At 35.5% G+C, this 1,153,433-nt stretch overlaps 2 protein-coding genes, 6 long non-coding RNA genes, 1 other non-coding gene and 1 pseudogene across 15 annotated transcripts; 5 read left to right on the top strand and 5 right to left on the bottom strand.

Annotated features, from left to right (window-relative positions):
* The first annotated feature begins 21,027 nt into the window (after window positions 1–21,027).
* Window positions 21,028–880,997, top strand: LOC105481879 (MAM domain containing glycosylphosphatidylinositol anchor 2). 5 transcript variants are annotated; one of them, XR_011625905.1, is made up of 18 exons: window positions 21,029–22,638; window positions 413,561–413,700; window positions 490,599–490,773; window positions 571,105–571,301; window positions 583,479–583,611; window positions 609,877–610,146; window positions 645,192–645,521; window positions 673,743–674,036; window positions 752,312–752,581; window positions 789,429–789,577; window positions 827,449–827,626; window positions 832,120–832,140; window positions 835,387–835,542; window positions 836,008–836,166; window positions 852,131–852,261; window positions 860,977–861,082; window positions 864,724–865,260; window positions 867,612–880,997. XR_011625905.1 is itself a non-coding variant. In XM_011741670.3 (17 exons), the coding sequence occupies exons 1-17, from the start codon at window positions 22,359–22,361 to the stop codon at window positions 864,810–864,812; spliced, it is 3,078 nt and encodes a 1,025-aa protein (XP_011739972.2). In that variant the 5' UTR covers window positions 21,029–22,358; the 3' UTR covers window positions 864,813–866,663. The 5 variants fall into 5 exon arrangements, 3 of the variants coding, with proteins under 3 accessions (XP_011739973.2, XP_011739972.2, XP_070956324.1); XR_011625904.1 differs by having other exon boundaries at window positions 864,724–865,800; window positions 867,612–880,996; XM_011741670.3 differs by lacking the exon at window positions 867,612–880,997 and having other exon boundaries at window positions 864,724–866,663.
* On the top strand, window positions 182,169–182,241 carry TRNAV-AAC (transfer RNA valine (anticodon AAC)). Its single transcript has one exon. It is a non-coding gene; the product is annotated as a tRNA-Val (tRNA).
* On the bottom strand, window positions 435,862–465,294 carry LOC139364298 (uncharacterized). Its single transcript, XR_011625910.1, has 3 exons — window positions 465,233–465,294; window positions 462,447–462,554; window positions 435,862–435,993 (listed from the first exon to the last, which is right to left on the bottom strand). It is a non-coding gene; the product is annotated as an uncharacterized lncRNA (long non-coding RNA).
* On the bottom strand, window positions 645,338–663,086 carry LOC139364297 (uncharacterized). The gene is made up of 3 exons (XR_011625909.1): window positions 662,960–663,086; window positions 650,027–650,192; window positions 645,338–645,463 (listed from the first exon to the last, which is right to left on the bottom strand). It is a non-coding gene; the product is annotated as an uncharacterized lncRNA (long non-coding RNA).
* On the bottom strand, window positions 797,752–860,895 carry LOC105481877 (uncharacterized). Of its 2 annotated transcripts, none has more exons than XR_011625908.1 (4): window positions 860,806–860,895; window positions 814,292–814,389; window positions 813,407–813,478; window positions 797,752–797,858 (listed from the first exon to the last, which is right to left on the bottom strand). It is a non-coding gene; the product is annotated as an uncharacterized lncRNA (long non-coding RNA). The 2 variants fall into 2 exon arrangements; XR_003018062.2 differs by lacking the exon at window positions 797,752–797,858 and adding an exon at window positions 806,178–806,293.
* On the bottom strand, window positions 869,213–898,628 carry LOC105481876 (uncharacterized). The gene is made up of 3 exons (XR_987235.3): window positions 898,506–898,628; window positions 877,378–877,479; window positions 869,213–869,300 (listed from the first exon to the last, which is right to left on the bottom strand). It is a non-coding gene; the product is annotated as an uncharacterized lncRNA (long non-coding RNA).
* An 87-nt stretch (window positions 898,629–898,715) lies between these two features.
* Window positions 898,716–917,767, top strand: LOC139364296 (uncharacterized). 2 transcript variants are annotated; one of them, XR_011625906.1, is made up of 3 exons: window positions 898,716–898,772; window positions 915,774–915,979; window positions 917,496–917,767. It is a non-coding gene; the product is annotated as an uncharacterized lncRNA (long non-coding RNA). The 2 variants fall into 2 exon arrangements; XR_011625907.1 differs by having other exon boundaries at window positions 898,716–898,760.
* A 122,244-nt stretch (window positions 917,768–1,040,011) lies between these two features.
* LOC105481939 (carbohydrate sulfotransferase 10 pseudogene) lies at window positions 1,040,012–1,041,040 on the bottom strand (annotated as a pseudogene).
* Window positions 1,041,041–1,052,393: 11,353 nt separating this feature from the next.
* Window positions 1,052,394–1,053,193, top strand: LOC105481881 (ribosomal protein L10 like). Its single transcript, XM_011741673.2, has one exon. The coding sequence runs from the start codon at window positions 1,052,469–1,052,471 to the stop codon at window positions 1,053,111–1,053,113; it is 645 nt and encodes a 214-aa protein (XP_011739975.1). The 5' UTR covers window positions 1,052,394–1,052,468; the 3' UTR covers window positions 1,053,114–1,053,193.
* Window positions 1,053,194–1,110,582: 57,389 nt separating this feature from the next.
* Window positions 1,110,583–1,125,606, top strand: LOC105481883 (uncharacterized). The gene is made up of 3 exons (XR_011625368.1): window positions 1,110,583–1,110,619; window positions 1,115,464–1,115,597; window positions 1,125,483–1,125,606. It is a non-coding gene; the product is annotated as an uncharacterized lncRNA (long non-coding RNA).
* The last annotated feature ends 27,827 nt before the right edge of the window (window positions 1,125,607–1,153,433 follow it).

Consider the following 1,153,433-nt stretch of genomic DNA (forward strand, 5'->3'; position numbering starts at 1 on the left):
CATGTGTAATATATACACATATAATATATGGGGAATATATGTATATATAATACATGAGGATATATAATACAAACATATTATATTATACATGTATATTATATATAATGTATAATATGTAATGTATAATACATGTATAATAGTAATGTATATATAATGTATAAGATAATACATTATGTATAATATACATGTATAATATTATATATCTCATACATTTGAGGAGATATATATGTATGTGCTCATTTGTATATGTAATATACATACACATGCACACACATATATATATGAAAGAGGTTTTAGCATAAAGCAAATAGCAGTTGCTCCCAAAACTGTATGACTAGAATAAACAGGGAAGACATAATTAAGAGACAACATTTCAGAGATGAGAAAGGGCTTATTACATTTAAAGTATAATTTCTTAGAAAGTATATATATATATATATATATATATCCTGATGAAATATGTAAATCACAAACAGGAAATAAAAAACACTGAAAGAATCAGGGTTTTTCAATTTAAGAGAAAAAAGCAGATACCTATAGTGGATGAAAAATAGACCTGGCTTCAGATCTCTTCTCTACAATAATGAGTGACAAAATACATTGGTGCAGAAGGCATCAAATTATATCAAGATACAATGCACATAAATAATCTAATTAAGGGTTTTTATATTTAAACTTATAGATAAATTTTTAATCTTACACTTAAGATTACACACTATTTATAGAGTCTAGAAAATATTTACCTAGAAGAACCCTAAAAGGCCACAATACAAATTTCAATGAACTTAAAAAAGCAAAAATAATATAGTCTTCATTTTTGTCAGTATGATATATTTAATGGGGCAGTTATCTAATCAAAAGGTAATTTTTAAAAATTCTTCCTAACATCCATAGGTAACCCAGAATTCAAAGCAAATCTGTCCAGTCTACGTGGGAACTAACAAAAAAGACAACAGAATCTGTGCAAAACAGAATGAAGCAGCAAATTCTACACTCAAAATCAGAGGTATAAATCTAAACATTTCATAAGTAAATAGATAAGTATACAAATAATAAACTACTCAATTTAAGAAACTATAATTGGAATGCCAAATTTTCTCAAGGAAACTAAGAGATCGGATTAATTAGGGATGAAAACAAAAGCAAGACTTGATTAATTAGAAAACAAGAAACAGGGCCCAGCGCAGTGGCTCACCCCTGTAATCCCAACACGTTGGGAGGCCCAGGTGGGCAGATCACCTGAGGTTGGGAGTTAGAAACCAGGCTGACCAACATGGAGAAAACCCCATCTCTACTAAAAAATAAATGGTGCTGGGAAAACTGGCTAGCCATATGTAGAAAGCTGAAACAGGATCCCTTCCTTACACCTTATATAAAAATTAATTCAAGATGGATAAAAGTCTGAAATGTTAGGCCTCAAACCATAAAAACCCTAGAAGAAAACCTAAACAATACCACTCAGGACATAGACATGGGCAGGGACTTCATGACTAAAACACCAAAAGCAATGACAACAAAAGCCAAAATTGACAAATGGGATCTAATTAAACTAAAGAGCTTCTGCACAGCAAAAGAAACTACCATCAGAGTGAACAGGAAACCTACAGAATGGGAGAAAATTTTTACAATCTACCCATCTGACAAAGGGCTAATATCCAGAACCTACAAAGAACTTAAACAAATTTACAAGAAAAAATCAAACAGTGCCATCAAAAAGTGGGCAAAGGATGCCAACAGACACTTCTCAAAAGAAGACATTTATGCAGCCAACAGACACATGAAAAAATGCTCATCATCACTGGCCATCAGAGAAATGCAAATCAAAACCACAATGAGATACCATCTCACACCAGTTAGAATGGCAATCATTAAAAAGTCAGGAAACAACAGGTGCTGGAGAGGATGTGGAGAAATAGGAACGCTTTTACACTGTTGGTGGGATTGTAAACTAGTTCAACCATTGTGGAATTCAGTGTGGCGATTCCTCAAGGATCTAGAACTAGAAATACCATTTGACCCAGCCATCCCATTACTGGGCATATACCCAAGGGATTGCAAATCATGCTACTATGAAGACACATGCACACATATGTTTATTGTGGCACTATTCACAATAGCAAAGACTTGGACCCAACCCAAATGTCCATCAATGACAGACTGGATTAAGAAAATGTGGCACATATATACCATGGAACACTATGCAGCCATAAAAAAGGATGAGTTCATGTCCTTTGTAGGGACATGCATAAAGCTAGAAACCATCATTCTGAGCAAACTATCGCAAGGACAGAAAACCAAACACTGCATGTTCTCAGTCATAGATGGGAATTGAACAATGAAAACACTTGGACACAGGGTGGGGAACGTCACACACTGGGACCTTTCCTGGGTTGAGGCAATGGGGGAGGGATAGCATTAGGAGATATACCTAATGTAAATGACAAGTTAATGGGTGCAGCACACCAACATGGCATATGTATACATATGTAACAAACCTCCACGTTGTGCACATGTACCCTAGAACTTAAAGTATATAAATAATAAAAATAAATAAATAAAATAAATAAAAATAAAAAATAAATAAATTAATTAAAATAAATTAAAAATTTTAAAATATACAAAATTAGCCAGTGTGATGATGCATGCCTGTAATCCCAGCTACTTGGGAGAGTGAGGAGAATCACTTGAACCCAGGAGGTGGAGGTTGTGGTGAGCCGAGACTGAGACACTGCACTCCAGCCTGGGCAACAAGAGTGAAACTCCCTCTCAAAAACAAAAACAAAAACAAAAAAACAAAACAAGAAACAGTATAATCAACAAATAAATTTGAAAGCTAGTTGATTGAATAGGCCAAAAAATACATTAAACTTGTTAACTGCAAAATATATATATTAATATACATAAGCACAAAGAAAATAAAAGTCCTAAATTTTTAAAATGAGAAAAGTGATACAAATATATTTAGAGATATTTATTAAATTGTAAAACGATATTACTTATAAAACTTTATTTAATAAATGTAAAGAAATACATGGGTGTGATACTATAAATTGAGAGAGAATGCCCTTCAAAAACATTCAAATCCAGATAACTAAGAGGTAAGCTCTTTTGAACCTTTTTGAACAGGTAAGCTTCTTGAAATTATGTAATTATTTCTATAATATTCTGGAGCTCATAAAAATTAGAAGCTTTCTAATTAACCTAATAAATATGGCACAAAAAATTTGAGATACATTTCAAATAGAAATATGAACACAAGAAAATTCTAAATAAAATTACTAGTAAATTTAGCACTTTACCAAGGCCTAATATATTATTATGTGTGGGATTTTCTCAGAAATACAAAGATTTTTCAACATGATTAGTGTTTTGTGCCTCAGTTTCCTCATTTACAAACTGAGTAATGATAAACTCTACCTCATATGGTGATTAGGAAAATTGAATGTATTAACTTTAAATGCCCTAGAAATTTTGTTACATAACACCTTGAGTAATAGCGTCTATCCATACTAATATAATAGCAAAGAACATTGATTAATCACATTAAAATTCATCAAAGTGGTTTTGGATCAGATGGATTTGTATTTAGAATTCTATCTAACAATGATTTTAACCTCTTTAAATGTCATCTTTTTATAGATGCAAATATACAATTATATTTTTCTTCTAGATTTATTGTGATTAATACATTATAAGTTTTCATGGTAATTGTCATTACAATGAACTTATGTTTAAAATCATTGTGAAGTATTTATAATTCATACCAAAATGGCATTGGTTAAATTAATCAGCCATGCAGATTGGGTGAGCTAGGTGGGAGAACACGAAAAATGACTGCAACAAAAAACAACACAAAGAAATCTTCTTTTTTTTTTAGATGAGATCTCACTCTGCCACCTAGTTTGGAGGGCTCACTGCCACTTCTGCCTCCTAGGCTCAAGCAATCCTCCCACCTCAGCCTCCCAACTACCTGGGACCTCAGGAATGCAACATAATGACTGGCTAATTTTTTGTATTTTTGGTAGACAGCAGGTTTCGCCATGTTGCCCAAGCTGGTCTCGAATTACTGAGCTCAAGAGATTCATGGGCCTTGCCCTTCCAAAGTGCTCGGATTACAGGTGTGAGCCACCATGCTCAGCGAGACCAATCTTTTATTAAACTAGGAATTGTACATCCATTTGAAACTAACAGTCAGTGTTGTTCTGATCTGTGAAACACCAGAAGCAATCCAATGATAATCTGAAACATGTTATCAATACCATTTTTCTACTATATGACAGAAATTTCTAACAAAATTTTGCAAAAACGGAAGAGTGGAGACTCATTACTACTGGAAAGAAGCAAACACAATTGTCATTATCAGGAGATTATATGATTGTCTCCCTAACTTATAAACTCAAGATAATCAATGAAAATGAAAAACAGGCTTAACAAAAAAATTTCATCTATTTAACAAATGATTATACAAAAATCAGATAACTTTGCTACCACTATGGACTGAGCTGTGTCCCTTTAATATTTCTACATTAAAGCCCTAACCTCCAATATGGTGGTATTTGGAGATGGGGCCTTTGGTATATAATAAGGTTTAGTTGAGGTTATGGGGATTTGAACCTCAGGATGGCATTAGTGTCCATGTATAAGAAAAGAATCCAGAGAGGAGGTTGTCTCTCTCTCCCTCTCCCCTCTTGCCCTCAGCTCGCTCTCTCTCTTCCCCTCTCTCTCTCTGTCTCTGTTTCTCTGTCATGTGAGGACTCAGCAACAAGATGGCTTTCCACAAGCAAGGAAGAAAGCCCTCACCAGAAATTGTACTCACACGTGCTCTTCGACTTCTAGCCTCAAAACTGTAAGAAAGTAAATCTCTATTATTTAAGCCACCCAGTCTATGATATTTGGTTATGGCAACCCAAGCTAGCTAATACACCTATATACCAACTATAATCAATTCAGAAATATAATTTAGAAGTTTTTTATTCATAGAACTAAGGTATAATTTTATAAAAATATACAAAACATGTAAAATTAAAAGTATAAAATAATATTTAAAAACTTATAAAACCTAAGTGAATTTGAAAATAATACACATTATTAGGTGTGTGTAAATTGTTTGTTTTCTATAATCTGAAATTGACTGTACCATATGCTGATTTCCCAAATCAATTCATTGATATCCATATCCAATATACCCACCGATTATAGGCTGTCTCCTCTCCTGAAGATAGTTTTTGTCTCTCCTCTTCTGGGATAGTTTCTCTGCTGTCTCTGCTCTTTATATCTTTATATCTCTCTACTTTCTATTTCTATCTCTTTGAATTATCTAGGGGCTTCTCTTTACACCAAGGATAAAGCCATTTCTGTACACTGGCCTATGGAGTCCTTCATGACTTGGTCCCTAACCACTTCTCAGAAAACCTTCTTTCTGTTCCTTTAATGCAGTAAGCTCCAAGAACTTTTGTTTTATTTCCTTTGTCTATAGATCTTACCCTACCTTTGCATGTGGTGGACATTTTATCCTTCAGGTCTATCACAGTAGTACTCTCCTGTTGATATTATCAATCTAATTCCAAACCTTTTCATACTCTATCACACCCTTTTTTTAATACTTATAAAAATCTTATATTATCCTTAATGTGAGGAGCGTTTATGATGACTGACTAGAAGCATTAAACACTTGCCTCCTCCAAAAAACAAGAATCAAAAAAGTAAATAGATAATCACACTGTTAATAGAACACTTAAGAGAGAGCACTGGAATACAGAAGAGAAAAGATGGGAAACACCTTGGACACAAAAGGAGAGGGAAGTGAGGCAGCCAGCTCCACCAAAATCAGCTGCGAGCCTTGAGAGGCTCCCCAGTACTGGGGAAGGATAAGTAAGAAAACCTCAAATATCTACATTCTCACCACACACCCCTGCAACCCAAGTTACAGGACAGCCCCTTGATCCTTGTGGGCCTTGAGGTTATTATACAGAGCTGCCTGGAGATTGCATGACAACATTGCTCTAGAGACAAAGCTCATACTGGGTGCCCAGCACCCTCTGAGACCTACAGACAAAGCACTTACAGCACAGGGCCATTTTGAGAGCTCAGCTCCCACCAGAATGCATCTTTCCCGGGATCCCTCCATCTTCACATCCCAGAGCTTCAGTGACATCCCCCTGCATCCATCCAGAGGGCTGTGGCAGTGCTACACCAGCTGGTCTCAGCAGTGCGGCAGGGTCCTCGGCACTCTAGCTCACACAGAGTCCTACGCCCCAGGCAAGAGGCAGTGCAGCTCACCAGGGAGACCACTGCCTGGGACTAAGAGAATTGAAGCACCTGCCTCCCAGAGCCTGAGAGCTGTCTTCTTGGGGTTGATGACAGCAACCCCACTCCCACCAGCAGCAGGGCCACAGAGCACTATCACACACCCTTAGGACAGGTTGTTTCTTCTACCACCATTGCCACTGCTGCCACCAGGGCCAAAGTGTGTGCTCACCAGTGCCTTAAAGCCACATATATGTCTGCCTGGAGTTGCTCCCACATAGTAACACCCCTGGCCCCGAGCAGTAGGGCTGCTGTGCACGAACATGCACCCTGAGAATAGGCTCCTTGTACACTGCTGCAGCTGCCACCAGTGGCCCAAACACACTCTCCCCAGAGACTGAAAGCCTCCCAACTACCTGGGAATTCTCCCATTGATAGAATTCCTCCAACCCCCACCAGCAGCAGGGTCACTGTACACTTGCATGTGGCCTGAGTTCATGCTCTCTCCACCCAACACCATAGGTTGCACTGCTCCATGCATCATGGTCTCTGCCCCTCTGCATCACTGTGGGACCTGATGACAGCCCTGCCCCATCTCGCTGTTACCCATTGCTGCCACTGCTGGCCCTTGAACAAACCATCTAGAGGCCAAAGAATAGACCCACCTTGACCCACTAACAATGGTGCTACCTTATGCTTCCCAGGGGCTCAAGGAAACACATGCTTGGCTAGCTGCTGCTGAGCCTGAGGACTAGGCTCAGTCCCTTGCAAAGCCTCACCAAATCCCACACTAACAACTGCACCCAAGCTACCTAGGAAATCACTGTGTCCCTACCAAAACTACATCAAAGCCTACACTAACAACTGCACCCAAGCTACCTAGGAAATCACTGACACCACTGATGCTGTTTGTAGCCAGGGAAATCATACAGAGACCATATTACTGTAGGTACCCAGAAACAAAGCTAAAGTGCCCTACCCAACCATAGATAATGTCAGAAAAATGTCTTGCTTTCTGAAAGCCAATCCACAAATTGGAAGAAGTGACTGTTACACTAGCTATCAATGTAAGGATATGAGAACGTATAAAAATCAATAAAATGTTACACCTCCAAAAGAACACAATAATTATTTAGCAACAGATTCCAATGAAAAATATTTATTAAATTCCAGAAAAAGAATTAAAAATAATGATATCAAAGGAGCTCAATGAGATATAAGAGAACACAGATAAACAATACAAAGAAGCCAGGAAACCAATTCAGGGTACAAATAAGATATTCACTAAGAGAGATATTAGAAATAATCTTCCCAGACTGAAAAATTCAATACATGAAATAAAAAATATATTTGAGGGCTTAAAAAATAGACTAGATCAAACAGAGAAAAAAATTTTATAATTTGAAGATGTTTTGAAACCCAGTCAGACAAAACACAGAAAGAATGAATGAAAAAAAGAAAGAAAAAAAGAAAGAGAAAGAAAAAGAAAGAATAAGAACAAACAAAGCAGCCTACTTGACGAATGGAACACCTTAAAGTGATGAAATATTGGAATTTTGGGTGCTCCAAACCATGAAGAGAAAGCCAAAGGCAAAAACCAACCAATCAGCCAACCAACCAACAAACAACAACAACAAAAACTGTGTAACAAAATAATAGCTAAAAACTCTCCAAGTCTAGCAAGAGATTTATACATCAGATACAGGAAGGAAGTTCATGAATCCCTAAATACATGTAACCTAAAATGGTTCTCCATGGCACACTATGGTCAGCCAAAAGTCAAAGAGAAAGAAAGAATTATTAAAAAAAAAAGAGAGAGAGAGAAAAACATCTACTCACATATAAGGGAAGCTTCTCATTAGATAATGGGGGATTCTTAGCAGAAGCCTTACAGGTAAAGAGAGAGTAAGATGACATATTCAAGGTACTAAAGGAAAAAAAAAACCCTGTCAGTCAAAAATGCTATATCCAACAAAGTTACCCTTCATAAATGAAGGAGAAATAAAGCTTTTCTCACACAAGCAAAAACTGAGGGAATTCATCACCACTAGACCAGACCTACAAGAAATGCTTAAGTAAATCCTAAACTTGGAAGTGAACGACACTATCTACCATCATGAGAACACATGAAAGTATAAAACTCACTGGTAGAGCAAACACAAAAATGAGGAACAGAAAAGACCCAAATATTATCACTACATAAAACCACCAAATCACAATGATAAATAATAAGACAGAAATAAAGGAACAAAAGACACACAAAATCATGAGAAAACAATTGACAGGAATGACTCCTCACATATCAATAATAACCTTGAAGGTTAACAGATTAAATTTTCCACTTAAGATATATAGATTGGCTGAATAAACAACAAAACAAAAAAATGAACCAACTATCTGTTGCCTATAGAAAACTCACTTCACTTGCAAAGACACATGTAGTCTAAAGGCAAAAAGATGGAAAAAAGATATTCCATGCAAATGGAAACCAAAGCAAGCAAAGGTAGCTATATTTATATCCAATAAAAGACTTTAAGTGGAAAACAGTTAAAGGATATAAAGAAGGACATTATATTATGACAAAGAGATAAATTAATCTAGAATATGTAACAATTCTAAACATATAGGCACCCAACACAGGAGCACCCAGATATATACAGCAAATGTTATTAGATAGAAAGGTTGAGATAGACTCCAATATAATAATAGTGGAAACTTCAACACCACATCTCAGCAGTCTAGAAAATCAACACAGAAACACTGGATTTAAACTGGACTTTAGACAAAATAATTCTAACATTTACCAAACATTTTATCCAACAGCTGCAGAATGCACATTCTTCTCATCAGCACACAGAATATTCTCTGGGATATACTACTATATGTAAGGCAACAAAAGAAATCTTAACACATTTTAAAAAATCAAAATCTGATTATCAAGTATCTTCTCAGACCATGAAGGAATAAAACTAGAAATTAATAACAAGAGGAACTTTGAAAACTGTAAAAATACATGGGAATCAAACAACATGCTTCTGAACAATCATTGGTTCAATGAAGAAGTGAAGAAGGAAATTTTAAAATTTTGGAAGAAAATGAAAATGGAAGCACAACATACCAAAACCTATGGGATACAGTAAAAGCAGTGATAAGAGAAAAATTTATAGCAATAAACACCTACATCAAAATATTAGAAAGATTTCAAAGAAACAAGTCACCTCAGGAAACTAGAAAAGGAAAAAAAAAAAACACAAAACAAAGTTAATAGAAGGAAAGAAATAATAAAGATCAGAGCAGAACTAAACAAAATAGACCAGTAACAACAAAGGATTAATACAATGAAAAGTTGGTTTTTTTGAAAAGATAATTAAAATAAACCACTAGCTATACTAACCAAGGGAAAAAAGAGAAACTCAAGTAAATAAAATTAGAAACAAAAACTTAGACATTACAATTGATAGTACAGATATGTGAAAGATCATCAGAGATTATTATGAACAACTATACACTTAAGACTCTCTCTCTCTCGAAAACCCAGAGGAAATAAGCAAATTCCTGTACGAATATAACCTACAACATTGAATCAGAAAGAAACAGAAAATCTGAACGGATCCATAATGAGTAAAGAGATTGAATCAGTATTAAAAACTTTCCCAGCAAAGAAAAGCCCAGGACCCAAAGGTTTCACCAACAAATTCTACTAAACTTATAAAGATGAACTAACTCAAACTGTCCTCAAAGTATTCCAAAAAATTAAAGAGGAGGAAATTCTCTCTAACTCATTCTAGGAGACCAGCACTACCCTGCTAACAAAGCCAGATGATGACACAACAAACTAAGAAAAGTATTGATCAATATCCCTGCTGAATATAAATACAAATATCCTCAACAGAATACTGGCAAAATGAATCCACAGTACATCGAAAAGATAATGCTCCATGTTCAAGTGAGATTTACCACAAGGATGCAAAGGTGGCTCAACATATGCAAATCAATAAACATGATACATCACATCAAGAGAATCAAGGATAAAAAGCATATGATCATCTCAGTAGACAGAGAAAAATCATTTGATAAAATTCAAAATTGCTTTATAATAAAAACCCTCAATAAACTAGGCATAGAAAGAACATACTTCAATACCATAAAGGCCTTATATGATAAATCCAGAGTTCACATCATATTGAATAGGGAAAAGCTGAAAGCCATTTTTTTAAGAACTAGAACAAGACAAAAATGCCTACTTTCACCACTCCTATTCAACACAGTACTAGAAATCTCAGCCAGACAAGAGAAAAATAAAAGGACTCTAAGTTAGAGGAAGTCAAATTGTCCCTTTTTGCAGAAAACATGATGTTATAGTTAGAAAACCCTTGGCCGGGCGCGGTGGCTCAAGCCTGTAATCCCAGCACTTTGGGAGGCCGAGGCGGGCGGATCACAAGGTCAGGAGATCGAGACCACAGTGAAACCCCGTCTCTACTAAAAATACAAAAAAAAAAAATTAGCCGGGCGCGGTGGCGGGCGCCTGTAGTCCCAGCTACTCAGGAGGCTGAGGCAGGAGAATGGCGGGAACCCGGGAGGCGGAGCTTGCAGTGAGCCGAGATCGCGCCACTGCACTCCAGCCTGGGCAACAGCGTGAGACTCCGTCTCAAAAAAAAAAAAAAAAAAAAAAAAAAAGAAAACCCTAAAGATTCCACCAAAAATCTCTTAGAATAGATAAACATATTCAGAAATGTTAGAGGATACAAAATCAATATGTAAAAATCAGCGGTCTTCCTATACACTAATAATGAACTAACTGAGAAGGAACTCAAGAAGGCAATTCTGCTTACAATAGCTACGATAAAATACTCAGAATAAATTTAACCAAGAAAGCTAAAGACAGCTACAAAGAAAACTACAAAACACTGATAAAAGAAATTGAAGAGTGCAAGAACAGCAAAACATCTCATGCTAATGGATAAGAAGAATTAATATTATTTAAATGACCATACTACCAAAAGCAATCTACAGATTCAATACAATTCCTATCAAAATACCAATGCTATTTTTCAAAGAAATAGAAAAAAATCCTGAAATTCATACAGAACCACAAAAGACTCAGAATAGCCAAAGCAATCCTGAGGAAAAAGATCAAAGCTAGAGGCAACACATTGCTTCAAAATATATTACAAGGTTATAGTAGCCAAAGTAGCACTGTATTGGCATAAAAACAGACACACAGACCAATGAAACAGCAATGAAACAGAGAACCCAGAAATAAATCCATGTATTTATAGCCAACTGATTTTTGACAAAGGTGCTAAGAATATACATCATGGAAAGGACAACTTCTTAAATAAATGTTGCTGGGAAAACTAGATATCCATATGCAGGAGAATGAAACTAGATCCCTATCTCTTACCATATACAGAAATTAACTCAAAATAGATAAAAGACTTGAACATAAATTGTAAATTTACTTAAGTGTAAATTTATAAAACTACAAAACTATTAGCAAAAAACATAGAGGAAATACTCCAGGATGTCAATGCAGGCAAAGATTTTATGGTTATGACATCAAAAGCACAGGTGACAAAAACAAAAATAGACAGATAGGACTACATTAATCTAAAAAGCTTCTGCACAGCAAAGAAAACAATCAATACAGTGAAGAGGCAACCTGATGAATGGGAAAAATATTCACAAACTATTCATTCAACAAGGCACTAATATCCAAAATAGACAAAGAACTCAAACAACTCAACAGCAAAATAAACCCAAATAATTTCATTAAAAATTGACAAAAGACCTAAACAGACATTTCTCAAAAGAAGACATTCTAACAGCCAACAGGTACATCATCAAATGCTCAACATCACTGATGATTAGGAAAATGCAATTCAAAAACACAATTAAGTATCATCTTGTCCTTGTCTCAATTAGAATGACTATTAACAAAAAGACTAAAAATAACAAATACTCGTGAGGATGCAGAGAAAAGAGAACTTCTATGCACTGTTCATGGAAAGGTAAATTAGTAAAGCCATTATGGAAAATGATGTGGAGATTTCTCAAAAAATCTAAAAATGGAACTACCATATATTCTTACAATCCTACTACTGGTTATTTATCCAAATACTGCTGGGTATTCATCCAATCAATACTACTGATTAAGGAAATCAGTATATCAAGGGAATAACTGAATTCCTACCTTTAATGCAACATTATTCACAATAGCAAAAGATATGGAATTGATCTAAGTGTTCATCAGTGAATGAATGGATTTTAAAAAGTGTCATATTTACACGATAGAATACTATACAGCAATAAAAAGGAATGAAATCCTGTCATGTACAACAGCATGGCTAAAACTGGAGGACAACATATTAAGTGAAATAAACCAGGCACAGAAAGACAGACATTAAATGTTCTTATTAATATACAGGAATTAAAAGAATTGATTTCATAGAGATAGAGAGTAGAATAATAGTTACCAGAGGTGGAGAAAGATGTGTGTCAGCAGCAGGTAGGAGGCGGGATGGGAGAGGTTGGTTAAGGCGTACAACATACTCTTAGATAAAAAGAATAACATATATCTTTCTCTATATCGATATATATAGAACTATATATAAAAACATATATGTTATATCTCCCTATATCTTTATATATATCAATATAGAGATATATATAGATAAATGTATATACATATATACATAGGTACATATATCTCTATGTAGATATACAGATATAGATATTATATACCTATATAGATCTAGATCTATATTACATATATATAATCTATACATATAGACATACACACACACACAGATATATTAACAGATATCTAAGTATCCCTCCTCCAAGGCCTAAAAGATTTATTACCTCAGGGCAGAGTGAGGATAAATGTTAAATGTTCTCTTCAGGCTTTTTAGATAGAGGAGTTGCTTTTTTAAAATTTATTTTTGTTTTTTTTGGACGTGCACCTCAGTATCCCAAAACCAGTTTTTTTCTTTTCTTTTCTTTTCTTTTTTTTTGAGACGGAATCTTGCCCTGTCACCCAGGCTGGAGTGCAGTGGTGCAATCACGGCTCACTGCAACCTCCGCCTCCTGAGTTCAAGCAATTCTCCTGCCTCAGCCTCCCGAGTAGCTGGGATTACAGGCACCCGCCACCACACCTGACTAATTATTGTATTTTTAATAGAGACAAGGTTTCACCATGTTGACCAGGCTGAACTCCTGACCTCAGGTAATCTGCCTGCCTTGGCTTCCCAAAGTGATGGGATTATAGACGTGAGCCACTGTGCCAGGACCCAAACCAGGATTTTCACTTAGCATAACACATGACATACTAAATAGTTATAGAAAATTTTTATATGTTCCAACCACACTTTTTAAATATAATGTGGAATAAAATGGAATGAATAGACAGAAACATATCAAAATACTTTGCATGTGCTAAGGGTAATTGCTTTCTAAGGGAAAAAATACGTTCTGGATTGTGTGTGCCTGTGTGTGTGTGTGTGTGTGTGTGTGTGTGTGTGTGTGTGTGTACTGGTTGATGATATTATTTGGGGTTGAGGTTAAAAAAATGGCAAGAAAAGACAGTTTGAAAGCTTTTACTCTACATACATTTTATTGAAGGGAAACATGAAGAAGAGGGAAATTCTCCTCTTTTGGTCAAAGGAAAGTAAGAAAAAAGAGGAGAAGGCTTGTGAGATTTCCTCACACCTTTTCTAAGTAAAGTGGTCTTCATCAGATAGGTGCAGGAGAATGCTGAGGACTCAGCATTCTCCTGCATCTATCAAGAATCAAGGCACTGCTGCCTTGATTCTTCTCTAGGACATCTCGGGCTACTTCACCTCTATCTGGAAAGCAGCCTCATCGAAGTTAACTTGGGTGGAGGAGTCCTTCAAGTCTAGTTTTCCTTGTTCTTTCTGGTTCCCTGAGAGAGGGAATAATATGTCATCTATGTTTTAAAAAGCGTTATTCCACTGAGCTCTCAAGATATTTTCCTGAAGTATGTTTTACAGATGCAGAAACTCAAGTGCTACCGATTTGTCTAAGCTAGGCAAGTGCGATTCCATAATGATTTAAAAGAAAATTTCCTAAAGACAAGGAACTGGGATAAAGACCCTAGTTATTTGGTCTTAGCCAAATAACTTGTATGTAGACTCTCAATTAAGGTACAAAATGAGCTCTTATATTCTTTTCCTAGGAATGCTGTAACAAGTACCTCAAACTGGGTGGCTTAAAACAGAAATATTTTTATCTTACAGTTCTGGAGGCCGGAAGTATTCAGTCAGGATATCAGCAGGACCATGCTCTCTCTGGAGGATCTAGGGAGACTGTGTTCTATGCCTTTCTTTCAGCCTCTGGTGTTGTTGGCAATCCTTGACATTCCTGAACTTGTCAATACATCACTCCAATCTCTGACTCCATTGTCACATGGCGTCCTCCCCTGTGTGTGTGTCTTTTGCTGTGCTTTACTAGAACATGTTGATTCCCATCTGTTTCCTTGCTCTGCTAAGCAATAAACCTTGAAAATGAAAATTAAAAAAGACATCAGTCATACTGGATTAAGGACCCATGCTACTCCAATATGACCTCATCTTAACTAATTTCATCTGTTATGACCGTTTTCCAAATCAGGTCACATTCTGAGATTCTGAGAAGGATGTGAATTTTGGGGGGACAGTAAGTATACTATCTAGTACAGCTCCCTTTGCCACATTTCTTCTTCCTGTATCTATCTTGTCATGTTCTTGCTTGTTGACCTACATCAGGTACCTCAGCTGCACAGGTTTATTTGGCTGGTCTTATTTTCTTTACCCTTCCAGTTTGATGACACACACGGGGATACCTGCCTCTCCAAACTCCTAACAATCAATTTCCTGCCTACAGGTTTTTTCCCCCCTTCCTCAAGGTACTTCTTTTCATTGATTCTTCTGAAATCCTCCTACTCTAGCCCTGAATTTCTGTGGATCTCCTCCTGACCTTACAAAAAGATGTTTTGCCTTTCTAGGTCACCCCAGATAGGCAGGTTCTGGTCCTACCACCTTACTAACTTATTTATAGAGGGTTGGGCAGTGCAGCTATAAATTAAAAATATCTTATATTCAATTTGTTTCTGATTCCCTGTAATTCTTACTGCTCTATGGTTTCACGTTTATTGAAGTTGAGCATCCCTTCAGGGAAAGGGCAAAAGCCAAGGGAAGAAAAAAATGTGTCAGAGTAGATATTTGAGAGAAAAAGGTTTTTTAGGGGAACTCCCAGACCTAAGCTTTAAATTATTACGTTCTAGCCAGAGGATTCAGACCACGGCAGTCTATTGTAAACCAGTGAGTAGGGAGAATGCAAGATTGAAATGAGGTCTGTTTTTCCCTATACAAGGAAGGTAAAAACTCCCCTGGTGGGAGGGTTGGGGGACAATGGAGGAACAGAGAGAGAGAGAAAGAGAGACAAAAGACAGCAAAGTTGGCATAGGTATATGCATGTCCCTTACACTTTAAACATTCTGTGGCATAGAAAGTCTTTTTTCAAATCTTGCATTAACTCTGATGGAAATGCATCACAGAGTACACATTAGAAAATATACAAAGGAGTAGAAATGTCAACATGGTATATCCAGGTACAGAGAATGAAGAGTGGGGCCATTTGGTTTCCCGATATGAGTGATGTGCAAGAGCTCCAGAACTTCTTGATGGCCTCAGAGGAGAATGGGAAACACTTCCATGGCTGGAGATCTGGGAAAAGCCTGATGTTTGGAAGAGGAGGGAGCTACGTCCTTTGTACTCAAAGCCAGTGGGCAAAGATGTGAGCTGTGGGTGTAGCAGGGTAAGTGGCAGACACTCATAGATCAAGTGGAGGCCAGCAATATTGGACAAAAAAGGACATCCTTCCCCATTGTCAGGACATGGGAAGAGGACAAGGAGAAGACTGTGTGAAAGTAACCCAGAAAAACTGGGTAATTACATAAAGGAGACTAAGTTGTAAACCCAGAAGATAGTTTCTCTGATGTCCAAACATTAGCTGATATGAGTAGCTCATTAGCAGACTGAGTTTAATTATGGAGGATGTTAAAAGTTACATTTCTATAAATATCTGTTGTGATGGCAAATTTCAAGCCTATCATCTGGTTAAGACGCAAATATTCTTTATTTCCTAGTACATGCACATCTGTAAATTGCTCCGAATACAGAATCTTGGAAAAACTTTTCAACTCTCTTCTAGTCCTTTATATCTTATCTGTGGGTTAATCAGATCATCTCTTTGTCAGAAACAATAGACATTTTAATATTTACATCACAAAATTTCTAATCTAACTTTGACATTTATCTTTAATCTGGTCTATTGGCAATCTAAACATGTATGCATTGCTAAACCAAGCATAGTGATGAACAGGAACTTCTTCACATTAATATTTAAGCTGTCGAGTTCTCCAAGGATACATCCAGGGATGTGGCACTTTCAAAAATAATCTTGAAGCAGAATTGCACTCTCAAATTTTCATGTTTCCAGAAGATATTAAGTGATGCCTAATACTAAACTGCCAAACCATTACAGCTAAACTGTGGAAAGACTTCAGAATTCGATGTGACTGGACAGAAATGGGGCACATGAAGTTTGAATGAAAGAAAGTAAAGTAATGCTTTTAGAGAAAAACATGTCATCATACTTATAAAACTAAACGTTCTAAGCTGTCAGTTCATCCCCAAATGGAAATTACTCAAGTTATTACCCCCATATATTAATGCCCTTTAACTAAAAATACTATCAATAAATATATTGAGTAAGAATAATATATTTCTTGACCACTATATGCTGGGTGATGAGTATATCTTACATGTATTATTTTATTTAAAATTCTAGGTTTTTTTGCTCTTTTCCTTTTACGGGATAAGGGGAATGTCAAGGTCATACTGACGTCAACGATCCAGCCTAGGGCAGTCTGTTGTCAAAGCTCAGACATTTACCTACTATGTCACACTGCCCTGCACTGAACATCTTCTACTCTGGAACAAATCAGCCTTGTGTCTGTTCCTGAAATAGTGTCAGAATTATAATAAGAGTTCAAGGTAGACATGCCAGAATAAGAATAAATCTAGGGCAGGGCTACTAAAATTACCCAGGATATGGTATCTAAGGGTAGTCTTTTAAAAAATAATTATAGGTTCAAGATACAAATTGTATAGAAATCATGAGTGGTACACAAAATCCTGAAAGTTGAAATTAGGGACTAGCATGTCTGGCTTGAAAAAGGGATGGCATTTACCAAACAAGTAAAACTCACAGAAATGTGCTGCTACTTTAAGCTGAAGATAGAATATCTAGAATACCAAGACCCTTGCCTCATGCTTTCTGCCTCTCCTTCTTCTTTTCCTAGCTAGATACTCTTCACTGGCAGCCACAAAATATCTGAGACCTCAGCCCCATCATCTGGTTACAAATTATCTTGGCATCCTCTCACGGTATCCAAATATACAGCCTTTCCTGGGTACCTCCTTTTCTATTTGCACCCTGGATTTGCTATCTCCAGGGATTGTTCTTTGGGTATTTTGTTGCTTCCTCAAGTTGAATATCTCTCCTGGACCTTTCTCAGTCCATACAGTGGGGATCTGGGACTTGACCTGCCTCCTTATTTCTAATATTAGAATTAACCATTCTTATTCCTCTTTTTGTTCTCACTAAAGCCCTCTTGAGAGATAATTCTGTTTCCCTAAATGAAATCATTGTCTCATACCTAACAGCAGTATCTGGGTCCCACTGCTTAGGAGCAACTGCCCCCTATCTGCCTGAAATAACGAGCACCTGGAATCTCCAATGCTGTTCTGCGCCTCATGGCTTTACTATCATCTGAAACAGCCAGTTCTATGTGATGCTTCTTAGACTTCTAAGCTTGCATGCTGGAAGCTATTGCTAAGTAGAAAGAAACAGGTGAACAGGGATTTGGCTAGAAATAATTTACCATCACCACTGAGGATTTTCACATTCTTGTTTGGCAATAGTGTGTATGGGAGTTTGTGTGACTTAAAGGGCCGGCAGGGAAAATGGAAGTTGATGTAAACAACAAACAGGGCCTGAGATTTGTGTTCTGGGAAGAGGCTAAATTGGAAAGAAAGACAGATTTGTCCCCATTGTTCTGAATTTGCCTCACTCAACTGTATCTCTGGAGACAGCAGTTTTTCTTACTTCTGTCCCACTACCTTGGTTGGGTCTTGTGCCAACCTGTGACTCTTTCCATGACAATGCCTCCTTCAAGCTATGGAGGTTGGAACATCAAGCTCATATTGGAGAATGGAGACAGAAATTTTAAATAAAATTATAGTCAATAAAATGATAACAGGTTATGATGACAGTTTATGTGGGATTTTTATGCTCTATGCAACATCCATATTCACTGTGAAAAATCCAAGAAACTGGTGATCTCTGAAATTATTTACACTACTCCTGTAGAAAACTGTTCTAATGGGCGATATAAAGTTTGCTGGGCCAGATTTCATAGTAGTCTCTGGGCCTGCCTTCTATAGCTTTTCCCTTCTCTCTGATAAAGCATCTCTTGCCTGTCCTTAAGCTTCAGCTCAGGCTCACCACCTGGAGGCCTTCATTAGCCAGTGCTAAGGTGTGGTTATATATATTATGTCTGGCTGGTCAGTGCAGCCTGAAGAATGTTGAATTTCAAGAAGCAAAAAAATGTCATTTGATTGAATTGGCAATTATTTCCATAAGTAATCTATGAAGCATTTTCACAGGAACTGAAAACCCATATTAAATCCAGTGCATTAAAAAAACTGTTATATAAGCCATTTAATGATTGCATGTAAAATTTGCCACTTTGTGCCCTAGGACTTTGTTTATTTGCAGCACTTACAGTGTCAGTAGAAGTAATGGTGCATATGTTGACCAATGCACTCTGTTCACTAGATTGTGTGTTTCTTGAAGGAAGGAAATATGTCTTATAAAATCTTTAAGTGTACAACAGTCTAGGATAAGGCCCAGCAAAGAGTAGCTGCATCTAGCTATTTCCTCATTTTTAATTTAAACTACAACTGGAATTGTAAATTGACTGGGTTCTCTAAGTTCTCTCCAAGTTCCAAAGATTTCACTCAGGCATTGCTGAGGGCTCACTGGGTGCATGTTCCTTCCTCTGCAGAGATGAGCATTATATGGAAAAGAAAGGTCCTGGGCTCCTAAGGCTCTGTTCAAATGTTGAAGGTTAAGAAGAGTAATCTCCATACTCAGTCTGGGCTCTCCTAAAATGATACACTGACGTTTGGGGATGACAAAGTATCCCAATCTATAGTTCTTCACACACTCAAAGATCCTATGATTCCATAACTACGTGTTTAAAAGTACAGTATAAATATGGGGGTGAAGTACTACTTCAGAACATGATAAGTTGAAATCAGGAAGAGCCTCATGGACAAGATACATTATGAGCTTTGATCTGAGAAAGGAGGTGCAGTTTATTGCCCCATGAAGCTACTGTGCTGCAAGTGTACAGGAATGATCTACCCACAAAAGGCAGATTTCTAAAATCATGAGACAATTTTTATGCCACAGGTGACCAGTAAGTGAGCATCACTCATTTTTCTTCAGAAATCGCACACACTGAGTTTATTTATAGCATGACGCTTAATACCATCTAGTGAAAGTGGAATTTCATAAATAACGGGTTCTCAACACTGTGTGAATGATCCTCTGGGGGACCCTCTCAAAATGTTTGGTTTCTCATATCTTGTAAACCCAGAGGGTAAGCACCAAATCGCACTCTATAAAAAATAATATGCACCATTCATTTAAGTGAGGAAAAGGACCTTGGGGGAAAGACTAGGGACTAAGCATTTTCTAGTGCTTAGGGTCCCCTGCCCCCAGCAGAAGTACAGCATGGGGAGAGGGACCTGCAGTGTCTTCTACTAGTCTATTATGGGAGCAGATAAATGAATACTGTGCTCCAGATTTCCCATAGCAATTAGTTTTGTAACACATGTACAAATGCGCGTTTTAAACCATTCCAATCACTTCCTACCTATATGCTGTTTGAATAGTGAAGAATATTTTCAACAAAGTGGACTGCATACAGGAAACATTATTATCTTGGTTACAGAAAAACATCAACCACTACTATATTCCCAGATGTTCCCTATTAATTTTTAGCGGAGTATTTCTACACTTGTTGCAATGTAAATTAAAGATGCTTTAGATTTTCTAATCCTTTTGTACCTATAAGTTTTTAAAACCCCTTAAACATTACAGCTACCTCTGCCCCAACAAAAGAGCCTGTCTTTCACACAAGGAAAAGATTTTCCAAGCAGTTAACTTTAGTAGGAGACACTGCATATAAAATAAACTAATTTCTGAACTCCTAGTGTGCCTTCCCCCAGAGCCTTCATCTACTGTGATGACCATACTTCCTTTAAAGAAGACAGAAATAGAGAAGAAACGTTGCCACTTCCAAATGCTGTGGCCTGTTCTGCCCTCTAGTCAAGCATAACGGATCCTGGAAGACCTTGGGCGGCGGAGAGGAGATAGCGTGTCATGTAATTACCCCGGGTGTAAGGTGGGTAGCTGGCCCTTCGGCGTGCAAACGCAGACGGCGGCATCAGAAATACATAACCGGCACTAGCCGCCGCGGAGCTCCCCAAGAGGCAAGGGAGCCCTTCGGCGGGGGAGGTTGGAGGCCTGAGGCCGCCGGCCTCGCGGAGCCTTTCGGCGTTGTCCATACTGATGAGCTGGGCTGACACAGGAAGGCAGAGCAAAGGAGGGGCAGAGGAGGCGCGGAGGCAGGCGGCAGAGCCGCGCACCCGGCTTTGACGTCGCCCGGCTGCGGCTAGCAGCTCGCGCTCTCAGCACGTAGCGCACAACGTGACCACACACAGCCTTCCTCCCCGGCAGCCCAGCAGCCCGGCAGCCCGGCAGCCGGTCCGCCTGCGCTCCGCGCTCGCCGCTTCGCCCTCCTCCTCTTCCTCCTTCTCCTTTTCCTCCTCCCTCCTTTCGCCTCCGCGGCGCGCATCTCCGCGCACACCCAGGGATCCCGGCCGGCGTCTAGCCCCGGCCCCCAGCAGCCCAGCCAGGGCACCTCTGCCGCAGCAGCGGCCCGAGCGGACGCCACGCAGCCGGGTGCCCTCCGCAGGCGGCCGCTCCCGCGTTCACCTCTGGATGCCACCACTACATTAGCTCAAGCGGGGAACCCCTTCTGCGGCTCCCTCCTCTAAACTCCCGCCTGTCCCGACCGCCCCCATCCCCTCCACCTGGCGGGGGCGGCGCGGAAGCGAAGAGGACGCGCGCAGTGCCGGTGGGCACGCGTAGACGTGTGCGGATCGGGTATTTGCTTGGCATTCTCCCTCTCTTGCAAGTGGCGGTGCCTGGACTCTGCTTTCGGCTCCGGGAATTGGTGCGGCCGGCCAGAGCACCTCTACGCTGGCGGGGCGCTAAAGGCTATTTTGGAGACCAGTGGCGGTGGCGGCGGCGGCAGTGGCTGGTGTGCCCAAGCGAGCTCCAGACGCACACTCCGCTCCCTGTTGGACCCTTTCCTCCTCCTTCTTCCCTCTCCTCCCTTCCCTCTTCCCCACCCCCGTTCCCCTAGCCCCACTCCTCCTCTTCCTCCTCCTCCTCTTCCTCCTCTCCCCGTTCGGCGATGCGAGTCTGTATCGTGTAACAGGATTGGCGTTGCAATGGCAACTGATGGAATGGGGGAAGGCAAGACAGCAGGGCTGGGGGCTTCGGACTGCGGGCGGGCGGGCCGCTGTCGCCGCTTGACGCCCCTCCGGGGACCTTCGCGAGTTACTTTGTAAAGGCGAACCCAGGCAAGAGAGCCCTGCTAGGTGTCCCGGGTCAGAGGCCACTTCCTGCTCCTCGGCTGTCCAAGCCAGGCTCCCACCGCGCGGCACCCCCGGCCCCCTGCCCGCGCCCGCCGCCAGCCCAGCGCGCCGCCGCCGCCGCCGCTGCGGAGACTCGAGCCCGCTTCCCTGAAGAACACTTCGCCTCGCAGCTCCCCTTCCCATCACCGCCCCCTGCTCCTCCCCGGCGTCTGCGATTTTCCCAGGCACCCGGTGTGAGTGCGGCGTGCGTGTGAGTGTGTCAGGGTTTTGTGTTGTGGGAGAGTGTGTGAGTGTGTGTGTGTGTGTGTGTGCATGAGTGTCTGGAGTGCGGGGCTCCTGCGCTCCGCTCGCGGCCGCCGCGGGGGAAGGACAGACGGACGGCGCTTTCTCCTTCGGCGAGCGGTTCCCGGGCACCTCGGCTCGGCCCGGGCGCGAGTGGAGCGCGCCTGGCTGGCCGCCGGCCTCCGGAAGGTCCCGCTGCGTCCCCCCTGGGCTGGATATGTTCATGTTCACGTGAAGATGGATTTACTGTACGGTCTCGTGTGGCTGCTGACAGTCCTCCTGGAGGGGATCTCTGGCCAAGGAGTGTACGGTGAGTGGAATCGCGACGCTATCGTGACCTTGTGATTCTTAGGCAAGATAGGCTGGTGAGCGAAAATGCACGACTCGCGCCGTTCTGGGGCCCCTCCCGGCGTGGCATTTGATTTACACTTCATCACGTTATTGGGAGCGATAAGGAGGCAGCGAGCGCGCTGCGGATTGGGCTGCGAGCCGCTCCCCCGGCGCCTGGGCTCCGGCTCGGAGTTGGGTCTAGCCGGCAGCAACGCACTCGTGCGAACGAGTGGCTTTGCACTTGATTTATCCCCGCGGGGAATCCGAGCTCCAGCAGTCTTTGATTTAATAATGGTTTGGCTCCTTGCATGCCACGGTGTCGGTGCCACGGTTTCCCCCCACCCCTCCAGGGAAGCTTCCAGTGTGACCCCGTGTCTCCCCACCCCTCTCCGCCCCACGCCGCCTCCTCCTCTCCACCTTTTCCTTTTTCTGTGAATGCCTACATGCCTTGATTTTCCGGCTCAGGAAGTGGGGTGACAGTTGAGTTGCGTTCTGCACCAGCCGTTGCCATGAGCACTGACTTGGGGAGGGGAAAATAGCAGACAAGATTCTCGGTGCCAGACACAATTAAGGGACATGTTTGTGTGAATGGATGAACAAATGCATGAATGAACGGACTGCTAAGTCCGCGCGTTTGGGTTCCAGGGCAGGACACCAGCTCGCTGCAGCGGGAACACAATCTCATCTCCCTTCTGGAAAACCCAGATTTAGGTTTAGGAACTAGAGAAGGGCAAGCTTGTTAATTAGGAGGTTTTGAAGTCCTCAAAAGCAAATTCAGGTTCTTTTGCCTGTCAGCAGTTGGCACCCTTAGCTTTCGGGATTGAAACACACACATGCACACACACACACACAGACACACACACACACACACACACACACATATATATATATATATCCAGGTCATGTTTATAGTGGACTAAAATGTAAGTCTTTTCTTGGGACAAGCAGGTGGTGCCCAAAAAATAACTTCCGTGTTTTTGAGGTCTGGTGGGAGGTTAGAGGTGCACCCCTTGAGAGGACATCAAGCCAAGACCCACCCACAGCCAATCCCACCCCTCGCCCCTGAGTTAGTGTCCGCAGAATGTGTGCTGAAAATCCAGGCCACTTGCCCTTGGTTTCACTTAGGTGTTTGGACTCTGGTGCTGCAGGACTAAGTCAATGGCTGACCCAGAGCAAAAAGGAATGAATATTTGTGGAAGTGTCAGAGCTTTCCCTGCAGACCCTAGAACTGACTGCAAAGTGGACACAGGTGCCAGTGAATCCTGAGTCCTCAAACTTTCTGGGAACGGAGTGCACAGTGGGTGGGTGTTTGGGGATGAATGCCACAGACCCAGCCTTTACTCTGTCCACTGTGTTCTGTCCAGGGCTGAACAGTGCTGAGGTGAGCTCTGGTACCCACTGCACTCCATCTGCTCCTCCCCTTTCCTGTGTTTCTAGCTCCCTTCTTGGCTTCCAAGAAACCTTCACTTTTTCCCATCTCTAAGGATCGGATGTCCCCTCTCCCAACCCCTCCTTCCCAAATGAAAGACAACTGTCTGGTGGTGGTGGTGGCTGTGGTAAGGGGGGGAAGTGTGTATGAGAGAGATGCTGAGTGTCCTGGCAGACCTCAAGGTTTGACTGAGAACAGGAGGTGGGGCCTGAAAAGAGTAGGAATTAACTTAGTGCTTTTGTGACTATCCTGGACCCCGGTGCCCTCTGAACGGCTGAGAAAAATGGGGATTCTAGCGATGGGGGAATGCTGGAGATAAAGCCTTCTCAAAGGGCTGTTCCTTAGGATGGGAGAGTCTGAATTCTTCTCATCCCATGCCCAACTCTGTGTTCCTCTCTCATTGATTCAGATCATCTTAGCTAAAAGGAATTTTTTGTTCTGGTGTGTTTTTCAGATTTGTGTATATGCATGTGTGAAGGTATGTGTGTGTGACGGGGTGATGAGAAGTGAGAAAGGTTGGGGGCATGGGGAGACAGTGGGACATGCTGAAAACTATCTAGATCGGAAGGGCATGGCTCCATTTTCCTGTCACTTTTTGTCATTCAGATTATTTGTCCTGGCAAGTCTCAGATTGGGTAGTGGAAAAGGGTAAGATCTGGTAGTGAAGACAAATAGGAAACAATAGCATTAAAATAATTCTGTGTTTATGTCTGTTAACAATAAACAAGGAGGCAGTTCCACTACTGAGCTGATGATTGTGATGAAGGTGGGGGTCTTTTTCATTTAGTTTTGTTTTTATATTGATGTGGTTATTAGTCATGTAGCTAGGAATAGAATTGCTTTTGTGTGAAAAATATTAATCAGTATTCCTGGCCATTATAAATGTCACAGCTATGAGATGGGTTAAAAATTATATATTACTTTTCAGATATATGTTACCTGTCACAGAAGTTAGGTTCTCAAAGGAGATTAGGCCCCTAGTCTTCAGCATTAGCATCGTCCTGGAACTTGTTTGAAGTGCACGTTTTCGGGCCCCTCTGAGACTTTCTAAATTAGGAACTCAGAGTGTAGGGCCCAGTGGTTTGTGTTCATCACCTCAAGTGATGATTACAGTGGACACTGAAGTTGAGAAACACTGACATAGACTTACAGTTTCATTGCTTTGATTTTGTAAATAATGAACTTTCTTAACCTAAAGTAGTTTTATTTTCATTTGTGGAAGCATTTATAAGGAAGAGAACATTTTAAAAATTTATCTAAAAAAGGAATCAATTGTAAAGGACATAGACATAAGATTTAGTGTAAGGTTAAAAAGTGTGTTTTGAACATTTTATATGAATAACTTTGAGAATGATTAATTTAAAAGGCAGGGTTATTATAAACAGAAGCTTCAAAAGCCTAGATAGGAACTTTGCTAGCATAAAAATCTGTCTTCCTTTATTTGCCTATATTTGCTACATGTAAAGCCATTCATACTACACACAAACTAATATTTCTCAATAGTGTTTTCTAGTAGCGTGGTTCAAGAGGAAACACAAATGATTTTCTAGGTTACTCAAGCAAAAATCACTTCATTGTAGCCTAAAATTGTTTACATGATTTAGAACTGTGTTATTATAAACTTTATTCCCTGGAATAGCTAGGGTATCCCTTTTCTTCTCTACTTTCTCACTGAAAAACTCTGAGCATGAAATTCAGATTCTATTTTCTAGTGAATTGAGAATATTTGTTGTAACGCATGGATAATTTTCTCTCAAGTATTTTAAGTTATGCCCAATCTGTTTGACAACCATGTGCAATACTTAAGTATAAAAGTTTCTGCTATAGACCTAGGAACTTACTGTCATTCATCTTGGAATATTGCTTAGCAAACTAACTGCACAATAGCTAAGATTTATATATGGTATCAGAGTTGGATGACGGAGATTATCTATTAACTGCCTACCTTCCACCACCAATTCCGTCCTATAAATTTTTTTGTAAGTGTCCTATAAACTTTTTTGTTTGTACTTTATATTTTTTTACATTTTTGATATCAGATATAACATTACAGTAATATGGATTATTTGAAAATATTTCTGAAGGAAAGATTGCAAGAAAACCTCTTCATAATAGAATAGCACAAAAAAAAATCGTATGAGCTAACCATGGCAATTTTAATGGATAATACCCACTTGACATATATATATGGCAATATGAATCTGTGTATTTAAAAATTTTTACTTTGTTAAGCTATAGATTTTTGCTTAGTGGATTTTAAAAAGCTATTTATATTAAAATAATTCTCCCAATTACTCTTGGAATGTTAAAGTTTTGTTTGAATTTTCCTTTTAGCTTCATTAAACACCACTGGATAACAAAAAGTCATTAAATGAACTGGTATCTGGTTTTCATATTATTAATTTTGTTGCACTCACATTTCATTAGATTTAGGATAACTGATTGACATGGCCTTAAGAATTGGAATGTAAAACCTAGCTATCTGTATGCTTATTGAAATACCTAGAGCTAAGTGATCCAACACATTTTCTTAGTTTTGAAAGTTTTCTTTGTAAGTCGTTCTATGGTAGTAAGTCATTTGGGTTAACTGTTTTTTTAGAGATCCTACTGATAATGACATCATATCAAAAATTGTATCTCCTGTAAACTTGTCAGCTGACTTGCTAAAGAAAGAAAAATTATTCTGTTGAATTCTGTAATTTTGCTTCTGGTCATCATGCCTTTAATTGCTAAGAAAGTTATTAAACATTATGAATGCATCAGCACAGACAAATCCCCACTACAAACAAAAAACAAAATACAATTCCAAGTCTGAATAGTTTTATTGGGAACCAAATCAAAAGATGATTTGGAGTCCTGAAATGGTTAATTCACTGTCCAAAAGTAGCTTTCAGAGTGCATTAAAAGTAATAAATAGAGTAAGCTTAAGAAACATATGAGTATGACAAATTAGCAAGCTATATTAACTCAATTCAGGTAATATCAGTAAATCTCATACAATTTAAGAATGACACCCCAGGCAGTAGCTGGAGAGAAATGGCTTGGTGGAATTAAGAACAAGGGCATAAGTGATACGAGGCGGCTCTGGAAGATATTTCAGACGGTAGTTTAGTGGGTTGAATTTGGATGGATAGGAAGGAATAAAAATGACATGGACGGTCGGTTGGCCATTACATTCAGTTTCAGGATGTTGCCATTCTTATAGCAAAGTACGTTATCTCAGCGTATGTTGATTATGATTTTTGTTCAGATTGGGTTTGGAGAGGCCCTGTGATGAGATACTGCCTTTGACTAAACCATATTTAGGGTGTTAGTCTGTAGGAAAAGAGGAAGAGATTATTTTAATAAATGCTGTTTAAAAATCAATGTGAAGCTCTATTATATAGCATCAGCTCAAACCTGTTTCTCCTCTTCTCACTCCATTGTCCCTACAAACTCATGCACATTTTTATATTGTCATCACCTTGGCCACGATCACGAAAGAAAAGTGACTGGACTGTTCGTTGTATCTTGGGATCATTTTTGCCCATTCAAAAATTGTCCTTGTTGGTCATATTACTGAGATTTCACATGCAAAATGGGCAGATTATTTTATATAGTGTTACTTGCTCTTGTCCTATATTTCCCTGGGAAAGCCCCTAAGTGGATTAATAAATATTTTAGATTGAGCAGGTTGAGCCTAACTTATTTTACAATGAGTAAGTCAGTTAGGGTGCCAGAGTTTAGACAATTAAGAGGCAGAGATAAAAGTTTAGAGATGAAATAATTCTGGTGAATAGATGTCACAAGAGAAATTCTAGGAAGGCATTTTTCAAGATCTTGATTTCTTTGCTTAATTTTATTATCTTTGGTTATGCTTCTTTATACTTATATTTTACCAATATTTTTATTTTTGTTTTATAGTTGTAAAACACCTTAAACCCTGCTGGAGAAGAAGGGTACAAATAAACTTTTCTGAAAGGAAGTGCTCTGTATTTTTTTAAAACTTACTATTTTAATGTAACTGCAGTAGGGCTCATGGGGATGGGATTAGAGCATAAGCCTGTGAATTCAATTATATTTTATTAAGACATTGTCAGGAACCATGGTTTGGGGTTGTATTCCAGGTATAGAGGTGATTCATCACTCATATTCTCTGACTTGGTCCCCATGCTTTGAGAAGAGTCTTGCAAGGGTTGGGCTCCAGGTTTGTAATCTGCGAAGGCAACAGCAAACAGCCAGATACAACATCCTACTCTGGGAACTGAGCTCGAGAGCTTGTGCTCTTTGGTAGCTCAGATTAACTAAGGGAATGTGCTGTCATCTCAGTTAAACAAGAGGAGGTCTTCCTTAGGCTCCCTTTTGGCTGTTTTGGAAGGATATGCAAAGTATATTCCATACATTGGAAGTATGAATAGAGTGAACATTTTTAGTTTCTTTGTAATTGACAGTAACTTAATGGTCCCACAAAATAACTTTTGTTTCTTTGCTTTAGTGACTGTGAGTGTAAACACTATATTACTTAGAGCAAACAATAAAATATTGCATTCATAGAAAACTATATCCTATCTTTATTTTCAAATCCAATTAACAGTCTTTTGGCCCTGTAAAATCATAAAGCTGGAAGTGAGAAGAGACTTTAAGATATCATTAAATCATCTCACTAATTCAAGACACAGTGATTTTACCATTATATCAGGCAAATGGAGGTCCTACATTGTTTGTGAAACTTGTTTTCTCCAGGGTTTAGTCGTATTCATTAGATGGATTTGTTTTTCACAAACTACTAAAATCTCTTATTAAAATAATCTGTTATTAAAATAATGGGGCATGTACTTTGTTATTTCCATTTTATATCGGTGCAATTCCATTTTCTTTTCTAACTATACCACCTTGCACTGATCCCATTTCAGCTTTTCTGTATCAGTTTCTTGCTACTTTTCCAAGACACTATGCCATTTCTAATCTTATATTTTTAAACACTATTTCTTTTCCTGTTGATTTCATTGATTGACTTGAGTAAGATCTACGCTTTCTGTTTCAACATCCAAATCATATATTCTCTAGGAATTACAGAATAGGATTTCAACTATTATAAACACATTTTTGGCTATTACGCATTTACTACAAAGTTATTTAAATACATACTATGGTATGATGAAAGGCATTAGAAATTATGATGTAACTTACTCTTTCTGTCTCTACAACTTTGCATAAACAGGAACCTCAGTTTCCTGCTGTTCCTGCTCAAGTCTATATTAAGGACTGTTGTGTGGCTGATATTTGGGGTCATATATATGACATGTGTCAGTATCTTCAAGCAGTATATTTTTTGTCTTGTTTTGTTGTAATGTGAATGGTGGAAATAAAAATAATCAAGTGATCCTGTAGAAGGGGAAGCATGTCTTCCTGAAAGAGGAAGGGTTTGTTCACAGCTAGGCGTCTCAAAGTCTTAATGGACAGCACAAAAGGCAGCTGAGATCTGAAGGAGGTGAGTAGGAAGTAAAGGCTTTTAGAAAAATGTATCTACCCTTTAAATAATGGCCAAACAGCAAAAGCATATATTTTTATCTGAAGCCACTAGAACTTTGTTGTAGTGCATCAGAGTGAAAAGAAAAATGTCTGCTGCCTGCCCGAAGAAAGACCATCTTGAGGGAGATTTTTCTGGTGTCCTGAAAGGAAAGGGTGAGGGGATAAAGGGCTCTTAATAGGGCCTGTGGTCACTCTGAACCAGATTATTCTTCTTGCTGATGAATTGTGGGATTTGGGAACACAAGGAAAAGTTGGGTACAGATTGAGCATTGGAGCATTCTGTCTTTTACTCCTGAGTGTAAGTGAGTTGGGTGTTTGCCTCACCTCTGCTGGACTCTTTACTAGGAAGGCTAGAAAATACTAGAGGAAGATGTGCTACTTTTCAGAAGTGGTGACCAGTGAGAATTCCCCACACAAACTCTAGGCTGATTTAAGTTCATTTCTCATAACTTCAGTCAACTAATTAATGTGTAACTACTGTGGATGATGCATGTAGCTATGTAGTAAGGTCTGTAAAATCAAAGAGGTTATGCATTAATCCAGGAGATAAAAACAAATAGAAAAACAAATAAAATAAGGCTATGAGAAATACACAAATGTATGTACCTAGACCAGAGAGAGGAATTATATTTCCTATTGTGGTTGGAGAAAACTTGAAAAAGCTTGTAACAGGTAAGACTTGAAAGTGGGTTGACATAATATAAAGAAGGAAGAAGGGGCATTTCTATAGCGTGGATTCTAGGTGGAGGAATAGTGGTGCAGAAAGAAAAGTAGTCCTGGAATGGGTATGTAATAAAGCCTCAGGAATTTCTTTAAAGTTTACCCCAACTAGAAAGATGTATCTGTCCTTTAACCTATGTGATCATACAATTCTATTGTATGATACTGTGGAACTTGCTCAGATATATATGTCCATCAAGATTCTGAAGTGGTGTGTGTTAAATGTGCGAAGCTAACTGACCATTTCTTCAGAAGATAGGACAGTTATCTTTAAAGTTCCTGTGGGGGCAACTCCTCTTGGAGGTAAACTCAAAGACTTTTTAAAGTCTTTTTAGAGTGCTAAAAAGAAGTGCTGTTTAGCAGCAGCAGACTATGGGTCCAGAATGACTTAAAAAATCATTTTGTTCTTTACGCATGTACAGCCACTGAGATGAAGGCATTGCCCTTGTGAAAAGAGAGGTATATGCTTTCATTATTGTTTTTTATTATTGTGCCATGCAGCGTGATGTAGTTGAAAACTGTTGGGTAACTTGGGCTTTCTTCTTGTTCAGCTGCTGCTTTACTGTGTTACCTCAGGCAAAATTCTTAATCTCTATCCCTCAGTTTCCACATCTAATAAACTCTTAGGAGAGTGTGCTGATGAATAGGAGAAATGTAGATATTAGCAAGAATAAGAAAGTACGGCTGCCTTTTTTTTTTTTTTTTTTTTTTTTTTTTTTTTTTTGAGGCAGAGTCTCGCTCTGTTGCCCAGGCTGGAGTGCAGTGGTATGATCTTGGCTCACTGCAAGCTCCACCTCCCGAGTTCACGCCATTCTCCTGCCTCAGCCTCCCGAGTTCCTGAGACTACAGGTGCCCACCACCACGCCTGGCTAATTTGTTTTGTTTTGTTTTGTTTGTATTTTTTCAGTAGAGATGGGGTTTCACCGTGTTAGCCAGGATGGTCTCGATCTCCTGACCTCGTGATCCGCCCGCCTTGGCCTCCCAAAGTGCTGGGATTACAGGCGTGAGCCACCGCGCCCGGCCTGCATTTTTATATCTGGAGTAGAAGCGGGAAGGGAGCGTGGAGAGTTTCCCTTCTGTTCTTAAAAATTTGCACTTAGATGCTCTAGCAATTGAACCTCATAATAGGACTGTCATTTAGTTTTTAGAGCAGAATAAGAAGCTAGGAGGTAACAGAGACCAAGTAATTTTTTTCTGGAAAAATATGTTCTGATTGTGTCAGTCTAGTGGAAAATGACAGAAATTGAGTATTTTTAAACACTGTATTATAAATATGTGCATGAAAATGTGATTTGATGTTGTATTTCGATGCATGTGTAGTTTATATTGTTCCTTATGCTGGTCTTCCTTTCTCAATCCACATAACCCAGGAGTTTCTCCTTCTTCTCCTTAATGGTGGTGGTTAGCAAGGAGCTGGCATCCCCCACTCATTTAAGGGCTCCAGAGAACATTAGTGCATCCTGAACCTTATGGTCATGGGTAAATTCATGCTTATATAAATCTATAAGTGTGTTCAAATACGTGTATCTATCTTGTTTTTGAATCAAGGAGCAAGAATATTCTTAATATTCTTCATTTCAATACTAATTGAAAAATAGGAGTATATAAAAGTCAGCCATCCAATTGGAAAAAAGTAACCTAGGGGTATATTTATAAGAATACTTATAATTGGTAGTTAATACATAAAAACAGAAAATGAAGATAAACCATTAAATGGGGTCATCACACAATTACTGTGTAACATCTTCTAGTTTTGATCCAGAAGTAACCAGAATTGGTGTTTCCCACCCAATCACCTAATCATTTAAAACATCTTTAAATTAGAATTAACTGAAAAGGCTGAGTGGGACTTTACTCACCATTAAACTGTAACAGCCACATACCTAAGAAAGCATTTTATACATGATGCATTTTCGTTTTCTTTGGCAAACACTTTCTATTTTTGGAAGGTGGAAGGTAGTTCACCTCCATATTCTCTATTCATATAATTAACTAGATGGCTGTAATTGCTTAATTCAATTATTCTTCTCCATGTCTGAGTATTAACTCAATATTAGTCGAGTATATTGGTCGAGTATCTCTTTAACCAAATAGAAGGCAGTCTTTACTCAGGACTGTGAAAGACAACAAAAATTGTTAGTTGAGAAGATTTTTCCCATTATGTGAAATGAGCAGTATTGACTTTGCTAAACAAATCACCTTAAGCAAAGACACACAGTACTCTGTAATATGGACAGATATAACTCCCGAGTATTTCACAGTTGTCCGTCTAACTTGGTATCTTAGAATGAGTGAAGTTATTATCAAGAGTGGGCATAGTTAATGTTTTTATTTCAGTTCTGAACTTGTTCCTTGTTTTTCATGGGTTACTCTACATCGTTGTTGTGATTCTGTCTCATCCTTTGAGTAACTTACATTTTTCATTTGGTTCATGTTTCACACTGGTTTGTACCACCTGTGCAACAGAGATGCTATATTCATTTTGGAGTTTTAGGTCTTAGTCCCAATCAATCAAAGCTTAACCTTTGACTAATTTTTTTTCCTCCTTTGTTGTGCATAGATTCATCTAAATATAGTTGTCTAAGGAAGTGCAACGCTTTTCCATTATGACCATTCCCTACAATATTATAAACTACATAATGACATCATTACTGTGAAAATCGGGGTTTAGAAACCTCCCAGTCTTTCCCCAAGACAAGAATAACTCCCAGTGGACTGCAGCCTGAAATAATCTGTCTTGTTTCTCAGAGACTGCTTCTTCTCTGATTATTTCCTGTGCCTCACTATCAAACATCCCTCCAATTGCAGCAGCTGGGGTGGAAAGTGTCCTCCTTCTTGCTTCCTGTGATTTTGCAGCTGAACTCTATGATCATTATGTCTTTTTGATTAATATTTCAAAAAGTATTTAAGTTTTTTATTTTCTGTCATTTAATTTGTTAATGCCTTAACTCTCTAAGCTTACTTATGCAAAGAAGTACTTTGACACCCTTATGTTTAACCACCTCTCCTCTTCCAGAGAGAGCTAAAGAAGATACACACACACACAGGCACATGTGCATGTGCATACACACACATTCATAATACAAATATATATTTGTATATAGAGTATTGGCATGTATACTATAAAAATACATACTACATGTTCAAATAGAAATCTATTAACTATGTTAAGAGTATATAAGAGTGTGTGTGTGTATTCAACAATGCTTGGAATAGTAGCTAAATTTTATTTAGGCTAATCCCAAGAAACTGGGTGTTTTTCCCACTTCTCTTGCAAAGCTAACTCTAATTCAGTATTGGCAGCAGAGTATGCAGTCTCTCACCTAATACTCAGTTTGTATTTAAATATTTGTGATACATTCGTGTTTCTATTGTTCATGGGTTTACAAAATTACCTTTAGAAACTGCGATTATTGGCCGAGCGCGGTGGCTCACGCCTGTAATCCCAGCACTTTGAGAGGCCGAGGCAGGCAAATTGGCTGAAGTCAGGAGCTCGAGACCAGCCTGCCCAATATGGCGAAACCCCGTCTCTACTAAAAATACAAAAAATTAGCTGGGCGTGGTGGCGAGTGCCTGTGATCCCAGCTACTCAGGAGTCTGAGGCAGGAGAATTGCTTGAACCCGAGAGGCGGAGGTTGCGCCACTATACTCCATCCTGGGCGACAAGAGCGAAACCCTGTCTCAAAAAAAAAAAAAAAAGAAAAAAAAAGAAACTCCAATTAGTTCTGTTTTTTGCAGTTGACAAAAGAGAAGTATTTCTTAGCTGCCTAACAGCAATGCGTGTGCAGTTTATTTCACCTGCATTACAATAATGTATATATTTGAAGCTTAGCATCACTTGCATATTCAGAAGACCATCCCTGCCGTTCTACTAATCAGGCCTTTAAGTTGTATTTTCTTTTTTATAAGTGAGCTTTTAGTGCACCAGCATGTCTATATTCATGTCTGGATTCTAAAATACATGCACAAACAAAACTTAAGCAACTTGGATTATCTTTCATCTTTTTTCACCTATAATTGAAAAATAATTAAAAATGAGATATAGTATTTTTTCATAACATAATTGCCATTTATCAAGTGCCTACTGTATGCCACACGTTGTATTAGAAGTTTTATATACATTATGCCATACTCTAATCTTTGTATGCAATAGATACAAAATCTGAAATTTATGAAGTTTAAATAACCACCATATAGTTACTGGTGGCGAAATTTGGAATCAAATATGAAATGTATGTAAAAAGAAATACTTGTATACATATTTATTTATATTATTAAAATTATATTCAGATGGGTGTGCTTATACTTTAATGAAATCATCAAAGTTAGGTAGCTCACGTTGGGCTATGCATGAAAATTATCTCAAGCAGTATATACTTGAAATGCAGCTTGGGTAATACATTTTAGCTTGTCACATGAGAAGTATATATAGGTAGCTAATGTCAGCACTTTATACCATACAGTTTTATTTCTTAGGAAAGAAAGATGTGATTTATAATTCTTTTTTCTTTTCAGTATTGAAATGCCCATATTGAGGACTCTCTCTCATATAATTTGTTTTTGGAATGATATGATATTTTAAGCTTCTTCATAATTGGTAACCTCTAAAAATGAAGAAATGGTTCTACTACATATTCTGCAGAAGTAGTTATATTCCTCCATGTACAATAGTAGGTATGTGCTTATAAAAAATAACCGCTGTCAGGTGTACTACTTTATTTCTCCCTAGGCTGATTAACAATCACTGGCCTTGGAAAGACTGATAGTTAAATGTCATATTTGGCCTAATTTTGTTGAGTTGCCTCTGGGTATTGCTTGGGCATTTTTCGCACAGAGTTAATTGAGGAGACTCTATCAGCGGATTTCTTTTCTTGAAAATCTTGTGTGTTCAAGAGGACAGTTGATTGCGAGCTCTGCCCTTCTCTTAGCTGACAGTGAGTTCCTCAAACCTCAAAGCTTACAAATTAGTGCAGTTTAGTGATTTGTTTTAGGCTTTTAGCTACAGTATTTGCCACTATAAAAGTCATTTTTCCTATGCTTTTTGAATGCTGTTATTGTGTCCTATAGTATAACCCTGTATCATTGTGGCTATTGTGTGATTGATACAGAAACTGCTTCAATAGGAAACCATTTCAAGAGAGAACAGGAAAGGTATTATATTCAGCTGTAGCGCCATGCATTTCTAAGCAGCTGATGTTTTCTTTAACTGATAAACATCCCCCCTCAAATTTTCAGAGGCAATTGAGTCTTTAGAACTTTAACTCTTAATTCAGCCTGGCTGCAAGAGCACTGCCCTGAAATTCATTATACATTCACATTTTACAATTGGGAATTCATTAATTCTGTAGCATAACTGTTGTTATTGTATTTCAAAGCCAGATTTCTTCTTTAAAAAAAAAAAAAAAGCATGGAGAAGCACTGATTTTGTGAATTCCTTCTTTAAATGATGACTTCCTAATATCTGACCAAATACTTGAAACTAATGGGATGTGACTTTTTGCATACTGGAAATAGTGCTAATGTTAAATGGTGGAGCCATCATGCATTTTGTAACCAAAAATTTCAAATTAAACTGGAAGCCTTTGTAAAGGGCAGAGTAAAAGATGAGTCAAATCCAAGTTCATAAGAGTTTAATAGATTTCGTGTTTTTACAATTTACACATTTAGTTCTATATTTGGGAGTACTCATAGAATATAGTACACCTTTTTAAAATCTTTCTCTGCTTCCAATTTTTGCATGTTGTGATATATTAGATGCATGCTCTATTTTGAGTGAGAGTGGGTAGTGACTTCATAATTGAGGTACACGCTTATACACCTAAGATTTAAGTACATCTGTATGTTGTGCTTTATCATTTAATTTTACCAACAATAATTAAATAATATTCATGAAAGGTGGAATAGAGTTTCTTAAATAAAGTAAAAGGTAAAATATCTTATGAACCTAAAAATGCCATTTAAATGTCTTTGGCTGTGACGAAAACTAACTTAGACTTTCTTAAGGTATTTCTAAGTTTGTTCTAAGAATTTTTTTAGCGGCTTAACTATTGACTGCTTCTCATTCATTTTACATAGTTGTCACCCTCTCAACAATTATTATGACATTTCAGAGGTTTTCACAGTATTAATGAAAGACTCAGCATTTCTACGGATGGAAAGTTATTTATAAAGCAAATAATGAAAATAGTAAAGCAGAATTTCAACCTACTATTGTGCTCTGCTCTGAGGATTAGACTTGAAGTTGCATAGGTAGGAGCAGATGTGTTAGCCTGGTCATAATCTTAGCCTGGAGAAATAGGCCTAGAGAAATAGGAATAAATTTATTGACATAGCAGGGTGATAGGAGGCTTTCATGTCATGAGGATTAATAAAATAGATCAAGGCAGAATGCAGTGTGTGCAAGTCATGGATTGACTTCTCCAGGAAACCAACCCCAAGTGGAAGGTTTACACGAAGAGTAAACTTATTAGAGAGTGATGTTGGGAAGAACAACTGTAAGGGAAGCAGGGAACCTGGGTAGAGCAGAGGGAGAAGGTGAACTCTGATTCACTTGCAGCAGAGTCCTAGGCTGAGTGCATGAGATGCTGTAGAGTTGGGATGGACCTTCAGAGATGTTCCAAATAGAAAAATAATTCTGTCTACTCCCTTTTCTACCAGTCCTTGGACGTGGGTTGCCCCTGGGGCAGAACCACTAAATTTGGGTTAGGCAGCTCCCTTTGGTGGAAGGGAAATTCTGGAAGGAACTCAGTTGTGAGCAACCATCGGTTAACACTCTTGGAAGTTGGGAGAGTGGATGTCTTCTTCATGCAGAAGGAGTTCTGGATGTTACATCCCATCTTAGACCACTTGTGTTGCTCATATCTGCTTGCTTATCCTATTTGAGAACTGGACCCTCAGGAGCTGGCCTTTTATCTTAAGGAAACTTACAAAAGAGGATGTTAGTGGGACAAACGTCAGCTCCTACGTCTGGTCTCAGAACCATGTCTGATACTCATCATTCCCCCTTTCTACTACTTCTTTTAGATACCTGTTACCCTCAGCTAGCAATTCTAAAGGACTAGATTGTGAACTTGGCGAAGTGACCTGAAGGACCTAAGATCCTGGTCCCCAAGATCTTCTCAGGTCACAGCTGATGCATTTATTGGTTTTTTACCAGAACTGGGTAGGGGAGCATCAACACATACTTATGTGGGTCACTGGGGTGCCAGAGGTCTTCTCCCCTGCTCATGTTACATAACAGCAGCCTTGCCTCCTCCAGACAATCAGGATTTATTATCCCTGCCTGAAAAGTGACTTTGTCCTTTGCCTGCTTGTCTTTTGCATAAGGAACCCAAATAAACAGGTGACAACTGTCACAAGAGTTTGAGACTCTTGCTGTTGTCCCTAAGAAAAGTGTTCCTCCTCTGGGAACCAACACATGTTAGCCATAGAGGCCCTGTAATTCTGGGGACAGGAAGTACAGATACCCTACATATGTTGTGGGAGTGAAGATGACTGAGGACACTACACCGCCTCCTGTTGGCTCTTGGACCTATGTATTCTACCTACTGCTACATATAATAGTCATTATGTGACACAGCTACATATGATATTCATTAATTTAGGACTGTGTCATATCCAGCAAATGTGGGGTCCAGTTCTTTAAGAGCATCATCTCCAAGCTGCTGTATTAATGCTGCTCCTTCAAAAGAGTGTTCTATTAGATGATGTGGCAGAACCAGTAGATTCCATGGTCATGCAGCACCTTCTTTTCTGTTCAGTGGATCCCTTTGTTTAGTACAATGTTAGGAGAGATCCCCTTTGGGTATATCACATATTCTGAAACCTCTTATATTGATGTGTTTTATGGGGCACTGTAGGCACAAGGTAAGTGTCAGTTCCAATCAAGATGAATTTCTGATCTTTCATTTGTAAGTGGAGTCCACTGTACTCAATTTCTACCAAATGCCTAGTTAGTTTCCTTGAGGAATGGGGTACATCAGGGTTCCTCCTGCTGGCAGGTTGGACGTTTAACTGCAACATTAGCTAGGTCAACGCTGATGAATGGGAGCTTTTGTTATTCAGTATACGGATAATGTCCATACTTTGCACTGTGACTTCTTCCTTTTTGTGTCTATTGATGCAACATTGGAGTAGCAATGGCAAGCTGACTAATGTCAATAAATCAAGTTATTGTGTATTCTGATTCCAATTACTATTGCTCTGTAACAACCCACCCCAACTTTGTGGTGTAAAACACTCCCTTTATTGTATTCGTGGATTCTTTGGGCCAATAATTTATACGAGGGATATTCAGAATGGCTTATCTTTGCCCCATAATTTCTGAGCCCCTACCTGGGAAGACTTGAAGATGGAGGATGACTTGACATCTGGGGGCTGGAATCATCTGCTGGCATCTTCACTAACACATGTGATAGTTAAGACTCTGGCTGATAGCCGGGACTTCGGCTGAATTGGAAGGTGGAACACTTATATGTTACCTCTCCATATGAACTCTCGCATAGTTTGGGTTTTCTTAGAGCATGGTGTCAGGATTCTAAGAGTAAGTATCCCGAAAAGGTACAAAGGATTGCTTCGAATTTTGCCTTGGAAGTTACATGCATCAATTATGTGGCGCTCTATTATTTGAGGCAGAGACAAAAGGTCCACTCAGGTTGAAAGAAAGGGATTATAGATCCCACCTCTTTACACCTCTTTATGGGAATAGTGTTAAGTTTACATTTAATGGAGGACTTGGAGAATTGGAGAAACTGTTGTGGCCTTTTTAAAAGAATACAGTCTGCCACATGCCTCTTGTGTGGTGGATGCTCTCTGGGGGACAATTACATGGTCTACAAAGATGTCTCTACTTTGTACCCACTCCCATAGGAGGTACATTTGTGTACCTGTTTTTCTGACTTATTGTTGCTGATTTTCTGTCACTTCTCTTTGCAGGCCTCCAGCCAACAATCAGCCAAGTTATTCACTGCTGCCAATAAGACTATGTTTATTTTTACTGCAGCCACTTCTCTTCCCATACAACGTGTATGGTCCCTGAAGCTCTACCCCATTGGGAATATTTTCTCTCATTGCACTCTTTGAAGGCACCCATTAGTGGGGCTGCAGGGCAGGTGCAGTACCTTTTTGGTTTATACCACATGTGGAGCTAACTGATCTGTGAACCTGTCTTGAACTTGGTGGTTAGAAAGGACTGCCCATACAGTCATAGGGATGAGTTGAGGGAAATGAGGCAGTGCAACAGGAAAGATGTAGGGGTTTGCCATTTCTGCATGTAGCTTACTTGGGCTTTCTCTGTCTACTTGTGCTCAGTCCCAAATGTATCATTTTTATTTAATAATGGACTCCTACAGGACCTACTTGATCTTATGACTTGGCTGACAAAACCTAGTTATAATGGACATTTTTGGCACCATGGTCTCTTAATTTTCAGGCATTCTGCCTAAGTAAGTTCCCAGCAGTACACCATAAACTGTTTGTCAAGTGATTTGTAATTCTATATTGCAAATGGTACAGGCTTGCTGAAAAACCTTCAGTGGCTAACATTTTGATTTTCATACAGGGACTTCCTGTAGACTTTACATGTTGCTTGTCACACCGAAGATACTTCTAATATCATGGGGTGTTTGGGGTTATATGGTCTAAGCTTGAGGAATTAATTCTTCAGTTGAACCTGTACCTCCTCCAAGGTCTTTAACTGCCCTAAGCCCCAGTCCAAGCCAGCATCCTTCTGTGGCCCGGGTAAGTAGGTCAGAACAGTATTCCCGGCATGGACTGTGTTCTCTCTTAGATCTAAAGTGTTCTGTTATGGATTGTGCTACCTTCTTATTGATAGGGAAAGTGAGCTAATTTGTTCTTTTTTTGGAAGATTGCCCTTTATTTTGGAATGTGCATCAATTTGTCTTTTTTTTTTTTTTTTGGAAAGATTGTCTTTCCATGACTCAGGCCATAGACTCCTACAACTCACTGAGGAGGTGTCTATTTTCCATCCTCTGAGCACATGTCTTACCCAGACTTCCAAACTACTTGCCACTTTTTGCTTATTTGGTTCTCTTACAGGGTGTCGTTGATATTATATAATGGACCAGGATAATGTTCTTTCTAATATCCAATAAATTCACATTCTTTCAGACTATATTGTGGCAGAGGACAGAAAAGTTATTTTAGTCCTGGGTTAGGATGGAAGGTGCATGCTGTTGTTATGTCCATGTGAATGAGAACTGCTTCTGGTTCACTTTCTTGGTAGAGATGGATAACAGTGTTTTCGCTAGATAATTGCCAGGTACCATGACCTAAAGTTGCATTAATCTGCTGTAGCAAAGATACTGTAACTGGCCAAGCACCGGCGACTCGGGCTTCTACTTGGTTGAATTTGTGTAGTTCAATTCCAGCTTCCAGCATCTATCTGCTTGTTGTATCAACAAGAGTGGTGAATAAAATGGAGGGCACAATGAGTACTATAAAATGTGCCTCCTTTAGATCTTTAAGAGTGGTACTGATATCTTACATTGTTTTTAGAATGCAATACTGTCTTTATCCTAGCAACACTATCACACCATTTTCTGGAGTCCTCACCAGGGTGTTATTAAATCCTGTATCCTGGGAGGGTCCTCCCACATCAAAAATGCCTCCCTTACCCAGCATTATATTCCTTCCCATCTTAATCTAGCATCCTTAGAATCAATTCACCTACATACTCTTCTAGCTTCTGCCAGTACTTATTGGTTAAATCTACCTCTTTCAGAGCATAGTCTTTTTTCTTCTTTTCTCCCTTGGTACTCTTAGCACCTTCATTGCTGGGTTCACTTGTAACTTAACCCTGGTGATGAGTTTGGCTGCCAGTAGGGGAGTTGGGATATATTCTAAGGGGGAAATATACTGTCTTGATAGGTGGAGATCTCTTCATAACTGGCACTCTCAGTTATTCAACTTTATGTTCCATTCTCTGGTGACCCAGCATCTTCAGAATTGGTTCCAAAGTTGTTCTCCTGATTCTACTGGAACATATTGGCTAGGTCCTGTGGCTCTTTTGGACTACTGTCCCTGTCCTCCTTTTGAAGAGTTAACACTTCAGCCAGTTGTGACTTGCCCTTAGTTATTGGCCATATGGCCAGCAGAGGAGGTATTGGAAAATCCTGGGTGAGACTTATGTTCTTTTTCAGGGAAGAGTCATCTTCATTGTCTTCAAGCAGGGGGGAAGCAGGAAGCACTCGTCTCTTAACAGGGAGGAGACTTCTGTAGGCACATAATGTCCATGGGAACCTGATGATCAAGATTATTGACTGCATCAAACCAGATTTTGTTATCTCTAGGCCTCTTTATACTCCTAATTTGCACCCTTACTTTCACGTAGCTAACTTTTTAGGTGAATTCAACCATATCTAGATCTTTGCTCTTATAGTTCTCTATCTGAAGCTAAGGAATTTTTGCGCTATTTATAGAGGTGAAATTCTTTTTACTCCCTGGGAAGATCTTTGGCCTTAAATTGATGGTTGTGTTAGTTTTCTTTTGTTTTTGTAACAAATTACCACAAACTTAGTGGTTTTAAGCAATATTAATTCTCTGTGTAGGTCAGAAGCCTGACATGGGTATCGCTGAGCTAAAATCAAGGGTTCAGCAGAGCTGCATTTCTTTTTGAAAGCTCTAAGGGAGAATCCATTTCTTTGCTCTTCCCAGCTTCTACAGCCTGCTTATGTGTCTTGGCTCATGGCCTGTTTGTTCTGTTTCCAAAGCTAACAACATCGCATCTCTCTGTGCCTTTCTTCCATAGTCCTGTCTCCCTCTGACTCTCCTCTTCCTCCTCTGTCTTGCACTTTCTGAGACCCTCGAGTACATTGGACCCACCCCGATACTTCAGGATGTCCTCTCTATTTTAAGGACAGCTGATTGACAGTCTTACTTCCGCTTTGTCATGCAGTCTGACATATTCACACTTTCCGGGAATTAAGATATGGACTTTTTTTGGCGAGGTTTGGTTTGTTTGTTACTGGTTTATTACTGCTTACCACAGTAATACATCAGTGTCATCTTCCCATTTTCCACTGGCTTTCTCAAATGCGTGGGTAGCCTCCAGAGATAACCATCTAATTTTGTAGTCCTTATAATTATTACTTTCCCCAACTCTTCAAGCACCAGCGTCATTGCACATACCTTCTTCTGGTATATTATCCCATTTCACCTAGAGAAGACAGAATTACAGAAAGCTCACGAGCAATCTCAGTCATAGATCTCAGCAAATCTCAAAAAAGAACTATTGCTTCCACAGTATTCCCTGGATGAATGAAATCTATTCTCTTGGAAAAATCATTGCTATTGTCTTGTTCTTATTTCCTGAGTTGTTTGTGTGTGTGTGTGTGTGTGTGTGTGTGTGTGTGTGTGTGTGTTCCATAGAAAATTGATTTTTCTATTTTAGAAGACCTTAACTGTGGCAATTTCACATCTTCTTATGGTGAGAATTATTTCTTGTCCATCTAAGATTCTTATGGGATATTGAAGTTCTCCTGGTATGGCATTCACATCCACCAGTGGCTCCGTGCATTGGTTTTTGGAAGTTAGTGGGATAAAAATGAAGAGAAGATAGTTTGTCAGACAGTGCTTCAGCCTGAATCTGGCTCAGACTTTCAATTACCTCCCTGTGGTGTGGTAAGAATCTGGGCCACACAGGTCAGTTCTTTAGGGATTTTGAAATCCCGATTTCTGACTCTGAGTTACAGTTCTTATTCATTTTTACTTTTTTGAAAAAATTAAAAGTGATATGTTTTCTTTCCACTATTAATTATCAGTTGCTGGATAAATATTTGTGTGTGCCTGAGGGGAGGGGAGCAGCATTGAAATGATCTTTGCAATTTTAAAAATTACTAAAGAGTTATAAGATACTAATTTTTTATGCAATATCCATTTGCCTGGTTTGCTGATGTTTCACAGTACTTGTTTTAACTCAGGAAATAATTATATAATCCCGAAACTTTAATGAAATTTTAATATCATCTTTATAAGTTTGTTACTTGTGAATCAAAGCTTAATTCTGTTTCAACACATGTAACTATTATAACTTGAACAAATTAGTATTTTCAGATAAAGGAAACCTACTTTTTAGTTTTTCCATCACTAGATATAGTCTCATTATATAACATTTAAGAACATTCATTTATTTCTGATACTTTTACTGCTGTTATGTATGTATAGTAAAAGTTCAGGTTTTTCTGTGAATAATTTATAATGGCTATATAAAATTTTGTTCTCAGAAATAATAGATGAGAGGAATATGGGCTGCATATAGGTTTTGTGTAAATAACCTTCTCTATTCCAAAATAATTTCAGATGTTCTGATAGTACTTTATAGCAAAAGAAGATAATAATACTTTCTAGCAGATAAATATATTTGACAGCTAATGCTTCTGTATATCCTTTGCTAGTTCTTCCTCTTCTCCTCAATCACAGGTGATCAAGATCCTTATGTTTCTGGCCTTGTCCCTCTTTCTTTTCTCACCACGCACCCTCTTGCCTTAGGCAGTTTAAATATCATCCCTGTCTGCCAACTTTTAAACTTACATATCAGGTCTTTGTTCTGAGCTCCAGATCCGTATGTGTAACTGCCTCTTTCACATTTTTTCTCAGAGTGCTCAAAGGCATCAACATTATTATGTTAAAAGCTGGACTGTTGGTCTACCCAACTCTTTCTTCTCACCCTACTCCTTCTCATTAAGTCACCCAGGTCCACATATCATTCACCTGAAAGTCATGCTTGACCTTGACCTTTCTGTTTTTATCCCTGAAAGCAGACCATCACCTTTATTTGAGGATCAGTTCTGCCAAATAGATCTCAGATGTACCACTGCCACCACTGTTATCCCCTCCATGTTTCTATTTTGTCTCAGTATTCTCTTCATTAGTCTCCCATTTGCCTTGTGAGTGCCCCTTCCTCATGCTTCATGTACCTCCCTCCATACATCCGTGTATCAAGCCTGTGTGATGGCTAAAAACAACAAAGCAGATTACATCACTCTTCTGCTTTGAAAACCATTCAGTGGTTTCTCATTCCTCTGAAGATAAATTTGCACCTCTACTATCATTCTCACACACTCCAGATATGGCCCTGCCCACTCTGCTGCCTCATCTTGAATTGCTTCCCCTTTAAGCATTGTGGTGGAGATACAGTGATTTTTATTTCATCCCACGGAAGCTCTAAGCTCTTTTCTGCCTCAGAGTCTTTGTATGTGCTTATCCATTGCTCCAAAAATGTCTGCCCTGTATTAGAGTTCTTCAGTATTTATGGGTGTACACACACACACACACACACACACACACACACACACACACACACACAGAGTCTCCCTTAAGGTCATCTACAGGTTCTTAAAAACTGTGACTTTAAGCAAAATGACATATAATGAAACGAATTTTACTATAGGCTAGTTAACATAAATGACAGTCAAGTTCCTGTGGTATATTTTTGGTCACAAACTCATCACCAAATTTCTAAATAAAGACCCAAAAAGCTTCTAATATTAAACATTGAAATAAATGTTAGTTATATAGACTTTTAAGAAATCATAACACCAAGTAAGATAATTATTTACCCAATTTTTGGTGAATCATTGAGTGACTGCAGTCGTAGTGGCAGTGGGTCAAATCAAGGAATCAACATTTGCAAAATGAAAACTGTCACTACCTACCATCATGCAATTCAAAACAAACAATAACAGATATGGTGGGCTTGCTGAGTGCATTCGTGTCACATTGTTTTTTCGTGCATGTGTATGGTTATCATCTGCTTTACAGATTTTTATTTTACAATCATTTGTGTTAATTCATTCATTTATGCATTTTTCCAACCTGCTTATTCCAGTTCAAGGTTGCAGGTGGCCAGACTCTATCTCAGCATCCCAGGGTGCAAGTTGGGAAGCAACCCTGGACGGGTTGCCATTCCATCACAGGGTGCACTCACACGTACCCATACTTACTCATACTGGGACAGTTTAGACACACCAGTTTGCCTAATGTGCATGTCTTTGGAATTTGAGAGGAAACCGGAGTACCCAGAAAAAACCCATGCAGATATGGGGAACCTCCTCACTCCACACAGGCAGTGGCTTCTGCTGGGAATTGATTTCTTTTTCTCATCAAAAGCATGATGAAAAGATGTTGAAAGAAACAATGTTATTCAAGGACCTGCTACATATATAAAATAAGGAATTGGCTCACATGATTATGGTGGCTGTCAAGTCCCAAGATCTGCAGTTGGCAAGGTGGAGACCCAGGAGAGCTGAGGATGTAGTTCCAGCCTAAAGCCTGGCATGCTTTAGGCCCAAAAAGAAGTGTTTAAGCATGACTCCCAGAGCATGAAAAAACATGATGTCTCAGCTTGAAGGCAGTCAGGCAGGAGGAATTCCCTTTTATTTGGGCAAGGGTCTGCCTTTTGTTCTTTTCAGGCCTTCAGTTGATTGAATGAGGCCCACTCACATTAGAGAGACCGTCCGCTTTAATCAGTCTGCTGATTTAAATGTTAAACTCATCTAAAAGCATCCTCACAGAAACACTTAAAGTTTGACCAAATATCTGGTATCCTATTACCCAGTCAAGTTAGCACATAAAATTAACCATTACATTCTCTTCCTCTCTCCCAGTTTTTTTAGCCAAATTCATCCTGGTTTTTCAATATTCAGATTAAAATAGAGTCGCCTCAATAATCACCATCCCCGAAATTTAAATTTAAATCCACTGTTATATCTCCTATAGCATTAGATATTTTCTCTCTGAGTACTTATTATAATTTATTATGCTCTATATATTTGTGGGCTTTTTTTTTTTTTTTTCCTCTGAAATGGAGCCTTGCTCTGTTGCCCAGGCTGGAAGGCAGTGGCATGATCTTGGTTTACTATACTCTGCCTCCCAGGTTCAAGCAATTTTTGTGTCTCAACCTCCTGAGTAGCTGGAATTACAGTCACGTGCCACTATGCCCAGCTAATTTTTGTGTTTTTAGTAGAGACAGGTTTTCACCATGTTGGCCAGGCTGGTCGCCCAGGCTATACTGTATAAATTTGTGAAATGATTTGTTTAATGTGTAAAATTGGATGACCAAAAGGATAGGAACTACTGTGACTTGTTTGCCATTTATACATAAAACACTTAGCAGTTTGCTTGACACAACACATTGATTTTACTTGGTCCACAGAATTAATGGGTAGATCCATGAACAAACTCTTTAGCTTAAAATTGTCCGTAGATAACCTTTGAAGCAGTTGCTACGGTCTTGGAATCATAGGACAGTAAGAAAGTTTTCCAGTAGTAAGTTGCAATTTACTCCCTCAATTATTAAGAAGAACAAAATACCCAATAGGATTTTTAGCAGAAATCTAAAGTTACTCTGAATTACTATGACTATGGAAATAATGATTAAAACATTTAATGAGTATACAAATATTTTATATGATGAATTTTAGACATTTAAAAATGTATTGATATTACTAAATAATTATTTCCTCTAGGTACCAGACATGAGGTCAGAATACATATATAAACCATCATTTTTAAGTGTTAATATGATAGCTGCAGGTACAATTGATGTTAACATAATTTTAGGTAAAAATGTATTATCTCTTCTCCATTTCTGTTTGTATTCTAAAGAAGATCTGTTTAAATATGGTTTAAGATAGAAGTGTTGAACACACATGAAGAAATTCCAAAATTAAGTGATTTTATGAATACTTTATGAACTTTATTTTAAGTACACTTCAATTAGGTCAAAATATGCTTCTGAAATGTATTCTGCAGAGAACATTGGGTGATTTTATTTATCCAGTCTTATCCTACCTATGAAATGCTTTTACTTTCCATTCCTAGTTCTCTCTCTGCCATTCATCTTTCTCTGACTATACCAGCCCACTCAGATATTCTTTGCAGCTGAACTCTGCTTGTGCTTATATTTCAGTGCCTTATGGTTTAGCACTTATTGCCCTCTATTTATTTTTTATTACAATTGTTCTTTGAGCAAATCATTATTAGACATTATGTATATATAACAGGCTACTTTCTAGCCATTGAGGGAAACACTCAAAGAACTATAAAAATGGTTTTTGTCTTCAAATGGCATATACTCTTATTGGAAAGATAAGGGAATTTATAATCATGCCCATAATAATACCATTTACTGAGAACATGCTATGTAGAAGGAACTTGATTTGAAAAATTCTCAACATCTTTAATAGTATCTCAAAATTCAGAGGAAGAGGCTAAGTCTCAGACTGCATAAATTGTGAAAGGTTATGTAACCAATAAATTGAAAACCTAGATTAAAAACAGAAGTGTCTCACTCGATAATCTGTATTCATGTCTCTTAACAACGGCATAAAATGGCACAGTATGACATAGGCAAACCGTTGGAAGGTTCACAGGAAACACAGTTTGAAGTTGTGTGTATGTGAGTAGATATTTGCCCACACAATTTGAAGTGGTTGGTCATAGTTTATTGTTTTCTAGGCATTTATTTATTTATTTATTATTGATGCATAATAGATATACATATTTTGGTGGTGCCTGTAATAATTTAATACATTACTATAATTTGTAAAGATCAATTCAGTGTATTGGGGATAGCCATCACCTTAAATGTTTGTCTTTTCAAAAATGGATCTATATAAGTTAAAACAATAATTTATAGAATTCAGAAAATACAATGACAAAGATACTGCAATGTATATAGTTGATTTCATGTTTTATATTTCATGTTTAACCTTCTAAAACTTTTAAAACAGTTATAAAACACAGATGTTTTGGACCTAAGGGTATTAATATTTCCAGGTTATTTTGTGGTAGGTGAAAAGTGGCAAGCTACCTGCCCACCCTAATATTACTGTACTACACAGAGTAAGTTAAGTATCAACATGGGCAATGTGAAATACTTTTTTCTACAAAAGGGGATCAATATTGTATACAGCGTTTACAAAAGGTTATGGTTTATTTCTCCAGTTGGGTTTTCATAATCTGGGATGAAAAATCTTATGACATTCAGTCCCAGAGCCAAATGGAGAAGTGGAATTGTGTTTCACAGAAATTCTCATTTTTTTTTTTTTTTTTTGCCTTTTTAAAGCTTGTGTCTAATGTTAATGCCTGCTATTATAAGGAAAAGTCATCCCAAGGATGACATTACAAAGATTCATACAGTGCAATAAAATGAATAATTCATTTGAAATAGGCCATGTGTGTCACTGCTTATAATCTAATATAACATGTTGCAATTAATAGAAAACTTTCGAAGTTGATTTTTTAAGGTGAGGCTTCAAAATGTTTGAACAGACCTAAAATACAATTGAATAATTAAAATATTAGAGTATTTTTAATCTTCCTGACTTAATCTGCATGACATGTATTTTGGTAAATGGATACAAACATTTATTTTTATGAACATTTGACATATTAGAATACCATATAAGACGATAGAGCAAAAGATTAATCCAAACAATATTTAGGATAGACAGTCATAATTCATAAGACATGGCAACGTGTTTCATTAATAAACTGTCTCTTGGATATTGATGTAAATTATGGTGCAGTAGAATGCTCCTAAATAGTTGAGTGAAACTTGTCCAAGGGAAGCAGAGATGTTAATCACACAAAGCACTATTTACACACACTAAAGAGTGTGGATTTAAGGAGCAAGTAAATCTGACTTTCAAATTACAGACTCACAAACAATTTCGTTTTACATAAAATGACTCTTTGATCCAAATTCAACCCTAAAATTAAATTGTCATCTAATATTTGTTCAAAATGTGCCAGATTTTACACTAAGGGTTGTAGAGCACTAAATGATGTATAAGAAAAACTTTTATTCATACAAATTACGCTCATGATTGGGCAAGTATTTCATATGCATTCTTGGCTGCACATCATAATGAAGAATGTACTATTGTTATCCCCACTTCACTGATTATTATACCAAGCTTAGAGAGGATAAATAACATGTCCAAGTTCACCCAACTAGTAGGTGGCAGACCAAGGATCCAAGGATCCAGACCCAAGAAGAAAGACTCCGAAGCATGCATTTTCAATCACTTTTCCACTGTTTTGGCTTCAGAAGTAAAATTTAAGCTAAAAATCTGGAAAGAATTATATGTATAATATATATGCATCTATATGTATTATATATATGAGTATTATATGTTATATGTGTACATATGTATATACATGCATATATGTATGTGAAAAGCTTAATGAAGTAATTGTATAGATTCTTGAAAGGCGCTTTAAGAAACTAGTTTGGTAATCTATCCTACACACATCATTAGTAAGTGAAAAAAACAAAACCTATTGGTATATTGTATATATTTATATCTTTGTATTTAACATTGAGTGTATTTCAAAAATGAAAGTTTCTGTGACGTAGTAAAACTGAGGAAAATTTTCTTCCTCTTTTCTTTTTTTTCTTTTTTTTTTTTTTTTGAGACGGAGTCTTGCTCTGTCGCCCAGGCTGGAGTGCAGTGGCCGGATCTCAGCTCACTGCAAGCTCCGCCTCCCAAGTTAACGCCATTCTCCTGCCTCAGACTACCGAGTGGCTGGGACTACAGGCACCCACCACCACACCTGGCTTTTTTTTTTTTTTTTTTTGTATTTTTATTGAAGACGGGGTTTCATCGTGTTAGCCAGGATGGTCTCGATCTCCTGACCTCATGATCCACCCACCTCGGCCTCCCAAAGTGCTGGGATTACAGGTGTGAGCCACTGCGCCCAGCCAGTTTTCTTCCTCTTTAACGTTGGGTGGTGGTGTTAATCTGTTTTGTTAAATAGTTACATTTTAGTTAGAGCTTCTTTTGATCAGGTGTAAACATTTTTGTTAGTGCTGGTACTAGTTTTATGAAATCTTAAAAAATTGTGTAATAATAAAACAGTCCATAATTATAATAATTGTTATTATAAAAATTATTTTTATAAGAATTATACGAATTATTTTTATAAGATTTATAAGAATTGTACGAATTCTGACAATTTTTGAATCATAAGAATTGAATTGGGCCAGGCGCGGTGGCTGACGCCTGTAATCCCAGCACTTTGGGAGGACGAGGCAGGCGGATCTTAAGGTCAGGAGATCGAGACCATCTTGGGTAACACGGTGAAACCCCATCTCTACTAAAAGTACAAAAAATTAGCCGGGCATGGTGGCGGGCGCCTGTAGTCCCAGGTACTCTGGAGGCTGAGGCTGGAGAATGGCGTGAACCCGGGAGGCGGAGCTTGCAGTGAGCCGAGATCGCGCCACTGCACTCCAGCGTGGGTGACAGAGCAAGACTCCGTCTCAAAAAAAAAGGATTGAATTATAAGAATTATGTGAAGATGGTAGCTGCATTATTTTTAGAGAAACGGTGCCTTCGTTTCTTATTGCTGCTATAATGAATTCCTACAAATTCAGTGGATTAAAGCCATTAAAATATGTTATCTTAGGTTCTAGAAGTCAGAAATCTGAAATGAGCCTTATAGGGTTAAAATCAGTCTGTCTGTAGGACTGTGATTTTTTTCTGCAGGCTCTAGGGGAAAATCAGTTTCGTTGCCTTTTCCAGCTTCTAGTGGCTGCCTGCATTCCTTAGCTCCTGGCCCCTTCCTTCTTTTTCAAAACGAGCATGGTAACATTTTCAAATCTTTATCCTACTCTGAAACTCCCACCTAATTATTATTTTAAGATAGATACATATTTTTAAGATTTGTTTTTAGTTTTATTTGACATGTAATAATTGCATAAACTTATGGTGTAGATTGTAATGTTTCCATACGTGTATACATGTGTGGTGATCAAATCAGGGCATTTAGCATGTCCGTCACCTCATACATTTATCATTTCTTTCTGATAAGAACATTCAAAATCCTCTTTCTAGTTTTTTTTTTTTTCAAATTTACGATACAATATTGTTAACTATCTTCACTCTGTTGTTCGATAGAGCACCAGAATTTATTTCTCCTTTCTAACTGTAATTTTATACCTATGGATCAATCTCTTCCCTTCCCCGTCTCCTTCCTACCCTCTCCAGTGTCTGGTAACTTCTCTTCTGCTCTGTACTTCTGCGGCTTTTTTAGATCCCACATACTAGTGAGATCATGTGGTATTTGTCTTTCTGTATCTGTTCTATTTCACTTAACATCCTAGAGATTCATCCTTATTCAAAAATGACAAGATTGTAATATCTTTTCTTATGATTAAGATTCCATTTTGTATACATGCCACATTTTCTTTATCCATTTTGTCCATTAATGGACACTTAGGTTGATTTTATAAGAATCTTTTTGTGTTTCCATTGAGCCCAACTGGATGATCCAGGATAATCTTTGAGTCTCAAGATCTTTAATGTAATCACATTTTCAAAGTTCTCTTTGCCACAGAAGGCAACATATTCACACATATTCACAGCTTTTAGAGATTAGAATGTGGGAATCTTTGAGGGCCATTATTCTGCCTACCACAGACAGATTCTAGTATATAGACTGAAATGACTGTTTTTGTATAAAAACATATCTTTGTATATCCTACTGTATGCATATAGATGTTCTAATAAACTAATTTCAAATTGGCTGTGGAAAAACTCACCTGGTCTACACTCTGATCCCACTGAATGACTTTTTAATGGCTTATTTCCTCCTTTTCACTATATAAATTATACTGAACAAGGAGAGTGCTCATTAATGAGCTTTTAGCTATTACTGTATTTTTAAGAACTGATTTAATCAGTAACCCTCACAAAAATTTTTCTTTTCTATTTAAATAAAGAAAAGTGGAGAATCTATGCCATTTAAAAATTCTGGCCCTGGTTGTTCCTAAATTTGTCATTGCAGGTAAAATGAGAAAGTAAAAATATTTCGTTATTCTATCAAATGAAGATTATTGTTACATAAGGAATGTGTCAGTCAAATTATGACTTCTTGTTATTTTTTATGTACACAGCAGACCTTTTAAGAAGAGATTAAGAACTGTTAGGTAGGTTAACATTTGGTGCCTCCTTGCTTTCCTACTTGTGAATGGCTGGTGATAGAAAGATGCAAGGTTTTATTTCAGGAACTAGGATGCTATTCTCTTGCATATTAAACTACTACTAGGGGATGGGTATCTAGGAATTATTGGGAAGAAATTGCCATATGCTATTTACATAGGTAATTTCCATATAGCAAATCTGATGGTGTAGAGAAATCATTAATTTACATATGTATGTTCAAAAATGGTGAATGTTAATGATTGCTGCATCATTTAAAAAATGATTGACAAGAAGCACCACAGATGCTAAAACAGGCGCTCATTAAATATGTTTTCAACTTTTTATAGACATTTTATTAAAAATGATGTAATACTTCAAAATATTTCTTTTAAAAATGTTTTGCTTATGAATAGAATTTAAAATAAATGGAGATTTATAGAACCCGTTATATATTTGGCTCTTCATTTAAGAATAGAATGTGATTTCTCGTTAGTATAAGGAAGGGATATAATCATTGTGCTTTATCCAGAATAACAACAGTAGTGATCATAGCGAATGCTTACACAGTGGTATTTGCCAGGTGATATTTTAAGTGTCATACATACATACAAACATATGTACGAAATACTCTATTGTTATCCTTATTTGACCTACGAGGAAAATTAGGCATAGACACATGAAGCCCAAGTCCCATTAGTCTTAAATAAACAGCTGGAGTTTGAACCCAATCTAGCTCCAGCTCATTAAGAAAAAAATTATATTGGATTGTTTAAAATCTTATTAAGGAGTAGTCTTGATGAAATTCGAACAAACTAATCCACTTATTAATCTTCTGGAGGCTAAATTTACAAAGTTAACCTTTTTTAGTTAACGGAAGTTGAGTTATGGAATTTACAATGTTTATGCCTTAATATAGATATTATTATTTAGAGATGGATAGATGATAGATAGACAGATAGATAGATAGATAGATAGATAGATAGATAGATAGATAGGGCTGGTAGAATTGAGGACTCTAGTACGTCTATGTAATATGGGTTTAGGAACACAGTTTGGTAGGATACGAAGCAGTGTTTGCCAAGCAATATGTATGAGGCTGAGAAATGTAAATTTTTGATCCAAATGTATCTGATAATCTGTGGGAACTAAAGCTCTCTCCAAGCCCTCTTCTGGAATGGTCAATGGATGTACGTTATTGTCTGTTTTTAATATGCTGCAAAGTCATGTTTTGAGCTTATTTTGTTATCTTAAAATGCATACATATTTGTTCGGCATACAGAGTTAGGTAGTGCTGATTTATGTGTCAGGTCCTTTTCTCAGTGCCTTGGGAATACTGATTCAGTTCATTTTCATAAGAGTGCAATGAGATAAGTACCAAAATAATTCCCATTTTACTGGTGAGGGAGCTGAGTAGTAAGAAATGGGCAAATAGCTGAAGGCTACGGAGATAACAAGTGGCAGAACTGTCTCCAGAGTCCATTCCTTATTCATAAATAAAGTAGCTCACATCTGTAAGAGCAAGTTCCCCTTGGGAGAGAATCTTCTCCCCTCCTTATTTTACTCCACTTTACACCTTTTCCTGCGTTACACATTTGGAGTGAGGTAATTAAGCACTGTGACACCCTGTTCCCATTCTTCACCACTTGGGTTCTAGCTTTTCATCTGCAGATTGTACTGATTCTCTTCCTTCCCCTTCACTCTCCTCTGCTCTCCTCTTTTCTACATTCCTATCCTTGTATCTCCTCCCTATCAAATGAGTTCAATTGATTAATGAACTAGTAAATTAATACATTTCTAAAATGGCATTTTATATGCAGTGCCTGACAACCTTAGCTAAAGCTATTACATGCAGATGAGGTATTACAGCAAAACTTTTTAATTATTTCATATCAAATTGTTACCACAAATGTTCAACTTAAAATGTATTCTAAGAGGTTGATATCCTCATTATGATAAATAGCAACTTTTTAGAAGATAGCCACTACTTATCAATCTTTCTTTTGATTTCTTATTGATTCTCATCTGAACTTTTGAACTCCTAGCCACCATTCAACTCCCTATTCAAATGCTATTTCTTTTTGGTATCCTCTCTTCCACTGAATTTTCTCTCTCCTTTCCCTTTTTCTCTAATAGTTGGATCCTCATTATAGCATTTTCATTAGTCTACTTTTTATAGTCACATTTGGACCTGGACTCAAGTAATCAGAAATGGTGAGATGTCTCTAGAGACATTCATTGAATCGGGGATTACAGTTGTCCAGAGTGGGCAGAGTTGACAATGTAAATGAAATAACTGATCATGCTTTGGAATCAGACTTGCATATACTTGACTAAGGAACCTGTTTTATCCTTTAGACCAGACGTGGTCATTTAGGAATCAAGCTAACAATCTGTATCCCTGGCAAGCCTATGGACTTCTTGGCTTGACTTCAAGTATAATAAACTGAGACATACTTAATTTGCATTGAATACATACATATGTATAGGTGTACACATGAATACTTCTGTATTTTTAATTAAATGAGTAAAACAAAACATGGAATGCCTGCAGTGTTTCGTTCACTGGGAAGGAGATGAACATTGCTTCTTGCCATTGAGGAGCTACTTGAGTAGGGAAAAGAAAAAGTAATCATTGCAAACTTGTTTATTCAGGAAATGGTTGATATGTACTTCCTTGGTGCAAGTCATACTAAGCTCTATAATACTAGCTGTGAACGAGAGACAAGTGCTCCTGCCTTTATCAGCCTTACACTGGGATCTTGTATATGAGAGAAAGAAGAAAGGCCTTGATGATAACATAAAGAAAGGAAGGCTTCTTAAAAGAAATTATGTTTAAGTCTTTTAAAAGCATCAGAAATATTGAGGGAGGTGGGGATATTTTGTGCAGAGGGATAAGCATGTGCAGTAAGCCACAACTTCTGACACTTGGATGACTAGAAGTGGAACAACTACTGGAGAGTAGATGGATCTTGGAAGTTGAGAGAACAGTCAAGGGTCAAGGAAGATGTACAAAGAAGAGGTTAGATTCTTAACATGCTGGGCTTTTATGATATGCTAAAAATTTGATTTATATCCATTCTAGAATGATACAGAATTCTCTCCACAAATTTTTAGAAAGTAATATGATATGATGATTTTACCATTAAAACCAACAACGACAACCATAAAGAGCAACCATAAGGAAGACTAGTGGGGTAAAATTGGAGGCAGGAAAGACAGTTCAGAAGTCATTGCAGTACATCTGGTAAGAAATAGTGAGGGCATGAATTGACATAATCGTGTCAATGTTAAATGAGGGAAGACTCACTGAAGAGACATTTAGAAGAAAAAGCCTTCAGAAGTTGAAAACTGGATATGCACCATTAGGGAGGAGAAATGATTCTCAAATGCTTGACTCAAGATGTAAACTATAGAAGAAGGGGACCACTTGGCACTAAACTTGAGGGTGAGGAGAGAGGAGATGGAGAAATATGTGACTTACGTTGTGAACATGTGCATTAAATGTACGAAGACACTCCCAGTCAAGTGAGCATATCTAGTAGTAGTTAGAAAGTGCTACAGTTCTGGAAGCAAAGGTGAGATGTTACATAGAGTTATACATTTACTTGAGAGTTCTCATTCATTCAGCAGATATTTACTTACCTTCCATGCTTTGCCAAGTACTAGGCTTAAAGCTAGTGAGGCAGTAATGAGTAGGTTAAGGCCCCTTTTCTCAAGGAGCTAAGAATGGAAAAACAAATAATGGGTATTTGAGAGTTGAAGCTATAGAGATATTTGAGATTGTTCAGGCAGTGTTTCTACTGTACAGAAAGGCACATGTGGAGTCCTATAGAGCGTTAACATTTTGATGGATTGGTGTTGGAGGAGAGGTCCTTGAATGAGACTGGGAAGCAGCAGCCTCTGGTAGGAGCTGAACTGGGAAACACATGGAAACATAGAACAGTATACAATATGAAACGCTATAAAAGTCTTAAATAGAAGAAGAATAAAAAATAGCATTTTAATTCGAAATCTAAGAGGTGATCTGTACCCATATTGTAAGGAGTCATGATATAGTTGTGAGCAGAATTCAACTTGTAGTGCTCTGAGGCAAAAATGCAAAGCGCCGTAGGCTGGAGCCCACTAGTAACCGTAAAAGCAAGGAGGGCTCATTTCTTAGAGAAAATAATTTTTTAAAAAACTACTATCTCTGTTGTATTCAAAGGGGAAGAAGGCGGAGGAAAGCAGAAGGATTTCCTCAGAGTTTGTCAGAGAGTGACGTTCACAGAAGATGAGGCATGGTCGGGCGGCAGTGGTGTCTGGTGAATATGTTTGTTCATCAAATTTTTAATGGAATGACATTTTCAAAGGATATAAATAGCTATTCACATGGAGCTTACATTCTAAGAGGGTAAAATAGACAAGTTTTTATCTATATCTATATGCATACCTTTATACTTACACAAATCAGGTGGTAATAAGTACTATAAAGAAATATAAACTGAGAAGATAAAGATGAGAGGAGGTTCCTAATTAAAGTAGCCAGGGAAGACTTTTTGTGGTGACATTTCATCAAAGACCTAAATTATGTGATGAAGTTAAGAGAGAGCATTGCAGGGTGAGGAAATGCTGACTGCCAAGACCCTAATGTATGTGTATGTCTGGTATCTTCAAACAATGCCAAGAAATTACACAGAACTAGAGAAAGTAATAGAAGGTAAGACCAGAGACATAATCAGGGGCCAGTCGTGTGAGCCTTGACCATTTTAATAATGAACGGTAGGATCTGAATGGTGATGTGAAATAATCTATCACGGATTTTAAAGGAATGGCTCTGGTGGATGGGTAAAGACTTGACTATAAAGGGTTAAACCTGGATGAGAGAGGCCTGTTAGAAGGAACTTGCCATAGTTAAGGAGAAGGATGATGTGGTTTAGACTAGGGTAGGAGATGATGCAAAGATTCATGATGGATTTTGAAAGTAGAGGCTTAACAGTTTTGAGTACTGGGTGAGGGGTATGGGAGAAAGAGAGAAGACCAGAACTACCTCAGGAATTTTAGCCGGAGTAATGGTGCAGGATTAGGCTGAATAAATACTAAGGTGAAATTGTTTGGGAGATCTGTAATTCCTACTTCTTACCTAACACTGGCAATTGCATGTTCCAAAGAGCCTGCACATGGTATACATTTAATGAATGTTGGCCTTAATTCCATCCTAAAGTAAGGATGGAGAGGCAGTTTTTGTTTGAGGTGCAAAAATCACCCTAGGCACTGTTGTTGCTAAGTTTTCTCATAGCAAAACTGGATTTCTAATTTATTATCTTCCCATGAATGCTCTCTGCCTGCTACTCCTACTGCTCAAATTAAATTTATTGATTGATTTCAACTGCAAAATGGGTTTTACATTTATATCTAAACATTTGTATGTCTGCACGCACACCCATAATGCATGTGTGTATTCTGTGGACATGTACAGACTTAGCATGGACCCCTTTTCTACTGAGTATTTCTGACTCGGGATGTCAGGGGCCTCATCTAAATTATTTGCTTTAGGCATCATTAAACCAGCTTCTGTGATTCTGTTGTAGCTTCGAAGAGTATAATCACATGTTCAAAGCCTGGCAGGATTTGATTGAGAATGATGATGACAAAGGAGACAGTAAGCAAATGGATCAGAGTTGTGTCATATCATCTCTTTGGGTAACCGCGTTGATATTTAATCTAAGTGTGTTTTAGTTTGCCTCACCAAAGCCAATGTAGGAACAGAGCTGTGCAATTAGCATGAAAGTTCATCCAGGAAGAACAATGAAATGAGACCAGCTAAAGTTTAGTATTACGTATATCATATCTGAAATCTGACCCTTGACACTATCTAAAAACTATCTTGCAGTTACAATTTGGATAACATTTTCTATGGTCAATTCACATGGGTTTTTATTTCTTATAATATGTTTCATGAGGGCATTTTTATGCAGAGCTACATGTATTTACAATATGCAGAATTTAGATTTTTAAGAGGTAGGAGTGGTACAACCTTTTAGGGAGATATTTAAACCTCCAAACATTATTTCCTTAAAGTTTCACAAGGGTATTATTCTTGGAAAATTGTTTAAAACTAAATTTTGTACTAGTTATTTTGAGTGACCATTTGGCTATATTATCTAGGAGGAACTCAGCCATTAGGAGAGTGATTTTTCTCTCAAATTCATTTTCTTATATTTATATTTGTGCTGAATTTAGTTATTTTAAATAATTTCCTGCCAAAGTTAAATAGTTTATTCATAAAATTAAAAATTAACTGTGGGAATCTTAACAACCAACAAAACCAGCATCTCATAATGGTTAGAGTTAGAAGCTCTTTAGTTATTCTACTTGGGTTTGTATCCTGTTTGTACCCCTAGTCAACGGGGTGCTCTTGGTCAAGTCATTCAACTTTATATACATACCCATATGCATAAGTATGTTTTATGAGACTTGTGTCCTTATAAATAAAATGCAGATAAAATACCAGGTCTCATAAAGTTGTTTTATATATTGAAATGAAATGTGAAAAGGGATGTACATATTTATTATGATGTTTAAAACATTGTAAATACTTATGCACTTTTTAAACTGCTTCAAGTACATGCATACATTTATTCTTTTTTTTTAATTTTATTTTTTGAGACAGAGTCTTGCTCTGTCACCCAGGCTGGAGTACAGTGGCATGATCTCGGCTCACTGCAACCTTCGCTTCCCAGATTCAAGTGATTCTCCTGCCTCAGCCTCCTGAGTAGCTGGGATTACAGGCACGTGCCACCATGTTCAGCTAATTTTTTTTTGAGACGGAGTCTCGCTGTGTTGCCCAGGCTGGAGTGCAGTGGCGCGATCTCGGCTCACTGCAACCTTCACATCCAGGGTTCACGCCATTCTCCTGCCTCAGCCTCCTGAGTATCTGAGACTACAGGTGCCTGCCACTACGCCCGGCCAATTTTTTGTATTTTTAGTAGAGATGGGGTTTCACCATGTTGGCCAGGCTGGTCTCAAACTCATGACGTCGGGTGATCTGCCGGCCTTGGCCTCCCAAAGTGCTGGGATTACAAGCATGAGCTACTGCACCTGGCCCACTCATGCATTTATTAATGCTGGCTTCTGGATGCTATATATCCTCAGTTGATGTAGCTTTCTGTAGCTACAACAATTTTAGTGGATTTTGCTCTGATGATTAATTCAAACTTAGAAACCAACAAAAACTGCCTTCTTCATTTGCATGCATGAAGGCACAGTTAGACAGCTTTGTGGTTTCATACAGTTTATTTTCAGTTATACTGAGAAGTTGTTGCTTTTAATAGTAAAATTAATATTCTTTTATCATTTTTGCTTAAATTCAAGTTATACCTTACGAGGATATGTGTGTTTTAGGAGTGTTTGAGTCTGGGGGATCGAAGTGTTTGAAAGTATTATATAACCATAAAAAGATCAGATATAGTGATATGATATCCACGTTGTAAGAAATTGTTTGTCCTTTACTGGCAAGCCTTATTTATTCCTTAAGTAGCTTTTTGAAAAAAATTTCCAATTTATCCTGCTGCTTCTTAGTTGCTCAAGTATTTTAAAATAGGCAACTTTTTGAATGAAGATTTGCAAATGCCTGTGTTTTTTGTCAATAAGTTTATTGTCTGATCATCATTCTCTCAGATTATGTCTTACATAAGGTGTGTCTATTTTTATGTTTTCTAATTTAATACTTTTCCACCTGATTCTTGGATATTCAGACACTGTTTGTATTAAACCTACACTCACTGGAAGATAACAAGGCATGGATAATTTTCCTGACAGCAAATCAGCACTTAGAGGCATCATCGTTCCTGAAAGTTTGAGTTGCAAGAGTACAAAACATTAACACTTCTGATTTTAAGGACCATTGAATTTGGGGAGTTAATTGTTTTCTGTGAAGACGGATTTAAATCAGACAACAGCCACAGTCCTTTCTACCCAGAAATTGGTATTTTTCTAGTCTTGTAGAAAGGTATTTGCACTTTGGCATCAAAGTACATTTAATATGTAAGGGATGATGACAACTCATGAGATTTGGCCTGTTGAGATTATTATTTATAAATTAAATTCATGTCTACTGGAGCAACTTATTTTGCACAATTATCCCTACTTTTAAAAAGTATTATTATTTGTAAACCATCTGCTCTATGTTAGATACTATGTCAGGCCATATAAAAATTAAGAGAGATTAAATTGATTATATTGTGTTCAATTCTGTTGTATGTCTCTTCTAATCATATCTAAATCATACTATAGGCATTTATCTGATTTTATTAATGATGAACCTGATACTCAGATAAATAAGTGACCTGCTTAAGGTCAAAACTTTGAGATACAGAATCCTTGGACTTCCTCTTAGAAAAACAACATACAATTTATTTATTGCCATGTTTTGTAGAGTAGTTTAATATAAAACCTAGCTGTGATTAAAAATGAGTGGCGATGATACAAATAATAAATGTTTCTTTACCACCTGCCATTTACTGTTCTAAATGCTTTCTGTCTATAAACACATTTAATGTTCAGCACAACTCTATTGGGTAGGTCTTATTATTGTTACCCATGATAAAAATCAGATGAACAATCTGAAGCACAGAGATGTTAAGTCACTTTCCTGAGGTCACACAGTTTGTTAAAGAAGAGTTGAACTATGATTTTATAGCCTGCCATTGAAATTGTTTTATTTCATACTAATGGGCTCTTTTGAAAGTGATTCAGTTAATGAACCTGAACATGATAATGATGTAGATGGAAGACTCTGAGAGCAATAAGCCTTTTGCCTAGCATCGTAGAGATTTTTTATTTATCCCAAAGTAAATAAAAGTATTCTTTGTCCTATATGAACTGGGGCTCAAGAACTCATAAAGTCAGATTTATTGCTACTAAGATCAATCAGGCTAACTAAAGTTTATGGTTTAGGCATATGAAATACAAAGTTGATCATTTTATTTTTAAAATGTAGTACAAAATATAGCTTAGAAAACCTAAAAAAGAAAAAACAGTTTTGTATACTGGAGGCCAGATTTACCAGCGATTTTTTCATTTACAACAGAAAGTATTAATAAAATTTTAAGACTGTGTTTTATCATTTGGGGAATTTTTAAAATTGATACATATTATAAAAATATGCATATTACACAGAATTTATTAAGTGAGCATACACATGGGGTATTGCAACTTAGAGAAGTTAAACAACGCTTTCAGGTTCACACTGTAAGAAATGATAGAGTACCAGTTCAAACACAGGCAGAGTTAAAAGTATAAGCATTTACTGTTGAACAAAATCCTGAAAGATGAGTGAAGTGTTAATCAGAAGGAGAGAGAGGTTGGGAAAGGAAGGAAAGAGGCCAAAAAAAAAAAGAAAAAAGAAAAAAGAAAAAGAAAAAAGAAACTATGCCAAGTCTCAGAAGCCAGAAAGAGCATGACAAACTGGAGGAAATTTAAGAAGGCCATTATGGACGTTTCTTTTAATGTGAAAGACAAAATCACATGCAATAAGGCCATAAAGGAAAATTATGATCAGTTCATGAAGGATCTTTTAAGATAACAAGCTTGAACTTTATTCTGAGGGAACTGTAGGACCACTGAAGTTTTATTAAGAAAAATGACCTTTAACAATTTACTTTTTACAATGTTTCTTATGACTACCATGTGTGTATTGGAGTAGAGGGAACGAACAAAACTGGGAACAGTTAGGAATAGTAATTTAGGTACTAGATAATAGCAGCCAGGCTGGGAAAGTAAGGGTGATATCAAGAGGACATATTTAAGGATTAAAAAGACTTAATGATTGGTTTGGACTCAGTGGTTGGATGTTTGTGTAGGAGGAGAGAGGTTTCAGGAATGCAGGTATGTTTCTGGGATGGAAGTGAATTCATGGCACCGTTCATTTCTATAGGGAAAATGGATGATACAATTTTGTGGGGGAGGATGATGAGTTTGCCCTTGGACATATTAAGTGACTGCAGACATGTCTAATTTATAGTAGAACATATGAATGCACAGTTCAAGAGAGATTAAACAGGGCATCAGAATTTGTGATTTACATCCCAAAGCAGCATTCATGTGGGTTTCATGTCCATGCATTAGATCAGAGGTGTCCAATCTTTTGACACCCCTGGGACACATTGGAAGAAGAAGAACCATCTTGGGTTACACATGAAATACACTAACACTAGCAATAGCTGATGAGCTAAAAAAAAAAAAAAAAAAAAAAAAAAAAAAAAAAGAAGAAGAAAAAAAAACATCAAAAAATCTTGTGACATTTTAAGAAACTTTACAAATTTGTGTTGGGCGGCATTCAAAGCTGTCCTGGGCCACATGTGGCCTGCAGGGTACAGGTTGGACAAGCTTGCATTAGATAGTATGAGAAACCCTTGTCTCGTGTCAATATATGCAAGGCAAGAAGCCTGCAAAGTGACTAAGAAGGACCTTACAAATCATAGGAGAAAAAGCCAGGAAAGTGCAGTGTTGCAGCTATGAAAAGAAACAATTGGGAAAGGAAGATATTAAGAGTCAACTATTGATAGGAGAGGTATTGGATGAGTAGTTTTGGTGTGAATAGATTATATTGAGAATTGAGGTAGAAATCAGGCTAACAAGGTAATGTATGAATGGCAGGAAATACTGTCATCCATTATGGATAATTTGGGGAATAAATTTGGCTTTGTTGGGATAGGATAGGCTAAAAGGGTATGTGATGACAAAGAAGGCTTTTTGTTTTTGTTTTAAAAAATAAGAGAAACTTAACCATTTTAAAATAGTACTGGATATGTATTCAGGGAGGTTCCTGGAAAGGAGTATGGGGTGGGGGAAGAAGGGATTCAAAAATGACTCTGCAGTGTAAACCAGAGGAAGGGGATATGGATAGAAAGTATCCATTTCACAGCATCTGCTCTCCTTGAGAAATGAGAAATGAGGTCATCATCTGGTTACACTGAAGGGAGTAGAAGAGAACAAGATTATTTAAATGCTCCAGAATAGTGGTTTTCAGCTCTGGTGCACATGAGAATCACCTGAGGGACTTCTACTTTCTGGCTATGAAGACCAAACATCAGACAATTTAAGTTAGAATCTCTAAGAGGTAGCGTCTAGGAATTAGTACTGCAAAAGCTTTCCAGGTGATCACGTTGCGTATCCATGGCTGAGAACTATTAAGAGGATTTTTTACCTATCTTTTCAGAGGAAAAAAAGAGCTGTCTTGCTCTGTGACCAAGGACAAATTTCTTAGCATTTCTGTTTCACTTGCAAAATGGGGATAATAGGGCTTACCTCACTAGGTTGCTGTGAGGAATAGCTGACCAAAGAGATGTAAAGCACCTACCTTACTCTCTGGAATATAGGAAGTACACAATGAATATTGATTGTGGTGTTCTTTGTATCCAAATAGAAAAGAATTCTTAGAAATATTTCATTTCTAATATCTGGCTGTTCTGTGTACTCAGAACATTGGGATAGTTGTATTGACCTCATTGGAATGGAACAGATAGGGAATAGATACTCTAGATGTCCTTATTTCCTTTTGTAGTATCATAATAATTCATTTTCAGACTTATAGGATACACAGCTGCATATGGCTTACTTTGATGATTGCCTTTGTTTTTAATATTTAGACAACTGAAAGTATAGGATTCTTTCCAGAAAGAAAGTGTCTGTATTGTATGGATAATTCCATAAGCACAAAAAGTAAGATTTTTTTCTTGTCTGAAGAAACAAACATGAAGCCGAAGTGTTTGGATTGATCATCAACTTGTATTATCTGTCACTGAAATGCATTCCATAACCTTTGACATACAAAATTTGAATCTGTGTATGATGCACACACACACACTTATACACATACATAGGCATATACTACATACATAAATACTCAAATTACAAGCTAAAGATTTAGTTTCCGTAGTATAAACATAACCTATTGAAACTTTATTGCTCCGTGTAACCCATACTTATAAAAATATATAAAACTTTTTGAGGTATATATTGCAGAAGTGATTGCTAACTAGACTTTTGCCTACGTGTTCATTTTATAAGTACAACAATTAAGTGCCTGTGTGACTTTTCTTAAACTTATGCTGTGTGTGTGTGTATGTATTTTTTCCTTCACAAAAATGGTATACATCCTTTTTTTAGTATGAGAATTACTGCCTTATATCTAAATCATGTTCTGTCAGCCCTTCCCACAAGTTGTGTTTTTCTTTTATACCTTGCTATTCAGAGTGTGATCCATAGACCAGCAGTATCAGTATAACTTGGGTGCTTACTGGAAATGCAGAATCTCAGGGCTCACCGCAGACCCCCAGAATTAGAATCGCATTTTAATGAGATCCTTTGGGTGATTTGTGTTCACAGTAATGTTTGAGAAGCCCAAGTGCCTCAAGGGAAGCCTTTTCTTCTCTAGTAGACATTTTCTAATGAGCTGCAGAGGAAGGAGAATGTTTATTCCTTCAGGAAGAAAGGATGTACCTAATTTTAATTGCTTAACTATAAAATATGCATAACTAATGTATAAGGGAGAAAGCAATAAGGGTTACATTTTAGCTAGTCTGCTGCAAAACAATAATTCCTTTATTTTAATAACAAAGTTGTAGCTCCTTCCTTTTGTATAAGGCATCCCTTCTTACCCTGAACTAGTTATATCTTCATTCTGCAGTACTTACTATCTGAACCAATGCCTTTATATGGAAGATCTCCCATTTTCAGGGAGGTGAGCAGAAACCGCTGTGGTATGGCACAAATAGGGCGTGCCTTCCCTCCACTATTTCCTTTTTTGGCATAAAACTATCTTCAATAATGTATTACTTAGCCTGTGTTTATCAGGCAAATGCAGACCGTAATAGTTAATAATTTTTTAAAAACCAAGACAATAATACCAATATATCTGTAAACCTCCACTCAGCTCAAATGAATCAGAATTGTATTAATATAATGCTATTGTCAGAATCATATGCTGCCCTTCTAGTAGCTTAGTTATTTAATAATAACATATACAACTCCACAACACAGATATGACACGGATTATTTATAAGCCATTTTTTTACATACAACCCTAACAATTTTTTCTTGTCACAGATAGGAAGAGGCTACAGTGCCTGTGACAGCCTCTGTGGACCCCATGGGGAGCTCTGGAGGTGGGATGGTTCTTCAGGCTCGTCTCAAGTTGGAATATGGGGCTGACCTTTATATACCTGAAGTATGAATGTCCCTGCAAGGAGGCAAGTCCTCAAACGCAGCAGTTGCCTTCCCTTGAGACTTTCTAAAGCTATGCTTAAGTGAAGCACAAAGTGACCTGTAACTCTAACACCAGCTGGGGGGAGTAAATCTTCATTCTTGAAGGGGAGTCTGGCTGGTGCGTCATAGCATGCGTCATATTTCCCCTTGAGATGTAAGTCTAAAGAAATATAAGGTCCTTCAGTATATCTAGATACTCAAAAAGAGGTTAGTACCGTTCACCATAGTTTTAATCTTAGGAGTTTGGGTTGGTCTTTGAAAGTTGCCCATTTGTTAATCTAATACTTAGTGAGAACCCTCTATGGGCAGTTCTGTATTGTACAATTCCTTAGTGTTACAAGATTACGTAGAATCACAGTTAATCAAGAATAATGAAGCTTAGTGAAAGAGACTTTAAATAGTCATTCAACAAATATTTCTAAGCACCACATGGTGCCAGTCACTGTGCCAGGCCCTGAGTTTAGGGTGTTGAACAAAACCAATGTGTTCTCAGACCTCATGGAACTTATGAAGGATGTAGAGACAGACATGAAACAAATAGTCATGCAAATAGGCACATAATTATCCAATTTGCATAAAAATGGGTGAGGGGAATTATTGAGAAAGTGTCAAGTAAGATGAGACCTGGAGATAAGTGAGGGCAAGAATGGGGAGAAGAGAACTTGAAACAGAGGGAAGAGAATATGCTAAAGCTGGTAAAGAGTTCAGGTTTGCTCCTTTTCTACCCACCCCCCCCAAAAACCCCAAAACTATGGCAGGTGCTATAGTGGACAGGAAGAAGAATGCTGTGAGGCAGGTAAGGCTGAAGACTTGAACTGGACTATCTCAGGTAGAGCCTAAGGAGGCTGTTGTCCAGAATTTAGGAGACAAGTCTTGACTGTTTTTAATGATATGATTAGATTACCAACCCCCCAAAAAACAATAACAACAATAACAACAACAAACAAAACAAAAACACCCTATCTGCCATGTGGAAAATTGATTCAGCCCAGATTGTTGATGGATAGAATGCAAATATTCAGAGGATGCACTAAGACCACCCAAGAGGGCATCTAATCAGAGGGTCAGTGCCATGCTTGAGCAAAGACTTGAGTATGAGTGAGCCTCACTGTAGCAAAGGATTCTAGGGCCAGGAAAACAGTAACTTGGAATTTACAGAGACTGGAAACTCTGTCTGCTGTCCTGAGGTTCCACTCAGGATAATTAGCTGTGTAAAGATAGCAAAGGAACGTGGGGCAAAAGAGAAGTCAAAGGCTAAGTCTTTGGGCTCCTGAGATTAAGGTTAAGAATTTTTCCTTTATTCTGAAAACGAAAGCACTAATGAAGGCTTTAAAGCAGAAAAATGACCATCAGCCTAATGACTGTATTAGAAAGATAACTTTGTTAGTCCTGAGAAATAAAGTTTGGAGAGTGATTGGTAAGACTCAACGTAGGGAAATGGTTAGAAAGACATTTCAGTAATCTAGATAATAAAGAAGGCTTATTTTGAGACATTGAAAATGAAGACTGAGGAACAGAATCTAAAAATGTTTCATGTGAATCTATATATGTCTATTTTTATTTGCCAATTTTATTTGATATCCAAAAGTCATGGGACAATTTTGATAGTTGGAAAGCACAGTTACCCTACTTAAGACTGAAAATACAAATATAAATTTTGTGTAACATTGCTGTTAGGGTGGTATTATGAGCATCAGCACTGGTATGTGAGTAGCAGGTATAGTTTAATATAAGTTTTAATAGGAGATTAAGTAAAACATTGTTATACAAATATTTTAGTACAGTAAAGAATCTTGTACTCTGAAGTTAAATGACATACATATTTTTTGTTTTTGCATAAACATTGCTTAGGATCATCTGTGTCCTTTATCATAACTCTCACTGCAGATCTAAGAAGTTTGACCACATTTTAATAGAGGCCATTATAGTATGATAAAGAAAAGCATTCCAAGGTAAATAAAAACTTGTCACAGAAACAACTATACTGTAATCTGTTGTGTGAAAGGAGCCATAGGTTTGTCACTTACTACCTGTACAATCTAGGGCAAACTTTAATTTTTAGGGCCTATAAGTTGGTCAGGGCATATATATTGCACCATTCTACCAACATAAACTTTAAAAATGAGAGTTTCAGTGATTTTTTAAAAATTTATATGTCAAGTTAATAGTAGAACCAGGTCTAAATGATGGTTCCATTTAATTATGATAATAATAGAAATATCTATATGAGCAAAGATTAAAATCATGTATTCAAAATTCACTTATCCTATATATGCAGAGTTTTATGGGGTACCTGACATACAGTCTCTTTATTTCTATGTACTACAGTTTTTATCTGAGAAGCATTTCTTGTTATGAAGAAGATAAGCTGAAGTGTATGTTTGCCTAGGTTGAGATCAAAGGAACTAAATTGGTTTTGACTTCCACCATTTCAATGTGACCTCAATTTTAATTTAAAATTAGAAGCACATAGGGAAATTATTTACCATCTATCTTATAGCCTGGAGCTTAAAAAAACTGATTAGATATAAGAATATTCATTTATATTCAGGTTCTGGAACCAACCCTTTGGCTCTATTTATATCCTTACAGTTTGATAAAATGTATAGTCTTTTTTTTTCTCAAGGGTAAATAGAAGAGATTTATCATTTATTTATGTATTTATTTGTTTGCTTATTTATTTATTTGAGATGGAGTCTCATTCTGTTGCCCAGGCTGGAGTGCAGTGTTGTAATCTCAGCTCACTGCAACCTCCACCTCCTGGGTTCAAGCGATTCTCCTGCCTCAGCCTCCTGAGTAGCTGGGATTACAGGTGCCAGTCACCACGCCTGGCTAATTTTTGTGTTTTGAGTAGAGACAGGGTTTCACTGTGTTGGCCATGCTGGTCTTGAACTCCTGACCTCAGGTGATCCACCTGCCTCGGCCTTTCAAAGTGCTGGGATTACAGCACCCGGCCTAGAAAAATATTTATCAAACAAAAGCAATGAGGACCTTTAACCTTACTACGTTGTGAACACATCATTTACAAATTACAATGATTAAATTAAAACAATACTTATATGGGTAGACATTAAAGGAAAATCAGTGCCTCACAAAAGGGGATGGTAAGGCTAACATAGATTAATAACTTTCTGAGAATACAATGTAGCTGAACATTTTTCTCACTGAAATTACCAGAAGAAGTAGGCCTTGTTCTTTGGTTTTGGAATCAAACAAAAGAATTTGTTTGGAATGATGGATAATTTCAGTATATACTTGGGTTTTGCCATATAGATAACCAGCTAATGCTTCTGACTTTTCTGCATAGATTAAGTGGCACAGACCAAAGGGGTAATAGTTTGGATTTTAGTTATAAACTCACATTGAGATTTTAGGCAAGTGTTAAAATTTGCTCAAGCCTCAATATTTATTTTTTCAGTTATAAAATGAGGATATTAATACTGGTTTTCTGTAATTCACAAAATTGTAATGGCAATTAAATGAGGTGTTTATGATGAATTGGAAAGCATTTGAAAAAAAGGGAGGTGCTATGCAAATAAAGTAGTAATAGCCCCTTAGATCACTTGAGACATGCCTGCCTTTGCTAGTTCACAGAGAGAAGTATTTAATATATCCTGATGACATAGGCCGACAGTACTGCATTTGATATTGTATGTGACCTAATTTTTAAAAAAATCTATATATTAGTTTCATTGAGACCATCAGTCCCTTGAAACCTCAGCTTTTTTTTTTTTTTTTGAGACGGAGTCTCGCTCTGTCGCCCAGGCTGGAGTGCAGTGGCGCGATCTCGGCTCACTGCAAGCTCCGCCTCCCGGGTTCACGCCATTCTCCTGCCTCAGCCTCCCGAGTAGCTGGGACTACAGGCGCCCACAACCGCGCCCGGCTAATTTTTTGTATTTTTAGTAGAGACAGGGTTTCACCGTGGTCTCGATCTCCTGACCTTGTGATCCGCCCGCCTCGGCCTCCCAAAGTGCTGGGATTACAGGCGTGAGCCACCGCGCCCGGCGAAACTTCAGCTTTTATAGTATCTTGTCAATAGAAACATCCTGTCTTAGTTCAGTTTTTGTTGCTACAATGGAGTATCACAGACTCGTTCATTTATGTAGAAAAGAAATTTATGTCTCACAGTTTGGGAGGATGAGAAGTCCAATATCAAGGTGCTGGTATCTAGTGAGAGCCTTCTTGTTGCATCATCCCATGGTGGAAGGGTGGACGGGCAAAAAGCATGTGTGAGAGAGGGTGGAAAGGGACTGAATTCATTGTTTTATCACGAACCCACTCCTGCAATAACAAACTCATGCCTGAGATATTGGCATTAATCCATTCATGAAGGCAGCGCTCTCTTGATCTAATTACCTCCGAATAGTCCCATCTCTCAACTGTTGCATCGGGGATTTCTTTTTCCAATACATGAACGTTAGGGACACATTCAAACCCTACCACACCCTCACCACCATCCTTTAGTTTTCCTGACTTAGATAGCATAGTCTGCAATGACAGCTACACCCTGGTCAGCATCCACAATTCATTTCCTTATTAGCTTCCTTATTAGGAACTATGGAACAAGCCACCTATCTATTTCCCTATGACTATGACCAATTCTAGTGTTGCCATAGAAAATCGCCCAACTCTGAAGATTCTTGCCATTCTGATGATGTTTTACAACAGGCTAACAACAACAGCTAGAAGATTTCTGCATCCATGGGTCAGTTTCCTTACGTATTTTGTGTAATGACTGCATCAGACCTCATGCAACTGCCTAAAGCTCAGCTTTGGTCCCCCATCACCTTTAATTGACAACAGATGGTGTTACTTGTTTTCACTGGGAAATAATCATCGGCTGTCTGCTCTACCTGAAACATTCTTTCCATATCAACTTTGTCTACTTCATCTACATACCTCCCATTTATTCTTGAGGTTACAACCTCTGGAAAATGTCCTTGACCCCTTTTGTGTGTTTCCAAGTCACTGTTTTTTCACACTGGAGGACACATGTGCTTATAATTGCTGCTTCCTTTTTGTGATTTCTCTGACTCAATGAAGGCAGAATTGCCTCCCTCACAGTTGTCTCCTTAATGCCTATCACTGTGTCTGACTCATAGTTAAGTGTTCAATAAATATTTATTGAGTAAAAAATAGTGATGTCATTCATTCTCCCATCCCCCTCCAAATCTTCTTCTTCTCTCTTTTGTGGCTCTCTTCAGGTTACCTTTTTGTTACCTTTAACTTTGACTTAATGTAATATGTATTTATTAAGTACCTGTCACTCTTCTAGGCATATCAGGAATTTATAAAACACGTAGTTTTGTTCTTTGAAGGATGTTAGAAAATGAAACAGATACCTGTGGAATACTTTATAACAGCTCATATGAATTGACTACTTACTATATTACAAGTACAGTGCCTATCACCATGCCCATTATCTCATTTAATCCTCACTATGTTTAACCATCATTACATGTTAATTCCTGTGTAATAATGTATTAGTTTTCTCTAGATTATGCTCTGGTGGCATAATCTCAGAATTTCAGTTGTTAAGAACAATAAAAACTTATTTTTCACTTGCAACATATGTTGGCTGTGCTTCAGCTGTAATTCTGCTCTGTGTCCTCTTCACTTTGGGAACTAAACAGAATGAACAGCCCCTATTCAAGATGTGTCTTAGTCCTTCTTGGGGGTTAGCAACATTGAGACCACAGTAGGACTTGACATTTTTGTGTCAGAAGGAAAAGAAAGAAGTGGCAGAAACAGTTAACATCATTCCTGCTCACATTTTCTGGCCAGAGGAAATCACATAGCCACTCCTGATGCCCATGTTTTGATGTGTTATACTTATGAAGAGATGCTGTTTGCTCTGGGGGCATGATCAAGAGAATTACATGGAAAGAGGCAAGAATGTATTATTAAGCAGTGGGAAGCCAGCCACAGTGGTGAACTCCTATAGTCTTAGCTACTTAGAAGGCTGGCGTGGGAGGATCATTTGAACCCAGGAGCTCCAGTCCAGCCTGGGCGATGGAGTAAGTCCCTGTCTCTAAAGAAATAATTTTTAAAAAAGAAATAATAAAAAAAGATGAGGGAGGTTGGGCAGGATCTCCCATGCATGTTTAAGAAAAGTGATATGGAAAGAAGAAAGGAGAATAATAATTCCTAAGGACTAGATCCTAACTGTATTTAATATAGGGTTTAAGAATTTGGGAAGGGACTTGGAATTGTAAATAAAAGGAAAGTGAAGTTCTAACAGGCAAGAATTTGAGTGGTGGTAGTTAACGAGAGTGCTCAGTAATGCCAAATGCATGTATTCAGGCATAAAGATCATTCATTTGGCCAGCAGAAGGAGGGTGACCAAAATTTCAAAGGATTTGCTCTGTTTAAGTAATCTTCAAATATTTGTTATGTTAAAGTATATTACAGGTAAATGTCTGGATCTAATTTTCAGCATTGGAGATGCTCAGTGATTACAGTTGTAATTGGGCTTCAGGTGACAAATAGTGGGCAATTTTGCCAACTCATGCTTTACCTTGTCTTAATTAAAGTGATGTTGTGCCTCAGCCAGCCTGACCCAGTCACGGTGAACACAGATACCCAGTCATTTACTGCTGGGGAAAGTTCAGGTTTGCTATTCCAAAAGACTGAAAGCCCATACTTTCAGTTTCTCCATTCTTCCCTCAAAGCTTTATCCTGTATTTGAGCCATACAATGGCAACCAGATTCTTAATCTTATTTAAAATTTTTTGATACTCTGAAGGGTGGTATATAAGCTAATCTTATAATTTAGAAATTGGAATAGACAAAATTTGGGGGCCATGTTTATGGTCTAATTAGGAAAACAATTAGGTTCTCCTGCCCTCTCATCATTATTTGAAGAAGTATATTTGTAAGCATCTACAATGTACATCTATCATTAGATGGAAAGTATTCACATGTAATCAGATCTTTATGATTTAAGAATTTGGAATTCAAATTGAAGAAAGTTTTAACATGCATTTGCCAAAGATTTCTTCTAAACAACACTTTTCTTAGAGTATCTTTATATATGTTAACAATATCACTGTGGTGTCCACTATATGTCATTTTGTTCCATGTGTCCTGGCACAGGCCACAGTATCATAACTGATAGTTATTTACTGTCATCCAAAAACTCTGTTATTAATGTCTTCTTGAATCAGAAACAGTGATTCATAGTTTGATAAAATATTCTGTTGCCATTAGCTGCTTGATGATTCCTTTATTTCTAAAATGTAGCATCAATTCGGTGCCTTGGTTTTCATATTACATGCATGGTTAGGTCCTCATATCCATCCTTCGATATTTAACTTCAGATTTCATGTATGCCAGCATTAAGCGAAGGATTATGTGTGCTCCTAGCCAAGAGCTTCCTGTGAACCTTTCATTGGAGCCTCTTTGGTGGCCAAGATGTGAAGGAAGGTTTGGGCCATCGGAATCAAGTGGATGACTGTATGCTCAGACGAGGACAACAACAGATCAATCTGTGGGTCAGTCAGGCTCCACTGTCAAGAGGAGAGCAGCCCTGGATATCTAAGTAATAAGTTAAATTTCAATCGCATTTAGAATCAGTGTTAAAAACCGATTCAGATATTGTCTGTGGTGAAAAGTGTCCAACTGGATGACTGAGTTTGTCAAAGGAAACAAAACATAAAATTCACAGCCTTTTAAAACATCAGTACCAGGATCAAAAAGGGCAATGTAGCTCCTTATGCTTGACCTGTGAGTACAGGGAATTACCTACTCATCTGTGAATTGCTCTACGTGCTCTCTTGAAAGCCCTTAAAGTCTTGGTCGTTGTGAGATTCCATGTTTGCCATCCGAAAGCTGGAGAGATGTGTCGCTGTGCCCTTTATCTGCCTCCTCAGATGCTTTCTGACTGAACACACAGTTCTGAGTCATGGCTACTTCCACCCTTCGCTTGATGTGTGAAGACTTTGACTTACCTATGAAATTATTAGTATTAGTTTTCATGTACTTTAGGCTGCTTGCTAATTCATTCAAAAAAGTAAGCCATCCGTTTCTTTCTTAGCAGCCCACCTCATTGTGATGATGATGCAGCTAATCACTATACCATAAAGAGTACAATTTTTATTCATGTGGCTTATATTTGGAATATTATTATTAGGCACTAAAATTATTAGGTACTGTTTATGATTGTCTAGTTAGTAGTATCTAACACAATGCTAGGTGCTGTATAGACACTGTTTCCAGTCATATTAGCAGTTTTGTAGATAATGTATTTCCCTCCCTCCCTCCCTCCCTCTCTCTCTCTCTCTCTCTGTGTGTGTGTGTGTGTATAATTAAACTGAGGCTCGGAGATGCTATAATATCATTGTATCAAAATCGTTATAACCTAGACATTTGTACTTCAGGGCTGTGTACCAAAACCTTGATTCTTCCATCCTTTCAACCTATTAAAAAAAAGAAGCCTGCAGAAGCTGGAGTCCCTGGAGTCATGTCTGACCACTGTGAAAGACTTTTATTCCCTCCAGTGTGCCCTGTATGTGTGGTCCTTTTCTATGATTGCCTTGAAGAGGAAATTTGGAAAACTCTAAAGCCTACTAAGATTTTTTTGTTTTTGTTTCTAAACTAAATCTAATTTCGTTCATGCGTTCCAAGCTTATGGACATTTGTAATTTTGTGGCTGGTTAAAAGTACTAGAATAGCCATTGTTGCAAAGTAAATGCAAAGAAGAAATGCAAGATAGGTAAAATAAAATATTAGATGCAGCATTCAGAAAGCAACATAAAATATTAGATATTGCAAAAATGAGCAACATACAGTGCCTGCTTGTAACACATTTAGAGAACTTAACATGTATTGCAGTAAGAAAAATAGAAAGTTTTAGAAAGTCTTGAGAAAGGACGGGTCACATTCAGGGAGTAGGGGATAATTGAAACATCCAGGTAGACATCCACACGGACTTGATGGACAGGTAGGCTTTTGATAATGAGGAACATGCAGATGGACACTTGGCAAAAGGAACAGATCAACAGAAATGGAGGTACAATGCCTACTAACTTTCATAGAATTCACTTACCTTTCATTCTGAATTTTGCATTTGCAAAAAGTGCACCAGAGTAGCTCCTCACTACTTTATAGGCATCCAAATGATATTTAAGACTGACTGTGATACAATTTACGAGTGGAGCATTTTGCTTGATTAGAAGCAGTAACTCAAGCTAGTACGGTTATTTGTATTTATGCATATGTTTATCCTTGTCTCCCTTTTGGCCATAATGATAATAATTATGTTTCTCAAAATTGCTCTGAGTTTTGCCATTTTCATCCCTATTGAACACTGATAGGATGTAGCTAAGAGATGCAAAACCAGTGAATTCTTAGCTGAATTCAGACTCTCAGATTCGGCTTATATTGAAAACTTTTTAATTAAAAAGTTATATATTAAGAAGCCCTTTGGGTTTTTTCTAAGTACTGGCATTTTTTAATATAAATCTGTTATTAATCCACTCATTTGTGTACAATGAACATGAATTTACCCACCATCCCCCAATTACATTGTTCCTGAAGTTGTCTCTATATCCATCTTGGTCTATGTATAGTATTTAGTTTGCACATAATATGCTATATGCAAATATATAAATAATATGCATGCAACCTAAGGAAAAAAAAACAATAAATATAAATTAGTTTACCAAGCAACTCAGTTATGGTTTTGTAAGACATCCATAAAGAAATTGTGTTAGGAGACAGTTAATAAAGAAACTCTGTATGAGACCTAAGAACCGTAGCAAGCTAGTAGGTTTAGTGCAGAAATTGTTTTTTAAAACTGTACTGACTTGATAGCAGCATGCAAGCTCACCAGTTCCTCATTTAAAAAGGACTAATAGGCCTGGTGTGGTGACTCACACCTGTAATCCCAGCACTTTGGGAGGCCGAGGCAGGTGGATCACCTGGGGTCAGGAGTTCAAGAGCAGCCTGTCCAAGATGGTGAACCCCGTCTCTACTAAAAATACAAAAATTAGCCAGGTGTGGTCGTGGGTACCTGTAATCCCAGCTACTCGGGAGGCTGAGGCAGAGAATTGCTTGAACCCGGGAGGTGGAGGTTGCAGTGAGCTGAAATCGGGCCACTGCACTCTAGCCTAGGCGACAGAGCAAGACTCTGCCTCAAAAAAAAAAAAAAAAAAAAAATTAATAAAATGTAAATAATCTTAGAAATACTTTATTATTCACCCAGTTTAGCAGAATATTCTAGTCTTCACTATATTTGAGACTGTTAGATCTTTTGTAGGCATATGAGTTGAATCCCTTAAAGTTCTTTATTTAATAACAAGATCATTCCAACAGTGGTGCTCTAAAATCATTGCTATCAAGTAGAACATACTTGAATGATGGAGATGTTTTGTATTTGTGCTGTCCAATAGGACAGTTTCTAACCACATTTGGTTTTTGAGCACTTGATGTGAGACTAGAAAGAATGAGGAAGTAAATTATTACTTTTGTTTAATTAATTTTAATTTAAATAGTCACATATGATTAGTGACTACCTAGTATGTAGCTCAGTTTTAACTGATTCATGTCATATTTCTAATGTTTTTGGACAAATGTGTCTTGTGAACATTTTATATATGAGCTCATACAAATATGGAAAATGCATTTACAGTCCATTATCTAAAAAATTGTTCTATTTTTATGTTATGCTTTCTTAGGTGCAAACTTTAGAACTTAGTGGGATTTCAGTTGTCCCTTTTGTGTGTGACAACCTCTAAAAGTAGCCTTAAGGAACCATTTGGCCCATTATTTTGTGCTTAAAGTAGACCCAGTAATTCACAGGAGAAGAATATAGAAGAGCGTTTGGAAACTCAAGACAGGCCTCAAGCAAAAGGTTTCTGAGATAAAGAAGTACGTGCTCCAAAACTGTACTGGCAGGTAAGTAATGAGGAAGGAGAAGTTAACAGCATTATAAAATTTAGGTCTTCTTCTTTTTTTGGCATTTTAACCTAATACCTAGAACAATAATAAAACAACCATTGTCTTACAAATTGTGTGAGTAGCATAAATGCATAAACAGACACTGTTAATATATCTCTTCTGACTGGCTAATTCAGAGTTTACTGCCAGGAACAAAGTAGTCTGGAAATTTTAGCAGTGTATCAGAGGAGGAGCAGACAATGTGCAGACATTTACTTTGGTTCTCCTGTCAAATTTGACAGTAATGGCCCTTCATATTTTACCATCTGCTTCACAATTCAGAGTCAAATATATTTTAGTTATAGCACTGAAACTCTCAGTGCTTATTGGTCTTGTGCTGAGATTTTGTGGTCCTGATCACTCTTCCTCACTTTCTCTTGCTCCTACACATTCCTCCCAGGAGAAGTGGAGTAACTTTTGTGCTTGAAGAGATTGGAAGGAGGAACAAGGCCTCCCCCTTTAGTATTTCCAGCCCCACCTATGCTTGTACCACAGACCCTACTGATGGGCGCAGTCTCAGATTGTTCCAGTGTGTCAGTGCTGAATGGACATGGTCAGTCCCACTCAGTTCTGGGGTCAGTATCAGGAATCTCATTTGCTCACAGATTTCAGTCATACTTTACAATTTCCGCTTTATTAATAATCAAGGTGAGGTTCTGGTTTTATTTTCTTAGTTCAGAATTCAGGTGGGGAAGAGGTTTGTTATTTATTAGACCCCTTTGAAACCTAATAGTTCTTTTTTTTTTTAATTTATTTATTATTATTATACTTTAAGTTGTAGGGTACATGTGCATAACGTGCAGGTTTGTTACATATGTATACTTGTGCCATGTTGGTGTGCTGCACCCATCAACTCGTCATTTACATCAGGTATAACTCCCAATGCAATCCCTCCCCCCTCCCCCCTCCCCATGATAGGCCCCAGTGTGTGATGTTCCCCTTCCTGAGTCCAGGTGATCTCATTGTTCAGTTCCCACCTATGAGTGAGAACATGCGGTGTTTGGTTTTCTGTTCTTGTGATAGTTTGCTAAGAATGATGGTTTCCAGCTGCATCCATGTCCCTACAAAGGACACAAACTCATCCTTTTTGATGGCTGCATAGTATTCCATGGTGTATATGTGCCACACCTAAGCTGGTGAGAAGTGAGATTGAGGCTTTAGGATTGTCCATTAGAATATCTGGGGGACCATTTCAATGTGCATTTGTTCTCTTCCTTCTATCCTCTGTCTAACTGACCTAATTCAACTGCAATCCCTGTAAATATCTCCACTGAGAACTAACTTAGGATATTGGAAAGGCCCAGCTACTATTCTACTTAGTGTAGACTTGCAAATTCCACATTTCAGACTTTAACTACACCAGGCTACTATACTGTGAAACATTGTTCTGTATGTGGGCTTGGGCTAGAATCATACACTTTACATTTATCTTGGTCAGTCCCTCAATGCTTAACATACCCACTGGTCTGTATAACTGGAATTACTCTTAAAATGTTCATGAATTTCAAATTTTACATTAATTTTTAGTAAATATATGTTATTATAGAATGGTTAAAATCATTATTTTGGTAGAAATTAAAAGCACCACTAAAACAAATGTTATTTTTAAATTTTCTGAATTTTTTAAATTAATTCAACATCTGTTGCTCAGGAGGGTAAGACAAATAAAATAAATGTGTTTGTCTTTTTTATGGCCATACATCTATGAGAAAGAATATAAAGGCAATTAATAATAATAATAGCACATCAGGAATATGAATCAAAATTGCTATAGGATTTTTAAAATTAAATAATGAACTCTTTCCAAGAAAAAAAGCAATTAGGTGCTTAATAATCCCACGAATTATAGAATCTACTTTGTGACTGCCAAATACTACTAATAAAGTTAAACTTATGGAACATTTACTGTGTACCAGATATAGGGCTAAATCCTTAATAGATACAATATTCTAAAAATCCAAACACCACCTGAAGTGGGTACTATTATTGGCAGCATATTATAGAAGAGAAAAGTAAGAGATAGAGAAGTTGTATAATTACTAGGCCCTGGAAACATGTACCTTAACATGTTAGAATGTGGAATTGGTTTAAATCTGGGATGCATACAAATTGCTACACTTCTCATTTTGCCTTTTCTTCAGTAGAGGTTTTATCTGATCAGATAGCAATTTAGATCCTTGTCCCACTGGAGGGTTTTAAATTAGGAAACTTGGTTTTTTTGAAATCTATAGCCATCTTTAAGAATCACTTATTGGTGAACACTTCTAATTTATATGACTGCATGAAAGGATGTTGTATTAAAATTAATCTATAATTTCTCTGTGAGTTAGCATAATGAGTATGAAAATTACATTAATACAAGGCCAGTATTGGGTGTAAGAGAGGTAGGCTTCTGCTCTATAAAACTGAGTGAAATGCATCTGAGAGAAATCATTGATTTAAAAGGTGAAAACGTGGCTGGCTGCCATGGTTCATGCCTGTAATCCCAGCATTTTGGGAGCCCAAGGTGGGTGGATCACTTGAGGTCAGGAGTTCGAGACTAGCCTGACCAACATGGTGAAACCCAGTCTCTACTAAAAATACAAAAAATTTCCGGGCGTGGTGGCAGGCGCCTGTAATCCCAACTACTCATGAGGCTGAGGCAAGAGAACCACCTGAACCCGGGAGGCAGAGGTTGCAGTGATCTGAGATCGCACCACTGCACCGCTTTTTTTTTTTTTTTTGAGACACTCAAAAAAAAAAAAAAAAAATTCAGAAACAAGCAGAAATCCAAGAAAACAGGAATAACCAATCTCTGGGCAAATTTAAACAACATCTTTTATGGGGAAAATTGATTTTTATCTGGGAAAACTTTATCATAACTTCTAAATAATCTACATAAATTTCTCCTAGAATGGCACAAATTCTGTTGTCAACCCCTCCAATAGAGCAACATAGTAGCTATATTTAACACAACTCCAAATATTACAAAGATGTTTTAAATGTGTTCATAACTGATGAAAGAAATTTAAAATATTTCATATAAAAGTATAGGTAAAATGTTTAATAAGAGCATGGGGGTTTGTTTTTAGTGTGATATGAAAAGTTAACCTCATGAGATCTTTTACCAGCAAAGAAAATTACATTGTCATCACGTGTGATGAATGTTGATAGGACAGATGTGTATCATTCACAAAGGAAATCAGGATAGCTATATATAAATGTATGTGCAGATAACATATTAAATTCATATCCTAGATTGTTTGGGTGTTTTTAGCCCTCACAATATGAAATGAATCTCTCTTTCACAATAAATAATAGTTCTGCAAGTTCAGGATTTGTTTATTTCTGGTATGGTTGGGGTGTGTGTGTGTGCGCGCGCGCGCGTGTGCATGTGCGTGTGTGTGTGTGTGTAATAAATGAAGTAAATTTGCCTGCAAAGAATAGATTCAGAGCCTCCTGCCCAAAATATACATTCCCATCTTCTGGTGAATGTCTGAAATCCACCTTGCAGCTTGTTTTATTTCTTCGGTTTACAACTTTGCTAATGTGTTCAGATGCAGAATTCATTTGAATAGGATATGCTTTCAGCAGTTTGCAGTCTAAAGAAAAACAGGGCTTTTGGGGTCAGACAGAGCTGGAGTTGACCCTTGCCAGTAGCTGGCTGAGTGGCCATAGGCAAGTTATTTATACCCTAAGGTCTCCTCAATTATCTCTACAGGAAAATAAGGTAATGGTAGTTATTTCAGAGTGGGTATGAAAAAGAAATGAGAAAGCTGTAACAATGATCACAATAGCTGGAGGATGGAAAGTGCTTAAAACTCAATGTAAACGACTTTCTGAGATTCTTCCCTAACTTCAGTTTTCAATACCCGCAATAAGGGAAAGAAAATATGGTATCAGTAGGTCTCCAGAGGATGCTAAATTGTTGGAGAGGTGAGGAAGGGGAAATATTAGGTCCTGCCAGTAAACTTGATCAGGTTTTAAGTATTGTAAGGTTTAGATGACTGGAGCACATTTTCCTAATCAATAAGTACCATATTTTAAAATAGATATGAGTTTTATTCTGTGTATTTTTACCTCGTGGAATATGTATAAAGTACACTTAATTTCTTGTATATAACACATTTCCTATAGAAATGCTATTTTACACCTCATGTGGGGAAAAAAACAAAGTACAGATAGCTTTTAAAGAGTACCAACAGTGGCAAATTGCTTGGAGAAGGTATAGAAGCATACCCAAATAGTTTTGCATAACCAGTAATTTAAAAAATTACATTATAAATACTGTTTAAGAAGGTTAAGGACAAATCACCTTAAAATACTCATAAAATTTAAAATTGAGATGCCAGAGGTTATAACCTTTGGCATCCAGAACTTTGAGCAGCTTAAGAAAGTTATGTTACTCGTTTTTGTTATTGTTCTTAAAGCTTGTATTTGAAAAAAATATTTTGGAGTATTAGAAACATAACAACTTATTATTTTAGATCTGTAGTTTTTCCATGAGTGTGTGTAACGTCCTAAATTACATGAATTCTATCGAATAAGCTTTTATCCTATGACTGTGGGATGTCACACTTTATGCCAGATGCTAGTAATTAATAAAACATGGAAGATAAATCTATCTATCTATCTATCTATCTATCTATCTATCTATCTATCTATCTATCTATCTATCTGTCTATCACATTTGAAATATGAAATATAATTTGGTGAATGCAGTGATAAAGTGGAGTTTGGGTACAGAATAGGGAAATCGTATCTCTTGGATTCAGCATTCATTTGGAAACTTGAGAAGTATTGCCAAATAAGATAGCCAGAGTTTCTTCCCTCTAAACATTTTGTTTGAGTCCCAAATAATTGTTTATACTGGTGATTCTGTGGTATCTCTGCCTTGCTAAACACAACTTTCCACTTTTGGGAAGTAATAGGTTTTAGTGTTTCTCTGTTTACTGAGCAAGTGCTTCACATAGGTGAGTTACTCTGCTGTTGCTCCCCATAATTGCTTTTTGATGTGCTGTGTTATGCTTTTGGCCAACAAAATGCTTGATCAATAGGCACTGCATCCCAGATAATCCTGTTATTTTCATTGGCTCTCCTATGCTTTGTTTGGCACGTGGCTTTCCAAGCACCTAAGATTGGAAACATCTCAAACGTAAAATCAGAACTGAATGCCTACTGTTTTTTGATTTTTTGATTATGGCCATTTTGGCAGGAGTAAAGTGGTATCACACTGTGGTTTTGATTTACATTTTCCTGATCATTAGTGATGTTGAGCATTTTTTCATGTTTGTTGGCCATTTGTATATCTTCCTTTGAGAATTGTCTCTTCATGTTCTTAGCCAACTTTTTGATAGGATTTTTTGTTTTTTTGCTGATTTGTTTGAGTTTGTTGTCGATTCTGGATATTAGTCCCTTGTCAAATATATATATTGTGAAGATTTTCTCCCACTCTGTGGGTTATCTGTTTACTCTGCTGACCCTTTTGCCATGCAAAAGCTCTTTAGTTTAATTAAGTCCCAGCTATTTATATTTGTTTTTATTGCATTTGCTTTTGGGTTCTTGGTCATGAAATCTTTACCTAAGCCAATGTTTAGAAGGGGTTTTCCAATGTTATTTTCTAGAATTTTTATAGTTTCAGGTCTTAGGTTTAAGTCCTTAATCCATCTTGAGTTGGTTTTTGTGTAAGGTGAGAGTTGAGGATCTAGTTTCATTCTCCTACATGTTACTTGCCAGTTATCCCAGCCCCATTTTTGAATAGGGTGTCCTTTTTCCACTTAATGTTTTTGTTTGCTTTGTCAAAGATCAGTTGACTGTAAGTATTTGGGTTTATTTCTGGGTTGTCTATTCTTTTGCTTTGGTCTGTGTGCCTATTTTTATACCAGTACGATGCTGTTGTGGTGACTGTGGCCTTATAATATAGTTTGAAATCAGGTAGTGTGATGCCCCCAGATTTGTCCTTTTTGCTTTGTCTTGCTTTGGCTCCGCGGGCTCTTTTTTGGTTCCATATGAATTTTAGAATTGTTTTTTCTAATTCTGTGAAGAGTGATGGTAGTATCTTGATGGGGATTGCGTTGAATTTGTAGATTGGTTTTGGCAGTATGGTTATTTTCACAATATTGATTCTCCCTATCCTTCACAATATTGATTGTCCCCATCCATGAGCATGGGATGTGTTTCCATTTGTTTGTGTCATCTGTGATTTCTTTCAGCAGTGTTTTATAGTTTTCCTTGTAGAGGTCTTACACCTCTTGGTTAGGTATATTCCTACGTTTTTGTTGTTGTTGTCGTTTGTTTGTTTTTAGCTATTGTAAAAGGGGTTGAGCTCTTGATTTGATTCTCCGCTTGGTCACTGTTGGTGTATAGGAGAGCTACTGATTTTTGTACCTTAGTCTTGTATCTGGAAACTTTGCTCAATTCTTTTATCAGTTCTAGGAGCTTTCTGGAAGAGTCATTAGGGTTTTCAAGATAAACAATCACATCGTCAGCAAACTGTGACACTTTGACTTCCTCTTTACCAATTTGGATGCCCTTACTTTGTCTGATTACTCTGGCTAGGACTTCCAGTACTATGTTGAAGAGGAGTGGTGGAAGAGAACTTACTCATCTTGTCTTGTTCCAGTTCTCAGAGGGAATGTTTTCAGCTTTTCCCCATTCAGTATTATTTTGGTAGGGGGTTTGTCATAGACAATTTTTTTACACTGAGGTATGTCCCTTTTATGCTGATTTTGCTGAGAATTTTAATCATAAAAGGATGCTGGATTTTGTTGAATGCTTTTTCTGCATCTATTGAGATGACCGTGTGATTTTTGTTTTTAATTCTGTTTATGTAGTGCATTACATTTATTGACTTCCCTGGTATGAAACCCACTTGATCATGGTGGATTCCGTTAGCTAGTATTGTGTTAAGGATTTTAGCATCTATGTTTATTAGGGATATCAGTCTGTAGTTTTCTTTTTTGGTTACATTCTTTCCTGGTTTTAGTATCAGGGTGATGCTGGCTTCATAGAATGAATTAGGGAGGGCTCCCTCTGTCTCTATCTTGTGGAATAGTGTCAATGGATTGGTACCAATTCTTCTTTGAATATCTGGTAGAATTCTGCTGTGAATCCATCTGATCCTAGATGTTGGTGTGGATGCAGTGATCGATGAACACTTCTACACTGTTGGTGGGAATGTAAACTACTACAGCCACTATGGAAAACAGTGTGGAGATTCCTTAAAGAGCTAAAAGTAGAACTACCATTTGATCTAGCAATCCCACTACTGGGTATCTACCCAGAGGGAAAGAAGTCATTAGACAAAAAAGATACTAGCACACACATTTTTATAGCAGCACAGTTCACAATTGCAAAGTCATGGAACCAACCCAAATGCCCATCAATCAACAAGTAAAGAAACATATATATATGATGAAATACTACTCAGCCATAGAAAGGAATGAATTAACAGCATTTACAGTGACCTGGATAAGATTTGAGACCATTGTTCTATGTGAAGTAACTCAGGAATGGAAAACCAAACATCGTATGTTCTCACAGATATGTGGTAGCTAAGCTAGGAGGACACAAAAGCATAAGAATGATACAGTGAACTTTGGGGACTTGAGAAGAAGGGTAGGAGGGAGGTGAGGGATAGAAGACAACAAATATTGTGCAGCATATACTGCTCGTGTGATGGGTACACCAAAACCTCACCAATCACCACTAAAGAACTTACTCATGTAACCAAATACCACCTGTACCCCAATAATCGATGAAAAAATTTAAAAAAGAGAACTGAATGCCTGATTTTCCCTCACTGGACCTGCTCTTCTAGACTTTTTTTTTTCTCTCTCAGTAAGTGGTACATTCATTCTTCTAGTTGCTCAGGGCAAAAATCTTGACTCCCGTTTTTCTCTCCAGACCAAATTCTAACCTGTCAGCATAGTTCTGCTTCCGCAAATATCCAGAATCCAGCCAGTTTCCCTACTACTACCCTCATCAAAAGTCATGTCATCACCTGTCAACTGAATCACAGACAAGTCTCCTGCTTCTTTCCTTGTGCCCCTCCAGTGTGTTTTCAGTACAGCAGCCAGAGTGATTCTTTTAAAACTTACTTTTGATGTCTTTCGCTTTCCAGTGACTTCCTGTCTCATTCAGAGAAAAGCCAAAGATCTTTACAGTGGCATAGCAGTTCCACATGATCAGGCCCTTGTTGCCTCTTTGAATTTCCTTCTTACAATGCCTATCCCCTACTACTCTAGCCACATGGACTTTCTGCTCAGTGTTCTTCATATACGAGCATGCATTCACCCATTTCACAGCCTTTTTATTTGTCTTTGTTATTTCCTTTGTTTGAATGTTCTTCCCTACGAGCCTCAGGTCTTACTCTTCTCTTCAAGTCTGCATGCCAAAGTCTTTCCTGACCACTCTGCTTAAAAGGGCAATTTCCGTTACTCTCACCAATGTAACATTTCCTATTACCTCTTGGCTTGTTTTACTGATCATCATCTGATATACTATGTATTAGCCTGTATGCTCTCTCCATTCCCGACTCATCTAAGCTCCACGAGAAAAGATATTTTTGTATGTTCTGTTCACTGTCTGCAGCACTTAGAATTTTCTCTTGAACATCATATGCTCTCAAATATTTTTGCAAGAATGTATGGCTTTAGTGGGATCTACACAAAAGTTGACATATAAGTTGCCTTACTGATGTCTGTCTGAGGATCATGTTATATAATTAGGATTATTTGTTTCTCACAGTTCTGTCCAGATAAAAGTGGAAAAGTCATAATAAAAGACCCCCATTTCACTAGGAACTACTTGTGCTTATTCCTAAGCCAGTGTCTATGAACAGTGATACATGCTATGCACCATTCAGTGATGCCTTTCCCACCATGAGTTAATGATATTACTCAATGGAGATTAAACTGTTATTTTATTGGGCTTACATTAAGTCTCTGAAACCATTACCAGTGGCATTGTGGTTATGGAAATGTAAAAGAAAAGCATAGTAATTTAAATAATGACAAGTCTTTTAGAGCTTTGTGTTTTTTTATTAGGAAAAAACAATCAATAAATGTAAGTTTATCAGAAAAAAAAAATGGCTGTGATGCAATTGAAAGTATTACCACAATACTTGCTTTTGTCATATTATGAACAATTTTCCTATGGGGCCGGATTAGGCCATTTCTAATATATACAAGAGTATTAACCTGTTTTAAGTATTCAGATAGCTATTGACTACTTATTTGAACATATTGAATTAAGTTTGCTTAAGAAACAGTTTTATAAAATACAAATCCCATATCCCCTCTGGCCTACATGATGCAGTCAAAACCACTTACTCTGGATGCAATGGACTTCGTGCTTTGTCCATTGATCTGATGACCTCACTACCCTATTGCTTGCAAGGACCCTCTAACCCCCTGCCCTCTATGCCCTCAAAATTCAGCTCATTGACTTAGATGTTATGAACCAAAACTGCTTCCATTGATCTTTGCTGTCTAACCATACAATTTGAACCATTTCCTAGTTTAAAATGTTTGTTTTAAAACCAAAGGCACAGAAGATTGTATATAAATTTTTCTTTTGCCTAAGGAATAGTTCTGTTGATATATCGCAACTAAAATAACCTTATATTTTCCCTCTTAGCTGCAGTAAAATTCATGAAAGGTAAAAAATAAGTGGATGAACAAGGTTCATATATCACTAGTTGTAATGTCCTCTTAAACTATAAATGAAATTGAAATACCTATCTTTATAAATATGCACTTTATTTTCTTCTTTTCCCCACGCTGATCTCTTTCATAGGAGAGTAAAGAAGTTACACGAAAAGCAGCACATAGCTGGAGATGAATGTCAGGCAATTTGTATTCTGCTAAAGTATGCAATATAATAGAGAAGTATAGGTTTGTTTCCTTGGGTATTTATATCTTATAACAAATCTTAACTTTGAAAGTAATTTGACTCTTGCTAGTCATTGACAAAATAATCTTTAGCAAACAATAATGCAATTTTTTAAATTAAGGTGGTGAAAAATTTTCTTCTACCATTTAAAATTTAGAAAAAATTAGTTAACTGCAGTGCATGTGTTTTTCTTTATTCAAGCATCTTAATGTTATAACTTTTACCTATACAGGACATTTTTTGTATTACTCACTAAGCTGCTAATAAAATGCCGAAGTTTAAGCATTAGGGAAAACCGGTGAATTATTTTACAAAATTCTCTGTGTTTCATGGAGCGAGGCATTTCAGTTTTGCACAAGATGCATGCTTCTGACTCACTCACAACAGCTCTTTTTGTCCTACAAACCATTTCTTCCCAGTGGGAAACAAATCATATCATATATCTTTGTAAGTATAGTATGCACTGTAGGGAAGGGTGGTGCATTTTCAAAGTGATATGGTGGATCTGCTGACACAAGGCAAACAGTACCTTTAGTATTTAGCCTCAGATGTAAGTTTTTAGCTGGAGGCCATGATTCTAAGATTGCTATACACAGCCAGGTCTCAATTACCTCTACTGATGGAGAAGTGCAGGTATCTCATGCTCTGACATGTGATTAATATAATAAAATACATTTAAACATAGAGAATATATATTTAGCTTTTGAATTAAATTGTGTTCCCCACAATATATACAATTTTAAAAGTTTCATTAGGCCCATATCAAAATTTAGCTTTCTTTTTGGAGTACTGGTGTTGATAGAAAAGCAAGAGATTCCAAATTATGTGGCAGGAAGAAATTACGTGGGATTAAATACTTTAGCCTGGCTGGTAGATTAACTTGCACTTTCTGTATCTAGTTCATTTGTCCAACTCATCCAACAAACACATATGTTCTAGATACTAAGGACGTAATATGGAAAGGAATGTCCTTGATCTCATAAACTATTTATTTAGTTGGAGGGCAATTAATAATAAATGTCAACAAATTAAAATATAAGGTAATTTCAGCTAATGATATGTGCTATGTAAAGTAGTGTATCAGATTGATATTTAAAACACTAACTTGGGCAGCAGGCACCATTAGATATGGTGTTTGAAGATGGCCTCTTTGATTCAGCACTGTGAAGGAAGAGACTTGGATGATGACTAGGAGATGGCCCTTTGTGTGGACTGAGCATATTTGAGATAAAACAAGGACACATTAAAGAGTGGGAAAGGAGATAAGGAGAGATGGGGAGGGAGCTGGATTACTGAGGGCATTACATTATGAAATATGTGTATACCATATGACCAAATGGCAATAGAGATTTTGAAAACCTACTGTAAAATCAAATTTGCCTTTTGTGAGGGATTATCAGTCCTCAATTTTTAGAAAAGTATTCCACAATGTACTTCAGAACTTATATTAAAGTGATTTTGAGGAATTCTGATTAATCTTTTTTTTTTTTTTTTCATTGTAAAGCTTACCTATGGCACTATGGGAACATTGGGCATAGCCTTAGTTTTCCTGCCTTGAATATTTGCTGGACTGATTTGATGTGATTTTCTCCATTCTGGCAAGTGATGTTATTCTATCTGTAATGTTTATAGAAAAATGTGAAAGATAGAGCAGTTTCTGATTTTCTGTTTACCAGCTGAGTCATCCATTTCCATGTGTCCGTACATCTCTCTTGTCGTTAGGACTTCTACATTTTAGTACATAAAGTCCTTGAGGCTATAATAAAAAGTGTGTGCACATGCATCCATATGCACACATATACAAACACACATATATTGCCACTTAACTATTTTTCTTCTTATCTATAAGTGAAAAAGAATGATTGCCTTCATCTATCTCATTGAAAATTTAAATAAATTCATGGAGTCATGGTCAAGTGCTGTGTTACTCATTGAAAAAAAATGATTTACCGCTGTGTTACTCATTAAAAAAAAATGATTTACCAAAATAAATAAACCTAAGGAAACTCTTACGACTAGACAAATGACTGTAGCATTGGTAGTACAGGGCATTTTAAACTATGGGGAAAAAAGGAGAGGAAGAGTGAAAGAAATTGAGACACTGAAAATGGAGTCTATCAGGCATGTATGCCTTCACAGCATATATCCGCCAGCCAAGTTTAGTGGTTAAAAAAAACAAAAAACAAAAAACAAAAAAACGTGATTTTGTGAATTGTGTGGTGATTCTTCTGCTGATCTTGCTTGTACTCTGTAATGAGCAATCCTGTTCAGGTAGGTCAGCTGGGATGGCTGGGCTTTTCTGTATGTGGCATTTCAGCCTCAAACAGAAAGCCAGAGTAGGCTTTCTGAGAGCAGGTAATCTCAAAGTACCAAAAGATTGAGAATGAGGTCTTTTTGGAAATTGCAAGATCATTTCCACTGAAAGTCATAGAACCAGCCCAGACTAAAGGGGTGTGGAAATAAATTCCCATTCTTGACAAAAGGGGCTGCAAAGACTATGTGGTCCTTTTACATGTGAGAGAGAGTAAGATCAAGATTAAAGACTAGGTTGGGTGTGGTGGCTCACACCTGTAATCCCAGCATTTTTGGGAGGCTGAGACTAGAGGATCACTTGAAGACAGGAGTTCAAGACCAACTATGGCAACAAAGAAAGACCTTGTCTTTATGGGTGGGTAGCAGGGGCGGCGGGGAAGTTGTGAATGGTGGAACACACCTATAGTTCCAGCTACTTGGTAGGCTGAGGTGAGAGGATAGCTTGAGTCCAAGAGTTTAATCATAGCAGTGAGCTATGATTGTGCCACTGAACTCCAGCCCGGGTGACAGAGCAAGACCCCCATCTATTAAAAAAATAAAAACAAAACTAAATAAAAATAATAAACATGGGATGAGAGTGGTAGAGGGGAGAGAAAGGGATGGAGGTGGGAAGGAAAGGAGAAAGTGACATTTGAAATGCCACTTACAAATATTCCTTCCAAGTTTTATTCTGTTTTGGTTTAGGTACTGTCAATCAGCCATATCTAAGTTAAGAGAAGTCTTCCAAGGGCTTGGAGGCTGTGTTTGGCTGTTCTCATATTGCTATAAAGTAACACCTGTGACCAGGGAAATCATAAAGAAAGAAAAGACATTTATTTGACTCATGTTCTGCAGGCTGTGTACAAGCATGGCACCGGCACCTGCTCAGCTTCTAGGGAAACCTCAAGGAAGCTTGTACCCAAGGTGAAAGGTGAAAAGGGAGCAGTCACTTCACGTGGCAAGAGCAGGAGCAAGAAAGAGTGCAGGGAAGGTACCACACACTTTTAAACAACCGGGTCTTGCGTGAACTCACAAATAGAAAGCACTAATAACCAAGGGGATGGTGCTAAGCCGTCCACTGGATCTGCCCCTATGATCCAATCACCCCTCACCCGGCCCTGCCTCCAAAATTGGAGATTACATTTCAACATGATATTTAGAGGGGACACATCTAAATCATATCAGAGACTATGGGTGCTGGGTAGAAGGAAACGAGGAAGGGAAGAGGACAGAAAGAGAGAACAAGAGAAACAGAGAGAGAGACAATGAAGAATGAGTGGGGGAACTGGAAACAAATCTTCATTCTAATTTTAGCTCAATCATTGGACAAAATAAGGGCATTTGCTAATGAGCATTATGCAGAATATAGGTATCTTGTTAGTTCGGTGGAAGGATCTGGCATAGCACTTTGCAGTGTGACATCAAATATGACCCCCTTTGAAGAAGCTAGTATTTTAACAGTGATGATTTTATATCTATGGCACACAATTTGAGGATGTACTCTGATGGTTTGGACTGATACATCATTATGTGGAAATAGTGCAGACTGATGTATTCGTGTAATAAAGCATTCAAATGAAATCTGATAGTTTCATTAATGACTGAGAAAGGATTATAAAAACAAAGTCAATTAGTAGTGAGACAGGAAAAGTTAGGATTCCTTTAAATCTTTGAAGGTAGAAAAAGTAAAAATATTGCATGTCTCTGCATCTTGGCAGACAGACTATGTTGTTATTTAGAGAGCTGTGGTCCCAATTCTTATTGGGGTAGATTATATATAGACTCATCAATTTAAAACCCTAAATTGACTAGATGAATTGTAAGGAGAAGCAGGCTCCCATGGCTTTGTGTGGGTAATAACTGAAAGTACTGCATAGGACTGATGGTCCATCTTGTTTCCTTCTTATTGATAACTTTAGCCATTCAGACTTACCAAGTACTTCACTTGGACTCCAGTGATATATTCAATCAGAACAAAGCTCAGAAGTATGATGCAGGACTAATCCTAACCTTCCGCACTGTGGAGCTATTTCTATATATAGTACAACGTATTTCACAGTCCTTGAGCCCTGAATAAGGGAAACATAGATATTGGGTTACTTTTCACCAGGCTCTCTCTTTTATCTGGTTTGCATGCTACAGAAAAACTGGTGGTAAGTTTTCCTGCCATTGGAAAAAGTCTAACAATTTTCTCTCTGTCACTTTTATCCTCCAAGGTGGCGAAAAGAAATTCCTGTGCAAACTCTTCCTTACTGTAAATAGTTTTTGATAGAGACAGTGTAGGAAACTAAAAATATGCACATTTCAACCTAAAAAGAGAAGAAACATAGGTGGTCTCTTTTTTCTTGCTGCTTTTAGAAAAATTGTGATTTTTTTTTTTAAATAAAGAGCTCCAGAACTCTGTAAACACCCTGTAAAATGAAGTTGAATTATTCTACTGTTTTAATGAGTGATCATCTGATCAAAGTTAATGCTGTTCATTTGTCTTGGCTCACCATGATCTCGAAGCAGGCATTAATTAGTGCTTATAGTGCACTCACTCCGTGCTGGGACTCTAGGTCTTACCCGTGTTTTTGGATTTTAGAATGACTAGCACTCATAGGGCACTTTTGTGATTGGGTCTGTTGGTTGGTTATTTAACATGGTCATCTCATAGAAACATTACATTGCTGGTACAAGATTGAAGCATAATATGTGTCACTTATTTAAAAAAAAATAGTTTGTTAGCATTCAAAATAGTCACACGTTTTCAGTCCTGAGAGGAGCTTTGTTAGGTTAATAATGTAGCATAGATTGTATCATTTATTCTGCATCATAAATGTATCATTCTTTCCCTTTCTGAATGAGTAAATTTCCTATAGTAGCCATACATAAAACAGTGCATAGCGACTCCAGGAAAGTAAGCCTAAATCAAAACTCCGAAGCTGGGGGAGAGAATATAATTTTTGTACTTTTATGGATTCAATAGATTTCCTTGTAGTTAAATCAAGTTCAACTTTCATTAAAGAATGTCTTTTAGCATGGGCCCATACATACACAGACTCGCTTTCATATGCACTGGGCTAACAGATCTAAACACTATTCACTGATGCTGCTAAAACATGACACTTTGACCTTATCTCAGATGCCACTGAAATGGAAATGAAAAAACCTTTTACCCACATTTTGTAGGAACAAAATTTCAGTTTTGTCTCAACTTTGTGTGTAACTCTTACATGCTATTGTCTTTCTTGTTTAAAATAAGAACTGTTTTAAATAAAACCATTTCATTTCACTGTTGAATAATGGAAAAGAAAATGAATAGAGCTGTTTTATCCTACACTAGTAATAGAAAATAGCTTTGTATGTAAGCATCCTTTATAGTTTAAGGGTCATACCTTAAACTATTTTTTTAATCCTTTGTCATCTTCCAGAAAGATAACTGCCTTTGATCAATACAGATTTTTTTGAAAATTTTGCTTCTAAACCTGTGATGCAGAGACTAGTGAAGAAAGTCACAAAAATATTGACTTCATGGCCTGTCACCTCAAAGGAGTCCTTGATCTTGCCCTATAACCACAGCTGTTCCAAACAGCTTCTCTTCATTATTCTCTGTAAGTATTAGAGACCGTCACTACTTTCTTCATGCCTCTTATCTCACTCCTCATCTCTATTTAGCTGATGACATTGACTAGTATTTATTCGACAGAGCAAAAGGAGGTTGCCAATATACAACGTAGTCAGTGCTCAAAGATATTTGTTAAATTAAGATGCTTAGGATTTCTTTTTGACTTCATATAAAATATTTTGTCATCCTGTACTCTAAAAACCTTCTGAAAACATACTTATACTGTTACTCTAGATAGCTATACAGTCTTATAAACAGTAGATATTTTGTACCACATATCTCTATGTTGTAAGAAAGTGCTATATTAAGGGCATATAATTTTGGTATCACTAAATTTAAAATTCTTGTTAAAGTTGCTCATTAAGTCATGGGAAACCTACTGGCTAACATTACTTTTTCATTACTTGGAAATGACTTATGAGCGATCAGATAGATAATTGAAAGCTGCCTTTTGTCAGTAGGGATGGACTGATAATTGAAGTGCTCTCTTCCCTGCCTTTTTTTTTTTTTTTTTTTTAATGATCCGATGAGAAAAGACACAACTCGCGTAGTTTACCAGGACAAGGATGACTGAGGTTGAGTTGTGACACATAAGCATCCTCACCTGTGGGTTTAGATGCATTTCTTTTATCTCAACAGCCTAGAACTCCAATAAATGAAGACTATGGAGAGTCCTGGAAAAAGTTTGGACACAATTCTTACTACCTTTAAAAGGAACCGTGTAGACATTAATTCAATAAGAATTAGGTTAAGTATTAAACTGTTTTCCTAGAACAATCATATACAGTATGTTTTTAAAAAATATTTTGAGATAATATCTTGCTCTGTCATCCAAGCTGGAGTGTGGTGGCATGATTGCGGCTCACTGCAAACTGTCTCCCTGATTCAAGTGTTTCTCATGCCTCGGCCTCTCTAGTAGCTGGGATTGCAAGTGGATGCCACCATGCACAGCTACTTTTTTGTATTTTTAGTACAGACAGGGTTCCACCTTGTTGGCCAGGCTCGTCTCAAACTTCTGAGCTCAAGCAATCCACCTACCTCTGCCTCCCAAAGTGCTGGGATTAGAAGCATGGGCCACTGTGCCTAGCCCATATACAATATTATAGAAGAGCAAATTCAATGTAGCCATGTCGTCCAAATGGCTATAAGTCACATATACCACATTTCCTTGAAAATTTGAATTACAGTTCTGTATTCTGTATAGTGTAAACCAACAACCAAATAAGCTCTTATTTTGTCTCTGTGGAGTGACATTATTGAGGATATACGAAATATGCAGTAGGTTGTCTACATAAATATATTAAATCTTTACTTTCATTTGTATATATTTTATACATTCCAAAAAAACCTTTTCTTCATTTTAAAACACAATGAGTTGAGGGGATGGTGACACACAATAATCCATCTGTAGACTTGATGCTGAGCCCTGGCTCTAGCACTGACCCACTGACCAGGAGAGCAGCGTTGAGAATGTAATTTACATGTTCTTGTCCTTATTTATCTGTGAAAGGAAGAGATGGGGACACGCTTAATTTTAAAAATCCATTCTAGTTCTACATTAGTATAATTTTAGATCAGAAACTCGCAAAATGTATGGAGGAAATGTTGTGATTTCCAAATGGGGAAATGGAAGCAAACGAAGTCAGTAACTTATTTAAGGCCTATTGTTTGGTATGGGATCAAATTAATTGGTGGAGTTAAAATGAAAATCTCATGACTCCTTATTCCAAGCACATGCTAATTTCTACTACTTCTTGGAAGAAATAAAATATTAAATGCAGTAAATAGCTGTGTGTAAGTGTTCCGAGTTCCATATATTGCCTTTTCTTTTTGTGCCTAAGTATACATCAGTAATTATCTTAATTTGATTTGCTGCCATTTGAATACAATGCAAAAAACAAGAAACAACAGCATTTGTCTTAGTTTCCAACTGACTTCATTATTTCCTACTAGCAGATTTTCTGTCTAGTTATGTTTCAGATGGAATGGCTTGACAGATTCATTTTAAGTTAAAATCATTGACTCAATTATGGAATATCTTCTTTGTGCATAATGATATTTTGAGGCATACTAGAGGAGGACAGGCATAATGTCTTCCCAAATGGTCTTATTATCTAGTTTAGGAGATGAAGTAAACTGATGGGAAACAAATAGAGGATGACATATGGTTGGTGTAGCACACGAAATTCGTGATTTGAACTCAGATACTTTCTACTAAACTAAGTATATATTCACTAGGTGTTGTGTCTAGATTTTTAAAATAACACTTCCTTACAATGTATCTCATAGCAGTTAGTTCTCCTATTTATTGTTTCTGTGGAGAATGTCTTTGAGCCTTATTTAGATGGGGAAGAGTGTAGAGATAGTTGTAGCTTGAAATACATAGAACATATTGTTTATCATTTTAATTCTTTGTAAGTATACAGATTCAGTGGCATTAAATACACTCACAGTGTTGCGCAACCATCACCACTATCTGTACCCAAATCTTTTCAGAAATAATCTCTAACATAAACTCTGTACCCGTTAAACAATAACTTCCCCTTCCCTTTTTCCTCCTAGCCTTTGGTTATCTCTATTCTACTTTCTGTCTCTGTGAATTTGCCTATTCCAGATACCTCATGTGAGTGAAATCACACAATATTTGTACTTTTGTGTCTGATTTATTCACTAAACATGTTTTCAGCATCTATCCATGTTGTCACATGTATCAAAATTTCATTCTTTTTTATGGCTGAGCAATACTTGATTGTATATGTATATATACATATCACTTTCTATTTATCCATTTATCTGTGGATGGATACTTGAGCTGTTTTCACCATTTGACTATTGTGAATAATACAGCTACAAACACCAGTGTACAAATATTTTTTCAAATTCCTGCTTTCAGTTATTTTGAATATATACCTAGGAGTAGAATTGACAGGCTATGTAGTAGTTCTATGTTTAACCTTTTGAGGAAGCACCAGACAGGTTTCCACAGCAGCTGTAATATTTTGTGTTTTCACCAACAGTGCATAAGGATTGCAATTTTTCAATATCCTTACCAACAATTGTTATTTTCTATTCTTTTAAAAATTATAACCGTCATAACAGGTGTGAATTTGTGAAGTCCTAGCTTTGTGGCTTTGGTTTGCATTGCCTTCATGAATAATGATGTTGAATGCCTTTTTGCATGCTTATGGCAGCTTGTTTTTCCCACATGTATACTAAAGCACACTTTAGGAATATGTCTTATAGATACTTTACTTGTAAAGGTTTATACACATGCTCAATGTCTTAATCAATCAATATTTTTTTCTTGGAGAATTGTATCTAGAAGTGACAAGTCCAGACTCTGTGTTGTGTGTGTGTGTGTGTGTCTGTGTGTGTGTTTAAGGAATCTTCCATACATTTAACTCTCTCTAAAATAAACTCTAATTGACTATATTTTTTAAAGGAAGCCATTGTAGCAGCTATTAAACCCAAACAAAGATGTGTGAAAGTGTTTTAAAGTTGTTGTAATAATTATGATTAGGAGAAGGGTGTTTAGCAAAGGTCTATTGTGATTCAAATGACTATAAACTTGTCATATTTATATTCATAAGCAATGAATATAAAAGAAAGGGAGATACTATAAATTTCTTTTTTACGTTTTCCAATTTTTGAGATATAAAAATACAAAGTTAAAAGACTTAGTATATTCCATGACACTGCAAGGGCTAGTCATATTATAGTTGGAATATTTTACCAACATTATTAACTTATGTTCATCATTGAAAAAGAATTTTGGTGAATTTGCTGGAAAGAAAAAAAGAATACTGGAAAATGTCACCTATAATATTTTTCCCAATTGACTTCGATTTCATTGAAGAAAAAAATAATTTCTTTAATTCAAATATTCATTTTGTTTAAAAGATGGATAGATTACTTCATAGATATCATTTATTGATTACCCAAACAGACAATCGTGATAAATCTGTGATAAATAATCTTGAATTTATTTTAATGATTCTCTTAGATTTTTTAAACTGATTACCCAGAAAATTTAACCTTTCAGGGGAAATTTTCATGACCATAGTTTTGTAATGAAAGTGTCTCATAACTGCTTGAACATACCCCTCTATCATAGAAACTCTCAGTCATCTATAGTAAGAAGGTTTTGATGGGATTTTGAATGTATGCTCTTAGTGTAGTAACACAGTGAGTCACTAACATCTTAGCATGAATCCTTGATTTTATTTAGCTACTGATTAAGGCAGACCAGGGCTCTTACAGAATGGGCTTATCTACCAGGACATACTAGTTACGGATACAGGCTCTTGATTTGGACTTGAATCAAGACTCCATGACTTATTAATTTTTAGGCGTTAAGAAAGCTTCCTAACCTCCACAGGACTAGTTTCTTCATCTGCAAAAAGAGAATAACAAAATACTAACCTCAGAGGGATATTTTAAAAATTAAATGAACTACTCCACTTAACAGAATGCCTGGGAGATGTTGTATGTTTAGGTAGTATCAGCTGTTAATGATATTGGTAGTAATTTTTGGTAGGGGTATGAGGATAGGAGGAAAACAGAAAAGTGCAATTTCTGGACACTTGCTGTTTACGTCACAAGGAGCCCTTTGGGACAGCCAAGGACAAAATGGGCTTTCTGGGAGGAGACACAGTGGGGAAGGTGATGCTGAAAGTGAAGCTGGATAATGGTCAAAAGCAAACGTCATCTGCATAATAATTTTACTGTAGTCCCTGAATATATGAAACATCAAAGAAAAACATAAATATGGAAATAAGCCGCTAAAATGGACTTCCAGAATGAGTCAGAAATGCTGTCTGAAGATGATGAAGAGCTAAATCCTTATCTGTTTTCAGGTTTCAGTTCTTAGGGTGAGTCAAATGCTTAAAGTTAGTTAATTCTCATGAAAGTCCTACTTCTTGCCTCTAGAATTACTAGAACAAAACTGTATGTGTTTTGCCTTCCTTTTTATTTAACTTTTAAATAAATTTCATTTCGATATAATTAGCATGCAATAAAATACACTTATTTTAAGTTTGTAGGCCCATAAGTTTTGACAAACATGTACACCTGTGTAACTACCTTCACAATGAAAATATAGAATACTTCCATTATGCCCCCAAACTATCTAGCTTTCCTTTCTGCCAGGTTCCCCACCCTGGCCCCAGGAAGCAACTTATCTACTTTCCAGAATTATAGATTAGTTTCATGTGTTCTATAATTTTATAAAAATGTAACTAAATAGAATATAACCTTTCATATTTGGCTTGTTTCATTCCCTATGGGGATCTTTTTAAAGTCAGATTTGTTCCCATAGAAAAAGCAGTATACCTTATGCAGATGTCTGTTTCTTTACTTGGGGCTATGAAAACTACCTAATCATATAAGAACACTGAGTTATGGGGCAGAGATCACTCTATGTCACTATATGCCTATATGTTTTTGCCTAGAGTGAGCACTGTCCCAGTGACTCATTCCAGGTAATAAACATTTAAGATGTGTGGCTGAGGGTGGCTACATCAAAGAATATAATTCATGCCTCTCACTTCATTATGCTGTCGTGTCCTTGAGTGAATCCTTCACTTGGATTCAACTGAAAACATAGTAGGATGAGTTTTTATGGGTTGCTTTTTTTTTTTTTTTTTTTTTAAGGAGTTCCACACGTCGCCTAGGCTGGAGTGCCACACGTCGCCTAGGCTGGAGTGCCATGGCATGATCTTGGCTCACTGCACCTTCCACTTCCCAGGTTCGAGCGATTCTCCTGCCTCAGCCTCCCGAGTAGCTGGGATTACAGGCGCCCACCACCATGCCCAGCTATTTTTGTATTTTTAGTAGTGAAGGGGTTTCACCAAGTTGGCCAGGCTGTTCTCAAACTCCTGATCTCAGGTGATTCACCTGCCTCGGCCTCCCAAAGTGCTGGGATTACTAATTTCTTAAAGTATATTAGTTTTTCTTTTTTTTCTCTTTAATGCTATAGGTCCGCAAGAAAAATGGCTCGAAAATCTCTCCCCAATTATTAGTCCCTTGCCATGTCCAAATGAGAGCTTTATAGCATGCAAACTTTTTGTTAGTCACTTTCAGAGATAAGAGAGGAACTTGTTACAGGCTTTGTTCTAGATAAGCAGGTGTATATCAGTCTGGGATTTGTGGGAAAAAAAATGTTTACCTATACCTTGAAAGTGGGGAAGGTTTTAATTATGAGGAGTGGGGAAGTATTCTCCGGTGAGGAGAATAAGTACTAATGAAGGCCAGAAGGTTTGAGGGAGATGGAGGAAATTACGGAGATGATAGATAATTTGTGATCTACAACATACAATCTTTCTTACCCATTGTTCTGCAAGCAACTTGAGAACAAAGATGCTTTTTGGCTCCATTTGATCATCAGCATCTAGCACAGTTCTGGTTACACAGTCGGCACTCAATACATATTGGTTTAAAAATGAAAGGGTGCACGGAACCTTACAGTGGAAACTAGGCCTAGTGGGAATGGCTCTGGATCTATAGTACCTATGTGGTTAAGAATCATGGTTAAAGAGTCTTTAAGTAAGTAGCATGATTATGTCTGACTTCTGAGAATACCAGCAACATCTAGGGGGCGGTATTTCCTCCTCTAAGTTTTGAGGAGCACTAGACCTAGAGTGTTTCATAAAATGAAAGAGTCCTCTTTTGCTCAAACTGAAACTTAATGTGTCTATTAATTTATTATACCTTTCCAATGAAAACAACTCTGTGGGTCCTTCAGAGAAATCTGTACATGAAGCTTTGCTTTCATGGGACTGTTGAATTTATGCACATGCTCTCAAGACATTATGCTAACACTTCATGATGGAAATCAGAATAGGATTAGTTATCACCAGCAGTAGCTATTATAAATGTATAGGAGAAAATATGTTAAGATAGAGGAAAATACTCATCTCCATCTCCTCACCATGTTCTAACTGGGTCTTTAACAGTATGACCACCTACTCTAATGTTTGTCCTACACAAAATCATAAATTCTTTGAAGGGAGCAAGCCTTAATTTAGGAATTAATTATATTTTGTACGAGCACTATTGCTTCATTCCATGCTGAATCTAAATTCTTTTCTGAGGGAGAAAAGTGCACTGATTGATTTATTTTGAAAAATTTGTAAATTTTATCCTGAAAAGTCGTAGCACTTCTACAGTTTTGCTGGTCATTCAATTATATTTTAAATATTTAAAATGTGAAAGTCACTGACAAAAATATCTCTGCAAGAAATATTTGCAGCAACTAAGCTTACAAATAGGCAGGCAAAGTCTTGTTTTTACAAGTATTTTATTTTATTTTATTTTAAATTACGGGATACATGTGCAGGACGTGCAGGTTTGTTACATAGATAAATGTGTGCCAGGGTGGTTTGCTGCACAGATCATCCCATCACTTAGGTATTAAGGCTTGCATCCATTAGCTATTTATCCTGATGCTCTCCCTCCCCCATCCCCCAACAAGCCCTAGTGTGTGTTGTTCCCCTCCCTGTGTCACGTGTTCTCATTGTTCAGTTCGCACTTACGAGTGAGAACATGTGGTGTTTGATTCTCTGTTCCTGTGTTAGTTGACTGAGAATAATGGCTTCCAGCTCCATCCATGTCCCTGCAAAGGACATGACCTCATTCCTTTTATGGCTGCATAGTATTCCATGGTATCTATGTACCACATTTTCTTTTTCTGGTCTATCATTGATGGACATTTAGGTTCATTCCATGTCTTTCTTAATGTGAATAGTGTGGCAGTGAACAAATGCATGCGTGTATCTTTGTAATAGAATGATATATTCCTTTGGGTATATACCCAGTAATGGGATTGATGGGTCAAATGGTATTTCTGGTTCTAGGTCTTTGAGGAATTGCCACACTGTCTTCTACAACGTTTGAACTAATTTATATTCCCATCAACCATGTAAAAGCATTCCTATTTCTCCATAGCCTTGCCAGTATCTGTTGTTTCTTGACTTTTTATTAATTGCCATTCAGACTGGCGTGAAATGGTGTCTCATTGAGATTCTGATTTGCATTTCTCTAATGATAGTAACGTTGAGCTTTTATTTATATGTTTGTTGGCTGTGTAAATGTCTTCTTTTGAGAAATGTCTGTTCATGTCATTTGCCCACTTTTAATGTTTTCTTTTTTTTTTTTTCTTGTCAATTTGTTTGAGTTCCTTGTACATTCAGGATACGAGCCCTTTGTCAGATGGATAGATGGCAAGAATTTTCTCCCATTCTATAGATTATCTGTTCACTCCAGTAACAGTTTCTTTTGCTGTGTGGAAGTTCTTTAGTTTAATTAGATATCATTTGCCAGTTTTTGCTTTTGTTGCAATTACTTTTGACATTTTCATCATGAAATCTTTGTCCATGCCTATGTCCCAAATGGTATTGCCTGGATTATTTTTCTATGGTTTTTATAGTTTTTGGTTTTACATTTAAGTTTTTAATCCATCTTGAGTTAATTTTTATATAAGGTGTAAGGAAAGGGTTCAGCTTCAATTTTCTACATATGGCTAGCCAGTTTTCCCAGCACCATTTATTAAATAGGGAATCCTTTCCCCATTGCTTGTTTTTGTCAGGTTTTTTGAAGATAAGATTCTTGTAGATGTATAGTCTTATTTCTGAGATCTCTATTCCATTCCATTAATGTGTCTGTTTTCATACCAATACCATGTTTTTTTGGTTACTGTAGCCTTGAAATATAGCTTGCAGTCAGGCAACAGGATGCCTCCAGCTTTGTTCTTTTTGCTTAGGATTGTCTTGGCTATACAGGCTCTTTTTTGGTTCTGTATGAATTCTAAAGTTTTTTTTTCTTCTAATTCTGTGAAGAATGGCAATGGTAGTTTAATGGGAATAGCATTGAATGTATAAATTGCTTTGGGAAATATGGCCATTTTCATGATATTGATTCTTCCTATCCATGAGCATGGAATGTTTTTCCATTTGTTTGTGTGCTCTTTGATTTCCTTGAGCAGTGGTTTGTAGTTCTCCTTGAAGAGGTTCTTCACTTCCCTTTTTTACTGTATTCCTAGGTATTTTATTCTCTTGGTAGCAATAATGAATGGGAGTTCATTCATGATTTGGCTCTCTGCTTGTCTGTTGTTTGTTTATAGGAACACTTGTGATTTTTGCACATCGATTTTTTATCCTGAGAGTTTGTTGAAGTTGCTTATCAGGTTAAGAAGCTTTTGGACTAGGATTATGGGGTTTTCTAGATATAGGATCATGCTATCTACAAACAGAGGCATTTCACCTTTCTCTCTTTCTATTTGAATACACTTTATTTCTTTCTCTTGCCTGATTTCCCTGGCCAGAATTTCCAATACTATGTGGAATAAGAGTGAGAGAGGGCATCTTTGTCTTGTGCCGGTTTTCAAAAGAAATGCTTCCAGCTTTTTCCCGTTCAATATGATATTGGCTGAGGGTTTGTCATATATGGCTCTTATTATTTTGACATATATTACATCAATGCCTAGTTTATTGAGAATTTTTAACATGAAGGGATGTTGAATTTTATCGAAGGCTTTTTCTGAGTCTATTGAGATATTGTTTTTAGTTTTGTTTATATGATGAATTATGTTTATCTATTTGCATATTTTGAACCAGCCTTGCATCCTGGAGATGAAGCCGACTTGATCGTGGTAGAAGCTTTTTGATGTGCTTCTGGATTCAGTTTGCCAGTATTTTATTGGGGATTTTCATATCGATACTTATCAGGGATATTGGCTTGAAGTTTTCTTTTTTTGTTGTATCTCTGCCAGGTTTGGGTATCAGTATGTTGCTGTTTTCATAAAATGAGTTAGGAAGAAGTCACTCCATCTAAATTGTTTGGAATGGTTTCAGAAGAAATGGTACCAGCTCTTCTTTGTACCTTTGGTAGAATTCAGCTATAAATGTCATGTCGTCTTAACTAAACTGCTGCCTTTGCATTGCACTGAGCTTTTCAGCTTGTTTGAATTTCTGCCAAACTTTAACAAATAAGTGTGAGAGCATGAATGGCAGATGTACAATCCCAGAATTTAAACCTGGGAACTTTCACATCAGACATTAGCGGTTTTCTTTTGCCATAAGGATAAGCAGAGAGAGAAATTTTCCTTTGTAAAGCTGGTACTAAAATTTTATAAGATTCCATAGAATAGAGTCATTTCTTTTGACTTATCAAAGTTCTATTCATTGCCAATTTAAAGGTGAAATGTCCTGTCCTGTTTCAGAGTTAGGCTGTAATTGGGTTAAATTGACATTTTTTTTTTCTAACAGTTCATCATCATTTGTTGATTAGTCATCAGATTTCGAAAATATTACTTTGTGAAGGCAATGGAAAATTATCCTTCTCCTGACTGTGATTGGTCAGCGAACATACTGGAAAATATTGTTTAATGCAATGCTAATATAATTGTACTGAAACACTGCTTATGAAATTTTCTTTATTTTATTCTATTCAGAAAAATTTTTGTGGTTACATAGTAGGTATATATATTTATGGGGTACATGAGATATTTCAATACAGGCATACAATGTATAATAGTCACATCAGCCATCATTTCAAGCATTTATCCTTTGTTTTTGTTACAGACAATCCAATTGTAGTCTTTTAGTTATTTTAAAATGTACGATAAATTATTGTTGACTGTAGTTATCCTGTAGTGCTATCAAATATGTTGATTTAACCAATCTATATTATATTCTTGGTATTTTAAAATTAAATTTAATAAAATGAAGACAGACCTCCAATTTTTCTAATCTGTAAAAATTGCACCTAATATTCATAGTCATGCCCTATATTTTCTTTCTAAATGTATTTTTTTATACCTTTCCCTCTGCCCAGAATGCATCTTACTTTGTCAAACTCCAACTCATCCTTAAGGATCTAGGCCATGGTCTTTTATTTCTACTAATAAGTGATAACTACATCTCCTAAAATGTCTATTTACATCTTTCTTTTGGCATTTTTTATCTTTTGCTTTTTAGAATTAAAATAAAAAGTGATGTCTGCTCCCACCACTTCTAGTTAACATTATACTGTAGGGTCTGGCTAGAGCAGTTAAGCAAAGAAAAGAAAGAAGGAAATGGTATATAGAATGGAAAGGAAGAAGTAGAGCTATCTCTGTAGACAGACAACATGTTTTTCTTTATAGAAAACCATAAGGAATACACACAGACACACATACACGCACACACAATTAGAACTAATAAACTAGTTCGTTAACTTTGTAGGGTACAAGATCAATACACAAAAGTCACTCATGTTTTTATACACTGGCAAATGGACAGTCCAAAAACATTATTGAGAAAGCAATTGCATTTATAATACCATGAAAAAAAAATAAACTTAAGAGTAAATCTCACAAAAGTGCAAGATTTGTACACTGAAAACTACAAAACATTATTGAAAGAAATTAAAGAATACCTAAGTAAATAGAAAAATATCTCATATTCATGGATTGGAAGACTTACTCTTATTAAAATGACAATAATTCTCAAATTAATCTGCAGCTGCAATACAATCTACATCAAAACCCCCTCTGCTTTTTTTGCAGAAATTAACAAGCTAATTCAAAAACTCAAATGAAAATTTGAAGGACCCAGAATAGCTAAAACAGTCTTGAAAAAGACTATCAAATTTGGAGAATTCACATGACCTGATATAAAAACTTACTACAAAGCTGCAGTAATCAAGACAATGTGATATGATATATAGCATAGAACAGTGGATTAGAGTCTGTCAATAAACTCATATATTTTTGTTAAGTTGATTTTTCATAAGGGTGCTAAGACAATTCCATGAGAAAAGGAGTCCTCTGAACTAATAATGTTACTGGGACAAATGGATACGCACATGCAAAAGAATGACATTGGACTTGTCCTTTACACCATATACAGAAATTAATGCCAAATGAATTATAGACCTAAATGTAAGAACTAAAACTATACAACTTTTAGAAGAAAATGTAGGCCTAAACCTTCATGATTTTGGGTTAGGCAATGATTTCTTAGAAATGACATTAAAAGCATAAGTGACAAAAGAAAAAAATAGAGTGTGTTTGTTAAAATAACTGCCCCACAAAGATGTCCACATTTGAATCTTCAAAGCCTGTAATTATCTTACATGGTAAAAGGGACTTTGTGGATGTAATTAAGTTAAGGATCTCAACATGGGGAGATAATTCTTGATTATCTAGATGAGCCCAATATAATCTCAAGAGTCCTCACAAGAGAAAAAACAAGGCAGGAGAGTTGTAATCAGAGGAGGAAATGTAAAGGTGGAACCAGAGGGTGGAATGATGCAGAGCCAAAAGCTAATACATGCAGCCTCTAGAGTTGAATGGACAAGGAAACAGATACTTTCCTAGAGCCTCCAGAAGTCATGTAGTCCTGCCAAAATCCAGTGAGATCCATTTTGCCTAGAACTGTAACATAATAATTCTGTATTAGTTTCAGCCATTAGGTTTGTGGTAATTTTTTACAGCAACAATAGAAGCCTAATATATAGATAAATTGGACTTCGTTAGAATTGAACCATTTGTGCTTCAAAGGACAACATCAAGCCAGTGAAAGGACAACTTCAAAAATGGGAGGAAATATTTGAAAATCATGTATCTGATGAGGGACTCACATGTAGAAAATATAAAGAACTTTAAAACTCAACAAGAAAAAGATACATTAGCCAATTAAAAAATGGCCAAAGAATTTGAATGTCTTCAAAGAAGATACACAGATTGTTAATAAGCATATGGAAAGATGTCCAACATTATTGTTCATCAAGGAAATGCAATTCACACACTAGGATGACTGTAATGAAAATGATGAACAATAGCAATGTTGACAAGGATGTTAGAAATTGATACCCTCATACATTGTTGGTAGAAATATAAAATGTTTCGGCCATTTTGGAAAACAGTTAGTGATTTTTCAAAATGTTAATCATAAAAGTACTTATGAGCCACCAATTTGGGTGTGTGTGTGTGTGTATATATATATGTATGTGTGTGTATATATATATTGTGTATATATATACACACACATATATACCTCCAAGAGATTTGAAAATATAGTTTTACACAAAAATTTGTATATGACTGTTCATGACAGCATTATTCATAATACTTCAAATTAGAAACATAATACTTCAAAAATAGAAACAACAAAATGTTCATCTACTTATGAATAGATAAATAAACTACGGGCCATTTATACAACTGAATATTATTCAGTAATAAAAAGAAATAAAGTAATAATATATGTCACAATATGGATGAACCTTGAAAACATGTTAAGTAAAAGAAACCAGACATAAACAGCATTTCTTTCTTTCATTTTTTTTTTTTTTTGAGACGGAATCTGGCTCTGTCGCCCAGGCTGGAGTGCAGTGGCCGGATCTCAGCTCACTGCAAGCTCCGCCTCCCGGGTTTGTGCCATTCTCCTGCCTCAGCCCCCCGAGTAGCTGGGACTACAGGCACCTGCCACCACGCCTGGCTAATTTTTTTTTTTTTTTTTTGTATTTTTTAGTAGAGACGGGGTTTCACCGTGTTAGCCAGGATGGTCTCGATCTCCTGACCTCGAGATCCGCCCCTCTCAGCCTCCCAAAGTGCTGGGATTACAGGCTTGAGCCACCGCGCCCGGCTGGCATTTCCTATATGACCTCATTTATATGAAATGTTTGGAATAGGCAAATTCATAGGAAAAGACAATAGATAAGAGGTGCAAGGAGTGTCTAATGGGTGGCAAGGGAATGCAAAGAGATTGTTATTGAGTATGGAGTTTCTTTTGGGATGATGAAAACATTCTGGAATTAGATTGTGGCAATGGATGCAGAATTCTGTGAATATACTCACCAAAGACACAAAATTGTGAAGTTTATGGCTTGCAGATTGTATCTGAGTAGAGTTGTTATTAAAAATTGAAAAAAAAAAACAAAACAAAATTCAGGGCAGTGAATACTTTGAATAGAAATATGCAAGTATTTCCATAACTTAGGAGTGCTACCTCAACATGACTCAGGTTGTTATGAAAGACTTCTTTATAGAAGAGATATCTAAGTAGGACCATAAAATAATTTGTTTACTCGTATTCTCTTGCAGCCAGTGACTTCCCTAACAGAAGAAGTGCATTTCTGGGAGACACAGTATCAGATAAAATAGACAGTTCAAGGGTGTATAAATGGCACAGTGAAGCCAACAGGAATAGCTAGAAGCCCTCATTATATTTATTTTTTCAGTTTTAACATGAATAGGGTTTTTTTTTTAGGAAAAAAACAAAAATCTAATAAATATATATTCCAAAAATATCTCAGGTTTTTATTTTAAGTTTTATTTAAGTTCCGGGGTACACCTGCAGGTTGTTTTGTAGGTAAACTTGTGTAATGGTTGGTTCTTGTACAGATTATTTCCTCACCCAGGTATTATGCCTAGTACCCATTTGTTATTTTTCCTCTTTCCCTCCAACATCTAATAGGCCTCAGTGTATTTTGTTACCTTCTATGTGTCCGTGTGTTCTCATCATTTAGCTTCCATTTGTAAGTGAGAACAGGCAGTGTTTGATTTTCTGGTCCTGATGCCTTCATTATTGTAGGAGCACATAGCATAAATTCAGCTGCATGGCCAAAACTAAAAAAGTCCAAGATTTAATAGCTTTTTGTAGTTTAGACTAAGGTACTGACCTCTGAAAGAAAGGCCATGCAATGGACAATGACTACTAAGGAAGTTTGAACATGTCTGGAAACAGGGACTGATGTTCATGATGAAAGAGTGCTTGGACAGAGCAAAGCATGTGGAGACCACTTATAGATGATTTTGTGTGGTTCAGCCCATGTCCGCTAGGTACTCAATTTCCTTATGTTGCTGTCCTCCTGCAAGCTTCTGTGACTTTGGCTTGGAGGTCTTTCTTTCAACGCTCATGGAACGTGGATATGAGGAAATGCTTGGGGATAGACATACCCTAGAACTGCCCTCAACCACTGCCAAATGAATGCTGGAGGATAAATATTCCCTGATTTTCTATTCTTTGGAAACAACAACTCTGGGAAGAGTGGTAGACCATTTCCCAGATGTGCCTAGTGGACTTGAGTCCCTGATGGCTGCAGATATAACCTATTCTTTGATGCCTATCATGTTGGCTTACTTGCATTCATTGTGTTGCTTTCCTATTTTATTCTAAGCTTTCTAAGATCATACTAGCAAAGACTCAGCTATACTCAAATCTTGGCATTTTGGGTCTGCATCTAAAAAAATTAAAATTTTAGATACCACTGAAACAGGAACTATGAGTGAAGACATTACAGAACAATCATAATGACAAACTAAATCTCATTGACTAACATAGGTGGTCAGGTAGAGTGTGAAGACATTGTGTTGTTGGTCAGGGTTGTGGTGGTAGTAGTATTAAGTGCAGTCTCATGCTAATGGTTAATGCTGTACACCAGTTCTTTATGGAGTAGTCAGTTAAAATGAATCATTGAAACAAGCTTAATTCAACTAAGACCAAGTGGGAAATGGAGATATTATTAAGAAGAATAAAATAATAACTACTGTTTACATCTGTCCAATATACCCCCTTTCCTGTTCTGATAACAGACACCACCCTACAGAACTCAGGAGTAAACATGTGACCTAGGTTGAACAAGTTGTAGTTACTACTTCTCCCAACTGCAAAAATTTCTTCAGAGTTGACCAGTCAGAGGCCTTCCCAGAGACTGTATATACTGAGTGAGATGAAAGAAGGAAATGTTTCTTGCCTCTTGTTTTGCTTAGTGGTTTGCTAAGATTGAATGATGTGTAAATTGGGAGCTCCTGGACTGAGGAAAGTGATACACAGTGGAAGACAATTGGAAAAAATGTACATAGGAATATTATGAAAAATAGATTTTATATATAAGGGAAGGATGAAAGGGGAGTAGGTGGAGAGATTGGTAGATCGAGTCCGAAAGTGAAAGAGAATTAAGAAATTATGGCAGCCTATTAGATGCCTTACACTTCCTAGTTAAGGGAGCCAGTGAATCACTCTTCTTTTGGCTTCTGTTGGCTTTCATTGGGTAATCAGTTGCACCTGAGAGACTACTAACTGTCAATATCTCTCTTTCCTGCGCATTACTGTATGCCATACTTTCTTATACGCCCTGTGTTTGTATTCTCATTTAATCCTTATAGCACCTTCTGAGATGTATATTGTTATTATCTCAATTTTATAGATAAGAAAACTGGGTTTAGATATCAGTAATTTGCTCAAGTTTTTGTTGTCAACAGTAGAAGCAGGATCTTCAACATAAAGTACAAGTTCTGTGGTGACCCATCATTATTCTGGAAGCTGAGTGTTGCTAATACTGCAGAGAGGCTATTGGGTGAACCGACATCTGGAGAGTTGGGGGAAAGGCAGCCATCCTATTTTGCGCATGTTTTTGTTTCCTACAGGACTTCTATACTGTCTTTAAAATAGTCACTGAATGTATTTTCATTTAGTGCCAAATTTCCTATTTGGAATAAAAAGTAAAGATTGTAAACCTCAGCAGATTGTATTCAACCAGGAATAGATACTCCTATATGCATATGTGTTTCTAAAAGTATGTTAGAGTCTGGGCATTACAAGTTAAGTTGATATTAACTGTTATAAGGAGCATTAAGTAGGAAATAAAGTTTTGCTTGAATGGGGAAGTGGGATTCAGAAAAAGCTTTATTGAGTGTCATCTTGATATGAATAAATGCTTGCCGTTCAGGTTGAAGAGGAAGGCATTCTAAGGACAGGGAGCAAGTGGGAAGGGGATGAAGCCATGAAACAGAATGATTGTTATGGAAACGGTAACAGCTTGGCTGAGTTGTGGGGTATTAATGGGATGTAGGCAATGATTAATTCATGGAGGAACTTCTATGGGATTATAAGAAGTTTGAATTTTATTAGTAGGAAAAAAGAAATCACTGAAGATTGGGTATTCACAAAGATGGCATAAGAAGATAAACCTTTAAAAATGGAAGATGATTTTGATTTATGCAATAGGGGAGATTTAGGAGATTTTGTGATAATCCAGGCAGGAGGCTCTAAATTTCTGAACCAGTGCCATAGCAGAAGGAATGGAAATGATTGGTGTGAGAGTTTTTAAGATGTTTAAGAAATAGGAAATTTGGTTACCTGTACTACAATAACAGAACAGTGCTTTTCTCTACATAAAACCTGTAAGCAAAGCTCTGTCTTATTTATGATTCTGCTACTTAAATTATATTTACATAACAAAATATTATCAGTCACCAAGTATTGATTGAACAGCCATCATGTTCTCAGATTAAAGGTTAATCTGCAGCAAACAGATATTCACAAGTGTGATCATGTTTTACATTGTATAACATATTACATTAAAAAAAAAAAAATCAGTGACTTGATTGCCAGAAGAGAACACATTTGATTCACATTTGTATCCTCAGTACCTAGCACAATGTGCAGGTAATAGAAGGTATGTAGCAAATGCTTGTTCAGTGGGTGAGTGAAATATTAACAAATTTCATGGAATCACTGGATTAAAAATTAAAGGGTTTTATAAAATAGGGATGATTTTATTATTTAAATGAACATCTATATGTTTCTCAAATATATTGGCATCAGAGGGATAACTGGGGAAGGTGCTTACTTTTTTTTTTTTTTTTTTTTTTTTTTTTTTTTTTGAGACGGAGTCTCGCTCTGTCGCCCAGGCTGGAGTGCAGTGGCGCGATCTCGGCTCACTGCAAGCTCCGCCTCCCGGGTTCACGCCATTCTCCTGCCTCAGCCTCCCGAGTAGCTGGGACTACAAGGGTGCTTACTTTTTACCAGACACTTTGTGACCGTGAAAATGCAGGTGATAATCAGAAATAAGTAACTTAATTGCCTAGTGCCTCAGTTTACTCATTAGCACAGTAGGGATAAGACCGTCTTTCCTTTACATCACTAAAATGTGTTCAGGATTATGCGGATTTAAAGGAATTAAAAATAAAACACTAAAGGGACAACTAAACTCTTCAGAGAAAATGCCGTTTACACATAAGGTAATCATTTCAAATTCTAAAGACAGCTAATAAAGAAATTGTCTTTAAAAATAATCACGTATCATCTGGGGACCATATTCCAGCCTGAAGACAGATGCAGTTTTAGATTATTTTAATCCAAGATCCAAATACAGAGATTTAAATAAAGAACAGGTAGTAGTTATTAATAAACAGACATAATGTAAAATTTATCATTTTCTCCATCCTCCTGAAAGTTAAAGGCAGATAGTTGATTTTATTGCTGGGCCTTCAGATATTTATCAATTTTTCAGGTTGAAAGGACTCATACATATTTGAAATATATTTATATTTCGAGAAAATCGTGATTATTCAACATCCCAAAGTCTGACAGCTGAAAGTCTCTGAAAATAAATGAGAAATCAGTTAAATGCTTTCAATGATAATTGTCAAGGTGATTCAAAGGCTCATATTGCTATTTAAATCAGGAGTTGCCAAGCTCTCTTTTCTCACTGGCTAGCTGCTTTGTGTCATTCAGAGCTCAACTTTAATCTCATCTCCTGATAGACACGTCCTTCCTGACCATACAATCTAATCTAGCCATTCTCCCTCACATAATTCTATCTTAAGTCTCTGCATTACACTACATTTACTCTTTTATTTACTTGTACTTTGCCTGTTTCACCCCAAGCTCTATGAGAGTAGACCTTGTCTGTCTTGCTTACTTCTCTCTCTCCAGTGTCAAAAACCATACATTGTGTGTTCTCAGTAAAATTTGATTGAATTAACGAGTTATGAATAAAAATCATAATTTGGATTGTCTCCAGAAGAAACAATCTTAAGTTTTTACAAGATGGTGTTATTTACCCATCAAAGAGAGTGCTGTGGTATTCACGATAAGATGTACATCTGCTCACTTGCCATAATTAGAAGTTTATGCAGTGAGAGACTGAGTTGAACCTGACAAAGAGGTTGAAGTTGTTACTAATTCTGGATTAAGAGAAGATGTTTTGAATAATGCTATGTCATCAAAGAGTACTGATGAATAAAGTACAGTTTTATTGAGAATAAAACAAACCCCAAGGAAAACTGCTGCTTCCTTTGATTAATTTATCTGGGTAGAATAATGGTCATGTAGCACAAGCTTAGCATTGATACATCCTACTCTGATATTTAAGCTAAACAATCAAAAATATTGTGTATGATTCGATTGAGAAATAGAAGCCATAATGTTTGCTCTAGAATCAGTACTGATACTCCATATTGAAAATACAAAATATTATAATTACTAAAAATTAATAAGAAGCTAAGACATGGAGTCATCAAAGATGAATAGGTTTCCAGAAAGTCCATACACTGAACAAGCAAGGTTTAGCATATAAATTAGAAACATTTCCATCAAAAGGACTGAAAATAATTTCAGTGTAAACATCAGATTCAGTCACATGTAAAAGTCATTGTCATCCCATTTTAAAAACATGAATTGAATTGATTATGATTCCATCTTTGCATGTTTTATGAAAAATCTTGAATGAAGTATAGAGGTTCATTTTCATGACACTATTATGGAGGACTGGCCATTGGAAGAGCATTCCTTTCTTCCTCCCACTTTTATGTCTCTTATCCTACTTAGGCCTTTAACAACAGTGTGTGCCATAATGCTGTGTCAGGAATTAAGACATAAGTAATGGAAAAACAACAATACCACAGCTAACATTTAGTGAATATTTACTGTATATCAAACACTGTACTAAGAATTTTAAGTCTGTTATCTTACTTAGCACTAACAATAACAACATGAGATAGATAATATTATGTCAGTTTTACAATTGAATAAGCTTGCAGAAATTAATTTACTGAAGGTCCATTTTATTTGAGAACTTGCATGCTTAATTGCTATTGCTTTACCTCCAATCATGAATGCAGCACTGGGCAGAATGAGGGAAACAGGTATGTAAAAATAATTTTTGAAACCCAGTGTGTATTGGCCAGGTTTATATACTAGAAAGCACTAACAACAACATTTCAGAGACTTGTAATGGTAAACATTTACTTTCCTGCATAAATTCAGCTTGTTTCACCTGTGTTTTCATTTTGGGACCATTGGCCACTGGGGCATGTTCGTCTCACGAAGAAGCAAAAGAGAAAAAGAGTTTTATGCCTGCTAAAGAAGGCTTTACTCTGAATAGGCAAACGGTCACTTCTTCTCAGATCCTGGTGATCAACACAAGTCATGTGACTTGAGTCCAAAATCAATGGGACAACAAAATATAAGGATTTAGAGTGGGAATATGCATTGTATGTATTTCATACAGTAGAGCTTTCTATGTTCTTTCCATGTTACTTAGCCAAGTTTATTCTAAAGTGTATCCCCTGGATTATTTGATTCTTTTTAAAAGACTATATTTGAACGTATTTCCATAAAAACTTGATTATTCACAATTCCCAATTTTTATATCCTCAAATAATCAAAATAGTCATCCTTAACCAGAGCTTGGATTATTGAAAATGAGGATTGAGTGAAGTTAGCAGGCAGAGGTAATGTGGAAATGATGGTTTTGTATCTCACTGTTATTCTCAAATCCTGTTGAGAACTACTTTCTAAAAATACTGCTTTTCTCCAGTCAGTAAGTGAGCTCAAATGCAGAATGTAATATAGGAGAGGTTGGAGAGGGAATTCTCTTTCCAAATGTTCATGAAAACACATGCTTAAGGCTTTCATGAGCTTGAAAGCTGAATGAAGGGATAAAAGCTTTTAAAGCAAATTATTGAAGAAATTTAAGGCATTTTGATAAGTTGTAAGTGCTTTCCTGATTTCACATGATTAAAATTTTGCTTTACCCAGTGTGGTGGAGCTATTCAAACTTATTAGCAATCATTTTTCTTTTCTAAAATGACTCAAGTTAGAGAAGTCTGGTTAAGCCAGCCAACTACTGTTGATATATGCTCCTATAATGTGTAACCTGTGGAGAGGGCCATTGCCACCAAGTTGGCTAAGAGGAAACAGGCAGCATGTTATGTACTGGAAGCATTATTTCCCATAATTGCAAACCATGGGGTAAGACAGCCAGTACCTTGTTCTGCTGTAAAGCCTCAGGAAATTGTAAATACACATTGTTTCGAAGAAAAAAAAAATGACTTCCAAGAGACATACTGACTTTTTTTCTTTGTGCTTTCAAATATATAGAGACTCCATATAGTCTCCTCTTTTCAGAGATTACTGGCAGGTGGAATATTTTCCCTTTAAATTTCTGTTTCCACAATCTCAGATCTTCTGTTGATAGAGCTTAAAATAGTGGCTTGAATGGAATCTTGTTTATATGGTGACATTTCGTAAAGACTCACTGCTGTGGTCTAGATATTTGTGTACCCTCAAAGTTGATATGTTGAAACCTACTACCAAATGCAAGAGGATTAAGAGATGGAGCCATTAGGAGGAGATTAGATCATAAGGGCAATGCCCTCATGAATGGGATTAACACCCTTATAAAAGAGGTGTGAGGGAGCTTCTTTGCTCCTTCACCACATGAGGACACACAAGACACTGAATCTGTTGGGTCTTGATCTTGTACTTCCTTGCCTCAGAAATGTGAGCAGTAAATTTCTGTTGTGTATGAATTACCCAGTCTAAAATATTTTATTATAGTAGTTGGAACAAACTAAGACATTAATTTACACGTAAAAACTTGAGCTTTGGAGGGTATTCAATAGATCTGGGTTCAAGTTTTTGCTCCACCATTTAATTGGGGTGAGAATTTGACAGAGAAAAACAGTCTCTTTGGATCTGCTTTCACATCTGTAATATAAGAATAATAATTCCTCCCTCTTTGAACCTACTATGTAAATTAGATGTAAATATATATATTCACATAGCATAATAAACTGTAATAATACTAATAATAGGTATCCAATAGTTTTAGTGATTGCTATCTCTTTTTTAAAAAATGTTTTCACCTGGAAAATGGATATGTAGCAAGGACTGTCTTCCTTCTGTATAGCGTAAGAATCTATTGGATTCAATTTTAGATTTTAGCGTCTTTTGAGAGCAATCCTAACTTTCTGTAAAGATTGATGTATCATGATTTTTATTATTTTTAGATGTCTTCCAAAGCACAAAGAGAACACATATTTCATTTTAAAACTGATAATAAAACTTACTCTATCTTTTTAAATTATCATATCGGTCCATTGGCCCTTATTATAAATTTAAGATATATTACGGGATTTGAGTGGTATCATTTTTCCTGTGTCTTGAAACACATTGCTGTTTCATCATTCCCAGGGATTACTTCTTTATTCATCATTAATGTTCAACTATCATAAAAATACTAAAAAATACAATTAAAAAGGGAAGAAAATCTGCAATTATCAAGTGAGTGAAAAGAAACAGCAGCACTATAGACTTTGATAATGTTGCTGAAATTTCTAAGCAAAATCTCAAACCATGAGTCTTCAGATTACCATATCCTAGATGAATTTTCTCAAAATCAAGAATAAGTGGATGAATAATATCTTCTTAAGGACAAAAATAAATATGGCATTCTCACTTCATTAGTCATTCAACTGGAAGGACATTATCATGTCATACTTTACTACAAAAACTTGATCCATTCTATTTTGATAAAAGGTTATCTTTTGTAATATTTTTATCCAAGAATTCATTTGGAAAAGAGGTTAATATGTTTAACAATTCTTACATATTACAATATATATTCATTGTCTTTCTGTTCTGTAAATTATTCATGAAACTTAAAAATATATTTAAAATATTTATATTAAAAAATTGGACCCAAATAGCAAATGGTGATGATTACTTTTCCTGGAATGCTAAGGGTAAAATATTCATATACTTTGACCTAACATTGTACTCCCGAAGTGCGCCTTAAGAAAATCTTTCAACTCAAGCAAGAATAAATTCATTGCAGTACAAAATGTAAACAAGCCAACTGGATAATATATGGAATGCTTTGATAAATTATGATGTATCAACAGCATAGCATATCATGTAGCCTCTAACAATGATAATTATGAAGATAATGCAAACTTAGAAAAATACTTCTGATGTTGACAAAAACAACGTTTAAAGATTCCAAAAGAACTTAATAAGTCAGTACTTTTTGTAGGTATTATGGTAGTGAATGAATTAATAATTATTCAAGAAGAAAGAAAATTAGTAAAATTAGCAAAGCTTAATTTTGTCCTATTTTGGTGATGTCTCACTATCATCATTGCTTGGCTGGGGAACTGAATTTAGATTTTGATAATTTCCATAGAGTAAGATGGAAATTCACCATACTTTTGGGACATTGTGTATTGGGACATCATTTTGACCAAGCAGCGTATTTCTTTTTTTAAATTTTTTATTTTACTTTAAGTTCCAAGATACAAGTGCAGAATGTGTAGGTTTGTTACATAGGTATATGTGTGCAGTGGTGTGCTGCATCTGTCAAACTGTTTTAAGCCCCACATGCATTAGCGATTTGTCCTAATGCTCTCCTTCCCCTCAACCCCACCCCCTGACTGGCTTTGATGTGTGTTGTTCCCCTCTCTGTGTCCATGTGTTCTCATTGTTCAACTCGCACTTACGAGTGAGAACATGTGATGTTTGGTTTTCTTCCTGTGTTAGTTTGCCAAGGATGATGACTTCCAGCTTCATCCATGTCCCTGAAAAGGACATGATCTCATTCCTTTTTATGGTTACCTACTATTCCATGGTGTATATATACTGCTTTTTCTTTATCCAGTCTATCATTGATAGACATTTGTGTGGGTTCCATGTCTTTGCTTTGGTAAATAGTGCTGCAGTAAACATAAGTGTGCATGTGTCTTTACCGTAGAATGATTTATATTCCTTAGGGTATATACCCAGTAATGGGATTGCTCCATCAAATGGTTCTGGATCTTTCAGGAATCACCACACTGCCTTCTGCAATGGTTGAACTAATTTACATTCCCACCAACAGAGTTAAAGCATTCCGATTTCTTTTTTTTTTTTTTTTTTTTTTTTTGAGACGGAGTCTGGCTCTGTCGCCCAGGCTGGAGTGCAGTGGCGCAATCTCGGCTCACTGCAAGCTCCGCCTCCCGGGTTCACGCCATTCTCCTGCCTCAGCCTCCCGAGTAGCTGGGACTACAGGCGCCCGCCCCTGCGCCCGGCTAATTTTTTCTATTTTTAGTAGAGACGGGGTTTCACCATGGTCTCGATCTCCTGACCTTGTGATCCACCCACCTCGGCCTCCCAAAGTGCTGGGATTACAGGCGTGAGCCACCACGCCCGGCCAAGCATTCCGATTTCTAAACAGCCTTGCCAGTATCTATTGTATCTTGAATTTTTAATAATCGCTATTCTGACTGGCCTGCGGTTTTGATTTGCATTTGTCTAATGATCAGTGATGTTGAGCTTTTCTCAAATGTTTGTTGGCTGCATAAATGTCTGCTTTTGAGAAGTATCTGTTCATATCCTTTGCCCACTTTTTGATAGGGTTGTATTTTCTGGTAAATTTGTTTAAGTTCCTTGTAGATTCTGGATATTAGCCCTTTGTCACATGGGTAGATTGCACAAATTTTCTCCCATTCTGTAGGTTGCCTCTTCACCCTATGGTAGTTTATTTTGCTGCGCAGGAGCTTTTTTTAATTTAATTAGATCCTAGTTGTCAATTTTGGCTTTTGTTGCAATTGCTTTTGGCGTTTTCATCATGAAGTCTTTGCCCATGCCTATGTCCTGAATGGTATTGCCTAGGTTTTCTTCTAGGGTTTTTATGGTTTGGGGTTTTACATTCAAGTCTTCATCCTGAGTTAATTTTTGTATAAGTTGTATAAGGTGTAAGGAAGGGATTCAGCTTCAATTTTCTGCATACGGCTAGCCAGCTTTCCCAGCACCATTTATTAAATAGGGAATCCTTTCCCCATTGTCAAGCTTACTTTACTTTTGTCTCCTGTCTCATTGATCTTTCTCGTTTTCAGAAATATGCACAATAACATGATTAACTTTACCATCTTTCTTTAAGAATACTCTAGACTGGGCATGGTGGCTCATACTATGAACCTAGCACTTTAAGAGGCAGAGGCAAGAGGGTTGCTTGAACATAGGCATTTGAGACTAGCCTGGGCAATATAGTGAGATCCCATCCCTATAAAAAATAAACAAAATTAGCTGGGTATAGTGGCACATGCACATGCCCAGCTACTTAGGAGGCTGAGGCAGGAGGATTTCTTGGGCCTGGGAGGTCGAGGCTGCAGTGAGCTGAAATCGCAGCCTGGGTGACACACTGAGAATCTAGTATATTTTTGCAAGGTTCTCTTCTCGTGTATGTACCTCATGGGCTCCTTTTAATTTGTACTCTTCCAATATTGCCAGATTGACTTTGGAGATTGAACACTGGGGAAATATGGCTCTTTGTTTTTATAATGATTGATTTGACATTTGCACCATCATGCATAACTTGATTTTGAGATATGACAAAAGCAGGGACATGAAGAGCCAAATTCATATGGAAGGAATCTCTCTATTCTTAGTTGTTCTTAAAATCACACCAATAATTAATATTAAAACTCCATTATGGAAGCAGTTTTAACAATACTGGTCTATACTATAGAAATATATATTCAATTCTCTTTAGAGTAAGCTGATTTTTATGTTTTTTGTTTTTGTTTACAGCTTAACCATTTCATAAAATCTTTAATACTGGCTTAAAAGTAGTATCTGTAATGAAATGGGTAAATAGAAATGAAGTTAGAAAATCTGTTTCAAATATATAGAAGCCAAGTTATAAGCATACATATAGTCTCTGTGATTGACATTCAGATTTGTACCTCAGCTTCTAGGAAACTGGAGTTGGGGTTAAGGAAAAAGCAAACATTATGTAATTATGTAATTTATAACACTGATAAGGGAATAGATATAATACTTCTTTTTTATTTATTTATTTATTTATTTATTTATTATTATTATTATACTTTAAGTTCTAGGGTACATGTGCATAACGTGCAGGTTTGTTACATATGTATACTTGTGCCATGTTGGTGTGCTGCACCCATCAACTCGTCAGCACCCATCAACTCGTCATTTACATCAGGTATAACTCCCAATGCAATCCCTCCCCCCTACCCCCTCCCCATGATAGGCCCCGGTGTGTGATGTCCCCCTTCCTGAGTCCAAGTGATCTCATTGTTCAGTTCCCACCTATGAGTGAGAACATGCGGTGTTTGGTTTTCTGTTCTTGTGATAGTTTGCTAAAAATGATGGTTTCCAGCTGCATCCATGTCCCTACAAAGGACACAAACTCTTCCTTTTTTATGGCTGCATAGTATTCCATGGTGTATATGTGCCACATTTTCTTAATCCAGTCTGTCACTGATGTACATTTGGGTTGATTCCAAGTCTTTGCTTTTGTTCATTTCTTTTTCTTCTTTTTTCTTTTGGTTTCTCTTCTTGCTTCATTTCATTCATTTGATCTTCAATCACTGATACTCTTTCTTCCAGTTGATCGAGTCGGTTACTGAAGCTTGTGCATTTGTCACGTATTTCTCGTGTCATGGTTTTCATCTCTTTCATTTCGTTTATGACCTTCTCTGCATTAATTACTCTAGCTATCAATTCTTCCACCTTTTTTTCAAGATTTTTAGTTTCTTTGCGCTGGGTACGTAATTCCTCCTTTAACTCTGAGAAGTTTGATGGACTGAAGCCTTCTTCTCTCATCTCATCAAAGCCATTCTCTGTCCAGCTTTGATCCGTTGCTGGCGATGAGCTGCGCTCCTTTGCCGGGGGAGATGCGCTCTTATTTTTTGAATTTCCAGCTTTTCTGCCCTGCTTTTTCCCCATCTTTGTGGTTTTATCTGCCTCTGGTCTTTGATGATGGTGACGTACTGATGGGGTTTTGGTGTAGGTGTCCTTCCTGTTTGATAGTTTTCCTTCTAACAGTCAGGACCCTCAGCTGTAGGTCTGTTGGAGATTGCTTGAGGTCCACTCCAGACCCTGTTTGCCTGGGTGTCAGCAGCAGAGGCTGCAGAAGATAGAATATTGCTGAACAGCGAGTGTACCTGTCTGATTCTTGCTTTGGAGGCTTCCTCTCACGGGTGTACTCCACCCTGTGAGGTGTGGGGTGTCAGACTGCCCCTAGTGGGGGATGTCTCCCAGTTAGGCTACTCAGGGGTCAGGGACCCACTTGAGCAGGCAGTCTGTCCGTTCTCAGATCTCAACCTCCGTGTTGGGAGATCCACTGCTCTCTTCAAAGCTGTCAGACAGAGTCGTTTGTGTCTGCAGAGGTGTCTGCTGCTTTCGTTGTTGTTTACTGTGCCCTGTCCCCAGAGGCGGAGTCTACAGAGACAGGCAGGTTTCCTTGAGCTGCTGTGAGCTCCACCCAGTTCGAGCTTCCCAGCGGCTTTGTTTACCTACTTAAGCCTCAGCAATGGCGGGCGCCCCTCCCCCAGCCTCGCTGCTGCCTTGAGGTTAGATCACAGACTGCTGTGCTAGCAATGAGGGAGGCTCCGTGGGCGTGGGACCCTCCCGGCCAGGTGTGGGATATGATCTCCTGGTGTGCCTGTTTGCTTAAAGCACAGTATTGGGGTGGGAGTTACCTGATTTTCCAGGTGTTGTGTGTCTCAGTTCCCCTGGCTAGGAAAAGGGATTCCCTTCCCCCTTGTGCTTCCCAGGTGAGGCGATGCCTCGCCCTGCTTCAGCTCTAGCTGGTCGGCCTGCAGCAGCTGACCAGCACCAATTGTCCGGCACTCCCTAGTGAGATGAACCCAGTACCTCAGTTGAAAATGCAGAAATCACCGGTCTTCTGTGTCGCTTGCGCTGGGAGTTGGAGACTGGAGCTGTTCCTATTCGGCCATCTTGCTCCGCCCCCCAGGAGTAGATATAATACTTCTTCAGGTGAAGCCCAGATTTCTTTAGACTGAATTCCAAAATGCATCATGTGGGTTTTTATGTGCTCGATATAAATTGATAGAAAATGTCCTAAATTATATTTTTACATAATATCAATGTTAAATTTTATGTATATTTTATGTGACCTTCAAAATTAGGGGCACAATATTGAATTGTCTTTTAGTAAAGTTGATTCTGTGAGGGACAAAACTTATGTAATTGAAATTCAAATCCTTACAATAGCTCATCTTGATCTCTGATAAAATTTAAAGAACCAAGGGAAAGGGTGGTTCACACACATTTTTCCTTGTCCTTAAACATTACTCCTTGTCCTTAATGGTAAGTAGATGGCAAAACATCCTGTTTTATTTTCTAATGAATACCTATGAGGTTGACATGACAAAAGTAATTTTTGCCTGGAAATACTTTAAAACTTGTATTAATCGTCACCATGTTCAGCCAGTCAATCAGTGGTTCCAAGGGACATGGTGGAATTTCTCTCTGAGTTTACACAGTTTTAAACATAGAACAGATGATTTTGGTTATTTGCCAGAAAGGATGCTTATGCTTTTGATGGAATTAATGTGTGACTCATTTCTTCAAATATTTAGATAATGGGACCAGATTTTTTTACTTGCTATTTTATATGAAAGCTATTCATTAAAATGATGAAAATCATATCATCAGTATTTAAAAGGAAATTACTCTTCACTGTAGTACTGGGATTTGATTTTTTTTCTGTTTTTCAATTATCTAATAAAACGTCCTCTCCATCATTTCGTGTACTACAGTGGTTCATCTGCAAAGTTAATATATTGATTGCATTTTGTAAAATGGACACAATGATTAGAAATTATCTACTTATTCAGAAAAGTAATCTGGAATAGTAAACTCGGAAGTCACTCACACTAAAATAAGCCATGGATGTTCCAAAAATAGAAGACACCTACCTATATACACTTTATACACACAGACCCGTATACACTTTATACACACAGACCCACATATACTCATGCACTTATGCCAGATAATGATAGAAGATAGAGGGTGTGGGTAACCCAGGGCCACATAGCAGCTGGAATAGAGCAGAGAGGAGCACAGACTCTGGGGCCAGACTTGCTGGCTTCAAATTCCAGCTCTAGTGACCAGCTCCATAACTTTGTGGGCAGATTATTTACTCTTCAGTGCCTCAGTTTTGTCATCTGTAAACAGCGATAACAGTAACAACTACCTTAGAGAGTTGGTGTTCAGGTTAAATAACTAGTATATGTAAAGTATTAAGAAGTTTTTCTCATTCATAATAAGCACTGAATAAAATTTTATCTATTATTTTTATTATTAGTAATAATAGTAGTGGTACCAGACGTGAAGGCAAAGAACATTCTTCATTTTAAAGCCAGAAATCAGATATTACAATTGACCCGTTACGACTGGATTAACTAGAATTAGGGTACAATTCGTAATTAAGAATATGAAAGCAAAATAATATTTGAAAATTGTATTTAGTTCATCAAACTGGACTAAGAAATAGAGAGCTGGATTATAAGGGTGGCTGAGCTAGGCTTAGAGGTCAGGGACAAAGCAGATGAAAGTTCTGTTGCTGGGCCAAGCCCAGGAACCCAGGAGAGGAAAGATGCACTTGCAAAGCTGGCTGATGTGTAGGATTCTGGCATGGGGACCTTAGCAAGAAGCCCAGGAAGTACGACCTTAAAGGAGTGGTGAAGTACCTTTACCTAGGCTCATGATATGGATAGGGCCACAGTCGCTGATCTTGAGTAAGGCTAATAGTGTTTGAATCGCGTAATACCGATTTGGATTTCATCTGCTTTCTTCCTTGGTCTGACTCTAGCATGTAAAAAAAGCCACAATCCACAGAACCCATTTTCTTCTCCATAAGAACTTGCCATGCATAACCTAATGTTTTTGCTTGTACTTATATACATGATGTGAAGTTTATTATCAGCATAACAAAGAGAAAAGAGAGTAGCGAATAAAGACAAAAAATGTTCATTTTGATTCAAAGCACTTTTGATGCAGTCCATAGAATTGAAAGTATTTTTATTTTTTTCTATTAACTTCAAAGTTTTACTCTCTACTCTTTCACCTTTCTGGAATTTCTGAAAACAGCAGCATTCTACAATGAAATCACTTCTTAATTTTAAAAATAAGGTTAGCAAATTCATGAGTTGTAAAACACTCCTTCCATGTCATTTCTTCCAGTCAGTTCTTCATACGCTTTTAGCTGATTTTCTCCTACTTATTAAGAGCAGCTGTGTTTGAGCAGCTGGAGCACGAGTTGGCCAGTAAATGCATGCTATATAGACATTTAATACCACTTAGTGCTTTATCAGGCTTTACAACCTCTAATTAGTTAAACCACAGAACACCCGAGCACATTAGGTAATTATTACTTTTCCCCCATTTCACAGATAAGGAAACTGAGCATGAGAAAGATTTGTTTTCTGTTAGACTCTAATGGTTAAAGACGTGTGTAAGATGAACATTGGGTTGTGAAAAAAACGTGCTGTCTAGTGATATGGCAAGTCCTCAGGGCCCGGGAAATGAGAAATGTAATAACATTGCTGCCAGTGTTATCCAAAAGATTATAATGTGGCTGATAGCAAGCTACTTTTTCAGAGCTAGAAATAGTCTATGTATATTATGCTGGATTCTCTAACCAACAGTTCATGCTCAACTGCTTCGAAAACACTCCCCAAAAGAATAATGCTGATTTCTTCAGTGTTGTTATCTTAATCAAGTCTCATCTTTTCATTGATATTTTGATGGAACTTATGTCTATTAATGTTTCCAGAGGTGTAAAATGAGTCAGAGAAGCAAATTCCTTAATGGATATATTTGGTTACAGAATTATGCATTAAATTAGAGAAATAATCAGTTGCAGAGGAGTTGGTCATTGGTATTGTTTCATAGGGATCTGCTCATAAAAAAACAGAAGAACGTGGTAAATGAATTAGATTGTTTGGTTCTTAGCATAATATCTGCTTTTAATCATTGCTTTGCACTGAACTAGAAAGAAAATATTAAAATAACCAAAAAACAGCATTTATATTAAACTCTAATCAATGTTGGCTAAATTTGTTTCACATATGCAGTTCAAATGAGTCTGCAGGTCTGATTGGTTTACCCTATTGGATTGTGCTGCTGAGGCCAGAATTTCTGGTTCCATTTATATATGGGCCAGTTAATTTTCCACTGTGAAAAAAATACTTTTCTGTTTCTGAGGTCTGTATTTGTAAGTCCAGCTAGCTGCCTTCCCAGAAACTGGGCTGCCTCTCTTGAGCAGTACCAAGGGAGGTGGAGAGATCCTCCCAGAGGACCTAGAGAAGACATGTTGCCTATTGTCGGATTTGGTGGAATTTCTACCTGAAAGATTTGGTCCTTTGTAAGCCAACTCTGCAAAAACCTGAGTATTGACCTAGGGGATACCACCAATTCATCCCTTAAACATTTTTGATGATCGATTCTTATGTTTGAATGAGGTCAGAATTTGTTTAAAATTATGCAATCAAAGTTTCATAGCCTTAATCATATTCAAGCGATTGCTGTAATTAATAACATGATCCCACATGTTTCTGATTTAAGCAAGATGTACAGCTAGCAGTTATTCTAATATATAAAATATGGCCCATGATTTATAGAGAGTGTGTGTGGGGACATTAAAAATATACAAGCGACTTTTATAAAGTATTAAGAGAGCACACAGAAGTCAAAATTGCTGTTCATAGTCACTGTATACACACATACCTTGTGTTTTGTAGAGAAGAAAAATCAGCAATGTAATAAATCATAAATGCCACAAGCAGTGCAAGAATTTGGAACAGCAAGGGATGGGATTGGATAGCCTCAAATTCTATTTGGAACTTCTTTCCACAGTAAAACAGACATGGAAGACAATGCTATGTGAAAGGAGTAATGAGAATAAATGGTGGAGACCAAAAACCAGATCCTGTGTTCAGACTGCATATACTTTTACTTAACAAATGAGCAAAGTATGTATGTGTGTGCGTAAGAATGTGCTGTTCAGGGGTGTGTGTGTGTGTGTGTGTGTGTGTGTGTGTGAATGTATGCTGTATTTATTATTATTATTATTATACTTTAAGTTCTGGGATATGTGTGCAGAACCTGCAAGTTTATTACATAGGTATACACGTGCCATGGTGGTTTGCGGCACCCATCAACCTGTCATCTATATTAGGTATTTCTCCTAATGCTATCTCTCCCCTAGTCCCCCACCCCTCGACAGGCCCCGCTGTGTGATGTTCCCCTCCCTGTGTCCATGTGTTCTCATTGATCACCTCCCACTTACGAATGAGAACATGCGGAGTTTGGTTTTCTGTTCTTGTGTTAGTTTGCTGAGAATGATGGTTTCCAGCTTCATCCATATCCCTGCAAAGGACATGAACTCATCCTTTTTTATGGCTGCATAGTATTCCATGGTGTATATGTGCCACATTTTCTTAATCCACTCTATCATTAATGGGCATTTGGTTTGGTTCCAAGTCTTTGCTATTGTGAATAGTGCCGCAATAAACATATGTGTGCATGTGTCTTTATAGTAGAATGATTTGTAATCCTTTGGGTATATGCCCAACAATGGGATTTCTGGGTCAAATGGTATTTCTACTTCTAGATCCTTGAGGAATCGCCACACTGTCTTCCACAATGGTTGAGCTAATTTACACTCCCACCAACAGTGTGAAAGCATTCCTATTTCTCCACATCCTCTCCAGCATCTGTTGTTTCCTGACTTTTTAATGATAGCCATTCTAACTGGCATGAGATGGTATCTCATTGTGGTTTTGATTTGCATTTCTCTGATGACCAGTGATGATGAGGTTTTCTTCATATGTTTGTTGGCTGCATAAATGTCTTCTTTTGAGAAGTGTCTGTTTATATCCTTTGCCCACTTTTTGATGGGGTTGCTTTTTTCTTGTAAATTTGTTTAAGTTCTTTGTAGATTCTGGATATTAGCCCTTTGGATGGATTGCAAAAATTATCTTCCATTCTGTAGGTGGCCTGTTCACTCTGATGGTAGCTTCTTTTGCTATGCAAAAGCTCTTTAGTTTAATCAGATCCGATTTGTCAATTTTGGTTTTTGTTGCCATTGCTTTTGGTGTTTTAGTCATGAAGTCTTTGCCTATGCCTATGTCCTGAATGGTATTGCCTAGGTTTTCTTCTCGGGTTTTTATGGTTTTAGGTCTTATGTTTAAGTCTTTAATCCATCTTGAATTAATTTTTATTTAAGGTGTAAGGAAGGGATTCAGTTTCAGCTTTCTGCATATGGCTAGCCAGTTTTCCCAAAACCATTTATTAAATAGGGAATCCTTTCCCCATTGCTTATTTCTGTCAGGTTTGTTAAAGATCAGATGGTTGTAGATGTGTGGTGTTATTTCTGGGGCTGTATATTTTTAAGAGAAAATATACCTTTGGTTGAAAATATGAAATGGAAATACAGAAAAATGTATCATTTACAAAGTAATATATCATTTAATTTTCTAACAACTCCATGAAAGGAAAATTATTATCCTCATTTTGCACATGAGCATACTGACTTAAAGAGGTTAAAGCACTTGTCTAAGTTGAACATGTATCTCTAACTCCAAAATCTGTGCTGATTTGAATATGATAGTAGCAGCTTTGGTTTAGAGAATGTTCGTGTTAGGTTGGTTTTGCCATTGAAAGTAATGGCAAAAACCGCAATTATGTTTGCACCAAGAATATAATATATTGAGGATTCTAAGTGGGTCCTATGTCTGTTATTTTCTTAAGTAGAAAAGCATTCTTTCTTTTAATTTCAGTTTTTGTAATTAATTCTGTGGCATATTTGAGAAAGAAGATAACATTTTTAAGGTTAATATTTTATGGCATCTTATCTCGACACATTCTAATATTAAATATTGATTTTAAAAAAACCTTTTCCTTTATTCGTTAAATTTGATCAATGCATGAGGTTACCCTTGATTCCAGTGTAAATATTTTCCTATCTTCAACAATGTAAGATTTATTTTGCCTAAACATTTTATTCCACACTTCATTAAAGTTTTTGCTTTGTGAATGTAACCATAGATCTTTAAAAGCACATTTACAGTTCCTCATGCTTATGATGAACCTTTCTTTAAAAGTGATCTTTTTGAAATTAAAACATTAGAAGTTATTAATTGTACATAAGTAGAATACAAAACAACAAGAGAATAATCTGTACCTGAAATATACTGAAGTTTGATTTATCAATTGGATTATTCTTTTAGTAAACTGAATGAATTAAGACACTCTGAGCTGTAGTAATGGAAATTCTGACAGAAATGGCCTAAATAAGAAGAGAAATTTTTATCTCCAGAATTTCTCAGTGCTGGATAATTGATTGTTGACTGAACCATAACATCAGGACCTCTCTACTCACTGCCCTACTGTTTTTGGTGTACTAGTTTCTTCCTTTGGCTGGTTTCCATTGTGCTTGCAAGATGGCTGAGAACATGACCTGGGACTGTGTTGGGTTTTTCTTCATAGTCAATGAGAGACAGAGAATCTGTTCCCTAATCACGAACTGTAAATCAGTTTTTTAACCTGACTGGACCAGATTAACTGCCGTTGCCATGTTAATGCCATACACTGGTAAGCCGGCAGTACTCAAGATCCATCCCCTGGAGGCAGTTGTGAGGAAGATGCATGAACAAAATTATGGATTAAAATGAGGAGAATGATTATTAGATTTTGACTCTCAGCACTAAAAACAGGTATTATTTCATAATCCAGCATTCATGTTAGTTTCAACCTTAGTTTTTGGATAAGATCTCCGATTATCAGAGAGTGGTATTTTTGTTTTGTTTTGTTTTTTCTCACCCTGTCTTATGGTGCTGACAGAGAGTGTTATATTGAAAAGCAATTAAGGTATTAAAAACAAAAATCTCTGCAAGGTTAGATATATTATTTATTTCAGTCATCAGCCAATTTTATATCAAAAATGACAATAAGTGTGATAGTAAGTTCAAAACCAGCCTGGGCAACATACTGAGATCCTGTTAAAAAAAAAAAAAGACAGTAATTTTATGTTTTAGTTAGATGTGAGGGAAGAAATTACCCTACCAAAAGAAAGTTAAAAACTCTCCAAGTAGAAGCTTAGTTCATAAACATCAGTGCAAAGTTAAAGAGAAATTGGAAGTACATATTTAATAGCTAGCAAAGTAAATGTCATCAAAAATTGATCATGAGAAAAATTCTGCATTAAAAAATATTCTGACCTCAGCAACAATTTACAATATAGCAGGATTATTTTTATATACTGTAACCATTGGCAGAAAGATAATTTTACCAATCTACAAATATTTCTTAACAGCAATTATTTAAACCCTCTTTAACTTTATTCTCCTTAGAGAATATAAGCTTAATAGTGTTTGGGGCATTATCTGTGAAATTTAAACTGGAATAAATGATCAATTAAATAGACTTTAAGTGGTGTAAATCGTCCATACCACCTTCTCTAAAGTCATATTTGAAGTTTCTCTGAACTGTGAAGAAAATGCTCTTTTTTCTTGGTGATGTATTTTTGCTAAAAATTGGTTATTAATCCATAGTCCATGCAGTCATATTCAGTATTTAGATGTACTTGTCAAAAAACGAATTCCAAAATAACTGCATTTTGTTATATTTGTCTGATTCATTAAGTTTTGTATTATATATGTGTTTTTTGGTTTTTTTTTTTTTTTTTTTTTTTTTTTGAGACAGAGTCTTGCTCTGTCACCCAGGCTGGAGTGCAGTGGCATGATCTTGGCTCACTGCAAGCTCCACCTCCCGGGTTCACGCCATTCTCCTGCCTCAGCCTCCCCAGTAGCTGGAACTACAGGCACCCGCCACCACACCTGGCTAATTTTTTGTCTTTTTAGTGGAGAAGGGGTTTCACTGTGTTAGCCAGGATGGTCTCGATCTCCTGACCTCGTGATCCACCCTCCTCAGCCTCCCAAAGTGCTGGAATTACAGGCATGGGTCAGAGTGCCCGGGCAAGTTTTATATGTTATATTTAAAAAATGACTGCTGATGAATGCTTTAAGTGGACAGGAATAAGGGATGCTGAAAAACTTTAACATTCTTATTTGTGGTACTGGAGTAAAATCCCCCAGAACAACAGTTGGTTGATGACTTTAGTCTATATAGACAGCATGAATTCCATAAAATCCACATGTGACTTTAAAACTTTTAACTTTAATAACCTCGCTGTGTCATAATTCAGACAAGCTGGAACATAATTCATACTATTAGGGCCCCAGCAGTACTGACTAATGAAGAAAAGAAGGAAAATGGGATTTGGTGGACACATGAGAGTGAGCTCAGGAAACCTATAGGGCTAGATGCTTATTGGGAGCTAGCATGGGAATAGCCCAGAAAGTCCAAAACCATACCCAGGTGTTTGGAACATGCCAGCAAGAACATATGTCACAGAGGAATATGAGGTTTTAGATAATCTGACAATTCATAGTGAAATTCGGTCATGCCTGGAAGTACAACAAATAAAATTTTGTACTTTTTGTTGATGAGGTATATGTTAAAGAACAAAATAAACAAAAACTATACATAGAGTTAAGGCCGTAGTTTAGTGGAACACTCTTAGATCAGGTTCCCTGGCCCAATAAGAAAAGAGTGTTAGTGAAGTGGAATTGGAAGTCTAGGCATTTTCTGGGTCAAGCAAATGCAGATGATAGCAGCTACCTCAGAGGAGCAGGCATTCTCTGTCATAGTTGGAATGAGCTCAGAAAGATGAAATTTAGTTTCTAGACAAACAGTATTGCTGCTTGTTTGGGCAAGCAAATGTTAAATGGTTGCTACAGTGTGTCATTCAACATGTGGCATTTCTAGGATAATGTATGATAAGTGTTTTTCCTTCAGTTGTTATGTTCCTCATTTTAGCTAGTCATAAGTAAAGCTTACCATCTTATTCTGTTACAGATGCTTTTTGTCACAGGTTCTATAATAAACATGAATTGCAAATAATTAAGATAAATGTTTGGATGGATATCTTCTAAAATATTTTTAAATAATACTTTATTGGGCTGGGCATGGTGACACAGGCCTATAGTCCCAGCACTTTGAGAGGCTGACGTGGGAAGATTACTTGAGCCCAGGAGTTCCAACCTGGACAACATAGTGAGACCCCATCTCTACAAAAATTAAAAAAAAATAGCTGGGCATAGTGGCACATGCCTATAGTTCGATTTACTCAGGATGCTGGGACAGGAAGATCACTTGATTCCAGGAGTTTGTGGCTGCAATGTGCTGTGATCCCACCACTGCATTTCAATCTGGGCAACAGAGTAAGACCTTCTCTCAAAAAAAAATAGAAAAAAAAAAATGAAGATGGATGACTAGATGCAACAAGGAGGAGAGTGTACCACCAAGGGACTGGGACACCAGGAAGACTGACATACCCCCAAGCAGATCTGCAGAGGGAAGGCATTGAGAGTGGACAGAGGGAGGACACAGATGCTGGGCTGAAGAGGGAGGAACCAGGGAACGCTGCAAGGGGCTACCGCCTACTAGGACTTGTTCCTGGCCTCCAATGACTCCTGGGGAATGAGTGCGTTAAGCAGGCATGGTGCAACCTGCTCATGCCACAGACCTCTGGAACCCTGGCAGCAGAAGTTCCCCCAGCCCCCATGGAAACTTGAAGGAAACTAGCAGGAAGAGCTGCTTAGAGAAGTGATAGGTACAAGACTCCAGCCTGTGTGCAGCCCAGAGAGTTTGATGTGGGAACATGTGCTCTGGAGCACAGCCAGGGACATTCATCCCCTAGGATTGCCTTCTCCCATAGGATACTCTGGCTTTAGGTGAACTGTTAGCCTTGAAGAGACCAGGGTGATCTTGCCCGTGAGACAGGGTCAGTCTGACCTGAGCATGCTTCTGTCTGCTGACCTCTCCTGGGATCCCAGCCTGGATGTCCCTGCTTGCTGTACAGCCTTGGATGCCCAATTGAGGTGCCTTTCAAGGGCACACATCATAGCTCTTGTACTAGCAGACCACACCTGACGATCAGAGAGCTCTAGTAGAGCAGCCCCTGCTGACACACAACAGCCTGCACATGTCCTTCTTTAACCACAGCCTCTCCTGTGCCACTTCACTGGCACACACTTATCCACAGTGACCACCCATCACTTTGCTGGTGTGCATACGTGCAGGCAGAACTTGCTTCTCCTTCCCTGCTGGCATGTGGATACGTGTGCACCCACCATGCCATTGTTCCTGTTGTGAGTGCAGCACCTGCCCTGCATCATGATGCTGCCATTGCTGGCACAAACACATGCACAGACACCAGCAACACCATCCCCACTCCAAACTGCCATTGCTGCCATAGTGAATGCACTCAAGGACATCCCCTGCCCCATTCCCTGCCCCACATTGTCACTGCTGCTGGCATGAACACATGGACAGAAATTGCCAGCCCTATACCTGCCAGTACCCGGTCCCCATGCCAACGCAGCCATGAGTACAAATGTGTGCACATGGACTTCAGTGGCTTTAGCCCCCAGGGCCACCTGTGCCACCGCTGCCAACACCCTTATGGAGACTGGCACCCAGGGCCCACCAGCATCTCACCCCATCCAACAAGCGTACACCCTGTCATATGGCCACAACTGCTGGCACAGTCAAGGAAGCGAGGTCTGCTGCCACTACTCAACAAAGAACTTTGCCTGGCATCACCCTCAGAGAATTGTGACCAACGGTTTGGGAATGCCTTGGCCCCTCCAGCTCAGCAGGTTTCCAACCTCCAGCCAGAGAACAAAGTTGGGGGCCTGATAACAGCCCCCCAAAGTTAAAGTACACACCCCAGTAATACTGAGCTGAACCTTGGCCCTTCAAAAATCTACAAGAAACAAAGCCAGTCAGCTGGACCCACCTTATGCCACACTCAAACTGCCAAGGACATCAAAGAAGATAGAAAAGCAAACGAAACAGAACAAAGCAAAATAACGACAACAATCCAAAAGATAGCAGCTTGAAAGACTGAAGGAACATCAGCCCACACAAATGAGAAAGAACCAGCACAAGAACTCTGGCAACTCAAAAAGCAAGAGAGTCTTCTCACCTCCAGATGATTGCACTAGTTCCCCAGCAGTGGTTCTTACCTAGGCTGAAATGGCTGAAATGACCAAAACAGAATTGAGAATATGGATAGGAGCAAAGATAATCAACATCCAGGAAAGAGTCGGAACCCAATCCAAGGATTCTACAGAATGCATTAAAACTATACAGGAGATGAGAAAAAAAAAAAAATGGCCATTTTAAGAAAGAACAAAACTGAGCTGATGGAGTTGAAAAACTCAACAAGAATTTCAAAATACAATCACAGGTATTAACAGCAGAATCCACCAAGCTGAGGAAAGAATCTCACAGCTTGAAGACAAGTTCTCCTCAATAACTCAGTAAGACAAAAAATAAAGAAAAAAGAATAAAGAAGAATGAACAAAACCTCTGAGAAATATTGGATGGTGTAAAGAGACCAAATCTGTGACTCATTGACATCCCTGAAAGACAGGGAGCGAAAACAAGCAATGTGGACAACATATTTCAGTATATTGTTCATGAAAATTTCCCCAACCTCACTACAGAGGCCAGCTGATATGGTTTGGCTCTGTGTCCCCACCCAAATCTGATCTTAAATTGAACTTCCATAATTCTCATGTGTGGGAGGGATCTGGTGGGATATAATTAAATCATGGGAGCAGTCTCTCCCATACTGCTGTCATGGTAGTGAATAATTCTCCTGAGATTTGAGGGTTTTATAAGGAGAAACCCCTTTTGCTTGGCTCTCTTTGCCTGCTTCCATCTGTGAAAGATGTGACCTGCTCTTCCTTGCCTTCCACCATGATTGTGAGGCTTCCCCAGCCTTGTGGAACCATAAGCCGATGAAGCCTCTTTCTTTTGTAAATTGTCCAGTCTTAGGTATGCCTTTGTCAACAGGGTGGAAACAGACTAATACACCAACATTCAAATACGGAAAATGCAGAGAACCCATGTGAAATACTACAAAAGACCATCCCTAAGACATATAGTCATCAGATTCTCCAAGGTTGAAATGAAAAAAAAAAAATTGTTAAAAACCACTAGAGAGAAGGGGCAGGCCACCTACAAAGGGAACCCCATCAGGCTAACAGTGGACCTTTTAGTAGAAACCCTACCGTCCAGAAGAGAATGAGGGCCTATATTCATCATTCTTAAAGAAAATAGTTTCCAACCAAGAATTTCATAAACAGCCAAACTAAGCTTTGTAAGTGGGAGAAATAAGATTCTTTTCAGACAAGCAAGTGCTAAAGGATTTCAATACCGCTAGAATTGTCTTGCAAGAGATCCTGAGGGGAGTGCTAAACATGGAAAGGAAAGACCATTGCTCACCGCTACAAAAACACACATAAACCAGTGACACCATAAAGCAGCCACACAAACAAGTCTGCATAATAACCAGCTAACATCATGATGACAGGAACAAATCTGTATATATCAATATTAATGAAATCATACCAACCATGCTTTCAGATCACAATGCAATGAAAATAGAAATTGATACTAAAAAAATGACTCAAATCATAACATTATATGGAAATTCAACAGCCTGCTTCTGAATGACTTTTGGGTAAGTAATGAAATTAGGGCAGAAATCAAGAAATTCTTTAAAATTAATGAAAACAACGATAAGATAGAACATACCAGAATTACTGGGACATAGCTAAGGCAGTGTTAAGAGGGACATTTATAGCACTAAACTCCCACGAAAAAAAGATAGCAAAATCTCAAATTAACAACCTAACATCACAATTGGAAGAATTGAAGAAACAAGAGCAAACCAACCCCAAAACTAGCAGAAGACAAGAAACAACCAAAATCAAAGCTGAACTGAAGGAAATTGAAATGCAAAAAAACCCACACCAAAGACCAACAAATGCAGGACTTTGCTTTTTGAGAAAATTAAGATAAACAGAGCACTAGCTAGACTAATAAAGGAAAAAATATTCAACTAAACATAATCAGAAATGAAAAATGGGACGTTACCACCAATCCTCAGAAATACAAAAACCCTCAGAGGCTATGATGAACACCTCAATGCACACAAGCTAGAAAACCTAGAAGAAATTGATGAATTCCTGGACACATACAACCTTCCAAGACTGAACCTGGAAGAAATAAAATCCCTGAATACCAATAATGAATTCTGATATTGAATCAGTAATAAAAAACCTGCCAACCAAGAAAAAAAAAAAAAAAATCCATGACCAGATGGATTTACAGCCAAATTCTGTCAGCTGTATAAAGAAGATCTAGTACCATCCCCACTGAAACTATTCAAAAATATTGAGAAGGAAGGAATCCTCCCTCACTCACTCTTTGAGGCCAGCACCGTGCAGATACCAAAACCTGGCAGACACAACAGCAAAAAAATACAACTTCAGGCTGATATCCTTGAAGAACTTAGATGCTAAAACCCTCAACAAAATACCAGCAAGTTGAATCCAGCAACACATGAAGAAGTTAATCTACTATGATCAAGTAGGCTTTATCCCTGGGATACAAAGTTGGTTCAATATTTGCAAATCAGTAAATGTGATTTATCCTGTAGACAGAACTAAAAAAACACATGATCATCTTAGTAGATGTAGAAAAGGTTTTTGGCAAATTTCAACATCTCCTCATGTTAAAAACCCTCAACAAACTAGGCATTGAAGGAACATACTTCAAAATAATAAGAGCCTTCTATGACAAATTCACAGCTAACATCATACTAAATGGGCAAAAGCTGGAAGTATTCCCCTTGAAAATTAGAACAAGACAAGGATGTCCTCTCTCACCACTCCTATTCAACATAGTACTGGAAGTCCTGGACAGTACAATAGAGCAAGATAAAGAAACAAAAGGCATCAAAATAGGAAGAGAGGAAGTCAAACTATTCCTGTTTGCAGCCTATATGATTTGACACCTAGAAAGCCCCATAGTCTCTGCCCAAAAGCTCCTTGACCGGATAAACAAGTTCAGCAAAGTTTCAGGACAAAATCAATGTACATAAATCAGTAGCATTCCTATACACCAACAACATGCAAAGTGAGAGCCAAATCAAGAATGTAATCCCACTCATGAAACTTAGAAAAAGAACAAAATAGCTAAGAATATAGCTAACCAGGGAGGTGAGGGATCTCTGTAATGACAATTACAAAACACTGCTGAAAGGAGTCAGCGACGTGAACAAATAGGAAAACATTCCATGCTCATGGATGGGAAGACTCATCGTTAAAATGGCTATGCTGCCCAAAGTAATTTACAGATTCAATGCTATTTCTCTAAAACTACCATTGACATTCTTCACAAAACTAGAAAATACTATTTTAAAATTGATATGGAAACAAAAAGGAGCCAGATTACCCAAGGCAATCCTAAGAAAAACAAAACAAAACAAAACAAAACAAAAAAACAAAGATGGAGGTATCACGTTAGCATACTTCAAACTATACTATAGGGCTGAAGTAACCAAAACAGCATGGAACAATACAGAATCAGACCTGCAGACCAATGGAACAGAATAGAAGGCCCAGAAATAATGCTGCACACCTATAACCATCAAATCTTCAACAAAATTGACAAAAACAAGCAATGGAGAAAAGATTCTGTATTCAATAAATGATGCTGGGATAATTGAGTAACCAAATGCAGAAGATTGAAACTGGACCCCTTCCTTACCCCATATGTAAAAAATCAATTCACAATGTACTAAAAACTTAAATGTAAAACCTAAAACTATAAAAACCTTGGAAGATTACCTAGGATATAGGACCTGGCAAAGATTTCATGATGAAGATGCCAAAAGCAATTTCAACAGAAACAAAAATTGACAAATAGGATCTAATTAAACTAAAGAGCTTCTACACAGCAAAATAAACTATCAACAGAGTAAACAGACAACCTACAGAATAAGAGATAATATTTGCAAACTGTGCACCTGACAAAGCTATAATATCCAGAATCTATAAGCAACTTTACAAAGCAAATTTACAAGCAAAAAACAAACAACCACATTAAAAAGCAGGTCAAGGACATGAACAGACACTTTTCAAAAGAAGACATAAACATGGCCAAGAAACATATGAAAAATGCTCAATGTCACTAATTATAAGAGAAATGCAAATCAAAACCACAATGAGATACCACCTCACAGCAGTCAGAAAGGCTATTGCTAAAAAATCCTAAGATAACCGATGCCAGTGAGGTTGCAGAGAAAAGGGAGCACTTATTCACTGTTGGCAGAAATGTTAGTTCAGCCATTGTGGAAAACAATGTTGCGATTTTTCAAAGAACTTAAAACAGACCTGTCATTTGACCCAGCAATCCCATTACTTCATGTATTCCCGCAGGAATATAAATCATTCTACCATAAAAATACTTGGCTGGGCACGGTGGCTCACGCCTGTAATCCCAGCACTTTGGGAGGCCTAGGCGGGTGGATCACCTGAGGTCAGGAGTTTGAGACCAGCCTGAGCAACATGGTGAAACCTCGTCTCTACTAAAAATACAAAAATTAGCTGGGCATGGTGGTGGGCACCTGTAATCTTAGCTACTCAGGAGGCTGAGGCAGGAGAATTGCTTGAACCCAGGAGGTGGGGTTACAGTGACCCGAGATCATGCCACTGCACTCCAGCCTGGGCGACAGAGTGAGACTTTGTCTTAAAAAAAAAAAAAAAAAAATTAGACTCATGTTCATCACAGCACCATTCACAATAGCAAAGACATGAGATTAACCCAAATGCCCATGAATAATAGACTGGATAAAGAAAATGTGATGCATATACACCATAGAATGACTAGCCATAAAAAAGAACAAGATCATGTCCTTTGCACTTTGCAGGAGGAGCATGGATGGAGCTGGAAGCCATTATCCTAAGTGAACTAACACAGCAACAGAAAACCGAATACCACACGCTCTTACTTATAAATGGCAGCTAAACATCAAGTATGTATGGACATAAAGAGGGGAACAAAAGACACTGGGACCTACTTGACAGTAGAGGGAGGGAGGAGGGTGAAGATTGAAAAACTGCCTGTCGGGTACTATGCTTATTTTATTACCTGGATGAAAAAATAATCTGTACAACAAACCCTTGCAACACGTAGTTTACCTATGTAATAAATCTGCACGTGTACCCTTGAACCTAAAAATAAAAGTTAAAAAAAAAAATAAAAACTTCATCTAAACTTTTCATCTATGGTCTTATTGATTAAGTGCTAAAGTGCTTTATTATTTGAGATTCCTGTATAAAATCTTGAACAATTTAATGTAAAGGTCTTTTGAAAAATCATATGTGTATCATATGTATATATTCAAATTTTTGAGAAAATGTAATAAAATTTACAGAGTATAACTGCCTGTTTTACTTCTTTTTAAAAAATCAAGCAGGAATGATAGAAAATTATCTAATCAGCATTCTGTGAGAAGCTCTATTGTTAAAAATAATCATTTCTCATAAATACACCCGCAAGGTTTTATTATAATTGTCATTATTTAATATACATTTTCTCTCTGCCCTTGGTGAAAGAGTTAAATTTATATGCACTTATAAAAAGGATAAGCATATTATCATTGACTGGCAGGAAACAGTTATTTCAGTAAAGGCAGATAACTTGTCAAAATGGGCAGAGGATCTGCACACGTGTGCTCTCCTTGAAAACAGAGGCTAATGATGAAATCCACTACTTAAGAGCCTGTTTTATTTTGTCAATTTACATCACTTATTATTTTCTGAAATCCAGAGATGTTTACTTATTATTTTTGGAAACCTGACAGTTGTTCTTCATTTGTTAAGGTACAAATCATGTACTCCCCCAGAAAACTGCATAGTCAGTCAGTCATTTTCAGTAAACATTGCTTTTATATTGAAAATATAACTTCCTCCAGATGCTAGGTTAAAATCAAAGCTAGCATTATATTAGCCTAAACCTAAAATTTCTCCAGGATATCAAAGTGGACTAATTTTTTTCTTACCGCTGCCTAACCCTATCAAAGATTATTTTAAACCAGGATTGGATGCACTTTGAAGAGTAATGTTATTTTTAGAAAACATTACATTTGTATCCACAGGCATAGATGGGAATAGAGTCTTCACCCAACTATAGTCTTTTTTTCTAGGGGCTCTGGCATTATGGTGTCAGTCATACCTTCTTCCTGCCACACTCCCCACTTGCCTTCATTTTCACTGTCGATTATTCCACAGGATTCTACTTTTTAAAGTCATGATGATTCATATTTATTAGAAAATAGACTATTCACTCTGATGTCTCAACTATGTAAGTGAAATATTTATAATGACAAATGTGGATAATCCAAAAATCTGTTTACCCATCTTATGGATCTGTTTAAAACTTTTATATAACAATGTGGAGAGCTGAGTTTTGAATATACAAATTAATAAAGGGAGGCCAAATCAAACGTTTGTTAAAGATGACTCATAAGTCAATCATATACAGTTATAACACGAGTTATAGACATAGGGCTAAGGATACTATTCCTAACAAACAAATCTTTTATTCACATTGTATCTATAGTGCCTGATATAGAGCACAATGCCTTGTAGTAGGTACTTAGTGAAAGGTTTTGGAATTAGGAAATGGATTTAGTTTGATGCAATGTAACATTTGTGAAAAATTTTCTCTATTTTGAACTGTTGAATGTTGACTCAAGCTTTTTAATAACGTATCTGCCTCTCCTCCCTTTCCTACCAGGTGTTGGACATCTCTCACTTTCTCTGCTTCTTAAAGACCTGTCGTGAAAGAGTCTTTTCTCACAATTGATTTATCAGCCTAGACTATTGGGATGTTCTATAGACCTAAGGAACTGCAGAACCGAACCTATTTATTTTATAATTGCATATTACATCCTTAAATTTTCCCAGAGATAAAATGACACCCCAGTTTCTGAAATGTTCCTGATTTTATCATGATCTTTATAATCATTTAAATACTAAAATGTGCCCATCCTCAAAGTTCTGTAAATTTTACTTCTATTAGATTTGTAAATCTTGCCTCCCTTATAGTGCCATTTTTTCTTCCTTGGTTAAATTAGTCGAGGTAACAGTCTTTCTGGGGAAAGTTCAATTTTACTCCTGAATAATAATTTGTGAAATGTGTGTTATGTACCTACTTTGTACAAACATAAAATGAACTATGCGCCCTGGGGAATGGAAAGATTCCAAACACATGGTTGTTCCCACCCAAAGAAGCTGTGCCATTGTGGAGCTTGCTGAGGCTAGTGTCAGAGAGTGTGGCATTCACTAGGTTGATGTGTCTTTGGATCAGTCACTTTGTCTCTCAGTCTTACTTTTCTTTATTGGTGAACTGGGGAGAAATCATCGATTACAGAGTTATTGTGTGCATTCAATTTTTTTAATGCAGAAATTTTAGCAAATAATCAAACAGCACGTAAAGAGACCGGAAAAGCTTACAAAAGGAGAGAGGTACTGCACCAATTAAATGTCTTAGTTTTATTTTAGTAAAAGTACCATAGAACTATATTATAATAGCAACTATTTACTGAGCATGTATTACATGCCAGGCACTTTGCATTTTAAACTCAGATAATTCTCCAATAACTGTATGAAGTTGCAACTATTATTTTCTCCATTCTGCAGACTGGGATGCAGAGGTTAAAGAAACTTAACTTGACCAGGCTGTTCCAGCTGGTGTATTAAAGATCCAAACCTAGATAATCTAGGTTCTCTGTAGTTCTGCTCGAGGTGATGAAACTTTGGACACTGAGTTTATTTCTGGCTATAATCTGGAAAAATTGTCTTTAAAATGCTACCTTGGAAAATGCATAGAATTCTAACAAGTGCAGATGGAATTCTGAGAAGATCCTTCCTGACATGGGGGACTGTGTGAAGAAAGGATCAGGGGTGGGAATGTATTGGCCAGGATTTGGAATGACTTTTGCAGATGTCTGGAGAGAAGTGAAGAGGCAGTGAATTATTGGTTCTGATAGTTGGTTTAGATCAGATTGTGGAGTCTTAAATGTCACTATATGGAGTTCTTGTTTGACTAAGTGGGCAAGAGGGTGCTGTAACCTGTGCTATGTGTCACTTGCAATGACAGAACCAACTTAGAAGCCAGGCACAACCTGAGATCTGATGCCGGGAAATGTGAGTGAAGCTACCTACTCGAATGCAGCCTGGAAATCTCTGAGCAAAAGAACTGGGAGTCAGGTGTCTGGAAGGGAGTCACTCAGTAAGAGTGATTGTAAGAACCTAGCTCAAGATAGGCCCTAAATTTAGAAATGTCAAAACTTTTAAGCAAAGGAAACTTTTAAGTCCAAACAACAATTTTGTTTGGTTGAAGCCTGTTTGAAGAACCAGTTTGCCCTCACTGATGGCTAGGGAGATGGAGGAGCTTTCTCTGGGTTCACAAACAGGGCTTACATGGAAAGGAAGGTAAATGATAGAATTGTGTTTGTGGAAAAAATAATAACCAAAGGGTTGAGATGGATAGAAGAGACTGAAGGTAGAAGGAGCAGTTTAAATAAAATCTAGTGGAGTTTTTGTCAACTTAATTATTTCATTGTGGGAGGTGGAGAAGATCTAGTGACTCTAATTTTCACTGACTCACTATTGCTCTATTTTCTTATTCCTCATTTTTCTGGGAAAATGTCTCTTGCAATGTAAATATTCTTAACTTTTAAAAATATGATAGTGGTGGATTGTTACTTCCATTCCTGCCTCTTGAGTCTTCCTCCTGATGATATGGGATGCTTATGACTTTAACTTGAACATACATGGCAACTTAATGACAACATTGATTATGATATCATCAAATATCCCCAACACACATATTGGTCAGAATAAAATGCTGTGTCTTTCCCAGGCTCAGGAGTATATAGTCTTCCTTCCATTCTATGTCCAATTTCATTGATCTCTCTTATACACAACTTACAAGCTCTCCACAGCCACACACTCCCAGTTCTTATAAGAAATGAGACTTCAGTGACTGAGAAAGTTGCAGCATTGTTGAATATAAAGCAATGAAAAGTCAAAGTTTCTGAGTTCTAATTCTACTGCTACTGCTAGATAGTTGTACGACTTTGGTTAAAAATATTGGAGAGATACTTACTTTCAACTTGGCGAAGAAAGCCAGAGAAAGCATCATTGGTAATGCCTTTGTTTTTCCTTTTGATCAGTGAGAACACGCACAATAGTAATCGTATCTCTTGTTGCCAGCTTGTACTTTGACAAAGGTAGCCATTCTGTTCTAATAATCTCCTTTCCCATAACATTTATAGGCCCAACTCAGGATTCAGAATGTCATTTTGGCTTAGTTGAACTTATTTGCTTGTCTGGGGTTTGCCTTATTCTGTAACTCCACTGGGGAAAATTAGAAAAGAGAAGTATGGGAATAAGGAAAAGAGAGGTCAAATAGGTCCATAACAGCTTGTGGTGAATAACTTTTGGTCTCCGTTTCCACATTGATAAAAGAAAGCATCTGCAGGAGGTGATTACTAAAGCCAAAGTGTAAAGACTTTGTATTCTAAGTCTTCTAAGTCTCTGTATTTGAATGTAACCAAAGTGTAGAGGTAGTGGATTAGAAGAGAAAGAGTCCAGTCTCAACCAGAGACTCTTAAGTGAAATGGAAAATTATTTTTTTGTCATTAAAATTAGGAAATTGGATCAACTCATTATTCAAACAAAACACCTAACATTAAAAATTATCATGAAAACAATTAGGGAAACAGATTTATTTAAAATGTACTAGTAATAAAATTACCCTGTTCCTTGGAAACTTTCCCAATAATTATTACCAACTTCTAAGCTGTTCAGTATTACTATTCACGCAGATATTCATCCATCTAGAATAATTTAGTTCTTATGTTGCCAGGATAGTCTCTGAAGACAGGATAATTTTTCAAGGTTTTGCCATTATTTGAGTGCATCACAGACAAACATGAGAAAAAACAAACATGCATTTCAAAAAAAAATCTTCAAAGTTATTTTTCCTAGCAACAAAATTCCTATCCATATATTTGCTTTTCTGGGAAATAAAATAGAGACAAACTACTAGGTACGTGATAAACTCATCATCAGAGACAGTCAGATGGCAAATGCAGACTGCAGCTCAGAGAAAGGAACACAGCCCAAATCAATATCACCTGTAATGGAACTCCCACGCCAAAACCTAGGACATAGGCATCCGGAGAATCAAATGCTCTTCCATAATGGAGAGCGATTTCAGCAACTGAACGTTCATTGAAAGAAAATGGATTTCTTAAATGATAACAGGGATGGAGGGGGAAAGGGGGAAGGGTTAAAACAACAAAACCCAGATGAAAATACGTAAAACTGCTATTTTCCCACCTCAAAAATAAACAGAATGCGTGATGTTATTTCACCTGTAACTTAGCTATTAGGAAAGTATAGGTAATTACATATTACCTTCATTATTGATAAATATTTATTAAACCACTAACGTGCAAAAAATTGGCAAGTTTCAGAGATGCAATAAAATGTAAGACAACATATATCCTTTTATGCCATATATTTTCTTATATTATGAACTATATCCTATAGTATTGTTTTTATAAGTGTATCTACACATATATACATATATAAATACATTACACTGACACACATATGTATACACATACTTGTATGTATGCAATGTATATGTAGGAAAATATCAAGAATAAATATTTCAAAATATCAGTAACATTAAAATAGAGGTGACATTTTCTTTTACCTTTTAGTGTTTTCCAAAAGCTTTCAGTTGTCCACACTATTATTTGAAAAAAGAAAGTATTTAAACATTAAATAAATAATAAAGATATAATTCATTTCAGATATTACTTAATAAGTTAATTATCTATTCATGTTACATAATAATAGAAATTATTGAATGCCTAGCAGAGGTTCCAAGGAACTGACCATAATATACTAGTTGATTTCTAGACACCACATGTCATAGCCATAGTTATAATGTTTTTTAGACATCTACTTTGTGCCAAACACTTTTCTTGTTGCTAGAAGCAGTGAAAAAGTACACAAAATTCTTTGCCATCAGAAAGCTCACATTAGTGGGGAGAGTTAGGTAATGATAATAGGAGCCACCAATAAATATGCAGTACATCAGATTATAATCAATGTGTAGATAAAATAAATCAATGAAGTGACAGAGTGCCAAAGCAGAGGTTAGGGCTGCCTTTTAAAATAGGTTGATTAGTGAAAGTCTTCCTGAGAGGGTAATATTTGAGTAAATACCTGAACGAGGTCAGAGAACCAGCCAGCAGATAGCTGAGGGAAAAGCAATCCATGGGGAAGGAACGTAAGTACAAAGATGATGTAGCAAGAACTTGCTTAGTGTGTTTGAGGCATACAAAGGAGTCACATGGAGACTGAAAAAAGGCAAGAGTTGGGGTAGTAAGAGATGTTATAGTGCTTCTAGTAAGAAATAAAGAATTTGACTATTACTTTGAATTTAAAATTTTAAGAAAAGCCATTGGTGGGCTTTTACCAAAGGAGTGACATGATCTGACTTTTTCTCTTACATTCTTTTTAACAGAGGGAAAGAAAAAGACCAGTTAGGAGGCTATTCTAGTTCAAGGGTGAAAAGATGATGATGATTTGGACGATTATAAAAGTGGTGGAAATTATGAGGTGTGATCGATTCTAAGTGTATTTTGACATTATAATAAATAGGATTTGCTGAAAGATTGGCTACTGTGGTATAAGAGAAGGAATTCAGGAATTTCTTCAATATTTTTGGCCTGAACAATGGAAAGGACATAGTTGCAATTTCCTAAGGAGGGTTAAACTGTGGAAGAGCTTTAGCTCGAAGCCAGTTTTAGACATACTAGTTTGGAAATGCCCATTTAATATCCAGATGGAGTCATTGAGCAGACAGTTGGATAGTCAGGTCTGGAATTCAGAAGAAAGTTTGAGGCTGGAGGGATATATATGACAGTAGACAGTCAAAGGTGATATTTAAGTCTATGGACCTAGATAAGGTCTCTGGCAGAGTGAGTGCTTATACAGTAAAAATGAAGGTTAAGGGCTAATCCTGGGAGAACTACAATATACAGGGTCACTGAATTGAGATAAAATCAGGCTAATATGAAATGGCAAGGGAGGAGGAAAGACAACTAGGAAAGTTGATGTCTTGAAATATTATTTTTAGTCTGGTTTAAAATAAGCCCCATATGATCATAATTCTTTCAGAAATAAAGTATCCTTTCTTATTGAAAAACAGAAAAACAACTGGAGTCCTTTTGTAAATACTATTGTTGATGTTATTTCTCCTACTGTTTTTCACTTTCCTCTTTCACATACATAATTTCCTTTTACCGCTCCAAAAATAATAAAGCTAAGATCTACTGGGAAAGGACAAATGGGAATTGATTTTTACCTCGTAAGTATTACATGAAAAAAAATTTTTAATATGGCTACAAATTCTTTTGAACTTGTTTGTTTTGTGTTCCAATATGTCAAGGAATGGATATCGACATGTAATACTAAGGTCTTGGGAAACCTGGCTTTGAGTTTATTAATATTTCTATTGCTTTTAATTTTGTGAGAATTCTTGGGAGATGCAAGATCGATATATAAAATGTCTGATAATGCAGAGATGTCTATCAGTGATTAATAAGAGATCAAATTGGGGGAAAGGTTGAAATTATTAATGTAGGATGGCATGGATATCCTTTATTTAAATAAAATGGGTGTTTCATGGAAACCCAGAGGAACAATATGTACATATTTAGGTGTGGTGTGAAGAAGTGAGAACATCATGATATTTAGCCTGAAGTGCAGCTGCATGCAGTAGAGATGTTTTGTTAGAACAGAAAAGCATAGAAAGAAAAAGTGTTTATCCCCAGGCAAAGGACAGGCTTCAGTTATTTCTGAGCTGGTCATCAGAAATCACTCTAATAAGTTAAAGGCTGGTCTGTGATAAAAGGCAAAAGGAAAACCACCTACTTAAGCAGTCTGGAGGCAGAATTTAGAGCTATGCATTTCGAAACGTTTTTAATCAAAAACAATATCCTCTTAATTATATTAAACAATTATTAAAGTTGATTTGTATTTTAACTTAATATTTACATATATACTAATACATTAATATGACACATATCTTTCTCATTTTAATAAGTACTTTTGCCTTTATGAATACCCTTCAAAAGTATAAATTAATGAGACTCTATTCGTGCTTTAAAAAGGCTAGGTTGGTTTGCCTCCTAAATGTTCTATAGAGATCAATTCATCCTGGTGATCACAGCTTGGCTTGGGCAGGGTAGATTCTGAGAGAGACTGCCACTCTCTCAGTGTGAATGCTGGGCCAACCTCTGCTCTTTAAATTCAACAAGGGAGTGTTTTCCTGTGTGTTACCTGGTTATCAAAAATAAGATTCCCCTAAACAGAACTGATTATGACTCGTAACAGAGGCAAACCATTGTCCCATGTGGCAACACTCATATAATTTCAGGAATTCTGCTTTATTATTAAATGCAGGGGCAGTGTTTACAAAGACGCAGTCTCATATAGTGACACAAGAATTTGGTCTTTTCTTTTTTTTGGAATAGTGAATTTAAAAGTGAATAAGAAAAAACAGTGAATGAATCATATATTAACTTACATAACATCTAAGAATTGCTGTGATTTTCTTCACCAAATCATCTACTCTACTGATAGGTTGTTCAGCAGTACTGTACACTCATTTAGTATCACATATACATTCTCTGCAATGTGAGTGTCTGCGATAGTGATTTTATATTTCTAGAGCATGGCTTTTATATGCTTGATACTGTTGATTCTGAAATCAGTGAAGGAATGTTAACATATTGAAGTGGTTTGCCAAACATATTGTACTGCATCCTATAGCCACAGCCACAATAGGATTATAATCATTTTATTCACAAAGAAGTCACTAGTGAAGAAAAGAAAATGCTATTTAGCCTTAAATGTCTAGTTTAGAAATTGTCACTAAATAGCTTTGAAAGACATTTTATAAAATTAACTTTACTAGAGTATATGAACCTGAGTATCTGGGAGTGTGAATTATTAGCTCAAATTAGGAAAGACGGGGTGTCGGGGTACTGATTTAGTTACAAGTTCTTTTTGGAACTTGTTGAAATTATGGGGACAAAAGAACATCAAGGAAGTAATACCCAGCAGGAAGTTTTTTTAAAGTATGCTAACAATTCACAAGTGAGCTTAGGAGTTGAGAAGGAGATTTGGGGATAGTAGCTGTATTTGTGAGCTTGGGCTGCCGTAACAAAATACCACAGATTAAATGGCTTAAACAACAGCAAAATTATTGTCTCACAGTTCTGGAGGCTGGAAGTCACAGATCAGGGTGCAGCACAGTCACTTTCTGGTGAGGGCTCTCTTCTTGGCTTATAGACTGCCACCTTCTTGCTGTGTGCTCATATGGCCTCTCCTTAATGCATGCGTATGGTGAGGGTTGGCAGTATGAGAGCAAAAAAGTACCATTTGGTGTCTCTGCTTATAAGGACAATCAGTCCTGTCAGATCAGGGCTCTTCACCCTTATTACTTCGTTTTACCTCAATTACATTCCTATAGGCCATAGCTCCAAATATAGTCACATTGAGTATTAGGGACTCAACATATGAATTTTGGAAGGAACTTAATTTTGTCCATAGTAGTCAGCAAAGCCAAGGAATAGGTAGAATTACTGATGCTTTGCATTTTGAAAATATAAGAGTGTAAAAGCCAAAGGAAAAGTCTGATAGTAAAGAATGATGAAGACTAAGGGAAACCATTGACTCTGAATAATGAAGTGCCATCATGAGAGAATCACACTGGAATGGTGGAAAAAGGACGTCCAAAAACCTGTTCTTCAGAGAGAGAGAGAGAGAGAGAGAGAGAGAGAGAGAGAGAGAGAGAGAGAGAGAATGCTGGTGAAACCTATCAACACAAACTTGTTTAGAATTCTAGAAGTAACTCAAAAAAGCTGCAACAGTCCAGAGTACTTATTTGAGAAAAATCATTGAATTTCAATAAGAGCAAAAAACTTTGTGGCATTTTTTGCTTTCTCTGTGTTCATCCCGCTCTCCCTAACCAACCAGGGGCTTCCTGAAAGCAGTAGCTACGGAAACCAGCAGGGTATCATCCATTGGTGAGAGACAACAGATTTGAAACCCCTCAAAAAACTCCATCCTCACTGATTTGTCACTATTTGACCCGTCTGGCAGAACCCTGGAAAAGCCCCATTCACAAGTTATATCTTTTCTTACCTCACGTAGAGCTCACTCAGTGAGGAAAGGCGTATCACTTAGGAGTTTGTTGAAATAAATAAATAAATAACCTCAGCTGCAGTTGTGAACATTGTTGCTCCCTGAAGTAGTGATACCATTTGGGCCAAATAATAGACTGAACACAACTTTAAAGGAAAATTTAAGGAATGAGAAGACCATAAGAGATATGAAATTCTCTGCCATACTCCTGGAGACCTAGAAGGCCACAGGCATGTGCACCCTGGCCACATTCAGGGTTGTGTGCATGCCCAGAAAGGAATTCAGAAGACCTTAATTTCTCAATCCTGACTGATCTCGAGGCTTTGCACAAACAAGAAGTGAAGTATAAGACAGTTTTTAAATGCTAGAATTTTGAACACACACCTCCAATACTCACAGGGAGCTCCTATTCAAAAGCTAAGAAACTTACTGGTTCAATGCATTTAAGAAATCTCTGCCTAAATCATTTGCTGCTTATATGCTAACTAAGCAGAGACTTCTATGGATGCATGTAACAAAGTATACAGACTTTCTGAGTTAGTCCTTAAGCAAAAAAATTAGTCACTAAGCACACAGCAGCAACAACAAATTTTGGGGATGGGGGAATCTGTTTCTTAAATTGTCCCGTTTTCAACCAAAAGAAAAAACAAACAAAAAACCCCCACAAGAAACAGGAAAGCATGGCTCATACAGAGGTTTTTTTTTTAAAAAAAGCACACCAACATGGCACATGTATACATATGTAACAAACCTGCACGTTGTGCACATGTTCCCTAGAACTTTAAGTATAATTTTTAAAAAGTCAAACTATTCTTGAGGAAGTTCAGATGATGGGTTCAATTGAGAAAGACTTCAAGTTAGTTATTTTGAAATAAATAAATATGAAATAAATAAATAAAATGAAAATAAATAAAGAATAGGGAGAAAAATCAATTAAAAATTAACCCTTTAAAAAGATTAACAAGATTGACAGAGCTTTAGCTCAAATGACTAATTAAAAAAAGAGGAGACTAAAATTACTAAAATGAAGAATGGAAAAGGAAGCATCACTATAACTTTATAGAAATGAAATGGATTAGCCGGGCGCGGTGGCTCATGCTTGTAATCCCAGCACTTTGGGAGGCCGAGGCAGGTGGATCACCTGAGGTCGGGAGTTCAAGACCAGCCTGACCAACATGGAGAAACCCCGTCTCTACTAAAAATACAAAATTAGCTGGGGTGGTGGCACATGCCTGTAATCCCAGCTACTCGGGAGGCTGAGGCAGGAGAATCGCTTGAACCCGGGAGGCGGAGGTTGCGGTGAGCCGAGATCGCGCCATTGCAGTCCAGCCTGGGCAAAAAGAGAGAAACTCTGTCTCAAAAAAAAAAATAAAATAAATGGATTATAAAGGAATACTATTGTATTAGATATCTTTGGCTACTGTAGGAAATAACTACAAATTTAGAGGCTAAAAATACCAACTGGGTGCAGTGGGTTTTGCTTGAAATCCCAGCACTTTGGGAGGCTGAGGAGGGAGGATCACTTGAGCCCAGGAGTTTGAGACTAGTCAGGGAAATATAGGGAGATTTCATCTCTACAAAAAATATAAAAATTGACCTGGGCATGGTGGCACATGCCTGTGGTCCCAGTTACTCAGGAGGCTGAGGGTGGAGGATCATTTGAGTCCAGGAGGCTGAGGCTGCAGTGAGCTGTGATTATGCTACTGCACTTCCAACTGGGCGACAAAGAAAGACCTGGTTTTTTTGTTGTTGTTGTTGTTGTTGTTTTAAGTCCAAACCTATAAAAAATAAAAAAGAAAACAACACAATTTTATGATCTTAAGAGTTTTAGTTCAGAAGTCTAAAATGGGACCCACTGAGTTAAAATCAAGGTATCATCTGGACTGCATTTCTCTCTTAGGCTCTAGAGTGTATCAGTTTCCTTGCTCTTTCCAGCTTCTAGAAGTGTCCATATTCCGTTGCTTGTGACTTTCTTCCTCCATCTTCAAAGCCAGCAACAGCTGGTGGAGTTCTCATATAGCATTAGACTAACCTCTTTTTCTGTCTCTGTCTTCCATATTTAAGGACCCTTCTGATTATAGGGGGCCAACCTGGATAATAAAAGATACTCTCCCTATTTTAAGCTCAGCCGATTAGCAGCCTTAATGGGGTTCTCACATCACATTTAAGGGCCCTCCATAATCCAGGATGATCTCTCTTTTAAGGTCAGCTGAGTAGCAAACTTAACTCCATCTGCTTTAGTTCTCTTTTGCCATAAAGTAAGATATTTATAAATTCCATGAATTAGGATACTGACATCTTTGGAAGACCATTCTTCTGCCTACCAAAACCATGAACACTATACGTCAACAAATTGGATAAATTAGATGAAACAGAAAAATCCCTAGAAAGACACAAACTACTGAGATCAACTCAAGAAGAAACAGAAAAAGTCTGAATAGATGTATAATAAGTCAACAATTTTTTTTTTACTTGTGAGAGAATTTTTAAATTTCTCATAGAGAAAAACTCAAGGCATATATTGCTTCACTGGTGAATTCTACCAAACTTTTAAATAAGAACTAATAATATCTGTTTACAAATTCTCCTATTTCTCCTGAAAAAAAGAGTTGGGAATACTTTCCAACTCATATTTTGAAGTCAACACTATCTTTAATACCACGGATATACCAAGAAATACAAAAGAGCATGACCAAGTGGGATTTATTAGTGTTCAAGATTGATTCAACCTCCAAAAAGTCAATGATGAAATCACATGATCATTTTAATAGATGCAGAAGAGCATTTGATAAATTATAATAAATTCTAGCAATCTAGAATTAGAAGTGAGCTTCCTCAGCCTTACAAAGAGCATCTTAAAAAAAGCCAAAAAATCAAAACAAAATACCCCACCAGAGTTAACATTATACTTAGTTATCAAAGGCTAATACTTTTCCCCTATGATCAGGCACAAGACAAGAATGTCTGCTTTCACCACTTCTATTCAACTTTATACTAGACGTTGTAGATATTGAAATATGGCAAGAAAAAGAAATACAATTCATTAGTATTGGAAAAAGCAAGTGAAAACCGTTTTTATTTGCAGAAAAATTGATTTTGTTTATGGAAAATCCAAAGGAACCCTTAAAATATTAGGACTAATAGAAAAATTTAGTGAGATTTCAGGATACAAAATTACTTTACAAAAATCAGTTATATCTCTGTATACTACCAATGAAAAAAACCCAAAATAAATTTAAGAAAATATTTCTACATATAGCATAAAATAAAATACTTATTAATAAATTTAAAAGAAGTACGAAATCTGTACACTCAAAACAATAAAATATATATGAAAGTACTTCGAAACTTAAATAAACAGAAAGATATTCCATATTCATAGATAAAAACACTCTTAAGATGGCAGTATTCTCCAAATTGATCTACAAATTAATGCAATCTCTCAAAATTTCAGGAGCTTAGTTTCTTTAGAAAATGGCAAGCTAATTCTAAAATTCGTGTGGAAATACAAGTGATTCAGTGTTGAGAAAGCAATATAAAAAAATAAAGCTGGAGAACTCACATTTTATTATTTTTAAACTTAACTACTAAGCTACATTAATCACTAATCACTATGTGTTACTGTAATAAGGATAGGCATATATATCAGTGAAATAGTATTGAGAGTTCAGAAATTAACCCCTACCTTTATGGTCAATTAATTTTGAACAAAGATGCCCAACACAATTCAATAGGGAAAAGAATAGACTTTTCAAGAAATGATGCTGGAACATCCAAATATCCATATGCAAAAAAATGACCCTTACTTCATACTACATAAAAAAACTATCTCAAGATGGATCATTGGCTTAAATTTAAGAGTTAAAACCGTAAAACTCTTAAAAAAGAAGTAAACCTTCCTGACCATTTCTTGTATGTGATGCCAATAGCACAAACAATAAAAGAACAATTAGATATATTTAACTGTACATTAAATATAAACACTTTTTTGCTAAAAAGGATACTGTTGAAAAAATTGAAAACAAGGTGGGCACAGTGGTTCACGCTTGTAATCACAGCACTTTGGGAGGCCGAGGCGAGCAGATCACTTGAGGTCAGGAGTTCGAGGCCAGCCTGGCCAACATGGTGAAACCCCATCTCTACCAAAAATACAAAAATTAGCTGGGCATGGTGGCGCACACCTGTAGTCCCAGCTACTCAGGAGGCTGAGGCATGATAACCGCTTGAACCCAGGAAGCAGAGGTTGCAGTGAGCTGAGATCATGCCTCTGCACTCAAGTCTGGGTGACAGAATGAGACCTTGTCTTAAAACAAATAACAGCAAGAAAACCAACAAACTAACTTTCTTATTTGAAACTAAAGACATTATTATTCAAGGAAATGAGGACAGATTGTTGGTACTATATTATTTTCCCATTTTAAGGACTATGAAGTGTATATGTGCCCATAAATGATATGGTTAGGCTTTGTGTCCCTACCCAAATCTGATCTTGAATTGTAATCCCCACAATCCCCACTGTCAAGGGAGAGACCAACTGGAGGCAGTTGAATCATGGGGGTGGTTTACCCCATGCTGTTCTCATGATAGTGAGTGAGTTCTCACAAGATCTGATGGTTTCATTAGGGGCTCTTCCCCCTTGCCTTAGCACTTCTCCTTCCTGCCACCTTGTGAAGAAGGTGTCTTGCTTCCCCTTTATTTTCTGCTGTGATTGTAAGTTTCCTGAACCTGCCAAGCCATACTAAACTGTGAGTCAATTAAACCTCTTTCCTTTATGAATTACCTTGTCTAAAGCAGTTTTTTTGTTTTGTTTTGTTTTTGTTTTTGTTTTTGAGACAGAGTCTCACTCTGTCACGCAGGCTGGAGTGCAGTGGCTCGTTCTCAGCTCACTGCAAGCTCTGCCTCTTGGATTCACACCATTCTCCTGCCTCAGCCTCCCGAGTAGCTAGGACTACAGGCACCTGCCACCACACCCGGCTAATTTTTTTGTATTTTTAGTAGAGTCGGAGTTTCAACATGTTAGCCAGGATGGTCTCGATCTCCTGACCTCGTGATCCTCCCGCCTCGGCCTCCCAAAGTGCTGGGATTAGAGGTGTGAACCACCGCACCTGGCCATCTAAAGCAGTTCTTTATAGCAGTATGAAAGCAGAGTAATTCAATTTATATAGCATAACCTTTATTTAGCAATTAAATGTTGTTATTAATAACATATAAATTGTTTTACTGCTGTCATTATGAATATGAAATGTAACTTTAGAAAATGCATACCACTATTAACAATTTTTATTCTATATATTCTATATATCCAGATGGGAATTAAGCAGAATTTTCAAAAAATATAACCATTCCTTTAGACCTTGGAGCTTTAGAGCTATTGATATCACTCACACATATAAGATAAGTAAAGCAAGTGAATGTTTTGTTTCTTTTAAACCCAGTTCATTTGTTTTGATTATACTTGCTCTATGACAAAATTTTTTGAACTTGGAACTAAGGATGTGATTTGTAACCAACAATTAGAACAAAGATTATTGCTCCATCTAATTATTTCACCAGTTTTTAAACCATTACTTTTAGTGAATATATAAATATATTTTGATTCTGTCATACATCAGATATTATAAAATACAAGGTTCAACTTTCACTCTCAGACGTGAGTGTTCATCTATAAAGCATTAAGTTAATGTGATTTCTCATTTTAAAACACAGAATGATTACATATTTGTATTAATGAACAATAATAGCCACAATATGTAATACTCAGTGTGGTTAAAACCATCTTCTCCTTAGTGCTAAGTATTTTAGAATAATCGTATTTAATAATAACAACCACATCTAAACCGAGGGATATAATTTTTATCCATTTACAAATGCTCAATTGATGCTTTAAGAATTTACAGTTTTAGAATTTAACTAACTTGTTCATGGTTATACCAAGAGTAAGCACGGAGTCAGATTTTAAATCCAAGACTTCTTAATTGAGAATCTCTGTGTTTAACATATTTTAGGCTTTGAAAGAATTTTATAAAGCAGTAAGCAACTTTTATGCTTTTACCTGGATAAACCTGGGAACGTCAAGTACCTGTGAAAAATGCTATTTCTCTTTCAGCTGCAGCCAGTTTCTCTGACTGTCACCCTTACTTGGCATGACTGATTCCCAACTACTGTCCTCCCCACTTTGTATTTTGTTCAGACGAAACCCTGGATGGAAACACATAAAACCTAGGAAAGGAAAACAGGAAGATGAGGAAGTTGGAGAAATCATGTTCTTAGAGTCTTCTTCCTTCAGTGTTTGATTCTGTTGAGCACCAACAGTGATACAAAATAGAGGCGCAAGGATGAAAAACCAAAAACCAAGGGGCTGGGTTTCAAAGATTTCACAGCCTGTAATGAACGCATGTAGCAACTGATGACTGCAATTCTGCCCATTACCTTCTGCCTTTTATTGTTGCCCTGGCCCTCTTCTGTATATATTGGATGCAGTCTTTCTTTCATGTATAGAAGAATCTTAATTCAATCTGTCACTGTCTTGTCAATAATGAAAAAAATTAGGTTAGGACTAAAACAGAGCTGTTTTAGTATAGATTTCCTTTTAGTAATTCGTATGAGACACCCTCATTAAAAACTGAATGGGCCTACGTAACATGCTTCAGGAAAATATACATTGGGGATAATTTAAAAAAAAAAAACACAACACAACTTGTTTTGTTCCTTTGTGAATCATGGAGGATAAAGTTGGTTAGAATAAGTTATTGACAGCTTTAACATTAATTCGTTCAACTTACTGTGTGCCTAAAATGAATCAGGTACTGTTCTAGGCATCAGGCTCTAAAGTGAACAGGATTCAACTCCCTGACTTTTTGGAGATCCACTGAAGGTAAAAAAGGGAATAACCCAGGAGCTAGAGAGATCAAGAAACATTCTCAAGGTTTTAAATTAATATGAAATCTCAGACATTCAGCCCCCGTTTCTGGAGCTCCCATACCCTTCTTTGATGGCCAGATCCCTGGTGAAAACCAAATGGGTTTTCCTGTGTGGCTTATTTTGGAGCCTTTCCATTTCTCATGCTCTTTGGATAGAGTTAGTGGCAAAGCAAAACTTCTGCATTTGTATGGAATTACTTCCTGATGGTCCAAATACAGTCCTTGAATTTGTTTTCCCATAGAAATATGATGGTTCTCTTCATATTCAATATTCAATAAGTATTGTAGCCTGCTTCAGAAATACTATGATGAGTAGATTCTGTAGGTAAACATATACCTGTGTGTATGTGGATATTACACAAAATTAGTCCACACTATTAGTTGATTAGTAACTGTGTCTTATAATCTTTCCCCAAAGCAACCACCTGACCCCCTTGAGTGTTTTCCAGCAGGACTCCTTTCTTCCCAGCATACCTAGTTACATGCTGCTCTCAGACTGTATCTTATTAGTCTCCATTTCCTATCTTTACTGGATTCTCATGCCTGTTAAGCTATATCATTCTGCTTAAATCATGCTTTCCAAGTTCATGTTAAAATGAAGCTTCTATATAAAGTATTTTTCTCTCCATCTGTAACTTCTCTTCTGAATTATCATAAAATTATGTTTGTATTTATTTTAGCATACCAATATACTACTTGGTGTAATAGTTTTGTTTTTCTCCTAAATACAGTACTTTCTTCTCCATTCCAACATTAAACCAGTCATTTAAAAGGCAGAAATTCTGCTTGAAGCATCTAAATATTTCCCAAAAGTGCTTAGCACAGCACTGCATACTGAGATGAACACTTAAAATACAGCCTGTTCATAAAGTGGGCTACATTAATTCCAGCCAGGCATCTCAATAAACACTATTTTTAAATTGATCAGATGCACTTGATGGGCGTTGCTCTCAAGCCCCAACACTATCTCCTTCTTGATTTATTTTTGTAGCCCACTGCTGTACATGAGACTGCTGCTGTTTTTTCTCTTGTTATAATTATTAAATACTCGATGTTAGAATCCAAGTACAATCTCTTTTCCTTTGACCATGACGACTTCTTAAATGTCATTGATTGAAACCACAGAGTTGAAATGTGTTTTAGGAAATAAAGCTTTGTTGGAAGAAAGTCACCTGTGTAAATAAAACATTATAAGTAGAACCTTGCATAGTTTTCCTTTGCTTTTGGTATGTGCAGACCTTTAATCTCTAGCTTTCATTCTTCTTTACAATGTATATCAAATCATGAACATACTCTTTTTTTGAGAAATAAAGTGTATTCTGCACCTCTCACATGATCCCTGCCCCCCTTCTAATCTTTTCTGATCCATAGAAACATGAGATGTTTTCAAACCAAATATTGAGTCTATCTGACCACAAAATGGAGATTTACTCTTTAACGAAAGGGTGTGTTGATGGATTTTATGGTGTGCCATTTAAACTGCTTCTCAACCATTAAATATGGACACTTAAATGCATTTAGGGTTTAGCCATCAGCTTTTAGTGGCATCAGCCTTCGTATTTTGTTCTCTTTTTTGCACAAATATTAAACACAGCCAGCAATGACTTAGAATTAATTCATGGATATGAAACTCATTTGTCACAGAACCTGACAGATTTTTACAATACCAATAGAAGGCCAGGATTTTTCATTTAAATATTGAACTTGGTGTTGCATAGTTGCATAATGAAAATGATTCTTCTTTCTTACAAAATTAAAATCAATTTTTGTTGGCACAGAATTTAGATAATAATTTTATACTCACTTCTCTTGGTATCATTCTGTTAGTAAATTAGATGAAATTTAGAAAAGGTTGTTTTACTTTTAAAAATAAATCCAGTCTGAAACTGCAGCCATCCTTGGTGATCTAAAGTGGTTCTGGGAATAAGCTCTTTCATATTGGCCCTGTAATATTACTGTCATGGTATTTACAGGTTTGATCCCGTTAGACAGTCTTCTTTGTATTATCTAGTACAGAGTGGATGGGAGAAATTATGTGATTGGCTTTGCTAATTAACCTCACCTCTGGTGGGAAGACAGAGTCCTTACAACCCAGCACTTCCGAGGTCATTAACCAATTGACCTGGTATTCAGTGTACTCCTCTGGACCCATCAGTGACTACCCTCTGTACAAAAAAATAAACCAACCAATAGCATTAACAACAAAGCAAACACACACACACACACACACACACACACACACACACACACACAGCATAGCACTGTCTTACAAAGAAGCATCTTTGCTGGAGAGAGGAATATTAGGCTTGGCAGACACATGATTGACATATCCCATCCACCCATTCATTCAGAATTGGATTTGAAGAGGCAATGATTACCTCACATTGAGCTTTCCTGGCAATTAAAAAATTATGCAACTTAGGAAGCATATATTTTATTATAGTTGTTAGCCCATAACTACAAGTTTTAAATAAGAAAATTGTATATTTTACCTTAGGAAAGCAAGTTAGTAAAGTATACTTTAACCTGCTGGTTTTTTTTTTTTTTTTTTTTTTTTTTTTTTTAATCAGAGGAGCTTACACACGTTAATAATGGTTATTTTCTCACTGGTGATATTAATCTTAGCATTTAGTCCCTGACATACTTTCTATAGTCTTTATATTTCAAATGTGTGGACATTATCTTTAATTCTTTTGACTATATTTAGTATTAGAACTTTATAAGACCCATTCTCAAAGCTTCGAGATATGCCTGAGGAGGACCTAAAAAGTTTGGCTAAATGTTTCCTGGTAAATATAATGGAAAAACACTGGATTAAACAAAGTTCATCATGTTTCTTGCAATACATTTTCTCAAAGCCTTTCTATGTTACATATTTTGCGACTCTGGATTCTGGCAGAGAAGGCTAAGAAACTGACCCATGCTCTTTTTTATACTTAGAAAGCTCACTGGACTAATGCTCTGTGGTATTCACTTTTCCAAATGATATTTTAGTGCTTAATCTCTTAGATAGCATCTTTCAAAACATCTCCCTTGGTAATTTATAGACTTTTATGAAGTCTGGTGACTAGATTAGATGATTTATGACTATACCTCTAGCAGGGTGCATGAGTGAACACAAGATATTTTTGAATTATCTGAGTATATTCATTTGAAGTGGCAAGAATAAGGGTCATTAACTTATTAACCATGGGGAAAAACTAGAAAATTGATGGTGTCACCTGCTCAGAAGTTATACTCAGTTCATTGCTTTGGATCATGCTTATGTCCTAAACTCTTTTATATTGAAGTGTCAACAGTTTAACCAGCTATCTCCTTACTTCAAGGTTAGTGTTTTCTTTCTACTTGTACATCTTAAGACAATAAGGCAAATTATAATAATCCATGAGACAGTGAACTCTGTGCCTGATGTGGTTTGTCACACTTTCATAATTGCAATTATTATTTTTTGCCTCCTTTTTATATTTTTCTACTTCCCATGCTGCTTGTTTTTTTTTTTTTTTTTTTTTTTTTTGAGTGCATGCATTACTCTATAACCTAAAAGATAAAATACTTCTATAGATTTATTTTCTTTGTTGCTGTTGTTGGGACAGGGTTTTGCTGTGTCACCCAGGCTGGAGTGCAATGGTGCAATCATGGCTTACTGCAGCCTCGACCTCCCAGGCTCAAGTGATTGCCCCACCTCAGCTCCCAATTGGCTGCGACTACAGGTGTGCACCACCATGCCTGGCTAATTTTTCTATTTATTGTAAAGACAGGTTTTTGCCATGTTTCCCAGGATGGTCTCAAACTCTTGGGCTCAAGCAATTTGCCCAGCTTGGCCTCCTAAAGTGTTGGAACTGCAGGTGTGAGCCAGTGCACCCAGCCTATAGATCTATTTTCTAATTCAACACAATGCCTGACACATATTTGTATTATCCAATTGTCAATATCCACTAATTAGTTAATACCAAATAAAAGAAATAATTATTGCTTGTTAATTAAAATAATACTAAAATGTATATAAAGATAAAGTAGCATTTTTACAATAGCATCTTAGAATTGTTTTCTCAAAATTCTTTTTAAATCTGATTTAACTGGTTTATTTTTGCTCCAGTTGACTTGTATGTACATAGCATTTTTTCTTAAACCTTTTTTTGTGAACACAAATGCATTGTTATTAAGCAAAACCTAAATGATATTATTATGTCTTCAGCCTACTAATGGTTTTAAATACTGTCTCTCTTTAAACTATACTAGAGTGTAAAGGATATAGAAACAGTCTTGACTCTGAATTTACCAGTAAGAGTATAAATATCACTAAAATTAAAGAAAAACTGAAAGAGTATCAACTACACTAATCATAATCAACCTCTGACTTCTATTGTGTACCAGCTGATTCACTGAATGTGCTTCTCGGGGATTTTTACAAAACTCATAGAAGTTGTCTAAGTACAAATCTTTTCAGAAATAAAGATGAGTTTTTAAATGTCTGTTAAAGGCATAATAATAGAAGGTATTGTGAGTAGAATATCCTAAGGAGAAACAGGTGCTTTTCAAAAAATAAATATTTTGGCTCTTTATAAAGTACAATCTTAATTATTTATTAGTCGCAGAATCATGGAACACAGTGGTGCTTTAAGATTATGTTTTAAGGCTACATCATCCATTCTTTTGCCTTGAATGAGGGATAATTTGTAACAAAATTATTATTGTTTCTTATTCCTTATCCTCCTCCTTCATGGTTTTCCTATCTTTGTGTCTTTCTCTTTTCCTAACTCTCTCTCTCTCTATCTCTATATTTGTCAGTTTCTCCTTTCCCTTTTGTGTTAGATGAAGTAAGGAAAGTAGATGATAATGCATTGAGAGAGCAGTTCAGTAGTCCAGAATAGTATATGGTAAAATGAGTGACAGCACCAGCTTTTTACTTTCTTAAGAAGACAAAGGAGCCTTGTGTGATTCTCCCTATCATGCAGAGACAGATTCAGGCTGCTCAGGCGAGGAGCAGCCAGATCCCTGGAGGACAACCTAAGAATGGTATTGGGAAGTTATTGCAAGGCTTAAGAAGAGGATAAAATGGAGTGGTTTCCAGGGGAACTCAAACACTGTAAAAAAATTAGAGATTATAGATGAAGAAATTGCTCCAAGCTCTCAGAGCGATTAAGACCTAAAACTATGATTCAACTCTCCCCTCCCCCCTTTTTTTCTCATTCCGAAGCAGATGTTCCTTCTGAAAATTTACTATGTGTGGGCTACCGGCAGAAAAGACTGAAAGAATAGAGAATAGAAAGAGGGAAAAGGGAAGAGACGGTGATGTCTTTATGGGGACAAGAGCTTATTGGTAAGAGAGAGAACTGCAACATTAAGAGTTTGAGCATCAGTACAGAAAGGGTAAATTTAGAAACCAAACAAGGAATTTCCCTAATATACCCCAAGTGTGAGAAAATTATGTGGCCTCCTACCTGCTGTGACTGCTTTCTGCCTCTAGACATTTTGTTTGCCTTGAAAAGTGTTTTGGTTTTATTTTTGGATACTTCTTGTTCTTAAATTGAATTAGTGCCAACATTTACAGACTAGATTATACCCCAAAGTCCTTATTTTCTTCTACTTTTGAAAAGTCTGAAAATGACAATGCATGATTCTTATTCCTGTATGGCCACACTTTTCAATAGAGATCATAAATAGTTACTCTTTTCAGACACACATTCATCACTTCACTCAGGGATTCACCCCAGCCTGCTTCAGTCATTTCTATGACTGCCTTGGTATCTAGGTGGATTTGAATTTGTTGAAATCTGAAGTAAAGAGCAAGCAATAATCTAATCTTAGATTGTAGGATGAGTCATTTGACATATATTTATTGGTCAGGCAGTAATCTAGGACCTAAAATACAACATAGTGAAGAAACCAGAAAAAAATTCCTTCATGGTGATTCTGTTTTAATGTGCATGGCAGATAATTACCAAATAATCAAATAAAATATATAGTGGTTGGGTGTAGTAGCTCATGCCTGTAATCCTCGCACTTTGGGAGATCAAGCTGGGAGGATTATTTGAGGTCAGGAGTTCAGGACCAACCTGCACTACATAGCAAGACCCCGTATCTAAAAAAAATACATTTTTTAAATTAGCCCGGCATGGGGGTGCGTACCTGTGGTCCTAGCTTGGAAGTCTGAGGCAGGAGGATTGCCTGGCCTCAGGAGTTTGAGGTTACAGTGGGCTATGAGCACACACTGCACTCCAGCCTGAGTGAAAGAGCTAGATCTTGTCTCTCTATATATACATATACATACATACATACACACACACATACACACACAGAGAGAAAGAGAGAAAAGGTAGGGGGAGGGAGGGAGTGTGTGTGTTGGTGATAAATGCTTAGCAGAAAAAGCAGGAAAGGGGACAGGAAGTATCAGTGGGTTGCTATTTTAAATAGGATAGTTAGGAAAAGTCTTATTGTAGAAGTACCACTTGAGTCATTTGAAAATGAGTGAATGATCCCTGTGGCTTTTTTAAGGAAAAGTGTTCTGAGCAGAGGGAAAAACCAAGGCCAGATTCCCTGAATGGATTTGCTAATGTGTTCTAAGAACCTTGATGAGGCCAGTGTGGTGAGCATGGAGTGAACCAGTGGGAGCAGTAACAAGGGTCCAGATTTGGAATGCCTTATAGGTGATTGCTACTGCCTCAGCTTTCACAGAATATGGTATGAACCATACATAACTATAAATATTAGGCTGTAAAGGAAATGAATTTATGCCAAATCTACTCTAAGCTACACCATGAAGCTGGATATGATTTACCTTATATAACTATTCCCAGTTCTCTCAGATACAAGTACGGGTAAACTGTGCTCTTTAAACAATCTCTATACTTCACTGCGATCAATCGTTTGGAAGAAACGATGCAGGTAGGTCCCAAAGATAACAGAATAGAAATGATCAGGTCTTAAAATGGGTCCTTGCTGAGCACAGATTTCACTTTTGATTGCTGAGTGATGTTCTGGTTATCTATTCATTGCCTCTCGGCTCCATAGCCACCCTTCATTATCTGCTCCGCTGTAATGGAGTTAGACCCTCCAAGCGTTTCTCCTTTGTACATCTTAAAATTAAACTTTGTCAGTAGAGGGCACTAAAGCAACACTGCAGAAGGAAAAGGGTTTCTCTTCCTGGTTCTGGTATGATTTGGTTTTGCTTTTTGCTTCTATTGCAAGAATGCCTGCATGGGAACATCCAGTGGCACTCTGCTTTAGCCACACACCCAGTGCATGCAGTCCAGGGCACCAGGTCCTTGCCATGACTGTCCCTGGGTTATACGCGGTCGCCAATGTACAGTTGGTCTCCTGCAGCTCTGCTGGTGAGCAGGCTCCAATACTCTGACTCCATTTGTGTGTGCACCAACCAGCCCTCACCAGCCTGTACCCTGAGGGAAGTTTCCTGCTAGTTTAGACAAATGTGGATCAATTCTGGTCTGGACAATTCAGCAGACTTCTCCACTATCTACTGCGCATCATATGGTAAGACCTGTGATGGAAGTGACAGAGTAAATGTAATAGGAAGGTCACGTACATCTGTCAGGGAGAGTTAGAGATGTTTTGAGTGTGAGAAAACCCTCCCTTTAAGGCCCACCCAGTCAAGAGTTGTTGTGTTGTTATCTTTGTATATAACACTAAATCTCAATACAAAAGATAATTTCTAAGGATGCTTAGTCTTGTTACAGACTGAGATACTTTGACTTACCCATTTTGGTTCCAGAACTATAATTTACTGGGAATCACTTGGTATTTGAATAATGAAGTCAACTTTTTAGATGCTTACTTAACACTCATGAAATTGTTCACTGACCAGATTCTGTTAATTGTAGGAAAAAAAAATAATTCACAAATTTGAAAGCGCATGCCAATTATTTAGTCATACTTTAATAAAATATTGGGGCAGGGAAAGCTCTCAATTTTATTTTATCACTAAGCCATATCTCTCCAGGGCACATATTTGCATATGGTTACAGTGTGCTAGCACAGATTCAAAACACCATACATTTGTTTAACTACTGCTTCTTTTAAATAATTAGTACTTAAAAGAGTCTAGCAATTATAGTTTAAATTGCAAATGGAAAAACATAGAGGTTCTATTTATCTGAATCTGTATTGTCTTAAACATCAGTGCTGGTAGAATTACTTTGCATTTAGCAGTCTTTTTTCTTATCATATAAATAATATATTAAGATATAAAACTGCCCACCTATACTGTACATGGTTATTATTCATTATGTTGTCCTTGGGAAGTCTGGTTCCTAAATATTTATTACTATGAACTCATCCAGTTGCTTTAATTCATGGGGAATATGTGGAAATCTTAATCTTGTTCTTTTGAAATGTGGCGAACCCTGGAATTAATGTGGTAGCTGAAGTAGGGGGAAGTTTAAACCACAATTCTTTTGCACAGGATCAATGGATCAGTTCCAGTGTAAACAAAGGTTGGTTTAGTCAAATTAGCCATCTGCCTCTGATGAATTTAAACAGTAATGTGACACATTTAGTACTGTAACAAGCTTTTGCTTATTTTTAAGTTTTTTTTTTTTTTTTTTAAAGAGAGAAGGTAACAGTGGATAATAGCAGCCCCAGGTTTCCTCTTTAGATTAATTCTTGAACTGCATAGTAGCATCTTTCTTTCATGTACAACAGTTGGCAGAATTTGTAACGGTTGCACGTTTGAAGGAACTTCCATTTCTAGATGTTGCAGTTCTCAAATTTTTCCACAGTCACTTGACATCTTTTCAAAGTCTTTTTTTCTTCATGGATTAACCAGTTAAGTCTGCCATTCGTCCATGAAGTGGTCTGTAAGCTTTAGTTACATGCATGAATTTAGCGTCATATTTTGCTTTTGAGTAGACAGAAAGATGTCTACTTCTTTTGTTATGTGGCTAAATTTAGGGCAAGATTATGTATTTAGGGAAATTGGACTTCTGAAATCTCTGGATGGCAAGGCTGTATGGAATATATGTGCTTAGTTATTAAAACTATTGGTGATTTAACCCATTTCCTGTTTAGAAAAAAACAGTGCAGCCTGCTGCCAGTGCTCATTTCTCAGAGCAAAGGGGAAATGGGTTAAGTAAAATCCTTTTACTACTTACACAGAAGTTAGTAGTAGTGCAACAGAGTGAGACTCTGTCTCAAAAAAAAAAGAAAAAGGAAAAGAAGTTAGGAGTAGTTCTGGAGTTCTGGATTGTCTTGCTGGGTAATTTCCACTTCATTACAAACTCCCAATTATTTCTTACAATGGTATAAATATATTCTAGCACTTATTCTTCTCCATTGTTCCAACTGGTATGATGGTTGACTAGTGTGATTAACAAGTCAACAGAGGACTTATAAACTCTTAACTCTTAAAGTGACAAAATGCTTGGAAACTCCCATCTGCTGCAGCAATGTAAGACTCACAATTACCTCCATGCTTCAGAATAGTCCGAACATAGGACAATTATTACTTATTCATTTCTTTTGCTAATACTTATGTCACCTTTGTACATACAATCCCCAAGATCACAGATGCGTGATATAAATACACAACCACCATCTGGAGAAAAAATATAACTTTAAGTTTGTTTTTAATGATTCATTTGTACATATTTCATTTGGTAATTTGTATTTGCTTGACAGTGTCTTTGTGATAGATTAAATTATCCGCTCTAATTATTCACCCTACCCTACATCCACACCCATTGTTTTGGGTCTTTGTAGTTTCTCCACCTAGAGGGAGGGATCCATTTCTTGATTTGAGTTCAGCCATGTTACTTAGTTGGATCAACGAGATGTTAACAGATGTGGACACACTTAATGGCTTTCAAGGTATGCCTGGGCTTGCCCTCCTGGGTTCTGCTATTGCCGTGAGGGCTCAGTTAACCTGTTCCTCCAAGAAGTAGAAGAGACATGTGAAGCCCGCTTGGAAGGCAAGACTAGCTAAGACCAGCCTAGACCAGCCAATCCCCAGCCAACTGGCCGACATGGGAGCGAGAATAAGCAATTGTTATTTTAAACCACTGAGTTTGTGGGTGGTTTGTTATGTATCACATTTGTGTCTAAAATTTTGATTGATTCAGTGGCTTTTATTATGAAGAACATTGCCTTTAGAACTATTGTACTGAAAGTTAAAGAAGATGAAAAATTTCAGTCTGCACCTATTTCATGTTTATTTGTATCCTCTTTTTTGTCTAAATTTATTTATATAAAACATCACCACTTCTAAGATCCATTGTCTGCTTCTACTTTTAGCCTGTCACTTTATTATTGAAATGTAATCCTTCCCAACTCAGAGTCACTTCTTCCACGTCCTTTCTAACACAGAGCTGACTAAACCCTGGCCTGTAGTCTCAGGGAAAAATGGCAAACTCCTCACAATGACTGCCAGTTCCCTCTAAAGGTCTTTCACAAAAGCGACCCCTGCCTGACTGCTAATGTAAGACATGACATTACTTCCATTCCATTTAAACTGTTAGCATTTGACTTAATTTCCCAAAGTTAGGTGTTAACCTAAATAAACTAGTACCTGGCTTACATCTGCATGCCCAAGAGAGGAAAACAAAATGGCTCCTTCCGGAACAATGAATTTGCCCTAAAAAGGAAATTCTGTTTCTGCTCTTAGAACCATCAAAAGCAAGTAATTGTCCTGTTATATGGAAGAAATTGTGTAAGTGATATAAATGGAATGTATATAGCTGCTTTTTAATTTTTTTTTCATTTTGTTAGACAGGAATTAAAATATAGACTGAATACCCAACACATGGAAGCCCTAATGATAACAAATAGATTCTGAAGAAATAGAAGTAAAAAACATGTTGACATATTAAAATAAAACTTCACAATTCAGTTTCTAATTTTGAGACACAGTCTGGGTTTTCCTAGGATTTCGCTGAGTGGCATTCACAAACGACTGCTACAGGAGCAGCAATATTGTGTTCCCTCAGCTGTTTCCAAATGGATCTGTGAGACATTTAGGTGCTTCAGTTTCTCTCCAGATAGACTGGGAGTTATTGGGGAGGTTTCCATTATATGTTTCACTGTAGTTCTAAAATTTGTCACGTGTTATCTGATACTGTCTACCTTTTCTGCTTTTGGTGCCCCAATATATTCTCCAAAAGTTCCCACACTTGGTTCAGAGAGCCAGGACAACCTGTGCTTTTGAAGCTACTGATATGGTTAGGCTCTGTGTCCCCACCCAAATCTCATCTCAAATTGTAACCTCCACATGTGAAGTGGGGGGGACCTGGTGGGAGGTGATTGGAGCATAAGGGTGGTTCCCCCATGCTGTTCTTGGGATAATGAGTGAGTTCTCATGAGATCTGATGGTTTCCTAAGTGGCGATTTCCCCTGGCTATCTCTCACTTGCTGCTATGTAAGACATGCCTGCTTCCCCTTCCACCAGGATTTTAGGCTTTCTGAGGCCTCCTCAGCCGTCCAGAACTGTGAGTCAATTAAATCTCTTTTCTTTATAAATTACCCAGTCTCAGGTAGTATCTTTATAGCAGTGTGAGAATGGACTAATACAGCTGCTATTGTTGTTGGTATCAAAGCTATTGAATCTAAAGTCAGCCCTTTTCATTGTTACTTGATCTTTTATTGAAGCTATCAGCTTCTCCCTCAATCACACCTCTGCTCTGGGGTTTAAGTATTATGAGTTCATGAAGACGGGGCTATAAATCAACCCAAGTAATAGATGTTTCCCCTATTGTAAAGCACTCTTACCTAACCAAAATTAGCTCACTGTCTTTGAACTTCTATTGAGCCCCATGTCTCACCCATTGGATACTTGTTTTTCCAGTAGTTTTCTAAGTTATGTGAGGCTCCCTACACATATCCAGACCCATTTAATTACTATAGTGGAAAAGGTTTAGGCTGCTTAAACTAGGACCTCCTGTAAATTATAAAGAATATTTTATGGTAATGAATTTGACCTTTTAAGCTGCATTTATCATGATAAGGGAATGCCATATTTGTACTTTTTGCTTACTGTCTTTACTAATCAAATAACAGTATAATAATTACTGCTATTTAACAAATAGATATTTGGGACCTACTGTGTACGTATCTTTTACTCAACTCTGGAGCTAATAAAATGATCAGTAAGAAGTTATTTATTTTTACTAAATAAGTATCCAGTCTACTAAAGACACACATATCCATTAAAAATACACAGGAATGATAGGAGGATGTCATGACACAGTCAGTAATGAGGTCACTATTCTCAAAATTCCAAATTGTGACATAGGCATGATAGCATATGCTGATTTCAAATTATATTCTCATATGTGGTGGTGTTTTGAGCCTTCTCCATATGTGTGTGGAGGCAGACAATACATGTGGAAGGAGACATCATCTATTTCTGTATCTTCCAAGCCTCTTAGTCCTAGATGAATTTATGTAAAACGTTTCATCCAATATGTGTCTTTCAGATTGGAATTTTATTTATTGATCAATCAATAAATCCCAACATGTATACTAAGAATCAGCTGGTGGGTCTTCCACAGTGCTGGATATTATGGGAATGGAAGGGGAGACGAGAGGAAGGAAGACTAGAATGTATACAATGTGATCTGTACTCAGAGTTTGTAATCTGATTGGCACATGTCTCAGACATACGTTGCTTTCTTTCCGAGTGCTTATTTCTCCTTCTTCCAGCACCCTGATATTCCTTTGAAGGATTCATCCTGCCCCCATTCTAAGCTATGTGTAGTGGGAAGATTCGAGGATGCCACTGACTCACTAGAACCATCTCTGGTCTCAGTGATTGACTTAATGATGGATGTATGACCTAAATCAGGACAAGAAACCATCTCTGGTCTCAGTGATTGACTTAATGATGGATATATGACCTAAATCAGGACAAGAAATAAATAATCCCGGGACTAAGTGGAAGCTGTCAGAAAAGATGCTGACTTCAATGCAGGTGTCATATGGCAATTGGAGAACCAGGGCTGATGCAGCCATGTTGCTACCATGAGGGAAGGCATGATATTTTGGAGGCCATAGTATGGAGCCTAAGATGTAGCCTATTCCAAGGAAGGAAGAACAGGAAAGCATAGCAAAATCAGATCACTGATAACATTGTTTGAGGCACTAGATAAAGCCTCGAATTGAACCTAGTCAATACTACATCTGGATTTTAATTTGCTTGAGCTAATTATTCCCTTAAAAATGATTTTGAATTGGTTCTACTGTTACTGACCACAAAAGAAGTTTTAACTGATAAAAAGAAAAAAACATTCAGTGGTGTGACTTGTGGAAAAGAGCTCAGTAGCAAGAAAATAGAAGGAAGTAGTATCACTGAAAATCACAGATTAATTTTAATACGATAGTGCAAGGAGGTGAATATAATGTAGTGGAAATACACTAAAGTAGATTTGCTGTATCGGTCCCTGGAATTATTGGACTGGAATAGAAGTAAGGGCAGGGCTAGAGGTATGGACCTATGGGTAACTATTAAGATAACAGTTAAATTCACTAGAAATGAACTCATAAATAATAAACACTAAACTGCAGTGGACTTAGAGAGGAAACTTTATTGTTAGGGCAAAATTGGTGGGTGAAAAGATAAGGAAGGCAATAATAAAGAAGGAAAGACCAAGTAAGGAACTGTCAAGGTTATAAAAACCAAAGACAGAGAAACATTTATAATGCCAATTAAAATGGATAGATCTAATGCATTTCTTTAATGCTAATGACTGTAATCGTAATTGACTTGGAAGATGAAAACTGGAAATTTTTCTCTGCCTTTAAAGGGCTTGGTAATTAATCATAAATATGTAGAGACGAAGACTGCTGTTTGATGCATTTATAAGAGTCTGTAGCTCATCTCCCCTCACTTTGCACTGTTAACCTCAAATTATATGAAAGGCTTAGCACCCTTGTAAGGAGCTCCTCAGGTGGACTAGAGACTCCGGATGTGGTGGTTTCTGTCGAATAATCCTTATGGTGGTCTATTTTCTACAACATTTGCTTTGATCATACTAATATGTTTGTTGGTCTTTTCCTCATTAAATTATTTTCAGAATCTTTTTCCCTTGATGTTACAGACTTCTAAATATAAATGCACACAATTCCCTGAACCAAATAGAATGTTTTCAAATTTATATGATTTTTACTTATATAGAAATAAGTGCTACAAATAAGAAACCATTATTTCCTTAATTTCAAAGGGCAAATGCATTCAGTGTTGCAGTCAACATTTGACAAGTCTTTACCAACATGTCTTAAGTTTAAGGAAGAGTCTCCCCGACTAAGATGAAAGAATACTGCTTAGCTTAATGCTGTAGAATGACAACAGTGAACATGCCATGCTCCTAGAGATTAATTATTTAATTCTCATAACAATTCTATGTGCTGATTTATTATTATCTACATTTTACAAGCAAGGGGTTGAAGTTCAGATACGTTAAGTCACACATATAATAATATTACATTTTCTAATGGCTGCCTAAAATAGGTCAAATACTTCCTTTCTGTTTTAATATGAGTCATTGCTAGTATTGTCTTTTGAAGGACCATAAAACACATACAAATTTTATGTTATTATACATCTTATATACTCATTTTGAGAGTGATTATATTTGAAGTCTTTCTAAAAGAGAGATCCAAAATATTGTATCCTCTACCAGAATGTAATGTTAATTTCCGAGGTGTTTTTAAATCTTATATGGAAAATTAACTTTAGTTTAAAAACTTAAAGGTATGCAGATTACATGAACTTAATTTACTTATAATTTAGGTAAGGTGAACACTAGAAAAAATATTTGTTTTATTTTACCTATCAGTTTGATGTTGCTCATTCATGTTTCTAAGTAGCAAAAAATTCAAGTGAAAATGAGATTCGTCTAATGACTATGGCAAACAGGAATGGTGAAAAATGCTTGGAATTGTATACATGTCATACTCATACATATCCTGCAACTTCTAAAGAGTTTTCAGGAAAGTTTCTGACTGTGACATGCATAACAGCATTTAGTTAAACATGTAACTTACCCCTACCCATCAAAACAACTGTTTCTCCAGGTGTAGTTCTAGCTGACCATTCTCAGTATCTTTCATGAAATAAAATAATTTAGCAATTTAAATCAAGGGTTCAGAATGCTGGAGAAGAGTTATTTGTTAATGGTCACTAAGAATATTTTTAAAAATTTAAAAGGCAGATTTTTATCTTTAATTATCTTTACAAAGAATACATGTTTTTTCTTTATTAATATTTAATTAAATCTCTTAAAATAAAATAACTAAAAGTGTATAATTGGACTGTTTGTAACACAAAGATAAATACCTAAGAGCATGGATACTTCATTACTCTGATGCAATTATTATGCATTGCATTACTATATCAAAGTATCTCATGTACCCCCAGGTAAATATATATACCTGTTACGTACTCATAAAATTAAAAACAAATTTAAAAAGTGATCATTGCTCATGATAGAATTTCTAAGAAAGGATGGAGTTGGTATCTGTCTGTGATTTATAGAAGTTTTTCTGGGATGGTTATCCGAAAATAAACTCACTAAAGTTATGCAGCAATGAGCTTTACTGTAGATGTAGTTTATAAAAAAGTTTGTAAAATCTCCCTTGACACTATAGGAGGTAATGATATATGGCTCTTTCCTAGAGAGTTTTCTGAAATTATTTTTTGGAATACATATAGTTTGTACTTGAGAGTAGATGTTTAGATTATTTTCTTGGTGTAGTAGATAGATTGTTTTACAAGGTAAAATATATTGATGATCTTATTCATGATTTTCACAACCAGATGCAAAAAGAGAATTCACTTAAGGATATGTAAAGTTAGAAGAGGATTATTTGATTTGATCAATTTGGTCTTAAAAAACTAATGCACCCCAAAGCAAGTAAATATTAATCTAATCAACACTTTCTGTTGTATAGATCATTTAAAAATCTGGTTAAATGTAACTTTTAAAACATTTGTTTTACTTAATTTTGTTTCCATAATATGTCTATACTTTTTGTGGATGATTGTTTTCTAGTCTGCAATTCTATTTGCAAATCTGCTGAAAATCTATTCTCAGGCAATGACAGAAGAGACTATGATCTTCTTTTATTCGAAGGTGGAAAGTTGCCATAAGTTTCCACAGCCACTGACCAAAGAACTTCCATATTTTGGATTCTTATCAATATGTATGATGACTGTTTGATGGGAGAATATATCATGCTGTAAACACCTGGAAGATAAGCTCTCAGAGGGCAGGAACAGCGTTTGTTTCATACTGCTTTATTCTGCATGCTAACATCATGCTCTGCCTATGACAAGTACTGATTAAATATTGATTGAATGAGAGCATGGTGGGTCGGAGGTGTGACTGTGTTAGCAGTGCTGTGTTTAGGTACAGGAGAAAAGCTTCTAGTGGACTTAGGCACTGAGAAGAACAGTCCTGACCTGGCCGCAGTTGTTGTGCAAAGGATGTGGTGGCTTTATTTGGCCTAAAGTTTTATGTGTGCTTGCTCTGAAATGTGGATACGAAAAAGGTCCAGGGTAATAGTATTCTGTATTATAACATCTAAGAAAGGAATCTTACTTTGTTAGCTTCGTGCTCTTGCCAGCATTTTCTGTTTCTGCCTTCTGTTTACTCCTTGCCCTTACTGTGTAAACATGTTCAAGTTTCTCCAGCATTAAAACTAAGTAACTTATTTGACTTTTACCCACTGCTTTTCTCTCTTTCCTCTCTCTCATGTCCACATTATTAAGGAGGATAATTGGTAGTGGATGTCTTCAATTTCTCCTTTCTCATTTCCGCTTAACCTCTTTGCAGTCTGGCATTGCCACCACTGCTGCACTCAAAATAGTTCCATTGAAGCCTCTAAGGCTGATATTATGAGGGTCAAATGCAGAAGGTATTTCTAAGAAATTCTTGCTGCATTTGAGGCTTCTCCTCACATCCACTTCTCGAAACTCTATTCTCTTGCTCCAGAGACTCCAGAGTTTCCTCTTTTCTAACTACCCAACCTCATACACATCACTCCTACTTTATACTTTAGCTCTCCCCAAGGTTCTGCCCTCAGTTTTGAGCTCACTTCTGTTTTCGTGCACACATGCCTCACAGATAATCCTTTCCACGGCAAGCATTTTTAACACAACCTCTATAATAACTGTCTTTTCCTTTCTTTCCTACCTCCTACCCTTCCTTTTTCTATTCCTTCCATCCTCCTTTCTTTTGTTCCTTCCAAGAATCCATCTATAAAATTCTTGACAGATACACAACAAAACAATGGCTGTTTCCTAGTGGGAACCAAGAGATTGTGTCTAGTTTCTTTTTATAGTTTTATTTATTTTCTGATTTATTTTACAATGAATGTGAATTAGCTTTAAATTCAGAAGTAAAAAGCAAAATTATTTCCAACTAGGAACAACCAGAAATAGTGATTATTCTCAAGAATAAATACCCTCTTGTATAAATAAATAAATACACTCTCCTGTAACCATCTCACACACTTGACCTTACCCTCTGTGTTAAGTGAAGTGAAGGGCAGGAACCATGTCTTAATCACCTTTGTAGGTTGTTCAGTATGGTGCTTGGGACTTAGTAAATATTCATTAAGCATACTGATACCGTGATAAGCTCACTACACTCTACAATTAAAATGACATTCTAAAATCTTGGGAGACGTGGGTGAAAACTCAAAGCAGATGGGGCTTGGGCCAACATTCTGGAGAGGAGAGTGCACCATGGTGATCTCAACAATTGTTCTACTTTTTTCTCACAAAAATCTGTCTATTTTCAGCAAAGAGAAGAGAGCCTGAGGAGGAAGTATAAAGTCAGACGCTTACAACAGACTTGCTGGATTGGAGAGAGAGAGACTTTCACAGCCAGAGCTGCCAAGTAGATCAGGACTTGGGGGTGAGGAAGAAATCTCAGAGAATAAACCAGAAATGATATACAGTAGGTGATTTCCTCTGAAGGCATTTTGCCAGTTCTTACACTACACAGCTGTAGGGTGAAACTCCTTGAAATCAAGCAGAAACCTGTTCCCAGGAGACCAAATAGCTGAGCAAAGGTATCACCATCCAGTCATCCTGGAGAGAGAGAATTTAGTTTATTGCCTAGGAAAGTGGAGTGGCCCTTTTAAATTCCACTAGCTTATGGTTTTGATCCCAAAAGTACCATGATCCAAGAATAAGAGCAAACTGGAAGAAAACACCATCTCTAACAAATCTCAAAACTCACACTTAACTGAAGATATCAGTACCTTACCTGTCTTCTAGAATAAAATAATATTCTATTTGGAGAAAAATCAGACCAACCAGAGGTTTTGTGCAATATCTTGTGTGTACCATATATAATATTCATTTAAAATTATCTGGCATGCTGATAAACAGGTTTAGATGACCACAAATGGAAAAAACATAGATATTTAATAGATTATTTAGATTTTGGAGTTATCAGGAACCCCTAAGTAACTATGATTAATATTTTCAAGAAATAGAGAAAAAGATGCAGAATTTTCTTAAAGAACTGGAATCTGAAAAATGCAGTGATTGAAAATTAAACATTCAATATATGGATTCATAACAGATTGGGCAAGTCAAAGGAGAGGGTTAGTGAGCTGAAAGATCAGTGCCTAGAAATATGCAGATTAAAGCTCAAAGAGGGAAGAGCCTGGAAAATGAAGAAGAATGTTTAAAAACTGGTGACATGTGCCTACATGTATATAATTTAGAGTTCTAGAAAGTGAAGAACAAGAGAATGGGGCAGAATCAATAAAAAATTTAAACTGATGATTAAGCTACAGATACATTCTAGTCTGTACATTCCAGGAGGGTAAATATAAAGAAAAAACAAAACAAAACACACATCTGGACATACCATAATCAAACTGCTGCAAAAAAAGAGAGAGAAAAAACTTAAAATCAATTAAGCTATGTTTTATTTATTTATTATTTCATTTTATTTTTTAAGGCGATGTCTCACGGTCGCCCAGAGTGAATGCAGTGGTGCAGTCTCAGTTCACTGCAACCTCTGCCTCCCGGGTTCAAGTGATAATTGTGTCTTCTTAGCCTCCTGAGTAGCTGGGACCACAGCTGTGTGTCATGACGCCCTGATAATTTTTGTATTTTTAGTTGAGGCAGGGTTTTACCATGTTGACCAGGCTAGTCTCAAACTCCTGACCTCAGGTGATCCACCTGCCTTGGCCTCCCAGAGTGCTGGGATTACAGGCTGAGCCACCGTGCCTGGCCAGCCAGGCTCTTTTAATTTTGTTCATTTTGAGTTCCACATTTATAGAAGGTGATTGAAAAAGTAGAGAATATCCATTGGCAAGTGTCCAGAGATCATAAAAGACCAAGGGACTGGACCTGGAAACCAGAAAACCATAAAAAGGTGAGAGATATGGGAACATTAAACCAGAAACGAGTAAGTGAGACAATTACGGTAGTCTTAAAAAATTTCGAGTGTTGTCAGGATGAAAAGGCAATTTTCTTGTTCTGTGGTATCCAAAGGACAGAGTTAGGATGCAAGCTGCAAGGAAGCAATTTGTGACTCAACATAGGCAAGTTTAACAGATGAAGCTGAATGAAAATGGAACAGTGAACTTCCAATCATTGAGATTTTTAAACTGAGATTTGGAGGACGAAGCTTCACAAATGTAGAAGGTATTCTTAAATTGAATGTGAGTTTAATGAGCTCTCCTGTAAGATTCCTTGTAACTCCAAGGTTAAATAACTCTGTAATGTGCATTCTAGTGACTGATGGTTGTATTTTCATGACCACAACTCACTTAAGAAATCATTCATTTAGTCACTAACTTAGCAAGTGTTGCTGAAGACCCACTTCATGGAAGGCCCCCTCACAGGCAGTGGAGCTACCAAGAGGCATAAGACACAGTCCCTGACATTATCTTGATTGTGCACATGAGAAAGCCTATTCTGGAGAGTTTATAACTTATTCAGGTCACTATAATGTAACTTAGTATAAGAGAAGACAGGACATATATTATTAAAATGGAGCTGAATAGTGTAAAAGAATAATTCATTGCCACTAAATGGGTATTTTATTCCTTTTTACAGAGGAGATTACGTGCTGTTTGTCATGTATTGAACAAAACTGCTATAAATATAACCCTTTTCAGGACACTCAGATGATCTTAGCATACTGTAGCTTAATTCTCTAGAAGCCATACTTGGGGCCTCAATGTTCTTATCTTAAATTATCTTTCATTTCTTCAATGATCTCTACTTTCTGTTTTCAGTTGTCAATGTAATTATTCCAATTTTCTGGCATGAAGTGATCAAGTAAGCCTTTATGTAATGGCAGAAGAAAGATGTTATTAATAGTAATTTTTAAATGTATTTTCTGTGCCATTAAAGTAAAATCCTCTGCACTTATTTCCTGCCCCAAACATTTTCTCCTACTCAGTCTAATAGGTTTAACACTCCTTGATCCCATCATTTTAATAATCTAGGCTGAAGGGTTGGCTTACATTGTAGTTTGAAATGATAAGGATACAAATCTTCAAAAATATACTTTCATACTAAGTCTATTTTAAAAACTATCATCTAGTAGAAAAGATGCTTTACATTTAAAAGCACCTTTAAACTGGAGGAGGAAATAAAAGAAATACCACATACCTCAGTTCTGTTCTGTCCTTGATTTGCCCTCAAGCATTACTGAAAAGTATTGTCAGTTCCACTGCCTGAAGATCATTTTTGGAGGAAAATAAATGTTTCAACTGTTACGTTGTGTTCCCATTTGATACACCTTTCAAGTTGCAAGCTGCTGAAGTAAGAAATAGGGACATTTTGTTTCAGTGACAAACTAAGGCAAAAGCAGCTTGTAATATGATGGATAGCAAAATAAAAACAGATATCTCTGTTGTGATCGTGTGCTGAAGGCTTAATGAACCCACCCCTAGTCTAGCTATAAGCTCACATATAGGCAGGCAGACAGACCTGGAGTCACCTGGAGACTGAGCCCACCTGGGGATTAGAGCAAAGTGCAGGTGCCTTTGCTTCGTCTGTTTCCCTGAATGGTCCTTCCCTGTTGTCATCCCTCACAGTTTCATTTGAATTTATATCGAGACAACCTGAAGATTCCCTGCACCGATTACAGATATAACCTCTGAGTATTCTGAATTCCAGTCTCTTTGTCATCACTTTTTCCACTTCAAATAGCTTTTGCTAAAAGCATACTAATAGATTGAAGTAAGGGCATTCTCTAAATCACTTTAAAATTTTAAAAAATTATAATTAAAATAATAGATAATAATTCAGGATCAATATCAATTAAATTATATTTAACCTCTACTTTTTGTGTTGAAATTCTACTGTATCCCCAGAACTATTTTGGTGATTCTAATTAAGGTAGGTTCTGCCATAATAACTTTGTGTACTTACTGGGTGTTTTGTCATGTGAAACCAGAATAAGCAAGAAATACGGACTTGATTATATTTTCATTATTTTTCTTTCGTCCTTCCTGGCCTTTGCTTATTTGGCATGCCTAGATGGGGAGGACAGGCTGTTTCCTATTTCAGGAGCATGTTGTTAATGTTTGATAACTATATAAATGTACACAACAATACTGATGAGCCAAAGAAATTAAGCTTTGCAAAGGGCAGCTTTAATTTGTTGATTTGGAGCTTGGAAATGTGGGTTATTTTGTGATTGAATAACGTTCTTGAATGTTTAATGCATGGCCCCATTTACCTTGATTAGCTCAGCAATTCGCGACACATTATTTCCAAAGATGCTAATCAATTTTAAATCAAAATAGATTGAATTGCCTCTAAAATTGTGGAGATTACCCGAAAGTGTCAATCTCTTTGGGAAATTGAAATTCTGGCATCTTAATGAATGCAGCCTAGTTATGGAAGTACTGTATAAGAATAATGGGTTTTTGAAATACTACAAAGTAGGGATAAACTTCTGAATGTAATAGTTACTTTTTAAATTAATTTAGCACTAGAATTATTTTATCTAACTATTACATTGGAAGGAAATACCTCTGCTATTATTGCTGATTCTATTCCTTCTTGTTGTTTCAAATTATTAATATCTGAAACTTAGAAATATCACCTCACTAGTTATTAGCTACCTCATTCACTTCTTCTGGATTGTTGTAATTTTACAGTTTTAGACATTCTCACTGGTCAGATGGTAGTGAAACTACTCAGAACTACATGTATAAAGTTATTTAAAGCAGAAAGAGAAGGCAGTTTCTTTAGTGAACACTTCTAACTGAACATAGCATTTCTACTGACATTTAATAGTGTGTGTGTATATATACACATGTATGTATACACACACATATAAATATATTCTATATATTTAAATAAAACACAACATTATGTTGTTTTGATTAATCTATTTCACATGTTAACCTGTATTTCTATTGCAAGAGAAAATCATTGGCATGCCTGTATAAAAAAACTGAAATGCAAAGGGTTCTGACCATTGGTTTATATTAGTTAATGTCTTTAATTTTAGTTCAGCGGAGTATTTAAAATAAGGAGAAATAGAAAAGGAAAGGGTTTTCCTATTAGCATCATTCAGGGGCTTAATATATTAAGAACTAGAAGGACAGTTTTGACCGGGCACGGTGGCTCACGCCTGTAATCCCAGCACTTTGGGAGGCCGAGGAGGGCGGATCACGAGGTCGGAAGATGGAGACCATTCTGGCTAACACGGTGAAACCCTGTCTCTACTAAAAAATACAAAAATTAGCCAGACCTGGTGGCATGCACCTGTGGTCCCAACTACTTGGGAGACTGAGGCAGGAGAATGGCGTGAACCAGGAAGGCGGAACTTGCAGTGAGCCAAGATGGCACCACTGCACTCCAGCCTGGGTGACAGAATGAGACTCTGTCTCAAAAAAAAAAAAAAAAAAAAAAAAAAAAAAAAACCGACTAGAAGGATAGTTTGTTGTTTTGTTTTGTTGTTTTGTTTTGTCCAAAAAGTAAGTATAAACGTGCCCATGGACTGGGTGTGGTGGTTCACGGTTGTAATCCCAGCACTTTGGGAGACTGAGGTGGGCGGATCACCTGAGGTCAGGAGTTCGAGACCAGCCTGGCCAACATGGTGAAACCCCTTCTCTACTAAAAACATGAAAATTAGCCAGTTGTGGTGGTGAGCACGTGTTATCCCAGCTACTCAGGAGGCTGAGGCAGGAGAATCGATTGAACCCGGGAGGCAGAGGTTGTGGTGAGCTGAGATCGTGCCATTGCACTCCAGCCTGGGTGACATAGTAAGACTCTGTCTCAAAAATAAAAATAAAAAATAAATGTGCCTATGGAGATAAAAATCACAATTTTTAATAACATAAAGGTATTTTGAAGAGCATTTTGGAATTTGTATAATCCCATCTCATATTGAGCTCCTACCATTACTACCTTTGGTGCTTTGGATAAATTATTACACTCTTTGAGCCTCAATTTTTTTTTTCTTTCATAAAGTGAGCCTAATTACTACTGCTCTATAGGATTTTTTGTTTATTTGTTTGTTTGTTTTTTGGAGAGGGCAATGGCAAGGGCAGAATTTAATAAGATATATGTAAATAACTTAGCAGTGCATCACTGCACCTGGTAAATGTTCTTGTTAAAACTGCTCTTAACGCATGAGTGATGAGTCAGGGAACTTTGCAAGGTACCCTGAGGAAGACTGAAAGGAGTACATGTGATATCATCTAAAAAATAATCACCCACATCCAGATCTAGTTCCTTATGCAATAATTGAATATAAAAAAATGACAGTCGTTGAACCAATGAGTAAAATGCTCTAGAAGGAGGAAGCAAGTCTTTCCTTGAAAAGACTGGGGTCAGGCAATGTGGGAAATCAATTTTAATTTCTATATATGTGTGTGCCTTCAAAGTGGAAGGTATTTTCACTAATTATTTTATCCGTGACAGGTTTTGCTATCCTTGAATTTAAATCAATGACAAAATATCAATGTCTTCAATAAGCATTAGAAAAGAAATAAAATTCTCAGGTAAGTTGAAATTCATCCTGTACTGATATTGTTTGACAAGTTATTGTTCCTTAATTCTGAATGACACCATTCCTATACTTTGAGGAAGGTCAATATTAGTTTAAATCTGAATTTATCTTTAGCTCAAGGGAAATTTATTTAAGCTTTTCATGTAATGAATCTAATAGATTGGAATCATATTTCAAGGAATGGTCACTGGTTCCTTCAGTGTTCTAAAGTGTACATTCATTTCCAACATGTCAAGTGCTTAATTTAAAACACTTATTGATTCTTGATTTTTGCTTGGATGTGAGCTCATTTATTTTAATGGAATTGTTAATAAAATGTCAACTTTCTCCTGTTCTGTGTTCTGTATCTATTTTCTGACTACACTTACTTGTGATGTGTCATAGAAAAAAAATGACTAATACAATTTCTCAGGTCTTGAAAAGTACTTATACTTTAATGTCCATATTATAGATTTTTACATTAGAAAGTTCACATGGGTTCATAATATGCAGTTTTACTTATCATTGACATCAGCCTCTTCTGGGAAATTAATCTCATGAGTTGCTTGTAGTGGTATAATAGTAGCAACTGTGCTTTTGGATGATCATTTTCAGTGTTTTATGATTTTAGGCAGCATTTTTGTTGCAGATATCTGAGTGCATTGCATTTAGCTTGATTTCTGAAAGTGTGTATTTGTTGAGTCAGAAGGATAGAGTAACTTTTAAAAAGAGAGGAAAACATCATTAAAGAGAGACTAGTACATTGTGAATGCAAATCCTTAGAGAGCTCATAGTTGCTACTGAGAATAAGTGAAGTAGGTGATTTAATGATGTGATGCTTCCTAAGGAATATGGCTCAGAGGTCTGCACTTCGTAATATCTGAGGTCTGGAATTAGTCTGTCTCCTAAGTCAGGTAAATAGACATGGCATTTGGCAAACAAGAAATGACTTTAAAAATACGACATTGTTCCAACGTAGTTCCCCTTGTTCTCAAGCAATGGGCTCTACTGATTTATGACCTGGCTTCATGGAGAGGAGAGAGTTTATTATCAAGAAGCATAATGACCTTCTAGTTCAGTGCACCTTATTTACCTGAAGTATTACTGAGATGGGGAAAACAGTCTTTGGACTCTTGGTTTATCACTTATTTCCAAAGAAGAGGAGAAAATAGTCCTTACTCATATGGAAATGATTATCTCACAAATTATAGCTTATTAAGGTAAGAATGCCCATATATGGTATAAACTCATATTTTTTTTTCCAAATGAAAGGATGACTCCAGAAGATTAAAACAATGTGACTTGGAAAGTAATTAGGGAGAGTAAGGAGGGATAAAATCTTTCCACTTCCCTCTGACAAATAATCAAATAAAAACTTGGGAGAATTTAACCTTTGCCATTTTTATACCTGCATTTACTCATCATTTGTAAAAGAAAACCATCAACTATTTCCACTAAGCATTACGTGTAAATTCAAACTCTCTAAGATAGAGTAGCAGTGTAATTGACCACATGAGTTATATTTTTAAGTCATATGCTGTATACAAAATTGCAATTTAAAATAATTGCGTGGAGGGGAAAACAAAACAGGTGGCCTAAGACATGTGGACCTTCCATCCTATGAAGAGAACTATGGAGAAACAAAAATCAGCTGCTTAAATTAGAATGTAGGTATGCATGAAATATAAAATAGATTAAGAACTAAAAACAAAATAAAAATATTTAATTGGTAAGGTTTTCTATTTGTTTTTGTTTTGTTTTTGAGACGGAGTCTTGCTCTGTCGCCCAAGCTGGAGTGCAATGGTGCGATCTCGGCTCACTGCAACCTCCGCCTCCCAGGTTTAAGCGATTCTCCCTGTCTCAGCCTCCCAAGTAGCTGGGATTACAGGCACCCACCACTACTACTGGCTGATTTTTTTATTTTTAGTAGAGACAGAGTTTCACCATGTTGGCCATGTTGATCTCGAACTCCTGACCTCAGGTGATCCGCCCGCCTCAGCCTCCCAAAGTGCTGGGATTTCAGGCATGAGCCACTGCGCCCAGCCTATAACTTGGTTTTTAACAACCAAGGGCATATGGCCTCCAAAAGAGGCAAAAGTTAGAAGATGAAAATAGTAAAAATTATGATAGTCTAGCACTTAGCTAATTATCTATGTCTCCTGAATGTGTGTTTGACAGCTTCTAGTGTCATCAGACTTTATATAAAGCACACTGATGCTATAGATGGCTTATGGCTCCTAAGTAGCTTTATTGTCAGATTCCTGTAAGAGGCTTAAACATGTTAGTCATCCAACTCTCTTTTTAAAAGGTTTCCCTATAAAGATATCTAATGTTACGGAATATTAGATAAGAAGAAAAAGCATAAAAGTAGGCATAAGATAACAGCATGTTTTTTGGCAAATGCTTTTTGTATATTGTTGCAAATTATGAACATATTCCTATCTGTTTCTGTGTGTGATGTGCTATGTAGATCAATAATGAAAAGGTTAATGTTTTGTTTTATTCTAAACAATTAATTAGTATCTTATAACGGTTTATACCAAGTTTTATATATTTATCAACACACATATGCATATGTAACATTAGCATATGTTTTCTTCAGAATTTATTTATCTCTATATAGGTATTTTTAAAATTGCATTTTTGTTTTCTTCTTATTAAAAAGAAATGTAGCAAATTTATTCTCCTGCAATATCTGTGAAGCCTGGTGAACTCACTATCACCTGCCTATCCTCCACCCCCACAAATTTAGTAAGATTTTCTGGTTACAATATTCTGCTTCTAGAAATCTAGAGTACCATCAGTCAGTTGCTGTGAAAGAATTATTTCTTTGCCTGCCTTAGTAATATACATATACATGCCCAGTTAGCACACCCATACGTCTTCACTCTTCACTGCTCCAGTCACCTACAACATAAAATCTCTTTATTTCTACTACATAAACACCCCCATGACCACACACAATAAAGCATATACATTTTTCTCTCCTCATCATGGGCACTCATCACTTTAATTTTCTACACTACTGATATTTTTAAAAGAAAGAAGAATTACAAAGTGAGGAGATTTAAGACACAACATTTAAGCCACACTTTTTCTTTACATTAAAATTTTCAGCTTTCTAGTTGAAAAAATACTTTCACAAATAGGGACAAATGAACTCACGTAATTAGGTTATTAAGCATTTTTGTCAGTTTCATGTATTTAAGTATAATCTATTCTTCATGATGTTTGAGTAATGTCAGTTCACTCAGTAGCCTTATGCACAAATATGTGGGTAACTGAAGGACAGAGGTGTCTATGCACTGCCCAAGTTCACTGAGCTAATTGCATGGGAGAATCTAAGAGTACATTGCCTCTATCTTTCTGGAATAGACTAATGTTATACTGAGTCATTTAACATCATGTTTTGCATTTAATATAAATTTACATATATGTGATTTTTTTCAAATCTTATCTGAGTTGCATATTACTTTTTTTAAATGAAGATTAAAGATAGTATTTTTGAAAGTTATAACTTTCTAAATATTTTGCTCTAAATATCCTGTTTTCTTCTGCCATTTTGCACTTTTGTGATGAGTGTTCACATGATGGCATGCTAATATCTCTGCATTAACTTTTACTGAAGGATATATTTTAACATCATAATTTTCTTTCGGAGCTCTGGGATGTTTTAAGCTTGACTTCTCTTTATTTTAGTCATCAAAAGACTCCCACATTGAGAGTTAAACTATAAAAGTCAGCTGAAAGCATTTTTTGCAGGCATGATATTTTCCTTGCACTAATTTTAAAAATTCAATTGAAGATTCATTTTATCTGACTGGTATTTTCAGTCTAAAAGGAGGACAAATAATCATATATGAAAATATTTATTGACATATATAAACTATTTGTTAATAATACAACTATCCTGAATCTCAATCTGTGATTCCTTCCAATTGTTTCTTCTGACTGTTTCTCTAATGAATGTATCTATAGTGCATGGGGCAATTTTTTTATTATTAATAAAGTGTCCACTTTTTTTGTTCTTATGGGCAACAGTATATTTTCTAATCATTTTCTAGTTTACTCTTGAATTCGAAATCTTTCAGTTACGTGTGGTAGAAAACTTAACCAAAATGGGCTTTAAAAAATTAAAAGATCGTAATTTTGCTTGTGTATCTGCAAAATAAGATTTCTCTAACTTGATATACAGCTTGATCTAAAGGTTCCTGATGTCATCTTTGAAGTTTGGCTTTGCTTATGTGCACTGCTTCAGCTATGCACGACCCTATGAACAGGGACCGTGTCCAGGTCAGCTTCCCACATGGCAGCTGAAGATCAGAGGAAGATTTCTTCTGGTATTTCCCCTTAAAAAGATGGTGAGATTACTCTCCAACAAAACCCAACAAATACCTTCTTATGGCTCGTTGGCTTCATCTGAGATATTCATCCCTGAATGAAACTCTGTACTCAAGAATATATTCAAGTCTATTGCTCAGGAGTAATTTAGTTCCTGGTTTAAACATGTGTCCCTTTGAATCTAAGGCTCCACAGGCTAAGAATGAGTTCAAAGGAATTTGGCAGAGGAATATCTGGGTGCTACTGGTGAATTAAATGGGAATTAGATGCTGAGAAGGTGACTAAATGTCTGCTACAGGTCATTTGTAAAAGACCATTTTACAACACTTCCTATGAAAAATGATCACTGATTTGTTTTTAATTTCCTGTAAACTCACGGTTTTACTTGGTAAAATTTAATGCAGATGAAGGATATGGTTCCAGGATAGGTACTATAAAGGACTGATGAATATGCAAAGAGGGGACATAAGCATCACCTACAAGTCAGGTCTTATTTCCAGAAAACTATGCATAAACGGACTTTGTGCCTAAGAAAATGTACTAAGTCTTTGAACTGGAGCTAATGACTGAACTATGGTTACTTTCCACTGGCTCTAGAAATAAAGAGTCTCATTCTCTTTGATTTAATTTCCTGACAATGGAATGCAGACAGTCTTCAGCGGGGTTTCCGTAGTGTAGTGGTTATCACGTTCGCCTAACACGCGAAAGGTCCCCGGTTCGAAACCGGGCGGAAACAGCCCGAGAAACGTTCTGGCTGGGCGTGGTGGCTCAAGCCTGTAATCCCAGCACTTTGGGAGGCCGAGGCGGGCGGATCACAAGGTCAGGAGATCGAGACCACAGTGAAACCCCGTCTCTACTAAAAATACAAAAAATTAGCCGGGCGCGGTGGCGGGCGCCTGTAGTCCCAGCTACTCAGGAGGCTGAGGCAGGAGAATGGCGTGAACCCAGGAGGCGGAGCTTGCAGTGAGCCGAGATCGCGCCACTGCACTCCAGCCTGGGCAGCAGCGTGAGACTCCGTCTCAAAAAAAAAAAAAAAAAATAACTGATTATGATTCAAAAATGTATTTGGTGTTTCAGAATTTGAAATACACATGTAGATGTTGGTTCTGTCCTATTTGCAGATGAGAAAACTGAGGTGCAGAAAACTCAGTAAATTTGACCAGGGCCACACAGATAGTAAGTGACAGAAATGGCATTTATACCTGTACAGTCTGTGTTCTTAATCGCTGCATATAGTGTCCTTCAAAGTTGGGCCTTTTTTTATTCCTAAAACTATCTTGTGGTACCTGCTAACTTAGGTTTCTAGACTTGCACAACATGGCTTATTTATCTTTTTGTACTGCTGAGCATATTATTCTGAGAGTTAAAACTAACTCCCTCAGTTTTAACTAGGGTGTTAGATTCGGTTTCCCTCTCGTCTGTGTCTTAAGTACTTGTTGATGTTTGTCACCCAGCCACTGGATATTCATTCATTCTGTTTTCAGTGTGTGAAGATTCCGGAAGAATCAGGAGACAATGCCCCATTGACCTCTATACAAAGATAGCAGACGCTCTGCTCACTGACTGCAGTCGTGTCAATGTGTGACACAAGCTTGGCCTATCAGATGTGAACTTTACATCTTGATATGTGCAGGATACTCACAGGTTATTCACAGTAGTGGTAACCAAATGGAGATTCCAGCACCATTGCTGAAAATTACTATGATGATGCCAGGGGAAGCATCTTAAATATTCATTGCTGTGACATCACCTTTATAATCAACTAGTCAGCCCCTCCTGCAGGTCTAATTCTCTAGTCTGCTGTGCAAGTCTAGGAGTCACTCTAAATGATGAAATAAATTCCTTTTCTGCAAAAGCTATTTACCATTATTCTAACTATGACTGGCAGAGCCACTTTTCTACTCTGTTCTTCAACTAATTTGTCTATTCAGTAAACTTTATAATACAAAGTGAGTGTAGGAACAAAGGTAGAACTTTGTATAGATGAAGAGACAAAATATAGTTAATCTGTATTTTTAGAGATGACTCGGCTTAAATTACATCTCAGAGCTTCTTATCACAGGAGATGGGACAGGGCCACTGGTCTCCTGCTGGCATAAGACTATCTAGAGAGGGCTGGGACGCAGTGGCTCATGCCTGTAATCCCAGCACTTTGGGAGGCTGAGGAGGGCGGATCACGAGGTCAGGAAATCGAGACCATCCTGGCTAACACGGTGAAACCCCGTCTCTACTAAAAATACAAAAAGGTAGCCGGGCGCGGTGGTGGATGCCTGTATTCGCAGCTACTCAGGAGACTGAGGCAGGAGAATAGCGTGAACCCGGGAGGTGGAGCTTGCAGTGAGCTGAGATTACAGCCACTACACTCCAGCCTGGGCGACGGAACGAGACTCCGTCTCAAAAAAAAAAAAAAGATTAAAGAAAAAAAAAAAAGAAAATAATATCTAGAGAGGTGGGAAAGAAGAAAGCACTTAGCATTGTCATGATGTGACCCCTTCGTAATCAAATGTTTTGGCTGACAAGCGGTATCTAAGAGTATCAAAGAAATAAATGAGTGGTCTTTTGCTAATCATTGGAGAGGAGAGATAAAATAAGAGGAGGGATAAGAAGAGCCCTTAGTTAGAACTATTATTCCTATGTGATCTTTCAAGTATAAAGGACAATTTACTTTATACGTGTATAAATTAAGACCCATCTGTATAAAATGCACTACAAGGCATGAGATATAATGGAAGTATACTGATGGTAGAATTACCAGATGCCATTCTAGACCCAGGGCTGGTGTCAATAGGTTTGTGATTTATCGAAAAATATCTCAAGAGTTTCTAGTGTTCTTGTTTGTAAAGCAAGGATTAAAGACATCTAAATATCCTTCCTTCTCCAATAATTACCGCAGAAAACTCAGAAGGGCAGAATTCCAGGAGTTAATTTTAGTCTAGAGTTGCTTTCTGATCTAATTTTACTTGCTTCTTAAGTCCAATTAGGAGCTCACAAATGAAAGATGGCTCGTCAGTGTAACATTTCTCAGGAACTTGGGGGCATTGCCCGTCTCTCTTTTAGACTTAAAAAATGAGGCCTGTTGTTGAAGGAGGAAAACACAATGTACCAAGTAGAGTTTTCTCTTCAACTGCAGCTAGTAATTGTAGCAAGTCTTCCCTTCACCTTTCTCAAAAACAAAACAAAAGATTTGAAAACAGTAAAAGGCTGTCAAGGTGGTCACCTTGTTAAAACCAGAACTCCTTGTTGTTAGGTCTGCTATTGGTGGCTTTGTTGTCAGTTTCTGAGTTTCAACTCCCCACTCCAGTGTCACTACATTCTACATAGTGTTTTAGCCTACTAGACTCTTCCGAGAAATCAACAAGATTTGTTGAGCTTTTACATTATTTCAGATGTTACACATTCATCTTAGACTATTCCAATAGTATGTGAGTTCTTACAAAAGGAGGGAAGGTACATAATAAATGTTGTTGAATTGGTTCATATGTGAGTTACTGACTGAATTTGGAGAAACCATTTAATATTAATTTTTACAGCATTAGAAACAGAGGTCAATTAATTTTTGACTCAGAACATATGATAGGGAATGCCAACTTAATGTACCTTTAGTTTCTTAAATGTCACTCTCCAGCTATCATTTATTTATGGTTCTTAGCCTTAGGAACAATATGTATCAGAATTTACACCCTAAGAAATGTTTACATTGTGATTGATTCTGCTGTTACTGGTGAAATGCTTATTTACCTGTTCATTTTTCTAGAATGGGTAAGTAAAAATATGTATTTTACTATGTGGGTAGAAAAAAATCACTAAAAATTACTGGTGAAATGTTCATTTACCCATTCATTCTTCCAGAATGGGTAAATAAAACTATCAGTCTGTTTTTCTCTGTGGGTAGGAAAAGTCACTAAAAATACTAGTGGGAAAGAATTAAATGATTCAACATTTTCCACATCAGGAGATCTTGCACAAAATATTAAGTTGTCCCATGTATATATTAAAGTGATTGTTTAGAATATTTCTTTCATTGTAAGCTCCGTTAGTACATAAACTATTACTGTTTTGTTCACTGCCATATCAGCCATATATAAAAAAAGAAAGTCTTCCATAAACATTTGAGGAATGTGAGTGAATACTTCTCTTATATAATTTGTTAATAGTTCCTATTTTATTAAGGTGATGCTTTCTTTCATCATGAGCTTTACTTCAGTAACACTGCTGTATAAGAAACATTGTTTCTGTAAACATCATCAGTGTTTTAGATTTGTTAGAAAAAAAGCATAAGCTATTGACATGGAATGAGTATATATAATAGGAAACGGTGAAACAGTTCTTTTCTTGATGATGAGGTACATGAAATGTACACCAAATAAATGATACAATAACTAACTTTGAGAATATAAGGATGTTATTAAAAGTTTCCTTGAATGCTATTTAGTCATTTTTTTATGGCATTGTGTATAAACCCAGCAGAGTTTTGAAGTTCACCTCTGAATGGTGGTTGAGAGCTAGAAAAGAACATGTGTTAAATGAGGATGATAAAACATGGGACCTATTTTCTTCCCATTCTTTCATCTAGCTCAGAGATGGCTGACACCCTCACAGTGAGAAAAAGCTATGGATTTTGTGTGGCTCTATAGGGAATCTACTTTATAAGAGACTGACATCAATAATTTTCAACATTATGCTGTCATCTCCTGAGAAAATCATTGAACTGTGGATTTAAATTAGTATTTCACAGTTGAAATACTATTAAGTATGGACCTTGGCATAGACTACGATAGATTTATGATGTCGATAGAACAAAGCATCTCTTAATAAGTCATTCAAATCTTTGGCACTTGAAAGGTGATACCATTTCAGTAAGTAAAATGTAGAATTTGATTTATGATTTTATAGTCCCCCAACTCTGGGGTCTATTTGACTCTTTATGAGTGATTTTGAACTATAGTTTAATTGAGATCACATTAAATGTTTATAATGAGGAAATTATCATATATACCAAAAATTTTTACTGAAAATTTCCTAATGTGGAAGAATGAGAAGAAAAAGCTACAATGGGTAGTTTCAAGGTTACTTTTTAAAAAATTCTGACAATTATTTAATTTTAGTTCATTGTTGAACATCAAAATCAGATATAAACAGCAAACATTTCACACTCTAATATGTTTATATGTCCACGTATGCCACCTGAACTTAGAAAGAAAATAATATACTAAGTCAGTCGATATGCACGGTGTTCAATGGGCAGTTTTCAGTAATTCTCATGGTGCCCCATGAGACAGTAGCACATGCCAGCTCTGTGATTCTTGACAAGGACTTTACTCAACCAAAGTTTATTATTTGTGCTTATGTATGCAAAATGACTAGAGCAATTTGGAATATGTAGGCCTGCAAGTGTTTATCATACACACACACACACACACACACACCTACCTGTTTCTTTGAGGGATAGACCTGACTCTGTGTTGCCATAAGTTGTTCACCTTCACCATTCCATTTTCACTATCTTCCTGCTCTTCCCTTCTACTCGGTTAAATGAAGATAGACTTCCTGCCTGAACTGGCTGCTTCACCAGTTGCACTATTTATAGTTTAAAAATGTGTTTGTCTGTGTATCTGTCTTCATTTACTACCTTTCCTTTCTCCGGTGAATGCAATGTACAAAACTTTTACAATAACTTGCATGAAACAATCTTTATACTCAGGAAAATATAAGTCCTGTTTTAAGTCCATTAGAATTGAGACAATAGAAAAAGGGCAAAAAACAAACAAAGCAACCCTCTTACACGTTCACTGTTTCCACAAAAAGAACTTTTAAAATAGTGTAGTTATTTAGTAGATACTTTCTGTGTTATAAACAAAACAATCTCTTCCATGTATACTATTTAAATATAAAATGATTTTTAAATGTCTAACTATTTAATAGATATGTTCTATATTAGAAGTGGTTTTTTTTCTATAAAAATATTTAATGCTGAACTTATGACACAGTCTTTCAAAATTCAATTTCATTTCCACCAGTAATGAGGTTTCTTTTGGGTCAAAGTGTAAGTTGTCTTCCTCCATTCATGAATTCATTATAGTAAGGTTTGTTTCATGAAGGTCTTTTTCCTGATAGGTCCTGTTCCAGGATCTGAAGGAACACTAATGAATGAAACATAGTTTTTGCCTTCATAGAGTTAACATGTGTAGGTTGGTAGGTAGACACAACACAAACCAATAAAAATAAGAAAACTGTGGATTACAAGATCTGCCATAATAAAGTTGAGACAGGGCAACAGAATAGAGAACAACAACTTGTAGGGGTAAGGCTGTTTTTGCCAAGATACTTAATGAGGTCTGTGCCGAAGAAAAATCATTTGAGCTGAGATCCAAACTATGGGAGCAAAGCACTCCCATTCTGGGCTAAGTAATTGACAAATGCGAAGTCTGTCAGGCAGGGTTATGTTGGATCAGGACAGAAAGAATCACTACTGATGGGAGGTTAACTGTGATGAGATCAGAGAGACAGGAGCCAGCTCCTGTAAGGACTTATTGACAACCACAAGAAGTTTGGATTTTATTGTAATCACAATGGAAAATCACTGGAAGGCTTCCCATTTATCCCTATATCACCTAGGTGATATCAGTCTTCCATTTCAGGAAGAAAAGGGAGGGGAGGAATAACTAAAAAGAGCAACATGACTATTCAAGGATGTTCTGATTACCTCAGATTTTCTTAAGACATTGAGTTAAACAATCAAAATAAATAAAATTAGGCAGAACTCTCAAGCTAATATCCAAAGGCTAAAGGCCAAAATAAGTTAAGGTTTATAAAATTGCTTAAAAGGGCTTTTCATGTCTTATTTAGAAAATGTTAAACCAGGAGAACTCTATCTCTTCTTTACTTCTCACTATATAATTCTGTCTTAGTTCGGGTTGCTATAATAAAGTGCTATAGACTGGGTAGCTTATAAACAACAGAAATTTATTTCTCACAGTTCTGGAGGCTGCAGGCTTGAAATCAAGGTATTAATACGGTTTCTGGTGAGGGCTCTCTTCTAGGTTGCAGACTGCTGTCCTCATGCTTCATCCTTATGTGGTGGAAAGGGTGAGGGAGCTCTCTGGGGCCCCTTTTATGAGAACGCTAATCCCACTGAGAAGGGCTCTGCCTGCATGGCCTGATCACCTCCCAAAGGTCCCACTTCCTGATACCATCACAATTGAGAATTAGGAATTCGACATATGAATTTTCATGAGTCAAAAAAAATCAGTCTATACCATTACACACCTGGCCCCCCAAAATTCATATTCTTCACACGTTCAAAATAAATTAACATCCCCACAGCCCTAAAAGTTTTAACTCTTTCCAGCATCAACACTAAAGTCTAATCTAAACATCATTTGATCAGATATGGATGTAACTCAAGGTACAATTCATCCCAAAGCAAATTGCTATCAGGCTGTCAATCTGTGAAATTAAACATGTTAGGTTTCCAAAATACAAGCATAGGAGGCATTCATAAGATAGATACTTCCTGTCCAAAAGGGAGATGTAGAAAAGAAGGTATAAAGGATCCTAACTCCAAACTGCAAGACAAATTTCATAAGATCTTAATCCTCAGGAAGAATCCTCTTGATTTGATACTCTGCTTTCCAGGCCCAGTGGGATGAAAATACCATCCACATGGCTCGGAAGGAAGGCCCCCAACCCCAGCGGCTCTCTGCCTAGGTCCCACAGCTATCCTGGGCTGCAGTCCCGTACCTGTGGCTGTGCCAGGTCATCATATCCTTTGAAAGCTAGGTAGAGGCAGTCATGCCCCCAATGCTCTGCTGTCCGGACACAGCTCATTTTGCCTACATACTTCAAATAAAAGAGCTCCCCATACTTCCCCCTTCTGTGCTTTCATACCACTTTCCTTCATTGATCTGATCCACTTTCATGGGTAACCACTTATGATCTCCAGACTAATTTTTTAACTCATTGTCCTTCGTTTCAGAATAAATATTTCAAGAGTTTTACAAAATATACCCATGAACAATATTATATTATCCCATCCCATCCCAGCAAAGCTGCTTCTAGCATTCTATCTTTTCTGTATTATAGTTTACCTGATTACTTAATGTAGACTAAACTCTGCCATCTAGACATGTCTGTTTTTCACAGCATTCTGGTACAGATGGCAACTACTTTCTCATGTTCTCTTGTGTGTGTAAAGTGTGTGAAGGTTGAGTAACCCAACTTTCTTCATAGAAACCTATCTACATCTGCAACCATCTTAACTCTTTGCCTATATTCTCATAAGAAGTTGTGTTCCTTGGCCGGGCGTGGTGGCTCAGGCCTGTAATCCTAGCCCTTTGGGAGGCCGAGGAGGGCGAATCACGAGGTCAGGAGATCAAGACCATCCTGGCTAACATGGTGAAACCCTGTCTCTACTAAAAATACAAAAAATTAGCCAGGCGTGGCAGGCACCTGTAGTCGCAGCTACTCGGGAGGCTGAGGCAGGAGAATGGCATGAACTTGGGAGGCAGAGCTTGCAGTAGCTGAGATTGCGCCACTGCACTCCAGCCTGGGTCACAGTATGAGACTCCGTCTCAAAAAAACAAACAAAAAAGTTGTATTCTTTTATGCACAAGACTTATTTTTATGTCTGTGTTTATCTTATTGCTTCCTATAGTGTTCTAGTCAGGGTATCTAAGCTACCCACTAGATTTCATATCCATATGGAAATATCCACCAACAACAAACAATGCAACAGCAACAAATAACCTTTCTTACTTATACGTGGTGACTTTGTTTTCATAACAACAATGAGAGTAAGTGTTATTCTTTTTTCCCTTCTGTTTCTCATTCATATTTTTAAAAAATCAGAAAAACTACTGGTAGCAAATATATATTTAATATATTATATGTAATATATTTATATATAAATATTATATATATATACTGGTAGCAAATATATATATATAGAGAGAGAGTCAATCAACAAATTAGGAAATATGTGGCTGCCACTAATTAACTCTACATTACTCAGATATTTTTACAGGAAGCATGCTCCTTAATAAATGACCAGTATAGTAAAAATAGAGCAAACAGCTATATAAGAAATAGTGGAAGGAATGGGAAATATTTAGTCTGGAAGTAAGATTTATAGGAGACATAACTTTCTTTGAATATTTGAATTGTAGCCTTGTTGAAAAGTAGCTATCCTTATGTTGGAAGTCTTCCATAGAGAATGGAAATGATTACACTACTATATCAGGAAGACTTCCTAACAAATAGAGCCATTCAAAAATAGAATTCTTTTTCACTGATGTCAGGAAGTACCCAGTGATATTTAGATAGAGGCAAGACTTGTCAAGAGAGGCGTAGTGGGATTCATGTATGAGGATGAGCTGGACTGCATTAAAGTTGCGGTCTTTTTTTCAATTCCTGCTTCAGTTCTCAGATTCTGTGTTGCAACAGGAGTATAAAGAGTAACCCAAGTAATCAACTGAAAGATCTTAAGCCCAAATTTAATTTTCTTCAGTTATTGACATAATCTCAGCAGAAACAAAATTTTGTATGAATTATTTAGGCAGTTCTGACACTGAAGATGAGATCCATGGAAGTTTTATCTGGGAGGAATTCTTTTAAGTATAAAGAAAAATACTAAGAGAATAATGCATTACTTATATCACTAGGGACAAGTTGAAATCACTATTCAAAACCTTTCTTTTTCTAGTGTCTGATAATTTATAGCCAACATGTTAGAGCTACTTGAAAGGGACTAAAAGTGAGGTTTATTAGCTCTTTTTTGGTTAGGATCAAAGATGGCTGTGTGAAATCCTGTTCTCTCTCCTTTTCAGATCTGGTCTGTTTTGTACACTCTTTACAATTGATATTACACGGAGCTTATTTTCTCAATTTATTTTTATGCAAATGGCTTTCTAAACTGATGTGTCACTCCTGCTCTCCTGGTAGTTCCTCTTTTGAATATTTAAATCACCATTGAATGTATTTTTTTTTCACAAACCATATTCACAATTCTGTCTTCTAAATCCTCTTCCTTATTCCATTACCTAATTTGAAAGTAACCAGTCTCCATTATCTCCTAGGTTACTATGGCAGCTGGATAGTCCTTTGTTATAACCATGATTCTACATTCTCTACAGTTTATCTCTCTGTTCTCTCTTTCATATTTTCATTTATGATATTAAGTAGATTTGATATTATCATGTATCCTCATTTCAATCCATTATATGCTCAACTGCCAACAAGTGCTTCTTATCAAATTCTAGTGAAATAACTTGGAAGAGCACAATGATGGTACACAGTAAGTGTGCCAAAGGAAAAAAAAAATAGCAGCCCTTTTGTCTCTTCTTCCTCCACCTCCTAGTGACCATAAAAACGGAAAAAAGTCTAAACTCACGCTGGCATCCAGGGCCATAAAATAAACTCTGGCTGTTAGAGATCTAGGCTGGCTCTGCTGCAGGAAAGCATCCAGGGACCTCAGTTCCATCCTTTGACTTCACACCTTCTGACCTCAAACAATCCTCCCGCCTCAGCTTCCCAAAGTGCTGGGAGTACAGGCGTGAGTCGCCCTGCCCGGCCTGCACTCTTTTTTTCATACTAAGTGTTGGAAATTCCTGTGTATATTTTATATTTGCAACACATCTCAATGAGGACTTGTCTTCAATAGCCACCTGTTTGGCTAGTGGCTACCATACTGGACAGCACAGAACAGGCCAGGAATGGTGGCCACTGTTGCAGAGACAGTGACCTTAAAGCATTGTTCTCACATATACAGTGTAGCCTAGTCAAGTGTCAGAAACTTCCAGCCTATAATGGAAAAGAGAGAGAAACATACGAAGTCCAGGGCAAGCAATTTAATTTAAAACACTGAGAAGAAATTTGCACACGACAGTTGCATTTGCGTACTATGACAAGAAGTCGTTCATGTGACCGTATCTGACTGTAAGCAAGGTTGGGAAATAAAGCTTGTAAATGGGTGTTTGTAGGAAAAATAGATTTTTTAGAGGAAAATTAGCTGTTGTTTTAATCATTTCTATTTTTCATATTTATTTTATTTTATCTTAGGCGTCAGTCAGCCTTAGTTATATGCCTTTGCTCAAACTGGTTAGCCCATTTGGATGTCTTCTCTGACATCCAAACTCCATTTGCCCAAACACTTGTGCTCAAAAATTGCTTTCCTTATAGAGAAGATGCTGATCCTATCAGACAATAGGAACCTACTGAGTTCTCATAGCTCTTTATCTATACTCCTCTCCTCGCTAATAACTCTGCATTTTAGTAGTTATTTATGTGCATGTCTTATCTCTCCTACAAACTTTTTGTCCACAGAGAACAGGATCTGTGTCCTATTCATAGTTTTCTCCTACTTCACTGTGAAGAATGAGAAGAATGCTTTGAGCATCATTTCTTCTCAGTACTCATTCAGTGAATTCATGAGTAAATTGATTATTATTTTTTGAGATTTAGGTCCAATCAAGTAAAAAATTAATAGGCAAGATTCATAATGGATATATGCAGAATTCACGAAGGTCTTACCACAGATTAGGAATTATTCCATAGATAAATTAACTCTGGATTTCAATTCAAATTATATTTTTTATGATTTTGTATTAATGCTGCAAAATGTCAATGTAAATTGAAATTTGGGGGTAAATTGAAAACTAAGGGAGAATTAGTACACATTTTGCAAATAATTACATAAAAATAGTACATTTTTTACTAGAATGGGTTATTAAAAACTTGATTAATTATACATCAATTGCTTCATTTCTTTATTTGACAAACACTTGAGTTTTTAGTGATTCAACAGGCATTTTTTTAAAAAATTATTTTGACACATCTTAATTGTACTTATTTATGAGTATAATTTAATGTTTTCATACAGATCTATGTTGTGTAATGAGTCAATCAGGGTAGTTAGTGCATACATGACCTCATACAGTTATCATTTTTTTGTGGTGAGAACATTCAAAAGCCCCTTTTCTAGCTGTTTTGTAATATACAACATCTTACTGCTAATCTCAGTCATATCACTGTTCAATAAAACACCAGAATTTGTTCTTCCTAATTGTAAGTTCGCACTTGTTGACCAACCTTTCTCCGTTTTTCCCTTCCCTCTCCCCTATCTGACAACCACTATTCTATTCTGTGTTTCTGTGATATCCACTTTTTTTTTTTTTTTTTTTTTTTAAGATTCCACATATGAGTGAGATTATGTGGTATTTGCCTTTCTGTGTCTGGCTTATTTTACTATTTTGCTTAACATGGTGTCCTACAGGTTCATCCATGTTATTGCAAATGACAGTATTTCACTCCTTTTCATGGCTGAATAGTAAGTCCATTGTGTATACAGTATGTTTTTTTTTTTTATCCATTCATCTGTTGGTGGACAGCTAGGTTGATTCCATGTCTTGGCTCTTACAAATAATACTGAATGAACCATGGGAGTGTGGTTTTCTCTTTGGCATATCAATTTCGTTTACTTTGTATGTGTAGCCACTACTAAGATTGCTGGATCATATGATAGTTCAATTTTTAGTTTTGTGTGGAACTTCCATACTGTTTTCCATAATGGTTGTGCTAGTTTACTATCCCAACAACAGCATAAACAGTTTGTTAGTGTTTCCTTTCCACACATCCTCACCTGCACTTGTTTTCTTTTTTCATAATAGCCCTTCTAAATGGAAGGAAGCCGTATCTCGTTGTGGCTTTGATTTGCATTTTCCTGAGGATTAGTAATGGGCATTTTTGAATGTACCTGTTAGTCATTTGTATGTCTTCTTTTGGAAAATGTCCATTAAGATCTTTCTGCAACAGGCATTCTTGAGACTTCAGATATAGCATGAAGAAGCCAGACATCATTTTTGTACTCTCCCTTTTGTAATATTACAATATAATTCAATATAATGTGATGGAGAAGAAGAGCATTGAAAAAAAAATATATATATAGTGTGTGTGTGTATATATATATATGTATGTAAAATTACCCAACTGTTGTAAATGTTATCAAAACTGGTCACCTATAGCAGGTTCCTAGTCCATAGCTCAGTATTCAAAATTAACATCTGCATCCAAAGAATAATTATGGAGAAAATTAACAACTGCATCCAAAGAATAATTATGGTTTAGAAAACCATTTTTAGAATGGAAATATGACAACATGAATTACTGAGCAATTAAAACACCAAAGTTTTGAAAGAGTTCATTTAGATTTTTTAGAGAATTTGCTCCTTGGTCTCCCTTCACTTTTAATCCCCGATGTATTCGTTTTATTACAATGTAACCAGTAAGTATTATGTCACCTAGCTGTATGAAAAGCATCATAAAATTGCTGTGTATTCTAGGTTATTAAGAAGATCTTAGGGTTACACATTTTATACGTCTATTTTTGGTACTAGGCTCTATAAAAGATGAGAACCCTTATTTAGAGAGGGAAGCTAGGACTAAGCATTCATGAACTAGATACAGGTTAACCACATTTTAAAAGAATATCACAGGTACATAGTGAAAAAGGAGAAGGTAAATATCATCTTGAACATCGGTACCACTCAACCATATTCCAGAGAACATGCATTGGTATTGGCAACCAGGAAAGTTGTATTGGTATTGACAACAAAATAAAGGAATAAGAAGCAATGATAGAGTTAAGATAGTGGAGGAGGCCGGGCGTGGTGGCTCACACCTGTAATCCTAGCACTTTGGGAGGCCAAGGTGGGACGATCACGAGGTCAGGAGATCGAGACCATCCTGGCTAACATGGTGAAACCCCATCTCTACTAAAAATGCAAAAAATTAGCCGGGCGTGGTGGCAGGCGCCTGTAGTTCCTGCTACTCGGGAGGCTGAGGCATGAGAATGGCGTGAACCTGGGAGGCAGAGCTTGCAGTGAGCCGAGATCGCGCCACTGTGCTCCAGCCTGGGTGACAGAGCAAGACCCCATCTTAAATAATAATAATCATCATCATAAAATAAAAAATAATATAAAAAAATAAAAAAAGTGTCTTTTAGCTGGATACAGTGGCTCAAGCCTGTAATTCCAGCACTTCTGGAGGCAGGAGGAGGATCACTTAAAGTCAGGAGTTTGAGACCAGTCTGGGCAGCAGAGTCAGATCCCTTCTCTACAAAATAATAATTAAAATAAATGATCCAGGCGTGGTGACAAGCGTCTGCAGTCCCAGCTGCTTGAGAGGCTGAGGCAGAAGGATTGCTTGAGTCCAGGAGTTTGGAAGCGGCAGTGATCTATGATCACGACACTGCACTTCAACTACAGACTGGGTGACACAGTGAGACACTGTCCCCCAAGAAAAAATACAAATAAAAAATCAAAAAAATCCAAAGGATTATCTTTTATATTTAAAATTTTATACTGGATTCACAAACTATTTCAGTTCTTTGTATAGTATTTAATAAAAACCTTCTCAGAAAGCTAGTTATTAGAGTGGGCTTATCAACATCCTAAAAGGTACAGATTGAGATACAAATCTTCATGATAAAACTGATGAGTGGCATTTCTCTGGCTAGGTTCTTTGGTTTGTGCTTTGGTGTTGTACACATAAGACAGAATTTAGTTCTGTGAGGGAGCCTTAATTTCATCAGTGTGAACCTTAATTTCTTTCTTTCTCTCTCTTTCTTTTCCTTCCTTCCTTCCTTCCTTCCTTCCTTCCTTCCTTCCTTCCTTCCTTCCTTCCTTCCTTCCTTCCGTCCTTCCTTCCTTCCTTCCTTCCTTCCTGCTTATTTTTAGAAAAGGGGGTCTCACTCTGTCACCCAGTCTGGAATGCAGTGACATGATCATAGCTCACTGTAGCCTCACACTCCTAGCTTAAGGGATCCTTCTAAAAGTAAGGGATACTTTTTAATGTACATTATGTAATTAAAAGCATTCCTAGATGCTTCAGAAAAAGTTCCTCAGCCTCCTGAGTAGCAGAGGCTACAGGCCCAGCTATTTTGTCTGCTTTTTAAACCTTTTAAATGGACATTTTAAGTCAATTGCAAATTAATATAGCATTAATTCTATGTATCCGTAACTCCAGTAATTATGAAGCCTCTCATTTCTTCTCTTTCACTGTTTTGTTAGATAATTTTACTGAAAATCTTGCACATGTTGTTTCATGTATAAATACTTATATAATGTATGTCCAACTAATACAGATAATTGAATGGTGTATTAGTTTGCTAGGGCTGCCATCAAAAGGTGCTATAAACAAGATGGCTTAACAGCAGAAAAGTATTGCCTCACAGTACTGGAGTTTACAAATTTGAAATTAAGGTTTCAGCAAGGCCATGCACTTTTGAAAGTTCTGGGGAAAAAGCTGTTCCTTGGCTTGTAGATAGCTGTCTTCTGTTGCCTCTCCACATCATATTACTTTTACTTGTGTCAATCTTTGTATCCAGATCTTTCCCTTTATGACATCAGTCCTACTGGATAAAGGCCTACTCTAATGACCTACTTTTAACTTGAGGTTAATTGACCTCATTTAACTTTATCTCTGTAAAGACTTTCTATCTAAATAAGACCACATTCTGAGGTATTAGGAGTTAGGACTCAAATATATCATTTTGGGCTGACACTATTCAACTCATAATAAACTTTATCTAACACCATTATTTACAAAATCCTTAACACTAACACCAGTTCTTATTCAGGTTTCCTTGATTTGTTCTAAAATATCTTAGTAGGTATCTGAAATATTGGAGCCGAGGAGTATCTGCTCGTTATATTTCTTTGTGATGTCTTTTTCATTCTGTAAAGGACCCTATCCCATCCTCTTTTTTAGAAATGCCATTGAGTTGTCAAGAAACTGATTTACTTGTCCTATAGAATGTTCTGCATTTTGAATTTGACTGAATCATTTCTTATGAAGTCATGTAACTAATTCTGCTATCATCGCTTACCTGTAAACTGGTAGTAATATTCAGAGGTTTAATCATATTTAAGTTCAGATTTTTTAATGTTATACCATATCATGAAGCATGTAATATCTGACCATTCCATTTCCAGTGAGGATAAAATTCATCAGTGGTTTCAGGGATGGTTACCCTTATTTTTGCATTATAAAATATACATTAATATTTAATCTAACAAAATTCACTGATGATCATTACCTAGATCTATTATGATTTCATTGGGGTTGCAAAATAGTAATTTTTATTACCCTGTTTGTATTTTTAGCTATAATCTTTAATAGAGAAGAACTCTCCCAAATTATTCAGAAAAAGCAGGGTGAATGTTTGATATATTTTCTTTTTCTAACCAACCTTGAATATAAGTTGTTTCTAACTAACTACAGTTGTAATGAATTGGTTCTATTAACTTTCATTAGTCTCCTTATGAATATACAGATTTTAAAATATCTGATGTGTTTTGATCAGTTGTAATCATGATTATTTTTAGTACTAAAATTGTTGCATTCTGGACCCATTGGAACCCCTTCTGCTTGGTTCTGGCAACTTCCAAGCCTGTCAGCACATGCTCCAGGTTCATCTTTTATGTATCCTCCCAAGAGTCCAAAAGTCAGCTATTTCTCTGGGAAGCACTGGATCCTTTAAGTGAGAATTAGTATTTGGATACCACAAACTTGGTGCTAGTTGTTAAATTTTGAATTCTAATGAAATTTCATTTCAGATTTTCTGGCTCAGCTATCTAAATCAGTATATATTTTTCATGACCAGTTTTTTTTTAATATTCCTTTGTAGTCTTGATTTTCTTATTACCAATGAATAGAGAAGACCCCTGGTTACAACTGTAATAATATACAAAATAACCTAAATAGGGAAAGAATTCCTGTTACTGGTTGAGGCCTCTAAATGGTCAGTTGTTCAGTCATAGGATTAATTTACCTTTTGAAAGACTTTTAAAATATCCAAGGAGTTCAGTCAACAGGAGCAGATGAGGAAATGTGTTCAACATAGTTTTGACTTAATTGAAGGGGTATGAGCCACACAGATTTATGTGTGGGGGTTATACATGTCTTCAAGTATATTTTATCATACTGTTTTGTGAAAATATGCAAATGATTTTTCAGGGGAAGTAGACGTGCAGATTTTTTAAAAATTGCTTTAAAAACTTAGTGTTGGTGTATTTTCTAACAATGTCTACTACTAAATTTCATATTTTCTTTCATCTTCAAATTAAATATAGACACATATATCCCTGTGGTTATCTGGACAAAGATAAATGCCTGGACACAAAATGAGAGAATGCACAGTTGTAGTAAAATAAATTAGATCTGTTTGAAAATGAAAACATGTTTGTAAATTCTCACGCAGAGTTTCAGTGCCTATGAACTGCCCCTTCTCGGGAGACAGAGCCTGGATGTCATGATTTAGTAAGTACAAAAACTCATCAAAAGATAAGTGCTGTTTCTGTTGTGCCTCTTATTCCTCTTATTATCTTTGGAATAGCCAATCTTTGCTCATCTCTATTGCTGGAAGCTATAGGTATATAAGCTGGTAGTGGTAGGAAGCTATAGGACAACTGCACTGTTCAGATTCTAGCAATGGACATAAAAATAAATTAATTGCCTATTTACAATTTATAAAATACTTTCTTGGTCTAGAAGAATAGGGAATAACAGTGTTTATGTATATTGTGACTATTGGTAGAAGGGCATTAACCTGGTTAAATTTTAATTCTGTATAAGTAGGGGAAGAAATAACTATATTTGCATATTGAAACAGACATATAAACTAGTTTTCAGTGATTTTCCAATGTTAACAAATATACATGCAAAATCCACAATAAAGGATAAAGCTCACCTTTATAGCAAATCCTGGAGTATTGATATCTCCAATATGCTAGAATTTGCTAGAGATTTAAGATATCTCAGTCTAACAAAGACCAGTCAGTGGGAAGACAGCCAGGTACATTTTATGCAACTTTGTTCCATTATATTATATTATGGACTAATTCCAGCTGAAATAATTATGAAGAAATATGCCTAAAATTGAACACACACCTTTGGTTTCAAATAGGGACTAAGATTAGCTGATTAGCTATCCTGGAGTGATATGAACATATTGGCATATAATACAAGGAAAATAAATACTGAAGAATAAAAAAGTGCCAGAATAGCTAAGCATTAAGATATTGAGTGACTACTTCCCTGCTACATGATTTATAAACTGTAGTTTCATAAATTATAAGTGGTGATGTCAGAGCAATAAATAAGGAAACTGCTTTTTAAAAAAGTTTTCTGACTAAAATGCATAATAATACACAGAGTATATATATATATGCCAAAAATTGCTATGTCAAAATCCTTCCCGTTAGAACTGTATGCTTTTCCTTTTCAATTCAAGAGTTGAAATATTTTTTCCTAATATTTTTATTTTGTGAAGCATTGGGTCCCCTTTATTTCATATACATTGCTAATGTGGAAATACTTGTTCCAGTGCATTTGATAACAATTTAAGTAATGCCATTATTTTTTTCCTGACTTAAGAGTGTGTTAGAAATATAACCTTTGTTGGTGAATTCCTGAAGGAAAGTTTTCTTGTGTTCACTCAAAGTACCATTTCTCTTGTACCTATAATGATGGGAAAGACATTGTGAGCCCATGTATATACTAACAGTAGGTTAGGATGAGGATGCCTTCACAATAATAGCACAGTCTAACAGCAAAAATCAAGGTCTTCTATGCCTGCTTGTTGCAGTAACAGCTTCATGAAAAAAAAAAAAAAGAAAGTATCCTTTGCTCAGCGTTTTGTTGTAGGAATATTAGTTCAGTGAACAAGTTGCAATACATATAATTAGAGTTGATAAGAGAGGGTAACTGCCTCGGAATAGTCTACGGAAATGAAAAGAATTATATTACAGCAAAGAAAGGTACATGAGGAAGATTCTGGTATCTGTATATTGATAAGAAAGTCGGAGATTTATAACCAACATGCCAGGTTTCCTGTCCAGTAGACCTATTTATTTTCATCTCTGCTCCTTCTACTGTTTGCTTTCTGCTTCCCATGTGGAGCCTGTTAGATGATTACTTAACTTTCAGAAAAAGTGCCCAAAATAGATTATTATACCTAATCCTTACTTAAAGGAATATTTATCAGAAAGTAACATACAAAGTGAATTATTGTGAATTACATTGTATTTTTCCATTGACTTATGTTAACAGTTCAGACACAATGTTTGTGATTTATTTTTAAATTTCACTAGCCTCTGACAGTGCAAATTTTATTACCTCCTAAATTTGTATACGTCAGAAGTTACTGATTGGGTAACAGAAATTTCTTAGATTATAGATAATCACAATTTAAAGGAAATGTTCTGATAAAGTAGTTATAAAGGGAAAAGTACCCCAACAACACTAGTCATTACACACTAATATGTTTATTTTAAATTTTAATATTATGTTGCTTTAACTAGAGCATAGTCTATTCATGTAATGTTCAATTTTTAAACCCTTTATTAAATTGACATACAAGCAGATTCAGTAAATTATCCAGGATATTTCACCAAACCAATCAGTGGTAATGTATAACTACTCTATTAATTGAATTTGTGTATTAAAAGACTCAATATTGGCCAGGTGTGGTGGCTTACTCCTGTAATTCCAAAACTTTAGAAAGTTGAGGTGGGCAGATCACTGGAGGTCAGGAGTTCGAGACCAGCCTGGCCAACATGGTGAGACCCCTTCTCTACTAAAAAATACAAAAATTAACTGGGCGTGGTGGTACATGCTTGTAATCTCAGTTACTCAAGAGAATGAGGCAGGAGAATTGATTGAGCCAGAGAGATGGTGGTTGCAGTGAGCAGCGATTGGGCCACTGCCTTCCAACCTGGGCGAGACAGTGAATCTGTCTCAAAAATTTTAAAAAGACTCAATATTGAAAATCCTAAGAGTAGTTAAATCTCGTTCTCATTGAACATTTTTAATGGTTTCTAAATTTATGAACATAAATGACCTGTGGAAAAAATAACTGATGTGAACTTAAATCCTTTTTCGGGGGTCTCCAAACCGCAGGGTATGGGAAGAACCCGCTCCCGATGTTTAACGTGGGTTCTTTTCTATTTCCTAAGTGTCTCGGCTGGGTTGAGAAATAAAGGGAAAGAGCACAAGAGAGAAATTTAAAGCTGGGTGTTGGGGGGAGACATCACATGTCAGCAGGATCCGTGATGTTCCCTGAACCATAAAACCAGCAAGTTTTTATTAGCAATTTTCAAAAGTGGAGGGAGTGCACAAATTGGGTGTGGGTCACAGAGATCACATACTTCACAAGGTAATAAAATATCACAAAGCAAATGGAGGCAGGGCGAGATCACAGGACCATCCAATGAGGCGAAATTAAAATTGCTAATGAAGTTTCCGGCATGCATTGTCATTGATAACATCTTATCAGGAAACAGGGTTTGAGAACAGACCATCTGTCTGACCACAATTTATTAGGTGGGAATTTTCCTTGTCCTAATAAGCCTGGGAGCGCTACAGGAGACCAGGGCTTATTTCATCCCTTCAGCTTCGACCATAAAAGACAGCACGCTTTGAGAGGGTCTTTAATAGGCCTACCCTCAGGGCGCATTCTCTTTCTCAGGAATGTTCCTTGCTGAGAAAAAGAATTCAGCAATATTTCTCCTATTTACTTATGAAAGAGGAGAAATACAGCTCTGTTCCATCCTGCTCACCGGCGGCCAGTTCAAAGTTACCTCTCTTGTTCCCTGAACATCGCTGTTATCCTGTTCTTTTTTTTAAGATGCCCAGATTTCATATTGTTCAAACACACATGCACTACAAACAATTTGTGAGTTGATACAATCACATGGTCCTGAGGCAACATTCATCCTCAGTTTACAAAGAAGATGATGGGATTAAGAGATTAAAGTAAAGACAGGCATAGGCACTCACAAGGATATTCATTGGGGAAGTGATAAGTGTCCATGAAATCTTCACAATTTGTGTTCAAAGATTACAGTAAAGACAGGCATAAGAAATTATAAAAGTATTAATTTTGGAAACTAATAAATGTCCATGAAATCCTCACAATTTATGTTCTTCTGCTGCGGCTTCAGCTGGTCCCTCCGTTCGGGGTCCCTGACTTCCCACAACGGCAGAGTCATGTACTGGCACCAGTTCATGGCCTGTTAGGAACTGGGCCCCACACAGCAAGAGGTGAGCAGCATGTGAGTGAGCATTACCACCTGAGCTCCACCTGCTGTCAGATCAGCACAAACCCTATTTTAAGCTGCATGTGCATGAGAGGGATCTAATTTGCCTGCTCCTTATGAGAATCTAATGCCTGAAGATCTGAGGTGGAACAGTTTCATCCCCAAACCATCCCCCTGCCAACACCAGTCCATGGAAAACTTGTCTTCCAGAAAACCAGTCCCTGGCGCCAGAAAGGTTGGGGACCACTGTTTTATTTTACTGTGCATACATGTATAATATATTATATATATTATAGTGAAATATTATGTATAGATTATTGAACATATTATATATTATAGTAGCATATATATGCTCAGTAATGTATATATTATAATTAATTAAACAGTATATCAGCATACTTAATCTCTAATTCCAACACCAATCAGATATCTTTCTTTTAAAATTTCTTAGGTAAATTCTCCATGTTCATTTTTCCACACCTGAAAGTTAAAATTTTGTATAAAAAAAGGTGAGGAGTCAGGGGGCTGGGCAAGGTGGCTCATGCCTGTAATCACAGCATTTTGGGAGGCCAAGCCAAGGGAACTGCTTAAGACCAGGAGTTTGAGACCAGCCTGGGCAACATAGCCTGACCTCATCTCTACAAAATTATTAAAAATTAGCCAGGCTTGGTGGTGAGTGCTTGTAGACCCACCTACTTGGGAGGCTGAGGTGGGAGGGTTGTTTGACACTAGGAGTTAGACATTACAGTGAACCATGATTGCACCACTGCACTCCAGCGTAGACAATAGCATGAAACCGTGTCTGTAAAAATAAATAAAATTTTGTAAAAATATGGATAGGTACAAAAGATATTATTTTTCCTTCTTCCACCTGCTTGCAGAAAATTTATCGCAGCATTAGCTCATTCATTCATTTGGTTCAAAAATTTTTTGTCCAATTATAAAAATATGACAAGCAAATTATTAATATATTGAAAAAATCTATTTTAATTATTAAATGTACTAAGTATATGAAGAGACAATTTACCCAAAAATGCAAATATCTAATAGCTTTGAAAAAAATTCAGTCTCACTAATTTTCAAAGAAATTAAAATTAGGGTGAAATAATTTTTCAAACATCAAATTAAGAAATGTTTTTAAATAAGAGAGAACCAGTGATTTTGAAAGAACAATAAAATGTGTATTTATGTACACTGCCACTGAGAATGAAAATTTGTTCTTCTTTGAAAAGCAACTTGGAAATATCTGTGTGAAGCAATGATAATTTCTGTCCTTCTATTGAATGATCACCGTTCTCAATTCACATGCACTGTGAGAAATACTTGAATGGTTATTCAACAGCATTAGACATACAATAGCATTTAATCACCACAAATAACATTCCTTGAAGGTAGATCTATTGCATTTTGCAGATAGAAAATTGAGGCTACAAGGAGTAAATAAAATTGCTCAAAACCATGAAGATGGCAAATAGGGGATATATAATTTGAAAATAGAGTTGTCTGAGGCCAAACCTGGTTGATTTGATTTATTAGACTATTACTGGTGGAGGAATTATAAATAAAGTAAAAGCAGCATGGTTTCTAATTTTCCATAGCAATATTGCCAAATTTCTTTCTTTTATTTTTATTTGTTTTCTGGATTTAGGAATACAAGTGGAGTTATTACATGGATGTATTGTATAGTGGTAAAATCTGATCTTCACACAGTGTACATTGTACCAAATAAGTAGTATTTTTTCTCTCATCCCACCCAACCACCCACCTTTTGAAGTTGCCAGTGTCTATTATTACACTCTGTATGTCCATGTGTATGCATTATTTACTCCCACTTATAAGTGAGAACAGGTGGTTTTTGACTTTCTGCTTCTGAGTCATTTCACCAAGGATAATTGCTTCCGGTTCCATCCATGTTGCTGCAAAAGAGACAATTTTATTTTTATGGCTGAGTAGCATTCTATGATGTATGTATGTGTATATATACACATACAAATATCCAATCTATTATCTAACGTATATACACACATACATACACTATAGAATACTAATGAATAAATGTGAAAATGTGACCTCTGTGTGTGTGTGTATATATATGTATATATATATAATCACATTTTAAAATCCAGTCAACTGTTGATGGATGACTCATACCTACAGCCAACTGATCTTTGGCAAAGTCAAAAAATACACACTGGAGAAATGACACCCTATTCAATAAATGGTGCTTGGAAAATTGGATAACCATATGCAGACAAATGAACCTGGACCCCTCTCTCTCACCATATACAAACATCATCTCAAGTTGGATTAAATAACTAAATGTAAGACCTGAAACTATAAAAATTCTAGAAGAAAACCTAGGAAAAACTTTTCTGGGCATTGGTCTAGACAAATAATTTATGGCTAAGTCCTCAAAAGAAAATGCAACAAAAACAAACGGGATTTAATTAAAGTAAAATGCTTCTGCACAGAAAAAGAAATAATCATCGGAGTAAACAGACAACCTACAGAATGGGAGAAAATATTTGCAAACAATGCAAATATGTTTCTAAAGGCTTTGTTCTGCATGTTTTGAGGGAATGTAGCTTTGGCTGTTAGCCTTAATTTTAAAATAGTAGGATAGCAGCCAAACTATGGTGATTATAGAATGAGTTTCAGGAAGACTAAGTTTATATACCAATCCCTGCACAAATATTTCTATAAAACTCAATTTCATGTTACACAATGTATTAGTTTGATTCCATGCTGCTATAAAGAACTTTCCAAGACTGGGCAATTTATAAAGCAAAGAGGTTTAATTGATTCACAGTTCAGTATGGCTGGGGAAGCCTCAGGAAACTTACAGTCATGGTGGAAGGGAAAGCAAACATGTCTTTCTTCACATGGAGGCAGGAAGGAGAAGTGCAGAGTAAAGAGGCCGAAAGCCCCTTATAAAACCATCAGATCTCATGAGAACTCACTATCACAAGAAAAGCATGGGGTAACCAAGCCTATGATTTAATCACGTTCCACGAGGTCCCTCCCACAACACGTGGGGATTACAATTCGGGTTATAATTCAAGATGAAATTACGGGTGGGGACACAGCCAAACCATATCACACTGCAATCGATATCTATATCTATCTTTTTTTATTTTTATTTTTATTTTTTGAGATGGAGTCTCGCTCTGTTGCCCAGGCTGGAGTGCAGTGGCCGGATCTCAGCTCACTGCAAGCTCCACCTCCCAGGTTTATGCCATTCTCCTGCCTCAGCCTCCTGAGTACCTGGGATTACAGGCGCCCGCCACCTCGCCCGGCTAGTTTTTTGTATTTTTTTTAGTAGACACGGGGTTTCACCATGTGTGCCAGGATGGTCTCGATCTCCTGGCTTCGTGATACACCCATCTCGGCCTCCCAAAGTGCTGGAATTACAGGCTTGAGCCACTGCGCCTGGCCTATATCTATCTCTTGAATGACAGCTAGAATGACTTTCTAGAATTTATATTTAAAAATTATAAATCAAAAGTTCCATTTGTTATGTGCATTGATAATGACAAAAATAAGCCAAATGTTTAAATAATATACTTAATTATCTATGGGAGAGAAAAATATTCCAAAGTGGAATTTTAAAAATATTTGATAGTTACTTTTTGGGAAATAATATTATTCAAACAGATACTTAAAAACTATTTTAGATGATTTAGGCCAGGTGCAGTGGCTCACACCTGTAATCCCAGCACTTTGGGAGGCCGAGGTGGCCTCATTTGAGGTCAGGAGTTCAAGAAGACCAGCCATAGCCAATATGGTGAAACTTCGTCTCTACTTAAAATACAAAACTCAGCCCAGGCAGTAGTGGTGCGCATCTGTAATCCCAGCTAGTCAGGAGACTGATGCAGGAGAATCACTTGAGCCTGGGAGGCGGAGGTTGCAGTGAGCCGAGATCACATCATTGGATTCCCATCTGGGCCACAGAGTGAGAACTTGTCTCAAAATGTGTATATATATTTTATATAATATAAAATATATGTATAATTTTATATAATATATATAATTTTTATATTACATAAAATTATGTAAATATATATTTTAGGTGATTTTGTTATAACAGTCCCACAAATATTTTAAATTTATAGTGTTGTACATGTCCGTTCGATTCTTTCAGAGATGGGGAATAACTGGATGGCTTAAGTACTTAAGCTTAAAGATTGCAAAGATAGTTTAAGATGTAGAGTTAACAAATGTTAGGGAGCCACGTTTATGATACCTATGCACTCTATTATTTTGATTCTGGTAATAAGTATTATTAGAATGATTTTTTAAATTTTCTTCAAGAATACAAACAATAATTGAAAGATAGATGTAGTATTAGAGAAAATAATAAAATGAAACAAAATTTCCCTAGATGCATATAAAGTAAGTAATTCTGGTTTTTGGCTTGATACTTTTAAGATAGAACTGTCTCACCTTGAATTATGAACTAAAAGACTGTATATATTGCATAAGTCTGTCATGGAAATAATACTTTTATTGTTGCTCATATAATTTAGCAAGGTCATGGGTGAGGTTTGGGACAGTAAAAAAAATTCTTACATGTTCTTGATAATATTATTATAGACAGAACTATATTTAATGCAGTGCTTTAAAATACTTAACTGTCCTGTCAAAGTAAAAATAAGTACAGACAATGTGATCTGAAATTGATTGTATTTTAACTTGTCTTTGGTGATGAAAATTAACTTATAAGATTTATGATCTTTTCCTCTGCTAAAGTACAAAACAATTGCTCTGAATTTCTTTTGTCATTTTTCTCGTTTTCTGTCCTGAATCATAATTTTAGATATATATGTATATCTATATATATATATCCACACATATATACATGTATATGTGTGTGTGTATATATATAAAATGAGCACTCATTGTAAGCTCATTGAGAGTGTTATCTCTGTCTGATTAATATTTGCATTGTCTGCAGAACCAAGATTGAACATTGTACTTAAGTAGAGACTTAATAAATCTTTGTCGAATGGATGATTGAGTGAATATATCATCTCCACCTTCTGTTTATGTCCATTGTATTAGTTGTTAACACCAAAAACCATGGCAAATTTGATAGGCACTTTGGGTTCATTCTGCATCGAAATCAACGTTAACATATTAATAACGGAAAATTTAAGATTAATGAAAATTGTAAGCAAAGGCACAATTGGATTCATTTGAGGGTTCTTGGAATGAGGAATCTTTGAAAGAAAAGAAGAATTTATATTTGTGATACATGATTCAAAGAGAATAAATATTCTCAAATGGTCACAGATTGCTGGAGACTGTGAAGACAAATATATTTGCTGGTTAAACTCAGATTCTAAACAATGTCATTGCCGTAAATAGAATAATAATTTATTTAATTATTGAATGAAAAGTGTGTATTACCAGGATGTATGAAAATACTACGCCAATACTGTGGTCAAATGTGATAACTTTATGTTAGAATTTTTTTTAGGAATAACTATTGGAGACTTTGAAAATTAATAATAGCTTTAATGTCTTTTTTTTTTTTTTCAATCGGATTTGTTACATAACTACCGTGGCGCACACATAAAATAACAATTGTCCAAAGTTAGTATTTACTGTTGACAGGTATTTATCATCCTGGTGGTATTCTTGGGGAGAAAAAAGATAATTATTTCTTAATCATGACTGTATATCTGCAATACCAGTTCAGCTTAAAAAAGCAAAAACAAAACAACTACACCTTCTCAGGCCTCCATTTTGGATCTCCATGGTTTTTATTATGAGTTCTGCTTACTTCCGCTAATGAGTAAGTCTTTTGCTTAAGCAGAGATTTTGGGAGATAAAGTACTATCTAGTGTCTCCTTCCTATAGGCATTCTTAATCTTTATTGTTGATATCTTGGTGCCTCTTTCATATGGCTTCAAATAGGATACAATTCACCAGTCCCTTATTCTCATAGAGGAAAGGAAATCTTAAAAATGTTTGTGATTTTGCAGCAAAATCTGTACTCCTAAGACCGTCAGAGAAACTCTCAGGAAGGGTTGTTTTATTGGTGTTCAGTGGTTTGAGGGCCAGTTGTGCCCTACTTAATCGATTCTGTAGCAGGCAATTGGTCACAGCTTGAGGGACTTGAACATTGCTTTAGGATGTAGACTTATTAATGAATTTCATGTTTAGCTATAAGCCTTAGTGACAATTCTAGGAAGACAAATAAAATTCTACTTAACATTTCATTATAATATTTCCTAAAAATTCATTTGCCCTTGGAATGTGATTAGATTTGTTTATCTATCTAACACTATCTGTTCGTCTACCCACTGTCAGAGTATCAAAGGCCAATTCTTCCAGTTCTTCAACAGACAAAAAAGAGGACTGTTGGCAGCAGTCTTGTCACAGGTTCTGTGAAATGTTCTTCTCTCTTATTGCATATACACAGCTCATCACTGAAAGAGTTATCTATACCAGGCCTAGCCAACTGATTCCTGTAAGGAGGTGAATTCATTCTATTAGAGGATCAGGGAATCATACCACCCTTGGAGGGGATTCAGCAGAGTTCCCTGTAACTAGGTGACGTTTCCCTTATCACAGCTAATATAATATTTTTTATTATCACTTATGTTTTTAGATTTTCAAAGTTCTTCCTTTGAAAATTCTTACATCATATTCTTGTTCTCTTAAAACTCTACAATGTAACACCTTTAATATAACTTCTATTATAGCTTTTTAGCACCTCCTTTTATGCTCATCAATATGTGTAAGATGTGAAAGTGAGACTTGGCAATTACTGAGTTAATGTGATGTGTGTAGAGGAGACAGACTACACTACCTGATTTTATTTCAAAATGAATCTTCATTTAGTCCTCAAAGAGTTATTAAATGATGCTGTCAGTCACTAGTTATTGAACAGCGGCTTATTTTCTTGAAATGTATTCAGAGTAAGATTCTTTTCTCAAATATTTCATTTCATTAGGTTCTTTGATAGTATTTGCTTTAAATAAAATGTTTTCAAATTACTGAAGATGATTTCTCTATATATGCATACTAGTGTTGTGGTAGTCAGTAGAGTTCAACTTTTCTGCAAGTAAGAAAGTGATTTTGAATAAATAACTAACAAGCACAGAAAACTAGAATGCAAAAATATTTTATATGAGCTAATCCCAAGAGTTGGAATCTTTACATAGTTTATTAGCAAAAAGGCTGACTAATCTCACTGTTGTAGGCATTCACTTGGGGAATAATTTTTATCCTACTCCTGACACAGTATATCTCATTAAGACAGCAATCACTGTCTCATTTTTGTTGTTCAAATTCAAAGTAGGTGCATATAGTCATTCTTTATTCTTTGTTAGAATCCTGTAGAAAACAGGCTTCCCACGAAAGTATATATATGAAGACTACCAAGTAACTTCTGATCTTGAAAGTAACATTGTTTTTGGAAAGTGATTCACTAGGATGCAAAGAATGCTGATGACTAATTTGAACTATGTAAGAAAAAAAAAAAAAAAACTCATGGGGAAAAACTGAAATGAAGATCTATTGAAATGTAATAAACTGTGAAGAGAATCAAGTGCTACCCAGTTCTTTCACTGAGTACTTGCATGACATTGGCAGCATTCCATTTGTTGCCTCAATTTTCCCTTTATAAGATGGTGATGGCAACAGTTCTGAATGCTTACAGGGTTTCTATCAGATAAACAGCATTTTAAAAACCTTGAACAATTTAAAATTTTATCATGCAAATTTTATATAGTCCATATACTGTTTGGATTATCAGTGCCATTTGCTTCTCTTCTTTTGACTACCTGGTTTATGCGTTTCACAGACCACTATGATCTCCCCCAAATAAATGGGGAGCAGAAAGTAAAACGGGCCACCAAAAAAAAGTAGCATTTAGGAAATATCTTGTTTATTCCTGTCAATTAGTTTAATTAGCTGTGAATTCTTTGAGTACGATGTTCAGGGATAAAACATAAACTAAAAAGCCTATTTCATTTTGTAATAAATGAGTGCCACAAAAAAGTTATCATAAATTCAGTATACAACCATAACTTTAATGAATTTCATTTATAAATTTGGAAAGAAAAACATTTAAAATGTGTTTAAGAGTGCTAGTTGTCATTAAGATTTTAGTTCAAATTTTTTAGTGTAAGGGAAGCACTAATTTCTCTTCATCCATTTATATTTTTATTAAATCTTGTCAGTCCTCAAAATTATTATAAACTAACAAGGAACTTAAATTGGCCACATATTTTTTTTTGGAAAAACCTACATCATAATAAATACCAGGACTGATATGCATAACTGAGAGAGTCCTCAGAATGGTATACAAGATTAATTTTTTAATTATGTTGTTTAATTTTAATTATGTTGATTTAATTATGTTGATTAATTTTTTAATTATGTTGTTTTGCGAATTATCAGATCGTAACTTTGTCTTACCTGTTTTATGAGGAAAACTTCCTCTTACATAAGAGGAAAACTATAGTAATTTGTCTCTTTCTCCTGGTTATGACAAACATATTTCCCATAGCACATTTTTCTTTACTCTTCTAGTGAACCTCTGTTGTGCAGAGTGTTATGAATTATCATCTTTGACTCCTTGATTTATTACATACTCTCAATAGTTCCATACATGGCCTGCTTTTATTTATTTTTTGTTTTCTAACTTTTGGCTTTACTTATAAATCTCTAATAAACAATTGCTAATGACATTTAAAATGAAAACTAAGACCTTACTTGCATTTATGTAGTGTTTCTTCATCCATTCCTTGCTTAAGCTTATTTTTCAATTGTTCTTTTTATATAGTTTTAATTCATCAACATATATGCCTTAAAATCTGTTATGCTAATCATTGTTAACTTTATAAAAGAAGTGGCATTCATTTCACTGGTACATAGTTAAGACTAAATCAGTCACAAAGCACACAAAGTAGTAGAAATATAGGAAGTGGGATGACAAAGAGTATAATGATTTCCCTGATTCTGGTGCATGAAGAAAATGCACAGACCATTTGCTTCTTTGGGAGAAGTAACTAGTCAGCTTATGTCTCTTGCTTTGCAAAAATTGGCTTTATAAAGAGATTTTACTTTCTGTCATTTGGATATTTAACAGGTTCTATTCCTTCTCTAGCCTAAGTACATCACCTTAGTTTGAAATCTCATATGTCGACTCATACATCTAACTGACAATACTCCTTATAGGGTGACCTACTCAATTCAATAAAATGTTCATTTAAACTTAAAATGCCCAATGATCTAACCATGGTAGAAAACAAGTGGCTTGGAGCATTGAGACAGCCCAGAGAGCCCCAGGGCTGTGTAGCATTAAATAGTTCCTACAAGACAGCCTGCACTCAAAAAAACCATTCCTAACCCACCAATAGTTTTACTTTCCTACTGTAGCAATGCTTCATAGTCAAGAACATTCTGGTATGATATATAAAAATAAATGATAATTTAAAATCTAAATCATTTCCCATAAAGCAGCATAAATAGAGACTTGTTGTAATGGACATTTTGGGGATTATTGCCAAAACTAAGCAAAGGAATAATTCTTGGAAAATCTAAAAAGAAAAGTTAATTTTCAGTAAATTAAGATTTATTAAACAACAAAGAGGTATTAAGCATTTTCTATGTATGAGACTGCTTCCAAATTTAGAAATAAGCAACCAATAAACTTAAAAAGTAACATTAAGAGATGTCAGGCTCAAATAATTACCTGATATTCTTTTCCATTCTTCCATTCTGTAAAGAAGTCATTTAGATGACATAATAATAAAGCCAAAGTGCTAGGAATATTGAATATTAATAATTAGGAATAGTCAGTGAAGATAGTGATCATAAAAGTTTTCATTTTCTGTGAGTCTTCTCTGTGCCATACTCTTTCACTTTATTTCATTCAGCTCTTACAACTCTGTTACTTATGGTTGATGATTTTTATTTTACAAATAAGTTGTAGAAGTATTTGGTAATCTGCCCAAGGTGTGAGTTTTATTAATGTGTGGCTCATATTCCTTGTTATGGAAAGATACTAAATCTTCTTTAAATCAGACCCAGATGGATTCTAGTTTTTCATCTGATTGAATGTGGTCTACTAACTCTCCACTGGGATTATCAACAGTAATGTTGATATAGCTTAACATACATCAGGAAGATATGAATAAAGCAGAGTTTCATAAAATACCTGTGTCCCTTGTTTTGAACGGGGCCTGTGATACTGCTTGTTTACTCAAGGTTTGGCTAAGGAAAGGTGATTGTGATGAAATTAGAAATCATTGAAAATTAGCAGTTATTCTTCATAGCTAAGGGAAGAGATTTTTATGTTTCTGATATTGTGAATTGATAATAAATGTATAAACTTTCCGAAACTTATTTACACATAAGAATGATAAAGGAGAAAAACAACCCACAGTATTAATTTGCCGTGCCCTTGTGTATTAGTCTTTTTTTACGCTGCTGCTAAAGACATATCTGAGACTGGACAATGTACAAAATAAAGAGATTTAATTGGACTTACAGTTCCACATGGCTGAGGAAGCCTCACAATCATGGCACAAGGCAAGGAGGAGGAGGAACAAGTTACGTCTTACATGGAAGGCAGCAAGCAAAGGAAGAGAGCTTTTGAAGATAAACTCCCATTTTTTTTTAAACCATTAGATCTCGTGAGGCCCATTCACTATTATGAGAACAGCATGGGAAAGACATGCCCTGATGATTCAGTCTCCCACTGGGTCCCTCCCACAACATGTGGAATTTATGGGAGCTGTAAGATGAGACTTGGGTGGAGACATAGAGCCAAACCCATAATTCTGCCCTTGGCCCCTCCCAAATCTCATATCTTTACATTTCAAAACCAATCATGCCTTCCCCACAGTCCCCTAAAGTCTCAACTCATTTCAGCATTAATTCAAAAGTCCAGAGTCCAAAGTCTCATCCAAGAGAAGACAAGTCCCTTCCATCTATGACCCTGTAAAATCAAAAGCAAGTTAGTTACTTCCTAGATACAATGGAGGTACAGGCATTGGGTAAATACAGTGATTCCAAATGGGAGAAATTGGCCGAAACAAAGGAACTGCAGGCTCCATGCGATTCTGAAATCCAGCTGGGCAGTCAGATCTTAAAGTTGCAAAATGATCTCCTTTCCTTCCATGTCTTACATCCAGGTCATACTGGTTCAAGAGGTGGATTCCCGTAGTCTTGGTCAGCTCCATCCCTGTGGCTTTGCGGGGTATAGCCTCCCTCCTGGCTGCTTTCACAGACTGCCATTGAGTGTCTGCAGCTTTTCCAGGAGCATGGTGCAAGCTGTCAGTGGATCTACCATTCTGGTGTCTGGAGGACAGTGGCCCTCTTCTCACAGCTCCACTAGGCAGTGTCCCACCAGGGACTCTGTGTAGGGGCTCCAACTTTACATTTCCCTTCTGCACTGCCCTAGCAGAGGTTCTCCATGAGAGCGCTCCCTGCTCCTGCAGCAAACTTCTGTCTGGACATCCAGGGGCTTCCATACATCTTCTGAAATCTAGACAGAGGTTTCCAAACCCCAATTTTTGACTTCTGTTTACTGGCAGGCTCAACACTAAATGGAAGCTGCCAAGGCTTGAGGCTTGCATCCTCTAAGCCATGGCCCAACCTCTGCATTGTCCCCTTTCAGTCACAGCTGGAACAGCTGGGACACAGGGCACCATGTCCCTAGGCTGCACACAGGGACCCTGAGCCCAGCCCAAGAAACCACTTTTTCCTCTTAGGCCTCTGAGCCTGTGATGGGAGGGGCTGCTGTGAAGACCTGTGACATGCCCTGGAGACTTGTCCTCCATTGTCTTGGGGATTAACATTTGGCTGCTCATTTATGCAAATTTCTGCAGCTGATTTGAATTTCCTCAGAAAATGGGATTTTCTTTTCTATCACATTATTAGGCTGCAAAATTTCCAAACTTTTGTGCTCTGCTTCCCTTATAAAACTGAATGCCTTTAACAGTAGTCAAGTTACGTCTTGACTGCTTTGGTGCTTAGAAATTCCTTCCACTATATACCCTAAATCACTCTCTCAAGTTCAAAGTTCCACAAATTTCTAGGGCGGGGGCAAAATGCAACCAGTCTCTTTGCCAAAACATAACAAGAGTCAGCTTTGCTCTAGTTCCCAAGTTTCTCATCTCCAGCTGAGACCACCTCAGCCTGGACCTTATTGTTTATATCACTATCAGCATTATTTTCAAAGCCATTCAACAAGTCTCTAGGAAGTTCCAAACTTAGTGCATTTTCCTGTCTTCTGAGCCCTCCAAACTGTTTCAACCTCTGCCTGTTACCCAGTTCCAAAGTGGCTTTCACATTTTTGGATATCTTTTCAGCAGTTCCCCACTCTACTGGCACCAATTTTACTGTATTAATCTGTTTTCATGCTGTTGATAAAGACATACCTGAGGCTGGGCAATTTACAAAAATAAAAAATAATAAGAGGTTTAACTGGACTGAGGTTCCACATGGCTGGGGAGATCTCACAATCATGATGGAAGGCAAGGAGGAGCAGTTCACATCCTACATGGATGGTGGCAGGCAAAGAAAGAGAGCTTATGCAGAGAAACTCCCGTTTTTAAAACCATCAGCTCTCGTGAGATCCGTTCACTATTACGAGAACAGCATGGGAAAGGCCTGCCCCCATGATTCAGTCATCTCCCACGGGGTCCCTCCCATAACATGTGGGAGGTATGGGAGCTACAAGATGAGATTTGGGTGGGGACACAGAGCCAAACCATATCACCATGTGAAATTTAAATGGCTGTTTTGGACTGCAGAAATCTCCATGAATTTTGCACCAAGCAGGAGAGCAAAATTAACAGATCATATTGAATCCATTAGCAATTTTAAGAAAATCTTCAGTTAGTGAATCCTCCCTAAAATTAACAAACATCTCTGCACTTTTGATGACTCTTTCCCCTGCTTTTAAAGCACTAATTTAGCAATTTTTCATTTTGATTATCCCACTGTTATCAAGGGCTGCTCTATTGGATGAACTCGACTTTATTTTGCAATCTTGTAAAATATCCCTCTATAATTGTGTGAAAACTGAAGACCAAATGTATTTCACATCTGGTTGTGTTCATGAAAGTAAATCCTGTGGAAATATATATATATTTCCTGGCTTATAATTTTTATATTGTAATTCTGATATGACTTTATAGTATAAAGCCAAAGCTTTGTAAAAAATAGCTATCTCAAAAAATATCAAAAAGTGATAAATCTGTGAAGGAAATAGAAATATGCATGTAGCCATATACCTACTATTAATTTTGAGGTTTCTCCAACTCATTTACCCTTGAATATGTTTTACTAAATTAATTAGAAAAAACATTTTTAAAACTATGAAAATGAGGATGAAACAGTTTCTGATTAGAGAAAATTTGTATCTCAAGAGTTTTTACACCAACAGATAGCAGGTACACTTTTTACCAATACTGGTCAGACAAAGTTAAAATTGCTGAGGAGTGGGAATATTCCAGCACTTCTTGGGGGTTAGAATATGTCCTCAGCTCTTGTCTTTATAATATCATGCTGTTTAGAAAATGGAGAAACAAGAACTACTACAAGATGAAAATAGATGCCAACCACTCACTGCCTGCTGAGATTTGCCAGTGTGAGTGGAAAGTAGAGAGGAGTACTTGTGGGAAAATGAGGTAAATATGAATATGTTAACAGATGGAAAGCCACTGTTATTTTGACTTCTGTGATGTACTCATGAGCTTTCAGCTTTGTCTGTCACCATCTGTACTTCTCTGTACATACATGGTGGACCTTGATGCTGTGCGAGACAGGATTTAGAACAGTTTTCTGTTGCAACTGTTGGAAATGTAAGGTCTCAAATAATTAGAATGAGTCTTAAAATTGAAGTTCTCAAAGTTGGAAGTCACCTTTGAACATGAGAATGATGGGACAGGAGGAATGAAAAAAAAATAAAAAGGCAGGTCCAGTGATCATGATTATGGTCATTGTATGTGTCTCTTTGAAGCAGGCTCTTGCTCGTCAAGGTTTCTGATTGAAAGCTTGACAAAGACAGGGAAGTTAGTAGAAAAGAAAGAGGAAGAACAATATGGAATATCTGCAATGTATGATCATTTAAAGTGAAAGTAATGTAGAAGAGCAGTAAATACAAGTTACCAAGTTTAAAACATAGATATTAAATGTTTTGGAATTGTGTAGAAGAAAAGATAGGGTCAATAAAGGCACTCCAACTGATGTTTCTGAGTGCCATGATCTGAAAAAATATAAATGAAAAACTTTTTTTAAAAAAAGATTACTTATTTTTTTAAACTTGAAGTATGTCATAAAATGTCAGTTCAGTATTGTGAAATGTTTTCACTGTAGTATTTTAAACTTGAAAAGGAAAAATAAATGCATTAGAAGGGGAAGGTATGAGGATGTAGAAACAAAAAATGCAGAATGTCTCTTTACTTCTTTTTCTCTCTCTTTTTTTTTCATTACTCCACCATCCGATCCTTCAGAAAATCCTCTTGCCTATATTTTTAGAATATATCTAGAATCTGACCTCAAGAATACATCTAGAAATTTTATCACCTCTGCTAGTAACATCTTGGTACAAGCCAAAAATCCTAATAAGTCTCTCTGATCTTACCTTACTTACCATAGCTTATCAACATAGGAGTTAGAATGATAGCTAGAAGGTGGTCAATAATATTAAGTGATAAATGAATGAATGAAGAAGGAAGACAGAGGTTTTGTGTCTTTGACACAGGTTTCCTTGTAGTACAATCTAGAAATTTAGATTTGATTAACTTTTGTAAAATAAATCGTAGATTTTAAAATTAGATACATCTGCATTTTTCAGAGTCAGAATGAACTCTAGTCCATTGCTCTCTGTGCTGAATGAGGCAGCTGAAGCCCGGTGAAAGATGGAGGTAATATGTTCTATGTCATAGTTTTACTTAGACCTGGAACTAATTTCCAGTTTGGTGTTTCCTCCAGTATGAAGATAAAAACTGTTGAGAAGAAATTGAGTGATGTCCAGAGTCACGCGAAATGCTGCTTTGTGAATGGCCCTGTAGCAGAAACTCTGTAATTAATTCTTTGCAACCTTTTTTATATTAGGGAAACTTCCCTCCATTCCTCTTTTCCTAAATTTCTGTCATTCCTGGGACCACACAATTTTCTTCCATACTTGGGAATCTAAGAATCGAGAGCTAAAGCCTCCTTTTTTTGTTTTCTTTTCACATGGAGATTATAATGTCTTTAAGAACTAACTCTGGAGCTACATTTCACTCACTGTTGTCAACCTATGATAAATCCTAACTGGAAAATCTAGCTTCAAATTTCAGACTGCTGATTATTTACAGTATCTTACTAATATGTCAAATAAGACTTCTATATCACAGTGCCCGTGTACCTGTAACATTACTGAATCGAGGGTAACAATATCCTCCTCTTTTTAACTGTTTCTTTACTTCTGACTACTTAAATAGTAACTCATATATAGGATACTTTGGATAGTTGGGATTTTTTATTTTTCAAAAATAATCTATGGTACTTCTAGTGAAAATTGCATTTTTTGTAGTATTTTAATTTTCACCAATGGAGAAATAAGCCTGATACGATATTTTTACTGCCAAATTTCCAAGTCAAATATAAATCATTTCTGGCCCATAAATGTTTTTGTCTTTGAATGCCTTCTACCTAGGATGGAGAAACTAAGCAAAACATCATTTCTCTTATGTGATTTAATTTAGTGGATAATAAAAAGTACTCGAGCCATTTGGTCACTGATAAGTGATTATATGACTATGGTATAATTTGATTACTTTTGTCTCTAGGCAAAGATTGGATATTTTTGAAGCAGAGCTATTTTAAATCTGTATCAAGACACAGAGAAACATTATATTAGCAGTTCAGGATATTAGTGTCTGTAAGAACTCATTCCTCTTGGCTATTAATATGTTGGACAAAATACCTTGCATCTATAAAACTTATTTTCCATTACAAGCAGACCATATCATTTGCAAATTTCATTTCCTGTAAACCAGTGCATCATGTAAATGTTGTCAAACAAAACTCTGATAGTCTACTCAGTTAGATGTTGGTTTAAAAGTTTCTAAGTTGAAATTATTTTTTTCCTCTCTGGAAATAGTACTGATTCTTTGCCAAGTCAGATTTCCTCCTACGCTTATCACTTTATATGTGGAAAATGGAGTAAAAGAGTAGGAGGAATAAAGCTAGTATCTTTTCTTAGCATCACACTAACTTAGGCAGAATTGGATCTGGTTAACTCATATTTTCAATGGCAATGTCATTATTTATGTACTGTTTAGCGATATTACTTGTTCTTAAGTGTTAGGGTGTTCTTATATAAAGACATAATTTCTCAGCGTTTTTTGCCCCTTCTTTCTCCATTTCTACTCTCATATTATAAGATGAAGATTTCCATTATAATAGCAAGGTAATTACTACTATCAGAACAATTCTCTAGGGTGCTTCTCCCTATCAGTGTAAACATGAATCATATAATCATTCTATAATTTGAGAATTTTTACAATAGTATTCTGTCATAACTATTACAGAAGAATTTACAATATCTCATTCTTCTTAGACATTCATATTAGGGCACACACACAAAAATATTTTGCTTAATCTTCAATGTTAGGTTTCAGAAGCTACTAGAGGTATTTGAGGACCACTTCCAGTGGACTAAGTTTATTCTTCCTTCTTCTGTGAACAATAATTAGAAAATGAAGAGCATCTTCATCACTTTTGAAAAACAAGGCAAAAATGCAAGAAAATAGTATTTTTAAAAATATTATTAATGTCTACTAAACAATATTTTAATAGGAAAATATGGAATTATTGATATTTTTGCTTAAAGTCTTAATTCTTGTAATTATTTTTGCCAAGTCATAAAAGCAATTGGGAACTAAATATTATTGTTATTGGTGAAAATCACTTTATTGTAGATAAATCATATTACTTTTATAGTATTATTACTGCTTAGGCTTAGAAGACATGCTAGAAACAATTTCTTTGACATTTTAAAATAGTGATCCAATGCTTATGTAAAATACCACTAGAAACTATTTTAACATTATGCAGTTCTTAGCTTAACAGTAAGCTGAGAATTTGTAAACCTTGATATGTTTAGCTCTTCTCTCTGAAAATGTTTGATTTTTTGTGATTATGAATTAATTTTACACATACCAAAGTTTGAGCTATACATTAGAAGTTTTTAAATAAATGTTAAGGAAAAACTTAGGTGTAAAATAATTTCTAACTAATCAAAACATTGAATTTTTTTGTAAAGGAACCACATTATTTATGATATTTTGTGCCCAGTTTAGCATATGAAATTTGAAAGGGATGAACCTGGAGGAAGAGAGAACAGAAAGGATATTATTGCATAACTTTTGGAAGGTGAGATGTGAACCTGTACAGTGGCAAGGAAAGTAGAAATGGAACAGACATGATTGACTTATTAGCTGTAAATTGTTTGTGTAAGTATGACTGAAGTTTTGGGTGGTTAGCAGAGAGGTTGATGCCATCACTAAGGGAATGAATATAGGAGATGTTATAAATAATTACTATGTGGAAAAACTCGGTTTGTTTTCCTTACTCATCAGATATTGAATGATTACCAATGGTTATTTAGAAAAACATTTCACCAAAAGTAATGAATAAATGTGTAGGTCAGTAAGTGCCTCTATGAAATATCCCTGTAATTAAGGCTAGATGCCAAGAAGCAGCAGGAGATCCTTCATTACATTGTACAGTTTGCACCTTTGGGTTTATGGACTATAACATTAAAAGTATGTAAGTAGTCTTCACTGTAAGTCCTTGCTTTTGAAGTGATTTAAGCCTTATTTGAAAATTAAGCAGTTATGTTCAGATTGAATATTATTATTTAAATCATCATCATTTCACCCTACATCTCGAAAGAGAAGATGTTATCTATTTCAAATTATTTCTGACTTTATATCAGGAATTAGTAATTATTATATGCAGATCACCTTGCAAATTAAGTTCGAGAAAAAGTTTAACATGTTTATAAGATTGTTACCACAAAGAGTCTGCTACTGTTACTCTCAGAACTAATTGTTTTAAAACAGGCATCGTGGATGTTTCCTTTCGATAGAGCAGACGACAGGGAACTATTGCAAAATCTGACTTGCCCATAAAAAGCCAAGAGTGAGGCTCCTCATAAACTGGTTACCATTTCAAAGGCTTCAAGATTTTAAAAGATTTCTAATTCTTCAAAGCCATGTCTTTCACTCATCTATTTAGCGTGATCTGTCATCCGTTGGTGAAACATTCTCCACTTAACCTCTAACTCACAGGAGATTTTCTCAACGTGTTCTCCCTCATCAGAGAAGGATCACTAGGAGTGATACTGCTCTTGTATGTTAAAACATATATAAAATAATATTTGCAGCCAGATGCAGTAGCTCATGTCTATAGTCCAAGCACTTTGGGAGGCTGAGGCGGGTGGATAGTTTGAGCCCAGGAGTTTGAGACCAGCCTGGCTAACATGGTGAAGCCCCATCTCTACAAAAAATACATACAAAAATTAGCCAGTCATGGTATTGGGCACCTGTAGTCCCAGCTCTCAGGAGGCTGAGGTGGGAGGATCACTTGAGCCAGGAGGTGAAGGCTGCCGTGACCTGTGATAGCACCACAGCACTCCAGCCTGGGTGACAGAGAGAGATCCTGTCTCTAAATAATAATATTTGCAAATACAATTGAATTTTTAATAAAAGTATCATGGAATACAACATTTGATATTGAATAACTTTTTGTTTTGGCTATCAATGTGTTCATTTAGAATATATGCGATATGTCTGCATGTTGAAAATATGTCTCCTTCAAGAAACACAAGAAAGCTCTGGACTGAAGTTTGGCTAATAAATCATATTGAAGACTAAATTTCTACTAGTCACCTGAAACTTTTTAAGGTTAAACTTTTCTTTTGAAAAAGTATGTAAGGTTGAGTTTTGCCTTTGGCATTGCGAACTAGAATACAAGAAGTCTTGTCCATTTTAAGAACAAAAATAATATGTTTCAGCAGCACTGATTCTATTTTTAAGTACCTTAAAAGCAACAAGATATGGTGGGAAGGGCAGCAGTCTGGGAATAAGAAGGTATGAACTGAGTTCTTTTACTAATTAGCTGTTTTGCCATGGACAGGTGCCTTAAACTTCAGGGGCAAAGTTTTCTTCTTTATAAAAGAAAGAGGTTTGCTTGATGATCTGACAGGGTTCATGACACTACATGTAAGTAGGAATCTCTGGAATGTCACAAATTTTTTTCTTGATTAAAGCGAGGCAATATCCTTCTCACAATTTTATTCTATTAGAATTTCTCTCTTATGAATGAATGAATATCATTCTTATGTCTCAGAGGGTTAGCATAAAGAAACTGAAATTGTCATGCTGGGGAGCCTTTGGTCAAATATTACATATAATTTGGCATTCAGGAATAACTTAAGTCCAAGGTAGAAATCAAAGTTGAGAACCAGCAATTACTTAAATCAGGTAAAGACAAAAACTCCATGAAGCAAAAGTCAGAGTTAGAATCATAAATGAAAACGTGGGTAAGGACTTAGCAAAATCAGAAGAATCAGCGTACGGACTCTGGTTGAGACATTAATGGAGTGGGAGCTTGCTTTCCATATCGTGCGTTCAGTCTTCCTTCCATTTTGCAATGAATTACTTTCTACTTGATGTTACTTTGGGTTCCAAAGATATTAAAATTGAAATACATGTTTTCTAACATCTTGAATCTTAAAGCTCTTACAAATAAAATGACTAAAAACTGGAAAAAAATGTATTTATTGAATACTGATTAAATGTCAATCCTTGTCTCAAGCACTTTACATGAATTATTTCATTTAATATAATAATTTTGAAATGTGGATGTTATTTTTATTTATGTATTTTGAGATGGAATCTCGCTCTGTCACCCAGGATGGAGTACAGTGGCACGATCTCTGCTCACTGCAACATTCGCCTCCTGGGTTCAAGCGATTCTCCTGCCTCACCCTCCCCAGTAGCTGGGATTACAGGCCTGCGCCACCACGCCCGGCCAATTTTTGCAGTTTTAGTAGAGACGGGGTTTCACCATGTTGGTCAGGCTGGTCTCAAACTCCTGACCTCAGGTGATCTGCCTAGGCCTCCCAAAGTGCTGGGATTATAGGCGTGAGCCACCACGCCCGGTGAAATGTGGATGTTATTATTAGATAAAAATATTGAATGTTAAAGAGATTTATAAGATCACTGATGGCAGAACTGGCCCTCAGTGCTAGATTTGACTGTGTACAAAAGTCATATTTTTATATTTTCAATTATATTTTCTCTGTTACATACCCATACACATATGTCCATATTTGTTACTGAAAATTTACAAAACGTTGCCGGGCGCGGTGGCTCAAGCCTGTAATCCCAGCACTTTGGGAGGCCGAGGCGGGTGGATCACGAGGTCAGGAGATCGAGACTATCCTGGCTAACATGGTGAAACCCCGTCTCTACTAAAAATACAAAAAACTAGCCGGGCGTGGTGGCGGGCGCCTGTAGTCTCAGCTACTTGGGAGGCTGAGGCGGGAGAATGGCGTGAACCCGGGAGGCGGAGCTTGCAGTGAGCCGAGATCATGCCACTGCACTCCAGCCGGGGAGCACAGCGAGACTCCTCAAGAAAAAAAAAAAAAAAAAAATTTACAAAACGTGAATTAGGGAAAATAAGACTAATTTAAATATATATAATCTCATGCTAAGTAATAAACTCTGTGTCCTCAGATTTTTTCTAGGCACACACTTACATAAAATGTATCCATAAAAAAATAAATTTCACTGTGTATGTTTTCTATTTTTTTCTCCGCTCAGGAATATATTTATAGGCCAGTAAATATTTTTTAGATCAAATTCAATGACATCATATGATATTCAATTAACAAATATATGCATTTCCTTAGCAAATTTCTTATCAGTAAGCACTTATTTTGTCTCAATCTTTATTTTACAACAACAACAAAAAAATCTAAGTTGTTTACGTGTGTCTCTAAAACTTATTTAACATTATTTTATTGTTTAGGATATTCTAGATTAAATTTATAAACATTTGTGAGAGTTTTGTTATGTTTTGTTGAATTGTGCACCCAAATGACATTTTATAAGCCTAGCAAGTTTGACTGCCCTTTTCTTCATGTCCAACAGCAGATTTCACATATATATTTGCATATTGTTGTACTTTTGATAATTTGGCAAGTTGTTTATATTCATGAATCTTTGCCTAATACTCAGCTTGAACATTTTTATATATGCTTTTTTAGCCATTAAAATTTGTTGAATTGATTTTTTACTTTAAGCTTATTCTTTTATTTTACTTTATTCTTAAACTTTTAAGTTCCAGGATACATGTGCAGGATGCACAGGTTTGTTACATAGGTGTAAACATGTGTCATGGTGGTTTGCTGCACAGATCAACCCATCACCTAGGTATTAAGCCCAGCATGTCTTTCGGTTCTTTCTGATCCTCGCCGATCCCTAACAGGCCCCAGTGTGTTTTGTTCCCTCTACTACTCTACTACTACTATCAATTACTGTTCATGTGTTCTCATAGTTCAGCGTCCACTTATAAGTGAGAACGTGCAGTGTTTGATTTTCTTTTCCTGCGTTAGTTTGCTGAGGGTAATGGCTTCGAGCTCCATCTATGTCCCTGCAAAGGATATAACCTCATTCCTTTTTATGACTGCATAGAGTTCCATGATTGTCTATGTACCACAATTTCTTTATCCAGTCTATCATTGATGGGCTTTTGGGTTGATTCCATGTCTTTTCATTGTGAGTAATGCTGCAATGAACATACATGTGCGTGTATCCTTATAATAGAATGATTTATATTCTTTTGGGTATATAGCCAGTAATGAGATTGCTAGGTCAAATGGTATTTCTGCTATCTACATCCCTGAGGAATCGCCACACTGTCTTCTATAATGGTTGAACTAATTTATATTCCCACCAATAGTGTTAAAAGCATTCCTTTTTCTCCACAACCTCACCAGTATCTGTTGTTTCTTGACTTTTTAATAATTGCCATTCTGACTGGCACAAGATGGTATCTCATTGTGGTACTGATTTGCATTTTTCTAATGATCAGTGAAGTTGACCTTCATTATGCTTCTTGGCCACAGGAATATCTTCTTTTAAGAAATGTCTGTGCGTGTACTTTGCCCACTTTTTAACGGGGTTGTTTTTTTCTTTAAATTTGTTTATGTTCCTTATAGACTGTGGATATTAAACCTTTGTCAGATGGATAGATTGCAAAAAATTTCTTCCATTCTGTAGGTCATCTGTTTACTCTGTTGATAGTTTCTTTTTGATGTGCAGGAGCTCTTTAGTTTAATTAGCTCCCATTTGTCAATTTTTGCTTTTTTTTTTTTTTTTTTTTTTTGAGATGGAGTCTCGCAATGTCACCCAGGCTGGAGTACAGTGGCGCAGTCTCGGCTCACTGCAAGCTCTGTCTTCTGGGTTCACACCATTCTCCTGCCTCAGCCTCCGGAGTAGCTGGGACTATAGGCACCCGCCACCACGCCCGCCTAATTTTTTTGTATTTTTAGTAGAGACGGGGTTTCACTGCATTAGCCAGGATGGTCTCAATCTCCTGACCTCGTGATCCACCCATCTCGGCCTCCCAAAGTGCTGGGATTACAGGCATGAGCCACCGCGCCAGGCCAATTTTTGCTTTTGTTGCAATCGCTTTTGGCATTTTCGTCATGAAATCTTTGCCCATACCTATGTACTAATGGTACTGCCTAGATTTTCTTCTAGAGTTTTTATAGTTTTGGGTTTTACTTTGAAGTCTTTAATCCATCTTGAGTTAATTTTTGTATAAGGTGTAAGGAAGGGGTCCAGTTTCAGTTTTCTGCATACGGCTAGCCAGTTTTCCCACCACCATATATTAAGTAGGGAATCCTTTCCCTATTGCTTGTTTTTGTCAGGGTTGTCGAAGATCAGATTGTTGTAGGTGTGTGGTCTTATTTCTTAGTACTCTATTCTGTTCCATTGGTCTATGTGTCTGTTTTTGGACCAGTACCATGATGTTTTGGTTACTACAGCCTTGTAGTATAGTTTGAAGTCAGGTAGCATGACGCCTCCACCATTGTTCTTTTTGCTTAGGATTGTCTTGGCTATGCTGGCTCATTTTTGGTTCCATATATTTTTAAATTAGCTTTCTTTTTCTAATTCTGTGAAGAATGTCAATGGTAATTTAATGAGAATAGCATTGAATCTATAAATTGCTTGGGGAAATGTGGCCATTTTCATATTGATTGTTCCTGTCCATGAACATGGAATGTTTTCCATTTGTTTGTGTCCTCTCTGATTTCCTTGAGAAGCGGATTGAGTTCTTGGAGAGGTCCTTCAGTTCCCCTGTTAGCTGTATTCCTAAGCTGTATTTTATTCTCTTTGTATCAGTTGTGAATGGGAGTTCATTCATGATTTGGCTCTCATCTTGCCTTTTGTTGGTATATAGGAATGCTAGTGATTTTTGCACATTGCTTTTTGTATCCTGAGAGTTTGCTGAAGTTGTTTATCAGCTTAAGAAGCTTTTGAGCTGAGACAGTGGTGTTTTCTAGATATAGGATCATGTCATCTGCAAACAAAGAGAATTTGACTTCCTCTCTTCCTATTTAAATACCTTTATTTATTTCTCTTGCCTAACTGCCCTGACCAGAACTTCCAATACTATGTTGAATAGGAGTGATGAGACAGGGCATCCTTGTCTTGTGCAAGTTTTCAAGGGTAAGGCTTCCAAATTTTACCCATTCAGTATGACATTGGCATATGGTTTGTCATATATGTCATATATGGCTCTTAATATTTTGAGGTATGTTCCTTCAATACCTAGTTTACTGAGAGTTTTTAACATGAAAAGATGTTTAATTTTATTGAAGGTCTTTTTTTTTTGATTATTGAGATAATTACGTGTTTTCTGTCTTTAGTTCTGTTTATATGATAAGCTTATTCATTTTTTATTGGAGTATTCATTTTGGGAATTTTCTTTGTAAGGCTTTTTACATACCATAATATTAACCTCTTCACTCTCTATTTTGCAATCCCTCTCTTTTGCTCTTCAATTTTCTTCATAGTGTTTTTGTTTGTTTGTTTGTTTGTTTTTGAGACGGAGTCTCCCTCTGTCTCCCAGGCTGGAGTGCAGTGGCGCGGTCTCGGCTTACTGCAAGCTCCGCCACCTCCCGGGTTCAGGCCATTCTCCTGCCTCAGCCTCCCGAGAAGCTGGGACTACAGGCGCCCGCCACTACGCCCCACTAATTTTTTTTTGTATTTTTAGTAGAGACGGGGTTTCACTGTGTTTACCAGGATGGCCTCGATCTCCTGACCTCGTGATCTGCCCACCTCGGCCTCCCAAAGTGCTGGGATTACAGGCGTGAGCCACTGCGCCCGGCCCGTAGTGTTTTTTACATTGAAAATAGGTTAACATTAATTTATTGAAGTTTACTGATGCTTCCCTTTTTTACTTCTGCCTTTGGTTTTTAAAAATTTCATTTTAAAACATGAAAGGGCTTGCTCTCTCAAAAACTGTTGCAGAGCACAATATATTCTCTTAGGCACTGCTAAGGCTATGATAAATCCAAGTTGTTTATTAGTATTGTAATTGTTAATGTAACAAGTGAGAGTTGTTACATCCATGGCATATTGTTGGAACCTGTCATACTCTGTGACTTGGAAGGGGACCCCTTGCTCTAACAACTCAAAATGAGTGGAATTAGAACCACAGAGCAGGGCTGCCAATGGACAGAGCCAGTGGGGCCTGTGCCCCTGTGACTTCACACTTGCTCTGATTGGTGACTCTTCCTATTGTAGCTCCTTCTTCATATCCTTCTATTTATCCTGATAAACTCATAGCACACCTTGCTCCCAGGTATCCTCTATTGTGAATAAACTGCATCATGCAGGTCTTTCCTCCCATTGGGCATCATGTGCTTCTCCTCGCATTTCCCCAAATCAACTTCCTGGGTTCTAACCCTCAGTTACACAACTGTAGAATTGTCTTTTTAATTGGTTGAAGAATACTATCAACAACAAATAACATTTTTGAGTTTTTAAAAAAAATGCCAGAGACTCCTGTAACCACCCTTCATGTATAAACTCATTAAGTCATACAACCATTCCATGAAGTAGACATCATTATAATTTTCTCCATTCAACATCTGAGGAATTGGAGGCTTGGGCTTTTAAAGTTATCCAACTGGTAAGAGAAGAAGCCCTCTCCCCAGCTTCTTGCATTGAACATCTTCACCCCTTCCCTCTGTACTTCATGATAGTCAAGTTCCCCCACCTTATTTTCCCCTTTCTTTGTTGCCACCATGTCTGATACATGGCTGGCTAATATACTAAATCCACTCCAACCATCTCATCCTAACCTCCACTGGCATTAACTAAACCTACATTACCTTGTCATGGAAGCAGACAAGGTCTGCTTGTGGTCTCACAAGACAGTGACCTCATAAGATTAAAATACAGTATTTTAGTATACCTTTTCTATGTTTAGATATGTTCAGATACACTAATGCCATTGTGTTACAGCTGCCTAAAGTATTCAGTACAGTAACTTGCTGCACAGGTTTGTAGCCTAGATGTGATAGGCTATTCCATATAGCCTAGGTGTGTAGTAGGCCAGACCATCTAGGTTTGTGTAAGTATAGTCCATGATGTTTGCACAATGACAGAATTGCCTAGTGATGCATTTCTCAGAATGTGTCCCTGTCATTAATCAACACATGACTGTATATACTGTGAATATGGCCATTTATTTCATAGCTAAAATATGTATATAGGAATAACTCAAAATGTAGTAATTAATAACGAATTAATTGTGCTGGGATAGTGGATTGTGCATACTTTTTCTCCCTTTTTCTGGATTATCATTAGTTTTGATATGTTACTTTTACAATTAAAAGGAAGAAAAAGAATCACATAGTTCACATTGTTATTTTCTATTTACTTCCTGTTCCCCACTGTATTACATTGCCTTGAATGAAAAGCATTTTGTCTAGTATTCGCTGAAAATATAATAACACCATAAACATTCTATTTGTACAAGCCTGGTGTCATAACAAGCTTAAAGTTATTTGGAAAGTGATATAAATGATTTTTCAGCTATTAACTTCGAATTTAGTTAATTATTATTATTATTACATAAAATTGGAACTCTTAAAGAACACAGAATTATTTTACTTTACAAGCTTTCCATGTTTTTTTGCTTTCACAGAGTTTATTACTAAATTAATTCCCAATGAGTAAATATGCCACTAAGAGGATTGAGGCAATGTGGAAATTTATAACTATTTGCACACTAACCAAATAACAACATCTAATATCAATTATTTTATTTGAATTGAGTAAATCCATGTAAGCAAAACTAGATGTTTTTGAATTTTAAAATAGAAAGCATTTTGCCAGAGAAGACTAGTTCTAAAAATGGGGGAAAAGGCTGTCATGATAAAATTGTTCCTTGAATAAACAAACATTTTGCTAAAATTGTATTTCTTAGATTGGTTCATATAATAATTTTTCTTCCCCGTTTTGATTTACTTGATTTAAAAACATGTCTAACTAATTTAATCTAGAGTAGAAATAAAGTGCTATTTTTTAAATGTCAAGACAATTTTACAGCTTTCTCACTACTAAGTGATTTAGCATAGACTGTGTAAAAATGGTAAGGTGACAACATCCAGAGTCTGTTGGTGAAAAAAAAAAAAAACTGCATTAATACCATTAATCACAAGAACAGAAGAATGCTCAAGAATACCTCCTCTTCATCTTTAATTTTTATTCTGATAGCCATCTACCACTTACCTGGCAAGATACAAAAGAAACACACACACTTGTTTCTTGCACTATCAACTCACAATATTTGGGGATACTGAAACAGTGGTGAGTATAATTTACAACCTCACCTCCAACACTACCCAAGTAAAGAAGTCAGTAATCTTCCCTCATTTCTGCCCATTGCCACCAACCTTGAGATAACACTTATCAGTAAATCTACTGTTTCTGGTAAATCATAATATGTAAATTCACTCCCTGAAAATTTCCTGTAAACTTTAAGGAAAAACTAGTTTCATTACTAAGTATAAAATCAACATCACTTCCATGCTTTCATTAATTGATGACAATTTGGCCACCGGAAATAGCTACTCCTGGGAGAATTTTTCATTCTTAATTTTGATAGAAATGGTGGGTAACCCTTTAGTGGAAGTCCCATTAAACCTATCCCACAAGGAGTGTAAATTAGTTCAACCATTGTGGAAGATAGTGTTGCTATTCCTCAAGGATCTAGAACTAGAAATACCATTCGACCCAGCAATTCCGCTGCTGAGAGTGTATCCAAAGGATTATAAATCATTCTACAATAAAGACCCATGCATACATATGTTTATTGCAGCACTGTTCACAATAGCAAAGATTTGGAACCAACCCAAATGTCCATCAATGATAGAGTGGATTAAGAAAATGTGGCACATACACACCATGGAATACTTTGCAGCCATAAAAATGAATGAATTCATGTCCTCTGCAGGGACGTGTATGAAGCTGGAAACCATCATTCTCAGCAAACTGTCACAAGATCAGAAAACCAAATACCGCATGTTCTCATCCATACGTGGGAGTTGAACAATGAGAACACATGGACATAAGGAGGGGAATATCATACAACGGGGCCTGTCACGGGGTGTGGGGGTGGGGGAGGGATAGCATTAGGAGAAATACCTAATGTAGGTGACGCGTTGGTGGGTGCAGCAAACCACCATGGCACGTGTATTCCTATGTAATAAAACTGCACGTTCTGCACATATAACCCAGAATTGAAAGTATAAAAAATAATAATAAATAAAAATAAATTAATAAAAAGATAGAAAAAAAAAACAAAAGAAAACCTATCCCAGAGGAAGCCTCACAAAATCTCCTAGCTGCCACTGTGATAGAGCTGACCTTAGAGTGAGCCGGCCTGTGATGTTACTGACTGTTTTAACTTCTTGGACATTTTGCCTTTCTTTTATACAGAGAAGAGATGTGGGGAAGGGGATAGGAGATACCCAGTTTCTGTATCCTTATAGATTTTCGCTTTCAGGCTGCCCTTCTAATATAACATGAAAGTGCTGATTTCTTTCCAAATCTAATCCAAAATAATGTTAAATAAGCCTGTTTACCTAGCAGTTATTGAATATTTATATTATGCTATTATGTAGGTCACCATATATAATTTTCATATTCCTTTGGATATATCATGTATATAGCAATCACATTGAATAGAATCATACTTATTTCTAGAATTTTCCCATTCATGTAAAACCTGAAAAAAAATATTTTTTTTTCAAATTTTCAGCCCTCAGTATGGAGCAGATTTGACATTTTAAAGGCAATTTAAATGATTATTATTTGCCTAGTAAATTCCCAAGATTCCTTGTATGCTCACACACTTTGCAATGAGATGAAATCATGTGAAAAGCAGTGCACCTGGCATTTATATCCAAAAGAGGTGTCGAGTTTAACTAAAATATACTTTAAAAAATTTCCTCACTGGTTTAAGCTTGATTTTAATACTATTTAACTCCTTAGTTAAACAAAAAATAACCATAAGAAATTCAATTTATGAGGTCTGAAGAAGTTTTGCTGGGCACAGCTAACAATTCCAGCCTATCTTTGTGTTCGCTGACTTATTAAGTGTCGTTTAGAATTGGATTAATTTTGGTCTCAACTCTCAGTCCTCATCACAATCAAAGTTGCTATTCACATAAGTCTTTCTTTGAATAGGCTTCAGAAACAAAGACTACTTATTCTACTCAGCTCTGATTAAGAATTTTATAGCACAGAGGGACAAATAATTGGGGTCAGACTTTTCAACTGCAGTACAGGATGAAGGGCAACAAAATCAACATGTGTCCGTCTGCTTTGAAGCTGCCGTAATTATATTCAGTTTTTAACTCCCATAAAGAACAAATCTATTCATTACTCTTTTCTTTCTTTGAGACATTTTTTTTTATGATTACAGATAGGCAGGACCTTAGATAACTGGAAAAGAGCTCACAAAGTTGGTTTGAGGCTATCCTAAGACTGTCTTTGTCACTGTTACCCACCTAGAAATACTTGTATTGTTAGAGGATTGCAGCACTCTACTGATTGCCTTCCACTCCTCAGCTGTCTGTCTCCTGTACTTACCTTGTAGAAATGCAAAACCCACATCGCTGTCAATGTTCCATTTCTGTAAACTACTACTTTCCATAACTACCCATTATTATAGGACAAAGTCTGGTTTCTTTAACTTCTTAACCAGTGTTTCCCATTTTCTGCCCCTTCTTTATACATACATTTCATTAAGTAATGACACTATGTTAATTGAGTTTTCATTTTACTGTTGTTTTAAGTACAGAGTTAAAATTTGTGGGTCATTTTGTATAAGGCCAATCAACAAGGTTAAAATATTAAATAATACAAAATGATATATTGGCATCAAAAATGCACTAGACTCTGTTTTAAACACACACACATACTTACTGAATCATCAGAACAACTTCATTTGTCCCTCATTTTACAGAGAAGGAAACTGAGGCACAGAAAACTAAATGATTTTCCCAAGGTCAAAGAGCTGGTAGGTAGAAGAGTGAGGATTCATACCCAAGCAACATGGCTCTCAGAGACTTTCAGTTTACCCACTGCATTCTGCTGCCTCTTTAGCTACTTCTGGGTGTTGATAATTATAACAAGCTATCAAAACCTTTAAAGAATGTCCTCATTCATGCAATTGTAGTGCATATTAATGAAAGGAGGAGGGGGAAAGGTGACATTCTCTTCCCCCAGAGACCTTATCAAGAACTTGTATTGGGTATCAGGCTACAAGATTTGTGTCTCTCTACTTTCAGATTTCCTTTTGCTTGAAACTATTATTGTTACTTTTTCATTCCTGCAGCACATGCCGTTTGCATTCTAGCATTTCAATCTCAGCTACCCATAGTCAGCCATTGGTACATAATAATGCTTAGTCTTTGATGAGGGTAAAGGAAACCTTTCTCACATACTAAGAGGCTCTATTTTTCCTCCTCTAACTGCCAGCCTTATTTTGGCTTCTTTTTAGTGTTTTGGCAAGCATTTGTCATAAATCTTTGTGACTTTTGTTGAGAAAGTAGTAATTTATGATTCTGGTTCCATTTTAAAGAATAGATTTTAAAGAATAGAGTTACTTCCTTAGTGGCACCTTCACTATCTTCCTTAGTTACCATTACTTCAGTTCACTGCCTCTGAGTTGGTGGTGTGTCTCAAACACTTGGCCTTGTTTTTTCTAGAAGTAATTCAACTACCCTTCTTGTTCTCTCTTCAACTCCTTCTATTACTTACATTGTGCCCAGTAAAGTGCAAGGGTCAGAAAGTGAAATTGAAGGTACCTACAGAATGAAGGAATGTTTATATAATTTTGTATTATAACATGTTATTAACATGATAGTAATATATTGTGAATATATTAATATCTAATATATCACATGTATGTGTATGTGTAGAAAGCCTCACCCACCCCACTGCTCTAAACATCTGTTTCAGAGGAGGATTTTGTAGACTTCACTTTGAAATAATAGTCCTCTTGAAATGTATCCCTGTAATTCAAAGAACGAGAACCCATTCATTACAATGTGAGTTGAAAAGTGGCATCAAGTTATCCCATGGACATCCCTGTGTTGTAAATGAGGCACAGCTTTGTCACAGAGAGGCTGGAATTGAAATTGGAAAATTGGAAAAGAAGTTTCTTCTCTGTTTCTTGAGGATAAACCTGGTGCGTATTCTCTCTCTGTATCTCTCAACTACTTAGCTCTATTTTATCTCTCTCCATCTGTCAATTCTGTTTTCACATAGACCCGAATAAGGATGTAAATCCTAGCCTCAGTTATATAACAAGAATCATGTAATTGTTCCTAATTCAAAGTTTTTTACTTTTATTTTAGGTGTGGGGGTACTGCAAAGCTTTGTTAGATAGATAAACTCATGTCACAGGGTTTTGTTGTACAGATTATTTTACCATCCAGGAATTAAGCCCAGTACCCAATAATTATATTTTCTGCTCCTCTCCCTCCTACCACTCTCCATCCTCACATACACCCCAGTGTCTGTTGTTCCCTTTTTGTGTTTATAAGGTCTCATAATTTAGCTCCCACTTATAGGTAAGAACATGCAGTATTTGGTTTTCTGTTCTTGTGTTAGTTTGCTGAGCATAATAGCCTCCATCTCCATTCATGTTCCCACAAAAGACATGATCTTGTTCTTTTTTATGACTACATAGTATTTCATGGTGTATATGTACCTTATCCAATCTGTCACTGATAAGCATTTAAGTTGATCCCGTGTCTTTGGTATTGTGAATAGTGCTGCAATGAACATTCACCTGCATGTGTCTTTATGGTAGAACGATTTTTACTCCTCTGGGTATATAATTCTGCTTTTAGCTCTTTGAGAAATCGCCATACTGCTTTACACAATGGTTGAACTATTTTCACTCCTAGTAACAGTGGATAAGTGTCCCCTTTTCTCTGCCACCTTGCCATCATCTGTTATTTTTTGACTTTTTAATAATAGCCATTCTGACTGGTATGAGATGATATCTCATTGTGGTTTTGACTTGCATTTCTCTAATGATCAGTAATAATGAGCTTTTTTTTCCATATGCTTCTTGGCCACATGTATGTCTTTTGAGACGTATGTGTTCATGACCTTTGCTTACTTTTTAATGGAGTTGTTTGTTTTTTTCCTGTAAATTTAAGTTCCTTGTAGACTCTGGATATTAGACCTTTGTCAGATGGATAGATTGCAAAAAATTTATTTCATTCTGTAGGTTGTTTGTTTACTCTGTTAATAGTGTCTTTTACTGTGCAGAAGCTCTTAAGTTCAATTAGATCCCACTAGTCAATTTTTTCCTTTCATTGTAATTGCTTTTGGTATCTTTATCATGAAATCTTTGCCTGTTTCTATCTCTAGGAAGGTATTGCCTAGGTTATCTGCCGAGGTTTTTATAAGTTTAGGGTTTTACACTTAAGTCTTTAATCCCTCTTGATTTAATTTTCCTGTATTGTGTAAGGATGGGGTCCAGCTTCAGCCAGTTATCCCAGCACCATTTATTGAATAGGGAGTCATTTCTCCATTTTTCTCTGTCAGCTTTGTCGAAGATCAGGTGGTTCTAAGTTTGTGCACTTATTTCTGGGCTCTCTATTCTGTTCCATTGGTCTAGGTGCCTGTTTTTGTACCAGTATGATGCTGTTTTTGTTACTGTGGCTCTTTAGTATAGTTTGAAGTTTGGTAATGTGATGACTCTGGCTCTCTGGCTTTTATTTTTATTTATTTATTTTTTTTTGCTTAGGATTCCTTTAGCTTTTTTGGTTCCATATGAGTTTTTTTTTTTTTTTTTGAGACGGAGTCTCGCTCTGTCGCCCAGGCTGGAGTGCAGTGGCGCGATCTCGGCTCACTGGCGCGATCTCGGCTAGTTTTTTGTATTTTTAGTAGAGACGGGGTTTCACCGTGGTCTCGATCTCCTGACCTTGTGATCCGCCCGCCTCGGCCTCCCAAAGTGCTGGGATTACAGGCGTGAGCCACCGCGCCCGGCCCATATGAGTTTTAAAATAGTTCTTTCTAGTTCTGTGAAGAATGTCTTTGGTATTTTGATAGGACTAGCATTGAGTCTGTAAATTTCTTTGGGCAGTATAGCCATTTTAATTATGTTGATTTTTCCTATCAATGAGCATGAAATGTTTTTCTATTTATTTGTGTCATCTCTGATTTCTTTGAGCAGTGTTTGGTAATTCTCATTGTAGAGATCTTTCACCTCCCTGGTTAGCTGTGTTCTTGAGTACTTCATTCTTCTTCTGGCAATTATGAATGGGATTGCCTTTATGATTTGGCTCTCAGTTGGCTGTTGTTGATGCATAGGCAGACTGATGATTTTTATACATTGATTTTGTATTCTGAAACTTTGACGTTTTCCAGCTGAAGGAGCTTTTGGGCCGAGATTATGAGGTTTTCTAGATGCAGAATCATGTCGTTTGCCAAGAGAGTTTGCCTCCCTCTCTTCCTATTTGGATATCCTTTATTTCTTTCTCTTGTCTGATTGCTTTAGTTAGGATTTCTTTTAATTCAAATATTACTTAATTTATATATTTAATTCAAATACTTGTGAGAAAGAGAATTTGATTAACTTTTCCTACCCCTTGTGTTATTTTATCCTGGATCTCACATCCACCTTTGGTCCATCTCAGGTCCAGTCAGCTCTGATTCATGTCTGCTGATACCAATAAAGCAACAGAGGCTCTGTATGTGTGTGTGTGTATGTGTGTGTGTGTGTGTGTACATAGTAAATGAGAAATGAATTTTAAAACTAAACTATCCAGTTTTTCTTTCATTAATTGTTCTAGAGAGGTTTGTGAGTATTGTTATAACATTCTTAGATTATACTCATTGGTAATCTGTCCTAATCAGTCCTCTCAATGAGTATTTAGCCATTAAATTGTAGTGTGATTAAGTAAAATACTATATTTTAAGTTATATCCATTACAAACTAAAGTAATGTCATTACATAAGGAGTAATCAGAAGAACTTTTGAGCCTCTACATTATTATAGGAAAGGAATCAAAACTACAACAAAAAACAAAAATATGACAATTAAATGAGATGAAAGGTGCCTGCCACAATGTTTGACATATAACTGGTGATTTAAAAAATTAACTATTATTTTAATAATACTAAGTATATGACCCTGTTCCCAGAAGTTTGCTTGGAAATTAAGAACTCTTACTTCCAGATAATCCCCTACCCCTTTCTTTACATATCTGAATTTTCTCATTTTTCAAAGTTAACCTCAATCACTACTTCCTATGTGAAGGTATAGCTTATCAATCAAGGCTCACATATGAAACCCAATTGACTTTATTTTTCATCAGGTACTTCATTTGGATGATACACAATATTTATATGTTGTACAATGTACAGCTATTTGTAATCTTGCATATTATTTACTTTTATTATTTATTTTATTTTTATTATTTATTGTATTTATTATTATTTGTATTTTTATTTTTTGTATGTCTGTGAGCCCTCATTCTATACCTAAATTGTGAATATCCTGAAAACAAAGTCTAACACACAATATCCATCATTGCACCATATGTTTGGGGGCAAGCATTCATATGATTTGTAGCAGGAATTTGTAAATAATTGATTTTAAAAGGAATTTTTTTTCAGTGGAATGGGACAAGGAAATGAAGTAGTTTTAATAAAATTTTAATTTGAGATTTAAATTTGTTAAAAACTATTTTCTATGACATAATGTTTGTTGTCCTCAGTTATATAGCTAGGTTTTTAGGAATTATAGGACTACTGAATAGCTGAATACTCTTGTTCCTTTCCATGTCTTAGATTTTAGTTTATTTCTGCACACACATGCACACACACACACACACACACACACACACACACAGAGATTTCTTTTCTAAAATGATCATTAACTCCTCCAGAATTTTTGTGGCAAGCCACAATTATAAATAAATGTCTCAATTTTGCTAGTAAATTTCAATTTTGAAACTTTATATGCTTTTTTGATCATCTGACGTTTATATATTGCTAACGTGTTCAATCACTTCCACATGAGAGATGGATGAAGAAAAAGTCCAAATAATTATTTAGTTTTAAAACTTTCTAGGCAAAAATATCACTTATTTTAGTCATTTGATTTTTTTATGCTCCATTTTTTTAAAAAAATGCTTCATTGTTTGCATCACATCAGTGTTTCCAAAACTTCTACATTGATAGTAATCATTTGGAACACGAAGCTTCCTGTCTTTCCCTGGGAGATTCTGAGTCAGCGACTCTTAGGTGGAAGTTGTAATTTTAACAACAGTTTGTATTTTTAAATGTAACTTATATTCTGGCAGAATTTTATATTTTTAAGAAGTACCTCAGGCAATTCCTAACATCCAGGAAGTTTGGAGAAACATCTGTATGAAGCAATTATTCTTCTTGTCTGTTTCCATCATTCCTAGTTACAAATCTTTGTGGCATCACCTAACATAATCACTAGTCTTATTGAGAACACCTCTTGCAAGTTGGATTTAAAGGAAGCAAAGCAATTAGAGTTTATTAAGCTTATTTTAATGGCAAAGAAAATCACTCACCTAAAAGTATAGCTAGCTGTTGAATTGTCTTCATTGCTTATAAGATATTTCTAAATAGAACAGTTTACTGTCCTCAATCAATTATGTAGGGATCTTACAGATTTTATTTCAGGAACTATCCTGAAAGCACATTACTCATCTATAGGTTTCTTTTGTTATTATTGTTATTTCAATCCTTTCAAAGTGCTCTTTGAAATAATTTTAAATGGGTTTCTGGGAAAAGTGGATAGCTTTGAACTTCAGTAGTATGGTTCATGTCACATGAAAATAAGAAAATGGGGATCATTTGTTGTTCAGTTCTTTTCAATACATACCTACCTCTGGTCTTCTTTTATTTTTATTTTTTTCATTTTTGCTGCCTACTTATAGTTCAATCTGTAATCCACAATCATTACAGGTATTCTTGGGGCTTGAATATATTTGAACTGCTGGGCACAGAGCCTGTAAAGGAGAGGATGCTCACAGTGGGAAACCATTTTCCTGATAAATAAATGTACCACAGAAAATTTAAATTGCTTCCATTTTTTCACAGTGCTATTCTGTTAGTAAAACTAAGACATGTTCTTCGTTGTTATTTCTAGGTTTGAATCCCCTCTGTTCTAAGAGCTGTACAATTCTCTTTCTTATTTCTATTTTGAGTAAGAAGTTTGACCAAATGTTCTTCCTGGTGCAGCTGCCTGGACCCTGCTGTTTTGGTTTTGTGCTTCCATCTCATGGTAGATACACACACACACACACTTTTTTTTAACTTGGACTACATGGAATGATGAAAGTATTTAATTTTGACTCTTTCATTGAAGTAATTAGGAAACTCTAGGGTTATTCTGATTTGACTCCGTATCTAGCATCCCTGGTCCTATCCTCTTAGCTGTTAATGATTGCCATTTGTGTAAGGTGAGTTCTTAAAACAGAGTTTTTACTGATAAGCAATTTTATACTTGTACAAAATTTATTCCCTCAGATTTCAAAAAACAATATTTGAAGATATTCTTTTTAAAAAATCAAACTGAAAGGAATTCCTTTATAGGATGTAAAACTCTGTGAAATAAATAGCATTCTATACATTTCTTATTTAAAGGTTTATAATTAATGTGTTTAGACAACAGTGCGTAAAATTAATATATGCTCTCAGTCTTGGGTTGTCTGCATTTCTGATGATGGGACTTGTTGGCCTGTATGGTTTTAGAGTCATTCCAAGGTGAAAAATGGATCAGGAATACTCATATTATTGTTTGTCATAGTCTATTTGATAATCACCACCTAGAACCAGGGACCTCCTGGGTTCTGTTTTCAGTACACCATGGCATGCTATTATGTAATATCCCATCTTCTAAGGAGGGCGCCTCTTTGGATGAACTTCATGGTGAGACCTGAGTTGTGAAAATATTACTGTATAAAATTGTATATATTATCTCCCAACACTTAATAAAACTTTCTTGTTCATCTTTTGTTAGGAATTTTGCAAAAATTTGTATATCTTTTTCCCGTTTTTATAGTAATTTTTCCCCCTCTCTTCTCTTTGTGTCTCATCTAAATGAGTAAGTCTAACGTTTTTCTAAAAATAGAAAGGCAAAAATACACCAAATTGTAAACGTTGTAATACAGTACTTATATTTTACATTTCTTCTCTCAGTTATAACCTTTCTTTTGTTTCTACTTAATCCTCAGACTATTTTGAAATCACTTCAAACCTTCTTTACTCTTTTTTTCCTTCATGAACCCATGTTTACAGGCAGAGCAGGAAAAGCATTTACTTATGACTTATGATCATTTAAAGAATCAAAGTTTGTAATGCCTAAAACAGGAACAAGATGTCCTCAGAGTATTTCCTGTATTAGGCGTATCTACAAAGAGAATTAAATCTTTTAGGAGTCAATTCTAATAATGATGATGAGTGAGAATGAAGAAAATGGTATCACCTTTCATCATAAAATATTAGAATCAGATCAAATGAAAATATTTTGAAAATTTGAAGTTAAAAATAGCAGATACAAATTAAGGTAGACAGCCACTACTATATTGAGAAATCTACTCTTGATCATTCAAAAATAAATTGCCTGGTTTGAAAAATTTAAATCTGTTCTTCTTTTCCTACTTCTGGTCACTACTCTGAAAATAATTCTACTTCATAGCATTTTTATAGAACTTGGGATAAGCAGCTACCATAACACATAAATCAGTACATCTTGGTATTAATTCCATAACAATTTTGATAAGAATAATAGTGGTTGAGACAGAGAATAATGAACGAAAATGCAGTTAATTTGAAGTTTTCCTTTCAATATGTAATTTCACTTTAAGAGTTTTATATATCCTGCTATAATTGTCTCCTACTGATAAAACACACACACACACACACACACACACACACACCCCTACACAAAGGAGAAAGCAGGAAAAAAGAGAGAGAGAGAGAGAGAGAGAGAGAGAGAAAGAAAGAAAGAAAGAAAGAAAGAAAGAAAGAAAGAAAGAAAGAAAGAAAGAAAGAAAGAAAGAAAGAGAAAGAAAGAAAGAGAAAGAAAGAGAAAGAAAGAAGGAAGGAAAGAAAGAAGGAAAGAAAGAAGAAAAAGAGAGAGAGAAAGAAAGGAGGGAGGGAGAGAGGAACAGAGGGAGGGAAGGAAAGAAGGAAGGAAGGTAGGAAGGAGAAGATGGAAGGAAGATGACTGATTGAAAAATCTCACAATTCTGAAAAAAAAAAAAAAAAAGATGAAGCTAATGGTTAAACACTAACCACAATATAAGAGGAATTCTTCATGCTCTAAAATAGTACAACCCAGACTCCTATATTCTTGGGGATGTAGGACCTGTACTACGGAGAAAACCAGGCCACTGTCTTATACCCCCAACCTCCAGAAACTATGCCAGCCTTCGGAGGTAATCCTTCTTGAGAAAGTAAGAGTCGTTTTCCTTTCACTCATCATCAGTAAGTCAACAATTCAAAGACATCAAGAATAATGGAGGGGAAATTGATGGCATCACATTTCCTTCTGGAGGTGTATTTCCAGCATAAAGTGTTCTGCAGAACAGTAGAAATAGGCTGAGCCATAGGGATTTAGAGATTTTTCTGGTCAAAGAATTATAGACTGACTCAATTTCACTAGGACATAAATACTTCTTTCCCTAGTTAAAGAATTATTGAAGGGCAGAAGAAAATATACCTTCATCCCACAGAATTATACTGGATAAATTTCTGGTCATTGCTGGAAATTGAACTGGAAGTACTGCATCTCAGCCCTGCCAAAAAGTGGTATATTTTTTCAGTCCCAGAGGACAACAAGAGTACAAAGATTAATTCACACATTCCTTTCTTCAGTTGGAAAACTTTTTCTTGTTTGTTTATTGTATATAGTAAGGGTGCACCTTGATGATTTGATGTGTTAATGTTGTGAAATAATCACCACAACCTAGCTGATTAACAGATCCATAACCTCTCATAGTTACGTCTCAGTGTGTGCTGACAATACTTAGGATCTATCCTCTCAGCACATTTGAAGTATACAGCAGAGAGTTGTTACCTATGGTCACAATGCTACACATTAGCTCTCCAGAACTTACTCATACAGCATAACCGAAACTTTGTACCCCTTCACCAACATCTCTCCATTTGCCCCTCCCTGCAGTCCTTCCCAACCACCAGTTTACCCTCTGCTCTCACCATACACAAAAATCAACTCAGAATGGATTGAAGATTTAAATGTAAGACCTGAAACAATAAAACTTCTAGAAGGAAACATGAGGGGAAAGCTGCTTGATATTGGTCTTGGCAATGATTTTTTGCATATGATGCCAAAAACAGGCAACAAAAGCAAAAACGTAAGTGGAACAACATCAAACTAAAAAGCTTCTGTCCAGCAAGGGATACAACCAACAAAGTGAAAAAGGCAACTGAATAGGAGAAAATATTTACAAACCATATGATTGGTAAAGAATTCATAGCCAATATATATATAAGAAACACATATAACTCAGTAGCAAGAAAACAACCTGATTTAAAAATGGACAAAGTGCCTGAATAGACATTTTCCCAAAGAAGACTTACAAATGGCCAACAGGTGTACTCTCAATATGTCATTAACCAGGATATCATGACAAGATAAAAAAAATATATATATATATATATATGGGGGAGACATCTTATGAAAAAGATAAAAAATTAAATTAATTGCATAAAAATGAACAATATCCTCTTAACCACTTGGAAGAAGAATGAACTTGTGAAAATAATTTAATAACAGTAGATGATTTTACAAAATATCTGCTCTCGTCATTAGAAAAAATAATAAAAATTCAAACAAATGAACAAACAAAAACAAAAAAATATGACCCTGTGGCCTGAGAGGGAAAATCATTAATAAAAGGTTAAAATTATGTTTAAAGCACATAGACGGACTCAGACTAAGATTTTTTTTAAAAAGGAAATAAACTAAATTTTTTTAAGTAGCTGAAAAAGAAAACGAAAGTGTCATAATTAACTCCAAATTCGAGGCAAAGAACAGTCAAGTTAACATTGTACAGTATAAGTCATATTGAGGAACACTGTTAGAAGTTATCTCAGAGTGTCTTCTTTGGAAACAGTATATTATCTCCTCTCTCTCTAAACATTTTTGTTTTCTAATTTATTGTTTATACCATTCCAGAATGGCTTACCACATAGCATCTTGAATTCAAATTTCTTCATGTCTTAATTCTCAATTGTATTTTAATTTATGAGGGTAATGAGTTTGTTCTAGTGTGTTTCTCATTGCATTTATTAAATATTTGCAGAAAGCGTGCCTTTTAAAATGCATGCTCTCAAGCAATATACATGTCTAACAAACCTGCACGTATATTCCAGAATCTAAAATAGGAATTGAAATTATTTTTTTTAATGCATGCTGTTTGATAATATATGACTAATATTTCCTTTTATGGGAGAACACATTCCAAGAAGAAACACTAAATTTTCTCATTCAAAGTTGGTAGTATAATATATATATATATATTAAAATATTTACCATCAGTACAATTATCTAACTCCATTAACTAATTCAGAACTTTTGACTGTGTGTTGGCTCATATGTGCTTTATCAGAATATTCCCTCATTAATCTCTCTAACACCAAGTTCAGCCAGTTGTTGTAGTATGTCAGCTTTGGTTCTAAAGATCTTATTATACTGACTAATCTAGAATATCTGAGGTGCTGACTAGAGTCTACATATAGCATGAGGGTTTTGTTTTGTTTCTGTTTTTGTTTCTGTTTTTGTTTTTTTGAGTATGTTTTGAGTGTTTCTCTTAAGTAAATTTATTCAGTAAGACCTAGTGCTACTTGTAACCAGAACATACTCACAGAGTCGCTATATTTCTATTGCTCCTATATCAGCAACTTTGAGAAAAGAAGCCCTTTAATTTCAGACATATTTCTTTCTTCAAAGAGTTTATTCCATTTAATCATGTGCATTTATTTATCTCTCACATAAGGGCATTCTAACATCCCACTTGTCTTCTGATTTGTCCACTATCTTATCGTTTGACACCTATATAACTCTTTTAAAAGGTAAACAATTGGCCGGGCATGGTGGCTCATGCCTGTAATCCCAGCACTTTGGGAGGCTGAGGTGGGCAAATAACCTGAAGTCGGGAGTTTGATACCACCGTGACCAATATGGAGAAACCACGTCTCTACTTAAAAAAAAAAAAAAAAAAAAAAAAAAAAAAAAAATTAGCCAGGCGTGGTGGTGCATGCCTGTAATCCCAGCTACTCGGGAGGCTGAGGCAGGAGAATTACTTGAACCTGGGAGGCGGAGGTTGCAGTGAGCCGAGATCATGCCATTGCACTCCAGCATGGGCAATAAGAGTGAAACTACTTCTCAAAAAAAAAAAAAGTAAACAATTCAATTTTCTTGCTCACGTTGACTCAACTGTCTATTTTAGGATAAGCATTATAATTCTTTCTTGACAACTTTTCCATTATCTCTTAATAATCTAAAATATTATATCCCCTAAAGCCACATAAAAGGCAATAGAAATAGAGGGCTTGTCCTTCCCTCCTCTCCTTCTTTGGCTTGCAACACTTGTTACAAACTCATTCAAGAAATCTCAGTTTTTTTTCACAGTCCATTCTCACTCACTCATATTCTTTTTTTTTTTTTTTTTTGAGACAGAGGCTTGCTGAGTCACCCAGGCTGGAGTGAAGTGACATGATCTCGGCTCACTGAAACCTCTGCCTCCTGGGTTCAAGCAATTCTCGTGCTTCAGCCTTCCGAGTAGCTGGGATTACAGGCGTGTGCCACCACAGCCAGCTAATTTTTGTATTTTTAGTAGAGATGGGGTTTCACCATGTTGGCCAGGCTGGTCTCGAACTCCTCACCTCAGGTGATCCTCCCACGTCAGCCTCCCAAACTGCTGAGATTACAGGCATGAACCACCGCACCCGACCCCAATGCATTTTTTTTGTTTTTTGTTTTGTTTTGTTTTGTTTTGAGATGGAGTCTTGCTCTGTCGCCCAGGCTGGAGTGCAGTGGCCGGATCTCAGCTCACTACAAGCTCCGCCTCCCGGGTTCACGCCATTCTCCTGCCTCAGCCTCCCGAGTAGCTGGGACTACAGGCGCCCGCCATCTCTCCCGGCTAGTTTTTTGTATTTTTTTAGTAGAGACGGGGTTTCAACGTGTTAGGCAGGGTGGTCTCTATCTCCTGACCTCGTGATCCGCCCGTCTCTGCCTCCCAAAGTGCTGGGATTACAGGCTTGAGCCACCGCACCCAGCCCCCAATGCATTCTTAAAAGCTAAATAATATATATTCGTACACACCTTCATGCTCATTTTGGCTTATTATTTTATACAACAGAAATGTTACAAGTTGCTTCATTATTCTCGTCTGTATAATGTCCATGCTTTATCATCTACTGTTCATATTTTTAAAAGGTGTTGCATGATATTGTTTTCTCATCTTTCTAGACTATTTAACAAAGCTGAATGAAGCGATTATATACGTATAAATGCCTTTCAATCACACTGTTATATCCACTTCTCCACTGTGGTTATTAGTGTTCATTTGTGAGTGCTAGCTTCCCAACAGTCCCCATTTCCAGGAGTGAATGTCTCCTGGTTATTCATATTTAATCTTTTCTCAAAGTCATCTTTGCTTGGAAGAATGTGCAATTATCTCACTCAGAAGAATGGATTCCAGACCTGCAGACATCCTGAAAAAAAATTTTTTATCATTCATTACTTCAGGTAATCATTCAACACACTTTCAGATCTTTAATTCCAGCCGTTTTAATAGGTGCCCATAAGCTAACATCTCAAACAGAATCTTTTTATCAAGACACCACCACTATTGAACTTGAGAAATTATTATAAGCTCAGAGAATCAGGTACATGTGTAAAAGCTTATTCTTACAGAATGTGAAAACTGTATACACAGTTTTAAAAACAAAACAGAGAATGAATACTAATATTGTATTGATACCTTAAGGACATTAAATAGTACTATTGAATTAGCTTGTAGGTGATTTTGGTCCTACGTTTTATATATTTAAATTACTAAAGAAATACTGAGGTTATAAATGTACAATGGCCCAGTCATTCCTCATCCTATAAGGCAGAATGTAAAACATCATTATTTATGATAAACGATACTGCCTGTTTTTCACCCAGCTTCCCCTTCATCGTAAATAAATGTTGATGCAGTTCAGAGGGAAAGGAAAGTCTGTCACATGAATGCCATTTGCTCTGTCAGACATCAAAAATTAAGAGTCGGCTGCCTATGACACTCTCCCACCTCCCTGGATGAAATGCAAGTGTCAATCAATCACACGGATCAGCAACCTAAAGAACAAAGAGGCTACATTTATTAAGCTAAACCTCCCTACTGGGGGCCGTTTTCACAATTCTAGTAGCAGAGGGAGTACATATAATATGACAAATCGAAGATTTCAAAGAAATGTCTGCTATAATTTTAGCATGACATTTAACATCTGCTACCTCATCTTTTAACATGTTCATCTACATGGCTTAATATTCCACGAGATTAGAAGACTCACAGGAGCAAAGTTATCCCTTCCCATTTCATCAGCTAACTCCAGTTCATGGAACTCACTGCACCTGATAGGTGTCAGTGCTCACCCAAAATCAGATCTCATCAGACGTTTCCAACTGCTTTCACCTTTTTAGCTCCTTTTATGAACTGGCTGTAGACTAGCCAATTATTCAGAGCTTGACAAAGGATTTCAGATAATTCTATAATTAAAACAACTCTTATCAGACTGACCGCTCTAAAATTTAGTTAACTAATATTCATAAGATCTTTGTTTTTTTTGGCTTGAAATCGTGAGATTTCAAATCTTGTACTTTTCAATTTGGCTCGTAGATGATGATTAGAGTTAGACAGTCATCTGATCAGGAGGGAAGAAATTACCAAGAAGAGTGAGAAATGAGTAAAACAGTCTTCTAGACAGTTCAAGATTTACTCAGAATTTACTATGAGATGATTATGACACTTATTTGGGTTATCTTTCACTGAGTAACAAATCACTCCCAGATTTAGTGTCTTAGAATGACACAAATTTATTATTTTTCACAAGTCTGCAATTAGAGTTTTGAATTTGTCAAAGACAAAAGACTTTAATATGCTTTGAAACTCTACAGCACTCCTTTGTAAGGAAAATTTTTATATTTAAATATGAGAAGGCAAAGGAATTTAAGAAATATGACAAAGCCGGAATAATCAAAAGTAAAACTCAGGCCTCATCATCAGTTGATCATACTTGAAAAGGTAGCCTTTACTTAAAGTTACTCTTTTGACATTTCTTCCATTTCTATAAATGTATATATTAATAGAGCATGTAATAAATTATAATATTATTACAGAGCCAGACCATATGAAATACTTTAAACTTTATTAGAAAATGAGAAATTATTATAATTTTTTTTTTTTTTTTGAGACGGAGTCTCCCTCTGTACCCCAGGCTAGAGTGCAGTGGTGCGATCTCGGCTCACTGCAAGCTCTACCTCCTGGGTTCACGCCATTCTCCTGCCTCAGCCTCCCGAGTAGCTGGGACTACAGGTGCCCGCCACCGCGCCTGGCTAATTTTATGTATTTTTAGTAGAGACAGGGTTTCACCGTGGTCTCGATCTCCTGACCTTGTGATCCGCCTGCCTCGGCCTCCCAAAGTGCTGGGATTACAGGCGTGAGCCAGAAATTATTATAATTTTGATAACTTAAGATAGATTGTTATAATTAACCCCAAATTATTAGTGACATAATATAATAAAACTATATATTTCCCAGCAATACAACAGTTACTCTAATGTGCACATAAAGTTGGTGGCCTTCCACAATGTGACTCATGGTCTCACATGCCTTCAGTCTATGTCTCTACCTTCCCCTAGAACAATGTAATTTTTGCCTTTTAACCAAAGCACAAAAAATGAGAGCATGGAAAAGATATAAGAATTTCTTAGCTATTTTGTCTTAGAACTAATAAATATCCCTTCTGTTAACATTATATTAGACAATTAGTTAAATGACCCCATCTAGAATGCAATGGGACTGGGAAATATATCCTTGGCTAGACTAGTGCTAAGGAGCAACAATTCTGTTTTTAAAGAAGAGCACAAATCTTTGGTAGACCGCTGGTCATTTCAGTTGCAGTATGGTAAAAATCTGTGGTTTGGAAGAATTCCTAAAGGTCATCTGATATAACTATATGTCTGATGGTTGAGTCCTTTTTATGAAATCCAATAATTTTAAGAGTAACTAAAAATGTCTTAAAGTTTTCATAGGATTTACTTTTGTCATGAAATAGTTGATTTCATTCATTGTTACCTTTATTCACATTCAAGTTTCTTCTGCATTCAAGTAATATGGCAAAATACTATATAATCTACAGGTCATCAAATCTATTTATTGGATCCCTTCAGCCAAATATGGGGAATCTTGTGAGCATGTTTTGAATGTGTACATCATGCATTAATGTGTGTAAGTTTGTGTGTGAGGGGAGGCATTGAGAAACTTTTGACCTGCTTCTACATGTGTGATAGCCTGCTTATTACCACTCAACACTGCTTTTTCCATCTTTAAAGAATTGTGTTCAAAATATTTGTTTTTAGCTATTAAAAACAAGTCTTTTTGAAGATTTTGCCCTTGAAATTGTACACCATATTGAGCAAATCTAGTGCCTCTCCATAATGGCATCCCTCAAAATGTACCCAAAGAAGTTATCTATCTCCAATTCCTTCAAACCAGTACAAGATATACGTTCTGACTATTCTCATCATTCTCCTCCGAACATTACTGAGTCTTTCCAAGGACTTCTCTTCTTTGTCTGGATATATTTCCATTTGCTTAATTTGTGTCAGTGTGGGGAAATGGCGAACATTTTATTGTAGCATATATTACTGCATTTTCATTTACATAGAGGAGGATAAAAAAAATCCACTGGGCAGGACCAAAATCTCATTATATTGAACAGCTAGCTGCCTAATGTATTCACTGTTATCCCTATGTAGTTAACAAAGATGCACAGTGACTAAAACTATCTTTATTACTACGTAGGTTTTTGGCCCATTAAATGCATCTATTTTCTCATCTTGGTAGACTGTCACATATACGTTAGCCTCAAAGATTCCTTTAGTTTATGTTAAGATTAGAAGGAAGCTTTAGCAGTCAGTTCCACATTCTCTTTTCCCAGAACCATATCCTGTTATCTGTGCAGCTTCCAAAGACAGGAAAATCTGGGTTTCTCAGAGTCCATTTTAATATACCAGGTATATATGTTGGAAGTGAGCAAAGTGATCAGGAAAAAAATCAAAAAAATCTTTTCCTTTCAAATCTATTTATGATCACTTCATTCCTTCCACAGATTCACTAAAGTTTTTCCCTTACCCCACTGTCCTCCTTTGAGTATTCTTAAAGAACCCTTGATATACTTGATTCAAATTAAAGATCATCTTCCCTGAGTAGGAGAGAATGACCTCCAGCTACTTCCTAAGGTTATAATATATGATGTTTAGCAAATCTTTAAAATCTGCAGGTAGTAAGCCTTATTTCAGTGATTAGGAAGGAGGATTCGGAGGGTTGTAGTAGTGGAGACAGACAGGGAAGAGTCCACTGAAGTGCCTTTTCTAGGGAGTAGCTGCCATTTTAGAGTCCCTTTTGTGGTGAGTCATGGTCACTGGCATATGTCATCTCTCTCAGATGAGTTAGAGAATAGAAGTTGAGAGCACCTGCCCTACAGAAATGTTAATTTAATGGTGCCTCAGCTAAGTAAGAATTTTTAATTTGAATCCTTAAGGTTATTTGAAAAGCAAGTCCTTCAGTTCTCTATTCCATTAACCTTTATTATACATTCCAATCACAATCACTTGAAAAAATTAAACTATTCACCATTTTTTTGCAACAATTGCAGTTCCCTTCAGCTTGAAAATAAGCAGTCCTTATTCATATTAACTAATACATTTTTTCCCATTATTATAAAGGCTATATGTAACTGTCCTGAAGATCCTAATGCATCACATTGTAGTCAGTTCTCAAAAATGTCTTCATAAATTCTCATAGATGCAATAAGAATAATTCAGAATGACAGCTGATGAAAAACAGATGTTATCATTTGACACTGAGATTTTTAAATTTTATCCTTACATTTCGTTTGGAGAGTCTCTTCAGTATCTTTAATAATGTTAATGATGTCAGTGTCAATACAGCAGTGCTTGGAAATTATTTCCCAATTTCTGACTAGCAGCTCCTCTGCAACTTATTTGAGGCTGGAAATAGATGATGCTCATTTAAATCTGATCTGTGAGATCTACCTTTCTTCTGATTGTTTTGCCTTGGGGGATGCTATTTTACGTGTTTCAAAAGATTTTGCTTAGAGAAAATAGAGGGAGAAAAATGACAGCTCTACAAAGTGTAATATTTAAATGCATTGAGGGTCTAATATTTGTTACCACATGATAAGTCCCATTTTTAAGAAAGGAGTAAACCTCAAATCCATTTACCATATAAAAAGCTATCTGTACAAAAAAAAACCTTCAAATGAAGATAGATACTAAGAAAAAAGAATCTGTGTGGTAATGCATGTGTTAATTATATGGAAACATTGCACTATATATATAGAGAGAACATTGTGCACAATAATTGCATCAATTTTATGTCAATTTTTAAAAAGTAGTAACTAAATTGGAGCAAAAGAACATATAGGTTATCTATGTGTCAATGATGACTGCAAAAAAATGAAAGAATTTGAATTTATGGAGTCTTGTTTAGGCTATGACAAATTTTTTTTCACATTTTTAGGTAGCAACTGTTTTTAAATCATGGTTTTTTGTTTGTTTGTTTGTTTTATAAGAAAGCACATTCTGACCAAGATTCTGGAATATTTTCACAAAGCATAAAAAAGTTGGTCAATGTCAGCCTAGGTAGCTTTGCTTTTGCTCTGCATGATTATGTATATTTAGAAAACCTGAAACTATTTTTTTTTTCTATCTTTCATGTTACTTTTTGGCTATGTAGTTAGCTACAAAATCAGATACTAGTATTATATGACTGTCTCTAGCTATAGTTTTAATGTTATTAACCTCTTAAGTGTATTTAACTGTCTCTGTTAAATCTATGTAATTTAAGAAGGTAAACTAAATGATTTCTAAGTTTACTTTTATTTACAAACAAAAATTTATGCTCCTTTGAAATAAAACAGTCACTGTGGCCAATTCTCATCAGTCCCTACTTATGAAAAGACTGTAATAGGCACAAAAAATAGTTAAGAATATGTTCTAAATTGATTTATAGTAGAGGTGAGTCTAATAGTCTACTTTGCTCCTTCTGTAGCAAAGTCTTCATTTATTTCTGCTTGAGACCCATATGAAAGTCGAATGTAAAATATGAAATCTGCTTTTGTGGGTATAATAGTGTTTAAATGAAAGTATACTCTTTCAGACACAAATAGGGTTGAAGAGTTTCCAAAAGTAAAGAACAAAACAAGTGCCACATGCCTTCACATTTTTAGGAATGGTACTGGACTACTGTTGCAGGACAGGCAAAGACAAAATGCTAGTTTAATGAGTCCTTGCTGTTAATCTAATTTTAAGGTTGAAGAATCTAATGTAATTAAGATTCCTCTGGAAATAATTGGAGAAATGCTTTCTTTTCACCTATTATCATCTGTTTCTAACAACACGATACTTGTGGCACCAAATGTGTAGGATTTTTCCTCGTATCAGCAACCAGTTCTCCAACTCTCTGGACAGCAACTGGGCAACCTACAATTTAATGAGATTCTGACACTAACGATCTGGAGTTAGTATCAGATCCTGCAAGTTAAGGACTCTGCTCCACATGACTGCCTCCACTTCAGATGCCAGTTGCAAGTCCTGGACCACTGAAATTTTTGACCAACTGGCAATAAATTCAGGGGTTTCCTGCAATCTCTTTCTTATGCTTGATAATTTGCAGCATAAGGAACTCAGGAAGACACTTTATTTACTATTTCTGGTTTATAAAGCATACAAATGAACAGCCAGTGAAGAGGGTCATAAAGAGAAGTCCAAAAGTGTCCCCAGTGCAGGAGCGTCTGTCCTGCTAACTTAGGGTATACTACCCTTTCAACACGTGGAAGCGTCACCTGTCTGGAAAGTCTCCAAACCTCATTACTAAATCTCAGCTCCTCTTCTCTTCCAAGAAGTTGTGGGCAGTGGTATTGAAAGGTTGTTGGTGGGGGTGGGGGGATTGGAAGTAGACTTCAGGCTGGGCACAGTGTCTCACGCCTGTAATCCCAGCACTTTGGGAGGCTGAGGCAGTCAGGTCACTTGAGGTTAGGAGTTCGAGACCAGCCTGGCCAACATGAGAAAACCCCATCTCTACTAAAAATACAAAAATTAGTTGAACATGTTGGCACATGCTTGTAATCCCAGCTGAAGCATGAGAATTGCTTGAACCCGGGAGGTGGAGGTTGCAGTGAGCCAAGATCTTGCCACTACCCTCCAGCCTGGGTGACAGAGTGACTCTGTCAGGAAAAAAAAAAAAAAAAATTAATTACTTTTTAAAAAAAAGTATGCATCAAATAAAGCTTCGTTTTTCTGGAAACCAAAAGCTATCTAGGTTCTCAGCCAAGAGTTATCTACTAGAATAAAAGGGATTGCTGTTACCCAGAAAATTCCAAGGGATCCAGGAGCTCTTTGTCCCTCTGAAAGACACTCTTATCACCCCAATCACTCAGGAAAATACAGGGGTTTTAGGAGCCTTCTGTCAGAAACAAGGGACCAAAAACAATTTCTTATTTCTTATTTTACCACACCTCCTCAAGTCAAATGAGAGAATTTTGGAAGTGCCTAACACCCTGATATTTTGTTTCTGCCTGAGAAATTTAGAGACAATAAGCTTTGACTGGAGCTGTGTCCTCATCTATGAGACAGCTCACTGCATTAGGAATGAAATCATTCCTACTGATGGTAAGAACAAAAGTCTACATTTCCCATGGACTGTAATGGATCACAGGACTGGGAACCATCTACAGTGAAGTTAGCGAGAATTTTGCTAGGAGTGCTGTCTGGAGGCACCAAATCTCTGAAGAGTTTACGTAGACCATATGCCCCCATAGAATGTTAAGAATTGCCATCATAAATGACCAGCTAGAGAAGTTTATTGTTGTGTCTCCTGTCACTGTGGAGATTTTACATATAACCCACATCAGCATCCAACAAAGGAAAACACAGCATTAGTACTGAAAAACTACCATACAAGCCAGCCCAATAACCCACTGGCACCTGAGGCAACGAAGGAGGCCTTCTCCTTTTTCTTTCTTTGTCCCATTTCTTCCCTGCACTAATCCCCTAAATGGATTCAGAAACTGTGGCCAGGAAGTAGAGGGAGGCATTGGGGTAGGCACGAGATAAGAGCCTCACCTTTCTCTTGTCTTCAGCTAGAAATTTTCCAGGCTTGCAGTACCAAGCCAAGCCACAGTAGGGTATGCGGGAAAGCATTACCTTCTGTGAAGTCAGTAGCTTCCTAAATAGTTTCATTACTAAAATGGTAATGTTTAGCACGTGAGAGTATGTGAGAGCAGCATGAAGCTATTTTACTATCTAGAAGTAATAGGAAAATATTTCATCCATGGGTTAAGGAAGAATGAGTCCATGGGTTAGGTTTAAGAGAATAGTGTGGGAAAAAAATAAATAGTTTTTTGATGCTATACCATTGTGTTCAGCACATTCAATATAATGATTAGAGTCGCTACAAGAATGCATGAGATTCATTCATAGTATGTGAATAGAATTCTGTTGTGCCACACTTAAGTCTGCAATAGAGGGGGGCTAAAATAAATATCATGGATATTAATATCACCAGTTTAAATTTGACTTTAGAAAGTGGGTGCTCTCCGATCTCCCCCACCCTGTCTTTTACTTTTTTTTATTTTCTACACCCACATACCCTGGCTTAGGCTTTTTTTAATTTTACTTACTTCTGGGATCTAGCTAAAGAGATGCAGAATAGGAGAGTGGATGATCTCACTGACAAGTGGGAGAACTATCTTTTTGAACGTTATGTAAACTTCAGTCTTGCAAGTCTTCATCATGCAAGAATTTTTTTTTCTCTTTTTACCCTGAGACCCCAACAACACTCCCTACTTTCGTTTTTACAAAGAATTTTCTTTTAAAACAAACCACCCACCAAAATATTTCTAGTATTTTCATTTATTTCACAATGAACCATACCCAAAAGGAAGAGGAAACTTATGACTGTTTAAGCTGTAGCTCTGTTTAGGCCTTTATAAGCTGTAATGAAACCAGGATAAATTCTGGGTCACAGTCATTGTTGTTTATAATGACTGATTCTGTATTCTTCCACTCAGATTTCTTGTATAATCTTCTCACACATAATTCCCAATGTATGAATATAACATTTTCCCCTGCTTCTTTGTGAGTAGGTAAGAAGACAAAATTCCCAAGATGTTTTTGCTTTGTTACCTCCAACCAAGTACTCATACACATCTTCATGTAAAATTTCCTCTTTAATAATTACACACAGGGATGACTCTCTGATAGTTCTTTACTTTTTTAAGGAAGTGAGTAAAAAGTTGTACATAAGCGTGGATTTGTTAGAATCACTTGAAAAAATAATAGCTACATGATTTTGCAGGCTAAGACTACAAAGCTATGTGCTTGTCATGTAAAGTATTGACTCAAACTGACTGCCTTGTGTGTCCCTACAAGAGTTATGGAAATAAATTATATTTTGTTCCATTGTTTCTATTTTTCAGCTATCGTACCTCTACTATTGTGCTATCAAGAAATTGAATTCCATTTGTGACTCATTGCTTTGCTTTTTCTGTTTGTGCTTATCTTGTTCCAGACAATTTACAAAGGGACCACATGACATCCAATGAAGTTGGTGTGCAGTAATTTTTCTCTTTGTTCCCTCCCCTCTGCTTATCCCTCAAAGTATTCTTCATTTTCTTATTGTCACTATTTCTTATTGCTGTCCCTCTCTGGATTTTATTTTGTCTTATGAGTAAGAGTGGGTAAGAATACAAATTAAGAAATTAGTTACACTTGGGTTTTTTCAATAATTTTTTTTCATGAAGTTTTTCCTTATCACTTCATAATAAAGAAAGTTGACAAACATGAAGTCACAAATTAAAAAGAAAAAATAAAACTCTCTTGTTACAATTTAAATAGAGTATGCAAGGCATGATGTGCAACTTAAAAGTTGTACTGTTGTTTTGAATTCTGGGGATATATGAGGGAAAACATTTAGTTTCAGAAGCTGTAGATGCTTATTCTCTGAACAATGTGTGTAAACAGAAAAGGTAACTACAGCCAGGTGACGAAGGTGGCCAAAAGCAGACATTTTTCCATGACCTTGCTGCTGTTCCAAGTGTGTTTTATCTCTTCCTTCCTTCCTTCCTTCTTTCCTTCTTCTTCCTCCTCATAGTCAACATTGATATTCAGTGTGGGAATCAAATGCCCCACCGCTGAACTTCACTTATCTTCAAAAATGGAGAGAGCATACCAGGAGACTTGAGGTGACATCCAGGATCGATGTTTTCTGTTCTTACTTTTGTTCACCCATACCCCAGGTTTAGCACTTACCTTTACACTAACCATCTTTTCCACTTTCTCTCTCCATGCATACCCTAAAGAGTCTCACCTCAGAGCAGATACTGTGATAAAGACTTAATCTCTGACTAATTAACTTTCTCGAATGCATCATTGTACATTTTATAATACTTTGAGTATATAGTCCTTAAAAGTAGGTATTATGTCACTATTCAATTAGGTTATGGTATATAAAGATTTCAATGTATAACTCCTCCCTTTAAACTTGAGAAAAGTAAGGTTGAGCTGGTAAATCCAGTCTTAGTGACCTCTCATGGAGTGCATGATTCACTACTATTACAAGCTAAGACTATGAGGCTTAGTGACCATTACATCTAATTACCTACCGTCATCAAGTTAGCCCTTCCATTTTTTTAAAGGTCTGATGAATAATCAAGGTTTTAATACAAGATGACCCTTTTGAAAACCCAGATGTCTTACATGCGTGCTTTATGAATATAAGATAGAAAGTTTTACTCTTTAGCAGGTGGCCTACAGGCAGTCAGATTGCCATTCATTTAGAATCAAGATGATCTCTCATTTAAACACGTGCTTCTGTCCTTTTTCCACCATCTTTCCATGCCACCATAATGGTGCTCATGATTGTCCTGGCTGATGCTCTCAAGAGCAATAACAATGTTAAAAAGAGAGGCAAGTGTCAGGTTCTCATGGGGCCATGCTCCAGAGCCATCATCTGGTTTCTCATTGTGATGATGAAGCATGGCTACATTGGCAAATTTGAAATCATTGATAATCACACATCTGGGAAAAGAGCTGCAAACCCCTCAGGCAGGTTAAACAGGTGTGGCATAATTAACTTCAACTTTGATGTACAACTCAAAGAGCTAGAAAAATGGCAAAATAACTGCTCTTCTCCAGTCAGTTTAGTTGTGTTGACAACCTCAGCTGGCATCACGGACCACAAAGGAGCAAGCTGAAAGTGCACAGTAGGGAAAACCTTGGGGATTATTTTTTCTAGGGATGTAATGCTTACAAATAAAATGCTCAACAGACAACAAACAAAAATAAAAGTAAAATAAACATGTACTTCTTTAGTGTTTCTTATGTGCAAGAACCCATGCCATGGAAAAGATATATATCTTCAATAACATTATAATCGAGTGATTGTGTTGCAGCAAAAAGGGTATCCCCAGAACCTATATAGGAAGAAAAAGTACAACTTTCAGGGACAAGCTTAGGATTGAAGAACATCCTTGGGAGTTTCTAGGCAGAAGGCATTGGACTTTCTCCCTTATGGATGCCTAAATTCCAACACTCACCTGAGACCTCCCTCTTTAGGGACATCCCTAGTCATACACAGGTGAAAGGTGTCCTTCTTTGCAAGGGGCAGCTTATTGATATCTCAATTTTTATTCTGGATTTGTCATTCTTTGAAATATTACAGGCATTTGAGGATGAACTTGGGTAATTAGTACCATATTTGATATTATTTTATTATAAAAACAAAATATAACATAAATGCATAATTTATGGACTGAATTATGCAATGGTGAAATGCAAAACAATGAATTTTATATAGTAAATATGCAGACAGAAATACATATATAGAAAAGTCTAATTCTTTTAATTTTGTGAGTCAGTCCACACAATTACCATTTTCTCATCTGTTTTGAAGCTAGAGCTCTCCTAGTGTCATATAGTAGTTCTCTATATACAAGGGGGATACATTCCATCATCGTCAGTGAATACCTGAAACCTTGGATAGTACTGAACACAATTGCCACCAGTTGGAACACATTTCTGTTCATGTCTTCTACCCACAAATTTAATGCCTTTTATATCTTAACTGAGCATTTATCATGCACTCTGGACATAACTTTGGCAGTTTGAGGTGCAACAGCAAAACTGGAATGAATTTCTTTTTGCCTCTTTACAATTTCATGATCTCTAGAGTTGTTCTCACCGTAGATCTTAGCAAGTTCAGCATACAATTTTTTTCTTTACTTAAGTTGAGAACGTGCACCGTTTCATTTAAAGGAAGTACTTTATGGCTTCTCTTGGACGTATCTTAATTGCTAGTATCACTATTTTTGCACATTGGGGCCATGATTAAGTAAAATCAGGGTACTTGAACCCAAGAACTGCAATTCAGTGACAGTCCATAACTGAGACGGTTAAGTGATAACTTAAGATAACTGATAACTTATAACTGAGATGATAACTGAGATGGTTAAGTGACTAAAGGGTGGGTAGCATAGACAAGATGGGTATGCCAGAAGGATGATTTGTCTTCCAGTGGGACAGAACAGGACAGTGCAAGATTTTATCACGTTACTCAAAACAGCATGTGATTTAGAACTTAGGAATTATTTCTGGGAGTTTCCTTTTAATATTTTCAGATCACAGTCGACCAAGAGTAAATGAAATTGCAAAAAGCAAAACTTTGGATGAAACAGGGACTTGAATACGCAGATGTGGTATCCGCAGGAAGGTGATGGATATGGGGATTAGAGTACATGCTCAGCTTCATGGTGCCTGCATTCCATTTGCTGTGCCTCACTTTTTTAATGCTTTTAAACTTTTGTCTGCCCATGTAGGAAATGAGGGGTATGATAATACCTATAAGGTAGAATCATTGTGAGGATAAATTTGTTAATACTCTGCTCCTGCCTTCACTACTGACCTCATCTCCGGTGAGATTTCCTGCTTACATCACCTCAGTGCACCAGCTTCCTCCGACTAAGTCCCAAACCAGGTCATGTGCACCCCTGACTCCTGGCTGTCTCCCTGTGCTGGAAACACTGAGCCTAAAGACAGCTGCCTGCCTTACTCTCTCATGGAGGTCTCTCTTCAGATGATCAGAGAAGCCTTTCTTGCTGTTTATTCACCATTAGGTCTGTACCAACTGGGACAGTACCTGACACTAAACAGGCACTCAATAAATGTAAGTTCAATGAAGAAATAAGTAAATGTGTATACATACCTTAACCAACTACTTATCACAAAGCAAGAACTCAAAGTATCCTCTCTGTTGCCTCTAGTATCGATTATATTGTTAAAAATTGATCCCAACCTATGATAAATCACACGACACGTAGTGATTGTTTGAGCCCCCACATTTTCTACAACCACAAGCCTGTTGACCTTTTCACTGGACTGCAATGAAGGGTTTTTTTTCTTTTCCTAAATAGAACCTTAAATCAATATATTTGACTGGGTTATCTATTTTCTGAAATCAAATAGGAAAATATTTGTTCTGTTGCACAAAAATATTTGTCCATTGTGCATTTGACACTGATTCTATCCCAAGAGACATTGTGGCAGCTGTTTCTAATCGTTCTCAGCTTTGTACTCATGATATCGGGTCTCATTAATAAGTTTCACTAAAACTTCAAGTACTGATTTGTATTTCTATTAACAGTATTCTACCAGTTGGCATAATACCGTATTTAATTCTATAGTTTATCTACCAAGTATATATTCTGGTACTCTGTTGGTTGTCATATGCTCTTTGTACCCATTATAAATCTGATTTTCAAAAAATTGTAAATTCCATGAGGAAAGGGAGTCTATACAGCTCAATAATATAACCTTAGTACTTATTGATGCTTAATATAAGTTTGTTGAGAACATATTTATTTATATACTTATTTTGGTAATTAGAGTTAGATTATCTCTTAATTTTCCTACTTTGTACTTCACAATGTCTTTAAAAAATGCTTTACTTCCGTCACTTATTTGACTTTTTAAACATTTGCACTTTTGCGCAAATGTGCATTTTGAACAACCTCAATTGGTCTGTGGAATTTCAATCAATGAAATCCAGTCGGGGTATTCATTGTATTCCTGAAGCCTCACCAGTCTACCTGCTCCCTGTCCGGCTCAGTGCTACCTGCATTGTGAGCCCATTCTGTTTCTGCTCTCCACACTTGCTTTCCGTGACCAGCTGCCCTAGTCTACACATCACAACCTGTTTCCTTGTTACGTTGTTCTCAGTTTGGAATTCCTTGACTCTGCTTGATCAAATCTTGCCTATTAAAGGATCTCAAGAGCTTTCTTAGCTCTGCTACTTTGCCTGATCACTCAGTTCAGAGTTCATCGGTCTCACCTTTTGGCTCCCATAAACTTGTATTTATCATTCTCTTTGTGGCATGTATTTCCTTCCTTGCTTTATAGTTGCTTTGCACAGATCTGTCACTCTTACTGTATTATAATACAGCTGAAGGTAAGGAATGTTTGTTTGACTGTCTATTTGCAGTCCCCAAATGAAATCAGTACTTACCATGTATTCAGTTATTAGCTGTACCCTTGAATTTAATTCTACCTCTGGAAAGGGTAAAGGGCAGAGATAAGAGAAGTAAAATTTTTTTACATAATGATACCTTGGATTCCAGGGGAAATAATCACATCTTTCCCTATGAAAGCATAACTGTGAGGACAAAGGGCACCCCTAGAGTGACAGGAAGATCTCATTGTTTTTGATATTTTGACAATTCCGTTTCCAGGGAATTTCTAGAAGCCTACAGAAAGGGTAGAATCACGCTGAGTAAGACCCTGGGGTTTATTTTAGCTTTTCTTTATTACTTTATGGTATCTACCAGAGATACCAACTAGAAGAATTTCTTTTCACTCTTCTCTGGAAAAGCAGTTATATAAAATTGCCCAGTGATTCTGAGTTTTGCCAATTCTAGGTTTAACAATTACCTGTGACTTAAGTTGCCCTCACTCTCCCAATAAGCAGACCCTAAGACAAGGTTTCATGAGACAGTGATGTACTAGAAAGCATTCCCATGAGTGAGGAAATGGCACAGGAAAGGGGAGGACAGCAAGTAAGGATGTGAGATAAACAAAGTCCCACGGACATAGTCCCTCAGGGGAGCTCTGGTAATAGTGGAGATCACACTTCAGAGATGTCAGATCAGGGGCCAGATATTTATACGTCCTCATTAAGGTCTGCCCCAAATGTGCATTTTTTTCTGTGGGCAGGCAAGGCAGGCTGCAGCAGCTGAATGGCTGCTTTCCTCCAGGGATCCTCAGGGATATGCTGTTGGGAGTGAGACACTGGAGTCAGTACATGTGATGGGGAAACAATCCTAGAGGTATGGATGGAGCAGTGACATTGTCTGCACTGTGCTACCTATACTGCTGCAGGTATCTGCTGAGAATCTTGGCACTAGCAAGAAAGGTGGAAAGAACAGTGCACCCCAGGTGCAGGCAATAAGAAGGTACATTTTCTTTAAAGAATTTACAAACCAAAAAAAGAAAAAAGGCTAAAAGTCATTCTACTTTTTTTTTTTTTTTTTTTTTTGAGACGGAGTCTCGCTCTGTCGCCCGGGCTGGAGTGCAGTGGCCGGATCTCAGCTCACTGCAAGCTCCGCCTCCGGGGTTTACGCCATTCTCCTGCCTCAGCCTCCCAAGTAACTGGGATTACAGGCGCCCGCCATCTCGCCTGGCTAGTTTTTTGTATTTTTTAGTAGAGACGGGGTTTCACCGTGTTCGCCAGGATGGTCTCGATCTCCTGACCTCGTGATCCACCCGTCTCGGCCTCCCAAAGGGCTGGGATTACAGGCTTGAGCCACCGCGCCCGGCCATTCTACTTTTTATTATCTTCATGCACCAACAATGGTGGAAACTGACTAATAAAATACTTCTAGCCCTGATATGCATACACACTCATACACACACACACTCCCTTAGTGCATAACTGTCCTGGCCCATTCTTAGGTACTTGAGTACATACAACCATAATCCCTGCCATGACTAGACAATAATATTTAGACTATACATACATACATACACACACACACATATGTAAAAAAATTTAGTCGGTCATTATCCCTGTAGGTACAAATAATTTGGCATTCTTTTTAAACCACATGAAATCAACCACAAAAAAAGAAAGTGCTTTTCTACAGCTATGAAGTATAGATGTGTCTTTCTGCAACTGAATCACCACAAGCATACAGGGAGTAGGGACAGCTGAAAGGGAGCACCACTGACAATGGAGAATGTTAACCTAACATTGTAATTCATCCATTTTACAAATGTTTCTTGAATGACTACTAGCTGTTGGATACTGATTGCTATGCACATTTTGTGATAAATGATTATGTAACTATAAATTATTCCATTAACATATTTAGGAGATAAACATACACATACATACACTCACAAACAGAGACACAAAACATACTTACATATACAAACATCAACTGTGCCTATATCTATTTATATCATGGTTCATTTCCTTATTTGACTTAAGTCATTGCTGTATCCCTCAATATAACCTCCTATATATATCTCTATCATAACTAACTATTCTAAAGAAAGACTCCTCATCTGTTTGGAATAACTTCTCTTCCTTGCCTTTCTTTTTTTTATTATTAACCAGAGCACTACTGCAGTTTATTACAGCATCCTGAGCAAGACAAAAGGACCTAATTCACTACAGAAGCCTAATGCATAAATTCTGCAGATTATTTGCTAGTGAGTCAGCCTATTTACCAAGATAATTCAACTTGCAAATTAGTCATGTAGAAAGATTTAGTTGGCGAAGATAGAGTAGGCACATTTGCCCTAAAAATAGACACACTATGCTTGTTCCTAAGGCAGTACAGTAGCACCACACATAAGAGACACAGTGAAGCAGCGAGAGACTTTTTTTTTTTTTCTTATCCAAATGATCAATTCCTTTCCCTGATAGAGCTTGGAGCACATTGCCAAGCATTTGTGCCAGTTTTTTCTACACTGGAAAATAAACCGTGGCCCATGCTAATGAATCAGGCCCTAACAGCACCAATTGGTCTGGTTCTTCTTTTGCTTTTTGCATTGCTGACATTTCCTCCTTCCAGCTTGGGAGTTGCAGCTGCAGGGATAGAGCTGCAGCATATTTCTGGCTCCTGTCTCTTGAAAATGTCATAATGGAGCTAGAGAGGGAAGTAGCTATACTGGTTTACACATATGAGAAACGGGAGCCGTTTAGAGCCTGATCAGGAATATTTGAAATTATGTGAAAAATGACTGGGGCTCTAAACAGTTCCCATTTCTCACATATGTAAACCGGTGCTAGGCTGCAAGGTCAGAACACAGTGTTTACGTATCAAGTTATATCCATATTTCTTTGAGGGTTGTGGGATGATTAGATATATGTGCCACTCCTTTCTAGAGAGGACAGTAATTTTCGGTATGCTGTTGAGTAGCCTCCCATTGCAAAATTGCAAAATCTAACCTTACTCTTGCATTGAAGGTGAGCTAAAATCTTTACCTTTAGATTATTTTATTTTTAGACCTCAAGTTTGCAAATGTAATAGGAAGCTAAATCAATGCACAGACGGTTAATAAGAGTACAGTTCAGTAATGGATAGGTTGTACCCAATCCTTCCACTGGTGTTTCTGAATCATACCTTAATGTAGAATGGATTATAACAATTAAGTCTAAAGGTACTTCAGAATGAGGTCTTGAGAAATACATGGCTCCATGTATATTTGACAAGCTACCTATAATGGGAGGAATTCTTGACTAGAAAGACTGGTACTGTGCTTTATGAGGAAAGATGCCACACATAAGACTTGACCTTATGTAGTGCTCAGAAAAATGTTGCCTTTATTAGAATGTAGCATGACTACTCAGAAAAAACTGGTGCTAGAGCTCATTAATGAGGCTTATTCAGCAAATTACCCCTACAGTGGATATGCTTGCATATTGCTGGACTGAAATACCAACATTTGCATGTGTTTTTCCAGCTGTGCTTGTTTGTTTAATTTAAATGATCAGCTGCAGATGAAATTCTGATCATATTCTTAAATTAGGAGATGGCCCCAGTTCCTTGATCACATTTGAAGGCTGATTTGTTTCACACAGTAACTTCCTATCATTTGTTGCCTCCACTCTACTCTGTACTTCATTTGAAATTTGGCAACCCATTCCATTTACAAACTGTGGGTGGATTTGAGTACAAGACATGAGGAAATACTATAGCCACTAAAGAAATGGAGGCACAGACATTGTCTTCTAGCAATTTGCAATCTTTCCAGAGTTGCAACATATAAGCAACATGGAACTGGAAATATATCGAAGATATGAAATGGAATACAAATACTAGCTGTTATTTACTGAGATTTACCATATACCCTTGACTAGGCCACGGTTAGGTGCATTATCACATTTAATTAAACCTCTCAAACCTATAGTAGGCAGCCTTATCATACTTATTCTCCAGTTGAAATATCTGAGGCACAAGATAGTTGAATATTTTGCTTTAAAATCTGAATGCTAGTATAGTTAGCCATTATTTCATACAGTTATATGTTTATTTAATTGCTTTGGGATGGAGAGGAGTTAATCTGACTTCATTTCTTACAGAGGTGAGTTTAGAGGAATTGCCCCCTACCAAAAAAAAAAAAAAAAAAAGATACTATTCTAGGCTAAAAAGAATGAAGTAGTGTGCCTGCTCTTTAAGTAGCTTTTTGCTTGGTGTTAGAGAGAGACAAATCAACCAAAAACTACACTGCAGAATGGGAAGTACTGTGGTAGGTATACATGCATACAACTATGATGAACACACAGAGGAGAACTCAAGGGCGGCTAGATCTCATTATTTTTTCTGCAAGGTACAGGTGCAGCGAGCATGTATCAAGAACTTGGATCCTGAGCTAATGCTTTCCTCAAGAAATGAACTGGCTAGACTGCAAGCTTGTGCAACCCGCGGCCAATGGGCTGCCTGTGGCCCAGGATGGCTTTGAATGAAGCCCAACATGAATTCATAAACTTTCTTAAAAATTTTTTTTTGCAATTTTTTTTAGCTCATCAGCTATCTCTAGTGTTAGTGTATTTTATATGTGACTCAAGACAATTCTTATTCTAATGTGGCCCAGGAAACCCAAAAGATTGGACACCCCTTTGCTAGAGGATAGTTTCTATGGTTTCCCTAAAACCCTGGGTATTATAAAGAAATACGTTGTGTTCACCCAGAGAGTATGGTACACTCCATCAGGTGAAGTTCTTTTCCCTGCCATTCTCCTAGTTTATCTATGAAGTCCAGTTGGGGTCCCCTCTTTATACAACTTAAAAAGAAAATGCCATTTGTTCTGCTTATCTATACTAGTAGAGACTGACTGCATGTAACATTATGAAACTCAGTTTATACTTAAAGATGATTCTGTATAACTTAACATGAAACCTATTTCTAACCCTTGCTACACTAGACTGCTTGAACTATTATATAAACTTTAGACATTTAAAAAAGCTTGAATTTCTTATCAGCTTTCATTTATCCCTGTTAGAAAGACAACATCTCAAATTTAGAAATGAAAACACTGGGAATATCAGCGATATATTTATGGATGAGTTTTCCCTGAGATGTCCCAGTTTGTAGACAACTATAATCTATGGACTTTACTATTGAGGTTTTGGGTGCACAGAATGTAGGAGTCAAGCTTGAGAAGCCATTTTGGTCATAAGGATGGCCTCTCTGACTAGAAGCGACCAGCTTGAAAGAGAAACAAAAAAAGGAAAAGAGTCCCCAGAAAAAAAGCCTATGATTTTAGGTCAGTTGGAAACACTAGATTTTCTAGAAAGAAATTGAATGATGCAAACTGTTTGATGGCCATGTTCTGCCAGATTCATAGGGAATGGATCTGAGAGAGCTGAGCCCAGAAGCATAAAGTCCAGGGGGCACTTTTTCAGTAACCTGGCCATGAGGGAGTGGAATCATCCATCACAGTGTTGTTGGCAGGAACAAAAAGCCATGTGCTTCTCAGTACAAGAGAGGTTTGGCAGGACTCGCATTTTTCAATAAGCCTTTAATACTTGTGAGTTGTTACCATGAATGCAAATGGCCATTCATGATGACTCTAGAAAGTTTGAGAAAACAAATTAAACATTATTGTGAAGGCCACGGTAGTCACATGGCCTAGGTCCTAGATAATGCTAAGCCAGGTGGTTAAAATGTGGGTTGAGGGTTTTGTGAGTGAAATCTACTGATGCTCAAGAATGCCAATTTCTAGGTTATACTCAGACATGCTGCTGTGGTCCACACTTCAGAGCCCAAACCCTCACTAATGTATGGGTCCAGGTGAAAATGTGCACAGTCCCTATTTAGGAAATGATGGGTAATTTTGGAAAAAGTATACAACAGCCAAAAATATTTGTATTACAGAAATGTATTTAAATGTCTGGCAGAACACAAAATCTTGGTTTAGTTAAAAATTAAGAGAATTGGGTATATTTAGAAGGGTACAATGCAGCAGCTCTTTCTCATGAGTGATACGTTCACTAGAGCTAAGCGTGGTAAATAAGTGTATTTGCCTACATAAAGTGCAGTTGTATATTGCAATGTTGGTTTGTTTTGCTTTGTCTTGTTTTTGAGATGGAGTCTTGCGCAGTCTCCCAGGATGTAGTGCAGTGGCGTGATCTCGACTCACTGCAACCTCCACCTCCTGGGTTCAAGCGATTCTCCTGCCTCAGCCTCCTGAGTAGCTGGGATTACAGGTATGCACCACCACACCTGGCTAACTTTTGTATTTTTAGTAGAGACGGGTTTTCGCCATGTTGGCCAGGATGGTCTCTAACTCCTGATGTCAAGTGATACACCCGCCTCGACCTCCCAAAGTGTTGGGATTACAGGCTTGAGCCACTGTGCCTGGCCTCAACATTGGTTTTAATTAAAGCACTATAAACCACCATCTTGAAATAGTGGGGTTCAGAGTAACCAGATCAAAATTTATGCACCCCACACTTAAATGTTGCTTCTAACTATAACTAAATAAAACTAGAAAGTAACTACAAGGTGGAAATGACATTAGCCCATTCAACACAAGCTATATTTACCACTTCCCCTATATCTTTGTGATGTACTTAACATCTCAGCCATCTTTCGGCTATCTTATCATGCACGATCTGTTAAATACTTTATTTTAGGCAATAAATACAAAAGTCCACATTGCTTTTACATATACACTGAGAATGATATTATACCTTCTTGGACCTCAGAGAAATAGTCTAGAATTAGTGAGAATCACTTGATCAAAGTGTAAACCATGTTAGCTTTCCAACTGAAAAGTCACTCAATAAGCTATGAACTCAATAGACAAAGTTTCACAATGCTACAAATTATCCTAGTTCTATGAGATATGACATCTGTTATCTGTTTTTCATATAAATTAAAGGGTAACATTAATATACTCAGTAGCACAAAACCCCTATAAGTAACAAATTACTGGATAGATTTTAAGTAAACTCTGTATCTGAGTATTATTGAAACAGTTGAATTTTTGTCAAAATTGAAATTATCACAGAAAAACATTCATATGGCAAGATTAAAAAGGGCACCTGGCCGGGCGCGGTGGCTCAAGCCTGTAATCCCAGCACTTTGGGAGGCCGAGACGGGCGGATCACTAGGTCAGGAAATCGAGACCATCCTGGCTAACAGGGTGAAACCCCGTCTCTACTAAAAAATACAAAAAGCTAGCCGGGCGACGTGGCGGGCGCCTGTAGTCCCAGCTACTCGGGAGGCTGAGGCAGGAGAATGGCGTAAACCTGGGAGGCGGAGCTTGCAGTGAGCTGAGATCCGGCCACTGCACTCCAGCCCGGGGACAGAGCGAGACTCTGTCTCAAAAAAAAAAAAAAAAAAAAGGGCACCTATTCAATAATTGATAAGCTATTCTTAAATGATGATTTCCTAAACTGGAGAATCTTAATGTATATTTTTGTCACCAGAAGTCTTATTTTTTGCTATCAAGATGACTTTTTTCAGATATGAAAAGCTTTTATCATTTAAGAGATATATTCTCTTATTATTTAGCAATGATTTAAAATTAATTTGAGAATGATAATTATGGATACATATGCTAATATCAAATATGTCCACCACATGATTAAATTTTCAAACAGATGCAAAACTTTACAATGCCTGATAATTGTTTCACTGACCATATCTCAAATTATTCTCTGTGAAGCTTCAACACATTCCTGAATTAGCACATGTATTAGTTTCCTGCATAGCTAGATGAGATATTTAAATAGCAGATAATGCTTTGTCTGCTTTGAATAACAAAGAGATGATTTCATTTTTCTCAGTGTGCTTACAATTGAAGTCTACAGCTTTATTCCATTTTCATGGAATAACAATGTAAATGGCAGCATCACCCCCACAACATTTCACTTCCCTGATGTCCTGAATCCAGAATTTCTAATTTCCCTTAGTGAATAGTTTTTCAAATGTCTCCTTAGTTCTGAATTAGATTGTATAAAGCTTTAGGGAATATCTTCATTAAGATATCAGGCTACTTGCTTCAAAACTGGCAATAGTCATCTTGATTATTTTATAGGGTAAAAATATTTTTCACAGTGATTTTAAATTATTTCAGTTCTCTTGTCTTCTCTATTTTTCTGTGTGTTTAGCTTTGATAATTGAAGAGTAGTTTCTCCAAAAATTCAGGTGGATGGAGGAATCTCACCTTTTTTCTTAATCAATACTTAGTGTTTCCAGAAGACAATCCTAGTCAAGAAACCAAGTAGAAGGAAGAGAGGCCTCTGTTTCCCAGAAGGATAACTCTGCTGGTTTTAAGGTTTCTATGTCTAATAGTATTAAAATGCTTTTGATAATAAAAAAAAAGATTGACTGTGGTTGTGACCATCTTATAACTAACCAAATTAGTATTTCTCCTCGAACACTTTTTTCTAAAACTTCCCTATGCTCTGTGTATACCCTATCCTTTCTCTTTTAAAAAGGCAGTTATATCTCTCATTACCTACTCAGTACATGCCTTCCTCATGTGATCACATGGACAGCTCCTGGAGAGTCATTCTTCATCATCTGTGTGTCCCAATATTTGACACAATTCCAGGCACATGGTAGGTATTCGATAAATAGGAAAGGAATTAATGAAATTATATTAATACCTGGGTTCTGATATGCAACCAACTTCTAAAATAATTATTATTCTTCAAAACTCTAATCTTCATCGACCTGCATCATCCAACAAAATAAAATAGAGATGATTGTTTCAAACTAGAGTTTCCAAAATGTCATTCCTCAAAAATTCATTGCTTAGAATATATTGAGACTATATTGCACAAATTAGTAATATCAAGATTGGAAGATCAATTTTTGTAGCACTCATATTTAAAATTTTTTTTTTCAAATTTTATATTCAAGACAAGCATTATTTTTTTTCAGAAGGACACAGAAAGTATAAGGTAGTTAATAAGGCCTTAGTTCATATAAGTGAAAATATGAATATACTGGTGGACTGAGATCTTATCCTGTTTTCAATTAAATATACTATGGAGAAATTTCAGCTAAATATTCCATGGAGAAATTTCTTCTACATGTGATGCAGATAAAATAGGAGCCAGAAAGTGCATATAAGTTATTAACTTTAATATACAGATTGTTATCCCAAGGACTTATAAATCTAATTTAGCAGATATATATGAGATAACACAGTATGACACATTTCAACTGCTGGACAAGAGCTGTGGCCCCACATATAAGTGTGAGAGTCCCTTTATCATCAGAAGTGGACATTAATTCAGTAATATCTTTTAACTCTGGACATTAAGTAGACTTTTATCTTGTGCCATAGATTTTTAATATTTTTTAACCACAAAACTAAGAGCAAAAAAATCCCCATATGAATCTTAGTTACTTATTCTACAAAGTCTTTAAAAAAACAATCAGAGCTTGACATGCGCACAGCACCCATAGGTTAGCACAATCGTTTAGATTATTTTGATCTAATAGACATAGTCTTTCTTTTTTTTTTTTTTTTTTTTTTTTTTTTTTTGAGACGGAGTCTCACTCTGTTGCCCGGGCTGGAGTGCAGTGGCCGGATCTCAGCTCACTGCAAGCTCCGCCTCCCGGATTCACGCCATTCTCCTGCCTCAGCCTCCCGAGTAGCTGGGACTACAGGCGCCCGCCACCTCGCCTGGCTAGTTTTTTGTATTTTTTAGTAGAGACGGGGTTTCACCATGTTAGCCAGGATGGTCTCGATCTCCTGACCTCGTGATCCGCCCGTCTCAGCCTCCCAAAGTGCTGGGATTACAGGCTTGAGCCACCGCGCCCGGCGACACAGTCTTTCAAGAGTTAGTCATTTATGTTCATCTCCATTGGATAAAAACCAAGTTGATGTAAATAATATGCTATCTATATTTGTGTCTCTCAGACTTCGTTCCTTCAAGTAATAATGCTTCAGGTTGTTCATAAGGGTCTTTGAAATAAAGAGTGCTTATAGTCAAATATGTTGTGGAAAGCTATGTTAGGCAAATTTAAAGGTTCCCTTACTGTGGCACTTTTTAGATTCTTTACTGAAATATAGCATGAATTGCCATTTAAAAAAATGTAGACAAATCTCAATGTTTGTAGTTACAAATTCTCTATTTTAGATGGTCTTCATCTATTTTTCACTATGAAGTTTCAAAAATGTGTGCAGTTAAGTGTAACTTATTTTTGTAATAATATAATACTGTTAACTCCCCAAATCCTCATTTGTGCAAAGAAAAACCAGCACTCTGGGGAGAATTTTAAACATGATCAAATTTCTTCAAAGCACAGTTAGTAGTAAAGCCAAGATGTGGATTTACCTCTTGTAAGTGTTCTGCTTTTTCCATCATAACAATAACAAAGGCGTAACATTTAACAAATTCTAGGCATTAGGATTAATATTTTATGTATCTTTCACATATGATTCCCATAACATTCCAATGACATGGCTATCATAATTCTATTTTTACTCAGGACTTTTGAATGAAAAGATAAATATAAATGACTTTTAAGCAATTTTTTTCACTAAATTTCGAAAATTTTGTATTTTTCCCTTCCCTAAACTAGATGATTAAAACTTACACTGTGAGTTTTAAAGCTGAGCTAGTTGCCATTGCCTATGGTGATACTTGTAACCTCTGATTAATTGTTTAATAATTATTCATTCTCTCTAAGGATTCATACAGGAATATGAATATATACTTATATATATTCTCATATAATCATATGTACATGAAAATAAAAAGTGGAACGAACCTATCCAATCACACATTATGACATGGTCAGGGCTAACCAATATTGCCTATGTCTGTGGACAATCCCCAATCAAAACAGATAATGACATAAAAACTATAAGGGTTGCAAATGCCTGATGAGTTCTTCAAGTATGCACAATTTTAAGCCCTTCACATGGGTGAGTGTGCACTCAGTCTTCAAAATAACCATATGAGATTGATAGCATTTTACAGCTGATGAAAGTGAAACTATTCGAATTAATTAACTTACCCCCAGTCAAACAGCTAGACTGGTGGCACCAGGATTTGAATTTAGATAATATTATAGTTGATTATTTTGTGTACTGTCAATATTTAAATGAATGAGATGCCATCATTTGAATGAATAAGACTCAACTGCCATGAAAATATTATTCCAAGTGCTTACTTAATATAGGATCTTATATGTTTAAACAGAAACACCTTAAGCTGCTCTATTATTGGTATTATTGATAGGTTGGAGCAGTATTTGTAATTGTGACTGAGTAAAGTAATATAATGGTACCCCTTTTTTTCTTTTCCACAGAGAATAAATTTTATGTAGGTATTTAAAATTTCTTACACCCCCAAAAATGTGTCTTCCCACTCAAATTGATTAAGCCTGCACTTTCTTCAATGAAGTATAAGAAACACAGATCATGACAAAGGGATCACGTGTAAGATAATCATAGAAAACTAACTGGCTAAGAACACAGACATAATCTTAATATTCTCTGTCTTGGCACCACTATCCACTCAGTTGCTTAGGAAAACAAACAAACAAACAAACAAAAATAATCGTCTCCTTCTTTTAGTTTATAATTGCTGATCAACTCATCAGCATGTTTTAGTGGCTTTACTTCCATTATCTCCTGCAACAGTTCCCTAAGTGCTTCTCTCTGGGAAAGGGTCTTTCACAAATATATCTCAGATCACAACATTGCCTTGCTTAAGACTATTATCAGTGTTGTTATAATCAAATCCAAAGGGTGCAGAGGAGTCAACAAGGCACTGTAGGAGCTGTACCTGTAGTGCAGATCTGTACCTTTCTGACTTCAACTCCATTCTCCCATGTATTCATTACCTTCCAGAGACACTGTCCTCCTCTCTTTCCCACCTCAGGCACTTTTCACTTGCTTTTCCCTCTAGAATGCTGTTCTTGTTATTATCATCCAGACCTTCTTTTCAGTCAGTTTTTAGATTATGTAATGTTATGGTCCCCCCACTCCTTGTTTCTCTCTTAGCTACTGATTCTATTGCTTTATTTTACCATCTTCTGAGGATTCCTCATTACATGAAATTACTTGGTATTACTCCATCTTTCCCACTAAAATACAAATCTTATTTCTCTTTTTCACCGATTTATCCTCAGTACTGAGAATGGTGCCTTGGACTTCGAGGAACTCAATAAAATGTCTTACAATGAATAAATATACATCACATCATGATTAATAAATGAAGCTGGCGTTAAGCATTTGCATGAAAAAGCAAGTCTACCAAAACTGATTTATAAAGTTTATACCTAATGTGAATTTTCAGCATTTGATAAGTCACAATGCAGAGATGCAGATAATGATGGATACTTTGTAAAAAGAATAAGACTTTCCCAGAACAGAATGCTATGAGAGAAGAATGCCATGGAAAAGACAGAAAGTCTGCAGACCATGAGTAAAGTAAAAGAGAAAGCCAGAAGATACAAAACCATTACATGTGTTATATTTGCTAAGCATTGTTATAATTTTCTAGGTGAGAAAGAAGTGGAACTAAATATCAAAACTGTCTTTCTCCTTTGACATATATGCACATATAAAAATATATGTGTGTGTGTATATATATACATATATATATATCTTCATATTTGGTAATTATGTTAATTTCTGAGGGTTTTTTTTTTTTTTTTTGTCTTTTGTCTTTGAGACAGTCTCACTCTGTTGCCCAGGCTGGAGTGCAGTGATGCAATCTCGGCTCACTGCAACCTCTGCCCCCCAGGTTAAAGTGATTCTCATGTCTCAGCTTCCCAAGTAGCTGGGATTACAAGCACCCACCACCACGCCTGGCTACTTTTAGTATTTTTAGTAGAGACGGGGTTTTACCATGTTGGCCAGGCTTGTCTCGAACTTCTGAACTCAAGCGATCCACCTGCCTTGGCCTCCCCTTAGTTTTTTTATAGAATAACTTAGGGATGAACCTATTACCAGCTTGTGATTTGATTCTGTTCAACAAAGCTTTTATTATTTTGTATAAATAACTATTCCATGTAGCATTTTACAAAAATGTGGTTCTTAAGGTCAAGAATTTTGTATGTGTGTGTGTGTTTATATATATGTATGTATTTTACATATATACATATATATTTATGTATGTGTGGGTATGTATACATAAATATATGTGTAACATGTATGTATATGTGTGCTTATATAAATTATGTATGTATGTATGGAGAGTGAGTGAGAGAAATGATAGGGAAAAGCTCTACTTAGAAAAGGCTGTCCCGCCAGGGTTTACTATTTGGGTTTGATACGATAATGAGATAGTAGAATACAAAACATATGTGTAGAGAGAATTCTGAACTCAGATGCTTGAAAATTAATCTTTTAAGGGGTCATTTTTATTGTGAAACAGCAGCACATTCCAAATATTGAAAATCAAATCTATACCTGATTTTGAAAATTAATCTTTATGTAGACTAATCAACATTTCCCTAGTTTATGGTGAGACTGAATAACTCACTATAAAAACATCTGTACTACTGTAATGTAAAGATAAAGTGCCTAATTAAAATCTTGAAAGCAAGCCACAGCAACAACTGCAGTAAAACACAGTTGTACTTTAGAACTACACATTAATCTTTTCAAATATGAGAATGACTGAATGATACTAATATGGTATTCTTCAGAGTAATTATCCTTATTCTTTAATAATACATAGAAAAAAGTGAGTAAAGAGTTTATTTAACTTTTTCCTGTTTTCTAATTCTATATCAGGTTTGAAGTGGGATACAGAATATAATTATATATTTTTAATGCAGTGCATCCCTAGGAAAGTTTCCTTGTGAACAGATCATGAAATTAAAATAGCTACTCAAAAAAAGAAACGAAAAATCTGGCAAGATCAATAAATATGCTTTAGTGAAATCAAGGAATAATTTATCTTTCCTAGGAATTTAGCACCAGTTTCTTTCTTTCTCAGGTTGCAGCTAATCCATAGATCTAGACTAATTGCATGATACATTTTAATCCTAGCATGTTCAAACGATAGATCTCTTAATAATGAGAAGCACATCTCTCACACAATCTGCACTGAATCAAATGTTTAGCAGAGCCATGTGAGGCTTCCCCTAACTCACTGCTCATTGGCATTTTCTAAGAGAGAAAGATTTGCTACATAATTGAAACAAATTCACCACTTGAGGAAGTATCTGGCATTACATGACATCCCAGGGAAGAGAAAAGTGGTTCTTCTTTTTTGACCCTGTCTGTGTCTCCCACCACATAACCTAGTGACAAATACTCAATTGCAATTAATTCTTGCTTCTACTGAGAATGTTGCAAAAAGATGGTAGGGCTACAGAGAATGAGGAGATTGTGTCTGTAATTGTATTTGAATGAATAATTACAAAATGACATGGAGAACCTGGTCCAAAGACTTTTTTCTTGTTACTATTGATCAAATTGGTGAGTACTCTGAATATTTAGTGTTGAAAACACAGTATCTGCAAACCATGGCATTTGAAGATAATAGCCATCTATCCCTCTGTTTTACCTGACACCTCTCAGTTCTCTTTTGCTATTCGGTAGCGTAAAAGTGTTTATCATTTTCCTTAAATCCTTCTCTGTGTTTTCAGGCTCTGGAGGTGAATGTGGAGGGAAGGGAGGAAGAGGGTGGTGTTTTGCCTCAGACAACACATTAAAGCTATTTTTAAAATACTAAAGTAATGGCTTTGTGTACCATTTTATTTTATTGACAATAATGGCACGATGGCATTTTACGGGAAGTTTATACCTGTTTAGACTGAGATTTAGTTAAATACTGTTAATTTAGAAACAATCTAGTAACTAGTAACATTTTTTTAAATTATCACACAGTTGTAAAAATCACCTGAAATTAATTAGCCCTTACTAACAATAATTACTTTGGTGTGTTACTTTCCAGACATTTTTCCTATGATTTAAGAAAGTAACTCAAATGTATATGCTCTAATATACATTCATAATATGTAGGGAATTTCAAAACTTGCTTTTCTTCATCAAGCAGTATATTATAAATGTCCTTCCTCCTCTGAAAATATGAATTTATATCATATGTTAAAGTCTTTATATCAAATACTACAATTTAGTTAATCCCCTATTGTTGGATAACTATGTTATTCACTACATGAGATATATATATATGATATATATATATAATGTGTTATATATTTATATATCACACACAGAGATGCTTTTTCAAAAAATATGTTTTTATAAAATATTAATCTGCTTATTTTCTAAAAAATAATTTTAGGTGCTTTTTAAAAATTGTATTATCTATTTAGTAATATTAATAACTTCCATATTTTGCATATTTCATAGTTAAAATGGTTGCTATCTTTCTGTTAAACGAACAGTTATACCCAGATCATCTTGTGGTGTCAAAAAAGTAAGAACGTGCTTAAAAGAAAAGAAAGGGCTCAAAAAAAGTGGGGGCATACTGAAAACATATAGGATCCTTCTGAAAGAGATCCCAATGACCAAATTTGGAATAACTTGATCAACAAGATAAATAAGAATAGAAGTTAAAAAATCACAATTAGATCACCACTGTAATAACTGCCATAGGCTAGATCCTCCGATGGAAGTCAAATTAGCAAAAATTCAGGAGGCAGAATGAGTGGGCAGAAACAGGATATCCTCTAGCAAATACTTTGTGAAGTATACAGAAGAACGTATCCCCGCCAAAATGTCCATGTTCTTGTCTGCCAAAACTCTTATGTTATTTTATATACTCTACAAAATAAACAACCAGTACTCTTTGAAAACATCCGGGCTATGTAAGTCAGAGAACCCTCCCAGACTGGAGGACAGAAAGAAGACATGAAAACTAAGTTCAATATGGGATCCTGGGATGGATCCTGGAACAGTAAAAGGGCATTCATTAAAAAATCCGATGACATCTAAAAAAAAAAAAAATCTTTGCATTTGTGAATTTAATATTGTACAATAGTTAATTTCTTTTTTTTTCTTTTTCTTTTCTTTCTTTCTATTTTTTTTTTTTTTTTTTTTTTTGGAGACGGAGTCTCGCTCTGCAGCCCAGGCTGGAGTGCAGTGGCTTGATCGTGGCTCACTGCAAGCTCCATCTCCCAGGTTCACGCCATTCTCCTGTCTCAGCCTCCCAAGTAGCTAGGAATACAGGCGCCCACCACCACGCCCAGCTAATTTTTTGTATTTTAGTAGAGACGGGGTTTCACCGTGTTAGCCAGGATGGTCTCGATCTCCTGACCTCAAGTGATCTGCCCGCCTGGGCCTCCCATAGTGCTGGGATTACAGGCGTGAGCCACCGCGCCCGGCCAATAGTTAATTTCTTAGCTTTGATAAATATTCTGTGACTATGTAAGATTTTTACATAAAGGAAAGCTGGGTAGAGGGCATACGGGCACTCTCTCTACTCTTTTCCAAGTCTTTTAAAAGTCTAACATTATGTCAAAATATACACACATATATATACACACAGATACAAAATGTCTCAGGAATAGTATATCAAAATTGAGCTAAAATGAACATTACGTTCTGAAACTCTCTGGAGAAAGCAGACTTTAAATTATACTTCAGTGAAAAATATCCTAACACTCCTTGACATTCCTGAACAGAAAACAATTTACTTCCTGTTCCTAGAAGATTGTAGCCTCAGTGGCTTTTCTTTGTGTGCGCGTGTGTGTGTGCTTAATATTTCCTTTACTCCTAGACATTTAACTGACATCATATTCACTAGTTCCCAAAGGTCTTCTGTTAGAAAGCGTTCTTAGGATTTGATGGTAATGGATGCTCTTGTTTTGTGCTTTTAGGTAACTCTTTGTACATGTATCTCCTACTGAAATTAAATGAGGGTGTATTTATCTGATTTCATTTTATTGTCTGGATCGACGTGTGCACTAATATTTAAAACCTCTTTTACCAGATAGTGCTAAAAATGAATATCCCCAAATCTGAAGTTTGTAATGTGAATATCAGACTTGGTGCAACCTCTCCCAATAAGGCATTAACATTGAACCACATTTTTCAAGGACAAGGATTTCACAAATTTATAGAAATACACTAGGGATTATGGAGACTTATCAGATAAGCTAAATTTAAATTGCCTGATAACTTTAAATGAGAAATTCTGTTTGAAGGTCTACCTTGGGAGCTGCTCCAATTCCCATCCCACTTGGGCTACTTCTTTACTGGATTCCCCCTATTCACCTTCCTTTTTATCGAGCCCCATCTTTCTCTCCACACTTCAGATTGCCTTCTACTACAGCCTACCAACACAAGATGCCTTTTCCACATCTCTTTCCTTTAGAGTTACAAAAATAAAAACTATAAGATTATAGAAGGTTGTTTGCTTTGGATTCTCCATAGCTAGGCAATGAGAGGGTACGTGGAGAATGAGAACTTCTATCTTAGTCTGTGAAATCAGAATTTTTCTTATGGAAAACAGAAACATGAAGAGACCAGTTACCTATGTCACATAGATATGTATTGCTCCTGTGTAAGACTCTCTAGCTCCACTCTGAATTAACTAAATAATATACAGTCCATGTCACATCTAGAATATCACTATTCACTGTTTGCTTAAATAATAATCAGAATCACAAATAATAATCAGAATCACTACTTTCATAATTGTATGTGCTGAGGAATGATGCCCTTCTAATATACAAATGAGTATAAGGGATAAAGTTCTGACACACATGAGAAGATGTTGGCGGAGTATTACAAAGAGTGCTGAATTCCTATATCCACCTATGTCATTCAGTTGTTGGGTGAATTATGGAAACGTGGATAGTCACTCTGAACCTCAATTAAATTTGTTCTTAAAACTTTTTTTTTTTTTTTTTTTTTTGAGACAGAATCTCACTCAGGTTGAGTGCAGTGGTGTGATCATGGTTCACTGCAGCCTGCATCTCCCAGGCTCAAATCATCCTCCCACCTCAGCTTCCCAAATGGCTGGAACCACAGGCACAAGCCACCACACCGGCTAATTTTTAAAATTTTTTGTAGAGACAACGGTTTCTCCATGTTACCCAGACTGGTCTCAAACTCCTATGCTCAAGCAATCCACATGCCTGGGCATCCCAAAGTGCTGAGATTATAGGTGTGAGCTACCGTGCCCAGCTGCTCTTAAAGATTTAATAAGGATTAAGGCTGATAAGGTATGGTGGCTCATGCCTATAATCCTAGCACTTTGGGAGGCTGAGGCGGGTGGATCACCTGAGGTCAGAAGTTCGAGACCAGCCTGGCCAACATGGTAAAACCCTGTTTCCACTAAAAATACAAAAGTTAGCCAGGTGTGGTGGCTCATGCCTGTAATCCCAGCTACTTGGGAGGCTGAGGCAGGGGAATCACTTGAACCTGGGAGGTGGATGTTGCAGTGAGCCGAGATTGTGTCACTGAACCCCAGCCTGTGTGACAGAGCGAGACTTAGTCTCAAAAATAAACTAAAATAAATGAAGATTAAATAGAATAAACAGTGTATTAGTTCTCAGAACACTGACATATCTTTTGACTTTAACAATGTTAGTCACTAGAAAGATTCAGTAGGAAATAATATATTAAGTTCTATCACAATTCTTAAAAAGCTACATAAGTAAGAAAATAAAACATCCTAATGCATGACGAATATACACAAAATTTCAGTTTCCTTCTAATTACCATATTGAAGTTACAGAATACATACACACACACACACACACACACACACACACACACACAGGTGGGGGGGTAGGGGAAACTGAGATCGAATAAAGGCTGACAATTAGTAGCTGTGTCACCTTGGGCAAGTTAACACTTCTGAACTTCACTTTCCTCATTTGTCAAATGAGTTGCTCTGATGATTAAATTAGGTGAACAGTGCACGGAAAGCACCTAGTATCTGGTAGACGGATATCAGCATTAATAAAGGTTAGTTTCCCAGCTTTTACTAGTAAGTGTTGGGTAGAATTACTTAGTATGGAAGAGGAAGAAAGTTAACTCACAGAAGTAAATTACTTAGAAATTTAAAACATTTTGCAAATGCTTTTGACTTTTTCATTATTTTTATGACCAATAAGAAGAGTGATGAATTTCAAATTTAGCTCATGATACTGTCAGTGGGGATAAAATTTAATATATAATTATAAAGATGTGACATGTTTAGAGTCATTAGAATGAAAACAAGAAGAGAAAGCAAGGATTGTACATCTAAACACTGCAAAATAATTTGCCTAAGCATAAAAATATCTTCCACATACATAAAAGAGAAAACAATTGGTTATTTAATTACGGGTAGGAAAAAGGAGATACAATAATCGTCTGAGATTAACAAGTAAACTCTATCATCTGAATATCTACCTATCTATCTATTTATCATCTATCTATTTAAAATCCACCTATTTATCTATCATATCTTGCTAGGGTTTTGAGTGTATAGAATTCAAATGTTAACTCTATACTTAGTCTTTATAAGTGAGCTGACACAGAAGAGACGTGTATTGTGGCTTTCATGTTGATGACATTTGAAAAACGGAACAAACATATTCTTCATGAAAATTTTCAGCTGATTATTTTTCACTTTATTTTTGCACTGTCACCAGCTCAGTCAATACCTACGAATAGGAAAGGAGTTAGAGAAAGAGGGATGGCAAAAATAGATATCATGAAAATTACAATGTAAAAAGTTAGAAAACTTCAGACCTAATATTTGAATGATGGAAACAAAACTTTATTCAATGTAAATATACCTTTAATTTAAGCTTTTTCACTCGAGCCTCGCTTTTAAATGGTTCTTAGCTTGAATTTCGGGAATATCCTGGCAGTTCTCTCATCCTTTGGAAGACATGTTTGGTTAACTCATTTTCCTTTTGTTAACCTGGAAGCTGGAGGAGGCAAGAGGGAGTCAAGGGAGGTCAAGAGAGGTCTGCCACTCCTCTTTGGAGACAAGGGAGGTCACTCCTCTTATTCACATTTGCTTTCCTAATTAAAACCTAAAGAAAAGCTCAGGACTTACTAGGAAAAAAAGTAATTGGGAAGTCAACATTAGCACTCATAGTTCCTTTTTAGTCTATGGAGAGTTTGCTCATGAATAAACTCAAATATTTAATTTATTGCTATTACAAACTACTGAGAATGCTTAACCAAGGAAGAGAGTAGAAAATTTATGAGTTTGGAAATAAAAACCAGAAAATGCTGGCCTGGCAATTATTAAACAAAAGAGAACATAAATATCTATGCCATAGCACACTTCTGTGTTTTATAAAGTGTCTTTTTAGTGGCAGTTAAACTTCAAAGGATATTGCTAACTTTGTACCATACTTTATTACAGTCGCCAAAAGTTCAAAATTGGCAAGCATATGATTTTTTTTAACTTGAGAAAAATTGATTTAAAAGTTAATGCAATTAGCAGATGATCTAACACCAAAACAAACTAAACGAACTCAAAAAGAATGCATTCTTGTAAGTATTCTTTTTAAATTAAGAACGTTTAGGAAATATAATCTAGTTTTTGCAATGCGAGCGTTCTCTAATTCCATTACTATTATCCTGTTAATAATGAACAGCTTTAGTCTTCATGAGAAGTTTCTTTTAAATTTGATTTTGTTTCCTCACATGCATCGGTTGTATATTGGTGTTCACTAGTAGCTCAGTGATCTACCAGTGATAATTATAGCTCTATTTATGCACAATTATACAAAATAAATATTTTCCCTGAGTATCAACACAATATGGTTGTACTTTTTTGTCCTTAAATAACAGACTGGAAGCATTTGCAGCACAGTTTTGCTTTTGTTTTTGATTCTGCTTTGCTTTTCAGCTGGTCCACATATTAAAGTATGGAAGTTAGAGAAATGTGTCCCACTGTCCATTTTATCTGAAAACATGAATCATAGTGTTCAAACTTTGTTTTGTTTGACTATCTATGATGCCAGTCAGAGAATGCAGGATTCTTCCCCACAATTTGCAATTTGGTTTGTTCTGTTTTGGTTTTTCTTGGCTTATTGACTTACCTAATTTAAATGACTCATGAAATGAACTTTTAATCTTTTACTCCCTTTGAATAACATAATTTGAAAATGTAAACATTTCAGATAGACATAAGTAGAGACCCCAGAGTGAAATTCTCCAGATAACGTTACATCAAACTGACCCAGAAGGTAGGTGCCTAGATTTATATTAGGGGTTATTGATTGACCAGGTAAAATGTAACATTTTGACCTCATGTGTGTGTTCTACTCTCTGGAAAGAACAGCAGCGCTCTTCCTATCTTATTCTCAGCTCTGAAGTCTATTTGCTCTAGTATATTTCTCAGTTAGGTTTTATGCTTGAAATAGGCATGTTTTCTTTGCATATGTAAAAAAGAATGAAAATGGTCCTCTGAAAGGGTGCACCATTTGTGCTTGCTCTTCCTGATAGAGGAAATACAGTTTGTGCTATGACGTTTTATTATTATGATTAATTTACTCTTTCTCTCTCTTTCTTTCTTGCTTTTAGATATTGCTTTTGAATCTAAGGAAAATAGGAGTCCTTATAAAAATTAGTGTCTGATTTTAACAACAGTAAGGGCCTTTTTCACCAGCCAAGGCCTGTAATACCTATGGCTTCATGAGAAAAGGATTATAGTGAGAAAAGGAGTCCTACAGTGCTCAGAACTTTGCACGCAATTGAGCCCATCTGGCCACACGTGTCCATTTTCATCAGCTCCAAATTTTAGAATTTGTGTTTTATAGCACCAAGAAGAAAATATCAACATATATTTAGATAACTCCTTTCTTCTCCTCTACTTCCTTCTTCTCTTTTCTTTTGCTTTTGCTATCTTCGAGTTAATTAAAAGACCTTTTATACTAACTCGGTATGTAAATTTTTCCCAAGTAAAGAATTTATTGGAATTACAACAGATACTGTGGTTTCTAAAACAGAAGACTAGGAACTATCTTAGACCTAGTCTGTCTCATTCCTTCCACATTTGAATTCTTTATCATTCATCTTTATCTTGTTACATGAGCATGTTACTATGTCAGAATTATTTCTGAAGAGATTGATGTCAATTGGTGTCTTCTCAGTTATTACAGTTAAATTGAGTAACTTTCAATTTACAATCATTATTCTAAAGTATTTTTTTAAATTGGCTATAAATATTAAGCTATCATATGCATTATATGTGTGTATATGTGTATGCATGCATGCATGTATTATGCATATTCCTTCCATCCAAACCCCACACTTGCATAATTTACCCAGTAATTCTTACTATAAAGTTCACGATCTTTTTAATTACTTGGATCATTTTTATTACTAGTTTTTATTCACACTACAAGGCTTATATCTTGTTACCTTTTAATTTTTTTATTCCTCTTCTTTGTGTTTGTATATACGTTGTATTTCCTTGAAGAAATTTCAGCCTTTGATAAGTATGCCTACCTCCATAAAAAGACCTCTCCAATTAGCTCACAAGAAAAATGGTCTGCTTAGAAAAATATTTTATCCCCTATTGAATTATCAAATCAATTCCACAGTTATCAACTTAAATATGAATATGCAGTATATTTATAACAATAATAATATATTGTATATATTCCAAGATATAGTATATTTTCTTTACATGATTTCAATACAAATTAGTTAAACAAATTTAGCTAATGCTAGAACTATAGCTGGCATATGTAAATAAGCAGCAAATCTGTGTAAGAAATGTGTAAGGAAAGGTCATTAGTAGTGTAGTTAAAAATATAAGAGTACTAAATATAATAAATCAATTTTATTATGTGCTAAGATGTGTTCTGTAAAGGAAGGCTACTGTAAGAAACATTTTATACATTTTTCTCATGATTACCTGACACATATTTAAGGATTTCGAGCATCTTACTTTCTTTGAGTCATGGCCTGTGACTTCTTTTGGGTCAATCAGCCTACAGTAAATATCATTTGGTATTTCAATAACTAAATCTCTGACAGAACCAAAAAAAAAAGGCCCATTTTGCTAAATTCTTTCTTTTTTTTCCTTCTTTTTTTTTTTTTTTTTTTTTTGAGACAGAGTCTCACTCTGTTGCCCAGGCTGGAATGCAGTGGTGACGTCCTGGCTCATTGCAAGCTCCACCTCCTGGGTTCACACCATTCTCCTGCCTCAGCCTCCCGAGTAGCTGGGACTACAGGTGCCCGCCACCATGTCTGTCTAATTTTTTGTATTTTTAGTAGAGACAGGGTTTCACTGTGTTAGCCAGGATGGTCTCGATCTCCTGACCTCGTAGTCCGCCCTCCACGGCCTCCCAAAGCGCTGGAATTACAGGCGTGAGCCACCGTGCCCGGCCTCGCTGAATTCTTCTCTCAAGTGTGCAGTATTGATAAAATGAGGACAGTCTGATTATGTGTCTGTGCCTCTGCATTTAGTATCACTTCAGTCTATAATCCTCGTTTCTTCTTGATAGCCTTTGCCATTAACTTTACAAATATTCATTTATACCATGTAAGTATCAACTTAAAATCTAGTTCAACCACTGGCAGATGGATAACTGATATATCGGTATAAAATGAATGACTTGCTCAGAGTTGCCCTTCTTAAAAATAAATAAAAATTATTTAGTTTTGTGTCTGAATACTTTTTAAATTTAACCTCCATTTAATCTCTCTTTAATCCTTTTCTAATCTACAATCTCTCTATATGGCAAGAACTGAATAGTATTCCGCTTTTTGTCACCAGAATTCATAGAGTGCTTGTAGTGGTATCAACAGTGTTCACTGAACAAATAAACCCTTTCCAATGAGCTGACCTTCTTAATAGAATTTCTGACCTAATGTTCTTCTTATTCCCTTAGACCTGGGTTCTATTTATCTCATACCAGTTAGATATAATGCTTGGAAAATGAAGTAAGGAAGTAAATTGCAGTAAGATGCTAACAAGTGATGTCTGAATATGTTATTTTCATTAAAACCATGTGCTACGGTCTGGATGTTTGAGTCCCCCCAAAATTCATATGTCAAAATCCTAACTCTCAGTTTGATAAGTGGTGGGGCCTTTGTGAGGTGATTAGGTCATTAGGGTGGATGCCTCATGAATGGAATTAGGACCCTCATAAAATAGGCTCAAGGTAGCTTGCTTGCTACTTCCACTAAGTGAGGACATAGTAAGAAGCCATCATCTAGGAATCAGAAAGTGGGTACTCAGCACAGCCTGAACTTTCAACACCTTGATCTTAGACTTCACAGCCTCCAGAACTTTAACAAATAAATTTAGGCTGGGAGCAGTGGCTCACACCTGTAATCCAGCATTTTGGGAGGCCAAGGCAGGCAGATCATTTGAGGTCAGGAGTTCGAGACCAGCCTGGCCACTATAGTGAAACTCCATGTGTACTAAAAATATAAAAATTAGCTGGACGTGGTAGCACACACCTGTAATCCCAGTGTAATCCTCAACCAGGGAGGTTGAGGCAGGAGAATTTTTTCAACCCTGGTGGCAGAAATTGCAGTGAACCGAGATCATGCCACTGTACTCCAGCCTAGGCAACAGAGCAAGACCCTGTCTCAAAAAAGTAAAAAATTTAAAAGTACCCTAATTTTTATAGCAGCCCAAACAAGCTAAAATAGAAAATTTGTACTTGTCCCGGTACACTGGCTCACACATATAATCGCAGCAGTTTGGGAGGTCCAGCTGGAGGACTTCATGAGCCCAGGAGTTTGAGGCCATTCTGGGCAATATAGCAAGACCCCATCTGTAAAAAATTTAGAAATTAACCTGGCATGGTGGTGTGCACCTGTAGTCCCATCTACTTAGGAGGCAGAGATGAGAAGATTGCTTGAGCTCCAAGGAGGTCAAAGCTGCAGTGAGTAATGGTGCCACTGCAGTCCATCCTGGGTGATAAAGAAAGATCCTCTCTCAAAAATATAAAGAAGCAAAATCGGTACCAAGAATGAGGTGATATTGTAACAAGTAACTAAAAATGTGGAAGCAGCTACAGAATTGGGTAAAGGGTAGAGGCTAAAAAAGTTTTGAGGTGAATGCTACAAAAAGCCTGCATTGCGTGAAAGGACCATTCAGGGTGATTCTGGTTAGAGCTCAGAAAGAAAAGAGGAGAGCTATAGTAGATAAAGAGACCATTATCTCAAAGAACACATGAGTGATCCTGGAGAGAATGTTGGTCGAAGTATAGATGGTAAAAGCTACTGTGATGAGGTCTCAGGTGGAAATGAAGAACATGTTACTGGAAACATGAGGAAAGGTGAACCTTGTCATAAAGTGGCAAATAATTTGGCTGAATTGTGTTTCTGTCCTAGTGTTTTATGGAAGGTAGAATTTGTGAGTAAAGTAGAATGTTTGAAGAAATTTCCAGCAAAATGTTGAGTGTGAGGTTTGGCTTCGCTTGAATGCTAGCAAAATGTAAAAAAAGAAATTATTTAAAGACAAAATTTTTAATCAAAATGGAAACAAGTTTAAAATTACGAAAATTCTCAACTTATTTATATAGAAAATAATGAGAAAGCACAGATAAGATTAATATGAAGGTGCCATCTCAACAGAAGCCAAGAATTACTCATCAAGACAATGAGACCTCATCACAATAACTTTACCAGCATTCTCTTCAGGATTACCTATATGTTCTCTGAGATGATGGCGGCTTTCTCTACAGCTCTCCTCTTTTCTTTTTTTTTCTTTTTTTTTTTTTTTTGAGGCGGAGTCTCGCTCTGTCGCCCAGGTTGGAGTGCAGTGACCAGATCTCAGCTCACTGCAAGCTCCACCTCCCGGGTTTACGCCATTCTCCTGCCCCAGCCTTCCGAGTAGCTGGGACTACAGGCGCCCGCTACCTCGCCCGGCTAGTTTTTTGTATTTTTAGTAGAGACGGGGTTTCACTGTGTTAGCCAGGATGGTCTCGATCTTCTGACCTTGTGATCCACCCGTCTTGGCCTCCCAAAGTGCTGGGATTACAGGCTTGAGCCCCCGCGCCGGCCCCCCTCTTTTCTTTCTGACCTCCAACGGACATTTCGGAGATTTTGCCTCTTCCATTACAAACCCAGAGTGCAAGTGCCTGGGGAGGGTGGGGGCAGAATGATTTCATGGTTTTGTTCACTGTATTCTGGCATAGTGCTCTTTAGTCACCTTAGGTTTTGCTTCAGTAGACCCAGGTGGAGCACCGGATGCAGAAGCTCTCTCCAGAGGGCACAGGTGGTGAACCTTGCACAGGGCCATCTCTGCTGGTGCACATCATGCATGAGCTGTGGGAGTATACCTACCTCCACCTAGATGTCAAAGAATGGAGTCACTTGGAGCCACACTCAGAAGGCCATCCCAAGGGAAGGGCCACGTCAGAGATTCTCCACTAGGGCAGTGCCTAGTGGAGTCATGGGGCTGTGGGCACTTTTGTGACTCTGGACCAGCAGAGCAGCCTTCATGTGATTCTAACCTGGAAGAGTGACGTGTCCCTAACTACAACCCAGTAGAACTTCAGAATGGGCTGTGGGTGCAGGACTATTCAATGTTGGAGGTTCTCCTTGCTTTAGTGTGTCTGGGAGGCTGGATATCAAGTCAAAGATTATTCTTGAAAATTAAGGTTTTGGACTCACTCAGAACCTATAATCCCTTACATCTTTCCTGTTTCTTTTTCTTTTTTGGAAGAGGAATATCTATGCTATTCCTGTTTCACTATTGTATTACAGAAATGCATAACATGTTTAATTTCACACATTCACAGCTACAGAGCAATTTCCCTTAGGATGAAGTATACCTTTAGTCTCATCCATATCTGATTTATATGATACTTAGATGAGACTCTAAACTTAGGTTTGTGAGTTGACGCTTGATAAAAATGAAGACTTTGGGAGCTACTGAGATGGAATTACTGTATTTTACATGTGAAAAAATCACAAATTTGGGCAGGTGGGAGATGGAATAGTATGATCTGAATATTTGTGTAACCCTCAAAATTCATACCTTGAATTCCTAAACATGAAAGTGATAGTATTTACAGATTGGCCCTTTAACAGATGACTATGTCATGCAAGAGGAGTCTTCATGATTGGGATTAGCATCCTTATAAAAGAGGCCTCAGAGAGTTCCCTCAATCCTCTCGCCATGTGAGCATGCTGCAAGAAGATGGCAGTCTGCAGCTTGGGGGAGGGCCCTCACCAGAAACCATGCTAGCACCTTCATCTCAAACTTCTAGCCTTCAGAAGTGTGACAAATAAATTGTTGTTGTTTACAAATAACCCAATCTGTGGATATTTGGTTATATACCTCGAGTGTGTTCTGTTAAGGTTTATACAAAAATTCTCTTGGGGTTAGCAGGACTGCAGATAGTAATATACTATGTTTTTTTTTTCCTGTATACACATACCTATGATAAAGTTTAATTTATGCATCAGGCACAGTAAGAGATTAACAATAATAGTTAATAATAAAATAGAACAATTATAAGTATATACTGAAATAAAACTTACATGATTGTGATCTCTCCCTCTCGCAATATTTTATTGTACTGTGCCACGGGTTTCTGAAGCCATAGAAAGTGAAACAGCGTATAAGGGGGGTTACTAGTGAGTATGTGTAGATACCCAAATTATATATAAAACGTATTTTAAACAAGGTAGGATGACTAAAGTTGGTTAAATTATAGAATATTGCTAATGTTTGTTATCTGAGATTATGAGGCAAAGATAGGTTGCTGAGTTTGTCATTCATGAAACATCTCTATTGATTAATCCATGTTTCTTCTTTATATGTTAGCAACCAAAATTATATCTGGTACAAAAGGATTATTGATATAGAAATTACTCTGCATCTGGATCCGGTTTTGTTTCTCCAATTAAGATTTTCCCAAAGAGTCTTCATCATGTCAGAATAGTAATATTATTTTATTGGTGTTAAAGGAAATGGGTGAACTAAACCACCTGATGATGGAAGATACTCAAATTTATATTAAATATATATAATGATTTATATTTTCACCATTAAGATTATTTGAACAGAATTTAATCTTTTCCTTGTGTTTTTTATTTGCAATAGAATTATATCTAAATCTTTGCAATGTTAGTAAAAAATGATGGTTACATTAATTTTAAGGATTTTTTGCTTGCTATTATCTTTCTTTAAATATCTGTTTTATTCCATCTAAATTTTTGTTGGGTTCTTGGCTACATGGTATAAATTTAAATCAGGAGAAAACATCACAAATCTTAATAATGATCAAATGTTCAACATAGTAGTAATATATACAGTAAAATATGAATCAAGGAAAGTAACTTCAAATACCTCAACCTTGACAGGTTTCAGATCCACAAGTACAATGTATGTTAGCATTTTTGTAGAGCTCTGGAAACTCAACATTAATTTTTAGTTTTTACTTTAATTAATGAATCAGCAAGTGCTTAATCTCATATTAGTTCCCTTTTCTTATCTATCTATATCACAAGAAATTTATTTTTAGATACTCATTTGTAATTTAGCAAAGGTTATTATTCTTTCCATTAATAGTCAACATTTACTGAGCACTTTGGCATATACTAGCTATATTTTATGAATTATATAGTTCATTTTTCATAGCTAGTTGATGAAGTGGTCATTTGTTATTCTCATACTGTAATAAAATACTCAGTCTTAGAAAGATTAAGTTATTAGGCCAAAGCCATACAACTGGTAAGCATGGATCTTGGGTTACAACAAGGTGCTGCTCGTTTCTAGTCAGTGGGCTTATCTGCAATATTCATGGACGTGGAAATGATACAGCTTTATTCGGGATATGTAGCTGGATAATAGTCTAGGACTATAACTCAATTTCACAGCAGAGTTTTTCCACTGTATCCCAGTAGGACTTCATATGTCCCTTAGTTCCTGAGTGACATTATATCTCTTTCATTCTCTTTACTCTTAAGAAAAGCTGGTTATCATTTTATAAATGTGATCTTCTTCTGAATAGACTCGCACGTCCTAGAAAGCCTGCATCTGGTACTCTTCTTTACTTGGAACTTGAAAGAGCCTGAGACATAGGCACTGTGTAGTTTTAATGATGTTCATAACAGAACTGAAGCTTGATTTCTGCTACTCTAATTCTAAAAAATTTCTAACCATGCTGTTGTCATGGCTGATTAGCTAACTCACTCTATTCCCTTGTTTTCATAACGTTCTTCTGTAATTTATGTTTCATTGTATAGAGAACATGTCACTTGGTGTTTAGTTCAGTCCCAAAAAGCTGAAAAGTGTCTTTGTTTTCTCAAAGTAAAAGCAAACAAACAAACAAAAAACTATTACTTATAATAAATACAGCATCAAGAGGGACGGCCAGTCTTTTTGTTGTATAGATACTTACCTTGAAAATGTCCATTTCAGATGTTTTAACCAGAATAGTAATCTGTGTTTGACTCTTTCCAATTATTTAGCAAAAAAAGATTTGAAATTATTCCCTTACAGGATTCTTGAAGACCCAGGCAATGCCTTTAGTTACTTTTTTATTCCCCTTTTTCATGTTACTTCTTTCTTTCCCACTGCCCTTCCCCTTGAAAACAGAGATCCATTTTTAGAAACTCAAACACCTAATGCAATGCATGAGACATAGTAGAGACTTAGTAATTTTCTTGGCTCCATTTTATTAAAGGACATGCTCTTAACTTCAGCAATTAACCAAGCACAGGTTCCAGCCTATATACCAGTAATTAAAGCATGTGCTTTCCTTGGTGTCTAATGTTTACTTCCAGTCAAATATTTTGCAGCCTGGTAAAAACTTTTGTCCTTTTATAGATATTCAATAGTGATAGGCCAGGTTTAATATCAGTTTGAAATACTGAAATATGGCTCAGATGTTAATTGGCCTGATGGAATGATTTTATTCACATGGAATTAAAAGGTTTAGCATCATACACTTTTCTAGACTAAAGCAAAAGGGTTCTGAAAAAACAAATTTTGATGAGATATTGATAGTTTTCAAAAGCACATTAATAAATCTCTGAGCTACATCCGTTTGCTTTATTTATAATATGTTCAGCCTTCAGTTAGAGTGTGGATTAAAATCTTTGACTTCTGATTAAGGATGAATGCAAAGCTATTTAGCTCAAAGGCCCTTTTCTCAGAATCTCACCTTGAAACTGCATGGGCGTCATGTGGTTTGTGTGTGTACATCAATAGCATCTGAAAACCTTGAGGCTCTTTCCGGAGGAAATGAGGCTGATGTTGGTGATAGCCTGGAGCATTTCTTTCATTCCAGTCTCTCCCTCCTTCTGTAAATCTACTGTCAAAATAATTTGTCACAGAATTTATGCATTATCTGTAATCTACATCATTTCAAAAGTATTTTTGCAACTTGAAATATTTTCAGCAGGACACAGTAGCTTCTGCCTGTAATCCCAACACTATGGAAGTCCAAGGCTACAAGATGGCTTGAAGCCAGAATTTCGAGACCCACCTCGGCAAAACAGTGAGACTTCATCTCTACAAAAATTAAAAACATTAGTTGGGTGTTGTGGCATGCACCTGTATTCCCGTCTACTAGGGAGGCTGAGGAGGGAGGATTGCTGGGCCCAGGAGAAGCTGGAGGCTGCAGTGAGCTGTGATCACAACTGCACTCTAGCTTGGGTGACTGAATGAGACTGTATCTCTTGAAAAAAAAAAAAAAAAGGAAATAATTTTTTTTATTTCTATTTTGTTTTTCTTCTAAATAATTGTCTTTAGAGTTTCCTGTCTTAAGGTTTTTTGTTTGTTTGTTTGTTTGTTTTTGCCTCACATTATTCATTCTTCTCCTTTCCCATGAAGATTGACAGACATTTTATATTAGGAAAACTGAAGACAGTTGTGAGTGTTTTGATGACTACACTTTCCTTCTTCTTTCCAAAAAATATTACCAAACTAAATGGGTGCTAGACTGTGAGACTTTAGACAGGCTTCTTAACTTAACCGTGATTTTGATTCCCAATTTGTAAGATGTAATACTCCTAGTAAGAGTGCCTACTTTTCAACGTCTTTGTGAATAGTTAGCATTTGCAACAGTATCTGGCACATAGCACTCCACAGGAAATCTTACGGGTCTTTGGGATTATATGAAATGATCTAATATGGCCAGGGCCCTTGTTCCAATATAGGAAAGGATGCCTGATGATCCTTTCTAGAATATGCATTGATAAGCAGAATTTGTGAATTTGACAGACCAGTAGAGCAGATGGCTGTGATCCGCCTGCTTTACACATAGGTTAATGCTAACATTTTCCTTATGTGCTCCTTCATGCGCCTACTGCCAGTTAACATTCTTCATTTCCATATGCTTTATTTTCCTATCTTCTGGTCCTATATAACTTTTTCCGCTTATAGTTGTAGTTTTTTTTTTTTTTTTTTCCCAAGGCCAATTGTTATGGTCCTAGTGATGTAGTAAAATTTAAATAATTGAGAGCAAAAGTATGGGTAAGCTTATATGTAATTATTTAAGGGAATGCAAAGTTTGGCTACAATCTCCCTATCTGGACAGTGACATAAATGGCCTTAGTTCTAGTCATGATAATTTGTCCAGAGTTTGAGGACATTCTGGAATGTTCCAACCCCACCACATTAGCCACTTATATACATGCTTTAGTTTTCTTTTCCCCTTTTAATATTATACTCTGTAGTGTACTCTGAAAGCTTGGGAGTTTTTTTTATTGCTGTCTAACCACTAACCTCTTCACACTGGATGGAAAAAAAAAAAAAAAAAGGACATTTACGGCATTCTTATTATAATTATAGGGAGATCAATTCATATTATCTTGCCTTTCTTTTTGCAACCTACAAATCATCCTTTTCTGATTACTTCCATTTGCAGAAGAGATATACTTTTCCTCCCTCATAAACTGTGATGTACCTGTCTGTAGGTAATTCTATATATATCAGATTAATTGTCCTACACTAAGCCAGTGGCCTGCCAACACATTATGGTGAACTTTCAAGCCCTAGAAGATACAGAGTTAATCCAGGATTGAAAGCCTATTCAACAGACTAAAGTTGTATTAGAAAAGTATTTGAGACTCTCAAAAAAGTATTTTTTTGAGAGTATTCTCAAAAAAGTATTTGAGAGTCTCAAATGTCTGTGTCTTAGACATCTTTTATTTTTTAATAAAAATCTTAGACGTCTTCTATTTTTAATAACTAGCAGAGTGGTTGATGAATAGTAGATACTTTATAAATACTTGTTAATTCAATTAGTAAAAAAGTAAATTTGATATTAGACCAATTTTGTTGAGCATAAAATACTTACCAAGTTTACTTTAGAGAGAACTTATGGTAAAAGCAACAGGCTGATTTACAAAGAAAAATTAGGAATGTGGACATTTTGCAGTTATTTTAGAATCATAAGTTTTCAAAAGCTGTTGTTCTGTGAAATGGTGTATTTTCTCTCTCTCTCTTCAGCCATGCATTTGATTCATTTACATGTTCAAAACTAGAAGTGTATCTCAAATATCTCTTTTATGTAAGTGATTATGGTCACTACGTCATTTATTGTCCGAAATCACTGGTTATAAGTTTGTTACAAAGACTAAGAAGAGTGAGGAGGTAAACCACAAGTATCTAAAAACAACAAGAAAACTGGCAAATACCAGGATCCAATTAGTACTATAAAAATGAAAGGAAAGGATATAAATGATTTCCTGGTTTCCTTGAATGACCTTAAACATGCTTGTTAAAATTTTCCAAGCTAGGAAAACGAAGTTATCACTACTAATTTTTCTCTCACTCACACTCCCATATTTGATCATCCTCTTAAGTAAACTACAAGATACAAGCTTCACTCCAGGTTAAGTATGCTTCTCTTGGTACTAAATGGTTAAAGCCTTTAGTGCCAAAGATTAACTTATAGGCATATCTTCTAACCAGTGATTAGAATGCAAAATGGTCTTTGCTCTGATCCTGACAAGCTTCCTGTCTGAAGACAACAAATGTTAGTTGACTATTGTTAGTATGCGGACCAATTTTAAAAAGTTTTTAAAACAAAATGAATCTCATAGCCTGTAATGATTGTGGTGCTTATTATGGAGCAGAAATCAGTTATCACACATCCTTCACAGACTTTGAAGTTTTTGCACTTTACTCCTCAGTGATATGTGAACATGGTGTCACTGCTCACGTTTTTTTCTTATTGGATTGGTCCACGTTGTTTCTTTAGAATGCTCCAACCCACAAAGAGGGGAACGTAAATTAAAACCCAAGAAGCAATATTCCAAATTGACTGTCTTTCTACTGATGATTATAGTATATTCGTGAGGTTTTCTTTCTTAAAAAAATCAAAATAATATCAACGTGACTTTCACCTCTACGTGTCATCTGGGTGGTTGGAAGTGATACAGCTTCTGAGGGAAGTGGCCTGAAGGACCTCTGCTGTGTCATAAAAGATAACTCTTCTTAGAAAACTGAACTGTACCTACAATACTGATTAGAAATAGGGATGGCAGCATGTAGCTTTTTATTAGGCTCACCTTAAAATACACAGTTGCTTTTCTTAGAGTTCAATTTGCAGTCTAGAAGGAGAGAAAGAGTAAACATGTGATTTCAGATCTGTATGATGAATGTTTGATAATAGCGTGATACATTTATGATAATTAAGTGACGCCATCTAGGAATGCCATGGTGGCTACCTGGAAAAAGAATCTTTTAAATTTTCCATGTACATTTTTAAATTATTTAGAGAGCAGAGTCCCTTCCCATCACCTCCATCTTTAAAACCTTAGTTAAATTCCCATTATCTTTTATGTGGTTTAGCGAAGTAACCTCAGAACAAATCTCTTGGCATCTTCCCAAAATAGGCTATGTTCAATACAGCAGCCACCTTGGCTCTTGAAACTTTTCAATCATATAATATTATTTGTTTTCTCTAAATCTGTCACTGCTTTCCCATTTCACCCATAGTAAAAGTTACAGTTTCTAAGTCCCTCCACCTTTCTGGTTTTATCACCACATGCCCTCTTCCACCAATCCACTCCAGACACACAAGGCTTCTTGCTGTTCTTCAGAGATGCCAGTCTGCTTTGGAGTCTTTCGTCTCTCAGGTCACTTTGCCTGAAAAGACTTCTTTCATGTGTCCACCTGGCCAACATTCTTACCTCCATCATGTCTTTTCTCAAATATTACCTTCTTGATAAGAGTCCCAATCTGTCCATCCGATTTAATCCTCCATCTGCCCGGTCTCCTCAAGCAGGCATTCCTGACCCCTCTAACCTTACACTAATTTTACTTTTTTAAAAAGAGCACTTAATAATATCTCCTAATATTATCTGATTTAATTATTTTGCATTTTGAGTTAGGTTTCTACTGATTTGAGGACAAATTACACAAATATAGAGGCAGCTCAGAGAAGAATAGACTTCCAAGCATAATCAGAGTGTTGATAAAACTTTGTAGAGGTTTCATTGTCCTTGCTGATTTCCGGCTGGTGGCCCTCCTTAGCGCTTACAGTCCTTTCGCAAGTTATTGCATCTGGATCCCTACATCTCAGAGCCAGCAATTGCTCATTAAATCCTTCTTAGGCATAAGCTATCTCTGATTTCTCCCTCTGCCTCACCTCCTTTACAATTCCAGCGAGAGACAGTTGTCTACTTTTAAAAGATCATATGATTAGATTGAGTCTACCATGCATATAAGAATAATCTCGGCTGGGCGCAGTGGCTCACGCCTGTAATCCCAACACTTTGGGAGGCTGAGGTGGGTGGATCACAAGGTCAAGAAATCGAGACCATCCTGGCCAACATGGTGAAACCCCGTCTGTACTAAAAGTACAAAAATTAGTTGGGCGTGGTGGTGCACCGCTGTAGTCCCAGCTACTCAGGAGGCTGAGGCAGGAGAATCACTTGAACTCGGGAGGTGGAGGTTGCAGTGAGCCGAGATTGTGCCACTACACTCCAGCCTGGTAACAGAGCAAGACGCCGTCCAAAAAAAAAAAAAAAAAAAAAGAATAATCTCCCTAAGGCTCACAACATTAATTATATCTACAAATTCCCTTGTGCCAGGGGACTATAAGACAATAGTCACAGGTTTTAGGGATTAGGGTAGGGACATCTTTGGGGAATCATTATTCTGCCTACTACATGTGTTATTTGTTGTCTATCTCTCCTTATTAGAATGTAAGAAAGATTCCTGCAGTCAAGAATCTGCACCTCTTTTGTGTAACTGATGTATTTGGTGTCTGAAGGGAGGCCTTTTTAGCCAAGGACTGCTCAATATATAGTATTAAAGACAGGAATGAATAAACAAATAACTCTCATTTTCACTATAATATTAAGGTATTGCACTGTTGATTAAGGATGCATCAGAAAAAAAAATAATTAACATGTGGAAATTCTAACCTTACTTTGAATGTATATCTTAGGTTAAATCTAATTACATAAATGCATTCCCATATCCTTCTTTAAGAACACACAATATGAGAAAATATACTAAAAGCCAAAGGACAAATTAAGAACTATATTTTCATGGATATAAATTGCTACTTTTGGTGACATTTGAAGATATCATGGAATTCTATAAACTCACCAAGATTCCAGTTGAATAAAGGCAAAATATATGAATAAGCAAGCAGAATACAAAGTAAGATATCTAATAAAAATAATGATTATTACATTATTAATAAAATGATTGAAAATAAAACAAAAGAGTCCATTTTAAGCTTGAAAAGTAGTAAATAATTTGTATATGATTATACTGAATGTTGATTAGGGTGCAATGAAATGGACATACATTTCATTGTACAAATGAAAGTGGGAGTATAAACTGCTGCATTTTGGAAAGTGAAACAAAACAAAAAACAAAACCAAATACACCAGAATCTTAAATGAGCTCTTAGGTTTTAGCCTATAATGCACAATGGAGAAATCGTGCCTAACAAAACAGAAACTTGGGCCCAAATTAATATACACATCTCTTCATTGCAACCTTAGAAGAAACTGGAAACAACCTACATAATGTTTTGATAAGGGAATGGATCGGATTTTACAAGTAATACAATAACTTTTAAGAAATGAGAAAATGATCACAATATATTAAATGAAAAAATGAATAAAAGTTCATACTGTACATAACATGGTACATATTTCTATATTCGTACATCATATAATTAAGAAAAAACATCAAGTTGTCAAACAGTGAGTGGCAGTCCCTAGTGAGTGAGGTTTTTACGTTCTTTCTAACTTTGCAAAACTTTATAATTCTCTTCAGTAAGGTTGCAGTGCTTTAATATTGAAGAGGAAATTATTTAAATCATTACAGAAGACTAAATATTATATTCAACGTAGGATGAAAGGCTGACTCATTGAACCATACCTATTTCTATTGGTAGCCATTAAGTCCAAAGAATAGAGAAATGAAGAGGAAATAAGGCAATTACTACTTTAAATATTTCATGTCTCTTTCTGTCTATTCTTTCTGATTTATCCCTGGAAGAAGAGAAAATTAATAGGATGTGAATACTAGGATATGTCATGTTTTCTCTCTTTATCCCAACCCTTCCCTCGTAAATTCTGTTCCTCAGACTTTTATTTTGTTTCCAAATCTGCTATTTTAGTGCCTGCTTAATAAAGCATGCTAAATTTGTACCATAAATAAGTAAATAGTTACCATCTTGTCAATTACTCATACTATATTTAATAAACACTTGTCATAATTTCATAAATTTTTATTGTTTTTATAATTTTGTCATTTTAAAGGATGCTGGAATGAACTACTTAATTACATAGAAAGTTTGTGATTATCTCCCTGGTACAGATTTCTGACTTAACTGGTACATTTTATTAGTTTTATTGAAAATTATTTCCAAATTTTTTTCCAAAATGAAATCTTATTTGCACTTCTACCAGCAGTATGAGAGTATAAACTTTTACATATGTTAATTCTTACAAGTAGGAACAACTCCTTTCTTGAATTAAACCACTTGTTTAGTATTTCCACATAAAGAGATCAATTAATTTTCGTTTCTCTGGACCATTACCTAGGTTTAGACATTTATACTTTATAGGAATATTTTAGTTATACTGAAAACGATTGAAAAGCTTAAACTCAAATAATCCTTAAGGTTTTCAATTGCTTCTCTTTTATTCAAATATTAACCATACAGGTGCTGCTTACACTGTTGAGTCATGCATGAACATAAATAATGTTTTAGAAATGTTCTTTGTAGAGGTAAATCTTTTGATTAAATTTATATGATTGCTTCATGTGTCATTTATACTGTAGCAATTCAAGCACTTTAAATCTCCCTCTTATTGCCTTCATGCCACAAGTGCTTGGAAGATTATGCAAAATTATATGACAAAGGCACAGATTCTAAAAATAGAAGCTGTATCTGTCAAAGTGATTTTGCATTTCATAATTCAAAAAAGGTATTTGGGAAAGACTGAAATTTGACAAAGTATTGCACCTTCAAAGTCAAGTGCATAGCTTTCTTTGGTGACTGATAGTTTCGTTTTTTTCCACCAGTAAGGAATAGTAATGTTGCTTAACATTATTACTCCCCTTATCTTCGAGAAACAGGCAAAACATAAAAGATATGTCAAGAAAGAGAAATGAATGATTAATTCTCAGACATTTTAAAAAGCACCATGTAACCATCTTTTTCATGGCTGAAGACTTTGTAGAATTTATATATATGACAGAATGGTACACTCTAGCAGTAATACATCAGAGTTTATATTCATCAGGAGAGAGCCAAGTGAAAAACATAAAACGAGGGTATGGCTTAAATTTTATTTAGAAATTCAATTAAGAACTGTAAGATGAAGGGCACATTATAGTTTCTTGATTTAAAAAGGATTTTAATTAATTACTTTGTACTTTTGATAAAGCCGCATTGAGTCATTCTTGTTATTAATCATTTTTACATAAGCATAATACATGTATTTATTAGACAAGAAATACGTAGAAGAAAATGCTTTTTGAGATATTGCTTAGAAAGCAACGATTAATTATTGCTGTAAACATCATTCATTATTTCAGACTCCAAAACTTATAAACTACTTTTAATATTTATTGAAACTGAGCTGCAGTTTTTCATCATTGTTTTCATGGGTAAAGTCTTTATGACACAAACAGACAATCTAATATTCATTTAAGGGTAAGATGAGAAATTGTCTTCACATACTTAAAAGATATCTGTCATAATCAATCCCTCAAAATAAGGCAAATAAACCAACAATCCTATTATAGCTTAAAAATGATAGGTAGGCTGGGCATGGTAACTCACACCTGTAATCCCAGCAGTTTGGGAGGCCAAGGCAGGAGGATTGCTTGAGCCCAGGAGTTTGAGACCAACCTGGGCAACATAGCGAGACCCCCCCATCTCCACAAAAAATAAAAACTTAGCCATATGTGGTGGTGCACACCTATAGACTCAACTTCTTAGAAGACTGAGGTAAGAGAATCACTGGAGCCCAGAAGTTTGAGGTTCCTGTGAGCCATGATCCCATCACTGCCCTCCAGCATGGGCAACAGAGTGAGACCCTGTCTCAATTTTTTTTTTTTTTTTTTTTTTTGAGACGGAGTCTCGCTCTGTCGCCCAGGCTGGAGTGCAGTGGCCGGATCTCAGCTCACTGCAAGCTCTGCCTCCCGGGTTTACGCCATTCTCCCGCCTCAGCCTCCCGAATAGCTGGGACTACAGGCGCCCGCCACCTCGCCCGGCTAATTTTTTGTATTTTTTTAGTAGAGACGGGGTTTCACTGTGTTAGCCAGGATGGTCTTGATCTCCTGACCTCGTGATCCGCCCGTCTCGGCCTCCCAAAGTGCTGGGATTACAGGCGTGAGCCACCGCGCCCGGCCTCAATTTTTTTTTTTAAGCTTGGTATTGGCCCGTTGCTGTGGCTCATGCCTATAATCCCAACACTTTGGGAGCCCAAGGCAGGCAGATCACTTGAGGTCAGAAGTTTGAGACCAGCCTGGCCAACATGGTGAAACCCCATCTCTACTAAAAATACAAAAATTAGCTGGACATAGTGGTGCACTCCTGTAATCCCCGCTACTCGGGAGGCTGAGGCTCGAGAATCACTTGACCCCAGGAGTTGGAGGTTGCAGTGAGATGAGATTGCACTACTGTACTCCAACCTGGGTGACAGAGCGAGATCCTGTCTTAAAAAAAAAAAAAAAAAAAAGGTTGGTATTATAGAAGAAATTTCTTTTCTCACCCATTGCTATGTTCATGGCTGACAACTCTCTATAACAAAATAAAGATTTAACAGGAGAAAAACATGCAAATTTATTTAATATAAATTTTATGTGATACAGGAGCCTTCAGAAATGAAGACCCAAAGAAACAGGGAAACAGGTATTTTTATGCTGAGTGTGATGAAGACTGGACAATTGTGCAGCTGTATGGTGAGACAAGGAAGCTATGTTCTATCAGGAAGGCCTTAGGAAAGTCCACTTTTTAGATACATCTCTGAGTCCTTGTGTCTTCAGAGATAAGGACATCCCTTTTCTCTGGGTAGAGAGTGGGCTTCAGAGGAAAATCAGATAATATTTTATGGCCTGTTTCAGGGGAGAACAGAGGAAAATTCAGGAGACCTTCCTTTTTTTTGCTGTTTTCTCAAATGCTAAGGTGCTGTATTTTGGCATAGCATGTCCTGAACACCATCATTATGGAAAGCTAAAGGACGCAAATTCAAACTCAATTTGAACTGGTGATGGTGATGGTCATGGAAATGGTGAGAAACAGCAGGAAGAACTGTTAGCAAACTAAGAGTCATTCAAGTAATAGAGGGAGAGGATACAAGTTGAGACAATGGCAGTGGAGATGCAGAGAGGAGATTGGCATTTGCATGTGATGTGTCATTTGAATGCACAGTACCTGGTGATCAGTTCATTGCAGGGGGAAAAAAGAGAGGGAAAAATACAAGAAGACTGCAATATTGACCATGAATGTGATAATCCAACATTCATCTAGACAGCATAAAAGGGGAGTTTACAAAGAAGACTGATAAGGAATGGACAAGAGGAAAAAATCTGATTTCCAGATTCCAGAATGGCAAATAAGAAGATTTTTAAGGAGGATGACAGTGTCAAATGCAGCAGAGATGTTAATTTGGTTCAGAAAAGGAAATGCCCAGTTGAATGAGCAGGTAGGACATCTGGGACTTTACAAGAGTGCTTTTATAGGATTGGGGAAAATGAGACTAAGTTGATAGGTTGCTAGTGAATGCTGCTGGAAATGGAAAGTGGTGACTAGGAATAAGAGGAAAAGAATGCCACTCAGCATGGACGCTAGAGAGAGACAGTGTGGAGAGAAAGACTGCTGTTTTTAACATGGGCGAGATCTTAATGCTTTTGTGTTGAGGGAAACAAGAAAAGTCAAGAGGGAGAAATTAAATACCAGAGTTAAGTGATGGTGCCAAATGCCTAAGGAGATGAAAAGGTGGAGAATTCACAGCATAGGTGAGGAGGGAATAGTCCTTCACAGGACTACAGACTCTTTGTGAATGGAACAGAAGAGAAGAATTTTGAAAAATTAACTATAATACTGAATGGGTACATTTTTAATGTTAATATTTTGTGTATGTGTGTGTGTGTATGTGTGTGTGTGTTCCAGTCTCCTCAGTTGTAATTTCCCTATTCCATGCAAATTTTAGGGCAAAGATGAAACATACGTGCATATGGTATTTTGTGAACTACATAATGCTATACAAATGCAAAAATTTTTAAAAACACATTTTTAAAGGAGAACAGTTTATGTTCTGCCTTCTCTTTTCTTCTTTTACATTCTCCTCTTCCACTACCTTTTCTACATCGTTCCAGCAACATTACAAAACACACATGCTTTGTAGGCTAGAAATGGAACTTCTGTATCATTTATAGCATTTCATTGGAAGGATAATGTATTCCTTAGTGAGCTGTAAATGTGGCACCTGAGGACAAGTTTAGCCTCTGATTGTAGCAAATAAGACTCTGTTAGAGAATCACGGCTTTTCTTTTCTCCTTTTCTCTCTCTCTCTCTTTTTTTTTTTTTTTTTTGTCTCTGGGGTTTCTACCCTAGCATACACCAGTCATTAGTTTTTGAGTTTCCTAAATAAGGTTTGTGGAAACACAGTAGTAACAGTACCACTTAGTTTGCCAATGTATCATTCTCCTGTCTTCCCAAAGCTCCTCGAGGTCTGAAATTCCACTTTTAATGCCTTTTAAAGATGTGCTAATACTGTCTACAGAGAGCTGCAAATATAGGCATTGAGCAAAATTTAATTTGGTGAATGAGAAACGAATCATGAAGATCTTAAGTATTTCTCCTAGCCCGCGTAAGATAGACACTGATAAACTACATGCTTGTGTTGACTTTTGACCACAAAATGGAATTGGATTTTTGTACTTTTAGGCCCCATGTCCTAAAGCCAGAGCATTACTTGTTACGAGACATTTGAATATTGATTATTTACTGTCTCTCATCTGTCAACCCTTCGAGAATGACTGTATTAATTCTACTTCACAATAAAGCAATCTTACCACTCAATGGACATCATAATTTATCACTTAATTTAATCAGCGAAACTGTGCAATGACATTGGCTGGCATGAGGTTTGCTTAAGAGAGCTTTCAGATGATTGTGCGGGAAACATGGCCCCAGAAGATGCAGCTTAGAATTCTGGAGACATGGCCCCAGAAGATGCAGCTTAGACTTCTGGGAGAATTGAACTGATTGAGTAGATAGAATCACACAACAGCTGTAGGCTATGGGTTGGTCAGTAATTTGCGGCCCGGTAGCCTAGTACTAAAGAGATCATCACCCAAACCCACAGTTTTATTTCATTTAATCATTCAGTGTTGATGTGCAAACATAACCAAACTATAACAGAATTTGTTGGTAAAAAATTTAAGCATTTTGGTGAGTACCTCATTCTAAAGTTGATTATGCTGGTTGTGCATAATTAAGCTACATTATCGCCCTTTTCTGGCAAGCAGAACAAAACATGGTTTGCTATCCCCCTCCCCTTATTTCCCATGTAATAGCTCGGAATCTTAATCTTAAGGCATTCTAAGCTTTCAATGTCTGTTTTAATTATAAGTGTTCCTGTCATCTTCCCTAAGGAGACTTTTACTGTTTTCAAGGCTGGAATTCCATTCTATTTTTTATCCCTATAATGCCTGTTGAAATAAATGGAGGTAAGAATTAATGATAAACTAAATAGATGAACAAAAATAATAATGAGCAATCGTGTGATTATTGCTTTTGGTTGTTAATTTATCTATTTTATGTATTTTTATTGAGATTCTACTGTTAATTAGACAAATGAAGCACCCAGAACAGTACTGGGGACATACAGAAAAAAAAAAATGCCTTACCACTAAGGGTTTTTTTGTTTGTTTGTTTGTTTGTTTCGAGATGGAGTCTTGCTTTGTCGTGCAGGCTGGAGTGCAGTGGCACGATCTCGGCTCACTGCAACCTACACCTCCTGGGTTCAAGCGATTCTCCTGCCTCAGCCTCCTACCACTAAGGGTTTTAAAGCTTATGTGTTGTTTTTCTTCCAGTGTTTTGTTCGTTGTTGGTGTCACTGATACCAGTCCTACAAAGTATATTTTAATATTAGCTAAACAAATATAACTGGTAGATTTTAATTCAGAGCCAGATACAAATGTGTAAGTATAAGGGAATAGAGAGAACAGTCAAAACGTTTATTCTGTATAAATAGTAAGTAAAGGAAGATAAGTTGCAGAAAACAATAAAGAAAAAATAATAGTCATAAAAAGAAGGGAATTAAACATTGAATGTACAGTTGTATGAGTTTGAGAGAGAATTCAAATTAAATGTCACCTTTGACAGCTTGGGACCATGAGTATACACATTGAAGAACAAAGATTTTGACATTAAATTGTGAAGGAAACAAGAAAAATCATACTACAGGAATATGAGTGCTGCAGTATATTTTCTCATAATAAATATATACTTTTAAATGTTCTGCATTTTTTTTCTGTTTATGATTGCTCTGTCAACAAGGTTATTTTTACCAGAACATTATGCATTCAAACTGGAAGAACATTGTCAGGGGAAAAAGCGAAGTAAATTGGAGGTAAGTGCTATTCTTATGCCATATGTAAGCCTTTTAGGTGTCACTGCTTAATTATATATTCTCAGTGCCACACTCTCAGTGTGTATTTGGATCCTCTTTACGGATACCTTCTCTGACCACATCAGCTGACCCATGGTGACTTTTCTTTCCTCTAAAATCCTAGAGCTTGTTATTTTTATATCCCAAATTTGATAATTACCATGCATTGTTATACAGCATTTTTTTTTTTTTTTTAAAAACAGACCCGATTTGTTTCCTGATTTTTTGTAAACTCTTTATAAAATCTTTAAAGAATCAATTATTGAGCATTCAGTGTTTGCTGGGCACTTCACTTTATTCTTATACGCATTTGTTCAGTCTGCTCTAGCACCTATAAATGTGTTATGTGTGCTCCTTAGAGTTAAAACACAATGCCATGCCATGCTGTGCAGGGTGTTTTAGAATCTAATTCAATCATATTGGAGGTCTTCTGAGGTTTCTGAAGAGATTGAAATAAATCTTCTTCTAGGATAATGAAGCAGCAGTAGCTAGTTATTTTGAGAATACAGAAGCAGATGTTGGACAATTATTCCTCATTCTCTCTTCCAACTATGCAAATAGATATTTCCTATTTCCAGTTTCTGTACCTGCTTTTCCCATTTTGCAATATCTGTGGGTCCTTTATCTTCTTATATTCAAGTGATTGGGCACAATGAATTTCAGTGTCAAACCCATTCCTCTTCCTGTTCCTGCTCCTTTTTTCTTTTGTTGTGGTGTTGCAGTATGCTTCTTTAAGATGGATGCTTCCTTCTTTCTTCTGTCTTATCTTTGACATTTCTCTTCTGTACATTCCCTTATTTATTGCCTATGACATTTGCAAATATCTTTCAATACCAAAATTTCTACCAAAAATGTCGTTTTCTTTCTTGGTTGGAGAGGAAATAATCTAGAGAGGCAGAGGGCTCATCAAATGAATACAATTAGACCCTAAGTATTTGTTGAAAGAGTAAGGTTTGTTCTATAATGAAATCAAGTAAAGTTACTTAGTGAGTACACAGGTACAGGTAGATACAGTTGTGTATATATCAATTAGTCTGTCCTCAGGCAATTTGAAATGTTTTTGAAGAAGCAACAATTGCAATGCTAGAAATAGCTAAATACTAAATTGTATCTTACAAACTTTGTACTACATAGAAATTTAAAATCAAGAAAAGGTGATATGAACGTAAAGAACTAAGGGAAATAACTGAAAAGATGAAGTCTGTGCTACATATTAGGGAATTTTTAAAGCAGGGTGGTGCCCTGAAATACACTAAATTGCATGAAATACAGCACCATAGAACCTGAGTTGAAGTCACACCTCTACTACTTAAACGTTGTGTACCCGTAGAAAAATCCTTTACACTCTCTCATCGTTGATTTTCTCATATGTGGCTGGAAATAATAATGATAGTTTAATAATAGCTATCATTTATAAAGTCCTCATCAAATACCAGAAAATGTATATATAGTTTCTATAATCCCCATAACAACCTCTCCAAAAACTAGTTTTTTCTTTATACCGTAAAGTATAAAATGAGATGGAAGATGAATTAAACACTTGCCTAAACTCTGACAGGCAAAAGTTAGTAGAGTTGCACTAGGACCCAGGTCTGCCTGGCTCAGTACTACTTCCTACAAGACTCTTGAGAGAATCAATGCAGATGAAATTGTAACTCTCAAAATAGTATTGATTTCTATACTTGAGTACTTTTTGAGTTATAAGTAACCTGGGCATACTATATTTAAGCTATAGTTCTATATCATGGAAAATGTGGGCTCATGCAGTTAATTGAAGAGCCTATATATAGTGTCTTGGTAGACTCTGAAGCCCAACCACCGTGGGTTTGATACCTGGACCAGACACCAATCATGTGACCTCAGCAGTGTCATTTCATTTTATGGTGCCTCAATTTATCTTCTGTAAAATTAGGTCAATAATGGTTCCATTCTCAAAGGGATGTTGTGAGGATAAAATGAAAATATATGAAAGTGCTGAAGACAGTGCCTGGTACATAGTAAGTGCTATATAATTGTTAGTCACCAGCTCTTTCTAATTCTTGAGTTATCTAAAAAGGTGAGGCAAATGCACTTGATAATGAGAACTTTACGTTCTCTGTGTTTACCTCTCTTAATCTGGGTCTCTTCAACCAGCCCCTAAAGTTACCTCCTTGTATCCAGAATACAATTATATAGCATTTCTTTTTGAAATATCTCTGTGTGTTTACATGTATTTATATATAAATATCTCTGTGTTTGCATGTATTTATATATGTGCTCATGTAATTTATATTTATAGAGATGATCTATGTATAAAGATACTTATCTATTGATCTATAAAGAAAAGAAAACGTCCAGATTTGCTTATACTTCTTTCTTTTATTTTGGCTTTTGAAAATTTCCTAGGTGATTCTTCCATCATAATTCAATGTTAGGTCTTAGTTTTTTCGGTTTTTCTTTTTTTTGGTCATCTTTTTTTTATATTATAATTTAAGTTCTGGGATACATGTGCAGAACATGCAGGTTTGTTATGTAGGTATACACGTGCCATGGCGGTTTGCTGCGCCCATCAACCCGTCATCTACATTAGGTATTTCTCCTAATGCTATCTCTTCCCTAGCTCCCACCCCCAACAGGCTCCAGCGTGTGATGTTCCCCTCCCTGTGTCCATGTGTTCTCGTTGTTCAACTCCCACTTATGAGTGAGAACATGTGGTGTTTGGTTTTCTGTTTCTGTGTTATTTTGCTGAGAATGATGGTTTCCAGCTTCATCCATGTCCCTGCAAAGGACATGAACTCATCATTTTTTATGGCTGCATAGTATTCCATGGTGAATATGTGCCACATTTTCTTTATCCAGTCTGTCATTGATGGGCATTTCCGTTGGTTCCAAGTCTTTGCTATTGTGAACAGTGCTGCAGTAAACATACGTGTGCATGTGTCTTTATAGAAGAATGATTTATAATCATTTGGGATATACCCAGCAATGGGATTGCTGGGTCCAATGGTATTTCTGGTTCTAAATCCTTGAGGAATCGCCACACCATCTTCCACAATGGTTGAACTAATTAACACTCCCATCAACAGTGTAAAAGCATTCCTATTTCTCCACATCCTTTCCAGCATCTGCTGTTTCCTGACTTTTTACTGATTGCCATTCTAACTGGCGTGAGATGGTATCTCTTTGTGGTTTTGATTTGCATTTTTCTATTTGGGCAGTGATGATGAGCTTTTTTTTTTTTTTTTTGTATTTGTTTAGAGATGGGGTTTCACCATGTTAGCCAGGATGGTCTCGATCTCCTGACCTCGTGATCTGCCCTCCTTAGCCTCCTAAAGTGCTGGGATTACAGGTGTGAGCCACCGCGCCCAGCCGAGCTTTTTTTCATATATTTGTTGGCCACATAAATATCTTCTTTTGAGAAGTGTCTTCATATCCTTCACCTACATTTTGATGGGGTTGTTTTTTTCTTGTAAATTTATATAAGTTCTTTGTAGATTCTGAATATTAACCCTTTGTCAGATAGATAGATTGCAAAAATTTTCTCCCATTCTGTAGGTTGCCTGTTCACTCTGATGACAGTTTTTTTTTTGTTGTTGTGCAGAAGCTCTTTAGTTTAATTAGATCCGATTTGGCAATTTTGACTTTTGTTGCCATTGCTTTTGGTGTTTTAGTCATGAAATCTTTGCCCATGTCTATGTCCTGAATGGTATTGCCTAGGTTTTCTTCTAGGGTTTTTATGGTTTTAGGTCTTACGTTTAAGCCTTTAATCCATCTTGAGTTAATTGTTTTATCAGAGAATACATATAAGAGTTTAGAAGTACAAATGTGACTATAATAATGAAAGCCTTCTGTATTACATAAAGTAGAACAGAAAAAAAATAAAATTCCTCAACTTTGAAAATAGGTTTATTAGGAAAAGTCTGTTTGTTCACTTTAAGTTTCAGGCTAAGTTTGTTATTGGAAATTGATTTGTGCACTCGCCTCATGACTATTAGTGCACAGTCTACTATTTCTCCTCACTTCTACCCATTCCAACATTTATGAAACACATAGATTCTCTTACTATCAGAAAATATCCAGACTTTGGGTTTACTTTTTGTTTTTCATGCTTACTACACATGAAAGTAAATATGAGAACCTGTGGCATAAATTGCTAGTTAAAAGAAAAATGGTCCTTTACTTATTTTCTTTTTTTTTTTTTTTTGAGACGGAGTCTCGCTCTATCACCCAGGCTAGAGTGTAGTGGCGGGATCTCGGCTCACTGCAAGCTCCGCCTCCCGGGTTTACGCCATTCTCCTGCCTCAGCCTCCCGAATAGCTGGGACTACAGGCGCCCGCCAGCTCGCCCGGCTAGTTTTTTGTATTTTTTTTAGTAGAGACGCGGGGTTTCACTGTGTTAGCCAGGATGGTCTCGATCTCCTGACCTCGTGATCCGCCCGTCTCGGCCTCCCAAAGTGCTGGGATTACAGGCTTGAGCCACCGCGCCCGGCCCCTTTACTTACTTTCTAACTTAACACGTATTTAAACATTCTGAGTACTGTAACAAAGTTAAACAAAATGGTGACTATACTGTTTTTATATATGAACATGATTTAAAAGTTATAATTATGTGTGAATTCATTCTCAACTCATATTTTATTAAGGAAAACCTACTAAATGAATATTTTTGTCTGATAATATATAATAATTATTAATATGGTCATTGTCTGTGATTCAGTCATGTTTTTTTCTGGGGATCATCATGTACATTTTTAATTGTCTTATAGTTTTCATTGTAACTCTCAAAAATCAAGTTCATATTGAATAACATCATTTTCCAATCACTAGGTATTTACTTTAGGCTAATATTTTTAAAATTATTGCTTTCCAATACGTTTAATGTTATGTATGGCACTTGCCATAAAGTCAAAATTTAAGTATATTAAAGACCAAATATTATATGTGGATATATATTATAATATGACTCATCATATTTTTTATTCTGAGAAGAATACTATGGGGAAGTTGATAAACACCAGTACTCTGGGTTATGACTACATATTGTGAACTTATTTTCAAAACTGGTATAAACTGTTGAAGTGTTCTTTTTATTCTGCATCAAACTTTTTTCTTTTTTAAATTAGGATTCTAATTTGTTTAGGTGTGATATTTATGTTGCAATATATGAAAGTCTAAGCATATCAGAAATAGTTTTTTTGTTTCTGTTTTTTGAGCTGGGTTTTCACTCTTTGTCACCCAGGCTGGAATGAAGTGACACCATTATAGCTCACTGCAGCCTCGAATTCCTGGGCTCAAACTATCCTCCTGCCTCAGCCTCCTGAGTAACTGGGACCACAGGCATGAGGCCCCACTCCCTGATAATTTTTTAAATTTTTTTGCAGAGATGGGATCTCACTATGTTGACCAAGTTGGTCTTGAACTCCTGCCCTCAAGTAATCTTCCCCCCTCAGCCTCCCAGATTGCTGGGATTACAGGGATGAGTCGCCACGCTTGGCTGGTCATAGTTTTAAATCTTTAATATGTAATTTTATATTTGTTGTCAAAAATTATTCATTTTAAAACTTTCTGATAATTGTGGTTTTGAGAAAAATTCATGATCATAATATATTTTTGTTCTAATTTGACACTTTACATTTAATCATGTGAATAAATCCACACATTTTAATAGTTATATAGTTATGAAATTCTCAAATTAAACTGTTACAATTTTAAAGAGACCCAGTAACTAAAAATAGAAAGGCATGCATACTAGCGTATATAAAGAGAAACATTAAGTCTTCTTTGTATTCTGTTTTAGTATTCAAAACAGTTTTTAGTATTCATAATCTAATACTAAATTTAGTATTTAGTATTCAGTATACTGTATTCAAAAAGCCATACAGTAGCCTCTCTGGCTTGTTTAAACTTAAGACCACTTTTTTTTTTTGCAGATAAAATCAAATAGCCACTCTTATATGATACTGTTTCTGATATGGTTAAATTGCTATCACAGTTGAGGTTAACTTTAAGATGGTTTCTTGCTGGTAAATATTTGGAGTCTAGGATCTTCTACAATAGGTTACATATGCCTTCTTACTGATTTATTGTGTTCTAAATCAAGAAGCTTTGGTCTGGTCCAGGCTTAAAAAGCTACGTCTCCTTAAGTTGTTTATGAAAAACCTCAGTGGCTTAGTTCTTTTATTAAGTGAAAATATTATTCTTTTGTGGATAGTTTAAAAGTTCAAATGAATGCATAGATAAAAAAGCAATTAGAGGAATGCCACATGCTAACAAATGCATAGCATTTTTATTATAAAAATATTTTTTATTGTGATGTTATTTATATTCATGAGGGTGGAAGTGATGAACTTGCATGTTCATTTCATAGGGATAGAAAAGGGGGACAGAAAATGCAGGTTCCGGCCGGGCGCGGTGGCTCAAGCCTGTAATCCCAGCACTTTGGGAGGCCGAGACGGGCGGATCACGAGGTCAGGAGATCGAGACCATCCTGGCTAACACGGTGAAACCCCGTCTCTACTAAAAAATACAAAAAACTAGCCGGGCGAGGTGGCGGGCGCCTGTAGTCCCAGCTACTCGGGAGGCTGAGGCAGGAGAATGGCGTGAACCCGGGAGGCGGAGCTTGCAGTGAGCTGAGATCCGGCCACTGCACTCCAGCCTGGGAGGCAGAGCGAGACTCCGTCTCAAAAAAAAAAAAAAAAAAAAGAAAAAGAAAATGCAGGTTCACAAGCAATTTTGTATTTTGAGAACATGACTAAACAAACTTAATTGTCCTCCTTCTTCTGACGAAGCCACTGTCCAACCCAAACTTCCAGTGACCAGTTGTCCTCGTTTTGGTACCAAATGTTCGTTTATATTTGTAGTCAAAATACAAGGTTTTCCAAGAAAATCTTCGGTTCCTGGTAAGCCAGTATGATTAGTCAAGTCACAAATACATTTCCTCATTTCCTGTACAGGCACAAGTCACAAGATTTTCTTACTATTGAAAGATGGAAAAATAGCTGGTGATCATATCGATGTAGAATGTTACCTGATTATCAATATCACATTCAGATTTCATTGGCCTTTGAAGCTTTTAAATATTGAAGGAAGGCGGAAGGGCTTCTAAATGAATAGAATATGAAATAACAAATCAAAAACCAGAGGCAGGTCCTTGGAAACAGACTGTGCAAATAAGGGGCCTTAAGCTTAAGATGATGGGAAATTAGCTTCTGCTGATTATAAATCCACTTTTCTCTTCCCCCATATACCCACAATTTAAAAGAAATAGCTGTTATCTGTGGTATTTTAATTTTGACATGGCAAATATATTCATGCATTAAATGTGTAATTATATTTTTATATTTTAAAATAATTGCAATTTAAACACTTTAAACTTTTCCCAAAATTGAAGAAAAGTTTGGAAAAAAAACAGAAAAAAAACCTGAAATAAATAGGGATTCTGGTTTTAATATAAAGCAGTATATTTAGAAGTAAGTTATTTTGCCACAGTAAGTACACAGATTCTCATGGATGTGAAATAAATGAATGCTTTGGATTCCTCAATTAAAGCAACTATAAAGTTGTTTAATTTCTCAAGCCTGTCAGTCTCCAGATAACAAAGATTTTTGACACAGCAAGCTATTTGTATCCCTTCTTGCAATTATCATTATTTTTTTAATTATCTGGTTTCTTTGGTTACCAGCAATTCAAGGTTCATCTAACAAACACTTTAGTTTTTAAGATTTTTAGTTTAGAAGATTACTTTCTTTTTTAGCTGCAAAAGCTTCTGAAAAAAATACTGGTCTGATCTAATATTTCCCTCCAGAATGTCCTTGGCTCATGAAGAAATGAAAGTAATGAGATGCTCAAACTTACATTATTCCCATGCTTCTGAGCTTTTTCTTTACTCTGAATGTGGTCCTTATTTCCATTTAGGCAATAACAGACTACGTGTTTTATGTTTAAATTAAGAAATTTCATTCAACAGATATTTTTCTTATTTATTTATTTATTTTTGTTTAAAAATATGTCTACCTCTGGACCGTAAGTATAAGTGGGAATGTAGGCTGAGCCACATTGCCATGTAAAGCAGCTCCTCATCTGTTCCTAGCAGATGTTAGCAAAGCCTTGCTTCCTGACAAGGTTGCGGAAACATCACAGGATATGTGCAGCTCAGTAAGGTCTCTCTGGACTTTACCCTAAAAGTTCTCCTGCTTGTTGAAGGCAGAGTCTATATTTATTTTGTTTGTCATTGTATCATCCACTCAAGATATGTGTGGAATAAACATAGATTTTCTTGAAATCTGGCTAGGACTCAAAGGCCTACTTGCATGAGTCTGTATTATAATAAACATTTTATGTGGGTCAAAATTTTTTTGTGGGACATTTTGATGTGGGTCATGAGACATCAGCAAAACTAGATCTTTTATTTCAATATGCCATGGCGACAGTTTCCCATCACTTTAAATGCTGGATCATTTGCTTCATGAAATGATAAAAGTTAATGATTTCGAAGCTTCATTTTTGTCTTTGCCCCTTTGACTTCAATAATTAACTATGCCTTTCTCCTTTCCTCAACCTCACCTTAAATGATGTATTTATCTATTTATTTACTTACTTATGCATTCATTATTCACTCAGTTATTTACATAGACCCTCTATTTGATGCACTTTTCAGGAGATCTAAGTGTTAAAAATTTGTGTAAAGGTAAACTGAGGCTGCAGCCGAACCGGGAACGAAGACACAAGGCAAATGGCAGTGAGAAGAGCCTTTTATTAGGGCTTGTGAGCGAGGTTCCTCGGTCCAAGGGCTTGGGCTGAGGAAGTCGCACTGAGGGAGGAGGGTAGGGGCTTCTTATAGCCTGAGAGGTAGGGAAGCTGGTTGTGCAAACAGGGCCTGGCGGGTCTTGAAACTACTAGGGCAGGAGTTGAGTAAGGGTCACGAGGAAGGGGTCTTTGGAAACTGTTAACCGAAACTGCTGTTTACGAACTTGTGGAATGCAGGTGAGCTGCAGGTCATGGGGGAGTGTGGTTGCCCAGCCAGAACTCTGACACATGTAAGTCTGCGGGTGTGTACAAGGGTGAAGGGAGTCTTTAACAAAAGGCCTGCTATGCCTGGTAACACCGCCATGTTGGGTCTAGATTCCTGCCTAATAGTTTGAAATTCTGAAAATTTGATAAGATAAAAGGGAACTTAATTTAAGGTCACCCTCTTACAGACAGAATTACAGGGATGTGCACAGCTTTGCCTCACAGCATGCCAAAAGTGGTCTCCTTTAGCCCTCTCTTTGTTTGAGTGATGCATATGAAAATAATTAACATAAAGAGATTTCAGTTTAAAGTAACTTTTAATTAAGGCTTCTAAATTGCTTAGATCAAATCTTTGAGATACTTATATTGAAGGGGGTTTATAGACAACAAAGCTCACCAAAGAGAAAACAAAATGTCTCACACTAATCAGATATAGCTGTGTGTTTCTCATAGTTGCTGGTGTTGACATTGAAAATTAGAAAAGCATTTTCAAATTCATGTATTTTACTGTGAGAATGACTTTTAGAGATGATAAAAATCAAACCTGACATTTAATAATTGACAAAGCCAAGATGAGATACATGAGTTATCTTAATTAGTGTGTTACATTTATATGCATACCTGTGACAAGAAAAAATACAATTTAAACAGATGTCCAAAATGAGATGGGGTTGACATATAACCAGGGAAGGCCGACTAGCTGGCATCCACAGAGTGCTAATGGCTGCCATTATATTGAGTCTGACTTTCACTGTCTCAAACCTCAGAAATAACTCTGAATGGATCATCCCATTTCTTAGAGGCAGTTTCACACTTGTCTGTTCACAGAAACAGATTCCTAAAAGCCATGGGAAAACAATGCCACCCTATTTATAATGAGAAATCACTGCCACATGAGCAGGAATTCTGGAGCAGATTTGTGCATTTTCTCCCTTTGGCAAATCTACAGTATAGGCAGTCACAATCAAAAAGCTGCTAGGACAGCATGAAATCACAGCAGAGTTTGCACTAAAAGGAAGGAAGAAGTGTTACCAGAGTTTGGTCCAGAAAAGCTTCACAGAGGATATCATACCGGCATACCGGAGGAGGGGTATTATGTGTCTGCCAAGGAGAATGGAGAATATGATTCCAGCACCTTAAAAGTATAGAATCAAAAGTAACATGCGGGGCGCGGTGGCTCAAGCCTGTAATCCCAGCACTTTGGGAGGCCGAGGCGGGTGGATCACGAGGTCAGGAGATCGAGACTATCCTGGCTAACATGGTGAAACCCCGTCTCTACTAAAAATACAAAAAACTAGCCGGGCGTGGTGGCGGGCGCCTGTAGTCTCAGCTACTTGGGAGGCTGAGGCCGGAGAATGGCGTGAACCCGGGAGGCGGAGCTTGCAGTGAGCCGAGATCACGCCACTGCACTCCAGCCTGGGAGACACAGCGAGACTCTGTCTCAAAAAAAAAAAAAAAAAAAAAAAAAAGTAACATGCTATGTCTCTAGTCTAGTGTGTTACATTGTAAAGTATGCAAGGGCTGGCTAGACAGGAGATGGTAGGAGTGGAAACAGCCAGGATAAGGATTGGAAAAATAGAAAGAAGACCAGACCTTGAAAAATGTGGTCCATTCTGTGGTAGGAAAAGAATTCAGCCAAGGAGATCAAGAAGAAAAAGATAGCGAAATAGGAAAAAATCCAGGAGAAACTGGTGTCCCGGAAACCAGGAGCAGATGTTAGGGAAATAAAATTAGAAACAAAATCTCCCAAACTGGAAAGCCTCTCCCACGAAAGTAAAGGAGAAAGAAACCAGTTTAATTATTGAATAAGCATTAAACTGGAATGTAACGTGCATCACAGAAATCCACCAAAAAGATTGCAAAGATAGAAAGAAATCACCCTTTTATGTGTCCGAGCAGGTACAACTCATTGCCTACATGTTCCTGTTATGCCCAGACTGTTTGTTCCCCAAAGAAGACCACCAGAGTCCAGAGTCAAAGCCAAGCGGCAAGGATCTTTACTACAAGTTCGAACTTGGTCCCTCCTTTACACAGTATACAAGAGGGCCCCGAACAATGCGAGCGTTTGCTTTTTATAGCCCGAAAGTTGTAGGGGAACAAAGAAATTCCTGCGCTTTCAGTAACCTTGTACGGCTGTCTCCTTATCGGAGACTTTCCAGGTGGTGTTTGTACTGAGCTCAGGGAGTTTGAGAGATATATGGTGGTGGGATGGGAGGATGGGATGTGTTTGTGCTAGGCTCAGGGAGTTTTGAGCCCGGGGCTGAGGAATGTGCCCAGCTCCTTTCATTCCCCCCTTCTTTTCAGGTATCTTCAGAGCCAATCTTGGGTCTCATAAGTCTGATTCTGTTTCAGCGTTTACAGGTTGGTATTGGGCTCTGAGGACCATGAGTTGTATGGTGTCAAATCTCTCCCTAATAAATTGTAAAATTCTGTTAACAGCACAAGGTCCTACGGTAAGCAGAAATAGTAGACTTAGCAGGGGTCCAAGGAAGGGGGCTAACAGAGAAAACATAGAGGAATTCCACCATTGGTCTGCAGCTGAAGCAAACTGCCGTGTTTTTACTTCAGTGCTTAACTTGCGTAACTGTTGGACCCGGTCCTCTACAAGTCCTGATTCATTTATGTAGAAACAACAGTCTTCTTTTAGAAATATACATGTACCACCTTTTTCTGCAGTGAGGAGGTCTAGGGCCCTCCGGTTTTGCAAGGTTACCTGAGCTAGGGACGTGAGCTGCCGCTGAAGGGAGGCAAGGGACTCAGCCGACTCTTCCATAGCAACGGCAAATTGTTGGTATAACCTGTTACTTTCTATGAGGGTGTGACCTAGGGCTCCCCCCGCCAGTCCGGCCGCAATGAAGGATGCGGTGAGGGAGATTCCTGCAATGAGGGGGAGAAATATGGCTCGTGCAGGTCTTGGTCTAGGGTCTGGGTGAATAATAGCACTAGTCCAGTTACCGGTATACCCTAAGAACTCGCCAGCAGTTAGTAGAGTCAACCGGGGAACTAATGTGACAGGGAGACATAGTAGGTTATTAACAGAAGGACTAGGTAGGTTCTTAGATAAGGTTCCATTACACCAGAAGAATATGCCTGATGGAGCTCTTAAGGTAATATTAGGGGGCGTTGCAGTGATGCTGCAGAGGCTGGAATTGGTTCCTGAGAAACAGTAGGGAAACTTCTCCTGACTGGGGTTTAGGTATAGGGGCACGTTCAGGATAGGAGCATACGAGTGGTTTCGGAGGTTGTTAGCTTGGGCAAAGGTAGAGGGTCCCCATGGCAGAGGGACAGCTGTTAGCGGTGGACGCCCTAGAGTGGCGCACAGGAAGCAGCCAGACAGGCTATGAAGTCCTGTAAGGTTAGCAAGTTCTAGTCCTTCTTGTAATAACTTTAACCAGGAGAAAGGACGTAAGTCTTGTGTTAGTCTGTTTTCCTGTCGTTGGATATTCCCGTGGACCAGGGGCAGTACTTGCACTAGGCCTCGCCACAGATAGAGGTGACTGCTAGGCCATGTGGAGGAGGGGGAGTAGTATACAGCCCCATGTTGAGGTGTGGTCCAGCGGGAGTTCCAGGGGTCTCTAACTATCCATGTATATGGAAAGTCTTTATCCCGTCTACGATAGAAGGGCCATTTAGGGTCTAACTGTTTTCTCTCTCCCCAATAACGGGGCCTGTGGGTGTTACAATAGTTATAAGGACAGCCAGCATTTTGGTGCCACCAATAGTGTTTACAATTGTATTTAGTCTGATCAAACTCAAAGCATATTATTGGTGTCATAGGTTTGGCTATTTGAAAACCGGTAAAATTTAGTAGAATTGGGCTGTTGCACCCTGAGGAAGGGCAATCAGCACTGGCCAATAATTTTCCGGGCTTATGAGGTTGCCCAGGGTGGGTTCGGTTTTCATAAAGCCAGAATCTCCAGACAAAGGGATTATGAGCTGGTTTTGTGATTTCTCCAGCGGCCACTAGGGCGACTAACATTAGGGTTAGACTATCTAACTGCATGTTTGCAGTGAGCTATGTTGTCGGCGCAGGGTGAGTTTTAAGGGGTTGTTCTTAGCTCTGTCCACAGTCCACGTGTCCGGTGCTTCAGCCGCCGCCGTGATTGGTCCCAGAAGATCAGAGGTTGGGTCCACTGGCTTGACGTGGGTGTAGTGGATCCACGATGCGATGCCTTCTACCTTCAGGGCGGTGGGTGTGGTTAGGAGTACCTGGAGTGGTCCTTTCCACCTGGGTTCTAGGGTCTCTTGTCGGTGTCGCTTGACCAGGACCCAGTCTCCCGGCTGGTATGGATGGGGTGTCGGCGGGGGACCGGTCTCATATAGTTCCTTCAGCTTGGGCCAGATTTCTTGATGAATTTTCTGCAAGGCTTGTAGGGAAAACAAGAGTTCAGAGACATTTTCTGTTTCGGACTTGAGCAGATCATCTTTTAGGCCGGGAACTAAGGGTGGGGGTCTGCCATACATAATTTCATAAGGAGTAAGGCCTAGTCTGTAAGGGGTGTTACGGGCCCGGAACAGAGCGTAGGGGAGAAGGACTACCCAATTAGCGCCAGTCTCCATAGTCAATTTAGTTAAGGTCTCTTTTAAGGTCCGATTCATTCTCTCTACCTGTCCTGAACTCTGGGGCCTGTAAGCGCAGTGTAGTTTCCAATTTGCCCCAAGGATGGAAGCCAAATCCTGACTTACCTTAGCGACGAAGGCCGGCCCATTATCTGACCCTATCTGGACGGGGAAGCCATACCTGGGGAGGATATCTTCCAGGATTTTCTTTGCTACAACCTGAGCAGTCTCTTTCTTGGTGGGGAATGCTTCAGTCCACCCTGAAAAAGTGTCTACAAAGACAAGTAAGTACCGATACCCGTATTTTCCTGGCTTTATCTCAGTAAAATCTACTTCCCAGTAGATACCGGGCCTGGTTCCCCTGAGCCTTGTTCCCGTTGCAGCCTGGGATTGGGGGTAGGCGTTGTTAAGCTGGCAGACTTTGCAACTTGTCACGATGTTGCTGGCCATCTCGGCTGTATGTCTGAATTTGAGCTTAGAGCGTCTGATCAGGTCTATCATCCGCCGAGCACCCAGGTGGGTGGTTCGGTGGATGTGTTCTAACACTTGTTGTCCTAATTTTTCTGGTAGGATGGTTTGGTCATTAGTATCAGTCCACCACCCATTCTGGATCTGTTTCAGGGGAAGCTTTTCAATCCACTGGAGATCTTGTTCTGAATAATCAGGGAAATATGGCAAGTCCCGGGGGCCCGGGTCAGGGAGCTGGAGTGCAAGGAGTTGGCTGGGAGCCTTCGCCACCTTTCTTGCAGTTTGGTCCGCTAGAAAGTTGCCTTGAGCAGTTGGAGTAGTTAGTTTCTGATGCCCTGGGCAATGCACAATGGCTAACTTTTCTGGCCTCCATAGGGCTGTTAGCAGGGCTAGGATTTCTTGCTTGTTTTTTATTTCTTTTCCTTCAGCCGTTAGTAACCCCCGCTCCCTGTAAATGGCCCCATGTATATGCGCTGTTGCAAAAGCATATCGGCTGTCTGTATATACCGTCAGCTTTTTCCCCGCCCCTAAGGTAAGAGCTTGGGTGAGCGCTATTAATTCAGCCTTCTGGGCCGATGTCCCCGGGGGCAGGGGTTCCGCCCAGATTACCTTAGTCTCTGAAGTCACTGCCGCTCCAGCGTACCTCTGGCCCTGATGCATGAAGCTGCTCCCATCAGTGAACCAGACGAGGTCGGCGTCAGGAAGTGGGCGATCCTGCAGGTCTTCTCGAACTCCGTGCACCTGAGCTAGTATCTCGGTGCAGTCATGGAGTGGGGCGTCCAGGTCCGGGTTGGGCAGCAGCGAGGCAGGGTTTAAGGTCGTTGGGGGCAGGAAAGTTATCCTGAGAGGATTTAGTAGTAATCCTTGGTAGTGGGTGAGTCGGGCGTTACTCATCCATCGATTGGGTGGCTGTTTGAGTACACCTTCGATGGCATGTGGGGTAACGACCCGCAATTCTTGCCCCATGACAAGCTTATCAGCATCCTGCACCATCAGAGCCGTGGCTGCAATCATTCGGAGACAAGGGGGCCACCCGGCAGCCACTGGGTCTAACTTCTTTGACAGGTAGGCAACTGGCCTCCGCCAGGGGCCTAAGTTTTGAGTTATTACTGCCTTAGCGATACCTTTATTTTCATCTATGTATAAGTGGAAGGGCTTGGTAACATCAGGTAGTCCTAGTGCAGGCGCGGAGAGTAGGGCAGTTTTAATCTGTTGGAAAGCCGACTCGGCTTCGTCTGTCCACTTAAATGGCTGCTGCCCCCGTGTTGCCTGATATAGGGGTTTAGCCAGTTCTGCGAACCCAAGTATCCATAGTCTGCAAAACCCCGCTGACCCCAGGAATTCCCTCACTTGTCGGGTGGATTGCGGCCTGGGGATCTGCAGAACAGTTTGTTTTCGGGCGTCTGTTAACCAGCGCTGCCCTTCTTTAAGCAGGTATCCTAGGTATGTTACCTCTGATTTACAGATTTGAGCTTTCTTTGCTGAGGCTCGGTATCCTAGATTTCCCAGAGCTTGTAAGAGACCTTTGGTCCCTTGGATGCAAGCTTCTTGGGTCTCAGCAGCAATCAGGAGGTCATCAACATACTGTAGTAAGGTTATTTCAGGGTGTTTGCGTCGGTACTCACCCAGGTCTTCATGGAGGGCCTCATCGAACAGGGTAGGAGAGTTTTTGAATCCTTGCGGCAGTCTGGTCCATGTCAGTTGGCCACTTATGCCTCTATCAGGGTCATTCCACTCGAAGGCGAAGAGCTTTTGGCTCTGAGGGGCTAAAGGCAAACTGAAGAAAGCATCTTTTAAATCTAAAACAGTGTACCATTGATGTTTAGGGTTTAGGGTGCTTAGGAGGGTATATGGGTTAGGCACAGTTGGGTGTATGTCCACAACTCTCTTATTGATTTCTCTTAAGTCTTGTACAGGTCTGTATTCTCCACTATTAGGTTTTCGTACCGGCAACAATGGAGTATTCCAGGGTGAGTGACATGAGCAGAGGATTCCTTGGTCAAGGAGCCGGCGGATATGCGGGGCAATTCCTTTCTTGGCCTCTAGGGGCATCGGGTATTGGCGTACCCGCACGGGGTCTGCCCCAGGTTTAAGTTCAACAAATAAAGCAGGACGGTGTTTTGCTAGTCCTAAGCCCCCCGTTTCCGCCCAAGCTTCTGGATATTGCTGGAGCCAGGTTGCTATGTCCTGGTCAGGGGCCGGTTGCTCCTGGTGGAGCCGGTACTCATCTTCTAGGGTTATAGTTAGGACGGACACGGGTTGATTGTGGGAGTTGGTCACGATGGGCCCCTCAGGGAGGAAATGGATCTGTGCTCCCATTTTAGTTAGCAGGTCTCTCCCTAATAGGGGACAGGGGCTCTCAGGGATAACCAGGAAAGAATGGGTTACATTCTTGGCTCCGAGGTTTACTGTTCTTTGTGTTGTCCATGGGTATTTCTTAACTCCTGTGGCCCCTTGTACCCACGAGGACTTGGAGGATAATTTTCCATTAGTTTTAACTAAGACTGAGTGCTGTGCTCCCGTATCGACCAAGAACTGGACTGGGGACCCCTCCACTTGCAAAGTTACCCTAGGTTCGGGGAGGGGATCCGAACCCCGTCTTCCCTAGTCTTCATTTTGAGTGACTAGTACGGGTGTAGACCTAGGGGGTCCCTGTCCTCGTTGTTTCTTTTTGGGGCAGTCTCTTACCCAGTGGCCAGCCTCCTTGCAGTAGGCACATTGGTCTTTTTTCAGATTATCATGCCTGGGGGGCCGCCTGGGTTGGGTGTACTCTGGCTGTAGATGCTCTTTCTGTACTACTGCTGCCAGGACCTTGGTCATTTTTTCAGTGGCCTTAAATTGCCTTTCTTCTGGAGTATCTCTGTTATTGTAAACCCGCTGGGCTATCTGAAGGAGGTCCTGAATCCGCTTTCCTTCCAAGTCTTCTAATTTCTGGAGTTTTCTTTTAATATCTGGGGCTGCCTGATTTACGAATGACATTACAATAGCTGCCTGACTTCCTGGAGCCTCTGGATCTATGGGGGTGTACTGTCTAAAAGCTTCCATTAATCTTTCTAAGTAGGTGGCTGGGCTCTCTGTCTTTTCTTGCAGAATAGAATATACTTTAGCCAAATTAGTGGGCTTGCGAGCAGCTGCCCGGAGACCTGCCATTAGAGTCTGGCGATAAAGGCGTAGCCGTCCCCTACCTTCTGCCGTATTGTAGTCCCATGCCGGCCTGGTCAGAGGAAAGGTCGCGTTTATGAGGTCGGGGTTGGCAGTCGGTTGACCGTCGTCCCCCGGGACCAGCTTTCTAGCTTCTACCTGTATTCTCTCTCGCTCTTCCGTGGTAAACAAGATTCGGAGGAGCTGCTGACAATCGTCCCAAGTGGGCTGGTGGGTGAACATGACACTATCCAGTAAAGACAGTAAATCTTTGGGGTTGTCTGAAAACCGAGCACTCTGAGTCTTCCAGTTATACAGATCACTGGTGGAGAATGGCCAGTACTGGAGCCTGGGAATTCCTGTGTCATCTGGGGGTCCTATTTCCCGGAGGGGTAAAGCCACCGTGGAGTCAGGCGGCTGGGGGGGGGCTAGTCCGCAAAGTGCGCCCTCGCGTCCGCCCCGCCGGCCCCTCAAAGTTACTTTCTCTTTCAGCAGGCCCGTGAGTGGCGGCCGCCTCCTCTCCGCCTGCTCTCTCCCGCGACTCAGCCCGAGGGGCCGGAACCTGGGGCCCGGAGGGGTACGGAGGGGGTTCTGTGAACAGTGGGTCCCCGCTATCAGGTAGAACAGGATGGGAGGGGGCAGTTGGTTGCTTGGTTTTTAGTGGTCGAGCAACCAGTGCCTTAGAGGGTTCAGAGGCTAATTGGAAAGGGGACAGCCAAGGAGGCGGGTTTTCAACAAGGTCCTGCCATATGAGGATGTATGGGATTTGGTCTAAGTGGCCCGCATGTCCAGGTAGGAAAATCTTGGATTTTACCCTAGTGATGACAGCAAGTCGGAAGGTCCCTTCGGGTGGCCACCCCACATCAAAGGCAGGCCACTCGGAGCGACACAGAGTAATTAGCTTTCCTTTCCTGATTTCCATACCAAGATCATGGCCCCTTGCTCTAACTTCTTTGAAATTATTTGTAAGGAGAGATAGAGGAGTACTCTGGGTATTGCCCATCCTGTAACGATTTGTAGTCCTTTCCTGTAAAGGAATGTGGGTTAGAATCCCAATAGAGGAAATCTGATCTGACTTATTACTGATAGCTAGCCGGGAGTGCGGCGCCGGAAGCCGGGAGCCGGGGGACCGGGGCCGGAAGTGTGGCACCGGAAGCCGGGGAGCCCGGGGACCGGGGCCGGAAGTGTGGCGCCGGAAGCCGGGAGCCCGGGGACCGGGCCGGAAGTGTGGCGCCGGAAGCCGGGAGCCCGGGGACCGGGCCGGGAGCGCGCGCCGGAAGCCGGGAACCGGGGGACCGGGGCCGCGAGCACGCCGGAAGCCGGGAACCCGGGGACCGGGGCCGGGAGCGCGCGCCGGAAGCCGGGAGCCCGGGGACCGGGGCCGCGAGCGCGCGCCGGAAGCCGGGAGCCCGGGGACCGGGGCCGCGAGCGCGCGCCGGAAGCCGGGAGCCCGGGGACCGGGGCCGGGAGCGCGCGCCGGAAGCCGGGAGCCCGGGGACCGGGGCCGCGAGCGCGCGCCGGAAGCCGGGAGCCCGGGGACCGGGGCCGGGAGCGCGCGCCGGAAGCCGGGAGCCCGGGGACCGGGGCCGCGAGCGTGCGCCGGAAGCCGGGAGCCCGGGGACCGGGGCAATTCAGACAGCAGGCGCGCACCCGGGGACCGGGGCAATTCAGACGGCAGGCGCGCACCCGGGGACCGGGGCAATTCAGACGGCAGGCGCGCACCCGGGGACCGGGGCAATTCAGACGGCAGGCGCGCACCCGGGGACCGGGGCAATTCAGACGGCAGGCGCGCACCCGGGGACCGGGGCAATTCAGACGGCAGGCGCGCACCCGGGGACCGGGGCAATTCAGACGGCAGGCGCGCACCCGGGGACCGGGGCAATTCAGACGGCAGGCGCGCACCCGGGGACCGGGGCAATTCAGACGGCAGGCGCGCACCCGGGGACCGGGGCAATTCAGACGGCAGGCGCGCACCCGGGGACCGGGGCAATTCAGACGGCAGGCGCGCACCCGGGGACCGGGGCAATTCAGACGGCAGGCGCGCACCCGGGGACCGGGGCAATTCAGACTGTTGCCCGGATCGCGAACCCGCTCCGGCAACTCAGATCGCAATTTAAATCAGAAGAGAGCCAGGGGACGTCTCCCACCGGTCTCCACTGGCTGTCCTATAGCGCGTCCGCCAGGACTGTGCCAGCCTCAGTTTCAGACCTCGCGAGTCAGAGATTCAGATTCAGAACAGACACACAGACACAGACAGACAAACGGAGACGAGCCAGCTCACCTATTAGTAGATCGATCCTAGCAGATCCGTTGACCAGGGGTCTGGTGGGCTTGGGGAATCCCGGACGAGCCCCCAGATGTTATGCCCAGACTGTTTGTTCCCCAAAGAAGACCACCAGAGTCCAGAGTCAAAGCCAAGCGGCAAGGATCTTTACTACAAGTTCGAACTTGGTCCCTCCTTTACACAGTATACAAGAGGGCCCCGAACAATGCGAGCGTTTGCTTTTTATAGCCCGAAAGTTGTAGGGGAACAAAGAAATTCCTGCGCTTTCAGTAACCTTGTACGGCTGTCTCCTTATCGGAGACTTTCCAGGTGGTGTTTGTACTGAGCTCAGGGAGTTTGAGAGATATATGGTGGTGGGATGGGAGGATGGGATGTGTTTGTGCTAGGCTCAGGGAGTTTTGAGCCCGGGGCTGAGGAATGTGCCCAGCTCCTTTCATTCCCAAGATAAACAGTAGCTATTTCTCAAGTAAGAGAACTTGACAGCGTCATTTGTTACATATAATTCATCCTAACTTCATTTGGTAATTGGGGTGACCATGCATATTGTCTTATTAGCTAGCTGGCTTTATCCAAAGAAAAAACAAATGTATCTTTATGACTGAAGGTTGTTTTGGAGAGAGGCACAAGCCAAAGTTAGGCTCCTACTATTCCTTAGAAACTGGGAGACAGAGACACTATCTATCTTCCTTGATGATTCCATTTTAAAAAGTTACTTCCCTAGTCTTTGAGAAAGACATTCCAGCGTTGTAGAGCTGGCTTATTATCTTTGAAAAAGAGTTACATATATTTCAAAGAGAAGAGGAAGAACTGAAAACTTTTCTAAAGAAAATACTTCAAGAAAAGGACAGACAAAATTTATTTCCTTATTTTCAACAGGGAGAATTAAGCCTCTCATATTTAATCTGTATTTGCCTTTAGGGACAGTTTTAAATTGAGAGTGATCAACATCTCAAATGCTGAAGTTCTTCGGATTAAGGAGGGGGCACCACTAAGAGTCTAAGGAAGGTTTTATTTGCAGCTCCAAGAGGCGTGTCCTCTACTTCCATATGAGCATATTCAAGGAGCCAGCCTACATTGTTTCTGTCTGAGAGTCAAGACATTCACCCCTAAATAGTTAAATGGCTTCTCTCTTGCTATCCTTTTCTTTTTTTTTTTTTTTTTTTGAGACGGAGTCTTGCTCTGTCACCCAGGCTGGAGTGCAGTGGCCGGATCTCAGCTCACTGCAAGCTCCGCCTCCCGGGTTTACGCCGTTCTCCTGCCTCAGCCTCCCCATAGCTGGGACTACAGGCGCCCGCCACCTCGCCCGGCTAGTTTTTTTGTATTTTTTAGTAGAGACGGGGTTTCACCATGTTAGCCGGGATCGTCTCTCGATCTCCTGGCCTCGTGATCCGCCCGTCTCGGCCTCCCAAAGTGCTGGGATTACAGGCTTGAGCCACCGCGCCCGGCTCTTGCTATCCTTTTCAAGTCCTTTGGCTCTATGCTTAAAATGTTGTTTGTATGTATTTTAGGGAATTATGTTAGAATCCTCTACCCTTAGGCATTTTAAAGTACTTGACTCTGGCAACAGTTTTTATTCACAGCTCTCTGGGAAATCCCTCCCCACTTTTTTTACCCTGAGGCCCAAGGACTGCAAAGTAGGGCAGTGTTTTGCCTTCTCATTTCTGCAGCTGCAGGGGGTGAGGCTGCTTTGCTTTGTGAAGTGTGTGTGTGTGTGTGTGTGTGTGTGTGTTTTCCTACAAAAGGGAAATTGACAAGTGCTCTGTAATTGTTCAAATAGCTTTGTATTTTCCATTTATTTATCATCTAAAGACATTCCTAGAAAGCAGTTTTTAAAAAAGGACCCTATAGATTAAAAATAAGTATTTCTATGTGTATGCCATTTAAAATGGCAAAAATTAGTAAGGCGAGTCTAAGAAACATGCACAATGTATTATTACATACATTGCTTAGTCATTATATGTCAGTTTGGGAACTTTTTGTTATTTAATTTCATGATACATCATCTATTTTAGAAGTCAACATGTTTATATGCTCACACCTATATTTTGACCATACAGCATTTGTATAACATTAATTTTTCATTTCATAGATTCAAAGTATACACTGTGTTAATCAAAGCTATAATGAAGCACCAGTTATTTGCTAGTACTGTGCTTGATGTATTTGAACATTTTTTACAAAGTAAAGACTTGATGCTGATCAAGGAGTTTACAGTCTTGGTGGTGAAATGTGACTAACAGATATAGATAATGCATAACTTTGTATAATTGGCACAGAATTTTATGGCACAAAACCTCTATTGCAATGGAATTCTTAAAGTTTAGACATCAATAAGAAATAACCAGGGGCCGGGCGCGGTGGCTCAAGCCTGTAATCCCAGCACTTTGGAAGGCCGAGACGGGCGGATCACGAGGTCAGGAGATCGAGACCATCCCGGCTAACAAGGTGAAACCCCGTCTTTACTAAAAAAATACAAAAAAAAAAAAAAAAAAAAAAAAAAGAAATAACCAGGAAAGATGTAATACAGAAGGTAAAATATGACCTTGAGTTTGAATGATAGTCAGTGTTTCCATCAGGACGTGTGGTGTAACTGAGAGGTGTAAAGCACTTTATACTGCAAGGAGGCTGAGTAGGTTATCCTCGGTTGAGAGTTCGACTCAGACTTCAAGAGCTGTTAAGAACCAAAGTGGCTTTGCTTTGTCTTTCTCTTTTCCTTGGGTCGCTTATCGTCCTACCTAGGCTTCTCTATGTGCACCTGCCTTGCTTTCCCCCTTTTTCCCTGAGATCAGCTTTATGTACATTTCTAAGCATGAGAGAAGAATACAACTCACACTCCAAACCCCTAATTTTCTACATCCGTTCAAGATGCTACTTGGCATCTCAGAGTCCTGATTTCAATATCCTGAGAAAAAGGGAATCTTACTTGGTCAAGTCAAGTCAGAAATCTTCAGTCAAAAGTGCAACCAGTTAAGATAGATGAACTGATAATAGGTTCCTAGAAAAAGAGTAAGGTAGGCAGAAGATACAGCATTTAGATGGAGGTAGAACAGATTATGGAAATGCACAAAAGCAGAAAGAAGCCTTGGTTTGTAAAGGGGAAAAATAGCACTGTATTGGGGATAACAGAGTCTGAAACAGTTGATTTAGTGCCAGGCAGGAACTATCTGAGGATTTAGTTTACTTTAATATACTATTCTTAACACGGATAATGGTGGACAGTATTTAATTTCAAACTAGATTTTAGAAAAGGAACTCAAACTAAGAAATCACTTATGCCGTTGTTTCTTACTATTTATGTCTCCATATCCAGAATAATTTCAACAAGGATTCTGGCAATACCTAACAGAAGAAAGGAAGCAAAATACAAATAATCAACAACAATAAAGACAAAAACAAACTCCTCAAAGCATCCAGGAATGAGTTTTCGGATTAGATAGAAAGGAAAATATGGAAATAGTGTTTGTCATCATTTTAGTCTGTGATTTCTCAGTAACCATACATTAAGATCAGAGGAAACAATGAAAATAAATGTAGTGAATATTCAAAAGTGAGATTTACTGACCAAAAGGGATTTCCTATCCACATGTTATCATTTTCCCTTATATGGATGGCTGTGCTTGTCTGACCCATACCTTAAATACAGATAGGTTTGGAAATAGAGAGGGTCTTTCTTACACTTAAACGTACCCTTAGTCCAGAGAGATGGTGAGATCTATGGCTTTCAAAGTTGTCATATCCATTCTATGCAGGGCCTAGAGTATGTCAGTTAAGTATATTTACCCTGACACATGGATATTCAAAGTATAAATATGTTAAAAATAATTATGCCCACATGCTGAATTTGACAAAGAAGTGTTTTCCGCCTCAGATGTTTCAAAAACAATTGAATATCTTGGTTGATTTACTAAGCAGCATAATTTAGAACAACTTCTGCAACTTCTAATTTTTATCTTTTTTACTTTATTTAGCTGAAATTGCTTACATCAAAAGAGTACAAGGGAGAGTAATAGAGGAGGGGTCGTGTGGGCATAAGAGGTACCTGGTAGACAGTGAGGACAGAGAGAAAAACACCCAGCTGTTTTGGTGTCTTCACCACAAAGATCGAAATGCATGATAGGGTCGTAACAACTTTAGTCTTCACCTCCAACTTCCATCCTTTCCCTCTAAAAGATAGAGGGTTGGGCTTGCAGGTGGGGAGAGAATAACCCAACCCTGGTACCAAAGGAACCCACTTTACTCTGTTTGTCTTGGTCTCAAACAACCTGTTCATGAACTGAAGAAAGGATGCCAATTGTAGAACCAATTTGGTCTATGAAATTTTGAAATAATGTTAGAGGAATCCTTAATGTTTCCTGAGATTGTACAGCAACTAGTTCCTAGTAAAGTATTCTAAAAACAGTAGCAGAAACACGAATCATACCCTCTAAAGATAACCTTGAAGAAGAACGGTCATGGGGCTGTACAGTCTGATCATATTTGCTTTGGTGCCATTTTAAATTCATTATGTATCAAGAGCTGTCGTTTGTTGAATATGTACCATGTGCCATATATACTATTTTAAATCCTTCATGTTCTCCTCATAAAAACTCAGTGAAGTAGTATACTCTCATTTTGCAGATGAGGAAAATAAGACACTTTCTAAGATCACACAACTAGTAAATGCAGAGCAGAATCTGAAGCCAGGCGGTCTGCCTTATGAGTTTATGCTCACGGATACTCTGTCACACTGAGTCACGCTGCAGCCCGTACATAATCCCTGAACGATATAAATACCATAGTTGTGGAAGTGGACTCTTTTTATTATTATTATTATTATTATTATTATTATTATTATTATTAGTTTGACAAATTCACAGAGGCTAACTTCAACAGGTATAAATAGTCTTGGTACCCATCTCTCCATTTTTCCTTTTTCTCTTCATCTGTTTTCACTCTTCTTCTTAGGTAATCAGTACTTTTCAGCAGGCCTCACATTTTATATTACCATTTCCTGAGAACACTTTTACCTTGTAATTGTCACTTGTTAACATTTCTTCTGAAATGATTACCATGTTCACATCTTTGAGGAGTGGTGGCCATTTTATTGTGAAACTGATGATGATTATGTCTTTGTTAACTATGTGTTATCAGTCAATGGTTTAATTTTTTCTCTGATAAAATTCACCATAATCAGTTTCTATGAAATCAAAATCATTGAAAAGATTATAAATGAAATCTATACTTTCGTCTTTTCTTTCTTTCTTTTTTGGACGGAGTTTCACTCTTGTTGCCCATACTGGAGTGCAGTGGTGCGATCTCGGCTCACTGCAACCTATGCCTCCCTGTTCAAACAATTATCTTGCCTCAGCTGGGATTACAGGTGCTCCCCACCATGCCTGGCTAATGTTTGCATTTTTAGTAAAGACAAGATTTCACCATGTTGGCCAGGCTGGTCTCGAACTCCTGACCTCAGGTTATCCACCCGTCTTGGCCCCCCAAAGTGCTGGGATTACAGGTGTGAGCCACCGTGTCTGGCCTAAATCTATACTTTCATAAATTAGAAAACTACTCTAATGGATATGATATAAGTTTCCTTAATTCATTATACCATTCTGAATTACAACTTGCATTTCTTATTTTTTCCCTCGGTCATGTATGTTAGTGATTACAGTTCTGGGATTTATCAACATTATAAAATACGTAAGCAACTGCCTCAGTTGCTATCATCACCGACTTTCTTTAGAATATCTTAGAGATAATTTGTTCATTTTGGTCACACAAAAGCTATCCATTTCCTTCTTTCCTCCAAAGAGAGCAAATGTATGACTTCTTTGCTCCTGGCATTTAGGAAGAAATTAGACAGCATTGCTAATGGCTGGGGAGGAAGGAAGATGGAAAGAGGAATCATTGATGCTCACTCACCTTTCTTTTGAACTATATTAAACTTTGAGAGAAAAAAATAGCTTTTTAATTATCAGTGTCCAATTATCAGTGTTCTTCTCTTGAGTAATATTATTATTCCATATTTAAAACAATGTCCTATGTGCCATTATTGAAAATATTTATGATTGTGCTTGAATTTTTATTTTGCTTTTTTTTTTTTTTTGAGACAGAGTCTCGCTTAGTCGCCCAGGCTGGAGTGCAGTGGCGCGATCTCGGCTCACTGCAAGCTCCGCCTCCCGGGTTCACGCCATTCTCCTGCCTCAGCCTCCCGAGTAGCTGGGACTACAGGCGCCCGCCGCCTCGCCCAGCTAATTTTTTGCATTTTTAGTAGAGACGGGGTTTCACAGTGTTAGCCAGGATGGTCTCGATCTCCTGACCTTGTGATCCACCCGCCTCGGCCTCCCAAAGTGCTGGGATTACAGGCGTGAGCCACCGCACCCGGCCGAATTTTTATTTTGATAGGTAATTTCATATGCGAAATGTATGCTAGCTAACATGGCTCTTAATAAATTATATTTATCACTTATTTCAATTTTTTTCAATTTTTACTAAGAGAATTTTGCTGTACCTAAGGGAATGAATGTCAGTTTCTAATCTTGGTAAATGTGAGCCTTCATAATATTTTGTTTGGATCCAGAAACTATCAGTGTCATAGTAGATATTTATATCTATATAGTTATAATTATTAGACTTAATATGCAATTTACTTGAAACATACATACAAACTTTTTAGGAATAGTATAATTTTATAAATCTAATTGGTATTATTATTAGATACACATCATATATGTAAAATTAGTCAGTATTATCTTCAACTAGGGCTCTATAGACTGTTTGGCTGCTTCGCCTAGGATTATATAAGCAGGTAATAACAGTGTGAACTTGAAATCATGTCTGCTCACATCAAGAAAAATGTTTGCTCCCTTTTACGAAACCCTGGCAAGACAAATTTGAAATAGCTGAAGACATCAGAAGTATTCATTGTATGGTTCCTCCATTGTTATAGGCTCAGCTATCTTTATATTCTCTGGTTGCATGGTTTCCTGATTAGCTCTGCAGTGTTCTGTTCATCTGGGCCACCCTACTGGGCTTAACACCCTCATTTGTTCAGTGACTTTCAATTTGTTTTTGCAATATTTTGTTCTCCACTGGAGAGTCTCTAATTGGGTATATCAGGTGGGATGGAGCCACTGGGAGCTGTATGGAAGTACTGTGGCACCCACCCAAGCAATCAGGAGCCGTGATTTGGATGGCAGTATGTGGCAAAGTTACCCTCTCAAGCCATACTGCAAAACATAAAAGTATGAAATATACTGGATTGGAAAGGAGGGAATGCAAATAATGGTAAATCTCTGTAGTTCCAAGTGCAGCCCATGCAATACCAAGAAGAAAATAGAAGAAATTGAGAAGGAAAGGAAGAATAATACAAGATAACAATTCTATGAGGAATGATCCTGGAAAATTGCTGCTTGAGGAAAAATAAAAGAATCTGTACATTTCACTTTGTTCTAGACTTTAAGATTATTATGGGGTTGGGGAAAAATAAAATAGAATCTGTACATTTGCTTTTGTTCTAGATTTTAAGATTATTTTGAGGTTTAGTATCAAAATGAGGTTGTATATTATGCAGAACATTGGAGTCACCTGGATACTAGAGCCCCTCATGTGACTCAGCAGCAACTCGCCTAATGGTCCATTCTCTGACCCAGTCCCTTTGCCTCTATCAGTGCTGCCAAGTATTGACTCTCCGCCTTCCTTACTGCCTCCTGGACTTTTTAATGTTATGTGTATATGATTATCAGGTTCTATTTTACAATACTTTGTAAGCCTCTGTATATATTTTTCATATTCAAGTATAGGAGAGAGTATTTGATGGTATTCATTAGTTACTAACCAATATGGAATATCATTATGTTCTATTTATCTCTTTATCTAATCTGTCTCTCTCTGTCTCCCTTTCTCTCTCTCTCTCTCTCTACATAGATACTTTATGCAAGGCTGCCTTAAGCACCATGCAGTCCATAGATGACAATTTTTTTTTGTCTCAGGCATGATCAAAATCATCATACTATATATTCACAATTAGAGTGTTTTGTGCATTAGCAATTCTAATGAATCGGCCGGGAGCAGTGCCTCACACCTGTAATCCCAGCACTTTGGGAGGCCAAGTCATGTGGATCACCTGAGGTCAGGAGTCCAAGACCAGCTTGGCCAACATTGCGAAACCCTGTCTCTGATAAAAATACAAAAATTAGCTGAGCATGGTGGCAGGTGCCTGTAATCCCAGCTACTCGGGAAGCTGGGGCAGGAGAATCCCTTGAACCTGGGAAGTGGAGGTTGCAGTGAGCTGAAATAGTGCCAGTGCACTCCAGCCTGGGTAAGATAGTGAGACCCTGTCTCAAAAAAAAAAAAAAAAAAAGAAAAAAGAAAAAAAGAAAGAAAAAGAAATTCGAATGAGTCTCCATTCAGAAGAATGGTGCGATATGTGTCATTTACTTTCCACACAGAATTTTATTAATATTTCTTCAATGAATCAAATATTATATACAGTAGTGATTTAATACATGGACCTTATTAGGCAAGCATTTGATATGCACTACCAAGTAATCCAGTATATTTTTCTTTTCTTTTTTTTTTTTTTTAATTATACTTTAAGTCCTAGGGTACATGAGCACAACGTGCAGGTTTGTTACATATGTATACATGTGCCATGTTGGTGTGCTGCACCCATTAACTTGTCATTTATGTTAGGTATGTCTCCTAATGCTATCCTTCCCCCAATCCCACGACAGGCCCCAGTGTGTGATGTTCCCTACCCTGTGTGCAAGTGTTCTCATTGTTCAATTCCCAACTATGAATGAGAACAGACAGTGTTTGGTTTTCTGTCCTTGCGATAGTTTGCTCACAATGATAGTTTACAGCTTCATCCATGTCCCTATAAAGGACATGAACTCATCTTTTTTATGGCTGCATAGTATTTCATGGTGAATATGTGCCACATTTTCTTAATCCAGTCTATCATTGATGGAAATTTGGGTTGGTTCCAAGTCTTTGCTATTGTGAATAGTGCTGCAATAAACATAACGTGTCCATGTGTCTTTAGAGAAGCATGATTTGTAATCCTTTCGGTATATACCCAGTAATGGGATGACTGGGTCAAATGGTATTTCTAGTTCTAGATCCTTGAGGAAAGGCCACACTGTCTTCCACAATGGTTGAACTAGTTTACAATCCCACCAACAGTGTAAAAGTGTTCCTATTTCTCCACATCCTCTCCAGCACCTGTTGTTTCCTGACTTTTGTTATCGCCATTCTAACTGTTGTGAGATGGTATCTCATTGTGGTTTTGATTTGCATTTCTCTGATGGCCAGTGATGATGAGCATTTTTTCATGTGTCTGTTGGCTGCATAAATGTCTTCCTTTGAGAAATGTCTGTTCATATCCCTCACCCACTTTTTGATGGGGTGGTTTGATTTTTTTTTTTTTTTTTGTAAATTTGTTTAAGTTCTTTGTAGATTCTGGATATTAGCCCTTTTCAGTTGGATAGATTGTAAAACTTTTCTCTCATTCTGTAGGTTGCCTGTTCATTCTGATCGTAGTTTCTTTTGCTGTGCAGAAGCTCTTTAGTTTAATGAGATCCCATTTGTCTATTTGGGCTTTTGTTTTCATTGCTTTTGGTGTTCTAGTCTTGAAGTCCTTGCCCATGCCTATGAGCTGAATGGTACTGCCTAGGTTTTCTTCTAGGGATTTTATGGTTTTAGGTCTAACATTTAAGTCCTTAATCTATCTTAAATTAATTTTTGTATAAGGAATAAGGAAGGGGTCCAGTTTCAGCTTTCTACTATGGCTAGCCAGTTTTTCCAGCAACATTTATTAAATAGGGAATCCTTTCCCCATTTCTTGTTCTTGTCAGGTTTGTCAAAGATCAGATGGTTGTAGATGTGTGGTATTATTTCTGAGGGCTCTGTTCTGTTCCATCGGTCTTTATCTCTGTTTTGGTACCAGTACCATGCTGTTTTGGTTACTGTAGCCTTGTAGTATAGTTTGAAGTCAGGTAGCGTGATGCCTCCAGCTTTGTTCTTTTGGCTTAGGATTGTCTTGGCAATGTGGGCTCTTTTTTGGTTTCATATGAACTTTAAAATAGTTTTTTTCCAATTCTGTGAAATGGTAGCTTGATGGGGATGGCACTGAATCTATAAATTACATTGGGCAATATGGCCATTTTCACGATATTGATTCTTCCTAACCATGAGCATGGAATGTTCTTCCATTTGTTTGTGTCCTCTTTTATTTTGTTGAGCAGTGGTTTGTAGTTCTCCTTGAAGAGGTCCTTCACATCCCTTGTAAGTTGGATACCTAGATATTTTATTCTCTTTGAAGCAATTGTGAATGGGAGTTCACTCATGATTTGGCTCTCTGTTTGTCTGTTACTGGTGTATAGGAATGCTTTATTTGTTTTACCAAAGACTAGGATTGCAACCCCTGCTTTTTTTTTTTTTTTTCCATTTGCTTGGTAGAGCTTCCTGCATCCCTTTATTTTGAGCCTATGTGTGTCTCTGCACGTGAGATGGGTCTCCTGAATACAGCACATTGATGGGTCTTGACTCTTTATCCAATTTGCCAGTCTGTGCCTTTTAATTGGAGCATTTAGCTCATTTATAATTAAGGTTAATGTTGTTATGTGTGAATTTGATCCTGTCATTATGATGTTAGCTGGTTATTTTGCTCATTAGTTGATGCAGTTTCTTCCCAGCATCAATGGTCTTTGCAATTTGGCATGTTTTTGCAGTGGCTAGTACCGGTTGTTCCTTTCCATGTTTAGTGCTTTCTTTAGGAGCTCTTGTAAGGCAGGCCTGGTGGTGACAAAATCTCTCACCATTTCCTTGTCTGTAAAGGATTTTATTTCTCCTTCACTTGTGAAGCTTAGTTTGGCGTGATATGAAATTCTGGATTGGAAATTCTTTTCTTTAAGAATGTTGAATATTGGCCCCCACTGTATTCTAGCTTGTAGAGTTTCTGCCAAGAGATCCGCTGTTAGTGTAATGGGCTTCCCTTTGTGAATAATCCGACCTTTCTCTCTGGCTACCCTTAACATTTTTTCCTTCATTTCAACTTTGGTGAATCTGACAATTATGTTTCTTGGAGTTGGTGTTTTCAAGGAATATCTTTGTGGCATTCTCTGTATTTCCTGAATTTGAATGTTGGCCTGCCTTGCTAGGTTGGGGAAGTTCTTCTGTATAATATCCTGAAGAGTGTTTTCCAACTTGGCTCCATTCTCTCTGCCACTTTCAGGTACACCAATTAGACGTAGAGTTGGTCTTTTCACGTAGTCCCATATTTCTTGGAGGCTTTGTTCATTTCTTTTTACTCTATTTTTTCTAAACTTCTCTTCTTGCTTCATTTCATTCATTTGATCTTCAGTCACTGATACCCTTTCCTCCACTTGATTGAATCGGCTACTGAAGCTTGTGCATACATCACGTAGTTCTCCTGCCATGGTTTTCAGCTCCATCAGGTCATTTAAGCTCTTCTCTGTTCTGTTTATTCTAGTTAACCATTCATCTATTTTTTTTTCAAGGTTTTTAGCTTCTTTGCGATGGGTTCAAACATCCTCCTTTAGCATGGAGAAGTTTGTTATTACCGATTGTCTGAAACCTTCTTCTCTCAACACGTCAAAGTCATTCTCCATCCAACTTTGTTCCATTGCTGGTGAGGAGCTGCATTCCTTTGGAGGAGAAGAGGTGCTCTGATTTGCAGAATTTTCATCTTTTCTGCTCGGTTTCTCCCCATCTTTGTGGTTTACCTACCTTTGGTCTTTGATGATGGTGACATGGAGATGGAATTTTGGTGTGGATGTCATTTCTGTTTGTTAGTTTTCTTTCTAACAGTCAGGACCCTCAGCTGCAGGTCTGTTGGAATTTGCTGGAGGTCCACTCCAGACCCTGTTTGCCTAGTATCACCAGGGAAGGCTGCAGAACAGCAAATATTGCAGAACGGCAAATGTTGCTGCCAGATCCTTCCTCTGGAAGCTTCGTCTCAGAGGGGCACCCAGCTCTATGGGGTGTCAGTCGGCCCCTACTGGGAGGTTTCTCCCAGTTAGGTTACTTGGGGGTCAGGGACCCACTTTAGGAGGCAGTCTGTCCATTCTCAGATCTCCAACTCCATGCTGCGAGAACCACTACTCTCTTCAAAGCTGTCAGACAGGGACATTTAAGCCTGCAAAAGTTTCTGCTGCCTTTTGTTCAGCCATGGCTTGCCCCAAGTAGTGGAGTCTACAGAGGCAGGTAGGCCTCCTTGAGCTGCGTTGGGCTCCACCCATTCAAGGTTCCCAGGTGCTTTCTTTACCTACTGAAGCATCAGCAATGGCAGACGCCCCTTCCCCAGCCTCACTGCCGCCTTGCAGTTCAGTCTCAGACTGTTGTGCTAGCAGTAAGCAAGGCTCCGTGGGTGTGGAACCCTCTGAGCCAGGCGCAGGATATAATCTCCTGATGTACGGTTTGCTGAGACCATTGGAAAAGCACAGTATTAGGGTGGGAGTGTCCCTATTTTCCAGTTACCGTCTGTCACGGCTTCCCTTGGCTAGGAAAGGGAATTCCCCAACCCCTTTCACTTCCCGGGTGAGGAGATGCCCTGCTTTGGCTCACACTCAATGGGCTGCACCCACTGTCCGACAAGCACCAGTGAGATGAACCCGGTACTTCAGTTGGAAATGCAGAAATCACCCGTCTTCTGCATTGCTCATGCTGGGAGCTGTAGACTGGAGCTGTTCCTGCTCTGCCATCTTGGAACGACCATAATCCAGTATATTTTTCTTCAGCTTTATCATATTTAATCTTATGAATCCTCTGCTTCAACTACATCAATGGATTATACTCTAAATTTTAATTTTTCATTATCTACCTCTTTGCCACTTTATATATCATCTCCTTCTAAATACCCGTCTCTCCTCTCCACAGGAAAACACAGCTTTTTTGTTATGTTAGTTTCATTTTATTACATCCAAGGCTCACTACTCTAAAACTTGCCTACTTCAAATCCAAAGAATTTAAAACTTTTCTTTAACAAGTTCTTTATTTTTTCTGTATTCTGCCAGAACTCTTATTGTTACTTTATATGTTGAGTAGATAGCATGTCGATGTTTTCAATTGATTGTAATTAATCTTTTGGAACTTTTGTGTCCCTCTTTTTCCTACCTCCAGCAGATTTCGAAACCCCTCAAGGCTATGCAGTTTTTCCTGCATTTGTTTCTGCAGTGTCTTAGTTCCCTGCACAAAATGACTGCTCAGTAAACTTTCGCAATGTAACTAATTACATTGTTTTGCTGAAATAGCATGACACCTATGAGGCGTGAGGCTGTATGGCAGTTTTTAGATATACAATTTTAGACAGGAAAACGGAGAGCAAGAACAATAACTATAAAACAAAGGATTTGAAGGAAATCAGCAAGTATTTATCAGATTTTAATCCTCTACTGTGGTGAGAAGAACTAAAGGCACAGAAGATAAAGTTTAAAGTTAGCATTAAATGAAAATTGTTCTAAAAATAAAGTTATGCTTGTAGAAATTTATATTGTTTATATTTTTTTACAACTTGAATAAGAGAACAAACCTAGGTCTGAGATTGACCAATAATAGTTGGATTATACAATTTAATTTTTCTTTTTATTAGACATATTGGCCTATATGTATACTGGGCATGTAAATACAGATACTAATGATATTTTCCAGAAAAAACAAGTATAGAATAAATGTGTATAAAATATTTGGCTCCTTTACAAAAGATGAGCTTCAGCATCAGGCACACGTTTTTGCAGTCACTCTTAGAACTATTCACACAGGTTTTCAAAATTAAATGATCAAAAATCCCAAGCTGATTAAAATGTAATTGATATAAAATAAAGACTAATGAACATGCTTTGGGAGAAGTCACTGAAGTAAATTGTGTTTTCTGTTTAAAGGAAAATGCTGCAAAATATTGTTTATAGTTTTGAAGAGATTTGACAAAAATCTCTTCTAAAGTAAATACAGTGGGAGTTAATGTTCTTGATGTTTCAGAAACATGCATTACATTGAATAATCTTGTAAATATAGGTAAGTAGAGTATCATTGGTTGACTGAGTGGAAACTAACATTTAAGAGCAAATCAAGTTTTCCACACGGTAGTAGGTAATAAATTACCCATTGTGGGCCAGGTTCTTTTGGGAGGGGCAGCTGTGGGTAAAACATAACTTTACTTATGTTGTACACATAAATCACACATAAATGATAAGTCACAGCAAATAATTCCTGAACATTTCATAGAAACACAAAATTAATCACATTGTGAACTCTAAATCCATTGTTCTAGAGGTTAGAAAATGGTAGATGTGAATTCTAATTAGAATAATCAGGAAAAGTTTTATAAGGTAAATAAAAATTGAGATCTGGATAGTTGTGAGAATTGGACAAGTAAGATGTTATTAGATGATTTAATGGAAAATGAAACTTTAAAATGTAGTTATAGAATCAGAAAAATGAGTTAAAAGTTAATATTCTCTTTTTTAAGGACTGACATTAGAAAATGGCAGATTTAGGGAGAGCAAGTTATTTAAAATATCATGAGTACATCAGTTCGGAATAGAAGAAAGATGGGGCCAGATTAAGGAGGATTTTATAGGTCAAGCTAAAGCATTTTGAGTTTATTTGGCAAGTTAGTCCCATCACCTGCCATTGAAGATTTTTGAAGAGTGAAGACGTGAAGTGGATTTCAGGAAGATAAAGCTGGCAGCTATAATCTGTATAAAGATCAAACAAAGAGATAAGGGCTTTGATTAAGACGGAAGTTGTAGGCTAAGCAGTTAAGAAAAAGAAAATTAACTGTTACTGGTGTGTTTTTCTTTTCCTAAGGGCACTATATATGAAAGACTTTTTATTAATGATGACTAGTTAAACACTCTGAAGAACTAGGAAGTAGATATTATTATTTTAATTTTATAAAAAATGAAAAATAAATAAGTTTGGAAAGGTTAAGTAAGCAACCAAGTAAATGCTTAGAAATAAATTAAGGCAGAATTTAAGATAAGCCCTATATTTGACTTCAAAATTAAAGCTCTTACCACTATAACATACTGAAAAAAAAAATCTTTGAAATATAGGTAAATGATTAGTTGTAAGGGTAAGGTCAAGTTTAAAGAAAATCAAGTCAAAGCTCACACTTGGATAAGTAATGAGTTTTATATTTAATCTCTCTTAACATCTAATAATTTAGTTTGGTTATAAATTTTAGAAGGCATACCATTACAAATACAAGATTGGAACAGAAAGGATCACATATTTCTAATTCTAAATAATGACATTCATCTGTTTGAGAAAGAAATGTACAGAAAACCACAGAAGCAAATCCAGTCTGTTTTCTTGCTCTTGTATAATACTCCTAAATTGATCTGTCACAGAATTTGAAACCATTTTGATGTTTCATTTCAAAATGTTAGTGGCTGCCTTCATTGATGACAACTGCATTTGGCAAACTCTATACTGAAAAAAAGATACTCATGCTGTGATTTAAATCACCAACAGGATAAAAATAGATATGAAAATCTTAATAATTTGAGCATCCAAGAATATCAGGAGCCCTGCCCAGAATGAAAATTGAGATATTAATATCACATGTGTCTTAGGGTCTGGCAATCTTGCTTATAAAAAAGAGAGTGAATAACCAAAAATCGAGGGAAACGATCTGAACAGCCAAAATCAATCTCACAATATGTAAGCATTTAAGGTCAGGTATATTATTCATGGGAACTCAGGCCTTCTCTTAAATGAGATTTATTCTTTCACTCTTATTTAGATGTATATTTAATGATCTTTACCATCAAAGATAATTAGTGGGAAATCCTGGGGGAACTATTGGTGTATTATATTTAAACTACATAGTCATAACATTAAAGATGATGTTCCTATTGACACCTGTTTTCAAGAAAAATATGGCATATTGTTATTAGACACTGCTTAAAAAGTCAAGTAGGTTTATAACAAAGATATTTTCCCATCCCAAATATGTAAAATTAAGAGAAAGTGTTGACATTTTAAGTGGGAATTTTTCACTAACAGGAAATTTTATTTGTGTGGAATACCTTATTCTCCTTTGATGGCTTATGATGGTTTTTAGTTTAATGAGTATAATATGTAAAAATGAATTTGTTAAGAAACAATTTACGTGTTCAAAAAATTGGTCATAGGTTTTCTTTTAGCTACATTGAGGTACTATTCTAATGCCATACAATTCACTCATTTCAGGCCCACATTGAAGGTTTTTTAGTAGATTCACAAAGTTGTGCAGCTATGACCAAAACCTAATTTTAGAACATTTTCACCTCCTGTCCCCTCTGAAAAGAAACCCCCTACCCATTAGCAGTCACTCACCATCTTCCTCTCAACAGCCCCACAGCCCAGCCCTAGCCAACCCTTGACTTTCTGTCTCTATAGGCCTCTTTTTTCTGGAGTTCTATATAAATGTAATCATATACTATGTGGTCTTTCGTGACTTGCTTCTTTCACTTAGCTTAATACTTTCAAGGTTCACTGATGCTGTATCATGTATTAGTAGTTCATTCCTTTTGTTACCAAAAATATTTCGTTGTATTTATGTGCCACATTTTAAAAATTTATTTATAAGTTAATAGATACTTGTTTTTTTCACCTTTTAGGTGGTATAAATAGTGACGATATGAATGTTTGTTAATGAGTTTATATATGCATATATGCTTTCATTTTTCTTGGATATATACCTAGGATCACAGATATTTTTTAAGTGACATTGGGATTTATATACTTTATCCTGTACTAGTCTTAATTGTCACAGTTTTTCCCAAAGCGAATTGAATGAATTAGTGTTGCTATATTTAAATAAAACAATTAAAAATATCTCCCACCCTTTCTTCTTTTCATAACTCTCCAAATAACCAAAGATAATAGCCTAGTTTATGTCATTCCATATTCTATACTGTTCTTGTATGCTTATAAACATATAAAACACAAATACAAACTTATGCAAGTGCAAAATGTAATGTATACACATATGAGGTTTGTTATATAATTTTTAAAAATGGGATAATACTGGTATTTGCATTATTCTACAATACATTTTTTTTTTCTCATTTAAAAGCATACCATGAGTTTTCCTCTAGGCCAAAAGAGATAGCTCTGACTCATTTTTCCCAGTGACAGAGCATTCCATAAAATTAGTATAATAAAATGTATATAAACATTTCCCTATTATTGGATAGTCAAATTTAATTATTTTCCCTCCAGCTTTTTGCAGCTACAAAGCTACAATAATCATTTTTTAAATATGTTTTTATAAGTAATACAATAATTTCTATTGGCTAGATTCCCCAAATTAGGTTGACTGAATCAATAGTAATCGTTAATTTTACTATATATTGCTAAATTCATTTTCAAAATGGTGGGTGGTAATTCATACACTAACCAATAATGCATGAGAGTAACTGTTTCAGTTTCTCCACCAGCACTGGATATAGTAAATCTTTTTAAGTCTGTCAATTTTATGTGTATTTCATTGTTGCTTTAATTTGCATTTATCTGACTACAAGTGAGAGGGAACATCTTTTCATATGTTGATTAGCAATTTAAATTTACTCTTCTGTGAATTCCTAATTCTTTCCTTTACCATTTTTCTATCAAGTTTGTTTGTTTTCTTGTTACAATTTATTGGAGCTCTTTACATATTAGGGATATTAACATTTGCTTATCATTTGTGTCTCAAATATTTTATCACTTGATTTTTGACTTTTTTTTTGGTCTTTTGCCATTATTGTTTGTAATGTACTCAAATATATCTATTCTTTTCCCCCCAGTCATTTCGGTTTGCTCAGGAGCACTTTTTCTGCCTGCTGGTGATAGAATATTTTCATATGATTTTTAAAGCATTTCTTAAGTGCATTTCAACTAATACTATGTTTAAACAAAGGACATAATATTTCTAAGGTATTTAGCAATACTCCTGATGTTAATGCAATATCCAGCATTTTTGCTTAGTTCCTTTTCTAAATATCAGATGCTTTATATAATTTGAGAGTATTTTATACAATGAAATTATATACATTTTATTTTTGTAAATATATTTCAAAATAATCATTGAAAGATTACAGTATATATTGTAAATGTTTAATTCCAAAAAGGTTACTTATAATGTTATCAGATATGAAATGAAAAATAATGCTAATAGATATTTTTATCAAAAAGGTAAGAATACTAATTTATATGATGCTATAACATAAATCATCTCAATTTATAAACCTAGAAACCTAGAATGTATAAATCAATATAGAAACTATTTTGGTGTTTATTATTTTCTGGTTCCCTTTCAGTAACAATGAGAATCTATTATTCTTACAGTTGGAATATCATTATGACTATGGAAAATTTTAAATTCATATAATACCTCTTAATTGGTACATTTTGGGGATGAGAGAATTTCAGAAATATTACCATACAGGAAACTACTTTTTGCCTTACCATCCTGAAACTATTCAACCGGTTCTGTGCTTCCCTTATGCTTATTCGGAATATAAAAATGTGCCTGGGGTAAGGAGATTAATTACTATAATGTTAATATTTTGTGAGAAAATATATTAAATATTGTCTTGAATATAATCCATGACTGGAGAGAGTCAGTACATTAATTTAGATGACTAAAAGAGATTGATACTTCTAAATAACTTGGGTCTGTATTTGAGACTTTAAGTAGTACCTTAGGTTTTAAAATTTTACACTAAAACTTAAAAATTCTTTCAGTGCATTAGAAAGATCAGCATTTGAAAATTGCTTATGTTTATTTTTAAAAATATCATAATTGTTGCTTAATAATAAACTATCTTCAACAAAACTTGCTATAATACAATCCCATGCCCTAGCAGGGAATCCTGGCTTGCAATTTTAAAGTTTGAGAGAAAAATAATACTATCGTTCATTTTTCAAGTGTATTTCAAATTGTAAAATTATTATTATTTTATAGAACTCTTTTTTCACCCCGTTTATTAGTGCGTTTTTCTAGAAGTTTTTCAAGTCAAAGGATATTTTAAAATTCCTTTTGTCCTGTCAGCTAGGTATAGAATATATCCCCTACTTATGATGAATTTGTAATAAGGTTCAAGATATAAAATGTACCTTCAGTACAGTATTAATCAGAAAAATATAAGACAAAATTTAATAAGCGGTTAGGTAGTGCAGTGTCAACTAAGCAAAATGGGAATATAGAAGAGGATGTATTATTTGAAGTTTGGAAGTCATTGTAAACCTAAAGCAAGGGTGTGATTTGTATTATTTGTTTGTCTACATAAAGGGTGGTTTACAGAGAGGGTATTGACAGAGCAGAAGGAGAAAAGAAGAGATAAATATAAGCTGTGCTAGAAGGACGTTTAATCAGTTTGAATTATATATAATATAAACAAAACTATTTCAGTAAGCAACACATGCTTATATGTGGATACTGTTTAAAACAGAAAAGTCTAACTTTCTAAATTTCTCTTTGAATATGTGGACACTGTTTGAAATAGAAAAGTCTAACTTTCTAAATTTCTCTTTGAATGCCCAAACATAAAAATCTTACACACACACACATACACACACACAAACAATAAGTAGACCTAGAAAATACTAATTCAGATACAGGTCTCTGATGAACTTTCTTTTCATGTTAAAAATGTCCCTCCATTCACAAATATTTAGTCCTCTCTTTCTCTTAATCTGCCTTTTTTTTTTTTTTAAATTCAAAGCATTGTTTTTCTGTAGTACACAATATGTTATGTAATTATTTGTTACTTTCTCTTCTCCTGGAATGCAAACTCTCTAAGAGTAAAGTCTTTGTTTCACTACTGGCTTATATCACTTATAATAGTATTAAGCTCATGGCAAGAATGAGTAACTGTTGAATGCATTATTGAATGATTGAATTCGTTATTTATTCAATGATGTTGAAAAAGTAAGGTTATCATTTGAGAAAAAAATGAAAAAAAAGAATTTGTCTTTTACCTTCATATTTTAAAATAAATGTCAGAATTATTAAAGAGTTATTTTTTTAAAAGATGGCTGCATAAGGAATAACATTTTAGGCATTAAATGATATAAAATATCACAAAGAAAGTTCTGTTGAAATGATTACCTACATGTCTAAAAGCCTGTATATACAAAAATATTATAAACCTATTAAAAAGTAAGTGCCTAGCTGGTAGAAATATATGCTATAAATATATAAATGGGATAATGTTCTTAATATAGAATTAGCTCTTACAAATCATGATGAAAATATTCAACTTATCTAAATGATTAATCTAAAAACTGGGCAAAAAGTTATTAAACTTCCTAAAAGGAAAGCAGATGACCAGTATATTGATGGAAAAAAATCGTATTTTATTTGTAATCAAATAAAATGCAAAATAAAATGGTAGTGAGCATCATTTTTATCTATCACTATGACACTGTGACATCTTTTTGTTGGCTGGTGGTGTCGGGGCCAGGGGAGTTAGGGGACTGCAGGGTAGAGGGTGGTGGTAAGACGATGAAAACTCTGAGTTCTCATACATTGCTGTGAGAAGGCATGATAATGATTACTACATTTTTGGAAAGCAATTAGGAAATAGTGTCAATCTTAAAAAAATATTCTTTTTCTTTAAGTATTTCCACTTCCAGAATTTTTTAAAGGCAATTTTCAGCTAAGTGGACAAAATTGTATGTACAAAGATCTTCATCTCTGTATTATTTTTTGTTCCTAAGGTTCCAAAAATTGTTTAAAGTTAGGAGAGGAATCAAACAAATTATATCATCATAATATGGATATATGTCATTATGTAAATTGAAGTTATCAGAGGATTTTTACTGTCATTGGAAATAGTTCATGATATATCACTAAGGGGGAAAAATTGTATTGCAAAACTATATATCCAGCATGTTTTCTATCTACCTGTGTAAATAGATACATATCTAGGCATAAAACTCCAGATTGTACAGTAGTGTTTTTCTCTAATAATGTTATTATTCATTAATTTTTACATTTATTTTTAAAATTTTTGTAGTGTCACAATTGTTCTGCATTTTGTATTATTATGCTTATAATCTAGAAAAGAAGTAATAAGTATTATTTAAAATTCATACAATGTATTTAGGAATGCATGTACGGCATACAAATGGTGGAAGTCACTTCCTAATTTTTTGAGGTATAAATTTAGGTTAAATTTTTTAAAGTCAGAGCGCAAGTTCGCGTGACTTTTCTCCAAGCATGTGTTATTATTATATGAACTCTCTAATTATGCACTTTCTAGTAAAACTCTTTAATTCTGAACTCAAAGCTTTACACTAATGACAATGTAAAACCTGAATAAATATAAAATGTGATGGTATTCTTTAGAATAGATGGTGTCATTTAGATACTATTTATGAAAATGAGATACAATAAATGGAGTTATATATCTTAGATCCTAATAACGAGTGACATGAAATTGCCATCGACTAGCAGTATTTCATGTTCTTGCCCCCTGAAAGTATAACCTTGCAAGCACAAGACTAAGGCAGAATTTTAACTCTCTCTTGCTTTCAACTACAGGCTTCCAAAAGTGATCCAATTTTATTACACTGTATGATTATTCAATTCTATTCCCTGTCTAATCTAGATGGTAGTTAGAAATATTTAATTTGTAAATGTATTTTGTTAAAGTTAGTGTTTACTGGGTCTATACAACCATTTATTTATTTCAGTTCCAGATTAATGTAGCACAACTTCCTTCCTTCCTTTCTTTTCTTTCTTTCTTTTTTTTTTTTTTTTTTTTTTTTTTTTTTGACAGAGTTTGGTTCTTTTTGCCCAGGCCGGAGTGCAATGATGTGGTCTCAGCTCACTGGAACCTCCGCCTCCCAGGTTCAAGCGATTCTCCTGCCTCAGCCTCCTGGGTAGCTGGGATTACAGGCATGAGCCACCACTCCCGGCTAATTTTTTTGTATTTTTAGTACAGACGGGGTTTCACCATGTTGGCCAGGCTGGTCTCAAACTCCTGACCTCAGGTGATCCACTCTCCTTGGCCTCCCAAGGTGTTGGGTTTATAGGTGTGAGCCACCGCACCTGGCCATATCTTTTTTCTGGAAAGTGTGTGGCTAACATAGGGTACTTTACTTTGATATTTTTAGAGAAAAATAATAAAATTTATACTTCAAGAACACTTTGCCTTTGGAAAGATATATTTTTACTTCCCCAGATAGACACAGAGAACATTACTTTAGTAATAAACAATCTTATTCAGAGTCACCTGAAGTAAGTTTTGGAGAAAGGCCAAAAGAGGTGTTAGTCAAGTAAGGGAATTAACTAAAGCAGAGAAAACTGAATTTCAGAAGGGAGGTAGGAGGTCAAGAAACATATGTTGGTACTTGTTGCTCTTGCATAGCTGAGATTTGTTTTGATTTTAGCAAATTGTGGAAGAAAAAGAGTAGCACAGTTTTTAGAATGGCTCGCCCATAGAAATCTCTTGTAGTTTATGGCCTATCATTCTGTAGTTTTATTTTGTGATGGTGTTACTCCAAACTAGAAAATTGGCATTTGGTTACCTGCGAAACAGTACTTTTGGTAGTTCTAACATCAAATTTATTATTATTTTATATGTAAATAGAGACAAATTATGACTTTAAAGATATTTCCTGGATACTATTGAAGGGTTGGTTATACATTAGTCTTTTTTGAGCATTTTGGTTACGTGAGCTCTTAATTGGTTTCCTACTCTTTTTTGGTACAGCCAAAGACAAACATTTTTAGATATAGCAATCTATACGAAAGATTTAAATTGTTTTGAAAATTCCAGAAAATTATCATACCCTGAAACAAGATGGATGGTTGCTCTTGCAAAGACAAAGAATATACTTTCTGTGAAATTACCCATAAGAGTTAATGGATTACTTAATCCCTGTGTATTTTAACTGTTTACTATAAAATAAAGAACAATTGGCCGGGCGCGGTGGCTCAAGCCTGTAATCCCAGCACTTTGGGAGGCCGAGACAGGCAGATCACGAGGTCAGGAGATCGAGACCATCCTGGCTAACACGGTAAAACCCCGCCTCTACTAAAAAATACAAAAAAAACTAGCCGGGCGAGGTGGCGGGCGCCTGTAGTCCCAGCTACACAGGAGACTGAGGCAGGAGAATGGCGTAAACCCGGGAGGTGGAGCTTGCAGTGAGCTGAGATCGTGCCACTGCACTCCAGCCCGGGTGACAGAGTGAGACTCCGTCTCAAAATAAATAAATAAATAAATAAAATAAAATAAAATAAAGAACAATTAAGGTAGCTCAATTATATTTGCATTACTCTGCCAATGTTAACAGTAGTTGGCTAATAAAGTCAGATTTTATTCACTACTGTCAGTCTTTTACTTGATGACAGATGATTAGTCTATGGACACATTTATTTGTAACAGTTCTAACAATGTAGATTAAGGTTTCTGCTCATTACTTTTTATTTTCACATACAAATTCTATTTTTTTGTTGTATGCAAAACTAGTAGGCCAAAGTCAAACTAAAAGTAATTGCATTATATCTAACTTTTAGTAAAACAGAGTATCAAACATAATCTTTAAGGAATTTAAATCTGCTTGGAGATAAGTACTGTTATATGACTTGAAGTACATGTAATAAGTGCTTCTAGTGAAATAATATATTCACTTGAAAAAAGGCAAATAATAATAACAATAATGAACAAAAACTGTACTCAGTCTGTACTGATTAATAATAAAGAGCCAGAAGACGAAATGTAAATAGTATATACTTTAAAAATATAGTACATTATTTTTTGTAACAGATGAAGAGGTTGTATTGTCCATTTTATTGAGTGGTAAGTAGAGCACTTACTAAACTATACCGCCTGGTAAAAGTAGCCAGGTGAAGAAAGTAATTAGGTAGGAATCCTTATTTGGCTTTTATTCTGGCTCTTGCTAATAGAGATCATAGAAAAGAGACGCAGTTCACCCTGGCTCATCCCAAAAGGACTAGAAAGAATCATCAACTCTCTAAGGAAATTCTAGAACAACCCTCTTTTCCTTGGATATTTTTATTTATTTATTTTTTTCGGACTAATACATCAGAGCCAGATGTCCTTAGGGGATTTACATTTTAAAATTCTTCCTACCCTGGCCGGGCGCGGTGGCTCAAGCCTGTAATCCCAGCACTTTGGGAGGCCGAGATGGGCGGATCACGAGGTCAGGAGATCGAGACCATCCTGGCTAACACGGTGAAACCCCGTCTCTACTAAGAAATACAAAAAATAGCCGGGCGAGGTGGCAGCGCCTGTAGTCCCAGCTACTCGGGAGGCTGAGGCCGGAGAATGGCGTGAACCCGGGAGGCTGAGCTTGCAGTGAGCTGAGATCCGGCCACTGCACTCCAGCCTGGGCTACAGAGCGAGACTCTGTCTCAAAAAAAAAAAAAAAAAAAAAAAAAAAAAAAAAAAATTCTTCCTACCCTTTCTGCAGAAAAGACACTATTATGTAAGAGGGGATTGGCATTTGGGACTCTCTAATTCAGCACTCTTCCAGTAGTCTTCCTGACCTCCCTCCAACACCAAAAGTCCAAAGCCCTCAATCTGGAGAAGTTTGAACTACGTGAAAGAACCGTTGAATTCTCTTTGCCCTGTGGGAAGAATAGACCCTGTAGTCAGAACTGCAGTTACTGGTAGTATGACTTGTAAAAGTGCTTTGGAGCTAAGATTTTCCGCCTTTTCTTTTTCCCTTCATGCATGATTATTGAGATTGTCTTTGTGATTGAGTTCTTGGCACCTTAGCTCTAAAAAAGATTTAGATAAATTAAAAGAGCTTCTGAGAAAAGCCACAAAAATGATGAAAGAGTTAGAAGTATTGATTTATTAGGAAAGATGAAAAGAATGAATATGCCTTGGCATGGCATCAAATGAGGATGTGTTGCCATACTATAGCTATAAATATTTGTAAACAGAAGGAGGAGGAAAAATTATTTAAATAGTCCAATGAAGCAGTATGTTATGCAAGAAAGAGAAGGTTAAGACTGCGTATTAATGTCCTGTCTTCTGGATTTTCTCCCTAAATATTCTGGCCACACATTTACTTGGAAACAGAATTAGTTACCATTTACTATCTAGAACACCTGAATGCCTCATACTGCTTAATGTGGGGGGATAAAAGGAGAGTAAAATGAGAATATTATTTCCTTCTCAGTTTGAGAAATATTGTGCAATGTTTCTGAGCTGTCTAGGCCTTTCCTAGGTTTCTGTCCACCAGTACTGCTCCTGGGCACTGAGCAGCTTACGAATGGCAATGGGTTGAGCTGCCAGCAGTGTAGCTGCAGTAATTCTGCCCATCCCAGTACAATCAACTCTTTGTGTTCTATGCAGTGAAGAGCTCCCTTCATTTATTATGGACAGAGTTATCTCCGCCTTAGCAGCTGTGCATACAGCAAGCTTCAGCTTCCACGGGTGAACCTTAACAGAAGGGAAAGGCAGGGGTGGGCCACCAAGATGCACATTTTCCAGCTGTGCTCAGAAAGGCATGTCTTCCTTCTAATCCGTAAGGGGAAGAAAAACAAACCCCATCTTAAGTCTTTAAGAAATAATATACTATTGAGAGGCGGATGGAGATGAAAGTGTTGAGTTTTATTTGATTTATATGATAATAGGCTTGGGCAACTGTTTAGTTCCCCAATCCCACTGAAGGGTGTAGAAAACAACTACAAATTTCCCCAAAGGAACTTTATTTTGTACAGATGGGTTTTGTTCAAATTGACTTAAATTGTTTCTTGGAATTCATACATACTATATCATGAAGGCAATGTTATATTGGGTAATTCAATTTTAGATGAGACCATGAAATTCTATTTTACGTATAAACTGCTAATAATTCCATTTTGGCTTTACTAGGCAACTCTCCCCATGTTGTTTATGGGAGAAAATGAACTCTAAGCTTCAACTTAAAATATCAAGAGGACATACTCCTGGGGGACAAATTCCCTCAATGGAAATTTGTACATCACTCACTTTTAACTATCTGTATTTGCTTTTGTTTTTTAGTTTATTTTTACACATATACAATTTTTATTTAAAATAGCAACAACAAAACAAAGTGAGTATATCTGCATTTGCTTTAAAGAAAGGACTTTATTTGGTCGTTATTTGGCTATCATTCAACAGGAGAGCTGTGTTCTATCATTTAATATAATTCTGGATTAACAAATTAGCATATTCACTATTGAGTCCTTACATACATACTTACCCTTTAGATATGACTCACACATAGCATTAAAAGTAGAAACAATAAACTCAGAGGAAATCACTGCAATGATTACCTGAAATAAAGACGGTGAAGCCACGCTTGAAACTGTCCAGATTCTATTTGTGGTTCATCTATAATCATGTAATTTGGTGTATTTTTTTCCTTTAACATGTAACTTTTAATAAACTCATTTTTACTTAAACAGTTACTATCTATACATTTATGAACACTTTAAGGTATATAGTTCAAATTTTTTAAAAATTCAAAGTAAAAGCATACATGTTAGACATGCAATATGTATTTAAATAGATACATTCTAGACAAAATTAGATGCTATCTAGAAATACTCTTTGCGCTCATCTATTTTGGCTTTCTCTTTCTCTCTCTCTCTCTCTCCCCCTTTGTCCCTCCTTCCCTTCCTTCTTCCTGCCTTCTCTTCCCTTCCTTATTTGCTTTCTCTTCCTCCTGTTCCTTCCTCTCCCTCTTTGTCTCTTTCTTCTTCTAGCCCTTGTTTATAAAAGAACGTAAATGATTACCAATCCATTTACCATGCTGTGTGACTTTTTATTATAATTCAATGAGCAGAAGCTGTTTGAAATTTGTGTCAGTATTTGGTGTGTATGTAAATTTGATTGATACAGGCCGGGCGTGGTGGCTCACTCCTGTAATCTCAGTACTTTGGGACGCTGAGGTGCGGAATCACTTGAGGTCCGGAGTTCATGAGCAGTCTGGCCAACATGGTGAAACCCCATCTCTACTAAAAATACAAAAATTAGCCGGCTATGTTGGCGTGCGTCTGTAATCCCAGCTAGTCAGGAGGCTGAAGCAGGAGAATTGCTTGAACCCGGGAGGCAGAGGTTGCAGTGAGCTGAGATCATGCCACTGCACTTCAGCCTGGATGACAGAGCGAGACTCCATCTCAGAAAATAAAAATAAAAATAAAAGTAAATAAATTAAATAAATAAACAAATAAATAAATACATAATTTGATACAACCCAGATAGTCAAGCATTTTTTAATAAGTTAGGAAATCTGATAGTATATATAAAATATATTAAAATAAGGTATGTAAAAGTGAAGGAAAACATCCTCACTAGATTTTTATATCATTACCAAGATGATAAACAGAGACATGAATATCTTCAGCTATCCATAAGGGAAAGAAAAGAGGCTGCTTTTGCAAGGATAGAAAATTATGTTACTATGATCAAATTATTGACGATTTTCAAAAGCTTTACTAATTGCTTTTGCATCAAGGATGCAGATATTCTATTCAAAATAAAAACTATCAAGCATTTCTAGTTCTAAGTGCTCCTACAGAATGAGATTTTACTGACAGTGTTCAATACACTAATATGATAGTTTTTGATACATTTATTTTGAAGTAATTCAGGATAAGTACAATAAAATAATACCTATTGTCAAAACTGGTGAGAAAGCTTCCATCTTGAGTATAGTAATAGCAAGCAAAATATCAGACTAATAAAAACATAGCCAAATTTGAAATGTTGTGTTAAATATGATGAAGTATTTCTTCAAAACAATTGGGAAAACATAGAAACTGATGACTTTTAACTTTTACCTAATAATTTTATAATTTTACATATTCAGAGTAATCTTTTTAGAAAAAAATGCAATGTAGTGAAAATATATATAAGGCATAAAAGAAAGAAAAGTAAATGCAACCAAAGCAGCAAATAGCTGGATAATATTAAGCACATTAAAAAATATCAATATCTCAAATTTTCATTTATTTGGCAGAATACTTACAGCAAATACATGCATTTTAAAGCCAATAAACATTAAATAAGTGATAACCCAGTTAATTGAAAATTGAGTAAATTGATGTGTTACTGTAGATATACACACTCAATACCTTCAAAATTATTTGATTTTTATTATTTTTAGAGTCTAAGTATTCACAACTTCATTTTAATATGTATGTGGAAAGGAGTCCTCTTTGAAACAAAGGGAAAATAAAGGTACTTCAGAATCCATGAAGATGTCTATATTCCCTTTATGAGATTCAATCAGTAATGCAAATTCATTTGAGTGAGAAAGAATGAAATCCAAGGCCACTTGGGATAGAAACCCAAGCCAGGCTTCTAGTTCAAGATTTGGGACTGCTAAATCAAATGGAAGAGTGATATATATGCAAATAGATGTATGCTGTCTCATCGGAGGTTACAAACTTTCTATTTTGCAAAGTATAATGTTAAAACAAAATCCACTATCATTTCCATTTAAAGAAAGGACATATTTTACTACCCAAAAATCAAAATAGAAGTGAAGGATGGTAACGCAGATTGAAGAAGAGTGCTTCGAATTAGATAATTCCAGCTTTTTGAAAATCATACTCTGATATCCTTATATTATTCTAATGTTCCTATATTCTGGTGAAAACTTTCTCATAAACTGCCCAGGTATGCAGATCAATGATCAACCAAACAACTGAGTCCTCAGTTCAAAACCAAAGGATTCAAGAATGGAATCCTATGTAAGCAGTCCAAGAACTCATCTGGTCCAATCTCTTATTTTTATTTTATTTTATTTTTTTTTATTTTTTATTTTTTATTTTTTTGAGACGGAGTCTCGCTCTGTCTCCCGGGCTGGAGTTGCAGTGGCCGGATCTCAGCTCACTGCAAGCTCCGCCTCCCGGGTTCACGCCATTCTCCTGCCTCAGCCTCCCGAGTAGCTGGGACTACAGGCGCCGCCACCTCGCCCGGCTAGTTTTTTGTATTTTTTAGTAGAGATGGGGTTTCACCATGTTCACCAGGATGGTCTCGATCTCCTGACCTCGTGATCCACCCGTCTCGGCCTCCCAAAGTGCTGGGATTACAGGCTTGAGCCACCGCGCCCGGCCAAATCTCTTATTTTTAAGGTTAAGGAAACCCACATTCTTAAGCCCATTAGAAAGCACTGGATAATAATCATACTTTAAATCTGAAGGCATAGGGGAGAAGCAGAATTAGTTATTTGGGAGTGAAAGCAACATACTTCAAAACAAAACAAAACAAAACAAAAAACCTGAAATCAGAGACAGTGCTAAGAGTTTTAAATAACCCTAGAGTTTTCTCTGCATTTAGGCATGGTATAGTAGTTTGCTAGAACTGCCACAATAAAATACCACAGACTGGATGGCTTAAACAACAGAAATTTATTTTCTCAACATTCTAGGGCTAGAAGTCCAAGAGCAAGGTGCTGGCAGGGTTAGTTTCTTCTGAGGCCTTTCTCCTTGGATTGCAGATGGTCAGCCTCCTGATGACTCTTCACATGGTTGTGCCTCTGCACACTCAAGCACCCTGATATTTTGTGTGTGTTGTAGTTACTACTGCCATATATATATATATATACACACACACACACACACACACACATATTTAAGGTGTACAACATGACTTTTTGAAATACATATACATAGTGAAATGATTACTACTGGCAAGCAAATTAACATATTAATTCACATAGTTATTATACAATTTTTTGTGTGTGGTGAGAGCACCTAAAATCTACTCTCCTAGCAAATTTTTATTATGCAATGATTGACTATAGATTTTATGTTGTACATTAGGTCACTAGACTTATTAGTCCCACATAACTACAACTTTGCACCCTTTGACCTACATCTTCCCATTTCCCCCATCATCCCTGGTAACCACTTATTACTTTGTTTTTATGTATTCAACCTTTTCCTTTCTGTATCTGATTTATTTTACTTAGCCTCATGTCTTTCAGGTTCATCCACCTGACACGTAAGTTGTTTTCATTTCTGTGCTATTGTGAGTAATGCTGCAGTGAATATGGGAGCACAGATATCTCTACAAGGTTCTGATTTCATTTCCTTTGGGTATATATACAGACAGAGAGATTGCTGGGTCAAATGAAAACTTTGTTTTTAAAGTTTGAAATATCTCCACACTGTTTTCCATAATGAATGCACTAATTTTCATTCCCACCAACAGTATACAAAAGTTTCTTTTTCTCCAAACCCTTTCCAACACTTGTTATATCTTGTCTTTTGATAGTATTCCTAACAGATGTAAAGTGAAATTTCATTGTTGTTTTAATTTGCATTTCCCTGATTGGGAAAGCACCTTTTCATATACCTGTTGTCCATTTTTATGTCATCCTTGGAGAAATGTCTATTCAGATTCTTTGCAAAACTTCTGTTTTTTTATTTTATTTTATTGATTGATTGATTGATTGATTGATTGATTGAGTCAGAGTCTCGCTCCTGTTGCCCAGGCTGGAGTGCAATGGCACAATCTTGGCTCACTGCAAACTCTGCCTCCCAGGTTCAAGCAATTCTGCTGCCTCAGCCTCCCGAGTAGCTGGGACTACAGGCATGCACCACCATGTCCGGCTAATTTTATATTTTTAGTAGAGACGGGATTTCTCCATGTTGGTCGGGCTGGTCTTGAACTCCCAACCTCAGGTGATCCACCCACCTCAGCCTCCCAAAGTGCTGGGATTATAGGCATGAGCCACTGTGCCCGACCCTTTGCACATCTTTTAATCATGTTATTTGTGTTTTATTTTTTCTACTGAGTTGTGTGAGTTTCTTATGTTTTGGTTATTAATCCTTTATCAGCTGTATGGTTTACAAATTTTTTTTCTTAATCTATAAGTTCAGTTTTTATTTTGTTGTCTCCTTTGCTGTGCAGAAGCTTTTTAGTTTGATGTAGCCCTACATGTTTATTTTTGCTTTTGTTGTATGAACTTTTGGTGTGATACCCAAATAACCATTGCTAAGGACAGTATCAAGAGACTTTTTTTCCATTTTTTCTTTTTCTTTTTTTCTTTTTTTTTTTTTTTTTTGAGACAGGGTTTTGCTCTGTGGCCCAGGCTGGAGTGCAGTGGCACAATCTCGGCTCACTGCAACCTCCACCTCCTGGGTTCAAGTGATTCTCCTGCCTCAGCCTCCAGAGTAGCTTTTTTTAATGTATGGTGAAAGATAAAGGTCTTAGATCCATTCTTTTGCTTGTGGATATCCAGTTTTCCCAATAGCACTGGAGAAACTATCTTTTCCTCATTGTGCATTGTTGGTGCCCTTGTTGAAAGTTAGTTAACCATATATGCTTGAGAGTTTGTTTCTGGGCCCTTTATTCAGTTGCATTAGTCTATGTGTTGGTTTTTAGTGCTTTGGTTCCTATATCTTTGTAATATAATGTTTTTCATTTGTTTGTTTGCTTGTTTGTTTGTTTTTGAGACAGAGTCTTGCTCTGTCTCCAGGTTGGAGTGCAATGGTGTGATCTCGGTTCACTGCAACCTTCACCTCCTGGGTTCAAGCGATTATCCTACCTCAGCCTCCTGAGTAGCTAAGACTACAGGTGTGTGCCACCACGCCCAGCTAACTTTTGTATTTTTAGTAGAGACAGGGTTTCACCATGTTGGCTAGGATAGTCTCAATCTCCTGATCTTGCGATCTGCCTGCCTCGACCTCCCAAAGTGCTGGGATTACAGGCATGAGCTACCGTGCCTGGCCCGTAATATAATTTAACATTAGGACATATGATGTCTCCAACTTTGTTTTTCTTTATCAATATTGCTTTGGCTACTTGAGGTCTTTTGTGGTTCCCTACAAATTTTAGAGGTTTTCATACGTTTGTTTAAGTGAAACATGCCATTGGAATTTTTTAGCGATTGCATTGAACCTGTATACCACTTTGGATAGTATGGACATTTTAACAATATTAGTTTTCCTAATCCATGGACATGGAGTATCTTTCCATGTATTTGTGTCTTCTCCAGTTTCTTTCACCAATATTTTACAGTTTTCAGTGTACAGATTCTTCAACTCCTTAATTAAATTTATTCCTAAGTATTTTATTGTTTCTAACGCTGTCATAAATGGGATTGTTTTCTTGACTTATTTTTTTGCATAAGTCTTTATTGACGTAAAGACATGCAGCTGATTTTTGTATGTTGATTTTGCATCCTGCAACTTGACTGAACCCATTAATTCATTCTTAAGGTTTTGGTGCTGTCTTTAGGGTTTTCTATGTATAGGATCATGTCTTCTGCAAATAGAGATAATTCTACTTATTTTCCGATTTGAATATCCTTTATTTCTTTTACCGTCTGATCGCTCTTGCTAGTACTTTCAGTACTATATTTGATAGCCACACAACAGGTGGGTTTGATTGCTTGGCAGGTGACAGTCTAATGACCACAACCAAGAAAGGTTTAACAGGGGGATTTTATTATTTTTAACAAGTACAGAGAACACTAGGGAAGTTCTCAAAGCAGTGACTCTCCAAAGAAAGATGAAAACAGGGCTTTTATTAGGCTTTTATTAGACTCAGCTATTATTAGCTGAGTCATTACATATAGAGGTGGAGTAAAGGCAGCACAGGAGCAGTTGCTGATCACACTTCCACATCTACTCATAGAAAATGGTGAATAGACACCTCTCTGGGTGAGGTTTTTAGTATACTAATGAGAAGAGGTCACCAAAGTTCATCTCCAATTCAGGCATGTATGCATCCAGCTGGTTTTCTGGGGCAGAGCTTCTTCCTGGAACTTTTTGAAACAAGAACTCAAGGTGCAACAGTTACAAGTAGGCACTTTTTTCACAGTGTGTACCAGAAAACCTAGGGACTATGGGTTACAAATCCCCCTTGAGACATTCTACTCCTCGTTCTTAGAACTGGAGGTCATTGCTCTGTAACTACTTCATGTAGACCAGGGGCATTGAGTCCTCCTAAAGTTAGAAGAGTGAAACTCTTGGGCTACTGAGTTCAAATAAGTGTTGGGGTCCCCTGGAGTTGTTCAAAGGGGCTGATATTTTTGCTGTAATACAAGCTAGAGATGAAGCTGTTGAAGTCTGTAAGACACAGAGTTTACTATCACTTTAAATATACGAAGACCAAAAAGTAACAGGGGAACAATGGTCACTAGAATCCCCAACAGAGGAAGAACCCAGGTGAGGTGAGGTATAGTGGACTTGACTGTCTTGCAAACCTTGTTGCTTGAACTACCCTTCTGGTTGAAGGAATGCAGCCATTCTGTGTGTCTGAATATTTATTTTATGTTAACCTCTGTTTTCCCAGAGGTGCAACAGAAGGTATTGATGACTGCACCTACCCCTCCCTGTTCTTTTAGTAAATAGTTTAAGGCCAATTGATTGTCCAACCCTAAACTGACTAGTGAATTTGGAGAAATATGCACATTTTGGAGAGCTTCCCTCTGTTAGCTACCAAAGTGTTGGATGATAGGGTGACATTTTTTTAGGGTGATCTCCTGGCATGCAAACCCCCCAAAGGGGCAGCCAGCCCTACAGCAAGTCTGGTGCTTGACAAGATTAGTCCAATAGTCCTTTTGGGTCTATTATGGTGGTTGGTTTCATTATGGACTGTTATCCAGATGAGCCCCTGTAGGCTCACAGTGCACTGTCCTGAGTATGTTACATTAACTACAATAGAGTAATCCACTGCAAATTGTGGCGAGGAGGAAACGGTTTAACCAACCAAGTAATCAGGGACCCCAAAGGGGAGAGGTAGTCTCATAACATTGAGAAGATAAGGGTTCTCCATAAATCTCCGCTAAGTAAAAGTAAAATCTCCACTAAGATTCACTTTTCCAATGGAGCACTTCCCGCAGCTGGAGGAGTGCTATATGATAGTCTCCAATATTCAGAGAGTTGTTTATCTCTTACCAAATTTTACATTGATTGTGACATTTGGTGTTAGGGTCTATCGAGTACCCATAGCTGTCTGTGAGGGCACACCAATGGGTGGTGTTTAGAATGCAAGGTTTAGTGAGGTTAAAGGCAAGGGAGGTAGATGTCAGACTTGCCTCCACTACCTTCTTGTTCTGAATGCATTTGGTGTTTTTCTCCTTTTTCTGAACAATTTAAATAAATGAGGTCTATTTTCATGGTGACATTGCCCTTAGGGGTGAGGTCCACACAACCCACAGATGGGGAAGGGCCCCTTTATGCTGAGATAGGTTCAGGCGGGATTTTGGATCCCCTTCTTTCCACCGTGATGTTAATGTTCCCCTACTAAGGGTAAGCAACAGGCCACCCCGTCTGAGTCTGGGGATATGCATGGCATATTCAACATTCAGACAGATTATCTCTACCAGCTATAACATGGGAGAAGTTTACTATTGCACTGGCCTCCCAGAGACCACTGGCCATGGGAACTAAGAGGTCCAAGAAGCATAAGGAAAAGATGGGGTTCATTTTAAGGTGTCGTATGGAGGGCTTTACCACCAATCGAGGACCTAACAGAGTGAAAAAGGGTGGTAAGTATAGGGGTTCCTACAAGGATGAGAAAGATGCCTAGTATGTCGAGAGAATGGCAAGGGAACATTTTAGTTATATGAGCCTTTTCTTCTGAAAACCAATTTGATATCCCTGACAGGTTCACAAGTATATGCTGGGGAGGGGTCCTCTAGGGGCTCCTGGGCTTTCTTCTCTCTTGAGTGATGAATCCAAGGTATTACCCTCTGGAGTTTAAGGGAAGAATGAATACCTAGAAGCATTTGGCCAGGTCTTGTCATGCAGGCTGAGCTGGTCCAGGGTGGGGCCAGTCATTCAGTTCTTGATGTATACCCAGTCTCTTGGCTTGTACAGGTCGGTTTCACCTTAGAGAGGACTGGGAGACTGAGGTTGCCTTAATGGTTAAGAGCAGAAAAGACGTATGCACTCAGATTAAATGTCCATCCCCATTCAGAAACGTCGAAAGAGAAGCATCTGCCTCCTAGCTTCTAAGAGTTTCCACTCAGGGTTGCACTAACTGGGAGAGGAGGATTGATGCTGGGAGTGGGAATAGGAAGTCCCCAACACTTTGACTGGGGAAGTGACTTCTCTTGTAGAGGTAGGGAAGGCCCAGGTGTTTGGGATGATAGCCTTCCTCTCTCTGTCCTCTTGGTTCCTGAGCTTTGTGGAGCCGAGGAAGTCCTCCTCATCTAGGGGGCTCTCTAGGATTGGGAGCACTTTCTCTGGCAGTTTAGTGGGAGATTTGGGTGGTCCCACCTAGAGAGTGCAAAGCCTGCACTACATCTGTAGGATCCCTTCTGGTACAGGGCCATAAAACACTGGACATAGGGTATCACATCCCATTTCTCTTATCCCTTACAGAAAAGATCTAGCTGTAGAATGGTATGGTAATCAAATGACCTGATCTTCTACCATGGTTCCTGGCTAGGGCACACTGCAGCCAGGCTATTTTGCAGAAGAAAATCATCTGCTTTCCAGTCATTGGGGAATACCCAAAGACCTTCCAGCATTAGCGAATGCACCCTAATGGGCTTTTCTCCAGGAGAGAGGTTGGCTTCCTGATATCTTTGTGTCCTCATTCAGGGCTGATCATAGGTCCCAAGGTGTTCAAGTAATGAGGTGTTGGCTATGCTGATATGCGATCATTACTTCTCTGATGTGTAAAAGAAAAATAAGCAGATGCGTGAGGGCTGGTGGGGCCCTAAGGCAGCCCACAAACTGTGTGCTCCCCACAAACTCCAACTGTGCTGCCCAACTACCTACTCAGGCATCGGGCACAGTAGCTGCCCTTTCTTTTAAAAACATATCTGAGGCCGGGCGCGGTGGCTCAAGCCTGTAATCCCAGCACTTTGAGAGGCCGAGACGGGCGGATCACAAGGTCAGGAGATCGAGACCATCCTGGCTAACACGATGAAACCCCGTCTCTATTAAAAAATACAAAAACCTAGCCGGGCGAGGTGGCGGGCGTCTGTAGTCCCAGCTACTCGGGAGGCTGAGGCAGGAGAATGGCGTGAACCCGGGAGGCGGAGCTTGCAGTGAGCTGAGATCCGGCCACTGCACTCCAGTCTGGGCGACAAAGCGAGACTCTGTCTCAACCAAAAAAAAAAAAAAAAAAAAACATATCTGAAAATATACCCAGAATGTACCCAGATAGTAAGAGCCTATTCTCCTAAGTTAAAATTGTCCCAGCCTGTCAAGGTCGAGGGTTTCTGGGCATACTTGGGTCCCTTCTAGTTTTGGGAAATGTCTCGCCCACCACACACACCTATAGACCTTAAACCCATCTTTTTGGAAAAAAAAATTAATCTTCACAGTTAATTTCACTGTTAGCCAGATCTGGATTACCATTGACCACAAGAGATATGTCTCTCAGTCCCCCAGGGCACCAACCAGCCAAAGACAAGATTTGTTTGATCGCTTGGGTGAGAGTCTAATGACCACAACCAGGGTGGATTTAACAAGGGGTTTCATTATTTGCAACAAGTAAAGGAAACGTTGCGGATAGTTCTCAAAGCAGTGCCTCCCAGAAGAGAGGTGAAAAGAGCCTTTCATGAGGCTGGTTATCAGAGTCATTGCATGTAGAGATGGAGCAGCGGCAGCACAGGCACAGTTGCTGATCTTGCTTTTTCATATGTCATGTGTATAAAAATGGACAATAAATTCCTCCCGGGGTGGGGTTTTTAGCATGGTTGGTGGTGAGAATTTGCCAAAGTTCATCTCTGGTTCTGACTGTTTTTGTTGTTCTGGGGCTGAGCTTCTTCCTGGAACTTTTTGAAACAACACGAACTCAATGTGCAATGGTTGCAGGTAGGTACTTTTTCACAGTGTGTACCCCAAAACCCACAGACCACATGAGTTATATGTTGAATAGAAGAGGTGAGAATGGGCATCCTTGTCTTGCACTGAATCTTAGAAGAAAAATTTTCAAATATTCACTATTGATTATGATGTTAGCTGTGGGCTTTTCATAAATGGTCTGTGAGGAAATTTTCCTTCTATTCCTAATTTGTTGAGAAATTTTCTCATGATAGGATGTTGAATTTTGTCAAATGCATTTTCTGTATCTATTGAGATGATCATATAGTTTTTGTCCTTTATTCCATTAATGTAGTAAATCACAGTTATTGATTTGGGTAAGTTGAACCATCCTTGTATCCCAGGGATAAATCCCACTTAATTGTGGTGAAAGATCTTTTAAATTTACCGTTGAAAATAATTTGCTAATATTCTGTTGAGGAGTTTTGCACCTTTATTCATTAGTAATATTAGCCTGTAGTTTTCTTTTCTTGTAGTGTTTTTGTCTGTCTTTGGTATCATGGTAATGATGGGCTTGTAAAATGAGTTTGGAAGTAGTATTCCCACCTCTTCAGTTCTTTGGAAGAGTTTGAGAAGGATTGATTCTAGTTCTTTAAATGTTTGGTAGAATTCAGTCATGCAGCTTTCTGGTTCTGGATTTTTCTTTGTTGCAAGCTGTTTACTTCTACAGTTTCTTTTTTGTTGTTGTTATTGGTCTACTCAGGCTTTCTGTTTCTTCTTATAAGGACACCAGGCAGATTGGATTAAGACTCCTTCTTACAATCTCATTTTAACTTAATCACCTCCTAAAAGATATTTTCTCGAAATAGGATTATATTTTGAGGAAATAGGGATTAGGACTTCAACATACAAATTTTGAGAGAACACAATCTAGCTTGTAACACATGACTTACTGAGGCAGGAGAGGTAGTCAAAGAAATGATCGTGTTTTCTGGTGGCAGCAACTGTAGTGACCATACATCATACATAATAAACCTTAGCATTCTCATTGTAATTGAGCTCATTCAAGCGAAGCTATCTTCAGTAGGGACTTTCCCTTCTAGAAAGCATATGCCTTTTCATTTCACCTTTCCTCAAACCGACCTTTTGCTCATTGTAATAGTAAAAGACACACCCCTGGGTAGAGATTTAAGATGCTAATGAAACATGCCACGTATGAGCAAGCATGTATAGCTACTGCACGTGTGCACCCAGAAGACCACCCAGAACATGCTCACTAGTAACACCTCTTGCCACCTCCTCTTGAATAATCATGTAAAACTCCCATAAAGGGAGTTTCTCCAGCAATAATTAATGTTGCCTCACCTTACAGGCAGCTCAGCCTGAATCCTCTGCTTCAGGGTGTACTGTCTATTCTGCACCTAACTTTCAAAATATTCTTTTTCTTTTTTAGTGAATTATTCTATGCTGCATCTCCTTTGCTGTGTGTCTCATTTAAATTCTTTTAAGCCAAAAACATAAGAAGTGAGGTATCATAACGGCCATCAACATTTCCAGACTATTCACTAAGCATTAAGCATTGTAAAGTAAAGCATGTGCCCCCAACAATGCTCTTGAAATAATCAACACAAAAAAAGATTAATGACAAATTGGGAGATATTGAAATGTAGGGAATAGTAGTGTAGTAACTTTACTGAAAATACTCATTGATATCTGTTTAGTAACTTATGATTTACAAAAAACTTTTGCAAATATTATGCCATGTTTTTTCTCAGAATAATCTTGTCAGGAAAAAATGAGATTAGGTGAGAAAGTCATAGTAAATGTAAGAACTGTCAGGCATGTCCATGTGAAGAGACCACCAAACAGGCTTTGTATGAGCAATAAAGCTTTTTAATCACATGGGTGCAGGTGGACTGAGTCCAAAAAGAGAGTCAGCTAGGTTTGCTTTTGTGTGTTTATATCATGGTTTAGTCAGGATGGTAAAACTAGGTATCCAAAGACGGAAGTACCTAACCATGCCTAGGAAAGAAAGGAGTTGTTTTGTAGAAGGGATTGGGGTTTGGGAGATTAGCCAGAAACGATCAGCAGAGAGAGCAAGTGTGTTTTCATGAAGAATTATGCCAAGATAGGTAATGGATGAGGAAGAAATTTGGGCTTGACTGAAGTAACGGGGGCTGTCTGTGAAGCCTTGTGGGGGAGCAGAGGCTGAGGAAGAATTGGGACCTGGCTTGGCCTGGTGAGGAGCAGCCTGGGGAGAAGGGGAGAGTTAGATAGGTCTGTAGAAAAGGAGGATTCACAGGACTCAGATCTGGGGTGGAGACTGAAGGAACAGACAGGAAAAAAAGAAGAAAGATTTGGGACGAGTCACATTGGGAGCAGAGATTAAGAAGGGACGGATGTGTAAAAGAATACCTGGACGTCAGGCACCTCAGACTATTTGCCCGTGTTACGACAAGAATTATCTAGATCTTGTAGGGTGGAGAAATCGAAAGTGCTCTTTTCTGGCTATTTGGAACCATTATTAAGTTTGTATTGGGGTCAAGCAGTATTGCAGAAGAAAATAAGGCATTTAGGTTTTAGGTCATGTGTGAGTTGAAGAGGTTTTAAGTTCTTGAGAACACAGGCCAAGGGAGAAGAAGGAGGTATGGAGGGTGGAAGGTTGCCCATAGTGAAGGAGGCAAGCTCAGAGAAAAGAGAGGGTAGAGAAGAGAAAGGGGGTGGTGAGCAGCCCTGAGCTGCAATGTGGGTGAGCAGCCAAAGCAGGCATCCCCACAATTGACTTGCCACCAAGGGAATGTGGGTGAATGACCAAGGCAGGCATCCCTGCAGTGATCAGACACCAAGGGAATATGGGTGAATAATCAGGCAGGTGTCCCTGCAGTGATCAAACACCAAGTGAAGACTGTCTTCCTGAGTCCGTGACTGGTGCCAAAGAGTTTTGGGTCCACGGATAAAATGTGTCTCCTTTGTCTCTACTAGACAGTTGAAAAAGAACTGAAATTGGAACGACAGGGAGATTGAAGGGTAGCGAAAGAGGCTGGAGAAGAGAGTGAAAAGACTGCTTACCCAATTCGAAATTGGTGAGATGTTCCTTGGGCTGGTTGGTCTGAGGACCTGAGGTCATAGTGCATCTCCTCAGGGAGTGAGAGTGAGGACAGCGATCAGTCTCCTGAAGGAGTCCTCCTGTCTGGGTCTTCAGCACCAAATGTCATGCGCATCCACGTGAAGAGACCACCATAGGCTTTGTGTGAGCAATAAAGCTGTTTATTTCATCTGGGTTCAGGTGGGCTGAGTCCAAAAAGAGAGTTAGCTAAGTTTGCTTTTGTGAGTTTATTTAATGGTTTAGTCAGGATGGTAAAACTAGGTATCCAAAGGTGGAAGTACCTAACCATGCCTAGGAAGGAAAGGAGTTGTTGTTTTGCAGAAGGGGTTGGGGTTTGGGAGGTTAGCCAGACACGATCAGCTGGGAGAGCACGTGTGTTTTCATGAGGAATTATGCTGAAATACGTAATTTTTCAGCATAGGTCTGTAGAAAAGGAGGATTCACAGGACTCAGATCTTGAGGAAGAAATTTGGGCTTGACTGAAGTAATGGGGACTGTCTGTGAAGGCTTGTGGCGGTATAGCCCAGGTAAGTTGCTGAGGCAGATGGGTGTCATGGTCAAGAACAAATTGCATTTTTATTTTTTTTGAAATAATCATGTGTCAGGTATTTTATAAATGTTATTTCAATGAATCCTGATAACTCCTTTTGCCTACTTTACATAAGAGGAAACCAAAACTCAGGATAGAATAGGAAACTAATTTCTTTCTTATTTAAAAGGTCCTTTCATGATAAGTCTCATGGAATTATATATGCATATATATGTGTATATTTGTGTGTGTGTGTGTGTGTGTATCTTTTTTAATTTAGAGAGCATATAACATCTATAAGTCCTAGAATGAAATTCTGCTGAAGATATGATGAGGCTTTCCTAATTATGATTTGTAACTTCAAGTATTTGAGGTACTTTTTCTGGTTTCCCTGAAATCATCTGTGAAACCATTTCTTCTCTATGTCTATTAGCAATTCACAATAACTAAAATGATGATTGGCTTATTTTCTTAGGTATTACCATGAAACTTATGATGAGATACATAATTGATGCAGATCTTTTCAGTAAATAAGATGGAATAATGGATATACAAGAAACTCATTAAAGGCTGAGTCCAGGTAGATGATTTTCAGACTCTATATCTCATTTAGCAAGTGTTTATTGAGCCTTAACCAAGAATAGTTATAATCTTAAAGATGCTGAATCCTGGCCCTTGAGTTTACACTTTGCTAAGGGGTAAAGGATAAAAATATAGTTATAATGATTGATATTTTTTGTAGCTCTCAGTTTGGTGTCCATGCAGTGGCTCATGCCTGTAATCCCAGCACTTTGGGAGGCTCAGGCGGGCAGATCACTTGAGGTCAGGAGTCCAAGACCAGCCTGGCCAACATGATGAAACCCCATCTCTACTAAAAATACCAAAATTAGCCGGGCCTGGTGGCACTGGCCTGTAGTCCCAGCTACTTGAGAGGCTGAGGCGGGAGAATCGTTTGAATCTAGGAAGCCGAGGTTGCAGTGAGCCGAGATTGTGCCATTGCACTCCAGCCTGGGTGTTGCAGCGAGACTCCATCTCAAAATAAATAAATAAATAAATAACAAAAATACTTGATCATGTAATAGAAATCCACCTGCACAGGAAACCACTCTTCTTCCTTTGACTGTCCTTTTCCCACTACACTCAGAATTCCCTTGTCTTTTATTTAAACTTTCTATTGAAATCTCTTCATGCTCCCTGGATCCAGCTACCAAAACCGCTTAGGTACTTGAGAGCTATTGAAATGGAAATTTATTAAAATGCTAGGATTATGTGTCTCTACCTCTAAGACATATTCTCCCAGTGGAATTCCAGATTTTAGAAATTCTTTCAAAAGTTTTTTGAATGAAGGCTTCAATTATTTATATTGTCTTATGTGCCCACACACGCGCGCGCACACACACACACACACGTGATGTCTGTTACAAAAATGACTAATCTATTTTGAACATGCTGTATTTTGTATATTTAGAATTTAATATACAACATTTATGTTTAACTGTGTAACAGTATAATTCAGATATTCTCCCAATGTTTTGGATCCCACTTAGAGTCCTAATCTTTCTACCTGCTATTTCTATATCCCTGTCTATACTTTAGCCTAACTGGACAGTTCTCCCCCCTTGAAAATGCCCTGTATTATTTTACTTTAATATTACTCCATTCAGAAAATGAGAGCAGCATGTAGAACTCTTACACTGGGCCAGGAAATGCACTAGCGCCCTTGGGTGAACTTACACACAATACAGTTGCAGATCATGGTATAAATATGGGCTAGTTACAGGTGATTGTTTAAAAGAAGGCAGATTCTGTCCTGGGGGAGTAGTTAAGTTAACAAAAAGATTTCCAGAACATTGTCGGAGCATAATAGGGAATCTAATTCCAAACAATAAACAGAGCTCTAAATGGACACAGTTAGCCATGTGCTGTCTTCAGGGTTATAAGGTCCCTGTCCTATTTCCTGAAATGAAGCTTAAGCCAGGGCAGGTCCTGCCTTCGAGAAATGGATGTATCTGATGTGATAGCTCTTGCCCTCTCATCTCCTGCCAGTCCCTCTCACTGGTGGGAGCCAAGTGGAAGGCAGCAGGCAAAGGAGGGCCAGGTTAATGCATGACCCTAAGGATCAACCTTCTGGGGGTACAAGAATGAGAAGAAGAGAGAATGGACATGGAAAAGTCAGCAGTTAATTTGCAGCTCAGGGAAGAACACAAATGACTGACTCTAGTATCGATTGCTTTTTATCTAGTATCGATTGCTTTTTTATTTCAGAATCTATTATTAGAAAGTAAGATACTTTGTTTTTGAAAACATAATTCATGTTATCTTTTAAAAAATAAATATTTTCAAAGAAAATTTAAAACGAAAATGAAAATACTAACATAGTCCTAAAAAACCTTTTGTGCCAAAGCAAGAAAAGTTCATTATTTTAAGGAGATCGTACAGTTGCTTTGAAAAGTCACATATAAGTTTGTAGGTAGGGAAGCTTATATCAACCAGATATTAATTATGTGGTTTCTATTAAACATTCTATCTTAACTATAAAAATTTGACTTTGTCAATAGGAATAATGATGGTTATCATTTGTTGAGTATTTATTATATGACAAGCACATAACTGTTACCTGAAGAGGCTAAACCCGTTTAATCTCTTTAAATGGATTCATCCTAGGTTAAACATTTAAGAAACGAAAAGGCCTTTGGACTCACGTCTAGGGCAATCCAGTGTCGGTAAACTTTACTGCCCTCTGACAGCCCTTTTCTATTAGCACTTGTCTGCCTATCATGTTATATTTCTTTGTTCATCACTTCAAGTAGGCTCTAGGGAATACTTTCAATTCCAGTTCCCTTTTGTCTCTCTGTTACAGTTGCTTGTCAATATTTGTATCAATTCAACTGTTTATTTTCTTTACTCCTACACCACAAATTCTGTACACTGCCAAAGAAGGCCAAATAAGCAAAAAGATTGATTTCACTATAAGTTTGTTTTCTCCATCCTTTCAATGTCCACTGGATTCTCAGTACATAGGAAATATTTCATGTTTCTCAGTAATTCTCTCTCCATTTATTATTGGGAGATCTTTTAAAATTCAAATTTTCTCCACTTGCAAACTAGCTCCCTCTTCTACTCAAAAATTCAGCAGTCAATTTTAGATTAACAGAAGTCATCCAAATAAAATTTTAAGTTCTTGCCACCATTTCTACAAAGATTTTTGCTTCTGCACTCATTTTTTTCCACTCTGCCTTTGTCTCTCTGTCTCCATCTCTGTCTCTGGCTCTTTCTGCTACAGTTAAGGGGGTGCTCTGTTCCTTTCTAAGTAAAATCCCTCCAATGTGCAAAAGATTTCATCCCTTTTTGCTTTCTTAAGAAGCTGCCCCTCTCTCAAGCAATTATATTTAATTTCTAATTCTCATTAATTTACAGTGAGCATTTAAATATGTTAAGGGCCCGATGCAGTAGCTCACGCCTATAATCCCAGCATTTTGGGAGGCTGAGGTGGGTAGATCACCTGAAGTCAGGAGTTCTAGACCAGCCTGGCCAACATGGCAAAACCCCATCTCTAGTAGAAATACAAAAATTAGCTTGGCATGGTGTCGCACACCTGTAATCCCAGCTACTCTGAAGCCTGAGGCATGAGAATCACTTGAACCTGGGAAGCAGGGGTTGCAGTGAGATCACACCAATGCACTACAGCCTTGGCTACAGAGTGAGACTGTATCTTTAAAAAAAAAAAAAAAAAAAAAGTTAAGGATTTTCCTCTTTTAAGTGCGTGTGCACACACACACACAGAGAGCGAGAGAGAGCACAATGCAATTATTTAATTATTTTCTTCAATTCTAAGTATTCCTCCAGCTACTGCAGCTAAATTTTTCTTTTTATAGACAGGCTTCTTATGAAAAAGTTTGTACTCCTAACTTTATTTTCTCATCTCTGAATTCAGTCGGCCTTCTCCACCTAATACTTCACTCTTGTCTTCTTCCTAGGTACCTTTCTCAATTCTGATTTTACTTGACCTTTTCCTAGCATTTGATGTTATTGAACATTTCCTTAAATTTTGGCTCTTATAACATTGCACTTTTCCCATTGTATACCAATATGTCAGGTCATTTCATGTCAGTCATTTTTGTGGAATCTGTCCATTTTTACGTATTGGACATCATAATGATGTCCTTCACACTTTCTTCTGCTGCTTCCTACACTTTCGTTGAATTGTCAAAATCCCCATGACTAATTTCCACTGCATGCTGCTGATTCCCAAATCTTTGTCTCCATTCCATATCTCTATCCTGTGTTTCACGTTGCAGTGCTACAAACATTTCAAACTTAACAAGTTGAAATCCGAACGCACATTTTCCAAAACCCGTATTTCCTCTTGTCTTCTCTAGCACAGCGAATGACAATAGCAACCACCTGGAAGTTCGAGACAGATGCCTTAGAGTCATCTTGTCTATTAGACTACTTACCAATTCTTTCCATTCCTTTATGCCCGTTATTACTCACAAGCAAATAAAATGCCACGTTTTTAAAATTCTACCATCAAAACATATGTTACATTTATCACCTTTATCCATTCTTATTGCCATGTTTTCTACCTTTTTCTTGAGCATGTACCACTCTCAAATACTGGCATTATTGCCTCAGTCTCGTCAAGGTGCCCATTCTTAGTTCATTCTTAACACGTTCTTCCCTGTTGAACCCATTATGTGTGATTGCTTTTAGAATGACTTTTAAAAATGAAAATCTGGCCATGTCACTTACCTGCTTAAAATTCAGTGTTCATAAAACAAAGTTCAGACTTTATAATGTGGCTGAAGAGCTCTGTTTAGTGGGTCCCCTACTTACGTCTGATCATTTCTCAATCCTTTTTTTATATATTTTAGAACCAGCCATGCAAGAGTTTCACTTCCTTAAACACAGTGGTTGTGTTTGTGGTGCACTCCCCCATCCCAGTTTTCCTTCCATTAGTCTCATCTTTCCGTTTTCAGATAGGTACCAAGTTTTTCTCAGCCTTTCTTAAAAAGGCCTACTGAACTGCTCCTACTCTGTATACTTCACCATCTAAACTCTTACTGCTTTGTAATTGCCTGCTTTTCTGTCCTTATCTGCCATGAATTATATTGTTCATGGATTATATGCTTTGCAAGGGCAGAAATCATATCAGTGTTGTCTATCATTATATTCCCAGTACTTGGAATAGTGGCAGGCACAATAAATGCTAAATAAATGTTTCTTGAGTGAATTAATACAAATAGGATGTGTGCCATAAGAAAACTATAATTAAGAATATTTACTCCAGTTGGAGGGAATTTTAATACCTAATATGTAAAGTATTTTCACAAACATGTTATGCAATACTAAAACAACTCTCTGAGTAGGAAGGACTATTGTTTTATGCATGAAAGAACTGAAATAGAAAGTTTGGGATTTGTCCAAGGTCAGAAAGAAAAGGATTTTTAAAAATGCAATTAGGATAACCTCTAACCTTGGTTCAGTTTTGCTTTTTCTGTCCCTCACTGGCTAAAATTTTAAAGTGCTAAAATATAAAATTTGCATATGTTTTTTCATCAGACACAAGATTATATGATGCCTTGCAGATTACAACTAACAATAAAACAAGAATAGTAGTTACTGCTTATTGGATGTTTGCTAAGTTAATTAAAGCCGTCCTTTAATTTATGTTAGCATGACAATTTTTTTGTTTTTATATTTTTAATTTTTAGTTTTTAAATTGACATAATAATTGTACGTATTTATGGGGCACATAGTGGTCTGAGTACACATAACAGTGATCAGATCAGGATAATTAGCATATTCATCATCTCATACATTCATCATTTCTTTGTGTTGGAAACATTCAATATCATCCTTCTAGCTATTTGAAAATATATAGTATATTTTTGACTATAATCATATTACAGTGGAATAGACCACTAGAATGCATTCCTCCTATCTGTAATTTTTGCATCCTTTAAGAAATCTCTCCCCATTCCTCCCTTCCCTCTCCCCTTCCCAACCTTTAGTATCCTCTGTTCTACTTTTTACTTCTATGAGATCAACTTTTTTAGCTGAAAAAGCTTGACTGTTTGAAAAGAGCTACTTTTGATTCAACTCACTTAGATACTATCCACAAATGTATTTGTGTTTATAATGAAAACAGTAAACACACACTACACTTCTATGAATATGAAATGTCTAGTATTTGGGTTAGCTAATTTATGACCATTCTTTAACTTCATTGTGATTCATCTTCAGTCTTACAGTGGAGAAATCCTCATGCTGTGGAAATTGTCAGTTTTCTGTGGTTTTATTGTTTAACCAAGCAGCTTTTTATGAGAGTTGGAAGTAGGGGTGGGGGTATGGATATACATTTTCAAATTGTACAGGCACTAGATAGTTGAAAGTTGTCACCCAGAAATTGCTAAAAGTGGGAATTTAAAAACATCTTTGAGTTTAGTTTTTTTTTTTTTTTTTTGCATCTTTTATTCTCTTGATACTTCACTTGCAAATGGATATGAAAACTTGTTTGGGGAGATATTTATTTGCATAAAGAATATTGGTACAGTCCTTTAACTTTCATTATTTTATAGAACCAGATTGTAATTCTTACCTTCCTATTTATAGCATGTGTGGGAAGTATATTTTATTATAAAGGGGGACAGGCTGAAGACCATCTTTGTTTCCTGTTGGGGCATTTCCAGATTGGATAAAATCGAAGGAGAGCCATCTGTTGAACATTTAGTATTCAGAATTGTAGAACTACTCCTGGCATCTGGTTTTGCCAAGTCCTAGCTAAAAATAAATATTAAATGGGGTTTGCTTCCTTGTTTTGTTGGTTTTGAACTCTCCTGGAAGAGGTAGTATATTCCCTAAGGAGAGAAGTGTGAGGAAAAAAAAATGTAGACATTTATTTTTCATTTTCATTCACAAAACATTTGGTTTGAATATTAAGATCAAATATGCCCAAACATTTCTACTTTCATTTCTATGTCTCTCCTGTAAGATTTTTTAGAACTTGTTATTAAATAATGATTACTAATTCGTTGATTTTGTGTATATCATAAACACACAGACACACAGACACACACACACACACATTCTCTCACTCACATACAGACACCCGTCTGTAGTCTCATATTAAGTCGCAATTTTATGATAATATGATAAAAATGTTAAATTATACTATTTCGCCAGCTCTTGGGAAAGTATTTTTTTTTGCATGTAACTCATCATCATTTACATGCGAAAAAAGAAACAAAATTAAAACAGTTTTATATAGGTTAATAAATATTAATATTCTATCCACAGATATTAATTAATGAATATCTTCTTTCATGGAGCCAAGGGAGCAGTATACCAAAACCAAAACAAACAAGCAAACAAACAAACAAAAAAACAAAACCAAGAAAATAACAACAGAGATTTGTTATATTTCTCTTTATTTAGAACCTACCCAAATGCCAAACTCTATTTATGACTTATTGTTATTGGCCATCATACATCTTGTAAAAAATTTGAGAAGCTCACATTCTTTAATAATAATCTTTCTGGGACAGCAAACTAGTGTTTAAGGGAAGAATCAACTATTTTAATAATTGGCTGTGGTTTGCCTGGCAAAATATTACCCCAAAACTGTTTGTTTGTGAATTCTGGAAGGGAGGTTTTAATACAAAGGAATGTCAATAGGCCCCACCCTGGCCAATCTTTAACAACAGGATGAGAGGCAAAACATTTGTCCTGACAACATGGCATTGTGAAAAATACCTGACTTACGCACATGCCAAAACTAAAGATTCTTTCCTCTTTAGGAAATAAATAAATCTCTTCACCCTCAAAAGAAATGTTTTTGATAAATGCCAAGGATAAAGAAGGCAGAAGGAAATTGTAAAGAAAATGAGGGAAACAATTGAGTAGTTGAGAGGGATTGTGTGGTTAAACAGTGATCAGCTGTTTTCACTCAGAGGGGCAAGAATGACAGTTCAGTTATTTCTAGATGTGCAGAGGTACACACTCTTTTCCAAGAGGCAAGATAAATCAGCGAGCCTTAAAGCAGTCGATTCCATTGTTGAATTGAATAGTGAATAGCTTTGTGGGTTTTCAGGGACATATGGCTATTTTATTCTGAATTAATGCATATTACCTTAACTGTTTTCTTTTTTAATGCATTTTAAAATGATAGAGCTCATATAATTGTGTATGTTTGAATACACTAGGGAAAAAAACACCTAGAGCACTAGGGAGAGCTTTAAGAAATCAATTAACAGAGCAATATGAAATTATAACTAACTAAATGAAAACTTTTTAAGGAGATAAATAACTTTCCTTTGTATCTTCATGCCATTTCATTTAGATAATTAATGAAAATGGCATCTTTGTTCCTTTGGGTCTTCCTTTTTGTTAGAGAAACTATTTTTACTCTGTGGCAGTTAATTATGCTATATCAACTGAAGATAAAGCTAAAAAGAAGCCATCGTGAAAACCATTAAGGGAAAAATGACAAAAATAATGGAAAAATGGAATGGCTGCCTATACATGAGACTGATAAGTGAAATGTCGTGACATGATACAAAGAACACAGACATATATTTATGTTTGGTTCAAAGTTAGGCTTTTCACACTGCTTTCTGTCTTCCTTTGAGCTATGGGAGTATTCAGTTCATAACAGACTCACAGCATCTCATTACTACTTAGAACTTAGTTCACATTGCCTTCCTGATGTAATGCAATACCCAGAATTCGACGATAATCGTTCCTGAAAAAAAAAAAAAAAAAAAAAAGAAAGAAAGATCACCATTCCTTTTAATAGCTTGAAACTGTACCAAAAGGATACGTAGAAATGAGTCCTCAAAGTACTCTCAGCTGTTTCATTAATTATTGTGTGCCTCCAGCATCTGCTTATTCAGGTGAGGCTTCCATGTTTAGGTGTGAAACCCTTGGGATCTGCCGCAGGACTCAAGGTAGTGCTGCCTGCTTCTCCCACTCTGTGGCCGACTCCCCTGACGTAGCATTCTGCCAGGCAAAGCTGCCTTTCCTTTCTCCCACTACTGTGACTTCAGAAGGTATGGTTTTCCCTAATTTATCCCAGGTACGAAATGAGTTCTTTTCCTCTTCCCCCCCGCCCCCTGCCACAGAACCTATCCTTTAAGTGTTTAAGGAAGCTTTCTTTGTTTAATAGAAGTACAACATGGAGAAGAATTTGCTGCTACTTTTTAAAGTGACTTGTCAGCCTAAATATAGGAAAATTTATCTCCTCTAAGAATACCCTCAATTGAGCATTCATTTTCCAGACTGTAGGCCTACCTGAAAAACATTTCTCCATTTTCCTGGGTCAGTATCTTCGCAAGACTACACATTTTTTCTATGCTGTGCTGGAATTCTTCTTAGTAAAATATATAGCTGCATTTTCTACTCCTATCAGAGAAAACTATCTACTGCTTCCACAGATACAAGAAAACAATATTCTGAAAGGAGTACATTTTCCTAGGTCTAGGTTTTTAAGTGGAAGGTAGTAAAGAATATAAGAACGTGGGTTGTGAAATAAGAGATCCTAAGGTTTGAAGCTCAGCTCCACCATTCACTAGCTATGAACCTCTGTTTTCTCATCTGTAGAATGGGAATAATTATTGTTCATTTCATATAGAAATTGAAGAAGATATATATACACACATTTTGTATATATATTATATAAACACATATGTTTACACACACACACACATTTTGTCTGTGCTGGGCATAAATTTTCAGTAACTATTAGCAAGTTTAAATAAATAAAATCCTGATGTAGGAACTCACAGGCCTAGCTTATGAATTGAAATAAGCCAAGCTGGGCACAGTGGCTCATGCCTGTAATCCCAACAATTTGGGAAGTTGAGGCAGGCGGATCACTTGAGGTCAGGAATTTGAGACCAGCCTGGCCAATGTGGTACACCTGTCTCTACTAAAAATACAAAAATTAGCCAGGCCTGGTGGCGCTGGCCTGTAATCTCAGCTACTTGGGAGGCTGAGGCAGGAGAATTGCTTGAACCTGGGAGGCCAGAGGTTGCAGTGAGCTAAAATCAGACCACTGCACTCCAGCCTAGGCCACAGAGCGGGACTCTGTCTTGAAATAAAAGAAGAAGAAAGAAGCCAGGTTCCGGTTCTAGTCACACCCTTTCCCACAGAACCATGCTGCTGTTTTCTCCACTTTAGCCCTCTGTCTTTTGCAAATAGCTGCCCCCAAAATAACACAGATAACTGCACAAAAATATCTCAATTACTTCTAGGGAAAGGAAAGCATATAACACTTTTCTTCCAAGAAATATTAGAACTTACAGAGATCATTTTAAACTTTAAGATGGATTTGTCTTCGTCAAATATGTATTATCAAAGAAAATATTATTTGCATTGAAGTAACTTCCTATTTTCAGATTTTCTTGAATAACTGAGTGTATTTGTTTTATTTTTGCATTAAAGAACAAAACCTGGACTTAGAATTTACTCCAAATTAAGAAATTACGTACTAAAGAGCAGATATTTCTTACACTCTAGTTTTCATTTTAACACTTTATTGTCATCAGTGTTGAAAACAGTGATCTAGGTTTAGTCACTTCACTCTATGACATATGTAAAATCGGCTTATTTGGCCACATACCATTGCATCAAGAATTCCAGAATCCTTGGATTTTGTTATGGCAAATACTATTTCACTTGCATTTTCTTAAGAAATAGTTTCCCAACCAACACTATTATGTGAAATTCAACTGTTCCTTTGCATGTTACTAACTGCAATGTTCCTTGAAAGGACTGTTTAGAGTAAGATCAATGTGGAGGGAAATGTAAGTTAGCTTATGGAAATGTAAGTTAGCCACATTACAAGATAGCAGATGAAACTGAATGCAGTTTCTTATGTAGAAAGCAACAACAAGCTGCCATTAAAATGTGAAGATAAGGCCTCCATTGAGAATGAAATTATAGGAAATTAAATATAGAGGGTGGGATCAATCATCAGTACAAGCAACCCACCTGAATCAATATTCTCTAAATGTTGGGTCTAAAATCACAGAAACAGCATAACAAAGCAGGATGAATTTTATGACACTGGATCTTGAGTGTTTGAATATATAATATGACTGAAACTTTTTTTTTTTTTTTTTTTTTTTTGAGACGGAGTCTCGCTCTGTCGCCCAGCCCAGGCTGGAGTGCAGTGGCGCGATCTCGGCTCACTGCAAGCTCCGCCTCCCGGGTTCACGCCATTCTCCTGCCTCAGCCTCCCGAGTAGCTGGGACTACAGGCGCCCACAACCGCGCCCGGCTAATTTTTTGTATTTTTAGTAGAGACGGGGTTTCACCGTGGTCTCGATCTCCTGACCTTGTGATCCGCCCGCCTCGGCCTCCCAAAGTGCTGGGATTACAGGCGTGAGCCACCGCGCCCGGCCAATATGACTGAAACTTAATTCTAACTCTGAGATAAACAAATTTCATTTAAAATGTCAATTATAATAAACGTGTAGTGATTACCTGGTCTGAGAATGAGTTGAAAACTGAGTCCAGATTTATGAGAAAAGAGGACCTTAATTGACATCTGCCATGCTATTGCATTAACAAATGGCAGCAAACTCTTTGCTGATGCTCCTGTTACTCTGCCTCACAAAAGGCTACATTCACAAACCCTAAGAGGTCAGTAAGAATTTTTATAAGACAATTTTGAAATGAATTGTTGGTTGGGTTTTGGCACTAACAAGTGACAGTGCCACCAGTATCAGAGACCCATCTGGAAATTATATCTCTGTGATTGAGATAGATTCTCTGGAGTAGGATAACTAGATGGCACTCGTTATTGATGCCTTCTATATAATTACCCTGGATCCTGAAATTATGAGTAAAAATTAGTATTTTGGCGATTTGTTTATTTTTCATTTTAGTTTACTGACTGGGAAAGACCACAGTGATAACGGATGTTTGGTCTATTTGGCACTTCTGTTTCTCATTATAAATTGACAAGTAGGAATTCTATTTATAAGTTGGTTTATGCATTGATGTCTTGAGAGTTTAGCTAGCCAGAATCATTCCAATTGAGTATATCCTGCTGTGATCTCTGGTTGTGCTGACAAAGTTAAATGATTACCTGTGAAACTGAGGACCCCTAAATTATGATTATCAAGATTGTCTCTGGAAGGCCTCTCCGAGTAGCCAGCCAACAGCACCGCAATGCTATTTTTCCTTTTTTCTTCTAATTCTAATGTGAGTCTAAGATCAAAAGCAATTTCTTACTCATATATCTATCTTTAGAGCATACATATTTGATAAATTTTATTATTTTTTTTGAGACTATGTAAGTCTCAATTTGTTGAAAATTCAGAATAGGACTGGCATTACTAGGGAAAACACCTGTGTGGATACAAACTCGTGATTATATAATGTATATATACATATGCTTATGTAAATGTAAGCCACAGAAATCATGCTTTCTGTTATGAAATTTGTAAGGTGTATGTCTTAGTCTGTTTGTGTTGCTATAAAGGAATCCCTAAGGCTCTGTAATTCAGAAAGCAAAGAGGTTTATTTGGCTCATTGTTCTGCAAGCTGTACAAGAAACATGGTGCCAGCAATTGCATCTGGTGAGGGCTTCAGGCTGTTTCCACTCATGGTGAAAGAAGAAGGGGAGCCAGCATGTGCAGTGATCACATGGTGAGAGAGGAAGCAAGAGAAAGTTGGAGGTGATGCCTGGTTCTCTTTATTATAACAGCCGGATTTCACAAGCACACAGAGCAAGAACTCACTTATTACCTCCAGGGAGACACCAAGTCATTCATGAGGGAATCTGCCCCCATGACCCAAACACGTCCCACTAGATCTCACTGACCAATACCACCACACTGGGGATTAAATTCCAACTTGAGATTTGGAGGGGTCAAACCAACCATATCCAAACTATAGCAGTATAATTTACAGAATACTATTTTTAAACTTTTATTAATTATATTCTCTTTTCTTGAGAAACATAAAATCTCTTTTTTGTATTATTTGTAATTGCAAACAAAAAATTAATATTAAACTAAGCTATGCAAAAAATAGTGTTTCATTTTCTAAATACTAATGCCAGTTCCCTCATTCTTTTATACACCTAAATATGACACACACACCCTTGTACTTTGAAGAGTAAATGATTATAAATGAACACATGATAGTCCATTTTAAATAGACTCCCTGTAAAAGATACAAATTCTATTATTAGTGATTCATTTCAATCAGTATAACATAGACAGATTTTTTTCTTTCTAAATACTTAACAGGCCCATAGAAAATTTCAAAATGAGCATCTCCTAATGCAGGTAATGGCTAATTGTACTGTGATAAATTAGAATTTTGTGAGCCAGTTAGAAAGGACCGTACATCATATGAACAACAATATGTATCCTTAATGTTGCTTAACGCCAAGTTTCAGGAGTGAAAATATTCACTACTGGGTTTTACATACTTGCAAATATTTCAGAGTTGAAGAGATGAATCATAATATCTTATAACTCAAAAACATGCCTTTTGAATTACAGTGCTTCTGTGAAATAGCCTTATTTGAATCTACAGATAACTTTTATTTCCAAAGAAAGCAATTGTTGTGTTGTGAGTAGAATGTTGAAGTGTGCATAGACCTACGACTACATCTTCACAGAATTCTTAACTTGATGGATTGACTAAAATGGCTACCACTGTTCACCAACCTACTTGAATAACTATTTTCCTAGAAGTGCTTATTTATGTATTATGTGAACTCTGCCTTTGGTTATAAATCCGAACGTACAGCTGGGTTGATAATATGCTTTTTAAAAGAGACTAATATTCACATCTCTCAAAAATAAACATCTCTCTATATATTTCATATGTATATATGAGGACGTTATAGCCCATGATACTAGCAAGATATGTAGTCTATCCAGATAGACCTCTTGTGTTTTTAGCATCATGTTTCTTCTCTCCCATGGCATAATAGAGTTCCCCAGAAGCTACATATTTAATATATCCTATCTAGACAGTAAAATGATTTCCATAAACATGACAAGCTGTTTAAAGCAGACCATATCAAATACAATGAAATCTCATTCGCTGTAATCCTCATGATCTAGTTTGATGGCATGCTAATTAAAGAGAACAAATACACAATTAGGGTATAACAGCTATTGAAAACCAGGCTTGTCTCACCTAGATTAGTTGAAAGAATAAAGTAAACATACAGCTTATTTTTACATACTTTCAGAACAAAATCGCTCTCTTGCACCGTACAATTATTTAAAAACTCTCAAAGGAAAAATCAGACTAGGTAGTAGAAACTACAGTGCGGTGTTCTGGTGTGCGTGTAATTCAAAACAACATATCATGGGAAACAAGATATTTTCAAAATCAGGGGTATTTATAGACTAGCTTACACTAAACCAAGTGGGCAATGCAGGTGTGACATGTTTTTTTTCTTGATGTTCCCTCTAATATAAACATACATTAATGTACACAGTCTGATCATGTGATATTGAATATTGTATAATTCTAAATGCTTAATATCATATCATACATTATGAAACTAAGGGTAAAAATTATTAATAGCCATCATTTGAGCAACTTGTTCCCCTGTTTTCTTTTTATTGTCTCTTTCTCCTGCTTTATCAAATGTCTGATTTCTTTTGATTTTATTTTTACAGCTCTATTTCTAAAAAACATCGCTGTGCTGTCAGTCTCTAGTAGTATTTATATCTGAGAAATTTTAAAGTGCCTCTCCTCTTTCTCATTCTTTACTTTATATCTACATTTTTCTATTTTTTTCTCTTTTAATACAATTGACACAAAAGCCTTGTTGTTCTTGCCAAATTAGTCAGATAGATGGGAGCTCTAATTTATAAACAGATTTGTATCAACATTTCTCAGAAAGAAGAATAGCCAATAAGGCAAGTTGGTGCCCACTTTTCTCTTAATCCTAGGCCTTTGATCTGTCAGTGGCACCCACATCACCTCTTGCAGCTATGCTGTTACTGAAACTGTCATTGTCTACAAACAATTTTGAACATAGAGAATTTTTAACATACTTACAGATTTTACCTTCCTTGAATTTATTACTTTATGTCATTGGTAATTTCTATGAGAAACTGAGTAAAGAATACAATTTATATAAAAACAGTATCACTATAATTTAATGTAAATTATATTCATAGTTGGTATTAGGGTTGAAATGTAAGTGGAATCAGATTTGAAAAGATAACTAATGAATATTTGTAGTTTTGTTGTTGGCAAGATATAACAATGTCCAAGAAGGCAGGTACAGATACATATTTATGTGTTGCACATTGGCATGAATGAGAAAAGGAGAAATGGAAGAATGGTAGTCATTCATTCAACAGATATTTATCAAGCATACACTGAACACATACTACAACGAGCACTGTGTTGGGTACTGTGGAAAAAATGGTGAACAAGTCAAAAAAGATCCCTGAACTCATTTACACTCGAGAAACTAAATAAGTAAATAAAAAAATAAATAAATGTAATAACTACATTTTTTTGAGCACTATTAAAGAAGCATACTATGTGATATGTTGGAGATCTTGAGGGGGCCTACTTTTGTTTGAGGGAGGTGAAATTTAAGCTGAGATCTTACTGCATTATTAATGTAAAAGCTCTTTCCTCAAACACTAAGATTCTAAGACTCTAAATAATTAATCTAATGTAGTGACTCAAAGTGGGTACTTTAACCAAAATAATTTGTGGTTACATACTAATGCAACTTACTAGTTCTGTGATCTAGGGCAAGTTACTTATACTTCATAAAATAAGAAAAATAATGCCAACTTCAAATAATTATTAGGGGGATGCAATTATTTCTTCCTCTTAAACATATCTTCTTTATTCTATTTTTTCCTTAATGCCAATCTCCATTTCTTTCTTTCTTTCTCAGCTAAATTCTTGAGATGGCTGTGTACTTGCTGAGGCTAATCTCTCATTCCATTCTTCCTCAAAATTACTAGAGGCTCCCCCGTGCCCTGCCTCCTATCACTCTGTCCGCCAAAGTTTTCTGTTGAGGTCGGTAATGACTGGTGTGTTGTTAAAGGTAAAGATACATGAAGTCTAGAAGACATATCCTAAATGTTGATATTTACAATTCCTGACCTTTTCCTGAGCCTCAAACCTTCCACTCCTACACTTTTTCTTATATGAATTAGTGGCAGCTCCGTCACTCCATTCAGGTAAAAAACTTAAAGTCATTGTCAAATTCTTTCCAGGGCTTCACACTCAGAAAAGTTCTGTGCTTGGTTTATCGCTCCACTATCACTGTATTGAAATTTGAACAAGGGATCCTACATCATTTTTATTTTTTCACTAGGACCCACAAATGTAGCTCTCCTGCTCATCTCTCTCTTATACCCTACATTTCAGTCCTGAAATCCACTATCTTTCGCCTGAGTTAAACTGAAAGCATCCTAACTGGCCTTCCTGCTTCAAATTTTCTCTCTCTTTAGTGTATTTTCAACACAACAGCCAGAGTGATCCTGTATGTATGTATATATAATATATCTGTGTGCATGTGTATGTATAACATATACATGTAATCTGACACAAATACGTGCATATATACACACCTATATGTATTTATGTAGGATTGCATTATTTCATTGTTTAAAATCATCTGATGATTTCAAACATGATGACTTCCTACCTTACTCAGTGTAAACACAGAGATCAAAAGCCCTACACAATCTGATCTCCTGTAGCTGTTGACCTTATTTGCCGTGACTGTCCCCTCAGTCTGCATGATTCTACGAGCTCCATCTCAGGATCCCTCCCTCTCAGGATCTTAGCATTATTGCTTCCGCCACTTGGAAGGCTTTTCGCCCACATATCCATATGGCTCATTCCCTCGTCTACATCAAGGCTTTGCTCCAATATCTTCTTTTCAGGAAAGTATTCCCTGACCCAATCTATTTAAAATTGCAATCCCTCAACCTCCGGAAATCTTTTTTTTTTTTAACCATATACAATTTTTTTTCTATGAAGTACTGATCACCAAATAATGTTGCTCACATTTTATTTAAGTTATATCTGTCTTGGCTACTACAATATAGGAATTACGAAGGCAGGAATTTTGTTTGCTTTTTCACTGCTGAACCTCACCATTCTAAAGAGTAAGAGGCTAGCACTTAGTAGGTTTCATTAATAGCTTTAAATTAATGAAATTAAATAAGGAAATATACATAAAGTGCATGCTGTTTGGTTCATGGAAAGTCTGCAACAAATAATAATTTTACTACTATCTTACAAACCACCTAATTTCAAAGCTACACCAGATTATCTCAGCAATTATATAATTCACATTCCCATTGTTTTATCTGGAAAGCCAAAGCTCAAAGATTTCAAGTGCTAATTCAATAGATACTGCCCGTTCAGTGTAAAGACAGATCTGGTCTGGACCTCCACCTCAGGGATCCTTCCACCACATTAGTAGTCACAGTTCCTTCCACCACATTTCTGAGTAGTCTCAGTTCCTTGTATTTTATTCTATTTGAATTATCAGTCATGCCACAGCCTGCATCTTCACAATATTGAAAATCTGGCCAGACAGATATCAATAACATCTTTACTTTGCTTACAGAATTGTCCAGAAAAGATTAACAACTCACATAACCTAATTTTCATTTGTGTATATAACTTGAAATAATTAAAGATATTAAGAGCAATGTATTTCAATAAAAATTTAGATATAAACAATATTCATTCACTGCATGTGGTTTAAAGAAATTATCCCACTAATGGTCTGAACAATCCTGTGGATATATTATAAACCCCTGTTAAAACTGAGAAAACTGATGCTTCCGGAGGTTCAGTGACTTGCCTGTGATTGTGCAAGTAGTAAATAAAGTATCAACTAAAAGCTGTGCTAACTCACTCCAGAAACTTACTTTTAAAGAAATAACACCACACAAAATAGACTTGATCCACTGAAAAATGCAAATTTCCTACAAAAAGTATTTTTAAAAATGAATGTATAATTGTATTTCATTATGGTGAGTCAAAATCACAAGACGTAAGGTTTGAAAACAGGTCTGATATATCTCAACTCTAGATATATTTTTTTTAATTTTTGCTTTTTCTGTACTAAGTCTGTGCTGTAGAGCACCACAAAAAAGCCAAGAAGGTTTTTTGCTTTGTTTTTATATGTCATTTCAAGATTTCAAATAGTTCTAGATATCACCTTTTGAGTGTGATGAGTCATAATTCTATTATAGACTTATTTTTAGTTTGTCGTTATCATCTCTGTTGAGAGCTGTACTTCCTCCAAATTCTGAATGCCAACATTTTCCTAGAGGAAATATCTGAACCATATTTATAATATATAGGGATCCAGAAATATTATTATTTATCACTTGAAACTGAGAAATCATTTTAAATAAAAACTACACTACAAATATATATTTTAAAATGTAGGCTCAGAGTAATTTTGTTTCTCATCTGTCAAGTCAAAATGTAATTTAATATTAACACATATTACTTTTTAAAATAGATTTGGAATCATTTTTATCTGTGAAATTATCTTCCTAGTTTGTTAAATGATGACATTAAATTTGTGTGAGTATGAAGGTTGAGGGTGGAAATTGGGAGAAATGAAGGAGAAAGACTTATTTATGTTGTGTGGCGTATTATTGATAGTGGAACTGTGATTAAATTTATAACTTTAAAAATTATTTCTGTATTATATTACTAATAACAAATAATATTTTGAAACAAATAAAAATTATCTGATCATTTGGATTATAGTGATTAAGACTTCATAGCCGAAATAAAGATTTTTGATATTTTTGGTAATTTGAGATAAAATATTAATCTTACACTGTTAATCTACTGTGACTACATATTAGAATGTAACTGTATTCAAAATAATTTGAAACATTGATTTTCTACTAGTGTGACAGTTTATGGAAAAATCTTCATACACCAGTAAGGTTGGCTATTATTAAAAAGACAAAAAATGACAGAGATCGTTGAGGCTGTAAAGAAAAGGAAACACTTTTACATTGTTGATGGGAAATGTAAATTAGTACAGCCTCTATGAAAAACAGTATGGAGATTTCTCAAATAACTAAAAATAGAGCTACCATTTAGCCCAGCAATCCCACTAGCGGTTATATATGCAAAGGAAATCATTATATCAAAAAGTTACCTGCATTTGGTATGTTTATCGCAGCACTATTCACAGTGGCAAAGATGGGATCAACCTAAATGCCCATCAACAGATGACTGGATAAAGAAAATGTGGCATGGAGATACAATAGAATACTATTCACCTTTCAAAATAATCAAATCATGTCTTTTGCAGCAACATGGATGGAACTAGAGGCTATTATCTTTTTTTTTTTAATTTATTTATTATTATTATACTTTAAGTTGTAGGGTACATGTGCATAACGTGCAGGTTTGTTACATATGTATACTTGTGCCATGTTGGTGTGCTGCACCCATCAACTCGTCATTTACATCAGGTATAACTTCCAATGCCATCCCTCCCCCCTCCCCCCTCCCCATGATAGGCCCCGGTGTGTGATGTTCCCCTTCCTGAGTCCAAGTGATCTCATTGTTCAGTTCCCACCTATGAGTGAGAACATGCGGTGTTTGGTTTTCTGTTCTTGTGATAGTTTGCTAAGAATGATGGTTTCCAGCTGCATCCATGTCCCTACAAAGGACACAAACTCATCCTTTTTTATGGCTGCATAGTATTCCATGGTGTATATGTGCCACATTTTCTTAATCCAATCTGTCACTGATGGACATTTGGGTTGATTCCAAGTCTTTGCTATTGTGAATAGTGCTGCAATAAACATATTATCTTAAGCGAAACAGCTCAGAAACAGTACCACATGTTCTCACTTATTAGTGGGAGCCAAATAATGTGTACACATGGACATAGAGCTTAAAATAATAGTTATTGGAAACTCAAATGGGAGGAGGTTGGGAGGGGGCGAGGGCTTAGGAATCACTTAATGAGTACAATGTGCACGATTTTGGTGATGGTTACATTAAAAGCCCAGACTTCACCGTTGGCAATATACTCATGTAACAAAACTGCACTTGTACCCTTTATATTTTACAAATTTAAAAAATTGTTATTTAATTTTTATTTTAAAATATAAAACTAGAATTATTTTCTGAAAGATGTTTTACATTAACAGTGAGCTAACTTAGTGTTTAGTTTTGAATTTTTTTTAAGGACTTTACATCTTTTTCTTTCAATAAGACTTGATGATAACCAAAGTTCCCTCTCAGCTGCATAGGCAGATATGCGCTGTTCTTTTTTTCTGATAGGGTTATAGTTTTGTGTATTAACTCCAATTGGCTGTTTAATTTTTTCTGGTTGCCATTGTTTTAATGTTGTTTGGATTCAACAGCATGTCTGAATTCTGCCAATGTTGTGCTGACATGCTGTTGCCAAAAGTGACTGGAGTAAGGCCAGTGTGGTCCCTTGGCCAGTTTCTAAATGCAAACCAGTCGCTGGTTAACAGAATTTGAGAGCTTGAGGGAAACCTCAAAAATGACTGTCTTTCAGCTTTCCAGCTGAGAAAGCTGAGACAATGAATACGATCACCTTTTATTGAATTACACAGAGAGTTAAAGAAGTTTAGATTTGATCCAGAACTTAATGGGATAAAAGTAACAGGTCATGTAGTAAAACTCCATATTATTATTTTGTGTGCATAGACATATCCTAAATAACTTTGCAAGTTTTTGTTATGACTGGACACGAGAATAACTGGATATAATTTTCTATTCTTCCGTTTTTCTGTATCCTTGGTTAAATTGTTTGACTTCTTTATGCCAAAATGTTCGTACGTGCTAAGTGAGAGTTGTTTTATTTGATTTCCTTTTAGAAAAACATGCAAGTGGTCAATTATTAAAAAGGACTATTTTTGAAATGTTTGAGATTTAGAAATGAAAATTCACTAATACTTAAATTTAATCACTGACAGCAAAGGTGTCCCCGATCTAGTTAAACTAATAAGTGAGTGCAAAATAAGGCAATTGGTCTTTATTAATCCTATTATATAATCTAATAAGCTTCTCTTTCCTTTAGTCCTGATAGGCTAATTTGGAAGCAAAAACCAAGCAATGCTAAGTAGCTTTCCAGACAAGTATTAAAATAACCAGGAAGAATATCAAGTTATTTGAGAAAAAGAGAGGAAATATGTCTGCATGAAATATGATATGAAACAGTTGGAGAGTCAGTAAAGAATCTGTGCCAACAGAAGCATTGTGAAAGGAACTTTTTCAGATGTCTATGTTTATAAGCGAAACTAACTACACATAGATTAAAATACTAGTTTCTATAGCATAAATTTTATTTGAGTACCTTCCTATTGGCATAATGACATGTATAGTAATTTTTCTGTTGGTTTTTCTTTCTTACTTCACATCAAAGTGCTCAAGGCTAAATACAGGAAATTATATTTTTCTTTCTAATCTCAGCATTTGATTGAAGAATTATATTACCTACCATTTTATAAAGAATATATTTTGTCATAAAAGTATGTTTTCCCCTAATGTTGGAAGTAGTGTTGGTTTTCAGTATTTTATGGGGAGTTTATGTATGTTTACGTAGATATATGTATTTATCTTTAAACTTAACTTTTCATTGATCTCTAATAAAATTCTTAATGGAATGATACAGCAATTTACAAAACTTTCATTATAAAATTTTTCTGGTTTAGTAAACCTAAGAAGAATTGGATTTGTAAATACTGATAAAACAGTCAACTCAGTCTGAATTTCATTAATAGTGTCCAGGTTCTACAGCTCTAGACATCACAGAAACACAGAGATAACACAGTCTTATTAATGTCTAATTTTTTTCATAGAAACTACCTTTTGACTTTATTGAAACACACAAATTTAGATAAACAAAGGATCTGAAAAATATTATGGAAGGTAACTGTTTAAATTGATTCTTCATTTTACTCATATGTATTTCAATTGTCGAAAAGGAAATGGCCTCTGTGGTTCTTTGAGAAACCATTTGCATAGGTTTTTGAGCCTAAGTATCTCATGTCTTTGATTTCTTTTTTTGGTGACTGCAGAAAGATGAGAATCATTATGATATAGCTTTACTGTAATATTTACTGTAGTATACTACCTAATGTCATGATTGAAATTGACTTGGGAATACAAGTTATACTGGTTAGGCTCATCAGAGATAAAGAAATATCCTCTGTACATTTAAACCTCTCTTTTTGAAGACACAGTTTAATTTCACTATCAGAGTTCTGCTTTCCTGGCTTAAAATTTACCAGATGTTTGTAGATTATTTCCTCTAATGGTGCATTGAATTATGAGCCATGTCATATATACTGTTTGAAATATATATCCTTCTTTCTCTGCATTTCTTTGTATATCCCAGTTATTCAAAGCATAGACACATGGCACAAACTATGGCATTTGATATCTCAAGTAGAAATTTTGATATAGATTAATATATCTAAAATATATAAAGGAATAATAATTCTTAAAATGTGTGTCAGCTTTAGATCTAGGTATGTACAAAGAAATAAAATTGACATATGAAATACCTGATATAAATTAAAATTTATATGAAGTAACCTGTAGTTCACTCATAAAAATTAGAGAAATATAACCTTTAAAATTGACATTTGTGAAATATACATATAGGTGTAGACACAAGTGATTCTGCAGTTCTTCCTTTTAAATTGTTATGCCTTAATATTTCCAGCCCAAGTGGTTTCCCTGCAGCTATTTCAAGAAAATAAACAACAGTTTGAATATTATTAAAACACCTGATTGGTTCATTGAAATTATTTGCTTTCTTTCTCTCTTTCTAAATATAGAGGATTTTCCCCCCACTTTCTACTTTATGATTTGGGCTAAATTTTAAAGTTGAAGTCTAAAGGTGTGGCTTTGCGTAAACCACTTAATTTTTCTTTAGTTTTCTCATTATAAAATGATTGCTAGATTACCTAGAGTTCTGTGATTATTGATTTTTATATGTATTTTTTCACTATCCCTTCATGTCCAATTGTATATATTAACTAGCAATAATTAGTTCACTATAGTTAACACCTGGCATTTTTATTATAAAAATTTGAGACTTTCCAAGTATTCATGATATATAGTTTAAAAAAATTTCTGGCCGGGCGCGGTGGCTCAAGCCTGTAATCCCAGCACTTTGGGAGGCCGAGACGGGCGGATCACGAGGTCAGGAGATCGAGACCATCCTGGCTAACCCGGTGAAACCCCGTCTCTACTTAAAAAAAATACAAAAAAACTAGCTGGGCGAGGTGGCAGGCGCCTGTAGTCCCAGCTACTCGGGAGGCTGAGGCAGGAGAATGGCGTAAACCCGGGAGGCGGAGCTTGCAGTGAGCTGAGATCCGGCCACTGCACTCCAGCCTGAGAGGCAGAGCGAGACTCCGTCTCAAAAAAAAAAAAAAAAAAAAAATTTCTTAGAGAGCAGAAGGTAAAGAAAAAAAGAATGTATTAAATGATCATAGACAGCTTTACTTTTGTTTCTGGAAGAAAATAAACCGAACTTGAATCTTACAGAAAAGTTGTGTGCTCATTAGTGGGAAGTGAGAAGCTTTTGAAGAATATCAACTTCGAGAAACTCAGGCAGAAGCACCTATTTTTCTATGCTAGGAACTACTGAGGTTCACTTGGGCCCTCCCTATTAGAGTGATACCCTCTCATATTCTTTTCTTTTCTTTCTCTTATTTTCTTCACTTCTCTTTCTTCCTTTTTTCTTGTTTTCTTTCTTTTTACAAATAAGACATGTTTAAGAAATAAATGTCTCGTCTAACAAACTAAGCTACATTGTTTGTCTTTAGATAGTTCTTCAACATAATAGAGACTACAGGCTGAGCATGGTGGCTGACACGTGTAATCCCAACACTTTGAGGGGCCAAGGCAGGAAGATCACTTGAGTCCAGGAGTTCAAGAACAACCTGGGCAACATGGTGAAACCCCATCTCTAATTATATATATGTATTTGTTCAAATATATATATATATTTGAATTTTCCCCCTAGTTTATAACAAATGCATTGTTTTAAAATATGAATTAGCTTTATGTGCTTTCACATATATGGCATTTATTAATCAATTAAGATTAAAAGCAAGAACTAGTTAAAAATTTTGTGACTCCTGCTCTATTTACTGTATCCACAATGTGAGAGTAGACAAATATTGCTATGATTCTCATCTTTTTTATTTGGGGATGCAGTGCCTTCCAAAATGCTTATATTCTCCACAATCTTAATTGGCTTATTGGGCAGCAGGTCCTAAAAAGAATCCACAACTTATATTTTAAAATCACTCAGTTTGCTTGCTTGTCTTCGTTGTCTCATATTTATAATGTGAATTTCCTTCAGTGAAAGGCTTTTTCTCTAAAGGTTGTTGGTCAGCTCTCACATTAGATACCTGGAAAAGTAAGAACAAATAAATTTTTAAAAATCAAAACAGTTGGATACGTACACAGGGACACAGTTCTTTCAGACAGACTTACGAATTCACACTTGCCAATTAGTTCCAAGAGTACAGGCTGTGAGCATGTACAGTGTGAATGAAGTTTCTTCCAAGAATGCATAAAATGTGCAAATTGTAAAAATAGGCTTGTATTACTTAGGATCTTTAAAATGCAGCATGATATTAGCTTAAATTTTTGTTGTATGCCCTGAAAGAAGAACAATAGACTCTTCAATATGTAGTTTTCTTCTCCTGAACACTTCTTTTCTGTACTTGCCCCAACTGTTCCTTAAAGTTTCCCTGAGTTAGTGGAAATACAGGATTTCATAGCAGTTGACAAATACTGTGTGGAGAAAATCTTTCCCTTTCTGTTTCTTCAGGAATTTGTGTCTAAATCCACATTTGTCTTCCAGTGATTTAGTTTATCCCCCTCTGCCCAATATGGAGTATTCAGACCATAAAATTACGTGATGTCAAGTGATGGTTAAAAAAATCACCTCAATCTTTTGATCATGAAGGAGCTTCAGAAAGAGAGTAACTTTGTTAAGATTATCATGGGAAGAATAATTTTTCACAAACACAATGTGTAATGGTACATTACTCGACGTTACACAAACAAAATGTGTAAGAGTACATTCCTCTATGTAATTCAGCGATTGTAGGCAGGAAAACTTTGTCATTAAGAGTGAGACACTTTCAGATTCCTGTAATTTGCGTTCTAGCTTCCAACTTTTCCTTAATATGTGAACTCTTGGTATTCACTTACTTTCTCTAAGCTTTAGGATTCTTCTATGTAAATGATGATGAGACACAGTATCCCAGCTTGTTGAACTTTAAATGAGTAACTCTATGCGAAACACATAACAAAGAGCCCAGTATATTTAAAATTATGGAAATACACACATATAAATGTTTATACTGTATATGCATAACGTGTGTATGTGAAATTTATAATTTGTGTAGTAATTTATATTATACATTGTGAATAAATCATGATGAGAAACAATTCTAAGAGCCAGAAAGAGGAAATAAACTGTTATTTCTGGAAAACAAGTGCAATAATCTGGTCTTGCTTTCCATTAGGATTTATCAGTCGGCAATAAGGATTTATTCATGTCTCCACGTGCCAAAATCCTTGCAATAAGGCAGTGGGAAATGGAAGCCCAGCAAGCATTCTTGTTGTGGAGAATCAGATGATATCCTTGTTTCTTACACTCATATAATCCTGAATTCATACAATTTAATGTCAAAGACAAGACTGTTATATATAAAGGCACACAAACGAGCTGGGTATTTCCCATTGGTGCTTCCATACTCACTCTTTAACCCCGTTTACCTGGCTTTCTTCCCTGACAGACTGACTCAGCTGAGCTCTCATTGGATTAGGCCAATGGAACAAAGGGGAAAGAGATTGATTTCTAGGAGGAGAAGAGATTAAGGGGTTTATTCCTGTAACTTTTTCTTTTAGGGAGCCACAGTTTGTCAATGGGTGTGTTCCTCTGTCCAAGTAATGGCTCCTGCCTGGAGACCCTCATCAGGTAAAGGCCTGGCCAGGTCCAGACTTCTTATCTGTTCAGGCCCAGGTGGGGAAGTGGCTTCTAGCCTTCACTAGTTCCAGAGTCTTTCACACTCCTCGCTGTTTCTCTTAACTCCATCCTCTCCTTGGTAAGCAGCCTCTTCGTTAATATCTCTTCAATCACGATTTTGAGTGTGCTATCTGATACCTGACAGGACTTTGACTGATGAAAAAAGCTTCAACGAAATAAAATTAATGATTTCTCTGTAGAGAGGAAGGAACAATAGATTATGTAACTCCAGGGATCAATAGCAATTAATGTCTCTATTTCTAAAGCCAAGACAAGCCGTAACCAATTTGCCTGAATTTCTCTCTGTGTGTGATTAAGAGTTTATAAAAATGATACAATTTTGTGTGTGTGTGTGTGTACTATCTTACTGGTTTAAGGGTAAAGTGATGACGTGACTTGCATTTTAGAATGACTGGGGCAACAGCATAAAGAAGAGTGACTTGAGAAGGAATAAAACTGAAGGCAGAAACATTCAAAATTACAATGTAATTTCGATAAGAGGTGAAAATAACTTTAACTAGATCAGTAGGAGGAAAGTCGTACTAGAAAGGAATAATTAGAAAGCTATTTGAGGGGTACTATAGTAAAATGCTTAAGAATACTCAGATTCTTACTCCCTTTGTGACTCCGGACAACTTATTTAACCTTTCTGAGTCTCATTCTTCACCTCTTCGAAGTCGGGAGAATAGTACCTATCTCATAAAGTGTTTGTTTGGATTAAATTAGTATGAGTAAAGCACATAGAATAGTTCTTGGCACATTTTAAACATAATACATATTTTAAATCCTATTAGCAGTATATTTATGGATGTGGAAAGATGTGGGCAGAGAGAACATGTCTAGGATGACTTGCAGATATAGGATGTGACAGTGTGTGATTTTTTTGGTACCATTTACTGAAGTAGATAATTTAGTAGGAAGTTTAGATCTTCACATGTTTCTCCTGATTCTATGCACATTTTTCCCTCAAATTCACACTGCTGTCATCTTAGATTAATGTCTAATATTGTCATCCTCAATATGCTCAAATAAACCCCCTTGCTTGGAATCTCAAGTGAATTCTGGGCATCTTCCACTATAACTGTCTTAATTTGGTCCCATTATCCCTAGTAGAGTCCTCCATAATGATCCAATGCATCTTTCTTTCAGTTCATCCTACCCAAAGTGGCCTCTCTATAACATTATCTAAAACCATCTGTGGCTCTCTGGTATTTCCAGAATAATCTACAATTCAGAGTTATTGCTCATTTGGCCCACCTATTATATATTGCTTTATTTCTTCACTGTACTCCATTATCAGATATTTCTGAGCCTTGTTAAAGCTTATTCCCTATACCTGACATATATACTTGTCTCCTGCACATGCCTAGTAAGCTTCTAATCATCTTGCAAAGCTCAGGTCACGTTCAATTTTTGACTCCTTCATGCTATCTTAATTGTGTTCTATCAATCCCTCATGTCCTTATGTCATGTTAAGTGATGATCTATTATAGTACTTTTCAAAGTATTTTTGTATTAAAAAAGAGATCCTCAGATTATATTGCGAATGTCATTAATGCAGCTCCTTAGGTACCCTAACCCAAGAGATTCTGATCCATTAGGTCTGCAGGTTTTAATGCAGAAGCTTATTTTCTGACAATCAATAGTCAAAGAGAAAAGGATTGACACTACTTGTCTACATGCCTATGGCATCTCATCTTGTTATGAAGTTACTATTCCCTCACAATTGTGATATCTCCCATGGGATAAGTGGATGGATGCAATCATGCCCGTTACATTTGATGCATGACTTCAGTGTTGCTGAATTTTCTATTTCAGTTTCATAGTTTAGTTGAGAGATCAGTCAGATACTGAATATCCAACCAAAACTATCAGAATATGCCACCTTTCATACCCATATCTTCGATGCTATTTCCCACTTCTCTATTACTAGTTTTTTTCTTTCTCCTACGCTTATCAACTTTTACTCCTAAAGTTGTGTTACAAAACAATAATCATGCCCTGTTTTTTACTTTTATTATAGCACCATTCTTCTACTTTTTATTCAGATATATGGGCCTATTTTCCCTTGATCAATCTTTCCCCATTTTGCTATGTCATGTATGGAGCCTACAGCTTTTTGATTTAATTATTCTGAAAACTGCCTCATCTCTCTCTCTCTCTCTTTCTCTCTCTCTCTCTCTGTGTATACAATACTGAATCACAACATTTACAACACTCTTTTCTGTTTTAACGAGGGTGAGATAATCACTAATAGAAATCAAGAAAACCTCTTGCATGTTTAAATTTTAAAACCATTTATAAAAGATAAAACAACTGATGTTAGAACCTGAACTATTAATACATAGACAAAGGTTCATAGTCAAAAAGAAAACATGCATGAATTTGTGATCTTTGTATTTTCGTCACATTTTTCAAGGAAACTAAGATGGGAAATACATACGAAAGGAACACTCTTGTGATAATATTGATAAAACAATGAGTTGGCTCAATGGTTCTGTGACTAGAAAGATACACAGAGAACTCCAGAGTCTGGGTGAATTTTTACCAAAGAAAAAAAAGTTCTGAGTTTCTCTAAATAGAAGGTAACTTTGATATTTTCAGCCTAATTAATCAAATGTGCATTTTTGACATCTATATTTCCAGTGATTCTGGTGCAGTTGGCTTATGGGTAACACCAATGTATCTGACTCTCCTAATTATATTTTGTACTTTAGGAAGAAATAAAAAAAAGTTTTTTATACTTTTGCATTACTCAAAGATCTTTTTTTCTTTTTCTTTTACTTTCTTTTTCTTTTGAGATTGAGTCTGACTCTGTCACCCAGGCTGGAATGCAGTAGCCCGATCTCCACTCACTGCCAGCTCCGCCTCTCGGGTTCACGCCATTCTCCAGCCTCAGCCTCCCAAGTAGCTGGGACGACAAGCACTCGCTACCATGCCCAACTAATTTTTTACATTTTTAGTGGAGACGGGGTTTCACTGTGTTAGCCAGGATGGTCTCGACCTCCTGACCTCATGATTCACCCGCCTCGGCCTCCCAAAGTGCTGGTATTACAGGCGTGAGCCCCCGCGCCCGGCCCACTCTAAGATCTCTATCTTAATACAACATTTTGTATAGAGTAGCTGTCCAATTAAATATTCATGAAATTGAATTGAATTGAGTTACTGAGGATTTGTTTTTTCTCATACCGATTTCTTCCATGCTATTTCATGCTTTCATAATTATCAAATTCCTTTCTAGTTTAAGTTATTTTCCCTCTTGTGCTTTTGCCAGCTTCCAGTTTCAAAGTTCTATTGTAAACTAATTCTAACTGAAGATGTCATTCCAGTTGAAAACGTTTAGTAACTGTTCTATAAAGACAGTTTTATTTTCTCTGTCTTGTTGCTTTTTGTGTATATATATATAAAATATTATTTTATATATATACACAAAATTATATATATACACTAATATTAAAATAATAATAAGCACAAAATGAAATAAATAAATATATATATAAATATATATATATATATATATATATATATATATATATATATATTCATGACTCTTTTTTCTCTGGGCTTATTCAACACGTAACAAAGTTCATTCCAGGAAAACGGGTGGTTAGTCTTTAAAATGGGGAGAAGAGTTCTCCCACTTCAGAATTCGTGCCTCTGCTTCTCTGAAAGAGCCTTAGGCACCATCTCTCCTTCATTATGTATGGCAACTACAGAATTTCTATTAGTACCATGCAGCTGTCCAAAGGAGGAGGATGAATGTGTGTGTGAGATAATATGGTAGTGGCGATTCCAGTTATCGTGGGAAGGGAGAGGGAGGTTTACATTAGCAGATGCAATACAATGCTGATAAAATATTTCCTGTATTTGCATCTTGGCTTTATGATTTTGAAAAAATATTCAGACTTCAGGTAAATAAACTTCAAAGAATATTAATAACAACAGGCTACTCTTCACAGAAGGTAGAATTATTACACTGTCTCAACCCGAACTGAGAATCTGAATATCCACACATGATAAATAGAATCTGAGAGGTGGATATACCACAGAAGTTAACTTACTTACATGCAGGTTGTATTTTCTGGGTCCTGTGATATTAAAAGTCCCGCCTGCTCTATCTAGCACTGCTCCTGAAGGATAAAATCTGATTGAGCTCTGTTCCTCCAGGATCTGTATCTCCTCGTCAGATTGTTTGAGTTCAAAAAACTTAGCAGTAATTTTTATTTTTCAGGCTTCCTTATTTTCTTGCTAGAAAGCACTAATATGAAAATAATAATAATAAAGCACAAAATGAAATACAGCACAAAACTACTTCCCAAGACTGTTGTCAGAGGATAACCTAATTTTCACACTTTAAAGCTTGTCAGTAGAATACCTATTAAAGAAGAGAAAATGTTATTTTACATGTAGAAATCTTTAGCTTCCCTGCTTTACAACTGTTTACTCTGCCTTTCAAGTTATTTCTGCTAAGGTTTAAAAATGTATGCCCTGTGACATATGGCCCCTGTCTGTCAGTCTGTTTTTCCACTGATAGGAAATCAAATCCAAATATAACACTGTTAACGGGAAGTACTTTTTCTATGGAATATCTGGGAGTCTCTCTGTCTCTCTCTCTCTCTCTCTCCCCACTCAGTTTCCTCTTACATTTGAAGTTGAATATTTTTAAAGAAGAGCCATTCTTAGCATTTTAATGACAAATAAACTAGCTATTTATTTCTAAATGGAATGTTTCATACAGTTGTAAAATAGTAAGTTCTAGAACTGAAAGGGACTTTCTTAATATACATTATTAAAAATGAATTATTAAAGAAACATTATTTTTTTGAATGTTACCGATCAATAGTTATTAGGGAGAGAGAAGATGGAAATAAAGACGTAGCAATTTTCCAGACAAAAAGTTTATGGAAATTTAGTAATGCAATGTGACTACACTCTTATTACGGTCATTTCATTGCTCTTGGTTTGTAAGCATCTTTAACTCGTGTAACTAAACAATCACTTAAGAACAGTATTGTAGTTCTTCTTTTTTCTCTAGCTCAGATAAAAATGTAGTAAGTTGAGCATCACAGGGTAGTCTATGACTGTTAATTAGCTTTAATAGTTCCTACTAAATCTGTTTGTAGCACAGAAGAAACCACAGAATAGCAGATGGTAATCTCATTCTCTGGTGGGAGACAACTGGCATTAAATGTTGACAAGCTGAGCAGGTAGAGGGTGGGTTTCAATTACCAGCCTTTAGGGCAATCGATGTTTGATAGCAAGAAATAGAATGCATCTTTTAGTCAAGACATTTCATTTGATAAAGAGAATCTGCAGGAACTATTTTTGTGATGTGATGTTCATAATGCTCTGTTAAATACTAGCTGTGTCAAAAAGCTATTAATGGAAAGGCAAGGAAAAATAGCAACCAAGCTCTTTTCTTACTGCATTGACCAAGGTCAGATCTGTCACATAAGATAATCACAAGAGCAAATGCATAGGGTTACCCAGAACTGAGTACAGAGTCACTTTTGTGTGTGTGTGTGTGTGTGTGTGTGTGTTTCCACTCTCAAGCTAAGACAGAGCAGACAGCTAATCACTCAGGAACCACAATCTACTCTGTCTGCCTTCATTCACCTTCAAATATGTCCTGTATAGTCGCCTATATGCTTTACATGTGTTTCCTAGAAAGGTCACATCCTTGCCATAATATACCATAGGGTGTCCTTGAAACTCCTCTGCTGATGAAGCGCTTGCTCATGTCTTCTTTGCCCATAATCTCTTATAAAGTTTGGTTCAGTTTAATCTGGGGTACAATGTTTCCTGTGTAAATGGCAGAGACCGATAGATTTCCCCTAACTTTAGGGCAAACACAAGTACTCAAAGCATTCTTAAATCTCTGTAACCCAGGCTCTTCTCCTCCAGGAAAAAATAGAGGAGGTTATTGATATAAGTTCAGATTTTATAACCATCCCTCACTTAATTTTACTATATCTAAGTTTAAGATATAGTAAGATATAGTTAAGATACAGTTTCTCTTTATTAGTATTTGGAAGGTTGAGACCATCATTATTCATCATGCTATTCAAAGGAAGAGAGGAAGGGAGGAGAGAAGGGATGGAGGGATGAAGGAAAAGAGGAGAGAAAAATATCGAAGGAAGAGAAAGTGGTAGAGAGAGGGGAAGATGGAAGGGAGCATGAAGAAAGGAAGGATAGGTAGATGTATCTGATGCTCTCATTCCTACTCACATATAGGTTTGATAACTATATTCTCATATAATCAGGGAGAAATGCCAAACTGTAAGCATCCCGTCTTTCTCACACATTTTTTTGTTTTTGAGACAGTATCTCTGTCACCCAGGCTAGAGTTGCAGTGGCATGATCATAGCTCACTGCAGCCTTGAACTCCTAGGCTCAACTGATCCTCCTGCCTTGCCTTCCTAATGGGTTAAGATTACAGGCATAAGTCACCGCACCCAACCACAAATTGTTTAATAGTGTATTTATTTGCTAGGGCAGCTGCAACAAAGTACTGAAAACTGGATGGCTTTAACAAATTTATTGTCTCACAGTTCTAGAGACTCTAAGTCCAAGATCAAGGTGTCCACAGGGTTGGTTTCTTCTGAGGGCTGTAAGGAAGAATCTGTTTCAAACCTCTCCCCTAGCTTTTGGTGTTCCTTGACTTGGCCAGATGCAACCCATCAGTCTCTGTTTTGATACTTATATGGCATTCTCCTTGTGTGCTTGTCTGTGTCCAAATTTCCCCTTTATACAAGAACATCTGTATAGTATTAGGGCCCACTCTAAAGACTTCAATTCAACTTGATTATCCTTGTCAAGATCCTAACTCAAAATAAAGTCACATTCTGAATTAACAGAGGTTGGGACTACAACATTTCTCTTTTGGGGGAACACATCCCGTCTATAGCAAATGACATGTCCTTTTTTTGGTAATATTACAGAAAAAAGTTAAAGTCTTTAGAGTGTGTTTCTCCTATTGCTGCCATAAGACAAGCAAACAAAAGATTCAAGGTAGTAGAGCATAGTGTACTTTTTTTTCCATAAAAAATAGTAGGTGAAATATCTATTAGGAAGTATATCATGGAAAATAAAGCTTTGATAATTTTGATTAGGTCTATAGAAAATATGGAGATGAGCCTGAAGAGATGAAGTATCCTTAGCACCTTCTTTCTATAGGTTGGAGTTTAGTAGCATGTGTTAGCTGAAAATGGGGTATGCTTTTAATCTTTTAGTTTACAAGGTGTTGATGTAATAGGAGGAACATATATTTAATACTTTAAGGTGGATGAAGGTCTAGAAATGGGTAAAAACAATTTCATTATTTGAAAAACAAATAGAATTTTGCAGATTATAATAGATGTTTTACAACTTGCCTGCAAGTCAGAAATGTACACTCACAGAAGAGAAGATTTGTTTGAATTTGTTCAAACTCAAGGATGTTAATTACAAATGTCAGTATCTGTGACTTGCCTACATAAAGCAGATAGTCTCTTGTTCCAGTCCAGAATAATAGGAGGTAATTGATGATCCACCAACCAGTAAGAATATTATACTATGACACCTCGGGAAAATATTGTAACACAATCATAATATGCATTTTCAGCAGCACACTTTCAGACATTTTTATATGTAGAAGTTACCACATAATAAATAGACCATGGGAAAGGCAATTAGTCTTTACTCCTCAGTTTAAAGGAAAGTGTGATATAACTTATCTTACCATAGGAGATATTGACCTGAATTAGTTTCATTTGCTCAATTGACAATCAACTAGGAAAAGATAGAATTTAGAAATAGAACTGCAAGTAATTTGTAAAATTAGAGTTCTAGTGTTTGCACATATTCAAGAATTATGTTTAGCTTCTCTTTTCTATGTCCTTCCTTTCTTCCTTCCTTTCTTCCTTCCTTCCTTCCTGCCTTCCTCCCTTCCTCCCTTCCTTTCCTCCCTTCCTTCCTTTCTCCATTCCTCCCTCCTTTTCATTCTACTATAGATCTAGATAGGCCATTTTTTTTTTTTCTGCTGCATTAATTAATTCATTCAGTAAGCACTGAATGAACAACACAATGTGCTGGTCACAGTGCTTGGTCCTTGGGATAAAATGCCAATAAAATCAGGTACAGTTCTTGCTTGTAAGGAGTTTATTTTTAACAGAAGGTGATTTACTTTAACCATCACAGATGTGTGTGTAAAACTGTATCTGCATTAAGTAGTATGAAGAGCTGGTTAATGGAGCTCTGAGTACCCATAAATGAATGACTGGATTTATTCATGGGGGTCAAGGAATGTGTCCATGAGGAGGGGACACTGGAGCTGAGTTTTGAGTAAGCAATTGGATTAGTGGAAAGGACTTTGAAACTGGGGAGAACAACATGCATGCAAAGGTCTTGGGCCAGGATTAAACAGAGCAAGTTAGAAAGACTGAGAAGAGAGAGAAAGGAGTTTGAATACCCTGAGGAAGCAGAGGAAGAGTTTCTGGGATTTTTAAGGTCATGTTAATGACAGTTTTACTTTTAAAGTGTTAGAGAAGCATTGAAGATTCTTGAGTAAGGGATTAATATGGTCATTTTGAAAAGATCACTAGTGTGTTCCCTGGAGATTCAATGGGATAGGGACCATCAGACTGCTTTTGCAGTAGTTAGAGTGAGAGATGATACTGGTTTGCATTGGCATGAGAGTGGCAAAGATGGAGGAAATGGACAGATTAAAAGGGTGAGTTCTTATGTTTGTGGTATATGAAACATTTTCGATGATATTGCCATTCAATGATGTAGGAAAGGCTGAAAAAAGACACCTCTTTTGAGAGAACAGAGGTGTTGAACATGAATTCAGTTTGGATATATTGGGATATATTTAAGACATCAAGAGAAACTGTCAAGTAGACAGCTAAGCATGGGGGCCTAGAAGACAGAGCAAGGCCTATGTGGAAAATATAAATTTGTGGACCATATAGATGGTAACTGGGCCATTCTAAACATAATGTGTGTGTTCTCTAGGTAAGAATGGATGAGAAAAAGCTAGAGTAGCATAGGGACAGTCTTTTGGTTTTTGATTCTTTTCCCTATACAACCAAATTGGGATGAGCCCTAGGTCCTCTCCCCATATAAATCACTGATGGGAGAACATGATCTTTCCAGGGGAGGCTTATTTAGTGTTGACTAACATTGCAGGAAGTTTTTCTTGAAAAGATATAATCAGAGCTTTAGGTGAACTCTTCCAAAAAAAAAAAAAAAAAAAAAAAAGGTATAAATGCACTTATCTTCACAGCACATTGTCAGCAGTCTCCATCTCAAGAATGATACAAAATAATTCAAAACAAATATCATGACATAAAGAAATATTTTTGACTTGAGGTTTTCATAAATATACATACATATATCATGAGCAAGACAGTCCTTAGGTTTCTCAAAATTAATGATTACTTCTCTGTTTATTTAAAGAGGAAGTCTATTTCCAGAATTGAATTATGCAATCTTTGCATTAAATCCTAAGTAAAAAAAAAGACTTTTGAGTACCGGTACAGCTACTTATTATTCTATTTATCTTTTCTTTAGAGTCTCTCATCAAATGAGTAATGTAGAAGCAGAAATATTTGTATTTCATTGTTATTGAGGTGCTCTTCTAAATGTTTGGCTAGAGACTGTAATCTGAATTAGATTATGTGTAACCATTAATTTGCTGTCACAGTTTGATATACTAATGTAGGTCAGTGACAAAATACCACTTTAAGGTACTGGTAGCTAATAGGAACTTATCGACATGAGAACCTGTCAAAAAGGTCTTTCAGTGTAAATTAAGGAACGTTTGATATATGTCAAAATAGCTCTGGAATTAGACCCTCAGGTCTCTCATTCTCAACCATTAATTAAAATCGAGGTTTAATCTGCATAATAACGTTTCTGGTTTATGTCGCTTTTTGACTATTCATTTTAGGTATTGAAATTTCAGTATGGAAAATGCCATTTTATAATAGCTTTTTTGGATATTTCTTTTAATTTTCTACAAGTATTTGGCTCCTTTTGAGGTTATAATAGGGAATCAAATACATACTTTGCATTCTAAGTATTAAAATGTTATTTCTAAGAATGCTGATTCTAGTGATTGATTAGACAGAAGCTTATCAGAATTGCTTCTCTGTTGATAAGTCTGCTAGTTAGTTATTAGATATTTCTTATTTTTATACATTTAAGTTGTTTGTGATATTAAGTAAATGAAATAGTACTTAATTAAACAGTTATTTTCCATGTTTATTATTGAAAAGCCCAGTTTCAGTTGAAATTTTCAGCAATAATTTTCCTTCATTTATTTGATGAACTGACCTCAAAAAGAGAGCTTGAGATTTGTTGACAATTTTGATCATTTCTTTACGTGGGCAATATACATAAAGTTGGGGTTTATTTTTACAAATGTACCTTATTTTTGGTTTTTTGGGGTTTTATAGAAATTGTTGAGAAGAAAATGTAATGTTTTTTAGTAATGAGCAATAATATTACATTTCACATGTTTGCTCCATACATGGAGATTTCAGACTCTCAACAAAAACTAAAAATTTGAATGATTAATGCCATGAGCCAGAAAATATGGTAACTCCTACATATGAATTATATAATGTGAGTGCTACAACAGTATGAGGTAGAAAGCCATATCGTCCCCATTATACAAATGAAGAAAAGGCAAATGCCTTAGATTATGCTAGCATTTCCAACTCAGCAAATCCAACTTCGCACACGTCACAATAAATTAGCAACACTGAGAAGATTTAAGTCTTTTATCACTGGAGACTTTATAACTAGAGGAAGGTATATACAGAATCTATACTTATATATGAATATATATGTATTCATTTGAACAAATATAAATAAATTTTTTGCCAATACCATTAAGCAGATGTGAAAAAAAAAAAAAACCTTGTGGCAGAACATTATTATTGAAGGAATGACATGGCTTTTTTTCTTTGCTTTAAATTTTGACTATTTTAGTTACTGCTCTAAATTGTGTTGATATTGTAAAATTGTAATATTTGTATTTGGGAGATAAATCCTTAGGACACTGAGCCACTGAAAGTGACCTTGCCAAGTTGACAGAGATGGTGACCTAAACCTTAATGAGCTTGGTCATTCCTTGGATTTTTATGTATTGTCTTATTTGCTATACAAATGAATTGTAGAGAATTCAAATGAGATTGGAAGAGTGCAAGAAGGCATTGAGTTTCATTAAGGAGAAGCAAAAATTTACATTGGCATCTTGGAAAATGACAAATACTTGTTATGCTCCAATGATGACCCAAGATTTATACCACGGGATGCCTACTGAGACCCTGCCAAGAAAGTCGCTTACAGCAACACAATAAGTGAAAAAGGCAAACGTTTTAGAAGTTATAAATAGAGGTATTGGTTTTGCTTCAGGCAGATTTGGTAGGGCAAAGAAGAGGGTGAGCTTCTGAAGGCCAGAAACAAAATTTAAGACAAGTCAGAAGATTCTAAGTCCATAAAAAATGACCAGAAGTTCACAGAGAAAAATATAGTGGATCCAGATAGGTAAGTGTTTCCTTTATCCATCTGGATTAAGAGAATCGGGGTAACTGTAAAGTAGAAGCAGAAAAAGTATTATAGTCAGGGAGATAGAACTTAGCTCCAAAACTTAGAAATAAACTACAGAATCATTATATTAGTTCTGGGGGAAAAAATGTGTTCATTGTACAAAACAAAATTGAAAAATACAGAACCATATTAAGCAAAAAGCAAAGATATCAGAAAATTAACTGCTCCAAGACATCATCATTGTTAACATTCTAGTTAACATCCCTCTAGACAAGTCTCTAGGTACACAGTATGCAACAGTACATCCCTGGGGTCATACCATTCACATTATTCTTAGCAATATATTATGGATTTCTTGTCATGTCAATAAACTATACCATTTTTGTATTGGTCATATGGTAATCTATTTATGGATTTTTCACATTTTATTAATCTAATGCTTTATTGCTTGATATTTATAATTTTATCAATCATTTAAAAAATAAAACCACTTTAATGATTATACTTGTTCGTATCTTTTCCCTCTTGTATGATTATCTCTGTTATCACTTTTTTTTGAGACAGAATCTTGCTGTCACCCAAGTTAGAGTGCAATGTGCAATTATAGCTCGCTGCTGCCTCGACTTCCTAGGCTCAAGGGACCCTCCCACCTAAGCCTCCCAAGTAGCTAGAGCTACAGGCTTATGCCACCAAGCCCAGCTATTTTTTTTTTTTCTTTTGTCGAGATGAGGTCCTGCTATGTTGTGCAGGATGGCCTTATCCTCCTGCCTCAGCTTCCAAAAGTACGAGATTACAGGCATGAGCCACTGTGCCTGAACAATTACATTTTAAGAAAAAAAAATTGAGAACATCTTTTTAGAGAGCTCCTATGTGTACATACTATCTGTATATGTACTAAGTTTACACATAAATTAGAAAATATTAATGGTGTACACCTGCTGCCAGCACACTATGGGTGGGACATGGTTTCATTAAGCATTAATGATCACATCCTCATAAAATCTTTTGTGGAAGGTTAAATTATTAATCAACTTTACAGATACAGAAACAGAGGCACAGAAAGGTCAAACCATTTTGCCCAGTGTGACACAGTTAATGTCAGAGTGAGGATTTGAACCTGGACATCTGAGTTTAGAGCGCTTGATGAAAACCACAGTGATTACTCAATCTCTATACGCTCCACACTCTTCTCAAACTGTGTTTTTAAAAATCAAATGATGTCAATATTTTTTCCATTTGTAAAATGGAAATATTACAAATATTCCATTTTTAATATTTGGAGTTACAAATGTATGTTTTTCCATATATGCTGTTATTGACAGTTTTTCCCAATATAAATATTACAGTGGGCATACTTATATATGTATCTTTTGGCAATTTGTCATCTTACAGTAATTTTTTAGAGATGGGCCAAAAGTTAAGTATATTTCATATTTGGATCAACACTGACAAACTGCTTCCCCCTACAACTGTACTGACTTCATCCAGTAAGTAAGGAGGCATATATTTCCTCACACTTACTCCAGCATTAGGAGTAACCAATTAATTATTTTACTTATTACATTTACTAATATCTCAGGCAAAAATAAATTACTGAATTATGTAAATTGCTTTAAAAATGCTTTAGATAGAACAACATTGAACATGTATAGACCACTTGTTTTTGAAAGTACATTTTGAGTTGGGCATGGTGGCTCATGCCTGTAATCCTGGTATGTGGGGAGGCAGAGCCAGGAGAGTTTCTTGAGCCCAAGTGTTTGAGACCATCCTGGGTAATAACAATGAGACCCTATCTCTACAAAAAGAAAAAAGCAAAAAAAAAGGAGAGGAAGAAGACATTAGCCAGTCATGGCGGCTTGTGCCTGTGTTCTCAGCTACTTGGGAGGCTGAGGCAGGAGGATTGCTTGAGCCTGGGAGGTTAAGTCTGCAGTGAGCCAAGATAGTGCCACTCCATTCCAGCCTGGATGACAGAGCCAGACCCTATCTTATTTTAAAAAGTAAAATAAAAAGAAAGTATATTTTGAAAGGCACCGATCCGTGCATTTTACAACTTAGATCAGTTAAAGTCTAAATAGCTTATTTGGTTTGACATCTAACAAAAACATGATCTCATCACTTCTCTGGTGTTAAAATAGAATAATTTCCAAGATAACATTTAAAATTAAAGTTGTGCAAATTTTGTTGTGAGAATCTAGGCAAAATAATTTTACATTTAGCAATGAGGGTGTATGGCTACAAGTAATGCTTAGTTACTTTTTTTTTTTTTTTTTTTTTTTTTGAGACGGAGTCTCGCTCTGTCTCCCGGGCTGGAGTTGCAGTGGCTGGATCTCAGCTCACTGCAAGCTCTGCCTCCCGGGTTCACGCCATTCTCCTGCCTCAGCCTCCCGAGTAGCTGGGACTACAGGCGCCCGCCACCTTGCCCGGCTAGTTTTTTTTTGTATTTTTTAGTAGAGACGGGGTTTCACCATGTGAGCCAGGATGGTCTCGATCTCCTGACCTCGTGATCCACCCGTCTCGGCCTCCCAAAGTGCTGGGATTACAGGCTTGAGCCACCGCGCCCGGCCAATTAGTTACTTTTTATGTATTAATATTTCTTCATTAGTTTAAAAACTGCAGGGAAATATTAATTAGCAGTTTGTATTAGAGAAAATAGGTGAGTGTATATATATATATATATATATTTATATATATATATGTAATTAAAGTAAAAAGTCTTGTACATTTAAGTGTTGTGAGTCACCCATTTGATTTTCTACTATTATTAAGATTCTAAGGTTCTGTGATAGGCCAGGCATGGTGGCTCATGCCTGGAATTCCAGCACTTCAGGAGGCAGAGGTGGGAGGATCTTGTGAGACTAGGAGTTCAAGACCAGTGTGGGCAACATAGAAATACCCTATCTCTACAAAACAAACAAACAAACAAACAAACAAACAAAAAAACCTTTACAAATTAGCTGGGCATGGTGACGTGACCTTGTAGTCCTAGCTACTCAGGAGGCTGGGATGGGAAGATCCTCTGAGCTCAGAAGGTTAGAGTTTACAGTGATTTGTGATGGTGCCACTGCCTTATAAAACAAAAAGGACTGTCATGACAATGCAAATTTCCTATATTGTTTATTTTATTAACAAACTCTAACATTATTAAGTACAATTATGACAATTCTTATAAGAGTGGTTATGAATTTACTCAGGAGAATGAAGTATATTCTCTTTACTACCGAGAGTAGAGTCTTGCTCTGTTGCAAGCTAAAATGGTACAAGTGCTTGTGAAGAGGCCAGTGTGTGAGGCTCAGCCCTGGGAGCGTAAGGTTACAGGTAATCTGGAAGATGGCAGGTATAAGAAGGTTCCTGGGAAGTACCATGCCACATTGCCACATATGTGAATCACTGAGATACATACTTACAGAGCCAATTTTGGAACTCCATCCTCAAATAAATGAAAATTGAATTGTTTGAGCAGAAATTTTGGATAATTCAGCTCCTATATATAAATCGACGAGATTGTCAAAGCCTAATATTTTAAAAATTAGGAGCTGAATTATAATATGTACAAATAATTGCTTATGTTTCACATTGTGTGGTTTAGACAAATGTTTTTACTTCAGATTCTCGTGGCACCAATTAATAAGAGTATCTTTTTAATTGGAGTATAAATGATTTATAATTCTCTTTCTGTATTCTATTCTTTCTCCCCAAATCCCCAAAGACACAAAGGAATGTCTAGACTTTTAAAAATGGAAATGCAGCAGGGTAAAATGAAATTATAATATATATATTAAAAAAATCACAAAATGTATTTCTAGCATAAAGCAGAATTGGTATCAAAACTAAGCTTTGGCAATTCACAAACCTTCACTGGGGATATTAATTTTGTTCAAATGGAAATAAAAAACACATGATTTTCAGGGTTTTAGAGAGGACTACAGATCATCAAAATAACATGAATTACACAGGTGCTTGGTATTTACTAAGTTTGCAGTCAATGAGGGTATTGCCCCAGTGGAGTCTGAATCATTTCTACCTTGTGGTAACTGTTCTTCTGCCTTTTGTAGAAGGAGAAAAGAGCCAGACTTGGGGTATGTGCCATTATCTCACTGATCCCTCTCTCCTGGTATCCAAGATGTTTTTCTGACAGGCTAAGAAACTTGTCCTTGGGGCTAGTCACAGGCAGTGGCGGTGATTTCTCAGTGGAGAGAAACAGTGGGGACATTGGCAGGCCAGATCCTGACAATTCTCTGCCTACTGTTGCTACTCTTGGAAAAGCAATTTGAAGTTTTCATTTTTGTCATATTTCATAGTAAATTTCATTTGTTTTCCTGATGAGTTAGGCTGGAAGAAATGACGGCTCTCTCTAAACACCCAATTTATGCTTAAGGTTGGAGCACAATGCTAAGACTAATTTCATTTTGGTTAGTATTTTCTGGGGCTTTATGGATGTTTCCAAGAAAACTGAAGAGCCCTTAATTTTAGAGAAGGATTTAAGTATACATATCAGTCCAGAGAGATTAAAAAATGATGTCATTAGTGCCTCTGCCTTTAGGAGTCCTGATCTCTTCAGGTGCTGTGATAATTTATAAGAGGCAAGGAAGATGTGGTTCAAAGAACCTTTATGAGTTCATTGACCACATGATATATGGCTTCTGATACTATTAACAGGATGCCATTTCACAAGTTTGATTTAGAGGGAAAGACCTGATCAAAGATTTTAAGGATTAAATGCCATCCTTTCCTGCAGTGTTATAATAGCTTCTCTCCCTCCTTTGCTATGTTCTTGTACAAATTTCAAAACCTTTAAAAAATGGTACCATAAAAGCAAGAAGTAAGTTCCCTTGTTTTTATCTCGGCTTTTTTGTTTGTTTGTTTGTTTGTTTGTTTGTTTGTTTTATAGTCTATGACCTAGTTGCCAAGATTTCTGGAATAGTTATGGGGTTTTTGGTCTAAAATTTACTGATTTGTTAAATATCTAATTTAACCTTTAGTTAGAGACAATTCAGGATGTAGCATAGGATCCAATATTAAAGAACATATATATACACACATATATATATATTATATTATATATACATATATATTATATACACACATTTATGTTATATATATATAATATTACATTCATACCAAAGAAGAGGAAAGGTTAGTTCCCTACAATATTTACCTTCAAGTTGGAATATTCCACTTAGTTTATACAAGTCTTTTGAGCAACATATGAGATTAGTTAAATATTTGATGGACTTTCAAATATCTTCCAGGTTGAGGTCAAATCTACTGGGAAGAACATAGTGAGGGACTTAGGACGGGAATAGCCAGGCAGAGACAGGGAACATGGATGACCGATGGCTATGTGTGACTGCCTAGACTTGATGGCCCATGGTTCTTCTCTGGCACACTTGTCAGAAGTTGTCAAATGCTGTATTTGAAAAGAATGTTATGAACCTTAGATTCAGTGAACCTTCTTTTTTTTTTCCATCTCTAAAACATGTAAGGGTTTTTGAAGTTTTAGGCTTAGATGCTAATAGGCAACTCTTCTAGATGAAAACAAATAAAGGTAATCCTGATGAAATCTGAAGCTGTAAATGTGAAAATCTTCATGAAATAACATTTTTAGAATTGATAGTGCTTTATTTAAAAAAATTAGGACACATGTTGTTTTGTGGAAGATAATTCAGAATAATATTTTGCAATTTTGTATTCAATTTTTATGAAGTTAATACTTGTCAAACAAGATAGTTTTTACACAGAAAATATGATTGCTTTTTATCATTGTTTTACCATTAGAATTTGAATTACATAATTGCTTTTTTGTTTATCATTAAAATTTAGTGTATATTTACTGTAAGTTTAAAATTAAACTGTTATTGAATGTCATTGCTCTCTTTTGATGACAAACTTTCATCTCTCTTTCAAAATAGTGTACAATATACTGCACATAAACAAGTAATTTGACTTTAAATTTACAAATAAAATTAAAATTTAACTTAAATTAAAAGTTTAAAGTTTTTTCTTTAAATTCTTGGTTAACATCAACCTAAAAGATCATGTCAACTTTTATTATTTAGCAAACATTAATAATTGCCATCTAAAGCCAGAGGCTTCTGGATTTAATTTAATTGCCTTACTCTGGGCTTCGTACAGTCTCTTAGAGTGGTTCAGTCACTTTGTAACAATGCTACCCAACATGTACTAAGGAAATAATACAAAATATTAAAACCCTTTCATAATCAAGGCCTTTCAACTAAAGTCATATGAGAAACATATGATCTTCTCTTTATTAAATCCAATATATCAATAGGATCTTATTACTTTCACTTTACAACTCATCAAATTAAGGACAAAAAAATATTTACCTCTAGTGGACAGGAATACAATGTTAACCAAACATGGCGGTGGGAGGTTGGTAGAGGGAGTGGAGAAATAATTTCACACTGATGTGGACATTGTAGTTAGTTTAAAATAACCAATGGAATCAAACAAATAAAATGATCTGCAGGCTGACTTAAAATAATCTATATGTTGTTTATGTGTCAGAATATATTTCTATTTGGGATTACATAAATGACAGTTACAGAAAGATTTTAATTATTTTTTGAAGAATTTATTGAATAAATATACAAGTTGAACATTAGCTTATGTGCATGTTTGGATATGTGTTTATGTTCATGGGTGCAGGAAGTATGGCAGTGGGATAAAACTAAAGTCTTTATTGTGTTGTAGTGTAGGGCAAGTATGTAATTTCAAAGATCTTTGTATCAAAGTAAAAGAAAGTAAGCTAAGGCTGAAGGAGAGGCAAATGATCACAATAATGACCAAAAAAAGAAATAGCGATTTACCAAAGTGGTCTTCTATTTTCCTGCCCTTTTCTTTTAGAAATACAAATGATAGGGCAGAGCCAGACTGCAGTGGACTGAGGAGGGCAAAGCACATGCCGAGCATGGCTGTAAACATGTATCATTATTTCTAATCACTAGACAGTAAAGGAAAGACAAGAGGGGTCCTGTTGATAGGATGATAGGAGGATGAATGTTACTGTTTTGTCTCTTTTTTTTTTTTTAATGGAACATGTTAAGCTTATTTATATGCTGTAGCATATTTAAATGCTGTTGAGGATTAGCCTTGATTGTTTTACAGAAGGGATTAAACAGCTTTGAGAGATTCCTTCATATGTGGTCCTGAAGTTGTCAGAGTTGAATTTGTAAAAAAACTACCAGAAAGGGAGGGAAAAAAGAAAAGAAAGAAAGTGGGCTTTTAGAGCGATTTATTTTTGAAGAATGTGGAAGGATACTAGAAAATAATATTGTAGTGGCAAAAAGTTGCAATTGTGCTAGAAGTATAAACATGATGAGTTGTTGTTTCTTATGATGAAAGTAATGATTCTTTGCAATCCTAAAATGCTGGTACAATAGTGTTGAAATACTCAGTTTTTCACTTATCACTCCTTTTTACATATGAGTAAGCCTAAATAGCAGTTTAACTATTTGCTTCAAGCTTGATTTGACCTACTAAGATCTTTTTCCTCAGTCAAACCATACACCATTCATCCTTTGACTCCAATTCTCTGCAGCCATAGCTCAGTCAAAATTCACTAATGCTGCCTTAATTCCCAAAGGCAATGACCTTTTGTCTGTGCTGCTCTTAACTGACAACTCCATGGTAAGTAATATTTTTGGACAGTCCACTGTGCTCGGCTGTCTACTCATGTAACTTAAAAAGCACCTCATTTTCTTTGTTCTCCTTCTACCTCTCTGACATTATAATCACACCAAGTCCTTTCTTTAGCTTCTCTAGTTAAGAATACATATTTATCATGGTTCTATCATGACTTATTCTCACTCTACATGCTCTCCTGTAGAACTCTCCTGTATTCTATGTAGCCATCAACTACCATTGAAAGCTGTCAAACTTAATGTCCAGCAGCAACTTGTCAACTATTGGTGAATTCACCACAGCATCCAAAACTGAATTATTCACCGTCTTCTTCAAATCTTTGTATTTTTTTTCCTGTCTTTTTTTTTTTTTTTTTTTTTTTTTTTTTTTTTTTTTTTTTTTTTTTTGAGACAGAGTCTCTCTCTGTCACCTAGGCTGGAGTGCAGTCACACGATCTCAGATCTCGTCTCACTGCAACCTCTGCCTCCTGGGTTCAAGTGATTCTCCTGCCTCTGCCTCCAAAGTAGCTAGGACTACAGGCGCCCACCACCATGCCTGGCTAATTTTTGTATTTCCAGTAGAGACTGGGTTTCACCGTGTTGGCCAGTCTGGTCTCAAACTCCTGACCGCAGGTGATCTGCCTGCCCTAGCCTCCCAAAGTCCTGGGATTACAGGCATGAGCCACCACAGCTGGCCCTGTCAAATTTTTTGATGATAAAACATGTAACTAGGCTAATGAGGAAGATGTTAGGCAATGGAGTTGTCAGCAACAGGAGTAATTATGGACTAGGACTGTATGCACAAAAAATATATAAAAATCAGTTTAGAATACCATTTGAAAAAGGGAGGTGGGGGAGATCTCATGTACTATCTTAAACCAGAAACTCAGGTAGGAAAGAAAAGAAGAATGGAAGCCACCATATCCTAGAAGTACTATACATGTGCTACATTGAATATTTTGAAATTAACAGAAGAAACCAACCATTGACAATGCTGATTAGCTAAATGTAACATGTTGTATAAAACTGAGAAGTGTTTTATGAAAGCATATGATCACTTAAACCAATAGAAAGCTGGGAGAAAAGTTTGATTATTGTTATGTTTTCTTTACAAGCAAAACTGAATGCTTATTAAGAGAATGGTGTAAGTAATACATAGTGACTCTTTGGCCATGTGACAACAGTAAGGTATAGGCTGTCTCTCTGTCTCTGTCTATCTGCCTCTCTCTCTCTCCCTCTTTCTCTGTCTCTGTCTCTCTCTCTCTCTCTGTCTGTCTTCAGAACATTTATAGTACATGAGTAATGCTGGCACAGCATGGTTTACTGAGCTGTTCACTAGAGCTTCTAGGAGAGGACCAGTGAACATCCTTCCCTCCACACTGCTTAACTAAACAGGTCTGTGACCTTAACCAAGAACATACGTTACATTGATCTAGTGTAGAAGGTAGCAACATGCTGGTGGCAACTTGAATTCCCACAGAATAGCTGTATGAGGGATTTGAGGGATTTAACTAAAGAACCAGGCTGTTACTTGAAGCTCTTAGAGGAGAGAAAGCTCCTAGTACCAAAACCATAAATGTCTGATAGCAGCACGTTTTTCAGGAACCATCTCCATTACTGAAAAAAGTTTCTTCATCAAAAATGTTTCTCATCTAAGCCCTCATGCCAACAACCCTCCACCCCCCATGAATTGGGCTCAGAGCCCCTCATGTCAAGCTTCCCCGAACTGTAGGTAATGTGAGTTCCATGGCAATCAAAATAAAATAAAAATAAAAATATTAAATAAATAATAAAATTTATTTTATTAAATACCCTATTTAATATCTTATTAAAATAAAAAAAAATGTCATCTTTCACGTAGTCAGGGTATAAACTTCTTCCCTCACCCTCAGATTCAGTTAATTGTCATGTCCTATCTAGCAAGACCTCTAAAATGTGTCTCTCCTCCGATATCCATTCCCAGGCCTCTCCAGTGTCTCTCCTGTGTCTGAGACATAATGGCAAGCTGATAAGGCTGTACAGTGGCAAGGTATGAAGTAAATGATAAACTACAGGGGACACATTTTTTACATGGTTATTTCAGAAACACAATAGACACTGGCATATTACAAAGGCATATTTCAGATTTGCCTTTGAACACAGTTTTCTGTCTCTGAAATCTCCTTCCTCTTTTGCTCCCAAGAGCATCTCTCCAAACTTAGGTTAAATGTCACTGACTTTGCGAAACTTGTTAGACTTCCCTAGGCAGATTTAGCTATCCTCTGCTTTGTCTTTGTTTAGCACTTTTCATTTTCTTCTGTTAGAGTATCTATCCTGTTCAACTATCATATAATTTTAAATAATTTAGACAAACCCAGTAGGCTGTAAGCCCTTAGCAGGGGCAGCTCATGGCATTAATCATCATATCCCCAGCACATAGTCTCATGCCTACCATCGCAGTTGCTCAATAAATATGTGCTTGAAAGTCTGTATCTGAGATGAAAAGATTAAAATGCCCCGGTTGTTGTCATTGTAGAATAATTTATTTGTACTCTTTCTCCAGAGTGAATTTGGTTTAACTTTCAAAAGTATATTCTAACAAGATAAAAGAATGTCTCTCTTTTGCCCTTTAAGGCGACCTCTTCAACCCAAAGCCAAAATATCCTCAGATTAAGACAATTGATATGATTAGTGTTAGGAAAGATTTTACATAATGAGATTTGGTTTACTTCAAGAAAATTTGGATGAATATGAGTCTCATGCAATATTTTAACATTGTAATTCATTGCTGACTCTACAGGGCAGAGGAGATCATAACCTTTAGTCCAATTTAAGGATGATGAATTGAGGTTTTTTACCAACAAGGCAGAGGATCAGAGATGTCTTGCTTCAGGTATAAAACTGCAAATTGCATCTATATTTAAAGTAAGCAAATGCACTGCCATAATAGTTGATATTTTGCTAAAGTAAGAAGTTGAGTCGTTAGAGTGATAGTTGCTAAAATAGAAACTAAAACTCAATTAGTTAATAAATACCTCCTCTGTGCTGTGAATTACATGATATGGGGATGATGCCAAAAATGATGCTCAGTCTGGCACTGAGATGCTTACTATCGTGTTTGAATGTTAAGAGAAAGGAAAATCACAAAGCAATAAACACATACCTCCTGGAATAAAAGAGAAGATAATCATTGATAAGTAATCCAAGAAGATATCAGGAACATGGGTCCAATTATTGGTGTGGGAATCTTAGATGGGAGAACATTATAAGCAAAGACTCTTAAAATCTCAGGGTTCTTTGCATTCTCCCTGAGGATAGCCTGATATTACAGAGAAATGGGGCTTCTAGTTGGATAGTAAGCGTGAGGACCCTTGCCAGAGGGCCTAAATGCACTCATGTGCAGCGATTAGGACTCTATGAAATGTCATAGGGAGATATTGTAGGTTTTTAAGCAGAGAAACAACATAATGTAAATAGAAATTTCAAAATACTACTTTGATCATTGTGAGATGTCATGGATTTGGCAGGTACTGGAGGTAGGATGATGAACTGGGGCAACAGTCTATTGTTAAGTTTGGTTAAGTTTGGAGCAATTCTGCTACTTACATTCTTAATCTAGTTTATGGTGCTCTAACTGCTTTATTAATAGTTTCTCAGTCGTTTTTTATACCCCTAGCCTGGTCTAGGTCTGGGTCTAGTTTGGGAGTTATTTAGAACACAAATTTAACTATGACAGACATAGTTTAAATAGAGAGCATCAAGTAGTGAAAAGAACAATAGGCCAGTGGCTCTGGTCTCATTTAGCCACAACTAGCCACAGGATTGTGACATCATTTGATGTCCTCAGACTTTTCTTTCCTAATCGGGAAATGAGAGCACTGACCTATATGAACTCTAAGGTCCTTTCAAGTGAGCTTTGTGCAAACAAAAGAATTAAGGGAAGCTTCTAAAATACTCTCCTTATCATTGAGCAGCTAAAATATTGAGCACATATTTTAATGAATACTAAGAGGAAGACAACTTCCACACTTAAAATTTGGTGGAATATTCCACCCTCCTACAGGAGAGGTGGTAGGTTCATGATGACTGCAGTATGCAGGCAATTACCTTTTCCAAGAATGTGTTATAATATAGAAGAAAATAGCAGAAAATTAACCCTTGTAAATGTCACAGTGTGCTTACTGTATAATTTAAGTGGTTTAAATAAAGCTACTTATTTGCATAATGATGTTTTTGAAAGATATACCTTAAAAATAACAATACTAAGCATTGATTTGAAATTAAAACAAAAATAACAAGTGTAAATTAGTCTGGAAAAGATGTCATGTCACTACATAATTAGGTATATTAATAAACATGTGGGCTATCACGTATGAAGCTAAATTTAGCATGAAAATATATTTTAAGAAAATGGTTCTGTATTTTCTATTGAAAATTTATTTTATTTTGTTTTGCAAACATTTATAGATTTTCATCAGTTTGTTAACCTCTACAATATGGATATGACTATATTAGACAAATGTCTAAATATAACTACCTCACTAGTATTACTTATCTAAATTGAAGTCCAAATTTGATCACTGCCTGAAATGATTTGTGGGAAATGTGGTGTGAAACATATCAGAGCACTAAGAGAAACACCAAAGATAAGGATTTCTAATGTCATAAAATCAAACAAATTATTACAATGTCTAGACAGAGTCCAGAGACATGATGGAAAATTTTTAATAAATTGGTTTCATAGACCAAACTGGACATTTGACTTAAGCATCGTTTAATTTTTCAAATCAGTGAAATGATGCATAGCAGAAAGTTTAGTTACTTTAAAAAGACAGAGAAAAAGGATATTTTATTCCTTGGAGTATTTTTCTTTAGCTAACAAATATAATACCCAGAACCTAGTCTATGTAGCTCTGTCATTGTAGCTATCTGAGTGTTCGGTAAAAATGCAGATTCCTGGGGTTTCTTGCAGATATATCAGGTCTCTGAACACCTTTGAAATTTGTATTTTTAACAAGTTCTTGAGGGGCGTTTATTATGCATATTTAGTGTCAAGGCCACTTTTCTAGAAGTACTCTTTTGTTCTTATCCTATTATTGGAATTGGAAACTTTTACTTGTCATTTTGATTATGCATATTGGAATCAGGGTTCTGAGTTTCAAGGTTGAGTAACAGGATTATGCATTGGTACCTAGAAAGAGCTGGACATAGCCAGTTGTTTTATTAATCATAAGTGGGCTTTTCCATCTTCCAGTTTCTGCCTGAAATTGAGAAAGATAATGAAATACGCCCTGGTGTCAGTTATTAAGCTCTGTGGGTAGACTGTGCAATTACGTTATATAAAACAAAATAGTAGATATTGAAAACTATTCTATTTTACTTTCAGAACACAGATTTTCCCAGAATGAATGTTTTCATGAGTTGGCCTTATAATCTTTTTTTCTTCCATAGAATCACCAAATTTATTTTAAAATTCTGTAAGATTTATCATCTTAAATGTTAGACAAAACATTCCTAATATGCTGGTACTGGCATTAATTTTTAAGCAATCACAACCTCTGCTAGTAATACTACTGTTTAGGTCGAAATATCTATCAGGAAATTCTTGAGATCACTGTCATTTATATGTAGATATAATCTTTCCACTTGCCTTTAACTGAAATAACCATTCTGTTTCACTCCAAAATGTATTACAAACAAAAATGCTGAGTTCACAAAAGGAGATGATCTCCAATTTGAAGCTAGTAGCTGTCAATAATTTACGTGATGGCAAGCACCATATCTTATTAGCTAAGCACTTCTCATGACCCACAGAAAGTTTCCATGTAGTTGTTCCCAGTGATATGTAAGTCAAGGAGTGTTAGTTAAATTTTATTGGCCCCTTGGCACTGAAGTAGGAGAAAATTATATTTAGAAATTTGGGCAGCTTTATGCTAATGAAGTTTCTTTTGAATCAGAATTTTAGACTCAGGCAACAATGGTATATTGTCTTCTTCCATGGCTTAATCAAGAATCATACTTTGTTTACATCAATACAGATGTCTGTAAGTATGGTAAATTAAGTTGGTTTTCACTTCCTGAAAACCAAATCATCTTATTCGTGAGCTTCTTATCTTGTGCGCTACATGGCTTAAATAATTAATAGACAAATGCCAATGTCTTCAATTTAAATTCCCTTTTCTCTTCCAATTGTCTTCTTTCTTTTGTACTACATATTTTTTGGTGCAATATTCCTTATTATATTAAAGTTTGATTGAACTCAGAAAGGAAGAGACCTTCTCACATTTTAACAATCAAGTTTTATCATGTGGTCTTGTATTGATGGTGATTTCTTGAGGCACCAATGTTCTTCCACTACCTTGTTCCCCTGGAAATGTGTTGGTCACTGTTAGATAAATTTGAAGATTTCTTCCAGTAAAATCTTTAATGCCTTGGGGAGGTGTTAAGACTGATGAATCTGACTAATCTGACTATGGTGAAGTCTAATAAGAATTGCTTTTATAGTCAAGATGGTTCATGAGCAGATCACTTACTTACCTTTTCATGTATCTTGTCTCTCTTCTTCCTGACTCGACAGCTCCTCCTACGGTTCGTATTGTGCACTCAGGCTTGGCCTGTAACATTGAAGAGGAGCGCTACTCTGAAAGGGTCTACACTATCCGGGAAGGAGAAACCCTAGAGTTGACTTGTCTAGTCACAGGACATCCACGTCCACAGGTGAGTCCCGAACTGTGACACTGGAGAAAACACTCTCTGACTTTTCTTGGAAGTCAAAAAGTGTATATTTTAGAATATTTAGCTAAAACTGTGTGTGTGGGGGTGTGTGTTTGTAACTCAAGTGCAAGTATATGTGCAATGCAGGACAAGAGTGTGGATTTCAGAACATTCAAACTTGAGCTATTTTTGTGTATAAGATGAAAAAAGAAATTTTTGTTTTGGTATTATGGGAAATGTAGAAGACACTTCTAAGGAAGCTGTTAAACAGACAACTACAAAAATATCTCAGTAGGATAACAATTCATATGGCAATGAGTTTATTTTAAAACGTGGGACATGATTTCATGATGACATAATTGCAACCGAGAGGTATTTGTTCTGAAGAATGTGAAGCATGAGGTCACATGTACTTTTCTTACTCCTAGTCATTTTATTCATAGAAAACCTTGAAAAACAAACAGTTGCAGATACTGTATGCACTCAGGCCTTCAGAATCATCAGCTACACCTTTCTTAAGCTAATTTTATAGAAGCAATAAAAACGGAGACTTTTAAAGGGCACTAAAATTACAACAATATGTAAAGGCAAAGCTCACGCGTGGTGGCTCATGCTTACAACCTCAGCACCTTGTGAGGCTGAGGCAAGAGGATCACTTGAGGTCAGAAGCTGGTGACCAGCTTTTTGTCTCTACAAAAAAAAAAAAAATTAAAAATTAGCTGGGCCTGGTGGTGCACACCCGTAGTCTCAGCTACTCTGGAGGCTGACGTGGAAGGATCACTTAAGCCCAAGAGATCAAGGCTGTAGGTTGTCATGACAGTACCACCACACTCCTGTCTGGGCAACAGAGAGAAACACTGTCTCAAACAACAATCAAAACAAAAAAAAAAGAAAGAAAACAAAATATTTGTAAGAACAAAATAGTTAGATAGAAGATAATATGTTTAGGTTATATATATATATGATGCAGCAATCTAATTTAGATGCAGAATATTGAGGATATTTTACTCAAAAATTGATAATTCTTATTGTCAATAACCTTACTAGCTCAAAATTCACATTTGTAATCAACACAAGCACTATGGTAGGAAAAGTAGTCTCATTTAGTAGATAAAGTTACATATTTTAAGTATTTGTGTTACAGGAAAAAAAAAATCCAGCTAACAAAGCTACAGAGGGAAAAGTGAAGAGTAATGTGGAAATTTTATGAACTCACCATTTTAACCCTGTTTTTAACTTCTGCCATTCTTGACTCTTACTGACAGATCCTTAACTCAAGGATCTTTTTATTTACCATTTTGACTCTGAAATGATAAAAATACGCATATAAAGCATCACAGAATGAAGCATTAAATAGACAAGACCATGGCTAAAACAGAAATGGTAAAATATGCTTAATAAAACTCATGCTGTTGGTAAAATGAAAAAGAACAAAAGTAATCTAGAAAGAATAATTATTAAAAATGTTAAAAAAGGAAAACTCATGATAACTATAATTTCAAATTATAACATTTGCTATTAAATGAAAATGGATTAAAGAATACAATTGTCTTAATGAAATTTAGATAAACACAATTTGAGCCAGGATAATTACGCTTGATAGAAAAAAAATGATTCCAAAAGACAACATACAAGGACAGACTGATGACTGATACTTGTTAAAATTTGAAACAAGGAAATGGGTATGTGAAGCATTTTCATTTTAAAATTTATACAGAAAACAATGTCCAGTTAAAATAATGTTACCAAAAATTTGAACAATGATAGACTTAACTCAAGATAATATTAACTCAAAGAAAATACAGTGTTGTTATAATTTGATTATATGTTTTGTTTTGTAGACATGGAATAGAAATTTCAGAGTCAAAAGTTGGGATCTAAACAGGAGGGTCCAAACATATTTAAAAGAAGCTGTGAAGAACTTTATGAGAGGCAATTTATGGCAAGAGAAGATTCACTGAGGCTCCCATTAGTCCTTCACTGAGTGTACTACATTTACACCTTCTGAACTCCAAATTATATTTAAAAAATCAACTTCTTATCTCTGTTTCTAACACACCCCAGGTGTTGCTCTGCTGCTTCTCTCTCCATCCTCCTGTCCCTTTAATATTGGAAATTTCCCATTTTCTCCATACATTTTCCCTTTTTATCATTCACAATCAGGAGTACAATCTTTGACCTCAAGACAAACCAGATTAAGTTCTGAAACGAAGAAGTAGATCATTCATTTTTTTTTTTTTTTTTCCCCTAAGCAGTTCCATTTTTGGGAAACATTTCAATGTGTTTTGATCCTAAGAAAAATGTGTTGTTTTGGTATCAGTATCTTTTTATTCCTAGAATGAATTAAGGTGTTTGCAGGTGAATCAGTTTCAGCTTATATTGCCAGTTGAAAAATTAACTGGGCCTCTTCATTGTCAACAAACTGTATAAGGAAGGCTGACAGAACAGCTGGGGCTTGGCATTCTGGCCAAAGTCTAAAGGGCATGCTACTGGCAGCTGGTCCTGAGGATGATTTTTGTTGGCTGATATCAGAAAGCTGGAATGACTTTCTTGCTTGTCTAATCTGAGTATGATAGTTGGAAATGCAGTGGAAGAGAGAGGTTCCTCATTCACTCATCAGCAGATTTCTTAATCTGCTACCTATTCTTCTAGCAGTAAGAGTCATAAAGATTGTTTATTTCCAAAAGTATTGTAGAGAGCATTTTTTCTAGCCTCTTTAATTTTTTATGGTGTATTGTTTAGTGATAGGTAGTGGCCTGAAGGTATTGATGTATCCAAAGAAAATAAAACAAGTGAAGGAGAGGTCAGTACGATGCAATAGTTGAGAGCATGATGCTGGAACCAGACTGTCTGGATGTAACTCTGGCTCCACCAGGACTAACAGTGTGACCTTGGAAAAGTTCCGTAATCTCCCAGCTTTCTTTGCCTCAGTTTTCTTTTTTATATTTCCGGGATGATAATAACTATCTTGTATCATAGAATCCTTTCGAGAGTTAAATTTATATTATGGACATATATACACACATATATCCTGTGTGTGTATATATACACATATACATATATATATACACACACACATACATACAAATGCAACTATACTTTCTTGGTACATAAGCATTGTGTCAGCATGTAATAGAAACATGTTGGCTTTATTATTTTTCAGTAATTTAGGAGCATCAACTCTAAGATCTATATTTGGATATGTAGGTATGAAAATAAGTAGGTTTTAAAACTGGTTTTAGTATTCCTATATCCTGCTTTAAATTAGATGCATTTAAATCAATTTCTGTATTTTTTTGTGTGTTATTGCTCTGCACAGCCTATACATCTCTGTTAATTAGCCTTTTTAGCTTGCAAGGAATAGAACTATGTTCAGACTACCTCGTTTAATGAGAGTTTATTACAAAGATACATGAAGAAGTAAGAAAGAAAGAAAGAGTTTGCCAGTAAATCTAATAATCTAGTACAAACTCTAGATGTCTACAGCTTCAGAATTCAGCTACCCTCTTTCTTCCCCTCTCTGCATCCCTTCCATTCCCTTCCCTTCCCTTCCCTTCCCTTCCCTTGTCTGCCCTGCCCTGCCCTCCCCTCCCCTCCTTTCCCTTCCTCTTTCTCCTTTCTCAAAATTATCACATCAATACTTTAAATACATTATAAATATAGTCTTGTAAATGACTTAAACAGTAGGATATTTAACATAAATGTTTCTCTTCTCCTTCCAACCTGCCCTGCTTCCCAGAAGTAATAGTTCGGCATATCACCTTTCAGTTCTTGTTCGATGCATTTCCTTTATATAATTATTTATGTTCATGTTCCATTTTCAATTTTTAATAAATGAGATAATGAAAAGTATTATTCTATGACTAGAATTTTTCACTTGGCCATGTGTCCAAAACACCAAGTATGGGTCTAGCCTGGTAGTTCTTAATGTGTGGTTTCTGGAGATAATTGATTAAAAATGAAAATTCCAGATCACTTCACATTAGAAATCCCTGCATTGGGGCCAGCAATTCATGTTTTAGCAAGCCCTCCAAGTGAATCTGATGTACGCTAAAGTTTGAACCAGTGGCTTGGATCATTGTCTTCACTCAGGCTGAATAGTTCTTTGTATGGGTGCACTGAATTTTGCTGTGAGTACTCTCAAATGTGTATAATTGCTGCTGTGTTGTTCATCATGGAATTACTTACAGATGGTCACTGTTATAAACAATCCAATGAATACTTGTAGGGTATATGTTTGTGTTGCCTGTATGTACATCTTTGTGAAATGTATGGTAGCATTGCTGTATCTTAGATTCCCTCCTCAAAATGGAATTATTTAGCCAAAGTTGAAAGGGACCTTTACTTGCTTTCTCAATGGGAGTGTTTTTTTATTTTTTTATTTTTGTCAATTTGATGGAAGAAAGTAAATTACACTCAATTGCAATTTAAATTTGCATTTTAAATCACTAGCCAATTTGAACATTTTCCTGCATGTTTATCAGTCATTTGTACATCTCTATTTACTGGTCCTCTCTTTTCTTGCTAGTTTGCTCCTTCTTGTAGACTTGTGAAGACAAATATACTACATAAATAAATTCAATTGCTGATAAACATGTTGCCAATTGCACCTCCCAGGGTGTTACTTGTGTTTTAAGATTGTTTATGATACTTTTGTTCTTAGGTTTTTGTTTTGAAAAGAGGAATCATTTTTGGCTTATGACTTTTGTAGCTACTTTAGCAAGATCTCCTTATATCCATTTAAGATTTGTTTTTCTAACAGCTTATAGTCATTTATGTATTTGACAATTTAATCATCAGGAAATCATTTTGTCCTTAGTATGAAGTGTTAGTTTAGTGTGCTTTCTGTCTCCTTCTTCTCTCTTTTTCCCTCTTGCCCTTATATAAATAGGATGGTCAATATTCCACTGGACAGCTTCAAAATGCTCTTTTTAGCATTAACAAAATTACATTAGTCTGCACCTTTCTGTTATTCTTTTCTGTACCAATTCCATTCCATTTTACCTTCTACAGCTTTACTATTTATGTAAAAAATATAAATAATATATAAATATAAATATATAATATATAGTATTATATATAAAATATATTATTTAATATATAATATATTAAATAATATATAAAATATAACATATAATATTCAATGTATATTATATAATATATAAAATATAACATAATATTTAATATATTATATAATATATATTATTTTATATATACTATGTGATAAAATAGATATAATTTATATAATAAAATTAATATAATTAATAAAATATATACATATATACCTATATGTGTGTGTGTGTGTGTGTGTGTGTGTGTATGTTTAGACAGCGGCTCACTCTGTCACTCAGGCTGGAGTGCAGTGGCACAATTTCGGCTAACTGCAACCTCTGCCTCTCGGGTTCAAGCGGTTCTCCTGTCTCAGTGTACTGAGTAGTTGGGATTACAGGCACACACCACTACCCCTGGCTAATTTTTGTATTTTTAATAGAGACGGGGTTTCCCCATGTTGGCCAGGTTGGTCTCAAAACTCCTGATCTCAGGTGATCCACGCGTCAGCCTCCCAAAGTGCTAGGATTACAGTTTTGAGCTACTGCGCCTGGCCTATAATATATTTTGATATATAAACAAGCAGGTCATTCCTTTATAGTTGTTTTAAAATATTTCCTCCGTTGACCTCAAACATTTTTTATCTACCGTATAAATTAGAAAATATGATTTTCATGTTCTCCACCCAAATAAATGTTGAGATTTTCGTTACATTGCATTATTCTTGCAATGAGGTCGTATGTAGAAAGCATGACCGGCTTTTAAAAGGAAGTTCTCAGTAGGAATACTGAACATTTGAACTTTTAAATTTCAGACTTCTCAGATAGCAATACAGTTTAATTGTAACCAGTATAATGTGTGGGTCTTTGAATTTCTTTTAATAATAAACATAATAATAAACATAAAAATAATAAACAACCTGTTTGCAAGGTTGGAAGATACTGACCTTCTCCTTTCAAAACAAAACAAAGAAAAAAATGTGCATCAATCAAAGCAGCTCTGCTTTTCTTCATTTTATATGCTGACTTGCTGGGTAGGATTTCATTTGAATAATATTTTTCATCACTAAAATATTTTTGAAAGCCACTCTTTAAAAATAATTATGTAAATCCAAAACACTAGGAAGCATTAAAATTGTCTACTAGTTTATTACACCTTAACCTTAGTGAGCATTTTCTTTTTGCATTAAAAAACTAGGCTGGGCCATTTTTCAATTTTAGAATAGAATTGTATTCAGTCATTTGATTGTTGTATAAATGTATTTTTAACTACCAAGGCTGTTGCAGAGTTATTGATGCTTTTGTCCTTGTTAATCTTCTCTGCAGATTCTCAATGGTAATCTTATCATGATAAAAATCTTACAAATGTTAGTAGCCAGTTCTTCAGTTCGAAACCATTAGTGCTATGTGTATTGTTCTTTGCAGATATTTTATATAGAGGTATATTTTATATACCTCTACTTTTTTTCTAATTTAGTCTGTTAATTTTTTTTTACAAAATGAGAATGCATGCACTTGAATAAGAAACATACTAGATATTTGGATTTATCTCCAATTAATGTGGGCAGGTTTAGGTTCTGCTATAATCAATTATTATATTAATTCTTTTTTGTGTTTTATAAAATTAATATAATTTGCTTTTTTTCATCTGTGATAAACATATCTAGACTGAACTGTCTGCTACATCATGTTAGAGAGTTTCCAACTAAAATAACTAATATTTTTTCAAATAATCTTTGGATAAGATGTGGAAAATGTTTAGAATAAGAATCCAAATATTTATTTTTAAAAAAATTTCACATCAGCTGGGTGTGGTGGCTCACTCATGTAATCCCAGGACCTTGGGAGGCCGAGATAGGCAGATTGCTTGAGCTCAGGAGTTCGAGACCAGCCTGGGCAACATGGCAAAACCTCGTCTTTACAAAGAAATAAAAAAAAATTAGCCAGATGTGGTGACATTTGCCTGTAGTTCCAGCTACTTGGGATGCTGAGGTGGGAGGATTGCTTGAGCCTGGGGAAGTGTAAGCTTCATTGAGCCCTGATCTTGCCTAGGCGAAAGAGCAAAAGCCTGTCTCAAAAAAAAAAAAAAAAAAAAGATTGCCATATCAATGGCTGCTTTCACAATCCCTGTCCCTGCCTCATATACCTAGTCCCATCTCCAGGTGATGTACATCTTTATTAAGTACATGGTTACATGAGTAAATGTATTTAGCATAACTTGTTTAGGATGAAACACTTAGAGTCTTCCTTATAGTCTTCAAATAGTTTTGTTTCCATTTATTTTTATATAGAATAAGAAAGGCTTTTTGGGGTCAACACTTTAACATACTCCTAAATTGCTAATACTTTTTATTCTCAGTGTATCAGCATCAACCAAATATTTTTAGAAATTTTATTAAAATTCTCAGGAAAAGTTATTTTTATTCATCAGAAGATTTACCTATCTACTATTCTCTCTGAATTCATCTTTTGTTTAATTTTATGAACAATCTAAAACATCTCATTCATTCCAGATACTATCTCAAAAAAAAAAAATTTGTCAGTGTAATTAATGAGACAATACGTGTAGATCATTTGACAGAGTGCCTAGCACAACATAAATGCTTAGTAAATGATAATCGTATTTGTGATTGAGTCATTGATACCACATAATAATTTATTTACAAACTTAATAATTATAAGCTCTTACTGTTATTACTATATACTTACATTTAACTCAATAAAGTAGGTGGATATTCTTTCCTGTCCCATTGAAATTTGTCTCTCTCTATGCCTGGATTTGGCCACTGGACTTTGAGGTAGCAGTAATGTGGGTCTAGAGTGTGATGATACTGGGCTAGGAAGAATTTAAGGATAAAGTACTCTTCCATGACTTGGGTTAATTATGAGTAAGAACACCTGGAGCTAGTCCTAATATGCTGTTAGTTCTTTGAAATTTAAACATCATGAGGACTCATGGTAAGTGAGCTAGAGATACAGAGCTGCCTTCACAGAATATTAAAACTTAGAAGACTCAGGGAGGTGGGAATGTTAGCACATATTTATTATATGAGGCTTGTTTTTAGAGAATTCCCAAGGCATTCACTGTGAGAAATGCAGTAGTCAGATGGACACTGGCATCTATGAAAAGCTCAGGGTGACTGTCCTCTGTAGCCCAGGGTGTAGTAGGAGATGCTACCATAGTACAAGGATCTCTAAACTCAATGGTCTGATTCTGCCATTTTCAGAAATGGCAGAAGTTTAGTAGTAACACTTTACCAGCAAACTCAATATTGATATCGATAGTGTGAAGAGCAACAAGGTCAGAATAGCAACCGGAATTCTTTTATCAACAAGGGTTTATGACACAAGGATAGCTGACTAGAGTAGTACTTGATGTATCTAAAAAGACAAAAATGACACCTTGAGGAAGTAGACATTTTCCACTATAATAGAAGATCACAATCATTCATCCAGTTTCCAAATTTAAACTAGTTCATGGAGCCAACTCTTACTGGTTGAAAGGGAAACCAGGTTTTCTTAAAGAAAGACCTAGCAATATCACTGAAAGTTACACAAAAAAATGCTGTCTCAATCCTTCCTTAAAAGGATTTATGGCCATTTTACATAGCAATTTACACTGGAAAAAGTGAACTAGCAAATTTACACTGGAAAAAGTGAACTAGCAAAGCCTCTGTACCTCTGAAAGGTACAGAGCCTGAGCTAGCACTGACATCAGTAGTCTTGTAATGCTAATAGAGTTAGAATGGGGATTTGAGGAAGACAAGAGATAAATGGAGTCCTAGCCTAGGTAAATGGATTGATCTATGGTTATTTCCCCAGACTCCCAAGTACATAATCGGGACCAACATACTTAGCAACAAGCAGGATCCTCACACTGGTTATATGACCCTTGGAATAAGTCAGAATCATTTTAGTAGAAAAGACCTAGTGGAATCCTATAAAACTGTTCTTCCCAAACCAACGTATGAAATCATCAGTAACACTCCTTCCCAGGAGAAACTTCAGAGATTATATGCTACCATCAAAGATTTAACAGTGAAGGAGTCATAGTCTCCATCATGCACCTGTTCACTTCACATGTAAAGTAACTAAAAAGTCAGGCGGATTATGATATATGATAGCTTATGGTTAACAACCAAACCACAGCAGCTGCTGGATCAGATGTGGTGTCTTCACTGGAACACCACCACACCCCTGGCACTAGCTGGTATGCAGCTAGTAATCTAACAAATGCATGCTTTTTAATTCTTATCATGAAAGAGAATTTAGAAGTTTGTTCTTATGTGGGATAGACAGCAATCCACATGTACATGTCTGCCTTAGATCAGGGCTAACACTCACTCTCTGTAACATTACAGTGCATAAGGAACTTGATTGTCTTGGTAACCTATAGACGATTACACAGATGGTCTCCTAACATGATTGTTCAACTTTACAATGGTGCAAAAGTCATAAGCATTCAGCAGAAATCTTACTTTGAATTTTGAATTTTGCCTTTTTCCAGGCTAGTGATATGCAGTACGATACTCTCTTGTGATGAGGGGCAGTGGCAGCGAGCTTCAGCTCTCAGACAACCATGTAATACTGATAATCTACAGTATATTGTGTAGCCAAATGATTTTGCCTAACTGTGGGCTAATGTAAGTGTTCTAAACATGTTTAAGATAGGCTAGGCTACACTATGACATTTGGTAGGTTCGATGTATTAAGTGCATTTTCAACTCACGATATTTTCAAGTTGCAATGAGGCTATCAGGAGACAACCCCATTACAAGTTGAGAAGCATCTGTACCGGTCCATTGTATTGATTACATCATGGCATTTTTTACCTTTGTGAACAGGAAGCAGTGAGTAGTCTGGGTACCATAGTAAGCTGTGTGCATAACAGAAGGTGGTAAAAGTTGTTGCTCTTCACAAGTCCTATCACTAAGAATGGGGTGCACAATAAGATAGACCTTTGGATTCTATGGGTTGCATATACTACATTTAAATTATATCTCCAAGTCATTGTATCAGTTAATTTTGAAGGCTGTCAGTTTCAAGTAGGGCTCAGAGCAAGAAAGTGTTCTGCAGCAAGTCCAGCTTTGAGTGAAAATCGCCCTACTGCTCAGGCAATACAATCTAGCTGCTTTGATGTTGGATGAAGATGCTGTGTAGATTCTTCAGTAAGTCTGAGAAGAGAATCACAGAACAGAACTTTAGATTTTGGAGCAAGACTAAACTTTCTGCAGCCAAATACTAATTACCATTTGAAAAGCATCTGTTTGTTTAATTAAAAGTAGGCAATCATTAAAAAGTCAGGAAAAAACAGGTGCTGGAGAGGATGTGGTGAAATAGGAACACTTTTACACTGTTGGTGGGATTGTAAACTAGTTCAACCATTATGGAAAACAGTATGGCGATTCCTCAAGGATCTAGAACTAGATGTACCATATGACCCAGCCATCCCATTACTGGGTATATACCCAAAGGATTATAAATCATGCTGCTATAAAGACACATGCACACGTATGTTCATTGCGGCACTATTCACAATAGCAAATACTTGGAATCAACCCAAATGTCCATCAGTGACAGACTGGATTAAGAAAATGTGGCACATATACACCATGGAATACTATGCAGCCATAAAAAAGGATGAGTTTGTGTCCTTTGTAGGGACATGGATGCAGCTGGAAACCATCATTCTTAGCAAACTATCACAAGAACAGAAAACCAAACACCGCATGTTCTCACTCATAGGTGGGAACTGAACAATGAGATCACTTGGACTCGGGAAGGGGGACATCACACACCGGGGTCTATCATGGGGGGGGGGAGGGGGGAGGGATTGCATTGGGAGTTATACCTGATGTAAATGACGAGTTGTTGGGTGCTGACGAGTTGATGGGTGCAGCACAGCAACATGGCACAGGTATACATATGTAACAAACCTGCACGTTATGCACATGTACCCTAGAACTTAAAGTATAATAATAATAATAATAATAAAAGAAAAAAAAAAGTAGGTTTTAGTTGATACATGCTCCCTTTGTTATCCCTTGGTCAGGGAGTTCTGGGGCACATTCTGCATGCCTTGTCAGTTTCACAGTAGAATAGAGCCTGTTACTCTCAGCAATGACCAAAGGAATCACACTTTCTTATATTGGCTTTTCTTCATTCTTTGTATCACTGTTCAAATTCCCCTACTTGGTTTCCCTGGGATTATTTCCCAAAATAAACTACCTTTTTATAGAATTTTATCCCACATTTCCTTTTCCAAGCCAAAAGAATAAGACACTACAAATCTTCTGGACCCAAGCTCAATGAGGAGTGTATCCATACATGTGACCCTAGTATCTTCTTCCTTGCTGCTGACCTGTGTTGCTTAACTGTGATTCAGAATTGTTGTACTTTTATTTTTCTTAAAGACTTGTAAAGAAAAGTCATAAGTCATTAGCCAGGGTATAATGCTTAGTGAAATTTTGTTTTTATTTCTTAAGACCTTTATGTAACAGAATTACCATGAACATATTTCTACGTCTGTCTGGACTGCTATAACAAAATAACATAAACTGGGTAGCTTATAAACAATAGAAATTTATTTTTCACAGTCTTAGGGGCTGAGCAATCCAAGATTAAGGTACCTGCAGATCCCATGTATGATGAGGATTTGCTCATACTTGTTCTCCTTTTTATTCTAATCTCATATGGCAGAAAGGGTGCACAAGCTCTTTGGGGTCTCCTTTATAAGGGGACTAATCCCATTCATGAGGCCTCTACCCTCATGACCTAATCACTTCCTAAAGGCCTCATCTACTAATACCATCCTACTGGGGATTAGGATTCCAAAATATGAATGAATTCTGGGGAGGGACACAGATATTTAGAGCATAGCAGTATAGGCTATATTTTCCTTGTTTGTTCTTCTCATCTCTTAAAAAAATGTCTTTTACTTGAACTAAATCTAAGCAATTTAAGTTTGCAAGTTCATGCCCAAAGAATTTTGTGTGATAGAGATTTATGATATAAACACAGAGCAAGCATTTGTTTGATCCTAACAACTTTGCCACTCACATTGTCTGATGGTCAAAATTGGATCATGTGGGAGCTCTGAAAATGGATATCAAACCTCAGAATCAAAATAATTAGGTATACAACTTAGTTGAAAATTTGAAATTAGATGTCGCCTTGTGAAATCTATATATTTTAATGAAAAATATTATATAGGTAGAAGGATAAGATAAGGACCATTGTTTTACTACAAGAGTTGATACGAAATAAGTATGTGAAGATTTTCAGGCATTTCAAGAAGAAAGAAATACTGTCTGTCAACATAGAATTGAGAATCTATTGATTTCGTTGTTTATAGTTATAAATACATCATTTTAAGGAAAACAGTTGCAGTTTCTTTAATGTGGAAATTCTGAACAGTTACATGAACATTAATGAATTGAATTTTGTGTTTTTATTATTAGAAGACTCTTATTGACATTCAGAAATGTATTATTTAAGTGGGAAGATCACTAAATGGCAAATATTTCACAATATGTTTTTTCCTCAGATTAACCAACTTTACCATAGCCTGAAGAGAGTTTTTAAATCATAAAATGATAATCAAATTAATTGATCCAGTTTATGAGTCTATATTATGTATACATCTTAAGTATGAGAGAGAGAGAGAGTGTGAGTGTGTGTGTTTATATGTGAAAGTACAGAAAGTAGGCCGGGCGCGGTGGCTCAAGCCTGTAATCCCAGCACTTTGGGAGGCCGAGACGGGCGGATCACGAGGTCAGGAGATCGAGACCATCCTGGCTAACACGGTGAAACCCCGTCTCTACTAAGAAATACAAAAAACTAGCCGGGCGAGGTGGCAGGCGCCTGTAGTCCCAGCTACTCGGGAGGCTGAGGCCGGAGAATGGCGTGAACCCGGGAGGCGGAGCTTGCAGTGAGCTGAGATCCGGCCACTGCACTCCAGCCTGGGCTACAGAGCGAGACTCCGTCTCAAAAAAAAAAAAAAAAAAAAAAAAAAAAAAAAAAAAAAAAAAGAAAGTACAGAAAGTATGAGTTTTTTGGTTTTTTTTTGTTTTTGTTTTTGTTTTTTTTTTTTTGAGACAGAGTCTCGCTCTGTCGCCCAGGCTGGAGTGCGGTGGCCGGATCTCAGCTCACTGCAAGCTCCATCACCCGGGTTCACGCCATTCTCCTGCCTCAGCCTCCCGAGTATCTGGGACTACAGGCGCCCGCCACCTCGCCCGGCTAGTTTTTTGTATTTTTTAGTAGAGACGGGGTTTCACCGTGTTAGCCAGGATGGTCTCGATCTCCTGACCTCGTGATCCGCCCATCTCGGCCTCCCAAAGTGCTGGGATTACAGGCTTGAGCCACTGCGCCCGGCCGCAGTATGAGTTATTTGTTATATCCGCCCCTACTATTTTAAAAAGGTAGCATGAAATAAATATTGTAGCAATCTATTTGTGGTCCTATTGGACACAATTTATCCTTTTCACTTTTGGTTATCACATTAAAGATGCCAATTAAGACAATTAATTTACTTGTGTTTTCATATCTGTAATCTAATGAAACACTCATTAAAATGACTTTAAAGGAGGTTTCAGACTTAAGTTTAATAATTTAACCTACAAATATAGAAAATACTGCCTATCTGCTTCTATGCAAAGGAATATGCCATCAGTGGTAATTAATAATCTATACAACTGCTGGTTGTAAACATGATACATTTATTCTAAATTAGGTTCATCCCAGCCATTTTCTGAAAAGCTGCAAGATACTTCAAACAAAATCAATAAGGAATAACAATCTTTCTGTGATCTGAAAAAGTTAACTTATACTACACAAGGAAAGTGCATATAAAATGTATTTCCAGAACTGAAAAATAAGAAAACAGTTATTAAGAATGATTCTATCAATTCTTTTTTAAGGAATTGTTAATCTTTTATTTTAACTTCCTTTTAATGCCAAGGTCTTAACAAAAAACTAAAAATAACATTTATTTTCCTGGCAGTTTTATCCTTTTCCATCAGCAAACATTGATTTCTTCCCTTTTTCTGCTTCTTGTGGTACATGAGAAAACATTATCCTCTACAACCTGGCCTCTTCTTGTTTACTTACTCGCCTTTGGCAGAAATCATTAAATGATGTTGGATAAGCTTGAGCAGAACACAACCCTTAGTTAATTAGTGCCTTCTCTGGTGTATTTCATAGAAATTCTGTATTTTTAAAAATTAACTTTTGTGCGTCTGGGTCTGCAATATGATATCAAATTTATGTAATTTGTTGTGTGTTGATATGATACGTAATCAGAACAACTCTCCATTTTGAATAACTCTTTGTGGTGTCTTCAGGAAGATGTACGGTAGTCAGTCAAACTTACAGGTCATTTTGAAAAGAATTTTCTGAAATAGCACAAAAGAATGATATCTGTTACTGTACAGAATGAATGTAAACACATTTCGTGATGTATGTAAATTTTACATCAGCTAACATCCAGTATGAGCCTAAATGGTTCTCCAATTTCAAAATTGGGCAAGTGCCTGAATTCCATGATAGTGCCTTGTATTGCTTCCCTTGGGCTGCCATAAGAAAGTATCACAAAGAAAGTTCTTAAAACAGGAATGTATTCCCTCACTGTTTGGAGGCTAGAATTCTGAAATTAGGGTGTCAGGAGGGCTTTCGTCCCTCTGAGATTCTGGGTGGAATCCTTCCTTGCCTCTTCCTAGCTTCTGGAGGTAACTGGCAATCCTAGGTGTCCTATGGTTTTCAGCTGCATCACTCCAATATCTGCCTCTGTTATCACATGCCTGTCTTCACGTGGGGTTTTCCTCTTCTTGTAATGACACCAGTGGATTGGATTAAGGGCTCACACCCTATTCCAGTACGCTCATCTCAACTAGTTATACCTGCAACACGCTACTTCCAAATAACATCACATTCTGAGGTACTAGGAATTAGAACTTCAGTGTATGTTTTAGGGGCCCATAATCAACCTGTAACATATCTTACTTATTCATTGAAATTAGATAATCCATACTCTTACTGAACAAATCCTGGGGCTACCTTTACAGGGTCTATTGTACAGCATTGTGACTATACTTAATAATAATATGTTGTATACTTGAAAATTGCTAAGGAGGTAGATCTTATATGAAAACTATGTGAAACAATGGATATATTAATTAACTTGATTTAACCACTTCACAATGTATACATATATCAAAACATCACATTGTACACTATAAATATATAATTCATATTTCTCAACTATTTGTTGATAAAATATTAATAAATAGAACATGATCAATATGACTAGTGTGCATCATTACTATTGAAGGAAGTGACAGTGCTTTTCCTACTGACTGTATTTGTGGTCCCTTCTACTTGTTCCCACCCCTTCATCTTGGCTAACTAAGTAAACACCTTATTTGTCACCTCTTCCCAAAAGCTTTGGTTGGTTTAAGAGGCTTGACTAAGTGCTTCATGTGCAGAGAATACCTGGCCACTTCCCTACTATCATATATCACAGGACGCTGTTTTGGGGAGTGAGTGTGATTATAGGTTTTGGAGTTAAACAGCATGGTTTTAAATTCTACTGTCTCCACTTTCTAGCTCTGTGAATTTGGTTAATTTATTTAACCTCTCTTTTACTTGTCTTCCTCTTGTGTAACATGAGAATAGTTATAGTACTTATATAATAGAGTTCTTTAATGATCAAATAAAGTCATACTTGGAAAGACTTAAAACTCTGGATAATAATGATTATGGTAGAATTATAAAAGAGAATAATCAAATTATTTTCAAATTTTCTGTCTTTCAGTGAACTATAAATTCCTAGAGAACAGGGACTTCATGTTGCATTCTCGTTTTCTATGATAGCAAAGTGTGTGTGTGTGTGTGTGTGTGTGTGTGTGTGTATAATGATATGCCTGAGATGGTCCTGGTTTGTGGCTGTTGTTCCACTATACTTTTCAAAAGCATTCTCTCTCTAGTTCAAAAAGTATCCTGCTCTGGGGGACAAAATATATGGGACCTATTGCATCTCCATTCACAATAGCCAAGATACAGAATCAACCAAAATGTCCTCCAGCGGATATGTCCTCCAGCGAATGAATGGATAATGGACATGTGGTGTATAAACACACAATGGAATGTTATGCCACCCACTCAAAAAAAGAATGAAATCACATCATTTGCTACACAATGGATGGAACTGGAGGTCATTATGTTAAGTGAAATAAACCAGGCACAGAAAGACAGATGTCACATGTTCTCATTAACATGTGGGAGCTAAAAATAAACTAATCTCATAGAAGCAGTGAATAGAATGGAGATTACCAGAGGCCAGGGAGGGTAATAGGGAAGGCAGGATAAAGAGGGTTCGGTTAGTGTGTAAAACACACAGTTTGATAAAAGGAATAAGATCTAATGTTTGGTAGCATAATAGGGTGACTGTGGTTCACAATAATTTTTTGTACATTTCAAAACAATACAAACAGTAGATCGGGAGTGTTCCTAACTTAAATAAATGATAAATGAGGTGATTGGTACTTCCAATTACCCAGATTTGATTATTACACACTGTATACTTGTATCAAAACATCACAAAAACTCCACAAATATGTAAAAGTATTAGGTATCCATAAAAATTAAAAAGAATTAAACGTCATATATATATATCACAAACACACACATACACACGCAAACACACACACACACAGGACCCTAAACATAAAAGCTTCACACGTAGAAGGTCTCAAATATTTATTTAATGAGTGAGTATGACAGGCATTATTACTTTGGAGTCAAATGGCATGGTTTTAAATTCTAATGTCTCCACTTTCTAGGCCTGTGAATTTGGTTAATTTAGTATTTTAATGAATTATGCTGCTTTTGGAAAATACTAAATTGTATTTGCCTGTGCTTCTGCCATTTACCTCTAAGAATTAGCATTTAATAAGGAAATCTTCCGATTCACTTATGTCCATGAGGTACTGTTGGAAGCCATATACCTCAATGTCTGTAGGGATGTATTAAATGCTCCCTTGATGGCTTAGAACACTTAATTTGTCTTCTTATTTTGCTACCCAGCTTGGACTTAAAGACACTTGGGAAATGGGACTCAATAATATGAAGCTATTAAAGCTCTTCAGTCAGAGAAAATTGTAGCTTTAAACCCTCTACGTCACTTTTGACAACAGAACACAGTTTTAAGTACAGATGTAATGGTGAAACATTGGGATCTCAAGTCACTGGAACATATTCACAAAGTACTAGATTTTTAGACAAATATCTCTAAATTTACTGCTTATAATTTATTGCTTACACTAAACTAAAAAGTTATAATCCTATGTCTTAATAATACAGAGATGATGAAAGCTTGGTTTTTGTCAGAAAAGGAAAAAAAAATCAAGTTAGTAGAAAATAAAACAGAGTTACAAAAGGTGTATGCTAAAGCATTCAGCTTCATACTGACAACTAGCCATAGTTAATTTTGCTAGAAGGCTTTGAGGGGACATTGTCTCTGTTTGGCACAAAACAGAAAACCCAAGGGTAAATTTAATTCCTCTATAGGCAGAGAGAATTTGGATGCATGAAATAGGATGCATGAGTGATCCATAAGTTGTATATTCTAAGAAGTATAAACTTCTCTAACATATCTTCGGATACCCTCTCTGGAGAGCAACATAGTGACTTGGCCAATATGTTGGTTAACAGAATTGGTAAATGTTCCAATATTGTGATGACACTCTGTAGCATTATGTTTAGTAGTTTGAACATTGCTAAGCATTTAGTCCACCTCTGTAGTGATTTGGTATGTTCATGAATTAAACTAAAAACTACATTTAATATACTATTAGACATACAGATAACCTAAGTCGGTAGCTGCCTAGGTACAGGCAGACAGTCAAAGAGATAACATCTGGGTAATGCCGGCTTGCTTCTTAGGCAGTTATATACAGGAGAGCATTAACCTTGGCAAAATAAGACCGCTCCAGGTTCTAATATTCATTTTACAAGTTCATAAATATGGTTTTGTTAGTATCATGGCAGTAGATTAGAGATGGGTTTGCATTTTCCAGACTCATAAAGGCTGACACATGTACAAACGATCCAAAAATCAGGTTGGGTACATTTCTCACTATGTATGAGAAATAATGAGAATGCATGCAAGTCAACCAAAGAACCAAATAGTAATCAGGTTGACAAGCAAAAACTTTCGACTGGGGTACCTGAAGGCTATCTTACCTATTGTGGAGTAGGAAACCATGGGCTTGAGTCCAATAGCAAAGAGTTTCTTTCTCAGACAGTTCTCAAATAGGTACTACTTGCCAAGCTGTCCTCCCACAAGCTTGGTTTTTCATTCTCAGGGCTGACCAATTACTGCTTTGACTGACACATTCTTTCTTTAGCCATATTAATATTAATACATTCAGTCACATTACACTCAAGTCACAGAGATGTGTTAACAATTTGGCTTCATTAAGCTGACTTTGCATGTCTCTATTCCAGATTGTACTTAATTAATCATAACTGCCCTCTCTGAGGATAGTCTCTTTTAAGTTCTTTAGGATGGGTGCTGCTTCTTATATTTTATTAGAAAAACAAAATTTTGATGAAACTTTGATTTTATCTTATTTGTTCCTCTGCATTTCATGAATATGCAGACTAAGGCTAGAAAAATTAAGTGACAAGACCAAGGTCACGTAGTTTGTTGGGGACAGAGGCTAGATTACCAGGTAGCTACCAAAGTGCTGACTTCACGTTGCTTCCACTCTACTGCTCTATGTCTTCACACGTTTATACACTTTCTGTCCCCTTTTTAGGACTTGTATACTTTTCAGCTTTGTAGACTGAAACGATCTTACTTGACTTATTTAGATTTTATTATCATCACCCATCAAAAGCACAGCCAATGTAACTAACTCCAGGACTTTTCCACTGCCCTGCTATTTATTTATTAAAACAACTATAGAAAGGAAAGCTGGTGGTTAATTTTTGTTATTTTTTTTTTTAAATAGCACTACAGGATTATCATCATTTCTTAAAAGACAAAGCAAAAACAAAAGTATATTCACCTGAAAATGGGGTTTGAGAACTTGACAATGACAAGCACCTAGCATCAAAAATATTTACATTTATGGCACAATGCATAATAGTTTCTCTCTTTGGAATTTTATTTACGGTCTACCCGGTGGCTTTTGTAAGTTGCATCGAATGTAACAAAATGGTATTCATGTAATGTTTATTCCTAACTTCACTGCAGATGCATGAAGAATATATATGTATAAGGTTATGTTCTAGGTGACATGCAAAACACACACAAAGTGAACCCTATCACAAAATATTAAAATTTTAAATTTTATTGCATTAAATAGCAGAAAATAGAGTTGAGTGAAGCATCTTCTCAGAAGAGCATGCCAGTATTCATGCTATCCCTTTCCAAATCTCATTTTAATTCACTTTTCTTGAAAATAGAGGACTGATTGAAATTCCATTCATTCTTTGTGAACTTTTGCCCTCATCTACCAACTTACTGCCCTTCCCCTCAATATATTTTCCTTTCTTTTGCTTTCTGTTTCTTTCCCTAACCCTCGCTTCTCCTCCCTTTCTCTGTTACCACAATCTATACATTTAAAAGAAGCATTCAGTATTTGCCCAAAATTAATAGCCGTAAGCATAAAAATGGAACAAAGACCCTTGATATGTGATGACTTCATCACTAAAGAGATTTTTGGAGTGTACATTTGAACAATAGACATTTTCACTGCCTTTCCATTTTAAAAACGTATATTTATTTATTTATTTATTTATTAAAGCCAGGATCTTTTATCTGTCGCTCAGGCTGGAGTGCAGTGGCATGATCATAGCTCATTGCAGCCTCAACTCCTGGGCTCAAGCAATCTTCCTACCTTAGCCTCCTGAGTAGCTGGGATTACAGGCACAAGCCGCCACACCCAGCTAGTCCATTCTTAATATTCACGTGTATTTTACATTTTTTAAAAGATGACGGATTGTATAGAACAGAATATCCGTTTCCTTTTTTTTTTTTTTTTTTTTTTGAGATGGAGTCTCCCTCTCTCACCCAGGTTGGAGTTCAGCGGCCTGATCTCGGCTCACTGCAAGCTCCGCCTCCCAGGTTCACTCCATTCTCCTGGGTCAGCCTCCCCAGTAGCTGGGACTGCCGGCGCCTGCCACCACACCCGACTAATTTTGTTTTTGTATTTTTAGTAGAGACGGGTTTCACCGTGTTAGCCAAGATGGTCTTGATCTCCTGACCTTGTGATCCGCCCGCCTCGGCCTCCCAAAGTGCTGGGATTACAGGCGTGAGTCACCGCACCCTGCCCAGTTTGAATTTCTGTAAACATCCGTCCATGAACATTTAACTGGGAATTTCTAGCTCTTCAAGTCAACTATTTATTTAGTATCATTCCGTGGAAAGTTGCGTGAACCTCAAGTGACTGCATTAACGTCAAATATATCAGTATCTATTAGTATATAATGATACCAGCCCATGAAAACAACAACAACATAACGAATGAATGGCCACATGTAGAATTTGCTTATGCATATATTCGTTTTTCGGAAAAATGATAATAAAGAGTCAAGCATTTTCCTGGCTTTTCTATACAAACATCATTTCAAGGTATCCAAATAATTGTTGAAAGTGTCTTTTTTTTTTTTTAACCCCCCCCGCCACACACACACACACACACACACACACAGAGTTTCGCTCTGTAGCCCAGACTGGAGTTCAGTGGTGCGATCTCAGCTCTGCAACCTCCAACTCCTGGGTTGAAGCGATTCTTGTGCCTCAGCCTCCTGAATAGCTGGGACAACAGGGGGGCCACCACACCCGGCTAATTTTTGTATTTTTAGTAGAGATGGAGTTTCACTGTGTTGGCCAGGCTGGTCTCGAGCTTCTGACCTCAGGTGATTTGTTCGCCTAGGTCTCCCAAAGTGCTGGGATTACAGGCATAAGTCGCTGTGCCCAGCCGCAAGTGTCTTCCTTAGAGATGAAATTCAATTAATACATACTGAAGAAATTATAGAATTCAAAAATCAACATTTTACAACACCTAAAAAATAATGGATTTATGCAGTGATCATCAATGACTGCTAAAATCATAAATTGAGATATGTTGAGGAAATTAAAGATGGATAGATCAGTATGACAATACTTAGATCCTCTGGTAAGTCCTAACCTAAGAATGGTACAACCGGTTAGTATGTGCCTCTACGTGCCTCTTGATAAGCACTGAGCAATACAGTGCTATCTGTGATTTATTCATGCTCTGTTATCAAATACATTTTAAAAATGGAAATAAATACAATTAAGCCTCTAGAATAAATTACAAATTCTGGAAAATATCTGGATGGAGAAATGTATTAATTGGCATCAGAATACAATCACTAAAATACATAATGTAGGAAAATCTATAGGACAAATCACCTAGTAGCTGACATGGGATGGTGGGAGGGAGTGAATTTTATGGATTAATTAAGATACTTAATGATCATGCCATCCTTATGCAATGAATAGACCTTTTCCAGATTCTAATTGAAAAAAAAATATACTTAAAAAGACATTTTGAGACAATAGAGGAACACAGCTTGGTTATATTAAATTATATTGGTTATTTTATCTTACATTAAATTATTAATATTTCATAGTATATTTAATTATATTTTATTTTCTATTATATTAATTGAACACAACTTGGTAATTTTATATTATATTAATTGCATATTTTATTATATCATATATTATATACTTTATATATCATATTAATTTTGTTTTATTATATCATATATACCTTTTATATTATTTTTATATTTATATTATATTTATAGTATATTATATTATTTTTGTTTATATTACAAGGTTTAAAATGGTATGGTGGTTTTAAAAAATGTGTTTATTTGTTAGAGATTCATACTGAAGTATTTACAGAGAATATGATATGATGTCTGGAATTTAAGACACTTCAATAAAACAAAAATAAATTATTTAAAGGTGAGAGGGAGGATAGAGGAACTATGAATGGCAAATTATCATTTGTTGAGGCTGTGTGATAAGTATATATGGCTTTACTAAACCATTCTCTTTACTTTTGAGTCGATTTACAATTTTTCAGGATAATATGATGAACATGAAAAAGTAGCATTGGATTGGCACGCAGATGAACAGGTGATAGAGCCTCCAGAATCCTGTCCCATAGAGCTGTCCACAAATCTCTACAGTTGGAGATTTAGTCTGAAAAACATTTTAAAACATTGCAAGCTAAATATCTAGAAAATGCTATTTTTAATCATAGTAAAACACCTATAAAAAGTTTAACCTTTGCCGGACGCGGTGGCTCACGCCTGTAATCCCAGCACTTTGGGAGGCTGAGGTGGGCGGATCACAAGGTCAGGAGATCGAGACCATCCTGTCTAACACGGTGAAACCGCCGTCTCTACTAAAAAAAAAAAAAAAAATACAAAAAATTATCCGGGCGTGGTGGCGGGCGCCTGTAGTCCCAGCTACTCGGGAGAATGAGGCAGGAGAATGGCGTGAACCCGGGAGGCGGAACTTGCAGTGAGCCGAGATCGCGCCTCAGGACTCCAGCCTGGGAGACAGAGCAAGACTCCGTCTAAAAAAAAAAAAAAAAAAAAAAAAAAAAAAAAAAAAAACAGTTTACTCTTGAACATAGTAACTTCCTGCTACAGCCACTATAACATGGATTATACAATACGTAATGAATTGTACACAAGAATTAACTTGCTTTTTTGTGTGGGTAATGAGATAGATCGATGTCTGACAATATCTTTTTTTTTTTTTTTTTTTTTTTTTGAGATGGAGTTTCACTCTTATTGCCCGGGCTGAAGTGCAATTGGTGCGATCTCGGTGCACTGCAACCTCTGCCTCCCAGATGCAAGCGATTCTCCTGCCTCAGCCTCCGACTAGCTGGGATTACAGGCATGTGCCACCACACCCAGCTAATTTTGTATTTTTAGTAGAGACTGGATTTCTCCATGTTGGTCAGGCTGGTCTCAAACTCTCTACCTCAGAGAAGGTGATCCGCCCACCTTGGCCTCCCAAAAGTGCTCGGATGGGATTACAGGCCTGAGCCATGTGCCCGGCCTAACAATATCTTATTTAAAAAAACAAAAAAAAACAAAAAACAAGAAAAAAAAAAAAAAAAAAACGAAAAACAACAACTAGGAGGCTGAGGCACGATCTCCTGAGTCCAGGAATTCGAGGTGGTAGAGAGCTATGCTTTTGCCGCTGCACTCCAGCCTGGAGCCTGGAAAATAAAATGAGATCCCACCTCTAGTCCTTTTAATTGTGAGCAGTTACATACCAGGATCCGTTGTCTAATAAAGCCATTTTTAGGGGTGGGGGAAGGAACATGTCATTTGAATTTTTTAAAAAAAGAAAAAGTGTGTGTGTAGGGGAATGGGTGTGTGTGTGGGTGTGTTTGTCTATTTGGAAGAGATCTAGAGTCAAACATAGAAAAGGAATGAAAATACTAGAGGAAAACATGATTTTTAAAAAAATCACAGGGGAGGGAAAGCTTTTTAAGGATGACAGGAAACTCTGAAGCCATAAATAACTAGTATGTTTGCATACATTAAGTAACAATAATAATAATAATAATAATAATGCAAAATAAGTCTAGGGAAAATCCTGAATTACATTAAAGGCAAATATCAAACTGGAAAATAATATATAAAATATTTACAGCTTATATCCAAGAAAAAGAGATAATGTTTTCAACAAAAGAAAAGCATAACATATTATAAGAAAAAGTACAGTACAAGAGAAACATGGTCTAAGAATGTGAATAGGCAGAAATACACACACTCAAATGTCTCTTATACCCAAACTAGCTTAATCTAACACTTATCAATACGCCTCATAAAAATGGAAAATAGAGACTTAAAAAATGTTACATTGCAGAGAAAAAAGTAATGGATAATGTACTGTATCAGTATGCATAACCTCAAAATTTGCTGATGGAAGCACACATTTTTAATCAGTTTGAAAATATCGATTAAAACTAATGCACCTAGATTTTGACCACAATTTCATTTCAGTGTATTCATACTTGCATATGTATATATGCGTATACTGTCATTTATACTACGTGCATGTATAACAAGGGTTTTCACTGCAACATTATATACTAGCAACCTAATTGTCAGACTTTAGGGAATTAGATACATAAATCAATCAAAAAACTGAATACTATGCAGTTATTAAAAATAATAAGGCCTTTCTATATATTCTGATGTCAAACTTTCCCCGAGACGTATTATTAAATTAGAAGGGAAAAATGACAAGGCAAGTGGAAACACAGTACTGGCATGTCTATGAAAAATTCATGTAATATTCCTGAAAGAACACACAAAAAGCTAATAATAATGTAGGGGACAGGGTATTGGGAGGAAAGATACTCACTTTTTATTATATACATTTCTTGTTTCTTTTGAATTGTGTGTCATATGCATATATTCTCTATTCCATACCTTAAATTTAAAAACTGAATAGTACTACTGAGAGGTTGGTGAGGACTAGAAAAAGAAAAATAATCTCATTCTATTCTGACATTCTTCACTAAGCCCTGATACTTAACATAGGTCTTTAGATGACTGCACCATAATTTTGGACCTGGTTTGAGATCTCTGCCTGGGAATCCCGGGTGCCTGAGTCTGTGGCTTTTGGCTCCTGAGTTTGCGATGAAAGCTGGTCTCTCTGAAAACACAGAGGACCTCTAGGGGGCAGTGTTTCCTAGAGCTATGGCCAGCTTTACAGTTTCAGTACTGGCTTCATTACCCTGATCTGATCACTGTACATTATATGTATCAGAATATCATTGTGTACCCCCTGCCTATGTAAAATTATTATTTGTCAATTTAAAAATAAAATTGAAAAAAATAAAAAATACTCTCCAAGAGTAACCTTTTTACTACTATTACTTTATGTATTGAATTTGATCCCTGTTATTACAGTAACTTTTCTGATTTTTTTGTGTTCATTCACTTATTTTTATTTAATTAATTAATTAATCTTGACTCTTCATCATTCAATTTGAATTTTGTGTCCATTCTTGCAGCCATGGAAGTTTTAAACCTCAGAGGTTTTAATTTCTCTTTTCCATCCTTTACTCCCCTTTATAGCTAGTTGGACTTTCCCTCCCTCCCTCTTTTTCCCCTCTGCTGGCTGATGCCTGTAATCCCTTGCCTGTTTTTTGCTTCCTCTTCATCTCTGGGCTCACTTTGTCATAGAGCAGAATGATGGTAAATAAACTCTTACTTAGGGTGAGGTTCCTAGCCATCAACATTTCCAGGAAACTGGCGGGGTGGGGCAATTGTCAGTAAGTATGCTCAAGACTCAGTCCTGTTACCAAGACATTCAAGAGAAGTGCATGAACAATTTAGCCTTCCTGAGATTTTAATTCATCTCAGTCCAACTCCCACTGTGTTTCTTAGCCCTATCATTTTGGTTGGAGAAACATTTCATAGTTTTGGTAGATTAGGTCCAAGTGACCTATATACTTTTCCCCAGTTGATGCTTTCAGTTTCTCCTAGTTAATATTATTCCTGTTTTACTTTTCATCTTGAATTAAATAAATTTCTTTTCTAAAGTCCTTATCTGGTCAATATTGTCCAATCAAATGCATAGGAATTAGACAATGAATATATGTATTTTATGTTTGTTGGTTAACTTAATTATTTATAATTTTTCACTCAACATATATTTAGCGAATATCTGCTAGAGCATTGCTAGTTAAATCAAGGTGATAAAAATGATCTAAATATGCAATTAATTATTTAAGCCTGACTCCTTTGTAAAATAGAAGTATGTCTTGTTCATTGTTTATCCATATTGCTTTTTTTTTTTTTTTTTTTTTTTTTTTTGAGACGGAGTCTCGCTCTGTAGCCCAGGCTGGAGTGCAGTGGCCGGATCTCAGCTCACTGAAAGCTCCGCCTCCCGGGTTCACGCCATTCTCCTGCCTCAGCCTCCCGAGTAGCTGGGACTACAGGCACCCGCCGCCTCGCCCGGCTAGTTTTTATTTTTTAGTAGAGACGGGGTTTCACCGGGTTAGCCAGGATGGTCTCGATCTCCTGACCTCGTGATCCGCCCGTCTCGGCCTCCCAAAGTGCTGGGATTACAGGCTTGAGCCACCGCGCCCGGCCCATATTGCATATTTTTTTAAACTGTTTATCTTCTATAAGTGTGTCTTAGGTCAGGTTTCCTGGAAACAGTTCATGAGATGAGGAATGACATGCAAGAGATTTGTTAAGGGAAGTGCTCATAGGAGACTGGCAGGGACTAAGGGAAGCAGGACGGAGCAGGGAAGGAAGCAAAACAAGGGTGTGAGCTCAGGCAAAGGCACTGAGAGGGTGGCTTCAGCCTGATCCTTCATAAGAGCTTTATGCCTCAGAGCTTCCCTATCCCTTGTAGCTTTGAGTCCACTGCACTGTCAGACATGGTCAAGCCCTGTCCCTAGAAAAGATAATTCCCAGACTGGTAGTGGCGTGGTATGGTATTTTAGTCTTGGATTTCTGACCTTGTACTCCACACAGTGACCTAGGACTGCTAAATATATATTTGTAAGAGAAATGAATGGAAAGTAAGTTAGTAGGGAATATCAAGGAGCTTAGACTCTAGTCAGAAGAAGATAATGAGGAGTGTGATGAAAGCGGAAAAAATAAATTGCTGCTGTAATTCAGAGGAAGAACTAAAGATGTGTAGTTCAGACCAAGTTGACCAAACTCATTGACCACTCCAAATAACACATTGCTGGGGCACAGAATAGTCATCACATATTAATTGGCAGAGACATTGGCAACTGCAGAATTACAATTTGTCTTTTTGCTAGTGTCTTTTTTAAAGGGATTTTTAAAAATCAGAGATACTTCTATTGGAGACGAAATGGAATTATAGTATGACCCATTATCTCTTTTTACTTAGAATAAATACAAATGACCCATTTTTATAAAGGTAGTTTACTCCATTAACCAAAACACCTCCATCAACATTTGGTGGTTTATCTGACTACCTTAAGATATTAATCTATATTGCCTGATACACATTTTTTTGGATTTTTAGATTTAAGAACAAGGTGACTGTACAAGTATTTATTTCCTTTCTGATAAGTAATCTGGAGAGATACCAGGGCCTGCAACTAAATAGTAGCATGTTTTTTAATCGATTTATCATTTCCAGGACTTAGTTTCCTCATTCATCTAAGGTGATTCCCTTTTACCTCACAGACTGGATTAGAACTTATAATTTGGACTCCGGTAGTGTTACACATTTTTAAACCAATGCCTGATCATGTTTAATTAAGAGATGAATAGATGGAAGATACTTCTGACAGACTGAACAGACACTCTCAAATGAAATCATGGAGGTGATGCCACTGCATGTCTACACCGCCTTGATAGAGGTATCTATCACTGGCTTCACCAGTAGTTTCTGTTTGGCCACTTCATCCAAGAAAGTCATAGTTGGAAAGATTGTCTAGTCAGACCCTTGAATTTTTCGCTTGAGACAATGGGAATATAGAGATGACAAGTTATGTGTCAGAGGACACAAAGTTAATGCAGGGAAGAACAGGAATTGTGTGTCAACTCTTAGACCTTGGCTCATTACCTTACGCAGGCTGCTCTCATGCAGAAGTGAAATATTTCTCTCCTGTAAGGTAAGATGGTCAGGAGCTTGTCTGCTTCAGTTCAATGTACTAAACTTTAACAAAACTAGCAAAATACTGCATGTTTAAAAAATGAGACTAGAAATACAGATTTGTCTAAAGCAAAAATATTAATGAGTGCTACAGTTAGCAATATTATTAAATGTTTCCCCCTTTCTTCATTGAATTGTAGTATTATAGCCCTTTAGGTATATTTGACAGTTATCTAGATCTAGTTTAAATCTAGGATAGTAACTAAAATATATAAACTGGACTTTGCCTTAGGGCCTCCACATAAGAGGGCATAAATATTTTAAATGTGTAATTGTTATTTTAATTATTTAAAGGAATATATACATTTTTGAAATGTTTACATTATATTGGCCTTCTTTCAGCACATACACTCTTTCAACTGAGCTTAACCTGTAACTAGCAATAGCATAGTGTGAATAATATCCATCTGGGAACCACATCGTACATTAGAAAATCTATATAATGGTATGCCAAAGTTGTTAGGTGTGGCTCTGTGGGACTTCTAAGCAAACAAAAGAGGAATTCACAGTGTATCATGGTTGCATGACATTGCTTGTTCGCTAACCTCTGTCTGGAATAAGGTTCCGCTATTCTAAATTTGTTCCTTCTTACTCATCATTCAAACCTAAGCTGCGGTGATTTCTTAATATGGCACCAAAAGTACAAACAATAATCACAACAGAAGTAGATAAATTGTACTAAATCAAAATTAAAAATGTTTGTGCTGCAAATGGGACCATCAAGAAAGTGAAGCAACACCTCAAGAATAGGAGAAAATATTTGCAAATCATATATCTGATCAGGAACTTGTATACAGAGTTCATAAAGAACTCTTACAACTCAATAGTAGAAAAGCAATGTAATTTAAGAATGGGCAAAGGATCTGAATAGACATTTCCCCAAAGAAAACATGCAAATATTCAATAAGTGCGTAAAATACATGTTCGACATCTTTAGTCATTAGGGAAATGCAAATTAAAACTCCAAGGAGATACCACTTTATATTCACTAAGATGCCTATGAACAAAAATAAGGTCAATAACAAGTGTTGAGGAATTGGAACCCTTATACATTGCCGGTAGTAATATAAAATGATGCAGCCACCTTGAAAAACTGTTTGAGAATTCCTCAAAAAGCTAAATATAGAGTTACAATATGACCCAGCAGTTTTACTCCTTAGTGTACACTTGAGAAATAAAAACATACCTTCACACAAAAACTTGTACACATAAATGTTCATACAACAGTGCTCATAATACCAAAAAGTGGAAACAACCCAAATATCCATCAGTTGATGAATAGATAAATAAAATGTGGCCCATCTATACAATGAAATGTTATCAGCAATAAAAATAAATTAACTAATAATGCATGCTGCAAGAAGGATGAACCTTGAAAACATTAATCTATGTAAAGAAAGTAGTCATAAAAGAAAACATTGTGCTTACTTCTGTTTATATAGAATGTCCAGAATCGGCGAATCCATGCATACATGAAGTAAATAGTGGTTGTTTAGGGGCTGGTGGCGTTGGGGAAAGAGTCAATGGCAAGAGATGATGAGTGAAAACTAATGTCTGCAGGGTTTCTTTTAGAGGGTACCAAAATGTTCTAAAATCTGATTTTGGTGATGGTTGCACAACCATGTGAATATATTGAACACTGAATTGTAAAACTCTAGATGGGTAGGTTGGATGGTATGAATGAAATCTCAATAGTGATTGCAGTGAAGCCATTAAAAAAATAAAAACCTGGGCGGGTACGGTGGCTCACGCCTGTAATCCTGCCACTTTGGGAGGCTGAGGCGGGTGGATCACAAGGTCAGGAGTTCAAGACCAGCCTGGCCAAGATGGTGAAACCCCGTCTCTACTAAAAATACCAAAAAAATTAGCTGGGCATGGTGGCGGGTGCCTGTAATCCCAGCTACTCGGGAGGCTGAGGCAGAGAATCGCTTGAACCTGGGAGGTGGAGGTTGCAGTGAGCTGAGATCGCGCCACTGCACTTTAACCTGGGTGACAGAGTGAGACTCCATTTCAAAAAATAAAATAAAATAAAATAAAATAAAAGCCTTACTCTTAGTATAGCCTCTAGAATAGTTTCTCTGAAACTCAATTTGAGCTCATTTTCCTTTCTTTTGGTTGCTTGTGCTTATATTTATGTTGGCATATAAATTCCTCATATGTCAATCTTTTCAACTAAACTCATAAAGTTCCTCATGATCAGAGACAAATTCTTCTTTATTATTACTATTGTTGTTTAAAAATCTTTGCCAGGGTCTGGCGTAGGTAGAATACAATGAACTTCACCGTATTATCCTTTACGTTCAAACAGGCTTTTGGTATTATTTCAAAAAATATTTAATATTAAAAGTGGCTATGGACAGGAAAAATCTCTCCCTAAATGTTTGAAAATAAATATAAATTTGAATAAGGCAAAGGTTCCACCTTGAAAGTGTGAATGATAATAAATTATAAGAGAAGACAATCAATATTTACATACAGAAAGGGACAAAATGTACCAGGCCATTAATATGATTTTATGAAGCAAAAATCAGATCAGCCTCATTTTACTTTCTTCTTACAAGGATCTTATAATTCCAAAAAAAAAAAAAAAAAAAAACCCTATGACTATTTTATCTTTCGTTAAAGCACCATTAAGCTTTTCAAACACTGTGAGTTTGCTCTGACTTTTCCTTGCCTCAGTATACTTGAGCAAAAGAGCTGGATTGAACCACTAAAATCTTGTTATTCAAATATTATCATATGGTTGTACTGAAATATTCCACTGTCATCCTGGTTTCATTAATAATATCAGAATATAATTTGACATGAATTTTGAAGACGGCTTTAAGTAACAATTATGAGTTGATTTTGTGTTCAAAATTATGCTTGAGAAAAATAGAAAGTCCCTTACCTCAGTGATTTGCAAGATTTTTTTAAACTGAACTCTTTCTTCAACCAAAATCTTATTAAAAATCTAGCGTATAAGTCAGAAGAACAGAGATGTTCTGCTTATCAGGGAATAAAAAGGGGGTCAAGAGACCCAACCCATGGCCACCATCATCTCCTGGGATACCTCCAAAGATTGCTTCAGGCTCCTTAGAGTAAAAAATCACTGCCTTAGTTGAGTAGAAAGTAGGCCTATGCATTTCCCTGCATCTGAGGAGTTGTATTTTTTTATAGTAACCAATTACTTTCAGCTAAGCTAATTTAATGGCATTTCGCTAACTGATTAGCAAACACCTACATCATATGTATATTGTTCTTTAGATTTTTTAAAAATAGAAAGGTGTTAATAGGTTAACCGCGTGAAAACACACTGGTGTGATGAAAATAGCTATGGAATGAGTTGCATGAAATTTGTTACCAGTAATATTTAAAGTGTCAATTTTTGCAAATAGTTTCCTTGAAATAAAAACCTGAAGATATTTCTATAGTCGAATTATTTGTATTCCCTTTTCTTCTTCATTAAAAGCCCAATTGGAGTATGGGAAAAGAGTGGAGTAATAGCTGATATGGGGATTGCTTCTAACCCTGGATGTGAGTTTCAGAGTGGGTGAAGGGAGTGAACAGATCCATCCTGGAAGGGCAGAGGATAGATGAGAACCTTTCCTTCCCTTCCTCTTTCAACTCCCCCTCCCATCTCCTTCTTCTTCTCTTGACCATGATTTTAATCTCTATTTCTATCTTGTTCTCTCTCCTTTCTTCTGGTGTGACATACCTGATATCAGAGATAGCTTGGCCATTCACCCACAATGAAACCTTCAGTAAGACCTTTAGCTTTGACTTCAGTTTCTTCATTTGTGCAATAGGGATAATCATGATGCCTCCCTCATGGGGTTGTGTGATGATAAGTGAGGCAGCCCGTCGAAAGCACCTGGCAAAGTACCTTGCATGTAGTTAGGTCCCAGTGAAATTAACAATTACTCTTTCATTAGTTGTTTCCTTTCCCTCTGTCTTCCCTTAAATTTCATTTTAATACTTAATGTGTTGTATTTCTTATTTATACTTAACTAAAGAAAAAAAATGCTAAGCATTTTCATTTGACTTTTTCAAGGTTTTGGTTTGAGGATACTTTCATGAAATAGCATGTAAAGGAAAAGCAAAACATTGTTTATGCATATCTAGAGTGTCAAAACTGGGGTGTACACAATAGTAAACTATCTACTAAAAAGTGATTTTCAGCATACTGTGACTTACCAAGAGTGAAGTCCTAGATTAAAACAGTTTTTCTGGAAGTTGGTCACCACAATTGAGAAAGAAAATTATTTTAGAAACCCAGAAGAAAGTAAGGAATGAATATTTGACATTTGAGAAATTGTTTATAAACAAAATTTTACTGATAAAATCATTTATACAATTTTAAAGTGTTTTATCTATTTTCTAACATTATTGATGTTGTATGTCTAAAGGGAGAAAAGAATAGTCTCTGTAACTTAAGTGACTTGTTATAGATCAGGAGGTGCAGAGCCAGCCACAGGAATGGGACTGGAACTCTGACTTTTATCATTTCTACTGCTGTTTGATGACTCCTTTCCAGGGCAATGAGTGCTCCCAGCATCTTTCAATTCAGTCTGCTTTTCCCCAGGGTTCTACTTATATGCATTTCTCATTCTCTGCTACAGAGTGAACATTTGCAAAAGAGCGTGGAACCACATTTTAGACTTTTACATTTCAACTTTATTTTTATCCTTTTCAAAAAGAAAAAACACACACAAACTTTTAGTTGGCCAACAGACTTGCTCACACTGTACTTCTGTAGGTTTTTTCTGTTCAAAATTAGTTGTGGGGAAATAGGACACAATTGCATTAGAGATTTTCAACTAATTGTGTTTAAAATATTAAAAATAAAGAGAAAGAATTCGAAGGTGAAGCTGTTGCTAGTATTGGAGTAGCACTACTGCAAAGGCAGGCAGAGCTAAGACTTTGGGGGCAGGAAAGGATTGGGGTGCAGATACGGAGGTTTGGGAGAGTTTTTAAGTTCCTCTCTCTGATAATAAGACACTAAAACCTTGCATTGGCTACTGTCAGAGCATATGCATTCAAGACTAAAGTTAGTAATCCCACACAGGAAAGAAAATGGCAAACAGACAGAAGAGGAGGAGTAACTTCCTTTTAACTTTCCCTGGAAAGCTTCTAGGGACAGCTTCAATCCTGCTAAGTATAGATTTTCCCTGCAGGATTGCGGTTAGAGGAAATCACGTGAGTAAACAAGCCTCTTTTGTTTTGAAAGTCAAATCAAGACATATATTTCTAGGTCTTTCTATTATTTTGAGAGCATATTCACACGTGTGCTCACGTGCCCACACACACACGCATAACAGTGCACGCTTACATGCAGCCTATTCCAAGCATAAATTAAAATGTATTTGTAGTTTTCTTACAGATTATCACTCTCCTATAAAATATTTAAGAAGTTTTTGTATTTTTCCGTCACTATATTTTGTCCTACAAACACTGTAAAAGAGCTTCTTCCCATCACCCTTCTCATCTCATGCCACCTTGTCAATTGAGCCACACATAAACCAAGAAGAGATGTAAAGTGGTATTACCATTCCTTTTCCCCATTAACATTAATCTATATGTTTTAAATATATTTGGGTCTTTTTATTGTATGTTCTTCTGTTAAATCATAGCAACTGAAACTACTTTCTGAGTTCTCACATGGCAGATACAAATATTACCCACATGAATGTTAATGCTTCTCTTCTCAGTTATGCCACTTCAAGATGACTGGCAGTCTCTAGTTTATGGAACCACTTGATCCTGTCCTATTAGGCACAATCAGGATTGCACATACATGCAGTAGAAAATTCTGGTACTCTGGAAAGTAAGTAGAAAAAAAAATCACTACCTTTTTTGGAGCACAAATAACAGTGTTTAAGTGTCTGATATTGTTTAATGGAAAAATCCATGGTACAGTTCAAACTAAATGAAATAATGATGTAAGTTAGGGTGCTCCTTCAAACAGCATCTTAAGTAGATATTATGTACTTCTGAGTTCAACCCCACAGCAGCCATGCAGCCTCAGAGCTTGTTATGGAATTTCATATTCTTTTAATGGAAATGGCTCCACGCTGTGATTTCACTTTTCCAACTGTGGCAGTAATAGTTAGTAATCAAGTCATAATGTAATAATCACAACTACAGGGAAATGCTGGCTGATGTAATGGGCTGCAAGGGGAAAAAATATTGGTGTTTTTCCAGACTTTATTTCATCAGTCTTTTTTGTCACATGTTGAAAGAATCTAAGTGTATAGATGAAAACAGCCCCTCAAAGGTGCCTTACACAGAGGATGCTATATCACTTGCTTATTTCTACTGAATTTTTCTCATCTCAGTACTCACAAAGATGTCATAAACTTGAAATTTTTATGTTAAAAATCTGAAAAAAAACATTATGCTCTGAGTAAGAGCCTAGAACTTTCCTAATTCTAGAGTCTGTCATATACTTTACTGATACTTTAATGAAGCAAGGATCAACAAAGCATATTTATGTTGTATAGCTTGCAATTACTTGAATTTTTTCAAAATCTGATTATTTTTGATGTTTCAGGAAATTTCATAAACAATGCTACTTGCTGGTTAGAATGAGTTATTACTGCTGCTTCTTTGATTAATGATGGTCTCCTAAATTTTCAATGAAGACACAAAGTCCTCTAATTTAGAAATACAAATTATACACTTATTCTATGAAAACTATCTTGTCTAGTATTTTTACTTTTGGATAAGGAAACCGGTACCTGAGAAAGTAACTGACTTTATGTTCTTCACATACAGAATGGTATGAATGAATATAGTTAATGATGATAATGGATCATTTCGAAGGGCCTATAGCTTCCCTTTTATAAGAACACATATATGACATAGCTTCACCAAAGAAAATGTTTAGGGAAGGGCCCATGAAGTCCTACTACATATAGTACTAGGCGATGATCTTAAGGATGACAGAATATTTTCCTAAACTATATCCCTCAACTAACCTTAACTATTGTACTTAATTGCCAAGTCCTACCATTGGAGGCTTCCTCAATCTACAGAGATTTTTTTTCTCCTCCTCAGTTTTACCCAGGTATTAACAAGTAGGACTTAGCTCACAGTTAGCCTTACTTCACCGTACTCTGTGAAAACTTTATAATCCCAAAAGTGTTAATATGTTTACAGAAAAATTAAAGCGTATTTATTTAATTCATATTTTGGTATGACTCTATTGCATATGGCAGCATGTATCCTTTAACACTGATTTCCATTAACATTGCCAATAATTTATCTACTCCTAGAACTCATGCTTCATTAATGCCAAGAAAACAGTTTATCTGCTCATAGAGTTCATGCTTCATGAGTGCCAAGAGTGTTTTGGACATAGTTTGGAGTTGAGTTATCATAGTATCATCAGATCATCACAGGGTAGACATAACTGTGCAACCCAAGGTGCATCTGTGTTTCTAAAGGATACATAATTATAAGGTTTTGGCACCAAAGAGGTCAAAATTACATCTAGACATACGACAGTAAAACACTTCAAGTTTTCAGAAATGGAGGGTTTAGAAGCATTTGCCACCTTGCTTTCTCGTTATTATAGGATTTCAAGATGGAATGTGTCTGAATTCTAGTCCTGACTATTGTTTGTATTCCTGCCTTTTCTGTTTTTTAAATATTTGATAGAATCCAGCCATTTGTTCTTTTAGTATCATTCTTTTTAAAATAAATTTTTGAAAATTATTTTTATAATGAAGTTGCCTGTATATAAAAAGGAAATAAGGACCGGGCGCAGTGGCTCACACCTGTAATACTAGCATTTTGGGAGGCTGAGGCGGGTGGATCACCTGAGGTCAGGAGTTCAAGATCATCCTGGCCAACATGGTGAAACCCCATCTCTACTAAAAATACAAAAAAATTAGCCAGGCGAAGGGGCGCACGCCTGTAATCCCAGCTACTCAGGAGACTGAGGCAGGAGAATCGCTTGAACCCGGGAGGCGGAGGTTGCAGTGAGCCAAGATGGCGCCATTACACCCCAGCCTGGGCAACAAAAGCGAAACTCCGTCTCAAAAAAAAAAAAAAAGAAGAAAACGAAGTTAGATGTTTTGAGGTTGCATAAGTAGGTTGTAGCCTTTGTCCTATTGTGTTAGGTACTTAAGCTCATAAGCAAAATAATGTTTAAAACTCAAGGGAAGGGCAGAAAGAACGTTGCTCAATACTACCAATAAATGTTTGTTAATCAAACCATAACATTTTGACCCTAATGTTGAGCACCTAGAAAGTATATCTTTGACGTACTAAAGAACTTGAAATTATTTTAAGTGCTTTACATTTTGTTCAGAAAAATAAATCAAATTATTAATCATTTATATCATTCATAATGAGTAATACCAGTAAAAATAACACGAAGCCAACAGTGGACAAAATTTAAGTTCAAAAATTGTAGAAGAAAAAAACAATTGGCCGGGCGCGGTGGCTCAAGCCTGTAATCCCAGCACTTTCGGAGGCGGAGACGGGCGGATCACAAGGTCAGGAGATAGAGACCATCCTGGCTAACACGGTGAAACCTCGTCTCTACTAAAAAAAATACCAAAAAAAAAAAAAAAAAAAAAAAAAAAAACCTAACTGGGCGAAGTGGCAAGCGCGTGTAGTCCCAGCTACTTGTGAGGCTGAGGCAGGAGAATGGCGTAAACTCGGGAGGCGGATCTTGCAGTGAGCTGAGACCCGGCCACTGCACTCCAGCCTGGGCGACAGAGCAAGACTCCGTCTCAAAAAAAAAAAAAAAAAAAAAAAGAGAAAAACAATTGAGAGAAGATTGTGTTTTCTATGGGATTTTCAAAATGGCATGTGTGTGTTCATTAGAAGTAACCTATAAAAACAGATATTATTCAGATATGCATACACTTAAAACATTATTTCCAGAAAATAATTGAAAAATTAAATTATTGTGACAAATTTTCTATTTGCCATTTGTGACATGAGAAATTAGGAATCAATAGTCACAGTGACCAGAAAAGAAAAAAAAAAAAGACGTAAGTAACAATTAAAAATTGGATATGGACAAAATTAAATCAATGAGTCAAATTGTTTATATCATTAACATTAGTTATGATGGATACAAATGAAAATATTCAACAAAATGAATTTTAATGGAATTTAAAATCATTTCATTTCCTTCCCAAGTGATTAAATTGGCTTTGTGATCTTAATTTTAAAGACTTTTTTTTCACTTAAAATATTTCCACATTCATATAATTATGATTAAAAACTGTGTATTTACCAAAAAAAGATCATATTTTGAGATCACAGTGGATAGGTCAAAATAGCTTTTACTGTGTCATTTCCCTACCCCACGTTTGTGTCTATAGAGATGGTTAGATTCTTAACAAGGACAGTGTTACCAGGTACTTCATGTAATCATCCCTTTTTAATCCTCAGAATAAACTCATCAATTCATTCAACAAATGTTTAGTGATTACCATTACTATGTAAGCCACTATATCCAAAGTTAGATATATAGACAAAAATAAGACAGACATGGTTTCTGACTTCAGAGAACAGGAAAATTAGGAGTTAGTGTTCTAAGTGTTCTCAATGGGGTTGTTCTGGATAACATGAAGGCAGAGCATCTCTCCTAGACTTTGAGATTCCAAAAAGGCTATCCATAGAGAGTGAAGTTGAAAGGTGAATAATTAATCAAATTAGAGTGGAAGTGTTAGAGAAGAGTAGGAGCAGAAGATTAGCACCTCAGGCAGAGAAAATTACTTGTTCAGAAGCTAGATGGTAAGAGCTTGACACCTTCAGAGAACCAGAAATTGGTCACTATAAGAGGGGAAAATGTAATTCCAGAGACTGAAGCGATTACAGGGAACAGATCCTGAAGAGCTGAGGAAAATCTACATAAGGACTTTGGAGTTGAGTCCTCTCTGAAATACTTTAATTATGATATTGACAGAATCAGATTTTAATTTCAGAAAGATTATTCTGGCTACATACTAAAGAATGGATGAGCATGAGGAGGCAGGGAATAGTGGCAAGATGAAAGGGAAGGAGACCAAGTAGAAGACTCATAGTTACTTTGGTCAGATATAATGGTGGCCTGACCAGGGTAGCGGCAGTGGAGATGAACTTGTCTGAGACTTATTTTAGAAGTATAGCCTATGGGATTTAGTGATTGAGTATATGTAGGGAGTGAAGGACTAGACCAAATTAAGTAAATCTGGGGTTTCTAATTTGAACACTGGGTAGACGGAGGACAGGTGAGTAGAGATAATATGACAATAAATGTTCTGGAGTAAAGAATGGGCTTGGGAGTTAGGCAGACCTGGGTTTGGGTTCCAGTTTTATCCCTGCAATAATCTGGGCTACTTAGTCTATTTAAACTACATCTGTCTGTCCACCTATACATTGAAGATAAGAGGTACCTCCCTATTTGGCTGTGAGGATTAAATGAGGTAACATATAAAGATTATATGACATATAAAGATTATATGACCTCATTTAATCCTAGACCCATGCCTTGCTCATAGTGTTTGCAATTAATAGCATTAGTTGTAATAACAGTTGTAAAGATTTGTGGAGGCTAGAGATTATGATTTCCGTATATCTTACATTGTAGGCATTGTGATTTGTGATTTGGTTTTTAAAGGTCTGAAGAGTGCTTGATTGGAAAATTTTAAACTTCTGTGTTATTGGAACTTGGGCACATTAGTTTAGTTGGTATTAACATGGAAGACCTCTAACGTGAGATAAGATTATAGTAATGTCACCACCCCTCACGGTGTAGTTGTGATTTCTCTAGGAGTTTTCAGATTTGGCTGCTCAGTTTTTAAATAAAATAATTTTATCCTATGATAAGCTAATCAGTTAAAAAAAATGCAACTCCCAAAACAAAGTTAAACACTGGCTTCCACAATAATGTCAGGTTTATGACATTACATTTAAGGTCTTCTCCATGAGCTTAAAAGCAAATAAGATAGTAGAATACTCAAACTACCATCAATAGAAAATAGACCAACCAATGAAAACTCTCTAGAATGTTTTTTATATGGATATTTAAAATATGAACTTTGCTATCATGGAGAGACATATGATATTAAATCGTGATTAACTTTATAACACAGGGAGTGATGTGCTAGAGCCGTCTCTTAATGGCCTGTGAAAGATTATTCTTAAACACAATGACTATTACAAATTAAATTACATGGTGTTACAATTAAATATATTAAAACCAAATGTAATACATATTCAAAACTAATCACTTCATAATTCTTTTACTCTATTACCAATGCTCTTGAAATTATTTATGTCTACTGAATCCATACGATGGAAATGCTCTGTAATGATGTACTGTGCATCTCTTCCTAACTCTGCATTCAATGCCATTATAGTGGTAATTTGAAAACTGTCCTGTTGAGAATATTTCATCATAGAAATTGGCAAATGCTACAAATCAAAGCTTTTTGTTTTACTTGGTGTGATTTGTTTACAGAGCTAGTTGTTAAACATTTACCAGCATAACACTGAACATAGGTACCTTCTTACAGCAACATTAAAAAATAAAATCATGTTCTCACTCATAAGTGGGAGTGGAACGATGAAAACACATCGACACAGGGAGGGGAACATCACATGCCAGGGCCTGTCTGGGGGATGGGAGGCTAGGGGTAGAATAGCATTAGAAGAAATATCTAATGTAGATGACAAGTTGATGGGTGCAGCAAGTGACTATGGCACATGTATACCCGTGTAGCAAACCTGCACATTCTGCATATGTATTCCACAATAAAAATAAAATAAAATAAAAATAAAATCATAAAATTTTTAGAGAAAAAAATCACAAATATTTTTCAAAGTTAAAGTGAAAGATATTGACTAGAGTCAATGCAATGAAAAGCCCTAATTACTAAGAAAGTATTTTAAATTATTTGACACTTCCTTAGAAGGTAAGACTTGGAAGTAGAAAACTTAGTTCAGCCCTAGACTGTAGATAAGGCTTAGAGTACATTGGATGTTGAAAGTCTTCTTTAAAAGTATCCTCTTTGGGTAATGCCATAGAAGACCAAATTTACTGTGTTGCAAAAATATGCTTTAAGAAATGGTTGAAAAATTAAAGTCAACCCAATATTTTTAGCCTACCTGGAGGAAATACTTATGAATTTTAGTAGTTTTGCTCTTTTATAATTTTTTGTTTCTTATCTTTTACTGATGATGTCTATAGTGATATGATCCATTTGCCAAAGATTTTAGAGCAGAAAAACTCATGAAGAAATTTTCAGTAGTATGTGATTTATTAGTGAGTTCATTATAGATGGGTTTCAGAAGTACAAATACAGGACAGATTTCAAAACTAATGCCTCTCTGCTTCTTGAAAACAATTGCAGTTATTAAATTATTACACAAGGACACGCTGACTTAAATAGCCTTAATTTTCTTCATGGGTTTGAGAAATGGTAATGGGGTAAATTCTGTGATTAAAAAAGTGGTTTGAATATCATCATTTTAGTGAAACCTGTTACATAACGGAACATGACTTTGAAAGCTTGTACTGCTCCACAGATGGAAGCGTGGTCACAGGTTGGTGCTTGTTGGGGTTTTCGAACTTAGAGTTGAATTGTTATTTTTGGTAAAATTAATAAATTAATTTTTCATCTTGATATAAAGAATAGCAAAAAATGTTGACTTACAAGTGAGTATTTGTCAAGGCAAATCATCTTCTGACAACTGCAAGGCAAATGTGATGCTTTTGCTATTCAGATGTGATCACCACCATGAAATGAAGCCTGAGAGTTGGCCTAAGAAAATCCAATGCAGATTAATCTATTGGAACTTTCTAGCTCTTTGCATGTATGACAATCACAGTAATGGTCATAAAATAAAGAATATCATCAGTTGTCCTACCCTATAATAGGGATATAAATATAATAAAATTAAATATAATAAAAATGTCCTACCCTCATTTTTTAATGAGGACTCCACTGAAACACTAAAAAACTAGTAGTAGATCAAAGACTTTTCTGATTCAAAAGATAATCCTTCAGCCAGAAAATATAAATCACACATTTTCTAAGAGAAGCTTGAAAAATATTGCTTCATATTACTCTATAGTTGTGTCCTGAATACTTTTCTTAGGTGATGAGATCATAAGGCTTTTGGGGATGGGGGATGGGTGGCGGTGGTGGGGGCGGTGGAAACAAAGTAACAATTTATAATTTGAATCCACATACCTAAGTAAATCTAGGTTCTTAAGATTGTGAGACATGAAACATAAAGGAGGAATTTCCAATTTATTGACCCAACTATGCAGTGCCAGATTGAACTTAGAAAACTTAAAGTCATAGCATCTTAGAAACTGGATGTCACCAGGACAATACAGCCAGACTGGCAGGCAGGCAAAGGCAAGAATTACCCTGCTAAATTTGCCTTTGTCCAGGATCTACCCCACAGCCTGATAGGCCCTAAAACTCAAACTTTGCAATGAACTAGGGAGGCTGACTCATGCTGAAAAAACTCACGATAATTTTAAGTTTATAAGCAGAATGATGATTAATTTATGTATTATGATCCATTTACCTGCCGAAGAGGTAGTATCATTCTTTGGCTATGACTTTTTTTCCTTGCTAGAAAGCTGTAAGGAAAGCCAAATTTTAATAAAGAGAGATAGATATAGGATTCGCATATAATGATATTAAGCTTTGAAATCTATTCTCTTCATCTCCATGAAAGTGAAGTCCAAGACACCAGGGCCTGTCAGGCCAAATATTATGAACTTTTGGTCTTAACTTTCCTGTTCTGTATTTGAATAAGGTCTGCCATCTTTGTCTTTTGACTGTACTTTGCTCAAAACTTTCCCTATTGAACTTCTGTTCTTCAGTTTGATGGCCTAGGTGGTGTTGCCCAAGCAAATTCATGGAGCAAGAGAGAAAAACATCAGAATTTCCATTGGTGCCTATTTGCATCATTTTTCTATTTTATATATATTTTACAATGCACATACTATTTTATAGTAACATCAAACAGTGTATAATGTAAATTTTGTGTCAGTCACTGATCTAAGGGCTTTAAACACATTCGATATTTGGGATAGCCTTGCGAGAAAAATACAAATAAAGCCAAGATTAAGTCATGTTAACTCATCGAGAATGGAGGAGCTGAAAATTCAAAACCAGGTTGTCTGACTTGAAATTCCATGCTTTTAACCACTACACCATTCCCACAATGGTCTCTAAGTATAATCCATAGATGAATGAATACACACATATTTGTGAACAATATGTATTGATAGGGTTATATAGGTGAATCCATTTGTCAGCCTTAGCCTGTTTTCTGATTTGAAAAACTCTTTTGCATGTCTGAGTGTCAGCTCTCTGATCTGCTTGTCGTAGCCTGCTTTTGTAGTTGAAATGTCTGTGGGTAATCACAGCTCTCTGTTTACAGCCACTACTGTGTGTCTGGATTCTGGAAGTGACCACCTGGCATCACCTTTATAATCTTAAGATCACTCCAGCAACATTTAGTGTCACTACAGACTTAATGAGTGTTGCTTTCTTTATAACTAATTCAAAGACCATTGAGTTCCCTACTCTCCCTGTTTACTGTGCAAAAAATTATCTGCAGATTATACAGTATAGTGCACTATTTCCTAGGTTGCTGGTTTAGTTTACTCTCATTTATCTCCATCACACAGGTGGGCTCATAAGACAAGGAGGCCCTCATTTAAGGAAAAGGGTTAGTTTCTTTCATCTGGGCACGGTGAGCACCCAGACGCTTAAACATATGCAACAGACCAAGAGTAATTCAGAAAATAGCATCAAGTGTAAAGAGGAAAAACCTTTTTTGAAGTGAGATTTCTTCCTAAAGGTATTTTTACTGCTGTACTTGGCATCTTGTTAATAAAAATATTACTTAGGCTATTTCAGTTCTAGTCTTCATACTTGTGTAATGTAGCACTGTGACTTAGGCCATCTGCTTTAACATCTTATGATATACCATTCTTTGCTGCTTTTAGCAGATGAATCTTTCAAACAACAGCTTATAAAATTTGATCCTTACTTATTGCATCACCTTTTTCCTTGTTAAAATCTTCTGGATATCCAAGATCTAATTGCACATTTCACTCTTGACCATGTGCTTGAGATGGAAACGGGATAATTAGTAAACGGAGATCATGCAGTCGTAAGATTCTAGCTAAATGCCAATTTATGTTCCAATTTGACTTTTTGTTTTGTTTTGTTTTAAATCTGAAGCCAAAGGTACCCTGAAAATGTAGGTTTGCTTGGGGAGTCAATTCAGTGACATCCAGTATCAGCTCTCAGTTTACAATGTGTTCAGACCCAGTCCATTCCCGTCAAATGTATGTTCAGAGAACTCTAAGAAGAAAGATGCTGATCTAAATGTTACAAGTACTATATAGACAAAAATTGTATTTTTTCAGTGTGGGTGTTGTCTATGCTGTTCAGTTTTTTCCTTTACTTATCTTTGTAATTTTTTTCTATAATGTTTCTAAACCTTTAAAATTATACTCTGGGTACTGAGAGGAGAACAGGTACATTATAGAAACATTTTAAACAGCCTGAAGAACATGATATTGAGGAGACATCAAAAATGTACTGCTAGTTATAAATAAGACTATTTATTGTTTTTGATGGATTTGTCCTTCCTAACGATGTTTTTCCAAACCCTCTGAACCCTCTTAAGCCTACACAGCTTTCATTGTCATTGCTATGTGATATGACATTGAGGTAATTTGCTTTTGCTCAACTTTTATGCCATTCTTGTCCATATTATTAACTCAGTGGGCTAGAATGCTAACAACTTTAAATAGCCCATTTGTTGTCATAGTAACTGATATTAAAGCCAAATAAAATCTGTCTCTTGGATTCCACATTTAAATCTTTGCTGGTAGTTGCATTCTTTAGTAATGCTATGGACTGACCATAGTACAAGGTACTGTGTACAAAGGGGATACATATTACAAAGCCACCCTGAAAATGTAGGTTTGCTTGAGGAGTCAATGCAGTGACATCCAGTATCAGCTCTCAGTTTACAGTGTGTTCAGATCCAGTCCATTCCTGTCAAATATATGTTCAGAGAACTCTAAGAAGGATGCTGATCTAAATGTTACAGGTAATATATAGACAAAAATTGTATTTTTTCACTATGGGTGCTGTCTATGCTGTTCAGTTTTTCTCCTTTACTTATCTTTGTAATTTTTTCTGTAATGTTTCTAAACCTTTAAAAATTACACTCTGGGTACTGAGAGGAGAACAGGTACATTATAGAAAGTCTTTCAAGAGAGACACCTTCTGGGCACATCTTATTATCAGCGCTGTGTCTTAGGTGACTTCTGCGTCCTTTAGAGGCTCAGTAAAGATTCCACCTCCTGCTTAAAGCTTGACTGTCGTCTTTTACTTCTCTTATGTCACTTTTTTTCCCCAAAATATATGCACTGCATTGAGCACACAAAATTTGATTATAGTGCTAGGGAATCTCAGAGAGAAAGCTGTCTATATACAAAAAACAAAACAAGTTAAATTTCCCTCATCTCACATATTAATTCATCTTGCATCAATTCAAAGATTCATTGCTCTCATCTGGACTTTGTACTCATTTTCTCCAGGCAGGTCAGTTTTTCACATATTCTTATATTTTGGGCCATGCTATCCTTTTTCTCCTCCTCTAAATTACCATTTTTCCATCTAGCACCATTTGAGACTGAATGAATTTTCTTAACTCCCTTGATCTCTGGAGCTGCAGAGTTATTTTTTGTCTAGGCTCCCCATCCGCCCCCAGCTTCAAAATGAAAGAATATTCTCAGCAGCAGCTTATCTGTTGAATATGTATGAAATATCCTAGATGTTAGATCGTCTTGTCAAAGTCTCTTATATAATAGCTTGGTGGCAACATTGAGTCTTCTCCCTTCCCCCATATTTCTTCAACTAGACCTCTTTCTGTTCTAAATATGCAACATCCTGCTCAGCCCCTGGGTCCCGCTCTACTCTCTCAGTTTCCATAGTTATCAACATTCACTTTCCTATGACTTCAGCAACCAGTGTCATTGAGCCCTTATTTTCTAAAGCCACTTTTCTTCTGAGTTCCTATTTTATATATAGCCATTCTTTTCAGCCACATCTAGTATAGTGCAAAATGTGTACCAATGGAATATTAGTACTATGGGTTGTCAAATAATATCACAAGAGAAAAGTGTCCTGTGTTCAAATTTGATTTAGAAAGCCTGTGTTAAACAAGCCAAACAGGTTTCTTTACCAAAGAACACCCATATGTTCATTATATGCCAACAATGAACATTGTGAGTTTTTTAAGGGGAAAAGCAAAAGTAGCATTTCTCAAACATATCTTTTTGGTACACATTTTAGGACACTTATTTATAGGATTGGTTATTTTGATTTGCTTGTTTTAAAGTACAAGCTTCAAACAAGGGTATGCAAGTAGAAGTATATTTTTAAGGAATCAACCTAAATATCTACAACCTGTATGTGTATAGTTTCCTAAAATTGATCTGCTTCAGAAAGAGTTGATGAGATTTAAGTTCTCCTCCCCCACCCATTATAATCACTCTTATCTCTTTATAAAAGAGAAAAAAATCCACATACTGAGCAACCTTAATCGTATTATTGGTACATTAGTCCATGGAAAACAACAACAACAATAACAACAACAACAACAAAACGCTCCAGGGCACTAAACAAATGGAATTTGGTCTTGGTGCAGAAAACAGTAAATAGCTTTTAGGTTTGAGTAACAGATTCTTCTGTAACTAAGGTGGTTTTCAATTCTTTCTGTTTTCAACATAATTGAAGATATACCTAATAGAGTTTCAGCTGACAGGTTACGGGAAACAATTTTTGATTATTTAGTATGGCGCTGTATATTCTTTTTGTAGCTTGGAAGAATTTCCAGGAATTAAAATTTCCGTATTCTTATTATGTGAGCAAATTTCTCAGTTCTTAATTAGAAAAATGAAAAAAAAAAAAAAAGCAGCCTAGTGAACCCTCTGTTCCATTCCAGCAACAAGTGATGATCTTCCAAGTACATGAATTAATTGGAAAAAAAATAGCCTCATCCATCTGATTAACTGATGCATTTCCAATAAATACTTTTCACATTATATAATACATTTATACTGTGTAAATCAAGTCTGTACTAATATAGTTTTAGTGATAAGATTCTCAGTCTCAAAAAACCTACATTTTCCCACTTCCCATGTGACTATGGTTTGGATTTGTGTCCCCATCCAAATCTCATGTCGAATTATAATCCCCAGTGTTGGAAGAGGGGCCTGGTGGGAAGTGATTGGATCATGGGGTGAGTTTCTTCCTTGCTGTTCTTGTGATAGTGAGTGAGTTCTCAGATCTGGTTGTTTAAAAGTGTGTAGCATCTCCCCCTTCACTCTCTTCCTCTTGCTCTGGCTATGTAAAATATGCCTCCTTCCTCTCCGCCTTCCACCATGATTGTAAGTTTCCTGAGCCTCTGCAGCCGTGCTTCTTATACAGCCTGCAGAACCGTTAGCCAAATAAACCTCTTTTCTTTATAAATTACCCAATCTCAGGTAGTTCTTTATAGCAATGTGAGGACAGACTAATACACCATGTAATATGAAATCATAATTAGTAAATGATTTTCTAGCATATGAACATATTACACGAAGATAAAATTCTGTGGAGAAAAGTGCCATGGAAAATGATCCAAGGAGAAAAAGAAATAACATAACATTTCTATTAAAGAAGGCATGTTTTCCAGTGAAAGATATTGAGTATCAGATTGTATATTCCATGGACCTATTTAAAGTGGTGATGTAACCATTTTACTTTCAAATCTCAGTAGCTAAAATGCATCTTTGCAACTAGTTAAACTTAGGAAAATAATATTAGATATCAATAAAAATATATGAGAAGTATCTGTTTTTTCAAAAGTCATCTAGGAGAGATATGAACAAAAAGTATGTGGAGACCAGTGCTACCAAACACTCTGGAAAGAACTGACATAAGGCTTCAGGTTCTCTTTCTGATGCCCAGACTCCTCTGTTCTTCCTGTCTTTTCAGACAAAAATTGTGTTAAAGTAACTCTATAGGCCAGGCACTGTTCTAGGCAAACCACTCATGAACAAAATGATGCCAATTCCTGTCCTCATGAACATTCTAATGTTCATGAGACAATAAACATATTTAATAAAATATAAGAACAGTAGGTGGGGAGAGCTGGAAGAGGTTGTCAAGGGGTAAATAAGATCCAATTAAATGTTTAGGAAAACCTTTGTAAGAAGCTGATATTTGAGCAAAAATCTAAAGGAGGCAAAGGAGTGATGCTGGAAGAGAAAACAGCAAGGGAAAGGTCTCTAAGGTGAGATCACACAAGTATTACTGAGTAAAGTGTCATTGTGAGGGGACTGGTGTGGGCTATGAGAGTGTAAGAGATAAGATCTGAGAAGCAAAGGGCCCATAAACACAGAGCCATGTTGTCTATTGAAATGACATTGGGTTTTATTCTAAGCCAGGAAGCTATTTGGAGTGCTTTGAACAGAGGAGTATACACACTGCAAGCCACAATCAAGTAGTGTTGTTACTCACAACTAAGCTAACTCCATCATCTTGTCCCCCCTTTTCTCTTTTTTTCTTCTTTTTCTTCCTTCCTTCCTTCCTTCAAAACTCAGACAATATAGTTTGCATGATGCCAGTCATCTGCCAATTTTAAGACTTATTTTATTACTATAAAACTGTATAACTTCAATTAGATATTAATTTGTCATATAACTTTTTAAAAGTATAACTTTATATTTAGCTTTGCCCTGTCTAAATTATTACCTTGTGGCTACTATCTAGCTATGATTTTCTGCAAATTCACATTAAAAAAAATCTTCTTTCATTAATCTATTTTCCAAAACTTTCTAACATGATATTCTCTGTTCTGTGAGGCTTATATAAGATGTGGAAAGAGGCATGCTTTTTACATTATAATTTTCCATTCCTATTATTCCACCTGATGTTTCTCATTTTTTGTAAGATAAATTCTTCATTTTTCTCTCCTACTCCTTGTATAATATATGTTATATTTATTTTCTGTCTTTATTTTTTCACTTATTTAGCAATACCATTTGACCCAGCAATCCCATTACTGGGTATATACCCAAAGGATTATAAATCATTCTACTATAAAAACATATGCACACGTATGTTTATTGCAGCGCTGTTCACAATAGCAAAGACTTAGAACCAATCCAAATGCCCATCAATGATAGAATGGTAAAGAAAATGTGGCACATATACACCATGGAATACTATGCAGCCATACAAATGGATGAGTTCATGTACTTTGCAGGGACATGGATGAAGCTGGAAACCATCATTCTCAGCAAACTAACACAGGAACAGAAAACCAAATACCACATGTTCTCACTCATAAGTGAGAGTTGAACAATGAGAACACATGGACACAGGGAGGAGAACATCACACACCAGGGCCTATCAGGTAGTAGGGGGTTAGGGGAGGGATAGCATTAGGAGAAATACCTAATGTAGATGACGAGTTGATGAGTGTACCACATGGCACGTGTATACCTATGTAACAAACCTGCACATTCTGCACATGTGTCCCAGAACTTAAAGTAATAATAATAATAATAATAATAATAATAATATGTACTGATATTTAAAAAATGAAACTAGTCTGGACATGGTGGCTTATGCCTGTAATCCCAACACTTTGGGAGGCCAAGGTGGGCAGATCGTTTGAGGTCAGGAGTTCGAGACCAGCCTGGCCAACATGGTGAAACTCCACCTCTACTAAAATTACAAAATTAGCGGGCATGGTGGCAGGTGCCTGTACTTCCAGCTACTGAAGAGGCTGAGGCCGGAGAATTGCTTGAACCTGAGAGGCAGAGGTTACAGTGAGCTGAGACCATACCACTGCACTCCAGCCTGGGTGACACAGTAAGACCCTGTCTCAAAAAAAAAAAAAAAAAGAAAATCCAAAACTATATCAGCACTATGGGATATACACACCTATTTATTTCTGTCTCCACACCTGGAGGAGTTCCACAGCTGACTCCTTGGTTTAAATACTATCCTTATCCCAAAGATGCAGGTTCAGCAGATGCAGCACCTCTTGTCCTGCAAGGTTTAAATTTTCCTTGGGTCCAAAATGGTCCTGAGACCAAAAGACACTGGTTAAGATACAGCCTGAAGTAGAACCTTAACATTACATGGTAGAAAGTAATTTTTATTCACAGAAAAACACACCAACAACAGAAAAATGTGTGCAATGCCCATCTGGTAACTGAGGATTGCACAATATAGCAGTAACTTCTTGCTTTGGCTATAGGCATCGGGTAGATTATGGGGAATCTTCCTATTCTCCAAACCCAGGACTGCAGTCTCACCCTGTGCTACCTATTATACTCCTAGGGATCATCTGGCTTTTTGTTGATACGTCCTTGTGTGTGTATGTATGTGTGTTTGTGTTTCATTACCTGCTTCAGAATTAAAGGGTTTTTATTCTTTCCTGTTAACCTTTCTTCTTCTTTCCTTTGGAAACCTTAATACATCTTTAAATACACCTTTTATTTAAAAAATGAAGGGAGGAGTCATTTGGTTTTTGCAGTTTGTTGACCTTATTACTAGTCTTCATTCCCAGGGAAAGTGCTATTCTTTCCATGGCAAGAGATAGTAAGTAACTGGCTCTTCCCACACTTATCTGGACGAACCTCAGGAGTCATCTAGCTCAACCTCCTATACCTGTCAGTAGTTTCTTCTAACAATTCACTGTAGGTATGCATACAGTACCTGTTCTAATACGTGAGTATTTTGAGTTGCAAGAAATGAGTTTGGGAAATTGCAGCCTTCTGGAGGATAATGAAGTAGGTGCCCTTATATCTCTACTAGCAGCCTACAAATGCCTCTTATTTTCTACCAATATTGATGTTAGAAATGGTTGTGAAATGACGAGATCAGGATCCTGAGAAGGACTGATAAATTTTGGGCTAGCTATTAATGGGAACAAACTGAAAAGCTGGACTCATCAATTACTGGAGATAAAGCTGTGTTTTGCACATAATTGGTGTTCAAAGCATATTTGTAAAATAAATGGATAGAAAGTAAATATAAAATCAAATTGTTGATTAGCATAAATATCAGGTTACTGTTTGGAGTGGGCTGTTGAGTGAAGAGCATAGGGCAGCATAGTGTAGGAAGTAGACTTGGAGAAAACTGGCCTCTGAGCCAAAGAATCTCTCTGTGAAGCTCATCTCCACTAATCATTAGCTCTATGTGGCTTTGAGCAAGAAACTTGCTTTTCTTACCTCAATTTCTTCATCTGCAAAAAGAGGTGATAATGACAATCACTTTGTAGGGTTGTTGTGAATATTAAATGAGTTAATGTTCATAAAACTATTTTTTAAAATGCTTGAATGGAGACCTCTGTAAGTGATTACCATTATTTTCTCAAGCAAATGGTTGCAATTACAAATAGGATGCTGCCATATTTGAGTGAATTTCCAACTAGGTAATGAACGATTTTAACTTTTTTTTTTTTTTTTAATGTTAGAAATAAGAATAAATTTAAAATCCTATATATTTACAAAAAATACTACCACTGTGTACCTACAGTTTTACAACTTACTTTTATTCACTTAAAATATGTCTTGAACAATTTTCTGTGTCAGGACATAAAAAATTTTCTTATTTCTTAGTTGTTTAGAGTTAGGAAGGAACTTTGAAGTCCTTTATTCTATCCTTCTCCCTCTATATCATGAATTAATTGTGCAGTTGACCCGTGAAGAACCCAGTGGGTAGGGGCCATGAACCCTACACAGTCGAGAACCCATGTATAATTTCTGACTTCACCAAAGCTTAACTACTAATAACTTACTGTTGACCAGAAGCCTTACCAGCAACATAAATTGTCACATATTCTGTATGTTGTATGTATTATACCCAATAAAGGAAGATTAAAAAAAGAAACTGTTATGAAGAAATTCATAAGGCCAAGGGGGTAGGATCCCTTGAACTCAGGAGTTCGAGACCAGCCTGGGCTCATCACAGGGACACCTCATCTCTACAAAAGAAAATTTAAAAATTAGCGAGGCATGATGACATGTGCCTGTAGTCCCAGCTACTCAGGAGACTTGAATTGGGAGGATTGCTTAAGCCTGGGAGGTCGAGGCTGTGGTGAGCCATGTTTGCACCACTGCACTCCAGCCTGGGTGACAGAATGAGACTTTGTCTCAAAAACAAATCAAAAAAGAAATGAAAAGAAAGCCATGTGGAAGAGAAAATATGTTTACTATTTATTAAGTGGAAGTGAATCATCATAATGGTCTTTATCTTTGTCTTCTCATTGAATAGGCTGAGGAGGAAGAGAAGAGGAGGACTTAGTCTTGCTGTCTTAGGGATGGAAGAGGTGGAAGAAAATTCACATATAAATGGTCTTGTTCTAAGAGAACATGGGAACAAAATACTGTTTTGGGATGTGTATATAAAAATATACAGACACAGAACCCACATTTTCAAAACCTTTTCACAGGATAGCATCTTCTACACCTTTAATCATGATGACATGTCATTGAAAAGTACCAGCTGGTCTGTGTGCTATAACCTAGACAACAATATGTTTGCCATAAAGGCTGACTCTATTTTCTGAAGCTTTGGAAATCAGTATTGACACAGATACAAGAGTCAAATGAAAAGGATATTGTTAGGCAGAAATCTAGACCCAACATGGCGGCGTTACCCGGCATAGCAGGCCTTTTGTTAAAGACTCCCTTCACCATTGTACACACCGGCAGACTTACATGCGTCAGAGTTCCGACTGGGCAACCACACTCCTCCATGACCTGTAGCTCACCTGCGTTCCACAAGTTGGTAAACAGCAGTTTCCGTTAACAGTTTCCAAAGACCCCTTCCTCGTGACCCTTACTTAACTCCTGCCCTAGTAGTTTCAAGACCCCCCAGGCCCTGTTTGCACAACCAACTTCCCTACCTCAGGCTATAAGAAGCCCCTACCCTCCTCCCTTAGCGCGACTTCCTCGGCCCACGCCTTTGGACTGAGGAACCTCGCTCGCAAGCCCTAATAAAAGGCTATTCTCACTGCCATTTGCCTTGTGTCTTCTTTCCCGGTTCGGCTCCAGCCTCAGTTTACCTTTACAGATATAAGCAAAATTAATTTTAAATAATTAAGACAATTATATTTGTAAGTATGTAAATGAGATTCTTTCAATGGAAAATTATAGAGTATTCTAGTATATGTGGCCAAAAATGTATGTTAGACACCAGAGGCCAGAGATAAGCCTTCAAATAGCTAAGACGTTCTAGTAGAAAAGACAGATATATACATAAAAATTGCAAGAACGTAAAATTGGATACATAAGGGCTTATTCACTTAATTCCAGAGGGTGCATAACTTATACAGAAAATACATTGCTTTAGGGTAAATAGAATTTTACTTAAATACATTAAAATTAATTGACTTGTATTATCTTCTCTATAATAATACATTGGGCATTATTCATTTGTTAAGCCAGTACATTATAGTTCTGCAGGTAGTTTCTGCCTACTGCTACGGGGTTGGGGGGGGGGGCGGTGTCCTTGCTTCCAGAGCTCCCAAGATGGCGGCGGGCTGCTTCCAAGATGGTGGCAAGCCTTGTGTTCTCTGACCTAAGGTTCTTGGCCTCACGGATTCCGAGGAATGGAATCTTGGGCCATGCGGTGAGTATTATAGCTCTGTTAGAGGCTGTGGGTCATGGAAGAGAACCGTGGAACCCAGTGACTAGTGTTCAGCTCGATTAGGATGAACCCGGGCACTTAGCTCTGCAAGAACAATGGCAAGCCTTTAACCTGATTGGGAGCGGCAATGGGTGCCTGGCTGGATCAGAAGCACAGTGGGCACCCTGCCGGATCCGGAGGGATGGAAGTCAGCAGCGGGTCCGTGACGGTGGCAAACAGCAGTGGTGGACAGCGAGCCAAAGCTCAGCTTGAGCCATAACAAACACGGACCAAAAGAGAGTGCAGTTGCAAGATTTAACAGAGTGAAGACAGAGCTCCCATGCAAAGGGAGGAGATACAAAGAGGGTAGCAGTTGCCAGCTAGAATGCCTGAGTTTATATCCCATCATAGCCCCTCCCACTGTGCTCTCAGGCCATAGATGATTGACTATTTCTTTACCTCTTGTTTTTGCCTAATTAGCATTTTAGTGAGCTCTCTGATTGGTCGGGTGTGAGCTAAGTTGCAAGCCCCGTGTTTAAAGGTGGATGTGGTCACCTTCCCAGCTAGACTTAAGAGATTCTTAGTTGGCCTAGGAAATCCAGTTAGTCCTGTCTCTCACTACTATGTGTCAGGTAACAAAACAGGTAAGTTTGTCCCCTCAAAAGCAGAATCTCTCACAAGAGAGAGCTAAATAAAGAAACTATTATCAAGCCTGCTAAATGCCATCAAGGGAAAATCATCAGGGGTAGGAATAGATTATTTATAGATCATAAATTTTAGAATTATTAAGCTAGAAAGAATTGCAGTGGTCATCTAATTTTTTACAGAGCCATAAAGTAAGACTCAGAGCATAATGGTATAGCTATAGGCAGAGATGAAATAATCACATGTATGTCCTATTACCATTGGTCTCCAGTCGCCACTTGAAATTGTTGGAGTGTTTGGTTTCATGAGTTTAATATCCTCCATGCAAGGCAATGTTTTATCAAACCATTGAATAATTATATAATTATTGAAAAGCAGAACTGCAAACCTATATGTGTGGGGGAAGGTGTTACAATCTGTATGAACAATTATTCGAAATGAAATAGTAGCAATCTTAATAGGTTATTAGGATAAGACACTTAGTAGGTTTTATGAAGTGCCAGGGAAGCAGAAAAGAGACTACGGAAAATAAAAACAAAACTTATTCTCATTTTCTATGCACCATCTCATTTTTTCTTCACAATGGCCTTCTATGTTGGATGTAATTGTCTCTATTTTACTGATGTGGAAATGAAGTTCTAGAAAAAAGAGTACCTTCTTCATGATCACAAAGCGATTTCATGGTAAAAAAGGGATTTCAATTTAACTATTTTGTTTTTGTTCCCCTACGTAAAAATGTTCTTGGTAGGTAAACATCACTTTCTCAATTCAATATTAAACATTATTTTTACCTCAGTGGAAAAATCCTAAAATATGTGCTAGGGTTTTATGATACAATGAAACATTCTGGAATGCAGGACAGTCAGTCAGAGGAAAAGAGTAGGAAGATGAAAGTGTTTGGGGCAACATTTCTACTCTTTTCACATAATTATTCATACAAATAATTTGGGCCACAAATAATTCACTGATGACTTAACCTTTTGGTTCAAGGAGTGACCTTTAAGTAAAGAAAACACCTTTGCTAAAGCAAACAACTAAAACCTTTCTAACATTAACAAGTTTTGACAATGGAAAGAAACACACACAAAAAGACAATAATTTTTAAATTTCTTCTATCCTGTGAAGGAATTGACATTTTAATGCAATATATAGGATTTTTCTAAGTCCCAGGGAGTTGGCCCTGTGAAAATAGCCTGAGGCAATATGAGATGTTTGGCTGTTTATCTAAAAGTAAATGGAGGCTGCAGGAGAGCAATGGTTTCACCATTTTACCTGAATGTGCCTCCAACCTTAAAGCACAGACTTAGCTTTTGTTATGATTACTTAAGGTATTTCCCTTCCCCCAGGCCATCTTAAGGTTTCTAAGAGTTGAATTAATTATACGTACTTTAAGGAAGCATTAAAGTAACCTTTTAAATGATCAACTTTGCAACATCAGGTAACTCTGAAAGCCCATCTCCTGGGTTGGTCATCCTCTCCTAAAGGTTAAGTTTTCAAGTAGAACTTGAAAATCCTCAGTTATTTCAACAAACATATCTGAAGCAAGTTTCCTTCAAATAACCCATTTTCTAAAATTACACATGTGCCTCTTTATACTGTTGGATGGTAGGCATAACATTTCCAAATTTAGCTGATTCAGCCAAATGTTATGAAGAAACCATATGATTAAAGTAATTGGCAATAAAATATGAATAATTAAGTGACACCACCCTCCTTAGAGGTATTTGCTTTCAAGAGAGTTGGCTAAGGGCTCACTAATTGGGAGATCAGGAGACAGCAACAGCAATTTAGCACACTGCTTCCTCTTTACATTTTCCTTTCTGGGAATGTATTTTTTTCTAAAACCTCTCAGTTATGGGTGCAATACTCTAAAACACAGACTACTTCCATAGTCATAATCATTAATTGTTTTCTATCCATGATTTCTGAGACTTCTTTTCAAATACTTCTTTTTCTCTCCACTCCCATACCACGTTCCTTTTCATTTCCAATTTGTACCTTTTCCTAAGTGGAGCATCCACAGAGAAAGGCACATTGGGTGCTATTTTCCCAGACACTGACAAAATACAATGCTTCTTGAACTTTTTAATTATCTAGTTACTCTTTATTATTATTTATTATTACGATAACCCGGTTCAAGAAACTGAACATGACAAGCACGATATTCTTCTTAATAAATGTTTCTGGCCTGGTGTGGTGGCTCATGCCTGTGATCCCAGCACTTTGGGAGGCTGAGGTGAGTGGAGCAGGTGGTCAGGTGTTCAAGACCAGTCTGACAAACATGGTGAAACCTCCATCTCTACTAAAAATACAAAAATTAGCTGGGAGTGGTAATGCATGCCTGTAATCCCAGCTACTGAGGAGGCTGAGGCAGAAGAATTGCTTGAACATGGGAGGTAGAGGTTGCAGTGAGCCAAGATCGCACCACTGCACACCAGCCTGGGTGACAGAGAGAGACTCTGTCCCAAAAAATACAACAAAAACTGTTTCTAACCAAGAATAGTGTCTATCCTTCCATTATTTTTGGTGAAATCACTTTGTGTTGTATCAGATATTTGAGTGACAAGTTTATAACACTGAATGTGCACAATATGTTTCAAGGACTGAAATATATGGAGAAAAAGATTGCTACTAAACTCTGGAAAAAAAATGTATGCCTTAAAAAATGATATACAATTTTGATATAAAGCCTGTTGTTTCAAAAAGCAAGGATGCAATAACATTTGTGTATATGGAGGAAAAAAGCTTATATTCAATCAAATATTTAATAAAATAGTGTCTATTCGGGCAGATAATTTAATTTAGAATGATCTCATTTGTTAAGCATTGAAGACTGTTTTTTCCCCAAAGGAAAATTCATTATCTTATTGCAAGGTAATAGTAAAATAGCCAAAAGTAATAATAAAATAACTGACTTACAACTCCTTTTGGTATGTGTTCCCTTGAAATATTAAGAAGTAACAAAAATTCTCTTCAATTAAAATTGTATGCCTGGTATCTGTTTTATGCGAAAGACACTTTTTATGTTTCACATCAAATTGATCAAAGCATATTACTTGCCTTTTGTTTGCAATGCAAACACATCTTTTTGAGAAGGCTGATTTTCTCATCCCTTAGAAAGTTTATAAATTATTTTACACAATGTACAGTAATTTATATTAGACATGTTACAGTAGAAGCCTATAGTGAAATATTTATGATTAAAATAATATGTTTCAACTCAGTGATACTAGTCCAGGAAACTAATGCAATGTGACAGAATTTGTCCGTAATTTAATTTAGCACTTATCGAGCCATTTTTTTTTTTAAATAAATTTTGACTTTCGTAAAGGTTACGGTCATCAGGGTCACATAATATGTTTTGTTTCCCCCAAGCTGGCATGAGGTTCATATTAGGCCCTCAATAAAACTTTATGGTGGCAATAGTAGCACTCAAATTTGTGGAATATAATTTATGTTTGATAATTGTTCAAGAATAACTAAACCTAGCCACATAAATACCCATAATGGAGTTTGTGGTAAAGAATAAACAGATCCTTGCAGAGCCGATCACAATTTATTTATGACAAAAATTGAGATATTTCTTCCCATATTAAAATTTCCACCTCTTAGCTCATTCTTTCTATAAATTTAAAAAACATTATTATAAATTATTTTGTATTATTTGGGGTCCTCTGCATTAGTCGTAGTTTTACTAAAAACAGTATCTTTTGGGTTGTTTTATTTTGTTTTTACATAATTATATGTGGAGAAGTTAATGAATATATCTCCTTTTTGTTCCTGAACTTTTACTTTCTATTCTTCCTAACACCGCTAAACTTTAAAGTCTTTTCATAAATCCTCTTCTCTGAATAAATACCTGTCTGGGAACACAACATTTCCACATTTTTTTGGAGAAGTCCATAGGGTAATTTATAACACAAACATTTAAATTAATAGTGTTGATGTTTTTACTATTCCTAAATGGGTAATTTTTTGTTGTTGTTGTTTTGTTTTTGTTTTTGTTTTGTAAGCACATAAGACCTTGAAATTCTTAGAGTACAGATTCCAGTTAGAATTACATGGGGGCATTACTGAGATAATTCCTGCTTGTCAGTACTTACCCAGAATATTCTAAAGAAAGACAGCATCATGTCATAGAAGGGAGGTGAGTATTAAGCACCTACTAAGTGTGAGGCACTGTGCTGGGATAAAGCAATCAACAAGACCTACACAATCTCAGCCCACATGAAGGTTATATTTTTTAGGGAAAAACAGGTAATACACTAATTCATGTATGTTCTGATTTCTGATATTGGTAAGGGTGCTGAAGAAAATTAGAGTAGATGTGGTGATTGGGAATAATAGGAACTGCTATTTTTAATAGAGTGTTCAGGGAAGCCTACTCTGATGAAATGACATTTAGGCAGAGGCTTGCATGAAGTTAAAAGAGGGACAGCAAAGGGTACAGGCTCTGAAGCACGAGGACTCTTGGTGTCTTTCGGGAAAGTAGGTTTGCCTTGAGTTCAGCGACTGGGGGTGGGTGACAAGATGTGAAGAAGGATACAGGGCCTGGTGAACAGGAGTGAGTTCCATTTTCTGGGCAATGGGAAGCCAAAAGAGGATTTAAGCAGTTAGAATGTGACTTGTGTTTTAATAGGATCACTCTGGATGCAATGTGGGACATAGATTAGAGGGGTCAGGATTGGAAGCTGGACCTTGTGTCCAGGGAGAGATGATGGTGACATGGGCAAGCAGATGAATATTTAGAATAGTAGAAAAAAGTAGATCAAATATATTTTCAGTGGATAATTTTGTTGAGGGGCTGCATATGGAGGTGATTCAAGAATTTTGATATGAGGAACTGGGTGAATGGTGCATGCCATATACATGGATATGGAGTTTTAATTTGCTACTTTTTGACAGTACACTTCGACTTCCATTACGAACAGATATATTTGTATAACAAAGATTTTATTTATAATATTTTTGTGCAGCTAAGTGATAATCTGTGATCATTCCAAAAAGAATATCTTGATTCTTATTTCCATTTTGCCCCATTTCAGTGACTGAGAAGAAATATGCCATCATTTTTACCTGTAAAACTATGTTTACAAGTCCTACTCATTATTTAGAATCATTTCTACTACATTGTCTCAGGTGAATTCAGAGGTATAAAGGAAAGCCTGCATTAAGGGCAAGGCCTGGGAGACCTGGGTGTGAAATGTTTCTCATAAGTGTTACAAATCATGTGATTATATTAGAAGTTAGAGTTCTCCAATTTGCTTAATGTGATTTTATTTTATTTTTTTTTAATCCGGGAACTAAGGTGTTTTAGATTTTAGGACTTTATCTTCTTGGTTCATGCCCAATAAATGAATGGCTTTTCCTTTGCAAGGCTTTCTTTTTTAATGCACTAGATTCTCTGGCATTCTGAATTAATAATAAGTCTGTATAAATTAGATTTAGGTTGTGGGAAAGGGAAGACTTGCTCTACTTTAGGGGAGGCAATAGCTATTTTTATAGGAACCTGAATATTATAAGCACTCCACATTCAGGGTATTTGCACTAGTAAGTTATATTAATAGGTAACTTGATAACAAATTTCTAAGAACTGGGTCAGAGGGAGATATTAAATTGGTGCCTTACAAGGTTTCTAACAGGTTGGCTTATTTTGCAAGCAAAGTTAGAGTGCATTTTCATGGAAACTTTTCTTTATATTTTATGTCCCAGTTCAGGAAAAACCTTTTTGAAAATAAACTTTTCCAAAATCCAAAAGCTGGTATTTTGTGTTAACTTATTTGGGACATTTTCAAACTAGTTGATTATTGGGCATTTTAATACTTCGTTAATGTATAAAGACACAATATCCTTTTATCTGCTTCCAGAAGGCACTGAAAGGGCTCTTTATTCATTTAGCAATCACTTATGGGGTGTTATCATTGCTTCATCTATCTTTGCCCAGAAACTAGGGAGGCATTTGAGAAGACATCACTAGCAAAATCAGGGTTTTTGTTTTCGTTTTGTTTTGTTTTAAAAGGCCATTGGAGGAAAGCATACTGCCTATTTAGCATTTCTCTATCCCAGAAATAGCATGTGAATCTCAGTCTCCTTCATCACTGTTGTCTCTCATGACTTTCCTCAAACACCAACTGCTCCTACACATTTCCTACTAGGCTTAAGTGTATCCTTCAGCTTTGGTCTTGGAAAAGTGTCTTGTAATAACACTCTTGCCTCCCCACAGTTTTTTGCTTGTAACCCATTTTCTCTAACCATAACTTTGACTCTCTACTTCTTGACCCTTGGACCCAGTCACTCATTGGCATTGGTAAAGTGTTTAATTCCCAAGGCCAATTTTAGCCTTCAGGTATGGCTTCCTGAGCAGCCACTGGGGTCAGCTAATGGAGCTCAGCCATGTGGAAAAGTTAGTTCCTCTTGGCATGAGTCTAGACGTATGGGAAACAGGAAGGGGTAAGACAGATAATTTTTTATTATTATTTCTCCCCTCAGGGAATGGCAATGGAAGTATGTTTTTCCTTTGCAAACCTTCCAGATAATCTGTTATGCAGAAGAAAGGCATATCACGAACAACACACTCATTGCATTTCCTCACATTTTTCCTTGCCACAAGATTGTGCATCCCCTTTTCTTCCCACATCTTCATTTCCCGAGCTTGCACCTCTCAAAGAAAATGTCAATACTCTAATCCTTGCTTCAGTCTCTGGTCTTTTTAAAGGATTCAGACTAAGATAACTGTTATTAATCTACTCATTTAGCAAACACCGTGAGGAACAGAAAGGTTTATAAGACCCCTCTGCCTACACTGTCTGAATTGCTATTAGTTTGTTCACATTATTCTTTCAAGGATGAGTTTCTAAAAAAGCAAAAACAATGAAACCTCCTCCTTCAAAAGACACTGAAACTTTTTTGTATCATAATTCCAGGACTAAGAAAAATTTCTTCCCAGTCAAAACTTTTAAGTAATGAGTATATTATAAATTAATAAATTGAATGATTGATCCGAAGAAACATGAGCTATTACTAATAGGAATTTTGATATGTCATAGGATGTGATAAGCAAAAATTGTTTTATGACCTAGTAGGATACATGACTTCTGTCATTAGCTTCTCTTTAATTGTCTTTCAAGTCTTGTTAACTTTGGAAAGTAAGCAATTTGGAAGACAATATTGTAAGTGATGCTTGAGATGCTTAATAAATATCTTGTACTCTTAAAATCAGTAAGATAATGAAGATTTTGATCATTTCAACATACTCTAATTATATATTTAGGTATCATAATTACATGTTCAAATTGTTACACATATGAACACTAATTTCTTAATTAAAGACAATTAAGCCAACTTTGTAAATATACCATAATTGACTGAAATGACAAAATTAAGTAAATACTTCCATCAAAGAATATTAGGGAAGGATAAAAATACATTTTATGATACAATGCCTTTCTATGAACTCTAGCATTTGCTATTTGTTAGAAGTCTTATGTGCATTGTATTCATTTTGCAATGAGAGTTGCAGTGAGACTCTTACCTAAAATAATGAATGTATAAATGTATGAGGTGAGGCAAAAATCCTTATCATGAAATGCCACAGTAGCATCTTGGAATGTGTGTCATTTCCTGTGGCCTGATAAGTTCAATATACATTTATTTCCTCTTGGCATTGTATCTTTAACATGTACTCTTGCCAGAGGAATTGATATTTGAACATATTTAATATCCCGGGGCTTCTTGGGAATGAGGTATAGAAGTTGCAGTGGTAGATGTGCATTGGAATACTGAGATCCTAGGTTTTTATCGTTTCCTTTACTTAAGGAATACAATATGTGAAAATTGCTATGATAAACCAAAATTTAAGGTATGTCCAAACCTTAATTGATAATTGATAAACGGTGTCTATAATTTACCTCATGGTATTTTGTATACTAGCGGGTTTGTTATTATACTAGATGACTCATGATTATAGTTTCACATGTATCTACATATATGCATTTATATGCTATATAATATGAATATTTATATTTAATATTTATAATTTAATGATATAAGTGTTTATATCATATGCACACACATATATTATTGAGACAATATTAAGTTACTGTGCTGGTTATTTTATTTTTATTGCTATGTGATTTTGGGTTTTATTATCTGAATGTAAAAAGTAAGTTCAGTGACAAGAAAAAGAAATATTTAAAAAAGATATTTTGCTGGTTTTAATTTGAGCTAGCCAGGTAGACGAAAACCTTTTAAGGGTTGCCCTCAATAGTTCAGGAAGCAACAAACAGACTGAATAGTTTCAATTGTATCACCCATTTTCTTAGAGGATCTGAATGCAAGTTGTGGGGCTAATAGAGAGATCTATTAGTAGGGGTTCTAATTCATAAGTTTTAAAGGTTTGAGTTCTCTCTCCCCAATCCTTGTGGTGGGAGTGAAATGTTCCCAGAAGTGTCTAAATGTAGGTTTGAATTAAAACAGTCTAATATGCTATTAGGTCAATACTCTTCCTTCTGGTTAACCACATAGCATAGTTTCTTTTATAAACTGTAACAAAATGTTGTTTTCCCACCCTTTGCATAACATTTTCTGCAGTAACATCTTTTTCTTTGAATTTTAGGACCTGTAATTCCTCATTTTTTTTCTCCTTCTGCCATCTTGCTATTTCTCACCCACCTTACTCATATTGCATATCACATGAAGAGTATTCAAAACAATGAGATATCCTTAAGAAAGTGACAACCAAGGCTAAAGTACAAAGTTGGACTTTTTAAGAAATTAAGGACAATACACTGATGCAAATTGAATATATATTCACATAATTTCTAGCTTGAAAACTAAGTGTGTAAGGAGAGATGAACAAATCTTTATCATACACATTGTAATTTTGACGTAGATTTTAATATATCAGTTTTGTAATAAGAATTTTATTTATATTTTACCTAACATATAGTTTAGTGTTTTATATGCAGTTCTCTCACAGTTATAAGGTCTAATGGATTGTAAGTATTGTGAAATATAGCTTCATTTATGTCAGGATGAAACTAAGTATTCATGGGTTTTTGCAGATTTTGATTTTATCTTTACGTGGATAGATGAACTTGTAACATAATTTACTGTCAAACAGCAAACTTTTAGGTTTCTTTTGTTTGTTTGTTTGTTTGTTTGTTTTTGAGACGGAGTCTCGCCCTTTTGCCCAGGCGAGACTGCAGTGGCGCTATCTCTGCTCACTGTAAGAGCCCTGCCTCCTGGATTCATGACATTCTCCTGCCTCAGCCTCCTAAGTAGCTGGGACTACAGGCGCCCGCCACGACGCCCAGCTAATTTTTTGTATTTTTAGTAGAGACGGGGTTTCGCTGTGTTATCCAGGATGGTCTCGATCTCCTGACCTCGTGATCCACCTGCCTTGGCCTCCCAAAGTGCTGGGATTACAGGCGTGAGCCACCACGCCCGGCCAACTTTTAGTTTTAAACTTTATAAAGTTATTTATTAAAATGTAAGCACATTGATAATTTAAATACTGAGTATGAAACTCTTTTATAATAGCAGTTACTTTCAGTACTTTCAGTTACTTTCATAAAGATACATTAAAGTCTTTATGAATTATTCAGAGTAGCTTCTGCATGTTTCAAGTAGTACCAAGTAATGTTTTTATTCAGCAGAATGTAACTTCTGATTGTTCACACTCTGTTGATGGTGCCACTTCTCTCTTCAGTTACCAATGCCCTCCTATTTTCCATCATTCCTCTTTCTCTCATTAAAATTATAGAATTGAAAACCATTATTTAAACTCATGGATTTACAGATAATACTTAGGCAGCTAAAAGTATCTGTCAATATATAAATTTCGCTGGGCAGTTAGATTCTTGGTGTTGATTTATAATTTTGGAACAAAGCTGCAGTTTTCATCTATAGGTGCCACAGGTAATTCCCTGGAGGGAGCATAGTGTTGGAGAGTGGCGGCTGTAGAGGTGGCATAGTAGTCCTGACTTTACACTTCACTTTCCTTGGCCTGGCTTTAAAGGTGAACCTCATTGAGGGCAGTGGAGAGTGAAGGGAGAAAAGGTTTATCAGTCAGGGTTCAACTACAGATAATAGAATTCATTTAGCTTGTTTAAACACAAGTGGATTACTCTAGGTAATTAATTCCTCACAAAACATAAAGTAAAGTCTGCAGAGAAATGTCCTAAGGCTATGCCTGCAAGAATAACATACAGAATAATATCACAGCACTTGCCCACCAAGGCAACTGCTTCTTCTATTAGAAAAAACAAAGTAACCCTCCCTACCAAGGTCCAAGAAAAATATACGTTAGTTATAATCGAAGGATGAAGAAGCCTGCCCTAAAACTGTTGGATCTGTTTCTTAACCATGTATACTGTGATTTGCACCAACAAAAACTGATTCTCTACAAAGCACATCTCTTCCCACTTAATCTGGTTCTGAATTCTTAATACAAGCACATCTCTTCCCACTTAATCTGGTTCTGAATTCTTGATGGTATACCCAAACTCTGTCTGCAAGCTTAGAGCAAGGGAGTCTGGTAAATGTAGATTTTGGCTTTCTGGCCCCTGAATTGCAAGAAGGCCTTCTAGTCAAAAATTGAAAGAGACAATGAGTGTCCAATAAACTGTATCCTTTGGTCATATGGGGCAATCATGTTGAGAACTTTCCTATCCATCTACTCCCATAACCCATTTGTTCTTACCGTCTTTGAACGAAAGTCAAAATATCTAACTTGCTACCCAAGACATATGTCTGGAAGCTGCCAATATGTTGATGATTATGTCCTGTCATTTCCCTGCTATTTGTGGAAAAGAACACTCTGTTTTACGAAGGTTCTCAGATAGACCTTTTTCATTTTAACTTTTGAATTCTCCATCTTCTCTCTTTTTTTCAAACATGCAGGTTCAATTTTTTTTCTTCTTGTTTTTTCGTCCCAGGAACATTCAGTTCCAAGAAACCCAGGTATTGTTATTATAGGATAACTTTGTGTTTTATTCTTCATTTCCATTTCAATTAGAAAAAAAAAATCTGGTAGATATGTAAATATGTATAGGAAACTTTACAATGGTGAATAAAATTTAATAATGTGTGCTCAGTTTACCAAGAGTTACAGCAACCTTCTATTTTCACTTGTTCTTGAAGAAAGGTTTTCTGGTCTACCTAAATTAAAGCTACTGGAGTCAATGTCTCTTAATATCAAAGTGAGATTGAGCATAGGCTCTGGACTCAGATGGCGTGGGACTTCCATCCTAGCTTGCTCATATACTACTTTGAAATCTGGGAAAATCATTTTCCTGTCTGCAGCATCAGTTTCCTCATCTGTAAAGTGAGGATATAGTACTTAGTTGATGTGATTCTTAGGAGGATTAAATGAGATACATTAATAAATAATTTGCACACGTAAGTCCTTAGTAAATATGTGTGACTTTCAGTAAAACAACAGTCATACAGATACTTTTTGGAATCCTGGAACCACTATTTACTAATTTTGCAGTACTAGGAAACTTAGTTAATATTTCTGAATCTCAATTTAGTCATCACAAATTGAAGACTACCATATATTTACTAGTGGAGTTTACATGAAAACAATTATTGCAAAGTTCCCAATAGAAAATCCAGCGACAAATTAGTTCACATTTCTTATCTTTTTAAGCTGTATTCAAAATCCAAAGAGGTTAAATATAAATTGTTACAATATTTAACCCTGACATTAATCTAGTGGGTTGAAATATTTCAAATGTGTGTAGGAATAGTGTACTGTTAATGCTCTCTGATTCATTGGTCCTAAAATTGGGCTATTTACATGAACATTTAATATGGTCCTCTAATGTATATTATTTCTTATGCCTCCGTTTAGTTTTGCACATCTTATTGATATTTTTCAATCATCTGGATGTTGAATGGAGTTTAAATTGTAAACTGACAGTTAGATGTATAGGTCATCGACATCTCCAAATGTTGCAAGGTACCCATAAAATATGTTGTTTTTCTTGTTCTTAGTTTTCTAAAAGTAGTTCAGATATTATAGTGGCAAAATGTGAGGTAAAAATGTGTCCATAAGATTGAAAATGTACCCATAGGAATTGGAGATGTTAATTTTCTCTTCCCAGTTCTAGGTGCCTGGAAAAATGCAGAGGGGCAGATGATTCACTCTGTAATATTCCTTAAGCCATTTTAATGTAACTTGTTTTGGGGGGGATTTTAGATTAATTATTAGAAAACACTGTTAGAATTGCACTATATTATGTATTTGGTGTAGTCTGGCTAAATTTACCTGCCAGGAGAATACTTGAATGGTGTAATTACAAACATCTATGTCAAACCTATATGCCTTGGAAGCATCCCATTTTTCTATAATTATGCTGTTGTATAATAGTGCTGGTGTTTTATCCCTTAAATAGCAGGAGTTTATTTGGTTACCTTATGAATAGATATAAATATGACTGTAGTAGAGCACAGTGGAACAGAGCAATTTATTTTTTATTACATTTCTAATACTCGTCAGTGTTTGTAATATTGTTAATTTAGATTATATTCTATTATAAAAAATCATTAAAGGAATTTCTGCTTCATTTTCAACAAGATTGAGAGTAATGGTGAAAAAAAATTCCCATAAGAAACTCACAAGGAAAAGATGGAAATGCTGTTCCATAGCAACACATAAAAAATATCCTCCATTTGTAAAATGTGTGATAAATCAATATTGATTATTAAGTATAAAAGTGCCAAATTTAGATCAGGAAAATCTTTTGAAGTTATGGGAGAAACATTACAGCCAACTGGAATATCATCCTGTGTTTATTAACTCTCATTACAAAAAAGGGCTTGGAATATGCTGTATGTCATTACAGCATCTTTACCTACATAAAAATGACATATTGATAATTAAGCTATGATTTCCTGTTTTAGGCTATTAAAGGCCCAGTTTAATTTTTTTTAATGAATAGTGTATTCTTTCCCTCATGAGCTACTACTCAATTTTTTTTTTTTTTTAGATTTTTAAAATATAGCATTTCTAATGAATGCAGTTTCATTTATTTCTTTAGTTACTTTTAGTTGTTTCTTCAAGGGCATTACTTTTATTATTTTGCATTTGATTAACAGAGAAGATCTTTTATTTACAGGGCCTTCACATTTTAAAAATGTATTTGTTTAATTTTTATTAATTAATTTTTTATTATAAATTGGCTGCTAATTCTGAATTTAGAAATAATAGTTAAAACAAGATAGACATCAATTCTGCTCACAGAAAAGAAAGTTTAGTGATAGAGATTATTGAGATGGTATAGTGGCTTCATGGTGTCACCAGGGACCCATTCTTAGCAGGTGACTTCTATCTTGAGGTATGCTCACAATTTAAATTGGATCCTGAATTCCCAGCTATCACATTTGAATTTCAGGAATAAGGAAGAAAAGCTAGAAAGATAAGCTCCTTTAAGGGGCTTCTTCAGAATTCCCACGTGACACTTTTGCTTACACAGTATAGTATATGTGTGTAAAAAAATAAAATAGTTAATCTAGCAAGCTTGAAAATGCCATGCTTGCTTGCAAGGTTGGCCTTTGGCTGGCATCTGTGAATCTGGATTTCAAGAGAGGTCCCACCATTCTCCAGCTGATAAGAATGGCTCACTATGTCTATTTTTTTCTTCCTCCTCCTCCTCCTCCTCCTCCTTCTTCTTCTTCTATTCTTGCAAACAATACAGCTTATGCTAGTAATTTGCTTTAGTTTTGGGAGACTGGAATTTTGATATACTGGGCAGAGGGCGCGTAAGTGGCCAGCCCCCAGCAAAAATATTGGGCACTGAGTTTCTAATGAACTTCCCTGGTAGATAGCATTTCCCAAGAGCTGTCATAATTCAACATTAAACATGTCCTATGTGACTCCATAGGGAGAGGACTCAGGAGCTTGTATCCTTTTTTCACCAAACTTTGCCCAAAACGCCTTTTCCTTTTATTAATTGTGCTTTGTCTTCTTTCACTATAATATATTCATAGTCATGAATATAACTATACATATGCTTCTTGACTTACAATGAGGTTACATTCCAATAAACCCACTATAAGTAGAAAAAAATGCTTTAATTTACCTAACCTACTGAACATCATAGCTTTGCTTAGCCTACCTTAACATGATAGTTAAACATGCTCAGAACAGTTACATTATCATACAACTGGGCAAAATCATCTAACAAAAAGCCTATTTTGTAATAAAGTATTGAATACCTCCTGTAATTTATTGAAAAGATCAAAATTTGAAGTATGGTTTCTACTGAATGTGTATTTTTTCACACCACCATAAAGTCAAAAGTCAAGTAGAAAAATCACTAAGTCAAAAAAATTGTAAGTGAAACCATCAGTCAGAGACTGTATAATGAGTTCCACAAAGTCCTCTGTGAATCATTGAACCTTGATGGGGTCTTGGGGATCCCTGACAAACAAGAAAATTTAGTAAATGACTATTTTACTACTTTTCAAGTTATAAAACACGTTTTAAAGTCTATCACAGATGCAGTATAGTTTTTTTATAACTAAGATAAATACTAGTATTTTGTGTTTTTATTAGCATTCTCTTTTCATCAAGGTGGACTGTAAAGTTTTGGTTTGAATAACTGGAAGGATGGAGTTACTACTAATCGAGATGGGAAAGACTGGGAGAGTTGGTTTGGAGGGGAGATCAAGAGTTCATTTTGGATATGTTATGTTGGCAATGGAGAGCAGGCACTTGGTGGCTAAAAGTCTGGGATTCAAAGGAGAGGCCTGAACTACAAATACTAATTTAGGAACCATCATTACATAAATGGTATTTAAAGTACTCCATAAAGTGACTGAGGAAGTGAATGTACAAAGAAAATGATGAGGCTTTAAGGCAGTCGATTGTTCAGAAGTCAGGGAGATAAGTAAACACCACCAAAATAGACTAAACTCATTCTATTTTGGATGCATCGTGGAGTGGAATTTTGTCTAATTCATAATTGTATTCTGAGCAGAATTATAGTGCCAGGAATCAATTCAAGCAACAATGATATATATATATATATATTTTAATCATTACTATGTCTCAGGCTCAGTTATTTGGGCTGGAGATACCAAGTTTAAGAATAGTCCTTGCCTTAATGAACTTACCATTGGTTAAGGCAAAGTCATTGTTTTTGGTCTGATTCTTTAGAAATGGAGCTTGAGATGAAGATTCATGTGCAACTGATTTATTAAGGAAATGCCCTTAGGAGAAACTGATAATGGAGCAAGAAAGCAGGAGAGGAAAGGGAGGAAGCTGGGCCAGGATGTGGTTTCACGAGGTTGGCGTCAGCCTGACACTGCAAAGAAATTGGGGTGTAAATTATGCTGCAGAATTTATCCCATCTAGAGGCACGGGAGCAGGGCTTTCATATTCCACAATAATCATTCATCGGCTAAGAGTCACAGGGGTAGGGAATAAACTCCCAAGATTTCCCAGGATTTCCCTCTGACTGCAGGTAACTCTGAATCCCTAGTGTTTTCATTTCATGAAAAACAAAATGTCCTAGTAAGGTAACATATAGGAAAGGTAAAGGGTTCTAAGGGAATCAGACAGAACACCAGTTGTTTCCTACAACATCTAAACAGCTGATTTCTAAAGCATGTGATAAGCACTCTCACAGAGGGAATCTCAGAGTGCCATGGCAACAAAGGGGGCAGGACATAATAGAGCTCTATGAGAGATGGAAAGCTTTCTAATAAAATGATATCTGGAGGACCAGAGGGTGTTAACTAGATACTAAATGAAGGAAAAAGGGAGAACTTTCAAGTCAGAAAGGATCCCAGTATATAATAGCACATAGTCTCATGGCCGTGGAAGGATTGGAGCTGTAAAATGGGAGAAAAAGTTTTCTTACCTTCTAAGCATGTCATGGCATTAAAATCAGAGGATGGAACAATAACATTTTGTAAACTTTTAAAGAAATCGAATTCTGATAATGGTGGTTTGGGGACCAGGAGTAATGTCTTGGCCATGCTACAAAATCAAACCTTTCTATGATGATTGCATTAATTTCCAGCATTTTATATTTATAAGCATTTGCACCAAGATGTACCCTTCTCTGTCACCTCTGGTGTGAAATAGTGCCAGCAGGCCCTATCGTAGTGCTTCAGATGCATATAGGAAGTCTGATGCTGTTTAAGAAAAGTACTAAGTTTATCTGTTTTCTCCGATTGTTTATTCACACAAGAGGTGAATACATTCCTCAAAGGTTAAATTCAAAGAAAAGACAAATGCAAAAAAGGATCAGAAAACTTATTGCTATCTGCTTTAAGGCCCGTCTAGTGTTCAGAAATATCATGTCCTCGCCCCGGTATTTTACCTCTGTTTCTTGTCTACCGTGATGGCTCCCTCTTCATCATTCTGTTTTCTGCATAGTGAGTAGACCTGCTTTGTGAATCCCTTGTTCTTCAGACTCCTCCTATTTGTTTATTTATGGTGAGACAGTGTCTCACTTTGCTGCCTGGGCTGGAGTGCCATCATAACTCACTGCAGCCAGGAAATTTTTTTATTTTTAGTTTTTGTAGAGAGAGGGATCTCTCTATGTTGCCCAGACTGGTCTCAAACTCCTGGCTTCAATCCATCCTTCTGCCTTGGCCTCCCCAAGAGCTGGCCAGTCTCCCTTTTTCTGTTACTGTCATGAGCTTCTTATCTGCATATATCTTGTAGAAATATTTCAAATTGCATCTTAGTAGTAGTAGTGGTGGTGGTAATAGTAATAGTAATCATGGTCCCTAATATTCTGGATATACTAGAAAAATGGTTTTTTATGCATAGAGTAGACAATTGTTAAGGTTAATTTTTTTTTTTTTTTGCTTTGTTAGAAAATTGTGGTTCTTTTTTTATAAAAACAGATTTAGAAATAAGTGAGACATATTGCTATAATTATTGTAGACTGATACAATTTATTAAAAATTGTACCTGTATGCTCTAGAGTCCTGTGCCATTCAGAATTCCACTTATTCTATTAAGTAATTCAAAGAGAACCTATTTCTTCTGTAATTTTCCCTGATATCAGTGCAGGAGAAAGGAATAACTTTTATTTTGAAAACTCTAATAAACACTACCTATTAGTAATTACATACCATTGATAGTTCTTAATACTCTTGCAAGCTGGCACTCTGTACCTTTTTAGGTTTAGTTCCCAAGGCTCTGGTGGCAGATCATCCCAATAATTATAGCAGGTCAGGTGATGTTTATCTGATTTTCTCTCAAGGATTCTCTTACTGCTAAAGGATCTTCCTTCAGAGTATAAATAATGCTGGGACAATGCTCACATTGATATGAGTACATCTGGCTGAACTCCTTGGCAAACAATAGAAAGGAGCTTCAGTGTACAAATCTTCATTCACTAGACATTAATTAAATGGGGCAACCTAGAAGTCTCGGGTCAAAGTTTTTATTGAGTTTGTTGCATCTACACAATATACTTTTTGGATTCAGCCAAGTCTATCTATGCTTCAGGTTTTTAATATTTTCCTAAGACTATCTCAATCAATACTGATTTTATTTAAGGCTATGTAAAAGCAATGATGTTTCAGGAAATATCTATATCTGTATCTGTATCTATATCTATATCTTTATCTATATCTGTAATACTATTGGGAATTGAATAGGCCTAAAATAAGAGAATCTCCATGTTGTTTCTTCAGATTAGGAAGAGTTACCAAGAAAAGTATTTCCTAAACTCTCGTATCATTCTTTTTCTGTTAATGTTATTTTTACAGAAATGAGTTTAATGTTATATTGTAAGAGGATTTAAACACAAATGTAATAATATAGCCCATGTGGTTTGGCTGTGTCCCCACTCAAATCTCATCTTGAATTATAGTTCCCACAATCCCCATGTGTGGTAGAAGGGATCCAGTGAGAGATAATTGAATCATGGGGGTGGTTCCCCCCATGCTGTTCTCGTGATAGTGATTGAGTCCTCATAAGATCTCATGGGTTTTTAAGGGCCTTTTCCAACTTTGCTCAGCACTTCTCTCTCCTGCCGCCATGTGAAAAAGGATGTTTTTGCTTCCCCTTCCCCCATGATTGTAAGTTTCTTGAGGCTTCCCCAGTCATTGGGGGACAGTTCAATTGACTGTGAGTCAATTAAACCTGTTTCCTTTATAAATTACCTAGTCTTGGGTATTTCTTCATAGCAGCATGAGAATGGACTAATGCAATAGCATATCTGAAATTTGGATGTATTTTATTCACATTGTGAAACTAGGGGTTGTCCCAAACATCCACTCTTCTGTTTTTCCAGAATTAAGGAACTATCAAATTTTAGCTGGGGGAGAGGAAGAAGATGCTATTCAGAGTAAAGAGTATATTTCCCAGCATTTCTTGTAACTAAGGAAGAATAACTGTATCATATAAGCAGTGTCATGAGGCAGCTTCTAGAACCTTCTGTAAAAAACAACTAGCAGATGCTTTTTGCCTGTTCCTCTCTCCTAAACAATCTCAAGCAGTAGTTTAGGATACAGCTCAAGCCAAAATTAAATTAAAATAAATTCCGATGAGTACTGAATTAAGTTAAAATAAATTCAGATGAGTTATTTATTCATTCATTCATTCTTTAATATGTAGAGAGTACTTAAGGTTTATATTTTCCTATATGTATTCTTTTCACTGTTGATATGGTTTGGTTGTGTCCCCACCCAAATCTCAACTTGAATTTTATCTACCGGAATTTCCACATGTTCTGGGAGGTAACTTAATCATGGGAGCCGATCTTTCCCGTGCTATTCTTGTGATAGTGAATAAGTCTCACAAGATCTGACGGGTTTATCAGGGGTTTCCGCTTTTGCTTCTTTCTCATTTTCTCTTGCCACCACCATGTAAGAAGTGCCTTTTGCCTCTTGCCATGATTCTGAGGCCTTGCCAGCCATTTGGAACTGTAAGTCCAATTAAAACTCTTTTTCTTCTCAGTCTCAGGTATGTCTTTATGGGCAGTGTGAAAACAGACCAGTACAACTGTATTGATAGATTTTAGTATGAAATGGTTTTCTATTCATTGGCTTCTGGATACTTAGCAATTTTCTTTTTAATTTTCTCTTTGAACAATAACAATGTGAATAAAAGTTTCCGTGTATTAGTCAACTTTTGATAAGTTATTTATAACGTATTGAACTAAGTATCGATAGCATGCCTGTCCTACCTCTAATTTTTTATTAGTGAAGTTTTACTTTGCTATCAACTACATGATCAATTTTTGTAAATATTTAATGCATAAGAAAAAAATTACTAATCCTGTGGATAGACGACTTTCTGTATATTTATTAGTCTTATATGTTGATTGTAGTTTTTTAGTTTGTCCTATCTTTCCTCTTAACTAAAAAAGTTGCACTATCAAGAACTGCCTGAATCTCAGAGAGCTGTATTGGAACTTTCTACTGCAATTGCATGTTTGTCAAATTCTTCCCTTTTTAATTTTGTTTGCTTTTTGTCTTTAGTGGCTCTGTACTTTACTGAATACCAATTACAAGTAATATATTTATGCTTTTGACTTTTAATATTACAAAAAGTGATGCCTTTCTCTTCCTGTTAGTTTTTAACTGCAAATTTATTATTAATTTAATCTTAATATATGTATTAAGATTACACATATGTGTATATATAATCTTGTAATGTGATATATATACACACATATATATCACATAATATTATATATATATCACTCCTAATTGGTTGATTGATTTTAGTTTACATAATTCCATTACAACTTTATCCATGCCTTCTTTTCCCATCTTGGCTTCCAGTTTTCTATTGTTCCAATCATTTATTGTTATTAGATGTTAACTGCATGCAAGCTTGTTTTAACTTTTAAATTCAGTCTAGTAGGCTCTTTCAGTGGGCAAATTCAGTCTATTCACATCTAGTCTATGACTGATATAAATGTTGTATCTTACTCGATAGTGGTCTATTGCATAGAATGGTGACTCTAGTTAATAATAATATACTGTTAACCGGTTTCAAAATTAATAAAAGAGTAGATTTCAAATGTTTCACCACAAAAAAGTATTCGAAGAGATGAATTTGTCAATGTGCTTGATTTATCATTCTACAATGTAAGCTTATATTAAAACATCACATCATACCCCAAGTATGTATACACACGTATATTTTTGGCAATTAAAAATAAAATGAAAATTAAATATGTATTCATTTTAAATTATACATTTTTCTTTTACCTTTGCCCTATTTTTTTTCTGCCCGTTTTATCAAGTTTATATTTTTTCCACTCTCTTCCCTTTATCTCTTCTTTTTTTTTTTTTTTTTTTTTTTGAGACTAAGTCTCGCTCTATCGCCCAGGCTGGAGTGCAGTGGTGTGATCTCTGCTCACTGCAAGCTCTGCCTCCTGGGTTCATGCCATTCTCCTGCCTCAGCCTCCTGAGTAGCTGGGACTACAGGTGCTCGCCACCACTCCCGGCTAATTTTTTGTATTTTTAGTAGAGATGGGGTTTCACCGTGTTAGCCAGGATGGTCTCGATCTCCTGACCTCGTGATCCACCCGCCTCAGCCTCCCAAAGTGCTGGGATTACAGGTGTAAGCCACCGCGCCTGGCCAACTTTATCTCATGTTTCCTTCCATTAATGAAACTGATTTTTTTCCTGTTACTTTAATTGACATTTATGCTTTTTAAAATGTCAATTTTAAAACCTAACTGTTTCTCTCACAGGGATACATTTTCCCCTTTCAATTATCCCAAAGTTTAAGATTCCAGAGTAACTTTTTTCTTTCCTTTCCTTTCCTTCCATCCCTACAATGTTACCTCTGCTTTGCGTTACATTTCCACCCCAAACTTCTAGGTTTTGCTAGGTTATTACAGATCTTCTTATTCTATGTCCTTTTGGTTTTAAGAAACTTTACTTAGTATTTAAATTGTATACTAACCCAAGGAAATCCTCCTTATTCATTAAATGAGTATCTATTAACTGCCCACTGTGATGTGCTTTTCTATATCTTCTCAAAATTCCAGACCTCAGATACAATTCATTTGTTGGGAGTTAGAGTATTTCAAAGATTTTCATCATGCGGGGCTATTTGAACCCTGAGGTTAACATGTTTGCATAGCACTGAATATTTTTATTTCACCCTAGAACAAATGAGCTCTTGAATGGGTATGGGCTATTGGGAGATATCCCTTTCCCTCACCTTTTTCAGTAAATGTGGATGTTATTCCACTGTTTTTGAGCTTTCGGTGCTGGAAATGAGAATCCTGAAGACAAACTAACCTCCATACCACTCCAGGAAAATCAGTTAGAATTGAGTTTGGCTATCAGTCACAGAAAAACCTGAAGAAGAAGTAAACAAGAATTTTATTTTTCTCCATATAGAACTCCAGGGCTATCAATAGTTTAGGTTAGGTAGGTATAACTCCATGGTGTCAGGATTTCAGGTTTCTTCTATTTTACTACTTCTCTGTGCTTGATTTTCATTTCAAATCGGCTCACTGTTCAAATGGAAGCTACCAAAAAATGTGCAAAACATGAAGGGCTGCTTCCCTATAAGGACATTTCTGCTTGAAACAACAAGAATGTGGCTAAATGGATGACTGGGAAATGTTTTTATCCCGGGCAGTCATGTGGCGATTAATAATTTGCGGTGTAAGAAGAAGGAAATACTTAACATTAGGGAGTGACCAGGCCCTATGACATTACAAGTTAGTCCCTTTTTCCTGGAAGGCTGAACAGTTTTCTTTATAGACTTAGAGGTCACAGTTTTTATCAGAGTATATATGGAGGTTTCTTTTCTCATCAGTTAGGCATATGACTTGGTAAACTCTCCCAATGTGTAAATTTATATCTTTCTACTACTCAGGAATATTTTATTTCAGTATTTATTTCTTAAAAGTAGAGAATAAAAAGGGAAGAAAAATTTTCTAAGTGATTATTTGCATTCCTTTCTACTTCTATTGTTTACTTTTCTCTTTCCTATGTTTCATTTGAGAATTGTTTCACTTTTTAAAACTTCTTTATAATAAACACAATATTTGCTTCTGGTAAAGTAAATTAAGTATAAATAAGAATTTAAAGTACAACTTAAGAAAAGAACACATTTCACTATCCTCTTTTTACTCCCAGTCTCATTTACAGAGCTTTGTATGTTTCCTTGTGTAATTTTAATAAACATTTAGTAATATGTACACACACAAATATACACATATGCTATTTTTACACAGATGAGAATATTCTCTGTTTCTTGCTTTTTGTCTTTTTTAACTTAATAATACATTTCGTATTTTATTTTTTCTAATGACTGTATTCAGTTCAATTTTAGAGTCAGTTTATAACCACCTCTCTATCATTTAGCATTTATATCATTTCCAGTGTTACAGTTTTACACATACAGTAGGCTAATTTCTATGCATTATTTTGCAAATATGTTAGTAAGGTAAATTTTAACCAGATAATTGCTAAGTGAAAGTGTGAGTATGCTTCCATTTTTGACATAATTTACACAATTCTCCTTTTCTTCTTATGGGTATATTAGTAATACATTTATAAACTACTTGAAATCAGAAATTATGCCATTTTCATCTTTGTGTATTCCAGATATATAGAAGATTTTGAATAAATATTTGGTATTTCTTTTTGTGATTTACAGATTTTTAAAAAATTCATCTCTTAATAACATTTTTATTCCATTCACAATTAAGGGCAAACATGGTTATATTTATATAGATATTTTAATTATGTGGATAACTTTTTAAAGATACTTTTTATGCCATTAGATCATACATTTTAATTAACTTCATATGAAAATAGGTATATATAATGGCAATAGTATAGGATTTGTGTTTTGATGATTCAGTATTTAGTTTCATTTTCCATGTCACAGCATATGTGTTTGAACAGAGGATTTCTATCAGCTGTTTCTCAACCTTAAAATAAAAACAAACTAAAATATACAGCGGCGCACGAAGGGAAATAAAATCAAATTATTTTTACTTTCTATTTTGTATCACTTTACAGTATGAGCGTGTGGCTTTTATTCAGGTTTTATACACTAAAATACACAAAAGTTGAGTTGAATACCAGTCATTATTGCTAGCAAGAACGAAGTCTGTTGTACACAGCTGTGTTTAAAAGAATGGTATTGTTTATAATGAAATGTTTTAGATATTCAAAATGTTTTGGCAGTTTACTAGAAATGTTCTCCTTGAAAAGTTTACATATTTTTTTAAAAATAATTATTGATGTAAAGTGAATACTAATGATCAAAATAGACAAATCATTTGTGAGCTTATTACAGCAAAGCCATCAAAGAAAAAAAACTCTTAAACAACCAGGTGTTTAAAATTATACATAATTTCAATACGCCATTATGGTATTATGTCTAAACTATTCAAATCAAATAGGAAATTTCAAATAAAAGAATGAGGCAAGTCCAAAAATAAAATGAGAACCTACTTGAACTAAATAAGTAAAATAATCTTATAAGGTTTGGAAAATATGAAAAACAAATTTAAATGTCCAACAAAAAGAAAAGTTAATCTGTATTTTCAATGTACTACTGATATTTAACTCCCTTTCTGTTATAATTTATATTGCCCTCCACACTGATTAGGCAGTTGATGAATTCTATGCAATTGAATTCAAATTACACACACTGTACAATGATGACATTACATTAAAATTTTTTAAATTCAATCGTGTCTGTAAACTTTAATTTTTTTTTCAATAATTTGATGGGAGAGGCAATGTAGCAGCTCTAAATGCAAACTCTTCAAATGAGTGATTGCTATTTGATTTATCTGTGGGGAAACCAACCTAAAGTAACAATCTTTGTTGATGCTTGCTCAGATCAGGTGGACCAAAACAGCAGGAAGTGCCTCTGACAGATTCCAAGACTCAAGTGTCTTCAATGAGACTTTGAGGATTACAAATATTCAGCGACACCAAGGAGGCCGGTATTACTGTAAAGCAGAGAATGGCTTGGGGTCCCCAGCGATAAAGTCAATCAGAGTGGATGTATACTGTAAGTAAATTTTCCAGAAAACTATAATTAAGCCTAGTACGGATTTCCTTTGTCCTACACGTCTATGGTTTTCTCAAAAAACGTAGAGTTCTGTTTAGGTGAGAATGAAAACTGTGTAAAATAATGATAGCTCCCTTAAAACATCCCTGAAGAAAGGAATCTTCACTAGAAACTTTCATAACTTCTATGATATAATACATATTCATTGTAGAACACTTAGGAACAACATTAACAAGAAGACAATAACCATGGGTAATCCCACCAATAACTAGTGTTTTAATGTATAAGTTTTTTATCTTTATATATACATATATACATGCATTTTTATATTTTTATTAAAATAAGATCATGCTGTATATTCTTTAACTTATGTTTGTGAATTTTACCTACGTGTGAATACAGCTATTCTTTTTTTTTTTTTTTTTTTTTATGTACATCATACAAACAGAGCATTATGAATTGGCCTGTAAATGACCAAAAATCTCTACGTATAGTCTGCATTTGGTCCAACTCTGTTAAAAGTAATCAGCACCAACCCTGGACAGTGCTGTGCCACCTGAAAAGTGTTTGTTGATTTATTTTTGTTCTTAGTCTCATTTTCCTACATTTTGCTCTTGATGATAATATTTTAAATCTTTTTGGTCTCCTTACTTATTTCCCCACCAAAACAAAGCAAAGGCCTACATTTAATTTGGTCTTTTGCCCAGGTTTTTCTATCATTTCATTATGTTTTTACAAGAATTTGCATTTTAATTTTTAAGTCTCTAGTGTAAGGTAATTATTTTTCTTTTCTTAAAGTAATTTAGACATAAGTAACAAGTGAGGATGTTGTTTTTCTGCCTATCTTCCTTTCTTTTCCCTTTCCTTTTTTTCAGTGCAGGATAGGATGTTACATAGTTAGGAAGGGGCTTGAAATTATACATGGTCTATTTGTGAGATGCTCTGCTGAATCTCATTTAGTTATTCAGATGACTGAGAAGTGTGTGATAAAGCAGCACTTGGAATTTGCTTTCCACTTTCAGATACCTGCTTTCCTTCTGGAAAGGATGGGCAAGAGATCCTTGTTTCATCCTCTCTGATATCTTCTATTTCCTAAGGCACCTTCCCCCTTATCCCTCAGCATAATTTGGAAACCTTCATCCCCTGTACTACCCTTTCCTTATTGTGGTGCACAGGTTGACCATACCTGTATACTACCCAAAATAATACAGCCCCTGGCTTCCATTTTCCTGACCAAATATTTTCAGTGTTTTTGTTCATATGCAATTTTAAATTAGATTAAGTTTAATTTACAGAATTGAATACTTTTTGTAATATAATAGTCTAGAGTACATACTTCTGCTCTTTTAGTTATTGTAGTTTAAGTCATTAAATTTTAAAATACACTTCTTCAATACCTTAAACACAATTCTAAAATCTAAAAAATTCTGAAAACCAGTGGGCATGTTTTATTTGTAACTTTTGTAAGCAAAACCTGATGTTAGCTAGTGTAGTGTCAAAATTTGACCTCAAATGACTTGAATAGAAAAGTAGAAAAAAGCTTTACACTCCTTATTTACCAGACTTTGAATAATCACGTTTTGCCCAGGAAATGTGTTTGATTACAAAATATAGCCAAAGATCCAGCTGAGTGTGTTATATAATAGATGGCATGTATACTATATTACCTTTCTAAAATCTGAAAATTTCTGAAACACATACTCCAAAGGTTTTGAATATGGGGTTTTTGGCTTGCATTTCTACAACAATAGGTCTGATAATTTAAAATTTGTATTGCTGGGTTAACAAGTTAAATATAAAGGGGGAAATTCACATTTTTAGAGACTTAAAAAAGTTTTTCTCTTTTTCCTTTTACTAGAAAGCCTTTTTCATTGCTAGTCTCCATTATCCCTTCTCCTTTCTACCTGCTCATATCTCTTGCTCTGCAGACTGGGTTGTGCCTGAGTGCCTTATTCATATCGCACACCTTACTGGAAATAATAGCACCGTTCTCTCCAGATTTCCCAAACCCTGCTAGCCTTTTAAAGTTTGACTCCTCTTCCATTCAACCACTCCTGAAGACATTTGTTTTGTTAACCTTCCTTTTCTTTGACTTCCTTTGGGGTTTTCTCATGCAACCTCAACTTGACAAGCATCTCGTTATATGTTATTTCAGTGAAATATCACTGTGATGCATACCATGTTGAAGTTCTATTTTCAGTACATGTTTGGTGGCTAGGATTTATTAACAACTGTCTAAAATTGTACCATTTGAGAAAATAACATGATGTTAAGTTCCACACTCTATGAATAAACATGACATCTCTCTAATATGAATTTCCCAGAGAATGCCTTACCTTTAGCGCCAGAGATCTTTCTACTCTGTGGATGTAAACATACATTTAAAGTAGTTATGCCTATTTTTGAGGGCTTGAATAAATGAATTCCTTCAGATAGTAAATTTTCAAACATGCTTTGAGTGATAAGAACACTTAACAACAGAGATCACTAGACCTATCTAAGGAGTTCATGTGCTCCAAATACAACCTTGATTGAAGCCCAGAGTTTTTCGGTTCAAGTACATTTTCTCTACCTGAATTTCTATAATTTAAAACATGCTTTATCGTTGCTGATAAAGACATGACTAGTGTATTCATGTTATGTTTAAATTTGGCAATGTTGGTGTCTAAATTTGAATTATAATCCTTAAGATTTATTTGTGCTCTAATTTTGGTTGGATGTTGGACAGCTTAGTTGAATAGATACTCATTTATATAAACTACAAGCAGGTGAATGACTTAATATATTTCAGGTACTTTTGCTTTAATTATTTTAGGAAATACTAAAAAAAAAAAAGGACTTTTTTTTCTGTTTGGAATCATGCCTTTAAAATCATCCACTGCATTGTAGGTTTCTGTTTCTTTTTCTAAACTGATTTCACATGTGGTACTTTCATCACCATCGGTAGAACTTGGAAAGAGGATATGCATAAAAACAAAATACACTCATGCAAAATCGGCAGTAAAAAATATTTTTACAACACCAAGCTGAGGCAGACTATGACTTGGATTTACCAAAAATAATAACTAATAATGTTAGAATTTATTCTTGAATCCCTTGTAAAATATTATCTCTAAAATCTGCCCCATAATCTATTGATGTATAACAACACATAATGTAGATATTAATGTAATGCATCAGTAGTCTTAGAGAGTTTTTATAATAGTGAAAATGGGTATCTCTCATCAAATCCCACGTTCTGATACAGCTTTCTACCTTTAGAGCAAAAACCTTCCTAAAATAAAATTACGTGCTAACCAGTCATTATTTTGATGAGGAAATGTAGTTTCAGGAAAGGAATTTAACACAATGGTGAATAATATAAAATGAAATGACTTTCTTTAGATCGATATTTTGAAATCTTTGTAATAGCTATATTAACATTTTTATCACTTTGAGAAAGTTTATGTATCTTTATTGGCGACTTTTTCCCACATAATTTTCTAAAATTTCATTTAGGAGAAAATATTAAGCTATATAGATTTTATAAAGGAACTAAAATATGCATTTTTTTTATTGTGTTAATCAAGAATACAGTTTGAAAAATTAGTATAATCATGTTCCTCAATTTATAGGACCTATAATTTTATCATTTAAGAATTGTAAAAGCATTCCAAGAGTTTTAGGAAATATAATTTATTGATAAAATATATTTATAGGCTGATAGATTTTATAACCACACAGTGACTTAAATTTCTTTCCCAAATCTGATTTGGTTATTTATGCAAATGTTTCTGATCAAAAGCTAACCAATTACAATTGTTTTTGGTTGGGGGAAATTGCTTCTGAGTGTCTTCTGAATGTCTGAACATAGTTTCCCCCATGCCCACACAAATCTCATCTTGAATTGTAATCCCCATAATCTCCACGTGTCAAGGGAGAGACCAGGTGGAGGTAATTGACTCATGCGGGTGTCTCACGATAGTGAATGAGTTCTCATGAGATCTGATGATTTTATGAGGGATTCTTCCCCACTTCGCTCGGCACTTTTCCTTGTGAAGAAGGTGACTACTAGCTAAAGAGGGGCTCTTTCCTTTCTGTGCTCAGCACTACCGCCTTGCGAAGAAAGTCCCTTGCTTCCACTTTGCCTTCCGCCATGATTGTAAGTTTACTGAGGTCTCCTCAATCATGCTGAACTGTGAATCAATTAAACTTCTTTCTTTCATGAATTACCCAGTCTTGGGCAGTTTTTTATAGCGGTATGAAAACGGACTAATACAATTAGTATTGTCAGAAAAAAAAAAAAGGAAAATACTGCATTCATGTAACAAGAACAGGAAAACACAAACAAGGGACTTTCAGAGGATATAAAATAGCTCTTACAATATTAAAAGTGATAACATAAAACAGGGGAAGGGCTGGAAAATAAAACAGTAAAACAAAATTTTACAATCAAGTGGATACTACATAAGAAAGAAGATAAGAAAATTCGTGTTAATCTAGCAGATCTAACATTAGAATAATAAGAGTTCCAAACGGAGACAAAGTGAAGTTTTTTTTTTTTTTTTAATTAAGAATTTCCTATCATAGTTGAACATGTGTTTTTAATTATAAAGCTATCGCTGGATCCTCAACACAATGGAATAAATAAAATCTTCACCAATGCACTTATCAGCATACAACTTCAAAACATTAAGAAAAAACCGAAGATCTTAAAAATGTCCAAAGAGTTTTTATTTTTTCCAAACTGCTCACATATAAAAAATTAGGAATCAAAATGGCACAGGTCTGCACAATGGAAATCTGGGGCCAGAAGGCAACTGAGTAAAGCTTTTGAAATTCTGAAGAAAAATTATTTCAACTAGAATCTTCTGTACAGCCAGGCTATTTTTTTTTTCAAATATCAAAGAAGAAGAAAGACATTTTTAGACCTATAAGATTTCATTTTTTTTGGCTAATGCACCCTTGCTGAGGATACTACTTTTATCTATTTTCCTCCAAAACTAAGAAGTAAACAAAAAAGAAAGAAATATCATCCCCAAAATAGGAGGCTATGTATAGGAAAATACTGAAGTTAATCTAAAAATGATAAGGAAGCAGGATGGCATGACAATAGCAGCTTGTCATACTTTGAGCTTCAGAAGCAACCAGGACAGATTGAAGCTGGAATAACGATGCTTACCTGATATTTTAGAGATGAATTATCATGGAAAGCTTAATAATATGGTAATGACAATTGGATACAAAATTGAGTATACAAAATGTGAGTTATTAAGGGAATGTAAGAAACTTTATTAAATGAAATGTAATCTAAATATACTACAAGGTTCAGCTGTAAAGATTGCTTGCAGAGTCGTAATACCAACACTTGATTTAACCACAAGCATGCTATAAATATATAGCGGATGAGGGAAGGTTAGTATAAGAGTTAAATGCTTCCTTTCTATAAGAAGAAATCAACAAGACAATATGAAAATGAAAAGTAAGTCTATAAATAGTTCAACACTTAAAAATATGAAGGCAAAACCATTCATAAATAGTTAAGAGATGCATTAGAAAAGGTTGCCTCTGGGTATTGGAAATGCCTAAGGTTGTTTGATGTATCATTATTTGGCTTTTAAAACTGCACTTGCATAGTTTGATTTTTAAAAAATTAATAAAATATAGATTTGAAGATTTTTACCTTGGAGGTTCTTGTTATTAAGCTCCCTGAAGTCAAAACCGATTTCATTCCAAATTTTTAGCAGATCATTATTAATTCAAAAACTTAAAACTAGATTTATACTCACACTTTATTTATTCATAAGAATTGGTATTCCTTGATATTTGACACCAAATAAAGTTGACTAAAAACATATTATCTCCTATATAAAAGATAGGCAAATAGCACAAGGAATGTTGGTGCTACATTCTGATAACTAATTTTTCTTCTAAACTTTTTGGAATAAAACTCTTTAGGTTAATTTCCACTACAGTTTTCTTACATGTTGTTTAGAATAAAATATTTTAAAAAATAACTTTGACTTTTACATCATTCATTGAGTAGTATTCAAAATATAGCTCCACTGAATTTTGTGGGGCTAAAAAGGAACTTATTAAATAATTTGTACCTTCAGTGAGTCTAAAGTACTTAAGAAGACAAAGTGAAAATTTAATTCATTTAAATGGTTTACAGATGTGAAGCAATAAGGTTAGTAACATAAATTATGCCACACAACAGTGAATGATATGCTAATGACCCTGAAAATATAGTGCTGGAAGTAAAAGGTTACTGTGGCCTCTTATGAAAGAAGTAGGATTTACATTGCAGTTTTAAGGATGGGTTTTGAAAGAATTCTCCCTGACATTTCTACACATCTTTTGACAGCTTGTGCCAGGTACTCTCTTTTTCAAGAGTGCTTGTGTAACAAACAGCCTTGGGCAATAGAGATAGTGCCTGCCTTTAGGGAAGAGGGCAGATTTGTTTCCTGACCAGGATAGTAAAGATAATATCTTTATTATCAGGCTTTCTTGCAGGACCTTTATAAGATGGGGAGCTTCCTGAGCTCAGGGTCCCTTAGCTGTGTCAAAAACCAGTGGTGTGCATGGCATTCACCTGGGCTGCCCAATACATTGTCCCTATGAAAATTAAGGCGGGAAAACCTGTGAAAACAGGAAACTTTTGAGGCTTCAGTAATGAGGTCGTTTCTCTCAGACCCAGGAGTCTTGTGTTTTCAGTTAGCATCCATGAAACTGTGGCAGGCTAACATATTAGCCAGCAAATAGGGAAAATGTCAGACCCCTCACCATTCTTAACAGAGTAGTGGGGAAGGCCAAAGATATCTTTTAATGGGTGAGAAATTTGATTAAAGGCACAAAATAAGGGAGAATAATCCCACAGAGTTTAGGGACTAGTGGTTAAGATGGTGGGTTTGGAGGAGAAATGAGAGCTTAAATTGAAAGATAGACTGTTAATTATGTCATAGTTATGTTGAACTTTTATTGCCAATGTTTTTACCATATGAATGATGATCTGCCATTTATGTAAGATGCAAAATAAATAAACTGTAACTTTTTATTTTTATTTCTTTTTAGAGACAGGGTATGCTCTGTTACCTAGGCTCCAGTGCAGCAGTGCAATCATAGCTCACTGTAACCTTGGACTCCTGGGCTCAAGGGATCCTCCTGCCTCAGGCTCCTGAGTAGCTAGGACTACAGGCATGCATGGTGGGGTCTTGCTGTGTTGCTCACGCTGGTCTCAAATGCCTGGCCTCAAGCAGTCCAAAGTGTTGGGATTACAGGCATGAGCCACTTGTGCCCAGCCCCTGCAACTGTAATTTTATAACTGTAGAACTACTGATGAGAGTCAGCATTATCCTAATACTGATACTGCTTCATTTGTCCTCTCTAAGAAGCAATGGCCACTTATTGAGAACCCTAAAATCTGTCTTTGGAGGAAGAAAGAGTATATCCTAGGTAGAAAAAAAAATGGTGTCATAGAATTTAATGTGCTTATTCCCAAATATATTTGTTACCTTTAGATTTTTGAGTACATTTAAATAATTTTCTAGGAGTGTGTTCATCTAATCTTTTCACTTATTCTTAGCCATGACTGTGTGGTTCATAGGGTAATAGAGGTCATATAACTTTAAAGGTTAGGGTTTGATTACAACTTATTTTTAATTCAAAAAGGAATTAGACTGAGAGCCATTAGCTTAATAAGTTTTTATGTGTGCAGACACTGTTCACACATGAGACAAATCTTTTCCAATATCCATTAAACATGTTGTAAGCATTCTTATTTCTGAAGCATATCCCCTACTTTAATGTCACTTAGGTAGATTGCTGCATTTCATTATGTTCAGAACAAGCAGTGATATTTTTGGTCCTTGTCTGATAGATTTATTACGTTTTCACCTGGGAGATTAGTATAACATTATCAGTTTATTCTACAAGTACAATTTACCTGTGTTAAAATTATAAACCAAGCAGCAAAATATTATTGACAATGAGTTTATTTTTAGTGGAACCATCATGATTTTTGGACAGAAAAGTTTAGGAAAAGTGCTAGAATGACTAATAGGAATTCTGGAAACATGAGAAACCCTGGGGAAAAAAAAATCCTTTATGTAAATCCTATTAAGCATAATTTTCTCACCTACCACCCATCCTCCCAAAACATCAGTCTTGGGTTTGGAAGGTCTTAATAATGTTTGATGTGGCAATTAAAATGCTTATTGAAATGAGTTGCTGTCATGCAAATTGCCCTATTAATAACATTTGAGACAGGATTTCACAATTTTCTGAATTATAGCAATGGAGTGCTTGCTTATCAGTGTTATTTACAAGTGGGACATACAACCAGTCTAATTTCCAAATAGTGTTAGAGTTCCTAATAAAAGAGCTTTGTCAAAAATCCTATTACATACCTGTTTACTGATTCTTATTCAGGAGACATTAGAGAAGAATTACTTTTAAATCAGTTTAGTCCTATCTCAATTATTATCCATTCAGTACTGGTCAAATGCACCCTCTTAAGATGCATTCAAAGAGCACCTACTGGAATCTTCCTGAATCTCACAAATACACAATCAGAATGGCAACTGGTAGCTTTCCCTCAGTTGCTCTGCACCTGTTCCTACTGCCTTTAGGTCCCTCATTCAACCTGATTCTGAAAATCTCAGGCATTCTATCAGCCCTCTGAGCTGGAGAGCTGGGAAGGCCACTTCAATTAGTCTCAGTTTGCAATATTAACGGATGACCTACAATATGAAAAACCCTCTACTCGTACTACTGGTGAGAGATAAAACAAAAATACAAGGCTTTTGCCCTGTAAACCTTGTAATCAGTTGGAGACATGAAAAATAGACGTAAAAGTGTTTTGGTTAAAAATTAGGTAAGTCTAAAAAATTTATTTACATATCAAAAGTACTAAGGGAGAAGTGATGCGTGACATTCCTTAGAAAGCCCTCTCACTAAATATGTTAAGGAATTCAAAAAAATGGATATAATCATTATATCAGTCTGCATTTAATTTCTAGGTTGTTACTGTGGTAAAAACTATCCATTCCTGAGCAAACATATTCTCAGGAATACGTTTGTAGTGAAAGCTCGTAGTGTTTTTCATAAAGATAGAAGGCTATTAGAATGTGTGTCTGTGTTTATACTTTTGCTCTTATTGTTACCAAGATATCTTTTAAAATGTTCACATCTAAATTTCGTAAAGGTTCTCTTTCATCTAAAAATTATTTATACATTTTGTCATTTAAAAGAGGTAAATCTGTGGTTAAACTGAATAAAAGGCCCGTAAGAACACAGACCATGGTCTGGGTGGGATTCTCTAGCCAAAGGTTAAGCGGCAGGCAGATGCTCCTGCTGAGTCAGCCAGAGAATGGAGATTGGCATCCAGTGTTCTGATTTCCAGGCAGTCCATGGAGCCCTCTGAATCTAGCTTTCTTCCTAAGGGCGAAGTCTGCTATCATCAACTCTGTATTGCATACACATTTCATTAAAAAAAAAAAAAATGTTTGGAGAAGGTATATAATTTGTACAAGTAAAGTGAGCTAATAAAATGGTTTGAATATAAAAAAGAGAGGATGTTTAATGTGTTTTTTTTTCCCCATGTATTTTAAAGTCCACATTCTGAGTCACACAGAAGATAAAGTAAAAGTTTGAAAGGTAAATTATTGCCTACTTAATTATTTAGCACTTGAGGCCATACTTTCTCTGAATGTATTCAGAATACACTGTACTATCAAATTTAAATTTATAACAGTTTCAAGAAAACCTGGCCACCTTTGGTTTTGCTATTTGGTCTATACCAAGTCAGGTCAAGAAATTTGAAATACCCATTGTTGACTGGTGTTACAGGATAAGGTGGAAGGATTCTCCTAAAGAGTAAAAAAGCCATGAGATTCATACAAAATAAGAAGCTCTTTAAACTTAAAATTATTTCTACCTCCAACTTTAAGGCAAGAGTTTATTTTATTTTTTCCCTTCGACAATTGAAGGAAATGATTCTTGAGAAGGGTATCGGAGAATAAATCTGACCTTGCTTCGATACTTGATGTTTTCAAAAACTTAGCTCTGTTCTCTCTTGATAGAGGGAAAAATTTAATATGTCTTAGCTTCTGAAACATACTGGTGTGATTGATCCATGAAATACTGAAATATCTGAAAAGCAGCCTACTTTCAATCTCTTAAACTGAAAGTGAAGTGCAAATTTCTGCACCCTACTAGAGGGCACTGCAGTGTTTTTATTCATGATCTCTTGAGTTTGTCACCAGGCTTAGAATATAAAAATCCCTTTTTCATGAGGTGACGCTGAGGCAGATATGCAATCAAGACATCCAGATGGCTGTGAATGAAATAAATGAAAGGGTTTGTTTCAAACATTTTCAGGTGTCCATCCCTAAGCGCTGTATTCTAAATGTAGAAGGGAACATGTGAAAAAAAGCTTTTAGAAATATTTTCCAGTTTTCAGAATGAGCTAAAATAGAGAAAGGGGAACAAATTTCATTTTCTATTCCCACTTCCACTATCTTATTTCAGTCTCTCATCACTTCACACCTGGTTCCTACAAAAGACCTCCCAGCAGACCTCTCCCTCAATAATAGTTCACTCCTTAAATTTATTCTACATATTATTGCCAGATCAATCTTCCTTAAATTCAATGCTCATCACAGTACTTGCTGCTAGAAATTTACGTTCTTTCTATGTTTTTGATTTAAAAAAATCCAAGCCCCTCTGCTTATTTTTTCTCCTGTTGTGTTGAAATTTAATTCCTCATCCTCCTAAAGCAACATCCTTCGGCCTCACCTCCCTGCTCCCTATCCTCTATCATGCTTCTTGACCCCCATATTCATAGCTATACATTCTGTTCTCCCAAAGGTCTTGTAAGCTCCTACAGAATAGAGGTCACCTTATGTCATTATTTACCCTAACTATGTCCAAATGAACAACTCAGTGACCAACTTATAATAGGGTATGAGAAACACGTGTTGCTTAATTACTAAAGGGCATTGTAGATAAAATCAAACTGTTAGATGTTACCTCTTTTAAAATGTGCATTTGAATTTTTATCTTCATCCTTCCTTAGACTTGTGGGCTTTTTTTTTATGATCTCTGAATTCTAAGAAATAGTCTATCAGTCATCTATCTATCCATCCATCTATCTATCCTCTCTCCATTTTTTAGTACAAGATCTCACTCTGTTGCCGAGGCTGAAGTGCGGTGGTGCGGTTAACAGCTCACTGCATCCTCGAACTTCTGGGCTCAAGTGATCCTCTCGCTTCAGCCTCCTGAGTAGCTAGGACTCCAGGTGCACACTGCCATGGATGGCTAATTTACTAGTTTTTTGTAGAGACTGATTCTAGCCATATTGCCCAGTTTGGTCTTGAACTCCTGGCCTCAAGCAATCCTCCCGCCTCAATCTCCTAAAGTGCTGGGATTACAGGTGTGAGCCACTGCACCCAGCCCTATATACTTATTTTATTTTATTTTATATTTATTTTTGAGACAGAGGCAAATTGCAGTGGAGTGATCCTAGCTTACTGCAACCTTTAACTCCTGGGCTCAAGCAATCTTTCCACCACAGCCTCTTGAGTAGCTGGGACTACAGGCAGGTGCCAACATGCCTGGCTATTTTTTTGTTTGTTTGTTTTTGTACAGACGAGGTCTCACTCTGTTAACTAGGCTAATCTCAAACTCCTGGTCTCGAGAGATTCTGCTGCCTCTGCCTCCCAAAGTGCTGGGATTACAGGCATGAGCCACCAGGCCTGGCCTCTCTATATATTTTAAATTAAAGTCTGTGATCACTCATTCCCAGTGATTACAATAACTTACTGCTTAAAAACTGTGTTCTTATAAATTTCCTCAAAGCAAGCATCCAGGCAAAGACATGATGGCATGTGTCCATATGTATATTATGAAAAAGAGAGCAAGTGACTAATAATCTTAATGGCAGTTCTCTGAGGGGGCAGTATGTTTTGGTTGGAAAACCCAGAGTTAGAATTTAACCATGTCCTTTCTTTTTTCTATGAACAGCAGTATTTTCAAAGTGAGACTGAGATCCGCAAAACAATGCTTTTGAATAGTGCCTTTTATGGGAGTAAAATTCTACTTCATATGGTAGAGTATATAGTGAAGCATTCAGTATTCATTCAACAAACAATTATCAAATGACTTCTGTGTGGCAGATTTTGTGTGACTCAGTGCTGGGAACACAGTGGTAAACAGAACCAGCATAGTTATATCATCAGAGAGAGTAGAATCCAGCATAGAAGAGTTAAGATACTTCTTGTAGTAGCCGAAATGCTAAGCTAAGATTAGAAGATCATGGTTCCATTTCTTCTTGTGTTAGCTCTCAGACTTGCAAAATTGTGAATTTAACAAAGAGACTTACTTAACCTTTCTAGGTCTAAGCTTGCTTTTTTCCTTTCTAAATGAAAAAATTGGATGAAACATCCTTAATCATTTGCAAAAGTTTTAGATGCTTTATGAACTTTTTTTTTCTGTTGAAAGGATATTTCACATTAAGCAGAAATCATCTAGAATGAAGATTTTTGAGGGTGTTTTGTAGTATGGAAGGAAAAATATACCTCTAATAAACATATATTTACTTTCTTTTTCTAAGGACAGTTCTGAATAATTTTAATATACCAATAAATATTTTCTGAATACTCATTAGGCTTGGAGATATTAAAATGTATAAAGCATATTATCTACCGAATAATAAATTGTAGACACTCTGAGAAGTAAGAATAGACATAGGATCATAAGCACAAGGAAGAGGTATTACAGAAGTTGAGGGGAATAAATAGTCACTAAAGACCATCATGATCAAAGGAAGTGTTGAAGTTGTCAAGAAAGAGTTGACTTAGCAAGTCTAGATGAGAGGGAGGTATTTTTCCAACAGGGAGAATGGGGATACATATATATGCATACATATGCACATATACACACACACACACACATATGCACAAATACACACACACACATATGCACATATATGTACACACACACAAACACAAGTATACACTTACAGACAGAAACAATCTATATATGTATGTTATGTATCTATATATATCAATTGTCATTTGAAAAAGATTTGCTAGTATATGTGTGAATGACGAAGGAGCTGAGAGAGAGAAAGCAATCAACAGAAGCCCTGTTTTCTACATTTGTGACTTAGGCCACTCCAATTTTAAATCTTCACAGCATGTTGTTGGCAAAAACTAAGAATTAGAAATTAAGTCTTGTAACTATGTACCCACAATTGGTATATAGTAAAATTGTCTTGAAATATATAATGTTGGTAGTAGAACTCAACATTAGAAATAGAAAACTAGCACATTTTCCTTTTCAGCATATTATTTAGCAAATGACATGTTTTATTAATAACATAATGAATAACAAGTTCGCTATGAGTCTGAACTGTTCTAAACTGTTGTCAACAAGCTAATTCATTCAGTGAGCACAACTGTTTGAAGTTCTACTGTTAATAGAATAATACTAGGTATGAAGAAGGTGTTGGACCCAATGGGAATTAGAGGAATGAGATAATATTTTTTAAAAACCCATGAATATAGTTTCTGTACTCTAGTTTAGAAGAGAATGCAAAATATACCTAAAATGAAGTAACTGATTATTATATACTTTTTCAGTAAGTTCGTTAACCTTTTGACAGAGAAGATTTCAGTTTTCACTTCTATTTCAGGATTTCCTTTCCCATTGAATTTGTGTTTTATTTTACTTGAAAGACATACATACATAAATTACACATTTTCTGCATAACTTTATAATAAAATAATTTTACTAAATTGTTGCTGCTTTATTTTCTCTCCACAATAAGTTCATTTCCATTCAGCTTTGTCTACCATATATCTTCTCTTGTAAGTTAAACATGTAGTGTTGTTCTAAGACAACAATGGTAATACTGGTAATATTGACTGTAACTGCTGGATAAAACAAGGTGGAATGACTCCGGTGTTAGTACGCATAAAAAATTAATTAACAAGCCTTTCAATTAAGATTGTATAGTCCTTTCAAAATGTCCACTGTGTATGTGCTATGTGCTCATTTCTAATTCTGTTTGAATTTTTCATCTTTGTACTTTTCTAAATATTATTGTGTGCCAACTCTAATTTTTCTTATTGACAACTGTCAGATCTCACCACCTCTCTTAACTTGCCTAAAGGCCCCAAAGACATTTATCTGCTCTGTTGCAATTAGAGTGTATCCTCAGGAAGTATTTTCGGAGAAGTTTCCTTCTCCTAGCTCTGAAACTACATTGTGGGTTTTAACTCTGGTTGTGTATCCTAATCTCTTGGGATTTAAAACATTTGGAGACTTTTGGTCTAAGCCCAAATCTCTTGAATCAAAACTAGGTGTGTCATTTTAACACTGTCAAAAGTCTTCCCCCAGGGTTTCTGAAAATTACCCTGGTTCACAAAGCCCTCTGCCTCCTGGACTTCTATTTCTCTTTCTCTGTGCAATCTTGCTTGGGCCAACCATAAAGCATGCTGCCATTTGTTTTCACACCAAAACTCCACTACCACCAAGCTTCCATGAGCCCAGCAGACTTAACTGAAAATTGTCCACATATAATTGAGGCTCCTAGCCATACCAAAAGCTTTACCTGGACCTGATGGAATCATTGATCCTAGTTTCTTGTGTTCCCTCAGTGTATTCAAACATTCTCTGTCTTCCTGGCACCATTCATCCCTGCATGCTTCTCCTTCCTTCTTCCTTTCAACAAATCTCTTTCCCCATCTGTCATCAACTCCCATGTCATGATAAATAGCATTCCCCTTCTTTAAGCCCTGATAGGCCTTCCCTCCCGACCTCCCAGCTCTACCTTCACCCTGAACACCTATAAATGTATTTTTAAAAGAGTGATCTCTTTGGGGAAACTAGGGCCAAATATTAGATTAATGAAATGCCTCTACCTTGTTATATCCACATAAGAAATACCTAGATTCCTGTAACTGCAGAGTGCCCAGGTGGTGTTCGTGATAGGATCTGTAATTGCTTTTACCCTTCTCCTTTTTTAATGTCTCGGTATATGTTAAGACTGTGAACACAAATCCTTTAGCTTCAAATTGAACGTGAGGATTGGAAGCTCTTTTTAGGCATTTAAAGCACCAAAACTGGAGAGAAAAGTTATTTTCCAATATTTCAAAGAGCTTCCTTAACATTGTATTTAGCTATGTGTTATATTAATTCTATAGCATAAACATTTGTCCCACAACCATGTATTCAGTATTATGTGCTACTAACTTGGCACTAAGGTCATTAGAGCACCATTGTGAGTACAAACATGAGCCAAGTTGCTGACTTCTCATCCTGGATTTACACTTTGTCACTTGTATACATTTTATCACCATATGATCCAGATATTTTCACTGTTGGAAGCTCATGCAACTAAATGCTGCTCATTTGTAAAATGGAGACAATAATAACAATTTGTCTCTTATAGAATTGCTGTAAGGATAAAATTAGTCAGGGCCTGTATAGTTATTGGTTCAATGGCTGACACAAAGTCAGAACTCAGGAAGGTCAGCTCTTAATTCCTATTGACAAATGGCATGCTAGGGTTATAGGAGACAAAAGCTCCAAGAAGAATTGTTGTTATTGACAGCATTGTGACCTTCACATGGGTTGGTGCCTGATAAGAGGCTCTTTTTTAAAAAAATAAATCAGGAAGTTAGTGGAAATATTCCAAGGGTAGGGATTGTTAAGCCAATGTGTCAATGAGTTAATCTAATTGGAAGCATACATCTCCACCTTTAGCCTTGGGCAGTTTCCTTAGCTCCTTATCAAAGGACAATGATGATATCTAATCTATACAGTTGTTTTTATTATCTAATCATCACAACTACTTTTACTAACATTAATCAAGTACTTGCTATTTGCCCCCAAAAGTGTTAAGACCATTATAAGGATTTTAAGTTTTACAACTATAGAAAGGTTTAAAATGGTGAATGACATGGTGAGAACTCAATGAAAGGATGCTAAGAAGAAAAAGAGTAGGAGTGAAAGGAAGAGGGAGTGGGATATGTCATATTTAATTTGTTTATATGTAGGTGTAAAAGACTTCATGTATGTTAAAATTATATCACTACTGGTACTCTACTAACAATAAAAGATAACATTTCATAGCGTTTAATATGTACTGTACATGTGTCAAGTGCTTTACATATATCACATAATTGATTAAATATATACAAGTCCCATTTTACAGATGATGAGTGGGAAGAAAGATAAATGATGTAAAGCAAAGAGGATATTTGATGGAATTGAGAATCCGGAGGGACTGGAATAAAAACTCAGATAACTTTAGGAAAAATTATCTTACTTTGTAATACAAAGGTAGATAAGAAGGAAATAGAAAAACAGATAAAGTAGGCTGGTAGTGGCTAGGAAGTTGAAGGAGTTCATATCTGTTGTCCATTTTGAGACACCAAAATAGAAAGTAAGTTATTTTGGTGAGAATGTGAGCAACAGCTGGGTTAGAGGTCTGAAGAGAATTCTACATAATTGAAACAATTATTATGAAACATAGGACATGCCATTTATTTGGAGGAAAGAGGTTTGTGAAACAGCACTAAGGCTTCAGTCAGGTTGATGAGTAGGTGCACCAGGCAAGACAGAGAAAGAACAGGAGATTGTAGGCCAAGGTAGAAGGGAGAACCATCTGGATTTATAATTTCAGAGCTAGGATGTCTTTGTGTGATCCTAAGGTCTAGGTAATAATTTTGTGAGAGTGTTGCCAAGGTGAAATGGAAGTGACTGTCCTTTCAGTAGAGGGTTTTAGGGAATATGGAGCTAGTGAGGATGGATATAGTATTGATGCGGAAATTGAAATCACAGCATTTCGTAGCAGGAATCATGTAAGAGAGAGGGGTTATAACCAGGTGAAAAGTGTTCCTCAAGAAGTTGATGGAGTAGGTAAACTAGCAGATAATGCAATAAAAATAGAAAAAGGGAAGTGGTTGCATATATGAGTAATTAAAAACTAGTGTGATATATTGATTATGGCATTAAACTCTTGATTGCCTCCAGTGAAACAGATTTATTCTATACAAAGAGAATAGTTTTAGAAATATGATATTCTTGGCCGGGCGCGGTGGCTCAAGCCTGTAATCCCAGCACTTTGGGAAGCCGAGACGGGCGGATCACGAGGTCAGGAGATCGAGACCATCCTGGCGAACACGGTGAAACCCCATCTCTACTAAAAATACAAAAAACTGGACGGGCGCGGTGGCGGGCGCCTGTTGTCCCAGCTACTCGGGAGGCTGAGGCAGGAGAATGGCATGAACCCGGGAGGCGGAGCTTGCAGTGAGCTGAGATCCGGCCACTGCACTCCAGCCTGGGCGACAGAGCGAGACTCCGTCTCAAAAAAAAAAAAAAAAAAAAAAAGAAATATGATATTCTTTTAAATTGTTTTGTTCATTCTGTTCTGTCTTCAATAAATATTTCTAATTATTTTAGCTCTATTGTATTTGATTACATTTTACTTTAGCAAAAAATAAATAAAAATGCTATATATGGTGGTAACAATTGATTTTTTTTGTGCTAAGGCTTCTCTACTATTATGTTTATTCTTCCTTTTTCATTCTTTGGTCATCCTTATTACTATATAGAATAAACATATATAAACATATATAAAACATATAAGTAAATATATATAAATATATATATATAAAGCATGTATTCTGTTTTCTTTTTCCATTTCTTCTCTATTATCAGCTGTCTTTTTGTTTCAGTCTCCTAATTTTTTCTTTCATTTACCCTTATTCATTGTGTTTGGTTTACGTATTATTTCTGGGTTCTTATAAATATTATCTGTGTTTTATATTATAAGATCCATATTATTGTTTTATATTTTTAAATTTACTTAAGGATGCTTTTTACCACTGGTCAGCCATTTAAACCAAAACTTGCAATGAAGTAGAAATGTCATACATTATGTTGTTCTAAAACTTCTGAGAATCAAGTTCATATTTACATTCTTTACAAATTGATCTGAATTACTATTCTGTAAGCTGGAAAAAAAGGGGAGGAAGAAACTGTCCTTACCTTTTGTCAATTATGTAATAAATACCTGTCTGCTTATTGTTAATATTTATTCCACATAATGTATGATTGTGTTTCTTTGAGTATGATATCAATGTAGTACCTTATTGGTAGACTTCAACCTGTTATGTTATTTGTATGACCTCAGAGCAACAATCACTTTGAAATGAGGGAGTTGGAAGACGTTTTTCTCAGGTCCACTCTAGCACTGACATTTTACTACAATCTTCATTTCTGATAAGTTTATGGTTTCAAAGCAACAAATTAGTGAAACCAAAAAATTAGTAGAAAGTGAATATTTTAAAAACTCATTTTATTATTATTCTTTCCGAGATGCTCACTTTAACTTTGTTATAATGATTTGTTGAATTAAAGAAACAGTGTTCCTAGGATAAATAGCTAAAATTGTTGGAATGTTGAATTGGAAGATGGGAAGTTACCTAGACATCAAGTTTTATGTGTCTTTATTTAAAAAATCAGATGTGAAAATACTATTTCAAATTATATATATGACATATACATGTATAGAGAGAGAGAGGGAGAGAGGAGATTTATTTTAAGAAATTGGCTCCCACAATTGTGGGAGCTGACAAGTCTGAAATTTGTAAGGCAGGTCAGTAGGATAGAAATTTAGGTAAGAATTAATGTTTCAGTCTTGAATCCTAATTTCACAAAGCAGCAGGATGGAAACTTAGGCAGAGTTTTTATATTGCAGTCTTGGAGAGAATTTCTTCTTTTCTGGAAACCTCAGTCTCTGTTCTTAAAGTTTTCAACTTGAAGCTTGTTCACATTGTTAAGAATAATATGTTTTATTCAACATTTATTGATTAAGATATAGTCACATCTAAACAATAACTTCCAAGTATTAATGTTTGACCAGGCAAATGGGCACCATAACCTAGGCAAATTGACACATAAAATTACTCATCACATCTCTTTCAATCATTTTGAGAGTTTGTTCTTCATCCAAATGTCTAATTAATTCTCTTTAAAAATAAAAGACATATAAAATAAAAATTTAAAAACATTGCTAAATAAAATAAATGAATCTGGTTGAAAGCTTTAACAGAATATTCATAGCATCATTGCAATCTTTTCATCATAATTTTATTCATTTATAGCTAGTACTCATCCTATCATTTTATCAATCTTTTTTTTTTTGAGACAGAGTCTCGTTCTGTCACCCAGGCTGGAGTGCAGTGGCACGATTTCGGCTCACTGCAAACTCTGCCTCCCGGGTTCACACCATTCTCCTTCCTCAGCATCCTGAGTAGCTGGGAGTACAGGTGCCTGCCACCACACCCAGTGAATTTTTTGTATTTTTAGTAGAGACGAGGTTTCACTGTGTTAGCCATGATGGTCTCGATCTCCTGACCCCGTGATCCACCCGCTTTGGCCCCCCAAAGTGCTGGGATTACAGGCGTGGGCCACTGCGTCCAGCCCTCAATCATTTTTTAAGCAAGTTAAAGTGGATATCACTAGCTGAAGTTTAAAAAGTAAAAACTAACCATTTAATCTATTTTAAACGAATTGTTGTTTTGACCAGTTTGTTTTGGACTAGGTCACATAAAAGTAATTCAATGCATATATATGAAGACAATAATATGCACATATCTGTAGCTAGAGATATAATTATATGGCTATGAATAGATTTTTTTTTTTTTTTTTTTTTTGAGGTGAAGTCTAGCTCTGTCACCCAGGCTGGAGTGCAGTGGCACAGTCTTGGCTCGCTGTAACCTCTGCCTCCCAGGTTCACACGATTCTCCTGCCTCGGCCTCCTGAGAAGCTGGGATTGCAGGCACGCGCCACCACGCCGGCTAATTTTTGTATTTTTAGCAGAGACGGGGTTTCACCATGTTTGTCAAGCTGGTCTCGAACCCCTGACCTCGTGATCCGCCCGCCTCGGCCTCCCAAAGTTCTGGGATTACAGGTGTGAGCCACTGCGCCCAGCCTATGGTACCTTTTTCTAATCTTGTTTCAAATTCATCAACAAGAACATTTCTGACAAACATGTCTGAGTTAAAAAACATAATTCTTGTTGCTTTAAAGCATATCATTGACAACATATTAATATATGATTGTTTTTATTTTAGGCTAAAAATAATCTCAAGTGATTAGTATATTTTGCTATATGATATCAACCTCTCAACATATATAATATTTATACTATTCTAATTAATAATTATTGTAATTATTAATTATAAAATAATAATTATAATTAATAATATGTTATATATTATTTATTTTATATATATTTTACTGGGTGTGTCTAGCTTGGCCAGTATGGCAGAATTGATTCTAAACAGGAATTCTTCTTACTAGTACTTTTCACAGTTATTTTCTTGCCTACACAGTTCTTTTTCCTATTTGTAAATGCAGAACAATAGTTTCCCAATATATATTTTTTTAAATCATTATCTCACCACTTCACCTCACTGAAATTTCTTGGCTGACTCCACTATATCTCACGTATTATTTAAAAAGAATTCTAGAAATCATTCATTATTAAGTCATGGCAATTGTTGTGCTAAATATTGCTTGAGGTTGCAAATACTAAAAAGTACTTAAATTCAAAGGACTTATGTCTACTTTAAAAATAAAGACCCTGATAATAATATTCTTTATTCGAGAATCAGGTAGTATAGAATATATGATAATTCTTGAAGGGCTGTTGTCTTAGTCAATCAAGCTACTATTACAATACCATAGATGACTGGGCGGCATAAATATAAAACATTTATTTCTTGCAGTTCTGGAGCCTAGGAAGTCCAAGATCAAGGTTCTGGAAGATATGGTATCTGGTGAGCCATGGAGCACTTTCTGCTTTGCAGATGGCTGTCTTCTTGCTTTATCTTCACATGGTGGAGAACAGAGAGTGACAGCAAGGATCTATCTCTTAAAAGGATACTAATCCCATTCGTAAGGCTTGTTGACCAAGGGCTCCACCTCCAGATACCATATCATTTGGGGTCAAGATTTCAACATATAAATTTTGAGGGAACATAAACATTCAGTCAATAGCAGCAATTAACCCTTAGAAATATGTTTTATGTATTATAAAAATAGACACATGCACTCTTGTATTCATCACAGAACTATTCACAATATCAAAGACATGGAATCAACCTAGATGCCCATCAATGGTAGACTGGATAAGGAAAATGTGCTACATATACAGCATGGAATACTATGCAGTCATACAAAATAATGAAATCATGTCTTCTGCCTCAACTTGAATGCAGCGGGAGGCCATTATCTGAAGTGAACTAACACAGGAACAGAAAACCAAATACTGCATATTTTCACTTATAAGTGGCAGCTAAACACTGAATATACATGGACACAAAGAAGGGAACAATAGACTGGGGACTGCTTGAGGGTAGAGAGTGGGGAGGAGGGTGTGCATTGGAAGGCTATCCATTGGGTATTAGGCTCACTACCTTGGTGATAGGCTCATTTGTATACCAAACCTCAGCAACACACAGTTTACCTGTATAACAAACCTACACATACTCTTTGAACCTAAAATGAAGAAAAATAATGCCTATGTTGTAAATGATGCTACATGAACCCTAAATTGAGAAGATACTTTTAAATAGTGAAATAATTTTTAACTTCTTAAAATGTGAAGCTCTTATAAATCAACTTTTTAGGGTTATGCCACTCTTCATCTGTTTATATTATAATGTAGCTTGTGGGACCTGATGTTATATGAAGTTAGTGGGTGGTGTTAAATCACTGCAAAAAGTATAAGCTTAGGAAGCAGCTAGTACTTAAAATTCTGGCTCCAATGCCTAGAAGTTGTTTAATCTTAAAGTATTTAAAACCTCTTCATCATTCTCTTAAATAATAAATGGAAATAATGATTTCTTCATCCCAGGGTTCTTGTCACTGAGAACCTGTAGACTATTACTACTACAGCTACTTATGCTCTCCTATAATATGTTTAATGAGTACCAGTTGTTTCATACAATGTGTTTGGTGCTTTACATAAATTTTACAACTCAAGGGAAAATTATTTAGCTTATTTTAAGGTATTCTAGTTCCATTTTCCCTGAAAATAAGTAACTAAAAGCAGAAAACACTTTTTAAAAATGACTGCAATATTCTTAGAAATTAAGTAGATTACCAAGTCATTATATAAATGTCTCTTTGTTTTGAAAATTCTTCCTTATAAGCTTACTATTTAACTAGTGATATATATGTATATAGGACTAAATGCCTGGAGTAAGTGCCAAAATAGGATATATTTAAAATGTAAATGAAATTAAAATTAGTTGATACTAGAATGCTCAAAAATCATAATTTGCTGCATTTTCTCTTTGTGTCACTTTTAACTTTATTTCAAACGTGGCTTTTAATTATTTTTATTAGGCATGGTTTTTGGATGACTTTCTCTAAATGCACTTCTCAGGCACTTAAGATGTTATCCACAGATTGAAGGGAATATGTAATCTATAAATTCCTCGGCTGCCTTCCTGACTTTCAATTGTCAGTTACAGACTTAAGCAAATTTTAAATCTCAGCTGCAATAGCATTTTGAATTTCTATTTAAGATACACAGCAAAAGTCAATGAACTGTTTGAACTTACCTCTTTTTATATGGTTTTTTTTTTTTCAAATCACCAGGTTATTTCTTGATTTGAATATCAAAAGAAACCTTAATAGGAAGATGATTAAACTTTGTAGATGTAAGCCCATATTAATTCTGTATCATTTTCCCATGGCCCAATAAAACCAGTTCATCAAACACATCCAACACTCCCTGCATTGAGATGTAGTAGCTGATGGGCCTTAATGTCTTCACATTTTAATAAAAGGTATTTGCAAATTTTAAATAATTTAAGGGCTTAAGAGTGCTCCTTGGGGTTTTAAGAGTATTTTCTCTATTTTCTAGTAGAATAGCAATATTATTAATAATTTTGTTGAAAGAGGATGCTTTTCATGGTAGTTAAATAAATCTAAAAAGTATTGCCAACCTTGATGGAAACTAAAATAACAAAATGCAATCATTGAAACTTGAAATATAAGTAAAGTGTACATGAAAAGAATATAATTTGAAGTTGAATGAAGAAAAATTTTTATGCCACTGGTTTTAAATAGAATGTGTACCATCATTATTTAACAGATACACTGAATTTTAGCCTAAATATGACAATTGTACCTTAATGCACAGGAGAGAAAAAGTGAGAACTTGCGTTTATGTCAAACACATTAATATTACAATTATTCCAGAATATATAAAATTAGTAAGAAAATGATACATTGTAACAGAGAACACAAACAATGCATTTGGTCCTGTCTCTACATTTTTTGGCTACATGGCTGTGAGAAAGGCATGAAGTATCCTTAAAATCAGATTTCCTATTTTTAAAAACAAGTATAATAGTAATAATCTTGCAAAGTTGTGACAAGGAAAGAGAGCGTGAGAGAGAAAGAGAGAGAGAGAGATTGAGATTCACCTCACTTCCTAATTGTAATTCTAGGATAACTTAAAGCATCATATCTCTGTGGCATTCCTTTATCTGAATCTTCAGTTCAATACTATAGTTTTATTATTGTTTCCTGATTTATTGTTAGCTGATTGCTTTATTTTGTCAGATTCAAGTGCTTATCTTGAAACTGTGCTTCCTAGAGAGGGCCCAAGGGTCCAGTTAACCTAGTTGAATGAGAATTTACTATTCCTCTTATGCAAAGGGATAATACCTATTTTTAAAAGGCTCAACAACTTTCAAGTATAGATACTGTAAAAAAAAAAAAAGTATGTATATATATGTGTGTGTGTGTATGTGTGTGTGTGTGTGTGCATATATATATATATATATATATATATACACACACACCTGTCTCTCTCAAATTGGGTGAGTTAACAGCAATTCTTCATTGAAAACCTACTGATGATTAAAGGTGTCTATGTTATATATACATCTAAAATGAAGCTGCTTTGAAAGTACTTTTTGATAAAAGCCTTTATTATTGGTGAGTCAGCAGAAGAAAAATGGAAAATGAATGACCCACATTCTTCTGGATGAACTTAAGCCTGAACCTTCTGAATCTGTTGTTATTTAATTAAATCAGTCTTGTCTCTCAAAATATTTAAGAGCATTGTTGCTGTGTCTAGAAAATCCCTTTCAGTTAAATTTCAACACTATTACCAGCATGTCATTTTGCTATTTAGTATACATTGTAGTAAAATAGAAATATAATTATGGGAAATATGTGAAAATATTTCTTATACACCTCTTTGAGATATAATGCCGGGGAACTGATTTTTGAGTTACTTGTGCTAAAGAGACTTCAGAAAATTTATTCTGCTTTTGATCTTAGTGGCTAAAGAGGTAAGTCTGACCATTTAATAACTATACCATAAGACTAAATTAATTGAAGACCACTATAGGAAATCTTTTTCCTACTGTCTTTTATAGTTATAGCATGTTTAATGTAATTTTATAACAAGCAAGAAGTGACAAATGGCATTTTCAGTAGCTGTCTGAAGGAAGCCACTGAAAAGCACCCTAAGAAAGGAGTACAATTTTATCATTCTCTGAGCTCTAGGTAGGCTGTGAATCCAGGCTAGGACACCTAAAATAATGCCATAATTCACTGACTTTGCAGACACTAATTAGTAGCTTTCTGTCGGCTAATATGAGAACGCTAGTGTACTAAGCCCTTTATGTGCATTTTTCTATTTAAAGCATTCCCCCATGATAGGTATCGTGAAAACCACCACTTCCCCATCTTATACATTGAGAGATCAAAGATAAACAGGATGACATAGTCAACATCTTCAGAAAGTTCATAGGCTACTGCAAAAAAATTTGGAATAATGAGGAAGTATTATATAGTCACATGGTTAAGATCCCAGACTCTGGGACAGATGGGTCTGATTCCTAATCTACTCCATCTATGAGACAATAGGTAAGGTTCCAGATATTAAAGTAGTTAATAGTGGTATGGTAGCTACCATACAATGTAATGACAGGTATTAAACAATATAATATGGTAAAATGCTACATTCAGTGCCAAACAATATTAGTTGCTGTTTCTGCTGTTGCTGTTGCTATTATGACAGATCCTGCCTGGAATCTAGTTATTACAGAGGATAAATAAGGTTGCATTCGATTACTGAAATCTTACTCTTTTGAAGAGGACTGAGAAAGTTTTCCAAGAAAGATAATACTTAAATCTTAAAGTATGCTTAGGAATTTTACCAAATAACTTAAGAATAAAAAGGTTTCCTGAACTTGGGATTTTTAAACAATACAATGATAGGCTTCCAATGGGATTCAGATAGCTCTCACGGGAGGTTTACATGAAAACTGTATTGATAGCAACTGCCTTTGAACACAGGCCTGCACCACTGGTAAGTTTTTGGGGAGGAGGTCTATAACAGTGAATATCAATCTGTTTTTACACATGACTGGTTAGAAGACACCCTTGCTGAAGTTAACAAGCATACATTGTTGGCCTATTTAACTAACACATTTAATAACTCTGAGAATGATTGAACACATTCTATAAAATAATAATTTTGTATAATTTGTTTTATAGCTAAATTCAAGAGAGTTTTGTACAATAAAGTCTAAATATATTCTGAAGATATACTCTTGTTCCCATATCTTGTTTATTTTTATTTATTTATTTTATTTTTGAGACAGGGTCTCCCTCTGTCACCCAGGATGGAATGCAATGGGGTGATCTCAGTTCACTGCAGCCTCTGCCCCCAGGTTCAAGCAATTTCCATACCTCAGCCTCCCAAGTAGCTGGGACCACAACTGCGTGCCACCAGACCAGGCTAATTTTTATATATTTTGTAGAGATGGGGTTTTGCCATGTTGCCCAGGCTGGTCTCCAACTCCTGAGCTCAAGCAATCCACACACCTCAGCCTCCCAAAGTTCTGGGCTTACAGGCATGAGTCACCTCTTTCGGCCCCATACCTCTTTTCAAAGAATTAGAAAAGCAATTTTTTTTCTTTCTGTCTGTCCCAAATTTCTCTTAGTCCATCTCATACTTTCTGGGCTTACAGGTATGAGCCACCTCGTTCGGCCCCACACATCTTTTCAAAGAATTAGAAAAGCAATTGTTGCTCTTCTTGTCTGTCACAAATTTCTCTCAGTCCATCTCACACTTATCTCCGCTGCAATTGTCATTTTCTTGCCCTTATTATCAAGTACTAATTGCAGAAAGTTCTTAATGTCTGTACTTGAGCACAGTTCAGATTTTAAATGTAGAGGCTTCATTAATTGCCTGGCTAGGGTGGTTGTTTTCTCCAATATGCTCACTAAGGTGCAAGCAGTCAGTTACTCATTATCTGGGTTGGTTTTTCTCATTTACATGAGCTGTAGTATTCTGCACTTGATTAGCATCCAGTTTTTTCTGCCTTGATATTCCCTCCCTATGTGCTCACCATGGGTGGGTTCATTTACTCTGTTCTGACTCTGAGAAGAAAAGCTAAAAAATAGATATGCAGTAGTACTCTTTTCAGACTATGGTACATCAGGAGATTTATTATTTAACTATGATATGTCCATTAATTGCAAAGATTGGCCAGTCGATGAAAAAATGGGTAGAAAAGTAGCAAGTCATTATTAGTGGGAAAATTTATATTATTCTTATTTTGGTAATCTTGTTGTTTTCATGGACTTAGTGTCATTTTTCTAGTAAATAAGTTCATTTAAAAAAGTTGTTAATCAACACCTAATCAAATCAAGATGTTAAAACAACAGATGTGATAACTGAAACTTTTTGAGAATATACAGATAGCCCTAAGATAGTGTTTTCTAATAATGGATACTATAAGAATTGGTGATAATACTTCTAGAATTTTCATATATATATGTGTGTGTATGTGTGTGTGTGTGAATATATATGAGATATATATCCTAAATGCATATATTCAGAAGTTAATGTATTTTGTAGGAAGAAATTTTTGCTTTCTTAAAATGAAATAAATGATATAAGTTAATTTTATTGAGTCTAAAAATATAGATGTATAAAAGCAGCATATTTAAGAACATTGTGGTGGGTTTCTAGGGTTTCCACATTGTTTTCAAATTTTTGAAGTGCTAGTATGCATGAGATTGTAGTCCTAAGGGGGAAAAATAGACACATACTTGAGCGCTCTCTCTCTCTCTCTCTCTCTCTCTCTCTCTCTCTCTCTCACACACACACACACACACACACACACAGAGAGAGAGAGAGAGATATGTATATATATGTATGTTGGAGTGGCTAAATTCATGATGCTACAAGTATTTTTTGAACTTAAAAAAATTTAACATTCAGTTGAAAAACTATCCTTCCTTAAATCTAATATAACAACCATAGGGCAAGTCTCAACTTGATGCATTTTCAAACAGTTGAATGAATGACTGTCTCCTGACAAACTGAGCTTATGCAGAGAAAAAAACTGCACTAGCTGACCTCTAACTGTATTGTTTCAAACAAGGTAGTGTAATAAGATTGAAAATCCAGTGCACATACAAGTCTCCATATTGGTTTTTCCACTATATTACCCCTGCCAGTTGTAGTTGTATTCAACTATGGATGTGAAATGAAAATTTATTTAGTTAGTTCCACAGTGAGCTACTTTCTCTTTTGTACCCCCACCCCTGGAAATATTTCTGTTGATAAAACTTATTTTATTAAGAGAGGAAAGAAAAATACCCAATAGTTTATATGGGATCATGATTTTCTGAACATTATGAAACTAAATGTTACATAATGTTGTACAGGTATGGCAACCTTGTAGAGATGCACTTTTGCTTTTATTTTCTTGTTTTTGTTGTTATTTTTACATAGCCAAAGATAATGTTTTAAGGTCTATATCTGGGAACTTTGACCATTCAAGACAATCTGTGAAGTAACTTAATTGAATTTGCTGTTTTTATATTTCCTCTGGAGATTATAAGAAAAATTCCAAAGGACATATACCTTGAAGGTCGATGTGTTTATATAATACAGCATGTCCTGACTTTCTAATATTTCAGCCCAAAGGACAAGAAGGCCCTTCGACCCAAGTCATTGATTTTAATCTGGCTTTCTGTCCTGGGAGGCTGTGTATATTGCTGTCACTGAGACTGGTTACACATTCATGCTATTTTACCACTGCAGCGTTGCAAAGGGTAATTAGGTTCCAACTTCTAGATCAGCAAAGTGGCCATGTCCAGGAACTATATGGAAACAAAAGGAAGATCTGGCATGTTTCAATTTACACAAGTAAATTAACTCTAGCCTCATTTTGGGTGTAGTGACAGATTTGATTTGAATTTATCATGGACTGTTTAGTAAATAGCCAGGAACCTGAGCACTTCTGTAAGATGCTACCACTACCCTACAGCTAAAGTGACAGATAAATGAGAGAAATGATGGGATTTGGCAGACAAATTCTGGAGAAGTAATCAAAAGAGTGACATTTTCCTAGGGCATTGTAACACAGCCTTATTATTTATTTTTATTGCTACATGAAGGTATCTTTTAGGTGTTAATTATCACCACCTCAGTGAGAAAGACCACCAAAAATGATTTTAGATATATTAAGTCCATCTCCTACCTGGCAAAGTGATTAAATACCTCTTTAAGTCTGTACTCTTCAAAAATCATGTATCTAAGTTCTGTCTGTCACATTAATAATTTAAATATACATTGAAATTTAAGATTTGTTTTTATGATTTAGGAAACAATTATGGGATTAAACTTTTAAATGATGACTGTTTGTCTAACAGCAAAAGCGTGCTTTCAGTCATCATGAAACCTGCAAATCAATGACAGCATTTTTTGTTTAAAAGGTGATGGAGAGGAGGAAGAGTAAATGGATTCAGAATATCTCAATTTTTTTAATGAGGAATATAAATGACAGCTGACTCGGTATCAGCAGCTGTGGTTGCCATAAGTAGTATTTTTCACCTTTATCTTATGATTCTTAAACAGAGGTACTTAAACCTACTATATTCCATGGCTGTGGGGCAGTAATCTCTATGGTTTCTTGTCAAGTCACTCTGGGAGGAATCTTTTCACAAAAGAGCAACATGATAGCTCTGAATTGTCCCTGAAGCATGAAGGATTGCAGTGGCAGCACTGATAAAGTTGTTCATATACTTTAGTGTGTGTTTGTGGCTAAGCATGTATGGGTATTTCTATATAAGCCAGAGGAGGGGTTTGGGAGGGGACGCCGGGGTGAAAAAGGGGAAGGGGGAAGAGAGAGAATATGTGCCACAGGATAGAGTGAGATTGGAGTTGCAATCTCAGGATACCAAAGCTGTTGGCTCTCCTGTCTGCTTGTTGTTAACTGAAAAATATCTCAAATTAAGTAAGCTGTCTCCAACAACAACAGCAAAGCTTCTTGTTTCTAAGGACTGCTTAGACTACTATACAGACAAAACCTGATTGGGGTAGAGGAGTAGCCACAAGCATAAACATCACACATTTTTTTCTGCTTTTACTTGAAGTTCAGTAAATTTTGTGAATAAATGTTCACACAACAGCTTGTTGTATGTTTACGGTCCTTCTCCAGGATATTGGAATGTTGGTTTTCTTTTGGGGAGAGTATTTGAGAATTTTTTTTTTTTTATCTCCTTGCTCTGACATGCTAGAAATGAATCTCCTGTAATCATCTTTTTGAATATTTCAAGACTATTTCATTTTTGTTCTTTGTAATTTTACTGCTAGAAACATTTTTTACATTTCATAGCCCAGTTTATAGTATTTTCCTAAGAAGAGAATCTTATTTATTACTGTGGAATAAATTACTCCAAAGTTTTATGACTTCAAATAACCAACATTTATCATCTCACAGCTTATGTGTGTCCAGGATCCCTTCATGGCTTAGCTAGGTCTCTTGTTTAGAGTCTCAGGTAAGGCTGTCATAAATCTGTCATCTAGGAGAAGTTTGACTCGGGGCAGATTCACTTTCAGGCTTACTCACATGACTGTTGGTGGGCTTCAAGTGCTGTTCCCTCACAGTCTGTTTGCCAGAAATATCCGTTCCTTGCCATGTGGCAGCGCACAACATAGTAAGCACCTTCTCTTAGAGCAAGCAAGAGAGCAATAGTGGACACCCAAGAAGGAAGCCACACTGCCTTTGTAACATAATTTTTGAGATGAAATTCTATCATTTCTGCTGTATTCTGTTTGTTAGAAGTGAGTCAGTAGGTCCAGCCCACATTCAAAGGGAAAAGCTTATACCAAGACATGACTATCAGATAGAGGCAATCATTGGGTTTTTGTTTTAGGAGCTATTTATCACAAATAGTGACATGCAACCAACGATGTTACCAAATAATCTAACAGAAAAAGACAGTTTCCTGAGTCATTTTTACAGAATCTCTAATGGGAAAATATTTTTTCCTTTAGACTGTTGTTACATTCATGTTTTTACTACACTTTTTGTAATTTGACGGAGTATTTGAAACATAAAAAATGTACAGCAATAAGACACACACACACACACACACAAAACCTACTTTAATAATAAAACATGAACAATGTAGTTAAAATCCCTGATGTACCCTTCCTTTCCTAGGGATGACTGACATCCTGACTTTGATGATTTTCCTCCCAATATATTTACTTGTAATTTTGCTAGATATATGCACTATTAACAATGTGTTATTATTTTGTTGTGTTAAAACTTTAATGGTATCTTTATGTGTTCCCATGAATAAATGTTAAAGATTGTTGGAAAGTGCATTGTTCATAACAACCAAAAAATCTAAAACTTTTAAAGAGGAAACAATCAACATATCTATTAATAACAGAATGGATACATAAATTTTGGTGTATTCATAAAGCTGAATATTATGCACAGTGAAAATGAATGAACTAGAGTCACATATTAACATGGATTCATCTCACAAGCATTAAATTGAAGAAAATATGTTTAATACATATTTTTACTCACCTAATTTTTAAGTGGTTCAAAGTTACTTGCTAAAAATGCATATAAGTCACCTTTCCTGAAACTGAAGAAATTATATCTTACACTTTGTTTCTTCAGTTTGCCAACTGTTTATATGGGGAAATTAAACAGAATATTTCTGAAAACTCTTATGAAAGTGTAAACTTTTAAATTACTAATTCCAAGCCTATCTTATGACTATGCTTATTGTATATATTAAGTGTAGCTGGGATTTACGTAGGCTTATTCAATTCAAAGTTTAGTGCCCTGGAAGCAAATTATTATTTCTTATTTTTTTTTCTTTCATATTTTATTCTGAATGCCTAGAGAATTGATAGATGTAGTTGTGCCCCCATTTCCCCACCTCATTTCGCTTTCTTACAATTGGGAAAATTGCAGCAGCTGTGGCTAACTATTTACATTTTAAATAATAACATGTGTAAATAGCATCTTTCTAACTCTTCATTATTGGCAGCAGAAATAAATGGGAATATTGGCCCGGCTCATTGTAGAAACAGAGCCATATTCAGAATGAGATAAAACAAATGATTATAAACTCATAGCAAAACAAGAGAACAGATTGTCAAAAGAAGGGTGGTAATAACGATAATCAACAATACATAATAATCCTAGAAAATCGAAGAAATCTAGCAGATATATTTCTTCAGAGAGGATTAGATTCCATCTGTTGATTTACAAATGTCGAATAATTTGAAAAGGATTAAATTACTAGAGGTTTCAATGACAGTTAAGTCAACTGATATTTAAGGCACATTGGTTCATACCATGAGCTAGACTGTCTGGATTTGAAAATCAACTCAATTACTTAATAGCTATGGAATCTTGACAGTTTCCTAAATACTCCAGTTCTGTTTCCTTGCTTGTAATCCTCCTATGCTTCATAGGATTTCTCTGAATATTGAGTTAATTTTCACAAAGCATGAAGAAAAGTAACGAGGCTATGGTAAGCACCCTATAAATGTTAGCTCTTACAAGTGATTCATGTATGTGTGGATTTCCGATTATTTGAAAATAATTTAGTATTATAGGTTTATAAGAAATTCGATATTTAATAGGGCAAGTCCTTCCACTCCTCTTTTTTCAAGTTTGTCTTATTATTTTGGCAATTTATTCTTTTATGTGAATTATAAAATTAATAAATTATAAATTAATAAATTATAAAATTAATAAATTAAAAGCTGAATTCCATAACATAATCTTTATGTAATCATTGCATTACATTTATGAATTGATATGGGGTGGGAGTTTCTGCTTTACAATAATGAATATTTTTATCTGTGACCACGGAAATTGTTTCAATTATTTAGGTATTTTTCTTAATGACTTCAATAAAATAGTTCTATTTTTTTCTAATAGTTTTGAATTTATTTTGTTTAATTTGGCCCTGAATTTTTTGTGGAATCTTGTTTTATGAATGAATTTTTTCTTCTTTTTTGTCTAAATGAGTATTGATGGTATGAACATATGTACACATATTACTGATTTTGATGTATTAAGCTTGCATATAGCAAGACTTCCATCCTAATTATAAATAGGTATTGAAATGTTTGAATGTTATTTTCTGTCTGCATTGATTTGTCATCTATATTTGTGGTTTTTTGTATCTTTTATATTAATGTGGCTAAATATAGTACTCAACTTCCAAACATCAAATTTTACCGATATTTCTGTGATTAATACAATTAAGAATGATCTTGCTAATATTTAAGATTTTTGAATATGTTTATAAATAAGATTTGTAATCATAAATGAGATTAGCTAAATGTCCTTTCTCCTATGGTATTAACCAGTTTTACGGTTAGGATTATGTTAGCCACATGAAACAGATTTTTTCTTTCCTAGGTAATTTGGTAAACATTCTCTGTAAACTGTCTACATGTTTCTTTTTACAGTTTTGACTCTCATTTAATTTTATTGAATTATAATTCTATTCATGTCTTCTATTTACTCTTGAGCCAATTTTGATACTGTGTACGAATGCTTATAGTATATATATAGCCATCATATAATAATGTGTGGTAATAGGCAAATTGCTTAAACTTTCTGACCTTTAGCTTCATTAACTAGAAAATGGGAATATTAATAGTACCTAAAGCGTAGGGGTGCTTTTAGGATTAATTAAGATAATACATGTTAAGTGATTAAAGAACACCACCTGGCATATAGTTTTTCATTTTTTCCAGAATAATTATTCTGTATTATAAAGTAATGACACACTATATCACTATTGCCTTATTTTCTACATTAATAGTGCTGCCATAATATTATTCTGGTTAATATTTTCTTTTTCCTATTCATATTTTTTATTCAAAAACTTTATAAAATTATGTTAACATTATATTTTATGTATGTCTCCTGTAAAAGATCATTAGACTTTTTGAAAAGCAAATTATTATTTTTTTCTTTTATTATCAAGTTAAACATATATTTGATATATTTCTAGCATATTACTTATTAATTTCTACTTTGTATGGTTTATTTGCTTCATTTTTTTCTTTCATACCTTTTTTTTTTTTTTAGTTTTATTTATTCTTTTAACGGGTTTTAAATTCACACATTCTATTTTTACATTTTAACAACTAAAATTTTAGCATGCATATTCAACCTTCTGTGTTAAACACTAAGCAGTGTCTCAGTTCCCTTCATGATATATATGCTTTAGATATATTTATTCAACTCAATCTTCTATGTGCTACAAGTCTGTTAGTATAATCAAAATTTTTTAATATAGTATTGTTACTACTGAAAATTAAAGAGAGAATATTATGCTCTGCTTTTATAAAACAATTATTTCACCTTAAGTGTCATCTAATTAGTGGTATTTTTAAAGAAGTGTCATAGAATATTTGTTGTATATAGCCATATTGGTATCAAAGAGCCAAACTTCCTTTGAAAAATGCAAATGTTGCTCGTCTTATAGGTTATGAAACAGTGTAAGAACTTGGGAAGAGAAAGAGAGAATATAGAAATGAATCTGGGCTACATGGGCATTTAATAAAATAACCCAAAGTTATACCAGTATCAATTTATAAAATTTGTCATTATCTGGGTTGGTTTCCAATTGACTACATGGACAAAAAAATGTTCTAAAATATCCCAATGGAGTTCTAATTTGCAGCTGGTTGATTGTTTTACCCTACTATTATCTACAAAGCAATTATTCATGAATAAATACATCTTAGACTAGCTTTCAAGGAAATATTGACCACTAATACATTTTAATTAAGGAATATGGAAGCAAAAGAGTTTAAATCAATAAGACAATATTAAAACAGGGTGAAGTTTAAACAGTAAACAATTATAAAACATATTAAAATAAATATTTTTGTTCCACATTCATACATACACACATACACATAGATTTTAAAATTTATTTATTATATATAGTGAATGTATAATAGAGGAAATAAAGTCTTTCATCTAAATTGCATGGAAAGAGGATTTAAGTCAGTATTTGTAAACAGGAGGAATTATGGAAGGCATATTCCTGGAATTGATGTCTAAGTTGAGACCTTAAGAACTATGTAAGAGTTAAGGATGTAAAAAGAGAGGTGGAGATTTCTATACAGAGGAAAGTATAATATATAAGGCACAGAGGCAAAAGTACCCAGGGGATTTTCGTGTCAGGTAGACCTGGATTTGAATTCTGGTGCTCAACTATTTTGTAAAAGTCATTTTATTTCAAATACTTGTATAATCTCTAATAATAATATCTATCTCGAATTTGTTTTAGAGATTTGCTATGCATATATATGTGTGTGTGTATGTTTTGTGCAATTCCTAGCCCAAAGTAAGTGACCAATAAATATGCTATTATAATTATTGTTGCAGTGTTTGCTGTCATTATTACTGTTGCTTATTTAAGATACTAGAATTATTTCAACATAATTTGAGCACACCTAAAATGAAAGAGTAGTAAGAATTAAAGTAGGAGAAAAAGACAAACTAGGGAAGATCATGAACCATCTTATCAACCTCATTAAAACATATGAACATTACTTTATGGCAGTAGGGATGTATTGAAATGTCAAAATTGGAATATAGAAAGCTCTTTCTTGCTATACTGTGATGAATGAATGTAGGGGCAGGTGGAATGAAACAGAAAGGAAAAATGCTTGTAACATAAGAGATGATGGGCCTAAATTGTGGTAGATGCAGTAGAGAGTGATAAAATTGGAGAAATACTTATGGGTTCAACTGCGCTGGGCTTAGTTATTAGATCCAGCAGTTGAACCAGAATAAATCAAGGCTGATGAAGATGTCTCAAACATAGTAAATTAGATAGATGATAATATAGTTCCCTGGAAAAACAAACAGAGGGATGAGCCCATATGCAGAGGAAGATAATGAGTCTAATTTTGAACATGTACACATATAAATGTTCAGAAAACAACCAAATGTATGCGTCTAAGCAAGCAGTTTTTTGAGCTGGATTTCAGTTTAGGAGATATGTCAACTAACAATAAAGAATTAGACATTATCAACATGTAGATTAAAGCTAAAATCATGAAGTGAATTAAATTGAATTGAGGTTCTGTGAAGAGTGAGAACACACCTGAGAAACACCCACCCATATTTAAATATCAAATGGAATAAAAAGAGCTCACAAAAAAATCCAAAAAAGCAGTTTAATTTGAGAGCAGATTTGTATGTGAATTTCATTAGGAAAGCAGAAAATATAAAACTGTATGAGTTACAGCTCTTGTAATATGTTGGTGTTATTTTCAACTAATTCAAAATGTCAACTACAAAGACCAATTTTGCGTTAAAGTATACATCTTTGGTTACTGTCTTAGTCTGCTCAGTCTGATATACAATACTGCAGACTGGCTGTAAACAATAGAAATTTGTTATCTCCCAGTTCTAGAGATGGAAAGTTCAAGATTAAAGTGTCTGCCCTGTGGGTTTCCAGTGAACCTCTCTTCCTGGCTTGCAGATGGCTGACTTCTTTCTCTGTCTTCTTCTGCTGGCCTTTCCACTGTTTGCATGCACTCCTAGTGTCTCTTCCTCTTCTTATGAGGACCCCAGTCCTATTGGATTAAGACCCCACCTTTATGAACTTATTTAACTTTAATTACATCACTAAAGGCCCTATTTCCAAATAAAGCCACATTGGGGGTGAGGGCTTCAACATATTAATTTGGGAGTGGGGTATATAACTTAGTCTATAACAGTTACAATATCAAAACTAGTTGAAAATCCTAATCTGCTGGAGGATTAAAACTACCTCAATGAAATAATTATTACAAGCAAAAAACCTAGCCCTTAAGAGTATTTTATATGAAGAGATAAGAGTAATTATCCTGATATCATAGATAAACAGAAGAATCAAATATTAAGGAGGGTGCCTGCTCCCACACATATTTGGAACAGTTCCTAGCATAAATTAACGTGTTAAACTATTAAGTTTTGAATGAACACTAAGTGAAAAATCAGTCGAAATGCTTTTCAAATGTCACACAGTTATTTAATGGAAAAATTGTGTTTAGGACATAGTATTTTTAATTTTTGTTTCATCCACACTAGTTCATGATGTATATTGGTTTACAGGAACAGCAGTATAATGTGACTTGCAAAGCAAATTATGAAAATAGAAATCAGGAGAGAAAAAAGATCAAGAGAAGTGACGTTCACTTATTTGATAGGAAAAAATTAAATAATTGAAAAGATAAAACTAAATTTCAACTAAAATGGACTGTCATCTATGAATCTGAAGTGAGAAGTAGTAAACCCTGGTTTCTAAAAAATCACAAGCTAAGATTGTATTAATCTATTCATGATTAAGTAAAAGCATAGTGATATAAATGAAAGGATTCAATAATAGAATAATTTGCTGAGGATGATGGCTTCCAGCCTCATCCACGTCCCTGCAAAAGACATGATCTCATTTCTTTTTATGGCTGCATAGTATCCCATGGTGTATATGTACCACATTTTCTTTATCCAATCTGTCATTGATGGGCCTTTAGGTTGCTTCTATGGCTTTGCTATTGTAAACAATGCTGCAACAAAACACAACAGAAAACCAAACACCACATGTTCTCACTCATAAATGGGAGGTGAACAATAAGAAAACATGGACACAGGGAGGGAAACTTCACACACCAGGGCCTATCAGGGGTGGGGGACAAGGAGAGGGAGAGCATTAGGACAAATACCTAATGCATGCAGGGCTTAAAACCTGTATAACTAGGTGCAGTGAACCACCATGATTCATGTTTACCTATGTAACAAACGTGCACATTCTGCACATGCATCCTGGAATTTAAAGTAAAAAAAGATTTTAAAGAAATAGAATAAGAGGAATCACTACATTGTCTTCCACAGTGGTTGAACTAATTTACACTACTAGCAAGTATATAAACTACTACCAAGTATATAAACGATCCTTTTCCTCTGCAACCTCACCAGCATCTGTGTGTGTGTGTGTGTGTGTGTGTGTGTGTGTGTGTGTGTTTGTGTGTGTGTGTTTTGAGAGGAAGTCTTGCTCTGTCGCCCAAGCTGGAGTGCAGTGGCATGATCTCAGCTCACTGCAACCTTAGTATCCTGGGTTCAAGCAATTCTCCTACCTCATCCTCCCTAGTTTCTGGGACTACAGGTGCGTGCCATCATGTCCGGCTAATTTTTGTATTTTTAGTAGAGACGGGGTTTCGCTATGTTGGCCAGGCTGGTCTCGAATTCCTGACCTCATGATCCACCACCCACCTCAGTCTCCCAAAGGGCTGGATTACAGGCATGAGTTTAGTAATAGCCATTCTGACTGCTATGAGATGGTATTTCATTGTAATTTTGATTTGCACTTCTCTAGTGATCAGTGATGTTCAGCTTTATTTCGTGTGCTTTTTGGCTGCATGTATGTCTTCTTTTGAAAATTTTCTGTTCATGTCCTTTGCCTACTTTTTATGGGGTTTTCTCTTGTAAATTTGTTTAGGTTCCTTATAGATGCTAGATAGTACACCTTTGTCAGATGCATAGTTTGCAAAAAATTTCTCTCATTTTGTAGGTTGATTCCTCTGTTGATAGTTCCTTTTGCTGTTCAGAAGCTCCTAAGTTTAATGAAATCCCATTTGTCAATTTTTACTTTTGTTGCAATTGCTTTTGGTGTCTCTGTCATGAAATCTTTGCCTGTGCCTATGTCCTTTTCCTTATAAGTGGGAGCTAAATGATGAGAACACATTGGATGCATAGAGGGGAACAATATACACTGGGGCCTGTCAGAGGCCAGAGGGTGGGTGGAAGGAGAAGATCAGGAAAAATAACTAATGGGTTCTGGGCTCAATATACCTGGGTGATGCAATAATCTGTACAACAAACCCCCATGACACAATTTTGCCTGTATAACAAACCTGCACCTGTACTCCTGAACTCAAAATAAAAGTTTAAAATAAAAGTTAAAAAAAGAATAGAATAAGAATAAAATAATGAAGATGTCAAGTTTATTAGAACACCTTAAAATATATTAACATAACTAATAAAAGTATGTCTAACAATCCCAAAGTAGTCACTAAGAAGATATTGACAAATTAAGGAAATATTCAAGTTTAGTTCTACAAAAGATAATCTGGTTAAGACAGAATAAAAAATAGAATAACTTTGTGTCATGAATCTGTGAGTAACTACTCCAATATAATATTTTAGTGAGAAGAAATATTTGAGTTTGAAATATTTCAATTTGATAATAAAATTTTTACAATTGTTAGTTTAACATTCTTTACCTACCTCTGTGAACCACAGAACCTTATAATTCTGTGTTTTAAATACTTTTATGTGATGTGTATATAATTAAATCTCCAATATCACAGTAGCCTATTAAAATATATAACAAAAAATGATTTTACAAAGAAAACCCCAAACTTTAATTATGTATAAATAGGATTTTAATTAATACAGGGATGTGTTGTGAACATGATTTTAGGAGTTGAATAGTATGAATATGTCAGGTCTTCACAAATATGTAATGGTTTACTTGCAATAATACAAATATTTAAAAGTCAAAGAGTTATGAAAAAAGTGAGGATATTTGACCTCAAATATTATTAAGCTACAGTAGAAAGAATTATGTAGTGTAGATATAAATAGAAGAAAAATAGTAAAAGTTTCAAGTAATGATTCTATCAAAATTAGAGAACATAAATATAAATATTTTTATTACATATGAAAACTTTATGAGTCCTGTTGATTCGGTTCAGCATATAATATTGTACACATGTAATTATTATTTAATCATTATTATTTGTTGAATATTTGTCTTCCCCATGAGGACAATCTCTGTGTTTTGGTCACAATCAATTGTTTGTCTTCTAACAAAAGGCTGTGCACAGTAGGTTGTCAACTAAAATTGTTTACCAAACAAATTAACATTCTAATAATATATAGACCTGTTATCTACCAAAGTCCCTGGTGGATCTTCATTGCTTTTAAGACCAATGCTCCCATATGTCGCTCTAATAGATAGCTCTTTGCAGTTTCCTGAATATACCTTGTTCTCTTACACCTACAAGTATTTGCTGTTCCCTCTACCTGGAACAGTACTCACTTTCTAAACTCAGGTAAAGTAGCCTTCTCTACATTCCTTCAGGTAGAATTTATTGCTATTTCTGACTGAGTCTCTCTATATATTTGGACAGGTTGTGTAGTTAATCACATTTCTATAACATAATTTTTTCTGATAGTTTCCATAGCACCACAACACAAGATGATGATGGTTTATATTTCTGTTTCTTTCTGCCTCATTGAATTGTGACTTCTTCCAAAGTAGAAATGTTATTTTATTTATTTATTTATTATACCTAGGTCAGTGCCTGGTACATAAATGGTAAACATGAAACCTTTTTGTATAATAAGTGAATTAACTGAACAATGCATTTTGTAAAGCTCTGAAAGAAAATAGACTGGGAAAAAGGTATTTTGTATCTCCAAGAGCCCAAAGTTAGAAACCAATAAAAGGCAATATAGTCAAAGGTTTCCAGGCATAGTCCCAGCTTTAAATATCTATTATGAATAGTGAAAAAACATTGATGTCAGCCTCATGGCTCTCAACCAAGTAGAGATGCTTTTGAATGCTTTTTAGGTATGGAAAGAAACAATGGCCCTAGAAAAGACCTGGGAATTTAATGAGTTGCCAAATGTGAATTTCTTGTTTTAAAACGGAAAATGACAGTACTATGTCAGTTACTTTAAAACACCATGGTACTTTTCAAATGAATTTTAATATTACTTAATGCCTTTAACATTTTTTTCCAATCAAAATGGAGCTGTCCTTGACTATATTTTTGGATTATGAATCTACAACACCCAACCCCTTCAATGTGTATATTAAGTAATATATCCCTGGGATGCACTCCAAGGGGAATCTTCTTTTGTGACACTATTCCAAGGGGAATCTACTTTGACACTAATAGCCATGGAACAGAATTGATTATGATGAAATATTACTATATATATTTGCAGTTAATCTGCTAAGCAGTTCTATTAACCTTTGTTCCTCAACAATTCATCTGTCAATCAGATATAATTGTACCTATAACTTTTCAAAATATATAATGTTGCCTTCACTTATCTATAAATACTACTAAAAAGATTCATATTTATTGGTAATGAGTAATTTTGCTAAGAATTTCCAAAAATTGTCAACATGGAAATAAACTACTACTTACATATGAAAAAAAATTTTAATACTAAGGCATAAATTTATGGATCTAATTAGAACAAAAGTAAGCCTAGTATTAACTTAAAAACTGAGATTTTTATATTTGCTAATAATACATAATCAGTTTTTCTACTTGACAGTTATGATAAAATAACAATGGTATAATAGACAAACTTTTCTATAGTTTACTAAAACTGAAAATTTCTGTATTTTCTCAGCTTATTAACTAGATACTACTTGATTAAAAGTTTTTAAATGATAATTTCCTCTAAAATATGATTATAAATCAAATATATTTAAATGAGAAAACTCATCCAGAAATTTAAAAAAATTACATATACTGTTAAAAAATCACTCCACTCTCCTTCCACATTCACAACATTCCCAGTCAGGCCAAGACAATACAATGAATTACTAAGTAAATACAGAATGTTAAATATAATATTGCAACAATCCTGAGTTAATCTGCCTATACTGTCAATCACCAGAATAAATCCTAGAGTTCATACATGAACACAGAGCTCTTCTGATTAGAAAAAAAACAGTTCGTGCCCTTTAATCGCAGGGATTGACACACTAAATATTGGCTTCATGCATACAACTTAATTCAAATATATATATATATATATATGAAAAAGTAACATCATATAAGCCATTGGCTCACAATTCCTTGTATAATTAATTAATTATAGAAATATCTATGAATATTTTAAGAACAAGAAATGGAAGAAAATATTCTGAAAGGAAATTAGTTGTTAAAATTGTCAAAGTTATATTTGGTCCTATCGAACTCATAAGTAAGCTGAGATTCAATATACTCAGCATGCCTGTGTTGAAGGATGTATGTAAATAAAGCAAAATGACTTTTGTTTCCTGTCACCTTACCATGCCCATTGGGAAGGGGAATTTAGGTAAGTTCATATGGAACTCCTTAATGCCTAAGAAAGACCAACTAAGTAAATAAAACTAATTAATTAAATTTCTAACTATATAGATATCTGAATTAGCCACTTAATTTTATAAATAATGCAACAACAAAAGAGTACTATTTAAAGTCTCATGTTATTTTAGTTATATCCAGAAATATCAGGTCTAAATGTTGCTAAGGTTTAACAGATTGAAATACTTCAGGTGATTCAGTTTTCAGTCAAAAGGAAAATCGTTGAATTAGTGTCTTGAAGGCAAAATTTCTTCCATTAGCCTTATTAGCATTTTATTACTTTGCTGTGAAATTTCATCTTCTTTAATTTAACATATAAATGTAATTTAAGGTGAATTAATTTGAGTTTGAGGCAGTTTCTTAAAATGAACTTAGTTGATAGCTCAATATCAGAATATAAAACTTAGCACACATTTATTCAAGTTATCTTTGTTTCTAGAACTCAGTACATGCCATTTAACTGCTCTACATCTAAATTATGTAATGTATTATTAGTTTTAACACTCTCTTTAGTAATAACTTTTCATCAATTGTCCAATGAGAAACAGGTAATTAGGGGAAAAGAACTTGAGCAAAAGAAATACAATAGCTTATATCAGTTAAGAATACCCAACTTAAATTAATCTGAAGAGTTGTGTATTACTTTAGCAGTATTTTACTCAAATTATGGTAATGAAATTATATGATGAAATTATGATGAAAAATTTATAGAGTATAAACATTACTGAAAACAAAATTGAACTGGCATTTAATTGAGGTCAAGATGTTAAGCTGGAGTGCAATGGCACGATCTTGGCTCACTGCAATCTCTGCCCCTGGCTTCAAGCGATTCTCCTGCCTCAGCCTCCGGAGTAGCTGGGATTATGGGTGCACGCCTCCACGCCCAGCTAATTTTTGTATTTTTAGTAGAGACGGGGTTTCACCATGTTGGCCAGGCTGGTCTCGAACTCCTGACCTCGTGATCCACCTGCCTCGTCCTCCCAAAGTGCTGGGATTACAGGCGTGAGCCACTATGCCCAGCCCGATGTTAAGCTTTTATGGTGAGACTTTTTGCTAACGTAATATAATGGGTGGACTACAAGACCTCCTTCATAAACCTGCACATGGGCAAGCTTGACAATTTCATCTGACAATTTAAGCATGTCTAGCTTGCCTTTTTAAGCACAATCATGGAATCATGACTCTGGTTTCTAATCTGAAGGAATTCTGTAAAATGTCTCTAAAAAAGATTTTTTTTTTTTTTTTTTTTTTGGAACTTAAGGCCTTACCTTCTATGTCTGCTTTTGATGATGCCACTCAGTGTTGAAAGTGAAGGTACTGAATTTCAAATATCTCATCGTTACCTGAAGTCTGGCCAATAGCTGACCTTATTATTGCTCCCATGCTAGAAATTTATTTACAAACTAGTGTGGAGGAATCCTAGCACATTTTGACAATCATGAATAAGTAGCCATTGATCATTTTGATTGAGAGCCCCTAGTTCTGCAGAAACGATAAATCTGACCCAAATAAATTATGTGGGTTCTTAACCTTAGAATGTTTTAGCATTCTCAACAGCAGGAAACCAGTTCCTGACTCCCTTTTTTTTGCTTTTTGGTGGTGGTGGTATGGGGGAGGTTTGAATGCTGGATTCAAAGACAATCACACAGCAGATGATAATGTCATAAAGCAGGATATCGACGTGAGGTCATCCCAAGCCGGTTATACTTTTCTCTTGTGTATGGTATTCTTGCTGAAATTCCCATTATTTTGATTGAGATTTTTTTTTGTCTGTGTGTGTGTGTGTATATATACAAACTGTATATATATACACACACAAACTGTATATATATATAAACTATATATATAAACTATATATAAATAACAGCATTTTACTCAAATTATGATAATGAAATTATGGTAAAGTTATGATGAAAAATTATATAGAGTATAGATGTTATTGAAAATAAACTGGCATTTAATTGTGGTCAAGATGTTAAGCCTTTTTTTTCTTTGGAGATGGAGTCTCGCCCTGTCGCGCTATATATATATATTCATATATGTATATATGTATATATATGTGTATATATATTTGTATATGTATATACGTGTGTGTGTGTGTGTGTGTGTGTGTGTGTGTGTGTGTGTGTAGAGAGAGAGAGAGAGAGAGAGAGAAACAGCAAATAGTTGCTTTTAGGCTTCTTTTTCTTTTTAAAAAAATATTCTTAGAAACTCCATGAGAAGAAAAGCAAACTCGCTCGTGGCAGAGAAGGGAAGGCAGTTGTCAAATAAAGAGATGTAGACCTACTCCCATTGCATCCAAGCCAGTTACAGATACACAGGTTTTCTGTAACACATGTCTAATATGTTGACAATCCAATCCTGTTAGTTTAAAATGGTGAAATAGAGATATTTTTCCATAAACAATGCATAAATGGCCAAATGCAATGGAGTTGTACATTTTATCAAATGGAAATATGCAATAAAAGAGATGCAGCTGTGGTTGAAATGCAATTAAGTTATATACTTGGGACATTACACAGGCAGCAGTCACTCATTATTGCAAGGCTGGTCTACCAAGATTTTCAAGTTTTACCTGATTGAGACTATAAATGAAATAATTATACTTAGAGTAAAATATCATTTTGTTCATATAACCACTCACTTGTCAAATAAGAAATTGAAATATTTTTCTAGGATTGACCTTCCTGAATTATTTCCATAACTCCGTGAGATGTTTTCCATGTGTATCTGGAATGTGCTTTAACTCTTGTAATCTAATATGCGTGAGAGGAGTGTCAATCAGAACGCTCCCTGATGCTTGGAAGTCCTTCACTTTTGCTATTCTTGCCTCCCTTCTGCTCCTTTTGGCCTCTGTAACTTTGTCTCTTGTGAGAAGAACACTTACTGCTGCTGATTTTTTCTTCCTAGAAAATCTATATTGCCTTTCTCCCTATGCACTCACTCAGAACGTGCTTTATGTTTTTCATAATCAACTGGCTTGGAGGTGCTTCCCACAGCAGAGCCTTTATAAAGAGAAGACATGAACACACAGAGAGGTTAAGTATCTTGCCTTAAATTGCAATATTAGTTTTATAAGAAGAGCAAAGATCTTGGTGATTACTTAGTTCACCTTGTAACCAGTATGATAAACTAATTCTTTTAATTATTATTATTATTATTATTATTATTTATTTTTTTTTTTTTTGAGACAGAGTCTCGCTCTGTCACCCAGGCTGGAGTGCAGTGGCCAGATCTCAGCTCACTGAAAGTTCCGCCTCCCGGGTTTACACCATTCTCCTGCCTCAGCCTCCCGAGTAGCTGGGACTACAGGCGCCCGCCACCTTGCCTGGCTAGTTTATTGTATTTTTTTAGTAGAGACGGGATTTCACCGTGTTAGCTAGGATGGTCTCAATCTCCTGACCTCGTGATCTGCCCGTCTCGGCCTCCCAAAGTGCTAAGATTACAGGCTTGAGCCACGGCGCCCAGCCATAAAAACTAATTCTTATTCAACTTAAATGAGAATTTGTTTTATCCAGTTATTTTTTAAAAAATATGTATCAACTTCAGCAATAATAGTCTGGACAAAGAAAAAAAAAAGATGAATGATCACATCTGCATTTGGAAAGCTTATCCTAGAACAGCATTGAAAGTATATACAGAGAGAGTCGGTGGATTTTCCTAAGTTAGGCATACCGGTGGTGACTGGTCAGAGTTTACATTTGAGAATATTGTTAATTTTCCCCAATTTTCTGAGAGCTAAGCCCAGACCAGAGATGGCAACTGAGAGCAGAATCCTATGTGCTGGGTACTTGGCTGGATTGTCTGATTATTCTAGCTGACACAAACTGTCTTGTCAGCTTGGAGGCCCTGTTTATCAGTTTTAAAAGTAATAATTAGAATGAGGAGCATTTGGTAATCAGTGGAAGGTACAAAGTTGGTTATGCTCTTAGTAGCATCAGGCTACAACTGGAGTCATGTGTATAATATGCTCTTATGTCAGGTGAAGTTTTTGTTGTGGTGGTTCATATTTTTGTTTTGGCTTTTGTTTTTCATTTTGATAATCATTTGTTTCAAGTTTTATTCCTCCTATTCCTTCAAGCTTTGTAGACTAGAAGTCTAGAACTGGAGATAAAGTTCTCTCTTGGTTGTATCTCTTTTGAGGACAATTCTAAAGACCTATTCTTAGAAGAGGTGCTAATAAAGCTATCTTGCCTAAGACCAGACAATGCTGATGACTGCATTGTGGATGACAGAGCCAGTGTTGTTAAAAGAAAGAAATGCAGTTATGTTTCCTTTGAGTAGATAGAAAATATAGGAAATTATATATCTATAACTATTTTTTGAACTGATGAAATAAATTCTATATATGTTATTATTGGTATTAAATCTTTTGAAAGTTTTTAAGAGTGAATTAAAGGTTAAAATAGTAAACAGTGGTGGGACGCCGTGGCTCACACCTGTAATCCCAGCACTTTGGGAGGCTGAGGCAGGCAGATCAAAAGGTCAAGAGATCAATACCATACTGACTAACACAGTAAAACCCTATCTCTACTAAAAATACAAAAATTAGCTGGGCGTGGTGGCATGCACCGGTAGTCCTAGCTACTCGGGAGGCTGAGGCAGGAGAATCATTTGAACCCAGAAGATGGAGGTTGCAGTGAATTGAGATCGCCCCATTACAGTCCAGCCTGGGTAACAGAGCGAGACTCTGTCTGGGGGAAAAAAAAAAAAAAAAAAAAAAAAGTTAACAGTGCCGCTCATAAAATGGGATAAATCAAAACAGAGAAAAAGGTGTATACGGGCCTTCAAAAAATGGAATTATCTCATATTTAGCCACCAATTCTTTTTTTATTTATGCAAATCAAGGTAGAACACAAATGTGTGTTTTTATTCTGCCTATCAGTATGTAGAGATTAGTTTGGGACAAGGGTTTGTTACAAGAGCCAAAAATATCTATGTATGAGGGCTTATAGTTCCATTATTACTACTAATTTGTTCTGAAAATATTATTTTTAACCGAGCCTCTTTGTATATCAGTTTTGGCAAAGGCCTAAAAGGTGAAATCTTTTTTTTTTTTGTTTGTTTGTTTTTTTTGTTTTTTTTTTTTGAGACGGAGTCTCGCTCTGTCGCCCAGGCTGGAGTACAGTGGCTGGATCTCAGCTCACTGCAAGCTCCGCCTCCCGGGTTCCCGCCATTCTCCTGCCTCAGCCTCCCGAGTATCTGGGACTACAGGCGCCCACCGCCTCGCCTGGCTAGTTTTTTGTATTTTTTAGTAGAGACGGGGTTTCACCGTGTTAGCCAGGATGGTCTCGGTCTCCTGACCTTGTGTTCTCGGCCTCCCAAAGTGCTGGGATTACAGGCTTGAGCCACCACGCCCGGCCTAAAGGTGAAATCATTTTAAAAGACCATCCATACCAGCATGGGAGACCCTTCCACTTTGGTATATATAAGCAGCTGAGAGTGGAACCTAGAAATGGAAGCAATTGAGGGATCCTTCAAGAGTTCCACCCTAAGATCTGTAGACTGTTTCCTCTACAAAGGATGGGATACCTCTATCCCTTACCTCCCCTCCTTCCATCATCACCTCTACAACCCTGAAGGAGTTATACCCTATGGCTAGTGGAAATGGAAGGGTCAAAGAACAAAGTAGGTAAAGAGGGAAGAAAGGATAAGTAACACCACTTCCACTCTTTCCCCCTCAAACTTTCAGGATATCAAGCCTGAACTAGAAGACAGCTGGGAGGAATAGAGAAATTTTAAAGCAGAAACTTCACAGGTCTTTTTCAAAATTATTGAACTGGACATTTTAATTACAGAAATGGGACTGTTCTTGTGATTGACTCAGGGGACTGGGAAAGCTGTGGAATGTGCCTAAAATTTCATCCAATAGTGGGATAAGAAATAGCCTATCACATAGGCTTTCTGGGCCAGTGGGAGGGGGAATGGAGTTAATCTATAGCTCTATTTATTGATTAATACTCATTTAATAAACTGTTCCATACAAGCAGCAGATTACAAAATTGGCTGATTTAAATTAATCAACTAACTTAGTGACTCACCTCCTAACTAAACAAATAAATAAGTAAAAGTGAACTTTATAGAATTGCTTTATGGTCATAGAATGAAATTTGGAAAACAGTCTGTGAGCTGGATGACATGGAGAAGCACAGCCCTCGATCCCTCCACAAGCCAGTGACGACATGGCTGCCTCTTTTGCAGCCAGTGTGTGCTGAATTTCTTAATGTGTGCTGTTGTTGCTCATATTAAATTCAGGGTGCTGTAATTAGCACAGTTGCTTCTGCTTCCCAGGAAACAACATTGTTGTCACTACTATGACCATATGCCACTGGAATGGGTCCTTCCAGTTCTTCACCAACAGAATATTAGGGGACTAGATTTGTCTGAGTACAAGGTTGGCTAAATGTGTTTTCCTCCTCATGCTGAAACACAAAAGTGCATTGTATTAGTTCATTTTCATGTTGTTGATAAAGACATACCCGAGACAGGGCAATTTACAAAAGAAGGAGGTTTATTGGACTTACGGTTCCATATGGTTTGGGAGACCTCACAATCATGGTAGAAGGCAAGGAGGAGCATGTCATATCTTACACGGATGGCAGCAGGCAAAAAGAGAGCCTGTGCAAAGAAACTCCCAGTTTTAAAACCACCAGATCTCACCAGACCCATTCACTATCACCAGAACAGCATGGGAAAGGCCCCCCACCCCAACAACCCGCCACCATGATTCAGTCATGATTCCCACCAGGTCCCTCCCATAACAAGTGGGAATTATGTGAGTTACAAGATGAAATTTGGGTGGGGACGCAGAGCCAAACCATATCATGCACATAGAAGAGATAGGCTGGGAAAGTGTTCTCTGTCCTGAGGCTGAAAGAAGCGACAAAGAAGGCAGGGAGATTGTCTCCAGTGCTTCAGAAGAGGCTAGCCTGCCTCTTCACCACCACCCAGATTAGAGCCCCAAAGATCTGACAAAGAAGAGTAACCTATCAACAGTGTCCTGTGTCAGAAGCAAAGGTTAGTAAAAATTAAATGGAATATATACCCAGTGAAACACAGAACAGCTTAAGTGTTAATAAATACAAATAAATAAAAAGAAGGCTAATATTTAAAGAGATTTATTTGCCAGGTACATACCTTTGAGTGCATGTGCACATATATACACATATGCATGCTAGATTTGGTGATACTGAAAATCATAATTTCTTAACTAAATAGTTCAGTAAATAAACTGAAAATGGGAATCAAATTAGTGGCCTAGGACAGGAAGTGCTAGAAATATCTCAAAATACAGAGCACGAAGTATGAAGATATATAAATCATGTGGAGGGGGAAGAGGGAGAAAGACTTGGAGGATATAGCCTATGGAAGTAATATACAAATACCAGAAATTTTAGAAAATAATTACATTAACTTGAAAAGGCTTGAATTTGTAGCTGTGATTACTGAAAATCCTGAACCCATACTGAATGGGGAGAAAAGATAACCGCCTGAGCTAATACAAAAAAGTATGAACTCCTAGGAGAAAGAGGAAATCACGAAGCAAAAAAGGACAAATTTTAAAAAAGGATTTATATCAGAGTTCTTATATTTGATTTCAAAAGATAAAAGGCAGCAGAATACTATCTATAGGTTATTAAAGAAGAAGACTGCAACTCAGGAATCCTATAGCCAGTGACCATATCATTGACCATAAGGAGAAAATATTATTGTACAGGAATCCAGTGAGAATTCCTTTACATTATACAGTCTAAGGTATATACTCTAGAAAAGATTGAAAGAAAAAAATAGTGACCTCAAATGGGGCAAGAATATGGGTTGGCCGGGCACGGTGGCTCATGCCTGTAATCCCAGCACTTCAGGAGGCTCAGGCCTGCAGATCACGAGGTCAGGAGATCCAGACCAGCCTGGCTAACACAGTGAAACCCTGTCTCTACTAAAAATGCAAAAAAATAGCTGGGCGTGGTGGCACGCACCTGTAGTCCCAGCTACTCGGGAGGCTAAAGCAGGAGAATCACTTGAACCTGGGAGGCGGAGGTTGCAGTGAGCTGAGATTGTGCCATTGCACTCCAGCCTGGATAACAGAGCGAGACTCCATCTCAAAAAAAAAAAAAAAAAAAAGGAATGTGGGGAGTGGGGTGTTTAAATCTAATGGATATGAATAAACAATCTGCAGTATGCAGAATAAGAACTCAACTAGATTCTTAAAATTGAAAGCTATGAGTTTAAGGGAAATCTAAAACTACAAAAACAAAATGTAGGAGTTGAGGTTGGCAGCAGAGAAAGGAAGAAATAAAAAGTGTTCTAAGGTTCCTTATCAGGGGCAAGGATGTGGGCAGCAGAGGGTGGGGTAAGAGTGTGCCCTGAAGGGCATCTAAAATTTTTGCTTTATTGAAATGAGGGGAAGAGGGAGAAATTGATCACCTTGGAAATGAAAAAAATTACCTCTTCTTGGGTATTCTCTCAAAAATTATTGTATTTGACTAAATATATATATATATAAAACCTCAAATTCCAATATGTAAATATTTGGGTGGCATAAGTTCTAACCATAATAGAAATAAGTAATAAAAAGATGATTGTTAAATTATTTCTTCTTGGACATTTTAAACATACCTTGATAATCTCTGTACCAAAGGAAAATCAATAGGCAAATTATATACCATTTAGGAGGCACTTAAAGAGATAATTGATAGTAAAAACTATGAACAAAACAAATGCTAAATTCAATGGAAAATCAGCTCAAAATGCCGTAGTTATTAAAAAGAAAGTAATGGAACACTGAAAATTCTCATCCTAATGAATCATAAAGGTGTAATTAAATTAAGTAAATTAATACAGCATTAGTAAAGTAAAAGCTGAAAGTAGCATAACAGCAAGGAAATACAGCTAGAAATTTTTTAAAATGCAAATCTGGTTATTTTAAAAGGAAAATAAAAATGACAAACTTGTCATTCTAATAAAAGAGGGAAGAAAGGAAGTAAAAACATTCCTGATTCAGAATGAGGAAAGAGACATAACCTTAGATAAAGGAGAGATCACAAAATTAAGAGATGCTTCATGCAGTTCTTAAGGAAATTGATTATTTTCTAGCAAAATTTAAATTGTTAAATATTGTCCAAAGAGCAGTGCCAAGTAAAAAAATATGCTTTTAAAGTTAGTGTTAGAGGGGGGCGGAGCAAGATGGCCGAATAGGAGCAGCTCCAGTCTCCAACTCCCAGCGCAAGCAACACAGAAGACCGGTGATTTCTGCATTTTCAACTGAGGTACTGGGTTCATCTCACTGGGGAGTGCCGGACGATCGGTGCTGGTCAGCTGCTGCAGCCCGACCAGCGAGAGCTGAAGCAGGGCGAGGCATTGCCTCACCTGGGAAGCACAAGGGGGAAGAGAGTCCCTTTTCCTAGCCAGGGGAACTGAGACACACAACACCTGGAAAATCGGGTAACTCCCACCCCAATACTGCGCTTTAAGCAAACAGGCACACCAGGAGATCATATCCCACACCTGGCCGGGAGGGTCCCACACCCACAGAGCCTCCCTCATTGCTAGCGCAGCAGTCTGTGATCTACCGGCAAGGCAGCAGCGAGGCTGGGGGAGGGGTGCCCGCCATTGCTGAGGCTTAAGTAGGTAAACAAAGCCGCTGGGAAGCTCGAACTGGGTGGAGCTCACAGCAGCTCAAGGAAACCTGCCTGTCTCTGTAGACTCCACCTCTGGGGACAGGGCACAGTAAACTAAACAAACGCAGCAGACACCTCTGCAGACGCAAACGACTCTGTCTGACAGCTTTGAAGAGAGCAGTGGATCTCCCAACACGGAGGTTGAGATCTGAGAAGGGACAGACTCCCTGCTCAAGTGGGTCCCTGACCCCTGAGTAGCCTAACTGGGAGACATCCCACACTAGGGGCAGTCTGACACCCCACACCTCACAGGGAGGAGTACACCCCTGAGAGGAAGCTTCCAAAGCAAGAATCAGACAGGTACACTCGCTGTTCAGAAATATTCTATCTTCTGCAGCCTCTGCTGCTGATACCCAGGCAAACAGGGTCTGGAGTGGACCTCAAGCAATCTCCAACAGACCTACAGCTGAGGGTCCTGACTGTTAGAAGGAAAACTATCAAACAGGAAGGACACCTACACCAAAACCCCATCAGTACATCACCATCATCAAAGACCAGAGGCAGATAAAACCACAAAGATGGGGAAAAAGCAGGACAGAAAAGCTGGAAATTCAAAAAATAAGAGCGCATCTCCCCCTGCAAAGGAGCGCAGCTCATCGCCAGCAACAGATCAAAGCTGGACGGAGAATGACTTTGATGAGATGAGAGAAGAAGGCTTCAGTCCATCAAATTTCTCAGAGCTAAAGGAGGAATTACGTACCCAGCACAAAGAAACTAAAAATCTTGAAAAAAAAGTGGAAGAATTGATGGCTAGAGTAATTAATGCAGAGAAGGTCATAAACAAAATGAAAGAGATGAAAACCATGACACGAGAAATACGTGACAAATGCACAAGCTTCAGTAACCAACTCGATCAACTGGAAGAAAGAGTATCAGCGATTGAGGATCAAATGAATGAAATGAAGCGAGAAGAGAAACCAAAAGAAAAAAGAAGAAAAAGAAATGAACAAAGCCTGCAAGAAGTATGGGATTATGTAAAAAGACCAAATCTACGTCTGATTGGGGTGCCTGAAAGTGAGGGGGAAAATGGAACCAAGTTGGAAAACACTCTTCAGGATATCATCCAGGAGAACTTCCCCAACCTAGTAGGGCAGGCCAACATTCAAATCCAGGAAATACAGAGAACGCCACAAAGATACTCCTCGAGAAGAGCAACTCCAAGACACATAATTGCCAGATTCACCAAAGTTGAAATGAAGGAAAAAATCTTAAGGGCAGCCAGAGAGAAAGGTCGGGTTACCCACAAAGGGAAGCCCATCAGACTAACAGCAGATCTCTCAGCAGAAACTCTACATGCCAGAAGAGAGTGGGGGCCAATATTCAACATTCTTAAAGAAAAGAATTTTAAACCCAGAATTTCATATCCAGCCAAACTAAGTTTCATAAGTGAAGGAGAAATAAAATCCTTTACAGATAAGCAAATGCTTAGAGATTTTGTCACCACTAGGCCTGCCTTACAAGAGACCCTGAAGGAAGCACTAAACATGGAAAGGAACAACCGGTACCAGCCATTGCAAAAACATGCCAAAATGTAAAGACCATTGAGGCTGGGAAGAAACTGCATCAACTAACGAGCAAAATAACCAGTTAATATCATAATGGCAGGATCAAGTTCACACATAACAATATTAACCTTAAATGTAAATGGACTAAATGCTCCAATTAAAAGACACAGACTGGCAAACTGGATAAAGAGTCAAGACCCATCAGTCTACTGTATTCAGGAGACCCATCTCACACGCAGAGACATACATAGGCTCAAAATAAAGGGATGGAGGAAGATTTACCAAGCAAATGGAGAACAAAAAAAAGCAGGGGTTGCAATACTAGTCTCTGATAAAACAGACTTTAAACCATCAAAGATCAAAAGAGACAAAGAAGGCCATTACATAATGGTAAAGGGATCAATTCAACAGGAAGAGCTAACTATCCTAAATATATATGCACCCAATACAGGAGCACCCAGATTCATAAAGCAAGTCCTTAGAGACTTACAAAGAGACTTAGACTCCCATACAATAATAATGGGAGACTTCAACACTCCACTGTCAACATTAGACAGATCAACGAGACAGAAAGTTAACAAGGATATCCAGGAATTGAACTCATCTCTGCAGCAAGCAGACCTAATAGACATCTATAGAACTCTCCACCACAAATCAACAGAATATACATTCTTCTCAGCACCACATCATACTTACTCCAAAATTGACCACGTAATTGGAAGTAAAGCACTCCTCAGCAAATGTACAAGAACAGAAATTATAACAAACTGTCTCTCAGACCACAGTGCAATCAAACTAGAACTCAGGACTAAGAAACTCAATCAAAACCGCTCAACTACATGGAAACTGAACAACCTGCTCCTGAATGACTACTGGGCACATAACGAAATGAAGGCAGAAATAAAGATGTTCTTTGAAACCAATGAGAACAAAGATACAACATACCAGAATCTCTGGGACACATTTAAAGCAGTGTGTAGAGGGAAATTTATAGCACTAAATGCCCACAAGAGAAAGCAGGAAAGATCTAAAATTGACACTCTAACCTCGCAATTAAAGAACTAGAGAAGCAAGAGCAAACACATTCGAAAGCTAGCAGAAGGCAAGAAATAACTAAGATCAGAGCAGAACTGAAGGAGATAGAGACACAAAAAACCCTCCAAAAAATCAATGAATCCAGGAGTTGGTTTTTTGAAAAGATCAACAAAATTGACAGACCACTAGCCAGACTAATAAAGAAGAAAAGAGAGAAGAATCAAATCGACGCAATTAAAAATGATAAAGGGGATATCACCACCGACCCCACAGAAATACAAACTACCATCAGAGAATACTATAAACACCTCTACGCAAATAAACTGGAAAATCTAGAAGAAATGGATAATTTCCTGGACACTTACATTCTTCCAAGACTAAACCAGGAAGAAGTTGAATCCCTGAATAGACCAATAGCAGGCTCTGAAATTGAGGCAACAATTAATAGCCTACCAACCAAAAAAAGTCCAGGACCAGATGGATTCACAGCTGAATTCTACCAGAGGTACAAGGAGGAGTTGGTACCATTCCTTCTGAAACTATTCCAATCAATAGAAAAAGAGGGAATCCTCCCTAACTCATTTTATGAAGCCAACATCATCCTGATACCAAAGCCTGGCAGAGACACAACAAAAAAAGAGAATTTTAGACCAATATCCCTGATGAACATCAATGCAAAAATCCTCAATAAAATACTGGCAAACCGGATTCAGCAACACATCAAAAAGCTTATCCACCATGATCAAGTGGGCTTCATCCCTGGGATGCAAGGCTGGTTCAACATTCGCAAATCAATAAACATAATCCAGCATATAAACAGAACCAAAGACAAGAACCACATGATTATCTCAATTGATGCAGAAAAGGCTTTTGACAAAATTCAACAGCCCTTCATGCTAAAAACGCTCAATAAATTCGGTATTGATGGAACATACCTCAAAATAATAAGAGCTATTTATGACAAACCCACAGCCAATATCATGCTGAATGGGCAAAAACTGGAAAAATTCCCTTTGAAAACTGGCACAAGACAGGGATGCCCTCTCTCACCACTCCTATTCAACATAGTGTTGGAAGTTCTGGCTAGGGCAATCAGGCAAGAGAAAGAAATCAAGGGTATTCAGTTAGGAAAAGAAGAAGTCAAATTGTCCCTGTTTGCAGATGACATGATTGTATATTTAGAAAACCCCATTGTCTCAGCCCAAAATCTTCTTAAGCTGATAAGCAACTTCAGCAAAGTCTCAGGATACAAAATTAATGTGCAAAAATCACAAGCATTCTTATACACCAGTAACAGACAAACAGAGAGCCAAATCAGGAATGAACTTCCATTCACAATTGCTTCAAAGAGAATAAAATACCTAGGAATCCAACTTACAAGGGATGTAAAGGACCTCTTCAAGGAGAACTACAAACCACTGCTCAGTGAAATCAAAGAGGACACAAACAAATGGAAGAACATACCATGCTCATGGATAGGAAGAATCAATATCGTGAAAATGGCCATACTGCCCAAGGTAATTTATAGATTCAATGCCATCCCCATCAAGCTACCAATGAGTTTCTTCACAGAATTGGAAAAAACTGCTTTAAAGTTCATATGGAACCAAAAAAGAGCCCGCATCTCCAAGACAATCGTAAGTCAAAAGAACAAAGCTGGAGGCATCACGCTACCTGACTTCAAACTATACTACAAGGCTACAGTAACCAAAACAGCATGGTACTGGTACCAAAACAGAGATATAGACCAATGGAACAGAACAGAGTCCTCAGAAATAATACCACACATCTACAGCCATTTGATCTTTGACAAACCTGAGAGAAACAAGAAATGGGGAAAGGATTCCCTATTTAATAAATGGTGCTGGGAAAATTGGCTAGCCATAAGTACAAAGCTGAAACTGGATCCTTTCCTTACTCCTTATACAAAAATTAATTCAAGATGGATTAGAGACTTAAATGTTAGACCTAATACCATAAAAATCCTAGAGGAAAACCTAGGTAGTACCATTCAGGACATAGGCATGGGCAAAGATTTCATGTCTAAAACACCAAAAGCAACGGCAGCAAAAGCCAAAATTGACAAATGGGATCTCATTAAACTAAAGAGCTTCTGCACAGCAAAAGACACTACCATCAGAGTGAACAGGCAACCTACAGAATGGGAGAAAATTTTTGCAATCTAATCATCTGACAAAGGGCTAATATCCAGAACCTACAAAGAACTCAAACAAATTTAGAAGAAAAAAACAAACAACCCCATCAAAAAGTGGGCAAAGGATATGAACAGACATTTCTCAAAAGAAGACATTCATACAGCCAACAGACACATGAAAAAATGCTCATCATCACTGGCCATCAGAGAAATGCAAATCAAAACCACAATGAGATACCATCTCACACCAGTTAGAATGGCAATCATTAAAAAGTCAGGAAACAACAGGTGCTGGAGAGGATGTGGAGAAATAGGAACACTTTTACACTGTTGGTGGGATTGTAAACTAGTTCAACCATTATGGAAAACAGTATGGCGATTCCTCAAGGATCTAGAACTAGATGTACCATATGATCCAGCCATCCCATTACTGGGTATATACCCAAAGGATTATAAATTATGCTGCTATAAAGACACATGCACACATATGTTTATTGCAGCACTATTCACAATAGCAAAGACTTGGAATCAACCCAAATGTCCATCAGTGACAGATTGGATTAAGAAAATGTGGCACATATACACCATGGAATACTATGCAGCCATAAAAAAGGATGAGTTTGTGTCCTTTGTAGGGACTTGGATGCAGCTGGAATCCATCATTCTTAGCAAACTATCACAAGAACAGAAAACCAAACACTGCATGTTCTCACTCATAGGTGGGAACTGAACAATGAAATCACTTGGACTCAGGAAGGGGAACATCACACACCGGGGCCTATCATGGGGAGGGGGGAGGGGGGAGGGATTGCATTGGGAGTTATACCTGATGTAAATGACGAGTTGATGGGTGCAGTACAGCAACATGGCACAAGTATACATATGTAACAAACCTGCACGTTATGCACATGTACCCTACAACTTAAAGTATAATAATAATAAATAAATTTAAAAAAAAAGAAAGTTAGTGTTAGAAATGTGATTAAATATCTGTATTTGGTGATGGTACCATGTCAGATGGATATCTGAGTTTTCACTTACCTAAAATTAAAATTTATATGTGAATTTAATTGATTCCCAATGAACAATCCCAGCATAGTTTTGTTTCTCCCTGTGTGTGTTTATTTATTTATTCATTTATTTTAGAGACAGGGTCTCGCTGTGTGGTCTAGAATGGAGTGGAGTGGCATGCAATTATGACTCACAACTGCAGCCTCGACCTCCTGGGCTTAAGCGATTCTCTTACCTCAACCTCAGCAAGGATTACAGGATGCACCATGCCCAACTAATTTTTAGTTTTTATAGAGGCAGGATTTCGCTATGTTGCTCAGGCTGGTGTTGAAATTGTAGCCAAAGTGCTGGGATTACAGGCATGAACCACTTCTCAGCTGCTTTTTTGTTTGTTTGTAAAAGAAAATAATGTGAGCATTAACTGCAAGATAGATGCCTGAGAATAACCAAAAAAGCACAAAATAGAATAGCAGCAAGGGACTGGGACAGGGTGAAGTTTTATTAGTAGAGTTCAGAAGCTAAAAACTTCTATGTCACACTAATATGGTTTTGCCCAAGAAAAGAAAAATAAATTCTTGTAACAGAGAAGATAAGCCAGAAGTAGATCCCAACATGTGAAACTTTAATGCATGGTAAATTTTGGGTTCAACTCATTGTGGTAGAATGAGTATTCAATGGTGGTGTGGCTACTATATCTCCATTAAAAGAAAATAAAATTAGATCTCAAAGTGACACAACATTCAAAATTCGGTTCTGGATGGAGTAAAGACTTCATCTGCAATCTAGAGGAAAACTAGTCATACTTTATTATACTTTGCCATCCAAAGCTATGCAAGAAAAGACAGTCATATCTTACCATATAAAAATTAAGTTATGTATCTATGAAATGAGATTTGCTGAACAGAATTAATAGAAAAATAATAACCAAAAGATTATCCATAATATACCAATATTTTTTTTTAATTTTTAAATAAAAAGATAACTAATCCAAGATAAAAATAGACAAAGGATCTAAGTAGACAGTTCAAGGAAGCAAAAGTCTAGAAAATCATCAAATGAAAGCCAAATCAAGTTCACCAGTCATCAGGGAAGTGCAAATATAAAGTAACAATGAGCTATCACTTCACACAATCAGAATGCACAAAAATTTAGAAGAGCAAAAAAGCCTGTTATGGCTGAAATTCAGGAAGAAGAATACTCATATGCTTGTGGTGAAATGTACATTCATTTTGGAAAGCTATCAGACAAAATTCGATACAACTAGTTACAAACCAGGTTCCTTACAAGAATTTCTCCTAACAAAATAAAGCCACCAGTTTGAAGGTATGAGTTTAGAGTCAATTAATGGGAATGATTGACTAAATTAGAAAACATTCATGACCAGGAATATTATACAACTATTTTTAAAAGGTTGAGGAGGATTAGAGCTCTACCTTGGAGGAATTTCAATGAAGTAGTTTGTGTGAGAAAAGTAAGTTGTTTTTTTTGTTTGTTTGTTTGTTTTTTTAAGTGTTATTTTAAAATTCCCATGTACTTCCTCCTCCATGCATGCACAACCCCTCCCACTGTCTACTTCCAGTACCAGAGTGACTGATTATAGTTGATGAAACTGCATTGACATATCATTATCACCCAAGTCCATAGTTTACATTAGGCTTCACTCTTACTGTTGTAAATTCTATAGGTTTGAAGAATGTATCATGACACATATCCACCATTTTAGTATCACACAGAGTAGTTCCATTGCCCTAAAAATCTTCTGTGCTCTGCCTATTTATCCCTCCATCTTTACAAACTTTTGACAGCCACTGGCCTTTTTACTGTCTCCATTGCTTGCCTTTTCCAGAATGTCATATATTTGGAATCATATCATGTTGCCTTTATAGATTGGCTTCTTTCACCTACTGATAATGCTTTTAAGATTCCTCCAAGTGTATTCATGGCTTGAGAGCTCACTTCTTTTCAGTACTGAATAATATTCCACCGTCTGTATGTACTACCTTTTATTTATCAGTTCACCCACTGAAGGACATCTTAGTTGCCTCCAAGTTTTGACAATTAGAAATAAAGCTGCTGGCTCGGCATTGTGGCTCACGCCTGTAATCCCAGCACTTTGAGAGGCCAAGGCAGGTTGATCACCTGAGGTTAGTAGTTTGAGACAGGCCCGGCCAACATGGTGAAACCCTGTCTCTACTGAAAATACAAAAATTAGCCAGGCAGCTGCTCGGGAGGTTGAGGCAGGAGAATCGCTTGAACCCAGGAGGTGGAGATTGCAGTGAGCCGAGATCGTGCCACTGCTCTCCAGCCTGAGTGACAGAGTGAGACTCTGTCTCAAAAAAAAAAGAAAGAAAGCTTCTATAAATATCAAAAAAGTGTTATATGATTTAATTTTTACAAAAAGACAAAAGTCTGTATACATTATATGTGTGCATGCACACACACACACACACATACACACACCAGGGATATGTTCTGAGAAATATGCCCTTAAATGATTTCATCATTGTATGAACATTGTAGAGCATACTTATGCAAACCTAGATAGTATAGCCTAATACACACCTAGGTGATATGGTATAGCCTATTGCCCCTAGACCACAAACCTCTACAGCATGTTACTATACTGCATACTGTAGGCGATCGTAACACAGTGATATATATTTGTGTATCTAAACATAGAAAAACAACAATAAAAATATATATTGTGTATCTAAACATAGAAAAACAACAAAAACAACAGCAACAAAAAAAACAACAAAAAAAACAACAATATATATTTGTGTATCTAAACATAGAAAAACAACAATAAAACAACAATACTTTGTGGAACCACCATTTTATATGCAGTCTGTTGTTGACAAAAACACGGTTATGCAGCACATGATTATATACTGTATGTGTGTGTGTTTGTATGTGAGTATAGATACTGTATTAGTCTGTTCCACATACTGTATTAGTCTGTTCCACACTGCTGTGAAGAAATAGCAGAGACAATAATTTACGAAAAAAGATGTTTAATTGACTCACAGTTCTGCATGGGTAGGGAGGCCTCCAGAAATTTAAAATCATGGTTAAAAGCACTTCTTCACAGCGCAGTAGGAGAGAGAAAAATGAGAGCTGAGTGAGGTGGGGAGCTCTTATAAAACCACGAGATCTTGTGAGAACTTACTATCAGAGAATAGCATGGGGGACACTGTCCCCATGGTTCCATTACATCCCACCGGGTCCCTCCCACCACACGTGGGAATTATGGGAACTATGATTCAGGATGAGATTTGGTGGGGACACAACCAAACCATATCAGATACACACATACACACACACACACACACATATATATATATATATATATATACACATAGTTTAAAAATTTATATCCTTTGTTATTTTCATTTTTCAGGAGTTTGATAGAAAATGAGTGAGGAAGAGGTAAAAGAAAAATCCTCGAGAGTTTTTCCAGGACATATCAAGGTTCAAAAACTATTTCTCTAGAATGATACATAAAACCATCAGGATAATGTTAACAAAGATATGTGAAACAGGTAGTTGCATATATTTTTAAAAACTTATTGAAGGTGCAATGGATTCTAATTTGTGTGAGTAAATGAGTAAAAACAAAATTTCACATTAGAATGAATGAATCTAAGTTTTATACATAGCCTCATTCTTAGAAATATCCAATTTGGGGAAGTTGGCTGTAAGTATTCATTTTGTCTTTTATTATGGATGATCAAATAAGATTACCCATTGTTCAAAAATTGCTATGTAGGAAAGATATGAAACATTTCCTGTCATTAATATTTGCACAAAATTTCCCATTGATTTATCAAAGAAAACAGTGCTTTTGAATTGATATCTGCAGAACTACAAATCATTTATATTGATGCTTTGTTCTTAATTATTAATGTCTAACAATGATTTAATTTCTCTTTTGTATAGCTTCACAGTAACCATTTCATTCAGGTTGTGGTCATTGACAGTCATATGCATGTAATTAGCATTATCTATTATTATGAGCTGTCACTCATATAGTGCATTCATACTATAGTTATATTAGTAATATAAATTCTTGTTCATAAAGTGAAAAAATAATACACTTTTCTAGCTTTAGTGCTTCCAAGTATATTGAGCAGTTATTTTCCTTAAGGAACCACATTTACATATCTTCTGTATAGGTTTTTAAGATTTCTGGAACTTTCCAGAGAAAAAAGATGACATCCAATATAGTTTTTAGTGTGTCTTTCCATCTGGGTTTTCAGATTAATTTGGTTTAATTCAAAGATTAAAGACAGAAAAATTGGACCAAATGGTGGAATAAACCCCTGTGGAAAACATGCTTCTGCTGTGATTATTTTTGCGATTAACTGATTTTTTAATTTGTAACTGCACCCTGTGACTTCAGTTGCAGTTAATAACTGATTAATCATAAGCTTATGGATTAATTGCGCCAGTGCATGTTGGGAGGTGAGTGAGCTTGTTTATGTCACTAGAGAAACTTGAGTGGTAGTGGAGAGTGGACTAAACAAATGCTTCCATAATTTAATAACTAACTTTGGAATTTTTAAAGTTAAGAAAGCGTATGCCTTGATGTAAGTATAGGGAGGGGTCAAAAATAATTTTAAGTTTTCTAGCCTAGAATCCTAGAATCTGAAATGAAAACCTTCTGAAAAATAGGGACACACAACTGATAAAATAAATCTTGGTCAGGTGCAATGGCTCATGCCTATAATCCCACACTTTGGGAGGCTGAGGTGGGCAGATCACTTGAGGTTAGATGTTTGTGACCAGCCTGGCCAGCATGGTGAAACCCCGCCTCTACTAAAAATACAAAAATTAGCCCGGGGCGCACCTGTAATCCCAGCTACACCGGCGGCTGAGGCATGAAAATCTCTTAACCTGGGAGGCGGAGGTTGCAGTGAGCTGAGATGGCGCCACCGCACTCCAGCCTGGGTGACAGAACGAGACTCAAGAAAGAGAGAGAGAGAGATCTTACTAATGTCGAGCGTGGAGTTGTAAAAAATTCATATAAAAAGTGTCACAAGGCCCTTGGGTGGCACCTTTGCCCAAGTTTTGCTCAGGTCCATTGGGTTTGTTTTGCCCACTCGGCCTGTTAGGCTGCGCTCAGCTTGCGCTACTGGCCTGGATCTCACACCTGTCAAGAGTGAGCCAGGCACGGAATGGTGAAGGCTGTGTGAGCAACCACAGGGTCTGGCCACTGTGTACAGCCAGGCACGCCAGGTGTGGCGGGGTGGGCAGCTACCGGCACTGGCATGGGCATTTGCTCCCTGCTAGGTCGCAGCTGGACCAGGCGTACTGCAAGTGGCTTTCACTGCAGACACTGGGGAATGTGGTGGTGCCCTGAATCTTGGAGATGCAAGAAACTGCAGAGCTCCAAAGAGAGTGTCATGGCTCTGGCTTGGGGAGCTCCCAGGTCTGGCTTTCCCGAAGGACCATGGCTCTTCTCTGTTTCTGTCTTCTCTTCTTCTCATCACCCGCAATGTGGTGAGCAGGGGTGCATGTTTCATTCCTGTTTGTGTTACAACTCTTTCAGTCCTGCCATTCAGAAGGTCCCAAGTTCTTGTCCCGCATCCAGAAAGCATGAGGTACAAGGACAACTACAAGCGTGAGCAAGGCAAAGAGGAGCTTTATTGAGCAATAGTACAGGTCTCAGGAGACCTGAAGTGGGTAGCTCCTTTCGCAGGCAGGTCATGGAAGCATCTGTGCGGCCCTCGGCAGAGAGGAGACTCAGAGCGGGTAGCTCCTATCTGCAGGCAGGTTGTCATGATGAGTGTGCAGCTCTCAGTGGAGAGGAGACCCACAGTGTGTAGCTCTTTTCCCTAGGCAGGTCATTCCATTGTCTATCCCAGTCTGGCTGAGTCTGGGAATTTAATGGGCTTAAGAGGGGATGAAGTGCGTGCTGATTGGTCCATGGGCAGCCACGGGCAAGCCTGGAAAAAGCACCATAAGTTCTCACTTTAGTAGAGGGAACTGGCAGCCTGGGCACCATGCTAGAGAGTCCATGGTTTGAAGGTGGGATTTCACAGGGGTCCTGCCCTTTTCTGTCTAGGTGCCTATCTGCCTTCTGCCCTCTTCATGGCGCCCTGGCTATTCATGCTAGGGGGTACCTGCAGGCCGGTGCCAAGTGGCCCTCAGCCCCATCTGGGCCTCTGTACTGTATTTGTCAGCACCTAAAGTCCAGAGGTGGGTGAGACAGTAGGAGGCTGGTGTGTCAGTGTCAACCCTAGCACAAACACACCAGGCCTGGTCATGACAGCGCCCGGGCTGGACCACAACTTTGCTCCAAAATTGGAGCAGGTGCTGGGAGCCGGGAGAGGCCAGGCAGTGGGAGCCGGCACTTCCAAGTATGCAAGGGCCGGGGGGCGTCGCGGGTCAAGAGCACAGGGATGTCCGGGTCTGCTGCTGCGGCTGGGTGGCTGCAGCTGCACCTGGGATCACAGGGCTCCCACCCTACCAACTTGGAAGGGGGCAGGGCTCCTGCCTGTTCCCGGCTCCTGCAGCGTCCATGGAGTGCACAGCCCTAGCTACATCTCCTCCACTGCAGTCATCGCCTTTCCAGCTGCCACTCCAAATGGTGCCACTGCTGCCATCAAATTGTACCACTAAAATAATAATTATTTACTACAAAAATAGCTATTTCAAACATTGGGTATTTTCCTAAAGCTCCTTATGTTTTATTTTATCCTAGGAATTTAAATGCACTCAGCTTAAGGAAAAACAAACTCTCCGCTTAACAAAAAACAAAACAAAACAAGACTCTCTTGATCACGTGTCCTCTAGCCCCCAACTCCTTTATTTTTATTTATTTATTTATTTATTTATTTATTTATTTATTTATTTATTTTCTGTTAGAGCGAAGTTTCTTGAAAGGAATATACCCATTAATCTCTCCATGTTTTTACTTGACTTTCACTCTATAAAGTACAGGAAAATGCTAGACCCATCACTCCACTGACACAACTCTGGCAAAGGTCACCAGTGATCTATTACTTGCCAAATTTAAAGCCACTTTCCAGTTCTGTTGTCTTTTCACCACTTATTCTGCTCTCCAACCTCTCCATGGCTGTGGAAGTGCTATTTTATTTACTATTGATTTGTTTTGACTCTACCTCTCTTCCTCTTTATCACTTTTTCCTTAGTCTTTTACAAACTTCTCCCACCCAACTTTTTTTTTTTTTTTTCCCTGTACTTAGTGCTACCCAGACCTCTGTCACTGGGTCCTTCCCTTTTTCCATTCTGCATACTCCTCGAGTGGTCCATTGCCCTCCACAGCATACTGATGACTCTCAAATCCATATCTGTAGCCCAGACTTATTCTGGCTCTAGGTCATGTACATTGCAACTGTAGGAGCTGCGTGAGCCAAACACCTAAAGTATTGAGCAATAGTACAGGTCTCAGGAGACCTGTACTTTCTTACTTTTTACAACTTTTTCTTACCTTTTGCACCTCCCATCCCACCTCACCCACAGCCAGGTAAAGTTCTCTCTTTACATTTCATGTTTCAGTTAGTGCACTGTCTACCTAACTGCCAAATCCAGGTCCTTAGAGACCTTCTTTAACTCTCACCTTTTGCCCACCCTGGTTTCTAATCACTCACCCAGTTCAGTTCATTTAAGCCTCCTCTCCATGCCCATTGTCACCCTTATTTCAAAGCCCCCGTCATTGTTCATCTCAGTTGTTACCACCACCTTCTTACTAATCTCCTTACCACTCTTTTTGCCACCTCCAAATCTATTCTCCAGAAAGAGCCAGGATAATCTTTCTAAAGTGAAAGCCTGGCTAAAATAGTAACATAATGGAATGGATTTTCTTTAGTATAGATGGTGCTACTAGTGATTTGGCCCATATTTGTCTCTCAAACATCATACCAAATTATTATTCCCCAATACTCAGAAGTCTTTTCTAGTTTTGCTGGTATCTGATATTGGCTCTGATATCTCAGAACTTTGTATGTGCTACTTCCTACTCTTCACATGTATACAATACTGTATACTTGTGAAGAATTTTGGCCCCTGTTGAATAATAAAAATCATATGCTCTTAAAAGAACATTTTACAATTTATTTTAATATATTATCTGGCATACTCTCTTCACAATTTAGGATTTATTTCAGGTATCATCTTTTCAGGAAGTCTTTACTATTCTTTCTGGAAAGAAATAGTTGTCCGTATTTGGCTTAGATCTCTATAGGATCATTTATTTTAACTGCGTTGTTTTTTTTTCTTCTTACTCATATATTTTCCTTTTTTGACTCATGAACTGTAGGCTACTTGTAAACCGAGTGATTTATATAATGCTCAGCATATTGTTGGCATGTAAAATCTGCATGAAAATAATGAACATAAACATTTTAGATTAAGACGTATTTGGTAATACTCATCATGTTACATATATACTGGCAAATTACTTCATCTCTCTGAAACTCGACTTCCCAGGACATTAAAAGAGATGAAGTTGCTATAAAAATGAAATTAGTTGGCATATGTAAAGTTTCTTCCAAAACATCGTAGCCCCAAATAGGTTTTCAATAAATATTAGGTATATCACTCATTAGTTGATTATTTGTACGCCATGTCCTGAACACCTACATGTTGAGATTAATAGAAGCTCAAAAAAAATATTGCAAAGTAAAACTGGGGAAGTAGATGATTCTTTTGTTTTCTATTTGATAGAATGTTTATTTGTTCATTAATTCACTCACATATTTGTATGATGACTATTTACATCATACTATTTAAAATTAATTAATTTATTTTTTATTATAGTTTAAGTTCTAGGGTACATGTGCACAATGTGCAGGTTTGTTACATATGTATACATGTGCCATGTTGGTGTGCTGCACCCATTAACTGGTCATTTACATTAGGTATATCTCCTAATGCTATCCCTCCCCCATCCCCCCACCCCACGACAGGCGCACAGGCTAGAATGGCGATCATTAAAAAGTCAGGAAACAACAGGTGCTGGAGAGGATGTGGAGAAATAGGAACACTTTTACACTGTTGGTGGGACTGTAAACTAGTTCAACCATTGTGGAAGACTTAGAGTATAATAAAGTATAATAAGTATAACTTAAAGCATAATAAAAAATTAATTAATTTTAAAAAGTATGATGTAGTCATCATACAAATATGTGAGTAAATTAATGAAAAAATAAACATTCTATCAAATAGAAAAAAAAATCATCTACTTCCCCAGTTTTACTTTGCAATATTTTTTTGAGCTTCTATTAATCTCAACATGTAGGTGTTCAGGACATGGTGTACAAATAATCAACTAATGAGTGATATACCTAATATTTATTGAAAACCTATTTGGGGCTACGATGTTTTGGAAGAAACTTTACATATGCCAACTAATTTCATTTTTATAGCAACTTCATCTCTTTTAATGTCCTGGGAAGTCGAGTTTCAGAGAGATGAAGTAATTTGCCAGTATATATGTAACATGATGAGTATTACCAAATACGTCTTAATCTAAAATGTTTATGTTCATTATTTTCATGCAGATTTTACATGCCAACAATATGCTGAGCATTATATAAATCACTCGGTTTACAAGTAGCCTACAGTTCATGAGTCAAAAAAGGAAAATATATGAGTGGTTTTGATTTGCATTTCTCTGATGGCCAGTGATGATGAGCATTTTTTCATGTGTCTGTTGGCTGCATAAATGCTTTCTTCTGAGAAGTGTCTGATCATATCCTTCACCCACTTTTTGATGGGGTTGTTCGTTTTTTCCTTATAAATTCATTTAAGTTCTTTGTAGGTTCTGGATATTAGCCCTTTGTCACATAAGTAGATTGCAAAAATTTTCTCCCATTCTGTAGGTTACCTGTTCACTCTGATAGTAGTTTATTTTGCTGTGCAGAAGCTCTTTAATTAGATACCACTTGTCAACTCTGGCTTCTGTTGCCATTGCTTTTGGTGTTTTAGATATGAAGTCCTTGCCCATGCCTATGTCCTGAATGGTATTACCTAGGTTTTCTTCTAGGGTTTTTATGGTTTTAGGTCTAACATTTAAGTCTCTAATCCATCTTGTATTTTTTTTTTTTTTTTTTTGTATGAGGTGTAAGGAAGGGATCCAGTTTCAACTTTCTACATATGGCTAGCCAGTTTTCCCAGAACCATTTATTAAATAGGGAATCCTTTCCCCATTTCTTGTTTTTGTCAGGTTTGTCAAAGATCAGGTAGTTGTAGATGTGTGGCATTATTTCTGAGGTCTCTGTTCTGTTCCATTGGTCTATATCTCTGTTTTGGTACCAGTACCATGCTGTTTTGGTTATTATAGCCTTGTAGTATAGTTTGAAGTCAGGTAGCGTGATGCCTCCAGCTTTCTTCTTTTGGCTTAGGATTGTCTTGGCAATGTGGGCTCTTTTTTGGTTCCATATGAACTTTAAAGTAGTTTTTTCCAATTCTGTGAAGAAAGTCATTGGTAGCTTAATGGGGATGGCATTGAATCTGTAAATTACCTTGGGCAGCATGGCCATTTTCACGTTATTGAACTTCCTATCTATGAGCATGGGATGTTCTTCCATTTGTTTGTGTCCTCTTTTATTTTGTTGAGCAGTGGTTTGTAGTTCTCCTTGAAGAGGTCCTTCGCATCCCTTGTAAGTTGGATTCCTAGGTATTTTATTCTCTTTGAAGCAATTGTGAATGGGAGTTCACTCATGATTTGGCTCTCTGTCTGTTTTTGGTGTGTAGGAATGCTTGTGATTTTTGTACATTGATTTTGTATCCAGAGACTTTGCTGAAGTTGCTTATCAGCTTAAGGAGATTTTGGACTGAGACAAGGGGGTTTTCTAAATATACAATCATGTCATCTGCAAACAGGGACAATTTGACTTCCTGTTTTCCTAATTGAATACCCTTTATTTCTTTCTCCTGCCTGATTGCACTGGCCAGCACTTCCAACACTGTGTTGAATAGGAGTGGTGAGAGAGGGCATCCTTGTTTTGTGCCAGTTTTCAAAGGGAATGCTTCCAGTTTTTGTCCATTCACTATGATATTGGCTGTGGGTTTGTCATAAATAGCTCTTATTATTTTGAGATACATTCCATCAATACCGAATTTATTGAGAGTTTTTTAGCATGAAAGGCTGTTGAATTTTGTCAAAGGCCTTTTCTGCATTTATCGAGATTAATCATGTGGTTTTTGTCTTTGGTTCTGTTTACATGCTGGATTATGTTTATTGATTTGCATATGTTGAACCAGTCTTGCATCCCAGGGATGAAGCTCACTTGATCATGGCAGATAGGCTTTTCAATATGCTGCTGGATTTGGTTTGCCAGTATTTTATTTAGGATTTTTGCGTCGATGTTCATCAGGGATATTGGTCTAAATTCTCTTTTTTTGTTGTGTCTCTGCCAGGCTTTTGTATCAGGATGATGTTGGCCTCGTAAAATGAGTTAGGGAGGATTCCCTCTTTTTCTATTGATTGGAATAGTTTCAGAAGGAATGATACCAGCTCCTCCTTGTACCTCTGGTAGAATTCGGCTATGAATCCGTCTGATCCTGGACTTTTTTTGGTTGGTAGGCTATTAATTATTGCCTCAGTTTCAGAGCCTGTTATTGGTCTCTTCAGGGATTCAACATCTTCTGGGTTTAGTCTTGGGAGTATGTATGTGTCCAGGAATTTATCTGTTTCTTCTAGGTTTTCTAGTTTATTTGCATAGAAGTGTTTATAGTATTCTCTGATGGCAGTTTGTATTTCTGTGGGGTCGGTGGTGATATCCCCTTTCTCATTTTTTTATTACATCTATTTGAGTCTTTTCTCTTTTCTTCTTTATTAGTCTTGCTAGTGGTCTATCAATTTTGTTGATCTTTTCAAAAAACCAGCTCCTGGATTCATTGATTTTTTGAAGGGTTTTTTTGTGTCTCTATCTCCTTCAGTTCTGCTCTGATCTTAGTTATTTCTTGCCTTCTGCTAGCTTTTGAATGTGTTTGCTCTTCCTTCTCTAGTTCCTTCAATTGTGATGTTAGGGTGTCAATTTTAGATCCTTCCTGCTTTCTCTTGTGGGCATTTAGTACTATAAATTTCCCTCTACACACTGCTTTAAATGTGTCCCAGAGATTCTGGTATGTTGTATCTTTGTTCTCATTGGTTTCAAAGAGCATCTTTATTTCTGCTTTCATTTTGTTATGTACCCAGTAGTCATTCAGGAGCAGGTTGTTCAGTTTCCATGTAGTTGAGTGGTTTTGAGTGAGTTTCTGAATCCTTGGTTCTAGTTTGATTACACTGTGGTCTGAGAGACAGTTTGTTAAAATTTCTGTTCTTTTACATTTGCTGAGGAGTGCTTTACTTCCAACTATGTGGTCAGTTTTGGAATAAATATGATGTGGTGCTGAGAAGTATTCTGTTGATTTGTGGTGGAGAGTTCTGTAGATGTCTATTAGGTCTGCTTGGTGCAGAGCTGAGTTCAATTCCTAGATATCCTTGTTAACTTTCTGTCTCGTTCTGTCTAATGTTAACAGTGGAGTGTTAAAGTCTCTATTATTGTGTGGGAGTCTAAGTCTTTTTGTAAGTCTCTAAGGACTTGCTATATGAATCTGGGTGCTTCTGCATTGGGCGCATATATATTTAGGATAGTTAGCTCTTCTTGTTGAATTGATCCCTTTACCATTATGTAATGACCTTCTTTGTCTCTTTTGATCCTTGTTGGTTTAAAGTCTGTTTTATCAGAAAGTAGGATTGCAACCTCTGCCTTTTATTGTTTTCCATTTTCTTAGTAGATCTTCCTCCATCCCTTTATTTTGAGCCTATGTGTGTCTCTGCATATGAGATGGGTCTCCTGACTACAGCACACTAATGGGTTTTGACTCTTTATAAAATTTGCCAGTCTGTGTCTTTTAATTGGAGCATTTAGCCCATTTACATTTATGGTTAATATTTTTATGTGTGAATTTGATCCTGTCATTATTATGTTAGCTGGTTATTTTGCTCATTAGTAGATGCAGTTTCTTCCTAGCATCGATGATCTTTACATTTTGGCATGTTTTTACAGTGGCTGGTACTGGTTGTTCCTTTCCATGTTTAGTGCTTCCTTCAGGAGCTCTTGTAAGGCAGGCCTGGTGGTGACAAAATCTCTCAGCATTTGCTTATCTGTAAAGGATTTTATTTCTCCTTCACTTATGAGACTTACTTTGGCTGGATATGAAATTCTGGGTTTAAAATTCTTTTATTTAAGAATGTTGAATATTGGCTGCCACTCTCTTCTGGCCTTGTAGAGTTTCTGCCGAGAGATCCATTGTTAGTCTGATGGGCTTCCCTTTGTGGGTAACTCGACGTTTCTCTCTGGCTGACCTTAACATTTTTTCCTTCATTTCAACTTCTTGAATCTGATGATTATGTGTCTTGGAGTTGCTCTTCTCGAGGATTATCTTTGTGGCGTGGTCTGTATTTCCTGACTTTGAATGTTGGCCTGCCTTGCTAGGTTGGGAAGTTCTCCTGGATAATATCCTGCAGAGTGTTTTCCAACTTGGTTCCATTATCCCCATCACTTTCAGGTACACCAATCAGACGTAGATTTTGTCTTTTCACATAGTCCCTTATTTCTTGGAGGCTTTGTTCATTTCTTTTTACTCTTTTTTCTCTAAACTTCTCTTCTTGCTTCATTTCATTCATTTGATCTTCAATCACTGATACCCTTTCTTCCAGTTGATCAAATCAGTCACTGAAACTTGTTCATTAATCATGTAGTTCTCATACCATGGTTTTCAACTCCATCAGGTCATTTAAGGATTTCTCTACATTGGTTATTCTAGGTAGCCATTCGTCTAATCTTTTTTCAAGGTTTTTGGCTTCTTTGTGATGAGTTCAAACTTCCTCCTTTAACTCATAGAAAGTTGATCGTCTGAAGCCTTCTTCTCTCAACTTGTCAAAGTCATTCTCCATCCAGCTTTGTTCCATTGCTGGTGAGCAGCTGCGTTCCTTTGGAGGGGGAGAGGCACTCTGATTGTTAGAATTTTCAGCTTTTCTGCTCTGTTTTTTTCCCATCTTTGTGGTTTTATCTACCTTTGGTCTTTGGTGATGGTGACGTAGAGATGGGGTTTTGGTGTGGATGTCCTTTCTGTTTGTTAGTTTTCCTTCTAACTGTCAGGACCCTCAGCTGCAGGTCTGTTGGAGTTTGCTGGAGATCCACTCCAGACCCTGTTTGCCTAGGTATCAGCAGCGGAGGCTGCAGAACAGCGAATATTGCTGAACAGCAAATGTTGCTGCCTGATTGTTCCTCTGGAAGCTTCCTCTCGGAGGATACCTGGCTGTGTGAGGTGTCAGTCTGCTGGGGGGTACCTCCCAGTTAGGCTACTCGGAGGTCAGGGACCTACTTGAGGAGGCAGTCTGTCCATTCTCAGATCTCAAACTCCTTGCTGGGAGAACCACTACTCTCTTCAAAGCTTTCAGACAGGGACATTTAAATCTGCAGAGGTTTCTGCAGCCTTTTGTTTAGCTATGCCCTGTCCCCAGAGGCAGAGTCTACAGAGGTAGCCAGGCCTCCTTGAGCTACAGTGGGCTCCACCCAATTCGAGCTTCCTGGCCACTTTGTTTACCTACTCAAGCCTCAATGGCGGGTCTCCCTCCCCCAGCCTCCCTGGCGCCTTGCAGTTTGATCTCAGACTGCTGTGCTGGCAATGAGGGAGGCTCCGTGGGCTTAGGACCCTCTGAGCCAGGCACAGTATATAATCTCTTGGTGTGCTATTTGCTAAGACCCTCGGAAAAGTGCAGTATTAGGGTGAGAGTGACCCGATTTTCCAGGTGCTGTGTGTCATGGTTTCCCTTGGCTAGGAAAGGGAATTCCCTTACCCTTTGCATTTCCTGGGTGAGGCGATGCCTCGCCCTGCTTTGGCTCTTGCTCGGTGGGCTGCACCCACTGTCCTGACCCACTATCTGACACGCCCCACTGAGATGAACTCGGTACCTCAATTGGAAATGCAGAAATCACCCATCTTCTATGTCGCTCACCCTGGGAGCTGTAGCCTGGAGCTGTTCCTATTCGGCCATCTTAAGAAGATAATTCTTACAGGTATACAGAGAAAAACTGTGGAAATGTTCAGATTGTCTTGGAACATTTCTCTTACCATTACATCAAAACCTTTGTCAAATTTTTTCATACCACAAATTCTTTTGGGAGACAATTGGGAGATAGTTATTTCTAGAGTTAAGGAAAACAGCATACATTACATTAATTTTCTTAAACTGACTTTAATCTACTAGTGTTTGGCACATTTAATCAGCCAAAAAAAGTTTCAAGAAAATTAGTTTAGTTATAAAGGGGTAGCTACTGCATTTAAATGAAAAAACAAATTTTTCTTAGATTATCATTATGATATATATCAGTTTCCTTGCTGAAAACTGACATTGACTATATTCATGACAGATTAATCTTCCTTTATATTAATTTATTAGATTATTATTGAGTATTTATGCCCATTATATTGGTTTTTAAGAATATAAATATAACTATGGTATGAGTCCTATACACATAGAAATATATTTTATAGGAAACCATATTATGTTATCAAAATATATTTAAAATAAATATTCGTATATCAAATAAGATACTCAATTATGTATATTACTGTATACATGTGAAGAATTTTGGCCCCAGTTTAATAATAAAAATCATATGCTCTTAAAATTACATTATTTAATATTTATATATTTGAATTTAACACATTTAGCCTATAAAATTAAATTTATTTTAAAAAGAATAGATAAATACAAATAAAATAACAATAACAGAAAATAGTTCAGTGTGGTTATGTAATGTTGTCAGGGTCATAGAGTATGAATTGACTATTGAATAAATATGGAGACATTTTATGCTCTCTGAACTACATTCAAAAGCTAGAGAAAATTATGAATAGTAACTTCAGGTTCTTATGATAAAAGTGTGTAGCAGGTGCTTTTTCTTCCTGGAAGCATTGGAAGATGTTGGCTCTGAAGTCAGTCCTTCTAATGGAATTGTCCTCAGCTGGCAAAAGCCACCTCACTATGGGAAGTGCTAATGCAGTGAAGCATCAATATCCTTTGTAGGAAAACTCTGCAGGGTGACTCTGAAAGGCCTTCTCAACTCAACAGCTCCATCTGACCTATTTGGAAGTAATACATCGCAGTTGAACTCATTCCACTGCCTAATCCTTCTTTTTTTAAAACACTACCACATGAGTTGATTCTCAGGGCACTCTCCAACATCTTCCAAAATGCATGTCTTCATCAAAGAATAAGATTTCCAAAGAACCCATTCTAGGTGATCTGAGGAAGATAACTTTAAAATGGAACTTTAGAGATGGATCACTCACCAGCCAACTAGCTGGCTGTAATGAGGGCCCCATTGCTGTTGGAGGGTAACCACTGATAGCTCTTTTTTTTTTTTTTTTTTTTTTTTGAGACAGAATCTTGCTCTGTCACCCAGGCTAGAGTAAAGTGGCATGATCTCGGCTCACTACAACCTCTACCTCCCGGGTTCAAGCGATTCTTGTGCCTCCGCCTTCTGAATAGCTGGGATTACAGGCGTGTGCCACCATGTCCAGCTAATTTTTATATTTTTAGAAGAGACTAATTCACCATGTTGCCCAGGCTGGTCTTTTAATTCCCTATCTCAGATGATCTGCCTGCCTTGGCCTTCCAAAGTGCTGGAATTACAGGCATGAGCCACCACGCCTGGCCAACCACTCTTGATTGCTATAGTGGGAAGTTTTTAAAATCTTCACCTGTGATAAGGATAGGTACTGATGAAAGGTAATGCCTTCTGAATTCAATATTTCAGGCTTCTGAGGAATTCAGAGGAAAGTAATAATTATAAGGACAATGGAATCAATTAGGTTCTGCTGGGTTCCTGTTATGCAGTGGAGGAAAAAAAATGAAAGGCTAAGTGTAATTAATCATCACTTGACCATGGTATGTGAGCATAAGACCTCTTTGGAAAAATACAAAGAGATTCTTATCTTCTGCAGTCAAAGGTCATACCAGCAGATAATAAGGCTTAGGGCTTATTTAAAAGTATAACAGAATTTCAAGAGGCCTGCATCCTCAGCTATGCCAGAGTCTGAACCCTGGTTGGGAACAAGGGGAGTCTTACAGGGGGTGGTTACAACTGGGTTTATGGACTCCATAACCTTGAAGTCTCAAATTTTCCTAAACCATCTGGACCTACAGAACTTGCCTATTCCTTCCAATTAGAGGCAGTCATTTCCATCTTGCTTGAAGATGACACAGAAACTTCTTCCCTTGGAGGTAACTCACACCCTTCTTAGGAAATAACCCCACCTCCATTCTGGCCACCAGATCCATATAGGGCCATTAGATAACATTACTTGGCTCTGGAATTGTTGGGCTTCTAAGAGAGGAAAAATATTATGCTTTAAATTAGCTGTAGACCCCAGCCAGGAGTTAGGGAAGTATGTATGGAGCTAGATCCTGAGGCTGCTGGATGAGATGGGATGGAGAATAAGAGACTGAATAACAATGAGGGTGGAAAATAGGATCAAGTGAGGATAGTGACATAGATTCTTGATATGGGAACATTCTACCATGATACAAGATTTAACACTTAGACAAAGACAGCAGGAAATAGTGTCATACACTGCTAGGATGGCTCTTGGAAACTTGGGGAAAGCAACACTAAATAAAGTATAAATGCCCAAACAGCTGTGCAGACAGTGAAAAAAGGACCAAATGACTCAGAGAAGTGTGAATGCTAAAGTGAATATGTCATATAAGTTCCAGAAATATCATCAGCTCACTTTTTCTTTGTAAAGGCTTGGACAACACCTCATTGACTAAAGCAGTAAGAATATGCTGATGACTGAGACACAAGCATCATTAAGAAGCTCAGTGGTGACTGGACTGTTCTCTATAGGCAAATGTTGATAGCAGTAGATGCTATTATAGAATTGGCCTCTCTCATAACAGTGGGGATGACAGATTTTCAAAATAATAGAGGCTAGGAGGTAGTTCTTAGTTGTCACAAGAAAAGTAAGCACACTTATTTTTTGTTTTTTGTTTTTGTTTTTGAGACAGAGTCTCACTCTGGTTGGAATGCAGTGGTGCGATCTTGACCCATTGCAACCTCCACCTCCCGGGTTCAAGCAGTTCTCCACTCAACCTCCCGACTAGCTGGTACTACAAGTGCCTGCCACCATGCCTGGCTAATTTTTGTATATTTGGTAGATATGGGTTTCACCATGTTGGCCAGGCTGGTCTCAAACCCCTGACCTCAAATGCTCCACCCAACCTGGGCCTCCCAAAGCACTGGGATTATAGGCATGATCCACTGTGCCCAGCCAGGCGCACTTATCTTAATGAATGGCTTGTTCAAATATATCTAAGACTCCAGAATCACAGAGAGCTATGGAGATGGTTAACAGAACACAGCATCTCTAGGGGAAAATAAGTGGACAGCCAACAAACTATTGCACAATCTACACAATTTAAATAAATTAAAAATCAGTGAATAAGAGTCTGCATATGGCTGCCTAATAAAAAGCCACCATCCTTGTCCAATTACTGTACCTGAGGCAGTTTTCAGACTTTGAGCTTGTTAACTGAAGACTTCAACTGAATCACCAGAAAGAACCCTGAAACACCATAGCTAATGTATATGGTAATTATTCTCTCAGTTCTTTCTACAGAAAACCTACATCGATTTACTTGAATAATCATACACTAGGGAAAATGGACTCCTGAGATACTTTGAGAGATGTCATACACAGGATCCAAATTGACTTGGATATCAGGATTCCGGAGTGGGCACATTGCCATGGATTATCTGGTCATATCACGTACTACGTCAACTAAAATTGCCAACTTAATAGAGAGATGGAATGGCCTTTTAGAGAGGGCAATTGAGTTTTACAGAGAAAATATCCAGTAAGAGGTGGGTTCTACCCTCCAGGATGCAGTTAAATTCTAAATCAATGACCATTATTATATGCTGCTTTTTCTCCTTATAGAATACACAGGTCCAAGAACCAAGAAGTGACCTCACTATCATCACATCCAATGACCCACTGGGGGAATGCTTTCCTTCCTGCAACTCTGGGCTCTGCCAGTTTAGAGGTCCCAGTTCCCAGAAAGGGAAAAACCTTCTATTAAGTGACATAGCAAGATTCCCATTAATCTTTAAGCCATGGCATCAGCTCAGCTACTTTAGGCTTCTGTGTCAGGAAGCAGCAGATAAGAGGAATCACTATCCTAGTGGGAGTGACCAGCCTATATGAGGCTGTGTTGGTAGGACTGTTGTTACATAGTGAGGCAGGGAGCAATATGTTTGATAACCAGTTAATGCAATGAGTCATTTCTTGGTATTCTCTTGTTCAATTTTGGTCATAAACAGACAAGTACATCAACCTTGGTTTGAGAAGGATATGATGATCAAGGGCTCAAATTTGACAAAATTCTAGTAATGCAACAAGGTAAGCTACCTACACCAAAAAATGTACTAGCTCAGGGTGAGAGGAATCTGGAATGGCAATAGTAGAAGGAGATGATGGATATAGTCCTACTATAGTTCCTTTTGAAAGTTTTCCCAGGAAGAGACTAACCAGAGTCTTGGAGTAGCTTTTCCCAGATAGATTTATCACACCTAGCAAGTAGATCTGCCTGGATACTGCAGTGCAGCAGTCACATCCCTTCCTCGGGACTGAAGCACTCATTCCTCCCACTGCTGAGAGTATTAGCAGATGATTGTTGTCAGCTAGAACTGCCCTCTCTAGAAATAAGCCGAACAGAGCAGGCCCTCCTAAGGTTATGTCTCCTAGTGAGGAGTAGCATAAATTGAATGACCTGTTGATAGGGGAGGGGGTGGGTGTATAAAGGCTTAGCACCTTTGCCTCAGGGCAGGGCAGCTTTGAGGGGCTATCACAGCTCAGAAAGTTCTGCAAGGCTACTGAGACCTTTTGTAGTTCAACCCTCCCCTTGATCAATCCTACTTCTTTCACTCTCTCACATGTGTTGATCTATAAGGTACTTACCAGAACCATTTCTGCACACACATCTCTTCATCTGTTTTCTCAGAAACCTGTCCTAACTCAAATACAAATATTTGATATATATTTAGTAATCTAAAGAATATATATTAAAATAGATTTAACTGATATGTGTGTATAAATTACTTACATTATATATTATTATATATAATTATGTGTATCTACACATGTGCATAGATGTAGGCACACACAAACATACATATATAATCTCCCTTAAAATTATATATTTTTAGCTGTGCTCCCATTTCACTTGTCTTACACAAATCTTGTTCTGGCATGTTGTTTTTAAATCTGAAATGTAAAAAACACTGAGAAATTTCTAAGCATGAGTGAATTCAATAGATAACCTAGCCAGTACAATAAGCCATTGTCACAAAATTAGAATCTTGAAGACCAATGACCCACAAGTCATCCAGACCAGGGAAGAACAGGTTTGGTCTATTCCTGACTGAGTCTGTTGACACTACCACCTAACAAGAAAACAGCTGGGGATACATCAATAAATGGGTGTTGGAAAGTACAACCATATTAACTGTTCGGAAGTCATCATTGTTACACTGTTTACCATCCAATTCTGTTTTATTCCTGAGCTTTCTGAATTCAGAATTTAATCTTTACAAAATATACAGCTCATAACTTCTAAAAATGAGCCTGTGACTAAAGAAATTATGTTTTGAACAAGAAAAATAAATAAATTTTTTACAATTGAATCAGAGTATCTTTCTTCAAGTCACTAAGGCTAAATTCAGTTAATCAATATATATGATATATATGAAAGGCTAACCACCAAATTAATAAATATTTGATAGATTTTTAAAATCTCAAAACATTTTATGATAATGATGCTGGTATCCCTAAATATCCCAACTTAATAAAACCTGACAGCATATATCACTGCACAGCTAATAGAGTGAATTTAAATGGAAAGTTCCTTTAAGCTTTACCAAAAAGCAGCAGTTGTTCTGTAAATTTACACTACTAAAATTAGAGGCCTTTGAGGTAGCTGTGAAAATATTCTGATGTTGGAAGAAAAAAAAAAAACCCTCAGAATGTTGCAAAACTAGAAATCAAAGTAGGACTGTCAAGCAAATCACATTTGAAAAAAAATTAAAAACTTTTTAAAGAATGGGGAAATTTTGGATTCTGTTCTTTACTTTGATTCTCTAGGGTAGCTATTACTTCACTACTTTGGTTGGCTTTTTATTATGTTAACACATCAGACAGAATCTTTTCTAAGGACCAATGTCTTTTAAAAATTCAGGGTAGCATATGCTCACACACTTCACTATTCTTATGTCCACATAAATACTGTAGGTTATTTCCAGGCCTTTGTAAAAGTTTTTGTCATGTAGAAGCGTTTGATAGTCTGGACAATGGACAAGTGGCATTTTACTTATTTATAATAAGAGTTGAATGTATTATGAATTGGTGAAATAAAAACAAGAAAACAGCATAGAATCAATAGGAGTTTAAATGAGACTCCAATAATGATAGTAATAATATTATTAATAATAGTAATAGCTAACTTTTATTAAGCATTCATTAAAAGTAATGACAAAAACTGAAATTACTTTTGCACCAACTTAAAACTCTGTGTCCAGGGCTTTGTGGACTATCTAATTCAATCCTTCAACAGCCTAAATAATATGGTATCATTATTATTCTGATTTGCTGACAAGGAAATTGAAGACTCCAAAGTTAAGTAACCTTTCTTGGTTATAATTCAAAGGGGTAAAGCTGGGTGAAGGTGGTAATGAACACAGCAGGTTTTGTATCATACTTAAAGTATATACTAAGTTTATACTAGCACATGGAACTAAGAACTTGCTGCTTTAATGCAAGTACACTTTTAAAATTTATTTTACTCTTAAGAAAAGAACCTGGAATATGCCATGTCAGGGTTGGCAAATTATGGCCCAGTAGCCAAAGCTGGTTGAGGAGTGTCTGTATTTATAAATAAAGCTTCATTGGAACTCAGCAACATTCATTATTAATTTACCTATTGTGTTAGGCTGCTTTCACACTGCAATGGTAGAGATAAGTAGTTGAAACAATCATTTGACCTCCAAAGCCCAAGGTATTTATGAATCAACCTTTTTCAGAAAATGCTGAGCCTCTGCTGTACAGTCTTTCTTTACGACACATGCAAAATGACACATAATTGGTTCCAATATCCAGTAATAGAAATAGGAGTGCCTTTTTTTTTTTTTTTTTTTTTTTTTTTTGAGACGGAGTCTCGCTCTGTCACCCAGGCTGGAGTGCGGTGGCCGGATCTCAGCTCACTGCAAGCTCCGCCTCCCGGGTTCACGCCATTCTCCTGCCTCAGCCTCCCGAGTAGCTGGGACTACAGGCGCCCGCCACCTCGCCCGGCTAGTTTTTTGTATTTTTTAGTAGAGACGGGGTTTCACCGTGTTAGCCAGGATGGTCTCGATCTCCTGACCTCGTGATCCGCCCGTCTTGGCCTCCCAAAGTGCTGGGATTACAGGCGTGAGCCACCGCGCCCGGCCAGGAGTGCCTTTTAATAATACCTTTTAGCACCCTTCAAATTAACAAATATAATCTGGAATATAAAATTTGAGATAACATTTAGTCCTGTGCAAGATCATATTTTGGTACAAAACATAGACTAATAATTTATAAAGTTTTTTATTATTTTTAATATATCAGTTATAAATAATTGGAAAAAGAAGTATATTAAGACAAAGAGGTCTAGTATAGTAGTTCATGCCTGTAATCTAGCACTTTGGGAAACCGAGGTGGTAGGATCACTTGAAGCTAGGAGTTTAAGAACAACCAGTCTCTGTCTGTACCAAAAACATAGCCAGTCCCTGTATGTACAAAAAAAAAAAAAAAAAAAATTAGCCGGGCATGGTGGTACATGCCTGTAGTCTCAGCTACTCAGGAGACTGAAGCAGGGGGATTGCTTGGGTTCAGGAGGTTGAGGCTGCAGTAAGCTCTGAGTTGTGCCACAGGACTTCAGCCTGGTTGACAGAGCAAGACCCTGTTTTAAAAAAAGAAAAAAGAGAAAGAGTAAGTCAGGCAGCTTGATATTAAATTTTTTGGTCACTGAGGTTCATTGTTTTGGCTAAGCTCTTGAATTTGAGTGTTTTAATTTTTTATCTCTCTCATGGAACCCTGTTTTATGTGGCTATGGACAAAAAGTTAGAAATATACAAGATTATTTGTACTATATCAACAAATAGAGATACTAATATGCTTTACTTCTTATCATTGGAAATGTCTTTGCAAATGAATTCAATAAGCTGAGTGAAAAAAAAGTACCTAGTGATAAGTAATACAGTCAGTGAGGAATGTGCATTTTTGGTTGGGTCGTATATGCACAATTCTTTAAAAGTCATCTATCTCATAACATTGCCATTTGGTTGTTTTTATTTCTTCTAGATTTGGATGATCCAGTAGTAACTGTTCATCAAAGTATAGGTGAAGCTAAAGAACAATTTTACTATGAGAGAACAGTGTTCCTCCGGTGTGTTGCCAATTCCAATCCTCCTGTTCGGTATAGCTGGCGACGTGGCCAGGAGGTCTTGCTGCAAGGATCTGATAAAGGAGTTGAGATTTATGAACCATTCTTTACCCAGGTATGAATTAAGGTACAGTATTTCCACCCTACTCTGCTAGGATACTTTCCTAATTCAGGCAGCATGAATTCATAGCTATTTGAAAACATAGTTTCTCTATTCTGGCCTTTCAAAAACCAATATGTGCTTGCCTTAAAGATTAGAGAACTTAAATATAAAGGACAACTTATTTTTATGTGGTTAAATTTAAAATGTTAACTCTTGAAAACATTTTTTAACTTAATATGTCCTAACATATTTTTTTAATATGTAAGTTTTCCTATGTTTCACTATAACATACATAGTTATACATTTTGCTGGCTGATTTGGGTTTTGTGGAAAGTATTTCTCAAAAGGAGAGATTTTTATTTCCCCATTTGCAAATGGTGAATAGCTATTAAACACATGAAGAAACCTGTTTGAAATGTATTTGGCTTTGGTTTTAGTAGAGATATATCTTTAATTTCCTTTAGTCATGTTCGCTTTTGACTTGGTTTAGAAATAGAGCTTTAATTGTGCTAAAAATGAAAATATTTAAGGAGTCATTACAAATGTATTTAATAAAAGTTGAATTAATTTTACATAGAATGAATGTAATATGAAATATTATTGTGTAATACACGAAGAGTAAGGAATTAATAAGTCTTCAGGAAGATACTGAAATTTGTGGGAATATTTGCGTGCTGTTATTATAAAGGTTTTTTGATGACTAGAAAGAAGCACAAACCTAAATTAACAAGGAAAAAGTTTTAAATAAAAAAAATGTGGACGAATGTTCAAAAGTATTGTGACAATGAAAAATAATTTTTAAAATTATATAAATTGGCTGGGCGTGGTGGCTCATGTCTGTAATCTCAGCGCTTTGGGAGGCTGAGGCTGAGACGAGGTCAAGAGATAGAGATAATCCTGGACAACATGGTGAAACCCCATCTCTACTAAAAATACAAAAATTAACTGGGCATGGTGGCATGTGCCTGTAGTCCCAGCTACTCAGGAGGCTAAGGCAGGAAAATCGCCTGAACCCGGGAGGCAGAGGTTGCAGTGAGCCGAGATCTCGCACCACTGTGCTCCAGCCTGGCAACAGAGTGAGAGTCTGTCAAAAAAAAAAAAAAAAAAAAAAAAAGGATATTATATAGATCACAAGATAGGCAGGAATTTGACACATTGTACATACATTTGAGATATCTATATATCCCTAACTAGGAAAATGTATAATTAATCTTTAATTATTATAAATATTTTACTCTACAGTTTTAAAGATTAATACAGCTTTCATATCTAAACTCTAATAACATAAGGTTACTTTGACTTTGTAAATATCCCAGCATCCCATTTTTCACCATTGAATATATTTCCTTATATGGTAAACTAAGGCCTGACCTCTTTCAGATTAATATAATTGCCAATATTTAGACATTAACTGTGGAATAATGCAGTGATTATATAACATCTGCACATGTCATATATATTCCTGTTTTGCAAATAGACTGTAAATAAAAATATGTATTCTTTATTTTTTAAAAGGTATAGAACAGTTTTAACTTGCCAAAATATAAATCTCTGAAAATCAGCATCGCACATGGCATTGCTAGTCAGTTCACCATAACATAGTACTGAGGCCTGTTCTAATCTGATTGTCTCTTGATTTAGGCCACTGTGACACTAAGTGTTCTCTGCCAACGGGTAGGACTGAATTTTCCCCCATACTTTCTGTAATGCTTTAATTCATTCTTCAATTGTTACTAAAATGATTTTTTGGTTTAAAATATTATCCAGATAAATGATCATCTATTACGTATTTTATTTTTCTATTGTCAATTTATTTTTAAAATATGCACATTATTAAGATTTAGAAAACATCTTTTCCTCTAGAATCTTTTCAAACATGGTAACATTTATAGAAAATAAGGTAATTCTAAACATCTTTTCACTATATGGTTATTTATTTTTGTTTGCTTGTTTTTGAGATGGAGCCTCGCTCTGTCACCTGGGCTGGAGTGCAGTGACATGATCTCTGCTTACTGCAATCTCTGCCTCCAGGTTTAAGCGTTTCTCATGCCTCAGCCTCCTGAGTAGCTGGGATTAAAGGTGTCCACCACCACACTAGGCTAATGTTTGTAAATTTAGTAGAAATGGGATTTACCATGTTGGCTAGCCTGATCTCAAACTCCTGACCTCAAGCAATCCACCCGCCTTGGCCTTGCAATGTGCCGGGATTACAGGTGTGAGCCACCGTGCCTAGCTATATGGCTATTTCTAACCTGCAAATGGGTCCAATCACTTGGAATTGAACACATGGGTCTTGTCCAGATTTTGGAAAATCTTTCATACTATCAAAATATTTAAGGATTTATTTTAAATTTACTAAACAAGCACAGTCAAACTTTTAAAAAATTGATACATTATAACTGTCCATATGTATCTGGTATGGTGTGATGTTTTGATACATGTCTGCACATTGTATCATAATCAAATCAGGGTATTTAGCATATCCATTACCTGATACATTTATCATTTCTTCATGATGATAATGATCAAAATATTCTCTTCTAGCTGTATTGAAATATACAATACAATATTGTTAAATGGTCAACTTATTCTGCAATGGAACACTAGAATCTGTTCCTCCAAAGTGTAACTTTGCACCTATTGACCGATCTCTTTCTATTCTCCCTTCTACCTCCCTTTCTCTAGCCACTGCTAACGATTATTGTGCTCTCTAATTCTAGGAGGTCAACTTCTTTAGATTCCACACATGAGTAAATAATATAGTATTTGTCTTTCTGTACCTTGATTATTTTACTTAACATAATGTCCTTCAGATCCATCCATGTTGCTGGCTCTGGGACAGACCCATCATTTGCAGCAATGTGGACGGATCTGGAGGACATTATATTAGGTAAAATAAACATTCATTATTTTATAGCTGCATTCGTTATTTCATAGCTGAATAGTATTCCATTATGTACATATTCCACATTTTCTTTATCCATTCATCTGTTGATGAACACTTAGGTTTATTACCTATTTTGTCTATTGTGAATGGTCCTGTAATAAATATGGAAGTGCAAGTATCTCCTCAACATACTGTTTTAATTTCTTTTGGATTTATCCAACAGTAGGATTGCTGGATCATATTATAGCTCTATTTTTAATTTTTTGAGGAACCCCTATACTGTTTTCCATAATGGCTGTACTAATTTGCATTCCCGCCAACAGTGTATAAGTGTTCCTCTCACTCTGCATCCACACCAGAATTTGTTATTTTTTGTCTTTTTGATAATAGCCATTCGAATGGGAGGGGGGTGATAGCTCACTGTGGTTTTGTTTTGCATGTCCTTAGTAATTAGTGATTTTGAGCATTTTTTCACATAACTGTTGGTCATTTGTATATATTCTTTTGAGTAATGTCTATTTACATCTTTTGCCCATTTTAAAATAAATTTTTTTTTTTGCTATTAAGTTCTGTGTATTTTCTAGATATTAACCTCTTATCACTTTGAATGCATAGTCTGCAAATATTTTCTCCCATTCTGTAGGTTGTTTCTTCACTGTGTTGATTGTTTCCATTCATATGCCCAAGCTTTTTAGTTCAATATAATTCTATTTTTCTATTTCTGTTTCAGTTGCCTGTCCCTAGACCAATGTCATGAAGCATTTCCCCTTTGTTTTCTTCTAGTAGTTGTGTTATCTCAGGTCTTACATTTAAGGGTTGAATTCATTTTGAGTTGTTGTTTGTATATGAGGAGAAATAGAAGTGTAGCTTTACCTTTCTGCATGTGAATATTCAAGCTTCCCAGCACTATCTACTGAAGACATATTTTCCTTTCCCTAATGTGAGATTTTGGCACTTTTGTTGAAAATTCATTGGCTGTAAGTGTGTTGATTTGGTTATGTGCTGTCTATTCCATTCCATTGGCCTATATGTCTATTTTTATGTCAGTACTATGCTGTTTTGGATACTATAGTATTGTAGAATATTTTGAAGTCAGATAGTATGATGCCAACTTTGTTGTTTTTGCTCAAAATTGCTTTGGCTGTTTGGGATTTTTTGTGGTTTCATACACATTTTGGATTGTGTTTTCTTATATCTGTGAAGAATTTCATTGGTATTTTAACAGGATTGGATTGAATCTGTGGATCACTTTGGATAGTACAGACATTTTAACAATGTTAATTCTTCCAATCTGTTAACCTGTGATATCTTCCAATTTAATTGTATCCTCTTCAATTTTTCTCATCAATGTTTGATGGTTTGCATTGTATCAATCTTTCCCCTCCTTGGTTAAATTTATTTCTAGGTATTCTTTAGTTAGATAATATGGCAGAGGACTTCTTAACACTGAAGACTCATCATCTCAGGGAAGCTGTCTCTGAAAAGCTGATACAACGTCTCATTCCTTCCTTCTTTATACCTCCATATTGGGTTACTCTTTCTCTGTTTACTTTATCTTTTGCTTATTGTGCTAATGTTTTTATGTCTCTCTCTCTCTATATATATATGTATATATATGTATACATATATATGTAGGGAAGGACAAAACATACGTGTGTGTATATATATGTATATATAACTTTACACAAACATATACATATATACTTCTTAGATGTTATTGATTTCTTGAACTACTGTTTCCCATACTGCCATGTGTACTTTATAATGAAAAAAACTTTTATGTTAGCATTGTTCATATTGGGGCACTTCAATAATATTTTAATTTTTAAATTTATCTCCTTAGGTTGATAGCCATTGGCCTTTGTGGCTTCATGACGTAAATAAGATTCAGTTAAAATAACTAAGATCTACTATATTCAAGATATGGGCATACCTTTGCCAGAAATACAGAGGTACTAGGCAAGGCTCCTCCTCTGATGTTTGTTGATATATAAAGGAAAACTTAAGATGATCAATAATTATGATATAAAATAAAAATCATTGTCAAAATAGAGATACACAACACTGCTATGGAGGGAGCATTCAAGGTGGAGACATTAGCACCTGCAAGAAATGCAGAAGAAAGACAATGTCTCCAAAGAGTATCCATGTCTCTCGTTAGTTAGAACAATACTTAGTATGTGTGGATGACAGGGAACTGTGAAGCTGGGGAGGCATATTGGGAATATATGGTGGAAGGGTTCAGATGTCTGCTGAAGTTTTAATGTTAGAAAATGAAACTTCTTTTCAAGATATGTTTTCAATAATAATGTTATTTACTAACGTCTTGTTTTTAATAAATAGAATTTCTAAGATAATGAGATATATCTATTTTGTATGCTGATTAATAATATGCTAATAACTATAGTAATTTGAATTGAATATTTATTCCTAAATTCTGTTGAGTGACAAAAATCTTGTTTATACCTTTTTATAGACAATGTTTCCAGAAAAAATTCCACTCACTTACTACTAAAAGACATAGGCTAGCATATATAATTTTCTATTTATAAGTTTGTAATAAATTAGTCATTAGAGCTTCATAAAATGAATCTAACTTGACAGGCTTTAGTTTTTACTGATATCTAAGTATCAAAATGAATGAATATAATTTTTTTAAAGTTCTGCTTTATTTTATAAGTAATATGGAAATACCGCTTGAGGCTGTGTGTATTCCTTCACTAGAGCAATGTCAGCATTGGTAAGGGCCACTAACTAATATACATTGTATGTCTTCCTTTTATTTATTTTGTTAAAAAGTAATGTCAAAAGTTAAATATATATATTGCAGATAATTTTGTAATTGTTTAAGAAATGTTAAACAATTACTTAAATCTTACAAATTGAAAATTCACTTTCCATTTGTCTAGAACTTTTGTAAAGATGTTCATGACATCATCTTGTGTATTGTAATTACACCATCTAATTACAAGACTGAACATGTTTACATCAATTACATAATTAGTTGTAATTAGTCTAATTAGACTAATTATACAATTAGACAATAATCAACTCAAAATTCCTTTTTACAAATCATGAAAATTCACATACAAAAAGCCTCCCAACACCCAAAATATCAAACTCAAATGATCAACAAAATGCAATTAATGTTATGTGATAAAGTAGTTATAAATAGTAAAGTCTAAATGATACTCATTACCACATGTACACATATATGCCATTTGATAACATTAATCTGTGTGTGCATATATTCTCTGCTTTCTTATACATTCTGCCGTGTTGTTTTAAAATATTTTTATTATATCCTGACTGTCATGAATTAAGAAGGTAAGCCTCAAAGTTTTCCATAATTCTGTTATTTTAAAAAATATTCCATTAACAGGCTTCATCTGAATTACCCACTCTACCCATTGACATGGTATATACATTAATCTTATATATTGACTTACAGACCATGTTACCTGGCTCCTCTAGTTTCACATATCTTGGTATCTTGTTTTCTGACTGCAAGAAGTAATCATTTTAGCTGACCCAGAACAACTCTCCAATCCCATGATAGCTGAACCACTGGGAAATCATGCATCTAGAGGCTTTTCTTTCTTTTTTTGTCTATTCTTCTCAGTCCGTTTTGTGTTGCCATAAATGAACGCCTGAGATTAGGTAATGTATAAAGAAAAGATATTTATTTGGTTCTCAGTTTTGCAGACTGTACAGGAAGCATGATATGGCATCTGCATCTGGTGAGGGCTTCATGCTGCTTTCACTCATGGCAAAAGGCAAAGGGGAGCTGGTATGTGCAGAGATCCCATGATGAGAGAGGAAGCAAGAGAGAGAGGGGGGATGTTCCAGATTTATTTTTAACAACCAGCTCTCAAGGAAACTAATAGAGTTAGAACTCATTCACAGCCCCCCTCAGTAGATTAATCTATTCATGAGGCATCTACCCCCATGACCCAGATATCTTTCATTAGGCGCTACTTCCAACATTGGGATTAAATTTCAACATGAGGATTAAGGACAAACATCTAAACTACAGCACCTTCTCATGTGTCCATTTTGCTGCTGTGTTCTGAATAAGAATTAACTAGGATATACATATGCATACCATTGTATTTATAGGGCTATACTTGTAGGTCTTTAAAGAATAGAAATCATCTCAAACAGTAGCACAAATTCTCTTTTGTAATCTCAATATTACCACCAAATTCATATTTTTTACCTTTAGATAACATAAATACTAGCAGTGTCCCTGATCACAAAAATTCAGGTATACAAAATATTTTAAGAATGCATCCTTTACAAAAACCACCTCTGCATTTTAATGGCCAGAGCTGCATTGATATTGGTTCTCTGTACTTGATTATTATATATATTTCCTTGGGGCTTACCTTTCTTTTACATTCTCTTTTCCATAATTGACTGTTCAGCTCTCCTATGGATGGCCCCAAATGCAGCTTCATAAATCTATCTTGCAGGCTACCCTAATGTAAAGATTTTTTAAATTTCCATTACTACCATTAGAGTCAACATGGTTCAGGAAACTTACTAAAAACTTACTATGTGCAATATGATGAGCTGGCTCTTCCTTTCTAGTCAGCAATCTTTTCTGAGTTGACAACATGCAAAACACTGCCCAAATGGTAGGGAAGAGAATTTGAAGTGATCTCATTAAATGAAAAGGCAGGATCAATACATAGACATAATATAAACAATAAAAACATATATAAATATATACTCAAATGTGATTGATATAAATAGACAAAAAGCATTAACTCAAAAAGTAAAGGAGAATACCCATAGGAAGAATACACTTTTAGAGGATGGATCAGAAGTAAGAACTTTTAGGTTGAAATCTCTTCATATTGAGGCTGGTGCAGCGGCTTATGCCTGTAATCCCAACACTTTGGGAGGCCAAGGCAGGCAGATCACTTGAGGCCAGGAGTTACAGACCAGCCTGGTCAATATGGTGAAACCCCATCTCTACTAAAAATATAAAAATTAGCCCAGTGTGATGTCACGCGCCTATAATCCCAGTTACTTGTGATGCTGAAGCATGAGAATTGCTTGAACGTGGAGGTGGAGTTTCAGCAAGCCGAGGTCACACCACTGCACTCCTGGGTGACAGAGCTAAACTATGTCAAAAAAGAAAGAAAGAAAGAGAGAGAGAGAGAGAGAGAAAGAGAGAAAGAGAGAAAGAGAGAAAGAAAGAAAGAGAAAACTCTTTCTTGAAATAATGGCTGTCAGATAATTTTCAAAAGGACTGGAGAGTAGAGTTGCTTGGTGAAATGGAGAATTAGGGATGGTGGAAATCAAGTTTAAAGTATTTTCCAAGAGGAGAAAGCAATCCTTGGTGAAAAAAATTAGAAGGAAGAGACTAGTAGCATTAAACACAGAATAAGTAACTTTAGAATAAATACAAATCTGCAATCATAGCCCATCTAATATGACCTTTTCCAAGCTTTGAAATCTTACCTCATTTTATGTTCTTTATTGTGCTGCACTCCAGTCACATTAATTTTCTTTCTAGCTCTCCAACATGCCAACGTTACTGCTGTGTCAGGGTCTCCACGGTTGTGGGTCCCAGTGTCATTCTGTATCACTCATCTCTCCAGTGTATTTCTAGCCCTTCAACTTTCAACTCAAGTAAGACCTAATGAGAGCTGCTTTCCAGTCTGTTCCATCTAAAGTAGCTTACTACATCTTCATTTCTCTCTCTCTATTCTCTTGTTTGATTTATTTGGTAGTATTTAATACTCTTTTAAATCATCCTCTGTATTTGTGTAGACATTTATTGTTTCACACATATGCTCCATGTTCTTTCCGCTGTGTTCCCAGCGTTCAAAAGGTAATTGGCACAGAGTATACACTAAATGATTGTCTGTTTGTTGAAATAAGGCTATAGTTAATTTTACATAAACTTTTATTGAAATGTATGTGTAGAAAAGCACATGAAACATAAGTGTACAGCTTGATGAGTTTTTAGAGAGATCACACCCCTTGTAGTAGCTTGAAGATCAAGAAACAGAACATTAGAGGAGTTCATCCCCTCCTTGTTTTTAGTTAATTTAAAGTAAACAACTGACTATTTCTTAAACTGTGAGATAGGACATGCCATGGCAAGATAACATTTAAAATCATTGAGTTTCCTTGATATGATTTTTATGTTTTACAGGGAACATGGAGACAGTTTGGCCATGTACAGGTTTTAGTAGTTCAAGTAAAAATATTTAAATATAGAAACATTACAGTGAAAAAATCAGACAGTTTCCAGCTGATTATTAATATGACAATATTTGTAAAAGGGGCAAAAAATTATAAAGTAATGAGGATAATATAAGAAGTACAGCAGACATAAGCTAAGGGCAGAGTTGTTTAATGAGGAAGAATGAAGATGTCTAATTTGTATAGATAGATTTTATGTTTTCTATCTTTTATTATTATAAAATCATTGTGGGCCGGATACAGAGGCTCATGCCTGTAATCCCAGCACTTTGGGAGGCCGAGGCAGACGGGTCACTTGAGGTCAGGAGTTCAAGACCAGCCTGGCCAACATGGTGAAACCCCGTCTCTACTAAAAATACAAAAATTAGCCGGGCATGATGGCGCACGCCTGTAATCCCAGCTACTTGGGAGGTAAACGTGTTCATAGGGGTTTGTTGTACAGGTTATTTCATCACCCAGGTATTAAGCCTAGTATCTATTAGTTACTTTTCCTGATCCTTTCCCTGCTTCTAGCATCTACCCTCCAATAGGCCCCAGTGTGTATGATTTCCCCCTTATGTGTCTGTGTGTTCTCATCATTTAGTTCCCACTTATAAGTGAGAACATGTGGTATTTGGTTTTCTTTAACTGCATTAGTTTGCTAAGGATAATGTTCTCCAGCTCCGTCCATGTTCCTGCAAAGGACATGATTTCATTTTTGTGTGTTTGTGGCTGCATAGTATTCCATGGTGTATGTGTACCACATTTTCTTTATCCAGTGTCTAACATGATGGACATTTAGGTTGATTCCACGTCTTTGCTATTGTGAATAGTGTTGCAATAAACATGTGTGTGCATGTATCTGTGTGATAGAATGATTTATATTCCTTTAGGTATATACCCAGTAATAATAGTATGGCTGGGTTAAATGGTCTTCCTGTCAGAAAGACCAAAATTTAAGTATGTCTTGTTAATCCAAATATTTATTAAGCTATGGATAGGAAATGCTTTCTTTTAGCTGTTGTGGGACATACAGGATACCTCTGCCCCTAGGGGGCTTACGATTCAGTTAAAGAGCACAACTCAACACATCAAATGATAACTCATAAGCAAACACTAAATAGTGAGTTACAAATATATGTCATAGTATAAGATGCAGTGGATATTCCAAAGAAAGGTAAAGTACTTATAACTGATAAGGTCTAAACTGCTGAGGTGTAAATTACAATTTTTACAGAAATAGGAGTAGGTTTAAAGGAACAGATTTGAAGTTCAATTTAGGATATGTTGAGTTTAGATGTGTCTGAAGCATCAGAATGGACATATTGACAAACATTTGTTATGTGTATCTGAAACTTCAGGGAGAATTCTGGAATGGGGGCTCAGACTTTGGAGTGGGGCAAGAAATAGAGCTTGTAGTAGAAATTCATCAGCAAGGATAATGCCACCTAATGAAATATTATAAAGTGAGGTTAACTATGGAACAAGTAGAATTCCAAGGAATAACACTAGTCATATAGAGAGGAGAAATAAAAGCAAAGAAATCTGAGCAATAAGTGTGACAAAGGTAGGAGAGGTAAGATGTATCACTTTATTCAAAAATTATCTGAGTTGACTAATTCTAGCATATCATTTTCTTTCAACTATTCTTTCTAGCTAAGCACATTTTCTAGGCATTTTATATCATGTATGGGAATTCTGTAACGCAAGATAATAGTTTTTTATATAAACTCTAGAAACGCATAGACTTCCGTGTATATTTGTACGGGATACATTTATTTTTATTGTATGTTAAAAATTCAGTGTTTCCTCTAAACAAAAATTGAAAGGTATTTTTTTTTTTTATACCACTGAGGGAAATGCTAAAGGAGTGACTGATTTAAGACTGAATTTGAACAGTGAATGAAAATACTTATGACCATAATTCCATGCACACTAGAATAGAGATTCATTTGACACATTTGCAAAACTGTGTGCCTATGTCTGGGTAAGCTTTCTTGCAAATGAACAGCAGTGTTTTTATGTAGTAAGTCACTAAGTATTCCAGTCCTCCTCAGTAACATATGAAAGTATTACAAGTTTTAGAACTCGACACATGTTACCCAGGTAAAGTGATGAAACACATTGTTCCATACACACATTATCTGGAAAAAAATTAACATTTTGAATTTTTATAGTATCCCTAATACTATAAAATCACTGGGACACTATTTTGCCATCAAAATAAGTAAGTTATTTACAAGAAGAACTGTTTTGAGATAATGCATTAATAACTTTAGAAGGCAAAGAAAGTCCAGGGGACCTAATTTGAATTGGGCAGGAGACTAAATTTTGTTGTATGTTCTTTTTTTCCCTTCAGCAATTTCAATCCAATGTTTTTACAAAGTTTTTCTTGGCTCATCAAGAGTTTGTTAGATACTTCTGACCACTTGCTTGATTTGCATCTATCTACAGTTGTGCAGATTTACCTGGAGGGTTAGCCCTTAAACTCTTGAACATGAAATAACAAGAACAATAATAATATAGAAACACTCATGAATGCTTCCTTCCTTCAGTTTTAGATCTGTCACCTGTCATTGCTCCATATACAAAATATTTATGTTTATAAATTTAATTATCTATCATTAGATTTACTTAATTAACTTTGTTCTAACAACTGTGTTTCATTTGTTGGCTCTTCTTCAGATTCTTTTCTTTGTCTTCTCACGTCAATGTCTGAATAGCTTGCAGTGTTTGTTGAATGCACTCCATTATTAAGTACACTGTTCTGATCCTTGTATAATAATTTGTGTAACTACCACCAGAAATAGACTTTTCCCCTGGGGAAACTAGTTTGCAAAGAAAATGTTATGAATTTTCATTGTAGTCTGTTAGTTTTTATCTCCAGGCATACTTAATATTACAGTATTATTTTAAAATGCAGTGTTATTTTAAAGTTAGTTCATTTATAACTTATTTTAAAGTTAGGGCATGCCCCTTAAAAAAAGACAGCCTGTCATATTCTCATAATAATATGATTTAATACAATGTAATGTGATGTTTCATTCTTTCTGGTTGTGTTGGCTTTTTCTAATGCTTTTTTTTTTTTTTTACATTTTCAGGGTGAAACAAAGATCTTAAAACTAAAGAATCTTCGACCTCAGGACTATGCTAATTATAGCTGCATTGCTTCAGTGAGGAACGTATGTAATATTCCTGATAAGATGGTGTCATTTAGACTGTCCAATAAAACAGGTATGGAATTATCTCCATATGTTACATGTATCTTATCTACAACTAATGTTTAAAAACTCTCTTTAACTTTTTAAAGACCAAATTATTTCTATGGTGTATGTAGGAATAAGCACCTTTATTCCCAGAATATCCTGGGATATCTGAAAAGCTTCATACATGGACACAGTAAAATGTCATTGTAATATACTCCATGTAATATGTTTACATGTAAACATACAATATTATAGCTCTTTAAAGTATTGCATTCTAAAATGTCACTAATGAGCGTATATCCTGTTCAAAAATATTCTTGAGAAATACTAGATGCTTCATATAAAAATTCATGATTGAAGTTGCTAAATGAGTTTTGTGCTTTCAGAGTTAAGTAAAATAATCTTTCTTTTGCTTTATGTCAAATCAAGAAAACTAATAGGTAATTTCAGATAGATGTTTTTAAAACAGTATTTTTGTAGAAAATGACTGGGCACGGTAGCTCACTCCTGTAATCCCCAGCACTTTGGGAGGCCGAGGCGGGTGGATCACCCGAGGTCAGGAGTTCAAGACCAGCCTGGCCAACATGGCGAGACCCTGTCTCTACTAAAAATACAAAAATTAGCTGGACGTGGTGGTGGGTGCCTGTAATCCCAGCTACTCATGAGGTTGAGCCAGGAGAATCGCTTGAACCAGGGAGGCGGAGGTTGCGGTGAGCCAAGATCGCATCATTGCACTCCAGCCTGGGCAACACCAGCAAAACTCCGTCTGAAAAAAAAAAAAATAAAAGTTAAAGCCTTAATAGGATTGAAACTTAAGTTAGCCTTTGTTCAATAATATAGACCCCAGAATAATGGTAAACATCTTAAAAATAAATTGATGAATGAAAGAGCAAAGAGAGAGTATATGAGTAAAACATATTTTGTATGATTGTGCTTAAACAATCACCTTAATAAATTAAAATTTGAACTGGTCTTGAGAAACTCCAACTTTTTGTGTCAATTAATATAAATTTTTACTTTTAAGTAACTGTATTAAACTAAAGATTTTTAAAGACCCTTTTCCCATTAACAAAAATCTCTAAAAGTATGGGCTTTTTTGTGTCTGGGTCTAGACTCTGCTTGTGCCACTTACTAGCTTTTGCACCTTGTCGAGCAAGTCACCTAACTCTTCTTTGCCTGATTTCCTCATAAATTCATGAAGTTGTAGAAAGAATTAGAGTGGATACATATAAAGCATGTGGAACACACTTTACTAGTTCTTCTAACAAAGAGCTGGTCAGCAAATCCAACCAACTTAGTTGGTAAAAAGATGAAACTTAGGACTTTATTGTAAAATATATTTTAAAAAGTCAGCTACGGCATTGGTTCATCAACATATGTTCCATCGAGCTGCCAAGATTTTGAAATGTTCATTCATTTATACATTAATTTTTCTATTCATCAAACGTATTGGGACCCTCCTATGGTTCAGCAATGATAGGAACACTGATTTTGGCTAAGATTTAAATTGTCTTAAACTAGAGAATGCTCTATTTCATATCAGTTAAAAGTCATTAAAGTACAAGAACAATGAGAGAAAATTAAACTTTGTCAATAATCGTAGGAAATTGTTGATGGAGGCAGGGCGTGGTGGCTCACACCTGTAATCCAAGCACTTTGGGAGGCCGAGGTGGGCAGATCACGAGGTCAGGAGATCGAGACTACCCTAGCTAACACGGTGAAACTCTGTCTCTACTAAAAATACAAAAAAATTAGCCGGGTGTGGTGGCGGGCGCCTGTAGTCCTAGCTACTCAGGAGGCTGAGGCAGGAGAATGGCATGAACCTGGGAGGCGGAGGTTGCAGTGAGCCAAGATAGTGCCACTGCACTCCAGCCTGGGCAACAGAGCGAGAGTCTGTTTCCCCCCCCAAAAAAAGTTGATGGAAATTATGTTGCAGAAAAAAAATAGAAATATAAAATCTTAGTGGACTTGGGACTTACAAAAGTTAATATCATCTGACTTAAAAAAGGGGAAATTGGATATTGAGAAACAAGAATAAACAGGTTAACACGTAAGAACTGGTTGTAATTATGTTATTCTTCTTGGCATGAAATGCATTGTGCCTTATAACTAATTTTGTTTTTCTTAGCTTCTTTGATATTTTTCTTGAAATATATATGATCCACAGAGAAAAAAATAAAATGAAAGTATGACCTATGGGATGAATAAAAGCATTACTCTGGAATGAGGAAGAAAAAAACACTGAGATATATTATTACTTAAGTTACCACCTTGCACTTTAGCAGTGCCTTATAATTTTTAAAGTCTTTAGTGTTTTTTATCTCAGTTTATTTTTATAATTATAGGAACATAAACAGATTTTTCTTGTCATGTCTTTTTCTATCATCTGACACATAATGAACTGTCCTGCAGTAATGAAACATCCTCATTGGATTGTTTTGAGAATGAACTAAATTGACATACACAAAAATTCTTTAAAGACAAAGATAACCAATAAAATTATATTTAATATATTTATCTTGTAGATGCGATTTTTATCATTTTCCAAGGTCCCACAGCTCATAAGGAATGGGGACTAGATTGACTCCAATGTTTGAAAAGTTATTCTAAATAGGAGACTGACAGCTCTTCTTAGTTTTCGTAGAGATGGAGAAAATGAACTTAAATCTCAGCCAGAGTGTTTTGTTAGGAATAAATAAGGACTTCATACCTTAAAGCCAAAAGGGGAAGATTACCGGGAAAAGTGGTAGAATTTCTGAAATCTTTTAAAGTAATTGGATGACTTTATTTCTGTGATTATTAAAAAAAAAAAAAAGGCTCAGAAAACAGTCGTTGAATACCTGTTCTATGGAGGGCACAGTAGTGCTATAACTAGAGATATTTTATTTAACCTTTCAGCTTTATGTTGCATTTTTTATTTTTCAGCTAATATGTATCTAGACTGGGCAAACATAAAAACCTATTATTCACCTTTATAAATTATCTCACAAAAATGTTGATTGATGTTCACTACAAAATAAGTATTAGAATTATGGTAAGTAATTGAGTTTAAAAATATAAGCTAGTATCCGTTCAACTCTTCAGTAACTGTAATCAGACATGTCATATGCCTCATACTTTACACATTCAAACTGGGTTATTTCAGAAATTTTTCCATCTGGTGGTGCTCATAGTTGGAAGAGTTTATGAATTTCAGATAGGTGAAATTATTGAGGTAGCTTTCAAAGTACACAGGCCATAAATTAAGCTTAGAACATCCTCATGCAAATAGGTCTGTAAACTACAAATAATTACATGCAAGATATTTCAGTGCTCTTTTAATAGTGAAAGAGGAATATTAGTTACCATTGCTATAATCAATGTGAAAGTCAGTTGCTCCTAGTGATTCTTACTGTTTTGAATCTCTAAGTGATGTATGTAAAATTACCGTATTTTAAACTGTTGGTTTGCAAAATGTCAAGGAAAATGTGTACCTTATTGACAGGAGAAAATTATAAATATTGTAATATGTTTGGTTAATCTTCTCTGTAAGGCAATATGTTTATAAAAGTCTTACTTTAGTTTAGAAATTATTCTTACAATTAATGTCAAATAATTGGCTAATAAATGTACTTTTGGTAGAGACAAAATGCCATTGGAACACCTCCACAATCACATCAACTTTTTAATTGCAATTAGTCTATGGACCTGATTTGCACAATGCCCAAATGAAACAGGATGTAAAGATGGAAATAATGTATAATAGAAGTAAAAATTTCTAAAATGTTCTTACAGTGGAACAGTTACACCATGGAGTAAGTTTTCTGGCTCCCTCCCATACGTGCTGAATTAGACTTTCTGGCAATATATACACTTTAAACAAGTTAAATAAGTACTTTGGATGATAGCAATATGTAGTCTTTGTTATCCTACTGTTTCCATGAGCCCATTCCATTTTGTGAATAGAAATTAATTTTCTAGAATTGCTCCGAAAGGCAGTGTCTGGGTGTCATGGTAAAGTCAATGTCATCTGTAGAATTACCAATAACGTGGTTTCTTAACTTTCCTACTATGAAATAGTGTCGTGATGGAACTCATAATTGTCTATCAGCCATAGAAAGTGTTAATTAATTTGTTGGCTCCCATTTCTTGTTTGGCATGCTATGAAAATGTCTCCTGCCACAGAAGTGTCATTATGTATCACACCTAATCTAGCTGTCTTAAAATTTATTGAGACAGTGCATAGAATTTTATAAAAGATAAAGTGACTTATTTATTTATTTATTGTCATGCACCCTGATCAATTGACACAGTGCTTGGGAGGGTCTAGAAGTTGTTTTGGTTGTTTCCCTACTCATATTTGGATGAAAAGGGGTATCACCTCTTGACTGGTAAATTATCTTTAAAACATGTGTATATATATATATATGTATATATTTAACCTGGGAGCATAAATTCAAATTGTCGTGAATATATACTCCCTTGATCCTTGATTGGTAAATTCTTAATGTAGCTATATTTCTCATAGTTTATTAAAATAAGCCTGTTAAAATTTATAAGTTTAGATGGTAATATAGGTGTATTTTGAAATTATCATAATTAGGATGACTGAGTATAAATTATTTTAAGTTTCTCATATTATGTGTGTTACCAACACTAGGACACATAGAAATTATGATAAAACAAATTTTATTTATTTTAATGAATTTCAAGCACTTAATGACTTGATGTCTCACAATTTCAAAGGCAAATAAGAATTAAGTACGTTACCTATATTAGGATGAAAAACATATTTTTTACCTGCTTGAGAGGTTATGATGAAGTGTATAAAAAAGGGATAGGTGTGGCTCATTTGGCCTAATTATATAAGTCCCTTGATTTAGTCTGCTCTACCTTAGCATTTATAAACGTTATCTAATTAAGATATCATCTTTAAATGGGATTTAATTCAAGGAACCAAGCCATAAAAGTATTACTGGCTATAGAAATAGGGGGAAAATATATATCTTTCTCCTCCTTCCCTCTCTCATTTATTCTTCAATTTTTTGTCCTTTCTCTTCTACTCTGTTTTTGTTTTTTCTTTTTGTCTCAATAAATTATCATGGAAGAAGATAGAGGTCAAGAAACGTCTTTGTTAGGCTGCTTTGTTAGGCTGCCTATGTTAGGCAGCTATTATCTCTTTTTATTATTTTATGTAGCTCTTAGGGAAGTTGTAATATAAATGCCCAGCAATTGTTGTGAATTTCAGTATAAAACATTTTGTAGGGCCGGGCGCGGTGGCTCAAGCCTGTAATCCCAGCACTGTGGGAGGCCTAGTCGGGCAGATCACGAGGTCAGGAGATCGAGACCATCCTGGCTAACACAGTGAAACCCAGTTTCTACTAAAAAATACAAAAAAAACTAGCCGGGCGAGGTGGCGGGTGCCTGTAGTCCCAGCTACTCGGGAGGCTGAGGCAGGAGAATGGCGTAAACCCAGGAGGCGGAGCTTGCAGTGAGCTGAGATCCGGCCACTGCACTCCAGCCTGGGTGACAGAGCGAGACTCCATCTCAAAAAATAAAAAAATAAAATAAAATAAAATAAAACAAACCCCCCCCCCACATTTTGTATACTGTTATCTATTCATGATAGTTCCCTTCATGTTTAGAGGAATTTAAGTAACTTACTTAAGCCTTATGAAAAAGAAAATATTTTAGTTATAGAATTTTTGATAACTGTGAGCATGAAACAAAATACAAAAACAATTTGTCTTGTGATATGCTACACCTATGGTCATAGACAGCCAATGTAAGTGCAAGAGGAAGTAACAGTAAAAATTTTGCCCTAACCTGCACCTTAATACTAACATCAGCCATTTTCCTTAGTCATATGAATTTTTCTAGCCTCTTGGGTTTAGATGATCTTCATAGCATCTAGATAATCAAGAGAATCATTTATTTAGAATCTAGATATGCTAGTTAACCATCAATATCAGTTTTTAAGGACTATTTAGATTTGTGAAAATAGATGGTATACATATGATGATGTTCTATGTTAGTCAGCTTGGGCTGCCATAGCAGAGCACCACAGACTGAGAGACTGAAACAGTAGAAATTTAAATTCTCATAGGTCTAGAGGCCACAAGTTTAAGATCAAAGTGCCATCAGGGTTGGTTTCTCATGAAGGCTATCTTCTTGACTTGAAGATGACAGCTTTCTTGCTGTGTCTTCACATAACCTTTCCTCTGTGCTTTCATGGAGGGAAAGAGAGAAAGCTCTAGTGTCCCTTCCTCTAGTGTCCCAAATATGGACACTAGCTGTATTTGATTAGAGTCCCATCCTTAGGACCTAATTTACCCTTGGTTACCTCTCTGTAAAAGCCCTGTCTTCAAATACAGTCACACTGGAAGACAGGATTCGGGATATGAATTTGGAGGGAAGGACACAATTCAGTCTATAATACTCACAAATTACTGAATGTGAACTTCACATTTAGGATTGCTTTTCCTTAAAATTTCAGACATAAGTTTATAATATATGCTAAATCAAAGCAAGAAAATGAGTCAGATGTGTTAAAGAGCCTATTCCTCACTGGGAACTCAAATTAAAGAAGTGACTCCATTGATAGCATTTATGGCCCTGTATTCTTAGCTTTCAGGAAATATGAAGAATGCAACTCTAAAGGAAGAAAGTAAGATGAAATTTTAGGGAGAGACAGATATCACTCCTGTAATACATCATGAATTTTTAAAAGCATGGTCAAAAGATTGCAGCAGGGACATAAATGATAAGTCAGTGAACTTGTGCATTATTCTTGGATTTTTTTTCCCCTGAGTCTCTTTTTCAGTGAGGGCAAAGCTAATATGTGAAATGGGAGAAAAAACATTGGACTTTTCACGTTTCACGTGCTAAAATATTGGAAATATGGGTGCTTTAATAATTTTTTGTCATAGATAACAATCCAGGTTATCTGAACAACAGTGTTTACTGCTACAGCCAATAATGGAACACAACAAAAATTATTAGAATATTGTAGATATAGAGAATAAGATGTTCCCTATAGCTCTTTTGCATACGTTTTAGCATTCAAAAGTCTAAGGTTTAAATTTTGGTTCCTAAATCTTTTAGGAAGTTACTAATAGTTAGCTTCTCTTAACTTATTTTTCACCTTCTTAAAAATGAAGAAAACATTTTTGTTTTCAAAAATAATAACACATGGGCATCTTTTGGGGAGAGCATTATTCTGCCTACAGTGTATAGCTTCAATCATTGATGATTAATCTTGAAATAAGTTCACAATCATTTTATGGATGACTTTTGTCACTGCGTATGTTAGATACTAGTATTTCCCACTAAAATCTATAGAAATGATTCATATTGTAAGTATATTTATATCTAACCTATTAAGAGAACAAATGTTTAACATAAATACAAAATATTATTTATGAAATTGATAGTGGTTTGTTAGGAAATGAAGAAACTTCAAGGTTGTTGATATTCAACGGATTCTTCATTTCAGTGCTCTGTCATTTCCTGAGGTAATCAAGCATATATATGACCTATTTTCACTAATGTAACTTCAGAGAGGAAAAATATAGATGATGATAAGTCAGCACATCTTAAATAGAAGCAATGGTCATTGTGAGGTTTCAACTTTGGTTTTACTAAGGCAGTATATAGAGCAATAAGATGATCCAGATTTTTCAAAATTCTATTGCTGTCGTAAAAGGAAGTTTACATGTTGCTGGGATCTCCCTACACCTGTGCATTTTGTTGTCCTAGCAATGAAATTTTTGTATTTCTTTATTCAAATGTATCTTGAAACTATGGGTTCGTACATAAATATACCCCAAAAACTAGTAACTCTCCCAGAAGATGTCATAATCCAGATACAATAAACAACCTTAGTCAAATGAAAGGCAACACTAAAAGCCATCTCACAATAGAAATACTTTGGACCATATCCAATAATCTGTGTTTTAGCAAACATCTAGGATAGTCATTGATTATATTTTTCTAACTTTAAGTATTTATTATTTTTAATATGCTCTTAGATTATAATTCAAAATTTAAAATAGTTATTCATGAGAAAATCTTGCAAAAGCTCAGACCATGTATTTTATATTTGTTTCAGTAGATTGGGTTGAGGATATGCTAAAATAAAGTAATAGGATTTTTATACTACCAAAAACAATTAATTTTTAATTTTCAAACTGTTCCTAGATTATGGATTTGTAGACCAACCTTTTCAGAGTTTTACTAGTCTAGTGAAATACTAAGAATTGCATTATCATAGGCAATAATCCATTTGGTAGAAATGCATTTTACAATTTCTTCATGATTTTGGAGCTAGCCATATATAACTTGTGGCTTGGAATAGCTCCATGATCATTTACTGACAATTTGCTTTTATAGGTTACTGGCTCTAACAAAGGAGATCCAATAAAATACAAAATATTATTTTCTTAAGTGCATGTAGCCAGTCATATTGCTTATTCACTCCGAATACTAGGATAGATTATGTCAAAATGTCATCTTTAGGCAGAGCAACCATCCCAATTTGCCTTGGACTTAGTGGAAGTCCCACATCCTGGGAAACCCAATAGTTCTCCCAAAACAAAACAATTGGTCACTCAATGAACTAATCAACTATCCAACCTACCTCCATATAAGATTGAAGTCTTGGCCGGGCGCGGTGGCTCACGCCTGTAATCCCAGCACTTTGGGAGGCCGAGGCGGGCGGATCACAAGGTCAGGAGATCGAGACCATCCTGGCTAACACTGTGAAACCCCGTCTCTACTAAAAATGCAAAAAATTAGCCGGGCGAGGCGGCGGGCGCCTGTAGTCCCAGCTACTCGGGAGGCTGAGGCAGGAGAATGGTGTGAACCCGGGAGGCGGAGCTTGCAGTGAGCCGATATTGCGCCACTGCACTCCAGCCTCGGCGACTAGGCGAGACTCTGTCTCAAAAAAAAAAAAAAAAAAAAAAAGAAAATGCAGGTTCACAAGCAATCTAAAAGGAAAGAAGATTGGTACGCTGGGCAATAGTGAACAGGCAGAGTATCAGAGATGTATTAGCATCAACCTTTGACTGTACATCTGGATGCAGTGTGTACTTTTGGTCTATAGGGTCTATAGTTGTGGCAACTATTTCCAAAGCATCACAGTAGTTTCAGGGGTTCCCTCAATTTCCAGCTTCTGCAAAGTCTCTTCTAAGAGCCACCTTTATATTTATTTTTTTCTTGATAACAACATACTCTTCTTGCTACTGTTCTGTTGCTGAAGAAAATAGGTATGTCCAGTTGTTTAGTAATATGCTTTTGTTTATATTTTTCAAAGGTATTTCTTTCTTCTACGTCCTTAGTCATTCTGCTTTAGTTGCTCTATTCTACTGTTTAATCATTTATGGACTGCATTTTCAATCATATTCTATCCAATAAATCTGCAGTTAGTCAGCAGTATTGATTTTTGATAGGCACCGTGTGTCATAGGAATTTTTGTATGCATACAGATCCACAGTTAAAGAATATGTAGGGCTGGACCCAGTGACTCACGTCTGTAATCCTAGCACTTTGGGAGGCCCAGGTGGGCAGATCATGAGACCAGGCGATCAAGACCATCCTGGCTAACACGGTGAAACCCCATCTCTACTAAAAATACAAAAAACTAGCCAGGAGTGGTGGTGGGTGCCTGTAGGCCCAGTTGCTGGAGAGGCAGAGGCAGGAGAATGGCGTGAATCCGGGAGGCGGAGCTTTCAGTGAGCCGAAATTGCACCACTGCACTCCAGCCTGGGCAACAGAGCAAGACTCCGTCTCAAAAAACAAACAAACAAACAAAAGATAATATGTAGGCTGGACGTGGTGGCTCACACCTGTAATCCCAATCTCTGCTTTGGGAGGCAGAAGCGGGAGGATTGCTTAAGGCCAGGAGTTTGAGACCAGTCTGGCAATATAGTGAGACTCATTTCTGTGAAAAATATTTGAAAAAATTATCCAGGTATGGTGGTGCGTGCCTGTTATCCCAGCTACTTGGGAGGCTGAGGCAAGAGAATCACTTGAGCCTGCCAGGTCGAGGCTGCAGTGAGCTCTGATCACGCCACTGCACTCCAGACTGAACAACAGAGTGAGATACCTTTTTTGTTTGTTTGTTTGTTTTTTCAAAAAAAGCATATATAATATGGGTCTAACTTTCAAGTCATTGGAGAGTTAAATAGGCAAATCAACACAAACAGACATTAAGAACTTGAAAACCGTAAATTAAAATAATTCTATATTGAAAACAAATGGTATTTTTGTTTTTGCTCTACAAGGATATTTTAGTAGCTCATTAATCATATAAAAAAGAGAAATGTGATGGTACCAAAATCTATATTGAAAATACCAGAACTAGAATTTGAAAGCTGTATTTTCAGTAGCTTCAAGAAGTAAAATATTGACAGAGAGGAAGTGAATTCAGAGGTGAGCCAATGTTTTATCTTTCATTTAAAAATAGTATTAAAAAGATTTTATTGCTTTTTAATATTTCCTTAAACAATATTCCAAAAATAAAAAACAATATTCCATTTTGTGTAGTAACCTATTTAGTTCTTCTATATGTATTTCATTACAGTATTATCTTATTCAAAAAATAAATACCTCCTTTATCACATAGCAGCATTGTCCTAGAACATGGCAACAATCTGCTCTGACTGTCTGAAATCCCTGATAAGAAATGTAGCTAGTTGAATAGTTAGGCTTGAATTAGCTCTTGTTGAAATTAGATCTGTAATAACAGTACTAAGCAGCATTAAGTATTTATGGTAAGTCAATAAGTAGTGACACCTACTACAAGTTCTGTAGTTTAAAATTGTCATTTTATTCAGGTAAAACACTTTTTTATGGCTTTGTAATTCAGTTCATTAAATTGACTTCTAACTGCATGCAAAACTTGGAACTAAATCCATCTCCTTGGCACATTTATTTTTTAAAATATGGTTTTTAAAATTTATTTTATTACAGTAAGAACTCAACATGAAATATATGCTTCTAAAGTTTTAAGTGCACAGCACATTATTGTTGACTATAATTACAATGTTGTACCACAGATCTCTAGAGCTTATGCTTCTTGCTTGACTTAAACTTTATACCTGTTGATTAGTAACTCCCCATTTCCCTCCTCACCCAACCCCTGATAGCCACATTTCCATCCTTTGATTCTATGAGTCTATGAATTTGACCACTTTAGGTACCTTATATAAATGCAATCATGCAGTATTTGTCTTTCTGGCTCCTTTCACTTAGAATAATGTTCTGAAGGCTCATCTATTTTGTCACATGCTACAGACTTTGCTTATTTTTTAACACCGAATAATATTCCATTATATGTACATACCACATTTTCTATATTCATTCATCAGTTGATGCACATTTAGGTTGTGTGCACCTCTTGACTATAGTCAACAGAGCTGCAGTGAATATAGGAATCCTTATATATCTTTGAGATCCTGATTTCATTTATTTTGGAAAAATAAGCAGTCCTGGAAGTAGGATTACTGGGTCATATGGTAGACACAGTTTTAATATTTTGAGGAACCTCTATATTGTTCTCCATTGCAGCTGGACCATTTTGCATTGCACAACACTTCCAATTTCTTCACATCCTTGCTGACACTTACTGTCTCTCTTTAAAAGTAGTAGTTATCCTGACAGGTGTGGGTTGGTATCTTATTATGATTTTGATTTGCATTTCCTTAATGATTTGTAACACTGAGCATTTGTTCATATATTTATCCATTTGTGTGTCTTCTTTGGAGGCTGTCTGTTCAAATCTTTATCCCATTTTTGAATCAGGTTATTTGTTTTTTGTTTGTTTGTTTTTTGCTATGGAGTTTTGGGATTTCTTTAAATATTTTAAGATTAATCTCAATTGGATATATGGTTTGCAGTTTTTTTTCTCCCACTTAATAGACTGTCTTTTCATTCTCTCTTTTTTTTTTCTATGCAGAAGCTTTTTTTTTTTTTTTTGATGTGGTCCCACTTGTTTATTTTTGTTGTTATTGTCTATACTTATTGTGTTATATCTATGAAATAATTCCCAAGATCAATGGAATGAATCATTTCCCCTGTGTTTTGTTATAATAGTTTTGTAATTTCAGGTCTTATATTTAAATCTTTAGTCCATTTTGAGTTGCTTTTGGTGTATGGTGTAAATTAGGAATCTGATTTAATTTTTTTTTTTTTTTTTTTGCATATGAAAATCCAGTATTTCCAATACCTCTTGACTTTGTCTAGGAGACTGTCTTTTCCCTGTTGTGTTTTCTTGACCCACTTGTCAAACGTATATTTGTGGATCGGTTTCTGGGCTCCCTATTCTGCTCCATTTGTCTATTTGTCTGTCTTTATGCCAGTGCTCTACTGTTTTGATTACTATAGCTTTGTAATACAATTTGAAATCAACTAGTGTGCTACCTCCTGCTTTGTTCTCCTTTCTCAAGATTGATTTGGCTATTTGTGGTTTCTGTGGTTCCATATGAATTTTAGAATTTTTTTTCTATTTCTGTAAAAAATACCACTGGAATAATAAATGAGATTGCATTGAATCTGTAGATCACTTTGGGCAGTGTGGACATTTTAACAATATTAAGTCTTCCAATCCATAAAATGGTATGTCTTTTCATTTGTTTGGGTCTTGGTTTACCTCCTTCACCAATGTTTTGTAGTTTTTAGTATACAAACCTTTTGCTTCCATAGTTAAGCTTATTCCCATGTATTTTATTTTTTTGGTGTTATTGTAAATGTGACTGTTTTTCAAATTTTCTTTTTAGACAGTTTGTTGCTAATAGTACAAACAGAACTGGTTTTTGTACATTTATTTTGTATCCTGCAATTTTCCTGACGTATTTTTTCATAGGGTTTTTAGGGCTTGCTATAAATAAGATCATATGTTCTGCCAACCGGGACAGTTTCACTCCTTCCTTTCCAGTTTTAATGCCTCCTATTCTTTTTTCTTGCTGAATTACTCTGACTGGTACAAACAGTACTGTGTTGAAAAGAAGTGGTGAAAGCAGGCATCCTAAGACCTTATAGGAAAACCTTTTTGATTTTCACACTGAATATGATATTATCTGTGGGAATTACATATAGGATTGTATTAATTTAAGGTAATTTCCTACCATTCTTAGTTTGTTGAGAATGTTATAATGAAAGGGTGCTGAACTGTTACAAATGCTTTTTCTACATCTCTTAAGATAATCATGTGTTTTTTATCCTTTATTCTATTAATGTAGTGTATCATATTAATTGATTTTCTTATGTTGAATGATACCTTTAACAAATGACGCTCTGAATCTTTTTCTTTCTCTTCCCCCCGCTTTTTTTTATTTAATTAGTCATGTGGAAGGCATATCAATATAAACATAAAAATTAAAAAACTTGATATATCTGTGCCTGAAAAGCAAATATCTCACACAAACATATAAAACAAAATCTATATATTTCTTGGGTTTCTTAGGGAAGGCCTCAATTTATTGAGGCATTTCTGCCTTCTAGAATTAGACTCCTCATCTGGACATCTTCAATGCACACATATCCATTAGAAGGTAGAGCAGCAATCCCAGACATGAACTAGTAATGAGTATTTGGTGAGATTTAAGGGATACGTGACACTGTACTTGTCTGAGTTGTGACCCAACTCAAGAAATCAAGGTATGATATTCTTATTATATTTTATAAAATTACTTCTAAAATTAAAAGTAATTGACAATTGTAATGCTTGAATGTGTTAAGTATGAATTTATATGTAATTTGAATACTTTTTATTTATTTTATCTGCCCTTTAGTCTAGAGTGTATTCAGCAAAATGTTGATCACTTTTGTCCTTTTGTCCACTTCTTATATTTTATAGCACACCCTAAAAGCATAAGCAAAAATTTTCTTCCATTTTGTAGGCTGTCTCAGATGATAGGTATTTCTTTTTTCTTTTTCTTTTTCTTTTCTTTTCTTTTTTTTTTTTTTTTTTCTTTTTTGCTGTGTAGAAGCTGTTTAGATTAATTAGGTCCCATTTGTCAATTTTCACTTTTGTTGCAATTACTTTTGATGTTTTTGTCATGAAATCTTTGCCCATGCCTATGTTCTGAATGGTATTGTCTAGATTTTCTTCTAGAGTTTTTATAGTTTGGTGTTTTACATATAAGTCTTTAGTCCACCTTGAGTTAATTTTTGTATAAGGTGTAAGGAAGTGGTCTAGTTTCAATTTTCTGCATGTGGCTAGCCCATTCTCCTAGCACTATATATTAAATAGGGAATCCTTTCCCCATTGCTTGTTTTTGTCGGGTTTGTCAAAGATCAGATGGTTGTAGATGTGCAGTTTTATTTCTGAGAACTCTATTCTGTTCCATTGGTCTGTGTGTCTGTTTTGTACCAGTACCCTGCTGTTTTGATTACTGTAACCTTGTAGTATAGTTTGAAGTTGGTAGTGTGATGCCTCCAGCTTTGTTCTTTTTTCCTTAGGATTGTCTTGGCTATATGGGATCTTTTTGGGTTCCATATGAATTTAGTAGTTTTTTAACTAATTCTGTGAAGAATATCAATGGTAGTTTAATGAGAATAGCATTGAGTATATAAATTATATTGGGCAGGATGACCATTTTCACAATACTGATTCTTCATATCCATGAACATGGAATGTTCTTCCATTTGTTAGTGTCCTCTCTGATTTCCTTGAATAATGGTTTGTAGTTCTCCTCAAAGAGGTTGTTAACTTCCCTTGTTAGCTGTATTCCTTTGCTGTTTTATTCTTTGGTATTTTATTATCTTTGTAGCAATTGTGAATGGGAGTTCACTCATGATTTGGCTCTCCGCTTGTCTACTGTGTCTGTATAGGAATGCTTGTGATTTTTACACATTGATTTTGTATCCTGAGACTTTGCTGAAGCTGCTTATCAGCTTAAGAAGCTTTAGGGGTGAGACAATGGGGTTTTCTAGATATAGGATCATGTCATCTCCAAAGAGATACAATTTGACTTCCTCTCTTTCTATTTGAATACCCTTTATTTCTTTCTCTTGCCTGATTGCCCTGGCCAGAAGTTCCAGTACTATTTTGATTAGGATTCGTGAGAGATGGCATTCTTGTCTTGTGCTGATTTTCAAGGGGAATGCTTCCAGCTTTTGCCCATTCGGTATGATATTGGCTGTGAGTTTTTCATAAATGGCTCTTATTATTTTGAGGTATGTTCCATCAATACGTAGTTTATTGAGAGTTTTTAACATGAAGGGATGTTGAATTTTATCAAAGGCCTTTTCAGTGTCTATTGAGATAATCAAGTGGTTTTTGTCTGTAGTTCTGTTTATGTGATGAATTACATTTATTGATTTATGTATGTTGAACCAACCTTGCAAGTTGAAGCCAACTTGATCGTGGTGGAAAAGTTTTTTGATGCACTGCTGAATTCAGTTTGCCAGTATTTTATGGAGGATATTCGCATGGATGTTCATCAGAGATATTGGCCTGCAATTTCCTTTTTTTGTTGTATCTCTGTCAGGTTTTGGTACTAGGATCTTGCTGGCCTCATAAACTGAGTTAGGGAGGAATCCCTCCTTTTCAATAGTTTGGAATAGTTTCAGTAAATCCGTCTGGTCGTTGGCTTTTTTTATTGTTGTTGGTAGGCTATTTATTACTGCCTCAATTTCAGAACTTGTTATTGGTCTATTCAGGGATTCAACTTGGAAGGGTGTATGTGTCTAGGAATTTATTAATTTCTTCTAGATTTTCTAGTTTATTTTAATGGAGGTGTTTATAGTATTCTCTGATGTTTTTTTATATTTCTGTGGGGTCAGTGGATATCCAGAATCTATAAGGAATTTAAGCAAATTTACAAGAGAAAAATATCCCCATTAAAAAGTTAGCAAAGGACATGAACAGACACTTCTCAAAAGATACTTATGCAGCCAACAAACATATGAAAAAAAACTCAACATCACTGATTACTAGAGAAATGCAAATCAAAACCCCAATGAGATACCACCTCATGCCAGTCAGAATGATGATTATTAAAAAGTCAAGAAACAACTGATGCTGGTGAGGCTGTGGAGAAATAGGAACGTTTTTACACTGTTGGTGGGAATGTAAATTAGTTCAACCATTGTGGAAGACAGTGTTGGCATTCCTCAAAGGCGTAGAAACAGAGATATCACTTGACCCAACAATCCCATTACTGGGTATATACCCAAACTAATATAAATCATTCTTTTATAAAGATATATGCATGCATATGTTCATCGCAGCACTGTTTACAATAGCAAAGACAGGGAATCAACCCAAATGCCCATCAGTGATAGACAGGATAAAGCAAATGTGGTACATATATACCACGGAATACTATGCAGCCATAAAAAGGAACAAGATGTTCTTTGCAGGTACATGGATGGAGTTTAAAGCCACTATCTTTAGCAAACTAATGAGGAACAGAAAATCAAACACGGCATGCTCTTGCTTATAAGTGAGAGCTGAACAATAAGGACCCATGGACACAGGGAGGAGAAAAACACACACTAGAGCCTGTCTTGAGGCATAGGGGAGGGAGAGCATCATGATAAATAGCTAATGAATGCCAGGCTTAATACCTGGGTGATGGGTTTATAGCTGCAGAAAACCACCATGGCACACGTTTACCTATGTAACAAAACCGCATGTCCTGCACATGTATCCAAGAGCTTAAAATAAAATAAAATATTTTTTTAAAGCATAAGCAAAAAATTTTCTCATTCGGTCTCTCTTTTTCTGCTCACTCTTTCTCTTCTCTCCCCATTTCTGTCTTTTTCTTTCCTTCCCCCCTTTTCTTAGTGTTGAATAAACTTTGCCATTGTTCTGCATTCCAGGTTCCTCATCTCTGTCCTTTCAACTTAGCCCATTCATTGTTCATATTATACATCCATGATACAGAGTTAGCCTGAGCAGAGAGTAAGAGCATGAGCTCTGCAGTCAGACAATCTACATCCTTGTCAGGCTCTTCTATGGAAAACTATGAAATTTTTGTATCTCAAAATCTTCATATTATTACCAACATCTAGCTGCTCAAGTGTATTACCTCTTATCTTTTTTAATCTGGCATTTTGGGATGATGGTTGAAACATATGGAAGCTAGGTTAATATTGTTCTTTGTGACCCCATTTACTATTCTATATTAGATAGTTGTTTCTTTTACCCTTTTCTTGCTGGTGGATTACCAACTGCAACTGTTGCTCTCCATTTTCCTGCCTCAAGAAGTCTTTCTATTTTAAATTTCTCCTCATTACCTCTTAGATTCTGAGAATTTAAAGCACTGAGCCAATTAAAAAGTTTTTTATGTGTGAGACATGAACACATCCACAGCAATGGCTTAAGAACCTCTTCCACAGACATTTCAGAATTTAGGCTTTGTAATTATGACTTATGTGGTTCACAAACCTTTTCAACTTCTATTTTGGATGGTGAATATTTCTGGAATTCTGACTAGCAAATCAAGTTTGTTTTTACTCTATCCAATTTTTTCATAATATACTAGAGGTCATCAATGTTATTCCTTCTTTCTGTTAGAGAGGCAGCACTAATTCTTCTCCTGGCCAAAATATCGTCAAATATTCAATCAAACTTGGAAATTATGAACTTTGTTTATTTTGCATTAGAGTTTACAGCCCTTTACATTCATCTTAAGCCAGCCTCCCTAGAATAGAATCCTGGCTTCACCTTTCACTAACTGTGTGACTTAGGGGTTATCAAAAGTGTTTCTAAATGGTTTCTCAAGTTTGGTAAAAAGTAAAATAAAGTAATAATAGTACCTATCTCCTATAATTAAGTGAGTTAATATATGCAAAGCTTTTGGAGAATGTCTAGGACATTTTAAGGGCTGTAATTGTTTCCATCTAATTACAGACTGCACAAGGGCAGGATTTTGGCCTGTTTTTTTTTCTAACATCCTCAATGCCTGGTATGCAATTGGTACTTAATAAATATATGTTGAAATAACATTTTTTCTTAAAATAGAACATATGTACATCTCTAAATTTACAATGAGTTTATTTGGTAGTAATCGTTGGCCTACCTAATTAAGCTCCTGATGTGATTTTTAATCTTTGCCATATTATGGAACCAATGTAGACATTTGAGTAGCCAAACATAGATATATCATAGATATAGAGGCTATATGCCCAGGTGTTTTCCTAATCATGATAAAAACTTACTCTAAGCAATCCTTTAGAAATTATTTAACAGAATTTTCTTATTTTTTAGAAGAGCAAACAGAGGTCCAGCAGAGTTAAATTTATTCAACATTATTCTTTAAGATTGGCTATAAATAAATGTTAGTCGAAATTTCTATAAAATAAAATTACAGAGTCATAAAGGTGCTCAAAATATTACACTGCGATAAAGTGTCCCCAGAATGGATTATGAGAAAGAAAACTAATCTTTTTCAGACAAAATCTTTTTCCCAATAGGAGAGTACCTTTCCATATGGTACAAAATGAAAAAGTAAAAACTATAGCTATGAGATCAACACCAGTTGGTCTTAGAGGTGATGTCTTTATCTCTTCTGCTGTTGCTATTTCATACTCAGAAAAGAGCTTTAAATCTTGACTAATTTGCTAAATCCCTATTAAAGTATGTACATACTAGCGCTCTTGTGAAAAAGGCCATGTAGCCTTTATTTTGGTTTCAGAGTCAGCATTTGGCTGAGTTACATGGTTTATTAAAAATAATGTTCGATGGTATAACTGAACAAATAAGTACAAAGGAGTGCAAACAATATGCTGTATTTACTTTTTTGTGAGTGGTGCATTACATTTTGATAGATAAATGCTTTGTCATCTCCTTGTTAATAATATAAAACATAGGTAAGTTTAAATGGGTAGAACAATGAAAGAATTTGCAAGTTGTCATAACTAGAATTTGTCAATAAATGGCTCATGAAATTCTTATCATCTGTCACATTATTTCACAGTTGGTAGGTTTTTTTTTATTATTTTATTTTATTTAGTTTTTGAAACAAAGTCTCACTGTCTCCCTAGGCTTGAGTGCAGTGGCCCAGTCTCAGTTCATTGCAGCCTCCATCTCCCGGGTCCTAACAATTCTTGTGCCTCTGGCTCCCAAGTAGCTGGGACTACAGGTCTGTGCCACCATACCTGGCTAATCTTCGTATTTTTAGTAGAGGCATATTTTTGCCATGTTGGCCAGGATGGTCTTGAACTCCTGACCTCAAGTGTTACTCCCGCCTCAGCCTCCCAAAGTGTGGGATTACAAGTGTGAGTCATCATGCCTGACCTTTTCATCATTTTAAATTAAGTTTGATGAATATTCAGAGCTTAGGTGGAGTTTCAGTTTACTAATTTTTAAATTCAACTTTCTTTTATTCAGTAAAACTTTATTGAGCACCTATTCTTTGTCAGATATTCTTCTGGGTGCTGGTGGTACAAAGATGAAAAACACTACCCTTTTTACTCTGGTGTCCTATTTCTAAATATCTCACAGTGAAAGCATAGGGGCAAATGTTCTAATGAGGGGGTATCATAAACAACTATTCTCACACAAAGAAAGAAGCAACTCAGTTGGTCTGAACAAAAGCTGGAAATTTTAGGGAAGAATTGTTGTTGTTATTTGAACATGATAAATTTCCTGATGACTGGTTTAATGAGTGGACAAGCACTGGAAGAGAATTCCAGGCAGAAGAAATAGAAAGTTCATTCTTTGCTGATCTTGTGATGAAAGTGTCTTTACAATCTAGTACTGTCCTTAAAATTCTGGTGTTTTCCATTAATAATAGAAAATTTTATGGACAACAAATACTTCAGTTGGAAATGCTTAGCTTGGATTTTTCTCTCTATAAGAGATTACCCTCAAGCCTGTAATCCCAGCACTTTGGGAGGCCGAGGCGGGCGGATCACAAGGTCAGGAGATCGAGACCACAGTGAAACCCCGTCTCTACTAAAAATACAAAAAATTAGCCGGGCGCGGTGGCGGGCGCCTGTAGTCCCAGCTACTCAGGAGGCTGAGGCAGGAGAATGGCGGGAACCCGGGAGGCGGAGCTTGCAGTGAGCCGAGATCGCGCCACTGCACTCCAGCCTGGGCAACAGCGTGAGACTCCGTCTCAAAAAAAAAAAAAAAAAAAAAAAAAAAAGAGATTACCCTCTGGGATTCTGCAGCAAATGAATGCTCAGCTTCCTGTCAACTTGAATGAGACCAAGTTTGCCGGGGGCTCACCTGTTGGAAAGAACAGTAAAGGACTGTTGATCAAGGGAAGGAGATATGTGCAGTGCTAATTTTTTTCTTCACCATACCTTGACAATGTTTATAAAGACCTTTCAAGCTGCTAGGTATTAGTACCCCAACTATTGGTATAGCTTATACACGGGGATCATCTTTTTTGCTTCATTGACTTTTGCTCACCTTAGAACACAAGTTCTATTTCTCTAGATTTTCTACTTGTATTGTTCAGTGATTAGATTCCAGCGTGTCACTTACTGTATTTCGTAAAGTCTTAGTTTACTGAAGCATGTACCTTTTGGCAGTTTTCTTTGCTCACTGTGCTCTGATGACATAAACATCCCAGTCAAGCATGATAAATGCATATGACTTTAGAGAACAGGCAGGTGAAGTAAACATACAAAGTCAGTTAAGACAAGGAGAGTCATGCGGAGTGTGCTCTTTCTCTTCTTGTTAAGTTGTAAGCTTCTGACTGCAGGGATTCTTTGACTCTTTTGTTCGCTGATACCTCACAGCTTACTATCACAGGGCCGGACACATAGTAGATGCTGTAGAAATACTTCTGAATGAATGGATAGGGAACGTATTGTACTCGGGAGAACAAGCAATGCCTAAAGGCATTCATTCACTCATGATAACAACAACAATAGATACTGTGCCAGGCAAACAAAACCCATCTAGGGTATCTCTCATTTAGGACCCATGGTCATATGAATCACATCTCTTCCTAAAAGTTATACAATTGTCAAAAAAGAAACAGTTACTCTGCCTTCGCAATCATTTCCATAAATGTCTGTCCTGTGAATATTAAAGTAATGAGAAATGCATGTTGGCTTCAATATTTGTAGTAAAAGTTTACTCCTACATTAAAAACTGTTTATGAATACAATTTTAAATATTGTTATTTCCTAGAGCATCATTTTAAATAGAATTTCCCAGCATGATACCAATCTTGGGCTTAATGAGAATCAATCAATATGTGAATGATAGTATTTGAATAATAACTCCACATAAATGGGTAGATTATTTTGAGTTTTCATATCAACTTCTAATATATTATCTCATCTTTATTTTGTGAAATATTCATTGCTACTTCTATTCAATGAAATACATGTTGAAAATGAATTTCAATGAAATATATGAAAATACAGTGATATCTTCATCGCAGTGAAATGACTAGTTCTTCCAAGAGAAATATTTTTCTGTTCCTTGAATCTGTAAGCACAGTTTAAGCATGTTTCTCTACATACAAGCTGGATTTAATTTGTTTAGCATCTGTGTATGTTCTATGATTTAAATAATGTAGAGTCATGGAACAGAAGCAAAAAGTTAATTGTGTATTTTTACCTCGTCTCTCTTAAATTCATACTGTGCTCTCATTATTTCATTTTTCAACTATATCTTGATTGATAAGGGTGCTTTCACTTACCACCTACCCCTTCCGTGTTCTTTCTTTACCCTTTACACATTGTCTCCATGTAGCCACTCGCTGATCACTGGATTTACATGGAAAAAAAGTCATAGCAGACACTGTGTGTGTCTTGCCTTTCCTCCTGTCCTGACCTGGAGGTTACTGCAGTTTCTTTGGACAGATTGCATGTTTATTATTCGATCTGGCAACTTTCACTGAATGCAGGAATGTGTTCAGCCAGAGCATGAGATGGGAAAGTTAAGGCCCAATTAATGAGGAGCAGGAGTTGACGGATAAACACCTGAGTCAGGCACCTTGTTCTTTAGATAGAGAGCTTTGAGGTGCCCTCAACTTGGTCTCTCAGAGGGTTCCTAGCAGCAGGGAGCCAAGTTTCCCACAGTGATAACCTGCTCATTAGTGCCCCTTTACTGGCGTTTCTTCTATCCTTGGTTTGCCCTTTTCTGCTTCTTCAATGTTTCCTGTGATCTCAGCCCAAATGAACTGCTGTGCCAGGACCTGCTTTTAAGGGGATTCAAACTAAGCAGTTATTTCCTACCTGAGCATTTTAAAATTGGAGATTTTTTCTGTTTTTTTTTTTTTTTTTAAATTATTATTTATTTATTTGTGTGTGTGTGTGTGTGTGTGTGTGTGTGTGTGTGTGTGTATGTGTGTTTCTCCTTCCTCACAATGTTCTCTGTGAATTAGGTTACTCTATAATACTTAGATTATTTCCATTCAAAAAAAGAAAGTCTTGAGCTTAAGTTAGAATATCTCTAATTCAAGGCAACTGGAAGGTTTATACAGTTGTTAACTGCTTTCTAATTTGCTCGGAGTCTGGATGGAAAGCTGGGTTCCTTTTTCATAATTAAGTGCTCCAGATCTACAGAGAGTCAAAGTCTGTAAGAATGTAAAGATGATTAACACTGTATCCTGCTTTCAGATTTTAAAAAAGATGCTTATCTTCATGTTTACCTATTATGTTAGGTAGCGACAAAAACAAAGCACCTAAGAAGTCAATGACTTCTGCTAAAATAGTATTTTCTTTCTATATAATGTATTCTTAGTTAACCCCCAAATTAAATATTTGCATCACACACCCAGAATACGTCATGAGGAACTGAATCACTACAATTTTTAGTGGGCATGAACCCCAGTATACAAACTTGGGTTTGAAAAATATGTATCTGTCTCTACTATTTCATAATTCAATATTATTTTTTCTTTCAACTCCCTATTCTGCCATAACCTCAGAAAACTTTATCAATTTGGAATTCCCACTTAATTTAAATTCTAGGAGATGCTGTTGTACCAAGGCCTGGAGCATGAGATCTGAATCCTTTGACAGGCATGTATTTCCTGAGACTTCTCTCATCCCTATTGTTTTGGCACTTTTTAGTGCTAGCTGGTCTCTCTGCTCCCTCCATTCCACCACTGTGGACTGGGAGCTGTTTCCCTGGAACATGGGAGTCTTTTCCATGAGATGACTATGTCCTTGTCTACATAGGCAGCCACACTCAGTGAGCTCAAATAGGAAGGGACAAATTGATCTCCTATGATCTTGAATATCCAAATGTTTGGGATTTGGTGTGGGTCAAGAGGCCAGTTATTCCTCTCTTGGACCCACTGAAATGTCTGTTGCTCAGTCCAAGAAAACTTTGTTTGCCAGGAGAAGAGGTGCTTATGGGGACATAGGAAGAATTCCTTTTTCTCAAAGGTATTTTCTAAAATATACTTTCTATGTTGCAGTTATTGAAATTCTATTAAGATTTTATGATTTTGGAAAATAGAAACCACAGACTTTTTGCTCCCCTTTCCCTTCCTTTCTTTCGCTTTCTTTCTCTCTTCTCTTATTTTCTTGTCATTCAACTTCGCCATGCCTCTCCAGGACCAATTATTTCTTTCTATCTATCTATCTATCTATCTATCTATCTATCTATCTATCTATCACTTTGTGCATCCTTTGTACTAGCTATTATTGAAAGGGCTTTAGATTATGCATGTTAAATTATCTAAATGCTGCAAGATAGTTACAATTATTTTCCCCATTTCAACAATGGAAAATTGAGACCCTCAACTGAAGACAAAGAACTTACTCAAGTTCACATAGGTATTAAATGGCAGAGTCAAGACTTGAACCAGGTACCTTGCTCTGGAATTTGTACTCTTACCACTTAGCTATCACATTATATAATACTTCACAGAATGCAATCATGACACTTTTCATCTGGCTGAAGAGTCATAGTGGTAGCCTGGCTAACATACAAGGTAATATGAAGAAAAAATTGACAGGGGTAGCTATGGAAACCTATAAAAAGAGAATGACTAACCTAGAATGTTTTATGTTACTCTTTGTATACCCCCAAATTAGCAAATGATTCATCCAATATGAGATATTTCCCTTAAAATATTTTAATAGACAAAAATATGTTTATGTTTTTCCTATATCAGTTTTTACTCAAGGACATGATTTACACTGAAGCTTGATAAATCCTAATGTCTCTGGTTCTTAAGCAAAGCCTTACAGTTTTAAAAAGCTGATATTTATGAAAGAAAAAGTAAAATACTAGAACAAAATGACAATGATTTCAACTTTTTTTTTTCATTTTTTGAAATTTAAAGCTAGCAAATTTTGGTATTAAAATATATATACATGTTTTAAAAGTCTTGAAATTGTTATGTGTTTTGTGGTCTACCTGGGCTATTTTTAGTTTCAGGTATAATCAGATAAAATAAGTGCCACCATCAATAAAAGTAACTTGAGCAATACTGTGTTTTCAAGTCAAATTTGGAAGAAAACATTTTTAATAATGTTGTGAAGGTAGTTCTAAAATGTATTATAGTTAGAACAGTGATCTTGTTATATATGCATTATTTTTAAACTTTGAAATTATCTTAAGCTTTTGTTCATTAAATAATATCTAATAGAAAACAACTCATCCGATACAAATCAATTTCAGGGGCAAATATTCCTTGACTTAATGTCACCATTGTGTGTGTCCATAGTCCAAATATAAGCTGTTTATGACCTTTAGGCCTTGGGTCTTTTAATTAGACTAAAATGTGATGTAAAAGAAATAAATTTTTGTTAATATGATATAAATGTTGAGATCTCTATAGTTATATTTTAATCAAATAATTTTCTATGATTATGCTATTTACTTTAAGTCAGGCTATAGAGATTTTCTTTACCTCTTCATGACGATATGTTAATAATTAAGTATAATGTCTATTTTCAGAATATTTAATTAGTAATGTCCTCCATCAATTTAACATTAAATAACTCTTTGAGATTTTTTTCACCAAAATATGGCAACTTTTGCATACTTTTTCATGATGTGCATTTCCCAACAGATTTTCAATCATAAATATTTATAATTTCATATTAACTCTTCAGAAGGGCTAATAGTATGACATTTAAAAAATTCCCATATTATTTAAAGTGAAGTTGGAAGAGTCAACATGAAACATTGATGTTTAAAAAGGTCATACAGGCACTTCATGCCTTTCCCATAGAACTATAATGTGGAATTATTTTCTTGCCTCTTCTGGCGTGTTTTTTTTTTTTTTTTTCAAATAAGGCAGACAATTTTGAACTTCACAAGTAGTCTAACTTTTATTCTGAGTAAAACACTCAACTCTAAGCTGAAGTTAATATGTTTTTAAAAATCACACAGTACAATTGAATAGTTTAAATATTTCTAATATAGATTGATTTCATACAATACAGCTCTAACATTGACAAAATATTTCTGAATGTGTGACTTGAAATGTCATTATAATGTATTTCCCCTGTTTTTATTTAGGGATGCATTATTTAGGCTAGCACGGCAGTGGAAGCAGAAAAAAAAAAGTGCTATATGTGAATAAAGTTTTTGTACAGTTTCTATTTGGAGTGTTTGATGAAAAGGCTGCACACAGCTTTTTCTATTGAATGAATGTTTATCTTTGTATTTTTTAACCTAAAAGATTACAAAAGACTTGTTTTTAGTAAGGGATTATTATAACCCAAACAGTAGTGGCAAGCATGGTTTAGTGGCTGTTTGAGCTCTCAAATGTTTGTTTATAAGTTTTAAAGCAGTGTTTATAGGAGCTCACTGCCTTGACCTTTGTAAGTGAAGAGGTTAGAGATGAAGTATGGACACTGCATTAGAATTAGATGATTTTACATTTTCTTTTGAGAACAAAAATCAGGCTCACTGAATGGTAAAAGCCTGGGTGATCCATGACTTTATCTGTCACTTGGTTGTATTCAGATTGCAAAAAATTATCATTTCATCTCAGAATGATCCAAAAAATAAATGATTAACCATCTTCACCATGAAAATACAAGGACTGAATATCTGCAGTATCTGTACTGGGAATGATAAAAACAGAAGACGATTGTCAGCATTAAAAAAGAAAGGGATATTTTGTTTTAAAACCTTAATCATGCTTATTATTCCAATTTCAGAACAATAATCCAGGAAATATAAATTTTATTTCCCCTTTCTATGTGTAAGATTCTTAATACAGTTCTACATGTTTATACCACTTAATTAAAATAAGAAACCATTAAATCTTGTTTAAATTTGAGTAAGAGAGTATAATACAGTATGATTTTGGCAACAGAGGACTGTATTTCATTTTAATTTCTTGAATGAACCAATATAATGCATGCTGTTGAATTCTAGTTGTGGCATATCTAAATAGGTGCATGTTCTTTTGTTTATGTCTTTTAGCATCACCGTCAATTAAACTCTTGGTGGATGATCCTATAGTTGTAAATCCTGGAGAGGCCATAACATTAGTATGTGTTACAACAGGAGGAGAGCCTGCACCTTCTCTCACCTGGGTCAGGTCCTTTGGGACTCTGCCTGAAAAGACTGTTTTGAATGGAGGAACTTTGACCATACCTGCTATCACCTCAGATGATGCTGGTACTTACAGCTGCATTGCCAATAATAATGTGGGAAACCCTGCAAAAAAGTCCACCAACATCATTGTGAGAGGTAAGTTTGCTGAGAGGATGTTACAACATAGATTCCTAGGTTAGGCTCTCAAAAAGCGAATAATGCTTGATACAAAATTACCTCTTCAAATATTGCATATATCTTTACGGAGAAAATCATGTATAAATCATAATGGTGGGTAATTATAAGTGGAACTTAAACAGGTTAAAGATTAATAACAGTGCTTTATATTTGCATTGAATAGCTTTCATAACACATTCTTAGTGATACCATCAAATGCTTTTTATGTGTTGTTAAAAAAATTGAAACAAAAAATGTGGCATACAGCTTAAAACATTCACTGTGTAAAATATATGGATTGTAACATAGTTTAGGAATTCAGTAAATTTATCAATTTAATAAACTTTCATTCAGCCCCTATTACAATCATGGTTTTAAATTGTGAGGTTATATAGAGATCTATCAAACATTATTACCCTGTACTCAGGATTTCACTGTCAGATAGTGAAAATAATATTTATCAATAGTCATGTGATAAGGTGTTTGAAAAGAACAAAAGATATAGAAATTAAAGAGAAATGTATAGCCACTTCAGGCTGATGTTATTAGGGAATATCTAATGACATTTGTACTAGATCTTATAAGTTGAGTAGTGTTTTGACAGATTGAAATTGAGAAAAGACAGAAAATTCAGAGATAGAACATGCAATGCTTATTTGAGGAACTGAAGCAAAATGTAAGTCAGTAAGTCAAAGTAGCAATGCTGTTCTAATGTGGCCATTACCAGCTAGTATGCTGGCACCACGCAGGCATGTTTTCCCTCCGTTTTGGAAGATGGAAAGAAGTTCTGAGGCAGATGTACAAAGAGACCATATGCTTCTTCATGTCTCACTTCACCTGGTATGGTCCTGGGTTGGAAGTGGAGGGTGGACACTGATGCCTCTGAAGTTAAAATAGACATCCATATGCTGAAGATGACCTTTTGAACATGCAAATGAAAATTACTTATGATGGAAGCAAAACATAATCAAGTGTATAGAGATAAACATGTGAATATAGACTGTGGTGGTTTTAGTTTTCTGTTATGCAAATTATTAGAAATATGCAATTTGACAAAAGTATACTCTATTCAAAACATTTCAAGTTACAGTGTAAATCAAAACACTGTGAATAGCATACCATCTGCCACAAAATTGTATACCATACAATATTTAGTAATTATAACATGTACAATTATTTTACATATCAATACAAAATAAAACATACTGCCAGTTAAACTACCATAATGTGTTATGAGATAGAAGATTATTGAAAAAGCTCTTCTAAATTTGTTTATACTTAGATTTTCTTTTAAAACATGCTTTTAAAATGTTTCTTTTAAAACATTTATTAGCCTACATAAAAAGGCCAATAAAAGCAAACTAAATTGATTAAATTATTCATAACACTTCACACTCAGAACTCGACTTCTAAATTAGTTTTTATTACAAGGTCATTGATGATGATTTTTTGCTATACGATATTGTTCTTGTGTCATTAAGAGCATTAATAATTCCAAATTATAGAGAAATACTGTCTCTGAGATTTTCTTTTAAGTCAGGTCATGATTACTAATAGCAACCATGACAGACTATTGAATGTAAGAGGCATTCTGATCTCAGAATTGTTAAAATATAAAAATAAAGATGGATTTTAGAATCAATGAAATGTGCTCTTTGTTTCAATTGTTTAACAAACTTCTACTGCACAACTACCATATGCTAAGGATGCAGCAAATGTAAGGAATGCATGAGTGTGACTGCAAAGATCAGTGACTAAACGTCTGCCCTCAAAGGAGTTTACAGTCCGTTATGGAATATAGAAATACAAAGGAATTGTATATGGAAATATATAGAAAACAAATAATTCACAATGGAAGTATCCAACTTTTATTTTTAAAAATATTAGTATTGAGAAATGGGGCACATTTTAAGCCTTGTGTCAGTGAGCAACCAGATTCTGTTCTCTTTCTACCCCATTTTTTAAAAAAGAAATAGAAAAATTGTATTGTCCTCGGTGTTTGTTTTATTTCTATTTTTTGTTTGTTTGCTTTAAAATACTTGTTTTTCTAAGTAGGCATAAAATAATCTACCAAATCTTACTGTAATTATGAAAGTATTGAAGTATGATGATTAAAGCATTGAAGTATTGAAGTATAATGATGAAAGTGTAATATCAAAGTACCACAACATCTGTCCTTAAGTGCCGCCGATACAATGCAGAATCTTTTATTCCATTATTTTATCTTTTTTTTTTTTTTTTTTTTTTGAGACAGAGTCTCGCTCTGTCGCCCAGGCTGGAGTGCAGTGGCGCAATCTCGGCTCACTGCAATCTCCGCCTCCCGGGTTCACGCCATTCTCCTGCCTCAGCCTCCTGAGTAGCTGGGACTACAGGCGCCCGCCACCGCGCCCGGCTAATTTTTTGTATTTTTAGTAGAAACGGGGTTTCACCGTGGTCTCGATCTCCTGACCTTGTGATCCGCCCGCCTCGGCCTCCCAAAGTGCTGGGATTACAGGCGTGAGCCACCGCGCCCGGCCGTATTCCATTATTTTATCAAGAACAGTAACTTGTTAGAGAAAAATGATGAATTGAATTTAATTTTCATAATGGAATCATTTGCAACTATATGGAACCCACATACAACTGGCAAAATGTCCAGTATAAAATATCTATGTGGCTTATACACCCTTTATAAGGGACTAACCCAGTGAACAGCAAATATGTGCCTAGAGAATGATTTTCTCCTCTCTACCCCACCTAACAGGTTTCACCTGTATTCTTACAAAAGAAAGTTTCCAACTTTGACATGAAAGACCTGAAATCAACAAAGCCTTAAAAATGTATTTCTTCAATCTTATGATTTCTTTTTATGCCTTTAATTTGTCTGATGTGTACATTTGCATAATCATATTATATTGCTAGTGGGACTTCTCAGCAGTGGCATTCACATAATTCATAAAATCAAGTTTGTATATAATCTTAGTGAATATAGAAGTAGCCTTGGTTTTAAAGGATCCTAGATTAAACTGTGGGGAGAAAAACCACTGCAATAATATGAGGCATCTGATTTCTGGTCCACAGAAGTCAAGAAATTCAGTTAAGGAAAGCAGTTTTCTTTTTATTACACAAAGAAATTATTTTCAAGCCTTCTGAATGTATAGACCTCTGTGAGTCTTAGATGAACTGTGTCATGGATACAGTAGATATAGAAACCTAGGTTTATCTCCTCTCATTCTTCTCTGTAATTAAATCAGGATCCATGGACCAGGTTTCTGAGTAAGCACAAAGATATTTTGTGCATGGAATTCCCATCCTCATTTAAGAAGGTCCATGCACAGAATAAGAGTGTAGAGTGCTGATAGAAATAAAATTCAAGAAACATTTCTGAATTCAAATTCCTCCCATAGCTTTTCATCTCACCCAAAATGGAATTAAAATTCCTCATCATCATTTCATATGCCTCCCATTTTTAGTTGCTCTACTTTAGACACATTGGTCTTTCTGCTTTGAATGTTGTTTTTCAAATACTACCCTCTGGTAAACACCTTCTCTGACTCCCCTATCTTAACATAGCATATCTCTAATTTCCATACCATGATTTATTGCTTCTTATCACATCACTACCTGGAATTATTTTATCCATATTTCTTCACTTATTATCTGTCTTTTTAATAGGACTATAGGGGTACAGAATTTGTCTGTTTGTTGTCTTATTTAGTGATGTAGTCTTGGAGCCTAGAATATTACCCAGCATATAGTAGATGCTCAATAAACATGTGGTTAGTGAGAGAATCTCTTTTTTAAGTTCATCGGCTCATATTAGATTTCTTTTCTGGGTATGACTCTTTGATAGCCTAAGTATGTATTAAATGATGTTAAGTAAAACTAGAAAATTCCATGTACATACTCAATCATTAAATAATTTGTGTGATGTGACCAACTTGTTTGAAAGGCCACATTGTTCTAATTATTTATTGCTATGTAACAAACCATCCCAAAAGAGTAGCTTATAACAATAGTAATCATTTGTTTTGTTCACAAATCTGGGAGTTGAGAGGCTCAGCTAAAAAATTCAGGGTATCCCATATAATTGCAGCTAGAGGGTGGTTAGGTCTGCAGTAATCTTCAATTTTTTTTTATTCAAATATCTAGTGCCTGTACTAAGAAGCTCCTACAGCTGGGCTCCTCAGGGCAGTCTGTCTCTTCTCTTTGTCTCTCTCTCATTCTTTTCTCTTTACATGATTTCTTCACATGGCAGCTTCAAGGTAGCCAGACTTCTATAAGACTACCAGACCTAGTGTTCCAAGAACTGCATGGGTTTTTGTAATGTAGCTTCTGAAGAAATGCAGTATCATTATTGTATTCCATTCTTCAGTGCAGTGACAAAGTCTGACCCAGTCCCTGGAAGGGTCAAATATCTCTACCCTGTTATGGAACAGACACGTTTTAAAGCCACTGTAGTATGCAGTATACTTCATAAACTATATTCTTCACATCATGCTCCCATGATGCCTTGATACTCATTTAGACCTTTATTTTTTCCATTTTTGAACCCATAGCCTCTGCAAAATGACACTGTAAATGATTTTAGAATCAATGAAATGTGCTCTTTATTAATTTTAGAATTATTTCAGCATTTTTTTTTTTTTTTGGCTAGGATCTAAGAGTCCTAATATAAAGAAGTAAAGAAGTATGTCAATATTGAAATAGAGTTAACCTTTGTGGAAGAAGTCAATATGTATTCAGTGAGGCATGAATTTATACTTTCCTAACTGCACAGAAATATCCTGTAACCTACAGGAACATCATAACTCTGTTCCAAAAAGTGATGATTTAACTAATTCTAGTTTATCGACGTGAAAGGACTGTATTTTTTAAAATATCAATTTTAATATTAAGTAATTTATTCTGAATATATTTGACTAAAACATGTAAAATATTAGCACTGCTAATATTTCTAAATTATCTTTATGCTTATTACAGAAAGACTTGTAATTCCAAAGTTTTATGATTAAAAGTTTTTGACATTTGAGTGTACCAGTATGTTTAGAGAATAGTAATAAATAACATTGATTGAGCACTTATTGTGTACCAGGCTACCAGTAACACTATATGCATAAGCTTTTTAATCATCTCAACACAGTTATGAGGTAAAAAATTATTATTCCCATTTTTTTTTCAAAAGTAAAACAGAAGGCCGGGTGCGGTGGCTCATGCCTGTAATCCCAGCACTTTGGGAGGCTGAGCAGGTGGATCACAAGATCAGGAGATTAAGACCATCCTGGTTCATCCATGTCCCTACAAAGGACATGAACTCATCCTTTTTTATGGCTGCATAGTATTCCATGGTGTATATGTGCTATACATATGTAACAAACCTGCATGTTGCTCATATGTACCCTAGAACTTAAAATATAATAATAAAAAAAATACAAAAAAAAGACTATCCTGGCCAACACGGGGAAACCCCCGTCTCTACTAAAAATTACAAAAATTAGCCCAGCGTGGCAGCATGTACCTGTAATCCCAACTACTTGGGAAGCTGAGGCAGGGGAATTGCTTGAACACAGGAGGCGGAGGCTGCAGTGAGCTGAGATTGCCCCACTGCACTCCAGCCTGGGAGACAGCCTTTGAGACTCCATCTCCAAAAAAAAAAAAAAAAAAAGAAAAAGAAAGAAAGAAAAAAAAAAAAGAGCATTAGGTAACTTCCCCAAAGCAAGCTTTGTTTAAATAATAGAGCTGGGATTCAAAGATCACACAATAAGTTTCCAGGGCCATTTTCTTAGCCAAGGAGCCATTCAAATTTTAGCCAAGTTTTTACAGATATTTAATTTTCTCCCAAATATTTGAACTGATAATGGCCCTTTTTTATTTCCTCTATTCTTGCATTGCCAAAGATGTACTAGGGATTCTTTCTAGATTGTGAATCCCTTCTTTTTATACTCATGAAAAAAATCTCAACAATACTGAGTCTTCAGACATTTTTCTTAGTAACATTGTTTTCTTTCCCATATATACAGACTCTTTGAATTGAAGGAAATTCTGTTTGTGTTAATCAGTATTTTTCCTCCAGTAATGGTGGACATAATCTTACTTAATGTCAAGTTCTAACTATCATAGTGTTTACAGTTTATGATTTTCTGAATATCATTATATTTTGAAGAACTTGATATGACTGACTTTCACTGGCTGTCTTATAAATGACTGTACAAAGTTTTTAAAGAATTTGTAGTTACTGGAAGAGATCAATGGGATCACTAAAGACAAATATTTACGTAACAAAATATTTGCATAACTAAAAAATTTAGCATAAGCAAGAAAATGCAACGTATACTTACAAATGTGTGTTCACTGTTTTTGTTGAAAGGTATGTATCTTAAGCTATTAATCGGAGTGTCAATCAGAGTTCATTGGCAATTTCCTAGAATGATTTGATAAAATTTAGCCCATGTGCCCATATCCATTTCTGAATCTAAATTAGTGGTGAAATTCCAGTTACTGGGCCAGTGTCGTTCTTCCCAAGCATTTAGATTCATCAAATTTAATTTTTAGTCAATAGCTTTGTTACATAATCTTTCATTATTAAAACTATAATGATGATGGCTAAAATTGTAGAAAACCAATGCCTTCACATTCCCCAACAGCAGAACTGTCTGCTGTGTGCAGGTGTCCCAATTATTCATGCAGATTAAGTGCTTATTTCTCTTTTCCCAATTTAATATTCTGTAGTAATTACACCTCCCCAAAACACCAGAGCGAATTTTATTGTATTATTTTGTAGCTCAAAAATGGTTTCATTATTATCTTTTAAAAATTAATCAAGGTCATATAAAATCTAAAAATTATCATTCAGTAGTTCTCATCTGAATTTAGGTAGCTCAGTTTCCTTTTGTAAATAAAATAAATATAACTTACCCTTGTTAATTAAAATAATTTATGAAAATTATCATAAATACAATTTCAAATAAAAAATTTTGTCTAGATATTGAAAAATCTTATAATTACTTTTATGTAGTGATATTCAGGCAGCTTAGTTATACATGATTATTTTATTAAAACTTTTAAATTTTCCTACTTAGTAAATGGAGTCTCCTTTGTCATATTTACTCTAGCCAAGAGAAAATCTTTCAGTTTTCTTTTAAAAATGATAATAGTGCTCTAAAAGTCAGCACTGGTTAGTGTCCAGAAAAGGGGGATTTTATTCAAATAATAACATTTCTAAAATTTTTTAATTAGTTTCTGTGAGACCCTTGGTAGTTTTTTTTGTTTTTTTTTTTTTTTTGATACCCTACAGTTGTAAAACAGTGCCAAGACAATGAATACTAATATGAAAACACATAATTCAGCATTTTTACCATTGTTATGGCATGAACTTAATTCCCAGATTCACTGGCTTACCAGATTTAGTTTGGACTAAATGATCTATAGGCAGGAAGATATCGGGCAAGGTATCTGTGATCTGGTTGTGGTTTTGCCTTAAATTAGCTTTCACATCATGGATATGTAAATAGGCCTTTGGTTACTTCTCTGTGATACTAAGAAACTGCAGTACATAAGCTTTAAGATAGATTTGCTCTATCTATAATTATTATTATTATTATTATTGAAATGGACTCTGCCTCTCAAGTTCAAGTGATTCTCATGCCTCAACCTTCTGAGTAGCTGGGATTACAGGCACCTGCCACCACACCTGGCTAATTTTTTGTGGTTTTTTTGTAGAGATGGGGTTTCACCCTGTTAGCCAGGCTGGTCTCAAACACCTGATCTCAGGTGATCCACCCCCCTAGGCCTCCCAAAGTGCTGGGATTACAGGTGTGAGCCACCTCACCCAGCCAACCATCTATAATTTTATAAGAGCAAAATGCTCCGTGATCCATACTCATTACAAATGGAAGAGGACATGCGTCTTTATGGATTTACATGTATTAACATATAATTATTGAAGAACACTAATTTCCTAATGAAGTTATACTCTAAAAAACTATGTATAGATTATTTATGTCAGGATATTAAACCAGGAAAATAAATGCAAGTGATGCTATAATAGGTATTTTAATAATTTCTCCTCTTTGCTATATCTGTGTTAGTTGCTACAAGGGAAAAGTCCTTGAGGCCATAGAGTTCATATGCTTATGTGACAAAGATATCAGGGCAATTCTCTCCATATAGCATGCAAAAGAATAAACTAACATCACAATTGATGCATAGGCAATGTGCTGTTCAAATCTCAGATGAAGAAACAATTAATTCTGATTAGGGAGATAGAGAAAATTCCTCAGAGGATGGTTCCAATTAGCTGGGCTTTGAAAAATGAGAGTCTCTACATATTCAGAAATAAAATATCTCTTTCATTTGCTGCCCAGAATGGTGACATTAACTAGTTTTTTTGAACTTACTTCATTTTCTTATTTATGAAGTATTAGAAACTGTTGATAATTATTTAAAGTAAAAATATCTATGTTTAACTTCTATCTTTAATAATAGAATCTTTTCAAAAAGTATACATTCTATTCTCTGATTTCAAAATAATGCTTAAAACTTATTTTTGCAATTTTGAATTGCATGAGATTTTACATACAATTTTTAATTGAAATAACAACCTGACAAATTTTCCATTTGCCGTGTTTTTGTTTCTCTTTGAATTCTGTCCAAATTCTTCCAATATCAGTGCTCATTCTAAATGCTTCCAATTATTTCTAAATATATTTAATCAAATATAATTCTTTGTTTATTTTCTAGATTCCATAGGAAAATTTCTTAATTTTAGTTTTCAAAGAATCTTCTCATCTTCTTTTTACTTTGTTGGCTCAACAAATATACTTATCTGAAAACTGTATGAAAATGGAAATCATCAACCCAGTAATTCAAATCCATCTTAGCCAAACAATCTGTTAAGAGGAACTAAGAATTAGTGACTGCTTAAAACAAAACAAAACAAAACAAAAAAACTTACACATTCAAAGTCCATAATCACAGTAGTTAAAACTGATTAAACTATACATTTAAGACATGAACATTTCTTTTTTTTTTTTTTTTTTTTTTTTTTTTTGAGACGGAGTCTCGCTCTGCCGCCCAGGCTGGAGTGCAGTGGCCGGATCTCAGCTCACTGCAAGCTCCGCCTCCCGGGTTCACGCCATTCTCCTGCCTCAGCCTCCCGAGTAGCTGGGACTACAGACGCCCGCCACAGCGCCCGGCTAGTTTTTTGTATTTTTTAGTAGAGACGGGGTTTCACCGTGTTAGCCAGGATGGTCTCGATCTCCTGACCTCGTGATCCACCCGTCTCGGCCTCCCAAAGTGCTGGGATTACAGGCTTGAGCCACCGCGCCCGGCCGACATGAACATTTCAATGTATGTAAATTATATTTCAGTATTCAAAATAAGATAATTAATTTAAAAGCATTGGGATATATTCTTTTCTGCTTTCTTGAAGTTTATGTAAAATCAGTGTTACTTTCTCTTTAATTGTTTGAAATAATTCTGAGGAGAAGCCGTCTGGGCTTACAGATTGCTTTGTACAAAGATTGGCAATTTTAGATTTACTTTTTATAATAAGTATAAGACTAGCCAAATGTTCAGGAATAAACATTTTTACATCTTAGTTTTGTTTTTATAGGAATCTGAATATGCCAGTTCAGTTGTCAAGTTTATTAATATAAAGTTGTTGTAATTCCTGTAATTATGTTTTTTAATTTGGGGGGAAGAGGGTCCAGGGTGTGCTGGTAAACCAGCTCTCTGGGGAAAAAAAAGACTTGATTTACAGTATTTACCAATTTTCATGGCATATATAATCAGATCATGGCCAATATCCAAGTTTTGTAGTTGGAAAGAGATGCATATAATCTGCTGTCTTCCAATTCAGTGCTCATTCTAAATGCTTCCAATTATTTCTAAATATATTTAATCAAACATAATTCTTTGTTTCTGTCACAAGCAAGACTGAAGTGGTTCCAACAAACTACTGTTGTAATCTGTAGTGAGACCAGACTGTGATATTGATCATCTGTGTCAATATCATTCAATTTTTCTCTATTAGTTTTGCTAGAGGTTATTCAAATTCCTTAGTTATTTTGAAGAACCAACATTTGAATTCTAGGTTTTCTTGATTGTTGTACATGTGTTTTCTATTATAATGATTTCTATCTTTGATTATTCCTTCCTTCCATATCATTATATTTCAAATGCTAATTATTTTTCTAATTTTTAAAGCAATGATTTGAGTATTGATTTTATCTTTTCTATTTTTCCTCATGTAGCCTCTTAAGACTGTAAATGTTCCTTTAGAGGTACTATTAACTGTATCCCAAGAGTTCTGATATGTAATAAGTTTATTATTATTCAGTTTGAAAGACTTTCTTATTTTCACTGTGATTTTTTTTTTCTTTGACCCAGGGATTACTTAGAATTTTATTTCTGAAGTTTCAAACATGTGGGTTTTCTAATTATATTTTTGTTATTGTTTAATTTCATTTTGATCAGAATTTAGATTCTGAATATCTTAGCATGTGTTCCTATAACAAAAATACCATAGACTGGGTGTTTCTAAATAACAAAAAGTGATGTCTCACAGTTCTAGATCCTGGAAGTCCAAGATCAGTGCGTCGGCATGGTTGGATTCTAGTGAGGACACACTTCTGGGCTGCACGCTGCAAACGTTTCATATCCTCACATGGAATACAGCAGAGAGGGAAAGCCAGCTCTCTCTGTAACTCTTTTTTTTTTTTTTTTTTAATTTATTTATTATTATTATACTTTAAGTTGTAGGGTACATGTGCATAACGTGCAGGTTTGTTACATATGTATACTTGTGCCATGTTGGTGTGCTGCACCCATCAACTCGTCATTTACATCAGGTATAACTCCCAGTGCAATCCCTCCCCCCTCCCCCCTCCCCATGATAGGCCCCTGTGTGTGATGTTCCCCTTCCTGAGTCCAAATGATCTCATTGTTCAGTTCCCATCTATGAGTGAGAACATGCGGTGTTTGGTTTTCTGTTCTTGTGATAGTTTGCTAAGAATGATGGTTTCCAGCTGCATCCATGTCCCTACAAAGGACACAAACTCATCCTTTTTGATGGCTGCATAGTATTCCATGGTGTATATGTGCCACATTTTCTTAATCCAATCTGTCACTGATGGACATTTGGGTTGATTCCAAGTCTTTGCTATTGTGAATAGTGCTGCAATAAACATACGTGTGCATGTGTCTTTATAGCAGCATAATTTATAATCCTTTGGGTATATACCCAGTAATGGGATGACTGGGTCGTATGGTACATCTAGTTCTAGATCCTTGAGGAATCGCCATACTGTTTTCCATAATGGTTGAACTAGTTTACAATCCCACCAACAGTGTAAAAGTGTTCCTATTTCTCCACATCCTCTCCAGCACCTGTTGTTTCCTGACTTTTTAATGATCGCCATTCTAACTGGTGTGAGATGGTATCTCATTGTGGTTTTGATTTGCATTTCTCTGATGGCCAGTGATGATGAGCATTTTTTCATGTGTCTGTTGGCTGTATGAATGTCTTCTTTTGAGAAATGTCTGTTCATATCCTTTGCCCACTTTTTGATGGGGTTGTTTGTTTTTTTCTTGTAAATTTGTTTGAGTTCTTTGTAGGTTCTGGATATTAGCCCTTTGTCAGATGAGTAGATTGCAAAAATTTTCTCCCATTCTGTAGGTTGCCTGTTCACTCTGATGGTAGTTTCTTTTGCTGTGCAGAAGCTCTTTAGTTTAATGAGATCCCATTTGTCAATTTTGGCTTTTGCTGCCGTTGCTTTTGGTGTTTTAGACATGAAGTCTTTGCCCATGCCTATGTCCTGAATGGTACTACCTAGGTTTTCCTCTAGGATTTTTATGGTATTAGGTCTAACATTTAAGTCTCTATATGGGTACTAATCCCACTCATGAGATCTCCACTCTGATTACTTTGTCTAATCCTAATTCCTTCTGAAAAGCCCCACGTCCTGATACTATTACAAATGGGTTAGGGTGGGGAAGTAGGGTTACAACAAAAGAAATGTTGGAAAAACACATGCGTTCAGTCCATAACACTGAATTACTTTTATTTTTACTTTATGACTCAGCATGTCAGCTTTATTTTTTTTAATTTTTGCTGTTTTTTTAGCTTCTTGAAGTGAGAATTAGATAATTTACTCGAGACTTTTCCTCTTTTCTACTGTATGCATTTAGCAGTGCAAATTTCCCTGTCAACACTTCTTTAGCTGTCTTACAAATTTTGGTATCTTCTGTTTTCATTCAGTTCAGTGTATTTGTTTTTTTAATTTCCCTTGGTACTTCTTCTTTGACCCATAGATTATTTAGACGAGTGTTGTTCAGTTTCCAAGAATTTGGAGATTTCCTATAATCTTTCTGTCACTTATTTCTCTTTTAATTCTATTGTGGTTAGAGAACTCACTCTGTACAATTTGTTTTTTAAAAAATATGTTGAGGTTTGTTTTTAAGCAGCATATGGTCTATCCTATGTTCCATGGGAACCTGAGAAGAGTAAGCATTCTTCTGTTGTTGGGAATAATGCTCTATAAATGTTGATTTGATACTATTAGTTGAGTTCTATGGAATCTTTGTTGATTGGTTATCTAGTTTTTCCATCTATTTAAAGGGGGGATGTCAAAGTCTCCAAGTATAATTGTGGATTTGTCTATTTTTCCTTTCAGTTCTATTTGTTTTTGCTTCACATATTTTCTGCTTGTTTTGGATGGGGAAAGGTATATACAGATATACAATTGCTGTGACTTTTTAGTGGTTGGACCTTTTGTCATTACATATGTCCCTCTCTGAATCTGGCAATTTTCTTTGCCCTAAAGTCTACATTATCTAGCCACCCTGCTTACTTTTGATGGTTGTTTGCATGATATATATTTTTTGTCCTTTTACTTTTAATCTACCTATATCATTATATTTGAAATGAATTTCTTATAGATAATATATAGGTGAGTCAAGTTTTTAAAATCCACTCTGCCAATCCTTGTTTCAATTGGTGTATTTAGATAATGTACACCTGAGTATAATTATTGAAATATTAGAGCTTGACTGCAACTTACCTTTCGTTTCTAATTCTCTATTTCTTATTTCTGTTTTCTTTGTCTTGACCTCCTATGGGTTTCTTGAACATGAAGAACTTCCTAGAATATGGAGTAGTGTACTTTTCCCTGTTCCTTTCACTAAGTAATCATTTTAAAGCAATGATTTGAGTATTGATTTTATCTTTTCTATTTTTCCTCATGTAGCCTCTTAAGACTGTAAATGTTCCTTTAGAGGTACTATTAACTGTATCCCAAGAGTTCTGTTTTACATTTTGATGTAGAGTATTTTTAAGTGTATGTTTTTATATAGCTTTCCACCCTCCACCCCACCCACCTAGGCCCTAGCTATATTTCTAAGAGTTTCTCTGTATCTTTAGACATTTTATAGTAAGTGCTTAAATGTGGATTTTTTTGTGTGTTTATTGTGCTTGGATTTTTATGAGCTTCTTGAATATGTGGATTACAGTTGTGTAAGTTTTAGAAAATCTTGGACCAGCATTTCTGCAGATATTTATTTTTTCTCATTCTTTTTCCTGTTTCCTTCATTAATTCAATTTTTACTTATGTTAGACCTTTCACTGAGTTTTACATATTTTATGCTGTTTCCTAATTTTTCCTCCTTGTTCTTCTCCATCTGTGCTTCAGTCTACATATTGCTTATTGCCCCATCTTCTTGTTCACCAGTCTTGTATTCTCCTGTTTCTAATCTACTACTAGACATATTTATTGAATTCTTCATTTCACTTATTTAATTTTTTTCATTGTAAACTTTACATTTGATTTAGTTTTATAGGTTCCAATTATCTGGCAAAATTTTTCATCTTTTCATTTAGCTTTTCCCAGCTTTGTATCCTATGTTCTTAAGCACTGCTATCATAGCTATTTTACTATTTTTATCTGAGAACACCTGTTTTGATCATCTGTGGTCTGTTGACTTTGCTCTATTTTTCTTTGTCTTCTCTCTTGACACGTCTTATTTTTTACTGACTGCCATTTATTTTGTATGAAAAACTGGCTCAGGATTAGGTTATCTTTCTTCAGAAATATTTTTCTTTTCTTTTTTATATTACTTCATCTTATGTTAGGCAGATAAAGTAGTCTTATTGTTTCATTCCAATCAGGGGCTGAGCATATTGAAGATTGGCTTGGTAATGCTATATTTGTCTGCTATTTGCCCTATTCCTAGGACATAACCTTTCAGTGTTTCCAGTCGAATACTCTGGGTCATTCACTGCAGATTTTTGCTTGCATTTTCAGCCTACAGCTATATACCTGAAATAGACAATGACTTGAAAGAAAAGTAGCTATAGTATGCGAAGCTCATTTTTTGTTTTGTTTTGTTTTGTTTTCCTTCTCTGGAATTAGATCTCTCAAGTTGAGGTTGCCTGAACTGATATCTGATACTTTCAAAAAGGACTTAAAAAAATCTCATTGGATTTTCTTTTTTCTCTATGGGAGTGTTGATCAGCTGCCAGTGACCCCAGAAAAGTCAGAAATGGAAATGCAATTCAGTGTACTTTGAACAGAATGTATTTGTAGTGAGATAGACTAAGTTTGTATGAGTATTTGAAGAACAATGATGATAGAACACAGAAAACTCAAATTTTATAAGTGAGTAAAATAAAACATAACTGAGTAGCTTAAGTTGGTTCATTTTTCCAGCATAAATCTGATACTGCCTTAAACTCCTATAGTTAAAGGAGCTTTTGCTATCTCTTAAATTTGAGTAGCAAAAAATGTAACAAAATCTGAAAAGACTTATAATCTGATGTATTTACATAGTAAAGGTGATAACAGTAGCATAATTTTACAACGTAATGATCAACAGCCCTGAAACAATAATTGGCAAATGGTTCCATCAGAAAATGACGACAACATTTAAATTGAGCAATAAATTCAGAATTCTTTCTTCCCTAATTGGTTATGTCTGAATTGCAGTCACTGCATACTAAAAATAATATGGTAATGGATATGTGTTTTTCCAGTGATAATTTAGGAACCATTCATAATTACCAGTTAACATATGATATATGGTTGTGGGTAATACAGCAATTTTATTTACATGTCATTTCCAAAAATAAGCTCATAATAGTATTTTCTAGATGAATAAACTCTAGTGTTTTTGTTTTGTTTTTCTAAAAGCACATGTGTCCAAATTCTCTGCCTAGTTTTCCTGACCTTGGAGAAAAAAACTAAAGGCACAGATGTTATATGTTTAGAAGTTGCATTATAAGTGGGTAGTATATTGTTTTACAAAAATACTTTTGTGAAATTATATTTAAAATATTAGTTGGAAAATATTTGATTTTTATAAGCTTGATACTTTCGATACTTAGAAACATCTTATCACTAAGTTTTTCGTGTTTCTGTTTCACCATCTATAGACTAAAGACAATATGGTATAAATGACCTGGATATGAACTTTTGAAAAATGTATACAATTAATAGCTAATTTTTTTTTAATGAGAAAGAGTTGTTTATGAGGTAAAATGAGAACCAGAAAGTAATACTATTTTAAATATTTTTAAAGGAAGTTTTAAAAATGAAGGTGTCAACAATGTAAAATGCCAGAATGAGTTAAGGTAGATGAAGACTGAAACATGAAAATAAAGCCGCTGGTATACTGTAACATAGAGACGCGAGTAAGAAAGCACATTTTGGCAGAGCGTGGAAGTAACTAGTATTTCAGAAATAAAGACTGAAGTTGGATGATTTGCAGAAGTTGACTGTAAATAAAAGTAAAAGTAGGATTTGTGAAAGAATGGTTTTTAATATTACAGAGACTTGAGCACTTGCAAAAGCTTGAGTTAAGTAATTAGCACAAGATGGAGACTGACAATTGAAAAGAAGTGAGCTGAGCGCTGGAGCATGATAGATCCAGGCCCAGGTACAATAGCAATAGGACAAAGAATGAATCATTATGAGACACAATGGAAAAGGCTAGAAAGAGGTGGAACTATAAATGAGCTTTGACGTGGTTTGCAATTCACTTTGGGCATTTATACTTAATGCCATTTTAGTGAAGTAAGAGGCCATAGTTTTTGCTGACTGTGACCATTAGGCTCAGGTATGGATTTGAGGATAATACGAACAGATTCTGGAAGCAAAGATAAGGGCATGTGAGGGAGGATGCACAAAACATCACTGAGTAACAGAGAGATTGTTGCATATTAAGTGGCCATGTTCTTAATATTTATTAATAACAAATAAAATAACTTAAAACTAACTCATATATATCTCAAGATTTGTTTTATGGAAAAATATTTTTAATTGACGGTCAGAAATTATATTTTCTCATTGAATAAAACCTTTCCAAAATCTCGGTGGGAGAAAATTAGCTTGATCTTGTGTTATAAATTGAATAGACATCTCCTCCAGAAATAATTGAATTAAACGTAAGTGAAATGTAAACTTATTTTTACTACTCTTAGTCTCTAGCATGTCCAGCTTGATTTTACAATCATTTCTTCTACCCTATCTGTAATGATAGGACTATATCCCACTAATGCCTGAATTATGTAATTGACATTTAGTATGTGTTAAATTGAATTAGACAAAGTGTTAACTTTCACCTTCCTATACTTTACTCATTCTATTTTACTGAATTTCAGGTGTACGACAAATAGAATTTAGGAGAAAATCAGCTGCATCAAATAACACAGTATTTGGCAACATTCATATTTTGTCAACACAGCCTAAAACTACTTATTACCACATAACTACTGACATTTGGATGCAATAAATGTCTTTCTAAAGTAAAACTGAGTGCAAAGGGATAATTTGGCTGTTCTTATCACTAAAATGTATTGCCAAATTTTAAATAATGCTATCAGAAATTATCTGTATTTTTCATATTTGATTTGCCTGCATTCCAATATTATTTCATTCTAGCTTGTACCCCAAGTAGTGTTAAGAATAAGGGAATACTTAATAAAAATATAATTCCATGCTGAATTTTTCTGATATCTAAAGGTTGAAGTTATGACATTTCATCAATGCTTGGGTTTTGCTCAGTTTTGCAAACAGAAATGTTAGAATCAAGGACAAAATTAAATGTTTGGCTCCATTGTTTTGAGCAGTGAGTAGTTGTGAATCTCTCAATCTATTAATGAGAACTTATCCACATAATAACTTGTCCTAATTTATGCCTTCTTTAAATGACTAAAAATATCACCCAAGCAATCTGTAAATTACAAAGGGTATTTTATTAAGGAATGTTTATGTCAAGTGAAGATTAAGTAACTGTTGATGTTCAGAAAGTTTTCTTCCCTTTGTCCCTCTCTTCCTTTCTTCCTTCCATCCTAGTTTTCCTTTTTTTTTTTTTTTTTTTTTTTCCGTCTCACTTACATGTGGAATCTAAAAAAGTTGTACTCACAAAAGTAGAAAGTAGAATGGTGGTTACGAGAGACTGGGGCCATAGAGAGTACTGGGGAGATGTTGGTCAAAGCATACAAAATTTCAGGTAGGAGGAATAAGCCCAGAGAGGTCTTTTTGGCAAGGCAAGTGCTGGTCAAATATTAGTAGCTTCCTAGAGAACTATGTCCTAAATAAATTCTAGGTGTTATCTGGCCTGGATTGGAAGGACTGTTAGGATCATTTTTCAGCAATTGTTATAGATAGAGAAAGTAGAGATGGAAATATATATTTGCTGTGCTTAGTAGTCAACAACATTTTCTTTCCAAGAGTTTATTTTTGAAAGATTATTTTACTTCTCTAGTGAAAAATGTGTGAATGAAGTTATCTCAGTTTTTTCTTAATAATTTCCCCCCAAATTTTAGAAGGAAAAAACAGGCACATAGGTTGATGGGTTGTGCTGTCCTAATGTTTAAATTGGATTTATATTTCAAAAATTTGATATGGATGTTTTCTTTGATATATTGACATTCTAATGAGTTTGTGAGAGATTTTAGCTCCTTGGTTTTTATGGGAGGCTGTCTCAGCTTGACTGACTGTTGAAGCACATGATTCTGTACTTAACTGTCATTTCAGATTACTTGCCCTGTAGTTATTTGTCGGGGAGTATAAACTCAGTTATTGCTACAAATATCTTTCAAAGCCTTAATTCAGGATATCAATATATATGGAGGAGAACCATGTACTATATGTTTTCAATTATTCTTCTAGGTCAGTAGATCTCATTCTGAAGGATGAATCAGAATCTTTAGTAGACCTTAAAAATCTAGATCCAGTCTCTACTCTAAAATAACATACTTGGAATCAGTAAGGGATGTAATTCAGACATTGTGGTCTGATGTTTACCTTTTGTTAAGAACAACTGGCCTCAATGAACTGAAATCTGTCCCTGGATTGACATATCCTATCATATTATATCATATTTCCTCATCCCTCACGTATTATAATTCCTTTTGCTTATTTCTCTTCACCTGATGTTTTAAGTCCACACTAAGCAATTTTTAAATAAATAGTCCTCCAAAATTGTTTCTTGTTTGTTGTAAGAAAGTTTTCAAAGATATTATTAATCACTGTATCTTATACCATTTTTCTGAGAAGCATAAAAGAGAAATTGTACTTCTCTTGTACAACTATTTTTTTAATCTGCAAAAACTGTCCGTTTTATAATTGACCATGGTTTCCTTATTATTTTGGTTGCTGTAATGTTTATTATGTAATATATGACTTACCACTGTAAAATATATAGAATTTATTGTACTTCTTTTTATCAATGTCAGTTCTGGCTTTGTCTTATTTTCTTAACTGGATATTGTCATTGCTTCTTTGTGTGTGTGTGTGTTTTTGTTTTTCTGCAGGATGCACTATGTTAACAATAAATATGAACGCCTGGCAAAATGTTCTTAGAACATGGCTAGGTATAAGTAAATTAATTTCAGCTTCTAACTTGGGTTAAGTCCCATTATGTAGAAATACAAAATAACATCACACATATACAGCAATCATACTGAGCCCGGAAGAACACGACTAAGAATTGGAAAACAACAAAAGGAAACAAAAAAAAATAACAGTAATATAACTATGAAAAGGTAGAGAACAACTGCATATGATAAAGTTCACATACATCTTTCACAAAAGAGGCTGTATAGGAAATTAGGAAAGGAATAAAGCTTTTGCACTAACCCTATGATGATTGTAAGGAATAAGAGCTGATAGTTACTAGCAAAGAAAGTGACCAAAACCAAAAGCAACTGACACCAAGTAAAAAATGCATGCCTGCCTGTAGCCATTTAGTGAAGGGGGAAAAAAAATAATCAAAAGGAATCCAGTGCCTAACTGTGCTGTTCAGTAGTGTAAATTCATGATGCTGGTGCCTCAAAATGCTTAATGTTTAAAGTTGTGGTTTTAGAGTGGTGTTTTCAATGATACTAAAAACAAACAAACAAAAACTTGTTACAAGTTCATGATGAGTTGCCAACCGGGCAAGTTTTAACTTTGCTGCAAAGCCCTATTAAATGAGAAATCATTATCTTATAAAAAATGGATGAGTAGAAATGTGCAGGATGTTCACGTAAGGAAGTGTTTTCCAGGTCAGATAAATTTCAATTACGACTCTGTTTTGTTTCCATGAATAATAACGATGAAATAAAACATATGAAGCTAATGTATTGCACTATCGCCTTGGTCAAGGGAGTGGATTCAAGGGAATTAATTCTGATATAATCTTCAGAATAATAGCTTTATAAAATTCTCATTGGTTTGTTCCCAAGTTTCATGTGGACTTCCAAATAAAGGTATATGGTTCATATAGTATGATTTCAAATATGTAGATAAAATATGAAGTGAAAAAGGAGAGTCAGAGTAATTAAAGATGTTTTTAAAAAATAATGCTCATTGGGTAATACACACACACACACACACGTACATACACACACTCATACACATATGTTGAAATACGTCATACCCTGATAAAATGTGATGGAACATGGCATTGTACTTTCAGCAGCCCCATTTATACATCTTCATTTGGCCTAACTGAGCTTTCACAGAGTCATATGTGGCTGCATAGGTGTGGGAAACATTAAGAAAAATGTATCCTTTTGACTTAATCTTAAGAAATTATGAATATTAATGGAAAATATTACACATGGTATATATTGGATGGCTCCATATTTTATATTTTTGTTGATTTTTTTTCAAAATATCTAGAAGTATTAACAGTTTTTTTTCTCTGCATGTTTTTCAGAATGACAGTTCATTTGTTTTAATTAAACTAAAAAAATGTTGTATAAGTTTCTATGAGATATTGAGTAGTAGTTTACAAAAAGTATATAGTATTTATCAGGCAACATCACTAATTGTACCCATTTGTATAAGAAGGATTAATTTATTTGCTTGACAAATATTTTATTGAGTAAAAGTCAGTTTTCTTCACTAGTTTTATTTGTTATTCTTTCGGTTTTTTGTCAGTATTCGATACTAATTTTTTATGTTGGTGATAATTTTCAAAGGGTCATAAATGTTAAGCTTAATTTGAGGAGAATAGTTTAATAGGAGGAGGATAATCTAGAAATGTAACATACTCCACTGTTATCACTGGAGGGTACAGATTTTGTATCTGTAGATATAAATAACAACAACAAACCAGTTGATTTTTTAATATTAATTTCTCAACTTCTTAAGAAAACGGTTTTTAAATATCAAGAATAGTACAAAAAACTCTCATATACAGCCTTTACCCAGCTTCACGGTTAGTTAAGAGTTTTTCTATTAACATTATCATTCTTTTTATAAATACATGTATAAATGTTTTGTGAGTCCTTTGAGAGTAGCTTGGAGATATAGTGCCCCTTTACACAAGACACTTTAGTGAGCATTTCCTGTATAACCACAGTATAGTTATTAAAATGTGGAAATTTTACCTTGACAAAATACGACTCCATCGATAGCCCATTATTCAAATTTTGTCAGTTGTGTGATAATTTACAAAATTGAATAAATTTGTTCAGGTTAATTATTAGGTGTCAACAATCAATCTGATGACTACTTGGTAATAGCTTCAGATATGTCCCTTGTGGATGAAAAGCTTTACATGTGTTTTATCTTCCACATCACCAACCTAAGTGCTGTGACAGTTTTTTTCTGTGGAAGAGAAGGTGCTCAGGAAGACAGTAATATGAAGTACTTCCGTTTTCACGAAGCTTGCGAGTCCATAGAATATAAAATATCTGGAAGAGGGTTTTCTTATAGACAAAGAATAGTGGCAATTCTTCAGACTCATTACATGAATTGGGGAAAGCATTATAAAAAAGATGACATTAGATCTGGGCTTCAGTGACTGGATCCAATGTGGACAGAGAGCATGGACAAGATGTCATACAAGGTGAATGCAACAGTAAGGGCAGATTCTGGGAGACTGAAAACAGTAAAGGAAAAGGCGGGGAAAGGTTTAATTATGTGGAGAATGTGTCATAAATGAAAGAGTGAGAAGGAAAAAAAGATCAGACATACCTTAGTGATACAAGACATTTAATTGAGGAACATTGACTGAAGTGCTGCATCACATAAAAATCGAACAGGCATTGGGAAATAAGCAACTGTATCTCAGAGAGTTGAGACCAGAGGGTTTTACTTAAGTAGCACCTGTGCTGAGATAGAAACTATGGATGTAAAAGCAAGCTGTGAAGAAGTGATAGTGTAGACGGAGAGGAGACAAGAGGTGCCCAGATTCAGGACAAAGGAAATGGCAGTCTAATTAGTCTGGGAGCTATAAACAAAAAGTCAGAATAGGTTGTATACAGCAAATGCAGCAGGAGTTTGGACTGAGCTGTCGCTCCTTAGAACATACTCTCCCTGGCAATTGTTAAAAGTTCTGTTACTAGGCCAGGCGCTGTGGTTTACGCCTGTAATCCCAGCACTTTGGGAGGCCGAGATGGGTGGATCACGAGGTCAGGAGATGGAGACCTTCCTGGCTAACACGGTGAAACCCCGTCTCTACTAAAAATACAAAAAAATTAGCTGGGTGTGGTGGCTGGCGCCTGTAGTCCCAGCTACTCGGGAGGTTGAGGCAGGAGAATGACGGGAACCCGGGAGGCGGAGCCTGCAGTGAGCCGAGATCGCGCCACTGCACTCCAGCCTGGGCGACAGAGCGAGACCCTGTTTCAAAAAAAAAAAAAAAAAAAAAAAAAAAACTTCTTTTACTGGTGGGAATCAAAACTATGGAAAGAAGTTAAAAGTGAGTAGTTTATATATTACTATATTACTATTTTGAGAGTGAGAGATAAAGAGAGTAAATAAGTCGCTTCAGAAGATAAAGAAGTTGAGGAAAGGCTTTCTGTATTATGTAGTTGTCTCTTTGTTTTAATTAATGAAGAGGTTCTGATCATGTTCATAAATACATGGGAAAGAATTTTCGTATAAAAAAGAATTTTTTCCTGTGAGGAAAAAATTTAAGAGAAAATTGATGATGTGTGAATGATGTTCAATGCAAAGCTGGATCTGAGTTCAGACGCACAATTTAAAAGGTCAGCTTTAGCAAGATTAACCCCACATCCTCAGAGATGGGAGGGAAATGAAAGTGAATGTTTGAAATCATAGAGAAACACATTTTGAAGGAATATGAGAGGATTGTCTAGAGTTATTGAAAGCTGAGCTGAAACCAATGGTTGGTACTGTAAGAATTCCTGTTCTAATACCCATGAAGCTGCCACGGTCTGGAATGGCCTTTCGGCATCTTTAACTGTCCGTCTTCCTTTTTACCTGAATTCTCGGGCGCCACCAAATACATGAAGTCTTCCCTTACCATTTCACAATAATGAGTTGTCTTATAATAAAGTACTGTCACTCCTTGTCTTTATAAGATTTTTGGTTTCTATACTTTTCCTCACCACTAAGCTCTTCATCTGTGCACCCTTGGCAGCAAGTATAGTGATAGACATGTTGTGAGTGCTCAGAAATACAGAATAAAAAGCAGCTCACATCTAGTGTTTGGTTATTCTGTGTTGGGACTAGCGTACTAGAGCTTCATGGATCAATTGTATGCTTCATAATTACTACTATTTTACAGATTTGGGAGATTGAGTCTCTGTAGAGCTAACCGTATGTTACACTGCCAATAAATGATGAAATCATATTAGAACCAGACAGTCTGACCCCAGAATACTTGCTCTTCACTGTTTTCTGTGTTGACTCTCCCAGAAACCATTGCCACTCACAAAAAAACTTAATAAACTATTAATCGCTTACCCCTAAATTATGACCATATCAGGTATTTAGATATTCCCTAATGAGGATTGGTTACCTTCTTAATACTCAGTGTTAGAAATTCGTTGGTAAAGAAGATTGACTTTAAGGTGCTTAATATTGAGCACTCTACATTTTTCTCATTTTCTGAAGAAATCTGGAAATAATAAGTGTTTTTGTGAAATTTTTCTCAAGCTTTGGCCCTGTGGAAAGGAAGTAGTTCCATGTTAATCTATGTGAGACAATGTTAGACTCTTTTGTTAGATATTATGGTAGCTTTTTAAAAATAATATTTCAAATGTTATAATTAGGATTAACAGGCTTTTGAAGACCCTGTAAAGTAAAAAGATATTCTATGGCACTTTTTAGTTTGTGCTTTAATATCTCAATAATCCTTCTGGATAAGCTGATGACCTGCCTTCTCTCTGTATTTCTAAAGAATGGTAGCATAAATGTTTTCAATAACAGAGGTTCTCAAACCTGAGAGTACATCAGAATCACTCAGAGAGATTGTCCAAATGCAGATGGCTGAACTCTATCCCCAAAACTGAGGATTGGGTCCAGGGTGTCATCCAAGAACTTGCCTTTCTAACAAATTCTCAGGTGATGCTGCTGCTATTGGACTAGGGTCCATACTTGGAGAACCAATATTTCAAACTATCGCTATCATAGTTTTACTTTCAAAAAGTAGAGATAACTTTAGTGGATTACTGGTCTTACCATCAACTCATTTTTCTTTGAGAATGAGTTTAGATCAACTCCTCCAACATAATAGTCATTGTTTCTGTTAAACGTGTCTTAACATTAGACTGGCTTATGTCCAACAAGTCTCTAAGAAATGCAAACAATTGAATGCAAAATATTTTCTTGAGGTGCTCACAGTTTTTGCACTGAAAAAAATTGTATTTTTACTGTGTATAGGTACAATATAAGCTTTCTATAATGTCTCCCTCCACATATATTCTTCTATCTACCTCACTACAGCATCTAGGTCCTAGTTTGTCTTTTCTCCTTTCTAAGATTATGTGACTCTTATTTCTTATCAGTTAACTATTAATAAATATATTTTCATGTATCTGTAACATTTAATATCTGCAAAACCCCCTCCCAAACAACAACCAACAACCTTCCTAGGTCATTTTCATAGAACATAAACTTGTATTCACTCTTGTTTAATACTTACCCAGACAATGTCTTTGGAGTTTTCCTTAAATTGAGCCTGAACAACTATACGGTGATAACATACTCATTTAGTTCCTGTATAAAGTTACAGTAGTTAGCTCACCTTGAGGTATAGATTGACAACTAGGATTGTGAATTTCATTGTTATGATTACTCTAAAGAAGTGAGTAAAAATGCTACTTGTTGCATGTCTCCTTTATGCAGGTGCAGAAAATAAATTCAATTCAGATCTCTGAAACAGGAATAGTAATTTTTGTTTGTTGTTTATTTGAGGAATTAGAGTATTTTTAAGTCCCAGATACTGTGAATTGTGAAATTAGTATTTCCCTCTTTGCCTTTCTTACTGCAAAGAGTAAAGCCAATTTGTGGCTCAACTAACAATTGTACAGAATGGAAAAGTATGTCTATACCACCATCATTTTGACCTATCTTATTTGCTTATTTGATAGAATTTTCTCATTAAAAAGAGAAAAAAAATCCACACACATAGTATGTATTTTAAAAATATACTTTAAACACATCTAAAGAAAGGTAGGGTATATTTCTTCAAAAAGGAAAGGTTATACGTTTCTATTTATAATACATATAACATATTAAATTTATTTAATTTTGAGTCTCTTCATGCCTCTGCAGTCCTGCCATCTTTTAATTAACCAACACATTCAGATCTTTGTTTTGTGGTTTATTATCAGAAACTCTATACCTGCAGGGCATTAAAGATTAAATAGAGCTTACCACATTGGAGAAGATAGCTTTATAAAGGGATTAAATTAACGTCTTTAACTCTCTAATACTCTTGTACTTATATGACATTCCATCTTTGAGCAACATACTGTGGTGTGTGTGTGTGTGTGTGTGTGTGTGTATGTGTGTGTCTGTGTGTGTGTGTGTTGTAACCATAAGTATTTCTTTGACATTTGAAATTTTGTAGCAACGAATTTCCTAGACTGATCCTATTTTCATCTATTTTAAAAATGCACATGATTAAATTTAATGTTGTGAAAGAAAAATTACATTGGACGCTTGTTAAAAATAACAAGGAATATTTAAAACCATTACAGTGGGGAGAGATATTTAACTCAACTCAGGTGAAATAAAAGCAGGAGGATTTTTAAATCCTGGGTGAACTAATAGAAAGTACTGGAATAGGCTGGGTGTGGTGGTTCACACCTGTAATCCCAGCACTTTGGGAGGCCAAGGCAGGTGGATCACTTGAGGTCAGGAGTTTGAGATTAGCCTGGCCAACATGGTGAAACCCAGTCTCTACCAAAAAAATACAAAAATTAGCTAGGCTTGGTGGCATACGCCTGTAGTCTCAGCTACTCAGGACGCTGAGGCAGGAGAATCACTTGAACCCAGGAGGCAGAGGTTGCAGTGAGCCGAGATCACACCACTGCACTCCAGCGTGGGTGACAGAACGAGACTATGTAAAAACAAACAAAACAAAACAAAACAAAAAGTACTGAAAGACTTTATGGGAGAGGTTGGTCAATGTGATTAAGACATCTGTCTTTGCTATTTGTCTCTTTTCACATTTCAAAGTTAAGCTCTTACCCTCCTCAGAGAATGGGAGATAGCGACGATGTCTCAGAGACTTCAAAGATGATGATTGTATTTCAAAGGGGTGGCTCCCAGATACTTGAGAAAAAACATTTTTGAGTTTCAGATTATTTACAACTCGATGGAGCAGAGGAAGAATTTACAATTTCTCTAAATTTTCAAGTTTTCTAGCATAAATGCTCTGTGAAAATGAGGACCAGGGGCCTATAGTAAAAAATAAATCTATGTAACAGAAGAGAAGGATGATTACTGGAGCCTGGGAAGGAGAGTGGTGGTGGCGGGGGTTGGGGGGAGGAAGATGAGCATGGTTAATGGGTATAAAAAAATAGTTAGAAAGAATGAGTATGACCTTGTATTTGATAGCACAACAGGAGGACTACAGTCAATTATAATTATTTAATTGTACCTTTAAAAATAACAAAGTGTAATTGAATTGTAACACAAAGGATAAGTACTTGAAGAGATGGATAACCCCACCCCACCCCTCCCAAAAAAAAGAAAAAGAAATAAATCTGTCTAAAGTTTAGTTAAAATAAGGGGAATGTTTAGATGGACCAGGTCAATAGTATTCACTTTTCATCTTCTTATCAGATAAGGTAATTAAGATAATTTATATAAATTCTTAGTAATTAAAGATATTTCTCATTTAGTCATTCAATATATCTAAGTTATTTTATTTGCTTTGTAGTGTTAAAATGAAAACATATATTAAAATGATTTTAACACATTTTTCTTTTAAATTGAAATATGCACAAATATGATTGCAATATTCTACAGCTCAAGAAACAAAACAAACAAACAACTATCTCATGTTCTAACATGGGCAGCAAAAGGAAAGAGAGAACATCAAGGAAAATCTCCATGGCTTCCAATTATGGCAAAATAATTTAGAAAAATCCTACCTTTCTCAACAAGCCTGACTTTACAACTGCTGTTCAAATGATAGAACTGGGAGAATGTCGTGACAATTGTGATGTGAATGAGAACAGTTCACTAATTTATTTTCTAATGTTAGAACTGTTCAAGTGATAAAACTGAAATGAACTGTTCGAATGACAGAACTCAAATGAACAAGGGAGACTCTCCTGACAATTGTGATGTGAATTAGAACATTCCATTAATTTGTTTTCTTAAATGTTATATCCTACCAGTTATAGAGGCCAGTATAAAAGAGGTGTTCAAGAAAGAAGAGCCAATAATGTAAAGTGACAAGAAGTGGAAAGTGTGAATAATACAAACATGAATGGGAGCTAGAAAATATTGGATTAATTGATTAGGAGATCATTGCTAATCTTTGAGCCCTCACTGCCAGAGTAGCGCCAGTGAAACCCAGCACATAAGATATCCTAGTGAGTGAGTGCAACTGGTATGTCACCATTTTATCAAGCAATATGCCACAAATGGTTTGAGGGATTATTGGGGTTAAGAGAAGGGTTTTAAGTTTAGATGTGACCTAAACAAGTTTCCAGTCTGAGGGAATAAAGTATGGAAAAGGAAATATTGATATTTCAAAAGAAGTGGCCAACTGAATGTAGGGCCTCAGGGTCCCATGAGAGAGGCTGGCAGAGGGGCAGAATCACTTTAGAAAGGGAAAGAGCACTGCTTATGAGACAGAAAATAAAAAAGCTCAATAAAGGTAATGAAATATTTTAGATTAAATTAGTCTCATTATCTCATCTAATTTTCACTACTACATGATCAGTTTCATAAATATTAAGGATGTACTATTTTCAAAAGGATTTCAAATGAATTATATTTTGTACCAGTCTTTCTCAGCTGCCATTCATCTGATGGCTGCTTCTAGTCCTAGGTCTTTAGCAACTAATAAAAAATATAATATACCTGAACACATTCTCATTTCTCATAGTGAAAAAGTATTATTAAATTTCATAGAAAAGGTGAGCTCAAAATACCCACTAATTTTTAACATTATAGGACCAGCAAAGTGATAATCTTCTATTCAAGTAACTGGTGCTAAGGTATCATGCTAATTCAAATACCATATACATGGTAGCCACATGTAAAAGATTTTTATTTATGACACTAGTATAGACATTTTGGTAATTTATCAGCAATATATATATTTTTTCCTACTTAAAATAGGGCTAAAATGGCAAAATAGGGCTAGGAATGGCAAAATAATAATGATAATAATGTTATTATTATTTTAGTTCACTTTTTCCCCCTTCTTAAGAATTTACCCCAAAAAGCATAATTTGTGCCTGCCTAAAATGTCCTTTCTTTCTTTAATTCTTACCCAAAATGCTTACCTACTGATGTTCTTTTGAGAAAGGACATTCAAAAGACACTTTCAATTCAACCATACTATGCTTAAACAATTTAAATGATTAACTGTACTAATTAGCTTTGAGTAAATTCACAAAATAAATAAAGCCTTGATACTTTATAATTAAATAGAACCCCAACTTCATTTCATCATCTGATTCTACATTTTGATGATCGGGGTGCTATGTTAAACCACTTTTAGGAAAGGGTGTAATGTATTTTTGTTCTTGCATTATTAATGAACTTCCATTCAGACTAGATTGGCAATTGGAGTTGTTAGATACAGAAAAGTGAATATAAGAATACTTAATAGCTTATCAGAGAAAAAAAATTTAAAAGACCTTCCTGCTCATATCCATTTTCTAGAGGCTTTAATACTTTTAAGACTAACACTGCATATACTTTTAATAATAACATAAGATATAAATAAATTAACTCAAATTATTATTTCTTCAAACAAATGAGAAAGATTAAGTCTTGTTGACACCAGTGCTTGGAGTTGTACAAAAGCTGATGCATTTATCTTCTTTTTAATGCTTTTTGCATATTGCAAAATGTACATTTCAGAGACAGGAACAAATTGATAAGTTAATTTTGTTTTCTAAATTGTTGGTTGGAAAGAAAGAGGCATGCGGCCCTTAGTGTAGGTGAGTTTATTAGATGACTCTGAAATATATTTTTGTAACTTCAATGTACCATTACTTATTAACTTAAAAAATTAAGATCATTGCCAAGCCCTTTAGCTTTTTAAATAATAAATATTATTTTCACTAGAGAGTCACACCTTGTTGAGTATTTCGTGATGTTCATAAGGGAAATGCCTACAATATTAAGAATGGAATCTAATTTTAGTGTCTTTTCACTGACTCTCTTTGACTGATAGATTTTCTTAGGTCATTGTTTCCCAAACTTCATTTTCTGGGATGCTAGTCGTCAAAGAGATGTTCCATAAATAAAGGGTCCCTTGGTAGATGCAATCGCCTCTCTAGTAATGTGACAATGTGCATGTTAGCATGTTCAAAGTGCTGAAAAGTTTGGGAAAAATGCAAACTTTTATTCATATAGTCAATCTCCAAACTTTGTTACACTTTGGTTTTTTGTTTGTTTGTTTGTTTGTTTGTGTGAAATGGAGTTTTGCTCTTGTCACCCAGGCTGGAGTACAGTGGTGTGATCGCGGCTCACTGCAACCTCCAGCTCCTGGGTTCAAGAGATTCTCCTGCCTCAGCCTCCCAAGTAGCTGGGATTACAGGTGCCCGTCACCATGCCGGGCTAATTTTTTGTATTTTTTAGTAGAGACGGGGTTTCACTGTGTTGGACAGACTGGTCTTGAACTCCTGACCTCAGGTGCTCTGCCCACCTCGGCCTCCCAAATTGCAGGCATGAGCCACCACACCTGGCCTACACTTTGTTTTAATGTAACCTCTATTAACCTTTTTCTGAAACAGATTTTGGCAAATACTATTTCAGACAATATAAATCTGCTTAGATGTCAGTTTTTTTCCTTCTTCCATCTTTCCTCAGATTATCAACTGATTATCAGTTGAGTAATTATCCATATTTGCTCAGAAATGATTATTATCTGAAGCATATAAACAAGCCCTTTTGGATGAAATCCTCCTTTATAAAGAGAGTTGTTTGATAGTTGATGTCCCATACACATAGCTAACTAGTCAGTGGATGTGCTAGAATGAGGTTTCTTGTGTTGTGTACAGAATTCTCTTCCTCACATATATTCCCATGTTGATGCTGTTTGTTCATCAAGTGTTATTCTGTTCCCACAACAAAATCACTGAATCCTTGAGGACATCAGATCTGTTCTTTTTCCTATTCTATTTCCCCAGATGCATCTCAGAACACACGACTGCAACACAAAATCAAAATTAACAGGAACTTATCATACTGTTGGCATCTATAAAGTTAATGCTTTGAAATGTCGATTATAATTAAATTCAATAAAGTGTATTGAGTACCAACTGTAACAAAGCACCATATTCAGGATTTGGGGGCAATGAAGAAGAGTAAGGTGTACCCACTCCAACCCCAGGTGTTCACAGTCCTATTGAGGAGAAAGATAGATTGCTAGGTATAGTAGGACAGATTATACATACTATCATTTACTATCTTTTTTTTTTTTTTTTTTTTTTTTTTTTTGAGACGGAGTCTGGCTCTGTCGCCCGGGCTGGAGTGCAGTGGCCGGATCTCAGCTCACTGCAAGCTCCGCCTCCCGGGTTCACGCCATTCTCCTGCCTCAGCCTCCCGAGTAGCTGGGACTACAGGCGCCCGCCGCCTCGCCCGGCTAGTTTTTTGTATTTTTTAGTAGAGACGGGGTTTCACCGTGTTCGCCAGGATGGTCTCGATCTCCTGACCTCGTGATCCGCCCGTCTCGGCCTCTCAAAGTGCTGGGATTACAGGCTTGAGCCACCGCGCCCGGCCTATCATTTACTATCTTTTAAGTTGCTTTGCTGATGTAACCTATTTCCAACTGCTTATTTAATTGGCATTCGGTGGGTCAGGAAAATACTTCATCTTTCACACATAGATATTTTTATTTTCTTCAACAAAGAATAAATAAATAGGAAATTAATTTTTATTTATCTGATTACACTATTAATGGTTTCTATATCCAGATCTCAACAAGGTTTTGTCAGTTCTTCAGGTTGTCCAGAATCCTACAACCTGATTATAAAACATAATCAATTAAGACACTCTGTTCAGCAATTTATCAACCTGAAATGGTGATCAATGGTCACTCTGTATCTTATCATTCTTCTGAAATAGATACTTAACAGAAACTTAAAAGCTGACACCTCATATTTATTATCTCCAAAGTGACGTTTTTCACATTAAAGTATAAGACTGTTGTCTTTTTTTGTTCTGTCAATAAATTTTAGTTTATTATTGAATTACTATGTATTGCATACTTCATGGAACATTTGACCAACAAAACAGTGTATGTTATAATTTTAAATCTATAACTACAGTCAAGATACAATCTCTCAGCCTCCTCTTTGTGGAAGCCACAAGCCTAGACTTCTCTGAAGGCAGTGTTCCCTCTTTCAAGCATAAGTTCAAGATGTAATCTAGTTTTACATAACTGAAGTCTTCCATTGAACCATTGGCATTCACATTCACAGGCATGGACTCTTATTTCTAGGGAAGGTCAGCAACAAACCCTACCCAAATTTTTGCAGTGAGTGGCCTCCGTTTCAGTACATGGGTTTCACTCCATTTACAGAGCACATCTGTATAGCCTGAAGAAGAAGGATTTCAGTAAGTGCAATTAGAATGTCCTTGCAAGTAAACTGCTAAAAAATGAATGTAGAGCCAAGCCTGCATTCAATTCACAATATTAAAAAAAGGGAAGCTATAGTTACATTGCAGTGTTTCCAAACTGATTATCCAGAACAGAGGTTCAACTTGATGCCAATCTTTTACATGCACTGCCAGACTAAACAAGTACCTTTTAAGGTTCATCCATCACGATTTATGATACATTAAGCCAAATCTAATGTTCTCTCAGGCTGGTGTTAGGGGATTTTCAATATTCAGACTGAGAAATTGCATCTGGGGAAAGGGATTTCTCTGATCCTTTTTCCATAGAATTTCTTTATTTCTATAGAGTCTCGTTAAGTCTATTGGACCTCTGTTATACTCCAGTACTAATCACAGATTGATTTTAAAAGTTTGAAATCTTAACTGGTAGCAGGAAATGGCTTTAAATTAACATTACGTGAACTACTATAAATTGTTCACTGAAAAAGAGAGTGTTTAATTATAAACGAAGGAACCTGCTGCCCAGTTGATTAACTATATTAAACACTCTATATTTTCAAAACTCAGGCACAATTGTTAATAAGCTATTTCTCACAATGTGTCTCTAAGGGAGCCTAACTCTATCACCTTCTATTTTTATAAATGATGTGCTTGATCCATAAAAATGAGATTGCCCATCTTGGACTACATAGACATGAAAAACTGGAATTAGGTTGCAAGTTCTCAATGTACCCAGACCTAGTTTACAAAGCTATGCTCTTAGTTTTCTGAGCTTAATAAGAAAACAAAATTTCTCTGTCCTCTGTTACTATATATAAGTATACACACACATCTTTTATCTGAACATTTCTTTTTTGTATGCAAAATCAGTTACGTTATTTTGTTAGAGGGACAACATAAACAGAGAAATGACTCTCTATTAAATAATCTATGTTAGTTATTCTGATATTTCTTAACTTGAACTCACTTAGCAGACTTGTTTCTCTTTTTCACTTTAGATTCTGTGTCATTTGGAAGACTAGTACAATTGACTTAGGCCAAATCATAGAATTATCTGATACTAAGATTAACCAATGTTTTTTGCTGCGAGTTCATTCTTAAAAGCATGCTTGATTATATTGCTTTTTATTAATTTGTATAATTGCATATTATATATGATCTTAGGTATTAATTGATTATGGGTTTATAATCTCTAATATTTTTACTTTGGGTTTTAAAGTTGTTATATTCTATAACACATAATACAGATACTGATTTCATATTTTTAATCAGTGTTTTTTGAGTTGTTTAGTACATTAAATCTAATTTGATAAGTTTGCAGTTCTCTCAATGTCACTTTAATATGTCACTATGCAGAGCACAGAACTAGAAAACAATAGCTGCATGGTAAATAAATGACAACCACTTAAACATCTCCGTTTTGTGTGTGTTTACATACGCAACCAACATGTATCTTTGTAGTGAAAACTATTCTAAAAGGTATCCCATATGAACCCTGATATTAATCATATGGTTATTAATAAATTAATATATGCAATAGTAAAACTTTCAAAATTATGACTAAAATTTCTCTTTAAAAATAGGATAAAGAAAATTCTTAGCAAATGAAAGGAAACTCTCCTTTAAGTGTTACGGTGTTAATAAAAGTAAATGCTCCTGACATATTAAATTTTACATCTGTTTTTAAAAGAAAATATGTTTTTACTCATATAATTTGCTTTGTACTGTAAAACTTCCATTACATTGGCATTGTATGAGCACGATTATTATATACCAAATATAGCAGCCAGATATGGACGTTTTCATCACATTTCCCTTCCCTAATACAATGCAAAGTCATACTTCAGTGCCTGTGAAAATATAAATATATGATTCTAGGTAACAGAATACCAAAATGTATCCTAATTTCACCCTAGAGCAACTTACTGATAAAGATATGGTTCGGGGTAAATAAGATTCATAAGTTGCATTTTATTATGAAAAAATGTAACAAATGACAGTATGAGAATGTGATTTAAGTATTTGTCTTCTCATGTTTTCATTAACATTAAAGCTTAGTGCATTTTCTAAACAATAATTTAGAGACACTGTCCTCTGAGATTGAAACTTCTTCAGGCATATAAAACATTTCATTGCTATATATGTCTGTGGTTTCTCTAGACATAAGTATCATAAGTGTTGTGTGAATAAGTTGGCCTCTAATCTATGAATCTGCAAGCTGCAGTACATGAGGGCCATGGTTATGTCTATTTCGTTCATGTCCTGTAGTCAGAACCCAGCCTAGTGGCTAGTCTTGAGGAGGAGCCCTTCAAATAAATGAAAAAGAAAGATACAAACATTGTTTTTGATATCTAATTATATCTTATTAAGATGTCAACAAAAAAGCACATGAAAATATTTGAGGCTAAAGAGTTTTAAAACCTAGAAAAGTTTTTCACATTTAAAAGTATATTCATCTCTAGTTCATTCTGCATGATTTTATAGATTTTCATAGTTCTCACTGGTTTTTATTGGACTAACTGACAAAAATGTGGTTAAACTAAAGAGGGGCTATCCAGAATGCTGTTAGCAGCCTTCTAGTGTCTGCAGGTCCACTAAATTCATGGCATTTTTGACAATATCATTACATATTTGGGCTTCATGGTAAAAGTGAATGACCAATATTTTATCCTGATAATTGTGTTTCACTGTTTATGCTACATTTTGTCATGTGGGGACAGTCATGTTAAAGGAGAGGGAAATGGGGAAGATGATGAAAAAAAAGAAAAATGTGTGCATAAGAGAATCACTATCACAATAGAGAGAAAATGCTTTTCCATATTGAGTACTGTAGTATCATTCAACGTTCAGGCCCTTACTAGAAAGCCTATAGATGCTCCCTTGGCAGCCTTCTGGTAGTCATTACTACTGATCTCTTGTGAAAACAGCACTGCATTTAGACCTAGAAAACACTTCTGTTAGCATACAAACCTGTTTTCTAAGCTATCTGTGGAGAGGTTCTTTTGGTCATCTGCATTAGAGAGCCAACAAATAGTTTTAACTGGAAATGGACTCAAATGTTACCAAACTAGTGTTGGTCAACATGTAGATACAACTTAGGAGAATGTTCATATGTCCTTTGTGTAATTTTTGAGTTGTTTGGAAAATTATACGATAATTAAGTAATGACATAGGGAAATAATTAGATTAAATGAGACCCATATTCTTACTTTTAATTTTAATACCCTATGACTACATAGAATCTGTTATTTGTTCAAAATTAAATGTCAATATTTAAGTATAATTGCACATAGACCTAAGGCATTACTTTTAATATCACTGGAAAATATTACCAAATTTATAAAAATAAGTGTTCACAGTCTTTAATTGACTTAGATTTTTTAAGATTATTTCTGGATTACCTGAATGAGGTTTACTGATATGCACACTACTTGGCTATAACCAAGTTTGGTTTTACTTTATTTCAACTCAGAGATGATTATCTAGAGTGAATGAATACTTAAAATTATGAAAGTAACACTAACCCCTTATGGAATTTTTATGTTGTAGCATTAAAAAAAGGACGATTTTGGATCACACCAGATCCTTATCACAAAGATGACAACATCCAGATTGGCCGTGAGGTGAAAATATCTTGCCAAGTAGAAGCTGTTCCTTCTGAGGAGCTAACATTTAGTTGGTTTAAAAATGGTCGTCCATTAAGAAGTTCTGAGCGGATGGTCATTACACAGACTGATCCTGATGTCTCTCCAGGAACAACAAACTTGGACATCATTGATTTAAAATTCACGGATTTTGGAACGTACACATGTGTAGCGTCTCTGAAGGGAGGAGGAATATCTGATATCAGTATCGATGTTAATATATCCAGCAGCACAGGTAAGAGGCATATATTTATGATGTAAAAGATGTTCACATTCAGAATAATTGAAGTTTAGCAGATCAAGTAGTTTTTAGTTAAAAATATTTTTTCCCTTTTACATTTCCTAAAAACAAAATTTTAATGTTCTGAATGCTCAATGAATATTAGGTTCTGAAATACCGTTTTCATCTGTTTTGATTTGGATTTACATGAGATTTTACAGAAATTATCCAAATAAAATTAATAGCATTGACTAAGATGGATATAGGCTTCTAATAATACTAGTATTTCATCAAAATACTCTGCAGAATCTAAAATTATATTAATAAAGTTAAACAGCAAATGTCTAGAGTTAAGACAATTTTCAGACATTTTAAAGAAAGCATAAATGCATAGTGCTAAGAAGAAAATACTGAGATAATTTAAGACTGTTCAGATGCAAAATATGTAAGAAATGTACCCTACACTAACAAAAATTGATATGTTAAAGTTGTAGTCAGATGTGATTTTTTTTTTTTGCAGAATCATATGGTGAAATCTGTTCATAATGAAAATACTTAAGTACGAAAATATATTGGAGTGAAATTCTTTCTTTTAAAGTTAAAAACGAAAACATGTTATTAGTTTTTTCTTGATTAAATGTACATCTGTTGACAAGGAAAATTACAGGGATTTGTTGGAGGAGGGTTCATTCAGATGCTTTAAAGCCCTGTGATTCTGTGAGGCACAATCAGCACACATCCAGAGTTCCAAAGTAGCTGTATTTGTTTTGCCAACTTGTTACCAAATTGAATTTTAATGGAAGATTTTTACATCATTCAAGATAAATAATATGTGTTGAAAACATACAGACAAATGTAGTAGACACATGATCAGGCAGCATTTTGTATCTTGTACATTGAGGTATTCACCTATAATTTTGTGCCTTCTCATGGTTCCAAATTGCAGTGAACACTGGATTGATTTTACTTCTTAAGAATAGAAGCTTATGATTCAGGCTGACAAAAGTGTGGTAACTTTGTACAATTGTGCTTTGTTCCTAAAAGATATTTAATTTTTTTAATCTATAACTAAAACAAAAGGAAATTAGGGTGATGAAAATTACTTGTGTTTGGACATTATTTCTTTTCTAGCTTAAAAAAAAGCTAGAGACAAAAAAAAAAAAAACTTTTTTTTTTTTAATCTAACTGACATTTAAACATTGGTGCTAGCACTAAGAGAGGGATTCTTTTAGGATCTCTGAGGGAAAACTGTTGATACACACAGTCAGTTATTACTTGTTTATGTATTCATTCAATCAACAAATATCCATTGATTCTTCACCTCAGTGTGCTAGGTGACACTGTAAACTGTACTATATGACATTCCAATATGATATTTCCTGTAAGAGAGTAAGAACAATTTTGTAGATCCAGGATAATTTGTCCTCATTTTCTGAGGGATAGTTTCCAGAAATGTTCTAGACTTAATCAAAACCATTGCTTTGTTTGGTTGGGTTTTGCTGTTTGTTCGTTTTTTTTTTCTTGTTTCCTTTGCAGAACCAGTGACACAAAGCTCAGATCCAAAGAATCAATGCTTTTATCTAAAAGAACTCCTTTGATGGGAGCACAGTTTATATACCATTAAACTTAGACAAAAGATGGAGCACAGAATGGAGAGAAGAAAGCAGCATTATATATAGGGCTCACAAAACGAGCCCTAACATTTATTTTTAAATATACTAGTTATATGGCCTGTTTGAAACTATGTGTTATATGGGACAAAATAGTAAAGATGACCAACATTGATTTGTGAAATGTCCAACAATCCTTTAAAGAAAATTCAAGATTAGTAATAAGAGATTGGTTGTAATCATTAAATTTTCTTAACTATCATTAATTTTCCTGGCTACCAAAGGTAGCACTATTGGAGATAAAAGAAATATATTGTCTTCTTCCAAAACACTGCCCCTGGAAAGCCCCCACTTACTATAGATAGATGTGGTTTCTCCATAGAGTGGAAGCTCCACGAAGTCTGAGATTTTGTCTGCATCAATCATTGCTATAATCTCAATAGTCGAAACAATACGTGGCACATAGAAGGTACTAAATAGATAATTATTAACTAAAAAATGACTAATTTATACATACGCCTTTCATTTTAGGTTTTCCTTCCTCCCATTGTCTCTGTAATATAGACATTTACTGTTCTGCTTACTACCCTTGTTTTAATTCCTTACTGACTTAAAGTTATTTGATAGATAAATTTATAGTGACTTAATGTTTTATCACTCCCAAAGAGAGGAGCAGCTTCTCAATCAGTGGTGTCCAGTGAAAATAAAAATGCCTGCCCCTTTTTCAAAAATTAATAAATTCACTATGGCAACATTAGAGCATTAAGGCAAAGTTGGGGCTCTTCTTAGTGTGGCTACACAGATGGCAGACTCTTGAGTCTAGATGGACCAGGAGATTGTATTGTGATAGAAGGCCTAGAAAAGATGATGCCTAACCTAAAGAATGAGTTACTGAAGACAATTACATATTCTGTCTTCAAGCCAAAACTGACTTTTGATATTCCAATTTGCTTACAATAGAGTGGAATACTAGAATGCAGTATAAAGTTCTATAAATCTGAGATTGTATGATTCAACTGACATCATTAAAATGATTTTTATCCCAATACTATTGAGGACTGAAGTGCTTTAATATGAAAATAGATGTATTCTAGGATATAGTTTGAACAGTGAAAATGAATAAGCTATAGCATGAAAGGAAATCTTGGATTATATCAATTTTATGAACCCTGGAGGATACTGAGGAAATTCGCACAAATGGGGTGAGTGAGTCAAAGAAAAGGAAACAATGATGTAAGACATAAATATATATGTGGTGATGTGTTAGATTCTTGGTTTTGCTAGTATTTCTATTATAGGAAATCGAGCATTGACCAAATGGTCAGTAGCTTACCTGTGTGCTAAGCATTTCTTTATGTTAAATATAAGGCATTTTGGGGTGACATTTTAAAACATTTTGAACATTTCTGAGCTTTTTGTTTTTCATATAAAATCTTACATCGAATTTCAATTGTTACTGTGTTGTTTCTTTTTCCTCTCTCTTTAATTCTTCATCATTCAATTTGAGTGTTACTATGTTTTAAGAGACATATAATGATATTTTTAAAGTAGAGGCTGAGGTACCACAAGGCATTTTTACCTAAGACAGAAAATCATTTTTCTTAAATGACAGAGCCACATTTCAACCTGTTTTTGATGACTTTTAAAATTGAAATAAAAAATATTTCAGGGAAGTAACTCCTAATTTACAGAATTATTCATATTCTTAAAACACAGTGATTTGATTTTCAAAGACAGTTAAGGGCCAGGCATGGTGGCTCACACCTGTAATCCCAGCACTGTGGGAGGCTGACTCAGCAGGACTTCTTGAGGCCAGAAGTTTGAGGCTGCAGTGGGCTACCATGGCACCACTTCACTTCAGCCTGGTTGACAGACCAAGACTCTGTCTCTGTCTCATAAAAGCAAAGCAAGGCAAGGCAGGGCAGGGCAAGGTATGGCAGGGCAAGGCAAGGCAAGGCAGACTGGAGAGGAGAGAAGAAGGGAGGGGAGAGAAAGAAAAGGAAAGAAGAGAGAAGAGAGGCCTCATGTATTTTGGAGTTTGAATTTGATTGAGTGATGAAAACTATGATATATATGATTATAGGTTGTCTTTCACATTAATTGAATATTAGATACCTTTTTCCTCCTGATTCTTTAAACATGCAAATTGTTTCATTGGGAGTATTTTTTTATTTAAAATGAGTGTTTCCCTTAGATTTCTTTCCTGTATTACTGCTGCATACACACTCTGTGTTATATGGTGATAGTACAAATGGGCCTTGCCCTTAAGGAGCTTAAAATCTAAATCGTCAAGACAGATTACATAGAAACTAGGCAATATGTAGTGGTTGCATACTGTGCTTAAAGCTTGTTTGGACTTCTGTAGAAATTGTGAATTTTTTGTTCATGTGAATATAAGAAACTTTCACAGAGAAATGACATTTGAGATAAATGTTGACAAAAGTAGCATTGTGCTCGTGACAGTGGAAGGAGGATATATTTGGCAGAATATATAGGATGAAGAAAGTCTCAAGAATATTAAAGTGATAATTATTGTTTTTACTGTAGGACTGATATTCACTGATAGGAATATAAGCAAATTTTATTGGTTTATCACAACTTTATAGTTTTTTTATTATTGAAACTATGTTTTATCTGGCTAGACTGTAGGTAACTTAAAATTGTTATAAATGTTTCAATTAAAATTTAAATATACTGAAACTTTAATGGCTATAATTCGATTTTACAAAATAAAAAAAACTTCACATATTTGCTGAAAAATGCATGTGAATTTTAGCCTAAAATTTTGACGAAAGTTAAATTCTTAATTATTGTCACTTGATTGTCACACATTTGCAAAAAAGTAATTGTTATACAGCAGTAGACTTAATTTTCAGAGGCATTGTTGCAAAATATCTCATTGCTTCTTACAGTATTATTCCATGGTAGAGTCCTTGGATGCTCATTAGCTTGCATTTATTTCTTCGTATGACTTGACAAACTTGTAGGTTTATAGTAAACTCAGAAGCATCTGCATCATGCCTTGAAAACCTAAACAGTGAAACTGCTGATCTGTGGAATTCCCATGATGAGACATCTGGTGGACAAATATAGCAGAACAGTCAATACACATTCTGATGATTTTTTTTTCTACCTTGTTAGAGCACATGGACATTTTATAGGCAGAAAGTGGATCAAAATTTAGAGGTTTAAACAAGAAGCTGAAGCATAGGCATAGGTGCATAGTGGTGACCAACTGAGAAAATCTGTTCAAATTTTTAGTTTGCTGCCACCCATCTAGTTACTATAATTATTTTATTTAACCAGTGTCTGTACAAGTATTCACATCTGCAAAATGACAGTTGTTGATAACACAGGACAGGACTACAGTACACAAGAAAGAAGAATAGTTAGTAAACAGGAGGGCAACAGAAAAAAATTACTAAGTCCGCTTAATTGGATTTGCTTCCTTGTCCTTTTCCCAGTTAAGGAGAAATAGAAACTCATGAAATTCTGCTGATTAAAACTGAAGTTCTATAGAATGGCTATAGTAAGGAATAGGTTATTTTATGTAAGTAGAAGTCCTAAGATTATCACATAAAATACCCTGGCAAACCTTTGATCAGAGGAAGCTACCCTGAAATCAAAAGTTATGTAATTAGCATCTGAGTTACTGAACAGATAAACAATTTCTTTCCTTGAATCCAAAATTGTGAAGTACAATCCATGACCTCTGAATTAATGATGGACATCAGAGGCTGGCAAACATTTTGTAAAGGGCTGGATAGTAAATATTTTCAGCTTTTCAGGCCATATGGTTTCCATCACAACTATTCCACTCTGCTATGATAATGGGCAAGCTGCCATAGGCAATAAATGAATGGGCACAGCTGTGTTCTAATAATACTTTATTTACAAAAACAGGTGGTAGCCATATTTTGCCCACAGGCTATAATGCATTGACCTCAAACCTACACTTTTGATACCAATTAATTCAGAAAGAAAATAATTACAAAGCTGAACCTCATGGGCTTAGTAAAAAAATTAAACTCACACATAACTGTTACTTTTCTATACAAACATTAATAAATTTTGTAAGATTGAGGCAAAATCTTATTAACAGATATAATCTAGCACTTGCTTTAATAAACTATAGAAATTATACGGGAGCATACAGAATAATGTTTTGAATCTGGTCAGCAAGAGTTCCATAGAGCAGGTAGCATCTGAGCTGGATTAAGAATAAGGCACTTGGCCGGGCGCAGTGGCTCAAGCCTGTAATCCCAGCACTTTGGGAGGCCGAGACGGGCGGATCACGAGGTCAGGAGATCGAGACCATCCTGGCTAACACGGTGAAACCCCGTCTCTACTAAAAAATACAAAAAACTAGCCGGGTGCGGTGGCGGGCGCCTGTAGTCCCAGCTACTCGGGAGGCTGAGGCAGGAGAATGGCGTGAACCCGGGAGGCGGAGCTTGCAGTGAGCTGAGATCCGGCCACTGCACTCCAGCCTGGGTGACAGAGCAAGACTCCGTCTCAAAAAAAAAAAAAAAAAAAAAAAAGAATAAGGCACTAGATCTTAGAAGGAAATGAATCTCATTAGATCTTACTAGCTCACATTCACACAATCAAGAATGACCAAAGTATTTATCAGGGCAGCAATATGATCTGATTTGTGCTTTGGGGGCCTATTCAGTTGGTGAATCTTCAGAGTTCAGAAAAGAGACAATTAGAGAAATGATGGTGGAGAAATAAAAGAGAGTTTCAAAAGACATTCTTAAGGCTTAACAATCAATCTGACAAAGATAGCTTTTCCTGTTTCCCAAACAGTGAGACTACCTTTACGTCGTGACAGAGTATTCAGTGAATTATTTGGAGATAATGTAAAAGAGAAAGGCAAAACACTCTTATTAGAAAAATTGCCTGGGTGACAGAGTGAGAGCTGTTGAGAAAAAAAAAGAAAAGAAAAAAACAATTGGACAATGGGGACAAGCAATATTTTATGAATAGTGGCTAGGTAAGAAAAAAAGATACAGAAAGCTTAGCTAACAAAAAAAGCTTTGAGACTCAGGAACAACATCTGAGAAGTCAGTTAACCTCTTTGCATGTTAGATTTCTTATCTCTCCACCACGGGTTTGGAATATTTACAAGGCAGAGCTTGAGGAAACAGAATGAATGAAAGGGAGCATAAGAAAAAATTCTGCAGATTGTGTGTGAAGGGTACCACTTATTCAGCTGGATGGATAGATAGGAATCAGATAAGGTGCTGAGTAGTCCTCATAACCTCTCATAAAGGGACAGTTAAGTCAATGACCAATGTTCTTAAGTCAATTTAAGAAAGAGCCTGATTGACATCAGGCAGACTAATGCAGTGCAGAGTCCAGGCCCAAATTTACCTCCTAGTAGCTTTATGACTTTGGTCTGGCTGGGCCTCAAAACTTTTCATCTATAGAACAATGGGATCAGCTGGAGAACTGATTTCCAAATAGTGTTTTAATGGCAATTTGGAATATTTGCAAGTGCTACTAAACTGCAGAGAGAAAGGAAATAACCAGCAGAGAATTTTACTCATTTCTTCCCTTTCCAACTTCAATCAGAGTGAAATATGTTTCTCTTGTATACATAGAACTTCTATGTAAGATTATATTTGGACAAAGGATTCTGATTCTCAGTGTGTGTGTGTGTGTGTGTATATATATATACACACACAAACACATATATATACACATACATACACACTAGTAGTATTTACTACTCATAGTTGAAAGCCATCGGCTTAGATGAATTCTTCCATTCCTTTTAAGTGTGTTGTTTTGCTACTATGATCCCAAAATGTTATGCCTCGGTCATTTAGAATACAGTAATGTCACATAAAGGATTTATGTCTGTGAGAAGGTTTGAGAGAACAAAGTGGTTTGAGATTAGTTGTAGCTGAAGGGATGGTGAAACATCTTCATGCTTCTGGTGAGCAATTAGAAAATCAGTTCTGATGATCAGGAAAAGGTCAGAACTAAGACTTCACAAGTGATTGTATTAATTTGAAACAGATGGTCCCACCCAAGAAGAGAATAAGAAGCAAAGCTATTACTGTCCACGGAGATGACAGCAAAAAGAAGAAACCATGAAGCAAATGAGAAGACTGATCAATGGAAATCAAGGAAAATCAGCTCTCTAATTTGAGTAAAAAAAAGAATATCGGCCGGGTGCGGTGGCTCACGCCTGTAATCCCAGCACTTTGGGAGGCCGAGGCGGGTGGATCACGAGGTCAGGAGATCGAGACCATCCTGGCTAACTCGGTGAAACCTCGTCTCTACTAAAAATACAAAAAATCAGCCGGGCGTGGTGGTGGGTGCCTGTAGTCCCAGATACTCAGGAGGCTGAGGCAGGAGAAGGGCGTGAACCTGGGAGGCAGAGCTTGCAGTCAGCCGAGATTGTGCCCCTGCACTCCACTCTGGATGACAGAGCGAGACTCCATCTAAAAAAAAAAAAAAAAAATTCATGCAGTGGAAAGCTTTTTGTATTTAGAGCATCTTCATAGCCTTCAATACTTCTTCATCTGCATGAAAATAAATGTGAATGATTGTATTTGTCCCAGAAACCGTAATATTGATGCATAGATTTTGATAATGGAAGTGAGCCCTTATTTTCATTTAAGTGAAAGGATTGAATATGGTGAGGGAGTATGAAAGAGACAGTATGAGACAGAGGAATAAGAGGAAAAGAGGAGAGGGGAAAATGGGAAGGTAAAGATAAGAGGTCATCAGAGTCTAAATAGAGTATTTTGGTATGAAGAACATACATCCTCAGATTATGTGGCATCTTCTTTAAAAAGCCACAGGTAGCATTATAGACACTTGTAGAAGGTGACAATTATATGAATCCTCTTTTCAAGAAGACCATTTAAAGGAGTGAAAGGGATTATTTAAAACATCATTAGTTGCAAGTTGTTTTGAGAAGCATAAGTTATATCAATATTTTATTATTGATATTTTGAGGGACATAAATATAAAAATGGGCCTATAATCATTCAGTAAACATTAAACATGTTTTTCTATTGGAATTTTTCACATAAAATTGAATCTGTATTACTATGGAAAGAACACTGGATTTATAATTTCCCTCCAATTATCATCTGAAAATACTCCAATATTTTCCCCAAATATCAGAACAAAGGTTTGACTTTACAACTTGTTTAACAGTGGTTAATTTGCTTTTGTCTAATTACTATCCCAGGTGTTGGGGACTTTCTTCATTTGATAAAATTAAATACTTTTTCAAATTCTCAGGTGATATGAAAATAAGAGCAGATCAATGAGAAATAAGAAAGTATACCCAATATATGCTTCCTATGCCCTTCATTATTTTCTAATGCAAGCAATGGGAACATAGAAACTCTCTGAATTTTGAATGACTGGATATAAAATTCTCCAATGAGGACTGAAAATAATATTTTAGCTTCAAAATTTGCATTTAAAATGATAACAGTGAGTAATGTATTAGAGTTAAAGAAACACTCGTGACAAATATCTCCATTCACTGATAAAGAATAAATGCCTCCACCAGATTTATAGTTAACAATGGAATGTACATTACAGCATATTATTTTAAGGCTGTAATACAAAGACCTACCCTGAAGTCTTTTATTAGAGGAGAAGATAGAGGTATATAGGAAATGGTATGTTCACTACTAATGTAGTTATGATCACACTTCAGATTTTTATGGTCACCCATGACACTACTAACCTACCATTCACAACTGGCAAAAAGAAAATTAAATAGAAATATTTATGATGATTGGATCCATAGGCTAACAGTTTCATCACCATTTTCTTCTATGTGGTAGTGAAAGCTCTAGAACTCTAGACCTCCTAGCAACAGAGAGAACAGTTACTAAAGTGATTTAATTTGTATGTGATGTGTTTAAGTTTCATTTTACAGTTTGGAATGTCTTAAAGCTCTTTCTTTCAAGGGTTCCAAATAGAAACTAGAACTATGATTAGTGCAAAGAACTTCTCCCCTCAAATCTGCTTGCCAATAAATATCTTTTCAGTTTTAAAAGAACCTAATTAATTTTCATAATCTTTTGATTATTTTTCATTCAACATTGTTAGATATCAGTGAGGTTTGGGAAAGGGACTAGAAAAATGTAGAAAATCTTGAATTTGGGTTTTGGTGGTGCCTTTATGGAATATGTGGTGTATTCTAAATATCTATTCTTAATTTAAAAAGGAAATAAAGGATTATTGGTGCAGGTCCCCACATATTTGTTTCACAAAACGATTTTAAAAGATCCCTACATGTCTTAATTATTAGCACAGACTTAAAATACTGAGGGCTTATTGATGACCTAATGCCTTTCATTTTGTAGAGAAGGAAATAGAGCCCAGAAGTATAGATACTATGTTCACTTCCTAAAGCTTTATCCTGACTTGAGCTTGAAATCTCAGATTTCAAATCCAGTATGAAAGCTTGCAGTATGCATTAGAATCTTAGATTAAATGAATATTTCCCTTTATTATCTCAGGCAATTCAAATACTCAGTCATACCCCTTTGATAAAGGCCTTGCAAGAAATGGTCGTTGTAGACAGGTGTTGCAATATTCTAGAGGTGATTCAGGTAACGTTCTAGTTGGATCATGTGATGACATATTCTGTTGATCATGGGGCACAAGATTATCAGAACCGTATTCCAAGGATGCGACTCCAAAGAGTGTTAGGATGTTAGGCTCTGCTTGCTAGCCCCATATCCCGCTCGCAAAAGTTGGGAGAGATCTTACTTATTCTAACCAATGCAAATATCTTTAATAGTATTTATTTCACCACAGAAGAACATATTCAACATCATGCTACATTAAAATTTCTCTGGTTCAGCTCAGGATGATACTTGGCTTCTCCTAGCTGCCTGAAAATAGTGGACCCATGGTTTGGGTTTCTAAATTGCTATCTAACTGCAACTGGAGTGTATACACATGAGTAGTATAATATTAACAGCATCGCTAGAATATGCAATAAAATTTACAGCACACAAATGAAGATCACATTGTTTATGGTGAATTATTTTTTCAACCCTTATTGCAGTATATAACAGAAACAGAAAAATGCATAAATTGTAAGCATGCAGTTTTGTGAAACACACGTGTCAAAACCAAATTTAAGATACAAAGTGTTGCCATATGCTGAAGTATTTCAAAGTAAGTTACAAATAGACAGAAAAACTAAGGTGTTTGGAGTGCTTATTACATTCTGGTTGCTAGGTTAAACACTTTACAGTTGGTATTTCATTGACTCCTCAGGACACCATTTAAGCAGATTTTGTGATTATATTCATTTTACATATGAGAAGCTTAAGCTGTAGAAAGCATAGGCCTGACTTTTATCGACATCACAGTTACTAAGTAGTGACATAAAGTGTTGAACATAGGTCAATTCTGGCTGAAGAACCTGGGTTCTTTACACAGAACACACAAGAAATGGTCGTTGTAGACAGGTGTTGCAGTATTCTAGAGATGATTCAGGTAACGTTCTAGTTGGATCATGTGATGACATATTCTGTTGATCATGGGGCACGAGATTATCAGGTAATGAGATTTTAGGCTCTGGAGATACACTGTGAGAAATGTATTTTTGATGAGGGAATCCATTTTAGAAACTTCAAATCACATTGTGTCTGCCTTCTGACCTATTTGATTAAGGAATTGGAGCCTGGCAAATCCTGTTGGGTGTAATTTAGCCCAAGAGGATGCTGAGGATCAGGACCAAAAGCTTTAGAAAAGGTTGCAGAGCAATGATTTGCAGGGGAGGGAAAGAGTTGAGAACAGTGGACTCCTCTCCAAGTATATGATGGGTAAAGAAGTCAGAATTTCCCAAATTTTATAGATGGTCTGTCAGCAATAATCACTAGACCAAAAATGTGTGAAATGAGAAGACTGTCACTGCACTTTTGAAAAGATTCTATGCAGAATATGAAATGAAATACAGTCGGCTGTCCATATATAGTGCTTCTACATCCATCAATTCAATCAATCTTGAACTGTGCTCACTGTGTGGTGGGATCATTCCTACCCCAAAGGTCAGCGTCATGCAATATACTCATGTAACAAAACTGCATGTGTACCCCTTGAGTCTAAAATAAAAGTTAAAGTTATTAAAAAGTATTCAGAAGAAAAACAATTAAAAATACAACAATAAAAATTATACAAATAACTAATATAGTACAGCTATTAAATAGCATTTACATTGTATTAGTATGACTACTCTAGAGATTATTTAACATGTGTGGGAAGATGAGATACGTTATATGCAAATACTGTACCATTTTACATAAGGGGCTTGAAAATCTACAGATTTTGGTATCTGATGTGGTCTGAAACCAATACCTCCCCCCACCTCCATCTCCATGTCCTGTGAATATCAAGGAAGAATTGTATCTGTATGCTGGTAATTTAAATATGTGAAGTAGAAATAATAAAATGAAAAGCAGTTGAAATGTCTATGTCTAAAATGCGTTTAGCATGAATGACAGTCCACTGCAAATGAAACATAAGTAGTCCACTTTTACCAAGGCTATCTAAATAATACTTGCAAACAAAATAGATACAGTTGACATTTAAAAAGAAATGTCCCTTCTTGGGAATAAAATGCAGCATAAAACCATATTTAAAAATTGTTTTAAACTCTTCACACTCACATATTAGCGCAGAATGAGTTGTCTGTCATTCCAATCAACCACATTATATAAGTTTTTATGTGGTTTTAAAATCAGGTCCATAAGTTTATTGTAGACTTCTATATACTTCTACAGACTAGCAGAATGGTTTGTAAAATGCAATCATGCTTCAGTAGAATATTTGTTAATAAGGCCTTCATGCAGCTATAAGAAGACACTCCTTTTTTAATTAACCAGTTATCTATTATCGGATCTGTTAATTAAACCTCATTTGCTCTAAAGAACATGTGACCCTGATCCGTTGATGGAACATTGTGTTCACTGGTTGTTTCATTTTGCTCTTGACAAAGGATGAGACAGCCAGCTTCGTTTTATGTCAAAATGTTTATTAAGGTGGCAGTAGTGTCTATTTCCACAGGATAAGGCATATTCAGTGGTATACAATCAGTGGTGTAATTAGGGAATTTGTAAAACAGGCATTGTCCAGAGTGATCATTTATAAGAGAGCTAACAATGTCACGTGGGTTCTACAAGGAGACAAATGGCCTTTTTATTGCAAAAGTAATAAAAAATTGATTTTTTCTGGCCATTCTGCATTGAAGAGTTTACCACTGTGAGCAACAGTTGCTCCAGAAAGTAAAATAAATTGTGAATTACTTTAAAGCATCTTTCTTTTTCAATGCTTTTATAAAATGCCTTTAATGTATAATTTATAGCTTATCTTCCTTTTAATTTAGAATTCCTTTATCTACCAGAAAGCAATACCATAATTAACATGATCAGACAGCTCCTGATACGTTACTAGTCCCTGGTTTTCATGGCAACACCTTGACCTTTGTAAAAATGGACAGCACTGACATTTTGTTATCCTTGTAAAGGAGGTGTAGATGTATATAGAGATGTCCAAAACTCATTATTTCAGAGAAATAGAGTGAGAGCTGAGATATCTGTATTATGTGTCATTTTGTTATATTAACCAAACATATGGATCAAATTATTATGTCTAATGGGAGACAAATGCAATCTTCTTTCCTTGGATGGCTTTGGGCGAATGCGTCTGACTATTCAGATTAGAAAAGGTTTATTCCTGTCTTTTCTAAAATGTCATTTTCTTCAAATAGTATCCTCATCTAAAATGCGTATGTGTCTCCTGGACAACAGACAATAGCAATAAAATGTATTTATATAGGTATAAATATATTTATATATTTGAATTATATAAACCTTTGTTTGACCATGTAAGTACCTATGCTCAGTACTTGAGACATCACAAGTATGAATAAAACAAAATCTATGCCCTCTATATAGAAATGTATGCATAATAATGAAGTATGGTTATTGATACTACACAAAGTACAGTGATAAGAAAACATCATAATAACTAACCTATTAATATATTGAGTGTTTACTATATGCCATACCTTGGCTTAAGAGGTTATGAGTGTTAAAAAATGTGAAGTAGGTACGATTATGCTCACTTTAGGTAAACTGAAAGGTGCAGACTAGCCAACTTTCCCAAGGTCACCCAGCTAGTAGGTGATAGAGCTAGGAACTGAATCTAGGCAGCCAGACCTAAGTCTTGCTCTTTACAAATATATTACAAAATTCAAAGTGTTTAGAGGACACTTTCTTGAGCATTGTGCCATTTTATCATTACTCATTAAATTCTTCTTTTCATCAGCTTAATCTGCAGACAAGAAAACTAAAATTAAGACATCCCTTTGCCAAGGTTACACAGCCAGTATGTGGATTACAACCTGAGCCCAAGTCAAATTTCTAATCTTGTAAATTTACAAGCCTTCCAAACTCTCCATGTTTATTAAAAAGAATCTTTTAATTTGGAAATAATCGTTAGCAACTATCAGCTACAAGAAGTCTTACTTCTTGTGAAGTGTAGTTCTTGTGAAATACAAATATATGTTTTCATAATACATAGTGTAATTGAAGATAATGAATAACCAAATTTATCAGTCTTGCCCCTAGTCTTAGGCATATTTGTTGATTCAAGGGAATCAAAAATGTATATTAAAATAAATTGGTATTATCTCTAACATTGGGTACAAATTGTAACATATGTGACTCTGCTTTTGTTACTCCCAGAGTGCTTGCTATTAATTTAAAGGCTAATACATTTGTATAAATGTATAAAAGTGTATTTGGATAAATCATGGCACCATTTCTAAGAGCAAGTAGGCAAGGATGCAAATATGTTATGGAATATAAGAACTGTAGGAATTTGCGAATCTTAGTTGGCTTTTTAGCTATAGGATCCTCCTGCCTATTATTTGTGGTTTGTATAATAAACTGTTTGGAGTGCAGTATCCAACTTTTAAGGCTAAAATTCTTTATTGCCTGCTTATATATAAATAATTATAGTTTTTCAGATTTACTCTGCATTATTTGAAAAAATAATAAACATGACTAAAACTTGATTAAGAAAGTTAATTTGAGGAATTGGTTTCTAGTTCTCAGAAATGGTTATAGGTTACTAGTTCTTCATGGAATGACCTAGTCATTTCTTAGTAAATAAGTATCTCATCGCTTTACTTGATGTTTTGCATTCTATCATACCCCCTTTCTTTTATTTACCTTTTTTTTTTTGAGATTAAGTCTCACTCTGTTGCCCAGGCTGGAGTGCAATGGCGCAATCTCGGGTCATTGCAACATCCACCTCCCAGGTTCAAGTCATTCTCCTGCCTCAGCCTTCCAAGTAGCTGTGATTACAGGCGCCCACCACCACGCCCAGCTAATTTTTGTATTTTTAGTAGAGACAGGGTTTCTCCATGTTGGCCAGACTGGTCTCAAACTCCTGAGTTCAGGTGATCCACCCACCTTGGCCTCCCAAAGTGCTGGGATTACAGGTGTGAACCACTGTGCCTGGCCCCCCTTTCTAAATATAGCAAAAAAAATCCAGTGTTTCTTTTATAGAGTCCCCTCCAACATTCTCAATCTTATATTTGTTGCTTACTACAATTTTGACATAATTCTTTAACAAGTTGAAATATCTTGCTCCTGTTTACATGTTTCAGAAAAAAAATAGTTTTCCACATGTGAGACTTTATATACTTAATTAGTGATGATTATTTATTTATGTATTTTAGTATATGAGAAACTTACAAGTCAGGGAGGTTAAAAAAAGAAAGAAATATTTGCTTTTATGTTTCTTTTTTTTTTTTTTTTTTCCCCAAAGAGGTTAGGACATTCTCTTAAGAGATTTATTTTAATTATTCTAAAAATGTTTTATTATAAGCTCAAGTTAGAAAACCAAATTATATGAAAATCATAACAATTCGAGATACTTGAAATCTTAGCCGAATAGTACCGTAGCAACCTTAGCTGAAGTTCCATTCACTTATCTGTTCATGAGGCAGCAAGAATAGAACCTGTGTTTATTTGCAACTGGTCTTGTAGCTTGAGTAGCAGGGAAAATATGAATGCCACGCAGAGAATGATTTTCTATTTTGTTCTTTCATCTTACACTTTGTGTTCTACTGAATCCCTCAGAGACTATTCTTATGCCATAGCAACACCTGCTGGGTGAGGGAAGTTGGAACAGCCACAACTGTTGCCTGCCAAACCTGTTTTCCTGATTGAATGGCACTGCATGCTCCCCATGTCCAATACCAAACCTTTTAGAGTTGCTACCCTCTAGGAACCTATTTCTCCCCATATGTTTCAAGTAATGAACAATGCCATTCTAATAAGATTTCCCCATTTCTTTCAAATATAGGCATTGTGTATGTGTGTATATGCACGGACATTTCCCCTTAAAACTTCCAAATGCACATGCTGTGATATTTTAACCTCATGTTTGTTTTTAATGTAGGTTTTCATCCTGTTCGATTGCTAGATTTGTAAACATTGTCAATCCTGGTTTGTTAGCATCTTCTGATTTATTATGGGTGAGGTACTTGAAAGTGTCTGTCAGTGTAAAAAAAGGCAGTTTTTATTTAGAGTGTGATAAGAGTTGTATTATGCTTATTCATATTATGGACAAAAACACTAGGCATACCATCTGGTGTGAAGATGTATTTATAAATAACTGCTTGTTTCATATATGAAACATTTACACACAGGACTGCAAGTAATACAAGTCTTAGAATATAGATCCACATGGACATTCTATCATAAGGCCAACTAGCCTTTCCTTTACTGCTGATTGAGGAAAGTCATGGAATGGACAGATTGCTCAGTATTACCAAGTGCTGCCAATATTTTAGCGTATTATTTCTACCTCCTTGTATCGTTACTGTCTCCAAATCAAAGTCTAGTAGAAGTACTAACATTACAAAAATATATTGTTTCTTGGTGGATATTTAAAATTTAAAAAGAAAATAGTTCATATATGAAAAATGATCTTGAAATTTATATGCTTTAAAATTAAGCCTTGGATAATCAAGAGCTGATTATTAATCAATGGTTTTCTTACTTCGGTTGCTTAATAACCTTGATTGGTGCTCCATCAATCAATCCACTTATTAAGCACCTCAAAAAAAAAAAAAAAAAAACCTTTAAAATATTACATGATGTGGGAGCTACTGAAGAAATAATAAAACCCTGATGCTTACATCAGGACACTTTAGTTACATATGTAAGTGTACATTTCGTCATGACATATACAGAATAAATTGGACATGCTCTAATTCAGAGACATGGAAGATGAATAAAAATACAGAAATCAGGAAAGACTAAATACAACATGAAATTTAAATTGGACCTTAAAGAACGTAACAATCATTGGATGTGCGGTCAAACTCATTCCTGAAGAGAAGGAAGGAAGGTTTGGGGTTTTGAATAAGTCAAGTATGTTAAGCAGATGAAAAGACCAGCCTCAACTGAATAGAGAGCTTTCCACAGAAGCACTATGGCTTATTAAGGTTTGACAAATAAGATGGAAAACAAGCAGTGGGATTTAGACCTTCTGTTCTGGTAAATGGGAAACTACTGTAGCTATTTAAATAATATAGTGACATGATTTTTAAGAAAGATTTAATTGAGAAATGGTAAATAATTTTTTTAGATGAAGAAGAGACATTAGTCAATCAGATCTTAGTAATTCATTTAAAAGGGGAAAGACAATCCAGAAGGACGTGTAACAAGATAATATTATTATATTAACCTATGGCTCAGGCAAGTTCTGCATATTTTCAAACAACCACCACACACAAAAAAATTAGGTGCTGCATACTATATTACTCACCATGTTAACTTCACATTTTTATATACTAAGAATTTTTTCCAGTAAGTATCCAATAGCAACCTTTATTCCTTTAATAAAAAATGAGTTGTAGTTTAGCCATCTTCCATCAAACCGTTTGTTGCCAATCATGATCTCTAAAAGGAAGCAAATATCAGCAGGTCCATTAATAAATGAGGAATGTCTAGCATGTTGGATTTTTTTGGTCACCCTGAACATCTCTCAAACGCACATTATTGTGTTTTAAAAATTGACACGCAGTTATAATCATACTGGAAATGGGTCAACATACTAGTTTAAAAGGTATTATTCAGCCTTGGAATGGAATTATTTTTAATTTGAATGAAATTCTCAAATTTGCCTTGTATCATTATATGAATATTTTCCAGTGGCCACTGTGTTCTTATAAATTTTGTATTTTAAGGCAATTCTTCCAAATCTCAGTGGTGTGTTCATATCAGCTGTGAGGTATATGGTAATTATAATATTTCAAATATTAATGTATGGAGGTTTTAAAATACATATTACAGTCATGACATTATTCTCACTTACACTGAATGTACTTTCTTGAATGGAAGAGAAATGAGTGGAGTTACAACAAGCATACTGACAATTTCACTTAACCAGAGGCTTATCTTACTTATCCTATTGTGAGCTCTCATTACTGATGTGCCATTGACAGTTGTTGCAAACGCAAATTATTTAGTTCTTTGCTTCTATGTAAAACTACTTTGTGACTTCTCAAAACTTCAAAATCTGAGTATATTCATGTGCATGTCTCATGCTTATGAAGCCAATCTGTAAATGTGCTAGCAAAGAAGAGATGGAGGACTGCTGACACAAACACTGAAACAGCACTCAAGTGTGACAGAATATCTTTCCTTTAAAACTGTGCTCTGAAATAAAGATGTTGCTTACCTTGGAGTCTCAATCAGATCACCAAAGATGAAACTCATCAAGTCTACAGCAATTTTTTAACCCATCTCTTGTTTTGAAGAAACGCACCTGTGTGCACACGCATACATACACACACACACACACACACACACAACACAGATTTGGTTCATTTGGATTATTTGCATTGACACATTTACTACTTACTTTAGTTGTACTTTTTTACATTTGTTTATATCTGGTCAGGATGAGAATTATTGAATTCTGTTCTCTAAGGGTAACTTTCATAAACACACTATCTCTGAAGTTTTATTTATTTATATGTTAAATGTAGACTATACATTCTACTTGAGAACATACATATCTTTTATAAAGTACTTCCCTCCAAAATTCAGGTATAATTGAATTAGTGCCATGCTTATTTTAGGATTCTTGGAAATATATGTCTGATTGTCTTTCGGAGGAAAATTCTATTTATTACTGAGCTTCTTATGATTCTTATATTGAAAGAAATATAGCTTTTGTTTCAATATTTACTATTAAAGTACACTACAGTCATCTATTTAAACCAATAATTCCATAAAAAGCACATTCAGATGTCTTTGTTTCAGACAGCATGATATTTTTCCGCATAGTTCAAATGAACTAAACTTCTGCATTCTTTTTAAGCCATTTTCTAAGTAAAGAATAAAGATTAAATTTTCTCAGCTGCCTTCCCAATGAAGAAATGAAAATATTTTCTTTTTCTATATTTGCTTTATTTTACAGTCTGTGATCAGTGGAAAAGTTGACAGAAAAGCAATTTGTTCTAGTCATTTGTCTATTTATTTACATTTGGAATGAGAAACTTTGGTGTCATATCATGTTTTTCCAGTTTCTCTGATTACATCTCCTACAGTAGCATTTCAGACAAAAAAATATCAAGGGCTGTGTATAGACTGTATGTTAGAGAATGTATCTGCATTTTTTAGTAGTGAATTTTTCTTTTTTCTTGTATGTGTGTGTGTGTGTGTGTGTGTGTGAGAGCAACATGGCTGTTTATTTCACCTGGGTACAGGCGGGCTGAGTCCGAAAAGAGAGTCAGCGAAGGGAGATAAGGGTGGGGCCGTTTTATAGGATTTGGGTAGGTAAAGGAAAATTACAGTCAAAGGGGGGTTGTTCTCTGGTGGGCAGGAGTGGGGGTCACAAGGTGCTCAGTGGGGGAGCTTTTTGAGCCAGGATGAGCCAGAAAAAGGAATTTCACAAGATATCATCGCTTAAGGCAAGGACCGGCCATTTTCACTTCTTTTGTGGTGGAATGTCATCAGTTAAGGCGGGGCAGGGCATTTGCACTTCTTTTGTGATTCTTCAGTTACTTCAGGCCATCTGGGCATATATACGTGCAAGTCACAGGGGATGCGATGGCTTGGCTTGGGCTCAGAGGCCTGACATTACTGCCTCCTTATATTAATAAGAAAAATAAAACAAAATAGTGTTGAAGTGTTGGGGTGGCGAAAATTTTTGGGGGGTGGTATGGAGAGAGAATGGGCGATGTTTCTCAGGGCTGCTTCAAGCGGGATTAGGGGCGGCGTGGGAACCTAGAGTGGGAGAGACTAAGCTGAAGGAAGATTTTGTAGTAAGGGGTGATATTGTGGGGTCATTAGAAAAAACATTTGTCGTATTGAATGATTGGTGATGGCCTGGATGCAGTTTTGTATGAATTGAAAAACTAAATGGAAGACACAAGGTAAGAGAAGGAGAAAAAACAGGTATGGAAGGACTAAGAATTGGGAGGACCTAGGACATCTAATTAGAGAGTGCCCAAGGAGGTTCAGCATAGCCTTGCCAGCAAACATTATTTATTTACTTTAAAAGGGAATTTAGAGTGGCGGTTTCGGATAGCACTAGGAGATATCAGCTGTGATGGCTTGGAGAAACAGTGTAAACCGGCAGTGTACACACGAGCAGGGCATTTATGAGTAGTTGAGAACGGTGAATAGGAGTATGACTAGACAGAAGACAGTAGGGATGAAAGTTTTTTGGGGTGCAGTCTAAGTTGATCTGGTGTCTGGAATGAGACTGGGACCTAATAAAAAGGAGTGTCCACACAGGAGCTCAAATGGGCTGTAACCTGTAGCATTCCGAGGACAGGCCTGAATTCTGAGAAAGGAAAGTGGTAAAAGTATTGTCTAGTCCTTTTTAAGTTGGTGACTGAGCTTGGTGAGGTGTGTTTTTAAAAGACTATTAGTCTGTTCTACCTTTCCTGAAGATTGAGGACGGTAAAGGATATAAAGGTTTCACTGAATTCTAAGAGCCTGAGAAACTGCTTGGGTGATTTGACTATTAAAGGCTGGTCCATTATCAGACTGTATAGAGGCAGGAAGGCCAAACCAAGGAATTATGTCTGAAATGACCGCGGTGGCCTCCTCAGACTCTGTGGGAAAGGCCTCTACCCATCCAGTGAAAGTGTCTACCCAGACTAAGAGATATTTTAGTTTTCTGACTCGGAGCATGTGAGTAAAGTCAATTTGGCAGTCCTGGGCAGGGGCAAATCCTCGAGCTTGATGTGTAGGGAAGGGAGGGGGCCTGCACAATCCCTGAGGGGTAGTAGAATAGCAGATGGAACACTGAGACGTGATCTCCTTGAGGATAGATTTCTAGGATGGAAAGGAAATGAGAGGTTCTAAGAGACGGGCTGCTGGCTTGTAACCTACATGGAAGAGGTTCTGAAATGACGACAAAATAGAATGGGCCTGTGAGGATGGAAGGAGATATTTTCCTTGGTCTAAGAACCATTTGCCTTGTGTGGGAAGAGATTGATAGGTGGAAGTTTCAGCGGGGGAGTAGGTGGGAGTGGCCGAAGTGAAGAAGGAAAACTGCCTTGAGGGATAGAAGTTGGAAGCTAGCTGCTTTTTTAGCTAACTTATCAGCATAAGCATTGTCCTGAGTGATGGCATCTGATGCCTTTTGATGGCTACTGTTTTAGCTACATTATCAGCATAAGTGTTGTCTTGAGCGATGGTTGGGGGAAGAAAATAGATTTTGGAAGTTATGAGAACTCTAGAGAGTTGAGCATAGTTTGTGATTTTTAGGGCCTCTAACAGTATTAAAGCAGTGGCAGCCGCTGCGCGCAGACATGAGGGCTAGGCTAAAACAACAGTAAGGTCATTTGGACAGAAAGGTTACAGGACACGGTCCCGGCTCTTGTATAAGAATTCTGACTGCACTAACCATGTCTAGGAAGGAAAGGTGTTGTTGTTTTGTGAAGGGGTTGGGATTTGGGAGATCAATCGGACACGATTGGCAGGGAGAGCACGTGTGTTTTTATGAAGAATTATGCCGAGGTAGGTAACGGATGGTGAAGAAATTTGAGCTTTGGAGGGGGATACCCAATATCCTTTGGAGAATAAATGCTGAAGGAGCAGAAGTGTGTCTTGTTGAGAAGATTCAAAGGAGGGGCTACAAAGAAGAAGGTCATCAATATATTGAATAAGGTGAGAAGCAGAGAGGTGGAAAGAAAGTAAATCATGGGAAAGAGCTTGACTGAAGTAATGAGGGCTGTCCCTGAAACCTTGTGGCAGCACAGCCCAGGTAAGCTGCTGGGACTGATGGGTGTCAGGGTCAGTCCAGGTGAAAGCAAAGAGAGGCTGGGACTAGGGGTGTAAAGGAATAGTAAAGAAAGTATGTTTGAGATCCAGAACAGAATAATGGGTTGTGGAGGAAGGTATTGAGGATAGGAGAGTATATGGGTTTGGCACTACAGGGTGGATAGGCAAGACAATTTGGTTGATAAGGTGCAGATCTTGAACTAACCTGTAAGCCTTGTCTGGTTTTAGGACAGGCAAAATAGGGGAATTGTAAGGGGAGTTTACAGGCTTTAAAAGGCCATGCTGTAGTAGGCAAGTGATAACAGGCTTTAATCCTTTTAAAGCATGTGGCAGGATGGGATATTGGCGTTGAGTGGGGTAAGGGTGATTAGGTTTTAATGAGATGGTAAGGGGTGCATGATCAGTCGCCAAGGAGGGAGTAGAGGAGGAGTGAATTTTTCTAGCAAGTACATTGCATAAATGTGGATCTTACATGGTATAGACATTTCAAATATTTATGCTAAATTTGATATGTTTTCATTATGAGACAATTTTTTTAAAAAAATAATTTGATTTAAGACCTAAAAACCAAATGATAAAATTAAATTTCATGTCTTCAAATTGCCTCTTTCCTCTGTGTTATTTTAAAATAATTCATAACTTATCTATTCAAATATTTAAATGAAAGAAAAAAGAAAACTGGAAGAATCTTTTCTTGACTTCTTTAACTTTTTCACACACCCACACATCTCCAGATCTGCATCAGAAATATATTCTAACAATGTATTTTGCATAAGATTATGCTACTTGTATGAGCTACTAATTGTAGAATTACTATATTTCATTATTATTTATCACATTTCTTCCAAAATACACGATTCATATCGATTATGTTTATCTCTATTATCTATTATTTGATAGCTTTTTATTTTCCTATGTTCCTACCATCTTCTGCTCTGCCTTTCTTTCTTTCTCAATTATTTCACAACTTTCTTATCTGTGCCAAGCAGGAAAGCAAGACCCTAGACTTTAGAGACAGCTTAAGGCTCTGTGCCTTTAAGGAGCTGCCTAGTCAGGGATATAAACATAGAAGAAAATACAGGACAAAGTCACAAGGACAAGTTAAATGGGTAAAACATACAATGTAGTATGTAGTCAGGAAGAATAAGTAACCAGGTCAGCCTGGGGTTACAAAAGGAATAAGATTTGAACTGAGTTTCAACACATGGGGCAGACAGAGGGTGCTAGAAGACAGCAAGAGCCAGACGCTCTGACCATGGAAAAGAACTCCTCGTTCAAGGGCTCAGAGGTGAACTAGTCGGTGAAACTTCAGTAAAGGAGTGTTAACAGGAGTTAGTGATTTTAGAAAAGCATTTCTCAGTCTATGTTTTCAGAGTATCATTTCCAGAGTGAAACATTTGTGTTACTAAAATGTGAAGTTTTCATTGAATAAGTTTTGGGAAATAGATTGAATTAACATTTTTAAATTTTCTGGGCTTCTTGGGCCCTGTAATATGTTAATATGTACTATATATATTGTTTAAACAGTAAAAAAAAAGAGGGAAATAAAGAAAATAAAATTTATCAGTAATCCCACACTCAGAGAGAACCACTCTTAGTGTTTTGGTATAGTTCTTTCTAGGATTTCTTTTCCTCTAGACTTTTCCCTATGTAAGTCTCCTCTTCCCTGAATTGGTGCCCAATTACCTTGCTACTTAATGTACATATTCTGTGTAAAATTTTGTACTCTATTTCTGTATGTGAGAGATGGTGTGCTAGATAATAATATAAAGACAGAGCATGTATGTACAGCCTACCTTTCAAGAAGCTTCCTGTTAACACTCATTGAAATTTTTTTTTAAAAAAATTTATTGTATATATTTGAGGATTGCAACATATTATGGGATACATATGGATAGTAAAATGGTTACTATAGTGAAGTAAGTTAACATATTCATCATCTCGCATAGTTACTTCTGTGTGTGTGTGTGTGTGTGTGTGTGTGTGTGAGCCAAGAGCAGCTAATACCTAGTTATTTAATATATAAAAATTAGATACAACTGTTTATACTGCACAGTGACATGTTTTACACACTGAATAGTAGTGGTTATAGCTATTTATACTACTTGCTAACATGCTTTTCCCACTTAATATAAATGCCTTATCAATATATAGGTCTATTGCATCATCATTTAAAAAGACTGTGTCATATTCTATTTTTCAACTATTTTATGATTTATTTAACAACTCCGTTAAGCTGTTTTCAGGTTGTTTTTTAAACTAAACCAGTGTTGTGACAAGCACTCTCATCTAGGATTGTAGTCTTCATAGTGACATGAACAAAACTGTTTATGATGATAAAGCTTAGACAGGGCAGCAGGAAGCCTGGAAGATGAGGCTAGTGACAGAGAGACCACTTAGGATGCTGTCACAAGAGGATAAAATGATGACTTCTACTGAGAAAACTGCCTATGGCCATGAAAAGAAACAGGCAGATATGAGACATAGTTTTAAATAAAGAAACAACAAGATTTGATGGCTGTTTTGAAGTGGTGAACAAGAGGAAATGGTGAAACATAATATTGTATGGTTTTCAATTAACAGATGGAATCTGTTGAAATTAAGTATTAACCAAGTCAAGAAATAAAATAGTGTTTAGGTTTGAAAGACTTTTGGAATATAAAGACAGGCTGCAATTATGAGCCATTGGAATAAAGTTATAATTTGTTATTATCAACACATAGAGAGAAATCTATGAGAACAAATGAGATCTCTCAACAGAAAAAATTATAGGAACAATTAAGAGAGTTGAGTAATTCTAAGGGATAGAAAATTTAGTGGGGACAGAGAGATAGAGAAGCATATAACAGCTTTGAGAATTATAGTTTTTTGGCCAGGAGAGTTGTAGGGAAAGGTTAACCCTGACTTCTAGATTTAAAATTAATTTATTTATTTATTTTTGAGATGGAGTTTCCCTCTGTCACACAGGCTGGAGTGCAGTGGTGCGATCTTGGTTCACTGCAGCCTCCACCTCCCGAGTTCAAACGATTCTCCTGCCTGAGCCCCTGAGCCTCCAGAGTAGCTGGGACTCCAGGTGCACACTGCCTTAACCGGCTAATTTTTATTTTTATTTATTTTTATTTTTTTTTTATTTTTAGTAGAGACGGGGTTTACCGTGTTGGCCAAGATGGTCTTGATCTCCTGACAGTGTGATCTCCTGTGGCCCTCCTCGGCCGCCCAAAGTACTGGAATTATAGGCGTGAGCCACCACATCTGGCCTAGGAAGAGATAGATATTAAATAATCTTTTAGCTAGATTTTGCTATTTTGTAAAACCTGGGCTAATTTATCTAAAAATCAATTTTTGTGTTATTGAGATTAAAATTGAGGTTTATATTTCTGTAACTTTAATTCGGCAGGGAGGAAAGTTTATCTAAATACATGAAAAACATAAACAAATTTTAAAAGGGATATTTGAACTATTTAGCATGATAACATTTTAAAAAATATAGCTAGTCAAGAATCTATTGTGATTTGAATGGTCTAATGTAATAAGTTGTTTAAATATCCATTTTATTAAGTTAGGAAGTAAGCACTATCTTTTGACACCACTTCTCTTTTTAACTTTTTACTATTCATGTAATCAGAACATCATTAACGTTGAGGCTAATAAAGTACAAATTCTTAGTTTCAAAAATGGTAAGGTCAAGCACAGTGGTTCACGCCTGTAATCCCAGCACTTTGGGAGACTGAGGAAGGTGATCACCTAAGATCAGGAGTTTGAGACCAGCCTGGTCAACATGGTGAAACCCTGTCTCTACTAAACATACGAAAAAATTAGCTGGGTGTGGTGGTGCACACCTGTAATCCCAGCTACTCAGGAGGCTGAGGCAGAACAATCACTTGAACCCGGGACATGGAGGTTGCACTGAGTGGAGATTGCGCCACTGCACCCCAGCCTGGAAAACAGAGCAAGACTATCTCAAAACAACCACCACCACCAAAGGTAAAATTAATACAGACAGTGTTTTTGGTTGGCCAAGATCATGTAGCTTGTTTTTGGAACAGATATGGATTGTATATTTCAAGTAATAACACTCCATTAGTCTTTAAAGTTATACATTTTTTCATTTATTTTTCACAGATTTATCTAAATTTGGATATTTATTTTGGGGTTGGTATATCTTATAAGCAGTTTTGACATATGAAAAATATTCAGATATAGATAATTGATCAACGTAGTTATTTAAGAAATATAGACGTTGGCCTTATCCACTGTGATAGCAGTAATAAATGACTAAATAAATAAGATGATAAAAGATAGATAAGATAATTTGCAAAATACTTACTGTATATTCCCTCACATTCATCTTGACTCTTTCATATTTGAAACAGTGACCAAACGACAGGCAGGGATTTTGTCCAATTTGTCACGAGCATGAAGAGAGGAGTCTATTGCGAACACTCAAAAGTTATTAATTCCAGATACCATTGTTTATTGAGCCTGCTTCAGTATTCATATTTATACATTAGCTACCTACTATAAATTAGTTTTTGTTTGTATTCTGTTCAAATTGAAGTATTTATTATCTCTTATTCTCAATGTTCTTAATTGTTTATTTTAATATTAAATATTTGGTCCTTAATATTATCAAGGGGGTTTAAATGAAAACATAAAATACTTAATTGCGCCTGTCACATAGTAGGGGGATAATAAATGTTAAATGCTGAGGTTATTCTGCACCCTTTCTCATGGAGGGTGAGTAAGTATCATAGTTCCATTCCAGTCCCATTGTTACAGTATGCTGCTTAGATTTTAATTACATCATTCACTTTGAAAAGAACAAATACTTTGCCAAAATTATTTAATTGTTTCTATATACCAGAACAAATTATTTAGCCATTTGGGTTTATAAAATGAAGCCATTTTAAACATGTATTTTGTTAATGTCAATTTCTAGGATGTATATATCTACTTCAAAATGATGGTGGTTAATATTTCATATTGTTTAAATTCTAAGATGTTATGCATTATGTAATTTGTTTTTTAAACAATAAGTAAGTGAAGGAATTAAATTAAAAAGTGAATTGAAGATATTTGAATAGGAAGATAGTTGTCATATCACTTTGAACTTGAATTTATTTGTCTCTATAATAAGGGCAACAACATTTCAAAATTAGTTGAAAAATAATTTTAAACGTAACTATGTTTGGTTTTGTACCTGGACACTGGGGCATAATCAAACTAAAAGGAAGAATAAAACCTTTCACTTTTCATTCATGTGCAGTACTACTTCCAAAGGGAACAGATAACATTTATCAGAAGGATAGAATTATTCATGTTTCTGGTTATTTGTATTTATAGCATTGTATTTAGCTTGCTCTTTTTTGATAGATGTTCTACTGCACAAATGCATTTGAAATCATATACAATTATAAAAGAAATAAGAATCTTCCAGTAGAACTAGTGATAATGTTTGTAAGAAAGATCGTTGTATAGTACTTCCCTCATATCACTTAATGCTTTTCACTGAATTCTAACCTAAATATATTTCAGCACAATAAAGTAAGTTACAGTAAAATCAATCTAACTTTTCATAAATATCTGCTGTAAATCAGAAACTAGCTTTACTTGAGAAAAAATATAATTCTTATATTCATTGAAATATATTTTGAAGATTTAATTAAAATTAACTTTGTAGAAATATTGGCAACATTATGGCAAACTATTTACAATGACATCAAAATATTATGAAGTGAAATAATAAGAAATTCAAATATCACAAAAAATTAAAAGTCCAAAAATGGAGAATAGAATGGATTGTCAAATTGCTTGATTTTACTCCCACTAGGGAAAAAAAACAAATCTTAAATCTTAGCAATTTGGCAAGTTTTAAACCAGTCAAATCTTATGATTTTAGATCAGAGGTTTCTCTTTTTCCCTTTCTGACTACTTGCACTTACTGTGACTGCTAAGTCTACACAGCTGAATGCTACTCTCCTATGAAATGCAAATGTTAAAGCCCCAGTTAATGACTAATTATTACAGGTCATTCAAAAGATTATTTTTATGTTGACCATTCATTTTTCAATTGAATGCCTTATTTATTTTGCTAATGTTTGAAGTCCTCATTTTAAAATATACAGTGAAAACAATTAAGAATGATTTTAAGTGAGAGTATATTCCATTTATTCCCAAGGTTTTTGAGCATCCGAATTGTCACATTTCTTCCACCAGCAGAAATTGTTTCCTTATGATTTTCTGTATCTGAATATGCTTTACCAGTTTATACTAACCTTGAAAAATTTTCTTTTTCCCATTTCAAGTTCCACCCAATCTGACTGTTCCACAGGAAAAATCACCATTGGTCACCAGAGAAGGAGACACAATAGAACTACAATGTCAAGTAACTGGCAAACCTAAACCAATCATACTTTGGTCTAGAGCGGATAAAGAAGTTGCAATGCCTGATGGATCAATGCAAATGGAGAGTTATGATGGAACACTGAGGATTGTGAATGTGTCTAGGGAAATGTCAGGAATGTACAGATGTCAGACCAGCCAATACAATGGATTTAACGTGAAACCAAGGGAAGCCTTGGTGCAGCTCATCGTTCAGTGTAAGTAAATTCCCTTTTATGCATTTCCATGTGGGGACAAGGGAAGAATTGTTACCATTATTCTACTAGTAATATGAGGTGATTTTTGTAATGGGATTGAATGAACTATTTCTACATTAATGATACCCAATTTAAACTGTAATCTACCCTAAATCTGCTTTTTGCATGAGTTTATACACACTAATAGTGTGTGTGTGTGTGTGTGTGTGTGTGTGTATGATAATTATGATGATGTTATCTGGTTAGTTAATGCCAAATAATCAACAAATCTAATGGTGAGAAACTGTCCATGTGCAATAAGCAAAGTGGAAACTGGAAGTAATTGCTAATTCAGGTTGTAATACATGTTTGTTTTCACAGTCCATGTTTTTACTTCAGGCAATTGCATGTCCTTTTCCCAAATTATCTACCTATTTCAAGCATCTCTTTGCTTAAATTTTGGAGATCTAATCATTGAAATGTTATATTTGCATACCTGAAGTTGTAACAGTGAATTACATAATTATCTAGTAATATAGTGATAATTCAGGAAAGTCTTAGATGCTGAATTTTTGCCTGATTTAATCTTAGCAGGTAATTGTTTTACTCTGAGAACTGAATAAGATACATTTTTAACTATTTTTCTATTTTTACTGAAATCACAGTTATAGTTCTAATTAAAAATATAGATATTATGGACTTTACATTTGCTTTTAGCATTAAAACCACCTAAATCTACACACTTAAGGGTCAAGAAAATGCACCAGTGTTACTATTGTTTGGTTTTTACAGAATGCCCTGGTAACTGGGCTGCCCAATGGTAAAGACACTGCTGAAAGAGAAGAAAACGAAACACAGTCTACTCAGTTTCTAATAGTTCTACTGCAAATTTTAGTTGATATACTATTTGTTAAATATATGGCATAAAGTTTTCATTAAACAGATGAATTAGGTTAAAACCATGCACATCAGTAAACAATGTCATTTTTATCTAACTCTTTTGTAACTCAGGAACTTGAAAATAGAATTTAGTCCAAGAATGTCTATTTTTATATTAGACTTAAAGTTGTTGGCAGAATGAATTAACTATTTTATATTTTAGAGAATAATGAAAGTATGAAAATATGCGTGGAACTGCTTAGCTACAAATGTATTTGTGTATGAGATATGAGTGTGGGGTGAGAGACAAGGTTCTGGGTGCTGCGTAACCATTCCCTGCCCCTCTCCTATAGAACCTCAGATTCCAGTTATGCTATTTGTCCTATAAAGATGCAAACTGATATTTGCAAGCAAATGACAAATAACTTGGCTTGATTTCTAATTGATTATGAGTTTTTTTCTCCAAATAAGGTAGGTTTTCAATGTCAGGTTCCATTCGGCAATGGAATATTGCCTTTTTCTCACTGGTCTCTATACTCATGACAGTATGTTCATGGGTATGAGGATCATGTGAAAACAGGTTTCTGAAAAAAAGAAAAGAGAGAGAAACTGCTTCCCATTTTCTAAAAAAAAAAAAAAAAAAAAAAAAAAAAAAAAAAAAAAGATACCTTAAGTGACCACAAAGGAATTTGATATACTTTGGAACACTTCAATCTTGTTGGTAAGCACAGAATTCTGAGCTGCTTCGAGTTATGCACAAAGCTTCAGTGTTCTTGCAGCTATTAGTGCAATTAGTTTTCACTCTGCTCACTCCTTTCTGCAGAGGCTCTGATGCTAATAAAAGCTACAGAACCCAGATGGCTCTAGAGAACTTCAAATTAAAGTTTCAAGAAATCAGAATCTCCGTTCTCCATAGAATATACTTAAATCCAGAATTTTATTGATTAACTAAATTTCCTGTTTTTTCCTTTTTCCTGCCTCTTAATTAGTCCCCTAGAAAATAAATTCAGCATAAGATTTTAAAATTCAACTTTATAATAGGAATGACAATTAACAGTGGCACAGTTGTCTAGTGTGACAGGGATGAACATAATTGAATAAAAAATACCGATAGACACAGGCAAAGTTTAGTTATTTTAACATGGGTAAGATGATACAATTTATCTGCATCCCAAGGTGACTTCCTGGAGCAGGGGGTATAATCCAACAGCATTTCCTCTCAGAGGCAAACTTCCCTGGCCTGCCCAGGAAGGCAACCGAATGCAGGCAATCTTGCCAGCTCTAGGTGAGGATCATGTTATCATGGCTTTCAAGGACCTCGCTTCCATATATTTCCAACTCTTCTGAAGAACCTGGTACAACATGGTAATTTTCCAGGTACAAATAACTGGTAACAACTCCAGAATATTCCTGAGTACATCAAAGGTTCATTTTCCAGACATATATTCTCTGCCAGCAGATCTTGCCTACATGCCTATCTAAGGCTTATTCTTGCAAAACTAATAGTATAGGAATTCAGATAATGTTTTTAAATTGATAAACAGTCTAACTTTTATAGTCTTTTTTTAAGAGACAGGGTTTCACTCTGTTGCCCAGGCTGAACTACAGTGGCATGATTATAGCTTACTGCAGCTTTGCTCAGTAAAATCGGGCTCAACCGATGCTTTCACCTCAGCTTTCCGAGTAGCTGAGACTACAGGTGTGCACCTCCATACCTGGCTAATTTTTAAATTTTGTGTAGAGACGGGGTCTTGCTATGTTGCTCAGGCTTGTCTCTAACACCTGACTTCAAGTGATCTTCCTGCCTCGGCCTCCCAAAATGTTGAGACTACAGGTATGAGTCACCATGTTCATCCTGATTTTTTTTTTTAATTTGAAAATAATTTATCATTTGCTTAACTTGGATACCTGTGCTACATGTAAGAAATATATGTAATATTAAAACTAAGTTATATCATACATATGTGAACATACATATGTATACATATATATATATTTTTTGTATCATCCTTAGCAATTAAGTCTATCAATGCAGATAACAAGCTATGCTTTATATATTTTGTATTCCCAGCATAATATATTTTACATTATAGCTGTTCAGTAAATTTGTTGAGTAAATATAAGTTTACTCAACAGTAAATTTATTGTGTAAACACAACACACAAAAAGTTCATGCCTGGTTTGTTAGTCTATTGTTGCATTGCTATAAAGAAATACCTAAGACTGGGTACTTTATAAAGAAAAGAGGTTTAATTGGCTTACAGTTTTGCAGGCTGTATAGGAAGCATGATGCTGATATCTGCTTCTGGGTAGGCTTCTGGAAGCTTACAATCATGGCAGAAGGTGAAGTGGGAGCTTGCACCAGAACAGGGGCAAGAGAGTAACCTGGGATTCGCTACACATTTTTAAATGAATACATCTCACGAGAATTCACACTATCCTATTGCAATGACAGTACCAAGGGGGAATGGTGTTTAACCCATTCATGAGAAATCTCACACCAAGATCCAATCACTTATCACCAGGCCTCACTTCCAACACTGAGGATTACATTTCAGTATGACATTTGGGCAGGGACACAGATCCAAACCATATCACCTGTTTCTTTATTACTTAAGTTTCAGGGGTAGCTGAGGATTTGCTGCATACAGATTTCTTCCTTAAGATGTTTATTACATTGGTTAATTCTGGAACTGCCTATTTTACACACGAGCACACACACGTTTATGTATAATTTTATCTTTTAAGACATAAAATAATGTAAAAGAGGTGGCAATAATAAATAAGATAGAAAAAATCTAGTATTTTCAAGACATTTTTTACTTGCTTAGTTTTACTTGCATCCAACTAAACAATAACCACTCAAAAAAACTAAAGGAGCACAGAATGAATTGTATATAGGACATCAATGAGTGAAGGGCATCCATCCCTAAAAGGAAATAGTACATATATATATTTCTAAATAATATAAATAATGGAACCATCCACTTATGGGTCTAAATATCCAAATGAGGTTTATTCTTAGCTAATGTTATGCTTAAAAGGAAGCAATATAATTTACAAAATTATAAAGTTTATACAAACTTTTCAAATTATTTACTCTCACTAATTAATTTGCCTCTTGTTAAAATTTGTACAAAATGAAGGACAGAAGCCTAGAGATATTTTAGACCCTTCTATATCCTGTTAAGAGTAACATAGTCACAACAACGAAACAGTTTGATTAATTCTTGTTCACATTGCTAATTTGTAGAAAGCAAAAGGTTTTTTCTTTATGACTTTTAACTTCTACAATTGTCAGTTACCACACAGTTTATCGACCAGAATATGAAGTTGAAAATATAAGTTTTTTGAAACAAAAATATTTTAAAATTAAACTTAAAAGGTTTTTCTGGGTAAAACTTTTAATAACATTAAAAAATTTTATCCATTGTTTAATTTATTCCCATTTTTTGGAATGATAATATGATTTTTTTTTAAGTATTTGACTCATTTTTATTTGAAGCAGCATTAGAATAGCATAATTGAAAATAAAGGTATTACATATATTAATTTATTCATAGTATTTAAAAATCACAGTATGTATAGAGCTTACCAAACACAACTGAAACAACTTTCTTTTTTTTCCTCTTTTTTTTTTCTTTTTGAGACGGAGTTTCATTCTTGTTGCCCAGGCTGGGGTGCAGTGGCATGATCTCGGCTCACCACAACCTCTGCCTCCCTGGTTCAAGCAATTCTCCTACTTCAGCCTCCCGAGTAGGAGATTACATGCATGTGCCACCATGATCAGCTACTTTTGTATTTTTAGTAGACATGGGGTTTTTCCATTTTGGTCAGGCTGGTCTCCAACTCCTGACCTCAGGTGATCCACCCGCCTCGGCCTCCCAAAGTGTTGGGATTTGACAGGTGTGAGTCACTGCGCCCAGTCAAGTAAAATAACTTTCTAAACAAAGTACCTGATTGTTTGAATATTAATTAAACAAAAGTTCCATTGAATTTTCAAATATATATGTTAAATGAGAAACCAGGATATGCGGGCAAGCAGGTGGCTCATACTTGTAATCCCAGCGCTTTGGGAGACTGAGGTGGGTGGATCACGAGGTCAAGATATTAAGACCATCCTGGTCAACATGGTGAAACCCCATCTCTATTAAAAATACAAAAATTAGCTGGACGTGGTGGTGTGCGCCTGTAGTCCCAGCTACTCGGGAGGCTTAGGAGAATCGCTTGAACCCAGGAGGTGGAGGTTGCAGTGAGCCGAGATCTCGCCACTGCACTCAGGCATGAGTGACAGGGCGAGACTCGTCTCAAACAAAACAAAACAAAACAAAATAAAGCAAAAACAAGATACAGGATATGCTTATTGTCTTCCTAAAAGAAAGTATTGTTTTTCATATCTGTATTATATAACTATATTTACACATAAAATTATATGCTACAATTTTAATTTGATAAACTATACATTTTATTTTTAATATAAGCTGTCCTTTAGTTTCATCTCAAAGCACTATTCAAGTCTTTTAGAAACGTGAGTATATTTCAAAGTATAATTCCTTGAAAATTAACTGGAGAATATATTGCATTGAATGTTACTTTTGCTGTTAAGTCTCCACCATGGATATGCACATTTGTTGTACCTTCAACTAATGACATGATATTTCTGTTAAGAGGTATAAAATATATACTGAAAACCAAAGACAGATGTTAGTGTTAGATTGTGTTAAATAACTGCCTTTTACCTAATTCCAAATCTAATTAATACACCCCTTATAATTTGTATTTTCCAAACAAAGAAAAATTATGAAAGAAAATAATCAGGACTGTTGATAAACCGATGTTCCTCACCTGTTTCAGTTTCCAAAGCAAGACCAAATTAGGTGAAGGAGAGAAAGCCAGAGATCAAGGTTTTATTTTTGAGGCTTTTTCTCAAGAAATCTAATGAAGAGAGTATGCCAGTTACTTTTAATCAAAATGAATATTCAACAAAAGCAAAATCTCATGAACCTTGCAAAGAAAAAGAAAATTAAAGATAGATTGGAAAGTGCTCTAACACATATGCTCACTATTGTTAGACAACTTACTGAGTAATGTTCTGTAGTGTTGACATAGATAGAATTAGTGTACTGAGGTAATATAACAATTTTGTGATTTTTTAAAAGCAAAATTATTCTGGAAATATCAGTGTGACTAGGGATTAATCTAAAACTAATATCAAAGACAAGGTAATTACTGATAAAAGAGGAAATACAAGAGGATCTAGGCCAGGCAAAAAGGCTATCCAAAAATTTTACAAATGAATAAATGAATTTTTAATTTATTAAGAGGGTAATAATGACTTTCAGCTCAGTAGCCTGAACAAGTTTTACTTGTCCAGGTCTGTTTCTTATTTTTTGTAATAATTCAGTCCATCTCTTCTCAGTCTCATAAGCATGGTAATTGAATGTTGCCTCTCTGGCTAGGCTTTTATGCTCCTCTTCTGTTTATAACAATTCTTCCAATCTTTTTGCCATTTAAGTCCTAGCTAAGTCGCACCCCTCTATACTGCCTCTTGATGATGATGAAAGATCTTTATTGATAGCTCCATGGACACTAGCCTTAGTATGTAGAAGACAATTTAGAGCTTCAAAGTAAAACTTCATTTTGAAGATACACATTAGATGATATGTTTCTTTCAAAATCACTAGGTTTTATTTCAGTATTGCCTTTCTCAGAACTATCCTGTAATATTGGCTATACAGATAGTTGAGAAATAATTCTAATGGTTGTGTATGTTTACACTGAACTGTTATTATCTAATTGTATTTATTTCTTAATACCAAAGTGACTTGGTTCTAACAGCCTTTAGTTTCCTTCCATAATATAAATTTATACTCAAAATTTGAAGACTTACGTTTGAGATTATTCCAAAGACTCTAGTAGAAACATTAAGGTAAGTTCAAAGTTATTTTCCAAATGTACTTAAAGATGGAGTACATTGCGTATATATATATATATATATAAAAAATATCTTCAGATACAGCAATTGACTACACATTATCTGAAAAGAAGATCAGTTTATCAAGTATGTGGCTCATGTAAGGAAAATAAGTGCATAGTTTATTTTTCTGGTTTCTTCTCTGCTGCTGTCTTAATGTAAGTACAACCAAAATTTAACGTTTAGAAAAGTGTATGGATTAAAATTTTTATTTTTCAGAATCTATGCAAAGAAGTGTGAGAGTGACCAGGTAGTTTTAACAGAATGATTAAAGGTACAAATTAAGCCAGGCAAGATTTATTTTTATTGGTATTGTCAGCTAGGTACTTCTGTCCACGCCAACTATGCAAAATGAATTCAACTGGATAATATCATTATATCATTTCCATAATACCTTAAGGCCGTGGGATATTTTCTTCCATTGAAACCCTTCAGATATGTGATTAAGTTAAATTTATTTTATAGGTTCCCCCCCCCCGCCATTTTTTGAGACAGGGTTTCTCTCTTACCCAAGCTGGATTGCAGTAGCACAATCATAGCTTACTATAGCCTCAACTCCTTGGCCCAGGCAATCCTCAGTCTTCTGAGTAACTGGGATTACAGGTGTGAGCCACCATGCTGGGCTAATTTTTACATTTTTTTTAGAGACAGAGTCTTGCTGTGTTGCCCAGCCTGGATTCAAACTCCTGGCCTCAAGCGCTCCTCCCATCTCAGCTTTCCAAAAGTGCTGGCATCGAAGGTGTGAACCACTATGCCCCACTGAGTTAAGTTTTCAATAAAAAGTTTACATGCCTCTGTTCCTGCGGGCTTTTTTTTTCCCCCTTTTTTGCTTTATGGAAATATAGTTTCTTCTAAGAAAAATGAACATAAACACATATATAAATATATATGTATAACTATAAAAATTCTGTGCCTTCATAATCTTTCTTAGTTAAAAAGGAATTTATCTTTATTCCAAAAACTAAATTCATTCTTCCCAAATACAGAATTTGAGCATTTCATTCATACTGTGATCATCTCCCCTGTAACACAAAGGTAATAATAATAAATAATTATAATAAATCACACATAAAGGTGAACAATAATATATCATATGAACATTCCTGTGGTATTATCAATTTATTTTAAATATACCAACAATAATATGCTTAGTGCAGAGGGAAATATAAAGTGCTATCAAATTAACTTACAAGGGTATAAGTTAATTTTTTCTAATCAAAGACCCATGTATTTTGGTCTTTGATTAGAAAAAAATAAATTCAAAGAACTTCAGATGTTAAGTAAAATATAAGAAATTGATTGTCAAAAAAGTACTTTAATTAATGCATGATAAAGCCAATCTGAAAGTGAGAAATCAAAGGCGGTATTTGAGAGAAAGACATGACTTCCTCTCCCTCCAGCAATGGGAGTGTTTAATTTACTGGAGTGTTTAATCCCCTCCAGGCAGTATTCATGTAGATTTTTAGCTGATATGTTGTTAGCAATTGTATCTTTATTATCAATTTTTGATGTAATATCATATTTTAATATTCAGTACCAGCCACACATTTTTTGGTTTTGTGTATATCATATTATGTTGGGTTATATTACATGACACTAATAACTTTACTTTGTAGTAAATTCCTGTATTGAATAATCTACCAAGGGTCTTAGATTCCACTGCTTTTAAACTTGCGGGACTACTAGAGGCATATTTGGTATCAAAATTCACATACAAGGGTATAAGACAGAAACAATAGCTTGCCAACATGCCCTTCCACTCCCATTCCCTGCAGATTTTTGAAAATGTCTAAAAACATGTTTTAATTGAGTCAGTGGAGGAAAAGGAATGCTCCTGGCATCTAGAGAGTAGAGACCAGGGCTACTGCTAATTGTCCCAAACGCATATGGCAGTCTTCCAACACAGAGTTTTCTTGCCCAGAATATATATATATTTTTGTGGTGGAGGAGGCTCTAGCTTGTTTATTGTATGGTGTTTAGAGGCTACATAGGCTTGTAATCTTTAGATTCCAGTAATATGTCCTTCTTCCCTATGTCATGATGATACAAACTGTCTCCAGACATTGCCAAATATCCCCGACTGGCAAAATCACCCCCGGTTAAGAACCACTGCCTAGATGATGACTCATAGACAAGGAGACAAGGTCTACATAATTTGGGGATGGGAACTCTGGGAGAATCCTCTGCCCCACAGGAGCCAATGTCTCTTGCAACAAATCTATAGGCAGAATTTCCAGGGTCCTTGAAGAGACATGCCAGTTACAAGAACCGCTGCACTAAGCTCAAAGCCATGGCTTCCTATTAAGTATTAACATTCCTCTCAAATCCAGAAGCAACTTAATGTAGAAATGCCACCTAAGATTATAGTTGACATTCTTCTCTTGTCAGGTTATCAGGGGATCAGAGATAGAATTTTAAAAGAAGGTCAAATTCTCATACAGAAGGGAAAAGGTTTATTCCTTTAATTGCACCTACTCTTTTCATCTGCCATACTAAACTCTTAGCAATTCTTTTACTCTTATTTTTTTCTGCATTTGATAATAATAATTATAGTTTTATATATTAAGAAAGTATGTTTCCAAAATATCTTTTTGTTTTTTAACTTGGCTTTTGATTCATCTTCTAAGAACTGCTGTGCCTGTATTCTTCCTTCATAAGCCTTTTGGCTTTGTGTCTGGGTTTGGCAGGGAGTAGCTGTATTTCATGCTGTTCCATCAAATCATTTCAGTCTACCTTGTGAGTTCCTTTCTTCTGGCAAATGAATATTTCCTTGAAGCCTTAAAAATTATAATAAGCAAAAATAAAGATTCTTCAAAAGGACACCTCAGGACTTAAACTGACCATGCATTATAACATTAAAATAAAATCTCCTTGATTATATACCATTAAGACTTATTTTAAATGTGGAAATTACTCTTTCTTCTTAATTCAAACTATTTTCATAAAGAAATAAGTCAAATACTTTTCTTGAAATTTAATATGTGTATTGTTTTCTTTGATACTGTTTTTCATTCAATGAAATAAAAGTTTTAAAATATTTTTCTAGAAAAAGATTATTTAACTTGAGTAAGATTTCTTTTTAAGAAGATAATTGCACTCAATTAATCAAGGGAGGAAACTATTAAAAGCTAAGCAGGAAACTGAAATGTATTTAAGAAAAATAGGAAGTATTAATTCTTATAATTTAAATTATTTGCATTGAAATACATGGATGAAATGACAGAAGCGATCAGATGTTTCTTGAGTATTTTGTTTCTTTGTGCCCATCAGTTTCAACAGTTTATCCAGTGTTTGAAGCCATATGTTCATAAACACAACATAACTGCCTTGTGTACAACATAAAATGATGAATAGTGCTTTATAGCTCAGTTAAAAGATGTAAGTAATTCGAGTACACAAAGTTTTCACTTTAAGTGCTCACTTGAAGCTCTAAGTCACAATCATTCAATCACAGATATACATAGATATAGAGGCAGATGATGCAGATATTTAGAGAGATATGTATGAATGCAGTGATGTATCCCTATTTACTTATTTATCCATCCACCTGTCTGTCTGTCTATGTCTGTGTTGTCTCCATGCAGAGGAGGCATTTATTGAGTGAACACTCATTCCTGTTAATGCATTTTTCTTCTTTGTCTTTTATGATATTGTAAATGCTAGTTCTGTTTTTACTTTTCAGTCTTGTTTTGGCTGCTATTTATTCTTCCTATCTTTAAATCAGATTTTGATCCTATTGTTGCCTTACTCTACACTTTCTTGCTTGGCAGTATAATGACTTAAACTGTCATTGCTAAGCAGATCTTCCCCAAATTTGTATCTGAGATATTTAGCTACTGCAAAATGTCAACTTAGTTTCTGCATGAATTCTAAAATCTAATGTGACTAAAATTAAAAGTATAGTAATTCCTTTTCATTATTTTTTTCCTCTTGAATTCCCTGTTCCTCCAAAAAGATCCCTTTCCTCTCTATTATCAAGAGCAAAGTCATTCTGTCTTTCCTTTCTCTACCATACATTTCAAATTAGGATATTGTATTCTGAATTACAGACCTGGTTTGAATTCCAGCTTTGCTCTTTATTCATAACTTCTCTAAATATTCACTTTCTTATTTGCCATGATGAAAAGAAATCTTGTTATGATGGATTTCTCTGAGGATTAAATTAGATGATGCCTACAAAGCATTTAGACCAGTGTTTGACAATGTTAGTAGTACTCCTTAAGGTACCTCTTCTTTCCAAAATCCTCTGAATTCATCCCTGCTTTTCCATTCCAACTTTTTTTCAAAGGTCAGACCCTTTTACCTCCTGCAAGAAATTCCTACTATTTTTACAACCTTTGATCTCTTTACCTTGGCAACATTGCTGCATTGCTGTCAGATGAACTTTTTTTTTTCTTTTTTTCTTTTTATATGAGTGAGAATACTTTCAGTTGCAACTGGTGGAAAATTCTTATCTAACTGTTATAGGCAGGAAAGTGTAGTGGGTTCCAGGAATGTAAACATTACCATCTTCTCAACTATCCACTCAGTTCTTTCTGTATTTGCTTCACTTAGTGGTTCTCATTTCAGTCCACCTGAAAAAGCTTGCCCCTTTGTCTCTCACCCAGAGATTAACTACAAAGAGACGTGATTGGTTTGGCCTGGGTAACCACACTCCACAGCAGAGGCATAAATGCAAGCATTGTTCTATTTGGAAATTCTCTATGACTACTCATTATCTGTGATTCAAAGTTTGGTATCCTAAACTGGCAAATAGCATTCCCTACCCTTTGTGAGATCACATTTCATGTTCCAGTCAAGGTGAACAGTTCATTCTCTTATGCACATTTGAACTCATTACTTTTTGTCATTTCATTCCCCATGTCATGAATATCCTTAAAATAATCTTTATGAGCCCACTCTTTACAATCTTCAAGACATTACTCAAATGTCATTTCTCTAGTGCTCTCCCCTGAAGTCTCCAGCTATGTGTAATTTTTTAAAATTCTGAATCTGTACCTTTTTAAAAATTTTCTGAACTTAGCAATTTCAGTCTTCAACTCCTAAGTAATATACAGAGACATTTTCCGTGTTTCTTTTTTTCTCTCTGTCTCTCTCATAAGAGATTATAAACTCCTTTCTTCATGACATAATTGTGTACTCTAAAAATGCCTAGATCAGTAAGTGTGTAAATTGGTGAATTATTTGAAATATGGTTATGTTTTTCATTTATTTCATTTTCAATGTTTATTTATTTAGGCTGGGTGTGGTGGCTCATACCTGTAATCCCAGCTCTTTGGGAAGCTAAGGTGGGCAGATTGCTTGAGTCCAGGAGTTCAAGACAAGCCTGGGAAACACCCCATCTCTACAAAAAACTACAAAAATTAGCCAAGTAGCTAGAACTATGCACACCTATAGTTCTAGCTACTTGGGAGGCTGAGGTGGAAGACTTACCTGAGCCTGGGGAGGTCAGGGGTGCAGTGAGCCATTGTTGTGTCACTGCACTCTAGTCTGGGAGACAGAGTGAGACCCTGTCTCAAAAAAAAATTTTTTTTAGATTCAATTGTTTTATTTTCAGATAATTCAGATTGTATTTTTCAGCTACAGTGTCGTCAGAGAAGATATAACTCTATACACAAAGTTTTTTGATACTGCAATTCAACCCAGGTGACATAGTACAATAATAATAAATAATAAAATACGAAACAGTTTTAACCATAACTATGAATATGGTTACAGTCTGGAATAGGGGCATAATAAAGAACTATAAATATGGAGGATTGATTCTAAGTCTGGCTCTGGATTCAAATTCTAGCAGTGCCAATTTTAATTGTGTGACTTGTGTCGGTTTCTACCACCAAATTTTCTATGCAAATAAAGGGCTTAGTATGATGGTCTCTAAGTAATCTTTGAGTATGGAGGTTATTACCAACAAAATTTTCTGATTTATATAATAATGCATATGTAACAGAAACCGCATATTCTATTAATTGTTTCAGAAATCTCCTAGAAACTACATGCTTGAATTAAAGGATGCATGGATGACAAAATTTCATTGCAACAAGTTATCTGTGTTAAAATAATTCAGTTATCTGTTATAATGAAAGACAAGAATAAAAAATAAGAGATTGAAGGCTAGATGCATACATAATTATATATACTTAACTTTGTTTCCACTAGAGAAAATGCAGTGCATTTGCAATCTTATTAAAAAAGAATTCTTGCTATATATAATGACAAAATTTCAGTGCCCGTTGAAATAAAATTTTCAAAGTTTATAAGGGATGATGTCTTGTGAATTTTACCTTAATCTTTCTCTTTCGTTGTTTTGTGGTTAGCTTCTGTTTAGAATAAGGATGGTTGCTAGGTACACTACTGGATCCACATATCGTGCCTCTAAACGTATGTTATTTTACAATTCCTTAGTTTTAAAGACTGTGGATGTGCTAACTTATGAAGGATACTATTATTTTGTTTCTTCTTGATGTAGCCAAACATTTACATAAATACAAAGAAAAACATCATAATGCTTGATAAATCGACTTAAATTGTTTTATTTTTGTCTGCATGTCTGTTTCTTTGTAGATATTCTTTGCAGCTTATCTGTAAAGAAGATAAATTTTACAAAGCGATGTAAAAATATAGTAGTCTGGAAATTCATATTTCTCTCTCAAAGGCCATTTTATGTCAAATGCCTAATTTAAAAATTATTTTCTTTTTCTTTTAGTATCTTTTTTAAAAAGCTTCTTCTTTTTTTTTTTTCTCTGAAAGTACACTGTCATAAAGGTTTGCTTCCAGTGTTTTACATGTATTAGTTCATTCGGGTAAGAAAAACTAATTTGTTCAGCACACAAAAATTCCTTTGTCTGGAGTTGAAAAACATTTGAATTGAAATGACCATTTTGATCTTTGGCAGCACACAAAGTAACTTTTAATAAGTCATGTGACAATGGCACAGTAGGTGTGTTAGGTTTCCTTCAATAGTCTTGGGAAAATGTGATTATTTTCTTAGGCTGCTTTTGAATATTCTTAGCTTTCTTAGCTTCACACAGTTTTTCTCTGTCTTTCCTCTTTTCCTCTCTCTTTCTATACACACATGTAGGTTCATACATACTTTTAGGGGATTGTAATTTGAGTCTATTGCTCCTTGTGTGAAGATGGAACATATCTGTCACTTACTAGTTTTAAACAATCAGATCGGTTTTCTCTAGAATTCTACATAAGACATTCTTGATCTTTTTTTCATTTTTGTACATAAGATGGGTACCATCCTATGAAATACGCTTGGCCCCAAGTTGTAGCTTGACCATAATTCTAGAGTTTTGACATTTATGACTAAATAAATGTATTCTAGTATTTATTAAGAATCCCATCTGATGCTGATCTTACAACTCTCAAATATAGGCTCCAGTAATTTCATATTTTTATATTTTAATTAGCTCATCCATAGAATTCCTTAACACTGATGCATTTTCATTGTTAGATAAAGAGGTTCCCATAGGTGGAAAAAGATTGAAGATCTGCATTTATATTCTCTTTGTTGACAATTGATCCTAAAATATCTGTGCCTTGAATTCTCAGCTTTAGTTTTAAAAGTTGTGCACAATATGTCTATAAAATGTATGTATGACCCTACTGAAAGTGAAGTTTCTGCATTCATCCAATTACACTAAAACCAATAGAAATATAAATGCATACTATTTTCCTTTTAGCAATAGTAATGCTGCACAAATCCGTTTAAATATGACGCTGAGGTTTTAAAGTGTTTTATCTCTTTTACCAGGTAGATTTTTTTTTTTTTTTTTTTTGAGACGGAATGTCACTCTGTCGCCTAGGCTGGAGTACAGTGGTGTAATCTCGACTCACTGCAAGCTCCACCTCCTGGGTCAGGTCATTTTCCTGCCTCAGCGTCCTGAGTAGCTGGGACTACAGGTGCCCACCACCACGCCCGGCTAATTCTTTGTATTTTTAGTAGAGATGCGGTTTCACCGCGTTAGCCAGGATGGTCTCGATCTCCTGATATTGTGATCCGACCGCCTCGGCCTCCCAAAGTGCTGGGATTACAGGCATGAGCTACCGCACCTGGCCTACAAGAAGTAGATGATGTTTTGACTTGAAATGTTGATTGTTCCAAATCCCTTTACATGTTGTTATTAGGTTGGTGAGAAAGTAATTGAGGTTTTGGCCATTACTTTTAATGTCAAAAATCACAATTACTTTGCACCAACCTAATAAAACAACAGCAACAATAAAGATAACAACAATGAACTGACTTTTAAAAAAGCCAGATTATAAAAGAACATCTACTTATAGTGTATCCTCTATATCTCATTATTATTGTTTTGTGTACTTACATATTCCTATAATTTTGTCAAAATTATGATGATTCTTCCTGCATTATACTCAAGACATCGGCATTGTTTTCATTCTTGGCTTAGTGATGTTTATTTTTTAATGCTTCATTATTTTCAAGGTAATGAAACTATTTTTCATGTATTTCAACTTTAACCAGTATTCAAATTTGAAAGCTTTAAGGAATTCAGTCCATAAATATTTACTTCAATTAACTCATCAATAAATATTAATTCAGTCAATAAAATTTTACCAATTTCTCTGATAGATTAAGGGAAATTCAAGTAAGAATTAAAGGTAATCTGTATACCAGGAAGTTTATAATCCAATGTAGAATCAGACAAAGACTTTTAAGGAAGGTTTCAGAGGTGCCATGTGAACACAGAGGAGGGGTGGTGGAAGCTAATTATGCTTTGTCCTGACAGCCATACGTGTCTGGTGTGTATTTTTACATTTGAGTTTACCAGTATCAATAGGTATAGATGTGAATGTGTAAAAAGATTTCCCCCATTTTCTCATTTTGTTTTGATTCTCTCAATAGAAACTTTTTTTTTTTTTTTCTGTAAAATGGCTTGAGCCTTACAGTTTGGGAAGTTGCTTGGCCTGCCTTCCTAATATTTCTGAGAATTTCTGGAGACTCCAAGTCCTCTGCGAATCTCTTGCTTTGAATTCTTCCTGTGTTCTCAGTATCTACTTTGCTATCATCCCTTAGCAATTATAATTTAACCCTCACATTACTTCATTTGTTAGACATAATCTCTTTTTATAATTTTTTCAGAGCAGTTTTAATCTAAGGACAAGAGGCAGAACAGATTATTGAAGATTTCTAGAAGCCAAGAGGAGGGGAAATGAAAGAGATATTCCGAATGAATTATCAGTGTTCCCAGATAGCCATCATTAGCATTTTTCTGCATAAGCAACTTTTCCTTTGTAAGCCTTTGTTAATTCCCATCTGAGTGAGATCTTTACTTCTCTTTATCCTTAGTGCTAAAGTCACTAGCAGAAGGCACAACTCAAAAACATCCTACTTCTCATGTACAGCAATTTAGTTTTTTCATGGTAATGTTCTCCTATTTAGACTCCTGTCACAATCTAACAGACTACTAAAGTCGTTTCTTTAAAAAAAAGAACAGGGGGGAAAAAAGTCAATTACCCCAGGGGAAAAAAAATTATATTTCCACAACATAGGGTCAATTTGGACTTTAAAACAGTACATTTTTTTACTTCTGTCTATAGTGTGTGAATATATATGTTTCTGCATGTACTAGTGCTCTTGTGTCTGTAGGAAGGAATATCAAAGATAAAGCAGGCAGAATGCACTGGGGAAAAGAACAGAGAGCAACAAATACCAGAAATATTGAGTCTAAAATTCGGCATAGTGATAAAATAAAAATATCTAAGCAAACAGACATTTTGCATGGAGTCCTCTTGAGGGTTTGACATCATGTTAGTTTCATTTCTTGCAATGTGTTTTAGATCATTAGAAGCAATATTTAAAACACAAGATGGTAGTGTAGATTTACATGGGATCTCTGGAATTTGAGAACATATATTTTTCACTCACTAGAGCAGGAAGATAGGGCCTATATCTCTAATAAATGAGGGCAATTATTTTTATTCTGTATTTTTCAGCTTTATGTGGAATTTTAAAACAATTTTCTTAAGAAATTATGTGAATATTGTATTGTATTTTTCCCCCTGAATGTTGAAGATTGCATATATTTATATAAATGTTCCTGCTCTGATTTCAGGGTTGGTTAAACCCTGAGACTGTGTCATGCTTTGTTTCTCTGCTCTTCTCGTTTCCCTTTTTATGGCTCTGTATCTTTGTAGTTGGACATAATATAGAATTGGAATGTATTTTATTTCTTATTATGTGTATTTCCTACTCAGTTTAAATATCAATCAGTGGAATATTTTATATCTCTCACTAAAGACAATGCAAAAATAAAACTAGATTTAAATCTTCTTCTTCTTCTTCTTCTTTTTTTTAATGTGGGCCTTGATGAATTCTTTTTGACCCTCTGGGTCAGAGGCCCTTATGGAGCAATGCTTCCCTTTCTAGATCTAAACTAAAACCTATGGACAGCAAAAGAGCATGAAGTCAGGAAAATGTTTACCTTTGATAAGCTTGAAAAGTCAATTTCAAGGATAAAGCACCTTGATAAAAGTCAATCAGACTAGATAAACACAAATGGAAACCAAGAGAAATAGAGACATAAATAGATATGCAATATCATATACTTTCCCTAAATAGGAAAGGAGGTTACACATAAAATGCAAGTATTTTGCAAGCTGGAAACACAACAAAACAGAAAATGGGATAGAATGTGGAAGAAAACAGTAAAAATGACTATGAATAAGACATATAAAAATATTCTGAGCAAATGTTTTAGAGGCTTTTGCAGGTGAGTTGCGTAAATGCTCCATAATTTCCTATTAACTTGGATCTATATGATGTGGATTAACAAAACAGAGTTTAGACTATTAATTTTATTTCTTTAATTTTTTTATTATGAATATATATTTACAATAAATAATAAACCTTGCTTTAAAACATACTCATGTTAGTTATATTCACTATGAATTTGTTTCGTAAAACATTTTCACAGTTCCAAAAGCTGTGTCCAAGTTGCATCATCATAGATTTCAAATTAGTAGAGTAATAATGATGGTTTTGAGCTCTTTCCTCATACGTAGATATTCAGAGTGAGTCATGGAAATTCATACGATCATAGCCTTTTCAGTGCATTTATTTTTTAACTATATATTTAGAAATACTTTTCATATAAAGTTATAACTTTATGTTGACTATACAAAGTGAAATATAAAGAACAATTTTTTTTTTTTTTTGTAAATCTTTGTAAATCTTAAAAAATTAGCAGGCTTAAGGATGTAACATAATAACAAATACTACATTATTTGGGAAAATACTTGAAGTGCTATTAATGATTTAATATAATTTGGACCTCATGTTATGAAGGACTTACTGTTACTCTTCAGAGCAATCCTATGAAGAACACATACCTACTCAACAATTTTTAAATGACTAAGCCATTAAAAACCATGCAAATATTGTAAGTGAGTTGGCAATTGAAGCAACTAAAAGACATGGAATCCACAGGACAGCTTGCAGACTCTGTCCACCTAGATAGTTGTAAAAAAATACAATTAAAGAAATAAGTTTAAAAATTCTTAAATGTGTTTTTGCCTGTATTCTAATAACAACGTTATGTCTCTACCAAATAAACAGACAAGCAGGATCACTTAATGCTTTACTAGTACCACCTTAGTGGTTAGTCTGGGATACTACTTCCAAATGGTTTACCTTTTTCTTGGTCATTATACCTCTCCAAATTCTTTCTTCATGTTTTGTTTTTGTTTTTTATGTCTGGGCTCCTTAGATTTCTGTAATTCTGCATTTTGGGGGTTTATTTTTTTTCTCCTCTCTAATTTTACCAGTATGTTTCTCAGACTCCTTATTTGGAAGCATATGTTACATTCTTGTTTTCACTTCCAAAGTCCTAGTTCAGACACTCCTTGGCTCTTGCCTACCCTTTCTTGACTCCTGGCTTCATTTTTTGATATTCTCTTTTCTTGGAATTCTGTTATTCTCATCCTTTAGCCTTGGATTATTGGCACAACCTAATTGGTCTCCAGCCTTCCCAGCCATGACTTTTCCACATGTGCTCTCCATTGCAGCCATAGATGGCTCAGTTTTCACTTCCCCACGTTTTCATATTGCCACTTTTTGTTCATGTCGACTTGATTTACATTTCTCCTTTGCTTTTTTTACCTGAGGATAGTGAGGCATACTTCGTTTTGTTGTCCTTTACTTCTTTGACTTTTCACATACTATGTTTTTTATAAATTGAAGCTTTGTTTCCAGCAAATCTATGGTACCATTTTTTTTTTTTTTTTTTTTTTTTAACAGCATATGCTCACTTTATGTCTCCATGTCACATTTTGGTAATTTGAAATATTTCAAACTTTTGTATTATTATTATATCTGTGATGGTGATCTGTGAGCAGTGATCCTTGATGTTATTATTTTAATTGTTTAGAGGTGCCATGAACCACACCCATAAAAGACAGTAAACTTAACTGTTAAATACTGTGTTCTGACTATATTACTGACCGGCTGTTCTCATGTCTTTCTTCCTCTGTTCCTTGGGTCTCCCTATTCTCTGAGACACAACAATATTACAATTAGGCCAATTAGTAACCCTACAATGGCTTCTAAGTGTTCAAGTGAAAGGAAGAGTCTTGCATCTCTCATGTTAAATAAAAAACTAGAAATGATTAAGCTTAGTGTGGAAGGCATGTCAAAAGCTGAGAGGGTGAAAAGCTAGGCCTCTTGCACCAGGTAGCCAAGTTGTGGATGCAAAGGAAAATTCTTGAAGGAAACTAAAAGTGCTACTCCAGTGAACACATGGATGATAAGAAAGCAAAATAGCTTTATTTCTGATACGGAGAAGGTTTTAGTGGTCTGGATAGAAGATCAAACCTGCCACAACATTCCGTTAAACCAAAGCTTAACTGAGAACAAGAAGCTAAATTATCTTCAATTCTATGAAGGCTGAGAGACATGAAGAAACTGCAGAAGAAAAGTTTGAAGCTAACAAATGTCAGTTCATGAGGTTTAAGGTAAGAAGCCATCTCCATAACATAAAAAGTGCAAGGTGAAGCAGCAAGTCCTGATGTAGAAGCTGCAGCAAGCTATCTGGAAGATTTAGCTAAAATCATTAATGAAGGTGACTAGCCCTAAACAACAGATTTTCAATGTAGAAAAAACAGCCTTCTATTGAAAGAAAATGTCAGTAGGATTTTCATAGCGGGACAGAAATCAATGCCTGGCTTCAAAACTTCAAAGGATAGGTTGAATCTCTTGTTAGGGGCTAATGTAGCTGGTGCATTTAAGTTGAAGCCAATGCTCTTTTGCCATTTCAAAAATCCAAGGGCTTTTAAGAATCATGCTAAGTCTACTCTGCCTGTGCTTCATAAATGGAATAACAAAGCTTGGATGGCAGCACATCTCTTTACAGCATAGTTTATGGAATATTTTAAGCCCACTGATGAGACTTACTGTTCAGAAAAAGATTCCTTTCAAAATATTACTGCTCACTGACAATGCACCTGGTCACTCAATAACTCTGATAAAGATATACAAGAAGGGCCAGGGGTGGTGGCTCAAGCCTGTAATCTCAACACTTTGGGAGACCAACGTGGGCAGATCACCTGAGGTCAGGAGTTCAAGATCAGTCTGGCCAACATGGTGAAACCCCGTCTGTACTCAAAACACAAAATCAGCTAGGCGTGGTGGTGCAGGCCTGTAATCCCAGCTACTTGGGTGACTGAGGCAGGAGAATGACTTGAACCCAGGAGGCGGGGGTGCAGTGAGCTGAGATCACACCATTGCACTCCAGCCTGGGCAAAAAGTGCAAAACTCTGTCCAAAAAAAAAAAAAAAAGGAGAGAGATACAAGGAAATTAATGTGTTCATACACCTAATAACACAATATCCATTCTGCAGCCCATGAATCCAGGAGTCATTTTGACTTTCAAGTCTTTAAGTAATACATTTTATGAGGTTATAACTGCCATAGGTAGCAGATCTTCTGATGAATCTGGGCAAAATAAATTAAAAACCTTCTGGAAAGAATGCACCATTCTAGATGTCATTAAGAACATTCATAATTCATAAGATGAGGTCAAAATATAAACATTAATAGGTGTTTGGAAGAAGTTGATTTCAACCCTTATGGATGACGGATTCAAGATTTCAATGGAGAAAGTAACTGCAGAAGTGCTGGAAATAGCAAGAGAGCTAGAATTAGAAAGTAGAGCCTGAGGATGTGACTGAATTGCTGCAATCTCACAAAAGAACTTCAGTGGATGAAGAGTTGCTTCTTGTGGATAAGCAAAGAAAGTCATTTCTTGAAGTGGAATCTACTCCTAATGAAGATGCTATGAACATCGTTGAAATGACAACAAAAGATTTACAATATTACAAACTTCGTTGATTAAGTAGTGGTAGGGTTTGAAAGGATTGACTCCAATTTGAAGGAAGTCCTACTATGGGTAAAACGCTATCAAACATCATGACATGCTTCAGAGAATCCTTAATGAAAAGATGAGTTCATTGATGCAGCAAACTTCATTGTTTTCTTATTTTAAGAAATCACCACAGGCCGGTGGTGGTTAACAACCACCACCCTGATCAGTCAGCAACCATCAACATCGAGGCAAGACACTTCAGCAAAAAGAGTACAACTCGGTGAAGGCTTGTATGATCATTAGCATTTTTTTTGCCTTAGAGGATTTTTAAATTAAGGCAAGTACATTGGGTTTTTTTTGGTTTTTTTTTGTTTTTGTTTTTGTTTTTAGATCAATGCTATTGCATGCTGTATAGATTGCAGTATAGTGTAAATGTAATTTTTATGTGCACAGGGAAACCAAAAAATGTGGTGGCTTGCTCTTCTGCAATATTTGCTTATTGCAGTTGTCTGGAAGTGAACTGCAGTATCTCAGAGGTATGCTTGTACATGCCAACTCCATCAAGATGTCTGTACTGAACCTTCCCACTGAAATATGACCTCCTGCCTCTACACCCAGGTTAATCAACATAACATCAGTAACAATGAGAACGATATTTGTCGAATACTCACTTTATGCTAAACACTATAGTAAGTGCTTTATATGCACTATTTGGTTTAAACTTTAAGTCACTCTCCAAATGTACATGTATTTTTATTTGGTTTTGTGTTTAAGTCTTCTGTGTTCCTTTCCTAACCTAGGAGCTAAGCTTATTAAGTTTGTTAAAGCTAAAGTTGTGATTGATTTATCTTTGTATTTTCTGTTATAGACAGTTTAGTAGTTGACATTAAATTGGTATTTGAAAATGAAATATTCATAAAAAATTACTAAATGATGTAATAAATCAGTGGAAAATGTTACTCTAAGAATGCAGCACCTGAAGTGTATGTTTTAACTGATTTACCTTTTGCATCATGGAGGTTGATTCAACTGACTATTTTATGGACAAGTCAAATCATTTTATGCAAACGAGTATATTCAGTTTATAGAGAAGAGATTTTTCAGGAGACATTTGAGTGAATCTCTATCCTTTATACCAATCTTTGATTTTTAAATTAATTCACTTTTGCATTTTTTTCTCTGATCTTGTCATCGTACACTATTTTAATTAGTATAGTCCTGGCATACATGGAGATTGAGGAAATCATCAAAATCTTAAAGTAAAAAAAAAAATGTAAATACCTAAAAGCTAATGATGACAACACAATTCAGGAAAGTGCTGATGACAATAGCACATATTCAAATGAACACGTTGACATTACATTTCTTCTTTGCTGGTGAAGATTGAAATTGAGAAAAATAGCAAAGAGAGAATCTGAGAAAAACTGTATACAATTTCATGATTTCTACTTTTACATGACTTACAAAGTATGTTACTGTTTTCCATAGTGGATATCAGAGCTATCCACATGCTGATATTCTCTACTCTCCTTTGGATCTCTTAATGTAGATTGTCCTAATTGTTATACAGTATCAGAAATAAAGTGTAAAAAATAAACCATATATAAAAGCATCCTATTACAAATATGCATTTAACACAGTGTCATTTTTTGTCCACATGTCATTAAATAAATTAAAATATATATACTAAAGTGTGAAACTAATAGACTGTACATACACAGTCAGTGGAATTTATGAAAAATTTATTTCTAGAACTCCCAATATACTACTTTGAAACATGTTTTGATGAAACACTCTATGGGTAGAATGTACAGGTTCAACAGAAACACCCAACTGAACTTGTTACTTTTGTTTCTCAACATATGAGCAGAAAACAGATTCATTAGATTATCTTATAAAAGTTCACTTATAAGGCAGTTATTTAAATTTTAAATTTTAGAACATGCATTCACATAGAAAATAATGTGATGAATGGTGTGTACATTCCTATGGCCAACCACAGATTTATGTAATGCTCATGAATTATGGCAAGAACAATGTTATTCCAAGTTCATAGTTCTAATTTCATGCTATGTAGGAAGTCATTTTTTTTCTCCGAGCTCTAATTCCACAGTAGAGTAAGTTTTTGTGTGTTTGTTTGCATGTTTGTTTGCAATTGTTCTGCTTTTCTTCAGATTATCTTTGCCCAGTTCCAAATTCACTTTTCCCTATAATGCTAAAAAGTTACCTACTTTCTTTATTTTCCAAAGTAAACTTCTAATCATTAACCTCAAATACTCTCTCTACATAAACATAATGTGAAGTATGAGTTAACAAAATAAAACTCCATTATCTTACTGCAAATGGATATTAATGGAAAATAAATCTGATCTAATTAATTCATGTCCATCTGTCCATGACTTACATTTATTTAATTATAATGAGGTACCAAGTTTAATTAATACAGTATTTAGTTGGTTAACAAAAGGAAACTAGACATTCGAAAGCATTGAATAAGTTAGATGAAGATATTTCTATGCAATTGTTTATATTCAATGACTAGAAAAACTTAAATTTCACATTGTATTAATTACTTAGGTAGGGACACTTACCTATGTCATTAATGCAATGCCAAAAACTTCATGACATTTTGTGGGGACACAGGGGAGTCAACAATACAATGCAAAATTTATGTGTTTTGCATTGTGTTAATGACTCCCTTAAATGTTCCCACCAAATATTTAAAGTGGGGTAGGAGACAAAACTGGGAAATGTATAGTTATGAATTTAAATAATCAGTTTTATAATAGGCATAATAAAAGAAAAAATGATTAGTTTATTGGAATATGTCAGAAAGGTAAATAAAGTACCCATATTTTAACCAGGTAAGTCCCCCAATATTTTACCTCAGAGTGTATACATTCCGCTTTAGTAAACTAGAATTTTATGTTATTTTTTCATATCTAATTTAATTTTTCCTAAGATCTTAAATCCTTATCTGATTACCTTTAAGCTAGCACTTCGATTATCTCTAAGATTTCTTTGTATCAGTTCAAAAAGCATATATTGACTATTTGCATGCCAGCAATTGGACTAAGTGCTGAGGATCCAAAGATTATTACGATCTAATTTCTATCCTTACACAATTTCCAACTGGCCAGGAAGTCAGTAATATCCATGGATCATTTCCATGCCAGTCAGTAAAGGCAAAGACGCCACAAGGACTTGATGTTACAAGATCATTAATGGAGGAAGATTCAATCCTACATAGTAGAAGGAGTAATCAGAACTCTTCTTTAAGGTGGTGTCTAAACTGAGTTTTGAAAGATGATCAGACTTAATAGGTTGGGAAAGGTGGGTAAGGGGCAGAGAAACCAGCATGCATGAAGATTCAGAGGGCTAGAAATAGCATGATGTATATGGATGACAAAGATAGGCTCAGCATTTCTAGAGTGAAAATTAAAGATAGAAAAGGCACAGCTTGGACGGAAAATGTGTGGTAGGGATCAAGTCATGGAATGCTAAAGTGTTGTCTGTCTCTTCCTACTGCTGCCCTCTTTCCCTAAGAAACTAAAAGTTCAAAATTCTTACCGACATCTAATCTGATTCAGTAAGTATGTCCAATTGAGGAAATTAAATGCACTGCCTCACTGGGAGAAGATAGAATGACAATTTAATGTTGTATACATAGTGTTCATTCATTGTATCACATTGACCATAAAAAAGTAATTCTTACATCCTAGTTGCTATAGGTCTGCCTTTTTTCCTTTTGAGTTTGTATTGCTGATAGAACTTAAAATGTGCTTGGTTAGAGAAAAGTGGATATTGATTAGATTTTAGTAATTGGGAACCAGAGGGATAGAGAGGCCAGATAGCATGTCAGGATTCCATAATTAGGTAAAGTGGTAAAAAAGTTTCAGGTAGTCTGATTCGTAAAGAGTAGTCAGATTGAAATCAGCAGCATTTATGTTTTATTCTCGTAGTAGTTATCTTAGGAGAAACTATAGCATATTAAATTGGCTAACTTTTTTAGAACATCTCATCTCTTTGAGTATTTCTATAATGTATTATTGCTTTAATGTTCATTCCAGACAATAGAATAAATTTATATATAAGCAAAAACTTATTGTAGTACTAACTTGATTTATGTGGAAAATGTAAACTAAACTATAGGACTATTTGGAGTGCTATACTGTACCATTTTATTTATCTATCAAATGAGTGCTACATTAAATTACATTGCTTAATAAAATATTGTAAACCTGTTGATATTCACTAGGAACAAATGCACATTATTTTATTTATGAGTTGGACAATGGGAATATTTTCTTGTCCTTCCAAGCCCCTTTTTTAAAAATAGAAAGAAAGATAATCACAATTTGCTGAGTAAGATTTAATGATTGAACAGCTAAGATGTGCTCAGGGAGAAATAAACATTTGAATTAATATTTAATAAAGATCTTTCCTAGTTTTAAAATCATAAATATTATTGCAGAAAAATACTGGAGAGTGAGATCTGATAGAATGATTGTTAATTATATTTTTAAAGCATTTTAATTTTTAAAAACCCCTCCAAGCACATTATTTTAACTGTACTTCCAGAGCAGATATTTTATAGACAATGACATTATAGCTTAAGAGGTTAAGTGACTGAACTAAATCACACACCTTATTAGCGACAGAACTGGGGCCAAAATTTCTAGACCTGTGCCATTTTTCACCCATGCTGTCAAATCCCGTAAAGTATTTAAATATTTAAGTCTGTCTAAAATAGCTTTGCTGGGCAGAAATGTAAAATACATCATGCTTCTTAACTGTAGAAACCAAGGGATATCAGTCTTAGAAACTACAGCTTGTTTAGCAAGGCGGTCGAGGGAATATTTGGTTTCAAAGACTTACTTCCATATGCCAGATATATTGTTTAGCTGCTTGTTTGAGCCAGCTAGGAGAACAATAACATTAGGTATGGTCTTGTTCTGCCAACACTACCTGTTAGGAATCTTTTTATCCACCTTTAGCTTTGAAATTGTATTTACCCTTTATGTTTTTGTTTTTCTCATAGTATCTTTGCCCTTCTTCATATTTGTTCGGAGGACCTCTGAAATGTTTTTGTTTCTCTAACATACACATTTCTAAAACATAGGTCCCCTGGTCCACATAATTTATATATAGAATGAGACTCAGTACATACTTATCCATTATGGAATATTTAAAGACACGGTTATCCAGTAGTTGACTACTAGTTGCTATTTAATGCTTAGTAAACTCAAAATTGGAATTGTAGAAACAAATAGAGGTCACAAATAAAACAAATGCATTTGGAAATTGCATGCTTTCAAAAATTTTTATCATTACAATACACTCTGTGCTGATTTTATTTTCTTAGATCATAATTGGAAATGAATATATTTGAGTACTTTTAGAATTTGTTCCACTCTAATTTAATATAATTCTAGCAAATGAAACAACTTATGACATTAAAATGAGTATCACTTACATGAGAGGCAAAATAATCTGATACACATTTATGTCGGTAAACAGATAATTGAGGAACAAGAGGAATGATTGGGTGATCTTTGAAAAGTATCAGTGCTTTTGCACTGTGTTTAATTTCCCTACCTATCTTCTTTAATTTTCTAATCTTAGAGGAAACGCAAATTGACCCTCTGTAATGATTGTTACATTCTAAACAGGCTACGTAAAGTTTTATTCCTTCTCAAAGTAGCAAGCTCATGTTCAAGGTGTCTTCATTAAGTTATCTGTGTGCCTCTCACACCTAAGAAGATACCATACAATTTTAGTGTATACTAAAATAGCCTTTATGAGTAGGTGTATGGTGAGCACTTACCCAACATGAAATCTCAAACTTCAGTTCATTAAGTAGAATCAATGTGAAAAATTGTAGGGCAGCAATTTATGACTGGATGTTTGGATTTTTTTCCTTAAGCATTTGTATTTGATATTTATTACTCTGCTTGTTCAATACATAATATTACTCACCATCAGGTATCTCTGTTCATTAGTCCATCCTTTCTCTAAAAATCTTGACCCAGAAGTGGGGATTAAACCACAAGACCAGATTATCACTCTTTTATGATGCAAATTCCATATGAAGTCCTCGATGTATCCTCCATGGATGTTATCACAGTTTATCAGTTACCCGGAACTTGGAACTTTTAAAAAGAAATATTCTTTCCTTAAAGTTTCTTGGTATATACATAAATTTGTGGAGGCAATGAGTTGCAATGAGAAAGAACATTGCTTAAATTAGCCTTCAAAGAGTTCATCTAAGTCTCCAGCCTGCTCCGGGACAATAATAGTCTGTTAATACTATTCTCCCAGAATAATGCATACTTTTCTATTTTACATCTACCTAGCTAAAATTGGAGACCTAGGGGGTCATTTTCTGACACAAGAACTCTGTTTAAAGATCAGTTTGCATCTTGCCTTTTAAAGGAAAAAAGTTAGCAAATTTTAAATGGAATTCTTATAGCTTAAAAAATAATAGAAAATAAAAGTTCTATGTCCATTTCCTCATCAGGTGATACTCCAAGCAAGTCAATTCTGAGAAAGAACTAAATAATAGACATCATCAGCTTCCCTAACAATGGGGGATTAAAGACATTTTCCTTTTCTTATTGTACACTTGATTTATATTATTTAAGTTATCTGATATGATAGAATAGTTGACTGGTGCTCATAAATACACATTTTATCACATTCACAAACTGGAATTCTGTTCACTCTTTATGTTATTAATATATTTTATATATTTTAAAATTATATTTATAATTAAAATATAATTATATAAATATATAAATTTTATTTATATATTTATAATTATATAAATATATTTTATATAATTGTATAAATATATTTATAATTAAATATATAATTATAATAATTGTCATTTTATTTTTAGTTTATGTTGTAGTGAACCATTTTTGCATCTTTTTTTGTGAAATGGAGACTGAACATTATTTCAAATTTAGCTACTATAAGCACTAATACCACAAGATTCTGAAAATAAGATGAGACGAAATGAATTGCATCTTGACAGCTGAAAGATACCTGAGATTAACTGACCCTAATAGTCCTTGCAATGTATGCTCAACACTTGAAAAAAGTAATTATTTTTAACAAAATTTTTTTGAAAATAGTTCCTATTCATAAATTTCAAATTGGTAAACAGAGGTGAAATAGTTGAACGTACTGTTATTTTCCACAACCATGTTTACTGATGACCACATCATAGGACTCCAGATAAACTAGTGATTCTCAGAAAACATTTTGAAAAGTATAGTCCTCTGACAATCAGCTTAAAGTGCTGACAGCATCCATTTATAATTGCAGAATATTATAATATAGTTTTTAATTTTTTAAAAAAATTTAACACATAGATTTGCATAGTTTTAAAAATACTACACATGGCTTATAAACATACAATCAATGTTTAAGTATACAAATAAAAATATAGACAAAGCACTATAATTCTTACCACTCAGCAGTTAGTATCAATAATATTAGATTGGTATCAATATACATATAGGGAGATGAAAAATAGAAAAATAACTGTATAAAATTTTAATATCAAAATTAGGTTCGTATTATACACATTTTTTCAGAAAACCGAAGTGTAGCCAATACTTCCCAAGTCATTCTATTATGCCAACATTATTCAGATATATAAAAAAGGAAATAACCATACAAAAATATAAAAAAATCCTTACCAACGAAAATCCTTCATGAACATGGACATGAAAATTCTAAACAAAACTTTAGTTGCTGAATCAAGCAATATATAAAAATAATAATATGTTATGATGATGTGGAGTTTATCCTGAGAATATGAAGTTGCTTTAACACTCAACAGTTAAGCAATATAATTCATGTTAATAAACTGAAGAAAAAAATCCATGTGCTTCTTTCAATAAGTGCCAAAAAAATTTGTTGAAATCCAACAACAGTTCCTAGAGAACCCCAAAAAAACCTCTTAGATAACTAGACATAGAAGGGAACTTACTAAGTCTGATAAAACTAGATACCAAAATCCTAGTTAACATCATATTCTATGATAAAAGACTGAATGCTTTCACCTAAGTTAGGAAAAGGCCGAGGATGTCATCGCTTATTATTTCTGTTCATTAACCTACTAGAGGTTCTAGCTACTACAATAAGACAAGGAAAAGACATAAATCGCATCAATATTTCAAAGAAAGAAATAAAACTGTCTTTATTCACAGATGATCTTATCTATGTAAATAATCTGATGGAATCTACAAAAGATACTAGAACTAATGAGTTCAACAAGGTTGCAGAATAAGATTTCAATATACAAAAATTAATTGTAATTCACCACATATCTTCTGTTTATGTTCTATGTATGACCAAATAATAAACAGAAGTTAGAATTAGGAAAGAATACCATTTTAAAAACATTTAAAATGTGATGCCATATGATTGTCAGGGAAAAAAATCTGTGAAAAGATATGAAAGACCTGCACACTAAAAGCTATAAAATACTGCTGAGAGAAAAAAATTAACAAAGTCCTAAATAAATGGAGAGATATGTGGTATTGTGATATAAATTGTGATATTCAATATTGTTTTCAATTCTCCTCAATTGAATCTATATTTTCAAAACAAGCTCATTTGAAATTCTTGAAGTTTTCTTTGTGTTTTTGGATTTTGGTGTGGCAAACATTGACAAGTTGATTCTAAAATTTAGATGGAAATACAAAGGAACAACTATGGCCAGAGTAACTTTGGAAAGGAACAACAAAGTTGGGTGACTAACACTATCTGATGGCTTATTACAAAAATAGAATGTGGTCCTGGAATAGATGGACTTAGATTAATGGAACAGAATAGAGATCCATAAATAAACCCACATATATGTGGACAACTGGTTATTACAAAAAATGCTAAGGCAATTTAGCTGGGAAAGGATAGTGTTTTAAACAAATTATATCATCACAATTCAATTTCTCTACACCAAAAAGTGAACTTTGATCCACCTGTTGATCGACATACAAAAATTAACACAAAATTTATCATTAATTTTTATTTATCTGATGACTAACAAGGTTGAGTATCTTCTCATGTAATTATTAGCTATTCATATATCTTTATTGGTGAAGTGTCAGTTCAAATTTTATCTATTTTTAAGCCATTGTCTCATTGTGTAGTTCTGAAACACCTTTACATATTCTGAATATGTATATTTCATTAAATGTATACTTTGCCAATGTTTTCTCACAGTCTGTAGCTTGTATTTTCATTCTTTTAAGTGTCTTTCAACAGAAGTTGTTTTATTTTTTTATTTCGATACAGTCTAACTTATCGTTTCTTTCTTTTATAAATTCTGTTTTGGTATTGTATCTAAGAAATCTTTGCTTAATCTGAGGTCACAAATATTTTCTTCTACAAGTTTTATGGTTTCATGATGTCTTAAATTTAACACCCAAAATGCAAACCACAAAAGAAATAAATAATAAAATAGACACTACAGAATAAACTCCATAAACTTCTGCTGTTTGAAAGATACTGATAAAAGAATGAAAAGACAAGCCATAGTTTGGAAGAAAATATTTGCAAATTTAGAATATGTAAAGAATTTTAAGAACTCACTGATGAGAAAATTATTTTAAAAAGTAGTAGTATAGACACTTTACCAGAGAAGATATATGGATGGCAAATGATCACCAGAATGAGTACTCAACATTATTACTCATCAGAGAAATGCAATTCAAACCACAGTGAGATTCCACTACTCACTTATTAGGATGGCTCATATTAAAAAGACTAGCCATACTAAGTGCTGGAGGGTATGACTAGGCAATGGAACTTAACATACTCTGCTGTTGAGGAATGTAAAAGGGTACAAACCACTGTGGCAAACAGTGTGGTAGTTTTTTTTGTTTTTTGTTTTTTTTTGGATTAAACATTCACTTATTATAATCCACATCTAGGTATTTACCAGTGAAACATGAAGCCATAAGTCTACTTAACAACTTGTACACAAATGTACATAGCATCTTGGGTTGTGATAGTCAAAAGCTGGCAACAACTCAAGTGTCCACAAATAGGTGAAGGAAACAAACTTCAATCATGGACACACGCAACAACATATATGAATCTCAAAATAGTTATTCTTCATGGAAGAAGCCAGATTGTTTCTAAAAAGTACATATTGTCTGATTTGAGTTGCATTAATTCTAGAAAATGCAAACTAATGTACAGTGAGAGAGAGTAGATCATTTCTTGTTTGTGGACAAAGTGAGGAGGAAGGATTGAAAGGAATGATTTACCAAGGAGCATGAAGAAAGTTGGGGTTGATGGACATGTTCTCTAACTTAATTGTGGTGATGACTTCACAGGTTTGTCAAAGTATATATCGTTAATCAAATTTTATACTTACATATGTGTAGTTTATTTTTTGACAATTATACCTCAACAAAGCTAAGACAGGCTTACACAAAATGCATATATTTATCTAAAAATATCATATTAATTATACTTTATCAAATATGTTAAGTTCAAGTATAAATAAATTTAAATTTTTTTAAGATGGAGTCTCGCTCTGTTGCCCAGCCTGGAGTGCGGTGGTGCAATCTCGGCTCACTGCAACCTCAGCCACCTGGGTTCAAGCAATTCTCCTGCTTCAGCCCCCCAAGTAGCAGGGATTACAGACATGCACCACCATGCCTGGCTAATTTTTTTTCTACTTATTAGAGACAGAGTTTCGCCATATTGGTCAGGCTGGTCTTGAACTCCTGACCTCAGGTGATCCACCCACCTTGGCCTCCCAAAGTGCTGGAATTACAGGTGTGAGCCACTGTGCCTGGCCTCAAAATTTTTAATGTAAGAAATAAGTTATTGAATTGCTTAATCCGTCAGGAATATTTATTCACCACAACAGATATTTTGTTCTAAAACATTTCTCTAAACTTACAAAAAGAAATTATAAGAAAAATTAAGACACATAAACCATTATATATTGTTTAACAATATATAGAACTTCAGACCATATTCATGAATTTAAACCTTCTTATTCCTTATTCAAGCTGATTTTCTAGCCTTGTTTTTGTAAGTTTTGTCATTAGTTTTACATTGGGAAGGTTTATCCAATTTACTTTGTTTTATAATTATTATTTTTTAAATTTAGTGTTAGTCTAATAGTTGCATTACATTAGTTTAGTGCCCACCACCACTTCCGTTTACTCAGCACTTCTCCATTCCCAGCATCTTCAATTGAATTGCCCCCACTCCACCACCTGAAGATAATAGATACAATATATTTTGCCTTTAAAAATGTGTAGTTGAGAATCTTAATTCTTGCTTTCATAGCTTAGCAACATTTTGGCTGGAGATCTCTCTTGCCTGTGCTCTCCCTCTCTCTCCCCACTCCAATGATTACTACTGTGAAAATGTCTAGAATGTATGTATATACCACCACTGCTGCCACCAATACTTCTCCCAGGCAGTTTATTCTGTCCATGTGAATTGCTGAAGAACTATGTCTTATATCCTTGCAGTTCAGTAACCTAACCAGGATATGTACCAGTGTTGAGTATTATACATCGTTTTGTTTTTCTCTTGGGATAACGTGCATTATTTATTTTAAGGAAAAAAGAATAACATTTTGTGTAGTTTGCAGTTTCATTTGTTCAGGTCACTACCTCAGGAATACTTTATTTTTGTATTGAATAGTGTTTGATTTCTCCATATATTAGTTCCTTTCTTATTTGAAAAGTCTCTTTTCCTATACGCATGTATCCTGGTAGAAAGACACCAAGTCTTTCTACCATGTTAGTAACAACTTTCAGCCACATAAGTTTTGTTCCCTTTTGTTTCTAATTTATCTTCTTGGTTGTTTTGGTCCTCAGATTGTTTTCATAGTGCCTAGTATTTCTTTTCATCCTGTTTTGTTGCTTTAACTCCTCGTTTATGAACACCTATTTTATAGAACTCAATTTCTTATTAAGATATCCTATTTCATAGAGCACTTATATAAAATTTTCTTCTATTCCTGCAATTGTGATTTTTTTTTTTTTTTTTTTTTTTTTTTTTGAGACGGAGTCTGGCTCTGTCGCCCAGGCTGGAGTGCAGTGGCTGGATCTCAGCTCACTGCAAGCTCCGCCTCCCAGGTTTGCGCCATTCTCCTGCCTCAGCCTCCCCAGTAGCTGGGACTACAGGCGCCCGCCACCTCGCCCGGCTATTTTTTTTGTATTTTTTAGTAGAGACGGGGTTTCACTGTGTTAGCCAGGATGGTCTCGATCTCCTGACCTCGTGTTCCGCCCGTCTCGGCCTCCCAAAGTGCTGGGATTACAGGCTTGAGCCACCGCGCCCGGCCGATTTTTTTTTTTTACTCAGCTGGATTTCTTGTCCACATTTGTACATCATATTCCTTTCCTTTTTAAATTTTTGCTTATATTTTGTATTCCTAACCTGGCTGCATCAATGACTTGAAACTTTTTCCATCTTGTTCCTGATTTCACAGGTTAAAAGAGAAAATTTACTTGCTGTGATATGATGCAGTTGACTTCCTGACTGTAGTTCCACTGTTTCCTCCCCTAGTTCAGTGTTGGAAGTCTGAGTATTTTATGTTCTGTACACATCATGGGCTGATGATGTAGTACTTTTTTCTCACCTAAAATACTTTGATAAGCTAACCTATTTTCTTTATGTGTCATATTGAAATAATATGTAGTTTTCTTAGTTTTAGGATCAAACTATGGTTACTTTAATAATCAAAGAATTACTTAGGTTTCAAGGCCGGGCGCGGTGGCTCAAGCCTGTAATCCCAGCACTTTGGGAGGCCGAGACGGGCGGATCACGAGGTCAGGAGATCGAGACCATCCGGGCTAACCCGGTGAAACCCCGTCTCTACTAAAAAATACAAAAAACTAGCCGGGCGAGGTGGCGGGCGCCTGTAGTCCCAGCTACTCGGGAGGCTGAGGCAGGAGAATGGCGTAAACCCGGGAGGCGGAGCTTGCAGTGAGCTGAGATCCAGCCACTGCACTCCAGCCTGGGTGACAGAGCGAGACTCCGTCTCAAAAAAAAAAAAAAAGAATTACTTAGGTTTCAAATGTTATATTATTTTCTTCTATATGTTGATACTGAAAGGAACATCATCTGTGAAAAGTCAAATATTCAAAGCGTAGCCTCCTTTGGATGCTAAAACACCATGATTATGAATCTAAGCTATTCAGTTCTCTTCCCAGGTCTGCTGCAACCTCATTGCAGACCTTAGGCAATTTACTTGACTGCCCTATATCTAATATTTGAACTTATGGATTACAAAGGCCTAAAAGATCTCGAAAGCTTTTGTTTTATATTGAATGTTAAAACTTTATAATCATTCTATACCATTTTCTTATGAATTTGGGAGTTAAACCTCCTCTTATATTTAAAAATCATGATATAATAGCCAACAATGCAGAGATAGCAATTTAACTTACAAAGATCTTGCACATAGTTTTATATATATATATATATACACACACACACGCATATATATATATATATACTCACAGCTGTCTGGAACCTAAACAAGAAAGCTATTATTATCCTTAGAGCAGTTACATGCTTTGAAGTCAGGCTTTCTACCCTTTAACTTCCTTGTGTATTAAATAGATGTAATTATGTCTAACTCACAGTGTTGTGAGAATTAAATATGTCTAGCATATAGTATCAGATAAATGGCAACCACTAATATTAGTGTATTTTTTAGCTATAATAGTTTTGTTATTTTTATACATATAATTGCAGGTTTTTTTAGGCAAGATAACTAAAAGTTGTAAAGGGTAAATGACTTGTAAAATGTGTGCAGCTATCAAAGGACAATGCTGGTATTTCAATCCAGGTGATTCACTTCAAACTTCACCATAATTAAATACTATGTGTTAAATCTAATGAGCATGTATCACCACTTAGACATGTGTGAAGGTAGACAGAGCAGATGATCTTACATGTCCTAATTTGTTTGGTATGTGTGCCCTTCCAGGCTGTTTCTTCACCAATGGAAATATTAGTCAGGATGATTCAAAATTTCAGAAGAGGGATTTGATACCCACAAAGATAATCCAGAGAAAAGGGGGTGGAGGAATGCCTTCTTTTTGGTTTCCCAGCTGTCAGAAGAGGGAAGATACAGTGGCCCTTGTTTCCTTGACAGCCCCCTTCTTTCTTAGTCAATACTTTAAATATTTAAATAATGATGGATTCATGTTTATTCAGTTATACTTATGAGAATAAGTCTACCTCACTGCAAATACATCTATCAATAAATTGCAAAGAGAAATATCAGGGGAAAATTTGTTCTACTCTTCAATTACAATGCAATAAAATACATTTTCTTTTTGAGATATTACACCGCATTTAGAATCAAGTAATTTTGTGCCTATTTGGGCTAGTAATGACGAATCTAGTTTTGCAAAACCTTTCCAAACACTTGACCTTAATTTAAAAACCAATCAATAGTATCTGCAAATACTGCTTTTTCACTAGTGCTTATGATGTCAATAATTGGGGAAAAAAGGGTTTTTTATTTATTACCTTAATTACCTTTATTAGCATTATATTGTAAAATAGGTGGACTGCATTGCTTTGCAGATTTTTTTTTTTACCTGCTGTGACAACAGTAGAACTTTTGCCTTCTGATTCCACAATGTATACTTAAATCATATTTTAAGATGCTGTATTTTAAATTTGACTAAAAAAACAACACTACTGATTGGTGAATAAAAATAATAATAACCAGCGTATGCCAGAGATAGTATTTTTCATCTACTATATTCCATTCTGCATTTCTATTTCACGTTATCATTTTATTGACAGATTATTTAGTAAACAGTGGATTGTTTCCTACTGGGAAGGGTAAGTTCCTGAGATTTCTTATGATAGAACAATTTGTAGTTGAACAACTTAACATTATATAGGAAAAACAGAGCAAGGGAAATCAAGGTTAGAAATGAAGGCATCAAGTTCCTTGTCCAATTTGTAAGTACCTTGAATAAGATAAAAGTTGATCCACTAATTAAGATTATATAAATAATATCATACACATATTTAGTTCATATTGATGGGTAGTGGATAATTAGTGTTCATTTATTATTCACAATTGGCAACATAAACTTTAAAATTCTTTTAAATTCTTTAAATTTCTTTAAAATTCTCTGAGTGGTTTGAAAAATGATTTTAATTATTTTTATTTTGCAAAGAATAGCTATACTAAAAAGTATTTTGTACCAGTATCAGACTTTCCACGAGCTTTTCTCATTTTGTGACTCATACTTATTGGCTTTCAACTTCTGGGTCTCACACTGGATTCAGAAATGCGGAAGAGCTTGATATTGGAGTTTTAAGATTAAATAGAGAAGTTTATGTAACCTTTATTTAGACAACTTAGCTTTATTAAATATGTCCAGATAATATATTTCTAAAGTTTCCTCTAATACATATGTTTATATAACCCTAGGTTTTTCAAGATAGCTTCATTAGCTCCACCCTTCTTACAATTGACTTGGTTTCCTCACTCCTCATAGACAGATAAATTATTATTTTTTCTTTTCATCAGTTTTTATAGAGACTGGATCGCACCGTGTTGCCCAGGACAGTCTCGAACTCCTGGGCTCAAGCAATCCTCCTGCCTCGGCCTCCCAAAGTTCTGGAATTTTAGGTGTGGGCCACCATTCCTGGTCTAGATAAATTATTTTCTAAGCCCTATGATATTTGACTTCATTTCCCTTTTCTTCTTCAGGGGTCTTCAAAAATAACACTTTTTTCCTTCTCTTCCATCTATTTGTTTGTCTAAATTTCTGACTCTTGGTTCTTATTTTTTTCTGATGATATTCAGTAAGGATTATTCAAAAATCTTCAAATAACAAAACCACCATTTTCCTGATAAAGCACAATCTACATAAAATCCTGTATTCACGGGCCTTTAAACTTAAAGTATCTACAGAAGGTTTGATTGTTTATGATTTTGAAATCAGCCACACACAAAACTTGTTCACCCTACTTCCTTCCCATTATAACAGAATTTCATTAGTAATACTCATAAATATAAGAAGCATTTTATATTCTCTTTTGCATTTTTTTTTACAATACAACAGTTTTATTAAGCATGGGGAAGCATTTATTCGGTACAAAATGTAGTCACAATTCTTTCTCTCCTCTGCCCCTTGAGGCCACCACTCCAGAACCTTATGTTCCTATAAACTCATTTTTGGCAGCAGTAACAACAAAAAAGTGAAAGAAAATGCAATTCTGACAGTAATGCTAAATCATCAAAGTGAGAAACACAAATAGGCAGGGGTTAGTGGGTTTCTTAGCTAGTTCTTTAACCATGGGCCTTGGTTCTGCTCATTTTCTCTCAACAGGAAACATTTTAAGAATACAAACCCCCAAATGTTATTTAAGTAATACTGCTTACCTCTGTTGGTGGCACTTTTCTTCCTTCTAGCCTGATGTTATAACAAGCTTATTTGTAATTTCTTCGGGAAATTCTTGCCTAGAATATGCATCTCTATCAGTTCCCTTTGAGCTTAAAAAAATCAACAACAAAGCAGAAACAGAAGACTAGGAGGTTTCATAAGGATGCCACTGAAACTATTATGAGACCTACTTCTGAGAAGTCAACTGGCCAAACATAGACACAGCTGTAGCCAATGGATTCTGAAAACAGGTCCTGCTGGAAAATATCTCCAATACCCAATTAAATCCAGTTATTGGTGTCCATAGATTTGAAATGATCATCATTCACAGTGGAATAAATGTATCCCTGTATTCTAAGAAAATTCACTGCTTCCTTGATTGAGGCTACAGACATATTGGAGTTGTTTCTTAAGATCCTGAAAGCTCAATCTTTCAAATCTTGGGCAAACCTTAATCAAATCCAGCACCTAGTTTTTGGCCACTATAAAGCCATTTCCTGGCATGAAGCTATTCCCACCAAAGTTCCCTACTTCACCCATTCCTGGTTTGCTGCTAGGTGCTCTCCCTTGCTGTTAGATTTGCTGAGCATCATATCCGTTGGCTACTTCCAGAATATGTGTGGAAAACTCATTCATATCCTTGAGGGGCATGATGTTAAAAGCTACTAGGCTCTTTTTGTTCTGAAAAGATCTCAGATGGCCGTCACTTTCCCATATGTTTTTGAAGGAACCACAGTGTGGTTACCACTGACACCCTCTGCATCAAATCACTGGTGAGCACCCATTGATGCAACCGTTGTGTCATCCATTTCATCAACAATATTGACTGGAGTCCTCTCTGCAGTATCTCATTATCTCCACAGTAATGATCTGAGAAATCTCAACATTCCAAATTTTGAATATTTCACCAACAAGAATAGCAAAAAGCAGCTGAGATACAGTACAGAGTACAATGTTCTGGGCTTAGGCTCTTGATATTTTTTTCTGAGACGACATCAGTGTTCCAAATCCCCAGGGAACTCTGCACAACCACTGGCTCTTCCATAGCTGGAGTAGCCATGGATTTCAAATGCACTATTCCACATCTTGGTTGTGGTTCCCTCAGGAAGGAGGCCCAGAAGGCTTGGGTATGGTAGGTTCCCAAGACACCTCAAAACCCTGTTGCTCCTGCAGCAGTCTACCTTTCACTGGTTTTCCTTGGCATTTTGGATACAAACAATGTTGAGTAAACAGAGATTTAGAAAGATAATTCAAGTATGTAAGAATTTAATTTCCTATCAGCAGAAATTTGGTGCTCTTTGAAAGTAATGGTAAAACTTAGACAATAAGAAACTTTTCCTAAAACCTGTGAAAATAATGATGCTTATATCATATCTCCCAAGATGCTACTTAAGGATTTTACAGAACTCTTAACACAAACTTACAATTTTCCTCCTTTTGTGACCACAGGCTTAGAAGTGAGTAGACACTGGATGGATATAGACCACTGGATATAGACCAGTGCTTTTTTTTAATATAAAAAATAAATTGGGGTCTTCATTTTTTCAACCAACTGAGTTAAACATCTCACCTTTACACAAAATATATAATATACAGAATTTAAGAAATTTTTTGTTTAACTTGCTTTAATTCTAAATATTTTTATCCTGTTAGGTGAATAATAAAATAAATAATTTTATATTAAAGAAATGAATATAAATGTTTATTATTGCATTAAAAACATTTGATAATTTTCTTATACTAATCTTTTCCTTATTTTAAATGTGTGAAGAACGATTTTTCATATTTATAAAGGTATATTAAAGAAGTTTCTGCTGAAAAAACTTTGATATAAATATTATCAAATGAAACATTAAAACATTCAGAACAACTGGCAAGACTTATTTTTATATAAGGGATCAGCAAAATGTATAGTCAAAAAAAAGCAATGGTTATGAAATAGTTTAAACACATTGATTACCTGTCAAAAATCACAAATTAATTTAAAAATGTTAATTCATTAACTTCCTAAAATGTAATTAATTTAAATTTTGCCATATTTATTTAACACAAAGCAGTGTTCTAGGTCCAGTCCTTAAGCTTTTAAATTATATTATCAGTAGTTCTTAAACTTTGGTCTGCAACAGTACTATCTAGGAGCTTGTTAAAATGCAGAAACTCAGGATTCTGCCCAGTCTGTCAATTTGGGATATCATGAATTAGGATCTGAAAATCAAAAAACTCCCTAGTTGGTTCTAATGGACATTGATTTGACAGCCAGTAATAGTACTTTAGTAGTAGAACAAAATGGAATTAAGGTAAACAGAATAATTTTTTGTTTTACTTAAATTGTCTTTTGATGCCTCAAATCCTTTTCATAAAATATTTGTTGCCATCTCTGTTTGATCAGAGAAATGCTATTTTACTCTTATTAAATTTTAGATATATGATTTTACTCTGTACTAAACAAGATAAACTTAGAATTCAGAATTCCAAATTTTTTATTTTAATGTTGGTATTGACCAATATGGGTGTATCCACAAGAATGATACCTGTGGACAAAGTAATGAGGCAAGATCTGAAAATGATGTCTTCAGAAAACTGATTAAAGGAGCTATCCTTTGTGTTTTAAAGAAGGAACACATTATAGGGAATTATATTTAATTGCATTTCCACCATCCTATGTTATTACCTTTTCATCAAGACAAACAATTAATGATTTAATATTTTCAATTTTAGAAGCTTTATACTTAAGGGTGTTTTGCTCTTATATTTAAGGCTGTTTTGCATCAACACTTGAATTGACTATTAAAATCCATTTATAGTGCAAGAGGCATGAGAGGAAGTAACGTGGCACTGACAGTAAGTTATTAAAATATATTTATTAATCTACAGTTTGGTCTGTTGATGTTCCTTTTTATGTGTGGACTGAGTTTCTGTGTTAATGTATTCGAGTGTTTTGGGTGTGCGAGTGTGTGTGTGTGTGTGTTTGTATGTGTGCGTGTTTGCCTTTTAGTTAATTTGTCATCCAAGCACTTCTGCCCATGAGTTAGTACAACTGCAAAGCTTGAGGACACAATCCTTTGCAGACTGCCCTAACTCCTGACACCAATTGCAAGTCCTGAAGGTCACTGTTAGGTTTGATAACTAGAAGGACTCAAAACTCATTGGGAGCGACTGTATTTAAAGTTACAGATTATTATAGGGAAAAATACAGACTAAAATCAGCCAAAGGAAGAGTCATGTAGGGCAGAGCTTGGTAGGGTTCTGAATGTTAGGCTTCCATCCTTTTTCCAATGGAAGCAGGATGGGCATTACCTTCCCAGCACTGATTTGTGACAGTATGCACAGAGTATTGCCAACAAGAGAAACTTACTCAAACCTCTGTGTTCAGATATTTTTTTGAAGGTCCATTATATAGGCATGACTGATTGATCGATTACCTCGTGGTTGAACTCAGGTCAACTGAGATGGTCTGACCCAAAGTCTCCCCTCTAAATCACGTGGTTGGTCCTTCTGGCATGTCTATACTACAACCTAAGATTGTTGGGTGTGGCCAGTTCCCAACCTAAGCAAAGACACTTGTATCAAGTATAACATAGATAGCTCCCAGAAGCTGAATACAAAGGCAGTACCTCTCTTTGGGCAAGACGAAATCTTATACTACATAGTTTTTTAAAGCAGAAAGATTAAATTAAAAGTCAGTATGGATCCTAGTATATAAGAACAACATAGGGGCCAGGTGCAGTGGCTCATGCCTGTAATCCCAACACTTTGGGAGGCCGAGGTGGGCGAATCGGTTGAGACCAGGAGTTCAAGACCAGCCTGGCCAACATGGCGAAACCCATCTCTAGTGAAAATACAAAAATTAGCTGGGCGTGGTGGCATGCACCAGTAATCCCAGATACTCGGGAGGCTGATGCAAAAGGATGGCTTGAACTCGGGAGGCAGAAGTTGTAGTGAACTGAGATTGCACCACTGCACTACAGCCTGGGCCACAGAGCAACACTCTGTGTCAGAAAAAAAAAAGTCTCAAAAAAAAAAAAATAGAAAAAAAGTGACAATTGTGTAAAATGTACAATAAGTATTATTTATCATCAGTGGTGTAAATGTTCAGTATTTATAAATAGTTATTAATTATGAAGTATTGAGAACCAAACTAAATTTGAAACCAAACTAGGAAGTAAATAACCTTGCTGGAAGTAAAATGTTGATAGGGAAGGTAAATTGCTTCCAGGTGTTTTCAAGCAATCTCTATTCAATTATGAATAACTGGGACAAAATATGCTTAATAAACAATGCTATTTTATTAAAAGCATGCCTCACATCATCATAATGCTAGAATAATAAAATGTATTTATTTATTTCTAATAATCTGTTAACATTTTTTATCAGAGGTTGCTTTCCTAGTGTATGAGAAGAATCTTTTTTTTAAGGATAACTATTTACGACGAATAACTAAAGAGCCAAGTAAAGCTTAAGATTGAATAAGTTATAGTTATTGGGGAACGAAGTATACAATTTCAGTGCTTTTGGTTGAAAATGTTTTCATATCACTCATTTTCGCTTGTCAATATTAAATTATATGTAAGTGATTAGGTTTAGTCAAGGCATATTGCTATGCTATTAATAAACTTCATGCATGGCTCAGGAATCATCAGGACAGACATGGATGCTATTTTTGCTCACAATTCATTTTGCAGCACTGAACTCAAAATTTAATTTCTCTACATATCAAAGTGAAACAATTTCCACAGCTATGCTCATCTTATAGGAGCTTTTGGCAAAGTACAAATAAGTATATGATTGCTGGAGAACTCCGGTTTCTATCAAATTACTATGAAATAGTACCAACAAATGATCCGAATGATGTGATAGAATATTCTATTCTTGAGTGAAAAACATTATACAAATAAAAGTCACTGCACTGTACTATTCTAATGCATAATAAATTTAAGCATAAATGATTTCTACCAACTGTTATAGTATATAAATTACTAGGAAATTGTTCTGAAGCATTTCATTGTAACAAACATGGAGTTGCCAATAATTGTCCCCTTATGGGAAGAAGAAAACTGTGAGATTTAAAAAAAAAATAAGTTCAAAACTTAACTAATCACTTAAATGGTAAATAGTCCTTAACTTCTTCTGGTAACATTGGTAGATTTTAATCTACATTTTATTTTTTCTTTTCAATAAAAATACAGATTTAATTTTACTGTGGACATTTTAACAATTTTAGCCACCTCCAAATTTAAAATTCCAAATTAGATTTGCTATAGTTATTACCACTCTTTTCTTTCTTTTGCTTATGTTCATATTGTGGATAGATTTTAATTGAGAATTTCTTAAACTTTGTCAGTGGAAGCAGTTTTATTGTCGTGTTGTGTACCTCAACTATTGAAAGTATCTGCTAGTTTTGATCTTTTGACAGAAAGAATATATTGTTAGGAGTAGCTTTTATTACTAAATCATGAAATTATGAGTTGGAAGCAATTATTCTCCTCCTAGTGAGATCATACAACTGTGCAAGTTTGTGAGTCCATGACAAAATGCTAACCTATAAACAAGTCTCTTTTTGTATTTCGACCTTTGGATGGGATCCAAGAGAGTCTTATCCTGAATTCTATGTTATTACAGATAGTGATTTAGCTGAGTTCTAGCCAAGTGATCTAGCTAGTGTATTGACGGAACAAAAATATTTGAACATTAACTTTTAATTTTAGGAGTTTATTATAAAACACAGTTGTCTTAACTATTTGTTTCTCTTGCAAACATTAGGGAAAATGACTAAGTTTTAGTTTCAGTGAATGAAGGAATTTCATATTTTTCCCTTAGAAACATTCCAGTCTGAGGGGAGAAAAACTGATTAACTATTGTTGTAAGTTTGAAAATGTTCTCACAGACATCATTAACTTTTTTCCATAAAATGTATTGTTTTCATATGTACCATTTAGTGAATATAAAATTTCCAAATAATTTAAATGTCCAGGCCATAGATGACTAAACTTTACTGCTTTGACTCTTAAGACACAAATGAAAAAGGGATGGTGCTAGGGACTATCAAGGCAAATGATTGAGTGACAGCTGGTATTGCTGTTTAATAAGTGTTCTCTTTGATAAATAGAATGGACAAGTCAGTACTTAAAAATAAAAGTTGTTTTCTAAGTCCCAAGATGAGCATAATATTTCTTTTCTTTCTGAAAACTATAAGATCTCCTTTACATTCTATAAAAGATTTAAATAATCCTCAGGAAATGACCTTTCTAAGGCAGAGGATGTCTTTCCTTTTATTATTCTGTATCTTGATGCTCCTGTCGAACTATGTGACATTTCCACAGAACTTTAAATAGAAATATGAAAGGACAGAACAGGAAGTACATTCATAATAATAAAAAAATGTCTAGCTATATGACCCCAATAAGACAAGTTAAATATATTACCACTACTTATTTCAAATTGAAGGACCAGTTGGTAGCCAGACAAAATCATTTAGATAAAGCCTAATTCAGAGTGTGTGCTCTGATACTTGCACTGTAATCCCATAATCCTTTAAAGAAGCAATCAATGATCTCTTGCTTCTGTATTTTCCAGCTCTGTCTTATGCAGTGTGTGTCTGTGTGTCTGTGTGTGTGTGTGTGTGTGTGTGCGTTTGAATCCATATATGATTATTCGAAGCTTGATGTTTATACCTCTTTGTACTTAATCAGATTAGTAATCATCTTTCTATAACCAACAAAGTAAAGTTTGACATACTATCCAAGCAAAATTTGTATTTTATTATCTATCTGAATCTAGGAGCCTTACTATAAATTATTTTTAATCTTTGACCTTGCTTTATAATAAATTACACAATGTTTCAAAGACTCCTATTTTCTAATGTGTAATTAGACATTAGCAGAACCTCAAAAATAAAAGGAGTGGTGACCAGTTTTTTGAAAATGTGTAACAAATGTCAACATGTTTCTTTACCTGTTTCCTGTATATGTTTACAATACTTCTCAGAACATTTTTTTTGTTAAAGAATATCATGGATTTTTCAAGAGGAGAATAGAAACTGTAGCAGAATTTCTAAACAAATTTTACTCTAAAGGTTTTAGTTTTCATGAAATGTTCATGATTTATATCTAGTAATGTATTTAAGAAATATTAAATGAGTACTTGAATTACTATAGTAAACAAAGCATTACAAGTCCTAATCTCACAGTAAACTAGTCTATTATGACTAATATTCCACAGAAACTTTCTAATTGCTGAGAGGGAGTAAGGGACTATAATTAAGTGCTTCATATATGATATCTCATTTGATTTTCAAGACAAACCTAAGAGTTAAGCACTGTTATCTTCATTTTAAAAATGTGGAAACTGAAACCTAAGGGAAATGAAGTTAACACATTTCAAGGTCACATGTCTAACAAGTGATAAAGTCTGGATTTCAACCTATGAACTCTTAGGAACACTGTATTATATAGAAGAGTATTCTTTAATAACAGCCTGTCCTATAAAAGACAAAAGCAAATATTCTGTCATATACATAAAAATTGGGGCTGTTATTTTAATTTCATAATATGGATAAATTGAATGCTGGGATACTGGTACCAGAAATTTCAGTTCAACTAAATGGGCTGTTGACATGCTAGCCTCTGTTGTTCTTTCAAATTCTGAGAATTCTTTTTGATTTTATGAAATATTAATGATTTACTTGGTGGTCCCTGCCAGCTGTCTCCTCTGCCATCTGGTGTGGTCCTGCCTAGGTAGCTAATTGTGTAGAATATATGTAAGTCCCTGTATATAGCTCTATCTGAAAAAAACACAATCTATATGGAAGTAGAAGCAAGTAGAAGCAATCCATTATCTCATATTGTCTACATATTTTTCTTTCCCACTGGCAAGTTACTCAGTAGTTTACTGGATCTTTATTGAGTAGCTATTGCCAACAGAAGTTTCAAGTTGATGTAATCTTTAGTCTTTCCTGTGATAGTACTAGCATTATGTAATCTAGCCATGAAGAAAAAGATGGATTAGTCACATATTGTCACCTGCCAAGATGAAAAATTATGAGCTTTCCACTTTGTGTTTAAATGTACCTGGAGTTCACTCTGGTTAGAAATCATGTTCCCCAAGGCAAGTCTTTTTTATTGTCTTCACAAGGGTACCTTTTTTTTTTTCCTCCAGTGCAGCCATCCTTTTCTGATATGTGTGGGGGAAGTTCCATTTTCCCTCCACTATCCTACAAGTATTCCTAGCCCATATAAATGGAGCAAACCACTAACAGCTGCTAGTGGAATTGGGGAAAACTACATAGACACAGAAAGTGGAAGTTCGAAATGGCATTAGAACTCAGAGTTGTGTGGACAGATACAAAGAAAAGTGATAGCCGAGCAAAGAATTATAGGTGCATGTAATGACTAATTTTTTATTCATGTAAAGTACTAAAGTCTGTGACTTGGTTTTTTATGTAAGTATAAATGATAAGAGATTATTACAAATTTGAGCTTATGCCATGGATATGCTTTCTTTAAAATGAAGGATGGAGTTTAGCAGTCCAGAAACTGTACTTTGCACATAGCCTTTTAAAATCCTTACCTCTAATCTGAGAACACATAGGATTCTGTTGTGCATAGGACTATTTTCCAAGCATTATGGTGGAGAAACAGTTGAAAATTACTCTCCTAAAGAATCTATTCTGAAATACGTCTCATTCCTGCTGGTAGAATCATTATAGAACACAAATTTCACTTCTACCTGAGAAGAGATAGATAAATGACATCTCCCTAAAATTCCTTAAAGCTCTACTCCATCCATCCCTCTTTCCAGCTCACACAGGGCATCCTCACTGATGCATATGGAAGCTGCACTTATTTATTATCTTCATTAAGATTTGGTTTTCTATGAGTCTTTCTGCCACTCATTAGCTTCTTCCTCACCATAATATGCCTACCCCGGTGTCAAACTGCTACACTAAATCTTTTGAAAACTGAAACATAACTGTCACCATACACCACGTCAGCAGCTTCCTATCAGCAAACATGTCAGAATCTAACCTTTGCTTCCCTGGTGTTTCAGTTTTTATTAAGTTGCTTATGTTCAAATTAAACTTTATGGCAACAGCTGTCTCAGTCGTCGAATCAAAATTATGCTACTGTTACCTGATTTTTTTTCCCATCAACCCTTCTTGTTTCTATTCATTCTGTAAGGTAAATATAAATTCTTAGTAACTCTGCTTCTTTTTATTTGACCCTAGTTTTCTATTTCGTTCTTTATGATTTATGGAATAATCAGCATGATTCTCCAATTATGAATCTGAGGACACAATAATAGACCACAGAGAGCAAAAAAAATACAACCCTTCTCATACATTCATATATGGCACTGATAGCTAGCACCATCCTAAGAAGCCATGTTCTCCACTCTTTATTACTATTTTACTTTAATAATATTAATTTCAGTATTATATTACTCATTTTTCCTTTCACCGTCACACACTATACTCTGTACTTTACATAATAGTAACATACTTCCACAGCAAATTACAACATACACACATGCGCACACACCCCTACCCCAGAATATTCAGTCCCAACACTTTTTGGCATATATAGTTCCCTTACTTTACTAGATATAGCAGTTTATTAATAAGGAAGATGTTCTCTTCTGAGGCCCTTAACAGTTTTATATTACCGTATTTTGAATTAACTTAATCCAGGTTAAATTGCTTTGCACATAGAAGCAACATAGTAGTTGCCTTTCACATAGTTGTAAGTTTCACTGTCATTTCTTTCCCTTCAAGATCAGCGAGGCATTGTTCTTTTTGTTAGTCTTATGCATACTTAGGAGCTTAATTAAACAAAAACGATCAGATACACGAGTGTTGCTCCTTAAAATGATTTTCTATTTTCGTATCACCAAGGTAAATTCCTTCTCAATTTTTCTTTTTTTTTTTTTTTTTTGAGACGGAGTCTCGCTCTGTCACCCAGGCTGGAGTGCAGTGGCCGGATCTCGGCTCACTGCAAGCTCCGCCTCCTGGGTTTACGCCATTCTCCTGCCTCAGCCTCCCGAGTAGCTGGGACTACAGGCGCCCGCCACCTCGCCCGGCTAGTTTTTTCGTATTTTTTAGTAGAGACGGGGTTTAACCGTGTTAGCCAGGATGATTTCGATCCCCTGACCTCGTGATCCGCCCGTCTCGGCCTCCCAAAGTGCTGGGATTACAGGCTTGAGCCACCGCGCCCGGCCCCTTCTCAATTTTTCAATGTGCTAAGTGACACGTGGCTGCATCTGACTTCGGGAACACTCAGAACACAGGCCTTCTGCCCTCTGCATAAAGGAGAGAATATCTATTAAGCTGCTCTGTGATTTCTGATAAAGAGTAGCTCTTGTGGATATCATGAGTAAATAGTGAATAACAACATTTTGTAAGTTAGACATTTTTGTGTCAAATTCTCAGTTACGCCTTGGCAGGGCAAATCACAAAAATATTTTGTGACAGTGCTTCAGTAGTAATCAAGAGGACTCACTCATCACATGGACTAACAAACCAGTGATGAAAATACCAGCCCTGTTTGCTTGACCAGTCTTATCCCAAAGAGTCACCATGGGCATATTAGTGTTCACCATTTACTTGAGAGAACTGTCATTTGAAAATAAGCTTTCTGTCAATAAATTTATTAAAATAAGTTGAGGTGAATGTACATTCTATGTTAGGTGTTTAGTATCACTATCATGAACTATTATTACTACTAATATGCAGACACATACATACACACATGCATACCTACATGTCTACTTACATAAAACTGGGACAGAGTTGTGTCACTGTAATGACATGAAATTGAGCTAGGGCCACTTTGAGCAAATGTGAAAAGTTGCCTTCATGAGTTGTAAAGTACATCTCTCAGAATGGTCGTGAAAATCAATAAGCATTCTTAACCAAGCTTGCTAAGTAATTTCTGATAGAAAATCAGACACACTTGGCAGATTATGCTAAAAAGTGTAGAATAAGTTACTCAGTTCTACTGACTTCAATAATTAAATCAGTCCTAGGCAATAAAATATAGCTTACTCTTGATGCTTTGGGACAAACAATTTGCCAGTACGTTTATAAGACAACTAAGACAGCATGCTAAGCAGCTAGTTGTGTCTTTTGGGTAGATGATTTCTGTTGAAACTAATTTCCTTGAGACATTTATCTTTTGGAAATTTCATCAATAGCCTGTTTGAGGCTATCTGGAATCCAGCAAAGTTAATTATGAATTTACTCAACCTGTACATGATAATCAGAAAGAAGATCTAACATTAGTATTTTGGGGGAATATGATTGGGATATTCTGGCATCAGGGTTGGCAGACGCCCAGGTTGTCAGCCTTCAATATTGTTTTCCCATTTTATGCAGTCATTAGTGTTGAGCAAAGCACCCTGGTGCTTTATAATTAAAGGGAGTAGCTTTATCTCAGAAAGAATTCCTGAAGAGGTTTTGTTGGTATAAATAATAAAGGCACAGATGTAGAGGTAGCTGATAAAACTTCTTGTACAAAGGACTTGTGTATCCATATGTGCATAATTGAGTTCTGTGTGTGACACTGCTCTTGAATTGAGAACAATCGATATATTTGTGCCATCTGTTATGTTGTGTCTGTGCCAAGTGCCCACACTATAAGCAAAAAACAGTGGTCTGTGAGCACTATAGTGTACTAGCTACAAGCTTCACTTGGAACTTGATATTTTAGCAAGATTCCTCAGGCTGTCATGGCTAACAAACTACAATGGCACTTTTTTGGTAGGCAAAGATAACACTCCTAATGTTTGCCTCTTGCTGAATCATATTCTTGCAGAAACTTTTGAAACCTTAGAAGTCTTGGAGTTTTGTGTCTTTTTCCTAGAAAAAATGACTCACTTGTAAATAACTAATGGTGACTCTCAATAAGGTGAATAAGAGCATTATTAATGAAATAAGATAAGTGGAAGAGGTCTGTGATTCTTAACACTCTTTTCACTTGATTAACCTGTTCATTGAAATTATGTAAGGTCCATGAAGGTGTTCTTTGACTTTGCTTTGTGTTATTTTCGTGATCAATATATGTTACCATGCCAAATGTGCAGCTCACTGATGCTCGACTTCATCAGCTCCACAGTAAACCATTCAAGCAAAGGTTTGCTGAGTTGTCAGGATAAGTGCCGTATTCCATTGCTTAATTTTAACAGATTTTTCTACTATTGTTTGAATTCTTTTTAAGTATACAATATCTTTTTGACAGAACAGTATTTGGGGTAGCAGTAACTCAGGTAAGAAACAAGTATGCCCCACAAAATTTACTCTTCTCCAAAAAATTGATAAAGCAATTCAGCATTCCATGGTACATAAAAACTTAAATGTATGATTACATATAAATGCCTAATCCTCTAGGTTCAGTTCAGCTCTTTTCAACAGATTCCTACTTATACTTAAGTACTTGCACTGGATTCCTTAAACACAGATCAAACAAATTAGTAGCAGAAAACAAAATTGATGCTACTAGATTATCCCTTGCCAAGGTATTATGTTATATTTGTATTACTTCTTTCTAGCCATTTTCACGTTATTTCATTTAATCTTTATAAGAACTCATTTATAAAGACAGGAGAAATCTATATCTAAGTTTCACAAAATGCAAACTAGGAAATTGAATCCCAGAAAGGTCAGTAGCTTGGTCCTAGTAACTCAAGCTATCAGCTTGAGCAATGGGAGGAGAGTTCTCTTTCCATGTCTGTAGCTCTACTCTATTCTTCTCTTACTGCAGTCTAATTCTCTTCTGAAGATTTAAGGGAGAAAATGAATATGAAAAAAAATATACACTACTGATATTTAAAGAACAATTACTAGTTAAAAGTACTTTAAGGGAAATTCAGCAAGTGCCTACTTAGAAATTTCAGAATTAAGTATAATTTAGAATGACTGTTATTAGGCCTAAGCTTAAGTTTTGCCAGTGTTAGCAAAACTGGGTGTTAAATATGAAAGTGCAAAGTGGAAACTTGAGTTAAGTGTAAATTTTGTATTTTTCTTAACAGAAAATTACAACATGGAAGTAATTGTTGATTCTTTTGCAAATTGGCAATTGCAACTAACTATTCATCTATCAGTACTTTGATATCGTTGCCAGAACACATCTAGTTAAATAGTTGAAGACAAACTGTAGTACTATAAATCCACTGTGTAAGATTATAACTGGGGAATTGATGGACAAGGTAAATATTCTTGAGAAATGTAGTGGGGACAGCTGGATACAAGAATCCATTGGAAACCACTATCATGATTTTGATATAATTGCATTGATTTTCTAGTTAGAGATGTGTGAGCAGAAAGCATCTATTTTCTAATTGGCAATATTATGGGTGCTTTGATTATATAAAATATAATCAAAAATAGAATTATATAAAATATATGAAATGTAATTGAAGCACTCATAATATTTCCAATTAGAAAATACTTTCTGCCCACACACAAGTAAAAATAAAATAAATGCTTCCATATTTGTATGACAAATAGGAACACTTTTACTGAACATTATTAAGGAAGAGGAAGTGGAACGGTTTAAGGACACAGAAATTTACACCAGATACTCATTTGGAATACCAGGAAAATGAAATACTGAGTATATGATTTTCTGTGTTTGATAACATAAGTAAAGAAGCAAGACTGAGGATGCAGATGTAGAGACCGGTACATATGCCCTGGGGGTTGAAATCTAGAGTTCTAAGATATCCAGTGGAATCATGTAAAATATTTGACATATTTTTATTCAAGTAATATAACTATGTTTTATTACTAATATACTTACAGCACTGTATTTGCACTTATAATATTAATCATATTAGTTATAATATAATTAACATAATATACAAATATAATTGTAATATTCTATAAATATTAATTATAATATTAATTCTATACACTTAAATATTCAAACTAATTTTATTGAGCGTCCCAGTATTATGTGGTTAGCAGTTTGTTGGATGGAGAAGAGAATTAATCAAAATTCTTACTGTCTCTCATCTGTTTTGAAGGGCAAAGACAAGAAATATGTCAGTGAAAAGTTACCATACAGCTGAAACTATTCTCTTTTAATGTGTGGAGTGCCAAAAAATTTAAATTTTGACACTTTCAGCACCTTGATATTACTGAAAATCGGGTCTGCAACCGGCAAGATATTGAAATTCATCCTACAGAGCAAGTAGACTAAACAAATTAAACAAGTTCTCAAATGTATGACATTTAATTTTTAATTCTCCAGTGGCACTTAGGATATCTCAACTTGTGGTAGGAATTTTTTGATGATGCTTTGCTGGAAGCACACTTAAAGGCATTATTTTATTAATAGAACATTTCAGTTGACAGAGAAAAACCAATTCAAGATTCTGTTAATTTCAAATTTATAAGTCATAAAATATAACTGTGAAGAAAATTTCAGAAAATTTTATTTAAAAATTAAAAATAATATGAGACATTAGAAAATATATTCATCAGAAAAATATTAATGAGAATATTAGAGGGATTCAGCTAAGCAACTGAATAAGGTACATGATTATTTGCCAAAAACAATTTTGTTTATTTTATTTATAATGCTCCTTTAACCAATACAATGTAATTAAAATATTTCTTTAGGAGTGTGCATAGATATAGGCTATATTTTACTTTTTAAAAATATTTTTGCATTAGTTTATTTTTTTATTATTATTATTTTTTTTGATGGAGTCTCCCTGTGTCGCCAGGCTGCAGTGCAGTGGCGCGATCTTGGCTCACTGCAACCTCCACCTCCTGGGTTCAATGATTCTCCTGTCTCAGCAGCCCAAGTAGCTGAGATTACAAGCATGTGCCACCACGCCCAGCTAATTTTTCTATTTTTAGTAGGTAAAGGGTTTCACCATGTTGGCCAGGATGGTCTCTATCTCCTGACCTCGTGATCTGCCTGCCTCGGCCCCCCAAAGTGCTGGGATTACAGGCGTGAGCCACCATGGCCAGCCTGCATTAGTTTTTTAAAGGAACTAATTTTTGGTTATACCAATATATTAAAACTAATTTGTCCATCTGTAAATAAATATTTTTATTTTAATAATTATATACCATTTTAATAGTACTAGTTTTACACCATTTTAATCATAGCATAATACTATTTTAATAATTTATGGACCTCCTTTACACAGTTTGGAAGATAAATTATATGGTTACCCTACTAGTCTTTTCATGTTAGTACTCGTATCATATGGTGTCTTTTATTGTAGTCACTTGTGTATATAGCTGAAACACTGAGGAAAATTGAAAAGTTCTTGTTACAACACTTGTGTCAGACATCACTCAGAAATACTATGTCTGAAAGACTAGTTAATATTTAGGTGATGCTCAAATACTTTTGAATGGATGCATGGACTCATAAATCCGATTATATGCATATCACATATTGCTCAACCTCTGAAGCTCTAAGTTGAACTGATAGTATCCTGCTATCCATCACTTTTGTCAATATGCTTTTGGTGTGTCACCTCTGTGATTTTGTTTAAAGAATCATTCATCTTTGTGGCTAGTCCGTATCTTTTAGTTGACCAAGACCCAAATATATTAAAAATGCAGACTCAGAAGGTGTACAATGCTCTGATTTTTAGTCTCAGCCCCTCTCTACTGTGAATGCTACCTTCTCACAATTTTCTCGACTTCTTTCTCTCTGTCTGATCAAAAGATTATTTACAAAACAGGTCATGATAACCTAGATCACTTCATCCCACAATGATGTGCTCTTCTTATGAAAACTTACAGCATTGGTACTCTATATCACTCTTTTGACACCTACCATTTGACATTTTTAAACTATTAAACTTATCTATTGTATTATTTAAATGTTTATATATTTATGCCTTATCTTCTTTATCTTAGCCATAAACCCTATAAAAAGAGGGCCTGAAATGCATATTTCCATACAGTAGTATTAAAAACATAAATTTATATTTTAATTTATTATATTCTAGTACAGACTTTCTTTTTTTTTTTCTTGGAGACAGAGTCTCGCTCTGTCACCCAGGCTGGAGTACAGTGGCACTATCTCTGCTCACTGCAACCTCCGCCTTCCGGGTTCAAGCGATTCTCCTGCCTCAGCCTCTTAAGTAGCTGGGATTACAGGTGCACACCACCACAGCCGGCTAGTTTTTGTAGTTTTAGTAGAGACAGGGTTTCACCGTGTTGGTCAGGCTGATCTCAAACTCCTGACCTTATGGTCTGCCCGCCTTGGCCTCCCAAAGTGCTGGGATTACAGGCATGAGCTACCACGCCTGGCCCAGACTCTTAAAAAGTATTTTGAAGGGTAAAAAAATGTCTTAGATGGTAGTCTTCAATCTCAATAGATATTTATGTATTATCATAAATATATGCTGTTATCCAGAGACAAATAATAAAAGGCTTTTTAAAGTCTAAGATGATCAAAAGTCAGAATTTGAAACACAGGCATTCCTCAAAGATATTGGGAGTTCAGTTCCAGACTACTGCAATAAAGCAAATTCTGAAATGAGACAAGTCACACAATTTTCTGGTTTCCTAGTGAATATTAAATTTATAGCTACATTATACTGTTGTCTATTAAGTGTGCAATAGCATTATATCTAAAAAGTGTACATAGCTGAACTAAACATACTTTATTGTTAATAAATGTTCACAATCATCTGAACCTTTATTGAGTCATTGAGTCATACTATTTTTGCTGGTGGAGGGTCTTGCCTTGATGTTTGTGGCTGCTGACTCAATGTGGTGGTGGTTACTGAAGGCTGTGGCAATTTCTTAAAATAAAACAACAGTGAAGTTTGCCACATTAACTCATCATTTCATTTCATGAGAGATTTATCTTTAGCATGTCATGATGTTTGATAGCATTTTATCCACAGTAAAACTTCTTTCAAAATTGGAGTCAATCCTCTCAAACCCTGCCACTGCTTTATCAATGAATGTTATGTAATATTCTAAATCCTTTGTGGTAATTTCAGCAATGTTCACAGCATCTTCACTAGAATTAGATTCCATCTCAAGAAAGCACTTTCTTTGCTTATTCATAAAAAACAACTCTTCATTCACTGAAATTATTTTGTGAGATTGCAGCAGTTCAGTCACATCTTCAGGCTCCACTTCTAATTTTAGTTATCTTGCTATTTCCGGCACATCTGAGGTGATTTCCTCAACTGAAGTTTTGATCCTCTCAAAGTTTTCCATGAGTGTTGGAATCAACTTTTTCCAGACTCCTGTTAGTGTTGATATTTTGACCTCCTCCCATTAATCACAAATGTAGATTGTAGCATAATTCATAATGTTGATTTAGCATAATTCTTAAGGGCACAAGGATTTTGGAATGGCCATTGAGCATTGACTTACACTTACACTAATGCACTTACCCCAGCTACATTAGCCCCCAACAGTATAATCAATCTGTAATATGAAGGTTTGAAGCCATGCAATGACTTCTCTTTAGCTATGAAAGGTTTAAATGGCATCTTCTCCAAAGAAGGCTGTTTCATCTACATTGAAAATCTGTTGTTTGGTGTAGCCACCTTTGTCAATAACCTTACCTAGATCTTCCAGATAACTTGCTATAGCTTATAAATCAGCACTTGCAGCTTCATCTTGTACTTTTCAGTTATCATGATGGCTTCTTACCTTTAACCCCATGAATCAACCTTTGATAGCTTCAAACTATTCTTCTGCAGCTTCCTCACATCTTTCAGCCTTGATACCATTAAAGAGAGTTAGAACCCTGCTGTAAATTAGGGTTTGGGGTAAGGGCATATTGTGGCTGGTTTGATCTTCTATTCAGACCGCTAAACTTTCTCCATATCAGCAATAAAGTTGTTTTGCTTTTTTTTTTTTTTAATCATTTTCTGTGTTCACTGGAGTAGCACTTTTAATTTTCATCATGAACCTTTTATTTGCTTTCACCAAGCAAAAGGCTTAGCTATTGGCTTATCTCAGTTTTCAATATGAGGTATGAAATATCTTTCATATATGCTTTCCTTAGTAAGTTTAATTATTTTAAGCTTCGATTTAAAGTGAGAGATGTGCAACTCTTCCTTTCATGTGAACACTTAATGACCATTGTAGTGTTGTTAATTGGCCTAATTTCAACATTGTTGTGTCTCAGAGAAGAGGAAGGCTTAAGGAGAAGGAGAAGATGAGAGACAGGGAAACGGCTGGTTGGTGGAGCAGTCAGAACACACACGACACATATTAAGTTTGTCATATATGTGCAGTTCCCAGCATTCCAAAACAATAATAGCAGTAACAATAGTAAGATCACTGAAAAAAAGGTTACCATTTTGCATATAATAATAGTGAAAAAGTTGGAAATATTTTAATAATTACCAAAATGTCACACAGAGACACAAAGTGAGCAATATGCTATAGGAAAAGTGACACTAATAAATTTGCTCAATGCAGGGTTGGCACAGATCTGCAATTTGTAAAAAATGCGTTGTCTGTGAAGCACAATAAAGTGTAATGCAATAAAACAAGGTATGTTTTTAAATAGTTACAATGTTGAATAGCAACCTCTGTTTACATGAGCAGTCAATTCACGTATATATTGAAAGTCTATGAAATGACCTGTTTTGCAAACTCAGTATTTAAGAAAAATGTAGTTACCATAATACTGAATGTGAATGGAGATATAAATATTAGCTTGCCTCTCTGAGTCATTCAGGAAGGATTTAGCATTTTTTATAATAGGGATTCTGTAGTATTTTCTCAATGTTTCTAAATGCAGCAACTATGACTTGGGAGAGGCAATGATAACAGCTTTTTTCCTGTTACCAACAATAATCTCCAAAAGCTGAAACTTCATATTTATAGCTACTTGATATAAAGGAATTTATGGCACATTAAAAAGTGCATTGCTTCTTCTGTCAGTACCTGTATGTGAAATATAGTGAAAAAATATATTTTTATAGTCACTATTTTGAAGTATATCATGAGAGCATCCACTATAATGCTTGGTAATTAATATCAGCAGCAAAACTCATTGCTGTCTAAATTATTGCCCATATTCTTCATTTCATTTCTTCATTTAATGCAGCACTTCAATATTAGCACATATGTTAAATATCTTCCTTAAATTACAATAAATGAAGAAGCCAATTTTGAAACCTAATAACAGTGGTATATTAAAACATTTTCTAAATATGAGTGGTTCCTAACATTTTTCATCAGAATGTTTATCTTTGTTAAAATAGACAAAAGAGTAAAGTAAGACAATGTGATCACTATGCTTGATATGACACAATTTTACAGCTACTGGAATTATAATCATTTTAGTTTTATTTTCTTGCTTTATTTTGTTTTGTTGAAACTATTATACCTAGAACATAATGAATGTCTTTAATCCTCAAGAAAAATAAAATGACAAACATACTTCTTCAATATAAAGATACTCTGAAAAAAACTGTTAAGCCATAAGCAAAAACTGGAAAGAAAACAATCTCTACTCACTCACATTTTTGGTGATGAAATTTATTTTTATAGTCCCTTACTACTGAGACTAAAGCAACACATTATCTACTTTTTTGGCCTAAGACGAGTCTTCACAATTTCTCCAGCAAGATTTTCAAGGATATTTCTTTTGCCGAGTCCCCCTACATTATCGCCCCAATTTCTGTTGTTGTGAAAAAATTATTTCTGAAAAGTTTTATACCTACTAAGTTTACTACCATGTTATTGATCAATAGTATATCTGTAACTGGTTTGTAAAAGATGATCAATTTATACTGCATTTGTCAAACTAAGCATCTGTCTTCTTAAGTAAAATTCTGACTTAATTAGAACTATCAGCATATAAAATGGTTAGTTATAATAGACTTCCTGGTGTAAAAGGCTGCATTTTAACTACATTTCTGGGAGGCCAATATTTGCCTAATTGTGGCTATTATCAAATGGCCATTTCGTATTTGGATGTAAAAATGTGGACAATGATAAAATAGATGGTCTAATTATGATTACTTACTAATATAGTTAGGGTTACTTATTCTAGGAAATGAAATCTCTGTTTTCATCTTTTTTTGTTTCTTGCATTAATGCTTGTCAATCTTTGTGACAGGGAAAAAAAATTAGAAACGCAACTTCTTATTTCAACCCCTCCCATTCATATTATCCTTTAAGAAAAAAGGGAGGGCCTTGAATTCTAGAGTGACTAGTGAAGTGTTTTTAAAAAAAAAAAAAAAAATGAGAAGAAATTTGAAAATTGGCTTTTTTTCTGATATGAAATTCTATTGCTGTGTAGAAGCTCTTTAGTTTAATTAGATCCCATTTGTCAATTTCGGCTTGTGTTGTCATTGCTTTTGATGTTTTAGACATGAAGTCCTTCCCCATGCCTATGTCCTGAATGGCATTGCCTAGGTTTACCTCTAGGGTTTTTAGGGTTTTCGGTCTAACATTTAAGTCTCTAATCCATCTTGAATTAATTTTTGTATAAGGTGTAAGGAAGGGATCCAGTTTCAGCTTTCTACTTATGGCTAGCCAGTTTTCCCAGCACCATTTATTAAATAGGGAATCCTTTCCCCATTTCTTGTTTTTGTCAGGTTTGTCAAAGATCAGATGGTTGTACATGTGTGGTATTATTTCTGAGGGCTCTGTTCCGTTGGTCTATAGCTCTGTTTTGGTACCAGTACCATGCTGTTTTGGTTACTGTAGCCTTGTAGTATAGTTTGAAGTCAGGTAGCATGATGCCTCCAGCTTTGTTCTTTTGGCTTAGGATTGAAAGAGCTTCTGCACAGCAAAAGAAACTACCATCAGAGTGAACAGGCAACCTACAGAATGGGAGAAAATTTTTGCAATCTACTCACCTGACAAAGGGCTAATATCCAGAACGTACAAAGAACTCAAATTTACAAGAAAAAAAAACCCTTCAAAAAGTGGGCAAAGGATATGAACAGACATTTCTCAAGAGAAGACATTTATGCAGCCAACAGTCACATTAAAAAAGCTCATCATCACTAGCCGTCAGAGAAATGTAAATCAAAACCACAATGAGATACTATCTCACACCAGTTAGAATGGTGATTATTAAAAAGTCAGGAAACAACAGGTACTGGAGAGGATGTGGAGAAATAGGAACACTTTTACACTATTGCTGGGACTGTAAACTAGTTCAACCATTGTGGAAGACAGTGTGGTGATTCCGCAAGGATCTAAAACTAGAAATACCATTTGACCCAGCCATCCCATTACTGGGTATATACCCAAAGGGTTATAAATCATGCTGCTATGAAGACACGTGCACATATATGTTTATTGTGGCACTATTCACAATGGCAAAGACTTGGAACCAACCCAAATGTCCATCAATGACAGATTGCATTAAGAAAATGTGGCACATAAGGCTGGGATCGGTAGCTCACACCTGTAATCCCTGCACTTTGGGAAGCGAGGCGGGCGGATCACGAGGTCAGGAGATCGAGACCATCCTGGCTAACACAGTGAAACCCCATCTCTACTAAAATACAAAAAAATTAGCCGGGTGCGGTGGCAGGCGCCTATAGTCCCAGGTACTCGGGAGGCTGAGGCCGGAGAATGGCGCGAACCCGGGAGGCGGAGCTTGCAGTGAGCCGAGATGGTGCCACTGCACTCCAGCCCAGGCGACAGAGTGAAGACTCTGCCTCAAAAAAAAAAAAAGAAAGAAAGAAAATGTGGCACATATACACCATGGAATACTATGCAGCCATAAAAACAGATGAGTTCATGTCCTTTGTAGGGACATGGATACAGCTGGAAACCATCATTCTCAGCAAACTATCTCAAGAATGGAAAACCAAACACCGCATGTTCTCACTCATAGGTGGGAATTGAACAATGAGAACACTTGGACACAGGAAGGGGAACATCACACACCAGGGTCTGTTGTGGGGTGGGGGGAGGGGGGAGGGATAGCATTAGGAGATATACCTAATGTAAATGATGAGTTAATGGGTGCAACACGCCAGCATGGCGCATGTATACATATGTAACAAACCTGCACGTTATGTACATGTACCCTAGAACTTAAAGTATAATAAAAAAGAAAAAAAATAAAAAGAAATTTCTAGAGTTAATTTTTACTCTTGGAGCTTGATGATACATATGTCATATAGTCATGCATACTCTAATGTGCTATATCTATTTTATAAAACAAAACTGTAAATAATAAAGAATTGAGAATTTGGTCGCCATGTCATTAGTAACATAATTTGGATAGACAATCTTTTTTGACTTCTGTCTTAATTTCCATGAGAATGATGAAGTTTGAATAATATAAAATGGTATGTTTACATTCCAAGGCACAAACTTGTTAAAATTACAATTAATCTGCAATTATCTACTCATTAGTTTCAATAATGGTGCATGTAATTTGAGAGCAGATGAGTAAGAAAAGCACAGTTCCTTTCTACCTGTGAAATTATATTCCTGAAAACTCAATTCTAGAAGAATTGCTTTTAGAAAAATATGAGAAAAAAGTATGTTAAATAACTGAAGAAATGTGTGAATGAATGAAAAATCTTGACAGTCATTAAATAAAACAATGAAGACAGCACACTCAATTCAATATCAAATTAATAACATTATATGCACCAATAATGGATATGATAGCTTTGTTTTGGGATCAACCTTTTTGTATTTTCAAAGAATTATTCATAGATTGGTTTTTATGCATGCTAGATCATGTAAAATAAAAGCAAATTACTGCCTGAATGTCTAACCAACTGTTAGAGAAAACAACTCTAACAAAACTGTTTTCTTACTTCCTGATTCACAACTATGAAGTCACATCAAATAGTATCATTTGTTCTAGAGGTAAAGAATGATGTCACTGTCCTTTTTCAGTTCTATTTTTTAAAATTTACAGTAATCTTCTGTTAACAGTGGTTTATTGATCAATAAATAAACAATTTCTGTAACAATTGATTATTGATCAATTTCTGTAACAGTGGTTTATTGATGTTCTGTTTTGTTTTTTTTTGTTTTGTTTTAAGCCACTGTGTTTTTGTTTTTGTTTGTTTTAAGCCTCTGAGTTCATTTTTGTGACTGTGGTAAAATACACATAATTTACCATCTCAAATATTTTTAAGCATATAGTTTAGTGGTATTAATACATTCATAATGATGTGTATCCAACACTATCATCCATCTTCATAACACTTTTCATCTTGTAAAACTGAAACTCTCAATATATTAAACAATAACTCCTCATTTTCTCTGAAAATTATTGTGTTGAAACCTATTCACCAATGTTGTTAGGTATTAGAAGGTTGATCCTTTTGGGAGGTGGTTAGGTCATGAGGGCAGAGCTCTGAAGAATGGTATTAGTGCCTGTATAAAAGAGGTTCACGATTGTTGTCTTGTTCCTTCCACGTATCAGGACATAGCAAGAATCCTTATGTCTGAACCAGGAAACTGGCCCCCCTCAGACACTGAATCTGCGGGTTTCCTGATCTTGAACTTCCCTGCTTTTAGAACTGTGAGAAATAAATGTTCATAAGCCATTCAATTTATGGTATTTTTTTATAGTAACTCAAATGGACTAAGAAATCTCCACCAGCCTCTGGCAACCACTATTTCATTTTGTTTTTAAAAGTTTAACTTATCTAAGTACTCTATATGAGTGAAATCATAAAGTACTTCTCTTTTTGTGACTAGTTTATGTCACCTAGCATAATGTCCTCAAACTTCATCCATGTTGTAGCATATGTCAGAATTTCATTCCCCTTAAAAGCTGATTGATATTCTATTGTACGTGTAGACCTCATTTTGTTTATCCATTCATCTGTTGATGAAAACTTGCTTTGATCCTATATTTGAGGTGTTGTGAATAATGCTGATATGAACCTGGATGTACAAATATATCTTTGAGACTCTGCTTGCAATTAAGTGTCCACTTAGAAGTAGAATCCCTGGATCATGTAGTAATCCTTTTTTATAAATTGTGAGAAACAACTATACTGTTTTCACAGTGGCTGTACCATTTTGCATTCCCTCCAACAGTGCTTAAGGGTTCTAATTTCTCTACATTCTCACCAACATTTGTTATTTTCATTTTTTTAAGTAGAAGCTCTTCTAATAGCTCTTCTAATGTTAAATGGCATCTCATTGTAGTTTTAATTAGCATTTTTCTAATGACTACTGATGTTCAGCATCTTTATGTGCTTACTGGCCATTTGAATATCATTGGAGAAATATCTGTTCAAGTTATTTGCCCATTTTTGAATTGAGCTATTGCTTTTTTATTGAGTTTTAGGAGTTTTTATCCATTCTGTATACTAATTGCTTACCATAAATGAGAGTTGCAAATATTTTCTTTCATTCTGTGGGTTACATTTTTACTCTGTTGCTATTTTAATGCACAATTTGAAAAAAAAATTATGAATTCCATTTGTTTTCTGTTGTCATCCGTGCCTTTAGTGTCATACCCAAAAGATTACCAACAAATTCAATGTCATGAAGTTTTGTCCCATGTTTTCTTCTAAGAGTTTTATATTTTTAAATCTTACATTCAGGCCTTTGACTCATTTTAAATTAATTTCCGTATATAGTGATCTAACTTTATTCTTTTGCATGTGAATATCCAGTTTTCACAACACCGTTTGTTGAGAAGACTATCTATTCCCCGTTGAATGACCTCGCCTCCTTTTTACAAAATAACTTTACCATATATGCAAGGGGTACTTCTGGGTTCTCCATTCTGTTTGATTGATCCATATGTCTATTTTTATGCCAATACCATGCTGTTTTGATTGCTGGAGCTTTGTGGTGACTTTTGAAATCAAGAAGTGCAAGTTTTCCAGCTTTGTTTTCTTTTTCAAGATTTGTTGTGGCTATTCAGGGACCCTTGAGATTAATAAGAATTTTAGAATGGGTTTTTCTATTTCTGCAAAAAACAAATGGCATGGGGATTTTGATAGAGATTACGTTGAATCTGCATATGTCTTTGGGTAGTTTTGATGTATTAACAATACTAGGTCTTCCAATTAATGAACATGTGATATATTTTCATTTATTTATGTCTTGTTTCTTTCAGAAATGGTCTGTAGTTTCTATTGCACAAGTCCTTTAATTCCTTGTTTAAATTAACTCCTAAGTATTTAAATGAATTCTTACATGTTTTATTACTTTTGACACTATTATAAATGGATTTTTTTTTGTAATTTCTCTTTCGAAATGTTTATTGTTAGTGTATAGAAATGCAACTGATTAGCTGGGTGTGGTGGCTTATACCTGCCATTCCAGCATTTTGGGAGGGTGAGGTGGGAGGATCACTTAAATCCAGCAGTCCGAGGATGCAGTGGCTATGATCGTGAATAAAACTGTATCTCCAATAATAGTAGTAATAGTAATAATAATAATAAAGAAAGAAATGAAACTGATTTAGTATGTTGACTTTTTTGCTTGCTTACTTTTTTGATTTATTTGTTATAACAACTATTTAACATGGAATCTTTAGGGTTTTCACATAGTTTTCTATCATCTGCAAACAGAGGTAATATTAGTTTTTTCTTTACAGTTTGGATACCGTTAGTTTGGAGTTTGTTTCATTTTACCTGAAACATCTTTAGCTGAAACAATCTTTTGCCTTTTAGAAAAAACTGCCCACATGTCACTGATAGCTATATTTTTGAATGCATATATTCTAAATCTCCATTCATTTTTTAATTTCACAGCAGGCTGAGTCCTGTCATGACAGTTTTGCCTTCCGTACAGAGCTTCCTGCATTGTCTGTTAAACATTGACCAATTATTTCATTAAGACATGGAGTCCAGGTCAGTGTTTCTCAAAGGGGCTTTTTGTACAAGCTGCACAATAGGATTACATTGTTTGTATTAAAATGTAAGTTGATGCACTACTTCCTTTATTGAACAAGTCTTCTTCAAAAAAATTACTAGCTGAATTTAACTGCACTGTGATATTGGTTGTTTTTTTTGTTTGTTTGTTTGTAAACATAAGTTTTCAAATCCTTTGAGTAAATACTAAGGTCTATGATTGCTGGATCACACGGTAAGAATATGTATACTTTTGTAAGAAACTGCCAAAATATTTTCCAAAGTGGCTGTGCCATGTTGCATTTCTACCAGCAATGAATGAAAATTCACATTGCTCTACATCCTTACCAGCATTTGGTGATGTCATTCTTCTGGATTTTGGGCATTCTAATAACCATATCAGAGTATTTTATTGTTTTAATTTGCATTTCCTTGATGACATGATGCACAGCATCTCCTCATAATTTCCATCTGTTTTTCTTCTTTGGTGAGGTGTCTGTTAAGGTCTTTGACCCATTTTTAAAATAAGGTCATTTATTTTCTTATTGTTGAGTTTTTAGAGTTTCTGTATGTTTTCAATAACAATCATTTATTAGATATGTCTTGGCAAATATTTTCTCCCAGTCTGTAGTTTTTCTTTTCATGTTCTTGACCATGTGTTTGCAGAACAACGAAATAATAATTTCAATTAGAGTTCAGCTTAAAAGCTACTTCTTTCAGTAATTATTCCGTTGTTGTTGTATCTAAAAAGCTATCACCAAGCCCAAGGTCATCTAGCTTTTTTTCTATGTTATTTTGTAGGAGTGGTGTAGCTTTGGACTTTGATGTCATGTGATTTGGATTTGGATCTAAACCTGTTATCTGGAATGCGTGGGTTGCTTGAAAATGTAACTTCTCATATTTAATTTCCTTATCTATAAAATGTAGCTAGTGATAATAGTTTACAAATTTGTTATAAATATTAAATGAAGTAATAAGTATGTGAAATGTGCTAGCATAATCATACTGAGTTAATCTAAAAACTGTTGGTCATCTCAATCCTTTTTTCTTCTATATACATTCAGACAGATCCTACAAACGTCTCAGTATCTTTTCTCAAGTAGATGATTTTCATATAGTTCTCTACTGAATAAATTGGATTTATTTTAAAACTTAATTGGCAGTTCTTTTGTTCTTTCTGACACCAAATACCTGGTGTGTTTTCCACATCAATTCTCCAATTCTCCGGCACTAACTGGGTATTCAACAATTCAGTTCAATTCTCACAGTAAATATCCTGAGGTAGCACACATCCTATAAGTTAAAGGACTCAGCCCCACTAGATTGGCCCCATTTCAAATGCCAGTCACAAATCCCAGTTTGCCACCCATGTTTCTAACCTACCAGCTATAGATTCTGAGGTTCCTATGACAACCCCTGCCACCTCAGGTTAGATAGTTGACTCGATGAACTCATGGAACACAAGAAAACATCTTAATTACATTTTTAGGTTTATTATACAGTAGGTTTTACTTTCCATTATTTCAACAACCCAAAGTCAACAGTGGTCCAAAAAATACTACAGAATTTTAAAAATTGTATTGATAACAATGTATTTTACATATTTATGAGGTACATGTGAGGATGTGTTACATGTATAGAAGGTGTAATGATCAAGTCAGCGTATCTGGGCTATCCATTACCCTGAGTATTTATCATTTGTATGTGTAGGTAACACATGGCTCTTTTAGCTTTTTTTTTTTTTTTTTTAAGCTGTTTACCTCTTTATTTACCTCTCCTTTAACTATTTTTATTATATAATACATTGTTGCTACCTATGGTCTCCCTAATCCGCTATCGAGTTTTGGGGTTTATGTCTTCTATCTAACTGCATATTTGTACCCAGTAATCAACATATCTTTATCCCCTCCTCCCACCCATATACCTTCCAAGCCTCTAGTATCTATCTATACTCTATCTCCATAAGATCTAATTTTGTATCTCTCACATGTGAAAGAGAATATGTGGTATTTGTCTTTCAGTGACTGTCTTACCTCACTTACGATAATGTCCCCCAGTTTCATCCATATTACTGCATGACATGATTTCATTTATTTTAATTGCTGAATAGTACTCCATTGTGTACATATGCTACTTTATCCATTCATCCATTGGTGGACGTAGGTTGATTCTATATCTTTGCTATTGTGAATCATGCTGTGATAAATGTGCAAATTCAGGTACATATCCCTTTGATATATACATTTCTTTTCCTTTGGATAAATATCCAGTGGGATTCGTGGATTGTGATAGTTCTATTTTTAGTTTTTTTGAGTAATTGCCATAATGATTTCTATAGTGGGTGTACTAATTTACATGCCCACTAGTAGTGTATGAATTGTCTTTTCTCTGCATCCTCACCAGTATCTGTTTTTTGTTTTTGTTTTTGTTTTTTGTTTTTTGTGTTTTTTTTTTTGGTCTTTTTAATAGCCATTCTAACTGGGGTAAAGTGATTGGTAAGGTAATTGTGGTTTTGATTTGCTTTCCATAATGATTAGTGATGTTGAGCAGTTTTTCAGATACCTGTTGGCCATTTTTATGTCTTCTTTTGAGAAATATCTGTTTATGGCTTTAGGCCACTTTTAATGAGAGTTTTAAAAAATTGAGTTATTGGGTTCTTTGTATATTCTGGACATTATCATTTGTCAGATAAATAGTTTGAAGATATTTTCTCCCATTCAGCAGGTTGTCAGTTCATTCTGTTTTTTCTCTTGCTGTGCAGATGCTTTTAAATTTAATATAGTCCCATTTGTCTATTTTTGTTATAGTTGTCAGTGATTGCAATGTCTTAGCCATGAAATCTTTGCCTAGACTGATGTCTTAAAGTGTTTCCCCTATGTTGTTTTCTAGTTGGCTTTATAATTTTAAATTTTACATTTAAGTCTTTAATCCATCTTGGGTTTGTACATGGGTAAAGATGGACATCCAGTTTTCTTCTTCTGCATGTGGATATTCAGTTTTCCAGCCCCATTTATTAAAAATAGTATCTTTTCCCCAGTGTATGTTCTTGGCACCTATACAGAATGTCAGTTGGCTGAAAATATGTGGATTTATTTCTGGACTCATTATTCCATTCCATTGGTCTATGCCTGTTTTTATATGAATACTATACTGTTATTGTTACCATGGCCTTGTATTATATTATATTTCGAAGTTGGGTAATATGATGCCTCTAACTTTCTTCTTTTTGCTTAGGATTGCTTTGGCTATTCTGACTCTTTTTTGGTTTCATACAAATTCTATGATTATTTTCTTTTTCTAATTCTGTGAAAAATGACATTGACATTTTTATAGGGATTGCTTTCAATCTATAGATTGCTTTGTCCAGTAGAATCATTTTAATGACATCAATTCTTCTTACTTATGAACATGGAATGTCTTTCCAGTTGTTTGTGTCCTCTTTAATTTATTTCATCAGTTCTGTAGTTGCCCTTGCAGAGATCTTTTACCTCCTTTGTTAAATTTATTCCTATTTATTTTTTGTAGCTATTGTAAGTGGGATTGTTTTCTTGATTTTTTTCTCAGCTAGTTCATTATTGGTATATAGAAACACTACTGATTTTTATGTGCTGATTTTGTATCCTGCAACATTCCTCAATTTATTTATCAAATCTAGGATATTTATTTATTTATTTATATTTTTATTTTTATTTTTTTGAGACAGAGTCTTGCTCTGTTGACTAGGCTGCAGTGCAGTAGCATGATCTCAGCTCACTACAACCTCTGCCTCCCAGGTTCAAGCAATTCTCCTGCCTCAGCTTCCCAAGTAGCTGGGACTACAGGCATATACCACCACACCCAGCTAATTTTTGTTGTTGTTGTTGTATTTTTAGTAGAGACGGGGTTTCACCATGTTGGCCAAGCTGGTGTTGATCCACCCACCTTGGCTTCCCAAAGTGCTGCGATTACAGGTGTGAGCCACTGCGCCCAGCCCAAATCTAGGAATTTTTAAATGAAGTCTTTATATTTTTCTAGACCTAAGATCATGTCATCAGCAAAGGGGTCACTTTGACTTCATCTTTTTCAATATAGATGCCTTTTATTTCTTTTTCTTGGCTAATTGCTCTGACTAGGACGTCCAGTACTATGTTGATGTGCTGCTGGATTCTATTTGGTAATATTTTGTTGGGAATTTTTACACCTACCTTCAGAGATTTTGGCCTGCTGTGCTGTGAGCCTGTCTCTGGAGAAGGTGGAACCACTGTCTGTGGGAGCAGCTCAGGCAGGCACCTGTGGGGCAGGTGATCTCCCCTTGTCTTGGTCCCATAACAGCCTGCAGCAGCAGCATCAGGGCGATTTGTCCTCAGGGTGTGTGAAAGTGCCCAGCCTCCCGCCTTCTACCTTGGCCAGCTGCGCCAGAGGTAGTGTTAGCCCCAGGGCAGTTCGCAGGTCTTTGAGGACTGAGCTCTCAGAATGGCACCATGTTGCACCTGCTCAGGTCTCAGAAACATGTGGGACCCAGAATGAGTTCCTTCTCGGAGCAATTCCTCTACATAATATCTAGGCAGCTTTCTGTGTTCGCCTTGAGGCCCCCAGAGAGTCAAGGGGTTTTCTCATGCTTAGGATTATTGAAGTTATTGGTGTGGTTGTGAAGTCCTGGGGGTCAGTCACTCACTCCCTGAATCTGCAGCTTCTTTCCTTTTTATAGTATTTTGAGAGAGAAGAGGAGGGATTATATTTACATTTTTTTATTACTGTATATTATAATTGTTCTATTTTATTATTAGTTATTGTTGTCCATCTCTTACTGTGCCTAATTAATAAATGAAAATTTGTCATAGGTATGTATGTATGTATAAGGAAAAAAAACAGTAAATATAGTGTTCAATACTATCTGCAAGTTCTGTCATCTGCTGGGGGTCTTGGAATGTATCCTGCATGGATAAGGGGGGACAACTGTAGTGAATACAACTCAGGGACAGCCAAATAGAAAAGATGTAGTAGGTAAGGACTGATGAAGGTGAAGTACAGATCTTCCATGCTCTCTTCAGGGACACCACCCCGCCAACACTTCTATATGTTCATGGAGACAGAGGTTGTCATACATTAATTGTAGCAATTTAACTCTTTTTAATGGGCAATGGAAGAATTTAATTCACTGACCTAATACTCTAACTCCTAGATTTTCTTTTATATTGCTTTTGTAAATAATTAAGAGCACAATTTTCCTTAAATGACTTTAATCCCAACAAAGAACCAGACAACAAGTATTTGGTTGGGCATGCTTTTGACTTGGGAAGATGTGGCTCGAGAGGAAATCACTCTAATGAGTACATATTTCTCAGTGCTCCTCTAATGGTTAAATAATTAAGACTGTACTTACATGAAGTCCTCCAAATAGACAGAACTGTTTCAACTCCTCTTTCAACTGTAAGTGATTGAAGACAGCCCTATGCATATTTAACATCCATTGTCTCACACTCCCTTAAATATTTAAAAACAGGTTATATTAATATTTTTAATATTAATTTGAAGGTTTTATTTATTTCAACATCTTTTATTGTTTTTAAAATTAAAATTATTGCTTTGCCTACACTTCTGGTACTCATTGAAACTGGCAATTGTTTTTCAAGAAATAAAGGCAAAATTTTATTCATATTGTGAAAAAAATGCATGAACTACTCTCTCATCCCCTTATTAAGAAATATACACAAATAAACATTTTCCTATAATCTGATATTTTCATGCGTTATTCTTCCCAAATAAGGTAGATATCTCTATATGGATTTGAACATTAGAACTGAGTATTTGGAAACCTTGCTGGACATCTTGAGCCAGTAGATACAAAATGAAAACGCTAAAATCATTAATTTTGGGCACGTGTTACTTAATGACTTTATTACAACTAAAATCCTTAGTTACTTTGAAAGGTCACACTTTTACCTTCAGACATTTCATATTCTACAAACACTTGTATATATTATAATATATGGGTACTACCAAAATTAATTTACATGAAGTACATTGCCATATAAACTGCAATTTGAATTTGATTTAAAATTCTGTAATATTTTTCTTTAAATTAGTAGTTTTATTGTAATACTTTGATGCTTTCCACAAAGCGTGACTTTTCTTTTAATGCCTTTGCAAGTTTGTGAATTCTAAATGATGGTGTGAGTAGGTCAACCTCTGTTTTAATTGACAACTTTATATAACCAGTAAGGCAAGATTTTCAAAGTCCTCTTTTAGGCAGAGAGCTAATTCATGAACCACTGGTAGTATTTGCAATTGGAAATAATGTGACATAGGCTGTGGAATCAGATTGCCTTGTTTGATTCCTTATTCTGCTACTTTTTAGCTGGGTGATTTTGCTTAATTTTTCTGTTCCTCTTCTCTTTTTCTTCTATAAATGGGTTATTGTTATAAAAAGATAATCTGTGTGAAGATCTTTTTTTTTTTTTTTTTTTTTTGAGACAGTCTCGCTCTGTCGCCCAGGCTGGAGTGCAGTGCCTCGATCTCAGCTCACTGTAAGCTCCACCTCCCGGGTTCGTGCCATTCTCCTGCCTCAGCCTCCGGAGTAGTGGGGACTACAGGCGGCCGCCACCACGCCTGGCTAATTTTTTTGTATTTTTAATAGAGACGGGGTTTCACTGTGTTAGCCAGGATGGTCTCCATCTCCTGACCTTGTGATCCGCCCGCCTCGGCCTCCCAAAGTGCTGGGATTACTGGCGTGAGCCACGCGCCCGGCCGTGAATATCTTAATACAATATCTAGCATTTAGTAAATATTCAGTATCAAGAAATATAATCTTTATTTTTGTTTTTATAATCATCATCCTTTAGTATACATGTAGTGTGGTAGTTTCATAGACTTTTTAATCAGATATTTCAGTATAAGTGAAAAACTTGTATAATATAATTGAACAAAACACAGGCACCTACTTTTCTTAAATCCTACTTTTTAAGCATTTCAGAATATGCTAAGTAGATTTTCTTATAATGTTCCTATATATTTCATTTCCTTCATGTTAAATATTTCATAATAACATTCTGAATAAATTTTATGCCATAAAAAAACTGATTCTATCAGAATAGTGAGCTCTAACTTTCTTTTTTTTTTAACACCTGAAGCTTTCTTTCATCATGTTCAAATTTTTCACACTGTACATTTAATCATAACTGCAAAGGCCTATCCTTCTCACTGGATATTCCAAAGAATGAAATGTCAAACTATTAATAGCTAGTATGCTTAAAATGAACCTTCTATCAGGAGAAAATTTCCATTGGCAGACTTGAGTGCACTATAATGAGTGTGCTTGGTTTCGTATTATTTAGCTTTTTTGAGGTGAAGAAACTACCCTGGAATCAAAGTAGTGTGGGCAGTCTTTTAAATAAAAGACCTTTTAAGTAGCCTTTAATTTAGGGATGCTTTCCAACTCAGACTCTATTAAACTGTATGAAAATAGACTATGTTTGAAGAATTTTAAGCCAACATTATCATTCTTCCTTACTGGCCATTGAAAATTGAACGGGCTGAATCTTTCAGATGTGGACAAATGACATAGAGAGAGAGAGTCTAGAAAAACCCCCATTGCTGGTAATAATTCATTAAGTCAGATACTTTCAAAGAATTCTCACAAAAATAATCTATAAAAAAGTAAATATGCATTTGGGGATATTTTCCCATTAGGTATAATTAATTACACTGATAACTACTTCCACTTAAAAGGAAATTTCTCCTTTTATAAGAAGAAACAAAATAGCTGCAAACACATTTAGCTTTGTTAGGCAAATACAAATATAACTGGAGAGCGAAGACTGTATTCACTTAACTTATTAGCATTTGATTCTAGTATCATTAATCTTCACTCCACTTCAGTATTACATTCCAATGATCATATCTTTGATTTTGTAATCATTCCAAACTTCTCTACCTGTGAACTATTAAATTGCAACAATATCCTGTGTATTGACTGCAACATTCTGGCTCTCAGACACCTTTGTTCTCAATATATTTGCTTTTCAAGTTTTTTAGTAGTTCTAGCAAATCAATCTGTTGGTTGTCTTCCCCCATGAGTTTCCTTCTGAATTATTTCCTTCCGGAACCAACTTAGACTGTCCCTTAAACTGTGCCTTAATGTTTTGCCTCCTTGTTCTTTTGACTCCACTCATAGTGTCAGACTCGACTTTTGAAGGAGAGAAGGCATCTGTTTCAGTTATTTCTTGCTGTATAACAAACTACTCCAATACTTCAGAGCTTAAAAGAACCACATTTTATTATATCTAATCATAGTAATTCTAACCAGTGGATAGCTGATTTGGTCTCTAATGTCCAAGATGATTTCATATGTCTGGAACCTTGGTGGGGACAACTGGAAGTCTTAGCTAAACTGTGCCCTCTGCTTCTCCATATTGTCTCTGGGCCTCTTCATATGGTTTCTGCAGAGGAGAGGTTGAAGTTTTACATGGGGTTCAGAGCTTCCAGAGTGGGTACTTCAAAAGATAGGAAGTGGAACTGCCAGACACTTGTGTCCTGGTCCCAGCAATTGGCACAGCATCACTTCTGCTCTGAGTTCCAATAGTGAAAATAATCACAGAGCCCATCCAGACTTAATGAAATAAACGTAAACTCCAGGTCTTGATGGGAGGAATTTTGAAGAAAATGTATACATCCTTATTCTTTTAACACCACTCATGTATTCGTTTATTCAATGAATAATGATATATCACCAACTATAATGACAGATACTGTGATGGACACATGGGATGCAACAATGATTGGAGAATTTTAGGTCCCTTTGTAATGGAGCTTACATAAACAAGATATGAACAAATAGTGAAGATATGCAGAAAATACATGCAATAATAAATAAAAATTAACCATGGGAGAAGTTACTTTACCAACTTGTCATCAAAGATGGGCTTTCTGAAGGGGTAAAATCTGAATGATGAGAATGAGCGAGCTATTGAAAAACCAAAGGAAAGAACATCTCAGGCAGGAAGAACAAATTAGAGGTCTAAAGTCTACAAAAGTCTTGTCATGTAGAAACAAGAAGAAAACTTACGTGTTTGGGACATAGTCATCAAGACAAGAATGGTTGAGAACATGGGCAGAGCCAGAACTTGCAGGACCTTGAAGTCCTGAATAGCAAGCAGGGGTGAGTCCATAAAGTTTTTTGAACAGGAAAGTAACATGAGCTTATTTTTCTGTTAAACGCACATTTGAAAAATCTCAGAAGAATGAGAGAACAAAAGGAGTACATTGACCTATTACAAGTCCACTGCAGGGAATTTGTAGTAGTCCATGTGAGAAACAATGGTAGTGGTAGTGGATAAAGTGACAAATTTATAAGCTCCTAAAATATTTTAAGGTAGAATCAACATAAATAATTATCTTTTAAAATCATGGACAGTGTTCTTGAACAGTTATCACTCATTATTTCCACAGTTTAACCATCAATTCACATACCCCAAACCCAAATTACGTATAATACACAGTAAAACTGCTTTTACTGTATTCCTTAATGGTACTAAACTTGTCAAAGAAAAAATATATATTCTACATATCATCAGTCTTAACTTGGTTTTTGATAGCATTTGGTACTTTTGACCGCTCATATTCTCTAAAACATGCAGCTCCTTTAATTTTTGTAACACAACACTCTGGATCCCCACATCTCATTGATTGTTTATGATTATTCTCCTTTAAAAGCTTTTATTTTTCTCTAACCCCATAAGTGATTATATTCAAGAATAAAGTCCATATTTGGCATTTTACTTATTTTTTATCTGTATTCACTCTGAGCTATCTTAATAACTGTAACCTTTGGTCAGTCCTTTCTTCTGAGTTTTAGATCCATATTTTCTCTTGACAATTAGATACATGCTTCTAGGCATGTAATAGACAAAATATTATGTAAAACCTCTCCAATGTAAACAACTAAAAATTCTGGACAATATTGTAAAATTAATTTTAAAAACATTTAAAATGTTTATTTGAAAAATTACTTTGTCGAATTTAATGAAAGAAGTAAAATGAAGTTACATTTGCCTTGAGGATATTTGTTGAACGTGGACAAATCTAAGCTTCAATTCTGATGGCATCTTTGGGCAAGAGGTGCAGAACTTCAAACCCAGAGTATTCACTAGGGGAGGGATCTGTTGGTGGAACTTTCTGCCAAGAAGTTGGAACTCAAAGGATTATATCTGTAGGGTAGGAGTAAAGCAGAGGTAAACCCAATCTACACATTCCCACTCCTAAGGGAGTGCAAGAAATGTGTGACTTTGAAATGAACAGGATGGGATGATGTGGTAATGCATTCTTGAAATTATAGTTGATAGTTGACCTTTATATGGATTTTTAACTCAAATTCAAGTCACTTGATAAATCAAATTAGCCTGAGGTCATGCACTTAAATGTGATCCTAGACAGTGATGTCTATAGTTGCCTGCGGACACAAATTTTCTCTGGAGAAAGAAACCATCATTTTAGTCATTGAAATATCCTATAAATATTTTTAAAGGTCAATGAATAGCATAGAATCAAATTTATCGAAAGTAATCAAGAACACACAGGACGACAGTACTTCGAAAGAAAACCAACAGAAAAACTTCCTCAAAACTTCAATTGAAATTATCAGGCAGTGGCCCGGTGCGGTGTCTCACGCCTGTAATCCCAGCATTTTGGGAGGCTGAGGTGAGTGGATCACAAGGTCAGGAGATCGAGACCATCCTGGCTAACACGATGAAACCCCATCTCTACTAAAAATAAAAAAATTAGCCGGGCATGGTGGCGGGTGCCTGTAGTACCAGCTACTCGGGAGGCTGAGGCAGGAGAATGGCGTGAACCTAGGAGGAGGAGCTTGCAGTGAGCCGAGATCGTGCCACTGCACCCCAGCCTGGGTGACAGAGTGAGACTCCATCTAAAAAAAAAAAAAAAAAATTATCAGGCAGTATAAAACAATTACTTTGTTCACAAAAGTGTAAGATAAGCTTAACTACTTTTTCAGGTAGTGGAAACATACAAAAAAGTTGTATGGCAGGTGTACAAAATAACTACACAGAAAAGGAATAAATGAAGTATACATTATTGGAATTAAAAACACAATATATATTTTGCAGATTAAGTAGGATTGGAGAAAGAATTAATGAACTGAATTAGTTCAGATGAATTTATTCATAATGCAGTTCAGAAAAATCAACAAGTGGAAAATTTGAAAAGGGGTTAAAAGACATCAAAAACAGAATGAACAGGATCATCTAACGAGGATATAAAGAAGGAAATAGAGGTGTTATTTAAACAACTAATCATGAGAATTTTCCAAAATTACTTCAGATGAAAGACACCAAACTTAACAGATTTAAGAAGCCCAACAAATTTCAAACCCGTAAGTGAAAAAGAAACCCATCCCTAGGAACCGTATATTGAAACTGCAGAACAGCAATGACACAGATATTTTGAAAGTGGCTGGAGGAAAAAAAAGACATTCATGTCAAAGTGTAAGACTTTGAGTTGACCTCTTTACACCAACAAGAGCCATCTGAAGACAGTGGAATTATATAATGGTGCACTGAAAGAACAAAGCCTGACAACCTACAAAGAAAATACCTTTTAATGTTTAATATGTGTGTGTGTATATATATGCATACACATATATGTATATATAAAACATTAAATATATATACACATACATGTATGTATATATAAAACATATTTATATGTATATATAAAATATTAAAATATATATGTATTTTAACTTATATGTACATATATGTATGTTATACATAATATGTATAATTCTATATATGTATATGTACACACAAATTCTACATGTGTATATGTGCATATACACATATACATATGAAAAATGAAAATTATATTTCATGTACACATATATGTATATATACATATATGTATGTATATGTGTGTATGTATATAACATATACATGTATACACACACACACGTAAATACATATATACATACACTTTGGGACCTTTGTTTACTTCTCCACATCACTAGTCATGGATTATTGCATGCTTATGAGTGGCTAAGTCTTGGATTTCCTCAGGAAAACATAACACTATTGCATGTGTATGGTTTCCTATAGAGAACTTCAGTCTTTGGGCATAGCATTAAGAGCTCTTGGTTTCCCAGCCCCACAAACTGAAATATATTTTTTAGAAAATCATGATCGAAGAGTTCACTAAAGATATGATAGATCTAAATGATAACTTCAGACACAAGGAGAGTGGTCACAGATGGAAAGTCTACAATGAAAGAAGGAATGAAGGGCAAATAACCTAGCAAATATCTGGACTTTTTAAAAATACTATAGGTATACAATATTATACTATAATGTACAATATAATTTTTTTTTTTTTTTGAGACAGAGTCTAGCTCTGTTTCCCAGGCTGGAGTGCAGTGGCACAATCTCAGCTCACCACAACCTCTGCTTCCTGTGTTCAAGCGATTCGACTGCCTCAGCCTCCTGAGTAGCTGGGGCTACAGCCACACGTCACATGCCCGGCTAATTTTTGTATTTTTAGTAAAGACGGAGTTTCAGTATGTTGGCCAGGCTGGTCTCAAAGTCCTGATCTCATGATCCGCCCTCCTCAGCCTCCCAAAGTGCTGGGAGGCTCACAGGCATGAGCCACCACGCCCGACTATGTACAATAGACTTTTTATTAAAAAAAAGAGAATTGAAATTCATGACTCACTAACACATGTTAGAATGAGAATAAAAGGAATAAATTATCCTTAGATTATTGTTTTCTTCAGTAGTATAATAAGGGTATTGATTGATGTTTTTGGATAACTTAAGTATGCATGTTGCAAGCTTTGAGATAATCGGAATAATAGAAACAGAGTAAATAAATCTTCAAGTAGTAGCAGCAAAAAGATCAGAATGATAATGTATGTAATCCATCCATCTAAAAGAAGGCAATAAAAAGTAGCAGAAAACAAACAGTACACAATAATAAGTTACAGTAAATTTAATACAAAAATGCAATAAAATAAAAGTACAAAATAAGTAGTTACAGTAAATGTCAATGAATAAAGTGCTAATAAGTGCTCTGGGTTAAAAAACGATTGACAGACTTTAAAAATATCCTAAAAAATAAAACATAAGCTCATGATGTTTAAAAGAGATGCTTGTAAAATTTAAAGATACTGAAAGTATAAGAATAAGAATACTTATAAAGATATTGAAAGTATAAGATTAAAAGGATGGAAAAAAATCACATGCAAATACTAACAAAATAAATGCCAATGTAACTATAATAATGTTAGACTATATATGTGTGTATATATATATACACACACACACACACACACACACACACACATATATAGATATCGCATTGCTGGAGACAAAAGAGACCATAGTGATAAAATATTCAATATTCAACTCATGGACAACATAAACCAGTTCTAAATTCATATCTACCTAATAGCATAGCCTCAAAACAGGTCAAGCAAAACGGAGGCAGAACTACAAGGAGAATTTTTAAATTAGGTATCTAAAACTTATAACTTTTTTTAGAGGAGTTTAACATACTCTTCTGAATTAATTCAACTGGAATAAGTAGGCAAAAAATAAATAAATAAACAACTATATGGATGATTTGGACAACTCCTCAATATTAGACTCGGCCCAATAGATACATATCACACTTCAAAAGTGCAGACTATTCCTTCTTAGCGAGCACACCAAGAACAGAAATCTTCTGTATATTGTGTCATACAGCAAGTGTTAACAAATTCAGAGGATTGAAAACGTGGACTATTTTATCTGACTACAGTTCAGTTAAGCAAAAAATCAAAAGCAAAGAGAAAATAAAATGTTACGCATATATTTGGAAATGAAGAAACACTGCTTCTGGATGTGTGATTGACAGATGCATAAAATTGACACATTAAACATACATCGATCTGCCTCTCCTTTTCCTCGCTGTCTTCATGACTGGCGCTATTATCCCCTTCATTGCCTAAGGCATCATTTTTGGTCCCACTGACCTCACCTTGGTTCAGACTTTCACCAGTGATTTAATTTTTTTGCAACTCGTCTCTTCCCTCTGTGGTTTCTGCTTTTCCTATCTACCACAATATTTTTCCTAAAAAAAAAAAAAATAATAATTTGATCATATAAATCCTTTATTTAAAAATTTTAGAAGATCTCCTCAATACCAAGAAAATGCATTCCTTGAATAGAGTCTCTTTCTTTTCATCTTTATTTCCCACCAAGCGCTTATGGTCTTCTTTTGTGCATCAGCTATGCTAATCCATCTGCATTTCTCTGAACATCCCTTCCTCTTCAGATTTTGTACCTTTGAACATACACATCTCTCTACCTGGAATACTTTCTCTTACTGCTTACTCACCTGACCATTCCCTGTACATTCTTGAAGACACAACTGAGTATCATTTTTGTAACATATTTGCCTGGTCAACTCTCATACTGTCATTCAATTCTTATTTACTTAGCACTGTAGAATAATTTGTCATACAGTTTTGTAAATTAGCTTTTTAAATAGCTGCCTTCGGTATCAGACCATGAAGTGAATGAAGGGAGGAATCTTTTCATTTTACATTAAAAAAGGAATTCTTACCACTTTTAAACAAAGGGCCCTAAACAAAAAAGAAAAGAGGAGAATATTGATAATATTAGAATTAATAGGTAAGTTTAAAAATATTTGCTGAAAGAGGTAAGAAGGATCAGTCAGCTCTAGTAGTTTCACCTGCAAATGCATTTGTAAAGCAAGGAGACTCATTTACTTCCTACCCTCAGGAAATCACATTTCCCAACCCAAGCTAAAATTTCTGGGCTTAAATGTGTTCTTCATTCACTTCTCACACTCCTCCTCTATTGCTGCATGTGTTATTAAAAATGGCTTCTTCTAATAAGAGTAGCTTTTGGCTTATTGCAAGTCACATCTTTCATCTGTTTTTACATATCTTTTCTACAGATCCCCCTGCAGTGGAACCAGCATTCTTGGAAATCCGGCAAGGACAGGATCGAAGTGTCACTATGAGCTGCAGAGTACTGAGAGCCTATCCAATACGGGTGCTGACCTACGAGTGGCGCTTGGGCAATAAATTATTAAGGACGGGTCAATTTGACTCTCAGGAATACACAGAGTACCCTGTGAAGAGTCTTTCCAATGAAAACTATGGAGTTTATAACTGTAGCATCATAAATGAAGCTGGAGCTGGGAGATGCAGCTTTCTTGTAACAGGTAGGATTCCAGATATTTTCTTTTTATATGTTTTGTTTTTTTAGACCAAGAGAGTTTAGAGCTATGCCAATATAAGAATGAAAACACTTTGTAAATCAACGGAGCATAGAACAGCTTGACTACTCAAGTTAGAGCTTCTACACATTTATTTTTAAGTCAAATTTATTTTAATAGTATAAAGGGTGCACGGGTCTACAAAATTACATAGAAGTTTATCTGAATTCTAGTAGAGTTAGTGAGGAGGAGGTAGGTTATTGTATTAGTCGATTCTCACACTGCTATAAAGAACTACCTGAGACTGGGTAATTTATGGAGAAAAGAGGTTTAACTGACTCACAGTTCTGCCAGCTGAACGGGAAGCATGACTTGGAAGCCTCAGGAAACTTACAATCATGGCAGAAGGCAAAGGCGAAGCAAGGACCTACTTCACATGGTGGCAGGAAAGAGAGAGAGAGAGTGAAGGGGGAAGTGTCACACACTTTTAAACCATCAGACCTCATGGGAACTCACTTACCATCACGAGAACAGCAAGGGGGAAATCCACCCCCATGATCCAATCACCTCCCACCAGGGCCCTCCCCTGACATGTGGGGATTGCAATGCCACATGAGATTTAGGTGGGGACACAGAGCTAAACCATATCAGTTATTTAGAGTATTTCAGTAATAATGAGACATACTGTGGTGTTGGCTGGCTTTAATTAGATCAAGTTGCAAATTTTTTTTTTTCTTTTCAAATCTCATGTGAATAGATAATTGCTCTGGTTTTCTTATTACCAGAATTTTTTTCTTTTGTTTATTTGCTTATTTATGTATGTATTTATTTACTACCTCTCAATATATGGTAACTTTCAATTTTGTCTTTGACTGGCCATGTGTTTACAAATATTCCAAGAAAAAGCAGTAGAGTTGTATCTGACAGATAGTAAATTAGGGAGAAGTATTGACTTTTGATGTCATTGTCTTTTAAACATTCCCTCTGTATTATGACTTATGTAATTATTTACATTGTTTTTATAATCTATATACTGCACATTATTTTTGAGTGACAAATTAGGAATGCATTAAAAGAAAATACTCCTCATTTTTTTTTTTGTCATAGGTAGTTAGTTGTAATAGTTGAAATGTTCATGGTAGTAAAAAAAGAAACTGGACATTGTGTATTATCTAAAAAGAAGTCATAAAAGTGATTAAAATGTTCCAAACTTAAAACTTATTAATAGCATAAATTATAAGTGATAATTTCTAACTTGTGAGGGAACTTTCTAATTATGAACTGCCTTTAGCCATTTTTGCTTTCTGAAATGTAATATTAGCTAGTCTAATCTAGGAAAGCATATCAGATGTCTGGATGAAACTTTGAAACACCAATTAGTTCATCTACTAAAGCATATCAGGATTAGTATTCCTTATGAATTTCTCATAACTCAAAATTTTGAATCTAACATAAGAGAGCCATGGAATAGAAGTATACAAAGATCCATATATTTTTAATGCACAAAACAAATCTTTCAAGATAATGCTGTTTACTTCTGAGACTCAAATTAACTAAAAACATTTTAAATTTTATTTTTTACAATTATTTTACTCTTCCACTTACCATGAATTTTGTATAGTCATCCCAAAGTAGACTTGATCTAACTATACACCAAAATGTATAAAATCAAACTAAAAGGCAATGACATCTATACCTGTATTAACTCACAGGAAATCTTAAAAGATTATTCCTCTTTTCTTTCTTCTTTTAGAATTCTATGTTTATGATGTATGTTAAAGTAAGGGGCTAAAAGAATAGAGTTGTGTTCACTTAGATGTCAGAAGAGGTGTGAGAATATTTTCCTGCTAGGAAAAAGAAGAAAGTAAGCCAAGGTATTTTGGAAACTGTGATGAGCCTAGCTTGTAGTATACTATCTATGTTAAAGATAATTAACTATAATACTAAAAAATACTTTGCATTTGTATACATTTTATGTATTCATATTTTAATGGTGAAGTCACAGCAGTTTTATGTGGTTTAAGTGAGCTTCATGAGCTTTAGTAGAAACCCAGATGCCATTTTTCATCTTCTACGATGGGCTATGTTTTACAAGTTCTAAAGGTTAATGTAGCATATTGATTTATTAGAATAAGCCCATTTGTAAATTTGAAATTCCAAGTATTACCTATATTACTTATATATTAATATGTAGACATAAATATTTCCATTTTAATAGTTCTGTAATATTACAGCACAGGATTTAACTGGAGTATGCATTTCAGTTTATCAAAGATTCAAAATGTCTCAATATTTAACTCTGGAAAAACATATTCTTCAATACTTCAAAATATCTGGGCTTATTTTTTCATGGCATGACTGAATATCATTCTATGTTATACCCCATTATGTCCCATCACATTGCTTGATCTAGAAAAGAAAACCAGTAACTTTAGAGTGATTAAATAGATGAAGGATGAACAAAAGAATTAATGATTCAATGAAAGAAAATTTCTGAAAATAATTTTTAAATGAGAAAGAAAGTGAATACAGAGAGAGTAAAAGGATGGCTTAAGTTGAAAATAAATCATATATATTTTAGAAAGCTAGCTAGTGCCCTCCGAAAAAGGTAAGTCTATGTCCTAATCCCTGGGAACTGTGGATATTAACTTACAAGGCAACATATGTAATTAAGTTAAGGATTTTGAGAGGAGGAGCTTATCTTGAATTATCTGGGTGGGTCTCAAATGCAATAACATGTATTCTTATAAGAGAGAGGCAGGGGGAGTTTTAAGAGAGAAGAGGAGGCAATGTGAGTATGCAGTAATGCAACCACAATCTGAAGAACCACTGGAGCCACCAGAAGCTGTAAGAGGCAAGGAATATATTCTCCCCTAGAGTCTCTACAGAAGTAGGAAGTAGGGTCCTGCCAGGACCTTGGTTTCAGACTTCTGGCCTTCAGAATTGGGAGAAGATAGTTTTTGTTTGTTTGTTTGTTTAAGCCGTCCAGTTTGTGGCTGTTTGTTATGGCAGTCTTAGATAACAAATACACATTACAACTCACTATTTCAAAGAACCCCTCTCTTAAAAATTATACGTGATGAATAGAACAGTTTTGTCAACTGTCCTCAGCTTTATCACACTAAGCAGGCTAGACCCTGGAGACATGGGTGCACGTGTCTTACATCTCAGCAAAGTTGTAAGAAGGGGTTGCTTTTGCCACCTAAAAGGCCAGCTGGAACAAGTGTACAACTGCAAGAGGCAGTCAGTGCGGAAAATCAACCTGGGAGGTCTCAGGTCATCTACATCAGTAGATTGTGTAGGTTTAAGCTACACATTGGCTTAAACCAACCACAAGGGATGCTTCAACATTGAAATGTTATGCCCATTACATAATATAGCAGAGAAAAGATGTTTCCAGCAGCTTGAATATGTAAGAAACCAGATGACAGAATCTACTGGTAGATTCTGTTGACAACACCACAGATTAATGAAGATGCACTTTTATTCTTTTTTTGAACATGAAGACCCAGGTAATCTGCAGCCAAATGCAGTGTTTATTTGTAAAGTTTTAAATTATCTGTGCCTTTCAAATTGTTCTAATTGATATTCCTAAATATTTAGCAATCAAGATGTTTGCTCTAAGCTATTCTAATTATGTTCCCACTAACTACACTTTCTTCATATTTCTTCACTTTAACAGACTTGCTTCTGATATTATGTTTTTATTGAAATGTTTATGGGTGTCAGGAGACTAAGATTTCTTGACAAGTCAGGCAAGGCAATAAATAATGTGAAAAAAGTATAATTTTTATATTAGCTTTTTTGTCTAGTTGCTTAAATGCAATAGTCTAAACATATGCATTTATTACATGGTTTTTTTTTTGTTTTTTTTTTTTTTTTGAGACGGAGTCTCGCTCTGTCGCCCAGGCTGGAGTGCAGTGGCAGGATCTCAGCTCACTGCAAGCTCCGCCTCCCGGGTTCACGCCATTCTCCTGCCTCAGCCTCCCGAGCAGCTGGGACTACAGGCGCCCGCCACCTTGCCCAGCTAGTTTTTTGTATTTTTTAGTAGAGACGGGGTTTCACTGTGTTAGCCAGGATGGTCTCTATCTCCTGACCTCGTGATCCGCCTGTCTCGGCCTCCCAAAGTGCTGGAATTACAGGTTTGAGCCACCGCGCCCGGCCTATTACATGGTTTTAGATAAAAGAAAATAAGAGCAAAATAAAATGGTAATCGATGTTCCCTATATAATCCAGGAGATAAAAGTAGAATGCCCTTCTAACTTCCAGAAAGTGCATGTATACAGTTATATATACTTAAACTTGTAAAACATTTAGGAATTTTATCAATGGAGACATTTTAAGATTCTTTTAAATGAAAGATACTAAAGGAGTGTTTTTTTTTTTAAAGGTAACAGTGTATATATATAATAGATTTTTTATTGCATAGCCATAAATTATAATTGAATATAAAACCACCAGTATGTACTCTCAACTGAGTTGTTTTTTACAATCAGGAATGTATTTAACAAGTATTTCCTGTCTACTTACTAAGTGTGAGGTACAAGATTAAACATCAAAAAGAGAACAATAAAAACTTTCTCTGAAAAACTTTGCCAGTTTTACATGTGCATAGCATCTTGAAGTAATTTTGTTTTTGTATCTATTGCACTTCTTAAGCCTTATATTCTCTTCTGGGACATTGCAGTTTCCTTTTATCTGATCTCTGAAATTTTCATATTGTTGGGCTTTATTTTCCTTGAAAACCTAGCTTATCTTAAGTGAGAAAGGTTGATTCTGTTAATTGCCTATAGGATGATATGCAAATTCTTCACTGTCATAATTCTTCAAAGCACTCATTAATATCTCAAATAAAATATGTAGCATAATCTCTACTTCAGTTCTACCAGTTATTCCAAATTCAATTCAAATGTGACTATGCTGCTTCTCCCAAATCATCACACATTTGTAGGACTCTGTCTTTCTTCACATATTTCTTTATTCTGAAATACTAGCCTTTTGTGTATCTCTATGCTACAGTTATAGTGACTTTTGCATATGACTTTACCAGGGTTATGTCGATCATTGTTCTTCAACCAAATACACAGGTGCAGGCTGTGATAAAATTTTATGATTCACAAATTCATGATTACTGCTGTAACTGCTTCTCTCTGAACGTGTAAATAAACTCCAAATAACCAGGATTTAAACATGGCTTAACCATTATTTAAACAGTCTAGAAAATTATTTCACTCAGGTTGTGATGTATCATTTCAGAAAGTAACACGATGATTCTGCTCCACAAAGTCCTTGGGAATTCAGGCTTCTTCCATCTTAATCCTCAACCATCGTCAATAAATGGTACATCTTATAACTCTGACTACTTAAATTGCAGCTATTAATTCCACATTTCCTCCAAAAGTGAAGCATGCTTCTTCTTTTTGAGGACACTTCCCAATAATTTTACACATTTTTTTCTGGTTGGATATTGAAAATAATCATATTTCTTCACTGTCAATTAATGTTGTGGGCATATATTTTATTTTAAGAAGATTAAATTGCATTATATATATACACATATATGTGTGTATATATATGTGCATATATATATGTGTATATATATGCGCATATATGTGTGTATATATACATATATATACTATATGTGTGTGTGTGTATATATATGTTGCCTTTATTGAAAATAGTACAATGAAATTAAAATGAGATTGCCAAGGAGAATCCTTGAACTATAGTTTTATTTGTGTAAACTTTCCACCAACACTATTATACCCCTTTTTCAGAGCCATGAACATTTAGAGTCTCAGAATAATTTCAAAAGATAGATGATAAGAGGTTTGATTAGTGACTCAAGATATTTTAATGCTAAACATAATAAAATTGATGGTGCTGTGTTGGTTATTATTTCTGCATAAAGAATTACTACAGAGTCAAAAGCTTTAAATAACATATTTATTGTCTCACGGTTTCTATATGTCAGGATTCCAAGCATGGCTTAGGTAGGTCCTCTGTTCTGGGTCTCACAAGGCTGCAGTCAGACTGTTGGTTGGGCTGTGTTCTTGTATAGAGGCTCAGCTGGGGAAAAATACCTTCCAAGCTTATTCACATTACAGAAAGAATTAATTTCCTTGTGTTGTATGATAGAGGCCCTGGCATTTGCTGGCTATTTGCTGGACCTACCCTGAGACCCTAGAATATGCCTGCAGGTCCTAGAAGCTGCCCTCAATAGTTTGTCCCATGGGCTTCTCAAAAATGGCTGCTTATTTCAAACCCACAAGAAGAATCTCTAGCTCCAGTCTGCTAAACTGGAATCTTATGTACATAATACAATCACAGAAGTGACATTCTGTCACAGTTTTTAGATTCTATTAATCAGAAAGAAGTCACGGTTTTTCCCTGACACTGAAGGAATTATGCAAAGATATGAAAAACAGGAGACAGGAATCACTGGGAGTCATCTTAGGGTCTTTCTGCCACAAGTACCAGCATTTCCTGCCACTGGGAGTCCTTTTTGAACATAGCCTACATAGGAATGAAACTGCTATATCTATTGAAATATTAACTAAAGAAATCCTTCAGAGTTTAATCCCTTTCCTTAATCCTGCCAAATAGGGTTTTACAAAGCAAAATTTTGCCTGTAACTGCTACTCTAACCTTTAGTTTGGAAATATTTGAGCTAGGATTTCACATCCTGTGTTTTCCTTTTGGCATATGACAATATTCATATTGACATATTGAAACTACCAATTTCTCCATGTTCAGTATATGAAGAATTTCAAAATGACTGAGGATTTTAATATCACCTAAAACAAGATGTTGGAGGAATCTAGCATTTCTTATTCCTGAAGAATAAGTGAGAAGAAACAGCTACTAAAGGAGATTTGACTACACATCAAAACTAAAGTGTTTTATCTTTTTCCTTTCTAATTTTGGATTGAATTAATAGTGACCAGATAGAAAATATATTTTAGTCTCTGGCAGTGTTTGTATTTATTTATTTATTTATTTATTTATTTATTTATTTATTTATTTATTGCTATTCAGCTAGATATTTCTTTCTTAATAATGTCTAAAAATGAGCAAAATAATATTGTTGAAAAATCATTAATAACTATCAGAAGTAGTCTAAATATACTTTGAAAATGAAAAATAATTGCCAGTAAAATTGCCTGTGATAACTCTAAAAGACAAGAAATTTCAGTGTCAAATCAAAGTTTCTCAAGGCCAGAATTTTGCTAAATTTATTAGAATTTTATTTATGATGATAACAGGTGGACTAGTGGATCCCAATATTTTAGCCAGCTTATGAGTTGCAGTTGTATTACAAAATAACCTTAAGTAGAAAATTATAATATATCCTAACCATTCCATGTACAGCCTTCTGTAGTTTACTGAGTGATTCCACACATACCCTTATCATCTCCAACAACCCTACTACATATGCAGAAGAGATGGTATCACCCTCCTTTGACAGATAAACTAACAGAGGTCCAGGAAGCCAAGAATAACATAGTTCAAACTCTTTTTGACACATGTCAGTGACTCTTTTATTAGTGATGATAAAGGAATATTTGAATAATCAAGCCAGATAAAATATAAGAGAGTCCATGCAAAACTGGAAAATTAGGGATAAAAATGTAAGTATCACTTAACGAAGTTAATGCTGTCACTTATTACTAAAATATATACCTTAATATTTGACTTAAATTCATATAATGTTTTTAAAAATTTATTTTTCTCCAGTAAACGTATGACGAGGTATTTATATTTCATATTATACTTAAATAAAAACTTCAATTAAAATTTTTGTTATTTGTACAGCAGTTTGATGGCTCCTTAATTTATTTGCATTACTCATTTTCTTCATTATAAAATCATGTAATTTCTTCAATAAAAGATTCAGAGCAATATTACTATAAAAAATCTACTATTGGACCCTCTTAAAACTAAAGCATTGCAATGCTAAAGATCAATTTAAAGCGCAACTACCATTCAACCCCGCAGTCCCACTGCTGAGTATCTACCCAAAGGAAAAGAAATCATTATATAAAAAAGATACCTCAACTTGTATGTTTATCACAGCACTATTTACAATAGCAAAGTCATGGAATCCAACTAAGTATCAATTAATAGGTGACTTGATTAGAAAATGTGTTATATATATATGAGGAATACTATATAGCCATAAAAATTAATGAAATCATGTCCTTTGCAGCAACATGGATGAAGCTGGAGGCCATTATTCTAAGTGAAATAACTGAGAAACAGAAAATCAAATACCAATGTTCTCATCTATAAATGGGACCTAAACGATGGATACACATGGACATAAAGATGGAAATAATAGACTTTGGGGATTCCAAAATGAGAGAAGAGAAAGGGAGGTGAGGGTTAAACAATTACACATTGGGAAACATTTCAATGCTCACTATTTGAATGATGGGTACACTAGAAGGCAATTTTACATGGGTATATTATGCAATATACCCATGTAAAAAGCTACACATATGCCCCAAAAATCTTTAAAAAAAAAAAAAGAAATCACAGTATCAAATTACAACATGGAGAAAATTACGTGAACTCCTCTAGTCCACATGGAACTCTTGTGGATAATCTGTTGTGGGTACAGCTGTCTTTTATTCTTGGTCAGTATGTAAAGAAAGTTCTCCCATGAATGAAAGATTTTAACATCTTCTAACAGATTAGCTCTGTACAAGCGATGTAATTCTTTGTGGTCTTTCTTCCTCTATCTGTCGAATGGGAGATGATAAATCTGCTTCCCATGACTCACATAATTTTAGGATTATCTGATAAGCTAATCAATGTGAGTGTTTTAAAAACAAAACAATATGATCATATAAACGTAAGATGAGAAGATTTCCAGATTTAGCCATAGGTAAGCTACTTTCTCTCTGAGTAACACAACAATTAAAAATGCCCCTCCAAAAAGGCAGAGATGGGGAGGATGACTGATTTCAGAGATAAAGTAAGTAATCAATGCACAACTGAGCTTTGGTTGGAAGAGAAGTGTGGTAAGATTATTAGGCTGGAGCCAATGAGGCCAGTGACAATATTTTGTGGCTAGTCTGAGAGAGAACTTTGCATTTTAGGTGAGCTTTTTCTGCTCTGTGTATTATTCTGGATGGCTTATTGCCTGACATTACCAAGGAGCAGAAAAGCAGCAATTCTAACTTCAAATATTAGGAGAAAAATTGAGAGAGAACAAGAGCTGGAATGGACAGTGTCTAGAAATGAGGGCAGCCAGAGTGGTTGGCTCTCAGAGTTTCTACTGTTCTTCCTCTCCTCACATCTCCATTCACACTGCCTCAAGCTAGACCACACCCAAGAGGCAGGCCAACCTAAGATAACAGCAGGGCCTGGACCTAGAGTATTTTAAACTGGGAGAACTGGAGGGAGAAAACTGAAGAGTAGAGGGAAGAGAAGATAGAAATGGTAAAAATGATACTGCAATCAGATCTCTCCATCCTGAAGCACTCCTTCTCTTTACCTAAGGAACACAAGCAAGAGCCTAGGTCATCCTTACTCTCATAGATGGTACAAGGCAATTAGGGCTCTCACAGGAATAAAATCTGCAAAATCCGGAGCAAAACAATTATGAAAGAAAGAAGACAAATGGAATAATCTATTCCACATTAGGTAGCAGTATTAAGAAACAGAAAGTAAGAGTTTTAAATACATAAAATTTCATCCTCAAAGAAAGCAGGAAGGATATAAAAAACATGAAGAAGAAAAAAGAGCATTGCAGAAAAGAAATTGATGACAATGGGTATACAAATATAACAGTTGATAGAAATAACTACATTACTAGACTAAATTGCAGAATAGGGACAAGGCAGGAATAAGTAGTTTGAAAGATATCATAGAGGAACTCTCCCAGCAGGGGACACAAAGATAAGTCAAGTGTTAAGAGATGTGAAGGAAAAAGAATAAATATCTGCTTAGCAGGAAACCCATAAGGAAGTAAAAGACCAAATGCAGAAATAAAATTAAATTAAAAAAAAATAACAGATATTTTTTAAATTAGAAAGTAAAAAGCACTAGTGTATTAGTCTGTTTTCACACTCCTGATAAAGACATACCCGAGACTGAGACATTTACAAAAGAAAGAGGTTTCATTGGACTTACAGCTCTATGTAGCTGGGGAAGCCTCACAATCATGGTGGAAGGCAAGGAGGAGCAAGTCATGTCTTACTTAGATGGATGGCAGCAGGCAAAGAGAGAGAGGGAGCTTGTGCAGGGGAACTCCTCTTTTTTAAAACCATCAGATCTCATGAGACTTATTCACTATCAGGAAAACAGCATGGGAAAGACTTGCCCCATGTTTCAGTTACCTCCCACCTGGTGCCTCCCACAACATGTGGGAATTCAAAATTAGATTTGGGTGGGGACACAGCCAAACCATGTTGGCTAGACCTCTGAGTGATGTGGCTCATGGAATGACAGTAGCAATAGATTGGGAGAAAAATTTACATGCTCTGATAAATTTAAATGAATTTTAAAATATCAAGTACAAAAATGTTTAAAAAGCTATTTATAGAGATAAAGTAGATCATTTATACAGGATTTAGAATTATATAGACATTAAACTTCATGCAACTTGACATGCAGAGAGATAATGAAGTTATGTTTTCAAAATATTAAAGATAAAATACATTGAAAAAGAATTTTGCATGCAAATAAGTGTACATTTAATTGTGAGGACATGATAAAAATACTCCTATTCTAAAAGTTGATCTTACAAAGATTATTTTTAAAAAAATTCTTGATTGTTGGAATTAAGCAAGAAAGAGATGAATCTGGGGGAAAAGAATGGAATATGAGAAAGAAGAAAGGATGAGTAAAGACCTAATCAAGTCCGTTTTTTGTAAATAAGTAATGCTTAAAATATTTTATTCATAATAATTCAGTATTAAGACTGGAGTCGATGCCAATATAACGTAAGGGGACAGGTCTTATGAGGACATAAGGGGAAGGACCTGGCATCCTTCTTCTGACCTGTCAGTCATGGTAGAGAGTTATTGACACTAAAAAATCAGTGTTTCACTCTATTGTCAGTTTTCTCTGGGCCTATGGTGTAAGTGAGGTGACTGGAGGAACTTAGGGATAAAAGAGAAAATTCTAGTTTTGGAATCCTCTTCTCTGGCCTTGGTATGACTAGCCTTTTCTTGTTCTACAAGTCTTAATATATGTCATCTCTGAGATTGTCTTCAGAATATTGTCAAACCCAGAAATTATGTAACTGTTTGTTGACTACATCCACATCATAATGTATGTTCCATAGGAGCAACCATCAGTCCATTTATTGAATGAATATTTCAGGCCATTAAGATTTCTCTTAACAAGCACTTATTCCTGCTTGTTAGCCTTTCATTTACTGCTATATTGGCAACACAACTCCAGTGCAATATTAGTTCACAAGCAAATGCATTAATTCGTTTCGAAGTACAGAAACCTTTGAAAATGTCTTTTTTTTTTTTTTTGCAGGCACGTTAATAGATTGTTTTGTGAGTAAACAAGGGAGAATATACCAAGTTTCAATAATTATCATATAAATTGGCAATATAGCTGTAAAATCAAACAATAAGGTTATATCATATTGAGCTCACTGCCTACAATCTCCCCTCCAATATCTGTAGGAATTCCTTATACATAGAGCACTACCAGTGAATACTTGTTCAATGAGTGAAGCTATAGGAAGAGAAGGAAAATTTAGAAGTTTAGATCTCATACCTGAATTTTTATTTAGATTAAATTAAAACATCATTTATAGTTTTAAAGATTTTTGTCCACTTTTTGACTCAGTTTATCTGTGTTATAGCATATTTTTTTCTTTATTCTAATTTTCTTTGACTTCTAATTTAAGCAACATTATCTACTTAACCATATGTGTTAAGCATGTCTTTAAAATACATGCATTATACAACTCATGTCTTCGTTAAAAGCTTTTGAACACTGTGTTGTAGCTTTACTAAAATCTTGAAAGTTATCTGGAAAATACTAATGGAGCCAGCCTTTCTACTACAAACAACCATAACATCGGGCAAACTACATGAGGTTACAATTTTAAGGAATAAAAACAGACAGTGCAAGACTGCATTTCCTGTGAGAGGGAAACCAATGAATTGAGCCCCATGATTATTCTAGCTCTCCATTTTGGGGAATTTGCTATATATAAACATAGCAAGGTAGAGTCCGAGCAGAGCATGAATTTCTGGCTAAGCTAAAGAAACATGTATTAAAACTCAAAGCAGCAAAAGCATCTATCCGCAGGACAAAATGTATAGTTAAAAAACTCTGTAGAAGAAGGGTCATAGGGGTTAGTGTGGATCCTTACCACAGGACTAGACTCTACAAGGATGAGGTGATTTACCATTTTCTTCTCTATGGGATTTTTGCAAGCAGAAAATTGATAATAGAGTTCTAGCAATGCTAAAGGAAGCCGGAATTTCAGCTCATCAGGATAGATTATACCTCCTTAAATTCTAAACAACTCCAAAAGGATTAAGTCAGAGCAATAAAAACCATGTCAGAGTAAAGACTTACTCTAGGTACTCCATAACAAAAACGAATACCAAGCTCTGCTAAAATTTAGAGGGAGGTAGAATTTCACAGTGAGTCCCACCAAGTTAGAAGAGCTTAGGAACATCCTTGGATTTCCACAGATTTCATCACTTTTTACATTTAATGAAATGTAAAAAAGCTGGCAAACAAAGGTTCAAAAGGGACAGCAGGTAATTGAACTGTCTACTAAACTAAAACTTGACACTCTTTACAGGGTGAAAGAGAGCACAGACCAGTTATTTATAATATATTATTCATGATGTTCATTAAACAATAAAAATTACCTGACATGCAAAGAAAAGAGGAAAATGTTACTTATGGTCCAGAATAATAGTAGTTTATTAAAAACTAACCTTAAGGTAGATCAGATGTTGGATGTAGCAAACAGCTTCAGGTAGCTATTATAAATATTTTCAAAGTATTATGGGAAAATATGTTCAAATAATTAAAGAAAAATGCAGATTTTATGAGCAAATGAATAAGAAATTTTAGCATACAGAAAACCCTAAAAAAGAACTAGATGCAAATTGAACAACTAAAACTCAAAATAATTGAAATGAAAAATTCTATGGGTGGGCTTAATAGTATATTGGAAAAGGCAAGAGGACTGGTAAAATTGAAAACAAATTGAAAGAGCTGATCCAACCTGGTAGATTAAAAAAAAAAAATAGAGGGATTGAAGAATAAAGAGAAGAGACCTAAAAACATGGGGCACAATGTAAAACAGTTGAAAACAAGTGCACTTGAAGTTCTAAAATAGAGTGAGAATGGGGCAGAAAAAATGGCTGAAGTTTTCTAAAAATTTTTGAATCGAACCCTCAGATCCAAGCATATCATGGTGCACAAAGCAAGAAAAATACAAGAAAACCACACGTAAGAATACCATAGTCCAACTGTGGAAAACTAATAATAAAGAGAAAATTTTCAAAGCAGCCAGAAAAAAAAAAAAAATGATATTCTGATGATATGCATGACAATTACTTTCTCATTAGAAACAATACAGCCTAGAAAAAAATGGGACATCTTTAAATCTTTAAATATCTTTTGAAAATACTGTCAATTTATATTTTATGTCTAGTGAAAATATACTTTAAAAATTAGAGTCAAATAAACATACATATTCTGAAAAATAAAAGCTAGAGAATTGGTAGTTTGCAAAACTGCAGTACAAAAAATGCTAAACGGTGATCTTTATACTTAAGGGAAAGGCTATCAGTGAAAACCAGTTTCTATAAAAATAAATGAAGAGGATTAGATATAGTAAATAAGTGGATAAAGATAAAAGGTTATGTTTCTTTTATCTTTCAATTTTCCTGATAAACATCTGTATAAATGGTGGTCAACAAATAGCAGCCTGAGGTCCACAAACTGTTTCTGTAAATAAAGTTTAATTGGAACACACCTTCCCTGATTTGTTTATGTATCGTCTATACCTGCTTTCACGCTACAACCGCAGAGGTGAGTAGTTGCAACAATGACCATATGGCTCAAGCCAAGAATATTTACTGTCTGGCCCTTTACAAATAAGTCTGCCAATCAATCTTCGGTTTGAAGAAAAAATAATAACATTGTAAGTTATGGTTCACAGCATGTTTAGAACTAAAACATGCCAATAGCACAAGCGATGGAATTAATTTGAATTATACTGTTGTAAATTTATTACATTTGTGATGTGGGAAGTGAAAAGTAAACAGAGACCTCAGAGAAGCACGAAGTATGGAATGTGATATGTTAACTGGTACAATATTGACTCTAAGTAGAATCGGTAAGTGAATGTTGCATACTTTAAGCCATATAAAAATCTTTAAAAAGTTTTTTTGAATTAGTCAAAATACCCCCAGGAAATGAGTAACAGAAGAATGAAATATTGAAGAGACAAAACAAAGAGAAAGATGGCAGACTTTAACTCAGTCCTGTTAACAATTACGTTAAATGTAAATGAATTTAAGATTCCAATTAGCTGTCAGAAATGGTAGAACTGGATTGAGAAAAAAAATGCAAACTATCTATAAGATACACACTGTTTTCTATGTGAAATGCACTTCAAATAGAAAGACACAAAAAGACTGAAAGGAAATGGGGGAATACATAGCTTTCAAACAGCAGACATAAAAATGCTGGCATGGCTGTACTATTATCAGAAAAAGTAGACTTCAAGATAGAATAATTACAAGAGTTAAAGAGGAACACAATAATACTACAACAGGAATTTATAGGGAAGACAAAACGGTTCAAATTATGTGAACATCTATTAATACAGCCTCAAAATTCCTAAATAAAAAATACTACCAGGAGTAACACCCTATTCCACAATTATAGTTCACGATTTTAATACCCATTTATTCGTGATTGATAGAATATGGAGATAAAAAAATCACTAATGTCTTAGAAGATTTTAAGCATACTATTAAGTAAATTAAATTAATTTACCCAATAGATATGAAACCATATGTATACACAAAGACTTAGGCACAAACTTTAATATCAGCTTCATTTGTAATAGCCTCAAACTAGAAACAATCCAAATATCCATCAACAGGTGAACAACTTGCGATCTATTCATGAAACGGAATTTTACTCAGTGTTAAAAATGGAAAGAACTACTGATACATGCAAGTGGATGGATTTCAAAAACAATGTCGAGTGAAAAGAACCAAACACAGAAAGTGCTTATTTTATTATTTCATTTGTATGAATTTGCTGAATAGGAAAAACTAATCTTTATTAATGAAAAGTGGATTTTTGTTTGCCTGGGCCAAGGGTGGAGGTGACTAATTACGAAGGGGCCGGAGGTAACTCTCTGCAGAGATGGGAATCTGTATCTTGATTATTGTGGTGATTACATACCAATATATATTTTTCCAAACTCATCAATAATCACACTTAAAATGTATGAATTTTATTATATGTAAATTATATCTTAATAAGGTACTATGGTGTTGTAAATGGATAAAAAATCTGCCAGCTAAGGTAGGCTTGAGAATAGGAAGTGTTTCATATTGTGAATGGCATTTGTTCCATGTAATGTTAGAATGTATATAATTTTTCTAATGCATATTGTAGTAACATATGCAAAGTAATTTAGCAAAATTAATTTTTCCTCAAGAATGATTTGTTCCTTTTTCTTCTCCACTAGCCTTCAAAATTCTTTTAGTTGGGGGAGCGAAAATAGTTATTCTTCACAGTATTTCGCCTCTCCATATCATTGTTTCTCTATTATGTTTCTTGCATGAAGAGACAGCAAATGTTACATCAAAAATATGGAATGACCCAATTTGTTGGTAGCAAATTGGTAGCAAAAGTCATATATAAAAGTTGAATCAGAAAGATATCAATTAGGTTTTAGAATATTACCATTTTGTAAGCAGAGATGGTCACTGCTGTATAAAATAATGGAAAGATGAAGATATCAGTCTCGAACAAGGTAGGGTGTAGGGTTGCAAACCGTGTCTTACAGCTTGCTCACATTATTTTTTTAGTCTGCATTAGATCTAATTTGTAGATAATAAGAAACGGTCTAAAATTTCAAACAGTTTCCTCTGAGAGAAAAGAAACTTTCTAATATTTACTGACATCAGAGAAGAATGAAACAAAGAAAACTGAATGTAGAAAAGCACATCTATGTATATTAATATCCTATGTTTAGTACTGCTATTCTTAAGGGCCTATTTAGCTCTTAGCACATTTGGATTTTTCAGTAGATATTGAGTGGTAATAAAACCAATCTGTGAAGGAATCACAGAACTTTTTAGTTCAGTGGAATCAAAGCCATCTCTCAAACCTCCCGGTGTCTGTTTAAGCACCTGGCCTCTGTCTTTCACCCTGAAGGAATGATTAATGGATAAGAACAGTTCAGAGTGTGTTCCAAGGGCATACCTGAAGCCAGACTTAAAGTGGTCAGGAGAGAGATTCCACAGATGATAGCCCACAGCCTGATCTGGCATCATTTCTCAAGAGAGATTTTGTGACAGGTCTCTAAGTTGAGAAAGTCAATAGAGGTTTTCTTGTTAAAAATTCTGTCAAGGATTCAGACCAGAGGATATAACCAAAGTCTTATAATTTCACATTACTTAAGTGAGCATTACTTGAGAAATCTCCTTCTTTTATCATTCTAATGACTATTTTAAAAGAATGTATCACAATGACAGTTACTAGGAGCCTTGGGATCCAACTGCCAGCAGATAGATACCTGCTTTGCAGTCAGATCCAGTCCAGTGATTCCTTGCAAGGTGATAAGAGCAGTTATTTGTGTTGTATTCTTTTCCTTGTTCTAGGATTCATATTCAAGACTTTCAGTTATTCCTGGAGAGTCACAGTGATGCAGGTTCAATAACCAGTTTCCTTTATTCACATCTATATCTACTTTATTAACTCAAGTTATATATTTTGGAGAAAATAAATGTTCCTATAAGATAAACAGCATACCTTCTGGGCTTCTCTCCAACTCACTTGAACACCTCTTGCTCCCTGCCCAAATGATATTCAGCACATTCATATTCAGCAATGGACCACCCACATGTGCAGCAGCAGCACTTGCCAAGAAGTTAATGTGGTCTATAAGTACACCACTGAACATTCAGTTCTTTCAGCCTGAGAGTCGCTGGATCAGTTCATCCATCTGTTCCCCTCCACGCACACACTCAACCAATGGTCCTTTAAATGAACACAAGGCTTTTAGATATTTTGGAACTATTAAGTTTTTTTTTTTTTTTTTTTTTTTTTTGAGACAGAGTCGCGCTCTGGCACCCAGGCTGGAGTGCAGTGGCATGATCTCAGCTCACTGCAACCTCCACCTCCCGTGTTCAAGCGATTCTTCCACTTCAGCCTCTCTAGTAGCTGGGATTACAGGCTCCTGCCATCATGCCTGGCCAGTTTTTGCATTTCTGTAGAGACGGTGTTTCACCACGTTGGCCAGGCTGGTCTTGGATTCCTGACCTCAGGTGATCCGCCCGCCTCGGCCTCCCAACGTGCTGGGATTATGGGGATGAGCCACCGCGCCCGGCCAGTACTATTAAGTTTTAAGGAAATGTATAGCTTTAGTGAAGACTAAATACATTTACTTGCAGCTTATAGTATACTTATTATTCCTGAGTTAAATATTTAACAAAGTACTTGTAGTTCTTATTCTAGAGATTTAGTCAATCCTTATCTTTATAAATTTCTGAGTCGACAATACTTTCAAATAATGATATACTATAGCAAATATGGTTGAGTGCTAGGGATAAACTTGTAGTTTAAGTTTCCATACTCAGAGAGGCAAAGTGGATATCCTTTTGCAGTAAGTCCTCCATCCTATCAGAAAGTCCACTAACCTATACAGTAACTCTGTACATTAGGAGGGGAGAAAAGCTCCTTTCTTGAAGTAGATGTAGTTCCTATACCAGGGCACAAGTGGTAGCAATAGTAATATAGCCTGGATTTCAGCCTCAGTCATGCCTTCAGCCAGGCATGCACTTGGTTGTGAGAAATCATACCCAAAGGTACTGGAAATTAGTGTAAAATGGTCTTTGGACAGCCTGAGTTCACAATGTAGCTTCGTGACTTGATGGTTGCTTACTATAGGGCAAGTGGTTTAAGATCTCTAATCTGCACTTTAGTCTTGTGAAAGGACAAAATGATAATCATATTGCCATCTTGCATGAGACTGTAAATATTTAAAAAAATATATGTATACAACTTGATTAGCATGGTGCCTGACAAATACAGCAACTAACAACAAAAGTGCCTTAAAACATCTTGTTCTGTCTGGGAGAGATTAAGAACCAATTCTTCCTTAGGCCTAGAAATAATTGTTTTATCCAAGATTAAGCTTCCAAATAATGCTTTAGAAACTGCAATTTGTAGTATTTACTGTGAACAATGTTCTGTGGTAGAACACTGGAAGCAGGTTTACAAGGTTATGAATAGAAAGATCTCAGTGGAAAGCATTTCATGAGAACCTTGTTAAAAATTTTTTAAGTGACATATAACAATTTACATATTTATGGAGTCCAAAGCAATGTTTTGATACATACAATATGTAGTGATCAAATCATAGTAATTAGCATATCTACTATCTCAAACATTTATTATTTCATTGTGTCGGGAACATTCAATATCCCCTCTACTAGCTATTAGAAAATATATAATATATTGTAAACTGTAGTCATCCTATAGTGCTATATATAGTACAATTTATCCCTCCTATCTGTAATTTTGTATTCTCTCACAAATCTCACCCTATTCTCTCCCTCTCAACTACCCCTCCCAGGCTCTAGTAACCTCTTCTACCCTTTACATCTATGAGATCAACCTTTTTAGCTTCCATAAATGCATGAGATCATGAAATGTTCAACTTCCTGCTCTTTGCTTATTTCACTTAACATAATGCCCTCCAGGCTTATCCATGCTGTTGCAAATGACAGAATTTCATACTTTTTTATGGCCAAATAGTGTTTCATTGTGTATATATACTACATTTTATCTTTCAATTCATCCCTTAATGGATACTAAGGTTGATTTCATATTCTGACTATTGTGAATAGTGCTACAATAAATATGGGAGCGTAAATATCTCTGTACTGTACTGATTTCCTTCCCTTTGGATAAATGTCAGTAGAGGGATTGTTAAATCATATGGTACTTTCATTTGCAGTTTTTTGAGGAACTGCCATACTGTTCCCTGTAGTGGCTATACTAATTTACATTCCCACCAACAATGTTTGCATTCCCCTTCCCGTCTTCACCAGCATTTGTCATTTTTTGGTTTTTTCATAATAGCTGTTCTAATTGGGGTCAGATGATGTCTTTTTTTTTTTGAGATGGAGTTTCACTCTTGTTGCCCAAACTGGAGTGCAATGGCACGATCTCGGCTCACTGCAACCTCCACCTCCAGGGTTTAGGCAATTCCTCTGCCTCAGCCCTCCCAAGTAGCTGGGAATACAGGCTCCCGCCAGCACACCCAGCTAATTTTTGTATTTTTAGTAGAGAAGGGGTTTCACCATGTTGGTCAGGCTGGTCTCGAACTCCTGACCTCAGGTGATCCACCTGCCTTGACCTCCCAAAGTGCTGGGATTACAAGAGTGAGCCACCATGCTCGGCAGGATGATATCTCACTGTGGTTCTGATTTGCATTTCCCTGATAATTAGTGATGTTGAGCACTTTTTCAAATATTTTTTGGCCATTTATATGTCTTCTTTTGATAAATATCTTTTCAGATTGTTAGTCCATTTAAAACAGATTGTTTATTTCTGTGCTAGAGATGTTTGAGATCATTGTATTTTCTGGATAGTAAGTCCCTGTAATATGAATAGTTTGCAAATATTTTCTGCCATTCTGCATTGTCTTTTCGGTCTCTCAATTTCTTCTTTTGATGTTCACAATCTTTTTAATGTAATCCCATTTGTTTATTATTGCTTTTGTTGCTTGTGTTTTTGAAGTCTTATTCATAAAATCTTTTCTCAGCCCAATGTTCTGAAGCATTTCCCCTATGTTTTCTTCCAGTGGTTTTATAATTCCAGATCTTACATTTAAGCCTTTAATCTGTTTGGAATTAATTTTTACATAGAGTAAGAGATAGAGGTCTAGTTTCATTCTTCTGCATATGGATATCTAGTTTGCATAGCACCATTATTGAACAGACTGTCCTTTCCCAAAGAAATGTTCTTGGCACCTTTGTCAAAAATCAGTTGGCTGTAGAAATGTCAATTAATTTCAGTGTTCTCTATTCTATTCCATTTGTCTATGTGCCAGCACCATACTGTTTTGGTTATTATAACTTTGTAGTATATTTTGAAATTGGTAGTATAACGCCTTCAGCTTTGTTTCTTTTGCTTGAGATTGTTTTGGCTATTTAGAATCTTTTGTGGTTCCATACAAATTTTAGGATTTTTTTTTTCTATTTCTGTGAAGAATGTCATTGGTACTTTGATTAGTAATTGATAGTGATTGCATTGAATCTATATATTGCTTTTGTGTGTGGTCATTGTAACAGTATTCTTCCAGACCATTAACATGGGATGTTTTTCCGCTTTTTGGTGTCTTCCTCAATTTTTTTAAACCAGTATTTTATAGTTTTACTTATAAAGATCTTTTACTTCCTTTGTTAAATTTGCTTCAGGTATTCGTGTGTTGGGGGGTGTGGTATGCCTGTTGTAAATGGCATAGCTTGCTTTATTTCTTTTTCAGACTGTTCACTCCTGGCATATGTAAATGCTACTGATTTGTGTATGCTGATATTGTATCCTGCAACTTTTAAAAATTTATTTATCAGTTCTAAGAGTTTTTTGGTAGAGTCTTTAAGTTTTTCTGCATATAAAAGTATGCCATCTGCAAAAAGGGACAATTTGACTTCTTCTTTTCCAATTTGGATGCCTTTTATTTCTTTCTCTTGACTAATTGCTCTGACTAGGACATCTAGTACTGCGTTGAACAAGAGTGGGCATCCTTGTCTTATTCCAGTTCTTCGAAAAAAACATGTTTAGCTTTTCTTCATTCAGTATGATGTTAGCTGTGGGTTTGTCCTATATAGACATTATTGTGTTGAGGTTCCTTGTATTGTGGGCCTTCTATGCCTAATTAATTGAGAGCTTTTGTTTTTTTCATGAAGGAATGTTCAATTTTATCAAATGCTTGTTCTGTGTCTATTGAGATGATCATATGGTTTTTGTCCTTTATCCTGTTGATGTGATATATGAGAAGCTATCCATACCACAGTATATGAAGGGAAGAGAAAAGTCCTTCAATATCTGATATTACAGAGATGAACAAAAATAAATTAAATTTCTAATACATTATCAGTGAGATTTTTTCCTTGTTTGGATATACACTCTATTTCAAATTTTGTATGTTGGCATTTTTTCACATATTATTTTACTTATACAATTCAAATTCTTATAACATCTCCCTACATGTACCAATATACATGGACCTCCATTCCCATAAATAAAGATATTTTATTTAATAATGGGGGGCGAAAAGTAGCAGTCCCTCATGGGAGAGGAGAAGGCCCAGCAGAAGAGCAAAGATGATGTAAGGGAAAGGTGTATATCTGTTCTCTGATTGTCTGGTTGCTTGTGGTTTGCCCCTATCTTATGGGCTGGTGTCAGAAGTTGACAGAACTTTTCAAGAATGAAATTGTAGACATGAACATGAGCTCAAGTGATTGACTGGCAGAGACAAATTATGACTTTTAACCATAGGCACCTTTGTCTTTGTGGACCACTTCCTTCATTAAAAAATAAAATAAGTAATACATCAATTTTAAAATTATATATTTATGACTGCATTTATATAAATAGGATCTACAATCCCAAAATTATTATTATTATTATTATTATTATTTATTTAGTATTATGTTAATTTTTTCCAATTTTAAAATGAATTAAATTTAAAACATTTTCTTGGACCTCTAAATTATCATAGGTCCTAGGTGCTGTGACTCCTGTGTCTAATGAATAAATCAGTTCTGTCAAGTAAAATGGAAGTGTCACAACTTCCCCCAACTCTCCATGTCAACCCAGGCACTTTCTGCCAAACCCCTCCTTGCGTTCCACACTCATGGAAGTGTTGGAAGCCTCTAGATAGAATATCTGGTAGTGGCGATGGTGAAGGTGAAGGCAGTGGTTAGCTTTGTCTAGCTAGCTTTGTGGGCATTTACCGTGGACTGGTGGAAGATGGAGCAAGAAAGGAAGGGCAGGAAAACCTGATGTAAGTGGCTTTGTGATCACATGTGAGAAATCTCTTAGGGATTCTCAGAAAGAGCCAGGAAAAGGTTTTAGGGCTTGTAAGAATGTGGGTTCTACTAAATAAACTGAGTTTGGGGTTATTTTATATATTGGCTTATAAATGCTTTTGTATATCTTGTGTATTTAGGAGGAGTACAGATAACATTTATGTTTCTTTTATGGCCCACATGCAAACAAACAATTGAGTTTCTATATGGTTGGCTAGATACTTTAGAGATTGAGTCTCAGCAGAGAATCAAGTAGTATTTCTTAGGTGTGGGATATATAGGGTGAGCTGGATTGGTAAGAGAACTAAAGTGTGCTCACGGTGCCTATAATGTGGGAGATTTATAACAAAGGTGCACTCACTGCAAAATGGGTGATTTGTGCTGATCTCAGAAATTGGGCATAATGTACATTAATCATTTTCTGCTTCCATCTCATTAAATAACATCCGTGGAATTTCTTCTGAACTCCTGATAATGTCTGTGCTCTCCATGCCACCAATTCACATTCTCTACGGTTGGTTCAGTAAAACATATGGTGGTGAAATGTGAAATAAGTGGCATAACTCTTTTTTTTTTTTTTTTAAATTCTGACACTATCCACCTGGAGATGAAGTGGCATAACTCTTGAAGCAGTAGTTTGCAGAACATTCTGTACAAGCAAAAGAGAATCACAAAATTGACCCAGAACCGTAACTGTGACGAAAGCCAAATGCAGCATGTCATGGCTATTCTGACCTGTGCTTTCCTCACCCACTGATAAAAAAAGTAGTAATGACAATTGACATACACCGTGTATTAATGAAATGATTTTTTAAAATATAAAATGAAGCAAAAGTAGGTTTGTGTTCTTTCTGCATTCTTACAGCATTTGCTGTAATATTTCCATAAGGAGGGATTTCTGAGCATTTCATTTTACCATAACATTCCTGATATAACATACCTTAAGGAAGGTAGTACTCAGAACCTCTCAGTTTGAATGCCAGCTTTCTTTGTAGATTTAGGTGAATTATGCAACTTCTCTTCCTTCAAAATATCCATTTAGATCTTTTTGAGGTATGATCTGCAGACCAGACAAGGACAGTAGTATGTGTCAGTTCAGTAATTATGATTATCTTATAAACTTTTAAGATTTGCAATTCAAGCCAAGAAATATGCCCTGTGTATTTGATCTCCCTCAGCTCTGTGAAGAGTGAACTAAGTTAATATTTGTGAAAGTTCTTTGTGAGCTGTAAATTCCTATATAAAACTGAGATACCATTTTCATTTATCAAGGTTTTTCTTGCTTCATAAGTCCATGTTTTTAGTGGTAAATTATAAAAGAATAATTTATAAACAGCAGTGCAGGTCCATAATTCTGGTATGTGTCTTAAATACTTGCTACAGTAGTGATGAATGAAGGCCCCTTGGAAATCTCTATAATAGACAAACAAGAGGATAATAAGAGTAGAGAATTTGAAGATTCCAAGTACAACATAAATGAAAATATAGTTTTTATTTCCCAACATTTTTTAAGTCCTAGACAATTTCCTACTTGCATGCCAAGTGTAAACACTATCATTTCATCAAATTTAAATAATCTTTTTGAATTTTTGGACAAAATTCTTAACTAAACTTATTTTGAGAAAAAAAATTGACAGGTATTACTCATATTTTTCATCATTTTTTGCAAAGTATATCCAGGATTTCAGAGTCAAGGAGTTATTCATTTAAGTTGAAACACTATTTATCTGTTAAATCATGAATTTATTTTATATTGTCCAAGAAAAGCATATATATATATATGTTATATATATATTTGTTGCATAAGCCAATAGAACTTTGTATAGTTCTGTAGGGCAATGCCAAAAAGAAGCCATGGGTGACACAATTGCGTTGAAATAATGCCTCACTAAAGTTTCAAGAAAATAAATGCAAACTCATTTAAAATTGTCTAGTTAATTTTAAAATTCCTTCAAATTCCTTTGAGGAATTTGATAACAATCAAATTTGATTGTTAACAATAATCAAATTAACTTATGGAAATCTTCCTAAAGAATGTTATTTGATTTGATTTTCTTTTGTTGTTGGAGTGGCAAGGGAAGTGTAGTGGGAGATCAATATTTATTAAACACTTATATTTTGCCAAGTGTTATGATAGGTATTTTATATAGACTAATCCAGGTACTTTTAAAAATAATTTGTGTATTATGATCCTTTTGCATCTTCAGATATGTCTTTTTATTCTAGCCAAATTCATAAAGTAATTGTCCTTTTGAGAACCAAAATATTTTTTGAAGACTTCTTGCTAGTAATGAAATCAATCTATTACTAATATTATTTTGCTAATTAACTATATTTATTAATTAATTTTATGAGTAAGAACTCTTGATTTTCCATGACAGTGCTCTACTCAAATGACATGAATTCTTCTGGAATGTGTCTTAAACTAGGGGAGAAATTTTACAATGGGAAATATATCAGGTTAGCATTCAACTGATGTGGAGTATGTGTGGAGTGAACATTTGGTGGTTTGGTAAAACAGACATGATTTTGTAAGGATGAAGTAATTACTAAACCATGTTATTTCTACCCTTCCCAAGTAGGTTGCCTACCTATTTCAGTCTGAGTGACTTGTTTCCTAATAACCAATGGCAGGATTCTTGGTGAATTACACAGTCTTGGGATCTGATCATCATTTTTCTAGTTTCTAATTCTTAGCAGTAAGCCTGGAGGGCATCATCGTGGGCCTTATTTTAATGATCTTTGCCTTCCCAATGGTTATAAAGTATTAATACAGGAAGATGATTTTAGGAAAGGTTATAAAACTAGATTTGTGTTCATCCTGTATTTAAAATATTGAAGAAAAAATGATTTTTAAATTTAGATCATTTTAACTCATTATACTTAAATAACTTTTCAAGTATATATTTTTATAAACATACATTCTGTGAATATCTAAACATTTTAAAAGTATCTGTAAAGGAAATTAGATTATATAACATAATATTATATTCGTGTGAACTTAAATTATTAAAGCAAATTATAAAAAGACTAAGTTACAAGTTTTCATACAAGTCTAAAGATCTTCCTTTCCATTTTTTTAATTAGGAAAAGAAAATTGAAGTTGCCATAATTTTAATTACTTCATAGCTATCATTCCTTATGCTTATACATATTAATAAAGGAAATGATCTGTATATCATGAGAATCCTGCTATATGGCATTTTCTTTAAATGCGTCTCTGAAGATTGGAGTATTGTAAAAAACTTAAAGCTTAAATAATTGGAATTTGTCAAATTATGGGTTATGTACACACACATTATTCCATTTTACTCTATATTAGTTACTGTTATTCCATGGATATTTTTGATATTCTATGGATTACTCCAGTCATTTTTATGTACTTAAAAATATAATGAAAAATTTAAAAATGTTTTTATTCATATGACTACAATTAAATTGATTACATTTCTCAATTATACTAACGAAAGTAGGCTGGGCGCGGTGGCTCATGCCTGTAATCTCAGCACTTTGGGAGGCTGAGGCAAGTGAATCACCTGAGGTCATGAGTTCGAGACCAGCCTGGCCAACACGGTGAAACCCCGTCTCTACTAAAAATACAAAAATTAGCTGAGCGTGGTTGCTCATGCGTCTAGTGCCTGCTACTCAGGAGGCTGAGGCAGGAGAATCACTGGAACCCAGAAGGCAGAGGTTGCACTGAGTTGAGATGGCACCACTGCACTCCAGCCTGGGTGCCAGAGCTAGACTCCATCTCAAAAAAAAAAAAAAAAGAAGTAAAAATAAACAAAGAAATTGGAATGAAACACATTTTTTTTCAGCCTGGGTGCCAGAGCTAGACTCCATCTCAAAAAAAAAAAAAAAGAAGTAAAAATAAACAAAGAAATTGGAATGAAACACATTTTTTTTCTAAATTATAATTGAAAATTATAAAAGAAATTGTCCTCCAAGGTTCTACTGAAAAACGTGGTACACATTTGAGTGCTTTATTCAGAGGAGATATTTTCCCTAATATTAACAAATTTTAAAATATTATTTCAATTGACAAAATGTAAATTAACACATTTCTGATGATAACTCTGTAAGAAGTGCCTAAATTCCTGCTTCTTCCCTACCAGCTGCAAATGACTATCTCAATAAAAAGATTTTGAGTTTTTTTGTTTTGTTTTGTTTTGAGACGTAGTCTCACTCTGTCACTCATGTTGGAGTGTAGTGGCATGATCTTGGCTCACTGTAACTTCTCCTCCCTGGTTCAAGTGATTCTCCTGCCTCAGCCTGCGCTGGGATTACAGGCGTGTGCCATCATGCCCTGCTAATTTTTGTATTTTTAGTAGAGACGGTGTTTCACCATGTTAGTCAGGCTGGTCTTGAACTCCTGGCCTCATGATCCGCCCGCCTCGGCCTCCCAAAGTGTTGGGATTACAGGCGTGAACTACCGTGCCCAGCCCAGATTTTGAGATTTTTAAAAAGAGTTTTATTTTAAGTACAATTGATTTCCTTTTAGATCCTCAACCGATGGGACAATATATGAAAAAGAGATATTTGCCATCTGCAGCTTACAATTTATTTAAAAAACAGGAAGATAAATTACGACAATTAACTATTGAAAAGGTGTTAAAATATAATGTGGTCATTGCATGGAGGTATTTTCGTTAGTAACAGCAGTCATTTTATCAAAATGAAGGTAGTTATAAGGATAGGGATTTTATGAATAATCCTAAGGAAAGAAAAGATATGCCAGAGTGATTAACTCTTTCTCATTTCAAGTACATGTGACAAATAGAATCTTCTTAGTCATTATTTGTCATTAAGCAGGTCTTATATAAGATTAGTTAAGCAAGGAAAATAAGCGCTTATTTTAGCTGAAGTTTTCTTCTAAGGGTTTTTAAGTTTGTGATTTTTAAAAAGTCCATTAAATATTCTAAATATTACTGTTTTTATTTACCAAAGTTTGTTTTTTTCACTGGTGTTGGTGTATGAAAGAATAATGCATAGAACACCAAAAAGGATATGACAGTAATTTGGCTTAAAAAAATACTCTGATGACATCTTAAATCTCTTTTAATTTGTTCTAGAGAACTTTTGAAAAGTATTGTTTGTACTGCATCTACAAAGTGCAGTGGGGACTAAGTTTTAATTATCTATCTGTGGGAGACAAATTCTGTTAAACTTTATTGAAGCCATTTGCCAACATTTGGGTATTACATATTAGAAATATTGAACTTCTCAATCTTTTCAGTTTTATTTCTTTCCTTCTTTGGGTGTTGCATATTCATGAAATAAATAGTTTTCAGTTGTAAATGAATACTTAGAATTGGAATGACATGGTCAATTCTGAAAATAATAAAAATAGGAGCACAAATAACCTGTCAACTCATTGCATGATTAGGTGAATTCTGCATTTGTCACCCTCTCAAATTATACAATCATGGGCCGGGAGCGGTGGCTCATGTTTGTAATCCCAACACTTTGGCTGGCTGAGGAGGGCGGATCACCTGAGGTCAGGAGTTCGAGACCAGCTGGCCAACATGGCAAAACCCTGTCTCTACTAAAAATACAAAAATTAGCTGGATGTGTAATCCCAGCTACTCGGGAGGCTGAAGTAGGAGAATCACTTGAACCCGGAAGGCAGATGTTGCAGTGAGCCAAGATGGCGCCATTGTACTCCAGCCTGGGAGACAGAGTGAGAGTCCATCTCAAAAAAAATAGATATGTGTGTGTGTGTGTGTGTGTATGTATATGTATATCTCTATATATGTGTATACGAATATATATACACATATATATATATATGTTTAGCAATCATGGGTCATAGATGTGACCCCAGAGCCAAATTCGGCTGGCCAACTGTGTATATATGGCCCATGAGCTAAGAATGTTTTTTACATTTTAAATGGCGTGGTTGCTTTGTATTGCTCAGTACCCTCTACTGGCCTCAACTATATTATGTCTAATCCTGGGAAAGGGCCTCAACAAGAAATAAAAATGATTTTATAGAATGCATTTTCAGAAATTATTTTGTATTGGAATAAAATTATGACATTTTTGTAATTAAATGCTAAGTACTATGATGTAAATAATTATCATAGAACAAAGAGTTACTAAAGGAAGGAAGGATAGTCGTGATTTTGGTGTTAAAAGATAGATAACAATTGAAAAGCAGAGAGGAACTGCAGGAGGAAAGTATTTTAGTTTATGGGATCAAGGTGTGTGAAGATAAAACTGGGGCTTTAGAAACATTCAGTCATTGGCATGCTGAGTCACTAGAAAGTGAATAGGAGAAGTGAAATCATGTGGAAAATTCATTGATTGATTTATTCAATAAATACTGAGTTGCAAAGCTTTTGTTGGTGTGAAGTGATAAGAGTGAGATCCAATGTTATTAGAATAAACTCTAATAGTTACAAAGAAGAGGCATTCTAAAAGATGAATCTGTAAATGCAAGAGAGGAATCAGAAAAAGATGAGTGGGCAAGATTTCCTTTTATAAGTGAATTTAGCCATAAGTTCCATAAAGCTTGTTCCCAGTTTCTCCTGGTATATGTTCATCATAAAAATGCTTTAGACATATTATTATGACTTTATCAGTTCATAAATTCATATATTGGCTGAATGTATTGTTTTTGTGACTGAATTTTTAAAAAATAATGCTAAAATTGATTTTTGTAAACAAGTTTTCCAGATTAATAATAAGAATACTAACTTGACACAGAATGTTTTAAATAAAATCATTTCTGGGAAATGAGACATTTATTTCTTCAGCAGATTTATTTTGAAGAGGCATAACCTACAAGAGAAATCATAATATTGTAACCAAAGCAATTGTACCTTATGCCTGAGCAGATTTAAAGGCTTTCTATAAAGATCCCAGAGATTTGTAAAGACTGACAATGTAATCAATAGTTTTATTATTTAACTAATCAGTAAACCTACTTTCCAAGGCTATAAATTCTTAGGAAGTTCTTGAGTGCTGAAATGTAGTCCCAGGGTAGTCTGTCTTAATGTGATGTGTACAGCTCTGCCTCCAGCAGAAGAAAATGAATTCAAGTAACGGATGAATAAACCAGCTATATTGCAATTTAAAACTAATGTCGTGATAATGACTGGTCATTGAAGAATATATTCGCTGTTACTAAATGGGAAGACACAGTTTTGATAAACACTTCTCTGTCTCAAGTACAAAGGCACTTGACCTAATTGACTTAGTTGGATTATAAATTGTTGCACACATCTTGCATTCATTTTAAAAATGAATCTTTAACTGACAGATGTTGTCATTGACTTCACAGTTGTATTAATTTTTTGTTATGTTTTTATTTCCTGCATACATATTGACAAGTTATCACTGTTGAACAAACTATTAATGACATTGAGTTTTATTGCTGCTGTGACATTCATCTTAATTCCAATATATTGTTTAAAAGTCAGATACAATTGTTTATTTTGTTAAGTACTGCCTGCATGTTTAACATTTTTAATTCCTTCCTCATACTAATTTAGCATCTTTCAAGCCACTGAACTAGGTAGAACTCATCAAATTGGTAATAATTCCTGTATTACTTACTTTTAATATGATAAGACCTAATATTAAATACCATACAAATAAATGCCAAATAAAGATAACTGAGATGAGTATATTGCTATTTTTAAAATTTTTCTTTTGACTTGACAGAATTAAATCTTATTTTCCTCAAAGTACTCTTTATGCTCCTAATTTCATGACACATATTTTTATATGGCTTTGAATCTAAACAATAAGCCTTCAGATGGACAGAATCTCAAGAGGTGATGAAATTTTTCACTCCTTTTCCAGGATGAGATGCTCACAGTCATTTTCCCTCTCAGAGATGCTAGTGACCATTCAGTCTCTCAAGACTGAAAATTTAGTAGTCTATGCTCAGGATCCAGTCAGAAGACACATGCTGATCAGGAGTTTATGCACAATCACTTTTGAATTCATCAGCTTTTCTTCTTTTCTCAAATAATATATCTTTTGTTTTTTTTGGCAGTATTTTTTTACTAGTTTCCTGCCTAAGGTTTCTCACTCATTCAATCCATTAGCTTCTTTCCCAGCAGTTATTGTTGTAAAACATAAAATAAATTTATATCATTTCCCTGATTAAATATTTAGAAAAATGCCTTTTTTTTTGTAGAAACATTTTTTTCTCTCTTCTAATTAATATGACTCAAGATTCATTAATTTGAAGAGAATGTAAGTTTGGTTCCAATAGTTGCATGTTAACATCTGTGATTTGCCCTATGGAGGAACGACAGAGAGCTGCATATATTTTTATTGTATATTTTATCTAATATTTTAACACATAACCCACCGCCTTAGCCAGTCTATGTATGTAAACACAATATGACTTTGATTCTCAAATAGTTTCACTATATTGATTAGCTTCTAGAGCTGTGATTTCTGATTTTTAGAAGGCTTTTTTTTTCTTTTTTCTTTTTTTTTTCAAATCAGTGTATCATCAGTGTTTAAGTTCACCTTGGATTTCAGTATACATTTGAGAAGTTTTAAATTAGGTTTAATTATTTTTGATACTTTGCAAATGTGTTTTTTGTGAAATTCTTTCCTTACCATCATTTAAATTATTTGGTTCCTATCCAATTATTTGCCATCACTCAATTCTTTTCACACTAAAAAAATGAAAATCAGTGGATTCACTATAAAATCTTTTCTCCCATTTACATGAGAACTGGTTAAAATCATTTCAGAATAACTGGACTTTAGAGTAAATATTCAACATCTTATATCACTAAGATGCTTCACCAGTTAGCACTGACATATTTTTCCTGTATTCTGCAAGCACATGGATTATGTCAGCCATTGTGGTAAGAGCTGATGATATCATCCCTGTTCTTGAGAAGTGCACAGTTTGGTAGGAAAGGTGAGCACTGAATGTTACAACAGTACCGTATCCTAAAGTAGTTTCAAAAGTATCTATAACATATTCATTTTTCTCCACATACAGTCACACTTTATTTCTTCTCCTTTTTATCCCTTCATGAACCAACCTTGTCTGTCTGAGAGATTTTATTTTTTCTTCTTCGAGATCAGTTAAAATGCCAGACATTTCTCTTGTGAAGGCTTTCTATGGTCCCAGTAGAGAGTATCAATTATTCTTTCATAGAATGTTCCATGGTGTTCGTTTATATTTTTCTATTGTATGACTTCAGTCTTATTAAGTATACTTATGTATACTTACAAATTCTATTTTCGTTTCTTTTCTTTTTTTCTTTTTTGTTTTTTCATTTGTTTGTTTTTGAGGTAGAGTCTTGCTTTGTCTTCCAGGCTGGAGTGCAGTTGGGCGATCTCGGATCACTGCAACCTCTGCCTCCTGTATTCAAGCAATTCCCCTGCCTCAGCCTCCCAAGTAGCTGGGATTATGGGTGCCTGCCACCACTCCCAGTTGATTTTTGTATTTTTAGTGGAGATGGAGTTTCAACATGTTTGCCAGGCTGGTCTTGAACTCCTGACCTCAAATGATCCTCCAACCTTGGGCTTCCAAAGTGCTGGAATTACAGGCGTGAGCCACTGTGCCCAGCCTAAATTCTATTTTATTTTTCTCTTATCTGATATCTAATCTTGCTATTTATTTACCTTGTTAATCTCTCACAGTGGAATGTTTTCTTGTGTATTTGTGTATTCAAAATGTTTGTGAATTTATAATCATTGGGATTTAGAGGAATTATCTGCACCTTAAATTGACAACATGTCTTTCAAGATCATTTTGGCATTAGCTCTTTTCAAGCACTCCAGCAGTATCACTAGTCAAAAAACATTTTATGGTAACATAAATATTTTTGTCATCTTCCTATACTGGTGAGAGTCAAATGTTTTCTAGTATATCCTATGTCTGAAACCATAACTTTTCTAGATTTTGTTCATAGGTGGTGGCCTCATTACCAACGTCTCTTCTTGCAATAGTCTGTTAACCTTATCTCCCATGGGCCTGAAAATCCATCTCCCAATGGTAAAAAAGACCAACAGCACTCTATTTATCTCCCCTAACTCTCATTAAATGTCTTGTTTTCAGTGGTGTTTTGTGATCCCTAGAGACTTCTTCTTCTTGCTTGCAAACATACATCTAAAAAGATGTTTGGCATAATTTTATCTAGCATTTCTAGATGAGAGATATAAATTTGTTCTTGTTTTTAGTCAATTATGCCAACAACTGTATCAGAATTTGTTGTATGAGTTTTCTTTTCTTTTTTTTTTTTTTTCTGAGATTGTGCAATTTGATGATAAAGTGGGCTCATTTTATTTATCTAGATTTTCTCAGCACCTCGTAGGAAAGCAATATATATTAGCTACATATTGTCTCTTTTACAAAGTGAAAAATTAATAGATATCCCTAAATTTGCACACATGTCCTATAAACCTGTGTAGTTCTTTTAAGTTTATCTTCCTACAGTCTGTTTTCCAAAATGTGAATTATTTTCAAAAGCAAGATATGTTTGGTCTTGATCACTATTATATATTTTTTTGTTTTTATTTCAAAAACTCTATTGACTTTACTAAAATCAGTTCCTTTATCCAAGCACATTTTAAGTGTTCATAGTGGGAATAATAATTGTTTTTAATTTATGTTTGAACTTTATGCATAAAATTATATTTCGTAATCTCAATGTAATTATTTTTCAAAACCATTTTGCAAAATACCAGTATTTCTATATAAATCTATAGAATATTTTCAAAAACAAATTTTTCTATATAGATGTTTTAGGGATTTTTTTAAATCCAAGATTTATATATAATCATACATGATGATTCCAAAAATTACCTCCCAGTTCAGTTAATGAATATAGTTCTAGGTCAGTTAATCTGAAAATATTTAGATTGGAACAACATTGTATAAGAATAAAACTAGAATGTGAAAGAGTAAGAAAATGTTCTTGGTATGCTTACTGGAAGAATTAAAATGCCTGAGGTATAAAATGGAAAAAAATATTTACAAATTCTTTCCCTTTTCAACCAGTAGATGTCATGTTTGGATGTCAAAGCCCAAGATTATTATAAGGCTATTTCCTTAGTTTTACTGTGTCTTTTTTACAAATCAGTATATAAGCATAAAGTATAATTGGCTCTGAAATTAGAGGAGAAAATTAAGTGTGTCCCATTTCAAAAAATTTAAGATGCCCTTTTCCAATAAAATCAAGAAGCATTTTTCCTTTTTAAAGCTTTTCCTTGGTAGGTTCAGTAGAAAGTATGCCGTGAGGCGTAAGTAAGCACGTCTATATTTAATAAGTAAGCACGTCTATATTTAATCGTGATAACTGAAAATTATTTCTGATTAGCAATTACTTATTACTAAACATTACTATTTATGCACCATCTAAAAATGTTTTTTACCTTTAATTCCAAGTAATATGATTATTCAACTAAAAAAAACTTTCACTAATTTGTTTTTTAATCTCATGATTCTAAGTAAAAAAAGTAATAGATCTTATTGTATTTGATTATTTATTTGTATAACCTTTCATATGTTATCCCCATCTCCATTCTGCACCTTTATTTATTTATATATAATATGAGATATTGAAATAGTCTCTAAAGTATTTTCTAATCTAATGATCCATGAAAAAATATTACCTGTGGTTTAGCCAATGCAGATAAAGCATTTTTAAAAATACATTGGAAAACCTTTGTAATAGCCTGCAATTAAATATAAAGATAACATTTTATAGTGAAATTGGATCTATTTGTAATATTTTAATGGGTTAGATTGGAGCTTAATTTTTTACTACCTTGAAAATGGATCTTGATAAACAAATTCATATTACTCACAAGATCATGAGGATCTGTTTTTTAACTTCAGGGTAAAACTATTTCAGTAACCTCAAAAGTGTTCATTTAGATAAATAATGTTCCTAGAACAATGGCAATTTGTATTCAGGGCATGCAGCCAGTTATCCTCGTGGTAGTCAACAAAAGTCAACTATACTAGGATAGCTACTTCCTGAAATGCTTCGAATATTCCCGGTTATTATTCTATCCTACTTCGCCCCATCCCCATTATCTGATGTCTCTCAGTCTTGCCCCAGAGAGATCCTGGCTGTCGGATCAGGCATCCAGTCTCAGAGGAGGAAGAAGACCAAAGAGATGTTTCTTATGACTTTAGGATAAGTTTTTACATCTTTTATTATATAGACTTGGAGGTAATTTCAGAGAGAAATTTCAGCCTGTTTAAAGCATTCCAAATTGTAAGACCTGTATTTCCTTGCATCAGAATAACCCAGGGTATTTGAGAATGTCTGAATTCCTGGTCACCACCTTAGAGGTGAATTCATCCTTATGAATACTATATTTGGAAAGATAGTTTTCTTTACAATAAATACGTAGCCTTTCAAGAGAACTTTTTTTTTTAATGTTATGAGATAATTTTGAAGTGCCAGTTCCTCTGTATTTAAACCATATTTAGTCTAAAATTAGTTAACATATCAAATCCAGTTTGACAGGCAATGTTTTATAGCAGCCTACAGTTCAGTTTCAGGACTGAAAGTTATTTTAAATGACCATCTTGTGGGCAGCTACCCACCTCAGCCCTGCTAAATGGCTGTTTAAGTGTTGACTAAATACCTCAAGTAAAGGGAAATTTATAGTCTACTGAGGTAGGCCATTCCATATTCAAAAGTCATTGGTAGAATATTTCTAAGTCAAAGTATGTACCCATTTTAATAGGAAATCACTGGTGTTCATCTTATTTCATATATCTGTTAACGTTTATTCTGATTTTATCTGTGATCTATTTCAACTCCTAGAAAACTCTATTCTCCCACCCCCCACCCCCGCTTTTTTCCCATGCTAAATAATCCCTAGTTGTGCCAGTATTCTCTTCTTGATTCTCTTTGAATGAATTGTTTACTTTATTAAGAATGGGCTACCTAGAACTGAATCAGTCACCCTTAGGCTTCTTCCTTGATTAAATAACAAAAGCAACCCCTCAGTCTTCATAGAAAAGAAACACTAGACTTTTACCTCCCCAATTCAATCTAGATACCAGTCTGTAATGAAAACACTCTAGGTTTATGTTACTCATCTAAGCAGCTCATTACTTCTTTAGTAAATTTGTAGGTATTGAATGTGTATTTTTAATTAAAACCTCTAGCTATCTGACTCAGCTACTACTAAATTCACCACCTTTATTTCATTTTGAAAAATTTTGTTTCAAATACAAATTACCAAGAATGTTTTGTTAATTGATTCCTTCACTCAGTATGTTGTTTTCCTCTCATTTGGGACTTTGCTTTTTTTTTTTTTTTTTTTTTTTTTCTTCTGGTAGAGGCATGATTTCGCTTCGTTGCTCAGATTGGTGGGTCTTTAACAACCGGGCTCAACAGATCCGAGCACCTCTGCTGCCCAAAGTGTTGGGATTACAGGCATGAGCCCTACAGCTGGCCTAATCTAATTAAAAGAAAAAAAAAAGAAAGAAAGAAAAAAAGAAAAGATGTTAAATGAGTGATGACAGAAATGCAGCTTTTCCACTTATTAAGAATTGCAAAGCTACATGAAAAGTCTGGAAAAAATGTAATAAATTTCCATGAATGAGGAGGCCACACCTCCTCATTCATTGTGTTCTTAATATCTAGGACAATATTTTTCATTGAATAGATTGTCATTAAATATTGTTGTATTATTAAATAAATATGTTATTTGTAATAGAAAAAGTTATACTTCAGAATATTGGGAAGTTGGATCTATAATTCCAAATGGTGTGTAAACTTTTCATTTTGGCAATTAAGAAAAACAGATGTTTTTTATGTGCTATATACGCTATATGTAATTCATATTTCTTTAAAAATCTAAATATAAGCTAAATATTGACTAGATCTTTTATTAAGTAATTGTTTTAAGTTGTATTAAGTTCACTTTATTGATGAAAGCCGCAGGTAATACAAACACAAATTTTCATTTCTGCTAATTGTTTTCTACACAGTGAATCACTCACTTCCCAAAATACCTCTTTTGACCTCTAGGATACCACATTTTTAGTTTTCCCCAAATTTATGGTTGTTCCCTCTTGGGCTTCTGTGTGATTTTTATCTCCTCCCATAACTCTCAACCTTGGATTGCCCCAGTGTCAGACTTTCACCTTCTCTATCTACTCACACTCCTTCGGTATCATGGCTTTAAATTTAAATTCTATCTGCATACCTACGGTTAGCAAGATTATATCTCCAGTTCTGATCTCTCTTATATTCCAGACTAGTTATATCCTACTGCATACTTGATGTATCCGTTTAGATCACTCAAATTATTTAAAAATGACTTTGATCTTCTTTCTCCAGATTTCATCCTCCCATAGATTTCCATTTTGGTTGATGAAAATCCCATTCCTCCAATCACTTAGACCAAACACTTTGTGTTCATCCTTCTCTTCTCACCCTGCTCATCCAGTCAACCAGGAAATCTCACATGGTTCTCAAAATGTATCCAGAGAATTGACTGGATTTTTACTAGTGGAAGGTAGAGTAGAAATGGTAAAAGGGCCAAAGGGAATAAGTGTGCTTACACTACAATATGTCATCATTCAAATTTAAACACACTTCTGTTTTCAGGAAAGGCCTATGCTCCAGAATTCTATTATGATACCTACAATCCAGTATGGCAGAACAGACACCGTGTTTATTCTTACAGTCTACAGTGGACACAGATGAATCCTGATGCAGTGGATCGGATTGTTGCATACCGGTTGGGTATCAGACAGGTGAGAAATCTAATCGATGTCCTTTTTACTTTGTGGTCCTCTGTGAAGACCTTGTTGTTACCATTTTTCTAATAGTTTTGCATGGATTCCAAAATATATTTTATGTGTATGTGTTTGTGTGTGTGTGTGTATCTATACACACATATATATATGTTTTCACCATATGTATATTACTCTACACAAATTGTTCCAAATTACTTAAAAATCTTTGAAATTACACATTTTTCACTATGACAGCAGACATATTAAAGTGACAGCCTTTGAGCCTTCTAAAATCCTTCATCACTAGATATGTGAGATAAATTACATGGTATAACTTCATAAAAGGAACTTACTTCAGATGTGCTCACACTCATCTGTACTGCATAAGCATTTGTCTTGTTTCCTAAGAAGCCAGAAGTCATACATATTTTTACTTTAGGAGTTCAAGATATATACAGAATGTTGCATAAGCTAATTTAATATGTCTGAGAAATAGAAATATTTTTGTAAAATGAACAGAAATTAAAGTATGATAGTTTCTTAAGGGAGCTGAAAATCAAGGGTTATGTGGAAAAAATTGTATCTTTTTCAAAGGGTTAAAATGTTAAATTCACGTATCCTTTGTATAAATGATATTTTTGAAATTTAAATGTAGGTCTTTACATTGTTTCTTGTTAGCATATTATCTGGATGAATTTCAGCATAACAAAACATTTTTGAAGATTTATTTGATCATCACGTAATCTATTAGCTCTCTCCCAAAATCTTGTATTATCCCTGGATTGGCAAAGTATGTGTTCCACTTCCTTAACTAAATCACAGAATAATCTTTTGAGTTGGGATGGTAGAAAGGATAAAATTGTCATAGAGTAAGATTGATTAACCGCCAATGATTCATTCAGCTATTCTATCATAAAACCATTGTTTTTTTAATCTTGCTCACAAGGTTACAATAAAATCACTTGTATAATACATTACTCACATTAAGATACATTGTGAATTGCATATTCTTATTCAGCCTGTTTAAGATTCTCAAAAAAGTGAAAGAGCTTTTCCTATCCTGGCCTTTGGTAATTACTGGAATCTTCTCTAAGTGCTCACAGGCTACCGATATAGCAGACCATAGTGGATCATTCTTGATGTTTCCCTGGTTATCCCTCATTGAAAAAGGTCTGTAGGTAAATCTGAGCAAAACCAAAATCTATATGAACATTGTTCTACTCATTCTAATTTGCTAATTTTCTTTAACAGAGAAGATACAAACAATAGCAGCAACAAAACAAATTAGCAGTTCTTTCTCCCTCAGTTTGTGGGCTTCTTTTTTTCTTAACACAGCTAGTATTTTATAACCTTTCATATTTGGAGTATCTATAAGGATTCTTGACTTTACACCCTAATACACTTTTTAAAACTCTTTACTACATTGTTTAATCATTCACATTCACTTTTTTGTTATACATTCTTTGTAAAAATGTAAGAACCTATGACTAAATTTTCATTTGTAAAACTGTTTTCTTTAGGTAATTATTGTGCTATTTTCTGGTTATGGGTTTATTTGCAAAGATAAAGTCATAATTGTATATTTAGTTTCTTACTTTCTTCCTCAGTTGTGTTTTCTTGGAGTCTCTGGGTAACTTCCCATTACTAACTGTGTGTTTTAAATTCATAGAATTTACCCAACCCTTCTCATCATCCTCTTCCTTTACTCGTATGCACCTCAAAAACTTTGTTTCCACACAGTATCTGTGTTGTGGATGCAAATCAAATCCTTACCTATAAGCCAAATTTTAGTAAGTTAGAATTCCTCCCAAAAGAGATCCCATTATTTAAGCCTTCTCTTTCTCATCCATATCTTGTACTTATTCGCAAACTATCCTCGGTAATATTTTTGTTAGGATTGCTGCACCATTTTCCAGTGACAAATTCTTCTTTTATTTTCCTTTCCTGACATGAACATCTCCAAATTCAATTTTTAATATTTTTATCATAAAACTGGTGTTATAACTCCCTGATATGCAGTGACACACATTTCTCAGTCATTGTATTGTTCCTTTTGAAAAATTAGTGAATTTTCTCCTACTCCTCTCCTTTAGAATAAATTATATATGTTTCCATATGTATATATAAATTTCCCTTTTCTATGTTTTTTAAAAATAATGAATTCCAGACACACTTGGCTTCCAATTCTAGCCAAAATAGCCTCATATTTTTATAGCTACATAACCTTGAGCATGTTTCTGAACATATCTAAGCCTGGGTTTTTATCCTGTAAATTGAAGATTATACCTGTCAGGCAATTGGAGTATGAAGTGGATTATGTCCCCCACTTGTTCCACAGGCCAGGTACTCTTGTGCAGGGCACTCCTTGCACAAACAGTTATGGCAATTCTTATACTCAGCTGTCAGTGTTGTATACAGATTTTTTAAAAGAGTACATTTCATGAGCTGAGCATGTCTAATATTTTTATTATTTGAGTTTTATTTAGTATACTCTATATTCTAAGCCTATGCATTATTTCAAGTCATGGTTTTTACAAAACAATTTCTAGACCTTTTTTTTATTATTATTATGTCTCATTTTCATTTCAAACCTATTGTCTTCTGTAAGGTCTGTGTTATTGATTCACATTTTTCTCTTCCACTTCAAGTGTTCATTTCAAGCCTTCTTGATTGGATCAGTAAGTCTGATACTAATACTCTTCTTTCCAGGTTTTGTAAGAGGCATGCTATCCACTAGAGAAAGAAAACATATTTCTGGTGTAATAAATCATGGTGCAGAAAACAGATACTTCCCTTACTCAATTTTTGAAACTAACTCCTTACCTGCCACTATGTACATTCTTTTCTGGACTCCTTTGTTCTTAGGATTGTCTTTTATATTTAGAAATAAGTATTTTTTTCTAGGGTGCTTTTCATGATGCCATATTCTAATTGGTAATTTTACTCTTTCCATGGGAGAGAAAACTTTGATGTACCTTTCAGGGATGTCTCAATAAAGAGTAATGACTTTGCGCTATTCTGCCAATGTGAATAAGATGGTGCTGTTTGTAGATGGAGTGTAAGAAGAGTAGGAGCACGTAGACACACACCTCTTTTTTTTTCACAACTATAACCCCTGCACTGAACTCTTGCATAAAACATCTCTACATGCAAAATGGTCCCAGCAAGCAACATTGCCTTTGAAGATTCACTTACAAACAAAAGTTTAGGATGATAAGGCAAAAGTATTCTAGATACAATACAATCGATGTAGTTCTTTTTAAAAAATTCTTTTGTAATAACAGGAAACAAAGACATTAATGGAAATAGGTGTATTTTTATATTATCTCAGAAAATTTGAATTTCTCCTTTACCAGGCATTGACATTTAAATATCGATATTATCTTAGGACACAATCAGATACTAACTTTTAAAAATCACCTTTGGGGAAAGAAATTGAAATCACTCTTGAATACTGAACTGTTTATTATTTTAATGAATATTTTATATTACATGCATGTAGACTTTTTCTTCTGCCAAACTATTTCAGAATCCTAAATCAACGAGCTTTTGAACATAGTAAACATAACTTAGATGGTTTAAATAAACTGAGTTAGGCATTGGCCTAAGCAATATACATTTTTAAATACATGGATTTCTGTCCTAATAACTGTAGTTCATGTCTTTTACTAGAAGGCCAAATTTTATTCAAAGGATTATTAATTTATGTTAAATATTTTGTGATTTTAAAGTCTTATTATTTTAGGCAATATTTCTATTTTTAGCCTATACATGTAAATGATTTCTTCTATCTATAAAATACCTAGGTTATCTAGTACAAAATATCTCACCTCTTAATATCAAACATTGCCTTGATTTCACAATGCATTTGTGTATGAGATGAAATCTGAAAACAAATTAGATTCTTTAAGACTAATAGCAAATTAAGTTCCTAAGACTTTACCTTGTTTTTAATCCAGAAACCTTTAGAAACCTTATTAGTGATTCTTAAATAAAATAAGACTGTAAAAACCATTGCTGTGTTATTAAACTCATAGATGTATGGGGTTGATAAATTGAACCCAGCATTCCCTGTTGGTTAAACTGTATGGTCTGTATTTAAATCTGATTAGGAAGATTGTCTCAGATTTCAGTATTGACTTATACAATTTTCTTATAAAATAATGCATTATATCTAGAAAAAAAGTACAGAAATCACTACTTTAAGAAACTTAAAAAGAGAACCAATATATAATGAGAAGCTAAAACATTAATTTGTGGAAAAAGTTTTCTCAGAATCTTTATGTCCTAACAAAGTTGTACTTTTTAGGCTTAGCTAAGCAATTGTTTAATCTCCTTAGACAGCTACTAACCTCCAATTATTTGCTTCATTTGTTGCTTAACAGGAAAGAGAAAAAGGTTATTTGAATGTCTACTTTCCTTGGTATCTAAGGAATTTAAAAAACAGGGAAAATGTTTCTAAGTTATCTAAATATACCAAGCAACGTAAACATCATTTGACTTCATTTGAAATGTACACAATTACAGTTTTAAATAATAAACAATTTTATACAGCTTCCTTTTTTATATTCAGCCATAGAAATACACAACGATGTGACTTTTTGACTATACCTTTGGAAAGTAGGATATTTTATTTAAAAAAAAAAAAACCTTAATTGACCCATTCCTGTCTTTTTAAGTCATGTTGTATTTAAAAATTTAGAATTATCATACTTATTTGCTCTCCCATTCAGTCAATAAAATTTTGATTAGATTAGTTATATGGTAATTTCCAGGAATTTAAAAATGAAGAAGTATTGTCCTCAGCATCTTATAAAAGTAAGTGGTATAATACAAATAAACAAAGAGTACTATAGAAATCCATGGGGGCAGTTAGTACTGCCAGGTAGTGGGGCAAGAGACAAGATCACTAAGGTGCAAACTTCATTTGTTTGTTAGTTTTATAAGTTTATTCCTCAACTTTCTTCTTAAATGGCGACCACTAGTAATCACTAATTACTAATAAAAAATTACTAAGCAAATACATGTGTTTGATACAATTGATTGTTGGATAACTTTATTACAAATTTAATTTTGGTCTTCAGTTGATGTGACTGTAACGGTTGAGCTGTTGCTTATTTCTCCTTTCAGCTAAAACATTTTTAAAAGTTATTGTAGTGAATAATTGTTTGCTTATTGTTGCTTGTTGAAGGCTTAATAGTGTTGTACAGTCTACAGGTGCTGAAAGAGAACGGTAGGATAAGACAAATGAAATTGGGATAACCTGTGTGCTTGACTTAACCCATTTAGACAGATTTTATTGCAAGAACTGTTTGGAGGAACATTTCATGCCAGTTCAGGAAAATCTGTGGAGATTTGATAATCTGGATTCTTTGTATAATCTTATATCATGAATAAAATGACATCTTCCAATAGATTAATCTTATAATACCATACTGAGTATACTGAATGTTTTTACAATAGAGACAGGTACAATAGTTAGGCACATATTTGGGGTACGTACTGATGATTTAGATTAGAATAGTGAAAGGGGAGAAGAAGAAAAATTGAATTAAGAAAATGTTAAAATAGGCAGAACTTGAATTTTGACTTTGTTTTGAGGAACTATTTTGAAAAAGATAGTGACCTTATTTCTCTGATATTCACTTCAATTTCTTTAGTGAATGCTCTGGAAAGCACTAAACATATAGAAATGAAAGAGAATGAAGGACTGAGAGAAATGTAGAGAAACCATTTTGTAAATGGTCTCTGTGGCTCTGGAAAAGAATGCCATATGTCAGTTGTAAAAAGTAAAGTTTATCTTCATGTTCCAAATGAAGGACATTGGACATACTATTTCATTCCTGCCAACTAATTTTACAATGTGTTTATTAGAAGGGATATATAAATGGTAAATTTGAGAGACCTGGCTGAGGGATTGACCCTTGATTGATGTAGAAGTTTCTGTAAAATAAGGGTACCTTGTGTTGGAAAACTCCAAGTACTTCCTGAGGATTTTCTCTGTTGCCTTTGTATAGATTTAATGCTGTTTAGAAATACGGTTTGAGAAAACTAATTAGGAATGTGGAGGAAACAAGCAACCTCAAAGACACTTAAAAGAGTGAAAGAAGGTTAAATTATTGACATAAATGAGATTTTTAATCAATGTTTACAAGTATTCCCATATTTCCAGATGTGGACTTGTTAGGCTGAAGTGACAGGGGAGCATAAAACAGTTATCCAGATTAGAAACGTGCTACTAGAATTTGGGTGAATACTTTTTCTTCAATATACTAATTTATAAGTCGAAGCATTAGATATGAAACTGAAGGTAGCAAAAATTTAGGCGTAAATTTTCCATCTGAAGACAGTAGTCATAGAATTTCCGGCAAAAACGAACTGAAAGGTAGAAAAATCTTATATTTGTATGGAAACTAAGAAGACAGTGTGTGAATGTGCATTTGTGTGTATGTTTGTATTACAAACAAAATTTTAAAATATGAAAATGCAAATTTGCTTATGAGCAAAGTACAGCAGATCCTTGAATAATATCATTTGTTTAAGGTCATATGGCTATAATGTTGATGATAAAAAAATTCAGTTCCTGGCTGGGACCACTGTCTGTATGGAGATTCCATGTTCTCTCTTGTCTGTGGATTTCTCTGGTTTCCTTTTACATCCCAAAGATGTGCACATGAGGTGAATTGGCATGTCTAAATGAATCACTCCCAGTCTGAGTGAGAGTGGGGTGTGTCTGAGTGTGCCCTGCAATGGGACAGAGCCCTGTTCAGTGTTGGTTCCTGTCTTGTGCCCTGGCTGCTGGAATAAGCCCTGCCCCCACACCAGGAACCTCAACTGGAATAACTGGGAAATAATTATCTTCCTTGTTTTTATGAATATTTCTTAAATGTATGTATAGCTCACATTTATTTTATGTTTAATATTAGAAGTGTTTAGGGCTTTATTTAGAAGTTTGGTGATGTTTTTATTACCAGAACTATGCCATGGGATCTTAACACTTGTTTAGATATCAATTAACTTAAGGTAAAATTGGTTTCCTTATATGTCATTTCACTTAAACTTGCAGTTGATTTTGAATCTATCATCAGTTTAAATTGCTCCTTTTAAGTTTAATGATAAATGACTATTAGTTTAGCTTTATCATTTTCAGTTGCAGTTCAAGTTTCTTAAGTTATCTTAAAGTGTGGAGTCATCCACATTTTCCCATTACTTTTATACTTTTATACCAAAAATCTGACGGTTTTTTAACATTTAAAAGTTTAACTAAAATAGCTGAAACAATATCTATCTTTGAATAATAAGTGTTTGACATGACAGATGTCAATAAAACTACATAACTAGTGCTGTACAACTACTCAATAATGGACTGCCGTGTTTTCTCAGCTTCTGTTTTCTGTTTTAAAATGTTCAAGAAAGAAATGCAAAATATCACTGAGTGTTTAAGTTGCTTTATCAGACTTCAAGTTTTGGAAACCATTTGTAAAAAGATGAAAGCAATAATGTAAGTGGAAATTTGAAGGTAATGGTTTAGATATCATAGGCATCACTTATCTTTTTTATTTAACTTTTATTTTAAGTTTAGGTGTACATGTGCAAGTTTGTTATATGGGTAAACTTGTGTCATGGGTGTTTGTTGTGAAGATTATTTCATCACCCAGGTATTAATCCTAGTACCCACTAGTTTATTTTTCCTGATTCTCTTCCTCCGCCCAACCTACACCCTTCAATAGGCCCCAGTATGTGTTGTTCCCCTCTATGTGTCCATGTGTTCACATCATTTAGCTACCACTTATAACTGAGAACATACTGTATTTGGTTTTCTATTCCTGCATTTATTTGCTAAGGATAATACCCTCCAGCTCCATCCATGTCCCTGCAAAGGATATAATTGCATTCGTTTTTATGGCTGCATAGTATTCCTTGTGCATATGTACCATGTTTTGTTTATCCAGTCTACCACTGATGAACACTGATGGCCAGGACTATGGGTTTACTAGATACAGGATCATGTCATTAAGTCTGATAGTTTGACTTCTTTCCTACCTATTTGAATGTCCTCTATTTCTTTTTCTTGCCTGATTGCTCTGGCCAGAACTCCCATTATTATGTTGAATAAGATTGGTGAGAGAGGGCATCCTTGCCTTGTGCTGGTTTTCAAGGGGAATGTGTCCAGCTTTTGCCCATTCAGTATGATGTTAGCTGCAGTATTGTCATAGATGGCTCTTATTATTTTGAGGCATGAAGGGCCATAGGAACAGTTCCAAAGAAGTTAAACTTTACCTTGAAAAGTGGGGAGACACTGAAAGAGTCAAAAGAGAAAAGTCAAATACTCATTAATATGGTACTAAATTAATAGGCAACGAGCACGAAGTAAAAGCTGTTCTTTTTTTCAAATGAAATATAATGACCTGAATCTGATGCTGCACTGGAAATTTGAGAGAAATATATGTGGCAAAATCTGGAGGATTTGATGATTGAATGGAGGCTGGGGGAAGGGAGAGAGTAAAAAGGCACGAATGAAAACAATGTTCACTATTTACATGCTTATTGTCTTTTGACAACCTTGTGTCAATTCATATAAATATTTTTCTCATTTCTATATATTGAGAACATATCCTTGAACATGATTGTTATATTAAAAATGAAAATTAACTGTCATTGAGATGGATGTTAGGCACAGGTTTCATGAAATGTTTTCAAGGAAATGTAAAATTATAACATTTATAAACAAAATCTGTGGAAAGCTTCAAGTTAAAATGTAAAAATATCTGCAATGTACTAATATATCCATGAGGTTCATTTGTTTTGTGTTCTAAAGATCTTAAGCTAAAATTTTTCCTTTAGAGTTCCATATCTTAGCAAAATGACACAATACAAAATTCATAGTTTTCTTATATTTAATAAGCAGTTTATCTGCTTAGATAAGCTAATTTTGAAGATATATGTGTTCATGCTATAATATAAGGTACTGCAATGATAGGTCATAATTTTTAAAAAGGAAGAATTTTTAAAAATAATTTCTATTTAGATGTATTTTTTTTCCTTTACAGTATCTCCTCTATAATTTTTAATTACTCTTTCCTCATATTAGAATCTATCTTAGCCGGGCGCGGTGGCTCACGCCTGTAATCCCAGCACTTTGGGAGGCCAAGGCAGGCGTATCACGCGGTCAGGAGATAGAGACCATCCTGGCTAACACAGTGAAACCCTGTCTCTACTAAAAATACAAAAAATTAGCCAAGGCGGAGCTTTCAGTGAGCTGAGATCGCGCCACTGCACTCCAGCCTAGCGCTGGGGCGAGACTCTGTCTCAAAAAAAAAAAAAAAAAAAAAAGGAAGGTGTGTTAGTATCCCACTAATCTTAGTGAACTAGTTTAAGTGTTTCTATGTATTGATACAAAATTATCTTTGGAATGTCAACTGTATTTTGGAGGGAGCATGTTGATGCATGTACCAGGTCTCAATTTCTCCTTTTGGAAAGGACATACAGTGCTTCTGCTCACACTTTCTTCACCAAAGCAACCCCTTGACTTGATCTGAGGAAAACACAGGGAATATAAGATGTTCTTTGAACTTGCAAGAAATCAAAGAACCAAATACTTGAGAAGAGCTCAAATTACTACAAAGTTCTGCCTTTCTGAATAGCAGTATTTGATTGAATATATTAATAGTACGTTTGATTTCCTAAAAATATATAACTTCAAAAAGATCTACTTTTAAAGTTTATTTGTAGAATACTAAAGGAATAAGAATAAAGATTTGATTCCTCTTTTGCAATTAAATGTATTATATTCTACCATGGGTAAATGGGATAAGAAGTGCACCAGAAAGAAAATATCCATGATATCATGAAGCTTATAGTTTGGTAGAGTAGAAAGCAGACAAAAAATTAATGGATAAAAAGCAATTAATGCTATGCAACAAATAAAACAGACATAGAGGGAAAACTGGCATCTTTAACATTCATTCTGTGTGCCAAATGATTGAAAATTTGAGAAGGTGGCAGAAGCTGATCTTTACATTTCCCACATGTTCATTATTTTGGGACAATTTTCAAACCACCTGGGTGGAAAGTGGACTTATACTTCAATCTGGGGAAAGAAGGAATCTAATTTTGGATAATCAAGCACAATAATTAAAATGAAGCAATAACTTCTCTCATGTTCACTTGACATTTTACTTATTCTTAAAAACTATATGAGATAAGGTAAATTACCTAAAAATTTAGTGGCTACATTTAGAACCGTAAATTATGTTCAGGAATAAGAAATTAAAAATCTAAAAATCTTCGGAGCTGGAACATGGTTTAAATCTATGTATTTTGAGGATGTGTTATGTCTGGGGGATATGTAAAAACCTGTGGACAATTTACAAGACAGATCACTTGGCACAGCAAACTCTTAACGAACAAGAACTTATGAGGACCTAGGAGGCATTGTCATGGAGGCAATTAGCCCTGCTTTAAAAGTGGTTAAGACTCCTAAATGTTTCAATCAATACTGCATTTTCATGCTTACTTAAATAATTATTGTGAATTTTCTATTTCAATAATCACAATTTTTAAATAAGATAGAATAATCCTAAATAGTTCCAAAGAATTGATCAGGGTTAGAGTGTCACAAAAGCTAAGAGAGAAGTGGCAGAAGATAAAATTTTCAAGGGAAGAGTTGTTCCAGTCAGCATATAAAGTACTAGGAAATCAAGAGCTAGAGTTTTAGCTCTTTCCATCCCCTTTCAGTCAGCCTACTCTAGCAAATAACTTTTGTTTTACATTTTAAGCCTCTGAAATTTTGAAAGAGGTTTACACCACTCCAAATTGTTAGTTCATATTTTATAATAAGCACCAGAAATTGTAATTTTAAGGATCATTTTTGTTTTATTTCTGATGTGTGATGATATGTGTGACAGTTATTGTCTCTTTGTGGGGACTTATATCAATGTAACACAATGGTGCCTAAAACTCTTTTTGTTGCCTTTAAATTGGTATATAATATTCTAATTCCCAGGACAAAGATGTGCCTCTCATTCTGCACTAATGAGAAGACAGAAACAACCTTAACTATGTACTCAGGAAAAATTCCTACTTTGTGAAACTTTCCTTTTTATTTAGGAGAAATACAAATACTGTACACAAATAAACAGTTACTGTGATATCAGGTACTAATAATTTTTTTTTGAGGGGTAGAAGACAATCAGATAATGGAAAAAGAGTGGCATTGCTATTGTATAAGATAGTGTGGTCACGGAATGCCTCTCTAAGGAGTTGGCATTTGAATAGAGACATAAATGATATGAAAAAAGGTGTCACAAAATAATTCAGCTAAGAAATGAGAGCAGCACATAAGTACATCATAGGAAAATAAAAGCCTCAGTAAATTATACATATGTAAATCAAATACATATATATAATATCTATTTCTGTAGGCACTATATCATCAAAAGTCTCTTGGACAAAATTTACAGTGGTATATTATGAGAATAATAGAGGTCTAAATTAAAAAATGTAGTGTGAATCTAATCATTAGAATAATATAGAGGTCAACAGGAGAGGATTGACATTTTGCAGATTAGAAGAGTGATCAGCAGATATTCTCAAATTGTTGGAATGAGAGGACCAATAGAACACTTGTTAGTGGGAGATGAAAATGCAAAATCCACAAATGATTTGCCAGAAAGCAAGACAAGCAGGCCGGGTGCAGTGGCTCACGCCTGTAACCCCAGCACTTTGGGAGGCCGAGGCAGGAGGATCACCTGGGGTCAGGAGTTCAAGACCAGCCTGGCCAACATGGTAAAACCCCAGTCTCTACCAAAAATACAAAAATTAGCCAGGCATGGTGGCATGGGCCTGTAATCCCAGCTGCTTGGGAGAGTGAGGCAGGAGAATTGCTTGAATCTGTGAGGCAGAGGTTGCAGTGAGCTGAGTTCATGCCACTGCACTCCACTCTGGGTGACAGAGCAAGACTCCGTCTCAAAAAAAAAAAAAAAAAAAGTAAGTGAAGAATGCAATGTTGTAATTGAGATTGCTTAATGGGAGTCCATTGGTAAATAATCTGTGTATTGGCACATTTTTAATGTGCCATTAACTTTAAATAATGGCACATTTTGTCAGGGTGGGCAAAATGATTTCCTTCTGATCCAGAAAGACACATCTCTCTGTTGAGTAATTGACTCTACTATGGTTATACATCGTTTTAATAAATACTAGTCTAGACTGTGGGAATATTACAGTGATCCAAACAAAGAAAATTATCTCCCTTCATAGAGTTGTATTATAAAAGATACATGAACCTATTGTTTGTTATAAAGTACAAAGTTCTAGCTAACAGATGGCAAGTAAATATATGCTCCAATTTATATCAGCAATAGAACTGTGAAGTCTTACCAAATTTTAAACAGAACATGTGTGTAATCATATTTTTTAATTAATGGTTTTACTAGAAAGTGCCATGATAGGTTTTATTTTATAAAACAAGGAAATGACAAGGCTCAGTGTTTCTATCAATATCCAGGTTTATTTAGCATGTCCTAGGCACCTATTTACTCGCAAAAAGAAAGTACGATAATTCTGGTCCCAACTATTACTTCATATTTTAAATATTTTAGGACTATGAATTTAGTAGCACACAGTAAACTCTCAGTAAAATTATCATTATTATTATTATTTTAAGGACTCATCTCATTTTAAGCAAAGTAAGCTTATGCACTCATTTTGGGGGTATATATTGTACAGATAAATGAATGAAATCATTTCAAAAGCAAGAAAAATGTCATTCCTTTCTGAAGTACATCTCCCTCTCTCCCTGCTTATTCTGTAGTACAGTATCTAGCACAGAGTGGCTTAATATGTAATATCAATACTAACTGTATAATATTAATACTAATTATATACTATGCATAAATTATTGATGACTCTTTTATAGAATGACAACATGCCATTGTAAGTTTTGAAAATTTTATAAATTCTATTAATATAACACAATATTTCTATTTCAATTTTCAACAACTTTATCTATACAACTATGCATATTTTCAGTGCCCACTATATACCTGTTGACCCTCAGGGATTTATGTTTAATTTGGTAACTTTTACTACTTCCAACAAAGATTAACTATGGCTGCTCACCAAAGAGGAGATTTGTGGGGTTTTTTGTTTGTTTTAGTTATCTAATTTTCAAAGAATTCAACGAACATGATTTTTTTTCTTTTTTTCATCATGAATTGAACTTTATGCCTATGAATATTTCATTTTTTCAGTCATGTAGATCATCAGTCATATTGATGCTCAAAGCATCTAGCAATATAGTAACTCTTTTACAATATTTTAGTAACATATTGGATACCCAGATAATAACTTGATAAATTTTAAGATTTAAGAAACATTACATAGTCTTTTTCAATCTGCTTGCATTCGCATGTATTTCAATATGTGCATTGTTTACTGTGCGTATGCATAATACCACAAATTGGTATCAACAGTTATGTATGGGATAGTTTGCATGCAATCTCAAAATGACTTAAATAAAATTGTAAAATGGAATTTGGAAGCATAATGAATACACTTGCCAAGAGAAAAAAAAAAAAAAAGAAAGAAATTGTTTTACTTGTGCTCCTGCAGTGGTTAGTACTTATTTTGTCATAGGTTTCAATAAGTCTCAACTGCTTGAAAATAGCCTTTTCTGACCTTAAAATTGCACCATTACAAATTTCATTGACTATCTGAAATACTTTCTGTCCACACCTCCTCTTGTATGAAACGAGTTTTCCAGGACTCACTTTAAAGACTTAAGTTATCTTCTGGGAACATAATAATGATATTGTGAGAATGAAATGAAATAAAAGATAATCATCTAGGTACAGAGAAGAGTCTTGTGCAACATTAAAAATTTGCCTGGTTGTCTGGTTTGAATAGGGCTGTCCCTGCATGTTCCATTACTTTTGTTTTGATAGAATGTGACTTCCATATCCTTTCTCATAGTTACAGAGATTCCCATTTATTTCCATTGGTTCCACATAGACTATCCTGATAATACAACTTCAGAAACTGGAGTTAGCTTTCTAATGGAACAAGTGTGAATTTTCTAAGAAACAAGGATGTTGAGAGCCTGAAGTTGGATATGTCAAAAGAGAACTCACCTGAGTTCGGAGTTTCTAGTGAAGGTTCATCTTAGGAATTTAAGGATTAAGAACTATATAAGTTTTCATTATTTATGGGCCTCTACTCTTTAAATGTAAACATGTGGCTATGAACACTGAAACACATTAGCTTGTGTGGTACAGACATAAAAATGTTTGATAAAAATAAATGACTCTGGTATGAATTTTCTCAAACATTCTTAGTACATTTGAACAATCACGAGTAATGAGCAACCCTTTTTGGGTTGCTCACAGGTGGAGTGTATTAGGCACATAAAAGTACTTAGCCTCTTCAAAGCTCTGGATAGCTACATATTCTTTTGTAGATTAGATCCAATTTTGACCCAATTTTCCTAATTAGCACTTCTGCTATTAATGCCAGTATCGATAATAATGGTCATACGAATTGTAATTTCTTAATAATGACCATACAAATTGTAATTTCTTTTTATTATTATTATACTTTAAGTTCTAGGGTACATGTGCACAATGTGCAGGTTTGTTACATATGTGTACATGTGCCAAGTTGGTGTGCTGCACCCATTAACTCGTCATTTACATTAGGTATATCTCCTAATGCTATCCCTCCCCCCCTGCCCCTCCCCACAATAGGACCCAGTGTGTGATGTTCCCCTTCCCATGTCCAAGTGATCGCATTGTTCAATTCCCACCTATGAGTGAGAACATGTGGTATTTGGTTTTCTGTTCTGCGATAGTTTGCTGAGAATGATGGTTTCCAGCTGCTTCCATGTCCCTACAAAGGACACGAACTCATCCTTTTTTATGGCTGCATAGTATTCCGTGGTGTATATGTGCCACATTTTCTTAATCCAGTCTGTCACTGATGGACATTTGGGTTGATTCCAAGTCTTTGCTATTGTGAATAGTGCCGCAATAAACATACATGTGCATGTGTCTTTATAGCAGCATGACTTATAATCCTTTGGGTATATCCCCAGTAATGGGATGGCTGGGTCACATGGTATTTCTAGTTCTAGCTCCTTGAGGAATCACCACACTGTTTTCCACAATGGTTGAACTAGTTTACAGACCCACCGACAGTGTAAAAGTGTTCCTATTTCTCCACATCTTCTCCAGCACCTGTTGTTTACAAATTGTAATTTCTTAATCAAATATTTAAAATAAAATTGGCTTTTTTTTTTTCTTTTTTGAGATGGAGTCTCCCTCTCTCTTGCAGGCAGATCTTGGTTCACTGCAACCTCTGCATTCTGAGTTCCTGCGATTCTCCTGCCTCAACCTCCTGAGTAGCTGAGATTATAGGCACATGCCATCAGGCCCAGCTAATTTTTAATTTTTTATATTTATAGTAGAGATGGGTTTTCACCATGTTGGCCAGGCTAGTCTTGAACTCCTGACCTCAAGTGATCTGCCTGCCTCGGCCTCCCAAAGTGCTGAGATTACAGGTGTCAGCCACCATGCCTGGCCCAAAATTGGCCATTTTTATATGTCTTCCTTTCAGTAACAAATGGATACATTGAAAACACCCTTGTTTATAAAGCAATTCTAATTGATTCAACATGGTTTAAAAATCTTCTTCCTTTTTAGATGATAATTTCATAGTATGATCTGGATTTGACAGTTCAAATTTGATGAACACACAGAAAGCATGAATACATTGTTATATATTAAGGTATTCGATTTTATTTCAACTTGAAAAAACTGTTGCTTGGAAACCAGGCTATCATAATAAATCACACAGTCATGTTCAGTAAATGGGCAAAGCCACAAACCAAGATAAAGTAGGAACTTTTTGCCATAGAGTAAAACAGGCATTCCAGTATGCCACATATTACAAATAATGTAACCAGCATATGTATTAGACTAATATTAACTTCAACTGGAATTTTTGGAGAAAAATTAAATTATATTGATGATCAATAATAAATAGAAATATAATAATTAATTATAGAGCAATGGCTCTGTAATAAAGATGAAAAGGGGAAATGCTTTCATCTATTTGAAATAGAATGACATTCTCTGAAGTCAAGTATAGGATTAGATATTTTGATTAAGATTCTAACATAAGACTTCTAAATCATCCAAATAAAATTTATTGTTTTGAGGTAAGAAAAAGTCAAGGTATATAAGTAACTGTCATTCTTACATTCTTACCTATACAGGTTACACTAGACTAATTCTGCCCTAACAATAAAATTAAAAGAATGTGTTTCTTGACATGACATGACTCCATAACCCTTTCTGTTAACATATATTCTAAAAGGGAGATTATTGTTGCAGAATTTCTGTTCCTTAGTTCAGCTAAATCTGGGTTCTTGTGTCACAACCAGGAAAAGTTAGGCATGCAGACACATTGAAAGGTGACGGGAACGGAATTTATTGGACGAAAAGGAAAAAACAAAACAACAACAACAGAAAACTCTTAGCAAAATGAGAGGGGTTCCTGCCAGTGCTCCCATCTCACAGATGGAATAACAGGCCACAGCACAGGAACTGAAGAGGCGAGGCTCCTCCCTGCTGCACATGGCTCAAACTTCCCGTGGCTCCAACCCATTCTTGCAGTGTGTAGGGTGGTGGGAGATTCTCTGGGGCCCTCCCCCTTGTTTGCCTCCTGCATCTATCACTAGGTTATAAAATAAAGAAAAGAAACACTGATTAATCTGTATATTTAACTAGGTCTGTGTATTCCTGGTGCCTTAGAAATTATAGCAAATGAAGCATTGTCACATTAAGTAGTGTAAATCTTCAGAAAATGCTTATATTCTCTACCATAAAATTCTAGATGGCATTACCTTGAACATAAAGCAGATTCTTAGACATTATTAATTGAAAGTGTGAAAATATCATGGCCATATATGAAGCAATAAAAGTAGACAAATAGTGGGAAGGAACTCATTGTAGTCCTTGTATTATATACATTCAGCGTCAATACAATGCTATGCTTACCTTATTTCAGTTGCTTAAAAAACAAAACAAAACCTTAGTTATAGAAAATTTCTCTTAGCATAGAAAAGAAAGCAAATATTTTGGAAGGAAATAAGATTTTTATTCTTCAAAGAGTATAATTTCTGTGTATTCAAATATATGCTGGAAAGGTATATAACCATATTTGGGAAAAGAAAAAAGGTACCTACTGTATATAGTTCTTCCCTGTAGTAAGGGAGGGAGGAGACAGGTTTAAGAAAAGATAGAATGTGGGTTCCATACATATGCAAAGTTTTATTTATTTTGAAAAGAGCTCTGAGGCAAATATCCAGTTCCACTAATTACCACTTATGTTAACATTGGGAAGTAAACAAAAATAGTAATAACAATTTAAATGCAAACACTTTCAAAATTGAGGTCATGGTGCTACTATTGAAAAAAATCAACTAAACTAAAAATAGACGTATTTATATAAAGACATTTACACTTATTCTACAGTGGCATATGGTTTGCATAAAACTCTTTCTTGTAAAACAAGGAGAAAATGAGGGCAAATAATCAGTCATGCTTTTATATCCCTAAAAGGGAGGGAACAAGAAAGAGGGGTTCATCGGTGACAACTGCATTTAAACCTAGTGGCATCTGGATATACCTTATGAAGTAATTGCTTAAAAGTCATCCTCATTCCCAAGCAATATTCTTCATGGTGATGAATAATTAAGATCTCCACACAAGCCACAGTTCTCCTTTCTGAGTCTCCTTTCAGACTTGGCCATAGCTTTTCTTTTCTTCTTCTTTTTTTTTTTTTTTTTTCTTTTTTTTTTTGAGACGAGTCTCGCTCTGTCGCCCAGATTGGAGGGCAGTGGCAGGGTCCCCGCTCACTGCAAGCTCCGCCTCCCGGGTTCACGCCATTCTCGTGCCTCAGCCTCCGGAGTAGCTGGGACTACAGGCGACCGCTACCACACCCAGATAATTTTTTGTATTTTTGGTGGAGACGGGGTTTCACCGGGTTAGCCAGGAGGGTCTTGATCTCCTACTTGTGATCTGTCCGCCTTGGCCTCCCAAAGTGCTGGGATTACAGGCGTGAGCCACCGCGCCCGGCGGCCATAGCTTTTCAATTAAGATTGCCATGGCAATATGGTTCAGAGAATGCTCAGCTTTGGTCACAGGCTCAGCTCACCATCCTTAAGCCTTAGCAGTGAGCATCGGTTATTAAGGGAAAGGAAAAGGTTTGAACAAGGCTTTCCAGAGTGGTTGAGAAATGTGGAGAGCATTATAGGTTAATTAAATTGCTTTTACAATTGCATAAAAACATGGAATAAGATATTTTTCTCATTTTATTTTCTGCATTATCCTCAGTGCCTGGTACTATTTGGCACATAGTGGTTGTACAGTAAGTATTTACTGAATAAATGAATAAATACATGTGGGATAGTTTCGCTGAATATTTATTCTAGGTTTGATTTTCTTCTCCTTTAATATTGCTCCATTGTCTCTTGTATGCAAGATGCTAGGAAGAAGCATGCGAATCCGATTTTCCATCCTTTGTGCTTGAATACTCATGCTTATTAGATTTTCCAATATTTTCTATTTCTTTGATATTCTTAAAATTTACTATAACAAGCTTGTGTGTAAGTATTCATGTGTGTCATTTGTGTATCTTTTTCTCACCTTTACATATCCCCTTCAGTACTTTAAAAGCCTTTTCAATAAGGAGTGTATTTTTTTTCTTTGTAAAAAACATTTATTCTGAAATAATTACATATTCACAGGAAGTTACATAGAAATGTACAGGAAAGTTCCATGAAACCCTCCCCCACTATGCCCACTTCAAGCCAGAATCCTACACAAACATAAGTACATTATGAAAACCAAGAAACTGGCATTGGTACAATCCATGAAATTTAATCAGAGTTCATCCATTGTACATGCATGTACTCATTTGTTTGTGTATGTGTGTTTGCATGTGTGTAGCTTTGTGTAACCATAACGCAAACAAGATACTCAACTGTATCATCACCATAAGACTCCCTCATCTTACTCTTTTAATAAATCTACGCTTATCCCTGGAAACCACTAATATCCTCCTCATCTCTATAATTGTATTATTTCACAGTTGTTACATAAATGGAATTATGCAATACTTATTTGTTTGAAATTAACTTTTCTATTTAGTGTAATTTCCTTGAGATTTATCCAACTTGTTGATGTATCAGTAGTTCACTCTTTCCATGGTTGAGTAGTATTCTAATGGTATGGATGTCCTACAGTTTGTTTAATAATTCTTTCTTTAAAATACATTTGGGTGGTTCAAGTTTTTAGCTATTAACAATAAAGGTACTACAGGCATTCATGTACAAGTTCCTCTGTGAAAATAAATACTTGTTTTACTAGGATAAATGCCCAACAATGAAGTTGCTGAGTGGTGTAGTAAGTCCATTTTTAGTTTTAAAGAAACTGCCAAACTATTTTATGAAGTGGTTTTATTCTTTACATTCCCACCAGAAATACATGAGTGAGTCACTTTCTGTATATGCTTATCAGGATTTGTTGTTTTCACTATTTTCATCTCAGCCATCCTGATAGGTGTGTAGTCATATCATATTTAGTCTTAATTTGTATTTCTCTAATGGCCAATGATATTTCAGATGTTTATTTTCCATCTGTATGTCTTCTTCAGAGAAATGTCTGTGCATGTCTTTTGCCCACTTTTTAAAAATATGAGGTAATAACCTAGAAAATTGTACCATTGTATTTTCAAGTAGTGACTACTTTAAGTTTATTTTTTTCTTTTCTAAGTATATATGGATATTGACACATTTCTTTCCTACATATTTCTTGACTTCTTTTATAATTTTTAAACCATACTGATACTCTCCTGATGCCTTCTGAGAGCATTGTTTGACATAATCTGGTTCAAAACCTTCTCTTAAGTTAGATCTATTTTGCAATTCAGCCTATCTGTTGGGTTCTTTATTGCAATTAGTATTGCAGTACCCAGTATTTCTCAAAGGTGTTAAAGCTATATTTTTGCCAAGTAACAACTTACAATATCACTTCTGTTTCCTTGAGAATAGTTTTGTTAATTTAAAATTTTTATCTTACATTTGGGTTTAAAAATTAACATTAATTGCATCCTCAGCTGGTCTAGGTTTTTTTTTTTTTTTTTTTCCTATCATTATTTATCGTGGTTGAGCTTTTCTGTGAGCCCCATATTCTTGGTGAGTGCATATTCTTTTGGTGAGCATAGAGTCTTTTGCTCATGTCAATTGTCTTGGGCAGTAATATATTTCTGTGAGATAAGCTAAAACTCAAATCGTAACTTCTTTCTAACCACCTGAGTTCGAGAATCAAACAGAAAGTGAATGGTACAAATGATTCATCTCAGAGCATAGCCTTTGGCATTGCAGACTGGACTTGACTCCTCTCCATACATTATTATAGCTCTCAGGGAAATTTCTTGTACTTCTGCTTTGAAAAGGCTCCTTCACATGTAATCATTTTGGGGAAAAAAGGGTGGGGAGGAGAGAAAATACTGAGGTTGCCAGTTTGGTACAAATTTTATCTACTCCTGACCTATTACCTGGAATGATTAATTTTTGTTTTCTCAGAGGAAAAATCTTCAGTAATGACAGACTTATAAAAATGATGTGGTGTGGGACAAAAGAAATAAAATATAATATGCCACCCTATTTCCTGTTTGTGACATAATCCCCTTTCCATTAGGGGCTGCAATTTTCCCCTTAGGTTCAGAAATCTCCCTCTAATTTTATGGTGTCTCCAAGGTTGAGTTTGGGGAGAGGCACAGATTCTGTTAGTTTTTTGTTTGTTTGTTTATTTTTTAATTGAGAACTGCAGTGTGGACAATTAAATAATTTATTTGCTTATCCTAAGCTAATATTTTATACTGTTTCATTATTTTTGTTGATGCCATCTATATGATTGAAAAGATTGACACCCTTTGTTCTTAGTCAGTTGTCTGACCTTAATGAAATATTTCATTTTCCTGCAAACCTCACGTCCTATCTAGTCTTGTAGTCTTGTCCTGGAGTAAATAAATCTCTTTTTTCCCTAACTTCCTTTCTTTGGTTGTTTTCTTTAAAGGAGCCAATACACAATATGTGATTGCCATAATACTTCAAATTATTTGTCAAGTACCAAAGAACATGTTGATGAATGAAGTTGTCAGAGTTTTAATGTTACCTCCCTAGACCTCTTTATTTGAAAAACCTGTACTTGGATACCTCAGTGGCCTCCCAAACTTAATGCTTCTATATTCTAACCTATTCTGTCTCAAACCTTGTCCTCCTTTTGTGATCTCCATTAGACTGAATGACCATTATCTGTCCCATTGCTCAAGCCAGCAAGAAAATGTACCTTGACACCTTTCTCTATTTTATTCTCTATATCCAATTCATCAATAATTTCTACCAATTTTATTTTTCAATATTCTTCAAATCCTTCAACCCTTATTCATATCTACCACCATCACTAACTTCAATTTCTTACCAGAGAAATTACCAGATTATCTTCCAAAATAAACTCTTGACCTCCAAATTGTTTTCCATTTATATTTTATATTTTTAATTGCTAATATTTTCTTATTGATTATACAGACCCTGTATATATTAAGAAAGATTATGTGATATGTTTTGGAAATAGTCCTCCATGCATTTATCTTTTCATTTATTTATTTTTATTTTTCATATTTTTACATTTTTACGCAATATTTCCATTGTGTGGTCTCTGAATTTCAGATCCTCTTAGAAAACATAGTGCACTCAAAGATCTAAAAACATTCTCAAATATTTACTTGTAACACTTTATAGTTTCATTGTTTACTTTTAAATTAGGATCTATCTATCATTTATATTGGTGAATTTTCCAATTTCCAAAAATAGATAAAGATTATTACTATTCCTAAGCAAGGTCATATCTCCATGTTTTTCATATTATATGTTCCCAGATTATTATTATATATTTTGAGTGATAATTAAATTAATTGCTCACTGCATTCTTTCTGCACACGTACCAATTGCAACCAAGTAATTTTAATCATAATGGTAGTAAGAATAGAAGATGTTGTTTCATTAGCTAACACTTATATAATGCTTACTTTCTGTTAAACATTTTTAAGGGCTTTATATACATTAATTCTTCTAATCCTCAGAATAACTCAATGAGGCAAGTATAGGTTACACTTTAACATATAAGGAGAACAAAGACTGTCTAATTTGTTTAATAGGCTCTCAACAGATGGCTTTCAGTGACTGAATCAATCTATGATATTGTGCAACATTTTCCATTAAAATAGAATGTTGTAGTTATTTGCCATTCAAAATATCAAATGACCTTAATGTACATCTTTGTATAAGACATTGAGTGTCTCTCCGACTGTTAATTTCCTAAAGCAATGCATTAAGAAATCTTTGATGATTAAAAAACATTTTTCTAGAAACTGACAGGAATATACAGTACAAATATGAAGATGATATTAAGTTAAAATAATATTTAAACAGGCATATTTCAGTGGAGAGTGATACTAGATTAGATGCTTAGTAAATGTAAGTATGTTAGTAGAGAACAATAATCTAAATATGGATTTCATATAGGAATAAATATGGATATCACATTAGGGCTTTCTGAAAAACATTTAAAATATGTATTCTAAATTGTCATTGGTTGGTTCAATTATCAATTTACTTTGTGCCATTTGGGAGGCATGTTTAAGAACCCTACTGGATATATCACTATTTCAACAGTTACTACTGAAAAGATGTAGAGGCCTCACACAGCACCTCCACTTACATGTCATTGGCCAGGACTAGGTCATATGACCACACCTAATTTAGAGGAATGCTCAGAAATACAGCACTGCTAAAAATTGTTAATGAGTAAGTGGACTGGGAAAAGATTAGCAAGTAGCATTTCTTGTCATAATGTCCTATATATTCATTAAGAAAAAGTTATTATGTTTCATTGGCCATAAAATCACTAAAAACAATATTTCATTTCAGGTAATTTTAAATTTTGAATTTTCTAAGACTCAGGTAAAATGTATAGAGAGCTTAAAATTATATTAAATTATGTTTGAATATGCTTTAGATAACATCCTCATGCTCATGTCTGTTCTACCTTACACTCCCAATTTTAATGCTCATATTAAAATTGGGATTACAAATATCAAATATATAATATATAATATAAAAAGAGCTTACTCTGCTTGGTCCTTCATTACTTTTATCATGCCAACATAAGTTAGATGATTTTAAATGAATGAATAAATATATCAGTTAATGTTGTACAATTTCTATGAGAAGAAACTATTACTGACATTTTAAATCCAAAGCGTAGTAAGTGATGCTAATCTCTATTTATACATTTGTATGAGTATTCACAACAAGAAGCATTGCCTGTTTTTCTTACTTTTGTTCTATGTCTATAATTTTAGGACACTTTGAGAATTAAATTGTTTTATCATTGTCAATAATTGAATTAAAGCTACAGTACATCAGTATGTTTAAATATATGTATCAATATGCTCTACTGTGTAAAGTCTATGAAAATATTTTAACCAAAATGACTGCTCAAATGGATATTTAAGTGATATCAAGCTAAAATAGCCTAACAAAACTTAGAAAATATCCATGATGACACTATACATTTTAACCCAGTTAAAGTGAATCAAAGTGGTATAATACCTATTACTATAAATAATTTTACAAAAGAGCAATTACTCAAATAGTTTAAGCAGGGAAGTAAGATTGAACTTTAGTTGCAATACGTACTATGGACAGTAATCGGTACTCACCAGAAGCCAAGAACTTCACTTGAAAGACTGTTAAAGGAAGTTATCAACGACACACAGAAGGGACAAGCGGCACTGCAGAATCAAAATATAAGACTATTAGTAATAAATCCAGAACATAGCAGTACTAAAATATCCTGTAAGTTTATTGAAATACACCTATTCTTTTTTTTTTTTTGAGATGGGGTCTCGCTCTGTCGGCCAGGCTGGAGTGCAGTGGCGCAATCTCGGCTCACTGCAACCTCCGCCTCCCGGGTTCAAGCTAATTCTCCTGCATCAGCCTCCCGAGTAGCTGGGATTGCAGACACCCGCCACCATGCCAGGCTAATTTTTGTATTTTAATAGAGACGGGGTTTCACCATATTGGCCTGGGTGATCTTGAACTCCTGACCTCAGGTGATGCACCCGCCTCGGCCTCCCAAAGTGCTGGGATTACAGGCATGAGCCACCTTGCCTGGCCAACCTAGTTATTCTTAAAAATAATTGAAGGAAGTGATTATGATTCCCCTTATATAAAATAGATACTGTGTTAGTCCATTCACATGCTTCTATGAGGAAATACCTGAGACTTGGTAATTTATAAAGGAGAAAAGTGCCTTGCAAAGGGGTAAAAGCCTTTTATAAAACCATCAGATCTTGTCAGAACTCACTGACTATCAGGAGAACAGCAGTATGGGGGTAACTGCCCCCCGATTCAGTTACCTCCCACTGGGTTCCTCCCACACCACGTGAAGATTATGAGAACTACAATTCAAGATGAAATTTGGGTGGGGACACAGCCAAACCATATCTGATACCAAGATGAATAAAAACTAAAAAAATCAATCCCTAATTATTAATTTATTCCTACCTCCTAGAAATTTTTTTAGTAGTCCTTAGAAAACATACCTGATGAAGAAAGATGCTGACTGAGCTGCTTAATTCCAATTTATCAGGGTTGAAATCTATAACAAATGAATTTTTAGGTTGAGGTGTCCTTTCACCTGCTGATCCAAGCATGACAAGAAAATAATTAGAATGTGTTTTTTTCCAAACTTGATAGGAAGCAAGTTTTTCTTTCATAATAATTTATCGGAACCTGCTAAAGAATTATTATTTTTACTGTTACACATGGTCTCTTGGGTGGTTTTCAATGTTGTTTTGCTTTAACAGATGGAAGTAATAAATACATGGTAGGGGGATATGTCAGTAATACATATAAATTCTTTCCTGAGGCAGTATGAAATACCCTGTCATTTGATGATTTATGTAACAGTTCGGAGTACAAACTCAGCACAACCAAAACACACATTCACTGGAGTCTCTAAATAAAATGGAAAGCGGAATCCGAATTCACTCTAACTGTCATGTCTCACAAAATCAAAAGCTTTTTGTATGACTAACCCTTGTCCTAAAGATAAAAGCTAGATTTATTATCTTCCTCTGTCGCCCCTTGCTATGTAATTGAGTTCAACATAATTAGGCATTTCCAATGGTGAAAAAAAAATTTATAAATTTCTAAGGGAATGTAAATACAGCGCATATTTGTCAGGAAAACCTGTGACAGCAACACATTTGATATAAGAAGAAGAAATGGAGAATAGTGATTAAGAGAGTAGCCTTGAAATTGGACAATATTGGGTAATAATTCTATATTATCTTCTGCTTCTTAGCAACTGTATGACCTGGGAAAGTTTATTGGTTTAATCCACTTCTTCAACTGAGGAAATAAAGATAATAATACTAACCTCAATAGATTTTTATAAGATTTAAATTAAAATAATGTGTAAAATATTTAGCAAAATATCTGGCAATAGTGAGTCCTCAAAAATATTATAGTTACTACTTTTTTGTTTTTCTTAGTAAACAAAAATACTTTAGTTGAGTAGTCTCAACTGTCACCCCAAACTGCAATTCTGAAAATTGTGGAAAATGAATCAAATGTGCCATTAAAGGGGCCAGCCTTTCTGATGTCTGGTGGTGGAATTAAGGGACATATATATATAGAAGTCTAAAAAAATTTATAAAATATCCATGGTGACATTATAAATTTCATATTTAGGCACCCTACTGACGGAAATCACAGTGAATTTAAGGGAGACTGACAGTACAATTTGTACTAAAAACACAGAAGATAATGTTTAAAATAGCTCAATCTCTTTGATTACATTTTTTAATTCCTATGTAAAGAATAATGTAGTTGTCAAAGTTGTTTTTAGAAATTTGCAGTATTAAAATGTGAATGTACTGTCAATAATTTTTAAATTTCTATTTTTTAACTGTACATTTTTAAGGTATACAACATGATGTTTTGACATAAATATACATAATAAAATGATTACTACAGTCTTGCAAATCAACATATTCATTATCTTACATAGTTCTCTTCTGTTTGTCCATATGTGGGTTTATGTGGTACGAGTACCTAAAATTGACTCTCTTAGCAAATTTATACTATGTAATACTATTAACTGTGGTCCTTATGTTCTGTGGTAAATCTCTATCCTTATTTATCCTACATAACTGAACGTTGTACCTTTTGGCCTTCATCTCTCAATTTTCCTCACACTTACACCCCTGGTAGCCACTTTTCCATGTTCTATTTTTGTGTATGTGAGTTTTTGTTTTGTTTTGTTTTGTTTTAGATTCCACATATAAGTGATATTGTGCACTCTATTTCTTTCTGGGTCTGCTTTATTTTACTTAGCTTAATTCTTCTAGGTCCGTCCTGCTGTTGCAAATAGCGGTACCTTGTTTTTTTTTTAAGCTGAGTAATATTCAATTGTGTAATCTGCAATTTCTTTATCCATTCATTCATTCATGGACATTGATGTTGTTTCCATATCTTGGCTATTGTGCATAATGCTGCAATAAACCTGGGTGTGCAGTTGTCTTTATTAGTTGGTGATTCCTTCTGGGTAGGTATCTAGAAAAGAGATTTCTGGGTCATATGGTAGTTCGATTTTTAACTTTTTAAGGACGCTTCATACTGTTTTTCACAATGGCTGAACCAGTCTACGTACCCATTAATAGTGTAGAAGTTTCCTTTATCTCTAAACCCTTGCCAATACTTCTTATCTCATCTTTGTTATAATAGTTATGCCAACAGATGTAAGATGATATTTCATTTTGGTTTTGATTTCCATTTTTATGATGATTAGTAATATTGAGCACCTTTTCATCTACCTGTTGACCATTTTACTTCTTCTTTAAAGAAATATCTTTTGTCTTTTGCTTATTTTTGCAGGGTCAGATTATTTGTTTTTTTGCTGTCGATCTGCATGAGTTAATTACATAGTTTGGACATTAAACCTTTATCTGATAATGCGGTTCACACATGATTTTTACAGTTCATTGCTAGCTTTGCATTTTGTTAATTGTTCCCTTTGTTGTACTGAAGCTTTTTAGTTTGATGTAGTCCCAATTGTTTATTTTTTATTTTGCTGCTTATGCCTTTGGTTGAATATCCAAAAAATTCTTGTCAGAGCCAATATCAAGGAGCTTCCACCCCTTTTTCTTCTAGGATCATATAGCTTCAGGTCTTATGCAAAGATCTTTAATCCATTTTGAGTTAATCCGTGTATGCTGTAAGATAAGAGCCAGTTTCATTCTTTTGCATTGGATATTCATTTTCCCACACTATTTACTGAAGAGGCTATTCTCTCTTCATTGGGTCTTCCTGGTGGACTTGTCAAAAATTTGTTGACTGTATATGCTTGAGTTTATTTCTAGGCTCTCTGTTCCATTTGTCTGTATGTCTGTTTTTATGCTAGTCCAATATTGTTTTGATTACTATTGCTTTGTGAATACATTTTTATATTATTTTCTTTAAATAAGCTTATTTTAAAAACATTTTTAATAAAGTCACTTGTATCTTAAGGATTGATGTTTTCTATATTTTCTATGGCTCATTTCCCCACAGATGAGGGTATGTTAATCTGACTGTGACCAAAGTGGCTATTATGAGCCAGAATGTCTCATATTAACTTCTACTACATAACACATTTACTTCTGTAAGTTTAGATAGGAAACTTACAAAAGTTCAAATATCATTTCATTTTTAAGTCTTAAAATATTTGTTATGATATTTATTATAAGTATTATAAAGCAAGTCTCATCATTTTAAAAAATCCAATAATAAGGAAATGCTTTGGTGATTAAACTGTAGTTACTAGAATCCTATATATGTGCTAGATTTTAAATAATAATAACCTATTCTTTTAGAAACTAAAATAAAAAATTATTTAATTTATCTAAATTTCACCTTCTTATGTCCTATTCATTAAATGTCAAATCTTTTAAACTCTACCAAATCATGAATATAAACAGTATTAGTCAATATAATTTACTTAATCATGATTATAATTCATTATTAAATGTACTGCTAACTATATAACACAGGAAATAAATTATATTAATATAACATGATAAATATGCTCTGCAAGTTAAAAACATTAATCATTCCCTAAGGTAAGTGTTAGCAATTACCTTTCAAATATTACAAAGGGGCAAGAATAAGAAAGGCTAACAAGATTCATTTGAACATTATTTATTCTGTATGTTTTCTGATACCATATTTACTCTTTTCTCTTCATTTTTATTTTATTTTTTCTAGAATTATATTTAGAAACAATAATTCTACACATTTTAATAGAAAGGGTTAAAATATAAAAATATAGAAACAATTTAAAGTTAATTATCTCATTGATTTGCTTGGGATTAAATTAACTAAAAGAACATAGCAATCACTCAATAAGTATTGGCTATGTTTTAAATATTCTCACATATCTCTTTAATATACTTTAAACTGACACATTAGGAACATAAAGTCACATAAAATATGTACTAAATATTAAAGACTATGTAAAATGCCAATCTTTGTTTTCATCTTCACTTCAATTTTAGCTACTGTGAAAGCATAATAAAGAACTTACTTTTTTCAAAAGTTCTGTTTTACTGTATGTGTCATAGTTTTTTTGGAACTACATATTTAACTTTGTCATAACACCCTTCATATATGTAGGAAGTTTTAGGTTTGATGTTTTTTCAACTTCAATTTCTACTTTTTCTATTACTTCTATTTATGTGATCACTGAGCAAGAATATTTCCCTTGGTTGTCACTAAAGACTTTGTTCTCTGTGCTTAATGCTTAGTTTTCTTTAAAAAAATCCTTGAAGTATATTTGCAAGGCCTTTCATTTATTTACTGGTGAGCTTTACCAGAGACTCTGCTTGCATAGCCAGTTCAAATCTCTTCAGACAGCAGTGACTCACTAAGATAGGTGAAGGAAGAAAACTTGCTAAACTGCATGGAAGACTGAGAGACCCACTGATGCTGTGGACACATTCAATGCTGTCTTTACCTGAGAGCTGCTGTGTTTGTTTTGTTTTATAATCAGTAACTGATGCTAAAAGAAATATAAATAATACTATAGGGAATTATCTTCAAGATACTCAAAGTTAAATGCAAGTTCAAAGTAGTTTGCTATATAAGTTAAAAACTTTTTGAAAAGGTCAGTTGAGAACTTGACAAATTAACAAATGCATTTTTCTATTCTTGTAATTTTCTTTATTTCTCTCATTACTTAAAATTACAACAGAGAAGGCTAAGGTTTATGGCACAAGAATGGGAAGACTAACCCACACCTGCACAAAACAAGAAAGGTGACAAATGAACTTTTAATAGATTGTATAAAGTCCAAGCAAAAACAGTAGCCTTGAAAACCTAGTATTTAAATCTAATAGAGGTCATGGTGGCAGAAGTGAGCAGGAGGTGGCTAAGGGAGAAAAAGCGTTGAGTTCTGAAATGCTTTATGTCAGGAATAAAAATATCAGGAGCAATTCCCAATGAAAATACAGAGTTCCAGGCATGGGAAAGAGGACTATTTTAGTGTAAGGGAGAGAAGAGCAATAGAGTGGGTCCCATATTCCCTGATAAAGAAGGGCAATAGAGTGGGTGCCTATATTCCCTGAAAAAAGGCATCTACAACCCACCACAGTAGGAAAGAACAATGCCTGCTCACTTCCCGACATGTAGTTAGGGAAGATAGCAAGACTTGCCTAGAAGATCTGAGATCTAGGTCCCACTTGGGGGAGCACTCAAGTAGCATAGTAGGGTAGACTGAGTCAAATTTTCAAGGAATGGGGCCTGACTAGTTCTTTGCCTTACTGTATTTCTGGGGAAGCTGTCAGGATTCACCAATTCCACACCCCTTCAAAAGAAAAGGCAAAGATAATGATGTTAGACTCAAAGAACTTGTGATTTGCCTAAGAAAAATGCAGACTGAATAGAACTAGTGACTAAAGGCCAAGACAGTTCCAAGGACATAAAAAGTAAATGCTATAGATGCTAGACACTAGAACACAACTAGAAAGACCAGTTGAAATTGACTGAGTTCAAACAAGAAGTATTTGCCCCACTACCACGCCAGGATGCTTTCAATTTAGACGTAATTCAATTAAGAAGAATAATACAAGATTCCAAAGACCAAAGGCAGACAAAAACTTATAAATATCTGGATATCTAAAAAATACACTGTCACTTCTAAAGGTGTTAATAGCATGAGCAAAGTATGATAAGAAAAATATTTATATGATGTGAAAAGTGCCTACCTACTCAGAAGAATTATTGCTGAATGTAAAGAAGTTGATACTCAAATTTGTGGTAATGAAAGAAGAAAAGTTATGTAGTTAGTTGAATAAATGTTTGCTATTATTAGTAGAAAATAAAAATAAGATTCATTTAATGCCATGTTACTTATTATCTCCTTTCCCCTAAAAGGGGTTATTAAAACACTAGTGCATCTTAAAAATCAGTGTTACATTTTATTTGGGATTATAGACAATTTGATTTTAATCCATGAAAATGTCATCTTCATGATTTCTTATTCTGTTGGATAATCATTAGTGTGCATGATTTAGGGTCTGTAATACCTGGATTTTTAACATCAGCTATTATTTTTACTATCACTGTGGTTGCTAAACATGAACAGAAGTTTCCTATAAAATGGATATATCAATCTGTCTCTTACAGAGTTACATAAAAATAATTGAAATAAACACACATATATGCCTTGTATTCAGTTGTTGCATTTCCCCTCCTGTTTTAGTTTTCACTTACCTGGTACTTTTCAGTGGAGCTCATTATAGTGGTTAAAAAGATTTATAGTCCAAGAAAAAAAAAAAAGGAAAACATGGCCACTTCTATTCCCTTCACATTTCAGAATCTGTTGCAGCCTTCTGCTTTTAAATTAGCTAATTTTGTTTCTTATAAAATTAAGAGAAAAAATTAACATGATTTTTCCTCCTGAGACCTTTTCAGCAATAGCTTTTTATTTATCCTCTGTGGTAAAAATAACAAATTACAGTTTTTAATAAAAAGTCTCATTTTAGGGGACTTGGGGATTTTTAGGCTAACCTCTAAATCATCTGAATGGAATATACCTCCTAGGGATAAAAGAAAAATTCAATGGATTTTTAAAATTGATATGAAGAAAATAGTTTAACACTTACTTACATATCATCATGCTTATAAGTATGATCTGGGATTGTCATCTGCAGTATTGTTTAGAACCCATCTTCTTTAGAGTTTTCTGGTATTACTTTCAATCAGTGGAATAATATTGCATCTCCTTTTGTGTGTGTGCAAACATTGCATTTAGTTTTCCATTTTTACATTTTGCACAGCTCACTGAGATACAATATGAAGTATTTAATTGCTTATTCTGCCAACTGCTGAAGTATATACTTTCATTACAGCTTACATTAAAGACTTGGAATCAAAGTTATTGCTTTTTTAATACACATATGAAGTTATGGACACTGGAGTTTGTAATAAGTAAGAACATTAATGTATTTCCCGACTAAAATTACTTGAGTAGAACACTCATTATAATAAGAGGAGACCAGCAGTGTCTCCTTTGTGATGTACTACAAATTTTCAGTGGTATTAAACTCTTATTTAAACTTAGTGTTAACATCCAGAAAAGTACACCTTGATTAAACTTGTGTCTTTAGGTAACAGTAAAATGTCAAATTATTCTGTATATATTTTTGTGTGTTTAAATTGATTTTATCTATCTTTAAAAATCATAGCACTTTGCCTATTGTTCATATATATATATAAATCTAAAATTAAGAGACAGTAAAAGTGTCATCATTTATATTATGTTATAGAATTTGAACCTACTGAACTAATAGAAGCTTCATAATACTTAGTATTAACTATGCGTTCTTATCTGAAAGATAAGTACTTTCTGTGGAATTAGGTTTTTTATCCTTTACCACTGTATGTAAATTCAGTGACTGTAGGCAGTTTTCACTGAAATAACTTTGATTTTCTGCCCTACTCCTTGGAGGCCAGTTAAATATACATTGTATGCTGGCATTTAATTTCATCATATTTCTATCAAGTTAATGACCAGACATAGTGTATTGTAACTAAATATATAACAGATCTGGTAAAAACAATTAAAGGAGCAATATATTCAGGGAAAACAAAGGAGGAAGTGATACCCAAAAGAGCCATTTTTGGTCTAACCACATTCTGAAGCTGCCACTTAAAGAGTTACCTTAACCTCTCTCTGCCTCAGTTTTTTCATTCATGAAATAGGGCTAAATATAGTTACTACCTACTAGGGTTTGTGGGATAAAGTACATATAATGATAGGTATAAGACAGTTAAAATGGTGGCACATGGTAAAGACTAATAGATACATTTATTTCTTAATTTTCTGAGCTGAAAATACAAGTTAAGAAGTTATCAATGTAGAGATATTAGAAGAAGCTACTAATAGTAATGAGGTGGTTTAGCAGGACTAATCTGTGCCTCACCAAATGTAGCCTCTGGATTATTTGTATCCAGATTACTATGTGGGAGAGGGGATGCTTTTCAAAGATTGTATTTCTAGATCTCATTGAACCATACTTACTGATGGTTGAGACTTACAATTTTGGTTAACAGTGTCGTCCGGTGATTCTCATGCATGCGGAAATATGAGAACCACTAATACAGAGTACCAAAAACACCATATACAAAATTCTGGAGAACATCAACATTTAGAACACAGGAAAAGAAAATAAGGAGTAGTCAAAGATGCAGATGTGGGAAGCAATATGAGAGACAGCACTGTCATAGAATTCAAGGGAGAAAGAGTTTTAAGAAAATTCAGAATTCCTTCTCTCTCTTATTCTCTAATTCTCTTTATTAAAAACAGAGAAACATTTCAGACCTACACAAAAGAACATAATCATATTTTTTACATCTACCATTAATCTAAAACAAAACAACAGAAATCACCCAGCAGAGTTGAAGTCCTTTCTTTATCCCACACAATTGCATCATCTTCTTTTGACACTCTCCTAACCTATTTAAACAGTATCTTCAACTCAGTGTTTATTATTTCTCTGAATTTCTTTATTCTTTAATGCATATATATCTATACATCCTCTTTAAAATACATAGTTTAAAAGTAAATTTTATATCTACTTCAAAATTAATTTTAGTTCAATATTACTTTTGTGAAATTTACCCATGTTGATGTATGTGGAATAGGTTCCTTTTTCATGCTATATTTCATATTCCATTTTATGAAGAGTCTGCAATTTGATTATCACCTCTTAAACGATTGAGGTATAGATCATTTTCCATTTTCTATGCCATGAATATATTTGTTTCCAAGTATAAGAATTTACCTGTTCTCATTGTAACATGGCTTTTATTGCCAAATTACTCTCTAAACGTATACCAACTTGCATTTTCATCAAGGATATAACACAACCTCCGTTTTTCATGGTTTTCTTATATTTCTTTGTGTCTTGTGTACAGAAGCACCAGTTGCCCTTATATTACAGCCTATCTTTTCAAGTCATTTGCATAGCAAACGTGTTTTGAATGTAGTGCCTTCCTCTAGAACAGAGGTGAGATTTGTTTGATGTCCTGTATAATAAGGATGTCTCCTTTTTGGGCAATGGTTGGACACATTTGGTTACTATCAGTTATAAAGACTAAGGTTTCTTAAACTCAGAGTCCTTCAGATGTGATGCACAATCAAGGCATGTGCAGCGTCCTCCTTGGCACATCTGCAGTACTTCTGTGGAACTTCAGAGGTAAGAAGGATCAATGCTAAAATAAAGCTTGGGATATATGCTGAGTCAGTCATTTCATTTGACCCAAGTAGTCTCCAGTCTAACAAGGCTAACTTGTTAGATTATATGTAGGATAAAAATCTCATTTGTTCCCCACCCCAATCCCCTGGTTCTGACATGAACAAAGATTCTCATTGTTTTACATCTATACAAAGCCCTAATAGTTAATTTTTAAAAAGTTTTTGCCTACCTGATGGTAGAAAGTAATATTGTGGTTTTAATCTCTGTTTCCTTGATTCATTGTGAGGCTGAGGCTCTTCTTTAGTTACTTATTTGGGTTTCTTCATCTATGATTACTTGTTGTTATTTGGCTGAATTTGCTACTGAATTCTTTTCCTTGTTTATTAAAATCAGTTTTTAATAAAGTCTGGTTAATTGTGTATATTAACATGTGTATACTATCTTCTTCAAACCTCTGGCTTGTATTTTTCCTGTTAATGGTGAATACCGATGAGAACAAATTTTTTAACTTGAAAGTTTATATTTAATTAATTTTAAATTTGATAGACAAATTTATCAGTCTTTTTCTTCATGATTCATCCTTCCCTGTTCTGTTTAAGAAAGCAATATATTGGCCAGGCATGGTGACTCACGCCTGTAATCCCAGCACTTTGGGAGGCCAAGGTGGGCGATTACTTGAGGTCAAGAGTTTGAGACCAGCCTGGCCAACTTGGTGTAACCCTGTCTCTACTAAAAATACAAAAAATTAGCCAGGTATGGTGATGGGTCCCTGTAATTACAGCTACTCAGGAGGCCGAGGCAGGAGAATTGCTTGAATCCTGGAAGCGGAGGTTGCAGTGAGCTGAGATAGCACCATTGCACTCCAGCCTGGGTGACAGGGCGAGACTCTGTCTAAGTAGAAAAAAAAGAAAAACAAAAAGGAAAAGGAAAAAAAAGAAATATATTACCTGAGATCATAACATTTTCTCTGTATTTTTCCTAAATGATTTAATGATTTAAATTTAAATGATTTAAATTTTGTGTTTTAAATTTAGTTGTTTAATTATCCTGAGACGGAATTTTATGTATAAGATATAAGGTTCCAATTCAAGTGTTTTTTTTCCATATGCATAACCAACGGAATAGTTTATATTTTTCTCTCTACTGTGCAGATACTCTATAGATTTTATATTTGGGCTTTCTGTCCCATTCCATTATTTAATTTGTCATTTGTGTAGGACTGTGCTAGTAGCACACATATTGTATTTTTTTATTTCCAGAAATGTAGCAGTCAAGACTATATAATTAGGACCAACTTAACCTTCAGAAAACAAATATTTATGAACATATAGTATGTGCATATATGTGAACATATGTGCATATTGTGTGATATGTATATGTGTGTGTACATGTGCATATAGTGTGGACGTGTGTATGTGTGTATACAGAGAGAGAGAAAGTACTAGGTAAAAATCCAAGGAAAAATGGCATTCCAAAGTAACAAATAGAATTTCTGCCCAAACTACTTTTGCCCTCAGCTGTTTGCCAACCCAGACAAACTTGAACTTTGATTCTTAATAGTTTGTCACCATTGAGGCAGACAGCAATGAAAACTCAAGACCTTCTGAAAACAAGGGATCTTCTCCACTCTAATTTGTGACACCAAAGAGTTTCACAATCAAAGTAAAAGTAGACCATATTGTTGATGACCTTAGGAGAATGTCAGAAACAACGGTACATCTATTCAGAATATGTCTTTGTCATAGGCCACAGATAACCCCCAATAATAGAATTTTAACCCATATTATCAGCACCCAATGAAAAATAACCAAGCATATAAAAGGAGAAAAGCCCCATTAAAGAGGATACCATAGATTTCAACTATGAAAAATATCAGACACATATTACAAGGCAATGATGCATACTATATGTATAAATATAGATACATATGTATACTTATACTATATAGTATAGATACATATGTATATAACAAATACAGTTATATATACATATATATCTCTCTCTGTATGTAAGGAGAATAAAAAATCTGTCACAATTGTATAAGCCAGCAAAATATTAATAGCTTAAAAGTGACAATTTACAATAGCAAACAAAGCTGTGGATTACCTGTTATCTAATATAATAAATTATATACATAAATTTAATAAAGAAAGCTTCAAAGTGCTTGTAAAAGACATTCATGTGTATATGCATATGGAAGGGTAGAGCAAGAGAAAAGGAGAGAGAGAGATTCCTACGTAGACAGCTCTATAGATCTATTTTGGTTTTGTTTTTCCAATTATTATACACTTCATTGTTACTAAAGTACAATTTTAAATAGATTATGTTGAACATTCTTTCTCACTTGTAATTCTAAAAAAAATTCTAATATATAAGCATTAAAAATAAAGCATCCTTTACCTTTTTGTTGGACCTTCTTTATCAGATTAATCAAGTTCCCTTCCATTCCTAGCTTGTTCATAATTTTATTATAAATAGGAGTTGATGTTTCCCAAATTTTTCTCCATCTAATAGAAATATGTTTTTTCTTCTTTTACCAGTTAACTATGTTAACATACTTTTTTTTTTTTTTTTTTTTTTTTTTGAGACGGAGTCTCGCTCTGTCGCCCAGGCTGGAGTGCAGTGGCCGGATCTCAGCTCACTGCAAGCTCTGCCTCCCGGGTTCGGGCCATTCTCCTGTCTCAGCCTCCTGAGTAGCTGGGACTACAGGCGCCCGCCACCTCGCCAGGCTAGTTTTTTGTATTTTTTAGTAGAGACGGGGTTTCGCCGTGTTAGCCAGGATGGTCTCGATCTCCTGACCTAGTGATCCGCCCGTCTCGGCCTCCCAAAGTGCTGGGATTACAGGCTTGAGCCACCGCGCCCGGCCTACATACTTTCTAATGTTAAGCAATTCTTGCATCCTTGCAAGAGAAACAATACTGGATGTAAAACTTGATGAATTTGGTAACAGTACTGTATAATGAATTTGGAAACAATACTGTATGTTAAAACTTTATGAATTTAGTTTGTATGCATATAATTTTTCTTTCTTGTACCATCCTTACTTTTTGGTTTAAATTAAATAATATAGCTGGAGAGTTATTGTTTTTCTTTTTAAAAATATCTGCAAGATTTTATAAAAGATTAAAATTGTTTCCTGAACATTTTGATAACTGTGCTGTGAAATTATCTGAGCATTGTGATTTTTTAGTGAGGGAAGCATCGGGAAATTCATTCTTCTTTTAACATACTACAATCATCCTTTCATCGTCATTACTCTGACACCATTTATTTCAAGGTGACCATCGCTTCCATCTTGCCAAATCCCACGGTAAATTCCTAGCCTTCATCTTAACTTCCCAACATTCTTCTTATGGAGATGTCCTGGTTAACTAGATAAAAGAGTGCCCCTCTCCAGCCTTTCCACTATGACTCTTAATCCCCTTGTGATTTTTTATTTTTCTTTATTGTACATATGACTAATTGAAATTTTATATTATACATTTGTTTATTGTGCCTCTTTTTAATAGACTTGAAAAGTTACGGATTTGTCTTTGTTTTATACTTCTACTACCCAGAATATATGGGAACTGTTATATATGCAATGCATATGTTTGCTAATGTGATAAAGAGTTGTAAGGATTCAAGAATCTCATATGCCATTAATATGTTAAGCAAGGAGTAGCTAAACTTAGATCTCTCCCGACTTCCAGATCACAGACACTTTGGAATTTTCTCTTACTAAACATTAGTTGATATATTAAATCTATTACATACCTTTGATCATTTGGCAATTACCTGCAAACATATGCATGCAAACATCTCAAAATTTGTGTCTCATTATAGAAACTTGAACTTTAATGATATGTGTTCGTTAATGTACATTTTAATTTAATAAAATTTCAGAATGTGCTTTCAATTTTCTTAGTACCTCTGAAGAACATACTGGGAACATTATTCTACTATTGTTTTGATTTCAGGCTGGGCAGCAGCGTTGGTGGGAGCAGGAGATTAAAATAAATGGGAATATTCAAAAGGGAGAATTAATTACATATAACTTGACAGAGCTAATTAAACCAGAAGCTTATGAAGTCCGACTGACTCCTCTCACCAAATTTGGTGAAGGAGATTCAACAATTCGTGTGATCAAATACAGTGGTAAGTAGCCTTTTATTTAAAATTATTTATATATCAAACCGTATGGAAAATTTTGGTGCTGCTCTCTACCAAATGTAGACACAAAGTAAAACTTAGCCCATAGACTTTCTGGATCATTAGCCAGTTAACTAAACAAACCAAAACCAAAACCTTAATCACCACAAATGTGACATTTGATTACAAATATAGAGATACAGGATAATTTAATTGTGAACCTATGTGATATAAGCAATGTTTCTTTATTTTTGATCCCACAAGTTATAGTACAATATTTGTCTGCATTTTATCTTTTCAAATTACTAATGACTTTAAAACTTATTAAGAAGTAATAAAGGATCAAAATGTCATTTTCTGTTTTTTAAATAAAATTAATAGATTTCAGTTTTAGAGCAGTTTAAGGTGTACAGAAAATTCCAGGAAGTATAAAGAGCCCTGTTTCCCTGACACAGTATCCCCATTATTAACATCTTACATTATTGTAGTACACTGGTAAAAACTGATTAACAAATACTGAGAAATTATTATTAAAATCAGTATTTTACATTACAGTTACTTGCGTTGTACAGTTATATGGATTTTGACAAGTGTATATAATTTCTCCACCATTACAGTATCACACAGAATAGTTTCACTGCCTGAAAAATCCCCATGCTCTACCCATTTCTCTCTCCTTTCTCCAGTTCAGACAACCAGTGATATGTTTACTCTGTCTATAGTTTCTCCTTTTCGGGAATGTTGTAAATTTGGAATCATACAGCATGTAATGCTTTTTAGACTGCCTTATTTCACTTAGAAATACATAAGGTTTCTGTATGCCTTTTTGGGCTTTCATAGCACATTTCTTTTTATCATTGAATAATCTCCCTTGCATAAATGTACTACAGTTTATTTGTATACATATCAAAAGACATCTTAGTTGCTGGATTTTGGTCTTGGTTGTTGGTGGCCATTCATTTTTCGTATTGCTAATGTTAAAAAATGCTAAATGTTTGTGTGTGTGTTAGTCATAGTTTTCTTTTTATTAACTATATGCATAAAATATTTCTTCACTACTTAAATGTCCTATTTGGAGAAAAATAGAAATTAGCGCAGAACTTTGAAAAAGTTAAAAGTAGATCTAAAACTTTTGTCTAGAATTAATACCTCAAAGAGAAACAACGGCAATTAGATATATATTTTTTCTTTTTTTCTTTTTTCTTTTTTTTTTTTTCTGGAGACGGGGTTTTGCTTTTGTTGCCCAGATGGGAGTGCAATAGCACGATCTCGGCTCACCGCAACCTCTGCCTCCCGGGTTCAAGCAATTATCCTGCCTCGGCCTCCCGAGTAGCTGGGATTACAGGCATGTGCCACCATGCTCTCCTAATTTTGTATTTTTAGTAGAGACGGGGTTTTTCCACGTTGGTCAGGCTGGTCTGGAACTCCCAACCTCAGGTGATCCACCAGCCTGGGCCTCCCAAAGTGCTGGATTACAGGCATGAGCCACCGCGCTCAGCCTAGATATGTTATTTTACTGTATACTAAAGAGAGAAATATTTTAAAAATTGAAATTTGTGTGCATTTTAGAATTTTAATATTCAGTGTTAGTTGTAGAATTTTCAATGTATTTCAGGTTTGAATGAATCATTATTTAAAGTCGTATTTATTGTATTGTTTCAGTAGAATATTATTATTATTATATATATTTTCTTGAGATGGAATCTCACTCTGTCTCCCAGGCTGGAGTGCGGTGGTGTGATTTCGGCTCACTGCAACCTCCGCCTCTTGAGTTCAAGTGAATCTCCTGGTTCAGCCTCCCCAGTAGCTGGGATTACAGGCACCTGCCACCACGCCCAGCTAATGTTTGTATTTTTAGTAAAGAGGGGGTTTCTCCATGGGCAGCCTGGCCTCAAACTTCTGACCTCAGGTGATCCACCTGCCTCGGCCTCCCAAAGTATTAGGATTACAGGCATGAGCCACAGCACCCGGCAGGAACATGATTCTTTTTATCATTGATTATCAGAGCTTGACTTAAAAAGATAATAGAATGCTTTGTTTGCAGCTGAAGTTCTCCATTGTGTTTACCCTTAAGTATACGTTTCCTGCTTAAGGGGGAAGTAGTGCATACTGTCAAATGTGAAAAATGAAGTAAAACTATTAAAAACTCATTAAAGTTGTTTGTACTTACAATTTTTACAAAAAAAAAAAAGATGTATAATGTAGAGTGCATTAATATCAATATTTTTAAAAGATGAAGATATTAGGACCCAGAAAGTTTCAGTGTCCTGCAAAGTTAAATGACTGTGAAATGACAAACCTGATTAGAATTAGGGTTCACCACTCCATTAGAGAAGATCTTGACTTCTTTGCTAAAGTTAATTGATCATTATGACTTTCCTTAAGAGATTTTAAAAAGTTAATTAGCTCAGTAGTTGTTATTGAAAACTCTGAGGCAACAAACTAAAATGAAAAATAGATGTGGAAAATAGATATTACTTTTAATAAGTTTTCAAAATTGTTTTTACATACTTAGGCATACATGTTAAAATCTCCAACATTGTTATTAAAATTATTTTTATGTAATACAGGTTTGGGCAATGTATACTTTAATGGTTTAGAGGCAATGTACTAGTCTGTTTGAGCTTTCATAACAAAATATCATAGTGCGAGGCTTAAACAACACAGATTTATTTCTCACACTTCTAGAGACTGAGAAGTCCAAGATCAAAGCACTGGCACAGTTAGCTTCTGGTGAGAGCTCTCTTCCTAATTTATAGATGGTCACCTTTTCACCGTGTTTTCTTCACATGTCAGAGAGAGCTCTCTGTGTCTCCTCCTCCTCTTATAAGGACACCAATCCAATTGGATTAGGACCAAGATTAATTTAATCTTAATTACCTCCCTAAAGGCTTTATCCCCAAATACAATCACATTGGGGATTAAGCATTGACATATGAATTTTTGTGGGGACACAATAGTCTATAATATGCATTTATAAAAAATTATACATGCAAGTTCAAATGAAAAAAGAAAAAAATGGACTCGCCACAATATTTAGAAGTTAGATTTGCAAATTTTCACAAAGTTAGCTGCATTTTGTATAGTGAATTTGGTGACTAAAATGTTGGAGAAGTCTCAATTAAAATTCAATCTGGTAAGAGCTTTACATGTACATATGACATACTTAGAACTAAATTATAATTCAAGGATGCTTACATCTTTGAAAGATAGTACATAATTTTAAAAAATTTTCATATTAACTGTGAAATAATTTTAATTTTTATTAATTTTAAAATTAAAATACATTGATATCTTGCCATAAAATTCAGTTGTTATTTTTAGTTCACTTTCAGCTCCTTTTCTATGTTATTCTTTTCATAATTTGCAATGTGGAATGTAGAATCAAAAACAACTACAGTAATGGGAATTGTCTTCTGTATGTAGGGATAGTGAAAATCATTGAAAAACTTACTCTGTTAAAATTTATCATTTGTATATTAATGTTACAATTATATATTAATATTTTTGCCCATCAGACTTTATTAGTATTGCACAAATTTAATAAAGGTAGTTAATGACAACCACTAAAAAAATGACAAGTTCTTCTGCACTGTAGATTAACTGCCCATTGTAATCCTGGGAAACTAAATTCTGCCCATTGTAATCTTGGGGAATTACATCAATGCTCTCTATCATCCAGATTGGAATATTTTCTCAGAATGATAAGTGGTTAATTTATACATACAGATACTTTGGCCCTTAGATGAGAGATACTTTTGTTGATGTGTTAGTTATATTTAAAGTATTTGTTTCTCTTTGGGTGGAAATTCATTGGCACTTGTATTGCAAATATAATTAGTTTTCTAGGAAAAACAATTCTTTTGGTACCCCAGAACACAAAATTTGTTGCTCATCATTTTAAACTGTGTGCATGCACTCCTGTGTATGTATGTGTATATTTTAATGTAATTAGACAAAAAGGCATTGATGTAGCTATTCATGTTAGTACACATATTACAACATATCAGGATTGCTTTATTTTCATATGTGCCTTTAACTTTCTGCTTTATTCTCAGTAGAAGTAGAAATCAGCAAAAAACAGAAGTGGAAATTCTGCTAGATAATTGTTTTCATTGTTAAATCATCTAGATTATAGATTGGCCTAGTGTTAGCCTCAGTTTTGATATCTGAATATTTTTGTTTAGTATTAGTTCAGATATTTAAGAGGTCAGAAACTCTATACCTTGAAAAAGGAACATTTCCTGTACTGTTTAGCATTGGTCTTTTTGGTAATTTGAGGCTGTTATTGCTGAGCTCCAAAGCAGATTCTATTCAATCCTCTAAAACAAAATGGATTGCAGATGTAAATCTCAATGGCCACAGTGGGAAAGATCATTAAGTTTTGGTAAGGAACTATGAGACACTGATTAGACTTTTATTTATAAAAGACATTCGAGCCATGCTAACATTGTTTTGTTTGTTTGTTTGTTTGTTTGTTTCTTTTGCTTTTCTTGTAGCTCCTGTAAATCCTCATTTGAGTAAGTATATTTTAACTTACAAAATGGTACTATATTTAATAAATACAAAAATAGAATGTTTATAAATATACAAAGATTGTTTAGTAACTTAGTTGGTTTAAAACACAATGGTTCAGAATCAATAAAATTGGCATTAAATGTAGATTTTAAATTTCAAAAGATAGGAGTATAAAGACAAATTTTTTAATACCGATAATTGAGGTTTATAGATTTTCCTAAATATTGAAATATGGAGCCATTTACCAACCTACTTAATACTTGCTATTTCTGCAACTGTGGGATAATTTTTTTCTTTTGTGGGATTGCATATCATTTTTATTGTTGTTACATGTTTCTTTGATTTTCCTTCTTTGAATTTCTATATTCCACTTATAAAAGAGTATGGTTACTTAGAAAGTTGGTGTTTGATGGGTTTAATTGAGACTTTCTTTTATAGAACACTAGCTTACACCCCAATGTATTTGGTTTAATTTAGGTTATGAATTCTGTAAAATTGCTAAATTTGGGGACTTCTGGAAAGTTATTTTTATTTTGTTTTATATTAAATGTTATAAGATGATATGTATCTACCTGAAAAATATTCCCATATATTAAAACTTATCTCTCCCTGGAAAATAATTTTTAATCAACAGAGGATTTACTGTGAAGACATATTCTAAAATCCGAGCTATTTATTTGTAATTTAAGGTTAGATTTTTTACAAATTTAAGGACTAAAGAGCATTGCGTCGTCTCTGGGTGCAAAAGGACCACTGGGTATCAGGCTTCTTATTCCTGAGTTTTTATTTTTATTTTTTCATCATATTAGGAAGGATTCAGGGAAAATTCTGCAGACCAAATAAAGCAAAATTTTGAAGACCATGTAATGGAGAATATTTAAAATATCTTTAGTTATTTCTATGTAGCCCCAGAAACTCTGCCAAAATCATGCTGAAATTAGAAAACCAGTGGAAAATTCAAGATCCACTCAATTCTCAGTTCTACATCTTTGTGAAAATCCTGGACTTTATTACTTTCCTACTTATAAATTCTTTTCGTATTTTATATTACATTGGCTTTTGAAAAGTTTGTACAACTCATTGCATGATCATTATCTATCAGATATTCTTTATTCAAATAAACTTTTTAAATGATTAAATGTATTTGTACATATTTATAATTGTCTCTTTTTAAAGTGACAGGACAATCATAAAATTCTTGGGTTTTAACTAGTGAGTTTCATTTTCATTTTACCTGCCAACTTTTTATGAATTTTCTTCAGTAATAGGTTTATTTATTGTAAAGATATATGTCCTTAGAAGGAATCAAAAGCTATTGATGTTGCTTAAGTATCTTTATTTGATTTGAATTATTACACTAGTTATAATATTATAAACAACTTACACCATATAAAATAACCTAAACTATGAAAATTTTTAAGCACAACTGACATTTTTTGTAGTTTTCATAATCTGCATTATTGCTTAATTTTACTATGAAAGATTTAAATATTTAAGTCTCAAAAAGTATTGTATGGTTTTTAAAGACAAGATATTTTCTCTTTTTAACCAAGTTCAAATTACAAAAAAAAATGGTTCAACAGTGTTATAAAAATTCATTATACATAATTTTAATAACATATAAAAAGGAAGACTTGGCAGTAGATATATAAACTGAAATCCTTAATCTTTACATTTGTTCTGTAACTCTTTTTTGTGCATATGTAATATGTAATTAAATAACTGAAAACATTCAAAATCAAACGTAGCCTTTATAGAATTCAAAACTCCAGAGTAGCAACTAATGGAATTTCATGTCATGACTAAAATATCGTTAAAGAAATACATGCATGTATATAAATGCATACACTGCTACACTGCTGTTACCAACATTATTTTTCCAACTGATAGCATCAAAAGGTTATGTCTTGTTTGGTACAAGGTCTGTGACATAAATATGTGTCTAATCAATATTTTATGTATAATATTATTTATTCAGAAATTTATTGATTTATTTATTTATACTCCCTTAAATATGTATATTTCCTGTAACCTGACCTACCCAGAATATAGAATATAAATAAATACAAAGAGATAAAGCAAGTATTTAGTCTAAAAAACAAAAACAAAACATAAACTCATTTCCTAAATTTAAAGGGAAAGCCTTCTGTTTTATTTTTATTTGTAAGTACCAATAATTTTCAATTAATTGGTACATGATCTCAACCAGGGCTCCATTTCCAAGGATATCTGATAAATCTAACCCCTTGTGATAGGTTGGAGAGAGACTAAAATGGAAGTATCTGTTCTTTAAGTGTTTATATCTCTATGAATTCCAGGGAATTTGTATTCCATTTGACTTTATCATTTAATAGCTGACCTTTGCCAGCATTTTCTCCTCTGTGAAGCCTCATGAGTAAGGATTATTGTGATTTCATAGAGTTGTTATGAGGCTGAGTGAAATAATATACATTACATTTATTTTTTCTCAAGGATACACACTCTTTAATAATGTATCTAGTGGACCTTATCAACTTCTTTATTTACACCTGTTTTTTCAAGCAGTAAGAAAATCTTTGATACCTAGAAACATTACTACTACCCACACTTCAGGGATAACTGAAAGAGTCTTTCTCTCAACTTGTGTTGGCCCTGAACTCAACATACGTTAGGCATCCAAGAAATCACACTCCTTCTTCAAAGTCTTTAAAAGCTCTTTTAAACTTCATTTCCATACTGAATTTCAAGTATCTGGGAAACCCACATTCAGATAAAGTAGGAAGGATAAATACTTTTCAAAATAATTTGCTATTAGCTTGCCCTAAACACACTTCCATTTATGCAAATGGATATTTGAAAGCATCTCCAGACATGCATGAAAAATTATAAACTTTAAGTATACCTATTTAAAACTACCCTCAGGTAAATTAATAAAGGTAATTTTCCTATTGACAGTTTTGTTTTGGTTGGTTCTGTACTGACAAAATGAAAGTTGGGAAAATTCTTCAGCAATAATTCAAGCATAAATTGTATTCTTTAATTTGAGTTATCTGGATATTTTAGAGAAAAATTGTTTGGTTATTCAATGAGATATTAAATTATTCAATGAGATGTTAAATATCGGTTTTATGTTTAGTTGTAATCTTATTCACTATTATGGCTCTCATGCCATTATCACAATCTTGCATTATTATTGCTATGTAATATTTTATTTTTTCTTATGAAAATATTGCAGTATGTATATTAATTTAATTAAAATTTATCAACAGGAGAATTTCATTGTGGATTTGAAGATGGTAATATTTGTTTGTTCACTCAAGATGATACAGATAATTTTGACTGGACAAAACAAAGTACTGCAACAAGAAATACAAAATATACTCCTAATACAGGACCTAATGCTGACCGTAGTGGCTCCAAAGAAGGTATGAGGGTATGACCTGTTGTGTTCATAGCAATCAGAGACTTTTAAAAATTGCTATAAATATGAAATACTATTATTTAGCCATATACTTGAAGATTATGGAATAAAATATTAAATTTTCCATGCATTATCAATTTAGATATTTATAAAACTTTGTAGATATTAATTTTTTCTCAGAACTCACTGATAGGTATAGTAGAAAGAAGAGGAATTTTTTGATAATTCAAGTCTAAATTTCTAATTTGTCCTCAACTTTTTATACATTTTATCTTTAAATTGGTAGATCATTTACTCTTTGTGTTAAAGCCACTATTAGTTACATATACACATACAGATTTTATAAATGAGATGCAAATCTTCCTATCCATCTTTATTTTGTATGAAAACTATAAGACTTCTCAGTGATTTGAAATTTCATTATGCCTAAGAATAATGTGTTTAAACAGTTTATTTTGTCTGTTTTAAGGTTTTTATATGTACATTGAGACATCACGACCCAGATTGGAAGGCGAAAAGGCTCGACTTCTCAGCCCTGTTTTCAGCATAGCTCCCAAAAACCCTTATGGACCCACAAACACTGCATATTGTTTCAGCTTCTTTTATCACATGTATGGACAACATATAGGTGAGATAGCAATAATTACTGATTCTTATAAAATTAATGATAACTAAGAAGAAAAAAGTTCATAAACACACAGCATTTTTGGTCAAAGAATGCTACAATTTACTTTTTAAATGATTTATCTGCAAATTGCAAAATAAGATACTAAGAAGTTTTTCCCATCATCTAATTTAGATTAGAATTTGACATTTTAGAGCATCACCTACCTCCCTTTGGAATTCTAAATCAGGTAGACCATCAATTAGTTAAACTCTTTACCAAATCTCATAGAATTGACACAGCATAATTTAGGCTGCTTCTTTCCAAAGAAACTTGCTTCGATAGTGATTGAATGCATATTAATCATGATGAAAAGTAACATTATCATGTTGCCATATTGACAGTTATTTTTAGCACCATCCACCTTTTTGAAATATTGGTGTGATTTTTTTCATGTTTTTAAAGTATGCCAAACACACACCTAGAATGTTCTAGGTCCTTCACAGCATACAAAGATAAAGACACATTTCCTTCCTTTAGAGACCTTGTACAGTAATAGAGGATAAGATTAGATGCACAACTGTGCCAGATAGAGCATGACATTACACTGAGAGTAGACCTAGTAAACTCTGCAGGGAAAAAGATCATGCAGGTCTACCATTCTTTATCTGCAATTCTAAAATCCTGAGAATTGAATATCAATTTTTAAAATTTAATTATTTGACATTACATGTTAGCCTGATATATAAGCTGAACTGATATGAACCTATTTATATTCTCTATCCAAATCAATGTGAACATTTATACCATTTGCAGCAAAAATGTTACTCTTCTTAATAATAGGATTCTACTCCACATCATTCCAGGACATATCACATAATATAAATGATATAATCTCTCACCTTTCTAACATACGACAAAATTCTGAATAATGAAGCATAGAGCTTGAACCAGGGATTGTGGATCTATATCTAGTTAAGGAATGAGTCAGTGCATCAATACAAACGAGAGCATTTCTCTGGGTATGCAAAAGGGGTATGTTTTCAATAAGCAGAGATTAGCACAGGGAAGGTTAAGGCACTGGTAATAAGGAAGTAAAATTTGAGAAGTTAGGATTACATTAGTGTCTTTATATAAATTAATAAAATAATAGTATAAATATATATGATATAAACTAATACAATTGGACACATAATATATATCAGCCACCATATTATTTAAGCTAAGTAATACTCTCAATTAAGTCTGCAAAAGTGAACGTCACTGTCCATCTTTTACCACGGAGAAAACTGAACCTCAAGAAGTTTGTGTGAACTTCCAAGTAAATGGTTGTGCTGGGATTCAAACTCATACCCAACAGTATTAACTAGTATTCTTCACAGTATACTGACAAGCCTAAATGGATAGCACTCGAGTTTTTTTTTGTTTTGTTTTGTAATTTATTTTCATTTTTATTTATGAGACAGGCTCTTGCTATGTTGCCCAGGCTGGTCTCAAACAACCTTCCCACCTCCGCATCTCAAAATGCTGGGATTACAGGCATGAGTCATTGTGCCCAGCCAGAAAGCTCTTGAGAAGTTAAACTACTATATACTTGAAATCAGGAGACCTGGGCAGGAACTTGGCTGTAGCACTTAATCACTATAATACTTTAGAGAAATCACTTAAAATGTCTGAACCTTAGTTTCCCTTATCTGTAAAATGAGACTAATAACTCTTATTTCAGAAAGCTGTAGTTTAAGTTAAATTAGGCAACATACATAGTATCTTCAACCAGATGGCAGACACTCATAATCTTAGGTTACTTTGAATCTGAAAAAGCAATAATAATAGCAATAATAAAGTAATAGTCGACATTTATGAAGTATTCATCGTGGGCTAGGATACTTTGTGGATTATTTCTCTTAATTTTCATGATCAACATTTGTGCTTATTAAAATCATTATCCTGTTTCATAGATAACAAAATTGAAATACAAAGAACTTTAGTTACCATGCCCATCATATGGCTAAGTAGTGAAGCCATAATACAAACATGGGAAGGTGGACAGAGTCTGCCTGTTTTATTACTGCGCAGGAACACTTGCTGGAAGATTTTTGCAAGCCTAGCTAAGTATGTGACATTTATTTAGTAGTGGCATGAGTTTATTAGATTTTTCCTCAAAAAGCATAATGAGATATTTGATTTAGGAAAAAAAAACATAAAAATAGGTAAAAATCATTCAGAAACAAAATCTAAACTGGGAAAACTGGGAATCACTTAAAAAACCAATGAAAGGAAACAAATCGCATAATTGCCAAACCATTTTATTTATTGCGGGATTACTATATTATTACTAATGTAGGATTAGCTCAACTCTAGTTCTTCCTTTTTGTCAATAATGTATACTCTATTTCCTCTTTATTTTGAATATATTTCATGTACGTTCCTTCTCCTCTTCTGATTTACATTGGATCGCATATTTTAATTGATTTTTAAATAAATATTTCCAAGACCAATATTTTGAATTACTTTAAGTCATAAAATATGTTCACCTTATTTATAAGACTAGATTTTAGGGCTTTATTTTAAAATAATTTTAAAAATACTTTAAAAATACTTTTAATACATCATTGTAATATACTTTTAACTTAACAGTTGTTAGTTAGTCTTATCTTCTTTATTGTCAATGGATGTCCAGTTGACGTTCTGCTAGTTTTATTCTGATTATTTTGGGATAAGGGCAAATTAGGAGGACAGTTCTCCATTTCTTGGCAAACATTTATATTTTGACCCCTGTGTCATTTCTTTGCTTCATCAGACTGAAGGTTGCAGTCTGGGAATCAGGTCTATTACTTGGGTTCCTCTCAGCAAGCTGCAGGCATGGCATGCTGCTTAGTAAAATCTAGGCAAAAATACCTGTTCCAGACATTGAGTAATCAGTTAAAACTAGATGAGATAGTTCATTAGAGAGATCTGCTGGTAGTTAAAACATTCCCTCTTTGCATATATTATTCTCAGACTTTCATTCATCTGTAAACTCAAGAGGCATTTATAGTCACTGGTTTTACAAATTGTATTTTCAGTTTTAGTCATTCTTTTGGAAATCCAGGTTCAAAGATGCCTTGTCTTGAATTTCTAATAGCCTAATTAAATTTATAACTTCTTGAGTAATTGTAAATAAATCTTGCACTTTTAACTGTGACTAAAAGGACGGTATACCATTGAGAAGGTTCAGAATTATCTAATACAGAAATGAGAAATACCCTACTAAGAAGAGAGTTTCCTCTTTGAACCAAAGTCAAATATGTTGCATTACTTATTCGCAGTATAACAAGTTTCCCCAAACTTTTGTGACTTAAAACAATAAATATTTATTATCTCACAATTGCTGTGGGTCAATACAAGTATAGCTCAGCTGAGTGCCTTTGGCTCAAGGTCCCTTCTAAGGTTGTAGTCAAGTTTTCAGACAAGGGCCCTGCTATAATTTGAAGACTCAGTTTGGGGAGGATACACTTCCAAGCCCACTTGCTTGATTTTTGGCAGGCTTTGCTCTCACAAGAGATTGGACTATAGATACTGATTTCTTGCTGCCTGTTGATTGGAGGCCTCCCTCAATTCCTCACCATTTGGACATCTCTACGGGGCTGTCGCATGACATGGCAGCAGGCTTTCTTCAAAGCAAGTAATCCATTAATAAGAGAGAGAGAATGCATGCCCAGGATTTTTCATAACCTAACCCCTGAAGTGATATCCCATAATATGTGTCTTGTTCCATTTAATGTGACTGTGTTGATAATCCAAGCCCCTACCCAAGGGAAGAGAAATGCACAAGAGTGTTCATGCTAGGACCTAGGTTGAGTTGAGCTCTGCCACACTGGTACAATTTCTTTTTAGTTAAATGTTTCATCAAAATTGATTGAAGAAAAAAAACATGTTTCCAAAGGAAAACTATAATGTTATCCTTAAAGTACCTGCTGATTTATATGTAAGTGATATAATATCTGGCCATTGATAATACTAAAATATTTTTTCAGCATTCCTGTGACTACTAATGGACATTTCAATTCTCAATGAATCTACTGAATTTCTAATGTTCTTGCAAAAAAAAAGGGGGGGATCTCATATGATATCACTAGATATGACAAAAGCTTATAAAAATAAGTTAAATACATCATTCATTTCTTTAAAAAAAGAATGTGCAATGTAAGGGTCATATCATACCAGGAAATTAAGGCACTTATAAATACATTCACTATACTTGATACGAATGGTTCAATAAAGTTGTGTCTCTACAAAGCTAATTCTACTATGGAGTAAAGCATAGTAGAATTAGGAGGAAAGCAAAGGAGTTCATTAATGAAGAAGCAGGAGAGTGTAAAAGAACTGATAAGTAGAGAGATGTGGGATTGTAGAGGGGCTTATTTTAAGAGGAAAAAGAGGTAATAAAAAGGGTAAGCTTAGATGAGAATTTAGAGCTCTGGTTGGGAAATGATACTTGAAGAGAGAAACTGATGCCATTTCCACTAAAGTGGGAAAAAAAGAATTAAGTATTAATAGTAACATAGCTTCTGATAGATTTCTAGCTGCAATAACAGCAAGCTAACATGAAAGTTGCCTTCCTAACAGTCTCTATTTTCTCTACAAAACAGATACAGATGTACATGTTCCAAGAGGAGATAGCTTTAGGAGAGTGGTAAATGGGAACACAAAGTAACTGACAATATAGACACAGTTGGAGAGGTTGGAGATGAGGACATCAGTCTTTAGGTTTCTGAAATGCATTTTGGAATATAATGGCCAGTTTGAGTCTCCATCTGTGCATAGTACTACATTTCGCTTGTTAACTGATTTTCTTGCTGTCTTTTTAGTCCATAGCTTCCAGGGTAAAGATCTTTCTCTAAAAGCAGTAACAGGACCCTAAGGATATATGCCCCTCTGGCTTCTCCTTGGGCTAACTTCATAGTCTATTCCAGTCATACTTGAAGTTTTCCTGGACAAGCTCTCTTGTGCCTGCAGCCTCTTCACAGGCTGTCTCCCTTGTCCTGATGAACTGTAGGCTTGATGGGAGTAGAAATAATGTCTCTTCTGATAACACCCTGCCCTGCATGTAAATATTCAAGTACCCCCCAAAAAATTAATAAACAAATATTTGTTTAATTGTCTAATTGTATAAGTACTTTTTCTCCTATTTAATCTTCTAAGTCATGCATAACCTTCCTTAAAAAGGCAATTCAGGCACTATGGGAGGCTGAGACGGGCGGATCACGAGGTCAGGAGATGGAGACCGTCCTGGCTTACACGGTGAAACCCCGTCTCTACTAAAAATACAAAAAAATTAGCTGGGCGTGGTGGCGGGCGCCTGTAGTCCAGCTACTCGGAAGGCTGAGGCAGGAGAATGGTGTGAACCCGAGAGTCGGAGCTTGCAGTGAGCTGAGATGCGCAAATGCACTCCAGCCTGGGGGACAGAGCGAGACTTCCTCTCAAAAACAAAACAAAACAAACAAACAAACAGAAAAGGCAATTCAGGGACATCTGCTGAAATTCTTTCCTATCTTCTCTGCTCCTTTTATTCCCAAAACTCCTGATATGCATACCTATCATAATGTTTGTCACACTGACCCCTGTAAAATTGTAAACTTCTTGAGAGCAATAACCATGATTTATTTATATGTGATTCTCTGAAACAACATTTACACAATAGATTTAAAGAATGATCCAAACTAGATTCTTTTGCTTCTGAATATACTAGAATAACAAAACAAGGGAACTGAAAGTATGCAGTTTAGTTTGGAAACAGAAGGTAGTTTCATGAAGACATTATAGATTTAAAAAAAAAAAAAAAAAGAGAGAGAGAGAGAAGAAGTTGTTTATTAGTGACTTAAATGACTTAACTTGAATTTTCATCTACATGCTCTGGCAACTAAAGCAAAAAGAAAAGCAGAAGTGTCACATATTCTTAACAATTAATGCAAACAGAAATGCATATTATAAAACTACACTTGAGTAATGTAATCAGTAATATCTTTACTTAGTAAGATATTCATATAAAGAATAAACATATAAAACTTGTTCAAATAAAAATTTAATATATTGATAAACCATAATACAGGGATAAAACAAAATTTTTGTTTTGAGCTGAAATATTAAGGACCAGGTATGTCACCTTATGATGATCTAACTTAATGTAGAGTTCGAATGTAAAGAATCTGAAATTACTCATTAAGTTTCTCTTAATAAGATTTATTAGATTAAGCAAGAGTTTGGCAAGAATGGATTAATGCTTTCAACAGATATGCTGGCATTCAAGGATTTTAAACTAGGAACTTAAATATTTTTATACAAGATATTGAGAAAGCAAAGATAATGTTTTGCAAGATTTTAAGAGTTTGATTTTTATTCTCGTCTTGGTCAAAGACTGTATTTCTTCTGATTAGAATTTAAAATGTCAAGATTCTTGCTTACATATCAAATACATTCTCAAATAGGGAATCAGCTCACATACTGGGATTTTTTTTCCGTGGAGTTAAATGCCATATGAGAAAGAATCTTAAGACAAGGAACTATTATTTTAGAGCCTTGATTACACTGACTCTGGGAGAATCTCAGTGGAATTAACATAAAATATTAAGGTACTTGTATTCTGATAAATTTTCAGAATTAAGTTCCTTGCAGGAGACAACTCTTAGGTGGCCAAGGGATAGATAACGCTACTTAGTGTTCTCCATTTAGATATTAGGGAATAACTACCAAACCATGAGCTGTTTGATAATAGTTAATATTAATTCACGCTTTCTGTTAAGAATTAGTCAATGCTGTCAGTGAAGTCCTGTTTATATTTAATACTGATGATGCCAATGCTGTCAATGTGAAAATAATGCTATGGGTGGAAGACATTCATTCAGTAAACTGCTTTGCTAAGTGAGATATATTTTAAAATTGAGGAGGTGGATAGAATCTAGCCATGACTTATTACAATAAGTCTCTTTTTACAATAAAAACTTAAAATAAAAAAGTTTACAATAAAACTCTTTTTACAGATACTTGTTACAGACCTGCTAGTAAAACTATATGTAATCTCTAATACATTTATCTTTTTAGAATCCAGGTTTGAACCACTAACTACTTCTAAACTAATCTTTTTTCTATTTAATTCTTCATTGATGATGGTCCCTTAGACAGTGTATATAATAAAATCTAGTGTGTTTAGGCAAAATTAATGTATGAACTGAGTAAGGCTGAGAACTCAGTAGCTGAGAAAGACTGTTACTTCAAACCATATGAGTCTCATTTTCAGCATAATTAACAGACAATATTATTTCATCAATTGACTTGATGGTAAGCAATTGAATTAACTGCTTCTGTTTCTCATCCAGTGTACCAAACTTTTAAAACAATTTCACTGACATTAAGGTTTTTTTTACCCTTAGGTTTTGAATTCATTCATTTCTCTACAATAAGATGAATTGCACAGGCTGTGTGCCTAATAGTGTTTAGGGTTCTATAGAGAATAAAATACAAATATGATGAAATTTTTTTATTCATAAAATAGTTCATCATCTTTTTGAGGTAATAAATTTCTGAATAAAATAAAAATTGAAAGTAATATGTATCAAAATGTAGGACAAGCCCATGGCATGGGTGAACAAGGGAGAGAACACTGAGGAGTACATTAAAATAAAAGTGTCTATGGAAGAGAAGAAATATAAGGCGTCCTCCAAAAGAGGTAATTATATAGGAGGAGGAGAACAAAGGTCAAAGAATATGAGAAATGGACAGAGCCAGTGTATGACAAGGGAGAATACTGTGCTTATGGGAGAGTAGAGAAAGTGATAGAACCCAAGACGGAAAAGGTTAGCATAAGGGATCTGACTTACATCAGAGAAATAGAAAGGAAAGCTATAATTTAAAAACATTTTGGACTCTAATGTACAAATTCACCTGTGCACCAGAAGGAATGGTAATAACTGTAGAAAATAAACTGACATTTTTCATTTAGGATAACACTGCAATTATATGTTGAAAAAATAATATCAATGGGTGTGTGCAGCTGTTTTTATTCAAGCAGAAAATAATGATTTTATAATTTCTCATTTTGTATGTATGTATAAAACAAATGATGCTAGCAATTACCTATCAGTATACACAGATCTTGCCTAGAGCTGGATGATTTTGGCACATCCTTATTTTTCATGAAACGTGAAACTCAAATTAGTAAGTGTGTTACTGATTATAACAACAATGTGATTCATATGCAAGTGATCTCCACACCTCAGAATAAACCACATTATAAATTAATTCATGTGAACTTGGCAATTTCAAGACTCTATTGGGAATATGTATGCACATTTTAGAATATATACTTAAATTATGTATCAAAAATATATACAATACATATTTATAGAAAAATAATTAAAAGTAAAATTATGTTAAGAACTTAAGAGAACTAGGTAACATTAGTGAGAAATATTATTTTTGCAAATTATAGTTTATATTATAAGATATAGTAAATAATATTAAAATAATAATCGGACTATTACATAATGCCATGAATAACCTCAAAGTTTTGGCCATTATTCATGAGATAAGACAGCACTTACATCATTTAGCATTTTTGCCTGAAGTCTTTTTTTTTTTTTTTGAGATAGGAGTTTCACTCTTGTTGCCCAGGCTGGAGTGCAGTGGCATGATCTCAGCTCACTGCAACCTCTGCCCCCCAGGTTCAAGTAATCCTCCTGCCTCAACCTCCCAAGTAGCTGGGATTACAGGCACTCGCCACTACGCCCAGCTAATTTTTTGTATTTTTAGTAGAGACGGGGTTTCACCATGTTGGCCAGGATGGTCTCGAACTCCTGACCCCAGGAGATCCACCTGCCTCGGCCTCCCAACATGCTGGGATTACAAGTGTTAGCCACCGTGCCCAGCCTTGCCTGCAGTCTTTAAACATAAGAGCTGACTAAAGTCCTCTAAGCTCTAGCACCTGATTTTTGGAGAGTGGTGATCAAAAGATGAGAATGAAGAAACAAAGGAAAAGAAAAAGTTGAGTTTTGCTTAGCTTCTTCAAACTCGTATTCTAGAACTGCAGAATTTGAAAACTCCTATAAAATTGAAAATCCTTGGGGATGATTAAATTTATACGTTTTGGTATCTGATGTCTACTAAAGCATGAACACAGTGTCTCTGGGGATTTAAACTTACTTTTAAGGAGTATTAACACAATCCATCATATTCACTTCAGAGTTTTTTTTTTTTTTTTTTTTACTATAAATCTATAATGTGCTGAATCAGCTTTGCTGAACCTAACTTCTCCCGAATAGCTTTATTCTATTTCAGAAGTTCTAATTTTGTTGACCAAGATGACTTGACATAAGTTTAAATATCTTTTGGCATGAATTTCTCTTTTATAAACTTAAGAACTGGAAACTTACTGAGAGAAAAGTTCCAAAATCATTTGTTGATTAACACTGCTTTTCTCATCACTTCTAAAATATACCAGTAATAAGTAGTTTGCATTCACTGACTGGGATAATAATATAATTATTACTATATATGTAAGACATTGAAATTATATTTGAAAGATTTATTTCAATGTTGTAGTTCTTTTGTCTTTTTCTTATCAAACAAGTAACATTTGCCTTTTTAAATACAATCTAGCCACAAATGAATATACCTTATTTAGTCTATTCTCAAACCTAACAAGAGCTCGAATAATTCAGACTTGACTTCTTTAAACCTAGGCAAAACATTTTTTTACATATTATGTATTCAACAAACAGAAATAACTCAAGTTTGAATGTATATTACATATGTAAAAAGAAAATGTTAAGAAATAAACATAATCACAGGCAAACAGAATTCCCTTAGTGAGAAACAATATTCATTACTGACACAATGCCCTATCATTATTGATATAAGAAAGATAAGTCATACATATTAATATGTTTTACTAAATCATGTATGTATTAAAACGCATGAATTCTGAAAGACATGTAGTATGCACTATTTTGTTAGCGAACTATAATAGGTCTTAAAATATTCTTTTAATATTTTTTAAAAAGTCCATTTCTTGATTGGATGGATATATTTCCTGTCAATTAAATCAAAATAAAAGGTCATGCAACCCAAGAGAAATAAAACTCTATATGAAAGGGTATAAGAGAAGCCTCAAAAATTGTCTGGTGAAAAATGCCAAAGGATTACTTCTTATTATTCAAGAATGAATAAAGATGAAGAAAATAGAGAAAAACATGAGGTTCTAATGAAAATTTCATAGAATAAAAACTGGCTCACATGGCATGTAGTAGAAGAAACACATACTGGTGAAAAAGACTTACTGAATTACTTCCAGTGAAAGTAAAATGTGTACAGCATATGCTTTATATGTTTAATAAAGCATATAAGAATATGAACTTTATGAAAGAATATAAGAGAACAGTGGACCAAGAAAAAGATGGAATTGGATAAAGTCTTGATATAAAGGAGAATTCTGAGGTCACAAAAGAGTAATACATTTTAAATAGTATAATAGCAGAATAAAGATGACATTACAAACAAAACAACAGAAACAAAAATATGCTATGGAAATTAACGTCAGTTCTGTGGAAGACAAGTCTGAGATTCTTTCTGACCCTAAAGGGGAAAAATGATAGAAGGTAATTTTGAAGCAAAAAGTGAAAATGCGACACTGAAAGATAAAATCAAAAAAGAAAACTGGAGAACCATATGGATAAATATACACGGATTATTCCAAAATAAAATACTAGCAAATTGACTCAACCTTATAATAAAAAGTCAATGGTCTATTATAAAGTACATTTTATTCCTGCAATATAATATTTAGTTCAATATTATAAAGTGCATTAATATAACCTAACACGTCAATAGAGTCATAGAGAAACCTTAGTTGAATATCTTCATGTAATAAGAAATGTAGTGCTGATTATATAAGAAATAATATATGGTTTACATACTTTAATTCTCACTAAAGCTTATGCTAGTTATCATCATTTAGTTATCATTTGCCTAATGAGGAAGTTGAGGGAATTAGAGATTTAGATATGAAGTCAGTCATCCAGCTGTGATATAAAGAATGCAGTTTTTGCTTAAAAAGTGGATACCCATATTTATATACTTCTATTATATGCATACATATAGTCTTACGTGTAAAGAATTAAAGAAAATTTCTCTAAAAATTGGAAGAATAAACTATATCATATAACGATACATATAACGATACATTGCTTTAAAAGCTAAAGCAACATACAACAAAATGTTAAGAAGGCTACCCTCTGAGTGATTTCATTTAATGATAATGTTATATTGTCTTTTCTGTTCATTAGAATTTATGTACAATATTCATATAAATAAGTCTATATACTACATTATGTGGAAATTTTATATGTCTATTGTGAAGTGTATATATTAACATATTACTAATAATTTATATAATTATCTGTTATCAAAATGAGATCGTCTTAAAGCCAAGGAGTAGTAAATGATATCAGATAAGTCCTATTGCCCTAAACAAGCATAAAAATGGGCAAAATATGTTAGAAACCATTTTTTAGAGAATAGACCAAAAAACAGGGTAAGACTGCAATGGATGAGAAAAGAGAAACTAATAGAGTGATCTCCATGACAGTCAAGCTCTCTGCCTAAGGACAATTTCCTGAACTTGCCACAGATCCCAGAAATTCAAGCAGAATGTGAAGATCCCACTCAGTCAGGGAACAAAGATTAGCGTACTGTACAATTGATGTCATTGGAATCTGTGGGTCAGGACAACAGAAAGAAAAGAGATGTGCAGGGTTGAATCCAGAAGTCTGTACGGGGTTCCCTCAGGAGTATTTGCTGAAGGCTAGACTGTACATGTAGAAGACTAGAAAAACCAAGACTTATAGCAACCTTTGTGAGACTGGCAGCACAACAAAGATGGGGAGTGCAAAGAGACCTGAGAGGAGAGCAGCATGCAATATTGAAGTCTCAGCCATGAAACTTGATGAGAGTGTAGAGATCTCATAAAATCCCTGGCAGCACGATGAAACCAGAAAGGCTAGAATCATACCTGGGAGAAAGGCCTTCTCTAGACATTCTCTAAAAAAGCCTAAATGCAAGCCCCAATAAGATTCATAGGTAACACAGATTTGGAGATTGAGTCCCATAAAGTTAGAGAATTTAGGGCAACAATTTTGGGTTTTCACAGATCTGCATTAGTAGTGGAAAACCAAGCCTATACAAGTTCAGCATGGTCAATTTATAACTGAACTGCTATAACAAGAGCCAATAGCCTTCTGAGAAACATTACAGCTGAAGAGTCTCTATAATGGTCTATCTACAATGCCCATAACTCACTGAAAGTCACTAGATATACAAATAAATAGAAAATATGATTCATAGCCATAAAAAGTTAACATCAGTTCGTAGAAACCAAAGTTAAGAAAGTAAAACTTTGGACTTAGCAGATAGAGGCTTTAAAGAAGGTATTATAGGCCGGGCGCGGGGGCTCACGCCTGTAATCCCAGCACTTTGGGAGGCCGAGGCAGGTGGATCACGAGGTCAGGAGATGGAGACCATTCTGGCTAACACGGTGAAACCCCATCTCTACTAAAAATACAAAAAATTAGCCGGGTGTGGTAGCTGGCACCTGTAGTCCCAGCTACTTGGGAAGCTGAGGCAGGAGAATGGCGTGAACCCGGGAGGCAGAGCTTGCAGTGAGCCAAGATCGAGATCGCCCCACTGCACTCCAGCCTGGGCGACAGAGAGAGAATCCGTCTCAAAAAAAAAAAAAAAAAAAAAGATATTATAAATGTGTTCAATGAAATAAGAGAATGTGCTGAAAGAATCAAAGGAAATAAAATGAGTGAATGGATAAAGAAGTTCAGCAGAGAAAGAAACTATACAAAAGGACTAAATAAGAATTATACTACAAAGTACAATAAACAAAAAAATTTACTGGATGGGCTTAACAGAAGACTGGAGATGACAGAAAAAAAAGTCAATGAACTTGAAGACAAGGAAAATTTTCTAATCTGAGAAAATAGGGGAAAATATTGAAGAAAAATAAACAGAGCCATAATGACCTATACAAGAATATCAAGTTACATTACATATATAAGTACTTAAATATATATAATATATATATAATTGACTTATATATAAGTCAGTTGTGCAAAAGAGAGGAAAGAGACACGTGGCAGAAAATATTGTTAGAAATAATGGGGCCGGGCATGGTAACTCACATCTGTAATCCCAAACACTTTGGGAAGCCAAGGCAGAAGGATTGGTTGAACTCAGTTGGAGATCTACCTGAGTAAGATGGAGAGACTCCATTCATTAAAAAAAAAAAAAAAGCTAGGCATGTTGGGGTGCCCCTGCAGTATGAGCTACTTTGGAAGCTGAGGTGGGAAGATCCCTTGAGCCCAGGAGTTTGAGGCTGCAGTGAGGTGCGATGGCACCACTGCACACCAGTCTGGGTGACAGAGCAAGACCCCATCTCTTAAAAAAAGAGTAAGATTAAATAAAACAAATTTGTAAAAGAATTAATGGAAAAGACTTAGAAGAAACTCAGCATAACCCTGAGCAAGATGAATCTAAAGAAAACCATATTTACATTCATCACAATCAACTACTGCAAACCAAAGACAAAGGGAAATTCTCCAAAGTGGCCTGAGAGAGAAAGAAAAGCATACTATGTACAAGACAGACAAAAATGAATGATGGTTTATTTCACATTAGAAATAGCATGCAGAAGATAATGGAACACCTTTAATATGCTGGAAAAAAAAAAAAAACCCTGCCATCTATACCTCACGAGCAATATGAGAGAAATGAGAATATTTTTACCTAAAGGAATCAGAGAAATGTTGTCCCTAGAAGCTCATCACTGCAAAAAACTGCTAAGGGATGCCTTTTGGGCCGTGGGTGCCAGATTGCAACTCAGATCTACAGGTAGAAATGTAAACCACCAGAAATGGGAATAAGTGGAAACTGAAATGCCATATTTCCTTTCTTCTTATAATTTATAGAAAATATATTCATATCTGGCTCTTAAAAATAGTACCGTAAGGTGAGGTTTACAATGTAAACAAAAGTAAAATATATTTGAGTAAAGAAATGAGGCAGATAAATGAATTATATGTTGTGTAAGGTTGTTACATTTGTGGAGATATAGAATCTGAAGTGAATAGGATAAGGTAATAGGGGAACATGTGAAGGGAGTTTGAATTACGATTTGTAAGTATGAAGAAGTAAAATATTGACTCTAATTAGACTCTGAAAAGTTATATATTGTTAACTCTAAAATAATCACTAATGCATAGTAAAAGGAGATATAGTTAAGAAGTCAGTAGACTACATAAATTGAAATCTTTTATTTTTTTATAAATCCTGAAAAAAATCTGTTCCTGGAAAAAAGGAATGGAAGGGGATAGGGAGAAGGAAAAACAGAAGAAAGAAATGCAAACCAACAAGATGGTTTATTTAAGTATAAACACATCAATAAAGTACATTAAACATAAGTAAACTAAGCATTGAATTTAAAATGACTAATAAAACAATGACATAAATATCATCAGTATTACACTGAGGGAAAGTCACCAAACACACAAAAATTATATACTGCCTAATTCCATTAATATGACACTCTATAAAAGAAATCATTAATTAGAGATAGAAGCCTGATCACTAGTTATCTAGCAAAGGTAGGGTGGCTGGCAAGATAAACTACAGAGGAAAGTGAGAGAATTGTTTGAGGAAGTGGAAATGTTCTGTATCTTGAACATTGATCAAGATACATTGATTGTATCTTGATCAAGTACTTACATTGTAGTAGACATTAGTCTAAGATTATTGGCGTATACACATAGTAATGAATGAATTTTATTGCATGTAAATTTTACCTCAATAAAGTTGATTTTTAAAATTATCTATTAAAATATTGATTGCCTAGTGATTAAGATGTAAGACTCTGAAACTCCCTGAGTTCAAATCCTGCTTGTGCTATGTTCTTACTGTATGACATAGAGCAAATTGTTTAACCCCTCTAAGTTTTCTCATCTATAATGTGGGGATAATAATAATAAATACTTCATAGGATTGTTGAGAGGATTAATTCCTCATCTGGAGTAAGTGTTCGAAATATATTTATTGTATTAATATCATTATCATCATTAATATCATTACTGTGTACAGCACATTAAACTGTTGAAAGAGATATCAAATGATGAGATAAAAGCTATCTTCATTTTATATTCCAATAACTATTTTAGAAGAAAAATGAGACGGGTAAAAATCAAACTGAAAAAATAAGATTCTAAATGATAATATAAGACGACAGAATTAGAGTCCAACTCTGAGCAAGTTAGTCAGTACATGATTACATGCTATATTCATTTCCTCTTGCTACTGTAACAAATAACAAATGGTCACCAACTTCATGACCTAAAACAACACAAATTTATTATCTTATTCTTGAGCATAGAAATCTACAGAAAGCATTCTGGGCCTAAAATCAAGATGTCATCAGAGCTGGCTTCTTCTGAAGCTCCAGGAGAGAAGCCCTTTCCTCTGTCTTTACTAGCTTCAAGAAGCTGCCAGTAGTCCTTGTGGCCCCTTCCTCCATCTTCGAAACCAGCCATGTAACATCTCTTTCTCTCTCATGGCCTTCCTTCCTGTATCAAATCTCCCTCGGCCTCTGTTTTATAAAGCTATATGTAATTGCATTTAGGACTCACCCTAATAATCTAGAATAATCTCCCCATTGCAAAATCCTTAAATCCCTTTTGCAGTATCCGGCAACATTCACATGTTCTAGGGAATTAGGACATGGTTACTTTTGGATCAAATGTCAAATGTCATAAGAGCAAAATAGGAAATGAGAGGAGAAGAGAGGACAAGACACTAGAGTGTTCTGTAAAATTTCAGTTTAAAAAGTTTACGAGTATTTGGTCAAGGAAAAACAAATTTGAGTTGAAAATGACTATGCAAAATAAAATTTTATTGTCATTTTTAGGCGTCTTAAATGTTTATCTACGTTTGAAAGGGCAAACAACAATAGAGAATCCACTGTGGTCTTCAAGTGGGAATAAAGGACAAAGATGGAATGAGGCTCATGTTAATATATATCCAATTACTTCATTTCAGGTAAGAATAGTAATTTTGGCTAATTAGTTGCTGTAAATGAGCATAACATTAAAGGTAGATCTTGAGGAAATATTAAAATATGAATATTCAGAAATCCCATGATATAAGCATCACAAAAATTATGATTAAGTTTTGCTTTAGTTCTAAAAGCTGCTTTATAAAGATAAATGCGCTTTTCCTTTATTCATTAATACTCATCAAGTAATTGGTTTGAATAATAGTTTATCAAAATTTAAATGATTTGCCTGGAAAAAATGTAATCCATTTCTATAAAACCACATGCTTATATTTTACTCCCTGAAAAAAAAATATATATATATATATATATATGTTTCTATAATAATGGAACTTGGTAATCAATTATCAATCTGTTTGAATTTTTCTTGATGAAGTTTTATGTACTCATAGCAAAAAGTTCCTTTTGATTTAATGCCATATCAGTAATTGATCACTGATTATTAAAATTAAGATGACTTTATTTTTCTTTGTTTCTATATAGAAAAGAAGTAAAACTTAGAGAGTTAGCTAAGAGAGTTACCAGTAAAAATACAGAAATTGTAAAGACTGCAACACTGGCCATTATACTTAGAGACAACAGATGATTAAGCTATTTCAATGGAGTTAATACAGTTTTTAATAATTTTAATGTGTATAAACATATATACATATATAAATATATATCTACATATCCAAATATTTTTATATTTTAAAAATATGGTAAAATATCTTCAAAGTCTATGACATATATCTTCTGCAGCTCTATGCCTTATTTCAAAAGAATTCAAATCTATTTCATGACACTGTATTTATAGCATTGAATGTTTCCTCTACTAGTGTGTTTTTTGGATGCATTTCATGGCATATGTTGTAAGGGTATAGAAAATCGTGCCAATTTTTAATTGGTGGAATGACCTTTTCTTGTAATCTAATCTATAAATTCTAATTGCTTTGGAGATTGCACTTCTAAATCAAACCAGGATGATAAAAATACATAGTCATTCACAATGATAAAGAATCAGAGAGTAAGACTAGCCAATTATCTACAGATATATAAAAGATTTATTCCCATATGATTCTGAAAAATAAAAGAATCATTTTGTTTCTATGAAGAACAATACAGTCGAATGAATGACAACATATCATCAAACTAAATTAAACTGTGAAGATAGGATTCCAAAGTATTACTGACAGAAGTAACTTTAATATTAAAATGTATATACTGATATTGTCATTAAAAAGCAAAATTTTTTCTAAAAAGTTGATATTATTCTAGATATACTTTCACTTCCCACATGACTGCCTCTCCAACACGAAATTCCAGCAAAGTTCACAATAAACAAAATACCAAGATCATAATATACCACACATTTTTTGAAAGTTTCCTCTGATTAAGCATCCTTGTTTTTTGTTGTTGTTATTGTTGTTGTTGTTGTTGTTGTTGTTTTTAAGAACTTTTCAGATATTGTACCATATTCTTCTTGTTTGCATTGTTTCCAGGAATAAATCTGTGGATAGCCTTAAATTTATTCTTCTGTATGTAATGTGATTTTTTTCTCTGGTTGCTTTTAAGATTTTCCTTATCATTCATTTTTATAAATTGTATTGTGATGTGCTTTGATATATTTTTCTTCCTTCTATATGTGCTTCGTGTTCATTAAATTTCTTGGATCTGTGGATTTATAGTTTTCATAAAATTTGAGGTTTTTCTCACTAATGTTTCTTCAGATACTTCTGCTAGTCCTCCTCTCCTTTGAAGATTTCAATCACACATAGATAAAATCGCTTGAAAGTGTCACACAAATCATTAAGGCATTTTCATTTTTTTCTATTTATGTTTAATTTGTGATAGTTTTTATTCTGTCTTCACATTCAACAATAGTTTCTTCCACAATGTCTAATTTACTTTTAGTTTTATTTGGTGTATTTTTCATCTAAGTCATTGGATTTTTCATCTCTGTAAGTTCAATTTGAATCTTTTTAGCAAATATTTGTATGTCTTTAGTTAATATTTTAAATGTATGCAATCCAGTTATCATAACCATTTTAAATTATCTGCTATTGCCAACATCTATATAAGTTCTTGGTTGGTTTCAGTTGACTGATTTTTCTTCTCATAATGGATCATTGTTTTCGTTATTTTTTTACAAGTCTGGTAATTTGACTGGGTACCAGACATTGTGACTGTTACCTTGATAGGTGCTGCATATTTTTGTATTCTTATAAATATTCTTGAGCTTTTTCAGGGAAGATAGTTAAGTCACTTCAAAACAGTTTCATTATTTTAGGTGTTGCTGTTAAAATTTGTCAGGTGAGACTAGAGTAATGTTTGATATAGGGCTAATTATTTCTCATGATGGAGGCAAGACTATTCTGAATCCTCCACCAAATGTCCCATGTATTACGAAATTTTTCCATGTGGTGGATGGGAGCAGTCACCATTCCCAGTCCTGTGAAGGCTGGGCACTGTTAACTCAAATTGATCCCTCTGGTTCTTTCCCAAGTATTGGGTAGATTCCTCATTTCATGTCCTGATCAGTACTCTGCTGAATACTCAAGGGGGACTCTCTGCAGTGCTCTGTTTCTCTCTCTCTTTTTCTCTGCCACTGTTTTTCTCTGGTATTCTGCCCTGAACATTCCAGCTTCCTTTGTTTTTTTGAACTCTCATCTCCTCAACTCAGATTTTCTACCAGGTTTCACCTTCTTTTCCCCTACTTGCACCATGGCCTATAAACTTTGTATTGGTCAAAAGAATTCACCTTATTTGACTCCCATTTCCCAGGGAACACACGTCTTCATTATCTGATATCTAGTATCCTTAACACTGTGGTTTCATATACTTGGCCCAGTTATTTGGTTGTTTAAAGTAGAAAGATAGCTCTTGTTCCTGTTACTCTATTTTTCTTGGAAACAAATGGAAAAATTTGTATTTGTAAATAGTTTGAATTGATGCATGTTTAAGCTATTTAAATTACCAATGGAAAATAAAGATAGATAAAATCATCTTTTTATTTTGATCTATGCTCTTTCATTTCCCAACATATTTCTAGGTCTATTGGCTAAGGACTCTATTTCATTAATCTTGATTGTTTAAGGAAACATGAAACACAACTAAATAATCCCGTGCCGCTTTTGTTGTTTTTGTCTTATTTCATTTTAGAGAAGATATGTTTTGAATTTTTTATACAAAGTATTTTTTTTACCCAAAAATCTTTTATAACTTGTCAAGCTTCTCAAAAATACTTTTTTTGGTGTGTAACATCTTCTAGGAACTCCTGATAACAACAATGATACCAATATATTACCATATAAATTAAGTTGTGAGAAGCTTTAATATTACTCAAATGTAACTTTCTGGCATTTGAGGATGTATTTACTTCAAGTGGAAGGCAAAACTTTTACCTCTTGAAATTTTAAATGGAATATAAGTGACTTTGAGTCTCTTTCACTAACATTTATGCTGTTTTATTTGTTTTGAGTTGCATGACTTTAAATTAATTTGATCCATAAATCCTTTACAAAATTACTTGGACAGTCCTTTGTTTGAGTGGGTCCAATTAGTTTGCTTAGTTGAAAATACAATTATTGTTTAGTACTTTTCAAGACAAGTAGAAGTTTTATTCTATTGAAATTTATGTTGGGTTCATTTACTAGAATTAACTTAGCATGATCAGTGCTTGGGATGAAAATATATTTTGCTACATTTGGAAAAATTAGGGCAACAATTCCAAAGAAACAAAATGGATATATTCTTATAATGTCAATTAATTTTGCATCCCATACCAAGGAAAATATTTAACCATCCCCTTTTAAAGTTTTACTTCTTTCATAGTATATTCCAAATATTTTCCAGGGGTAAAGTATATAAATAGATTATAAGACACAAAATGCTCCTTACATTTTCTTAGTTTAAGTGAAAGGGATTCTGGAAATCTCCTGCTCTTACTTATTCATTTTAAGACTTAGAAATAGGTTTTGACATAATTTTTGAGAAAATAAAGGTAGAAATGCTTAACACTGTAACAGGGACTGGAAAAGAGACTATACTGCTCTCCTTACATCATTCTGCCCTATGTTCCAACTAAGAATAATAATAAGCTAGAAAATATTGTCCTCATTAGCAGACATTACATGCTCATGTAGCATATCTGGCATTCTAAGCCACATTCCAGGGCAATTATATGGACACAATGGTGACTCCTGACTTAACCATTAAAAACATTTACCAATTGCAGCTCACAACTTGATGAATTTCTTTGTCTTTCCCAACAGTCGACTTTCATGTTATTATTTAACATTAGAAATTCTGATAGCTAATTGACATTTGTCTCACAAGTTGAACTGGCAGAGCACTGTGAAGTTAAACTCACCGTTCTGATTTGAGATGGTTTCCCCAGGGAAAAAGCCAAGGCTACCCACTAGGTCTATTATGTTGTCTCTCTTCAAATTTGTTTTGTAATGGTTGAGGATAGTTCAATTATTTGCTAAACCAGTAATAAAATAAAGATAATATTATTAATGCTAATGGTTATTTTAAAATATATTTATATCCTGAAGTTTTTCAAAGTGATATGTACTGTTGGTTTTCAAACTGCAGTCTTAGGGTTTTGCATTTGCCTTAGCAGTAATGATTAGAAGTGATTTGCCTTTTGTCAGGAAGAAGCTATGTTGTAAATATTTGCAAAAGTCACCATTAAAATGCATTTCAGAAATACTGAAGAGGAAACGAAAATGGTTTTATCTCTGTAATGTAATAGTAGTCAAAATAATGATGGAAAGTCATAAAAATATGACAATTTAACTTTTTAAACTAGAGTCTTAATTCTCAAAATAAATATAATTAATGTTTTTTGTTGTTGAGTAAAGATCACATCTTCTATGGCTAAACACATCATATTTTAATGGACTTATAATTTCTCATCTTTATATTCTACAAAATGCCAAGCAAAGATTTATTTTTAAAAATGCTTAAAAGTTTGTCTAAGGCACATCATTTAAATTTAATATCTACACTTTATATTTGTCTAATCTAACTCACACAAAAACAATGTCAAGTCAAACATGCTCTTTCTAGATCTTAGTCTAGGAGTCATTTATGAATCTGTTCGAATCTGTAAAATTTAGTTACAATAATTCAGAAATATAATCGTGGTCAAGAGCTCAGAGCATAAATAAAACAATGCAATAAATATTTCTTTGTGAAATTCAACCAGTTAAAAACTAATCTATATTTTCCTAATAGCAAAACTGTGGAAATCAAAAGGAAACAAACATGCTACACAGGACCTTTTTCTTTCTGTTCAAAAAGGACCCTGTGGAAGACTGCAAGTATTTCTCTGGCCTATTAAAATAGATTCATCATCACAAGATTACAAATAAATATTAAAAATATAAATTATGACTGTACTAAGAGTTTTATTCCTAGAAATTATTTTTATCATTCCAATAAATAACCACTAATTAGATTTATTTACACACAATGTCTAAAATTACTACTATACTTAAAGAAATTACCTTGCTTTATCAATGACAAAATGTAGTATCAATAACTGTAAATGTAACTGTAAATAATATATTTGCAAATCAGCCTACTTTTTTTTTTACTGTACCACTTCATTCATTCGGTATCACCAAGGGATGAAATATTCACATAAGGTAATGTTGTAGGTATAGGGAGCCCTGTGGACACATGACGCTTTGATTTTTGTTGATTTCTACTTTTGCTCTTCAGCAGAACACAAACTTACAGTCAACATATTGCCAGTAGGTAGGTGGCACACATATTAAATTACATTAGTCAATCTGCTTCCTGATGTTTACTACAGATGGTTTCCGACACATTCTCTCAATCTGACTACAAAGGGGTCTGTCTTTCACAATTTCACTGCTCTTGGACTTTTTTTTTTTAGCACAAGCCTAGGTCCAACCTTTTGATTTTGATCAAGCTGCACAGGGAGGCAGGAAGGCAGGATGAAAAAGAAAAGTAACAGAAAAAGGAGAATTGTTTAATCCTTTAAAGGCAGTAGCAGAAGAAGTGTTGAAATGCTTTGAGTAATGGCACAATCATTGTAATTAAACTATGACTTTCCCAGGACAGCAGCTTTGAAAAACTCAGAAATGACTTTGATGACATGTATGTTTTAGTTCTGATTTTTAAAGAAATCTCACCATTTTATATGACTCCTACCTGGAATTAACAAGAACTTACTAAGTAAAAGCAATTGTGTACTTTGAATAAGAAAAAGCGTAGGTATTTTCTTCAAACTTTTTACCTTTACATAGCTAAGATGGGAAATCCATGTACTGCCATTTTGTTTTGGCTTCAGTGATACAGAACACAGGGATGTTTTTCAAACATCCTTCCTAATAAATGGATTTTGACTTCAGCTTCATCTGTGTAAATTTTAAGTGCGAGCAGGTGCAGAGCATTTTAACCCACCTTTATTAGACTCTTCACCACATTTCACTTGCCCACATAAAGCACATGGGAATGCAAACCCCTTATCTTTGCTATGGCTACATTGTAAAACCTGTATTGCACTCTACAAACAGTATTTAATAGTAACTGTTGATTTACTCTAACATTGACTCTCTATCATGTAAGGACACATATCAAAGAGGGAAAATATACCCCAAGACTTAAAAATCTACCTTTTGGAAAAATGGAAATATTTTCTCACAGGTAGTTTGCTCATAGGGACACTTTATAGACCTTAAACAACAATGTGCTTGAAATGTAGTCACCTCAGCCTTGTTCATAATAGGAGATAATAGTTTTAATGTCTAACAATGACTATAGGGTACTGGTTAAATAAATTATATCCATAATGTGGAATATCCTGCACCTTAAAATGACTTCCCTTTCTCCATATTCAATTCTCTCAAATGTTTATACTTTTCATTTTTTTTCTAAATTCTTTAAAAGTCTTCTGAGACTTTTTAAAGCCACTTCCCAGTTACCTTTCCAGACACCATCCTATCTCAAATGGAAGTCATCAATTCCAAGCAGCCACAATAATACTTCTATCTGAGGACTGAGAATTTGCTAAACCGCTAACTTGGTTATAGTGTTTTATGTAATACACTTGTGCTGAAGTTTTCTGATGAGCCATGGTAGCTACAAAACCTTTTATCATTCGAAGGAACAAGCGTAATACATAAAACAGGAGAACCAAGCTAGCAGCTGCCATTTTGTTTTGGCTTCAGTGAAACAGACCATTTTAAATGTTTTTCAAAGAGATGGCTTTGGAGAATCTTTAAGAACATGCTTATCTTAACATAGATAAGCAGGAAACTCCATATTTATCATATTTATATATCAGTAAGAACTCACATTTTTCTCTGCTATCAAATCATGAAAATTATTCTTTGTTTATGAACTACATTTAAGTGAAGGACGGGGTCTCAATACAAAAGTTGGTAACTGATTCCCTCTGCTTACTACCTGGAAATTCCCTTTGATAAAATTATGAGAGCATATCAAAGACCATTGGGTCAATTTTCAAAAATAGCCTAAGTTCTCTCAAAATCATCGTAATTAAGCTACGGCTCTCCCAGGACAGCAGCTTTGAAAAGTTCAGAAATGACTCTGATTTGCCTTTGAGGAGATGTTTTCAAATAAAAACAAAAACAAAAACTTTGGCATTGATAAAAATAAACATTGTCAAATCTGTTGTGATGACATAAGTCTAGAAATGTTATTAATAATGTACATTACCAGATTGATGTTAGAAACAGCTTTTTATAAAACTATTCTTTGGAATGACCAAAGTAGATATTTTCTTTTAACATGTAAATATTTTTCTAGAACTATACACCCACCACTAAATGCAAGAATTGCCTTACAGCATCAAAAAGATTAAAAAGTTTTCCTGAAAGCAAGGAATAATTTGGGAGTCATAAAGAAAATTCTAAGAGTCTTGTTTCTGTAAAAATAAAATATATATATAAATTTGCTAATTGTGCTTCTATTGTCATTGTATTGAGTATTTAATAATAAAGGATTCTGATTGTACTCATTTATTCTTTCAATATTCATGCACTGAGCCTCAGTGACCACCATTGTTATAGCCACCATAAATTCAAAGGTATACCATGAGATATTCAACATAAATAGACTGATAAATATCTTCAAGTTTAAAAAATGGAATATCAGCAGTGAAACCATGGAGGTAAATTATAAAGTCAACATGGGAATATGACGAACATATTCAATCTGTTTGTGAGAAATCAATGTCAGAGATAGAAAAACTTTGGTCTGGGCTTCAATATACATATTACTGTTGTAAAGAATCCAGAATTGATTCATTCTTTAAAGTACTTCTAGAAAACTAACGTTACGAGTTATGTTCAGATAAAACCAGAAAATATCTATGTCAGAGAAAGACTTTTCAAATAAAACATTGTTTTCTTATCCTTAAAAATTAAAAGAGGATGTGTAGTCATTGTTTTTTTATTGTATTATTTGATTAAATTTAGTTTTGCTTTAAAATTGACACAGAGCTTTTGATGAGAAAAACTAATATAATGCAAGGAAGACTGAATTACCGGTTTTGGGATGAAAGTTTATGTTTTCTGCATGTTTTAATTCTGAAAGTCATCAAATCTAAAAGATGCCAGGATTACTGACAAGTTTACTTTTGTCTCCTTGATTTCTCAAAAGAAATTGATCTGCAAATCAAAGCTCCATATTTAGGTTTGTTTCATTCATATTTGTAGCTCATTTTTGAAGGTATCCGAGGTCCTGGAATAGAAGGTGACATTGCTATTGATGATGTATCAATTGCAGAAGGAGAATGTGCAAAACAAGACCTAGCAACTAAGAGTAAGTATCTTTGCTTGAGATTGGTTTGTTGTAACGTTAAAGTAATATTACTATTAGATTAACATTTAATTTAATTAATTTTAAAAAGTTATTTTTAGTTGGTTTATTTAAAAATTCTTATATCTAATACCCTAAAGTTTCTTCAGTTATTTTTAAAGTATTAAATTCAATTGCAGACATATTTGGCCTAAGATAAAATAGAAGTGAGATTTTGATTTAGATTTGTGTAAGGCAAGTACACTTTTATTTTTAAGATTTTAAAACTTTATTTCACATTACTTGTTTTAGACGATTTTAAAACTTTTATTAAAATATTTGATGAACCTGTATACGTAGCACATATTTATAATGTAAATTGTATTAGTCAATCTTCATACTGCTATAAAGAACTGCCCAAGACTGGGTAATTTATAAAGGAAAGAGATTTAATTGACTCACAGTTCAGCAAGGCTGGTCAACGCCTAAGGAAACTCACAATCATGGCAGAAGGTGAAGGGGAAGCAAAGTACCTTCTTCACAAGGCGGTAAGGAGAATTGCTGAGAGAAGGGGGAAGTGCCCCTTATAAAATCATCAGATTGGCTGGGCGCGGCGGCTCACCCCTGTAATCCCAGCACTTTGGGAGGCCGAGGTGGGCAGATCACGAGGTCAGGAGATGGAGACCATCCTGGCTAACACGGTGAAACCCCGTCTCTATTAAAAAATACAAAGAAAAAAATTAGCCAGGCGTGGTGCCGGCCCCTATAGTCCCAGCTACTCGGGAGTCTGAGGCATGAGAATGGCGTGAACCCGGGAGGCGGAGCTTGCAGTCAGCTGAGACCACGTAACTGCACTGTAGCCTGAGCGACAGAGCAAGATTCCGTCTCAAAATACATAAATAAATAAATAATAATAATAATAAAGTCATCAGATCTAGTGAAAACTCACTTTCATGAGAACAGTATGGGGGAACCGCCCCCATCATTCAATTACCTCCACCTGGTCTCTCCCTTGAAACGTGGGGATTATGGGGATTATATTTCAAGATGAGATTTGTGTGAGGACACAAGCCTTACCATGTCAGCATAGATGTTTTTATGCCTCCAGTTTGTGAATATAGTGAATATATGTCCTGACTTAGCCAATTTTTTTTTTTTTTTTTTTGAGACAGAGTTTTGCTCTCACTGCCCAGGCTGGAGTGCAACTGTGCAATCTCTGCTCACTCTGCAATCTCCGCCTCTCGGGTTCAAGTTATTTTTCTTCCCTCAGCCTCCTGAGTAGCTGGGATTACAGGCACGCGGCACCACACCCTGCTAATTTTTTGTATTTTTAGTAGAGACGGGATTTCACCATGTTGGCCAGGCTGGTCTTGAACTCCCAACCTCAGGTGATCCACCTGCCTCGGCCTCCCAAACTGCTGGGATTACAGGCGTGAGCCACCGCTCCTGGCCTTTTGCCAGCCATTTTAACAGATTCAGCATTGTAAAGAGCCTAAACACATATATCAAGTAATGAAGTAGCCCTAATATGGTCTAATCTCCTATCTGCACCAAAAGCTTGTTTAGTAATTTGATTTTCACTTTATACCCTCTTCTGAATATGACGGTTTAATGATATCTTTAATTTTATTTTTTCATCACAGGTCCATTTTATAATAGAGGAGATATAAATAAAACATGATAAATAATGCACAAAGATTTAGAAGTATGTGTTTAGCTGCTTCTTAAAATCCTCATCTCTGTATTTCACATTTGAAGCTATGAAATCTATAAAATCATTCCTGTTAAAAATGACTGCAATTGAAGGATTATCTTAGACTCATTTGGAATCTTTTATTTTGTGGTCATATATAGAGAAAGTAATCAAACTAAATTTACGCAAATTGCTCATCAATTATTTAGCACATACAAAAGCATGAAAATCTATCTTGTGTAAGTCTAGAGCAAATCAGAGTCTGTTAATTTTCTATATTTGGTGAGAAACTATATCAGTCTAGATGTTCAAAGTTAAATGTGTACAATTGTCCACTGATTACTCATATGAACTGAATTGACTCAATTCTTAAGTATTGTCAAAAGACAAAAACTAAGATTTTTATATAACAACGAGCCATTTTGCTCATAGTATCTTGTCATAAACTTAGTATTTCAAATAACATATTTAGTAAAAATTTATCTTTGTGTCTGTCTAGTTCTGCTTTAGAAAACCAGTATCTATACTCAAAAGAACAGTTTTTCTAATGCACAGGAAAACATGTATTCTCCTCAAAGGATAATAGTATTTCTTTTGAATTTCATAGTATGACTGAGTGGCAGTAACATTTTATTAAAGGCAGTTACCACTATATACAGAAATTTTACATTTTCATAATGTAAGCACAAATCTTATAAATAAATTCAATAAATTGAATTAAACTTTTCAAAGGAGGAAAGCAAAGGAAATTATTTACTCCCTAGTGCAGAAAGAAAGCATAACTGATAAAAGTAGCCTGTGAAAGTCCATAGGGACTTCATTACTGTACAAGTTCTATTACAATAGAACATTTTTATAATTAGATTTTTTCCTCTTAAACTAGCAAGTCCAAGAAATGTGCGGCAGTTTTAAATATGAAAATACCCCCTATATGTATTGGGGATATTTTTATTTAAACTCTATAAATTAGGGGAAATAAATAATCTTAATTGAACAAAAATAATCTATTTGGTATCAGAAAGTTTACTGTTACATTTGTGTCATTTAATTACCATTTATTAAGTTCATTTTGATGACTAGGATTTGATTGATTGATGATTATTAAATGAATATTATATTCTAAGTACAGACCAACCTGAAGGCTGAAAGCCTCTTCCTGATTCCTCAGGCTGCCAATTATTTCCAGGCGATAAATGGAACTATGGTCCACAGCATCCAGATATAAGATTGTATGTCTCCATTGTCAAACTCAACTCCACCCTAGATACAAGTCATTTTGTAACTTTAGCTAGGTTAATGAATTATACCTGTGTTATCCCTCCTCAGTGAGGCATGCACTCTAAGAGGTATCACCTGGACACCAGGTTTTAACAGAAATCCCAATTAAGTAGAACTTTCCAGGCTGATTGGTGGAAGGGATTTTTTAGTTAGAATGGACTTCATCATGCCTCTAAAAGTTAAAGAGAAAATGATTTGTATAATTTATAGATAATGGACTGATCTAAACATGGATAATCTACTAGTTGCAATAGTTAATTTCGGTACACATAATCATCCCTTTCTAATTTTCATTAAGATATTCTTTCAGTCTTCAAACTTATCCACTTCTGGAAGCTTGAAAAACAAAAATCTTACTTTGTGATTTCTGATAATTTTCTCCATGTTCCTGCTTTCCTAGGGCTAGCAGAACTCTCTAAGATTGAGCTCAACCACAAACCTCTGTGAATATCTCACGAACAAGTTTTCATAGCATATTATATCAATATAAAATCTGTAAATCTTTTTATCAAGTGCCTTACCATATATTCATTTTCCTTTTCACTTCCCTTAGCAATGAAGCTGATAAACAAAACAAAATAAAAATAAATATTTTCCATATACTTGTTTTATTATTCACCCAGGTTGTGTTAGTAGCTACGTGAAATGCTTATTCTTCTTTTTTTTTGTTTGCATTTATTTTCCTTATCTTTAGATTCCGTTGATGGTGCTGTTGGGATTTTGGTTCATATATGGCTTTTTCCCATTATCGTCCTCATCTCTATCTTAAGTCCTCGAAGGTGACCTTATCCTGGCAGAGGCTATAAAAGATTCACCAGGCACTGGCATGAAGAAAGAGTCTTTGTAAATGGACATTGAACAAACAAACTACCAAAGATTCCTCCACTGACTACTGACTCAAAAACAAAATAATAAAAACAAATTTTTTTAAGCACTGGGGATAAAAAGACATCATGGAAGTATAACTTATTCCAAACTAAACATAAAAGATATTCTTGACCTGAGTAGAGAAGAGACCTTCAGGTGCTTTTGTGGCTAAAAAAGATTACAGCGTCATCTGGTTGAACTCTGGAAAAAAAAAAAAAAAAAAACGAAAAAAAGAAAAAAAAAAAAGAGCTATAGAAATCCTTGTCAAAGCACAAAGTCATGGCTGGTTTTGTTTCAAATGAATAGTTTGCTTGTTACCATGGAAACCTAATGGCCTGCCAACAAAAACCTCACTGTAAACAGGGTACGTGAAGAGCTGGCATTTATTTTCCTTTCGAGAAGGTTTTCATAGAGAATTAAATAAATGTAGGCCCTTTTACCTTTGGCTGTTACCCTTCCTTGAAAATAACCCGAACTCAGAATTATTTAAAGCATTCATGTTTCTCCCCACCTTATCCCCATCCCACATTTATTATTATTATTTTTCTCCCATGGCTAAGCTAGATAACTGTATGCTGTCTCTTTTTGCATGCACTACTATCCAGGATGGTAAACCTGGGCTTACATATTACACAGGCTTATCGGAGTTTGCTTGCGGCCACTTGAACACCCAAACTACGTCATCTGTTCCAATGAAGAAACCAAACCACCATCTTTTATAAATTGCCATGGAAACCAAGTGCCTTCAATGAAACAAGCCTGAATAATTTTCAACTCAGAAGCTTGCACTGCTAAGAGTGGTTTGTGTAAAACTATTTTATAAACAAACTACAGAGCCTAAATGTGCAAATTACAGGCAAGACAACAAAGCCGCTTCTGAAGAAGAAAGGACCGAAGCTGCTGCGTAAGCCCATGCAGACAAGATATTTGTTGTTTAACCTCCTAGACAGCCATGGCCTTTCGGCTTATTGTCCATTAGAAAATTACTTCCATTGAGACCAGACATGGAGCAACACTGTTTTTCTTCCAGGTTATTAAATGGGTCAACCAGAGCAAAAGGTTATTAAGAATACTTAGTGCAGAAAGTGGTAGAACACAAAAGTGATTTTTTTTACTCTAACCTCCATTTGAAATGAAATTGGCCCTAGCTTTAGAGGGAACAAGAAAATGTTTGGGATTGCAGTGCATACTAACTCTACAGTGGAACTGGGCCTGAAAATTCTGGCTTTATTCTAAACTCTGAGGGTAATATGCCTCTGCCCTTTAGTCAGACTCTGTGCAAATTGTGAAATATTATTTTATTATTTTACCAAGATTAAAAAACACTTTTACAAAAAAACAAAAACCTGTAAAAATGATTTTGAGCTACCTGAGGACAAATCATATCTTTAACCAGCCAGTTTTCCAATGCATTGTAAATTTCACTTAAACCTGTTGGTTATGAAAATTTGAAGATCCTTTTCCTTAAATTATCTCAGCTTTTAACTTCATTTAAAAAGACTTTTGTCTAAGAAGAATATTATTATTATATGTTCTCTCAACACCCCAGGATTTAAAAAAACCTGCTTATGCAAGTAATTGGAATATAAGTATTAAATTATAACATTTGCGAGTATTAATATAAAAAGCACAACAAAATGTAGTGGAAAACGACAAAGCTTGATTTTTTAAAACAATTCTGTAGAAATGTTTGTGCAAATTCAGTAATTCAACTTAAAATATAATTTTACAGCTTATGTTCAATAAAGCCTCTTTCCAGGTAAGGTATGACAAGCAGTATGTGTGTTTGTTGAGAAATATTCACTTATCACTAAAATGAAATTAGTTATACAATTTATTGGTTACCATGGGATAAATCTTCAGTGTTCCACATACCTTAATGTCTGCAGAAAGAAATTTTAATAGGAACTCCCTGATGCACTCTCCTATATTTGTAATACATGCAAAAAGCAGTTAAACCTTTGAAAGTTAAATATGAAATATATATGAACCTGGAATTTAATGTCTATTTTCAGTCAGTTCAAAAGGGGACCAGTTTGAATATTTAGGTAATGATGGAATTGATCTGAACCAAGCCCTTTAAATTAAACATAATAAACAAATGAGTTTCATAACTTATTTGAATGAATTAGGCATATTAAAATTTTTTCAGAGTTTCACAGTAACCTAAACACTTTATCAGACCAAAGAGATTCAAGTACACGATATCTGGGGCATTTCTTTTACTTTTTACAAAATTTCTCTTCATCTTGACTTCCATTTTGTGGCAACTAGCCCCTTTTCTCCACTATCTCTTATCAGTAGATCACCCTTTTTAATTGATTTTCTGTACTTTCATTCATGATAGTAGCAATGAAAATGTTTGAGATCTAAAAGGAGACTCAACTCATTGCCTCTCCCTCCCTTGATCTTTAAATTGATTTGAGTGAGGCTTTTGCAAAAAAATAAGAATTAAATAAAAAAAGACTATTTTCAGAATATTTGAATATACATGTGTCCTTTTCCAGTAAACAATCAAATGTCCTATTATCCTAAGTAATCCTGCACAAAGAAACTACTGTAAGAAAAAGTTTCAATCCTACTACTAAGCATTTATAAAATACTAAAATCTTTCCTACCATCTCAAACAGTAAGAATACACAATGCTTCAGAAGTTGATGAGAACTGGCTGGTACTTCACAAATTAATTTTGATTAAATTTTTTAAAAATTGCAGATGAATGTGAAGAACAAAGGGGCAATCAGAAGAAGTGCAAAGCAATCAGGCTTATTGAGATGGTAATAAAATGTATATCTCAAATGGATTCTGGATCATTCACGTAAACCAACAAACAATTTGAATCAACATTTTTCACTACAGATCATATGTTCAGTTGCTTTAATTGAAAGTACATGGATAAAATGCAGAAATTTTAAAAGACTGGAACAAGTGAAATGTAAATTTTGTTAAGAAACCTCTTCTTTAATGTTAGTAAAAATAATGAAACTTTTAAAACACCCATTTAGCAACTGCCTTCCTTTTCCTAATACTTTTTGTATTTATTATGAACTGGACTCACCAACATATTTTTCCTTTTCCATTTTGATAACATATTTAAAGTGTAATTGATGCCAATATTTTTTGTTCTTTTATAGAGAGGCACCAGGCAATGGAGTTTTTAATGTTCTGGAAGAAAGAATATACCATGTAATCTCTTATTGCCAGTAATTGATCCCAATTTTAATTTGGAATATTATTCTATTTCATGGGTTCAGGAATGCTTGTCTCTCTCCATATTAACATCTCTGCAATTGGGCCCATTTTAACTGCAATTGGCAGCATTTCTTTGTAGTGATATGTGAAATGCATCATAGATATAATGAAATTCACTGAAGTCACTAACATTGCCAGAAGTGCCAAACAATGCCTAATGTTACTACTTTTCAACAAACCCTAAAGTGAAAAAAAAAACACACCCAACCATATTTGTAAGGTTTACATCAAATGCTCACTGACTATGCAGTATTTAAAAATAATGTAATTTTTATTTTGACCATTTAAAAAATCTGAGTCCTCTCTTTAAGTACATTATATATATACCTAGGTTCACTCTTTTTTTTTTCTTTTTCCTGCTACGTGTTTTTTAATTCCACCACAAATCATAATATACCCCTGTTTAAAATGTTTCTTCCTTCAATGTTATTCACAGTACTTTGTCACAAGTTTGGCCTGTCATTAATTTTTCTTAAAGAGATTTGAAAGATGCATGGTGCACCACAATGTCATGCAATAGGCTAAACTAAAGAGGAATTTCATTTCACACATAATGCAGAATTGACTTCGGCATGGCAATGAATTATGATAATTATAACATTGAGAATTACAACCCAGCTAGTCAGTTATATCATGTAATAGAGTAAAAACAATTCCATTCTTTTGTATTTTAAAATATGATGAAATACAAATTACAACTGTATTAACTTTTCACCAAACATGCATTTTTATTTTAAAAACTTTATAATAAACATATGTCAATAAAATGTGTAACTCGAAGAACAATTAATTCATTTAGTTATAAAGACTGTATGAACCTGACTGTGTTGTTTTTCATGATCGATTTTTCTTTGCTCTGATTAGTGATTTGAAAGATGGTGATGGAATAATCTGATTTTTATAGACTGATTTCCAAGTATTCTTGTGAATGCATATTATTTACCACAATACTTTTTTTTTTTTTTTAATGTGCCTTTCAAAGATCAGGGCCAATCAACAGACATTTAAACTGGAAAAATTTTACCCCAAATTAATTTGCTTCTTGGTTGATGACTACTTTTTACTAATTGCTTCATCTGTGTCTCACCAAAGCAGAAGGTACACTCTTCTTGCAACTGGGTAGTTGATGTCAATGAGGAGTTATTGCATTTTCTGTGAAAACAATAAAATCATAGGGTTCACTCCCAAGCTATTTCCTTTCCTATAATGTTCCCTTTGTGACTAATCAGTTATTAGTTTTCTTAGTGCTTATTTTTAAAAAGCAATGTCTGGCATTTTCTACTTCTATGTAGGAGAAAAGCTACCACAGAATGATCGGAATTTTTTTCAAATCTAATATAAAACATTCTTTGCCGAATATGCATAATATTTATCAGTAAACATGTATGTTGTTATTACACAGAAAAAGAAAGACTAAAGACTTGAAATCTTTATGTGAACTATGTCAGTTCTGAATCAATCCATATGTTCATGTCTGCTTAGAAAAATAAGCGAGGCTTAGAGAGGGAGAAATATTCCATATATTTGTATATGGATGACTTTATTAATATATTAATTTAAAGCTTAATAAATTAAGAGTGGTGATATCACTACCCTGAACGTACATTGAACATATTGAAATTAGGGAACTGGAATTCAAAATGTTGAGTAGGGCAGAGGTTAAACACTGGGTAGAAACTGAAATAGTTTTCTCGAGGAAATATTTACAACTGATTGAATTTAGTTTCAATTGTACTAATTTTCCATGAGTTGAGCTAAAATGTATTCTTATTTTTCAATAAAACAATGGGAAATTCTATAAAATAGGGATTAGCTTGTTAGTTTCAGTTTGTTTTTGTATGGCTCTTAATTGTTGTCCTGGGTTTCCAGGATGTCATTTTTATTTCTTGAGTTTCATCAATATATTTAAATGTGTAAGTTTAATCAAATATACATTGTATTAAATTTATATTGAATATTAGTTTCATTTCAAATCTCAAAGTTTAGATTTAATTTCATTTTCCTTTTGATATTTTCCTCCTGCTAAATAGTTTCAGATAGCTGTATGTTATTTTCCCTTGGATTTTTTTTTCAATAAATGAAATTATGTTAAATACTCTATTAGTGTTTTGGGGAAATTTCTACTGTCAATAGCACTTAAGTTAGAAACAAAAAGATATTTAGAAGAGCAATTATGTTTGCAATTTAAGATAAAAATGCCATCATTTCTCTCACTTTTGAAAAGCTTTTATAGACTCAACACTGCAGTGAGCACAATTAGCCCATTAAGATATGTGTGGATTTTTACATCCTTTCTAAGGGATCATTTATAAGATTGTGTTAAACAAGCAGGCACTAAAATCTTCCTGAATTAATGTGATTTAAGAATTATAACTCAGTTTAGTAACTCTGGGCTTCTGTATGATAGTGAAATAATTGTGGTTTAATGGTGCTAATGTTATTCAGGAAGATAGTTTTAATCACATATTTCATGGGGACACTAGGCTAAATGTGAGTTTTCTGGGAGAAACAAATAATGTTGCTTGACAATGATTGAATGAACCAAAGCATAAAGAGAATTCTAAAAATTAACTTGCGTATCATTGTTTCCCTACTGACATTTTAGCTTAATTTTATCGTTATTTTTGGTATTACATATCTAAATAAATCTAAGAAATTTTGGAAATGCAGGTACAATTAACATTAACAGACTCATTGACAGTGTTCAAAAGTCAACCCCCCAACTGCTTTCTAACTGTGCGTTAATTACTGTTTATTTTTCATATGCTTTTTTAGTTGAATTAAGGATCTTACCTATATTTGTATTCCTGGTAGTCTTTAGTTGTCTACATACTTGCTTCCCCAATGAAACTGTAACCTCTTCCATCGCAAGGATGTGTCATTCACATCTTCAGTAGTCTCTATTGAACCTAGGTAAATTGTAAGTCAGGGTTCTATGGAGACTACTGAATTAATGATTATTGAAATAATTTATGATTTAGAGTCATATTTAGACCAGAATTTTTTCATTTAACCTAAAAATAAGCAGCAACTTCATCTTTCACTAATGAGATCAATGTAATTTCATAGACAGAAGAGATCTCCTGTATATTGAGCAAAAATGAGAAGCCAACTGAAGAAACAGTTTAACCATTTGCAACATAATTTACTAACACTTCTTACTTTTACAGAAAACAATCGTATTTCTTAATAAAAGAGCAAATGTCAATGTTTCTGCAAAGAAAATCATTGTATATTTAAACTAAGGAAAATTAGATGAATTCTGTATATTTTGTGTTAGATATCATAATTATACATGAAAATAATACTTTAGGGAATCTCTATAACTAAAATGTATTAATTATAGAATATTATGCTTCATTTTACATGAGTAGGATCATATAAGCTCCAACTAAATTCAAAGTCTTAGCTCCTTTCTAGTGTTCGTTGCAGTATATATTTCTTGGGATCTAAACTTGAAGTGTAGTATACTCAGACATGCAAATATTTTTCAGAGTTGTATGATAATTTGAATTGTAAAACAAAATTTTTAAATTAAGACTATTTTGGGATAATAGTTCATGCAGCAGAAACTAGATCTTATGAATGGAACAAAATAATAAGAAACAAATTATTTTTCAAAATTGGAAACAGCCTTGAATAGAGAGGACTATTAATTTTTATTATTTTAACTTGTTTCTGCCTTGAATTACATTTTTTTTTTTTTTTTTTTTTGAGACAGAGTCTCGCTCTGTTGCCCAGGCTGGAGTGCAGTGGCCGGATCTCAGCTCACTGCAAGCTCCGCCTCCCGGGTTTACGCCATTCTCCTGCCTCAGCCTCCCGAGTAGCTGGGACTACAGGCGCCCGCCACCTCGCCAGGCTAGTTTTTTGTATTTTTTAGTAGAGACGGGGTTTCACCGTGTTAGCCAGGATGGTCTCGATCTCCTGACCTCGTGATCCACCCGTCTCGGCCTCCCAAAGTGCTGGGATTACAGGCTTGAGCCACCGCGCCCGACCTTGAATTACATTTTTTAATTTTCAAAACTAACACAATTTAACAGGTTGATGAGTCCAAAATATAAGGATTGTATGGTGCTAATATATGGCAGCCAAATAATAATTATTAAGTAAATGAAAAATAAGTAATACAATGTCTGTTTGGAATTTTTAATGAAAGAAACATACATCTTTCTTTTTTCAGATTTTGATAGTATCTTGTACAAGACTGAGATTTCGAATGTATCCAAAAGGCTTTTCCAATACAGTCGTATCTGGGCATGCTAGAAGGGTACCCATTCTGAATCAATCCCCCCACTACAGAATATGATGCAATTATTCTGCAATTTCTCACTCAGTTATCCATTCCTTCATCCTTAGCGTTACTTTTTTCCATTTAGTCTTCTTTTAAACTACAAATACTTTCATAAGACAAAGATATTAGTTCCTAATAATATGGGGCACATTTTATCAGATCAAAATCTTCCAATAACTAGAATAATAGACTGAGAAAACTTACCAGGAAGGACTAGGAAAAAGAAGGAGAAGCATGCTAAAAGAAGATGTATAGGACTTGAAAGACTACATTCATTTCATAATTTTCCTGAGAGTAGGTTCAGATCGCATACCCAATGCAGAAAATGTAGATAGAATGAGAAGAATGTCCACCTGTCAGATATATGCAGCGTATCAAAGAACAGAGTTGTAGAGTTTATAGAACAGAATCACAGACAATGAAGTCACAGAGATGGGAAAATATGAATAGGTATGGATAATGTAGTTTAAAATGAAGTTAGTTAAATGAGTGCTCACATCAGTACAAGAGAGACAAAAGGAAAATTTTGTAATCAAATGCATTTGGTAGAGACAGAATCTAGAAAGTGAAAATAAAGTATTCAAGTAAGTTTGAAAAGGAGTTGCAATAAACACATTTGCAAATATTTTACCGCATGATCTTCTTGCTTTCTCTTCTTTCCTTTTCAGTGACTATTTACAACTTGACTTCTCTGTCCACTTTCTCCTTACTGTATTATGTGAAGTCGCATTATGTAGGTTAGTTTAGAGTAAATTTTACTTTAAGACGTATTTCAACAAGCAAGTTCCTGTCTCAGAGTGCTTCTGCTCACACTTTTACTTTAGCGCTTTCTCATTAAGTAATTTTAATCAACTTATTTAATGTTCCTACAACTCAGCTTTTTTCTCCTGTAAAATAGGGATAATAGCAAGAGTAATAATATGGTATCTCACAGGATTCATGGGAGGCTCAAATAAGATAATCTGTGAAAAGCACTTAAATAATTTCCTAGAGCATAGCAAGCAATAAAGAGCACTCTTTATTGATATGCTTCCTATTATTAGAGAAAGAAAAAGAAGAATATTGAAAATCATGATGTCTGTTACAATGCACATGTGCCAAGTTTGGAAATGAGCATCATCAAGTTATTTCTACTTTCTCTAATAATCTTACTTCAAGCCCATGCTTACACTTACACTCATACACACACAGCATTTACATAACGATTTATCATTTTCAAAGTGTTCTGAAACTCATTATTTTATCTGTTCATGGGTTAGTAACTTACACACAGTATATGTGATTCTACATATGATGGAAGACTTAAGATTTTTTTTTTTTCCAGAACTCTGACTCTTACGGCATGTAGAAGGGCACCCTTTCATGTGTGACCCCGGAGCGAAAAACAAACAAACAAACAAACAAAAACAGTGCTTAATAAGCAATGTCTCTTATTTTAATATCCAGTGAACCTGCATACATTAACACATCTAAAGCAACATTATTTTACGTAGCATGAAGAAGAAAAAAAAATCTGTTTTTATTGTGATTACGGGAACCACCAGTTTTACCAGTTAGTCCTATTTCAGAGATGTTAAAGTGTTCTTAAAAATTAAACATTAACTGGCCAGGCGCGGCAGCTCACGCCTGTAATCCTAGATCTTTGGGAGGTCGAGATGGGTGGATCACCTGAGGTCAGGAGTTCAAGACCAACCTGGCCAATATGGTGAAACCCCGTCTCTACTAAAAATACAAAAATTGGCTGGATGTAGTGGCAGGCACCTGTAGTCCCAGCTACTTAGAAGGCTGAGGCAGGAGAATCGCTTGAACCCAGGAGGTGGAGGTTGCAGTAAGCTGAGATTGTACCATTGCACTCCAGCCTGGGCAACAGAGCAAAAACTCCTTCTCAAATAAATAAATAAATAACATTAAAATTGATAAAATATGGTATCATTTATAATTATTCCAGATACTTCATTCGAGCCTCATAGAAAACCTGCTTTGTGTATTAGAATGCAGCCAGATTGGGACTTTAATGTTAATCAAAACCTCCTAGGATGGTTGTTGACAATTCAGATTCCAAGGTTTTGGCACTAGAAGTTTAGAGTCAATAGAGATGCAGGAAGGGAGAGGGCCTAGGTTTTAAACAAGCTGCTTAAATAATTCTGATGTATATGATCAAAAAATCAGAATTTGGTAAACATTGGTGTAGTGGAAAGAACATACATTCAAATCCGGATTTCACCATTATAGCTGTGTGACTTTATGTAGATGGTTTAAATTATCTGTTACTTAGTGTCTCTTGGACACATCGTAGAACAGTCTGGAGCCAGACTGCCTGTATTCTTCCTTATACAATTTCCCTCCATTCCTTCAGGTGTAAAAGGGGGTAGTATGTTGTCTAATTTATGAGCTAATATATGTAAAACACTTAGAACATTACTGGTAAATAAGAAGTGCTACATAAGTGTTTACTCACCTGTAAAAAAAGGCACAGCAATAATAATACCCATCTCATAATGCCATGATGATTAAATGAGGTAATGCATATCAGGTGTAATATTTAGCAAAGAAACCATTTTGGATTTTTTTCCCAAAATAATGGCTTAATGCAGTAATCTATCTTCTAAATAGTTTTAAATTTTTGTTCATGAATAACCCTTTTTTTAACCTTGTTTTATCTTGAGGATAGACAAGGAAGAATTTTCCACGACATTTTAATGATGCAAATATTTTCACATTGTTATGTAACTGACATAAATTATATTAGCCCTCAAATGAAGTAAGTTCTCTGGTATTACTTTCTAATATAAATGACTTTTGAATAATCATGCTTATTTTAGAATGTAAAAGTTAGAAAAATTAGACATGTATTAGTGAATAAGCACAAGTTTGGCATTCTTCAAAAGTTAATCATTAATATTTATATATGTACATATATTATAGACAGAAATGTTGCTAATTTGTAAAAATTTAACCTTTTATTTTGACATAGATTTACATGCAGTTGTAAGAGATAACACAGAGGTTTCATATACACTTTACCCATTTTCCCCCAATGATAACTTTTAAAACTGTAGTACAATATCACAAACACATTGACATTGATACAATCCACTAATCTTGTTCCCCAGGTTTATTTGTGCTTGCGTGTAAGTGTGTATTTAATTCTGTGTATTTTAAACACATCCGTAGGTTCATTATCCATCACCACAGTCAATACACAACAGTTCAACCACCACAAGGATTGCTTTAGTGTTGCCTTTTGACAATACATCTCCCTTCAGCCAGCCAATTCTATACCACTGGCAACAATTAATCTGTTCTCCATTTCTACAGTTTTGTCAATTCAAGAATGTTACATAAATGTATCATACGCTACGTAAATATTGGGGAGTTGCTTTTTTCAGCCTAATTTCCTGGAGATTTATCCAAGTTGTGGTATGTATCAATAGATTGTGCCTTTTTATTGCTGAGTAATATTGTGTAGTATGCACGTACTACATTTTGTGTAACCATTTACCCATTGAAGGACATCTGGATTGTTTCCAGTGCAGGGCTATTATAAATAAAGCTGCTATGAACATTCATGTACACATTTTTGTGTGAACTTAGATTTCCATTACTCTGAGATAAATGTCCAGGACTATAATGGCATGCAACATAGTAGTTGCATGTTTAGTTGTATAAGAAACTGCCAAATTGCTTTCCAGAGTAAGTATATCATTTTGCATTTCTGCCAACGATGTATGAGTGATCAAATTTCTGTACATTCTCACCAACATATGTTATTGTCACTGTTTTGTTTTTGTTTTAACTATTCTGATAGGTGTATAGTAATATCTCATTGCAATTTTAGTTTGCATTTTCCTAAAGGCTAATAAAGTTGAACATCTTTTCATTTGCCATCTGAATATCCTCTTCTGTGAAATGTCTAACCATGTCCTTTGTTTTATAATTGCATTTTTAAATTGTTTAGTTTTGAGAGCTCTTTTTATATTCAACATCAAAGTCATTTGCCAGAAATGTGTTGTTCAGATATTTTCTCCCTGCCTGCACCTTGTCTTATCCTTTTCACATGGTATTTTGCAGAGAGAAAGTTTTTAGTTTTGATAAGGTCCAAATTATTTATTTTTCCTTTATGGATTGCGTTTTTTTTGATGTAAAGTCTAAGGATGCTTTGTCTAGGCTTAACTACTAAATATTTTCTTCCCGTTGTAATTTTCAAATCAATGTTGCCCTTATCTTAAAATAGAAAATAAAACAAATTTTTAGACTTGTATTATGTTAGGTACATTTATTTTAGCTCAAAGTACTGGCTTTTTTCATAGCAATGATGAAATATGTAAAATTATCAAATGTGGTCAAAAGTTAGATATTTTAAGTATTAAATCTAAATTTAGAAGGTAACATTTAAAGTTAATTATATATTATCTGACATTCCATAGAAACATTCGTTTAAGAAGAAGAAAGTTGCCTCTCTTTATCCCAAAACATACCCACAGATTATAACCTTGAATTTTTTGAAGTACCCTTTAATATCACTATAGGAATTATATCATGTAAAAAATCAGACAGTCATACAAATAATTATGTACAAGGATATTGTGGTAGTTTATAATGTTGAAAGAAATGGAAACGATCTAATTGCCCATCAGAAAGGGAGCATGACATAAAGCATGTGTGCTCTTATATCTACTCCAGCTTTAATAGCACAGTGCATCCTGAGGACAGCTGACTGCATGAGAGATTTTTTCAGGAACCAGGACCTATCCATGATTGTGATTCAAAAGTGTCAGACATTTACCACCACCACAACCAGACACTCTCCTGTTTCCCCACCCTGCACCACAGCCTTGGATCAACTCCTCAGATGTCCATCCCTGAGAGAGAATAGCTCTGAGGAGCCTGTTTTATAGACACCCAGAGTTCTCCAGTGAGACCAAGTTTATTACTCACCATGGTCCCTGGATCAAGAGCAATCCTTTATTGGTTGTCTTAACTCCCTTTCTCGTTTCCTCCCATCTCAAAATTTACTGGCATCACCATCCAGATAAAATACTGCATTGAAAGAACAATGATTTATTTGTAGAATAGAGAAGCAAGAATCTGTTTAAGAAAATGGGCTCAAACTTAACATCGGATATATGTATTAACATATAAATATGTCCACTATATATTGTTTAGCTAAAAAATACATAAAGTTATATGTCATCTGATACATTTATAAAAACATGTATACCCTAAACTGCTAGGATTCTTCCTGCCTGGTAGATATAGTGAAGCAGTTTCATTTTTTATTCATTTTCTATTCTGGGTTCCTTTTTTTTTTTCCCCCTACATTGAACATGTGTTAGTTGTGTTGTCTTAAAAAAGGAAGGAAAACACCTGATGAGAGAAAAGGAAGAAAATTGTTCAGTGCAAGGAAAGGTTTTCTTTGGAGTTTTTATTTTTCAAAAGTGAATCTTTTCTAGATTTGGCCTAGGAAATAAAGCTTTAGGCATTCTACAAGGGAAGTATAATACAGTAAGGAGAACCACATCTGCCTAGTGAAGTCCTAGGGATGTGCTGGGATACAGAAAACAGGATAATTATCAAAGGCAAATATCACTTAATGGTGCACATTGGCAGAGGAAATCAAGTAGGTTGAAAAGCCAAATTATGCTCTACTTGGTGAAGCATACTTAATTCAAAGTTTAGGCTGGGAATATTAGTTGGAAGAAAAGAAAAAATCTTGATTGTGAGTTCATGAAAACTATAATATGTGTATTAATGATTGGTAACAATGACGAGTTTAAATGCCAGAAGAAACATGCAGAATTTCTGTGTTAGAATATAATGGACATGTGCTTAAGACTACTTTCCCACTTTTATCCCTTCTTTCCAGTACACTAATTATTTGTTGATCTCAGTTATAGTCTCTCAATTGTATTTATTTGTTCTGGAAAATAGTACACTGCATATGAAAGTAATCGCCATCACAGTGAATGCATTTCTTTTCATCTCACTGGCCTGGCTAGCTCTGTTGATTTGGGCATGTGGTAATGAGGCCAGTGCTGTAGATTCAAACCCCATCCTAATTAGCTATACATGGAGAGATGAACTCCATGGAAAAACCTGCTACTCTTGGCCAAACATCGGACCAATGCTTATTCTCAGTCAGAAATGGGACTAAGATTGTGCAGCTAAATTGATGGTTTTCATTACCGTTATTGAATAAAAATATCAAAACTTTGTTTTTCACTGGTGTATTAATACCCTATGCTTCTCCAGTATTCCTCTTGTCTGGAATGGCAGCAACAGTCACTAAAATTTAAGGCAGAAAACTGGGAATCAACCTTGATACCTCCACATTCTTCATTCCCTCTATTCAATCAACCATCACATCTATTTGTTTTGCCTCCTGAATATATTTCAAATCTATCTTGTCATGTCTAATGTCACCACCCCAGACTAGGTTACCATATACTCTTGCTAGAATATTGCAATAACTTCTTCTTGTAGACCTTTACAACCAATCCTGCCATCTCTAGTCATTCTCTGTTATACCTTATGTGATTGTCTTAAAATGCAAATACTATACACATTCTCCTTCTTAAAGCCTTTTAAAATCTTCCCATTGCTCACCAAATAAAGATGAATTCCTTAAAGTAGGACATAAAGCCTGTATGACCTGGTTTCTTCTCACCAATCCAGCCTTATATCTCCCGTTTGGTGGGCACTTGGTACTCCCCAGGACATATCATATTTCATAATCTATCATCAGATTTAAATAAAGAAATGAATGATTATCCTACCACCTTCACTCACGTTGCTTCAGAACTTTTTTTTTTTTTTTTTTTTAGTTTCCCTAGTGCCACCTCCATACTTAGGGTTGTGTCTGCTTTTGTTTTGTCTCCTAATGCTCTAAACCCCTCTTCCTTTGTCCAGTTCATTCCTGGTCTCAGCTTATACATGCAAACCTCTGAAAATCCTTTCTTTATTATTTAGGCCAAATAGGTTTTTTTCTATTATATTTACCCTTTCCCTTAGAACATTCCTCAAAAGTTTAATGAATATTTGTGTGTTTTATTATTGTCATTTAATTATCAGCTTATTACACTGTAAGCTCTAGGAAGCCAGAGGAAATATGCTTGTTTTGCTTACCTTTAAAAAAATTCATAGGAGGGTTTCGAATATTTGTTAAAAGACAATGAATGACTATATTTCCCCTCTATTGATCCCTTAGAAGCCAAGTCCAAAGATTTCCCCAAAGATTCATTCTCTTCAGTTATTTTAGACTGTTCATCACACTTTTTAATTTTGAAATTAAAACATGTTGGTGTTACTATGTTTGCTGGTTTTTCTTAATTGTTTTGAGTAGTATCTGTTGCTTCACATACCACCTATTTCTCCTTTTATCTTCAACTGTGGTTATTTTCCATAGATCTATGTTCATCCCACCCATTACAAGAACTATATCTCAATAGATAATATCCAAACTGACTTCAATCTCCCAGACTACATTTGTTATATAGATTCAAAATTTATGATGAATCATATACGCTACAGTCCAAATCAGAAACCAGTTTCCTCTTCATCACTAAAAAACGTTTTTTCTCCTAAATTGTGATATTCTTCTGAATTCTCTATCTTGGTTAATTTGGTCACCATTATGCTCCCATTTTTCCAGTCAACTATGTTCAAGTATATTCAAAACCCATAGAATCATCTTTGCCTCCATATGTTGTATCCAAAACTTAATCAATATTGCTTCCTTATTCTGTCATCTCTAACCCTTTTAAAATTTCATTCTGCTTTCAGAGAAATTCAGACAGAACCTGTCTTGACATTGTAACAGCATACTAACTCATGTCATTACCCTTGTACCCGAGATTCATCATCACAACCGTGTGAAATCTGTCCTCCTAAAGATAGTTTTACTCCTTTACAAGAATGTGGAGCCTCAAATATTTTGGTCCCCTGCTCAGGGATCCTTAGTATCTACCTATTGTATGCTGACTAAGGTACAAACTCCTAAGTGAGTACCCACAATTTTTCTTAAATGTTTATAATATATCTTGCCAGATTACTATGCATTGAAATTTTCCTGAAAAGCATACTCTCCACTGAACATATTCACACTTTCTAAATTCTTTAAGCTTTATCTTACTATTCCACTTGACTTAAGTGACTTCTAGCTTATGATCTTGAGGTAGGAGTCCTACTCATTCTTGAACATTCGTGTCAAATGCTACTTTTTATTCTGATAACCTTCTTGAACTCCATAACACATTTTGGCAGCTCTTTTATGAATACTTTGCTTTATATCATAACTATTAGGTCTTTGTCTTATTTCCTTAATGGAGACTGTAAGCTCCTTGAGAGCAGGTATTATTTCTTATTAGTTTTATGTTCCCAGTCATGCAATTTCAAAGATTGGCATATACCAGGTGCTCAATTAATATTTGTTGAATTAAACTAAATATATAGGAAACCAGACTAATAAAAATGTACATATATAGAAAAGATTCAAGAAATCATTAAAATTTGTACATCAGAATGTATAGAATAAAGACTTTATTGTTCCTGCTGTATCATTTGTTTTATTATAAGATTTAATATTATTAATGCTTATAGGATTTGTCTTCAAATTATCTAATAAAACCTTAATGTGATATTCCCAAATGTTCTGTGAAATAGTCAGAATAAATAATAGAATATTCATTCTAAAGATCAGCAAACCGGAGTAAGAGATTTTATAACAGACCTACTAAGGCCCCAAAACGTGATGCGCATAGAACTAAAACCAGGGTCTTTTAACATTCATCACCATTTTACACTGTCTCATAATCCCAGTAATATTTATTTGCAAATATAAAATGAATTAATGTATCAATGGTGTTTGATAGTTTAATTTTTTTATCTAAAGGCATAATATATGTAAACATATTCTGAATATTCTTAAAGATGAAGGGAAGACTGACAAAACTAATGCAAAAACAAGAAATGGCAATAATTAGAATTTATTAGTTATTTATAATTATATAGGCACACATGCATAAAATTAGGAATACATGTTTATGCATATACATATATGTATGTGTATATGAATATATATGCACACACAATTTGTTGTAAATGTATGTAGATAGATCAGCACATATACATATATAGCTTATGACTGAAAATTCTAGGTATATAATTATTTCTCCCAAACATCTTATAATTTAGAATAAATGTTGTGAGAATTATCTCTCAGAAGCTAAACTAATTTCTTGACGAGGGATCATGAATCTGTATATAATATAGAAGTTCAAAGGGGAAAAAATTGGAAAATATTTACATTCTTCTCAAAATTTGACCATGTTCATTCTAGTTTGAAATTATCTGTAATGTATCAGCATAAACTAAGTTTCATATAACTGCAGCCACTTCAATTATTTTAGTGTTATTTGTACACAGCAGTCTTCACATGAATAAGTCAGATTCAAATCCCCTTGTGACACTTTGCATTTTGGATTCAGAGTCATGTTGAAAATTGTACAAGGAAGACATGGTGTTTAAACTTCAATAGTCTTCTTCATTCATCCTTAGCATTGAATACAGGCTCAAGGGAAGAACTGGAATTTCCATGGTAATAATATGAAATGTTTTCATATCAAAAACATATAAAAGACTTTTCTGACACACTAAGTACTTGGTGTGACTAAGAGATTTAAGTGCAAGTGCACTGATATTGCTAAAGAAATGACATGACTTAGTTGTAAGGAAAATCTATTTGTAATTTCCCTTCACCCCGTTTGTCAAGAAGTACTATGACTGTTTCCAATTGGCTATAAATATTAAGAAGGAATTTCTAGACTGTTAATTCTATGCTGAAACTGAGTAGAGATAAACTTCATAAAGGCAGAATTCAAGTAAGGAAGTCAAATAAACAGGATTAATGTTTTTATTTATAATGAATACGCAAAGGAGAAGGTCATGCCTCTTCTGAAAAGATTTCCCAGTATTGCTACTGCTAATTTCTTTGAATAAATTTATTTTCTGTCCCAAAGAATAAGCCTAGAAAAATAACAATTTTGCAACTTGATAGTATAAGAGCAATGTCCTACATGAAACATAATTTCTGTTAGAAAGGAAAAGTTTGTTCTAAGAAATATTTGCTGACAAAAGGAACATTTAAGTCTTTTAAAAGTCGTTTAAATGATATTATTTGTTTTGTTGAATTTCTCTGAGTTTTTTTGTGGGTTTTTTTCCTACATTTGGATTTATATTCTTTTTAATTGTGAGTTGATTGGGTGCTTAGTATTGAGGGAAAGGCAGATGGGTTGCATGTACTAACTAGAGTATAGGCCTTACAACTCAGTCATGCTGGAGTTAGACTATTCTGCTTTCTTTTTACTTCTGAATTCATTTCTTAAAGCATGCGTGAATTTCACAGAACTATAGAGTATGCTATTACAAGTTAGGCATGCTGCTTAGAACTTGGAATGCAATGTGAACAAGATGTACGACACTGCCCATTCTCAAGTTAATATCATCAATTTAAGTGAGCTTTTGTTTTTTTATATTTAAGGCAATCTAGTCTCAGTCTTCTTGGTGGGAAACAGTAATAAATCTTGAATGAAATATTTACGTGCATACTTGCAGTAGCTCTATTCAATTCTCAGTAAAATGTTTCTTAAATATACCCCACCCACCCAGTATTTGTGAATGTTGGATCTACTCTTGGTTTTGCATTGCAACATTAAGGAGAATCACATTGAAAATAAGATAAAACTCTGCCTCCACAAACTACTCTTAGCCCATGAACCCAGTATCCCTTTATTTGGTGAAACTGCTATAGTGACAAAATATGGTGGTCGTGAATGGAGGGAATGCAGACACTCTGGAGAAAGGATGCTGTGAGGCTCTGTCAAAGTCAGTTGCTCAGAGCCCTCACTTCTCTCAGATCTGATATTTTGCAAAATCATTAGTTAGAGCTATAAGGCAAGTGTATTAAAAATTCTGGGGGTATAACATAAGCAAACTATCTTTTTGTGAGGTTAGCTCTGACCCAAAACCTAAATTTAATTTCAAAAAAGAAATATACTTACCAGGAGCTTAACAAAATCTGTGATGCTGTGCAGTCAATTGAGAAAGAAGTTATATTTAAAGAGTCTTTGGGTAAATATGCCCATTTCTAAAGAAGCTATTACAAGCCTGACTTTCTTTATCCTTAAGTAAATTAATACTTATCTGATTAGCTATTGCAAGCAAACCTTCCAGGGTTGTGTTGCAAGTATAAAGGAAAAATAACCTAGAAATAACATCATTGGATTTAGAGGACTACCTGTATTTTGTTTCAACCACATTGTGTCCCCAATCTATAGAAATTTCTGCAGATTGAATGATTCTGTAAAGTGACAATTTTCAGTGATATTATAGTTAAAGTTGTTTCATTTTTGTTTAATCAATTTCTAAGTTGTAATAAAATGGTTCTATTCACAAATGTAATGGGCTTTTTTTAAATAGATGGGTTCAAGAATGTATCTGTCTTCCTATTCATTTGATAATAAGAACAACAACAAATCAGTGGCATCTATGAGCCAGGCATTGTTCTATGTGTTAAGAACACAACAGGATAAATGACAAAAATACCTACACTTATGTAGCTTACGTTCTAATAGAAGTATAAACCACCACCTGTGCCACCACAAACAAAACAAAATATACTGCTTTACACGTTGAATTGTGACAAGTGCTATGAATAAAAAATAATAATAAAGCCGGGGAGAAGGAAAGCATTGGAATTTTAAGATGTTGTAAGATGATTTGCTCTTCATAGGTTTAAGAACAGTTTAAGAAATTAATTGAAATGATGTATGACAAAGAAATAAAGAGAAAAAAAGCATTCATTTGTATCAAATGAAATGAATGAAAATTACCTAAAAATAAATCTTTTTTCTTTCTTTCTCCCCTAATAGGAGGAACAGAAAAAATAAAAATCAAGAATTGCACATGTATAGAAATAATTCAAAATCAGATATCTCTCAAACAACTATGCTAGGATAGAAAACAATAACTGATTTTTAATAGAATTTTAAAATATAAAAATTGTGATATTAAAATTCATATGAGGTGTGTTGATTATTGTACATATCTCACTTCTCTTATGCACCATATTTTGTTTTAGAAGATGGATAAAAGGGGCTATTTGCAGGTAAGCTCTCACACTTTCGCTATAAAAAAATTAGAGATGTATTTACCGTCATTTACAACTTCTGATGTGTTAAATACCTTTAGAAAGAAGAAAATTATTACATCAAAAATTGAATTGCTGTCTATAATAAGTAGCGTGAACATTATAGTTAGTATCCAAGCAATTACCTTACATTTAGAACACTTAAATCTTTATAGTTCTGTGTGAGTTACTTGCAAATTAACTCAGTTTTTGTTATATATTGTTTACCAATTCAAAGCTGGGTGTTCAGATTATTTACTTAATCTGACCAATGTTTTCTGATTTTGACTCCTTGTCTCTCTCTCCAAAAGGCACATACATATGAAAAATAAATTTCATAATTTTAACTCTAATTGATTTCTAAATATAGAGAAGTCAATTGCCTTTATCTTTAAACTTTTCTCCAATCTGTATTTCCAGAGAAAACATCCAAAATTTTAGAGTCCAACTCCTATCTTTCTTTGCTTGATTATCTGTCTTGAATCTGATCAGTAAGCAAATTCTACCAATAAGTTCTTCTTCCCATGTCTTTGCATTACTGATTTTATTAATATATCCTTTGCTCTCTTGACTATAAACTTCGCTCATGATATCTTCCTTTCCAAGGTATCTTCTTTTCTTTCTGCACAAAATGGCCTTATGCATACATATTCGTTTTCTTAAATTCTAGGTTTTCAATACGCTGTCTTTTGCTGTTTTCCACTAAAATATCTTTATTATTTTATGTTCATGTGGGTTTGTTCCCTCATCACTTATTAGCATGGCTTATATTATTTTGTCTTGCTCTAATTTAATATTATGTTTTATCGATTTGAATCTTGGCAAATGCTGAGCATTTTAGGAAAATAAAGCCCTAGAATTCTTCCTGTCCTCTGAGATGAGTGGACATTGGGGGAGACAGCTATTACTGAAGGGATCAAAGTTCAGTCTAGCAACTCAAAATTTAATCACCCTATCAGACCCAATTTATGTGTTCCCTCTTCCATGATGCACTTCTTAGCTGAGTTAGTTTTGGCTTCCTCAATTTTCCCAAAATATACTCTAACTACCTAATTTGTTTATAAGTACTCTTTAGACATCTGTCTTCTCTCTCACACTGTGAACTCCTTATTTAAATTTATCCCTAGAACAAACAGTGTCAAGCACAAAGCATTTACTAATTAATTGGTTATTAAATTAAATTCCATTGAATTACAGCACAAACAAAGATCCAAATGGCAAGAATGTTAACTTGGGGCTAAGCCCCAACATTTTGAGTCAGGGTTCCTTAAATCTTTCTGTCTAATATTAGCTTCGTGTGGGGCTGAGTTTAGAGTTAGTTGTTTTCAGTTGTAGAAAAAGGAACACTCTAGAGCAGGTATTCTAAGAAATATGAGAAGCTACAAAGTTGGGAAAAATATTGATAATAAAGAAAGAGAAAAAGTAGTTTATAATGTCTGAGAGGAGAGAAGATGTGGAGAGACATGCTATGCATATAGATGATAGAACCCCACAGATTTCTGCTGAGCTACCTTGTAATCACAACCAGAACTACGAGGTCTGCTTTGAGGCAGTCTGTATTCTCAAGTCTTTTGTTTTTCACTGTATGTTTTTCCAAGTGAGGCCCATATTTTTGAATTGTCCTTAACTCAGTACATATTCTTAAAATAAACTATCATCCACATTTTTTAAAGCTCGCCAAATGAAACATGAACATCGTAGTTTGAGAACCATGACCTGAAGGTATTGTCCACAGCTCTTATTGATGAATAAATAGGGCCAGGTACGTGGCTTATACCTGTAATTCAGCAGTTAGGGAGTCTGAGTTGGGAGGATTGCTTGAGCCCAGGAGTTTGAGGCTGCAGTGAGCCACTATTGGACCATTGCACTCCAGCCACGGGGACAGAGCAAGACTCTGTCTCTTAAAAAACAAACAAACAAACAAACACACAAACCGAAAGAGTTAATAGTTAAAAAGTTCAGAAGCATCCAGTCAACCCAGAGAAGCACACACCTGAGGTCTGTGAGGTGCCATTTCAGCCAAGATGACTTAGTAATACTGTGTGACTGACTGACTGAAGACTATTTCTGCAGTGTAGGTTCCTGAAAGGTAGTGAAGATAGATCTCTGGGATTTGTAGCTCCCCAGATCTGGGACATAAGAAGTAGGTGAAGTTTGTAGAGCAAGTTTGCCTCACTTACTGCAACATAGAGCAAGAGGATCCATACAGTGGAATGCAATGTAAAGCCCCCGAGCTGGGGAGGCAAGTGAAAGATGTAGCCCAAGCCAAAATAAATTCCCCATGCCTAGAGAGACTGTTTAAAATTAAGTGTCTTCTCAAGGAAGTTTTTGCCTTTCTTCTCATTGATCCTATAAACTACACAAGAGATTGTTGTAGGACGACTTTCTCCTTGCTTCAGCTAAAAGCTGGGTTCTTATCACACAACCAGGAAAGATTAGGCTCACAGACACATAGAAGGGTGGGAGAAACGGAATTTATTGGGTGAAAAGGTAAAAGGAAAAAACAACACAGCAAAGCCAGAGAGGGGTTCCTGTTAACAGGCCCTCATCTCGCAGACTGAATCCCAGGTTCCCATCCTGGAAAAGGAGAGGCCACGCTCCTCCCTACTGCAAAAGGTGCAAACTTACTGTAGCTCCACCCGTTTCTCCCAGTGCACAGGCCGGTGGGGAGTTCCCCAGGGACCCCTTTATACTTGACTGTCTCAAGATAATGACCACCGTAGAAAGGACCACAACTTTATCATCTCCAGTGTGTGGCTGCTTGTGTTACGTATGAGTGATCATAAGAATTAGATAAATTGCCACAGACATTGAAAAACAGTCATCTTTCCCTCTTCCTTTTTGTCTCACCCCCGAGAGCAAGGACAGTGGAAAGGCCACTTTGAGAGAAGCACACCAAGTTTACCCACCCTACAATGCATGCTACTGGGGCTTTACTTACCCTGGTAGTGGGGAAGGGGAAGAACATTCAGTAAATACGAATCTACATTTTAAATCTGTAGGATAGAATCGCAGTAACTGAATCACATTGTTGTGATAACCCAAGGTGAATAACAAGTCATGGAATCGGACTAAAATATTCAACAGTGATCTTGATGCTCAGCAAAAATAATGGTAACAGAACAGAGTGGGTAAGAGTTACAGGTAAAATAAAGCCATTTTATGTTTATACTTGACAGAGACGAAACTCTTCACAGAGTGCAGCAGAAAATTTACAGAAGCAAAGCATAAACAAAGTGGTTTCATTATCTAGCTTATAAGCTGACTCTTGATCTATATCAGTTCATTAAATGACACCAACATGATGGAAGGACACCATATATTTAAGGATAACAGCAATTTCTGAGTGATTTTAAACCTCCAATTAAACACTGCCCTTACATCAATTCCTCTCAGGATTACAGAGCTTGGTTTACCTCTCACCAACTAATTAAGAAGTGAAATGCCAAGAAATTAGGATTCCTGAAAACACATGGTGAATTCTGCTGAACTTTTAGAATTGAAACACGGAGGGTGAATTAGATCGTCTGTAACATGTGCTTATGCTTTGGAAAGCGCATCATGTTAAAGATGCTGCTTCTCTGATTGTTACGTTGACAAAGGTGAGCCACACGGCAGTGAGAGATAATGGGTGGCTTTAAATGAGCCATAAGGGAAGTCTATTGACTAAAACTAATTACTTGTTACCCATGGTTGCCTTTGATAACTGAGTAGTCATTTCGTGCAACATAGAAAATTAGAAATATGTGATTATGCCTTCAATTTGGATAAAAACTAACCATTGTTTTCTTAGTAAAAAATTTTGATGCTTAAAGAAAAAAAAATCCTGTAGAGTTTTAAATGTGGCATTCTGCATTGTGGTTGGGAAGGTATAGTATTTCAGCTATTGGAAGGAACTGCCAAATTCCTTCTCATTCTGTGATATCATTTCCTACTAACCTTTAATAAGGTATAACTGACAAATGAAAATTGTATATATTTAAGGTGAACACTATGACTTTTTTATATACATATATTGTAAAACAATTGCCACTATCAATCTAATTAACATATTTGTCACCTTTTGTGTGTGTGTTGAAAAGATTTAAGATCTACTCTCTTAGCAACTTTCAGGCATACATAGTATTATTAACTATAGTCATCATGCAGTCAATTAGGTCTCCAGAACTCTTTCATCCTACATAATTGAAACATTGTACCCTGACACTTCCGTTTCCCTCCATAACATAGAATATATTACTTTTACATGAGGTTTTTCACAGTGGATGCAGTTAAATGTAAAGACAACATGAAAATGTAGCACTGACTTATTTACTAGAGTATAGGTATGTGGCTTCTTTTATTGCATAGAGGAACAAATTTTGCATTTTGAGAAGAAAGAAAATCTTTGGCAGCATCTTCTGAAGTATCCATTATTTAGTATTAGATGGCAAAGGGGTTTATTATAAATTTTAAAGAGGCTATATAATTCTAATGACCAACCATGTAATTCTTTGGGCACAAATTCTTTTTTCATAATCATTACTAAGAGAATCTGAAAGCAAATGTACTACCATCACTGGCAATTACAAGTGCCAAATTATTAAGTGCATTAACAATTTTAGGCTACTGGAGTTGCACTTAATGCACTGGAGTAGCAATTTACTAAATGGACCTAAGTGGCCTGAAAGATCTAATGCACCCCACAAAGGTAAGCACTCAATCACTTCATTACTATTGGATTATCTGTATATTCAGGGATTGCAGGAATGAAAATTATCATTAAAAATGAAAAAGGAAAAAATACACCATAACATAAGCAGTTAGGTATTGCATGTTCTTAAGAAGTTAGAAACTTTAAGAGCCTTTTTGGAATATTAAATGGATTAAGTTTGATGTGACAAATTGTAGTTGACAAAGTTAGTTTTCTCTCAATACTTGAGAGTCAAAGTAAGAACTATCCTGAAATCTTACTGCAAATGCTAAACACCATAATGTGAAGCTGTTCAAAGGAAAAAGGGAAAAAAAACCACCCATACATAAGTAGAGAGCTAATTATTCAAGGTTATTCAATTAACAAGCAAAAAGTATATCTGACCTTATAGATATAATGTTTAATTACATAAGGACATGAAGAACACAAGGGTATAAACATGGTACATACATTGAAAGGTTAAAGAAGTTTTGATTAATTGGTGTATTTTACTTTCATATTTCAGCTCAGGCTTCAAAAAGAACACCACATACAATAGCCCCTGAGTTTGCTTTTTTAAATAAAAATAAGTTTACTCTAAGAATTGCTGATTCTGAATCTTGCAACCAGCTATCTTTATGCTAGTCTACTTTAAAATGCTTTTATAATGGATGAATATTAATGAATAGATTTAATGATCAAGTCTCTTATATGAATACTACTCAGTTATAGATATAAAAAGCCCATGGTATATTGAGAGCCAAAATTATTTTGAAACACATTTTGTAGATGCTTCGTGTCATAGTCTAGGATATTTTTTGTTTGTGTTTTTGCCTGGCATTGTTGATCACAGGAACAGGTTATTTCAGGTAGTGCAGGTTAGAAGTAAGGATGTGCCTGGGTATAAGAGAACCCAACTTTTACAACATCGATGAGGAGGAACTTTTATTGGCTGGAGAATAGAATTCTTTTTAAATCTAAGGCTTGTATAAGCAACAAAACGTTAAGAATGTGCATGATACAGCTCTCCATTTACAGTGCCTCAACTGTCTCTGTATGTTTATTTCTATCAGAATCGATTTTCCTCTCTTTCTGCTACCAATTGGCTTTCCTATGCATGCAATAAATGTTTACTGAATGCCTATCATGTGCCAGATTATATTCTTGGCATTTGGAACTTGAACATCAGTGAACAAAACAGATATATATCCAGATTTCCTGAATGTTTATCTTAGTTGTGGAGAGACTGATGATAAACAATAAATATCATTTGGAAAGTAAATTATGTTAGATGGTGATCCGTGTTATAAAGAAAAAATAAAAATGTCAAGCAGAGCAATGGTAATTTGAAACCATAATTTTTAATTTTAAAATTAAAAGAGATTATAATTTTAATAAGAAGTTTCTGTTGATAAGATGAAGTCCGAGCAGAGACTTGAAGGTGGTGAAGAAGTTAGCTCCATGAAAGTCTAGGGGGAAAATGTTCCAGAAAGAGAGAACTGTTAGAACAAAGGTCAGAGGTGAGAGTGTGCCTCTTATGTCCCAAAAACCATAAGGCGTCCTCTGTGGCTAGAGCATGTTGATCAGGGACATTAGTAGGAGGTAAGATCAGAGAGATAAGGAGGGAAAGCAGAGGATGTAGGGCCTTTTGTATTTCCTGCTGAGTGAAGCATAAAGATTTTGAAGACTTTTGAAGAGAATATGATCTATAATATTTATTTATTTATTTTAATTTTAGATTCAGGAGGTACATGTGCTTGTGTACATGGGTATTACATGCCTAATGGTGGGAATTGGGCTTCTAGTGTACCTATCACCCCAATATTGGACATTGTACCTAACAGATAATCTTTCAAACCTTTTCCTCTCATTCCCACCCCCATTTTGGAGTCTTCAGTGTGTATTCTCTTCAAATTTATATCCATATGTGCCCTTTGTTTAGCTCTCACTTATATGTGAGAACATGTGATATTTGATTTTCTGCTTCTGTGTTAACTCACTTGGTATGTGGCCTCCAACTCCACTTACGTTGCTGCAAAGGATATTGTTTCATTCTTTTTTTATGGCTGCATAGTATTCCATGGTGAACCTATACACCACATTTTACTTATCTAATCAACTAAGTATCTTTTTGTGGACACTTAGGTTGATTTTATGACTTTGCTATTGTGAGTAGTGCTGTGATAAATGTATGAATGTCGGTGTCCTTTTTAATATAATGATTTCTTATCCTTTGGGTGCATACCCAGTAGTGGGGTTGCTGGGTTGAATGACAGTGCTATTTTTAGTGCTTTAAGATATTTCCATACGTTTTTCCATTGAGGTTGAACTGATTTGCATTCCCACCAACAGTGTAAAAGCATTTTCTTTTCTCCACATTCCTGCCAACATTTAATTTTATTTTTTGACTTTTTAATAAAAGCTATTCTGACACATAACATATCAGTGTGGTTTGCATATCTCTGCTGATTATTGATGTTGAGCATTTTTTCATGTGTTTGTTGACTGTATTCTTTTTTTTTTTTTTTTTAAGTGTCTGTTCAGGGCCTTTGCCTAGTTTTTACTTTTTTTTTTTTTTTAATAAATTCTCAATATTAGTCCTTTATTAAAGGCATAACTCATAAATATTTTCTTCCATTCTGTAGGTTATTCGTTTAGTCTATTATTTATTTATTTATTATTATTATTATTTTGCTGTGCAAAAACACTTTAGTTTAATTAAATCCCATTTGTCATTTTGTTTTTGTTGCAATTGCTTTTAGGGTCTCTGTCATAAATTCTTTGCCTCGGCCAATGTCCAGAAGATTTTTTCCTAGGTTTTCTTAGATTATTTTTATAGTTTCAGATCATACATTTAGGTCTTTAATCCATCTTAATTTAGTTTTTTACATGGTGAGAGATGGGAGTCCAGTTTCATTCTTCTGCATATAGCTAGACGGTTTTCCCTGCAACATTTACTGGATAGGGTGTTCTTTACCCATTGTTTATTTTTGTCAACTTTATCAAAGATCAGTTTTGAGTAGATATGTGACTTTATTTCTTGTTTTTCTATGATGTTCCATTGGTGGATCTGTTTATCTTTGTATCAATACCATGTTGTTTTATTTACTATAGCCTCATAGTAAAATTTGAAGTCAGGCAGTGTGATGTCTCCGAATGTGTTCTTTTTTCTTACTTTGGCTATTCAGGCTTTTTTTGGTTTCATATGAACTTGAGGATTTTTTTTTTTAACTCTGAAAAATGGCATTGGTAATTTTATAAGAATAGTTTTGAATCTGTAGACTGCTTTGGGTAATATGATCATTTTAACAATATTAATTCTTCTGATCCATGAGCATGGTATATTTTCCATTTATTTGTGTCATCTACAATTTCTTTCATCAGTGTTTTATAGTCCCCCTTGCAGAGTGATATTTCACCTCCTTGGCTAGCTGTATTCCTAGACATTTTATAATTTTTATAGCCATTTGTAAATAAGATTGAGTTCTTGATTTGTTTCTCAGCATGAATGTTATTGTTTAAAAATGCTAGTGTTTTTGTACATTGATTTTGTATGCTGAGATTTTACTGAATCAGGTCTAGAAGACTTCCAAGAGAGTATTTAGGGTTTTCTAGGTATAGGATTCTGATATATAAAATCCACCAGGAAATATTGCCACTATCTTCAGAATATGTACGAACTCAATCACCCAACACTATTTCCAATGTTTCTGGTCACGATTATCATTTAGGGGTTTCTAGGTGTACTATCATTCACCAAAAGGAGATAATTTGATTTCCTTTTTCCAATTTGGATGCGTTTTATTTCTTTCTCCTGCCTGGTTTCCCTGGCTAGGAATTCCAGTACCATTTGAATAGGAGTAGTAAGAGCAGACATCCTTGTCTTGTTCCAGTTTTTAGTGGAAATGCTTTCAACCTTTCCCCAGTGAGTATAATGTTGGCTGTGGATTTGTCATAGATGGCTCTTATTATTATGAGGCATGTTCCATCTATTCCCAGTTTGTTGAGGAGTTTTATCATTAAGAGATGTTGGCTTTTATCAAATGCTTTTTTTGCATCTATGGAGATTATCATATGGTTTTCGTTCTTAGTTCTGTTCATGTAGTGGATCACATTTATGATTTGTGTATGTTCAACCACCCTTGCATCCCTGAATAAAGCTTGCTTCAACACAATGAATTGACTTTCTGATGTACTGTTACTGGATTTGGTTTGCTAATATTTGTAGAGGGTTTCTGCATCTATGTTCATTAGGGATATTGGCCTATAGTTTTCTTTTTTTTGTTTTTTCCCGTGTTTTAAGTGGATCATATTGACCGCTTTGTTGAAAACTGACTAGAAAGAGCAAAGGTGGAAGTAGAGAATCAAATCACAAGGCTACTGTAGAAATCCAGGTAAAATATAGTAGTGACCAGAACCACTGGAAATAGTGTGGGGTGGATAAATTTGTATATATTTTGAAGACAGTGGCAATATTTCCTGATTGATTGGACATGTGGTATGCAAGTAAGCTAACAGTTAAAAAAGACTCCCAGGTTTTGGGCTGGGCAACTGGAAAGTAGATGTGTTAATAAGATAAGAAATTATATAGGTAGAGCTTTTTGGGGTGCAGGGCTGGTTTGAGGTCAAGGGTTCTTTTTTGCATATTTTGTCTTTTAAAATGTTAAGATATGTCTTTTTAAAATAGCAGATATAAGCCTAAAGTTTGGAAAAGAATTCTGGTTATAGATCCAAATGTAAAACTTCTTAGATTCATTTGCCTATTTAACAGCATAGGTAGTTCTAGCTTGAGTTTGGTCAGGACTTATCTGTGTTTTATTAAATCTATATATTTATTATATTTATTTATACACATGCACACACAGTTATACCTATAGACTTACAGATATATCTGTATATCTCTTGCCTAACATGTTGCTTTGAAGCACACCCAATAAGCAAATTGAATGCATGCGTGTAATGAAATAAATGAAACAAACTGAATGATTTCTGGTGCCTTAGCCTTTCTCTCCTTCTAAAAGAGCATGACATGGTTCTCACTTCACAAGATGCTTTGAAGAATAACAGAAGTATAAATACTATAGATCCATAGGGTACTATTAGACTTGCTTGTGGACATTTATTGATTCTTCTGTGCTGAGTTATGACCAGATTGCACTCTTGTATTATTTTAGCATGACTGCCACCACTTACTGGCACATTCTTGCCATCATTCCCACGTCCACATGAACATTCTGAGAGTTTGAGAGATTAGCATAGCTTCTTCCAAAGGTTTATACCGGAGCGTGTCACAGAACTCTATCTATCATGTGGATACACATACAGAAAGGTATATATAAATATATCTATCTTTCCTTGATAGCAAGCCAAGATTTTCTTCATTCTATTCTCATGACCATGAAATCAAAAACACAAGATGTGCTAGTTATAATAATAATATTAATAATATTAGCTATCATTTACTGAGGTTTGCTATATGTCTGGCACTGTGCTAAGTTGTATCCAATGACTCATTTACAATATTATCATATATATGTGACTGAGAAGTATTTAGTCTTGTTTACTGTGTGCTAGTTATGATGACAGTTTATCATATCAACCTAACAGGACAATATGGAAGCAACAATAGGCATGCCAAAATATTGTATACATACTCTCTCCAAGGCCTTATTTAAATTTTCACGTCACTTTATAAACAGTGGTACCACTGGCAATAGGATTACAAAGTATGCTTGATCCTCAGCCCTTGCTGAAACAACCATGTGAGTCTAGACAGAGAAATATTCCCAAAAATAAGAAGAGGAAGCAGAGTAAGATATCTAAAAGGAGGCCATGGGCAAAAAGGCCAGAAAAGAAAATATGATTTTAAAAATCTTAAAAGGAGAAAAAATAAAAACAGCTAAAAGGGATGTTTCACTGAAGCCTTCACCTATACTCCACGAGGAAGCAAAACCACTACAAGCAAGAGCACTACAATTACTTATTTTTCTTGAAAATATGTGCATCTGAGCATTAAAACCCAGTTAGGTCTCCTCCCCTTTTATCAGTGGCAAAACTCCTCTTCTAGACCAGAATGTTAGTGGCTATGCTGGTGGTGGTACATGGGGTGGGGTCACTAGATAAGGACCCTTCCCTTGGGGATAAGGTGTATTGCATACCTAACATACCTAAGCAGGATTCCGTTGTACAGGACTTGTCAAATAAACCTATTGTAATAGAAAGGCTAATTCAATTTTAAATGTTAAACTGCAGACAATTTGAATCCTTCCCTCTTCCTCTTCTCTTCTTTCCCCAACATTTGAGCAAACCAATCAGAAAGCTATATGCTATCTCCTGTGGCACTGGCAAGAAGTTCAAATCACATGGTCCCTGGATTTCATGAGGAAACCATCACATTAACCCCACTCTTAACCCCAATAAAAGCCCAGACTAGTGATTTATCCTTGCTCTGTCAAGCCATTCTAGGACATCCTTGGGAGCCTCCCCTGCTTCTCTCAAAAGCCTCATTGTGTTATGGATAAATCTATTGATTCATTTTTGTATGTGTGTGGTGTCATCAATCTTGATATCCTAACCCATTTTCGATGAGGATTCATTGCTTCTCCAAAGGGTGAACATATCATCTCTGTTCAACCAGGGGCATATCCAAGACTCTCACTTTGTGTGTCACTTTTTCTTTCCTTTCAGACCAATTAGGTATTTATGTCATTATGATTATCTCTGATGCATTCCCAAACCACTGAACATGATCAGGGCATTACTTTGATTATGTTTAATAACTGTACTCTATCCTAGTAGGAATTACTTTCTACTCTTTGGCTCATGTCAGATTATATTTGGTAATGTTATCAAGCTGTGTTCTTTAGGGAGGGTTATAAAATGTGCTAAACAATGAAAAACTGGCAATGTAATCTGTTCCCAAATATATCCCCTTCTTTTAGCAACTTCTGACATTTCAATAGCTTGCTCCCTAAGAAATATTAACATCATAAGACGTTTGTAAAATCATTTTATTTCATCCATTTTCTTCTCAATCTCCTGAAATGGGAGACAAAAGAGAGATTTCTTGGATGCCTGATTAGAAGCTAAATTTTTTGTTCCTTTCATTATTTGTTTTTTTTTTTTTTGGTTTGTTTTCCCCAGCAGTTGAAGAATAAGACAACTGCCATGAAAACTGATGTTGTCCCTTCAACATCTCCCAGGCTGAAAGAGTCCAATCTTAAATTTCATGCATTTCAATTCAACATTGCAGATTTCCAAGGAGAAAATGGGATACAGAACATACTATATAAATCCACCATTCACAGTTATAAAAAAAAAATCACAGTCATATATAACAGTTACCATGTACTACATAATTTATTGAAAACCCTCATAATATGCAAGCGTAAATTATTTCATTAATAAGAGTAATGCTTTGCTAAATTATAAATTTTTCACTATCTGGAAATTGAGAAAAAGAAACCCAAAGTATCTATTCTGCCAAAAGACTCAAACTAACAAAAATAAATTAAGCAAGCTAAAGTCATATATATCTCAAAATATAATTTTAGAATCATTTTGGAAGTTTGCCTATTTCATATATATGAGTATAATAGTTAACAGATATTTTAGGAAGTGAGTCAACTCTGTTTTAGGAAACACTGGATATTTTTTTCTTTTTTATTACCTCCAAAACCCAGTATAGTTCAATATTTAAAGACGAGTTTATTATTCAAAGTTTCCCTCATTTATGACCATATGATATAAAAATAACTTCTTTCCTAGTAATTATCATTTTTTGTAAACCATTCTAACTACATTTTAAAATTCCATGTCTGTGGCAAAATAAATATATGTATACATATTTGGGCTTAGTTCCTGTCTACTGGCACCCAGCTTCTTAAACCCTTGGAATCACCTGAGTGATGAGTGACTTTCATATGCTAATAATATGACTTTTTGACTGAGGTGCTTCTGGATAGCTTCAGGATGGGGTCTGGTTGCCAGAAAGACCAAGTCTTGATTTGAAGCTTAAAAATTTTAGCCACATCCTACAACTACCAAAGAGAGGACAGGGGCTGAAGGTTGAGTTAATAGCTAATGGCCATTGATGTAATCAATCATGCTTATGTAGTGAAAGTGTCAGTGTCTTGAGAATCAGAACAACTGCATCTTGAATAGGAGCTGGGTAAAATGAGGCTGAAACCTGTTGTGCCGCATTCTCAGATGGTTAAGGCACAGGATGAGATAGAAGGTCAGCGCCAGATGCAGGTCATAAAGACCCTGCTGATAAAATAGGTTGCAGGGAAGAAGCTGGCTAAAACCCACCAAAAGCAAGATGGCCACGAGAGTGATGGCTGTTCGTCCTCATTGCTATACTCCTATCAGTGCCATGACAGTTTACAAATGCTATGGCAACATCAGGAAGTTACCCTATATGGTCTAAACAGAGGAGGCATGAATAATCCACCCCTTGTTCAGCATATCATCAAGAAATAACCATGAAAATGGGCAACCAGCCGGGCCCAGCACTTTGGGAAGCCAAGGCAGGCGGTTCATGAGGTCAGGAGATAGCGACCGTCCTGGCTAACACGGTGAAACCCCGTCTCTATTAAAAACACAAAAAACTAGCCGGGCGCAGTGGTGCACACCTGTAGTCCCAGCTACTCAGGAGGCTGAGGCAGGAGAATGGCGTGAACCCAGGAGGCAGAGCTTGCAGTGAGCCGAGATCGCACCACTGCCTCCAGCCTGGGCGACAGAGCGAGACTCCGTCTCAAAAAATAAAAAGGGGGGGGTGGCAGGGAGGGCTGCTCTGTCTATGGAGTAGCCATTCTTGTATTCGTTCACTTTCCTGATAAACTTGCTTTCACTATACGGACTTGCCCTGAATTGTTTCTTGTGCAAGATCCAAGAACCCTCTCTTGGGATCTGGATTAGGGCCCCTTTTCTATAGCAAAATGTCCAAAAAAAAAAAAAAAAAAAAAAAAAAAAAAGCGAGAACATCAAAAACACCCTAAACAAGGGTATTTGCAGAACTTCGGAGCTGGCAAACACATCAGCATGCCGGGAGGGTGACACACCCAAACTCCTGTGTTCAGGATCCTTCCAGACCTAGCCCAATGTACCTCTTAATCTAGCTGTGTTTTATTGTATTCTTTATAATAAACCAATGACAGTTAAGTAAAGTGTCTTCCTGAGTTCTATGAGCCATTCTAGAAATAATCAAACCTGAAGGAGGAGGTTGTAGGAATCCTCATCATTGTAGCCAGCTCAGACAGAGTGTGGGTACCCTAGTCTCACGATTCTTGTAATTTGCATCTGTAATGAGGACAATCTTGTGGTATGGATCCCTTAAACTGGTGGAATCTGACAATTACTCCTGGGAGTTGATGTCACAATTGAATTGAGTTGTGTCACATCCAGTTGATGGTTCAGAGAATTGAAGAAGTGGTTGTTGGTATGGACAAAACCCACATGTTTGATGTTAGTAATGTTGTGAGTAAAAATATATTATAATGCCATTAAAATAATATTAATAATTTTGTTAATACATAATTTTCAATCATATGTAATTACATAAAATATAATTTTATTATTAATATTTATTGAAGACTTATTATGTTATATCCTAAATATAAGCACTGGGTATAAAATGGCTGCAAAGAAGATGCCTTGAAATCCTGTGGGGAGGCAGAAATTTCTCAACTGAGCCAAAAAAAGAAAAAAAAGGAATAATAGGAATATGTAATCTGGTTGGGTGGTCATAAGTAGAGGTGCCTTGGAAGAAATACTGGTCAGCATGAGATATGCTCAATGACTAGGCAAAGGTAGGCATTCTAGGTGGAAAAAATAGCATATACAAAATCCTCAAGCAGAACAGGATATGGTATATTTGAAAGAGTGAAGTTTAGAGAGTGAAGGGGAGGGGAGGGTGGCCTCCCTAGTCTACTTTAGGCAGTGACTGGCTGATTATGTTATAAACTGTACCTTTACCCCCTAAACAATTGGAATTAATAAAATGACTTTATCGAGGAAAATGTCATAGCCAAATTAATAGAATAATTTCATAAACATTATTCGTCTTTCAGGAGTCAAATACTTATAAATAACAGGAAACCTAAATAAAGTTGGCTTACATTGTTGAAAGTGCCGAGATAGAGTGAGCTTCTGGAATTATCTAATTTAGTGCCTAAATGGTCACTGAAGAATCCCATTTCTTTTCTTTACTATATGATTCACTTTTGTATAAGACTCCTTTATTTCTAATAACCAAATGACTACAGCACTTCAAGGCTTCATGTCACATATACCATCATCCAAAAGAGAAGAGGGAGTTATTCTTACAGAATATTAAATAAGATATCTGAAATTCATCCTAATTATTAGGTATATATCATATACCTACCTCAGAAATAGCCACTGAAGTTAAAGGAATGAAATCTAATGTCATAAGTAAAAAAGTACAGCCCTGTAGGTTATGGTGGGATCAGTTCCTTCCGAAGTGGGTAAACTGGTGGAGGAGAGATGGATATGATGTAGGAATAGTGCTGTATGGTAACAGGACAATGGAAAAACCCTAGCGACAGCTGAAACAGAACTAGGCAAAGAAACCACAGGATAAGAGAAAACCCAACAAAAGGGAGAGAAAATGGCCAAAATCCCAATCAGAGTGACATGTCCATGACTCAGGCAAACCTAAAGAAGGGGAAAAGGGGTCAGTAACTGAGGGTCCCAGAAATCCCCTCCTTTTCTAAAGTATCTAATGACTATTCCACCCGCTAATTAAAGAAACACCAGCCTGGGCGACAGAGCGAGACTCCATCTCAACAAAAAAAAAAAAAAAAAAGAAACACCTATAAAATAGGAATGCTGGGTCACCAGAGAAGTGGGAAACGTATCAGCAGTAATTTCACATAACAGCAAGAAAGGAGTTGTTAACGTTAGCTACAAGGACGATGATGAGCCTGGGCTGATAAGATCCTAACAAAACAGGGTGGAGACTAAGCTAGTTGAAACTGACTGGGTCCAACATAGTGTTGAGTTTCACCCACGCCATATCACAGACTTAATTATGTGCTGATTACCATACTAAATCACACACCCACCAGCATCATGACATATCCGAGCATGCCCATATTGAGTATAAAAACTAGTGGCATCTCAACTGTAAGAAATCTCCACCTTTTCCCTTGAAAACCTCGAGATTATTCCACTCCCTAATTAGAAGAGTCCATAAAATTAGAAACTCAAACTCCATTGTGCGCGACTTACTCTCCCAAATACACCTGCACTCCCCCTCTTGAGTGTGTACTTTCACTTTGCAATAAATGCTTCTTGCCTTTTGCTTCATTCTAACTTGTCTCTGAATGCTTTCTTGTGGCAGTTTCAAGAACCTGAAACGCCAGCTGGGGCTAGTGATCTCACCAGCACCTGGAGACACACCTAAGCCCTCTGGCAACATAGGCATGAAAAAAATCCCTAAGTTAGTAACAAGGAAGGAGATAATGGGTGCTGAATAACATACTAAACTACAGTGCATTTGATAATCACAACACTCTGAGCTGGTGTTTAGGTAAACTAGTAATAATAATTTAAAAAACCTACTCACATAGTTAAAATGCTTTATTTTTAGCATTTTCTTTACATAGTATTCCTAAAATATAACATTGACTTCCCTGAATTCCCTAGCAACAGAGAATCATATCTTTAGCATTAAATTAAACGATGAAAATTGGAATTTATAAAACTTATGGGTTATTCCTTTTAAACAACTTTGTATGATATAAGTGACACATTGCCAATTAAAGGAGTTTTTTATTTCATCAAAGATGTGGCCCTGTTAAATTTTAAATATAAGTCTAACATTAGAAGAGAGACATGAAGGTGAAAAATAGTTTATTCAACAGTGATAAAAAATATAAGAAAATATAACTACACGGTGTGGACATAGACAGAAAGATTACAAACAACATGTCAGGAAGTCCAATCTAGCAATGTATAAAGGTATAACACATCCTGACAAGTGGGTTTATACAGGAAATGTAGAGTTGATTCAACATGTGAAGAACAATATAATTAAACATACAAAAAAGGAAAAAATAATAAAAATTTCAGTAAATGCAAAAAATGTCAATATCAACTTATTATAAATTCCTCTACCTGATAAAGGCTTTCTATTAAAAACAAAGCTTACAGCTCACATTATAGACAATAGTGAAAGTCTTTCTCCCGAAAACAGTAAACAAGGAAAGAATATTCAATCTCTCCACTCCTATTCAACATTATCCTGGAGGATCTGGACTGTACAATAAGATAAGAAAAAGGAGTAAAAGGCATACATTTGGAAAGGAAGATATAAACTGTTTCTATGCACAGGAAAATCATGGTCTGCATAGAGAAATCCAAAGATACAAAAATTAGTTACTACAAATATTGTGAGCTTAATGAAGTAAATATATGTAAGATAAATATACGGCAATCAATTATATTTCTACATAATAGCAATGAACAGCTGGAAATTGAAATTGAAAAAACAATAATACTTATAATAGTACTGAAAAACATGAAACAGGTATACATAGCACAAAAAATGTAAAAATCTCTGTGCTGAAAATTACAAAATACTCATGAAAGAAATTCAAAAGATTGAAATTAATGGAGAGATTTATAAGTTGAAAGATAGGAAGACTCACTATTCTCGAGAAATTGTTAAGAAGCTAAATTTTTGTACAAATTTAATACACTACAATCAAAATTTTAGGGGGATTTCTTTTGTAAAAATTTACAAGCTGATTCTAAAATTTACATGAAAAATAAAAAATAACTACACTAGTCAAGACAATTTTGAAAAAGAAAAAAAATGAGAACACACACTACTTGACTTCAAGACAATGTTAAGACAGTGTAGTATTGGTAAAAGTATGGATACATAAATATATATGACAGAATAGCATATCCTACTATACACCCACACATATAAAGTCAACAGATTTTTGACAAATATGCCAAGGTAATTTAATAAAGAAAAGACAAATCTTTGCCATATACAGTGCTAGCTTCTGGTGATAAACTATTTATAATCCTATCATACGCAAAATTCATTCATCTCTTTCCAAGTTTCCCAAAGTCTTATCCCGTTATATAACTAACAAAAAGTTCCTTATCTTGCCATTTATACCAGTTCCATATGGAGAAGCCGCTCCCTCACTTTAGTTTCTTAGATACAGTTACTGAAGTAAGACCTAAGGTATAAACAGACATGATATCCACCTACTCTCAACATACAGTGGTGGGACAGATATACAATAACTATTATAGACATTCCTGTTCACAAAGGGAAAAACATGGAAATAACAAAATCATTAATTCTTGCTAATTTTGAAATTCATCCAAACAAGTGTTAGAAGGTCCTTGACTATAACTCATGCTAGTCTTTCTAAGAAATAATGCTTCCTGACAATTGTCTTTGCCTTCTGGGGCTTTTTACTGTGCTTTTTGGGCTCTTGGTTTCTCCCTATAAATCATACTTCTTTTCTGTAAAAGGTAACCCATGTTTGCTGAAGCATAATTTACTTAGGCCGCTTCCTGCTAGTCAAATTTTGGAAATCCAAAAACTTATTTTCACTTTTTACTGCCTTTGTGTCTTTTAATTGTAAATTCACAGTGTTTAGTGAATGTAATTGTCTTCAAATTTCGTAGGTCATGCATGAATAATACTGGAGTTCACTTCATTCTCAAAAGTTATACTCACAAATTTCTTCAAGATAAGTCTTCTCTACATAGGACTTCTACTGTGACAGCAAGGGTAATGCCTTCAAACTTCTTAGAAAACCTATCACTTGTTTGAGAGGATCCATGAGATGATTAATTAAATTCTTCAGTGGATCTTTTGTCTGAGGCAAGACCACTGATACTTCTGAGATCCTAACAACACATTTTACATTCATGCCTTTGGTTTCATATTTAGACAATGATTTTCTTACAGTGAACTGTGTTTGACTATTTCTTGGAAGCCATTGCTTGATTTTCACAGGTTTTGTTTTTTGGAAAGTCTGATAATTTTCAATGCTATTAAATCTCTAATTATTATTGTTTTAGAGCATTTCCATTGTTTACCTCTTTCCTCTCATATTTTACTGTAAGCAGTAAGAAGCCACCAGAAAGCATGTTCAACAATGAGGGTGGAATGTCCTTAGCTAGATAATCCAGTTCATTAGGTGTATTTTTTTATGTTAAACATTACTAGAAGGTACAGTATTTCCAACTCCCACTACGTAACAAGTATCCACTCTCCTCCAATTTTAAATTTGTCTCACTTTCCTTTAAGCCCTCACTTAGAGCCTCCCAAAAGTTCATGGTACTTCTACAAACACTTTATTCTAAGTTTTTTCAGCTTTTATAAACCCTCTCAAATGTTCCCAACTTCTTCCCACTGTTCAGTTTAATAGTCATTCTCACAGTATATGGTTATTTTGTGGCAGTTCCTCATTTTTAGGCATAAAAATGTGTATTAGTAATCTATTGCTGTATAACATGTTATTCATGTTATACTATATTAATATCAATTTATTATAAATTCCTAAATATATTATAAATTCCCAATATATTATAAATTCCTAAATGTATTATAAATTCCTAAATAAAAACTAGCAGCTTTAATAACTGAATATTATATCATTGTTTTTGTGAGTAGGAATTCAGAAGAAGCTTACTGGAATAGTTCTGAATCAGAGTCTCTCATGCAGTTATAGTTATTTGTTGGACAGGGCTGCTGTCATCTAGTGGCTTGTCTGGACTAAATAATGTGTTTAAAGGTAGCTCACTCACCTAACTGCTGGCAGGATGCCTCAGTTCCTCAATTCTTGTTGGCAAAAGGCGTTAGTTTTTTACCAGGTAGGACTATTTTCACAACATGGTGCTAATTTCTTCTCAAATGTGAGTGACTGAGAAGAAAGCTACGGTACCTCTTATGACCTACTCTCCAAAGTCCCACTCCATCCTTGTCACTTTCTTCTATTCTTTAGAACCAAGTCATAAGTCCATTTCACATTCAAGAGCATCAATATAAGGCTCCTTATATTAAAAACAAGAATATTAATGAATTTGTGGTTATGTAGCAGGACAAGCTGCAGACAAAACTCCTTAGACACCGAGTTAAAGAAGGAAGGGGTTTATTCGGCTGGGGGCATCAGCAAGACTCCTGTCTCAAGAGCTGAGCTCCCTGAGTGAGCAATTCCTGTCCCTTTTAAGGGATCGCAACTCTAAGAGGGTGCGCGTAAGAGGGTCGTGATCGACTGAGCAAGCAGTGGGTATGTGACTGGGGGCTGCATGCACCGGTAATTAGATGGGAACAAAACAGGATAGGGATTTTCACAGTGCTTTTCTATACAATGTCTGTGATCTATAGATAACATAAGCGATTAGGTCAGGGGTCGATCTTTACCAGGCCCAGGGTGTGGTGCCGGGCTGTCTGTTTGTGGATTTCATTTCTGCCTTTAGGTTTTACTTTTTCTTTCTTTGGAGGCAGAAATTGGGCATAGGACAATATGAGGGGTGGTCTCCTCTCTTAGTTACATTTTAAAACCACCATACAGTCCTGTTGTGGAGACTTCATTTGCTTTAATTATACACTTATTAGTCTGCGTGAAGTTGCTCAACAGCTCTAGATAATCTATTCGTTTTTTCTATACATTTCCTTTTGGATGCTTTCTATTGCTATGTCTTTAAATTCATTAATTTTTTTTTTCTGTAAAATATAACCTTCTATTAGTTCCATCAAATGTATTGTTTAATCTTAAATATACTTTCATCTCTAGAAGTTGATTTATGTCTTTTTGATTCTTCTATGTCTCCATTTATGATACGGTTTGGCTGTGTCCCCACCCAAATCTTATCCTGAATTCCCACGTGTTGTGAGAGGGACCTGGTGGGAGGTAGTTGAAGTATGGGTGCACGTCTTTCCTGTGCTGTTCTCGAGATAGTAAATAAGTCTCATGAGATCTGATGGTATCATAAGGTGGAGTTTCCCTGCCCAATCTCTCTCTTTATCTGTTACCATCCACTTAAGAGGTGACTTGCTCCTCCTTGCCTCCTGTCATCATTGTGATGCTTCCCCTGGAATGTGGAACTGTAAATCCAATTAAATTTCTTTCTTTTGTAGATTGTCCAGTCTTGAGTATGTCTTTATCAGCAGGATGAAAACAGGCTAATACAACTTAACATCTTCAATCTTTCTCTATTTTCTTGAACATATGAAATACAGTTACAGTCACTGTTCTAATATCTTTTTCTATTCCTTTGATAATAATTCTATTAATTTGTCATTTCTGGGTCAGTTATATTTGATAGATTGTTCTCTTTATTATTAGATAACAGCTTATAATACCTCTCCATCATGTGGCAGTAACTGATTCCTATAAATTACTTTCTGAGATGTTTTTATAAATGATTTCATTTTAGAGCATATTGATTGCTGAGGAAATGAATTACAGCTGTCAGCACTAGTTATTTAGCTGACTTCTTCACACCTTTTAATAAAGAGATGCCATTCGTTTTGTTACTATGAAAGTAAAAAAATAATTTTATCACAAAAAATGAGGGTAATGATAAGAAAACAGTGACTCTTAAGAAGATGAAATAAGAAAATCGTTATTTTTTCTCTCCTGGGAGCAATTCCAAAAGTAATAATGGTTTGCAAATTGATCAGTTCTATGTTGCTCATGTGGAAGAGTATTGCATAAAAGTAAGCACTAGACAAGTGTTCTTCACATCAATATCGTTCCACAGCAATTGTCATTAGTACAAAATAGAATAAATGGAAAACAGCATAAACAAAACACTCTAATTCTATGACACCATGACTTGGTCAATCATGAAAATAGATGTACTTTCTTTTAAAGTAAAGCAAGACTAGGGAAAGAAAAGTCAAAGTTTATTTGAAAGAGGAGTCAGCCTGAAGTTGTTATAAATTAAAACTTAACCAGATTTTAGAAATAAAGCGATTGTAGCATGAGAAAATTGACTATTCTTGAACTTCCCTCAAAATCTTGAAACAGAATATGGAGACAACCAAGTTTATTTACTATTTTAAAAACATGTTGGTAGAACAGAATTTAATACCCTTTAAAATAAATAAATTAATAAATAAATTCTAAGCTGTCAGAAACATAGCATTGACAATGTATAGCATATAATATAGTTAACACAGATGTTAAAGTAGCCAGCAATGAATGTGAAGCCAATTATAAATGAGGTTGATGATTTAATGAAAAAAGATGAATATGATGAGTTACGAGATAGGAATCTCAGCAAAGAAATGAAATAATATAAAAAAGAACTGACTAGAAATTATACTAGAAATTATAGAATAAAATTATTATCTATAAAATAAAGCATTAGTGAATACGCTTAACAGCAGGTTAGGCACTGCAGAAGAAATGATAAATATATAAAAATTATCTTAATTGAAGCACAGAGAGAAAGAGGCTATGTGAAGACAGTTATTCTAAATTGTTCCAAACATATTTAGATTTCATAATTACTTTCTTCTTTTCCATATTTTTTCACATATATACACATGTAAGACCAATTCTTTAAAAAATAGATTATATCAAAGAATCCAATAGATTTTTAATGGAAGAGAAGAAGAAAACTAAAGAAAATAAAAATTGGGGTAGAAGAATATTTGAAGAAATAAAGTCCCAATATCAATTTTTATCAAGAATATCAACTCATATGTCCAAGGAGCTCAGTAAATTTAAAGTATGATAAACCCCCCAACATTATAACTAGGTACATAATAATCAAAAGTTGAAAATTGAAATAAAAAGGCAAATCTTAAAGTCAGCCAAAAAGATATATGGTATATTTAAAAGAGATAAAACTTAAAGTCTTGCTAATCACAATGATGCAATTAAGGCAAATATGAAAAGCTATTCTTAGAATGTTCAAAGGGAAAAATAATCTGTCAAAGGAAAATTCTACATCCAGCAAAAAGATCCATCAGTGTTAAAGATAATAGTTTCACTCTGTTTAGGACACGGAAAGACCCAAGTGAATGTCATTATTCCGGTAGCAGTAAGAAAATAGCTAAACAATATAAAAAACTGTGTTGTTTGTTTTAAGGTAATCGGAAATATGAAGTCATATAACAATAAGTATTTTGAATTCCAAAGGGTGACAAATTTCTCTTGGAAAACATGGAACACGGAAACTGTTTTACCTTTGGCAAAGTACTGAAAGAAAAAAATTAGGAGAATAAAATCATGTAAGAAAAAAACAACAATTTTAACACATTCTTAAAGAGCAAGGCTAGGTGTGGCAACTCAATCCTGTAATCCCAGCACTTTGGGAGGTTGAGCAGGGAGGATTGCTTGAGCCAAGAAGTTCAAGACCAGCATGGGCAGCAGGACAAAACCCTGTCTCTACAAAAAATGCAAAAAATTAGCCAGGCATTGTGGTACATGCCTGTAGCATCAGCTACTTTGGAAGCTGAGGAGGATCACCCGAGTCTGGGAGGTCAAGGTTGCAATGAGCCATGATCTTGCCACCGCACTTCAGCCTGGGCAACAGAGCAAGACTGTGTCTCAAAGAAAAAAAAAAAAAAAGGAAAAAATAAAAGAGCAAAAATAAGGTAGCAAGACAATTTACAGAACTGTGAATGTTCTGTAGCAAGATTGTTTCACACACACACCCTCCAGATCTTTTCCATGGGTCATCACTAGATGCTCTTGAGAAAGTTTGGGAACTGAGCATGGAACAGGAGAGGGAAATTCCTGTTGGAGGTAAAATTATGCAGTGGGTGATTTACTGCTTTGGGGTTTGGCCTAGAAATCTCAGACAGTTTTCTAGAGTATTCTCTCCTATGAAGCAAATATTAGCCAGTAGGAGAGAGGCAGAAAACCTCCATAATCCCAGGTTTATGCAAAATCCATCACCTGAAGAAACTCCTTTAACATTCTTAAAGTGTAGACCTATTTCTGACGAATTATCTTAATTTTTGTTTACTTAAAAAGACTTACGAGGCTAGACTTTAAAGAGCAACACAACATTTCTCCTCCTTTCTCTCAGTGGTATTGTCCTGAGAACCCAGTCACTGCTGTGGAAAAGCCTAGATCACATGGAGAGATTTCCAGCTTCATTTGCCTTACATACGGATGAGGAAGACTTTGGAATGATTCCAGCCTGGGCCACTATCTGCCTGCAAACTTATAAGAGATTGTGAGCAAAACCCACCCATGTGAGCCTAGTTAACCCCCTAAGCCATACAAACTAAAAATAAAAATAATTTGTTATTATAGCAACCCTGAGTTTAGGATGGTTTTTTAGGCAGTAATAGGTAACTAGAAAACTTATCTAGTGTGGTTTATTCCAAAAATGTATCCTGGGTTATTATTTAATAATCAATCTTATTCACCACATTAATAGAATAAAGGGCTAAATTCATGATCATCTCAGGAGATAAAGTAGTCCAAAATACAAACATATACCTAAAGCAAGAGACATAAGAAGACTTCCATGGTTTCTGTTAAATATTACACATTTAAAAAGGAGTATTTTATCACAGATCGGAGTTGCGAGCATGTAGTCCTATTGATACAAAAGTAAATGCTTCTCGTTTTTCAAGAAATACAGTTAAAGAGAATACAGACAATTATATAAATAAGAATTAGAGAGTGAGACCTGAATGCATTTTAATCTGAAGTTCTCATAACCATTATCTTTCCCTTAGTTTTCTTATGTACAACAATATACTATTTCTATAATTTTGTTTTTCATCAAAGACATTTGAGGTCAAGTCTTTGCACTTACAAACAAAACTCATTCTTTCTTATGAGCCTCTTCTAATTTTAATCTTATGTTTTAATAATGAATCTACTGAAAATAGGGATTGGGTAGGAAACTGAAAAAAAAGACAAGTAACAATTAATCGTCATGACAATGAAAATTAATATTGTTACATAACCAAAAGATAATATTAGACATGTAGATAAAATATACACAACACTAAAGGAAACACAACTTACAGTTGTTTTGTTTTGTTTTAGGGTTTTTATTGTTGTTGTTGTTGTTTTGTCTCTGAGTTGAAAGAAACCAAACTAAAGAAAGCGCGGGACCCTGAAAAGATAGCATCTTTAAGGTTGTTCTTCTTGAAATTGAAAACAAGAAAAAAAATTATGTAGGAATGTTAGACATATTACAGCACATTTCTAAAAGAATCATAACCTTAATTTTTTCTCCCAAAGATTAGCAAACACAGATTAAAGAATAATAACTTTGTGATGGCAATAATAAAGCAAGAGAATGATGAACAAAACAAAGGGGAAGAAAAAAGTGCCAATATTTTAAGAGGCTTGAAAAAATGTTGCAGTAAAAGTTAGTATTAGAAGGAAAGTAACAAGGGCAGAGGTTAGAGACCTCAAATGACACATTCCTTAAGATATACACTCAAGAAGGAAAATTGAGGAAGGCCATCTCAAGTCTGGGGGAACTCCAGTGGATTAATCTTAAGTTAATTGCTGTGTATTAAAGCATGGACTTTTATTTTTGTTTTTGCTCCTTACAGTGTTTATAAATTTTCATGTGTCTGCTTTCCTTAATTTTAAATAGACTCATACTTTGTTAACATAAATCAATTTATTTTTAAAAAATGTTTTATTAATCTAAATACTTCTAAAGTTTTTTGACACTTTTGAATAGTACTCTTAATACTTATTCATACCTTTATCTCATATTTGTCATACTGTTTTGTAATTTATTTTACATGATTTTACTGTGTCTTACTGTGAGCTGCTTCTGAGCCAGGAGTTTGTCTCCTTCCCTTTCTCCTTTGTTTAAATCATTGCAACTCTAATGCCTATTACTTCTAACACAATTAATAAATAAATTACTTCTAACAGAAATAAACAAAAGCAATGACTGAGTATCCTTGCAATGGATTGCTAGTTCTTGTATTATAGATACTTCTGGGAATAATCTGATTCAATAATAATGTGAATTTTAATAAATTTGATAAATTTCAACACCCCTTCATGTTAAAAACTCTCAATAAATTAGGTATTCAAGGACTATACCTCAAAATAATAAGAGCCTTCTATGACAAACCCACAACCATAATATTGAATGAGAAAAACCTGGCTTTCAAGAAAACCCCTTGAAAACGGTCACAATACAAGGATGTCCTCTCTCACGACTTCTATTTAACATAGTATTGAAATCCTAGCCAAGCAATCAGGCAAGAGAAAGAAATAAACGGCATCCAAATAGGAAGAGAGGAACTCAAACTATCTCTGTTTGCAGATGACATAATTCTATAAAGAGAAAACACCATAATCTTGGCCCAAAAGTTCCTTCAGCTGATAAACAACTTCAGCAAAATTGCAAGACACAAAATCAATGTACAAAAATTACTAGCATTCCTATACACCACAACAGCAAAACAAAGAGCCAAATCAGAAAGGCAATTCCATTCACAATTGCCACAAAAAGAATAAAATACCAGGGAATACAGCTAACCAGAGAAGTGAAAGATCTCTACAATGAGAATTACCAAACACTGCTCAAAGAAATCAGAGAAGACACAAACAAATAGAAAAACATCCCATGCTCATGGATAGGAAGAATCAATATCATTAAAATGGCTATACTGCCCAAGGCAACTTACAGACTCAATGATATGCCTATCAAACTACTAATGATATTATTCACAGAACTAGAAAAAACTATTTTAAAATTCATATGGGACAAAAAAATAAATAAAAATAAAAATAAAAAAATAAATGAGCCCAAATAGCCAAGGCAATCCTAAGCAAAAAGAACAAAGCTGGAAGCATAACGTTACCTAACTTCAAACTATACTACAGTGATAAAGTAACCAAAACAGCATGGTACTTGTACAAAAACAGGCACATAGACCAATAGAACAGAATAGAGAGCCCAGAAATAAGGTTGCACATCTGAGACTATCTGATCTTCAACAAAGGTGACAACAGCAAGCAATGAGGAAAAGACTCTCTATTCAATAAATAATGCTGGGATAACTGGCCAGACATATGCCAAAGATTGAAGCTGGATCCTTTCCTTACACCATACATAAAAACAAACTCAAAATGGATTAAAGACTTAAATATAAAACTCAAAACTATAAAAATCCTGAAAGACAACCTAAGGAATACAATATTTGGATATAGGAACAGGCAAAGGCTCTGTGATGAAGACACCAAAGGCAATTGCGACAAAAGCAAAAATTGACAAGTGGAATCTAATTACACTTAAGAATTTCTGCACAGCAAAATAAACTATCAACAGAGGAAACAGACAACCTAGATAATGGGAGGAAATTTTTGCAAACTATGCATCTGACAGAGGTCTAATATCCAGCATCAATAAGGAACATACACAAATTTACAAGAAAAAAAAAATCCCATTAAAAAGTGGGCAAAGGATATAAACAGACACTTCTCAAAAGACAACATATGTGTGACCAACAATAATATGAACAAAAAAGCTCAATGTCACTCATCATTAGAAAAATATAACTCAAAATCACAATGAGGTATCATCTCACACTAGTCAGAATGGCTATTAGTAAAAAGTCAAAAAATAGCAGATGCTGGCGAGGCTGTGGAGAAAAAGGAACCCATATACACAGTTAGGAGTGTAAATTAGTTCAACCATTGTGAAAGGCAGTATGGAGATTCTTCAAAGAGCTAAAAGCAGAATTACCCTTCAACCCAGCAATCCTATTACTGGGTATATACCCAGAGGAATATAAATCATTCTACCATAAAGACACATGAATGCAAATGTTCACTGAAGCACTATTCACAATAGCAAAGACGTGGAATCAACCTAAATACCCATCAATGAGAGATTGCATAAAGAAAATGTGATACATACATACCATGGAATACTATGCAGCTATAAAAAGAATGAGATCATGTCTTTTGCAGAAACATGGATGGAGCTGGAGGCTCTTATCCTTAGCAAACTAATGCAGGAACAGAAAACCTCATGTATTCACTCATGTACTCACTTACAAGTGGGACCTAAACGATAAGAACTTATGAACACAAAGAAGGAAACGACACACTGGGTTCTGGCCCTGGGTGGAAGGTGGGAGGAGGGACAGGAGCAGAAAAGATAAATATTTGGTACTGGGTTTAATATCTGGGTGATGCGAGGTCAGGAGATCGAGACCATCCTGGCTAACCCGGTGAAACCCCGTCTCTACTAAAAAAAATACCAAAAACTAGCCGGACGAGGTGGCGGGCGCCTGTAATCCCAGCTACTCGGGAGGCTGAGGCAGGAGAATGGCGTAAACCCGGGAGGCGGAGCTTGCAGTGAGCTGAGATCCGGCCACTGCATTCCAGCCTGGGCGACAGAGCGAGACTCCGTCTCAAAAAAAAAAAAAAAAAAAAAAAAAATATCTGGGTGATGAAATAAGATGTACAATTAGCCCCTGTGACCTGTGTTTACCTATGTGACAAACCTTCACATGTACTCCCCAGTCTAAAATCAAAGTTAAAAAAAAGAATGTGTATCTTTTGTTGTTTTGACAAGGCTATTTTACATTCCTGAGTGATAAAACAACTTAGTTTGTTGTAGAAAACTGATGGGAATGCAAATACTTCTTGTGCACATTAATGCAAGTATATAATGTCCAGTAGATAATATGTACCTATAATACAGGCATACCTAAGTTTACTGTGCTTCACTGATGTATTTTTTACAAATTGAAGATTTGGGGCAACTTGTGTTGAGCAAGTTTAGTGGCACCATTTTTCCAATAGCATATGCTCACTTCATATCTCTATTACATTTTGGTAATTCTCAAAATATTTCAAACATTTTCATTATTTTTATATTTGTTATGATGATCTGTGATCAGTGTTTTTTGATGTTATTATTGTAATTGTTTTGGAGCACCATGGGCTGCACTCATAAGATGGCAAACTTAATTGACAAGTGTTATGTAAGTGTTCTGACTGCTCCACCAACCAGCAGTTCCTCTCTCTGTCTCCCTGTCTCTCTCTCTCTGCATCTCTCTCCTGGCCTGCCTATTCTCTGAGACACAGCAATATTGAAATAGACCAGTTAATAGTCCTACAGTGACTTCTAAGCATCCAAATGAAAGAAAGAGTCTTATATCTCTCATGTTAAATCTAAAGCTAGAAATGATTAAGCTTAGTGAGGAAGGCATGTCGAGAGCTGAGTGACCAAAAGCCGGGCCTCTTGCACCAAATAGTCAAATTTTTAATGCAAAGTTAAAGTCCTTGAAGGAAATTAAAAGTACTACTCCAGTGAACACACAAATGATAAGAAAGCAAAACACCCTTATTGCTAATATGGAGAAAGTTTAGTGGTTTGGATAAAAGACCAAATCAGCAACAACATTCTTGTAAGCCTAATATAGAAGAAGGACCTAACTCTCTTGAATTTTATGAAAGCTGAGATAGGTGGGGACTTGCAGGAGAAAAACATTTGGTTAACACATGTTGGTTCATGAGGTTTAAGGAAAGAAGCCATCCCCATAACATAAAAAGTGCAAGGCAAAGCAGCAAGTGCTGATGTAGAAGCAAGTGACCCAGAAGATCTAGTCGAGGTCATTAATGAAGGTGTCTACATGAAACAATAGATGTTCAATGTAGATGAAACAGCCTTCTATTGAAAAAAAACATGCCACCTTGGACTTTCAAAGCAGAAGAGAAATCAATGCCTGGCTTCACAACTTCAAAGAGCAGGCTGACTCTCTTTTTAGGAGCTAATGCAGCTGGTGACTTGTTTACCATTCTGAAAAGCATAGAGCCCTTAAGAATTGTGCTAAATCTACTCTTCCTGTGGTCTATAAATTAAACAACAAAGTCTGAACGACAGTGTATTTGTTTATAATATGGTTTACTGAGTATTTTATGCCTACTATTGAGACCCATTGCTCAGAAAAAAGATTTCTTTGAAAATATTACTGCTCATTGACAATGCACCTGGTTACCCAAGAACTCTAGTGGAGATGTACAAAGAGATTAATGTTGTTTTCATGCCTGCTAACAAAATATCCATTCTTTAGCCCATGGATCAAGGAATAATTTTGACTTTCAAGTCTTATTATCTATGAAATACATTTCATACAGCTATTGCTGCAATAAATAGTGATACCTTTAATAAATCTGGGCAAAGTACATTAAAAACTTTCTGGAAAGGATTTATTATTCTAGATGCCATTAAGAACATTTGTGATTCATGGGACAAGGTCAAAATATCAACATTAACGAGAGTTTGGAAGAAATTGATTCCAAACCTCACGGGTAATATTTTAGGGATTTAAGACTTCAGTGGAGGAAATAACCACAGATGTGACAAAAAGAGCAAGGGAATAGAATTAGAAGATGAGCCCAAAGATGTGACTAAATTGCTACAATCTGACAAAATTTTAACTGATGAGGAGGTTTTTTTAAATGGATAAAGAATGAAAGTGGTTTCTTGAGACACAATATATTTATTAAATATTCCAAATCTGTTGTTGTCATTCAATAACATTCACAACCTGGTGAAGTTGTTGTCAATGTTGTCGGAATGACAACAACACATTTAGAATATTTAATCAATTTTGTTGATAAAGCAGTGGCAGAATTTGAGAGGACTGACTTCCATTTTGAAAGAAGTTCTACTGTGGGTGAAATGTTATTGAAGAACATCGCATCCTACAAAGAAATTTTTCATGAAAGGAAGAGTCAATTGATGGAGCAAAACTTCATTGTTGTCAAATTTTAAAAAAATTGCCACAGCCACTCCAACCTTCAGCAACCACCGCCCTAATCAGTTTGTAGTCATCGAGGAAAGATCCTTCTCCGGTAAAAAGATTACAACTCTCTGAAGGCTCAGATGATCATTAGTTTTTTTTTTTTTTAGCAACAAAATACTTTTTAGTTTAGTTATGTACATATTTTTAGACATAATGCTACTGCACACTTAATAGACTAGAGTATATTGTAAACATAAATTTTATATGCCTTGGAAAACTAAAAAAAAAAATTGGTTTTAGTAAATGAAGCAATCACCTTATTGCTTTATTCACTTTATTGTGGTGGTCTGGAATGCAACCTGCAATATCTCCAAGGTGTGCAAACATATATTGTATACGTCAAATTTTTATTTGAACCCAAACCAGTTCCCTCAATAAGTATGTATACAATCTTTGACATGCATTAATTTTATATCTGTATTAGAATGGTACTTTTACTTTTTAAAAAGTGTATTTTATTAACTCATATACATAGTAAGGAAGAGCACTCTCTGTGAAGACCATTAACTTCGAACAGAGGCAAAGGGGTGTCTTATTAAGGGAAAGTGCAACATATTTTATCAGAAAAAGTGATTGTTCTGTTAGTCAAGTCTGTCTTTGATAACTGAAGATTGGTTGGCTGCCTGGGAGTACTATGTTGACTGATTGCTGATCTATGAACTAATTTAAGGAGTTATTTCTCTTTCTGTACACTTTAGGGTTGCTAAATCAAATTGGCACAGTGAATCAAACCAAGATGGAGTCCAGTAGTGTGGTCAAATATTTTTTCTCATAACTCTTTCTAGTAAGAGATCTCATAATACAACTCATCTACCATTGTGAAAAACGGTTGTGGGAGAAAAACTGTAGTTTGAACAACTGAAATTTTGAAATTTCAGCATAAATAGTATCGAAGGATAAATAGGTAAGTACTTTACAATTTTGTATTGACTATAAGGAGTTTAGGAATCTGGAGGAAAATCAGCATTTGTGTTCTTTGGCAAGGTTTTATGCAAAAGATAGATTTTAATTGAATCTATAAAAGTAAAATAGACAAAATAAAACAGGAAAGCATTTTATGAAAAAAAAACATCAATAGGGGCATGAAAACAGAGGATGCTGCTGGCTTGGAACAGCAGAGGCAAGAGCTAGGAGCCTGGGATGAAGGGAAACACCGACGAGTAGAAAATGGGTGGTGGTGAGGCAACTGAAAGGAGCTAAGCATGTGGGTCCCAGGCAAAGGAAAAAAGGAGATGTTGGGAGAAGAAACCTGGACAGATGGCTGGGATAGCAACAATTAGAAATCCCAAGAGGCTTTCTGTAAAAAGCAGGGCAGAGATTTTTTTTTTTTTTTAAATGAGGAATCTCTGGAGACATTTAAAAGTAGAGTAACAAAATGAACTGAGGCATAGTAGAAGGGAATGCTAAACAGCTCTAGGAAAACAACCATAAGAACAATCTGAAAACAAGGTTGCTTTATATATATATATACACACACACACATATATACACACACACACATATATACACACACATATATACACACACACATATACATACATACACACACATATAGTCGTGTGTGTGTATAATTAGAAATACGTAATACACTTTTTTTTTTTTTTTGACACAGAGTCTTGCTCTGTCACCTAGGTTGGAAGGTAGTGGCGTGATCTCGGCTTACTGCAAGCTCCGCCTCCCGGGCTCACGCCATTCTCCCGCCTCAGCCTCCGGAGTAGCTGGGAGTACAGGCACCCGCCACCACGCCCAGCTAATTTTTTGTATTTTTAGTAGAGACGGGGTTTCACTGTGTTAGCCAGGATGGTCTCGATCTCCTGACCTCGTGATCCACCTGCCTCGGCCTCCCAAAGTGCTGGAATTACAGGCATGAACCACCATGTCCGGCCTACATAATATGCTTTTGAGAATAGGGAGAATAACTACTTAACGGGCATAGGGTTTTGAATTCCAAACATTGTCAAGACAGCTGATTATGTCTGTGAATAAATTTCAAGTTAAATTAAGTCATTTCTTTACAAATTTTAAGATAATTATAAAAGAAACATGCTCCTTTTCATCGAATTATGTTGCTAAAGTTGATGTAATTTTTCTATTAAATTATTTTAGAAAGTGTGTGTATACAACCCTTTCTCATTCAAAATATCAGAATAATATATCTTGTATATCTCTTAATGTTTTAGATATGTATGTGTTTGTATAGAGTAATTGAATATATAAATCTGAAAGCAAAGGGTCTAAAAATACGAAGGAAAAATAAAAATTTTTTGAATTAATATCTGGGTGAGAAAAAGCTGGCTTCAAAGATTTCTTTGATGTCCAAATATGATATTTGCATCAATGAACACAAGCCAGTACTTCCAAAAGCTGTTAACCAAGCTTTTCTGTTAGTGATTGCCTTTCTCTATTTCTCATTAAAATAGCCATGAAAGCGTCAAACAAGTTATGTGACAAACAGATAAACGAACTGTGGAAGTCCTTTTTTCAAATAAAGATATCTGTTATAATTCTACAAATGCACACTTGAAGCAGGATTGAGAAACAGCCATACTACCTGTAGTACCTGTGAATCTCTGGATTGGAAGGAGGACATTGACTGCACTCTAGGGACAAAACTGACAAAGTCCTCATCTCTTACCACATTCTCTGGAAGCATCTATTAGGTGGCTGTGTGATGGTCAGGAAAATAAAGACATTGGGATGATTATAATTTTTCCCTTTGTACCCTTCTCTCATGCCACTTAGGTTTGGATATCCAACGATGGTAGGACTGGAGGACAAAACAGGCAAGGTTACACATAGCTGTGATACATATATTTGAATCCACTATTCAAACTCCAAAGGGGTGTTTAGTTTATTACAACTTCATACTTTTCCCCAGACCACAGATATGAGACATTGGCCTTGAAGGCTTCAGATGGAACATTATCAGCCTTTGGCACGTCTGCTTTCCAAAATAAAGAAATCTCTTTTAAGTGTACTGACAAAAAGCATCATTAGTCCTTGAACAAAATGGGCCTGCTGTCAGTTATTAATAAACAGTAAGATAAACTGCACGAATCAATGTTTACAGAATACAAGATGTGTGGTTGCAGGATCTTAATTTAAAGCCTTTCATTTGTTAGCTACAAAACCAGCCTGGGAAATTTACTTAGAATATCTGTTCCTCAGTTTCATCAATTGAAAGGTGAGTGTAATGACATAAATTTTTATACAGTTCTTTTAATGTAATAAAATAAATTTAGATTACTTAGTACTGAACCTGATGCACAGCATATTAATATACCTAATTTCTAATAACAATATAACTGCAAACAAACAGCAAAATCAAAATTAAATTTATGAATCTCCATAAGATCATCTATTTTGTAAAATAAAGAAAAAAATAATGCAGAAAAATCTCAGCCTATAAAACTCCCACAGGGAATTTACGAATATTTAGAAAAATAAATTATTTGTCTGTTCATATACAAATAAAAAAAATTATGAGTTATAAAGAAATAGGTTAAATTTTGCTTCAGAATAATTTGATGAATATAAGAAATAAAAAAAGAATTGAAACAGTAAAATTTGATTTGTAAAACAAAGCAGACTTGCAGAATATAGAAAGCATTAACAAAGGGACAAAATTCAGCTAGAATATGACTCACTGAAAACATGCTTGGCAAAGAATGGAGATATGCATGGTCAAGAATAGAAATGCTTTTACAGAATAGCTAAACAAGCAAAAAATGCTAAGTCATGGAATAAATGAAGTGTCTGGAGGCTACAGAACTGAGACGAGGAATGGGAAGGACTAATTGTTGTGGGTAAAATTAATTATGAGAAAGCAATACTGAGACATCATCTAGATAAAATTCAGTTCACTATAGCAAACATTTATTAATTACAAATCATTTCCTTATAGAATCAGTCATCAAGAAAACAAACTTCGTTCATTTCTACATGTTAGTAACTCATCACTTCCAAGGAATATTAGGGTCTATTAAAATCACTTCTTCAAATTTGTTTTGATTAAAAGATGGAATTGGCTGGGCACGGTGGCTCATTCCTGTAATCCCAGCACTTTGGGAGGCTGAGGTGAGCAGATCACGAGGTCAGGAGTTCAATATCTGACCAACATGGTGAAACCCCATCTCTACTAAAAATACAAATATTAGCCAGGCGTGGTGGCATGCACCTGTAATCCCAGCTATTTGGGAGGCTGAGGCAGGAGAATTGCTTGAACCTGGGAGGAGGCTGCAGTGAGCCAAGATCACCATTGCACTCCAGCCTGGTGACAGAGCGAGACTCCATCTCATAAATAAATAAATAAATAAATAAATAAATAAATAAATAAATGATGGACTTAAGTAAAAATGCTATATATATAATAAAAATACTTCCTCACTAAACATCATGAGCTATAAATAAAAATTCTTTAGGATTGATCACAAAATACCACTAGGAACATGTCCTGTTGTGAATGATTTTGTTTCTAAGAAAGAGCTTGTGTTTAAAACTTTGGATGTTGAGTACTTGTTTTTTGTCCTCACAATTCTTTTGTTGAATAAATTCGAAAAGGACTTGATTGTCAGGCCTATATTAGGTTCTGACCCTTCATGTCACCTATTTGTACTTATTAATAATTGTTTCAATGAAAAGTACATTAGAGAATGAACTTCTGGTCCAGTTGGAAGTTCTTCCATTTGAAAAAAATGTGATGTTTGCAAGGAACTGTTTGAATCTTTTCTATTTTCTAGTCCTCCTCCCCCACACTGGATAGAATTTAAGCTAGAATTTTCTCTTTTGATAAAAAACAGAAAAGGAAAATGTTATTTGTAAATTGATGTTTAGTAACTAGTGATAAGCTTGAAATACAAGAATACATAATTAGCCTTAATCTTAGGTAGTCTTATGAAAATGAATCTCTTAACTATCTTTTGAACCTATATTCACATTGGTTTTCAAGATATTTTAAGTTATATTTTTTCCTCTTCCCTTCAGAGCTACTTCTTATTTTGGGGCTACTTTTTTTAATTGTGTAATTCACAAGGAGCAGCATTTTTTTTTTTTTTTTTTTAAATAAGTCTTGTAACCATGGCTGGATGTTTTGCTCTAGTCTTCTAAGAAGGGCCATTTTATTTTTTAGTCACTTCTAAAGTCATGTGGCTATTAACTTTGGAGACTGTTTTGCATATGAGTGCTGATACAAGTTGAAACCCAAGCAGACCTCATTGCATATCACCCTATGAATGCTGACAATGGAGGGAATACCTTGCCTGTAGTATACTGTCACTTCTGGACTGAAAATCTGAGGAAGAAACTTAATTTTCTTTTATGCACAAGTCAGAAAAACTTACCATTAATGATTCCAGTTTCCTGATTGACCTCAGCAGATGAAGTGAACAGATAGTGTTAATTCGGATTGAAGAAATTATCAGAATCTTGGTTTGTGTAGATTTAGAATCTACATGCAATATTAACTAAATCAGATAGCTTTTACAGTTTCACATGTGTATATAGGTTCCCTCCCAGTCCATTCCATATCCATTAGTTATTGAATTTTCTAAACTGGCAGTGAAACAGTACAACAATTTTTTGTTGCACCAATTTTATAAACTTACGCAGTGGATTACTTGTTATTTTTCAGAGGCAAACCAAAGATAAATTTCTCAAGGTTCTTGCTGCCTTCTTTAGCAGCATTTGATGGAGGATCTCTTACACATTTGTAATAGATAAAAATAAACCAGACTGCAAATCCTTTTTAAAAATCTTAAACCATGTACCAAGTTTTTGGTCCAAATTTTGTAGGATAAGTTAAATTATATTCTATTAACCAATATGAGTGTATTTCTGAAAGCATAGTTACATTGAAATAAAGTTTTAAAAAGCATAACTATGAAAGAAGAATCAGTATGAAAAATATCTATACTTTAGGTATGTTTGATATATCCATGGCCACTCTAGGAATGTTTTAATAAGGCAGAATTTTGTTTAATCATGAGATGTGTTATGATAAAATATTTGCTCTCAAATTAACCAATTCTAAAACATAAAAGGAAATTTCACACTTTCTATATTAAAAGTCAAAATACAAAATAACAAGAGTTAAAATTAAGCAAAAAATATTGTGATACATGACAAAACTGTGTAACAATTATATATACCCAATTTTAGTAATATATTTGTTTACATTTATTGTGCACTCACTACATGTGAGAAATTATATGGAAATTATATGTTCATTTATTTCTCACTGTTTCTTTGCTTTGCATGTGGTAGTCACTGTCTATAAACTTGAATGTACACAAACACCTCATTTAAAACTTTTTAATTTGAGCCAATTTTAGACTTATGGAGAATTGCAAAAACTAGTACAGAGATTTATCTTATATCTGACTCTGCTTCTCCTAATGTTAACATCACTCAAAACCATAGTACAATTATTAAGAAGTGTCTGAAAGTAAAAAACAAAAAAAAAAGGTCCCAGACTTGAATAGACCAAAGTATTTTCCCCAATTTTATCCTTAGAAGAAATTAGCATTCCTGATAAAATCTTTAAATATTTTCTGAGAACTTTTCTTGGAATTAAGACATGCTCTGTCAAAGAGTTACCCACTCACCTTATTGAGTCTCATTTATCAGTTCTTTAATCATTATTTCTTGTGTTTAATCTAATCATGATTAAACACATGATTAATCTTCTCTTGCCTTGTGGAATGCCCTATTAACATTATATTATTATTATTTATTAATTGATGTTATTTTATTATAACCTATTAATTGTATATATTTTAATTGTTTTTCTATGGCCCTTATCCATTGAATGTAAGATTGAAAAAACTTGGACACATACCAAAAACTAAATTTCTGAATGATTTTTCTTTATTAGAAGAAGGGAAATAATTTTCCAGTTCTCTTATTCTATCAGTACCATTTCCTGGATTTATATGCCTTAGAAATCAAGGCAAGGCAAAAGAAAGAATAGCGTATATTTTTCCTCTAGGTACAAAATCTCTGAGATGTCCAAATTACTGAATGACAAACATTTTGCAAGTCTAGTAGTTTCTTAATCTTTGCTTTTAGCAGTATCAGAGAATCAATATTATTGGATAGTCAACCACTAATGATAATTTAATAATAAATGGGCTTTATTAATTGTATGAATATGACAATTGGTTAACATAGTAATAGATTACTATGTTATTTTTGACAACTCGAAAGCAGTTAAAACAGAGAAAAATATTGCTTTAACAAATCTCTAATGTGAATGAGTTTTCCAAGTTATTACATCTATAAAAATATACAGGAATAGAACTGATGGTGAGCCTAGTCCCATTTGTGCAATTATAACTTGTAAAATGTCAAATTACAACTCTCAAATACAAAATGAACACTTGTCAATTATTTTTTTCAATTCATTAATTAATGAGAGAGCCAGTAACACCCTTCACTTGAGAATTTGACTAAAAATATTTATGTTCTTTATGGGAAAACATACTTTTTCACCACTATGGACACAAATTGTTTGCACTGCCATCATTTTTTAAATAATTTTAACTTCTGATCCTATAAAGTTGTAAAATAACCTAGTTAATAAAAGCAATACAAGGTAATACAGCACCATGGAACTAGACAATAATTGGATGATTGGCAAGAGAACACACATCTCTCCTTTGGTAGAATAGCGAATAATCTCTTTTGCCTATTTCTAAGTTTTAAGAAAATTTTTTAGGACAGATGCTTGCAAGATGTAATATTATATCAATAGATAATGAGCTAGAAAAAATTACCTCATTCATTTTAAATATGTATTTCCAATAAAATTTTGCTTGACCTTTTTTATAATTATTTATCAAACAATATGCTTATGTTGCTTTGACAAAATAATTTTTTAAAATTTCTGCCTAATTTCTTTGTTCATCCATGAGTTACTCAGGAGCAAGTTGTTTAATTTCCATTTATTTGAGTAGCTTTAAGAACCATTCTTGATTTGTATTTACATTGCACTGTGATCCAGAAATGTGCTTGGTATAATTTTGGTTTTTTAAAATTTATTGAGATTTGCTTTATGATAGAACATGTGGTTGATATTACAACATGTTTCATGTACAGATGAGAAGAATGTATATTCTGTGGTTGTTAGATGGAGTAATTTGTAGATGTTTATTAGTTCCAATTTGCCCAGTGTCATGTTTTAGTATTTCTTTGTTAATTTTCTGCCTTGATGATCTGTCTAATACACTCAGAGGTGTTGAAATCTCCTACAGTTATTGCGTGGCTATCTAGCTCTTTTTATAAGTTGAGAAGACCTTGTTTTATGAATCTGGATGCTCCAATGTTAGGTATGAATACATTTATGATAGTTATGTCTTCTTATTGAATTGAACCCTTTATCATTATGTAATGCCTTTCTTTGATATTTTTAATCATTGTTGGTTTAAAGTTTATTTTATCTGATGTAAGAAGAGGAATTCCTGCTATTTTTAAAATTTTCATTTGCTTGGGACCTCTTTCTCCATCCCTTTACTTTGAGCCAGTGAGTATCATTGCATGTGAGATAGGTCTCTTGAAGACAGCAGACAGTTACGTCTTGTCTTTTTATCCAGCTTGCCACCCTATGCTTTTTAACTGTGTCATTTAGATTGCTTACATGCAGACTTAGTATTGATATGTGAGATATTGATCCTGTTATTGTGTTGTTAGCTGGTTGTTTTGTAGACTTGATTATATAATTAGTTTATAGTGTCTGTGAGCTATGTGCTTCAGCATGTTTTTGTGATAGCAGGCATCATTCTCTTTTTTCTATGTTTATCATTCCTTGAAGAATTTCATGTAAAGCTGGTCTAGTTATAACAAATTCCCTTAGCATTTGCTTATCTGAGAAGGATTTTAGCTCTCCTTAACTTATAAGCTTACTTTGGAAGGATATAAAATTCTTCATTGGAATTCCTTTTCTTTATGGATGCTGAAAATAGGACCTCAGTCTCTTCTGGCTTGTAAAGTTTCTGTTGAGGGGTCTGCTGCTAACCTTTATGGTTCTTGTTGTATATTATGTGACGCTTCTCTCCAGTTGCTTTTAAGATTTTTTTCTTTTATATTAGCCTTGGTGAATGTGGTGACTATAGACTTTCAGGATAGTCATTTTGGATTGTATTTTATAAGGATTATCTGTATGGCTTGAATTTGCATGTCAACATCTCTAGTGAGATTGGAAAATTTTTCATGGACTGTATCTCCAAATGTGTTTTCCAAGTTTGTTACTCTTCTCTCTCAAGAATGCCAATGAGTCATAGATTTTGTCTCTTTACGTAATCCCATATTTATAAAAGATTTTGTTCACTTTGCAAAAATTAATTTTTCCCTTTATTTTTGTCAAATGAGTTGATTTGAAGAACCAGCCTTTGAGATCTGAGATTATGTCCTCAGTTTGGTCTGTTCTGCTGTTAATGCTTCCAACTGAATTATGAAATTCTTATAGTGAACTTTCCAATTCCAAAAGTTCAGTTTGATTTTTTTCTTAAAATGGCTATTTCTTATGTCAGCTCTTGGATCATTTTACTGGATTACTTGGGTTCCTAGGATTTGGTTTCAACTTTTTCCTGAATCTTGATAAACTTGTCATTCAGACTCTGAATTCTATTTCTGTCATTTTAATCATTTCAGGCTGGTTAAGAACCATTGCCAGGGAGCTACTGGGCTCATTTGGAGGTAAGGGGGTACTCTGGCTTTTAGATTTGCCAGAATTCTTGAGCTGGCTCTTGCTCATCTGTGAGGATTGATATTCCTTTAACTTTTGAAATTGATGTTCTTCAGATGGATCTTTTAGCTGTTATGTTTTTTAATGCTGTTAAGAGTTTGACTGTGGTATAAGTTGGGCTTAGTTGATTGTCTTTGTTTCTGACACTGATGCTTTCAGAGAAATAAGTCTCAATTCAGCCCTCCTAGGCAGAATTCTTTAACTCTGGATGCTGGGACTGTGACCACAGCTTTATTCTCTGTCCCCTTGAGGTCAAGCATTGGCTGCACTGGGTGGGGGTGGGAGGATGTGGTGCCTGTTGGCAACAATACTCTGTTGGGGCTGTTGGGTGGCCTTGAACAAAACCTCTCTGATGGGTGTCTGCCAGCAAAAGCACTCCAGTGGGATGGCAGGGGTGGCCAGTGAGAGAGCTATGGTGGTGGCTCTGGTAAAAGCACTCTGGCGGGTTGGGCTTGGGTTGCTGCAGGCAAGTGTGCTTCAGTCAGGCAGCGGGCAGGCCACAGGCAAAAGTGCTCTGGCATGGTGGCTGAGGATTCGTGGACAAAAAGACTCCAGCAAGTTGGCAGGGTGGCCATGGGTGAAAGATCTCCATTGCAGCAGCAGGGAGACTGCAGATACTCTGCTGTGAGTAAGCACTCTGGCAGGGCAGTGGGTAGGTTCCAGGCAAAAGCACTCTGATAGGGATCCCCTATTTCTTTGCAGTAAACACTTAGAAATAAACTTTGGAGTCAAAGGAAAGGTATACACTATAGAATTTTTAGTGGAATTTCATTGTTTTATTGTACATTGTTTTATGCAATATATTATCAAATAAAAATGTTCATAAAACACAAATATACAGAACAAAATAAAATTATATGTAACAGTGATAACTAGTGTTAAAATGTTGATGTCTTTCAGAATTTCCAAATCTATATGAACACTTATACTTGGATTAAGTTTTAATTAAAAATCATCCAAAATATTTTTTTTTTTTTTTTTTTTTTTTTTTTGTTGTTGAGACGGAGTCTCGCTCTGTCGCCCGGGCTGGAGTGCAGTGGCCGGATCTCAGCTCACTGCAAGCTCCGCCTCCCGGGTTTACGCCATTCTCCTGCCTCAGCCTCCTGTGTAGCTGGGACTACAGGCGCCCGCCACCTCGCCTGGCTAATTTTTTGTATTTTTAGTAGAGACGGGGTTTCACTGTGTTAGCCAGAATGGTCTCGATCTCCTGACCTCGTGATCCGCCCGTCTCGGCCTCCCAAAGTGCTGGGATTACAGGCTTGAGCCACCGCGCCCGGCCTCAAAATATTTTTAAGAATCAATTATATGCAACAATATAACTGAGAACAAAACAGAATGTGTGTGGAGCTTACATGGAGAATAAAAATAATAGTTAACTCTTATAAGTTTAAGCACAATTTGATGTGCATTTGCTCATTTGGTCTCAACATTCACCCCATTAAGTAGAAATAACTTGCCTAAGTTTACACAACTCAGATGTGGAGATGAAGAATAGAAAATAAATGAACCCAAGAATCGTGGGCTTGAGCTCTTGCCCTTAACTCTATACTATGAGAGGTGCACACCACATCACTATTCACATTGTATTGTATGCGAATGGTGCCTCTGAAATATTGCAAATCAGTGGTTATGAGTGTCTCTCATACTAAGCATACTGCCTATGTGTAACCTGATTTTTCCTTAATCATACATAATAAATATAATCCTGCCTCCGTTTTGATGATTTTAATGTATTTCACTTTACTACAATTTAATTAAAAATAAGCACTTACTAAATAATTACCTTTGGTAGGAACCATGCTTATTATACATATTTGAACATATGTCTTTGTACTTGTTTTTTGTTACTTCCTTAGGATAAATTTTTGCAAGTAGAATCACTGGGTGGAAAGATACATACGTTGAAAATTTTATACATATTTTTTATCTTTCCTCCAGAAAAGCATTAATATATAGTCATCAATAGAATATCACAACAGCAATATAACAAAAGCCATTGTAATACTGGATATTATAGATTCCTTTAATATTTTGCAAATATTTAAAATTTTATCTTACTTCACTAACATTTCTTAAATGTCCTGTTTTTATCAGAAAGTCATTATCTACTTTTGCAAATACAATATTCCTGTGGTAGGTACATTTAAAAATATAATTATAAGGATATGGTTGCTATTACTTAGTAAGTAACAAGCTTGCAACAATAATTTTGATACTTTGTTCACACAATTCCATCAAGATTTTTGAAGATCTTAAACCAATAAAAAGTTTACATATGATGAAATGAATTGATCTTATTTTTTTTTCAGTAAAATACCATAAGTCTTGCAGAAATGGCTGCTGATAAAGCAAACATGGCAAAATTTAACAATATTTGATCCTAGTTGAAACGTGGGTGGGTGCTCATTGTAATATCCTTCAAATTTTGCTTTCGTTAAAATTTTTAATATAAAGAGTTTGTAAAGTGTGCTCTAATTTTATCGGTTTGAAAATATGATAAATAATGGTAAGAATTATTTTATTACATTGTGCAAACATAGCTTAAAAAGAGTCAAAAATTTCATCAGGCAATTAATTCACTATTGTTTTAATTTCTGATGTGCATACTAACAATAATTTTAAAGATATAAAGAATTAACTCTGTTCCAGTATTACTTCGTGTATTGGTTATTTATAAGCAAGTGATTTTAATAAAATGTAGATTCTGTTCTCCAGTAGCATCTATTACATCCAGAGCTGTCACCAGTAGCCTGAGAATCACGAAATGGAAAATAAGAACTTCAATTGCCATGACTTGTTCCAACATTCATCTGTGGGACTTATTCATTCATTTATGTTTATTAAATGTTTGTATTTGGGAAAATACAAACTAAAAAGTAATAAAATTAAAAATTCTTGCTCATAGGAACTTATATTTTAGTGGAAGGAGAGGCAGGTTAAATATTTTAAATGGATAAATTACATTTTAGCCTCTATGTTAATAAGTGCTCAAGAAAAATAGAACAGAGTTAAAAGAATATGAAATTCTGATGGAAAGTGAAATTGTGGTAGGGTTACTATTTTAAGTAGGAATGTCACAAAATGACTCATTAAGAGTAATTTTATAGCAAAACTCAGAGAAGGAGTATTATAGGATACATTTATCAAGGGGTAAATTGGCCTATTAATCTACCTGTCCAAGTCTTTGTTATCTCTGTGGAGTTTATGTAGGAAACAGGTGTGCACGTATCTAAGTGACAACATTTGTTAGTTGTTTTTTAAAGTTCTGCCTTTAGAGAAAAAATGTAATGATCTTTAAATTCTTTAAAATTCTTAAAGAAAAAATGAAAGAAAAGCATGCTTGTGGATAATATGTAATAACAAGTATAATCACAAGAAAAATCTCCAAACTTTTCAATATATTTTTAGATACAAATACAGAACAAATATTGCTTCCCGTCTTTCAATGAAAACTTTTTATCTCTGTGAAATTCTATTTCAGAATTCTCAGTAGAAGTCCACTTTTTACTTAAAGTATGTTCACAGGATGTTCACAGCATGCTGAAGAGGGAAATTTTTATGAATTTCCCTTTTCAAACCGAATAACAGTGAATACTACTAGCAAATCCAGTGTGCTCCATTGATGCATTAATCCACTTAGCAAGCTCAGGTAATAATTTTAAACAAAATATATATTATTGAAAAGATTGTACCACTTGCCCAGTATTTCAGAAACTCTGTAACAATATTGAATTAATTTCCTTCTGTGTTTCTAGTTTGAGTTATCAAAAGTAATAATAAATAAAACGTGAAGGGCCATTCACATTTTTGCATGCATTTTTATTCCTTTGGAATTCTGCTAAAGAAAATTAGTATTAAAAATCAAGTTTGATTCAAACTCTAATTTCATTTGTGAGTCTTTGTAAAATTCTGTAGACTGATTTATAATATCAGTATTCTGAAATAAATACTACTTATTTGTATTCACTTGAAAAGAGATTTACAGGTTGCAATGTGCTTCAATCTAAAACTGAAATTTGTTTGTATACATGTAAGTTATTATTTTTCTCATGGTGCTATCCTGAAATGACAATTCTTCTGAAAATGTGGCAGCTACAAGTTTTCTTAGAAATGTTTTAAAAATGTAAAAAAACGTTTTTCCACCCCTAAAAGTTAAAAAGTTTTCAAAAAAATTTTTTCACTTTAAGAAATACAAGGCGGTGGCTCAAGCCTGTAATCCCAGCACTTTGGGAGGCCGAGACGGGCGGATCACGAGGTCAGGAGATCGAGACCATCCTGGCTAACACGGTGAAACCCCGTCTCTACTAAAATTACAAAAAACTAGCCGGCCGAGGTGGCGGGCGCCTGTAGTCCCAGCTACTCGGGAGGCTGAGGCAGGAGAATGGCGTAAACCCGGGAGGCGGAGCTTGCAGTGAGCTGAGATCCGGCCACTGCACCCCAGCCTGGGCGACAGAGAGAGACTCCATCTCAAAAAAAAAAAAAAAAAAAAAAAAAAAGAAATACAAAATAGATTCAACCAGACATCATATGCATCAAACACCAACTATGAAGTAATCTTGCTGAACTATCTATACTATCCATGAAGCAATCTTGTGGAAGTTTCTATATTTTCTATAAACAGCAATTTATTTTCTATAAACAACAATTTATAGAAAATACAGAGGCAGAGAAACCTACTAAATACCACCTGGAGGAATGCAATAAACAAAACCTAAACTGTGAATAATTTGCCAGATCAAAAAACTATTTCTTCTACCAATATTTTTCAGAAAAAAAGAAGGAGATGGGAGAAATTATATTAATAGATTAATAAAAGACTTACTCTGAATACTTCATATGGATCATGATCCAAGTGGATAAACTGTAAAACAAATGACATTTGTGACACAATTGGATATTTGAAAAACAGAAGTATATATAATGAAATTATTAATTTTGGTAGCTAAGCAAAATGTATTGAAATCTTTCTTTTAGGATTTAGAGCAACTTACTGAGATATTTACAAGTGTAATTATATGCAATCTGAGGAAATAGGTGGAGGGATACAAGAAGAAAGGTCAACATTTGTTGACAATTGTTGAAGCTAGTGATTTGTTCATAGCATGTTTATGATGCTATTTTTTTTCCTTTGGTATATAGCTAACATTTTTACAATAATTTTAGTGTAAATTAAAGCCTTTAAATGAGAAAACTATGCCATGTCATTGTAACTTGAGAAACTCACACAATAATTGAGACTTTACTATGTTATACATACCCAAATCAAACAAAGTAATTCAACAGTAAATGCATATTTAATATATGTTTGTTTAACATTATTGACCAAACAGAACTTCTCTTTAGGATACTGCCTGTAGGAAAATGCATCTCAGAAATCCCTGTTATCAGATGAAAATCTTCCTAATTAATCATTTTTGAAGATACCTTTGGATTGGTTACAAGTAGTTGTTTACAACATAAAGTTTTGAGTGTAATAGAATATAAACTAATTTTATTCATTACCTATGTGATTTATTTATACCACATGTGTATTTTATTGTCTAATAAGAATTCATAAGAATATTCAGTTCTATGGGTGTAATAAATTTATGATTACATAAAATTAGCTGCATTAGTTATCTGTTGCTAAGTAACAATATTACATAAACCCAATGACTTAAAACAATGCATATTTATTACTTCACAGTTTCTATGGGTTAGGAGTCTAGGCACTGCTTAGTTGGGTCATATACAAGGCTGAAATAAAAGTTTTGGCCTGGGCTAAGATCTCCTCTGATGCTTAACAGGAAAGGGTTTGTCCAAGATCAACACTGGGTCTTTCTGAGGGCTGTGAGGGAGAATATGTTCCATGCCCTTCTACTAGCTTCTGGTGGTTTGCTGGCAGTCTCTGTCAATCCTTGGCTTCTGCTGTATTACTCTGATCTCTCTCTTCATCTTCACTTGGTGTTTTCTCTCTGTGTGGGGATCTATGTGAAATTTCTCCTTTTTTTAAGAACACCAGTCATGTTGGATTGGGGACCCACCTTTAACTAATTTTGTCTACAATGACCCCGTTTCCAAACAAGTTCACATTCTGGTACTGGCAGTTAGGAGTCAACATATGAATTTGGGGGTGGGATGGGGAAGGGTACAACTCAACCCATAACACCTGACATCCCAGGAGTATAAATATTGATCTCATTATTGTCTCATGGTTACAAACACAGTCAGGCATCTAATTCACTGCTTCAAGCAGGTAGACCAAAAAAAAAAAAAAAATCAAAATGTTTGCTTCAGACAGGATGATACGGAAGCAGAAGGTCAAAGAAGTACAGAAATCAAATCTCATATTTTACAAAAAATTATTGGAAGGTCTACCCAGTAAGTTCCACCTACATGTCATTGCCAAGGACTGGGTCATATTGCAATGTATTCTGTGAAGATGTGAATTTGTTTTCTAGCCTCTAAATTAATGAAAGCATAAGAGGAGAGGACTTAAAAGAGTTTTGGTGCATTCTATCTTCAGTGTCCTCTACAAAATTTAAAATTTGTACTGCCAATTTGGGAAAAAATAGCATTACATAGATAGAAAATTAAATGAAAGAATGATGGTAAACTATTGACTCTAGGGAAAAAATGATTTTATACGAAATTAAATGTAATTATAGTGCACTACTTAAATTCTAGTTACACATTCATAGTTATTTTAAATTAAATATTGACTTAATTTTTGATATAACTTCAGGAGATGGTGCAAGAAAAAGTGCAGCATACATGTGACTTTATTTAGAGTTCTAAATCTTTATCTTTCATAGGATAAATAAATACCCAAAATTGATAACTTGAAAAATAGCAGCATAAAAATCATGAGAAATTTGAAGTTAAATATTTGAGGAAAAAACAGTTTAGAGAGTTAAAAGGAGGTGGTTCTAGGGGGACAAACTAGAGGTTGGTCGGGGGAGGCACCTGTGTATTTCTGTAAGACTTGTGATTTTGTATAACATATTCATGGATTACTTTGATGAAAAGAAGCTTCATTTAAAAACCATCCTAGTTAAAATAGTATGTGGGGTGGATGTTTGTCTGTCGTAACCATAATCCTTCCGTTAATTTGAACAGCTGGCTTGTTGAGAACCCCTTCTTTATCCCCTTTTTCATGGTTTCTACTTAGGTACTGGAAGCGGAAGCTTTCACCCTTTAAAAGTTCTGAAAAAGGTATTATGTTTGGGAGGAATCAGAGACATTATGCAGACCTTGAAATTGAAAGTGATAAGTTTCCCTATTACTCAGAACAGCAAACCTGGGCTTTCAATAGGAGTCCGGGTTAGAGAAGTCAATTGACTGTTTTTAACCAGTGAAACTAGGCATATGAATTTGAATAGCATCGAGTGGGAGGAGAAAGAAGGAACAAACAGTCAATGCTTCATAATCACATCAGGACATCCCCTGTAGAATCTTAAAATACTTTAATCTGTATCTCTACTCAGCAGAAATAGCATAGTGATTCTAGAGGGAATGAGATAAACACAACATTGTCTTATTACATGCCTTAAGCTATAAATCTTTCAAAGGAATCTCTTTGCATGGGATTCTGCTACTTCAACATAGAAGATAAACAGCCAGAAGAAAATATGCTGCTTTAAGTTAACATTTACATAACACAAAGTCAAACAATGAACATAATTTATTCATTTTATTTCATTTAATAAAAAGAAATTCTTCTATGTTCTGTTTTTTAATTTATTCTAGCACACCACAGGCAAAGGCCTTCAATTTGTGTACTATATTTCTATACATTTATTAAGTAACCGTTATAAAATTGTAACTTTATTTTATCATAATATAGCTCACAATCTGAGACCAATCAAGTGAAAAAAGCTATAGATATTTTTGTCATGATTTTGCTGCATTATTCCTTCCAGCAACAGTCGAGAATAAAGTCATGGATGTTTGTGTATTTATTTAAATATTAGACATTTTTATATTCAAAGATATTTCTCTGCAGTTTCTCTGTAAACAAAACCTGCCACCAAAAATAACTACCCAAGGATACTTGAAACTATTACAACTGAGACATCAAGGTTACTTTGCCCATGAAGAAAACAATATATACTATTTAAATTGCAGAAAGATTTTTAAAGGAGTATTTTATAGTTTCTTCTATTTAAACAAGATTGAATAAAACATAATAAAGCAAAGGAATTCTATTTTCTTTATATTTACATTGAGCCTTACAGAAAATTTACTGTGTAGTTAGTCAGTATAGTTACATTTTAAAGGTTGATTTCCTTTGAAATAGTATCTTGGATTGTTTGATCAACTGTATTTAATAAAAGGCCGACTCATTCATTCATCCATTCCTTCACTAAACAGGTGTTTATTTTACACCCACTGTGTGCTAAACATACATTTTATATCAAGTTTTTGAGGAGGTGAATATATACATTATTTAATTTAATCCTTGAACACAACTTTTGCTAAATGCCTGCTGATTGCTAAGCACATTGCAAGCCACTGAAGATACTTTCATGAATTTACAGCACTGGGAAGACAAACAATTACAATAATTTACTGTGAGTGGAAGGTCAGTGTCCTAGGAGAGAGCACAGAAGTAGTAGCCAAATTCAGGGAACTAGTGAATGCTTTCCTGATATAGTGACGTGTAATCCGTGAACTGACGGATTGCTAGGGTGTAGCCCAGCACAGACTCGAAAACGTTTTCTAAGCAAAGGACACCATAAGTGTAAAGATATGAGATAAGAGAATGCTGAAGGGTAGTTTAGTGCTCGGAAAAAATAAAAAAAAGTTCGGGAAATCTGGAGAATTTAAATTCACGGGTGTTAGAAGTGAGGCTGATATGGTGGGGAGCTGCTGGGAAAACTTAAAGGAATTTGTTGTTTATCCTGAGGGATATGAGAAACCCATTTTCTTTGAAGTGTTTTAAGTTGAATATAAACATAAGGAAAATGGCATATATTTTTTAGAGGTCTATCACTTGCTACATGGCAAAATGATATTTTCTTTCAGGCTCACATACAATGATGTTGCCCTCTGTGCTTTCCACCAGAGGTTTGGCTACAACTCAGCTTCATGCCTCTGCTCAAGAAGTCTTCAATTCCTGTGTGTTTCCACTGACCCTCTTGCTCCACAGACTGAGAAGCTTGGGAACACTTGACAGGTTAGTTCTCAACTAGAGGCAGACACTTCCAAGAGAACATTAAGCAAGATACTTTCTGTGTTTTAAAACTCTTAGATATAAGATCGAAACCTTCTCTTTACTCAGTACCCCTATGTAGAGTGGACAACAAGACTTAATTTTAAAATTTTTTTATTTTTGAAAATTTAAAAGAAAGCCTGTTCTCTCAGCACTTTGGGAGGCTGAGGAGGGAGGATCACTTGAGCCCAGGAGTTCAAGATCAGCCTGGGCAACATTGGGAGATCCTCATCTCCACAAAAAATTAAAAGAATTAGCTGGTGGCACATGCCTGTAGTCCTAGGTCATCAGGGAGCTGAGGTGGGAGGATCTGCTTGACCCATGAGTAGAGGATGCAAGTGAGTCGTGATCGTGCCACTGTACTCCAGACTGGGCAACAGAGCGAGATCCAGACCCTGTCTCAAATAAACAAACACAAATAAAATTTCAAGGAAGTACAAACGCAGAAAAAGAGTGAAATAAGACCCCACACATTCATTTTCTGCTTTAACAATTATCAATGACTCGCCAGCTAGTTTTACCTATACCCACCCAACCACTTCTTGCCATCCTGCATTATTTTATAACTGATTTATTTAACAACTTTATTAAGGTATTTTTTTATATATATGTGTGTATATATATATATATATATAATTCACTTGTTAAAAGTATACAAATCAATAATTTTTAGTAAACTTACAGAGTTGTGCATCCACACTACATTCTAGTTTAAGAATATTTCCCTTACCAGAACCCAGAAGGTTCTACACATTCATCTGTAATATTCTACACTCACTTCCAGCTCTAGGCAACCACTGATCAGCTTTCTGCTACATATTTGCCTTTTCTGGATATTTCATGTAAATGGAAGAGAGCAAATGCACTTTTTTGCACTTAGCTTATTTTATTTAGTATAATATTTCTGAAATTAGTTCATGTTGTAGCATAAATGAGTACAGTATCTCATCTCTTTATTGCTGAACAGTGCTCCATTGCAGAGATATATCATATTTTCTGTATCTTTTACTAGTTGTGGACATTTGGATATTAAGAATAATGCTTCTATGAACATTCACATATACGTCTTTACAAGAGAATGTGTTTTCATTTCTCTTGGGTATCTTCTTAAACGTCAAACTGCTTGTTTGTATGTTACACTTGCATTGAACTTTATAAAAACCTGCAAAGTTGTTTTTAAAGTGGCTACATCCTTTTACACACCTGAGCAATGTTTGAGAGTTCTAGTTTCAACATGAACTTGCCAATACTTGGTATTATCTCCCTTTTTAAATTATAATCATCCTATGCATGTATAGTGGTGTTTGGTATAGTTTTACTTTTTCATTCTTCTAATGGTAAGTATCTTTACACTTAGGCTTAGCAGTCATTCACACATCTTTTCTGATGAAATGTCTATTGAAATACTTTGCTCATTTTAGAATGCCTGACCACCAAATTTGTTCTCTTAAGAAAGTGCTTTTGCTATTCTAAATCCTTTGCATTTTAAGACAAATGTTAGGAACAGTATACCAATTTCTACAAAATGCTGCGATTTTGATAGGGATCTCACTATATTTGTATTATAGATCAATCTGGGGAGAATTGCGATCTTGACATTTAGAGTCTTCCAATCCATAAACATGTAAAGACTTTTTATTTGTTTAGACCTTTAATTTTCCTCAGCAATGTAATGCAGTTTTTAGTGTACCTGTCTTATAACTACTTATTTTGTTGAACTTGTCCCTATATGGTTTATTCTTTGTCATATTATTATGAATGGAATTGTTTTTTTATTTTCATTTATGTACTAGTTGTTGTAATATATAAAAATATAACTGATTTTTGCATACTGGTCTTGTATCAAACAATCTTGCCAAATTTGCTTGTTACTTCTAGTTGATTTGGTATACAAAATCATGTCATCTGAAAATAATAATAATTTTACTTATTTTCTAATTGGTACATCTTAATTTTTGTTTGTATGTTTTACCTTATTCCATGGCTAAAGTCTTCAGTACATTGTTAAAGAGAAGCTGTGAGAATGCAAGCATCCAGTCTTTGACAATTATGTATAATGTTAGGTTTTCTAATGGCTGTTTTTCATCAATTTGAGAAAATTCCCTTATATTCCTAGTTTATTAAGTTTTTTCCATGAACGAATGTGAGATTTTTGTCAAATGCTTTTTCTGAGTTGATTCAGCTAACAATCCCTAATTGTGCTGCTTATATGTAATGATTTTATCAGAAACATATTTTAATAATGTTATTTTACTAATTAATTTAGATATATATTTTGATTTACCTGTATACTATAAATTTGTATTGGAAGGAATACCATCTTATGCTTTTATATTTTCTCTAATTCTAATCGAAGTGTTATTTATAAAGTTAAACTCAGTTACTATTACTTAGAAATAACACTGTGGAATCAATATTTAGAGTTGAAAGAGAATTTAAATATTAGCTAGTTCAAAGCCACAACTATCTTAAGATGAAACTGAAGGTCCAAGATTTAATTTTTTTTCTTTCAGATTTACTATTAAAATTAAGATCTTACTGATTAATATTCATTAGTTTTATGCTCCCAAATCTTTTAAGCTTGGTTTGTGGGGTTGAATTAAGATTAACTGGGCATAATTAATTTGGAATTCTTAAATTAGTTGGCAGCTGGTTCTTAGGAATTAGTATAACAGTGAAAAACTTGGAAGTAGAATTAAGAGGTATTTGTTTTTGATAAGATTTGGCTGTGTCTCCACCCAAATATCATCTTGAATTCCCACAAGATGAGGCACCTGCTGGGAGGTAATTGAATCATGAGGGCAAGTCTTTCCCCTGAAGATCTCATGACAGTCAGTAGTCTCATGAGATCTGATGGCTTTAAAAAGAGTTCCCCTGCACAAGTTCTCTCTTTGCCTGCTGCCATCCATGTAAGCTGTGACTTGCTCCTCCTTGCCTTCTGCCATGATTGTGAGGCCTCTCCAGCCACATGGAACTGTAAGTCCAATTAAACCTCTTTCTCTTGTAAATTACCCAGTCTTGGGTATGTCTTTATCAACAGCATGAAAATGGACTAATACAGTAAATTGGTACCAGTACAGTGGGGCATTGCTGAGAACATACTAGAAAATGTAGAAGTGATTTTGGAACTAGGTAACAGGTAGAAGTTAGAACAGTTTGGAGGGCTCCAAAGAAGACAGGAAAATGTGGGAAAGTTTGGAACTTCCTAGAGACTTGTTGAATGATTTGAAAAAAATGCCAATAGTGATATGAACAATAAGGTCCAGACTGAGGTGGTCTCAGATGGAGACGAGGAACTAGTTGGGAACTAGAGCAAAGTTGACTCTTGTTATGTTTTAACAAAGAGACTGGTGGCGTTTTGCGCTTACCCTAGAGATTTGTGGAAATTTTAACTTGAAACAGATGATTTAGGGTATCTGGTGGAAAAAAATTCTAAGCAGCAAAGCATTCAAGAGGTGACTTGGGTGCTCTTAAAGGCATTCAGTTTTGTAAAGGAAGCAGAGTATAAAAGTTCAGAAAATTTGCAGCCTGACATGTAGTAGAGAAGAAAAACACATTTTTTTTTAGGGAAATTCAAGCCACCTGCAGAAATTTGCATAAGTAATGAGGAGCCAAATGTTAATCCCCAAGACAATGGGGAAAATGTCTCCAGAGAATGTCAAAAGGTCTTCATGGCAGCCCCTCCCATCACAGGCAAGGAGGTTTAGGAGAAAATGGTTTTGTGGGCCAAGCCCAGGTTCCCGGTGCTGAGTGCAATCTAGAGACTTGGTGCCCTATGTCCCAGTCACTCCAACCATGACTAAAAAGGGTCATGGTACAGCTTGGGTTGTTGCTTCAGAGGGTGGAAGCCCCAAGCCTTGGCAGCTACCATGTGGTGTCAAGCCTGTGGGTGCACAGAAGTCAAGAATTATGGAACCTCTGCCTGGATTTCAGAAGATGTGTGGAAATGCTTGGATGCCCAGGCAAAAGTTTGCTACAGGGGTGGAGCCCTCATGGATAACCTCTGCTAGGGCAATGTGGAAGGGAACTGTGGGGTCAGATCCCCCACATAGAGCCCATACTGGAGCACTGCCTAGTGGAGCTGTGAGAAGAGGGCCACCATCCTCCAGAACCCAAAATGGTAGATCCACCAACAGCTTGTACTGTGTGCCTGGAAAACTCACAGACACTCACTATTAGCTCATGAAAGCAGCCAGGAGGGAGGATGTATCCAGGAAAGCCACAGGGCCAGAGTTCCCCAAGACCATGGGAACCCACCTCTTGCATCAGCATAACCTGAATGTGAGACATGGAGTCAAAGGGGATCATTCTGGAGCTTTAAGATTTGATTGCCCCACCATATTTTGGACTTGCATGGGGCCTGTAGCCCCTTTGTTTTGGTCAATGCCTCCCATTTGGAATGGCTGTATTTAGACAGTGACTGTACACCCATTGTTTCTAGGAAGTAATTAACTTGCTTTTCATATTACAGGCTCATAGGAGGATGGGACTTGTGTTGTCTCAGATGGGACTTTGGACCCTGGACTTTTGAGTTAATGCTGAAATGAGTTAAGATTTTGGGAGACAGTTGGGAAGGCATGGCTGGTTTTGAAATGTGAGGACAGGAGATTTGGGAGGGGTCAGGGGCAGAATTATAAGGTTTGACTGTGTCCCCACCCAAATCTCATCTTGAAATCCCACAAGTGGGAGGGACCAGCTGGGAGGTAATTGAAACGGGGGCAAGTCTTTCTCCTGGTATTCTCATAACAGTGAATAAGTCTCATGAGATCTGATGGTTTTTTAAAGAGGAGTTCCCCTGCATAAGCTCCCTCTCTCTCATTGCTGCTGCCATCCATGTAAGACATGACTTGCTCTTCCTTGCCTTCTGCCATGATTTTGAGGCTTTCCCAGCCACGTGGAATGGTAAGTCCATTAAACCTCTTTATTTTGTAAATTGCCCAGTCTCAGATATGTCTTTATCGCCAGTGTGAAAACAAACTAATACAGTTATTTTCTTGATATGCTTCAGCATTGTTTGAATTTGATAAAATATTTTGGGATTTTTGGGACTATTTTGGGATATTTGGGGATTTTTAATAGGGGTATTGTTTTAAGGGAGGAGAAAAAATGAGATGAAACACTATATTTATTTATCTACATTTTGCTTTGAAAATCTGCTCCAGTGTGATTCATACCATTGTTTGTTGACTTCAAGTCTTAGGGAATTGGGAAGTCCAGATCTGTGTATAAAAACTGGTAAAACCAAAAGGAGTCTTTAATATATCTTGATCAAGACCTTCAAGTTGCCAACTCAAACATTTTTTTCAAAGTGTTTTGAAGTGAATATGTAGATTCAGCTCAGATAAATAACATGTATATTGAACATTAGTATATTTATGTCATTAATTTTTGTGTAATACAAAAGAACATTTCAAAAAACTATGTTTAATTCATTTATTTATGTATTTGCATATATATTAATGGATATCATAGATAGATATTCAATTCTTATTGGTTTTATCAGTTAACACCCATCAATTTAGTAAAAACATGTCATCCAACAGATATCTAGAAGTAACACAATGGCAAGTAAATTACTGTCATTATCCCATGTGTTTTTTCATCTGTACATGGGTCTAATCTATCACTTTTCTAATTGATTTGGAGTCTAGGTATGTGGCAAAATTAAATTAATTGGAATTTAAAATAGCATAGTGTTTCCTAGAACGTTGTTTCTGTTATATGAAGGGAGATATCTGAGGTAGTGGTTGGTACTGGTTTTATTTAAACATAGTTAATAGTGAATTTTTTCAAAATTCAGGGAATGAAAAGGATAAAGTGGCTCATTCATTGCAGAGATCAATATAAATTTGCAAAGAGGAGAAATACTAAAATCAGGATATTAATAACTGATGTGTATCTGACTTGATTATGTTTATTTACATAGAAACAGAGGAACAAACTCCAGTTAAAAGGGGAAAGTAATATACATTTAAATCAGTACAAGTTTCTATATTTTCCCAAGCAAAGTATTATCTAGAATTATTTTGATAATCATTGAACTTCTTTATCCTACATTGCAATTGAAACGATCAGGGATTTCCAAAAACAAGATGTATAAACAGAGGTCTAATGCATTCTTTAGCAATTTTATGTTTCTGACAACATGATAGCCACATTAAAAATGCAGCAAATTTTATGTAGGTGACATATCTCAAAATACTTTTCATTAAAGAAATTAGTTAATAAAAATAATAAAATAAATTATAACATTTGGGTATTTAGATATTATTATAACACTTTTAAAACCACATCTTGTGGTCTATGGGCATGCATATGTTTGTGCCACAAAGATGGTAAGAATACGCATTGTAGCAAATAATTATATAAATTCAAATTGAAAAATGATCTTGATACCACCATAGATCAAAAAAACAAATGTATGTCACTGACTTTTGCAAAGACATTCCATTTAAAATGAATGTTTTAAGATAGGAAGAGAAAGAACACCACCTTCAGTGAAAACACATAATAGGTAAAATGTTGTCTAAAACAGCTTACCTCCTGAATTTTCCCAAATAATTTGATTTTTATCATTTTATGTTACCTACTGACATTGCAACTAGTTTGAGCAAAATAGTTTTAAATAATTGTTGCTTTATTTTCTGTCTTCAGATTCACATTCCCCCAGTTCACTCGTCATGCTATGGCAGACTTTTAAAAAACAGAGATCAGGTTATATTATTCTTTGCTCACTAAGCTGTTTCTTCAGTGCCTAGAGGATCAATACCCAGTTCTTAAACATGAAAATTAAGGACTTTTGCAGTTTGGACTCAACCTACTTATCTAATTTATCCTCCCACCTTTATGTCATTTGTCCTCTACTCTGGCACACTGGATTAGCAGTCATTTCCTGAGCCTGCCACAGCTCTCCAGCCTGCCCCTTGGAGGATCGTAAAGTGACCCTATGCCAGCCTGTGGTCCAACATACATCCACAGGAAACATCTGGAGATGCATACCACATTCAAATTATTCTCTCTCAAACCAACTGTCTGTCTCCCTTTAAGTTTGAATAAGACCCTAGTTATATGAGTACACTAAGTTCAAAGAAACATAGCAGGCTCATCGGTGGTCTCTTTAATGTCCTTCTCTAGACAGAAGTGAAGACAGATATAACATATACCGTCACATGAAGTAGAAAGTGGAGATTGATTGTCATGAATATCAACCAGGTGGTTCTTTCTCATTATTCTCTTCACAAATCCTTCATTACCAGATTTCACTGAAACTGAGAAGCCATTGATTGTAAGAGTCTCTAGTAATTTATATTTCACTAAGAAAGACAATATGCTACCAAAAATAGATCATGTACTATTGATTTTAAGATATATTCTGATTTCAGAGATGTCAAAATAACTATGCATTCTTCCTCTTAGGGACATAGTGTTAAAGGTGGGACTCACAGTCCACTTTTTTCTGAAGCAACTCACTTCCCTAACTCAACTATTCTTGACCTTTTTCATACCCTGAATGGAGTTAGGGGCTTGAGAGTCATCTAATTATCTTTTCTGGTCACCTATCTTTGCTAGAGTCAAAACCTTGATTTTTAACATCATATTACACATACCTTTTCACAAACAGTCCTTCATCTGTACTGTCATCTTTTAAGACTCAGATAGAATACGACTTCTCTTAGAAAGCTTTCTCTGATCCTCATCTAGCAAACTTCTCACTGCCAGGTAGAATAATCATTTGTTTTAACTTTCACTATTTTTGATAATATTTGTTATAAAACATTTTACTAACTGTGATTGTGTTCATGTCTGCCCCTCCTGTTTTGTGTTTTAAGTGTAGACTACTGCCTAGAACACAGGCTTCATATTTGCTGAAAGAGTGAATGCATTAAAAGTTAAAAAAAAAAAAAAAGAAGAAACAAAAACAGGAAGCCATCTTGCTGTCTCAGACAAGATCCAAGAAGCTTTGAGTACTTTCTTGTGATCCATACACATCTAGTACTTCAAATGTTCAGATTCATAAAACTGATTTTAATTCTGACTGTGCTTTGTGACTTCAGACATGGCAAATTAAATTCTAAAGGTTGTTTTTTAAAATCTTAAAAATATATTAATTTGCACTGCTAAGTATAACTGCTAGGTGAACAAAAAATTTCACATAACATTGCCAGATAATTCCTTCACTTTTTATAATCTTTACAAGAGAAACAATTATTACCAGAGATTGTTTGCCAAGCATGAGTATCATTTTTTGACCTTTGTGATTTGGACTTGGTATTTTCTACCACGGATCTTGCTGAAGAAACAGTAGCACTTCTAATTAACTACGTGTTTTTAAAATGTAACTAGTTCTCTACCAGATCAAAATAACAATTATCTAATTTATGTAATCAACAATTTTGTTGGTTACGGCATTTCAGAAACTCAAATTTAACAGATGTGACAAAAGCTTCTTATTAAGAATCCATTTAAAGATTGTTTTGCAGAATGTGATAATGCTGCAAATCATGAATATACTTCCTTTAATGTTGATTTTTATAGTTGTTAGTTTTAAAGAGAAATCTTTACGTGGATATTTTTGGTCCTAAATGGAAGATACATGAGAATGCAATGAGTGGTAATTTAAAATTCTGCTCCACAAAGAAGAAAAGAAAAAAGTTTACACTGTTTAGACAGGGTTGCAATATAATTGAGTTTATGGGGTAAAATGACTAAGTACATATTTATACTAAGTAATAGAATATATTTCTTCACTAAGAAATTTATTGGACCATAGAATAATTTCTCTTGGGAATTTCTGTAGAAAAATTGAGTATATTTGCAGTATTGATTTTCTTTCCACCTAAGCAAGTGACTCATTGAATTCTATATTAAGAAAGAAGCAATCCAAGAAAAGCTGTGATAAATTTAAAATTTTATTGCATCTTTGTAGGAATAAAAATGATTCACTAGAAAATAAGGTAGACTATGATAAAAATTCTTGGCCTTGTTTTGTTATATACATTCTGTTTTTTATCCAGTCAATAAGATGACCATTCCTAAACCAAAGTAGCTAGTTTTATATTCAGTTAGTTATGAATATGTTTGTTATGATTTGAGCATTTGGACCTCAAGTAAAGCCATAAAGAAACTTTACCAATTAACTTCCTCAGATGTTTGAGTTGAAGAATACTGTTATTTTGTTTTAATATTTTAAAACATAGGTCAAATCACCATTAAGTTGTGATATTCTCACCAAAAGGCAGCTACATCAGGACCTCTTCTCCCCTCGGTTAAAAAAATATCTTTTTAATAGGTTTTATAATATATAGATGTTGCTATATATTTTAGATATAATTTTTTTATAAAAACTCATTGGAAAATAAAATGGTATTGCTTCTGAGGTTTTAGACAAGGATGCTGTTTTACGTATTTTCTAAGTTACAGCTAAACATATGCCTCCAGCTAGGAAACTCCTGTGGTGACAGCTAGAGCTGGGTAACAGTTAACCTTATGAAATGAAATATCTTTTGATTTCCACTGCATGAATTCTCTCTACTATTCTCACATGAGAGATTTTTTTTCTTAACTGACAGTAAGTATATATAATTTTACAAAAAGCAAGTTTCTACCGTTTTATTTTAAATGAAATTTCAGGAGAAACTATTTTATTGAAAAATGGTAGATTGTATATAAATGAATTGCCATAACCTTAACATCTCTTCCTTTCCCTTCTCCAATGTTTTCATGTTAAAATATCACTGTATTTTATTCCTGAATGAAAAAGTAATTTCTTCCACAAATGTTTCTTGTTTTCCAAAAATGTATTAAATGTATTTTTAAAGATAAAAGGGATACAACATGAAAAAGTCAGTCATCTTGTTGATGAAAAAAATACATACACACACACACACACACACACACACACACACACATAGAGACACACACTCTTATATATATTCCATCATTGAATTTGGTTCATTTTATTGTGATATAAAGAATTTCAAACCTGTGGAGGCTAAAGCAACTCAATCTTGGATGTTAATCCACAATGTTAACTTATGATTAACCCCAGTTCTGAGAACATCCCTCAGATTTCTATTTTATCTACTGTTCCTGCGTAAGAATGCATGCTTACTTTAAATCCACCCTTACATCAAAACAATCCTGGATTTTATTGTAAATTGCCATAAATCCTGCCCTAAGCATTGTTCTACACATCCCTTCAGAAGCACATGTACCATTTCCCTATGCTATAAGCCCTGGATCTGAGAGGTAACCACACTGGCATTTGCCATCACACCTTGCCACCACCCGAGGCATGGCCTCTGTTCATGAGATCCTATTAAATATTTCTTTCAAAGAAACTCGATTTGTCAGACTCTTTCTTCAGCCTCTCAGCTCCCTCAGTCTCCAGGGAATAAGTTTCCATAGATCTGCTTACTGTGAGACGACTGACTCTCTCTTTCTGTCCCTAGAGTCACTATTTATAGAGATAATGGCTTTTGTTCATTATATTTTCTTTGCTTACATGGACTTTGTCTTTCATAAAGATTGCATCTTCTTGAAGGTCAACAACAAATCCGTTTTAATACAATATACTACTGACATTCTTGGCCAGTTAAGAAAACCTTTGTTCATTCCCAAAAAGTTACACCTTTTTAAAAGAGATACATTTTACATATCTAAACATCCATTTCTGTTATGTAAATAAAACTAGTTATCAGATATGTAATATAGTAAGATAATTGTGAAGCACCTTATAGTTTTTAAGAGACCATAATTAATTTAGTACATTTTTGTCTTTTTATTCTCTTATTTTAAAAAGCCTTATTGTCAATATTGTTGTGATAAGAGGGTGGAAAACTCTCAATGTACACTTAAAATATATAAGAAAATGTTGATTAAAAAGCACTGGGGCCGAGCACGGTGGCTCATGCCTATAATCTCAGTACTTTGGGAGCCCAAGGCGGGTGGATCAAGAAGTCAGGAGTTCCAGACCAGCCTGGCCAAGATGGTGAAACCCCGTCCCTACTGAAAAAAAAAAAAAAAAAAGTTAACCGGGTGTGGTGACAGGCACCTGTATTCCCAGCTACTTGGGAGGCTGAGGCAGAGAATTGTTTGAACCTGGGATGCGGAGGTTGCAGTGAGCTGAGATTGTGCTGCTGCATTACACCCTGGGCAACAGAGTGAGACTCCATCTCAAAAAAAAAAAAAAAAAAAAAGCATTGGGATTTCTCAGATTTCTATTATGTTAGACAGATGTTTGTTTGTTTTCTGCACTTGAGTGAAAAAGTAAAAGCAGGTGTCAGTATGTATATTATAATTTTTACAATGAATATTGTTATGATTTTCTTCTCATGAAAGAAAATTGAAAGTCAAATACTATGTTTAGAACTCAGATTGCAGATGTGTTGAATGTCACTTCCCCCTCCAGATTCATCCTCCATGCTGCTCTGTGTCTTAGGAACATTTGTGGACCATACCACCCAGCTCTCCTACCCTGAGGCTTCTACTTGGGTTTGACAATTGGGAGGCATAGCGAAAGACTGAATGGCAGTAAGGGAGTAAGTTCATGATATTTAGCAATGCTGTGTCGAGTCTGTAGGACTTCTGCCAGGACCCTGACTGATACAGTCATGCAAAGCTGGAGTGACTTCAGGACAGTCCCTTGGAAGGAGAGATTCTGGGAGCCTTCATTGAGAAGCATGTGGATAGCCTCCTTTCTAAAGGTTAATGGCATGTTTGTAAACACAGAGAGGTCATTATTATTCAAATTGTCACTGGTGGTGCATGAGATGGCATGTAGATGAAGAACAAAGTATGAGGATACCAAGTAGCCATGGCAATTAGTCACTATGGTGACAAACATGACTAGACATATCATGGCTTCTTCTGATGGCCCCAGAGAACATATAGTAGAAGAAGGTGAAATTAAAGGCTGCAAGTATGCAACTCAGAATACAAACAAAAAATAAGAAAACTTTCAAGGTAGCTTGAAAGAAGTATCTCATCTTCTATCACAGTAGGGCGCATATGACAGAAGATCATACCTATGCTTTCATTGTAAGAATTGCAGAGTTGTAACACTAATTAAATGCTCAACCATACCAGGACCTTAAGCTAAGAGAGCTAGAGGGGAAGGAGTGGGGTCTTTATGTTACATGTCTGACTGGGGACACCCTAAACAACATGAATGATGCTAAAAATTATGCATTCTCAAATACCATGAAGCTCTTTTGCTAGTAGAAACAGTGTTATCTCACTCACCCTTTTGAGAACACCAGCCTTCCCTGTACAAACCTTTAAATTACTGCACCTATGTCATTTGCCACATAAAAAGACTTAAACTCACCCTTGAAAGTTGTCTTCTGTCGTGTAATATAAGACTAAGCACCGAAAGCATAGTAAGATATAAAATCTACTTAAGAAGGAAATAACTCATATTCCAACAGAGTTAGAAAATCTTGCCAATCTATTTATATAGAAACCTTGGAAGTATGTGTGGGAGTGGATTGTGAAGGTGTTAGACTAAATGTGATGAGATACAGAGTCATGCAGGTTGAAGACATTTGACTCCGATGCACTTATCTGGAATTTGAGTTTTCGTATGTTGGCTTGAGCACCTGGGGTAATTAATTAATAATAACCTGATAGGCTAGCTATTTGAAACCTGAAACCATTTGTGGCCAAAATAAAGTACAGATGAAGATCTGGAGCTCCTCTGGCATCCTATAAATCTGTGATTTTTAAAGATTAATGGGCATTGGAATTAATGAGGGATGTTTTTAAAAATGCACTTTCTTATTCAGTAGGCATGAAGTGAGGACTGAAATTCTGCATTTCTAACAAAATACCAAAGTTATCCTGATGTTGCTGGTGTGGAGCTCACACTTTGAGAATGAGATTTGAGTTTGCACTTCTAAGGACAAATAAAAACCTTTTTTTAAAAAACTAAATTCTCTCAGTTGAAAATGAGGAAAGATCTTCCCCTCCCACCCTTTTTCTTACACTATTCACTTTAGGAAACTTACAATTGTAAGTATTTTCTCCTCTCTTTGACACTTACATAAATCTTTTTGAAAACTATGTAGGACTTCTGTCAACTTTATAAACCAGGGAAGTCTTTCTCAAAACCTGAGTTTCTTTGAAATGTAAAACATCAAAGAAGATAGCATTCTTCTCTCTCCATTTCTGTGGGAGGTTGGTATCTAACTTGGGATCTTGTTCCAAGTTGCAAAACTATGTCTTGTAATAAAAATGTGAGAAGTTAATTTTTCCTTTGGTGAGAGACAACTAGCTAACACACATAGTTACCCCAACTACCAAGTGAATTTAGGATATATTTTGTATAACAAAAGTGTCAAGTCCTCTTACTTGAGGATTAGTTACTGTTTATCTTGAGAACAGGTACAAAATGGGTTTTACCTGCTCAGCTATGTAAAAGGGTAAGATTTCTTTCTGTCTTCACAATTTCTTAGTGGATTGCCTGTGATGCATATGAAATTCTGATTTAATGCTTACTTAATAATAAAACTATTTTCTGTCTCTGTTACCTTTTTGGAGAGGTATGTTAGTTTGTTTTGCATTGTGATAAAGGAACACTTGAGACTGGGTAATTTATAAAGAAAAGAGGTTTATTTGGCTCAGGTTTCTGCAGGCTGTATAAGCATGGCACCAGCATCTGCTTGGCTTCTGGTGAGGCCTCACAAAGCTTTGGCACATGGCAGAAGGTAAAGGAGGAGCAGGCATCTCACATGACAAGAGAGGGAGCAAGATAAGGAGGAGAGGCCATGCTGTTTTTTAACTACCAGCTCTTGTGTGAAGCAATAGAGCAATAACTCTTATCACCAAAGGGATGGTGCTAAGCCATCAATAAGAGATCTACCCCCATGAATCAAACACCTCCCACCAGGCCCCACCTTCAATACTGAGGATCACATTTCAATATGAGATTTTTGAGGGGACAAATATCCGAACCATATCAAGGTTTTCTTTTGTTGGGAAGCAGATTTTGAGAAGATTTTGCTTTTAAATTATATTTCCCTAAAATCCTCTACCTCACAACCCATGCACACCCCATTGTTTCGTGTATCTGACTGTTAGCATGTTTAATTTTCATCTATTCCTTTTTTTTCAAGACAAAGATAAAAAAGCTCCAGTTCAAAGCAACTACATCCAAATGTTCTTGGTGCCAAAATGTTATGTGCCTACACTTTGTCACATCCTTACAGAATTTCTTTCTTTTTTCAAGCTTCGGATTAACGCTTCTAAAACAAAAGCTGCTTTTGTCCATGCTGAGCATATGTTCAACTTATCAAAAATGTTTCTACTTAACATCATTGTACTTGACATGCAAGGCATTAGGAAAGAGTGACAAATCCAGGGAAGTGTATATATTTTTTAAAAGATCTAGACAGTGCAAGGTTTAGAATCTGAAGTTATTTCAAATAAAAGGAATGTCAGTGTTCTAGTTTCAGAGATAGTCATTATTTAATGACACAGAGACTCTGGTGGGCAGAAAGGAACAGGCCAGTAATGGCTGTTAATGAAGTAGCCAGGCCCAAAGGCCAAGTAAATACAAGGAAAAACAGACATGGCAAGAAGTGTTATAGGTCACAAGTTCTGGATGCAGACTTGCTAAATTCAAATCCAGATTTCATCACTTATTGTGTGACAGTATCACTCTTACCTTTGCTAAACGTTCTAAAGTAGAGGTTTCTTCAGCACCCACCAAGATAAAACTCACGATGTCTGACATCCAATAAAAAGATTATCATGCATACAAGGAAGTAGTAAATATGGCCCAAAATGAGGAGAAACACTCAGTAAGTTGAAGCTGACCCAGTAATGACCCAGAAGACAGAATCAGTAAACAAGGACAGCGAATCAACTTTATAGTTGTATTCCATGTTCAAGAAGCTATTTGAATAAGTTAGTTGAGACATGAAAAATATGCAAATGACTCAAGTCAAACTCTAGAGATAAAAACCTGTAACATCCAATAGGAAAAATACTTTGGATGAAATCAACAACATATTAACCTTGCAGAAGAAAAGATTAGTGAAATTGAGGACCTAACAATAAAAGTATCCAAAATAAAACAGGGAGAAAAGAGACTTACAAATGATCAGAGGGTGGTGTAGGCACTCTGAACCCTGTGCTCACACTCAATATTCATGGCACAGACCTCTGGGATTCATTCTGAGATCTGTCATCTTAAATTTCACCTTCTTCCAGAGACAGAGCTCAGGAGACCAGGAAATGTCTCCAGGGTCTATGAGAGCCAACAGAGTCCCCGCCATGTTATGAGCTGCTCTATGGAGAAGCCCCAGTGGCAAGGAACTAAGGCTTTTATTCCAATAGCTTGAAAGGAACTGAATAAGCTTGAATGTATATTCTCCTGTCCCAGTCCAGCCTTGAGAGGATGTGAGTTTTGTCAACATTTTGACAGCAAACTCATGAAACATTCTGAATGAAAATCACACAGCTAAACTGCTTCCGGATTCTTAGCCCTCAGAAATTTGTAAGACAATAAATATTTGTGTTTTTAATAGCACTTTAAAATCTACAATCAATCAATTATCAAAAATTTAAATTAAATAAACACTGTCACTTAAAATAGCATCAAAGAGTTTGAAATACTTAGAGATAAGTCTAGCAAAAGATGTGCACGATCTGTACTCTGTAAAGTACAAAATATTGCTGAGATATTAAAGGACATCTAAACAAAGGGGGAAAAAACCACACTGTTTATTAATCTGAAGACACTGCTTCCTCTGATGCTCCCTCAAGTACTGGGTTCCCCCCACCCTACTGTGTTACTGTAAAGATGGTGCTCCATTTTGTCACTCGTGACCATTTCCCAACACATCAACCACACAGCTTTGAATCTCTTCTATTATCAGCCTAAATCACTCATTAAGCCCTGATCTATTGCCACCAGCCCCTGCCCTTTAACTCCTTGAAGATTTTCAAACTCAAATCTCCAACAGGACTATATAATTCTTGGAATTCTAAAATCAATGATTATTCTAATAGCTTACCTTTCAGTTTCTAAACATTGTTTTGCTTCTTGTATTCCTTCCTGTCTCAGACACTTCTTCCCCTGGCAATATCCTATACCTTGTCATTACCCAAAACTATCACCAAGAATTACAGCCCCACTATCATCTCAATCTCAAGTATCTCACTCTCTGACCACCATTTTCTCTCTTTATAGATCACTTTCTCTAGTACTCCAGCTCTCATCATCATTTGATCCCTCATCAAGCTTTAATGCCATGGTCAATAATATTCACTATCCTAAACAGACACTCAATTTTTCTTGAGTGTCTATTTCTTATTTCTTTTTGCCTTCTATTAGCTTTATGGCTGGTTGACAAGGGGCAGTCACATTCCATTTAGTTTCAGGATTTTGGCTTCTATCCCCAGTGTGTCACTTGTGAAGTCTTGTCATGACTTTGAGTGGTTGTATCTTGGCAGGTCCTTTCCATCCAAATAATAAAATTTCTCCCAACATGCTAGCCCTCTAAGCCACTATGTGAGTGAGCCACTACCCACGTATTAGGGGGTAGTATTTGAGAATTCTTAGCTATTATCCTTGGACTAATCTTGAATTTAAGAGATGCTGTGAGACTGTATCCAGTGCATTCACCGAAAGAATTTCAACTGCCACTTTTACTCTACTTTTTGAATGTAAGACTTGATGATAATTCTTGCAGCTTTTTAGGATACACACTAGGAAGCCAGTCGTTTATGCTCTAGTACCTATGCTCCAAATGTACCTGTGGTGTTTATTGTTTCAAACTCTGTTATTGAACTTGGATTTAGCTAAGGATGTTTTCATGGTTTTCTTCTGACATAAACATTACCATCTATATTCTTGACATATGCCTTAAATTTACTTGAACCCTCAATTTCCTTTTTTGATGTCAGATGCATTGCTATTAAACAATCTCTGAAAGCATTCTTTCCTACCCTGTGGTTTATATTATAAAGTTTATTTTCTGCAGTTTGCCACTTTGAATTTTGGAATGCAAAGTTTTTTGAGGTGTGCATGTATGTGTGTGTGTGTGTGTGTGTGTGTATAATTTATTTTCTGAAGAAGCTCAGGTTTTGCATTTGAAAGTAAGAGTTTTCAAAACTATTGTTTTCAATCAAGGCCTCAATTATATTTTTTACTGGGTTCTTCATGTCATTTTTAGCTACTAAATCTATTCAAATAATGGGAGATGTATAGGTTAGAAGGATTACCAAGGATAAAACAAAAACAGATGGCATGTATAAAGACTATCCTGCTAAACTAGAAATTGACAAAATCCACTTAGCCAGAGGTAGAAAGGTTCTCTGTTCCTTTCTGCCAGTGGACAAAGGTGCCTAATCGTCTTATATCTTATTTTCAGGGAATATTCAGTCCTTTTTCCATATCCACATTATAGACTAAGATTTTTTACAACTGGACTCAGAAAGGAGCCACTTGGGCTTTGTTTTTTTGTTTTTGCAGGGAGGTGAGTGTAAATAAAAGATTTTTGTTGATTACATTTATTGAACTTGAGTCATCTTGGTTTTTAATTTCATAGAACTCATACTGGTAACTTTTTTCTTCTGGGCACTCTGAAGATGCATTTTCTGGGTGAATTATTTTCTGGAAATGTTGTCTATGAGGTTGGCACTGTGATATTCTGTTTTGTGTCTTCCAGAGAAATGTTTGTGTCCCTGGACAGCTTCCTGTATGATCTGATGGAGCTACAGAGAAGGGTGAGATTATAATTCAATTTCTTGTGACAGAAAGATTAAGTCCTACATTGGATACAACTTCAAAAGAATCTTTTCATGGTACAGAAAGATGAACTCCATGTTACTTGCTGTGTAAGCACAATGACATATTCCTGAGTGTAGCAACCTACAGTTTGATCCTTTAATCTCTGTCTTATTGGTTTGTTTTTCTTTACATTGAGTAGCTGGTTTTTTTTAGACTTCACAATTCCATGAGGGTATCAAGACCCCAAAAGAATATCTACCTGAGGCGAGCTAAAGGAGGAATTACGTACCCAGCGCAAAGAAACTAAAAATATTGAAAAAAAAAGTGGAAGAATTGATGGCTAGAGTAATTAATGCAGAGAAGGTCATAAACGAAATGAAAGAGATGAAAACCATGACACGAGAAATACGTGACAAATGCACAAGCTTCAGTAACCGACTCGATCAACTGGAAGAAAGAGTATCTGCGATTGAGGATCAAATGAATGAAATGAAGCGAGAAGAGAAACCAAAAGAAAAAAGAAGAAAAAGAAATGAACAAAGCCTGCAAGAAGTATGGGATTATGTAAAAAGACCAAATCTACGTCTGATTGGGGTGCCTGAAAGTGAGGGGGAAAATGGAACCAAGTTGGAAAACACTCTTCAGGATATCATCCAGGAGAACTTCCCCAACCTAGTAGGGCAGGCCAACATTCAAATCCAGGAAATACAGAGAACGCCACAAAGATACTCCTCGAGAAGAGCAACTCCAAGACACATAATTGCCAGATTCACCAAAGTTGAAATGAAGGAAAAAATCTTAAGGGCAGCCAGAGAGAAAGGTCGGGTTACCCACAAAGGGAAGCCCATCAGACTAACAGCAGATCTCTCGGCAGAAACTCTGCAAGCCAGAAGAGAGTGGGGGCCAATATTCAACATTCTTAAAGAAAAGAATTTTAAACCCAGAATTTCATATCCAGCCAAACTAAGTTTCATAAGTGAAGGAGAAATAAAATCCTTTACAGAAAAGCAAATACTTAGAGATTTTGTCACCACTAGGCCTGCCTTACAAGAGACCCTGAAGGAAGCACTAAACATGGAAAGGAACAACCAGTACCAGCCATTGCAAAAACATGCCAAAATGTAAAGACCATCGAGGCTAGGAAGAAACTGCATCAACTAACGAGCAAAATAACCAGTTAATATCATAATGGCAGGCTCAAGTTCACACATAACAATCTTAACCTTAAATGTAAATGGACTAAATGCTCCAATTAAAAGACACAGACTGGCAAACTGGATAAAGAGTCAAGACCCATCAGTCTGCTGTATTCAGGAGACCCATCTCACACGCAGAGACATACATAGGCTCAAAATAAAGGGATGGAGGAAGATTTACCAAGCAAATGGAGAACAAAAAAAAGTGGGGGTTGCAATACTAGTCTCTGATAAAACAGACTTTAAACCATCAAAGATCAAAAGAGACAAAGAAGGCCATTACATAATGGTAAAGGGATCAATTCAACAGGAAGAGCTAACTATCCTAAATATATATGCACCCAATACAGGAGCACCCAGATTCATAAAGCAAGTCCTTAGAGACTTACAAAGAGACTTAGACTCCCATACAATAATAATGGGAGACTTCAACACTCCACTGTCAACATTAGACAGATCAACAAGACAGAAAGTTAACAAGGATATCCAGGAATTGAACTCATCTCTGCAGCAAGCAGACCTAATAGACATCTATAGAACTCTCCACCCCAAATCAACAGAATATACATTCTTCTCAGCACCACATCGTACTTACTCCAAAATCGACCACGTAATTGGAAGTAAAGCACTCCTCAGCAAATGTACAAGAACAGAAATTATAACAAATTGTCTCTCAGACCACAGTGCAATCAAACTAGAACTCAGGACTAAGAAACTCAATCAAAACCGCTCAACTGCATGGAAACTGAACAACCTGCTCCTGAATGACTACTGGGTACATAATGAAATGAAGGCAGAAATAAAGATGTTCTTTGAAACCAATGAGAACAAAGATACAACATACCAGAATCTCTGGGACACATTTAAAGCACTGTGTAGAGGGAAATTTATAGCACTAAATGTCCACAAGAGAAAGCAGGAAAGATCTAAAATTGACACTCTAACATCGCAATTAAAAGAACTAGAGAAGCAAGAGCAAACACATTCGAAAGCTAGCAGAAGGCAAGAAATAACTAAGATCAGAGCAGAACTGAAGGAGATAGAGACACAAAAAACTCTCCAAAAAATCAATGAATCCAGGAGTTGGTTTTTTGAAAAGATCAACAAAATTGACAGACCACTAGCAAGACTAATAAAGAAGAAAAGAGAGAAGAATCAAATCGACGCAATTAAAAATGATAAAGGGGATATCACCACCGACCCCACAGAAATACAAACTACCATCAGAGAATACTATAAACACCTCTACGCAAATCAACTGGAAAATCTAGAAGAAATGGATAATTTCCTGGACATTTACACTCTTCCAAGACTAAACCAGGAAGAAGTTGAATCCCTGAATAGACCAATAGTAGGCTCTGAAATTGAGGCAATAATTAATACCCTACCAACCAAAAAAAGTCCAGGACCAGATGGATTCACAGCTGAATTCTACCAGAGGTACAAGGAGGAGTTGGTACCATTCCTTCTGAAACTATTCCAAACAATAGAAAAAGAGGGAATACTCCTTAACTCATTTTATGAGGCCAACATCATCCTGATACCAAAGCCTGGCAGAGACACAACAAAAAAAGAGAATTTTAGACCAATATCCCTGATGAACATCGATGCAAAAATCCTCAATTAAATACTGGCAAACCGGATTCAGCAACACATCAAAAAGCTTATCCACCATGATCAAGTGGGCTTCATCCCTGGGATGCAAGGCTGGTTCAACATTCGCAAATCAATAAACATAATCCAGCATATAAACAGAACCAAAGACAAGAACCACATGATTATCTCAATAGATGCAGAAAAGGCTTTTGACAAAATTCAACAGCCCTTCATGCTAAAAACGCTCAATAAATTCGGTATTGATGGAACGTACCTCAAAATAATAACAGCTATTTATGACAAACCCACAGCCAATATCATACTGAATGGGCAAAAACTGGAAAAATCCCCTTTGAAAACTGGCACAAGACAGGGATGCCCTCTCTCACCACTCCTATTCAACATAGTGCTGGAAGTTCTGGCTAGGGCAATTAGGCAAGAGAAAGAAATCAAGGGTGTTCAGTTAGGAAAAGAAGAAGTCAAACTGTCCCTGTTTGCAGATGACATGATTGTATATTTAGAAAACCCCATTGTCTCAGCCCAAAATCTTCTTAAGCTGATAAGCAACTTCAGCAAAGTCTCAGGATACAAAATTAATGTGCAAAAATCACAAGCATTCTTATACATCAGTAACAAACAGAGAGCCAAATCAGGAATGAACTTCCATTCACAATTGCTTCAAAGAGAATAAAATACCTAGGAATCCAACTTACAAGGGATGTAAAGGACCTCTTCAAGGAGAACTACAAACCACTGCTCAGTGAAATCAAAGAGGACACAAACAAATGGAAGAACATACCATGCTCATGGATAGGAAGACTCAATATCGTGAAAATGGCCATACTGCCCAAGGTAATTTATAGATTCAATGCCATCCCCATCAAGCTACCAATGACTTTCTTCACAGAATTGGAAAAAACTGCTTTAAAGTTCATATGGAACCAAAAAAGAGCCCGCATCTCCAAGACAATCCTAAGTCAAAAGAACAAAGCTGGAGGCATCATGCTACCTGACTTCAAACTATACTACAAGGCTACAGTAACCAAAACAGCATGGTACTGGTACCAAAACAGAGATATGGACCAATGGAACAGAACAGAGTCCTCAGAAATAATACCACACATCTACAGCCATCTGATCTTTGACAAACCTGAGAGAAACAAGAAATGGGGAAAGGATTCCCTATTTAATAAATGGTGCTGGGAAAATTGGCTAGCCATAAGTAGAAAGCTGAAACTGGATCCTTTCCTTACTCCTTATACGAAAATTAATTCAAGATGGATTAGAGACTTAAATGTTAGACCTAATACCATAAAAATCCTAGAGGAAAACCTAGGTAGTACCATTCAGGACATAGGCATGGGCAAAGACTTCATGTCTAAAACACCAAAAGCAACGGCAGCAAAAGCCAAAATTGACAAATGGGATCTCATTAGACTAAAGAGCTTCTGCACAGCAAAAGAAACTACCATCAGAGTGAACAGGCAACCTACAGAATGGGAGAAAATTTTTGCAATCTACTCATCTGACAAAGGGCTAATATCCAGAACCTACAAAGAACTCAAACAAATTTACAAGAAAAAAACAAACAACCCCATCAAAAAGTGGGCAAAGGATATGAACAGACATTTCTCAAAAGAAGACATTCATACAGCCAACAGACACATGAAAAAATGCTCATCATCACTGGCCATCAGAGAAATGCAAATCAAAACCACAATGAGATACCATCTCACACCAGTTAGAATGGCGATCATTAAAAAGTCAGGAAACAACAGGTGCTGGAGAGGATGTGGAGAAATAGGAACACTTTTACACTGTTGGTGGGATTGTAAACTAGTTCAACCATTATGGAAAACAGTATGGCGATTCCTCAAGGATCTAGAACTAGATGTACCATATGACCCAGCCATCCCATTACTGGGTATATACCCAAAGGATTATAAGTTATGCTGCTATAAAGACACAAGCACACGTATGTTTATTGCAGCACTATTCACAATAGCAAAGACTTGGAATCAACCCAAATGTCCATCAGTGACAGATTGGATTAAGAAAATGTGGCACATATACACCATGGAATACTATGCAGCCATCAAAAAGGATGAGTTTGTGTCCTTTGTAGGGACATGGATGCAGCTGGAAACCATCATTCTTAGCAAACTATCACAAGAACAGAAAACCAAACACCGCATGTTCTCACTCATAGGTGGGAACTGAACAATGAGATCACTTGGACTCAAGAAGGGGAACATCACACACAGGGGCCTATCATGGGGAGTGGGGAGGGGGGAGGGATTGCATTGGGAGTTATACCTGATGTAAATGACGAGTTGATGGGTGCAGCACACCAACATGGCACAAGTATACATATGTAACAAACCTGCACGTTATGCACATGTACCCTACAACTTAAAGTATAATAATAATAATTAAATTTAAAAAAAAAAAAAAAAAGAATATCTACCTGAGGCTTTCCTCACTTTGACATGGGTTGAATTTAGCTTACTGTAGGTATCAGGGGAATATCTTCTCTTCAGAATAGTACTTATAACAGTTTAACATGTATCAGAATCACCTGGAAGCTTGTTAAAACACCGAATGCTGGGTCATACTCCCAGAGATTCTGATTCAATAAGTCTGCAGTGAGGCCTGAGAATTTGGGCTTCTGAGTTCAGTGATGACACTGATGTTTTTGGTTGGGGATCACACTTGGAGAATCGCTGCTCTAGAATGATGCCTCCCTTCGTCTCGAGCAATATTATCATTTTTCATTCCACCTGGTAAAAGTACATTTCAAAATTAAAATATGCCCTTTCACTTTGCCACAGAGGCATAATTCAAATTGTGTGAAGTCTTTTTCAAATCTGAAAATTGGTCAAGAGGGTGCTATCGTGCTATCATTGCTATCATGAGGGGCACCAGTCATGAAGACAAGTTGTCCTTGATAGGTTGGAGAATTTTTATTCTGTATAGTCATCCAGGGATTTTTGTTTCTGAGTAAGAAAGTCTCACTGTGTTTAAGTGCTTTTTCAATTCAATAGAAGCTTGTACAAAGAATATTTGAGGTTAGACATAGGGGTGATTTTGTAACACATAAGCTGTTGAAAGTTCAGCAATGAAATATTCAGAGTGAGAAATAAACATTTGCTTTTGTTGATGTGGTTATTTTGAGTGGGAAAAAATTTGATTCAAATCTTATATGAAACCAGAAGCTATGGATATATTCAGGATATATATACATGGGTGTTTGGAAATGATGGGATGAAATGATCTCTCTGCACCTGTCTGTCTGTCTGTCTCTCTCTATTTATTTGTCTCTCAAAGGTTGAGAGAAATAGGATAGTCAAGAAAATATGATACAAGCGGACATTGCTAATATCTGGTTTAAAATAATCTTTGCCTAGGCCATTATTGATGTAAAACTATATATTTATATTTTTCAAATCCTTGAGATCTGAAGCAAAGTAAATATCTTTTGTTTTCATCTACAAGTGAAAGAAGGTAAGAAATACTAGGGCATTGATACTAATGGAATTTTAAGGATCATGAATTAGAACAGTGGTTCTCAAGTGTGGGTGCACACTAAAAAAAAAACTAGGACAGGTAGAAAAAGAAAATATTCATCCTCAGGCTGCACACTCAGATCAGTCAAATCAGAATATCTACAGATGGGAGCCGGACAGCCAATGTTTTCTTTCTTAATCTCCCAGGTAGTTCTAGACTGTGCCAATATGGGAATAACACATCCATGGCATCCATGGTCTTCAGTGTCTTCAGTTAATTTGCTTTCAATAACTTGGAATATATATAGTAAAATAAAGAACTTTTGGAAGCAGAAATATTTATATAACAATCCATTTGTAGGTGGGAAAGCTAAAGATAAAGCTAAAATCATTAGTTCTAGGACGACTATTCAAATTCTTGTTTCCTTGTTTTTCTTGAAGTCCTTATTCAAGTCAGCTTTTAATCTTCCACTAAAGTGATCCATTTCTATCAGCCTAGAGTTCATACCTTTATTTTGGATTCAATTGGCTTTTCAGGATGTTGAAAGCTGACTCACTTGAAAACACTTAACTGGCCAATCAGTTCCAAATATCAGGTACCTATGTAACTGCTTTAAAAGCAATTTCTAGAATCACGTTGTTTTCTGTAATGTGTTTTTACAATGGACAATTACTGTTTGAGAACTGGTGAGAACTGGAAAAGTATGTATTTTTTTCAGCAAGTCATATCTGTTCAATCAATTTTTTTTCAACCATTCAACCATCTGTAAGACTTACTTTATTCTACTGGCAATGATGAGGAAGTTACAAACATATTGACAAATGCTTCTGAATATAATTAAAGCTGACTTTCTAAATCCCAAATAGTTTTTTAACTACTAAGAATCACTGAATGTTACTTTTTTATATACCTTGAAACAAATATTTATTAGACATACACTCCATGCAAGCAGTGTGCCAAGAATTAAAGGATATTAAATATTGAGCCAGACACATTGTTTTCTTTTCAGTTAGAGAAATATATAAAGGAAATGGCTTTACCAGTAAAATTCTATAGAATGGAAAGAACTATTTTCCCACCTGACTATGAGCAGAGCCGTAATCAGTGATACTACAGGTCATTTTTTGCTGCACTTTTGTTGGGAAACAAGATTGATATTAAGAATACATACTTTAAAATCATAATTTGGATATTCTCTTGTAGAAAAGATTGATGTTTTTCTACTTCAGGCAAAATTATCAAATAATTAAAGCATCTTCCATAGCTCAAAAATTCTGAGTAGTAATCCATTTTTATAAAACCTCAAGTTTTATAAAAGTTTAGTAAACAACCCAAAATTTCTCTAAAGATAGGAGCAGTAAATTAAACAGGCAAAAGCTATCAGGAACTGTAGTAAACTGAAGCTACGTGTTGGCATGTGAGAACATAAATGTTATTTTGCCAGATCTTCTACTTTTTATGTATAAGTAGTAATCTGGATACCCCATAGAAGATTTACCAATTTTTAGAATTTCTTCAGAAATTTACTAATTATTAAAACAATTCATAGGCCAAACCAAAATTGTTGAAGGGCCATATTTAGTGACGCCCCCGTTTGTAATTTTTTTCCTTAAAATAAATAAATGGCCTATGCAAATGTATAGTGGTTAATTTTATGTGTCAACATGAAAGAGATTAGCATTTGGATCTGTGGACTGAGTAAAATCGATCACCCAGCCCAGTGTGAATGGGCTTCATCCAGTCTATCAAAGGCCTGAACAAAATGAAAAGATTGTATAAGGGACAATGTTCTTTCTGCTTGTTTGAGCTGGGACATTCATCTTTTCTTGCTGTCGGACTGGGACTTACACCATCAGTCCTCTGGTTCTGAGGCCTTTGGACTTAGACGAGAATTCATACCATTGGTTATCCTTGTTCTCAGGCTTTTGAACTCTGACTGGAACTACACCACTGCCTTCCCTGTGTCTCCAGCTTGCAGACAGTAGATCATGGAACTTCTCAGCCTACTTAATAAGATGAGCTAATTCTTCATAACCTCCCTCTCTCTCCTTTCGGTCCTGTTTTTCTGCAGAACTCTGAGTAATAAAAAATGTACTAATGTACTGTAGGCTTCTGAGATGACCCTGTAGTTACATAACTAATCTGGAAATAGCTATCATTTGCCTAGTCTTTGAAGCATTTTAGTCAAAAAGTAGTAAGTGTCATTAATTGATTGATTGATTCAACAAATATGTGTTAAGGCAGTGATCCCCAACATTTTTGGCACCAAGGACTGCTTTCGTGGTAGACAATTTTTTACATGGACATGAGCGGGGGATGCTTTTGGGATGAAACTATTCCACCTCAGATCATCAGGCATTAAATTCTCATAAGGAGAGCACAACCTAGATCCCTCAAATGCACCGTTTACAATAGGGTTCATGCTCCTATGAGAATTTAATGCCACCACTGATCTGACAGGAGGCAGAGCTAAGGTGTTAATGCTCACTGGCCTGTCACTCACTTCCTACTGTGTGTCCTGGTTCCTAACAGGCCACTGACCAGTAACAGTCCACAGCCCAGGGGTTGGGGACCCCTGCATTAAGCATTCCGTATCAGAAATTGAGTTGAGAACTGGAGAAACAATGACGCATAATTTTAGACACTGTCCCTTCTCTTTGTAGTCTAATTGGAAATAAAAACATTAACCATGAATAGTGTCTTGCAATGAAAGTACATATCGCTATGACAGTGTACTCTAGTAGGTTTTTACCTAGAGGTGTGATTATAGAAGAGGCTAGGGTGGTCATCAGAGAGAGTGTTTTCAGGATCTTGTAGGCATATTAGGGATTTTCATCTCTATCCCCAAATCAAGGAATTATAGAACTCATTTAAAAACTTAGTCTCTGACCTATATCATTGACCTTCTTGAAATAACTCTTTAAAATATTTCTTACAATTCAATCGTACTAGTGACAGTCTTCTGAGTTTTCATTTATCTGAAAAAGTTTATGTTACTCCTTCACTTAGATATAAAATTCTAAGTTGGCATGGTTTTTTTTCAACATTTGGGTATTTCACTCCACCCTCTTCTTGCTTGCATGGTTTCTAAAGAGAAGTCTGATGTAATTCTTAGTCTTATTCTTCTATATTTTAGTCTTATTCCTCTACACATTAGTAATTGTTTTCCAGAAAAACAGAATCACAGGAGATGTGTGTGTATCTGTACATATATACACATACATATATAAAAATAATTATATGTAAAATGTATTTATTATTACATACTATAATATACATTCATTATAATATGGAGTTTCATTATAAGAAATTGGATCACATAATTTGTGGTTATGGAGGCTGACAAGCCAGCAATCCAGGAAAGCTGATGGTGTAGTTCCAATCCTAAGTCTGGAAGACTTGAGACTCAGAAAGAGTTGATATTTCATTTTGGGTCCAAGGGCAGGAAGAAGCTGATATTCCAGCTAGAGGCACTTGGATAGGAAAAACCCTTTCTTAATCAAGGGAGAGTCAGCCTTTTTATTCCATTTAGACTTTCAACACATTAGATGAGGCCCACCCACATTGTAGAGAGCAATCTACTTTACTCAGTCTACCAACTTAAATGTAAATCTCATCCAACAAAACCCTCACAGAAACACTCATAATAATGTTTGAGTAATATATATGCACCACATGACTTAATCAGGTTGACACACAAAATTAACCGACACAATAGACAAGGCATTTTTGTTTTCCTCTGAGTTATTTTAAAATTTTCTCTGGGACGCAGCTAAGGAAGTGTTAAGAGGAATATGTATAGCACTAAATGCTCACCTCAAAAAGTTAGAAAGATCTCAAGTTAACAACCTAGCATCACAATTAAAACAACTAGAAAATGACGAGCAAACAAATCTCAAACCTAGCACAAGACAAGAAATAACCAAATCAGAACTGAACTGAAGGAGACAGAGACATGAAAAAATATCCAAAAGATCAATGAATTCAGGAGCTGTTTTTTTAAAAATAAAATAAAATAAAATAAAATAAAATAAAATAAAACAGATAGACTGCTAGCTACACCAATGAAGAAGAAAAGAGAAAGATTCAAATAAACACAATCATAAATGACAAGGGGGGTATTACCACTGACCTCACAGAAATACAAAAAAAAAATCAGAGAATATTATGAACACTTCTATACACATAAACTAGAAAATTTAGAAGAAATTAATAAATTCCTGGACACAGGAAATAAATAAATAAATTCCTGGGACACCCTGCCAAGACTGAACCAGGAAGAAATTGAATCCCTGAACAGACCATTAATTAGTTCTGAAAATGGGGTAGTAATAAATAGCCTACCAACCAAAAAATAGTCCAAGACCAGACAAATTCACAGCTAAATTCTACAAGATGTATAAAGAATAGCTGGCACTATTTCTTCTGAAACTATTCCAAAATATTGAGGAGGAAGGAGTCCTCCCTAACTCATTCTGTGAGGCCAGCATCATCCTAATACCAAAACCTGGCAGAGATACAACAGAAAAAGAAAACTTCAGACAAATATCCCTGATGAACATTAATGCAAAAATCCTCGATAAAATACTGGCAAACTGAATCCAGCAGCACATCAAAAAACTTATCCACCATGATCAAGTAGGCTTCATCCTTGGCATGAAAGTTTGGTTCAACATAAACAAATCAATAAATGCGATACATCACATAAAGAGAACTAAAGACAAAAACCGCAGATGCAGAAAAGGCTTTCAATTAAAGTCAACATCCATTCATGTTAAAAACTCTCAATAAACTAGGTATTGAAGGAACATACCTCAAAATAATAAGAGCCGTATATAACAAATCCACACCCAACATCATACTGAAAATGGCAAAAGCTGTAAGCGTTCCCCTTGAAAACTGGCACAAGACAAGGATGCCATCTTTCAATACTCCTATTCAATACAGGAGTATTGGAAGTTCTTGCCAGGGCAATCAGGCAAGAGAAGGAAATAAAGCGCATTCAAATAAGAAGAGAGGAAGTCAAACTATCCCTGTTTGTAGACAGTATGATTCTATATCTATAAAAACCCATTGTCTTAGCCCAAAAGTTTTCTAACCTGATAAAAAAAAACTTCAGCAAAGTTTCAGGATACAAAATCAATGTGCAAAAATCACTAGCATTCCTATAGACCAACAACAGTCAAGCCAAGAGCCAAATCAGTAATGAACTCCCATTCACAGTTGCCACAAAAAGCATAAAATACCTAGGAAAACAGCTAACTGGGGAGGTGAAAGATCTCTACAAGAACTATAAAGCACTGCTCAAAGAAGTTAGAGATGACACGAACAAATGGAAAAACATTCCATGCTCATGGATAGAAATAATCAGTATCATTAAAATGGTACTGCCCAAAGCAATTTATAGGTTCAATACAATTCTCATTAAACTACCACTGAAATTCTTCACAGAACTAGAAAGAAAGTATTTTAAAATTCATATGGAACAAAAAAAGTGCTTGAATAGCATAGGTAATCCTAAACAAAGAGAACAAAGTTGAAGGCATCAAGCTATCTGACTTCAAACTATCCTATGGGATTACAGTAAACAAAACAGCATGGTACTGGTATAAAAACAGACAGGGAGATCAATGGAACAGAATACAGAGCCCATAAATAAGACCACACACCTACAACTGTCTGATCTTCGACAAACCTGACAAAAACAAGCCATGGGGAAAAGAATCCCTATTCAATAAACAGTTCTGAGATAACTGCCTAGCCACATGCAAAAGATTGAAACTTGACCCTTCTTTACATAATATACAAAAATTAACTCAAGATGGATTAAATACTTACATGTAAAAACCCAAAACTATTAAAGCCCTGAAGAACAACCTAGGTGATACCATTCAGGACATAGGCGCAGGCAAAGATTTCATGAAAAAGATACCAAAAGCAATTGCAACAAAAGTAAAAATTGACAAATGGGATCTAATTAAACTAAAGAGCTTCTGTACAGCCAAAGAAACTATCAATAGAGTAAACAGACAACCTATAGAAACAAAAATCTAATATCCATCATCCATAACGAACTTAAACTAATTTACAAGAAAAACAACCCTATAAAAAAGTGGGAAAAGGACATGAATAGACATTTTCAAAAGAAGACATAACTATGGCCAAGAAGCATATGAAGAAAAGTTAAACATTACTGACATTAGAGAAATGCAAATCAAAACCACAGCAAGATACTATTTTACACCAGTCAGAATGGCGATTAGTAAAAAGTCAAAAAATTACAGATGCTGGCAAGGTTGTGGTAAAAAGGGAACACTTATACTGTTGGTGGGAGTGTAATTTGCTTCATGTGCTAGCAAAATGCACACTATGAACACAGTAATATGAAGCAGTAGAAAAATACAAAATTACAATACTGTTGGGATAAATAATATGAAAGGATTAGTAGCATGCTGCATGACAGCTTGAAGAAGGAATATATTTAGAGATAATCATATCGGATTTGATGTACAAATGGACCAATGAAATAGACACCCAGAATTAAATGTGAAAAAATTTAACTCGAGATAAATTGGCATTTCAAATAAGGTTAGAAAGAATAGATAATTTAATAAATGGTATAAGGACAAGCAAAATATTTTAGAAACAATTACATGAAAGGGCAACCTCACATTTCATACAAAAATAAGTTCTATACAATTAGTACTTAAATGTTCAAATTAAAGAGATAATTCACAGCATAGGTGCATTACAAGGAAATAAACACACAAACACTGTACTTATCAATTGGTATGTGTAAACATTAGCATTGCATTGGGAATAAACAATTTGGCAACATATTTAGAAAAGGTTACAACTGCCATTCTCTAGATTATTGACTTCATATGTATAGCAATATGTACTTTTAAGAAAATCATGCAGGTACAAAAATTTTTGATATCAAGGATATTCATTAAAGTTGTTAATATTTTTTAAAAAGAAATCACTTATTTGTCCAGCAAGAAGAATTAGGTTGACTTTATTACAATATGTCATTCATTCATACAATAAACTACTATGCAGTTAGTAGTTTATTGACAAAGAATATTACTGACAAGTATTTCATAACATGAGGACATTAGGAATTTTATAAAGCAGTAAGTATATTACGATTTTCTATTTCTAAAGATTGTATATAATCAAATGTATACTTGGGTGTGCATATAAATTATTGATGGATATTTATCAAAATGTAAAGGACGGTTCTTCCTGAAGTAAGATATTACTGAAGTGTTAGGGTAACTTTTATTTTTCTTTATATTTTTATTTTTTCAAATTTTCAGAGTAAACACATATTACTATCAGGAAGAGAAAAGTGTTTTAAGAAAGAAAATCTTAAAATGACAAACATGGATACAATATATGTAATACAACATTTTTTCTAATTTTTTCTAAATGGTTATTTTGAATTAATTTTGCCTTTAGAATTTTTTCTCAGCACATCTCCATGAAAGAATAAATCATAAAATGAATTGAGTATGCTAAATCATGAGAGCAGAATCATTAATTAAGAGATAGTGTGATTTAAGAGATGGAAATGGAAAAGTGGCACCAGTTATGCTGTTTATAACCATAAATAATACGTAATATATGCTTTCTAAATGTCTGATGTTTGTTTTCAAAGAACATTGGCATGGACTTTGAATTCAATATTCAGGTTTTATTGAGATTATGCCCTTTCCAAATGCCTTATAACTTATTTCAAAAAAGCGTAGGGCAGTTAGTGGTTTTTGTGCCTTATAAGTTTTGTTAAAAAATTATTATTAACTGTATACTTAATAAACATCTTATAACTAATTTAAATGAATTGATTTTTATTAATGTTTTGTTTCTATTCCTATTTACCTTATTAGTGTAAACTAACTTAAACAGCTCATATAATTTTGAGTTCTTACACGTAGGAATTTATTAGTCTTTCCTATTCTTTTATATAATCATGAATATATATATAATATGATTATATTGAGTAATATCTCAGATGTCAACAGTGCATTGATCATATTTATGACTTTCAGCTACAGGGGTCTAATTACATCAAATACTAGAAGGAATATTCTATCAGGTTTTTTAATTGCATGGCACTTGTTTTAGAAAATAGAGACCAAGATATTCCTTTTAATTTCCTAAAATATTACCTAACATTCAGTAAGGTGTATTACACTTGTTTTTGAATCTCAAGTAATATTAGTAGTTATTCTAGGAAATAGAACAGGGAAATTGTCTAGACTTCATTTTAGGAATCCAATTTGAGTAGTCTATCTTGGTCAGTGACCAGTCCTGTGATAAGGGAAGAAGAGAAATATTAGGCAGATGTTGTTTGAGATACCAAGTTATTTTGTCTATATTTCTGGAGAGTTTGGGTGAATTATCCCATACATAACTTTAAAACTATTAGTTATAAGAGGACAAATTTGACATTTCCAATTTTCATAGCATCTTCAGCCATTGCTATTGCTAGGCAATACTTTATTATACTCACTCTAGAGCCAAAAAGTTATGTTTAGAACTATCATTTTGCTCATATGGCTTCTCTTTAAAGTATTTTTGCTTTTTATTTTTCCAATGCTTGAATTCAATTTTGCAGTTGTATTACGTCGTGTATATGACTTATCAAAACTTAATGATAAAATAATGCTAGCAATACTTTTCAATACGCTTAGTATTCTTTCAGTTATGATAAACCATTGGTTTAAAAATGTCTATAATTTAATATATATCCACATTTGAAATACAAAATTATATTCTCCTAACTTATTAAAACTATGTCTGGGATACTAAAATTATAACTATTATTCTTAGCATTAAAATATTTTTAATTTAAAAAATAATTAGATATCATTTTATAAATATTTGGGCTGAGTTTACCTTGCAATGATTTATATATAATTTAGTAAAAAAATATTTCAGAGTATAAAATATATTTTTTGAAATTTTAAATTTTTCCATAGAGAAATATTGTGATAAATAAATGTATAATATTATGCTCTGCCATTAAACACTGTCACCATAATTGCTGTGGAAAATATAAAAATTGGGTACTATCCTATAATTTTAACTTATAAAATTATTATATATCTCATTAGTTTTTTGCAAATGATTATTTTGGCCGAAAGGCTTTTTAGTGTAGAGTAAATTACCATACCAGAATAACGACTATTTGAAAACCTCAAGAACTCTTAATTTTCACTGTCATTTACACACGCACACACACACACACACACCCGTTCTCACCTAGTCAAGACTATTTTGGAAAATCATCTTACAACTTCTTCCTCATTCGGAGTCTAAATCCTAAACATGAATCATTAAACCAACTTGTCTCTTTGCCATAGAGACACTTTTAATATTATGGTAATATATTTTCGATCAAATAACAGAGTACAACCAGTACATTTGCCATATTAACAGGTCCCTAAAATTCTGTGTAGAAAGAAAATACGGCTGTGGGGTTTATTGTTTTATCTACTTTTTCTGACTGTCCACAACGTTCTGAGATTTTTGGTGTGTTTACTCATGCCATAGTGAATTTCATTTTAGTCTTACATGCTAATAATTTCATTTCATCTGTTTCTCATAGTGAAACTGCATAAAGTCCAAAAATAAGCTATTTCCATTATAAATATAGCTATTTCCATTATAAATATATATATCATTTCAAGTGGTACTCCAGGATTCTGGGAGGAAATTCCTAGAATAAACGAACCAAAGTTAAAAGATAAGCACACAGGATGGTAGCAAGGAAAGAATAGAAGAAAGAGAGGGAGAGGTGGTGAAGGAAAATAAAATAAAATAAAAACAGAAGTAAAAGCCGTAAGACATTTAATGTTCCATCTCCACGATGCACACTGCTATCCTAAAGAAAGAAATAGGATTTACTGGGGAAAAAAGGGAAGAGATTGTGGATATAAACTTATCTTCCTCATAAATCAAAAGGAAGAGAAAATTATAATTTCTAATAGATATAGCTGAGTAGCATGCTGGTAGAATTTAAGGAGAATAAAAGTTAAGTGAAAAGAGAGGACAAAGAATAGGTTGGTCTGCATTGTGAGACAAGAACGTCAAAAGGTGACACTCCTCCATGTAACTACCTCTTAGGTCAAGAGTTAAGAGTATTGCCAGAACCCCAGATACCTACCACATGCCCCTCCTCATTTGCAATACCTTCATTTGCCCCCCAGAATTATTCTAAACTTTGTGACAATAATTTCCTTGCTTTTTATATTGTTGTTATACCTATATATTCCTTAAACAATATAGTTTAGTTCTTCTCATTTCTGTAGCTTTTTAAAAATAAATTGAAACTATATTCTCTGTGTCTTGCTTCCTTATCTTAACATTATGTTTTTGATATTCATCTAGGTTGTTGTGTGTAACTATAGTTTGCTCATTTCCACTGTTATTTACCCATTCTACAATTGAGGACATTTGGGTTGTTTACTGGATTAACTTTTGATTTTAAAAAATCTGTATATATTGTATGTGTTGACTTTAACAACACCTAAAATCTCAGTGATTTCAAATACTATCTAGATAGCAATATTGCCCTTTTGTTTTTAGGTAAGAATAAAGTAAGAAAAATAAAACAAACTGAGTAACTTTATTGAGACCTTACATGTTGCATAAAGCATTAAACTAACACTAACAAATCACTATGTCTCTAACTTGTTCACTTTTGGTGTCTGAAGTAGTCTACTAAATAATTCCTCTTTCCTCCTTCCCAAATTCTGAAGCAATTGAGAAGATGAAAGTGAGTCAGAATGGAGCTCAGTTACTTTTTTATTACTGATAATAAGATTGATACTGAAAAAGTTGTCTTAGATATATGGAAACAAGAAATTTCTTAATACTGAATCCCAGAATAAGGAAGAATTTTTCAGCTTGATATTGGTAGTACCAGTAGACCATGGGTTTCCTCATCTGGGGACTTGTCTGTAAAATATGACATGGGAAACAGAATGGAATGTCTGATTTCTGATGGAAATGGACACAAAGAGGTGATGCAAGGAAGACACAAGGTTTTCTCTCTTTGCTTGATTCTGCATCCAATTCACCAAGAGAATTCACTCTTCTTTAATGTTACATCAGTTGCTGTTTTTCACAAAGAAATATAAAACAAGGTGAAGGATACCTCTCCTCAAACCTCTACTCTATGGAAACACTAGAACCCCTTGGCTTATTGGGAAATAAATCTGAGTAGCTGAGGGAATCATTTATATAAATTTCTGTAATTGTCTCAGTTTTCTCAGAGCAACTATATTTTTAATTCATTTTCCAGGAGAATTCTTGGTTTCTCTTGTGAATAAGCAATAGACACTTAGCAGACTTAGTACAATAGTTCTTCAGACACTCTCAGACAGGTCTGAATACTACAGTGCACACACCTTCAAATCAAACCAAAGGTTCTGTCATGAGAATTTATAAAACAAACTCACCCACCTGTTTCCATTTGGCTCATGCTTTTCATTCAATTTGATGTATCCTCTCCTAAATTAAAGATATCTAAATCCTAATAATACTTATCCTTCCATATGAATCTCAACTGCAACTCCTTCTAGGAAAATTTTCCTGAATCACATAACTGGAGATCTTAGAAAACAAGGGTCATCTAGTTCAGACACATGTCTCACGTGTGCGGCTTCTCTATGATTACATAACCAAACAGTCATCCTCTTTTATTTACTTTCCTTCCTCCTGAAGAAGTCCGTTCCTCTTTTGGATGCTTTTGATTTTTAAAGAGTTGTTTCTTATTTTGAGTCAAAGTTTGACTTCCTATAGTTTACATGTATTGGTTCTGTCTTTGGAGATACACAGAACAAGTTCACTCCTACTCTCAAATGATATTTCCTCAAGTGTTTAAAGATAGTTACTACAGTCCCTCTTCTTTCTTCTAAGTTTTTCAGTTTCATTGGGGTATAATTGATAATTGGAAATTACACACACACACACATATATGTAATTTATATATATTTAAATAAGAGAGCATATCTTAACTGTAAGTGTTCTCACCAAAATAATTTTTCTAAAGCTAACTATATAAGGTGACGGAAATTTAACTAGCTTGATTGTGGTGATCATTTCACAATGTATGCATATATCAAAGCATCAAGCTGTATACCTTAATATATATATTTAATATATATTTATGTTAAAAATGTATTTATACCATAAAATATATATTTTTAAAATGTGTCTTAAAAATATATCTATCTTTAAGGTATACAGCTTGATATATATAATAGATTTATATATAATTTTTACATATTTATGATATATATGTTATATATATTATAACATATATATATATATATATATATATATATATATATATATATGCAGTATGTGCCTTTCTGTGTCTGGATAAGTTCATTTAGTAAAACATCCTTCAAGTTCATTCATGTTGTTGCAAACGGCAGGATTTCATTTTTTAAGGCTGAATAATATTCATATATATGGGATATATTTTCTTCATCCATTCATCTTCATAGCCCATTTTCTGAGTTAAATATTCCTAGTTCTCTTCATTTTACCTTCCTTGACCGTTGTCTATTTCTATAACAATTCTTTCTTTTATCTGAGCATACTGCACTCTATACCTGAATATGATTCCTAGAGATAAGGTGTAAGTATTCTAGTTGTGAACTGAAAAGTGCAAGGTAATTCCTCTTTTGAATTTCCATAACATATTTCCTGAACCCATAGTAATATTTATTAATTCTTCTCTCTCTCTCTTTTCTCTTCCATAAACTTCTTAATGTAAAATCTAGGTCCTTTTCAACTTTGTGTCACCTAAAATATAAGCACATATAAATAAATTAGCACTCAATAAATATCACAAATCAAAGGTGTAGTAGGCTGTGCAGTGTCACTCAGATATGTCCATGTCCTGATCCTGAAACCCATGAACATGTTGCTTTACATTGCAAAAGGGACTTTACAAATGCAATTAAGTTAAGCATCTTGAGATGGAGGGATTATTCTGGATTATCTGGGTAGGGCCAGTGTAATCGTAAAAGAGAGAAGGAAATGTGACAATGGAAGCAAAGGCCAGACTTATTCAGGGCCATGAGCCAAGGAATGCTGGCAGCCTCTAGTAGCTGGAAAAGGCAAGGAAACAGGTTTCTCCATTCCAGAAGAAATGCATCCCTGTGACCCATTTTAAACAGCTGACATTCAGAAATGTTAAATAAGAAATCTGTGTTGTTTTAAGTCATTAAATTTGCGATAATTTTTTACAACAGCAAGAGAAAACCAATACAGAATGGAACGATAAATAACTTTAAACATATCAGATTGAATATTGTTCTAAAATAATACCTTAAAAAAGTATTTCTTCCATGGATTAATATAACACACAATAATCAAGGTGACCTATACTATACACATGTTATTTGTTATATAATTTTACTTATGTAACAATTAAACAGAAATCAAGATTTTAAAATATCAGAAATTACATAAATGTTTTTAGATGGCATTTTCTTTTCTTCATTTTTTAAGAGCATTTTATCCAAAATATTTTCCTTTTGCAGTAGTGAATAAGCAAATATGAGCAATGGTGAAATTCTAGAATTCATCCTTCTTATGTGTTAATTGAAAAATAATTGCAAACAAACCAAAACTAAAATCAACAAGGTTTTATATTAAAAATAACTACATTAACAGATTATTGTAATTCTGGAAGCCTTTTCACTAATTAGTTTCTCTGGATATACAGACAAAAAGGGATGTGTGACTTTTCTCTAAGCTCATCAAATTCCTCCTGGAGTAATAACTTCTCATTTGTAGTCTGAGTGCTTTATTCAGTGCCCCATTTGTCAAATCTGACATGAGGATATGAAATCTAATAGCTTTACACTAGGAACTGAAAGTCAAGAGGAAGTTCCATTCACCAACAGTCTATTATGGAGCCAAAGTCTATAAAATTCCCTTAATTTGCTCGTATTCACAATTGTATTACACTGGAAAATGGATCAAGATTTTATTTTCTAATTTATAGTTCACATTTTGCTACACATTATATTCAACCATTTCCTTACTGTATGAGAAAATATTCACACAAGATTTTACATTGATACGTGGAATTAATTTCAAAGTAGATAATCTATATACAGTGAATGGCAAAGAGTTACCAGTGATTTGCATATGTTTATGTTTATGGCTGCCTCTGTTTTAACTCAGCAATTGGTTCCAAACCTGACCATATGTTAAGCAGGAAGGAAAAAATGAAAGAATTATCTAGATAATTCAAAACCACTTAGATGTAATATGCAAAATTGTGTTGATGATACATAAGTAAAATCATATCTTTAGAAGATTATTATGACCTGAGATATACTCTGTGACTTAAATGTATCAAGTTTTGCCAGTAAAGATTTGTATCAAACATTACAGTGTAGTAATGTTAAAGACTGGAGCTATGCAATGGTCCATGTGATCACATCAAAAAACACATGAGGCAATTTTTAGACAACTATAATCCAATATTTAGTTTAATTTGAAATGTTCAAATACATGAAATTACTAAAAGCTTTAATGTCAAAGAGGTATGGGTTTAGCCATTTGTAAGTTGTGTGAGTTTCAGCAAATTCTTTAGCCTCTGGCTATCACACCTACCTCTTTTGATCATGATGCCTACATAACACATGAACCACATAAGAGCAGGACTTTTGTCTGTGTTGTTCACCTCTCCATTTGCAGTGGCTAGCACAGCAAAAGCAGTAAGTCTTCACTAATTATTGTTGAATAAATGAATAAACTAGTGATCAGCATACAGATCACTTAAAGATAATCATTAATATTAGTTTTATAACTCCCTTAATTTTCCCTGATTAAGTTGCATTCTGTCTTCAGAAATATCTGATATCAGAGATAAGCACTTGAATTACCATGATATTTGCCCCTATTTCCTATGTTGCTTTGCACGTGAATATAAAGGATGTGTATGTGCTTATACGTATTAAAGTAAGATGAGGTGCTGTCCATCTGTTAGCTGTGACATTTGAAATATTTACCACAGCTTTTCTCTATACCTTCATAGTCTTCTCCATTCTTCCAAGGGTTGGAGAGATGATGTTAATAAATTACACTTACTTTCTTTCTTCACAATTTAATATATGGGCTACATTGAACCCCAAGAGAAGACAGGAAAAGGATTATGGCTCTGCCCAGGAGGAAGAAGAACCCTGTTTGGTGAACAACAAGCTATTCTCTATCACGGTCTGCCCTTATGGTCACCAAGTGCCTATTCATTTCTCCTTCCACACATACTCACACAAAACTCACTTCTTTCCCAGGTAAAACAATACGAAGCCCCACGTAGTCAAAGCATTGAGAAAAATTCCAGAATGTGACATGCCATTCTTCCTAAGACGTCACGCAGTCGAGATGTACCTCTGTAAGCTCTAATGACTTATTAAGTAGGAGATAAATTATCTCTTTTCCCTGACACACAATATTAAACAGTGGAACAGGAACAGGAAAATTGCAATAAACACTCCTACTTAGAAAGGAGAAGGAGAAACCCAAAGTAGTCCCTGGTCTCTATCAATTCTGATATTCTGCTAGGCCGGTGATAGAATTTGGATGTACCGCTCTCACGGTGAAACGTGACCTTCAGTGTTTGAAGTGCGCCAAGTCGGAGTTGTTTGGGTCATGTGGGCAGATCCCTCATGAATGGCCTCCTGTAGCTCTTGCTCTGGTTGTTCACGGGAAGTCTGGTTGTTTAAAGGAGCCTGGTGCCTCCTCCGATTAACCCCTCTCTGGCATGTGGTATGCCTGCTCCCCATTCACCTCCTACCATGAGTAAAATCCTTTTGAGAACCTCACCAGAAGCAGATGCTGGCACCATGCTTCTTGAACAGTCTGTGGAACCAGGAGCCAAAACAAACTTCTTTTCTCTATAAATTATCCAGTCTCTGGTATTCCTTCATAGTAATACAAAAGAGTGACATCAGGCACTTTGCAGTTTCCTCTTCTGGGGCTAGTGAGAGTTCCTTGATTATACCACAGCTCTGATCTCTGACAGCCTCTTCCTTGCCCATTATCCTCCATGTACATATTGGAACAGGTGTTAGAGGATAGACTCAGCTGAGAGCATCCCATTATCCACAGCTGGTTTTCTATTTAAACAAGTTTAAGGGTTTGGGAGTTTTCCTGAATTTCAAACAATGCAAGATGTTTGTTCTGGACTTGTATGTGTGTTTGTGTGTGCGTGTGTGTGTGCTTATGCACATGTTACAATTCCCTCAACTATTTGTAATTAGCTTCTGATCTATTCCAATGCATTTGCATGTGCCAGTAACAGCACCTAGATTTTTTCCTTGACACAAGTGTCTTTGCTTTCTCTCTCTGATTCCTTGCCCTGATGTTGTTTCTCTCATTTAATGAGTTACTTTGAGGGAATCGGGTATGGTATTTCAGGGGAATGTCATACCCTTAACTGGTCTTTCCTGTATTGCAGAGCTTCTTTGTTCCATGGAGGAGTTCTACTGTGTGATACTGTAGCTCAAAACTTCTTTCATTTTATATTCTTACTACTTCAGTTTCAGTAGCAGTTGGCCTTTTCAAGCCTGCAAGGCGTCTGCTCCATCAAATCTTACTAATAGCTTTGATCTCTGAAAACCACGCAATTTTGCTTAAACATACCTATTTCATGAAATGTATTGCCAAAAAACAGAAAATAAAAGCCACAAATCACCCTTTGACTATTTCCAACCACTGTCCTTTGATCTGTGGTGTCAGTGGGCTGGGCTCAGCAAACTCCATGTTTTGCACCCCATAATGTGGATCTCCCTCTTTATAACTTACCATATCAGTGTCTTTATGGTTTGAATGTATAAAGTTGTATTAGTCAAGTCAACACCACAAAAGATAAATTCAAAATCTCAGTGTCATAACACAACAAAACTTTATTTCTTGTGCAGATAAAGTCAAATCTGTGGGCGGGAGGGTGAACAGGGCTTACTCTGTCACCCCTGTTCTTTTCCTACTGTGAGGCTTCCCTGCTCTGTATTTTTGGAGTTATCTTTAGTAGCAGAATATGGTGAGAAGAGAGAGAAGGGAGGATCACGAAGATGATTGTTACGACCAAGTTTAGAGAGATTTACATTACCTACTCCCACATTGCAATAGTCAGAGACTACCTAGACACACCTAACTGCAAAGTAAGCTGGGAAAGTTGATTTAGCTGTGTACTCAAAAAATGGAAACCAGCTTTACAGATAACTAGCAATTTTCTGCCACCACAGCATATGTGTAACATGCATTTCTTCACTGCTAAAAGCTATTTGAGGTCTGACAAGATGGGCACTGTGATAAGTTGTGACCATATGGCTCTCAGTTTAATAACAATTTTTCAAAGTCTGTAGAATAAAAATAGTCATTATCAGAGTAAAGAAAAACTGTTAAAATATCAAATTTCAGCTCTAAATTCTAACCATCAAATGCAGTAGAAAAAGTTATATTCTTACTTTGTTTTAAATTTCACTCTGAAACAATTTATTACTGTTAATTCTGGAATGTTCTTTGCTGTTGACAATCCATGATAGCAAAGAATAAGAAAAAACATCTACTTTTGTGCTGTTGGCTTGATCTGTGATAATTCGATTCAGGAGTTTCTTTAAGAAATGTCTTTTGGTAATGGCTGATTTTGGCAAGGAAAAATACCTTAACATTAATGACACTAACGTTTCCCATATCAATGTCAAACAGAAAGTGTCCAAAGCAATAAGTTAATTTATTCTGCAATTTCAAGATGTGGCTCTCTAGTTCCAATTCACCCTGAGAGCTCTTTAATATCATTTATACTGAAAGGGAGACAATCTTAGAGATTTGCTTGTTATGACTGGCATGTCCTTTGCTAAAATCGAATGTCAAAATTTCTTAAGCCCCAATGCTTAAGTTCCACAATGTGCATCCAAACAACAAATTTTATCTACATGCTTGTATATTTGAAAGAATCATCCTGTTTAAAAAAGAAAGAAAGAAAGAAAGTTTTAGGACATCTTTGCTGTTACTGCTGACCACTTTTGGGTACAGTTCAGATGATATTCAATATGAAGGAAAAGATGAGCAAGAGCTCATCTTTTCAAAACAAAACTGTCAAATCTCCTATATAAGTCTGGCATAAAATAAGTAGATTTATTGTATTAAATCACAAAAATTGTTGCCTTCTTTCACTTACTAAGGAGCAAGTAGTATTAGACTTCTCCTCTCACTGTACACAACTATAAAAGTTTTTCCAAACATATGAAACAATAGTTTTCAATTATTGGGCAATAATCATTGCCCAGCTGTGATCCATGAGAGAAGGGAAGTATATAAAAGAAACCTACAAATGTGAATTTTCTACTGAGAAGGAATTTCTTATTCCGACATGGAGGGAGAGCCTAGAAAGTCTTGATGAGGTGAAGAACAGAAATCCAGGTATAAGGAAGCCAAGAAGGCTGGAATTTGCAAAGCAGAGTACTAGAGACACAAGAACTATAACTGAGTAAAAACTTCAGAAATTAGCATGAAGTCCCTTGAGAGTCTTCCCTTAAGTACTAATCTGGACAAAGATAAGGGGAAACTTGATGAGGTCAAAGAAAGAACTATTGCCAGGAGACTATAAACTAAACAATTTTCTAAGTTTACATGGCATAGGAGATGTTCAGATTTTCACCAGCCAGAGTGGAGAGATATGTTGGATACTTGGAGATATTAATAAAACCCCAAGAAAATCATGCTTCAGTAGGAGGTGTCAATTAGCCTATGGTGAAAGCTATTTTGACCCAACCAAAAAAGCTGATCTAAAAGTAACTACCTCCAAAACCAGCTTCAAAACTACTTAAAAAGAAGCAGAAAATATAACTCATAGCTAGCCAGTAAAAATAGACATACACATGACAGAGAGTAGCCTGGAAACTTAGCTAGATGGTCACACCTAAATTTAGGGATTATTTGTGTCAATTGATTTACTAGAAGTATATCCTTTATCTATCTTTTTCATTTCACTTTTAATTGGTGCTTGGCTCTTGTAAAATTTAGTATTTCATGGTTATAATGTGCCAAATTAAATCAATTGTAATGTTTATCATCTAAACCATAATAAAATATAAAATAATATATGCTTTTGTGTAGATATATTTCTCAGACAAAAAATTTTGAATTCATTAGTTAAAATTTGTTTTTCCTATCAATAAATTCCAGGTTGTATATTTCTGTATTAAAGGTGATATTTTTGACATGGCAAATTACCGTGTATTTTAAAAGAAAAAACTAATAAAGAAAAAGTAATTTTACATAGTAATTAAAATCTAATATTAGCAGTCAGGGGTCAGCAAACCAAGAGCTCTTGACCACAACAAGCCCACTGTCTGTTTTTGTAAATAAAGTTTTATTGGAGCACAGCCATCCCTATGCCTTTACATATTGTTTACAGCTGTTTTCTCACTATAATAGCAGGGATGAGAGATGGTATCAAAACCCAAAAGCCTAAGCTTTTCGCTATTTTGAACTTTACAGAAAAATTTGCTGAACCCTTTTCTAGATTACCATAAAAACTTTAAAATTTGATGAACAATTTTTTCCCTGTACATGTTTATTTATTACTTAGTCTTAGACCATGGTTACGTGCTGCATGAAAATGGCATAACAATTTATAATTTTAAATATGATAGGAAAAATTATAAAGATTCTTTATTAGATAAACAAGAAAATGAGTGGTGACATGAACTTTTTAATGTTTCTTAAATACAAAGGGAAAATCAAACCACAATCAAGGTATTTCAATTAATCATTCAGTACCAGAACCAGTAATAAATAATGCTGTTATATTTTATATTTAAGGTAACAGTAATGTAAAAATAATAATTAAGCAAATTTCAAATTTGTCTTTATAGTTTCAAGTCATGTAAATGCAAATAAAAGGTAGCACTACTGTAACATTTGACATTTACATAACAACATATCACATATCAAAAAATCAACTTTCTCTTCTTAGCACGTGAAGAATTCAAGTGTTCACTAGGTGAAACCAGTTTCACAGAAAGTGAAAACATTTTTATTTTTGCGAAGTTTAGAGTATACTTCAATTTAAAAGTATTATAGAGTAAAGGAACTCTATATTATAATCAATTATTTTATAATCAGAAAACTATATCTGACATGGAGGTTTGTATAGAATTATTATGACATTATTTTCATTTTCCTTATACTTATAGCATTACTTAAAATACTTTAAAGTGAAACATATATGACTTGAAAAGAAATTATACTGACTTTCCAACAGTTGGAAAGTGTTATTTCCTCATTGTTGTCCTATAAGGACAAGTGAGGATCCCAGTCCTCTCTTACACTAACCCTGCCTGTCAAGGCCTCAACTCATGGTTCCTAATATTTGCAGTCACATTTACCTAAAAGCCCAGCCACATAGTTCGTCTCTGAGGCAGAGAGCTAGTTAAAGTGAGATTCATGTATATAAAACAGTTAGACTTTCCAATACTTTTGCAGGATTGAAAGTAGTGTGACACTAGGCTTGGGAGTAGGAATGGGTTTCAGTTTGCAAATTCACACATTTAAGTCTGACTAAAAAATACATATTAACATTAATTTCCTCTGAGAAAAAGTCAAATGTTTTAAAACTCATATAAATAATACCTCTCAACAAAACTCATAAAATTCTCTTTGCTGCTATTAAAATAAATAACTGATCAAAGGGTATAAAGGTTTAGTTAGGATAAACAAATCTTGGAGATCTATCATACAGACTGATGGCTGTAGTTAATAATCATGTACTATGTACTTGAAAAATGGCAAGTGAGTATTCTTAAATGTTCTCACCACATACAAAAAAATGTATGTAAGGTGGTATATATGTTAATTAGTTGTTAATCATTCCACAAAGTATGCATGTAAACATTGTAGGCAATGTAAAACATCATGTTGTACACTGTAAATATATATAATTTTCATGTCTCAATTATACCTTAATAAGCTGGAGGAAAGTTTTTCAAAAGTACTGAATATTTTAAAATTAATTAATCTTCCACTGTTGAAAATGAATACTCTGGGTACTCCCCATATTTAATTCAGTGACTAATGATTATTGCTATTAATCTATCAGCTGAACAAATGGATATAAATCAGCTGATAATTCACATAAATCTTACTACCTACAATAAAGTATTATATATTAGTGACCTTATTGAAGAGATTAGTTTTTTTAATATTAATGTTTCTAGCACTATTAAGAAGGGTATTCTAGAAAGTCAACTATAATTTGCACACACCAGCTTACACTGCTATAATTATTTACAAAAGACATTTAGGCATTTGTCTCATGTCTATGTCTTAATATGACTCAGTTGCTGTATTTTTAATACAAATTTAGGAATGATTGTTCCTAAGTAATTATTGCTTCTAGTAAATGCATAAAAAACCCACTGATGAATTTGCTAGGATTAATGGTTATAAACAGGTTTATTTCTCAAGACATTATTATTTAAAAATATGACATTAAAAAATGAACAGAATGGCCAGGCGCAGTGGCTCACGCTTTAATCCCAGCACTTTGGGAGGCCGAGGCGGGCAGATCACCTGAGGTCAGGAGTTGGAGATCAGCCTGGCCAACGTGGTGAAACCCCGTCTCTACAAAAATACAAAAGTTAGCTGGGCATGGTGGCGGGTGTCTATAATCCCAGCCACTGGGGAGGCTGGCAGGGGAGAATCGCTTGAACCCAGGAGATGGAGGTTGCAGTGACTCGAGATCACGCCATTGCACTCCAGCCTGGGTGACAAAGTAAGACTCCATTTCCAAAAAAAAAAAAAAAGAACAGAACCATTACAAAAATTATTACATAAATTCCATGCAAAGTATTCAGTTATTAGAAGACCACAGACTGCTGGAACTGCTGGAACATTGATGTGATTTGCATATAGTAAGTGAATTTCATAGAAACATGTACACATAAGTGCAATTCATATACACATACATTCCCTTAGATGCTAGGAAAGAACAGAATCAACACTTGTTCTAAAATTGGATGTCACATTAATTCAAGTATCACTTATCACTTTCCAGATACAGTCAGATAATTTTAAGCAATGTGTAATAGTAATGGTTTGAGTTGGTATATAATTTTCTTGAAGGATTCTTTTACAAGTGCTATATTTGCACATTTTTCCTAACATTTTAAAGTACTTCAGGTCAAAATCTGTTTCAGAAAGTAATGTTATACCATAAATGTATAGGTTAAAAATGCTTTTAAACCTTAATGATGGTCTGCTTTCCAAGAAGTATAACAACAATCAAGAGGTGAAAAAAATCTTTAATTTTTTTTACAGTAGAATTTAATTTGCACTATTTGTTACTGAGAACAAAGAATGCATGTTCACTCGCCCAAGTCCTTTTCAGTCCTAAAGAAATGTAAAAAGATAACAAAAGTCTTGGAAAAACTAGCCTTTTTCTTGTGTATGGATGAGTTGCTTAGTCCTGTGTGTCACTGTTGTTCTCGTATTGACATGGCAATGATAATAGATTTTTTTGCTGTGTGTGGTGGCTCATGCCTGTAATCCCAGCACTTTGGGAGGCCGAGACGGGTGGATCACGAGGTCAGGAGATCAAGACCATCCTGGCTAAAACGGTGAGACCCCGTCTCCACTGAAAATACAAAAAATTAGCCAGGCGTGGTGGCGGGCGCCTGTAGCTCCAGCTACTAGGGAGGCTGAGGCAGGAAATGGCGTGAACCCTGGAGGCGGAGCTTGCAGTGAGCCGAGATTGAGCCAGTGCCCTCCAGCCTGGGTGACAGAACGAGACTCCGTCTCAAAATAATAATAACAATAATAATAATAAACAAATTTTAAAAAATGAACTTATTTAGAAAAGTATAAACTTTTTAATTCTATAATAAATCTCCCACCACTTTTAAAATACCATATTGATTTATAATACCACAGAAGATCTAGTAACCAATGGAGACAGACGATGTGGATTGAAATACAGAAAATAAAGTCAGAAATACAAATAGCAAATATATACGTGTGTGTGCGCACGTGTGTGTGTATGTGTAGTCTTTTTTTTCTCTCAGCTATGCTGGTCACCCAAAAGAAAGATAATTTAAGCAGAAGCTTTTTAAAGGCTAAATCTAAGGAAAGAACAGTAAAACTGTAGAGGAAGAGATAGATATTTGTGGCATATTGAAGTTTAATTTTGTGAAGAATCCAAAATATGAAGGTGGCAGCTGATTAATCATAGAACATACTCAATTTACAACGAGATGAAATCATAGTTCATATTATCTAACCCCTTACACACTTAAACATGAGAAAAATGAGGAACAAGTTAGCTAGATAAACTTGCAAAGTATAACTTTGCAACTTAGATTTAGAACAAAAATATCCGTGAAATCGAATATCTGGTGAAGGTCTAGACCTGGACCTTAGGAATATCAATGTCAATTTTAATTTTCTAGTTACTTTAAAATATTACACCTGAAAATATATTAGATACAACATTGAGCATTACAGAAAGAATGCTAGACTAAAAATAATTTTTGGTTTCCACTCAGCCATTAATCAGTTGAGGTGATATTGCACAATTCCAGTAGAGTCCATCTTTTTTCATATGAAATAAGAATTTGATGAATGTAAAAGTCTATAAATTATATGAAAGTATGAAATTCAATTCATATCCTTAATAAAATTGTACCAATGAAAACATTTGTTCTATAAATGCCCATTGTGTACTTTCTCTCCAAGAATGTAACTTTCCAAGAAGCAGTTCATTTTTCTAGAAACAAATGTCTTCCTAAGTGTTAGTAAACAATAAATGATATATCTAATATTATAGATTTTGGTAATATTGTGATCCCAATAATCCACAATAAAAAATCAATATTTGTTCTAAAATCCTCATATGTAAGTAAATAATATAAAAGTATTTTTAAAAATAGGAAGTAAATTGTCTTACATAAATAAGCAGATTGTTTTTCCAAGTCTAAACAAAACAAGAATAATCCTTTATTTGCAAAATGGTAAAATGGCATGGGCAGTGGGAGATTTTCTCAGTTCGTTTGGGCTGCCATACCAAAACACCATAAATTGTGTGACTTACAAAGAACAGAAATTTATTTCTTTCAGTTCTGGAGGCTGGAAGTCCTAGAAAAGTACCAGCAGATCTCCCTAGTTTAATTAGATCAAAAACCAAATACCACATGTTCTCACTGACAAGTGGGAGCTAAATGATGAGAGAACATGGACACATAGAGAGAACAACACACACTGGGGCCTTTGCAGGATGGATAGTGGGATGAGGGAGAGGATCAGGAAAAATAACTAATGCATACAAGGCATAATACCTGCGTGAGGAAATAATCTGTACAACAAACCGCATGCCACAAGTTTACCTATGTAACAAACCTGCACTTACACCCCTGAACTTAAAATAAAAGTTTTTTTAAAAAAAGTACCCACAGATTCAGTGTTTGGTGAGGGCCCCCTTCCTAGTTCATAGATAACCATCTTTCTGCTGTGTCCTCAAATAGAAAAAGAGAAAGGCACCCAGTCTCACTAAAGAGGGCTCTACTTCATGACCTATTCACCTTCCAAAGGCTGCACCTCCCAATATCATCAACTTGGGGGTTAGGATTTCAACATATATATTCTGGGGTGACAAATGTTCAGTCCATAGTAGCAGAAAACTTTGATTTTCTCAACATATTAAAGATAATCTCAACATTCTTGTTTTGAAAGCATCAAAGTGGCATTCATTTTCCCAATATTTAGCATTCAGGAATTTACTATTGAGAATTAAAATGCAACTGCTACATTAGTCCTATCAAAACCATCAAAGGCTGGAACTGCATAAACTAAAAGTATAAAAACCTAAAACTTAGAAATCATTTTCTTTGTTCCTGTAGTGTTGGTTTAGTCACATAAACCAACATACATAAACCAACACTACATAAAAATAAGTCATATAAACCAACACTACATAATATACATCCTTAGTTAAAGCATTTTCTGAGCAAGAATATTTTTACAAGACAGGTGAAAACACCTGTGGATATAATGAAATTGCTTATTCAAAAATGCTAACAAAAAAATCCCTAAGCAATAGTGTTCCTTACATCCAGAAGAAAAATGCCATTTTCCACATATCAATTTTATCTGTAACATTTTGATAATTTCCAGGAAAACATGACGGTGAAAGGACGAGGCAAAACACCATCCTATTGGCAACTGTAAGCTCTTTATTTGATGTTTGTGTATTGGGAAAGCTAAGTGTCTGTTCTATACCTTCCCCAAAGCAATATGAGAAATCAAAAAGTACCTTTTACTTGAAGAAATGGAGGACAAATGGCTTCAACAGAGCTAATAACATAGGGTCAGAGCTTGATGTTTGGAGCCCAGCCTCTGGAATCAGAGAGTCCTGTGTTCAAAAAACAGTTTTTCCATTTACTACTGTGTGATCTGGGGGAATTAAGTTATTTACTCATAAATGTCCTCATCTACAAAATAAGTAAAAACGTTGCTGGGAAGATGAAATGAGATAATGTAGAGAATATGCACTGTACATGCCTTTAAGTGCTTGGTATTATTTTTAACAATAATACTGATAGAGGTATTCATCCAGTAAGGAAAAGCATCTTGATACTGGGCAAGCAGCAGCAGCAGCAGCAGCAACAAGGCTAAAATGTACACTTTGGTGTCAGGAGTACCATTTTCCTCAGTCTACTCAGATATTCCAGTTTCACAAGAAAAAAATAAAGTCAAACTGAGGGAATAAAAATGACTAATGAATGTTGTCACTTTTATACACATGAACTATCTGGTATTACTAGAATTCAAGTGTGATGGAGGAGGTGATAGGATGGGGAAATACAGTTCCCTTAAAGCAATGCACCATCACTTGAATGTGTCCTTGATACCTCCAAATAACTTTTTGCAAAGTAGTTTCAGAGGCACAGGACTTGTAAGAAAACTGGAGACTGTGCTACTAACTGGAGGTTTGTAGGTTGGCTGCAATGTTTACAAGTGTGGTCCTTCTGGAAGTGTTGATGATAAAGAGGAAATGACACACCTGATTGTAATAATGTTATGTGTCAACCTGATTGGATTAAGAGATACCCAGATAGCTAGTAAAATATTAATTCTTGCTGTGTCTGGGAGAGTGTTTCTGGAAAAGATTGAGATTTAAATCAGCAGACTGAATAAAGGAGATTCACACTCACCAGTGTGGGTGGGCATTATCCAGTCTCTTGAGGGCCCTGATTAAAAAAAAAAAAAAAAAAAAAAAGGTAGAGAAAAGGACAACTTGCTCTTTTCTGAGGCTGAGACATTCATCTTCTCCTGCCCATAGACAGCTCCAAATTCTGGGGCCTTCAAAGTCTGGAACTTACACCAACACCCCACTCCTCTATCCCCTAAGTTTTAGGCCTTCTGGCTTACACTAAGAGTTACACCATTGGCTCTCCCAGTTCTTAAGTCTTCAGGTTTAGATTGAACTACACCATTGGCCTTCTACATTGTGAACAGTATAATGTTGAACTTCTCATCCTCCATTATCATGTGAGCGAGCCAGTTCTCACAGTAAATCACCGCTTATATATCCTACTGGTTCTGTTTCTCTAGAGAACTCTGACTAATACACTGGTTGTATGCCAAAATTTAATACTCTAAAATGAAGAAGGGAGACAGGGCCTGAGAATCTGGAATTCTAGCTGTCTGAAGGGGGAGTGAATATGAATAAAGAAGAGAATATCTAAGACACTTACAATTTCTAATATTTGCCTGCTCAGAAACTGAATCCCAGTCCCCTTAGCTTGTCCTGCATTTAAGGCTCCCTGTATTCTGGTATTCCAAATCTTTTCAAGTTTTGTTTTCCCTACTTTGCCTGTATTACAGCCACCTGAGCTAATTTTAGTCCCTATCTATGCATCTTTACTTATGTTCTCTCTGCCATCAGAAAATGCCTTCTCACAATGCTGTATATTCAAATCCTACCCAAGAATTAAGACTTAGATTAACTTTCGCCTTTTCTATGATCTCTCTCTCTTCCTATTTTCTTTCTTCTCTTTGTCTGTGTAGTGGCCCAGAAGTCATCTAGCAGGAGCAATTTATGTCATTCTTTAATTCCATTTCCCCCACCTTGCTTAAGGTACTTTATACCTTTTATTTGTTGAACTCCTTGAAGTCCATTTTTTAGGCATACAAATTGGTAAATTGATAGGTAAGAGAAAGGGAAGATAAATTATTTGGAGAGATCAAAAATGCTCCATGGAGTAGCTGGATTTTGACCTAGGCAGTGATTGGATTAATTGAAAAGAAAGAGAAGGTTGGTCCAAGTGACATGAACAGAGTCAGTAAAGCAAATAAGTAAGGCCAAGAACAGGAAAATAGTTCAAGAAATATGGAGTACCAGCTGGAAAGCTGTGAGATATAACATTAAAGTAAGAATTTAGGGCTAGATCTTGCTCTTTGGTAACAAGGCTGTGTATTTGGTTCATCTTTCTTTGCCCACTGTTTTGCAAACTGTTACTTAGTGTTTCTTGTCTGCTCTCTCAGCATCTATTTTTCCATAATTCTTCCCTTTTTTGGTACATCCATATCCATCTAAGAGCGACTTTCTAAAACACAAATCTGATCATACCCTTCTCCTGTGTCAAATTCATTATTCTTTGTTTAGTGTTTCATTATATCAATTTAAATCCAAAGTCCTAAGCAGGGTGCACATTATGTTATTAGTTCATACGTGATTTTCAGCTTTCTTAAAGTTTTCCAAACTACTTCCTTTAGACACCTCGCTTTTGAACAGTTTTTTTCAAACTTCCCTAACATATTTACCATGTAAATTATATTGATTGTTTAAAATGTAATTGTTGCTTTTTTTCTTTATAAAGGATTTCCTGACACCCATAACCAATTAATCCAAGAGGCATTAAGTGCTCTGACCTATCTGCCTTTAACACCCTGCATATCCATCTATCATTAAACTGTTAGCACATTTTAGTACTTGTTTACTTAAGTTTTTGTCTTCAGTATAACAATAAATTGGCTGATGTAGTGTTTATTTTTGATGTTCTAACACAGCACAGAGAAGTTTCAATATAATAATATTTATAGAATAAAAAATAATTCATAAAATTAACATGATATGAACTGAACTTGAGGGAGATTTCTCTAGCAGGAGAAACTGGAGGCTGGGAGCCCAGTTATAGTAGAAAGTCTGGGCAAATTGCACTGGCTAACAATTCCTTATGTAATTTTCAGAAGTTGGTCAGCATTGTTAAATATCATAATTCTGAGGCAATAAGAGGAAGGGAAATATTGAAAGATTAAGTGACTTACTATGGGTCTCATTTCTTACAGCTAATTCTTCTCAAGGGCAATGAAAGAAACATTCCAAAAGCCATTTGAAAAAGATCATGTGCTTTCACTTTGATATACATGAGTATAAAAATTTAACATTTTATTGGTATTTATATATGGGAGACAGGCAATCTCCTTTGAGATTCATCAATCCCACAAAGTGCCCAGGTTAGGTCAAATGAACATTATTGAACTTAATAATGCAAATGACAGCACTTAGAATTTGAGCATTTGGGCATACAACCACAAGGATGATATGCCAAACTCCTTCTTGCTGCCTGATGGAAACCTACCCGGGTATTCATAGGAATGATTACTGAAATGATTTTAGCCTTTTAAAATATCTCACATTCAAATAGTGGCCCACCATTACAGATCAGTGGGAATATTGGAGTATGTCTTTCTTTATCAGATATATGACAGCATGATGTTCAAGTGAAATACTAAAATCTTGGTGACAGATTCAAAAATGGCTTTTAAGTGGAATGTAACCGAGGTAGCAATTGATAACCTTACCAACAGTGTATCCACTCAGTCAACACAGAATATTTGAAAACATATCACTGCTATTTTCCCAGACATTTAAGAGGATTTTCTAAGTGTAAACTAGAAAAATATTAGACCATGTGCTATTTGCTCTAACTAAATGGAGTTGAATCGGCCAAACACATCCCTACCGGATTGCAGAATTGCTACTATCAGAAATTGAGGCATTGTTGGTTTTTATAGTTCACTTTAATTAAAAAAACTATCTAGTTTCTACTAAAATACAATAATAAAACATTTTCTGTTCTATGGGAGCTTACTTTAGAGCAGATAAGTATGATACAATACAGTAAACAGAGAATGCGGCTAATTTTCTGGTTTAATCAACTAAAATGTAAAAAAGATTTTCTGTTGAAACTATTAACATAAGGCTTTTTCTATTATGCTTATATTTTATTAAAACAATAGAACACTGAAATAGATAAACAAAAGATATATTTTTGGTAATATCAAAAGAAAAATCAAACAAGTAGACATTTTGAGTGTGTTTTTTCAAGACTCATGAAATTATATCCAATTGCATTTTACTAGATTTAGAATTGTAATAATCATTATCATAATGATAGTAAAGAAAAAAAGAAATGTCAAAAAACTTGGCTCACTTACAGAGTGTCACAATTGAGTGTCACAATATGATAAGCCCTTATTCTGAGTGGACAGCGCACAATACTTGCTTTTACTCCTAGTCACATAGCACTATTAAGAGTCTCAGGTGAAATGTACAGAGGAAAAAAAATGCATTATATTGTTTTTGTTCCTCTGGTTGTTCCCTGATTTCTACACTTACAGGAGTACTTTCAATGTATAGCAGATACTTTTTCAGCCTCTGTTCTTTGTTAACTTTTATTGTGTAGTTGACATGCTGGGTTTAGTTAAATGTTTCCATAATAGATAATAAAGTTTAATTTTCAACTCCCAGATCTGTTGTATAGAAAAAAACCAGAATTTCTATGTATAGAGTATGATACCTTCTATACTATCACCCTCACGGCTTCAAATGCATTGTAATATCTCAAAAGAATAAAATGTTTGCAGTCTCAGGATTCCTGAAAACCTGTAGCAGATACTTCTTTTCCCAGGTCTAGTCCTCCATTGCTTCTTCCTTGCTGTGCCATGAGCTCAGGGAAGTGACTACTCCTCAGCCTTACCATTAATCACAGCCAATCATGGCTGTCTTGCTTCCATTGCCAACTCATTGGTTTAGTCATGGTATGTCACGTAATTCTGGGCAATGCAATATGAAGGTAGGTCTATTGTAGAGTTTCTCATAGATTTTCCTTGCACTTAAGTGAAATTCAACATAAGACAGTTTCTTTAGAACTCTGAATGTAGTAATGAAGTGATGTTAGAATTGTGAAACACAATAATTTTGCTCATCATGTACAGCCAATCATGATGAGGAAGATGAGACAAATAGGTTTCATCTTCCTATTTCTGAAATTAGCTCTGTATGTACCTTTTTGCTACATTAACTTTTTTGACTGTTCATGCAGTATATATTTGAGAAAACCTAACTTGAAATGAACAGAATTAAATTTTTTATATCATAAAGAAATTCTTTCACAAATATCAGGATTACTATTCACTCGACTCCTGAATCTTCACAGACTTACATTATCTTGACTTAAGGAGAGATCTATATTGAAACAGTCTACATTTTCACTATGCAGTTTTTTGCAGCAACATAACTAGGATACAATTCTTAAAATTTGATTATCTACTTTTACCCTCAGTGAGACTCCCTGTAAAAATAAAGTTCTTATATTTAAAGGCAATCCTTTAGCTTTATCTTGTATTTATTTTTTCTTATTTTACCGTTCAGAGAAGGAGCATAAAATTGATCATCATATTTTAAATAGGTTTGCATATTAAGATCATAATTGAATTACTTTTCTGCTTATATTACTGAATGATAACTAGTATAAAATAAATTATTACTATTATTCCCTATGTATGATTGGTACTTAAAAAATTATGTTCTAAATATGTGCAGAATCAAAAGCTAGAAAATCGCTCTTCTGCACACCTCTAGATCCACAGTAAAGATTACACAGATCACCTCAGCTTTACTAAAATATCTACACAAGAAGGAGGATATCCTTTTAATTTGAGGACATTTATAAATTCACTGTAATTTGCAGTGTCTTATATTGTATCCCTATATTGAAAATACCTCACAAGGAAAATTCTTCAGGAACTGAAAAACAACTTTAGCAAAAATTTTAGTATCATTAGAACATAATTATCTCTTTAAAAATTATTGCACGTACTAGAAAGAAAGAATTATACTGGTCATTATAAAACAAACAAACAAAAAATGAATGTCTCCCAATTAGTTTCATTCAAGTTCCTATGGGGAAAATGTAATTATAATTCAGACTTTTCTGTCTAAATACAAAGTAGTTTCCTTAGTTTTCTTTCAGAATATGCAGTATTCAAGTAAAATTATGTTAGCACATTTTATAACTTTATTTTATACTTTAAAATTCTGAATTTGCTGCATTGGATTTTTTTTTTTTTTTTTTTTTTGCCTATTCAGTTTTATTTTTTTACATAATTTGCCATTATAGTCTAACTTTTGAGGGATAATTATTATATAAGTATAATATACTGTTTTTTCCGAGTAAAAACTTTATTTTCTTAGTGAAAATGCATGCTCTCATTTTGCCAAATTTTAAGAGAAGTAATTTTCTGTCTTTAGTTGCATATTATTCTCTGATGCACATGAATGTCTTCACATTTTTTAAGAGAAAATTATATCCAAAAACATATATAATTAAAATTTTGTTAAATAATTTCTCTGCAGGTGTGTACCAGAGTAAAAGCTACAAGAATTCCCAATAATTTTTTCTTGAATGCCTTTAAAGTAAATATCCTACAAATGTATCCTACTGTGGAACTTTAAGTTAGGATGAGTAAACTAACATTTAAGGAACAAAAACCACTCAACAGTAAAAAGCTGAGATGCAAATCTTTGCTTGAAGATAAAAATTGTAAGTCTTGTGGAAAATGTTTACAAGAAAAGCTAAATAAAAGTAGAGACATATAATGAAAAATGTAAGAGTACATTGACTAGAGTATAATATTTTTGATATCAATTTTGTTCAGATTTGTTTAATGTGTGACCAAATTTCAATGTGGTTTAGCCACAGAATGATTGCATAGTGGGCTAAAATATACTTATTACATACTTAAAATTTGTGTGGCTGGTATCATCCAAATATACAGCCTATGGATAAGATTACTACAACACCTCGTGGTTAGAAATAAATGAGTGAACAAAGTCTCCCTTCTAGTTCATTAAACAATTAGTGTGATATAAAGAAAGGTGTTGGCTATAGCCTCAGTGTTTTTTTCTCCAACTTTGGTCTTATGTTGTTCAACTGGTGGCTATTTTCTTTTGCTTACTTTCATCTCTGACTAAGTCCCTAAGAGTACAGAATACCACTGAAATATTACAATTTCTCCACATTTCCTAGGAACCCTTCGTAACAGAATTGTAAAATATATTGAATATCTTCATCTCCCAAGCAATTTGCCATTGGCATAAAATATAAAAATTAATTAACTGGTCCAAATAATACAACTTCATTAAAAAGTACTAATTAATATATTGGAAGGTAACAAAAACCTCTAAAATTATTGAGTATTATGATGACAGATGATGCAGTTAAAACAGGGGACAAATAGCATGTTTGTAGATATTGGCATATAAGTTTATCATTTTCCCTTTATTCAAAAGAGGATGTTAAGAGTAATTCAAATGCCACATATATTTTTTAAGACAAATATATTTCCATGTCAGCTTCATGCCCATTGTGTTGACTTCAATTATGGTTATAATGTCTGTTTTCTTTATCTAGATACAATTGAATCTAGAAGATAATTTCTGTATTTTAAAAATTCTGATCCAATAGTGTTATCTTTGCATTGTAGACTTTGGACATAATTACTGGAATTGTTGCTAAATGCCAAAGTTTCAGCCTAAGTCCAATTGCTTGCTGCACAGAAAGCCAATCACTGAGACGATGAGTATTGCCAAGGAAGAAAGGCTTTATTGTGGGTAACATCAGCTTAACTGTCAAACCTCTCCTTTTCCTAAATGACTAAAGTTAGGGGTTTACAAAACAGAGCAGGGAATTAGGAAAGATTAAAGAAAAGGAGTTGGTCAACAGGCAGCAGGTGCATCTCATTGTACAGATGCAGTGATCCGGAAAGTCTAAGTTCCTCTATACTAGCTGGGAGGCCTGATGGTAGGTTTACTGATGAAGGAACTCATATAAGACAAGTGTAAGTTTCTCAAGCTTCAGTTCTATGTGAATATCGAGTTGGTTTCAAACTAAATGAAATCGTACTTATGCTTCCTTCAATTATGTCCACATACCAGGAAACATTCTCAGAGGCTTAGTTTGAGTATTTAATTTAATTCCATTAATTCCAGACTTCTCTGTCGGTAGGCATTTTTTCATTCAACAAACAATTATTGATCTCTTACTCTGTGCCAGGAGTTGGAATAAGCACTATTTTAGTGGGGAAAAAATGTCCTCTTCCCAGAATTATCTCCCAGTCAGAAGGCATACACATTACGAGAAAAGTTACAGGAGAATGAAGTAAGTTCTTCTGAATGGTAAAAAAAAAAAAAAAAAAAAAAAAAAAAAAAAAAAAAAAGCACAAGCTCTGCCTGGAAGAATCATAAATGACACTACTGATATAATAGACTTAAAGGAATTTTCTAGGTAGAGAGAGTCCAGAGCATTCTAGACTGAAGAAATCAGATCTTGTCATTATAATATATACCTCCTCTACAGCCAGTTCCAGACCTTGTGTCATCATATAAATGCCATTCTTCAGCTAACATGTTTGATAATGTGTTCCTAGTACTTCAAAGCTTACCTCTATGAAGTCATGCTTTGGTTTACACTCTACCCTCTGCCTCATCTGCTGCATCATAAAATTTGTTCCATAGCCTTATTACAGTTCTTATTACATTATGCTGTAACTTATGTTTGGGTGTTTATCCCCACATTGTAATACTTATCCCTACTAACAAAGTACCTAATTTAAATCCTGTGTTATAGTAGAAAGTCTACGGGTAGTAAATGGATAAATTAATAAATAAGTAAATTATGTTAGACTCCAGAGAAAGAAGGAAAAATAGTCACCTGCAAAAATGCAAGGTAAACCTAGAAGAGAAAGAAACATCTTTCTCTAAAGCAAGCAGGAAGGATTCAGAAACAACAACAGCAACAACAACAACAAAAAGAAGTAGCAAAAGTGTCCTCCTCCACAATGCTGTTTTATTTTCCTCAATTAGAAGGCACATTCATCGCCTCAATGTGAAAAGGAAAGGAACTGAGGCAGTTGTATAGTGGCAAAGTAAGAACTGCTGAGCAGAAACATGAGCTTAGCAGAAGTTGAAACATGAATTAGCTGCAGCCCCATTCTTCATGATTGGATATTTTACTCCATTAATGCTTGAAAATCAACTAATTCATTCATTTATTCAAGTATGTTAATAAGAACTTATCATGGTAACAAAATATTTTAGCTAGTAGAGTATGTTAGTCAAATATTACATAAATTTTAAATAAAAACTAAGTGCTATCAAAGACACTCATTATCCTAAATTTTCTGTTGGGTGTTGGGAATTAGGACTGGCAAACCTCTGGCTGTGTTTGTCTGGCTCAGATTTACTGTTGTGGTTGCAGTCAGGATACTGATAGGGATTGGAGAAATTTTTTCCAAAATATCTCTGTCTGTGCTAAAGGAAAACTTCCCCTTCACCCTCTGAAGATTTGCTGAAAATCACTAACAAGAGGCAGATTAATAAAAGAAAAGGCATACAAATGTATTTGGTCATAGTTATATGTGACACAAGAGCCTTCAGAATGAAGATCCCAAAATACAGGAGAAATTGTCCATTTTTATATTTAAGTTCAACCAGTATGACCAGCCATGTAGAAACATGATTGAACAAAAAGAATATGATCCAAAGCTAATGGACTAAGTGGGAAAACCTACCAGGGCCTGTCTGTCTAGATATTTCTTGGCTTCTCTGAACATGCATTCCTTCCTTCCGGGTATAGGGTAGAACTCTCTGGAATTGAAGTATCATAACCTACACTCTAAAAAGAAGATCAGACAATTCCTGTATGGCCAGTTTTACACAGAAAGGCAGAAGGAAAATTAGAGTAATATTTGCAAGTTTTATGGCTGGCTTTGGGGTAAAGGGGGTCTGGTTTCTATGACCTGCCTTGGGGAAGAGGGATTCTAATTTACATGGCTAAGCTCAGGATGCATCTCAGAGGCAGGAGGGAAGGAGAAGGCCAGAGAAAATCTTTGGTTTCTGAGGCCTTACTTTGGGGGTATTGTTTTCTAAATCCCAATAGCTCCCATACATGGCTTTGGCAAGATGCCTCAGTTCCTCACCACATGGCCTTTCCATGGGCTCCTCAAGTGTTCCCACAAGAAGGCAACTAGTTTCTCCCACAGTAAACTATGAAGAGAGAGAGAGAGAGAGAGAGAGAGAGAGAGAAAGTGCAAGCAAAAATTGAAGTTACTTTTATGATGTTGTCTCAGAAGTCCCACAGTATGTACTATAAACTGAATGTTGTGTACCCCAAAATTCATGTGTTAAAACCTAATCACCAATGTGATAGTATTTGGAGGTGGGATCTTCGGGAGGTGATTAGGTCATGAGGGTACAGCCCTCATGAATTTATAACAGCCCAGTGGGTTCACCATGCCTGCTACCTAGAAAGAGCAAATTTATCAAGACAGGGTAATTGCAACAGAGAAAGAATAATTCTTGCAGAACTGGCTGGATTTTATTATTACTCAAATGAGCCTCCTGAAACAGTCAGGGATTGGAATTTTAAAAGATAATTTGGCAGGCAGGGGCTTGGGAAGACGGGAGTGCTGACTGGTCAGGTTGGAGATGGAATTATAGTGGGTCAAAGTGAGGTTTGAGGTTTTCTTGCCATCTTCTGTTCCTGGGTGGGACCCATCCAGTACAGGGTCTGCAAAATATCTCAAGCACTTATCTTAGGTTTTACAATACTGATGTTATCCCCAGGAGCAATTTGGGGAGGTTCAGACTCTTGGAATCACAGGTTGCATGACCCGCTAAAACATAATTTCTAAACTTGTAGCTAATTTGTTAGTCCTGCAAAAGCAGACAGGATCCCAGTCAAGAAGGAGGTCTTTTGGGGGGAAAGGTTATCATCAATTTTATTTTAGAGTCAAACCATGAACTGAATTCCTTCCCAAAGTTAGTTCAGCCTATGCCCAGCAATGAACAAGGACAGCTTTTAGATTCGAAGCAAGATGGAGTCAGTTAGGTCTGACCTTTCGCTTTCATAATTTCCTCAGTTATAATTTTTGCAAAGGCAGTTTCAAATGGGATCATTTTTATAAAAGGGACCCCAGAGTGATCCCACACCCCTAAAAATGATGTTCAGTTATAATGAAAAGTTGGCCATCTATGAACCAGGAAGCACGACCTTACCAGGCACTGAATCTTCCCATGCCTTTATCTTGTACTTCCCAACCTCCGGAACTGTAGAAATAAGTTTCTATTGTTTACATGCCACCCATTCTGATACTTTGTTATAGCAACCTGCATGAACTAAGATGCTATCATTTACACTGTTCTTTTTTATTCATTGGAGCCAAGTTATTATGTCTAGTTCACACTCGAAAGCAAGGGAATTAAGCTCCATTTTTTGAAGGAAGTTTCAAAAAATAGGGGCATATTTTTAAACCATTTATGCCTGAGGTTGCAATTTTTTGAATTTTGAAATCAGACCTTGGCAATGACCTTGAGCAGTAAGATATAAATCACTCCCACATGCTTAGAGTACCAATAATGGAACCACATATGAGTATAATGGTGAGTAGGAAAGACAAAGCTCTGCCCTTATGGAGATTGTATTCTACTTCAGGAAGATTTAGAAAATCAATGCATAAAATCTATAAGCAAGATAATTTCAGATTGTTTTAAATCTTATGAAAGCAATGAACAGATGTCGTTGGAAATCTAAGAGGTAAGGATAATAGACAGACTGGTAAGGTAGATTTCTCTGTGGAGGTTAGTTAGGACTAAGAACCTAATACATGCAGAAGGAGAGAAGCCATGTGAAGAGCCCATGAAGGAGCTTTCTAGTTAGAAGAACCTACCAAGGAAACAAAGTTCTGAGGCAATGTGGACCTAGCAGTTTGAAGACTAAAAATAAGCCATACTGAATGTAAAGAATGATTCCAGTTGGCACAGGAGAGGTATGAAAACACAAGATAATACAGATTTTTCTTGATGTCCCAGAGAGGGAATCTAAATTTGATTATGCAATGAGAAGACATTGAAGAGTTTATACAGGACAGTGAAATGAGTGGACAGACATTTTAAAAACCAGACTAGGAGTAAAAATCATATAAACAAGTAAAACTCCATTTGGATTAAAAAGAAAATATTTTTATAGATTTATGTGCAAATTACAGAGCATGCGTTTTCTAACTGAAGTAGCAAGGGAAGGCTTAATCTTTCTTACCTGGGTCTCAAATAATGACAGAGTTTTAGCTTGGGGAAGAAAAGAGGAAGAGCAGTCAAAGCAGATGTAATGACATATGCAAATATACCAACTAATCAAAGAGCTTTGGGTTGTTGTCATGTGGTTGTCATGTATGTGGTGTTTAAATGTGAACATATTTTATATCAAATTTCTTAAATAAAAATACGAAAGTTTCCTTCTTGCAAACTTACATATATAATCTTTGTAACTTTGCAATTGGATATATTATATTCACACTTGATTAAAACATATAAAATCACAGCAGCCATAAAAATTGTCCTCTTCCAGAACGTACAGAATTATATACATACAGCTTTCCCCCAAAACTCACATACCTATATCCTGGAAATTCTCAATAAGTACTTTCCAAGGGCAAATTTGACGTATTTTGAAAGACCGAGCATATGTGTTAACTCTAGAATTCGTAGTTACATGCAGGTGATAAAAGCAAACATGAAAAAGCATTCAAAATGTGACAACACAACATACACACAAGATTTTTCTTATATTTTTAAAATGAGAATGGAGCTATGACTCACCATCTATTGGTAAGTTCTTTCTTTTGTTTCACCTTCCTACCTTCCTTCCTGTCTTCCTGCCTTCTACCTTCCCTCCGTCCCTCTTTTCCTTTCTTCTTCTCTTCCTCCCTCTTTCCATTCTCCTTCCTTTTTTCCTTTTATCTTTCATTTTTTATTCATTCTCTTGCTCTTTTGTTCTCTCTTTCACTGTTTCTTCTGTTCCATCTTATTCCACTTTAAAAAAAAAAGCACAAAAGTATTTCAAACAAACTAACTCAACATTTATACACTCAGCAAATATTTATTGACGCCTATGAGGGATTTTGGTAGTTACTGGGGCTAATTATGGTGATCAAAAAGAGATCACTTATGAACATTCCAGGCTAGAGGAGAAAACAGGAGTCTGTTAATAATTCTGATTAGTATCTACTAACACATTCATATAGTGGTTCCTAAAACAAGGGATCTTGTGTGTCAGAATATATAAGACAGGAATGTGACCAGACTTCTGAGTTGTATGGTTTATTGAGGAAGAGATACTTACACTAAGATGTAAAAAATAAATACAATTTCATTAGGTGAAAAGAGATGGGGAAAGTATTACAATCAATAAAGCATATAGGCACTGTGCCTGCTGGAGAATATGAATGGGGAGATGAGGGAGTGCTTGTGAAGGAGAAACCAGATGAGTTTAAAAAATCAAACAATCCTGCAACTAGATTAGAGAGAAAGCTGTGCTTTATGGGATAATTCTGGAGTGGTTAGCACTGTGAACGAAAAAGTGACTGACACAAGTGTCAACCGATTTGAGTTTTATTCAGCCAAGGCCAGAGAAGTGCTTGGGAAACACAAAAATCACAGGATCATCTGTGTCTTAGGCGTTTACCAAAAGGGGATTTGTGAACTTTGGTATTTACTGGAGAAAGAGCAAGCAGGAGGGGGGAAAAAGAGAAAGAGGGTAAGCAAGTGAGGCAGTTGATTACATTCTTGTGAGGTTTTGACTAGCCTCAGAAAATCTACATTTTACATGCACAAAGAGGGGGTACAGGAAAAAGTGAATTATGCATCACCTCCTAGTCAGTATATCTACATCATACTTAAGAGGAAGTAAACATGTGAAAAGAGGGAGTAGAGGAAATGAGGCTATGACATAGGGTTGTGAAATTCCAGCTATCTATTTGGGAACAAAAGGAAAACTACTGGTGACCCAGTACCAAAGCTTAACTTTTCCTTTGGCCTAGTGAGTCTGTGGTCCTGAGAGTCTATTTTTCTTTCATGGCACCAAAACATAACTCTTGGGCTTCTTTAGGTTTGCTCCTGATGTGCTAATCATACTCCTTCATTCAAAAATGTTGAAACAGTTGAGAAACATGCACACAAATATAACAGAGTTAAGATTAACTTTCTCCTTAAATAAAAACAACTAGAAAGCTCGTTTTAACCAGCTTTTTACTTGTTATAGGTTGAATTGGGTCACTCAAAAAGATATGGTAAAGTCCCACCTCTTAGAATGTGAATTTGTTTGGAAAAATGGTTATCTCAGATGTAGTTAATTAATGAAATAAAGTCACACTGGAGTAGGGTGGGCCCTGAATCTAATATGACCGGTGTCCTTATAAGAAGAAAACAAAGATACAGACAAGAGAATGCCATGTGAAGACACAGAGAGAACACTGTGTGACTACATCGGTGGAGATTGGAATGATGCAGTTGAGAGACAAGGAGCAATCGCGACCATCACCAAAATTTACCAAGAGGCGCGAAATAATTATCCCTCACAGTTTTCAGAGAGAGCATTGACCCACCAAAACCTTGACTTCAGAATTCTAGCCTCCAGAGTTCTGATGCAATATATTTCTGTAGGTTCAAGCCACCCATTTTGTGGTACTTTTTTATAGCAGCCCTAGGAAATTAATATAGTCTTGCCTGCCAAGTCTCCATCATTAGCTTCCTCATGAATCCACAATTTACTTGATGCTTGCAGAACCAAGGAAAATGTGCAGAAGATGTGAAATATACATGTTTAATCACTTCTCCAATCTTTCCAATCAGATAAACATTTCATCCATGGTAAAAAGCATGGGAAGGACAAAGAAGGAAGGGAGGAAACTGTTTGGGTGAGGGAGAAAGGACAAGATGGAGGAAGGTGAACAAGAAGGCACAATCCATGTTGCTTTTGGGTTCTTCCTCACCAACTTTCCCACGTGTGGGAAAATGCAGCCGGCCCCTGGGAAGCTGCAGATCAATCAAGCATGCGCCAGGTGATGGCAATCCGAAGAGATTGAAACTTACCGGGCCACGCCTATGGAGATGCTCCTATCACGCCCTTATCCCGCCCACTGCCCTCCCCCTTCGAGTACCAATGCATAAAAGTCCGCTGCCGGCAGGAGCTGGTGTGACTTCTTCAGCCCCTCCTACTTGTGGACTGGAGAACCTCAGCCGAGAACGCAGGCGCCCCATACCTGCGGACCGGAGAACCTCCCCTGAGAGTGTGTGCATATTTGCAATAAAAGACTGCCACTTTCTTATGTACTTTGGCCTCATGTTTAATTATTTAGCTCTCCTAAATTAAGTATTAAATTAAGTATTAAATTAAGACAATTATTAAATTAAATTAAGACAGAAACCACCTTTTCATCTCCCAGGAAGTTGAAAGTGTCTCTTTTATGGTCTGGGCTAGTAACGTAGAGAATGGAAATAGTTTCCCCTTGGTCTTAGAATTCTCCAGGATTTGGCAGGTTTACATAAGGCTATAAGAATTTGAGGAGTGTGTGTGTGCGCATGTGTTTTGGCAGAAGTTTTGGCGTAGAAGTACCCAATCAAATTTTCATGTTGAAAAGATTATTTGCCAACAGTCAACAGAATGAATTAGAGAGGGCCCAAAGGGAATTTGGCTAACTCTCACAGCTTTAAAGGAGATTCTAGCAACCTGCCGTAAGGTGATTTTATTGGAGATAAAATAGTTCAAAAGAAACTTAAATTTAAAGCTCCCAGCATTCTGATGAGCAAAGTGGGATGGATATGTGGAAGCTGGCAAATTAGTGAGTGAGAAGATTACAGCAAAGGAAAGTAATGGTGGTAAAAATGTTTTAAAAGTAGAAAAAACAAGAATAGAAAGCAAAAGGTTAGATTGATCCTTGAATTTTGCCAGATATGGGCCACATTACTACCTCTGATGTTTTTAGAAAATGACACAAAGAAGTAAATACGTCATTTCTTACAGTACTTATAGAATTAAAGTGAATCATTCTTTTTAAAAGAAGCATAAGAATTCCTGATACCAGGAACAAAAAGACATTTTCTATGTAGTTCTCTATAAAAATAATACTCTATTTAATCAGTGAATATCGTCCCCACCAAAACCTTAGCAACAGTTACATCAATGATAACTGAAGACTAATTAAATTCAAGTTAAAATTTTAAAAGTATGTCAAATATGAACTTGTTGTAGTATTTGGCAAGCCTTCACAAGCACTATTCTCTCAATGAAGTATTAAGATGTAGTAGATTGGAGGTGATAGCCCTGATGAAAGAATGGAATATTTCTTACCTGTGTTACTAAGTGATTCATCACACAGTTGAGGTGGATATAACACTGGCATTTGCTTATGAGAGTTGTTGAGATGTTTAACAAGAACATGTGCTGATATATGTAACAAGAACAGTGTCTGGGTAGAAGCCTGACCTACCACTGCTCAGCAGGTTTCTAAGATAACATCCTGTCTTTAAAAAAAGAAAGGAAGGTGATTCTTTAGGACATAGATAAACAGAAAATGGAGGCGTGGAGGTTGGTTGATGATTGTAGTCTGAAAATCAATCAGTCAATCATCCAGTGTACCTTTATGTAAAAGTAAAAAAAGTAATTATCAGGGAAAGCAGCTAATAGTGTGACCACAACCTCCTTTGAAAAAGTAAACACTTACATCAATAAGACCAATATTTTTGTTAGCTTAAATTCTTAACTAAAGCTATATGAATAAGTATTATCGGATAATAAAACAATCTGGTTTCCTGGTAAGAAAAATGAAACTCTGCACAATTTATTTTACATACCAGATGACTTTATTTCATATAGTAACACTGCCATCTGTTAAACAGGATTAGTTTATTTTTGCTATTTTAATGCTCATTATAGATAGACAAACACATTTTTGAAAATACCTGTATAAGAAAATTGGATGTGTCAAATAGTTTCTTCCAGTTGTAACTGAAGACCCTAGTAAAAGTGGCTTAAAGAATAAACCTTGTTTTATTATATAACAGGAAAGATCTTTCAGGATGAATACTTCTAGTCTATCTTTCTGTCTTGCCATACTTAGCATGCCAGTCATGCTAAGTATTACTACATTGATGTATGAGGACTCCAGAATTTCAGTCATCACATGTAAATGCAACATCATCCAATGGGGAACTGAGCATTTTTTTTCTTATCCGTCTACATGATCTAGTGAAGAAAACCTTTCTAAGAAGGAAGCTTTCCATCTCATTACATTGGCAAAGAATGTGACAAATATCCATACATAAACCAACCAATGGCTAGAGTAATATTTTTATGATTGGCTTAGAACATTCATCATTCACTCTAGGGCCTAGAGGTAGGTGAGGATTATAACCACAACTGATTGCATGGCAGAAGACTACTCAAACAAAATTACTGTGTGTTTCTAGCAAGGAAGAATAATGGCAGAGGGTGTCTATTGACTGGGCAACGAGAGTAGCTGCCACAATGGGTAAAGCCGTTCATTTTAACAAGTGACATAGAATGACATATTGAGATTTCATATGTGTTTGATTTTATTTTGTTCCTACTGGAGGGAAAAAATATTCATCTACTCTTGCCAGCTTGAGGAAATAGAGAAGAAAGTGAATCAAAGGAGGAAATAAACGGATTAACTATTATTCTAGGAAAGTAGCCAGGCCTTTGAAAAAAAAATAAACAAGCTCTTTGGTAATTTCTATTTTTGTTTTGCAGTAACAGGATAGGCCTCTTGCTGATGGGAGATCAGATTCTACTATGAAGGGGAAAAATGTACTCTTTGTATTTCTTGGAATTATTAAAAAGTTGCTAAAACCCTAAAATTAATCCTGGAAGGTTAGGAAAAAGGATAAGAATGGTGGGTCTCATTAAAGAGTGATTTCTGAGCCTTTTGAATTAGGCTTCTCCAGGATGTAAAAACCTTAGAGACAAATGGTTCCACTCTATTCTGTTGTACATTATAGTATTGATTTTCATAGAACTTCTCTCAAAATTTACTGTATCTCAGTGAAACTATATAATTAGACAGTGTGGGCTCTTGCCTTTCTATCAACTTTGCAGACTTAAACCCTGTAGAATAAGATGATACCGACAAGAAAATCAAACTGATAAAAGATTTTTGTTAGTTGTTGGGATACAGATATGAAAAAATTTAGAACAGCAAAAATTCTAAGAAAGTCACAGTTTTTCTCAGAATGGTTGTGAGTACAGACTGCTAAAGTTGGAGATAGTAAAGTGTAGTTATTTGATTATTTGATAGAACTAAGAGTATTCTTAATCTTTAGTTTTTAAGTAGATAGATTTCAGGATGTACAGTTCTGGAAAGAGGATCAATAACTATCATAAGGTTTTCAAAAGACATGGTAAGACCCCAGATTTTAAGGTCAAATTAGATGATTAAGTATAAGGTAAATTAGGCCAGGCGCGGTGGCTCAAGCCTGTAATCCCAGCACTTTGGGAGGCCGAGACGGGCGGATCACAAGGTCAGGAGATCGAGACCATCCTGGCTAACACGGTGAAACCCCGTCTCTACTAAAATACAAAAAAAATTAGCCGGGCGAGGTGGCGGGCGCCTGTACTCCCAGCTACTCGGGAGGCTGAGGCAGGCGAATGGCGTGAACCTGGGAGGCGGAGCTTGCAGTGAGCTGAGATCCGGCCACTGCACTCCAGCCTGGGCAACAGAGCTAGACTCCGTCTCAAAAAAAAAAAAAAAAAAAAAAAAAGTATAAGGTAAATTAGATGATTAAGTATAAGGTAAATTAGATGATTAAGTATAAGGCAAATTAGATGATTAGGCGAGTCTACATTTAATGAAAATGTTATTTCCAAATTCTTTGTGTGTATTTGTGTTTTTACATGTTGACTATCATGATCTTATTTTTTGCCTTTGACTTGCTATGTACTCTAGCTAATTTGTCATCCTTAGCAAGTTTCAAGAAGCAATTTTGAGCAGGGTATAGGAATACTTGCTTTTCTCTTTTCTTATAAACAGTCAGCTTTCTTTTTCTAGGAATATGGCATTAGGCTTGACAGAGGAAAAAACTATCTCTGTAAAACACCAAATTTTAATGGAAGGTATGATAAGTTTATTTATGTGAATATATTTGATCAGAAACTACCCAAAAGTACCTTGTCAAAAATAAATATAAAAAAAATTTCTTATATTCTCCCGTAATTATATAAATGTAATTGCTCCAAAGTTTATTTATAAATAACTTAAATGTTTATAATAAGATTCTATGGAAATAAATATATTAATTAGAAATTTTCCAGAGACATATCCTCTTAATCTGATTCTAAGAACTTTTAAAGGATTTTTCTTTAAGTTTCAAAACCAAACTTTCTGCTTTACTAATTCACTGAAATAATAAATGAATATGGAGAATAGAGTTACTCGAAAATACCCTAGAGACATTTCTCTTTGCCTACCTTTGTGGAAGAAGACATTTACAATGAATTCAGATTTTATAAGCTGTTTTATAATAAGAAGGAAATGATTCTCATAAAAAGGAAAGAAGTGATCATTTGTAAGCTTGAAATGAAACATTTAGAAAGCTTACCTTTTGTAATGAAAATGTAATCCTAAAATTGAGTTGATAGATTTTACAAATATCTTGGTGTAAGAAATTCCATCAGAAGAATGACAAAATGATAAAAGAGAATGTTCCACAGGAATATTAGTGAAAACTGAAGTTGTGCTAAAAAAGCCGTCCTACTGCTGAGAACATCATTAGAGCTATTAACCAACCAGTATGCAATGCCAAACCCACATACTTGGAGTGATTGATTAGGAAGTAACTGAGTTTGTACTTTGTGCACTTGGCCAAAAGAACAGAAATAATAAAAAACTGCTATAAAATATCCAGCTCTTTTTTTAATGCAATAAAATGTAAAATAATATATTTCCAGAAAAACAAAAGTCATCAAGATGCATAGGAAACAGATAATAAGTTAAAGGAAGACATAGACAGGAATAGGGACCAGTGGTAGGAGGAAGAGACTTGAGTACCTTAAACATTTTATTACTTATCATTACTTTCATTACAATACCTAATATTAACTGAGCACTGTCTACTAGTCATTATTCTACATATTGTACATACATTAATCATCAATGCACTGCATTTCCACAAAGTGTTAATGCGTTGTTCATTTTACAAACACAGAATCAGAGGCAAAGAACATATAACTAACTTTCCTAGGACCCTATGGTCAGTAAATGGTAGAACAAGGATGTGACACCAGTCTAATTGCAGGACTTTTTTGTTTTACCACTCATCAATGATGGGCCTGATAACTACAAAATAATTTTACATAATATAATCATATTCTAAAAAACAATTATTTCCTAATTTAAGAATAGTAGAAAGGGAGCATGAGTACAAGATGTACATTATAGGTATATTACATTGTTTGTAGTTTTTAGATGGTGTCTTGTATCATATTCTTCTAAAGGATATAGAAAAATAAGTGTGTATTAGAAATGAACAGATGCATTATAAAATATTAAATTTTTAGACAAGGTTATAGACATAAGAATATGGTAAGCTGCATACTTTTTGTAAAGAAATAATAAGATAATTTATTAGTTACGCTAAATAATTCAGGCCCAGGTTCTGAATTAGACTACTCAAGTCCCAGTTTTGCCATATAGAAGCTATGTGAACTTAGATGAGCTGCTTAAGTCTCAGTGATGTCATCTGTTCAATGGGAACAATAAATTAATCTATTTAGTAGGTTTATTTTGACAATTGCATGAGTTAATATATGTTGAATGCTTAGCCAAAATACATGACAAATAGTAAGCTATTAAAACAACCACCACCATAGTTAGAAACAAACAATAAAATAGGTCCCGATTTCATTTTTCCATTGTAATCAAACACGAACGTGCAAATAATTAAAGGTTCAGAAGAGTAAGATGGCAAAATAATGTCCTCAGCAATTGTCCCCATGCAGGAACATCAAATTGAACAACTACTCATGTAAGAAAACACCTTCACCAGAAGTAAAAATTCAGGTGAGAAATCACAATGCCTGGTTTTAGCACAGTAATAAGAAGACTCATTAAAGAGGGTAAAAAATAAACATTGTTGCACTGTTTATATCACTCTTCTCCCCAACCCCAGGCAGCACAGAGAAGAGAGAGCATCTATGTGCTTGCATGTGGGAGACGGAAGTGAGTGGGAGACTTTGCATTAGAATTCAGTACTGGCTCCCACCACAGTGGAACACAGCACGGGGCAGAATTCCAGTCCTTGATTTCACAGACAAAACATTTAGGCCTATGCAGGGCCAGAGGGAAATACACTGCCCTGGCAAGAGAAACCTGAGTTGTGACCTGCTTCACCACTAGCTGACTAAAGTAGCCTGTAGCCCTGAATAAATTTCAGTGGCAGCTAAACAGTGGTAACCACAGTCCTTGGGGGAACCCTGGTGCTGCACTGGTCTGAAAGGCTGTGAACTCAGGGTGAGACCCAGTGTGACACCAGCTATGGGAACGATGGGTTGCCTTTGTCACCCCTCACCCAACTCCAGGCAATGAAGTAGAAGGGAGATTACAGGGGACTTTGCCTGGGAACTGGTACCAGCCTTGACATAGTAAAACACAGCACTGAGCAGAATCCTGGAGAAGCCAGTTCCAGGCCATTGCCCCTGGATGATTCTAGAGTCCAGCACCCCACAGGACAGAGCAGAGTCCCAGAAGCTTCCCATGTGGCTGACCAAAGCAGCCTTGCGCCTTGAATAAGCATAAGTGGCAGTCAGACAGTAGCTGATTAAGTGAAGCAGCAGTAGTCAGGCCAAGGACTGAAGGTATGACCCAAAACAGTGCCAGCTGTGGTAACCACAGAAGTGCCTTCATTACCGCTCCCCCAAATGTAGGCAGCTCAGCATGGAGAGGCACTTCTACTTTGGTGAAAGAAAGGGAAGTAATAGAGGACTTTGCCTTGGAATCTAGGGAATTCTCCCTGATCTTTCTCAACTCCCATCAGTACTGGGTATCTAGGAGCCTGCAAGAGAGTCACTATATAACTGGGCTTAGGGTACCCTCTAGTGCTGAAACAGCTGCAATGACCACAGGCTTAGGGACCCTTTGAATTCTTGAAAGGCCTTCTTAAGAAGGACAGACACAAACAAGGCCAGACTGCAATAAATAACTCTTTGATGCCCGGATACCAATTAACAACCATAAGAATCAATAACATTAAAGGAAATATGATCTCAGAAAAAGGACTAAGAAAGTCACTAGCAACAGACCTTGGAGAGATAAAGATGTGTGACCTCTCGTACAGGGAATACAAAATAGATGCATTGAGGAAGCTCAATGAACTTCATGAAAACACAGAAAAGCAATTTAGAAATTTATCAGAGAAAGTTTTAAAAGATGGAAATAACTTTAAAAAATCAAACAGAAATCCTGGAGCTGAAAAATACAATTGATGAAGTGAAAAATGCGTCATAGTGTCTCAAAAGCAGAACTGATCATGCAGAAGAAAGAGTTAATGAGCTCAATCACAGGCTATTTGAAAAGACACAATTGGAAAAGAAAAAAAGACAAGATAATAAAAAAGAACAAAGAACATGTATGAGATCTAGAAAATACCATAGAAAAGGCAAATCAATAATCATCAGCCTTAAAGAGAGAGCAGAGAAAGAGAGAAGGGTAGAAAGCTTATTTAAAAAATAGGCTGGGTACAGTGTCTCATGCCTGTAATCCCAGCACTTTGGGAGTCTGAGGTGGCGGATCACCAGAGGCCAGGATTTTGAGACCAGCCTGGCCAACATGGTGAAACCCCATCACTACAAAAATACAAAAATTAGCCAGGCACGATGGCAGGTGCCTGTAATCCCAGCTACTCAGGAGGCTGAGGCGGGAGAATCACTTGAACCCAAGAGGCGGAGGTTGCAGTGAGCTGAGATCATGCCACTGCACTCCAGCCTGGGCGACAGAGTGAGACTGCATTTCAAAAAAAAATTCATAATAATAACACAGAAATTTCCAAATCTAGAGAAAGATATGGATAACCAGGTGCAAGGTCAAAGATCACCAAAAGCCATATTGTCATTTCAGCAGAGGTAGAGAAGCATTTGATAAAATTCGACATCCCTTCATGAAAATAAACTAACAAACGAGGCTTAGAAGGATTATAACTTACAATAATAAAGGTTATATATGACTAACCCACAAGTGACATCATACTAAATGGGGAAAAGTTCAAATCTTTTCCCTAAGAACCGGAACAAGACAATGATTCCCACTTTAACCACTCCTATTCAACATAGTACTTGAAAGCCTTAGCCAGAGCAATCAGGCAAGAGAAAAAAATAAAAGACATCCAAACTGGAAAAACAACAACAAAAAAGAGGAAGTCAAATTGTTGCTCTTTTCTGATGATACGATCTTATACTGAGACAAATTGAAAGGCTTCACTGAAAAACTCTTAGATTTGATAAATGAATTTAGGAAAGTACAGGATACTATACCAACATACAAAAAGCATTAGCGTTTCTGATACATTAATAATGATTTAGCTGAGAAACCAAAGGGGAAGGCAGGCAAACACAAGAACAACTCTAGGAGTCAATTTAACCAAGGAGGTCACCTCCATCGGGAAAATTACACAACGTTGATTAAAGAAATTGAAGAGGACACAAACTAATGAAACAACATCTCATGTTATAGACCAAAAGAATTAAAATTGTTAAAATGACCATGTTGCTAAAAGCAACCTACAAACTGAATGCCATCCCTGTCAAAATAGCAATGTCATTCTTCACATAATTAGAAAAAGCATTCTAAAATTCATATGGGACAAAAAAGTCTGAATAGCCAAAACAATCCTGAATAAAAAGAAAAATCTGGAGGTATCACATTACCTGACTTCAAAATATATTACAAGACTATAGTAACCAAAATAGCATAGTATTGGTATAAAAATAGAAACACAGAGCAATGGAACAGAATAGAGAACCCAGCAATAAAGTCACATATTTACAACCACACAATTTTAAACAAAGCCAACAAGAAAAATATATTGAGGGAAAAAAAAAAACACCCTGTTCAACAAAGCATGCTGGGAAAATTATAGCCACATGCAGAGGCATTAAACTGGAAACTTATTTTTCACCATATACAATAATCAACTCAATATGGATTAAAGACTTAAATGTAAGATTTGAAACTGAAAATACTGAAATAAAACCGAGGTAAAACTCTCCTGGACATTGATCTGGGCAAAGAATTTATGACTAAGACCTCAAAGGTACAGGCAACAAAAACAAAAATCAGCAAATGAGACAATATTAAACTAAAAAGCCTCTGCATAGCAAAGGAAACAATTCACAGGGTGAAGAGACACTTTTGAATAGTTGCAACCTATGCATATGACAGGGGACTCATATCTAGAATGTACAAGGAACTTAAATAAACACATAAATAAAATATCATAATAAGTGGGTAAATGACTTTAACAGAGATTTCTCAAAAGAAGACATGCACATGGCCAAAATGTATATGAGTGGAAAAGGCTCACTAATCAAAACCACAATGATATATCATTTCACCTTAGGCAGAATGACTACTATTGACAAAAATAACAGATGTTTGGCTGCGGGGGTCTGTCCCGCAGATCCTGACCCAACGAAGGATGAATAAAGTACACTGACACACAGATATTCTGCTTTGCCAGTTTGAGCATCTGGACCACTTAGTCGCAGCCATGGCCCCAGTCAGCCATCAAGACTCACATTTATTCAGTAAAGATTAACTGGTAAAGGCTTGAGTCAACACCACTAGAGGTGTCAACACCATTGACATTGTGGACTTCCCAAGTAGAAAGCAGTTAAGCACCTGGGTAGAGCAAAAGTTAGTCTAAAGACCACATGAGTAAACAAGTTAGTTAAACTCCCCACATTCCTTTGTTTCTACTCTAAATTATTTAAGTAAAGATAAGAAGACTAGGCTTCCTTCAGCGAGATTTATGACTGAAGTTATGCAAACTCTCAGGCCTGCCAAGGGGGTTTAAGGCTATAACTAAAATTTTTCCCACCAGTTTGACTGAACCTCCACATTTGGCAATGATGCAGAGAAAAGGAAACTCTTATACATTGTTTGTGGGAATGCAAACCAGTACATTCACTGTAGAAAATATTATGGAGATTTATCAAAAACTAAAAATAGAACTACCATTAAATCCAGCAATCCCACTATTGGGTGTCTACACAAAGGAATATAAATTAATATATCAAAGGGATACCTGCACTTTCATGTTTATTGAAACACTATTCAGAATAGCAAAGACATGGAATAAACCTAAGTGTTGACCAACAGATAAATGCAAAAAGAAAATATTATAGGTATATGCAATAGAATATTATTCAGCCACAAGAAAAAATGAAATCATATCATTTGCAGCAATGTGTATGGAACTAGAGGTCATGATCATACGTGCAATAAGCAAGGCATAAAAAGACAACCATTACATGTTCTCCCACATGTGGGAACCAAAATATTTGATTACATGGAGGTGGGGAGTGAAGAGATGCATAACAGAGACTGGAAAGAGTGTGGAGGAGAGAGGAAAATGAATAAAACTGGGAAGAAGGGTACAAACATTCAGTAAGATAGAAGGAATATATTCAATGTTTGATAGCAGAGTATGGTGAATACACTTAACAAAAACGTACTACACTAGGGTGATGGGCACACTAAATACTCCGACTTCATCACTATGCATTATATACACGTAACAAAATTTCTCCTGTACTACATAAATCTGTACAAAAAAAATTATTCACCATGATCAAGTGAGATTCATCTCAGGAATGGACATCCCTTCATGATAAACCTTTTAACCAGCCTGGTATAGAAGTAGCATTCCTCAACATGATTAAGACTGTATATGACAAACTCACAGCTAACATCATACTGAACAGGGAAAATTTAAAAATTTAAAAGCCTTTTCTCTAAGATCTGTACAAGACAAGGATGCTCACTTTCATCATTTTATTTAACATAATACCAGAAGTCCTAGGCTTAGCAGTTAGGTAAAACATAGAAATAAAGGGCATCCAAACAGGAAGGAAGAATTCAAATTAGGCTCTTTTTTTTTTTTTCAGATTACATGATATTATACTTAGAAAAACCTAAAGATTCCACCAAAAAACAAAACAAAACAAAACAAAACAAAAACCTGTTAGAAATGATAAATAAATTTAGGCAAGGTGCAGGATACAAAATAAACATCCAAAAAATCAGTGGCACTTACATACACCAATTGAGATCATCTGAAAACGGGATCAAGAAAGCAATCTCACTTACAGAAGCTACCACCCCCCAAAAAGAAAAACCTAGGAATCAATCAAAGAAGACAAAGAGCTCTACAATGAATATCAATAAAACATTATGAGAAAAATGGAAGAAGATACCAAAAATAGAAAGATATCTCATGTTCATGGATTGGAAAACTCAATGCTGTTAATATAATGATACTACCCAAAGCTATATACAGATTTAATGAAATCCCTATCAAAATACCAATGATATACTTTAAAGAAATAGAAAAAAATTTCTAAAATGTGTATGCAATCTAAAAAAGACCACAAATAACCGAAGCAATCCTGAGTTAGAAGAACAAAACTGGAAGTATCACACTACTCAACTTCAAAATACATTACATAGCTAGAGTAGTCAATCAAGAATGTTACTGAACTGAATACAGAACGCAGAAATAAATTCTAGCATTATAGACAACTCATTTTTAAAATAGGTGCCAAGAACATACATCAGGAAAAAGACAGTTTCTTCACAGGTGGTGCTGAGAAAACTTGATATCAACTTGTAGGAGATTAAAACCAGATTCCCATATCTTACTATATACCCAGAATTAATAACCAGAATATATAAGGAAATTAAACAACTCAATAGCAAAAAATAAATAATCCAACTTAAAGTGGGCAAAAGATCTGAATAGGTATGCCTCGAAAGAAGACATGCAAATAAATGGCTAACAGGTATATGACATAATAACAACAGGGAAATGCTAATCAAAACCACAATGAGGCATAATCTCACCCCAGTTAAAATGGTTCTTATCAAAAAGACAGAAAATCACAGATGCTGGCAAGGATGCAAATAAATGGAACACTTAAGAACTGTTAGTGAAATGTAAACAATGGAAAACAGTATAGAGCTCCTTCAAAATACTAAAATGAAACTGCTATGCTATCCAGGAATCCCACTGCTGGGTACATATATCCAAAAGAAAGGAACTCAGTATATTGAAGAGATTATCTGCACTTTCATGTTTATTGCTGCACTCTTCACAATAGTCAATATACGGAATCAACCTAAGTGTACATCAGCAGACAAACAGATAAAGAAAATATGGTATGTACACACAAAGGAGTACTATTCAGCCATAAAAGTGAATAAAGTCTTGTAAGTTGCAGCAACATGGATGGAACTGGAAGTCTTTATGTTAAACTAAATATGCCAGATACAGAAAGACAAAGATTGCCTATTGCTACTTGTATATGGGAGATAAATGTTGATATCAGGGCAGTAGTGAGTAGAATGGTTTCCAGAGGTGAACCAGGCAGAAAAAATTAATATTAGAAGTTCATTTATGAGGTAAAAAGTGTATTGAAATATTACATTCACTGAATTGTTATCAATTCCATTATTTAACATTAAAATTAAGAGTAGTATAGGTATAAAGAAGAGAATAAAAGAGAAATTACTCTAGACTTTGAAACTATTATTCATATGCATGAAACACACAAAATATCAGTTTATTCATTTAGGTTTGAGAATAAAATTTTGTACCAGGAAAAAATTATAATTTTGTGTTTATCTTTTTTTTTTTTTTTTGAGATGAAGTCTCACTCTTGTCTCCCAGGCTGGAGTGCAATGACACCATCTCAGCTCACTGCAACCTCTCTCCCAGGCTCAAGCGATTCTCCTGCCTCAGCCTCCCGAGTAGCTGGGATTACAGGCACCTGCCACCACGCCTGGCTCATTTTTGTATTTTTAGTAGAGACAGGGTTTCACCATGTTGGCCAGGCTGGTCTTGAACTCCTGACCTCAGGTGATCCACCCGCCTCGGCCTCCCAAAGTGCTGGGATTACAGGCATGAGCCACCGCACCCGGCCACTGTATTTATCTTTTAAGTGAATACATCTTTCAATTAACAACATAGACAAGGAGACCTTGCCAAATTATTTATCAATGGAGTTCTACATACATATTTAAATAAACAAATTTGATTGGCAGCTAATATTTCCCCCAGGCTAACCTTTACGCTTACGCTTAATAAAATATTCTGAGAACATTTCTCAATATATACATATTGAGAAAAACTTACATTGAGTATATCCTCAAAAGAAGACATACAAATGGCTAACAAGTATATGATATAATACTCGATGCTCTAGTTTTACCTTACTCTAAACATTTTAATCTTTGAGTTCTCCTAAAATAATTATTTAAAGATTTTCAAATTTTGGCTGGAAAAAACTTTGAATAAAATGCTGTACACAGAAAATGCTCTCTAGAACATTCTCTTCAGGCTTTTTGCCTAATAGTTCTAGTAGTAGAAATAACAGATCAGATTTAACATATAAACCAGTAAGCTAAATCTCATGTTTAGATTGGAATAATTTATTGTAAATAGCTAAACCTATTTAATCACTATTTTATGCAAGGCTATCCTTTTCTTTTTTTTTTTTTGAGGCAGAGTCTCACTCTGTCGCCCAGGCTGGAGTGCAGTGGCGCGATCTCGACACATTGCAAGCTCCGCCTCCCGGGTTTACGCCATTCTCCTGCCTCAGCCTCCCAAGTAGCTGGGACTACAGGCACCGGCCACCACGCCCTGCTAATTTTTTTGCATTTTTAGTAGAGACGGGGTTTCACCGTGTTAGCCAGGATGGTCTGGATCTCCTGACCTCGTGATCCGCCTGCCTTGACCTCCCAAAGTGCTGGGATTACAGGCGTTGAGCCACCACGCCCAGCTGCAAGGCTATTCTTGAACTGTATTTTATATTTTCACTTTCTTGAAACATGAAGTACTTTTGAGTTTCTGCCTAATAACAGCTTGTTTGGTGCTAAAGTTTAGACTACATCTTTGTGAATCTGATTTGAAATTTCAGCAAATATTGTGGATCTACACACAACAGAAAATTCTAAAGCTTTTTAAAACATCACTTCTTAAATAAAAGTTTTCATTTTTAATGTTTTTGGCTACATTGTAGGTTTATATATTTATGGGGTTTATGAGATATTTTGATACAAAGGTACAATACATAATAATCACATCAGGGTAAATGGGTTATCCATTATCTCAAGCATTTATTCTTCTTTGTGTTACAAAAAACCTAAATATACTCTCTTAGTTATTTTAAAATATACAATAAATGATTGTTGACTAGTCACCTTGTTGTGCTATCAAATACCAGATCTTATTCATTCTGTTTTTTTAACCCATTTACCATCCTCACTTCCTCCCTCCCACCATTCTGCTACTCTTCTCAGCCTCTGGTAACCATCAATCTAGACACTATTTCTATGAGTTCAATTGTTTTAACTTTAGGCACCCACAAATAAGTGAGAACATGCAAAGATTGTCTTTCTGTGCCTGGCTAATTCCATTTGACATGATGACCTCTAGTTCCATTCATGTTGTTGCACATAACAGGATCTCATTCTTTTCTTTTTTTATGGCTACATAGTACTCCATGGTATATATGTACCACATTTGTTTATGGCTACATAGTACTCCATTGTAGATATGTATCACATTTTCTTTATGCATTAGTCTGTTGATGGACACTTAGTTTATTTCCAAATCTTGGCTACTGTGAATAGTGCTGCAAGAAACATAGGAGTATACATATGTCTTGGATATATTGATTTCCATTCTTTTGGGTATATACCTACCAGTGGGACTCTCAGATCATATGGTAGTTCATTTTTAATTTTTTGAGGAACCTCCAAATTATTCCCCATATTGATTGCAGTAATTTACATTCCCACCAACAGTGTATGAGGGTTCCATTTTGTCCTCATCCTTGCCAGCATTTGTTATTGCTTGTCTTTGGATAAAAGTCATTTTAAATGGGGTGAGATGCTATCTCACTGTGGTTTTGATTTACATTTTCACTGATAATCAGTGATGTTGAGCACCTTTCAACATACCTGTTTGCCATTTGTGTGTCTTCTTTTGAGAATTATCTATTCAGCTATTTTGCCCATTTTCAAATTTGATTATTATTATTTTTTCCTGTAGAGCTTTTTAAGCTCCTTATATATTCTTGTTATTAATCCTTTGTCAGATGGATAGTTTGCAAATATTTTCTCCTAATCTATTAGTTGTATCTTTACTTTGCTGAGTGTTTCCCTTTGTGACCCAATTGTTCATTTTTGATTCAGTTGTCTGTGCTTGTGAGGTGTTTCTCAAGAAATCTTTGCCCACTCTAAATCCTGGAGACATCCTCGATGTTTTTCCATCCATTGTTCCTAGCACCATTTATTGAAAAGACTATTCTTTCCCCCAAAGTTTGTTCTTGGCATCTTTGTTGAAAATTGGTACACTGTAGAAATATAGATTTGTTTCTGGGTTCTCTATTCTGTTCCACTGCTCCACGTGTCTGTTTTTTTGCCTGTACCAAGCTGTTTTGATTGCCCTATAGTATAATTTGAAGTCAGGTAATGTGATTCCTTCAGTCACATTCTATTCTTTTTGTTCAGGATAGCTTTGGCTATTCTGAGTCTTTTCTGGTTCTATATACATTTTGGATTTATTGTTTTCTATCAGTGAGGAATGTCATTGGTATTGTGATAGGGATTTCATTGAATCTGTAGATTGCTTTGGTAGTATGGACATTTTAACAATATGGATTCTTCTAATCTATGAACACTAAATATTTTTTTCATTTTCAATGTCTTTCATCAGTATTTTATAGTTTTTATTATAGAGATATTTTACTTCTTCAAGTTTATGTCTAGGTATGTTGTTATATTCGTAACTATTATAAAGGGATTACTTTCTTGATGCCTTGTCAAATTGTTTTCTGGTGGCTTATAGAAATGCTTTTGATTTTACTGTGTTGATTTTGTATCCTGCAACTTCACTGAATTTGTTTATCAGTTCTAAAAGATTTTTGGTGGATTCTTTAGATTTTTCTAAACAGAAGATCATATCATTTACAAAGAAGAAGATTCTTTAGATTTTTCTGAATATATTATTTACAAAGAAGGATAATTTGACTTCTTCCTTTACCAATTTGCATGTCCTTTATTTCTCCTTCTTATCTGATTGCTCTAAGTAGGACTTCCAGTATCATGCTTAATAATAGTGTTGAAAGTGGGCATTATTGTCATATTCCTGATCTTAGAGGAAAGGCTTTCAGTTTTTCCCCATTCAGTGTAATGCTAGCTGTGGGTCTGCCATACATGGCTTTTATTATGTTGAGGTATGTTTCTTCTTTCCCCAGTTTTTTTTTAAGGGATTTTTATCATGAGGGGTGTTGAATTGTAGCAAATGCTTTTTCAGCATCAATTCAAATGAGTATATGATTTTTGTCCTTCATTTCGTTTATATGATGTATCACATTGATTAATTTCCATATGTTGAACCATACTTGCATCCCTGGGATAAACCCCACTTGGTCATGATGAGCAATCTTTTCATTGTGTTGTTGAATTTATTGCTAGTGTTATACTGAGGATTTTTGCATCAATTTTCATCAGGGATATTGGCCTGTAGTTTTCTTTTTATGATACACCTTTGATTTTACCATTAGGGTGATACTGGCCTATTACCAATAATATTGGATACTAATATTGAATACTAATATTGAAAGTATTCACACCTCCTTCATGTTTTGGAATAGTTTGAGTAGGATTGTTGTCAATTCTTTAAATGTTTGGTAAAAATTAGCAGTGAAGCCATCAAGTCCTGAACTTTCTTTGCTGGGATAATTTTTCTACTATGGCTTCGATCTTATTACTTGTTATTAGTCTGTTCAGGTTTTGGATTTTTTCAAGGTACAATCTTGGTAGGTTGCACGTGTCTAGAAATTTAGCTATTTCCTGTAGGTTTTCCAATTTATTGACAAACCGTTGCTAATATAGTCTCTAATGATCCTTTTAATTTTTGTGGCATTGGTTATAACATCTTCCTTTTTCAACTCTGATTTTATTCATGTCTTCTCACTATTATTGGTAGTCTGGCTGATGGTTTGTGAACTTTTCAGAAAAACAACTTTTTATTTTATTAATCTTCTGTGTTGTATTTTTTATTTTAATTTATTTATGCTCTGATTTTTATTATTTATTTTATTCTACAAATTGTGGTTTTGGTTTGCTCTCTTGTTTTTCTAGTTAAGTTGCATCATTAGATGGTTTACTTAAAATTTTTCTACTTTTTTGATGTAGGTGTTTATAACTATAAACATCCCTCTTAGTGCTGCTTTTGCTTTATCCCATAGATTTTGGTATGCTGTGTTTCCATTATCATCTGTTTTAAGAATTTTCTCAATTTTCTTCTTTATGTCTTAATTGGCCTACTGGTCACTCAGGAGCATACTGCTTAATTTCAAATTGCTTGTACAGTTTCCAAAATTTCTTTTGTCATTGATTTCTAGTTTTATTCCATCATGGTTAGAGAAGAAACCTGATATAATTTTAATTTTATTGAATTTGTAAAGACTTGTTTTGCAGCCAGAAGTATAATGATCCATGTGCTGAGAAGAAAAGCGTGTATTCTGTAGCCATTGGGTGAAATGTTCTATAAATATCTCTTAGGTCCATTTGTTTCATAGTACAGAATAAGTTCAATATTTCTTTGTTAATTTTGTGTCTGGAAGATCTGTCCAATGCTGAAAGTAAGTGGTTGAAGTCTCTAGTTATTATTGCATTGGGATTATTATTGCATAGGGGAGTTGAAGTCTCTAGTTACTATTGCATCTCTCTCTTTAGCTCTAACAATTTTACTTTATAAATCTGAGTGCTCCAGTGTTGTGTATGTATATATCTTCAATTGTTATATCCTGTTGCTGAATTGACCTATCATTATATAGTGACCTTCTTTGTCTTTTCTTATAGTTTTTGTCTTGAAATCTATTTGGTCTTACGTAAGTATTTTGGCCCCTGTGCTTTTTTGGTTTCCATTGACATGGGATATCTTTTTTGATCCCTTTCTTTTCAGTTTATGTGTGTCTTTATAGGTTAAGTGTGTTTCTTGTAGACAATAGATCACGGGTCTTGTGTTTGTTTGTTTAATTCATTCAGCCACTCTATGTCTTTTGATTGGAGAATTCGGTCTATTTATATTAAATGTCATTATAGGTAAGGACTTACTCTTGTCATTTTGTTATTTGTTTTCTGGTTGTTTGCAGTCCTCTCTTCCTTTTTTCTTTTCTTCCTGTCTTCCTTTTAGTGCAGGTGATTTCTCTGGTGGTATATTTTAATTTCTTACTTTTTATATTTAATGTATCTGTTGTATGTTTTCTGATTTGAGGTTACATGAGGCTTGCAAATAATGACTTGTAACCCATTATTTTAAACTGATGACAACATTAATTACATAAACTAACAAGCAGAAAGACAACAAATAAACACTCTATATTTTAACTTTGTCTCCCTGATTTTTAGCTTTTTGTTATTTCATTTATATCTTATCAATCTGTATACATCTTGAAAAGTTGTTGTACTTATTATTTTGATCAGTTATCTTATTCTTTTTACTTAAAATATGAGTAGTTTGCACATCACAGTTACAGTGTTATAATATGTTTTCCTGTGTACTTACTATTACCAGTGAGTTTTGTACATTTACCTTATTTCTTGTTGCTCATTAATGTCCTTTTCTTTATCATTGAAGCATTCCCTTTAGTAATTCTTGTAGGATATGTCTAATGTTGATGAAATGTCTCAGTTTTTGTTTATCTGGGAAAGTCTATTTCTATTTCGTGTTGAAAGGATATTTTCACAGGAAATACTATTCTAGGGTAAATTTTTTTCCTTCAGTAGTTTAAATTTGTCATGATACTCTCTCAGCCTGTAAGGTTTCCACTGAAAAGTCCGCCGTCAGACATATTGGAGCTTCATTGTATGTTACTTGTTTGTTTTTGTTTTGTTTTGTTTTGTTTTCTCTTGCTACTTTTTGTATATATTCTTTAACTTTGACTTCTGTGAGTAATTATTAAATTTCTTGAGGTAATCTTTGGAATAAATCTACTTGGTGGTCTATAACCTTCTAGTACTTGAATACCAGCATATCTCTCTGGGTTTGAGAAGTTCTCTGCTATTATCCCCTTGAACAAACTTTCTATCCTGTCTCTCCCTCTACCTCCTCTTTAAGGCTTTAAAATAACTTTTATATTTGCCCTTTAGAAGTTATTTTCTAGATCTTGCAAGCATGCTTCTTTCTTTGTTACTCTTTTTTCTTTTGTCTCCTCTTACTGTGTATTTTCAATAGTCTATTTTCAAGCTCACTAATTCTCTCTTCTGCTCTATCAATTCTACTATTAAGAGAGTCTGATGATTTCTTCAATATTACAATTGCATTGTTTAGCTCCAGAATTTGTTTGGTTCTTTTTAGTTTAATCTCAATGCTAAATTTATCGGATATGATTCTGAATTCCTTCTCTGTGTTATCTTGAATTTCATTGTGTTTCCCTTAAAATAGCTATTTTGAATTATCTGACTGAAAGGTAATATATCTCTCTTTCTCTGGGATTGTTCTCTGCTGCCTTATTTAGTTCGTTTGGTGAGGTCGTGTTTCTGGATGGTCTTCATGGTTCTGGACATTGGAGTTAGGTATTTATTATGGTCTTTGCAATCTGCGCTTGTTTCTACCCCACCTTCTTGGGAAGGCTTTTTAGGTATTCAGAGGTACTTGTGTGCTGTGATTTACGTTTTTGATTATTGCAGCTGTATCTGCATTAGGGGTACCCCAAGCCAAGTAACACTGTGCTTTTTGCAGATTCATAGACATATCACCTTGACCGTCTTCTATAAGATCTAGAAGAATTCTCTGTATTACCAAGCAGAGGCTCTTTTATCTTCCCTCACTTTCTTCCAAACAAATGTAGTCTCTCTCTGTGCTAAGCTGCCTGGAGCTAGGGCAGTTGTGATAAAAACACCCTGGTGTCCACCACCACTAGGAGTGTCCTGGATCACAGCTGAAACCAGCACAGCACTGGGTCTTGCCCAAGGCCCTCAGTAACCATTACCTGACTACTGCCTAGGGCTCTACAACCAGCAGGTGGTAAAGTCAGCCAGCCTTCAAGGAGGCAAGTTCCCTGGCCCCATGTGAGTCTAGAGATGCTAACAGCCAAGGCCTACAGTGAGAAGTTTTAGGAATCTACCTAGTGCTCTATTCTACTGCACTGAGCTGGCACCCAAGGAACAAGATAAAGTCCTTTCCACTCTTTTTCCACCTTTCTACAAGCAGAGTAGTCTCTCCCTGTGGACACCATCACTGCAGGCCCACAGCAAGTACCACTTGGCTACCACCTATGTTCACTCAAGGCCCAACGGTTCTTCAGTCAGCTTGTGGTGAATACTATCAGGTCTGGGACTCTGTCTTCAGAGCAATGGACTCTCCTGTGTCCAAGGGCAGGTCCACAAATTCCATCCAAGTGTCAAGGCCTGGAATTAAGGACCCAAAGAGCCCACTTGCTGTGCTACCCCACTATGGCTGAGCTGGCACCTAAGCTGCAAGACCAAGTCTCAGTTACTCTTCCTTATCCTTTTCCCAAGCAGAAGGAGTGTCTCCCTGTAGCCACCACAGCTAAGAAAGTGCTGTGTCCTTCCTGAAGCCAGTATTTCTCAAGGTCTCACCCAAGGTCCATGGCGAATACTATAATGTGGCTATCACTGCTGTTTACTCAGGGCCCAAGGGCTCACTAGTTGGCAGATGATTAATGCTATTAGGACTGGGTTCTTCCTTTCAAGGAAGTGGGTTCCATTCTGGCCTAGAGTTTTTCTAGAAACTTTGTCCAGGAGCTAGGGCCTGGAATGAGGGCCTTAGGAGAGGGCACCTCTGCTTGGTACCCTATTCTACTATGGCTGAGCTGGTATCCAAGTTGCAAAACAAAGCCTTCTTTCTTTTGCTCTTCTTTCTTCTCAAGTGGGGGAAATAATTCTTTCCCAGAGATGGGAGCTGTGCTGCCTGGGGTTGAAGGAGAGGTGGCACAAGAACTCTCTGAGCCACCCTGGCTGGTCTCACTAGGTTGCATGGTTCTCCAAGTCTACTGGCTTTGAGCCCAGGGTCAGGACTTGCTTAGGAACTACAGTCCTTGTGGCTTAGATTGCCTTTCAAGTTTATTTAGACCCCACAGCACTTTGGCCCACAGGAGGAAGGCTTGCCAGAACTCAGGGTCCAACCACTGAAATGGGCAACTCCCCTCTGGCTAGGTCTTGTTTAAATGCTCCCTCATTAGGTGCCAGCTGTTTGCCCACTGCTGCTTTTGATTGTGACAGGACAGCACTGAGTTCCAGTGCAAAATCCTTCAATCATTGTGCTTCCCTCATGTAAGCGCATAGATTCTCTCTCTGTGCCATGTGTCTGCTGCCAAAGGATGGGGGAAGGATAGCATTGGCAATTTAAGACTGTCTTTCCTAACTTATTCCATGCCTTTTTCTGTGATATGAAGTTAAAACCAGGTGCTGTGATCCTTCACTTGATTTTTGATTCTTATTAAGGTGCTTTTTGGTGTGAATAGTTGTTAAATTTGGTGTTCCTTCAGGCAGGACAATCGGTGGAGGCTTCTTTTCTTCAGCCACCTTACTCCACCTCTTCCATTTACTCCCAAAACATGTTTAAATGAATCATGTTTCTGAAACACAATTTTTCCCTATGGAATTATTCTGCTGTCATGTAGATCAAACTTTCACCTCCCCTTGACTAAATAGAATAGTGCAATGTAATCACCCTGACAAAGGTAATATTATGTTATTCTGCAGTTAATATTATTTTTCTGTTCCATTATCAAAACACCAAAATTTTTACTGTTATATTTTCTACATAAATGTCCAAACATTGTCTAATTGGCCTAATGTGCATATGGTTTACAGATGTAATGCAAGAGCAAGTCTGGCTTACCACTAACCTGTGTTTTCCAGCTATTTCTAAGTTTTAGAGTAGGACATGATAGATATTATGATCATATGTAATTTTAGTTAGTAAAAATCCAGCCAAATTTGTATTTAATTTAGAATTAGGTGGAATAAACAGGGAATTAGTGCTTCATAAGGTAAAATTACCAATCCATGACATTTGTGAGTAATAAATAAAAATATATAGTTTTTAATTTTTTCTTTAGTTTGTTATTTTAATGAGTGAAAATCAAATTCTGAGCAATATATACCTAATTTTTATAATTAAAAAACTCCTCTTTTTAGGGAGCTAGTAGAGAATTATACAGACACATAATATGCATAGAGATATGGTAATAAATCATTGTCTTTCAACATCAAGAAAATTAATGGAGGTTGTCTAAATAATCTGCAGTTCTATTCCTTAAAATTTGTATATATTCAGTGTTGACATTTCTTCATGTGAACCTGCACTGATGAATATGCCTTTGCCATAGTATGATATTGATATGTATATTCTTACATCTATTTCAATAGACTTCAATTTTTTTTAAGAACCACATAGTCCTTTTTAAAAGCAATTATGAAAAACAGCAGTCAAGATGATAGAAAGGGTCCTCTAGCAGAAAAATAATTTACTAAGTAATTCGTACCATGTGCTAAATTGATATGCTTTCGGAGAGCCAGGAAGTTTGATTTTCTTTTGCTTTCATGACAGATCCACCTCATTTCCTTTACTTTTGCCTGCTTCAGTTCCTTACCACAGGCCCCCTGAGAGACCACACCTTCAGCCTGTATCCTGCCAAGTTGCAGAACAGAAAGGACAATCCCACTGCAGGAAGGCAGCATATGAACTGCAAACATCTTCTTTCCCCCATCTGGAGTATATCTCTGCTCAGTCTAAGATGCAGTATACCCAGGAGGCCCAGTGTACTGCTTTTCTTGTCCACACATCTTGCTTGTGTTGAACAGAGTTAAAATATAAAACAGAAAATTATAAGTATGACTTCTAGTTCTATTGCACAGAGATGTGCTGTTAACATTTTGGTTTATATTCTTATACTGCCTTACACCACACACAACACACACACACACTCTCGCACACTCACACCCCTACACACCATATCATACACATATAAATATTGCCTTAGTTTAGATTTTTCCATAAGCAGACCCTAAGTGAGGCCTGAAGAGCAAATCATTTTATTTGGAAGGTAAACCAGAAGCATATATAGAAAAATGGCATGCAGAGAAAAGAAAGCCCACTAGGGGTATTAATGGATAAGTTGCCACTATGAGAGACCCAGGATCAGTCCTGCTGGGAATGCCTGGGAAACTGCAGAGAACATGGTTCAGAGTTGTCCCACCCAATGTGCGAAGAAGCTGGAATATTTATTCACACATTCCTACCCACTATTGGCTGACAGTGTATGTAAGGGTATTAACTTCCTGGCAATTCAAGTCTGCCATGCATATTTCTGAGGCCAGAGAGAGCCCTCAAGTGCTTGGAGAAATCAGATAGAGAGTGTCCAGCAAAGTAGGAGCATATCTAGCAACCCCACTATACAGAAAGAATTTTTTCTTATCCTGCTTTTGATTTTTAAGTCTATTCCAATAGCTTTCATGTCAGTGTGGCCTTACCCTTTATAACATAACTTTGACATCCTTATCAATATACCAGATTTATAACACCATGTTGCTATACTATTTGTTTCCTATTTCCTGGGGTGAAACACTTAAATTGTCTGCATATTTACTATTTTAATTAATAATACACTAAATTGTTTATTATTGATTTAGAATAAAACCTAAGAAATAGAATAATGGAGTTGAAGAGTTTGCACAGTATACATTTTGACTAATAGCTTTTGATTATGCTCCCTAAAAATTGTACTATTTTATACTCCTACCAATAGAATAATTAAATACTTGGTTCTCTACATCTTTTCCATTGCTGTGTTTTATCAACTTTTGCAAGCTTCATCTAAATTTTTCTTTTAAATCTGTACTCTTTACAGAGTGAAGGGGCAATTGCCTATTTATTTCTTTACCACATCATCTACCAAGTGTTAGATTTCAATTCCTCTGCACGAATCCTGAAGAAACTCTGATGTCTTCATTGAAGGTGTCCTCTGAAAATTCAAAGAACTTAATACCATAGACAATTGAGATAACTTAATTTATTTATCTATAATTTAAAAAATTGCTGCCACGCTTTCTCCACCTTGAGTTTTCCAAGGCAAATATTGGTAAATCAGTCTTGCCAGTTGGTCATTCTTCCTGAACCCAGAGTACCTTCAAAACTCTTAATTCAAGGTGCCTAGCCTTCCCCCATGTTGCTGAAGCTGGTCCAAAAGATAAAGCTTAGAGGTCATTTACTAAAACACATTTGTTGTTTTTAGCCAGATGCTTTTTTAATGTAAGTGCCTTTTATAATTGTGTACATTAGAAACTCAATGAAAAATGTGTTTTCCTAGCCATTGACCAAAATTTTGCTTTAAGATATTGGTTATGGGTGTGATACAGAAATATTTCTTACTTGCTGGTGTAATAGCATGCCATTGTTTTTACTGTGATGCTTATAAATAGCTTCCAAGCCATAAATTATCCACATCAAAAATTTAAAGTTTAACACTCTCTTATGTTCTAAAAGCACTGAGATATTTTAAGAGGAATCTGTTTTCTTAGCATTTCCAGGTATAAAGCCTCTAAATGAATGAGAAAATATTATAACATTATGTTCTAATAATTATGCTGTCCTCCCAAAGAACAATTTTATTATTTTGAGTTGAAGAATACAATATATCCTATGACACTAAGCATGTTTTCTGTAAAAATATTTGACTAACATTCACTGAAAAGTTACAAAGTCTATTAAACTGGTGTAACATTTGATATTGTTACAATTAAGTAGACTTGGTTAGTTGTCCTTGGAGGTTAATTAGTTTCTATTTGGGGCTCTTTGCCTTTTGTAGTTGCATTCAGTACTATAGCCAGGGAGTTAGCTTTTTAAAGCACTGACTTCAGGTAATTAACATGTAGCTATAAACTTTTACAAATCAACAAGGTAATGTACCACTCCTTATGTATATGCATTTATTTAAGTTAGCTAACACATTCCCTGTATAAGCTCTAAATTCAAAATAGTACATTTTATAACGTAGATCAAATAGGTGATTCTCTCGTCTTTCCAATTTTTTTTCCTAAAAAGACTAAAAAGTCCTCTAGGTTTTGTATTTGAAGCCTTTCCAGTATAAGTTGAAATTTTAAATTGACTTCTCTTTATCCTGAATAAGAACACACTAAAGCCATTTTTACTCTAAAACAGCCAAATGATAGAATAAATACTGCCCACACCAGGATGGAAGTACTTGACTTTATTAAAAATAGATAACTAGCACCACTAAATCTCACTCTCCCTGCTAGTGAGGTCTAAATAGCCTGCAGAGTCCTTTCCTGACCCCACTCTTGGTTCTAACTAAAAAGGAAACTTTCTCAAATAGGTCACTCTACCTGTCACTCCAACTTCTTTTAATAGGGATGACCAAACGCTCATCTGCTCTATGCCAGAGGAACCAAGTTCTCCTTCCTTTAGCAGCATGTGCACTGGAGGAAAGTATTGTCTTTTTAAAATTCTGTTTGTGATTTTCTAAACTTGGTTGAGATAAAAGACATCAATTTTACACAAGTGTGAACCTGAGTATGGGAGATTTTTTTCCCTATTAAATGTATTGTTGTTTTTATTGCCTGTGTAAAATAGCTCATATAGTTGTATTTTAAAATAAAAGGTATTATGGATAAAATATAGTCAACATTGGTTACTACAGTCTGGCTAGAATAATATTTTGACTTTGTTTTATTTTGGCTACCATAAACTTGTCTCTTCTCCCTTGTCTCTACATAAATAAGTTATAGGCCGGGCGCGGTGGCTCAAGCCTGTAATCCCAGCACTTTGGGAGGCCGAGACGGGCGGATCACGAGGTCAGGAGATCGAGACCATCCTGGCTAACACGGTGAAACCCCGTCTCTACTAAAAAATACAAAAAATTAGCCGGGCGAGGTGGCGGGCGCCTGTAGTCCCAGCTACTCGGGAGGCTGAGGCAGGAGAATGGCATAAACCTGGGAGGCGGAGCTTGCAGTGAGCTGAGATCCGGCCACTGCACCCCAGACTGGGCGGCAGCGCCAGACTCCGTCTCAAAAAATAAATAAATAAATAAATAAATAAATAAATAAATAAATAAGTTATAGTTGTAGTTGTTGAGACTGGATCTACTAGACCATATAGACTATGTGTGTTAGTGAAGGTTTTCCAGAGAAACACAACCAACAGGAGCTCTCTCTCTGTTGAGAGAGAGGGGAGGAGGAAGAGAAGAGAGGATAAGAAATCAGCTTATCCATTGATGAAGGCTGAGAAGTTTCAAGATCTGCAGTTGGCTAGCTGGAGACCCAGGAGAGCTGTTGGTGTAAGTTCCAGTTCAAAAGCCAGTAGGCACAAGACCAAAAAAGAGCCAACATTTCCATTCTAGTTTGACGCAGGAAAAGACTCATGTCTCAGTTCAAATGACCTGGCAAGAGGAGTTCCCTCCTTACAGTTTTTGTAAGATTAATCTTTTTGTTCAATTCAGGCCATCAACTGATTAGATAAGGATTACCACATTAGGAAGGAAAATCTTCTCCATTCAGTATGTCAGTTCAAATATTTGTCTCATCTTAAACACAAACACACCTGGAATAATATTTGACCAGGTATATCAGCACCCCTTGTCCAGTCAAATTAACACATACAATTAACTGTCACACCACATCTCATCTTATCTGAAGAAATACACTAATGAGAAATAAAGCCCTCACTCCTGATATAATAGCATTTTGAAGATAGGATCAATGAGAGCATCATTGTAATGTAAAGCACAAGCACTGGGAGAAGAGAGCAGTGATAAAACTCAGATCCTGGTGATAGAGTGCAGCTACTAAGACCCACCTTCAATATTTTAATCATGTGTCCATGATTTAAAACAACCACCATGACCACAAAAGGATCTAGAGGCAAAAGACTATCACTTTCTTGTCCATCAGGGGTTGCAAATACATAATGTCAGCAAAATCTATTTTGAGCAAGATAAGCCAGTATTTGAAGATATCCTACCTCAGTACCAGGGGTGGAGACACATCAAAGCCATTGTTGTATTTTGTTTATCCACTCCACCCCACCACACAATGATGAAGCTTTCTCCTTATTAGTATTCGATTGGGTGCTAAGGCTACTAACATCGGGTAGAGCATAGAGGTGGACTGGAGAGGACTCATAGAGGCTCTCTCAGCTCTAGTCAGCTAGTACAGAAGCCATTCTACAGCACTGGCTCATCTCCCAGCACTTGAGAGGTACCTACCAACCATTCACTCAGGACTGATGCACTGCAGAGGTGAATTTCCTTTTAAATCTACTCATGACCTTTTAAAAATATCCTTATTGTTTATATGGTAACATAAATATAACATTAATATATAAATGTTATAACATTTAACTGCAATATACATATAAAGTGCACACCTAGTAAATGTAAAAATAAATTTTTCATCAACTGAACACACTGTAACATAAATATAACATTAATATATAAATGTTATAACATTTAACTGCAATATACATATAAAATGCACACCTAGTAAACGTAAAAATAAATTTTTCACCAACTGAACACACCCCTGTAGGGACATCCGGATTGAAAAACAGAACATTACCACCCCCAGAAGTAGCCCATATGCCTCGTCCGTCATTAACTGCTCCTTGACAAAGGTAGCCACCACCCTGACTTCTAGATTGATAGGCTAGTTTTGCCTATTTTTGTACTTAAATAGGAGATATGTTAATTTATTAAGAACAACTTCTTTAAAAATCAGTATTAAAATATCAAATCTAATATTTTTAAACTACTCTATGTCATCGTTCTTTAACAAGTTCCTCAGCCCGTATTTTTCCTTTTGCCTGTACACAGGCCTCTCATCTGTCTGGCTTAAGGTCCCTTTTACTTTGTACTCTGTCTTATCTCAATGACTTCCTTTTCATTTACCTTAGAATCAGCCTGGTGATGACCCAGCATCTTAACTCTGATTTGTGTCTTTCCTATTTCACTTGCCAGTTGCAAGCTCTGAGCTCCTATATTTCCCAAGTGCCCAGTTGAATCTCCCCAGTCAGTAAAATTTATCCCACTAACAAGGTTAAAAATGACTTTTCTTCTGATTTGATTTTATATCTACTGAAATATTTATTATTTTCCCGCACTGGGTCAAAGCAATATTGTTTTCTTACCCCTTTAACCTAATTTTAGTGACATGAACTTTAACGGTATGTAGAGAGTTTTGCTAATCTCTAAACATAAATCACTTATTCCACACCTGACTGGTGCGTATAGAATATATTTATTAGTTATTAATAATTAAAATACTATGAGTTGTTAATAACACACCAATATGAAAAAATAATAAATATACCAACGTTTGGTGCCACAGAAAAGAAAGATCACATTAATGTTATGTTAGATTCAATTTTTATTAATAGATTGCCAAGGGAAAGGAATAATATTTGAAGAATAAGGTAAAATAAATGTGAAAAGCATTGTGCATGTGGAAAGTTATGGCCAGATAATAATTTACTATGATTATTCATCCAATCTTTTCCTCCTCAGAAAGATTTAAGTGTAATGCCAAACATCTTGAGGGCATAAGATATGCCAGGCAAGACCAACAGAAACAGGTAGAAGTAGTTTTCAATTCTCCATCAAAAGGTAATATATTGACTCTTCACAGCATCCAAGAAGACATGGAATCTACCTGAGTGCCCATCAGTGGATGAACAGATAAAGAAAAAAGGTGGTGAAAGATTATTCAGCCATTAAAAGAATTGAATCCTTCCATTTTCAGCAACATAGAAGTAATTGGAGGTTATTACTATAAGTGACATAAGCCAAACACAGAAAGACAATTGTCACCTTTTCACTTATAAGTGGGAGCTAAAACAGTCGTTCTCATGGAAGCAGAGAGTGCCAGTTACCATAGGCTGAAAAGGGGTGGAAAATTGCGAAAAACTGGTTAATGGGTACAAAAATACAGTTAGAAGGAATAAGTTCCAGTGTTTGATAGTACACCAGGGTGACTATAGTTAACAATAATCTATTGTATATTTCAAAATAGCTAGAAGAGAACTGGAATGTTTCCAACAGAAAGAAAAAATAGTTAAGGTAATGGACATCTCAATTGCACTGATTTGATCATTACATATTATTTACATGTATCAAAACATCGCCTCTACCACAAATACTTGTACAGCTATTTTGTATCATTAAAAAAAAGGTGATGTAAAATGGAAACAAATTAGCATGGGCTGCAGACCTTCAAGCCTATCAAACAAAGAAAGAAATATTTATCCAGTTAAGGTAGTTACAGAAACTATAGAAAACACTCATAAAAGACATATATTTGCTCTTTGAGGGCAAATAACTGACAAGAAAATCTGACTTCCCCTTTCTTCCTATTAGAGCTGCTAAGTCTTGTTAAATGTCTCAACCTGAAGTTTCAGGAACTACCTGGATAAAAGTCACTATATGTTGTGTGCCTGAACATTAATCATTATTAAACACGTTGAGAGTATAATTTTGTGCCTCCCTGGTGATGGATATAAATATTTCTGCCTAAACATTGTATTGTAAAGTGGAACTTATCCATTCTAGCAGGTTACAAGGCACTGGAAAAGACAAGTAAAGAAGGGCGACTGTGGAAATAGAAATTAAAAAACAAGTTTCCTGTCAGACACTAGCAGGATCTTAGAAGAAGGATGGTGTTTGAATTTATAATTGAAACCTCTTCCATAAGGTGTGTTTCACCATCTAAATTTAAGGAACTATTACTTTCCTCCACTTTTTTAAATCTCCCATTGTGTACACCAATTAAATTGTGATTATTATAGTGTCTTGAGTTTTTAGTTATCTTTTAATATGTACACATCTTACCTCCCAAAATTAGGTTTTCCCACATCTATTCCTGATTATGTCCCCCTATACGTCTGGGAAATAGTAGAGCAGAATTGAGCATCTGGCATTCAATAGATCTTTGTTCATTAAGTGACTGGATTAAAAATTTATACAGACTTCAATTTGATTCAGATATAGTAGACTGAAATGAAAAAAAAATACTTTCCAACAGAGATGTTATGAAAATAGTTCTATTGTGAAGATATGTGTACAGTATTAATTTAGTAGCATTGGCCCTCTGCTCTTTCAAAAATTTAAATCTATTCTGCCTGTTGGATAATTAACAGGTGAGTAGCATATAAATCACAACCTAAGTTTTACAATAGCTTAAATCTTAATCAAAATTAGACTTTGTTAAGAAATAGAGAAGAGAATACCAGTCAGAACACTGAGATTTAACAAGTTTGGAGCTACAGATCCATGCAGCTGTACTCAAGACATAGTGTCTGATTCACTGTGCTACTGATTGGATAAGGAACTGCCACTGTTATAATTAGGAGAGGATGCGTGAATCTTGATCTGCCAAACAAAATGAAATCCATTTTATAAGTCACTTTCCAGGAAGATGAAACTATATACATCACAGACTAAAGATGAGTTGGGATTCCAACACTAGATGAATGTTGAAATTAAAAATTAATGTACTGTAATATCCTGGTCTGTACACATTTTAACTATATAGATATTATTTATCTACATTAGCCAATTAACTGCTTTATAATAATAATTTCCATTGATCACATCATCCATGAAAATAACTTGTGCAATATATAAATGCTGCAATATTTAGCATAACAGGAATTATATCTTCTGGTAATAATGTTTTACAAAAAACACATGTCCTGAAATGCTTGGTTGGATTTTTGTTTTTCAAAATTAGTAACAGTTGCATTTGAAAATTAGTTAAGAGTTGCTTAGGAGTACTGTTTCACACTAATCTAAATTAGTCATTAATAACCCATTTCTTTAATATTTCATACTTCTCTAAGGGATTATTCTTAGGTTTCAATTTATCCCCGTTTTGTTATTGTAAAAGTAAAAAATAAAGCTGAAGTGTTAATGTGTATTTCTAGAAAAAAATGGGCTTGAACAAAATATGCATCATGCAGAGTTTTTCAAAATATTGTTTTTTTCTTTTGTGAAATATAGGCATTTTATTTGTATTAAATATAGCAAGGCAGAAAAGAAATGCAAAGCATCCAGTTCAGCTCCTCCTGTGCTATGCTATTAATAAAGGCTACCTGAACATCTTTTACATTGTTTCAACTGCATAAATGTAATAGCTAAAACTATTCCAAAGTACATTTTAAAACACTTCCAATGTATGCTACCATTTGGTTTATGTCTTTTAAAACTACATTAAAGGACAAACTCTAGTTAAATCTATACATGAAGTTAGCTAGAATATGCTGATCCGTGTGAAAAGATGTATATGTAAGAAATATTTTCCCCCATTCTATGAGTTATCATTACATTTTCCTGCAGGTGTCATTTGAAGCATGCAAGATTTTTTAAATTGATGCAGTCCAATTTTTCTATTTTTCTTTGTCATTTTTCCTTTTGATGCTGTACAAAAGGAATCGTGAAGTTTTACGACAGTATTTTTTTCTAAGAATCTTACATTTTTAGTTCTTATATTTAGGTCTATAAACCATTTTGAGTTAAATTTTTATGTGGTTTGAAGTTGAGGTCCAACCTTGTCCTTTTTCATGTATAGCTATTGTCTCAGAACCATTTGTTGAAAAGACTGTTCTTTCTCCCTTTGAATTGCCTTGACACTTTTGTCAAAAATTGGCTGCCCATAAATAAAATAGCTTACTTCAGAGCCCTCAATTATATTCAACTGATATATGTGTGTGTGTGTGTGTGTGTGTGTGTGTGTTTATCCTTACTCCAGGACCACATTGTCTTGATTATTGTAACTTTTCAAAAAGTTATGAAATTGAGAAGTGTCAATTCTCCAACTTTGTTTAGCTTTTTCAAGACTTTAATGAATATTCTGGATCTCTTGCAGTTCTACACGAATTTAGGATCAGCTTAATTAACAATTTCCACCAAAAAGGCAGCAATGATTTTGTTAAAGCCTATATTGAAATTTTAAATCAACTATCAATTTAGGGAGAATCATCATCTTAACAATATTAAGCCTTCCAATTCATAAAGATGGGTATCTTTCTGCTAATTTACATCTTTAATTTTTTTCAACAATATTTTGCAATTTTCAGTGTACAGCCTTGAAAATTTTTATTTTTTTTCTATTTTATGTTTTCATGCTATCAAATATATAATGTAATATAATTGTTTTCCTAATTTTTGGATTGTCCTTTGCCACAATCCAAAGAGACACATATTTATGTATTGATCTTGTATCTTGCAACCTTGCTAAAGTTAGGTATTAGGTTCCAAGATATTTTCTTTCTTAGATTTCTGTATAGAAGATGACATCTGCAAATGAAGATGATTTTACTGCTTTCCTCCCCATTTGTATGCTTTTATTTATTTACTTGTATTTTATTTTTGCCATATTGCTCTGTCTAAAATATCTATTAACTGTTGAGCAGAAGTGTGAAATAAAATATACTTGTCCTGTTCTTAGGATAAAATTATCATTCTTTCATCATTAAGTATGATGTTAACTGATAGCTTTCAAAGATGCCCTTTATCACGTTGAGAAAGTCCCCCTTTGATTCCTGGCTTATTAATAGTTTTTATTATAAAAGGGTGTTGGATTTTGTTAAATGGTTTTATACGTGTCTTTTGGGATAACAAATGTTTTCTGTCTAATAAAAGGCATTTAGTCTTTCTCTTTTTCATATGTTATATTGAATTAAACCAATCATACCTTTTGGGGATAAAACCTATTTGGCTGCAAATATAATCACTGTTATATGTTCCTGAATTTGGTTTGCTAAGGTTTTGTTGAGGATGTTATGTCTATACTGATAAAGATATTCATCTGTAGTTTTCATTTTTGTGATATCTGTGTCTGATTTTGGTAGTGAGGTAACACTGGCTAACGAGCTAGTATTTCCACCTCTTCTACATTTTAGAATAGTTTGTGCAGGATTGACATTTAGTCTTATTTGAGTAATTGGTAAAATTCACTATCTAGGCTTAGGTTTTCTTTGGAAGAAGTTTATAGATTATGAATTCAATTTAATTACTAATTATATCTCTTTACTTGTTATAGGTCCATTTAGATTTTTTCTTTTTTTTTTTCTTAAGTTAGTTTTAGTAGTTTATCTCTCTCTAGGAATTTGTCCCCTTCTTTCTTTCCACTTCTCAGTCCACCATTATGTACATGTTGGTATGCATATGGTATCCTGCACTCTTCTGAGAGTCTGTTCATTTTACTTGACTACTTTTTATCTGATAATCAGACTTGATAATCTCAACTGACCTATTTTTAAGGTTGCTGATTCTTCTGCAAAGTCAAATATGCTATTGAGTACCTCCACTGAATTTTTTATATCAGTTATTGTACACTTCAACTGTAAAATTTCCATTTGGTTATTTTTATAATTTTGAACTTTTTATCGGTATTCTCTGTTTGGTGATTCTCATAATTTAATTCTCTAGACATTATTTTGTTTAGTCTTTGAAGATATTTATAATAGTTACTTTTAAGCCTTTGTCTAATAAGGCCAACATGTGAACTTCCTTTGGGACAGTTTCTATGCATTCTTTTTTTTTTTCTATCTATGGATAATACCTGTTTCTTTGAGTTCTCATACACTTTAGTAGAAAACTGGGTTAACTATCATATGGCAGCTCAAGAAATAAGGTCTCTGTCTTTCTATTTGTTGTTATTGTTATTGTTGCTGCTACTGTTGCTCCTTATTTGACTAATAGCATTTCTGGAGTAATTCTTTCAAGATTTTATTCCCTGTTGTGTGTACCAGTTAAAAGACACTGCTCTCCTTCCGACAAGATGGCCGAATAGGAACAGCTCCAGCCTCCAACTTCCAGGGTGAGCAACGCAGAAGACAGGTGATTTCTGCATTTCTAACTGAGGTACCAGGTTCATCTCACTGGGGCTTGTCGGACAGTGGGGGCAGAACAGTGGGTGCAGCCCACTGAGCGTAAGCTGAAGCAGGGCGAGGCATCACCTCATCCGGGAAGTGCAAGGAGTAAGGGAATTCCCTTTCCTAGCCAAGGGAAGCGGTGACAGACGGCACCTGGAAAATCAGGTCATTCCCATGCTAATACTGTGCTTTTCTTAGCAAATGGCACACCAGGAGATTATATCCTGTGCCTGGTTTGGAGGGTCCCACACCCATGGAGCCTCACTCATTGCTAGCACAGCAGTCTGAGATTGAACTGCAAGGCGGCAGCTAGGCTGGGGGAGAGGCCCCCACCATTGCTGAGGTTTGAGTAGGTAAACAAAGTGTCCAGAAAGCTCGAACTGGGTGGAGCCCACTGCAGCTCAAGGAGGCCTGCCTGCCTCTGTAGACTCCACATCTGGGGGCAGGGCATAGCCAAACAAAAGGCAGCAGAAACCTCTGCAGACATAAATGGTCCTGTCTGACAGCTTTGAAGAGAGTAGTGGTTCTCCCAGCATGGAGTTTAAGATCTGAGAATGGACAGACTGCCTCCTCAAGTGGGTCCCTGACCCCTGAGTAGCCTAACTGGGAGGCACCCCCCAGTAGGGGCAGACTGACACCTGACACGGCTGGGTACCCCTCTGAGAGAAGCTTCCAGAGGAACAATCAGACAGCAACATTTGCTGTTCAGCAATATTCGCTGTTCTGCAGCCTCTGCTGCTGATACCTAGGGAAACAGGGTCTGGAGTGGATCTCCAGCAAACTCCAACAGACCTGCTGCTGAGGGTCTTGACTGTTAGAAGGAAAACTAACAAACACAAAGGACATCCACACCAAAACCCCATCTGTATGTCACCATCATCAAAGACCAAAGGTAGATAAAACCACAAAGATGGGGAAAAAACAGCAGAAAAGCAGACAATTCTAAAAATCAGATCCACTCTCCCTCTTCAAAGGAATGCAGCTCCTTGCCAGCAGTGGAACAAAGCTGGATGGAGAATGACTTTGACGAGTTGAGAGAAGGCTTCAGACAATCAAACTCCTCTGTGCTAAAGGAGGAAGTTCAAACCCATCGAAAGAAGCTAAAAACCTTGAAAATGATTAGACTAATGGCTAGCTAGAATAACCAGTGTAGAGATGTCCTTAAATGACCTGATGGAGCTGAAAAACATGCAATGAGAACTAAGTGATGAATACACAAGCTTCAGTAGCCAATTCGATCAAGTGGAAGAAATGGTATCAGTGATTGAAGACCAAATGAATGAAATGAAGCGAGAAGAGAAGTTTAGAGAAAAAAGGGTAAAAAGAAATGAACAAAGCCTCCAAGAAATATGGCACTGTGTGAAAAGAACAAATCTACATCTGATTAGTGTACCTGAAAGTGATGGGGAGAATGGAAACAAGCTGGAAAACACTCTGCAAGATATTATCCAGGAAAACTTCCCCAACCTAGCAAGCAGGCCAACATTCAAATTCAGGAAATACAGAGAACTCTGCAAAGATACTCCTCCAAGACACATAATTGTCAGATTCATCAAAGTTGAAATGAAGGAAAAAATGTTAAGGGCAGTTAGAGAGAAAGTTTGGGTTACCCACAAAGGGAAGCCCATCAGACTAACAGTGGATCTCTTGGCAGAAACTCTAGAAGCCCAAAGAGAGTGGGGGGTCAATATTCAACATTCCAAAACAAAAGAATTTTCAATGCAGAATTTCATATCCAGCCAAACTAAGTTTCAGAAGTGAAGGAGAAATAAAATCCTTTATAGACAAGCAAATGCTGAGAGATTTTGTCACCACCAGGCATCCCCTACAAGAGCACCTGAAGGAAGCCCTAAACATGGAAAAGAACAACTGGTACCAGCCACTGCAAAAACATGCCAAATTGTAAAGATCATCAATGCTAGGAAGAAAGTGCATCAACTAACGAGCAAAATAATCAGCTAACATCATAATGACAGGCTCAAATTCACACATAAAAATATTAACCTTAAATGTAAATGGACTAAATGCCCCAATTAAAAGACACAGACTGGCAAATAGGATAAAGAGTCAAGACCCATCAGTGTACTGTATTCAGGAGACCAATCTCACGTGCAGACACACACCTAGGCACACACATAAACGGGTGGAGGAAGATCTACCAAGCAACTGGAAAACAGAAAAAGGCAGGGGTTGCAATCCTAGTCTCTGATAAAACAGACTTTAAACCAACAAAGATCAAAAGAGACAAAGAAGGCCATTACATAATGGTAAAGGGATCAATTCAACAAGAAGAGCTAACTATCCTAAATATATACGCACCCAATACAGGAGCACCCAGATTCATAAAGCAAGTCCTTAGAGACATACAAAGAGACTTAGACTTCCACACAATAATAATGGGACACTTTTACACCCCACTGTCAACATTAGACAGATCAACAAGACAGAAAGTTAAAAAGAAGATCCAGGATTTGAACTCAGCTCAGAACCAAGTGGACCTAATAGACATCTACAGAACTCTCCACCCTAAATCAACAGCACCACATCGTGCTTATTCCAAAACTGACCACATTTTGGAAGTAAAGCACTCCTCAGCAAATGTAGAAGAACAGAAATTATAACAAACTGTCTCTCAGACCACAGTGCAATCAACCAGAACTCAGGATTAAGAAACTCACTCAACTACATGGAAACTGAACAACCTGATCCTAAATGACTACTGGGTATATAACGAAATGAAGGCAGAAATAAAGATGTTCTTTGAAACCAATGAGAACAAAGACACAGCATACCAGAATCTCTGGGACACATTTAAAGCAGTGTGTAGAGGGAAATTTATAGCACTAAATGCCCACAAGAGAAAGCAGGGACGATCTAAAATTGACACCCTAATATCACAATTAAAAGAACTAGAGAAGCAAGAGCAAACACATTCGAAAGCTAGCAGAAGGCAAGAAATAACTAAGATCAGAGCAGAACTGAAGGAGATAGAGACACAAAAAACCCTCCAAAAAATCAATGAATCCAGGAGCTGGTTTTTTGAAAAGATCAACAAAATTGATAGACCACTAGCAAGACTAATAAAGATGATAAGAGAGAAGAATCAAATAGCTGCAATAAGAAACAATAAAGGGGATATCGCCACCAATCCCACAGAAATACAAACTGCCATCAAAGAATACTATAAACACCTCTATGCAAATAAACTAGAAAATTTAGAAGAAATGGATAAATTCCTGGACACATACACCCTCCCAAGACTAAACCAGGAAGAAGTTGAATCCCTGAATAGACCAATAACAGCCTCTGAAATTGAGGAAATAAGTAATAGTCTAACAACCAAAAAAGTTCAGGACCAGACGGATTCACAGTCGAATTGTACTAGAGGTATAAGGAGGAGCTGGTACCATTCCTTCTGAAACTATTCCAATCAATAGAAAAAGAGGGAATCCTCACTAACTCATTTTATGAGGGCAGCATTATCCTGATACCAAAGCCTGGCCGAGACACAACAAAAAAAGCGAATTTTAGACCAATATCCCTGATGAACATTGATGCAAAAATCCTCAATAAAATACTGGCAAACTGAATCCGGCAGCACATCAAAATCCACCATGATCAAGTGGCTTCATCCCTGGGATGCAAGGCTGGTTCAATATACGCAAATCAATAAATGTAATCCAGCATATAAACAGAACCAAAGACAAAAACCACATGATTATCTCAATAGATGCAGAAAAGGCCATTGAAAAAATTCAACAGCCCTCGTGCTAAAAACTCTGAATAAACTAGGTATTGATGGGACATATCTCAAAATAATAAGAGCTGTTTGTGACAAACCCACAGCCATTATCATACTGAATGGGCAAAAATTGGAAGCATTCCCTTTGAAAATAGGCACAAGACAAGGATGCCCTCTGTCACTGCTCCTATTCAACATAGTGTTGGAAGTTCTGGCCAGGGCAACCAGGCAGGAGAAAGAAATAAAAGGTATTCGATTAGGAAAAGAGGAAGTCAAATTGTCCCTGTTTGCAAATGACATGATTGTATATTTAGAAAACCCCCTTGTCTCAGCCCAAAATCTCCTTAAGCTGAGAAGCAACTTCAGCAGTCTCAGGATACACAATCAGTGTGCAAAAATCACAAGCATTCTTATACACCAATAACAGACAAACAGGGAGCCAAATCATGAGTGAACTCCCATTCACAATTGCTTCAAAGAGAATAAAATACCTAGGAATCCAACTTACAAGGGATGTGAAGGACCTCTTCAAGAAGCACTACAAACCACTGCTCAACGAAATAAAAGAGGACACAAACAAATGGAAGAACATTCCATGCTCATGGATAGGAAGAATCAATGTCGTGAGAATGGCCATACTGCCCAAGGTAATTTATAGATTTAGTGCCATCCCCATCAAGTTACCAATGACTTTCTTCACAGAATTGGAAAAAACTACTTTAAAGTTCATATGGAACCAAAAAAGAGCCTGCATTGCCAAGATAATCCTAAGCCAAAAGAACAAAGCTGAAGGCATCACACTACCTGACTTCAAACTATACTACAAGGCTACAGTAACCAAAACAGCATGGTACTGGTACCAAAACAGAGATATAGACCAATGGAACAGAACAGAGCCCTCAGAAATAATACCACACATCTATAGCCATCTGATCTTTGACAAACCTGACAAAAACAAGAAATGGGGAAAGGATTCCCTATTTCATAAATGGTGTGGGGAAAACTGGCTAGCCATAAGTAGAAAGCTGAAACTGGATCCCTTCCTTACACCTGATACAAAAATTAATTCAGGATGGATTAAAGACTTAAATGTTAGACCTAAAACCATAAAAACCCTATAAGAAAACCTAGGCAATACCATTCAGGGCATAGGCATGGGCAAGGACTTCATGTCTAAAACACCAAAAGCAGTGGCAACAAAAGCCAAAATTGACAAATGGGATCTAATTAAACTGAAGAGCTTCTGCACAGCAAAAAAAAAAAGAAGCCGCCATCAGAGTGAACAGGCAACTTACAGAATGGGAGAAATTTTTTGCAATCCACTCATCGGACAAAGGGCTAATATCCAGAATCTACAAAGAACTCAATCAAATTTACAAGAAAAAAAAAAAAACCATCAAAAAGTGGGCAAAGGTGATGAACAGACACTTCTCAAAAGACGACATTTATGCAGCCAACAGACACATGAAAAAATGCTCATCATCAGTGGCCATCAGAGAAAGGCAAATCAAAACCACAATGAGACACCGTCTCACATCAGTTAGAATGGTGATTATTAAAAGTCAGGAAACAACAGGTGCTGGAGAGGATGTCGAGAAATAGGAACACTTTTACACTGTTGGTGGGACTGTAAACTAGTTCAACCATTGTGGAAGACAGTGTGGCGATTCCTCAAGGATCTAGAACTAGAAATACCATTTGACTCAGCTGTCCCATTACTGAGTATATACCCAAAGGATTATAAATCATGCTGCTATAAAGACACATGCACATGTATGTTTATTGTGGCACTATTCACGATAGGAAAGACTTGGAACCAACCCAAAGGTTGATCAGTGATAGACTGGATTAAGAAAATATGTCACATGTACACCATGGAATACTATGCAGCCATAAAAAAAAGGATGAGTTCATGTCCTTCATAGGGACATGGATGCAGCTGGAAACCATCATTCTGAGCAAACTATTGCAAGGACAGAAAACCAAACACCACATGTTCTCACTCATAGGTGGGAATTGAACAGTGAGAACACTTGGACACAGGAAGGGGAACATCACATACTGGGGACTGTAATGGGGTGGGGGGAGGGGGGAGGGATAGCATTAGGAGATATACCTAATGTAAATGACAATTTAATGGGTGCAGCACAGCAACATGGCACATGTATACATATGTAACAAACCTGCACGTTGTGCACATGTACCCTAGAACGTAAAGTATAGTAATAAAAAAAAACAAACAAAAACAAAAACAAAACAAAAAAGTCACTGCTCAGTTATTGATCTGCTAATGAGAGCAATGACTGGACAGATATTTCCTTAATTGCTTTGAACCAATATGCTTTCCACTCTTGGCTGAAGGGATTTATGTGGCTGTGTATATATATATGTATATTTTTTGGCACATATTTTAAATTTAATTTTACTTACACATTTACACATTCGGGAAACCATTCTGAAAAAGGAAACTCAGGGCCACCCTTTAGCAATGCCTGGCTCCCTCTTCCACCCCATCTCGGCAGCACCATGCAGACTCAAGCTGACAGTCATCCCAGAAAATTGTCCAGGGTCTCAACGGCCCTGGCTGTGGATGGCCTCTAAAACAGTTGCTGTGGCTTGCCCTGCACCAGAGCCTCCCTCAGTGCCTGGAAGCCATGGTGTCAGAGGCCACCTGGGCCCAGGATTTTATTGCTGGTGAACTTGTTCATCTACATTCAAGTCACGTGGTCCAGGATGGTGGCATGATCAGAACTAGGTCTGATGGTGCCCATTTTGCTGAGATGAAAGGAATGAAAATGTGTAAACTGCACTGAATTCTGTGATGCTGGCATGTTCCCCCCGCTAGTCCTCATCCCTAAGGGGCAAGGGTGGGGGGTTCCTGGAGGATACAGGTAGAGACCCACTGCCGACCACCCAAGTGGGGCAAGTCAGGGCTGATGTGCCCAAATCCACAGTGGCCTGAGCTCCAAGCCCAACCAGCCCTCTCCCTTTCCTGAGCCATGTTCCTTTTAAGGCCCCCAAAGAAGATGTTCCCCTTCTTAGGTGGAAAAAGCCTAACCCCCTTCACTTTCCAAAATCATATCTCCTGTGCCAAATGAAGTAGGTGCTTGGCAGACAGAGGTTCAGAAGCATGGACCAGCATTGCAGGGCCATGGATTCTGAAAAGATGAACCCCTGAACCCGACCCTCTGGTCACTGCCGAACACAGGAACAAAATGGTCACAGAAAGAACAATTTGCCTAAAAGATCATAGGAGTGCCAAGATGAAAGCCAGAGGTGTCATTTTACTCCTCAGATTTGATGCTGCATGAGCCTCTGTGATTTTGCAGTCCCCTTGCTTCTCTACACCTCTTGAAAGTGCTGGGTGCTGTTCCTGCAATCCACCAGTGGTAGGCAAGACCATCCCTAACCCCGGCCAGCAAAGCCTCAGGTGCATTCCCTTCTTTGACAACTGTGGGAAATGGCTCACTCTGCTCCTAATGCTGTGTAATGTTTCCTCCCTGTTGGGCTGTCAGACTGCAAATCTTTTCCCCCCTCTGATGTGTACAGAGGCGAGTGGCATCCTAATGACAATGACAGGGGAGGGGGCAGGGTCCTCAGAGCATCTTACATCCAAACTAAGTGGTAACAGTCAGGGCCCTGTGTCATAGGTCGAGGTGCTCACAGGCCCATGGGAGATCTCAGACATCCTAAAAGGAGGAGGTGTGGTGGAGGAAGTGTCATTTTGTGCTCAGATCTCCACCTGGTTAGCCCCTGGTCTAACAAAGATATTCGAATTTGTAGGTTCTATGCCTTAGTTTAGTAAATTAAATAAATAGGTTTCTGATACCCAAAGAGCTTAAAGTCCCCTTTGAAACGTGCATACGGGCATCAGATGTCTTGTTGATGTCCCGAAGATAGTGCTGCACTTTGGTTCTGTTATACATGATAATGCCCCGCCTGGAGGGATGACCAGGTATGATACCAGGTGGTCAATGCCAGCTTCTTTTATGATGTATGGGGCATCGTCCTCCAGGCTCTCGTGGTGTCCAGTCACACTGTACATTAACTCGCAGGGTGCACAGAGTTATACATACATCATCTATTGAATGATGTGGTCCCCATACTGAAGGTCTAGTCATTTGTGGTTTGGCTCACCCAGGTAGCACATGAAATCTTCAAAGTGGATCCCCTGGGTTTTCACTGGGTTCCTCTTGTATTTTCTGATAATGCCAGGGCAATGTCATGCTTGTACCAAGGTTCAAATCAAGGATTGTGAACAACTTTATCCTTAAATGAAGAAGTAACTCTTTCGAAGGGATCTCTTACGATAAAAAAAACTTGAAGTATGTTTCAATCATTTATAAGGATCAGCACTTTCTTCCACTGGGTGTCGCCCACTTTGGGAGTCTGGCAGAAAAGAATCTTGTGCTTGTCACAGACAAATATTCAGTCCAGAACAAACCTGGAGACAGGAGTGTACAAGAGATTCTTCAGGGCTTCATCCCTGCAGATATTTCTGATGAATTCGATGTGCTCCATGTAGACCAGGGGCTAAACAAGCCATCTGTCCAAAAGCATCTTCCCAGTCGGCTTCAGTACCTCAAGAAAGTGCTTCTCTTCTGGCAACTTCCCCACTTCTGACATGGTTGTCAGGAATAGAAACTCCTGTTCGGCACTGTACACATCTGGATCTTTAAAGGTCAACATGATGAACTTACTAGCTGTCATGATCATGAAAATCAACAAAAAACATTCAAGCAACAGAAGCCACTGATGGTACATGTTCTCAAACTGCAACTATTTACTGATTCTTCCTTCTGTGACCTGGGGCTCACATTTCCTTGCTGTGTTTGCCCTGACTGAAGTTCCTGGTTCCTCTTTTCAATTGCAGCTTTCCAGATGTGCATTAGAAGACAATGAACTCCTGGGTTTCTGCAGTCTCTAAGATTCTGCATTTATCTCCTTTCCCTGTTTTTATTCCTGGCTCCCGCTCACCTTTTTTATTGTATATCCTCCTCATGTATTGAAAAATAATCTGACTATAACTGCTAGTTGTCTGTAATGCTTACTAATTTTTTTCTTTCTTTGTTCAGTTTTGCAAGCACTCCAATTTTCATTTCAGTGAAGGAAAGAATTTTCCTCTCAGGTATTTCTTTGAGATTCTATTCTTCAGGGTCAAGAGCAAAGACGACAAGATTTTTCTTTCCATCCTAAAATTCCAATTGTGAGCCAAGATGGACTAAGTCCTAATTACAATGGAGGGAAAGGGAAAGACCACTTTTCTTTTTGCGTCTTCTCTTTTTAACTCAGTCACTGAAAGGAGTGAAGAAGGAGGTGGTTGGTGATCAGTGAGCTAGAGTTAAACTGAGCTGCCTAACTTTAATAGTATCTGAGACATTTCTCACGCTGGCAGTTTAAACTGAGCAATGCAATAACCCAACTCCTCATGGCCCAAAAGCCCCAGACTTTTGTCTTCAGACAAATAACCCTCTATGACAGTCCTGTTGCTTAGCTAACCACAACCTGGCTGCACTACTTTCTATTCACTGCCTAACCCTTTCTTACCTTTAGCACCCTTGAAAGCAAAAACGACAGTTTTTGGAAAACCTGGTTCAACTTTCCAGCCATAAGTGCAGAAATGCATGCCTCAACCTCCGACTTCCAATAGGCCTCGTTTTACCTTGAAGATCAGAGGCTCACAACACTCTGAAGCCCCTCAGGCAGGGAACGTGCATTTCAAATCTTGACTTCACTCATATTGAAAGGCTGCACGTGTTCCTTCTTCCATGCCTTCTCTCTGTATGCTCCTCGGATCCGAGGGGAGCACTTTCTTCCTCTCTCTGCCAACAATTACAAATGCAAATTCTCAACCAAGGATGAAAGAAGTAAATTGTAGGCTTGTCCAAGTAGCAATAATTCTGCAGGTCACAACTCCTGCACAAGGACACCTCCTCATTGCACAATTAATGCGAGGAAGTCTCTTCCAGTTAATCCCATGAACTAGGGAGGGCCTCAAGTCACCAAAACACACTGGGATGTGGCCGGGATTTACATATATATTGGGGCATTCCTTCAATGTTCTCGCAGTTTAGAGCTCTGTCTTAGGCTTTATTTTTACACAGGGACCCAAGGCCAGCCAAAGGCAAGAGATTAGAGCCTTCTCAGGATTTCTTGAGCATGTACACAGCCCTTTACATATGTGTGGTTTTCTATACCCCCAGAATTATGTCAGAGCTCTTCAAAGCTCCCCATAGATATCTCATTGCCAAGAGCTTTCTTTTACATCTTTTGGCCAGCCTCTTGTTTTTCCCAATGGGTACTTCTCACCTCAGGCAGCTGTGATACTAAACAATAGCTATTTATTGATTGTTTCCAACAAACAACTCAGCAATAGAGCTTTTCCCACTGAGCAAGCTCTGATTTAGATCAAATAACAACAGCCCTGTGTATGAGGTTTTACCAGGGTACAAACAAACAAGTCAAATTGTGACAATTCTCTGGAGATGGAGCTTTAGGAAAAGCTCTTTACCCAGTCAGCCCCACCTAGTGGTTGCTTGCCTGCTGACTTTCACAGCAGCCATGGATCTGAAGAAAAGGAAATGGACATAGGGCAAGTTAACCACAAAGCTCACTGTCCTTGAGGAGAAGCAAGTTTTCTAGAATAAACTTTCCGTGGACTGTTGCAGGTCTTAGTTTAGTTTCCAGAGTTCTGAAAAAGTTGATTTTAACAAGTTTTGCCAGTGTTCTTCTTGCCTTTATGGAGAAACAGATTCTCATAGGTCCTTTCTTCACCATTCCATAAGTCTCCTCAGTGACTAACTTTTAACAAATAAAATGTAGTGGCAGTATTGCAAGCCTTCCAAGCCTAGGTTGCAAAAGGCAACATAAAAACTGTCTGGCTCCGCTCTTGAGATGCCATCCCTTGAAATACAGAAACAATGCTTCAAGGAAGCCCAGGACACATAGCGAGGCTAAGTGTAGAAAATTTTATTATCAGCGGCCAGGGAGACCCCAGCCAGAGGCAACTAAAGCTATGTGTGTGAAAGGCCTTCAAGTTGTTTTCAGTCACCATCTGACAAAACTGTGTGAAAAATCCTGAGCAAGGACTTCCTAGCTGAACCTAATCAACTCTCAGAAACCTTAGTGATAATAGTAAAGAACTATTGCTTCATGTCACATAGTCACAGATTATTGACACAGATTTGGGATACTAGAGGTAGGATGCTATGGACCCAAATTTTAAATCGGTTGCAATGTCTTTGAGATTCAGCAGTGGAAAAATGCTGGAAGTACCTTGAGATGATTGATAGAATACTGAAGGGACTTGAAAAGGCTTTTGGTGAGCACCTAATAAAAAGTTAGAAAAATGTGATAGGAAATTAGAGAAAAGAAATCCGTTGTTATTTCCTGGCAGAAAGTTTAGCAACGTTGTTGCTTGTGGTAGCACAGAAAACAGAAAATTGCTTAATGAACTGGATATCTGGCTAAAGGGATTTCAGGCAAAGTGTTGAAAGTGATGGCGATTCCTCAAGGATCTAGAACTAGATGTACCATATGACCCAGCCATCCCATTACTGGGTATATACCCAAAGGATTATAAATTATGCTGCTATAAAGACACATGCACACGTATGTTTATTGCGGCACTATTCACAATAGCAAAGACTTGGAATCAACCCAAATGTCCATCAGTGACAGATTGGATTAAGAAAATGTGGCACATATACACCATGGAATACTATGCAGCCATCAAAAAGGATGAGTTTGTGTCCTTTGTAGGGACATGGATGCAGCTGGAAACCATCATTCTTAGCAAACTATCACAAGAACAGAAAACCAAACACCGCATGTTCTCACTCATAGGTGGGAACTGAACAATGAGATCACTTGGACTCAGGAAGGGGAACATCACACACCGGGGCCTATCATGGGGAGGGGGGAGGGGGGAGAGGGGAGGGATTGCATTGGGAGTTATACCTGATGTAAATGACGAGTTGATGGGTGCAGCACACCAACAAGGCACAAGTATACATATGTAACAAACCTGCATGTTATGCACATGTACCCTACAACTTAAAGTATAATAATAATAAATTAATTAAAAAAAAAAAAAAAGAAAGTGTCACCTGGCTTCTTCTATTTGCCTATAATAAAATGAAGAGAGAGATTAGCTAATGAACAGATGGTAGAATATAAAAGAGCCAAAATTTGCTGATTTCAAAATAAAACCGTTTCTCATTCCCAGATTCTCCGAATGGCAAACAATTTTCAAATTCAGAAATAGCTTCCAGGCAAAGATCAAATCCAGGGCACTGTTAGGAAAACACTGTCTAAAAATAAAGTAAAAAAAACTATGACTTATATAGTGTCTGTGTGTGTTTGTGTATGTGTGTGTGTGTGTGATTCTGTGTCTCAATATTGAGATCTTTATATCTATACACCTGTATGTATGTGTGTGTGTATATATATATTTTAATATTGCAGATGTTTAAATATTTTATGATGTCACATGTTTCCTTTATAGGTTCTGTTCTTTGTGTCTTGCTTCAATAAGCCTTTCCCACTTCAATAATATAATAACTTCCTGTATCTTTTCTTCTAGTGTTTTATTTTATTCTAACGTTTAAATCATTACTAATACCTCTAGAATCTATTTCATTATAAAAAATTCAGCAAGTATACAGATTTTTTTCAAATAACAAACCAACATATATTAAATAGTTTTATTTCTTCAACCAATTAAAATGTAAACTATGATTTTAGAAGAATCTGTATAGTCTCATGCACCAAAATATTTGTCTTAATTCATGGTTACTTGAAATTGTTTACTATTGTTACCCATGTATTTTATTGTAAGGCTTTAATCTTGGAAATCTTAAGAGAGAAACACTTTTAAGTTGAAAACTATAACCTACATTTTAGTAAATAAAAGGACATGAGTAAACAATATTTATACCCCATCTGCCCTCAAGTACTTATTGTGAGTAAAGGATTTAAGGAGAGTTAAGGACTTTAGGACAGTATAGAACTTTACTGTGAGTAAAAGACTTGAGGGTAGTTAGGGTATAAATATTTTTTGGAGATTTCTGAAGACATTGGGGCTGTAGAAAGCAGATGGGAGAAGAACATCACTTAGGTAGGCAAAAATAAAAAGGGATTTAAAAAAACAGTAATATCACCTGCTCAGAAATAAAATTAACTTCTAACAAAATTAATAAAGCCTTGGATTCAGGAATCTTCATGTATACAGCTTCCTTCCCAGGCCCTAGGATGGGCCCTAGCAATGAGCTCATATATTGTTTTTATAAAATTTGCCCTCCGTTTTGTACTCCCACTTTCCTTCACACTTCTCCCTGAGAGTAGGCATCATTGAAGCTATCTTGGCAAGTTGGGGATCCTGCTAAAGGAAAAGTTATTAAAGAATGTATTTAGTTCACATTTAATAGGGTGTGTTTATGTGTTCTGTAGTCACACTGGTGAATAGATGAGGTATTGCTAGTGTGTCTGGTGTTGGAATTGCTTCTAAAAATAGTCTGACTACCCCTGTGCTGACTCATCTGGCACTCATCGACATTTTGATACAAAGATATATGCCCAAAGAGGTAAGTGTTTATTTAAATAATGCAAAGTGATAAAATACATTATTTTCACTGCAATTGAAAAGGACATTTTGGAGCATTTCACTTAAAACAACTGAAATATACAGACTTCTTATTTGGCAGTAATTTCAAATTTATTTATTAAAAAATTGAGAGAAAAATTGGAAAAAACTAATAGTATATAAAACAAATGCAATACATATGAATAATATCAATAGAAAGTATTTAATAATAAAGTACCAAATTGTTGACAAAAAAATTTCAGATCATATCAATGTCTTTAAGCAAATATTTTAATTGCAGTTAATCAGCTCTAAGATTATTAATATTTTACAATCCAATTAATGAAGAATAATAAATTGTTTGAGCTCATTAGAGAAAGCCTGAAGTTTCTGGCTGACCTGACATGAATTACTGAAACCAATAAAGGCAGCATATAACTTGAAAGAAGGTATTAACAGTGGTGTACTGATACATGTTTAATAAGTGGCTCTCCAGGGAGAAAATAAGACTGGATTTGTAGTTTTTCCAATGCTGTAAATAGTCCCACCATCACCAATTCAACCTACCGATATTATGTGACTGAACTAAAAACTCGGGAAGAGATGCACACAATCAGTTCTTCTGAGAACAACTGGTATAAGTGATTTCCACCCCATCAAATGCTATATTACAAGGAGAATATCAACTGTAAACTAGTTTATGAAGATTTTCCATTAATATTTGAGAGTGGTCAGTACCCAGAGAAATGAAGTTTTTTGAAATACTATAGTTCACATATGAAAGATGTAAGATTTTCTCAATCTCACAATAATCCTAAATATACATATGATGTAACATTGAGTTGTGAGGCCAAAAGAAACCTGTGTGTTATCAATACAAATTTAAAACAATTTACTAGAGGACATACTGAATTAAGCTTTCAATCTTTTCATAAATATATTAGAAAGTAATGGTCAAATGCAGCTAGCAAATATAAAGAAGAAAGAATATAAAGATGGATTAGGCAGTTAAAAAATTTTTAAAAGCTTGTGATGCAAATGATGTTTATTGGCTACTTATAATTTGCAATTTATTTTCTTTTGCATTCTAAACAAATATTTGCTTTGTCTCTAATTTTGTATTCATAATCTATTTCCTTTTTCTTTCTTTTTTGTTAATGAATGAATGAACAAAGTGAATGAATGTAAAGGCTGGACAGGTGTCTTAGTGAGTTTGGGCTGCCGTAACTAAGTACTATAGGCTGGTGGCTTATAAACAACAGAAATTTATTTCCCATAGTTCTGGAGGCTGGAAGTAGGAGATCAAAGTGGTATAGGTTCGGTTCTGGTGAGGATCCTCTTTCAGTTTGCAGACTGCCAACTTTACATTATATTTTCCTGTAGTAAAAAGAGGGCTATTCTCCGAGGTCTCTTTTTATAATGGTATTCACCTACTTATAAGAGTCTCACCTTTATAACCTAGTTATCTCCCAAAGCCCCACTTCCTAATACCATCACTTTGGGGATTAGAATTTCAACATATGAATTTTAGGAACACACAAACATTCAGTCTATAACAATAAGTGAAGCAAAACTTTTTAAAAAGCTTTCCAAAGTGCTTTATCAACTGGAATTAGTAGTTTCATAAATAAATAATCTATAATGTAATTACTAAAGTTGATTGCTAACTTTCAAAATTAAAAAAAATAATCTGTTTAATGGATAAAGGAGTCATCCATTAAAAGTACAAGATGAATTTAACCTGAAATAGAGTTGGCTGTTGTGATATGAATGATTAAATAATCTATATAGTTAGCTAAATATGTGCTTCATGCATTTCTGTAAACCTTGTAAACCACACAAACTACGGCTAAGTAAACTGGGCAAAGGAAGTAACAACACTGCTCTCATCAGTATGCCTTTTAAATGAATAGACAGGAATTTGGATCTAAAGCACAGGAAGGCTATGCATTCAATATGTGGGGGGCAAACTTCATACTCAGCACCCTAACCCCAGATCAGTGTTTCTCAAATTTGCAGACTGAACTAATCCCTTTTTAGAGAAAAGGGCTTTCAAAAACTGGTGTAGAGTCTTATGTTGATTCAAATTGTTTATTACATATCTTTATTATAGCATTGCTTAAACGTTTATAATTATAAAACTACATTTCAATTACTTACCATATAAAACTAATTAATGGCTTATACATTTTGTACAAGTATGAAACCTAAACAAGTAAATTTAAAATGCATAAGGAAAAAAAAATAACCAAATTTTAGCGAGCATATTTGTGTGCCTCCTCTCCCTGATTTAATCCTTTCCTACTTTTTTCCAGCTTTCTGGAACAACGTCAAAAGTCATTCATTTGGGGGAAACTCATTCTCCACAAGCAAACTACAAAGGTAAGTGTACATGTTCAGTTCCCATATCCAAAGTTAAAAAAGGTTCCCAAAGAAAGAAGAAGAAGAATGTAGAAAATACCAGTCAAAAAGCAAAATGTATTAGGGCTCTGGGCTAAGGAGTTAAAATTATCTGACTATATTTCTGTTCAAAAAATGTGCATTTCTGCATGTTTTCTTGTCACTAGATAAGAGACCATTGTGAATCCAGTGCATGAGAGACAGGCAGCATGACCACTCATTAGCCATGACAATAGGCACAATCCACTGGCTTGAAGAAAACGCCAGCCATAACCATGGCTCTTTTATATTCATGATTCAATTCTAGGAATACTGTATACAGACAGTCAAATTGCTCACCTAGTCTCAAAAACATTGAGATTACAGCCCCCAGTGTGAAGTTACTAAGAAATGCAGACGAAAATGACTGTCATCAGTGGAGCCTTCACACTTCATTGAGAGTCCAAGTGGAACATGATCTATGAATCTCAGTATATTGTAAAGCACCCAGTGATGGTCCTCCATACAATGACTGAATGATCAACAATGCAGATGCTTCCTGTAGCAGGAGAGGGCATCCACGGTGTGTGCCACTCAGTTCATCAGACTCCAGTGCATGTTCCCCTTTGAGAACAAAGTCAGGTTTAGCCCATTGTGAAACATTTGAAAGATGATATCAAAAAAGAAAAGTAAATGCTATGTTGAACTAATAAACAGAACTGTTCTTTTCCAGCCTTTGCATGAAGACAGAGGATATCTGGAATTTGATTGTATTTCTCACACTGTCTAGCGCTAATTACAAGTGAGTAATCAATGAGGAAAGTACTTACAATCAATAAGTAAAGAACAGTGCAGGCCTTTCACATAAGGGTTGTGGAACCGGAGGGAGAAACCACAGAGGGAAACTGTTTCACAGCCAAAGCTGAATCAAGTTTAAACATTCATGCCTGTCTGCTTTCTAAGGGCTCCTAAAAAAGACTTCTCCCTGATCATTCCAAAAATTATTATTACAGGATATGCATTATTAGCATTAGCAAAGACAAGTTTGTCTTTTCTGTCTTGTGTATACACACCAAATGGCAGCATGCTGGAGCTGGCTAACACTGGCTTACAGAAGCTGATAGTGCACGTCTCTACCCATCTTTGTGTTCAGTAAATCACACTGATGTTTGAAACTGATGACAGAAAAAGTATTTCTACCAAATAAATCATCAAACACTACAAATCAGGGATTTCTCCTCAAAATCCTGACCTCCACCATGAGCAGGTTGTTAAATGTTTATTAACACCGCACCGCACCTCTGTAGTGTGTGTATTCATTGTGCTACTGATCACACGATGTGCCAAAAACAGGGTACAAAACTGTGAACCAGATAGAGATACTTCTGTCCTCATATATCTTAATGGTTTTAAAAAGTTGTTCTGCTTCATTCCTACCTTATCCTGTATCTCTACTTGTGAATGTTCTACCCATTCTTTAAGCCATCTCTATTTTACATGATTTAATGTCTCCCATAGCTATATATCTCATAGCAGACAAGTTTTATATATTTGTTGCAAGGTTTGCTTAGCATGATGTACACTGTGGATGGCAAGAGTAGAGAGGTAGGGAAACACTCAAAATGTTGGAATTGATTGAGAGGAATGCTTGTAATATTTCAATAGAATGGTGATGCTTCATGCATTTTTCCACAGGCTCTCCTCTTATATCTGCAGGGCTAGGGAAAGGAGTATAAATAGAAGATCCCAGTGTGGCCCTCCCTTTCCTCCCTCCTAATCTGCAACTGTGAAAGGCCTCATGCATGAATGGAGTAGGGTGGCCAACCCTCCCACTTCCTGTGGTATTAAGGGGTGTTGCAGGACCCAGGACTTGAATGTTAAAACTGGTACAGACCCGCACAAACCAGGATTGCTCAAGCTTTGGATTAAAGAAAGAAACTTATGTAGACAGGCCCTGACAGCAACACAGCATCTGCTGGTCAGAGAATTCTAGGGTTTTGGCTACATTAGACAGGTGGGAGATCAGACAAGTGGAAGTGAGTGTGTCGTGGCACATAAACTCCAGGTGTCTTCCTTTTGCCTCACAAACACCTCCCCCTGAGGCGCTATCATAGATTCAGGGCATTTAGTAGTATAAAAAAGATACTAACTTGTATATAAAGTCAAATATTTTAAAGTATGTTCAAGTTATTATGTGTTTTTTGCAGTATTGCAGTCTTCCTTTCCGATCTCCTTGCATACATTTTTTGGGCTTGTTTCAGTCTATTTACCATACCATAACCAGAGTGATAAAACCTATCCAAAACTCTTTAATGACCTCGCATTAAAGATCAGGATCCCTAACTTGGTAAAATGGGCCCTGTATGATAGCATGACCCCTTTCTCTCTCTCATACGCGCGCGCGTGCGCGCACACACACACACACACACACACACACACACACACACACTGGGGCTCATGTTATGTGACTCACCCTCTCACTGACAGTCACATTGGCCTAACTTTAAGTTCTTTAAAATGTTCCGTATTTCTGCCTGCTTCAGGTCTAGCATTCATCAGACCCCATATGCCATGGTCACAACATGAAATGTCTTTCTGGATAAAGATTTTCCTGTCCATTCCTCAGTCTAGATCAACGTCTCATCCCCAGCCTCACCCCACGGTCTCAGGGCTTACTTTGCTTTTCCTTTTTGGCACATTTTATACTTGGTAATATGATGATATATGAGAGGTATCTAAATCCTCTCCAAGGCTTGTAAGCTTGGGGACAGCAACATAGTATTAGCTACTTTATCTCAATATTCAGGCATATAGTAAACAGGAACTAGTTGAGAAAAAGGGGAAAGTAAAAGGAAGGAAGAAAAGGGAAGTGACCAAGCTTTCTTCAAGGCGAGAAAGTTTTCTACATTGGGAGTTTTAATTGTCTTATCCTTAGTATTTTGTAAAAATCCACTCACTTTAAAGGCAGGAGTTATTTTTCTCCCTTAAAAGAAAAAGCATTGACAGAATATATTCACATTAGAGGGATTTTGTTACATGATGTAATGGATTTGCGAAACAACTTTTAAAAAAAAAAAAAAAACAAAGCTAGAAAAATGCAAGTAGGGTTTGTAAACTATTAATTTCTTTTCCTCTCTCTTCTCCTTTCCTACACTCAGATCCTTGTCATAATAGTTTTACAAACTCTGAGAAGAAAAAAAAAAAAGATTAAATTTACTCTCAATAAAGGGCAAAAGATTACTAAAGCACAAACTGTTACTCTTTTATATAGTTTCAGCAGCTTTAACATTTGAAAATGCAAATAGCCTTAAGTTTAAAAAAAAAATCTAGTTGGCATTTCAATTTTGTATGTATCATTTTGATAATAAAAATCATTTCTTTAGGCCAAACAAAGAAAAAACAAAGTTTCATGTTTATAAAACAACTGCCAAGCTACAGATTCAACACATATCTTCTCTTTATCCCTCTCTCTACTCTTCCTCTCATCTCTTCCTGAGTCTCATCAAAGCACTCATGCCAAGAAACCACTTTATCCAGGGAAGGTGGCCACATACTCCAAGAAACAGCAATTGATCTACAAATGCTGACAGTGAGATACAAGCTCTGGAGAATGAACTGGTCAAACTGGAAACAGTATGTTGAATAACTGGAAGGATTTTTCTTCTCGAATTCTAGGATTTTTTTTTCTTTTTCTTTAGACAGGGTCTCACTCTGTCACCCAGGCTGGAGTGCAGTGGTGCGATCTCAGCTCACTGCAACTTCTGCCTCCAGGGCCCAGGCGATCCTCCCACCTCAGCCTCCTGAGTAGCTGGGACTACAAGCACTTGCCACCATGTCCAGCTATTTTTTTTTTTTTTTTTTTGGTAGAGATGGAGTTTCACTATATTGCCCAGGGTGGTCGTGAACTGAGCTCAAGCCATCCTCCTGCCTGGAAATAACCTCTTTTATACTTAAGGCAAAGCTGAAAGCAAGAGCTCCTAGCCCAAGATGGCCAGCAGGAAGGAAGCTGCCGCTGCGTCGTTGAGGCGAGGCCCAATTCCTTGCCTGGCCGCCAGGGAGAGTAGACTCCACAGCTGCCTCTCTGCTCACCTCAATAGGCCAAGTCGCGCAGGCGCGGAGGTTCCAGGCGTCGCTGCGTCTCTAGTTGGGACGTCGCGAAAGAGAGTCGTCACATCTTCCTCAGGACTCTACGGTTCCCGCGCGGGACGACGGGCAACGTATATAAGATGCGCGCAGGCGCAGTTCAGGGAGCGCACTTTCACTTCGACGCAGTGAAGACGTTCCTGTGTTGCCATGGGCCGCCGTCCAGCTCGTTGTTACCGGTATTGTAAGAACAAGCCGTACCCAAAATCTCGTTTCTGCCGAGGGGTTCCTGATGCCAAGATCCGCATCTTTGACCTGGGTCGAAAGAAGGCAAAAGTGGATGAATTCCCACTCTGTGGCCATATGGTGTCTGATGAATATGAGCAGCTATCTTCTGAAGCCCTGGAGGCCGCCCGTATTTGCGCCAACAAGTACATGGTGAAAAGTTGTGGCAGAGATGGCTTTCACATGCGAGTGCGGCTCCATCCCTTCCATGTCATCCGCATCAACAAGATGTTGTCCTGTGCTGGGGCTGACAGGCTCCAGACAGGTATGCGAGGTGCCTTTGGAAAACCCCAGGGTACTGTGGCCCGCGTCCACATTGGTCAAGTCATCATGTCCATCCGCACCAAGCTTCAGAACAAGGAGCATGTGATTGAAGCCTTGCGCAGGGCTAAGTTCAAGTTCCCTGGACGCCAGAAGATTCATATCTCCAAGAAGTGGGGCTTCACGAAGTTTAATGCTGACGAATTCGAAGACATGGTGGCCAAGAAGCGCCTCATCCCTGACGGTTGTGGAGTCAAGTACGTTCCCAGTCATGGCCCTTTGGACAAGTGGCGGGTTCTGCACTCATGAAGGCTTTGGCAGCACTGTCTCCTTGGGCCATGCCGGTCTGACTTATGCTTACTAATAAATTCTGTTTACTGACATAAATAACTACTTTTTAAATTTTAATATTTTTTAACTATCCAGTGTTTTAGAATATAGACTGCTAGATAATTTTTTTTTTCAATTTATGCCATTTTAATGGCAAATGTTACCTTCCTTCAGTAAAACTATACAATTTATAGAGAAAGCTATTACTGTTTTAATCAAACACTTTAGGAGAGTATAGAGCAATATGTTGAAAGTTTTGTTTGTAGTAAAGTCATAAGTTATGCAGCTATCATTTCTTGAATAAAAAATAGATTTGAGTGAAAAAATTTATTGTTTATAGAATACAAACTAAACAGTAGCGATGAAAATAATAGTAGGCATTCGTGATATTTCAACCGCATCCCCTGTGGAAGTAATTTATTTCTAAACTTGGTTGCCTTATGTTTTCCTATAAATTTCTGTACATTGTTTTTAGAATTACCTTACACCTCTGATTATCAGCCTTAGGACAATTGAGTATCACTGAAACACGCTTTTCCAGATGAACTTTACATTGTTTCACAGTCAAGAGATAACAGTCTAATCTTTTTTTCATCATAGAAAAGTCATAGGTGACAACAGAGTTCATATTGCTTGTATCTGGGCTCCAGTAGAACCAAAAGAAGAGAGAAAATGACACTAAATCAGCTATCTGTACTCTAAAAGGACCCTAGAGAGAGTTTGCAATTGTAGGTGCTTGTCCTGTATTAGAGTTACATTGATCACACAAGTGCTTTTTGTTTTATTTTTGAAACTACGTAAGCTAAAATTCCTGAGTTTGTACTGCATTAAAAAAATTCCTGTTCTTTACAATTGACTTAGCCTTTTCAATCTCAATCCTGCTAACAGTGCCTTTGGTGTTTTTATACTAATGGTTCTTTTTCAAAGTCAACACGTTTAATGAAAACAACAAAAGAAATACTAAATAGTATAGAAACACTACTATTTAATTTTCTTTTATTTAAAAAATTGCTTTGTCAGCCTTAACATGTTGTATCTGGCTGGATATTTCTTTCAGGCCCTTGCTATATTTCCTATTTGTATATATTTAAGCTATGTTCCTATTTTAAGACTTTTTTATGTTTGCATTTTGCCACACTTTCAAAAACGAAAATTCAACCTCAGTAATAATAATCAAAAGGGAAAGGCAATACAAAACACGATAAAATAAGCAACCCCTTAGCTTCTAGTACAACCATGGCCCAGCTTTGAAAATGTTTTCCATCTTCATTATTTCCCTTTCTCTTTGGTCTTAAACCTCTCAAAACATGTTGACCTTCAAACTTGGAACTCTGCACTCACTAAATATACAGGGAGAGAGGTAAGTATAGGCTCATGAACTTCTTTGCCCTAAGGGATTGGTAACAGTAATTTTTCATGCATATAGATATGGGAGTAAAGAGAAAATGAAAGATTAAAAATTAATACTTTAAAACCTGGCAGGTAGCTGTCAATTTTTTATTTGAATTTTTCCACAGTTTCACATTATAAGGATTATATATAAATTCTTTTTTAAAATGTCGACATGCAAGCACTTTTACTTGTTTTTGTTAAAAATCCTTCCTACTAATTTTCCCCAAGCCATAATTTTGTTTTTTCAGCATTTTCTTATTTTAGGGTCATTCTAATTATTATTTTTAAAAATGGTAGGGCAACTGGGCTGAAGGGTAGTTTCATTATAATTTTGCAGAGTTCGTTATTTTAAAATTTCTGTTCAAAATGGAAAATTGCATTTGGGAACATATTTATGTCCATTTACTGCTGCAATAAAATGAACTGTTTGCTCATTTGAAATAAAAAAATACAAGCAAGTTAATGAAATTCAAGCAAATACTGCCCAATGAAACTTTTTGATTTAATTGATTAAATATATAGGTTTTAATGGAAAATACTGACTGAATAAGAAGATGAAGAAAACTTCAGTAGGACTATGTACTGTATCAATTTAGTTTTGAAAAGCGTATTTCATAAATGATTGTTATATAATCCATCATTTCTACTCCCTCAAAATATACAACTGTATTAAGCATATTTAGCTTGAAAAATCTTTAATTTTTTATAAAAATATACATTAGCTCTTCTGTGAATTGGCTGTCACTAACATTGGCAAGCATTTTACTTCTGCTTTAGCAGCCTTGTACTGCCTACCCTTACATAATTTAAGTAGAGCTTTCTGGTTCTCAGAATGTTACTACTGACCTAAGGATTGAGCTAAGACATCATTTCACCTCATTCATCTTCCTGGCTTTATATTAATGCCCTTTTGTTTTTGCTTTTGTTTGTATTTCAGTGTAATGACCTCATTTTCATAAAAATACCTATATATTCTTTTTTAACAGCAAATTAGGTGAAAAATAGTAAAGTCAAAATAAATTATACTTGCAATAATAATTCAAAATGAGGTTATTGTCACTAAACAATCTATAAGAAGAAAAGCTGGTGTCAGGATGATTGGATTTGAATCTCAGCCTTTTTACTTTCTTGGGCAAATTACTAAGTTTAGCCATTCTTAGTCATTTTGCCTTCTATAAAATGAGATGAAGACACTTTAGTTATAGGGTTGATTTTGGGATTAAATGAGATAATGCATTGAGAAATTGATTTTTATTATCATTATGATTATTTATTTTTTTGAGACAGGGTCACCCAGGCTAGAGTGCTGTGGCGTGATCATGGCTCACTGTAGCCCTGACCTTCCCAGGCTTTGGTGATCCTCCCATCTCAGCATCCCAAGTTGTTGGACCTGCAGGCATGCACCACCATGCTCAGCTAATGTTTTTGTATTTTTTGTAGAAGTGGGATTTTTTCATGATGCCCAGGTTGGTCTCAAACTCCTGGGCTCAAGCAATCTGCCCACCTCTGCCTCCCAAAGTGCTAAGATTATAGGCATGAGCCACTGTACCTGGTGGAGAAATGGAACACTATTGTGCTTTGCACATATTAATTATACAAAATTGATATTCAGTTAATATTGATGTTATTACATTTGCTCTTGCTTCACCCCTCAGCTACTAATTTTTGGTGCTTTATTACTATTTTTTCTTGATTTATAACCTTAATATTCTGTCTTGCAATCATTGCTTCCAGTTATATACTCTTAGTTCTGGATTTAAATGGATTCAATATTCTGTTTCAAGTTTTTTTTTTTTTAATCTTTAGTTCTGTAATTCCCAGTTTCATGTCATTGTGTTTTGTCATCTCTTTGTGAAATTCTTCTGAAAAAATGTATGCTTTACTGATTATCCTCTACATATGACTCACTTATGGGGATTAGCTTACTCTTCTGTCCCCCAACTGGATTTCTTATCTACTTTAGCCACTTGTTAAATTCAATATTATTTTTCTTTTTTTTTCATTTTTATTTTCCAAAGAATGATTATATGGCTATTATGTCATTATTTTTATACGGCTTGTATGTCATGCAGAGTATTCTGCTCATTCTATTTAATCAGAAAGGTTGTGGGTGCATTTCTGTTGTCACTGTTTCACAAAACTTTTGACATTTTTTTGTTCATCTAGACTTCTCATTGGGTGTTTCTTTCCATGGCCTTGGGATGAGAGGATGGGGAAAAGAGAGAACTTGAAGGTTTAAGTATACCCTTTGATGCTGGCTAGATTCCACTTCTTCTGAGATCCATTAAATATCCTACACCAAAGCACACTCCAGTCAGCCAGGTACACAGTCCACTCTCCAGCTGTGACATATTCACATTTGGCCTGCTATTATTCGGTGCACAACCCTGGAAAATGTCAAACCCAATTGCTGTGCATCTTTGGTGTTGGTGTGACCTCCACTTGTCAATGGATTTTTCTACAATTTTTGCTTGTGTAAGTCTATGTTAAGTACATTTCTCTACATATTAAGGCATCATTGAAACATATTTTTTTAAATTCGTTTCTTTTCAGAAATTTTATATTTTAAGAGGTTGGACAGTTCTGAAAAGGTACATGCTATAAATGATTGTTATGTAACTCATGATTTCCTCCAATCCCTCAAAATATGGAATTACACTAAATGTATTCAGCCAGAAATCTTTAATTTAAGAAAGCAAAATCTGGTTCTGACTTACCACATGAAAATACTGCCTTCATTTTTATATCTCCTTCTAAATTTATGACATATATAACTATTTCCTTGTCTGCCTTTGGCTATATTTATTTTATCACATTTTATTCACTTCATTAGGTATTGGGGAAAGAAATCATCTGATCATGTTTTTCCTCAGGTTATTACCCAGAACAGTTTTTAATGTCGGACTAAAGAATGATCTACCTTTGGAGACTTTAATATTTCAGACAACTCATGTAAAAACTCTACATTTCCACATTTGTAACAACTTCCAGTTATTTTTTATTGTTGTGGCTCTCAAATAATTATATCTAAAATACTTTGAGTATCAAAATGATAAACTTTAAATATCAATTCCAAAAAGATCAACTTTGTGTTTCTGTCCATACAGAATCTTAACAACTCTCAATATGTTATAAATAATAAGCTAATTAATTAGTTTTATATGTGTATATAAATAGACAAGAGTTACTGATTAAGATATATTTTTGTGCTTCACATATTTAAAGAACAGGACCATATGTACAGTAGAAAATGTATTTTGAGGACCATATTATTAGACACTTCAAGGGTCCTATTCATGAAATTTCCTTTTGTACTAAGTTGACTGGTCACTGATAAATAGAAATATATGAGGTTGAGGAAGAGGACAGAATGTTTTGGGCAAATGGAGTCTTCTCAAAGGTGTAACTGTCCCATCTGCTCTCAGAGAGGAAGAGGACATTGCAATGACAGGAAATGGTGTTTTATTTTGCCCAAATGTTACATCACTAAACTGAGACTTCATGGTGATGGTAAAGACAGAAGAGATGGTGGAACTGATAATAGAGATTGTCAGGAAACAGCCCTTATATTCAGTCTCTGACATAATAAGGATAAGACTTACATTTCCTGTTAGTGTGGGGCCATTATAGTGTTTTAAATATAAGCAACATTGTATGTTCTGTGCCCTATACTTCAAAAGCATTGTTTATTGGGAGGGGGCAATATGGCAGCAAGAGGCTGTATGGGGGACTTTCTCTATGGTTGCAGCTGCAGGCAGCAAGAAAAGAGCCACTGTGCCTTAGCCAGATTTCCTTTGAGGGAATTGGATAGGGAGAGAAACTCCAGTATCCTCTAAAAAACTGACAAATAGACCCTATAAAAGACTCGGCACTTGGCCATGAAATATATGAAGAACCAAAGGCATGTGTCTTTACAGTAGAATGATTTATAATCCTTTGGGTGTATACTCAGTAATGGGATTGCTGGATTAAATGGTATTTCTGGTTCTAGATCCTTGAGGACTCTCCACACTGTCTTTCACAATGGTTGAACTAATTTACACTCCCATCAGCAGTGTGAAAGCATTCCTATTTCTCCACATCCTCTTCAGCATCTGTTGTTTCCTGACTTTTTAATGATCGCCAGCATTTGGCCACTAAATATATGGAGAAACAAGAGTAGTATAAAGAAAACCACCAACAGCTGAAAGGGAACCTGTCTCTCATGACTTGAAGTCATTTAACAAAGAGAATATTGTCTATGTTTACATTCTGTTATCAAAATATATGGAGAAACAAGAGTAGTATAAAGAAAACCACCAACAGCTGAAAGGGAACCTGTCTCTCATGACTTGAAGTCATTTAACAAAGAGAATATTGTCTATGTTTACATTCTGTTATCAATAATATAAACCAAGGGATGGGGGAGAAAAAGAGGAATAAGAGAGCATATAATTTCCTTTTTCCTGATCTAAGTAGCTGAAACTGCTAGTCTAGGTTACACTAATGGAACAGGTGAGAGATTTAAAAAGGATAAATAACAATTTTCATAATTGGCAGTGATTGAAAAGTTTTGGAAAGAACCTCAGATATCATTAAGGAAATGCCTTAAATATAAGCAAACTAAATTATCGTCACTGAAACCTATGTTCATGTGGCTGTAGTCAAATTTTATCTCTCAGCTACTTACCTACCTGTATCTTGTGTAAGTCTACCTACCTATAGATCTCCCAAATTTCCCATAAAAAATGCCTATCAGTCTTATCTTCCATCTACTTAATAGGAATTTGATTTATACGTACAATGGACTGCCTCAATTTATGCCAATACTCTGCAATTGTAAGCCGTCCATTTTTGAAACAAAATGCCAAAAATGACATTAATAAAAATGCCATTTTCACAGTTATATATATACATTTTTCAAATGATAATTTTAAGTTGTCAAAATATAACAGTCTACAAGGTCAAAACCACCTTATCTAAAAGCAAGGCTGAGATTTTATGAAGTTTTATTCATAAGTACAGTTCATGACATATTTGTAGCAAATGCCATTAGGATTTATTGACAGAACTAGTGAATTTGAAGTCCATGGACCCCTGAACTTGAGAAAATATTTTATTACATAACTGATTTGAAAAAGCCTATGTCTTAAGATCCAGTAATAACACTATAGATATCTATTGTCGAAAAGCTCTGTTATATGAACCAGAAGATATATGCAAAGGGCCTTCATAGCATTGTTCATAGTAGCAAACACTTTTTATCCTTAATTTACATAAAGAAGACAATGAATATATCTATTGTGGTATATTAGCTATGGGAGCTACTATGCTCACTGAGAATCAGTGAATGACATCTACAGCTAAAACATGGATTATTCTCAGAGATATTGAATGAAAAAAAGAAAATAAGACTAAATAATAGTATGTCATTTTTTTAAAGCTCAAAATGCAACAAAACCAGAGGTAATACTGTGTTATGTGTAAATAAATATATGATAGATCTAGTTTTTAAAGGTAATGCTAACTGAAAATTTAGGATAGTAGTTGCATGGGTGGGGCATAACATGGCAGGGGAGGAACAGGGATAATCTATGGAGGGTACTTTATAATAATATTTTATCTTTTAAAGCAAGTCCTTCCAGGTCATTATTCATCAGTATGTCTGGGCTATTCTTGGAATTTTTCCCTTCCAATGATTCTAAATTTGAAAATCAGCTTGTGGGATTACCATAGTCAGTTGCCTTGAAAAACTTATTAAAGTAAATTTATAAAGTTAAAAATATATTACTTTATATTTTATAATTGATAATTTTATTTTGGAGGTCTTGGGAGATGTAAGTTTATTATTTGTTGTTTATACTTTTATTCCTATTTCATAGTAGTTTGTTTTGTTTTGTTTTTGTGGGCCTATACTATGCTTAACTTATCCTCTTGTACACCAAGATCTGTATTGGGTACTTTTTGCTCGTGTTTCTTTCCTCTTTCTTTAATTCACACACTTTTGCCACCAGAGAAAATTTGTAGTTGATTCTGCCTGTTCCCTAGGATGCTACCATCCTGAAACCAATTTCTCTTGTCATGAGAGATAAAAAATGTGTGGTTCCCAGGTTGAGCTTTCTGACTTTGCTGTGCCCTCAGGTTTTGTATTTGTGTGTCCCTGATAAATCCACCACCTTACGTATACTAACAATTCACAGCTCTCTGCTCCAGTTCCCATTTGTTTGTTTGCTTCTGGCTTAAGTCCTTGAAGATTTATTTATTTTCTAGTGAACCTAGAAATGTATTAAAAGGTAAGACCGTAGGCAAAATCTAGTTATATCTAGATGGGTGGATCACTTACAGTACATAGTCTTCCATACTGCTAAGTGGAAGTTTTGTGATATATTTTAATTTCATCTCTGTTTCTTGAAAAATACCGTGATATCTATACCCTGGAATCATATTAATGTACACAGATTCATACATAGTATAGTCTTTATAATTTTATTGCCTACTGCAAAAATTTAGATCCAAAATACTTTGTACAAAGTGGTGGATTTTTATTGCCTTATCTTACTTATGTAAGGAAATATGTTTTTCAAAATTCTCTTCTCCGTAGGGTGCTTAATCACTATAGAAATTGACATGAAATTTGGAAGGCAGAAATGAAGCAACAATTATAAAATTGGTGCAGGGCCCCAGGCATCATTATGATTCAGAAATGTTGTGTTTGATTTGTTGGTTCACTTAATTGAAGGATGCCAGCTATGTCAGTTCCTCCAGCCCTTGCTACATCGTGCCCTTCACCTCTCTGAAACCCAGGCCAGCCATAAGTGCGTCTTTGTGCCGAGTGGCACAGACTTCTATTCACAGACATTTTTGGAATTAGAGGCACTGACCTGGATTTTAGATTGTCTTCATGGGTTTCAATTTATCCTTGTGAGTTCCATTTGTCCTGTGAGATACTGAGATACTGTTTGTCTATACTTACCTTTACTTTGCATTTTTTTTTCCTCCAAATTGTCTGCCTTACTTGCTTGTAGCAATTTTGTGCTCACCACCAGAAAAGAGGCAATCAGATTCAGGAAATTTCATTGTCCCTGCTTGGTGACTGTGTTAGTCTGTTCTCACACTGCTCTAACGAAATACCTGAGATTGGGTAATTTATGATGAAAAGAGGTTTAATTGACTCACAGTTCTGCAGCCTGTACAGGAAGCATAGCAACAACTGCTAGTGGGGAAGCCTCAGGAAACTCACGATCATGGTGGAAGGCGAAATGGGAGCAGGTGTCTTTCATCGCAGGAACAGAACCAAGAGGGGGCGGGGGAGAAGATACCACATATTTTAAAACAACCAGATCTCATGAGTACTCATGCACTATGGCAACACAGTATGAAGGGGAAAATCTGCCCCCATGATCTAATTACCTCCTCCCAAGCCCCACCTCCAACATTGGGGATCAATGTGAAATTTGGGCAAGGACACAGATACAAACTATATTAGTGACTTAGGTGACTTTTATCTGATCACACTGTCTCCTTCAGGACTGTTATTTTCCCAGCCTTTCTCACTATTATGCAAAGTCTAACACCTATAATAAATCTCTTATTCTATATTACGCTTAAATCTTCTTCCTTGAGCAAACTAACTGCTATGGCCGTTACGATCATTAAAATCAGGAAAAGATCAAAACTTGGTTCGATGTAGCTATTGAAAAGAGCAAATATATTGGAATATACAGACTTCTCTTTAGATCCTCATTCTGCCCACTACTTCTCCTTTCATCTTGAGCAGTTTATTGAACCTTTCAGGGCCTTAGCTTCATAAACTTCCCATCTGTAAAATAAAGTGGTATTTATGAGAATATGCACTTAGCACAGCTTCTGGGACATAGTACACTCTGAATAATGTTGCCTATTATTATTGTCCTTTCTTATTAAATATTAGAACTTAAAGGAATTCACTATGTATTAGGTAAACTAGTTTATATCATTACTCTGGTTATGAAATTAAAGTGGCACCCATTTTGATTGCAGAATCTCCAAATCCCTTGATGTTATCTTTAAAATTCATGTTTAAAGTGTACATTGTATTTATTTTTTTCTCAGTAAATCTGATAGTGATGTAGTATTTGAATATAAGTGTGAAAGGTATGTAATAGCCATCATATCCAGTATTGCCTGGCATATTCATTCTGATTCTGTACTGAAGACACAAAAAATTTATGTGGAATAACTATTGTAGCTTAGGCAATTCTGCCATATTTTAACTTTTTTGTTGTTATACTTTGTTCTGGGATACATATGCAGAATGTCCAGGTTTGTTACATAGGTATACACGTGCCACGGTGGTTTGCTGCACCCATCAACCACATTAAGCATTTCTCCTAATGCTATCCCTCCCCTAGTGCCCCACCCCCTGACAGACCCCAGTGTGTGATGTTCCCCTCCCTGTGTCCATCTGTTCTCATTGGTCAGCTCCCTTTTATGAGTGAGAACATGTGGTGTTTGGTTTTCTGTTCCTGCATTAGTTTGCTGAGAATGATGGTTTCCAGCTACATCCATGTCCCTGCAAAGGTCATGAACTCATCCTTTTTTATAGCTGCATAGTATTCCATAGTGTATATGTGCCACATTTTCTGTACCCAGTCTAACATTGATGGGCATTTGGGTTGGTTCCAAGTCTTTGCTATTGTGAATATTGCTGCGATAAACATGTGTGCATGTGTCTTTATAGTAAAATGATTTATAATCCTTTGGGTCTATACTCAGTAATGGGATTGCTGGGTCAATGGTATTTCTGGTTCTAGATCCTTGAGGAATCACCACACTGTCTTCCACAATGGTTGAACTAATTTACACTCCCACCAACAGCGTGAATGCATTCCTATTTCTCCACATCCTCTTCAGCATCTGTCATTTCCTGACTTTTTAATGATTGTCATTCTAACTGGTGTGAGATGGTATCTTATTTAAAGTATATGTTAATATATTTTAAGGCATTTAATCATAATTTTAATTCCACAAGTGATGATGTGTGTGTTATGAAAAAGAATATTATAAAGTAATTATTTTTATAGCAGTATAAAAATACCAAGATAATTCATTATTTCCAACTTACAAGCTATAGCAGGATATTGATATATATTATATTAGATTGAATGAACCATGAAAAGCTATGATTAAGTTGGAGAAAGCATTTCAATTTGTCTTCATGTATTTTAAGAGGTTTATAAAATGAAAGAATGGGCTGTATAAACACAGTGATTTAAAAAACACTGAACTGCAACTGTAAGATCATAAGGAATGTGACCTAGGCATTGTCTTTAATTTGGACTTAACCCTACCAATGCATCAAATTCTCACATAATTGCAAAGTCTTCATGCTAGATTCTGATTTGTAAGATTTTTTTCTCTCTCTCCCTCACCCCACTCACACATACACACACACATACATACACATATGTGTGTATACGTTTTTTACATATACATATATTTGAGATGGTCAGTAACTCAGTAGTCTAGCAAATTTGGAAGTTTCATATTCAATCCAGTCTAATCACAGGCTAATCAACTAAGGGTAGAAGAAAGGAAAAATCACTCTGGAATGAAACATTTTAAATATCAACTATTTGTCCAAAAATATATTATATTTAAATAAGCATAATATTTTGAACTTTGAGAATAATAATTACTATACTGATCAGATGTTAATATATAAGAAGGAATTAGAAATTATGTGTAGAATTCCTAGTTAAGCTTGCTCTTTGCAAATTACAATAATGCTCCTAAATACTCTTAAAACAAAAGGTAGTCTGAGTAATGTAATAAGGCTCACTATTACCAACCTCAAATTAATCCATTATTCATGTAAATATGGAGTAGCTGTGTGAAAGGTAAATAGTATTCTTTCTTAATACAGATGTACTTTTAGATAAAATATATTCAATTTATTAGGTTAATCTGAATATTAAATACTTTTATTGGGATGTGGCAGACTGAGACAGAACTGAACCTAGAAATGGAACCCCTGGAATGAAGTTCCAATTTCATCTGAAAGGTAGAACATTCTAACAAAAATGTGGACACAGGTAACAATTAGCAAAGCTGTCATTACAATTGGTGCAATTTCAAGAAGTCTTAGGCATCTTTACAAGCTGGTATGGAAATGTTATGGAAATTCCAGTCCCAACAAGGTTGGTAATATCAGTGCAAGAAAAAAATCTCAATAACTATTAGGATAAAAGTCATAAGAATTGGATTTAGCCACAGGATTTTAGTTTCAGATAGAAGTATTATCAAGACTAACAAAATACTCTCAGGTCTGTAAAAGGGAAAATAGGCTTGTTATTAATACAGTGATTGGTCAACTTGTCAGAATTGGGATAAAAGATCAAAATGTGGTTCATAATTATGGTATGTATAACTGTTTTTAAACTTGAGTAAAAGTGGTCCCTTTATTACTCCATGTGATTTAGAGGATTCCATACATTGCATAGGTTTCTTGGTACACAAGCGCAAGAATCTCTTAATCTCTTTAGGGAAAACATCAATGAATAGAATTGTAGGTGGTAGAATACTTCAATTTTGCCAAATAACACTAAATCCTTTTCAAAAAAACCATGTGAATTTATTCTTCTACCAGCAATGTATGAGATTCCCATTCCCAAATATTTCCCATAACTTTTTTTGACTTTTTATGCTTTTAAACAATTTTATAATGTTGAAATTATATCTAAATGTGATTTTAATTTTCATTTTTCTGAGGAGCTTTTACAGGTTTTTAAATGTGATTTGGCCATTCATTTTTCTTCTTTTATGAAACAACATATTCTGTCTTTTGGAAATATTCTGCATGGCTGTTTTCATTTTGCCTTTGAATTTAGAGTTTTTCTGGATATTAGACCTTTATGAAATATGTTTTATATGTTCCTTATGTCTTCTGCTTATCTGTCATTTATCTTTTCAACTTCTTTATGGTGTTTGGATAAGCTGAAATGAAGCTTACTGTATTTATATATATAAATTATTTCCTTTATTGTTTGTATTTTTAAAAAATTTTCTTTAAGATAATTCCTCTATTGTTTTTGCCGTTTATATTTTCTTTAAATGTCTTTTTCTGGAGAAGAACTAGGGTGGCCAATAGACACAGCAAGGAAGTGTATCTCCCACCCAGAGACAAGACCATCAAGAAGACCGGCACACTCTGAGCAGATCTTAGAAAGGAAGACACTGAGAATGGGTGGAGGGTGAACATAGATCCTAGGCTGAAGTGGGAAGAAGCTGGGAACCCTGCACAGGGATGCTGAGCACCAGGACTTGTTTCTGGCCCACAGTGGCTCTTGGCGAGTTAAATAGGTGAGGGGTGGCCTACTCTTGCCACAGACCTCCAGAATTCTAGCTTCAGGAGACTCCACAACCCCCATGGACACTTGTGCCACCTTAGAGAGGTGGCAGGGACAGGACTCCAGACTGTGCTGAGCAAAGGTTTGGCATGGGAACAGCTGCATTGGAGCATGGCCAGGGATGCCCAGCCTCAAGGTTCACGACACAGCTCTAGGTGGCTTTGGCTTTTGTTGACTGTCAGACCTGGACAGATCAGGGCAATCTTGCCTGTGGGAAAAAGCCAGTCTGATCTGAGTGCACCTCTGTCTACCAGCCTCTCCTGCCTGGCCAAGTCTGCTTGGAGCACAGCCCTGGATGCCCAAATGGGGTACTTCCTGGCAGCAGCCACCATAGGTCATTTGCAGGTAGGTCCTGCCTAACTGTTGGAGAGTTTCTGCTGATGGTACCCCACAACATGCACCCACACATAGCTTCCCACATCATTTTACTGGCAGGCACCCACGCACAGACTCTCAACCCTGCTTTGCCATTGCATGAGCAGACCTCAATGCCCCACCTCCAGCAGTGTACTTGTGCATGCATGGACTTCACTGTAGTCACCCCACTCCTGCCAGTGCACACTGCAGATGCCACTGTCACTGCTCTGACAAAGTGCTTTTGCAGGCAATGCCCATTGGAGTGTTGTTGCCAGCACACCAGGAATACATAGGTTCCTCAAATGTAGCAGGTGCTTAACTTTGAGGTGCCAGAGAACAAAGCTTTGGGCCTGGTCTCAGCCCTCCAGGGATAGAGTGCAAAGCCCAGGAGTGCTGAGCTGAGTCTTTGCCCCCTAAAGTCATTCAGAAACAAAGCCAGGTTACTGAATCCAGCTTATGCTACAGTCAAACCCTCAACAACAGAAAAAGAAAATAAAAGTAAAAAGTCTCATCGAAAGGAGAGCAAGTTCAAAGATTATAAGGAACATTAGCCCACACAGATGAGAAAGAAACAATGCAAAAACTCTGGCAATTCAAAAACCAGTGTGTCTTCTTACCTCCAAGTGACTGCGCTAACTCCCCTGCAATGATTCTTAATGAGGCTCAAATGGCTGAAATGACAGACATAGAATTAAGAATCTGGATGGCAACAAAGATCATTGAGATTCAAGAGGTAGTTGAAACCCAATCCAAAGAATCTAAGGAATCTAGTAAAACAAATCCGGTAAAATGATACAAGGGCTGAAAGGTGAAAAAGTCACTTTAAGAAAGAACCAAACTGATCTGATAGAGCTGAAAAATTCACACTAAGAATTTCATAATACAATCAGAAGTATTAACAGAAGAATAGACCAAGCTGAGAAAAGAACTTCAGAGTATGAAGACCAGTTCTTTGTGTTAATTCAGTCAGATAAAAAAAAATTAATTAAAAAAACTCTGAGAAATATGGAATTAGGTAAAGAGATCAAACCTACAACTTATTGGCATCCTTGAATGAGAAGGAAAGAGAAAAAGCAATTTGGAAAACATCTTTGAGGATACTTTACATAAAATATCCCAAACATCTCAAAAGATGTCAACACTCAAATTTGGGAAACGCAAAGAACCCCTGTGAGATACTATATAAGATGACTATCCCCAAGACACGTAGTCATCAGATATTCCAAGGTCAATGCAAAAGACAAAATATTAAAGGCAGCTAGAGAGAAACAGTGGGTCACCTACAAAGGGAAGCACATCAGGCTAACAGCACACCTTTCCGCAGAAACCCTACAAGCCAGAAGAGATTGAGGGCCTACGTTCAGCTTTCTTAAAGAACAAATTCCAAGTAAGAATTTCATATCCAGCCAAACTAAGCTTCATAAGTGAAGGAAAAATAAAATCTTTTTCAGACAAGCAGATACTAAGGGAATTGTTACCACCAGGTCTGCCCTCAGGAGGTACTTAAGGGAGTGCTAAAACACCAAAAGCCTATTACCAGCCACCACAAAACACATTTAAGTATATAGACCATTGACATTATAAAGAAATTCCTGCATAACATCCAGCTAACAACAAAATGACAAAAATCATATCTGCACAAATCAATATAAACCTTGAATATAAATGGGTTAAATGCCCCAGCTGAAAGGCAGAGTGGCAAGTACGATAAAAAAATAAATAAGTAAACCAACTGTGTGCTATCTTGAAGAGACCCATCTCACATGCAATGACATCCATAATTTCAGAGTACAGGAATGTTGAAAAATCTACCAAGCAACTGGAAAACATAAAAAGAGCAGGTATTGCTATTCTTATTTCAGACAAAACAAGTAGGATAAAAAATAAATAAATAAACCAACTATGTGCTATATTGAAGAGACCCATCTCACATACAATGACATCAGTAAGTTCAGAGTAAAGGGATGTTGAAAAATCTACCAAGCAAATGAAAAACAAAAAAAAAAGCAGGTATTGCCATTCTTATTTCAGACAAAGCAGACTTCAAACCTAGAACAATCAAAAAGGATAAAGATGAGAGGCCAAGGTGGGAGGATCGTTTGAGGTGGGAATTTGAGACAAGCCTGGGCAACAAAGCAAGACACTGCCTCTATTTAAAAAAATAAAGAAAGAAAAAGAAAAGAAAAGAAAATTAGTCAGGTGTTGTGGTGTATGCCTGTAGTCCCATCTACTTGGAAGGCTGAGTTGGAGGATCATTTGAGCCTGGGAAGTCAAGGTTGCAGTGAGCCATAATCACTCCACTACACTCCAGCCTGGGCAACAGAATTTAGACCCTGTCTCAAAAAAAAAAAAAAAAAAAAAAAAGAAAAGAAAAAGAAAAAAGGAAAACAAACAAAGAAGGGCATTGTGTAATGATAAGAGTTCAATTCAACAAGATGACTTAAATATTCTACATACACACACCCACACCTAACACTGGAGCACTCAGATTCATAAAACAAGTTGTTAGACACCTACAAAGAGACTTAGATGATCACACAACAGTAATGAGAGACTTAATACTCCACTGACAGTCTTAGATGATCATTAAAGCAGAAAACTAACAAAGATATTCAGGATCTAACTTCAATACTTGACTAAATGGACTTAACAGACATCTACAGAGCACTCCATTTAACAACAACAGAATATGCATTCTTCTCATCTGCACATGGCACATATGCCAAATTCACCACATACTCAGCTTTAAGACAATCTAAACAAATTTTAAAACAAACAAATCATACCAACCACACTCCCAGACCACAGTGCAATAAAAGTAGAAATCAATACTAAGAAGATCTCTCAGACTATACAATTACATGAAAATTAACCTAATACAGAATGACAATTTTGGGTAAACAGATTAAGGCAGAAATCAAGAAATTATTTGAAACTAATGAAAACAGAAGTACAACATACCAGAATCTTTGGGAAATATCTAAAGCAGTGTTAACAGGAAACTTTGTAGTACCAACACCTACATAAAAAAGTAAGATACCAAATTAACAACCTAAATTCATACATAGAGGAAACAGAATACAAGAGCCAACCAAATCCAAGGCTAGCAGAAGAAAATAAATAATAAAAATCGAGTTAAAATGAATGAAATTGAGACATGAAAAACCATATGAAAGAGCAGTGAAACCAAAAGTTGGTTCTATGAAAGAATAAGATTGATAGGCCACCAGCTAGATTAATAAAGAAAAAAAGAGAGAAGATTCAAATAAGCACAATCAGAAATGATAAAGGGGACATTACCTCCGATCCTACAGAACTACAAAAAAAAAAAAAAAAAAAAAAACTCCTCAAAGACTATTATGAACATCTCTATGCACATAAACTAGAAAACGTAGAAGAAAGAGATAAATTCCTGGAAACATACACTTCCCAAGATTGAACCAGAAAGAAATTAAAACCCTGAACAAACCAATAACAAATTTGGAAATTTAATCAGTAAGAAAGTCTACCAACCAGAAAAATCCCTGGACCAGAAGAATGCACAGCCAAATTCTACCAGACATAAAAGGAAGAGCTGAAACCAATCCTACTGAAACTATTCCAAAAATTTGAGGAAGACGGACTCCTTCCTAATTCATTCTATGAGCTAGAATAATGCTAATATCAAAACCTGGCAAAGACATAATGACAATGAAAACTACAGGTCAATATCCTTGATGAGCATAGATGAAAGAATCCTCAACAAAAGGTTGAGTGTGGTGGCTCATCCCTGTAATCCCAGCACTTTGAGGGGCCGACACAAGAGGATCCCTTGAGACTAAGAACTCTTGCCATCAGCTGCATGCCTGAGTGCCAAATATTCAGCAAAGAAAGAATTTCTTAAAGCCCCATAGAAAAAGACTATGCAAGGTACTCTTGAGCACTATATTAGTCTGTTCTCACCCTGCTCATAAAGACATACCCGAGACTGGGTAATTTATAAAGGAAATGGGTTTAATTGACTCAGTTCTGCAGGGCTGGGGAGGCCTGGGGAAACTAACAATCATAGCACAAGGGGAAGCAAACACGTCCTTCTTCACTTGGTGGCAGGAGAGAGAAGTGCCAAGCAGGGGGAAAAGCCCCTTATTAAAAAGTAAAAAAAAAAAAAGGATCGCTTCTCGGCCTTTTGGCTAAGATCAAGTGTAAAAAAAAAAAAGGAGATTTAGGTATAGTACTGGTGGCTTTGCATGGTTAACACAGACATGAGTGTTATGAGATAATTTTCAAGAAAGGTAAAATTAAGACTATCATACAGATATAAATATGAATACATGTTAGACATTTTATTTAACTAATAATGAGGAAACCAGGAAAATTTTATAATAGCTTCAAAAGAGTATCTAAAGAACAGTTATAATTATAGGAGAAGGACATTAAATTGAATTCATAAATGGAGGTAAAACTAACTTCTTCTACATTGAGGGAGAGAAGTCAGTTTAGCCACTCCCTGACAAGGCAGAGTTTGTATGTCTGAAGAGAACTTTTTTGCTTTGCCATCAGTAACTTACAATTCATACATTTGTAAAACAGCTTCAATGGATGCCAGTCGCATAAAGCTAAGTATTGTGCGAGAAAAAAATACATAACTTTTCATCAAAACAATCATTTTCCCAACAGTAATACTAGTGTTTTATTCATGTTCATTTAAATGATTGTCATATTTAACACAATAGTTGACCCTCTGTGTGTGTGTGAGAGATGAACATTGCAATGTTATCTTTTCTACCTGTTTGTTATTATGTCTCCTTTCAAACTATTGAGATGTCCATGTTAGTGTTTTTCTATTACATTTTTATGTTCCACTCACGGTGCATCTTGTACAACCTAATTTTATTCTCCTTTCTCGTAAACCTATTCACACTTCAAGTTTCCTCACACATGTGAAGACTTTGTAGTGCTTTGGTAGCAGAGTGAAAGAAGCAGAGAGAGCCCCCCTTGCTTGACAAGTGATGCACTCCAAGAACAGATATGAGACCCATTATTCTATGATTGCTATGTGATTTGTAACTCTGGGCATTTTGTGTGGTGGTATTTTTGTTTTTAAATGGCAATATACTCTCTTTATTGCAGAGCTTCTATTTCAGGAGTGCTCTTGTTTATCATTATTTGAAAGCCCTTTTTATAGATGATAACATTTTAATTTAGTTTCAGGGAAAGGCTTTTGTTTAAGCAATTATGGCTACTTCTGAATTTTTATTTAAGTCAGCATTAACTAAGAATATCAGTTTTACTAATTTGTTTTTGAAATTTATGGCAGAACTCAAGGAAACGACAGAGTGATGTGTAGGAGAGGGTTCTACCTTCTAGTCATTATACATCTAATACACTTTTCCTGAATTTGTTGTCTTGTTTTAGAGCTATTTTTGTTTATTTCTTTACTTGTTTTAATATTTCAGAATCCATTCTGTTATTATTGATTCATTTTTGGTTTCTTTCCTGTGTGGCATTTGAACTCTTTGGCACAGAGCTCATGAGTTTCTATGGTCATTTAGATAATGAAGAGATTGAGAGCATGGATTTTGCTTCACATCTCTGCCACAAAGTAGTTGCTTAAATTCATAAAGGGCTAGTTTCTTCTCACGTAAAATTGTAGATAAAACTGAAATGTGATAATCTCTGTAAATTTTTCCTAACATGATCACAAAATCCCAAAATATGAAATAATTATTAGCTGTTATTAGATTATCACCCCTTGTTTACCCTTTACCCTTGCTATAGAGCACTTCTGTATCTTTGAGTATAAAATTAGAGCACTAGTACTACTGGAGAAATAGTAATAATGATGATAATAATAGCTAATTATTGGGAATTTACTATATACAATCCATATTAATTATTAAACCTATTTTATAAATGAGGTGTACTAGTGACAGAAAGAGTTTTCATCATGATTGTCAGCTTCAGCTTTTTTTGTTCTTTCTTTTATTTATTCATCTAATATTTATTTAGTATTTGTTCCTCATCCTACTCAATGTGTGGACATAACATCCTCAACAAGACAGATGAAGTCTCAGCTCTCACCTAAACTCTGATAGAAAAAGATGCATCATAAACAATCAAACAAATTAATCATCAGGGAAGGAAATAAGGCAGGTATTGTAGTACAGTGAATTATTTGTTGAGGGACACTTTTAGTTTAGGTGCTAGAAGAAAATTATCTAAAGACGTGGTCTTTGAACTGAGACCTAAGTAACAAAAAAGAGCTAACCACGTGAAGATTTGGGAAAAGACTGAAGAACTACCTAGGTATAGAAGTAGTAATAAGCTTGGCAAGGTCAGGGTGATGTCCTAATACCCTTCTTTCTGGAAAGTGATGGAAGTGATCCAGGAAAAGACAAACAGAAGATCACACACAGTCTTAAAGGGCTCGGTAAGGAGTTTGGTTATTTCTTCTGTGTAAAGTGGAAAGTTCCTGGTAGGTTTTTTATTAGGGAAGTGGCAAGATTCAGCGAAGTTTTACGGTTTTATGTTGTACATGGTGATGTCAGTGCATTCAAGAGATTGTAAGGGGCCGGGCGCAGTGGCTCACGCCTGTAATCCCAGCACTTTGGGAGGCCGAGACGGGCGGATCACAAGGTCAGGAGATCGAGACCATCCTGGCTAACACGGTGAAACCCCGTCTCTACTAAAAAAATGCAAAAAATTAGCCGGGCGAGGCGGCGGGCGCCTGTAGTCCCAGCTACTCGGGAGGCTGAGGCAGGAGAATGGCGTGAACCCGGGAGGCGGAGCTTGCAGTGAGCCGAGATCGCGCCATTGCACTCCAGCCTGGGCGACTAAGCGAGACTCTGTCTCAAAAAAAAAAAAAAAAAAAAGAGAGAGATTATAAGGGAATACAAATAGAAACAACAGGTCAGAGCCTGTTGCAGTAGTCCAGATAGATAGTTTAAACTCAATAAAAAGACAGAATAACATCCCTCCACCATGAAAGACATTCACGATTTAGTTCCTGAAGCAAGTGAATATTTTATGTTAAAATGCAAAGGCGAATTAAGGTGGCAGATAGAATTAAGGTTGCTAATTGTCTGATTTTAAGATTAGATTATCCTGGATTATCTAGGATTGTTAAAGGGTCCTTAAATGGGGAAGAGGGAGGTAGAAAAGCCACAACCAGAGAGATGACTCTTTCTTTCTTGTCTTTTTTTTTTTTTTTGAGACGGAGTCTCGCTCTGTCGCCCAGGCTGGAGTGCAGTGGCATGATCTCGGCTCACTGCAAGCTCTGCCTCCCGGGTTCACACCATTCTCCTGGCTCAGCTGAGAGATGGCTCATTCATGAGAAAAACCCAACTGGCAATTGCTGGCTGTTACGATGCAAGGGAACCTCTAGAGGTTGGGAAAATCAAGAAAATGGACTCTCCTTTAGAGTTTCCGGAAAAGAACCCAGCTGTGGACACCAATAGTAAAACCCAGTTCAGACTTCTGACTACCAGAGCCATAAGATAATAACTTTATGTTGTTTTATGTCACTGTGTAGCAATTTGTTGCAGTAGCTATACAAAACTCATACAGATAGCTTGAAGTAGAGTGGGACAAAGCCACAAAGAGGAGAGATGAGTGTAGGGAAGTATTTTGGGGCCAGGTTCTATGAAACATGCTGGTGGATTAGATAGGGTGGGATGGAAGCAAAAAATAAATTAAAAAACGCGTTAGAAAAGTTGAGTGTCGTTAGCTGAGAGGTAAGACTGGGAGAAAAACAACTTTAGATGAGGGATATGGGGCAGTAAGATTTCTGTTTCAGGCATGTTATATTTTGTCTCATTGACATCCTATAGACAGGAAGAATCTTCTATTAATAAAGAAATCATTGAGAAAACTCTGAAATTCCCATAAAATTACTGAGCTTAAAAAAAAATTCAGATGTTTAGCATAATATAGACCTGGGATTGACAAACTTTTGTGTAAAGGGCCGGAGAGTAAATATTCTAGGCTTTGTGGGCCACGCAGTGTCTGTAATAACTACTCAACACTGTTGTTGACATTTAAAAGTCCTCAGAGACTGTATAAAAACAAATGGGCAGGTTGTCTTCCAAATAAGACTAAAAATTCAGCCTGTGAGTTTGATTTGGCCAATGGGGTATAGTTCATCAACCTCTGATGTAGACTCTCAGACCATTTATTTCAAAATTTGCATTAAAAATGTGTATTCCACTTTATAGAAACAACACTAATATCACAAAAGGAGGAAAAATTGTGCTAGTCATAGAAAGGTAAACCAATGTATTATGATTTATTAGCTTAGCTAACATTTGTTGTACACTTACTATGCTAAGAATTTTTCTTGTGCTATGTGACTTAAGCTTCTCAAAACCCAGTGAGTTACTTATTACTATTACTTCTTATTTTACAAATGAAGTAACTGAAGTTTAAGGAATGATCAAATAACCAGGGTTTAGGAAAGATGTATACTCCTTGTTAATCCCTTATCAATTGTTATATGACCTACTTTATATCTAGCAGATCTATAATTTCAATCCAAATCTAGGCTGAATTGCTTCATCATTTCACTGGAGTTTGCACAAATATTCTGAGGCCCCTTGGTCTGTTATCTCTAACAGTTATGTGAATATTTATAAGAATGTAAAAGATAAAAGTTTTGGAATGCTCATAGATGGCTCTGATAAAATCTAATAAGATCTCTTTTTAAAATAATTAATTCTGTACTTGCATAAACCCCACATCTGAAACATACTGAAGTATGTTTTTAGATAGAACTAATCAGAACATGGTTTCGTTTTATGTAAAGGAGGAGAACACATTTCTTTCACTCTGAATAAAAGACATGGAGGTCTAAGAAAGGTATTAAAATCCTAGACACTGATTAACTGTTAGAAAGAAAGGGAACATATCTCAGCCTTTATTCCCATATAGTAGCCTCAAATTTTCTTCTCCATCTATTTCAAGAGCTACTCTAATTTAAAACATTTCTCTGCTTACCTCTTGTTAAAAAAAAAAGATATGTATTTTTCGACTAAGTGTTTCAAATCCCTCTCTGAAAAATCAGTCTGTGACCCAAATACACTTTTATCATTCTTCATTTAAATAACAAAACATAATTAAAAGGGCTGATATTAGAGTCAAGGACAATATTAATCCAACTCTGTTAAAATATACTTACCTGTAAATATAACAGTAGAGTTGATTCTTCTCTACACAGTTCTTAGAATACAATTGAAAGAACAATGCATTGAAACACACAGCATTTTTTTTTTTCTTTTTGAGATGGTGTCTCATTCTGTTGCCTAGGCTGGAGTGCAGTGGCATGATCATGTCTCACTGCAGCCTCTACCTCCTGGGCTCAAAGGATCCTCCTACCTCAGCCCCCGATTAGCTGGGAGGCTCAGCTGTTTTGTTTTGTTTTGTTTTTTTACTTTTTGTAGAAATACGATCTCACTATATTGCCCAGGCTAATCTCGACCTCCTGGCCTCAAGGGATCCTCCTGCCTTGGTCTTCCAAAGTGCTGAGATTACAGGTGTGTGCCACCACTCCCAGTCTACACAGCATTTTTAGGTGAGAAGGATTGTAACTGCTAATATTAAGTAAAGTAGCGGCAAGAGAGAATGCTGCCTCTCTTGCTGGTGAAGGGCTATTGAAGATTATAGAAATCTTCTGATTTGTGATTTTACCTGTAATATTCAACGCAAAATCCACTTTCACATGAATTTCGTATTAGGAAAAAATACGTGAAAATCTGAAGTTCAGTATATAGTGATTAGCAATGTCAGAACAATTACATAGTTGCCTTTCTTGGGGATTTTCTATTTGAAAACCCTTAAACCCGAAGACTTAACGTGTTGTTTATTTTATTGAACATAGAAAATCCTGCATCTATGTCTCTTGGCAGAACAAATTTCATTGTATGTGATAAATATAAATAAGTTTCAGAAATTTTTTTGCACAAAGTGATTTCCTTCTGTTAATGTCTAAGTTTTATCTTGGGAAGTTTTTGAGATAACTAGTTTATTAGAGAAAAGCACTTTTGGTAGCTTCATATAATATTAGTATTTTTTCTTTAAACAAATTGCTATTTTTAAAAGGACATTTGCTTTGAAGGCAAGTGTGACTTTTGTCCATAATGTAATGATAGTAAAACACTTTAAATCATTTTTCCCATTACAGTGTAAAATTGATTGTCTAAGTGTTATATAAAAACAAGGATATAAAAGTAGGAAAACTCAAAGGTGCAGATAGATCAGAATTCTCCATTTGTAGTTAATTTAAAGTTTAAAAACAAAACAGAAAGCCAGCCTATATTCCTAGCACTCTAAGACTGGAAAGCCTAGGAGGACAAAGCATAATGAAGATAGTACATGGAAGAGAATGCGCTTGAGGGGTACGTTAGATTTTAGTTCTAAAAAAATTTAGGTCAGGGTCATTGTGAGAGTAACTAAGTGAGAAATATAAATCAGACAAAGTGTATTTGCCTGGAAATAGCTAATATGGAAAGAGCAAAAACACTCGATAAGCAGAAGAGGCAAAAACATTGTTCTCGCTCACAGTAATGGCTCAGCAGCTTTCTAGCACACTAAAACTAGCTGTAATCACACATTTTCGTTTGCTACTCTCTATCACCCTGATGGCCAATTTATCCACAGTAGCATATTTACAGGCCTGTTTACGGAATTGAAATTCTTTACCAGAGCTGATGCTACATTGCCTGGGAGCACTATAGGATTTAATTGAACCAGCATGAAAGAACTGATGAATGGCTTTGCTTGCAATGAAGGAAGTGGCGCAGGGCAGAATTTCAATGGAAGATTTTAGCCAATACTTAGTGGCCGGGATAGAAAATTGCTGACTATCGAAATGTTATCCTCTCTCTTTCTCTCAAGCTTACATGTGCCTAATTATTAGTTCCTTTGTCACATCCCCTTGTTTTTCTTTCCATAATGTTTACTGTGCCATCCACCATCCGCTCAAGTAGATGTACCATGGCCAAATCAGATATGATTGCAAACGTCAGCCTTTTTACTTTATCGTGTCTCACTAAAATATCCCAGAGGGATGGCATTTTCAGATACCTGCCACTCATGGAGTTATTGAGATGGAACATTATAAATCAGCTGTAACCAAATTATGTATACCTCAGTACTGCACAAAGGTACACAATGCATTTGTGTCCTGTTGCAATCTTTTTTATGCTGATTTCCTTTAGCTGTTTGTTTGTTTAAATTCTTTATTTTTCTCCTCTCTTATGTGGTTTTCTGTATTAAATATTTACTAATTCCTTAGATTTTTCCCTTGTTATTCATCCTCATGGTCACAGTCTCCCTCTATTATCCTGATTTTTTTTTTTTTTTTTTTTTTTTTTTTTTTGAGACGGAGTCTCGCTCTGTCGCCCAGGCTGGAGTGCAGTGGCCGGATCTCAGCTCACTGCAAGCTCCGCCTCCCGGGTTTACGCCATTCTCCTGCCTCAGCCTCCCGAGTAGCTGGGACTACAGGCGCCCGCCACCTCGCCCGGCTAGTTTTTTTGTATTTTTAGTAGAGACGGGGTTTCACCATGTTAGCCAGGATGGTCTCCATCTCCTGACTTTGTGATCCGCCCGTCTCGGCCTCCCAAAGTGCTGGGATTACAGGCTTGAGCCACCGCGCCCGGCCCTTATCCTGATGTTTTTACTTTTGTTTTGTTTCTCTGTGGCGATTACAACAAATCCCATAAAAGACATCTTTGTACAAAGCATTTCTTTACATTGACAATTTTTCAAACATTTGTTTCTAGTCTTGGGATTTCAAAGTTTTATCAACTTTGTTTTTTCATTTTGTTTTCTCTCTTTTTCTTATTTGAAGGGATTGTTTTGGTTTGTTACTGTGTAATAAAAGCAACCCAGGAGTTTTATGTGTGTGTGTGTGTGTGTGTGTGTGTATTTCTTTAATGTTTTAATACTGCTGCTTCTAACCTTTCCTTGTTAGAGATTACTGAATGTTAAAAAGTGATTAGTGGAAATTATATATCTCACTTAATTTGGTGAGCTACATAACTAATTCATATTTGTTTTCTCTATCATCTTACCAAAAGCAGGAATAATTTGTCATTCATATATTTTCCTTTTCCACTGGATATTGTTTTTTTTTTTTTTTTTTTTTTACTGTTTTTCTGCTTTGATCTTCTTTCTTCCTTTCCTAGTCTCCATATTTCAGATATAAAATTTTGATTTTTCTTTGATTTAATGCTTCTAGCCCTTAGTCTTTTGAAAAATTTTCACTCCATTCCACCTTGTTAACCTGCTGCTTTGGACATGTTTTCAAATTTGTCCTCATCAAGTGCTGATCTCTCTCTCTTTCTCAATATCTTCTCTTATCTGAATTTTTTTTGTCAGTTATGGTTTGGGTCAATCTCTTGACCTTTATATTTGTCTATCACCAGTTATTTATTCTCGTTTCTCTGATATTTCATTTGTCTGTCTACATTAGACTTCACAAATTACTACCCTAACTTTTATTGAGCAGTCCTTATGCCCCAGTCATTCACATCTCACTTTTTGTGTTCAGCACACAGATATTCAATCAAAACGTATTTGGCACTGGAAATATCCTCTGGCCATTTATATGGCTCAACAGATCCATATGGCCCTTTCCTCTTCCACAGTTGTAAAGACATTTGCCTAATTTCTGGCCAACTATGGAAGTAGTGGTAAGGATAATGTAAAATTTCTTTTCTTTTTGTCTTGGAAATTATCAGACTACTTTTGAAGATTGTATTATCTAATAATCAGAAACTTATTTTGTACATAACTGGGGGAGTGTGTTGCTTATAAGTTATCTGATTTCTTCACTGCACAATTGCTTTTCCACCTTCTTCCAACTTCCTTTACTTCTTCCTTTTTGTTCTAGGAATGAACCAGAATATGAAGGATGAAAAGCATCAGGGAGAAACACTTCTTTAAATCTCTACTTGAACAAGACTAAGTGTTCTTGTTTTTCTTTAATAGAAATGCATCTTGAAAAAAAAAAGAGAAGGTGAAGTAATAGTAAAGATCACATAGGCAATATGTGAGCAAAATATGTAAGAGTTCTAACATGGAAAAAAGTGAGGAAAAAATGTCATGCTGATTGAATATGGACAATACTTTCTCTTTATTATTTTGTCCTACCCAAACTTGCTTGCTTTTCCTGTAATTAATTTAGTTTTAATTTTTGAATTTAATTCCTACTAAAATTAAGTCAGTGCATATGCTTCCTTTTGAATCTACTGCTATTAAGAAAATTGTGTGTAATACCTAAAGTACCCAGCCATGAAAATAGAATAGTCAGCACCACAATAACAAAAGTAACAAACTCGCCTTGCCTTAACTTCCAAGTCCCACATCAGTGTATGTGTGGGTGTGTGTGTGTGTGTGTGTGTGTGTGTGTGTGTGTGTGTATACAAAGGGTCACAAAAGAACTGGCAAAGATAAGCCAAAGAAAGATTCTTTGAATGAAAGATGAACTTTCATGAAAATTTTGGGAATTAAAGAGAAATACAAAGCACCAAATTCAAGGAGATTTTGAGGGAGAGAGGAAGGACAGCTAGGTGAAGTAAATAAAGCAAATTTCAGTTAAATGGAATGAGTGAGTTCAGGGGAAAAACAGTACATATAGCCAAGAAATATTCCCTAAGGTGTGATGATAGAGCCAGGTCACCTCTAATTAAGCAGAGTTACTATAGGTGAGAGGAAACTATTAAAGACACTGTGCTAGTTTGGACATTTTATATGTCATTGAATAATTCAATTCAATAAACATTCCTTGAGTATCTGTCAGAAACTCTGCTAGACTAGGGTGCAAGTTTAAATGAAGCGTGTTTTCTATGCTTGAGAATTTTATAGCTTACTGTGTGGAGATAAGACATGTATACAGATAGTTAAGACATTGCATATTTTGACAAATTCTATGTTGCTGATAAAGTATAGCAGATTGATATTTTTTGCTAAGATGGAGAAGGAAACTTAAAATATGAAATTGAATGTCAGTTTCCCTTCAAGGATGCGTTACATATTGATATTGGAGAGGAAAGGAAGAGTATTCCAACAGGTTAATATAGGTCACAAAACAAGTCTCAACAAATTCAAAAAAGTAGAAATTATATCAAATAACTGGCCCTTCAATGATGGGTTACATATTGATATTGGAGATTAAAGGAAGAGTATTCCAAGTTAAAGGTATATAGTCACGACATAAGTGGCCAAGACCTAAGTGGAAGAATAACAGTGGTTAATTGTGAAAATGTAAATGAAGAGTTTATTGCAATTATGCAGACATGATAGGAGAAGGTAATTCAGACTAGATGATGATATGTTATATATTTTATTTTATTCTGTTGGCCATAAAAATCCAGGAAGCATTTTTGATCCATCATCTGACTATAATCATGGTTATGCCTTAAGAAATTAACTTAGCAATAGAGGAGAAGACAAGCTATATGTCGAAGAAGACTAACAATAGATTGATACAATCACCCAAACAAGAGGTAAGAAGAACAATAATAATATTAAAAATTGAAAGAAAGAGTTTTAGAGAATGTAGAACTGATAATTAAACATATAGAGGGAGTAAGAGGAAGAGAAAGTAACTCAATGTTTCTAAGATTGAATGGCTAAAAAGATGTAGTTTTCACTATTAGAAATACAGACATAAAGGAGAAAGAATATGTGACTGGGATACAGTATATAATGAGATATTTTAATACATTTATAATTAATGTCAGATATTCACAAGGTCTTATTTAAACAAAATTATCTACTTGAAACCACTTAATTACTGTAATTTTTTTTTTTGCATTTGATACCGTATAAAGACCAATAAACATATGATGCACTTGGCAAAAATCTGGCCAATTTAACAGGTTAATATAGGTCACAAAGCAAGTCTCAACAGAAAACTCGAAATTATATCAAATAATTTTCTGACCACAATGGACTAGAAATCAATAACAAGAAGAAATTCCGAAAATACCCAAGCACTTGGAAATTAAACAACATACTCCTGAATGACCAATGGCCGATGAAGAAATTAAGAAGGAAATTTTAAAAAAAATGTTGAAACAAATGAAAATGGAAATACAAATGACTAGTGGTCTATCTATTTTGTTGATCTTTTCAAAAAACCAGTTCCTGGATTCACTAATTTTTGAAGGGTTTTTGTGTCTCTATCTCCTCCAGTTCTGCTCTGATCATAGTTATTTGTCGTCTTCTGCTATCTTTTGAATTTGTTTGCTCTTGCTTCTCTAATTCACTTAATTGTGATGTTAGGGTGTCAATTTTAGATCTTTCCTGAATTCTCTTGTGGGCATTTAGCGATATAAATTTCCCTCTACACATTGCTTTAAATGTGTCCCAGAGATTCTGGTATGTTGTGTCTTTGTTCTCATTGTTTTCAAAGAATATCTTTATTTCTGACTTCATTTTGTTATGTACCCAGTAGTCATTCAGGAGCAGGTTGTTCAGTTTCCGTGTAGTTATGTGGTTTTGAGCGAGTCTCTTAATCCTGAGGTCTATTTTGATTGCACTGTAGTCTGAGAGACGATTTGTTCTTTTGCGTTGAGGATTGTTTTACTTCCAATTATGTGGTCAATTTTAGAATAAGTGCAATGTGGTGCTGAGAAGAATGTATATTCTGTTGATTTGAGGTGGAGAGTTCTGTAGATACCTATTAGGTCTGCTTGGTCCAAAGCTGAGTTCAAGTCCTAGATATCCTTGTTCATTTTCTGTCTTGTTGATCTGTCTAATATTGACAGTGGAGTTTTAAAGTCTCCCACTATTATTGTGTGAGAGTCTAAGTCTCTTTGTAGGTCTCTAAGAACTTGCTTTATGATTCCAGGTGCCCATCAATGACTGAGTGGATAAAGAAAATGTGATACACATGGGATACTATGCAGCTGTCAAAAAAGGATGAGTTCATGTCCTCCACTGGGTCATGAATGAACCTGGAAACCATCATTCTCACCAAACTAACACGAGAATGGAAAACCAAACACCACATGTTCTCACTCATAAGTGGAAGTTGAACAATGAGAACACATGAACATAAGGAGGGGAACATCACACACTGGGGCTGGTCAGGGAGTGGGGTGCTGGGGGAGGGATAGCATTAGGAGAAATAACTAATGTAGATGATGGGTTGATGGGTGCAGCAAACCACTGTGGCACATGTATACCTATGCAACAAACCATGTTCTGCACATGTACCCCAGAACTTAAAGTATAATAATAAAAAAAAGTCTCCCATCATACAAAGGCCCAGAGTCTAATGGCTTTATCAATGAATTCTATCAAATATTTGAGAAGAAATAATACCAATTAAACAACTATGGAGGAGGGAATATTTCAAACTCATTCTATGACACCAGCATTACCCTGTTACCAAAACTGACAAGGACACAATCAAAAAAGAAAACTATATTCCAATATCACTGATGAACATAGATGCAAAAATACATAGATGCAGTACTGTTCATGATAACCAAGCATACTAGCAACACAATACTAGCAAACTGAATTCATACAACAACACATTAAAATGATCATTCATTATGATCAAGTGGGATTCATCCTAGAGATGCAAGGAAGATTTAAAGTATGCAAATCAATAAACATGATGCATCACATTCACAGAACTAGGAACAAACACCGTATGATTATTTCAATGGATTCTTAAAATGCATTTGATAATATTTAACATTTCTTTATGATGAAAACTTTATCAAACAAACTGGGTATAGAAGGAAATATGTCAAAATAATAAAGGTCATATATTTCAAATCCACAGCTAACATCATATTCAACAAGGACAGATTGAAATCCTTTACCCTTTTCTGGAACAAATATATCCACTATCACAGTTTGTATTCATCATTTTACTAGAAGCTCTGGCCAGATCAATTAGGCAAGGGAAATTAATATAAGGGACATCCAAATTGGAAAGAAAAAGGTCAAATTAGGTTTATTCACAGATGACAGGATCTTATATGTAGAAGCTCAACCAAGAAACAAAACTGTTTTAATAAACATATTCAGTAAAGTCACCAGGTACAAAATCAACACACAAAAATCAGTAGAATTTATGTATCTCAACAGCAAACAATCTGTAAAATAATTCAAGAATGTAATCCCATTTACAATAGCAACAAAGAACATAAAATACCTAGAAATCAATTTAACCAAAGAATTAAAAGACCTATACAAGGAAAACTATGAAACCATGATGAAAGAAATTGAAGAGGACACACAAAAAATATAAATACAATACATAGTCATTTATTGGAGGAATTAACATTGTTAAAATGGCAATACTACCCAAAGTGATCTAAGATTCAATGCAATTTCTATCAAACACCAGACATTTTTCACAAAAATAGAAAAACAACAATTAAAAAAATTATATGGGACCACAAAAAAATCCCCAAATAGACAAAGCAATCCTGAGCAAAAAGAACAAAGCTGGAGATATCACATGATCTGATCTCAAAATATACTACAAAACTGTATTAATCAAAGCAGCATGGTGCTGGCATGAAAACAGCCACATAGATAAATGGAACGCAGAAGCCAGAAACAAATCCATGGATTTATAGCCCACACACTTTGGATAAAGGCACCAAGAATATACAATGGGGAAGACAGTCATAAGAAGAAAAAGGAATCTAGGCTCCTATCCATCACCATACAAAAATTCAAATAAAAATGATTTAAATAATTAAATCTAAGATCTGAAACAACTGAAAGAAAATATTGGAAAAATGATCCAGGACATTTGTCTGGGAAAAGATTTTTAAAGTAAGTCCTCAAAAGCAAAGACACAAAGCAAAGCTAGATATCAGGCTGAAAAGCTTCTTCACAGCAAAGGAAATAATCAACAAAGTGAAGCTACAACCCACAGAATGGAAGAAAATATTTGCAAAATATTCATCTAACAAGGGATTAATAATCAGAATGTATAAAGAGCTCAAACAGCTCAATAGCAAAAAAACAAATAAATAGTTAAAAGTAGACAAAAGATTGGACTAGACATTTCTCAAATGAAAACATACAAATGGCCAATAGGTATATTAAAAAATGCTCAAAATCACTAATTATGAGAGAAATGTAAACTAAAACAAGAATGAGACATAATTTCTCCCCAATTAAAAGGGCATTCCCATGTTTATTGCAGTACAGTTCATGATAGCCAAGAAATTAATGTTGCCACCACGAATTTATGTGAAAAATAAACACTCCCTAATTGGTAATTGACTTTTCAAATGTTAAAATTTGGGGGGATGTTGAGACCAGCTTGGTCGGGGACACGCTAACCCAGCAGCACTAAAGGAATAAAAGACACACACACACAGAAATATAAAGGTGTGGAGTGGGAAATCAGGGGTCTCACAGCCTTCAGAGCTGACAGCCCCGAACAGAGACTGACCCACTATTTAGTAACAGCAAGCCAGTCATTAGCATTGCCTCTATAGTTATTAAATTAACTACAAGTATCCCTTTTGGGAAACGAAGGAATGGGCCGAATTAAAGGAATTAGGTTGGGCTAGTTAACTGCAGCAGGAGCACATCCTTAAGGCAAGATCTCTTATGCTATTGTTTGTGGCTTAAGAATGCCTTTAAGCAGTTTTCCACCCTGGCAGGGCCAGGTGTTCCTTGCCCTCATTCTGGCAAATCCACAACATTCCAGCATGGTGTTATGGCCATCATGAACATGTCACAGTGCTGCAGAGATTTTGTTTACGGCCAGTTTTGGGGCCAGTTTATGGCCAGATTTTGGGAGGGCTGTTCCCAAAAGGGGGAGGGCAGGGTTGGGGGAGGAGAGCATCAAGAAAAATAGCTAATTCATGCCAAGCTTAATACCTAGGTGATGGATTTTAATTACTTTGGGTATATACCCAATAGAGGGATTGTTGGGTCATATGGAAGTTCTATTTTTAATTTTTGAGGAACCTATATACTACTTTACATAATGGCTGTGCCAATTTACATTTCTACCAACAGTGTACAAGTGTTCCCCTTTCTCCACATCTTCACCAGCACCTGTTATCTCTTTTCTTTTTGATAATAGCTATCCAGACGTGTGAGGCGATAGCTCATTATGGTTTATAATTGCATTTTCCTGATTATTAGTGATTTTGAGCACTTTATCCTATAGCTGTTAGACATTTTTAATCTTCTTTGGAAAAATGCCTATTTAGATAATTTGCCCATTTTAAAAATCAGGCTTTGTTTTTGCTATTGGGTTGTGTGAATTCCTTGTATATTTTGGATATCAACCTCTTATCAGACCATATCTCACACATTATCTTACACCATATACAAAAATCAACATAAAATGGGTAAAAAATCTAAATGTAAGACCCGAAATCATAAAACTCTTAGAACAAAACACAAGGGAAAAGTTTCTTTATGTTGTTGGCACAACACCTAGAAAGTCTAGGAAAGAAGCAATCAATAAAATAAAAAAGCAACCTACAGATTGAAAGAAAATATTCGCAAACCACAGTTTGGTCTTAAACATAGGGGAGGCCGGGCACGGTGGCTCAAGCCTGTAATCCCAGCACTTTGGGAGGCCGAGACGGGTGGATCACGAGGTCAGGAGATCGAGACCATCCTGGTGAACACAGTGAAACCCCGTCTCTACTAAAACTACAAAAAACTAGCCGGGCGAGGTGGCGGGCGCCTGTAGTCCCAGCTACTCGGGAGGCTGAGGCAGGAGAATGGCGTGAACCCAGGAGGCGGAGCTTGCAGTGAGCTGAGATCAGGCCACTGCACTCCAGCCTGGGCGACAGAGCGAGACTCCGTCTAAAAAAAAAAAAAAAAAAAAAAAAACATAGGGGAGAAAGTAGGAACCTAGAAGGACAATTGAGAAGATACCATCTGTCTTAAGTGTACATGCAAGAGGAGTTTTAGAAGGGCCATAACACAACCCTAGAAGGAAATGCCAAGTAAACGAGGTGTCTTTTGTAATCACTGTAATTCCACCACTCCAGTACCTAAGTATCCTTCGAACCCAATTTTCTGCTAAAGTGTTTTCGGTACAATAAAACGATTACTATTAAGATGCAAAAAGAGGAAATTGTGATATCTTTTCCAAAAAGAAAGTATATGTTGAATGCATATTTAAACATGGGTAAGGAAAAGAAACAGGAAAAATCTATTATGCACCTACACTATGCTGGACACTTCTCAACTCAGTTATCTAACATTCACAATAGTTCTATAAGACATGCCATTGTCTTATTTTTACAGATTAATACAGAAAATCTCAGAGAAGTATCTTGTCCACTGTCAAATAGTTCATAAGAAGCCAAACCTGAGTTCGAGCCCCTAACTTGCTGAGTAGACGACTCATGTTTTACATGAACTCCTAGTGCCAATCAAATATGAAATTCAACTAAAACCAAGATTAATTCTAATTCTAATAGTAGGTCATTCAGGCACTGTTGGTAGCTGGTTTGACATTGAAGGTGTCACTTTAATCGTTATATATATATGATTTATATATGAATTATACATGATTTATATATATATGAGATACATCTATAGAGAGAGATATATATTTTTCGTTTCCTTGACCCATATACCATATCACTTTGAGGGGAATATGTGATCACAGTAGAATTAGAAGTGGTATACACTCCCTAGAAACCACCTACTGAAACTGTGTAGTCTCAGGACAGAGAAAAGTTAAAATATATTGTACACATTGTTGCTTTTTTCTTCAATTAAACATATACATGATTGGTAGGTAAAAAAAATAGGAGTATAAAAACGTTTTAGGCTTCTACCAAGACACGACTGTCTAAAGCTTAGTAGTTTTTTCTCTGGTGCAAAATTGAGCTGCCATACTTTCATTAAATATAATAATTTCCTTAAATTAAAGAAAGAAAAAAGTCTTATGCAGTTCCAAATTGCTTTCCTGAGTGTTTTCATCTTGAAAACAGCAGGTGAATATGAACAAGTTCAAACCTATTTTTATTTTCTAGTAAATCCCAAATGCCTTAGCTTTGCAAGCTAATAGCATCCAGAAAACATGCTGATGTTGGCAGTAAAGAGAGCCCTGAGAGACACCAGGCACCAGGCTGAGTGAAAGAACACAGCACTGGGTTTTTTAAAAGAAAAATTTAAAGTAATCAATGTAAATATTAAAACCTTAACGTTCATCTCTTCCTAATTCCAAAATTTGAAATAATATATACTAGATGAATTAACCTGAATTTCTTTTTTAGCCTAGATCAAAATGCATTTCAGACTAAAACCAGTTGACGTGATATAAAAAGCACCAGATGTATACAGTGAAATTAACAAATAAAATTTGATCATCCAAATATTTGTTTTATGAATGTATATATAATTATATAAGTATACTTAAATTTATATACATATAAATATACATATAATATATGTATATAAATTTAAACCAGCCATGACTAATTATGAAACTAGAAATAATCCAATGCCATTACCCTTATAAAGTTGACAATCTAAATTCTAGATTCATACCATTTTGTTAAGAATGTGTTGCTTGAATTTTGTGACCCTTAGTAAAACTTATCTTCCAAAGAAAAATAAATGAAAATTTTTTCTGTCCTTTCGATTATGTTCCTAAAAATAGTTGTTATTGTGATTGAATACTTTTCCCTCATTTTGATGTTTGCTTGTTTGATTATTTTAGGTACAAGAAAATTTCTTGTAATTAAAATATAAATAATAGATTTTTAGAATGAACTTAATTTCCCATTGGGCTGCTGAACAAATGATTGATATTGCTGGTTTTCGCACTACATGTGACTTGAAAGCACTGACATTTTGCACGGTTGCTATATTATGAATAATTCTTCTGTTAAAACAACACACTACTCTTAAATGGCAGAGGAAGTGTATATGTATGGATTTTTGAACACATAGCTGAGGATCAAAGGAAAATTTATCTTTTGATAAAGATGGCAATGATGACAGCAAAAATGGAATTTCCCTGTGGAAGCGCCATATAAGCTTTTAGAAGTGGATATATCTTTAATAAGAGAGACAAATGATTAGAGTAAGTAAAACTATAAACACCTATAAGGGTCATGATCATCAAATTCTATATCAAAGTGCAGACACAGCATGGAGATATTTCAAGTACACAATGGACTATCTTTTCTTCAACCTTCATTTGGGACATATTTGGGCAAGGTTACAGAGAAATGTGGGGACCTAATTCAGCTCATAGCGTTGTTTCAGAAGTTGAAGTCCCAGCTTTGTTGACAGATAGATGACTTGGGGATGCTGCTTACTTTTCATGTAGTGGTCAGGGAATGAGTTATAGCCTTAGTGGAGCGACCTTAGAAGCCAGGGAGGTCTAAAAGCTTGCAATACTTCTCTAAACAGTTTCTTTTTTATTATAATCTTATCTTTGTCAAAAAGAAATGGATCTTCCTTTCTGTGGTTCCCGGCTATATATTCAAAAATATGCTAAAGATATACTACCCCTGCCTTCAATGACTAATCCATTAATGTTGGTGAAAAGATTATTCACAACACATCAATGGAAAAAACTTTCAGTGTATCAAGCTACATATGAAGCAAAAAATGGCAGTGTCAGTCATTCATTCAATATCTTGATAGAAAATTAGGTTTACTCCAGAACCTATTATTTAGGCTGAAACTTTAAGAAAATTTATTGGAGAGATTGCAAAGGAAATTTCTTATACCTAAATAACTGCACAAGCAATGATTCCATAGGAATATATAGAGACCAAAAAAAAGGTACATACTATTTGCTTTCTGGATTTATGCTTCTGAGGCCTTTGGGACACTCAGGTTGATATTTGCAAATGGTTGTGGGTATTCACTTATAGAACTCAGATTCAGTTCAATGATCAGTTAACAAACATACCTGAATGTCAGAAATGTGCTTGGCCTGCTGAAGGTTATTGTGATACATGGGTGAATTAAACAGAGTGTGAACCCTATATAGGTTACAGGCTAGTGTGAAAACAGGATAATAAACTCATAATTTGAGGAAAGTACTTCAATTTTCTTAAATAAGCATACGTTGTGAAAATGTTAACAAAAATGTGAACTATTATGAGACCTACTCCATCTGGGGAATATAAAAAGGCATCACTGGGGCTTTGGCATTTATGATAAGACCAGAAAGAGATATAGGCTTATAGTATTGATTTGTATGTTAGATGATTGGGCCACAGTCATAGATGGGATTTCCCAGTAATAATATTCAGAGTGAGGACAGAAAAACTAATTGCAGAGTCCTTGACTAATACCAGCATTGTATGTTGGAAAGAAAGTGAATGTAGAAAAAAGATGCCTTATATTGTAGGAGGAACAACCAGAGGTATAAAGAAAGCCAGGGGTGGAATTATAGAAAGAAAGAAGAGACTTAATAAGAGCAGGGGGATAACCAAACTTGACCAAAATAAAAACTGAAGAGAGGCCATTGGGTTTTACAAATAGAGGATGAACAATAATCCTAACAACACTGAACCGGAAAGTGTTGAGAGAGGAGTGCTAAAGCTAGACAGTATTGGGTCAAGGAGATGAGAAATATGAGACATTAAGTACAACTGTTCTTTCTACAAAACTCATTCTGATGATGATGATGATGGTAATAGTAATAGACGAAGAATAAGGAAGAGAAGACAGAATCTTATTATATCCCTTAACATAAATCAATTTTTTTAAAAGTAATTTACATGTATTAACTTATTTAGTCTCTATGGATGTAGTTTGTTTACACATGAAGACACTAAGGCATAGAAAGTTTAAGCAATTTGGCCAAAGGTCATAAAGCTGGTAAATCAAGGACCAGGAATTTGATCTAGGGGGTCTAAATCTAAACTCTATGTCCTGTATCTTTATGCTAGTAAAGAAGGAAAGGTATAGAATACTAGTTCACTGAATCCTTACTATCCTGAACACTTTATATACAGTATCTCAGCTAATGTTAAAAGAATCCAGTGTGGAAGTTAAAATTGATATCTCCACAATTAGAGACGAGGAAACCAAAGCTTAGGAGAATTGGATAACTTCAATAACTCTAAAAGTCACATCCACATCTGCCTAATGTATTATTTCTTTCATATTTTCTACCACCTTTATTTGGTTTCTCTCTGTTTCTGAATTTTAGATTCAAAGGAGTGAGTTAATCCTATTACTCTTTTAAACACATTATTATTATCTGTCCATCAATGCACTTAATTATTAACAATGTTTTAAGTAGGGTTGTATAGATTAACACGACTTACATATAAGTCATAAAATGCCATGAAGTGGCTGAATAACATATGGCAAAATTTTCCAGCTACTACTTTACTAAAATATTAGATGATCCAACTAGCCTTCTCCCTGACTACTTCACTTTGTGATTCTTTGGGCAGGTCCACTTAATTTCTTATCCATTTCCATTTCTTTCTAAGTGTATTCACACTCTCTCTACCTTGTCTTTGGCATATTAACAAGCTCAAGAATTTATCATATTTAAACACACACACACGCACACTATCCCATGGTGTTCATTTCATTTAGCTCAGTGCTTGCTATTTAACATTTCTAAGCTTTGATTTCCTTGTCTTTAATTGTGAACTGCTGTAAAACACAAATTATGACTCTGAAGGGACATTAAGTCTCTTAGTATCATCACATATCATTTATTCTTGGAAGCTGCAAAACTGTTACAGATGTGTAATGGTTATCATATTATCAAACATGCAACTGTAATCCAACATAAACGATGTGATGAGTATGATAAATGAGTATGTAACAAATTTCTGAGCATATGCCCATGAGGTTGTCCCCAGTCCCATATTTTCAAACTGGATAATATTAAAATCTTAGTTAGTTTTCCTCCTTTGTCGTAAATTTGTTGTAAAACATAGTAAGTAGGGGAAACTAACTATAAATTCCCAGATGATATTTACGTTGTTCTTTAAAGTCAACTGTCTATGAAAAATGTAAGATAAGACATTGATTTATAGTGAAAGGAAGGGGTTCAATTTCAATCTCCTGCATATGGCTAGCCAGTTATCCCAGCACCATTTATTTAATACGGAGTCCTTTCCCCATTGCTTATTTCTGCCAGTTTTGTGGAAGATCAGATGTTTGTAGGTGTGCAGCCTTATTTTGGGGCTCTATTTTCTGTTTCATTGTTCTATGTCTCTGCTTTTGTACCAGTGACATGCTGTTTAGGTTGCTGTAGCCTTGTAGTACAGTTTAAATTCAGGTACAGTAATGTCTCCAGGCTTGTTTTTTGTTTGTTTGTTTGTTTGTTTTGTTTTTTCTTAGGATTGCTTTGGCTATTTGGTATCTTTTAAAATTCCACTTGAATTGTAAAACAATTTTTCTTTCTAATTCTTTGAAGAATGTAATTAGTAGTTTGATAAGAATAGCATTAAATCTGTAAACTGTCTTGGGCAGGATGGCCATTTTAACAATATTGATTCTCCTATCTATGAACGTCAACCATTTTTCCACTTGTTTGTGTAATCTCTGATTTATTTGAGCAGTGTTTTGTAATTATTGTCTAGGTCTTTTGCCTCCTTGGTTAGCTATGTCCCTAGGTATTTTATTCTTTTTGTGGCTATTGTGAATGAGATTGTGTTATTGATTTGGTTCTCAGCTTGAGCATTGTTGGTGTATAGGAATGCTAGTGATTTTTAAACATTGATTCTGTATCCTGAAACTTTGCTGAAATTGTTTATCGGATCTAGAAGCCTTTGGGCAGATACTATGGGGTTTTCTAGGTGTAGAATCATATCATCTGCAAAAAGGGATAGTTTGACTTCTTCTCTTCCTACTTGGATACCTTTATTTCTTTCTCTTGCCTGATTGCTCTGGCTAGGACTGTCAGTCCTAGGTACAATAGGAGTGGTGAGAGTAGGCATCTTTGTCTCATTCTGGTTTTCAAGGTGAATGCTTCCAGCTTTTGCTCCATTCAGCATGATGTTGGCTGTGGGTTTTTCGTAGACAGTTCTTATTATTTTGAAGTATATTCCTTCAATGCCTAATTTGTTGAGGGTTTTTAACATAAGGGAATGTCAGATTCTATTGAAAGCATTTTCTGCATCTAAGGAGATGATCACGTGGTCTTTGTTTAGTTCTGTTTATGTGGTGAATCGCATTTATTGATTTGCATATGTTGAACTAACATTGCATCCCAGAGATAAAGTTGACTTAATCATGGTGGATTTCTTTTTTGATGTGCTGCTGTATTTGCTTTGCTAGTATTTTGTTGAGTATTTTTGCATCTATGTTCATCAAGGATATTGGCCTGAAGATTGTGTGTGTGTGTGTGTGTGTGTGTCTGCCAGGTGTTGGTATTAGGATGATGCTGGCTTCACAGAAGTAGTTTGGGAGGAGTCCCTTCTCCTAAATTTTTTGTAGCAGTTTCAGTAGGAATGATACCACCTCTTCTTTATACATTTTGTAGAATTTGGCTGTGAATCTGTCTGGTCCTGGACTTTATGTCCACCAATGGTAGACTGGATAAAGAGAATGTGGTACATATACATCATGGCATACTATGTCCTTTTCAGCAACAATACAGCTAAAGGTTATTATCCTAAGCAAAGTAATACAGAAACAGAAAACCAAACACTGCATGTTCTCACTTATAAGCGGGAGCTAAGCACTGAGTACAAATGGACACAAAGAAGGGAACAAAAAACAGCAGGGCCTACTTGAAGGTAGAGGGTGGGAGGAGAGTGAGGATTGAAAAACAAACTATCAGATACTCTGCTTATTACTTGAGTGACAAAATAATCTGCACATAAACTTCCGTAACATGCAGTTTACCTATATAACAAACCTGCACATTTACCCTTAAGCCTAAAATAAAAGTGAAAGAAATGAAACACTTATTTATATGGGATTTTGTTTCATTTTATTACATGAACATTTTATTCATTTGAAAAATTAATCAAGTACCCAAGTTCAGTATTAAATCTAATAATAGAAAGATTTTATATGATTTATATAATTTTAATATAATATGTATAATTTCTTTGATATGAAATTATTACTTGACTTTTTTAGATAGCCTGTAAATATATCTGTATCTCTACATGGATAACAAGAAAGACAATATACTATATTTGTCAAACATCAATGTGCATTAATAATAAATTTGTCAGAATGGTCATTTAATAACACCATTTCAGGTCAATTAATACAACATTCTTTATTTGCACAAATATGTAAGTACAGAAATTACAATACTGAGCATAAGGTATATATCTCTCCTAGATGTTTTGTTTATTTATAGTTATGAGAGGAAAGCCTACAAATACATGGTCTAAGAACGTTTGAGATGCAAGGGTTATTAAGCAACTGTTCATTTTTGGTTTATCCCATCTATTAATCTGCAAGTTAAGTATAACATATTATGTCATTACAAGAAACAGGGTGCATATTATGGAATATTTAATTCTTTTATTTTTATGAGTGTGGTGAAATAATACAGTCACATTTGACAATGTCACTGACTGGTGAGCTAGACAAGATAAGCTCTTCAATCAAAAAACATATTAGAATTCTGTGAAAGGCAGGGATTGTAATGAAATAGCATGGGATTTTGCATTTGCCAGCTGAGCTCTCATCCAGAAAAACATCTTTGAGCTTAGGTTTCCTTATCAATGAAATGTTGTGAGGACTGACATACAATTTACACATTTTGGTAAAAACTTAGCACTGAGTCTTGCATAGTAAGGGTGCAGAGGTAGCCACTGTTGTATTTTAACCCTCAACATTATACATTTTCATTTATAAATATGTATTTCAATGTAATCTCATACTATCACATAACAACTTTAAAATAAATTTTAACCACTGTTCAGAAATTCTAGTTGACTTTTTAAAAATAACTTTTTATTTTGAAATAGTTTGAGACTCAAGAAATTGCAACAGTGCAGAGTTCCCATATACTCTGTACCCAGCTTCCCCTAATGTAGTATCTTATATAAACACAGTCTATTGTCAAAACCGGTAAATTGATGTTGGTATAATATTATTAACTCAGATACAGACCTTTGAATCGACTTTCAGCATGTATTATTTTGTGTATTATTCTCATTAATGTAATATATGCCAAAGGCATGGATACCCATATAAATCAGGCTGTCAGCCAGATTGAACTATATAAAGCACTCATAGTGATAGCCAAGATGCAGCATGTATCAAGCCTATGGTTTGGAAGAATCATCTAGCTAGACCAAATCATTTTTCTGTCATGATCAAAAAATCATTTGTACTTTAACAGTATTTTGGTATTTTCATTTGAAAACATGATACTTGGTAACAAATCTTGGCACTTATCAGCTGAGTAAATTTGGGCAGGTATTTTAATTTTTCTTTGCCTTAGTTTCCTTTTCTAGAAAAAGGAGACCATGATATTATACTACCATATTGTTGTTTTGGTAAAATAAGTTAATATAAGAGTGCTAGTAATTTATCCATTGTCTTTTACCTCCAGGCTTACTATTCTGTTCTCTGCCCTGTGATACGGAGACAGGGACTCTGCAAAATAAGTGTCTCAAACTTCTGTGTCAGAGGAAGGCCAAACACATCTGTACTAGTTAGGTTCTTCCATTGTGAAGTCCAAGCAGGAAACTGGAAGATGAAAGGATGGGAGAAGATGCTATTTTCATGTTTTCAAGTGTTGGTCAGTACATTTCATCAGCTAGTTTATAGCATTCTTCCCTTGCCCCTGCAGGAGTTGCAACAATATCAACACTGCACCCCTTTGACAAAGTGTTTCTTGGCCCATATTTCCTCTCCTAGAGAGTGACACACCTTCACATTGAGCATTTACTGGGTCATATCCCTTTTCAGATACCTGAGCATCAACTGTGCCATTTTCCCCAGAGAGCCAAGCACCATCCCTGTAGGTCTTGCTGAGTCCCAGGTTCTGGTCATGTCACTTGTTCCTTTGTGTTCCCTCAGATCTAGTGGTAGTAGATGTTTTATGCAATATTCTAGATGAATCCAGCATTCTTTTTGGTTATTTAGCTTCCTGATACTTTTCTAACCAACTCTGTGTATTAAATTTATTTTTGATATACCTAATGGGGCTTGGTATCCTAATTGGACTTACAGTACTAGGTACTGTACTACCACAATAGGACTACGTTACTTGGTATCAGGAGTAGTGCCAGGGAGAAAGATACTCACATCTAGGATTTGGTATTGGTTTGTTTGTCTTTGACCTGGAGTCAAAGCCAGTTTTGGCTGGGCTACTGGACAATGGCAATGGGAAGTAGTATTCTGACAATATCACATGCAGTAGCATCACCATTAATTAAATTATCACCACAAGTTGTCTGGGGTAAGATAATCAGTTAAAATCAATGTTTTGAGGCCAGATGCAGTGGCTCATGCCTGTAATCCCAGCACTTTGGAAGGCCAAGGTAGGTGGATCACTTGAGGTCAGGAATTTGAGACCAGCCTGACCAATATGGTGAAATCTTGTCTCTACTAAAAATACAAAAATTAGCCAGAAATGGTGGCACACGCCTGTAATTCTAGCTGGTCAGGAGGCTGAGGTGGAAGGATTGTCCAAACCAGGAGGCAGAGGTTGCAGTGAACGGAGATCACACGACTGCACTCCAGCCTGAGAGGCAGAGCAAGACTCCATCTCAAAAAAAAAAAAAAAAAAAAAAAAAAAAAGATTGATGCTTTGAGAAAACAAGTGACCACTGAACTTGACTGTGATGGTAGAAACACTGATGGTAAAGACTTTAAGGCATGGTTGTAGTTTCTAACTACACTGTAGAGTTTAAGAAAAGAAAATGAAAAACTGAGGGATTTAAATGATCGGTTAATAATATATCAGAGAACCAGAGACATTTTGTGATAAACTTAAATTAATCTCAAATTTTTATAGCCAAAGTGAATATATAGTTAAAAATCAGACCTATATTTTAAATATGTAGGTTACAGAAATTATATGTAAGTCTCTTTTGTGTTTATTGAGGCATTGATTAGGAAGTAGTGGGAACTTGAGGCTTGGAATAGTAACATTAGTTCTATTAGAATAAAAGTGAGAATTTTAAACTGCTAAGCCTTTTTGACTCACCGTTTCTGACAGAAGCAGCCAGCCCCTTCTCACTTGAATGTAGATAACAGTCTTCCTGTGCTTAAAGATCTTTATAACCAAACTTGAAGTTGTTGCCTTGCAAGGGGGAAGTTATTTTCCCAAAGACCTAGGGTATTATCTCTCATTGCTTTTAGATTTATAGTGTTGGATCTCAGCATGCTCCAGGGGGGATAAGTGCAAGGTCTGACATAGAGGGAAACATCTTTTACTCCAGAAGAATTGTAAAACTTTGTAATTTTTTATATATATAATCCTGAAGAACACATGTGTAATGCTCAATTTTAGATGTCAGCTTGACTGGATTAAAGGATACACAGTTGGTGAAGCATTATTTCTGGGTTTGGCTCTAAAAGTTTTTCCAGAAGAAACTGGCATTTGAATTAGTGGACTGAGCAAGGAAGATTCACCCTCACCCAGTGTAGGTGGCACCATCCAATCCTCTGAAGGTCCGGATAGAACAATAAAAGACAGAGGAAAGGCAAATTCTCTTCCCTGACCCTCTCTTTCTCTCCCTATTTAAGCTGAGACATCCATTTACTCCTGCCCTTGGACATCAGAACTCTAAGTTCTCTGGTCTTCAGACCTTAGGACTTGCACCAGTGGCCCTCAGCGTCTCAGTCTGAGGCCAAAGGCATGAGACTTATACCACTGGCTACCCTGGTTCTCAGTCCTTCTGACTTGGACTGAGCCACACTACTGGCTTCCCTGGTTCTCCAGTTGGCCGATGACCTATTGTGGGAATTCTCAGAGTCCGTAATCATGTGAGCCAATTCCCTTGTTAAATCTCCTCTCATCTATCCATCTTTCCATCTGTCTTTCATTCTGTCATCTATTGTTGGTTCTGTTTCTCTGGAGAACCCCTACCAATGCAACATGTTCAGGCAGTTCAGGCAGGAATGAGCATACCTTTGATTGGCCCAATTTATAGGTATAGCGGTACATGAACAGATATTTTGGATTTAATGTATTTAGTTTAAGGAGTTTGCTTGAATGCTTGGCTGAAACCCTTGGTCAGTGGTAGCCTAATGTTAATAAGAGTAAGATGCTAAAACTTCCCTGGGATAATACAGAGAAAACAATCCAAAGGCTTAAATACATGAAAATATAGAGGTGGATTTTATCATCTGCATTCTGCGTATTAATTCCCTATTACATCCCCTGAGGAAGACCAGAAGCTCTCCTTTCAGTAAAGCAGTGGGAAATGAGGGGGCATGAGCATCCTTGAAAAGCTCTGGGTGGCTGCCTCTGTAGGCTGAGGATAATGATGAGAGTTGCTGCCATTGAGATGAGTTCCCTAATTTCAATCAGGATGATGGGACCCCAACTGATATAATAGGCAAGCTCTCTAGTAGAATACCTGCCATAGAGTAAATAATCTATAAATGTTGACTAACATCAATCATATATTTTTAGTTTCCTGATTGAAGAATATTACCTTCCATTTTGCTAACAAGAATGCTGTTGTCATCCAGTACAATAACCAATAGTAAAGATATTCCATTGGATATATAATACACTTTATATAAGTTAAATTATGCATCTATATATTCTTAGCATTCTCAGCTGAAAAAATGAGAAATATTATTGCCAACTTCAGGTAAAAGAAATGAATGTTCAATTAGATTGTTTAAATGCTTTAATATTTATGAAAGGAAGGGATATTTTCAATACATAGCTGGTAATTATTTATAGGAGTGACTGAATTTGTTCCTCTAATTTAAGGACAATAGGCCTCTATTTTATTAGTCTACATGAGTAGTCATGACAGAGGCATCTTGAAGATTTGTGAAGGTATTCTTAGTTACTACAGTAATAGAGATGAGATGCTACTGGCATTAGTGAATAGGGGCTAGGGATGTTATACGTCCTGTAAATCAGGGAACTATATTCTGTCCAGCATTATTTTTAAATATCCTGCCATATTAAACCCACTACAAATATAAATCAATAATATCTAATTTTCAAATAAGTTTTATTAAGTCCAATTTTAATAATAATTCCAAGACTATAGAGAAAGCTTGTGATGAAGAAGAAATCTTAATTTTTGAGAAGACTTTTTTTTTTTTTGAGGAGTCTCGCTCAGTCGCCTTGGCTGGAGTGCGGTGGCGCAATCTGGGCTCACTGCAAGCTCCCCCTCCCGGGTTCACGCCATTCTGCCGCCTCAGCCTCCCAAGTAGCTGGGACTACAGGCGTCCGCCACCTCGCCCGGCTGATGTTTTGTATTTTTAGTAGAGATGGGGTTTCACTGTATTAGCCAGGATGGTCTCCATCTCCTGACCTCTTGATCCGCCCGCCTTGGCCTCTCAAAGTGCTGGGATTACAGGCATGAGCCACTGCGCCCCACCCGACATTTTAAAAAAATTATTGAATAATGTATTAACTTGCACCATTCCGTTTATTCTATGGTGTTATGGCATTAGCAACTAAATAAAAATTGAAAATATTTTAGCCTGATAACACACTTAGTACAAAATCAGTAAGTCCTATTGAAAATATTTAACAGAGAAATATGTTTTTTAATAAACTTAAAATAAAATATTTTTAAATTAGCATGGACATGTCAGACCCAGAGTTTCTTTATATTTCACTAATAGATATTATTGTAAAAATCTTGCATTATTACTAGTCTCCTGACTTCTATTTATTTAGCATTGTAATGGAACATCTACAATAGGATTATTTATTGAGATTATTTTTAAAAGTATACTTGGAGCTTTATGTTTTTAATCATACAGATCGATTATATTACTTACAAATTTTATTTCAGAGTAGTCAAAGGCAGCATTGGGTCTTACGGGGTCCAGGCCTACAGCTGTGTATGTAATACTTTATTAACATTTTAAAGCTCTTGTTACATACTATGCACAGGGCTAATAACTATTCATGTGAAACCTCTGTTGATTCTCGTAACTAACACTTTGAAATCAATGCTTCTATTATCCATTTATGCTGTCGGCCTCAAGTACTTTAATATAACAAATATTTTAACTTAAGACGTTCAAAACTGAACTCCTGAACTTTCTCCCCAAACTGACCATCTCAGTTAATGGGAACACAATGCTTCAAGGAGGAATGAACAAAAACAAAACATCAAAATCAACCAAACAAATACAAAGAAACAAAACAGAACAGTAACAGCACTTCAATCCATGTTTGACATGTCTTATTCTTATAACTCCATCTGTTAGGAAATGATATTGACTCTCTATTCAAATTATACTCAAAATACAACCAGAATCCTGCCACTTCCTAACATCTCCATGCTACTTTGGCTCAAGAACCATTTTCTCTCTCTCTCTTTCTCTCCTTAATTACAGGAATATGCTTCTAACTGGTTTCCTTGCTTCTCTACTCTTGTCTCTGAATGTCTATTTTTGAGACAGCAGTGGCCCCTTTGAAACATAATTCAGATCATGACCTGTTCCTGCTTAAAGTACTCCGTGGCAACTTTCAGATCACGACCTGTTCCTGCTCAGTCTTCCACGAAAACGTTTTATTCTATCTTGAAGTAAAAGCAGAAATCCTTACAATGGCCTGTAAGGTCCTGTATTGCTGGCACCTGTAAACTCCATAATTTTATATTGTATTTCTCTGCCCTTGTCACTTCACTGTGAATACACTGGCCATGTTGCACGTCTTCATTCACATCTCAAGGTCTTTGAATTCACTGTTTCCTCTGTCTGGCAGGCTTCTTCCTCAAGAATTGTTCTTCACCTTCAAGGTTTTGCTCAAATGTTTCCTTTTCCTTGAAGATTATGTTGGCCCGTCTTTTAAAAATTGAGAAGACATACTTCTCAGCACTAGTACCCTAAACTCTGCTTATTTTTTTCCCCCACAGATTTTCTTTTGACAAAGGTTTTGCTTTTACAAACCTACATGTACTGTTTGTAAAAGCAAAAATTGCAGTAAAGTTAAATAGGTAAGAATGACTTCATTCAAGGCTATTGCAATAAGGTAGAGATACCAAAGCACAGTCTGAACTCAATTTTACTGAAACAGAGGACTGGAGAGTTTTTAAGAGCTGGAGTGGGAGAATAAAAGGCCCTCTGTGTTTGCTAATTGAGCTTACTGTACGAAAAAGTAAACTTTTTAAAATTTTCACGCTTTGAGGTAGTATTACAACTTGGACCAAGTTACTCATTTAAGTCAGGCTCCTACGCTCCCAAAGAGAGGAGGAGATAGAGGCACTATCTTTCTTGACAATTACGTTTCAAAGTATAAAGAAAAAAAATTTCAAAAAAAAAGATAGCCCTGGGTTGTAAAACTGGCAAAAGGCTATCAGAATATTTATATCTAAAAGGAGCAGATAAGGAATTTGCAATTACAAATTTTCTAAAGTAAATGCTCCAAGACAAAGGAGTGGAGGAACGTCAGTGGTTAGGTCATCCGGGTTCTGAAAGGACCTGAGAGAAAGAGCAGTTGGGGGCCTTGATGCAAGAAGAAGACTGTCTAAAGTTTAGTCAAGCTAAGGAGAATGGTAAGGCTGTCTTGGTTATTTTAGGTTGTCTGTTGCCCTCACCCTCACATGTGAAGCAGGGTATTTTTGTTCTGTTTTGTTCACAGCTGTTAGAAAAAATACTGGGAAAAATTCCTTCTGCTGAATGGGACTGAGGTAATGATATAATTTGTGCATTTTAATATGGTACAATATTTAAAGTAGAGAAATAACTTAGTTATGAAAAGGTATTAAGTTAAAAGACTAATATTGGAAAAGATAAAGTTTAATTTATAATTGTTGAAGACTAGACATGTAAATACTAGCAAACACTGGTAGACATGTTTTATTTAACATGTTTTTCAATCTGTTTGTCCATCTGGTTCTCTAACCAGCATTTATTTCCTATCATACTGGGAACTCAAATTGAGAACTTGATTGAATTAAAACATGTATAATTCTTCTTTTGCTATAATATCATTTCATTTATTTCTTATACTTTTTTTTAAGTCCTGATCATCAGAGCACACTGATATAGTGATGGAAAGGCTTTTCTATGTTCCAGCAGATTTTATTTGTGCAGCTAATTTAAACAAATTGAATAATTGCAGTCTGAACCTACCACTGGGCTGTATTTATGAGCTGTCAAGAATGGAACGATACGACAAAGCAGGCAGTTGTGAAGTTAATACATAAACTCGGACTTAAGATTGACTTTAGAAAAAGGCGGATATAAATATTAGGGAAAAATTATGTATTCTGTCAGATGTAAAATTTGCAGGTAAAGAAAGGCATATTTAAATAATATAAACAGTGCTAAATTCAAAGCATATTTATTATCAGGAGATAAGGCATCATATGGCCCAGCTATTTTAGATTTTATTTTGCCATCTTGATACTACAGTATGTAGATATTAATGAAAAATAAAGAAATTCTATAATTTATTAAAGTATTGTTTTATTTGTTAGATTAATGAGTTTTAGGGTTTATTATGAATATTTATATTTTGAGAAGCCCAACATGTCCTATGATGATTTGAGCTTAGAATATGTGTAAACCATTCATGTTCGCAATAATGTACAATTTTGTATATATTTTACATATTAAACACAATAGAAAAACTTCATGTATATTATTTCTGAAACAAAGGATGGTATTAAACCAGAACAGAGCTTGTTGGTGCCAGTTCCTGGTATTTTACAAAAATAAAAAAATGAGACTCCAAAGGGTTAAGGAGTTTGCACAAGGTCACATAATTAGTTAAATGAGAGAGAGTCAAGAGTAAAGGTTACTAGTCTGCTCTGGGGTAGTCATTGCATAGTGCTCTTGGTAAGTGCTGTAATGAAGTACTCATGTGGCTTAAGAAACCTTATGCCAGTGCTGACTTCTCATTTATTTTGTGCTCCATATCGGTTTTAAAACCTCTCTTCTGGTACTCAAAGGAAGGGCATACTTTGTTAAAGGAAATTAATATTACCATCATCATTCAATATTATCTTCAGGAAACAAAGCCACCCCCATTATTCAAATCCTCAGATGCTTATACTCAGAATAAGCACATTCTAATTATCAGCAAATGGTTAACCTTACAGATTCCTTTTTAATTGCTCTTAATTCTTAATTGATGAGCTATAAATACTCAAAAGAGCTTTTAAATGAGACCTACACTTATTTCTCCTTGAGAAAAGAAGGATTACCACAAAATTTGACATGCTATGAAATATTCATCAGTAAGGTAGCCTCTTTGCTATTGAAAACAAAAAGAAGCGGAGGCTTGGATTCTGTAGTTTAGATACAGAAATGAATTTCAAATGCGTTTCAAAATGCTTAATTTTAACTCTTCTTCATTCTCTGAAACTCTCTAGAGGAAATGTGTATGAGTTATGAAAAAACAGTGTTAAAATCACAAAATTGATCTGAAGTTTCATAGCCAATAAGACTTTCCTCTGATGTCCTCTGATTGTGCAAGCTACTCTCAAATATCCCACATTTTTTAAAGGAGAGACATGTGGAATACCTGAGTAATCTCTATTTTTTTCCATACAAATTATTTTAGAAGTGATTTCCACTCTGGATTTTGAGAAACAAAATGATATCTAATAGGCGATAAGAAGACATATGAAAACAAATTAAATAAAACCATTGGAACTGAATGTATTTTTTATTACATATATAAATCTTCTGTTCTTTTATTAAGTCCTGAAAAGATTTATTAAATTTTCCTTGATTTGAGAAACACTTCAGAATTGTAATAAAAAAGATGAATGGATTTTAATCCAGTTTTCATAATGATACAATGGGTTGATTGCAGTATTTTGATGTGGGGAATATAAAGATACTATAAAAGAAGATTTATTTTTAAATTACAATTTTTGAAAGTTATAATAGATTCTGTAGTACATTCAATTGTCATTAACCACTGGGTTTCCTCTTTAATATTTGTCTATCAAATGATCAATTTTTAATTCAGATGAATTATCAAGAACACATTTTTTTAAAAAAACATCAAAAACAATAAAAAAAATCTTGAAAACATTGCATTCTTGTTACATATAAAACCATAGGCATAATAAATAAAAAAGCAATATTGCTATATTTACTGTAATTATATTTTTGAGGCTGTGTTTTACATAATAGCCTCTTTTTTGAGATCTAAAGAAAAAAATTTTCTCCATTTTTAAGCCAAAATTTGATGTGTTTTCACAAGACTTTCATATATTTTACCCCACTGACATTGTGAATTTTGTGTGTGTGTGTGTGTGCTTGTCCCTAAAAAACATAGATTCACATTTGTAACTCAATTCTAGTAACAATAAAGGGCTATAATGTATTCCAGTGGGGAAGGGGAGGGCACCACTCTGCTCCCATTAGTTATCAATAATTACCCAAATTACTCATGTTTCAGGTTTCATTTAGTAGAACTTCCTTTCCTCCCTTCTGACTCACTGATTCAGTCACATGAACTGAACTAGAGCTATCTACTTTCATCCATCTTCTTCCATTCACTCAACAAATATAAGTTGAGAGTTTAGTACATGTCAAGCTCTCTTGGAGGTCTTGTGACTATAGAGGTAAGAAAAAGTGGAAAATTCCTTCCCCTCATAAAACTTAAAATCTAGAGAGAAAAAACAGACAACAAACAAACACAAAATGTATTTTTCAACTGGTATTCGGTACAATAACATTTACTAAAGAGGTTAAAGGAATATGTTATACATGGTATTTATGAAAGTCCTCTCTGATTAGGTGCCACGAGTAGGAACCTATAGGAAGAAAAGGTTTGAACTGTGGGGATTTTGGGGAAAATATGCTTGGCTTATTCAAGTAAAGCAAGGAAGTCAATGTGGCTAGAATGAAGTGAGGTAGGTGAGAGTAATAGAAGAAAAACTATCAGATTATGTATAGTTTTATGAAGACTTTAGCTTTTTCTTTGAATGCTATAGTAAACTGCTGGAAGGTGTTGAATAATCATGTTAACATTTGATTTATGTTTCTAAGGATCATTCTCAGTGCTGTTTGGAGAAGAGTCTTTAGAAGTGCAATGGTGGAGAACGGAGATCACTTAAGATACTACCGAAATTCTCCAAACTGCTAGAAGTAAAGGTAGTAAGATGTAATTGGATTTGGGTATATTTTGAAATGTGGTGATTGATTAGATGTAGAAAGTGAAAGAAAGATGTTTCAAGGATCACACCAGCTTTGGAGCCTGAACAACAAGTATAATGGAGTTGGTATATATTGAGTTGGGGAGACTGTGAAAAGAGCAGGTTTGGAAGGAGTATGGAGAGTTTTTCTTTGGACATGCTAATTCTGAGATGCCTAATAGACTGCCAAGCAATTTTAGTAGTCATTTGGATAAAAAGTCTAATACAAGGAATAAGTCTCAACTGGAAATATAAATTCGTAATCATCAAATTTACAGATGATTTTTAAAGACGTGGTAGTGCATATAATTTATTCAGACAGCATAGATAGGGAAGATGTGGAAACCATACCAAAATTTAAAGTTGGTGAATAAAGGGGAACCAGAATTTTTTAAAAATTTAAAATCATTGATTAGAAGAAAATATAAGAGAAAACAAATTTCCTGGATAAAACAATTGATAAAGTGATGGCATCTTAGTTTGAACTCCCTTGAAAGCAGAGCCTGAGATAAGAACTGGGAAAGGATAGTTTATTTGGGACATTATCATGAAGCCAGAATGAGGGAATGGCAAGAATGATACAGGGAAAGATCAACATAGAGGTGCATTATTAATCTGGTTACCACTGTGGAAACTAGGGCTTCTCAGAATTATCCAAAGCTCCCCTTCCCCAGTTCCCATTCTCCATTGATGGAGGATTGCTCTCTGGAGCATTGACTTCCCTATCTTACCTGGCTTCTTAGGTACATGGGCTCTTATGGCTTCATGAAGTCCCTGAGAATGAAAGCATAATAACAGCTGGATTTAGGTTGAGGTGGAATAGTTCCAGAATAAGTCTGAACTTTCAAAGCACTGTCTAATGATGCTGCAGCTGAAATCAGAGCCAGCAATGGACTGGGATGTGGGGGTAGGTCATGAGACACCAGGGGAAATTACTGAAATATCTGACCCAAAGTAGCTAATATTAGCATTTTACCCCCACAGCCATACTGATGGATTTATGGCTGGCTGTATGACACAACCTGAGCCAGAGTCTTTCTCTAATTTTAATTTGTCCTGTAAGGAAATAACCTTTGCTTTCTATTTGTTCATTTATGAGTTTATAAATTCTTGGCCAACTAAAACCATTCTCCTATTACAAGGAAATCACTATAGCCATAGGAAAAAATCAATAAAAGAGAATAAAGAGACAATACACAAATTGGGAGAAAATATTTACAAAGCATACATTTAACAAGGGGCTAATATCTAAAACATATGAGGAACTCAAACAACTCAACAGCAAAGAAACAAATAACTCAATTAAAAAGTTGGCAAAGGACCCGAACAGACATCTTTCAAAAAAATTGAGAAATGGCCAACAGATATATGAGAAAATGCTCAATATCTCCAATAGTCAGGGAAATGCAAATTAAAACCACAATGAGATACCAACTCACATCTGTTAGAATTGCTATTAGAAAAATGACAAATGAGACCAAGTGTCAGCAAGGATGTGGAAAATAGGGAACTCTTGTACACTGTTGGTGGAAATGTAGCTTAGTACAGCTATTTTGGTATTATGGAGATTTCTCAGAAAACTAAAAATAAGATTACCATATGATCCAGCAATCTCATCTCTGAGTATGCAGTGAAAGGAACTGAAATTAGTATGTTGAATAGATATCTGCATTATTATACTTATTTCAGCATTATTTACAATTGCTAAGATATGGAAGTGTCCTAAGTAACCATCAATAGATGAATAAAGAAAATGTGATATTGTATATACAATGAAGTATTATACTGACTTAAAACAGAAGGAAATGCCATAATTTGTAACAACATGGATGGAACTGGAGGACATTATGATGAATTAAATAAGTCAGGTACAGAAAGAAAAATATTGTATGATCTTATTTACATATATCATCTAAGAAAATCAATCTCATGAAAACAGAACAGAAGGGTGGTTACTAGAGGCAGGTCAGGGAAGGAGGAGGGATGGGGAGAGAGAAAATGTTTATCAAAATGTTCAAAGTCTCAGTTAGACTACAGGAATAAGTTTGAGTGATCGATTGCACAACACAGTGACCACAGTTAATTATAATATATTGTATATTTCAAAATTACTGAAAGTATAAATTTTTAATATTCTCACCTCAAAAAATGACAAATTAATTAGGTGATAGGATGTTAATTAGCTTGATTAAACTTCTTTAATGAATACAATAGAACAAAAACCACATTGTACCCCATAACAATATACAATTATTATTTGTCAATTAAGAATAATTTTTTAAATGAAAGAGGAAAAAATATGAATGTAGATAATCTTAAAACTGTTCCTGTCTCTCGATCCAGTGACTGATGACTTCAGAGTTGCTCTCATCTTCATGTTTCATAATGATAGCTTCTTTAGTCTGAGCTACCTTGATGTTCTATAGCAACTCTCATTTATAATTAACGTAGCTTGAGCTGCTTTTCTGTTAACAATTAAGAGAATCCTGACATATACAAAGAATTCTGTCATACAGTACCTTTAAAAATATGTTCGACTTTCATTTTTATATTTATTCCAATTTCCTTAGCTACTCACTCTTAATTATTTAGCATTGATGTTATAACTTAAGAATGTGCATGAGCCACTTAATTTATTTGCAAAATATAATAGGCTATGAATAAATTTTGTATAAAACAACCATGTTTACTTTATAAAAATAACTCCTTTTTTTTTTTTTTTTTTTTTTTTTTTTTTTGAGACAGAGTCTTGCTCTGTCTCCCAGGCTGGAGTGCAGTGGCGCGATCTCAGCTCACTGCAACCTCCGCCTCCAGGGTTCAATCTATTCTCTTGCCTCAGCCTCCTGAGTAGCTGGGACTACAGGCGTGTGCCACCATGCACAGCTAATTTTTGTATTTTTAGTAGAGACAGGTTTTCACCATGTTGGTCAGTCTGGTCTCCAACTCCTGAACTTGTGATCTGCCCACCTTGGCCTCCCAAAGTGCTGGGATTACAGGCATGAGCCACCGTGCCCTGCAAAAATAACTTTTAAGATAAAGCAACATATAGTAAAACTCACATGTTTTATTAGCTATAACTTTATATTGAATCAATGAAAATGATAAATAATTGTTCCATTATGAGTGGTGTTTCACTATAGATATAAATTTACTGTAATAAATATTATAAGGTAGGTCTCTGCTTAAATGTACCCAAAGGAGATTATTTGGAGATTGACGTAGTAAAACAAAGCATAATAAAACTTACAATGCAGTTCTGCAGATTGGACCTGAAAAGTGCATAACGTTGACATTTCAAGATTTGGACAAACAGGGGCCTTAATAATTCAATGAGAATTTTTTTTTTTTCATGGATAACCAGTTTGTGTAGTTGGATAAGTAAAGTATTTCAAGGTAATGACCATTTTTTCTAGTTTGCCAAACCAAAGTTATATGATATATAGTTTTAATACTAGATTCAGATGATTTTATTTTACTTTAGTGTTCCTTTTTTGGGGCACTTATGTACACCCAGGTGATTTTTGACAAATTAAAATAATAACTGGCTACTGAATGATATTGAGTCTTTGGAATTACACTGCCAGTGTGGGTGGCCTGGTCCCTGCTTATAGTTTTCCTTGGGCAAGCAACTTAGTCTCAACTGTATCCAATTTATAGGAATGTGTGTGTATTTAATGAGTTAGCATATGTTAAACAGCACCTTGAATTTAGTAAAGTGGACAATAAATATTGTACAAATATTTGTACAAATGATTATGATGAACAATAAAAGTATTGAAGACCATTTTAATTCTTCTGTATAAAACTGGGCTTTGGGACTTTTATGCACTAGGATGTTAGTGAAGATGCACTGTTTTCTACATCCTATTTTTTTCCTCTGCTTTGATTTCCTTACTTAACATGCGGCATGATATCTGGTAGTAACTTATTTAGAAAAGACATATGCGTAGTAAATCTTATTGAGACTTGGTATGTCTAAAATGAGTTTAATCTCTTTTCTCACGTCAGTGGTTGTTTGCTGGTTTAAAATTCCTTTATTTATATATTTCTTCGGATGTGTTCAGACCCCTGTACCAGGCTACCACTCTGTCCCATGAGATTGTTAATTCAGGTTCCAATTTATGTCCCAGGTCTTTATTTCCAACTTTTCTGGGAAGTTGTCTGGAATAAAGTTGGCCCATGTCCAGACCTGACCTGTCATTGTTCAGAACCTATATTAGAGAAAGCAAAACATGGAAATATATATAGTCAACCTGTCTTTCAGCTACCAGCCCACAATTGACTCACAACAAAAAATTCGGGTTTAAATGGGGTGTCTGTAACTTTGCCACAGTGTGCACACATCCCAGATATTGTACCTGGGAGTTTCTGGTGAATGCTTTTTCTTTCCTATTTCTTGGAATACTAAAATGCATTCGCAAAAGAGAAGCTTTGTGTTGACTTACAGTCGACTATTGTGTGGGATCAAATTATGTTATTTCTGTAGAATTTACAGACTGAAGGTTGGACTTGTTTTAAGTATAACATAATTAAGGTAATACTCTCTATTTCTGCTTAGGATACTCATTTATAAAATCACTTCTTATTTTTAAAGAGAATATAGGCTGTTCTAGATGTGTTGGTGGATAAAATGAAATGCTGATATAGGTAAGAGCTATTTACTTGAAAAGTGCTTCAGTCCTCTGCTTAGGGAGGGAATATTTCCATTGGTATTGTGTATTCCATATAGATTACTCGATAATGTTGTCCTCAATATGGGCAGAATCCAGGTATGGTGGAGCTAGTTTTTTAAAAAAGGAATGTAAAAAGAAGGGTCAGTTCTTCTGTCTTTCAAAGATGTCTTTGACATCCATTGATCAACTGCTATAGCAAAGTCTGCAAGGAAAACCACAGAAATATTTGAGGAGTGTCTGTATGCTTTTTGTAAGGGTATTAACAGTTCAAGAACACTTAAGACTTCTGTTCAAATTTCCTGGACAGGAAGAAAAGTGATTGGTTAAATATAATTGCAGCTCAGGATATGTGTAAAAGTACCACTGAGAGAAAAGGTTGGAATGATTATTTGGGAACATGTTTTAGGAGTCCCTTGGCAGAGGGTTTAAACCAAAACTAGAAATTAGTAAGGAGTTATTAAAGACCTTTGAGCATAAGAGTTGTGAAGTGAAAATGAGATTAACCTGTCATATATCTAGGATGAAATGTAGCACGGAGATTAAAGGAGAATGGAAATTAGTTCAAAATAATTGCTGCAGTCTCTAAATAAAAGAGTTGACAGTTAAACATGAAGGTATATGTGGAAAAACACTGTAAAGAAATAATCCTTAAGACTTAGCAAATAATTAGCTATATGAAATGTGGACTTAGAACTAAACAAGAAATTTCTCAGAATTTCAACCTAGATGACAAAGAAAATGGTGAGGACAGAGTAGAGAAAATTCAGGTATAAAATATAATGTTCAGAAAAAGTGAAGTTTCAGTATCACTTTCTGTTTTTGTTTTTGTTTTTTGAGACAGAGTCTCACTCTGTCACCCTGATTGAAGTGCAATAGCATGATCTTGACTCACTGCAACCTCCACCTTCTGGGTTCAAGGAGAGTAGCTGGAACTACAGGCCTGTGCCACCACGCCCGAAAATTTTTTGTATTTTTACTAGAAACAGGGTTTTGTCATGTTGGTCAGGCTGGTCTCGAACTCTTGACTTAAAGTGATCTGCCTGCCACGACCTCCCAAAGTGCTGGGCTTACAGGCTAAGCCACTGCATCCAGCCTGAAGTTTCACTTTCACTTTTGAAATGAAATTATCATTTCACTTAGGATACATTGCAATTAATATGTTAACACTAAAAAGCTTTCAAGCAGTTTATTGGATATAAGCAGTTTATTGGAAAGTCTTCAATCCAAGACACATTCCTGATTTAGAAATCAATAAGTAATATTTTATTTTATTTTATATTATTTTATTTTATTTGAGACAGGGTCTAGCCCTCTCACCCAGGTGGGAGTGCAGTGGTAGGATCATGGCTCATTGCAGCCTCGTCCTCCTGGGCTCAAGCAATCCTAGTTTTTAATTTTTTGTTTTGTTTTGTTTTGTAGAGACAAGGTTTCACTATGTTGCCAGGTTGGTCTCAAATTCCTGGGCTCAAGCGATTCATCCTACTTTGAGCTCCCGAAGTACTGGAATTACAGGCATGAGCTATTGGGCCTGGTCTGTAAGTAATTTTAAATTACACTAATTGATAAATTAAAAATATAAATCTGTATAGTTAGCATAAATACAAGCATAAGGAAAAGAACTAAAAATGGGTTTAGGTGATAAATTAAGCAATTTTGGAATGTATACCATTAATAGTTAAAAGTCATTTATATTATTGTATGCAAGTAACATGCAACATGAAAATAAAAGGAGCTTTATTTACAATGGTGAATAAAATTGGTTTGAGATTAATTTAACTTAAGCAAGGCTATTTATGCAAAACCAATTATAAAACACTAATGAAAAAATTAAGAAAGATAAAGACATGAATAATTATAAGGTTTTGATCCTTGCTGGGAAGACTAAATATAGTAAGGTTGACAGCACCCCTAAGTTAACATATAGACAAGTTGTTTCTACTCAACATTCTTGTGATATATTTCATAAAACTTGCATCAAAGAAAGGAAACTCCTGCTGGAAATGCAAGCCAAAGTTCTTTTTTTTTTAAGGTATTGGCAGTAGACATGCCCTTCAAAATTTTTGAAGTATATTAAAAATTTAAGTTCTCTAACATGTACAGTATTATATTTCAACAGAAAAGACAATAATCTGTTTTCCAAAAATTAATGTTTCAAAAAATTAATTCAAACTTTTATACTAAACTTAAGCGAAGAGATAAAATCGTTTCAAAAAATTAATTCAAACTTTTATGCTAAGCTTAAGTGAAGAGATAAAATCAGCAATGAGAAAGTGTTTCATTAAGCAAATATTAGTATAATTAAATATGAGAATGAGGACAATGTGAAATAGATCCAATACCACATGTCATAATGTATGCTGGATAAATACATGATATATATATATAAACAAAATAATCAAAAATCATTTTTATGACAAGGATAGATACAATATTTTAAATAAATCAGAAGGATGGCTATATATTATATTCTGGTATATGTATACAATAAAATATAATGAAAATAAATATTAAAAGCAAAGCAAATAAATCAGGAAAATATTTACAAACATAACAGAGATTAGCAATTATCCAAATGCAAAGAGTGTATTAAGCTATGTTAATCTAATGGACCAATTATACTTGAAAAATAGAAAAAAAAAGTTCAATTGAAATGTATAGCTTATTCTTAGATATTTACATGTCTGTTTATACAAATATTTTGTAAGCTTTTTGAGTCAGAATTTATGACACACTAGTGTTTTTATCCCAAAACAATTAATAGAATGCCCAAAATATGCTAGTTGGGTTGAGTAAACAAAGTGGATTAGTTCAAAGTATAAAGGAAACTCATGTTCTCATTAACAAATAAAAAATAAAGAGCTAATAAAAATAATACTGCATAAGAACCAGTAATTGTCTTTCAACAATGGAATTACTCTCAGAAATTTAAGCAAATAAAGAATTGTTTGGATATTATATGGAGGGGCTCATATATTCAAAGGAAAAGCTACCGAAGTAGGCTTAGTAAAGTCCAAGAGTAATACAGCTCTGGGGATCTTGGTATTGAAACAAGTGTACATCCACCAGGATAAATCAGCTGGAGTCATTTTTAGTCTTGAGATCAATGTTTCATGTTTAGGGAAGAGCCTGTGGTAGGTTGGCCTACTCAAACCATGTGGATGTAGAGTAGGGAAATACTGATTTTACAAAACCTCTGACTATTACTAGAACAGTGAGAAAGATACGGAACAGCCCAAAGCAATAAGGTTATGTATAGATACTGTTATTCACCTATTTAAAATAATAAAGATAAATTGTATATAATTTAGGTATACTTATGTGTTGGCAGTAGCACTGTAAATCTCATCAATCTTTCAGGAGAGCCAATTTTTTATATGTAATATGTCCTAAAGAAAATTATTCACATACAGTATTTCCCCAATAAAATACTCCTTGGGAAATGTGCTCCATGGAACTTGTCCCCTACTTCCTCTGTCCCTTATTTTATCAAAATATTCTGAGAAGTGATATTTATTACTTTGAATATGAAAAAAGTAATGGCCAATAAGACATGTCTAAGCAAATTGATTCTGCATAATATGAAATAGTAACTGTGAACAATGAAAGTCCCTCAAGAGAATGAGGCAGGAAAATGGGGTCCGGAGGCAGGGAACATAAGGAACATAAGGCCAATTCACACTTCAGCTATGACAGGAAATATCCTCTCTATAGGGTGTAAGCCAAGTAAATGACTTTGTAACTTTACTTCATCTTCTTCATTTACATAGGGCTTACTCCAAGTAACCAATGGAATCCTCTAGAGGGTATTTAAACTCCCCAAAATTCTTTAATGGGGCCCTTAAGCTCCTGTGCTGGGGCCAACTCCCACACTGTGGAGTGTACTTTCATTTTCGATAAATCCCTTCATTCCTTCCTTATCTTTGTGCATTTTATCCAATTCTTTCTTCAAGACACCAAGAACCTGGACATAGCTAAACCTTTTCAGAACATAACTTTCCAGGTTTTATGTTAAAATTAAAACTGCTAAGAGTCGCCTTTGTAACATGCAATTGTGACTACTAGAAACAGTTATATATGCAAGGTATGTACGAACAGTAAACTGTGGTTTTTTTTTTTTTTTTCTGTAAAAGGTTATAAAAGGATTTTGCTTCGTTAAAATTTCTGAGTCATCATTTTGGCAAAATATATAATTTATGGTAATCTGGAATTCCAAAATCAAACTTCAGTTTCAAAATTCTCTTTCCAAATGCCTCGCTTTTTGGATGGATCAGAGAGCCCTTGAAAACATCCAGAAAAGAGGTAAACAGAATTGTTTGACATTTTTAAGTACATGGGATTGCCAAACTGAAGTTGAGTCTTCTTTAGGTTATATTTTTGTGAATAATGCTAATATATGTTCCAAAATTGTATGGGATTTCTAAAATTCTAATGTCTAAGTATTGTTATTATGGTATTGTAAACCACAGGAATAACCAAATTTCCTTGTCAGTGCTATGCACTTATTTGGAAAAACAACTGGTATTCAAGAGCATAGAAGTCTAATGTTGATTAAGCATGGATTCATGGAGAATCAGGTGGCCATCTTGTCTTTCCTGAGTCCTTAAAGCTCTCATTATTAAAAGTTCTGCATTCCATGACTCACCATAGAAAAGATAAAATGATCCAGATTGAATACAATCTGTGTAGTGACTTCCAAATTACTAAAATAGTTTATTATCAGTGTTTGGTCCCATATACCTGGGAAAACAATTAAAGCTTCAGGTACATTTGGTCATCTGATGGGCCATTTAAACCTTTTTAAAAGGGATTTCATTCAATTGTTATTTTCCATGCATGTTTTCTGGTTGAATAGAAGTTTTCCCATGCAAGAATGCTGATGTTGTAACAGTAGATTATTAAGCAACGGTGTATTTTAACCAGGTGAAAAAGCTTCTTATGGTTTGGATCTTCTGAAAACATCAGTGAAAGACTGTCCTTGCCATCCAGACTACAACAAAAACTTTGGGACCTTGAACTTTGGGTTTATAATCACATAAATGAGAAGGGTCCCTCTACATTCTCAGAACTGTACACTCATTGGAACCCTTAATGTAGTACTAACCAGGGAAATTTCTTCAAAGAAGAAGATGGAATCCTTAATGTGAATAGCTTTTTCCAAGTTGACAGATGAAGACTTCTATCATGAAACTCTTATCTTTGAGTATTTTCTCTTGCTTATGCCTCTATAAACAATACAAGTGGAAAAGGGGTCTGTTATGTGCACTTATGGGATGTACTTTTATTTGTGAAGGAGTTACAGCCAGCCTTATACATGGATAAACTTATACTTGATAGATTAAAGATGAAGGCCCAATGTAGGTAAGAAACTTTAATGGTAGGTATGTTGCTTCATAATCAGTCAAAAACAAACACTGGTTGACTCCTCTTAACCCACATCATGGGTTAAAGAGAACATTGCCAGAAGGCCTTCACTCTTCTAAAAGGGATCATTTGTTAGTTCCTTTTTCCATAGTTTAAAGTAAAAGAGGCAATGATTAGAAATGTATTTCCCATGATAACGTCTATAGCAAATTCTACTGTAAAGACTACAGTTACACAACAGATTTTAAATTATTTTGTGAAAGTTATAGTAGAATTGGCTAAACAAAGAAGTAGCTGTTCAGCCGCTAACACTTGTAGCCTATGGAAAAATTCATCAAATGAAGATTATAGAAATTCAGTGGTAGGGGATTAACAAAGAGACTGCTTAGTTAAGTGAGCAAACTCTTTATCTAGCTCATTCTTTGATCCATTTGATTTTAGGAGGTTTGGCTTGTGGGAAACTTGGGTAAGCAGCATACTCCAAATTCTTGGTATTATCCTCGCAGTAGTCATAACAATAGTCTCCCTGGTGCACTGTATTTTCTCAAAGGTTTTAAATGCTTGCATGCGGCCATCTCTAGAATGTCATATGGTCTCTTTTCAACTGGAATGACAGGAGCTAAAAGAAATGTGCAACCATGAAGACACACTAACCTATGAATGATGTGTTGAGACAAGAAACCCAAAACGATGGTAACTGAGAATGGCACTAAGGCCCTAAGTTTTGGTCACACTCTCACCTGAGTGAGAACCTGACCAAAACGGGGGAGTTTTTTTTTTCTAAACAAAATTCTGAGGGCCATTGTTTTGGACTAAGCTCATTCTCTAGGCCCCAACAGACCAAACCAAACCAAAATGGAGTTGCTTGTGCATTAAGGAAAGACATCGGTTCTAGAACAAATCAGGTTTTACTTTTTTCTCCTGCAAATTTTTGTAACAAACATTTTTGATAACATAGGTATCCACCCCATGAAGTTCCCAATAAATCTTTTAACCAAATTCATTTCCTCTTGCCTAGAGACCATCAAGCTTCACATAATCATGCAACAAAGGTTCCAGCCGGTTCCAAGTGAAGACACCAGCCCTGGCCATCAAGAAGCTACCTTGCCTCCACCAGACAGAGCAGGGCGAGAGTTCCATGATCCTCAGTAGGTAGGGACTACACCCCAAGCCAGCATGAAGCAGACACAGAAAAAAGACCATTGGTTTCTCTGCCTCCCATAAAGATTTATGGGGTCACATCTCTCAGAGGGGAGATGAGGCAGGAAAAGAGGGTCTGGAGGCAGGGAACATAAGGCCAATTCACACTTCAGCTATGACAGGAAATATCCTCTCCATAGGGTGTAGGCCAAGTAAATAACTTTGTAACTTTACTTTATCCTCTTCATTTACATGGAATATGCCCCAAGTAACCAATGGAATCCTCTAGCGGATATTTAAACTCCCTAAAATTATTTAACGGGGCCCTTGAACCTCTATGCTCGGGCCCACTCCCACACTGTGGAGTGTACTTTCATTTTCGATAAATCTTTTTATTCCTTCCTTTGTGCATTTTGTCCAATTCTTTCTTCAAGACGCCAAGAACCTGGACACCCTCCAGTGGTGACAAGAAGAGACTACAGATTTCTTCCTCATGAAAATAAGAAAACAACCAGGAACTTTCTGAAATTTCTGTAATATGTGAAGCAGAGGGAGTCAAGTTGAAAGAAAAGGCCATTAATGCTGAAACACCTATGTTGTCATACTGGAAAAGGAAGGACTTTCAGAGAAATATGTAAATAATTTCCTCCCACTCTGTCCCAAGCCAAGGGAAGAAGTTTCTGAAAGTAAGAGCTTTGGGGAGGGAATTGTGTGAAAATTGGAAAGGGACAAAGAAGAATATTGGTGCGTCAAATGCACTTCAAAAGGTAAAGTGAGGAACTTAACATTACAGGTTCTTGATGTTGTTAGTATGAAAATGAAACGAGGAAAAATCTCTAACTAGTTTTGTTTTGATAAAACACTCAGGAGTGAAAATCACTAAGGTTTTAGTATAAGCTTTTAGTATAACCCTACTAAATCACTAAGCTTTTAGTATAACCCTACTTTCAACTTATAACTTATAGCTCTTACCAAATGAAATCACTTCTAAGAAACCACAGCAGGGCCACAGAAGAACCTGGCCACCAGAAGGTCTAGCTGCAGCATTTTACCCCCAAGTTTGCTTATTCAGGAAATTCAATTCAATTCATTCATTGAATGGATTGAACTTTAATACTAAACCAGGCTCATTGCCACTTCCTGAGGATTGATCAGATGATCGTGAAAATCAATGAAATATTGATCTATACAATTGCTGAAGGAGTCCAATAAAAACAAATGTCAATATGACTCATTTGTTTTTATTTTTTAAATCAAGGGTGCATATAATAATTCCCTGAAAAGTTTTCTTAAAATACCCTGGATCATAGGCCTCTCTGGATTTCCTGATTCTGATTTGGGACATGCCAAGGTGTGTCAGGCAAGCACAGTTTTAGAAAATAAAAATCTCAGCATGTAATTATGAAGCATAACACATATTGAGAACTGCTGATGTAGATTATCACATGCAAGCATAAGTAGATTCAGTACAGAGGTTGATTCAGTACAGAGGTTGAGGTCATCTGATTCAGTACAGAGGTTGAGGTCCCCAGGGAAAGGAAGTTGATGCCCAATGCAAAAGATTACATTAATAATTTGTCTTGGACAGCTCAGGCTACCATAACAGAATACCATAGACTGCATGACTTAGAAATTTATTTTCTCACAATTCTGGAGGCTTGTTCAACTCCAAAATTTGTTTCCTGGTGAGGACCTTCTTCCTGACTTGCAGACAGCCACCTTCTCACTTTGTCTTCAAGTGGCAGGTTGGGGAGGGGGAGACAGAAAGTGGTGAGAGAAAGTGACAAAGAGATCTTTATTTTTTAAAATAAATCTACTAATTACATCATGAAGACTCCACCCTCATGACCTTCTATGACATTAATTACTTCTAAATGACTCATCTTCAGATAGCATCATATTGGGGATTATGGCCTCACATATGAATTTGGGAGAGAGGGGGATATAATTAAGTTCATAGCATAGTTTAATTTGTATTATCAGTGTGATTCAAGATGTTGTTAAATTATCCAGAGTAGGCTGTAGTATAAAATGAACTATCAGAGTAACTTTTAGATAAAAACAGTGCAGAAAATTCTAGCACCATGCTTGAAAATGAATGCAATAGAGAAAAAGTTATAAAGAGAGAAAAACTATAGAAAAAAGTTATCAATTTGGGAAAAAAATAGGAAGAAGGAAAAAGCAAGAAAGCAATATGAATATAATATATTGAAAATGACAGAAAAACTAATATCAAACACACATGTAATTATAACAAATAAGTATAGGTTAAATAGAAGTGTGTTTTTTATTTAAAGAAACATACTGCATAAAAAGGATTTTAAAAAAGAGATAATCAAAGGTATAAAATTCATCTAACATAAGTAATTTGATGAGTGTTCAAATTTGGTTTACCGTTTTGTTTCTGCAAAATTTTAACAACAGAAGATAGATTAAATAATTAAGTAATTGGCCGGGCGCGGTGGCTCATGCCTGTAATCCCAGCACTTTGGGAGGCCGAGGTGGGCAGATCACAAGGTCAGGAGATCGAGACCACAGTGAAACCCCGTCTCTACAAAAAATACAAAAAACTAGCCGGGCGAGGTGGCGGGCGCCTGTAGTCCCAGCTACTCAGGAGGCTGAGGCAGGAGAATGGCGTGAACCCGGGAGGTGGAGCTTGCAGTGAGCCGAGATCCCACCACTGCACTCCAGCCTGGGCGGCAGATCGAGACTCCATCTCAAAAAAAAAGATTAAATAATTAAGTAATTAATAAGAGACTATTATACAGCTATAATTAAGGTCAGATTATAAATATGTGTATAAACATGAAAAGATATCCCTGGCATACTGATGAGTTAACAACTGACTATATAGCAGTAGTTATAATTGGCTTTCATGGAATAAAACTAAAAATAATGCTATTTGATTGATGCAGAATATGTGTAAAGACTTTTGATGTTCTCTTACATGCACATCTATTGAATTTTCATGTCATACATGTACTATTTCTTTTAGGATAAGTAAACACAAAAATATTTTTATCACAAAATATGAAGAACTAATAAATTATGAAGAGTAAACATAGAACAGATGAATAAAATAAAAATCACCTATTATCCTTCCAGAACTACAGGCAGTAATAATATTTCACTGAACCATACTGTGTTAATCTCTGTGTTACCAGTGCCTAACACAGAGCCTGATATACAATACATGTGCAATACATATTTGTTAAATGGAACTGAACTAAGATCCTACCATGAACATTTATGTAAAATATCATGTTAATAAGGTTCTATATACTGCTTACAATATTTGTTGTGATTGCAATTATGTAGCCAAGTATAGATATGTATACACTGTTAATAAACACTGAAAGAGAATCAGGAGTAATGGGAATATTTGGAATACTGTATTATTTTAATCAAAAAACATTTATACAGTTTTTGTCTGGTCCTATTCTATATGCTTACAGTAGTAATAAAGGCAGCCAGGTTCCTACCTTCCTGGATCCTGCAATCTAATAAAGAGACATAGGAGAAATAAAGAAATAATAAAGGAGATAATTACAGATTGGTGTAAATTCTATAACAAATAACCAAGGAGGGCCATTATAGGACACATGTGATGGGAGAGAAATTTAAAGGAATAAGTACAAAGGCTTTACAATGATGGCACAGTCAAAGAAAATTCACTAGAATTAGCTATCAGTGCTCTAGGGGAGAGGAAAAGGAGCTGAAGTAAAAGAAATGGGAAGATAACAGGTAATCCAGGTATTTGTACTCACAATAAAATATTTGAATTTTGTTCAATATGTAATTAGAAACCACTGAAGGATTTAACACAGTGACGTAATTTGGTTTACATTTTGACCTTCTTAAAACATATACATTTTAATAAGATCATGCTGGCTCTTCTGTGAGTTTAAAAGATTTTGAGAGGTAGAAGCAAGGGTGGAAAATAAGAGATCAGTAAGGAAATTACAATAGTCCAAGTAAAGGATGATGTTTTTGATCAGATGGAAGCAATGGAGAAGGAAATACATGGACAAATTAGAGATGTATATGAGAGAAGCTGGGCTTACACCTGTAATCCCAGCACACTGGGAGGCCCAGGTGGGTGGATCATGAGGTCAGGAGTTCGAGACCAGCCTGGCCAAGACGGTGAAACCTCGCCTCTACTAAAGTTAGCCAGATGTGGTAGTGCTCCTGTAATATGTAGCCATGACTCTCTACAAAAATTAGCCAGATGTGGTGGCGCACCTGTAGTCTCAGCTACTCAGGAGGCTTAGGCTGGAGAATCGTTTGAACCTGGGGGGTGGAGTTGCAGTAAGCCGAAATGGCAACACTGCACTCCAGCCTGGGCGACCGAGTGAGACTCAGCCTCAAAAAAAAAAAAAAAAAAAGGATGTATGTGAGAGGTACCCAGGGTTATCTAACTGTTGGTTGTAGAAAATGAGGACAAGAAAGGAAATAAGCACATAGAAGAATTTACTGGAATATAAAGGCAGGGAAAGAAGAGCAAGTTTTACTAGATAAAAATCACAATTTATTTTAGAAATGTTGGATTTGTGATCCCAATTAGATATTCGAGTGGAATGCCAAGTAGACTATCTCGATTTCAGTGCTAGTGCCTGGCCTGTGGATATAAATTTGGGAACTATGACCACCTAAAGTCATGAGACTAGATGCTATGCTTTTTTTTTTTTTTTTTTTCCCCTATGGGACAAAAACAAAACCAAAAACTCTAGCTAATACTTATACAGATATGTATATATTTGATAAAGTTAAAAACCAGATTTGATAATTTTATTCATTGGCTGTCATACATTGCTTTGCACATATTGGGCTAAAAATAGTTGTTTTATGATAATATGAATAAATTTTACTTTTATAGAGAAGACTTTTTAGGCATACTTATAGCATTTTAAAAATATATTACTCTATCACTGAACAATTCATAAACATGACTCTACAAATTATTTTTCTGACACTTATCTGAATAATCTAGTCCTTTTTTTTCCAATAAAATACATACCAAGGAACATCTGTGTAGGTTTGAAAGGCACAGGTAATACTTTTACCGTTATGGCAGACTCCTGCTTTGCACTCGGTAAAATCTACTCCTGAGAGCAAAGCCCTTAGATGTGTTCATCTGTAATTTCTCCCTTGTGATTTGGAGGCCATCTCCCAAGATGACTTCCCAATGGTCCCCTTCAGTTCTCTATTTGGTCGGCACCAAAACACCATCACAAATCACTTTCATATCTCCCTTTCACTTTACTCAGCAATTGGACACAAAATGGTTTTGTTGTTGTTATTGTTACTGAAAAATACTCATCAGATTAATTCCTTGGTATAGAACCACTATGTTGCTGCAGGTTTATCTATTAATCTTTATTCTCTGAAAAACAATGACACATTTAGGTATTTCAGTTCTAACAATCTTCAGAAAAAGATTTATTTTTCTTTTGTGACAAAAAAATGTCAATATCTAATACAAAGTTAAAGCTTTGGAAAAATCTTTAGTGGAAATCTTTTGTGGCAAAATCTTTAGTACACAGGCTTATCATTTGTTTAAGCAATAATACCAAAACCTTTCCTGAGGCATAAATTTGCCCCATGTTTATGAAAATATGCCACGATTTATGAAGAACTTGAAACTAGCTTATCTCCAATATTTTGAGCCATCCTTTTCATTCTAGATTTGCAAACCAAAGCGTATATTACAAATCATGAATGTTCCAATATGCTTCTACTCCATTCTTGAACATGCCAGAGCTTTAGTTCCAAAGAGGAATATTTTCTTTTATTTTTATTTAATAGAAGAGAAGGGAATCTTGTGACTGACGTATTTATTACTACAGCAAATTTGGCAAAACGTTTTTCTTAGAGGAAGATTTAAACATTCATGAATGTAACTTTGGTTATGAAGTTAAATTTTTGCTGTGTTGAAAATAATGTTGGCATAAATATAAATCAGATTATCATCGAAAAACTTTCTAAATTATTCATATATGAGTATTTTAAATAATAAAATATTGTTATGGTTAAGCTTCAATTGATATACAAGTTTATCCATTACATTAGATTTAACTATTAATGGGCAAGAATACATTATTCAATGATAAGTAATGAAGAATAAGCTATTAAACTGTAAAAAGTATAGTACTTTATAATTTATTTTTTGAAATTAAAAAAAATTGTGCTCCTAACTAGTCCGACACTGAATGATTTTTTCGCCCTCTACAGTGCTCAGTGTGTCTGCTGCCTGTGTTAGTGATGTGGTTTATCCTGCAGAGTCCCTTATTGAAAAGACCTTGAGTGTCTATAGCTCTATTACATTTTCGCTCTCTGATGGCATAACCATCAATAACTACAACCCACTGATTTTATCACCTTTTTGCTTCCCTCTTAAGCCAGCTTAAATTCCATGGCCAGTTACTATAATGTCTTCCTTTCCTATAATTTCAACTCCCTTGTCTTGCTCTTGCCCTTGTCTTTGCCACATTGACTTGGCAAAATACAAGCTCTGGTTTTACCTACAACCCCTAAACTGAAAGTAAAAACAACAGCAAAAATAAACACACTACAATGTGGCTTGCTTTTACTTTAAATTCGAAGGCAATAACCTCAAGGAAGCTCTTAAGGCTGCCCAGCAATCACACTCCATTGCACTGGTACAATACTCTCCTGTCGTCATAGACAATAGCTGGTGGTCTTTCCTTAAACTACTCACAATTTTTCCCATCCTATTTTCTGAGAATATAGAGGCAGTCAGAAGAGAGTATTCTAAACTCTTACCCTCATAGCTACCAAACAACTAGCATCTGTACCCTTTCCTTCCTTTACAATAGATTAATTATTGTTGCCAAAAATAAAAACCATATCCTCCACTGTGCCCTTTCACCCAGTCAAGGACATTGTTCAGCAGCCTTCTGCTTCTGGACTATTGCTTACTTCCCCTCTTTACTGGATCATTCCCATCAGCATTCACATGTCTTACAATTTCTCCCATTTAAAAAAACAAAAATAAAAATGATTTTCCATTTAACTACACATAGAGAGTATGTTTTTGCTCCTATTGATAACAATAGGAAAAAGTGGTCTATATTTACTTTCTTAACCTTTTCTGTTCCTTTTCAAACTTATACCAGCCAGGCTTTCATCCTCACAACTCCATGGAAAATGTTCTTTTGAGTGTCACCAATGTCTTCCACGTTGAGAAATCCAGTGTTTATTTCCCAGTCTTCAACTGGCTTGACCTCAGCAGCATTCGACACAGATGATTAATCTGCTTCCTGAAACATTTTTTTCACTTCCTATACACAAGACACATTTTCACACGGCATTTTGTTTTACTTCATGGCCACTTCATCATATTCTCCACTGGTTTCTCCCCCAATCAGCTTACTTTGTTGTGCTCCTGGGATCTCAGATTTTGAATCTCCTCTCTTAGCATCTCTAATAAATACAGTAGTCCCCCACTTATCCATGGTTTCACCTTCCACAGTCTCAGTTACCCATGGTTTACAGGGTCTGAAAATATTAACTGAAAAAATCTAGATAAATCCAGATATAAACAATTCATAAGTTTTAAGTTGTGCTGTTCTGGGTAGCATAATGAAATCTCTCACCCTCTGGCTCCATCCCTTCTGGGATATGAATCATCCCTTTGTCCAGTGTGTATACAATAACTACACTACCATTAGTCACTTAGTAGCTGTCTCAGTTATCACATTGATAAACAACCTCATAGACACATTGTTAGGTTATTGCTGTGAGATGAGGCATCTACTGAGGGTCTTGGAATGTATCTCCCATGGATAAGGGGGCAGGAAACTACTGTAAAGTGGTTGATTGTCTTTTATTCTAGGGTTTTAAATGTTTGTACAGTGATGACTTCAAAAATTGTAATCCAGACCTTCCCTTTGGACTTCAAATTTTCATAGCTATCTGCTGGCTTAATGTAATGACTAGAGGTCCAAAAGCCATCTCCAACTTAATATACCAAAGCCCATATGTTGATTTCCCCTTCCCTCACCCTGCTTATCCTGATGTTTTCTCCATTGAAATAAATATGTTCTTTCAGTTGCTCAGGCTTAAAAAGCAGCTACCTCTATTCTCTCATTCCCTACATCTAACCTATCAGCAAAACTTGTCAGCCATTGTGAAGGCAAATAAAAATTTAAAATAAGAGAAAAGGAGAGACTTCTCCCCACCTCCAACCTTTTTTCTTGGGAGTATTTACTTTAGAAAACTAAACTTGCAATTGTAAGTACTTTCTCCTCCTTTTGAAATGAATGTATATCATTTTGAAAACTAATTAGGATCTTTGTCAGTTTTATGACCCAAGAATGTCTTTTCTCAAGCATCTGGAAGCCATCTCTTTGAAATGTACCATTCAGGACATAGGTAGGCATGGGCAAAGACTTCATGTCTAAAACACCAAAAGCAACGGCAGCAAAAGCCAAAATTGACAAATGGGATCTCATTAAACTAAAAAGCTTCTGCACAGCAAAAGAAACTACCATCAGAGTGAACAGGCAACCTACAGAATGGGAGAAAATTTTTGCAATCTACTCATCTGACAAAGGGCTAATATCCAGAACCTACAAAGAACTCAAACAAATTTACAAGAAAAAAACAAACAACCCCATCAAAAAGTGGGCAAAGGATATGAACAGACATTTCTCAAAAGAAGACATTCATACAGCCAACAGACACATGAAAAAATGCTCATCATCACTGGCCATCAGAGAAATGCAAATCAAAACCACAATGAGATACCATCTCACACCAGTTAGAATGGCGATCATGAAAAAGTCAGGAAACAACAGGTGCTGGAGAGGATGTGGAGAAATAGGAACACTTTTACACTGTTGGTGGGATTGTAAACTAGTTCAACCATTATGGAAAACAGTATGGCGATTCCTCAAGGATCTAGAACTAGATGTAACATATGACCCAGCCATCCCATTACTGGGTATATACCCAAAGGATTATAAATCATGCTGCTATAAAGACACATGCACACGTATGTTCATTGCAGCACTATTCACAATAGCAAAGACTTGGAACCAACCCAAATGTCCATCAGTGACAGACTGGATTAAGAAAATGTGGCACATATACACCATGGAATACTATGCAGCCATCAAAAAGGATGAGTTTGTGTCCTTTGTAGGGACATGGATGCAGCTGGAAACCATCATTCTTAGCAAACTATCACAAGAACAGAAAACCAAATACCGCATGTTCTCACTCATAGGTGGGAACTGAACAATGAGATCACTTGGACTCGGGAAGGGGGACATCACACACCGGGGCCTATTATGGGGAGTGGGGAGGGGGGAGGGATTGCATTGGGAGTTATACCTGATGTAAATGACGAGTAGTTGGGTGCTGATGAGTTGATGGGTGCAGCACAGCAACATGGCACAAGTATACATATGTAACAAACCTGCACGTTATGCACATGTACCCTAGAACTTAAAGTATAATAAAAAAAAAAAAACAAAAAAAAAACCAATAAGGAAGATAACAACCCCAGATTCCAGCTTCTATGGGAAGATAAGGGGCTAACCTAGGTGGACATATTACTCTAAGTAGTGGAATACTTCCTATTGTAAAGATATACATTAGTTTTTCCTCTGAATAAGTCCAATTAGCTAATGCAGATTATCACCCCAATTACTAGGCTGGCTTTAGGATAAACTACGACAAATTATGCTGTCAAATCTTTCTGAAAAACTCATAGTTATCGTTTATTTTGAAAATATGTATGTAATGACTTGGGTCTGCTTGGCTGTATAAAAGGCTAAGGATTTTTTGCATTTGCAATCTCTTAGCAGATTGTATTAAACATCACATTCTGATTTAAACTTATTCAATAATAAAACTCTTTTCTTACTCTAGTACCTTTGTGGAAAGAATTTTTGAGTTGGGTGGAAGTAGTGACTGTATGAAGCAACTACCACTGCAGGACCAGAAAAGAGTATTAAAGAAAACAGCAATCTTGGAGTCCAAAGTTATATTTTAATAAAAGGTAAGGATAGGCAATGGTTTTTCAATGTTGGCTAGGAAGAAAACGTGTAGAAGAGTAAACCAAATAATTTAGACATTCCATATAATGTTATGCCAGTTCATCATATTGGTCATATTATTGTGATGAAGTCTCCTGAGAAGCAGGTAACAAGTATTTAAATGTTTTAGTGAAACATATGCACACTAGATGTTGATAGATCAAATTATGAAAAACCAAGCTACTCTATCACATTGAATTTTCTGGTTGTCCAATGCAATAGAGTGCTTGTTTCCTCACAACTTAAGCAACAAATTATGTTTTCTTACTTTTGAGTTTTTGCTTTTCTGATATAAGAAAAATGGTAGAGTACTTTTAATTTGAATTTCTTTTTTCATGACTGAATTTTGGATATCTTCAGGTGTTTAAAAGCCGTTTTTATAGCTTTTTCTGTGAATTTTTTATTGTATGTTTTCTCCATTTTTTCCCTCAGGTTTTTGGTGGTTTTTGCTTTTTTTTTTCAATTTTAAAGAACAATATAAGTTTCCAAACTTTTAAAAATTTTATATAGTTCTACTTATACTAAGAAAAGACATATTAAAGAGCTTGCTTTCACACCTGGGCCAAAAACCTAAAGGAGGAGCATACAATGTCCTTGGCTTATATGGTAGATATTACAAGGTAAAGAAAGAACTTCATGAGAAAAAAACTGAAACTCTTTGATCAACTTCTCCCTTCCATCTGAAAATTCTTCTAATGATAAATATGGGACTTTGGGATACTAATTAACACAAGAGAATATTTCCTTTGTAGAGTCCAAACATAGTTTACATATAGCTACTTTGTATGGTAAATTGATATAGTTAGTTGTTGGCTGAAGGTATTTTTTTCTGGAGGATTCAGCTATTTTCTGGACAATATAAGCAACATTAAAAATAATATTTATGCCGGGCACGCTGGCTCACGCCTGTAATCCCAGCACTTTGGGAGGTTGAGGCGGGTGGATCACGAGGTCAGGTGTTCAAGACCAGCCTGGCCAACATAGTGAAACCCTGTCTCTACTAAAAATAAAAATAATCAGCTGATCATGGTGGCAAGTGCCTGTAATCCCAGCTATTTGGGAGGCTGAGGCAGGAGAATCACTTGAACCTGGGAGATGGAGGTTGCAGTGAACTGAGATTGTGCCACTTCACTCCAGCCCGAGGAACAGTGTGAGACTCCGTCTCAAAAAATATATATATACATATATTTATGTATATCTTTGAGATGACTCACTCCCTCTGAAAAATGCAGTGATGAACTCATCCAGTATTTAAACAGGAGCTAATCTGCAAATTGTGTGAAGCTTAACCCATATAGTTGAATCCTGGCATGAAGTCATACGTTTTTGTGGTTTGCAAACTCACAATTATCTATATGTTAAGAAATACATCAAGAATCTCTATACTTAATAGGCAAATACATGATGTGGTCAGCCTCTAACCACATTTCTAGACCTTATTTTTTTCTTCTATTTCTCAGTGGATTTATTTGAAGGCATATCCTGGAAACAGAAGTAAAAAGCGGTTAGGCCATATCCAATTAATGTCATATGTCTTATAAGGGTAGGACCAGATATCTAAGCCAGATACTGATTACAAAATCTATGAGACAGTACTGCACAAAAGAGATAATGAGATAAAAGGACACGTGAGCAAAATTTGAGGGTAGGACATTTCATGATTCATCACTGAAATGACAATCATTAACATCAACCTAACAAAATTTTGGTAATCTGTTGTGCATTGCTTTGTGCTTGATAGTTTGGTAAATAAAGAAACGAACATGGCAGAGGCCTTGTTCTTGCTCTAAAGGATGCAACACTAGGTACATGAAACAACTGAAAAGAACTTTAATGCAAGGCATAGTCTGTAGTAAATTCGTGACAAACACATGACAATTCATAATAAGGAAATACTATTATTAATAGGGAGAATTATGAAAGTATTATAAAATGGGTAACAGAGACACAGACTCTCAACAGAAAGAGACATGAAGGGAAAGAATGAATAAACTATACTAGGTAGGAAAATATGAAAATGTGTAGGAAATTGTGAATACTTTGCTTTTACTGGAGTTTGAATACATGTGAATAGAATATGGTTGTCATAGGTAGTTGTATAATTTTGAAGGCCTTTGAATGTCAAGCTGAATATTGTATCTTTAAATTGGAAGACAATAGAGAAGCAAAGTTTAAAAATGCAAAGACACATGATATGAGATGCGAAGTGCCCTAAGCAATGTAGAAACCTGAAGACAATTTAAACTATTACAATCTAGGTAAACAGTAATAGGCACTTTGTCTAGATCATGGATCAAAAATTTTAAAAAGGAGAATATCTGTTTCATGAATATTCCCATTTTGAGATCTATGGTTCTTGATCACCAGTAAGACACATAGGTAAGGAAAAGAGACAAAGCTGGAAGATGAAGTGAAGAAAACTATTGACCATAATTTAAGAAGAATATGACTTGTTACAGTAGATGAGAAACAACGAATCGTTTCCAAGTCAATATTGGTCCTTCTGTTGTTGTTGTCCATATTTACCTTAACTTAACAATATTATTACTGTGTATTTTCTTAATTGGTTTGGATTACACTTTAAAATATTTCCTGTGTAATGATAGTGCAAACACTGTCCAATAAATTATGAGGAAGTAGTATAAGAAAAATGAAAGGTAATGTAACACTTTGTAGAACAACTAGATCTTGCCATTCTTCCTAAGCGTTTTTTTTACATCATTACAAACTGCATAAAAATCATATTTTTAAAACAATCATATTTAGATAAAATTGAAAAATAACCCACACATAAAGTGAACATTTGGTAAATGTTGACATATATATATACTCATTTTACCATCATCACGATCAAGATAATAAACATATCCATCACTCCCAAAATATTCCTTTTGTCCTTTTGTAGTTGTGACTGAGGCTTTTTTTTTAATATCCCCAAATCTTATCTACCTCAGTAAATATTCTATATACACTATAGAAATGTATATTTTGCTGTCTTAGACTTCAGTGCTCTATAAATGTAAATTAGGTGAGGTGGTATACTTAATTTTTTATTTGTTCCGTCAATTATTGAGAAAAATGTTGAAATTAGTATCTAAAACTGTGGATTTGATTATTTCTACTATTTAAAAGGCTATTGTTACAGCCTTTTAAAGTGACCCTTTTATCATTATGAAACAAACTTCTTTATTTCTGGTAATGTTCTTTGCTCTTAAAATTACTTTGAAGATAATATAGACGTTGAAAATTCATTTTATTTAGTGTCTGCATAGTATATTGTTTATTATCTTTTTACTTTTAACCATTTTGTGTTTTTTTATATTGGAAGTGAATTTCCCAAAAGATTCATATACTCTGGTCTTGCCTTTTATCCAATCTCTCTGAAGGATTTCCTTGAACATTTCTTGCATTTCTTGTAGTGTGAGTCTGATTGTGATAGATTATATCCACTTTTGTGTAACTGAATGTCTTTATTTTGCATCCATTTTGGAAGACATTTTTACTTGGTGTCTTAGTTATCTCAGGCTACCACAACACAATCCCATAGACTGGGTAGCTTAAATAACAGAAAATTACTTTCTAACATTTCTGGAGGTTGGAAATCCAAGATAAAGGCACCAGCATGGAGATCTTCTGGTGAGTGATCTCTCCTTGAGTAGTAAGATGGCTGCCTTCTTGCTGGATTCTCACATGGTAAAGAGAGGGGAGCGGAGAGAGAGAGAGAGACAGAGAATGCTCTGGAACTCTTAAAAGAGAAGTAAGTCCACCATGAGGGCCCCATCTTCATGACGTCATCTAAAACTAATTATCTTTCAAAGGCCCCAACATGAATGGATGTTGAATTTTACCAAAAGCCTTTTCTACATCCATTTAGATAATCATGTGGTTTTTGTCTTTAGTTCTGCTTATGCAATGGATCACGTTTATTGGTTTGTGTTATGTTGAACCAACCTTGCATCCCAGGGATAAATCCTACTTGATACCTAGGAATACAGCTAACTAGGGAGGTGAAAGATCTCTACAAGGAGTACTACAAATGACTACTCTAAGAAATCAGAGATGACACAAACAAGTGGAAAAACTTTCCATGCTCATATATAGAAAGAATCAGTACTGTGAAAATGGCCATGCTGCCTGAAGCAATGTATAAATTCAATGCTATTCCTATTAAACTACCATTGGGATTTTTTCACAGAACTAGAAAAAACTGTTTAAAAATTCATATGGAACCTAAAAAGAGCCCAAATAGCCAAAGTAATCCTCAGTAAAAAGAACAAAGCTGGAGGCATCATGCTGCCCGACTTCAAACTATGCTACAGGTCTACAATAACCAAAACAGCATAGTACTGGTACAAAAGCAGCCACATAGACCAATGGAACAGAATAGAGAACCCAAAATTAAGACTACACACCTACAACATCTGATCTTTGACAAACATGACAAAAACAAGCAATGAGGAAAGAATTCCCTATTCAGTAAATGTGCTGGGATATCTTGCTAGCCATATGCAGAAGATTACAACTGGACCCCTTTCCTACATGATATACAAAAACTAACTCAAGGCAGATTAAATACTTAAATATAAAACCCAAAACTATAAAAACCCTGGAAGACAACCTGGGAAATGCCATTCAGGACATAGACATGGGCAAAGATTTCATGAAAAAGACACCAAAAGCAATCACAACCAAAGCAAAAATAGACAAAAGGTACCTAATTAAACTAAAGAGCTTCTTCACAGCAAAAGAAACTATCAACAAGCAGACAACCTACAGAATGGGAGAAGATTTTTGCAAACTATGCATCTGACAAAGTTCTAACATTCAGCATCTATAGCCAACTTAAACAAATTTGCATTTAAAAAATCATTAAAAAGTGAGCAAAGATCACAGACAAGACACTATTCTAAAGAAGGCAAGGCATACATGTGGCCAACAATCATATGAAAAAATGCTCAACATCACTGGTCATTGGAGAAATGCAAATCAAAACCACAGTGAGATACCATTTCATACTAGTCATAATGGCTATTACTAAAAAGTCCAAAAATAATAGATGTTGGTGAGGTTGTGGAGAAAAAAGGAACGCTTACACTGTTGGTGGGAGTGTTAATTATTCAATCATTGTGGAAGACAGTGTGGTCATTCCTCGAAGACCTAAAGACAGAAATACCATTTGACTCAGCAACCCTATTACTTGGTATATACCCAGAGGAATATAAATTGCTCTGTTATAAAGACACAAGCACGCATATATTCATTGCAACACTATTCGCAATAGCAAAGACATACAATCAAACCAAACGCCCATCAATGATAAACCAGATAAAGAAAATGTGGTACATATACACCATGGAGTACTATGCAGCCATAAAAATGAACGAAAAGTTCCTCTGCAGGAACATGGATGGGGCTGGAGGCCATTACCTTTAGCAAACTAATATAGGAACAGAAAGTCAAATACTGCGTTTTCCCGCTTATAAGTGGGAGCTAAATGATGACACATTGGACACATAAAGGGGAACAACACACGCTGGAGCCTATTGCAGGGTGGAGAGTAGGAGGAGGGAGAGGATTAGAAAAAATAACTAATGGGTACTAGGTTTAGTACCTGGGTGATGAAATAATCTGTACAACAAACTCCCATGACACAAGTTTACTTAAGTAACAAGCCTGCACATGCACCCTTGAACTTAAAATGAAAGTTACAAAAATAAAAAATTTTAAGAACTCCATTTTTATAAAATAGTAGAATCCTAGAATCAGCTTGGAGGACATTGGAGTCATAATCTAATCTAATCTTGCCTTATGGCACGGATGGCAAATTCAAATGCATATGAGTATCACGCATGCAGGTAATATAAATGTCTCCTTTTATCTGACCCATTTCATTGAATAAGCAAACCCAATGATAAAGTGATAGTGGCCTTGGTGAACTCGAAAAAGCATGCCCAGTATAAAATCCAAAGAAGCAGTGGATTGTTGATATGAGAAGTATGGGCACAGGATAACCAAGTCTGACTTTTCAAAATTAACAGGGAATATACTCTGTGTGTGTGTGTGTGTGTGTGTGTGTGTGTGTGTTCTCAAGTTTCTAACTTTGAATCAAAGATTATTTTTTCTTCTGCACTGTGTGTGGGCCAAACAGCACAATTGTGGGCCACTAATTTGCACGCCTTTAACTTATATAGAAAAACTAACTTCCTCCATTTTCTGGAACACATGCTGCACAGAGATGAGACTGAAACATTCAGGCAAAAGTGGAAGACCAAGCCAATCATCTGTGGAAGGGAAGATTAAACCTACATTGTAATAAAACAACCCTAATATTTAGACCCAAGAAGAAAAATTTTGAAAGCATTTTCTCCAAATAGCTTCATGTTTGTTCGCCTATAATTTAAAGGCTGATGATTGGATTGTTTTATCCATAGGCAAATAAATGCAGCTCTTTGCTTTTCAGAGATGGCATCCTAAAATAAAACTAATCATTTTTAAATTAAAAAACTTTCTGAATACATTAAAATATTCCTTAATATAATATTACTAGGTGAATGATGTGTCCTTTTACTTATTCCATAGTGAAAATATTGCTTTTCTAGAGATAGCTAATAGAAGAGAATAGAAATTTATTTTGTGAACTATGAATCTTCCCAAGACACTATGCCTGAAAAGTGTAGCTTTATTTCAAAGCAATGTATAAACCTTGGCCAAAATTAAGTGATCTCTAATTTACTGAAAGAAATTTAAAATATATCACTATTTTGAGCAAGGTTAGTCACTTTTTTCAGGAATGCACTTTAAGAGAATAAAAATGAGTCATGTTAATTTCTAGCTAAAGAATGATGAAATATTAAACAATTTTCTAGATATTTTAAGTAGAAAATTAATTTGTCTCTTTAATTTCAGCACACATTTTAAGTTTGGTAAGTGATGTAGTTTGGACATTTGTCCCCTCCAAATCTCATGTTAAATTTTGATCCCAAATGTTAGAGATGGGGCCTAATGGGAGGTGTTTAGCTCGTGGAGGCAGAGTGCGTCCTCACTTTATTAGTTCCCAGGAGAACTGATTCTTATAAAGTGTCTGGCACCTCTCTCCCCATGCTTTTCCTCTATAGCCATGTGATCCCTACTGCCTTTCACCTTATGCCATAAGTGCAAGCTTTCTGAAGTCCAAGAAACAGACGCTGACACCACAGATTCTAGTACAGCCTGCAAAAATGTGAGCCAAGGCCTTTATAAGGCCAAGTTATCTCAAACTTTATCAGAATTAGTTGTAGTAATAATTTCATATTGAGAAATTTTATTTTTTTCCCAGGCTGGTTGTGATTATTTGGTATCCAACCCCAGCAGTTGTGTAATGCTTATTTCTAATGCCACCCCTGTTACAGAGAAAAGTGGCAGTAGAGAATGTAACTTGTTCTTCACCGATTCCTTCCAATGCTTGTGATGCTTCTGTAGCATTTAAGAGAATTCATACCATAATATGATTTATACAAGCCAGATGTTGTGATTCTTATTGCTTTTTTCTCCTCATCTATGTGTACTAACTTCATTTCTCATGTGCATGCTAGCTAAATAGACTACCCATTTTGCTTTCAGATTTGTTCTCTACCAATGCCCTGTACTCGTAACAGGAAACTGCCTTCTGGATTTGTGGAAAGTTCACCAGTAGGAAGCTCCTATGGCAACTGGGAGGGGTAAGAGTAGGGGAGAAACGTAGTATCCCACCATTTGCTGTGGCACCTAGCATCTCTTCCTGGGCCTCAACTCTGCCAAATGGCTCCGGTTTTTCAGCTCTGATAGCAAAATCTGCTTTTTCTCCCTATAGCACTAGGAAGAGTAGTACCTCCTATTATTCGTAATTTTGGGTTTGTTTGGTCCCTTGGCTCTTCCATCTTCAGTGTAATCATTTACCTTCATTAAAAATCCTCTATTTCTAAGACTTTGAAGTGAATGATTTCTGCTTCCTTGATTGATACACATGCCCAAATACAGGACTCTACATAGTTTCAATGACATCTATTAATAGCACATATCCTCTAATATATAGTAAGACCCTTTCTAGACAAAAACTAAGATAATTTCATGGGCATAAAGTCTGTGGTTGTGAATTATTCTGAAGCTCTGTAAGTTGTATGTACAATGTCCTGTTGGGAGAAACAAAGCACCTACAGACTAGGGATATTAGTCACTTCATCAATCAATCAGTCATGGACAGAAAATATGTTTCACTTTTTAGCCTGGTCAAAAGAACTTTACTTATTGATTAAATCTTAAAAGAAGTTTTATTGTCAAGCTTCAGGTAGTTTAAAGTGAAAAATATTATGGAGACATTTCATATGGTGAGTTTTTGTTAACTAGGGGATAGCTTTTAAGAAATGATGTGGTTATTTCTTTTTAAATTTATGTATTAGTTACTATGACTAAAACCTTAATACCCCCAAGATGCCATTTTCTGATGCATAAACAATGCCAATCATATTTAAAATTTGAGAGAAATACCTTATAATCTGTTCTCACTAAAAGCCTAGATTATAAGACTTCAAATAAACAATAGGAAAGCTTCTAATCAGTCCAAATCCAACTAAGTACATACTGATTAATACTTCACAGTATTTATCTAAGAAAATGTCAGCAAATGCCGGTTAGTAGAGTCTGTTTTTGCTGAGATATCTTTTTTTTTTTAACTTCTTTTTTATGTTGGATTTCATATTCTTACTGGCTATAGCTGATTTCAACTGTTCTTTAGTTAGCTTCCTGGCTGCTCACAAAGATTTTCCTGCATGCCACTGCTCTCCAGAAATCCACCAACATTCACGTAGACTTCTCAATGAATGGCACGGAAAGATTCTTCTTAAGGTAAGTTTCTAGTTATTACTATTGTATAGGCAGATATTTTTACCTACTCAATAAAAAATTTAGGAAAACACTTAAAAAACCTTGTGTTATTTATTTGAACATAAATTATGAGGAGTATACAATATTGTTATGAAAGAAGAAACTATAAATTATACTTTTTCACCAATTTTCTGTGGTGGGAGGAAGGAAAATCAAGCAATTTTCTAAGATGGGTAAGGACTTTTATGGGAAAGTCCTCCCTTATTCATATTTTAGTCTTATTCCTTTCAAAATATGTAAGAAATACTTTTCTTCCAACAATTTCTAAAAAGGTAGATGATGTATTCTAAAAGGGGCAACAACTGAAAACTTCTAAGTCTTGAAGACAACATTTATTTTCTGATTACAAAACAACTAAATATTTTATTTTTAAAAATTCAGAATATGAAGACTGCACACAAGAGCAACTAGAGAGTAGAGTACTGACAACTCAAGGTATCTGAACATCATTTTGTCTTGGAAGTTTGGCACACATCAAACTCAGCTGTTACTGAATAGGCCAATGATACCAATATCACTGAGTGTCCAGGGGACTCTCACTGCATTATTTTAATTCCAAAGTTTATTTTAAACTTTACTGGGGTATAATTGAAATGCAATAAACTACACATACTTAAGGGCCGTAATTTGTTGAGTTTTGACGTACTTACACACTCTGATATGGTTTGGTTCTGTGTCCCCACCCAAATCTCATCTCTCATCTTGAATTATAATCCCCATGTGTCAAAGGGGAGAAGTGATTGGATTATGGGGGTGGTTCCCCCGTGCTATTTTCCTGATAGTGAGATCTGATGGTTTTATAAGCTTCTGGCATTTCCTCCGCTTGCACTTTCTTTCTCCTGCTGTCTTGTGAAGAAAGTGCCTGTTTCCCCTTTCGCCTTCCACCATGATTGTAAGTTTTCTGAGGCCTCCCCAGTAATGCAGAGCTGTGAGTCAATTAAACTTCTTTCTTTTATAAATTACCCAACCTCAGGTAGTATTCTGTATAGCAGTGTGAGAGTAGACTAATACAAACTCATAAAACCATTACTGCAATAAACGCCAAAGGTTTGCATACTCCCATTTGTAAGCACTCCTGACCTGTCTTTTTCCACGCCAGTTCCAGGGCAAATGGTGATTTGTTTTCTGTGGCAATAAATTGGTTTACATTTCGTAGAATTTTATATAAATGGGATGACATAGTACATTTTAAGTTTTGCTCTAGTTTCTATCACTTAATAATAATTATTTCAAGTTTCATCCATGTTGTTACATACATGAGTAGTTTATACTTTTCTGTTGAAAAGTATTATTCCATTTTATGGATATACCAAAGTTTGTCCATTCACTTGCTGATGGACATATGCGTTATTTTCAGTTTGGAGTTCTTAAATGTAAAGCATCTATGAACATGCAAATACAGACTTTGTGTGGACATACGTCATTTTTTCTTTTTGGTAAATGCCTAGAAGCAGAATAGATTGTATGATAGGTTTATATTTATTTTCCTAAGAAATTGCCAAACTCTTTCAAACTGATTGCACCATTTTGCAGTCCTACCAATTCCAGTTTTAGTTCCTCCATATCTTCACCAACACCTGGCATGGCGTTGTTTTATTTTAGTCATTCTAAAGAAGTAGTGTCTCATTATGATTTTATCTTACATTTCCTTGATTGCCAATGTTGTTGAAAATCTTTTCATATACTCTCGGTAATTCATGTATCTTCTTTGTGAAGTGTCTCTTCAAATATTTTACCTATCTTTTATTATGTGTTTGTCTTATTATGAGTTGTAAGAGTTTTTACAAATTATAAATAAAAGTTCGTTGATATATGTGAGATGTTTTCTTCTACTATGTGACCTGCCTTTTCATTTTCTTAATAGTGTATTTCAAAGAGAAAATTCTTAGTTTTGATAAAGTCCAATATATGAATTTTCAAGACATTACTCTTTAAGAGTAGTTTTAGGTTCACAGCAAAATTGAGAGAGAGTGACAGAGATTTCCTATACATTCCCTTTTCGTGTGCTAGGATTCTAAAACAGAACACTTACTCTGTAAAGGTTCAGATAGTAAATATTGTCAGCTCTGTGGGCCATATGGTCTATCATAATTACTCCAATTTGTTGTTGTTGTGAGAAAGTGGCCATAGACAATATGTAAATGACTATGGCTGTGTTCCCATAGAAATTTATTTACAAATGCAGGAGCCAGGCTGTAATTTTCCAACTCCTGCTCTAGACTGATGCATGAATTATTTCGTTGGGTTAATTATTCTTTAAATATTGATTGAGCTACTATTTTATGCCAATATCTGTTCTAGGCTTTGAAGATAGTGCAGCAGAAAAACTACCTATTCCATGAAGCTCAGAGTCTAGTGAAAATATTAATAATTACTATGTTGTAGTTAATAGCAATAAATTAACAACTGAATACAGAGTATGTTCGGTGAGGATAAGCACTAACAACAAATATATAGAGAAATAAGGTGATAGAGTTTGCAAGAACAAGGAAGGGCTTGCTAATTTAGAATGTAGGGGCAAGAAATTCTCTTTGATGAGCAGAAAACAGAATCGTGTGATTACAGAGAACTATTTGATGTTTGCCAAGTTTGTTTACAAGTTCTGTCCAGAAAAGCTATTCTATTTCTCTGTTGTTATTGGGGTTTATCCTTCTCTCTCTTATTTTTGAGTTCTTTTAAATGCCTGCTTTAGGCATTCAGAATACCTGCTTGCATGGACTAGCAACCTGAGGTGCCCCACTCTTTCTGTACAGAGACATTGGTGCAGGGGGGGCCCTCTCTGCTTTATATCCAGGCAGATCTCCAGGTAGTTGGAGAACTTGCTCACCTTGATCAGAAGCCTAATCTGCCCCAGCCTTCCTGTGCATAGATTGTGGTGCAGTGGGGCCCTCTCTGTTTCATGCCCAGGCAGATCTGCAGGCATTCAGAGCACCTGCTTGCCTGGTTCAGCAGCCTGAGCCATTTCACTCTTCCTGTGCAGAGAATCTGGTGCAGGGCAGGGGCTTCTCCACTCCAAGTACAGGCAGATCTCCAGGCATTCAAAGCACCTCCTTGCCCCTATTGGCAGTCTGAGCTGCCCTACTTTTCCTGAACAGATTGTAATGCAGGAGGGCCCTCTCTGCTTCATACCCAATCGATTGGAACACCTATTTGCCCAGATTTCAAGCCTGGGCTGCCCCACCTTTCCTGTGCAGAGATTGTGTTGCAGAATGGCCCTCTATATTTCATGCATAGGCAAATCTCAAGGCTCTGAATCACACACTATCCTGGACTCAGAGTTTAGGCTGCTCCCATTGCCTGTTCTAACAACTTGGAGTCAGGAACATTTTCCATCTCCATGCCTAGGCACACCTCTGGGTGCTTTGTCACTGCTCACTGCATACTCACTCTGCACTGGTGTGTGTGCATGCCATTGGGGTACCTACCATGTCTGGCCCATCTTACACCCCTCCCACCCCATCCAAGGACTGAGCAGGTAGCTAGACCACTGTATATTCCATGGATCAGCCCAGTGACTGAGGCAATAGACAGCTTCTCCCAGTAAACAAAAGTCAAGTGTGTATATCTAGTTACATTGGCTGCAACTGGCTCTACCTATAAGTGCAATCTACTGGCTTATAGATTGAATTACACAACCTGATATAAAACCTCCTCAAAGATGTTCACAGGGCTATAGAAGCAACACCAAAGTACCCTACCCCGTATTTTCTACAGTCACATCACCAGGATGGGGGATGGTGAAAGGGCAAGTAAAATAAAAAATAATAATATTATAGAAAAAGAAAAATTAAAAATCCTATCCAAACAAAAATAATTGCAAACTCAGAGGTACAAGTGTGTCCAGATGAGAGGAAACCAGCACAAGAATTCTGGCACGGTATAAAAGTATGATTGTAGTGATATCACCAAGGATCACACTAGTTCTCCAGCAATGGTCCCTAACCAAAAAAGAAATTCAGAAATGACAGATAAAGAATTCAAACCATGAATTGCAAGGAAGCTGAAAGAGACCAAGAGAAGGTTTAAAGTCAACACAAAGGAACTTCTAAATAAATCCAGGAAAAAAGGAAGAGATAAACATCTTAAAAAGAAATGAATCAGAGCTGGAATTGAAAAACTCACTTGGGGAATTTCAAAATACAATTGAATGCTTTATCAATAGATTGGACTAAGCAGAAGAATTTCAGCAAAAATTTCAGAGCTCAAAGACTGATCTTTCAAACTAACTCAGTCAGACAAAAAAAAAGAAAAAAGAATTTTTAAAAATGAACAAAATCTTCAAGAAACATGTGAATATGTAAAGCAATCAAGTTTAGGAATTGTCAGCATTTCTGAGAGAGAAGGAGAAAAAATGAACAACCTGGAAAACATATTTCAGGGAATACTTGTAGAAAATTTTCCTAATCTTGATAGACAGGTAGACATCTGAATACAAGAAATGCATAAAACACCTATAAGATACTGTACAAAACAAACACCACCAAGGCAAAGGGTCACTAGACTACCCAAGATCAAAGCTAAAGAAAAAATCTCAAGGGCAACTAAAGAAAAAAAGCAGTTAATGTACAAAGGGAACCCCATCAGACTAACAGCAGACTTAGCAAAAACCTCACAAGCCAAGAAATATTGGGGGTTTATTTTCAACATTCTTAAAGCAAAGAAATTCTAACCAAGAATTTCATATCCTGCCAAGCTAAACTTCATCAGTGAAGGAGAAATAAAAACTTTTCTAGATAAGTAAGTGCTAAGAGAATTCATTACCATGAGACCAGACTTACAAGAGACCTTAAGAGTAGGGGTCCCCAACCCCTGGACCAGAGAACAATACCAGTCCATGGCCTATTAGGAACTGAGCTGCACAGCAGGAGGTGGGTGGGTCAGGGAGCATTACTGCCTGAGCTCCACCTCCTGTCAGATCAGTGATGACGTTAGATTATTATAGGAGCACAAACCATATTGTGAACTGTGCAGGCAAGGGATCTAGGTTGTGTGCTCCTTATGAGAATCGAACTAATGCCTGATGATTTGAGGTGGAACAGTTTCATCCCAGAACCATAATCCACCCCACAGCGCCCCCCTATCCATGGAAAAATTGTCTTCCATGAAACTGGTCCCAGGTATCAAAAAGGTTGGAGAACACTGCTTAAGAAAGTTCAAAACATGGAAACAAAAGAACAATACCAACTACCACAGAAACATGCTTATAAACATAATTCCTGGGCTGCAAGTTTAGCTCAACATTCACAAAACAATAAATGTGACTCATCATAAAAACAGAATTAAAAACAAAAATGATATGATCATCTCAATAGACATGGTAAAAGTCTTTGAAAAAATACAATAACCCTTCATGTCAAAAACTCTCAACAAACTAGGCCTCAAAGGAATATACCTCAAAATAATAAGAATCATCTCTGACAAACTCACAGCCAACATCATACTGAACCAACAAAAGCTGGAACTATTTGCACTGAAAACTGGAACGAGACAAGAATGTCCATTTTTATCACACCCAGTCTTTATAATACTGGAAGTCATAGCCAGAGCAATCAGGCAAGAGGAAGAAATAAAAGGAATCCAAACAGAAACAGAAGAAAGCAAACTATCTCGCTTTGTGGATAACATGATTCTATATCTGAAAAACCCTAAAGACTCACCCAAAAGGCACCTGGAACTAATAAATGACTTTAGTAAACTTTTAAGATCCAAAATCATTGCAAAAAAAAAAAAAATCAGTAGCATTTCTATACACCAATAACATTCAAGCTGAGAGCAAAATCAAGAACACAATTCCATTTACAGTTACCACAAACAAAATAAAATACTTAGAAATATGTCTAATCAAGGAAGTGAAAGATCTCTATAAGGAGAACTATAAAACACTGCTGAAATAAATCATATATAACACATACAAATGGCAAAATATTCCATGCTCATGGATTGGAAGAATAAATATCATTAAAATTACCATACTGCTCAAAGCAATCTACAGATTTAATGCTATTCCTATCAAACATTAACATTATTTTTCACAGAACTAGAAAAACATGATTCCAAAATTCATATGGAACCAATAAGGGGCACAAACAGCCAAAGCAATCCTAAGCAAAAAGAACAAAGATAGAGACATCGTAATACCTGACTTCAAACTATACTATAAGGCTGCAGTAACCAAAACAACATGATACAGGTACAAAAATGGGCATATAGAACAATAGGTTAGAATACAGAACCCAGAAATAAATCCACACACCTACAACCATCTGATCTTTGACAAATTAGACAAAAATAAGCAATTAAGAAAGGACTTCATATTTAATAAATAGTGTTGGGATAACTGGCTAGCTGTATGCAGAAGAATGAAATTGGACTCCTACCTTTCATCATATACACAAATTAACTCAAGATGGATCAGACATGTACATGTAAAACCTGAAGCCATAAAAATTCTGGAAAAAAACTCTAGAAAATATCACCCTGGGCATCAGACTTGGAAAAGAATTTACAACTAAATCCTCAAAAGCAATTGCAACAAAAAAAAAACCCAACAACAAAAAAATGAGAAATGGGACCTACATAAACTAAAGAGCTTCTGCACAGTGAGAGAAACTATCAAGAGATTGAATAGAAAACCTACAGAGTGGGAGCAAATATTCACAAACTATGCATCTGACAAAGGTCTACTGTAGAGAATCTGTAAAGAACTTAATAAGCAAAACACAAATGACTCCATTAAAAAGTGGGCAAAAGACACTTAGACTCTGTCTCAAAAAACAAAAACAAAACAACTTCATTAAAAAGTGGGCAAAAGACATGAACAAACAGTTTTCAAATAAAACATGCAAGCAGTCAACAAGCATACTATGAAATGCTGAACATTACTAATCATCAGAGAAATTCAAATGAAAACCACAGTGAGATACCATAGTGAGATACCATCTCACATCAGTCAGAATTGCGATTATTCAAAAGCTAAGGGCCGGGTGCTGTGGCTCACACCTGTAATCCTAGCACTTTAGAAGGCCGAGGTGGGCAGATCATGAGGTCAGGAGATGGAGACCATCCTGGCTAACACAGTGAAACCCTGTCTCTACTAAAAATACAAAAAAATTAGCCGGGCATGGTGATGGGTGCCTGTAGTCCCAGCTACTCGGGAGGCTGAGGCAAGAGAATGGCGTGAACCCGGGAGGCAGAGCTTGCAGTGAGCCAAGATGGTGCCACTGCACTCCTGCCTGGGGGACAAAGCAAGACTCTGTCTCAAAAAAAAAAAAAAAAAAAAAAAAAAAAAAAAAAAAAAAAAGAACACCAACAGATCAGCTGGCAAGGCTATGGAGAAAAGGGAACATTTATACATTTTGGTGGGAATGTATTTAGTTCAGCCATTGTGGAAAGCAGTTTGAAGATTTCTCAAATAACTTAAAACAGAACTACTATTTGACCCAGCAGTCTCATTACTGGATATCTATCCAAAAGAAAATAAATTATTATACCAAAAAGACACACAATATGCACTCATGTGTTCATTGCAACACTATTTACAATAGAAAAATCATGGAATCAACCTAGATGCCTATCAACAATGAGCTGGAGAAAGAAAATGTAGTATATTTACACCATGGAATACTATGCAGCCATGAAAAAATAACACAATTTTCTTTACAGCAACATGAATGCAGCTGAAAGCCATTAATCCTAAGCAAATTACTACAGAAACAGAAAAGCAAATACCATATGTTCTCACTTATAAGTGAGAATCAATCATTTGGCAGTTGTGGATATTAAGATGGCAAGAATAGACACTGAGAACTACTAGAGAGGGGAGTGAGGGAGGGACAAGGGCTGGAAAAATAACGCTTGGGTACTATTCTCTATACCTGGGTGTTTTAGTCCATTCTCACACTGCTATAAAGAACTACCTAAACTGGGTGATTTATGAAGAAAAGAGGTTTAGTTGACTCACAGTTCTGCAGACTTAACAGGAAACATGACTGGGAGACCACAGGAAACTTACAATCACGGTGGAAGGATGAAGGGGAAGCAAGCACGTTCTTTACATGGCAGTAGGAGAGAGAGAGTGAATGGAGAAGTGCCACACACTTTTAAATCATCAGATCTCATGAGAACTCACTCATTAGCATGAGAACAGCAAGGAAGAAATCCGCCCCCATGATCCAATTGCCTTCCACCAGGCCCCTCCTCCAATTTGACATGAGATCTGGGAGGGGGCACAAATTCAAATCATATCACTGGGTGATGGGATCATTTGTAGCCCAAACTTCAGCATCAAGCAATTTGCCCATGTAACTAACCTTCATATGTACCCCCTAATCTAAAATAAAAGTTGAAAATATAAAAAATAAAAAGTAAAATACAATGAATATCTCCTTTAAATGTATTCTTTACCAAGGTGTCTGTACATCGTTGTCATTTGATATACTCCCTGATTCTCTATTTAACTGCCCCCAATCTCCCTGGCAAGATGTAGGGTTGCTTGCTTTAGAATACTATTGAAATGTCCACATTCAATCCTTGATATTGATGAGCTAAGGTGGCAGCACTGCATTTTTCCCTTGTGAGTGAAAAAAAGCTTTGATACCATTAAACTCTGAGCCAGATGAAACTACCTCCTTGTGTACTCCAAATTTCCAAATTGTTTCTTTTTAAACAGAAAATAATAATCAAATACAGTAGCCCATAAATTTGGAGGTCAAAGAAATTTCTATACTGTACTGATTATTAAAAGCATTTATAGAGTGTTTATGCCAGACATTAAGCGAGGTGATAACTATATAATAATTAGAAAAATAATCACATATCTGCTCTAATATCCTGGGAAGGTGTAATTCCTATGCCCTATCTATAAATCCCTCAGCCCCATCTTTTATTCATACCATTGCTGTGGCTGTGGTAGAACATAGGACAGGTGCAAACTAACAGTGCCTCACCTTGGGCTTCCACCTTCCCAATTCCCATTACCTTACCAGGGAATAGGACCCCATGGGGATCTAGTCAGCATTTTTTTCTTTGCAAAATAGTATTCAGGCACGGATGTTATGGGCTTACCCTGGACCAAAGAGAATGGAGCCAGTAAATAAATTGTTTACTCAATCATCTGCAAGCCAGGCAGTTCAGAGATGCATTTCATTAAGTTTCTTATTAGCCCCGGTGGGAGCACATTTAAGTCCATAGTGGCCTTTCTTACTTCCCTGATTTAACTTATTTCAATCTGGCCTCTCACTCCTATTCCCTGGAATCCATTTCCAATTAAATTCTTGCACACAAGCTTTTTCTCTTCTGCTCTGGGGAAACCTAGGGCGAGATATGACAGAGACAGGCTAAATAATTCAAAAATAAATTTACAATTATAAAGAATATTTTAGAAAGCTATGTGACCATATTGCAGGTGTAGTTCACCAAGTCAAAAGGGTCCAGGAAGGCATCTGTTATAAAAGAGGGTTTGAGCTGAACATTGGGGTTAACAAGGTGAGTGGAAGGACATATCTAGGCAGAGGAAACAGTATGGGTAGAGAACTGAGGACACAAGCAGCTTTAGAGTTTTGGGAGAACGAGAAGCCGTCAGTGTAGATGCGATGCAGGAAGCCAGTAGTTAAAGAGGGGACCAGCTCCTGCAGCCAGTGTTGTTGCTGGAGGGCTTAGGTGGGTCTCCAGATGCCAATGAGACCCAAGACCCTGCCTGTGTTCCAGGCTCTTGATAGTTCCTCAAGAAATAATTCAGAGTTTGTTCTAATTTTATGCTGCTACTAATTAGGGGCATCATTATGATGAGGATTTCGAGAAAAAAAGTTAGGGATTTCTTGGAATTGGGGTGCCACCCTTTTTTTATGTATGTATGTATGTATGTATGTATGTATGTATGTATGTATTTATGTATGTATGTATGTATTTTTGAGACGGAGTCTCACTCTGTTGCCCAGACTGGAGTGCAGTGGCGTGATCTCGGCTCACTGCAAGCTCCGCCTACCGGATTCACGCCATTCTCCTGCCTCAGCCTCCCGAGTAGCTGGGACTACAGGTGCCCACCACCATGGCCGGCTAATTTTTTTTTTTTTTGGTATTGTATTTTTAGTAGAGACGGGGTTTCAACCTGTTAGCCAGCATGATCTCAATCTCCTGATCCGCCTGCCTCGTCCTCCCAAAGTGCTGGGATTACAGGCGTGAGCCACCGTGCCGGGCTGCCACCCATTTTTACACAACATGCGGCCGTGCTTCTATCTGTCATGGTGCTGGTCGGTGTGTGACTCAGTATGGTAATGAGCATATGATTAGGTCTGGGGTAGAGCATGCGTCAAACCCAAAGCTATGTTGGACCCAGCCGGTTTCAAACCAGATTAGCTCCCATCCTGTCTGTTAGAATCTTACCAGCCCAAGTTCGTCCCCGTCCTTGTGGCTAATCTGAACAGCTCCTTTTTTGCCGCTGTGTGAAATTGCCGCTTATTTTCCCATTTCTCCAGTGACTACCCAGCATTCTTATTTTATGGGTGTTTCTTTAATTAGGGGTGGAATAATCATTAGATATTCTGGAAAAGGAGGGGATTTCAGGGACTCCTGGTTACTGATCACTTTCTCCCTTATTTGGGTTTGCCCAGAAGAGTCATCACCCTGACGGGGGTTTTAGCTATGTTCTCTCTCTTATTTTGGGTTTTCTGTTATCCTGTAGTTTCTTTGCCTAGTTCTTGTTTTAGCAGTTGTTTGGGTTTTTCCATCCTTCTGTGACCACCTAGATTTATTCCTATGTTAATATGAGCCAATTAAATATTTTTATTATTCTCTTAAGAGCCATGGAAAACTAACGATTTGAAACAGAAGACTTTAAACACACACGTGTGTGTGTGTATATATATACACACACACATATATAAGTATACATATATGTGTGTGTGTATATATATATATATATTTTAAAGATCACTCTGGCTACCTAATGTGTATAAAGACAATAACCACAAAGTAATATAAATCAGTTTTAAGACAAAATCAGCCCATCTCTTCCCAAACACTATAACTGAACCTAAGGTTCTCATTTACTAACTCTCAGCTACTATTTCTCTATGTGTAAAATGAGGCTCTCTAAAAAATTTTCAATTCTAACAGTCAGCATTTTTCTTTTTCTACTTCAACTTCACAATATTGTGATTCAAAATAATGAGTTCCTCATTACATGCATAAACTTATATAAAATTAAATATTAATTTTGAGCTCCTGTCCTTCGCAGCCCCTAGCAATTGCAGGCACTAATTAAGGTAGAGCTTTATATTTTCTTTTTAGCCCAGAGTTTTTGAATGATTTATGTCAAGTATTTTGTCAATAAATGTCAGCTGTCATTAACAGTAACTAATTAGTATTAAACAATACTAATTTAAGTAGCATTTTTTCACTAGATTTTCCCATGAAGAGAGGTGCTATGCTTGACTCCCATATATCCTAGGATCTAACAGTTCCTTATACTTAGAAATCACTCAGCAGATAAATTGAATAAATAAGTAAATGAATGCATGAATTGCTGCCCACTTGAAGGAGGACAACGTATTTGGACCTCAGTCAAGTGGACAGAAATAAATGTTTTATTTGCTCAATCACTGTCACCACTAGAAGAGAAGCTGCACATCTCAATTGACTCTCACCTTAGACTTTGCCTATTATTACTGTTTTTTTAATTGACAGATAAAATTTATGTGTTTACTATGTATATCATGAAGTTTTGAAGTAAATATACGTTGTAAAATGATAAAATCCAGCTAATTAATGTATGTATTACCTCACATAGTTATCAGCCTTGTGGTGAGAACACTTTAAAAGTACTTTCTCAGCCTTTTTCAAGAACACAATATATTAACTATAGTCATGATATTGTATAATAACTTTCTGATTGTGTTTCTTCTATGTAACTGAAAACTTATATTCTTTGACTCTGTCTGTTTCTTCTGTCTTCTTTACCCATATGCTTGTGTTGAAATGTCCTGCCTCCCAAAAATGCACGGATGATCAGAACTCACATCAGTTGCAATCTAAAAACTCATGTCAGTTACAATCTACAAACTACAGGCTACTGGGTCATCTTATAAAGTAGAATGCTCATGTTTTGCAACTGTGTGTCTGCTTTTTAAACTAGATTAGTATGCCAGGTTAAAATATAAACCTAAGGATATACTTTTGATTCCATATTAACAGACAATTTTTTCATATGATGTTTAAACATATAGGGATATTTTAAGAAGTTGTATATGATTTGATACTTGTTTTATATTTGTACAACATTAACTCTAATTTAAAAATAGAATTTACATTATTTATTTTATGATTAAATTTCCAGAGTCCTTAGACCACCACTTTCTTGCAGGTGTTTCCCAGATCTCTATCTAGTTCTTCCCTGTAGTCCAATATGCTCATTTTCAGCTGGCTGTTTCTGCTTGACTTCTTCTGCTCTTGGACCATGGCAGTGCTCCTGGGAGGGGGCATAAGCTTCCATCACCCATTGGTACAAATTAAAAAGAATTCAAATAGTTTTCTATTACTTTATCTTTCCCAAAGCACATTCTATTTGATCCTCACAAAAATCCTGTAAGCTAACTTATTCCTACTTAGAGGAGGAAATTAACATAAGGAAAATAAAACTTAGGTGACTTCTTTGAGGTTACATAGATAATCCAATGACTGACGTCCTTATAAGAAGGCCATGCAAAAAAAAACACAGTCACACCTAGCTGGAAAACAGCTAGTTGAAGGTGGAAGCAGAGACTGAAATGATGCAGCTTCAAACCAAGGAATCCAAAGGATTGCTGACAATCACCAGTGGCTAGGAAGAGGCAAGAAAGGATTCTTTCCTGGAGCTTTCAGAGAAAGCATGCCTTGGTAAAATCTTGATTTCAAACTCCTCGCTTCCAGAATTATAAAAGAATACATTTCTATTGTTTTAAGTCACCCAATTTAAGCTAATTTGTTATGTCAGTCCTTTGAAACGGATACAGGCGATTTCTTCTTTCACTTCACGGAAGTATTACATATTCAAAAGAAAGCATCATAACCACACTGAGATGCATATACTGAACAGTAAACTAGGCTCATGCACTATCAGAAAGACGTGATTCAACACATTAGGCTCAAAACAATTAAATCTGAATTCATGACTTAAACATAGGATAACTTTCACACATCCTAAATTTAATTTAATTTAATTTATATAGCATGGATGTTAAATCCATAGACCCATTATTTTTCAAAGAATTACAAGCCTTATTATAACTCAAGAATCTGTGTGACTTCCATGATTACAAAGAACTGAATCTTTGGTTTCTCAATGTAACTTTAGCTCTGAAAACTCTCTAATTATATTATATTGTATAACTAATAATTTTACTACCAATGGGATATCAATAGCTCTAAGAAAATAAATCAGTCATAATTATGATCATTACTGATATGCTGAATGACAGCATATTTCAACTGTTCTTTTTATAACAAATTATCAGAGTTCACAATAAATGTTTTCCCTTTCAGATAGTCTAAAGTTTTTTTAAAAGGGTCAAGGCATGATCAATTATTTACTTCATATTTAATTTAGGTTCATGATCTTTAAGGATCATGAACTTTAAATTTAATAGTTCAATTTTTATTTCAAGTCACATAAGTTAAAAATAAAAACCAATTTAAACAGCCATTAAATAAGTTTCTGAATATAGTTTATTTATATTTTTTTAAAAAAATAAGGGATACCTTTTTCAAAAATTCTTGAGGATAAATGACCATTAAATTAATTATGTGGTAAAAATTTACTTCTGTTTTTATAAAAGTTAAAACTGAAGGTCACTATCTCAACAGAAATTTATTACTTTCTCCTAGAAGGAAAGAAATGGGCCTACTGAGGACTGACAAGTGCACCCTACAAAGTCAAGGACATTAGAATTGCCAAAGAGTGAAATAATTCTTTCAAAGTATGCATGGGAGACATTAATGTTGCTACATAATCATACAAGGAGTCGATTATTTTACAAGTAACTGAGGGTGAGAACCACCTCTGTGATAAAGGAGAAATATGAAGCATATGCAAACATACAGGATTTGGGAGGATTTAATCTTGGGATAATAAAACAAGAGAAGAGTACCTTATCTTCTAACACTATTTTTATTTAAATAAAATCATTACATTCTAGTCAAAGAGTGTTTATACAAATATTTTGAAAAGAAGAAAGAGAAGTGGTTAATCATGAAATAATACCAATAAAGTAAGAGTAACATAAAAAAATCATTACTATGAAGAAAACTAGATGACACTCAGAAAACATGCAGAGAGAAAACATAAAAGTTAAATATTAGGTTTAAATCATGAGGAGAGTTAAGGAAATACTTCACTAATGATCAACAAGAGAAGACTACTCTGAAAATAGCCACATGACATTGCACTTGTTCCCTTTTTTATTGGGATTTGAAAAACAGTGTGTACTGTTGTGAAAATTGCACACCTGAATTTTCTCAAAGTAGTTGGCAAATACAGTCATGTGTCACTTAATGACAGGTATAAGTTTTGTGAAATGCATTTTAGGTGATTTTGATATTGTGCAAACATCATAAAGAGTGCTTGTACAAACCTAGCTTACCATATAGTCTACTACACCTTAGGCTATATGGTATAGCTGTTGTAATCTTATCGAACCACTGTTGTATATGTGGTTCATCACTGACAGAATCATTGTTAAGCAGCATACGACTGTACTTAGGAATAGGTGGAGACTCATAACCTAAATGCTAATATATTACAGAAATCAGTTTTTACTTAACCTGGCCCTAGGGTTCTAATAAAAACAGATAGCCTCTACCCTGTTACATTAGCTTTTTATTTTTAATGTTTTTTCAAAGTTTTGAATAGCTATATAAAATATATAATTATTAAAATTCAGAAATTAAGATGTTTCAAATATAGAAAAGACCAAGTGTGGAACCAAAGGAAATTTCTTATGACCGCTTCCTAAAAAAAAAAAAACAGCTTTAGTCATTTTGGGTCAGAGATTTCTGTGAGCCATTTAAATTGATAAATTTAGATGAGTCACCAAAGAGCAAATGGATTTTTGGACTGCATAATCAAAAGACTATATCTTAAAAACATGAATAATTGCCTCCACTCTCCATTGAATACATCACTTTTATATTTCAATACTGAAGAGATGGCCTTAGTGTTTTCCTCAGCTTAAATAAACATTAAATTGGGTTCCTCCTGACTAAAGTTCGAAGACTTCTCTTTCTTGGAGCATTTACTTAAAAAAACTTGTATTTGCAAATTTCTTCTTTGCCCCTTTGAGACATAAATCTTTTCATAACCTCTGGACAGTTTTACAACGCAGCAATGCCCTTCTTAAGGATCTAGGAGCCATCCCTTTGAAACATAATCATCAAGGAAGATACTGCCACTAACTCCCAGTCTTTGTGGTAGCATAGTAGCCTAACTTTGATAAATGCCAATTAGCAAATACAAACGGACTAATCACATTGACCAACCTACCACCTAACATCCTTATTTTATACCAGTTCAACTCAGTTCTTAAACGTTCTCCCACCTTTTGTTTAAAGCAGTGTTGAGTTCAATCTCTGTCTCCCTTTGCAATAGTCTTATTCAAGACTTCTTACCTGTTTAACTTGTCTGATGCAAGTTTTCCTTGAATAAAGCTCTAGGAACTACATATCAAAAAATCTATAACCAAACTTTTAAAGATTCAGAAGACAAACAAAAATTTAATGAAAAAGCTAAAACTAAAGTAACATTGAAGAGAATGGGTGTCTGTTCCTAGCTTGTGATAGCCATTTAGTATTGGCTTAACTTGAGGAAGTTCAATCTTGTCAGATCAATTCTGACCTGTTTCTAAACATTTATCACCCTCTAGGTGCTGAGAGTATAATTTAGAACTGTTATCTTTAACACAGTCTTTACACTATCTAGAATAATCATTGGAAAACAATGTGCCCCAAGAGAGGCCTTCATTCTTACTCCACTTATTAAAAAAAAAAAAAACAGCCACACATGCAGAAACAAAACAAAACAAAAAACTAAAACAGTAGGCGTTTTCCTTGCTTTTTAGTTTTGTGCTCCTATTGGGAATAATGCTCTGCCTTCTAACTAACTCTGTGTCTCGTCACTCCCTTCCCACAGAGGAAGTAAATGTACTCCTTTAGACACCCCAGATTCTTCTGAAAATCTACTTATTTCTGACTGATTATTTAGAACCAAAATGTTGTAGGCATGCTTCATGTCCAATATTATTTGGGGGCTTAATCTTCTATTCTTGGCGTATAATCTAGTCACTCCCCAGATTACATTATGTGCCAGAAACTGATAACTTTGTTACTCATTCATCAAAACGAAGTTCCTTTTTCTGTGTTAGGCTACATATTTCAACCTCCATTTCAGTTTGATGTAGTCTTGTGACTAGCTCCTGCCAGTGAAATACAAATGCAGTGATGTGTACCTCCTGTAGGCCAAGCTTTTTAGAACCTGAGAGGTCTGTGTATATTGAGAGATCGTAGTTGTGGGTGAGGCCAATAAATTGTTTCTTCATTCAAAGATCTTTGCACCATGAAGAACCACAGCTTATCTCAATAGAGAAGACTGTATGACCCTGAGATACTGGGGTTTGAACTGAATGAAGTAAAAGGAGAAGAAATTGGGTTGTGTCTCTTGTAAAAAGGATGTAAGTGTGTTGTATATGCAAGGATGTAACAAGGATCCAATGCAAATGAATCCAAATGGATACTTGCTGAGTAGGAAGTCTTATGGCTAACTGCTGAAAATATTTCTCTCTTCTTTTAGGCATAGAGCTATGCTATTATTGCAGCTTCTCTTGTAGTTCGCTGTGGCCATGCAGTTTATTCTCACCAATGGAAAGTAAATTAGAGTGATGTGCATTATTTCAAGGCCAAAGATTTGATGGCATTTAAGTTCCCCCTCAATGCTCTTTTACCCTTTTGACTGGCTTAGATGGAGAATACAAGACAAAATTGGAAGACTTTATTGAAGATGGCATTCTCCTTCAACATGTATCCCTAAAGACTACATGAAAGAGAGATGACTTACTAATGTATTTACCTTGCCAGGAATATTACAGGGGAAACGAACTACTGTTTTCTAAACCTTTATGTGTTTTGGGGTCTCTGTTATCGCAATTAGTGTTACCCCAGTGGTTCTCAATAGGGGGCAACTTTGTCCCTCAAGGGATAGTTCACAATATCTGGGGAAATGTTTGGTTGTCCCAACTTGGAGGTGAGGGCTGCTGGCATCTTGTGGGTAGAAGTCAGGGACATATACATCCTACAAGGAATAAGAAACTCCTCCCTCAATAAAGAATGCTTCCACCCAACATGTCAATAAAGCTAAGATCTTTCTTAACTAATGACAATCATTGCTTCATAAATTGATGTTATGCTGCATCTGGGGCAAATGTGCTATGTCCCTTTGGAGAAATTACTTAACTCCTTTTGTAACAAGATGTCTTATTATGGATATTTGTGTACTTCTCAACATTGTTCAAATAGTGGCACATCAATAATGTCTAAATGCCATAAGGGATGGCATCCACATATTGTCATTTAAAAGAAAAGGAAGTATACCTGAACAATGGAGAAGGTTCACTGTCATTAGAAAAACGGTAGGAAGTCCAACACTTTGGGAGGCCGAGACGGCGGCTCATGAGGTCAGGAGATCGAGACTATCCTGGCTAACTCGGTGAAACCCCGTCTCTACTAAAAAATACAAAAAATTAGCCGGGCGAGGTGGCGGGCGCCTATAATCCCAGCTACTCGGGAGGCTGAGGCAGGAGAATGGAGTAAACCCGGGAGGCGGAGCTTGCAGTGAGCTGAGATCCGGCCACTGCACTCCAGCCTGGGCGACAGAGCGAGACTCCGTCTCAAAAAAAAAAAAAAAGAAAAAAAGAAAAAAAGAAAAACGGTAGGAAGTTAATATTTTATTGTCCTCGGTTAAATCTCTGGAGGATCTAATCTAATTTAACAGACTAAATATACTCTCATGATTTCATAAAGCCAATATAAAACAATTTATTTGAAAGGTAACAGCAGTTTTTTAAGGTAGAGATTGACAGGAATTATCAGTGCAACAATGTAAAAGATATGAGGGAAAAGGAGAGAGAAAGCATGAGGTTGATGAAGCTGTGTAATGCAGTGATTAAAAATGGAAAGATCTAGTTCGAAATATGGGAGGTGGTGTAGATAGTGAGTGGAAAAAAAATGAGTTGGGCATTTTTTGGTTCTGTCTAATTCAGATTCATGTAAGTAATAACAATTGTCAACCATCAAAGATATTCAATTTCATTTGGAAACTGACCACAGAACAAATTATGTACAAAAGTTTAACAGATATATATGTTGACACTGTGGTGGGAAGGACAGGATTTTTTGCCTATACTGTGATGGATTTGAGGTCCCGTCAGACTTTGAGTAATACCCCTTCTGAACAGGAATTCACTGGATTACTGTGACTTGTCCTGACTTCCTTGCAAAGTGGAGGATAGAAAAGAGGGACAGTCGTTTGTGTTTTAACTATTTTTTTTGCCTTGTGAGCTAAGATGGGTTCCTTGTGATGAGAAGGATCCAGTAAAGTCATAATCCATTTAAATTTATTTCAATTATAAGATGTGTGAAGTTATACATTTATTATAAATAGCAATACAAACTTTCCTTCGAAGAGGGAAAACATCAATATCATTATGGAATTTGGTGAACTATAAAAAATTAAATTATACCAATTATTTTTATTGTTTTAATTACTTTGTAATTATAGAAAACATTAAAATAAAGTATAATTTTCAAGCTACTGAAGAATTTTTTAAAATGTGTATATTATACAATCAATATTTCACCACTTCTTTGA

This window comes from Macaca nemestrina, chromosome 7, assembly GCF_043159975.1.
Source record: "Macaca nemestrina isolate mMacNem1 chromosome 7, mMacNem.hap1, whole genome shotgun sequence".
In the NCBI taxonomy this organism is placed as follows: Eukaryota; Metazoa; Chordata; class Mammalia; order Primates; family Cercopithecidae; genus Macaca; species Macaca nemestrina.

Excerpts from the sequence above, each read along its gene's own strand:
- LOC105481879 (XM_011741670.3), top strand. The coding sequence starts at position 22,359 with ATGAGTGTCTGGAGTGCGGGGCTCCTGCGCTCCGCTCGCGGCCGCCGC. Across the intron at positions 835,543-836,007 it reads CCGTAGTGGCTCCAAAGAAG|GTTTTTATATGTACATTGAG; the intron begins GTATGAGGGTAT and ends GTCTGTTTTAAG. Across the intron at positions 836,167-852,130 it reads CATGTATGGACAACATATAG|GCGTCTTAAATGTTTATCTA; the intron begins GTGAGATAGCAA and ends TGTCATTTTTAG.
- LOC105481881 (XM_011741673.2), top strand. The coding sequence starts at position 1,052,469 with ATGGGCCGCCGTCCAGCTCGTTGTTACCGGTATTGTAAGAACAAGCCG.